A 1,017,170-nucleotide genomic window follows, 5' to 3' on the forward strand; every position below is an offset into this window, starting at 1 on the left:
AGTGCAATTGTTGTGGTATAGCATATCACAACTAATTTCTAATAGCACAATTATCTAATCGGATAGTACTCTAGCTATTGTTATTGCAATAAGAATGATATTAAACACAAAATTTTCTAAGAGATATACAACATTTTCGCCCAAAATGGTTTAAGTGTAGAACATTGTCAAGACATGTGGCCTGCAATACATACACTTGATGGTATCACTCACAGGTTAAATTGTCTCCTGGGTACATTTTAGATTATTTTTGATGAGATTTATGTGAGCGGTGAACAAGTTTATTAGAAGTATGGCATTCATGATGCATATTGAAGTTGAATATGTTTTAGGAATGGCTGAATTTCATTCCTTACTGCAATATAAATTGAAAGATCCCTTTCCAATCGTTCCACTAGGTCATCAAGGGGTACATTCATTGAAATATGTTCATATATTCTGGAGTATCACCATTAGAATAGATATAGGTAAAATAAAATGAAGAAAGTTGGGTAGGTTATTTTTAATGAAGTTTCTAATTTGTATATGAAAGAGTAAGTGTGTTACTGGATAGTTACATTTGTAGTATAAAGGTTCAAATGACACACACTAATTATGATGTTAAACTTAAAATAGATTGAAATAGGTGACTATCCTGTATTGGGACAACAGAATAGACCTTCTTTGCCTTAAAATGTGTCCAGCCAGTCTAATGTCAATTCCTGCCTTGATTGCAGCATTGTTGGTATTCTGTCCCCGAACGCCGTATTAGTGAGGCTTCTCTCCCAAGACCAAATCTGTACAGAGTGTGTGTCCCCCAACTGGTTGTAGTGAACGTGGACAGATAGTTTACTCACCAAGAAGTCAAGGCTGAGAGTCCGTATACTTTAATGTAGATTTCTTGCCATAAGTAACACAAGTATTAGGACGTAAAACCATTGATAACTTGAAGGTAAAAGGACGATAATTTCCTTAACCTAAATACAATATGGTGGGAACTGAAGTAAAAACAAAAGCAGCGCCAATAGCAAAGGGAGCTAGGGACATACCAAATGTACTAATTAAATGGGGGTGGAGGTAGGAACGTACCAAACAGTTTAATAACAATATTAACACGGGCTGCTGTAGCACCACAGTTGGTATTACCTTACGTGTTTGTAAGCTGATATGTAAAATGGATATATGGATGAGTAAATTATTTACAAAAATAAAAAGAAATAATTCAATTAAAGAGTGTTCAAATTACGATGATAACCAATTTAAATCTGAGTGACCTAGTAACATGTAAGATATTCTGGCAACTGATTTATTTCCCCTCTGAGATTTAAACAATAGGCACTTTAATTAAAACTGATACTAAATATTTTCTAAAACATTGATGTAATGCTGTGTCTGTGGGAAAGAGGAAAATGAAAAACGGGAGCTTTAGAACATACTGTAGAATGTAGAACAAGTTTAATTATTTCATATATTTAATGATGTTTATAATAGACAATAAAGCCACAAAATACCCATTAAACTTTAATGTTGCACTAAATGTTAATATTTTAGTATTCAGTACATAAACATTTGAATAACGTTTCTTAAAGAAGACAAAGTTTACTGTTTTAAAATAGTGTGTTAATAAAACATCTCTATCTTAATTTTAAAAAGTTTCCTTCTTCTTAAAAGAACCCTGTAACAAACAAGAGTATGAAAGAATAAATTAACATTACCAGTGCTTGTTATGAAATTAAGTCTATTACAAGAAGTTTGCTAAAGTACGTGATTTATGATCTTCTTTCTAATATCATAAATGTGTAATGCATCCAATAATTAAAATACATCTGAATGTGTTTCAATTTTATCACATGGTAAAGAAGGAATAAGGGAAGATGTTGCTCCTAACAGACAAGGTTATTCTTTTTTTTAATTCTGCAGCTTTCAGCTCTACAGTATAGGCAATAATCATCAGTTTGGATAAAGGGCTTATAAAAGTGATACAGAACTCAATGGAATAACTACAAAAGGTAATATTACAACTGCAAATATGTGATGGAAAACAGTCCAGTTAGCAAAACAGGACAATAGTGCAGTGAATTATAACAACATTTTAGACTTTTGATTTTGTAAAGTCAGAGTCCACATAGAAATTGTATAACAATGCAGGACGGGCTGTGCTATATGACAACTCAAAACTTTAATAACATAGTTTATATATCAGTACTTATGAAGAAAACCATGTAATTAGTTATGTAGGAAAGGTAGGAACATTAAGAGTCCAGTATTATGATTATATTTTGTGATTAAAATGAAACAAATTTAACAAAATTATTATTATTTCTCACATTGCATATGTCATTTTACTATCAAAAAGCTTTCATGTGTGTCTTTTGTTCTGATCAACCCAATCTCTGAGCAGAAAGTTGCACATCATAACCCACTGAACTAAAGGAATGTTAATATAGCCCTGGATGCTACAATAACTTTACTTCACTACAGGCTGGAACTGTTAATATATTGCTTAATTTAACTTTTTTTACAGTACTGGGGCATTGAATTTTTTTCTAGTATTTATACAAAGATTTTAAGTTCTCTGGCAATGGTGTTACAGCATTGCAGGGCAAACTCAGACACACTCAACTTTGGGATGTAATAAGGTTTCAGAGTACACGGAGAAAACCCACATTAATGTAGGTAAAAGGTTTTTGCCCCTCATAGTGACCAGGGGCCTCATGTATACCGCCATGCGTAGAACTCACACTATAACATGGCGTAAGCACAAAAGCGGGAATGTACGTATGCACAGAAAAATCCAGATGCAAGAATCTGTGCATGCACAAAATTCCACGTTCTTTCGCTACATAAATCCTGATCAGCGTGAAAAGTAAAAGCACGTGCACGCACCTGGTGTCCCGCCCCAACTCCTCCCAGAATTACGCCTCATTGAATATGTGAATCAATATAAATAGTCCTTAAGCTCAGCATTTTGTGAAAGGACAATGGCAAAACCACGAGGAAAAAATAGAACAATTTCAGCGAATACCAATTGGAGGCAAGGAAAAACGTACTATTTGTTGGTTTAAACAGTGGTATAAACAAGAAAAGGAAGCTGATCGATTGACATAGCGTTGTCAAAGAATCTCGAAAGCTCAAGTTCACAAAGTCGCACAGTGCCCGAAATAAAAAAGAAGTCAGATATCAAAGTCGCCATGAAAAGGCGAGTCGTAGCCCGCCTGAGTGTCATATGAAAACTTATTAGGGTACAGAGAAAAACAAATGGCACACAGTGGGGGTAAAAGCACGAAATGTCAACTATAATCTTGAAATTTTCACTTTAATCACGTAGTTTATTTTGTCATTAAAGTAGAACATCATAAACTTCATCTTAAAATCATTTAATTTACTAGTTTCTCAAATCCCATCGTAACCAAAGTAGTACGTTAAATGCTTTGTTTTGTATTTGATCTTCTATGTGCTCTGTGTGTGTGAATCACTACGGGCTTCTTAAACTGGCTTTCTCGTTCTCCGACAGGACACAGAATCCATTATATTCGTAATAATAGAGCTCTCTGAATAATTAAAATACTGAGATGTATACGTGATATCTTTTTAATGATGATAGGAATGAAAGCATGTTATTAAACATGGGAACACGGTGGGCACAGTAATTGTGCGCGACCTTCGATGAAATTATTGCAGCAGTACTGTCTGTTTCAAACGTACTAACCTCCAATTCCTGTCCTCACTTTTCTTTCTCCAAATACCCAATCGCCACACAATCAGCTTTGTAATAGATGTTAAGCCATCTGTAAGCTTACAACTACGATTCTTCAATACTTTTAAAAAACAGTGAAATATCTTCGTAGTACGTGTTTAATAGTTCTATCCATCTACTGTATTCCTCCAGTGTCGCGCCAGCCCAGCAAAAATAGATACAGCACGATATAGGATCAGTCTGTGAACTAGCTAGCGTTGCAGCACCGTGTCCTCACATGTTTAATTAATAACTATTCAGATTATTTAAATGAAGTTAAAGTTTTATCTGTATAATATAACCAACATATTTTGCTTCATTTCATCCTAAAAATGATATCATCATATGTAAATACGCGCTTTATAAAGTGGCGCAGGTTGTGCAATATTATACAGTGGGATGCAAAAGTTTGGGCAACCTTGTTAATAGTCATTATTTTCCTGTATAAATCGTTGGTTGTTACGATAAAAAATGTCAGTTAAATATATCATATAGGAGACACACACAGTGATATTTGAGAAGTGAAATGAAGTTTATTGGATTTACAGAAAGTGTGCAATAATTGTTCAAACAAAATCAGGCTGGTGCATAAATTTGGGCACCGTTGTCATTTTATTGATTCTAAAACTTTTAGAACTAATTATTGGAACTCAAATTGGCTTGGTAAGCTCAGTGACCCCTGACCTACATACACAGGTGAATCCTATAATGAGAAAAAATATTTAAGCGGGTCAATTGTAAGTTTCCCTCCTCCTTTAATTTTCTCTGAAGAGTAGCAACATGGGGGTCACAAAACAACTCTCAAATGACCTGAAGACAAAGATTGTTCACCATCATGGTTTAGGGCAAGGATACAGAAAGCTGTCCCAGAGATTTAAGCTTTCTGTTTCCACAGTTAGGAACATATTGAGGAAATGGTGAGAACAATCAGAGTCAACCCACAGACCAGCACCAAAGACCTACAACATCATCTTGCAGCAGATGGAGTCACTGTGCATCGTTCAACCATTCGGTGCACTTTACACAAGGAGATGCTGTATGCGAGAGTGATGCAGAGGAAGCCTTTTCTCCGCCCACAGCACAAAGAGAGCCGCTTGAGGTATGCTCAAGCACATTTGGGCAAGCCAGCTTCATTTTGGAATAAGGTGCTGTGGACTGATGAAACTAAAATTGAGTTATTTGGGCATAACAAGGGTCATTATGCATGGAGGAAAAAGAACACAGCATTCCAAGAAAATCACCTGCTACCTACAGTAAAATATGGTGGTGGTTCCATCATGCTGTGGGGCTGTGTGGCCAGTGCAGGGTCTGGGAATCTTGTCAAAGTTGAGGGACGCATGGATTCCACTCAGTATCAGCAGATTCTGGAGACCAATGTCCAGGAATCAGTGACAAAGCTGAAGCTGCGCCGGGGCTGGATCTTTCAACAAGACAACGACCCGAAACATTGCTCAAAATCCACTAAGGCATTCATGCAGAGGAACAAGTACAACGTTCTGGAATGGCCAACTCAGTCCCCAGACCTGAATATAATTGAAATTCTGTGGTGTGAGTTAAGAGAGCTGTCCATGCTCGGAAGCCATCAAACCTGAATGAACTAGAGATGTTTTGTAAAGAGGAATGGTCCAAAATACCTTCAACCACAATCCAGACTCTCATTGGAACCTACAGGAAGCGTTTAGAGGCTGTAATTTCTGCAAAAGGCGGATCTACTAAATACTGATTTCATTTCTTTTTTGTGGTGCCCAAATTTATGCACCTGCCTGATTTTGTTTAAACAATTATTGGACACTTTCTGTAAATCCAATAAACTTAATTTCACTTCTGAAATTTCACTGTGTGTGTCTCCTATATGATATATTTAACTGACATTTTTTATCGTAACAACCAACGATTTATACAGGAAAATAATGACTATTAACAAGGTTGCCCAAACTTTTGCATCCCACTGTAACTGTAGTGCAAGTTTCAGTGAGGTGATTATAAGTACAAACAGTTCTACAAGTAGCACTTTATGGACTGATTGACTGTGTTTAAAGTTCTTGGGATGAAACTGTTTCTGAACCGCGAGGTCCGTACAGGAAAGTCTCTGAAGCATTTTGCCGTGGCTAAGGCAGCGTGTGCATGATGCTATATCCCGATAATTGTCTTTACGATCAGCTGCTGCTGTGATTCCCCACTCAGATACAGTGATATAAATACTACGAGTGGTGCAGTGAGAGTAATATGGAAAAAGATGATCCGCTGTGGCAAACTTTACCGGGAGCAGCTGAAAGAAGAAAAGAAGGTCCAGTGACAGTAACAATGCTAAAGCAGCTATCATATTTAGAATACTATGGCTATTCCCTGGACCATTGTGTTGTTACAGGTTAATTATAATCAGATGCATTACACTAATAAACAATATATGGTTAGTTTCAGTGTACAGTATTTATAAAGCCGCCTCAGGAAAAGAAAGGATAACCACATAGGAACAGAGCACTGCTTTGACGCTGGGTGCCGCCAGTCTGCAAACCCGAGCGGAGAACTTGCGTACAACAGGGTATGAGGTACCCTGGAAATTTGTGTGGCTTTACACCAAGTTTAGGTTTTATACATCGCGATTTGAAAGTGGAAACGTTTGTACACAACATTTTTGTGCGTACGTATTTGCCTGCTGATTAATTGCTCTATCTTAAGCTGCTTCAGTGATTTTCTTGACACTCAGGAGATGTCACCAGTATTCTTTTTTCTTCTTCCTATTATGGAATTCTTAGTTATTTTCAGTAATCAATAAATACAATTCTTACACTTGATTATGAATTCAACATGTACTGTATGTGCTGTGTCCTGGGGGATTATCAATAGATGGGCTTGTGGAACAATACTTTTATTACAGTTAACTTTTATGCCCACCAATAAAGTGGCCACCACATTGTTGTGACCTAAATATTTTTGAATTTCCAGAACAAATCAGGTCATAAGCTTTCAATCAGACCAAAGTCAAAGTTCTAGCCCCAGTAGTTTACGAGTAATCACTTGACAGACAGACAAACCTTAGCATTTTGTATACAGTCTTGCGCCAACATACAGCTCCATCTAGTACCAGCCATTTGGCTGTTTCTCAGATAGACCATATTTTGCTCTGAATGTGTACAGGTCATTTCAACCGGGGCTCTGTGGGTCTGGTATGGGTCACTGGTACGCACACTTTAACTGCCAGTTAAGAGCTAGCATAAAGCCGATCTTCAAATCCTGTCGGCCGCATGCCGAGTTCATGTAAGAGAAGGTGGTGCAAGCTGAATACATGAGAATTACCCACATGGAGCAGCTTTGATCAAAACAGAGCTTAAAGGGCCCTCCAAGAGTCAGAAATCATATACATAAGACCTTGTGAAATAATAATAAGCATAATAACAAAAGATTTATTACTATTTGCAATGTATTTCTGACTTCTTGTTGGAAAAAAAGTGAGAATGATCTGCACAGATCTGAAAAATAAAAGTTGTTCCAGCTGCATGAAATGTGGCTACAAAAAAAATACTACCTTTGCAGCTCCACCACCGCTTCTCTCACTACTTCTATGCAGAGTTTATTATTCTATGGCTGGAAGCTCTGCTACAAGTATGTGATAAACAAAAATTCTGACATGAGTGTCAGTAAGCTTTCCGCCCTAGGAATCAAGTTACCGGAACTATTCTATAACATTTCAGTAATTATTTACCACTCTGATGCTAATCTTTCTGATCATAAAATAGGTCATTACGGTAGCATAATTAATTGCAGATTTATGCCTCTTTCTCTTGCACGATTTGGCTCAAAAACTAATCAGCACATCGTCATCTCATAACAGGTCTGGTATTTTTCTGTCCCGCCATTTTAGCTCTAGACTATCCTCAAGAAACTGTGACACACACACACACACACAGACAGACACACACCCATTATCGAGATATCAATGTTTTCGGTATCGGGGACCCTAAAACGCTGAGATCCGTTGAAAACTGGAGATCAAAATTTTTGATGAAACTAAAGCTTTCGCTCCTCCCCCATTGGAGCTGGTTTTGGCAGTTTCTAGAACATTATTATCCTATTGTTTTCCTATGTCCTTCAGCCAAAAGTACAAGTGGCCTCAACTTGGTCAGCCATAAACTGGCACGTGAATGTACTGTATATCGATACATATTTCATGAAGTTACTTTAATTTGTATGTATGTACTTTAATTTATATTTTTTGCCCTTTTGTTACCTATTGATTTCTTTACTTACATCAACTTAACTAGCTGCCCAAAATTGCCCAACTGTGAGGACATGTGTTTCATCCAATGGACTGGTTCTCCATTCATTATGTGCTCCTGTCTGTTAAACAATTTCAAAATGTATGGATTGATAAATTATTTCTGCATTATTGTATTAAATCTCATGTTTCTTTCTTTTTCGTACGCACGCTTTGCAAGATTGAGAAACAATTGATTAAAGCTTTGCGTTATGTTTCTTTTCCAATCTGCTGCATGATTTGATGGCTCTGCCTTGTCCCAACCTACTCCATTCTTTATCTGGCTTTTAAGCTTAAGGACTTTTATTTTGATAGCTATGCTTTTTTTCGAAGGCAGGAAATGCTTCTCTTGGTTGCTTGCAGTAGCTGTCTCCTGTCATAGAGCACTTCCCGTCCTTAAAGTGGGTTGCCTTGTTGAAAGGGTGCTTGGGGGCGGGTTTTATTGGTTTAGTCCTTAGGAAGCACCGATGCAAGCGAGAGAGAAGTTTCTGGGCTGTCAGTAATGAGGTGAGGTGAGGGGAGCTGGGGTCTCGAAAATTCCACATTCTTTCCTGGTTATTTGCCGGGTAACATTATGATCGGTGGTGTTGTGCTGTTTCTTTTACGGCTGATCTAATTAAAGCAGAAGTTTGTGGTTTTAATAGGTGGTGAAAATAATTATGTTTCGTTTGAAGGTGCGGCAGCGTTATCGCTTGGGGTTTCCATGTGTTTGCCGAAGTTGATCGTCTCGGAGAAACTGTGTTGTGTACGGTACTGTAGCATGATGACGGCCACTGACGGTTCTTTATCCATGCTGCCTTGCTTGGATAATGAAGAGAAAAGCAGTGAAGGGAAAACGGACACCAACGACGATTACAAACAGGTAATTCATGGGTCCCACGATCACTGGTGATGTTGGGGAGATTGAGGTAAAGAGGAATGTACAGGTAATTATGGTATTTAAGCATACTGCTAATTCTGTATAAAAAATGTTGGATTAGTCACTTTTAATGTTAGTTACAAAATGAATCAGTTCGAAAATGCAATTAAATGCTGTCAGATTTAGTTCAACAAGTTACAGATGGAGTCAGATATGAAAATGTTGTAAGAGTCGGGGACTATACAGTAGCAGATGCTGAATATAATTTATGACAAATCTGCTTTCTTATTTCTTTTAAGTTTTTGTCAGACATTAATAAAAGACATTAAAATGTTAGTGGGTGTTAACCAAGTTTGATTTTGTTGACCGTGTGGTTTTATGCTTTTGAATCGCAAGCGGTTCCAATTTGGACTGCATGGAGTAAAGCAACAGGAACCGAAACTGCATGTGACGCCAGTCCATCGCAGGGCACATTAACAGAAGAAAAAACTGTTTTAATGAACTGGCTAATATTAAAACACTACGATATATCAGAAACAAAAATAGACAAATGTACACCCAGTGTGACTGAATTTACCTTACTTAAAGTGGAATAACTTCAGTAAAACTTAGTAATAAAAGCTTTCGGACTAGAGTACGTGCTGAGTTTGAAGTAATTATTTGTTGTATTTGTATGTAGGGAGTAGCTAAGTGAATTTAATTCAGTTGTATGATTCTGCCGTCATAGAAAGAATCTTCTGTATTTCCTGGAGGATGTGAAGTGAAAAGCAGAGCGGTGGTGAAGTATTCTGCGGCACCCCCACCAGCAGCCTATGCCAGACTTCAGGAGAAGACAGACTTGAAGCTTCCTCCTTCCAACTGGCTTCGAGAAAGCACCCAGCTCGGCCCTGCAGGCATTACTATTCTTGGCTCCAGTGGTAAAAGTAAACCATTTTCAAGGTAGAGAATATATAATTTAGTGAAACAATGAGTTTGTGTACTACAATAAAGATTATTAGAGTAACCAAGATTTAGGATGTGAAATCAGTACTTAAAATGTTTTTTAAATATTGATTTTAGTTGTGTGTAGTATCTTGATTATTTTGTGATGTACATTTGACTACAACCACAATATGTACATGTTTTCTTTTAAATGAAGAAATTGCATTTTTAAACAGTTTGATTTATTATGTATATGTAATTCTGAGTTAATTGAAGACACTATCTGTGCAAAACAAAAAACAAGCACATGCCTATTAATTCTTTTAATGTTGCTTTCACAAGGTTAATTTCACTCAGTTCTTCCAGGTAGTAACTACCAGTGTTAAAATGCAGCCATAAGTTTGCTATCTAATTTTTGGCTAGCTGTAATGTTAACTTTGAACTCGCAGACATGTACAAAAAAATAAAAAACTGTTATAGTGTATTTGTAATAATGCAACACTTACATGATGTGTTTCCTGTGCATTTTATTTTCACAAAAAGTAAATATTGAACTGCATGTTGTATGAATTGAACAGCAAATCAACTGTAGACTAAAACTTCACATCATCAGTTAAGTGTAATGGTGCAAGATAACATTCTTAAACCCTTTTAATCCAATTTGGGGGCAGCATAGAACTGTAACCCATCTCTGCGGTACTGGAAACCATAACTGGAAATTAAGTCTGTCTGTTACACAGCCCTTATAGCTCATTGCCTGTCACATTGGGCACAAAGCAAGATCCTTGGTAAGGTGCTCAATTTGGTGAAGCGAGTGATTAGTTTCCAACTGAAGTAAGCCTCCATTTACTTTGATATTTGTGACAAAGAAAGAAAAAATATTCCCTTATATCGTTACAAGGGTTGTGGAGCAATAGCTAAGACTTATGCCCAAAGGCCCAATGGCCCATAGGGTTCTTTGTAAAATGCCACAACTGACTACGTATTTTTAAAAATGTACACAAAATGCTTAGCTTATCAGGGCACAATTTTGCATGGCAAATGCATATATTATGTTTGTGAAGAAATAACTGACTTGAAAAATACCAAATTTACCCTTTAAGATTATGTCCCAGATGAAGTGTGTTTTTGAGACCTCTGTCAGTTTTCCCAGTAGAAAGCCTTATTCACTTTATTAAAATATACTTAAAAGCTCAGTCAGGTGGTGTCTTTAAAGAGGAGTATGATGATTACTCGTTTTTTTGAGCAATTCCAACATTGCATAACATTACATAGTTACTGTGTTTAAAGAATTGTGAACAAAAAAAAAAATTGTTTTAATCCCAAATAATTATGTATTGCTTATCACTGTTAGTAACTGGTATTTTTTTGCTCCATTAATCCTATATTTTTATCTAAATCAAAGTTATTGCATAAATGGTATTTTGTAAAATTATACTAGGTGTACAGTTTAATAAAGTTTGCTTTTCCTTTATATTTCTGTTTTAGTTTTGGAATGGCATATGACTTTATTGATTCAGTTGGAAATGAGGTGGATGTTGTTTCTGATTCAGAGGTTTGTGCAGTTTCATTTTATAATTTTGTGTTTTCAAAAATTTCCTTAAAGTTGAAATATCTTCTCGAATTGCAATAAATTTGACAGGAACAGGTCGTCATCTGTCTATGAAATGTATCCACAATTTCATTGAGATGAGATCTTGTAACTTGTTCTAAGTGGGGAAAATACAGTGTTTCCATACAAAATCTGATATAGCAGATCTTTCTGGTTCCTTTTAGAAAAATCACAGTATTGTTCACATGACCATTTCTGTTATTTTTTTTTTTGGTGTTTATAATTACATTTTTTATGTTGTTAATTCATGTATATTTTAAAAATTAACTAGTGATGCTCCAATCAGGTATTTTAAGGCCAATATCGATTACCGATTTCATATGATACCAATACCAGTTCAAATTTTTTTTACTCCTTATCCTTTTAAAAATTTTTTTGCTCTGAGCTCCTTCATAACCAGATGCATATAAGCCTTAAGTCCTATATTAAATTTATGTATTTTTATAATTTAACTATATACCACAGGTGTTAAATGTTCATTTTTTTATTAACAAAATGAAATTCTCTAGGCTTATTGCTCATTGACCATAAAAAAAAATACATAAATAAATAACATTAACTTAAAATACATATTAGTAAAATATATACAAAAATATTTATCCATAATATATATGGCATAAAAGAAAAAAATGCTTTTCATACTTACAAGCTGTAATATTGTTTAATTTTTTTGGTAATTGGGGGCCCCACCCCCTGCTTGCTTCACTCGCCAACCTCTGGTATGGCGCCGGGCACCCACTATCTCATGGCTGAGTCGCTTGAAAGGCATCGGGGCACTCATCCGTTAGAGAAAACGATTGTATTTCAAGAGATGATATATAGCAGAGCATGTGGGGCATGGGAGAAAGTCGGTTTGATCCTTTGTTATTATAGACAGAAAATCAGTTACTTGAGTATTTCACTACAACTTTCTTATTTTTAAATACCAATGAATAATAAAATGTAGTAAAAAGTAGAAGTAAAACATAATTATCCATTATTAAAAGGAAATAAAAAATTTTATTACATTATTAATGCCTTATCAAAAATAATATTATGAATTACTTTATCCTCTAACTTACATTCTATAAGCACAGCTTTTTTTGCATTCTGTTTGCATATTGTTCAGGATATTTTTTGTTTTGCGTTTATTGGACAATTCTTTTTGTTCTTGATTTTCTGTTTGCAGCTCTTTTTTTCATTTTTTTTTGACATTCATTATATTATTATTTGCTGCTCTTTTTCTGTTGCAATCTAAAATTCAGTGTTCTTTCTTTTCTGCCTTGACATTATAACCAACTGCGTTTTAAGGCAAGTTAGCACTGAGAGTGTCATGGCGTGCTATGGAGAGAGGATGTGCACAGTAGGAGTAATGATTGGGCGAGCGGTATATATAAATTCCTAAGCCTAAAAGCTCAACAATTTTGTGTGATGTTTTTATGTCACTTTCTTGTCACGCTTTAAATCGGGCTTATTTTAAAACTTACATATATAAGTCTGGTATTATTCTTTTCAGAATTTATCGAACTTTAATGTGGTGTTGTTAGATTTTCAGATTCTTATTCCATTTTTAAATTATAAACTAAAAATACAGTAATCCCTCGCTATATCGCGCTTCGACTTTCGCGGCTTCACTCTTATCACGGATTTTAAATGTAAGCGTATCTAAATATATATCACGGATTTTTCGCTGGTTCGCGGATTTCTGCGGACAATGGGTCTTTTAATTTATGGTACATGCTTCCTCAGTTGGTTTGCCCAGTTGATTTCATACAAGGGATGCTACTGGCGGATGGCTTAGAAGCTACCCAATCAGAGCATGTATTACATATTAACTAAAACTCCTCAATGATATAAGATATGCTTCCCGTGCGGTGCTTGATTGTTTGCTTTTCTCTGTCTCTCTCATTCTCTCTGCCTGACGGAGGGGGTGTGAGCAGAGGGGCTGTTTGCACAGAGGCTGTTTGCCTAGAGGATACGGACGCTCCTCTAAAAAATGCCGCTTTATCGCAGTGCTTCGGCATACTTAAAAGCCCAAAATCACGTATTGATTTTTTGATTGTTTGCTTTTCTGTCTTTCTCTCTGACATTCTCTGCTCCTGACACACATTCTTTGAAGAAGATATGTTTGCATTCTTTTAATTGTGAGAAAGAACTGTCATCTCTGTCTTGTCATGGAGCACAGTTTAAACTTTTGACTAAAGGGTGTTATTTCATGTCTAGAGGGCTCTAATAATGTTAACGGTGTGGGAGAGTTTATAAGGGCTTAAAATATATAAAAATAACCATATGAACATATGATTTCTACTTTGCGGATTTTCATCTATCGCGGGGGGTTCTGGAACACAACCCCCGCGATCGAGGAGGGATTACTGTATCAAGAACTCACTTACTGCAAGACGAGACTTTATGCCATGAGAGTTAACCATGCCAGGGACCGGAAATAAAAGACAGAGAGTAGGACAGCTGCTGTACAGGCTTTTAAATGTTTGAAGCGCTGTGCGAGATGCATTTCACGCGGCATGGCAGCAGCAGCCATCCAGCAGCTGATCAAGCAAAGAGGAGGTTAAAAAACTGCATTTGTTTCCCATTGTATCACTGTTTTAAGAGGGGGTTTTAGAGGAGCAACCCGTCTCTTTGGGGTGCGTTTAGCCCACCTCTTCACAACATGAGCGGCAGAGACGCAAAGTGGCTAGCGCGTAGTGCAGGCCAGGGGTTGGCAAGCGAAGCGAGGGGGGTAAGCTCCCTAGTGTGTGTTTGTATATATGTATACAGTTTTTAATCATTATTTGCTTTACAGCTTTTTTATTGTTAATAAAACCTGTATAAATATTGTAAAGGTATATTTTTTCTTCAGTGTATCAGCTAGACATTCATAATTCTTGAGGTGTAATAATAAATATGGATTACCATTCTAATCATGCAGTACTTGTTTCTTACCAAAACCTGCACTGTATGACACACAACAACAAATATTAAACACAGTGCAGATCTTTAAAATAGCTGCAAACGTATCAAATGTTCATAAGTTGTTTATCAAGAAGTCACAAGATTAATAAGCTTAACAGGTTTATAAGTAAAAGACATTTTTCTTTTAAGCTAACAAGACTATTGTTACCTAAGCAGCAATTTCAGTTTCTTCTTTATCTTTACTTTTTCCAATTGAAAAGCTCATGCACTTAAAACAAGCTCATGGCCAAAACTTGTGTAATGTCCATTTTAATTAAATTGTTAATAAATTTTTAATTTAACAAATTAGAAAAGTCTGGTTTCACTTTCTTGCTGTTTGTTTAACAGCACGGGACAACTTCTCTGATTCCTTTTTCTCAGTTTATTATTCTACTTTCATTAATGTAAAGGAAAATATTCCAGTTGTCTTTGCTCTCTTGTAAAACAATCCTAGACTTGCTTTGTTTACATTACAGGACATTTGCTAAAAAAAAGAAGCACATGGTCTCAGTTACTGTAGTACCTTGTGTAAAGGAGCACTGCAATTAAATTACTGCAAAGCCTAGAAAAGCAGGGGCTGAAAAGATCTTTTTTGCAATTGGCCAATTTACCAATCACATACCTGATGCCATTCTTACATTGAAGCACAGTCTCCAAACATACTTTTCAGTTGGTTCTTTATAATATTTGGTTGACAAGAGTGATAAGTCAATTAGGACTTCCAACTCTTCTTGTTAAGCATACTTTACATCTTTAGACCCTCTATTGCAGGGGTAGTCAATTGTGATTTAAGGAGGTCCAGATAGAGAAAATGTCCTCATGTACAGGTCCATAGCATCATCATATTTAAGTTGCATTATAATTTAGTTATATATTACAATCAAGTTATATATATTGTAGTAGCACTGGCATTGTATCAACATCTGCACTGTGTGAAGTCAATGACTCAATTCAAACGAAGAAAGCTATAATTCAATGCCATTTCAAGAATATTTATTTTCAGTGCAACTCTTGACTCTGGAGGGCTACATACAATAATAAATAATAAATAAATAAGAAAAAATAAATATCCAAAGTAAAAGCAAGGTAAATTTGATATTCAACTGAGATTTATAAATAATAAGTACTTTCATAATAATAATACGTTTTAACATTTCAACAAAAAAAAGGACTTGGCCTCATATAAAGAAAAATATAAGAGTTTATAATATGTGCACAACTGAACAGGCTTAACCAATTTCACAGTAAATCTGAACATCTTTAAATAACTGAATGCATCTTCCCCTCTTTCTTTCGCTCATATCCCACTGCCTACTTTCTCTTGTTCAGTGAGAGAAGTGAGCTCTTGCTTGGTCTTCTAGGATTTTAAATCTGAGCTGGAATGGTGTCAGTGCCATCCTCATGCATGTGTGTAATCCACGCAACTCTGAGGAGACACTCGTTAGCGAGTTGTTGGCCAGTAAATGAATGTGTTAAAATAAAATCCTCGTTGACCGATCGTTAGTTGGCTTTAAGATCACTTATTTTCTGTAGCCTAGCTGGCGAATTTAGTTGGTAACTTTTTTCTCAAATGTAATTTCGTGCTTAGCTTCATAGTAACGTTTCATATTCCCAATTTAACCACTGCCACCGTTTCACAGCACTTTCGAGCTTCCTATGGGAAGTATAACAAAAACGGCTCGATCCATTCCGGATTAAAACCCCGTTTTTCAGTGTCAAGTTTCCACCGTTTAGTAAAAACCATGGCACATTGACTCACAATTTTGCCGCTTTTCTCTAGCTTGTCTTCTCACTCCTTTATGTTTTTCTCTCCTTGTCACTGTTTTCACGCAGAATGCAGGCTTTCCGCTCCTATATTTAATGAAGGCCCACCCTACTCTGCCTGTGATTGGCTGACATTCTTGTCTTCACTTTGACCAATCTCAGTCTTCATGCTTAAACCCAACCAACTCGAACCCATGAAGGCAACAAGTATTGGACAATCACAGACATGTAGGAGGTCCCTGTCAGAAAAGAGTTGCCGGTAAAAATGTAATCTCTGCCAAAACTAAACTCAATGATATGTCACTATTAGTGACCTCTGCTCTATTGTGTAATTGCATATAACTATATAATTCTAGTTTGTAATACTTTACATTACAGTTACTGTGCAACATATCTGTCAATAGTCTGTCACTCTGACTTGATGGTAATCTGATAATCCATACAATTTGTGTGGAAGTTATTATCTCACAACATGTCCTAGGTAAATTATTGATATCATTTTATTATTATACCTTGTCTTCCAAGTAGCAGAACAATTGGTTAGTTACATTTATGCCAAAATCATTAATTTATAGGTTAATAATTATTTTCTGTGATGCCATAATTTCATAATTCAATTGCATTTTTATTAAACTTAATATATTAGTAAAGTAGGATCTTTTCCTTCTACACCCATGTTGGCAGTTTGCTAACTCACCTGTTTTTGACAATTGGTTACTTAAGCATCTTGGCTTATAGTTACCATCTATCCAGGAGTGACAAGTAAAGTACCATATTTTAGTTGTTAAGATGGAGGTGGTTTGAGTTAGAGCATAGGAGTTTATGACTGTGGCCTGCTACAGTAGAATTGTGCTGCTGAAGCACAGGCACATTTTTTGTTGCATGCATATTTCATTTAAATCGAGTTTTAGAGAATTTTGTTTTGTAGAATAATTGCATATTTGTGTTCCCATCCTCACTCCACATGGTTTACGTCAGCTGTTTTAAAAGATTAAATTGCAGTCATATTGCTGAATGCAGTAGATGAACAGGTAAAAGAACTTTCATAAAAGTCCGTCTGCATCTTGCACATGTCACTGTTTAGCTCACTAGTACTTGAAGACTGTAAACCCCATAAACACATATAGTGAGCTGTATCTGGCTGAAAGATGAAATTATGGCTTAGCTTTATGATTAAAAAAGTCTTTGAAGAAGAAGGACTTTGTGGTGACTATGTATATGCTTATTTTTTAGAAGAGACAGCTTAAAATGTAGCCTTCAAAGAAGCAAGCCTATAATACTGTACAGTATTGTACTGCATTATTGCACAGATATTTGTGGAAATGTCAGTGTTCACTTGAACTTTTTCTTTAAATAAATATAGTATATATGCGTTGCTTGGTGAGAAAGGAGCAGTTGGTATTCAAGAAGGACTATATACAAAATAAGGCCACAGGATGACTCTGACAACCTCTAAATCCCATGGCTATGAAATGCCCCTTTAAAATAGGTTTGAAACATGAAAATTACAAGGAGATGATTATGTCCATTTACTTAGGGAGCTGTTATTATTTCATTGCTTAACTCTTTTTTTTTCTTCCACCATTTTGCTAATTGATTTCAGTCCTGATTATAATTTTTTAATTTTGGATGTGTTAAAATAAAATTTGTTCTTGCATAAAATTAATTTATAAAGTTAGGAGTTGACAGGACTTCATAATATTATTCTCTTTGTGATTAGAATGTCATTCTGTAGTGATTAACTGAGACTGCATGTCAGTAAAACTGTTTTTTTCTCTCCTTTATAAAACAGAACATTAAGAAACTTCTAAAGATCCCTTACAGCAAATCACATGTAAGCATGGCTGTTCATCGTGTTGGGCGAACGCTGTTATTGGATGAGCTGGATATTCAGGAGCTTTTCATGAGGTCTTCACAGGTAAATAGGTTATAATGTGAGCTTCATAAAATTAGTTGTATTTAGAATTTAGAGTTGTAATAACGTGCATAATCAATATGTGCAGTGACTGGGATGGCAATTACATTTTTAGAGCTGCAAAACAGTAGTACAGTGAACCCTTGTTTATCACGGTTAATCCGTTCCAGACTCTACCGTGATAAATGAATTTTCGCGAAGTAGGATTCTTTATTTATAAATCGAATATTTTTGCAGTTAGAGTATAGAAAACTTGTTTACAACCTTCTACATACGTTTTTTAACATTATTAGAGCCCTCTAGACATGAAATAACACACTTTTAGTCACCATTACACTCGTATTACCCAATATATTAGACAAAATAAGAGAAAATAAGACATATTAGACGTTACAAATATCATATTACTAGGCTCACCCTCCTTTTAAGGCGACCTACTTTTATCCTCAATTTGTATGCGCTCCATGTGTACATCAGGCATGTAAGTGTAGGGAATGAGAACATTAAAGTGCCCATTCATAACATCTCCCGAAAACCTAAGTTTTTTTATCCCCTCGAGTGCCTGTCCAAAGTCGTACAATGTCAGCCCAAATCTGTACCGCTAAAGACAGAGTTTCATGCACTAAATAAGCTATAGATGAGAATAAGCAAGCACCATCTCCCCTGATATTTACTACGGCGTGAGGCATTTGTACTCCATCAACATTAATTATTTTCAGAGACATAATTTTGTCTATTTTTCCAGCGCATCTCGCACAAAAGCAAGGGAACGATGGGAGCACCAGAACTCTGCTCACATCGCATCGCACCGCAAGTAGTAAGTCTCTGATAATCGGAATACTGCTACGCTTTGCACTCACAGGACGGAAGGACAATCCCTACCGTTTGTTTTATAGTAGATTATTGTACTGTACATTTAATTACACACACACACAGTTCTTACACACAACCACTAAAGGCACAACCTCAGTAGGAGAGTCTTCAGGTGGTGCAGTATCTTCAGCAGGTGCATCGTTGTCTTCTTCCGCTGAAGGAGTACTAAGAGTAGGCAGTGGGTATCTGGGTGCGCGGCTGAAGAACATCTTGATAGGCAGTTGCTGGCGCTGTCTTTTCATATGCGTAAGTAGGCTTTTGTAGGGTATTGCTATCTTTGATCATATCCAAGAGTTTCAACTTCTCCTGAATAGTAAGCATCTTCCTCCAGCACTTAGTTTTATTGTCAGAAGGCTTAGAAAAAGCAGCATGTTTAGGAGCCATCATGGGGCTTAGATAAAAGTTCTCAGAAAGTACATACGTAGTGATGTAAGCGTGTATGAGAAAAAATTGCGATAGAGTGAAGCCGCGAAAGTCGAAGCGTGATATAGTAAGTTATCACTGTACTATCCTCTACACGGCCCTATAAGTGAATAAACAAAATTTTTTGAAGTCGAAATAATGGAGCGAGGTAATAAATCTTTACGAGGTTTTAGGAGAATATTTGTTTCAAGTTATTGTTGCAGGCATATACAGGAGTGAGTAGAAAGTGCCTTCACCAAGTGCTACCACAATATGCTGTGTTACTACTGAAAGTTAAAACACATTTAACATGTTTGCGGTGGATATAAATTTTACTAAACGGTTTGATGGGCCATAATCTGTTATAAACAAAGTACACACTAAATTGAAAAGTCCTGCTTTGAAAATTATTTATCTGTTTCAGTCCTTATGCATTTAATATTTGATAGCTGTCATAGTTACAGCAGTTGCTCCAAGTATATATTTTCAGTGGGACTAAAGTCAGCATTTTTAGTTGGCTACTCAATTAACCTTTTTAGCCGTTCAAAAATAACTTTGGCTTCTGTTCAAGGTCAGTTTTGTTAAAATGGGAATTTCTCTCCTACTGTCTGATCTTTTGCAATGTTTTCTTCCAGCCATTTTATTGTTGTATGGGAGTGTCTTTAATTAATTTTCTGGGTATTTATATGTGTTCTTGATTTTTATTAGTACCTTTGAATTGCTTTTCATATTCTCCACCTGACTTGCGTTTGTCCACCTCTGTTCCCTTTTTCTTCATATTACTTTGTTTGTAGTAACCAACAGGGTGGTCACATCGATGGTTTCCTATAAACTGAGTGTTCATAATCTGGTTTCATCAGATTGAGAATACGGTTTGTAATGTATGCAAATGCTAAGTTTCAAACCTATTGAAATGTACACTGTGTTTTGCTAGCCATACCCAAAAAATTCTATTTAAATGTATTTTAACAAATGGAGGTGAAAGGGGCCCTACCCATTGTTTTGAGATTTCTAATTTGTCTGTTATTTTATTGATCAAAAAAGGAAATATATGTTTATCTAATCCTTTTAATTTTTAATGTATTATCAATTCATCATCAGTTTGTCTACCTGTTTATCCAGTATCAAAGTCATTGAGTGCAAGACAGAAATCCTAGATGCTGGATATTTGTGTCTGCCCAAAGCTACACTATCCCATACTGCAACAAATTAGAGTCACCTAACATGAGCTGAACATAGAGGAAAAATTGCAGTACCTAAAGAAAATATAGGGAGAATGTTCCATAAAATGCCAAGAGTGGGATTTGAACCATATCCTCTGGAGCCCCGAGGAAGCTACTATACACACTATATAATACTATTAGTTGATATTTAAAATGATTACATTAAGAAATTCCAAATGTTTTAAATTGTGTCTTTTAGACAGGTGACTGGATATGGTTAAAAGAATTTTATCAGCAACTGATTGATGAAAAATGGCAAAGAAAAAAGAAAAGCAAGGAGCACTGGTACCAGAAGGCTATCCTTTCAAAGTTTCTTTACTACAGGTTAGTTATTTAATGTAATGCTGTTAATATATAAAAAACCATAAAGTGCCTTTGTATTTTCTTATTAGGATCTTTTATTGGTTATGGTGTCTCCTTTTTACTTTTTTTTACATCCACTTGTTTTGGTTTGTGTTGCATCTTACTGTGTAACTTACTAAATGACTTGTGCCTCTGATACATTTAAAATGCACTCTCAGATGGTGCACCACTCAGTGGTGTTTATATTACTTATTGAAAGTTTATTCCATTACACACTAATGCAAATACATGCTGGAATAAAAACCTAAAAATGTTTTGATGTGAGCAAGCCATTCAGAGTAACAACAGTAATCCTAGTTCTAGTTTTTTTTAATGTTTCGTCAAATGTTCTAATGTTGAGGCACTATAGCTTTGTGTTTATAAGGGTGAAATAAATAGTAAAATACAGTATTTCTATTAATGCTCTCATTGGTTTTTCCTACAAAATAAAGCACCTTGCCATTTATTTTTCAATTAAGGTAAATTCTTGTAAAGTAATTATACACAGCTTTCGTTTAGAATATTTAGATGTCCTCATAGATCAGTTAGGAGGATTTTGAGACCTGTGACACTGGAAACTGGATTAAACTGGTGACAGAGTATTATATTTGGACTAGACAAACTCTACATGAATTGCAAAATTGCACAGATGGAAAAACAAGATCATAGTATTTTGTCTTGCAAAGTTTTAAATGACTATTACTCAGTAATTTGTTATAGAGAGATTAAATTTTGCATGTAATATAGATTTATATATCTTCACATTAATTTCAGTAGCTTGCATTGATGATGTAAAATGCTGATCATGCTCCTTTGCACAAAGCTTTCTTCTTTGAAGTGGGAATCCAATTTGCATAAATAGGCTCATAAATAGGCTCAGCTAGTAATCTGTTGGAAAGGACATACTGGCAATTGTCTAGTCTATTACACTTCTGCAGAGACTGAAGAACTTGAGAGGTTGCATGTATGATGGAAGAAAATTAAACTGAAATAGAGCATTGCTAATGGCATTTGTGCCTAGGTTCACAGGCGGTGGCTGTGGCAGAGTTTGCTTTGGTTTTCTTTACTTTTATCTACCGATTATAGCACCATTGGAAAATTGTATTTTATATTATTTATAATAACACAAAAATAATTAAAAAGACTCTGTTTAGTCCATGAGAAACAACTCAAAATCTTCAGTGTCTGGCTTTTCTTTATCAATACTTTCACCATCTAGTTGGTTTTGATAAAGCAATCTTAAACCCTACTTAAGTAGTATAAACCATTTTTGACTATATATTTATTAATTGAAGAAATTATATAGCATTGATAATGTATTTTAGAAATTTATATTGGTCAGTAACTTTATGTATTTGGTATCTTACAAATATATACTCAGTGACCTCTTTTTAGGTGCACTGCAAAAGCAAAATTTCACCCACTTGAATTTCTTGAGGCATGGATTCAATAAAGCTCTACAGATATACTTGAGGATTTCAGTTCATGCAGGATTTCCAGAAATATGTAATTTCTAAACATTTTTCAGATGCACATTTATGCTTAAGCTTTTAGTTTTTCCTCATCCCAAAAAGGTGTACTCTGGCGATAGAAGGTACACATGTTGAGAAACTGCGCTTAGCTACAATGTGAAATTAAAATGATGACTGATTATTATTAAAAAGTGTGTGGTTTGTCAAGATGACATTCTCAACATCATTAGACCACAACCACCATGACCACAAGCTATGATGCAGCTATGAATTGAAGCAGTTTATGCCAAATTCTGAACCCTTTATTACATTTATGTTGTACCAGTACTCAGTTGTCTCAGTTTTGGAATTGACTATCTGCTGACAACAGTTCTATCACAGTCACTTAAATTGCATGTGTATTGTTCATTATAATGTTTGGTTAAACAACAACTAAATTTCTTGTCCGGAGTTGCAGCCACGTGATTGGCCATTGGTGGAAGAGGCTATTTGCGTAAATGACCAGATGTAGCTAATAAATTGACCACTAACTGTATATATGGTTTTGGCTTTTTTTTTTGATAATCTGAAAAAAAAATGACTTAATATGAAACCATAGAAGAATCATTTAATATGAGCATATCTTTTTACAGAGCCTAAAAGGAAAAACGAATTAGTGTTGAAATCTTGATTGTGTAGGTGGAATGTTTGATCTGTGTTTTTGTTTGTTCCCGTAGCATTAATGGAGATGGAAATGCAGAACCAATGTCTACCACCTCGGATGAATCTTCACAACCTGATGATGAGGAACAAGAATGTGATGAAATTGGACCTTCATGGCCTGCACCTTTTGGAAGTGCAACACCCATTTCTGAAGATAATGATTCCTTCAAACAAGTACAAAATTAAACTTTTTTTTTTTTTATAGTTGGGACCGTTTTTCAATGGTTTTATGTTATGATGTGTTTCTTTCTTTCTCATCCTTTTATTTGAGGTTCAGGGCCAGGCTGCGTAAGACATAGCATAGCTTGTTAGAGCAGAGCATGTGGATACCCAGTTTCTCCATAACAATAAATATATAAACAGTCAGTCATTTTCCAACCCACTATATCCTAACACAGGGTCATGGGGGTCTGCTGGAGCCAATCCCAGCCAGCACAAGGCAGAAACAAATCCTGTGCAGGTCGCCAGTCCACCGCAGGACACACACACCAAACACACATTAGGGACAATTTAGAATCGCCAATGCACCTAACCTGCATGTCTTTGGACTGTGGGAGGAAACCCACGCAGACACGGGGAGAACATGCAAACTCCACGCAGGGAGGACCCGGAAAGTGAACCCAGGTCTCCTTAACTGCGAGGCAGCAGCACTACCACTGCGCCACCGTGCCACCCATATACAAACATATTCTAGCAAATACATTTTAGTTGTTGCAAACTAGACATAAAATATACAAATGAAACAACACCACTGGGAACACAGCACAAAATGTTTGTATCTTAAACTGCCCTCTTCATTATGTTCAGCATTATATTGTAGTAATCTGACATAAGTTAATACTTTGGGTTTGTCAAATTTGCTTTATTAGGATTTGGATTTTCTGTTGAAAATAAGGATATGCTTATATAGGCAAGTTTTAAAATTTTGTTGCTGAAATGTACAGTTGTACTGTAAGTGCTGATTTTGTGTTTTTATTGTCTTTCTTTTGCTCATGGTGCACCTGTGAAATATGAAGTGTTTATGGCACATGCACAATTGTTTAAAAGATACATGAAAAACTTGCAGCTTCCAAACCTAACTGAAAAACTTAATCCTTTACAAAAACAGCCATTAATGAATACAGTGTAACATATTCAAAGAGAAAGTAGAATAAGACACACTGGTATTGCCTGTTATTAACTGTAATGTACAAGCCTAGGCAAAATCAGTTCTAGTTGTTCAAATGTATTCAGCACAGTGTGGTTGGTTTCAGTAATAACAGACTCGTTCCCTTTATTTGTGCAAGGATGAGAGAAAAAGAATATGAAGAAAGGTAAGGCGGTCTGTATTTTAGAGAGTCCCTCCTGTGGCTTGTTTGGGCCCAAAGTGACACCTCCTTCTGGGATGCACATGTGTTATATCGGCAAGACCAGGAGGGGTGGAGCTAATTGCCATCACTAAATTAACAAACAGTACAGAATAAAACTTTAAAGTAATGCATGACAATGCTTCCATGACTAGATGAAAAGTAGCAGTTCAAAAAAGAAAAAAAAAAACAAAGAAACTGCTAGTGAACTAAAGACTGTGTGTCGGACCCACAGCTGAGAACGGGATGTAAAGGAATAACACATGGGAGTAACCTAAACAGAGACTCTATTTTTTTCCCTTTATAATTTTAGAAAAAAAATTAACACAGGTGACCTGAATATTCTGTTTCATTCTTCTCTGTTGTTTCAGACAGCGCGTTTAAATCAACATTCAACTAGGATGCAGACTGCACGTAGACTGTGGTACTTAGTGTTCATAGCTGACATTGAAAAGGCTCCTTTTACAGTGGTTACTTTAAAGAACTCTCAAGTAAAGAAAAGGAAAGACAAAAATATTGTGGTTATTTTCCATTGTCTTTAATGAAAAGGGATTTTTTTATGCCATGATAAATACTAACATTTAAATATTGAGCAACAAGTCAGGGTGGTCAGAGTCAAGAACTTGGGCCTTTTTTAAAAACTATTACACATGAAAAAAATGCCTTTGGCAGGATTGTTAATTTTGTGCAAATTTTCATTAAAATGTGAGAGATTTTTGTTACAACCGTAAAGTAATGCTACTAGCATTTCCGTGGTGCTTCCTCTTTTGTTTCTAGCCTATGACAGCAAAATGTCACAGAGCTCCTTTTCTCCTTTACTTAAAGTTTTAAAACCTGTCATTTTCAATTATTGTCACATTTTATTCAACCTTTTCATTCACAAGTAGAACTAACCAGTTATGTATAAAACTGGGCATTGCATTACAGTTGATAAAGCAGTCTGTCTTATAAAGAAAAGCTCAAAAGGGTGGCCAATATGTAGAAATAAGGATAACTATAGTATAGAAAGTACGTTCATTATAAACTCTACTATTGAAGTGGGAAAATATTATTATAAAAAAAAATGAACAGCACAAATAAAACAATGCCTCACTTCTGTGCTTGGAGATTGTTCAAGGGCCTGCTATAAACATTGCAGCTGAAGTGGAGCAGAGCTATGTCAGGCTTTTTTGGAGGCTGGTGCGCATGAAACGTGCTCACTTGAAATGGGCTAACCAGCATTTGGGCCAGATTTTGTAGGATTTTGATTGCATATCCCATTGCATGAGATTTTGACTGTCATTGGCCTATAAAATGTCTATTAAATATGAATCAGAATATTTCCTTTGATTATTCTGTGCATAATTGTAAATAATCTGCATCTTTTCAGTGTTTATAAATACAAAGGCCTTGCAGTTTAATGTTGTTTTTTTTCAATGCAATAGTTTTTGTCTTATTCTTTTAGATTAAAAGAATGTCTATTGTCTTGAGTGCTCCCAATGGACATGTTCCCTTGGATAAGTATAGACGTTAATTTAATTATGAATTATTGTGGGTTAAGTAGTGCTTTAAAAATTGATTTTTGTACAAAAACATTAATGTAAAAAGTCGTAATATCGAATGGGAATGTTTAGGGATGCTCCAATCAAGTTTTTTAAGGCAGGTACCGATCCACTATTTTCATGTTACTTGATAGGCCGATTCTGATACCAATTTTCTTTATCCCTTAAATTTTTTTTAAACTACACTCTAGCATAACTAGACTCACAAAAGCCTTATGTCCTGTTATTTTATCTTGGTAGAGTAATATATATATTGCTCTACTTTCCCCTATTGTATTATTAATATGTAGCCTTAGAATGCCTAGTCCCACAGACTTACCACTGTTTATAAGGTATTATTCTATATAATGTATCCCCACCATCCCTTCTATATCTATAACCTCATGCAATTAGATTTAGTAAAAAGACAAGCAGGAGTTAAGTTACACATACTGTGCATCCGGAAAGTATTCACAGTGCATCTCTTTTTCCACATTTTGTTATGTCACAGCCTTATTCCAAAATAGATTAAATTCATTTTTTTCCTCAGAACTCTACACACAACACCCCATAATGACAAAGTGAAAAAAGTTTATTTGAGATTTTTGCAAATTAATTAAAAACAAAAAAACTGAGAAATCACATGTACATTAAGTTTTCACAGCCTTTGCTCAATACTTTGTCGATGCAGCAATTACGGCCTCAGGTCTTTTTGAATATGATGCCACAAGCTTGGCACACCTATCCTTGGCCAGTTTCACCCATTCCTCTTTGCAGCACCTCTCAAGCTCCATCAGGTTGGATGGGAAGCGTCGGTGCACAGCCATTTTAAGATCTCTCCAGAGATGTTCAATCGGATTCAAGGCTGGGCTCTGGCTGGGCCACTCAAGAACATTCACAGAGTTGTCCTGAAGCCACTCCTTTGATATCTTGGCTGTGTGCTTAGGGTCGTTGTCGTGCTGAAAGATGAACCCTCGCCCCAGTCTGAGGTCAAGAGTGCTCTGGAGCAGGTTTTCATCCAGGATGTCTCTGTACATTGCTGCAGTCATCTTTCCCTTTATCCTGACAGGTCTCCCAGTTCCTGCCGCTGAAAAACATCCCCACAGCATGATGCTGCCACCACCATGCTTCACTGTAGGGATGGTATTGGCCTGGTGATGAGCAGTGCCTGGTTTCCTCCAAACGTGACACCTGGCATTCACAACAGAGTTCAATCTTTGTTTCATCAGACCAGAGAATTTTGTTTCTCATGGTCTGAGAGTCCTTCAGGCGCCTTTTGGCAAACTCCAGGCGGGCTGCCATGTGGTATCCTTTAATAAGGGCGTGTAAATAAAGGCAAGCTTCAAAAGGGCGACCTCAATTGGGTGGAGCGAATAAAGGCAAACGCAACAAAATTATTACAGAAAATTTATTAGATAAAGGCAATGATTGAACGTATAAAAAGGCGAAAGCAAGAATATTAAAACATCCAATTAATTAATGCATGAACTTCTAACAAACTATTTCTAAAGCTCTCTATATTTCGTTGTTTTCTGCTCTTACTCATTGTTGTGTTACACTTGAAGCTGTAGATTATGTACAATGCCACGTAGATATTCGAGATGCGGTCTATTAGCATAATCAAGGACAATTGATTTAATTCGCTCCGAAGTGTCTCTGTAGGTCTTCCTTGGCCTTGGAATAGGCCGAACTGCAACGAGCTGTTCAAGACGCAGCTCAGTAAGGCTCTGCTCTTTCTTAAGGCCTTCAATAAATCTCCAGATAGTTGGATGACACGCTCCCAGCAAGGATGAAAACGCTCGGTGCCATCCTTCAATCCTTTGACACAGACACGGGGAGAACATGCAAACTCCACGCAGGGAGGACCCGGGAAGCGAACCCAGGTCTCCTAACTGCGAGGCAGCAGCGCTACCACTGCGCCACCGCGCCGCCCCGGCAACCATACAACCTGATAAAATGGTGATGAGTAGTTCAGGTGGCACAAAGACTTGTAGTTACTTAAAATGTCTCTAGTTAAGGCATCATTGGTGCTCAGCTTGTTTCAGAACAGGCCTTAAGCCTGTTCAATATGTCTGCTGAGCTGTGCTCTTCATTGTGCTGTTCTTGTCAATTCATGGTGTGATGGTCTTCATCAGTTATTAACAAGAGAGAGATACTTCTACATCATCACAGGTTAGCAAGAGAGAGCTTCTTTCAGATGTTGGTAAGAGAGATGCTTCTTCATTATATGTTGGTTAGAGAGAGATTGTGAGGTTAAGCACGTACATTTGCAGATGTTCTGTCCAGCCCCTAGAGCAAATAGGACATCATGGTACTTAAAGGCTTCTGAGACAACCCAATTCCAAACATCCATAGCTCAGACCAATGGAGGAAATAGAACATCTTAACACCTGCCCCCAAACCATATGTTAAACATCCTGGCTTTCTTGTAGGGTTTAAAAGACCTTGGCAGAGAAATACTTATCCTCCCCCAAATCTGTCATAAAATTCAAAGAGACTCAGTCGTAAAAGGGGGTCAAACACGAATGCCTCTCACCAAAGTAACACTACATTGCATTGCTTTGCCTAAATTACAAATAAAGACATACAAAACATTTATCAAGTTATATGCAAAATCTTCATCACAACACCTGTATTAAAGTGTATTTTTATAATTAAACTATAGACCACAGGTGTTAAGTGTTCATTTTTTATTAAAATGAAATTTGTATGCATTCTGATCATTTTAAATCATTAATTGCACTACAGATTTTTGCTTTTAAAATTTACTTTATATATACACTAGGGGGCTCCGCCCTCTGCTTGCCCACCCCCAGGTTTGGTTTACCGGATATACAATTTAAAGAGATTGTTATTTTCATGGGAATTGTTATATATGCATTATTTTCACTTTTACTTTAAAACTTTGGTAAAAACAATATTTTTCCTTTATTTCCGGTCCCAGGTGTGGTTAAATCTCTTTCTCGTGGGGTGTATTGTGATGCTCGCGTTGTTGGGGGGGTGGCTGGAGGGGCTGAACGCTCGCTAAATAGATGTGGTCGGATCATCTGCTGGCTTGCTGCTGCTGCTGGTGAGCTGCGTGTTCTGCATGTTGTTGTTTTAAGAGCTGGGAGCACATGAAGTGTGCCAAAAGCATTCCAACAACTGCTACCTTAGATGTCTGTGAACTTGTTTTAAATTGTTTGTAAGTAGGGCATGATGTGCAGAAGTCACCGTCTCACAGGTTTTGCTTCCTAAGGCTGTAATGTCTTGTCTCTTGTGTCGTCAAAGTGTCTCTTCGAGATGATCACATCTTGATCGATTCACTCAACCCCCCCGGAGGTGCGCTATGCTACTGCCACTTTGCGTCTCTCCTGCTCACATTGTGAAGTGGGGGAGCTGAAAGATCGCTTCACTCAACCCCCCCGGAGGCGCGCTACACTCCTCCCACTTCACATCTCTCCCGTTCGCGTTGTGAAGAGGTGAGGTGAACACTTACTGAGGAAATGCGGACAGACTGGCTGCTGGCTTAGTGCTGCTGCTGCTGCTGCTGCTGCCGCTTAGGTATGTGTTATGCTTGTTGCGCTGCTCATTGATCATTTAAAAGCCTGTACAGCAGCTGTACTTTTGTCTCACGTGACGTTAAAGTGTCTCTTGTGGGATTTCAAATTGTCTTCTGAGAAGATCATTTTACATCTCCCTCCCAGGATTTCCCAAGATTTTTTTTTTTTTTATAATAGAGAGATGTGTTTTTTTACCTTCCATGTATCAGCTAGACATTCATAATTCTTGAAGTATAATTAAAAATATGGATTACCATTTTAATTATATAGTACTTGTTGTTGAATGACACATAGCAACAAATAATAAAATCATCAGAAATCGTTAGAAAAAGCCAATTTTTATTAAGCAGCAATTTCAATGTTTATTTTCATGTTTATCTTTTCTTTTTCCAATTAAAAGCATAACCTTCTTCCTTTTAAACAAGCACGTCATACAAATTCAAGCGGTGTCTGTTTTAATTTAAAGGACAAAATAAAGGTCTGAATTCCTTAAAGTATCTTTTCTTGCTGTTTGTGTATTTGTACAGGACATCTTCTCAGATTTACTTTTTTTCAGTTTATTACTTCACTTTCTTTTTGTTAATATACCAGTCATCACTCGTTCACAGATAAATCATGCTTCCACTCGCTGATGTTTGTTTACACAGTAGGAAACTGGTTGCAAAGAGAAAAAAAGCATGTGCCCTGCAACTAAATTACCGTAAAGCTTAGTAGTACTAGGGTATTGTACTGAGTTAGCCATGATCAATCTTTACTGAAGAAGGGGCCTGAGTTGCCTCGAAAGATTGCATATTGTAATCTTTTTTAGTTAGCCAATAAATGGTGTCTTTTTATCTCACATAAAGCTTAGAAAAAGCAGCGGCTGAAAATATCGGTTTTGGTGATCAGCCTTTTTACCAGTCACTGATTGAGTCTTTTTTTTGTTTGTCCAGATCAATCTGAGCATAACCTCAGATCCTTTTGGATTTGACATTTTAGATTGGCTTTAATTTCATGTTTGCATTTTTTAAGGAAAACCTAACTGATAAGGATAAATTTGCACTTGGACCTCTTGCTTCATCTCCCAAAGGACAAAATCTTACTACCCTTTTCAACGAAGGTGAAAACAGTCAGGTGAGTAACTAAATGTAAGGCTATGCAAATACATAATAATTGTGTGTAATTCAAGAGCAAGTGTAATTGGTATTTTGTATGCGTAAGTAAAGCAATTTTTTTTATTTGTTATCCTTTCTTTAATTTTGCAATAATGAATAAAAGAAGTCCATTTTGTGTTCTAAAATTGAACCTGTTTAATTTAAAAATAATGTCTTATTAGTATTCAGTCATTTTTTACTTTTCTTTAGGGTTTGAAAAATGATTTTGTTCGGAACATTTTGTGGACATTTGAGGACATTCATATGTTAGTGGGATCAAATATGCCAATATTCGGTGGAGGCAGGTATCCTGCTGTAAGCTTGCGTCTCAGGTAAGAATTGCTTATTTAACACAGAAAAAAAGCTAATATGCCCTTGAATATTTTTCCTGCATATTGAAAATTTGCAGTTAGGAGACCTGGGTTCGCTTCCCGGGTCCTCCGTGGAGTTTGTATGTTCTCCCTGTGTCTGCGTGGGTTTCCTCCGGTTTCCTCCCCCAGTCCAAAGACATGCAGGTTAGGCGCATTGACAATTCTAAATTGTCCGTAGTGTGTCCTTGGTGTGGGGATGAGTGTGCCCTGCAGTGGGGTGGTGCCCTACCCGGGGTTTGTTTCCTGCCTTGCGCCCTGTGTTGGCTGGGATTGGCTCCAGTAGACCCCCGTGACCTTGTAGTTAGGAAATAGCGGGTTGGATAATGGATGGATGGATGTCTTTAACGTTTTTCTTCCATTTATACTACTAACAAATATTTTAAATAGAGGATGTAGGAAATTAACTTTATTTATTGTTTAGTAAAAAATAAAAACTTTTAAACCATAAAGAATTTTTTGTGTACTATAATTATTAGTCATCATTATGTTGTTCACCTCTATTAAAACTATTCATGGGAAAATAATATGAAATGTGCTTGGATAATGATTTTATATATATATATATTCTTTTCTATCACCAGGGATAGTAATAAGCCAATCAATGTGTTAACAGGAATAGATTACTGGCTTGATAATCTGATGTGCAATGTTCCTGAGCTTGTTATGTGTTTTCACGTCAATGGAATTGTCCAAGTAAGTGCTTAAAGTGTATATTATAATAAGAGCATGGTAAACCCCAAGTTCCTTTCAGATGTAGTTTTTATTCTCTTAGTTGTGTTCTGAATAAACATTGGAAGAAACTTGTCAGTGATGCATTTTGAATGTTGCTGTTAACTCAGTTTGAAATGTCAGTCTGTTATATTATGATATTCTGCTGTTTGTGCTTTGTCATGCATTTTAGAATAATGCTTCTGTTGTGCTATACCATGTGCTTAAATACATACAAGTGGGGCCTTTTTTTTGCTTATTTGTTGCATGTGTAGTAGACATGAACTGAACAGTGGGCATCCTGCACGTTTACTTCCAGACCTCTTTATCATAGCTGCCTGTAGTTCAGTATGAAAAACATTTCAAGCCCCTATACTGGCAACAGTACTGTGCACTAAAGATGATGGTCTTGCTAAACGGCCACACTATCACATGTGGAATGTTTAAAGGAAGAAAGAAAGAGGCTTTATGTCAGGTTACCATGAAGTAATTTGTGTTTGCTGCACTTGTGAAGATACTGCGAAACGACTAGGTTTTATTTTACCCAAGTCTTTTTTTAAAAGTATTCTCTTTTATTGTAACCCTATCACTTAGTCTTCAAACTATGAATTGAAGTGACAGTTATTGTGTTGTTGGGAGCAGAACTGAACTGAACAGGTGCATCTCAATAAATTAGAATATCATCAAAATGTTAATTTATTTCAGTAATTCGATTCAAGCAGTTCCTTTCATTTTGCTGATTATGGCTTATAGCTAATGAAAACCCAAAATTCAATGTCTCAGAAAATTAGAATATTACATACTACCAATAAAAAATGATTTTCAATACAGAAATGTTGGCCTACTCAAAAGTATGTCCATGTATACACTCAATAATACTTGGTTGCGGCTCCTTTTGCATGAGATACACCTGTATATGGGATTGCTCTGGTCGATACAGGACCTGTACTTTGTATACCTTACTATACATAACTGGCACATGTAAATGTTCTGTTCAAACAGATACATTCCACAGACACAGCATAAAGCCTTACTCTTGTAAACAATTTCTCATTGAGTGTCTAAACTCAGAAATTGGAGGTATAGATCAGGTGGACCAGAAAAACAAATGCCGTATATGAAGTGGAATAAACATAAAGGTACACAAATTGGTGTTTTGTTTTTTTTTTTTTTATGAAATAGTTTACTATAGCAATGTACATACATAATAAATCACAACGTGTGTAATCATGTTTCTGAACATGTTTATATGTTAGCATTCATTAGGGAGTGAAACATTCAGTGTTAAAAGCACTTTTTTCTTACTTGTCCCATTTTCTTTTACAAATTTGACAAGATTATCAGGGGCCTCATGTATAAACGGTGTGTACGCACAAAAATGTTGTGCAAGTACGTTTCCACGTTCAAATCGCGATATATGAAACCTAAACTTGGCGTAAAGCCACAAACATTTCCACAGTAGCTCACACCCTGGCGTTCTGCGCTCAGTTTTGCAGACTGGCGGCACCCAGCGTCAAAGCAGTGCTACTGTTCCTGTGTGGTTACTCTTTCTTATTCAGAGAGCTGTAATATTATGAATGTAATGGATTCTGTGTCCTGTCGGAGGAAGAGAAAGCCCCGAAGCACATAGTGATTCACACACATAGAGCACATAGAAGATCAAATACAAAACAAAGCATTTAACATGCTACTTTAGTTACGATGGAATTTGAGAAACTAGTAAATTAAACAATTTTAAGATAAAGTTTATGATGTTCTACATTAATAACAAAATAAACTATGTGATTAAAGTGGAAATTTTGAGATTTTTGTGTTTTTTTCCCCCAACTGTGTGCTTTTTTTTTTTCTATGTACCCTAATAAGCTTTCATATGACACTCAAGACGGTGGGCTACGACTCACCTTTTCATGGCGACTTTGATATGTGGCAACTTCTTTTTTATTTCGGGCACTGTGCGACTTTGTGAACTTCAGTTTTCGAGTTTATCCGACACGCTGTGTCACTCGATCAACTTCCTTTTGTTGTTTATACCACTGTTTAAACCAACAAATAGTTTGTTTTTCCTTTCATCCACTTCAATTCGCTGAAATTCTTCAGTTTCCCCTGTGCTTTTGCCATTGTCTTTTCACAAAACGCTGAGCTTAAGGGCTATTTGGATTGGATGACAAATTGGACTGGACTGCCAATACTGATGCTCTATGTAAGAAAGGTCAAAGCAGACTATACTTTCTGAGAAGGTTGGCATCCTTCAACATCTGCAGTATGATGCTGCAGATGTTCTACCAGACGGTTGTGGCGAGTGCCCTCTTCTACGCGGTGGTGTGCTGGGGTGGCAGCATAAAGATGAAAGACGCCTCACGCCTGGACAAACTTGTTAAGAAGGCAGGCTCCATTGTAGGATTAAAGTTGGACAGTTTAACATCTGTGGCAGAGCGACGGGCACTAAGCAAACTCCTGTCAATCATGAAGAATCCACTGCATCCACTTAATAGTGTCATCTCCAGGCAGAGGAGTAGCTTCAGTGACAGACTTTTGTCACTGTCCTGCTCCACTGACAGACTGAGGAGATCGTTCCTCCCCCACACTATGCGACTCTTCAATTCCACCCGGGGGAGTAAATGCGAACATTAATTTTATTTTAATTCTTTTCATTTTTATTATTATTTAATTTAATATTGTTTCTTTGTATCAGTATACTGCTGCTGGATTATGTGAATTTCCCCTTGGGATTAATAAAGTATCTATCTATCTATCTGTCTGTCTGTCTGTCTGTCTGTCTGTCTGTGTTGATTTGCATATTCAAAGAGGCGTAATTCTGGCAGGAGTTGGGGCGGGCCAGGCATGTGCATGTGGGTTACTTTTCATGCTGACCGGGATTTATGGAGCGGAAGAACGTGGAAGTTGGCATTCGCACAGATTTATGCATCTGGATTTTTTAGTGTGTAAGCACATTTCCGCTTTTGTCCGCATGCCATTTTATGGTGTGAATTCTTTGCACACCGTTGTGTATGAGGCCCCAGATATTTTCCTATTTATGTTTTCATTGTAAACCCACTAATTTAATTAGATTCATTATGTGGAAATATAGTTCTGAATATATTTTTATATTCATTAATTTATGTATAGCTATGTATACCTGAATATTGTATGACTTTTATTGCTACAAAATGCCTCCCACCTGATCTAGATACAAGAATCTTATGATTAAATAGGCAATGAGAGAGGACTTTTTTGTCTACAAATTAGGGTCATGGTTTATTATTTAGTGAGAAATGAATAATGTGATACTGTGGCCAGGCCAAAAATCTGTGATTTGGCTAACATAGATGTGTCTTTGAATTTTTTTTTACAGTGTCTGGTGAAATTAATAGATTCTTACCAAAAGACAAATTGATGTGAGACTATTTATTCATTGATTGATGTCTGTAAACTTTGCATATCATTGGTGTTTTGTTATCAAACATAATAAAAAACCTATAAACATCACTGTTCTTAAATCTGGTGGTAGCTGATTCAATATTGTAGTTCATCTTGTGAACTACCCTTCAAAGTGTGTATTGATTTTCTACTATTTCTGGAGCTTGGACACAATAATGAATAAAACAGTACTACAGATTTCAAAGAAAGTAGAGGCTTTTAAGGTGTCCCTATGGTTTGATTCTTTTTGTAAATGACAATACTTAGCATCATCTGCACAGTAATATCTTTGTGGGCGAAATGCAGCAATATTCTATGTTTTAATGAAAGTGAACGTTGCACAAGTAGTAAACGGTTGTTAACCACAATGTACTATACCTTGGCAGGATTTAATGTTCCAGAATGAATAACAGATTGTTCATTTTCACATCACAATTGACATGCCAAATCTGATTTTTACATATTAAATAGTTGTTATATTAGTATTTGATAGAGGTAAGAAACAGGTGGATATAGTGGCAAATTGTGTTACACACTGTTTGTGTACAGCATTAGTCAAACAGTTCATTCATTTCCAAACATGTTTACTGTATTCAGATCAATCTAGCAGGGACCCATACTCACACCGGGCAATTAAGTTCACCAACCCACTACACATGGTCTAGATAAACAGTAGTCTGTCTTATCAGCAAATATCATTATAATGCTTTTTTCTTCTGTAAATTCCTAATAATGTTTATTGTAACAAACATTATTATAACTTTTTGTTGTGAATAATTTCTTTTTTTGTTTTAGAAATATGAAATGATAAAAACAGAAGACATACCCAATCTTGAAAACTCCACTTTTTCTACCAGAGTAGTCAAAGATATTGCTCAGAATATTTTGTCTTTTCTTAAATCGAATTGTACTAAAGAAGGACACACTTACTGGCTTTTTAAAGGTAATAAACATTCATGTTTTGTTGTTCAGAATCTGTTGAATTTGTAAGTGTATTTATTTATTTTTTCTCTTCCCCTCCCCCAGCCAGTGGGAGTGATATAGTAAAGTTATATGATCTTACAACACTTTGTGAAGAGGCACCAGAGGAGAAATACCAGAACCCCTTCACTATGCCCGTTGCAGTCCTTCTGTACAAGTAGGTACACTCTCAAATAACCAGACTTGAACTTAGTATACTGGTTGTATTTATTCAAATACTTCAGTCTCCTCTACTGCAGATTTTACCAGTTAATATTTTTCTGACTTTTGTGCAAATTTTAGCATTTGACTCCATAATCCAATGCAGGACAAAGAACTGCCTTACATACTTGGCATAGCAGCAGTTGACTAACTATAGGGACAGTTTAATAGTTTATATTATTATCTATGAAATTTAATTTAGATATATAGTTTAACAGATTTTATATTGTTTTAAGAATGTAATAATTTTACTAAATGTAAGCTTTTATGTATTTTAATGTTTTTAATATTTAAATATTGACATTTGAAGTAGTAATACATATAATAATTCAGTCATTTTTATCTAAGGTTTAAAATGTATATTTATGGAGATAAGTTACTATTCAGATATTTGTGTTTTTGGCTTTAGAGTTGCAAGCAATATGTTAATGAAGAAAAATCAAAACAGAAAGCACTATGGCACTATTAGGACACTGCTTCTGAACTGTATTAAATTATTAAATGAAGTTCGACATCCACAGGTAATGAGTAATATCAATAATGTCTCCCCAATCCCCACCCTTCAAATGCATCATTTATGTATGTAAGGAATTTACTGTACAAAGCTAAAATATGTGTCCAATAAGTTTGCTGTGTACTTTGAAGCAAAATAATTAGTTTCTAATATCATCTTTATTTGAACCAGTTAATAGTGTGGTTGTGGATAAAAGTATAAGTTCCTACTTTGAGGGAGGAGTTCCAGTGGGGAATGGTCCTAAACGTGCATGTTTTACTTATTTATTAAGAATAAAGAAAACATGGCGTCATCTGCTTTACTTGATAAAATGCTTATGAGGTTAAGGTTAAATGTCAGGTAATGATTTAAATAATACAGAGGAACATGATTTCATTAGCATGCATGATGCATCTGTAAAATTTCACAAATGTGCCTTTATACCACCTTTGACTTTGATTTATGTTTGTATTCCTTGAAATGTTGTTTTATTTTAATTTGGTAAGTATGCAGTGGATGAACATTGCATACCATTGTTGAAATATCCACTTTTGTAGATGTAATTGATCTCAAGACTTACCCTAAGTTAGTACAATGTTGTTATCCTACAATCAATTGTATATAACTGAAGAATAAATGGGTAATTTTTAGGAAAAATGATTAAAACACTGTACTTCCAGTGCCTTGGTTGTGTAACTGCACACACTGTTCTTAATTAAAGTTGTAACTGCTAAACTTTAACCAGTCATATCACATGCTGTGCTTGAAGGGGATTCATCTTTTGTAAGCTGAAGCAATTCCAATTAACCCTAAATAAAATTTGATGTTTTCTATGATATACCTGAAGGTTTCTTCAGGGCAGAGTGCAGATGTAGCCAAGCTCAATTAGTTCTTATTGCTGAAAACCATTATTAAGAAGTGAAAGACATTTGGTATCCTCAGAAGTTTATAAAGTTCAAGATGTTTGCCAAGATTTTAACAGGGCAATGAGAAAGCTCACTAGGGCGACTATAGCAACCTTAAAGAAGGTTGAATGCCAGGAGTAAGCGACAGTATCTGCCCACTCCCTGCATATTACAACTATTTTTGCAGTTCATCCACAAGGGGTAGAGTATAAAGACTGAAGCCCTACCATACAAAATACAAATTGCAAACTCAAAACATTTTGCAGGAAGAAATATTTAGTCTCCCAGACCAATGTGGAAATATGCCCAATGTTCTCGTGAGACCAAGGAAAAATACTTGGGCCTGTTTTAATACCAAAAGATATATGTTTGGCTGATGAATTTTGTTGGATTTGTATCAAAGAACATAATATCTTCTGTCAAGCATGGTGATGGCAGCATCATGCTGCTGGGTTGCTTCAGTTCTGTGGCAATAAAAGCTCTGGTAATGATGGCGGGAAAATATTTTAACAGATATCAACATATTTTGCTTTAGAGTCCTCTGCCCCCTTTCTGAAAGCTGCACTTAAAGGTCAGTTTCATCTGTAATAAATATTAAGCATACTGCCATCTCAGCCAAAGAATGGCATTGCTCAGGAATAGCCCAGACCTCGCTCTTCCAGAAAATAGTTGGACTTGCCTAATGCAGACTGTGTATTAGGACAGAATTGTTCAATTTTTGTCCCAAGGTTTTTTGCTGCCAAACAGATTTAGTAGTACAGTATACTTAAATTAAAACTGCATCCATAAAGTAGTAATTAAAGCGTGTGTACACTTTCCCAACCTATAAAAAATTCTTTTACTTTTCACTTAAATGAAGATACAAGATCTTATTAAAGGTAAAAAAATATATGACATGGTTTTCTTAATTTCAGACTTTACATCAACAAAATATTCAGTAAGGCTGTATAGTATTTTCACATCAATTAAATATATAACAATTTAACGTTTGCACCTGATTGACTGTATTCAAACTTCTTATTAGAACAAAACAAATTGAACTTCTAGGCAAAAAGTTTTTAAAAAGTTATGCTTATCTCCCACAGATTATTGCCTCTGCAAACTACATGTTATCTGAGCTCTTTGAGCTAAATGAGCCACGCAGGGATGATGGCTCCCTGCCAAACGGTAACTCAGAAGATAGCTATAGTGAAGAGGAGGATGATATACCGGAGGATAGTGATGAAAATGGTTCATGCAGTACAGGATCAGATGCCCCGGAAGATGCTACAGCAGTAGCTATAATTAAGTCAGTGGGGGAACTTTCCCTTCCTGAGAAATACAAGTCCACACATCAGATATGGGTATGACATTTTTGTGCCAGCATTTAATAAAATAAAAATTTATACTTTTTTTTTTATACTTCTTACAAATAAATAATTATGCTGAGTTAAACATTTGTGAATAAATTAAAAAGGTTATGGGCAGTATTTTCAAATGTTAGTTTAATTTGTTCTTGGAACATGTTCTCTTTTTTTCACCTCTTGAAGTGTGCAACAAATTATCATTTAATTTCGTGCTAATCATTTAGCCATTGATTTACATTTACTTAATTCTTTTGCTTACAATAGCCAAGTTGTACATTTCCAGTTTGCCATGATACTGAGGAAAGATGCCGTCATGTTTTAAGTTACGTCTTAAAGGTAAGTTTATTTGAAGATTTAAATTTTCTTCAGTTCTGTCCTTTATGTGAGTATCCTGAACTTATGATACAGAATTTAATAATTACTTAATTTGGTAGGGGCTGAAAGCCGTTGACAGTAGTATTGAAAAGGAAAGTGAGCTACCTGCTGCTGATCCCAGCACTCCAATTCCACTGAAGTATGAAGGTCTGACACCCATTGGAAGCAGCTGTGGCATGAAAAATGAAATAGCTTTGTTTCTTGATAAAGGTAATTGTCTTTATATGGTTTGTCAAGTCTTTATTTTTTGTTATCCACATAAGTGGATAATGAAGGTTTTTAACATCTATGGCATGGTCACACATCTTCTATGCTTGTTGACTCAGCTTGTAAGGAGAGTTGTGTGCTTCTTGTTAGTCAAGAGTGAGGCTGACAGAATATGAGATGTATGCCATTTTTTTTAAAAAAGCACATAGCATTATGTTGGTGCAGTGGTTAGTGCTTCAGCTTCCCCAGATCCGGAGTTATTTTTTTAAGCAGTGCTTACCTTTATTTACGTTACCCCTCAAATTAGTATTGATAAGTGAAAATGTGTTTATAAATTAAAAAATATGCATCTTCCTTAACTCTAAAATCCCTGAAGCCCACGAAACAAGTTGTAATCCCGGGCCACCTTAAATTCCTTCACACCTCTCCATCAGCGTCTTTGTCTTGCAAATGTGTCAGTCAGCACAAGCAGCCTGCTATCCCATCCCCCCATCGATGCAGTTGAAGTTCTCCCAGCTCAAGTCTCTTTATCTGGGTGTTAGGTGCCTGCAGTTGTATAAGATACATAATATATCGTTATTTGGAATACATACATTTCATGTGTTCCGTGTCTACAATGATCTGGGTAAATGTAGGCTGGCAGGAAATGTGAGGCAAGAAATTCTGAACATACACCTAAAACAGTTTGAAAGAAGGTACATTAGAAAGTAGCAAGACAAAGTAAGTTGGGTTACGATTTTGTTGTCTTTGTTTTCTATTGTTAGTTAGTTGTGTTTTGTATTTATATAGGTACTGCTGCATAATTAAGGTCAATTCAGCGGCTTATCTAAGGTTCTTTATTCTTGTTAGTTTAAGCAGCAATTGTTACAACATGGTAATGTTTGAGATTATCTTTGAAAAGACTCAAATGTATACCACAATGAATCTTTGAATTAAGAACGCAGATTTTATGGAGATGAGGGAGTATTCAGAAAACACAGATTGAGAAAGAAAAAAACTCTGCAGCTGATATCCTTTTCAAGTTTGATGTTTGTGCTTCATTTGGCAGTACTGCCAGGGATAGTTTCCAGCCCCATCTACTGAATTGACTTGAGGGGGTTTGACAATGTTATGTTACTTTATAGTGCATTAACAATGTAACAGTTGTTGCAGTGAAAATTTGAAGTGGTGAATTATGAACTGTATCAAGAGTTTCTCAGTTTACATCTTCCAAGAAGTTAAGCTAACAAATGTTCAATTTACATATTCTGTAATGTTTTTGAGTTTGTTAATGTGTTTTGTTGAATTTCTCAGCTGGCCCTAGAGGAGGTGATATCAAGCATGCTACTCGATCAGGGATGATTAAAGGTTCCTGGCAGCATCGAATGAAATTGCAGCTTTTTTTAAAGGCATCTAAAGCTTATTATGTATTGGCAGAATCAGCAACCAATTTGTTGAAATACGGCAGAGCGCTGAGATATGTAAAGTTAGCTTTGCAGTGTCATGGTAAGTTGCTAGACATTTTGCAGTTTTCTTGATCTGTCTTGCACAGTATGAACTAAAATAGTTTCTTATGTTACATCTATTCTTTTGTGTACACTGTAAAATGAATAAAGGGTGCATGAAAAGATTGCATAACTTTTTTTATGCATCTCTTCAGTATTTTAATTTTTTCTTTTCTTGTTATATTTAAGCTGTTTTCATTGTATGTTTTTGTTACAGATGCCTATTGTTCTATAAGTAGCAACCTACATACTGAAGTTCTTCTTTTTCATAGTCAATGCCTTTCTCTATGTGGTGATATCCAATTAATGTTAGCACAGAATGCAAACAACAGAGAAGTATATTTGGAGGAGTACAACTATCAGACAAAAGATGATCAAGAAATACTGCATAGCCTTCACAGAGAATCCAGCTGCCAAGGTAAGTGTAATAATTTCACATGTATGCATTTTTTACATACTTGCTTAATAATTTAAAGTAGTAGTGTAGTGAGGAAATACTTAATAATATCAATGTGGGGTGGTGTTTTATGCAGAAACACAATATTGACCGTTGATCATCAAATCAAATATGTACTACTAACCATTTAAATTCCAAATAGTGGCCTGCCAAGCCATTACTTTTGGTGTTCTTTTGTTTTTTTCAGCCAACTTTCTGGGGTTGTATTTAGTAGTATAATTTATAAGTAATTTGAAGCCTTACATTAATTCATGTCGTATTTCTCCCTCTGTCATTCATTTGTAGCTGCCAAGTAATGATATACTACCCATTTTTTTTAGAACCTTTATCCACATGGAATTTTTGCTTCTCAGCAGTGACCCTTCTAGTACTACCAGTATAAGAATAAAGTGATCCTGTGCTTGATTTATAAAGGCAGCTAAGAGGTCCTATTAACCCAGAGCAAGAGAGTCAATTGAAAATAGATGACACTATTCAAGATGCAATGAACTATTTGTATTTCAGCTGTTAGAACATTTTCCAATAAATTGGTGATTTATATTAGTTGTTTGGTCAATAAGCAAATTAGTTGCAAATGTTAATAACGTTCAGTTTGCATTACGTCCTGACCAGCTACAGACAAATAATTCCATCCATCCATCCATCCTCTTCCGCTTATCCGAGGTCAGGTCGCGGGGGCAGCAGCTTAAGCAGAGAGGCCCAGACTTCCCTCTCCCCGGCCACTTCTTCCAGCTCTTCGGGAGAATCCCAAATGCGTTCCCAGGCCAGCCGGAGACATAGTCCCTCCAGCGTGTCCTGGGTCTTCCCCGGGCCTCCTCCCGTTGGACGTGCCCGAACACCTCACCAGGGAGGCGTCCAGGAGGCATCCTGATCAGATGCCCGAGCCACCTCATCTGACTCCTCTCGATGCGGAGGAGCAGTGGCTCTACTCTGAGCCCCTCCCGGATGACTGAGCTTCTCACCCTATCTTTAAGGGAAAGCCCAGACACCCTGCAGAGGAAACTCATTTCAGCCGCTTGTATTCGCGATCTCGTTCTTTCGGTCACTACCCATAGCTCATGACCATAGGTGAGGGTAGGAGCGTAGATCGACTGGTAAATTGAGAGCTTTGCCTTACAGCTCAGCTCCTTTTTCACCACGACAGACCGATGCAGAGCTCGCATCACTGCGGATGCCGCACCGATCCGCCTGTCGATCTCACGCTCCATTCTTCCCTCACTCGTGAACAAGACCCCGAGATACTTGAACTCCTCCACTTGGGACAGGATCTCTCCCCCAACCCTGAGAGGGCACTCCACCCTTTTCCGCTGAGGACCATGCTCTCGGATTTGGAGGTGCTGATTCTCATCCCAGCCGCTTCACACTCAGCTGCGAACCGATCCAGAGAGAGCTGAAGATCACGGCCTGATGAAGCAAACAGGACAACATCATCTGCAAAAGCAGTGACCCAATCCTGAGTCCACCAAACCGACCCCTTCAACACCCTGGTTGCGCTTAGAAATTCTGTCCATAAAAGTTATGAACAGAATCGGTGACAAAGGGCAGCCCTGGCGGAGTCCAACTCTCACTGGAAACGGGCTCGACTTACTGCCGCAATGCGGACCAAGCTCTGACACCGTTGTACAGAGACCGAACAGCTCTTATCAGGGGTCCGTACCCCATACTCCCGAGCACCCCCACAGGATTCCCGAGGGACACGGTCAATGCCTTTTCCAAGTCCACAAAACACATGTAGACCGGTCGGGCAAACTCCCATGCACCCTCCAGGACTCTGCTAAGGGTGAAGAGCTGGTCCACTGTTCCGCGACCAGGACTAAAACCACACTGTTCCTCCTGAATCCGAGGTTCACTATCCGACGGACCCTCCTCTCCAGAACCCCGAATAGACTTTTCCAGGGAGGCTGAGGAGTGTGATCCCTCTATAGTTGGAACACACCCTCCGTCCCCTTTTAAAGAGGGGACCACCACCCCGGTCTGCCAATCCAGAGGCACTGTCCCCGATGTCCATGCGATGTTGCAGAGACGTGTCAACCAAGACAGTCCTACAACATCCAGAGCCTTAAGGAACTCCGGCGATCTCATCCACCCCGGGCCCTGCCACCAAGGAGTTTTTTGACCACCTCGGTGACTTCAGTCCCAGAGATGGGAGAGCCCACCTCAGAGTCCCCAGGCTCTGCTTCCTCATTGGAAGGCATGTTAGTGGGATTGAGGAGGTCTTGAAGTACTCCTCCCACCGACCCAACGCCCCGAAGTCGAGGTCAGCAGCGCACCATCCCCACCATATACGGTGTTGACACTGCACTGCTTCCCTCCTGAGACGCCGGACGGTGGACCAGAATCTCCTCGAAGCCGTCCAAAGTCGCTCTCCATGGCTCTCCAAACTCCTCCCATGCCCGAAGTTTTGCCTCAGCAACAACGAAGCAGCGCTTCGCTTGGCCTGCCGGTACCTATCAGCTGCCTCCAGAGACCCACAGGACAAAAAGTCCTATAGGACTCCTTCTTCAGCTTGACGGCATCCCTCACCGCCGTGTCCACCAACGGGTTCGGGATTGCCGCCACGACAGGCACCACCACCTTGCGGCCACAGCTCCGTCAGCCGCCTCAACAATAGAGGCACGGAACATGGCCCATTCGACTCAATGTCCCCACCTCCCTCGGGACGGGTTGAAGTTCTGCCGGAGGTGGGAGTTGAAGCTACTTCTGACAGGGGACTCTGCCAGCCGCTCCCAGCAGACCCTCACAACACGCTTGGGCCTACCAGGTCTGACCGCATCTTCCCCACCATCGAAGCCAACTCACCACCAGGTGGTGATCAGTTGACAGCTCCGCCCCTCTCTTCACCCGAAAGTGTCCAAGACATATGGCCGCAAGTCCACGACACGACCACAAAGTCGATCATCGACCTGAGGCCTAGGGTGTCCTGGTGCCAAGTGCACATATGAACACCCTTATGCTTGAACATGGTGTTCGTTATGGACAATCCATGACGAGCACAGAAGTCCAATAACAAAACACCGCTGGGTTCAGATCGGGGCCATTCCTCCCAATCACGCCCTTCCAGGTCTCACTGTCATTGCCCACGTGAGCATTGAAGTCTCCCAGCAAAACGAGGGAATCCCCAGAAGGTATGCCCTCTAGCAACCCTCCAGAGACTCCAAAAGGGTGGATACTCCAAACTGCTGTTGGCGATATGCACAAACAACAGTCAGGACCCTTCCCCACCCGGCGGAGGGAGGCCACCCTCTCGCCCACCGGGTAAACCCCAATGCACAGGCTCCAAGTCGGGGCAATAAGTATGCCCACACCTGCTCGGCGCCTCTCTACGGGGCAACTCCAGAGTGGTAGAGAGTCCAGCCCCTCTCAAGGAGATTGGTTCCAGAGTCCAAGCTGTGCGTCGAGATGAGTCCGACTATATCTAGCCGGAACCTCTCGACCTCGCAAGCACTAGCTCAGGCTCCTTCCCTTCAGAGAGGTGACATTCCACGTCCCAAGAGCCAGTTTCTGTAGCCGAGGATCAGACCGCCAAGGTCCCCGCCCGCCACCACCCAACTCACACTGCACCCAACCTCCTTGGCCCCTCCCATAGGTGGTGAGCCCATGGGGAGGAGGACCCACGTTACCTCTTCGGCTGTGCCCGCCGAGCCCCATGGGTGCAGGCCCGCCACCAGGCGCCGCCATCGAGCCCCACCTCCAGGCCTGGCTCCAGAGGGGGGCCCCGGTGACCAGCGTCCGGGCAAGGGAAAACGTTGTCCAAAGTTTTGGCTCTTCATCGGAGGTTTGTTGAACCGCTCTTTGTCTCATCCCTCACCTAGGACCAGTTTGCCTTGGGTGGCCCTACCAGCTACAACATAGCTCCTAGGATCATTGGGACACGCAAACCCCTCCACCACGATAAGGTGACGGTTCAAGGAGGAGCAGACAAATAATTATAGTTTCTAAATATTTTTTTTTTTTTTTTTCAGACAAATAATTATAGTTTCTAAATAAGAAAAAAAATGCCATTCTGACAGGAAAAATACTTTTTTCAAGCTGCTTTACCTAAAATTGTCAAGAGAGCTGTGGATAGTGCACTCAAATAATGATAGCCATTTAAAACTTCTTTGAAATGTAAAGAAACAAAAAGTGAACCGTTTTGCTGGTGTTATATTTGAAACACTTATTCAGCGTAGAGGCCTTAGTTTCGTTAGAAACAAGCTTTTGTGCAATTTCATCTCCACAAATTGGAATGGTATTTGGAGTGGTTAAAATCAGACAAGAAAAAGCAAAGGCACAAGATAATGTTTTAAGGAGGGAGTGCTTGTTGAGAGTAAACACACAAGTTCATTACATGTTTTAATTAATAACCAAATGTTTTGTCTGTATATGATGAGATACCGATACTCTTAAGAATCGTGATTGGCCCCGTTCAGACTTTTTTTACTTACTTCCTACAAACTACTAAGTCATCATCCATTACCCCGCTGTTTTTAAGCCATTGCGATAGTTTTAAATTGCTATATATATATATATAATCGACCAAGTTGCCCAACCATGGTAAGCACGACCATGGGGTATGCACGACAGTGCCCCGTCCTCCAACTCTAACCCTCCTCCCGCGCCCACCCTTGCTCTCGAGGCATATGTGCACTGCTTGCTCATGTGCCCGCCCCCAACACCTCACCAAACACATGTTTACACGCTGCATACAGCGATTCCCAAACTTGCTTCTTCTTAGATGGTCCTGCAGGAACAGGGAAAACCTTTGTCTACAAAACCCTGATTCATACTATCAGAGCTAGGGGAGACATTCCTACAACCGTAGCATCTACAGGAATAGCCGCAACATTGTTACCAGGTGGATGTACTGCACATTCTGTTTTTAAAATACCGTTGAAGCTGACTACTACTTCCACATGCAACATCAAACCTACCACGCCACACGCTCAACATCATCTGCAATCCGAATTGATAATATGGGACGACGCGCCAATGACACATTCATACACATTCCAGGCAGTTGGCAGGTTATTACGTGACCTCGCGGGTGACACGCAGCCATTTGGAGGGAAAACAATACTATTGAGTGGAGATTTCTGACAAATACTCCCCATGGCTCCCGAGCACTTACTATCGCCAGTTGCATTAACAAGCAACCTTTGTGGCGTCACATTGTATGTACTTACACTAACGACAAATATGAGAGCTCTTCCTCACGAAAAAAAATTGCAAAATGGCTGCTCGATGTTGGAGACGGGAAAAACGGAACAGCTGTAACATTACCTTCACATTGTTTTCCTTTTAATTCTGATCCCGTTCAACAACTATTTTGCGTCATCGACTTCTCAACTGTCACTTCGGAACAACTCAGTACGCGAGCTATATTAAGTGTCACCAATGAAGACTCACTACACTTTAATAAACAAGTTCTGAAACTTATCCCTACTGATGAAGTAACTTTCACCAGTGTTGACTCCATCGTTACAGACGATCCCGCAGATCAACTTTCATTCCCCGGAGAATTTCTTAACAGTCTTACTCCCACTGGCATGCCTCTGCATAAACTCAAAATTAAAATTGGTTCAGTCGTCATGCTTCTCAGAAACCTCATGCCAGCAAGAGGTCTCTGTAATGGCACTAGACTGACTGTTACCAGCATTCACCGCAATGTACTGGAGTGTAAAACTATCGCAGCTCCCACCTCACAAACTGTCCTTATTCCTTAGATTTCCCTGACCCCACCAGATTCAAATTTCCTTTTTACTTTTACACGCAGACAATTTCCTGTTAGATTAGCCTTTGCAATGACAATTAATAAGGCACAGGGCCAAACTTTCAAAGAGATATGCCTGTATCTGCCAAAACCAGTTTTCAGTCACGGACAATCGTATGTTGCTCTCTCCAGAGTTCCATCTTTTCATTCACTCACAGTCGTATCCTCAAATCCACCCCATTTGGACAACTGTGTCTTTCAGGAAGTGTTCACCCATCAGTGAATAATTATGCAGCGTATGCTACGCCGCAGGTTGGCTAGTTAAATATATTTGTCTCCTTGGTTTCATTAGCAGTTAGTAAGTGGAAATGCTGTGCCCTCCAGTACACGGTTTTGAAGCATCTTCTTTCCCATACGTATGGTGAAAAGATCTTATCTCAGGCTCTCTTTTCTGAATCTTCTTCATTACACTTTTGTACCCCAGTGGTCGCTTTCACTGGTGCTAGGAAGTCTTCCTTACGAACATTCATAGAAACAGTATCTGTGAGACAACCTAATGCTCAAAATGACATGGGCACAAAGAAATAAGCTAATTACACGGTTTATTGATAGAACAAGTATGAGGAGAATGTAGCAGGAATGATGAATAAAGTTTCAGTCATACTAACATTTCCATTTAAAAAGCAGTATCTGAAACGGAACTAGGAAAAATTGATCTATTGTGAGAATGCGTGATCCTGAATGTCAGGCAATGCAAAGACAAATTGAGCACACTTTATTGAATTTGTTACCACTTGGCGTTCATCCCAGTCACTCTATGTATTATATCACTGCCACTGTTCTTGGGAGATAAGCAAGTAAGATTTTGATGTACTAATTACACATGGCAATAAACTTGGAATTTGATGTACAGTATATAATACAGGGAATGCAGTACATAAAATCTGAAAATGTCATATTCCCATTTTTTGAAAGTATTCCTGTCTATACACAAATACTAAACCCCCATCCTAAACTATAGTTGAACACTATATTGTAGCAGTCGGCCTCTAAACGGTACAATAGCTACATTTTCACTGCCCATTAGGGAGGTGGGTGATTTTCAGAAGATTCATCAGCATCAGATTCATTGGTCCTCAACCTCTTTCCCAGGTTCTGCCAACCCCAAAATAGTAATAGTGAGAGCAGTCAATCAGATCAAAAACTGTATTTATATCATTCACAATATAGACACAAACAACAACACTTGTGTACATTTACAGTAAAGTGGTAGTGTGCGCTATTAGTGACACCTTTTCATAATGGATGCCCACTCTCCTGAAAAAGCTACCAATTTTTTTTCCTTTAAAGGAACATGCACAAACACAGACATTGATACAAATATTCAAGTAGAATAAAAAAAAATAATATTTAAATGCAGCCTGATATAAGGGTGAATGTTATATTGTTTTGTTATAGGTAAGGTTTACTTGATACCAGAGATTGGGCAACAAATTTAGATAGCAAGCTCACCTCTGTCACAAAAAATGAAAACAATTGTGACTTGCCTGATGGGATCAATGGGAAAGAGCCCCCAAACCTTTCCATATATTCATCTTCTAAGTGGTCACTTCAGAGTAGTGGGAGTCCCCTTGAGTTAAGTTTGTTTTTGTTTTCTTTATTAGCCCCAATAGCTACTTCCTTGTTTCTGTCTCTCCCAATTCTCCATCTCATCTTTTGGCTGCAGTAATTTATTTAAAAGAAATAATCCTGCTTGAATTCATTACTACTTGCATTGAGGTCTGCCTAAGGTTGTCATGGTAGCCTGACACCAACACTAGCAAGCCAGAAAGTCCTGGTGGGTAAACCAGCTTGCTTGAGGTTAACATCAGATTTATTAAGACAGCTACATTAAAAAAATAATTATAAAAGAATCTCATTTTAAATCAGATAAAGATCATCTTAAGTATTATATTTGGAGAATTGGAAGTGGTGTGTATCATCTAATGCAGATTGTGTAAGATGTAGATAAAGTTTAGTTAGAATATATATATATTTTATTGATTAACTACAGTGGCTTGCAAAAATATTCGGCCCCCTTGAACTTTTCCACATCTTGTCACAGCCACAAACATGAATCAATTTCATTGGAATTCCACGTGAAAGACCAATACAAAGTGGTGTACACGTGAGAAGTGGAACGAAAATCATACATGATTCCAAACATTTTTACAAATAAATAACTGCAAAGTGGGGTGTGCGTAATTATTCAGCCCCCTTTGGTCTGAGTGCAGTCAGTTGCCCATAGACATTGCCTGATGAGTGCTAATGACTAAATACAGTAGAGTGCACCTGTGTGTAATCTAATGTCAGTACAAATACAGCTGCTCTGTGACGGCCTCAGAGGTTGTCTAAGAGAATATTGGGAGCAACAACACCATGAAGTCCAAAGAACACACCAGACAGGTCAGGGATAAAGTTATTGAGAAATTTAAAGCAGGCTTATGCTACAAAAAGATTTCCAAAGCCTTGAACATCCCACGGAGCACTGTTCAAGCGATCATTCAGAAATGGAAGGAGTATGGCACAACTGTAAACCTACCAAGACAAGGCCGTCCACCTAAACTCACAGGTCGAACAAGGAGAGCGCTGATCAGAAATGCAGCCAAGAGACCCATGGTGACTCTGGACGAGCTGCAGAGATCTACAGCTCAGGTGAGGGAATCTGTCCATAGGACAACTATTAGTCGTGCACTGCACAAAGTTGGCCTTTATGGAAGAGTGGCAAGAAGAAAGCCATTGTTAACAGAAAACCATAAGAAGTCCCGTTTGCAGTTTGCCACAAGCCATGTGGGGGACACAGCAAACATGTGGAAGAAGGTGGTCTGGTCAGATGAGACCAAAATGGAACTTTTTGGCCAAAATGCAAAACGCTATGTGTTGGCGGAAAACTAACACTGCACATCACTCTGAACACACCATCCCCACTGTCAAATATGGTGGTGGCAGCATCATGCTCTGGGGGTGCTTCTCTTCAGCAGGGATAGGGAAGCTGGTCAGAGTTGATGGGAAGATGGATGGAGCCAAATACAGGGCAATCTTGGAAGAAAACCTCTTGGAGTCTGCAAAAGACTGGGGCGGAGGTTCACCTTCCAGTAGGACAACAGCCCTAAACATGAAGGAAGGGCAACAATAGAATGGTTTAAAACAAAACATATCCATGTGTTAGAATGGCCCAGTCAAAGTCCAGATCTAAATCCAATCGAGAATCTGTGGCAAGATCTGAAAACTGCTGTTCACAAACGCTGTCCATCTAATCTGACTGAGCTGGAGCTGTTTTGCAAAGAAGAATGGGCAAGGATTTCAGTCTCTAGATGTTCAAAGCTGGTAGAGACATACCCTAAAAGACTGGCAGCTGTAATTGCAGCAAAAGGTGGTTCTACAAAGTATTGACTCAGGGGGCTGAATAATTACGCACACCCCACTTTTCAGTTATTTATTTGTAAAAAATGTTTGGAATCATGTATGATTTTCGTTCCACTTCTCACGTGTACACCACTTTGTATTGGTCTTTCACGTGGAATTCCAATGAAATTGATTCATGTTTGTGGCTGTAATGTGACAAAATGTGGAAAAGTTCAAGGGGGCCGAATACTTTTGCAAGCCACTGTATATCCTACACCTGCATTTTTAACATTAATGTTCTCACATAAGTTTGGGAGCAGAACCAGATTTTGTATTTTATTATCTGATTGTATTTTAGATTAGTATTTGTATTCTTGAATTACTGTACCACTATCGATTGTTTGTTTTTTTTTTCTTGCCAATTACGTATACTAGAAGTGATTTAATCAGTCATTATTTACAATATGCTATACTTCTGTGTTTATAAATTTTCTGACAATAGCTGTGCTTTTAAAGCATTTAATTTAGCAACGGACATGGCTACAGACCCAGAGTACCAGTTGACTGTTAGCTGTAAATGCTACGAAGCAGTTTATGATCTTCTAGTGTCACTGAATCTGAAAGACCAACATCCTGATCAGCTTAACCAAGTGCTGAAAAGATTAGGCAACATTCGAAATGAAATTGGAGTCTTCTATATGAATCAGGCTGCTGCTGTGCAGAGCGAAAGGGCAGGTATGTTGAGTTTATTTCTTTGGTGTTTTTCATTGTGTTCAATCTTAGTTTGCTTTTCTTTGGGGGATATCATGTTAAAATTCTGAATTGTCAAAAATATGCAGTAAGAGAAAGTGAGGGAATACCATATGGTGATGAAGTATTCCCTAAGACTGACGCGTTCAGTTGTTATCTGTCAGTTGTAGAATGTCTCCCACTGAAAGCCAGAAAGGATGAAAGGTGTGTTTTTTTAGTTTGAAAAGGAAGACAGTGGTCAGTGAGTTGGTGATCCACAAGCCATCCTTCCTCTGGCCTGGTCAAGAAGCACCATAGTACAGTTTTTAACATGTCTCCTGCCTAACTTTATTTAAATTCATCATTATCTGCCTGTCCCAAGCTTCATCTAATTGGTGTTGTAACTTTGAATAACTTATCTTTTTTGTGTGCTTCAAGGCTTTAAACATTTTTACCCATTCTGGCATATTGAAACTTTGAATATTTGGTCTTCTTTGCATGCTTATGGGTTTTAAAATTCATATCAATCCTTTCAGGGTGTACATAATCAATGTGTAAGGAACTGATTTTCAGCGTGTTTAACTGCTTGAGAATTCGGAAATGAGTTTTAATATATGTGCATTTTTTTTAAATATTTGCTTAAGCTGATTTTGTTTTTTGGTGTCTTTTTGATGATTTTAACGTTGCTTACAGACCAGATGCACAAAAAAAAACTAAAATATTAATTTCTAAAAGTTGTGCACTAAAAAGTTCAATGAAAGCCCTTTGCTTGTATAGGGTGGCTGATCCCACTGTAATAGTTTGTTTTAGAGTGATAAGTTGAAAGAAAATAATTTAATAATGTCCAATCATAACATACTAATTTACTGTTTTTTGCCTTTTTTTACATTATAGCAAACAAAGCTGTTTTAGCAACAGAGCAGGAGTTATGGAAGAAAAGTTTTTCCTGCTTTGAAAAGGGAATGAAGGACTTTGACGCCATTGAAGATAAAACAAATACTGCTTTGCTTCTGTGCAATACTGGAAGGCTAATGAGAATCTGTGCACAAGCTCATTGTCCACTGAGTACTGATGAAAAACGTGGAGAATTTTCCCCAGAAGAGGCTTTGTATTATAACAAGGTAATGATTGTAAATTGCTTTGTTCCCTTCATTATGTAAAAAGAAAATAAATGTCCTATTCATAAAGTAAAGGGGCATCCTGTCTTTCCCCCCAGATACTTTGGTAAGTCTTTGAGTATTATTAGTTAAAATCTAAAGTCGGTTCTACACATTCTCTTCCTAGGCATACTACTGCAGTATACTTTCACTGTAAAATAAAGGTTCTCTAAATTGCAGCATCTAAGTATGTGCTGCATGGCTGTAAGCACTTCTCTAAAACATAAATGCAAATTAGCAACAGCTTCATGCATAATGCAAAGGGAAACTGCTGAAAACATTTTCAAATTTATTGGAACTATAGCCCAAACCATGTACAAATTTATTTTCAAATTTATTGATATTAGGGTAAAGTACATATTATGCTATTCAAATATTTAGCATTTATGGTCTAAATACTAAACTATGCTGCTTAGAAAACACTGTTGTTTGTATATGTGTTTTGTTTATAACCTTCTGTCAGTCTCATTTCACATGCTTTACTTGTGTTTTAAGTTGCTGTAGGCAACATATGAGTATACTTTGTATCCATAATCCTGTGTAACGACACAGAAGTACAAAGCCTACACTTAGAAATGACAAAGGCAGAAGCAGCAAGTAGTTAAGTGTCCAGGCAAAAAGAGTGTAATAATAATTTTACATTCCCAACCTCAGTTTTAGTCATGAGCTTTAAGTAATGGCAGCAAATAAGTGGTGGCCAAGGTCACTCTCAATGACATAGTGATGATTTCAACCACATTGGAAGACCTTAAACTAGAACTGCTTTTTCTCTATGTTCAGTAGAGCCAGTTTAAATAAATGTTTTGTAGCATATAGAAGGAATGCCCTGAATGTTTTTCTTGGTTGGTAAATCAGGTGCAGCTGACTGAGTGAAGAACCAGGATGCACTGGAGTGGTTGTAGGTAGTTCCTAGGCTATATAAGGATATGGAGGATGAGGTTTGAAATGGCCTACCTTATCTTTCATCATTGTCACCCACACCAGGAAAAGCAGATGGAAAAATTACATTACCGTATATACTGGCATATAAATCGGGTCTTGAAACCCGAAAAATCTATCATAAAATCAGACTCAACTTATACGCCCGTTCAAAATGATGTAGTTTTTTTTTTTTACATCTTCTTGCTTCCTCTGATCTTGCACCAGTTTCTCAGACACATTGAATTTTGTTGCAGCAGCGCAGTTACCAATTTCTTTTGCCACTTCAACGACTTTTTATTTCAAAACCAACTTCATGTTTTCTTCTGATCGAACGCTCCATCGTATATAAGGGATGCTCTTACGGTAAAGATGCATGAGGCTGTGAGATACAAAAAACACTATAAACAGTGCAGACTTAGCTTAGGAATTGACATAGACACAATGCATAGAAACAAAGGCAGTGTGCTCCAGTTTTCCACATTCAACTTATATGACTGACATTATAAAATACCAGAAATTATACGGTAAAATTAAGCTCTGACTTATCCGCGGGAGAACGTGAGTATATATGGTAAATTAACAGAAGGTTAAAAAATGTTCATACTTAGTCATTACTAATACTTGCTCGCTATCATTGTAATTGTTTTCTTACAGCACAGCTTGCTCACTGACCAATGCTGTCCTGAACTATGATATAAAAAGTAATGGTATTTTTGAGTGCTCCAGTCCATTTTGGATATGAATTTCTTCCACACGTCAATTGAATTTTGTATTCGAGATTTTTTTAAAATAGAAAAGGAAGCTAAATAAATGAATTATTGACTGTAGTACACACAGCATTTGGTTTGAGTAAACAAGAAAACTAAATCTTCTTAATGCCAACAAACTCTTGCATTTTGTTAAAATAACACTGGAACCCTGAGGCTTTATACCTTAATAATCTGGACATGGCGCAGTCCTGTCATGTTCCACATTTCTTAACAGTTGTCAGCATTGAAGTTCAGTGTTTATCCAAGTTCAGTTCATTTTGGAACTTTGGGAAAAGTAAAGATTTTTTTACTTAGTTTATATTTTATTGATGACCAAGATGCAATTTAGGTAATAGATAGCAATTTAGTTTTCTTCAGGAGGAAATTTGGCTTTTTACAGAAGCTCAGTAATATTATAAAAATTAACACACACCCTTAAATACCAGAATGATGAAAAGGAAAGAGACATGAAAAGAGAACTTCTGACTTTGCTAAAGATAAAAAGAGCTGTCAACAGTCACTGTGAGGCATTATAAAGGCATATTGCCATTGGTAGGAAGGAGCCCTAGTAGGGTTTCTTTAATGTGTTGGATCAAAGTATTCAGTGTTAAGTGTGTGAGTGGATGTGCAGCATTATAACAGACTCCCCTCCTTCTCAGAGCCCCATATATTCCCGCTGAGAAGTTGTATTTCTGAATTGGCTTAAACACAGAAGTAGTCAAAGTGAGTCGTTATAAGGGCCTTAGGTATGAAGGATCCCCAGTAAGGCTTAATGACACTTTTGTTGTACAATCCAGTGGATTAAAGTACTCATTTGGTAGTAGGTCACATAGAGGATGGGAAACATCATTTATGATGGCCATTAGCTTTTTTTTTTCTTCTCGCTGTTACCTTCAGTAGGTCAAAAGTAGGTCCAATAATTGAGCCTACCCTCTTCGTCAGCTTGTTGATTTGGTGTGCCTCCCTTGTAGTGATGTTACCTTCCAAGTACACCATAGCAAAGAAAGTCTCATGGGCTGACAGAGCATTATAGAATGTCTAAAGGTTTTCACTACACCTATGTGGGAAAGCAGCAACCTTCTCCGCCCGATCTTATATAGTGCTTCCATATCAGTGAACAAATCCAGCTTGCCATTGATATGGATGGACAAGTACTTGGAGCTGTGCACCAGTTGGATACACTTAAGAAGTCAAAAGTTTTGATTAATAGTTGGCATAAAGGTTTGTTCATCAAGGTTGGAAGTGGGGAGTTATGGTCACCTTTCTTGCCGTCTGCAATGTGAGTGTCATTTAATAGTGATTGATAATGCCTTAGTAGAAGGGGTGAGATCAAAAGGTTGTGTACTGAAAAGTTAGAGACAGAGTTGCATGCTCAGCTCTGCACAGAAGTCACCCTTTTGTTTACTGTTGTAGTTTGGGTTGGATGTAAAGGTTTAAGTCAGCCCAGGTCTGAGAACTGTAATGAAAAAAGTAGAGCAATGCTGTGCTGTTCTTCAGCTTCCATGCACAAAGTATTCTGACCCCTTCACTACTTTTACAGTATATTGCAGCTTTATGCTAAAATGAGCTAACTTCATTTTTTCCTTCAACACTCCGTACCCCAGAATGTTAAAGTAAAAACAGTGTCTGCAAATTTATTAAAAATAAACCATTGAAATATCTCCTTTACACAAGAACTCAGACCCTTTGCTATGACACTTGAAATCTGGTTCAGGTGCATTCCATTCTATTGATCATTGCTGAGCTGTTTCTCCACCTTGTTTGGAGTTCAGTTCAGTTGATTGAACTGATTAGGAAAGGCGCATACCTTTCCGTAGAAGGTCCCACAGTTCACATTGTGCATCAGTGTAAACGTATGAGGTCTAAGAAAGTGCTACAGAGATTAGAGACAGGACAGGACAACAATGTCTGCAGCACTGAAGATTTCCAAAAGCACAGTGGCCTTCATAATTCCTAAATTGAATACTTTAGAACAACCACAACTCTTCCAAGAACTGGATGACCAGATGGGAGAAGGGCCTTGGCAAGAAAGGTGACAAAGAATCCAATGCTCACTCTGGCTGAACTCCAGAGAACCCATGTGGATATGGGAGAAGCTTCCAGAAGTATAACCACCACTGCAACACTCCACCAATTTGGGCTTTATGTTAGAGTGGCCAGGTGAGACTTTAAAGGCCATTTGGAGTTTGTAAAAAGAGAGTGTGCGACAAAAGATTTTCTAGTCTGATGAAACCATAATTGAACTGATTGGCCTCAATTATAAGTGTCACTTCTGGAGGAAACCATGTTCATGACCTGTGCAATACCATTCCAACAGTGAAGCACGGTGGTGGGAGAATTATGCCGTGAAGTTGTTTTTCAGTGGCAAAGCTTGAAGACAAGTCAGGATTGAGGAATAGCTGAACAGATCAAAGTACAAAGGTATACTTGATGATCATCATCTACAGCCAGACATCAGGTACTTCAATGAGGTACAAGTTAAGTGTCTGAATACTTGTGTCAATGGGATATGTCATTTTTTGTTTTAATAAATTTGCCAAAATTCCTAAAAAAAACATTTTTTGCTTTGTCATTTTGGTGTATTGAGTGTTGCTTGGTGAAGGAAAAAAAAAATTAACCAATTTTAGCATGAGGTTGTAGCATAACAAAATATACAAAAACTGAATGGGTCTGAATACTTAGTGTAAATGTTGCCTGGGTAAAGATTTACAACCAGTCTTCTCAAGCTGTGAGATTTCAGTACTTTCCACTGCATTACCCATAATGTAAATCTTGTAAGTTAAATTTACAGTAGGTCTGTCTTGGAAAATCTCAGTTTTCTGTTATCTATTTTTTACTAAATAATTATTTTTTATATTACTGGTTATTTCATTTCAGATGCTGTTATATATATATATATATATATATATATATATATATATATATATATATATATATATATATATATATATATTCTGAAAATTGTTTGAAGCATTCATTGAACTGACAAAATGTTCATGCCTGTTTACTATATTAGACGAAATTATACAAGAGCTTAAATATATACTTTTTTCTTTCAGCTTGCATTTATTTAGTATGTGATTAGTGATTCATCGTGTGTATGCATTTATATTACAGTATATATCTAAGTCACAGAGATTTTTAGAATTTACTCCTATAATAGCTTTTTTGTCCTTTTGTTCGCAGGCCATTGATTATTATTTAAAAGCAATGAGATCACTTGAAAAAAGAGAAACCCACCCAGCAGTGTGGGACTCTGTGAACTGGGAGCTGTCCACTACTTACTTTACTTTAGCCACTCTGCTGCAGGACTATGCACCTCTGTCGAGAAAAGCACAGGAACAGGCATGTATAGTTCCACAGAAAACATAATGCTTTTGGAATACAGTGTTGGAATTGTGCTCTCTTTATAAAGTGTAAAAAAAATTGAATGCTGTGATTTTTTTTTTTAATCTAGATTTGTAACTATACTAAACTCTAATGATTTTTTTTTATTTAGATGTGATCGTGTTTGTAGTGATAAATATTGTTAATATTTTAAAACATTTCAAAATTGATCATCATTCTGCCTTTGTGACGTAATTTCAGAGTACTGTAATTTGTGAATAAATTAGGCATGATGTCCAAAAGTAGCATCTCTTTCCTAAAAAATGGTAAGCTGGGATATTTGTTAATCACTTTTAGCTTACATCCATTTGAATACATACAGAGTGGTCCAAATCTAATTATGCAGATCCAGATCGTCTGGATGACTTTGATTTATGCAGGGACGATTCCAGTTCGGCTTGAAGATGATTCTTCATGTCGTCAGTTCTCACACTTCTAGATGGTCCAGGATTTTTCGGTTGATTTTCTATGTAATAAACTTAATAAGTTGTAGTGTAATGAAAGTTGCATAATTAGATCTGGACCACCCTATACTATAGATGCATGCTGTCCCTACAAACAATTTTTTATGTTGTGAAAGAATTTTAAAATTTATTGCGGTTTATAAAAGATAACCTAAGATGTCTCATTTAGTTTTGAGAAACCAGTGATGGGAACTTTGCATTTGTCTTTGTTTTAATTTTTTTAATCTTTTTGTTAAAATAATCTAAAAATGTACAGAAATTCATTTCTAAAATGCTTAATTTTTCCATGTTTTTCCAAACTTGAATCTGTTTCAGATTGAAAAAGAAGTGACCGAGGCAATGATGAAATCTCTGAAATACTGTGATTTGCAGACTGTTTCTGCAAGACAGCCCCTCTACCAGTACCGGGCCGCTACTATTCATCACAGACTTGCCTCCATGTATCATAGTTGTTTTCGCAACCAAGTAAGGTTTTATTCATTTTTTCCCAGTCCTCAAAGTTAACTTATTCAGGACTTCTAGGTGTTTGTGTGTCACCAATCCAGCTGTGCTCCACTCTGTAGGCTGCAGCAGGATGTACTTGGAATGACTGCAAAGATAATCGAGAGTTTTGAAAATTGGCCCACATATGTACAAAAATGAATCTTCTTTGTGGTTCATAAGATGAGACCGTGTATTAAAAGACTTCCTTCAAATAGCATATATACTCACGTTTAAGTTCTTCTGCGGATAAGTTGGAGCTTGATTTTAGAGTATAATTTCCGGTATTTTATATTGTTGGTCATATAAGTCAAATGCGGAAAACTTACGCTATTGGTCCAAAAGATTATGATATGCTAACGCCCACCTGAGAGAGTAACCATGGAGCACACTGCCTTTTTTTCTTTCTATGTATTGTGCCTATGTGACCACACAGTAATACCCAAACTATTCCAAAGCATTGATTTGTGTTTTTTGTATCTCATACCCTCATACTCCTTTATCGTAAGAGTATCCCTTATCTGCAATGGAGCATTCGATAAGAAGAAAATATGAAGCTGGTTTTAAATTAAAAGATGTTGAAGCAGCAAAAGAAATTGGTAACTGCACTGCTGCAAACAAAATTCGATGTGTCCGAGAAACTGGTGTGAGATTGGCAGAAGCAAGAAGATGTAAAAAATATATACAAGTCGGGGTCTGATTGATGTAAAAAAAAATTATAATTATGTGTCGCATTTCTGAACAGGCGTACAAGTCGGGGTCTGATTTTATGATCGATTTTTCAGGTTTCAAGACCCAACTTATACACAAGTATATACGTTACATGAATTTTTTTAAAATGGTTATTCTTTTTTAGGTGAAACCTGTATTGTGTAGGCTAGACCTACAAGGTGTTTTTGTTGGGTACCTCTTTTTATTAAAGGGTATTCTACTGCAGTTACCTACGTCCACCCCTACTAATTTGTTTTTCCTTTCTTTACGTAGGTTGGGGATGAGCATCTTAGGAAGCAACATAAGAATCTAGCAGATCTTCATTATACTAAAGCTGTGAGACTTTTCCAAGTTCTTAAAGATGCCCCTTGTGAACTGCTTAGAACACAGTTAGAACGGGTTGCATTTGTTGAGTTTCAAATGGCAGGTAAAACATCTAGAGTTTTCATACTTAACAATAGTGAAAATGTACAGAGTAATAGGGTCAGTATTGCTTTATTAAATGTTGTAGTATGAATCTTTAATTACTACATATAAATAAAAATATTTTCATGTGAAAAGTAAGTATATCTCTTTTTATTTCTATGGTGCTTAATAATAAGAACTAAAATTAAATAATTGTAACTTCAGGTGATGAAAGCATTAGATTTTATTTTCTACTTATTTATTCATCAAAAAATAACCTAACGGAAGTCAAATATACCTTGTGAGGTAGTAGCTTGTAAAATTTGCTTTAGTAGCAATAATTTGGTGTAATTGAAACTAGAGTTTTCCGTATGTGTGTATCAAGTCTCTGCTTCAGTTATTGGTGGTGTAAATAAATCCATTTTAATCAGGCTTAGATCTCATTAAGGTCCTATCCTATCACAGCTCCTCTGTGAGGATGAGGTCTGGACTTGACATTCTAAAATGTTAATTCTTTACTTTGTTTTAGCTGTTTAGTTGTACAGTAATCCCTCGCTATATCGCGCTTCGACTTTTGCGGTTTTACTCTATCGCGGATTTTAAATGTAAGCACATCTAAATATATATCACAGATTTTTCGCTGGTTCGCGGATTTCTGCAGACAGTGGGTCTTTTAATTTATAATACACGCTTCCTCAGTTTGTTTGCCCTGTTGATTTCATACAAGGGACGCTATTGGCGGATGGCTTAGAATCTACCCAATCAGAGCATGTATTACATATTAACTAAAACTCCTCAATGCTATGAGATATGCATCCCACGCGGAGCTTGATTGTTTGCTTGTCTCTGCCTCTCTCTCACCCTCTCTGACATTCTCTGCTCCTGACGGAGGGGCTGTGAGCAGAGGTGCTGTTTGCACAGAGGCTGTTTGCTTAAGAGATACTGACGCTCCTCTAAAAAAATGCCGCTTTATTGCGGTGCTCAGCATATTTAAAAGCACAAAAGCACACGTATTGATTTTTTGATTGTTGCTTTAATCTTGCTCTCTCTCTCTCTCTCTCTCTCTGACGTTCTCTGCGCCTGACGGAGGAGATGTGAGCAGAGGGGCTGTTTGCACAGAGGCTGTTTGCTTAGAAGATACTAACGCTCCTCTAAAAAATGCCGGCAAACTTAAAAGCACACGTATTGATTTTTTGATTGTTTGCTTTTCTTTGCGAGCGCTCTCTCTCTCCCTCTGAAATTCTCTGCTCCTGAAGAGAAGAAGATATATTTGCATTCTTTTAATTGTGAGAAAGAACTGTCATCTCTGTCTTGTCATGGAGGACAGTTTAAACTTTTGACTAAAGGGTGTTATTTCATGTCTAGAGGGCTCTAATAATGTTAACAGTGTGGGAGAGTTTATAAGGGCTTAAAATATATAAAAATAACCATACAAACATATGGTTTCTACTTCATGATTTTAGTCTATCGCGGGGGGGTTCTGGAACGCAACCCCCGCGATCGAGGAGGGATTACTGTACATTTTCTGGTGTGCTTAGGGGTGTTTTCCTTTTGCATTAACCAGTTTCAGCTTCACTTTAGCTGTCAGAAAGAAAGCATCACATTCTTCTCTAGAATAAAGAGGACGTCATAGTGGACTACGCGATTATGAGATTTCCATGCCTTATGTCCAGTTTTCACTCCTTCACTACCATTGTTGATAGACAAAATGAGTTTCTACTAATGATAGATTGTTAGGATTCTGCAAGATTGTTAGGATTCTGCAAAATGCCATCTTGCCGGAATGTGTTGCTCCAGACATCTTTGTAAAAATAAGATGTGTTGTCATGCTTTTTTTTTTTTTTTGAGAGAATGGGCTAGCTCTTGACCACTTTTCTATGAAAGCCATATTTTTTTAGTCTTTTTGTGGTGGTGGAGTCATGAACTAAAGGATGTTCTGTGTCGACACAGGCATATTGATCCCTGGATTTGACATTGGGCTTCTTACTAATTCATCACATAGTCTTGTTTTTATATGCATTTCCTGGGAAGGTTGGCAGTTGTCTAGAATGTTCATTTGTCAATAATCCTTATTTCAGTAAAATAATGGAATTCTGATTGGTTGGAGGCGACCTTTGTGGTTAAGAGTTGTCCCCAATCAAGATGAAAATAATGCAAACAAAAGCAGCCGCTGTGAGCACAAATGAAGTCTATAATCAAAATAAGGAGCCATCAGACATTTTAATTCCATTCTTGCCTACGGTGCAGTCTTTTCACAATTCCTTCTATTAGCCTTGGGGTTTATAGGTGTGGGACTGGAAGGGGCAGAGTCAGTTGCCCACACTGGGCATGTTATCATTACTACAGAGGGAATAGAAGAGGACACAGTTAGCGCCAGTGTCTCCTCTCAACCTGGGGTGGTATTGCATGCCTCAGATGAGCCCGGAGAGTGACCCACTGACATGCATGTGTTGCACCTTGTGATCGTTCACAGACTGGCGAGCAGCAATTGAGGTTAGTGCAGATGTCTTGTTATTGGCATGGTATAAGAACAAGCCCAAGTTCTTCAGACCAAACTTCTAAAGTTTCTGTTTTTATAGATAGATGAGAACCTTTCTGATGCTCTACTACTGAAGTGCATTTGATTAGCAGCTTGTGACTCTTACTAACCTCTTAATTAATATGTCAACGATAGGATGGAGATATCACGTTTGAGTACATGTTGACAATTCAAAGTCTGTTATGTGTTTTTCATCACTTAAGGTCAGATTTGTTCCTTTTAAGATAATTTTAAATGTATTTTAATATTAACTTTCAGTTCAGATGAATAATCAAGACCTCAGATTGATTATGCTGAAACTTTGTGGTTTCTCCCCCATCTTTAGGCATGAGTAGCAATGCTGCAAAACTTAAAACCCTTACGGCCACACTGGACATCATATCGGATACAAGGCTGGCCTTTGAGATGATCCACAAAGAAATGTTGGAGGAACAGAAACAGGTAATTGAGCATTTTTAAAAGTTAGTTTTTTATCTAAGATTAAGTGGCTTGTTGGTATTCTCTGTGTGTTTTGAAAATAACTGAAGGTCTTCAATGAGCTGAAGTCTTATTGAGGTAGATATGTTTGTTGACAAATACACAGTTACTAAAATGGCTTAATACAGTACATCCGGAACATATTCACAGAGCATCACTTTTTCCACATTTTGTTATGTTACAGTCTTATTCCAAAATGGATTCAATTCATTTTTTTCCTCAGAATTCTACACACAACACCCCATAACGACAACGTGAAAAAAGTTTACTTGAGGTTTTTGCAAATTAAAAATAAAAAAAAAAACTGAGAAATCATATGTACATAAGTATTCACAGCATTTGCCATGAAGCTCAAAATTGAGCTCAGGTGGATCCTGTTTCCCCTGATCATCCTTGCGATGTTTCTGCAGGTTAATTGGAATCCACCTGTGGTAAATTCAGTTGATTGGACATGATTTAGAAAGGCACACACCTGTCTATATAAGGTCCCACAGTTGACAGTTCATGTCAGAGCACAAACCAAGCATGAAGTCAAAGGAATTGTCTGTAGACCTCAGAGACAGGATTGTCTCGAGGCACAAATCTGGGGAAGGTTACAGAAAAATGTTCTGCTGCTTTGAAGGTCCCAATGAGCACAGTGGCCTCCATCATCTGTAAGTGGAAGAAGTTCAAAACCACCAAGACTCTTTATAGAACTGGCCGGCCATCTAAACTGAGCGAGTCGGGGAGGTGGCCAAGAACCCGATGGTCACTGTCAGAGCTCCAGAGGTCCTCTGTGGAGAGAGGAGAACCTTCCAGAAGGACAACCATCTCTGCAGCAATCCACCAATCAGGCCTGTATGGTAGAGTGGCCAGACAGAAGCCACTCCTTAGTAAAAGGCACATGGCAGCCCACCTGGAGTTTGCCAAAAGGCACCTGAAGGACTCTCAGACCATGAGAAACAAAATTTTCTGGTCTTATGAGACAAAGATTGAACTCTTTGGTGTGAATGCCAGGCGTCCCGTTTGGAGGAAACCAGGCACCGCTCATCACCAGGCCAATACCATCCCTACAGTGAAGCATGGTGGTGGCAGTATCACGCTGTGGGGATGTTTTTCAGTGGCAGGAACTGGGAGACTAGTCAGGATAAACGGAAAGATGACTGCAGCAATGTACAGAGACATCCTGGATGAAAACCTGCTCCAGTGCTCTTGACCTCAGACTTGGGTGACGGTTCATCTTTCAGCAGGACAACGACCCTAAGCACACAGCCAAGATATCAAAGGAGTGGCTTCAGGACAACTCTGTGAATGTCCTTGAGTGGCCCAGACTTGAATCTGATTGAACATCTCTGGAGAGATCTTAAAATGGCTGTGCACTGACGATTCCCATCCAACTTGATGGAGCTTGAGAGGTGCTGCAAAGAGGAATGGGCGAAACTGGCCAAGGATAGGTGTGCCAAGCTTGTGGCATCATATTCAAGACGACTTGAGGCTGTAATTGCTGCCAAAGGGGCATCAACAAAGTATTGGGCAAAGGCTGTGAATACTTATGTACATGTGATTTCTAGCATCTCATACTCCTTTACAGTGGTTTGTCCTCCATTCCAATTGGAGTGAATTTCTTGGCACTGTCTGTTCACCATTTTTTTAAGATTATCATTTGAAAATAATCAGATTATCTTCATGGGATGTGAAGGTTCATTAAAGTACTGTGGTGCCTACGTACACCCACATTATATTCTAGATACAGCTTTCTCAAAGCCCATTCAAATACTTACCATTTGGGTGACAAGAGTGTGTGAGTCAAATAGGGTGATCCCAGACGTGCTCTACACACTGACAAAATCCTGTCACAGGAGAAAGACATTGACATTGTGACAAAATAAAGTAGACCACTCCAAGAAGACCTGGTCAAGTAGTCAGTGCAATGTCTGCACACACAAAAACTCTATTTTAAACACCTGAAATGGAGCATCAGTCAGTCAGTCATCTTCCAACCCGTTATATCCTAACACAGGGTCACGGGGGTCTGTTGCAGCCAATCCCAGCCAGCAGAGAGCGCAAGGCAGGAACAAATCCCGGGCAGGGCGCCAGCCCACCGCAGGGCACACACACACATCCACACACTAGGGACAATTTAGGATCGCCAGTGCACCTAACCTGCATGTCTTTGGACTGTAGGAGGAAACCGGAGCACCCAGAGGAAACCCACGCAGACACGGGGAGAACATGCAAACTACGCAGGGAGGACCAGGGAAGCAAACCCAGGGCAATAGAGCATCATAATCTGAATATGAAAATTATACAGCCCATCACTTTGTGATTCTTAAAAGGCCACCAGCCTGAAAAATGCTCTGAAACTCACTCCACTCATTGGCCACTTTTCTGGAACAGATACACACTTGAGTCAGGGCAATGATAAGAAAGAAAGACAGTGGATACATACTCACTGATCAAATTATTAGGAACACTATACTAACAGTGCACCTTTTGCTTTCAAGAGGGTCTCAATTGTTCATCTTGTGGATTCCACAAAATGTTGGAAACATCCTTTTGAGATTCTGGTCCACTTTGACATGATTGTAACACACAGTTTCTACAGATTTGTCAAGAAGATGAGTACATTTGTTCCATGAAGGGATGTGGTCAGCAACAATTCTCAACTACACCGTGGCATTCAAGTGGTGATGGCTTGGTATTGACACTCCTAAAGTGTGCCAAGAAAATATTCCCTGCACTGCTACACCACCAGCCTGGACTTTTGATACAAGGCTTGTTGTATGCATTCATTCATGCTGTTGGCACCAACTTCTCACCCTACCACATGTGTTTGTCAGCAAAACTCCAGAATCATCAGGCCAGGCTACATTTTTACATTCTTCAACTGTCCAGTTTTGTTGAGCCTGTGCCCCCTGCACCCTAAGCTTTCTGTACTTGGTTGACAGGAATGTAACCTGGCGTGGTCTTCTGCTGTTGCAGCCCCATCTATCCACTACAAGGTTCAACGTGTTGTGCGTTCTAAGATGCTTTTCTGCTCATCACAGTTGTACATTTACAGTGATTTGGCCATCATGGTTGCATTTCTTTTTTTAGTTGGAAAAAGAAGTGACTTGCTCAAGGTCTGTAGTGGGATCTGAACCCATAACCTCAGGGCTTGAAGTCCAAAGCCATAATCACTGTGCCACAGTCTGGCCATTCTCCTCTTACCACTCTCATCAATAAGGAGTTTCTGTCCACAGAACTGCCTCTCACTGGGTGTGTTTTGTTGTGCATGAAATTCCCAGGAGATTAGCAGTTACAGAAATACTCAAACCAGCACGTCTGGCACCAGCAATCATGCCACAGTCGAAATCACTGAGATCACATTTTGATGTGAATGTTAACTGAAGCTTCTGACCTGTATCTGCTTGATTTTAAGCATTGTGGTGCTGCCACATGATTGGCTGATTAGGTAATTGCATGGATAAGCAGCTGTGCAGGTGTTCCTAATAATTTGCTCAATGCAACTGGTTGATAAACATTTTTATTTTTAACTTTTTCACAATTAATAATATTGTTGCCTTTGGTTTTTATAATAAGATGTTTTGTTAACATTGTTACGCGCTAATTGAAACCTTTTGAGACTAACTGAGCTACCAGAATCTGATTTGTGCTGGGAATGATGTGGGATGATGCACGAGTCCTGTTCGGGGTCTTGACTGGTTCTCTTTAGTCTTTGAGTTGTTTCACCCAATAGTTTATCACCAGGTTTTGAGAGCGTAGTTGCAAGTGATGTTTTCTTTACTGTGCAACAAAGCTTGATAAAGACACATGGAGCAAAGAGACACTAACAACAGTGTGGCTGCAAAGTGGCAGAAGGGTTTCCGGGCCAGAAAAGAGGAAATTGTTAATTTAATGAAGAAGTGAAATAAATTATGGCTGCACCCATGAGTATGGTGTCATAAACTGTACTGTCGTTTCTCTTTGAACTTTCTGGAGCAATTCAAGAAGTATTTAGTGCGAAAGAAAGTGCTTTATAAAGGAAAAGATACCTAACCCTGAGTAATCTTCAGAGGAGTAACCCCAGAAGCCTTTGAGTCAGTCTTCGCTTAATGTTATATACTGTACATTTACATTTTCATTTCACTCAAACCTTTATTTCTTATTTACCATCTGTGCAAATTTTAAACTGCTAAAAAATTTAGGCAAAGCTTTAAATGAGAAGAATCAGTAGATTGACTGCAATGTTTGGTAATTGTGTCTGTGGGTTTTTTTAAATAGTTGGAAACTTTCAAAGTTAAAGATTTGCTTTATTTTCCTAAACAGAATCTTAATGGCGCAGGAGAATGTGACTCTAATGGAGCCGATACGAATTCCTCGAATGGTCTCAACACCGAAGAGGTTGAGAAGTTAATCAATATTTTCGAGCCTAGTTTGTCTTTCTTGCTGTTGCAGCTGGTAAAGCTCATGACTGCCACCAAAAAGAAATCAAGGTAAGTAAATGCAGCTCATCAGATGGTTTGCCTTCTGTCCCATTAAACCAGAGCTGTACGACATGAGTGCGGAGGTCAGTGGTGAGCTGTTATGTTAAACAGATGCAAAGAAAGAAAAAACAAAGTAACAAACGGATTTTTCCCAAGAAGGAAATTTAGATTTTACTGGAGTTCAGGAAATATTATAATAGACCAAAGCAACAACAAGAACACCACCACCACCACCCAAATACACAAAAAACAAACTTCTGACTTGGCTAAAGCTAAGCGGGCTGTCACAGAAAGGCATTCTACAGTCGCATTGTCATCGGTATAAAGCGTCTTGACACATTCTGTTTAATAATTCATTGGCTGAGAGCACTTGATGTTGGCGTGTCATAGAAAAGGTGGGTATCATTGTTCATAAGACCCTCAGTTTTCTCTTCATTCTCTCCTCCAGGGCGTCAAGAGTACATCCCATAACTGAGCCTGCCTTTTTAATTTGCTCCTTGATTTGGTGGGCATCTCTTGAAGTGATGTTACCAGAACAGTATACCACAGCTTTGGAGATCACACTGGTCATCACAGAGTTGCAGAACATGTGAAGGATAGCACTGCTCACACTGAAGGCTCAGCTCTTTTCTTATATAGCTCTTTTGGGTAATGAGACCAGTCCAGCTCGTCATCAAAAACGAAAATCTCTCATTCACTTAACAGTAATTATTCAAATCCTTAACTAGTTTGTAGAAGCACCTTTGGCAGCAGTTATAGCTTTTAGTCTTCCTGAGTAAGTATTTAGAATCTTTGCACTCCTGGGGCCTCATGTATAAACAGTGCGTACACACAAAAATGTTGCGTAAGAACGTTTCCACATTCAAATCGCAATGTATAAAAACTAAACTTGGCGTAAAACCACGCACATTCCCACGGTACCTCATACCATGACCTGGTTTTGCAGACTGGCAGCACCCAGCGCCAAATATGTGGTGACCCTTTCATTTTCAGATCCACATCCCTGATGCAGCTTTATAAATACACTGAAACTAACCGTATATTGTTTATTAGTGTAATGCACCTGATTGTAATTAACCTGTAACAATATAATGGTCCAGAGAATAGCCATAGTATTCCAAATACCATAACTGCTTTAGTGTTGTTACTGTCACTTCACCTTCTTCTTTCAGCTGCTCCTGTTAAGGGTTGCCACAGCGGATCATCTTTTTCCATAATACTCTCACTGCACCACCACTTTATATCACTGTATCTGAGTGGGGAGTCACAGCAGCAGCTGATCAGAAAGAGAATTATCGGTATACAGCATCAAGCACACGCTGCCTCAGCCATGCCGTCTATTGAACTGCTCTCATACAGCAAACGCTTCAAAGCCTTTCCTCGCGGTTCAGAAACAGTTTCATCCCAAGAACTCCAAATGCACTCTATCAGTCCATCAAGTGCTCCTTGTAGAATTGTCTGTACTTATAAGTACAATCACCTCACTGTAAAATTGCGATAGTTATAATATTGCACAACCTGAACCACTTTATAAAGCGCGTATTTATATATGATGATGATATAATTTTTAAGATGAAATGCAGCAAAATATCTTTATTATATTATACAGATAAAACTTTAACTTCATTTAAATAATGTATATTGTTAATAATTAAACATGTGAGGACACGGTGCCGCAGTGCTAGCGAGCCACTGGCGCTCCATTCAGATTGTTCCTGCCTCGCGCTGTATATTTGCTGGGGTTGCACAACACTGAATGGATATATGGATAAAATAATTAAACATTTACTACCAAGATATTTCAATGTTCCTTAAAAGTTTTGAAGAATCATCGTAATCTTACAGATTGCTTAACGTCTGTTACAGAGCTGATTGTGTGGCGATTGGGTATTTGGAGAAAGAAAAGTAAGGACAGGAATTGGGGGTTAGTACATTTGAAAGAGACAGTACTGCCACAATAAAGTATTTAATTTAAGGTCACGCATGGTGCAGCAAGCATTTTGCATGAGGCATGAACAATCACTGCACCACCGCGTTCCCATGTTTAATAACATGCTTTAACTCCTGTCATCATGAAAATAATATCACATATACATCTCAGTATTTTAGTTATTCAGAGAGCTGTAATATTATGAATGTAATGGATTCTGTGTCCTGTCGGAGGAAGAGAAAGCCCGGAAGCACGTAGTGATTCACACACATAGATGATCAAATACAAAACAAAGCATTTAACGTGCTACTTTAGTTAGGATGGGATTTGAGAAACTAGTAAATTAAACAATTTTAAGATAAAGTTTATGATGTTCTACTTTAATGACAAAATAAACTACGTGATTAAAGTGGAAATTTCGAGATTAAAGTTGACATTTCCTACTTTTTTCCCCACTGTTTGCCTATTTTTTTTCTCTGTACCCTAATAAGCTTTTATATGACACTCAGATGGTGGGCTACGACTCACCTTTTCACTCTGAATTTGATATCTAACAACTTCTTTTTTATTTTGGGCACTGTGTGACTTTGTGAACTTGAGCTTTCAAGTTTCTCCGACACTCTATGTCACTTGATCAACTTCCTTTTGTTGTTTATACCGCTGTTTAAACCAACAAATAGTACGTTTTTCCTTGCCTCCACTTGGCATTTGCTGAACTTCTTCTATTTCCCCCCGTGCTTTTGCCATTGTCTTTTCACAGAAGGCTGAGGGCTATTTATATTGATTTGCATATTCAAAGAGGCGTAATTCTGGGAGGAGTTGGGGTGGGGTAGCAGGCGCGTGCACGTGCGTTTTTGGAGCAGAAGAACGTGGAAGTTGGAGAAAGCACAGATTTATGCATCTGGATTTTTCTGTGCGTACGCACACTCCCTTTTTGTGCTTATGCCATGTTGTAGTGTGAGTTCTACGCACGGCATCATACATGAGGCCCCCGGACCTGGCAGATTCTCCCAAGCTCCATTAGAATGGATAGGAGTGTCCATAAAATGTCATCTTTGGATCTCTCCACATCTTTGGGTTTAAGCCTGGGTTTTGGCTGGACCACTCAAAAACAGTCATAAACTAGTCTTGATGCATCTGCAGCTCGTTCTCGGCTGTCTGCCTCGGGTCATTGTTGAACTGAAAGGTGAGCTGTCACCCGGGAGCAGGTTTTCTTCAAGGAACTCTAGGTATTTGGCTACATTCACGTGTCTCTCAATTCTGACCAGTCTCCACCACTGTAATGAGCAGGGCCAGGTCTTCACCACACACAGTGCTTGCGACTCTGCTGAAAGAGATCAACTTTTGTCCCCTCAGACTTCATGCTCCAAGTCCAAGCCCACCACCATATGCCTTTTGCTTGAGAGTGGCTTCTATCTAGTGTCTCTAAGCTGAAGGCCTGATCAATGGAGTGCTGCTGAGATGATCTTCTCTAAACTAAACATAGGGCTTCTGATGCTCTGTTACAGTGGATATTGTGTTCTTGGTAGCCTCTCTGACGAAGGTCCCCTCTTGCCCAGTTATTCAGTTTGGTAATTTTGGACTTGTGTCATTTCAATATTCTTGTGGCTGCTGTGCTCCTGGGAACACTCAAAGCTGTAGAAACGGGTTTTATAACCTTTCCCTGATCTCTGCCTCAGCACAGAGAGTTCCTCGGACTTCATCAGTTGAGTTGATTTTTCCCTTGACATGCAGTGTGAATTGTTAGACACGTGTCTACCCATCTAGGCCATGTCCAGTCAATTCAATTATGGGATTAAAACAAACAGGATGTGCCTGACCACAATTTCAAGTGCTATAGTTTACTTATAGAAGTGAGAGTTTTCAGGTTTTAATTTTTAATACATTTACAAACCTTTCTGAAAACATGAGTTCACTTTGTCATTATAGGTAATTGAGTGTAGATTTGATGGTAAAATGTATCCATTTAAAATTAAATCAGCAACATATTACAGTGTACAGAAATTTAAAGGCACTGAGTACTTTATGAATGCACCGTAGATGTGATGAACTGCGCATGAAGGAAAAAACTCTCCAGCTGAATGAAACATTTTCCAAGAAATAACAAAACCCAGAAAATGAATGTGCATATTAATGGTCATGAGAGGCAATCTGGCAGACATGGGTCATAACTTTTACATTTTTTTTGTTGTGTGTGCTTTTTAAGGCGACTTCATGCACCTCCAAGTTTTCAGCCCTTTCTCCCCAAGCAATAAAAATAAAAGAATATAAAGTTGTAAGAAGTGGAAGTGCATAAGTAAAACGGAACGCCCCCTTCATTCTTTACTGCTAGTCCAGATTAGTGATATCATTCTTCCTCATTTGGTTAAAGACATATTGCCAGTGACTTATTAAATAAATTTTTAAAAAGCATAGCTTTAGAGTAAGCATCCTCTTCCCATGTCAGCTGAACGATCTGCCAGCACCATTGTACATGTACGCTAGAACCTGCAGTACTGCTTGTGTCCACAGGGTGGAGTGGAGGGCTGATCCACTCTACTCATACTTCTGCTGCTAATTAATGCCTTGTGTCATTCTAGGAGACGGGCAAACTAGCATGTGCGTTATCCGGCCTTCTGTATTCAGTGCTTATGGAGAGTTAAAAGTATCTTGGTGCTCATCGACCTCTGGAGTGGGCTTGCACACTTGCAGAAGAAGATGTTGTGACCTCTTCATGAAAAAAAAAAAACCTTTCATGGCACTTAGTTTGTACAGGGACTGTCCTGGAAAGTGGCCACTAATACAGGCACAATTTTATTTAAAATAGTTTACTTTTAGTTCAGAGAACTTTCTATTTTATAAATGCAAAGATGGCAGAATTGGTTTTGAGAAGAAAGGCCTGTTATGAAGTTGGTGTATAGCAAAGGAGAGCAGATTGAAAGTATTGTAGGGATAAATAACAGATACCTTCAAATTAAGTTTAGAGTCAGCATTATTTTCCTGTTATTTGGCTGCTAGTTACGCCAAAGAAAAAAACAATTTAATATTTGTGAATTCTGAAAAGCAAGTCAGTTGAAATTAAAGCAAGAGAACGTTATGCCAGTATTAGCCAGAAATGGTTTCTAATGAAGACAGTGGGCAGAATAAAAACCCGTGGCCACCGGAGGCTCCCTTACTCTAAAGTGGACAGCCCTGCAGTAGCTCAGGGGGTCTTTAATATTTGTAACATCTGTGTCACATGCAGCTGGCGCAGTGAGCCTGGCGGTTTGACATATGTAATGGTGCAGAGCTGTAGAGTTAGAGCGGGACATACTGATGGTAACCCTTGCCCAGTACACTCCATACCAAGCTGATTTCCGGATATGAAAATATTCAAATAAATCTTTCTGCGCAGTGTATTTTGGACAGATGTCCCAGATACTAATTAATAATTTATGAAATTTTATCATTAAGAACAGGCTTACTTATCAAATTGAACCATAACCAGGGCTGTGTAGTCAGAGTTGAAAGCAATTATTGGGTTACTGGAGTCGGCGACAAATGCACTGCCCCCCACTAAATGTAAATTGTAAAATAATGTGTCACTCTCCTATTTCTGATATACTAATTTGATTGCACTATTTTTTTCTTCAGATAAAAGTAGTCTTTTTTTTTTTCATTTTGAAAGTTTTGCCCTTTGTTTAATGTTACTCAGTCTTTGTAACAGCTCTAATAAAAAAAGAGCCACAATGGCATCACTACATCCTTGAAACCCAAACATTAACAGGTTAGGGTGCTAAACAGTAGCCTGATGTCTCACATTGCCAGTAATGGAGTGCCTGGTATCTTGCATGTTGCATGTTTTCAGTCAACATAGTAAATAAATGAGTCTAATTACAAATAGGCAAGTCTGTGTTGGTGGCACCACAAACTTGAGGAGTCGGATCTGAAGGTTTTGTGTGCCAACTCCACAGCCCTGACCATTAACATCTCTTTACTTTAGTTGTGATTTTTCCTTTCCTAGAATTATTAGTCACAAGTAATTTTATTTTAGGAAGCCTGCATTTCTTTGTTGTGTGTCCAGTATAGGGAATGTTTGGCCCAGAGCTTCATTCAGGCCTTTTGCACACTTTAATTGGAAATTGCAGCTTTTTAAACATCCACCTTATTAAAAGGATACATGTCTTGAGCGTCAGTCTGTGTGTCCATCTGGTTTCTATGCCTCTGTCATTCCAAAAGATGGTGCATCACACACAATTGTAGTAATAAAATGCACTGCATTTGACATTCCAACAGAATGCTCATCACAAACATTATACAATACAATTTATTCTTGTATCACCCAAAATCATCCTGACTTTTAACAGCCCCCCATTATCACTGCTTTTATGAATCCCATACCAAATGGCATATAGCAGAGACATATGCATTGCGTGGTGCACTGGAAGCATTAGCACTGAGGCCTACTACATTGATTACTTAGACGTCAACACAGCTAGTGAATATAGAATGTAATGTCGTATATCCTGGAAATGAAATCCCACAGTTTACAGTGATTTCAGAGAAAGTAGCCTTACTTTAGTTCTTAATATTACTACAAACAAATTCCCAATGGTGAAGTCCATTACAAGAGATATTGTTTAGTGTTGTATTGTGTTGTACCATATGACAGTGTGAAATTATTTTGGAGAATGTAACTTTTGTGTGTTCTTGCAGTGGGACGACTGAGGACGGAACAGTTAAGAAGTATAAGCAGGTGTATTCCAGCTTACTGCGGGCAGAAAAGACTGCGCCCCTAATCACAAGAGTGGAACTCATCATTGATTTGCTAAATCAGCTTTTCACCACATGATATTCAGCAGAAAGGAGGAGGAAAAAGATGATCCCCATTATGCCTTACGACATTCTACCAGCTTCAGTAAATGTAATAACCAGGATCAGTGCCTTGCCTGTGGTTAAGCACAACATGTGACTGGTGCCGTGCTGTTGGCGTCTCATTTTAGAAGAGGTGCAGCACAGTGTCGCTTCAGGATATGCATTGTGGATGCTAATGTGCTTTATTGTACATAAACTTGCAAAATGGACAAACCAGACTATTCTCAGTGTTTTGGACACCATTTAATTTTTTAAAAAAAATCTTTTTCATGTGAGTATTATGGAGAGTAAAAGAGTCATTTTTTTCTGTGAAGAGCATCTGAAATGAGGAAAGCTATAATTGTGATTAAATGTTATTTATTTTGTTCATAGTATTGTAAATAAAATATTGCAAGTTTTTTCTGTCATTGATTGTGCACTGTTATTAGTTGTCCCAACACACAGCGAAGTAATTGATCAGTGCTCCTTACTCTTTACACTCCTTATACTAATGTTACTCCATTTCAGTTTTCAGATGAATTAGCTGATATGATGGAGCTTTTACAAACATTATTTATAGATTATCCAGGAATCCTATAAAATCAGATTAGCTTTGTGGTGTACAAAAGATGTAGACTGCTATTTTATCAGGTCACAAGTTTATTATGCCATCAAACATTTCTGATGATGATCTTTTAATTCTCCTCATTCTGCATTGCTAAGAAATACAATAAGCACAATAAGCATTTACAGTCGACTACATTTGTGTACCTGCAGTTCAAAGATACCTCAAATTATAACATTTAAATTACAATTTTTTTTTATATAAACAGCCTCCTTAAAATGGATTTGTGTGGCTTCATTACCTATAAATACATTACACAATATCTACAAAAATATATATCTCTTCACACTTAAAAGATTTAAAAGTAGTATATCTTACCAGTGCAATATTTTGTAATGGATGGCTTTATATAATGCAGAAAGGTGCGTCTGTACGGCCTCTCAAAACCAGAGTACCACGCTTGCGGGATGAGAGCCACGTGTTTTGTTCACTGTGCAGAAATTGAGCCCACTACAGTTTCCTTTAAATACTTCAGACTTTCCAAACCACACAGTCAGTGTTTCTGTAACACAAGTCTCATCCTAAGCTTTTCAGACATATTCTACCAAGTGATCAGGACTGCTTCATCTTTTAGGTGGGGGTCCTTTTTATGGAGATCATTGTGATTGATGTCTTGCTCCTTTCCCCTTTTGCTCTGTCAGTTTTTGACCACTTCATGTCTGTTTGACATAATTCTAACTGATGAAAGCACAGTCTGTGACATCTTGGTAATGTATTTGACATTTTGTTATGACCACCCTTTGAAACAATTAGATATCTAGCCAACTAGCCACTGTCTGAAGAGTCATGGGATGCTGGAAGGAAAAATAAAAATATTTGATGGTTGCTTCATAAGGTGACCCGCTGAACTAAATCATTTTGAATAAATCATTGGGCCAATCATATTTCAGGTTTTCTTAACCGTTACACATTTAAACACCAGGTTGGCATGTGAGGGGTATTCTTCTTTTTTTTTCTTTTTCTCCCAACTCCATTCAAGCTGCTGCCCAGTCTTGGGACTAACCCTGTATGTAAATGACCTGACTTCCCAGATTTCCGCAGTTCTATTTCATTCTTAATACTGAGGAGTGTACGTTGCAAATATCAAACCACTGGTCTGCAATGTTCTGCCGGGGAAGCAGGCTGTTGTATGCCAAGGATGAGTTGAGCTGCTTGTCTCGGTCATTAACTACTTTCCAGAAGTAGGTGCCCTTGAAGAAGAAGATGGAATTGTAAGAATATGAAAAGTATGCAGCATCAAGGTTGCTGATGGGATGTTCGTTAGGAATAACAGCTGGGAAAGCATCTGTAATCAGCTGTGGAAATCCATTCACTTTCTGATTTCTATTAACATCAAAGGCATAGACCTGTAAAAGGGAGAAAAGTGACTGGAACAAGTGGATAAAATTACTCTTAAAATATTTCAGCTATTCACTTCACACTGCTGAAACATTCACTAACAGAAGCAGAAACAAGTGCCTTCTTGGGATCTTTGCTTTAAGGCAGGCTTCAAGTAATGGCGTATAGTAAGGAAGAAAGTTTCAAGGTTGGGTAGTAATACTCCCTGATCATAGGGCTGGACAGCTGCACTATCTTGGATGTTGATTACCACGTGTATGTAAGACTTTCACTGTACATGTGACCATATCTACTATATTAGTGAAACATGTCGACCTTCTGTACTAAAATAAAAGGCTAGATATAAATAGCAAATTCTCCGCCTGTTTTTCATAAACGTAAGAACTTACAATTGATTATAAATTCTGAACACTCACCCTGCGATGGACTGTTGCCCTCTTCAGGGCTTGCTCCTGCCTCACGCCTTATGTTTGCTGGGTTAGGCTCCAGCACCCCTCAAGCCACCATATGCAGGATTAAGTGGGTTAGAAAGTTGCATGAATTTTAAATATGTTTATACCGTGTCCTGGGGGATTATCAATAGATGAGCTTGTAGGGATGGTGCTCTAATTTAAATTTTGAATTCCCAGAACGTATCAGCTCATAAGCTTTTGATTAAGACCATCATCAAAGTGCTTTACCGATTAGTTTGTGAGTAATTTTGTGGCGCATGCATGGACGTTTGTTTGTATCTTATATATGCAGGCTTGAAAACAAGTGAACCTGCGGCCCTCCAAAGATCAAAGCTCAGGAATAAAAACTACTTTATGATACATGATTCATCTTCTCCCTTTGTGGATCTGCAGCTGCAAATATGCAAACCGTATCACAGACCTTTACTTCCATATATATATATATATATATATATATATATATATATATATATATATATATATATATATATATATATATATATATATATATATATATATATATTAATTAATAAAAGGCAAAGCCCTCACTGACTGACTCACTCACTCACTCACTCATCACTAATTCTCCAACTTCCTGTGTAGGTGAAAGGCTGAAATTTGGCAGGCTCATTTCTTACAACTTACTTACAAAAGTTGGGCAGGTTTCATTTCGAAATTCTACGCGTAATGGTCATAACTGGAACCTATTTTTCTCCATATACTGTAATGGACGTTATTTTGATGGCCGTGGGGGGGCGGAGCTGCGTGTGACATCATCATGCCTCCCACGTAATCACGTGAACTGACTGTGACCGCAGTATGTAGAAAAGAAGGAAGAGCTCCCAAAGAGCGCTGAAGAAAAACGCTGAATACTTTATTCACGAGATACAAATTTAATGAGAAGACACAAGGTATAAACAAGACTTCGGATCACTTTGTAACGGAGTTAAAATTGCTGTAGCAAGAAACTTTAAAGTGCCGGGTCTTAGCTAACATTAAATAAAGCCGTGGACATCGCAACATCACACAAGAGAGCAGCTCACGTGAACTGACTGAACGCAGTACGAGTGATCACTTCCATGAATCAAACCTGTTCAAAAATCGCATTACACAATTGACAAGGTAGGAAAAGAATATGCTCCGAGCTGAGCTCCACAGCTAATGTGGTCTTGCGGAAGCAACTTCGTCACACTGCCACCAAATACTCACAGAAAAATCCACAAGTTAATACACACTCTGTCTCTAGAGTTTCTCTACACTCAATGTATTCCTCGCATCCCCGTTACACCCTCTGATCTCCCATTTCAATTCAGATGCCTCCAATTTCCAGTAAGGCTCTGCTTCGCGATGACAAGTAATAAGTCTCAGGGACAGACCCTACAAAAGGTGGCCATTGGTTTGAGGCAACATTGCTTTTCTCCTGGACAACTATACGTTGCATTCTCAAAAGTAACCTCAGTGCACAGATTGGTCATATTACAACTGGACTGCTGAACTAACAACGTGGTATACAAAGAGATCCTTAACAGATAGTTATTGGTATATTTTCCCTCAGTTTTAAAAGGTTTTCTTTTCTTCTTAATAAAAATTTAAAAGCAGTTCTTCGCTGCGAAGCGCGGGGATTTTGCAATATACAGTATATATATGTGTAGATATATATATATATTGTCAGGGATGCCAGGGGCAACGACCCGGCTGGGACACTTTGAGGGACCGGAAGAGGGTCTACGCCCACCCTGGATCACGTGGGGGCCAGTGGGCTTGGAAGCCCAACCCTGTAGGGACCCGTGGTCACCGCCAGGGGGCGCCCCAATGCCTTGGGGACCCTGGACCTCAGCACTTCCGCCACACCAGGAAGTGCTGGGGGGAAGAGGAGAAGGGATGCCCGGAGAGCTTCCGGGAGAACAGCCGGCACTTCCGCCACACGGGGCGTGTCCAGGGAGGAATGTCGGGAAACACCTGGAGCTCATCCGGGATGAGATAAAAGGGGCCGTTTCCCTTCATTCGAGGCTGGAGTCGGGTGGAAGCAGGACAAAGCAGGAGAGAGTGTGGAGGCGGCCCAAAGGGGAAGGCATTGTGTGGCCAGGACTGTGTGGGGGTTTGTGTGTGTGCACTTGACTTTATTGTAAATATAGTTGTAAAATAAACGTGTGGTGGTGATGAACAGCATGTCCGCCTGTCTGTGTCCGGGCCGCGTCCACAATATATATATATGTATGTATGTATGTATGTATGTATGTATGTATGTATATATATATATATATATATATATATATATATATATATATATATATATATATGTATGTGTATGTGTATGTGTGTATATATATATGTGTATGTGTATGTGTGTAATATATATATATATATATGTGTATATTTATCTGTATGTATGTATGTCTATATGTATGTGAGTGTGTGTATGTATGTATATGTATGTGTATATATATGTTGATATGTGTATACAGTAATCCCTCGCTATATCGCGTTTCGACTTTCGCGGTTTCACTCTATCGCAGATTTTAAATGTAAGCACATCTAAATATATATCACAGATTTTTCGCTGGTTCGCGGATTTCTGCAGACAGTGGGTCTTTTAATTTATGCTACACGCTTCCTCAGTTTGTTTGCCCTGTTGATTTCATACAAGGGACGCTATTGGCGGATGGCTTAGAAACTACCCAATCAGAGCATGTATTACATATTAACTAAAACTCCTCAATGCTATAAGATATGCATCCCGCGCGGAGCTTGATTGTTTGCTTGTCTCTGCCTCTCTCTCACCCTCTCTGACATTCTCTGCCTGACGGAGGGGCTGTTTGCACAGAGGCTGTTTGCTTAGAAGATACTAACGCTCCTCTAAAAAATGCCGCGGCAAACTTAAAAGCACAAGTATTGATTTTTTAATTGTTTGCTTTTCTTTGCGAGCGCTCTCTCTCTCTCCCTCTGAAATTCTCTGCTCCTGAAGAGAAGAAGATCTATGTGCATTCTTTTAATTGTGAGAAAGAACTGTCATCTCTGTCTTGTCATGGAGGACAGTTTAAACTTTTGACTAAAGGGTGTTATTTCATGTCTAGAGGGCTCTAATAATGTTAACAGTGTGGGAGAGTTTATAAGGACTTAAAATATATAAAAATAACCATACAAACATATGGTTTCTACTTTGTGATTTCGTCTATCGCAGGGGGTTCTGGAACGCAACCCCCGCGATCGAGGAGGGATTACTGTATATATATGTATATATATGTAGATGTATATATGTATATATACATATAGATATGTGTATGTGTAGATATGTGTATATGTAGATAGATATGTATATATGTATATGTATATATGTGTGTGTGTTTGTGTGTGTTGTGTTCAAGTTACATTCCGTGTTTGTCAACCGTTGTAAAGATAACAGGTTTCATTCATCGAAGTGTTCACTACCCAAATCGCTACTCGTGAATCTAAGATGTTTAACAGGCATTCCCGGTATTAACTTGTGGATTTGCCTGCGAATATTTAGTGACAGCGTCTCTATGAACTTGTGGATTTGCCTGCGATGTATTTAGCGACAGCGTGTCTATTACCTTGTGGATTTTTCTGCGAGTATTTGGTGGCAGCGTCACAAAGTTGTTTCCGTCTAGCTGCATCAGAAAATGTACCACGACGTCTGACACGCCTCCTTTTTACTGTTTTCTCACAGCTTGGATTGGTGCTGTCATAATCGGTTTGAGTTTCATGGTTAATTTCAATTACATTAGTATTTGCAGGACTTGTTCTGTTGAAGTGACATTCGGCATCTGTCAAGCGTTGTAAGCATACAACCAGTTTCATCGATAACTTCACATCCAGCTTTTGAGAGTTGAAACATTCATAAACATCAAAGTGTCCACTACTCAAATCGTCACCTGTGAATCTAAGATGTTTAAGAGGCATTGGCGGTTCTCCAAAGGTGTAAAATATTTGGCCATTTCGGTACACTTGAAAGCGACAACCAAACAATTCAGCGGCAGCCATCAACTCACATGCAAAACCATAGGTGAAGGGCTTAAGCATTTCACTCTTATAGTGCCCCTGTGTAGTATAATTATCTCCTGTACCGTCATCAGTCCACACCTTGAACCTGTCCCAGTCATTCAATACATAAGACACAATGTTCCTCCGGATATCAAGAGTGAGCCTGATGTGGCCGTGCAATATGTAACAAAGAGAATGGAAAAGGCAGGCGGCATCTCCGGGCATGGAAACCACTCGGTAAGTGACAGTTCTTTGATCGATGGTGATCACATCGATAGACATGTTAATGGGGGTACGGTTGGAACGGTAAAGGAAATGGGTACCTGAACAGTAAACTAAGTCTAAAATACCTACGCAATAATTATAATCGTAATAAACAAAGAATAAAACAGTGGAGAAGCCGTGGATTAAATAAAAAGGCTGCAGTTATCAGCAGGGAGACGTGATTACCGTGGTAAAGCAAGGAAGGGAATGAAGAGACCGGAGCGACGGACAGCCTTATATGGGCAGGCAGCCAATTACATGGGAGGCATGGGGATGGGGGACGCAACGCCGCCTCACACGGCGACCTAGATGCAGGCTATGGACGTATATATGTACGTAAGTAGGATTCAGTTATGACCATTACGTGCAGAATTTCAAAATGAAACCTGCTTAACATTTGTAAGTAACCTGTAAGGAATGAGCCTGCCAAATTTCAGCCTTCTACCTACACGGGAAGTTGGAGAATTAGTGATTAGTGAAGCATGGTTTTGTGCACACTGAAAAGCAAGCAAAATTAGATGCATTACAGAAAGCGGACTTTGTGGCTCTTCCTGGGGATCATTGGACTTCCTTGACCGTTAGTAATTCTAATTACATCTAATTACAAAATGTTCAATGATCACACTGTTTTAGCCTAATGTACAAAATAATTTTGGCTAAGGTTACTCAGGGTTTAAAGGTGAAGCTGGTCAAATTACATTTTATGTTTTTTGCCTTATTTTTTTCAGAACAAAAACTGCGCTTTATGTTGAAAATTTTCTTATTATTATTTAAAGACAATACCATTCTGAAAATGTACTTAAAATACCACTTTATTTTTAAATCTGCCCAATTTTAGCCAGGGATGATATTTTTGTTTCTGTTTTGAATTCAAATGCAGTTTAAAAGCATTTTTTTTCAGAAATTAGAAGAGCTTCAGTTTACAATATTCATGTCCATGTCTATTATTTGATTCTCTCGCCCACTTAAACCCTTTTAAATTAAAAAAAACCATTTGCGATTTGGGGCAAATTTTCATGTGTGATTACATATGATTAATCAAGATTAATTATTACACAGCCTCTAATTAATTACATTAATTTTTGTAATCGAGTCCCAGCCCTAATATATATATGTGTCTATATATATATATATATTTATATATAATGTGTATATATATGTGTATATACAGTATATATGTAGATATGTAGATATGTATATATATATGTATATGTGTATATATATGTTTATATGTGTGTATGTGTGTGTGTGTGATATATATATATATATATATATATATATATGCCAGCAACACTCATGAAAATGACAATTACATTGTCAATCATGTTACGTTATTATTAAAATGTTTCCTTCTCTTATTCATTACTTCTTTAACACACTACTTCTCCGCTGCGAAGCGCAGGTATTCTGCTAGTAGATATATATATATATATATATATATATATATATATATATATATATATATATATATATATATATATATATATATATACATACAGTGGAACCTCAGTTCACAAATGTCTCGGTACACGTACAACTCGGTTTACGACCAAAAAGTTCTCCAAACTTTTGCCTGAGTTCACGACCACACACTCGATATACGAACAAGGCAGTTTCCCTTTCGCTTTGTGCGCGCTGATGATTTCCACATGTGTTGTATTGTTCTCGGTCAGACGTGTGTGCATGCACATGCATGCATGCTTTCGCTGTGAACTCTTTGTGCTCTATTACATTTCCCTTCCGGTTCGTACACGCTGATTACTGTATTTAAGCATGCGTTGAGCCGCTCCCTGTTCATTGTTCTCAGTCAGACGTGCGTGCTTTATCTGTGATCTCTTTGTGCTCTAAAGTATTTCGTGTGCTTTTGCAGTTATCCATGGATTCTAAGCAAGTGAAGAGTGGTGAGAAGAAAGCTTTGCAGAAAATTGAAATCGAAGTAAAGAAAGAAATTATTGAAAAGTATTGAGCGTGGCATTCGTGTTACTGATCTTGCCGCCAAGTACAAGAAGTCAAAACCTACGATTTCGACTGTTCTAAAGCAGAATCTATTAAAGCAGCTGATGTTGCAAAAGGAGTTATAGCGTTAACCAGGCAGAGACCTCAAGTGCTGGAAGAGGTGGAAAAACTGTTTACCAGTTTACTCATTTACCAATTTGAGAACCCTCGTGCTTTCAAGCAGCACAATGTAAACAAAGCGAGACTGCCAGTGATGTGGAGGGCAAACACGAAGGGTTGGGTCACAAGGACTTTGTTTTTGGAATGGCTGCATGAGGCTTTCGCTCCCACCAGCTAAACAGCTAAAAACACCAGAAACCCAAGAAATCACATGAGAGAAAACACCTGAAAGAAAACATCCCTCCATCGCATGGCCAGACTCTCCCTCAAAACTGTAACCCTTCTCTTCACCCAGTTCCTCCTCACTTTATACCAGAACTCGACTCATGCAAGGTCAGCTTTCTTGGTGATTTATGATTAGTTTTTGTATTACGGATTTTTCAAATGTTCATTTTTCGGTTTATGGAGTGAATTGTTGCGGTGTTACTTTTCACTTTTTTCAAATGTTCATTTTTTTTTCCCCTGTGGTTAAAACTCATTAAAAAAAGTGTTATACAGCGATCGGTTGCAAGGCTATAGCGCGAACTCCTGTAATGTTATCTTCTTGGTTGCTTGTGGTTGGTTTTTTTAAATAAAGTTCGGATTTGTTCAAATGTTCCTTCCCACTCCCCCCCCCCGCTTAAAACTCATTAAAATAATATATATATGTATGTGTGTGTGTGTGTATGTACAAATAGTAATAATAAAAACGAAGGAAAGCATCTCTGGCCTAATCCCTTAAATCCAAGAGGTACTGTATAAAATAATCCAAAAGGATACTTCAAACCCACCTACATCTGAAAGCTAATCCATAATGTAGTTTACAACATGCTAACCAGAAACGGAATTCAGAAGGCCTATGAGCCATGAATCAATGGAGCTTGTCTAGTAAAGTCTCACAGGCCACGTGTTTTTTCCCAGGTATGCAAAGTTTTAACAGAAGCTAGAGATGATTAGCTAGATAGAAAATGCAAGATTTTAGTGTGTTTTGGGCATTAATACCATATTTTCCCAAAAATAAGCCATAGCATGATTTTCAGGCTGCTCTGTAATATAAGTCCTACCCCAAAAATAAACCCTAGTCAAAATCATCTGCTGAAAAGTAAAGCACCTAAGGCCGGGTTTATACTTCAAGCGACGCAACATGTGCACCTGTGGAAGCTACTGCTACGCAAGCTTTGTACTGTTTATAGTTGCACGCATAGTTTACGTAAATCAGGAAGATTCCACCAGATGGCACTGCAAGATATCATCACGGTGAGAAGATGTTCAGCTTTGCTGTGTTGTGCATTGCTTGAAACATCCATTAAATTCTGAGGACACCTTGCCATAATCAAGTATAAATCTAAGGATTTTAAATGTGCAAATTGTTGAAATATCATAAATTTAATGTGTTCTGTGTGGTGATCTATTGTTGCTTGCTGGCTGCTGCTGTCAGGTCAATTTTTTTCTCTGTGGCTCAAATATGCTGCCATACATTATGATGCTGTTGTGAAGGTGCAAAAAAAAAAAAAAAAAAAAAAAAAGACGGCACAGAAGATGTTATGTGAGACTTTTAAAATGCATTGTATCATTTTTTGGAATATGCAACACTTGAATATAAAAGCACCATGAATGCATTTGTATGTCTGTATTTTACTTCACCACATTGAACCATTCATAAAACACTGAACATTGAAGCACGCTCATCAATCCCAGAGGATCCTAAAAGTGCTGGAGTCCCAAGAAATTCAGGCTGGAATTCAGGGTTTGAATGTGGAGAGTTATGATGATATTCCAGAAGAAGATAACCTGACTGTATTTGAATGAATGTGCAGTAGATTGTTGTACATGAATAAATATAAGACATCCCCTGAAAATAAGTCTTAGTACAACTTTTGGAGTAAAAATTAATATAAGACCCGGGGATATACGGTACCTACTGGACATGGTTTGGAACTACGAATCAAGAAAAATTCAAGATGTGCTCTAGCAGGATTGTGTAACTTTAAGACATATAATAGATGACCTTGTAAAATGGTATTTAAGAATTCTAGGACTGATTCAAATTTGGAGTAATACTTACAAGAGAGTCTTTAAAAAAGTAAATCCTGTAATCTCTTCTATCATAGAAGGCTGTATTGATGGGGCTAGGGATACCTGGGAATCCCTCAGAAATTAGCCGTGGGTATTTGTTGCCTTCAGAGTCTTCTGCATATGCTTGGTCACTGTCACTGTCATATCTCCAGTACTGAGTGCCTGTTCAGAAACACAACAAAGGAAAAAATGTATTAACAGTTAATAGGTGTAATTTTTAATTTTTTTTTTTTTTATTGAATGTGGTTTTCAGGCTACAAAACAGCCTACAATGTCAGTCAGAGGTACCTAGTAAAGTGTCGTCAGCTCTTGAGCAAAATGATTAACTAATTAAAGAAAAGAGAAATAAAGTCAGCCTGTGAATGAAGAAGGGCAAGAAAACATCCTATGTGTTGCCTTCACACTCTTAATATTGTGCTTGGCAAATAACAATGCTAAATATACTCCACCTCATAGAATGAAAATCTATGAATGTTAATCCAAAGTGTTACATACAAATTAAATATACTTTAGCACTGACTATGTTTGTCTATTTTTATCCCAGGAAACCATAATGTGACTTTAATTGAAGGTACAGCAGGACAAAGTCAAGCCTGGTAAGGATTTCTTGGAATTTTTCATGTTTTCTGGATGCTTGCTTAGTGAAAACACTGTAAGACAACTCCCCCACTGTCAGCTGTGTTTTCAACATGAAAACAACTTAAGAAAAGCTGACAATTACTAAACCTTCTGTATAACCGCTTAATAATGTTTTGAAAACCAGACACATCCCAAAGGCTTGTGTGCGAGGTTAACTGACTCAATGTGTGCACATGTGCCATGTTGTTGTAAACTGGTACCTTGTTTAGGGTTGGCTCCCAATCTGTACCTGCTTGCTAGGCTGTCACTTTTCACTGGATAAACAACTGGCAAACTGGATAAATTTAGATTGCAACAATTTTACCTTAAATAAAATATACAAGCTCTTTTAATCTATCCCTTTCAACTTCAGAGTTATGGGAGCTATCCCAGTTGTTATGGTTTAGGGCAAGAAGTAGCCCTGCCCAGAGTGGCAGTCTTTCATATCACGCAAACATACAATGCATTTATTTAGTTTTCCCACTTTGCATAACCCAGACACATAACTTGAAGCGGATGACTTAGAGAAAATCCTCAAACAGTTACAAGAGAGGGATAAAAGCACTCACACTATAACTATCACGCGGCCTAATGTATACTGTATATGTTAGTCTTTTGTACCATAAAATATATAAGACTGTTGTGGATTGTACAATACAGGTTAAGTAAACAATCTCAAAAATTCAAATATTTTATCATAAAATGGCGTGCTGCTTACAAACATCGAACTGAAAGTTTGGGTTACCCTTAAAGAAAAATGTTGCATCAATCCTCCAGGTCCAAACGTGAACAAAAGCATCAATGCCATCTGAAGGTATTCCATGCCATCCCACCTGGATTGCAATGGGGTCTCCATAACGTGTGCGGTTGTTGCGGTTCTCATAAAGCCAATACCAGTTTTTCCGAAAGAAGTACGTGTTGAACCGGACAACTACTTCACCGTAAACTGTTCTTTCCTTGCGCACCCAGTCAAACACAGCGTTGAAAGGGCCAGTGCACTTGCCTGGAAAGAAATGGAAATAATATTATTTTATATATTGTTACATACAAGTGATTGTGAGTTATTTTTCAGGATTCTAAAAAGACGAGCAATATCACTTTGAGCCAAGAGGGGGCGCCATCACTAATACTATCTTCCTCTCTGTGCACAATCCAGAGGCTTCTCAACCAGAGTAGCTGTGAAATTCACTTCCAATTCCTCATAAATATCTCACACCTTACTGTTTCATCAAATTAGCACTAGAATTCCTGAAGCCTATGAGAAAACTCATAATCCCGGCCCACATTAAATCCCTTTGCACCTCTACCACCAGCGTCTTTTGTTTGTAAATGTGTTGATCAGCACAAGCAGCAAGTAGCCTTGATGGGGCTCCTTATCTGTGTTAAAGTTAAAGGACCAACTTCAAGCAGAAGTTGGTGTTCCTTTGGAAACCAGAAGACCTTCCTGACCACTAGAAATGTTTACTCTAATTTTGACACCTTATGCTGTGTTTTGCACCCTTGTGTACCTATTCTATTTCCATTTTCAACCCAATCTCCATTAAACAGGGCTGTCATTTGGCATCCCAACTCTTTGTAGTTGTGAAACCCATGTTCTTATTCTACAGTATATAATGTGGGAAAACAAAATATGTCACTCTTTGAACACAGCAACAAGGTGAACAATATGACATCCATGTTGCCATTACCTTGATATCCCAGTCAGCAAAGGCAGCACATTCAGGTCCAGCACATTTTTGCTTGTGTAGAGCTGCTAATCTATCCAAACTGATCATCCAATCATTTTCCAAATCTACTGATTCTGTTACAAGGTCAATGAAGAGGACTAAAGCCTATCCTAACAGCAATGGGCAAAATACAACAACCAGAATTGGAATTTAATGAGGCAGCAGACCATCATAGTTACCTACAATGGCTTGAAAAAGTATTTAACTTCCAAACCTTGTTCACATAAATAATTGTCACAACGTGGGATTTTTATGAATTTGACTGGAATGTTTGTTTTGTACATCAAATACTTTCTTTCACAGCGCTGATCAAAAAAGTAAGAAAAATATAAATTAAAACAATTAAATTTTACAAAACTGAAATGTCAACAGTTTAGTATTTGGCTGAACCACCCCTCACAGCTAGCACTGTAACAGTGTTTTATTGGGCTTTTTTGAGAAGCATCTATTAACCTTGCACAACATGATGGACCAAGATTTGCCCATTCTTTTTTGTAAAATGGCTCAAGCTGTGCTGAGTTAGTAGGGGAGCTGTGGTGGACAGCAATTTTTATGTCTCTTACAGATAAGTTCATAAACTGTGAAGGAGAAACTGAAGAATATCAATTTTTCTCATTGTAAGCCTCTCCACTGTAGCTCTGGAAGTGTGCTTTCAGTCATTATCATGTTGAAAGACAAGTTTAAGCTTGCTGGCAGAAGGGAGCAGGTATCTGTTCAGGATCTGCAGCTTTCCATCAACCCTAACCAGACTGCTAGTTCCCTTCTGCTAAAGGCTGCAAAATGTGATGCTGCCTCCTTCACATTTTTCAGTGGGGTTGGTGGTACCATTTTGAAAATTCTTTTTGGGAAAAGAAACGTTTATTTTTTTAACCAGGGCTTCCTCCTTTTCTATAAAGGCCCTTTTCTTGCAATGCCTTCAGAGATTGTTGAGCCATGAACATTCTCTCTGATCGCTGTCACTGACTTCTGCGACTCGGTCTGAGTGACAATTGCCAACAATTGCCATTCTTACTCAGTGACTAAGTATAAAGGGGTAAATGGACCTATACAGTGTGGTCATAGTTTCATTGTTTCCACTTCCACATAGTGAACTGCATTGAGTTCAGAATGTTTACCTTTGAGATAGTCTTGTACTCTTCCCCAGATCTCTGCTCCTCTAATTTTATATTGCTGCCTTGTTTTGAAGGCTCTTTTGTCTTCATTTTGGTTTGCTTTATGGAAAACCACAACCAACACTGTTGGATGTCAATGTGAGAGGGGGGATTAATCAAGCAGGGGATCCACACATTTCGTAAATAGGTTGAGATAATCAACAAATTGGGTAAGATGGCAAGGAAATACACTGCACCTGAATACATTTAGCCTTATATTTACAAAAGGAATGAATACTTTCTAAATGTCACCACTTTGATTTTTCCTTTTTAGCAAATTGTTGAAGGCTTTGTTTATTTTCAATTGGCTTGACATACACTGTTTTGTATGTCAATTGGAAAAATTCATATATTAATATATTCAATTTTAGAATCTGAGAAAATGAAATGCTACAATGCTGAATACTTTTATGGCAAATTTCTTATTATTTCTGAAGAACTGATAGCAGAGCTGGAAGCAATGTTGCCTTAAACAGCATGAACCTATGTTTGATGTCTGGAGGTGTTGCTCCTGATGTGGTGTTTCCACTCTCATTTGCTCCCAACATTACTGGTGACACTAATTTGGTTCAAGCTGGGCCTGTGTATGACAGCAAGTCTGACACGGGCCAGCACCCCATTCAAGGAACTTCCTCACATGCACCATGTGTTGTTAGCATAGGCCCCATCTCTGTGCAAATTTAACAGTCAAGAAAATGTATTCAGAAAACAGGTATCTCTTAAAAAAATAATTTTTTTTCTCACTGTTTTGCTTTTGCTCTCTAAAATATTATAATAAAGGAAAAAATAAAAGTATAATTTGTAGTAGCACTAGTTAAAATAAGGCAGAATATTTAGAAGCCTTTATTTGGCATTGCTATGTGCCAGTTTATGGACAGCAGATTTTGATTTAACCACCTCTAGCCCTATTTGAGGGTATGTAGTCAGTATATATTCCATGGTGATACGATCCAATTGCGGAACTAGATCCATAAAGATGCTGGTGTGCCTTGGAAGAGGCACCATTAGGCATCTTATCAATTCAGGCTGGTGACATTTATGTTATATAACCTAGGATATGGGGAGCCACTTCAGTAAAAAGTATAAATCATTGTGCATACTAAAAATAGTTAAAGGATCTGATGGAGAAACTGGAAGAGAACTAGTTCTAGAATTAATTTGTGTAAGGAAACAAAAACTTAGGGGTGTTACAGTATATAAGCTGGAGGCACCTGGAGGTAATATGGTCTTATGATGGTTGGATAACATATTATCTGGAACAGTTCTGAGTCGAGAGGAGACATGACAGCAGTTCACTAGTGGAAAGAAGGGGCAGTCTATTTAATACAAAGATGCAGGAGAGACAAATAGATGATGGAAACCCTGGACAAATGAGAAAGTAGAGTGACTTTCAATATCTTTAACCCTGTATAAGACAATTTTAACATTTCGAACCCTAGAAATTTTGCACCAGTATCAGCAAAGCTCTTGTTTTTTTGTTTTGTATATAGTACATATCCATTCATACTAATTTTGCCTTACTCACATTGGACTTACCGTAAAGTTCTTGTACAGACTTTCTGTCAAGCCAGTCAATTTCAAAGCCAGAATTTTGGGGAATGTAGCTGGGCTGCATGATGGACCCCGTGCGATAAATATGTGGCAATCCTAGCACATGGCCAATCTCATGAACTGCCACCTGAAGGAAAGTAACAGAAAAGCATCATGAACAGTGGAGGTTGACTCTACTGTCAAGTGTCTTAATCCTTCACACTTATGTACTCTGAAATTTTGGTGCATATAATATTATTTGTCTTGATTTTTACACATATTTTATACAATGGTTTTGTTCAGGCACCACATAAGAGGCTATAAATCAAACTCAAAGAATAGGGATTTCAGGGCATATTGTGTAGATGGGTGCAAATTTGTACAAACATAGGACACAAAAGGAATTTCAAAACTTGAAAGGACACATAATAAATGTACACCTTATAAAAATGACTTATGGACACTTAATGGATTCATTATGGACACTTCACGTTCTATATCCAGACAGAGTACGGAAGCCATTGAAAAGGCTAATAGGATATTAGGTTACATATCCAGATCAGTGGAGTATAAGTCATTGTCTGGTATACTGTGTGTGGTTTTGGTCTCCATACTGCAAAAAAAAAAAAGTTGTAGAGAAGGTACACATAAAAGCAATGGCAAAATATGAGCTGTGGGGAAAAACTGAAGGAGCTGAACCTTTTTATTTTAAAAGAGATTATATATAATGTCTTATCCCTTATGCCCTAAGGGGTTTTGGGCATTATTGCTCCTAAATTACATATTCCAAAATGAATGGCTGTTATTCTGCTTATGTAATAAAGGATCTTCAAATTACTGAACAATAGTGAGCATATCACTACCAATTTTTAAAATAAAATCTGTATATAAATAAAAACCTTTGTTTCACACCTATATCGATTAAATAAAACAAACACATTAGGTGTTTTAGGAGTGTTTTTAGGAGGACCCAAAACATAAACCTTGGTTTACTTATTGCAAGGCAGCAGCGTTACCACAGTGCCACCCTGTTAGCATATATTTATAGGCTAAACAACTGTAGACATGTGATTTGAGATAAAGCAGATGAAGCGACACTCATATAGTAGGTTACTGAAGAGTACTGTAAATATGCAACATCATAAGATGAAACTACATGCACCTGATACATTCACTGTCTGAACGAAATTGAAGCAATTCACTGTACACTTTAATGAGAATGTGTTCTCTTCTATACAGTCACCTACATGAAATTTTCTGTAGCATGCAAAGTAACATATCATTTTCATGTACTCTTCTAGTTATCAAATTATAGACATTCTACTCATAGAACTGTATTTGTTAAACAAAAAACATCATTATATTTATAAAATCCAACGTCTGTCCATTTGTGTGCTTTTCACAAGTGACCTACTTAACGTATTTAGATTAGGTTTTTTCTATAATTTGCTTGAACATTCCGGTTGATTTTGCGACTTCATTGCGCTAAATATCATAGTTTGCTTGCGGCACCAATTTATTTGCGTGAATCCAAGACACAGGAGAGGGAGGGAGGCAGGACCTCAGGAGTAGGAAGCCAGGTAGGGCCATCCTAATTGACGTGCCTGCTTTCGTTCGAGTCGCCCTACCTCTCACCATGTGTTGTGGCATACCTTGCCTCCGCTTAGCTAGCAATTCCTGTTTGTTCAGCAGATATTATCATCTAGGGATTGTTAAAGAGTAACGTTTAATGTTTTTGAGAGAGCTATCACAGCTATGTGTGTTTTAGAGGATACCTGCTCAATGGCAGAGATATCACAGCTAAGTGTTCTTTTCCTCACTCAGGAGACACCCTTCCATCAGAGTTGTACATGATCAGTTACAGTGGCAATATCTGACGTCAGAACATACCTACCTTCTGCTTGGCAAGAGACACCTTGCCAACTTTTTACATTTTTGGCAAAGAGATCACAGCTACATTCTCGCTCCTGATAGTGAAACCAAAAATATAGTTATCAAGATATGAATCGAATATAAAAGCTATCAATATAAATTCTTCTCAATACAAATTATTAAATTTTTATAACATTTTTTCATTGATTTTTAAAGTTTGTCCTGTTTTACTACTATGCGGGTGGAGCTGCAGGGGATAGCTAGTAGTTTTTATATATAAACACAGCTTTTGCTGATTCTTCATGATGACATTAACCAAGAAAAACTGCTTCAGCCCAATGAACGAAATTCATGACACATGGGTGTTTATTGTTACTTCTGGTTCTCTTGAAAGTTTGCTGTATGAAATGCAACTGGATTAACCTGGAGAATGAAACAAAATAACCAATCATCTCCTGATTCGGAAACAAAGCAAACCGACTATTAGTGCAAAATCACATTAAGAGATGACGTGACTGAGTTGTATAAAATTGTGAAGAGAATTAGTACAGTTGAACCCTGTTGTAGCTTTCAAGTAAATTCTTCAACAGCACAGGGATACATTTGTAAATTTGTTAAGTGTAAATTTTGTAAAAATGTTATAAAGGTATTCTTCATACAGTGAATCACTAGCAAAATTTAAAAGGTTACTAATTAGTATAGTAGACTATGGGATTTTCAAAGTTTTCCTTGATGTTATTTTAAAGAAATTAGGTAACTAGGGTTGTAGCCATTGCATACACTTAGATTCACATTGTTGATGATTTGTTTATTTACTTTGGGGACCCCAGAAACACACCCAATCTTGACACTGCATGCACACTCTTAAACAAAGACACATAACACAGTGGCTCAAACTGGACTGTTAATAAAAGATATATTGAAACAATAGAGAGGGCAAAAAACAATTATCCAACAACACGAATGCAAATCCCACCCAATTTACCTTGATGGCAATAATTACTTAAAACACACAAATACTAACGAAAACTCAGCGAAACACTAAGCACAAAGTGATCAATGATAAACACCTATGACAAAAGTCCAGACACAGCTTAGTACAACAAATGCAAATGATGATGGGGAATGGAATGAAAACCCAAGTGAACTGCCTTTTGAATGAAATGTAAAGTTTTGTCCTAACAAGTTCCAATTGCTTTGTAAAGATTTGAAGTGATTGGCTCCCCAGAAAAAGATGTATCCAATACAGATGAAACCACATGAACAAGCAGGTACAGGACAAGAACATAAATCCAGAAAAATTGTAATCCAAGGTAGTTATATTTTTTATGCAATTGAAGGTGAAGTGTTGAAACATATATACACAGATGATCATAGTCTTTTCCTGTGTGTTTCAGCTTCTTTTTATAGGTGGCATCTTAGTATATTTCCTTCTTCCAGTAACCCCTACGGCAGCTCGGTGCTGCCCAATCGTGCAGTGCTGCTACAGGGTACTCAAGCCTGTCGGGCTGATCCAACAGTTTTCATCAAATTTGTTCTAATATTCATAACAATGGCTGAAACATAGACATTACAAATGCATCCATTTGTTCAGTCCAGCTCAGGTTTACCAGTTGTTCTTGCTTTAAATTTGTGTTTAAGTGACGTAAAGGTCAACAAAAAACTTTGTGAAATGAACACTGATGTAAAAAATTCACAAAAATTAAATGGCATTATGTTATGCCTAATAATAACAATGGTTTCACAGAGGTTGTGTCTTTTAAAAAATAAGTAACAATAGCTCCTAGAAGGTATCCTATGCCTAGTTTTAGTGTGGCTGTAAATGTTCACACATTACAAACATCACAAGGATGCATACTTAATATAAATGTATGTGAAATTGTTATTAATTATACAATGCCAATAATACCACAAACAGTCTAAGAGATCTGCAAGTTTATAAAAGAATATGGCCATTGTTGGGTGGTCAGAACTGGCGCTATACCCACAGGAGTTAGCTTTATTAGTGACTTCTGTGCTGCTATATGACACACATATTGTATCTTCAAGAAAGAAAAAACTTTCCCTTGAGAACAAAGGTCCCATGGTTTCAGATTTGTGCAAGGGTATGGGTTCTGTAAATCACATACTGAACTTTCTAGCTTGGGGTAAAGGCGGGGTAGGGTTCAATTTTAAAAAGCCTAATAGCTGGTAATAAATTGAAGCAGGTATGAATTACAGTATCATGAGACATAGGTGGGGGGCATTGAAATGACTTCTTTAGAATCGGAAGGCATAAAGATGTGTCATACATTACAAGAAGAGTATGTAGCGTGCAGCATAGAAAGGATCTTAAGGTTAATGGTTTATGGTTTTTAGCAAATACAAAATTTGAGCTAGTCACCTAAAAATTATAATACATGTGAAGTAAGAAAGGATAAGAAGAAAATAAATTAATAAAAAGAAGGTTTAGTCCACATTTCAGCTGTATGTCCAACACAAACATACACACACATACACACATACTGTATGTTGAAGTTGTTTTATATTTCAGTGTGGAAACAACTTATATCTGTTAATTCATTTTCTGGATATACATTAATGCATTCCTTTTCTAACTCTAATGATAAAATATGACACATATATATTTTGCTAACAGTTGGAATTCAATATTAATAATAAATATCTGCATAGAATATTAAAAACAGATAAATACAAGATATACAAAGCATTAAACAGAACAAAGGACAATACACCAGAGTAAAATACTAAATTCAAAACTAGAAGGGCAGAACAAATAACACAATTTGTGATATAACACACACAGATTACCATGAGCATCTGGAGAGAGAGGTAAACAGAAAGAAAAGGCAGAATGTTAGGTTAAGTTTATCACCTTCCTGCACAAATGTGTTTTAAGTTGTATTTTAAAATAGTGAATTGAGTCAGCTGATCTAATTCATTTAAGCAGGTTATTCCAAAGTCTGGATGCTATACAGCAGAAGGCCCTGTCACACACAGAGTGCAGGTTAGTATGAGATGAACCTTAGTGGGCGAACAGGAGCATAATGATGGAAAATGTCACTGATGTAGTCCGGTGCAAGGCTATTTAAAGCTTTGTAGGTTATTAATAGAATTTTATATTCAATGCTGCAAGACACAGGGAGCCAGTGAAGGCAAAGCAGGATGAGCTTGGATAGAAGATTAGAAGGAGATTAGAAGCAGAACCTGTCAATAGGGAGTTACAATAATCGATGTGGGATATGATTAAAGCATGGACATGTTTCTCAGCATTAGAAAAGGAGTGAAAACGGGATGTTACAGAGATGGAAGTAAGAAAGTTTCTTAATGTGGTTTAGATGGGTACAATAAGAAAGGGAGGAATCAAAATAGACAAGAAGGTTCCTTGCATCAGAAGAAGGTCTGATATGATGCATCGTCAAGAATGACTATAAAGGAGCTCATTTTCTTACTGTAACTTGCTCTTTAGTGCCAATTTGCTGTAATTCAGTTTTGTCACAATTTAATTTTAAAGAGTTATGCTCCATCCAGGTCTTAATTTCACTGAGGCAAGTTCTGAACTGAGAAAGCTCTGATGAAGTTTCACTTTTGACACTGAAATAGAATTGAGCATCATCTGCATAAAAATGATAACTCAGTCCAAAGCTACAAATGATATAGCCAAGGGGAAGCATATAAATACAGAAGAGCAGAGGGCTAGAGATAGTGTCCTGAAGAACTCTTTGTCTAACTGGCACTAAGCTGGACCTGCTTTGCCAAGACTAACCAACACTTGACAGTGCCAGATGCTGCACAGAGGTCTAACATAAGTATTTTTGTTGGTTTGCCCAGAGTCTGCTGCCATAAGCAAATCATTAGTTACCCAAAACAGAGCAGTTTCACAGCTGTACTGTGCTCTGAAACTAGACTGAAAGGTTTCCATCAGTTTATTAGAAATAATTGGTAAGTTGGGAGGTTACAACATACTCAAGAACTTTAAACAGAAAAGGTAAGTGAGAAATAGGCAGAAGATTCTCAGCATCAAGACCCGACTTTTTTAACACTGGGCTCACAAAAGCGATTTTAAAAGTGGCTGGCACAAAGCCAGTGTCAAGGGACGTATTTATTATTGTTGTAACAGTCCAGATTATGGCATGAAGACAGGATTTAAGAAGTGTGGTAAGGATGGGGTCCAGTACATAAGTAATTGGTTCAATCTTACAAAGCCTGTCATAAACAAATGCAAAAGGGACTGGTGAAATTTTAGAAAATGAACTGGATTTTATGAGAAGACAAAGAAAGATATAAACGGATGATGGATTTATGTTAGTTAAATTATTTGGATTTTAAACTTCACAGAATTCAGTACAGAAGGAAGTTGTGCCAGATGCAGGTTGAAGTAGTTTATTAACAACAGAGGTTATCATGGCTAGTTTCTATTATTCTGCTATAAAGTGTGGTCTTGGCTACAGTTAGTGCATTTCTGTAAGCCCTCTGATGGTCAGAGAAACCCTGGACGTGCACAGTGAGGCCACTCTTAACAATTAAAGGAAACTTTCTTATGTTTTAAAGGAGCTGTTGTATCTAGTGCAGAATGAAGGGCTAAATTATAGTAGTCAATAAGACTCTCTAGTGCAGATAGAATAAGGGAGGACAGAAAAGATCAGAAATGGATCCAGCAAAGACAGTGGGACAGATATTTTTAAGGTTTCTAAAAGAAATTTGACTATTCAGGTAAGAGGAGGGAGAGGTGATGAGACAGTGAAAGTTACTGTTCCAAAATATAACTATATACATGTAGCCATGGTAATCACAAGTGTCATTTATTTCTCCAGTTGAAGCACATTTTAGAAGGCATTGACATTTAGAAAACAGAACATTCACAGTTTCTAGATCTCACAATGCAAAAAAATATTCACAAATCAGGCAACAGGCAGCGTACCACATAAAGCATCAAATCATTTGTCCCTTAGGCTATGAAAGGCGTAGCCAATAGTAAAGGCATAGCCCATTAAAAATAAATCCAAATTCAATACAGATAGTAATTAATTGCATCCATGAACTATACATACAGTAAAAAAAAGTAAAAGAAGTGCAAAAAGTACAAAGTTCAATGCACATTTTAAGGAAAAGTGTTGTTAACAGGGAAAAGCAGCAACATGTGTGCACCAGCAGTCCTTCCATTTTCATCCTGTTATTGTCATGTGTATAATTATGAATTCCAAACATTCACACAGTAACTCTTGATACATTTTGCAGAGATATTAGATAGATAAGCATATTCCCTTATGCTTTGGAATCCAACACTCTAGTCATTTGAACACAGTATATGCTGGAATAATGAATGTACCAAATAATGAAACTTTTGCCTGTTTGATTGGTAGGATAACAGCATCTGCTAAATAAATAAGAATGATATGATGGTGCCGCCATGAGGTGGCAATCAGACCCAATAAACTGAGTTAGTTTTTGAGCTTTGTTGAAAATTATTTCTGATCTTTCCATCCATACCTAAAAGTTCATACATTTTAATAAGAATACTCTTCATGTGGAACAACTGCTGCCTCACAAATCCAAGATGTCTGCCATTCTCTCTGTTTCCATTTGTGATTCCTCTTTGCACTTCATGTTCATTATACATCTTAAAGATGTATTATTATTATTTTTTGTTATGTATAGGAATTATAATTATTAAAATCACTTATCCCTGTAGAACTGTTTATGTGGACTTCCATCCATCCATTTTCTAACCCGCTGAATCCAAATACAGGGTCACGGGGGTCTGCTGGAGCCAATCCCAGCCAACACAGGGCACAAGGCAGGAACCAATCCTGGGCAGGGTGCCAATCCACCGCAGGTTTATGTGGACTTATTATGGCAAAATGGTTACCGTTGTCTCCTCATAGGTCAAACAGACTGATTTCACATCCTGGCCAGGTCACTGTCTGTGTGTGCAATTTACATTGTTCTTTCCATGCCTAAGTGGGTTTTTCTCTGCATACTCCTACCACTTTATATATGTGTTAAGTTAATTAACTACTTTAAATGAATTCAGTGTTGGACTAGCAGCCCATAAAAGGCTGGTTACTACCTCATATTTGCTTGGCTAATGTATCATGTTGCCCTGTATTGGAAAAGCTTGCTTAGAAGAAAAACAAAAAAACAAAGAAGGAGTCTGAGTGAGGGTGAATTTGTGTGTATCTATGTGATAAGGCAAGTGTCTCACTCAGGGTTGTACCCTGCCTTTGCCATTATGTTGCACTCTGGCTATACTGACACAAAAAGAAAGGAAATATTTTAAAACTGCCTGATTCAATTCAGTGCATCAGGAACACAGAAACAGAAAAATATTAATTTCAGGTAAATACAGGTTAAAAGTTTTAGAATACCCCTATTTTTCCAGTTTTTATTGACATTTAAGGCCAGTGAATAACATGAATAACCTGAAATGGTACCAAGCTATGCAGTAAACTGTCAAAGGTTAAAAAAAAGTTTATGGTACCATATAATTTTGCAGTGGCTTTCTCACTGTCAAACCTGCAGCTCAAAGTCTTCTCTTCATAGTTTGAAGTGACACTTGCTAACTTTGAGCATTGTCCTGTTAAATACCAATAACACAAGCTGTTGACTCTCACAAATCTGTCTTCTGATTCTGTTGTGGCTTTGTGTCTACCAGATCTGTTTCTGTCAAAGATTCCTCCAGTTTCCAAATTCCTTTTTCATTTATTGGCAGCAAATTAGTGTTGTTTAATGTTTTTTTAATTTAATGTGATCGGACAATTGTTGACGTACTATTTCAAGTGAGTTAGTATGACTTTACAGCAATGGTAACTTCAAGTGGAAGTTCAGAAATCAAAGAAATTTCAGTTATTTCTTTAATGAAACCCCCCTTCATAAACTGTGATCAAGGACAAGCTTACATGCAGACTTTTTCCTGCTCTTGTTATGACAAACGGAGTTGGCTAACTGGATGCGGTATCAGTAATGCCTTATTTTTGTTTTCCCTGTTTGCTATTTCAAAGTGTTGTTACTGAAGCACTGTGGACAATGATTGGGGTATGAGACCTAAAACATCTTTCTGAAAAATGCAAGCACCATGAAAGTAGCCTCAGTCATCTAGACTAAATTTAGACTCATTTAATTTTCACAGGCTTATGATTGCTACACAGCTAGAAGAAGGCTACAAGATTGGCATTAGAAGGCTCAGCAAAGAGGTGACCAAAAATTGACACATTCTGTCCAGAATAACAGACTGTGTGAAATTTTGTAGAGCATTTGAATTGGCTTTGTGTGGCCATGATGACAGTGAGAACTCTGATAAGCCCGGGATTTTCCGTGGGTTGGTGGATTTTGTTGCCTCTTTTGATGGAGTTTTGAAAGATTACCTTGAAAATGCCTGCCACTGTATTTAAGGAACTTCAAAAGTTGTACAGAGTGAGTTTTTGGACTCTATTGAATACTCTGTGCAATGCATATATCTTCTAACTTAATTAAAAATAATTGCATCTGTTCAATGCAATTCAGAATGGCATTCAGGTAGCACTGTCATCTGCAAGTATTTTTTATATTGTCATTTCTCTATATTTTGTTTCAATATTTCATTTTATTCTACGTTTTATCGTTCAGTGCTTTGTGACTTTTTTCTGTGATAGGCACTTTATAAATTATTTTTTACTTAAAAAAAATAAGGTGTTTATTTTGCCATAAGTACAATAAGTAAACTAAAAAAGTTTAATTTCAGTATTGCTAATGGAAATTGTGTAAAAGTTTTAAATGAGTTGTTTTAAGTGAGATTTGGGTTATATTAACGTTATATTATGAAGAATTTAGGACATGTGAAATTTGATATGAAGTAAATATGCTCAAGTTCTGTTGTGATCCAAAAATATGCATTTTTTTTTTAAATAGTTCATCTGTCACCCATTAAGAGGTCTAAATTTCAAACTCTTAATTTATTGGTGTCTTGCAGCCTATCAAACATTAGAGATTTATGTATTTTTCTAAATATTAGGAAATTTTCCAAAATACATAAAACGTTTCTTACAATCACCATGACTCAGGTCGGGCTGAATACATTCAATAGACAAGAGACTGGTGACTGAAATGATTCAATTTAATCAAAACATAATTGAGAAATTTTCAGGCCTAAAGAAAAAGAAGGGCAGCATTTATGTTCAAGCAGTGCTACTGAGCAGTTTATGTAGGCAACATTGCAATTTGTGTGTGTGTTCTTTTATCCTGAGCTATGAAGTGCTGCTTCAGTCCCCCCTCCCCCCCCAAAAAAGCCGAGCCCCTGCCCAAATTTTTTTCACCAGCTGCCACTGCTCGTTCAGCAAAGTAGTGCAAATTGCAGTTCTGGGAGATTTGGAACACTTAAAATTAAAAATATTTCTTACAGTTTTTAAAGGCAATATATGAATCAGGCTCTTGATAAGTATGTAATCTTACAGTTTAAACTAAACTCTCATTTTTTGTAGTCTTATTTTACAATGTTAAAAAATACTGTTGTATAAAAATGCCGCTATGACTAAAGTTTTGGGTGACACAATTTCTTTGTCGCCACATCTCACTCTCCTGTATGTTTTAATTTGGATAAACCATTTCCAAATGACAGAAAATCTTTACTTGCTTTTGTGTTTTATTCAAATAAATTTCTATTTATTTATAAATTCTATAAATTTCTACAAAATCTCCACCCTTAAATGCATATTAAGTGAAAAGGAGTGGTAGGAGAGACCAAGTGACTTTACAAATGACAACTTTGAAATCCCCCAAAAGCATGCAGAAAAGCTTCACAGGAAGCATTTTTTAAACTCTTTACAATTCTACAATGTTTCACACAGTGGAAGCAAGGCATTTGAAGTCCAAACAATATGGAAAGGTCTTATGAAAAGACAAATCATACAAAAAGTGCCGTAAAACAAACAACATAAGATCTAGGGCAGTGGGAATAACCATCAAAAATCTTTATGGTTTAATGATCAGCTCATTGAACATGCTTCCATCTTACCTTAAGCAAACTAATGCCATTGTCATTGCTCGGAGCAGTGAAATGCTCATCGTCATCAAAGTGAATATCTCCCAGCTGCCAGGCATGAGCAAACTCTCGTCCAGCCCCATCAAAAGTCTGTGCACAGCCTAAATGGCGACCTGAATTACAAATGCAAATTGTGTTTATTATAGGGATGTTCAATTGATCACATTAGTATTTTCTAATATCTTTGCTCAAAAATCACAAAATGTTGGTAATTCAAACCTGGTTTCTTACGTCAGGTAATCACAGTCTACTGTGTTCATTAGTTTTCATTGCTGAACTCTCAATCCATCCATTTTCTGATCATTCTTAATTTAATTTCATGGTCCATCCTGGCAGCTAGTCAGGAACTAACTCTGAACATGCTTCTAGGTGAACCTATAATGCATGTGTTTAGTATGTCGGAGGAAAACCCAACCAAACACAGAAAGAATGCCCAAATCAAGCTCTTAGTCAATGAAGTATATTTATTCTACATTAAAACTACAGCTGTCTGTAACTGTGTCACTTGCTTGTAATGTTGCAGAGATGCAGAGCCAATAGACCCAGAATATAAGATAACTAGATCATGTTACTTACTCTGTTTGTTATCTAAATGAAAATTATGATTTTCATTGCATGGTGTTAGGACCCAGTACAGGGCTGGTATTGCAAAGTCACCACATTTTTCTTTTTTCAACATGGGTTGTCTCCAGAAACACTGATTGATTTAGAAAGATATGGTATTAGTTTAATTGGTAACTCTAAACTCAAATCAGTTTGGGCTATGATAGACAGCCAGAGTCAGTTCCCATGTTATGGCTAGGACTCTGGCTCTAATACAACCACCCCAAAAAAGTGAATCCTGGAAACAGATTGGATGGATTATTTTTTCAACTGAAAATTATGCTGCCATTACCATAAATGAAAACCAGGCATAAGAAACCTTGAAAGACAAAGGAATTCAGTCACAAACTGAAAATGATCAAATTCAGTAACTCTGGAGTAAGGAGCCCACTTGTGAAACAACCTGGGTGAACAGGAAACAACACAAAGCTTGTTTACCTGTGCCAAAGCCAAGCCGGATGTCAATCATGGACAGGGGCGAGGTATTGTCCTCTTCAAATAACAAAGGAGACACTTCACTCCACATCCTAAAAGCCAGTCTGAAGACATACCTCTGGTCATCTATTGAGAGCTGACTGCTGTAACCCTCACCTATGAGCCTCCACTTCAACACTGTCTTAGAAAAAGCCATCTGCCCTGGCATGCTTGGTGTATCTCCTTCTGATCGTTTCTTCCTTCCTCGAAACAGTAGCATTTCAAGGGAACGTTTTTGCCTTGTGCCAGCAGAATAATTCGCTTGCCTGTCAACTTGGGCCGTGCGATTATCCAATGTCTCATTAGTTGTGCTGGCTGTTGTGTTGACAACAGTGTTGTTTAGGTCAGCCTTCTTGTCTGGCACACCACACCTTGGTTTATTCATGACCGCCTTGGTCGCATCATCCAGCACTCCTGTGATCGGAAGATTGTATGCCTTCTGAAATTCCTTGAGGGCTTTCATGTATTGTGGTTTCTGTAGAGGATTTTCATCATCACTTTCACCACTGCTGCGGGATGCAAAAGTCCCTTCTTGAATTAAAGACAGGATGTCCTTGGGTGCTCGTTTAGCATCGATAAAGCTTTCTTCTTGTTCATAGTGCTTCTCATCCCACATAACTGGAGTTGTGAATCCATACTTTTCTAAGAATTGCTGGAAATTCAGAAACAACCAAATATATTGATTTTAAAAAGTACATAAAGCATTTATTGAGTTAGAATATTTAAAATGAATAAAAAATTGTTTTCTTCATTTGAAGCACCACTTAGGACATTTCTTTAGATAGATGTGTATTACCAAATAAAACAATTAAAAAATAGAAAGAGAAAGGTTTTACCTTTAGAGTGAATGAGGTGTATTTAACTCTGCAATTGTTATTCTTTAGTTACAGCAACTTATTTCAAAATATTTCGAAATATTTCAATTGATCAAATCAATGTCAATATAATTATATTGTCATAAAAACACCAGTTTTATCTTATAAAGAGAAAGTGAAACTATATTATGACAACACCAATTAAAATATTTATTTATAAAGAGTGAAAGAACACATTATCTTTGTAAGAAAGGAATACTTGGCTAATAGGTAAACAGTACATTTAAACAATGTTTTCCTTATATAGCAGTTTAATTGCAGCATTTGTTATAATACTTTTCTGTTAAGCCACAATGGACAATAGTATCCTCGTAAGAAATAAATATTGAATATGTCAATAGGACTCCTACATAACCAAGAGTATATTTCATAAAAAAAGGAAACACAAAAGATGATAACAGAATTACTCCAGAACAGAATGCTCTTTTAAGGATAAAGGTTGTTTGAAAAAATAAATAAATCAGACAGTAGAATGAATTGAGGCAGGCATTCCATTCTAAAGACAGAAGAGTATTCTATATCATAATACACTACTGTATACTGTATTTTATAGATTGATACACTTGGTAGGCAAGAAGTTAGCTTAATATGATAATATTGTGTATTACTTTAATTTCATATTTTGTTATTGTATTTTCCTTTATAATCTCATAAATAATGTAAAGATTTCTGATTAATTAATTTAGATTCATTTTTCTGGTCTTAAAGGTTCATGGGTAGAGAAAACAGGCCACCTTGGCCAGCCAAAAAATGAACTGGAAAGATTCAGATAATAAAAGACTGAAATTGGTAGGTGATGAAGTGGTCATTATGTTGAAAAAATTGAAAATTAAACAATGAATTAAACATAAAGATAGACAATAAGTTAAGGCCACAAAAATCAATTCCTGTCAAATCAAACATAGCTTTTAAATCCTCTATCAACTGCAACACAGGAAGATAAAATTTGAGCTGTACTGCTTTGAAAGAATGAACTGATGATTTACACGTAATATATTTAAATAATATTAAGTATGCCATTTAGGAAAAACAGAATTAGAAATAAGGTAATATTACTTAAGCAAAGAAAGGTACCGCATATTTTAATTATATGTTATGGGTTAGTAAGACATAAACTGTTCGTTTCAAAAGAAGTATTATTTCATCTAAAAAACGTAAATTAAAAAGTAGGAGGATCCTAACAGTCTGGAGAAGGAATTTCTGATATAAACAGAATGAGATTTGAAAAATTACACAGATCATCCTTAACAAAGAAAGGAAGGTCTAAATCAGAATTGTTGTAAGAATATTTTCTTTATTACTTTTATTTTGCATTTATCTTTTATGTTTGTATTTTACTTTTTTCCTTAATAAATAAAATAATCTCTTTTATTATTAATTTGGTCTAGATTCTTACATTTTTCTGGTCTCACAGGTTCAGATGGGGTGTCAGCTTAAGGGTTTAATTGAAGAGTTAAGCAGGATTAGGGAATGTTAAATACTTCTCCATGAGACAATGGTCTAGAATAGGTAACAAAACCTTTTACTAGAATAGGTAACAAAACCTTTTAAAGTGTCATCACCAGCTGTTAGGACCAGAAATCTTGAACTGTAGAGTGCAGCTTAACAGCTCTAAAATCACCAGTGCCTCCACATCTGTCACTCCTTAGCTTGGAAAAGAAAGATGGATAATCTGGGTATGCTTCCAAGTCCAGATTTGGATAGTGTCAAATTATGATTTTCATTGAAAAATAAAGCATGGTTTGGGACATGACAGGGCTTCAAGCCTACAATTACATTTGTTAAAATATCACCATGAGGTGCTAGGCCCAGAGGTCAGAAACTGCTGAGTGAACCTTAAGGGACTGTACAGATGGCCCGAGTGTCTTTCCGGGTTTGGCTCTAGATATTTCGCTACTTGTTTGACTACCATCTAATACTTTAATGAACTTACAGACAACATGAAAACAATACTTCATTTCAAACTATTATGTCTGCCACTGGAGTGATGGTAAACTAAGCAACTAGCTAGGACTCACACACTAATGAAAATCTTGTGATTTAAAATCCATTGACTTAACAGGAAGGCCACATTCAGATTTCTTATAGCACTAAACATTTCTACCTGATTTGTTTCATTGGCCCTGCATTTATTTATACTATTTAACTATATAATAGTTTATTAAACTCCCAGTAAGTTACATTTTTCCCACATTATCAACAGATATTTTATAGGGTTACCATTTGCTAAAGTCCATGTGTCAAAAAATAAAAAGAGACTTTCAGGCTCACTGCCACAATTTGTAAACATTCCAGAATCTTGAATCTTAGTGTTGCTCCCATTTGCCCACATTCTTCAAATGCTGACGTGGGATCTTCAATAGCCATTTATTTACTAATTCTTTTCCAAAACGAATCCTTCCACCCCCATGATACATCTTCTTTTTATTAACTTGGAGCAGAACCTCGACATTTCTCTGACCTCACGCATTGTAAAAACATGAGGGTCACCTCCCTCACATTTAAGGAGGCCCCATGACCATACGTTTACAGCACTGTCCAATCCTTGGTAACTAACACTAAGATTTACTTGCAAGGGTCGGCTTAGGAACATCTGTAGCTTTTTTATTTTTTTAATGTTTATTTGTATTTACTGAACTCAACTAACTGTCTGGATCCCATTTATAGAACTCTTGAACCATTAAGAAAAAGTAAAAAAAAAAATAACCTTAGCAATCCTATAATTGTAACAATGGATCAATCTATCCTTCCATTTTGTAAGCTTACTCTATCCATTACAAGATCCCAGGGAGATGCAGGTTGACTTTGTAGCACTGGGCACAGGACAATACTTACTCCTTGATGGGATGTCATTAGTTTGTAGGACATGCACACCAAGCTAATTTAGTCACCAATTAACTTGCAAGGTTCCCAGAAACAGTGTCTGAACTGGGAATGGAACGAAAGCGTCTGGGCTGCACCCTTAGTTTGCCATCCATGACAGTGAGTATAACATCACTTGCAAAAGTTCATCTCAAACATTCTGCTCAGTTTCAGTGTTGGGAAAATAAAACAAGTACTGATTTGTTATGGGGCTACTTTTGATTATAGTTTCAAAAACCAGAACATTACAATGACATGCCACACAATCAAACAGACAACAATAAAATAACTGATACAACTATTAGCTTCAAAATAAATTCAGGAAAAAAACACAAAGGAAAAACAGAAACAAAACAAAATTCAGCCCCTACACAAGAGAAACAGAAAAACAAGATATTCAAAAGCAAAAATAAAACTTTTATTAATAATAGAACAATTAATTGCATAAGACTGCCCAGCATGGTTATTCTAAAATAAGATTAATGAATTCTTTCCATTTTTTTTAAAGAATGTTTTGAACATATACTTTAAAAGAGAAGTTGCTTTTTTCTAATTTGAAATGATATAGAAAGTCACTTACACACTGAGTTACAGAAGTGGGGTTGGAATTCTTCTACAGTAGTTGAGCAAGATAAGCTTACGTGATAGATGAGTGGTACAGGCTATTAAAAATGACTCATCCTTATGCATTTAAATGCCATCTAGAGGCACACCAAATATCACCGTTAATTAGGTAGGGTTCCTTGTAACACCAAGGTGGTCTGAGAAGAATGTAACAATTTTTGTCCAAAATTATGGTAATTGACCATTTAATGCATAGTGATGCAGAGCTAAATGGCAGCGCTTGCAGTTGGATCATGCCCTGGGTACATTTTGGCCAATTCTAAATGGGGTCAATGTGGTTGATAACAGACCATTACTTGGAAGGCTTGGCACATGTACAACTAGAATGTACATTATTTTATTAATAGTTCCACTCCTTTTCTGAGATGCTGATTGAAAGGTCCCTTTCCTACTGTTCCTTGGATCTGTGAAGGGTAGATTCTTGTTGATTTGCTCTATGGGTCTTCATCAGGACAATCAGTATGGCTTCTGGGATAGATATGTAAGCAAGATGTGGAAAATTGGTTAATTTTCTTTTACCAAAGGTTTCTAATTTATATATATAGTGTGCAGCTGGAAAGTTAACTTTGGAATATAATCATTCATAAGATGCAAATATGCAGTTCATATAAAGATCTCTTAAGTGTCTTAATCCCATCTGTTTAAACAGAGTAGGTCTGTCAAGGTGGAAAAAGGTGATTAACAAGTATAGGAACAACTGGTAAGAACTTCTCTACCTTGAAATGTGCCCTGCATTGGTTACATATTTTAAGTAACTGGTGGATGTCGGATTACTGGTAAACTGTTGATAGTTATCATTGACTGGAGCACAGAGTTGGGTATATAAAGAAGATTTAAAACAGGGTTTGTTTTCAATTGAAAGCTAGTCTGGTGTGAATAGATTAATCGGGTGAGTCTTTAGAATTAAATTATAATGTGCATGCCTGGTGGTTAACTATTTAGCACTGCTCTCTTGCAGTTCCAGGAATGTGGGTTCAATACCCCATATTTTTACAGCTGTTTTTGAGTACTGCGGTTTTTAACTATATCCCCAATTTATGCAGGTGTAATTAATGTGAGGAAGTGTGGGGTTGTGCTCTGTGAAGGACTGGCATCCCAACTAAGTGACTAATGCTTTTATGTTAACATCTGATGGTAGAAAATTGGTACATAAAAATGGACAATTTTTAACTTTGAAAGCAAAGGATTAGGTTTTGCCAATATACGCCAGTTAATTCAAAGATAACCACCTTGGGCGTTATTTGATTCAAATTAGTCTGACGTTCTGGTTTAGTTTAGGTTGCTGGTATTCTTCACTTTTTCCAACGATATGTTCATCTGTTCTCTTCTGCACCCAACTCAAGACACAATACAACTTGGGTCAAGTTCGAAAAACTTTTCTTTTCTGGGAGGTGCAACGCGATATTTTAAACAACTTGGGATCAATCAAAATAACACACAGTAGAATAATACACTGTGGTGCACTAGCGCCACTGCCACGATTATAGGAAAAAAGTGGACCCAGGAAATGGAAGGATAAATGGCCGTCCGTTAAGTGACCGATTGGCCGTGGTCAACACGCACATCCAGACTGCGGTTTCTTCTCGGCTATTTGTTTACTGATTTTTTTTTTTTTTGCTCGAGCCACAAACTAAATGAACTTTTAACACAAATTCCCGTGTCTTCCTTTACCGTTAACGAACGGACAGACAGACAGACAGACAGACAGACAGATAGATAGATACCTTTGCAGTGACTTCGTCCACAATAAGCTCCGCACGATGACTCGTTGGGAGCTCGATATCCGAATGGTCCCGGCTGTGGAAAAGTTTCTCCGAGTCGCAGTAAGGTGAAAGCACCGTGCAAATGAAGAGTGTCAGCTGGATACAGTTCAGCATCGTGACCGGGCGGGAAAGAGCGGCGGCGCGCTCCGTGCAAGATTCGCTCTGTTGACAAATGCGTGCCTGTGTGAAGGCAGCACCCGCTTTTTAAGGACTGCCTGCACCTGACGGTCCAGTCGTCGGCAGGCAGGCTGGCAAACACTCCAGCCCCGCTCTCCTCCTCCGCCACCCCTCCCTTCTCCTACTTTCGAGAAACTCGCACAGTCTTGAGACTCGAGGTTGACAAGTAACGAATGAGCGCGTTGTTCCGCTGCAGCTGCCTGAAGGCGCGATCGGCGCAAATACCGGAGCATTAGACATTACTGGAAAATGATGTGTGAAAGTCTGCCGCTTCGATTCACTGCCCGGTGATTAATTCTATTAGACGATGTAATGTTTAACCAGGTAAATTGTGGAAAAAAAAAAACATTCGAAACACCACATAGATGGAAGGGAAAATAAAATAAAATAAAAAAAACATTCGAAACACCACATAGATGGAAGAACAAAAACAAGTTTTCAGCATATCAAAATATTTCCCAACATTTATTTTTCAGTTAGTGCGGATGGCGATAGATTAAAAAGTTCAAACTCAAGACCTGCAGTTTCTAATTACAAAATAGTGATTCAATTTCGTACGCTATTTGGCAGATTCTTATTTCGCATTTAAACTCTGAACTGTATTAAATTACTGTAGGATTATTCCCACAGTGAACAAAAAAGGGATGCATACACTGTCAGAAACACACAACGAAACCCTGAAATCATTACATTAGTCAATAAAGACTGAAATATTATGTCGGTGAACAGTGTTGGAAAAAATTACTTTTGCCCTGCACAAAGCTGATATGTCTTAAACAAACTGCCATACATGTAGTTTGTTGCTATAAAATCTGTGGAGTTATTCAGTTTTAAAGAATTCACCCGAAGTGTACGTAAACTTCTGACCTCAGCTGTATATATCTTTTATTACATTTTCATTCACTGATTTTATTTCCTGAATCCTCTTGTTTTAGTTTGGGGTCTTGGGGGCATTAATCAAGTGGTCTCATTCCACCACAAAGCACAATCACTTCTACATCCAGAGCATCAGCTTTCCACCTAGTGCCAAGAACCAGGCAAAACTGGATTATTCTTTGAGTTTTTTCTTGAACTTGAAAAACTCATCCTGCCATGCGATCAGCTTTGTTCATGTATTCATGGAAATGAGACATTAAGTTCAACAGACGGCTAGTGCCAGGAGGTCACCAAGAGACCTATGAAAACTCTCAAGGAGTTACAAGCTACAGTGGTTTAGATTGGTCAAAAGGCACATGACAGGCAAGTTAGCTGTAAGTAGGTTCTATGGCCAGACTAAAACTGAGTTTTCAGATTAATTTAGTGTAGACTATAGATTATGAAAAACGCACCATTTCCACTGCGACGTACTGAGGGTGGCAGAATAACACTGTGGGGATGCCTTTCTACAGAAGGCGTGTATGGGTAAAGGCTAAAATAAATACAGCTTAATACATGGAAATCCTGGAGGAAGACCTAATGCAGGCTACAAGAAACCTGAACCTTAGAAGATTTATTTTCCAGAAAGTCAACAACCCCAAGCATAAAGACCAGGCAACACAGGAATAGCTTAAAAACAACATCAGTGTCCTGGAGTGGCTGATTCCAGATCTCAATCCAGTAGAGAATTTGTGACTGTACTAGAAAAAGCCTGTTCACTCGTGATCCCCCTGCAGCCTGACAGAGTTTGAGCAGTTTCACAAATAAGAACAAGGAAAACATACTCTTGCAGAAGCGGAAAGCTGATAGAGACTAGTGCACATAGAGTGAAGGCTGCCAAAGGTGCATCTACTAAAAGAAGGGGGTGAATACTTATGCTATTATTTTGTGCTTTATATTTGTAATAAATTTAGGTCACTTGGCTGATCTGTTTTCACTTTAACATTAAAGAGCGTTTCTGTTGATCAGTGTCAGAAACTCCAAATTAAATTCAATGGGACTCTTTTTACAAAAATTCTTTTTGTAAGCATTGTACCTACACACACACACACACACATTAATCCTTCAAAACATGTGCCACACACAAAGGCACTTCCTAATGTGCTACCACAACATCAATTGTGACTCACATTGAGTGATAAATTAGTGCCTGAAGTTAAAGATCCTGTTCATGGATTAACAAACTTCAGGGAATTCAAAAGAAAGAAGATGTGTAATTATGGGACAGAGGCAAGAAAAATCACCTAGCAGGACAAAAAACTGCCCTTTTTCTGATGAAACTAAAGTGAAATCTTTTGTCCTGTATCCTAAGCAGCATGTAAGATGCAACTCAAATGTTGTTAACCTGGTCATATCATCCCCTCCACAAAGTATGTGAATGATTACATCATAGTTTGAGAATTCCATTCTGAAGCAGGGCATGGCACTCTTATTAGGGTTACGTTAAAGAAATAAATATCTGAGCAAGACTAACAAAAAAGTTAAGCTTGAGAAGAAGTTTGTAATTCAGTAGACCAAGGTTGAACAGAAAGTCTATAGTTGCTTAAAACAAAGAAAAATAGCATGTTTGAGTGTAGCAGAATACCAACCTTAATGCCATCACAGAATATAAGGCAAGCCATCAAAAGCATTGCCAACAAAATTTCCTCAGTTAATTTGGTACAGAAAAGGAGTGATATTCACATATTGCCCCTTCTTAGAATACAAAGTTATTGGAGGTTTACCCAAATAATTACTGGCTGTTATTGGCACCAGGGGCATTTCAACAATATAGAGGATCCTGGCAGTACCTTTTACTTTAATAAATTAATAAAAACTCATAAAAGAGCATTTCTATCACAAACTGATTCAATGATATGATGTGTCACATAGTTGGTGTAGCTCTCCTATGGCCACTGTGCTTCACATGCCATGTCTGTTCGTAAATGCAGCTGTGGGTTGAAGAGAATGAATGAGTACACAGATCAAACTATATACAGGATTTGCACATAAATGCTGACAGTGAAAATAAAAGTTTCCTATGAAATGCAGAATGACGGTTTAAATAGTTTTACTGTTACAAAAAAACTTTTTTCAGCATGAGAAAATACCAAGTATTTGATTGTATCACATTTTTTATATTTCCAAGGATGTCAATCAAAAATCTCTTAACTGTAACTCTATGAAAACAGATATAGACAGTCCTCTCTACACTGATCAGCCACATTAAAACCACTGACTGGTGAAGTGAGTAACATTGATTATCTCATTACACTGGCACCGGTCAAAGAGTGGGATATATCAGACAGCAAGTGAACAGTTAATTCTTAATGGCAATGTGTTGGAAGCAGGAAAAATGGGTAAGCATAAGGATCTGAGTAATTGTGGTAAGGGCCACATTAAGATGGCTAAACAGCTGGGTCAAAGCATCTTCAAAACAGCAGGTCTTGTGAGTGTTCCAGTATGCAGTGTTTAGTACCTACCAAAAGGTGGTACAAGGAAGGACAACCAGTGAACCGGTGACAAGTCATTCGAGCACAAGGCTCATTGACACAAATGGGGAATGAATGCTAGCCCATCTGGTCTGATCACATAGAAGAGCTACTGTACCACAAATTTCTGAAAAACATAATGCTGGCCATGAGAAAAGGGTGTGATAACACACAGTGCATTGCAGTTTGCTGTGCATGGGGCTGCATGGCCACAGACTGGTTAGAGTACCCATGCTGACCCCTATCCACCACTGAAAGCACCTACAATGGGCACATAAGCATCAGAACTAGACTGGAGTGCATTTGAAGAAGGTGACCTGATCTGGAATTGTGTATGTTACTTTGACAAATACCACCTACCTATAGGACCTACCGCAGACCACATACAACCCTTCATGGCAATGGTATTCCCTGATGATTGTGGCATCTTTCAGCAAAATAATGAGCCCTGCCACACTGTAAAAATTGTTTGGAAATGGTTTGAATTTCATGACTTGGCCTCAAAATATCAATCCAATTGAGTATCTGTAGGATGTGCTGGAAAAACTACTTTGATCCATGGAGGCCATACCTTATAAAATTCAAGGCTTAAATGATCAGCTGCTAACGTCTTGGTGCCAGATATGAAAGAACACCTTTAATGGTCTTATGGAATCCAAACCTCAATGGGTCAGAGCTGTTTTTTTATGGCATGAGGACGACCTTCACAATAAAAGACAGGTGATTGTAATATTGTGGCTGACCGGTGTACTTCAAAGAAAGACCTTTGAAAATAAATAGTTTACTTTCTGATGTATACTTTAGGAATAATGCTCCTTTTCTAGATTCTTCTACAAACATTATAAAGACATCTTTCTTGAAGACAACTGATAGCAAATATTACAGTCATATAGAAATGAATATTTAATATAGTAATTCATACATTACATTTTTTTTACAGAAACTTGAAAACATCAACTTAATACATCTATTGTGTGAGTTTATATAACTCCTGATTTTACAAGAGATTCTATCTCTACATTTTCTTTCTGAAATGCTAGATTTCTCTTTACCAAAACTGAATTACTGCACTAGATCCCCAATTTATTGAAGAATTTCCGAAATCCCATCTGCCAGGTCCTGTGATGTGGGCCTTTTAGATGTGCAATTGACTGTTAAACCTTCTGCTTTTAGGGCATCAGCTGTGGTTGGTCCAATTGCTGCAAACTAGTAAAATAAGTGAGGTTTAGTGTTTACAAAGAACATACAATATATATATATATATATATATATATATATATATATATATATATGCATACACAGAGACTATAATCACCATTCATGAAAGAATTAGTAGGAAAAGTGTTTCTGCACTTCAATAACGGTGAAGATGATGCATCATAAACATCTTACAGTTGTGTCACGTTTGCACCTTGTTTGTCACCTTTGTAACAATTTACTGTTCCATTCTCCAAACATGAGTATTTCATTTACTTGCACGTCAGTTTGCATAGGTTCTGTTTAGCAGACAAACATGAACAGTACTTGAAGTTTTTCAAATGAGGGGTTACCATTCATTTCCTAAAGTTTGTTTGGTTAACTAATGGCTAACAGCCATGTTGATATCAGGAAGGAACTTTATCTGAAGCTTTACTGTGCAGGTATAAGGTTCAAGACAAGAACAAAGTTTGGGAACAAATGATGAAGTACTGAAAATAAAAATGACACAGAAAAAGGATTATAGAAAAATTATATATTTTCTTGGTACAAAAACGCATAGTAGATTATTTTCATCAAAAGAGTCTGATGCATATTACTAATGAATATTGAAGGCAAATAATGGCAAAATAAATCAACTTGAATCAGTAAAATAAAAACGAAAAAGATGCATTTTAAGCAGTGGGCCTAATAAATTTCAATTAAAAATATCTAGTACAAATATTACTGAGTGAGGAGAAATAAAAATAAAAGCTTCAATATGAATGCATGCTAGCAAAATACTGAATATCATGTCTGAAAATATAATTAAAAATGCATCAAGTGACAAGCATCACTATTAACAATTTTTGTAAATTTGAAATTAAAATAACCCAAAACACACATGAATACACAGGGAATGGGTGTGATTTGAAAGCTACAATCTTCTTTGTATCTTCTTTCTTTCATATACCCTTCCACTCTTTTTTCTGATCCTGCTTTCACCAGTAAAGGGTTACTGGGAGCCAGAGCCTAACCCAGCTGCACAAGATGTAAGGCTTCAATCCAGTCCCAATGACAAGTCCCTGGTGCTGTATAGTATTGATATTAACCACTTCACAACCTTACTCACTGTTTGCACATGGCAAAATCCAAAAGATCCAAATATTTTCTCAAGGAAATTGGCAATAAAACATAATCAAACAAAACACAATATTTAAAGAATAGTAAATCAACACTAGCTTTGAACTCTTGTTACACATTCCAGTATATTGGTATATGCAACTCTCAACACTTAGAGATTTTCAAGGTGAGAGGCTCTAAGTAGCCTGTGGCACACGGCTACACGACTACATTAAAATTTCAGTTTTCTGCAGGGGTTTATTTTCTTTTGCCTTCCCTGGTTCTTTTGCTAATTGCCTTGGGTAAAGGCACACGCCAAATAAAGATTATGAATGATTTTAATATTACAGCTAAAGGTTCTTCACAGTGGATTTTATGATGATAAAATACAGGGCTGAACACAAGGCAAGCGGTATAAGCACTAGGATCTCTTTTTTATATATAGTATGGCTATTTGCATTTACATTATCAAGGAAATTGCATAAGTTAACTCTCCATTTACAAAATGTATTCTTGAGCAAACAAAAACCCATAAAGGTAACTAAAAAATGATTAGCGATAATTACTATTTCAATTAAAAAATAACATTCTGTAAGATAAAATTATATTTCTTTCTCTTTTCTAACAAACTAGTGTATGTCTCCTACACAAAAATGAAATAATTTATCTTAAGTTAGGCCATAGAGAATAAAATATAACAAGTTTTATTAATTTTGAAAAATGATTTGTAACAGCTAATAATTACTGATATTACATATCAGAATGAGTAATTAGAAGTTTAATCAAATGAATTCTAGCCCACATATAGCAACATAAAAACTCAGTAACTACAGGTAAATTTTGTAACAAAAATAACTGCTCATGAGAAACAAACACATTTTAATGTAAGACAAGTTAAAAGTCCTTCATAACAGAATATCTAATGAAAAATGAAAACTGTGAAGCACAGAAATAAAGTATGAACATGACTGGGAACCTTTTCCTTATTTTAAGTTGTACATTTTTAATCAGATGCCTACAACATTTCATGGTCAGTATGAAATAATCTGAAAATAATTATTCATCGAGTACTGATCACATGATAGTTGTGTTTTGTAAGCTAACTATACATTGTGGTAATTTAAAACATTAAGAGACTGCTTACATATCCAATTTGCAATGCTTTCAACAAAAAGAAAATGGGGAGCAAGACAGGCTGCGACACCTGAAGTGTTTTTGTACATTATTATGACATTTAGCAAAGGATTGTTGGAAGTCACAAACTAATTCTCTATAGGACAATATTATCAGTTAAAAGGATTTAAATCTAAATCCAATGCTTGTAAATAAAGAGAGATAAAAATAGCTAATGGCTAGGGAGCTCTAGACATCACAACTGAAACTCACCTTTATCTGGTCAGCGAAATTTGGATATAATTCCTGAAGATGTTTTAGACAAAACTTAACCCCAGAAGGGCTGAAAAATGCAATCACTGCTGGTATACCCTATGAAACATTTAGAAAGAACAAAGTTTTTAAAGTTGAAAAACAGCAAATAAATAAATATAACTCCAGCTGCAAATAACATGTATTTTTAAATCACAGCATCAAGACTTAAAAATAGAAAGAACAAATGAAATCAATTTATATATTTTATTGTGCTGCAGGAATATATAACTAGGTTTACATATGTAGACATTTGCTGTAGGTAAAGCCTGTTGCCACCAACAGTAATGTCTGAGTTAATAAAATAAGTTGCTAGTAAATGAACATTGCAAGCCCTTTAGGTCTAATGGAATTACATTTCATTTCTGCAGAATTAAAAATTTTTATCTTTGTACAATTTATCTATAAAGTGGGGAAGAGAAATTAAATAATACCGAGATAATACACACAAAACAGTTTCTTATAAAACTGCACAAAAATCTACCTGATTAGAGAAATAATTTTTCAGTTCTTTCTGCAGATCAGGATGTTGGGTGGTCTGATAAACAGTAACACTTTCCAAAGGGACACCTATAGGATTAGAATTATTTACTGATAAATGTTTTACAATATTTTAAATAACCACTATATTTCGGATCAAATTAACAATAAAGAAAAATACAATTAAAAGTGGTATGGCTTGCAAGCATTACACTTCAGAACTGCTTTAAAAAGCAAGCAAGAAAACACATGAACATAAAAAGTTTGGGACACATTTTAAATAATAAAAACCTTTATGAATCCCAAATAACTCAATAAATGGAGTATCTGAATTACAGTATGTCAGTAGGAATTAAAAAATTTCTGAATATTATGAAATAGTACATCTGTTTAGAATATTTTTAACTGCACTGGGATACATCTAGATCATTTACAGCAATTTTGTATTGGTTGTAAAAGGTGTAAACATATAAGCTAATAAATGTATTGTACAGCTAATGATCTCAAAAATAATTTATTGGGCAACTGATAAAATTGTGGCGGCATGGTGGCGCAGTGGGTAATGCTGCTGCCTCGCAGTTAGGAGACCAGGGTTCGCTTTCCAGGTCTTCCCTGCGTGGAGTTTGCATGTTCTCCCCGTGTCTGCATGGGTTTCCTCCGGGTTCTCCAATTTCCTCCCACAGTCCAAAAACATGCAGGTTAGGTGCATTGGCGATTCTAAATTGTCCCTAGTGTGTGGGTGTGTGTGTGTGTGTGTGCGCCCCCTGCGGTGGTCCTTCGCCCTGCCCAGGGTTTGTTTCCTGCCTTGCGCCCTGTGTTGGCTGGAATTGGCTCCAGCAGACCCTGTAGTTAGGATATAAGCGGGTTGGATAATGGATGGATGATAAAATTGTATTAGATGATACAATAAATCAAATAATGTTCCAACATTGCCAGGAGTACAAAATTGGTAAATCACTACAGGTACTCTAGATTTTAATTTCAGGTAATACATTTAAAAGGAATATCTTGTTTTAGGCTCTGGGAAGGGTATCTGTTGTCCAGCTTGTCCATAGTAGACAAAGAACCAAGCAAAAGATGGCCTTTCATGATAGTACTAACAAAAACAGAGAAAACCTCATCAGGAACAGGACTGCCAGGAAGAACGCAAAAAACCAGGCCCTGGGCATGTTGCTTGCTGCTAAGGTCTGATTTATAAAACTTGCCTGCACTCAAAAGAAGCTTGAAATGGGCATACACAGCTTTCCACAAAAAAGTTGGGATTTATAAAAGAAAACCTGATTGGAGAGAATGTCCATTTATTTACTGCAACTTTGAGAATTTGGGGAAATGACGACACACCTGATCAACTACAGAAATTGAGCTAAATCAGCTCAATGACAACTCACGAATATAATAAAATCATACTACCAAGTCATTATTAGAATGTGCATTGAAATAACAACCCCTCCTTGAGCCGTCACCTTATCGTGGTGGAGGTGTTTGCGTGTCCCAATGATCCTAGGAGCTATGTTGTCCGGGGCTTTATGCCCCTGGTAGGGCCACCCAAGGCAAACTGGTCCTAGGTGAGGGATGAGACAAAGAACGGTTCAACACCTCCAATGAAGAATAAAAACTGTGGACAACGTTTTCCCTTGCCCGGACGCGGGTTACCGGGGACCCCCTCTGGAGCCAGGCCTGGGGGTGGGGCTCGATGGCGGCGCCTGGTGGCGGGCCTGCACCCATGGGGCTCGACCGGGCACAGCCCGAAGAGGTAACGTGGGTCCTCCTCCCAATGGGCTCACCACCTATGGGAGGGACCAAGGAGGGTGGGTGCAGTGTGAGTTGGGTGGTGGCGGGCGGGACCTTGGCGGTCTGATCCTCGGCTACAGAAACTGGCTCTTGGGACGTGGAATGTCACCTCTCTGAAGGGAAGGAGCCTGAGCTAGTGCCGAGGTGAGAGGTTCCGGCTAGATATAGTCGAACTCACCTCGACGCACAGCTTGGACTCTGGAACCAATCTCCTTGAGAGGGGCTGGACTCTCTACCACTCTGGAGTTTACCCCGGTGAGAGGCGCCAAGCAGGTGTGGGCATACTTATTGCCCCCCGACTTGGAGCCTGTGCATTGGGGTTTACCCCGGTGGACGAGAGGGTGGCCTCCCTCCGCCTTCAGGTGGGGGGAAGGGTCCTGACTGTTGTTTGTGCGTATGCCAACAGCAGTTTGGAGTATCCACCCTTTTGGAGTCTCTGGAGGGTGCTAGAGGGCATACCTTCTGGGATTCCCTCGTTTTGCTGGGAGACTTCAATGCTCCGTGGGCAATGACAGTGAGACCTGGAAGGGCGGATTGGGAGGAATGGCCCCGATCTGAACCCGAGCGGTGTTTTGTTATTGGACTTCTGTGCTCGCCACGGATTGTCCATAACGAACACCATGTTCAAGCATAAGGGTGTTCATATGTGCACTTGGCACCAGGACACCCTAGGCCTCAGGTCGATGATCGACTTTGTGGTGTGTCGCGGACTTGCGGCCATATGTCTTGGACACTTGGGTGAAGAGAGGGGCGGAGCTGTCAACTGATCACCACCTGGTGGTGAGTTGGCTTCGATGGTGGGGGAAGATGCCGGTCAGACCTGGTAGGCCCAAAGCGTGTTGTGAGGGTCTGCTGGGAACGGCTGGCAGAGTCCCCTGTCAGAAGTAGCTTCAACTCCCACCTCGGCAGAACTTCAACCACGCCCCGAGGGAGGTGGGGACATTGAGTCCGAATGGGCCATGTTCCGTGCCTCTATTGTTGAGGCGGCTGACCGGAGCTGTGGCCGCAAGGTGGTCGGTGCCTGTCGTGGCGGCAATCCCCAACCCGTTGGTGGACACCGGCGTGAGGGATGCCGTCAAGCTGAAGAAGGAGTCCTATAGGACTTTTTTGTCCTGTGGGTCTCTGGAGGCAGCTGATAGGTACTCGCAGGCCAAGCGGAATGCGGCTTCGGTTGTTGCTGAGGCAAAAACTCGGGCATGGGAGGAGTTGGAGAGGCCATGGAGAACGACTTTCGGACGGCTTCGAGGAGATTCTGGTCCACCGTCCGGCGCCTCAGGAGGGGGAAGCAGTGCAGTGTCAACACTGTATATGGTGGGGATGGTGCGCTGCTGACCTCGACTCGGACGTTGTGGGTCGGTGGGGGAGTACTTCGAAGACCTCCTCAATCCCACTAACATGCCTTCCAATGAGGAAGCAGAGCCTGGGGACTCTGAGGTGGGCTCTCCCATCTCTGGGACTGAAGTCACCGAGGTGGTCAAAAAACTCCTTGGTGGCAGGGCCCCGGAGGTGGATGAGATACGCCGGAGTTCCTTAAGGCTCTGGATGTTGTAGGACTGTCTTGGTTGACACGCCTCTGCAACATCGCATGGACATCGGGACAGTGCCTCTGGATTGGCAGACGGGTGGTGGTCCCCTCTTTAAAAAGGGGGACCGGAGGGTGTGTTCCAACTATAGAGGGATCACACTCCTCAGCCTCCCTGGAAAAGTCTATTCGGGGTTCTGGAGAGGAGGGTCCGTGGATAGTGAACCTCGGATTCAGGAGGAACAGTGTGGTTTTAGCCCTGGTCGTGGAACAGTGGACCAGCTCTTCACCCTTAGCAGGTCCTGGAGGGTGCATGGGAGTTTGCCCAACCAGTCTACATGTGTTTTGTGGACTTGGAAAAGGCATTCGACCGTGTCCCTCGGGGAATCCTGTGGGGGGTGCTCCGGGAGTATGGGGTACGGACCCCCTGATAAGAGCTGTTCGGTCCCTGTACAACCGGTGTCAGAGCTTGGTCCGCATTGCCGGCAGTAAGTCGAGCCCGTTTCCAGTGAGAGTTGGACTCTGCCAGGGCTGCCCTTTGTCACCGATTCTGTTCATAACTTTTATGGACAGAATTTCTAGGCGCAGCCAGGGTGTTGAAGGGGTCCGGTTTGGTGGACTCAGGATTGGGTCACTGCTTTTTGCAGATGATGTTGTCCTGTTTGCTTCATCAGGCCGTGATCTTCAGCTCTCTCTGGATCGGTTCGCAGCTGAGTGTGAAGCTGCTGGGATGAGAATCAGCACCTCCAAATCCGAGACCATGGTCCTCAGCTGGAAAAGGGTGGAGTGCCCTCTCAGGGTTGGGGAGAGATCCTGCCCCAAGTGGAGGAGTTCAAGTATCTCGGGTCTTGTTCACGAGTGAGGGAAGAATGGAGCGTGAGATGACAGGCGGATCGGTGCGGCATCCGCAGTGATGCGGGCTCTGCATCGGTCTGTCGTGGTGAAAAAAGAGCTGAGCCGTAAGGCAAAGCTCTCAATTTACCAGTCGATCTACGTTCCTACCCTCACCTATGGTCATGAGCTATGGGTAGTGACCGAAAGAACGAGATTGAGAATACAAGCGGCTGAAATGAGTTTCCTCCGCAGGGTGTCTGGGCTTTCCCTTAAAGATAGGGTGAGGAGCTCAGTCATCCGGGAGGGGCTCAGAGTAGAGCCGCTGCTCCTCCGCATCGAGAGGAGTCAGATGAGGTGGCTCGGGCATCTGATCAGGATGCCTCCTGGACGCCTCCCTGGTGAGGTGTTCCAACATCCAACCGGGAGGAGGCCCCGGGGAAGACCCAGGACACGCTGGAGGGACTATGTCTCCCGGCTGGCCTGGGAACGCCTTGGGATTCTCCCGGAAGAGCTGGAAGAAGTGGCTGGGGAGAGGGAAGTCTGGGCTTCTCTGCTTAAGCTGCTACCCCCGCGACCCGACCTCGGATAAGCGGAAGATGATGGATGGATGGATTGAAATGACAAACCTACTACACCCCAAAAGTGACAACTGATGTACAGACTGTATTTTAGTTCCCTTTTAAGAAGGCCAACAAAGAGGGCCATCTGCACGAAGGAACTATTTTGGATTTTTCTTCAGTTTATTTCGGCTACCTGTTGTCACTTCTCAGGGAACTGGCCGGTAGGTCAGGAATATCTCAGACAAGCCTTCACTCCATCATGCCGCTTTGCTCACTGACCAACTGGCGATGCACTACATAATGTATTGTTATACATTCATTAAACATAACATGTTTTTGCCAACATAAAAAGGCAATTTGCAGAAGTGTCCATTTTTCTTAATGTAACCGGAGCAATTTACTGCACTCATAATGCAACAGTGGCACCTAGCTAGGATGAAGCTGGTTTTGTTAACTATAAGCAGAGACATTACATTAATGCAAAAGTAATCTGTGATGCCAAGATGAGACTAATAAACATTGTGGTTTGGTGGCCTGGGTCAACTTGATATTCATTTATTTTGTGACAAAGTACCTTTGGCAGGCATTCCAGTGCAGTATGTGATACCTTATTTTTGGTAACTGGTTGAATCCTCAGATTTATTATGGTCTGTACTATTCATTTGCAACAGCAATCGTGACATTACATGTGCCAGGTAATAGTTGCAACCCATTCAAACAATGGTGTCTTATGCTTTACATCAAACCCCCAAAATGCAGAGGAGAGGCGCTATAATGACGTGCATTACCTTGCATGCATAGTTGTGGCGTGCAGCCAGATACACTTGTTGTCTCTCCTACTTTAAAGCTGAACCACGGAAGAGGCCTCTAGCAAATACAGAGTTACTAACATGCTCCTGGCTGCATGCAGTATAATTGAAATTTGGATTGGTAGATAAGAGAGCTGTTAAATGAGTACTGCTTACTGTCAACATTGTTTGTGTGGAGAATGATAATACAGTAGTACTTTGTTGTTTGAGACTGGAAGAACCATTCTGCCCAATTTCAATCTAGTTAGTGAGCTGTTATTAAATTCCTGTGATAATCCTACATTGGCCATACCAAGCACCATATTCAAGCGTAAGGTTACTGGCAAGTTTACTTCTTCCGCCATCTGACTTTAGGCAACATTAGGTTCTTGCCTATCAAATGATAACCACTGGGTGATGAGCTGTCTGCATAGCCTGAATAGACCTGTGTAGTCTAAATATGTAATAATTGCGTTTTTGTATGAATGGGAAGATGATTCTGATCAGGGCTGGGTTAACTTGCATTTTCAGAAAAACTTCTCCTGTTTCTTACATATAGTCAGGGACACTGAGTCTGAAGAACCTTGTTCAAGATTTCAATAGTGGATGCTGCTACAAGTAACTGTGGCCTAAAGTCAGTTAATCCCAATTACAGCAGTAATATGCATACCAAAAGGTAGTCATTAATGGTGAGCAAGGCTATACAGTTAAAAAAAGAGGCCATCTGTGCAATGAACGCAGGCAGGTTTGCCAGAGTTAACAACACATGCCAGTTGGCCAAAATAGTGCCAGCAGTGTCACTAGCAAACTGAAAGCATATTGGAGAATGAGTTTAATAAGCATAGTGGCAATGATGTTTGGGAAGCCTTAAAGTAGTTCTGACAATCCATTTGATAACCTAGGAAGAGAAGGTGGGTCATCAGCCATGCTCCCTTTATCTACAGTAAATGGAGTGATTTTGTAAATCTATGCTAACAAAATATTCTTCTACATTGAATGATTGCTTGTTTCCATCACTTTACTAAGATCTAACTTCTCTAATCAATAATGAACAAATTCATTTTTAATGGTTAAAAATGGTTTAAAAATTACCATTTTCTTTCAATGCTTTTGGCAGAACTTCTCTTTTTAAAGATCCACATGGAAAAAGAAGAGGGAGCAAAATACTTCCTTTTTCTGAAAAGAAAAAAAAACCTAAGTAATCTTTCAAATCTTTCACCAGTAAAATGAAGGAGTTTAATAAGCATACTGACACATTTCATCCAAGAACTTCCTAATCATGCAGAAATCAGTCTGAATTGTTACATGTTTAATTCATGGAATTTAAGAACTTACTTTTGCAAATATAATTGGAAAGAGTCTCTGCATTTCCTGTATCTTCACCTTGTGGAGTCAAACCAAGCTCTCCAACTAAAATAACACAAAAGAAATAGCTTTCAGACTTATCTAATTTAAGTCCCTGATCCATTATTAAAAAGAAACATTCTATAGAATTTGGGAAGTTCATTATCTCAGATATTATAAATGTGCCACGTTTATAGTATGTGTTTAACTTCCTTCCTATTTATTAATCAATCAAAAAAACATACTAATAGAGACTGCATAGCACCATTAACATTTACAGGCACAAGTAATGCTTTGTCACACTTCTTCACTACAGTGCCAGTTTCTCGGTTTTCTTACAGAACAAAATAAAGTTAAACAGTGCAATGTTTACAGCATTCTCACTTTCAAAGAACAACTAGGCAAACAAACCTTTTATAACTCAGAATCAAAAGACTTACAGGCTTACGCATGTTGTAAATCTAAAAAGTGTTAGAACTTGATACTGTCAAAACAAGATATTGACATCACCAAACAGCAACAATCAGCAGACAACTAAACAGTTAAATGCCAATGATGACAAGCCAATTTATATGCAAATTAAAGCAGCATTAATCACTAGGCCTGGGTCTAACAGGATGCAATTGTCTTAGAAGAACAAAGTGTTGGCTTATTGCAAATACATGAGCAAATATTTTACTACTAGGAATTCTTCAAAAGTGAAACCAACAATGTATTTGTATAATACTCTCTATAATGAATATAAAGTACTACTGAGAATAATTTAAGTAAAAAAAAAAAAATATTAACAATTCATATTTTTTTATACTGCATGTTTAACAGACTTAACAATAAAACATCTACTAGATACATCTCTTCCTTGCTTTATGCATCAGGCATCCCACTTCCATACTAGTTTCACAATTCAATGTTTTATGGTCTTTAATTTCATATTTTGTGATAAACACATATCACTATAGTTTCCATATCCACCAAACCCAGGGACAAGCACAATATACCAAAATGTTGTTGCCTTTCCTTATAATATGCACTTCCCAATAAGTGAGTTGGTGGGCGTGAATTTGAGTCCAAATTTCTAGTGCTGGTAGTTGTGTATGAGACAACTGTACATTGGCAAAAAGAACATATCAGCTGTAAACTCATAACTTACTGACTCAAGGACCTTAAAGTTTAAAAGATCTTGACCTTACTTTTTTGAGAAGTACTGTAAATCTGATACCTGCAATAATATTACAGAAGCCTTTTGTGGCAGGTGACTGAAGCTAGATAAACATGCCAACAATTTAATGATTATTTGGACTGCATCAAACACTGATGTATAAATGGTGTGTTAAAGAATCTTTTTGAAGATGCTAGCTAATGGTCCAGCACATATTTCAAAATGCACTGAATGTTCTCCTTGGACATATAAAAGGATTCTGATTTTATAATTTGCTAAACTACTTTTGCTATCAGGTGCTATGTGCAGGCTCATTTACACTTTGTTCATTTTTTTTTTTTAACACCACCTCTAATAAAAGTACAAAGCACTTATAAATACTAGTTATACCACATTAAACAAAGAGCTTGCTTTGACATGTGTATCATGTATACTTCCCTTTTAAAGCAAAATAATACTTTTTACAATTTACCACTTTATTTAGAAGTTGAGGACTACACATCCTACAAAGCTCTTCTTAAACTCTTAAATTTGTGTATACTTGTAAATGAATTGAAATATAAATGTAATATAATAAAGTAATATTAGGTAAAGCTCTGTACCTTAATGCCATACTATATATTTTATCCTAAACTTACCCAGAGTTGCAGTTGCTTTTCCTACAACATATATGCTTTTTGTGTTCCACTGTTCCTTTACATTTTCAATCCATTCTGCAAAAAAAAAAAAATTGTAGTTACACAAAACCAAGTTTATTTAATGCTGCAATAGGAGATGGGTACCCCAGTATGGGGTAGACAGTAGCATTGTTTGTATATGACATTTCGTTTTAAATAGAGTTACACAGCAGTTAGCCTACACCAGAAAACTGTCAAGAGTTCTTGTTTCCAATTTAGAATGCATCTCTTTTACATTTAGCATTCAATTTATTCTTGTATATTCTCCCTCCAATCTCTAAGGATTTTCTCTAAAGACTCCTTTATCTTTTCAAAGTCCTAAGGCAGGGTATTAGGCTATTTTGTTAAGTTACAATGGCCTAGTGGAAACAAGTGTGGTTGCATGCATGAGTAAGCTCTATTAATGATGTGACCACATATAGGTTTGGTTGTTGTACACCGCTTTGCAGGAAGATGCTTTGCTATCTAGCAAATTGGAAACTAATAGTGCAAGTTCAGAAAACTGATGGATAGTCTGACCCAGGTTATAAAGAACAACTAGCAAGGAATTGTGTTACATTCTTGCCGATTAAAGGACATAAAATAAACAAACAACATGTGCTGGGAATGATGAAAATCAGGCACTCATGTTAAAAACACTCCATAAGCTACCCTTTACAGCAGTATATTGCTAGTTAAAACAAAAATGCCCAAATCCAACTTTTCTTTTATTCAAGAAACCAAATTCAACTTTAGTTTTTGATTATTATCATTATTTCATGTTAGGGAAAAAAAACTCATCAGAAGGAAAAAAGGAAACATGCTGTTTGCACACGTATTCATTACTTGCACATTAATATTTTAGATTGCTAACTTTTGTAGCAATAAAGACTTTAGGACTTAATATGTATTAAGCGTTGCACAATGTTCAGTAATGAATTTGGACAATTCTTCCATGTAAAGTTGTTCAAGTTAGTTTAAGGACACTTATTCACTGCAATTTTCAAATAATGCCCCATCTACTCAGATGTAGATTAGGACTTTGACTGGGCAGTTGTAACACATTCACCTTTATGTCCTTGAGACATTCCAAGATTAGTCAGGCCTTGTGTTTGGGATTATTGTCATGTTGAAAGACTAACTTTCACCTAACCTTCAGTGTTTTTACATAGACTGAAATATGCTCTCTTGCAGCATTTGCTTGAGAATCCATCCATTCCTAGTTCTGTTTTAACCAGATGCTCAGTACGTGTTGATGAAAAGAAACTGCACAGCATGTCACACTACCACCACAACACTTAACTGTTTACCTGGTGTTTTTTGAAGTATAGACAGATTCACATTTGTGCAATGCTTATCTCTTTGGCTTTTTGCAAAAACACTGCAGCTCATCTTTCCCACATCCCTGCTTATAGTTTAATTGCTTTACTTACTTCACAAATACACAAAAAAGTTTTAGGTTTCACTAATGCCTTGGTTATATAAACAGTTATTATATATTCATAGTTTTAAAAAAAAATCTTAATTTTGATTCACGATTGTATTTAGCTAAATGTTCTTTTGTACAATATGATGCCAAATTACATTGTGTAACACAACTATGGATTTGGTAAAGAGGAAAAGGATGAAATATTCAAAATAAAAAGAAGGCAGGCACACAAACGCAAGCTGTACTACCCATCTAAGACAGGTTGAAATCTACGTAATCAACAGACCTCAGTGTTAACATTCGCAATGCGTGGTCTATTGGACTGTATTTTGTATTACATGTAGATATAAAACACATTGCATTTTTGATTCTAGCAGATGGTACATCTCAAACATTTGTAGCAATAAAGTGGCATTTGTTGGAATAACAAAATCAATGCACATCCCTGTTATATGCCAGTTGGTATGGGATTCGTAAAATTAGTGTTAATATATGCCATCTGTTAGAATGTCAGAGACATAATTGGAAAGACACACAGATACTTATACTTTAATTATGGTGGATATGTATACTTAAACTGTCACTGTATTTTCTGTCATCAAGTTGACCCAATTCTTTCAGATTTCTCTATGACACCTTAAACACCACATCATGAAAATTTGGTTTGGTGTGCAGTTTGTTGACTAGCCTTGTTGATATAAAACTATAATTTAATCTTTTAAAGTGTATTAGCCATTTCCAACCTCTCCTTGACACATTACAGTATCTGTGGTTAATGTCTACATAGATACAATGCATCCAGAAAGTATTCACAGCGCATCACTTTTTTCACATTTTGTTATGTTATAGCCTTATTTCAAAATGGATTAAATTCATTTTTTTCCGCATAATTCTACACACATCACCCCATAATGATGTGAAATTCATTACACAATTGACTGCATTGATCAAATCCTAATTAAATACATTAAATTTCATACAAAAATCTATAAAATGTCTGGGGTGGGTATACTGTTCAGAATATTTGTATCACTATTAACTAAAAAGCTTACATTTTTGTTCCAAACTAGATTAGTCAAGTAAAGATTTGAATATTAGCTTCCATAGTTAAAAAGAAAGGAGGAGGAGGAGAGAGCAAGCACTGAAGCTTGTACAAGCAGTTTAAAAAAAATGTATTTCAGATTAACTATTAGTTTCAGTGTACAAGGCTTAAAAAAAAAAAAAAAGCTTTTTCAATAAACGTTTAAAACTGTGTTAACCAGAATGTAAAATAGTATGGCAAAATAAATATAATTATCAATGACAAAATCAGACATTTCATTAATTGCAATTCAGGTAAATTGAGTTATAAATTCATATAAATTGGGTTGGATTGTTTCTAGAAGTACAACAAACAGCAACTGACCGAGAAAAAATTATAAAAATATGGTATTTGCTAAACTCCTTTTAAATTAAAAAGGCACGAAAATAATTTAAAGGCACAAGACAAAAACATGAATGACAATATGAAATCCTTCTAATAAAAACAATTCAGATATATTTGCAATAAAGTAATATAACTTTAACCAGTCAGTGAAAACAGTTTTAGTGTAAATGTTGTACATTATTCAAATCATTTAGGCTCATAAACATATTCTTACATGGAGCCTGGCATATGAAATGTAAAACTAATGGTTAAAACTGAAAGTCATTTTTTAAACCACTGAACCATTTAACTTCATTTCTAGAAATTGGTACAGGGCACTAACTGGAATATTTTCTTTAGTTATATAATCATTTTAAGATTGTCAATATAACTGCTTGCAAATAGATGAAACAAAAATATCCAGAAAACTTTTAAAGTGCCCTACCATGTAAATAAATATTTTAATTAAAATGTTAATGTTTATTTTTAAATTATATAATCTAAATTAAAAGTCAGTATCAGTTATTTAAATAATTATTCAGTTTATTTTTTTCTCTGCAACCCATCACTGAAAGTGCACACAGTAGCGCTGTAGAGGGACTTCATTTAGGCTGCTAGTATTTATGTCCTCATTCTTTTCATCACTATACAGGGCAGGGCTTGTAACCATAGTGGACGACAGTCATGAAGAATGGCTGGTAATCAACATATTTTTTCACGTTACCACAGTCTGATATAACATTTTTGTAAAACTGCGGCACCAGTTTGTTGTTCACTCTGATGACGACCTCTGTCCTCTGTCATGAACCCCAAGGCACCTGTTCTCCTCAACAATGGGTAGCTTACTCACCCATTATCTGCAGGAAACATGCCACTATATTCTGGAAGAGAACCATGACCCATATTAGGCAGTGTCAATTCTCATATCACACTCAGCCTTTAACTGAGCAAGTCATAGATCACAGTCTGATGAAGCCAATAATCCACATGCAACCCTTAGTTTCCTCAAATTGGGTATTCTACAGATACATGTGTCTTGATATCCTGTCCATGAAATTTATGAACTGAAGAAGAAACAAGCATCATCATTGTTGTAGTTTGCCATATACCAAAACACACACTGAACAGTCTTGACTGAATACTAAGTATGCTATCATAACCCCTAAAGTATCTGTTCAAGGCCAAAGATTTGGTCCACTGTTACACAAATATAATATTAGGACACTAGAACAAAACTAATTGCTGATCTTTGGCTCAAAGTTATCTGGTACCAGGTATACATATGAGCAGTTTTAGGTTTGAACATAGTGTTTTTTTGGATAATCCATGGCAAGCACAGTAGAGATTTACATTACATTATGTTAATTTATCAAAAATTAAACGTTTTTCCTATTAGCTTTTACAAACTATTTAAAATTCAAGCCCACAGCTGACTTAACACTACAGTTTGCTAGAGCACATAAATAAATATACACTCTCATTTGTGACACATTTTGGCCTTACTTCCTATTAAACATCTACTGGTGACTTAAGCTGATGTGAAAAAGTTGAATCCCAAATACTTGACAAGATTTTATGAAATGCTGTTTTTTTTCAGTCTGATGTCCCCTACAATGCTTGTGAGCTTGGTGTGGCCGAGAAAATTTTACCTGGCAGTGTCCCACTTTTTAGGAAACTTTGTAACCAGTAGGGTTGCCCTTGCCAGACTGGTCTAATGGGAGGGGTGAGACAAAAATTAATACCAAGTTCAACACCTATAATGACTCAAATAATAAAACAATCTCCTGGAACAAGACCAGGGGACTATGTTCACCTGCAACTAGATCTGTTAGGTGCCACACAGTGACAAAATGTGAAAAGGCTATTGAAGTTCACCACTCAAAAGGCAAAGGGAGTCAGTTGGGTGCATTGCCTACATGAAGCTATGGCCGAAAGGTGCCTTTCATTCTAGCAAATCCAAAACATGTTGGTGGATACCAGCAACCAGGAAGGATATCCAATTAAAGAGTTTAACTTTTAATTTGTAATCGCTCCTCTCCAGTTGCTCCATTTATAACAAAGCATGCTTGAACTTTATGAACCTAAAAATGCTTGCCAACTGCATGTTGCAGACAACAAAACATCATGTTGGTCAGTTTTCTAGACTTGACGGCACATGGTTATAGAGTCAAAGTCACTCATGCTCACATGGTGATCATATGCCTTTGTGTAGTTATGCATATCTGTGAAACTGCTTTCAGTAAATATTTTCCAACTGCACGGTGGGTGCTACATAAATTAAAAGGTGGATCACTCAACACTGGGCATATTCAATTGGAATTATAAAACAAATCTCCTTATGACATGTGCAATGTGAAGCAGTAGCATATAAATCAGCCGCCATACCACATACACTTCAGAACAGGTCACCCACCTAAAGCTAAGCATGTCCTCGCCCTGCCAGTACTTGGATAGGAGACCACCTAGGAAAAGCTTGGGCTGCTGAAGTGTTGGTGAGGGGAGAAGGGGGCACATACCCCGTGGTCGGAATGTGGATCCCAATGCCCCAGTGCAGTAATTGTAATACTGTGCTGTAAAAATGGCACTGTCTTTCAGATGAGACGTAAAACCAAGGTACTATGCAGAGCATCCTTCATATACAGTGGGGTGTATCCCGATATCCAAGCTAAAATTGCCCACCAAGGCCTAGTCATTCTGGCCTCCTAATTATCCTGTCTGTCTAATTGGCTCTCTCTCACTTCACTGCATAACAACTAATGTTTGACGAGCATACTGGCACAAAAACGCGTCACATCATCCAGGTTGATGCTACACTTTAGTGTTGGCTGAAGTGGATCCCCATTTACTGAAGTGTGTTGAGCAGTGAGAAAAGCACTATATAAATGTAAAGAATTATTATTATTATTAAACCTTCATATAATATTCTAACTGCACCAAACCAAACTAAAGATGCACTGCAGAGTCCATAGTAACAATCCATTTTCATTTTTTAATTAAAAAAACAATAACTGTATTACCATAAAGATGTCACATCTTTTTATTAATTTTAGAAGCATTGAACATCACAGATATCTCATACACATTCACTGTACAAATACATTTTGCTTCATCTCTTAGTAGCATGCTTATTTCAATAGGGAGTTTTCAAATCAGTGATGTATATTTAAAAATAATACATTTTGTAATGTAGTATCAAACAACACTTTCTCCAGGACTGGAAGGAGAAACATTTCAGGAATGTTCAAACATTCATCTAAGGCAGTGTACAATGAACCTAAAAAAGATTCTTATCCAGTCTGAAAAAGCAATATGAGAGTATCTGACATTATAATTTATTTTTACTGGCTAACATACTGTCTTGAATGTGCTTAGAGAGCCTGTAATGGTTCATTTGAAAAACTGTTGGTGATGCATGTCATTTTTCAAAACACAATGTGTGTGTACCAGCATTAAAAACAATTACACCTCACATTTTACAGCTTGTGTACAGTTTGTTTACAGCTCTCAGAATTACTTAATATCACTGACAACACAGCAGATGTAAATGCTATTAGTATACACTGTGTGAATGGAGCAATTCCTCTGATCACAACATTCAATTCCCTTAACCGCATAGAGGGTCACAGGGACCTGAAGCATATCTCAGCAACTGCAACAACAAGGAAGGAATTAACCTGGGGGTGAGGCATCAGACCACTGCAAGGCAATCTCACAGACATTCCCACACTAACACTCAGCCAAAATGTTTTTCAAAAAGATTTTACAATGTTTGTGAATGACTGTAACTTACAGTCTTGTGGAGTTGAGTTTCAAATGTTGCAACACAGTATTAAAAAAAAAAAAAAAGTCAAAGTTTGTTCATTACATGTGTTCTTAAACATTAATTTGACAGCTTGCTGTAGTTCTCTGTCTGCGATTTCAGAAACTAACAAAATGCACTTTTAATTACTTTAAGATTAAACCTATTCAGCAACTTGTTAAACTCACATATGTGAAAATGTTAACATTAATTACTGAAGCTCTTCAGAAAAAAATAAAATAAGGGATCTAATACTACAAACAAATGTGTAGATCTTCCCTAAACTGAAATATAAATGCAGAAGGAAATTTGTGTCACAGACAAAATCAAATAACTAGCATTATCTGTTAATCAAAATAAATGATTGCTGAATAAAAAAACTGTAATGAAAAAATTCTAAGTCACTACTGTCTTGCAGGATCAGTATTAAAATGCCCAAAACATATGATAATGGAATATTAGTACCTTACCATATGCTAAGCCTGCATATTCCTGGGCATGGTCATGGAGGGAGCAGGGTTTTGGAGGCTGAAGCCTATCCCAGCAAGTATAGGGCACAAGGCAGGAACAATCCCCTAGACAGGCCAACAGTCCTTCACACACATGCACACATAATAACCAATTTAGAGTTGCCAATACACCTATCCTGCATATTTTTGGACTGTGGGAAGAGCGTGGAGCACCCAGCAGAAACACACACAGACACAGGGAGAACATGCAAACTCCACACAGGAAGGACCTAGGCTGTGAACTCTAACCACCTTATTGCAAGGCTACCACTGCACCATCGTGCCACCAAGGAGTAGTAGTATGACTTTAGAAAATATGTAGAATGAAGACTGGAGATGCTTGAACAGACTATTTTTTCTTAAAAACACCAGTACAAATTTTACCAATGAAAAAATTACCATATATCTACAGCAAAATTAAATACTACATCTAATGCTATTTCTAAAATAAATTTGGTTTCATCTGCTTAAAACGACAATGATAGCAACAGAAATCCACTCACCTTTTCTGAAATCATTTTCTTTTAAACCGAGTTGCACAGCTTCAACTGCTCTTGGACTTGTAAAAATTAAACCATTATATTTCTCAGGGTGTGAAAGCTAAACAGCAGAAAAGGGACACATTGTCACCAATATATGCAAAATGAACATTTTTTTTCCAAAAAAGGTTTTATAGGTTAGCAGTAAATTATTTATCTTTTCAAGCCAAATCAAGTAAGAAGTCATTTTGTACAGCAGAGGGATAGAGTTCCTGTGGGGTAAGTTTTAAGTAGCCTTGTACAGTGTGCCCCTATAAAGTATGAGGTCAAGGCTATACACAGAGCTGGAAGAGTATGTAGTTTATTAGTAAATCAAGAAAACGGTAAGGAGTTAGGTCTTAGGCATTCAACCTGTTTCAAGCTGAAGCCCTGGAAAGTCTGATTTTTTTTTTTTATAGGAATGACAGCACACATTTAAGAGGCACTAAAGAATGCCTTTTAGAAAGGATGGGAAATGTTCTATCTGGACAGTAATTGATGCATTGTAAAGATGTTTGTGCAGAGTATTCTAGAACAACCAATCATTGGAATAAGTATGTATCTTTAGTAAAGCTAGGATAACAATTTCAAATGAACATATGATTATTCCTTTATATATCATTCTTTTTGATCTACATTGATAATTACCAAGGAATAAATGTAATACTCCAGAGATACAGAAATGCTGCAAAGGTCTACTCTATTTTAATAGTTTAACACACATAACAAAATTAGTATGTGTATGCTATTTCACTCTATAATAAAATAAAACAAATATTAAAGATGAAGAAATCTTGGGATCACTGCCTTATTCTAACCAACTTATGCCATTACAGCGTCACAGTTATTGTAGTAAGAAACCATCCAGGAGGCATCAGGTCCAATTCAGAAAACCAGTGTGTCTGCCGCACCAATACATGAAAAGGAATAATCACTTCACATGCCCCCCTAAGATACAGGGTCAATTTACTGATACCAACATGTACTGTATAACTACACTATGTACAGTAAACCTTTGGGATGGGAAAGAAACTGGAAAACCATTTGGAAATGGTGAGGATATGCTAAAATCACAAGACTAAGACTGGGCTAAATTTCAAATTCAGGAAGCAATACTAACAATTGTGATACTGTCCATATATATATATACTAATGTTAATGTATTGCCAAAAAAAAAAAACAAACAAACAAACACATACACACCGTGCTTCAGGATAGAGTGTTGCTACCAACATTAAAAGAAATGTTGATAGGAATAGAAATTTGACTTTTTACAAGTTATGGGTTTTGAGAAGGACAACTTTTAAAAAAAAACCACACACATTGTCAAAAAACAACTTTTGCTAACTGCATCCTGATAGAAAAAAAAATACTCAAGTTTAGATGCGTTCTTTTTGAAACTGCTGTAATTTTTCTAATTAACAAAATTTTTTCTCTTAAGCTGAAACAGATTCTTTGTGTATTTTCTCTAGTCATGAAGTCGTGTGATTTACGCTCTGTGCTGTAACTTAAATACAGATATAGCTTTGATGGCCTTAATATTATTTACCTGATACTCTGAAATTTAAACCTGGGATGTGTAAGATATTTCATATTTATAAAGTCATCACAAGTGAATCACATTCAGCAAGCTACTCATTCAGAATATTAGTTTTGATTTGCTTAGTTAGATTCATCTTCAATAACATACAAATTATACACATTTAAGATGAAGCATTGCTCCAAGATAAAAAGAGTAATTCAGTGTTCAGCCTGCAGAAGCACAGGGCATGATTCAATGCCAAAACTGAGCCTATGATCTCAGTATTTTTTAAGCAAATCAGACTTGCATTATACCCCCCTATACCAACCAGGAAGAGCTCATTCAACTAGTGACAAGACTCCTGCCTAGATCAACGATTCTGAGATTTTTTTTTTGTGCTGTGGGAGGTTGGGATTGGTCTGTATAATAGCACAATCCCTCTTTCTAGTTTAAAAAAGTCACTGGTAGATTACTTCATCAGTGTAATGGCCAAAAAGTACACCTTTTGCAAATTCTTAACATATAAACATCAAAAGTGATAAGTAACAAACAGTTGGGTGCAGAAAAGGTCAATTCAACAAGAAGTCAGTAGTTTTAGCATGATAATCCACATTATTTCAGTAGCCAAGCTACCATTCCTAGCATGTAATGTACAACCAAGGCAGTGGTATTTTGGAGAATGAAGTAATAAATCAAATTTTCAGTAGCATCACAAACTCCACTTTCTCTATTGCAATCATTAACAGCATGTCTTTGTCAAAAATAAAAATACATAATACTGGCTACATACTTGTATCTCTAAGAATTGTCGGTACTTGTGTACTAAACGGACGGATGGCATGACAAAGGGAAACAGAAATGTTTTGAAGAATTCATAACATATTTATTTGGATAAAAAAAGGTTTGGTTCCACTGTAGTCCATTTAGTTTTAGTACACAAGTACCAAATTTTCTCATAACGGACCCATATTAAAAATATTTCTATGATCTGTTTCTTCAAATGGACATCTATACTTGAGAACTAGTCAAATACTGAATTTTCAAGCCTTCAGTATTTTCAATGGGGTGATTCCTATTTTTATTGATTTTAAAAATCATATTTAAATGAATGAGACACAAATCAACACTAAAAAGCTGATGTGGCTAGCACATAACATTATCCATGCATACAACATGTGAATGGTTTATTATAGATTTACTTAACCAAGACTTAACAACATATCAGATACAACTGGTTACATTTCTTTAGTTTTTTTTCAAATGGAGCAGAGGCAGGCAAAGCAACTTGCTCAGGGTCACACAGGGTCAGTTTCAGGATTTGAAGCAAAAACCTCAAAGTTCTAAGTGTAAAGCCTAAGTCACTACACCACACTAGTTTATGTTGTGAAATTGCCAACCTTTATACAAGATATAATACCACTGAAAGTTATATTTCACATTTTATCCAGTTGTAAAGGCAAATCAATCATGGTAATTAAATTGAAACATAACATAATCAATGTTTCTTTGCAATTTGAACTTGGCTGCTGTGACTACGGTGTTTAAAAATGTAACTTTAAAGCTAAACTCTTGAGATATTGATTAAAGTCAAAATTCACAAAAGTCTTTCAAAGGTCTAAATGAATCTGCCAAATTTTGTGAATTTCTAAGCAGCAGATTGGCAGTTTTTAGTATTAGCTTTAAAAATTATGAACTGTAAAAACTCCTAGATCAATAGCTGGAGTTTACCCAAAACGTATTCAGACTAAACAAGTGCAAGTTGCCCATAAAACTGAATAAGAAACGGGTCCTTCATTATAAAGCTATAGTCGCAATAAAAATTTTATGACAGGCGCAAAAACACAAGAAGACATTCTTTACAAAATTGCTCAAAACAATTTCTAGGGTTACCAAATGATCCATTTACGTTGAAGTCTATTTTTTCATGAAAAGACTTGTGGGTTCGTTTTCCTGGTCCTCCCTGTACGGAGGGCGCTTTGAGTAGTGAGCAAAGCGCTATATAAATGTAAAGAATTACTAGTATTATTACCTACATATGAAATATGGACAAAGCAAAAATGAGGGAAATTGTAACCAATCGTTAAGTGTTGAATATGTAATTTTTTTCAGCACATAGAAAACTCGAGTTTGACTGTGTTTCAACTATAAAATAACTAAATAAAGTAGGAAGACAGAATAACATGAAAATCAGTTTAAAAATGGTCAGTTTTCTTTCCAAATGGACAAAGTACATAGAGTCTATATTTCAAATCAAAGTTTAATAACCAGACTAGTGTTTTTTATTACTTACCTTTTCTAAAAATATGTTGAGAGATACAAATTCAAAAGACAAGGCCGGGATCAAAGTAGCTGTGTGCCCCCGAGACTCTAATTCCTGAAAAAAATGAAGAAACAGTTAAATCAAAACACCTAGAAGATTTACACAATTAAAGGTATGTTTTTACGTGAACTGTAAACCTTAATATACGGGTCTGGACCGCTGTCTCCGTCCTTGGGATCTTTTAACAAAAGCACCTTCATTCTGCCTTCTGTCACGGTCCTGAATAAAGCATAAAATGAAAAACCTGTCACATTCGGCACTTTTCTAATACACGAATGCAGAAGGAAGTTAACAGGAGTGACTAAGCAAGTAATGACTAGTAACAACCCTGGATTTGGGGAGCGCTGATAAGACTGGTTCTGTTCTGCAGTTTAATGGAGATTAGCACCTTGAAAATGTTAATATCAGTGATAAAATGCCACAAAGAACTGAAAATAAAAAAATGATATATGCATGTAAAGGTTAATACGTACTATCAATGTGTATTCGCGCAATTGTTATATTTTCTCTACATAATAACTGGGTTTACGGCGCCGATTGTAAAAAGGAGCCACTGAAGCTAAAGTGAGTAAAACCACAAATCCATTAGTTGCCATCCAGGAGAAAAGTCTCACAGCTTCTATTTACATGTATATGCAGGTTTACATGCACCATGTCGGTGCAAGTAAATAAACTGCAAAGAACAGTTTTCTTTGCCAAATCTAACTGGTCATGCTTTTGTGTGCATCTATTATAACTGATATTAGAAAACAATGAAAACATAAAACGTTTAACAAACCTGTAACTTTAACGTTTCATCAAAAAAATGCACATACAATAAGACAATAACCCTCAGGAATTGCACAAGGACGTTTATTTTGTTACATACTTTCACACATTTGAAATCTACTCATGATGTTTACATATTCTACAGTTTCGATGACAAAGTTAAAGGTCAAAGGGAATTTTAAAGTTGGGATATTCCAAGTGATAGCATAACAAGTTCCTTCCTATTGCGTGATATACTACTCTCGAAGGATAGTCAACACAAAACATTCATAATATATATGCAAAACATTTTCATATATTAAGGATGACCATATGTTTTCATACATACACCTCTCCTTATTTTGCCACCCCTTCAATGAGAAAATAATATAACAATCTATCGCCATTATGGCCCTGTTAATGCTTCATTTTCCTGCAGAAGGCGTGCAACTGCTGGGGTGGAGCCATCATGTCTGCGCATTCACAAGTTAGTGCCGGAAATCGTTTTCTTTCTGCATACGCTTACGTCGTGCTGACAACAGCATGGCGTCTGCAGCGAAGCGGCGTGCGATAGGAATGGAAAAGGAGCCCAGTGAGGGCACATCAGACGAGGAACAAGACGAAGAAAGCGACTCTGACAACAGTGAGGACACTGAAGAAGAGGAGGAGTTAGACGAGCAGGTCAGGCGCTCTGAGAGTGGCACAGAAATGTAAAAACGTGAATTTCACGTGAAGGTTCCCAGTGTGCCTAGTACACGTCTGCAGGACCATCCTTATAGTCCCGGAGGGCTTCAGTGGTGATAGATTTGTAAAACTGTACTTATGGTCAATAGAATATAAAGCTTTATTCTACACGGTTTAATTTCTTCCAAAGCTAGCAAACTTTTTCAGACGGCCATTTCCCATTTTGTTAGTCTCTTTTCTTTAATAGTTCACTAAAATACCTGTTTTTATATAACGCAGGACAGTGCTATCGTTTCCTGCCTTTATTTATGCACAGGCAAGTTAACTGATTTGCTCAGACTCGTACAGCCAATCAGAAACCAGGACTAAACGAGCACGGGATTGTACACTCCTCGTACCTACATGGACAATTAACCCTAATTCAGACACCTTGATCATAGAAAAGGCGCAATATAAAATGCATTATTATTATTGTCCTTAATAAAATAGTAGTTTATTGATGTTATTTTACATACACTGTTAAAATCTCTGTATGTCACAGTTTTATTCTTTTCAGTTGGAGGCACGTTAAGTAACTTGCTTAGGTAAGTAGGCTGAGAGCAATGTGCTGCTGGTTATTTTACAATGAATTGATTACATCTTGCTTGAAGAAGGGGTCTGAGTTGCCTCGAAAGCTTGCGTATTGTAATATTTTTAGTTAGCCAATAAAAGGTGTAATTTTGCTTGACTTCTCACTACAACCATAATGGCTAACACAGTACAACCTTCTAGTACTAAAATGAATTGAAATACATTTACTTATCTGAGTGACACCTTTATCCAAGGTGACTTACCAGAAAGATACAATTGGTTACATTTCCTTTGTTTTCCCCTGTTCTCAACACAGACAGATGAAGAGACTTGGTCAGGTTACACCGTTTTAGTAGTGGGATTTTAGCCCACAACCTCTGGGTTTGAAATCCAAAGTGTTAAATGCAGTTTGTACCAAGCAAGTGAATTAGACACAAACAAAAAAATCAACCAGTTTCCTCTTCCTTCTGGCACCATTCTGCAAGTTTCTATAAGAAATAAAAATGCACCATTGGAAAGTTCCAGGACTGCAGACAGACAACTCAAAAGTAAATGAGATGTTTAATTAACAAGGAAGGTAGACCTTAAGTTAAAAAAAACTGGTTGAGATGAAATTAAATTCAAATTCATAATTCAAATTGAAATTAAATGATGTAATTCATTCCAGATTTGCAGCATCTATCCTCTTGTACAGTGCTTACATTTTAACACAGGATTACAGATGGTGCACCTGTTAATTTAAAATTCTGGTTTAATTTAAAAAATCACACTGCTCTTTCAGTGCAGATTGGATTTTGTTACTGCCACATTTATCCCATTTTGAATTAGGTCAGAAATAAAAATGCGCAATTTCTTGTTACTTTGTGAAGGCACCATGAATTCCTCACATAACAAAACAGATGCATTAAAGTTGTAAATTATTAACCTAATACAGAAAAAAATGTATTAATGTTTTGTGTCATAAACTTTTAGTCCACATTAGGGGATGCTTTCAGTTTAAATAGCCTCTGTACATTAGTTGGTTAAATTGCCTTAACGGTCCTATAAACTCAGTTGTTAATTAGTTCAAGTTTTGTTTGAGCAAAATTAAAACTTAATATAGACAGTCTGCATTTTCAAAAAGTTATGATTTTATTCTCCATGATAATAGAGCATTTGGAATTAAAAATTGTAGTCAAAACCTTTGAAAAACTATTTTAAGTTGATGCAAGTTTTTAGACCGAAACCTCACCAATCTATGACTTTGCTTCTTGACCTGTGTCCAGCCTTTCATGTTGGACATATCAAATATGACTGTCTCCAAATGTCTTTTTTTTCTCTATATTTTCCAGGAAGTGAAAGTAGATTTTGAAGCACATTCTCTCTCAGAAAATGATTTCAATGGGATAAAGAAACTGCTTCAGCAGGTACAAAAGTAAATAAAACCTTGTGAGTGAGAAAGGATACATGAAGTATGAAGCTTGGTAGAGCATCTTAACAACTACAGTAAACGGAGAAAGAATTTGTGTACCACAGTATTTTATTCTGCCATTAATATTTATGATCTGTACCACGAGACTAGCAGTGAAAGTCCAACCCATTAGTTGCATTAGTTATTTTTTATCACTTTTAAAAGTAAAGTACATTTTATGTCTGTTGTAGATTGTAAGAAATCTTGGTGGAAGAGAAAGACAAAAGCCTCTTATTGCTAATGGCATCTTTAGCCACTGTTAATCTTTTTTTTAATTTTTTTAATTTTATTGCAATCCATACAAATCAATCAAGTTTTTACAAAAAGAAAAATTGAGTTAAGGACAGATCGATCCCCACCCCTGAGAGAGAGAGAGCAAGCCAAACGGTGTGAAATTTAAGGCTTGTAAACATACCTGAATTAATAAATTCTCTGTGCTTTATGAGCTTATTTTAAAATCTTACTGATTAGATCAATTAATCTTTTTTTCTGATGTACTGATTATCAGAACACTGAAGCTGTTTAATCGTTGTAGTGTTTAAAATTATTTTTTAGCAAACTGTAAATGTTTTTCCAATCTACTAAAAATATCCTTCCTTACAGAATGCTACAGCTTAGGTACACTATACAGTATATGATTTGATTATCATTATGTAGAATAAGTTTGGTTTGACAAGAAGTCATCTGGCTATGTTTAATGCTGGCCCTCATTTTCAGTGTCACGATGACCCATGTTGGGGGGGAACAAAAAAAAACATTTTTAAAAAAAGTTTTAATTTCATGCTTTTACTTGTCTCCTTACTGACATTATACCAGACCTTCACCCTTTGGTTTGACAATGTGAATGTCTTCAGTTTACTTATCATTAGAATGGTCCTTTCATGGATTTTTATTTGTCTTGTCCCTCCCGTTAGATAAGTTTGATAAGAGTAACATTGTACGAACCTACTTCCAGACAACATAGCTTTTCGGTCAATAAGGTTGACATTTCTGCTGTTTGCAAACAATGTTGTCTAATCTGTCTCATCAGACTGCATCTCCAGTGTGCACTGGAATGGTTTGCAGCAGAGTATGATGTTGTGCCATGGCCCTCTCATTCCTTACAGATAAGGAGTGAGCAGCTGCCCCAGGTGGTGGAAGTCAGATACCTCGGGATCTTGTTCATTAGTTATGATAATCATGACATTGACCAGTGAATCAGTGCAGTGGCATTCGTTTTTCTGATATTGTAGCAGACTGTGATGATGAAGAGAGAGTCTTTGGATAAAGCGTTTAATTTGCCTGTTAGTTTACATCCTCACCTATGGTCATCAGCTAATGAATGAGCTTGTGAGGCCAGCTCATGCACAGTGGTGCTGGGCTCACTGTCCGTGACGTGCTTAGCAATATATAGGAACCTTGGAGTAGAATTGTTCCTACTCCAGATGGAGTGGTGCTTTGGACATGTAGTTTGGATTCAGTCCATGCACCTCCCACATGAAGAGTTATTAGGTATGTCCTAATGGGAGAAGACCCAGAAGCAGATCTACTGCTGATATACTGATGAGATTATGTATCTCAGCCTACTTGTGAGCATCTGGAAATGTACTAGGGTGATTTTTAAAAAGAAAAAAAAAAACCTGTTACAGACAGGGTGGCCATTATATCCCAAGCAGAGTGAAAATGACAAAAAGGCTTCATTTCACAGTTTAACTCATTTTGTATCTTTCTTTCCTTAGGTATTTTTAAAAGCCAATATTAATACTTCAGAGCTGACTGATATTCTCATACAGCAGAATCATATTGGAAGTGTAATCAGGGTAATTATTTTTTCATATGCATGCAATTCTTTAATGGAATAGTTGCAGTTTTATTTCTTAGGATAAAGCACATACAGCATAACAATATATATATTTTCAAAGGCTACAAACATGTATAATTAAAAGTAGAAAGAAACCTAACTATAAATCTTTTGCAATTCCTGATTCTTGAATGTAACTTAAGAATGAAAACGCCTTGTTGTGTTCTGTTTATGTTCTGTGTTTGTGAGTTTTTTTTTCTATTTAGTGTATATATAGAAAGGTTTTTGTTTGCTTGTGCATTTTTTGTGGCAAACAGCATGCTAGCATGGAGGGGCAAGTTTATACAACTAGCTAAGGGTTCAAAGTTTTCTATTGGAGCATCCTATGCTTTAGAAGATGTTTGCCAAAATCAGAAGTGCAAATTGAAAAACATTTTGGCCTGGTGAAGTCAATATCCTACTGTTACTTTCAGAACATATTATGAGACATAAACAATACAAGTTTAAAAGTGAAGAAAAGAACATTCTCAAACATACATAATCCAATTCAGGGTCATAGGGAAGAGTATACATTGAATGTGTTGCAGTTCCATGTTAGAACATAATCTCAGCCATATATACTCCCATAATAAAAAAGGAGTCTCCAATCAAACTAATCCGCCCATCTTAGAAATGTGAAAGGGAAAGGTTATGCAGACGTGTGGGGTATTTGCGATCTCCATACAAACAGTGATTGGGTGTGGGATTCAAACCCAAGTCATTTGATCTGTGCTAACTTATAAAAGGACATGTCGTACTTGAGCTGTTTTTTTTTTTTTGTTTTTTTTTTCTTTTTTAAACTATAAGCAGTAGAGGACAGATTATAGGAAGTTACCCTTTGAATGTAATATGTTATTCTAACACAGTGATTCTTAAATATTTTTAGTTATTCTATTGCTAAATCTATATTGCTTCATATAAATGATCTCTGCATGACAAAATGAGTTTTTCATAGATACTATATGATGCAAATAAATTGCCATCATATGCTACTACATTGCTGCTGTAATTTTATGCAAAGAAATTAAAACAATTGTATAGCTTTATGATTAGGAATTCTTGTTACCCTTGAATGTAGAGAAAAGCCAAGCAAAATGACACCTTTTATTGGCTAACTAAAAAGATTACAATATCCTGAAATGTACTTGTTACCCTTGATGAAGATAAGCAGAAATATAAATAGCACTGACTATAAGCCATAATTTGTAGCTGGTTGTTTACTTATTTTTAGGGCGGGCTGGCACACAGATAATGACTGAATACTGGATTTAGTCCTAGGCTACTCGTTCTATGTGGCAACAGAACTAATCACTGCTCCACATCCTGGCCCTACTTAAAAAAATTTCTTTTGAAATAATTGTATTAGAATAAAAGCCTGTATTTTCACATTTCCAGGGCATTAAATATAATTTATCTTGGCTTTTTGTTTTGTATGGCTTTATTGGTCATCTTTATCAATGGTTCCAGTCATTTTGAGGCCACTGTAGATTTTGGAATATGCTCAAGTTAAAGTTCATTTCTTTTAATGCTTGTTTTATCAACTTTTGTAGCAAGCAGAAGTTCCTGAAGACAGTGATGATGAGGATGCAGATGAAGTTTATGGATTCATCAGCCTTTTAAATCTAACAGAAAGAAAAGTGAGTAAATAAAAGTTAACATTTTAATTTTCATTTTTGTATAATGTTGATTAGTGTCAAATACAAAGACCAGAAAAGCCGCTGGATACTCTCCCACCTATACCCATCTTTAACTTGCATGTAATAACCAACATCCACCTGCATATATCCTGAAATAAAAAAAAAATGCTTAGAAAGAAAAGCAGAAAGGAGTTTCAAAATGAGACAGACTAAAAAGAAAAACAAACACTCATGCACGCCAAAAGAAAATAAATATGTTCTAGCTTTTTCCCACAATTAAACAAGAAAATGAGGCCACATATGGCCAAGGCTGAATTATCACAACGCAGTGATATTAATTTACCAGGTCAGGCAGTTTACACTTTGAATGTCGGAATAGAAGGTAATAATCAGGTAAAAGTACTTCAGGGGCAAAAACAGTGCTGTCAGGGTTGAGTATGGAGGATAAAAGATACCAAAGTACAATCCAGAAAAATAAAATTCAGTGAACTTTGAAAAATACATCTGTGATGGTTCTGATAAGGGAAACATGTAATATTAGGAACATCTTTTTCTTATATGAAAGTAAAATATAGCCTTTTAGTAAATTAGATTGGTTTTGATAAAAACTTTTACTCCCATGGGGATATTCAGAAATTACAAGCAAATGTACTGTAGACACAGGAAAGTGTCTTCAACAGATACAGAAGTGACACATGAAAAAAACCAAAAAACTGAAATAAGGGTCGTCATCATCATCACATTTGCTTACTTATCTGTAACTATTGCTCTAGAAATGTTTTAGGCATATGCCTTAACTAGCTGTATAAAAGAAAACAATCATTCAACATATTATGTAGGGACAGAAAAACTACAATAAAATGATTATCATGATACAGTTGTTTTGATCTGATAATATTAAGTTGCAGTTTATTAGACACTTTTTTCTTTGATGTTAAAAGTTGAAATACTGTCAAAACAGGCATAATGTGTCAGTTATAGTACACCTAATAACAAAACCTTGAGTTATAATATCTAGTGTAATCTATACTAATAAAAGGTAAAGCCCTCACTCACTCACTGACTCATCACTAATTCTCCAACTTCCCGTGTAGGTAGAAGGCTGAAATTTGGCAGGCTCATTCCTTACAGCTTACTTACAAAAGTTGGGCAGGTTTCATTTCGAAATTCTACGCCTAATGGTCATAACTGGAAGGTATTTTTCTCCATTAACTATAATGGAGTTGAGCTGGAATGACGTGGGGGCGGAGTTTCGTGTGACATCATAACGCCTCCCACGTAATCACGTGAACTGACTGTCAACGCAGTACGTAGAAAACCAGGAAGACCGCCAAAAAGCGCTTAAGAAAACATGCATTATATAATTGAGAAGGCAGCGAAACAATAAGAAGCGAGCGAGTGACATATACTACCATATTCATGAGTGCTGCTACCTCGGAAAGAAAGCAAGGTGTAAACCTAAACTTTAAATTAAGTTCATAGACAGGCTACGCTGGCGTTTCACATGCCCACAGTTAATGCGGGATACAAGTTTAATGAGAGGACGCAGGATATAAACGAGAGTTTTGATCACTTTGTAACTAAGTTAAAATTGTATGTGAAGGGGTGTGCTTATGCAAATTCGAGACTGTGTTTGTGGGGATTGACAGTTAAGGCGGTGGGGAGTCACGTCATCATCTCCCCTCCCATTCATCTCATTCCGCTCTGAGCTGAGCTCTGCGGCTAACGCCGTCTTCCGAAGCAACTTCGTCACACTGCCACCAAATACTCACAGAAAAATCCACAAGTTAATACACATGCTGTCTCTAGAGTTTCTGCACACTGAATCCTCCAGGCACTACTTACAAAAGGTTACATTGACAATCGTGTTACGTTATTTTTAAAATCTTTCCTTTTCTTAGCACAAGCACAGCTGAGAAGCTTCGATGCATGTGCTCCATAACGCGTTAAAAATAATGCATTTAATCACACTTTGCATTACAAGCAAAGGGGAGCTTTTGTCAATGCATGATTTCCTGGTACACCGATTACATTGATCAGCGCATCCCGATTCATTTTACCCTCGCACCACCTTAGTTTGAGAAGAAGTATGAAAAATATGAGGTTAACACAGAAAAACAGATCACCAATTCAAGCTTTATGAATAATCGATTCGCCATCAATAATTGTTTTGGTAAAGCCATCCTCCTTCCATTTTATAATTTTTCCGCCATTAGCCATGATTAAATGAACGGTAAATAAAGTAAGAGCAAAGCGAGGGTGACTTATTTAGGCAGGCATATATATGACAGCAACACTCATGACAATGTCAATCATGTTACGTTATTATTAAAATGTTTCCTTTTCTTTTTCATTACTTCTTTAACACACTACTTCTCCGCTGCAAGGCGCGGGTATTTTGATATATATATATATATCTCATATAATATATGAATGACCTCCAAAGAGCGCTGAGACTTTTGATATCATGAACGTGTCTGCAAAAACTGTGGTCTCCTGCCCTGCAAAATCGAGCAGCCAGCGCGTGCATAGCTGTGCCGGCCTTTGAGACGCTGACTGCGCTTCTGCCTTAAGTCAAAGTGAGCACTTTTAATTTTTTTCATCCTCCCCCTGCGCTATAGCCCAGACAAGTGCAAACACGGGACCCCTTTTCTACACCACGGCAAAATAATATTAAGGCGATTCACACTTTCTTTGCACGATATCACGATTATGAGGTCCTCACCTCGGATTATGAAGACACGCACAGGAGTGGAGGACTGACAGTGCCATCACAGCCGATTAATGGCGGGGACGTCTCACCAGTCTACACAAGACCCACGCGACTGTCCCCAAAAGACGATCATAACGTCAGCGAACACATCTCTCTATACTATATAAAAGAAAAAGGCAACTTTCCTTTCTTTACAGCTTTTTTCCTTTTATCCCAAACCAAAGCCTTTCTCTCTTAACACTGCAGAGGACACAAAACTAATTTTCTTTAAATGCCGGTAAGGCACATTACCAGAAGCACAAATTTGAACGTTCACATAGAAAATGTAATTTCTATACCACAGCCGTCGTGTACCGCCTTTCAAAAGGGATCTACTACCGAGAGATGATCCATATACATTTTAGCTGCTGTTAGTTACTTACCTGTTGTGTTACACAGTCTTTAAAATGTAGTTTACCCGAAACCACTCCAGTAGTGCTCAATGTACCTGTACTTCTTAAAACGTTAATGTTTTACTGTTTAATAACTTATAGACTATTTTATTATTTTTCCCTTGCACTCAGTGACCAAAGCTATACACACACATATAGACACATACAAACATACACACAAGTATATGTATGTGTGTATATATATATATATATATATATATATATATATATATATATATATACACACACACAGATACCTATGTGTATATGTAGATATGTATATAGATATGTAGATATGAAGATATGTATGTGTGTGTGTGTGTGTATGTATATATATATATATATATATATATATATATATATATATATATATATATAGTGGAGGAAATAATTATTTGACCCCTCACTGATTTTGTAAGTTTGTCCAATGACAAAGAAATGAAAAGTCTCAGAACAGTATCATTTCAATGGTAGGTTTATTTCAACAGTGGCAGATTGCACATCAAAAGGAAAATCGTAAAAATAACTTTAAATAAAAGATAGAAATTGATTTGCATTTCATTGAGGGAAATAAGTTTTTGAACCCTCTAACAAAAAAAAGACTTAATAATTAAGACTTAATTAAGAGTTCTGGCTCCCACAGAGTGGTTAGACACTTCTACTCAGTCACCCTCATTAAGGACACCTGTCTTAACTAGTCACCTGTATAAAAGACACCTGTCCACAGAATCAATCAATCAAGCAGACTCCACACTCTACAACATGGGAAAGACCAAAGAGATGTCCAAGGATGTCAGAGACAAAATTGTAGACCTGCACAAGGCTGGAATGGGCTACAAAACCATTAGCAAGAAGCTGGGAGAGAAGGTGACAACTGTTGGTGCGATTGTTCGAAAATGGAAGGAGCACAAAATGACCATCAATCGACCTTGCTCTCGGGCTCCACGCAAGATCTCACCTCATGGGGTGTCAATGGTTCTGAGAAAGGTGAAAAAGAATCCTAGAACTACACGGGAGGAGTTAGTTAATGACCTCAAATTAGCAGGGACCACAGTCACCAAGAAAACCATTGGAAACACATTACACCGCAATGGATTAAAATCCTGCAGGGCTGCAAGGTCCCCTGCTCAAGAAGGCACATGTGCAGGCCCGTCTGAAGTTTGCCAATGAACACCTGAATGATTCAGAGAGTGACTGGGAGAAGGTGCTGTGGTCTGATGAGACCAAAATAGAGCTCTTTGGCATTAACTCAACTCGCTGTGTTTGGAGGAAGAAAAATGCTGCCTATGACCCCCAAAACACCGTCCCCACCGTCAAGCAAGGGGGTGGAAACATTTTGCTTTGGGGGTGTTTTTCTGCTAAGGGCACAGGACAACTTAATCGCATTAACGGGAAAATGGACGGAGCCATGTACCGTGAAATCCTGAGCGACAATCTCCTTCCCTCTGCCAGGAAACTGAAAATGGGTCGTGGATGGGTGTTCCAGCACGACAATGACCCAAAACATACAGCAAAGGCAACAAAGGAGTGGCTCAAGAAGAAGCACATTAAGGTCATGGAGTGGCCTAGTCAGTCTCCGGACCTTAATCCAATAGAAAACCTATGGAGGGAGCTCAAGCTCAGAGTAGCACAGAGACAGCCTCGAAACCTTAGGGATTTAGAGATGATCTGCAAAGAGGAGTGGACCAACATTCCTCCTAAAATGTGCGCAAACTTGGTCATCAATTACAAGAAATGTTTGACCTCTGTGCTTGCAAACAAGGGTTTTTCCACTAAGTATTAAGTCTTTTTTTGTTAGAGGGTTCAAAAACTTATTTCCCTCAATGAAATGCAAATCAATTTCTATCTTTTATTTAAAGTTATTTTTTCGATTTTCCTTTTGATGTGCAATCTGCCACTGTTGAAATAAACCTACCATTGAAATGATACTGTTCTGAGACTTTTCATTTCTTTGTCATTGGACAAACTTACAAAATCAGTGAGGGGTCAAATAATTATTTCCTCCACTGTATGTATGTATATATATGAGTGTGAGAAAACAGTAAAAAGGAGGCGTGTCAGACGTCGTGGTACATTTTCTGATGCAGCTAGACGAAAAAAACTTTGTGACGCTGCCGCCAAATACACAAAACAATTACTTTGACAATCATGTTACATTATTTTTAAAATGTTTTCTTTTCTTTTTCATAACTTCTTTAACACATGACATCGCTGCGCGCTGGTATTTTGCTATATATATATATATATCACAGCGACACTCATAACAGTGACAAAACAATTACATTGACAATCATGTTATGTTATTTTCAAAATTTTTCCTTTTCTTTTTCGTACCTTCTTTAACACACTACTTCTCCGCTGAGAAGCGCGGGTATTCTGCTAGTTCTTTATAATAGTTAAAATGTATTCCAAATATTGTCAAGTAGTGCTAGGAATACTCAGATATGTCATATTAGGGGTGGGTGGTATGACCAAAATTCTGTATCACGGTATTCTTCTAAATTATCCTGGTTTCACGGTATTCAACAGTATTTTTTTCCCATGCATGAGTGGATGTTAACCACATTTTCCACTGCATTTACTGCAGTAGACTGCCTAAGAATAACCTATTCCACTGTCATGAGCATTGTACATTGTACAAAAAAAAACATTTTAATGTGCACACAAGTATTAATACAGGTTTGCATGGTACCATAAAGTGATAAGTTTTCAAGGGGGTGGCACTAAGGAAGAGAAAGAATCATATTGCATGACCGATGCAGTCAAAATATAGAACCTTTTTATTGAACAAAATTTGCAAAAACTATAATTTTGACAACATATTTTCAACCATCCAAAGAGGCATTTAGACTTGGTAAAATATCCAGAGGTGCTTGTCAAAAGTTGTATTGCACTGAGCACGTCTTAGAAAAGGAATAAATAGTAAATATTTTTTGTAAACCAACTACACTTTCTGTTAATGTTAACAGTCTCTGCCCACTGACATGTTAAAGTGACTTTTTAAACAATTTTACCATCATTAAACTGCATAATATTTAAATAAATAACAATAAAATAAATAGTATTATTACTGATAGTTGCACTGTTACTTCAAGACCAGGTGCATTACACAGTATTCACCAAATTAAAATAAAATAAAACAAGTGCAACTTGGTGATGACATCTTTACCAACTGAACCATCATGTAGGCAAACTGCATTAATATGGACCTTGCTTTAAGCTAAGCTATATACATCTATACTAATAAAAGGCAAAGCCCTCACTGACTCACTCATCACTAATTCTCCAACTTTCCGTGTAGGTAGAAGGCCGAAATTTGTCAGGCTAATTCCTTACAGCTTACTTACAAAAGTTAAGCAGGTTTCATTTCGAAATTCTACGCGTAACGGTCGACAACGTCCGCCATGTTAAACTTTAGTTATGGCCCTACGAAATTTGGTAGGCGGTTTCCCTGCGCTAACTGAAACCAATGTATGTACGTATTTCGGTGGTATGATGCCACTGTCGGCCGCCATATTGAACTTTCCAATGATCTTTGTTACTTATGGGCCCCTATTCAAGAAATTTGGTACGCGGGTTCCCAACGCTAACTGAATCCTACTTGCGTACATATATACGTCCATAGCCTGCAGCTCGGTCGCCGTGTGAGGCGGCATTGGCACTCCTGATCATAATCTAATTTTGAAGGTTGGGGCACCAATAATGTTACTGAGAAACTTTCAGCCACCAAAACTATGTAACGGCACGAGACTTCAGGTCACATGTCTGCAAAAGAACCTAATTGAGGCAATTATTTTTACTGGCGCTGGCTCAGGGGAGAGAGTTTTTTTCCTCGCATCCCCGTTATACCCTCTGATCTCCCATTTCAATTCAAACGCCTCCAATTTCCAGTAAGGCTCTGCTTCGCAATGACAATTAATAAGTCTCAGGGACAGACCCTACAAAAGGTTGGCATTGATTTGAGGTGAGATTGCTTTTCACATGGCCAACTGTACGTTCCATACTCGTAAGCTCAGCACACTTGGTCATATTACAACCGGAGGGCCAAACTGACAACGTGGTATACAAAGAGATCCTTAACAAATAATTATTGGTATATTTTCCCTCAGTTTAAAAAGGTTTACTTTTCTTCTTAATAAAAATTTTAAGGTAGTACTTCGCCACTGCGAAGCGTGGGTATTTTGCTAGTAAATAATAAAACTGCAACTTGCATTTATAATGCTATTTGTGGTATAGCCCTACGGAATCGTATTAGGGCCACAGGGAAGAAAAAAAACAAACTGTATGTCGAGAGTAAAGTCGACATTTCCACTTTAATTATAAAATGAACTATGAGAATAAAGTAGAATGATGTAAACTAAACTTCATCCTAAAATCAATGTTTAATTTACTAGATTTTCTCAAACCCTGTCATAAGTTAATGCAGCACATTAAATGCTTTGTGTTAAGTGTTCCCCGACCCAATTGTTAATCACTACGCTTCTTAAACTGACTTCCACCGCACAGAATCCATTCACTTCATGTTATTCCTGCTCTCTAAAAAATTTAGAATGCTAAGATAAATACTTGATATCATTTTCATAATGAAATGCATTAAAGCAGGTATTAAACATGCACGGCAGTGAGGCGGTAGTGCTGCTCCCTCGCAGCAAGGGGTCCCCAGGTGTATGTTCAGTGTAGAGAACTTTATGGCAGGTGTGACGAGGCTCCAAAAAACTGGATGTATGAATGGGTATCGCACAGGTTTAACTTAAATATTGTGTAAATGTTGGGTTTGTGATATGGTGGTTGGAGACACGAACACAGAATTCAATGGATGTTTTTCTGATTGGGCTTTCTTTATTGCATGCGTGCTGTCTGTCATACGTACCAAAACCCCAGTTCCTATCCTTCCTTTTTCTTTCTCCACATAACCAATCACCACATGATAAACGTCTTTTTGAAATTAAAACTAGTTATAAACTTAGCCCACGGAGTGTTCAGAACTTTAAAAATGTCTTTGTTATACATGTTTAATTATGTCACCCATTCAGGGTTGCGTCCATCCCAGCAAGCATTGTGTGCGAGGCAGGAGCAAATCCTGAACGAGTCGCCAGCACATCGCAGGGTGAATACGAGCAAAACATACACTAGCTTTCTAAATGTTCAGAGAACAGGAATATCATGAAGTGAATGTATTCTGTGTGGCGATCACTGCCTGCGCCTCCTCAGTACAAGAGAGTCCATTTAAGAAGCACATACTGATTTAACATGGCTCCGGGAACACTTAACACAAAGCATTTAATGTGCTATATAACTTATGACGGGGTTTGAGAAAATCTAGTAAATTAAATATTTATTTTACGATGATTTAGTTTATGATGTTCTACTTTAATGACAAATTACGAGAATAAAGTCAACATGTCGACTTTAATCTTGACAAACGGTGAAAATAAAGTAGAAATGTCGACTTTATTGTCGTCATAAACGTCGAGATTAAAGTCGAAATGTCGAGAATAAAGTCAACATGTCGTCGCACTATTACACAGTACCCATTTCCATTACACCGTATTGAAAACAAATAAAACAAGTACAACTTGGCTTGCAGTATTATCCAGTAGTATAGAAGCAGTATTTACACATTTGAACATAATGATCCACATCCGACCTTTTAAAACCAAAGTATCTCCAGGCAACGTCGTGACTTTTTTTTTTTGGCAAAAATTCTTCTGTGTCATCATGTTCAACTTTATCGTCAGCTTCAGTTTCGGAATGTTCTCTGTCCATTTTCACCACGCAATACCTACACTACCACTACCTATTTAGCGGTGTAGCAGTGAAAAAGGTCCCCACTTGAACAGTTTCCCACTGCACCACATTTCGAACGCCGTTTAGGCAATTTAAACCAGTGTTGCGGTATTTAAAAAATCCATATCATAACAAAAGTAAAAAACGGTTTTCAGTATGAACCGGTATACCTCCCAGCACTACATCATATAACACACATCAGTGCACTGTTTCTACCTGTTTCTTTTGATTATGAGTTCTTAAAATTGTAGTAGAGTTGTTTGCCACTAATTGAAATTAACATGCTTAATATTTAAAATATATTGCTGGAATATATACACAGATTGGTGGGCTACATATCTATCGTGGTAATTGTCATTACAGTATTCATGTATCACAATAGATAATTTATTAAACTTTTGGACATAAGTAAAATGTGTTAAAATATTTGGTTTTAAAAGAAGATAGAGTTTTTTTTTTTTTAATCTTTGGTTTTATTTTTGTTTGTGGCACTCTGTTGGAGCTCAGGACAAACAAACTGTGATATGAGACTGGAGCACAAAAAAAAATGTACATGGCCCTCATTAACAGTTAAGCTGAATTTGCCAACTTGAGTTCTTCTACACAAAGTTCTTGTAATTCTATGTGTGTGACATGAAACAAGAAATTCATAGATCTGTTACTTATCTCGGTTTGTGTACAAGGAGAACTTGGCACAAGTCCATGAAGTGCTCCTGTCAGCTGGAGTTTGTGCCACATTTCTTAATTGTCATGTAAGAATCCTTGCCAATTGCATGTTTAATATTAAGCTCTTTCTTAACACTGCAAAATTCAAAGTAAACCCAAACCCTTTACTTAAATCTGAACATGAAGATTTGTATTGGAATCTCTGCAGCAGTGCTAGTGGTAGTTAATGTGAAATTTATTGGGACATATAAAAACAAGGTGTTTTCTTATGCAAATACTAATATCATGCATTTTTTTTATAAATTTCAATATAGGTTACAAATAATCCTGATAGTACTACTTGGTTATATTGTAGTGCTGTGCTTTTTTTTGGCTATTTCTAATATCAAAATGACAAACAATTCACAAAACAAGGGACTTAAAACACTGCTGCCTCACAGCTCCAGATTGAATACTGGGCTGGTCACGGTCTGCTTGATTGTGCATGTTCTCCCTGCTTTTATCCTTTGTGCTCTGTGTTTTTACCTCACATCTTAAAGAAGTGCTTGGTGGGTTGATTAGTGACTAAAGTTTACTCCATGTAAGTGAGAGTGGGTGTTCTGCAGTGGAATGGTGCCTTATGGTGTTAATTTCTGCCTTGCCTCCAGTGCTTTTGGAAGTTTTTCACAAGCCTGAAGTGGAATAAGTGAGCTCAGAAAAAAATGTTTATTCTTACTTGTGCTGATGGGTTTCTCTTATGGGTTCAAATGTATTTAATAAATATCAACCAGTGTTTGTCTAAGAGCAATTTTTCAAGCTGATAATTTACACCAGAATTTATCATAACCATTTCTAATCAAGATATCAGAGAATTTTAAATAGACAGAACTTTATTTGCCCCCAGGAGAAAATGTGGCTTTTTTATATAAGCGCTTTAAATAAATATGTAAATATATGCATAAATCACATCATTCAGATACATTCTTATGTAAAAATATTTTATAAAAATGTGTTTCCAAGACACATCCTTGTAAATTTTTTATAATGTAATGCTGAAACACAATATTTAGAAACAGTAAAGTGCACCTGTCCATTTTAAAAATCGACTGACCCAGACAAAAATTGCAGGTGATAGAGCCTGTCCCAACAGCCTCAAGGGTAAGGCTAGAAACAACTCCAGATGGGGCACTAGTTTTTAGCACCCACACTCATTTGTATAAAGTCAGTATGAAGTGTTTAATGTGTTTGGGATGAGTGGGGAACCAACAAGGAATTTATTGAGGCTTATACATTATCATCAAGGAAAATCTTAATTGTTAGAAAAAAAAGCAAAAATACCTGTTATTCCATTCATTTATAATTAAACTTCATTTTGCATATGGAAATTCAGAATCCACCTGAAGTAATACATTATGACGAAGTTTGCATTTCAGCAATAAAGGTAGACAGTGGCTCTGCTAACGATATGGATAGGACATCTTGACTATACTAAAGCATTAGGACAGATTTTTGAAGTGAAACACAGATTAAGTATTTATAGTTCAGTAAGTAACTGGGGGACTTTTTTTAAATCTTCATTTTGACTAGCAGCTTCAATGTTGTCTTGTCTATAAGTGTGTGGCTGTCAGGCTTGGTTTTGAACTAAAGAGCAAACTTGAATTTAGATCACCCAGTTTCATAAAGAACAATCAAAGAAGACTACTGTTTTCAAATTATCTCCCATGTGTTTTTTTTTTCCCTTGGTAGAACATGTTAAATGGTTGACAATTTTAATTGACTTAAAGAAGCTTTTACATACAAGTATATACGTGTGCACATTTCTTGTTTGAAACTAAGAAGGTTTTTTCATCTTTCTATGTAATTATGATTTGAATGTGCTGACATACACTGCTGCCCCACATTTTGGATGGGTGTAACAATCCTCTCTACATACTGGAGTGACAAAAAACAGTGCATATTTTGATTCATCTAATAGCTTTCATCTCAAGAGTAAGGGTGTTTATGGGCTGTAGGCAGTGCTAATTATGACATTTACTCCAGCAGTTCAAGCCTTGAACCCAAGTCCGGGTGTGGCAGGGGCCAGTGTTTTAAAGCAATCTTTTACGCTGGAGCTAGTGTAGATTTTTACAGTCCAAAAAACTTTAACATACTAACTTTCATTACCATACTTGTACCAGCATTATATACAAATCTGCATTATGGAGGGGCTTCACCATGCCAGTGAAACTGAAGATGATTATCTATGATAATGTACAACAATTCAATACTCTCTTTATTACCTTTTCAAGAAAATAATGCAACCCTTGAGCAGCTTACTTACCTCAGCCAATTCGTTAAACTAATTTACTGACTCTAGAAATTAGAACAAAATAAGCCTAAGTATTTATTTTATAAAATTTACAAACCTGTAATTGCAGACTTATCTGTGAAGAGCCAGATGGCTGCTGGATTTGCTCATAGTTAAGTTTGGATAACCGTTGATTTAATGGATGGCATCTTCCATATATTTTAATGTTGCTTGCAGTAGTGGTGCAGTCAGGGTATGCGTACTGCTGTTTAGCAGAGATGGAAGCTCCAAGACTCTGTAAATGTAAACTCCCTTTGCAAATACTTTGATTATAATCTTTGTCTAGTAGCTTTATCTGTTCATACTACAAATACCAGGCCCTTTTGTAATAAAAAAAATGGCTATGAGTTGTTACTGTAGAAACATATGACAGAAAAAATATTTTTCACATAAAACCAAGTAACAAAACAGTTACCCTTTTCATATGATTACATCTGCTTTTGAGATTAAAATGATCATGTATGTAATATAATATGAAAAAATGTTTAGCATAGAAATTGTGTTTTTTGATATGTAACATTAGTTTGCCTTCATTTTAGGGCACCCAGTGTGTTGAACAGATAAAGGAAGCCTTGTTAAGTCAATGTGAGAAGAACTGTAAGGAAAACATTTATGAGCAGCTGAATAGGATCTTGAGTGACACCTCCAAGCCCGTGGGCCTTTTATTGAGCGAGAGGTTCATAAATGTCCCACCACAGATTGCTTTACCTATGCATAAGCAACTTCAGTAAGTACTTATTTGTTAATATGATTATGGTTTTAAGAAGTGGTCAATAAAAGCTTTGGGATAAATCCAACAGAATTTAAAACGAATAAAAAATCTGCCATAATTAAATTTAACACACTTGAGTATACTGTAGCCTTGTACAGTAACTACTATAGATGCAGACAACCTAGTGTGGTGCAAATCATCCTTGATAAGTAAGAGTGTCTCTGCTTTCTTTCAACTCAGCCTATTTCATTTTTTATTTATTAAATGAGAAGCAGAACTAAATATTCTTTCACCATCTGTGTTGGTACAAAGTGCTGACTAGTACTGACTCACCAACTTTATCAGTGCATGGTGACAACTTTGATTTGTTCCCTGGTAAACAAGGGGCTCCTCATGTCTAGAATATTGGGCTCTGTTAGGTAGCCAACAACTCCCTGAGTTGACACACTTGCCTTCCGTGATGCGGGACTGTTTTTTTGAACAATGTCATTGAACATGTCAGACAGAGAATTTGCATTTAAAAATGAAAATCTAGCAGTCAAACTATCACATACTACATGCATGTATTTCTTGGATACCCACATAATGAGGAAGGAAAGCAGACAATCTGTTCAGTCCTACAACAGCAGTTCAATAAATTGTTATCTTATTAAATGTCTGATATGCAACATCAGTGGTTACAGTAGATCCTTTTGAACAGTTTGAGAACTATTACTTACAATGGAAGGGCGTATTATTGTCAAATAAAATTTACACTCAATTGGGTTAGTAAAGCTTAGGTTTAGTTTTTTGTTTCATAAAGCCCAAACAAATAGCCTCCTCTTAACAGAAGAATTAAGGTAACTTCTGAAAGCTTTACTTCTGCTTATTTCAGTGTCTTTTTTTTTTTTTTTTTTGACAGCTATCTGAAAAAAAATATTTTTTGACATAATCTGTGCTGCTCTCTAACACATTTTTCAATTTCATTGTTTAACAGTTGAATTTAAATACAGGCTTTCCCTTCTATAACCCCCTTAAACACAAATACCTATCACATATTTAACATTTAATGTTGTGTAGATGCAATATTATGCATTCAGTCTTTTTTTTTTTTTTTAAGTACAGTTGCGTATTTTTAAAATGTTGAAAATTTTTTGTTTGTAATGTAACTACACTTTATTGCATATTTTGGAAATGTAATGTGTCATTGAAGTCTTGCTTCTAACTACCAGAAAATGTCATTTTTGCAGTTTGTTTAGAACCATTGGTAGTCGTAATACAAATGTCAGACATTATATTTGTACCATTATTTTTTTCCTACACAGAGAAGAAATCACAGAGGCCCAGCGAACCAATAAGCCTAGTGGCAAATGTCACTATTATCTTCTAATTAGCAGAACATTTAAAGAAGCTAAACGAGTGAAAGAGTCAAGGTCAGGCGGAACACAAGCAAAAGAACAACTGATGTTTGCTAATGCAGAAGAAGAATTTTTTCATGAGGTAACAATGATTTGCATTTTGTGCATAAATGCCATTTGTAAACAAGGATTGTAGTTTTGATTTGTGTCTGAATTTAGTTAATTTTTTTACAACATTTTTAAAACATTCATAATGATACCTTTTCGATATCAGAATGAAGTTAAATCAGTCCTTTAATTGCACATTCCCCATTGTTTATAGGCAATTCATTATTTCTGCTTTAGTTTTAATTCATCCTTTTAGGTGCTACTTATTAAAATTTATTATTGTTTTGCAGGTTGCTGCCCTTGCATTTAACTATTCAGTCCAAGAAGAAAGCGATTCTTTCCTTGGTGGTCGCTGGTCTTTTGATGATGTTCCAATGAAGCCTTTCCGTACAGTCATATTAATCCCAGCAGACAAAATTCCACAGATTATGGACAAATTAAAAGAGTACTTATCAATATAAGCCAGCTGTCCAAATTCAAAATAAGAGGTAATTCTGTCACTTGTAATCACTCAAAGATGCTTTGGGGATACATCTGGATGAAAATAAACAGTAAAATTACATAATTTAGAAGTCTGAAAGTTTGGCACAAAACCTGTTTTAATTTTAGGAATATATTGCACCCAGAAATTTTACACTTGGGTAAATTGTGCTTTTTTGAATCCATAATTATGTATACCATCCAAATCAAACATGCTGTACATAAGATATGTTATAAAACAATTCTTAAATAAAAACACTTGCAAAATGCATATGTACATCTTCAGTGATTAACAATAAAAAAAAGCCCTGTCTGTTTTTATATATATATATATATATATATATATATATATTTGAATCATGTCTTATTTGCATATAAAATTATGCTACAGTTCCAGATTATATTGCCTTGCATGGTGTGTTATTGAATAGTGCATCGGTCAGATGGCTGATTTTCTTGTTCATCTTCAGCTGTATTAACGCCAAGGGCTGTAGTATTTTGGACATCTCTTTCACAGTGAAGTTCATCAAGGATCTTCTGTAGCAGTTCCTTACTTTCGCTAGTAGGAAGATTACAGAAGAAGTATTGTGGAGCAATCTGAACAAACCTAGGGGGGAAAATATAAATAGGCATGTTTGAACTTTCATGAAATGGTGCTTGATTCAATAGTTACAAATTTAACTCAAATTAAATGCTTTCTTATTTAGTAATTACTACTCAGCCTCCACAGTTAATAGTTTTGAAAGACACTACTTTTATGGATAGCCATTCATGACTATTTTAAATTATTGGGTTTTTCTTAGGAGAGTGTAACTAAAAACAACAAAAAAAAGGGGTAATGCTTAATTTACATAAGAATTATTAGATGATATTTCTAGCCCAACCTCAGTGTATGGTTTGATCAGAGAGAGATGGGCATGTTAGGGATTTTATTCAGAGTTTATGTACCAGACAGACATATCAAAATACTGTATACTTTTGCTATTTTTTCCCCTTGATTCCTTAAACTGCATGGTCTGTAGGTTCTTGGAAAGTGTAAGGGAAATTATTAAAATATACTTGCTAGTATTTCTGAACTGCTGAAGTTATTTTGACCTGTAGTCCGTGGTGAGGGAAACTTTGATCCGATTTGTGATGGGTTTGAAAGCTGGCTATCATCTTTCTCGGTTTTAGCTCACTGAAGTTTTTTGGTAATATGGATACTGTTGGATCAGTAGTATAAATTTTGACTATGGTATGGATACCAGCTTTTTAGACTGTAGTGGTACCAAAATGATTCAGAAGCAAACAACGGGTAAGTGCAAACCCCTCAGTTTTACTTGAGCCCTCCTTGTGCACCACACAACTATATACTACTTCCCACTAGATAGCCGTGATGTCCCGATTGCATCAAACCAATGGGGTCACCTTGGGGGCAATGTGCCTCGTGAAATTCCGCATGTAGTTTTGTTTCATGATGTCTATGAAAGAAATGTTTCTCTATAACTGTAATGTGTATTGAGAGAAGGGTGGGGGTTGGGATTGAAATTTTACTTCTGCTACTGAAAATCTCAAATGCAGGTACCTTACTGTTTATATATAAAAAAAAAAAAAAATTCTGTATTTTTCCAAAACTGGTATACCATGCAATTTTAATTGTGGATGTCAGATAGTCAGATGTCATTCTCATAGCACAAATACCATTTGGGTTGGGTAGGACTTCATTCTGCCATAACCCATTCCCTCATGGAAAGAAAAATATTCTGGTGATGACCTTTGTTTAATACAGTCAGTCAGTCAGTCACGTCTGAATAGAACTTTCCTTTCCTATTATTACAAAAATGCCACTGCCACACAGCTTTATTTTATTCTACTGTGTGTCTCAAGAGTCATTGATAGTTGCCTTCAAGCTATTACTTGACAGAGCTGAAGAGAGCCAATGGGACTTCCAAGAGCAAAAACAGACAAAGCTTACGATCTTTGAAGGTTGATTCTTTAAAAGCCTTAGCTACTTTTTCATTTGTTTCCAACTAGACTGTTGTGAAGAATTGTACCTCCCAAGTCAGGTACTTTTTCAGAAACAGCTATTTAGTTACAAGTATTCCGTGCCTATCCTCAATAACAATGTGTGACAACTGAACTAAGTTTACACCCTAGAAAACTCTGTGTTCTCCATCCATCTTCTTAACAGAGATCAGTCGTTCAATATAGACAATAGAAAACTATTATATTTGAGGTATACAAAGGAAGTGTATTCCCCTCAAAGACAATGTTAAAGCAACCATGAAAAAACTTGGGTGAGATTGGTTTTCAGCTACAGTATGTGCTCTCAAACTGCAATTTTTGTTGCCACAAGTACTCAAAACACAAGCAACATTTGAAAATCTGTTCTGTATATTAATGATACTAAAGGTTTAAGTGTGCAAATATATAATGATGTAAGTGTGTTTAATGCAATGTAATTTTCGATGTGAATATTAAATGTCAATAGGTTAACACATCTGGAATAATTTAAGCTTATAAATACCATGCAGACAACATACACAAGAACTAATAGCACCTTTCAGTTGTCAATATAATAATTACCAGTAAACTTCAATTTTATTGGAGAAAGAGTCCTGAACTTGTAAGATGAGGAGTAAAAGCACAGATACAAACTAGCCAAGATAGATTTCACTCTCTCCTTCTTTTACTAAATGGGTTCACTAAATGAAAATACACATGTAGAAAGGATTGTTAAAAGGGTAAAAAAAATACTGAAATTGGTGAACTCCATATGTAATGTATAAAATACACACCATTCACATTTATGAGCCTTTAAATATAAACATACTGTATGTGCTGGGTAATCACTGGAGAGAAAAGTCAAAGTGGGGGTGCAACAGTACCGTTTTTCATAGCCGATCTGAATGGAGTACTTTGATTAAAAAGAACATAATGATGCTACATTTTGCACAACAAATATAAGAATAAGATATAGCAAGTGAAACTTGGTGTTTTTATTTTTATTTAAGAAAATAACTGTATTGAATGGTATTTATTAAAATTAATCATGTTTCAATATATTTAGCCCTTTAATATATTAAACCCTTAAACAGGAATTTAGTTATCTAGCTTAACTAAGCTTTCAAACGTTAGACGCAGAATCAAAGAAAAGAAAGCAACATTTCAGTTTTATCACAGCTCAGTCCTTTTCTCCTCCCATCTACAACTCCTACAGCTGCACCAGAAAGCCCTCCATTGTCCACATAGTGCCGACAGTAGACGTGGCACTAAAGTAGCTAAGGAAGAAAGAAAATGGCTGGTCTGATCTCTGCATATTTGCTTCAGATCGAAATGCATGTACTTGTCATGTGCATATTACAATCCCCATGTGCATGTCTCCTCAGAATAAAGACATTATAACACCACCAGCAAGACATATTAGACATAATATAAATGTACTCTGCTCTTTTTTTTTTTTTTTTTTTTTTTTAAATATGTTTTTTGCTTGTGTTGCATCTGTAAAGCATGACATGAGATTCCACAACCCTTCTCTGTGCACAAAGTGACTTCGAGAGAAAATGCTCTATTTATTAGTTCGCCCTACTGGCAGAAATTGCTAGCTTTACCCAGACAAAAAGGTGTACTTGAACAGGCTCTTGTATAAAAAATTAAGACATGAACAGCCTTTACCTGCTTTACAGATGAAACTGAATATACAGAGGGTTGAAGTATTTCCTCACCATTCTAATTATTTTACTACTAATGATGATAAAATATATATATATATATATATATATATATATATATATATATATATATATATATATATATATATATATATATATATATATATATATATATATATATATATATATATATATATATATAAAGCCTTAATCTAGAAGTGACAAGTCTTCTGTTTAAATTGCTAGTGCTACAAAATTAGCACTTCTCAATTTCTCCATTACATCAATGAAGTTTTGCAGTATTGACGGTTTTCTTTTTTAATTTAAAAAACTATTCAATCAGAAGGTTTAGCTTTTGTTTGCATTTGAAGTGTATCTGGAGATACAGTGTACCTGACATGCAAACGAAGGAGAATTTAAGGCGATGCCCACAAAATACATACAAGACTGTGTGGCTGACATGTGCAGAATTTAGGGCAGCAGCAAATCAGTGCATTTATATGTAAAATAAAAGAACCATCACACATTAAAAGTGATATCCACAATGGGAATTGTTATAGTGGCATTGTACGATTAGGAAAATTGTCATTTTTATATCGAATGTTTTTAAATTGTGGTATTCGCTTAAGTAGGCAGTGGTTGCTTCAAATTTGCTTGTGGCAACTCTAGTTGAAATAACCATGCACTCAGACAAAGATCAAATGCAAATGGAAATCGGATTCGTATGCAAGCACAAAGTATTGAACAGGTATTAGCTTGCACAGTTGGTGTCCTTTTTTTGAAGCGAAAAACAAGTATTTTCAGTTTTCCACTAATACATACTCTTCACGTCTGTGGTCGAATATGCCAGTCATGCACTAATTTACTTCCAGCCACCTCAAAGTTTCGCATTTTATGCCTGTTTACATTTTTTGACACTTCAAGTCCAGTTCTCATTACAAGCAATAAGATGATGGTGATACAGAGTACGAGTATCTAGGGGCTGGTATTAGACTGAGATGAGTACCAACAACAAAACAGTGGTTGAGGCTAGGTGGGGCAATAATTAAAACTATATATATATATATATATATATATACACACACACACACACACAGGGGGTCCTCGGGTTACAACGTCTCAACATATGACGTTTAGAGTTTACAGCGCTCACTCCCATAAAAGCTTAAAAAAAATTGAGACGTGTTTTGGCTTACGCCATTAGCCTCGTACTTACAGACTACGTGGGCGAACTAGTTTGGTTGCGTGCAGCGGAAGAATAGGCGTACGAGTAAGGGAGATGGCAAACTAGTTTGGTGTGCGCACGGAGGAAGTGTTCCGTTTCTGTTGCTTTGTTTGGTGAATTTTTGGGTCCTTATCATGGCTCCTAAACGAAAGTCAGAATCATCAGATGGCAGTGCTTCAAAGAGGTGGAAAGTCATCACAATGGAGATGAAATTAGACATTGTAAAGAGATCAGAAGGAATAAAGGTAAGGAATTTCTTTACACTCATTTTTTGTGTCAGTACAGTACAGTATATTATGTTTTCCTTTTCCTGTGCCTTAGTTGTGTTTTTATGTTTTAGATTATGATTTTGCAAATGAGTTAGGATAGGTAAATGACTTAGGCTAGGGTGTTTCTACTTCTACACCAAACTTCGGGTAACATCACTGTTGTAGGAACGGAACTGTGTCATAACCCAAGGACCCCCTGCATATGAGATTTAGCAGACCTGCAAGATTAGTGGTACATACTCTCCCGAGACTAAACCATACAGAACTATTCAATAACATTGCATTGGAAGTAGTAACTTTTAACATTTAAATCTTGTTTGACCAATCAACATTGAACTTGTATTGGGATAAATAGACTACAGGCATAAAAGGGCAAGTACAGAAGCTTTAAATGGATGGATGAAATATTGGAGCAACTTTATTAGCTAACAATTTTATGAACTGAATAGTTTCCTCTCTTATACTGCTGTCAGAACTGAGAACCTCAGAACTACTGGTCAGAGATCTCGGAGAGCTGCATGACAAATGCCAGAGCTAAGCTCTTGAAATGTAATCCATTAATTTTTTGTCTGGTCAGGTTACATAAGGTGCTATTAAATTAATCGATTCTTAATAAACATAGTAATCTTTAGGTAAGACAAAGTGTGGGTTTAGAACTGATCCAAATGTAAATAATTTAAAAGATAACATACTGTTGATAGATATACAGTAAGCACAATTACTTGTGGACAAATCAGTGTTATGGAACCAATTTTATTTAGTTCTGGAACAAAGAAAATCTTAATGGGTGTAGAAATAGTAGAAATACCTTATTTTATTAAGAGTGAAATTTTGGAAAACAACTAAACAATACTTTACTAATGTATTTTAGTAAGACTTAGCATTAAATCATTTGATTTACATTTAGTTAATACTATTGTGTGGTGCAAATAGAACAGTAGATCAATTTTAGTGGGGTCCACAAGAGTAATAGCCCCTTTAGTATTTGTATCTTGTAGACTTCTAAGTTCTTAAAGTGCCATTTGGGAAGCAGTGACTACAGATTACCAAGCACAGAGTTTGATGTCCCTTTTTATTGAGAATATGTCCAAGTCAATTGTGTTTACCTGATATTGCACCATAATGGCTGCATTCTTGGCTAAACAAGCCGCATTAGCCATCTGTCACTTATTCTAAACATTCTCATCTATCTGCATAGCTGGTATCCAAAGGAAGAGGTTATTAGACTGTAAAATGTATGCATTTGTTCATTCAAAGTACAAACATTTATGCCATGGCTCCACACCAAAAGGCTACTAGCCGGTTACTGATAACATGGGATATTTTATAAATGGAGAAGACAGTGTAGAGTTGCATGTTTTTCTGATCACACCCAATATTTTATTTATTTTTAATCTTACTGACTTTTTTCTGGCAAATTGTCAAAAACTAAATCTGGAGAATTGAAAACGGTTTTAACATCCATCCATTACCTCAACTCCATTGATGTTATATAAGTTTGAGCTTGATGTGATCATTTTATTTTCTTTTTAATATGCACTTATCAACATCAATCAAACATCAATTGCTTCAAGAAGTAAGCATCCATATGGCAAAGCCTAGCATAACTTTTTCCTGTTCAGGTGCAAGACAGAGCTAGAAAGTCATCTCACGCATGATATTTTGCCACTTCATTTAAGCACCAAACTGCAAATTCATTTGACACTCAAAACACTACTTTGAATCAATATGTAATAAATGGTTTCTATCGAGTTTTTTTTTTTTCTGTCCAAAGCAAAAAGGCAGAATAGTATTTTGTAAGAGGCTGTTCATATTATGAATCTAATCTAGACATTTACTTACATCTCAGGAGAGATTTCTGAAACGGTTCTGATGCAGTTGTTTTCTGAGAGGGTATACTCATGAAACAAAACCCATTCTGGGTGTCCTAGCCTCTCTGCACACGAGCCATAGCCAGAGGAAGGGTGTAGCTGAGCTATGTGTTTGTGGGTCAGCATAAAGTAGTTACCTGATCCGTCTACATCCCGGGCAATCTTTAAAAAGGAAGAAAAAAAAAAATAATAATTAGGAAATCAAACAAAACACACAAAAACCCACTCTTAACATGACCTACAAAGGTTATTATTCTGTCATGAGAAAAACTTTATAATGGAGCAACTGCACCTTTTACAAGAACACAGGAAAGCTGCGCTCTGTGAAAGTCTCCTCTTGTAGGTCATAACACATCATGTTACCATGTTTTAGGCTTGAAACTAAAAATCAAAAAACCCACAGAAAGCTCTGCTTTTGTTCTGCTATTATATTCAATAACACTTTTCAAAACAGAAGCTTGTATATTTTATCCCCTTGAATTCCCTTAGGAAAGTGTTATTCATTCAGTTTATGCAGTTCCAAGAAACACATTGTTATACTTTAAAAACTTGATTTACAGCCCTTCCTTGATATAAAGCTACATATTTATCTTTTTAAATCTCTCTTAAAATTTGTATTTCATTTAAAACGTGCACTTTGATGCTGTTGGTAGCAGATTCAGTGGCTCCCTGGAGTCATATTCTGTCTTCAGTCATCTGTGTGAAATTTGCACCATCTCCCTATGCCCCGTCTAGGTTTTCTTTCTACTGTACATTCCGTTAGACATGCTGGTTGGTTTAGCTGGTCATTTTAAATTGATCACTGAATGAGTGGGCCCTGTAATGAAATGTTCGGACCTACAGTGGTTCATGGGCTTCTTACAAAACACAGCACGCCAGGTTACTTTGTTGAGGCTGCTGCCACCTTTTCTATGCTGTAACAGTAAGTATGATTTGTCTTTTGTGCACTGAGTGCACATGCTCTCAATTAAGAACAACTTCTTAATTGGCCAGACTTGAAATAAAACTTCTTGTTTACATTACATAGCATTACAAAAGATGTCAATACAAATAAGTTGGCAATCAGTAAATATATAAACGTTTGTTACACAGCGAAGTAAAGCAGTAGTCAGAATACATGCCCATTACCACGTAGATCTTTCATTAAACGTTTGCTTAAACCTCATAATTTATGTTTATTTATCAATGTCCAAAATGAAAACATTTACAAGCATATACATAATTGTGCTGCATGCTTTTCATTCCTCCATAACTTTGGATTTTGGAGGATCTACTCAAATACATTCAGCATGACAGATACCTTCATGATGCATCCCAGTTCAAAGTTCATGCCAGTATGAAAAACATGGTGGAATGCTGGTTACTCAGCACCATATTTTGATAGGTAAAAATTAAGTTTAATGTGACTGAAGATATGAACCTTTTAATTGTTCATTTATTAATTAGCAGTGCTACCTGTCTTAAGACGGCTTGAAATTTAAGTAATCAATGTTGAGTTGCAATGCGGATGTCCATGTTATATGCCGTTAGGTATGGGATTTATAAAAGCAGTACTAATGTTCGTTATGCTCCATCTACTGGAATGACGAATGCGATGCACTTTATTACAAAAAATGTTTGTGATTTGCCATGCCATCTTTTGTAATGAGAAGAGATACAGCAACTGGACTGGACACAAACACACTTGTCCTTTTAGTAAGGTGGATATGAATCACAGTTCCAGAATTCTGGGTCATTGGATCAAAAATTAGCTCTCCCCATAGCTTGAGACATCTTCCTCTCTCACCCTAAAGACAAGCATGTCAGATTAATTGACAACTCTAAACTGTTTGAAAGTGAGTGAGTGTGCCACTGTGCACGATCATAGACTAGTGATGCTAGAATAAGCACTGACTTCCCACAACTTTGAACTGGATAAGCTGGTTTGTCTGTGGCTATGTTTTTGAGAGGATATATGGATTTTAAGTCCTTGAAATAAATGCTCATTTTTTTTTTAAAAAAGCAATTCACAGGTATCTATTATACATTTACAATGTATATTTAATAAACAAAACAGTCTGGGTGCGTGTCTAGTAAAAATGGGTCAATAACCTAGCTGTGGTGGTAAAAAGTTTCTTTTGCAGACTACACACTAATTTATCATCTTTTTCTTTCATGTCAAATTCAAATGCTACTCCATTCAAGCCATTCTTACCTGCATGAAGTATCCAGACAGAAGTGCTTTCTTTATGTTTAAAGTGTTACCCTTTGTGCCAAAAGATGGTTCTGAGATGGGAAGTTCAATGCGTCTTAAAATGTCAGTTAACTCAGACCTGATGGCATCAGCGGTTTGAAGTGCAAAGCAGCAAAGAAAGGCATCTGCACACCATTTCTCTGGATTAGTATCTGAAGAGAAAACAAAAAAGTATTTCTTGTGTGTCAGGGAAATGTTTCTATTCTTAAACTCAAGTACCTTGAAATAAGCATTTTTCAAAGTGGTGCATATGAAATGGTATTTTACATAGCATATATTACAAGTGCAAATGCATGTACCCATTTATACACATAAATACATATATAAATAACTAAATTTGATTCATGTAACGATTTATACATCATACAATCATGATAAGCTTTCTTCAGCAAAACTGATGTTAAAGTGATTACTGAGGAACATCTGTCTGGTAAAATTTCTCCATCTACATGAAGTCCATAAGGGATGTGATATAAATCATACATTCTCCCTAAACTGCAGCTCTTTGAATACCACTACAAATATTGCACACCAAGACTGGTTAAGATTTATACACATTTGCTTTAAATAACCAGGTTTTAAGACTTGCTTAAAAATAAATGCAGTATATTCCCAGGAAAGTGGCCACACTGTAAATTCAGTAGTAAGAGATTCTCTTCTTAGAGTGGATTATCATTAGCTTAGGCAAGAGTTTGTGCCTTGGAATCCATTTAGTGTTTGCTGTAGAAAAGGAATTAAACTAATTTTGCATTATACACTGTAACTAGACATCTGTGCATTATGTCCTAATTGCTACACTAATATGGGATTTTGGCATTTTGTCATGTATGTCATTGTACATAAAATGTCTGCCATAACTCTTAAGTATGAGGAAATATTTTAATTAAAATCAAAGCTGTTTAGTACTGGAACACTTTTTACCTTCTTTTGCTGCATGACAAGGATGCTTACTGTGTGTAATGGAAAAAAGAGATTTATGCTTTAGACATTATCATGAAATCCTTTGTGAGATTATTATGACATGGAACAGAATTACAGTATTAGCCTTATGTAATATCATTTCCTTATGTGAATGATCCCTTAATAAGTTTTAAAGTCTATCCCAATAAAGATATTTTCCAATTTTTTCCCACGGATTTTTTCATGCATCATGTTCTATTAATTACATAATAAAAGTGATAAGCAGACACATTGTTATATATGTAAAATTGCATTCTAATTTTAGCAAATGTATACACACATTTCTAGGAATCTCAAGAAAATTTATACCAGCAGATGTATTTGTAAAAAGGTATTTTTAACAGGATGAATGAAAGAAACAAAATTTAATAGCGCACAGTAGACTTGTACAAAGAATTAATAATTTGGTCACAAATATTTTAATGTACAAATGCAAGTCTGTTCAAATATGCTTGAATTATGAGCTAAATATTTTGGGAGCTACATGTACATTTCTGTATAAGCAACATGATACTGCAGGTCAGATCTTTACTGTGCCAGTTTCACTAATGAAGTACAAGTAGTAGTACTTTTGCTAAAAACAGTTTTAAACACTAGTTGGCTGGTCATATTAACAAATCTTGTGCAGTATGCCAATAAGTCATCTGAAAAAAACAATCATGTGGTGCTCATCAGTATACCCCCAAAACAATTTTTTTTTTTTAAACAGAATTTAATAATTTAAATTTTTATTCATACCCTTCCAACCAAAAGACATTGCTGGTAACTTTGCTCCACTAATGCTGTTATCTGATGCCAGGCTAGAATGCTAGAGACCGTACCTGGTGACTCCTCTAACTAAACAGTAGGGCAATGCCTACAGAACAGCTGTGGAACTCAACAGAACAACTTGTATTTGAAACACAAGTTCCTGCTCTTTCTCACTAGAAAGACATTTTTGTGCAGCACCAAACCAAACGTTGTTTAACAAATATCATGAAAGATTCTCCCTGTGTGTGACATGTGAAAATATGGTGAAAGCAGACCAAAATCTAAGTGTGTGCAATTCTTCAATAATACATAGTGGCAGTCAGAGTTATACAAAGCAGGGGGGAGAGAGGTGTACAATTTGGCACAGATTCAAATGCACAAAGTCAAATTCAGATTTGATTTTTCATTTTGAAATACAAATGTGACAGCTCTAGAATAAAATGTGCTTATGTCTGTAATTTCTTTCTTCTGAACTGTTGCCACTATAATAGCTGTTATAATTATTTATAACAAATGCTATTATTATCTTAAAAATACTAAACCTAAATACTGTATTAAATTTGAAAGTGTAATGATTTTAACATAAGTTTCCTAAAAGAGCAAAGAGAGTATTTCTTGATAATTTATTTTAACAACTGGTCAGTATGATTTAAACATGTTATACTCACATTGATTTTGCTTATAGGCATTATATACATTAATCAGAGTAAAGTGGTCTCCTTCAGGGTGATGAAACTTGCTGTGAGATGCATGTGCTTCATGTTCAGCACCAACAGGAGCTTGGAGGAAACAACTCGGTGCTGTTTAATTGACATAAAAAATATTTCAGAATTTTAATCCTAATAGAGGCACATTAAATTTTATGAAGCAATCTTGGTGTGTGTAAAATTTACAAATATTCTGCAAGTCAACAATATCAGCTGTACGTTTTGTACATTATATTACATAGACATTAAAGTTAGTGAAATGCACCAGTTCTTCAGGATAAAACTGCTGTTGATATAATGTAATATACTTCAATACATTCTGCCAAACTATGGGCTGTCATTTCAAAGTACTGAAAAGTAAATCTACATTTTAGAACCAAAGTACAAACATAAATGTCTACCTTCAGGGCTGGAACTAAATAAGAAACCCTAAATTAAAATGAAACAATCCCTGATCTGCTAGAGACATTTACAAATACAGCTGTACAATTAAGGCAGCATTTATAGCTCTATATTAGATATTACCTTTAATAATTATCACCAAAATTTACCTGTCAGCATTGCTGCTATTGTTAACATCTCATTTACACAATCAAATTCACAGGAAGCCAGAAGAGCCTTTGCCAGCTGAGGATCTAATGGCAACTCAGACATGATAATCCCAATTTCCGACAGATTTCCATCATCATCAAGGGCTGCCAAGTAATCCAGTTCTTCAAGAGCTTGCATGAGACTTTCTGGATCTAACATTTCAAAGATAATCCATTAATAAAATGTAAAATTTTTGATAGTCACCAAAATTTTGATGGTAAGATTTTCCAAAACGTACGTGAATAAAATCTTAAATCAATGAACAATGTATAAAATATCACAAAAAAACCTAATAGAAGGGTGCCATGTGTGTTTATTAATGAAATAATTCTTATTAAATCTCAAATATTTTCATACAAGGCTTGGTGACATTAATAAATTACAGCTTTCGTAAAGATCAATGTCTTGAAATGCTTTGCAAATGCATTTGAGAAATTTCTTATTAGAATTAAGCATCATCTTAAGTGTTGGCAGTAGCTTCTTTAGCAATAAGGCAAACAAATACTCTGCTGCTTTCACTTAATATTTCATTACTAACACATAAGGAAAATGGTCACAGCTTATGTATTTTTCTACTTAGAAGTAACATGACTGAATAATGATAGGAGGAAAGCTCCCTATTTGATACTTCTTCTAATCACATTATGGTCCCAGTATCTCACCACTTACCTTATTATTTCTTAAATCAAACCAAGGTATATATTTTTCAATTTCAATATTTTTCAAATCGTATGAATCTATTTAGCTTCCATTACTGTCCAAATGGTGGTTTGGCATAGACAGTAGTAAAGTTAAATCTAGTTGGTTGACATGGTCAAACTTTTAAAGGATTACATGTTTAATGCAGGCAAATTGTTAAATGTAGGAAACTTACTGATTTATCAGGACTCATTAGTACAAATCTGAGTTAGCTAGGTTTAAGGATATTTTATAGTTTCACTACAATTATTTTCATCCTTTTTGTTGTTTCAGGTTGTTATCCTTTTTCATGAACATTAACACATTGTTAATAGTGTGGTCTATGGCCAGCCAGTCATCCTGGCCAATACCCCCAGGCCACCAGGTGGAGCCCTCCCTGCAGCATGGAGGTGCCCCAAATGCCAGCAGGGAATTATGGACAATGGAGTTTTCATCCACAGCCCTGCTGGATACCACAGAGGCCACTAGAAGGCGCTGCAGGGAGGAGCAACAAGTATTTTGCATACAACCCGGAAGTGCGTCCTAGTCACATGGACAAAGGGAATTTACGTGCTTCTGGGTTGAAGAAGAGGAGTTTTCATCTGTCCTGGAAGTGCTAGGAAGTCACATTGACAGTGGGTTCAGAAGTATTTCCAGGTCACAGACTATAAAAGGACTGTGAGTGATCCCAAATGTTGAGCTGAGCTTGGTGGCAACGCGTCTGGGAGTGAAGGATTGCACTGATTAGTGATTTATTATTGTGTGTATGAGTATAGTGGAGTGGAGGGTGCTTTGGGCACTTTATTGTCCTAATAAAAATTATATTTGGTCTTTTACCTGGTGTCTGGAGTCTAGTCTGAGGGTTCAAGGGGACGACAGTGCCCCCTATCTGTCACAATGGCGTAGCCGGCAGGATTCTCTGGCCGTCGGTTTGGCAGAGGACCTGTACCAAAATAAAAAACTGGGGACAGAGAACCCCAAGAAGGCAGTGGCAGGACACACAGCAAAATCGCCAGAGCCCACGAGTTTTCAAGTCTATCATGGGAAACTAGAAGCTGAAGCAAATCGGCAGCGCCAGCGGAGGAGCCCATCTTATTATGGCCGAAACTCAGGAGGAGTTACAGAGCAGCTGCAAGGATCGGGAGAGGCCTCCGGAGGAAGAGAACTACAACGTTCTGTGCTGGCGAACTAATTGATCACATCTTTAAAATAACTCATTTTGTACCTTGCACATACCTCGGAGAAGGTCATCCGGAGGCTCTGCGGGAGGCAGAAAAAGCTCCTGAAGACCGTGGTGCGCTCTCGGTCGAGCCGGTAAGAAGAGCAAAGGACTTCCGTATGTCGGGTGCCGGCAAGGGACACGTGATCCTACCCAGTGCATTGTGGAAAGGAGAAGGTCCGCATCCCGTTGCTTTCAACTTCGCCCGCAAGCTGACGGACTCGAACATTCCGAAGGGGAAGGGGGAGGCGAGTGAAGCACCATTCACTCTTCACACCAATAAATGTGCATAAATTTGGGCACCGTTGTCATTTTATTGATTCCAAAACTTTTAGAACTAATTATTGGAACTCAAATTGGCTTGGTAAGCTCAGTGACCCCTGACCTACATACACAGGTGAATCCTATAATGAGAAAGAGTATTTAAGGGGGTCAATTGTAAGTTTCCCTCCTCCTTTAATTTTCTCTGAAGAGTAGCAACATGGGGGTCAAAAAACAACTCTCAAATGACCTGAAGACAAAGATTGTTCACCATCATGGTTTAGGGGAAGGATACAGAAAGCTGTCCCAGAGATTTAAGCTGTCTGTTTCCACAGTTAGGAACATACAGAGGAAATGGAAGACCACAGGCTCAGTTCAAGTTAAGGCTTGAAGTGGCAGACCAAGAAAGATTTCGGATAGACAGAAGCGACGAATGGTGAGAACAGTCAGAGACAACCAACAGACCAGCACCAAAGACCTACAACATCATCTTGCAGCAGATGGAGTCACTGTGCATCGTTCAACCATTCGGCGCACTTTACACAAGAAGATGCTGTATGCGAGAGTGATGCAGAGGAAGCCTTTTCTCCGCCCACAGCACAAACAGAGCCGCTTGAGGTATGCTCAAGCACATTTGGACAAGCCAGCTTCATTTTGGAATAAGGTGCTGTGGACTGATGAAACTAAAATTGAGTTATTTGGGCATAACAAGGGGCGTTATGTATGGAGGAAAAAGAACACCGCATTCCAAGAAAAACACCTGCTACCTACAGTAAAATATGGTGGTGGTTCCATCATGCTGTGGGGCTGTGTGGCCAGTGCAGGGACTGTGAATCTTGTCAAAGTTGAGGGACGCATGGATTCCACTCAGTATCAGCAGATTCTGGAGACCAATGTCCAGGAATCAGTGACAAAGCTGAAGCTGCGCCGGGGCTGGATCTTCCAACAAGACAATGACCCGAAACACTGCTGAAAATCCACTAAGGCATTCATGCAGAGGAACAAGTACAACGTTCTGGAATGGCCATCTCAGTCCCCAGACCTGAATATAATTGAAAATCTGTGGTGTGAGTTAAAGAGAGCTGTCCATGCTCGGAAGCCATCAAACCTAAATAAACTAGAGATGTTTTGTAAAGAGGAATGGTCCAAAATACCTTCAACCACAATCCAAACTCTCATTGGAACCTACTTTTGTGGTGCCCAAATTTATGCACCTTCCTGATTTTGTTTGAACAATTATTGCACACTTTCTGTAAATCCAATAAACTTCATTTCACTTCTCAAATATCACTGTGTGTGTCTCCTATATGATATATTTAACTGACATTTTTTATCGTAACAACCAACAATTTGTACAGGAAAATAATGACTATTAACAAGGTTGCCCAAACTTTTGAATCCCACTGTATTTATATCAGTGGTTCCTAAACTCAGTCCTGGGAATCCCCTGTGGCTGTAGGTTTTTATTCCAACCAGATTCAAAATAAGTGATAATAAATCTGCATTCAAAAACTGAGTATATTGGGAGAAGGATTTTAAGGATAGAGCTGCCAGGAAAAAGGAAGGTCTACGAGGATGTTTATGGATGTGGTGAGAGAGGACATGCAGGTTGTGGGTGTTAGGCCGGAGTTATACTTCATGCGACGCGACACATGCTGCAGCAGACGCTCCTGCTACGCAAGCGTTGTAGTGTTCATACTTGCGCGCGTACTTTACGTAAATCTGGAGGAATCCACCAGGTGGCAGTGGGAGATATTATCACGGTGAGAACATGTTCGGCTTCTTCAAGTTGTGAATTGCCTAGAACACCTATTAAATTCTGACGACACCTTACCGCAATATCTCTGAAAAGGATGTTTATTGATCAAATCCATCAATTCAGTGATGTGTCCATTCCAGCAAGCATTGGGCACGAGTGAGAAACAATCCCTGGACGAGGCCTCAGCTCATCGCAAGGTGAATACAAGCACACACATACACTAGCGCCATTTTAGCGGCACCAGATCCCCAAATCTGCATATCTTTGGAAGGAAAACGGAGCACAGTGTGGAAGACAAGCAGGAAATCCCAGCAACATAACTCCCTGCGAGACAGCAGTGCTATCGCTTCACCACCGTGACACCCCCATGTGTGTAATTAACAGTATTCATTATTTAAACAAAATTATATGTAAAATGTAACATACACACTTTAATGCATTTCATCATGAAAGTGATATCAAGTATAAATCTAAAGATTCTGAATGTGCAGAGAGTTGGAATATCATACATTTAATTTGTTCTGTGTGCCGATCTATTGCTGCTTTCCGCTGCTGTCAGGTCCAAGAAGCTCATAGCGATTAAAAACTGGGATGACGTTTACGACGGCCTGCTTTAATGATAAAGTAAACTACGAGGTTAAAGTGGACATTTCGAGATTAAAGCCGAAATTTCCACTTTAATCACAAAATACACGTTTTCACCATGTCCTTTATTTTTTTCTCAATGGTTCAAATACTGTATAACGCTATACGTTATGTTGCTGCTGTTAAGTTGCAAAAATAAAAAAATAAAAAACACGACACAAAAGATGGTATGTGAGACTTTTAAAATGTATCGTGTCATTACGTTCGGGTACTATCTACATGTGACAGAAAGCCTCAATGCCGATAACTATGGGATGGATGCTTCGATGTGGTGAAGCAAAATGCCGACATACAGATGCATTCGTGGTGCTTTTATATTCAAGCGTTGCATATTCCCGATCGTAATGACACGATACATTTTAAAAGTCTCACATACCATCTTTTGTGCCATTTTTTTTTTTTTTTCAACTTCACATCGGCAACATAATGTATAGCACTGAGAAAAAAAGAAAAGACACAGTGAAAACGTTGTCACACACGCGCGCATGGGAGGCAGCTAAAGGGCTCGAGTGAAGGCAGTTCTGAGCCATGCCGGGATGTGGCAGAGCGCACTAACTCTCTTTCTCACTTCCCTGTAGACCTAACCCGGGAGGTTCCACCTGTCTCTCTGGACGTCACTTCTGGGACCGAGCCAATGGAGACAGACCTTGCCAGCTCCGGCCCCCCTGATGTCACATCCGGGACTAAACCAATGAACAATGAACACGTGCCCGACCCTTATGACCTCACTTCCTGTCTCCCCCTTTAAAAGCCTTCCCTTTTCCCTTCTGTGTCAGTCTTGTTTTGGACTCTGTTGTAAGCACTTCAGTGCTGGTATTAGAAAGAAAACAAAGTTGCAGCCAGGATACCAAATTACATGGGTGGCTGCCCCAAACCTTTTTCTGTCTTTGACTCGTTTTGTGACAGTGGCGTAGCCGGCAGGATGGAGAAGTCCCAGAAGAGAAGGGGACAGGACCTGCAAAACACCCAGGTGGGAGGCGTGCGGGGCCGAGTATTCAGGCGGGAGGGTGCCCGTGGTTGGCGAGACCGGTGCGGGCTCCGCTCCCAGCACGCAGAACTAGGCCGTCTAGAGAGGCCAGGGAGTGTGCGGGTGGGGCTCACCGAATTGGGCTGCCCTGGAGGGAGACAAGAGGGACTCAGTATGCTCTCTTGGGGGAGAGTGCCTGCCCCCCAGTGAAACCACAGCCCCTTTTACCACCTTGGGGTGCCCCAGACTGGCAGGTGAGTAAAATAACGAAGTGGAGGTTGGACCCTGAGAGGCCGACCAGTAAACAAGCCTGGTCCTTATGGGCAAAAGTATGGCAGTGGCTACGGCCCTTGGAAAACAAGCCCCACCAGGTCATTGAGCAGGTAGCGTGCTATCTGCTCCTGAAAGCACTTCCCCAGGGCTTCACCCAGCCGGTCTGGGGCGTGCAGTTTAAGAACATGTCTGAGCTCATAGAGCTTCTGGAAACACAGAGGCGGCCTCACACTCTGGGAGAGCAGAACCGTCCTTCTGCCAAACTCAGCCGGGGTATGTCCCAAGACCTAGCCCCTCCCTGTATAACCCGGAGCTTGCATCGGCGTCCGCGGCGCCGCGGGCACGCAAACCGCTTGGAGGCGAGGAGGAATGCAGGTGGAGGGGGAGGAGGGCTTGGTGTGCTCTGACAAACCCGTTGGACGGTCCCGCATACAGGCGTGGTGATCGTTAACGGGTTTAAAACTCGCTCTGCTCGATTCCGGCAGCAACATTTCCATTGTTGCCCGCCGCTTTGTGCTACCGCGACAATGGCTAAAATTCAAGACCAGTATAACCTGTGTCCGGGAAACCCGCTGGTACAGCACCGCCGCTGTGTCATTAGCTACGGAGGATCAGTCCAGAAAGTAACCGTGGCAATCCTTCCTGATCCTCCGCACCCGGTGATACTAGGCGGGACTGGTCTGACATTAAAAGCGGCGAGACACATACCACTCCGGGGTTAAGTTGGGCCTCGTTATGGACGGAGATGAACCGTCTCAAGCTGCCTCCACGCCGTGTAATCAGCCGGCAGAGAGGTGAAGCAGCCGTCCTGGCTGACGTGGCAACTCCCGGGCCGTCGCAGGCTGACACGTCATCCACCAACGCCGCGGCGGAGCGGGAGGAAACCACGCCCATTGAGGTCGGCGCTGACCCTCTCTCCGTGTTGCGGTTTCAATTTAAAAGACGCCGGCTTCTTTCAAAGGGAGCAATGGAATGACGACTCCCTGAAGTTTGTAAAAAATGCAGTGGTCCTTGTCAATGGCCAGCGCACTAGTCAGTCGATGCCACAGGGCCCCTACTTTGTGTTAGATAATGACCTCCTTTACCGTGTAGCAATGCATGACGGGCAGGAGGCGAGGCTGCTGCTAGTCCGCGTACCTTCCGGCGGCAGGTCTGCGAGCTAGCACACGCCCACCTCCTAGGTGGCCACCTGGGCACCGAAAAAACTCTGGAGCGGATCAAGCTCCGGTTTTACTGGCCAGGAATTAATGAGGAGGTTCGCCGCTTTGCGCTTCCTGCCCGGAGTGTCAACTGCGACAGATTCCTAGGAGGGACCGTGCTCCTCTTGTTCCTATTCCCTTGATTGGCGTTCCCTTCCACAGAATCGGGTCGACCTGGTGGGACCTCTAGAGCCCTCAGCCCGAGGACACAAGTACATTTTAGTCCTCGTGGATTATGCTACACGATACCCCGAAGCTGTTCCGTTGCGCTCAGCTACCTCTAAAGCCATCGCACGGGAATTACTAGGGGTATTCGCGCGCGTGGGGATCCCCAAAGAAGTCTTGACAGACCAGGGGACCCCCTTCACCTCGGAGACGTTCAAGGAGACTGCCAGATTACTGAAAATAAAGCATTTAAAAACCTCGGTGTATCATCCTCAAACCGACGGATTAGTAGAGAGGTTTAATCAAACTCTCAAGCAAATGCTACGTAAGGTGGTCAGCGAGGATGGAAGGAACTGGGATCAGCTCCTCCCCTCGTCCTTTTTGCCTATCGGAAGTCCCACAAGCCTCCACGGGGTTCTCCCCCTTTGAACTACTGTATGGGCGACAACCTCGGGGCATATTGGATATTTTGAAAGAAGGCTGGGAAGAAGAGGCTCTTCCCACCACTAACATACTGGAGTATATCGCGCAGTTCTGCGATAGATTTGGAAAGATTCGCCTGTCCTTAAAAGTCACATGGAGGAGGCTCAAGCAGCACAGGTTCGCTACTACAACGCGCACGTCTCTTCGGGAGTTCCACCCGGAGATCGGGTCATGGTCCTAGTGCCTACCTCCCACTCTAAGTTGCTTGCCCACTGGCAGGGCCCCTACGAAGTTAAGGAGAGGAAGGGACTGGTCGACTATTTGGTGAGTCAACCCAATCGTCGGCCAAAGGAGCGGGTATATCATGTGAACCTGCTGAAACCGTGGAAGGACAGGGACCCTGATCCCTCCTCCGGCCAGCCCCGCTCACTCTTCGCTCACACACACGACCTTAACTTTGGCGCAGACTTGAGACCCAGGCAACGGCAGGAGCTGGAAACAGTTATCCGGACCGTTCGAGAGGTAGTCAGTGAACACCCGGAAGGACCTCTCTGATTGAGCACAACATTGTGACAGAGCCGGGGTTGTTGTCCGAGAACGCCCATGCCGTCTTCCCGAGGCAAAAAGGCTGAAGTGGAACTGAGATCAAGCGCATGCTGGAACTAGGTGTAATTGAGGAGAGTTATAGTCCCTGGTCCAGCCCCAATGTGCTCGTCGGTAAGCCTGACGTGAGTTGGAGGTTCTGCAATGACTTCCGTCGGCTTAACCAAGTCTCCCAATTTGATGCCTATCCAATGCCACGCGTGGACGACCTCCTCGAGAGGCTTGGACAGGCTCAATACCTGACCACACTTGACATGACAAAGGGTACTGGCAGGTTCCTTTAACGGACTCCGAAGGAAAAACGCGTTTAGTACCCCTAGCGGACACTGGCAGTATCGTGTCCTTCCATTTGGGTTACACTGGGCTCCAGCAACCTTTCAGCGTCTGGTGGACAAAGTGCTTCGGCCTCATAACTCATACAGTGCTGCCTACCTAGATGACGTGGTCATCTATTCCAGCACATGGAAGGAACACCTACAGCATGTCCAAGCGGTATTACGGACACTTGGTGAGGCCGGGCTCCGGATTAATCCCAAGAAATGTTTCTTTGGATTAAGCGAGGCCAAATATTTAGGCTACCTGGTGGGTCGGGTACCGTAAGGCCACAGTGCTCCAAAATTGATGCCATTCTGAAATGGCCCGTCCATGAACCAAGCGGCAGGTCCAAGCCTTTCGGGTTAGCGGGTACTACCGCCGGTTTGTACCCGGTTTTGGAGAAAGCGGCGCCTTGACTGATTTAACAAAGAAGAGGGCCCGAACATTGTGGTATGGACTGCAAAACAGACGCTGCATTTGGTGACTTGAAGAAGGCCCTTACGTCCGCACCTATTTTGATGGCACCTAACTTTTCTTTGCCTTTCATCCTCCAGGCGGACGCCGGACACAGGCCTGGGAGCCGTGCTGAGCCAAAGTGTCGATGGTGTGAACACCCGTCATGTTCCTGAGCGGAAACTGTTGGACCGGGAGACCAGGTATGCGGCGGTGGAGAGGGAGGCTCTGGCGATTAAATGGGCGATCACTCAGCTGAGGTACTACCTGTTGGGCGTGAGTTCACCCTTGTCACGGACCATGCACCTCTACAGTGGATGGCCCTGCACAAGGAGTCGAATCCGCGGGTCACCCGGTGGTTTCTTGACCTGCAGCCGTACAAGTTTTCGCTCGTTCATCGCCGGGTGCTCTCCATGCCAACGCCGATGCTCTCTCTCGGGTTTACGACCTCTCGGTTAAGGTCGCCCGACCCGACGGGTCTGGGCTGAGGGGGGGGCCTTGTCACACACGCGCGCATGGGAGGCAGCTAAAGGGCTCGAGTGAAGGCAGTTCTGAGCCATGCGGGATGTGGCAGAGCGCACTAACTCTCTTTCTCACTTCCCTGTAGACCTAACCCGGGAGGTTCCACCTGTCTCTCTGGACGTCACTTCTGGGACCGAGCCAATGGAGACAGACCTTGCCAGCTCCGGCCCCCCTGATGTCACATCCGGGACTAAACCAATGAACAATGAACACGTGCCCGACCCTTATGACCTCACTTCCTGTCTCCCCCTTTAAAAGCCTTCCCTTTTCCCTTCTGTGTCAGTCTTGTTTTGGACTCTGTTGTAAGCACTTCAGTGCTGGTATTAGAAAGAAAACAAAGTTGCAGCCAGGATACCAAATTACATGGGTGGCTGCCCCAAACCTTTTTCTGTCTTTGACTCGTTTTGTGACAACGTGTATTTTGTGATTAAAGTGGAAATTTCGGCTTTAATCTCGAAATGTCCACTTTAACCTCGTAGTTTACTTTATTATTAAAGCAGACCATCGTAAACGTCATCCCAGTTTTTAATCGCTACGAGCTTCTTGGACCTGACAGCAGGTAAAGTAAAAAATTAAAAAATAGACGGCACAAAAGATGGTATGTGAGACTTTTAAAATGTATCATGTCATTACGATCGGAAATATGCAACGCTTGAATATAAAAGCACCACGAATGCATCTTTATGTCGGCATTTTGTTTCACCACTTTGAACCATTCATCAAACAGCAAAGCGCGCACATCGATCCCCGAAGGATCTCCATAGAGGCTTGCTGTCACATGTAGATAGTAAACAGAGACTCTGACGTCGCGTTCCGACTTTTAGCACACTGCGCCCCCCGACTTTTTGCTGGTACTGCAGCTCAGGCACGCGTCACGTTAATTTCTGAGGACCTGCTCAGAGGACGCGTGAAATGAACACTGGGAACGCGTGAAATGAACACTGGGAACGCGTGGCAGCCATGATGCGGGCGCGTACGCGTTCTGAGCATGAAGTATAAACCGGCCCTTAGAGAGCAAGATGCAAAGGACAGGAAGATATGGAAATAGATGGTCTGCTGTGGCAACCCCTAACGGGAGCAGCCGAAAGAAGAAGAATTCAGAAAAAGTGCATTCAGAAAAGCACAGCAGATTTTTTAAATACAGTGATCCCTCCTCGATCGCGGGGGTTGCGTTCCAGAACCCCCCACGAAAGGTGAAAATCCGCAAAGTAAAAATCATATGTTCATAAGGTTATTTTTTATATATTTTAAGCCCTTATAAACTCTCCCACACTCTTATAAACATTTCCCGCACAGTTATACAGCATAAACCCTTTGTATTCTCTTAGATATTAGGTAAGATTAGTTGAAATTATGTATGTAAACACACTGTTTTTATATACAGTAAAACCTAAATATTATTTTAAAGATATTGAGCATCTCCAATATCACATATGTTACAGCCATTACAACAGACAGGCCACCAGCAATAAATACGTACAATGCAAGAAAACTGTATACAGTAAAATGTGTACAGTGACACTAAAAACATACGTACATGTACTAAGTACTGTACGTAGAAAATTAATTATGGTTACTCGCCAACAATGACACGACGACTTGTCCAATAACAATGAGTTTAATTTTACTGCACAACAAATGACAGCGTTACAGCTCTTCTAAAGGAGCCACTTCAGGCGACTGTGTAGCACCGCCATTGTTCTTCTTCCGGCAGTCTTCAATCCAAATCCCTAAAGCAGATTCCATCCGGACTACTGCTTTATTACGTCCACTTACAACTCGTTTTGCGCCCTGGTTAAAGGACACTGCGGCCGTAGGTCTTATATTCTTTTCCTCCTTTTTAAATAAAAAGAATCATGGACTCATTGATGCCGTAATGGCGTCCTACAGCGGTGTAGCTGTTCCCTTCCTTCAACATATCCGAAACGTTTCCCTTTTTGGCAATCGTTAGGATCTTCTGTTGGCACTTGGGTATGGCCCCTGAAGCAGTAGCGGGAGCAGATTGTTTTGGAGTCAATACAAAGGGCTTGACTATGCACAAAGATAAACACAAAACAGCACAAAAGTTAACTCTTTACACAGTGAAACACGTTGATGCTGAATGAGTGAGATTAGACTTCCTGGTTAACGCAGCAGAATCGAATTTGGCGCTCCGTCACTGAGCCAATCAGCACACAGGAACTTAACTGCGTGCTCCGATTGGGTATCTTCTCAGCCATCCGCTAATAGCGTCCCTTGTATGAAATCAACTGGGCAAACCAACTGAGGAAGCATGTACCAGAAGTAAAAGGACCCATTGTCCGCAGAAACCCGTGAAGCAGCGAAAAAATCTGCGTTATATATTTAGATATGCTTACGTATAAAATCCGCGATAGAGTGAAGCCGCGAAAGTCGAAGCACGATATAGCGAGGGATTACTGTACTTTTATTCTTGCTATAGCTTTAAATGCTTAACTTTTTTGTTGTTTTCCTGTTATTTTTCTCTTATTCTGTGCAGTCTTCTCTCTTCATTGTATCCTAAAAGTGACAATTAAAAACAAGCAAACACACATCCAGGCGAACAACACTGAATGATGAAAGGCAGCAACTGCTTCAGCGTCAAACCCAATACATTAGTTAGTGATTGAAAGGCAGAATGGGGAAAAAAAATTATCCACATATAACTGCTTAATTTTTACTAAAATGTATTAATGCACTTACATTTGTAAATTCTGCATTGACCCCCAAAAAAAGAAACTGGAAAAATAACAGCTCATTTGGCTAGGAGACCAATTAAAAATGGAAGTTGGTTAGAACAAAACCAAGAGTCAGAGTAGTGTAATGGTTACCTCTACTGTCTCACGCCTCCAGACACCTGGGTTTAAATCCACAGACGAGGCAAGTCTAAATGGTGTATGCATGTTGTTAACATGTATGCATGGGTTTTCTGAAGATATACCAGTTACTTCTCTGTACTAGCATGCATGTAAGTGTGCTCACAGATGAAACAATGTCATGACCATAGTTGTTGCTGGTCTTACACCTGTGACTGACAACATGGACTTTGGCTCATCATATCATTGAAATGGCATATAGTGGGCTCATAAAACTGTTTTTTTTTCTCTCCATTTCAACTGAAACACTGCCTGCCCTGCATTGCTTATAGATAGCTGGGTTGGGATGAGACATTGAAGCATCGATAATAGTTCATTAAATTGCTGTGCACACTGCAAATAACTTGCCTGTGGCATTTATGAATGTAGTGTCTCATGGCACTCCAGTTCTTATACCAGTGTTCTTTATAGTGTTTGCCTGCCAAAATTACCCCAATGTTAGCTTTACTTGCATGGCACAATATGTAACTTAATATCAGTGAGAAAACATGTAAATAGTCTTGCAATATTCATGTACTTAAGGTGACCAGAAACCAATGCAATGTACTCATCAAAATTTTCTAGTGGACACATATGTCTATTTTTTGACCTTGCTAAAAATAATTTACAAAGCACATACAAAACTTTTCGTACAAAAAAAAAAAAAAGTATGTATAAATAGCAAGCTCAGTTTATCCAAGTGTCCAAATGTACCCCAGTGTGAAAGTTGTTGGACTAAAAAATTCATTCATGGTGCCATGGTATGTGGACTGGTATATCATTCATTCATAGGTACTTCAGCCATTGTGTCCATTACTGTGAATTCAGGTATCAGCCTTCTGTGATCCTAAATACGTTTAGTAGGTTGGAAAACATATAGACAGATATTTCATAGGAAAAATCATAGGTTTTTACTGACAACCTCTTTAGTGTAATTAATTTCAAAAATTAGTATAATTTGTTTAAAACAATAAAGCAAGGCTTTCTTCAAAAACTGAACAAGAACCTAGAAAGGCTGCTTTTTTCCATTATTGTTGCCATGCTGACAACAGAAAGCATTTATCACCTACAACAGATTCAGATGTTTGTCAGCTTCTGATACAGAATAAACATGTAGCTGTTAGGATGACAAATGTTGAAAGTTACCCTCTCTCATTCACAAGCACGGTGGGAGTAAAACAATGGAATTCAGGAGAATCCTGTCAGATCTGCTATCATACGGCTGAAAGGCCACAGACAAACAGCCTGGAAGCCAGACAGCCATGGCAGATTTACCCATGCTGTAGCTGGATGGCAGTCAGCCAACTTTATCACATGTACCAACCTCTTTCTTTATTAATTTGCAACATCACATCCAACAATTTGGAAATGTCTGCTACTCTCCCACTACAGAATACTGGGAACATTATAATTTAAAACAGTAGCCAGTTATTAAGTAACAGTGAATGGCAAGCAACAATATCTTTTAGCTGATGTTTAAGATACAGCAACCTGTATTTAGCTACAAAAAAATGCTGTCACTAAGCAGCAACTGAAAAGGTCGAAATGAATGAAGGTATATAATTTCATATTTTAACCCACTTCAAAAGATCACTTACTTATACACTCCAGTGAAATCAAGCTTCGTATTTAGCCATCCAGCTACCAAGTTCCAAGTTTATTCCAAGTAGAGTGATTACGAGTTGGAATTCCTAGTAAATTAAATTCCCCAATCTGTACCACTGCCTGTATGGCATTTACACATTTTCCATGTGCTTTTGTAGATTATCCTACCACATCCTAATGATGTGCAAGGCAAGTGAAATTGGTAACCTTAAATTGGCCCATTATATGCAGGTATGCTATATGATGGTATTGTGTCCCCTCCAAGACTTTTTTCTGCCTCATACCTTGATATGCACTAGTTCCCTTAACTCTGAATTGGAATAAATTGGATTAGAAAATGGATGCATGAATGGATGCTGTTGCTTCCAATATTAATTTGAATACTTAATTTTAGTATTTTAGATGGATATTAAACAGTAACAGAGCATCAATGGGTTTCTGCCTTGCTATGAACAAGTTAAACGGTAAGTCTCCAGTTCTTTTAATATATAACTCACTCTGGATTGATAGAACTGTAAATTTACAGTTTGTAAAAGTCAAATTTACAAGCAACTACCAGGACTTCAAACACAGATTACATCAACAACTTTAATAATAAAGCTGTCCCCGCCATTTTAATTATATTAAAATGCCAGTTGCAATGATTTTTTTCACTTTTTCCTAAATAAGAGGCCAGCTCCCTTTATGTTCAGTAAAAGAGGCAGTTTCAATTTGGGTAACGATTTTACGTTAGCAAAATGCTGGATTTGCATACTTTTTTAAACCACTCTGGTTTTTATTAACCACCCTTGCACAAGAACCTAACTTCTGCCACTTATACTAACAATTTCATTGCGTGTTCCTCAAAGTGCTCTCTCGCTTTTTCAATATTAGCCCCAGGTGACATCAATGTTTCCTCAAACTTGCTGAGTAACCTGGAAGGCATTCCGCTTACACTTCCCAGAGTCTTCAAATGGTTTGTAAAACCTCTCTGTGGTTGGCAAAAAGTCATTCTCCAAAGCTTCACTGTTTTCCTCCCACTCAAGGGACTTAAATTTGCTTCATCCAGACTTAGCTGACATCTTTTAAGCCATCCAGGACCTTTAGTGAAATTTGTAGAACCTCCTGCTAACATTTCATAGAAGACCTCTTTCTTCAATTTAGTAGCTTCCCTTACCACTGGTGTCCACCAACAGGTCCTAGGCTTGCTTCCATGATGGCAAAAACTTGTTAGACATGGCTATTTGCAGCTGGTTCCTCTAAAGAAATGTTGAACAGGATAAATTTTCATTCCATGTCTCTGATACCTCCCGAGATACAGAAGTTCTTCCAAAGGTGACAGTGGAGCTCTTTCTGAACAGACACATCCGTTATCATTAGTAACTGTTGTACAGGCCAGTTAAGTAGCTATTTCATCACTTCATTGATGCTGCGTGTCACCACCATTCCAAACAAGAATATCGTGCAACATTCAACCTGTAACACCAACAACCTAGCACTGGATACTGCTCAACCTTTGATAAGGCCTTGCCAGTAGAAAGAAGTCTTTCACGTACAAAATTCAATGTCTCTAAAAAGGGTGAATACTCTAAATAGTATGTTTAGTGTACACAATCAAACAGTTGCATTTGTTCTCCTGTTTCTCAAAGTTGCATGAAGACAACCCTCTAAGCCTCAGCAAAACACTCCAAATAAATAGCTTCCAGGCGGCGGCTCCTAAATATTCCCATACCTAAAATGGGCTTGTCTCATGGTGGCAACTACAGAGAAGGAGGGATGAAGAGCGAGAGTAACACAGAAAGAAAGAGAGACCACCCTTAATGAAGACATTTGGTTTCAGAGCCAAGAGACTCAGGAGTGGGTCCTGGTATCCTGTTCTTAGGAATGCTCCCTTCAAACTAATTAAAATTTTAATGAAGGTTGAATATGGATTATGCTTTATCAGTCTCTTTCTGTTAAACCAACCGGTCATGGGCAACCCTGACAAAACCCTCTTCTCTCCAGTAACATAGCTGTGAGGATCAGTGAAACACACAAGCCCCTACACCATGCCAAGATCACTCACAGTTTCTATTAAGCTTCTTGGTCTAAATTATTTTATTATTATTATTGCACATTAATACAGAAGACCACTAAGAGAAATGCATTCTCAATATGCAGCTAGGAAAAATCTACGAATGTCAAACTATTCTAATAAAAATGGCAATAATTTATTTTGATCCTAGGCCAAAATAACATTTTTCAGAAAAACCAAATATAAATGATGTAAAAACATGGATATTATTTATATTTTAAAATAAAAAAAATGAAAAAGCCGTTTAAAACATATAAATCAATAATGTCAATGAAATGGATTATGAAATTGATTATAGACAGATGTAAGAAAAAAAAAAACAGCAAAGCAATGCCAACAAAATAAAAAGTTATTATTTCAGCTTTCTCACTACTTCCTAATATCAGTGTTAGTCAATGTAAAACTGAATTTGACAGTCCCCTTCATCAATGGTTTTCTTATTTTTTTATGTTTAGAGTTAATATTCACAAATGCTACATGTTAAATGCTAAATATTTTAACTATGAAAATGGTAAATGTATCCAAATACACAATTGTAAAAGTCACTTTTTCCAAACCACTTTTTTCCTTTTTTAAACACCACTTCAAAAGTATACTGTATATGTTTATTAAATTTGCTTATAAGAAAAATTGTACTAAATAAAATATACTTTATTAAAGAGTTGCTTTCTTAAAATTCCAGAAACATCGATTGAAATTCAGGGAACCAGAATTTAAATTTACAGGTTTTTCCTTTTTCTGCATGGATTCCACATACAATACTACTACAGTACTGTAGCAAAAAATTAATAACTAACCAACTCACTCCAACTTCCATAGTGTGCTGCACAATCCACCACCTACATAAGATAAGATGTGCAATCATTTGCACCTCACAGAATTGCTACACCTTGAGGTTCAGCTTTTAATTTTACAATTGGTTGAAATATGGAAAAGCAAAGTGCTGAGCACAATGTCTTTTAAACTGATCATTTACTTAACGTACCGAATTGTTAGTACCATACCATTTTAAAAACTTGATTTTTCTGTACTTTTTCAGTACCAGTACAAGCAACCCTACTTCCAAGTACTTCCATTTTAACCAAATACAAAAAAAATTGAATAGAGTTAATTGAAAATAAGATTAATATGAATTTATGCATAAAGCCAATGTCACTTAACGCATTTACTAGTCAAAGAATATGTCAGACTCGCTAATTGCAGTTGCTGGTGTCACTGGCGGACCATGTCAGTTTACATGACTAGAGGAGAGAAAAAAAATTATATATATATATATACATACACACACACTAATAAAAGGCAAAGCCCTCACTGACTGACTCACTCATCACTAATTCTCCAACTTCCCGTGTAGGTAGAAGGCTGAAATTTGGCAGGCTCGTTCCTTACAGCTTACTTACAAAAGTTGGGCAGGTTTCATTTCGAAATTCTACGCGTAATGGTCATAACTGAAACCTATTTTTCTGCATATACTGTAATGGAGTTCAGCTGGATGGCCGAGGGGTACGGAGTATCGTGTGACATCATCACGCCTCCCACGTAATCACGTGAACTGACTGTGAGCGCAGGATGTAGAAAACACGGAAGAGCTCCAAAAAGCGCTGAAGAAAACATGCATTATACAATTGAGAAGGCAGCAAAACAATAAGAAGTGAGCGAATGAAGCATATTCATGAGTGCAGCTACTGCGGAAACAAAGCATGGTGTAAACCGCAAGTTTAAATTAAGTTTATAGACACGCTCCCACTGCCGTTTCTCATGCGCAGTGAGGCATACAAGCATATTCATGACTGCACCTACTTCGGAAACAAAGCACGGTGTAAACCTAAAGTTTAAAATAAGTTCATAGACAGACTGCCGCTGGCGTTTGTCATGCCCATGACTAATGCGGGATACAAGCTTAATGAGAGGACACAGGGTATAAACAAGAGTTTTGATCACTTTGTAACAAAGTTAAAAAAGGCTACATTGACAATCGTGTTACGTTATTTTTAAAATGTTTCCTTTTCTTAGCACAAGCACAGCTGAGAAGCTTCGATGCATGTGCTCCATAACATGTTAAAAAATAACAGCATTTAATCATACTTTGCATTCCAAGCAAAGGGGAAGTTCTCTCAATGCATGTAACTTTACATTAAGTTTATAGACACACTTCCGCTGCCGTTTGTCATGCCTACCATGAATGACGGTATTCGCGAGATACAAGTTTACTGAGAAGACACGAGGTATAAACAAGACTTTGGATCACTTTGAAACGGAGTTAAAATTGCTGTAGCAAGAAACTGAACGAAACGTTAATGTTCAACTTTTAATAACTTATAGACTACATTTTATTTTTTTCCCTTGCACTCAGTGAGTGAGGCCAATGGGTGATCACATATATATATATATATATATATATATATATATATATATAACAAAATACCCAGCCGCAGGAGAAGTAGTGTGTTAAAGAAGTAATGAAAAAAGAAAAGGAAACATTTTAATAATAACGTAACATGATTGACATTGTCATGAGTGTTGCTGTCATATACAGGTATATGCCTGCCTAAATAAGTCACCCTCGCTTCACTCTTACTTTTTTACAGTTCATTTAATCATGGCTAGTGGCAGAAAAATTATAAAATGGAAGGAGGATTACACGGAGTATGGCTTTACCAAAACAATTATTGATGGCGAATCGATTATTCATAAAGCTTGAATTGGTGATCTGTTTTTCTGTGTTAACCTCATATATTTTCAGACTTCTTCTCAAACCAAGGTCGTGCGAGGGTAAAATGAATCGGGATGCGCTGATCAATGTAATCGGTGTACCACGAAATGATGCATTGACAAAAGTTCCCCTTTGCTTGTAATGCAAAGTGTGAGTAAATGCATTATTTTTTAACGCGTTATGGAGCACATGCATTGAAGCTTCTAAGCTGTGCTTGTGCTAAGAAAAGGAAAGATTTTAAAAATAACGTAACACGATTGTCAATGTGACCTTTTGTAAGTAGTGCCTGGAGGATTCAGTGTGGAGAAACTCTAGACACAGCGTGTGTATTAACTTGTGGATTTTTCTGGGAGTATTTGGTGGCAGTGTGACGAAGTTGCTTCGAAAGACGGTGTTGGCCACGGAGCTCAGCTCAGACGAAATGAGGTAAATGGGAGGGGAGATGATGACGTGACTCCCCCACCCACCTTAAGTGTCAATCCCCCACAAACAGTCTCTCGGAATTTGCATAAGCACACCCCTTCACCTGCAATTTTAACTTAGTTACAAAGTGATCAAAACTCTCGTTTATATCCTGCGTCCTTTCATTAAACTTGTATCCTGCATTACCCGTGGGCATGAGAAACGCCAGCCCATCTATGAACTTAATTTAAAGTTTAGGTTTACAACTTGCTTTCTTTTCTCCGCACTGCGTTGACAGTCAGTTCACATGATTACGTGGAAGGCGTGATGATGTCACACGAAACTCCGCCCCCCACGGCTTTTGAGCTCAACTCCATTACAGTAAATGGAGAAAAATACCTTCCAGTTATGACCATTATGGCGTAGAATTTCGAAATGAAAACTGCCCAACTTTTGTAAGTAAGCTGTAAGGAATGAGCCTGCCAAATGTCAGCCTTCTACCTACACGGGAAGTTGGAGAATTAGTGATGAGTCAGTCAGTGAGTGAGTAAGGGCTTTGCCTTTTATTAGTATAGATATATATATAGTTCAAATTTAGTAACTAAATATCTTTCCAGCACAGTTGAGCTTGCCACTTTGACAGGCAATAGCTTGTTATCTGACAAAGCTAGTGTTGTATAATGCGTTAAAAACAGGTATAGAGAGTTCAGATGCCATCTGCCTTTTTTTCCATTCCATCACGGTATGTAAAACATCAGACAGACAAGCTTCTCTTCTGTTTGTGAGGTCCAAAATACCCACGATCCTTATTTCTCATTGCTACATTACATGCATTGTGCATCCAAATGACCATTAATTCATTCAAGACAAAGTCAAACTGGGCATTTCAAATTACACAGTTGGTTTTCATGGGAGCATGCTGCCAACTGCTTCCGAGTTGCTAAGATTATGTAAATGAAGGCTACGACTGAAAATCTCTGGAAAAGTTTTCTAATGTGACGTGACCTTAAGTGACCTCTATATAAGGACAAATATCCTGCCCTTTACACTCTGAACCAGACTACACAGGATTCATAATGGAAGTATGTATGAATTTACAGAATGCACAAAAAATTATTTTGAATAACCTAGGTAAAATACAACATAATTACTAACCTGGTCTGTCCAGAAAGTCACAATGTCCCAAACCAGCTATATTCATCCTTTTTAAGAGCAAAACTGTGCTGGTAAATTTAGTTTCCAAAATCTCTGGAGGAGTTTGTTCAGATAACTTAGCGTCTTCTGGATACAGGCAGAAACACTTCCCTAAAACAATGAAAAAATATACCATGGAGCAACATTTTTGTTTACTTTTACTTTTTATTTAAAAATAAGACTTATATCAGTTGGAGTAAACATCAAATCTGCAAAAGAAAATAGTGATGAAATTACCCATCTAAACAGTTACTATTATGAATCCATAGTTGGAGTTATAATCCTATCCAACAAAGGCACAGAATATTTCCCTAGGATGACTATAGTAACAAAGCAATATAATAAATGCAATATATTTTAAATGTTACTTTCTTGTCCTTAAAATAAGTACTCGTACACAGAAGCCTGGAAAAAATATTTAGAACATAAAGAACACAATGCCCAAAAATATAAATAATATAGGCAAATCAAAAATGTCTGGTTAAGTCTTACCAGGTGAGTTTGCTAGCTGTTGACGCATCTCAAACTGCTGCTTGCTGATGGGTCGTGTGACAAGGGAGTTGGCTCGAATCCTGGTATTATAAACCTATCAAACAAAAAGAAATAAAAATGCTTCAAGCTCAAAAGATTTTTCACATGACACGTAATGTTCTGTTTGACTATTACAATCACAATGTGAAAGCTATTAAACCCAGAACACAAACAAAAAAGGCAATATTCAAATTATCAGCTTGTTATATACAAACAAACCGGATTCCAAAAAAGTTGGGACACTAAACAAATTGTGAATAAAAACTGAACGCAATGATGTGGAGATGGCAAATGTCAATATTTTATTTGTAATAGAACGTAGATGACAGATCAAACGTTTAATCCGAGTAAATGTATAATTTTAAAGGAAAAATATGTTGATTCAAAATTTCACGGTGTCAACAAATCCCAAAAAAGTTGGGACAAGTAGCAATAAGAGGCTGGAAAAAGTAAATTTGAGCATAACGAAGAGCTGGAAGACCAATAAACACTAATTAGGTCAATTGGCAACATGATTGGGTATAAAAAGAGCTTCTCAGAGTGGCAGTGTCTCTCAGAAGCCAAGATGGGTAGAGGATCACCAATTCCCACAATGTTGCGCAGAAAGATAGTGGAGCAATATCAGAAAGGTGTTACCCAGCGAAAAATTGCAAAGACTTTGCATCTATCATCATCAACTGTGCATAACATCAGTCGAAGATTCAGAGAATCTGGAACAATCTCTGTGCGTAAGGGTCAAGGCCGTAAAACCATACTGGATGCCCGTGATCTCCGGGCCCTTAAACGACACTGCACCATAAACAGGAATGCTACTGTAAAGGAAATCACAGAATGGGCTCAGGAATACTTCCAGAAACCATTGTCAGTGAACACAATCCACAGTGCCATCCGCGTTGCCAGCTGAAACTCTACAGTGCAAAGAAGAAGCCATTTCTAAGCAAGATCCACAAGCTCAGGCGTTGTCACTGGGCCAGGGATCATTTAAAATGGAGTGTGACAAAATGGAAGACTGTTCTGTGGTCAGACGAGTCGCGATTCAAAGTTCTTTTTGGAAATCTGGGACGCCATGTCATCCGGACCAAAGAGGACAAGGACAACCCAAGTTGTTATCAACGCTCAGTTCAGAAGCCTGCATCTCGGATGATATGGGGTTGCATGAGTGCGTGTGGCATGGGCAGCTTGCATGTCTGGAAAGGCACCATCAATGCAAAAAAATATATTCAGGTTCTAGAACAACATATGCTCCCATCCAGACGTCATCTCTTTCAGGGAAGAATTTTTCAACAAGATAATGCCAGACCACATTCTGCATCAATCACAACATCATGGCTGCGTAGGAGAAGGATCCGGGTACTGAAATGGCCAGTCTGCAGTCCAGATCTTTCACCTATAGAGAACATTTGGCGCATCATAAAGAGGAAGGTGCGACAAAGAAGGCCCAAGACGATTGAACAGTTAGAGGCCTGTATTAGACAAGAATGGGAGAGCATTCCTATTTCTAAACTTGAGAAACTGGTCTCCTCTGTCCCCAGACGTCTGTTGAGTGTTGTAAGAAGAAGGGGAGATGCCACACAGTGGTGAAAATGGCCTTATCCCAACTTTTTTGGGATTTGTTGACATCATGAAATTCTGAATCAACATATTTTTCCCTTAAAATGATACATTTTCTCAGTTTAAACTTTTGTTCCGTGATTTATGTTCTATTCTGAATAAAATATTAGAAGTTGGCACCTCCACATCATTGCATTCAGTTTTTATTCACGATTTGTATAGTGTCCCAACTTTTTTGGAATCCGGTTTGTACAATAATTATGACAAGGACAGAACAAGTTCCTTTTTTTTCTTTAAACCCATGTGAAAGAGTCAAACAAACACACTTCCCTGTTTATTTTTCTTTAAGAAAAACAACAACTTCTCAGAGGTGTTACAAGTTTGTCTGAAAGCATGAATGCAGTTTGGACAAAAGGTTAAGCACTGGACTATAATCCATAAGGTTACATGTTTAATTTCCTCTTCTAACTTACTTCACGCTCATAAGCCAGTAACTAAAACCACCTGTACATCCATTATAAAATAATACACATATAAACAGGTATAATGTATCCTGAGCAAACAATGGGTCTACAGAAATATACAGTGAATAACTAACAGCTTTGAAAAATACAAAAATTCTTCAAAAAAAAAAAAAAAGTAATGACCACTGAGCAATAAATACAATTAAAGGAAGGGGTATGTGAAATGGTATAGATTTAAAAAATGTTAGTGACATACATGAACAGATCAAAATACACAGAACTATTCTGGGAATATTCTCAACAGGTGCAAAAAAAATTTAATTTACAGCAATATCTGAATTTCAAATGAAGTTGTTAACAAATGTTGTTAACGAAAATTACAGACAACTGAATTATTGGTGAAATGTGGGAAATTAAGTTATGTAACTTAATGTATAGGTAACTGATATACAGAAAAATATGACAGAAGTAATCCAAACAGATGGCTATTATCAGTAAACCAGTGACTGCTTACTTCCTGAATATGACATGATAATTGAAGCGATCTGTCCAAAAAGAAGAAAAGGACACTCATGATGATATGTGAATATGGGATTGTTAGACATAGCTGATTTTTGCCATTTAAAAAAAAAATCCATTTCAAATATATACGAAACATAGGTGTAATTCTGAAAGCTCTAATAAACATGACCAAGCAAGATTATTCTTTATTGAATATTAATAACCCCTATTTCCAATGCCTTTAACTTACTGATCACAACATTTCCAAGCATCATGTTCTATACTTCACATTATGTTCTCATACTGCATTTTATAAGTATTACAGATGTTTCTTTTGCATTTCTTTACATTAGGTTTTTATTTTGGCTATGATTCTTCACTGTTCAAAATACGTAACATGTATAACTGATGCCCATACAAGCGGGGGTGGATAAAAATTTTCATCCAATAGATCTTACTGCCACATATTTAATTTTGATTAAATCCTTTACCACATCTCCCACTACCAAGTACTTATTTTGCTCATACCTTAGGCCCATTTAATTTAATATCTGGTGGATACTATTTGGTTATGTGGCAGAGTTCCTCACACTGCATACAATGACCCTTGTACTGTGCAACAACTGATCCATATACACGTAAACGTGGTAATCTTCATTTGACTTTGTCAATCTCTAGATGTTTTCTTTTGAAAACTTCAAATGATAAGACCATTTTGAAAATATACTCATCCAGCAGAGTTATAAGGAATTTCTAAATATGCAATCAGAAGGTTGTTTAAACTTTTCCCACTCTGTCACTCTATGTAATGCTTGAATTATAGTACAATCAAGTAAAAAAAAAAAAACATCATGGTGAATGACAAAACATTCAGCGATCTTCAAAGGAATCACAAACTTTTTCCCTGGCCATTGACATTCTAATATGCATCTCCTAGTTTCTCAAAAACGTATTTTTCAGATTCCTTAGATTTTTACCTCCATCTCACTAACATACTGGTGGACTTTCCTTTTTCTTGCAACTGCCTATGTCCTTTCTCCATCCATTTTCCTTGTTTGCTTGATGTATAGTATAATTAATTTGACAACATGTCATAGAGTGAGTAATAGAGTGTCATTTTCTGCTACAGCTTAAGAAGTTTTACTTATTTTACTTTTACTAATGGAACAACTGATTGAGTTAGTTTTATTTATTTTACTTTTACTAATGGAACAACTGATTGAGTTCTTTACAGCTGCTTACATACAATGAATGGAGTTAATACAGAAAAAGGAAGCAAAGCTGCAGCTCATACACTTGAATCAAAGCGGTTTCAGAAGTCACAAATGCTCTGATACAAGGTATCAACATACATACACTGATAGCCACTTTTACAATTATTACCAGCTCAATTTTAGATTAACGGGACAAAACTTAAAAACCTGTATAATTATAAATGGAAACCAAGAAAGTTATATCACTTGCTTTTTGTACACAGTGAGGAAGGTAAAGCTTTGGATCCTATGGCAACAAAGTCTTAAGTCTGTGTTATTAGTTGCTAGGCCAGAAATCAAAACCTGCACATCTGCAAGTACCTATTTATGAATAACCTATCTACCTTAAACAACATAATAAAAAAGTATCATAAAACAAAATGACATTCATTGTCTATCTAATATGTAACATTCTTGACAGTAAATGTTTATGTTGCGTTGAAGGAGAGAAAAAAAGGCATTACAGTTGATTACACCAAATACATTTTGGCTTAAAAACCATCTTTAAACATATCTGAAAAGAGCTTCAGTCACAAATTACATGTACTATTAAGAACATCATTCCTCAATCTGTAATAACCTTAAACTTATTTATCCACAGGAGATCCCAAATTAAACAAACATACAAACAAACATTACAGGCTAGTACTAGTAAATCACATTTTGAAAAAAAATGCTGGAAGACAAACAGCTGAGATAGCCCTATATTTCAACTGGGTGCATCCATTTCATGTATGTTTATATTTCTCAATATTATATATTATATATATTATAATAAAAAAATCCTGGGATGAGACTTTTTCAGAGAGATACTTTCCCGCGTGATGAGACTTTGTGCCAAGAGATATAACCACACTCGGGCCAGAAATAAAAGACAAAGAGTAGATGACAAAGTAGAATGTCATAAAGGATTCAAACACCATTAAAGAATGGAAATAAGAAAAAAAAAAAAAAAAAGGAGGGCCAAGATTACACATAAACCCATTAACCCTTCACATGAGGACCCAGCTCCATAAGGCAGCACATCATTGACCACCAGAGAAAGGGACTAGCTTGCTTTGGAAATGTGAAATGCACTAGAAAGAAATTTTATATGCCGTGCAATCTGTAGTCGTGCAAGGCGACATGCTCCGGAAACTATATCACTAACTATAGACGTCACTACATCTCGAATGAACGGTTGTGTAATGCCAAATCAGCTTTAGTAATAACATTTAGCTACACATGTATACTATTGCAAATTAAAAGGATACTCTTGATCACGTGATTATTTCTGTTTGCAAAAACAGATGTAATGGCAGCAATGTGAAGGCTCAGCAAAGCATAAGAAAAACAAATGTGAACAGATGGTTCAGATTTCTCAAATAATAAAAAAACAATTTCAAACATAAGTGAAAGAAACATTTGTTACAATTTTCATTAAATCAATTAATGTTTGTTCAGCATGCCAAGGTCAAGGAAAAGCTAAAACTGAACGATAACACAAAGCTACTACAGCCTAAAGAACAGGGATGATGCTTTTCTGAAAGTAAAACTTACATTCTTTGTCTCTACTCCAGCATCAATAACAAATTTCACATTGTCAGTGGCCCAAATTAGGTCCTCTCCCATGCAAGAGGTCAGGAAAATTCTTCTCAGATATGTTGCATTTTTTTTCTCCTGCTCTTCAGTTTGTCTGAACAAAAAAATACCTTGCCGAGGGATCAGAGTAATTGGAACAAGCTGTCCAAGATTAGAACTCATATTAACAGCCTCTTGCATAACAATATCATAGGCACTATTCGCCTCCTAAAAAAACCCAGAGGGAAATATCAGAAGACACAGGTAAGATTACATCAGTTCAATGAAACATCGTCAATGTCTAAATCCCCTTGAAACATTCCAGCAAATTGCGTCAGCCCAAGGCTGAAAAAAAAAAGATAACAGTAAACACACTGAAACTGTACAATCAAGCCCTTAGGCAAAACCATCCCTATTGGCAAGACTGGAGTAACAAATAAATTGCAAATATCTAAGCTCTAATTCCTTCAGGCTTTATCTCTATCTAAAAATGGAATATAAACTGATTAATTAGGCTATTCTGTGAGATGCACTTTTCATTTACAATGTGTGAAACAGTTATTATTAACATATGAAATATTACAATTTCTTTTTAAGTATCACACAGTTTCTCAGTGATTTTGACATTATGCAACAGGATCCAAATCATATCTCTCTATAGCAACAGTCATTAAGAAGTGTTAACATATGACAGCTGTTTTTCTCTTTAGGCTGTACAAATTATTTTGCACAAAGAGTTAATATTACCTTCATAAGATTCATATTTGACATACCAAGAAATACACTTGCTCTTCTACCGTATCTAATACTACATACTAATTTGTGATATTTTTAATCCAGTCCTGATTATATAAGTGGAAACTAATTAGAAAACTAAGATTTTAAAACATGTTTGCTATAATATATTTGCAGGATTAAAAATTTTATACTTCACATTATAACCAAGAGTGTTTTTCACATTTAATAAATCATTTGCAGAAAAATTAACTTTGCTATTATAATTTAATAATATTCTCACATATGCAACTCTGGTTCACTTGTCTTTCTTACAGTTATTCATTAGTTGGTAGTAAAAATCAAGAAAGGGTGAACACAGTGACATTTTGTTTAAAGTTTTGTTTTACTTTTACCTCAATCACTTAAATTATTCTTCCATGTATTTTCCCACCCCAGCAAAGTCTAAAAAGAAGTTCCTTTACTACAAATTAAACTTTAAAAAATTTTAAAAATGGTCAGTAACAAATCTAAAACAAGCCATGCAATCATGACAATGAAGTACAGAATCTCACAAAAGTGAGTACAACACTCACATTTTTGTAAATATTATCTTTTCATGGGACAACACTGAAGATATGACATTTTGATACAATGTAATGTAGTCAGTGTACAGCTTGTATAGCAGTGTAAATTTGCTGTTCCCTCAAAATAACTCAACATAACAGCAATTAATGTCTAAACTGCTGGTAACAAAAGTGAGTACAGTAATACCTCGCTATATCACGCTTCGACTTTCGCGGCTTCACTCTATCGCGGATTTTATATGAAAGCATAATGAAATATATAACGCGGATTTTTCGCTGCTTCGCGGGTTCTGCGGATAATATGTGTCTTTTTACTTTCTGTACATGCTTCCTCAGTTGGTTTGCCCAGTTGATTTCATACAAGGGACGCTATTGGCGGATGACTGAGAAGCTAACCAATCAGAGCACGCAGTTAAGTTCCTGCGTGCTGAATGCAGTGTTAACCAGGAAGTCTCGTCTCGCTCATTCAGCATCAACATGTTTCGCTGTGTAAAGAGTTGTGCTCTTTTGTGTTTATCTTTGTGCATAGTCAAGCCCTTCATTATGGCTCCAAAATGATCTGCTACTGCTTCAGGGGCCGTGCCCAAGCGCAAACGGAAGATGTTAACGATTGCGAAAAGGTAAGCGTTTTGGATTTGTTGAAGGCTACGATTCTTTTATTAAAAAAGTAGGAAAGGAATATAAGATCTACAGCCACAGTGTCCTTTTAACCAGGGTGCAAAACGAGTTGTAAGTGGATGTAATAAGGCAGTAGTCTGGATGGAATCTGCTTTAGGGATTTGGATTGAAGACTGCCAGAAGAAGAACAACGGCAGTGCTACACAATTGCCTGAAATGGCTCCTTTAAGGGCTGTAACGCTCTCCTTTGTTGTGCAGTAAAATTAAACTCATTGTTATTGGACAAGTCATCGTGTCATTGTTGGCGAGTAACCATAATTAATTTTCTACTTACAGTACTTAGTACATGTATGTACGGTTAGTGTCACTGTACACACATTTACTGTATACTATTTTTCTTGCATTGTACGTATTTATTGCTGGCGGCCTGTCTATCGTAATGGCTGTAACATATGTGATATCGGAGACACTCAATATCTTTAAAATAATATTTAGGTTTTACTGTATATAAACAGTGTGTTTATATACATAATTTCAATGAATCTTACCTAATATCTAAGAGAATACAAAGGGATTATGCTGTATAACTCTGCGGGGAATATTTATAAACAGTGTGGGAGAGTTTATAAGGGCTTAAAATATATAAAAATAACCATGCAAACATATGGTTTCTACTTCGCGGATTTTAACCTATCGCGGGGGGGTCTGGAACGCAACTCCCGCGATCGAGGAGGGATTACTGTACACCCCTATGTGAAAAATGTCCAAATTGAGCCCAAAGTGTCAATATTTTGTGTGGCCACCATTATTTTCCAGCACTGCCTTAACTCTCTTGGGCATCGAGTTCACTAGAGCTTCACAGGTTGCCACTGGAATCCTCTTCCACTCCTCTATGACGACATCATGGAGCTGGTGGATGTTAGAGACCTTGCGCTCCTCCACTTTCCATTTAAGGATGCACCGCAAATGCTCAATAGGGTTTAGGTCTGAAGACATGCTTGGCCAGTCCAGCACCTTTACCCTCAGTTTCTTCAACAAGGCAGTGGTCATCTTGGGAGGTGTGTTTGGGGTCATTATCATGTTGGAATACTGCCGATCGGCCCAGTTTCCAAACCATGACACTCCTACCACCATGCTTGACTGTAGGCAAGACACTTGTCTTTGTACTCCTCACCTGGCTGCCGCCACACACGCTTGACACCATCTGAACCAAATAAGTTTATCTTGGTCTCATCAGACCACAGGACATGGTTCCAGTAATCCATGTCCTAAGTCTGCTTGTCTTCAGCAAACTGTTTGCAGGCTTTCTTGTGCATCATCTTTAGAAGAGGCTTCCTTCTGGGAAGATAGCCATGCAGACCAATTTGATGCAGTGTGTGGCATATGGTCTGAGCACTGACAAGCTGAGACCCTGTAACACTAACGAGTCACATGACACCGGGGAGGGAAAATGGCTAATTGGGCACAATTTGGACATTTTTCACTTAGGGGTGTACTCACTTTTGTTACCAGCAGTTTAGACATTAATGGCTGTGTGTTGAGTTATTTTGAGGGGACAGCAAATTTACACTGTTATACAAGCTGTACACTGACTACTTTACATTGTATCAAAGTGTCATATCTTCAGTGTTGTCCCTGGAAAGGCAACTGTAATAAAATATTTACAAAAATATGAAGGGTGTACTCACTATTGTGAGATACTGTAAATGCCCTGTAATAAGTATTGAATAATAATAAAAACAAAAAGCTTTAAGAGGAAACTGAATTAGTGTGACAGAAGATAAAAACCAACTAAACTATTAAGCTGACCTGTACACCTCAATTTATAAATTTTATTCTCTTTACTGGCTCCAGAATAACCACCTGTCAGAAGGAAGTAAATCCTACCCCAAATGGAATGCTAAGATACATATAAATACCATACACATAGATGTCGTTATGTTAATCTTACAATGGTTCACCACCAGTTAAGATAGATTTTGGGTCATTTAGAACCAAGTATGTTGCTTCTGACAAAACAAACTCCACATACACTGCCATATACACTGTAGATCTTTAGCTTGAAAAATAAACCCTATAGAATTTTTCAGTGTGTTTTTAAATTAGAATTTCCCATCAAAGCAAGAAAAATGGACTATGGTACTCCAGCAGAGAAATAAAAATAACATTTGAAAATAAGGGCTGCTAGAGTAATCTACTCAAATCGGAAATTTAATAAAAACAAATACATACCTGCATTGAGGCAAAAAATATAACAATATCTCCTTCCTCCTTGGCACTGTGGATTTCAAACACAAGGCTCACAGCTCGGTAAAAGTAATCACCAAGGGGGTTGTTTCCATATACCACTTCTGCCTGGGTCTTTTTGTTCACATTGATACAAGGCACCTCTCCAAAGTATGTTAGCAGCTTGCTTGACATGTGAGAAGCAGCAATTACAACAAGTCTAAGCTCTGGTCTCTGATGACCAATGTCTTTGAGAAGTCCCAAGAGAATGTCAGTAGACACTGTCCGTTCATGAGCTTGGTCAATAATGATAACTCCATATTGTTCCAAGAGAGGATCTGACATAATTTCTCTCAAAAGTAAATCATCTGTGCAGTACCTAACAGAAATAAAGTAAATGACTGAAATTATACACAGAAAAACAAAGAAGGAATACTTCTAAGCTATATTTACAATTAGAATTCAAAATTGTACTTATATCATCTTTTCTTTAAAATCTTTTAAACTGACCATATGTTGTCAAGACTTTGCAGCTGTGATGTTTTGGTGATATGAAGTTAACTACTCATTAAGCTTTGCAACATTAAATCTGCTAACAATTAAAAAAAATACAAAATAAAAAATATTAAAAGCTGTCGCTAAATAATTGGAAAAAAAACTCATAAATGGAAGGCTATAGTTAGTATCTTTCATAAAATTACAGCAAAAAAAAAAAAAAACACTATGCCCATCCAGTTTTTGAAGCTAGTGCCACCCTTTAAGAGATCATTAACAGAAGAAAATCTCAAACTGATGGCTTGATGCCCATGGACCATTGTTTTCACACACATCGTTCACTTAAATATTAAAGTGTAAGGTTTAAAATAAATGGAATACATGGTGACACTCCATTTATTTTTCTTTTCAAAGTTATGTCAGATGTTCAGAAAATGTCTCAATTCTGCAAATTAATCAAATCAAGCCATTTGATTTTAAAACATCATATTTATGTTGACTTGTAACCTTTAAAGGATAAGACTAAATTGTAACATTTCTCTTATAACACTGAAGATGAAAAAGTATTTAATTACCTGCCAGTTCCATATAATAAGACTGTGTCAGGATAAATTAATGGCAGGGGAATAACCAACACCAACGGTGCACAATAAAAAAGGCAAAACTGATTGTGATTTTTGCTTAACCACAGGCAAACAAACCTTAGCTTTGCCTCATTATCTGTATTCCTCTCATCATTCAAGTCATATTTTGCATACCTTTGTGACCAGACATGTGAGGACACGGATTCACATTCCATCTCCTGCTAGGTGATTTGAATAGTAAAGACATTTAGGATATCACGAGGCAAATAAAATGAACTTCTTATTGTGAGATGGTCCACATCGCACCTATTTTGTCTTATTAGTAATGGACATCCCATCAACAGTCTCTTTCCAAACAGCTGACTTGATTAAATTCAACATTTAAACTTTTTCCATGGTCTTTCTGTAAACATTCTCACATTTAGCTGTCAGAGAATGTTGCTTAGCACTGTATTTTGGACAATCATTTGAATATTTCAACCGATTTTATGCTGTACACTAGGGGAAAAAATTCCATTATTTTATGCGAAAAGCAGTGTAACAGTGAAATGAAGAGCAAAAAATTGTCATGGTCTAAATTGTTAAGGACAATAACAATGTACAGTATTTCGAGTGTCATCACTACTCAGCTGGATTGCCAATCCTAATGAAAACGCAGAACCAAACAATTCCAATACTTTTCAGTAAAAATTTAACACTGAAAGAAAAAGACACGCTAAGTCAAATGAAGTGGTCATTTGTCAGAAAGATTTTGAAAAAAAAAAACCATTGAGAACAGAAAGCAACACCGCTTTCACTGGCTTTGCATAGAACTTTGGATGAGGCGTTACCAATATACAAATTCTTTTCCTTGCCTCTTACCCATCATCTATAGAAATACAGATTGCTGGTTGTGCAATAGATCGTGTGTGCCTCACACGACAGCTTCCAGAAGATTATTTTTGATTTGGGAGCAGCTTCATTAAGTCTACAAGTTATTGTTTACACTTGTAAAATCAAAATTTATGCCACTTTTGGCTCTCTGAATTGCTGCACTGCAACTCCCACTACAATATCAAACTTCACCAAGAACCAAACTGGCATGCATCAAAAATAATTAATACGTCATATGTGAAAATGATTACACAGTATAATTGCTGTTAGTGGCTTTCTCTTTTATTCCCTATCTACTGTACATTTCCTCTAAGCTGGAGAAATGACAGGAGCAAAATTGCAACAATGAAAACAAATGCTTCAAATGTCCCCTTTGGTTAATACCGCTAGTTTCTTTATGTAAAGTATAATAACCTCTAGAGAGTGAATGTGAGCAAACAGGCACAGATATTACTAGACATTTTATTATTTGTGTTATGATGTAAATCACTGCATAAAATATGGGCTGACACTGTTGTTTCTTCCAGAGTCACAAACTCCTTCCACACTACTGGTGGCCGAAAATGGACAGTACTACACACCAAGATAGGCATAAAATGCAAACACATCCATCATTCTCATAAATTCATACTGCCTAAAATGATGGTGCAGATTGAAATACTGAAAGTTTTTTTCTTGGACTAAAAATGCAAACCTGAAGTGGACATTTATCATTAATAACTTAGGACACTAAAATCAGTTGTAAAGAAAAAAAAGCATCCTTTTAACCGAGCACAGAAGGACTTGTATAATGACTGATAAAGTGTGCCATACCACAAATGATCTTAATCTGAAGATCAGAATCCTCATTCAATGTTTTGACAATTTTTTATTCAGGCTATTTTTGGTTTCTTTTTTGTTCAATACTACATTCTATTGCGTGTTTTTCTCTTTCAGTTTACTACTAATGTGAAGGAGTGCAAAAAAATGTAGTCAGGCACTTGAATATCTCTGTAATCTAACTGCAAAGTAATAAAGCTTACACACCCAGAGAGACTACTGCTAACCTATTGCTCCTTTATTTGCTCTTACTTTCATTGCAGTACTGTATTACTTAAAGTGTTATAAATCATAATAAAGATTAAACAGAATATAAAGAAAAACCTTGTGATACATGGCCAGCAGTTTATCCTGGCCAATACCCCCACACCGCTAGATGGAGTCCTCCCTGCAACATGGAGGGGCCCCGAATTCCAGCAGGGCATCGTGGACATTGGAGTTTTACTTCACGGCCCTGCTGGATGCCGTGGGGGCTGCCAGGGGATGCTGCAGGGAGGCACAGGGATTTGTACTTCCCATATAGCCCGGAAGTACTCCCTAGTCACGGGAACGGAAGAAATGACGCACTTCTGGGCTGAAGAAAAGAAGACGTTTCCTTTTGACCTGGAAGTGTTATGAAATCACATGGACTGAGGGAAAGAAGCACTTCCGGGTCAAGGAACATAAAAGGACTATGGGAAACCCTAGCACACTGAGCCGGAGTTGGGAGGGAGTGCGACAGAGCTGCTGGGTGGAGAGGAGGATTTATTGTTATTGATTATTGTATTATGGATTTCTTATTGGGTATAGTGGAGGTGGAGGTGCTTTGTGCATATTATTAGAATTATTAAATTCGTTTCTTGGACTTTTACCTGGTGTCTGAACGTGTTGTATGAGGGTTCAGAGGTCAACAGCGGCCCCTGCTGTCACAACCTAAACACTTATTTTTAGAAGCAGGAGAGGAGGAATCAATATATTGTAGTATTGCATTATTTTACAGTGCAATATAGATACACCAAGGACAAATGAACTTTTTTTCTTGTTATTTAATTTTTTATTCATGCTAGTACTTGGACAAAAAAAACTGCACAAGAACTAAAAATACCTTAAATAGTGCACTAAAAACTTTCTTGTCTACTGTGGGATTAAATATCACCTGAAAAGGTTTTCTTTACTTGAATGAGAAGTGAAACTATCCATAAAAGTAAACATGGCTTAGGGGTTTGGGTTTTCATACTGTTACAGTAAAGAATGAGCTGGGGATGCAGAATGTTTTGCAAAACATTAAAAACTAGGGCTGTTACATTTATATTCACACTTTGTGTATATTAGAAAAGTGCACTGCAGTTCTGTCATTCAAAAACGAGTTGAGTATTCCAAATGTCTTCGGTTACTATCACATTACTCTGAATCTCCCACTGTTTACACATCACTTCAAGGAACAGCATACACATATTTTTTGGTTGCATACCCTCAGTTGTCAAAGAATTAAGAAAGCCTTCTGTACTTTTCACATTGCAATGAAAAAACAAAGCCGGAATACATTCTCCTTTTAAGCTATAAGAGCTGTCTGGTTTGACTCTTACCTCTCCAGGTAAAAGAGGCATCTGAGTACAGATTTATAGTTTAGATGGAGGCTAATTCAAATCCCCGGTGTACAGAAAAATGGGGTAAAATTATAAAAAATATAAAATCTTAGAAGTACAAACTTTCTGCTATTAATCTCTTCATGTGTGTTGCATAAATTTAGGCTACATAATTTAGTGTAATAAAACCCCCAGATGAAATCTGCACCATCAGTCTGTGATGTTATAATGCTTTGTTTGCCATTCTGACCAACCAAAGTCTACTTGTGCATGAAATGAAAATGTGGATCAAGCTGTAACAAAGTATTGAAAGCCAACAGAGAAAAATGAAGTTAAAAACATGTCATAATAAAACAGGAAGGAGATTAACATATTTTTGCCCAAAGGGATAAAAAAAGGGAATTACTTGTTTTTTGACAAAACACTAAAATTGGCAAAATGCACAATCTAAATGACACCGACTGTAGTGTGACTCTAGGAATCAGATGTGGTAATCCTTGCGTCCCAGAAACATCTGCTATCCAGAGATTTTCATACACAACAGTGTCTAAAGTTTACAGGAAATTACTTGATAAAAAAAATCTAGCAAATGGCAGTTATTCAGGAGAAAACACCTTAAGAGCAAGACAGGAATCAGTTGAATTTGCCAAATAAATGTTTTTACAACAGTGGCGTGCAGAAGAGTATCTCTAAACGTAAAATGTGCCAAACCTTTAAAGGTGCTGGACTTGTTCATCCATTTTCTGGTCCCACTTATTCCATTAGCCTTTGCCATTCTAAGCAGTAATTTGAGCCAGCCCTTCACAAGATGCACTTCCTTAGACATCTACAATGTAACATACATGGGAGGAAACCAGAAAAGGCCAGAGAAATCCAAACAAACAAAGAACAGTGAGAATGTACAAACTCCACATGGAAAGGGATCGGCCCAAAATAAAATTCAAGATCCATACAGCTCTAAGAAATGGCATGCACTGTGCCAATATGCATAGTAGATGTAGGCCTGCACACTGCAATTAAAGTAACATCTTATGTAACAACCTGTCCAAAATGCCACACACTAGCTGCTGAATAAAAGTATTGGAATAGGTGTTGTAGGTGTTGTTGAGGCCAGCATGGGGCTCTTACCCTGTGGTCTGAATGTGGATCCTAATGCCGTAGTACAGTGATGGGAACACTGTGCTATAAAAATGTCTCTGTCGTTCCAGATGAGACATAAAACCAAAGACTTGACTCTCTGTGATCATATAAAGTTACATGGGCATCCTTTGTAAAAAGCAGGCCAAACTGCCCTCCATGGCCTAGTCATTCTGAACTCCTAATCATCCAGTCTCCAATTACGTCTCTCTCTCTCTCTGTCTGTCTGTCTGTCTGTCTGTCTCTCTTTCTTTCTCCACTTCACCGCCGATCAGCTCATGTGTTTAAGTTTACTGACGCAAAAAGTGCTACTGCAGCATCAGTCTGGTGGATGCTGCACATTAGTGGTGGTTGAAGTGGCTCCCCACGAACTATGAAAATCAGTCTAAATAGTGAAAAAAGAGCTATATAAATGGACAGAATAATTACTATTACTAATACATGTACTGACTCTAATCTCTACTGGAGTAATCCAAGAAAAGGGTGGAAAATACAATCATGGTCATTGTTACTTCCCTACAACTCCTTCCCTGAGAGTTGTAGCAGCTCAAATACCTAGAGCGCATATCCTGTGCTGAATGACCAGATTATTGTATACATTACAAATCAATAAATACTGATTGGTAAGTACTATTTGACATTTCTTTAAAAATACTTTTACATGCTAGTACAACTGTGATTACAGATTATGTAGTTTTGGGGAAACAAAATTGTGCAAAGTGTGAAAACAACACAAAAAACAAATATTAATTTCAGCATCATTCAAACAAAAACAAGTATTATATGCAACATGGCTTCCACCTTACACCCAATACTGCTAGTTTAGGTATTGGTCACCCACAATATTAAATTAGATTAGGCAAGTTTGAAAATGGACAGATGGATGCTATTTTATAATAAAGAGTTCAAGTAGCATGGATTGTGATGGAGGTCATGAATATTTGAATTTTTCGAAGATTACCCATGTGATAAACATTAATGATCTTTTAACCAAACATGAAGGAATTTGTTAATAATGCCGAATCTTTATCATTAACAAAATTTAATTTCAAGAACAGCCCTATACTGACTTAATCTATACTGCTGCATGCAAACTTCTATTACATTATTTAGACAGCAATAATGCTCCAGCAATCCTACTTCCATACACTAGGTTTTAACCTATTCCATCCCTTTTTCACTACTTTCTCTACGCCACAATTTCCTCTCTTTGTTAGAAGGCACAACATTAATGTTGATTCCTAAAAGCAACATATGGACACAAAGGTCAAATGTGAGCACTGTGCAGCTGCAGCTGAATTGACCCCAGTTCAACCCCCCCACCTCTCTTCTCTGCCTTTGTTTTGTAGCTTTCAAAGTGATGTGTGTTGCAAGTGAATACAGATCACCAGAAAGATTATATGGTAATTAGAGAGACCTTAAAACAGTTTCACTAGTGCAACAGCTCTCCAAGGGAACAGTGTACCCGACTTCATGGCCAATGTTGACATCCATTTCATCTGCTACACGCAAAGCAAGACCCACAGCATTCTGGCGGTGCACTTGGGTGCAGACAACTGTCCCATGCTGAAATCCAGCAGACAAGCAGTACTCAGCACACCACTGGGGGATCTGCAGAGAATAAAAACAAAAGTGAAAGGATGCAAAACCAAGCAGAGTAATTCACAGCTGGACAATTGTCATTTAAACTTAACTCTCTCAGTACAGATGCAGCATCTGGTGTACTAAGCACCTCTCTCAGTGCTTTAATTTTTGAAGCATTACAGTAAGCTGGCTGCAAGTCAATACAGGCCAGTCGTAATACTTTCCACCACAGCACCATAATCTATCTGACTGGAACTCTAACAAAGCATCACAACTCTCCCAAAATTTCCTTCTGTGGAACAATATTAAAAATGTAGAATTTTTGTGAATGTCTTTGTTTCAGGCGTGAACAAAAAGAAGTTCTTGAGTACACTGTTATTCATAAAACTACAGAACACTCTCATTTGCACTTATGTCTGCTCACCAGCAACATGCTATTTTGGAAAGTGTTATGTACAACTTGGGTAAAATGAAAAAGCCTTAAAATTAAATTTATGTTAATGACAAAAAATAATTATCCCATAGTCTATGTAGTATTACTACCAATACATTCCAACATTCAACATGTTTGCTAAAGAGCTGCTCTTGAAGAATGAAGAGATATCTGTTAAATTATCCTCTCCAGGCAGCTTTCAAAATAAAATCAAAACTATGCTTTACTTTAAATTTTATTAAAAATGAGTATCTGCTTGCTTTAAGACCTTCTTTGAATTACTGTTACAAATAAGAGGTACAAACAGGAAGCAACTGCACTGCCCCGCCAAACACACATAAACTCAAACCAATGGACTAATTTAAAGTGACTAGACTTTGCAGGTAACTCAGTGTTTTCAAAAAAGAGCCCAAAAACACAAGCAAATACCAGAGAAGTCACGCCACCAGGAACTGAATTTTATTCCAAGGGTTAATTAAGTCAATGCTAACCAATGTGCTACTTTTAATTTATTTATACTCTTTATAATTGTTTTGTCAGAAAAAGAACACTGTTGTCAAGTTGCAAGTGTGGTTGGGTATAGGCTACAACATATTTCTCAATATCTATCTATGGCCTAGCACCACTTCTTATCATTAAGTGTGAAGATTTTTCAAAAATCACAGTTTTACACATTTTTTTTCAAAATGTTTTTGGTTAGAAAAATGTAAACTTTTCATTATGGTCTATTTCTTAATATATTTATAACACAGTTTACAATATCTTCATAAAGGTTCTTGGCTGGGTGCAAAGACAGCTATGCTCAGCTTCTTTCACCTCTTCATCACCTGTAAATCAATACCTTCTCCGAATTACAGACCTAGCTTCTTCTTGCTTCTCATCAGTACTTACTGACAGTCATCTAGAGCTCTCTGCAGCTGTTACACATTTCTAAAAATTCCCAAACATCTCTCTCCACTTGCAAACACGTCTAAAAGGTACACCATTTTTCCCCATACTAAGTGCAAAAAGAGACACTTAATACAGCCTATTTAATGCCTTCTGCCCACAAAAACTGCACCACACTTCTGTTCTTGGATGAAAACAAACACTCACCTGTGTCTATGACTCAGCAGCAATTCAAGGTGACAGCAAAGTACCAAACCATAAGACTAAAGGCTTACAATACTGCAGAGCACAGTATGCCACTGTATGCAAATGGTCTGTAGACAAAAAACTGCAGAAACATTTACCAGAACCCTGCCACATATGAAAAGCAATACAGAACAGTAAAAAAGATAAGTCAGTACAGCAACACACTTATTAATTGACAACGTCTAAAACACCAGTTTACTCACAATAACGTTAAAGCTCTATCTGTAAACTTATCTTTCAGTTTTGACAGGCCACCCTATTGACATTATAACATTACCTCTAATACACAAGTAAACACAGTCTAATTGCTCTGTGTGCAGGGTTTCCTACAAAAGATACTAGGGAAAACAAAGATTAATGGAGGGAGCTGCTTTATAGCTACAATAGGGCATTGATTTGAAGGTGAAGGGCCCATACAAAAATTGGACTGAAAGTTTTCTGTACATCAAAACAGAATATGCTACTTTTCTTTCAATCAGTCCTTAAACCACAGTTAACTATATTGTCAAAAGTAAAATTTGAAAAGTATACATGATTCAGTCAATTCTGATGTAAAAATGGTTTCTTCTTCAGACCGATTGTCTCACCTACTTAATTTTCAGAATGTAGCACATGCAGGTGTATGCAAAATTATGCCTGTCAAATTACATGTTTCACAGATTCAGAAACAGAAGAAATATGACACAACCTCCACGTCTACAAACCTAAAAACAACATTATTTGTATATGCATGTATGATTACATACAAATACAGACAAAAGTGGTAAAAATTTGAAGTCTCCAGGCCTTTGCTTTATTTTTATACAAAGTTCCTATTCAGCTGGCCATCCTTACTGCTTTTGTATTTATTGTAGGCTGGCAGACATTTAATTACAAGCTTCTGAAGTACCTACACATTCATGTCATCTTTCATATCCAAGGTTACACTTACTTTAGATTACAAGGTACTTCCATAGAAAACACTCTTTTATCATTACAGCATGTTAAATTCTGTAACCATAGCAGTTGGGCATTGAAAAAACAATGATCAACAAGTATTTAAAGCACAGACTGAGAAATATTGAAGGCTGCTCAACATGTCGCATTGTTATTCCAAATTTGATTTTGTATTGTCTGTAGTACTATACTACACATTGCATATTATGACATACTTATAGAGATGGTTAAAAAACATCTGTGATGTTTCTATTCTGTATTTTGGATGGTCATTCACCCATTGTTAAACAACCACTCTAGGTCAGTGGTGAGCAGGAACATCCCCTGAAAGTGTGATAGCTTAAAACAGAAACTCTCCTGCACATTACATGTTCTTATTAATGATCATTATGAAGTAAATCTGAGCCATGAGCGAGTCTCAGTGTGCCAGCCAAGTGTGCACTGTCATGCACTAACACCCCATCTAGGGATAGTTCTTTACTTGAACATAAAAACTTGAAACCAGGGCTAGAACTATATTCCATACTATCTTAACTTGATGTCTTGAACTTTAAAGCTACTAAAACTGCTGTCATTTATAAGCAACAAGGACTTCTCTCTGATAAAACCGTTGTCATCAGAGAGCATTAAATGCTTTTATTGGACCTAATGGATGTTTGCAATAATGATAAGATCATTAAGACTATAGCCTGGAAGTGAAATTTGGCTTTTACTTTTTCCTATGTGGGATTTTTTCAAGCTTATTTTTTATCTTCACTCAGACAATTTGTACTTCCTGTCCATCTCAAACATCTTCAGCTACCTAACTCGTATTATAATTGTGGTTGATAATTTTGATTGAACTGCAAATTCAGAGTGGACAGTTTATTATGGTCACCTTCCTAAAAAGCAACTTGGTACCGGTATAACTGGAACCAAGCAGGATGTCTGGGTGATATTGGTACTTCCATTAAAGCAAAATTGCAGGAAATGGGATTCATTAGACTGGGTAGAGTTTTGTTAATCTACTAGACTCTGCATGTATCAGCCCACAGCAAACTCTCTTGTTTTTCTGACAGGGATGTAACACAGTAGGGCCACTGGATGTTTTCGTCCTGTCAATGCCAAAAATCAAAGAGCCAAGCGGTCCAACCTGCTTCTTTCAGCACCATAGCTGTACTTAACCATTAGACAACTGTCAGTTTCTTTCCAAAACAGCTCCAGTTACCCCTTTTATTCCCCCCATTCTCAACCATTTTGCAACATTCAATACCTCTGTGATAATGTCTTAAATGGATAAAATCCTCTGTAGGCTGCCACTTTTGATATTTACCACAGACACTGCATCTGGCACCCATTACCATTCCATATTCAGGTCCACTTAAAGTCACTGCTTCTATATGGGCTCCCTCTGAATTTCACATACAAGACACAATCCATTGGCATCTGCCCAGTATTTTAAGAAGTATTCTGATATATTTTCTATTGTTTTTATAATAGACACTCAAGTTTCTCTCGACCACAGACTAAACTCATGAATGCAGGCGGAGTGGCATAGTGGTAAAGGATTTAAACTTCAAACCCTGAGGTTGTGTTTTCAAATCCCACTACTGACACTAGGTGACCATGAGCAAGTCACTTTACCTGCCTGTACTCTAATTTGAAAAACAAAAGAAATTAAAGCAACTGTATCTCAACTGTGGCTTTTTTATCCATGCTTACAGACATACATTAGCTAAATAATAATAATAGGGTAAAACATTTAATGATTGAGAATTGAAGAGTTTTGCCATGGAAGGCATGCATTGTTCCTGTGGTACAGGTCTTTGTTGACCAGTCACTTTGTATTTTCATAATGTGCTGCTTTTCCAGATGGAGATCCCTGCTGCAAGTACAGGTGCAATGTTATTAAGAAGAGTTTCCACTTTGTACCCATTTTGTTGGATACTTTAGATTATTTCTGAAATGTAAACTAATATAACTCCTGTCTGTCTATTATTCAAAGTTTTACTACTGGCTTATCTAGTTCAGGGTCAAAATACACAGTGCCCATGCTAAAAGCATTAAATAAAACATTCAAACCACCTCTGGACAGGATGCCAGTCAGTCAATTACAGGAGGCACTCATTTACATCTTAGAATTGGCACTTAACCTGCTGTAAAATGCATGCCTTCTTATCCGTCCAAAGGCAAATCATATTTATAGATTAACACACTTGTTCAAGTGTTGATTTAGTTCTAAAATACACATAATTTTAATTTAAAGAATACTATGTAGATTGTTGTATTCCAAATGATTCTGCTGGTTTAATTCTGAATGACAACTGGCTTTACTGAGACAGGTTTACAGATTATACAGATACTGTATAATCCGAGTCCTCAAACATGCATTTTTATTTTGTGCCTTTCATGTTGCACTTGCACAAAACCTTACAGGTGTGAGTGCTATAATAATAAACGACTTGCTTAGGGTCACATGGTGAGTCAGTTTAAAAGAATTTGAATCCTTGAACTTCCTTTTTTTTGGATAAAATAAGCAGTAAAAATGGCACAAACATAGCATACATTGGAGAAACTAAATTTTTGCTACTCACAGACCTGCAAAACGTGTTCACCAGACCTAAGAGTCATGCAAAAAAACACATACATAACAAAATTTGTAAGGCTAGTGTGCAATTTAAAGAGAGTGTGACAAAACGGTAACAGGTCATAAAGCAAAACAATCAATATAAAATGGTCTTATAAAAGTGGCCCTATTTTTCCATGATCAATAGAAATAACTAAAATCCCAATTTATCCAACTTATTTATCCCTTATTTAATGGCAAAGTAAAAATCTTTTGGATGACAGTTCCTGCCACCGTCCCACCATCTGTTAGCTATATCAGTGCCCTTTGATCGCAGAGATGGCACTGGGCACATCATAAGACTTCGAACCCACCTGAGAGCTCTTGCCCGAATTCGCTGTCCCAGCCAAAATTACAATCCGACTCTTCCGGAGACTCTCCATAAATTCATCCTTTACATTCCAGACAGCCAATGTCCTTCTCTGGGCTAACAACTTGTAGTACCGAGAGGAATGGGGCAGCCCGTCGAATTGGTTCAGTTCGAGTTCATCCCCGAAATTAAGCTCCTCGGTGTCTCCTTCCGTGTCGGAATCGAAGCCCTCCATAAAAAGCTGCTGCTCCTCATCGGGAGCGACGGGAGTCTCTGCCTCGGCCATGGCTCACGAAAAAAAGAAGCCACGCAGCACCGAGCCACATCAATCAGCACCTCCCAGCTTTGTTAAAAAAATGAAGAAGAACGCACACGTTGGCGCGAGGCCGCCGCACAAAGAAATTACTGTATTCAACTCCACTGGAAACAACTGCGAGGAAAAGTAAAAGTGAGTGGCAACGCGAGAGCCATTAGCACACGAATCCTCCAGCTGATCACAAAGCACTCCGAACTTTAGCTTTAAACAGATTACAATTAAAAGCACAAAAAGGACACGCCCGCAGTTAAAATAAAGAAATGGGAGGCGAAAACACGGAAGAGTGACACATTCCGGCAATCCACCTGAACAGTATGCACCTCAATCGCTCTCCGCCGCTGCTGTTGCCCTTTGTAACTCTGATCTGACGGCAAGCCGGGAGCCCTGTCACGTGACTGCTTAAGCCGCTTCGGCGCAAGTGCGTTGAGCGCGTGGTGTTTTTTTTTTCTTGTTCGTCAGACATCTGTTCTCAGGCATGGTGGAAAAAAACCAGAAGAAAAACATACATGTTTTCATCAACCACTAGATACTCTGCCATCTGTCTACCAAGAGTCTATTTTAATTTCTTGACTTAAAGATCGACAAACAAACAATGCTCCCATTTATGCCAATTCCGTTTATAGATTCACTTTTAGCATGATTGCTTCAGTCACACATTATACACGTTTCAGAGGACTGGACTATAATAAAATCGCAATAAACCGTGTTTGAAATACAGTTAAAGCGACTCCCCAAAGAACCCCCTGTCTGTGTTGAGTTTACACGTTCTCCGCGTATCTCTGTGCGGTTTTCCCACTGAAGCACCAAGGCAGCTCCAAATTGCGCCCGTATGAGTGGCAGGGAGTGACGATTCCCTTCAGTGGATCGGCGATTGAATTAAATAGCCTGAAAACGGATAGATGGAATTTTGACAATCCTTCTAAAAAGGAAGAGCCGGTGCTACAAAACGGCGAAGTGCCAACAATGGGCATTGCAGCCATTTTTATATTTTAACATCAGAGTAATAAAATTTGTTGGTTACTGAATGTTTACTTTTTTATATAATAATAATACATTATTTTAATAGGCGCCGTTCTTGGCACTCTAGGTCACCTTGCAAAGAAATTAAACAACATTAGTAAAATAAAAACAAAGAGAATGATAAATCAAAAATCAATAATAGCAAACAAACAAAGGTAACAGGCAGTAACAGTGCAAAATTCACAATTGGTATGCCAGTTTGAAAAGATAAGTTTTGAGTACAGTTTTAAACTGTGTTATTAAATCGAGCTGAAGAAAATGAGAGGGAAGAGAATTCTAGAGTTGAGGAGCACTATGAGAGAATGTTCGAGCTCCCATAGAACAGAGTTTGATGTGTGGTACAGAAAGTAGAGCTGCAGATGAGGATCTGAGTGAGCGAGAGGGAGTGCCTGTAGGAGATGAGTGAGATAGGGGGAGCAAGGTTGCGGAGAGCTTTAAATGTTAAGAGCAGTATTTTGTATTGTTGTATTCTGTAGTTAACAGGGAGCCAGTGAAGTTGAAAGAGAATAGAAGTAATATGTTCAGTAGATTTATAACAGGTTATTATCCTGGCAGCAGGATTTTGAATAAGTTGTAAGCGATGGATAAGTTTTTGTGAGATGCCAGATAGAATAGCATTACAGTAATCTATGGGGTGGTCCAGATCTAATTATGCAATTTTCATTACGCTATAGCTTATTAAATTCATTACATAGAGAATTCACAAAAAAGTATTTTTGTTGCCGATAGATGGCAGCACCTTCCCTGCATTCCAAAATGGCGGGGAGATGGTTGTCAGTCGAACAGCACGTGCGATGTGTTTGCCTTTTCATAATTGCATAATTAGATCTGGACCACCCTGTATACCTGACTAGGGCATTAACCAATACTTCAATACTATGTTGTGTAAGAACAGGATGAAGTCTAGAAATGTTTCGGAGATGGAAGAAGGCAGTCCGAGAAACATTATTTATATGGAAAGAAAATGAGAGACTACTGTCAAGAAAGACACCCAGGCTCTTCACCTGGGTAGAGATGTTTGTGTTAATATTGTTAATTGATATAGAAGAATGGTTAACCTTAGCAAATGTGGATTTAGAACCAATGAGGAGCACCTCAGTTTTATTGCTGTTTAGTTGGAGAAAATTGAGAGTCATCCATGTCTTTATGTCTTGGAGACATGTCATAAGAGTACTGTATCTGGATGGAAAACAGAAGTGGATTTAGTGGACAGATATAGCTGTGTGTCATCAGTGTAACAATGGAATTTAATACCATGGTGCCGGAAGATATTACCTATTGGGAAGATATAAATGAGAAAAAGAAGCGGCCCTAAATCAGAACCCTGCAGGACTCCCTGAGTAACGGCAGCATCCTCAGATTTTAAAGCCCTTTATTTGAACAAATTGTCTCCTATCAGTGAGGTAGGAAGAAAACCATTGGAGGACAAGGTCACAGACTCCTAAACTAACTAGTCGTTTCAAAAGTATCTGATGGAATATGGTGTCAAATGCAGAGCTGAGGTCAAGAAGCAGAAGAATTGATAAAATGTTTGTTTTCTTCCCTGTTGCATGCAATATGCAGTAAATTATTATAAATAATAATATAACTTAAAATAAATACCCTCACAACCCTAAATTGAATTAGTTTGCAGAATGCCATGCTGTGTTGTGTTATAAATAAACCATATAGTATATAAATAATACTCCTGCTACTACAGTAATAGCAATAAATACTTTCTTGTAGTTAATCAGTAGAATGCTTTCACCACCCAGAATGAAGGGAAGCATATGCTAATATTTGACAGTTTTACAGGATCATCCAGGTGGATGTTACACATCAGTGGTGGTTGAGGTGATGTTAGAAAAATGCTATATAAATGTAACCAATTATTGTTGAATGTTTTCACACTACTAGAGAACCTCATGAGATGTGACAAAATAAAACTTGTTATAATGTTGAATTGTCGTGCTAATAAATGTATAATCTATCCAAAATAGCTAAAAGTTTTACAATGGGTGGGTCTAAAAGTGACTAGATATATATAAATAGTAAAACTGTGCTGCTGTTTTGAGTTGTAAATAATATCTTATTATTAAAACAAAATCCTAATTAATCAAACCCTAAGAAAATGAATTAATCAAATAACCCAAGAAAACATGTCTACTACATCAATGAATAACATCATTAGATGTGTTATATGTTTAACTTGAAAGAAATGCTTTGTTATTTTGTGCATTTTCAGCACTAGCTGGTTAATTGTCAAGTGGACTCCTCGCTATCCATATCTAGACAACATGCAGAATCAAATAATCAAGCTAATAGCAAGGTAGGTAATGCAGTGGATTCAGAAAGTATTCACACTCCTTCATGCACTTTATTGTGTTGTAGTTTTAATTTAAAATGGATGCATTTGCCATTTTTGCCCATTCATCTACACTAAATAACCCTCAATGTTATGTTATTTCTTAACCTGCTTAATCTAGGCCAGGGTCACAGCAGCCTATAGCACAGGGCACAAGGCAGGAACAAACCTACTGTAGGACAGGGTGTCAGTCCATCACAGGGCAAATACACATACCCACCCACACCCCACGTACAATTTAGTGTCACCAGTTCACTTAATCTGCATGTCTTTGGACAGTGGGAGGAAACAAGAGCACCAGGAATAAATCCATGCATACGCAGGGAGAACATACAAACTCCACACTGGGAGCACCTAGGAAGGGAACCCAGTTCTCCTTACTACAAGGCAGAAGCATGCCACCCATAACCCATAATGACAAAGTGAAAGCATGTTTTCAGAAAGGTTTACCGTTTTTGAATTTTAATAAGTTTGTAATCTGTCATTCATAGAAGTATTCAGACCATTAATTTAGTACTTTGTAGAAGTCCCTTTGGCAGAAATTACAGCATTGAGTCTTCTTGGGTAAGTCTCCGTAAGCTTAGCAAACCTGAATTTGTACAGTTAATTTCATTCTTCCTGGTAGATTCTCTACGGCGTTAGATTGAATGGAAAGTGTTTATATACTGGCGTCTTCATGTCTCTCCACAGATGTTTCATGGTTTTGAATAGCCCTCTCAAGGATAGTCTGAGACTGGTCCCAAAGCCAATCCGGTATTATCTTGGGTGTATGTTTTGGATCACTGTCATGTTAAAAGGTAAATTGTCACCTCAGTCTGAGGTGGTGTGGACTGTGAAGCAGGTTTTTTTTTTTTCCAAGGACCTCTCCTTATTTCTTTACCTCAATTCTGTCTAGTATCTCTATCCCTGCCACTGAAACCCCCTCTCATAGCATGATGTTGCCACCACCTTGCTTCACCATAGTCAAGATATTAGGCAGATGATAAAAAGTGCCTGCGTCTTTGCCAGACATAGTGCTTGAATTCAGTTTTTGTCTCATCAGGCCAGCAAATCGTTTTCCTCATGCTCTCAGAGTCTGTTAATGCTGTTGGGCAAACTCCAATTGGACTGTCATTTATATGTCTTTTACACAGGTGTGGCTTCCATTTAGTGTCTACCTCTCTACCATAAATGTCTGATTGATGAGTGCTACTGAGATGGTTGACCTTCTGACAGTTCTCTTATCTTAGCAGATATATTCTAAACCTCTGTTAGAGTGACTACTGGGTTTTAGTCACCTCCCTGACCTAGGCCCTTCTTGTGTGGATTGAGCACCAATTGATCTCAGGGCACTTTCACATACACAAGCAAATCTTTGCAGGCAAGGGAAGTGCATGCACACTCCACATGTACAGTGGAGAGTGTAAGATATGAACCTAGTCTTTTGCAGTCTTGACCAATGTGCTAACCAGGTTTCATTGTACACAGGAGAAGCAAGGGTGGGTCCTCCTTCTGCTTGTCATGCACAACCCCAACTAGCAAACCTGTGAAGTTCCATATACATGACATAACTTTATATTCTCAAACTTCCATATCTGCTTCATCCAGTTCACGATCACAGGAGAATTGTGTCTAATGCAGCACCAGGCACAAGGCAGGAAACTAATACTCATGCACACACCCACATTCACTCTTAAAAATAAAGATGCCAAAATGATTCTTCAGAGTGATGGCATAGGGGAACACTTTCTGGTTCCCAAAAGAACCCTTTATATAAAGATTCCAGAAGGAATCTTTCATTTAGTTTCATAACAGGATTCATAAATAATCCTAAATAAATGATAATAAATTATTAAAATACCAATGGGTTCCTGGTTTAAAAAAATTCTTGCTACCTACAGTTACACAGGCTAACTTCAAGTTTTCTCAATCCATCAGTATCTTGCTAGGTAGACTACTATACATTAAAGATTTCTGTTTTATTCTCATATTAGAAATCTTTTCAAAGCCCTTTTCTTTTTTTTTTTTTTTTTTATTTATTAATTTTATTACAATCAATACATAGCAATCAAGTTTTACAAAAAAAAAGAATTATGCTAAGAACAGATCGATCCCCACCCTTGAGAGAGAGAGCAAGCCAAGCGTGTAAAATTTAAGGCTTTTAAAAATACCTAAATCAACAAATTCTCTGTGCTTTATAAAATCATTTCAAAATATTACTGATTAGATCCTGCCATGTTTTGAAAAAGTCTGCACAGATCCTCTAACTGAGTATTTGATTTTTCCAATTTTAAATAATATAACACATCAGTTTCCCACTGACTTAAAAGAGGAGAGTTTGGGTTCTTCCAGTTTATCAGAATAAGTCTGCGTGCCAACAGTGTAGTGAATGCAATCACAATTTGTTTGTCTTTCTCCACTTTAAGACCCTCTGGAAGAACCCCAAACACAGCTGTTAATGGGTTAGGAGGGATTGTGAGTCCAAGACTGTCTGAGAGGTAATTAAAATTTTTGTCCAGAATAATGTTAATTTGGTGCAGGCCCAGAACATGTGACCTAGTGAGGCTGGGCTTTTGCAGCGTTCACAGGTTGGATCATGCCCTGGAAACATTTTGGAGAGTTTTAGTCGAGACAGATGTGCTCGATATATAATTTTGAGTTGTATAATTGTATGCTTTGCATATGGAGCTTGAGTGAATTCTCTGCATTGCTACTTTCCACTCCTTTTCTGATATATTAATTGAGAGGTCATTTTCCCAGTGTCCTCTTGGATCTTTGAAAGGAAGGGATTGTAAAAGGATTTTATATATTGTAGAGATGGAGTCTAACTCCTTGAAATTGAGCAATAATTTTTCCAGCGTGGATGAGGGTGCAAGATGAGGAAAATCTGGAAGGTTCTGTTTAACAAAGTTCCTGATTTGAAGATAGTGAAAGAAATTTGTAGCTGGAATGTTAAATTTGGAATGTAATTGTTCATAGGATGCAAAGGCGTTGTCTATATAAAGATCTCTAAGCAAGTTAATTCCAAATTTTTCCAGATATTAAAACTGCATATGTTTGTGAGGGTTGAAAGAGGTGGTTCTTTTGCAGGGTGCCACAGAAAGAAGCTTCTCCGTCTTAAAATGCTTTCTACATTGGTTCCAGATTCTAAGTGAGTGGAGCACAATTGGGTTATTAGTGTATTGCCGATAGCGTGTGTTTATTGGAGCACAAAGCAAGGAATACAAAGAAGTACTGCAGGATTTTACTTCTATTGCGGTCCATGCCTGTGTATGTTCTTCTATTTGTGTCCAGGTTCTTATCGACTGTATATTTGCGCCCAGTAATAAAACTGGAAGTTAGGTAGAGCCATGCCGCCTTCTGCCTTTTGTCTTTGTAGGGTCGCTCTTTTGATGCGTGGATGTTTAGAATTCCAAATAAATGAGGTTATTGTTGAATCTAATTGCTTAAAGAACGATTTATTAATGTATATTGGTATGTTTTGAAATAAAAAGGAGCTTAGGAAGAATATTCATCTTAACAGTGTTAATTCTTCCAGCTAGTGTGAGATGAAGGGTTGACCATCTATGCAAGTCTTGTTTAATTTTTTCCATGCAGACACGAAATTTTGTTGATAAAGAGCTTTATGTTTACTTGTGATGTTTACCCGAGGTATTTAAACTGTTCTGCAATGATAAAAGGAAGGGTGTCTAATCTAATATTATATGCTTGCGAATTCACGGAAAGAGTACACTTTTATTCAGATTAATTCTGAGACCAGAGAGCTTTTGAAATTCTGTGAGTGCTGCTAAGACTGCAGGCACAGAATTTTCTGGGTCCGATATATACAGTACCATGTCATCTGCATATAATGAGATTTTCTGTTCCAGTCCTTCTCTGCTAATCCCCTTTATCTGATCAGTATTTCGACAATGTATTGCCAGTGGTTCAATGGCAATTGCAAACAGCAGTGGTGACAAAGGGCATCCTTGTCTTGTGCCACGTTCTAGTTTAAAGTAGTCTGAGCAAATGTTATTGATGCAAACTGAAGCTTCTGGGTTAGTATACAGTAATTTAATCCATGCACAAATGTTGGGCCAAACCCAAACTTCTCCAAAATAGTAAAAGGTATTTCCATTCAATCATGTCGAATGCTTTTCTGCATCCAATGATAATAATATTTCTGGGGTGTTTGATTTAGTTGGTGAGTATATTACATTAAACAGGCGTCGAAGATTTGAAGATAAGTGTCGGCCCCTAATAAATCCAGTTTGGTCTTGTGATATTACTGGGGAGCACTTTCTCCATCCTTCTAGCTATGATTTTAGAGAGTATTTTAACGTCGTTATTCAGAAGTGAAATTGGTCTGTATGATGCACATTGTAATAAGTCCTTATTTTGTTTTGGAAGACAGTGATTAGTGCTTGGCGAAAGGTTTGTGGAAGAGATTGGTTATCTCTGGCTTCTGTAAATGTTGCTAATAGGAGGGAGCTAGCTGAGCGGAGAATTTCTTGTAAAACTCTGCAGGGTAGCCGTCAGGGCCTGCTGCTTTTCCACCTTGGAGTGACTTTATAGCATCCAGTAATTCTGATAATGACAGAGGTTTATCGAGCTCCTCCACACTAATAGCGTCAATTTGTGGTATCTGTAATTTATCCAGAAATGCATTAGATTGTATATTGTCTTCTTTAAACTCAGTAGTATATAGGGATTTATAGTAGTCTCTAAAAGTGTACATTATATTTTTGTGTTCGATGATTTTATCTCCGTTAGTGTTAGTAATTACGAGATTGCGTTGCGTACATCTTGCTTGTGAATTTGTTGCGCTAAAAGCTTATTAGCTTTCTCTCCATGTTCATAATAATGATGTCTGGATTTGTAAATTAGTTGTTCGGTTTCTTTAGTTGTCAAGAGGTTTAATTCTGAATGTAGAGCCTGCCTCCTCTTATGTAGAGTCTCGCTTGGTAGTCTGGCATGTTCTTCATCTATTTTAGTAATTTCGCTTTTTATCTCTGCTACTTTCTTCGCTTCGGATTTATTTCTGTGGGAAAGATATGAGATAATCTGTCCTCTTAAGAAGGCCTTAAGAGTTTCCCAGAGTATTCCTGCAGAGATCTCAGGGGATGTATTTGTCTCTAGAAAGAATTCAATTTGTTTGGATATAAATTCAGTACAATTCTCGTCAGCTAATAGAAGCGGATTGAGACGCCATCTCTTGGGGTGAGTGTATGGGGCTTAGTAATTTCAGCTCCAAGATCATCGGAGCATGGTCTGAAATAACAATAGCATCGTATTTACAAGATTTAATCTTAGGCAAGAAGTTATTATCTATAAAGAAGTAATCAATCCTTGAGTAGCAATGATGTACTGGTGAGTAGAAAGAATATGTTCTTGAATTTGGGTTTAAAAACCTCCAGGGATCTGATAAGTTGTGATCAGTTATAAACTTTGTAATTATCTTTGCGGTGTTAGTTGCGTTCCCCTGTGGAGGAAGTCTTATCTAAAAGTGGATTTAGAACACAATTAAAGTCCCCAGCCATTATAAGTTTATGAGTGTTCAGATTGGGAATGGATGCAAATAAATTTTGTATAAATTCCTTATCATCAACATTAGGTGCATAAACATTTATCAAAATCATTTTACAGTTAGATAAGTCTCCCATGACCATCACATATCTCCCTTCAGGATCCAATACTACATCTGATGCTACAAATGGTACTGTTCTATGTATGAGAATTCCCACCCCTCTAGTTTTCTTTGTAAAACTAGAATGGAACATTGGCCAGTCCAGTCTTTTGCAGCCGGAACTGATCCTTACTTAGTAAGTGGGTTTCCTGTAAAAATACTATTTTAGCATTTAGACCTGTTAGGTGAGAAAGTACTTTCTTTCTCTTTAATTCGTGATTCAGGCCTTTAACATTCCAGCTTACGAAGTTAACTGTCCCATCATGGAGACACTGATTCTGAGTTTTTGGTGTCATATTATAGTCTTAACTGGAAGTGAAATAGTTTAGGTCTTAATTTCCTATTCCCCCAAGAGTTGTTGCCATGCAGCTTATTATTACGTTGATAGTTATAATTATAAAGATTGAGATGATAGATTAGATATAGATCAATCCTGCCCTTTTCTGAGCCAATTTCATATGCACAGATCTCTTCCCAGAATGAAATGTTTTCTGTCAAGCAATGGAGCTATGAGGTATCACACAACCCAATAAAGAATCAATATTTTTAAGAATGTTGTGCAAATTTAGAATTTCCAAGACTACTAATAAATATAATATATAATAATAAAAATAAATTAATTTGCAAGTCTTTAAGGGCGTGGGAAGAGTACCATGCAGACATGGGGTGAAGGTGTAAAACCTCAGGCAGATAAATAGGTACAAGTTTTGAACCCACAATACTGACTCTCTGAGGCAGCAATAATGACAATTTCACCACATTATGCTTCAATCTCATGATAACGTATGAACATAGTTTTGTACAGTATTTTAAATTCATAATTAGTTATCAATAAATCACATATAACAAAAAACAGGCAAATGGAAAAGTGCTTTAATCCTGGGGTGCTGTGTCAGTGTATTTACTGTTTTTTTTTAATATATGTTCAGTAATATCAGTAATATACTTTATATCTACTGTAAAGGATAAAGTTTGCACTGCATTTAGCTCAGCTACCTCCCAGCTCTTTGGACCAGGGTTCAGTTTCCAACAGGCCACACTCTGCTGGAGTTTCACAAGTTCTCTGAGTGAATGTGTGTATTTTTACGGGGTATGTCAATTTTTTTTTATAAATGTCTAAAATATGCATGTCGGGTGAATTGGTCTGGTGTGGGTTGTGACCGATGGAAATACTGTGAGAGAGAAATAGCTGGGGCACCAGCCAGGCTACCCTATTTAATTCAAAATTTAATTTAAAATCAAAATAGTCTCAGCACTTCAGTGCTTACAAATAGACAAATAACAGGCCAAATAGGCCAACTCAAACAAGCGTAACTATGTGTTGTGTTCTTTACTGCTCGGTTCCAGAATGAGCCGCCATCCCTTTTGGCCGGCCCATTTTTATAGTGATTCGACTAGAAGGAATGGATCCATCTCAGAGCAGAAGGCGGGTGTTAGGTGTCTTCCTGGGGCTGCCTGTCTGAACTGCAGGAGGAAAAGAAGTCAGTGTCAGCACCATAGAGTGGTACTGCTTACTTGACAGAGCCAGAAGGATGACCTTCAGGCACCCATGTGTGACAGCAGGGGCGGTCCTAGCCTGTTTGGTGCCCTGGGCGAATACCCCCTCTGGCACGCCCCCCCGGGAACCCCCACCCCAGCACCACCCGTGCCCCCCCAGCGTTCTAATAAACACTGAACAAAATCAGTGCAATAAAACAAACTATTGGAAATGTAATGTCTAACAAAGACAAAATCAAATTTGACGTTTATACAGCACCAAAATATTTCGTTATAGTGTAAAGAATTTTCACTTTAGTACCATCTCCAGTCATCAGTTCACCAAGTCACTAACAACTACATAAACCATTTCTCTCAGAGCTGCAGTCAGTTTATTATTTCGGGTTTACTTTCCCCGCCTACCACTCTCCACTACTCAAGTAATTTGCATTAGTAAGTTAGCATGCAAACATATACATCTATACAAAAAAACTTGTACTAACTCAAATCATTTTATCAACATGTTCAAAATCTCATTGACGATATTTTACCATTTTAAAGCCTGTAATGTGCACTCCAATTATGGCGAATTTACTAACCTGTGATAAAGAATAGAGAGAGCACACGCATTGAGCTGGCGTAAACTTCACACAGGAGAATCTCCTGCCACCCTGCCCCTCTCCTCCCTGTGCGGTAAGCAGCATGCAGCAGGCGCATCTCGCAAATGGAGAGCGCCCTTACTTCCCGCAGATGGGCAATAGAAAACCGATTGGTGCCCATGCAATCCCAAAAATGCACTGGCATGATGTCGGGGCAGCATGGGCACGTGCAAAAAAAAAATATATATTTTTTGCAGATGCCCAAGTTGCCTCCCCCAACAATATGCTGCCCTGGACAACGGCCCATGTCGCCCATATCAAAAACCACCACTTTGTGACAGGGTGTAAATCTGAATGTACCCTGTGATAGACTGGCACCACATTTAAAGAGACATTGCCTTGTGCTTGGTAGGCTCCAGCTGTCTGCAGCCCTATAATACAATGATAAATGTGTAGATGGCACAAAAATTCAGTTAAATGAAATGAAAATAACAACCACAAACTGGAAGTTGAAGGATTTAAACATTGCATTATGTTGTAAACCATTGCTTCACTCCAAAGGGCTGTTATTGGCTTGGCTTTGTTAAAGGAAACACACACAAAAATGTTCTGTTTTAATGCTGCATATTGCTTGATATCCTTGTCTTGCAGTTTGCATTGTCAGCAAATGCAAATATTGACATACAGTCCTGTCACTTCTAAAGGGAAGGGTTTGCACACAATGCTAACACAGGCTAGTACTTCTGGGTTAAACTTAAATGAGCTACAGTCTTTTCATTAGAAATGTACACCATTACAGAGTATTCACTACTCAAATTTAACGTGGTATTTTACCTTCACTGATAAAGTGTATCACCTTATAGAATTTGGATAAAGCCATATTTCTAGCTGTGATAGCTTACAACTGTGTACTGACAAGTCAAATACCTAATAGCATGATGCCCTAAACCACAAAAACATTTATTTAGCAGACTCATAAGTGCAGTACAGCTGTTGAATGGAACTGTAGGGATCAGTGTGAAATGAAGGGATTTGTTTTATACTTTACAGTTATGAGACCAATACACTTAATATCTGGACTATCTGATGACGAGTGTGAGTGTGTTTATATTAAATTGGTTAGTTACTGTTGTCCTTCTGTTATATGTTTGTATTGATTTTTTATTTGTATGAGATTAACAAAATCAGATTCCCTGCAACTGACATTGTTAAGGCAATAAAGTAAGGTGAACCTTGTGTCTTTGAGATCTCTTATTTAGTCTCAAATGCTGCAGGCAGTGTGGTGTAGTGGTTAAGGCTTTGGACCTTAAATCCTCAGGTTGTGGGTTCAAATTCTCTGACTCTGCATGACTGTGAGCAAGTCACTTGACCTACCTGTGTTCCAACTGGAAAACCAAAAGAAATGTAACCAATTGTATCATAAATGTTGTAAGTCACCTTGGATAAAAGCATCTACTTTATTATTAAATAATATTGCCAAATAAGCAGTTACACCCAGGTAATTGATATTGCCTCCTGTTGTCACACAAACAAAAGCATGCCAATGTGGTGTTTGCCAGATTATCAAAGACAAATGCCCCAAAAGCCACTTTCAGAACTGCACAAATCAATGGCACCTAAAGAAATGACCATTATGGTCAGTCTTTATTTTTTTCTGATGTTAGATAAATGAAAGAAGATTGCTAAAACTTGCAGTGTTTTTACAAAAATGTGGACCCTTAATGCAAATTTGCTAAACGTTTGCTAATACAATAACTTTTGCCAGGAAAAATAACATACAAATTGAGCAAACTTTCTGGACAATAGCACTGTAAAAATGTTAACAAAATACCTCATTTGGCAACATAGCTGTGTGGCATCCTCATGTGACACACACACTTACACACCAAGCACACACTAGGGAGAATTTAGATTACCAATGCACCTAACCTGCATGTCTTTGGACTGTGGGAGGAAACCGGAGCACCCACGGGGAGAACAGGCAAATGGGAAGCAAACCCGAGTCTCCTAACTGCGAGGCAGCAGCACTATCCACTGCAGCCACGTGCCGCTACTTTATGTTGATTCAACTGATAATGAGCATGCCTGTACATTTTACATGTCTGTTTCTAATACAACTGACATTATTTGTTTGGTTGTCAGTTTATTTATGTTTATAAAAACAAATCAAGACCGGATATAACTGTAGTTTAAGTGGCCAAAGATCTGTGCAGTTATGAAGGTGGCTTTGAGCATGATTGTCTTCCATAGTCTGGCAGATCTATCACACACCCTAAACCATATGAGCAGGCTTTTCTGCTTGTGGCGACAGTAGGTGATTTAATTTCTGTCCCTACGTGCAACTGGCTTCTTGGCCATGTCATCAATAATGTTGTGGTTAGTGATTATATGACTTGCCAGTTTAATTAAAATATAAAATAAAATTTCTTGAAACAATTTTTTTATTTGTGTTTAATTAATTGGAAATTATCATGCAATGCAATCAACATGTTTCAATTTCTTTAACATTTAGTAATGGGTCTAAAAAAAACATTTTACATTAAAAGCTTTCAGTTTAAATAAGTCTGACTAATATAAGTAAATTACATTCACCTAATTGTTTCCGCTCTTTCCAGAGCAATTTAAACTGAGTTTAAACTACTCATTACTTTTACATAGAAAAATTATACATAACTGAATTAAGTTCCTCTAACTAACATTTTTTCTGAGTGAGTTAGTGTGACATCCAAAGAAGTTATATTAGTTTCACTAGAAACAAATACATAAATCCTAGCAACACACTAATTTTCTGTTTAATCACAGGCATCTGGTCATTAAAATCATACTGAAACCTAAAAATCATTGACGCCCACATAGAAGTGGGAAAATGTGAAGAGGAAGAAGAAGAAGGAGACAAAGAAGCAGAAATTATCTGCATTGGGGTATTTTTTTCCAAAATTGTTTTTTAAAAATTTAAAATCATTAATTCTGACTAAAGTAAATTTGATGAAATTGTGTGACGACTGCATACTCTTAAAGTAATTTTTGTGAGTGGTGCTGTTAATTAAACAATTAGATCCATTACTATTGTTTCTGTGTTAATTATCCTTCTTAATGTGACACCCAAGAAATATTAGTCAGCTGTACCAGAAATGGGTACATAAAGCCTTAACAGCTGCTCATTTGGAGTAAAGCCAGTTTAACTTAGCTGTGTAATAGCAACATGCCACAGGAATGTTTTTTTTTGAGTGTGGAAAGCCCCCTACTGCCACCCCTCCAACCTTTTTAATGACCATTGGCTGCAAGAGAACAGTAACAGTACCAGCATGTAAGACAGCGGGCCAGATGAACTCACCAGGACTTGTAGGTACCACAAAGGGTTTCCTTTTTTAACAGATGGATCATTGATTGGAAATCCCTCGAAAGGAAGGTTGTTTTTGATGCTAGATGTAATTTTGGGTAGTATGTATGCACTTACGTGGAGTAAGGATATAAAATACTTGTATAAAGACTGGAATGTGAGTGGAAAGTTGTTAGGGGCATGAGACCAAGCATGAGACCAAGACTGAGCAGAGTCAGGTAGGGTTTTTCTATTTGTTTGATTCATTTTGCCTTATGAGTGTTTTTGATTAATACACTATTTTAATAATATTTTAAACTTATGGTATTTCTTCTACTGGATGGGATGTTACACATAATTAACCCTATACCTGCTATTAAAACCTACTTTGAAAAAATTAAAATTGTAATTATTGTGTAGTATAAACTAATACTGTAGCAAAATCTTAATTTGTGCTGTCATACATTTGGTTATGTAAATCCACCTTGGTAAGATGAGTCCACTGTTTCCATACCTGGTCCTTAATTGCCTGGAATTCCATTGCCATGGTTTGCATGAAGGACGCCAAGTTCTGTTGCTTCACCATCTTCGCAACAAATCCTGTCGACTATGCGACCATAAAAGAACAAACAGACCATGATAAAGAGTTGAGGTACCACCATGGTATGCCATATAATTGAAAGAATCAAAACAAAAGAAAGCACACAATAAACTGCAGAAACATGTTTTAAGACCGGACTTCACAACAGAACTGAACTAAGATTTCAGAACTTCTGGCAGGAACAAGTGGGCCCAGGTGGATGGACAGTGGAAGTGATATCAGTGTTGATAAAGCCGTCAATCTTCCATCTGCAGAGGGAGGAAGAGAAGAGACATTATTACACAACACCATCCCCTGGAGTGGTGGTTTATTACCTTTACTAGAGCCCTCAAGCTGTCCCCTATGTGCATGTACATGACTTTACTTTCAGAGCATTTTATAAGTATCGAGTGATTATCACCAATTTATTAGTTTTCTTTTTGGATGTTATTATAAGCAAACAGAGCATTTGCTGACTCACTTAATCTATCTCAGCAGCACTGAATGGAAGGCAGGAGCTAACCCTAGATAGAGTTCATCACAGTGCCCACTCACACCCTTGCACACATTTCAAAATTAGAAATGCAAATTGATCATTTTGGGACGTGGGAAGAAAGCCCTCATAGACTAGAGAGAACATGCCAACACCACACAGCCAGTGAAGGGTGCATGATTCAAATCCAAAACACAGAATTGATGAGTAGCAGCAACTGGGCTACCTTTGATTATTATTAACTTCTTTACATCTTTCCCCTTACTATTAATTTAAACTTTTTTAAAGAAAATGTATAGTAAGAAAAATGGTATAGATATTACTCAACACTACTATAACTGTTCATTTAGAACTGGTCATGTCACATTTGTTGCACAGTTACTGTACATGAAAGCCATTTCTTCACATTCTTGTCTGCATTACAAGCAAAATTACAGCAGCTATTTGTTCCTGCTAAACCACAAATATGGGCCTTAATCAGTCATTCACAAAATGAAAACCTTATTTACTGTAGAGGTGAATTAAAATTAACTATATATACTAGGAAGAATATTTTTTTCTAATTCAAATTATGCACTTAAACTGTTTTTGCCTTTTATAGATTTGGTTTAAAAACACAGTGTTGGTGGCTCCTTTAAATAGAAATGAGTAACTTTATAACCCTAACCAGAAATCAGGAAGGCCAATTCAGCTTTCACCCTGTTTATGCTATATACGGATGTCTTCAGCTGCTCTTATAGCACGTGCAACAGCTGAGCAGAGATCCTCTGAAGGAGACTGGCTTTCTGCTATAGTGACGCACCCCCGTCCTGTCTTTCAGCTGTGGGCAGATATGTACAAAGGGCTCTTCTGCATCTGTCTGCATGGCTTCTTTAGTGTCAACATTTGAAGCTAAACTCGTACAGCTCAGCTATTTATTGTCTTTTGAATTATGATTTTTAAATGTATGTCTTGTTTAATTTTCAAAACTGCTTGTTTCCTGGCATTTGAGCAAGGCTGTCACTGCTTTAATACTGTAGAGATCTTTTGTGGAGTTTGTTTTCCACCCATATATTCATTATCAAACCAGTATAATCCACTTTATTACAGGAATTACAAACATTACAAACAGGACTGTTTCATTTATGTTAGGTAGATTACCCAGAGGGGACTGGGCGGTCTCATGGTCTGGAATCCCTGCAGATTTTATTTTTTTTTTCCAGCCGTCTGGAGTTTTTTTTTTTTTTTTTCTGTCTAACCTGGCCATCGGACCTTACTTATTCTATGTTAATTAATGTTGACTTATTTTATTTTCTTACTGTGTCTTTTATTTTTCTATTCTTCATTTTGTAAAGCACTTTGAGCTACATTTTTTTGTATGAAAATGTGCTATATAAATAAATGTTGTTGTTGTTGTTGTTGTTGGAGCAAGAGCTTTTGGTTTCAAAACTCACTCACTGACACGCACACACACGCACGCACACGCACACACACAGAGTGTACACACACACACACACATTAACATTCTCTCATACAGGGCCAATTTAAAGTCAACAACATTTGTAATTCCTTTTACAACATTGTCAGAGTCCGAGAGTTTTATCCTAAGACAGCTCTCTGTATAACATAACATAAAACCCAAAAATGTGCAGACTAGGGTAATAGGTAATTTCAGATTGGTTATGTGAATGTGCAAGTGCGGATATGTGCATGTGTAGGCCCTGTGACTGACTGGGACCTTTCCATGGCTTAACTCACAGACAAGGAATTAATTCAATTACTGAACTATCCATCCATCCATCTTCTTAACCAGCTTATCCAGGGCAGGGTCGCCGAAGCAAGACAGCAACAATTATCGACCTTGCTCTTAAATATGCTGTATATTTTTATAAATTACAAACATTACTTAGAACATTGCCTTCCAAAATTTTACATTTGAGCTCAAAAGCTTCCACATACTTATAAGTGTTTTTACATACAGGCAGATCAGGTAATTAGTCTTTAATTTGGTCATTTTTGTGATGCCCTGGGTGCCCACAGCCTTGGCATCAGCCATGTACTGGGATATCAATAGCCATGTACCAAGTCTGACTAGGACAATGAGGTCACAAACAACAAGTCATAATGCTTTTATTCTAAACAATCAAAAGTCACACAGTATTCAAATTGCAGTACGAAGTCTTCTTCAATAAATACTCCAATAAAAACAGTGCATTTGTGGAGGTTAAAAGCAATCATTAAATAATTACAATAAATAGCATAAAATCAACAAGAATCAAATCAAAGCTAGGACTGGCTCAATGTTCACTTTCTGCCTCTTCAGCCCCAGCATCTCTCCCTATCTCTCTCTTTCTCTCAATTTCATCTCTCCTGCTCACTTTATTGGTTTTCTGAGCAAAGATTAAAAGCAATTATTAAATAATTCCAATAAATAGCATAAAATCAACAAGGATCAAACCAAAGCTAGGACTGGCTTAAATTTCTCTTTCTGTCTCATGAGCGCTAGCATCTCTCTCTCTCTCTCTCTCTATTTTGCATCTCCTTCTCACTTTACTGGTTTTCTGAGCAGAGCAGAGATGACAGCAAGCACAGAACCCTCTTGGGCTCTTGTCCCAGTCACCTCAGTTAGTCACCACTGGGAGGTTTGGAGCCCAACTCTGTCATTGTTTCAGCATCCATTGGCATATGCAGGACAACACTTGGAGCCCTTGACCACTCTTGCTCCTTGTATTGTTCAACAGGATTAACCTGCTCCTGGGGCACCATTTTTGCTCCCTTGTAGGGGCCACCTGACTGCCTTGCCTCCTTTCCTCTGCACCGGCTCAATCAAATCCTGACATTCTTGCTCTTTTCATCTCTCTGGATTTTTACATCCACCCATTCTCTCTTGATTTCAAATTTATAAACTATATTTTATATGTGCATATGTTTCATGTGAATAAAACATTGAATGTTTCAAAAACAAGTTAAGGCCAAGATTTCAGTGACGTAATGATTATTTATTTCTTCTCACTACTTTATGCAGTTATAAATGATACTATCCTCAATTTATTAATGCAGTTGTGCACACTCATACATTCATTTCAGTTAAATTCATAACATAACATAACATAACATAAAATAATATTCTCAGACTTAATTAAATTAAATTCAGGATCCCGGAGTGGGAGGATGGAAGCTGGAACCTATAACTGAAGCTTTTGGGGTAAGGTAGGGATCAACCTCAATTCAGGTTGGTTAATTTATATTAAAAGCATTTTCACTAAATAGACTACAGCAATATTCAATAATTACAAATTTACTATGGAAACAATGTGATATGTGAGTCACATGAAAACCATATTGAGGAACTCAATCACTTCATCACAGACTATATTAACATCTGTGTCATCTCTATCATAGCCACAAAAACAGTGCACTGCTTTGCAGAGAGCAAACCCTGTATTATTAAGATGCTAAAAAGTCTCCTGAATGAGAAGAAGAGAGCATACAAATCAGCCAAGAAAAGGTCGTGCAATGAGTGCTGAAGAAAAAGCTGAATGAAGGGAAGGAATTTTACAGAGCTAAAATAGAAAAAAAGCTCACTCAGAATAACACAAAGAATGTTTGAAGTTGACTTGGGATAATTACTGGACTCAATCAATCCAGGACTCAGGTGCTCGAAGGAATGTGGACAAAGCTAATGTTCTTAACCAATTTGTAAACAGATTTAGCTAATTTCATCACTCTGGTCCATCACTCTGGTCCAACTCTAACCATCAGTGTCGGCTGTCTATAACTTCTGACCAAGTGAGGTGACTAATGAGGGGACAATACACACAAAATGCCAAGGGACCAGGTGGCATCAGTCCTCGAGTTCTTAAGGCCTGTGCTCACTAACTTTGTGGTAACCCTATATTACTTGTTTAGTCTGTCACTAAGGCACCAGAAAGTGCCACAGCTGTGGAAAACCTCCTGCATTCTTCCAGGTCTAAAGAAGGCAGATGCCATTTCACATCTTGACTACAGACCAGTTGTCCTTATGTCTCACATCATAAAGAGCTTTAAGAAGCTGATCATGAACTATCTGAGTCCTCTTGTGAAAGAAATTAAAAAGTCACTTAAATCACCTTTCTTCTCCCTTATGATGCTTGGGTTGAATTTCAGAAGATCGTCTTGAAAATGTGTACATGCCTAAATGTACTGAGTTGCTACCATGGGCTGTCAACAAGCAGTTGAATAGGTGTACTTAATAAAGTGGCCCGTGAATGTATATATACATACATACATACGTATATATATTTACAGTATACAAACTGATATGCATACTCAGTATATATAAAGCGCATTTAATTTTTCATAGTCAGATGCAGCCTCCTTTTAAAATTGATAATTTCACAGGCATGCAATATTATTTGTATTTGACCAAAAACATCTGAATGTAGGACTATTATATTGGATGGCCACCCGCTACTCAAAGCTAGTCCAAGTAGTATTATGAATGCTAAGGAAGAAATAAAACGCGAAATACACACCAATAACAAATCAAAACAATTACTGAAATAATTAAAACAACAATAAAAGGATAAATGTCTGTTTGTCTGTCTGTCTGTGTGTTCATCCGGTTGCAATGTCTCCCCCAAAGATGGTGCATCACAAACATTTTTAGGAGTAAAATGTGTTGTATTTTTCATTCCAACAGATAGCACATCACAAACATTAACACTTGTTTTATGAATCCCATACCCGATTGCATGTTGCAGAGACGTATGCAATGAATGGTGCACTGCAAATGTTAACACTGAGGTCTGCATTAATTACTTATGATTTCAATCCGTCTTAGACAGGCAGCACAGCTAGTAAAACAATAAAACAATATAAGGAAGCAAAATTAGCAGCTGTGCCAACAAATCTAACAAGCTAGCATCTTTCATGCTAAAATAATCAGTCTTGAGCTTTGATTTAGTTGATGAGGCTAATGTGGCTTCTTCCCATCCCCAATATGTTTTACACATCCAGCCCCACACTTCCTCCCTTGCTGCCAGCTGGTGAAAGAGTCAGTGCTCAATCTTTGCACAGCCATATTATTGGGTACTCTGGTATTCCTTCCACATCTCAAACATGAGGAGACTGGTGGTTCAAAACTTGCCTGAAGTAACTGCGTGTGCATATGTATAAGAGTGTCTTCTTTAAATCTCTTCTTTGGGATTAGGACCTGCGCCCTTTAAATCTGAAATAACTGTGTTCAGAAATCGAATGAGCTGATGGATTGATGGGCATGTTCTGTCTTTGTATTAAAACTTGTAAAGCAAGCTGAGCAGAGCTGAGATTCTAAGGATGACAATGACCAGGGCCTCCCATGCTGCAGGCAACTAATCACAAAAAGCAGCCTACCAATTCTTGGGACATGGGAGAGGCTGGCTCAACAAATGCTGCATGCTGCTCATTTTAATCTAAAGTCAAGTTTAAAACAAAGAAAACAAAGAAGTAATGGTGAATGGAGAAAGTTCTCTTATAAAAAGGAGAAGTAACACACACCAGAAGCTCTACCCAGGTTTGATGTGCTTTAATAGCTGTAAAGTTTTATTGTAGCCAGTCTCTTTCTTAATTAGTAGCCATTTTTAATAACTATTGTTAAACTTACTTTTAGACTTTTTTTGAATATGAGTTTCATCATTCAGACAGAGGAGTTCATTACATTTTAGTGTGTGATTGGGTTCCTAGACATTTTAGTAATGGTGATTTCTACTGAAAATATGTAATTTACAGGATTGTACAGTATGTGACTACTTTATATGCTTGTTAGCTGAGCTTCTTAACAAGGAGTCGCAGATGCAAATTAACAGTGCTTCATAATAGAAGCTTATTTGCCCTTATTCTCTTTCTTGACCCTTTTCTTTGAAAATGGTCTGCTATTAAAAAGACATTTCAAAACAATCCATGTGGCACTGTGGGTGGTGTCCTCAGATTTCTAGAAACCTACATAAGAAGATGACTAACTCAAAGATCCAGAATGTTACATTGAAATACCTATCTATTTGGTATTTGCATGTTGTCTTCAAGTCTGTAAAGGTTTTTACCAGAACATCTGTTTCCTCTCACATTTGTAAGACATTAGTTAGGCCCAGCATAAAATATTCAGAAGGCTCTTCAGAGATTACATCTTTCAAATGCTTTAGAAGTGCTAGGGACTTCAATACAAAGAGTTCAACATACCTTTTGTAGCCTAACTTGGGCAAAAAGGGTACTGAAAATAAGACAATGCAAGCTTAGAGGACTAATGAATAAAAATGAAAGGGTTAGGGAATCCAGATATCTTATTCAAGATTTACATCCTGGAAAAAAGAGACTTGTAATTTTTTTTTAATTTATTGTTATAATAGATTTGTTAGTCTTATATATGGCCTCCAGGCCACTTCAAGACACTGTAGGTTAAACTCGCAAGAGTACTTGGTAGAACAGTTTGGCACTCCCCAGTCAAACTCTATAGTATGGGAAGACTGCAAGAAAACCTTGTGTTACTGCATGGCATTCCTCTGTGACAACAACAGACCTTTGAATGGGTGGTGGAGTCACACAGATGTTCGTATGAAGGGTTAAGTGTTCCCCTGGACCCAAGCTTTAAAGCCCCTTTCAGCCAGTACACTATGAGTTTGGAGTTGGAAGGTGGTTGGTGACAAGGGCTCACCAGGAGAGGATGAAGGAAGGCAGGACGGAGGTTTGGAGAACAACAAGGCTGCATCTATGTGGTGAACACAGCAAAGTGTAAATGGGTAAGAGGACAGTCACACCACAAGCATTCTATATGTGCTTATTGAGACTGGAAAGCTTACATTTTGTTTTTCATCAGTTTTCTGTATTCCTCCTTTCCCTTCTCTAAATAAAATAGATTTTCTTTTAATAGTTTGGTTTTTCTGGTTGTCATTTGGGTTTGGGGAAAACTCATGAGAGACCCTAAAGTCAACAGATTCTTTATCCTGCTTTACTTTTCTCCTTCTTTCAGCAATCCGCACCATTGCAATCTTTCCATTGCTTCATTCTTCTCAATCAGTCCCATCTTGCCACAACTCCTACTCCTCCAGTAAATCTTGCTACATTATTACTTGTTTATCAGGCTTGTGCATTACTGTCATTCCAGACAGTCCAGCTGATCCTTGGATCCTGTTCCCACTCACCTTAGCACTGATGCAACTCCAATCATCACACTCACAATGTGTCACTTCAACAGTATGTAAACAGTCAAGGAAGATGTAAGGAGTATTAAAAACATATCATTATGATGCCTTTTTAATCCAGTTCATTGACATGCAGTAGAAGGCTGAGCCTATTCTGGCAGCACTGAGTGCATGTTAGAAACCAGCCCTGGACAGGCTACCAGTCCATCACAGGACCCATGCACATACTTACACTGACTCATACTGGGCCAGTGTAGAATCAACATCCATCTTAACATACACAACTTCCAGAAAACAGCACAGCCTGCAATAAAGAGGAGAATGAAAGTGTAAACTATAAACACTCAGTGGCCAGGCCTGGCTTTTAAATTCAGGTTGCTGGCTCTGTAAGACAGCAGTATTGTCCATTGCTCCACTACATAATAATATTAGGAAAAGTAAGAAAGAAATAAAATCCATAAATAAATTGCCAATACCCTGAATATAATTTTTGCTGAAGTTTGCAAAAAGAGATTAACCTGCCAGACCCAACATAGGATATTAAATTATTGCTACACAATTTATGAAGATGGTAATAAACAAACCACTATTAGTATAAAATGAGACAAATACATCCAGACTAGGAAATATTTACTTAGGATTATTCAAAGAAGGTAATATTTATATTTACAAACCCCTTGATATACATTTTTCAGAAATAATCAAGTATTTGGAAAATTCTGAACAACTTATAGCTAGCAAATATTTTGCCTTTATCTAAAACAATTAATTTCTCCACCTTGGTAGCTATAGACCAGTTAGTTAATTGTCAGTCTCATGAAAATAATTCAAACAATTCTAAAAGGCAAGATGAAGAAGCATTTATTCAAAACAAGGATGTTCATAGACAATCAGCATGATTGTCCAGACCATTTTCTCGATCAAGGGGTATAGGTTATAAGGAAAGACACCATAAATGGTTCAGTGGCTTCCTTTCCAACATCTTAAACATCTTCATTGATTCACAGTTAAAGCACATACAAAGTTAAGAAACAGTTTAACTCATTAAAAAGATGAGTAGAGTGGATGCCAGTTGCTATTTAAAAATGTGATATTTAGCAGGAATATTGACAAGCAGATGGAAACTGATTAAGAAGACATTTTTCAAAAATTATTTTAAAATATTTTTTCCGTGGAGATAGATACATGGTGTAAATTACCTGCTAGTATTCTTGAAAGTGACATCTTCAACTTAATGAAAGTGTTAGGTCAGGGGAATTAGCTATTGATATTAAGGCAAATGGTTTCTGATTGCTCAATGTATTCCAAAACAATTAACACACTGCTGCTGATATTGCCGTAACTTTAACTGATCACAATGCACATATCACTCCACCTTCCTGTCCAATTTGGAATTATCGTCACAGCTCTGCTACTGATTTTTAAAGCTGCAAATTCTAACACCCCAGATAACTACACCTATCATCACTGTTTGTCCCATACCAAACTATGAGACCCTGGTGATCCACTGATGCCAGTCTTCTTTATCTTAAAGACATCTATCCATGTATTTCTAAAACCACAGTCCAGGTTTTGGGCCACAGGAGCCAATAGATTTCCAAGCAGTATCATGGATGGGGCAGCAGTGCATTTCAAGAGTTGGAAAGGTTTGCTACACCAATCTTAAAATGCTCTCATTTACTTAGGTGGCTCCTGCTCCTTTGAAGTCCCTTTTTCCTAGGCTCGCCTTGATAGGGTTATCAATCAAACTACACCCAAAAAGCCACCTTAATCTCTTGTATATTAGCTTGATTGTTATTTTTTTTTTTACTTTCTTTTATACTTTTTAAACCAATGTTGACTCTGTTTTTTGTCTGTGCTGTAGCAGGTCTATAGACCAGGCTTGAGGTGAAAAATTTATTTATTTGGCCAGATGAGTGAAGGAACATTTCAGTAGCTTGGAAAGCTACTGTTGCTCAGTGCCACGCAGCTGATTGCATCTGCTTCATCTCTTAACTCTGTTACAATATTTTCACTCTAACTCTCTCTCTTTATATATTCACCCATCTCTCCATTTTCTGAACCCACTTATTCCGTTACAGTAGGGGTGTTTTGTCCTGGTCCTGGAAGGTCTCAATGAATTTAAACTTTTGTTCCAAATTAATTTTCATTCAGAAAACAGTCCTTATGGTTAATAGACACTTTAATTAACATAACATAACATACTGTAACTAATATGTTCTACTAAATGGTCAACTTCTCATTCATCTGTGTTGGATATTGTTATTGGTGTATATTTCACATTTTTTGGAAAAATCAGTAAAATGTTTTTTATACTTCAAAGAACTAGAATCTCACTTTTTTTCCCTTGATACTGTATTTTATTAGGAGAGCTGCTGATTCTGATTAAGGCGCTCCACAGTGCTGTGCTTTGAGTCCTCTACTACACTCCCTCTACACAGATGACTACTTGGCTAACATCTACATTTACCCTTGGAAGTTTATCTAATCTAATCATTGTCAAACTTGCTGATGACAGAGTAAACAACAATGAGCAGGCTTACCTGGATGAAGTGGAGGGTCTGTCGCATTGGTGTCAGGACAACAGTCTACTCCTGAATGTCAAAAAGACATAGGATAGGGTTGTGAATTTTGGGACAAAATGGGATAGGCACTGCTAGCAACTCTGTATTAACAACACTCTGGTGGAGAGGCTGGACAGTTTCAGATACCTCTCTGTCTACCTTACAGAGGACCTTATCTGGTCCAAGAACATTGACACATTGGTGAAGAAGGCACAACAGTATCTTTAGCACTTGAGATGCCTTAGGGATTTCAGGCTGCTCTCCCAATTGCTAAGAACTCATGCACATCCACCATCGAGAGTATCCTGAGAAGTAAAATTACTATTTACATTACCACAGGACCACAAAGCTCTGGAGCTGAACACATTGCTGGGTGTGCACTCTCTAACTTCGAAGACATTTATACTAAGTGATGTTGGACCTGGGAAAAGAAAATGATTAATGATACTAGCCATCTCAAAAATGGCCTCTTCTCTGTGATGTGGTCAGGAAAACATAAGTGCTGCCTGAAGACCAGAACAGAGAGATGGAAGAGAAACTTTTTTCCACAGTCAATCTGCATCTTGAATGAGGATAGTGTCTAGCTACATGAAGCCTTATTGTGGATGTATATTATATTGAGTTATTTAAATGATTAATTTATAATTTATTTATTGTTTGTCACATGTTTTGTAATTCTGGTATAATGCATACTGTTGTATTTATTTAACAATGATTTCTATTGATATTTGTAAAGTTGTGTGTTATTGTTTATTGTCCTTTTATTTTCATTCTTTTATTGACAGCCTTGGGAGTTTCGTAATGTATAATTGTATGTGACAAAATAAAAATTGATTTAAAATCTCGCCATCCATTTTTTAAACTTCCTTTTCCAGAGTAGGGTCATGGTGAAGCCTATCCCAGCAGTTATGTGGCACAAGGCAGTAGCAATCCCTGGATTGGGTGCCAGCTCATTGCAAGGTGAACACACACCCAACAACCAATTTAACAATGCCAGTTCACCTAACCTGCAAGTCTTTGGACTGTAGGAGGAACCCCTTATTGACACGGGAAGAACATGCAAACTCCATGCAGGGAACACTTGGAAACTGAACCCTGGTCTCCTTGTGGTGTGACAGAAATACTACCACTATAGCATTGCCAATTTATATTCAAATCAAAATGACAACAGTTTAGGTAGTTAGTTGTTGATACACTTGTTAGTTGTGCCTCACTGGTAACTGACTGCTGTTTAAGTACAACAAACAACAACAAATTTAGAATTATAAAAAATTTAACTTTTTAACATGAAGGGATGAAAAGTATGGCATGAACAGGGTTTAGAGCACTGGAATCTTCTGCAGCACTATGTATCTTTCTGCATTTCAAAACGAAATTAGACGTTACAGTGTTACTCATTTTTACAGACAAAGAACCAAGGTGAGTCATCCAATTAATGAGTAATTCAATAGGTAAGAAGGATAAACGTCAAATGAAGAACTGTGATTGAACAAAATCGTGCAACGACAACAGCCCTACAGGACCAGCCAGTTTATACAGGATTGTATGACCGGAGTTCAAAACTATTTTAGTAGCATTGCGAACAAGGCAGAATCTAAGCAGTGCCAGTCAGTCGTTCACAGGGCATGCTCATCCATCCTCAGAATTGTTCGATTTCGAGTTATGCGTGTCTCAGATGCAGGCTGAAACGAAAATGACTAGAGGAATCCTTCACAGGCACAAGATGGATTTTCAAATATTTAGCCACTTTAGTTTGAAAAGAACCCTGGTCCTTTGAACTGCAGAGAAGCAATACTAAGCAATCGTGCCACCCTATGTAGGTGTTTCCCCTTTCCCATGCGTCATATTTTTTTGTAGTGTAAATTATAATGGTGTGTACTGCGACAGGTACTAGATTAAATAATCATTCCTCGTGATTTATTGCAGACATGCGCGTGTATGCAAGTTTAAATTGGTACTGTGCAAAGGAATGTGTCTGATTGTGTTAGTATGCTGTAGGATGTCGCCAGCCTTGACTTGGACGGTATCTGGATGGCCTCTGACCTCGTACAAGAAAGTGGATGGATCAAGACTGAACAGATTGCCGTCCGTCTGCCGCGTTATTAAAGTGCCCAACCTCTAAACCGTGGCGCTCTTTTTCCAGATACTCCCTGGCGATCCGCGGGTCGCCTTGACAACCACGGGCTTGCGTGCACAGCGGCTTGGCGACCAACTGTTTACAAAAAGCAACTCTCGACGCACGAGCGTGTCACTCCAAAGAGCAAGGGGACGAGCAGCGGGCACATCACAACATGACGACTTTAGGTAAGGCTAATAAAAGTTTATAAACGGCACATGAAAAAAAAGTTGTGTTTTCGCGTTACTGTACCATACTTTTTTTTTTGTTATTTTAAGGCACCATAATTCGTATATTGTTTCCTTTAAAACAAAGATTCCAGCGCGCAACGTGAAAAATACCAACATATTAAAAAGTAATGCGAACATGCAAAAAAGTACACTACGCGGTGTCAATTTACCAAAACATATGCAAGCACTACTGCATTTGAGAATCTTTAAACTGTAAAAGCTCGAAGCTGAAGTTTTTGCATCGATCCATAAATCTGCGAAAATCTTTACTAATTAAAATGTCGTACATGCATGTGCCAAATATTGTTAACATGCATACTGCGTTTGTTGAAAACCAGACGCAAAGGCACTGTTATTCGGATTGTGATTAAATCGAATCGATTCAATCAGCACATTCCAAAGTGGTCAGAAATGGATAGTCATCATGTTTAACATACAGCAAGTGTAAATATACATGCGTAGTATAAATGTACTGCAAAGCCCCCAAATCTTGCTAACAAGCGTGCTGCGCACGTGTGTGGAGTTCTCGCCATCCAGTCGCTAATCCATCCGGTCATGATGCGGACACTGCCTGCGCATTTTAATGTCAGGTGTAAACATATTCCAAATAATCTATATATGAATACAATCTAGTTATGACTATGAAAATCATCAAGAAAACGAGGTTTGAATAAGACTCCACGCTTCTGCCTCTCATCTGAAACATAATTACAAGTAGTGACTTTCATAGTAAAATCGATATGAAAATGTTCATTATTGTTTAACAGTATCTGTATTTATATTTTTCCTTAATTAATAAAACAATATTTTATGAAGAGGAACAATACCCTAGATATGTTACTTATGTGCAGAAAAAGAGAAGCCGTGAGAAAACCTTGAACTCCTTTCAAATAGGATAGAGTTCTGTAAAATATGGAACCTATATTTGATGAAACGTAATGGTTACACAGTTATTTTATACATTATGCAGAGCAGCAAGTACCCAAGGGTTCACATAGAAAGCAAACAGGACTGGTCTCTAACAACACAGTGGCACTGTACAAGAGCCTGAGCAGACTGCACTTGCTAAGGAGACTCAGGTGTTTTGCTGTATGCAGCAAGCTGCTGGAAATGTTCTACCAGTTCATAACAGCCTGTGTGTTGTTCTAAGATGTGTTCCCTAGGGGAAGCAGCTTGTGCTCAAAAGAAGCACAATTCCTAAACAAAGTTATCAGCAAAGCCAGCTTCATTACAGGGCTAAACCTGGACACACTGGAAACTTATAGAAAGGAGGATGATGGCAAAATTGGATGCTCTCATGAAAAATCCTGTTACTCCACTTTCTTTTAGCCACAGGCTCATTCCACCACGGTGTGCTAAAAAGCACCTCTGGAGGTCTTTACTGCCTGCTGCTATCTGGCAATTCAGTGCTTCCTCCTGACTAACCAAACTAAATGCTGATACTCTTTAAATTAATTTTGCAATTTATGCACAATATACAGCACATTTATTTATTTGTGTATCTATTTGATTCATTGATTAATCACATCATTTATCCTGTGAGTCTGTATCTTTACTTTTTATGTTTCTGCTGCTGGATGCATGTAAATTTCCCCTTTGGGATAAATAAAGGTAATCTAATCTAATCTAATCTAATCTAATCTAATCTACTCTAATATGCAATCATTAGTAATGAATTAATACACATTAAACTTTAAGCTTCAAAGTGGACAGTTATTGAAATATACTTAAATATTGCAAAAGATTTGGTGATTCACTTGTCTCCCCATTTGTTTCCATTTTGGGAAAGGAAAGAGTGCCAGTAATTAAGCCATTTTAAGAGTTGTGCTGTATTCACAGAGGATTTCCTTTGAAGTACAGGTGATCTAGTAAAGAGGTTGGCCCACTGAGATGTTTTTCTTAATTCATTTAATTTTCTCTTTTGTTTAAGGATCAAATTTGCCAGACTCTTCATATATCATTTATCAAGGGCCCCTTTAGAAAGTTGCACATGAGGTATGGCTAGTCTTATGAGTGATCTTTGCTATTAGGAAGAAAGCAGCCACAGAATTAGCTTTTCTGTTCCTTTAAAGTGTCCTTTTAAGATATTTCCCCATATTGAAGCTGTAATGAACACCCCAATGGCAGGGTATTCCATCAGATCTGAGAATAATCCTTTTGTGTCACATTTGAATTGATGTCTCTGGCTAAAATTCTAAAATTATCACACATGAAAATGTATGAATGTATATGACAACACTTCAAATGTGTGAATAAGTGACCATAATTTCAGAAATGCCAAGTTTAATCTTTAAATGGTGAAAAGTATCAAGAGTAACTACAAATAAATCACTGAAATTATGCTCTCATAGTGATGATTGCAATGGTGAAAATCAATGGTAGTGTTTAAATGATGACTTAAGAACTCTGATTCTTATGCATCCTTAAAATGATCTATTAGGAAAACATAGGTATTAGCCACATATTTTGCAATGTCTTTAATACTGAAAAACAATAAGAAAAAATCTACAGTGTAATGACACTTTTTGATGTAACTCATGCTCATACCTTTTGAGAAATTATTACCCATACTAAAGCAGTACAAAACAAACAATCCCAAAGGTCATCATTCCAGCATTTATACTTCTTCCAAATTAAAGTAAGTTTTACAAGTTATTATAATAGCAAAACAAAATGGTCAGAAGGCTAGAACCCATAATTACTGCTTGTTTGAAAGAGGTGGTATAAGTGGCACATGTTTGGCTGGAGCAGTAAAAAATAAAGTTCATCCTGCTGATGTTTCGTTTTTAAAAGAGAGAAAAGAAGGGAAGAGCATCCTTAGCTAATTCCAACTCTATCAGGAAGAACCTAACAGAATTTACCATGTTTTTATTCAAGGTGCAAAGCCAAATGAGCCTCCAAATCTAAATAATTGCACCTTTGATCTATATTATGAGCAGGCATTCCATGGGCATTGCAGTGAATGTTTACTATCTATCTATTTATCTATCTACTATTTATCTATAATATAAAAAATCCAAATCCAATCCAGTCTATCTGTATGTCTTATCTCTATTGTAAAAAAAAATCTTGGAAAGTTTGGAAGGAGACGAGACATGATTTTCTCGGAGACACTTTAATGTCCAGTGATACAAGGCAGTGAGACCAAAGGACAGCTACTGTACAGGCTTTTAAATGTTTGAAGTGCTGCGCAACATGCAGATCATGCAGCAAGGCAGCAGCAGCAAGTCAACAGCAGATTGAGCACAGAGGAGGTAAAAAAAAATGTATTTGTTTCCCGTTTTATCACCGTTTAAGAGGAGGTTTTGAAGGAGCGGCTGCATCTCCTTAACGTGCGTTCAGCCCCCTCTTCACAACCCAAGTGGCAGAGACGTGAAGTGGCTGGCGCGTAGCGTGCCCTGGGGTTTTTGTGGGGAGGGGTGGGCGAGCGAAGCGAGCAGGGGTCAAAGCCCCCTAGTATATATACAGTAAATATATATACAGTATATACTGTATATATATATATATATATATATATAAAGTAGGATACTATTGCCATGTTTCAGTTGCACACATCCTACATTAAACAAAAAATACTAATTTGCAAGTGACTCAATGGTTGCAAATATCTACCTAGTTAAGAAATGTTATATATCCAGGTGATCTGTTCTTGAGCATATTATCTACAAATTGAATATTGCCTGTGTTGCGTGCAAAAGAAGCTTACAGGCCTGAGCACTTGGTTCCAATATGAAAGTGATGATTTTGTAATGATATGCATTGAGGCATCCACACATGTTTTGGCTGAATGTCAGAGCTAACCACAACCTAATGATTCCCAATTATCATCATTCTCTTGCATTGCCTTTTTTCTGATGACAAGGTATCTTCCAGGCTGAAAATATCCCTCTCTTCAGACCAAATGTGATCATGCTATAATTTTATTGGATGAAAACAATATTATATTTGTGCCATGGCCATCTGATTTGTCACAAATAAAAGCTGCATATTTGGGAATTCCCGAGACGCATAACACTATTTCCATGTACATAACTTGAGCTTACTGACTGTGAAAGAACCATGCTGCATCCCTCTACCTGAATTCCAAAAGTACATGTAAACTATTCTTTTGGCACATTTTACTCACTCTCTTATTATGCTTCTTTATATTGGGGTTTATAATTTTTTGGCTATAACTTGTAGATTTGTATACAATTCAGCAAATAAATACCCTTTTGCCCCTGCTTTACATAATAATAAACCATGGTAATAAGTGCTAGTACAATGTAGTTTAATAACCACAGTTATGTCCCAGTTGAGTAATTTTCACTGTTTTGACAGAATTTGTAAGTTGAAAATCTCATAACCCTTTTGTGGGACCCTGAAAGTAGTAAGATTGTATCTTAACAACTTTGCATGCACCTCTTTACAAAAACTACACATCTGGTAATAAAAAATATTGAAGTAGGAAATACAAATATAGGTTTTTGCCTTCAATTTGATGCGTTACTATACATTTCATAGTTATATAAGTGTTTATAAATTACTTTCAAATTATACATCCCTTTTTAAACAAATGATGCAGCTTGTCACATACTTTGAAGCTTATCATCTCTGACTATGACTGATGATTAGAAATATGTTCACACTGGTAATTTTCTCTTCCTTGTCAACTACAGAAGATATTTTCCAGGATAGAGGTGAGGTGATCTGAAATATGAAAACAGATGGAGACCTACACAGAGCCAGCTCTTGCTTTTTTGCTGCCATAGCCAAAAGTGAAACTATCGCACCCAAACCACAGGGTCTTGAATGTAATAGCTATACACATAAAATGCAGATCGCAGAGCGTTGGGTTGTGGTATTCTACTTTAGGTTTCCCACGAATTGTACACTGATATTAGATCTGGGTTATGAGGTTCCCCCTTAGTGATTTCGGTGGACAGACACTCAAACAAATCAATGATTTGTGGGGTTGGTCAAATGGCCTCTTGCTTTATGGGCCTCTGGTGGTGGATGGTGGATCTGCATCCCCTAAAAACTGCCAACCTACACAACTACCTAATTTGGTAGATCCAGACATGAACTTGCAAAATATATGGCCAGAAGTATCCAGAAGTATCCACCCTTTAATATGAGGATTTCGCTATTTAAGACACACACCCATTGATGACTTAAGTGTTAAATCACACAACCATGTCATCTCCATAGAAAACTATGCAGGAGAATTGGGAATTCTGAAGAGCACAGTGACTTTTGATTCATATTATATAGGATGCCACCTTTCTAGCTGAGTTGTTACCTGCTATAGCTGACTGGGTCGGAAATGGTGCAGAAACTTAATGTTATTATAAAGTGGAAAAGTCTAATCGCAACAACAACTCAGCTGTGAAACTCCCAGAACAGAAATGCAAAGCACTGAAGCAAACAGTGCATAAAAATAGCTTGGACTCAGTTGAAACAATTACTACCAAGTTCCAACCTGCCTCTGGAAACTATGTCTGCTCAATAACTGTTTATTAGAAGCTAAAGAACCTAACATTCCATGGCCAAATGGCCACACAACCTTATGATAACCATGCCAAGCTTTGGCTAGAATAATGAAAAGCTCACTTCTATTGGACACTGGAGTATTTGGAGCATTTTCTCAGGTGAATCATGTATCCCTGTTTGCAATCTGAAGGACAAGCTTGGGTTTGGCTCATGCCTGGTGAATATTACCTGCCTCGTTATATAATGCCAACTGTGTAGTGGAGAAAGAATAACAGTCTGAGATTGTTTTTTATAGTTTGAGCCCCATAGCTCCAATGTCTGTTTCAGTAGGGTAGGAACCTAGGGGCAAAGTGAGGTCCATACAAAAATGGTTTGATGAGAAGAGAGAAATTATCATTTCTATCACTGCTGACTGAATGTTGCTTTGAAATGATTGAAAAATACATTTTTGAGTCTCCTTCATATTGAAATGCTGGAAAGCATTCAGATAATTTATCAGTATTTTCTCAACAATTTTTTATTTTTCAGTGTTTTCCTAGATTCTGCTGCATTTACGTCTAATTGTGAAAACACTGCTGCACTCTTGTGGTGATTGTATAAATTGCGTTCACTGGTTTGCCACTCAAACGTACCATGACAAACAGAATATGGCTTTACTTTTTAGAATTCTTACATAGTAGTCACAATCCATTTTTTCTACACTTTTTTACAATCTCTAAGTTTATTCAGTAACACATTTTATTCCTATCTCTCACTAATAATTGTTATGTTGACCGACTGAGTCAATAAGTTGTTTAATAAGACCAAGTATCCCTGGTCACACACTGTGACATCTAGTCTATGCGATATATGTTGTTTTTACTGGCCATTTTGGGTAACCCATTATAATGAATATTTTTTTTGCTTTTTGTTTTTAATTTAATGAATGATTGATTTTATGGAACCATTTGCTGGGGTAGCCTGTATTACGTCTGAATTGTCAAGTCTCTGGGTAGTAAGATAATGAAGTTAATGACTGTTGCGTACAATTACATTCATGTAATAATGAAAATATAAACACAGATAGTACCCAGATGAAATGGCTCTATTCTATTGCATTATTATTTTTAAATACAGTCCAATAGAATATCCGTGCACACATATTTAGTACACAGCATATTTGAGCAATAGATTTACACTATAAAATAGATCCTCAAACACAATACTTCCTACCCTACCAGTTGAAAACTTATTAAAGGAAACATAATCGAACATTAAATGTAATGTATACAATCAATATATATACATTTTAAGTCTTGAAATTTCTGTAGAATGTATCTTACTTATTATGAAAGATTCAGCCTTTCTGGTGGGTTTGTAAGTCTCTCTGGATAACGTCTTTGTGCTGCTTCTTGGTTTTCTGGAGCAGTTTTTACAGACATGTACAATGAAACATCAGAAGTAAGGGGGTTTTCAGTCTCTTGTTGTTGGTGGTCAATTGCTTGGGTTTCGGTACAATTTCAGGAAATCCTGGTAAATCAATGCTTGTAGCTTGATGTTCATTTGAATTTTCACTCTGTAGGGTGGTTGACCCTTCCTTCGTTTGGGCATTCCAGATCTGATCTGCATGTCTTCTGCACTTGGTGTCTCCCACGTCAACAATATACTGTACATCAGTGGACCTATTCTAGAAACAACTTTTTCCACTTACCACTTGTTATCTTTGTAATCTCAAACTAGAAAATTTTGTCCAATGTTAAAACTTCTGGTTGATTTGTTACACATGTTTAAACTTTTTGTTTTGTACCTTCCTCCAAACATTTGGTTTCACAAGATCCATTTGAGACCTTAAATATCTTATTTAACGCTGGAATGGTGTTTGTTGTTGCCTGAATTGAATGCCTGTATGTAAGCAGAAATTTATCAAACTTGAGATGAAGTTCGAAATCTTCTTTATCCATGTCTTTGATAGCCCTTTTAAACGTTTGCATAAATCTTTTAGCTAAAACTTTTGCATTTGGATTATGAGGGTCAGATATGATATGTTTAATTCTATTCAGCTTTGTAAAGGTTTTGAATTCTACTGAAGTGACCTGTGATGCATTTATCAATGCAAACTTGTTTTGGTAAGTCATTTCTTGAAAATATTGCTAACAGTACAGAAATTTTCTTTTTAGAAGTTGTTGACATCATGCAAATAACTTCTGGCAACTAATAACATTCCCCAAAATTAAACATTTCCCACACAGAATCATGGTAAAGATCATTTCCATGGGTACAGTGCTGGTTGTTGAGGAGTGTTGTGTACCAGTTAACATCCTATACAGTTCTTTGTAAAGTCTTTTATCTGCTTATCAGTACCAGGCAACCATACGTTAACTATGGGCCAGAGTCTTCATTTTTACAGTACTCAGATGTCCTTCTTGCAGTATCTGCAGTACCCTGGTACACAGCTTTGAAGGAATCAGTACATGTGATCCACACATCAGAGTCCTTTGACAAATAAATTGTTGCTCTTTTCTTATGGCAAATTCTGGGTAATGAGACTTTCTAAGTTTTTGCCAATCTCTCATAACAATATCATAAACACTTGATAATACAAGATCATTATTTGACTCATTTTGGGTGATGAGATTTGTAATTTATTTAAATTTATCTGCTCAACTATTTTGTGATAATATACCGTATATCAAGTGGATATGCAGATATATGTTCTTTATCTGTTTGTGATGGTAAACATAACGCATTAGCAAAGGCATTTTGGTGTATTCTTTAGAATTCAATATCATAGGAATGTGCTTCTAGCTAAAGAGACAATCTTTGTAATCATGCTGCAGTGATCAGTGAAACTCCCCTTTTGGGTTTAAAAATGTACACTAAAGGTCAGTGGCTTGTCACCAGTGTGATAAAGGAACCAATGTACTGTAATTTCTTCACTCCCCATATAAGACTAAGAACTTCCCTATCAATTTGTGCATAATTGTGTTTGGTCTTGGTCAGTGACCGTGAAGCAAAGATAAATGATTTCTCACTGCCTTCGTTTACTCTGTGTGACAGAACAGCACCTGTTCCATATAATGATGCATCACATGCCAATCTTAGTTGTAGGGATGGATCAGTGTTTATAAGTACCTAAACTGATGTTACCATTCTGTTAGTTTTTTGGAAGTCTTGTTCACAACTCTTACACCATTTCCATTTTGACCCATTTGAATTAGAGAATTCAATGTAGAAAAATCTGGCTGGAATTTGGTGTAGTAGTTAACTCTTAAATATTATCAGAACTGAGACATATTTTCTGGTGGTGGAGCTTTTAGTATGGCTTCAGTCTTGTCTTTAGATGCAAAATGTTTTTATTAATTACAATATGTAATATTATCTTTGAGGCGGCACGGTGGCACAGTGGTAGCGCTGCTGCCTTGCAGTAAGGAGACCTGGGTTTGCTTCCTGAGTGCGCCCTGCATGGAGTTTGCATGTTCTCCCAGTGTCTGCGTAGGTTTCCTCTGGGTGCTCCGGTTTTCTCCCCTAGTCCAAAGACATGCAGGTTAGGTGCATTGGCGATCGTAAAATTGTCCCTAGTGTGTGCTTGGTGTGTGTGTGTGTGTGTGTGTGTGTGCGCCCTGCAAAGGGATTTGTTCCTGCCTTGCGCCCTGTGTTGGCTGGGATTGGCTCCAGTGAAATGCTGAAGTTTTAGAATGGAAATAATATATTGTTATTTGGAACACATGCATCTCATTTGTGTTCAGTTTCTACAATAATCTGTGTAAACACATCGTTAAAACAGAGACGTTTTTCATATTTTAGTAATAAATGGCAAAATATTGTAAAAATAATTCTAAAACTCCAGCACTTAATTCCAGATAATCAAGGCTGGAACTGGGAGAACTTTGTGCCCGTTCTGCAACAGTGGATGGAAAAGTAGGGTGCTTGCTGCTTGTCTCGATCGGCACATTTACGAGACAAAAGACGCTATTGAAGAGGTGCGAAGGGATTTAAGGTGAGAAGCAGAAATCACTAATAAGTCAGAACCTGTGTCCAGTTCCATTTTTAATTGTATTCCTGACACTTCAGGAGTGACCCATATAGTTTCATGATCATTTTCAGTAACATTGTACACAAGGCATAAAACATCATAATTTTCATATTCTAGATGATGTTCAGCTTGCTCTGAGTCAGTCTCATTATCTTTTCTAGTCACGTACATTAAACATGTTCCGTTTCTTTGTTTTGAATAATGTTCAGCCGACTGCGTCAGCGTTTCAGTTCGTTCTCATCACCAATATGTTGTGTTTTGTACAATTACATTAATGTAATAATGAAAATATAAACACAGATAGTACCCAAATGAAATGATTATATTCTGCTGCCTCATTTTTTAAGTACAGCCCAAAGAAATATCAGTGCACATGTACTTAGTATACAGCATATTTGAACAATATGTTTACGCTATAAAATGGATCCCCAAACACAACAGACCCAGTTGGCTATTCTACTCTAGTTTCCATTTTTATGTTATAAAATAATTTGGGCCAATATCTTTGATCTAATGTTCTATTTTATGTAACTACACCCTTACTGCTTTGACACAACAAGCAAAAGGAGGAAAGGCAGGTTATTCCAAAGTGATAAAACAGTGTGACTTTCAGAAGCTCTCCACATTTGTACTTGGTTTATAACACTAAACACATCATAAAGAGCAATTCCATCTAACAGCATATAATGTCAAACCCACTTAAAAGTAGCAAGCTATAAATTTACAACATATGCATGTCTTAGAGGCAAAAGAAAAGAGGAAAATATATACTCTTGCATGGCATGATCCTGAAGGAACTGAATGTTCAAGTTCATATATTTGCTTCGTTCATTTTAGCAGATTTTAAACAGCTTGTCGAATACCCCTTCCTAGGCATTCAAGTAAACGTTCAGTTCTGAGTTTAATCTGTAATGACGCTACATATACCATATGCTATGAGGTGGTAGCAAGCATGCCAGAAAGAAAACTATGAAGGGGTCGTCATGGCAGCCCTCTGCACCAATATACAGTGGGTACAGAAAGTATTCAGACCCCCTTCAATTTTTTACTCTTTGTTATATTGCAGCCATTTGCTAAAATCATTTAAATTAATTTTTTTCCTCATTAATGTACACACAGCACCCCATATTGAAAGACAAAAAAAAGATTTTTTGAAATTGTTGCAGATCTATTAAAAAAGAAAAACTGAAATATCACATGGTCCTAAGTATTCAGACCCTTTGCTCAGTATTTAGTAGAAGCACCCTTTTGAGCTAATACAGCCATGAGTCTTCTTGGGAAAGATGCAACAAGTTTTTCACACCTGGATTTGGGGATCCTCTGCCATTCCTCCTTGCAGATCCTCTCCAGTTCTGTCAGGTTGGATGGTAAACGTTGGTGGACAGCCATTTTTAGGTCTTTCCAGAGATGCTGAATTGGGTGTAAGTCAGGGCTATGGCTGGGCCATTTAAGAACAGTCACAGAGTTGTTGTGAAGCCACTTCGTTATTTTAGCTGTGTGCTTAGGTTCATTGTCTTGTTGGTAGGCAAACCTTCAGCCCAGTCTGAGATCCTTAGCACTCTGGAGAAGGTTTTTGTCCAGGATATCCCTGTACTTGGCCGCATTCATCTTTCCCTCGATTGCAGCCAGTTGTCCTGTCCCTGCAGCTGAAGAACACCCCCACAGCATGATGCTGCCACCGCCATGCTTCACTGTGGGACTGTATTGGACAAGTGATGAGCAGTGCCTGGTTGTCTCCACACACTGAGGAGAGGCAAGACACATGACAGCCCGCATGGAGTTTGCTAAAAGACACCTGAAGGACTCTGAGATGGTGAGAAATAAGATTCTCTGGTCTGATGAGACCAAGATAGAACTTTTTGGCCTTAATTCTAAGCGGTATGTGTGGAGACATCCAGGCACTGCTTATCACTTGTCCAATACAGTCCCCACAGTGAAGCATGGAGGTGGCAGCATCATGCTGTGGGGGTGTTTTTCAGCTGCAGAGACAGGACGACTGGCTGCAATCGAGGGAAAGATAAATGCGGCCAAGTACAGGGATATCCTGGACAAAAACCTTCTCCAGAGTGCTAAGGACCTCAGACTGGGCCGAAGGTTTACCTTCCAACAAGACAATGACCCTAAGCACACAGCTAAAATAACGAAGGAGTGGCTTCACAACAACTCTTTGACTGTTCTTGAATGGCCCAGCCAGAGCCCTGACTTAAACCCAATTGAGCATCTCTGGAGAGACCTAAAAATGGCTGTCCACCAACGTTTACCATCCAACCTGACAGAACTGGAGAGGATCTGCAAGGAGGAATGGCAGAGGATCCCCAAATCCAGGTGTGAAAAACTTGTTGCATCTTTCCCAAGAAGACTCATGGCTGTATTAGCTCAAAAGGGTGCTTCTACTAAATACTGAGCAAAGGGTCTGAATACTTAGGACCATGTGATATTTCAGTTTTTCTTCTATAATAATAAAAGGCAAAGCCCTCACTGACTGACTGACTGGCTGACTGACTGACTGACTGACTGACTGACTGACTGACTCACTCACTCACTCACTCACTCACTCACTCACTCACTCACTCACTCACTCATCACTAATTCACCAACTTCCAGTGTAGGTAGAAGGCTGAAATTTTTCAGGCTTATTCCTTACAGCTTACTTACAAAAGTTAAGCAGGCTTCATTTCAAAATTCTACACGTAACAGTCATAACGATTGATAACGGTCGACAACGTCCGCCATGTTGAACTTTCTTATTTATAGCCCCATCTTCACGAAATTTGGAAGGCGGCTTCCCTGCGCTAACTGAAACCAATGTACATACTTATTTCGATGGTATGACGCCACTGTCGGCCGCCATATTGAACTTTCCAATGTCACTAATTCTCCAACTTCCCGTGTAGGTAGAAGGCTGAAATTTGGCAGGCTCATTCCTTACAGCTTACTTACAAAAGTTAAGCAGGTTTCATTTTGAAATTCTACGCGCAACAGTCATAACGGTCAACAACGTCCGCCATGTTGAACTTTCTTATTTATGGCCTCATCTTCACGAAAGATGGTAGGCGGTTTCCCTGCGCTAATCGAAACCAATATACATACTTATTTCAGTGGTATGACGCCACTGTCGGCCGCCATATTGAACTTTCCAATGTCACTAATTCTCCAACTTCCCGTGTAGGTAGAAGGCTGAAATTTGGCAGGCTCATTCCTTATAGCTTACTTACAAAAGTTAAGCAGGTTTCATTTCGAAATTCTATGCGTAATGGTCATAACGGTCTACTCTGAAAAGCTGGATGTGAAGTTATTGATGAAACCGGTTGTATGCTTACAATGCTTGACAGTTGCCGAATGTCACTTCAACACAAGTCCTGCAAATACCGTCATAATTGAAACAAACTATGAAACTCAAACCGATTATGACAGCAGCAATCCAAGCTGTAAGATCTGAAACAAGATTACTGTTCACATGGCCTACTGTACGTTGCATGCTCAAGAGTAAGCTCAGCGTACAGCTTGATCATATTACAACCGGAGGGCCGAACTCACAGTGTGGTATACAAAGAGATCCTTAAATAATTATTGGCATATTTTCCCTCAGTTTAAAAAGGTTTAATTTTCTTCTTAATAAAAATTTTAAGGCAGTACTTTGCCGCTGCAAAGCGCGGGTATTTTGCTAGTTTTTAATAAATCTGCAACAATTTCAAAAATTCCTTTTTTTTTGTCTGTCAATATGGGGTGCTGTGTGTACATTAATGAGGAAAAAAAATAATTTAAATGATTTTAGCAAATGGCTGCAATATAACAAAGAGTGAAAAATTGAAGGGGTTCTGAATACTTTCCGTACCCACTGTATACACCAAGGAGGCACAAATGAAGTAATAAAGGTGGCAGTAATACAAAAATAAACCAAGAAAGAGATAGACAGAAGGGAAAACACAAACTCCAAATAAACAGAATGGAAACTAAAAGCTTGATATTTCTCTGGGCTTGTCATAAAAGGTCATGAACCATTGCCTGTCCAGGGAGGTGGCTCAACCACATGCCTAGTAGACTACTACTCCAAATACCTTCCTTACCAACCTTCTGTTTTTATCTTTCTCTCTCCATGTTCTTTGTTTCTTCAAAAAAGCTTGTTCTGATAAATACATATTTTTGATTAATGTAACATTTTGTTCAAGACTCACTGTATCAAAGGAGCGCAAACTTCTATCAACATTTACCATATATCAACAAATATGACTTATTTATTATTAATACATTAATTACAATACCTAATTAAAAGTCTTTTAAAATGTGCTAGCCACAAAGTACAGTCTATCTGGTCATATTGGCATGTGTGTAAGGCAGGCATGTCAAACACGCGGCCCGCAACAGGAATCTGTGCGGCCCGCATGACAGTTATCACTAAACTTGTACAAAATGATTACTATCGTTTGTGATTCAATCATTCTGCATCTTTGGCATTACTTATTGAGTTTTCTTACTTCTGCCTTCTGACAAAAACGCATTTTCCCATGGCATTACGATACCAGAAACGTCATCTGCTAGTATAGCCACGAACCTTGACCAAAGTTAATGAGCCGCGACGTCGCAACCGAAGTGCTAGGCTGCAGCAGCCTGGCGCAGGGGCAGCCTTAGGCATGTGCAAACTGTGCACCTGCATAGGGCCGCCAAATCCCAGGGGCCGCCACGCCAATATATATTGAATATAAAACAGAAAGAGAAAATAACGACACAGCTGATGGCAATGTGGCCGAAAAACATTTTTCAAGCCTGATTTCAAGCCTGATATTGATGAACTGGTTACTAACAAGAGATGCCAAGTGTCGGGACAAAAGAAATAGATCTCACACTGTAAGACTCCTATATAAACAATGAATATAATATAATAAATATAATATAATAAGGACCTAGCTAAGAGGCTAAGACTCTAATTGTACGTTGTTGTATGGAGATTGTATGGAAATAAATTGTTTTTCTTTAATCTTTAAGTGTTACATATTTTAAAGTATTCAGTATTGGAAAGAAAGCTGCAGTAACTTTGTATAATTGTATAATAGTATTTGTTACAGTGCGGCCCGTTGCCGCACGTATGGCAGTTAAAGCGGCCCACCAATGGTAATGAGTTTGACATGCCTGGTGTAAGGAACCTCGATCAAGTGTACCCTTTCCTTTATTTATATGGATTTACTTACCAGGTTATTACTTAGTTCTCTTCAAGACCCAAAAATTAGATATAAGGTGACAAAAATGCATGAAAGATTTTAATTTATCTTTATTTAAAATATGATTCAACATGTTGAAGTCATGTGTGAAAAGTAACTACACCCTTACGGCTTTCACATTAAGGAAGAAGATTAGGAAGTGCTGCCATATTTATATAAAAGAAGAAACTTTGGTAGTTTGGTCTGGGACAATGTGGGTTCTGATGACACCATGTTAAGGCAAAAAGGAGATGTGTGTTGATTGCAGAGATGTAATTGGTTCAGTTCTTCAGTCTGAGAAAGGTTACTATATAAAGCAATTTTTAAACAAGTTGTAGTCAACCATTCTACATTAAAAAGTATTTATAAATGAAGAATTTTGAAGACATTTGCTAGTCTTCCCAGGATAAATCTCCCAGCAAAACTGTTCAGAGATCAGACTATACAATTCTCCAAAAATGGCAGAGATTTTTAATCACATATCCAGGATCTACAGACTTCTGCACATATTTTAAAAGTTACAGTTTGTTACTCAAAACAGTAGAAATAGAATGAACAAGTAAGGCTTATATGGAATAATAGTCAGATGAAAGCCTCTGGTCTCGTAAAAGAACAAGGCAGCATGGCTAAGATCTGCAAAAGAGACCCTGAACAGACAAGTCCAAAGTGAAACTGATTGGTCATTAATGTACCACTCCATGTGTATTGATAACTAAGTATAGCCTATTGCTACAAGAAAGTCATATCAGCTGTCAAGCACAGTGGTGGAGGGGTGATAATCTAGCATTGTTATGCAACCACAGGACATACAATAGATTCCTTATAATTGTTGACTCCACCATGAATTTCTCTTAATACCAGACCATTTCAGGTGGCATGGTGGCGCAGTGGTAGGACTTCTGCCTTGCAGTAGCCTTTCGCTTTCTGGGTCCTCCCTACATGGAGTGTGCATGTTCTCCCCGTGTCTGCGTGGGTTTCCTCCAGGTGCTCCAGTTTCCTCCCACAGCTTGGTGTGTGTGTGTGTGTCTCTGTGCCCTGTGGTGGGCTGACGCCCTGCCTGGGGTTTGTTCCTGCCTTGTGCTCTGTGTTGGCTGGGATTGGCTCCAGGAGACCCCCGTGACCCTGTGTTAGGATACAGCGTGTTGGAAAATGACTGACTGACCTGACCATTACAGATCGGGCAGCTAAAGATTAGCCGTAATTGTGTTTTTAAAATTAAAGTTTTAAAATTTCTGTGTTAAAGTCTATGTGTCAAACCTAATGAGATGCTGTGGCAGAACCTTAAGATAACTGTGCACAAACAAATGACCTTATGTATCAGTGAACTGAAGGATCATTGTAATCAAATGATCAAATTTAAATGTCTGTAGATTAATTCAGTGATGCTAATCTCAATATTGAAACTTGTAAAGACCTTAATTGTTATGTAAATAAGATTTAATAATTGTTATATTCACAATAATCATTTACCATGGTTCATTTGCTGGCTTCAGTTAAATGAAAAGCTTTTCTCTAAATTCATTCTTTTCTAATAAAGAAGTGTACTATTTTTTGTTTATTTCCAATAAGGGTTAGTTGTAGGCCATTTTAATATAAATTTACTTTAAACCTTTTATAGTTTCGGTTGAATACTTCCTTATGTTCTATCTATCTATCTATCTATCTATCTATCTATCTATCTATCTAATAAAGTATTGCCAACAGAATATCTTTATAATGTGTTATTTTCCAAACAGCATACGTAAAGCTGAATAATGTTACTTGTCATCAACAACAAAGTCTGTATGCACAGTATTTGCACCTAAAGAAAGAATCTGTTTTACCTCTTCCTTCACCTTTAATGTATTCTAGCAGAGGTAAATTTTAGAACAACAATTAATAGATTATGAAGTTTAGATTTTTTTAAATGTAATTAGTTATACTGTTTTAACAGTGTGATGTATGTACCAAACCACATATATTTTCTGGGATAAGACAATATACAGAAGTGTACTAGATTATTTGTTACCATGAATAATATTCCTTTATTAGTAACTTGCAATGTACAGACTTTCTTCCCATTTGTGGTTGGTGCTCTGTGAACTGAAATATATAATGAAAAAATGAATAATATTTAGTGAATGTATTCATGTAGTAATATTTCCTTTTACAGAGGAACTTGAGTTGTTAAAGGAAAGTCCCCCAGTTGTGGGTAAAGTAAACCACCATAGCATTGAGCTGTATTGGGATGAGGCTGGCAGAATCAAACGGATTGGTCCTTGTGATCAGTGGTTGCGTTTTTCAGTGGAAGAAGAAGATTCTAGGACACACACTTTTGGAACAATTCATACGTAAGGATATATTTGATAATTAGCACTATTTTCTCAGCAATTATCTAATTCACTAACAAACATACCAATTATGAGTTCATCTGCATGTGAGCATGCTATAATATAAATACATGCACACTAGTTTTATATTTTAAGAAAAACAAACTTCTAAGTTACTTAAGTCAGGATTGCATATATGTTTGGGCCTATAATTAAATGAAACAGTGCAAGACTAACACATCATTAAAGAATAGTCTGGTTTAAACCTTGAAAATATTATTTTATCATATTTTTCTCTCTGTGAATAAGCTCATTAATATTTTTCTGGCTTATATTCCGTTTTCAGTGGTTATTCTAAACGTCATACAGTTGAAGGTCTTGAGCCCAGCATGTTGTACAAATTCAGACTGAAAATTACAAGCCAATCAGGAGAAACAGTATATAGTCCGGTAGTTTCTGTTTCAACTACAAGTAAGTAAAAAATAATACATTCAGTGATATTTATTTTTACATATTACATTTTCATTTATAGGGCAAGAAAGCTGCACATATTTATAGACATACAAAATTAACTAAAAAGCAATATAAAGTACAAAAATTACATAAAATATGTATTATTTATGGTATTTTTGGAATTGTGTTTAAAATTGTAGATATTACACAGATATGCAAGGTAATAATATATATTCTAAACTATCAGGGAGTGCTTGAAAGATATAGGACCTTACAAGTGTCAGAGCCCAGACTGGAATATAATTAAGACAGATACTGGGAGCCCAGAATTTATTACTTTCATACGTTCTAGGAGAATTGGTCAGAGGTCAGTGGGTAACAGCCTTAGACGTCCAACAACCTGAGTGATTCCTCTCCCTTTAAATCTTATCTGGGGCTGAGGATAAGATAGATAGATAGATAGATAGATAGATAGATAGATAGATAGATAGATAGATAGATAGATAGATAGATAGATAGATAGTGTGAAACATGCCCAGACACCATCAGACTGAGAGCACATCTTTACATAAAAGCACACACGTTTATTTACAGTTTTCCAAGAAACAGTCCCACACAATACACAGTGCTTCCCAGCAGTAACCACCGTCAATACGGGCCTTTCTCTCAATGTCCTTGGGCCGCCTTTCCTCTCTCCACGGGAGCCTTGTCCTGCTCCCACTCCCGACTCTAGCTCCCAGACTATAGGAAGGCGGGTCCTTTTATTCTCACCCGGATGTGCTCCAGGTGCTCCATCTGACGACACTTCCTGATGTGGCGGAATTGTCAGGAGAGCACTTGGAAGCACTCTGGGCGTCCCTGGAAGGATCATCCTCCATGTTCCCGGGTGTGGCGGAAAAAGCAGATGTTTCCCGGCCCTCTGAGACTTTGTTGCCACGGGCCCCAATGGGCTTGAGCCTCCTTGCTCCACTCCCATGGTGCTCTGCCAATCCAGGGCGGTTGTCCCCTTGTGGCCTGCAGGATGTACATGCCACCTCCCGGTCCTTCCAGGCATCTGGACCCCAGCCATTTGTGATGATAGATAGATAGATGGAACCACAATTTCGTTCTGAATAAGAACCTTTTACCTCCAACCTGTAAAAGATGGCAGGGCAGTACTATTTGCAGCCTAGTTTTGGGACAATTTAATAATCAAATCTTTGCTCAAAGTTTGTTTTCATCTTTTACTTTTTGGTGCTGACCATTTTTTGTCTTTAATTTTTGATATACATTTTGGCCATGATATTTGACCTTTTAGTTCTGCCTAGGCTCAAAATGGGTGTATGGAGAAAACTATCTTACTAATTCTAGCAAAGTAAAATAAGCTCCTAATATAACAGCAGTATCTGTTTATCCCAAATGGAAAGAATAAAAAATATATCAAGAATCCAAGTTGGCGATCATTATCTCTGACAAATATTTCTGTTTATTCAGTATTCAGATATTTAAAACAGATAGCTGGCCAGACCTTGAAAATTTAAGAGCAATGGTTTTAGCAGAGAACAATATTAGAACTTATCCTAAGGGTAAACAGTTTTAGTGAATAAAGAAATACTTTTTCTAACCATTTTGTAAAGTCAAGTCATTTGTCATCAAATTACAAAACAATACATTGATAGTTGAAGAAATAAACTGACAGAATTAAACAGTCTTTACCTCTCACACACATCTCCACATACTTGGACATTGTTGTAAACGAATAGACAACAAAATGTCCTTGAAGGAAATCTGCAGAAGTACTAACTCACAATTGAAAAGATAGCCTATTAGTTAACATTATCTAAAAATATTTAATATTGCAGAATAACCAACACATATGTATTAAAATCAAGCCAAATGCATCATAGTAACTCTCATATCCAACCTAATCAAAATGCTCAAAAATTAAAAATTAACTTAAGGAAGTACTCTATCAATCTTCACTTATTTCATTTCAGGATAGGAAATCACACATAGGCAATTTAGTCAAATGTGTGTTCATAAAGTATTTTTTTTTTTGCAGTGGCATTCTATGTTTTGTGTCATTTTTAGAGAACCATGTTATCATGTAAAAGTACTTTTTTAATAGCCAAGTTGTATTTTTGTCATTTAGTGTAATTGCTTTCATGTCAGACATTACATGTTAACACATTAAATTTAAATATAAATGAAACCTTCATGAGATCTTAAATTTCTTAAATTCCTTCCATATGTTTTTTCTCTTACATTTAAAACACTGAGTGGTGAATGATTTGCTCTAGGTGTCCCTATAATGAGAAATACATGCACTAGTGACCTGTGTTGTTTAATCTCAGCCTTCAATGTGATTGAATATGATTAGTACCATGAAATTGTACTTTAATACTTATAGGAGAACCAATGAGTGGGAAACATCTGCACCAGGCCATAAATGTGAATGATGAAGAAGCAGTTGTTCAAGTCTTACAATCAGGGTAAGGAAAACTTTATAAGTTTATGCAATAGGTTCTTTATTATCACATGTACAGAGTACAGTGAAATTCTCACTTGCATGTGCTAATTTGCATGCAATATATCAAAACTCTTTAGCACCGTGATTAGTGAGCATAACTACCTTACCTCAAAACCTGCTTCTTCCTTATCTAAAAAATCTCACAACGTTTATATTACTTTCTATACTGATAATATCTGTAGGAACTATCTATTCAGTCTGATAACTTTTTCTATCAAATCTGTAAAACGTTTGGAATGTAAAGCAGTATTTGGCTATATATACAGTATTATTAGTTTAATTAGGTTTAGTTAGTTTTATGCCAAGAAACCAAGTATGGTAGTGTTTAAAATAAAACATTGAAGGTATTAGACATAATAACAAATTAATTCAATGAATCAGTTTTATTTTGTAAGTATTATATGCAGTACATAATAAAAATGGTGCACTGTAATCTGTAATGTAATTAAAATATACTTGTTTTGCTTAAAGAACTGTTAATGTGGATGTTCCTGATAAACTTGGGTTTACACCTCTTATGGTTGCAGCACAGAAAGGCTACTCAAGGTATTAATTTTTTGTTAATAATTTAAAATTTTTAAATATTTTTTATTCATGAAGATTTCTGAGAGAAAAGGCAAACTCTCCAGATAAAGAAATGCTGTTTTCTTACTGTGTAGATTGGTGAATATCTTGGTTGAATATGGAGCTGATATTAATTTAAAGAATGGCAGTGGGAAAACATGGTATGAACTAATATATAATTTAAACTATCTACTGCAGAAATATTGTAATATGTCAGTTTACTAATACATGCAAGTGTGGAATGAAACATTTTCTTCTTTGTTTCACAATATTGTTCTACAGTTTAATGCTTGCTTGTTTTGCTGGCCACCTGGATATTGTTAAATTTCTCAGAAAATCTGGTGCTGACTGGGAGACTTGTGACAGGACTGGTTCAACTGCTATGCACTGGGCAGCTGATGGAGGTCATATAAATGTCATCCGGTTTTTAATAAATGATGGTTGTAAGGTAGTGTATTTAATATTTTTTGGTTGACAGAAATATATCAAATGAAGAATTGGAAATGTACAATATTATCATTTTTTCCTAATTATAAAATTATCTTTTAATTTGAGTGGTATTTATCATTAATATTCTCAACTGGAAAATGGTAATTAGTATTAAATCATAGTGTAGTCTGTTTCAATTTATTATTTAGGTGTGGGTTCTTTGGTTGCATATACAATAGGCCACAGTAGTACTGTAATTTCATTTCATCATGCTGCCAATTACTAGTCCTCTTCAGCAAAGCTGGCTGTTTCTTTTAACATTTGATTGGTTAGGCATACAAGTCTGTATATTTCAATAAAATACTATTCTTTATTTTATGAGAAAATTTTACTTTAAACCTAGCAGGGCAAAATGAGAAAATAGCTGGTAAAAAATAAAACCTAAACTTGATAAGTACAAGGCTGTTAAAAATGAAGGCAATGATGTTACAGTCCAGTAAAACAGGAAACAGATAGCAGTGATATGGAAAGCTACAATCTGATCATGTTTAGATTCATAAACCATTTCAAGGCATTTTGTGTTTTTTATTAAGTCAACTGGCATAATGCACTAAACTAACAGAATGACTTGCTTGACATTTGCTTGTTTGTTCGCTATAGTTTATTGTAACCTACATAATGCTATACTATTTGAGGACCTTGACAATCCTGTAAGGAAAACCATATAATTTCATTTAGTACCATATTTTGGACATTGAATGCAAAGGAGTATTATTTTGATGGTTTGTACAGGTGCTTGATAATTAAAATTTATCTTCTGGTACAATAATACTGGCCATACAAGTTTCATTTCAATAGCAAAGACTCAGCTTCTCGTATATAATAAAAATCTTACTTTACCAGATCATTTGCCAAGGCTTATGGTTTTGGCTGTATAACATGACTTACTTACAGTATATGTGAACGTGCTTATTTAAAAAGTACTATCTATTTTAAATGAACTATATATTTTCTTATTTAATTCTCATTTTAGGTTGATTCTAAGGATACTGGTTCTTTGTGGACACCGCTTATGAGAGTTTCAGCTTTATCTGGCAATGCCAGAGTTGCATCTCTCCTAATTCAGGCAGGAGCAGATGTGAATGTACAGGATAAAGATAGAAAGACACCTTTAATGGTATGAATAGTGAACAGTTGTGTGTTATTAAAAATAATGGAAATGCTGTTTTAAATGGGTATTGATTTTGAAATTGATTTTTATTGTTTTTTTAAACTTGAAGTAACTTGATAACACCTTACCCATAGACTCCTATTCAGCATAAAATGGCGTGTTATTTAGCCTAACTGTATGTTTATATACCCATCATGTTCCCATGAAATGAAAATCTTGCTTCTTTAAATATTTGAAAAAAGTATCTAGTGAAGGAATAAACAATGTGAAATGAGAAATACTGTGAAGTATACATCAAAACAACAAGACATTAACAGACAACAAAATAGTGAGGTAACTATGTGCACACATCAATCTTTTTATTTACATGTTCAGCAACAACTTATGTGTTTCTTGCTTTTAGTTAGTTTTCTATCATATCTTTCTTGTATTTCTTCCTTTTACATTTGCATGCGGAAGCAGTCTAACTCAACTGAACAAAATGAACCTTTAAAAAAGCTGTAAAACACATTTACACTAAATTCTTTGTCCTTTATTATACATATTTACAAGCATGAAGTCACATCTTTTAGATCTTGCATAAAACAGAAAAAAACAACAAAAAGACACTTGACTGTTGTTTTATACAGAGTCCCTGAAGTAGACCTAACCCACCAGAATCAAGCTACATGAAAATCATGAATCTGTCAAAAGGTGCCCAGGAATTCCTCCCCTTCTGCTATGCCAGCCAGGAGATTTCATTAAAGACCATTATGACTTAATTTTAAGTTAAAATTTTTGTCATGTGTACAAGAGTGCAGTGAAAGTCTTAGTTGCATGTGCTGATCAACAAATCAGAACTCTGTGGCACCATGATTGGTGATTATAACTATCTTACCTTGGAACTTCTGTCTTCATCCTCAGAACACATTTATCATAACCTAGCAGCAACATATATACCAAATGTAGTAATACCTGTATCTTCTTTTATTTTTGCTCCTTCAGTAATTGCACTAACCATGGTAACACTGGTTTCTTAGCCAGTCTAAAATCTGCAGAAGTAGTCGGGGTCAGCTAATCGCTAAACAAGAGTCCCAGTTACTCAGAAGAAGCGTTTACAATGTCAAGATGCTTAATTTACAGCAGCAGACCAGGTCATTAATGGGCATGTTATGTGATATTAGGGATGTGAGAGAAGGGAAATCGGTTCAAATACAAAATATCATTAGATTGTTCATCAGCTTTAAATGGTAATCACATAATGAGTCTTTATGCTTTTATGACTATATTAATGTCCTGTTACTTTTTAATTCTCAAGGGTATTGGTGGCCTGTCACTTACTCCCAGCTATGGCAGAATAGTTGTCTTTTATAAAATATGCCAGAAACTACATATCAACACAGTGTCCAGGTGCTTATAAAAACAAAAAACACAAAATAGCAATGTCCGTTAAAAATAAGTACTGAAATTGTAGTTGCACTTAAAAAATGGGAACTAAATGATGAAATTACATTGATATTAAACTTATGATAAAAATAATAAAAAAAATAAAAACATTACTTTCCCTAACACACTTTCTCTCTCTCTCTTTCTATATCCATCTATGTATCTATATTAACAATGTAGTGATATTTGTCTTGTCCCTCTAATCATAGTTAATATTTCCACTATGTTCAAGTAACAGCCAAAACAAAGACTTGTGCCTAAAAGTTGTCTGAAACCATTTATTATGACACCTCTATGAGCATGCATTTTCTTGATTCTTACCTTAATATTTGCATGCAGGGGTGCTACTAGGGAGTCCCATACTTATTAGTGCTGTCAAATTAACCAAAATATAACATTAGAATATTCAAATTAAAAATAAGTAAATATTAGAATAGAATTTAACTTAAGTTAATGATTCTAGGTGTTACTTAGCTCAAATCCATATAAATTAGCACAAATCCATATACAGCACAGCCAAAATCAAAATTGCTGATGGTTGGTTGTTGGGTTAGACGGAAAGATCTTGTAAACCAGTTTGTTTTTGAAACACATGGAGAATAAACCCAGCTTTCTTTGAGAAATAAAAATCTCTCATTCAATCTTTTCTTGCTCTTCTTTTCTGAGACCCATTATTTTGCTTTGACATTTAAATTTAATCCAAAAGAAAATGCATGTAACATTGGGTAGTAAGTGTGTGAATTAATGCATTACAACTGACTTTTGTGAGGACCTTTCTGATGAAAAGAGAGGGAAAATACAATGTAGACAATGCCTGGATTAATCTCTAAATCGTAAGTAAATTATTCTTTTAAATGTAGTTTCCAAGACTGCCCCTTTTCACATGTCTCCATTTTGCCTTGTTTAGGATATCATGTGGTTGGGTGGGGGATGAACTGAACTTACTTTTGTCAAGTTTGACTTGCTTGTATGGAATGTTACTTGCTTTTAATAAATTCAATAAAATGTAAAAAAAAACATGGACAAAAATTTTAATGCCTATCAGACAACCTTGGTGTCACAATTCCTCTTAAGCCATTAACGGCTGTGTTTGGTGTACTCCCAGATGGGCTCAAAGTGGAGCAGGACAAACAAACTGTAATTGCCTTTACTTCACTGCTAGCACGCAGACTTGTCTTGCTCAACTGGAAAATTTCCTAACCCACCTCTTTTAAGTGGGTAACTGATGCCAAATACTATTTTGAAATAAAAAAAAATCTAATTTTTACTTAGAGGATTTGTTTAAAACATTTTTAAAACCTGGCTGGACCTAATCAATAACATTTTAGAATAAGCATTTATATTGGGGGAAAAGACTCCTTTCTCTCTTTACTACTCTTAACAGTTTTGCTCTGGTTGTTGGCTTTCATCTCTTGCTCATGGGTGGGAGTTGATTTGATTTGATTTTAGTTTTATTATGTTGACCTGATTATATGGAAAAAAAGGATCTCATGTGGGTTTTTTTGGTGGGCACTTTGGTTCTCATTCAAAATACATGTGTAGGTTAAATACTCATTTTATACTACTGTGATGTGAGTGTAAGTAAACCTTGAAGTGGGTTGCCATGGTATTCAACGTTATTCCTATTTTAGAAGTTTTGGGATGGTTAATGGCATTGCACAACCCCAGGGCACAATAAATGGGCTTGAGAATATTGTGCAAAGTATATGCTGAAAATGTATATTTGCACAAACACTTATTGAAGCTTAAGCACCACAGTAAATACTGACAGGTAAAATGAAAGCTAATTAAAAACAGATTTTTTAAAAACTTTTTCTATAGGTGTCTGCACTTAACAACCATGAGGAGTTAGTAACATTACTGTTGAAGAATGGAGCAAATCGTCATATTAAAAACGAGGTAATTATAAAGTTTCAAACAGTGAATGTTTAGAAAAATGTATTTTCTTTAAGTTGTTAGTAATATTCTTGTAATGTACACTCACCTAAAGGATTATTAGGAACACCTGTTCAATTTCTCGTTAATGCAATTATCTAATCAACCAATCACATGGCAGTTGCTGCAATGCATTTAGGGGTGTGGTCCTGGTCAAGACAATCTCCTGAACTTCAAACTGAATGTCAGAATGTGAAAGAAAGGTGATTTAAGCAATTTTGAGCGTGGCATGGTTGTTGGTGCCAGACGGGCCGGTCTGAGTATTTCACAATCTGCTCAGTTACTGGGATTTTCACACACAACCATTTCTAGGGTTTACAAAGAATGGTGTGAAAAGGGAAAAACATCCAGTATGCGGCAGTCCTGTGGGCGAAAATGCCTTGTTGATGCTAGAGGTCAGAGGAGAATGGGCCGACTGATTCAAGCTGATAGAAGAGCAACTTTGACTGAAATAACCACTCGTTACAACCGAGGTATGCAGCAAAGCATTTGTGAAGCCACAACATGCACAACCTTGAGGCGGATGGGCTACAACAGCAGAAGACCCCACCGGGTACCACTCATCTCCACTACAAATAGGAAAAAGAGGCTACAATTTGCACGAGCTCACCAAAATTGGACAGTTGAAGACGGGAAAAATGTTGCCTGGTCTGATGAGTCTCGATTTCTGTTGAGACATTCAAATGGTAGAGTCAGAATTTGGCGTAAACAGAATGAGAACATGGATCCATCATGCCTTGTTACCACTGTGCAGGCTGGTGGTGGTGGTGTATTGGTGTGGGGGATGTTTTATTGGCACACTGTAGACCCCGTAGTGCCAGTTGGGCATCGTTTAAATGCCACGGGCTACCTGAGCATTGTTTCTGACCATGTCCATCCCTTCATGACCACTATGTACCCATCCTCTGATGGCTACTTCCAGCAGGATAATGCACCATGTCACAAAGCTTGAATAAGTAAAAGTATTTCTGTCTATCTATTGATAAATATATACAGTACATACAGATACATTTTTTTATGTAACTCATGCTTCAAATAGCAGATATTTTTAGTGCCATGCAATGCACTGCAGACACATAGCTGGACAATGCACATAAAGTAAATAAATTTTTATATTATTAAAGAGGGTGGAGCAATACAAGTAACACCTGCCTGCCCACACTATGCCTTGCTTACAGATTTTCTTTTTATCTCTGGCCAGTGAGAGTGGCCTTCCCAGATACATGCCTTGACTTTGATACCTGCCCTTGAGTGTTTTTATTCACTATGCTTTCTATACATAATAATCCCATTTTGGTAGATTAGGATCTGGACTTCTAAAAAATTTTTGAGGTCCACATCAACAAACCTTGCTTCTGTAGTATACACCCAACTTTTCTCTAGTCTTCCCTTTCTGCTCCTTTGTTTCCTACTTATCCAACAGTGATCCTCTCATTAGATATTTTTATCTGTGGCTTCTCATCTGTCTGTGTCAGCCAAGGTATCCCAAACACAATTCATTAGATCTTCAGTCTGACAAGACCTCACAGTTACAGCTGAAAGGAGCCATAAAAGTTTGTACTTTGATTCCATTGTGAGTATGCCTTTTTCCTGTTTTCTTTAGCAGGCCGTGTTTTTTCACTGTACATTTAAGAACTTTAGCTGGTGGTTTGCATATTGCTCTAATCCCTCATCCTATTTTTTCTCAGAGCAGAGTGGTCCTTATGTTACTTTTTTGGCAAGTACTGCTTTGAAAGTTTTGTAGCCATTCACCTAACGTTTTTGTCTGGTTCTGGAAGGCACGTACTGAAACCCACCTCCAACTGTGTATCCAGGGATTTATTCCAATGATTTTTAACTCTTGCTGGCACTTGTCACTGTCATGTCAGTACAGCTGTTATTTACTGCCTTTGTTCAATCCCTTTTATAAGTAAAAGTAATATTTTGAGAAGAAAATGTATAATCTTGGAATTACTGTGGTCCTTATACAGTAGTACTACATACTATATTTGCAGAGTCACAGTGTTGAATGCAATAGCATCTGGCCCACTTTACTTGAGTGAATAATGTGACCTGAAAAGAAGAGGCTATCAAAAGTAGGAGTCAAAAGTATGGTCAATTAAGTCATTAAAGGTCAGGAAATGGATTATCTAACTATCTGGTGTCAAGTTCAAAAAAGAAAAAAATGTTGAAGTTCAAAGCAAAGTTCAAAATGTATCTAGTCCAAATAAGCCTTTACAAGAATTTTTATGATTGATTACATCACATGTACAGTAACAGTAAAACCGGTCATGAGGGGGCAATTTCAGTATTTCTCTAAACAGTACAGCTTTTGTTGCAGCAACCAGTATGATGCAAAATAGCACTGTTCACAAGACAGAATACCAGTACAAAATTACATTAGACAATGTCATTGCCATGGTGATAAAAGTAAATACAAATTAAAATGACAAAAGACAGCAATGAAAAAAATACAGATGCATGGTATTATAATTGCAATTAATTTTGAAAGTATTGTTAAGTAGTAATTAAAATTAATCACAATGTGTTTTCCTGAATTTAATTTCTGCTTCTGTAAGACTTTGTTTTTTGGTATGTTTGGTGTTAGCTGTATTTTAACTATTTTACAGTTGTTTATGAAGCAGTGCTAATGAGATCTTTTGTTTAAGAAATCCCAGCAATTATGGCAACTGAACAAGATGGCAGTTATGTAGTATATAATGAGGCAAAGTGTAACATGGCAACCATCAGACATGATGCATGATTATGATTTTTTTTCCTTTGCAGTATGGAACAAGTGTTCTAGAGATGGCTAAAGCTTTTGGAAGGCTGGTATGATGACTAAAATTTTGGAAATATTTACCATTAAGAAATCTATTGATTTGATACATTTTTACAAATTTACATACAGTATAAATGTATTTTTCTTTCTCCAGAATATTGCCCACCTGTTGGAAGATAAAGTGATTTAATGTAGGAAACCTGGAAAATGTTTTTCACTTCAGAAAAATTGACCATTTGACATTCTTTTTCAATGAGAGAATGCAGACAAAACAATTAGACAGGTAAAACAATTGGAAAAGATTCTTTTTCAGTTTAAAAGTACTTGGCAATTTTACTTTAATATAATAATTCTTCATTTTATTTATGCACAGAATAATGTATTTTATTTACCACTTTACTAAACAATGAAGAATTCTGTTTCTCTATAGTAGAAACACCACTGTAACATGGAAAAATGCTTTGTGTTGTAAATCGTACATATTCAGTATATTGCTGTATACTTGCTGTATACTTATAATGTAGAAGCACAAAATATACTGAAGTTAATGAAGCTGCCCTTTAGAAAGTATTAATCTTAAAATGTAGCCTACTAAAATTGAATTGTTTTGTGTTTTATTTATTTTTTTTTTACATATGTTTGACATTTCAAACAGTATTTACAGATATAACCTGATAAGTTAGCAAATGTACTGGCAGAGATCTTGTAGTTTTAATGGTATTAATATGAAATTTGTAAACTTAACTTTTTTTTCGTAGGGGATGTAAGCCACCATTCATCAGTAAAGTCTATTTTACACTATTCCCCCATTACTTGTTATGTAAATGCCTTATTTCTATACAAATGGCAGAAAGGAGTACATGCAATAATATACTTGAGCAAAATATAGTCCACAGAACCTTGCAAAAAGAAACAGCATTGCATCAAATTTCATAGGGAACATCAAACATTTTAGCTGTCCATTAATTCTTGAACACACTCGTCTAATTTTATTCATATAGTCATTGCCTTGTTTCTTAGGCAAGAAACAAGTATGTAAAGGAGCACTGTACCTATTTTTCACAGGGCAAACTCACTTACTAACAATGGGTCAATTTACAATTTCCTAAAAACCTGAATTAAATAAAAGGTAATTTAAACCTGGCATTTTGTAGGGTAATGCAGGAACAATTCTTTCATCATTCAAGCTTTTGCAAATAAATTAAACTAAGTTTTGTTAACGTATACACATGCATAAATATACAGATACAAGATTAATCATACTTTAATGCATTAAATAAATTTTTATATCAGTGGCTTCAATGTATGTGATGTTAGTGTTTCAGCTTCTTTTTGTTGGCCGTACTAAGCATAGAAAACCATTTTAAAGTGAGTATTGCCCTATTGAAGGGAAGTCAAGTTGGGACAAAATAGCAACTTTTACAAGCTGTCACATGATTACAGGGCTGCATCTTGAGGATTTTGAATAATATTGTATAAGAAAATAAATCTAGAATTATAGCACTGCTTAATAGTGTTAGTTGGCTTGAAGTGGATGTGACCAAATTCTGCTTCAGATGTATTGGCATAATTGTGTATTTGATGCTAGTATTTAAAAATTCATTAGTTATATTTCATAGCTGACTTTTGTAGAACTGGGTGACAAGACTTGGAGTACATAGTCCTCCATGCAAAATTGGAGAGAATGCTTGTTTACTAATTATATGAAAATAACAAAATATACATTCCTATTAAAATATATAGAAGTCTTATGCCTAATCAGTAGACCGCACAAAAATATTGTTCATCCATCCATCCATCATCAAACCCACTATATCCTAACTACAGGGTCATGGGGGTCTGCTGGAGCCAGTCTCAGCCAACACAGGGTGCAAGGCAGGAAAGAAACACCAGGCAGGGCGCCAGCCCACCGCAGGGCGCGCATGCACACACACACACACACATCCACACACCAAGCACAGACTAGGGACAATTTAGAATTGCCAGTGCACCTAACCTGCATTTCTTTGGACTGTAGGAGGAAACCGGAGTACCCAGAGGAAATCCACGCAGACATGGGGAGAACATGCAAATTCTATGCAGGGAGGAAGCGAACCTGGGTCTCCTTACTGCGAGGCAGCAGTGCTACCCACTGCTCCACCGTGCTGCCCCCAAAAATATTGTATACATCAAATATAAGATATAATTTTATATAAATTTCGTGGTTAAAATTGTATTTTATTTTAAAAATAAGAAAATCAATATCATAAGCAATGCACTAACTCTTTTTATAATAGAACTATTTGACCCATAATCCGTTCTGCATTTTCACCAGTTCCAAACAGATGTTACTTTCATTTGCATTTCACAGACGAACTTCAGTTTCCTCTGTTTTATACATTTGTCTGATTGTTATACTAAATACAATGGTTAGTGCAAAAAAGAACAAATTAAAAATTAATTATTTAATCAAATACTCTATTTATCAAGTCACTCATAATCTAATTTTAAATCCATATTTCTGTCCACCAGACAAACATACAGTATGTTAATTACAGGAAAATATAATATAATATTAGGCATTCCAGAATGAAGTTTTCTGTGTTAGAGGTCAAACATGATACAAGAGAATGTTCAGTTTTCTTTACAGTGGGTGGATGTTCATTTAATTTATGCTTTTCCATTTTCCAAGGATGCTTTGAATTAAAATAATAATCATTTTTATATTCTGTGCTTTGAGTACAGTGCACAATAATATGTTTTACTGAATTAAGTAAAAACAGAAATATGTAGCAGAAATACAAGAATATTAAACATCAACAAATTGCAATTGACATCATATAGACCCATTAATCTTTATGGTAAAGTCAACCCATTATCAGCCATTGAATATTTCAGTTTAAACATACTTCAAAGATATTTTATGGAAGGAATACTGAAACATTCATAGGATGATGCCTTGCAAAAACATCTATGTTTGTAGTATAAATGAATGACTTTATTTAAAATATGATATGGGAAGTTATTGTACTAAATGCAGGGGACTGTGAAGAGGTATGATTTAAGTTGAATTTATTGAATTATGTTTTAAATATAAATAAATCTTGTTTTATTCCCCCAAAAAAATTTAAAATAAAGATTACAAACTTGAGGTAATACAGTATTTAATATCCTTACTGTTATTTAATGAGTTTTAATTATGTTTTTTATCTTAAAAATGGTTAAAGGTCTCCCTTTTGTAAAGTTGAAATTATTTGTTTGAACTCAACATAAAAATAGTAATGTGCCATGAATGTTTGTTATTGTAGCTGAAATAAAATTAACTGGTTATAGGTATCATTTTAGGTTCTATACCCAGGCAAAAAGAATCTCCCAAAGTTACAGATATTTACATTGAAACATTGTTTTCCAAAACAGGGACCTGATGTGACATAGATGATTCAGTAAAAAAACACAATTGTCATAATAGTAGCAAGATAAAATATCTGATAATAACCGCCAGATAGTTTTCTCTATATTTGATATGCAATCAGATGAAGTAGCAGGTAAAAATATGTTTGAATACATATACAGAATATAAATGATCACTATTGTTATCCTTATTGTTTCTATTTATCTTTAACATATTCATTTACAGTATGTACGTCTCCATTTTCTGTGCCTGATATTAGAATCTGACATATTTTCAGTCAGCTAAAGATGTAAGGCAATTGGTCAGATAGAACACACAAACATATATGCTTTCTAGATTCATTTAGAATCAAAGAATTTCTTTGGACTGTAGAAGGAAAACTGCAGCCCCTATAAGATTCTAAATTAAATACTGATAGAATATGTGGATTCCACAAAGAAGGCACCTTACATGGATATCAAATCAGTGTAAATCAACATTACCATATGTAAAATAATATCGCCTAAATTACATTTTAGAAAATCATATTCAATTTTATGGAAGACCGAGTATAAGGTGAAGACTGCTTGCTGTCACTGCATATGAAACATTTTATCTGTAAACATAATTTCATACTTTAGGGCAGACTTGTCTAACTCCGCTCCTGGTGGGCCACAGTGGCTGCAGGTTTTCATTCTAACCATCTTCTTAAATAGTGAGCCATTTTTCCTGTTGATTAACTTGTTTTGCCTTAGTTTTAATTGACTTGACTCAGACCCCTTAGTTGTTTGTTTATCCTTAATGAGCAGCCAAATAATAATGAGAGACAAAACAAGCCGCCACATGGACCAGCTAACCTGAAAATAAAGAAAGGTGAAGGTCTCGGTCATGTTGGTCTGCTCAGGTCACCAAAACATCTTGACGATGGTCTTAGAAAAACAGAAAATCAACAGTCTGCTGTGGCAGAATGAGAGCAGCAACAAGTCATATTCATTAATGGCTTTAATTAACAAGAATTGGCTTCTTATTAAGAAACTGGTCGGAGTGAAATTGGCTGGAGTTTGACGTCCCAATTTAGCTGTCGGCTCGTTTCACATCTCATTTCTGTTTGGCTGCCATTTAGTGAGGAAATAAATCAATTCAGAGGACTGAATCCTTAAAAACAGGGCTATTGAAATGAAGGTAATAGGAGTTAATTCGCAGTGAAAACTGCTCACTAATTAGGAAAAGAGTTAGATTGAAAACCTGCAGGCACTGTGGCCCACCAGGCCCGGAGTTGGACACCCCTGCTTTAGGGCATTGCTAAGTCGTCTAAAGACAGAATTGAGATGCTTGTCTGGCAACCCAACCAGATAAATATGTTAAAGTGCACATCTTAGTAAATCTCTGTAAATATGCAGAAGAAAATAAACACCTGTAAGAATTCCTTGTGTGTTGTGCACAATTTTTCCTCTTTTTGTTTTTTGTTGATTAGTGAATTCTGAGAAATACATTTAAGACATTTGATATTTTAATGATTCTTACATATTTAGTTCTGACACCCACTTTTATCTTTATAGAATATTTAGAGAAATTAGGCAGTGACCAGTGTGTTGGTTTATAATTTGTGAAAGGACTAATTGGACAGCCTTTTAACTAAATTAATCTTAAAGAATGCAATAGTAATACAATAATGAAAAATTGTTCAAAGTTATTTTACTAGTATGACTATTGGTTTGTACAATTAAGCTTTCAAAGCTGCATAGATTTAACATTTAGTATTACTCTTAGATAAATAAAAGAATCATATAAGAAGATAAACATTTGTAATTTGATGTTACTAGATGGTACACGGTAAAGAAAAGTTTAAGACTAAAAAAAGAAAAGGAAAAGGATTTACTTATCATTGAAATTAAAGGAAATAGAATACACCACAAATAATTCAATAATTTCAATAATTGTTTACCCCCATATATAGTGAGAAATAAATAAAAGTAAAATATTTTTTATGAAAATTCTAAAATACAAGACAAGATTCTAAAAATAATAAAAAATGCTAAAATAAAGAAATGATCATGGTTGAAACCCAGGAGAAATTCTGACCAGAAGAGAGGAAAGAGAACTAAGCATCTCTGAGAGACAGACAGTGGCACAGAGTGGTACATGACTGTGCATTGCTTTTGTCTTTTGCTTTTCACTTCCTGCTCTCCCTATGTATCCCCCCTTCAATGTATTTTACTGAAAAATAAAAGTTATTCATTTAGTATGTCCTGGGTCTTTTGATTATTCTGGAAGTCAAGAAATGCCAGGAGGGCATTACATTTCATTATGTACCACAAGTTACTGGGATTGTATAAAGATTACTTGTTTATCATTAATGTTATTCACATTTAACTGTATAATAAATAACTATTGATCACTTCACTTAAATGAATAATTATGTTTTATATGTCATTATATAATAAGAATATAAGTGTTGTCCTTAAAGAATGTAAATTCCATGCAGTGGAAAAGTATTTGATTTAATACAATATTGCATATTCTTCATAATGAATGTCATATTATTAACCAAAAAAAGTAATTTTTAATAAAAGGGATCTTGAGTGTACATATAATGCAGAGTATTAATTTATATAAGTTATTCAATACCCAGACCCCATGTGTAAATGTAATTGTCCTCTTTGAGTCACTAACTGGTTACACCACCTTTAGCAGCAATAACTGCAAGGAGTCATCTCCTGTTGTTACTGGTTGGTCAATCCCTACTTGTGGGTGGGATTTTACCCAATTCCTCGCTTTATGACTGCTTGAAAAGATTGACATTTGATAGTTTTCAAATATGAACTACTCACTTCTCTTCCTATGACATCTCATTGTGTAAAGAATACCTGTAAAGAGTGGATTTCATGGTAAAGTTCTTAGTATGTTGGAAAATACCTGAAGATTGGGAATTAACTAGAACATAGTTGGGGGACAGGCAGGAATTCAAAAATCTGGAGACAAACTAAACTGAGAGACCTTGAAAGAGAAAATATGAATCAAAGTAAAATTCTAAGTAGATCTTAATCCAAAAATGCAAACACAACCTGAGATTTCTTGCTCTACTAACCCACATTTATATATTTTTTTAGAATTTGATTCAGAAAACAACAGATGAATGACAACATTTTAAGCAGCAAATTCCTCATGTAAATGGTGAAAAGGAGTAAACAGGCCTCAAAACAAATTAAAAATTGATGAGGACTCCAATGATCAACTTTAAAAACAGATCACATTCCGGGCAGCATGGCCTCAAAATTAAAGGGCAAGATCCAATGAAAACATGGGCTCAAAATCAGGCTTAAGGTTTTAAAATGTCAAAATTATTAAAATTCACAAAAACGGCCTTCAAGGGAGAGGGAAATTGTAAATCTCTGGATTGAAATGGAAAATTGAAACCAAGTTGCTCATATTTAGGTTGTATGTTTTTAAATAATCAAAAAAAGAAAGGAAAACAAAGAACAGGGAAAAAATGTATACCCAAATGGGCAACAAAGGGCAAAAAAATGAAATCCTTAATCAAGAGATTAAATCCAAAAACAAATGCAGTAATTTACACAACCAGAAAGTGCAATGTTCTAGAATCCATAAACGAAGACTTGCTGTGATGCTCTCCACACGCTTAATTTAAAAGCTGAGGGTGGACCCCAGTAGTGAGGGTGGTTAGGATGGTCTCACCTCTCAGTGTTCAACCTACAGAACAGAAGGAGCATAGTCAAAGAATACATACTGTAAACACAATACTTAAAAAAATACTTAAACAAAGATAGTCATACAAAGAAAATATCCATTTTAATAAAAGGACAAGTGTCTGTGTATCTATTTAGTTACTATGTCACTAATAGCACTATGTGCTATTTGGTATGCAGTTCATTAAAGCAGTGCTAATGCTTGTGGAGGGCCATCTGCTGGAATAAAATCTGCAGTGCATTTTATTACAACATATCATTACAAAATACATTCCAATAGATGGTGTACTACAAACATTAATGCTAAATATGTCCAACAGAGAGTAGCTGCCCAACGGACAGAAATCATCTTATTCACCTTAATAAGAGGACAAGTGTCTGTGTGTAAGTTTGCATATATGTGCGTCCAAACAATTGCTAGGGTTAAGGAAAAAAATTTAAAATAGGCAAAACACATAGAAGAAGGGGCAAAAAAAAAAAAATTTGGTCTTATTGGTCTGCCTATGTTGTTGTTAAACTATTATATTTATCGTAACAGCAGTGTGGTAGAGATTTTCTTGTACCTGCGTGGGCCATGTGAACAAAGTTTATAGCTATATTGTCTCTGAAATCTAACTTTGCCTGGTGAGCAATGGATGAGGTAAAATAACAATAAATCGATGAGCATGTTGGGCACGACTAGACTAGATGGGGCCAATGTGGCAGTGACCACAGCTGTGTTTTCACAGCAAAACACTTTTACTATTAGAGTGGTCAGGTTCAATGAATGATGCTGAGCAGAAATGGCGAAAATGGGCGGCTCTATCTGAAGAGGAAAGGCCACCCCAAGAGAAAAGGATTGGGTGTGTGTTATTATACCAGATCAAATTAAAAACACGAGGTCTGCATTTATTACTTAGATTTCAACCTGTCTTAGACAGGTAAAAGTGATTATGTTTTTTATCTTAAAAAATGGTTAAACGTCTCCTTTTTTTAAAGTTGAAATTATTTAATTGTTTTGGACTCAACATAGTTATTGTAGCTGATATAACATTAACTAGTCAGGTTTCATTTTAGGTTCTATGCCCAGGCAAACAGAATCTCCCAAAATAGACATGTACATTTTAGCATTGTTTTCCATAGCAGAGAACTAATGTAATGTAGATGATTCAGTAGAAAGACCAAGATTCTCACAATAGTAGCAAAATGCAATATTAATTTAACAACTGTACATCTGGTTGTAACTGCCAGATAGTTTTCTCTATATTTTATATGCAATCAGATGAAACGGCAGGTAAAACTTTATTTTTATTCCAATATTAATAGAATTGTTTTGCACAATTCATACCGATAATCACGGTTATCCTTATTGTTTCTGTTCATTTTTAACACAGTCTTTTGCAATATGTATATCTCAATTTTCTATGCATGCTTTTAGAATCTGACATATTTTCAATCAGCTAAAGATGTAAAGCAGGAATTGGCAGACAGAACACACACATACTGTACTGTTGTGCTCATATGTTTACATAGCCTAGCAGACCATACTTCAAAGAAAAGATGACTGATCAGACCATTTACTTTTAATGGAATCCAAGTTAAACTATAAGGCATCACAGAACAGATAGAGAGAGGTTGGGAGAATATGCTGATAGCATGTTGCCGCACCCACTACATGATGAATCACCTTGATTGGGGCCCGAGTGCAGCGGGTGACACCCCAGCAACACATTGGAACATTATGAGGTTTTTTACAGTGGCTGAAGTGCCAATCCTGCCATCAACCACCAAGTTTTCTCTGTAAGTTGGAGGACCTGCTTGCAGGGCAGGATGCAGATTAATGTCATACCCAGGACAGAACAATTGCAGGTAAAGGGCCTTGCTCAACAGCCCAATGGAGTAGAGTCATTTCTGGTGTTTACGGGATTTGAACTGGCACAGATGTCTAGCCTCAGAGAACACCACTCCACCCAGAACAGCACAAACATTAAATAAAACATTGTAATGTGGAAATAATGTGATGGTCACTGTTCATAGGTTTGCATACCCTTAGTTCCTAATACTGTTCATTGACCCCTTTAGCATCAATGATGGCATGCAGTCTTTTGTGATAGTGGTGGATGAGGCCCTTGATCATCTCAGGTGGTAGAACTGCCCATTCTTCTTGGCGAAAAGCCTGCAGGTCCCTTAAATTTTTAGGTTGCCTTGCATTACCTGCACATTTGAAACCTCCCCAAAGTGGCTCAATGAAACTGAGGTCAGGAGACCATGCTGGCCACTCCAGCACCTTCACCTTTTACTGTTGTAGCCATTGAAGGGACATCTTGACCTTGTGTTGTGGAACATTGTCATGTTGGAAGAACCAAGTGCGTCCCATGAGCAGCTTCTCGACTGATGAATGCAAGTTGTCCTCCAATATTTTCCCGTAGCATGAAGCATTCATATTGCCATCAATTTTCACTAAATTACCTGTGTCGCTGTAGCTCACACACCCCCAGAACATCAGAGATCCACCTCAATGCTACACAGTAGGGATGGTGTAGTTATCGTTATTATTTAAAAAGGGCTCACACAATTATGTGATAATAAATTGCCTCACCTGAACCCACTCCCTAATTAAAATGAAAGCTTTTTTGCATGATTACTTATGTTTTCCAAGCAATGGCCATTGTTTCACAGATTCTGTCAGGGTATGTAAACTTATGAGCACAACTGTATATGCTTTATAGCTTATTTTGGAATCAAAGTATTTCTATGGACTGTGAAAGACATTTTTACATAAATTTGGATGTGCATTGCAATTGGTCCAACTTAAAACCTAGTCTATATAATGTATTGGGGAAAGGTGTTGTAATGGGAGGGAGTGACCCAAAATCCAGTACTGACACTGGGACTACAGTTCCCATCTTGCAGGAAGAGAGCACTAGGATTGATGAGAAGACACTGTTATCAGTACACACAAAGTTTTGTAACGGCCAAAATAGGATCTCATATAAGACTGCAGGTGCAGTGTTTCCTTCTCAACTAATTTGGATAACCATTTGGTTCCTCACTGGATTACAGCTTTTTTCTAAAAGTATGCCATTTTGTTTTATTGTTTATTATTTTTAGCCATGTTGAATTTTCAAAAGACATTTTTCCCTATTTATGTTCATCTAGATCCTTTACAGAGAAGTTTCTGGGTTCAAAAGGAGTATACAGTATTGCCAAGCCTTTACAAGGAATGTTTCTTCCTTTCAACTAAGTAAAAAAGTTTAAAATTCCAGACCACTCTTTTTAGTGAATTTAGAAGTTTTAAAATTGCATTTGAAACAAAGCTTAGCATTAAATTAACAAAACTGTATTCAAAAGGAAACTTGGCTGTTTTGCACATTCTACATGTAATTTTCATCACAACTCAGCATCCCAAACAGCTTTTCTTGGTTAGGGTCACAACGGCTGTTGGCCAAGCAGGTCAGACCAGAGTTCGCTGTCCTCAGCTACAGCTTCCAGTTCTTCTTGAGGAATTCCCAGGTGTTCCCAAGCCAGGTAAGAAATATTATCTCTAAGGCATATCCTGGGGTTTCTGCAGGGTTTCCACCAGGTGGGAGGTGCCAGTAGCTATTCCAGGGAGAGCCATCTCACAATATGCAAAAAACACCTCAAATGAATCCTCTTGATATGGAGGGGCAGTAATTCTACCCTTGAGGTTTTCCCAAGTTGCTGAGCTTTTCACCCAATTAAAGTACATCAGCCCATCTGGCCTCAGAAGAGACGTCATTTCTGCCTGATATACTTCCTTTTGGGCAATAACTACAACTCATAACTATAGGTGAGAACAGGGATGTAGATCGACCAGTAAATGTAGAGTTTTGCCTTAAGACTAAGGTCCTGCTTCATTACCACAGACCAGTATGTGTCTTCCAGAGCAGTTGCTACTACTCCATTCTGCCATTCGATCTCACATTTCCTTCTTCAACCAGTCGTGAATAAGATCCCTAGATACTTGGAGTCCTCCACTAAGGGCAGTTGTCCCGCCTCAACTGGAGAAAGCAATCCACTGTTTTTCAAGAGTGACACATTACCTCTAACTTGGAGGTGCTGTTCCTAATCCCTGCTGCCTCATACTCAGCAGTGAATTTATTGAGTGCGTGCTGAAGGTTACAGTCAGATGAGAAAAAGAGAGCATATGATTTTTCTGAACCTACAAAACACAAGTAAACAGGGTTATTAAACTCCCTGGTAGCCTCCAGCAACTCCGGCAGAGAGAAAAGCTGGTCTACTTTTCCATAGCCAAAATGGAATCCATACTGTTCCTCCTGTGTCTAAGGCTCAGCCATTGAATGGAGTTTCCTTTCTAGCATCCTGGCATATGTCTTACCTAGGAAATGGAGGAGTGTGATTCCTCTGTAGTTGGAACATACCTTCTGATTATCTTTCTTAAATATGGGGACCACCACACCAGTCTGTCAGTCTAAGGATACTTGACCTGCATTCTATACAATGCTATTAATTACACTAAAATGTGAATTACACTATCTCAACAATGTCCAGTACTCTCAACACCTGACCACACGGTACCCACTCCCAGGGGATGGGTCCCAGCAATCCTATCCCAGGCAGATTATGTTGTTTTCCAATTTGTAGCATCATGAGGGTCAATATGAATCATTCTTTGTCTGAGGTTCAGCCCAAACATGTCCTCCAAGGTAGACCTTACCAGGAGCACAAAGCTCCAGATGATCTTGTTAGGATTTGGCTTCTTTTTCCCTAGCACCTTTCTGTGTGGTTTCCTTGCATTTATATGTTTCATGAATGTAATTAGTAATTATTCACAGTGTGTGTTTTTTTTTTTGTTTTGCAAGCAAGCGTTGCCATATTATTATTCCTGTTACTGGCACGCAGTTACCAGTTACAATGGAAATTGCATAGCTTGATGCCACACCTTGCATCATCAGCATGACCCTTTAAATCTGGTATCTATTATTGGGATAAATATCAGACAAAATGCTTTTTCTTTCTGCTTTCCAATTCTACCATTTTTCTCTCTAATTGGTTAAGGATTAGGTTACATCTTTACAACTCATTTTTGGTTTTGACAATGTTTTCATCTCCTGGGGCCTCATGCATAATACCATGTGTAGAATTCACACTAAAAAATGGTGTACGGACAAAAGTGGAAATGTGCATTTCATCTTAAAAATGATATCAAGAGCTCCAAGAAGATAGTGCTTGGAAATCTAAATCGACTTAGAAGCCAGTCGTCATCATCTGTAAATACGCGCTTTATAAAGTGGCTCAGTTTGTGCAATATTATAACTGTAGTACAAGTTTACAGTGAGTTGATTGTACTTATAAGTACAAATAGTACCAGGGGCAATTAATGGACTGATTGAGTGCATTTAGAGCATTTGGGAGGAAACTGTTTCTGAATTGTGAGGTCCCTACAGGAAAGGCTCTGAAACATTTGCTGTGTAGGAACAGTTCAATAGGCTGCGCGCATGCCTGAGAAAACGTGTGCTTGATGCTGTATACTGATATTCCGATCAGCTGCTGTACAGGTGTGATTCCACACTCAGATACAGTAGGTTAAATAGTCAGTGGTGCACTGGGAATAACAACACTAAAGCAGTGATAGAATTTAGAATAGTTTGGCCATTCGGTGCACCATTATATGATTATAGGTTGATTACAATGAGATGCCTCAAACTAATAAATGATATGTGGTTAATTTCAGTGCATTTGAAAAGGAGCGTCAGGGATGTGAATCTAAAAGCTAAAGGGAAACCACACAGGAACAGTAGCACTGCTTTGATGCTGGGTGCCGCCAGTTTGCAAAACCGAGCCAAGAACTTGCATACACAAGGGATTGAGCTAGCATGAAAATGCGAAAGGCTTTACGACAAGTTTAGTTTTTATACATCGCGATGTGAGCGTGGAAATGGCCATATGCAACATTTTTGTGGGTACACTCCATTTATACATGAGGCTCTTGGTCCTCTTTTGGCCTTCAGGCCAGAATAGACATAGCACTGAGCATCCCTAAGGTGCACAAGCCCCACCAACTCAATAAGATGATGATCCAGGGTGGAGATAGGAATAGGATAGGATAGGAATTTATTTGTACGGTGTCCACTTGACAATAACTGAAATTAATTGATAACACCTAATTTTTTATCATAGCAAAACTACATATTGTTTCTACTTTAAGAGCAATAGAGATAATCCACTATTATACTGCTATACTATTATACTGTTTCTTGATGGTAGACATTTCTTTAAGTCCATTTTATGATGAGGCAGTTATAATTTTAGGCTTTGATACCAATACAGTGCTGCAATTTGTAGTAATTTTAAATAAACACTGAATGAATCAAATTTGAATCATCTTTATAACGTTATTGAATAGCACGACTGGTTATGTCTCTACTCTGGAAAACCCTGTGATCATCAGAGGTGACTGTGTGCAGAGGGTGCAGACCTATAAATATCTGGGAGTGCAGCTAGATGACAAATTAGACTGGACTGCCAATACTGATGCTCTGTGTAAGAAAGGTCAGAGCCGACTATACTTTCTTAGAAGGTTGGCGTCCTTCAACATCTGCAATAAGGTGCTGCAGATGTTCCACCAGACGGTTGTGGTGAGTGCCCTCTTCTACGGGGTGGTGTGCTGAGGAGGCAGCATAAAGATGAAGGATGCCTCATGCCTGGACAAACTTGTTAATAAGGCAGGCTCTATTGTAGGAGTAAAGTTGGACAGTTTAACATCTGTGGCAGAGCGACGGGCATTAAGCAAACTCCTTTCACTCATGAAGAATCCACTGCATCCACTGAACAGTGTCATTTCCAGGTAGAGGAGTAGCTTCAGTGACAGACTTTTGTCACTGTCTTGCTCCACTGACAGACTGAGCAGATCGTTCCTCCCCCACACTATGCGACTCTTCAATTCCACCTGGGGGAGTAAATGCTAACATTACTCAAAGTTATTGTCTGCTTTTACATGCTTTTTTATTACTATTTAATTTAATATTGTTTTTTGTATCAGTATACTGCTGCTGGGTTATGTGAATTTCCCCTTGGGATTAATAAAGTATCTATCTATCTATCTATCTATCTATCTACTAAATGATGAAGAGTTTTGAGCCATCAATATATTGTATGTGAAATTCAAATATGGTCATCCTTTATTTGCACCTTTAGGTGCAACCCTCATGTACCTTCTTTAAAGCACCATGGCAAACTGAAGACACTAAACAGAAGAGCTTACTTTAATCAGCTTGGTTGATTTACATAACACATTTGAGTGTATTTAATTTTTGCCAATCAGTTTTAGATAAAAGGAATAATCCAGAAACACACCTCTGAATTAAGTATTATTTAAACTCACAAAATAGTTAAGCATATTAAAAGTCCAAAATATAAGAAATAAGACTTCTTATATGTAAACTGTTATCAGAGAACAAAGCACAAAGTTAAATGTTATATATGATCTAATTTTTTAAATGAAATGTGCAAGACTTTTCACTTTAACCACATTAAATGTAATGAGAATCAAGATCAAATGAGATAATATCATTAACAACGAGCATATGTTGCAAATAATAATATTCCCTAGTTGTTCTTAAACAGCAGCCAACGTGTTGCCATCTTAGCATCAGCATACTAGCAGCCTTCACCATGTTGGCTCTTCAAACAACAAATTTAAGCTTAAATATAAATTATAACACCAACACCATTCCAGGACATGGTATCCTCTGATAACTTCAAGTGAAATCACTTACTTTATATTAATATACACTTCAAAAGATGCAAACTATAAACTCATCACTTTCCTGCTTGTCGTATTGCAAGACAGCATCCTTGTCACCTCATAAGCGGGATAAATGAGGTGGCACCCATTTTTGGGAGAGGCAGTGTGATGCTGCGTGCCCTTTCTTTGAATGAATTGGAAAGCAAGCCTTTTTAACAGAGTCATTCATTAAACTACACCAAACTAGGAAATATAAAGAAGTAGCATTCATGGTTTCAACCTAGCAATTATGGAATCCAATCTTAAACAAAACAAACAAATTCCTGATTCATGAAAGCAGATCGTTGCTGCTGTATGACTCAGCCTGGCTTCACTTTCATCTCATGGATGCCTGCCCTGACATCATAATACAGTAGAATCCACTGATGCAGAGCAGAATTCACGGCTCAGTCACTAATGGCAATTCATTTACATCCTGATTCAGCAAAGCATTCCCCAACCGTGACACTAAAACTGCAATGCTTGAGTTTTAGGGTAAGCTACTTATCGTGGAATGCACAATTAGGTTTTCCCAGACAGAACTGATACTTGTTTTTGAATCATCTGTCTGTAGAATATTGTTAAACAACTCTTAGAGGTACATTTTGGCAGATCTGAGGTGAGCACACCTACTCTTTTAGTGAGTGGTGGTTACTTTTTGCTGTTTTGCCATGAATCCGTTTTTTTGGCCCAGTGCTCTCGTGAACATGAAATAGCAGATGATATTTTAGTGATTAAGTGTGTATCCTAAGCAAATAGCCTTGCTCCGCTTTGTATCATAAGTGTCAGCCTCAGGCTGAACAGAATGGACAAAACCCTGAAATTTAAAATGGGATGAACAACAATTTAAAATGAGTTTCTAAGCCTGTGAACACAGATTGAGCTTATAGTTTAGATAGATAGATAGATAGAAACAGGGGCATCAGCAAACCCAAAACCCGAACACACACAGAGTCCCAGGCTCAAATAAAAGGTGTGTTTATTACACACAGTACCTCCACAAATATCAAAATCACAAGCACAGGTTTTCTCTCTCTCTCTCTCTCTGACTTTCTATCTATCTCTGTCTCTTCACAATACTCTCTCCACAAATTTACCTTTCTTCTCACCACCACTCTATCCTCCTCCAGTTGAGTGTTGCTTTCTTTCCTCCCAGCTCTGACTTGCCTGGACAAGGGAGTGCGGTCCCCTTTATTGAGGACCCAGGAGTACTTCTGGTTCCAGGGCCACTGCCAAATGGAACTACTTTTGGGTCATATGGAAGTCCCATGAATTGGGGAGAGCATCTCCCAGCAGTGCCCCCTTGCAGCACCCACAGACCCCAGTAGGGCTGTGCTGCCGGACTACAATTCCTGGCATTCCCTGCTGGTTCCCAAATGGACACCAATATGGTGGGCTTCCTCCCTCTACAGCAGTCCTTCCCTGTCTTCTTCTTTTGTCCCAGGCAGGGAGGATGTTAGGTACACATCTGGTTGGGTTGCCTGTCCACTGTTTTGGGGCTTCCCATCCGGGTAGGGAATCTTCGTCAGCTGGGATGTTCATCCATCTGTTTTGGCCGGATGCCTTGCCTTTCTGTTTGCTCGGGGCTTTCTGTTCTGGTAAAGGACCTTCCCAACTTCATTCTGGGATGCCTGTCCATCCTGTGTGCCTCCTTCAATAGATAGATAGATAGATAGATAGATAGATAGATAGATAGATAGATAGATAGATAGATAGGTTTACAATTAAACTAATATTTGGACAGAGCAAATCTACCATCTTGTAGTGTCCATGAATGGAGTAAGCCTAATAATCACTTGATTCTAGCTGATTTGGAGAAACTTGGATTCCCATCCATTGCTGCTGGGATGCAAGTTCCCATGCAACAGCTCTATAGTGCCCCAAATGCCCACTTTCTGCCTAGATGGGGGGAATGTCACACCACTCTTCCTGACTCTATATACAGTATATAAGCATGTACACAGTGGAACCTCAGGTCACGACCATAATTCATTCCAAAACTCTAGTCGTAACCCGATTTGGTCGTGACCCAAAGTAATTTCCCCCATAGGATTGTATGTAAATACAATTAATCTGTTCCAGACCGTATGAACTGTATGTAAATATATTTTCTTTAAAGATTTTTAAGCACAAAAATAGTTATTTATACCATAGAATGCACAGTGTAATAGTAAACTAAATGTAAAAACATTGAATAACACTGAGACAAACACCCAGGCTTCCTGCTCAGCAGCTCACTCGCTCGTTCTCAGCTACGCGCCAGCATGCGCTTGCTCTCTCTCTCACTTGCTCGCTTTCTCTCACACACGCTCTGTCTCTATCTCGCTCTCACTCTCTCGATCTCTCTCGCTCTCTTTCTCTCTCTCTCGCTCTCTCTCAGGAGGAAGCTGGTTGAGAGGAGGTTACAGTTTTGAGGGAGAGTCCCTCTGCGTGATGCACCGAGAACAATGTACAGTACAGGGAGAGACTGAAAATGTGCAGAAATCATCAGCACATACGAACCCGAAGGGAAACGAAATAAAGGAGAAAGAGTTCACAGCGAATGCACAGGGAGAGACTGAACACATGCGGAAATCATCATCGCGTACGAACTGGAAGGGAAACTGGCTTGTTCATCAACTGAGTGTGTGGTCATGAACAGATGCAAAAGTTTGGTGAACTTTTTGGTCGTAACCCGATTTGTACGTGTTCAGAGACATTCGTGAAGCCACTGTTTATATATTGTGGAAAGCGTACCCCCAGATACAGACAGACTAACAACAGAATGTCCAAAACACACTTCTTTTATTTTTATTCTTAGCACCACAATGTCGTCTCTCACCAACTCTCTTCCTTTCTTCTTCTTTCTCTTCTTCTTCTTCTTCTTTCTTTTACCAACTCTCTTCCTTTCTTCTTCTTTCTCTCTTGACCTCCTGTCCCCTCCTCACAAGCTTCATCTCCTTCCTCCCAACTCTGGCTCGTCTACTGGAAGGAGGCGGCCCCTTTTATTATGACCCACATGAGCCCCAGGTGCTCCCCCTGACGTCACCTCCTGGTGTGGCGGAAGTGTCAGGAAAGCACCTGGAAGCACTCTGGGTCTTCTTGGAATTACTTCCGGCAGCACTTCCTGGTGTGGCGGAAGTGCTGCCATCCAGGATTCCCTAACTGTCCGGGCGCCCCTGGCGGTGGCCATGTCCTCTCACGAGCGTCCCAGCTCCGTCCTTGTGGCCCCCAAATAGACCGGGCGGCTGCCCAATCGTGACCGAGGAGAAGTATTGCCCACGTCAGGGACTATCCATGCGTCCCGGCTGGGCAGTGTCCCTGGTCATCTGTGACAATATATATATATATATATATATATATATATAATGTATACATTCTGCCCAAATAAATTAGGGAATCCTTAAATCACATATCAGATATTGATGAACAAAATTCTCAAGTGGAAAATCTTTACTGAGTATTACTGTGTAACTTGTTGAGAACAAAACAATGTTTCAGTGGAAATCAAAATCACCAGAATATTGGAGGTTGGATTCAGCACCACATCAAGAATCAAAGTTAAAAATTTAAATCACAGGCTGATCCAACTTGTGTATTTCATCATGGCAACTCATACTGTGACTCAGTAGTGTGTAAGGCCCCCATGTGCCTGTCTGCATTCCTGCCAATGTCTAGGCATGCTCCTGATGACATAACAGTGTCCTGGGGGATCTCCTCTCAGACCTGGATCAAGGTATCAGTGAGCTTCTGCATTTCCGGATGTGGATAAGCAAGCACCTCACCCACCTGGTCCAACGGAAGTTTAGTCAAACTGTTTCCCATAGAGTTCCCCAAATAATGCATTTTCGACATACCCAATTTAAACTTCTTAGGGTTGGCTATCAACCCAGCCAGCCTAAGGCTGTCAAGCACTGCTTGCTGGCAGTTAAGATGCAACTTCAATCCATATTAAAAATGACTTCATCATTGAGATAAGCTCCAGTTTGTGCACAATTAGGCTGCAGAATCTGATGCATCATCCGCTTAAAACTCAAAGGCAGACCATGGAGGTGAAAAGGAAGTCTGGTGAATCTGAACAACCCATTCGGGGTATTGAATGCAGTCTTCTCGAAACAGGACTCCTCTGGGGGCACCTGCCAGTACCCTTTCATGAAATCCAGGGTGGATATACAAGGCTTGTCAGAGTTTTTTCCAGCAAGTCATCAGTAGGCGACATTGGGAGATCTTATTCAAGTGTCTGAAATCTATACAGAACTGAACCCAGCCTTCTGATTTTGGTACCAGAACAATTGGACTTTGCAACTCACTTTTACTTTCGTGAATTACACACAGTTTGCGCATCTACTTCACCTCCTCATGTATTACTTTCCCCTTGGCTTCTTTAAGACAATATGGGCACATCAGTATTTTAAACACTAGGTTTAATTACAATTTCGTTCAGCAGGTGTCCATCAAATCATCATCAATAGTAACCTCTCTCTGCTGTGGCCAACACCCATTGGGGTTCATGCCACTCCTTCAAAAGATTTACATACAATATATGTATGGGCTTTCATTGGCTGGGAATCCTGACCTTATAATTTACGGGAGACAACATTCTTCCAGTACTGCCAGACCCAGCCATTTACATTTTTGTGCCTCCTGTTCATACTGCTGATGTTCACAATAAAGGACAATTTAGAAATGAGAGAAACCCTGTGAGATGCATTGCGAAACATGTCCATTCCTTCCAAAAAATATCTAACAATCCCTTGTGGTCGATGGCCAAATAACATTTCGAATGGACTCATGCTGGTGGATGCTTGGGGTGACTCCTGACCGCAAACAGTAGGAAGGGCAACATGGTGTCCCAGAAGGTGGGGTCATCATGGACCAGCCACCAAATCATCTGTTTTAAACTCTTGTTAAATTGTTCAGTCAGGCCATTAGTCTGCAGGTGATGCTCAGTTGTTTAATCATAAGGTTCTCACACAGCTGCTCCATGATGCAAGAAGTGAATGGCGTATCTTGGTCAGTTAAAATCTTGTGAGGAATGCCAATATGCTTGAATATTTCTGATCAATCCTTAGCAACAGCTTGGGCGTTGACCTTATGCAGAGTGGCCACCTCGGGGGTACCTCATTGCATAATCAACTAACACGAGTATGTACTGCTGACCATTCTTACTCTTGGGAAGTGAGCCAACAATATCTAACCCAACCCACTAAAAAGGATATCTAAAATAAGCATCACTGAGAGGGGAGACCTCGTGGATCTATGAGTGGAAATAACTTGACAGTCGGGGCAGGCTCTACAAAAATGCTCCACATCCCGGCCATATATTCAGCTAATAAAGAGTTTTAAAATGCCTTGTCATCCCTTGTCTTCTCTGTGGCAAGATGACCACCCAAAACATGGGTGTGAGCAAGTTTTAAAACTATCTCTTGATTCCACTCGGGACCAAGAACTGCTCAATCAGCACCTACTTTACGCAATCAGAAATCACCCGATATAAGAATCTATCCTTAATCAAAAAGTGTGGTGTTTTGTAATTCAGGCTTTCCTGCTCCCTATAGTAAGTATAATTTGCAACATGTGCTTATTTAAATGAAAAGTCTAAGCTTCTGTTGGCCCGCTGCAGGTGTGTAAACTCTGTCAGAGTGTCAGTCCCAGCTTCCCCAGGGCCTGATGCAGCACCCCGCTCTTCTCCAGCCACTGATTATCTGGGGCCTGTAGCCGCTGTTTGACTTGTGGAGGTTGAAGATGGCAACACCTCCAATGGGCCCGGAATCTCAGGTGAGGGGTCATCCTCTATTTCACTGGACAAATCAAGTTCAACCTCTCAGCTGGCTTCTTGACTGACCTTAATTGCCCCTCCTTCTCTACTACAGAAAGAGTTGTTCTGCAGTTGGCTAGGAAACAGGGGTATTTCTCTTCCCTATTAAAAGAGGCCAGGGTGAAGTATCTGATATGGCAGTCCAAACTTTAAAGTTCCTCCCTTTGAATTTCAGAGGGAGTAAAATAGTTTCTTATTCTTTAACATATCCATGAACACAGAAAATTTTCACCTGGTCCATTTTTGTGTAGGGAATTGGTTGGAGCAAATCATAGTGGACTATGCTGAGGTCACTACCAGATTCTACCAGTGCCAGGATTTTGCATCCAGCCAACTTAATAGAAACCTTAAAATTGTTTTTCTTCAACACCCTGGGGGAAACCTCTGACCTACATGTGAAGTTAGGATAGCCCCTGTGTTTCCAGGTGGCTTGGGCGTCCTCCAGTCTGTGGCGAGGTCTAGCAGTGAATCAACATCATTCTGGAGTATTCTGGAGTATTCTGGACATCTATAGCAAGCTTGTCCACAATGCGGTTGAGGGTGTCTCCCAAAACCAGCTTTAGATCAGGTTCACTAAGTTTTGGACCTCTCTGCGGATGGGGAGATCTGGATTAATTTACCACACCTGAAACAGACATCTTTTGGCCAAGAGGCTCATAGCCATACGGAGGAGGATTTGTTGCTTCAGGAAGTCATAATCATTAAGCCTTTTAGGGGGAAGCTTTTGCATGATCTGTAGGACCTCCCCAGTCAAAAAGGGGGGTAAAATAATTGCCCAGCCTTTCTTGTCTTAGTGCATCAGTGTTGATGTGCATTCAAAACAGAATAGGAAACACTCTGGGCTGTCCGAGGGAGCCATCTTCACCAGCACATCTCTGGAACAGGCAAGGAGCATCATCCGGCTCCGGTGAGAACAGAGCGTTGTGCACATTTTGAGGATACATCGGTGCAAGATCCCACTTCTGGTACCAGGAACAGTCAGGGTGTTTATTCAAATGAAAACTACCACTTCAATGCACACAAACACAGCAATCAAGCAGTAACAAGGCCAGGTTAGTGGCAGAGTTAAAATGTACCCCGCATTGACCATTGGGAGACAGACATATTGCAGTTGTCTCTGTGGCACCATGAACTTGCGGTTGCCTTGGTGACAGACCAGCAATCCTCAACAGGCACGTCAACCATGTTTTGGTGTGCAGCACTGTTGGAAAACGTCTAAGAAGTGCTCAAAAATCACACTCTCTCTATTTATATATAAACATATATATATATATATTTTTTCTTAGCCGAAGAAATAGCCTTGGCTTGTGCTAACTCATCCGCTACTGGTGATTGCTAACAGAACCCTTCAATAACCTGCTCATAATGTTCTTTTAATATACTGAGCATATATATATATATATATATATATATATATATATATATATATATATATATATATATATATATATATACAGTATATGTATGCTTACACAATTATGAGAAGGTAAGTTCATAAAGGCTGGGGTTATTTCAGCCCAAATAAGCTTAGGTCCCAAGTGGAGGTCCAATCTCCATGGTAGCTATTTCTCTCATGAATGCTAAATTCAGCAAGAAGCAAGGCTACCGACAATCTTCCAGAAGTGACATCAAGATTCAGCCTATGAGAGCTCCTTTATTCTATGATAGGAAATGGAAGAGAGGTTAGTGCTGGTGTCATGTTTTTAATAATCCCCCTTTGTTTGCTCTGGCAATAACTCTTGAGACACTCCTCATGTTCACAAGTGTGACATAATATATGAGTATTTTTATCTATATTGTCACAAAACGAGACAAAGACAGATAAAGATTTGGGGCAGCCACCCATATAATTTGGTATCCTGGCTGCAAAAGTCGTTTTCAAAGCAACTAGCACTCAAGTGCATACAATGGAGTCCAAAACCAGACTGCGGGAGAAGGGAAAAGGGTAGGCTTTTAAAGGGGAAGACAGGAAGTGAGGTCATAAGGATCGGGCACGTGTTCATTATTCATTGGATCAGGCCCGGATGTGACATCAGGGGGGCCGGAGCTGGTAAGGTCTGTTTCCATTGGTTCGGTCCCAGAAGTGATGCCAAGACAGACAGGTGGAGCCTCCCAGGTTTGGTCTACAGGGAAGTGAGAAAGAGAGTTAGTGCACTCTGCCACATCCCGGCATGCCTCAGAACTGCCTTCACTCGAGCCCTTTAGCTGCCTCCCATGCGCGCGTGCGTGACAATATATATATATTTTTTGCTATATTTCAATATTTTAAACAACTGTTTAGCTGGTGTTTATATACACACACACACAAATGAGAACATAACCTTTTGAGATGTGAAAGTAGAGAAGAAAATTACAGTTGCAGTACTAGAAATTTCCAGAATGTCTGATTGAAATGAGAAAAAGCTGCATATATGGAGTTGTATCTCTTACTGCCAAATGCTATAAATAATAAAAGGGGCAGATACAATTCCCTTTTGCTGCTAACATCTGAGTGCTGTCTTGTTGGAAGTCATCAAATCATCCAAACTATTGGCCTTTCTCCAAACCAAGCCACCCAGACACATCTAAAGAGACAACTAAGACTCACGCAAGCTTTGACCCTTGTTTGATGGTTTTGATGTGGTGGATTCATAAGTGTTTGTTTCAAAAAGATAAATCACCAGTAAAAGCTGAGCTGAGTACTTCTTCTCCAATAATATTCATGTGTTTTGTTCTCCACTATCTGTTTTGTGGTTTGTGTGTGGGGTTGCTTTTAGGCTAGGAGTAGACATGAGATAAAAGCACTACTCTTTGTAAGTCATCAAGTAATTTCCCAGAACCTCTTTGAATCCACTCAGAGGTCATGGCCTCACCAAACTCCACACCGAGGCCTTTGCTTTGATAGCTCCCGGTCTGCAGACCCTTTTGCTAGCATTGAATGGAAGTTCACCTACTGTAAGAGCTAGTTTTGAATAACTGTATTCACCTTTCATGAAAATGTGCTTCAGTAGAGGTAGAAAATACAATTAGATTAAAATATGTCCGTTTAATAATTGTAATGAATCTAGGGCTTTATTTATTTAAATTAATTAGGAAAATGTTTCAAGTAAAATCACCCAATGAATGGAATGTTTTCTCTGCCACCCTTCCCTCATTCTGAGCACGTTCCCTCCTGCTATTCTGCGTACAGGTTTGGCTCCATCTTTGATACTGCAGCATTTTTTCTCCATAAATGTGAGGTGTCATCTTCTCACTTGGTGGTTAACCACACACTGTAGAATCGTGAGTGTTAAATCTGTGTTTACTTTTATAAGTGTCTTGAAAGAGTGAATTCATATATTACCATATGTGTGAAAAGCAGGTATTGTATAGAATGCCTTAGTCATTCTATAGAATGCATACTTTTTAAGGCAAAGCATGACATTTCTGTGTTACTTATATACTTTCTCTAGGGAAAGAGAGGTTGGAAGCATGTGCTGGTAGCACATTGCCACACCAACACAAACAACATACTACCGGGATTGAGACCTCACCTCAACACCACACTGGAACAGTGTGTGATTTTTTACGGTGGCTGGAGTGGTAATCCTGCCACCAACCTTCAAGTTTTCCCTGTATGTTGGAAGACCTGCTTGATTAATGTTATACCCAGAACGAAGCAATTGCTGGTTAAGGGCCTTGCTTAAGGGCCCAACAGAGTAAAGTCACTTCTGGCATTTATGGGATTCAAATAGGCAACCTTCTGATTGCCTGTGCAGATCCCTAGCCTCAGAGCCACCACTCGGCCCGTATTCAACTTTCCACCACTTTTCCTAGGCATTGTATATAATACCTAGGCATTATACAGAATGACTTGCCAGTTTACCTTTTGACATTACATAGAATGTTAGGAAATGTTTGAAACTTGAATTGTTTCATAAATTTTGCCTAATTTCATACATTGACGGTAACAATATAAATACCTAAAGCATTAATTTAACACTGGAGACTTTAATGCGCAGATGCTCAAGATGATGTGCAGACCCGCTGTGGGACAGGCTAAGCGTGTGGTGGCATCACCTTCCCACATCAGAGTCCATTTCATTCAAAAAGGGGGCCTTTCAACTGCATCTCAGCCAATATGGACACTACGCCCTTACAGAGACAGAAAGATGTTACAGCAGCTACATCGGGAGTGGCATCCTTACAACCACTGAGCAGCACTGGGGAAGGACTCGGGAACATGGAAGGTCAGCACAGTGGTCAACTGCTGCGTACTGGGTAGCAGCATCCCATCTGGTAAGACCCAGTATAGATGCCTGCAGGGCAGCATGGGAGTTGTGGTCCTATGGACCTCCCCCTTCGGGTTCTGTGGGGCCCAACAGTGGGAGGTCTTGGATACTGATATTACATTTACAAAGATGCTTTACAAGGTCCTGCCTGACCTGGAAGTATTACTCAGGAGCAATAGAGTAAGCACCAGAAGTACTCCCGGGTCTGGAGTTGAAAGAGAGCCCCCCCACTCAAATCAAGGAGAGTTGGAGTAAGGTGTGGAAGAGAGAGTGGAGGTGTAGAAAAAGAAAAAGAAGAAAAAGAATTGTGCTATATTGTGACAAAAAGAGGCGTATATGAAGGTATTGCTTAAATTAAAAGCACTTTAATTGGACTGGGGCTGTTGTGGTGCAATTGTGTTTGGGAGTTTGAGGTGCTAGTATGCCCCCCTTGTGGCCACTGTGATAATAATACGCAAAAGACTTCATTAAGGTTTGGGGTAGCCACCCGTATATTGTTTTTCCCAGCTGCAAAAGTTTTGTTTTTGAAGCACGATGTGCATAGAACAGAGTCCACAACAGCTGGCTATAGTAGCCCAAGATGGAGGCTTTAAAGGTCTGGAGAGGAACTGATGTCAGCAAAGGGGCTGGAACCAGAAGTGACATAATCAAAGGGACCAGCTTCGGAAGTGACATCATCAAAAGGGCCAGCTTCGGAAGTGACATCATCAAAGGGGTTAGCTTCGGAAGTGACATCATCAAAGGGGCCGGCTTCGGAAGTGACATCTTCTGAGGCGCTGGAACCCTGCAGGATTTCCTGGGAAAGGTCTGTAGGGAACTGAGAAAGACAGTCAGTGCACTCCGCCACCGCCTGGTCAGATGTTTCATTACACTTACTCAGACCCTGACTCCTACTCGCATGTGTGTGACAAGGCCCCCCCCTCAGCCCAGACCCATCGGGTCGTGGGCACGAGAGACGGCATCAGCGTTGGCATGGAGAGAACCCTTACCATAAATTAGTGAAAACTTGTAAGGCTGAAGGTCAAGAAACCACCTAGTGACCAGTGGATTCGACTCCTTGTGAAGGGGCATCCAGTGTAAAGGAGCATGATCTGTCACCAGAGTGAACTTCCAGCCCAAGAGGTAGTACCTCAACTGTGTAATCGCCCATTTGATCGCAAAGGCTTCCCTTTCCACTGCTGCATACCTGGTCTCCCGATCCAACAGTTTCCGGCTCAGGTACATGACGGGGTGTTCAACACCATTGACGCTTTGGCTCAGTATGGCACCCAGGCCTGTGTCCGAAGCGTCCAACTGGAGAATAAAAAGAAGAGAAAAATTAGGAGCTTTTAATATTGGTGCTGAAGTAAGAGCCTGTTTTAAGTCACTAAATGGAGCATCCGCCTTGTCAGTCCATACCACATGATTAGGAACCCTCTTCTTTGTAAGATCAGTCAAGGGCGCCGCTCTCTCTAAAAACCGAGGTACAAACCGGCGGTAGTACCCGGCCAACCTGAGAAAGGCTTGAACTTGCCTCTTGTGTCGCAGACGGGACCATTTTACAGTGGCATCTATTTTTGAACACTGTGGTTTCACGGTACCCCGACCCACCAGGTAGCCCAAATATTTAGCCTCTTTCAATACCAAAGTAACATTTCTTGGGAGTAATACGAAGCCCAGCTTCTCCTAGTGTCCGCAATACCACAGTGACCTGCTGTACGTGTTCCTTCCATGTGCTGGAATAGATGACGATGTCATCCAGATAGGCAGCACTATACGAATTATTGGGTTGGAGCACTTTGTCCACCAGAAGCTGGAAAGTCGCAAGAGCCCCGTGTAACCCGAATGGAAGAACACAATACTGCCAGTGTCTGCTAAGAGTGCTAAATGTGGTCTTGACCTTCGCAGAGTCCATTAAAGGAATCAGCCAGTACCCCTTTGTCATGTCAAGCGTGGTCAAAAATTCACCTTGTCCAAGCCTCTCGTGGAGGTCATCCACGCGAAGCATGGGATAAGCATCAAAAAGGGAGACCTGGTTAAGTCGACGGAAGTCATTGCAAAACCTCCAACTGCCGTCAGGCTTACTAACCAAGACAATTGGGCTGGACCAGGGACTATAACTTTCCTCAATCACTTCTGCTTTCTTTGCCTCAGGAAGTCTATAGGGGCGCTCCTGGACTATAACCTCCGGTTCAGTCATTATGTCGTGCGCAATCACAGAGATCCTTCCAGGTTTTTCACTCACCACCCCTGAGACGGACAGGATAGCTGATTCCAGCTCCCGTAATTGTCTATAAGTTAATTCCTCACTGAAATTAAGGGTGTCTATGTGAGCAAAGAATGAGCAAGGGCCTTGCCAATGGGTGAGCAATTTAGAATGGGAGGTGAGAACTAATACCACAACACGATCCCCCGGCTGGAATTCTCGGAGTGTCGTGCAACGATCATAATAACGAGCCTGTGCTGCTTGTGCCTCTTCCATATGACTTTTTAAAATAGGTCGAATTTTCCCAAATCTATTGCGTAACTGTGTGATATATTCCAAAATATTTTTAGAGGGTGTAGAAGGAAAATTTTTTATATTAACAGATAATAGCAAATTAACATATAGAGCCATAAAAAGTAATTAAAAGCTTTTAAAATATTAAGATTAAGCATAAATTAGAATGTTAAGCAAATAAGATAGGTCTAGCAAATAGTTAACAAAAAAATCAGTTATATTGCATTATTTTTTAGGCTTACATTAAAATTTCCAAAGTAAGAAAAGAACAGCAATTTGATACACCGAGACTAGCTTTGGACAGGATAAGAGTTTGAGAACACCTGTGATTCAAGGCTAGGAAGTGATAAAACAGAGTAGATACCTCTGAAAGGCGCGTATCAAAAAAGCAGCTGGGCTGATGAATCAGCAGAAAGGCTTTTGCTGTAAGCAGGGTCACGCTGACCTAATGCGTGGAGAGAAAATCTTAGTAAATGCAGGCCTTAGCAAAAATACTATAAGAATATATTAGCAATTAACTTTAGTGTAGAAATTAAGACAAATCAAGCATGCCAAGCAATGATTAAATGAAAGCACATACTATACTTCTTTTTAATTAAAGCTTAAGCTTCAGGTCACTATTATAAAAAGTTTGGAAGGTTTAAGAAAGAAAACGATGAGAGGAAACCCATATATGGAATTGAAGCCTTTGCCAGTTAGAGAAAATGGGATCAGCATAGAAATTCCACAAGGGGGCCAGTGATAGGAAAAATTAGGAGATAATAAGGGTTCCCATGGAAACTCAAGGTTCGGCCGGACAGTAATAGAAGGGAGTCAGAAGTGGGATGGGCAAGAGAGCTCATTATAGCGAGGTCAGAAAAGATAGGAAATTACATAAGTAAAGCCCAAAGATGGTGGAAGCCATCCACCCAGTCTTAGACCAATCAAAATAAGCCAAACAGACACCAAGAGGAATAATGGACAGTAAAAGCAGGTGCAGAATGAGCTAATCGAATGCGGCCAAAATGATAAGAAATTGTTATAAAAACTTCAATTGTTGTAATGATCAGTGCTCAGCTCAATTTGGCCGTATTGGGTTGAGTCCTTGTTATTTTTTGTGTTGATTTATTGCAATAAAGCCTTAAAACTCTGTCTGTCAATCTCGAGTCCTAATAGCCTTTATTTTTATGTAAAAAGCCTTCTGATGATGAATTGTTCGCCATGACAAGTGAAGAGCCTCTCCTTTCCAACCTTCTTTCAAAATATCCAATATACCTCGGGGTTGTCGTCTGTATAACAATTCAAAAGGAGAGAACCCCGTAGAGGCTTGTGGGACTTCCTGATAGGCAAAGAGAACGAGGGGGAGGAGTTGATCCCAATTCCTCCCATTCCCGCTGACCACCTTGCGAAGCATCTGCTTGAGAGTTTGATTAAACCTCTCCACTAGACCGTCGGTTTGAGGATGGAACACCACGGTCTTTAAGTGCTTTATTTTCAGTAACTTGACCGTTTCCCTGAACATCTCCGAGATAAAAGGTGTTCCTTAGTCTGTTAGGACTTCTTTAGGAATACCAACACAAATACTCCTACTAGTTCCAGTGCGATTGCTTTAGATGTAGCTGAGCACAAGGGAACAGCTTCCGGATATCGGGTTGTATAATCCACGAGGACTAATATATATTTATGTCCTCGGGCTGAGGGCTCTAAGGTTCCTACAATATTGACCCCGATTCGTTCAAAGGGGACATCAAATAAGGGAAAGGTAACATGAGGAGCAAGGTCCCTCCTAGGAATTTGCCTTAATTGACATTCTGGACAAGAAATACAAAAATGGTGAACCTCCTCATTAATTCCCGGCCAATAAAATCTGAGCTTAATCCGGCCTAAAGTTTTTTCGGAGCCTAAATAGCCTCCAAGGAGGTGTGCGTGAGCTAATTCACAAACCTGCTGCCGGTAGGTTTCTGGGATTAACAACAGCTTCTGAACCTCCGCCCCCTGTTCTGCGACCTGATATAATAGATCATTTTCTATTACAAAGTGAGGTCCTTGTGGCATGGGCTGGTGTATTCGTTGGCCGTTGACAAGGACTACTGCATTTTTTGAAAATTTTAGGGAGTCATCATTGCCGGTGTTTGTCCAAACTGAAACTGAATGTTGGAGAGAGGATCCAGTCTGACCTCAAGTGGAGGGGATTCCTCCCGACTCGTCGAGGTGCGGGTGGATGACGTATTTGCCTGCGAAGGTCCAGGAATCTCCCCGTCCTCCTCGTGGGCTTCCGTATCTCTCTCCGCTGGCTGTGTACACGGCGTGGAGACAGCTTGAGACGAGTTATCCCCATCTATAGCTAGGCCTAAGTTTTTATCGGGAGTAGTCAATAGTTTACCGCATTTATTTTCTGACCAGTCCCGCCCTAGAATCGCTGGAAAGGGAGGATTGGGGTCAACTGCCATGGGAATTTTTCGTAGCAATCCTCCCTGATTTAACACAGGGCGGTATTGTACATCCGGGTGTCTCTGTGAATAAATTTAATACTGGTCTTTTCTTTAATTCTTTGTCACGGTAAAACATAACGGCAATCAATAATGGAAATGTTGCTGCCAGAATGAAACAAGGCATTGACTTTGTAACCATTAATAACTATGGGTCCCGTATTCAAAAACGTCAGGGAGTTGGCAAGAGCACACAAACCGTCTCCCCCCGTCCATCTTCATCCCACCTCGTTCCCATGTAGGTTGCACCCCCGGCAGCCTGGGAACTCAGAAAAAGGCTCAGATTTATGTGGAAGAGACTTATTTTGTAGGACGTAATTTCTAGGAAATCCTCTAGAGGATGGTTCTGCTCTCCAAGATTTCGAGACTGGCCTGAATGATTTTACGAGCTTTATAAGCTCTTCCATAGAATGGAAATCTCCCCAGTCCGGCTGGGCAAAGTTTTTTGGGAGGCTCTTTTAAAAAACAAAGCAGACTACCTGCTGCACTGTTTGGCAGGTGGATAGTTCAGATAGCCTTAGCCATAAGGCCACCTGCTCCCAGAGGGTCATAGCCTGTGTCTGGATTGATCTCTCTGGATCAAATTCAGTTTTTTATTACTTTTGCCTGCTGGACTGGGGATAGCCCGTATTTATCTGGGACCTCAGCCCCAATGGGCTGCTCAGCTCTCTCCTCCGAGAGCGCATAATAAGCCCTTTTCGTTTCATCCCCAGAAACCAGCCTATGTCTGTACATCCCCTTCACACTCTCCCTTTGGTAAGTTATAAGCCTGGTGCTGTATTTGAAGAGTGAAGTCTGTACTGAGTCCTTCCTGACCCCCAAACGCACCCCCAGAAACTTGGCCCTGGTACTTTCCTGCCTGGTTGATTTCATGTTCGTGTCCCGGTTTCTTCTGGGACTTCATCCTGCCGACTACACCACAGTGATAATAATACGCCAAAGACAAAGGTTTGGGGAAGCCACCCGTATATTGTTTTTCCCAGCTGCAAAAGTTTGTACATAGAACAGAGTCCACAACAGAACTGGCTATAGTAGCCCAAGATGGAGGCTTTAAAGGTCTAGAGAGGAACTGATGTCAGCAAAGGGGCCGGAACCAGAAGTGATGTCATCAAAGGGGCTGGCTTCGGAAGTGACATCATCAAAGGGGCCGGCTTCGGGAGTGACGTCATCAAAGGGGCCGGCTTCGGAAGTGACGTCTTCTGAGGCGCCAGAACCTTGCAGGATTTCCTGGGAAAGGTCTGTAGGGAACTGAGAAAGACAGTTAGTGTACTCCTCCGCCCCCTGGTCAGATGTTTCATTACACTTACTCAGACCCTTTAGCTGCCTCTTACTCTCACGTGTGTGACACCACATAGCACAGAGCAACAGTAAGGGTGTCAGACAACAAACGTGTAAATAAACGTGCAGGTATCATAAACCCATTCTGTGCAAATGTACCCATAATTCTTGCCCATTTCAATTTTCATTTTAGTTGCTTTAAAGAATGTAGAGAACAATTTCTACAACTTCTAGGTCAGCAATAATGTGTTTCTGCAATCAGATGTTTCTGAACATTTTATTTTAGTTACTTCACTTCAAAGGAAGAAACCCAATGAAAGTATTTAAAAAAACAAAAGATTATTTTGAAATTAATTCAAGATATTTTTCAGCTACAGCACTACTGAAGACAAAAATTGGGACAGCTTAGTAACCATCACCACCGCTTTTCCTAACATCACATCAAATGGTAGGTGCTGAACACACAGCAGAGGGCACTAACAGACTGCATTATCAAATTTTCATTTTGTAGGCTTTCAAAGAATATACCTTGTGGACCATGTATGGCAGCAGAAAACAGACTCCTATAATTTCTTTCAGTATCAAATAAACATTGTGCCAAAAGAACAGAATCTGTTAATGAAGAGGCTTGTCAGAAAGCCGCTCTGCTCTGATGTTACTGTAAAATTCTAAAATTTGATGACAGCTTTTGCTCAGATTACTTAAATTCAGTGACTTTCATGCCAGGATGTTAAATTCAATATACTCAGCATGTTATTTTTATACAGGAAATTGTATAGTTTACATAATTAAATGATGCAAGCCTTTTGTAAGGTGCAAATAATAAATCAGCTCAAGAAAAAATAGAAAATACTTTGTAAAATTAAAATATGTGGGCAAAAATATTAAACTCGCAGAAGAATATGCTTATGAAATTAGGAAAGTGTGGACCAGGAAATGGAATTTGCAAGGGTAAGAGGTTAAAAAAAGAGTCTTTAAAGAGGTAGGGATCAAAAATACCAGAAGGACTAAATCAAAACTGAATGTCAATAAGCAAAAGAAGAGTCAAAATTCCAAAGGTCCTTCAAATCACTTGGTTTTATTTCCTCTATCTAACACAAACCTTTGCTTCTTGTATTTGCCACTTTTGTTGCTATATATCCAATTTTTGGATAACAAGTACCATGCAATAATGACAACGATTATGTGCCCAGCAAGGCAAGATCTAGTCTGATCTTGCCCCCATAAAAGTCATGATTGTGCCACTTGAAACAGCAAGAGGGACCTACCACCACCACCCTCCTATCTTTCTTTTAACTGTACCACTGGTCTAAACATTCTGAAACATTGCAGTTATGAACAAAATGACTGCTGTCACAATACAAATCCAGAAAATGGCAGCAGTCACAGAGAAAAAAGTTAAAAAATGAAGCTATGGTGATGTCAGAAGAACAAAAACAATTAATAATTAACAATATAACATTATGTAAAAATAAGAGATAAAGGAAAATCTATTTCAGGAGTGAAACAGCAAAGAACATTAACAGTATCTGTCCCTCAGTAAATTCATTGCAAGATAGACTCCACTTTCGTAAGACTATAATCTTTAAGATTGCAAGAATTGATGTTTGGGTGCAACACGGCTATTTTTGATTTGCTGTACCTTCCATTTTAATAATTCTATAATTGCCGGTCATACACTGAAAGTGGTGGTTGTAACATTTTTATAGACAGAGCAACAATTGCACTTTAATAGTTATTTTTCTGCTGTCTTTCAATTTTAACTTCCTCAAAAAGAAAAAAAATACTGAATGTTAGGCAGCCTATTTTATTAGCATTTTTTTAATATTTTAAAGTGCTGATTAAATATTACTTTCTGTAGGTCACAAAGAATTTATGAGATAAGCCTGCTTGTGGCATTTGAGAGGTTATGCAGTGTAGTTACCCAGAATGGGTTCCTGGACATTTGGGGTGCTAACTATGCAAACCCTGTTTAATTCAAAGAAAAAATAATGATGAACAGAAGACATGCGATGGTGCTATCAACATAATACAGACAATAGCCTTTTATTGCCCTCTAGTGCTGTTCTCTGCTAGTAGAAGTCTGGAGTTGATCGGACTCAGTTGGACTCTCAGGTCCAAATTAGGTGGCATCTTCCAGGGACGTTGGCTGGACCAGAAAGGGCAGGGCTTCTCTGGCTCTGTTGCTGTAAAGGGGTGGTTTCTTTGCGCTGTGAGGGAAAACAAGCCAGTGCCCCCCTTATCCTTGGATGGTACCACATACCTTAGGTGAACCTGAAAGGCGATCCTCTGGCATGTCTGCATGACAGCAGACATTACCATGCTTCCTCCTTGCCTTTATTAAGAGTGTGGTTATCACAGGAGCTTACTTGGCAGGGGAGATACCATGACTACCAAGGTGATTCTCCCAGGTCAGGTGTAGGGATAACCCCACAGCCATGGATTTAGGGCAGGATAGGTCAGCACATCCACCATCCTGTTTTTCTGTTTCCTTTGGTGTGTGGCGATTTAGTTTTTCTAGGAGCAAAATGGCGGAAGCAGTGATACCTGGATATTCCAGTGGAAGGATAGTTTTTGAAAGCAGATGAGAAGACTGACATGAATCTGTTGGATTAGGAGGACCTGCATTACACATACCGATAGATGGAAGAGACAGGAGAAACGTGGTTCGCTTCGAGTTAAAAGATGAGCAAATGGAGCATGGAGAATTCAGTAAGGAGGTGCTGCAGAAGATTCTCAGATTTGTCCTGGGTGAAATCAATTCTCTTTTTGCATTTCATTTAGTATTTAAGAACAGATATTTAACTTTATATGGGGCGGCATGGTGGCACAGTGGGTTCACTTCACGGGTCCTCCCTGCGTGGAGTTTGCATGTTCTCCCCGTGTCTGCGTGGGTTTCCTCCGGGTACTTCGGTTTCCCCCCACAGGCCAAAGACATGCAGGTTAGGTGCATTGGCAATTCTAACTTGTCCCTAGTGTCTACTTGGTATGTGTGTATGTGCGCTGCAGTGAGCAGGCGCCCTGCCAGGGGTTCGTTTCCTGCCTTGCGCACAGTGTTGGCTGGGATTGGCTCCAGCAGACCCCCGTGATCCTGTAGTTAGGATATAGCGGGTTGGATAATGAATTGCTGGATGGGTCTTTATATGACAAATGTCTGAGAACTGTAGATAAAGAGAAGAACGTTAACCCAATTTTGAAAAAAGTCTTGGTATTGCACTTGAGTGATAGACTAGACAAGAAAGTTAATGTAATTATTTATACTGACAAGGTAAAAATACAGGATATTTCTACTTGGTTATTGCAGTTCTCTGAATTCAAAGCTAGTATGCAAATGACAGATGAAGACAGGATCAATAATGGATTACAGTGATCCTTTGCTATATCGCGCTTCGACTTTCACGGCTTCACTCCATCGCGGATTTTAAATGTAAGCATATCTAAATATATATCACGGATTTTTCACTGGTTCGCGGATTTCTGCGGACAATGGGTCTTTTAATTTATGGTACATGCTTCCTCTGTTGGTTTACCCAGTTGATTTCATACAAGGGATGCTATTGGCGGATGGCTGAGAAGCTACCCAATCAGAGCACGTATTACATATTAACTAAAACTCCTCAATGATATACGATATGCTTCCCACACAGTGTTTTGCATACTTGAAAGCCCGAACAGCACGTATTGATTTTTGATTGTTTGCTTTTCTCTGTCTCTCTCACTCTCTCTGACATTCTCTGCTCCTGACGGAGAGGGTGTGGGCAGAGGGGCTGTTCACACACTGGCCTAGAGGATACGGACGCTCCTCTAAAAAATGCTGAAAGACTACCTTCACATTGCTCCCATCCTTGCAGCTGCTTTGTCCGGCGGTGCTTTGCATACTTAAAAGCCCGAACAGCCCTGTTGATTTTTGATTGTTTCCTTTTCTCTCTCTCTGTCTGTCTCTCTCTCTCTCTGACATTCTCTGCTCCTGATGTGCACTCCTTTGAAGAGGAAGATATGTTTCTGTCATCTCTGTCTTGTCATGGAGCACAGTTTAAACTTTTGACTAAAGGTGTCATTTCATGTCTAGAGAGCTCTAATAATGTTTAAAAAATGTATTTAGAAGGTAGTAAACAGGTTTTGTATGCTCTAACTTCAAAAATATTCAATTTATAAATAAAGAATCCTACTTCGTGGAAAATCATTTTTTTTAGAGTCTGGAACGGATTAACCGTGATAAACGAGGGTTTACTGTATACAAATTTGATGTCATTTTGAAGAGGGAGAGTGATACGCATAGGGTGATACAAATACAAACTGGAGCAGTAAGAGGGCATGTGTTTTATCCTGGCCAACGCCAAGTATGTAGGAGGTGCGGTAAGGATGGCCATAAAGTAATAGAATGTGAAACAATAAAAAGTAGGAATTGCAAAGAGGAAGGGCACAACACAAGCAAATGTAGAAAGCCGATAATTTGCAATTTATGTGGATAGGAGGCACATGTCTTTAAGGACTGCCCTGTCTCCTATGCGAACATAGTAAAAATGAATGACATGAAAGACATAGCACTTCTAGATGAGGAGTCAGAATAAGAAAAGGAAAATGAAGAAATGCAGAACAAAGGAATGCAAGGAGATGAATTGAGGGCATATGGTGACAAAGATTTTGTATGGAAGTTGAATGTCAAAATATTACAATATTAAATGATAAAAGAGGAGAATGAACAATATTATAAGGTGTGGACAACCTTGAAAGAATGGTGTGGGAACTAATGAAAGAAGTAAGATGGAGAAAGATGAAATCAAAAAATTGCAAGAAGGACTTAAACAGCTGTATAGAATTGAGAGTTACAATGAAAAAGCAGAACCAGAAATCAGAGAAATAAAAGAACAATTAGAAAACGTTTTTAAGAAAAAAGAAGAAAAGATAAAGTTCCAAAGTATAGTTAAAGAACAAGAAGGAGAGAAGTGCTCCCAATAGTTTTTTAAAAAAGTAAAGTAGCGGAGGAAATAGGCAAAAATAGAAGAATTGATGGATAAAAATGGAAATATGAAAAAAGCAAACAACAAGAAATAGTCTTAACTCATTATAAAAAAATATATGGAAAGAAAGATGTCAACAATGGGTATATCGACAAAATAGAAAAGACGATAGGCCAATTTTTTACAGAAGACCAAAGGAAAATTTTTGGTTGGGAAATATAAATGAAAGAAGTGGAAGTAGCTGTAAAAATGTGTATCAGAGGAAAAACTCCAGGGAATGATGGTCTACCAATAGGATTTTATTTGGCATTTTGGGATTCCCTAAAAAATTATATACTTTGTTTAAAGAAATTCTGAAAGATCAAGAAATGACAAGTACAATGAAAATGGGAATAATAATGCTCATTCCCAAACAGGATGAGACAAAAACATTAAAAAATGGAGACCAATAATTTTACTATGCCAACATTACAAAATATTGGCAAGAGTCTTGGCAAACCGATTAAAAAAAAACATTAAAAATATAATAATGGAAGAGTGGGCATACGTGGTACAGGGTAGGAGTGCAGCAGATAACTTGTGTGTGCTAGGAGACTGTGTTAAGGACGTTGGGTTAATCAATTTAGATTTAGAGAAAGCATTTGATAAAGTCGTGCATAAATATATGTGGCGGATACTCCAAAAATGGGAGCTCCTGAAGAATTTTTGGACTAAACTAAAATAGCATATGATGGTATAGAAAGTAAAATTAAAGTAAACAAAAAACTGATAGATGAAACAAAAGTAGAATGTGGCATAAGGCAAAGGGTGTCCTTTGTCAGCAGTGTTGTTTATTTTTTGAATTGAGCCTTTACTAAATAAAATTATAAATGATGAAAACATAAGAGAAGATGGAGTTCCAGGAAGTGGTGGGCAAAAAAAAAATAATGTTTGCCTATATGGATGATGTTACTATAATAATAAGAGATGTTTGGAGCATAAACCTGGGGGTCATTTTTCGTACATGGATAACTCGTTTAGCCGGATGTAATTGTTGACAATTTGGCATGATTCTGGATCTGTCGGTTTTTCAAAACTCTTCCTGGATGTGTTGTCATAGCAGCACATGTTCTATGTAAACAAGGATTAGCCCACACACTTTATCAGTGTATGGAGTTCGTTTAGTTATGGCTTCGCCATTTATGAATGAGCGATCAATTTATATGCGCAAATAAGAAGAGAATTTTATATAGAGAGGGTTTTGTGCGATTGGCAAGATCCTTTATTGCTCCCAGAGGAAATTCTTTTCGAAAGATACCACTTTAGCCAGGGGGGAATATTGTACCTCAAAAATTTATTAGCACCTTATATTCAAAGTCAAACTAGGCAAAGTCGGGCTCTCACAACCACACAGACAGAATGCATTGCTTTGAGGCTTTTTGCAAGCGGCACTTTTTTTATATACTGTAGGTGATGCGGAAAATCTATCGAAAAGTGCAGTTTGCCAGGCAATTCATAAAGTCTGTTTGGCTTTGAAATACTTCCTTCTGGTTTTCATACTGTTTCCTGGACACCTGCGTGTGCAGACAATAAAAGAGGCGTTACATGCCATTGCAGGTAGGTAATACACAGGCAAAAACACCCATAGTTCCATAAAGAATCTCACAATCAGCCTAAAATTCTCATTACCCAGGATTTTCAAATGTGATTGGGGCACATGAACTGATCAGAGTGGAGTTTGATCAAACATTTGGAAAATTTACCTCTCCTCCTGATGAATAACTAGACACAGCGTCTTCATCAAATATTTGACCTTCGTCAATATGTTGATGGTCAGACACAGGTTCTAGGGATATGACATTCCCTGCAACTGACCCAACAAAAAAAAGAGAGCTATATGGAACATACAGTGGTGTGAAAAACTATTTGCCCCCTTCCTGATTTCTTATTCTTTTGCATGCTTGTCACACAAAATGTTTCTGATCATCAAACACATTTAACCATTAGTCAAATATAACACAAGTAAACACAAAATGCAGTTTTTAAATGATGGTTTTTATTATTTAGGGAGAAAAAAAAATCCAAACCTACATAGCCCTGTGTACCTATGACACACATTGAGGACAAATACAGTAATAATAATAATAATAATTCATTACATTTATATAGCACTTTTCTCAGTACTCAAAGCGCTGTCCACACAGGGAGGAACCGGGAAGCAAACCCACAATCTTTCACAGTCTCCTTACTGCAAAGCAGCAGCACTACCACTACGCAGTATATGTAATGACCATCCTTTACCTGAAATAAAGTGACCACTGAATCCTGCGACTGGCTCTGAGGAGGAGCTTCCCCCTGGAATGCCCACAGAAACAGGGCGATGGGCATTTTGCTGGAGAGCCAACTCTTCTGCAGGGGTTAGGTCTGGACCGCGTGGACCTCCACCTGTTTTTTGCTTGTCTGCCTTCTTATTAGCTTTAAAATTAATGTTTTTTATATTATATATGATTCTTTATGTCAACAATTCTTTAAATAGTTATATACCAATATTTACCAGTTTGAAGTATATTCTTGTACTTCGCTTTAACCTGTTCCCATGTTTCCTTGTGCTCACGTTTGATCTGGAATTATGACATATTAAATAATAATTAATCTGACACATAGGAAATGAAATGCTGCATTCAGTAAGTACAATGCACACTACTTACATGTTTAATTTGTCGGTCACTTTTTGCCAGCCGTCTTTTCTGGTTTGGGCTGCTTTTGCATTGTTACGCCTTGTGCATATTAAATCTTGAAATTCTTCATATCCTTTGAGTAAAAAGTCCTGCTCCGCTTATGTGAAAAAATGCGCCCATTCTTTCGTCATTTTGTTGCCGCCTATCAAAGACTTGCTGATCATGTTTTCTAGACTCAATATATATGGGCTTTTCAATCAGCGCGGGTGCGCACAATTTTGGATGATTACATCCAGCTAGACTAATCTACTACACAGCTGCATTTGAAAAACCGACTCATCCCGGATGAGTTCCACCTGCATTACGTGATCCAAGATGAGGCATCTGATCTTGGATGACATATGGAAAATACCCACCAGGTCATAAAACATACAGAACTGTTTTTTAGGGCCTCAGGCTCAACTTTAAACCTAAACAAATATGAATCTGTGCTTTGGGGGAAATGGAAGGAAAAACCTACAGGAAGGATAAGGCTTTCTAATACGATGAAAATTCTTGGGATAACATTCGGAGACAATAATACAGAGAGTAAGGAGTGGAGAGAAATGCAAAACAAGATAAATAAAAAACAGGGTTCTGGAGATTAAAAATTATAAGAACTTACTTTGTGTTTTTATGGGGATCAAAAAAAACTGGCCAGGAAAAAAGAAATGAAAAGTAAAGGAAACGGAGGGAAAAGTTTTCTGAATATTGAAAAGGAGCTGGCACTAAAACACACTTCAACTGTAATAAATAATATGTTAAACAAAACAGGGAAGTTAGTGGATATGATAAAATATTTACTTGGTACAGAATTGAGGAAAGCAAAATTGTTAAAAATACCAAATAATAGACCAATTGCCTTTTATACGGCAAAGCATTATAAGGCACTAAAGTTTAAAATGGTATTCATGGGAGGAAGGAGATCCCAAAATTGAGGGAAAGAAAAAAGACAAAAAAAAAATAGAAAAAGAAGAGCAGGCAAAAAAAGTGTGGCACTGGCAACAAACCGCAGATAAAGAACTAATGAATAGACAGAAAGACTATCTGTGGATGAGGTGCTATGTACAAAAGAAGAGTTACAAAAAGTCCAACATGTCCAAGAGACAACTACTCAGAAGTGGAAACAGCAGCTCATGTGTTGCAAAAATGCACAAGATGTGTGGAATTATGTGATAAAGAATTGGAAAGGGACCTTAGAAACAGGAAATTACAAAAGAAAGTGTGTTGTATGGGTTAGTGGGAAAGGAGACAAATGAAAAAATACCAAAAAGGCAATGGAAAATAATCAACCTAATAAAAGAAACTATGTGGTGGTGGAGGAATGAACTTGTAGTACATAACAAGGAAATAACAATCCAAAGACTATTATAGAAATGCGAAAAAGAATTACTGGAGAAATGGAAGATAAAAGAAGAGCAAAGGAACAAATGTTCATAAGAAAAGGTGAAGACTCTTAACATAAAAGTTTAATTGGTGGGGGGGAGGAGAGGGGTTAAAAAATAAATAAATAAAAAAATGTCACGTGGTGAAATGGTGATGGGCTGCAATGAATTAGCATATATGGCAGACTTTGTGTGTGTAGTCAAAGCTGTAAATGTTAGTGAAAGTGGACAAGCAGAATAGTGTTTGTTCAAAGTAATGGATTTTAGACAGAGGAGAAAAAACAAAGTTATCACAGGAGCTTTCTAGCTGTACACCTGTCACCTTCAAAGAGTAGAACATCTATTTTTTAGGGGTGTCCACACTTTTTCGGCTTGCGAGCTACTTTTAAAATGGTCATGTCAAAATGATCTACCTACATTAAAAATTATATATATATACAGTAATCCCTCCTCGATCACGGGGGTTGCGCTCCAGAACCCCCCGCGATAGGTGAAAATCCGCGAAGTAGAAACCATATGTTTGTATGGTTATTTTTATATATTTTAAGCCCTTATAAACTCACTCACACTGTTTATAAGTATACCCCGCACAGTTACAGCATAAACCTTTTGTATTCTCTTAGATATTAGGTAAGATTCATTGAAATTATGTATGTAAAAGCACTGTTTATATACAGTAAAACCTAAATATTATTTTAAAGATATCAAGCGTCTCTGATATCACATATGTTACAGACATTACGATAGACAGGCCACCAGCAATAAATACGTACAATGCAAGAAAAATTGTATACAGTAAATGTGTGTACAGTGACACTAAACTTACGTACATGTACTAAGTACTGTAAGTAGTAAATTAATTATGGTTACTCACCAACAATGACACGATGACTTGTCCGATAACGATGAGTTTAGTTTTACTGCACAACAAAGGAGAGCGTTACAGCTCTTCTAAAGGAGCCTCTTCAGGCGACTGTGTAGCACCGCCATTGTTCTTCTTCTGGCAGTCTTCAATCCAAATCCCTAAAGCAGATTCCATCCAGACTACTGCCTTATTACATCCACTTACAACTCGTTTTGCACCCTGGTTAAAAGGACAGTGTGGCCATAGATCTTATATTCTTTTCCTACTTTTTAAATAAAAAGAATCGTAGCCTCATTGATGCCGTAATGGCGTCCTACACCGGTGTAGCTTTTCCCTTCCTTCAACATATCCAAAACTTTTACCTTTTCTGCAATCGTTAACATCTTCCGTTGGAGCTTGGGCACGGCCCCTGAAGCAGTAGCAGGAGCAGATCGTTTTGCAGCCATAATGAAAGGCTTGACTATGCACAAAGCTAAAAACAAAAGAGCACAAAAGTTAACTCTTTACACAGCGAAACACATTGATGCTGAATGAGCGAGACAAGACTTCCTGGTTAATGCCGCAGAATCGAATTTGGCACTTCGTCGCTGAGCCAATCAGCACACAGGAACTCTGTGCTCTGATTGGTTAGCTTCTCAGCCATCTGCCAATAGCGTCCCTTGTATGAAATCAACTGGGCAAACCATCTGAGGATCATGTACTGGAAGTAAAAAGACCCATTGTCCGCAGAACCCATGAAGCAACGAAAAATTTATGTTATATATTTAGATATGCTTAACGTATAAAATCTGTGACAGAGTGAAGCCGCGAAAGTCGAAGCGCGATATAGCGAGGGATTACTGTATATATATACTGAGTATCAGAGGTGGGTAGTAACAAGTTACATATACTCCGTTACATTTACTTGAGTAACTTTTGTACTTCTAAGAGTAGTTTTACTGCACCATACTTTTTACTTCTACTTGAGTATATTTGGGCAGAAGAAATGCTACTCTTACTCTGCTACATTGGGCAACACTCAAATTGTTACATTTTCCATTGGGCAACACTCAAATCCTTACATTTTCCATTAGATAAAGTCTGACAGACAATTTTCAATCTGCTCTGTGTAGCTTATGATGTCAAGTTGCGCACATGCCTTCCATTGTGTCTCCAGCTCTGACGTGAGGTTTTGGATGTTCCCCAAATCAAGGCGCTGTAGCTTTGAGGACAGATGTTGCATTTTTCGTTTGAAAGCATTAACTGAGCTAATCATATTGAGCATGGTTTTCTCTTTTCCTTGCAGCTGTAAATTAATCTCATTCAACATGTTGGTCAGATTGGAAAAAAATGCCAAGTCTTTCGGCCATTGATCGTTATTAAGTTGCTTGTATTCTGCATGTTTAATGACAAGTAGAAACTCCTTTTTCTCCAGCCAGGGATCTTGAAATCTCAGCAAGAATTTCTCCCGAGCCATCTGTCTCAACGAAGACATCTTTTATCATCTCTCCATCTTGGAAGGACTTCTTGTGCTTAATGATTGTGTGACTCACCCGGAATGATGCTTCAGTGTGTCTGCCTTTGCTTTTGAATTCAGCTGAGTGAAAAATGATGGCTGTCTGATTAACTGCGATTTTAGTTCCCTCTCCTTTCTCTTTCCCAGATCGCTTTTCGGAAGGAAGTCAGTTTCGTAGTTTTTATGAACAGTTCGAAAGTGCCTTTCCACATTTTCCTTCTTTTGAATAGCAATGATAGATTGACAGATCAGACAAACGCACTTCGATTGTGACATTGTCAGAGAAAAAAAATCCTCTTGCAATTCCACATCCAGTCCATAACCAAAATTTTTTTTAAAAATCCCTTCTTTAATCGATATAAATTGGAAGGCTAACTAGATCACTTAGATAAGCCGGAGTTTTGCAGTAGCTCGCGAGTTTGATCGTGTGTGCGGGATGACCAGTGTGTTAGAAGAAAAGAGATCTCAGACTGGCTGCCCTGTACTGTATGTCAATCAAGTGGTAAATGCCATAGGGAGGATATATGATAGACTAATATTTAAAAAAAAATTTTTTTGAACGCAACACCATCTACCTGCACTCCCTTTCTGATCTACTGGTCGATCGCAGTCGACGTATTGGGCACCCCTGATCTATTTTGTGAATTAATTAGTTTCCAGCTTTTTGATATAAGTAGTAAGCTGTTCACAGAGTAGTGTCTTTTTTGTATTAAGTTATAAACATACAGTAATGTTTGATCTCCACTCCCACCACTCTGTTGTACACCCAGTATAACAAACATGAATGAAAACCTGAGGATGATCCAATTATGGTGCTTTCAAGGACGATGAAGCTCAGCCACCAGCTAGCAAGACATAAGCATGCAGGCTGTTGCTTTGAAAGGAAAAAATATGGAGCAAGTTTGGAAGCAAGGTTTTATTTAAATATAAATAATTAAATACATATAAATAAAATATATATTTGGTATAATAAGGTTTATACCATTTGTTTGTGCCTACTTTCATCAAACTTTTTTTTTGTCATTTCATTCCCAAACTGCATGGCATGGTCAGAGTAAAACTTACAGAAGGCAGTCACCTCATAATAGAGCCAAGATGGAGTACAGTACACTCGAATAGTAAATCTGGGATTAATTTCATAACACAACATTCTTCAGCCGGCTTTATCCAACTTGGGTTCATTGGGGGGGCTGGAGCCTGTCCTTCTAGCACTGGTGTTACTTTTCCTGCCTGTTGCCAGACCAAGAGTGGGCAAGGTTTTTATAAAATCTAGGTGTACCTGTGTTATTGTCAAACATTAACTTTAAAACTAGCTGGTCCAAGACATGGTTTCATTATAAAAAGGTTTTATTAAAAGCTATCAAGATTGATGTTCAAGCACCAATAGGAGAGTCATTTTGCCATGACATCATGCTAGTCATGAACATGAAACTGCTTCAATGCAGATGAAGAATGCTGCAATGATTAATTCATTGCAAAGATTTTTTATCTCTCAGAACACTTCTGTCATTTGTGAAAAGACCTGCTGACAACGGCAATGATGCCATGTGCTCTGAGGGTCAGCTGGCACATTTTTCTCATTAAAAGGAAATTAAAAATTACAAAAATCTACCATACAGTGCCTAAAGTCATGCAAATGAGATTACAGTTAATGACCAGCTTGCGCTATCTGTGCTTGTGCAATCCTTACTTCTGTCTGGACACTGTTCCTAAAATTGGGGAAATGGTAAAATTTTGCCTGTTGCAACTGACTCACATTATTCAATAATGGAGAAAAAGATAAATTAAAAAAGCTAAACCAAACTCACCTGAGATTCGTAACTATCCTCCTTTTCTGACTCGGCGATGAAGCTAACTAACCATCTACTTGAACTGGTGAACCAGAGCCGGCCCAAGTCATAAGCAAACTAACCAGCTATACATGGCCCAGTGGCCACCAGGGGGACTCCATCTGCTTAGGCTGTCTTGGAAAATGGGAATGATGGGGAATGCAAAGTTCATAAATGATGACTAGGCTGTGGATTCAATGAGTATGAACCCTGATCATTTTTAAGGCTCCTAAGATGAAACACCCCTCCTCAACCCTCTGTACAATTGTGCTAATTTTCCAACAATGCCAAAAGATGACTAGGCTCTGGAGTCATTAAAAGTGACTCCCCTGTCCCATTTTTACATGTTAAAAATACGAAAGAGAACCAGAAACCCCTCACCACTCTTCAATCACCTCCAACATTCCAAAAGTGGAATCCACCCCTAGTTTGTCCTTCGATCGCACTGATTATTCCAAGGGGAAATCCCCTTGTGTTAGAGAGACCTTCTAGTGTAACTTTTTAATCTTGGGCCTCCAAGCTGTGACAGGTGATTTCTAATAACACTTTTAATACCTCATCATACCCACTTTTTAAAATGATCTGGGCTCCCCAAAACTATACAGTATACTCCCATTGCATTACTGGGCACAACCGCTGCAGTCCATCGCAAGGTCCACTCGTGTGCACCACTGCACAGGGGGTACAGGGAGAACATGCAATCTCCACTTGGGCAATGTCTGGCTGTGAATTTTGAACTGCTTGGTTACTGCTTGTTTCTTCATGTACAGCATAAATTAAAATATTACAAATGTTTATATATTGATAGGGTTTCTTTTGGCTTCATTTGCTTATTCTCAGATGGAAAACTGCCATTCCCAAGAAGAAATACAGACATAATAGGAAGCTGGAAATCCTTATGTTTAGAGAAAGTTGAAGAAAAAAAAAATCTGTACTGTTTTAGCTGTAATCATTGATCTCTTAGTTAGGCTGTAAGACAGCAGACGATGTCCATGCTGCAGATTGTGATATGGAGTGGGGATGGAACTTGGGGAAGGTGTGGCGGAAGGGAGGGAGGTGTGGGTAAAACACAATCAGTCCAATGCCTTTATATTAATCACAATGAAGTACATGGTTTCTTAACTTTTGGCCACAGCCACAACATTAATACACAAAAATGTAGAAATGCATCCTAAAAAATTGCTAATGCATTACAATCCAAACCTTCACATACAGAAAACTACGCGTCAAAGCACCATAACTGATGTGAGATAAAGTAACATTAGTGAGGAGTTACCCTGGTTCAAAGCCCACGAACTATAATGATGTAACAATAAGGTAACAGTGCATTTACATTTCAATAGAAGACAGCAGAATGAAACTCATTTATAAATGGGACTCAAAAATTATGTAATAACTTAACTGACACATGAGCAACTGCTGCTTTCATATGTCTGTTTTGAAGCTTATGCAGCCTTTTATGAACCGATTATTTCAAGAGGAAAACAAAGAAATGCTTTAGCAGATTGAGTAAAGCTCCTCACCGCGGCAAGCAGGATGGAATGGGGGGCACATCTAACCATGCTATCAAAGATACTGTTACATGGGTGGGTATGAAATCCTAACCCCAACCTTGTCTGTCTCTGTCCCCCTGAGTTCTGTCTCCACCTTGTTGCGCAGCGAGGGCTACTTGAGATGACAAGCTCGTTGAACAGTTGCAGCTGAACTGCTTCTTGACACCCGTGTGTACTGAGAAAGTGTAACAGAGCGAGCTGCAGATATGTAGTGACATTGCCACAAAATGGAGTCCCTGGTCGTGTGTGTTTCAGTCCAAGTAAAGCTATTATTATTATTATTATTATTAACAACAGATCCTTATTAGCACACCTAATTATTAGAGAGATTGTTGTGCATTACATAAATTACTGTATTATTTCTTTAAAGGCAAATTGTTTGGTAAGGTTGATTTGATCTTCAGTGTGTACAGTAAATGAACAATTTAATCTCCTAAAACGGTGTATGGTCATCTGGCCTACTCCGGAATCAAATGTCCTCACCACTCTGCACCATTTCTGTAGGCCTGCATTAACTCATTGAAAGCCTGTGCTGTGGCATATAAGATTATACCACTTTAAAGCAGTGAGACAAAAAAAGGCAAAAAAACAAAAACAAAAGCTTTACAATAAAAAGACTAATATTCTCTAAACAAAAAATCATGCCTTTGACTTTAATACAATGCAATCATTTTTTAACAATATTATGTATTATCTGAAAAAATGTGCAAATTCATTAAGGAATTGGGTCATTCTAAGCCCTGAAAATAGCTTTACCATTTATGAACTCATCTGAGTTTTGAGCTGAGCAAGTGTGACCATGTAAGTGGGCAGAGATCTCCTTTGTCTTGTTATTTATAAGAATGTCATTGTTTATCATAGCACTGTATTTGTATCAGTTGTATCGCACAATATGAACATTTATTACATTTACTGCTTAGTTTGCATATAATTTAAAGATGAGTAAAAAATGTTCCCGGCTTGTTTTTCATTTTGATAAATGATAAAACAAACTCTCACTTTCTTTGAATGTTTTGCCAGCAGAAGTGCGGTATGCTTGTTTAAAAAGCATGGCTTCGGTTCTGGCATCAAAGTATGTCTTTCAAGAATCTACTGGCTATGTCTGCTATCTTGTGATTCTTGCATGGAAGTTCTGGAATAAATACAGATTAAAGCTGACTGCTGCTTTAACTGTATGAAAATGAGGTGACCAGTTTTGGAAGAAATTTATGTTTTCTAAATCTGCTTACAGAGTTAAATGTTCGTTCACTGTAGTCGCACAGAACCACCCTGAAACTCCAAGCCATGTTTGCATAGAGCTCTTCTTGGCATTCAAAGCCAGGATTGCTGGGATGGTTCTGCTCCAGGGACACTAAGAAGGATATGGCAAGTAGTGAAATGTGTAATAAATACTGTGTGAAGAAAGTAACACGATAATGAGCAAATAACACTGCCCTGCTGTTGTATCTGCAGCAACAAGAGTGTTTTTAGATATTATTAGACTAATAATGAGTTGTTTCATATGCTGCATGCTTGCTTTTACACAGTTATGCCCAAACTTAACTGGGGGCCATGGGAAGGCCCAACTATAGCAATAAATCTGACCACTGAAGGCTTGAACTGTATGGTTATCATCACTACAGAGTAAATGTTAACGCATTAATAACAGAACATAATCTGCGATGTTAGGTACTTGTGAGTGGGATTGGTTTTAGAAGGTTCACCTATCAAAAGTAGAATAGACAAAATATATACTAAAATAATAACTACCTACAAAGCAACCACAAACAAACACACCTCAGCCAAAATAATTTAAGGCTAGCAGAAGAACATCACAGCATACCACAGCGTTCTCAAACTTGTGTAATCCAATTCTAGGTCATGGGGAAATAAGGAAATAGCAATGCTTATTATCTAAAATAGTATTCTGCAGTCACTTGGGGTACTTGGAGGAAACAAGGAGGCCTTGGAAACGTTATTACCGACTGTGCTAACTGTATCAGCTGTGCCCAGACGAGGGTGGGCTTCCAGCTGGCCTAGGCCATTCTGACTTTCATGATGCAGAAACTGATTACCATCAGACCTCACTATTTGATTTCCTCGTTTCTGTTTTCCGACTGTGGCCCTCCAGAGGTTTATTTTTCTCCTCGGGCCCATTGTAGGAGTTTTTTGTTTTCCTCTCCTCCGTGTCAGCTGGTCAAACAATCACATTCAATAATCGAGAACTCCATCCATATCATAAATTAACTGAAAAATGTTTGACTGTTTTATTTGCTTTTGTATCTTTTTATTAACTTTAATAACATCAAACTGATTCTACTAAATGGGTTTTCATGAACATATGCCTAGGTAAAATGTAGATATATACTATATATATTTATTTTTATATATACAGTACATTAATTTGATCTGGTTGTTCTATTGTCAACCTTAATGTATAAATATATTAATTAGAAAATGTTTTTCTAATAAGAATGAAGGATTGTTTTGCAATTTAGGGGTTACAATACCCAGTTGATTTTCTATGTAGTATACTTACATTTATTAGAAATTATCATAGTATTAATTAATGACTAATTAATTAATGATGCTTCACTTGCCAACCCCTGCTAACATGCAAATACTTTTTAAACTTACACTTTTATTGTAAAACTTCAGTAAAAACAATTTTTATATCAAATTTTTGTCAATATCGACTTGAATTTTGATTCTGTGTTTGGACTTTCATCATGAAAATCAAATGTATGACTGCCCGTGATTGAATTTCGTTTCTTTCTCTCTATTAATTATAATGAATTTTTTGAATGTTTGGCTCTGAGATTTGTTAATTCTAATCGGAAACTGTTAATGTTTTAATACAAATGGCATATCAAGATCTCCTTTGTTGTCTAAGATTTACTACATTACCCTTCTTAGATACATCTTTCTTTCTACAGTAATTTGTGCAGTGGAAGACCGGACAGTGTTAATGGTTGTAGATATACTTCAGGATATTTTAAGTTGAAGATTTTATGTTTAGCACGATCACCACCAACTGTTTCAGCATAGTCTATTGATGTGCATGTAACCAATTTGCCATGTAACCAATCAACATTTTTGACATTAATTAGTTTGACTTCATAGTTTCTCTGTGCTAGGATTGCCCGTGTACTCATTTTTTCTGTTAATAACCCTTCTTGATTAAATTCTTCAATAAGATTTGGACATAATAAGTCTTCTTTAATTTTGAACATACAGTGAGGAAAACAGGGAGCAGGAACTGTGTCTGTCGAATGAGAGGTGAGAGTACCATGTGCGTGGTTCAATATGGTTGAGAGGAGGGCGTGACTCATTGCCAAACTCTTGTCTCATGGGATTTGAAAAAATCTCCTGAAAAAAGTCTTGTCTCGTTCGAAGATTTTTTTTATATAATAGAGAGATAATAATCCAAGTAAGTGTAATATATCTTTGTTTTTGTTGATTAACCTGTGGAACACACCTTGAGTTGCATGTAAATATATCATAAGGTGCTATATATCCATCCATCCATTTTCCAACCCGCTGAATCCGAACACAGGGTCACAGGGGTCTGCTGGAGCCAAGCCCAGCTAACACAGGGCACAAGGCAGGAACCAATCCTGGGCAGGGTGCCAACCCACTGCAGGACACACACAAACACACTCTAGGGCCAATTTAGAATCGGCAATCCACCTAACTGGCATGTCTTTGGACTGTGGGAGGAAACCCACGCAGACACGGGGAGAACATGCAAACTCCACGCAGGGAGGACCCGGGAAGCGAACCCGGGTCTCCTAACTGCGAGGCAGCAGCGCTACCACTGTGCCACCCAGGTGCTATATAGATAAAGTTATTATTGTTATGGTTATTAGTAGAACCTGGTGTAGCCCATTACTGAAAGCATATGAAGAGACAAACAACTTGACCCTCCTTCAATTCCATCAAAAAAACCCCAAAAAAAACAACCCAATATCCCCACTTTTTCTATTAAAGCAACCCCACCTTCAGCTTTAGAGGTTGATTCATTCAACATTGATTTAAAATTGCTACATATTATATGTGCTTACTGTCAAACGGTAAAAGTCACAAGCATCATCCTCAGTTCTCTTTCTACCATATTCTGAACAGTACTAAAAAATGTAGCTTTGTTTTGTTTCATCATGGCTCATTACTGTTGCATTTAGTAACAATATGCAGGTGTACATCACTGCTGGGTTTTTAAAAATGAAAAGCTTTGATTTAATAGTTTCTTGATTAATTGATTTCAAGGGTACTGTCACATATACACAGTGCAATAAAATCCCTACTGCACACTTGACTAATACGGAGCAAGCTACCACTGTTCTTGTCTGGCATACCAAGTTGTGCTCAACTGGTTATGTATAATATCCAGTCAACCATCCAAATATAATATAATAATATATCATCACAAAGTATTGGTCAGCTAAAAAGATGAGTTTCCTTTTGAATACAGTTTTGTGAAATTGAGGCTAAACTGGATTTTGCAGACAATAACAATTTTATTTATATAACTAACAGACTTATTAGAAACATTTACACCTCAGACATGTCATATTAGAGCAGGTACTTTATTTTTCTCTTCATCTTTTCCAATCAAGTTCATTGCCAGGGATTGAAAAAGCCACAGAGATAATTATTCTTACTTTTGAGTGATTCACAAGATTTCCACACTGGTTCAATTATGCAATGAATGCATTAAGAAATAAGGTTGTGTCTGTCCTTAACTGTCATTTTATAGAGTAAAGCAAGCCAGGATGAATAAAGGAGAACAGATCAGAAAAGCAAATTGTGCCAGAGATAAGTATAAGTATACAAGTTTGAGAGATGACAGGAGGCCAGTCAGTCCATCAAGTTTCTAATAGTTAAGGATTCTCAGGTTCTCATCCAGATATTCTGCTCTCTAACTAATTCCAAATTTTTACAAACCTTTGTGCGAGAGTTGTTTTTTTCTTTGAATGAATTTCCTTTCATTTCCATCAATGTCTTCAAGTGCATGATTCAATTCAGCTTTTATTTATAAATAAATTCTGCCAAATCAACTTTATTGACAACTTTGAGATTTGTGTACAGATGCCAGTTGGCATTTCCATTGCCCATCTTTTACCAACTGTCCATATCATTAAGTAGAAGCTAAGCTGACAGTCCACTGTGTAGAACAACGTGTAATGGGATAGTTTTCAATTACTGGCTGTTTTTCTTATCAGTATGTTCAGACTGGTGATGATTGATTTTCTGTTTTCTATTCATGATTGCAAAAGCACACATTTTCTTGCAACCCTTGAAGCATGTCATAAACAGAATGAGAAATGTATTTAATATGGTAACTTGTAGATACACTTTTGTCAACAATGATTGAAGTTATCATTTTCTGTATGAGTTTATCAGTCTCTTAAATCATACTGGAGGAGTTGTAGCCCACTCCTTCTTACAATAGCATTTTGGTTTTTTGATATTTGAGGAAATAGAAAAATAATTGACAACATAGTGTTTACATTCTGCTTGTTGGCTTAGTTTTTACTGAAATAGAGGAAGAGAGGGGTTAGGAGCATGCATTGATACAGCACATTGCCACACCCACCACACAACGGACCACCTCAAGATCTGAAATTGGGACCTGAGTGCAACCATACAATCAGTGACACCTCACTAACACACTAATTCGAATGGAGTACAACGGTGTGAGGTTGTTTACAGTGATTGGAGTGTCAATCTTGTCACCAATCCTGTGTATTCCCTTCATGTTGGAGGACCTGCTTCCAGGACTTGATTTAGGTTAACATCATATTTAGGATGGAACAATTGCAGGGATACAAAAGAAAAAATTAAATCCATTTTATGTTGTCATCTGATATATAAATTATAAAAATAGACAATTGTCTATTTTTAGGATTTGCTGAAGACTAACTCTTTGTTATGCCATGATATGTAAAACCATAGAACTAAAAGACAATGTGCACATGCCAAGTCTAGCAGATCTAGTCCAACTGGCATGCAATTTCATTCTGAAGGTACATAGGTATTATGATGTGTCTGGCTCGCAAACCTCAAAACACACAGACTTTGCCCCCAAAAGTTGGCCTCTAGGTTCCAATGAGACCTACAAATCGAAATTAGCCTTACCCCAAAATGTGGAAGCAGGCTTTCAGCTTGCACTGGTCCAACAGAAAAAAGGTGTCAAAGACTTCAATGCCACAATCTCAGAAATAGGAGAGGGGGACTGTAAAAACCTCTGTCCCTTAACAACAAAATTATCATGACTAAATATTAAAAGGTTTATTTGACACATATTCAAACAAGAACACCAAACAAAGTGAATCTAAAATGCCTGCAAGAAAGACAAGTGAAATAGTTAACAATGTTTAGTGTACAGCCCAAGAAATGGAATTCAAATGCCTATAGCTGAGTTCATAATTCAGAAAAATCACAAAAAGGGTACTTACATACATCCACCAAATCCAAAACTCAGGAGTGCCAAAGAACAGAGTTTTTTAATTAGTGCCTCACTGTTATCCTTGTGGCTTTTGCAGGTGTTGTGATTGGGGGTAACAGACGTGGTAAAAGGGGTCCAAAAATCTTTACAAGCTTTAAAACTTTACAAAGATTTAGAAAAGCTTTACAAAACTTTACAAAGACTTTACAAAACTTTACAAGACTTTACAAAACATTACAAGACTTTTATTGGCCTTACCCCAGGTGCCCAGCCCCTACTACTACAACTACTACATGCAGGCTTTGACCTGCCCAAGCCCAAAATGGCAAGTTAGCTTTAAAAGTTCAAAAAAACTTTAAATTCTCAAAAATATATTGTGAAGGTTTCAAGAACCTGAAGCTCCCCAGCTGTGCTGTGCGCTTAAACTCTTGTCAATGCAGGCAGGGATTGCTTGTCTGTCGCAGAGGCAAATGCAGTATCACAGCCTCGCTGATTAACGTGCCAGTCAGCCTATCATTGGGCAACATTCTAACCCAACCACTAACCTGGCCTCTTTACTGTTTGTTTGCTATGTCTGTGTGTATTAAAGAGGCAGCTCCCGTTTGAATAAAGACCCTGACTGTGTCTGTTTTGATTGGTATAAAGTTGGTTTTTCTGAAGCCTGTGGACTCAGCGTCTTCTCTGGGGTGCAAGACAGTAACTCACACATAACAATGTTAAAAATGCCTTACAAAGTAGAGGATAAACCCCAGAATTGCCAAGACACGCCCTAAAACAAAGTATCTTTATATACTGGAGAATTTATTTTCAAAAAGCAAAAGAAACACAAAAAGTACTGAAATAGGGAAAGGACATAAGGATAATTTTATATCAAATCATCACACTTTTGGACCTCATTGTCACAGATTTTAATGAAAATGCTGCTGATTTGGTCAAATGAGAAACCCGTGAAACTGAAATTGCATGTGTCTTGGATCAATATTAAGGAAGATTTAAGCTAACAAAGTTTGAACTTATAGGGGGGTATTGTGACATGAAACCAAGTGATGCCACCTATAAGTAATGATAACTCAGCAACAACTCAAAAACCAAAGACCAGAGTTTCTGGAGATGTTCAGGACATTATAAGCTATCTTTAGTAAAAAAAATTGACCAATTTCTGTTCAATTTATTTTTAGGGAGATTCCAAATCATTCCAAATCATAAGTGCATTTTCAGTTCCATGGGTTACTCAAATCAGCATGTCGAATTTCATTAAAATCTGTGGCGATGAGGTCCAAAAGTGTGATGATTTGACATGAAATTAACCATAAAGGGGAGACAAGTCTCAATACAAAGCCCACAAGCAAAATCCAATGACAGAATTGAAAAAATCTCAAATCAGAAAATATCAAAAGAAAACAACACTCACAGATGTCTGACAGTCAACTCTCAGTGATGCAGGGTTGGGTACCCCTTTTTGACCTCAATATGAAGGCAGAGGAACAGCCAAGCATCATCCAGCAGCTGTGATGCTGGGGCGGCTCCACCCACAAGAGACAAGGAATTCCAGAACATTTAAAGACATACTACACAAATAAGGAGTAACAAGCAAACCAAACAGATCTGACAGAGAAATGTCTGACATGGTGAATTCTTTAAGACATTTGGTAAGACTTTCAAATGAAGGGACTGTACTTTAGAAACCCCCACTTTGGTCAATTATGCTACCAAGTTTTCTTTTAACAACAGTCTCAACTGAGATATACAACTGTTTGGGTGAGCCCCTGCTTTTAACCCATAAAAAATATGACTTTATGCTTTTTTTTAGCATTTACTTCAATTTAGATTCAAGCAAAACATTGAATTGTTGGTGGACCAATGATTGGAGAGGAACTTCACAAGGCTGTAAATGTGAATAATGAAAATGAAGTTCTTCATATTTTGCAAACAGGGTAAGAATAACTTGTAAAAAAAGAGTAGTGAATGCTAACTGGCAATTGCACTTTTCCAAAACGGTTTATAATGTATGTTGTTAAACTTGTGCTATTTGTATGTGATGTTGTTTTCTATTATAAGCAGATCCAAAGCTACCAAGTTAAATTCCTATACATTAAGTACTGGTGAATAAAAGTGATTCTGATCCTGATTCACCATGAATCAATGTGGTTGACCAACTTAGTTGTCCTGTGATGGACTTGCATCCTGAAAGTTGGGCGGGGTTGTTTAGAGGTGGTTTTTTCGGGGGCGGTGGGGTTTAGGTATTCCTACCATACAGCTGATGTAGAGTAGGCTTTAGCTTCTTAAGGACATGAAAATAAATGGCTTTGCCTTCAAAGGTGGGCTTCAATTGTTTCCTCAAATTTATTACACTTGCAAAGCTTCATTAGCACAGTAAATCAATGCAAATCTTGCAGAACAGCCTCACAAAAGTCCACTCGACCTCTAAAGCTGTAGCACCAGCTCATTCACACATAAGACATAATTTACATAGTAAATATTACTTTTATTTACAATATATATTTTGGACTTTACTGTTCTGCCAAAAAATGGGTAATTAAGAAAGGATAAAACATATAACAAAGTCAATCCAATAAATCATTAGGTCACATGTATAGAAATTCTTCTGATGAAATACCGTGCACAGCATTGCTGCCCCTAGCCATACTGGAACATTCATTAAACAGCTATAATCCCAATAGAATCAAGCTGTGGACCTCAGAAGCTCTGCTCTGTTGAGGAGATACTTGGTTTACATTTTACTTCAGTGATGTTACACAATACGCCCTGTTACATACACTACGGTTAAATTTAATTCAAACCAAGCAACAAAAACACATAATCCAATTGGTATCCAGTGGCACTCCTGAATTGCGGAAGTCTGTGAACCTCCAACTGATCATGGTCCCCATGCATAGTGCATTATCTGCACCTTTCATTTGCACACCCATATAAATTTGGTGGAATGAGAACAATATGCTAAAAAGACAAACTGCAGTAGCCACTGTAGCGTTTGTGTTTTGACATCATTAACACTTTGTAATGGCCCTAACAGAAAATGAAAGATACCTTAAGAATCTGAAATGTAAATGCTCTCTCTTGGTACTTAAAACCTACATCGTTTTAAATTATTTTTGGTTGAGCCAAATACAATATGCATGTGTACTCCTAAGAAAGAAGTGTGTGTGTTTATGAACCAAGTGAGTGTATAGAGGACTGAGTGTGACCAAAAACGATGTTGTTACGTGTAATTCTTCAGTATGTAAATATGTATGTTATAAAGTATTATAACATATAACATATAAAGTATTATAGCATTCATTAAATTAAGTTTAATCTGAGGCCCATTACATCATCAGAATGGTTTAACACATTGTGAGCTTAGGGAGCATTTAATCATAGGGTTCACAAGGGACGGATGAATAGATGTGTTAAAGATATAACTTATTAGCTGTGCAGGCTTCAATATTAGATCAGGCATTGATAGGCACAAATGTTGGCTAGTATTCAATTGAATTAAATTCATATAATCTATGGAAAATGACTAGGGAGATTAAACATATAAGATAATTGCATTTTTTTAGAGCCACCACTGTACTGCTACTTATTTATATCATATCCCTAGTCGAATATTATAAATTATTTATCATACCAAGTTACAATATAAAGTAACAGCATTTACATAAACATTTTAAACTTTGAAATGGCGTACAGGTTCTCAGGTACCACTAATGATATTTAAATTGCAGAAAACTTTGCTTTTCTAGTTTGTTTGCTACTTATTGTTACTCAGTTTACTTGTTATTGTTATTTTTAAAACAATTTGGAAAATATATGTATGATTTAACATTCAGGTGCATTTGGCAATTGGGTCAACTTTTCTGAAAGTTGGAACATTTTAAATATTTTTATTTACTTCATTAAAGAGACATTTCACTGTTATTATTCTTTTCTAGGTGTGTGTGTGTGTGAGACACGTCGTGGAGATTTGTTTAGATCGGGGTGCCCAATGCGTCGATCGCGATCGACCAGTAGATTGCAAAGGTAGTGCAGGTAGAGCGCATTGCATTCAAAAAAAATTTTTTTTAAACGTTAGTCTATCATATATCCTCCCTATAGCATTTGCCACTTGCAAACATACAGGGAGGCCAGTCTGAGATCTCTTTTCTTCTAACACACTGGTCATCCTGCACGCACGATCAAACGTGCAAGCTACTGTAAAACTCCGGCTGTGATCTAGTTAGCCTTCCAGTTTATATCGACTAAAGAAGGGATTTAAAACAAAAATTTATTTGGGGAGGATATGGGCTGGATGTGGAATTGGAAGAGGATTTTTTTTCTCACAATGTCACAATCGAAGTGCGTTTGTCTGATCTGTCAATCTATCATTGCTATTCCAAAGAAGGGAAATGTGGAAAGGCTATGAAGCTGACTTCCTTCCGAAAAGTGATCTGAGAAAGAGAAAGGAGAGGGAACTAAAATCGCAGTTTGATAGAACCTGCCCGATTTTCCTTATCTTGCACCCTCATCCATGCTGGAAAAAATATTGCTCAATTTCATGGATTCAGACACCATCTCTGCAATATATAAAATTATTTCACAGTCCCTCCCTTTCAAAGATCCAAGAGGACACTGGGAAAAAGATCTCTTAATCAATATATCAGATAAGGAGTGGAAAATAGCAATGCAGAGAATTCACTCGAGCTTCATATGCGCAAAGCATATAATTATTCAACTCCAAATTATATATCGAGCACATCTGTCTCACCTAAAACTCTCCAAAATGTTTCCAGGGCAAGACCCAACCTGGGAACGCTGCAATCAGGTCCCAGCCTCACTGGGTCACATGTTTTAATCCTGCACCAAATTAACATCATTCTGGACCAACATTTTTAATTACCTTTCAGACAGCCTTGGACTCACAATCCCTCCTAACCCATTAACAGCTATGTTTGGGGTTTTTCCAGATGGGTTTAAAGTGGAGAAGGACAAACAAACTGTGATTGCATTCACTACACTATTGGTACGCAGACTTATTTTGCGAAACTGGAAGAATCCTAACTCTCCTCTTTTAAGTCAGTGGGAAACCGATGTGTTATACTATCTGAAATTGGAAAAAATCAAATAATCAGTTTGGGGATCTGTACAGATTTTTTCAAAACATGGCAGGATCTAATCAGTAATATTTTAGAATAAGCTCTTAAAGCACAGAGGAAGCAATTATTTCTGCATTTCTTTTTCTTCTCCATTCATCTCTATTGGCTTATCAAACTAATCAATTTAGGTATGTTTACAAGCCTTAAGTTTTACTCCATTGGCCATGCTCTCTCTCTCAGGGATGGGGGTCGACTTGTTCTCAATCCTACTTTTTGTAAAAATTGATTGATTTGTATGGAATGATTACAATAAAATTAATAAATAAATAAATAAATAAAATCGCAGTTAATCAGACAGCCGTCATTTTTCACTTGGCTGAATTCAAAAGCTCCTTGACTGCATTTTTCGGCTCTACTTATTTATGCGAGTCAGCCATTTCCCACATGAAGATTATAAATAATGTAGAGACCATAAATGTATTGAATTGTAATTGTGCCATAAAGGTTATTCAGTTATGCAAGGTACGACAACATACATTTTCTGTATAAAGTATACTCAGTCTATACAGTATATACTGTATATATATATAGCATTTTTAATGTAGGTAGATCATTTCGACCTGGTCATTTTAAAAGTAGCTCGCAAGCCGAAAAAGTGTGGGCACCCCTGCTTTAGATCACTTAACTATTCTTTGTGCATAAGCTGCAGACACACATGTGACTTTGCCGACACTTCAATAGCTCTCACACTGACTTCTCAGGATCTGTTTGCAGATAAGAGTGGCTGATGGACATTGTGGGCAGTAGAGGGTGCCAGAGATCACCCAACCCCAGACACAACCACACAGACATAAGTCCAGATCAAATAAAACCGGTTTCTTTACACAAATACCTTCCACAGAGGCCCCAGACAGGCAATAAACACAAATCCTACCAAGCTGTCTTGTTCCCTTTTCCTCCTCTTCACCTCCCAGGTGAACTTTGTCCACTTCCACCTGACTCTGGCTCACCTGGATGAGGTTGACTGGCTTCTTTTATCTTGGACCTGGGAGTACTTACGGTGGTAGGGGCGTGGTCAAATAGAAGCCCCATAAAGCAGGGATGAGGAATCCCTGCAGCACCTCATGGTGGCCCCCACGGAACCTGACAGTGCTGTTCTAGGGAACTGCAATATTCAGAGTGCCTTGCAGGTATCCATAGAGGTAACATTGCCCAGAGAAGCTGTCTCTTATTGTTTTAGAGGAACCCATACTCCTGCCTGAATTTCTCACCCATCCTTCCATTATATTGTCATCCTGGCCGGGTATTGTTCCTGAGTCCAACCCAGCTGGGATGTCAGTGTACCCAATTGGCAATGGCATCTTCTTCCTGTCTTCTGGGTGAGATAGGATAATTTTCACCCTGTTTCTTGTGGTGGCATAGGGCTGGCCTCTCGTCCGTTTAAGGAACCATACTCCTTCCCAGCTGGGATGCCCGCCCATGCGTGTTGTCCATCACAATGTGTAAAAGAGGAACATACTGTATAAAAAAATACACAACTTGAAAGAACCTGAGGACTATTTTAATAAGGCATTTATGTCAAAAGAATTGAAATTAAACAAATGGCAATGGCACTTGCACCTTAATCATTTACGTATTTCACTGAAGAGATGGCTCATAACAAGAAGTCAGTGCCACTATGGATACTTCAGGCAAATTAACTAACATTAACAGAATATGCCTTTTACTGAGTAGTCACACTAGAGTTCCGCACATAAATTAAGACAATACCCGCATTAATCATTTTGAACACATGGCGGACGTTGAGTATTCAATTGAATTAAATTCATATAATCTATGGAAAATGACTAGGGAATATTGGTTTGGGCAGATTAAACATATAAGATATATAAGACATATAAGATGGGTCTAGCAATCTCATAGGTCCATGGACTCCTAGGGGCCACCCTGAATAATGGTTTTGCCCTCTTTTAAGGATAGGTGACAAACAAGAGAGTGTTGCTTAGGGCAGGATGAATTTAATAATCACCTACAGCCCCACCCTGAGTTCTCCCTGAATTTTGCATATTTGAATATGTAAATCAGTATAAATAGCCCCTTTCATTCAGTGTTTTGTAAAAAGACAATGGCTAAAGCATGTGCAAAAAAGAAACATTTCAGCAAATGTGAAGTGGAAGCAAGACAAAACATACTATTTGTTGGCTTAAGCAGTGGTATAAGCACAGTGCCTGAAATAAAAAAGAAGAGGTCAGATATCAAAGTCAACATTAAAAGGCAAGTTGCAGCCTTTTCTGTTTATTCTGTTTCAGACAATATTACAAAAGCTTATCCTCGTGCCAAGGATGCAACTCCAGGTGGTGATGGTGCTGCTGAGCCCTGCACAAATTTGGGTACTGGCTGCGCACACACCTCTGCCACAGAAACCGCTGGGCAACCATCTGGCTGTGTGCTGATGGACGCTGCTCTGGAGTCACGAAATGCAATAGTGGTTGCTTTTAGAGATGTGGCCAATGAACTAAGGAATATAAGAACTACACTATGTGATACTGACCTGCATCTGATAACCTGTTTTAACATTCCACTAATTACATTCAAACAAAGTTGTAATGCTGTCTGATTTAGCTGATCATTTGTTGGGACAAGGTCCGGTTCATCATACCACATCTCTTCTGGGACGGAAAAGCCACGATTGTGTGCCTCATTATGCAGCACACTACATGGTAGCACAATGATGCACACTTTCTATGGACTATAGAGCAGCACATTAATAGAATGGAAATGCTTTCTATTTACATATGCAAATTCATTCTCTGAAGGTACTTTACAGTGTAGCATTGGCGCCAAGCAACACAACGGATAGATTCTTTGCTCTTTACATGACTCTTTGAGGTGACTCGCTATCCTTAAAAAAGGGCTGCTTGTCTTTTGCGAATCAATTAATTTCGATATATTTGATAAATCATTGTTGCAGATCTGAAAGAAAGGGAAACCACTCATAAACAGTAGCACTGCTTTGATGCTGGGTACTGTGAGTTTGCAATACCGAAGAGAAACTTGCATATGCATGTTGTGAGGCTACCATGAAAATGTGCATTGCTTTATGCTAAGTTTAGTTTTTATATATCTCAAAGTGGTGTGGAAATAGGAGTATGCAACATTTTTGTGCATACGCACCATTTATAAATGGCCCTTGGTTGTTTTTCAGCTCACATTATTAATTGGGCACACTGCATGTCCATAATGGTATCTTAGTCACATTGTGCGTCCATTAGTGTGGGTCTAGTCACCCCAGCCTCTCTCCTTTAAATCTACCTATGCTGTGGATGACTGTCTGTGGCAAAATTAATGTCCCGGGGGAGCCACCATGGACAGCTCAATACCTCCCCTGGGACGCTTGGTGGCAGCCTCCCTGGCCGATGTTGATTTCCCAGTCTCCCACGTGGCTCCATGGGACATGGAGTCCTCCACAGCCTGGTTGGGAGCTGGGGTGGCCGCTAGGGGGTGCTGCCTAGACTCAAAAACCCGGCTGGACAAATCATCAGCCCCACACTTCCGGGTGGGCTATAAAACGGGCCAGCCTCCACCACTAAAGGGCCAGAATCGGGAGGAAGAGGACGAGGTTGCCTAGGAGGAGTGGTGGTGCAAGGTGGAGAGTTGTGGTATTGTGAACTAAAGTGCTTTGGGACTGTGTTGGTCCTGTGGGACATGGGTAAGATGTGCCCCACGGCTGAAGAAAAAATAAAAGCCAGTGTGATTTTTACACGTGCCTCTGCGTCAGTCTGTGCTGGGTCGGGCGCTATATAGTGCCTTTATCACAATACCAAATATGGGTAAACATTTGTCAGCATTCATGTGATTATCAAGCTTGAGTTTTCAATATCTTTGTTATTCTGACTCTATGAAATAGTTAAATATTATATTACTATTTTCTCCTCTTCATCTCCAGTTTGCCAAACATTAGACAGATGTTGATGGTGAAAGGAAAAAATGGCCATAAATGATTTCATTGACTTCATTAGGCAGGCTGCACATCCTCTATAGCAGCAGTAGGCTATATGGGCTCACCAGCAGTAAACAAAGCCTGTAGTGGCTCCACCACTGGCCCGTGTACTAAAGGTGCTGGTAGTCCAACCTTATCAGGAACTTGTCTTTTTGCAAATAACGTAGTGCACAGTAGGATAGGGCAGTGTTGCAGCCAGCTGATGAGAGAACGTATTGATTGTTTTTGATACTTAATTGACAGAAACATCTCTGAAGGCATTCCTTATGGGGAGCATTGGGAACCCTGTGGCTCAGGTAATTTAAATTGTGCTGTGTGTAAAAAAATAAATAAACCTTATGAACTTAAGGGCTCCAGTTGCTCATGCTACATGATGTCTCTGTGAGTATCGGGTCTCAGTGATTGTTATAATATTGACTAACTATAGATTGTGTATCTCCTAGCACGTAGGGATTGCACGGTGTCAAGACTTTATATTCATATTGTTGACCCCCACCCTTGACCATCTTCTTGACAATGATTAGTCATTTGATATCATTTTGTTTTGGCACAATTAATGCTTGGCCATGGAAAGACATGCAGTGCACTTCGTTGTGTTATAATACAAGTTATTTTAAATATGTACATTTCAAATATATTTTCCCTTCCACTTTTGTTAATGGTACTTTGGATTTTTCACTATAAGGGATGTGTAGTGGTGCTGTCAGTTAACTTAGGGGAGTTCATTTTAACATTTTACAGCATCACTATTTGTTTTTTTTTATGGGCGCTGCCATTCTACAACATGATCATCCATTGTTGGAATTTTAATTAATGCACAAAGTTGATTATGGCAAACCAGTGCTTATTTTTGTTGTTGTTTTTAATCAGACTGCTTGAAAATATAAAGTAACATTATGTGTATGCCAAGGTTGTGGATGCTGCATCTCAATGATTTTAATTCATTATGTTTCTGTCTGTGTTGAACAGAAAACCTAATGTTGATAGTCTCGACAAGCTGGGGTTTAGTCCACTCATGCTGGCAGCACAGAAAGGCTACACCAGGTATTGAATACAAACAGCTGTCTTACATGAAGATGAGGTTGTTATTTTTATTTCCATAAGAAGTAACAAATAAAGTAAATCTCAATACTTGTATATCATTTTTTAGGCTGGTGCACATTTTGGTGGACCATGGAGCAGATATTAACTTGAAGAATCTCAGTGGAAAAACCAGGTATGAACTACAAGAAATCCTTTTGAGAAATAGGACTGGAAACTTTACTGCTTTTAAATTTTATGTACACTTTAAAACATCTACTAAAATAATTTCACTAAAACACAAGAAAAGACCTGTTTCTTATAATCTTGTAATCTCTGTGGTTTCTGTAAATATGGGATTATTGTTTCTCTTCCGCTTTCAACTCATTATGTGACTCTTAATTGGTCCTGCAGGAGTTCAGGGCCATGTTAAGGTTTGCTCCATGTCCATGGTTGGCATTAAATTCTAGCAGGGTGGTGCGGAAAGGGGTTAAGCAGATCAAAAAATAACTTAGCTTTAATGTTCCTTCCATTGGAACATTTTGCAAAACAAAACAATGCATTTCATCTTTATTAGGACTATAGTTTCTGTAGAGCTGTTGCCTGCTGGGCTGTGGCCAGTCATTATGTATGTACGGTTTTCATGTCCTCTCATGTCTGCATGGAGTTTTTTTTCCTGTTGCTTTGATTTTCTTTCCACATCTCAAACATATGCTTGTTAGGTTCATTGGGGATTCCAAATTGAACTTGTGGAAGTGTGTGAGAGATCAAGCCCTCTGATGCATTTGCGCCATGTCCTGTGTTCAGTTCCGCCTTGTATCTTATGTTTCTTTGGTAGACTCTGGCACCTTGTGGCCCTGAATTGGATTAAGGAAGTTTAAAAATGAATGAATTATGCCTTTAATTGAATTAATAAAAATGATCTAAGAAACAGCTGGTTTTGTACTTTGCTTGTAGGGTAGTCTATGAAAAGGATATTAAAAACCTGTTCTAGAAAAAAATGGGTTGCTCAGTAATTACATATAGACAGAACACAGGACAACAATTTTTGTCAAAAGATTTGCTTCCTGAAAAGTTTTTGGTGATCTAGATATACGACATCAAGCTGAGCACAAATACAATATAGATGGACTATATCATGTAGGAATGTGGAGAAACATGAAATGATTTTTTATTGAATTTAGTGTGTTTAATCGCTTAATGATGTTGGCACATTGTATTAGTTCTGACTGAGCTCAAAATGTTTTGTTGCTGATTTTCACTTGTACTCAGCTCAGCTTCTGATGCCTCTTGTTTTAGTGCCCAACAGTAAGCAGTAAGCTCTGATGGATTCTACTTTGTTGCAATGTCCTGTTGAAACCAAAAGCTTCCACTATGTTCATCACTGACTTCACCAAGTAGTAGGGAAGAAGTTCAAATGTGGATGAAGGAAGTAAATCCTTAAAGACATGTTGCACTTCATGGTTTTGTATGTTTGAAGCATGCTGACAACCAGTTGTTTGCATTGTAGTTCCCAATAATACCCTTAAATGCCTGACCCCACTAGCAGATCTTTGAATGATGACATGTGTGGACCAAACATCTGTCTCATATATTGAAATTCTTCATCTTTTTGTTCATTGCTTTCACAAACATTTTCATTAGTCTATGTTTTGTATGACAAGGGAGCAAAAATACCTTTGTTGGGTCGGCAAGTCGTTTATATGGAACCAAAAATCATTTTTAATGTAATGAGACTCTTTATCATGAGTGATCCAATCATAACTAAAACTGCAGTACTTGGTATATCCAAGCTGCATTCGTGGAAGCAGTGCTGCTACTTTTGGATCACCAAAGATGTTTCAGTTGTAGTTGTTGTACTTTATATGTATACTTATCATATGAGAGAAAATTGCTAAATTAGTGGCAATTAAACATATCTCTCTATTATATAAAAAAATCCTGGGACGAGATGAGACTTTTTTCAAGAGATTTTTTCAAGGGGACAAGAAATCTCAAAGCCAAACATTTGACAAAGTCATTTTATTTAATAGAGAATGAAACGAAATTCAATCAAGGGCAGTTATATCAGTATGAAAGTCCAAACACAGAATCAAAATTCAATGCGATATTGAAGAAATTGAATTTAAAAAATTGTTTTTAATTAAGTTTTGCAGTAAAAGTGTAAGTTTAAAAAGTATTTGCGTCTTATTTCAAAGCCAAACAGAACGAAATCAACGAATAACTCTAATGCAACATGAAACATAATTTACTTTGAAATTATTACGTTTTACTATTTTTTAATATGGTTAAATACTCGCTGTAATGTAAAATAGTTAGTTCTATTATACATATGTAACAATTCCCATGAAAATAACAATCTGTTTAAATTGTACATCCGCATCCCCATATGCAAGCGGCAGAACCACAAAGAGGCTAGTGCGTAGCACAGGCCCGGGGGTTAGCGAGCAGGGGGCAAAGCCCCCTAGTTATAAGAAAATTTAAAGGTGATTTTTGTGATCATCAGGCTGGCATCCATAAGATGCATCCATGAGTGTTCAGGAAGCAAAATCTTTACTGATCAGTGTAATACATTTTTGATGTCAAAATTTTATTGTGGTACACTTTGTATTCTTACATTTTAATGTGTAACATTACTCCATGGTTAAATTTCCCATCTTTTTTGTCACTTACCAGTTTGATGCTTGCATGTTTTTGTGGCCACCTCAATATTATTATATATCTCCGGAATTCTGGAGCGGACTTGGAAATTTGTGACAATACTGGATCAACAGCCATGCACTATGCCGCTGATGGAGGTCACTTAAATGTTATCCAATTCCTAATAAATGAAGGCTGTGAGGTAAAGTGCTTAGCCAGTCTGACCAGTCACATCTAAGTAAAATAACGTGATACATGTCTAATAATATAACATTCTGAAACCAGCACAATGCAGTTAAAAGTCATGAGGTGTAGTTCCTAATGATTAGCTATAATTTTTCTCTTCCCCTGACTCTATTGCAGCTCAGTGGTAACACAATCTTATAGATGAAAATTTGTAAGATACATTTTTTATTTCTACAATCATAAAACCCTGTTCTTGCATTAATTTTTTAAAGTATTGATTTGATACTCCTGTTGTAATTGGGTTTTCTAAATCCGCTGAAAACTTTCTACCTCTCAGATCGATGTTAAGGATAATATTTCTCAATGGACCCCACTGATGAGAGTTTCTGCCATGTCCGGAAATGCAGATGTTGCATCCCTCCTAATTGAAACAGGAGCTGACGTCAATGTGTTGGATAAGGATGGGAAATCTCCGTTAATGGTAAGAATATGAAAAACAAAACATGTTCTACCATCAATCACTTCCAAATAAAATGAAAATTTGAGTCATCCATTTTTATGCTTAATGATTGACGCGTGACAAATGTTTTTTTTTGGCATCATCAGGAAGACAGAAATCACTACATTAGTTTTATAGCTGTTTGAACTTTCATTTTTATTTCTTTTACATATTAAATTCTCCTAGGACATTTGTAGTTGACACACAATAAGGCTAAATTAAAGATTTGTAAAGATTTTCTATCTCTTTTCTCCCCCGATGTGGCTTGTAGGGGGTGCCTCCCCACCATCCACCCCCCAAACCAAGATGTCAAGAACAAATTACGAAAAATAATATTTTAATTAAGGAGTAGTAGTGAACAAAATACATTGTAATTAACCCAAGGAAACCAATAGCAAAATTACTGCTCACAAACCATGAGACCTGATGTGTAGAAATCCCTCGGGCGTCTCCAGGTGCTCCTGCAGTGTTAGTCTATCCTGCACGCCAACCAGGTGGGCTTCACAAGTAGCATAAAGGATGCTCATGTTATCCCCTAGCATGATGTTTGATAGACAGCCATCCCACTCTGCCATCCTTTGTAATGTTCCTGCCTGCCATCACCCCTGCTGGATGGATGTCTTACTTTCACTGCCTCTCCTACCTTTACATGACTTTAAAAGATATTTGTAGTGCGCTTTTATTATTTAATAAATGGTAGGACTCATTACATGGCAGATTTCACAGTTTTAAACTCCTAGTGTAATGTATACTTGTATCCTGGAGAGACACAAGAATAAATTAAAAAAGGTTGTGGATAACTGATTTTTTAAGAGTGACGATAAAACCATCAGTCTATCATTCTCATTCTCAGTTATTCACATAGTATTAATAATTACGTCAGAACACAATGCTCTGTGCAGCATTCTGTTACAATCTCTAAAAGAAAGTACTTTTTTTTGCTATAATTGTACTGTAACCCATTTCATACAGTATAGCTTTCATATCGAGTCACTGAAGTTCACAATGAGTCTGAAGCACTGGACACAAAGCAGGATGGGATGGCAGTCCATCTCAAACTGTTAGAGAGGGTTTTGGCCACAAAATAGAGCACAAATAGCTTCCTTTTGTTTCTCTGCTATTGAGTGAGCTGCAAAACTGAAATTTAAACAACACCTCCACACCCAGAATCAATGACAGGATCAGCGCCAACTACATTCAAGACACTGACTAGCCATATTGTTGACCTTAAAACTGTCCATAATCTTAAGTGTCTGAGTCAAGGCCATTAATCTGTGTTTCCTAAAAGGACACAAGTATACATTAAGTAATATGGTGGATGAGTGCTTTTGTTTATTTATTTTACTATGTGTTTTTATTGGTAGAGTGTCATCCTGGTAAATGGATGTGCATCACGACTTTTTACTTTTGCTTCACAAGAAGATCCTCCTTATCATTTACAGTGAGAGGGGTTAGTGCTGGAGATGGAATGCCATTTTTTGGGTTGTCAATGGACAGCAAACAGTGCAGTGTAGTGACACAGAATTGAGCTCTCAGTCACAAGCAGTGGGTTCAAGTCTACTGTCAGACCAACAGCAAGTCACTTAATTTACCTGAGCGCCAATTAAAAGAATGCGTATGTATTGTATAGAGAATGGTGTTTGTTATAGAAAGGCACTGTAAAAAGTAAATGTTTTAGAAATGCTATCTCTTTCTGGTGTCATAGCACTCAGGTGGTTTGCATGCAACATAGGTTGACTAATAGCACTAAACTAAGGGTTTCATACTGCGGGAGCCATAAGAAGCTCTTCTGTTTGTAGAATGAAACAGTTAAGTGATGTCTGGATTGCCGGTTTTATGAAGAACAAATAACTGTCTGAAATGAGCTTCATGTGTTAACAGTCATTGCTTGACAGGCAAACAGTGTTAAGTATGATAAAAGTATCCAGAGGTAAAGTATAAGGATGTGACTAGATAACTAAATATATTCCATTTATGGATTTAATCTTGAGTCTAGGTAAGATTTACAGTTTTCTCAGTCCATTATAAGAAAATCAGTATTTATAGTTCATTAAAAATGACTGTCTCTATATCAGAAACAATACGTTACGTTTTCAACATAAGTTTAAAGGAACTTGGGTTTCAATTCCAGACAGTACATGGAATGTCTATATTGTGTTTTACTGTGTCATTTGTGTTTCTATATAGAAATGTGTTCTGGTTATTTCACTTACTGTGTGAACATTGGGGGCACTGACTGTAGCAAGCCCAGAGTCAGTTTTAAGAATGCCAAGTATTATCTCTCCGTTATAAAAAAAATCTTACAACGATACAAGACTTTTTTCCTGCGACAAGAAGTAATCTTTTGAAGAGAGACAGAGAGACACTTTCACTTCCTGCGAGACAGACAAGTCATGTCATACTAACAGCCTTTGGAAGGAAGTCCCGTGATACACATGCATAGCAGGTTAGAGATATTGGAAGTAGGAAAATTCTAAAGTCTCAAAAAATGAGAGTAAAAGTCACATTAGAGCAAAAAAACTGAAAATATTACTAGGTTAAATAACGGAACAGCGAAAGAGATCGAATATTCAGGTGCAGTACAGGCTTTTAAATGTTCGAAGCTCTGCACAAAGTGCAGATCATGTGGCACGGGAGCAAGCCAGCAGCTGATCGAGCAAAGAAGAGTTAAAAAAAAACTTACTTTTTTCCCAATTTATCACCATTTAAGAGGGGTTTCAGAGGACTGACCACGTTTCCTTTTGGTGTGTTCAGCCCCTCTTCACAATGGCACGTAGTGCTGGCGGGGGCGAAGCCCCCTAGTATTAACTAAAACAATGAGCACAAGGGGTAACAAAACATTACAGACATACAGTAATATCCTCACTGCTCCATTGAGCTTAACTGCACAGCCACTCTGTGTTACACAGATTGCCCATGTCAGACACACTATGGTACACTCTTTCTCTTGTCAAACTCTCCTCCCGTTCAATAGTATTTTATATCCAAACCCATGACTCTTCCTGTGGTTGTGTTTGGTCTCTCTGGAGCTCACTTCCAGGTCGGGTGGTGGCCACCATTTGGGCCAAGGATACCATGCCAAGCTTCTGGTGTCCATGAAATCACTAGTATAACAGTGGCTTTACCCCTTTAGGAGTCTGTCACCTTTTTAGCAGAGTACAGCTAGCTGTGTCCTGCTTAAGAGCTAAAGGGGCACCTAAAGGGTTGAATGCATGAATGTAAGGAGCTGGTGAGTTAGAGGGCCAGAACACCGTGGCAATACCTCTATAATTAAAGGGGTGCCATCTGCATCTCTTACTACTTGAATCATGTACCAAATGGAAAGTTTTGCCACTCTGAACTGTACCAAGACCTTCTCCATAACTGTTATTACATTACAGTTGTAATTATCTGTTAGCACTCAGTTAAAACCGCTTATACATTGAATTTCTAGATTCGCATCTCCTACATGTGTCCAGAAACACTACAGGACTCCATTATAGCAACGACAGTAAACCTCTATATTGTTTTGGTCTGATAGTGACTACTCTTTTTATCTTTAGTCAGAAGTTCATTTTTTTAGAATATTGGTGTCTTGTAATACTTATGACTTTATTAATTTAATGAACTTCTGTAAATAAACAAATCCCCACATACCCCCCACGTGGGATAAATAAAGTTCTGTCTATCTAATGTACTGTATGTGTTCATCTTCTGTAAACTGGTCTGCTGTGCGACCATCTTCTGTTATAGGTGTCCTGTCTTGCATTAGTTGTGGCCTTCTCAGGATGGGCTCAGTTTTATGGAAAGGAAGGTACCTATGGTACGGAGAGATGAGTGTTTTTTTCATTTTCTCTTTAACTCTGCAGATGGCTGCACTCAATGGCCATGAGGTGTTAGCAGAATTGTTTTTGAAGAAGGGTGCCAATCCTCATATTCAAAATGAGGTAATCATAATTTTCTCTAACAGCATTCATTGTATAAAGTTGGACTGAATACAAATGTAGGTCTTTTTAAGCTTGCCTTTTCATATACTATTTAAATCGCACTCTTTACCTTTTCCTCACGTATTACACTGCTGGCCATTTAAAGTGCAACACTAAGAATGATGTGAGATCTTTGTAATATGGCAGAGTACTTATGATACTTGGCATACATGATTAGAGGTACAACTTAGTCACACTTGCAGAACACACAACAAACCAGTATATGGTGTACCACTATGCATGAACATAATCACTTGTACACGCTCTGACAGGGAAAGAAGCTGGATGTGGGTTTGTGGAATGGCACACCGTCTCTATGTCAGCCCAAAGTTTAACCATGGCAACCACTGGTGGTCTTTGGCACGTTAAATACAACCATGTCCCAGATGTGCTTAATGGGAACAAATCTGGTGAATGTGCGGGCCAGGAAAGAAGTTGAACGTGGTGCTAGTCCAGAAACTGTAGGATGTTTCTTACCACATGTAGTCGAGCATTGTCCTGTTGAAATATGGCATCAGAGAACCTCTGCAGATATGATACCTCCTCAGTCTCTAATGCTTCTGTGATGTATAACTGGCTGGTCAAGATAACGGCTATGCATATGAGGCAGGAACAGTAGTGGAACCTGATAGCATGCCATAGTATTAACACCTGATGCTGGGTCCCAAATAGCACTGAAAAATGCATGCTGATGCATCCATCATAGTGCAGTAAACTGAACTGAGACTCACCCAAAAGCACAATGCGATGTCAATCACCCTGCCATTGGTGGCATTGTTAGCAACACTACACCTGTGGTTGAGGGTATTTGAAGTAATGGGTGGCACTGCTGCTGGAAACAGAATTGAACATTACATGTAGACAATCCTTGACATGTGACAGATCTCACCTGTTGGATTAGGGTCTGTGATTTGGTTGGTTCATTACTGCCACGTGGATGAGATATCCGTCCTTCCTTTCATTTCTGCATTGAGGTGCTCCAGCCCTCCTCTACCTACTGTCACTGTACTCTTATTACTGTGCTCTCTGCTGGGGCATGTTTGGTCTCTACGAGTACATGAGCAGTCACTCAATGAGATTCCATTTGCAGGTTTCTTTTATAAAGTTGAGGGGTGTAACTCGCAAACATCACATGAAGATGTGCTGCACTTGTAATCATTTTCACTCTCCACCGCAACCTATCCATCTTGTAAATTTTGGACCAATATGATGTATTTTTTCCCAGTGCTGCAATTTTAATGGCAATTTAATTTTAATTGTTAATCAACTTAAAATGTTCAGATAGCTTGGTAAAGTTTTAAGTGAAACTAGATTTTAAGCAAAGAATTATTTTATTCAAAGGAAGACACAAATATGTTGATGTTGGAAAGTGAGTTGTGTATTTTGTGTGCAATTTTACACTTGATAAATAGAATGATATTTATAAAATGTGATCCTTTTTCTTTTCAGTATGGTGCAAGCATCCTGGATATGGCTAAAGCTTTAGAAAGGATGGTATGATGAATGCAAATTAAAAGTAACTTTTATGCTGATTTAGGAATACTGTGCAAGTTACAGTAACATTTATATATATATATATTTTTTTTTTTTCTTGTTTGCAGAATATTGTGAGTCTGTTAGAGGAAAATACAACTGTATGAAAGAAGACAAACCGTTCTCTGCTGTGCAGAAACTTTCTTGTACTAAACAGGCATTTTATTCTTCTGATAGAAAGGTCATTTGCAAAGCTGATTCATTCTGCTGTTTAAAACCAATTTGGATTATTATTCTGATTTAAAGTGGATGTGCTTTAGGATATGGCACTATCATGAATTTTATTTAATCCCTTTTTTGGTAATATGTAATTCAATAATGTTAAAAGAGTGCTGCAGGAATAAAATAGACAGAGTACTAATTACTAGAAATGTCATTCCAAGCGTTAGCATCACTACAATGCTAATTTATTGTCAATTGTAAAGGAAAAGTTGAGATAAATTTCCTTCTAAAAAGGAGTATTGGAATTTTGCCGGTTTTATGCTTGTTCATCGTCTCACCTTTAGTCAGTTTGAGAAATCTCTCTGTAGTTTATTAGGAAAAGGGCAACTTATTTTGTTTAAAATTAGATTAAAAAAATCTACTAAGAACTGTCCTAACCTTTTACAAAATGCGGCAAGAATTTATTAATGCTGTGTTAAAATAGATTCAACTTTCTGATATCTGTGGGGAACTATTTCATACTGAGTTTGCTGTTTATGCAGTTTTTCAAATTAACCCATTTATGCCTAAGGTTGAAATTTTTGAGTTTTTGCATGAAATTCACATATGTTGCATAGAAAAATATCAGGAACAACAATTTGAAAAAAAAAATGTATTACATTCCATTGTTGAGTTATGTGGCGTTCTAAAATTTTAACACTAGGCAAATCCACTTCTTACATTATACATAACATATAAAATTACCTGACTGTTGTTCCAATAATGGAACGCTAGGTATTAATGGGTTAAGGGAAAGTGGCAGAGACAGGCATGTGGTGTCATCAGAGCCTGTCCCAGCAGGATTGTGCACAAGCCTGGACAGGACGCCAGTTCAACAGCACAAGCATAAGTCAGTTACACTTGACCACTAGTGATGATCAATGAAAATCACTGAAGTGTATTTTTGCAGTAAATACACTTCATTCACCAGTGACCTTGTTTGCCAAATATTTTCCTGGAAATAGAGAATTTTTTTTTCCTAGCAGTCCATTATGCTTTATAAGGCCATTGTGATGTCACAGAGCAGCGCTGTAGCTGCCAGTGTTGGATGGTAGTGGGCTAAAACTTATCAGAGAATTTGAGAATATGTTTAAAATACAATGCACATTCAGAAGGAAACTTATAATGTATAGCCAACACGCGGCGTACCATACGCCACATAATCAGGCCAGTTTTTTAATAATTTTTAAGCACTGGGAGAAAATTTAACATTTGCAAAATCGGTAATGTAATAAATCAGCAAGAAAAGCAACTTTGTAACAATGCACGGAACGAACCAACACACAATCGTCCGTGCGGCGTAGCGAGGTGGGAGGGGGGTGTGTACAAAGTGCAGGAGCATCTAAGAAGACGCATGTTTGTCGTGGATGCGAATTGCTGTTTGTAGCGTGTACAACACTTTGCTATGCTGCACGCGGTCGCGTCGTAACCGAAAACTCGTTTTTTAAAGACTGCTCACTTAATTGTGCTTTAACCTCAGTTGTAATGGAATGCTTTAATGATCCCATGGGATACCCCTCGCAAACAGTTTCACACGCTGCATATGGCGATTCACCTCCGCGAGAAACATGCCTCTGTTAACAGTCAACGTGTGGGAGGGGGGTGTGTACAAAGGGTAGGGACGAAAACAGTGGGAGCGTATGAGTCGCACTTAGTGGCAATCCCACGGTTTGCAGCCCAAATGGGGTTCAACGGCTTACCCACGCCTAGACACACGCTCAATCTCATGCATAATTATTTATTGAATGGTAAACACTTCTGGAAAGACACGGTTGTCTAAAACAGGTTAGTGTGAGAAAACAACAGTAAGTGAATGAAAAGATGGAACTCTGGAGAGAGCAAAATACAACACAATAGTGAACCCGCGGCATAACAAACGCCGCATAATTATTTATTGATGGTTGAACACTTCTTGAAAGACACAGGGACACCCTTCCCAAACTGTTCTACACGCCGCATACAGTGATTCACATCTGCAACAAACAAACTGTTTTACACACTGCATACAGCGAATCAGATCCGCGACATGATTTTTCCTAGATGGTCCTGTCGCGTCCACCCTCGCACTCGAAGCATATACACCGCCTGGTCATGTGTCCGCTCGCAAGAGAAACTCACGGAGAGCCGCCCACCGGCTGCCTGTGTGTGTGCCTCTGTCTGTCTCTGGCGCGGCTTTCTCTTGCGCTGCCTCTGTGTGAACCGGTCAGGCACAAAGAAGGTCAGCTGCTGAGAGCGTCTCGACTGTTGCAGGGCCTGCATTGGTGAAGCAGGTGAGACGGTAATGAAACAGAGGCACAGGGCTTATTGGTTTTTAAAGACTGATTCCTTCATTGTGCTTTAACCTCAGTTTTAAAGGATTGTTTTAAGGATCCCATGGGATACCCCTCGCAAACCGTTTCACACGCTGCATATGGCGATTCACCTCCGCGAGAAACATGCCTCTATGAACAGTCAACGTAGCTCGGAGGTACATGACATTAACCTGACCTGCACTGCATGTGGCCTCTCGACAGACGAACATAAATGACGCCATTTTTTCTGTGTCGTCGCGTCCGAGTTGGTGGGCGTGGCCCTGCGAGTTGTCATCGTATCCAATGGTCTTGGAGTTGGTGATAGTGTCTCCTTCCTGTGTGCGCCATAGGTGTCTCACTTGTCGGCGGCTTAGTGAATCCAGGCCCCTTCCGGCGTGCTTTTCATGGTTGTCGTGCCTTAGTGAATTATATCTTTTTACAAGATGGCGCCGACTGTTGAGGCACGCCGTCAGCCGCTCTGGCTTTTTTGTTTCTTATTAGTCCTGCTTTTTCCTCGGCTTACCTGTTCCTGTGATGCTCTTCTTGACTCGATCATTTCTTATGATCGCCTCACCCTTCTGGCTCTTCGAACGAGTGTGGGGATTTCTCAACATCTGACCCCTGAGTTCAGTCAAGCCTTTGGCCGACTGTTTGAGGAAGTCCCGGCTTTCCTCATCACTGCCTACGGCTTGGCCGGTCGCCGATGGAAACGCCGCCACCGGGGTAAGCGCGGTGGCATCAGGGCTCGGCTCCGAGCTTCCCGGATCCTCTCTAGGAACAACTCTCCAGGCTCCCAACATGAGGTAATGTTGCCGGAATGCCATTTGCCCTCGGACGCTCCGATGTACCTCCCTGCCTCGCTCCGTCACCGCCCGGGGTGAACTTTAACAACCTACGCCGTATCATGACAATATCAACCGCCACGGCTGGTACGTCTCTGTTGACGTCCTCCCAGCCGGTTCGTTTCGCGCTGATAAATGCCAGATCGGTCGTGAACAAAACTTTCATCCTGAAAGACTTTTTTCTTTCTAATGGCCTGGATTTTTATGTACCGCTGAAACCTGGTTTTACCGGCAGACGCTCCCACTCACTGAAGTTTTGCCTCCGGGATGTTCCTTTATCAACACGCCGAGAGCGCAGCGCCGCGGCGGTGGCTTATTGACCTTATTTAAATCTGATTTTATTTGCAACCGCCCTTCCTTTCCCCTTTCATTTTCCCCTTCAACTTTTGAGCTCAGTATGTTTGAACTAGTCTGCTCACCACCGCTGCTGTGCACACTCATTTATCACCTCCAAAATACAATAAGAACTTTTTAGATGAATTTGCAGCTTTCCTGGCTGATATTACCTGCAGATATGATCGCTTCCTTTGTTTGGGTGATTTTAATGTCCATGTCTGCTGTCCCCTTAATCCTCTAGCAAAAGACTTTCTGGACATTATTGACTCCTTTGGTCTCTCTCAACTAGTGAACAGACCAACACATGGACAGGTTTACACACTGGACCTGGTTCGTTCTCGCGGTCTCAGAATCAGTGACTTGGACATTCTACCTCCCAGCTTTTCTGATCACTCGCCTGTTCTGTTTAATCTGGATTTGGTCTCTGTTGAGCATGGTAAATCCACCACCACTCGTCCCTCCCGTGTCATTCCCCCCTCTGCTGCTGAAGATTTTACAGCTGCTTTTTCATCAATCTCCACATCATGTGAATCCACGGATGCTGATGTTTTATTGCAAACTTTCCACACTTCCTGCTGTTCTGTGATGGATGTCGTAGCCCCACTCAAACGGAGACAATCCAAAGTCAAGCATGACCCATGGCTAAATGAACAAACTCGCTCCATCAGGCAAAACTGTAGGTGGCTAGAACGTAAATGGAGGAAAGATGGTCTCACTGTTACCTTCGACTGCATGAGTGACGCGTGGTCCCAATACCAGAGAGCGGTCAGAGGTGCAAGGAACCGTTTTTTCGCTGACATCATCTCAAAAAACTCTGGCGATCAACGTGTCTTATACAAAACACTAAATGCTGTCCTCTCCCCAGCCGTAACTGTTTTCTCTGCTGCCTCCACTGCTCTTTGTAATCAGATCCTCACGTTTTTTTGGATAAGGTCACGAACATTAGATCCCAGATCTCCATTTCTTCTTCTGGCTCTGTTGATTTAGCCGCTCCTGCGCACGGTTCCCTCACCAGATTTGAACCTATTTCGCTCCCCCATCTGGAAAAAATCGTTGCCTCAATGAAGCCTTCGGGCTCTCCGGACGATGTGGTGCCGTCCAGACTGCTGAAAGATGTGTTTCCTGTGATTCGATATGATGTCCTAAAGATCATAACTAGTAGTCTATCCTCGGCTATAGTTCCTCATGCTTTCAAACACGCAGTTGTACATCCAATTGTGAAAAAACCTGATCTTGACCCTGCCATTCTTTCCAATCTTCGTCCAATCTCCAAGCTACCTTTCTTGTCAAAATACTAGAAAAGTAGTTTATGAGCAATTAACTCATCACCTACAGGACCATCAGGTAATGGATCTTTTCAGTCAGGCTTTAGGCCCCAACACAGCACAGAAACGCGCATTTACGTGTCCTAAATGACGTCCTTTTGGCATTGGACTCAGGATTCCACGTGGTTATGGTTCTTCTCGACTTATCTGCTGCTTTCGACACAATCGACCCCACATCATGATCTCCGACTCGAATCCTGGGCTGGTGTATCTGGCTTAGCCCTCGACTGGTTCAGGTCATATTTCTGCAACAGGACTCTCAGAGTCATGCTAGACGATTTTTCATCTGAATCAGTCCCACTCCCATGTGGGTTCCCCAGGGTTCCATTTTAGGGCCACTACTTTTTCAATCTACATCCTGCCTTTAGGTGCAATTTTTAGAAAGCATGCAATTTCATATCACCTATATGCTGACGACTGCCAAATTTATTTCTCCCTCAAGCCAACTGACTCCACCAAACCTCTCCTCGACTGCCTATCTGACATTAAGGACTGGCTGGCTGTAAACTTCCTTCACCTGAACGATTCAAAAACCGAGGTCATTGTTTTTAGTCCCGACTGCAAACAGGCTCCACCCCTTGGCCTCGTTTCTCTTCCCATTCCAGTAACTTCGTCTGTCTCCAATCTTGGAATCAAAATGGATACGTTCCTGAAAATGGATGCTCAAGTCAACAGCACAGTAAAATCCTGCTTTTTCCATCTAAGGCGAATCGCCAAACTCAAGCCTATTCTTTCTAACCACCTCCTGGAATCAGTAATTCATGCATTCATTACGTCCCGGCTTGACTACTCTAATTCCTGCCTTTTTGGTATCAGTAAAGCCACACTTTCTAGACTCCAACTGGCTCAAAATGCGGCTGCAAGGCTTCTAACTGGAAGTAGCAGAATCCAACACATTTCACCAATTTTGAAAACCCTTCACTGGCTGCCGGTTAGATTCAGAATCGATTTTAAGATTCTCCTCCTAACCTATAAGGCATTAAACGGTCTAGCCCCCGCCTATTTGAGTGTCTTGCTCCATTGTCACAATCCCCCTCGTGTTCTTAGATCCACAGATCAGCTGCTCCTAACCGTTCCCAAGGCACGTTTTAAAGCTCGTGGTGAAAGGGCTTTCTCCGTCTGTGCACCCAGGCTCTGGAACTCCCTGCCCTTAGTGGTTAGGCAAGCCGCTTCAGTCGCCACATTCAAATCTCGCCTAAAAACGCACTTCTTCACATTGGCTTTTAATTCTTAACCTGTTTCATTTTCCACTTGTCTTTTGCTATTTTCTCTATTTTATTTGGTCCCTTGACCTGTTTTTAGTATCTCTGTTTTAATTCTCTCTTAATGTTTATTTTTAATATTTTGCTTTTAGTCCTGCTTGTTGTAACTGTACAGCGCTTTGGTCAGTTGTAATGCTGTGTTTTTAAGCGCTCAACAAATAAATATGGTATGGTATGGTATGGTATATATATAGATGTGACCTGGGTGTAATATGTGAGCCTGTCCCTTTATTTGTATTACCTAAAGTGTTGGGCAATTAATGTAAACAGGAAGGAGTGAAAATCCATGTAATTTAATTTATGCTTATTTGGTAGCGGTTGTGGTAAGCAAGCAAAAGTGTAAGAAAAAAAAACCCTGTACTTTTTGTGTGGTGAGTAACTGCTATTGAATCTGTGGGGGCAAGCCTTATTGAATTCATGCTTTCTGTCTGCAAGAGATTTTACTGTTCTGATATTTAACTCTATTAATCTTATCTTATGCAGTCATGTTGGCACACTGAGTAGCACTGCTGTCTCACAGCTCAGGTCACATTGTTGTCCTCCATAATGGGTCCAGCATAGTTGGCACATAGCCATCATAAGGGACACTAAAACGACAACTCCATTATTATGATCAAGTCAAAACTATTTCAGTTCCTCCTTCACCACTAACTTCAAGGCATTTTTCCTGAGTCCAGTGAAGTTCACAAACATTTCCAAAATTTTATAAAACTCGAGGCTAAGTGAATTCAGAGGGTTTCATTAATCGCTATTTTTTAAAATAATTTTTTATTGATTTTAATTAGAAGCATATAGCATTCCATGCAATCAAGTCAAACTTGACAAAGCAAAGCAAAGCAAAAATCAACTCCCACCCAAGAGAGAGAGAGAATGCCTGGATAGCCAGTTATTCAGAAGAGAGAATGATCTGTATGATGCACATTGTAGTATTATTGTTAGGAGAGATGGTAATTAATGCTTGGAGATTTGAAGTATACTTTTGTTGTCTTTAGCTTAAACATAGAAAATAATAGTGGAGATAACATTTAAATTTTTTTCATAAAATTCCAATATGTAGCATTCAGGGCCAGCTGCTTTCCCTCACTAAAGTGAGTTTATAGCATTTAGCAATTTGTCAGAGGTTTATCCAGTTCCACAGCAGTAAGAGTGTCTAGCTGTGGTATCTGTAAAGAATCAAGAAGCTCATTAGATTGTGTCCTGTTTTCTTTAAACTGAGTAGAATATTAGGACTTATAGTATTATCTAAATGTATAAACTGAGTAGATATGAACTTATAGTACTCTCTAAGTGTATAAGTTATATTTTTATGGTCAATAATTTTATCTCCATCTGCTGTTATTGTATTACGCACTTAATGCTTGTGGATTTGTTGGGCTAAGATCTTATTATTGGCCTTCTCCCTGTGTTCATAATAATGATGTTGCAATTTAAAGATGAGCTATTGTGTTTCTTTAGTAGTCAAGAGGTCACATTGTGATTGCAAAATCTGGCTATTCTTATAAGGTGCTTTATTTGGAGACCCGGTGCATTCTAGATCTGTTTTGGCAATTTCGCTGACTAACCCAGATGCCTTCTTGGTTTCCGATTTATTTTTTGAGAACGATGTGAAATAATCTGCCTTCTTAAAAATGCTTTCAGAGTTTCCTAGAGTATACCTGCTGAGACCTCTGAGGATGCATTTTTCTCAAGAAAATAATCAATTTACTTTGATATAAATTCTATACAGTTCTCATCAGCTAATGACAGGGGGTTAAGATTCCAGCTATGAGATGAGTGTGTAGGATGCGGTAATTTAAGCTGTATGATCAGAGGGGCATGGTCTTACATAACAATAGTGTCATACTTACAAGATTTGATAGTGGGCAAAAAATTATTGTCTGTGAGGAAATAATCAATTTTTGAGTAACAAGGATGTACGGGTGAGAAAAAAGAGCATGCTCTTAGGTTAGGAATGAAAATGCTCCATGGGTCTGATAAGTTATGATCCATTGCAAACAGTGTAATTATCTTTGCAGTATTAGATGTTACCACTGTTGTAGCCAAGGATCTATCCAGGTCTGGATTTAAATCAAAAAGTCTCTGGCCATTATAATTTTGTGAATATTCACATTAGGGAAAGATGCAAATTAATTTTGGAAGAAAGCTCTATCATCCCCATTAAGTGTATAAGGTCTGTCAGTCAGTCATTATCCAACCCTATACATCCTAACACAGAGTCACGGGGGTCTGCTGGAGCCAATCCCAGATAGCACACGGCGCAAGGCAGGAACAAATCTTGGGCAGGGCACCAGCCCAACGCAGAGGTGCATAGGTATTAATCAAAATAATTTTAGTATTATATAAATTGCCCATCATCATGACATATTGCCCTTCAGAATCAGATATTGCCTTTGACACTACAAATGGAATAGTTCTGTGTATTATGATTCCCAAACCCTTGGTTTTCTTTGTATAGCTGTAGTGAAAAATTTGGACAGACCACTCTCTTTGCAACTAAAACTGATTCTTGCTTAATTAGTCTCCTGCAAAAACACTATCTTGGCATTTAGACCTGTTAAGTGTAAGAGTAATTTCTCTTTAATTCAGGATTGAGACCCTCGATTTGATATCGATTTTTTCTTGACTGAATTAGCGTGCACTGATATATTTGAAGTGGTGGCTTTTTTAAGATTACTTAACCATGCATAGAGAAACTAATATAATGTGACAAATTTCAGTATCACTTTATTTGAAGGGTGTCTACATAGGGACTTTCTGACATATGCATAATTATGGAGTGACATTTAAGAAGAAACACTTGATTAGTAATGAACAGTTAACATCAGTATTTGGGAGATATGGAAGAAAATATCAACTTTTTCACAGCAAAATTCACCATATTTTAACTAATGTATGTGTTGCCACATTAGAGTCCACATATATTATGGGGGTGGGGGGTGCTTTTTGTAATAAACATCTATATCATCTTGCAAATAATATTATAAAATTATCAAATACTGCTTCTTAAATAATAAACACTATTCAATAACCTATTCGTGTGTCATGAATCTCCATGTAGACACCCTTCAACTAAACTGTTAGCCAAATTTATTCCCCTATTGGACATAATCTTGATTTAGTCGCGAATTTGTCAAAATTAAGGATACAGCCGGAAGACTGGTGTCTTTCTAAATTATGAGTTTTTGAAAATGTTTCTTTACACTTCTCAAACAAAAAGGAAACATTTTAAAAATGTGAATCTAGTCTATTGCTTGTTGACGGCGTTGGATGAATGGAACATAAAAGATAAAGAACAGGCCATTGTGACTGACAACGCCACCAATGTGATCTGTGCAGTACAGCTTAAGGAGCTACTTCACTCTGCACATGTTTGCTTTGGTATCGCTAGCAAACCTTACACCGTACAGTTAGCCATGTGCTTAAAGAGAAGCAACATTGATTGGAGTTGCCAACACACAAACCTGTGATCTATGTGGTCACTTAATGAAACAGTGCATTGGAAATGCTAGAAAGGTTTTTGGAACAACAGCTAGCCAGCCCATCTCATGGGCATGCACATGTCTGCAACACATCCTTCACATTGTTTCTAATGTAGTGGCAAGTGATTGTCACGTAGGAATCTGCTACCCTGGATGTTCAGCTGTTCACAACTTAGGGCTACTCTTTCCAGTGACATGAGAAACATGTCGATGCTTTGCTTAAGATCTTCATAAAGCCTAGGTACAATAACTCATTTGCTTTCTGTTTGTTATAGTATACCGCAGTTCCAAAACCTGTATCATTTGTTGAAAGCCCTTGTTTTCAACAATGGTGTATGGTCTCATATCTTTACACATAAAAACTGCTAAAGATTCTGTTATTTTTTGGGCATAAGGTGAATTAAATGGAAGCTTGGAGCTACCCGCTGTCTCCAGTGTAGATTGTTTAGGCTCTGCTCATTTGGATGTAGACTGAGATTACATTTGTGGGTGATGTCAGGATAAATGATTTCCCAAATTTGTTGTCTTAATATACTTAAGAGCTGCACAGCTTAAACATATGGCTTTGCTTTTATTCAGTTGTTCTTTACTGATGCACTATTAGAATCCACATGATGTCCACACATCTGATGTAAGTGTTTGTCACTTCTCGATGTTAAGGACACACCATTTTATGCAGTCAAACCTGTAGCCAGACCCTTCTCATTCTATGCAAGGCACTGAAGTGCTTTTTTCTGTAGAAAGCCTTAATAGGTGCATTGGCAACATCTGCTGGATTGGACAACAAAAACAAAGATAAGCAAAAATCTACATATAATAATTGAGTAGGAAAATGATTCATAAGATCAATTCTGAGACCTTAACAATCGATATCAAATTGTTTAAATGAAAAATAATAATCAGGAAATCAATATTTTTACCATACCTAGTGACATTGGTAAAGCCTTAGGATTACCTAAATCAATTGCTTGAAATATTGTTAAGAAGAAAGAACACACTGGTGAGCTCAGTAATTGCAAAATGACTGGACAACCAAGGAAGACCTCCACTGCTGAAAGAAACTAAGATAAACAAAACGCCCCAAACATCCATCTGAAAGATTAGAAACAGTCTTCTGGAGGCAGATGTGTATGTGGCAGAGTACTATATGCAGAAAACTTCACAAACAAAAATACAGAGGCCACACTGCAAAATGCAGATTACTAATTAGCCAAAAAACGGGATGGCCATATTACAGTTTGCAAAAAAAGTACTTAGAAGAGCCTGCAGAATTCTGGAAAAAGGTCTTGTGGACAGATAAACCTGTATCAGAGTGATGGCAAGAGCAAAGTGAGGAGATGAACAAGAACTGCCCAAGATCGAAAGCATACCACCTCATCTGTTAAACGTGGTGCTGGGGGTGTTTGGCTTGGCATATATATATATGGCAGGTACTGGCACACTTTGCTTCATTGATGTTGCACAATGAATTCTGGGGTGGATAGAAACATCTGCTCAAGTTCCGTTAAATGCCTCCAAAGTCATTTGATGGCGCTTCAATGTACAACAAGATAATGGTCCCAAACATACAGCTAATGCAACACAGAAGCTTTTCAAAGCTAAAAAATAGAAAAATCTTGAATAGCCAATTCATTCACTTGATTTAAGTCACATTGAGCATGGCCTCCAGATTCTGTAGAGAAAAGTTTAGCAGAGAAGCCCCTAAAACAAGCAGGGGCTGAAGATGGCTGCATTAGAGGTTTGTCTGAGCATCACCAGAGAAGATACTCAGCACCTGGTGATGTCTATGAATCACAGACTAGTTAAGCAGTTAAGGCATGCAAAAAATATGCAACAAAATAGTAAAAATGACTGCTTTAATATACCGACCATTGCCGTGTTCCAAACATTATGGTGCCTCAAAATGGGGGATCTTGTATAAAAGGAGAAATTTCTACATTGTGTGACTGAAATGTATGCAAATACCTTTAAATTAAAGTTTGCAATGTACAGTTAAATCACATCTGAATTGTATGATTTGAAATTTTAAACTGTGAAGCAGAGGGGAAAATTAAGGGAAAATATGGCTTTTCCCCAAACATTATGGAGGGCACTGCACACAAAGAAAACATGCAAATTCCACATGGACAATAACTGGGTGCAAGACATGAACCTTGGAAACTGAATCCATGAGGAAGCAGTGCATAACATTTAGAATCTTTACCCTGCATGTGTTTTATTTCCTCCTGCTTTGTTGATTTGTTAAAAGTGTGCACATTAAGAGCTGATCAACATCTAACCAAAAAAAAAGAAGCCATAAAGATCTTTCTGTCTTGCTCTCTGTGTTTTGCTGTCCCCTACACATGATCTTGTAAAGTGCTACCGCTCTGCATAGCTTTATTTGTATATTTGTATTGTGTTCTACTGCTAGGAATTCAATATTGTCAAAAAAAAAAAAAAAAATCAAACAAATATTGTTAACCAATAGCCATCCCCGCTATCATGTTTAATGTCACCTAAATGAGCACATGTTGCCTCTGTATAGGGAACAATTGATTTTGTAAACAATTAAACAACATACTTTCACAGATTAAATTAACAAAAATAATTACAAGCTGGTCCCTGCTAGTTAATTCTTGGTTACTCACCAATCACTCATAAACTTTGCTCCTACACAGAAGAAAAGGCTAAGCAATAAAATTCTGAAAAACAAAAAGTGGATTAGTAGATGAAACAAGGCCAAGAATAACTGATAATAATAATTAAAATGCGGTTTAATAGATTAAATAATTACAATGAAGTTGAATAGATTAAAAGATGCACAAAAGGAAAATTTAACAATTTATTACAAATCTCACAACACTAACTTCATATGTACGAATTCTGTCACTCGTCAGAAACAAATCAGAAACAAACACTGTAAGTGGGTTTGATCAGAGGTCCACTGAGTTAAACAAAACGGGACTAATTTACTCTAACAGTAGTATAGTACAGACTAAATAATAGTAGTTAGCCTCCTTAGCATGTGCCGAAGGAATCAAGAAAAAATGTTACTATATGTAAGAAAATATGCAAATATTAAAACATAGACATAAAAACAGAAGGAAAGGTATGTCGAGTGTCCACTGCTCTACTGATGCAGACTTAGTACGCCTCGTTTGTATGGTATGCTTTGAAACAGTCAGCAACAAACAGCCCAATGCTGCAATCAGAATAGTAAAAGTGTGTTTCTGTCAGTGCTTGTGAATGAGAGTGTCTGAACCACACAATCGACACATCCCTTGTGATATTGTAGGCTAACACAGCGTAAGCCTTAGTGACTTCCACATTTTCTCTGAAATGAACAATTACATTTGCTGCATTGTGCACAGTGCTAAGAAAGATATCATATTTCTTGTCCTTCTACTTTATTACAAGCATTTTACCTTTTTTGCCACAAAGCTATTTGTATCATGGTGAAGCTTTTACTAGACCCAATTCACCAGCAATTATAGAGTGTTATAAGAATCAGTTTCACTGTCCATATCAATGTCTGAAGACCAATTCATATTGTCATCACTATTGCTTCAACGTATGCTTCACTTTCAGTTTATTCCAAAACTGACTTTATAGCATCTCGTTTATACGTCATTATGTTTTGGTTTGAAGGCTCCACCCAACTCATGAATATTGATGAGTTACCTTAAGAGTAGTAAAAAGCATAGAAATGCAGCATAATGTTATTTCATCCACTAGATGGCAGCAGTATACTGTCCCAAGAGTTATTTCATCACGTTGGGTTAACCGCACAAACCTAGAATTCTAGGCCAGAGTAATGCAAAGGATGTTAAATGTAATGTCACTTCTTTATTCTCTGTACTATATGAATTTTGTGTAAGTCTTAGAATGCTTTATGCTGTGTCTTTGCTTCAATAAAAGCCCTCCACATATATTTTTAAGTGTTTTATTCCATTTAAGACTCACAGAAGAACTGCAACACAAAATGCACTTCATGTAATTTACAACTAATGTCTAGGGTGGATAAACAACTGATCTAGAAAAAACAGTAACACAAAAGTGTTAGAACACCAATGTAGAGTCTTAACTACTGGAAAGAAACTCAGGAAAAAATGGCTCACCATTGACCTATCTTAGAGAAGCAGTTACCAGTGGCATGTTTAATCTGCATTACTAAATACAAACCACATTTTTATTGTTGGTTGATCCTAAAATGTGCATTTTATAACTAAAATAAGCTTAAGGTTAACACAGTCACACCTACATGTTTTCATGGATCTAAGCAACTATCAATTAGATTCATGATAGAATACTCTGAATACTCTAAACGTTGGCACAAACTATTGTTTAACCTAAGTGATTTGTGTTTTTTTTTTGTTTCAATTTCACACTGACCCATTCTCCTGCTGAGGTACAAGGATATACATCCAGTGATGATGAAGCACTTAGCACTGCACCAATGGCTGACTGGAACTGCTGAAACCATTTGAGAAACACATCATTTTCATATTGTAAGATAAGTGAGGACAACGTTCTGAGACTTGCAGGCTTTTGTAGTGGTCTCAGTTTCTTGAAATCGTAAACAAGAGGGTTTGTTCAAACAACTGAGGGGGCACAATTCTCAACCTCTCTGACCTAGGCTTCGTACTGGAATGGAAACTCCATTCTACGTATGAACTTCAGATACAGGAGGAGCAATGATGATTCTATTCTGAATGTGAGCCAACTCTTTGTTATTTCACCGACACTTGAAGGATCACAAGAGTTTGCCAATCATGTCTACCTGAGCTTTGTGGACATGAAAAACGCTTGTAGCCTTGTCCTCAGTGGCATATTGTGGAAGATGCTAGATGAATAAGGGGTTCTAAGACTGCTGTTGCATTGCTTTAATCCCTGTACTTGTAGACAGAGTTCTGTTTACATACTGGTGTCAAGTCCTTTTGAAGTGGGCACCAAGGGGCACATTTTGTCTCCTCTAGTTTATGATTTTCACAAACAGCCTATTAAGGAGTAGCTGTGGCTTGGAAATCATCCAGTTTAGAAACCTTAAGTGATGCATCTGTCTTATTTGAGGATGAATCTGACCTCTTGTCTCAGCAGACTGTGTTCTCTGACATGCATCGATTTATAGTATTATGGTTAGGATGACCTCCATGGTCCCCTATGAGAGTATTGACTTATTCCCTACAGGAAATGGATAAGAGGAGCTCCCACTGTAGTTCAAATACCTCAGGGTCTTCTTCACCTGTGAGTGTAGAGGTGATCGTGACACTGTACAACGAATCAGTGCAGCAGTAGCAGTTTTCCTATTGTTACATTAGACAATGAGGGTGAACTGAGAAATAAACCTCAGCTGCAGCATTTGATTGACTGATCAGTTTACATCCCCATCCACTGACTTAAACTCTTAGTAGCAATCAAAAGAATAATGTATAGAGTCCTGGGCTCATTCTCTGTTACAGGGTGAATAAGTCAGAAATATGGGATGATCTTGCAGAAGAACCTCTGCTTCTATGGATTAAGAGGAGCCAGATGAGGTGGTTTGGGACTAGTCTAGGACTCACTGTTGGGATCATAATTCTTGACTGGTCTGGGAAGACCCTAGCAACTGGAAAAAGTTTCTAAGGACAGGATGACATTGTCTATATAGCTCAACATGATTCCACCATTACTCTCACCAGTAAACGTTTGCAGTGGGGGTGAGAATTCTGCTTATAGCTTAACATTGGTGTGATCAATAGTGGTCAAAGCCTTAAGAGTCAAATGAATACAACATGCCTCTAAAATATATATATATAATATATAACAGTTGCCATAAAAAAAAAATCCAGAGCCAAGTCACTGTCTTAGTATGTTTATTGGCTATGTATTAGAAAAGGCATGGCTGCCTTTTTTTTCATTTGCAGTAAATGTGTTCACCTGTAACACCTTCAAGAGTAAAAAAATGCTTTTAAAGAAACATTGTTAAATATACAAAAGCAAAAATGAATGCACAGTGAATAACATGCACAAAATTGTTGTAAATGATGCTATGAAGTGAGCAAAACCAAAGCAATCTAATAATGCTGCTGTTTCTGTGTACAATAAATCTCCGAGGCATTTGTATTCCAACACTTTAAGTACCAGTATCTGATTAATTTATACTGTCATGGTTTGGCTTTTCTAAATATTTGCCATCAAGATAAAACATTACTTATTTTTGAGTAAGTATTGTATATCTTCAAGATTACTTATTTTAAAGATAGATGAACAAAACATTTCTTTGATAAATGCAAATTATAAATAACATTAAAATGAGTTCAGTCATTTATTATGCATTTCTGGAACCTTTAATGCAAGAGACACGTGGCAGTATAAACTCAGCTTTTAAAATTGTTGGAACTTTTTCTGGTTCTCGCATAATAGAGAAGGTCCACTTACTCAAGCATTTTATTGTAAACATCATTATTCCAAAAGAATTGGATTTGTATACTTAGTGCAGACCTTAGATACTTTTCCTAAATATACTGTATGCTGGTTATACACTTTTGCCTTGATAAACGTAGTTACAATATAAAAAGCAATAAGACAAAAAAATTATGATTATTGTTGTATAATTGGTCTGTTAATAGTTTGTCAAAGATAAGCATCTAAACAAACATGCACTTAAACACTGCAACCCCTTTGAGAAGACCATGGCAGCAGTAGATTGGCATTCCAAAGCAACTGAGAAAGCAATTTCTCCTTACCCACAAAGCAATAACATATGAGAAACTCAAAATGATTTGCAAGCAACCATTTCATGGTGTTAGGGGATTATTTTTCACTGAAGATATAATTAATTCTGTCTGAACATTTAACTCCTTGTTTGTTCTGTATAAGGGCGTGTTGGTTTTTCAGAATATACATATAAATGACGTAACATATACAGTACATTACTACTTGAATGTTTGAAAAATTGAAGCCATTATTTAAGTCAACTCTGTATATCTTTTATTTATCTATTAGATCTTGAAGGCAGTTCTAACGGCTGGGGTAAGCATATTAATTCATCCATTGTCCCAGCACATTCAAGACTAATCACCACCACATGTCAGTCCATCACTTGGTGCATTCACTCAAAAGTGAAGGTGAGATGCATGTCTCTCGAATCTGGGAGAAAACTGAAATACCCATTGAGACATGGGGCAGTCATGCAAACTCCACACAGGTAGTGATTTGTACCAAGCTACGAGGTAGCAGCCGTTGGCAATCCCAGCACCTGTAGAATCAAGCTAAATAACTCAGGCTATGTCCACACTACAGTGATCCCTCACTATATCGAGCTTCGACTTTTGCGGCTTCACTCCATCGCGGATTTTATATGTAAGCATATCTAAATATATATCACGGATTTTTCGCTGGTTTGCGGATTTCTGCGGACAATGGGTCTTTTTATTTATGGTACATGCTTCCTCAGTTGGTTTGCCCAGTTGATTTCATACAAGAAGCTACCCAATCAGAGCACGTATTATGTATTAAATAAAACTCCTCAATGATATACGATATGCTTCCTGCATGGTACTTCTCATACATAAAAGCCCGAATAGCACCTATTCATTTTTGATTGTTTGCTTTTCTTTCTCTCTCTCTTTGACATTCTCTGCTGCTGACAGAGGGGGTGTGAGCGGGCTGTTCGCACACTGGCCTAGAGGATACGGACGCTCCTCTAAAAAATGCTGAAAGACTACCTTCACATTGCTCCCTTCCTCACAGCTGCTTTGTCGGGCGGTGCTTCACATACTTAAAAGCCCGAACAGCACCTATTGATTTTTGATTGTTTGCTTTTCTCTCTCTGTCTGTCTCTCTCTCTCTCTCTGACATTCTCTGCTCCTGACGTATACTTCTTTGAAGAGGAAGATATGTTTGCATTCGTTTAATTTTAATCTCTGTCTTGTCATGGAGCACAGTTTAAACTTTTGAAAAAAAGACAAATGTTTGTTTGCAGTGTTTTAAAGTCCCTGTCTGTACAACCTCCTGTGTTTCTGTGCAAATCTGTGACCCAAGCGTGACAATATAAAAATAACAATATAAATGTATGGTTTTTACTTCGCAGATTTTCACCTTTTGCTGGGGGTTCTGGAACGCAACCCCGCGCTCGAGGAAGGATCACTGTACAACCTTTTCATTTAAAAACTTTTTAAATCAAAATGATCGCCATCCATACTAGCGCTTTCACATTGTTTATGAAAATACAAAAACACATTTGACACAGACGTTTGCCTGCACTGGGTATGCGGGCATTGGTGAAAAATTGCTTGAAGGGATGGTAATGTTGCCAGTGACAGGATTTATGTCTCAAAACTGTAGAGTTAAGTAAATTATTTGCCTTTTGTGCATGTTCTATACAGTATTTAACCTGTACAAATTGCAATTTCCATGCATTCATATAAGAAACACAAGTGCCATGGAAAGAAACTGTTCTCTGTCCATTATGTTGGAATAGACTTTCTTCCATGAAGGGTGACCAATCAGGGAATGAGACTGCATTGTAAGTCATTTAGTGAAGGGCCACTTAATAAGCATAAACAAATAAGAATGCAAATTCTTATTTAGTCTGCATTTAAAAAAAATAACTCTGTTTTCACCTGTCCATATTGAAATGCCAAGGTAGTGCTTTCAGAAGTATAAGGCTCTGGAGAGTATTTTCAAACACATACAAGAATTGCTTTCTGTGGTGCAACTCACAGAAAGTGTGCATACGTGTATGGCTCTAAATTGCATTTTGTAGAGTCTGAATGCTAAAAACACGGGGATAGTGTGAACGAAAGGAGAAAACGCAGACTCAACTAAGTTTTTAAATCAAAATGTGGCTAATCTACACAGGAGTTCTTCATAAAACTTTTGTGATGATGAACTCTGTTAAAGAAGCGGTATAAAATAAAGTTGGATTCATGTATTTTGTATATGTTTTTGTTAGCTATAAGATATAAAACTTCATGCAAGGTGCAAGTGCTAAGCAATACAATGGTATTAATATAAAGAAAATGGGGATACATCATATTTATCCTTCATTTTCCAAGCCCACTTTCTCCATTACTGTGTCAGAAAGTGTGTGAACCTACCAACAGTGTAGTGAAGGAAGAAATGTACCCCGGAAGGAACACTATAGGGCGCTCCCACACACACACACCCAACACTCAGCTGGGGCACCTTAGAGTACTAATTACTCTTACCAAGCATGTCTTTGATATATGGAAGAAACTGACAGTACCTGGAGAAATCCAACATAGAATGAAGAGAACATTCATGCTCCACACAGGTGGTCACTAGCTCATGAATTGGACCCTGGGGCTTGGGGCTGTGAGGTTACACTACCCACAATGTATCAATCCATTTATTTTATCCTATTCATTAAATTTAGGGCCACAAGACATGGAACTTACCCTGGCCCAAGACAAGCCCTAGAGGAAGTGTGTTGCTTTTGTATCTGAACTTTTATGAAATCCAGCAGATAGGCTTTGTGTTCACATTGTAATTGCACATAATTGCTGTATTACATACACTGAAAGATAGAGCACATGTGCCTTCTTTAGTGAACATGCATGCAGACAATGAAAAGAGCACAACTTCTGTAATTGATTCTCAGCAGCTCATTTATTGGGCTGACGTGAACCCTCCACAAAAATAAAGGCAGATATTTGTACATGCAATATGTGTAGAAAAACAGTAGGTATATGAGTTTATTTTAAGGGATGTGTGGAGTATCATGGAGTAAATGTTGAGGTAAGAGAGAAGAGTAAGAGTGGAGGCAATGAATGGAGAATGCTAAGGAGAAACAAACTAAAGGGGTTTGGGCCTGAGAATCAAAAGGCTGTGGACAACAGGGTGAAGAGATGAGATCAGAGTTGGAAGTTGTGTTGTATAATATGAAAAGAATGGGTCTCACTCTGGAGTGTGGTGGAAAAAGGTTTGGGGGAACAATTAGCTGCTCTAGCTGTTCAACTGGTTATGATGATGAGGTAATCTAATGTAGTATGATTATATATAAAACAACACATTTCTGAAACAATATAAATTGATGGTGTTGATCCATTTCCCTCGTCATCATCTTATTGTCGTAAAAGTTAATATTTTTCTAGTTCAAACTAATTTTGAAGAGTCTCAAGGGTAGTGAAGCTGTAAACGATGGGTTACATTATTGTGACTTAATTGGACCTCCTTCCAGCAAGTGAGGGAAAGTGGAATTATAGTCCATTTTTCACTAAAATCGCTGACATGTAATGTAAATGCAAGTGAGCCGTGCATATTCTAATGGATTCATTCATTTTATCATTCTACCACTCATTTTATAATCCCCATTCCCCCTTTATCCAGTTCAGGGTCACAGGGCCTATCTCGGTATTACTTAATGCAAAGCAGGATCCAAACCTGAACTAAGCCACCAGTATATCACAGGGCACACACACACCCACGCTCACTCTTAAGGAACCAAATTTGAGTTGCCAATTACTCAGATTAAAGTTTTTGCAAATACATATTGCGGTAACAAGCTGCTACTTTCCTTCTAATTGTATGGCCGACGGCAATTTATTGAAATCACTCTAGGATTCGGGTATTAGTACTTTTCTATTTTCCCATTTCTCACTAATTAACGTCAGATGGGATCATCAGTTTCCTTTCTGAGGAGCAATTTGCGTTTTGAGCATGGGCTCTCCAGTGATTTCTATCAAACTGCATTTGACATGCACTGTGGAGGAGCTGTCCAACCTATATAATACACCTAACTAACAAAAGCAGCAGCTATTTCGATTCTAGCTACTGGTATGTGCCATCCTGTTTAGTTGCAATCAGCTTTTAAAATTAAAGAAAAAACAATTGATTGTATGGCACATATTGGCATCAAGTACCAGCCTGTTTTGCATGCCAGATTATCACGGTGTGCCCTAATATATTAAATGCATACAGTATATGAGTCTCTTCAAACTTTTTCACATTTTTCACAGATGGGAACAAAGCTCTCTGAAGTTAATTCTGTCTTTTTGGTTAAAAAAAACATACAATGATAGTAATAAAATGCTATTTCACTATGGTGCAAAAATAGCACGATGGTTCAAGTTTCCAAAAAAAAAAAAAAATCACAAAAATGATTCCATCAAAAGTGTCTACCACAGTGCACCTCATTGAAATTATAATAAATATTACATATTAAATACATTTAACAAGTACCTGAGCAAAGACACAAAGCACCTGGATTAGACAGAGCACCACAAGTGTCGGCTCAGAGTCCCGACTTAGAATCTGAGAGACACAACGCCTAACTTTAATGCTTACGTTCATTAACTCAAGTCTTAGCATAGTGCAAATTTATCTTGAAACTGCCATTGTGCGTCACTTCAGGTAAGCAACACTGCTGGGTTTTGGAGGAAGTCTGGGTGCAGGTCTAAAAGAAAAAGAAGAAAGACATTTGTGCATTGCATCTATAGTTCTGCAGCAGTACATTTTCTGATTTCAGAATGGTTTTCTGTCAAAACAGCAAATAACAGGCTTAAGGAGAGACAATTATGGTATATTTCGGAGTGTATTATTAGCTTATTGTTTACTAATGGCGAAACTGAAAGAATGCTTCTAATTAGTTAGTAAAAATGTTCTCCTCCATGCATGTATGATTACAGTCAATTTAATTGGTCTCATTTAGCAGGATTCATATTTATGTTTAGATCAGCACCTACAGTTACATAAATAAAATGAGTTGTGGACACAGTTTTGCATTAGTCAAATCCAATCACCCAAAAATTCATGCCAAATTGCTTACTTTGTTATATATTTGTATTGCTCAACAAATAACAAAACGGTTTCATTATATAATACATCTCTTCTGTTAGTTACTAAAATGAATGTATTCGTGATCAGAATATTCATCAATAGGGAGCATGTTGGTGCAGTACTTAGCATAATTTCTTCACACTTTTAATATAGTAAAACTTTCAACGGACTGGTATCTCATCATGCTTCACATGATGTTTCATAGATAAGCTCTAATTCCTCACAATCCTAAAATAAATTGTAATCAGTCTGTTAAAGGATTCATGGATGATGAGTATCGGCACTTGTGATTACTTGGCATCTGACCCAGGATTGATGCCACATGACAAGGCTTCAGCTCTGCACAACCCTAAAAAGGGATTAGGTAGCTTCGAATAAGTGATGGATTGATGAGTGAGTACAGTGTATGTGTGTGTGTAGGCATGACCTGTGACCACTTGACATCTTATCCAGGACATTTTACTTCCTGGCATAAGCATCCTTGGCTAGAGAAACACTCTGATTAAATAACCAAGTTCAGAAAATGGATGGATAGAGGGATATTTGACAAGTCAATCTATCTTCAACATGCCATATTGGGTGAATAGGCAGTTTTTAAATGAACTGTGCATTATGTTTAATGCTGTAAAAATGTATACAGTAAATAAAACACCAATGAACATTTTGAGCAAAAAATATTTGAAAACCACCGGCCCTTGATTTATAATAAATGTATGTATAATACACATGTAATAATGATTTATTTTCAAAAACAAACAGAAACGTGTTATCTTAACTCATATTTATATCATGAACATCATAAAAATTGTCGGATTAGTGTTTTAGATCATTATGATTACAGATAAAAGTTACTAACCTCACTGGCTGCATTGTTTGAGGCACTGGAAGTGAAATTTTGGATGCTGTGTCTGAGTTCTTGTTTACACGGGAGGTTCTGCTCAGAGGATCTGCAGGAAGAGGCTTCCGAGGAGGAGTAGGCTTTGATGATGCCTGTTGAAAAAACATTTTCATTAGCTAAGCCCTGCAAACTCATTTCTCAGCTGTACAATGCACAAGGTAGACAGCAGAGGGCAGTCTTAGCTCACATTAGATCATAACTTTTGATTTTATAATTAAGGTCTTTCAAGTAAAGCAGCACGGCTTGGCCGTCATCTTTACCTGCCTTTCACTGAAGGAGTTTCTGAGGTATATTGCATCAATTCAAAGAGAAGTCTGATAATGACCTGATTTGGCTGCCTCACAAATATACAGTTCATTCTCTATTATGGATTTATGTTGGGAAAAAAAAGCCTGTTGAGATGTCTAGACTGAGAATTGAGGTATTTTGTGTTGCAAGAGGAAACCTTTACCATCTGTATGTGTAATGTGTTGTGCTCATGAGAGGGTTTCATTCCTGTGTTTATTTTCTAAACAACAATTTTTACAGATTGCTAGTCAAGTTACTGAATACAAAATGATCTGCCGAGTAAATAAAAAACACTTTTCAAGAGAGAATGTTATTCATCTGTGCTGCTGAAATCTCAGGCTAAAACGTAACTGTGCCTGATGGTTGCACCTGTTCTCTTTGTCAATGAGTTCAATAGTTTTTCTAGCCGTAATTACAAAAATACATACAGTATGTGTTTATATGGTAGAAATATCATTTTGTAAAAACTGAATATGAAGGCGACAACGGCACTGGCAGTCTGGATGTCCTAAACTCCCCACCCGCTAATCAAGGAGATCAGTGCTGTAGAGGCTGTGACAGAACTGGAGGAGGAATCACATGAAGAGCGACTGAAATAAATAGCTGAGCTTAATTGACTAATCTCTTGAATCTCTCTTAATAATAATCTGCCTGATTACGACGTTTAGAGGGTGACATTGTGATTGGCAGTTAGTGCTGCTACTTCATTCCTTCAGAGCCCATGTCTGTTTCCCAGTACCACTGCTACCTATGTATAGACTGTGTATTCTCAGAATGTCTGGGGCTGCCAGTATCCTCCTGCACTTTAGACATGGGGTCGTGTCCTCAGTTTGGTAACCTATAGCTGTATTTAAATTTTTCATATTCACTGTAATAATGCCCCTGTAAAAATGTACCATCAAAATAACACCATTTACATAAACGCTGCATCAGCTCGAGGAAAACAGAAATCCAAGTTTTATTATTAGTGGACTGTAACTGAAGATTACAACAAAAAAGTAAGTACGCCATATCACTTTAAGCACAAATGTGAAAGGGTTTTATCATAACCAGGTTACAATGTTAATATCAGTATCCTGGACAGAACTTTAAAAAGCTGGGGGTCCTGTACTGGCCGTACTCTTCCTGAGGACTGCATTTTTCATTTCAACTGATCTTTCACATGGTGCCTACGTGGCTATGGCAAGCTGTCTAAATAGTGAGTACTCTGACTAGCCAACAGCACTGCTCCCAGCCAATGAGTATCGTAATCACAGGACATCTGATTGGTCAAATCATATCTCTGTTTAAATGAGAACAAAATGATTTGTTGATTAAACAGGATTTACTTGGGAAGGTGGTGTGTAGCAATTTGCAAACCACAACGTCTGCTTGAGTGATAGTTTTACTACTACTGCTACTACCACTAAATGAATGCACTGAGAAATTACATACCATAACATAGGGGTGGAGCTAATACTCACATCTAATACATGGGACAAATAAAAAAAAAATTAATATGTCAGGTTATCTAAACTTGGGTGGACATAGAGGACTACCCTAAGAAAAACAGGACACTGGTTAATTGGTGACAGGACTGGCTTTACTGCCGGGGCACACTAGATGGCACCCCCACTTTCTTATCTCAAGTGTGGAGCATCAGTTTTCTAGTCGGCAAGTCAAGCTGACTATTATAACTGATGTATTTAGCCCTAAACACATTATTTTTATTTTAGAAAGTAGTTAAGGATTAATTTTACATTTGGCTAAAACATAATCACATATTTTACAACATGATGGGATTAAACACGTTTCTTTTTTATTCTCTGTCGGATATCTCCATCTATCTAATCTAGTCGTTATTACTTTTTAAAACTGTTATCAATCCCCTGTACTGTTCTCTGAATAGTCCATACTTTATTATGTACTGCTTAATTATGTTAATCTTTAATTGATACATGAAAAGGTACTTTTGGAAATGGGATTTGGGCTGGGTTAAGTCAAGACATCTGTAATATGAGGCTTAGTTATATGGCAAATTTTTCTATTTTCCTATTACTACTTTAGTGTTTTGACTGTTAAGTTATACAGGAGATTCAGATCCCTTCACTTTCTGTACACTTCATTGTGTTGTATATTTAATTTTAAATGGAATCATTTCTCAATTTTGCCTATCAATCTGCACTCAATAGCTCAATGACAAAGTGAAAGCATGTTTAAAGAGAACTTTGCAAATTTATTAAAAGTCAAACACTGAAATATCCCATTTATTTAAGTATTCAGACTCTTTGCTATGACACTCCTGTTTGCTTTAATTATCCTCGAGATGTTTCTAGAACTTGAATGGAGTCCATCTGTGTATGAACCGAATTGTTTAGAGCAGGGGTGGGCAAAGTCGTTCCTGGAGGGCCGCAGTGGCTGCAGGTTTTTGTTCCAACCCAGATGCTTAATAAAAAGCACTTATTGCTCAAGTAACACTTCTGTTTGATTTTTATTGTCTCGCCCATTAAGATTTTGAATCCTTTATTGCTTATTTTACTCTTAAACAGCTGTATTTGGCTTTTAATTGCTCCTTATTAGAAATAAGATGCAAATTACCAAAGAAATCCAGCATTCCTCCATTTACTGTAGCTGGTTTCCATTTACACCTGTTTGGTTTAATTAAATACTTGGAAGGAAAGTGAATAGAAAAAAAAAAGTAAAGGGCTGAGAATCACTCATCTGTTTTAGACTTCAAATCATTTGAGTGATATCCTTAGAAAGGAAGAAAAAAATCTAGAATATGAGAATGACCTGACATGGCAAATTTAAAGCAGTAATCAGCCATGAAATGACATTATTGACAAAGATTGTTTTCTAATTAGGCAACTGGGTTGGAACACTGTGGCTGCAGGTTTTCATTCTAACTCTTTTCTTAATTAGTGACCTGTTTTTGCTGCTAATTAACTTCTTTTGAATTATTTTTAACTGACTTGCTCTTGAAGACTCAGACCTAGTAATTGCTTCTTTTTCCTTAATTAGCTGCCTAACAGTAATGAGATACAAAATGAAGCAAAACACGACTAGCAAGCTGTGTCCATCACACAATATCTGAAACTAAAAAGGCTGGAGGTCTCAGGATTGTTGATTTGCTTAGGTCCACAAAACATTTTAACAGTGCTCTTAGAAAAGTAAAGAAAAAAATCAACAATTTTGAAAATGTATTCTGTTGTTTAATGAGAGCAGCAACAAGTCATGGAAATAAGGAGCGGGTTTAATTAGCAACAAGACTTGGCGCCTAATTAAGCAACATGTTGGAGAGAAATTGGTTGGAATTTGAGGCCCTGACTTAGTTGGTCTTCTGTTGGCTCACTCACTTCACATTTCATTTCTGTTTAAGGAAAGAAATGAAGAAATTCAGAGGAACGATGAAGAAATTCTTGGGAACAAATCTTAAAAAACAAGTCAATTAAAATTATTTAGCAACAAAAACAGGTCACTAATAATTAAGAAAATTGTTAGAATAAAAACATGCAGCCAATGGGGCCCTCCAGGACTGGAGTCTGAGATCCCTGGTTTAGAGACACACACCTGTGTATATAAGATCCCACAATTCACCCTGCATATTAGGACAAAATCCTAGCAATGAAGTTCAAAGAACTCTCTGTGGACTTCTGTGATACAATTGTAGCAAAGTATAGATCAGGGCAAGGTCATAAAATAATTTCTAAAACTATAAAATGGAAGAAGTGTGGAACCACTAGGACTTTTTCAAGAGTTGGCCACCCAGCAAAACTGAGTAACCTGGCAAGAACAGTCTTGGTCAGAGGGGTGAACAATAACCCAATACTTACTCCAACAGAGCTTCTTTTTAGGGTTGTGAAGAGGTCCTCTGCTGACTGGTGAGTCTAAGTTTGCTCAGAATGGCTGAGTGTACTGCATGTCAATAGGTGAGTGTGCTCTGTTATGGACTGGTATCTCATTCACATGCAGCTGGCAGGATAACGTTTCAAGGGGCCTTGCATTGGAATAACCTAGTTTTTTTCTTTTTTGGTAAAATGAAAAAAAAAGCATATACTGATAAGTCTTTACCTCTCTCAAACTTTTTGCTGTTAAGAAAAACAGGGTACACAACAGTATAAGTAATGTATGGAGAAAAGAAACATGATTCTTTGCAGAAGACACTGTAGGATTTTTGTTCTATATTTGATAGTATTTTTTACCAAATACAATTTATAAGATCAGGAAACATTACTGTTGTCCTCAACTCAACACCACATAGTATTCTCCAAACCTTTTATTCCAATTCATTGTCATGGTAGGTAGGGCGGTGAAGAATTTGTGGAGCTATCCTGGCAGCTTTGTATGTAAGACAGGAAACAATCCTAAACAAGATGCCAGATTATTTATAAGATGCAGGCAGCTAAAGCACCCACCCACACTCATGCATATCCAATTTACAAACAGCAGTCAACTAGACTGACACATCTTTGGGTATGTGTGTATATTCGTTTAATTAGATCAGCTGAAAAATATATATTTCTATTTAGGTACATCCATTCCAAGATATATATGTACATCTGTTTAGATTTACATGCAGGCACAATGTGTTCATGTAAGTTTAATGTCTCAATTTTGTTTCGTTGATTGTTGAACATCCTTGTCATTACTGTTTTTATTTTATACAGGACTTGCATACCTGTCAGCTATGCTTTAATTCAAATGCCATATTTTTCTGTTGTCCTCATTTACACAACACTTTCCTTTTCTTCGTAATTTAACAAATTGTACAGAATCCTGCCTCCTAGCATTGTTCTGTTTAGCCCTGGCTTATTCCAGCTGTCTCTCTCTCTCTCTCTCTCTCTCTCTCTCCCCTCCATTACACATCTTTCTCAGAAAATGACTTTCCGTGTACACAACACAAAGGAGGACAGAATTAATATTTCAGAAGACATTAAACCAAGCAGCCTCCCATCTTAATAACCTGCAGTGTGGGTGTCACAAAATAAATTGCCACAGTCAAACTAAAGCTGGTAACACCACATAATTGGGAGAAAATGAACACATTCAAAGAACTAAGCAGATATATATATATATACCAGCACTATAACAAAAGGATAAGTGTCTGTCTGTGTGTCCATTCGGTTGCTATGACTCTGTCATTCCGAAAGATGGCACATCACAAGCATTAACCCTGCTGTTACAAATCAGTTACCAAATGGCGTAAAACAGAGATGAATGCACTGCATGGTGTACTGCAAACGTTGACACTTAGGTCTACGTTGGTTACTCAGATTTCATCGAGACTTAGACAGGTAGCTTTTATATATACATACATACATTCATACGTGTGTGTGTGTATATATATATATATATATTATACATACACAGTATAACCAGTAGCGGCGCACTGCATGATAACGTGAAGTGAATTCACTTGACTTCCTAGTTTTCATCCTCTTTCTCTGTAAGTTTAGCATTCATTTGCTCAGAGCTTGATGTGCTTGCTGCTTCCTGAGCAGCTCTTCTTTACTCCACCTTAGTGGCCTGCTTCTTCTCTTCTTTCGGTGGCATCTTTTTGCGTTAAAGCTAATTAAGTCAGTGTTTGTGTTGCAATTACTTAGTAGGTTTTCTTTAATTTCTGACTTATGTTGGCAATTAAGTCTTCAATCTGCCTCAAGAAGAATTTAAGATATGAAGAGGTAGGGGAAGTGCCAGCTAAGGTGATAGGGATGAGAACAACACTGTACACATGTGCCACTGCCGAGAGTTGATTCTACAATAAAATAAAACTAAAAACACGAATAACCTTGGAGGTCAATCATCACCCCGAAAGCGGATAGTAGACGTCACGTAGTATATGTGTACCAAATTTCAGGTCAATATGTCAAAAATTTTGACAGGTACAGGTGATTTAAAATCCAGGACAGACAATAATAATACATTTTATTTATATAGCGCCTTTCCCATGACACACAAACAGCCACAGTAGCGTATTATATATAAAGATAGGAACCCATGCTACAAGTCATACAATAAGGCAAAGAAGTGACTGATATGGCTTAAGAACTAGGGCCCCAGCTACCACACTACACTGCAGTTCTTAGTAGTTCCAGGATGTAGAACACATGCAGCTGAATTACAACATAATTAAATTATAGCATTTAAAGACTAAAATGGTAAACCTGATGTTTAAACAAAATCCATCATTATAATTCAAACTCGACTTAGTTTTCTTTAATTTTAGTGTGTATTTGGTATCATATTGTTTGAGAAATACAGCTGTTAGTTTAATACAGTAAGAAGATTACAAGAATAAAAAACTACTATTAATACTTGCAATGATTAATATGCTTGTTTTTCATGTAGGCCACTAAACATAATTGGTACTGCTCAACATGTCAGGCATAAATTCCAAATTATCAATAAAAAGAACAGCTCCCTGTCCAATTTGTCAAATACATAGACTATATGCACATCACACATATATTCTATAACTGTCTGCCTGGGATTAAAAGGTGTAGGGAGGAGGAAGGATCGGTTGATGTTAATCAATTCATTAATGAATTACATATCAGCTACGCTTTTGGCAATGCCAATACTTAATGAGACATTTTAGTAAGTGTTTCTAACCTTGCTATGGGATTTACACCAAGGTAACTGAGCCATGCACATTTTAACAAGCAGAATGCTACAATTTATTGATAGATTGAGCAATAGTAAAACTAATCATGTATGCATACAATCAGCATTATAAACGAGATGCAAGACAGACAGACACAGTACACAAAAAGCCAGCCTTAGTTCATTTAGATGTTTTCTGAGGTATAGACTCTTAATTTTACAAACTTTTTCATCTGCTGTTATCTCTTTGAAATATTTATTTCATGACACAGTTCTCTGTCTTGCTCTAATGCACAGCTGTAGGCGAGAGAGGCTTTCTTCTTTGCTATTTAGGCCAAAGCTTGTAAAAACATTGCTGTTCCTGAACTTGTCACAGAGCAACATTTAAACATAAGAAAACATGCTCTTGGATGGCTGGTTGCTTTCTAGAGAGCTTCAATTCAAAGGTTTTATATAACTGGATAAATTATTTTTAATGGTACCACGTCTTATGGCTGACTGCTAAGTGGACAGGAGTTGTCTTTGATCTGGATACAAGCGAAGAACGTTCATTCTGCTGGAGTGCATTTGTTTGCCTTTGCCACATAGTCTTTTAATCTGTGACATGATTTTACTTGGCTAACTTTAGATAGTAGAATCTTTGTCATACCCTCCGCAGTGTCACAGGGAAAAGTGTGAGTTTTTTGGCACTCTGCTTATTTGTCAATTACATTAATTTTGCGCAGGCATGTGCTGTTCCAAAAGCCATATTCGCATGGTAAATATTTTGTAATCTTCCATGGTTAATCATGGATCAAGATTTTTTTTTATCATTAATACCACTTTACAGTATATGTGAGCAGTGCAAAATGCTCACTACTTTGTTACTGCTTTAAAACTTAACATACCACTGCTGTTTTTTAGATGTACACTTGAATGGGACCATGTCTTACCAGTCCTATTGCATAAATACTCTTTGTAGAGTTTAGTCAGCTGCTGATATACATAATGTAATGGGACTGAATCTAAAGCTAGCCTTATTAACATAACCTCAACACTACAGTCCTACTACATTAAATCCATGCTAAATTCATACTATAGTTGACTTTGTATTCTTTAGAGATGCCCTATTAGAAATTTCATTCAACCATCCTTCCCTTCATCATTTTGTCTGGAAGAACTATGGCATTCCTAATAGTAATATCCACAGGTTTGGGACCATCCATGTGTGGTATAGCGGGTCCACAGCTCACGTCAAGAGGCCAGTTTTAAAATAAATAATCGCCGCTTTTGCGGCCTAGTGAGAGCGTGGTGGTGTGTGGCTAAAGCGGTTCCTGAGGAGTTTGTGATGTGGGCATTTCTCACCTAAGTGCACAGGTGAGAGACGGTCTGCATCCGTAATTGTTCCCAGGAGCTGCTGATTGCCACAGCTGCCACGTCCTCTTGATAAATAGAAGCACGAGGCGGCTAAGGAAAAAAAGTAAAAGAAACGGAGGTTGCAGGAAGCAGCGAGAACCGGTGTGAGTGAGCGAGCGAAGGCTCACAGACAGGCAGCTGGACAGTTGAGCCCTAGTAGGAGTGTTTGGCCAACACCTAAGGCAGTTGGAAGTGGTCACTCCCACTGAGTTTTTTTATAGAGGAATGGGAGTGACCAGCAGTAGGACGGCTGGCCGCGTAAGGTCGAGAAGGCAGCGGGAGTCGGGAGGCTTGGAAGGAGAAGCCCCAACGTGCGCGTCCTGGCCATTGGGTGAAAGCCAAGTCTTGGTCTAGGTGAGCTGAACTGAAGCCAGGGATCGGAAGGCCACCAAACCAGAGGAGCGGAGAGAAGGCCAGCTGCTGGTGGGGCGACTCTCCTGTTGAGAAGCCTGATGGGAGAAGCAGGGGAGCCACCAGGTAAAAGACACCGGGCTTTGTGTTTTTAAAGGACTGCTTCCAGGGTTATTTTAACTTTTTTTATTTTATTTTGACTTTGAATGCACTGGACTTATTTAATTTGGACTGTTTTGTTGGTTGTTTTTAATAAAAGCACATTTGCACATTTTGCACCATCCCCTTGCTCTATTTGTTGTGCCTCACTGCCGTGCTCATCGGTAACATTACCGATGGTGTAGGGTTCAAGGGCTCCCGGATGGATGATGGGAGCATGCAGCGAACCCGCATCGTCACACCATGGTTGGGGCAGCAGATGCACAAACACTTTCGTTCAAAATGTGCCAATTTAGTGTCTCCAGGTAATGTATATTTTCAGATATAGTGTAAGAGAAGGTTGAAGGAAAATTTGGTGTGGATGCAATGAGTGCGGAAAAACTCAATACAGAAAGCACCCATGCTCAGAACTGAACCGGAGTCCAATGCTACATGCAATCCTACCTACAACATGCAACAATGCCTGCTCATCTTCCAAAATTATCATCCTATTACCCGAGACTCTGCTTCCCTTTTCTGCACAACAAAGAGAAAGCTGACCAGTGCACCCTATCGAGAATTCTCACTGTGTCCTATGGATCTTAAACATGAGGATCTTAAACATTCACTTCAATTTAGTTTTGTATAGTGCTCTTCAGTGAGTATCGGATCAGTGCACTGACTAAGCATGTTGGATATTATAGCAATAAACCTGTCTAAGACTTGGAAGGCTAAGCTGTTTACTATTTAAACAACTCCCTCTTTTTCATAAGCATCTCTAAAGCATGTTCTCTTTCTCTTGTGACTCCAGTTATGCAACCATAACAAAACTCTACTTGTCTTTAATTTCATGACTTAATTAGTAAACCATTATGAACATGGTATAAAAATGTGGGAGCTGAGGACCTCTGAATGAGGCAGGAGCTCTTCTAAAAGGTCCCTAAAATACAGAAAAATTTAAAAATCCACCTACATTTAAAAATAAAAACTGGCTTGTTTGTCACGTTTTCAGTGTAGGCTATATTTTTGTTTCAATTATTTTATGCTTGTGGTGGTTATTGAAGCAATGGTGGCAGCAGTCTTGTTATATCTTTCTATTATAATAAAAAAATCCTTGGATGAGACGAGACTTTTTAGCCTGGGAAGAGTTGTGACTTTTTCAGAAAGATACTTTCATGTCCCGCAAGATGAGACTTTGTGCCAAGAGATTTAACCACGTCTGGGGCCGGAAATAAAAGACAAAGAGTAAATGACAAAGTAGAACGTCGTAAAGAATTCAAAAACATTGGCACGATACATATGCAGAGCAGGTTAGAGATAATGAAAGTACTAAAATACGAAAGTCTCAAAAAACTGATAGTAAAGATCACATTAGTACAAACAAACAAATTATTACTTGGTGAAATAATGGAACAGCGAAAAGAGATTAAAAAAATTGTTCGGATTTAAACTTTAAGTTGGAGACTTGAAAATCGTCTAATTTGTGTTGTCATCAGGGAAAAGTGTTTCTTCCCAATGAAGAGGCCTATCCATGAGAATTAAAAGATTTGTTGTTTGGTGAAAGTGAAATCCACTTATGTGAGTGGCAGAGACACAAAGTTGGTGAGGGCAAGCAGGGGGCAACTAGGGGCCCCCTAGTTTTTTTTTTTTTATAATTTTCAGAAAAGGAAACAAAAAATACAGATGAATCTTTATCAAGGTCAGGCTTTGATCATTGGCTCCTTATCAGTCTTACCTTTCTTTGTGGTGTGTTACCAAAATATGTCACGGGTGAGCCCCTGCTAATGTCACAAAATAATTTACACCCAAGTGTGATTTAGATGAGTAAATAATATAGTAAAAATAGTATAATATGACTGCAGTGGGCTGGCGCCCTGCCCGGGGTTTGTTTCCTGCCTTGCGCCCTGTGTTGGCTGGGATTGGCTCCAGCAGACCCCATGACCCTGTAGTTAGGATATAGCAGGTTGGATAATGAATGGATGGATGGATGGATAGTATAATTTGAATGTAAGAACAGATTTATCAGAAACTCATCCTTAAGAGAAAACTTGCAAAAATGCTAGGGCCTGCAAAGAAACAAGTAGTTGTAAAACATGTATTTGTCTGAAGAAGCTTTCAGACATACAGTAGTGGGCTAATGCCAAGAAGCAGACATGACATAATTACAACTATTTAGATATAAATGTAGATAATTCCCTGTTAATGCTGTCTGGAGAGGATATAATTGAGGTTAAGGGGACTGGAAATAATGTTGTTATGTCTCACAAAGAAAGGATGGGGAGAATGTCTTGCAAATTGTGAGTGTAAAATGTTACATTAGATTGTGCTAAGTAGTTTGCCTATTATTGGTTATTTTGTATTTGTTGAGGTTTCAAAGGTTTTTATCCTTCCTGAACAAGGACATATGTAAGTATTACATTTTAATAATTCCACAAGACCATTTCAAAGGTATTGAACATAACTTGAAATTCAGTGCAGTTTCATCACAAAAAGATGGGAAACATGAAATTACAACCACACTGCCTAGATCAGGCCATCTCTCTAAAAATAAGTCACTAAACAAGAATGGCACTAGTCAGATAGCCTATTGTGATGTGAACTATCACTTTTACCGGGCTGCACAAGTCAGTGACTGAGATTGGAGTGGATATTCATGGGTCAACAATCTCTATTGCATTGCAGAAAATGATTGCCAAGGAAAATATCGTAGCTACAAAAAAAAAAAAAAGTCCTTCCCATAAAGACTTTGCAAAATGTCATTTGGAAGACACTGAAAAGATGTGCCAGAAAGTCCTACAGTCTTTTGAGAATAAAATGGAACTTGCTGGCTTGAACACTCCAAAGTTTATGTGGTGTAAATCTAACACTGTACATCTTCCAGGTAACACCATCCCTGCTATATAATGTGGCAGCAGCTTTATAAGGCTGGAGGGTATCTCACAGTGCCTTGCAGTTCATTTAAATGTGCTTAGGAGTTTGGTAAGATTTAGCATCTTTGCTTGTGCTTTGTGCTTGTTGTGATTCTTTGGATTTTTTTACCTTTTTGCTCTGCATTATCGAATATCTGTATTGGGACTTGATTGCTTTAGTGTTTCAGGAAAATCCTTTTTGCCTTTTGTGCTCCAGGAAACACTCTTTGTGCTTCTTTTGAAAAATAAGCTTTCTTTATTTATAAAGACCCTGTGTTTCCCGTATTACTAGACAGGTTTTGACAAACACCACCCCCATTTTGCATTTATTGAGTCTTTGCCTGTTTGAAAAGGACTATTCCATTTTGGTGTTTTGAAGCACAACAAACACACAAAAACTCAAACTCCCCAAGTGCATTCTAATGAACCGTGAGGTACTGTGGGGAAACATCCCAAGATCATGCACATTTCATGTCACAAACAGGATTCTGCACTTCTTTGGAACAGGAGCCTCATAACACAGACTTTTTTTTCCATGAAATGGAAGGAGTACACATAGGCATCCTTTGTGAACTTTTTCAAATTTAGTTCAGTCCTTCTCAGTGGAGGGTAAAAATCAAAATGCTGTGAAATGTCATGTATATAATGCATTCCTGATATTTCTAAATTAAAATATGCCAAATATCTCCCTGGGGACAAATACAGTTTTATCTATCTATTGATCTCCTTCCTTTCTTGATCACATTACTGTAGCTACCTTTAAAGGAACAAATGGTACTGGAATTGACGTATATCTTTGATGGCAAGTATGGCACGGCTTGTTCTCTTTCAAATCTTAAGTGCAATTTACGCATGATTTTCAAGCCTTTTCACTGATCTGAAGAATTTAGATTGCACATTTTTCTAGATAAATAATTACATTGAGCATATGATAGAAAACTAGAAAGAAATGCTTAAGAAGATGAAGTAGAGGGATGTTTTAAACATTTTACAAATAAGTTTAATTACTAAGGGAAGCCCATTACTTATTTTGCAAAACACCCTTAAGCAAGAAACACCAGTTGTTGAAACATTCCTTATCGTCAGAAGCTATTAAATTATAAAGATAAATCCTGTTGAAAGATTGTGACTGATTATAAAGATTCTTCCTTTTTCTTTCTTTCTTTCTTTCTTTCTTGGTTGATTTTATTAAAATTCTTTACATAAGCAGTATTACTTTGCCTTCTCTGTATTCTGTATATATTTCAAGGTTCCTCTAGACTGAGAGATACATTCTATTAAACTCCAAGTCATTAATCATCAGCTGAGGGTTGGAGGTTACTCTGCAATTTTATAACATTGTGATTCTTAGTTGTTCTAGCAACAATTGAAACAAAACAGTCCTCTAGTTTAATGTAAATTGAATAAGACAAATCCAATAAAAGAAATCGCTTAAATAGAAATTTCAAATGTACAAAGTATTTAAGCATAGCATATTAAAAAAAAAAAAACATCCAAGTTAAACTTGACTAAATTTACACCCAGAATTTCCATTTTTAGCATGGCCATTACAATAGTATGCAAATATTTGTTTTCTTACTTCTTGCTGTTTTTTTTTTTTTTCCAAAGGAGCCACAGTTTGACCAATTGCTGATGTCTTTCATCAAGTCACCAGCTTTAATTTGCACTATGATAAAAAGCCTAGTGTATCTTAAATCTGGAATCAAATTATCTCAGTATTTTTTGTTAATTCAAGTGACAGGAGGTACAATAGTCTTGCGTGCAGGCTAAAGGGACAAGGCAAGATTTTACACGATTCACATCCCCTTCTATTGCTCAGCCTTAAGACATGTCTGCTATCTCTAGTCAAACTGTCAGCATACTGCAGACCTACAGTATGTGAAGGAGGCCAGCTACTCTGTTCGGTCCAAGCTAGAATCGATAGGTGTAGATAATAGATAATTAAAGTATTGCTCTCAAAGCAAAAGGTCTACCAAAGATTTGAGATTCACATTTTGAAATTTAGGCTTAAATTGTGTAAAATACACAGTTTTAATCTGCTTTTAGGGAAAGGTGGCAGCAAAAAGAAACAACAGGAAATAATCAGTGCAACATCTAAAGCTTTAAATGGTCTGGGTCCATTATTTCATGAGTTGAATTTATTAATACATTTGCCTTGGACTGTACATGACATTAAAAGTGCTATGGATACATAAAATGATTATTGTAGAGCCTATAAATCTCTGCAGGTGGATCTGCCTGCTTGTGTAAGGAAAGCCCTGCATTTAAATCCAGGCTGAAGATACATATTTGAACTCTGTTTGGTAGTCATTTGCACATAAATAACAGTTTGGCAGATGTTATGAGATGTCACTGACCCTCCTATATTCTGTAACTCTATCCTACTGTGGCACGCGGCTTTGACAAAATCATAAAAAAAAAAAAAAAGCTGTGGAACATTGGAGTTGCAGAAAATGTGCTTTCTTGATTGATCCTAGGCCTATCCAATCAGTCCAAAGTACAGTGCATTTACTTAAATTTTAAATGCGTGTGTGAGTTTTTTTAATAACACCATACAGGTGCATGTCAATAAATTAGAATATCATCAAAAAGTTTATTTATTTCAGTAATTCAATTCAAAAACTGAAACTCATATATATACTGTATATATTCATTACACGCAGAGTGGTATATTTCAAGCATTTATTTCTTTTCATTTTGCTGATTATGGCCTACAGGTAATGAAAACTCAAAATTCAGTATCTAAGAAAATTAGAATATTACATTAGAACAATAAAAAAATGATTTTTAATACAGAAATGTTGGCCTACTGAAAAGCATGAACATGTACTGTATATACTCAATACTTGGTCAGGGCTCCTTTTGCATGAGTTACTGCATCAATGCGGCGTGGCATGGAGGCAATCAGCCTGTGCCACTGCTGAGGTGTTATGGAAGCTTAGGATGGCCTTCAGCCCATCTCCATTGTTGGGTCCGGTGTGTCTCATCTTCCTCTTGACACTTTAGGACAGGCGAGTTTGCTAGCCAATTAAGTCATAAATACCTGACCATTAAACCAGGTATTGGTACTTTTGGCAGTGTGGGCAGGTGCCAAGTCCTGCTAGAAAATGAAATCGGCATCTCCTTAAAACTTGTCAGCAGAGGGTAGAATGAAGTGCTTCTGAAATTTCCTGGCAGATAGCTGTGCTGACTTTGGACTTGATAAACCACAATGGTCCAACACCAGCAGATGACATGGCTCCCCACATCATCATTGACTGTGGAAACTTCACACTGGACCTCAAGCAACTTGGATTCTGTGCCTCTCCACTCTTCCTCCAGACTCTGGGACATTGATTTCCAAATTAAATGCAAAATGTACTTTCTTCTGAAATGAGGACTTTGGACTACTGAGCAGCAGTCCAGTCTGTTTTCTCCTTATCCCAGGTAAGACGCTTCTGACATTGTCTCTGTTTCAGTGAGTGGCTTGACAGAAGGAATGCAACAGTTGTAGCCCATGTCCCAGATACATTTGTGTGTGGTGGCTCTTGAAGCACTGACTCCAGCCGCAGTCCATTCATTGTGAAGGTGCTTGTGCACCTTTTTCTGCCATATTTTTTCCTTCCACTCAACTTTCTATTAATATGCTTGGATACAGCACTCTGTGAACAGCTTAGCAATGATCTTTTGTGGCTTACCCTCCTTGTTGAGGGTGTCAGTGACTGTCTTCGGGACAACTGTCAAGTCAGCAGTCTTCCCCATGATTGTATGGCCTACCGAACCAGACTGAGAGGCCTTATAAAGACTCAGGACACCTTTGCAGGTGTTTTGGGTTAATTAGCTGAGTGGAGTGGGACACCATGAGTCTACAATATTGAACTTTTTCACAAAATTCCAATTTTCTGAGATACTAAATTTTGGGTTTCCATTAGCTATAAGCCATAATCAGCCAAATGAAAAGAAATAAACACTTGAAATATATCACTCTGTGTGTGTAATGAATCTATTTAATATATGAGTTTCACATTTTGTATTGAATTTTTGATGATATTCTAATTTATTGAGATGCACCTGTATGTATTTTGAGGTATATTTTAATGATGATTTAAAACCGCTTGGCACAGTGGCATTTGGCAACCTAGGTAATTCCTGTTAAACCTGTGTGTGTATGTGTGAGAGAGACTGAGAGACAGTGTGTAACAATTCAGTGCAGAATTGCAAGAATCGTGTCAATTATTCAAAAATTCCACATAGTATATCTTAGTAAAGCATGAAAATCTCACTGACCTTTCAAGGCAAAAAAAGCTTTAATTATTGACACTTTTATTTCATAACAGAATTAGTCCTGAAATAAAAAGACACGCTTCATTCATTCTTTGAGAGTGCAATGATTTGACCAATCAACTGGGAGTTGCAATTGCTATCATTTGTACGATATTGCATTTGAATGAGTGTGTTAGATATAATAGCAAGATTAATTGCTTTTTAATACAGCACCACACATAGCCCAAGTAAGGAAACAAAGGTTTCAGATTCATTCTCTGAATGTAACGGACATGACCTCAATTGTCCATCCAACTGTTTACTCATTTTCTAGCCAGCTTATCCAGTTTAGCAGCACAGGGAAAAGGTGTCTAGCCTTGCTGCAGTGGGCACAGTATCAGGAGCCAATATAGGATGGGACTCATCTAAATTAAAATTTAACTTTGAAATATGGAAAATAAGTGAGGTATTCAAAGGAAAGCTGTAACACATGTCTTGAGTCCTAAAATGTCTTCAAAGCAGTGACAGCTACACATTGTAGCAAGTAAAAATGGAGGCAAGTTTCAAACAGTGTGGCCATCTCCGTAATCTGTACATACTATATAACAAAATGAGCTGCTCTGTATATACTTGCTAAAATTTATATTGGTCAGACATTTGCGTGCCTCAGTGTTATTATACACATTAATTTAGTATATCCATCCATCCATCCATTATCCAACCCGCTATATCCTAACTACAGGGTCACTGGGGTTTGCTGGAGCCACCAATCCCAGCCAACACAGGGAGCACGGCAGGAAACAAACCTTGGGCAGGGCGCCAGCCCACCGCAGAATTTAGTATATCTTATTTTATTTTTTTTTTATTTATTATGCGCCACAATTGGCGATTAAGGTAATCATGGTTTAATGCACCTATTACATAACCGAACTACTAGTAGAAATACGGCTATGGCACAAGTTGTAAACATCCTTCAGTTGGATTAAAAAAAAAAAATCTGTTCTCTTAAGAGTTAGTTTGTTTGCATTCTATGCAGCCCTTGTATTAGGTTCATTGCAGTTTTTCGACTCCTCTTTTTGACCTTTTGACTTTGTTTTTATCTTGTCGCAGTGCCTTGATTGCTTGTTTATTTGGTCTCCTTTTTTGTCTCTTTCATTTACACAGACTACAATTCTTGGTTCGTGTTATTCTCTCCCGGTCTTTTCTGTCACTCATAATAATCCCCAAGACGTTGTCTCATAGCACTCAGCACATAATGCTTTTGAAGCATGAGGCAAATCTCTGTAACAATGCCACATTTAACAGAATCCCATAATCTCAGAGATGCCTGGTGAGCAGGAGTTATAAAAAACAGTATACTTTATCACTGGAAACAAGTCAGGAAGCACTAAGCATGTGTAATTCATTTAATTTTTGAAGTGTAACAAGGGTAGCGTAATTATATTACTATAAAAATGTGATCTTAAAAAATACTTTAGAAACCAATTGTTGTACTTACTACAAGTTGGAAATAGTGTAAATACAATCTCGGGAACTGATTGGTCAGCTTGCTTTGGGGAATATGCTAGGACATTAACAGACTGGAAGATGGACTGAGTGGTTGAAGGCTTTGCATCAATCTGCTTGTAGCTCATTTCACAAGGTTAGCCTGGAGTGGAAGGCACATGTTAAGGTTATCATGGGTATGTTTTTAAAAATGTAGGCATGGGCTGGAATGGGGGACTGAATCATTCCTAAACAGGATTGGAATGAATCAGGGGAGTTGGCCTGCACTTTGATATCCCATTGGTCCAGGAGATACATAAACAAAGCTGGACTAAAGACAGAGTAACAAAGAAACGTTCTGTCTCTCGGTTGCCCTATGCAGAGAGGCCATGCTGCTTATTTTTGGCATTCCATCCAAGGACCATCCTGGACCAGAGACTAATTCAATATAAGGCAGAGAGCCACTTCGGTAATAAACATATTGAATGCAAAATGAACATCTTGTTATCAGATTGCATTATTCTCTTACACTTAATTGTACTTTGTTTACTATTTTGGGCACATTATATATAATACATGAATAAAAATGTATCTTTTTCTCCTGTCTCTCTCCTGCTCTATCTTGTTGCCTAAGGCTGTAGATGTGAAAGGTAAGGCTATGCCTGGGATATGGAACATTTTGTTCAGCATGCGTAATAAAGGGTATAAAGGGGGAGCATAGGGTCACCCTAGGAGTCTATTATAGCAAAAACAAAAACTAAGGTAATGTTAGTTAGTATAACAGTTAAAGGAGACAAACTTAGTGAAAGCAATACAACACTTATTTTAATGGTATGGGAGTGAGTGGGATGCCTTCCCTGATTATGAATAATTACTGAAGACAGTACAACTTAATGTACTGTATCAATACAATAACAACGTCTGATCAGATATGTGAGGCACCTTAAAAACACTTCAACAAAGGCTTCTTTACAGGAATTACTTCAACTGGCAATTTTGATTCCAAAAAGGTAGGCTTAACATTGAGAAAAATATAAAAGAAAGGTGGAAGAGATTAGGAAAACTGAAACATCAGGAGACTTTACCATAAAATATTACTTTTCAGTAAGTACTATTATCAAACTAATGTTTCTTCCGTATACTGATGCAAACAAAATGCCACAAATCTGAAAAAGTGATTTTCCAACCATCCTGATTTGAAAAGTATGTTGTTACAAAAGTAGACTCTTTAAAGTAAAATTTAGCATAAAAAAAATAAAGTAAAAATAATGTAAAGCAAATTTAGACTGTAAATTAAAATTCTCTGCTTAATCATGGTATCCACTAATTCATATGAGACTGGTATTATATTTGAATTTATATTTTAACTTTTATTTTAAGTAGTATTAATTTTTCAGTTACAGAGCAGATTTCTTTTTATGTTTCAGTGGTAAGATAAATAAGGTAGTCCATACGTTAATTATTTATTATAAGCCTTACACTGAAACACACCCAAGCCTTTAAAACATCCCCAAGATACCAATTCTCCCATTTACTTACTTTAAGGGAAAACCTTAATCCCTAAGGTACCAATGTAATCGGGGCAGGATGAATTTGCTTTACTAAGATGCAAAATACAAAACCAACCACAAAGTCAGAATTTTAAAATCACTTCATTGCCTAACTAAACCTTATCTATCTTTTATATATTTTTTCTTTTGTTTTATTTAGATGACCCAAAATTTGGACATGAGATGCTATATTGCCACTGGCCACAGGTTTAGAAGCAGGCACATATACTGGTAACAGCATGGCAGTTCAAATAAAAACAATGCACAAAATAACAATAAAAAATCATAACCATAAACTGATAACAGTAAAGCATTTAAAGGTGAAGTATAGTAATTCAGGATGTGTTAAAACAAGGATTTGTTAAATTAGAGCAGCAATAAAATACATTAACTTTGGAAAAATTTAACAAAACAAATCAGCGAAGCTGAACCTGTTCTCACCATGATAATATCTCACACTGCCACCTGCTGGATTTCTCCAGATGTATGTAAAGTACACGCGCAAGTATTAACAGTAAAACGCTTGCGTAGTAGGAGCGTCCACAGGAGCATGCATCACGTGAAATATAAACCCGGCCTTAGGCAAGAAGCAAACATGGTGGACGGTTTAGCCAGTCCTTTGCAGCACAAAATTGCGCAATCATTCAGAATAGAGTGTGCTGCATGCAATACACTAACAGCAACCTATAATAATATAATGTGTCTATTTAGTTTAAATCTACTTAATTGCTTGTGATATTTTGAAATGGTGTGACCTGGTGGTGCAATAACTAATATTTAGGGGTTCAGATTGGGGATTGAAAAAAGGGGATAGATGTTATTTACTTCATAGCACCTAAAGGACTGAACTTTTTTTGATAATTGAGAATATTAGTGAATGTTTTGGGTTGCAGGGAAGCCAATGTTATCACACCGGGAAGCAGGAATGAAATCAGATGATGTGACATGATAGAACACATTTATACCCTCACCTACATCGGGAAGTTTAACCTACCATAATGTCTGTGGAGTAAAAATTAGAGTACACAGAGGAAAAACCCCACACAGGCCATACTTAGGCAAGAGATTCAAGCTCCGAACTCTGGAGGTGTGAGCAACAGTGCTGATCACTCTGCTTTAATACTGTATTTTATTGGTGAAAAGCAGTGGCCAAGTGTCTGGACAAGAAGGCTGTTGGTTCAAACCTCCTCCTTCTTACTGACTTCACTATATGACTCTGAACCAGTTACTTCATAGCTAGAAAATCCTAGTGGTGTGCTAGCAATTGTACTACAGCTCTGTATGTGCAATTTGGTTAGGGATGGCATTCATTTTAGCAAGATACTATATAAGAAAGGTAGTTTGGGAGAGTTTAGTGCTTGAATTGTGGAGGTAATTATACTTTGCTAGTCATAAAACATTGAGGTAGTGAGAAGGTAGATGGCAGAAATCAACCAAACAAATTAGGTAGCAAATGTGATGACTGACATCACCAGTTGGGTCAGTGCTGACTGTTCGGAGTACGCCATATCTAGGATTCAAACTATGATCTTACATTAGCAGTTGAAGGTCGAAGCAAAAATAAATCGTCCCCAAACAGCACTAAAGTTTTCTACTTCAGAAAGCAAAACTCCATGACTTATTTTAACCAAGATTACCTATTAGCCTCAAAAATTAAAATAACTATTTACTTTAACCAGTGTTATTTTTCCTTACCCACATTTTTTTTGTTAATTGGTGCAAAGTAAACTTTGAAAACAGTTTCCATTATTATATTTTTAGGCATAATTGGCATACAAATAAGCACTGGGGCTAACAAATTACGGTCAGAACCTCTAAGAAAATCTTATGCCTGCATCTTGTCTCAGTGTTACTTTTTCTGAAGAATTTCTCAGTGGGAGTGCTTTATTTAATATGGAGAAGCTACATATGAATATCATTTCTTTTTCAGAGTATGGAGGCCATTATGTCAAATAATCACATTATTATTAGCGAGATAAGAAGAGCTTTATGTAAGATGTCTAAAATACTTCACAGCTCCAAAGTAAGTTATCTTTTGCTTTGTTTTTTCATTCTGTATGCACTACCACACTTTCAAAACTCAGTAACATAACATTTGTCATGAACTCATAATGGCTCAAATTAAGAAGTTACCCTGTTTCCTATATTTTTAAAACAACTTTGTGGTTTACTTGGGTAGTTCTTTGGAATGCTGTAATGTTTGAGGGTTATTCCCACTCATCCTCCCCCTAAAATCCATTTATCTTTTTTTCATTTATGACACATGAAAGTAGTTCTTCATACTGTAAATCAAATTTATAAAACCTAATTAAAGGATAAAATGGGAAGAGGTTGTTTAAAAGAAACCGTTCCAAAGGTTAGTTTCACTCCAACTAGCATGTCAAACAATTTACTATTAGTTTCAGATTTTTACACACTGTCTGTGTGGCTTTACAACCAAGAGCAACTACTGCAGCAAACCAGATGTTCTTCTTGCTCTTACTTAGTCCATTTTTTCCATTTCCTCTTTTCTCGTCTTTCTGAAAAATTCCCTTTTCTGAACTTAACTGGGACATGTGGCTACTTAAACCACGAGTGCCGAGATGTTAATATGGAGACTCCAAAGCTCCTTGTGCTTCATCAGTAGATGTATTGGTTTTGTTTAATTACTGAATTTACATTTTTGGTGCTTGAAACAAAATAGCCCCAATGTGTATTGGGGTGCATTTCTTACTTCACTTTTGCAGCACTTTAAGTGAAAGTTGGAGGACCTGCTTGCAGGGCTGGATGCAGATTAACATACCCAGGATGAAGCAATTGCAAATTAAGAGTCATTTCTAGTGTTTATGGGATTCAAACCAGCAACCTTTTGATTGCCGGTCTAGATACCTAGCCTTAGAGTTACCACTACGCCAAACATAAAAGAAATAGTACAAAATAATTAAACACCTATCTACACTATGTGGGTAGTAAAGGCAGTCTGCCTTATTATGGCGTCAATAATTCCTCTAGAGACCTACTGTCTCCCCTCCAGTACTTTCATTTTATCAGCTCCTAGCAACCCTGTTCTCTACTTGTTCTTTAAGGTGTCTGACACCACAATTATTCCTGCACTTACCACTCCTGAATAAAGAAGCATCTGAATAGATCCTTTAAGGGCACCCAGTTGTCACCTATATAAATAAATGCCCATGAAAGATGCAGGTAAAGACATTATCTGAGTATCCTCTGATGAGAGGCTCAAGCCAGTTCCTCATACTTTTGGGCTGACAAAAGGCTATTGAGAGAGCTGTAACTTAATGTAAATATTTTTTTAAGATTTAAGATGTGTTAATATGCATATTCATTCAATCACCAGCCTATCAAAGGTTAATATATTTAATTTTATCATATATACATATCCAGAAGCCTTGACTTCTTGATATGCTTTGCAGTATATTTTGTAAAGCTGTTTCAGTCAACTTTGGTTGATTGCAACCATATTGATAATGGATGTTATGTATCACAATTTCCAGTTAGGACTCACAATGCCATTATGTAAACGAAGAAGAAAGTTTCTTAATAATGGTCTGATGATTCTTTCTCGTCTTTCTTAACTTTTGCTTACCTGCATTTGCCTGAAAGAGGGATGCGACTGTAGGCTCTTAATTAGCATGTGCTCCTGGGACTGGCTGAGAGAAGGTAGGACTCGTTGCGATGTCACAGTTACAGGACGTGGCAAAGGACTTGGATTACTGATGTGGGTAGGCTGGTATTTCAGTTTCCTTATGTCAGTGCTCTCCTCTGCTTTGGGATAAAGGAGCTTTTCAGAAGCATCATGTTGAGACAGCTGTTAGGGAAAAAACAAATTACACTCTTATGTATAAAACAGTGCAAATGTCAATTTAATGTCAATGTGCCAGAGATGAGTGCCGTGTCAACAGTTAATAAAACCAATAAAGCTTCCAATAAGCAATAAATAGGGACATTCAAATATGATGACAAGATGGCAAATTAATAGGAAAAACTGAATGGAAAAGAAATTAGTAATTTTCTGAACATTTTATGTGTATTTTGACATACCTTGAAATGGCATCTGACTCGTCTTAATAAAAGAACAAGTGTCTGTGTGTTTGTCTGTGTATCTCTGTGTCCGTCCAGTGCTTTGTGAATTTCCTGTTGGGATTAATAAAGTATCTATCTATCTACACTATCTATCTATGTCACTGTTATATGCCATTTGGTATGGGATTTAAAAAAGCAGTGGTAATGTTTGTAATGCACCAACTGTCTGAATTAAAAAGGTATTACAGTGATCCCTCACTATATCGCGCTTCGAATTTCGTGGCTTCACTCCATCACGGATTTTAAATGTAAACATATCTAAATATATATCACAGATTTTTTGCTGGTTTGCGGATTTCTGCGGATAATGGGTCTTTTTATTTATGGTACATGCTTCCTCAGTTTGTTTGCCCAGTTGATTTCATACAAGGGACACTATTGGCAGATGGCTGAGAAGCTACCCAATCAGAGCACGTATTACGTATTAAATAAAACTCCTCAATGATATATGATATGCTTCCCACGCGGTGCTTTGCACACTTAAAAGCTCTAACAGCACAAATTGATTTTTGATTGTTTGCTTTTCTCTCTCACTCTCTCTGACAGTCTCTGCGCCTGACGGAGGGGGTGTGAGCAGAGGGGCTGTTTGCTTAGAAGATATGGACGCTCCTCTAAAAAAATGTTGAAAGACTACCTTCACATTGATCCCTTCCTTGCGGCCGCTTTATCGCGGTGCTTTGCATACTTACTCTCTCTCTCTTACATTCTCTTACATTCCCCTTTCCAGCGACCTCATGACCCCCCCATGCTCTCAGGTGAGAAAACAAATGTTTACAAAAGTATTACACATAGAAAAAAATCAGATTAATATTTAAAACACCTGCTGCTTATAACATATTTTTAAATTCTTTGTAATATAAATTACCATAAGAAAGCATACATGATCTGAGTAGGAAGAAACAACTAAGTAATTATTCCTACATTTCTTTCTCTGTAGAAAATCCATTTCCCCAATCAAATCATCTTATCTTAATTCAGCTGATGAGTTCATTATCGCATCCCTAGGGCAATTGTGTTAAGAATCAACACATAGTTGAACCATATTTTTCATTATGAGATGTACAAAACAGGATGAACAGCATGCTGGTGACTCCACTCAACACTGAACTGCGTGTCTCTCGAGGTGTGAAATCATGATAGATTCATAAGGGCATAAAAACATCGAAAATGCTGTTATGTGTTTTAGTTGTTTATGAATGTTAGACTTTTTTTAATTTTGAAGAGTGCAATGCTAAAATATAACATTTCTCATTTATTTATTATAAATTATTTTATGGTGTGGCTCAGTTCCATTCTACCTTAAGTATCTTTTAGATAACGGTTTTGAACACACCTTGTAAATATTGAAATTCTGGGACTTTTGATGTCTTCTGATTTGATCTGGACTTGCAGGTCTTGTTGGTGCGACAGACCTGGAATAAAAATGTGAGAAAAATATATAAAAATAAATTCAGTGCAAAATCATATGCCAACAACTTAAGAGTAGTATTACAATAATAGGAATAATGAAACAAACAAAAAAACAAATGAATAAAAGTCTAAACCAGGACAGGGTCCTCATGATGCTGCACTGCATAGCACTACTGCACTATAACTACTGACAACTGGTGCATTGTCTCTGTACAGTTGGAGTTTGCTCTTGCTTTCTAGGTTTCCATGGATTTTGCCCCAATATTCCCATTATAACCCAATAACACATTACCATTAGATGTTGACAGATTACTATAAACAGAACAAGAAAAGAGGGACATAAGAAGTGTATGGTCCTTTTCTTTTCATTATCAGCATAATATTTTATAGACATATATACTTTTGACTAAATACTTTGATTAAAAAAAGGTTTAAATTCCATTCTCAACCTTTATTTACAGTACATGTGAAGAAGGAGCCATTACATTTCCCTTGCAACAATGGCACCTAACTGATTCTGTTTTTTTTTTTGTTTGTTTCTTAAATTTACTTATGAATGCTTTGGGGTTTTTTTTTGCCTACTCATTGGTATGAGAAAACTTTCACATATGACATTTCACTCGACTTAACTTAATGCAGGGGGCCAAGTTTTTTGGGGCACCACCTATTTTTGGCCCTCTACATCAAAAAACACTCATTTTTAGGCCATTTGTGGATAATATGTTGGTGTAGGAAATTACACACCCTTATGATAAACAATAAAGCAATAAACGTTTTCAGCAAAAATGATCAGAAGATGCCACAACCACCAACCTCAGGAGTTTACTTTCTAATGGCATACAAGGGATAAAAGTTTAAAGTAAAAGTTAAAAATGACAAATTTCAAACATAAGCATGTAGGGTTATCATTTTAGACTGTTTTAATGGTCAGAGATTATAAACACAATGTTATTTTTGATTGTTTATTAGGGATCTAACATTTTTTGGACCTTTATTAGTAGGTGAAAAATCAAAAATTTCTATTAAACTCTATTAGACTTTAAACATTTTAAACTGATACAAAATATGTCATATCTGTCACAACTATTTTTGTTTATTATGTACTTCTACCTCATGAAGTAAATTGTTGCATTTCTTTTGAACACCCCAAATTAGGGCAGCTCATGCCAATTCATGGTTTTAATTTTTTAATTTACAGTACCTCGAGTTTATTTATTATTGGAAAAAAAAATGTATTACATTGAAAAAAATCTGATTGTAATTTCTAGTTTTTCTAAATTTTGCTTCTGAAAGATTTAAAATATATTAGAAAAACAGCTAATATATACCCTTGACTATAAGATGTTAAAAAAATAAGCAAATATTAAAAACAGAATTTTATATTTTATGTAGAAAAGACCAGTTTTGATTTACTTCCTGTACAGGCAAGCTCAATAAATATAAATTATTTGGAAAGCTCCAGTGCATGTGTTATGAGCTTCTGGTTCAAATTATAGCCCGGCCAATACCCCCACGCCGCTAGAAGGAGCCCTTCCGGCAGCATGGAGGTGCCCCGAATTCCAGCATGGCATCATGGATATTGGAGTTTTCCTTCACAGCCCTGCTAGATACCATGGGGCTGCAAGGGGACGCTGCAGGAAGGCTCAGACTTGTATTGGCCCTATAACCTGGAAGTACATCCTGGTCACAGGGACAGAGGAAATGACGTGCTTCCGGGATGAAGAAGAGGAGTTTTGATCTGACCCGGAAGTGATAAGAATTAAAAAACACTTCCGGGTCAGGGACTATAAAAGGAAATCCCAGACAGACAAGCTGAGTTGGGAGGAAGGGTTGGCAACGCATCTGGGAGAGTGGAGGATTATTGTATTATGGATTATTGTAGTGATTTATGAGTATTGTGGAGTGGAGGATGCTTTGTGCAGTTATTTGCCTGAATAAAACAAGTATTTATTTGGTGTTTGGAGTCTGATCTGAGGGTTCAAGGGGACGACATTGGCCCCTATCTGCCTCTATACCTGTGTGTGTGTGTATATATATATATATATATATATATATATATATATATATATATATATATATATATATATATATATATATATATATAATATGCATAGGTCTGATCATAATCTGAAATTTGCTTGTGGTTGGTCAGCTGGTTGGCACACATCCTCTACACTCTCAGTTCTGAGAAGCAGTTCACAGACATGAGTGTGTACACCTGATGAGCGTCAATTAGGCTGAAACACACATTGTATACTCTACATTATTTGGCAGATACTATATACAGTATACTGTATGTATGTGTGTATACTGTGTATATATACTGTATATAAATTTTATTATTTGTTAAGGTTGATTAAGATGACTTACAACATTTATGATATAATTTGTTACATTTCTTTTGGTTTTCCAATTGGAGTCACAGGCAGGTCAAGTGATTTGCTCATGGTCACGCAGTGTCAGTAGCAGGATTTAAACCACAACCTCAGGGTCTGAGGTCCAAAGCCTTAACCACTATGCCACACTGCCCACAACTGCAGTTGTGTAAGTACACCAGCTAAAAATCATACTTTAATTTCCAAGCCTTACCAGACAGGAAGGAGCAAGAGCTGAGAAGAATATAGTAAAGGGTAGCATGGTAAAAGTTAATATTTGTAGATATAAGAAGCAGCTGACTGCTCTAAAGAGTAGTAGTCGAGGATAACATTAGCAAAGGGCCAAAATTCCTCTTAGAGTAAATGTAGTTTTTCCAATATTATATTTTATTATAATTTTCCCATTGCACTGAGAATACTTTTCTTTTTGAAACATTTAACTGCACGATCCAGTTACCAGTGCTCTTTCAGATTATCAAGAGATGTGTCATTAAGGAAGCATGGGTATTGCTTAAGGGTACTTTCTTTATTAGTGTTATTAATGTATAGTTGATCCTCTTTAACAATTTAGGACAGTGATTCAAGTAATATACTGAAAATGTATATGGCATATAGTGGAAGAAATACTTAGGGTATAAATGACATTTACAAAGAATTTCTCAAAAGGATGCAAACATTAAATTGATAAATGAGTCTCTAAAGTTCTCAGCACTGTACACTTCCTGTATATTAAATATAGTTTATTCTAAAGTATGGGATAGCATGGTGGTGGCATGATTCATATTAGTTCTGCTGCCTGTACTAATACCAACAGTCTACTAGAATATCAAACCACAGGATTATTGCTATGTTTATGGATGTTTAGAAATGCTAGTATAAACAGTACTGCACATAAACAAAAGTAATACAAGATGTTCTTTCCATGGGTAGCCATGTAGGTGGGCCATCAGTGCTATTCAACTCCCTACAAAGACAAAAAGAATATATGTTTGCTATCTGGTACGAAGGCTGCAAATTAGACCATGCCATGTTACTCTCTAGTTTTAAGGTCAATTTTTTTTTTTCTTAACTAAAATCTTTGTCTATTCCATATAAACAAAGTTATGGAAAATGTATTGGATTTGGGCAAAATGTTGATTTCATGGATATTCTTCTGCCTAAAGAGTCATACAAGGCTAAAGCAAGCTACTATAATATGTCATAACATGTTCCATTATATTAATAAAATTACATTTCAGTGGATTAGAAAGGTCTAAGAATGTTATTTTGCTAAAAATTTACACTAATGTGTAATTGTAATGCCTAGACAAGGGAACTAAGGAGATTGTTAAAAGTGAAGTTGAAGTAATACTGGAAATGTACTTCTGCTTGAAATAATATTAAACCTGGAGACTGCGGACTTTCCTCTATAACATACAGTATATGAAACAGATAAATCTGAATAAGTCAGATAAGCTACCATATCATCAGTATAAACTGGAGTTTATGTTGTTTAATGTAAATTAAGACTTCACGGTTAGAATACATACAATAGCTTAATCCATCACTATATTATTGGGTCCAAATCAAACTTCCATATGAATAAGAAATCCAATTTAATTTTATAAAATGCTTTTTCCACGTCTACTGATTATGATAGTTTAGTGGATTTAAATGCCGATTATGTAAATATTAAATATACATCAGAAATTGGAAGTGATTGTCCTTAATTAACCCAATTTCATCAAGTACAGAATGATGACACTGTTTATTCTATTTGCAAGGACCTTAGCCAGGCGTATAATAAAGAGATTTAGAAGGGAAATTGGTCTGAATAATTCATAACTTAAAGGAGTTAGATCAATATAAAATTTTTGGAAGGGATTCATCTTTTTTTGCTTCAAAACATAGCTTATATAAACTATGACTACAAAGGAGAAATTTTGAATTTATGACTGATACCTGTCTTGTCCTGCAGCTTTTTGTCTAGTGATCTAATGGCTTATGAGAATTTTTTTAAAAAGTTTATCTTACTGTATAGTACATACCACCAGTCCAAAAAGTAAGTTATTAAGGAAAATTATTTATTTGAACCTAATTTTTACTAGTCTCAGTAGGGTATTACTTATTTTTCTTATATTATCTTTACTGTCGGCAATGTCTTAAAATATTCTCTAAATCTGTTATTTATCTTTCAGTGTTTATGTTTATGAGACTGTCAGGTCTCCTAGGTCCTTTCTTGTAGATTTCATGTGGTAAAATCTTACTTACTGAATCCTTTCTTCATCTCTCTATTATATAAAAAAAAAAAATCTTGGAAAGGAAAACCAGGGAGACGAGACGTGATCTTTCCCACTTTCAGTTTCCCACTGACTTAAAAGAGGAGAGTTAGGATTCTTCCAGTTTAGCAAAATAAGTCTGAGTGCCAAAAGTGTAGTTTCTCCATTTATCTTTATTTGCTTATTAATTCATCGATTTACTTATTTTTACTAGCTTTAAATTTTACTCTGTTGGCCATGCTCTCTTTCTCAGGGGTGGGTGTTGATTTGATTTCAATCCTATTTTTGTAAAAATTGCTCTATTTGTAAGGACTGTTGTGTTATTACAATAAAATCAATAAAAAAAAAAGAAACAATTCCAAAGAAAAAACAAGCTTTTAAAATTTTATATCCGATCAACCAAATCAAATAATATGAGTATAGAGATGTACCGTATGTAATTACAGTAATCCCTCGCTATATCGCGCTTCGACTTTCGCGTCTTCACTCTATCGCGGATTTTAAATGTAAGCACATCTAAATATATATCACAGATTTTTCGCTGGTTCACGGATTTCTGCAGACAGTGAGTCTTTTAATTTATGCTACACGCTTCCTCAGTTTGTTTGCCCTGTTGATTTCATACAAGGGACGCTATTGGCGGATGGCTTAGAAGCTACCCAATCAGAGCATGTATTACATATTAACTAAAACTCCTCAATGCTATAAGATATGCATCCCTCGCGGAGCTTGATTGTTTGCTTGTCTCTGCCTCTCTCTCACCCTCTCTGACGTTCTCTGCGCCTGACGGAGGGGCTGTTTGCACAGAGGCTGTTTGCTTAGAAGATACTGACGCTCCTCTAAAAAATGCAGGCAAACTTAAAAGCACACGTATTGATTTTTTGATTGTTTGCTTTTCTTTGCGAGCGCTCTCTCTCTCTCTCTCCCTCTGAAATTCTCTGCTCCTGAAGAGAAGAAGATCTATTTACATTCTTTTAATTGTGAGAAAGAACTGTCATCTTTGTCTTGTCATGGAGGACAGTTTAAACGTTTGACTAAAGGGTGTTATTTCATGTCTAGAGGGCTCTAATAATGTTAACAGTGTGGGAGAGTTTATAAGGGCTTAAAATATATAAAAATAACTATACAAACATATGGTTTCTAATTCACGGATTTTTGTCTATTGCGGGGGTTCTGGAACGCAACCCCCGCGATCGAGGAGAGATTACTGTACTCTTCTTTTTGTGCCCAAGAGATTAAAATCTGTTTTTCCTTTTTTTGAGATCTGAGATGGGCAATCTTGCATATTCTTTACTGAATAAAGAAATTGCATTAACTGTTATTCTTTTAGACTGTACCTCTCTTTAATTTAGTATTATATAATTTAATGCCTTAAAGGAATAAAATCATTTATGTTATCTGTTACTTACCCCATATAGTTTGAAGTGGTAGGTGAGGAAATTTTTTGAATTGAAGATCTGCATCCCCTCCCCCCTTATTTATTGGTCAAGGCTTCTGTCTTCATTTCAAATGCTTGGTTTCATTTGCATGCACTTTTTTGATTTTCCCCGAACAGTAGTTCAGCAAAAAATGTGCATGATTTGAACATTATGAGCAGATGACTGGATAACTGACATATGGATTATGTGACACAACTAACTTAAGATGTTTTTTCATAGGCTTTTTATTATTGTTCAGTGTTGCCGCCACTGAAACGCATTGTGTCATAAACTTTGTGATCGAAGTTCCCCATGAAAACATGACATTGAAATTGTTTTACAGCCATCAAATCTAACAACACCAGTAAGTAATACACAGAAAGCATTGTCATTTTTGAGTGGGGTATTCCTTTAAAAGTAATTTTAGAGCTTCCCAAAATCTGCATCAGAATTGTCCGGAGTGTAGCTAATTTCAGTAAAAATCAATTTGTGAAGATAGGTATTCAGTAAATAATGACTGTTAGTTGTTTCAATATTTAAAGAGGCTTTCAATTTTGAGCTACAAAACAGTGAAGCATGTAAAGCAATTCACAGTAAGTCAACTTATTTCATTATTTGTTCAAAGACAGGACGTTATTATGAATAATGAAACAGTTTTTGAAAGCCATGATGTATGGTATGAAAAAAGGATCATTGTCTTGACTGCAGATATAAAATACTTCAATGCTAAAGTCGGGTTCCTGCCGTATCCAAGGATAAAGTGTAGCCTCTGATTTTTCATTGGAGGTTTCAAAATAAAGGAAGGAAAAAATGAAAAAGATGGGAAATTTAAAAAGCATGCACAGTTATAGCATATAGTAAATAATACAAATAAAATTGAACTGAAAATAATACTGATGGTATCGCACAAAAAAAATTAAGAAATTGTGCTTCACTCACTCAGAATATGGAACCAATGTAGAAAGCATTTTAAAATGGAGAATCTTTTATCAGTGGCACCTCTGCAAGAGAACCACCTCTTTCAAGCTTCACAAACATTTGCAGTTTTTAATATCTGGAAAGAATTTGGGATTAACTTGCTTAGAGATCTTTATATAGACAACATCTTTGCATCCTATGAACAATTACATTCCAAATTTAACATCCCAGCTACATATTTCTTTCACTATCTTCAAATTAGGAACTTTGTTAAATATATAAAATTATTTTACAGTCCCTCTCCTTCAAAGATCCAAGAGGACACTGGGAAAAAGATCTCTCAATTAATATATCAGAAAAGGAGTGGAAAATAGCAATGCAGAGAATTCAGTCGAGCTCCATATGTGCAAAGCATGCAATTATTCAACTCAAAATTATATATCGAGCACATCTGTCTCGCCTAAAACTTTCCAAAATGTTTCCAGGGCAGGATCCAACCTGTGAATGGTGCAATCAAGTCCCAGTCTCACTGGGTCACATGTTTTGGTCCTGCACCAAATTAACATCATTCTGAACCAAAATTTTTAATTACCTTTCAGACAGCCTTGGTGTCACAATCCCTCTTAACGCATTAACAGCTGTGTTTGGTTTAAAGTGGAGAAAGACGAACAAACTGTGATTGCATTTACTACACTTTTGGCACGCAGACTTATTTTGCTAAACTGGAAGAATCCTAACTCTCCTCTAAGTCAAAGGGAAACTGATGTTTTATACTATTTGAAATTGGAAAGAATCAAATACTCAGAGGATCTTTACAGATTTTTTTCAAAACATGGCAGAATCTAATCAGTAATATTTTAGAATAAGCTCTTAAACCACAGAGGAAGCAATTACAGTAGTGTGAAAAACTATTTGTCCCCTTCCTGATTTCTTATTCTTTTGCATGTTTGTCACACAAAATGTTTCTGATCATCAAACACATTTAACCATTAGTCAAATATAACACAAGTAAACACAAAATGCAATTTTTTAAATGATGGCTTTTATTATTTAGGGAGAAAAAAATCCAAACCTACATGACCCTGTGTGAAAAAGTAATTGCCCCCTTGTTAAAAAATAACCTAACTGTGGTGTATCACACCTGAGTTCAATTTCCGTAGCCACCCCCAGGCCTGATTACTGCCACACCTGTTTCAATCAAGAAATCACTTAAATAGGAGCTGCCTGACACAGAGAAGTAGACCAAAAGAACCTCAAAAGCTAGACATCATGCCAAGATCCAAAGAAATTCAGGAACAAATCAGAACAGAAGTAATTGAGATCTATCAGTCTGGTAAAGGTTATAAAGCCATTTCTAAAGCTTTGGGACTCCAGCGAACCACAGTGAGAGCCATTATCCACAAATGGCAAAAACATGGAACAGTGGTGAACCTTCTCAGGAGTGGTCGGCCGACCAAAATTACCCCAAGAGCACAGAGATGACTCACCGAGAGGTCACAAAAGACCCCAGGACAACGTCTAAAGAACTGCAGGCCTCACTTGCCTCAATTAAGGTCAGTGTTCACGACTTCACCATAAGAAAGAGACTGGACAAAAACGGCCTGCATGGCAGATTTCCAAGACGCAAACCACTGTTAAGCAAAAGAACATTAGGGCTCGTCTCAATTTTGCTAAGAAACATCTCAATGATTGCCAAGACTTTTGGGAAAATACCTTGTGGACTGATGAGACAAAAGTTGAACTTTTTGGAAGGCAAATGTCCCATTACATCTGGCGTAAAAGGAACACAGCATTTCAGAAAAAGAACATCATACCAACAGTAAAATATGGTGGTGGTAGTGTGATGGTCTGGGGTTGTTTTGCTGCTTCAGGACCTGGAAGGCTTGCTGTGATAGATGGAACCATGAATTCTACTGTCTACCAAAAAATCCTGAAGGAGAATGTCTGGCCATCTGTTCGTCAACTCAAGCTGAAGTGATCTTGGGTGCTGCAACAGGACAATGACCCAAAACACACCAGCAAATCCACCTCTGAATGGCTGAAGAAAAACAAAATGAAGACTTTGGAGTGGCCTAGTCAAAGTTCTGACCTGAATCCAATTGAGATGCTATGGCAAGACCTTAAAAAGGCGGTTCATGCTAGAAAACCTTCAAATAAAGCTGAATTACAACAATTCTGCAAAGATGAGTGGGCCAAAATTCCTCCAGAGCGGTAAAGACTCATTGCAAGTTATCGCAAACGCTTGATTGCAGTTATTGCTGCTAACGGTGGCCCAACCAGTTATTAGGTTCAGGGGGCAATTACTTTTTCACACAGGGCCATGTAGGTTTGGATTTTTTTTCTCCCTAAATAATAAAAACCATCATTTAAAAACTGGATTTTGTGTTTATTTGTGTTATATTTGACTAATGATTAAATGTGTTTGATGATCAGAAACATTTTGTGTGACAAACATGCAAAAGAATAAGAAATCAGGAAGGGGGCAAATAGTTTTTCACACCACTGTATTTCTTTTTCTTCTCCATTCATTTCTATTGGCTTATCAAACTCATCAGTTTAAGTATGTTTACAAGCCTTAAGTTTTACTCTGTTGGCCTTGCTCTCTGTCTCAGGGGTGGGGGCGATTTGCTCTCAGTCCTACTTTTTGTAAAAATTGATTGATTTGTATGAAATGATAGCAATAAAATTAATAAAATGTAAAAAAAAAAAAAAAAGAAATCAAACATCCTCAGCATCTCCAACTAAATACTAGCAGTTGAGCATAGACATATGCCAGACATGCACAGTGGAAGGCCCAAGCAGATACCTTATTGCTTAAACAGAAAGTTGTCAAATGAATAGACAATCTCATAAAACACTTTCTTCATTAAAGGCTATACGAAAACTCATTTATTTTATTACATGCAAATATATTGCAATAGTCAAAAAAGCCAACTGTAGGTTGTGAAAGAATGCCAGACAGGAAACAGCACTGCAGACAACAGCGGGACAGGAAGGTAAATGAAACACTGCCAAGAAAGTGGTGAATTTACATTAATAGGATTGGCATAGAAGTAATAATTCCTTGGGCAAAGAAAAAGAAACCGAGCGAAAGAAGTTCCTACTCCAAGAAGTAGCAGCAAGGAGGCTCATAACAGAATGTTTGGCTCCATGCTATAGACAGTATAGTGGCTAGCCTACCTTGGGGATGACCAATCATTTAAGTGAGTGCTGGGAAACCTAGCAGCAGTAGGGAAAGTTTTAGAAGGATTGACCAAGGAGTTCTCCAGGATATCTCCAGAGACATTCCTAGCTGGAAAGTGATTAGAGATATTAACTCAGAAATGGTCTCTGGTTCTAGCTTAAAAGACACTTCTTGTCAGTACTGAGGTGAACTTGTAGTTAGGAGGAGAGTCAGTGCAAGTGCTCATCTGGCAGGAGGAAAACAACAGGGGTTTCAGAAAATGTTACAGAAGGTAAAAGAGATGAATGTTTTGGTGCTGTTTTTATTTGGACATATGCATAATGCACACACTAGACAGACTGCTAATGCAAGTCCTGTGGTTAGATTCAGTGGAGAGGTGTGTATTTTGTTCCAGTATTTTTTGTGTATTAATGTTTCTCTTTCCTTTGATCCATTAGTTTTGTTAATAAAACACTTTTTTCACAAAGTTTTTGTGACATTTTATTAATGGTTCATATACAGTTTCTAAATGTCCCTTATACTTTAACAGGTATATCCAAAATAATATACAAATGTATTAAAAAATGACATACTTTTAAAGATCTCTGCACTATATCGTTAATGGATGACACTGTAAATGGTGATGCCATTTCAGATTGGCCTTTTGAATGTTTTATTGCACAAACATTGAAGCTTTATACATAAATCCAGTTAATTTAAAATTGATCACCACTTAAAATGTTTTAAATTTAAAGATGTTTGGCTATTCATTGTTAAATGGGACATAAGGCATCTTATATGAATGGAAAAAGCCAGACTTATATTGAGTTTTTCTGAATGTTGCCCAATTAATTAATTTAGCTTCCTGTGAGGAATAGGGCACTGGTCATACATTAAACTACTGACCTTGTGCTTCCTCCATTGAATTTTGTTATTGCATTCAGTTAACTTTAAATAAATAAAACTGCAAATCTACTTGTCTTTTGTTCATCACAGCATAATAATGTGAATATAAGTAAAAATATATGTCTCTCTATTAACGAGACAAGAGTTGTTGTCCTGGGATGAGACAAGACTTTTTCAGAGAGATAATTTCAAGTCCCACGAGATAAGACTGTGTGCCAAGAGATTTAACCACGCCCCAGGCAGGAAATAAAAGACAAAGAGTAGAAGACAAAGTAGAACATCATAAAGAGGTTCAAATATGTTGGCGCAATACACATGCAGAGCAGGTTAGAGATAATGAAAAACAGAAATTTATTATTTGGTGAAATAATGGAACAGCAAAAAGAGATTGAATATATGGACACAGGTGATACGACAGAAGTATGTAGATATTGTTCGACTTTAAAGTTTAAGTTGGAGACTTGTGGATAATCTAATTTGTGTTGCCATCAGGGAAAAGTAGTTGTTCTTCCCAATGAATAGGCCTATCCTCAAGAAATAAAAGATTTGTTATTTGGTGAAAGTGAAATCCACAAACACTACAAACAAACAACAAACAAAACACTAAGTGGTGAGGCAGCCTTCCGCTGCTATGCACCTAAAATCTGGAATAGCCTGCCAATAGGAATTCGTCAGGCTAGTACAGTGGAGCACTTTAAAACACTGCTGAAAACATATTACTTTAACATGGCCTTTTTATAACTTCAATTTAACTTAATTTAACTTAATCCTGATACTCTGTATGTTCAATTCTTCAAAATAACTATTCATGGTGGCTCTAAAATCCGTACTGACCCCTACTCTCTCTTCTGTTTCTTTTTCCGGTTTCTTTGTGGTGGTGGCCTGCGCCACCTCCACCTACTCAAAGCTTCATGATGCTCCAACAATGATGGATGGATGGATTAAAAGGCAGAAGTCTACGTGACCATCATCATCAAGTCCTTCTGTGAGAACCCTAAATCCAAAGAGGACTGTTTCATTTATGTTAGGTAGAATGCCCAGAGGGGACTGGGCAGTCTAATGGTCAGGAATCCCTACAGATTTTATTTTTCTCTCCAGCCGTCTGGAGTTTTTTTTTTTTGCTTTTTCTGTCCACCCTGGCCATTGGACCTTACTCTTATTCTATGTTAATTAATGTTGACTTATTTTATTTTCTGTGTCTTTTATTTTTCAATTCTTCATTATGTAAAGCACTTTGAGCTACTTTTTGTATGAAAAGGTGCTATATAAATAAATGTTGTTGTTGTTGTACAGGCAAAATATACGAGTCTACAATAATCTGTTCGCGTTTGCATCATTGTTCAAAACATAGATTTACACAATTCAGGACCATACACTATGAGAATCTGTGGTCCCGCAACAATTAAAGCTACTACAAGTTTAATTTCAAAGAAACCACGATTCAGTCAGGTTTATATATGCTCATGAAGAAGCGATGCAACATAGAATCGAAAGAGTTAAACGACTGGACGTACAGTATTAGAAATTCTACAGCCAGTAAAGTATTGCACTTTACACAAAATTTATCTGAAAAACACAGACAAAGAAGTTTTCTTAGATTTCTGTATGAATCTGAAAGATCATACTCACATATATAATAAATCAATATGTGAAAAATTGTTAGCGATAACAGTTTTGAAAGACGGAGATATCAAAAACAGATTTGAGACTTGTGTTTATCCAAAAGCACAGCATGATTCATCGCAAAGCGGCAGAATCAGGAAATGACTAGCACGTAGGGCCCCCACGGGGGTTGGCGAGCAGGGGGCAGAGCTCCCTAGTATATAATATAAACTATTTGCACTAATTCAGAATTCACATGTTAAATATTTATCTTATGATAGTATTTTAGTACTGATTTTCAGTTCAGATGTAATCTTATTAAGCACATTAATACATCACTTTCAGCTTGAGAGAAAGTAAAACATTGTATTATTATTTTCTACTGCACTGTCATGGAATAATTCATGGATACATACTGTATGGGCATGGTTTTATATTTGCTTTGATTTTTGTAGTAGTTACATTAGATTTTTAAGTTATGTACATGATACTATATACACTTATTTGTGGTGAAGTACACAGTCCTTATGTAAAAGTCTCATTTTAGGGCATAGTCCCATATTCAGTATGCGTTGAGGCCTAAACAACAATGTTGTGTAACAGAAAATTGACCCACAGCTCATGAAGGTGTTTATTATGAATAAGTCAATGAAGCAAATCCATTTACTATGTTTAAAATCAACATTCAAAACACTGGGTTTGTGTTTGCGTTTGCGTTGACTTTTTTTTCCTATTTGAATATGTAACATACAGAATTTTAGTTGCTCACAAAATGCTTATTCTAAAGTTGGAGGTGTACATTGTTGTTATGCAATTTAATTGACTCACTGTCACTAACAATAAGGGAATTGAAGAACTTGATGAGTTCTTAGAGATCTTCAGACTGAATGGGTTGCCCTTAAATTTGCTTTCAGCTTTCTGAAAGAAGCTATTTGTTCCACTCTTCCATATGCAGAATTGTGCCATATCCACTTCTAACCTTAATCCATCTATCAATATGGACATGATCTCTCCTCTGCCTAAACAAGGTAAAGGTTCTATAGAGTCTGTAAATTATTGGTCAGTTTTATTAATGAACTCAGACGTGAAGCTATTGACTGAAATACGTGCTCGACAGCTATTGACAGGTGTTATTAAGCCCCGATATGTGACTGTCTTCTCTACATTATCCACTCTGAGTCATTTCTTTCATTAAGTTTTGCACTGCTTGCTTTAGATGCAGAAATGACAAAGAATTGGTGCTTCCTTTGGCAGGTCCAGAGTAAAATGGGCTTCAGGGAAAGCTTCATCAATGTAATTATAACCCTCTATTCATCCCTATTTTCTGTTTTGTTTACTAATTCAGAACATCCAACCCCCGTCCAATCATCATATACAGTATTCTAAAGGATTCCAGGAATGGCTGCTCCTCACTCCTCTTCTTTTTCAATCTGTTACTTAAGCCTCTTGTTGCAGCTGTCTGTAACTTTGAAAATATTACAACATATACACAGTACTCTCTGAAAAATTAATTATACATAAATGTTGTCCTGTTACGTTTGGGAAATGTGTCTTCTAATCTCTTCTATCTCAAAGAAACAGAAATCTATTTTTAGAAAGGACCAGGAAAGGAGATGTAAACAATAGCCATGCCAAGTTGGTTAACTGGAAATCAAGCTTATCATTCATTTATATTTTCTATTGTATTGATCAGCATTATTTTTTTTTCTACCTAGCTCCTTTACGTAAACTTAGTGTTGTTGCTTTTATCCTTTCATAGAGTAGTACTGATTTTGATTTTATACTAGCCGTGATCTTTTTGCATTTATAGTTTATGTGTTGTTGTTTGTATCAAATGTATTGTTATGTTGGCATTTAGTAAGTAACTAAGTGATGTGGTATTATTACTATAGTTGAGAAAGAGGGGGCTGTATTTACTGCATTAAATACTTGATGGGGCGGTTGTTGGGGTTTTCATTTTTTTGGGATCATTTGGATATTAAAATAAACTCACATTACATAGTATTTCTTATTTCTCTGACGCTAAAATTTGTCTCTTCATCCTGGTCTGAAACAGCTGATAATGTTACCTTGAGACTTCAACAAAGGTTTTATCTATCTATCTGGTACTTCTTTTAAAAATGTAATGCTTATGAAATTTGAACACAGACCCTGCACAACTAACAAAAGCTTTGATCAATACCACTTTTACATCATTTAAATTGGACAATGTTGTCTATGCCAGCTATGGAGCCACTGCAAGTGTATTTGGGCTATGTTCCTAACTACAAGATAAAGTATAGTGCTATTAAAAATAATGCATTTAATGCAGTCTACTAATTCAAGCAATTGAATATATTATAGGGATATGTCTTATTGTTAAAACATTTTTTATGTGATAACTAACTCTTCGATGAACTAAAAAATGTAAAATTCACCAAATATAAATATTTTTGTGAAATAAAAACTAAAATACAACTAAAAAACACATTATAAAGAAAAATACTAACGCTAAACTGAATTTACAAGAAAGATTAGAAATAAAAACTAGTATTAGAAGGCAAAACAATAACAGCATTGGTTCTGCATACAAAAGTAATAATAGTTTTGATAGCAGTAGTAGAAAACAGTTGAACCAGCCAATGGAGCTCTACCAGACTTACCTGCTCAAAAAGCATAGGTTTTCAGGTAAGAATTTTCTAAAATCTTTGACATGAACTGAACAAATATCACATTTTGGATATGAACAATTTATGTTTCTTGTTATTTTCTTTAAACACTTGTGATTCTTTTAGAAATTAGCTTTGTTGCATGTTGTGTGGGTGCAGCGGTTAGTACTGTTCTCTGGACTAGAATACAAGCCTGGTTGCTACCTACTGTATGTGAAATCTCAACATTGTCTTTGTGTCTGTGTGCTTTTTATCCTGGGTTCTCTGGTTTTTCCTATTATGATGTTGGACCAATGCAAATGAATGTTTGTTTAAGTTTGACCATCAATGTACCTGAAGTTGAAGGGTACCAACCCTGAAATAGAAAAGTAGGTTAGGAAATGTCATTTATGATCACAGAAATCACATTGGTAGTTTACATTTTTGCCAAGTGCATGTACACATGTTGATATCAGTCTGTGATTGTTTCTGTGTATATATATGAATGATTGTACAGCAAATTGTCTTTTATGGACATCTTAATAAGAGCACAGTCATATTTTGAACATACAAGTAAATGGACACCATATGTCAACATACTTTACCTTAACTTTTCTATTGTTGTTTTCCTGTTTGTAAACAGAAACTTAATTAGCGATTTCTTCTTCAAAAAGAAGCCAGTTGCAGCAGTGATTAGCATTAGAATAGTCACTAGTATGCCAATTGTTATTCTGCTGTCATCTAAAAAAAGAAAAACAAGTTTTACATTAATATGCAACAATATTGTGCATTATATATGCATGTTTTTATTAATGAATTTTATTTTATTTGACTGCCTTATCCTATGTGATGTAAAACTTGGATTAAGTGGGTAGGAAGAATGAATCGGAAGCATTACTATTTCCTGTATTCCTTTTCCTATTTTGAATTACAGAATAGATGAAAATTTCCCATTAGAGAAAAGCATTTTACTGTATACTGTGTATCATATATTATGTGTTCGATCACCAGAGTTGTCAAACTGTTAACATTTCATTTATGTTAGGTAGAATGCCCTTTGGGGGCTGGACGATCTTGTGGCCTCAGAAACCCTGCAGATTTTGGTTTGTTTTTTTTTTACTGCAGCCCTCTAGATTTTTTTTTTTTCTGTCCTCCCGGCCAACACTTTAATTTATTCTTTGTATTGCCTAATCTTATTTTTATATTTCTATTTTTCATAAACTTTTCTTTCTTCATCTTGTAAAGCACTTTGAGCGCATCATTTGTATGAAAATGTGCTATATAAATAAATGTTGTTGTTGTAATGTTACAGAGAGATCTATTTCATTATTATTATTTATTACTATTATTATTAACATTTGTATTGCAAGTTAATTAACAAAAGCATGTAAGAATATTACCATACTCTGTATACACAACAGTAATGATCCTATGAACCCCAAGAACCTTTAATAATTAATTAAATATACATTATATACTGTCCGGGATGCCAGGGGCAATGATCCGGCCGGGATGCCGTGAGGGACAGGAAGAGGGTCAAAGCCCACCCCGGATCAAGTGGGGGCCGCCTTCCTGGTTGCTCTGGGGGCCACGGGTACAGGGCATGGAAGCTCCACCCTGTAGGGGCCCGTGGTCACTGCCAGGAGGCGCCCCAATGCCTTGGGGACCTGTTACTCCAGCACTTCCGCCACACCAGGAAGTGCTGGGGGGAAGATTTAGGACGGCACCCGGAGAGCTGCCGGGAGGACAGCCGGCACTTCCGCCACGCTGGGGCGTGGCCAAGGAAGGAATGCCGGGAACACCTGGGGCTCATCCGGGGACTGCATAAAAGTGGCCGTCTCCATTCATTCAGCGCTGGAGTCGGGTGGAGGCAGGACAAGGCAAGAGAAGAGAAGAGAAGAGAGGAGAGGAGAGAGTGGAGGCGGCCCGAAGAGATGCATTGTGTGGCCAGGAACTGTGAGTGTTGGGGTTTTTGCACCAAATGGACTGTGTCTTAGTGACATTAATTGTAAATAATTGTAAATAAATACGTGTGGTGGTGAAAATCAACATGTCTGCCTGTCTGTGTCCGGGTCAGCTCCACAATACATATAGAATGTGTGTCTGTATGTATATTTATGTTCACAATATCTTTGTATAGAGCATAAATAAGCCAGTGATTATTTTTAATACAAAACAGTTTTAACAACCACTTGCCAAGGAATATTAAATTATTCCAGTTAATTTATTGAAAGGTTTTGTGGAACTGAAACAACTGAATACACAGTAAAACATTAATCGGTCAACAGCTCAAAAGTTTGTTTTTTTTATTTTATTTTGATCTACATCTCAATGCAAATTAGTCGCGCACTTTGATTGGTTCTGTCAATAATGTGGTCTTAAAATGATAGGAAGATAAGAACAAGATATTATTGACTTTCTAATTATCAGATTCAGACAATTGCTTAAGCAAACCAGTCTATTTACACTGGTTTATTTACACCTAAACCCCCAGAGGTGCTGCCTCAAGCAAAGGAGTTGAAGTATCTCAGTGTCTTGTTCAGAAGTGACGGACGAATAGAGCAGGATTGACAGGTGGATTTGAGTGGCTTCCGCAGTTATTTGGATATTGCACAGGCCTGTCGTGATGAAGAGAAAGCTGAGCCAAAAGGCCAAACTCTCAATTTACTGGTTGGTCTATGTCCCTATCCTATCCTGCATTGGTGTCTTTGTTGTCAAAGTGCAAATGCCGCATGGTAGACTGATAGTGGTCATGGGACATTGTATCTTTGATTGCCGGTACAACAGATTTGATTGCCGGTACAACAGAGCAGGCATCAGCTACAGCACCAACTGTGGTAATCGCTGCTCTTGTGAAAAGAATTGAGATAAATGCCATCAACTCAGAGAGGGAGAGGCAAGTTCGTTGGATCACGTGAACGTCACTGAGAGAATAAAACTGAATAATAAAAAAATAAGGTCTAACTTTTACAAGTAAGCAAAATTTACACCATGTGTTACAGACTGAAATCAAATGTATGTTTTTATTATATTACAGTAATAATAGAAGCAGCTCAATACTTGGAGCGCTGAGACTCGAACCTGGTACCTTTGGGTAATAAGGCATCAGTTCTTACTTTTGCGCTATTCAAGAATATATATCAACTTCCTATCACTTGACATTTGAGCTTGGGTTTTTAACTCATTGTCCGCAATATGTAAATTGAATGATTTTTTTTTTCTTTGGTTATATTCTTAAATAAATATTCACGTGTTTATTTGATATTTGGACTAAAGTCTTCACACATTATACACTTCACATCATTATTCGTATAACATGGAAAAAGTTTCTGCTTTAGGTATGTGTTCATCATTTCTTGCCTCACATTTATTTCCTTTCATCCTACACTTACCCAGGTCTTTGTAGACATGGAACACACATGAAATGCATGTATTCCAAATAACGATATACTGTATTATTTACCCTATACAACTCCAGGCAGCTCACATGCAGATAAGGAGCCTTGGCTTGAGCTGGGAGAGTTGAACCCCATCAAAGCGGGGGATGGGACAGCAGGCTGCTTGCTGCTTGTGCTGATCGACACATTTACAAAACACGCTGATGGAGAGGGGCGAAGGGATTGATTTAAGGTGGGCCAGGATTTTTGTATGCTTCGGTAATTCTAATGTTAAATCAATAGTCCTAATATATGTGTATATATTTATGCCCTGCATATACTTTCTCAAGCTTCTGTCTTATGTTTGCCTTATGTTTTGCTGCATAAGCAGGATGGATTAATAACTGTTTTTTATTCCTAGACTTTTCACGTTATAAAACTTTAGCTTATTAGTATCACCAGTATTTTGGAAAACAGAAAGTTACAGAGAGCTGGATTTTAGCCTTGTGTGCTATACAGAGAATAAGCCACAATACATATTGCATAATTACAAGATGACAACTTTGAACAATGTTCACAGAGTAAATAGCTTAACTTTCATCTTGTGAAGTCCTGAACAGTTCTGTGTTAAACAGGATAAATGAAACAACACTATGCAAGGCAGACATTAATAACTGTTGCTTACATCAAGTTTACAAACTAGATGGGGAGACAAATGGCGTCACACATGTGCACCTTTGGGATAGCTTAAAGGCTCAGGTGGTGTTAATTTCATGCCAGTCAACAAGGTGGCGGTGTATACTAACACCTCTTGTCTTCCTCCCTCCACAGACTGGACGATCGACACCCTGACCACCTCTGATGTCACTTTCAGTGTCTGTTCCCCTGGACCTGCCTCTTCCAGTCAGGCTTTTTTTTTTGCTGCAAAGAGTTTATTTTTGCATTTATAATATATGGGGTGGCAGTGTCACCCTAAACCTTTTTTATTTATTCTGTTATTATTTTTTTTTTTTACAATGGATAAAACCGACACACATGCAGAATTTATATATGTTGATTTCATTGTATGGCCACCTCTACCTCTGAAAAAAACATACATGTTTTTCCCCAGTCTTTTATGGGTATCTGATAAATCAATGCAAGGTTGGGTTTGTCCAGAAATTTTAAGCAAGGGTAGAAAGGCAAGTAGCTACTAAAAATATTGGACTCACTTGCAAGCCTCATAGGTCCACTGTCAATGCTGCCACCAAATCCAGGTGTGTTACAGTACGGAGGAGACCATTCAGCTTCACAGTGGCAGTTCTTGTTATTGTTACACACCTGTATTCATTTTAAAAGAACAATAATAAGAAATCAGAGGGAACTTTGACAAACTTATTATTACGCACTTGAAGAGCTGATGTTCTAGACTCACTTATTCAAACTGAAAATCTTCATAACAAAATTTTTGTTTTCCTTTATAATAGATAATGATATTCCAAAAGCCTTTAATAAAACATAAGGCGATTAAAATAAGAATGACTGTTTATTTAATGATTTGAGACAAAACGACTGCGATGGAAAAAGTACCAAAATGGCACATTTTGTTCCTGAGTACCTATATAATTACTACATTTTGTTCCATTTTGTCATAAATAATAAGATAATTTTAATGAGGTTTTATTGAATTAGTGTGGTATTCAGTTGTATAAATAAAAGACCCATTAATATGAAATACAGGATTTCTCTTCCTTTTGGTTTCTACATACAGTAATCCCTCGCTACTTCGCGGTTCACTTTTCGCGGATTCACGACTTCGCAGGTTTTTAAATATAGTAGTAGTATTTCCTAGTCTAAGAACAACAAAACAAGTTTGGTGACTAAGTGCGTTGTAACACTGGCTGTGATTGGTACATGGGAGGGAGACGACAAATCACAGCTTCCCGCTTTCTAATCGGGCCCGTGATTGGTGCTTTGACTGATGCCCAGATTCCACAGCACCTCCCCTTGTCTCTCTGTCGCGGCCATTTCGCTTCAAGCTTTCTCGCCGAGCGGTTTACTTTACACTGTACTGTGTGTTGAACTTCGCTTCAATTTTCACCCCCTGCAATGGCTCCCAAACGTGCTCCTTCTTCCAAGGCTGGTGCTGAGCCTAAACGCCAACGAAGAATGATGACGATCCCTGAGAAGGTGAAACTTCTGGATATGTTGAAGGAAGGGAGAACATTCGCGGCTGTGGCTGCAGACTGGCTAAGGATCTGCAAGAGCGGTCACAGGAATGGGACGATGGTATGGTTCGATCAGTCCAGTTTTCCAACAAGGTCGACGACGTCATGACCGCCTACAAGCTGCTCTTCGACCGGAAAAAGAAGCAGCGGCAGCAGCTGCCAATCACAATGCTTTTGCAGCCTCGCAAAAAAGAGCCAGTCCCTATTACTACTACGGTGCCCCAGGAATTGGCACCGCCGTCTGAAGAGACGTAAAATACAGTCATCGGCTGTGCAGTAAAAGTCATCATCATCTTCATCGTCATCGTTTTTACTGCACAGCATATTCATCATCATCATCATCACGTCATATATAGGTACGTGTACTTCGCTATACAGTAACTGTAAACTTATCTACCGATTTCATATTGCTTAACAGTTGTCCCTGTTATTAATAGAGTAAAGGGTGGGTTGTAAACACTACAGGGAGGGTTTAAAAATGTCCAAATACACGTTAAATTATTAAATAAATATTATGTCCCTACTTCGCGGAAATTCAGTTATTGCGGCCGGCCTTGGAACCTATCTCCCGCGATAAACGAGGGATTACTGTATACAGTTGTAAAACAGAGACTGGAAAACTGTCAATTGAAGAACACCACTGTGCATGGCAGAATTAGCAAGTAGTAATTTTATGAAAATGAACAATTACCACAGAACATATAAGGGCTATGAAGAAGAATTTTAAATTCCATACAAATAAGGGTGCAGTAGTGTGAAGTGTTTACTTAAATAACCACACAGAAACTCCTTGTTTTAAGTTATTTCAGGGCCCCATTTCTTTTTGCATAAGCATACTTGTTAAAAGTGAGGCTAACTGAAGGTGGCCCTTAGAAAGGTACATGGACCGTGTAATTACCTGATGCACCATTCTTGGAAACCTTCTGCTTTCAGTTCCATAATTGCTGTCAGAATTAATATTAAACAAAGGACCAGTCCTCAAATATCTGAATCTCCTACTGACCCCAGTATACATCAGTGATGATGATATGTCTAGGTACATCATATGAAGCATACACTGTTAAAATAACTTTAAAAAGTGGCGTTGATTTCTCACTTTAACTTAAACATATTAGGTGCTGTTTTTCACCTAATAGATAGTGTTTTAGTACTCACCCCATGACTGTTACACTTTGAAGCACACTCATGAACTCCAAATACGCTGACATTTTGGCACTGACGATTAAGACACATCTAAAAGCAGAAAAGCAAAATTAAAGATGAAATAAGAAAATGAGTGTTGATAATTCCCTTGAGCAAGGTCCTTAACCTTCAATTGCTCCAGGGGCGCTGTACAATGGCTGAAATGCAAAAATGAACAAATTCCTAATACGAGAAATCGTATAAGGCTAAATAAAGAACCAATAATTCATTCACACTTTTGTTTTTAAACTACATAAGAAAAACATCAATCGGTTTGCAGTTGTTTCGGAATGCAGCAGCAAGAATTTTAATCCGAAAAAGAAACTGAGTACACCTCACCAGTTGTAGGGTTGTTACGCTGGTTATTTTAGAATTGACTTTAAAATGCTACTAATCTATATATATATAAAATTCTTTTTGCTTTGAAACGGAAATTACGTATGAACACAGAACACATTATAATGCACTCGTGCACTCACATTTGAAACGGAAATTATGTATGACCACAACAGTCAGGTTACACAGAGAAAGTGAGACAGAAGGAGATCGAGAGAGACGGCTCGCTGATCAGCATATACGACAATCACAATTGACGGCCTCACAAACACCCGAACAACGTGCTGAACAGAATCAAATTCGACGGATGCAGTATTCACAGGCTACCACGTCACACAGGCATCAGTGTCTGAATTGTAACATTGAAAAAGATTATTGCCTTCATCCAAAAGTTACAATAGGAGAAATGGACATCATGTGTGAGTACTGCCAACCACAGTGGGTTAAATTTGAATCACGTGGGATGTGTTGTTCAGACGGTAAGGTGAAATTAACACCTTGAAGCCATCCACCTGAACCGTTGTTGTCTGTTATTTCTGGCGCAAATCCACATTCAACTCATTTTCTACAGAACATTAGGAAATACAATTCGTGTTTTCAGATGACATTGTTTGGCACCACGGCTGCTCCCATTTAAAATGCAGGGGCAAATCTTTCATAGAATTGGGTCATTAATGCCGTTGCCTCATGAGAGCCACAAATTTCTCCCTTCCTCTCAGTGAGCGAAGCCACTGGGTAATCTGCTAGTCTTATATACAAACGTCTATATGTGGAAGTATGTGTGTCTGTCTGTCTGGCCCAGGAAGTGCGAGGCACCCTGGAAGTGTGAGGCTACAGCATGAAGCTCAAAGTGAAACCACCGAGAAAAGAGAAACTCGCATAGCTGCTATATACACAAGTGAGGTGAGCATATTGCCAAAACAAAACCTCGGAGGAGACACTCACTTAACTGCTGATAGACAGTGGAGGAGAGCACATTGGCAAAACAAAACCACTGAGGAAAGAGTGATTGAAATGCCAGAATCCATGGTTTCTAGGAGCCCAGGCTTTTTACAGAACAGACTTACACAGCTAGTGGTATATAAAGCTTTTAAAAAGTGTGTCTCCTTCCAACCTTTTGAAGTGCCAGGTTGTAACTATAAATCTTCTTTTAGCGGTCTGCTTATCAGTCCAAGAGCCAAGCATAAAAGAAGTGGTGACGCAGCCTTTTTTCTGTTATGCACCAAAAACCTAGAATACTTGACCATTAGAGATCCACCAGGCTAATACTGTGGAACATTTTAAAAAAAGCCCACTTCTTTAATTTTGCTTTTTTGTAGTAACATTTTACTTCTACTCTTAGTAAACTAATATCCATCCATCCATTATCCAACCCACTATATCCTAACTAGAGGGTCACGGTGGGTCTGCTGGAGCCAATAACAGCTAACACAGGGTGCAAGGCAGAAAACAAACCTCAGACAGGGTGCCAGCCCAGTGCAGGACACACCCACACACACTAGGGACAATGTAGAATCGCCAATGCACCTAACCTGCATGTCTTTGGACTGTGGGAGGAAACCGGAGCAAGTAAACTAATATGCATAGAATTTTCAAATTCCTAAATGAGTTTGTAATCATTATTAATCTTTACTTTTCTCTGTTTTTTCCCAGTTCTTCTGTGGTGGTGTTCTGTGCTGCCACCACCTGAACAAGGCACTGTGTACTGTACTGCAATGTTTGAATAAAATTGGATACCCCAACTTCCCACAAGATGAAGCCAAAAAACACAATGAGAAACGAGTTAAGAACATTTATGTTACATAAAATGCTAGTGCGGGCTGTGTGATCTTTTCACCTAGGAACCCCTGAAGATTTTATTTTTTTTCAGTTTTGAGTTTTTGTTTATTTTTTCTGCCCCCCCCAGATATCTGACCTTATCATAGGATTCATTTTTAGAGACCTAACAAAGGATTCTATGTATAAAGAATCTACTTCTCTATTAATTACATATCTATTTTATGCAAGTGTGCATTATTTATTTTGTGTATGTTATTTATTCATTTTTATGTATTTTTAATTTGTTTTTAACCTTTTTTTGAACATCTTGTATAACACTTTCAGCTGCATACTTTGTATGAGAATGTGCTATTGAATAAATGCTGCTGTTTTGAGCAAAACACAGTCCCTGGTTTAAAAAACACACTGCATACTTAATAAAAGTGGCAATACAAGCAAAAGAATTAAAATTTTTCCAAAGCATCATAACTCTTCATATCAATTTCCATTGTCACTTTAAATGTAAGAAAGAAATCATGTAGTTCACTATAATTGTAAGCTTAGGTCATTTGTTAATCTCTCAGTTTCCAATGAAATGTTGTGAAAATGACATTTAAAAGTTCAATTACTTCAAGTTATTTGAGTCTTCAGATATTATATTTCTTGCATTGGGATTCTGGACATTAATTTCTCACCATACTCTCTCCACACTTAGTGCCGGTAAGCACAAGTCCAGGATCAGGCATGTCATCGCCCAAATAGACATGTGTGCCACGGCATAAGATTCGTCCACCTTCTTGTAAGGGAATGTTGGTTTCTATGGAAACAGCATTTGTGCCAATTACTGGACGGTTGGCTCCACCTTGACATTGAATTTTTCCGCACTTGGCATCCCTGAAACAGTAAAAATTTAAAGCTGAAGTACACAAAAATATGAACTATTACATCTCATAGTGAAACAAACAGGAGTTCTAAGCCTTTCCCAACAAATACATATACATTAAAAGTCCTCAGTATTGTCCAATATTCAAAACAGTTTATCAATGACAGCAGTAAAGCTTTATGTTTATTGAATCCACATTATTAAAATGAAAGGGATGTTACAAAAATTACAAAAAAAGCATTGTGGCATAGTAATCAGTTATATACAAACAGAAACAGTGTGGAGCAGCTATGAGTCATTTCTTCCTATTCTTTAGTCTACAATTAACAAAATCCTACCCCAAATGACTAGTTGTTTTCCGCTCATCCAGAGTTTAACTTCTTTTGTGATGTGTCCACAGTATTTTATTTACTGAAACACTTTGTGCCTTTTGAAGGGTGGCAATTCTAAAGTACACTTTTCCTCTTTTTTTTTTAATGATGTTTGGACACATTTCAACTGAAATTGTTTTTCATCATGATTTTTGAAAGTAGTCAGTCACTTTTTTCCCCACATAATGACTAGAAACTATGTCTTTATTTTCAGGCCTTTAGTATAACTGTTTCCATTCAATGTATTTTTGTAATGTAAAATATAATAAATATAAAAACAAGACTATAGTTACAAACAGTTCATCTCTTACTGCGTTTCGCATTTCATAAATGATCCCTTGGAGTTCTTCCCACAGTTTCCATATGGGTCACCTGCAGAGTTTACTCTTTCAAAACAGATCCCAGGAGCCGGCTTAGCACCTGAACAAAGGGAAAAGAAAACATTTACATCATTCGCCTATGATCAACAGAATGTTTTAAAAACCATAGGGGATTGATTCTAATGAGCTTATAAAAACAGTGTTATCTGTAAGCCACAAAGCTGCATATTGTGAAGAGACCTTTTAGCACAAATAATCATTTAAACACTTCTGAAAGCCTTGATCAGTCTGATTTTTGCTCTGTATCAATGTATCTAAAAGACCTTTTTTTTTGTGATTCCAACCCATTGCATGTACAGTATAGTATGTATTAAACTACACAGCTTAACAGAAGACTTCACACTTTTAATTCAAAGCATTCATTACATTTACAATAATCGACAACAGAGCTCACATATAATGGGAAATACATACCCTGTCCCCAGAGTGTTATGCATTGCTGCTCATGGGTCTGACAGATTCCATTATAACAGTACCCATCAATCATGTGGCATGAATGGCCATCATGTAAGTAGACATTTGCAGGACAGTGTGGGCTGGCTCCTGTGCAAAATTCAGGAAGATCACATGCATTACTGGATTCCCTGCATGGAGTACCTGCTGGTTTCAGCTAGAAAACAAAAATCACCATAGCTGAATAATTTAAATGAAATGAATGTCCTTAATATCTAGTAAAATGACACCTTTTATTGGCTAACTAGAAAGATTGCCCGAAGAAGGTGCCTGAGTTGCCTCAAAAGCTTGCATATTTTTAATCTTTAAAGTTAGCCAATAAAAGGTGTCATTTTGCTTAACTTCTCACTACATCCATAATGTCTAACACGATACAACACCCTAGTACTACTTAATATACGGTTGCATTTTTGCCTATGCCATTAACATCAAGAACAGCCTAAGAATAAATACGAGAAAACATTAATGATGTTACAAAGTCTATACACAGTCCTTTAACTGATTAAATATAATTGTTAAAGTAAATAGCCACTCTTAATGAATGACCATAAAAACTCAATCACATGTGTATGCTTTTCAAATATCACATTTCTGCATAATTTTTGGTAACCTATGGCTTATATTAGTGGAGTTTTTTTTAATCACAGGAAAGGAAGACAATAATGTTTAAAATATTTTCCTAAAATATCACAGATTGCCATAACTACCTTACAAGCATCACAGCATTGACCATGTGCACAAACTGCATCCATCTTCAAAGTGCAAGTGGTGGCATTACAGCAAGGGTTTGTACATTCCTGAAAATAAAAACAAGACAAAGTAAAGCCTGGCTAGTGTGCTGCCTCTGCTTTCTTTTACTTGCCTGGATGGAACTGTATCTATGCCCCTCACCGCTAAAATGAAGAGATCACTCAATTCTAACCTGTTTAACAGCAAGTTATTTGAAGAGAGATTCATATTAAATTGTGACTCTTAGCAAATCACTGCTGTGCACTGTTGCTCACATTTCTGTAAAGTACTGTTGGAGACTTAAATGCTTCTTAGGTGTTCGCAGGCATGTGTTAGCACACAATATTCTTCTTACAATTATGAGACGGTAAATAAAGGCACTAGAGGGCAAGTGTTACCCTGTCTAGAAACAGAAAGATAAACGTCTCACTGAAGAGATGTGGAAAAGCCATAAGATTTAGGATGTGAATTAAGCAGTAATGGTAACACTGTAGAAAAGGAACTACCTCTAAATCATTTATTTATCACTTACTTGTAGGTAACAAGAAATTAATGAAGGAAGGACTTATTTGGTCTTAATAAGACTTAAAAAGCATCAATATCGCGGTTATCTATCACTTTCTGTAATGTGGAATATTAAGGAGTATCCATATTATACTAAAAAAATGTCAATGAAGTGCTTTATTTGGTCTCATTAGTCAGGAATTAAGAATTAACAAGCCTAACACTAAACTATGGACTGCACAGAGACATAATATATTCACCTCTGGCCTTTCTAAAGTGAAGAAAATTGTTTATTTATTGTTTGTTCAAGAGGTCATTATGACATGATTAATGTGCTTTTGGGCACAGCCATCAGCAGTGTGTCCAGAGAGAGAGTGTCGACCATGTTGAGAGGTTTACTTAACTCAGCAGTGACATTCCTGTCTCTGGGAGAGCATGGGGGATCATGTGGTCTCTGGAAAGGGGTGTGTGGGGCTCCCAACATCTTTGCAAAAGGACCAAGGTCCAAGTCTTTACAGTCCTGGTGCTTCCTGTTTTGCTATATGTGTGCGAGACATGGATGCTATCCAGTGACCCAAGACAAAGACTGGACTCCTTTGGTACTCTGTCTCTTCAGAGAATCCTTGGGTACTGCTGGTTTGACTTTGTGTTGAACAAGCGATTGCTCACGGAGTCCCAAATAAGGCACAGTAACTATATTGTGAGGGACCATCAGTTACAGCGCTAATACGACCACATTGCGCAATCCCCTGAAGGTGATCCGCTTTGCAGGATCCTCATTGTTGAGGACCTGAGCGGCTGGATGAGACTAAGAGGACACCCATGTAATACTGGGCTCTGGCAGATAGATGGTCATTTCTGGAGGGTGAGACTGGAATGCATGTCTGCCTGGGGTGCTGCCAACCAGGATCCCAAGCTACTTCTTTGTGTGGTGGTTACAACAATGTGCTAAACCAGTGCATGCTCTTCAACCTGACCTGACCTGTTATTTGTGGTTTATTTGGACACTAATGTGTATCTTTTATTTTAAATTCCAGACATACCATATTAACCTATATTGAAAGCTAATTAAAGATGTATAGATTTATAGGTTTTCATTTTTATTTTATTAGGTTTATGTTGGATTCACACTGTTTTACAGCACTTCAAACTAAGGTACAGGGTTCTGTATTCTTTTTATTATTAGTATTATTATTATTAGTGGTGATGGTAGTATTGTCACATTAAAATTATTTCATGGTTGTCTTACTGACAAGCAACACACTGACATTCCCTGGCACCATTATGAAAAATAATGCATTTAAATAAATAACTTCATTTTATTACCTGATGTACCTCTTAAGATTGGATTAGCATTCTGAAAACACTTAATGAAAATGTTGAAAATGTTAACTCTAACAAATATGCTGCTAGCAGTTACTAGTCTAATTGTATACTATTAATGAAACCAACATACTGATGAGTGGTTTTATTTGTATTTATTAAGAATTAATTAGACACAATAACTGCTTTATTGGTTTTCAGTACCAAATAACCCTTTATTAAGGTCTTGATAAAGAGCACTTACTGACTAATTAGTGCATTGTAGGTAGTCTGAATTCTAGGGCTACCACACTAAAGAAATATAGTGGAACCTCGGGTCACGACCGTAATTCATTCCAAAACTCTAGTTGTAACCCGATTTGGTCGTGACCCGAAGTAATTTCCCCCATAGGATTCTATGTCAATATAATTAATCCGTTCCGGACCGTACGAGCTGTATGTAAATATATATTTTTTAAAGATTTTTAAACACAAAAATAGTTAATTATACCATAGAATGCACAGTGTAATAGTAAACTAAATGTAAAAAATATTGAATAACACTGAGAAAACCTCGAACAGAGAAAACTAACCTTGCAGGAGTTCACGTATAGCCTTACGAACTGCTCTCTGTAAACACTTTTTTTAATGAGTTTTAAGCACAGGGAAAAAAATGAACGTTTGAAAAATCCGTAATTTATACAAAAACTAACCATAAACAACCAAAAAAACTAACCTTGCATGAGTCAAGTTCTGGCATGAAGGAAGTAAGGAGGAACTAGGAGGATAGGAGATTACAGTTTTAAAGTAAAGTCTGTGAAGATGCGGGTTCGCTGCATGCTCCCATCTTGCTTCCGGGAGCCTTTAAACCCATCACTGTCAGTAATGTTACCGATGAGCACGACAGTGAGGCACTACAATGGAGCAATCGGATGGTGCAAAAAGTGCCTGGTGCTTTTATTAAAATCAACAAAACAACAATCAAAAACAAAGTCTAAATTAAAGTACAGTGCTTTCAGAATCCTTCAATAAATAAATGATCCCGTAAAAACAGAAGTGAAGTGTAGGTTAAAATCCAATTGGAAAAAGTCTTCATTAAATATAACGAGATTAAAACAATGCCCAGTGCATTCTTTAACTGCCTTCTCGGCCTTACTGCCTTCTTTAACTGCCTTCTCGTGCTCTCTCTCTCTCGCTTGTGCTGTCGCGCTCTTGCTGCACAGGGAGAGACTGAACATGTGCAGAAATCATCGGCACATACGAACCGGAAGGGAAAATGGCTTGTTCATCACCCGAGTGTGTGGTCATGAACAGATGCAAAAGTTTGGCAAACCTTTTGGTCGTAACCCGATTTGTACGTGGTCCGAGACGTTCGTGACCCGAGGTTCCACTGTATTGCCTTTTAGATACACTTTCTACATGACAATGTAATGATTATTGCCCAGGACTAATAGGAAAAAACTGAGAAAACCCAACCAAAACTCAAAAAACTATTGCAAATGTAATTAATTTTATTATTTACTAAATTAAATAAAGTAGTAATTAATGCATATTCAAATAGTACAAGGAAAAAAGAAAAACATGTATTAAGTAACTAACAATTAAAATTTAAATAATAGCGTTAAAATAAATATCAAAAAGAAATGGGAAAAGTAAGTAAACTTTGTAAATTTCAACTTAGCCAGGAGGATGATAGAAAAGGGAAAACCTAAATTCAAGAAAAAGGGAAAACCTAAATTCAAGTAATTTATTTCAAAGACTGACATACTAGATGGGAATTCCCTAAAGAGAAGGGAAAAGGGCAAATTCATAAAGTGTCTAAGAGGCACAAATAAACTCTAAAACAACTAAACATTAGAAAAAGGAATGAGGTCAAACAGGGGTAGTAGTTTTTACTTGTCAATGATGATGGTGGCATCAAGGGGACAAGAAAAACAATAAATGCTAACGAAAACAGGGGTTAGGTACTGCTGCAGTCCTAACAAACTATCCTAACTTGCTGTCCTGTTTTGATTTTGTTCTAAAAGATGTTAGATTTGGAAAACATGCATGGAGGTGATGATAAAAGGAATAACAGTGGATGTCTGAAGACTTCATCAGCCTGGAAGAATAGATCTTGATAGATGTTGCTTATATAAATCTGTAATACACATATCTAAAATCTCATAGCATTCTGTGCCTATAAACATAATTTTACTATATATTCTTCCTCTTCAAAAGTGGTTAAAGTTAGATGATAAAGTTATAATCTTTATAGAGCACATAGGTTTTATTAAGAGGTACATTTACAGTATATTCTTTAAAAGACTGAAATAAAATGTTGCACAATTTGATATCTCTCTGCTTGTTCCCACAATGCCTTTGTTATTCTGTGATGAATAAGTGAAACGTATGGCCATCACTTGCTTCACCAAAATTGATTCACTGCTGACTAGTTGTTCTCTTTGATTCTTCAAATATAATGTTGCTTTCAAGGCTACCAGCAGAATTTTCTAAACACTTGAAGATATAGATTCTCAAAGCCACTATCTGCCAGGAGGCTGTCACAATAGAGGGATCACCAGCAGGACCTAGCCAAAGCCTCTTTAATGAAAAGGAAACAAAATAGGTGAAGAGGAATTCAATTTGCTGGCAGGCTGCATTATATTTTATTTTTGCTCTGAGCATCTGTAAAATAAGAGGATTACATTGAAAATGATAAGAACCATTTCCTAACTCTGCTATTTCACACATAAGTGGGAAGATCAAAATATCCAAGGCACAAGTAACAATTTTCAAAGTTCATAAAAATGTGTACAGAACCAAAATGTTAGTTTAGAAAGTAGAAATTTGACACAAAACAAAAACTGTCTATCTGTTGGCCAATTAATGGGAAAACAATTAGTTTAATGTGTCATAATGGCAAACACAAAGTTACTGTGTGGTGACTGTTTCCATATATAATAAGCATTTCCTGCCCTATGAAGCTCAACAGTTTGGCTCACTGAATTGTTTCTAGTTTTCCTCATTCCTCCTTTCAGATTAACATCTTCCCTGCTGATCCTGAGTTACTGACTAAAATTGGACATACTGAAATACTACTACTTGTTTTAAATAATAAGTCAGTTAGGATTACCAGTTTCATTAATCCTTCAATCTATTATCTGATGGGGAGCCATTGCCTTTCCATCATCTTTAATGTGTTGGGTGCACTTTTCAAAACAAAGTATACCAGCAGGACTCTTCCTAGAGCTGGCCGGCCATCTAAACTGAGCGATCGGGGGAGAAGGGCCTTAGACAGGGAGGTGACCAAGAACCTGATGGTCACTCTGTCAGAGCTCCAGAGGTCCACTGTGGAGAGAGGAGAACCTTCCAGAAGGACAACCATCTCTGCAGCAATCCACCAATCAGGCCTGTATGGTAGAGTGGCCAGACGGAAGCCACTCCTTAGTAAAAGGCACATGGCAGCACGCCTGGAGTTTGCCAAAAGGAACCTGAAGGACTCTCAGACCATGTGAAATAAAATTCTCTGGTCTGTTGAGATAAAGATTGAACTGTTTGGTGTGAATGCCAGGCGTCACGTTTGGAGGAAACCAGGTACCGCTCATCACCAGGCCAATACCATCCCTACAGTGAAGCATGGTGGTGGCAGCATCATGCTGTGGGGATGTTTTTCAGTGGCAGGTACTGGGAGACTAGTCAGGATAAAGGGAAAGATGACTGCAGCAATGTACAGAGACATCCTGGATGAAAACCTGCTCCATAGCGTTCTTGACCTCAGACTGGGGCGACGGTTCATCTTTCAGCAGGACAACGACCCTAAGCACACAGCCAAGATATCAAAGGAGTGGCTTCAGGACAACTCTGTGAATATCCTTGAGTGGCCCAGCAAGAGCCCAGACTTGAATCCGATTGAACATCTCTGGAGTGATCTTAAAATGGCTGTGCACTGACGCTTCCCATCCAACCTGATGGAGCTTGAGAGGTGCTGCAAAGAGGAATGGGCGAAACTGGCCAAGGATAGGTGTGCCAAGCATGTGGCAGCATATTCAAAAAGTCTTGAGGCTGTAATTGCTGCCAAAGGTGCATCGACAAAGTATTGGGCAAAGGCTGTGAATACTTATGTACATGTGATTTCTCAGTTTTTTTATTTTTAATAAATTTGCAAAAACCTCAAGTAAACTTTTTTCACGTTGTCATTATGGGGTGTTGTTTGTAGAATTCTGAGGAAAAAATTAATTTAATACATTTTGGAATAAGGCTGTAACATAACAAAATGTGGAAAAAGTGATGCGCTGTGAATACTTTCCGGATGCAATGCTTGTACTATTCCTCCCACCTTCACCGTTTCCAACGAAAATATAAAAGTGCAAAAACTTTTTGAATGTTCCTCATAGATTGGGAGAAATAATATACCAAGTGTTGAATTAAACAAAAGGAACAGGCACAAATCAGTGTTAAATGACTAGTTACGGACCAAAATGAAGTGTCAAAATTCAGAAGTCAAAAAGGTGTTGTAGAAGTAGAACACCCAGAAGTTGTATATTGCTAAACACAACAAGGTCATGGTTCTGAGAACTGAGCACCAAATGGCAACATCCTTGACAAAAACCCAAACTAAAATGGTGGCACTATAACATCATTGGCATAGTAATAAAATTAAATAACTTGTGAAAATACACAAACTTCATACATTTAGGTCACTAAGTATTTGAACAGGGACACAATTTGTATAATGTTGGCTTCATATGCCACCACAATGGATTTGAAATGAAGAAATGATTACATGATTAAAGTGTAGGTTTTCAGTATTAATTCAAAGGGTTTAAAAGAAATATTATATGAGCTATTTAGGAATGACAGGCCATTTTTATACATGGACCCCCAATTTTCAGGGGCTCAAAAGTATTTGGACAATTGACTTACAAGCTGTTCCATAGCCAGATGTGTGCAGGTCCCTCATTATATCTTTAACTGTTAAGCAGGTAGAAGATGTGGAATTGATTCCAAGTGTGGAATTTGCATTTGGAATCTGTCTCTGTTAACTCTTAATATGAGGTCAAAAGAGCTGTCCATGCAAGTAAAAACAGTCCATCATTAGGCAGAGAAAACAAAACAAACCCTTTAGAGAAATAGCAGAAACACAAGAAGTGGTCAAATCAATCATACATTCTTAAAGAGAAGGAGCACACCGGTGAACTCAGCAACACCAGAAGGTCTGGAAATCGATAGAAGACAGCTGTTCTGCATGATTGTAGAATTCTGTCCTTGGTGAAGAAAAAACAATTCACAACATTTATCCAAATTAAGAACACTTTCTGAGAGGTAGATCTATCATTGCCAAAGTCTACAATAAAGAGAAGACTACACAAAAGTAAATGCAGAGGGTTTAACACAAGGTGCAAACCATTGGAAATCCTCAAGCACAGGAAGGACAGATTAGACTTTGCCAGAAAATATTACAAAAAAAAAAAAAAGCAGTCCAGTTTTATAAAATTTTTCCTTTGACAAAGGAACGTAATATCAATATGTACTAGAACAATAGATAGAGAAAAGTATGGAGAAGAGAAGAAATGGCTCATGATCTGTTGCGTACCACATTATCTGTGAAACATGGTGGAGACAGTGTTATGATATGGGCATGCCTGACTGCCAATGGAAATCAGACACTAGTGTTTATTGATGATATGACTGCTGGCAGAAGTAGCAGGATAAATGCTAAAGTGTACAGGACTATACTATCTACTCAGATTTAGACAAATGCTGCAAAGCTGATAGGACGATGCTTGACAGTGGAGATGGACAAGCAGCCAAAACATATTGTGACAGCAAACCAAGTGCTTTTCAATGCAAAGAGTTGGAGTATTCTTCAATGGCCAAGTCAATCAAAAGAGCTCAACACAATTGGACATGCATTTCACTTGCTGAAGACAAAACTGATGTCAGAAAGTCCAAAGAACAAGTGGCATCTGAAGACAGCTGGAGTAAAGGCCTGGCAAAGTATCATTAGGATGGAAACCAAGCACTTGGAGATGGTCATGTGTTCCTGACTTCAGGCAGTCATTGACTGTAAAGGATTTTCAACCAAGTAGTTAAAATGATTGTTATATTCGTTATTGTTAGTTTCTCCAAATACTTTTGAGTCCTTGAAAATGGTTATGTATAGAAATGTGTCTATTCTAAACAACCCATACACTGTTTTTGTTAATAGCCTTTAATTAAAGTTGAAAGTCCAGACTTTCATCACATGTAATTGCTTCATTTCAAATCCATTGTGGTGATACACAGATAACATTCCCTAAGGAGAAGGGAAAAGGGCAAATTCATAAAGTGTCTAAGAGGCACAAATAAAATCTAAAACACCTAAATGTTAGAAAAGGAATGAGCACAAACAGGGGCAGTAGTTGTTGCTTGTTAATGGTGATGGTGACACCTAAGGCACAAGAAAAACAATAAATGCTAACGAAAACAGGGGATAGGTACTGCTGTAGTCCTAACAAACTATCCTAACTTGCTGTCCTGTTTTGATTTTGTTCTAAAAGATTTTAGCTTTGGAAAACATGCATGGAGGTGATGATAAAAGGAATAACAGTGGATGTCTGAAGACTTCATCAGCCTGGAAGAATAGATCTTGATAGATGTTGCTTATATAAATTGTTAATACACATATCTAAAATCTCAGAGCATTTTGTGCCTATAAACATAATTTTACTATTCTTCCTCTTCAAAAGTGGTTACAGTTAGATGATAAAGTTATAATCTTTATAGAGCACATATGTTTTATTAAGAGGTACATTTATCCAACCATCCATCCATTATCCAACCCGCTATATCCTAACTACAGGATCACGGGGGTCTGCTGGAGCCAATCCCAGCCAACACAGGGCGCAAGGCAGGAAACAAACCCCGGGCAGGGCACCAGCCCACCGTGCCACCCGGGTACATTTATATTCTTTAAAAGATTGAAATACAATGTTGCACAATTTAATATCTCTCTGCTTGTTCTCACAATGTCTTTGTTATTCTGTCATGAATCAGTGAAACATATGGCCATCACTTGCTTTGCCAAAATTGATTTACTAAGATGGTCATGTGTTCCTGACTTCAGGCAGTCATTGGCTGTAAAGGATTTTCAACCAAGTAGTTACAATGATTGTTATATTCATTATTGTTAGTTTCTCCAAATACTTTTCAGCCCCTGTAATGGGTATGTATACAAATGTCTGTTTTTTCTAAACAATTCATACAATGTTTTTGTTAAAAGCCTTGAATTAAAGCTGAAAGTCTATAATTCGATCACATTTAATTGCTTCATTTCAGATCCACTGTGGTGATACACGGATAAAAAAATTATGAAAACTGTATCACTGTCCAAATACTTATGGACTTAAACATATGTCAAAATTATCATTCAATTATTATTGAAGTAGGATAGGTGCTAACAGTTCTGAACTGGACAAATGAGATGATGTTTTCAGTTTTAATGAAGGCTGCCTTTTGTTTTATTTTAACTATATTCTATTATATTTTATATATACATATTTATGTGTTTTAGGATGATAAAAAGAAAAGCACTATGTACAAAAAATAACTCAACTGAGGCGAAGTCATCTAAAATTAATGACACCATTCGAAACATCATTAAGTATCTGGATATAAAGATAAGAGGTGCTGAATACTTGAGCATTATGGAAAACAGGTAAGTGGGAAGGCTTAGAAAAGTGTGAGATCTTGTAAGTACAAAAATGATTCTTCACAGAAGTACCTACTTAAAAAAAGTCACAACAGAGTGATTAAATAGTGTTAGTAAAGGAGAGTCACATGTCATTTATGTGCAGTAGGAATTTAGGTTATGCAACAAATATTTCCACAGATTCTTATTGTATATAGGTGTTATGGTGTATAAAATCTGTACATTTTGGTTTCCATTATATTTTGTTCAAGACAAGACAACAGATGAACTAAGACAAATTAAAGCAGGTTTTCTTCCCTTACACCTTACTTTTGTTCATAGCTTAGTGCTAATTTGGTTTATTGCCTGGGAAAGGATGCTGAGCTGGTACCTCAGGCTATTGATCACTTTATGGATGGACATCTGGAACAACAAAGTTTAGTTTATAGCCTGGGACAGGAAGAACTACTGATACCTCAAAGTACATCAAAGGTTTTGTTGTGTGGGAAAACGGACAGTGAATTAATTCATCAATCATTTTGACAGCCAGCCAATCAGGTGCATGTGTTGTGAAACCAAGGCATGACATTTCATAATAAATATGCCTTGGTTTGAAAAGCAAGAGAGAGAAGCAAAGGGAGAAGAAAGAGAAGCAAAGGGAGAAGAAGAGAGAAGAAGAGGAACGGACGAAGACGGCCCTTGTCGTCAGAAAGGCATCATGAACATCGATTGCTAAATCAAACACCTCCCTGGGACATTTATCCTTGTCATCTGTAACTTTTTCGTAAGCTTTTTCTAAAGACTATATATATTCAGACTTTCCTATCACTACCTATTTTCTAGTATTCTTTGTTCTTGTGGTATTATTATTATTCTTGTAATAAATACCATGCTGCTTTTAACTTTCAATGCTTTGTCTTAATGTCTAGAGTGATTGAAGTAATAAGTTAGATTTCTTTGAGCACCTGGTGACAGCCGGATTTTTGCCATTATTTCTGTGCTGCGAGGTTTATATGGCTGAGAGTGAAGAGCTATACTCAACAGAAGGGACAGATACGATAAAGAAGGTATTCTTGGCTGATGAATGGCCTATAGTCAAGAGTGCTGAGTCTTTGTATGTTTAAATGTATTCTTGTAGACCAAAAGTAATATTTAGGTCTGAGATATCACTAAAACATCGTATTGTTGTTCGTGCCGAAAATAAGTAAGTCTCTTGAAGTGCTGAATGACAGGCTGTTATTCCTATAGCACTTGTGTGGTTTAAAGTGCTAAGGGTTAATCAGCGTGTGTGTGTCATTCATGGAGCACTGTTGTGGTTAGGGTCTGTGTGTGTGTGTTTATCTATGTGTGTGTGTGTTCATCTTAAAGTGCAACAGTAGACCAACCCGATAACGAACTTGACGAGAACCCTTACCCTTGAGGAAACAGGTAAAAGGGCAAGTGGAGGGAAATACCACGATAATACATTTTGGCGCAGCGAGCAGGGTTTAACGGAGTAATCATGTGTTGCATTTTTGTGTGTTTGGTTTCATTTTTCAAAGACAGGGATGGATCGTCCACAGGCGGCAAATATGCTGTAATCGCATGCTGGCATACAGCCGGCACATGTCAGCGTGCATCAATAGCATTTGTAAAGTTTTTTAGGTATACGGTAGAATCAGCTGTTAAAGCTGTGTTTTCTCCGCTAAAAACGGAGGCAGCAGCCACAACTTTAACGGCAACGGGTGTAGAGAGTGAAGAATCGCAGGCCGTTGCGCTAGTCAAAGACGCAGAGAAGCCGTCTCTCCATAAAGTGGAGGCAAAGGCGGCTAATATAGAAAACATACACTTGTCTGCTGGTCAGACAGGTTATGTATTGTTAATTATTATAAAGCAGTTAGTTGTGGAGGCAAGACAGATGAGAAATAGATGGCCAAAAAGTCGCAAGCAGCTAGCAGTACACTTAGAAATGTATAAAGAGAATGCCACACAGATTAAGCAACGATCGCTCAGTGTTAAAGTGTGTGCTTTGATTTCGGGGTCTTTTGACCCTGAGAAACGGGAGATAAATGCAGAATAACTTAGTTTGTGACAGATCGCTGCACTCTCATATTTGCTTGCTGATAAGAAAGCCGCTTTTGTTGAAAGGCAAGGACACGCAGCTGTTACGCTGCACACCGGAGCGCAGTTAATAGCAGAGCAGATTGCTTATGGGACAGGAGGCAGTCATTCAAGTATGCTGGTTGTTGTGCAGGCTGAACAGGCAGAGGTGTTTTATGATAGCGAGGCGAGCGGCTTGCAGCAACAGAGATCAGCGGGGGAGGAGCAGTTGTCAGGTCTCAGCGAGGGGTGGAAAGAAAACCCCTGAGGCCAGCGTTTTAAAGGTGGTCCCCTGCAAATGAGATAAGCGGAGTGAAAGTGTAGATCTGCACAAACTGACCCTTGTTTTAAGGAAAAAGCACGTTTTTAACTTTGATTTACATTTAACACTGAAGTAGCATTGATCCTGATAACTTTAAAGGTGAACAGCTGTTACAGGCTATAGGGCAGTGAAACATCCAGCAACAGCAGTAGAAATGAAGCTGGTTATTGGGAGCACACCTTTCAAAGCCCATGTTGATTAGTGCTGCTTAGAAAACAAAATTTACTGTCTATTGGAGAGGCAGAGTACAAGGAAAGCTGCTATAATGTGAGGGTTATTTGTATGTGGTAATGAAGGAAAGTGTAAGTGACAATATGGTGTGCATTTGTTTAGTGATGGACAAATGCAACAATTGGTATGAAAAATGGCATGTGGCATTATAAAAACAGCCAATGCCAAACTGTAAGTGATAGAAAGTGAAAAGAGTTAAGTGTTTTCTTCCATTATTCTCTACTGAACTGCATTCTCTGTAGCCATTGTAGACTGCAGGGCATGAGTTGAATAATGTGACTGAAAACTGAGTGAATTAAAGAAAGAAATACAGAAGATGAAAGCAAAGCAAACGTATGTATATGAAAGCTTTTGAATGTATTTGAATTAAAAGTGAATGGATTGAAATGGCCATTTTAGCAGTTAGTTTGATTAAAATTCTTATTGGTATTACAAGCAGCACATTCATATTGGGGAATAAGAAAATGGAAGGCAGTGGCTTACCATCCAGTTTCTGGCACTCAGCATGTAGGGAAAATGTAGCTAGTGAGCTGAGTTGAAAGCTGCTGCTTTGATAGTAAGAAGGACATACTGAAAGGCATGTTGTGATTCACACTAACAGCTGGGTAGTTTTTAGGGTCTTTGTTACATAAGCACCAAAGCAGGAAGAAAGACAGGTGTCACATATTTGTTAAGGGTTAATCAGCGTGTGTGTGTCATTCATGGAGCACTGTTGTGGTTAGGGTCTGTGTGTGTGTGTTTATCTTAAAGTGCAACAGTAGACCAACCCGATAACGAACTTGACGAGAACCCTTACCCTTGAGGAAACAGGTAAAAGGGCAAGTAGAGGGAAATACCACGTTAATACAATAGGTAACAATGATATTTACTTATGAAAAATCTCCAGCTTTTAAAGAACACTATAAAGAGTTCTACAATCCCAACATATAATAAATACCCACAATAACATTTTGGAAAGAAACACCTAGTTCCCACCGAAAAGTTCTTTTAAATGAATCATAGGGAGACAACTAGAATAACAGCTCTCCACGACTGAAGAATATGCAGTGCCTAAGATCTATGAAACTATGATTACCCAATGATTACCATTTCTACCATGCATATCAAAAATTAATCTCAATATTTTGCAAAATGCAGACTGAAAACATCTACCCATATATTTTTGGCTTCAAAGTAGTTGTGGCTATTTTCAGGAAAATATGAATTCTGCAGGAGAAAAATTAATTATTAAAAAAAAAAAAGGGCTTTTAGCCTTTTTCTCTCTGAAACATACATCTAGCTCACCGCAGTCACACTCCTCTCCTGCTTCGACATAGCCATTTCCACATTTTTGGCCTCCATAAAGTACTTTGATTTCCGGCATGTTGAACAGGCACATGCCCACTCCCTTCTGAAGACTCACTTCAAGGTCTTTTTTACTGCAGCTGCTGAACACTGTAGGGAAAGGGAACCTGCAGCGAAAGAAACCATATGTCATGCATTGGTATATTATCAGCGTAAAGAAAATTAAAATAGCAATTGTCACTGCAGAAACATAAAAGAGTTTCCAACAAGGAATTCATTCACTGAAACTACACACTTCCCATTTAACCTGTTTACATTTTTTATTGGCAAAAACAGATTATGAACTTTCTGAAAGGTCCCTTTTATTTTGTAAGTGAAATGTTACCATTTATTTCACTTTATACTATTGTTGCCAACTGTGAATTCCCCAAAATGTCAAAATATAAATGCCTTTAAAATTAAAAAGGCAACATGCAAATGCTAGCTGCTTCTGTTTCCTTTTCAATGTGTCTGGTTCATTTTCTTTTCGCATAATGATTGATAGCTAAAGTATGATGTACGATACAAGCACCTTACCAATAAGACATTCATCAAGTAGTTTAAAAGAGTAAACACATTATTGAAATTCCAACAACTCATTGATTTCTTCAACTATTACAGGTAATGGACCTGTTGTCACACACGTGTGCATGGGAAGCAGCTGAAGGGCTTAGAAAATACTGTTTATACATCTGCCCGGGGGGGGCGGGGTGCACTGACACTCTTTCTGAGTTCTCTGCAGGTCTTACCCGGGAAATCCCACCAGGAGCCGCCATTTCTAGGAAGGACACATCACTTCCGGTTCCGCCCCAAGAATGAGGTCACTTCCGGTTCCGGCCCCAAGGATGATGTCACTTCCAGTTCCGGCCCAGAGGACGACATCATTTCCGCCCTCTGTGCTATAAAGCTCACTGCCTTTGCTTAGGCAGGCAGTTCTGTTTTGGACTCTGTTGTGTAACAAACTGTTTAACAATGCCTCAAAGACTTTTGCAGCCGGGAAACCGCATTAAACGGGTGGCTGCCCCAAACCTTTCTACGTCTCTGGTCTCCTCTTCTTACAGTGGCGTGAGTCGGCAGGATGGTGTCCCCGATGAACCCGGGACACGAACTTTCATGGAACCAGGTGGGTGAGTACCGGGGCCGAGTTTCAGGGCAGGATTCTGGGGAACACACTCGAGTGGCTCAGTATGCTCTCCTTGGCAGGAAAGCCGAGCTGCCCATCGGGACCAAGGTCCCTGTTAACGATGGGTTGTCCCCAGGTTGGCAGGTGAAGGAAATAATAAACTGGGAGTTTAACCCAAACAAAGGGCTGTCAGAGCAGGCTATGGCTCTCTGGCAAAAGGTGGGTGAGTGGCTACGGCCATTCGAGTTGACCCCTACAGATAGTGCAGCAAGTGGCCTGTTTTTGCTGCTAAAAAGCTACCCAGGAATTTGCCCAGCCGGCCTGGGGAATTCCATTCTATGGACGAGCTGCTACAAACCTTGCAAACCCAGAGGCGGCTGTGAAACCTGGGAGGCAGAACAGCCGCTCTGTGGACTACCGGGAGCTATGTCCTACTAAAGCAGTCCCTTCCACGCAATCCAGAGCCTGTTCGAAGTCGCGGGCCGTCTGGCTTGCGACCTGTCGAGGAACAAAGGCGGACCGTAGGGGACAATGGCGGGGTTGTTTGTGTGCCCTTAGCAATCCCTGGCGGATAAACATACGGGGAGCTTCTTATTAATGGACATAAATAACAGCGCTGTTGATTCCGGCAGTAGCGTGTCTGTCGTTGCTCGCCGTTTTATTCTACGCAACAGTGGATTAAAAGAAGACCAGTCTAAAATGTATACGGAGATATCCGCACATACAATACCGCCCGGTGTTACGTATGTCTCGGAGGAACCCCTTGACAGCTTACCGTGGCGGTGCCAACCGGATCCTCCCGTTTCCGTAATCCTCGGGCGAGACTGGTCTGATAGTAACGCGGTAGTTTAGAAAGCATTCCCGAAAAACTTATGGCCTCGTTATAGATGACAACGATTCATCTCAAGTTGCTTCCACACCGTGTAATCAGCCGACAGGGAGTGGGGCGGTAGGCCAAGAGAGTGACGAAGACACTCCCGGACCGTCGCGGGCTACTACGTCATCCACTAAGCGCCCCGGCAGCGAGGGAGGAATCTCCGCCCCTTGAGGTCAGACGGACCCCTCTCTGAGTTGCACTTTCAGTTTAGAGCAACACCGGCTTCTTTCAAGAGAACAGTGGAATGGCGACTCTCTGAAACACATAAAGAATGCAGTGGTTCTCGTTAACGGCCAACGCACGCATTTGCCCATGCCACAGGGACCTCACTTTGTCATTGATAATGATTTGTTGTATCGGGTCGCTGAACATGAGGGAAGGTCGGAAGTTGTTGCTAATCCAGCGGACCTACGGCGGCAGGTTTGCGAGTTAGCACACTCCCACCTTCTTGGAGGCCATCTCGGCTCCGATAAAACATTAGAGCGAATTAAGCTCCGTTTTTTCTGGCCGGGGATTAATGAGGAGGTTAGCGCTTTTGCATTTCCTGTCCGGAATGTCAACTGCGGCAAATTCCTAGGAGGACCGTGCTCCTCTGGTTCCCCTTCCCCTTATTGGCGTTCCCTTTGATAGGATTGGGGTTGACATAGTAGGACCCTAGAACCCTCAGCCGAGGATATAAATATATACTCGTCCTCGTGGATTATGCTACCCGATTCCCTGAAGCCGTTCCGTTGCTCGGCTACCACAAAAATATTGCACGGGAACTAGTAGGAGTCTTTTGCGGTAGGCATTCCTAGAAGTCCTGACGGACCAAGGAACGCCTTTTACCTCGGAAGCGTTCAAGGAGACTGCCAAGTTACTGAAAATAAAGCATTTAAAGACCTGGTGTATCATCCTCAAACCGATGGCCTAGTGGAGAGATTTAATCAAACTCTCAAGCAAATGCTACGTAAGGTAGTCAGCAAGGATGGGAGGATTGGGACCAACTCCTCCCCTTGTCCTCTTTGCATATCGGGAAGTTCCTCAAGCCTCTACGGGTTCTCTCCATTTGAATTACTGTACGGAAGACAACCCGGGGTTTATTGGATATTTTAAAGAGGGCTGGGAAGGGAGGCACAGCCCTCCACTAATATTTTGGAATATATCGCCAATTGCGATAGATTTGATGCAATAAGACCATTCTAAAAGTCATATAGAGGAGGCAATCAGCACAGGCCGCCTTTATGACCGTGGCACGACTCTCCGGGAGTTCCAACCGGGGATCGCGTCATGGTATTGGTACCAACTTCTCACTCTAAACTGCTCGCATTGGCTAGGCCCCTCTGAAATTAAGGAAAGGAAGGGATTGGTTGACTATTTGGTGAAACAGCCCAATCGCCGACCAGCTGGCGAATATATCATGTAAACCTGCTGAAACCGTGGAAGGAGAGGGTCGATCCCTCCTCCGGACAGCCCTGCTCTCTTCGCTGAAGTAAGTTCCCTTAATTTCGCGAGCAGCTATCCCCAGGCAGAAACAAGAGCTCGAAGCAGCTATCCGCTCTGTCCCAGAGGTGGTAAGTGAAAACCGGTCGGACCTCTCTGATTGCGCGACATATTGACTGACCGGGGTGATCGTCCGTGGCGACCCTACAGACTCCGGAGGCAAAGAAAGAGAAGTGGAACTGGAAATCAAGCGAATGCTGGCACTAGGAGTAATCGAGGAAAGTAGTAGTCCCTGGTCCAGTCCCATCGTCTTGATTGCTAAGCCTGACGGCAGTTGGAGGCTTTGCAATGAATTCCGCCGGCTAACCAAGTTTCCCGATTTGATGCTTATCCCATGCCTCGCGTGGATGACCTCCTCGAGAGACTGGGACCAGCCAAATTCTTGACTACACTTGACATGACAAAGGGGTACTGGCAGGGTCCTTTAACGGAGTCCGAAGGAAAAACGCGTTTAGCACTCCTAGCGGACACTGGCAGTATCGTGTCCTTCCATTGGGTTACACGGGCCTGCGACTTTTCAGCGTCTGGTGGACAAAGTGCTCCGGCCCCATAACTCGTTCTGTGCTGCCTATCTGGATGGCGTGTCATCTATTCCAGCACCTGGAAGGAACACATACAGCAGGTCACAGCAGTATTACGGACACTGGGAGAGGCGGGCTCCGAATCAACCCCAAGAAATGTTTCTTTGGATTGAGGAAGCCAAATATTTGGGCTACCTAGTGGGCGGGGTACTGTGAGGCCACAGTGTTCCAAGTTGCAAGCCATAATGGCCTGGCCCGTCCAAAACCAAGCGGCAAGTCCAATCCTTTCTCGGTTTGGCGGGTACTACCGCCGGTTTGTGCCTCGCTTCTCCGAGAGCGGCCTTGACCGACTTGACAAAGAAAAGAGCTCCTAATACGGTGGTATGGTCTGATAAAGCGGAGGCTGCATTCAGTGACTTAAAAAGGGCTCTGACTTCAGCACCTATCTTGATCTCCCCTAACTTCTCTCTCCCTTTTATCCTCCAGGCGGACGCCGGACACAGGCTTGGGTGCCGTGTTGAGCCAAAGCGTCGGCGGTGTTGAACACCCGTTATGTACCTGAGCGGAAACTGTTGGACAGGGAGACCAGGTACGCGCGGTGGAGAAAGAGGCTCTGGCGATCAAATGGGCGGTAACTCAGCTGCGGTACTACCTCTTGGGTCGCGTGTTCACTCTGGTGACGGATCATGCACCTCTGAAGTGGATGGCCCTTCACAGGGAGTCGAATCCACGGGTCACGAGGTGGTTTCTTGACCTGCAGCAGTACAAGTATACGCTCGTTCATCGACAGGGGTCTCTTCATGCCAACGCCGATGCCCTCTCCCGGGCCCACGACCTCGGTGCAGGTCGCCCGACCCACGGGTCTGGGCTGAGGGGGGAGTCTTGTCACACTACGTGTGCATGGGAAGCAGCTGAAGGGCTTAGAAAATACTGTTTATACATCTGCCCAGGGGGGGTGCACTGGCGCTCTTTCTGAGTTCTCTGCAGGTCTTACCGGAAATCCCACCAGGAGCCGCCATTTCTAGGAAGGACACATCACTTCCGGTTCCGGCCCCAAGAATGAGGTCACTTCCGGTTCCGGCCCCAAGGATGATGTCACTTCCAGTTCCGGCCCAGAGGACGACATCATTTCCGCCCTCTGTGCTATAAAGCTCACTGCCTTTGCTTAGGCAGGCAGTTCTGTTTTGGACTCTGTTGTGTAACAAACTGTTTAACAATGCCTCAAAGACTTTTGCAGCCGGGAAACCGCATTAAACGGGTGGCTGCCCCAAACCTTTCTACGTCTCTGGTCTCCTCTTCTTACACTGTTTAGTGCCTATCTAGGAAACATCTGGCCAAGAAACAAACCATCACTACTACACCATTGCAGAACACACTTACAAAACCTTTAGTCTCTCAAAACTTCATTATGATGCTGTATTTTCCCTTTGTATTTTATTTTCCTTGACCTGGTTGTGGGTACAGATGTGTGAGCAAGTGTGTCCAGGTTCCTGCTTTGACCCTAATGCTTCTGGAATAGAATTACTGTCACCATAGCAATGAAACAGAAACACAAGGAATATGTGGGCAAAACATTGATTGAAATGGATGTACAGAGGAAGAGATAGCGAGGGGAGGCCAAAACAGAGCTGAATGGATAAAGTAAAAGAAGATTTGAAGGAAAAGGGTTTGACTGAGGATGAGCTGAAAGTATGGAGCTGTATGGAGAAGGCTGATCAAGCACATTGACCCCATATAGTAGTGGGAAAAGATGAAGAAGATAGCAATGATATGGAAATGGCAGGTATAGAAAACTGAATCTATTAATGTAATTTGTGCTTTGAATTAATTTCCTAATCTGCTAAAAATAAATATTTGATATCTCAGATTATTAAGATCACACTTTTTTCATTAAATAGTAACTAACAATATAGTCATTTCAGGCTTCAACATCACGTACATGTTGTTTATTATTCATGTTTAACATGAATGCTGTTTTCTTATAAAAGTAAGCAAGACATATTGTAAGCTGGGGGGCTGATCGCACCCTTATAGGTTAAAAAAGACACTGAAAGACTACCTTCACATTACTCCCTTGCTTGCTGGGCTTACTTGCGGCTGATCTATCGCACAATCTGCGTGGTACTTCGCAGACTTAAAAGTCTGAACAGGTCCTGTCAATTTTTGATTGATTGTTTGCCTTTCTCTCTCTGTGATCTTCCCTGCTCCTGACGCACACTCCTTTGAAGAGGAGGATATGTTAGCATTCTTTTAATTGTGAGACGGAACTATCATCTCCATCTTGTCAAGGAGCACGTTTAAACTTTTGAAAAAGAGACATGTTTGTTTGCAGTGTTTGAATAAAGTTCCTGTCTCTACAACCTCCTGTGTTTCTGTGCAAATCTGTGACCCAAGTGTGACAATATCCATTGACTGGAAAGGGACTGGAAAACACCATTTCTAATTATGGCAAATATGGAATATTAGCAGTACCACATATTCATCCAACCTGTTTGAAGAAAAATTTAATTCCCAAGAAGCCGGAATCAGTTGTAGTGTAAGTATCTATTCAATGCATGCAATTTGACAAAATGAGTTTCAAAAGACAAAAATAAAAAAGCAAAGAAACCAGGAAACAGCCCGGCATGCCAATTCATTACTTAGGTATAGTCACTCATAAACTTAGAAATGTCAGCCAATCCACCAGTCTGTCTTCGAACTAATAGATGGCATCAGACATTTCAAAAGAAACCTAGGAAAAAAAAGGGTACTAAAAAAAATCTGGAACTGAACCCACACCACTAAACTGCCTTATAATAAATTTGCCTCCCATGACCCTATGTCATAAAGTATGTTATAATAATAATTTAAACATGAAAGTGCAGTTTTTAGTGCTGACTCAGAACTCCAGGGCTCTGGGTTTGATTAATAGCCTCGTCACTGCCAGTGTGAAAGTTGGATATTCATTTGTATCCATGACATTTAAAAAACATTTTTAAAGTTAGTATTCATTAATGGGGTAAGGCATTGCTGCCTTATAGATTCAGCTTCTTCATTTCAAATGCCATACCTGGATGTTGTCTGTGCAGAGTCTGACATTCTCCATGCGCCTGCATGGGTTTTCCTCCAGGTACTCTGAGTTTTCTTCTCACATCTCCAAAGATGTGCAGGTTAGATTTGAGGATCCTAAATTGGCCCAGTATGAGTGTGAGTGTATGTTCTTGGACATGAGTGGGAAATGTGCGTGGCGGATTCACACCTTGCTCCTGCTGTAATAAGCCCTGAACCCCACCCTGTTGCTTGGAATTGGATTAAACAGTTTTGAGAATGTTATGTTATGTCATGTAATATTGGACAATGTACTTTTAGAAGGGTAAATGAAGGTGTTTCTGTGCAGGTTTGATTCATAACCTTGTCTCCATGGAGACCTTCTTTATATTATCATGGGATTTCTCCGATAACTACTGTTGTCTGTAACATCTTTTATATATATATATATATATATATATATATATATATATATATATATATATATATATATATATATATATATATATATATATATATATATAGTAAGACAGTTAATCTCACTCGAGACAAAAATAAGAGTTGTCCCCGTATAATGTCCAGCAATCTTCAATGAAAACAGTTGCAAAAATGGTGATCAAAAGCATAACAGTTGATAATACATGACAGTGAAAGGTGGTATTTATACAAAATGGCAACTGGAAGGAAGTATTGGTGGAAATGACATCATAACTGTGAGACTGAAAGTGACGTAATCTGTGAGAGTCAGAGGTGGAAAAGATGAATCGGAAGAGAAGCCATTTTGAGAATCCAGAAGACTCTGTGAATGTGTTGAGGCGTTAATACCTGCTACAACCCCCTTGTCTCGTGAACTTTCATTCACCTCTGGGTTTGTTGGATGCCTCCTAAGTGCATGTGTGTGACTATATATCTCTCTATTATAAAAAAAAAAACCTGTGGGAGGGAATGACTAGGAGACGATATGTGATCCTCACGTTAAGATCACGGAAGACAAATAAAATACCCGCGAGATGAAACATCACAGGGATACAGAACATGAGATTCTTGCAAGACACGCCCTACTTACAAGAAACATTAGAGCACGGCCAGCAAAAAAAAATCAGTAGTGTAAAGGGAAGCAGCACACACAGATACAGGTGTCTCACTGTATATAAAGAGTATAAAGGACAATACGTCATAAATGAAACGTCAAAGATTAAAAGATCACATTAGCGCAAACAAAAGGAAATAAATCATCAGGACCAGGTGTAATTGAAAAAATAGCAGGACAAAGCGAGGTCAGAAATAAAAGACAAAGAGCAGAAAACAAAGTCTTTTCGCATTCGCATCATTCAATGCACAAAACGTAGATTTACACAATAATGGAACATATGCTATGAGAAGCTGTGGTCCCGCAACAGTTAAAGCAACGGCAAGTTTAATTTCAAAGAAAACACAATTCGGTCAGGTGTAGATATATGATCACGGAGAAGCGATCACAACGCGAGCAGCAGAGACATGAAGTGGCAAAAAGGAGAGCGGCTGTACAGGCTTTAAAATGATCGAAGGGCAGCGCGAAAGCAGCTGCTTCCCCCCCCTTCAGAACGCAAGCAGCGTTATACATCCTGCAAGAAAGTGATTTAACCATGCCCGGAAATAGAGGACAATTATTGTTTTTACAATGTCACTCGAGATAAGGCAGTGAGCCATCATTTAAAACAAGTCCACAGACATCTAACCTAGCAGTTGTTGGATTGCATTTGGCAGACAAGCATCATGTGCTCCCAGCTCTTAAAAGAACGACATGTGACAAGAAGAACAGGTAGCTCGCAAGCAGCAAAAAGACAGCAGATGATTCGACAGCATATCCATAGCATCCCCCCCACATTCACAACACGAGCAGCATTATATGTCTGGTGAGAAAGAGATGTAACCATGCAAGGGGACAGAAATAAAGGACAAGTATTGTTTTTACAAAAGTTTTTAAAGTAAAAGTGAAAATAATGCACATGTAACAATTCCCATGAAAATAACAATCTCTTTAAATTGTATATCCGGTAAACCAAACACGGGAATGGGCGAGCGAAGTGAGCAGGGTGCAGAGCCCCCTAGTGTATGTATATATATATATATATATATATATATATATATATATAGAAAGAAAGAGAGAGATGGATAGATAAAAAAAGTTTTTAGCAAAATTATAAAAAAAAAGGTTTATCACGAAATTATATAAGGACATAGGCAAAAATGTTTCTTTTCCTACATTGTAACCATAATTCAAGGACTGATAAATGTCTGTTTGCCCTGTTTTTTTCTCTTGGGGTGATACGCATATTGGCAAGGTTGATCCTGCAGGCTGAAGGTAATTATAGTTCCAAAGTCCTGGGTTAAGGTCCAGGCCTGGGGACTGCCTGTGTGTAATTAGGGCACTGACTTCCCAAGACTCTGAAATGGATAATCAGGCTGAGAACAATTTCATCTTCATTTTGCAAACATTTCTGTAATGACAGCTGATGAGACAGCAATGTATAATGATATTAAGTAGAGGCACCCAGTTTGGGCGTATATATCCCGATAAGATGAAGTACTGCTTGAGAGCTACAACTTCAGGTATAATTCCCCTGAGGATGAAGAAAAGAATTTTCAAAATAGAAATTCTAAACATCTTTTACAGCAAGGCATTTTCATCTTATTCTATGTCTATACTGCCATTATGAGACATTACAGGCTGCAGGGTGCAGCAGATGAAAATTTGCAAAAATTCAAAGAACTCATAGAAAATGCAGGACTTTTGATGAAAGTCAAAAAAATTTTAAATGATTCCATTTTTTTTTAATCTGTCTTAAAATGAGCTCTAAAATACATTGATTGTTCATTAAATTTTGTACAGTATGCTGGAACATTAACTGCTTCAATCATAAACTCAAGTGATAAAAAGGATTTTTACATTTCAGCTCTTTGAAGCCAGAGTGGCATTATTGCTAGAGACCTATTTAAATAATAATAAAGATCAGCTTAAGTTGGAAAGAGACAGGGTGGGCAAAGTTTTTCATTTTAAGCATAAGAACACCATAAAGAGTGGGAATTTTGACTGAGAAAAAAAATCACCAATGTAGCTACTGAGATAATACTGGACCCTGAAAACAATGTATTATGGCAATGAGGAAACTAAACAAAGTTAATTCTGTCTAATTCACCTAATTACTGTATATTAAAAAAATGGCTAAAGTTCTTACTTTAATTTCTAGTATACTAAGACTCTCAAAATAGTGGAAAATCTACCAGTTACAATTTTCCATCGGTGTCTCCATTCTCTTGAATTTCAAGTGATAACTGAAATACAAAAGCCATTACTCTAATATTTTGAAAAACTTCAAATATGCCACTACTTAATCTCTGTTTTCATCCACTAAGAGGTTCAACTCCTTCAGTCTTTCCTCATGGCTCAGCTCACAATTCTAGGATAAGTCCTGTCTTCTCTGGACTTCCTTTAGCAGAGCTGAGTCTTTTTGGTAATATGGAGTTGTTGACCAATTAATTTCATTACATTTGCTTAAAACAAAATCACACTAGAAAAGCATCAAATCAAATTATTGATAGTTCATTGCTATGGTTTGCAAAAACGTTATCAAAAGAATTAAACTTTTTGACCACAAGAGAAACAAAACATTTCTAAGGAAGAGTATTCTAATTATGAGCATAGAGAAAAGGTTAATTAGATTTTAGCTGAACAAATGCATAAGAAGGACATTCAGAATCTAATTGCAGAGGTTAACAATGTCATCAGATCTAAAAATGGAAAACACAAAGAATAACATATTTAAAGACTTTATACATATTGGAGTATAATGGAAATGAGGCTTATACCAATGATTTCCTGAATAAATTAGAAATGCTGTAAAAATGATATAATTATAATAACAATTACATAATAAAAATAATGGAAAATAAAGGAAAACCCACATAAAACACTTAGATATTCGGCAGTCTTCTAGTATAACAAATTGGGTTTAATGTTAACTAAGAAACATGTGAACTCTTCAGAACCTGATGATTGATTTTTTTGTCTTCTTATTTTTTTTTTTGTAAAGGTTTTGTCCTTTTCTTCTCAAAGACATAGCCAGGGGGTGTATTTCAGGGTTTGAAACCCCTTGAGATATATTTTATGACAGTTCTAATTGATGTTATGTACTCCAAAATATCAGAAAAAACTTTATCTTTTGCAGACATGTTTATGAAGACATTTATGTGTTTAGAGGGAAGATCACTCTCTATTTTTGTTGCCAAGCTTTAGAAGTTGCCATCTTGGTGTTTTCTGGCAGTATACTAGAAAATTACTTTCCCACTGGAACTTCAATTTCACAATGCCTTGTCAATATTGTTTCTCTCTGTTCCAGAGTCAAAATGCATTTTATACTGTAAAAATGATCATAAGAGGTATGGCATTTCTTCTCTTTTTTGTCATAGAACATACCTACTTCTGCTCCTACCTTTTTGTGTTTGCCCCAATTAAGGGCATTTCAGTAGTCCACAAAGCCCTAGTTGTGAGCATTAGAAAGGGCCAGGAGACTCCATTTCATGGCTCTGTCAGTAGTCCAAGAGGCCCTCAGGAGGAGGACTTTGAGAAGTCCAGTTTCTGCCCTCTTCCAGTGTCTCCAGCTTCACCTAAGGGATCTGCAATTAACAGCATTCCAAAGTTTGTTTCTAGCATGGGATCCATCAACATTTCAGGCTTCACTTTAACACTGTTCAGAAGTTCTCAGTGTCCTCAGGGGTTCTTTTGATAGTTTCTAGCCACACTTTCAAGATGAGCATTCAAGAATTCCAGATGTTTTTACTGGACTTTAAAGAGATTCTAGTCTCATCTCTGAGATGGTGCTTAGAATGGTTTCTTGTATCTTCAGCAGGCACTCCAGAGTTTCCAATCATGCCTATGGAAGAACCTTTAAAGAGTTCCAAGTACTGGGGTAACATTCCACAGTTTCTGCCCTATAACTCCTTTGTTAATTCATGGCAGTTTCTATTTTTCCATACAAAGGTGTTTATATTCAGTTGTTAGCATCAACAATTTCTCTGGCAGTTACCTTAATGGGTTTTAGTGCAGCACAGGAGATACTAGGATTTACTCAAACTGAAACAATTTAGGCATTACTAATCCATCTAACCTGCATATGTTTGGGATATGGAAGGTAATCAGTATACCTAGAAACATCTCAAGTAGATTTAGGGCAGTCTAAAGCAATGTGGCAGTGGCACTGACCATTGTGCCTTACTGCATGTATAAATCAAATGTGCAAAATGCTAAAACACAGTTGAAGTACTTATAAGTACAGGTTTGAGTACCTGGTGATGGTTATCCATGGACCCAAGGCTATATTCCAGTGTTGTTCATTTTTTTTATTAGAAAAGAAATATAAAAAGTCAAAGGATAATTAAAAAACGGTGGAATAAATACACAAGAAAAAACAGCATTTATGTTTTGTGTTTAGCCAGGGGAAAAACAAGATGGACAGCTGATTTAGCAGCAATGTTTATTAATGAAGCATTTGACCCAGGCTCTATCTCTTGTCTAATATTTCCTGATCAATAAAACAGCAACATTTCCTGAAGGAAGATGATGGCTAGAAGCATGCAGCTTAGTGTTCCGCTTGCGTGCAAAACACCATTTTTTGTTTTTATCTGTGGCCTGCAGGAAACTTGTAGATAAGAGTTTTAACTCAATTGTCTCCCTGTTCAAATTTGTTTTACAAAACACAGCATTCTCTTAGTTGATAACCAGTAAGAGATAAAAGACAGCCAGTTCCTGTTGTCCCCCAAATGCTCTCCCATAAAACATCCTGTAGTATAGCTAGGAATCACAGACCAGAGATGACAGACTCATGCGATTTACACATATTTTATACTGTACATAATATAGATGGTTATACAGATACACACACTCCTGGTCAAATGTTTTAGAACACTCCCATTTTTTCAGGTTTAAATGAAATTTAAGCAGTTCAGGGTCAGGGAAATTGTACAAAGATAAGAGGTAAATACTACCTAAATAGTGATTTGGAGTATGTAGCAACACAGTTTGTTCCAACACTGCTTTTAGACATGTAGGGTTTGTAAAGTAATCAACAAAAGTTGGGACACATGTAGCAATTGTTTGCATCAACTTTTTCAAGGTTTTTTTTTAACTTACGTATTACGTGCTCCCTGAAAAAGGCCTTTTTGTAGAACTCTGAAAATTGCATTATTTTTCTGCTTTCGGTAAGCTATTTTTTTTTAACCTCTGGCAGTGTAGCACTTACTTTTGCACCATTTCAGGTTATTTGATGAACTTGAGCTGCTTTAATTTCAATAAAAACTGAAAAAATGGGTGTGTTCTAAAGTTTTTCCTATTAGTGTATAAGGTGTGAGATTTTTAGCTCTTTGCCACTCTAAAATTAGACCAAGTAGATATAGCAAATGAATGGGTGGATGGATGATTATATGATGTACAGTATCGTACAGTACATTCTGGCTGTGGAAACCAAACATTTCAGTGAGACAACTTACAACTTAAGTATTTTGTTAAGCATCCTTGATTTTAACTGCAGTTTTCACAGCATCAATAACTTTACTAAGAAGTTTCATTCTTACTCTATTAGTGCACACTGAGCTGCTTCATCTATACATCAATTTTTTGATCAGGTTTAATACATTTATAGAATCAAAGGGTGTTTCAGCTTCAAACATAAGGCAGGAAACTAGCTACATTTTTTACAGGTCCCAGTTATGAACAATAATTAATCTTGGGTAACCCTACACCGGGGTCCTAATTTAGTTGGTTTGTTGTATGGTGAATGTGGCAACATGCTGTATCAGCGTATGCTCCCAACCCTACCTCACACGGATGTGCAAGGAAACCTGGAGCACTCTTAGAGAACCCCACATACACATGGGAGAACTTCAGACTCCACAGCAATCAGTCTGATATTGAAGAGCATAGAAGCAGCAACACAAACCACAGTGTGAAATGAAAAATTCTAATTATCAATTAATACTTAGATAGATTTACAGAGGGCGGCAGGGTGGCACAGTGGTAGCGCTAGTGCCTCTCAGTTAAGTGACCCGAGTTCGCTTCCTGGGTCCTCCCTGCGTGGAGTTTGCATGTTCTACCCGTGTCTGCGTGGGTTTCCTCCGGGCACTCCGGTTTCCTCCCACAATCCAAAGACATGCAGGTTAGGTGGATTGGCGATTCTCAATTGGCCCTAGTGTGTGCTTGGTGTGTGGATGTGTTTGTGTGTGTGTCCTGTGGTGGGTTGGCACCCTGCCCAGGATTGGTTCCTGCCTTGTGCCCTGTGTTGGCTGGGATTGGCTCCAGCAGACCCCCGTGACCCTGTATTCGGATTCAGCGGGTTAGAAAATGGATGGATGGATAGATTTACAGATGGGGAGATACTCTCCATTGGAGTTAAGGAGAAAAAAAAAATACAAATCTGTGTTTACACTGGACATAGCCATGCAAGGCTGGACTTCATGGATGCTCCTATGCAGACAAAATAAGCATTCTCTATGAACAATGTGAGATGGGCTCATAAACAGCAATGAAACAAAAGCAAGTCATGTAGGACAAAACATCTGTTCCCCCCAAAAAAGTGTTTATACACTCTTTAAAAAAAGAAAAGGATGCAATACAATTATCCTGCAATTTGAAATATCACTCATTAAAACTGTGAAAATATGAGAGACACCAGAATGAATTCCTACTGAATCAATCCTCAAAATCATATTAGACATTTTTCTTCATCCCATGTTATGCTGCAGATGTCAATGTCAATTTTATTTATATAGCATATTTAGAACAACATAGGAATGCTGTGGCCAAAGTGCTTTACAATATGTGAGTGAGTGTGAATGTACAATATGCCATGGTGCCATCTGTCTTGCCCAGAGTCAACTGTTCTATACTTACAGAGTTTCTGTTTTGAATTACAAAGTAAGATAAAAGCAAAAAAAATAAAACAACTTTATATTCTTTCCCAGCAGTCACCATAGCTACCTGAATATTTTTGTGATTGAAGTCCACTGTATAAAAAAAAAACTTGCAGTAAGAAGGGAAATGGGGGTAGTTGAGCATGGCTGCTAAAATGACCACTTTTTTCTAGACATAACTATTCACCTTCTAACCTGGAACTGGAATGCATGAACACCATTGACTCTATGAATAAGTGGGTTATTTAGGAAAGTTTGAACAAAACTCAAAGTCCTGGTATGGTTCAGTGCCTTTTGAGCCACTGAACTGCATGTTGCCCTTAGTGCACAAAAAACACGTTCTATTAAAATCGTGTGTTTATGGTTGTCACAGATAAGAGCATATTTCTCATTATCCTGAAATCTGTTAGCATTTGTTGCAGATCCAGGTAATCTTTAAAGACGGAGTAAGCAGTCTGTACGTTTTATTGGGGCATACTACCATCTTAGAATCTGCGGAATAGTTACATGTTTGTTTTCTATACTAAGCCCACTAAACTGAAAGATGGTTGATGTGTTTATAGACAATGTTTTTTAGCAAAATGCCTTACCAGTTGATAGAGTATTTGAGTGAATCCCAGAATCAGAACTATGCTTCTGGAAAGCATTTTGATCCTGGGCTGGTATTTCAGTCGGCCTCCCTTATAGTTATGATCAGCAGTAAAATATGGATCAATATCTCTATTTATACATACCAGCAGCGTATTAGGAGGACTAGACAAATAATATTACAATTACGTGCTTTAACGTTTTTTTCTGCAAGGCTTCTTACATTTTAACTTGTTTATAATAATAAAAATTTTTCTTACAACTTATTCCAACATTCTGTGTGTTCACATTTTTTAGTGATCTCAACAGTGGCATAACTGAAGGAACATAAATATTGTGTCATTTACCTCTGCCATGTAAAGCAGCAGGAACAGACAACTTAGAATGGGTTATGCAAAAACATCATTTAGTGGAAGATGGCCGGCGGAAGTTTCCAAGGAAATAAAGGAACGCAAAGGTCAGGGTGCCCAGTAACCAACTTTAAAATTAAACAAAAACAAGTCTCAGTGTGGTAGGACAACTAATTGTATCGACTTTAACTATACGTTTCTTCACTAGGTGTGTTTTCTTCTATATGTAAAGCATGTGTTGGGCATTGGCCAATATTTGTCGGTTGACATACAGCATGACATTAAACTAAGATCATAGGAATGGCTATACTGTTATTGTTTGTAGCTCTACGGAATCAGTCAGGTACACCTCACTGTAGGCTGCAGTACTGCATGTTCAGAGCACAGCATCTGAACTTCAGCAGGTCCAAAGTTGTACATCACGTATCAGCAAAATCCAGAGCCTCCGCACTGTGCTTGGCTTTAGCAGGAACAGTCTTAGTTCAAGTGACCTAGTGACTGTGATGTTTGTGCTTACTTACGGGGAACAAAGGCAGCCAAACAATGATCATATTATTTCCAAGTTTGTCTTACTGCAGGTCATGCTGTCACAGGGTTTTACTGTATCTGTGTTTTATTATTGAATTCAAAGCCTGCAAGGTTTTTGTTGCTGTGGTTCAGATGGGGTTATCGTCTTGGCTTTTCATCTTTAGTTATTAATTATCTTTCTGCCTTTATGTAAAATTAGGTTTTCTTTGATATTGATATTGTTTAATCACTTAGTTTGTAAGGATTGTGCTTTTATGAATATATTCCTTGTGTTCTGTGTGTTTTAAACTCCCACAGGTAGGTCCACCCTGATGTCACTACTGATAGATCACAATCAGCCGTTAAATTCAAGCTGGGCAGATTGATTCTTCTGAGTGGCAATGTAATCTGTGGAGTAAAGAGCACTTGTTTTTCTGGTTATTCTTTTTTGTTTGCTTCTATCTTTGTACTTAATGTCTATGAATTAGACATGAATTGGACATTAATTTATGAATTAGACATGAGTTTCCCTTGGGTTGCCTTTTTAGGCACACTTTCCTGCATTGTTTTTGCCTTTCATTTTTGATCATCTAAATAACTTCTTTAAATGTAAGGAATTTTGTTTTGTTTTTGTCATTTATACCCAAACTTTTAGGGTAACAATCTCTTTTGAAGGGCATTTTTGTGTATGTTGAATATTCAGAGTGTTGTTTTTTTTTTAAACTGGTAAACCTGAGTTCCATTTAGGGCCTATGCAGGCAACAAAACCTGTCTTCTGAGTTTGAATATAGACTACCTGGGGTGAGGCCTATTTTGGAGGCAGGTTTAGTGAAGTCTGGCCTGTGAGATTTTCAGGCCTTATCATCTTTCTTACTATTCTGTGTCACTGTATCACAACAATTGTGTTTTCCACAATTGCCAGCACACTAATCTCAACATAAATTGTTGGTGTTTAAATTATGTTGTGTGTTGTGTCTACTCAGCTAGTGCAATAAGGTTTTGAAAATGTGTTTCCTATAAATCCAAATAAAAACTGGAAATGGGTTGAATGAAACACTTTTATTTGATTGATTCTAGCTGGCAGCAGGGTTTGGGGAGGGGACCCAATATCTTGTTAGGCCAATGGGTCAGTTGTCTTGAGACACACCCCTATAGTGGACAATGTACTGTGCTGTGCCTCTTAATTAAATTTACCAGGTTGTATTCCCTGTGGGGGTGGCACAGTGGGTAGCGCTGCTGCCTCGCAGTTAAGAGACCCGGGTTCGCTTCCTGGGTCCTCTCTGCGTGGAGTTTGCATGTTCTCCCCGTGTCTGTGTGGGTTTCCTCTGGGTACTCCAATTTCCTCCAACAGTCCAGAGACACGCAGGTTAGGTGCATTGGCAATCCTAAATTGTTCCTAATGTGTGCTTGGTGTGTGGATGTGTGTGTGCCATGTGGTGGACTGGTGCCGTGCCCGGGGTTTGTTTCCTTCCTTGCGCCCTGTGTTGGCTGGGATTGGCACCAGCAGACCCCCGTGACTCTGTAGTTAGGATATAGCGGGTTGGATAATGGATGGATGGATGTATTCCCTGTCTAGATTTACAATCATTGATATTGAAGGATGGTGGTGGAATGGTTAGCACTACTGCCTTATAAATTTAGTTAGCTGGGTTTCAGTCCTACGAGAAATATGCATGTTCTTCCTTTGTCTGTGTAGGTTTTCTTTGGTTACTCTGGTTTTCTCCCACATTCCAAAGATTTGGAAGGCTGACCGGGGACCCCGTTCTGGCCGTTTGAATGGGTGTGAGTTGTAAAGAGATATTTTTCCATCTTATTTATGATGAGGCTAAGATACGCTTCAGTTATATGCAAATGTGTAAATACATAAATAAATAGGTTTAGAAAGTGGAGAGATGGATGAGATCAATGGCTTGAAAAGCCACAAATCCTTAAAACATAAAATAAATATAAAGGAAGACACATTTGAAATGCAGAGTGAAACTCATATAGTCATTTAATTTAATTTTAATTGCCCCAGATCATGCATTTGACAATTACTATGGTAACAAACACCCTGTATTCAGCATTTCAAAAAGGAATTACTAAATAGGAGAGCAAAACAATTGGTCTCTCTCTCTTTCAGAATTGACATTTTTGTCGTTCACTTTTACTTTTTCCCTTAGTGTTTCCAATACATAAATTCTTAGTGTAGCACACTGCCTCCATCCGCTTCATGAGTCATCAGAGAGGGAAACCATTAACCTTCTGCATGTCAACAACAATTTGATCTAGTGCTGAATTCTGCACACACAGTATTTAATAAAAAATGAGACATGTTACAGTGGTATACAAATCACTTTTGATAGTCAGGGTTTTGACTTTTAGGGCAGTGTAATAACTTTTTCAACCCATGGACAATCCTCAGTTAGCAGTCAGAGTGGTTTTAGACATCATTCATCAATTGCAGCCGATTTGTTTGGAATGTAAATCCCTTGCATGTAGCAACTCTTACTGCAGTTGAGTTATTGTGCTTATGTTCAGTTACAGGAGATTGAACAGAGGTTTGGATCATCCCTTGGGTAATATCAGTTAAAGCTCTAGCAAGCTTTGAATCCAAACCACTGAAACATTAATTAAATTATATGTCTGCAAACACATATTTAGTGTGCCACACACCCTAAGCACAAGGCACCCGAATACTCTTCAGCATTTTCTTTTTTCTGTTTTAAATGTTCCATCCATTTACGGGTTTTGAAACCATGGGCTTAAAACCTTGCAGTTAATTAAAGTCAGCAGCAGGCTCTTAAAATTATGGAAATTAGTTTATTCCGTCATCTTGTTGGTTGCCTGTGGCTTTCAGAATATCCCATGTACACCCATGGGTGTATTGCATCTTGTGATTTTGGCTCATTTTCCTTATTCATGCCAAAAATGCACATCTAGTTTCTCTATGTTATTATGTCAGCTACTTACTGTATGTGGCAGATAAGCTTCTCAATGATGGATGCCGATAATTCCAGCTAGATGTGGAAATGTATTTTGCTAAGCATGGCCATCCCAGTGGCAGTGAATGATGCGTCACCTATTAGAGGAACTACTGCTATATTTTATCATGAGACTACATAGGACCAATGAGTGGTAACCTTCTAATATATATTAGAGAAATATTTATTACCAGTAATGGTGCACTGTACAATAACGTGCAGTGAATACATTTGACTTGAGCATTCACAGTTTTCATACTCTTTCTCTGTAAGTTTAGTATTCATTTGCTCAAAGGTTGATGCGCTTGCTGCTTCCTGAGCAGCTCTTCTTTCCTCCACTCCAGCGACCCACTTCTTCTCTTCTTTCGTCAGCATCTTTTTGCGTTAAAACTGATTAAGTCAGTTTTTGCGTTGCAATTTGCATGTTTTTCTTAATTTTTCACTTAAGTCCTCAATCTGCCTGAAGAATGGTTTAAGATATGAAGAGGTAGGAGAAGTGACGGCGAAGGTGGTAGTAATGAGAACGGTGCCCGTACACATGTACCGCACAGCCACCGTGCTAGCCACTGCCAAGAGTTGATTCTACAACAAAATAAAATAAAAATAAAAAGAGGAATAACCTTGGAGGTCATTTATCATCCTGAAATCGGATAGTAGACGTCATGTACAATATGTGGCCCAAATTTCACGTCAATAGTTCAAATGGTTTGCGAGCAACAGGTGATTTAAAATCCTGGACAGACAAATGAACAACCATGGTAGCGTATTATATATAAAGATATGTTTATAATGCTCAGTAGAAGCCAATGTAACATTATATCACATTCAGTTTTCATCATTAATATTCTGCATGAACTTAAAACACACACTGCTCTGAGTTTAAAGTATCCAGTTACTCTGCTTCTGTTTAATTAAGCCTTCTTGGTTTAGTTTTGGTAGGAGTCATTTTCTTTCAAATTGTTTAATGGCACTGGGTATTGTTTTCCAGTTGCTTGTTTCGTTCCTAAGACTTTACTTACTCTTATTTTGTAGCCTTTTGTTCTTTCATTTCATAACAGTGTTAAAATGCTTCATGTTTTCATTCAACATTTGCAAGGCCTTTATCTAATGACCCTAATACACAATATCAAATGTCAGTGAACCCTCGTTTATCACAGTTAATCCGTTCCAGACTCTACCGTGATAAATGAATTTTCGCGAAGTAGGATTCTTTATTTATAAATCGAATATTTTCGCAGTTAGAGTACAGAAAACCTGTTTATGACCTTCTAAATACATTTTTTAACATTATTAGAGCCCTCTAGACATGAAATAACACCCTTTAGTCACCATTACACTCGTATTACCCAATATATTAGACAAAATAAGAGAAAATAAGACATATTAGACGTTACAAATATCATATTACTAGGCGCACTCGCCTTTTAAGGCGACGACTTTTATCTTCAATTTTTGTGCGCTCCATGTGTACATCAGGCATGTAAGTGTAGGGAATGAGAACATCAAAGTGCCCATTCATAACATCTCCCGAAAACCTAAGTTTTTTTTTGTATCCCCTCGAGTGCCTGTCCAAAGTTGTACAATGTCAGCCCGAATCTGTACCGCTAAAGACGGAGTTTCATGCACTAAATAAGCTATAAATGAGAATAAGCAAGCACCATCTCCCCTCATATTTACTACACGGTGAGGCATTTGTACTCCATCAACATTAATTATTTCCAGAGACATAATTTTGTCTATTTTTCCAGCGCATCGCACACAAAAGTAAGGGAAAGATGACAGCACCAGAACTCTGCTCACATCGCGTTGCTTCGTACCTCAAGCCGCAAGTAGTAAGTCTGTAATAAGCGGAATACCGCTACGCTTTGCCTCACGGGACGGAAGGACAATCCCGAACGCTTTTATATAGTAGATTATTGTACTGTACATTTATTTGCACACAACCACTCAACCACACAACCAGGAGAGTCTTCAGAGGTGGTGCAGTATCTTTAGCAGGTGCGTTGTTGTCTTCAGTGAAGAAGTATTAGGAATAGGCAGTGGGTGTCTGGGTGCGCAGCTGAAGAACATCTTGATAGGCAGCTGCTGGCGCTGTCTTTTCATATGCGTGAGGAGGCTTTTGTAGGGTATTGTCATCTTTAATCATATCCAAGAGTTTCACCTTCTCCTGGATAGTAAGCATCTTCCTCCGGCGCTTAGTTTTATTGTCAGAAGGCTTAGAAAAAGCAGCACGTTTAGGAGCCATTGTGGGGCTTAGATAAAAGTTCTCAGAAAGCGCATGCGTAGTGAGAAGCGTGTCGAAGCGTGATATAGTGAGGGATCACTGTGCTTCTAATTTGTTCTGTCTTCATTAACGTTAGTGTCAAAAAACTGTATCATTCAGTGTGGTATTGATGTTCTTTATTAGCTTCAGGTTCAGACCCATTTAAATGGCATTCTTGTCTAGTGAAATTCATAGTTAACCATTGCAGTTTTGGTCTTAAATCTTGTCCAAGCCCCTTTGATTGAATGATATGAGTAAATCAAAGGAAAGGGCAATATACTTTCAAAGCTTGTTCTGTCTATTGTGATTTTTAGTGCATTTCAGGCTCTGGTATTTACATTTACTCTAGAGGTGATTTGTGAAATAAACCATTATAATTTGCTATATTTTAGAAAAATAAAATTATTTAATTTGATTCATAATAACTGGATTGGAATACAAAACAACATTTTTTGCATTGAAGTAGAGGGAATAATCTGGATGGAAAGAACCTTAAGCGTGAATGAGATAGGGGCAGGGTCATACTGCCGTGAATTGGTGTTATAGCCTCTGTGGTGGTCTTTTTGTTACGTTTCTGACATTTTTAGATATGCAATTTCTGTTGCTCATTTATTTTAATGTTATGACAGTGAAGTCATTATGGCAACATCATATGATTATTTTTTCTCACAGTGGTAGTCATTTTGTGTATTGTTGTTGTGTTTCTAGCAAGATCTTGTTGCTAGCTACATGGTTCATGACCTCATGGTGTCAGCACACTGTCTCTGTTTAAGATTGAAGCACAAAACATTCTGCATCCTAAAGATGAATCTTTTCTGTAAATGAACTTTGCAGCAAAGTTTGTTAGGTGATGAAACTCAGAACTGTCTTAGGACTTTTGTCTTAAAATCTTGTTTGTTTTTAACTACTGTATAATTTTGTTTTGCACTCTTGTTTTTGGTTTCTTGGTTTTGTAGTCACCTCTAGTATTTCAATTTCTTGTCACTACGAATGTACCTTTCCCACCCAGGTATTCATAACACATGCATGGTGCTGATAATGTAGAAGAAACATAAACAGGCAATATTAATGCTATTTGTTATGCCAACTTGTCCTAAGCTTGACAATAATCAAGGCATATATTACTGCGTGCTTCACTATAATCTAGTACCACTGTTACATCCTCACTGTCAGCTCAGCTGGCATGACATTTAAAACAAACAAACAATACAGTTGTATCTCTGAACCTTACTTATTTGTAGTATTAAGGGATACCATATCCTTAAAAGACTGTAGCACTAATCTAGCATTATTCCTGAAGGAGCTTTCTTTACCTCTTAGACCAGGGGTGCCCAATACGTCAATCACGATCGACCAGTAGATTGGAAAGGTAATGCAGGTAGATCGCGTTGCATTCAAAATTTTTTTTTTTAAATGTTAGTCTATCATATATCCTCCCTATGGCATTTGCCACTTGATTGACATACAGGGCGGCCAGTCTGAGATCTCTTTTCTTCTAACACACTGGTCATCCCGCACTCACAATCAAACGTGCGAGCTACTTGAAAACTCCAGCTATCTAAGTTCTAAGATCTAGTTAGCCTTCCAATTTATATTGACTAAAGAAGGCATTTAAAAAAAAAAATTGTTGGTTACAGGCTGGTTGTGGAATTGGAAGAAGATTTTTTTCTCTCAGAATGTCACAATCGAAGTGCGTTTGTCTGATCTGTCAATCTATCATTGCTATTCCAAAGAAGGAAAATGTGGAAAGGCACTTTTGAACTGTTCATAAAAACCACGAAACTGACTTTCTTCCGAAAAGCGATCTGAGAAAGAGAAATGAGAGGGAACTAAAATCGCAGTTAATCAGACAGCTGTCATTTTTCACTCGGCTGAATTCAAAAGCAAAGGCAGACACATCGAAGCATCGTTCCAGGTGATTCACTCGATCATTAAACATAAGAAGTCCTTCCAAGATGGAGAGATGATAAAATAGGCCTGCGTTGAGGCAGATGGCTAGGGAGAAATTCCTGCTGAGATTTCAAGACCCCTGGCCGGAGAAAAAAGAGTTTGTCCTTGTCATTCAACATGCAGAATACAAGCAACTTAATAACGATCAATGGCCGCTAGACTTGGAATTTTTTTCTGATCTGACCAACATGTTGAATGAGCTTAATTTACAGCTGCAAGGAAAAGAGAAAACCATGGTCAATATGATTAGCTCAGTTAATGCTTTCAAACGGAAAATGCAACATCTGTCCTCAAAGCTGCAGTGCCTTGATTTGGGGAACATCCAAAACCTCGCGTCAGAGCTGGAGATGCAATGGAAGGCGTGTGCGCAACTTGACAGCATACACTACACAGAGCAGATTGAAAATTGTCTGTAAGACTTTATCTAATGGGAAAAAGTAACGATTCGAGTGTTGCCCAATGTAGCAGAGTAAGAGTAGTGTTTCATCTTCACAAATGTACTCAAGTAAAAGTAAAAAGTATGGTGCAGTAAAACTACAGTGATCCATCCTCGATTGCGGGGGTTGTATTCCAGAAACCCTTGTGAAAGGTGAAAATCCGCAAAGTAAAAACCATAGGTTTATATTGTTATTTTTATATTGTCACGCTTGGGTCACAGATTTGCACAGAATCACAGAATGGTTGTAGAGACAGGGACATTAAAACACTGTAAACAAACATTTGTCTCTTTATCAAAAGTTTAAACTGTGCTCCATGACAAGACAGAGATGACAGTTCCGTCTCACAATTAAAAGAATGCAAACATATCTTTCACTTCAAAGAAGTGCGCGTCAGGAGCAGAGAATGTCAGAGAGAGAGAGACAGAGAGAGAAAAGCAAACAATCAAAAATCTATAGGTGCTGTTCGGGCTTTTAAGTATGCGAAGAAGTGCCCGACAAAGCAGCCGCAAGAAAGGGAACAACGTGAAGGTAGTCTTTCAGCATTTTTTAGAAGAGCATCCGTATCCTCTAGTCCAGTGTGCAAAGAGCCCCTCTGCTCACACCCCCTCCGTCAGGAGCAGAGAATGTTAGAGAGAGAGAGAGAGAGAGAGAGAGAAAGAAAAACAAACAATCAGAAATCAATAGGTGCTGTTGGGGTTTTTAAGTATGCGAAGCACCGCGCGGGAAGCATATCGCATATCATTGAGGAGTTTTATTTAATATATAATACGTGCTCTGATTGGGTAGCTTCTCAGCCATCTGCCAATAGCGTCCCTTGTATGAAATCAACTGGGCAAACCAACTGAGGAAGCATGTACCATAAATAAAAAGACCCATTGTCCGCAGAAATCCGCGAACCAGCGAAAAATTTGTGATATATATTTGCATATAAAATCTGCGATGGAGTGAAGCCACGAAAGGTGAAGCGCAATATAGCAAGGGATCACTGTACTTTTAGAAGTACAAATTTTTAAAAAAGTTACTCAAGTAAATATTACGGAGTAAATGCAACTCGTAACTTCTCACCTCTGATAGTCAGTATAAATATATATTGTAATAAGGCGCTATATAAGTGCCCAACCCGGCACAGACTAACGCAGAGGTACGTACAAAGTGATAAAGTTTATTAGTTTTCTTCAGCTGTGGGAAACGTCTTCCCCGTGCCACAGCACAATTACCACCTCTTTCTCCTATTCCACCACTCCTCCTCAAGCTTAGTCCTCCTCCTCCTGACTCTGGCCATTGAGTGGTGGTGGCTGGCCCTTTTTATAGCTCACCCAGAAGTGTTCCAGGTCCTTGACCACCTGGTCCTAATTGCACTTCCTGGTAGGGCTAAAGATTTGTCCAGCCGGGCTGCTGACTCCATGCAGCTCCCCCTAGCGGCCATCCGAGCCCCCAAACAGGCTGTGGAAGACTACATCTCCCATACAGCCATGCGATAGGTTGGGGAATCACCGTTCGCCAGGGAGGCTGCCACCAAGTGTTGCGGGGGAGGTATTGAGCTGCCCATGGTTGCTCCCCCGGAACAGATGCAGCAGGGGCTTTCCTGCCGGTCATGGGATCTGGCTGTCAGCCACAATATATATATATATATATATATATATATATATATATATATATATATATATATATATATATATATATATATATTTAGCATTTGTAATGTAGGTAGATCATTTTGACCAGGTCATTTTAAAAGTAGCTTGCAAGCCAAAAAAGTGTGGGCACCCCTGTCTTAGACCCTACAATCCTAAAGAAAGTCCCTGCTTTTCCAAAAAATGACAAGTGCAAAATTAAAGAAGAAACTATTTAAATAAAACTACACAAACCCTCAGTGGATAACTGACAAAGAACATCAAAAAGACAGTATCTAGCTAACCATAAAAAAATCAAAAAAACTTAACAGCTTTCCTGTATTACTTCTGTCCTTTCATGTGCAAGATGACTACTGCAATGTTACAGTTGAGCTCATTTGTGCAGGCGTTATCTGCCACATTTAGTAATTGTCAAAACCATCAAACCTTCCTTTTCTAATGATGTAACCCAGTACTTGTATCTTTGCAATGCTATGGAAAAGTAGAAGGCTCAGAGAAATGTCATAAAAACATTGAGAGAGCCAGTACATTCCACAGTGCTACTGATTTGGCCAAGTCCCTGGACCCACTGCTCCACAATAAAAACAATAAAACAATTCAGTAAATAAACATAGAAGAAAGCATTGTGATAAGTGATCTGATTAAATTTTGCTCAAACAATGAAAAGCAACTATTTACTTAGTGCACGTTGTTAAAGTTTGCATGGCTTGTATGAGGTTCTTTGCAATATGTGTTTATTTTATAAACATTAATGCATGGTACCTGAGGTTGGGTCATGTCTGTGTTGACACTTCTCTCTGTGTTTTGTTTCCACATACTGCCTACAAAGAAAATTCTACATCACAAAATCAAAATTGTCTTCCCTGTTGCTTTGCATAACAGTGCCTTAACATTTTGTTAACATAGTTCGATTAAATAATTTTTGGTATAGTATTCACCATTGATTTACAAGCTAAGAGTGTGTGCTCAAATCTACAACACATCAACAAGTCAGTCAGTCATTTTCCAACCTGCTATATCCTAATACAGGGGTCTGCTCAAGGCAATCCCATCCAGCACAGGGTGCAGGGTAGGAAAAAATCCTGGGCAGGGCACATACACGGGACAATTTTAGGATCACCAATGCCCACGCAGACACGGGGAGAACATGCAAAATTGATAAACTTTTATATACATGAACAGATTAACTAAATTAAATACTGCACACACTAAAACAAAGCATGCTAATATAAAGTTCATTAGTATTATAACAGAGATATGAGAGGATGATAATAAAAGGGAGGAAAAACAAATTGTACAGACATTCATTTATGATGTACTATGGAAAACGCCACCTAAACATATTGTACAATTTTCATTATTAAGCAGCACCAATTCCAGAGTTTCACTCTGTATTAATACAGTTGAAGAAGAGTTAGAAAAACTCTCTTGCCCAGTGTCATGAATATAACTTCCACTTTCAGATTCTGAACTGTGAGACTGCACTGTGCTTTGCATTTATGCTGACACCAGCTTTTTAAACATGTACAATGATTATCCTTGCTAAACAAGTCAGAAAGACAGGAGGTATTTCTGTGCCTTTTAATTATTGGGCAGGTTTACAGACTCAGCATAAATAAGTAAATAAATAAATCAACCAGCCTCTGTGCATTTGTGAACATAGATTCAGGTGGATAGATATGCCTGACTGAAATACTATACCTCTGTGCTCACATTTATTCAGTTTCCTCTATTACTAGCAAAAAGCTTTATAGTGGACAGTGACATATGGTACATTACAAATGCATACAGATTTACCAGAACAAATTATTGTGAATATGTTTTGGTCATATCAGTTCCTAGTCCTTGTTGTTAATATTAATATCATTATGTATTTATTTGTTTTTATTTAGAAGACACCTTCACTCAAGGTGACTTACAAAGAAAGTTATAATACATATGAGAATGGTTAGGAGGTGCAAGAATCAAAAACAGCAGAGAACAACATAAAAAAATGAGCAAGAGGGAGAAAAACGTCTACTGTATACAGGTGCTGGTCATAAAATTAGAATATCATGACAAAGTTGATTTATTTTAGTAATTCCATTCAAAAAGTGAAACTTGTATATTAGATTCATTCATTACACACAGACTGATGTATTTCAAATGTTTATTTCTTTTAATTTTGATGATTATAACTGACAACTAATGAAAGTCCCAAATTCACTATCTCGGAAAATTAGAATATTGTGAAAAGGTTTAATATTGAAGACACCTGGTGCAACACTCTAATCAGCTAATTAACTCAAAACACCTGCAAAAGCCTTTAAATGGTCTCTCAGTCTAGTTCTGTAGGCTACACAATCATGGGGAAGACTGCTGACTTGACAGTTGTCCAAAAGACTACCATTGACACCTTGCACAAGGAGGGCAAGACACAAAAGGTCATTGCTAAAGAGGCTTGCTGTTCACAGAGCTCTGTGTCCAATCGCATTAATAGAGAGGAGAAGGAAGGACAAGATGTCGTAGAAAAAAGAGTACAAGCAATAGGGATAACTGCACCCTGGAGAGGATTGTGAAACAAAACCCATTCAAAACTGTGGGGGAGATTCACAAAGAGTGGACTGCAGCTGGAGTCAGTGCTTCAAGAACCACCACGCACAGACGTATGCAAGACATGGGTTTCAGCTGTCGCACTCCTTGTGTCAAGCCACTCTTGAACAAGAGACAGCGTTAGAAGCGTCTTGCCTGGGCTAAAGACAAAACTGCTGCTGAGTGGTCCAAAGTTATGTTCTCTGATGAAAGTAAATTTTGCATTTCCTTTGGAAATCAAGGTCCCAGAGTCTGGAAGAAGAGAGGAGAGGCACAGAATCCACGTTGCTTGAGGTCCAGCGTAAAGTTTCCACAGTCAGTGATGGTTTGGGGTGCATGTCATCTGCTGGTGTTGGTCCATTGTGTTTTCTGAGGTCCAAGGTCAACGCAGCCGTCTACCAGGAAGTTTTAGAGGACTTCATTCTTCCTCCTGCTAATGAACTTTATGGAGATGTAGATTTTATTTTCCAACAGGACCTGGCACCTGCACAAAGTGCCAAAGCTACCAGTACCTGGTTTAAGGACCATGGTATCTCTGTTCTTGATTGGCCAGCAAACTCGCCTGACCTTAACCACATAGAAAATCTATGGGGTATTGTGAAGAGGAAGATGCAATATGCCAGACCCAACAATTCAGGAGAGCTAAAGGCCACTATCAGAGCAACATGGGCTCTCATAACACCTGAGCAGTGCCACAGACTGATCGACTCCATGCCACGCCACATTGCTGCAGTAATCCAGGCCAAAGGAGCCCCAACTAAATATTGAGTGCTGTACATGCTCATACTTTTCATGTTCATACCTTTCAGTTGGCCAACATTTCTAAAAATCGAATTGATATTCTAATTTTCCGAGATACCGAGTATGGGACTTTCATTAGTTGTCAGTTATAATCATCAAAATTAAAAGAAATAAACATTTGAAATACATCAGTCTGTGTGTAATGAATGAATCTAATATACAAGTTTCACTTTTTGAATGGAATTACTGAAATAAATCAACTTTGTCATGATATTCTAATTTTATGACCAGCACCTGTAAATATATTTGTAGCTAGACCAAGACAGCAAACAGTATCTGTTCTACCTTGCAGAATCGCTGTTTGTTTTTCAGAGGGCAGAACCTTATGAATATTCATATAAATAATTGCAAGGAAGCGGAAATAGAATTTCAGGAAGTCGGTGGTTAGACAGCATGCTTCATAAATACTCTGTGTTTGATAATCCCAGCAAAGCAAAGCCTGTAAGTATTATTTTAATTTAATAGGATAAATATATAGCAAAGTTATAATGTTTATTGTAAATAGGTAATTATTTGTAATTTGCTTCTTTTCCGCTTCACTCTAACTTCATAAAATCGAAATAAAATTGGAGCAATGTGTCATCTTGTGATTCTATGAATCTTTTGTGAAGTAGCATTTGGCTTTTGTTTAGCTTCTGGTTCAAACACCAGAGATGAGGACAGTACAGCATCCTAAACTCATTTGTGAGTAAAATATCAGTTATTCCATAAAAAAGGCAGTAAGCAGTTCCAAAATATTCAACATAAAGGTACATTTTCAAAAGATACATAAATATGAATAAATTGGGTACTATTCACAAAGCTTGCTTTGGAGCAAGAATAGATAGGCATTCTCCAGTCTTGGCACATCTAGCAAGAGAAGAGACAGCCAGAAGATACGCAGTGGCAAAATGGAGACTTCTTTAAGGGACATATGGAGTGAGCATAGACTTGAGATATTGAGTAGAAGAACCATTCAGAGAATCTTAAGTCAAGACAAGAGTTTTTAACTGGATTCTTGCAGCAACAGGAAATCAATAAAGAGTTTGAAGCAGTGGATTAGTAGAAGTGAAATAAGGAGCAGAGAACACCAGATAAGCAGCTACATTCTTGTGGAGCTGGAGAAGTTGGATAGCAATTGAAGGAAGCCTTGCCAGGAGAAAACTGCAATAGTTCAGCTGAGAGAGAACCAGTGTCTGAACAAGAAATTGCACGGCAAATTTAGTGAGGAAAGGCCAGATCCCTTGAATATTATATAGAGAGAAACAACATTATTGGGTTAATGAAGAATATATTCAAAGAAATGAAAATGAGGAGGAGTTCAGAGTAACCTCCAGATTCTTGACCATGACTGATGGTGAAAGGGTAACATCTTCAAAAGCAATGCTTAGAGAAAAATCAGAGGAAGGAGAATCAGAGAGCAAGTACAAGACATCGGACTTTGAAAAGTTAAGTTTAAGGTGATTCATTCAGGATGAGATAGCTGAGAGACAGCTGGAGATCTGAGCTGAAACCTGTGGGTTGTGAGGAATTGAAAGGAAGATATGTTTATCATCAGCATTGAGGTGGTAGGAGAAGGCATGAGATGAAATAATATTGCCTAATGAGAAAATGGAAGTGGACTAAACACTGATCCTTAAAGAAAAGAAAAGAATGCCTGTGGAGAGTTTCTATGGAGAAGACCAAGAAATGCAAAAGGATCAGTCAGAAATGTAGGACTTAATCCAGTCCAAAGCAGAACCATGAATTTCAGGTTTATTGAGGTAAGAGATAATCAAAAAGTTGTTAAAAGTATTGAAACATTATGAAAGGACAATGAGGATAAGGAGAAAAAGGAGAGAAGTAGCTCAAGGAGATTTAACAGCATATGTGACTAAAAGAGGTCCAGCCTTTGTAGAGTGACCCTTGCAGAATCCAGGTAGAAGAGGATCTAGTGCACTGTTGCCAGAGAGATAAGAGGAGAGTTGTTTGAGGACTATGCATTCTAACATTTGGGACAAGATGGGCAGAAGGGAGACAGGGCAGTAATTCTCAATAGCAAATGGGGTGAGGGAGGGTTTCTTGAGAATATCATATCATATTGAGGTTATACGAACTACTCATGAATGCTTTGAAATCACTACAGTGACTCCCAGTACAAGAAAAAATCTGCAAATGATACACTGTTTCACTTGTCCTGATGTCTAGTTATGCAAGACACCAAGTCTCCACCATATTTTTGTCCTTCTAAACCTGAAAACTGATTTCAACGCCATTTTTGGACCACATTTTGTGTAGGAAAAGTTGTGCCTACCACATCAACTCACCCCAGGGGTTCACCATCTAAAGGGATACAAGGGGTCAAATTTACTCTTTTTCACAAAACTTTGAAAATATGGAGATTGGTGATATAGGCATGTGGAGTTTGTTTTATGCTATTTTGAGGTTGCTAATCACAAATATAATATTTTTGAAAATTGATTCTTTACCAGTAGCCCCAGGCCTCTTAAGAGCTCCCAGAAGGTTAAAAATGACAAATGTCATGCATTTTTGATTTTGAGTCCTTTACTAGGGATATGACATTCTATGGACCTCTTTCAGAGGGTAAAAAATAAAAAATATCTATTACAATTGAGAATATTTGGTCCGTGTACTTTTTGGTATTTGAAATTTCATTTCAGAAAATATCATTTAAAAAAAAAAAAAAGAGACACTAATTTGATTTTCAACTTAAAAGGGAAAAATGAAAAACGCAAAACTTTTTTCCTTTTATTCTTTCGCACATCAGAAAAGAAAAATGTAACTTTTTGGTATTTGAAATTTCATTTTAGAAGCAAAAACGAAAAAATAAAAATGAAAGCAGTTTTCAGATTCAGATTTTTGATTAAAGAATAAAATGAGGTAAAATAAGGTATATTTTAATTCTATAGTAACAAATAGCAGTCATAAATTTACAATAACATACTTTTCTGGCTTTATTTGTGATTCAAATAATAAAAGTGTAATAGCTCAAAAACAACAAAACAGATGTATTTTCGTTGTCTGTACTGGAAGTACTTCTTCTTCTGCGCGATTTTTGACGACATGTGCAAACAGTCCTCCTCACAACATATCGATCGATGGCATTGAAGTTACACTGGCATCAACAGAGGATGGACCATTACATTGTTTTTCGGAACAGTAAAAGAGTGACACTCCGGGACGAGGACATGACTGCAGAAAAACTGAGTTGCATCTTTCCAGGTAAAAATACAAGCTTTGCAAACTTTGCTTCATTGATGTAGCAGTTCTTTTATGAACGTTATTGTTGTTACTTACTGAAAAACAGCTAATATTTCGTGATCTACAGATATAATTTTCGACGACAGGCCTTGTTTTGCCATCTCTAAAATCACATCTGAGTACTGTTCCAACGTCATGATGATGGCGCAGTCTACACACTAGTGACCAGTGTTTGCTGCAAGTGGCACATTATCTGACCAGGTTGCCGACCTACAAAAACGTGCGGTTCAGACAAAATAAATAAAGTGCGTTTACTTGTTTTTGTTTCTTGCATTTTTCTTTTCTGATGTGCGAAAGAACAAAAGGGAAAAAGTAATTGTTTTCATTTTTCCCTTTTAAGTTGAAAATCAAATAAATGTCTCTTTTTCTTTTTTAAATGATATTTTCTGAAACAAAATTTCAAATACCAAAAAATACACGGGCCAAATATTCTCAATTGTAATAGATATTTTTTATTTTTTACCCACTAAAAGAGGGTCCGTGTACTTTTTGGTATTTGAAATTTCATTTTAGTAGCAAAAATTAAAAAATGAAAATGAAAGGAATTTTCAGATTTTGATTTTTGATTAAAGAATAAAACGAGGGAAAATAAGGTATTTTTTAATTCTGTGGTAACAAATAGCAGTCATACATTTAAAAGTACACATACTTTTCTGGATTTATTTGTGATTCAAATAATAAAAGTGTTATAGCTCAAAAACAACAAAACAGACGCATTTTTGTTGTCTGAAACCAGAGGCATTTCTTCTTCTGCGCGATTTTTGATGACGTGCGAACAATCCTCGTCACAACACATCGACCGATGGCCTTGAACTTACACTGCATGGCATCAGCAGAGGATGGACCATTACGTTGTTTTTCGGAACAGTTAAAGAGTGACACTCCGGGATGAGGACATGACTGCAGAAAAATGGAGTTGCATCTTTCCGGTAAAAATACAAGCTTTGCAAACTTTGATTCATTGATGTAGCAGTTCTTTTATGAACGATATTGTTGTTACTTACTGTGAAACACATTTGGTGATTTCATTTACTAACAGAAAGTCTGGCAATTTTTAGAGAGAGTTTATAGTTAGTAAACGTTCCGAGTATTAACAATGCGCATAAGTATAACATGTTAGGAGAGCAACATGATTTACAGAATGTTTTCTTAGCATTTGTTACATTTGTCAATGAGCAACCATTCAAAATGTTAGCACACTAAAAATTGCCAGGCTTAGTATTAGTAAATTAAATCACCAAATATTATCTGTTTTACAGTAAGTAACAGCAGTAACGTTCATAAAAGAACTGCTACATCAACGAAGCAAAGTTGGCAAAGCTTGTATTTTTACCGTAAAGATGCGACTCAGTTTTTCTGCAGTCATGTCCTCGTCCCGGAATGTCACTCTTTTACTGTTCTGAAAAACAACGTAACGGTCCATCCTCTGCTGATGCCATGCAGTGTAACTTCAAGGCCGTCGATCGATGTGTTGTGAGGAGGACTGTTCGCACGTGTCGTCAAAAATCGAGCAGAAGAAGTACTTCCGGTTTCAGACAATGAAAATACATCTGTTTTGTTGTTTTTGAGCTATTACACTTTCATTATTTGAATCACAAATGAATCCAGAAAAGTATGTGTATTTTTTAAGTTTATGACTGCTATTTATTACCATAGAATTAAAATCTTGTGGTGGGTTGGCACACTGCCCAGGATTGGTTCCTGCCTTGTGCCCCATGTTGGCTGGGATTGGCTCCAGCAGACCCCCGTCACCCTGTATTCGGATTCAGCGGGTTAGAAAATGGATGGATGGATGAATTAAAATCTACCTTATTTTCCCTCATTTTATTCTTTAATCAAAAATCAAGATCTGAAAATTCCTTTCATTTTTGTTTTTTCGTTTTTGCTTCTGAAACAAAATTTCAAATACCAAAAAGTACACGGACCATATTACACTTGAAGCACACTTTTTAATATTTCAAATATCTGATGCAAGTATTTTTCTTTATTAAGTAATTCAACCTCATGAAATAAATCATTACATTTCTTATGAAAGCCTTGAATTAGGGTAGCTTATGCTAATTTAGACTTGTTTAGATACTGCAGTAGTGGTTACAAAGCAATGCTGATGGTTAAGAAAACCTGGAAAAGATAAGTGCTTAAGTTGACTTCATATTACAAATCCATTTATTTATTAGGCGTGCTTAATCCGGCACACAGTTACATGAAACAGAAGCTGAGCGGCGGTAAAATAGTTATCAAATAATTGCAGTACTGGTGCCATCGGTTACTCAGGAGTGTAAATTGTTTGTCTTTGTTCTTCATGTTTCCTAGACTTTCCACCATGTTCGAGAAAAAGCGTGCTAACTATTTTTAATTGTTGCATTGTTGCTCGATGGCACTGGAGTTTTCTGGAAATTTCAATTCAGCTTTATCTATATAAGCAACGAAGCACAATAAAGGCATCATTTCCCAGCTGTGTGCTGTGCTGTTGAGTGACAAGTACAATACTGAATATTTAATGATAAGTATGAGCTAAACCCCATCTTGTTAAACATGAACAAAGTTTTAAAAAGATCAGTGGAAACTTCTAGGTCTGGCAGTGACAAGAATAAAAAGAAAACTAAATTATACAGGAATGAATATCTCAAATATACTTTTACTGTTATATTGTGATAAACCTGTGTGTGGTTTTTTGAGAAGTGTTGTCAAAATAAAGTATGAAGCTGTCAAAGCTACTTTGACATTTAAACACCATTCAGACAAAAAAGACAAGCCTGTGGAGTTCATTGTAAGGAAGCTAAGCTACTTTCACAAGGAGCAAGCATTTCGCATTGCAAAAGCCAGTAAGCCACATACTGTACATTTGCCGAAAATCTGATTTTACAGACAGTTGTTGATATGGTCCACCCTGTGTGGAGTTTGCATGTTCTCCCCGTGTCTGCGTGGGTTTCCTCCCACAGTCCAAAGACATGCAGGTTAGGTGCATTGGCAATTCTAAATTGTCCCTAGTGTGTGCTTGGTATGTGTGTGTGCGCACCCTGCGATGGGCTAGTGCCCTTCCCGGGGTTTGTTTCCTGCCTTTCACCCTGTGTTGGCTGGGATTGGCTCCAGTAGACCCCCGTGACCCTGTAGTTAGGATATAGCAGGTTGTATAATGGATGGATGGATTGTTGATATGGTGCAAAATATGGTTGAAAAAAAACAGGCCGACAACTTCAAAACAATACCTCTCTCCAATACTATGATCCAAAGAAGAATAAGCATCATGGCAGAAGAAAATAATAATAATAATAATAAATTTATTTATAAAAGTTGGTTTTTGGTCGACTTCAAGTGAAGACATTTGAATCATTCCAGTGCATTTAAGAACTCATGGGAAATGTAGCTATGTTTAATATGGTAAATTCTGAGCTCACATTGTATTGCTATGTTAAGTGGCTGTGTTAGTGTGAGCCTGGAGCCCTCTTCTAGCAACTTCCACCATATGTATTCTGAAGAGCACTAGCTTAATATTGCGTCTCTGATTTGATTGTCTCTTATCACCTTCGAAACCACAGTCATTACCTGCTTTGCCTGAGATGTGTAACAAACTGTTGAATAGTTTCACCTTGCTTTGGTGTCTGCTGGTAGAAAGCTTGCCTTGCAAGAGCCATGTTCACCTGGGGCATGAAGTAAATGTTTAATGAAGCTCATGCATTACTGACCCACCGGTATTTTCCAAAGTATAAAATACAGTACATCCTGCACGTCTGGACCCACATGGTGCAAAAGTAATGCCATTCTTCAATGTTTTGTCGTTTCTGATACATTATCTGTTAAAATTAGTCCTTTGCCATCTGTAAACAACGCAAGTGCTGCTAGCCAACTTGTCCAGTGCTTTCCCAGTATGGTAGGTTCAGCGTAGCAATCAAATTTTGGTACAGATGTTTTCATCTCAAACAGTAATTCAACTTGCTTTTCAATGTGAAACACAACCATTTAGCAAAATCCTTGTCACCAATGTTCAGTCATTTGCCTTGTCCCAGCTTAAGACTGTTAAATTGAATGGACAGCAGTTCAAACTTGAACACAATGCTTCTTTTATAGTAAATGCCTTAATAAAGAGTTTTTAAATTTATTTTAGAAATCCTGTTGCAAACCCCCCAGCTCTTTTTGCCCACACTTTGGGAACTGCTGCCTTACAGGAAACAGTATAATGATTTACAATAACTCCTCCTTGAACCGTCACCTTATCATGGTGGAGGGGTTTGCGTGTCCCAATGATCCTAGGAGCTATGTTGTCTGGGGCTTTATGCCCCTGGTAGGGCCACCAAGGCAAACTGGTCCTAGGTGAGGGATGAGACAAAGAGCGGTTCAATAAACCTCTAATGAAGAATAAAAACCTTGGACGACGTTTTCCCTTGCCTGGACGCGGGTCACCGGGGCCCCCCTCTGGAGCCAGGCCTGGAGGTGGGGCTCGATGGCGAGCGCCTGGTGGCCGGGCCTGCACCCATGGGGCTCGGCCGGGCACAGCCCGAAGAGGTAACGTGGGTCCTCCTCCCCATGGGCTCACCACCTATGGGAGGGGCCAAGGAGGTTGGGTGCTGTGTGAGTTGGGTGGTGGCCGAAGGCGGGGACCTTGGCGGTCTGATCCTTGGCTACAGAAACTGGCTCTTGGGAAGTGGAATAACTGTAATGTATATTACATTTTTTAATATTTATAGGCAATGGAAAACAATATACTGTAGAGTTAGAATCACAGCACAAGATTGACAAGAAATGACTTTAGTGCTTCTGAGGGGACCTGCAATAAGAATTTGGGAACAGACTTCAGGTTTACATGCTCAGCAATGAACCTGACACTGACCATGGCCATGAACATGATATAGGTGAGAAAACAAGCTTCAAAAGTGAGATATGAAAGCAAGTAGTGAAATAACAGTCTATGAGAAAATAAAAAGCTTTCAGAACAGTGCAGAGTCTATGAAATATATGGTTACCAAAGCTTTATACCAGGCACAAAGACAGTATATTGCCATACACCATTAGCCACAGAGATTTCTTGTCTCTGTTTTTCTAGATTGGTTGTATGATGGAGTCATCATGCTAAACAGAGGAAGAAACAAGCTGATACACACTAAAACACTACAGCACTCAATATTGAACAAACAAGAGATCAATACCAGAAACAGCATAAAATCAAAAGAAATTGTCCTGTTTCTGGACCCAATCTTTTTGAGCTTTCATGTATTTTCTATGGAAAACAAAGTGCAGATGCCAAATAAAGGTAAGCTGATGTTCATGCAACTATGAATGAATGAATAAGTGCATGCACAGCACACACTGCATCGTATGCAACAAAGCATTCCAGTAATGACATTAAAGAACAAACAAACAAAAAAAAAACTGCAAACACTGGCAATTTCTAAACAGCACTTTAATTCTAGTATTCTAATTATACTAGAAAAGATAAAAATAGTTATCCAGATATAACATAATAACATATCCCTATAGACATATTTATATCCATATCATAATCATCCATAGCTACCTCAAACTAAAGAAAATAATCTTAATATTCTAAAAAATACTACTTTCTGCTTTTATTGTTGTTTTTTTTTATTTATTTATTGAATTTTTAATACATTTCTGAAGATGTTTAGCAGGTTTCTTTTGATTTAGCACGGATATCCCAAAAGTTGAACCAGCACTAGTGAACAAACTAAAAAAATGACTTACCAATTAAAAAGTTTTTTTTCTCAACTAATCATCACAGTACTAACAGGTTGCTCATCTAATACTGAACATTTCTATGTTTTTCACAGTTAATTCCATTCTAAGTCTTAACTCCCTGCAGTACCTCCATCCATCCATTATCCAACCCGCTATATCCTAACTACAGGGTTACGGGGGTCTGCTGGAGCCAATCCCAGCCAACACAGGGCGCAAGGCAGGAAACACACCCCGGGTAGGGCGCCAGCCCACTGCAGCCTGCAGTACTTGAATCAGAAAAGGCAAACTCCAAGCCCTATCCTTTTTCTGTGGTAAAACAGTGGGATTAGTGTCTGATTTTTACAGTAAAGAGACATTAGAGTACCACTCAATAAAACTGATTCAGCCATTTTTAATAAGTTGATCTTTGCACAACAGTTCAGAACATTGATTGTATAAATGATCTTTTTTTTCAGAAATGCATATCACTCCAAAGGTGTGTGTCTTTGGCACTGCTGACATAACAAATGAATGCAATTAGCTTCATTGGTGTGTGTACATTTGAGACAGATTAGGTATTACCTAAAGCCTGGAAATGAGGTGCGTGTGTGAATGACCTCCACCTGTGTTGTTCTCATCTTTCTTGACTTTTGCTTCCCAAGTGAATAGAAGTTTTGTTAAACCATCTAAATTTAAATCCAACAGACTATTTCTAAAAACTGCAACCTTTGCAAATGAGAAGCCAACAATTTGAACCAATTACCTACATTTCGGATGAATTAAGCACATTGTCAAATTCAACTAGGAAGCCAGCAAGAGCTCTATATATTAATGAAAATAACATAAGCATCTTCTAGCCTGTTAATAGAAAAAAAACCCCAAGTAAACAGAGTGCAAAGATGATAATACTAGATTAAAAAATCTGTAATCTTCCTAAAAGCACAAATTTTATTTCTAATTCTTAGCTACATGACTGGGAGATCTTTAATGCATTTTATCGTATTATTTATTTCAATTCACTGGTTTTCAAATTAAGTCCGGGGCTGCAGGGTTTCATCCCATCTTCTGCTAACTGGACTCCCACCTTAAATAACTTCCCATATTCCTTGGCTGTGCAGCCTCCCATGAGATATGTGGCCATTCTTGCCTGTCCCCTACTTTCCTTTTCCAGTGTGGATATCAGAGTTCTTTCAGATCCTTCACAACTTAATCCCTGCATTTTTTTCTTGGTCCTGCTTGTCTTCTTTCATCTTGAACTCCTACGTAACTTTTCTTGACACTTCTTTCCTCTTTTGTCATTTCAAGATGCTCTATCCACCTCAGTCTTGCTGATTTCACTTCAGCCACTAAAACAGGGATTTCATATAAAATTCTCAACTCTTGGTTTACTCTGACTTCCCACCATCTATCTTGAAACACTACTCTGAAAATCCTTCTCACAATCTTCCTTTCAAATGCTGCCAGCCTGCTTTTTAGCTCCTTGGTCAACACACACATCTCTGCCCCATATACAATCTCTGTCCTTATTACTGTTTTATAGATCTTAATCTTTGTCATCCTGCTTACTGTTGCTGACATTAAAATATTCTGGAGAGCAAAGTGACATTTTGCAGCTGCTAGTTTTTCCCTTATTTCAGCATTTATACTTCATGTTCTGTCAATTACTAAACATAAATATTTAAAATGTATCTACGCATGCAGAGTTTTGATTAACATATATTCATATCTACTCGTATTCACTAGTAATGGCGATGTACTTGGTTTTCTGTTCATTATTTTTTTAAACGGACCTCTTCTGCTGCCACCTTGAGGCTGACATATCCCTCTCTCTGAGCATTTTCTGACCAAGCAACGATGAGCACATCATCTGTATATGTACCTATCTGTAATAATAGATTAAAGATTGTATCTCCCAAGTTTATGTCTATTTTTCTTATGGCTTTCTCTATCACTAAATTGAAAAGCATTATTGTGAGTACATCTCCCTGCCATGCTTCATTATCACTTTTGATGCAATCTTATATACTGAACTTCATTGAACTTTAGCTTTATTTTAGTATTTTTCATTGTCATTTTTACCAGTCTAATTAGCTTTAATGGGAAAAAAAACTTTTTTAAAACATGCTCGCATGGAGACTCCAGCTACATGCAGAAGAATGCCTACGTACGTAATTATCAATGTGGAGTGAGGAGGGGTAGAGCTACTACAGACCAAAGAAACATAATAGAAAAATCTAATGAATACAATGTGAGAACACATCAGTTATTCACAGATTTTAGCAAGAATATGAAAAAGTAAGAAGGAGTAAATTACTGCAGATTATACTAGAATTTGATTTCCTGTTAAATCTTTAAGTAAGCAAGCTGTTATTTCCTAGTTTCTATGGCTTATCGAGTCAGTCAAGAAATTACAAGCTGGTTGTATTTTTGTTGAAACAAGCAGTTATGCATGATAGATGAGGACAAATTAATTTGTTTGATCCTTATTTTGTTTTCTTTTTTATGTTCAGGCTCTGTACGCCATTATATACTAATAAGCACACAAGTGGGTAACACTGAAGTAGCTGATGCCCTTTAGGTTCAGTGTTGATTGCGCTTTTTTCTGCACATATACAATTAAAAGCTCAAAAGTGAATTAAAAAGAAATGAAAAAACAGAGATTGGCTTTTAGAAGGCTTTGACAAAATAGAAATAATTCTTGATTACATCTTGCCTGAAGAAGGGGCCTGAGTTGCCTCAAAAGCTTGCATCTTTTTTAGTTAGTCAATAAAAGGTGTCATTTTACTTGACTTCTCACTACATTTATTTTGTATAAATTAATTTCTCACATTAATGCACTTCTTAAAATGCAAAATAAGAGAAGGCAAAAAGTCAGCTAATCAAAAAAAAAAACAACTCAATGATTGTGAAACTAGTTTGGAAGAAAAACCTGAGGCCACAGATGGGTCCAAGAACTGAACTTGAAAACCGTCTTTCTAATTCATTTCATACTGTGAACTTGAACCCGGACACAGGCAGACAGACATCTTAAATTCACCACACACTTGTTTATTTACACTATGTATAAATAGTCCCGCGCTCAACTCCCCAGTGCCTCTTGCACCGAGTTCTCCAAGTCCAGGCCTTACAATGCCTCTCTTTTCCTCCGGGCCTTACAATGCCTCTCTCTCTTCTGGCCGCCTCCAGTCCTCCCGCTAGCTCCGTCCTCTTCCACCCGACTTCCGCTCCAGACTGAAGGGAGGCGGCCCCTTATATACTGCTCCCGGATGAGCACCAGGTGTTTCCGGCGTTCCCTCCTTGGCCATGCCCCAGCGTGGCGGAAGTACCGGCTGTCCTCCCGGCAGCTCTCCGGGCGCCACAATAAGTCTTCCCCCCAGCACTTGCTGGTGTGGCGGAAGTGCTGGGCTCCAGGGTTCCTCAGGCTCCAGGGCGCCGCCTGGCGGTGGCCACGGGCCCCTACAGGGTTGGGCTTTCAAGCCCTCTACCCGTGGCCCCCTATACAACCAGGGCGATCGCCCCCTTGCGGTCTGCAGGAGGCACAAGCCCTCCTCTGGTCTTCCTGGGCGTCCCGGCCGTGCTCCATCCCCGGCCAGGGACCACACGGGATAAACCGGCATCGGGGCACCGCCTGGCGGTGACCTCGGGTCCCTACAGGGTTGGGCAGCTAAGCCCTGTACCCGAGGCCCCCAACATAACCAGGACGGACGCCCCCTCGTGGTCTGGAGGAGGCACAAGCCCTCCTCTCGTCCTCCTGGGCGTCCCGCCGGGCTCCAGCCCCGGCCGGGGACCACAATACCTATAATTATAACTACAGCAGAGCTCCTACTTGTGTGACATTTAAAATACTCGTCTTCAATTGCCATGAGGTGTTACGTCTGCTGCTTTACACAATGTTACTGCATCTTCAGATGACAAAATATTACACCTTAGGATGGAGTTCATTATAAAGCTGTTTGTAGAATTACAAAAATTGATGTCAAGCTGATGATTACATTTAATGGAGAATTAAAATGCAAAGTTGATTTCCACATAAAGGGAAATAACCAAAAGTGTAACTTTATTGACTTTCTTTACCTGTTAGTTTAACCCATTTTTCCCAGTGTCATTATAGTGCTTTTCTTCTGATGGCTCTCAAAGTCATTATTATAATAAAGTTGAGATGATAAGAATATACTCAAAAGAACCAGCAAAAAACATGTCACAATGTTATTTAAATGAATGCACTCTGTCTTTAATTACTGCAAAATTCAAACAATCTAATCTTTTAATACAAATACTGACTTTAATGGCTTGCGAAATGTAAATATTCTTATGTAAATTTTAATCTGTTACAATCAAAAAAGTTTCTTGTGTGCCAAATTGGCTTCCAACCAAACTGCAGTGCTTATTACTTTTTTTATTATTGTTGGAGATATTCTCAATAATTAAATACCAAAAATACACATTCTAAGAATGTAACATTGCACTTCACAAAAACATAACAAGATGTTTTTTTGAAGTTGATTCTGAAGATTACAGATGTAATTGTGATCTGATTTTGAGACTTTTGAAAAGACTTATTGTAGAAATTTAGAACAGATGAACAGAAACAAATACTGCAGCATAATACTAAATACTGTATAAGCATGGGTTATAAAAACAACAATTTGCCTTCAAACAAATACAAAAACTTCTTAGAGAGAGACACAAAGTAACTACCTATCCATTTAACCATTTTCTGAAGTCACCTTTTCTTATATACTGTACATTGCACAGAACCTGTTCAGTAACAAAGTAAAATAACAGATGAAAGACAATAGCCAGCTTAGGTTGGGGTCCTAGCATCACATAAAAACTCTATACGTAGAGTTACTGCAGGCGTAATTTTGTATTTGTAGGCATAATTACATCAGACATGTTTTATATTCTTTCTATTATGACTTCCTGGCAGTAAGGAATTAACACAGTTATAAGATTATGACCAGGAAATGATTTGCCTTTAGGGATAGTCAATAGTCAAGCAGGAGTCTGAGCATGCTAAAGACAGAAAAAAGAAGTACTGAAACCAGAATGAAACCAAATTCAAACTCAGAAACAATCCAAAGTTAAATGGGCTTAATACTAACTGATTATCCTTTCCTTTACTACACGGAGTACTATAACTTATAGCGTTAATAGCTTTTATAGGGTTTATAGTGTTTATGTCTTCAATCTAAAGATTTATAGCAAAACATAGGTTCTAACCCACAGTTAATATATGGATTCTTTCTCTTTTTATTGCCCTTTCATGTAGCTTGCTATTCTTAAAAATACTTCATGTTATGGATGTCAGTGTAGCTGCAGCAGGTTTGCTTCTTTATAGGGTTTCCCTGCGGCCATCTCTGAAGCTGCTCATTTGAATCATGTCTGCCAGCCCAGACTGCTTTTATTTCTAGCCTTGACACTGCAATGAGCTGGAAGTGATTACTGGGAGCTGACCACTCGAAGGGAGAGCTAAGTAACTTCGCTGACCACAGTAGGAATGGGGGGTGTGAGGCAAGAAACAAGAAGAGCACAGACAGGCACTTCTTTTATAATACTGGACTGCTCTGCGTGCTGCTAGGAAATCTGCCCCTAAGATGCACAGTTCTTGCACTGGAATGGGAACGTGAAGATGTCTCACCACATCTAGATTTTGGATTAAGATTGTTATAACACAGACTGCACTTCTCAATATTTGGACCAAATGTTTTGTTGATCCAACCTGTCCCAAAGGGAAAGGAGAGAGAATCTGCCAATTTCCAATGAAAGAGCAATGTAGAAATTTCTGCAATGAGAATGAGAGAAAAGCTCTGTTTGATAGCAGTAAGAGAAAAGGAAAATAAAATATTTGTAACAAGAGCTTAATGTTAGTACTTAATGTTAGTAGAAAAAATAAAAAAGTAGACTAAAAACAGATCATGGATAATGTGATGTATATATCATATAGTGTAACAATTGTGAGGGGTCTAAAATGTAAACAATAGCTTGTAATGCACATGCATTGGAGGATCACTTCCAGATTCATCCAAGGTACATGATACCACCCCGGGGCAAGAGGGGGCGCTATTGCTAAGTATCAAGAAGACGCCCACTGAAGGAAACTGATCCTGCTGCTTCAGGTCAGCGTACCATAAAACCCAAATACACTGGAAGGAGTAGTCACTGGATAATCTGTAGCACGGGGCTCCAATAAACTAACAAGGAACATGGAAATGTCAAGAAGAGGCTATACCTTTGTTGTTTAAATCCCTTTGTTTTTCCCCTATCCAGCATTGAGCAGGCTTTTTGTTTATTAAGGCCTTTAGTTGTATTAAAGAGGAACACCCAGGTTGGCACCCCCAACGCTTTTTTTTTTTTTGCTCGCTCTTTCTGCCCGCATGACCATAATCTAAAAAAGCAGAAATTTGGCAAGATGGTACATCTAGGGAAGTACATGTCCACTAATAAAGGACATTTTGATATATCAATATTTAGGGGTAAACCTTTTGCCACAATAGAAAAATGAATATCCCAAAAAACTTACTAATATGATTTGACTGAAATTTGGTGATTTTTCAGAAAAAAGAAAATTGGTTAACCCTTTTTTTTTTTTTTAAATTTGTCAATATAATAATCACATTTGGTGTGTACAATCAGGTATGAAATGGATGGAGAAAGTTTGAAGAAGCCCAAGGAAGATGTAAAGCTCAGTGGTTAGCAAGCACACTATAAAGCTCCAGTGATAAGAAACAGAGTGAGATGAAGAAGGTGTTCTCTGATTCAAGACAAGCCTGGACTGATGCAACATCATCAGGAGGAGGAACAGGGGCTTCAGAGGCTTTGGCCCCTGATCTACTGCTCCCAGGCACTGATCGTTTTATCGATTATATACATAGTCAATAGCAGTGCACCATTGAACTTTTTGTCCATCATAAATCAATGTTACACCACTATATTAGAATGCACAAAAGCCTGAAGAGACCCTCTTCCCCACTCGGCTTTATGATTTTACATACATGTAAGACTATATGTGACAATCATCAAGGGGAGTAAAACCCTGATGGCTACAAATCCTAGAAATGCTCCGGCGCGATGTCGGCAGTTTAAACTCAATAAGTACATCACAAGCTACTTCACTGTAATATACATTCACATCTAAGGACTTTGAAAGGGGACCCACCCTGCTCTCCAAAATTGATTACATTTACACGCTTACATTGAAAAGAGATGCTCCAACCCTCCACTCTTCAAAATTCATCAATTTATCTGCAGAGTTTAAAGGGGATGCCACATACAACTGATAAAAGCACGAAAAGAAATATTTGAATGAATGAGGTAAACAAATAAAAATCATATATATCTAATAATGATAATAATATATACTCAGATTTCACATTATTCCCACTGATTACTCGTTTCAGTTCAAAAGAATATGCTTTCTTGTAAAAATTGTGTTTCGCAATTACCAATCAATAAAAACCAAGTCACTAGTAAAAGCAAAAATTGATCGTACTCATGGACAATTGTGCATAGCATGTTCAAGAGTTAGCAGCTCCAGTGACCTAACAATATTATAATTACTTATTATTTGACTGATGCCTTTTCCCAAGTGACTTACAATTGGTTACATTTCCTTTGTTTTTCCAAATGAAGCACAGGCAAATGAAATGACTTCTTAATGGTCACACAGTGTCAGAAGCACGATTTGAACCCATAGCCTCAGGGGTTGAAGTCCTAGGTCCAAAATCCAAGATGCTCAGCTCTTGGTAAAAAAAAAACAAACAAAAAAAAAACAAACTTCTGACTCTTCCAGCTTCTACAGTGATTAAAAAGCATTATTACCATTAAAAGCACAAAGAGTCTTTTTATTCTTTGCTAAACTCTTCATCACCACAGCCACAAGTATATGAATGGCACAGCACGCAATTTTTCTTCTCTCTCTTTCTCTCCCTCTCAGTCTTTGCATCCTCTGCTCCTCCCACAAAGCTTTGTACACCTTCCACCTAACAATGGCTTGTCTCTGGGAGGCCGGCAACTTCTTTTATATTTGCCAACCTGGAAGTGCTTCAGCTCTTCCACCCACATGGTCTGTAAGCACTTCCGTGTAAGGCAGAATGTCCATGTCATTTGGCCCTTCAGTCCTTGTAGCACCCCTTGGAGGCACCCATGGTACCCAACAGGCCTGTGGTAAAGAACTTCAAGTACCATGATGCCCTGTGGGAATCCGGGGCACCGCGGCAACCCAGGGCAGCTGCCATATAGTGTTCTGGGAGAGGCAGTGTCCTAAAGAAGCTGCCTTATATATATATACTAGCAAAATACCCGCGCTTCGCAGCAGAGAAGTAGTGTGTTAAAGAAGTAATGAAAAAGAAAAGGAAACATTTTGAAAATAACGTAACATGATTGTCAATGTAATTGTTTTGTCACTGTTGTGAGTGATGAGTGTTGCTGTCATATATATATATATATATATATATACACACACATATAAACATATATATATACATATCTATACATATACACATATATATATACACACACACACATATATACATACAAATACATATATATATATACACATATATATATATATATATATATATATATACATATACTCTTTGGGGTGCGAGCAACTGTTGCTGGGGGTGGCAGAATCCATCAAGGAATAAAAATGAAAAACATTATTTGTGCAAAATCTTAATTTATTTATCCATTCCTAAATAATTAAGTGGGCAGGCTATTTTGTATCAGTGCAATACGCTGCTTGTTAAAACGGATGACTCCCGCTCTTACGTACAAGTCTGTGTGGATATTATGAACTATCGTATCTGTTCAAGTTCTATTGAAATTTTAAATAGAAGGAATTTTTATTTAGTCAACAGAAATATCTTTGGTAGGAATGTAAGTTAAATGTAGGCATCATTGCATAAATTTTTCTTCACCATACAAATGTAAAGAGTAAATTTGCCTTACATTCCAACCAAAGATATTTGTGTCAACTAAATCAGGGGTGTCAAACTCAATTGCACAGGGGGCCAAAATCCAAAACACACTTTAGGTCACAGGCCGAACAGGATAAACATTTATTGAACACACTAAAACTAAACTTTTAAAACTTAACTTTTTTGAACATAAATATGAATAAAAACAGACAGGAATATTATTCCTGGATAAATCAACTCAAACCTTAAATAACTTATAATATTTTGCTCTCCATAAAAATATATCCTGTCTAAATTATACAAGTTAGAAATAAAGTAAACGTTAAAAGAACAAACATTCAAATTTCTTTACTCTTATGTAATTTTATATAAAAAATAAACTTAAATTTTAAATATCCCAAAAGATTTTGCTCTCCATAAAAATATATCCTGTCAAAATTATACAAATTCAAATATGAACATGCTGCATAACAAAACCTGGAAATATTAATAAAATGTGTTCTTTTCAGCAATAACAAATCAAATCATTCAGTTGTCTTTGCTCTTATGTCATTTTATCAGATTTGGACGCCTGGCATCTTTTTTTGGCAACAAGTTCATTTATGTTTGGTGTGAGGTTCTGTGTTGTGGAGATTCTCAGGATGGATTGCAGGTGCTCATCAGTGAGGCAACTCCTGTGTGCTGTTTTGTTAGTCTTTATCACTGAGAAGAGATTCTCACACAGATATGCACAAGGTTCAAGCCGTATGTAGACGGAGCTGGAGCATTTCTGCGGGAATGGAGTGAATAAACTGTGCGGGCCCTGCAGTATCGTACTTTGCCTTCAGTGTGCCATTACACTGCAGCTCAAAAACCTCCATCTGAATCTGCACAGGTGCAGTTTCCACATTGACGGCAAATGGGTTGCGAAACAACTCAAAATTCTTTTTTTGTTCTTCAAAGTCACCAAAGCGCCGTGCGAACTCAGTGCGCTCAGTTTATCAGCAAAGTGCATATTTGGGAACACCGTTGTGCCGACTTGGTTCAACATTACTTGGCAACAGGGAAAGTGGGGCAAGTTGCACTGGTGCATTTGTGTCTCCCATAAAAGCAGCTTCACTTGAAATCACTTTGTGATTTTGCACGGGTAAAAACGTCTGCTGAAGTGTCAGATTCTTCTTTAACTCTTCTGCTTTCTGTATCTTCTGCATTGCATTCAGGTCTTTCAGGTTATCTTGATGTTTTGTCTCATAGTGCCGTCTTAGATTAAATTCTGTAATTAGCTCCACAAATGAGACACACGGGTTCAGTAAACATATACTCAGCCTCCCATCGGTTTTTAAAGGCTCTATTTTCAGAATCAACTTTTCTCTTTGGCATCATGTGGGCTAGCTTCGCAATAACTTGCAGCATCATAAGCTAGACTTGATTAACGCGGTAAGTGTTCGGCAAGGCAGCTGAAGCGCTGCATTATGGGATCTGTAGTTTATTGTGTTACCAGCGCTTCATATCCCCGGCCATTAATAACAATAATACAGTATATAAAATGATCTCGGGCGGATATAATTACACGCCGGGCCGGATGTGGCCTGCGGCCCTTGAGTTTGACACATATGGACTAAATAGAACTTGAAAAGATATATTTTTTCGAATGTGAGCACGCAATTCAGATCGAGTTGACGCGCACTACAGTACATCGAGCCCGTGTGCTATTGTGGTTTTGCCTGCATGCCTCAATAAGTCATCCTCCCCTCGCTCTTACTTTTTTTACCATTCATCTAATGAATACACTGAGCATGGCTTTACCAAAACAATCATTGATGGCAAATAAAGTATCCATTATTCGAGTATGTAGATCGGGTATATATATATATATATATATATATATATATATATATATATATATATATATATATATACATATATATATACCCGCGTATCACAGCGGAGAAGTAGTGTGTTAAAGAAGTTATGATAAAGAAAAGGGAACATTTTAAAAATAACGTAACATGATTGTCAATATACAGTAATTGTTTTGTGAGTGTTATTGAGTGTTGCTGTCATCAAGGATTTGATTATCATTATTTCTTTCAATCAGGTTCGTATTTGTAGGATGTGTTGTGTTCAAGTTACATTCCGTGTTTGTCAATCATTGTAATGATGACAGGTTTCATTTATCGATTCGTTTCTTACTGCATCAATAAACAGCTCGTCTCCTTCTTTATCTGAGACGTGACACACTGCATGCACAGGTTTTTTTTTACACTGTCTTCCTTTAGCGGGACATTGACTTTTTCCACCGTGTGCTTTGTTTCCGCAGTAGCTGCACTTATGAATATGCTTGTATGTATCAGACGCTTCATATTTTTTTGCTGCCTTCTCAATTGTGTAATTCGGTTTTGTTCAGCGCTCTTTTGAACTGTTGCTTTTTGTCTGTGCACTGCGTCAGTTCACGTGAGCCACTCGGTGTACATGCATTGAAATTTCCCAGCTGTGCTGGTGCCATCTCGTGTGATGTTCATGGCTGTATTTAATGTTAGCTAAGACCCGGCACTTAAAAGTTTCCCTCACAGTTTCGCTGAGTTTGTGCCAAACACCACCCTGACCATCTCATCTTCCTCTGCATAAGCACAGTCCTTCACCCGTGAATATTAGGCGGCAGTGTTTCTATTGGATTGCCGCTGACGGACGGCCTTATATGGGCAGGCACTAAATTACAAACGCCAGTGGCAGCCTGTCTATGAACTTAATTTAAACTTTAGGTTTACACCGTGCTTTGTTTCCGAAGTAGCAGCACTCATGAATATGGTTGTATATGTCACTCGCTCGCTTCTTATTGTTTCGCTGCCTTCTCAATTATATAATGCATGTTTTCTTCAGCGCTTTTTGGAGCTCTTACTGGTTTTCTACGTACTGCGTGATTACGTGGGAGGCGTGAAGATGTCACATGAAACTCCGCCCCCCCACGGCTTTCGAGCTCAACTCCATTACAGTAAATGGAGAAAAACAGCTTCCAGTTATGACCATTACGCGTAGAATTTCGAAATGTAACCTGCCCAACTTTTGTAAGTAAGCTGTAAGGAATGAGCCTGCCAAATTTCAGCCTTCTACCCACATGGGAACTTGGAGAATTAGTGATGAGTGAGTGAGTGAGTGAGTCAGTGAGTGAGTGAGTGAGTGAGTCAGTGAGGGCTTTGCCTTTTATTAGTATAGATATATATATATATATATATATATATATATATATATATAACATACTGTATATATGAAGACTGTTCATATACAGTATATACTGTTTATCTGTGTATATCCAGGACCTCCAGGACTAACTTTGCCCACCCCTGGTATGTACATATATATTGGTAGTTGCGATTTCCAGAAGATACCATTTTTTTTTTTTAAATATAATGTATTGGTAAGGTATGTTCATAAAGCTGAGTTAGAGAGAAAGTACTTTACTGATCAATATAAGAACTCAAGGATCGTAGTAACACTGAAGTCTTACAGTAAAAGTTTAAAATAATGAAAAGTTGAGCAATCTGTCACTGTTGAATGTGCTATTGGAAAACAAATTAAACATATGTTTGTAGGAAATTTAAATTCATAAGTTGTTGTGAAAGTTTTAAGCAGAGTCTGTGAGATATATTGATGTGAAGATTTGTTTAAAGAGAAAAGAAAACAAGTTTTCTTTACAACAAAATAAGCTGCAACAGGCTTATGTCAGTAATTGTTTCAGTTGACCATAAACTCATCTACAGCATGCGGGGCAATCAACAGTAAAACAATTTACTGGATGCTCATCCTTGCAAACTGTTCTGCCGACACGGTATGACTATTGATTGTAGTCACTGAGATTGTTTTTAGTTCATTCTGGTTGTTAAGTTGCCCAGAAACTCCAATTCGGTATATTATAACAATGTGGTCAAACTTTTGCAGGGAACATTGAGGAGCAGAGCTCCACAAATAGCTGCAGTAAAACACATTTTCTGTTAGTCATCCACCTCTGCTATCTTCTAGCTATTACTGTGTAACAGTAAAAAATGTTTACATTATATTACTTCCTATAATTTATTATTGTTTGAAGAACCAACAATTCAAGACCTAACTTTTACTTGATCTCTAATGCCTTAAACAGAAGACTATTTAATTTCACTAACCAAGAAACTGTTATAATAGTTTCTTAACGCCTGTATTAATAATATTTTTGGGGGTAAAGGACACAGATAGATACAGTGGTAATGCAGAAGCAGCTGCACTTCTCTTTATTTCTTTTTGCTTTTTGCCATTAAAATCAAGAGAAGCTCTGAGTATTGGTGAATAGCAGATCCTTTGTATTATGTACAGAAAACCCTTAAAGATATATGATAGGTACACTTGCCTAATCCCATAGTTAAACATTAGCTGATGCCGAATCTCTACTCCAAATAGCTTGTTCTGTTGTTATCCAAAAATTGGGGACATCTATACTTTAAGCTGCAATTGCTGTTGTGTTCCCTGAACAATTCTCATTTTGTAAAAATATTTTACCAAAGGATCAATGATTTGGATCAAAGTCCTAAAGAGTAGTCAGGAAGCAGGCAAGAGTCAATACACAGAAACCTGAACACTAGAAACCAATCCTAAGATTTTAAACAAAATTTAAAATAAGAGAGCCTGAAACCAGAAAACTACATGAAATATTTCTTTTTTTGCAATCACCCTTTAACTTCCACTACACTAAATCATTCCTTTGTCAAAAGAATTGTGAGAACTACCATGTTTTATATTGAAAGGTTGATGACATCATGTAACTTCCACATGACATACTGCTGAACAGAATTGGAGAATCAAGGACTGAAAAATGAAGGAACAGATCTCAAGATTAATTTCTTAAAAGAAGAAAGCAGAACTGAAGTCAGGGGAGGTGTCAAAAGTTCAGAATACCAGGAAGTCAAAAATAAAGTCAATTGTCAAAAACCCAAAATATTTTTCCCAGTATGGATTTAATAACTGTTTTACTTGTACCCTAAAAATTAGAAGAAAACTTATGAATACATTTAAATACAACACGCACAAGCATTTACAGTATGTTGGTGTATTTGTTTCTTTAAAGGTAATGTCTTTTTTTGTATGGACATGTATATGCCCTTTAATATTATTACCTAGAGCAGGGGTCCTCAATCACAGTCCTGGAGGGCCGCAGTGGCTGCAAGTTTTTGATCTAACCTTGTTGCTTAATTAGAAAGCAATTCTTGCCAATAATTTAATTTCATGGCTTGTTAGTGCTTTAACTCTGCTACGCCAGGTCATTCAGATATCCTGGATTTTCTTCCCTTTTCTAAGGATATCATCCAAATGATTTGATGCCTAAAATGGATGAGTAATTCTCAGTTCTTCACTTTTTTCTCTTCACTTTCCTTCCAAGTATTTCATTAAACCCAATAGTGCATGATAAATACACACAGGTGTAAATGGTAACAAGCTAAATGAAGAAATGCTGGTCTCTTTTGTCATTTGCATGTTATTGCTTATTAGGAGCAATTAAAAACCAAGAATACAGCTGTTTAAGACTAAAATTACCAATAAGGGTTCAAAATCTTAACGAGCGACACAACTAAAATGAAGCAGAAGTGTTACTTGGGCAATAAGAGCTTCTTATTAAGCAACTGAGTTGGAGCAAAAACCTGCAGCCACTGCGGCCCTCCAGGACTGTGATTGAGGACCCCTGACCTAGAGTACTGTGTAGTTGATGTTAACAAAAAGAAAAAGAAAAATATTGAGAAAAACGAATTAAGAATAAATTAATACATTAAAAAATTGATAACACATCACCATAGCAATGGGTGCCTGTACATGAAAAACAATGCACAAATGGTGTTGTCCATTAAACAAAAGGGCAGTGCAAGAGCACCACAAAGCTAATGACAAAAATAAACAATATTTAAAAGAATAGAAATTAGATCACTAAAATATAGGAACAAAACAATGATGGTAATTACAGAGTCCTTAACATATACTCAAGCTTATTATCCCAGGACTCTCCCATGTTTGTGTATTTTACCCAGGAATTAAGCAATTGTATATAACTATAGGGTGGTCCACATTTATTTATATAATTTTCAATACGCTATAACTTATTAAGTTTATTACATAGAAAATCATCCGAAAAATCCCGGACCATCGAGAAGTGTTCGAACTGACGACATGAAGAATCGTCTTTGCTCTGAACTGTAATCGTCCCTGCATAAATCAAAGTCACCCAGACGATCTGGATCTGCACAATTAGATCTGGACCACCCTGTACAATAAGGATGCTGAAATTGTTGAGAACTGCTAGACTTAGTTTTAAAAGTAGATGTTGGACCATTTCACACCTAACGTGGGCATTGATAAAGGTATTATTGATAAACTCATTTGTTGCTTATCTGATTTTCCATCACAGTATAAAGGTGCCCAGAGTGTGTTGTGACCCTACCACTAACCTTGGTGGATCCATGTACTAATAGGCCTTTTACAATGCCACTTTCTTGCTATCAACATGAACCAGCAGGTACAAGAAAGGTACAGTCAATTTTTAGTTTTTCTTTTACCCATTAGTTGAAATTTGTTACGATAATTAATATCATACACATACAATAAGATATGACCGTGCTTTCAAATACACCTCATCCAGCACCACAGTTGTACTCAGCTGTTTATTGATTGACTAAAGTCCATGATTTACTTTGTACAAATTATGATGGACTCCTTTGATCCATTTAATCAAGAGCTTGTTTTCAGTAATAGGGCTGCTTTTGGCTGGATGTTTTTAGGTTAATGACCCATAACTAATACAACCATGATACCCATTATTTTGCCTGCCACTTAAATCTTTAGTGCTGACCACTCTCTCTCTGAATGCTGCATACAACCTCAGTATTTCTGTACCTACCTCCCCACTCTAGATTACCTTGACCACACATATAATGCTGTCAGCAGATGAACAGTCAAATAAATGTCAAGAATAAAAGCACTTTGAAAATGTGCCCACTCTATGTAAATAAACTGGAGGTGCCCTAAATGATTGATCACAAAAGTAATGACAGCTAGACCAGTGGATTTGAGTCTCCCATTTTAGTAGAGCACATGAAAACATAGACTGAGGTCTCTACTATAGACCAGTTTGAGTGTGTACTGGAGGAATGACAGGACTGACATAACACCCAAATGCAACCACCAGTCTGTGCAATTTTTTATAAGGTAGTTTGACAAGGCATTGATATCACTGCAGACAAGGCCAATAAAAAATAAGATGATAAGGAATGCTGAAACTATATTGGGTTTCATTTTAGACTCTCTAGATAATAGCAGTTTCAAAAAGGACTATTACAAAAACAGGCAACATGGATAATAACACTCACCCTCTGAACACCATTGTGGTTAAACAGAAGAGCACCATCAACAACAGGCTAATCTGCTGTAAGAGTGCTGCTGGAGACAACGCTAAATAAGGTCACCTGTGTCTGCTGCTAGTTTATTCTATAATGAGTTCTCTTAGTGTTGGTGTTCTGTAGATCTCTGACTCTCTGCAGCTTATTGAGCTGTTGTTGCATTTTACATTCACCTCAATTTTTGTTTTTTTACAATGGTCTCTGTTATGTGATTACTGCTGCTACCTTTGCGATTAATACAGTATCTATCTATCTATCTATCTATCTAAGAGATAAGACAGCAGAGGAGGTTACTTGCTATGAAAATCTGTCATTAGAGCTGTACATTGTCTTGTGTTGTAAATTCACACCGGTTTGCCTTAACTTTCCATGTTCATATACTCACTTCCTCCATTCATTTATAATATGGACTTTTCACAGCATTATGCTTGAAAACTGACACATTCCATCAAGGAATTTGTAGGTAATATGTAATTCTTTTTTTATTTATTTTTTTATTATTATTTTATTAATTTTATTACAATCCATACATAGCAATCAAGTTTTTACTAAAAAAAGAATTGTGTTAAGAACAGATTGATCCCCACCCCTGAGAGAGAGAGCAAGCCAAACAGCGTTAAATTTAAGGCTTGTAAAAATACCTAAATTAATAAATTCTCTGTGCTTTATGAACTTATTTTAAAATATTACTGATTAGATCCTGCCATGTTTTGAAAAAAGTCTGTACGGATCCTCTGAGTATTTGATTTTTTCCAATTTCAAATAATATAACACATCGGTTTCCCACTGACTTAAAAGAGGAGAGTTTGGGTTCTTCCAGTTTATCAGAATAAGTCTGCGTGCCTCTTGGCATGTAATATGTAATTCTAACAATCTTCCATACATTCATAGATCTTTGAAAAGTCTTGTTTTGAACAGTGGTAAATATCCTTCACATTCAACAACAAACATTGCTTGCAAGCAATTGGCAAGAACTCAGGCATATATTTAGTTTTAATCACATTAAGGTTTAATAAGTTTAGTGCAAATGTTTTAACATAGGCAGACTGGTAGCGCAGAGCTAGCATTCCTGACTCATGGCACCATAGTCTGCATGGGGTTTGTACATTCTCTCTGTACGTGTAACTTGATTTCATACAAATTGTGTGCTTAACCTCCCTGTCAACATGTGTGCCTGATGTTACTGGCAGCAGCTGGCAAGATCTTTTGAATACTGGAAATACATCAGGAATAATTCTCAGCTAGCAAAAAACATTTAGTCCTTCATGTGCTGTGAGGTAAATAGCTTCAATCTCCTTTTTCAATCTCCAACATGAGCCTCTGAGCATTTGAGGTATGAACACTAGCTAATGTGCCACAAGGTCACACTGTATCAACATATCTGTAGTAAATAAATGTATTAAAACATCCACCAGTCTGGACCCTCAGGAATATCTGTTATTAGTGTTATGTGAAGCGATTCAAATAAAATTGAATTTGCGGTGAAACTTTGAGTTTGGAAAACAACATTTGTTTTACTGCAAATTAAATCTGTGCCATTAGCACATGTATTTTTATCTAATCTGCAGCCTTTTTCTCCAAGTATATTACAATTTATTCTGGTACACAGCATGGTGAGTGTGGCACTGCTAAAATCAATCAGCTTAGGTATGTGGCTGCCCGTGAGCTGCCTTAAGGATCCTGGCTTGGGTCAGTTTATGGAGTTTTGGGGAATAAGTACAGATGCCGTTATCTCTGTCCTCAAATAAGAAGTGTGATGCAGAGCTGGCAGCATGAATTTGCAGGCACATGCACAAGGCACATGAAAATGCATGGAGCCACATGAAAAGAGTCATGAGATATCAGGAGGTACTGGAAGGTGGCCAGGAAAGCAGACTGTGGTTTCGGCTGTGGAATGACCTTTAGGGAGCAACTGTAGAATTAGGCATTTTTATAAGAATTTTTGGTGCATATTAGGGTTTTAACATATGAGGATTTCATCTCTGTTGTTTATTTTACATTTGGGATTGAACTGATAAAGTATCTTTTATGACCCTTTTTCACGTGGTGTGAAAAGGAGTCATAAAAATGGTAAGAGGGGTGTGAGGTCTCCAATAAGAGCTGCCAAGAAGGCCATGGCCTTCACCAGCCTGCCCAGATTAACACATTTAGCTAAGTACTTTTTAATAGTCACAGAATATGCAAAAATGCCCTACAAAAGAGAGGGTACTCTTACAAACTCTGACCTTTTGAGACCACCCAAACAAAGTGTCTTTATAAATGAAAATAAATGAAAAATCTCTTCAGAAAAAGAACAGAAATATTCAAAAGGGAATATACAGAATTTGTAAAAGATCTGCCCTAAAAAGCAAACTGCACAATTCAATAAAACGCAAACTACACAACCCAAAAAGCAGAATCCAAAAATCTACAAAAAAACAGAAAATCAAAAGTAAATCAAATACTTATATAACAATACTCAGTGATCCATGGCTGAATCCCTCTCTCTGTCCTAAGTAAAAAGACAGAGGGAGGGCCCAGCAGCAGTAACATCAGGGTGACCTCGACTCTTGGGTTTCCATTCACAAAACACAAGGAATGGGGGTGTATTTAAAATAAATAGCATAACAATATTAACAATAATACAAAAACATATAAAAATACTTGAAACACAACAACAAAAAGAAACTAAACACAATCCAAGGAATAAACTCTGGCTGTAATGCAACAGCCTCTGTCTTTGTTTATCATTGCATGGTATTTTACTGCTCACAATAATACTGGGCACTTCAACGTGTCCATAATAGCAATATTTATTTGTTTAAAGCACAAAAAATGTTAAAAAATAAACAAAGCTTGCATTCATCTCTATTGACTTATCAAACTTATTATTTTAGGTATGTTTACAAGCCTAAAATTTTACACCGTTTGCCTTGCTCTCTCTCTCAGGGGTGGGGGTCGATTTGTTCTTAACTTAATTTTACCTTTTGTAAAAATTAATTGATTTTTATGGAATGATTGCAATAAAATTAATAAAAAAAAAAAAACCAAAGCTACAAAATTGTGTGAAAAAACAGGGAAAAGTAGCCATATATTTGTGTCTGTATGCGCAGTTTTCCTTCTTCTTTCCAAGCAAGTAGATTAGACATATTTGACATACGTAAGTTGGCACACAAGTCAATGTCACCTATGATTGACTGTTGCCCTGCCCAATATTTGTTCCTGCCTTGTGCCTGATGAGTTTGAGACCTTGAACTGGTCAAGAGTGTTCAACTCAATAATAAAAATTTTGAACTGCAAGCAATGAGATGTAAAAGAGGTAAAAGAAAATAATTGCAGTATGCAATGATACAGTACGTATACGATATGCAAAAATCAGAGTGCCTTCAAATTATTCATGTAGAGAACTACAGACACATGAATTTCTAAGTAGTGTAGCAGAGAGTATGACTTTAGGGAACTTCAAAACTTGACTCAAGGTTATTTTAGAGAAATAAATGCCTTGTTTTCTTCAAAATTACTCTAATGGTTTAACCGAAGAATATTAAAAATAGAACAAGTGTTAGTTTGACAGACTATTAAGCCAAAGATAACAGAGGAAGGAGACAACTAATCATTTTTAAGTTGATGCTTAAAGATTTTCAAAGTATTTTTGGTCCTGTAAGACATTTGAACTTACCCAGTAGAGGGAGCCATGATGCATCCTCCTTTATTTGGAGTTGCCCGGCAGCTGCATCCTCTTTCAGGGGTGTCATGGTTCATACCAAAGTTGTGTCCCAATTCATGTGCAAGTGTTACTGCTGCACCTAGAGGATTATCTGAGTGATCCTACAAAAGAAAAAGCCTGCGGAATCAGAAGTTTTCCATGACGTAAGGTATCTGTTTATACAAATACATATCAGTAGAGTGTTGTACCATGTTAGCCATAGATTGATACAGGAGAAAGTAGGGTGAAATTACACCTTTTATTGGCTAACTAAATAGATTACAAATGCAAACTTTCGAGGCAGCTAAGGCCCCTTCATCAGGCAAGGTGTAACAAAGAAACTGAAAAATACTCTAGCTTATATTGGGACAGCAAAGTGATTTTTTTCTTTCATCTTAACAACATTTTTGTTGAAATGTTAGCAAAATGAATACACCCGAGATGAATTAACCCTGAAAGAAGAGAACAATGAACTAATAAAATGTAGAGATAAGATAACCATCACTAGAGAAAGTCCTGTAAGGTTTTTTGAAGTGCATTGTCTGTAAGATGGGCCACTGATTTGGTCAGCTGGTCAATTAGTCTGTTAGTCCACATATCTGGTCATAAAACTCTTGTCTCTATTCAGACCATTTTGTGGAGTGTTGAATTTAAGCATAAGTTTGTATTCCCATTCTCTCCGCTCCTGTTGAAATTATCCATAAGCACAGACCCTTTATGCTGTGGCCATTACTGTTAAAGTGTGCTGCCACTGGAAGATCAATACTGTTCTGATTAATATCATATCTATGTTGGCGCAGTGTCTTATCAGTTTCCCCTACATACAGTCCAATGGTGGGGCACCTTATGCACATGATTAGGTAGACCACATTAGCAGATTTGCATGTGAACGGACCCTTTATTTTATGCTCCTGCTGGCAATGTGGTATAACTACCTGATCTGTCGTGTAGATATGTGCACATGTGCCACACCTATTCTGTAGGCAGGGAGATGTGCCACTTGCTGCCAAGCCACACATAGAGTTTTGGACAATCAGTTGTTTGATGTTTAGCCCCTGTTGTTGGAGAAAGGCTATGGCTGATGCAGGTAGATGCATTCCTGTTATCCTGAATTATAGACTACCTGACTGGCAGACTATGGTCATACTGTATATAGCACACAGAACCTTCAGGGGAAAGTATTCACTTATCTTCATCTTTTCGGTCCAATGCTGAGTGATGTCATTATTTAGAAGTTCTCTGAAGATACAGCATTAGTGGGGTGTATCATGAAGGACAGGACAGAACGTTGTCGAATAATGCAAACAAACTCTACTGCAGCTCAGCATTGAAAAGAAAAAGGAGATGGTGGTGGAATTCTGGAGAACTAGGGCTCCTCTATCTTGTATTACTATTGATGAAGAGACTGTGGAGATGGTGAGAACCTATAATTAGCTGGGAACCTATCTAAACAAAAGGCCGGAGTGGACTATCAACACTGAAACTCTGCTCAAGAAGAGTCAGATTTCTCTCTATATTTTGATCAATCTGTTGTCCTATGACACAGATGTTTTATTAATATGATGTAGAAAGTGCAATTTGTTATATGGTAGTTTGACAAGGCATTGGTGTCACTGCAGACAAGGCCAATAAAAAATAAGATGATAAGGAACGCTGGAACTATAATGGGTTTCATTTTAGACTCTCTAGGTAACAGCTGTTTCAAAAAGGACACTTACAAAATGATCTATCTATCTATCTATCTATCTATTTATCTATCTAAGGTAAGACAGCAGAGGAGGTTACTTGCTATGAGAATCTGTCATTAGAGGTGTACATTTTCTTGGGTTGTAAATTCACACTGGATTGCCTTAAATTTCCATGTTCATATACTCACTTCCTCCATTCAATTATAATATGGACTTTTTACAGAATTATACTTGAAAACTGACACATTCCTTCAAGGAATGTGTATGTAATATGTAATTCCAACAATCTTCCATACATTCATAGATCTTTGAAAAGTCTAGCTTTGAACAGTGTTAAATATCCTTCACATTCAACAACACACATTGCTTGCAACCAAGTGGCAAGAACTCAGGCGTGTATTTAGTTTTAATCACATTAAGGTTTAATAAGTTTAGTGCAAATGTTTTAACATAGGCAGACTAGTAGCGCAGTTAGCATTCCTGACTCATGGCACCCTCGTCTGTATGGGGTTTGTACGTTCTCCCTGTACATGTCACTTGATTTCATACAACTTTTGTGCTTAACCTCTCCGTTAACATGTGTGCCTGATGTTACTGGCAGCAGCTGGCAAGATCTTTTGAATACTGGAAATACATCAGAATTAATTCTCACCTACCAAAAAACATTTACTCCTTCGTGTGCTGTGAGGTAAATAGCTTTAATTTCCTTTTTTAAGCTCCAACATGAGCCTCTGAGCATTTGAGGTATGAACACTAGCTAATGTGGCACCAGGTCACACTGTATCAACATATCTGTAGTAAATAAATGGATTAAAACTAAACGGATAATTTATTTATGTTACTGTTAGTGCATTTCACATAGCACACTCTTTTCTGCTTGGCTATATGATTGTGCCCTGCAAAAGGCCGATGTACTATCCATCACATTTGCTTCTTGCTCTTCACCTAATGCTGCTGTGATAATCACGGACTCCTATGTTACCATAAACAGCAGATTAAATTTATCCCTCAGTATATGCAGGACTAAATGTATACTTATGACCTTTGTTCAGTTCTTGTCACTTAAATGCATGCTATGCAGTCCTTATTCTGCCCCTCAATATCTATCACAAGATATCTGGATAACTCAATAATTACTGTGAAATAACATAATACTTTTATAAAATAACACAATTCTTTTGTGAAATACCAAAATACATACTAGATAGTTTCTAATAGTTTCAAAGCCTCTGATATGAAAAATTATATAAACCCTGCCTCTTGTGCAGCTATATATTAATGTAGCTCTTGTGGGCTTCACTCTACCCATTTTGCCTAATGGAGGGGTATTGTGATGGATGGTACACATGGATGGGTGTCCTGGCTGGGATGGGGCAAGGTTTCTTACCTGAACATAAGGCCAGCCCTTCAAAGGCACAAGAAAAAGGGTAAAGATCATCCTGCCTCAGCCAGAACACAGGCAGAAGATGACAGCGTGTCACTGGGTGCACTGACATCTTGGTAGGGTTGGACTGAAGAACGATACCCATCTGGGAGGCCAGTGTGGTAAAAGGACAGGGAGAGACAACCTGGCACAGCTACATGCTCCCCCAACATGCTTGGTGGCAACCTTCCTGGCGACACCACCTGTGTGAAAACCCGGAAGACATGCTGGGAACTGTAGTCCCATAGGGCAGCCTTGTCGATTTCCATGGGTGCCACCAGCGGGTGCTGCAGGGATTCCTACTTCCTACTTTCTGAGCCTTTAGTTGGACCTGGATGTGCTTCCATCAGGCTATGCCCTTGCACCAGAAGAACTCCCGGGTCCAAAATAATAGAAGCCGGTCAACATCATCCAGGCAAGCTGGAGTAGGGAGACAAAGGTCATCTGGAGGAGGAGAAGGGGAAGGGGAAGGGGAAGAGGATTGTGTCTGTGTTTATAATTGCAAGAAACCTTTTGTAAGGTATATTTAAACCTGGGACGTACAGTGGTGTGAAAAACTATTTGCCCCCTTCCTGATTTCTTATTCTTTTGCATGTTTGTCACACAAAATGTTTCTGATCATCAAACACATTTAACCATTAGTCAAATATAACACAAGTAAACACAAAATGCAGTTTTTAAATGATGGTTTTTATTATTTAGGGAGAAAAAAATCCAAAAGAATAAGAAATCAGGAAGGGGGCAAATAGTTTTTCACACCACTGTATGTTGTGGTGGTTGTGTATGAGGTTTAGGGGGCTGCAACGCCCCTTACTAGTCACAGCAGTTTATCTTGCAGAAGAAGATCTAATTTTCTTGTTGGAAAACTAAAATATTTTAAAATTATTGCTTCAGGTAATCAAATAGTCACTGATCATGAAACGGTTGTGCCCAGTGCATGGTTCTGCCTTATATTCTTGATTAGGAGGATCATTTTAAAAAGCATTAAAATGTAAGGAACTTTATCTATCCACTAATTTTCTTAAATTTTCTTCCCTCGTACAATGATGAGAGTTAATATAACATAAAAATAAATAAAAATTATACCTTAGAAAACCCTTTTATTTTCAGCTTCTTTATGATAGCTTATTACAACTGGTTTGGCTCTCATATGAACTTATGGAGATTTTTTTCTGATTCTGTAGATTTCTCACAAAGTTAGATTTAGTCAGATATAAATTAAAAGTTTATGGGTCTATATGGATTTGACAGCAGATAGAATGTGCCTTGTAACCACATATTGTTGCCTAGTAATACTATGGTGTCAGCTTTGTGCACAAGGAATTACAAAGAAACAAATGCAGTCTTAACGGCAGGTGCAAGTGCCTGTTTTTAATATGTTGTATTGACAATAGTTATTTAAAAATCATTATTCAAATTCTTGGGAACCCACAAGTTAGAGAACCTTTCCTGGTCTGAGAACACCACAGCAATGTTCAAAAAAGTGCAACAGAGAGTGCTCAGGAAAAACAACTTGTAGCAAAAAACATTGGTGGATTTTTATTATTCAACCATCGAGAACATCCAGGCACACTGTAACATAGTATGGTATGCTGGATGCACAGGAACAGATAAGAAGGCTCTCCAGCGAGTCATCAACACAGCTCAAAAAAATCATAGACTGCCTGCTGTCTGCCCTCCATGGAAGTCATTGCCCGCTATCGCTATCTCACCAGATCCACAAATATTATTAATAATTCTTCACACCCTGGTCATCATCTGCTTGAACTGTTGCCGTCTGGTCGGCATTATAGATCTTTGAAAGTACGGACTGATAGATTCAGAAACAGTTTCTTTCCAATGCCCATAAATACATTGAACAAAAATAAGCAAATTAAGGCGGTTTAAATTATTTTTTTTTAATTAGTGCTGGGAAACAGACTCATACATACTACTGCTGCTGCTCTCATATAGCTACTTCCCAGTGGAATGGTATTATTTTACTGTATTACTATTAGTTGTTATTTATCTCATTTATTTTTACCTGTATTTTTTCCTGATTGTATTATGTGTCGTACCACTGGCTGTGTTTCATGAAAAGTGGTGTCATTTTTGCTTTTTGTACCCAACTGGACAGGCGCTCGTAATTTAGTTGTAATTATTTTACAATGACAATACAGGCTTTCAATTAAAAAAAAAATCTTCCTTGTTAAGTAGGACAGAACCTTATCTTGAAATTAGTGTGGATAATGCCAGGCCTGGTAGAGGACAGCAGGGTCACTAGATTGTCCACATACAAAAGCATTCAGAGCACCTGTCCATTGGATATGACATATTCACCAAAGATATAAGGTTTGTAATGTATACATTGATAGGAAATTCTGTTCTATACCATTAGAAAGAGGTTTGATGGAAGAAGAAGTAAATACTGTAATTAACAATGAAAACTTTAGAACACTTGCATATTTGGTTTCACCATGACCATCTCCATTCACAGTCACGGTGGGACACTGCCCCTAACTCTGTTCCATTTTATTTTCATTATTGTTTTCTTTCTCAAAGTTATTTGTTTCTACCAGTTTGCATTTAGTGTTAATTAGTTTCTTTCAGGGTTGTATTATTTTCCATTGTCTTCTTTTTTTAAAAAAAAAATTGCTTTGTAACAGTATAAAATATGTCATTATTATCATGTATCAAGATACTGTAAGCCTTGGGTAAAGGTAACAGTCAAATATACACAAACAGCAAATACTTACACATTGTCCTTAAATTTACTTGCACTGTTTTGTTTGATTAAGAGGTACTTGTGTACTAAACGGACGGATGGCATGACAAAGGAAAACAAAAGTGTTTTGATGAATTCATAACATATTTATTGGGATAACAAAAAATATAGAAATTTACAGAAATTGGAATATTATAGAAATACATACGTACTATTGTTTTGATGAATTCATAACATATTTATTGGGATACAAAAAAAAATTTGAGAAAATTTAAGGTTTCCCCCTACCTATTCTAGTGTTGGGCTCCATGGGAGAGCTTTCACTGCCGTCCGTTTAGTACACAAGTACCCATTAAGACTTCTGAGGACGTTTTGAGAACAACAGGTCACTCAGTCCACAAGGAACTGTTCTAATTCTGTCTACTACATTGCTCGTTAACTTATTCCATATATCTGTTGTTCCCTTTCTGAGGAAAAAAAATAGCGCAAAAATTAACCTTTAAACATGTTTCCTTTTGTTGTCCCACTTTATTTTTTGAAGAACTAATGTGTAACAACCGTTATCCACCCTAAACGGTGGTAAGGAAAATATCAGGTAAGCTGATATGTATTTTCTATTAAATAAAATGAAGTTTTGTATTTAATACTTTCTTATTATGGCACCAATGAGTGGAAATGTGGTTGGAAAGGTCGGTAAGAATTTCACTGTACTCTGTGCATGTGACAGTACTACTACTGCTACTAACAGTCTTAATCTCTCGTTTTTCTAACTGTTTAATATTGTTAATTTCACCCATTGATATCAAGCATATGGGCGCAGTGCCTCCTAACCATGCAGTTATGCTGCCATTAGGGGAGTCACCTGAGGCTGACCTGTTTCAGGACTTTTATAGCCTCAGTCTAATTGCTGGATCACTGAGTACTTTTCTCCTGGTTTGTGGTTTCCCTTCACTTACTAAGTCTATTCTTACTAGTTAAGTCTCCCTTGTGACAAGAGTTTTGCTAATTGTGAGGGTTTTGCCATTTGTTAATACAACTATTGTTTCATCTTTTGACAGTAGTAATTACAGAACTCTGACTTGCTTGGTTTAACTTTTAATCCATTCAGACTTTCAGGGTAATTATTGTTTGACTGAAAAGGTATTTTTATTTTTTCTCAATATTTCAAAGGTACCTTTTCTTTCTGTTTTATTTGAATATATGCCGTATATTTGAATGGTTAAGATTAATTGACTGCAGGTAACATCAGTACAGTACATTTTCTAATTCTGGTGTAGCACATAAGCTAAACAATAACAAAATCTGATCACTCATATACAATATTTTGAACACAACACAACAGACTTCTAGAAATAATCAATTAATGTGAAACTGACCAGATTGACTTCAAATAAGTAAAAAAAAAATGCAAAAAACAGACAAATTTGAACAATGCTTCCTTATTGAATTTCAGCATACACCATTAGTAACACAACGTCCCCTGTCTTAACTCTCTAACACTCCTGTTCTTGCCATGCGCTGCTTGATTATCTCCATAATAATTTCTTCCATTAATTTACCTGTGATGTACATTAAGCTTACTGGCCTGAGTCAAAAGAGACAGTCAAGACGGGACAATACTAAAACCTTTTTTTAGTGTCCTCTAAACTATTCAAGATGTAGTCAGGGTCAAGCGAATAAAAAAAAAAAAAATAGCCAAATAAACATATTTAAAACTTGAAAAAATGTTAATATAAATCCAAGTCAGAAAACCAGAAAAAACAGAAAGTCAAAATCAAAACTTAAACTGAATTTTTATAAAATCATTAAATATAAAGGACAGGTTGTATCCCAAAACTAGCTGAGTTTATCGCTCCATCATCTTAAATCTACTTGATGTGATGACATCACACAATACAATGTTCACCACATACTGGCGTTGCTGCTGTTACTAATACAGAAGATTACTACATTCATAAATATGTGTAACACCATTAACAAGACAAGTTCCAATAAAATGGTGCCATGACATCTCAATGTTACAAACATAAAAAATGTTAACCAGCAACACATACAAAACAGAAATGATGGATGCACACATATACCTAACTGAGATTTGTAACAATCTGGACCTATCTTGATAAGTTTATGCTTACTCTAATTTTGGTAGAATTGTTGGGAATGTTAAACAGAAAGTCTTTTATTACACTATTGAAATGCAATCTTGGCTAAAACCTCAGTAAAGGACAGCTTGTACTCTGTGGGTGATACACATGATACAGTATATCAGTCAGGAGCAGCTTACGGCTTGAGGGTAACAGGTGTTTTTGATTTCTAAGATTGATACATCTTTAAAAATAATATTTAAAAACAAACATTTCAGAGGAGCAATAATTCATTCTTGCCTTCCAGTAGATTCTTTTGCTGAACATTGCTATATATCTGCAAACCTTCTGGGAACAGCTGAAATAAGAAATATGCATTTACCTGTAGATGGGGTTTTTCTATTCTCTTTCTGTTTTTGACCCCATCTACCCTCCTCTACCTTTTCAAAAAGCCCAAATCATAAAACTTCTTTAAATCAGAACCCTAATGACCATCGTACTCGTTCTTTTTGCACCTGCCTTGTATGCCTGTACCTGCACGTGCCTGTCGGTCAGATTAAAGTAGCTAGCAATGGTTCATGGGAGAAATGACAAAAGCCATTCTCACACACATTATAAGTCTTCATTTATTCTCTTTTATGTTTAAGCCACTCTCCTTACAAATCTGAGAAATTTGAACAGATGCACAAAAAATGTTGTGTCTGACTTTGGAAATTTATTATTCTACTTTATAAAGAGAGGCATGCAGTTTTTATTGTAATACATACAATTTCCACTCATTTTCAGCAGCCATATGATTTTTGCCAATTATCTGCACCATAGCATTCCTTATGCTGTTAAAATAAGTGTGAAATTCAAATCCATCGACGTGATGCCACCAACAAAAGGAATACAGTCTACAAATGCAAGGGAGACCTAACTAGAAGCTAAAAAAGGTTTAGTTTAAAAGGTAAACCAGCTGTGATGATTTCCTGGAACGTAGGTGCAAAGGATTAGCGAACATCTGAATTGAATTATACTGATGTTCTTACAGGGGCTTGTCTTTGCAGCTGTGCCAAGGAATAATAATTAACATCTTATATGTGAAGCACACAGTTAGAAGCTAATAAAATTGACTGACTCTTGCATTTCTTTTTGGATACAGCTGTCAGGGAAAATTAACCCGCTTGTAAAAAAGACTTTGAAAACGATTTACAGAATAAACAAGTTAACGCTATAAAGGCTTTTAAAAAGACAGTTTAAAATGCTTGTCCATGCTCTGATAATGTCTTCTCTTTAAAATCGTTCATTGAGAGATTCATCCATTTTTAGAGGTTTAATTATTTTGATTAATTGTACTTGAATCAAGTGTAAATTTTCTTCTATTTATCCACCTTAATAAAAGTGTCCGCGTGTCTGTTAGTACAGATCAATGAATTTAGCCAAAGCGTTATTCACAGCGTTCACCTTTGGTCATCGAATTATTTACTAATAATTTGGCTAGATTAGGAGAATTTTTTTTTTTTTTTACCAGTGCCCCATAATGCTTTGTGAGGCCAGCACGACATCCCCTGGAGCAGAAACAGGCAGCACTGGATGGAACCGCCCCCAGGGTATATAATGATGATCGTTTGCATTACAGATTCTGTGGGACGAGTTATCTGTGCATGTAGCCAAATCTTCAAGATTCATGTCAATATAAGAGCAGGAGGCGCACACCCTATGCATGCATAATTATTAGCTGTGTGGCGTGGTGGGAGTGAAAACAAACCTTTAAGGAACCTCACACTTCCACCCCAAATACAGGAGACTCCATGAAATAATAATAATAATAATTATTATTATTACTATTAATATTTACAAGACATTTGTAAACATTCTATCAAAAAGATAGAATAAAAAGTGAAAAGTATCAGCATAGTTTGGAGAGCCTTCAGAATGACTTCATAAAACAGACAAAGTCCCCAGCTTCAATCATAACACACCACTTTGAATTTTCTGCCTAACCTTTTTGACTACGATTTCAGCATTGCCGCTTTGTTTTGACAAAATATATGATATGTTCTTTTTTTTTTTGATTTCTTAGAGGCACAGTGGTGCAGTGGTTGGCATTGCTGCCGCACAACTCGGGTCCCCTTTTTGGCCACAATAATCGGTCCAGTATAGTTGCCATATGTTTCCCTAGCCCTCAGGGACACTTTAAAGATGATTTCACCACTATAGTCCTATCATATCTAGTTCAGTTAGTCCTTCACCAATTGACTTCAGTGCATTTCACCAAGTTCGGCAATATTTGTACAAACACGCAAACATTTCCGTAATTTCTCTGAACTTGAAGTGAAGTGAACACTGTAGAATTCACTCATCACTAGTGTCTGTATGTCCATCCAGTTGGTTTGCCTCTATTACTTCAACTGATGGTGCATCATAAACATTTGTATTAATAAAACACACTGCATTTATCATTCCAACAGAAGGCACATAACAAACATTAACATTACTTTTACAAATCCTTTAACAAAAGGCATACAACAGAGACATATGCATTGCATTTGTCATTGACACAGATGGTACATCACAAACATTTGTAGTAATGCATTTTACTAATACAGATGTTTGTGATGGGCAGCATGGTGACACAGTGGTTAGTGCTGCTGCCTCGCAGTTAGGAGACCTGGGTTCGTCTCCCTGCGTGGAGTTTGCATGTTCTCCCCGTGTCTGTGTGGGTTTCCTCCCACAGTCCAAAGACAGGTGCATTGGCGATTCTAAATTGTCCCTAGTGTGTGCCCTGTGGTGGGCTGGCGCCCTGCCCGGGGTTTGTTTCCTGCCTTGTGCCCTATGTTGGCTGGGATTGGCTCCAGCAGACCCCCATGACCCTGTAGTTAGGATATAGCGGGTTGGATAATGGATGGATGGATGTTTGTGATGCAACATCTGTTGGAAAGACAAGTGCAATGCATTTTATTACTACATGCATTACAAAATACATTACAACAGATGGTGCACTGCAAATATTAACACTGAGGTCTAGATAGATAGATAGATAGATACTTTATTAATCCCAAGGGGAAATTCACATAATCCAGCAGCAGTATACTGATACAAAGAAACAATATTAAATTAAATAGTAATAAAAATGAAAAAAATTAAAATAAAATTAATGTTAGCATTTACTTCCCCAGGTGGAATTGAAGAGTTGCATAGTGTGGGGGAGGAACGATCTCCTCAGTCTGTCAGTGGAGCAGGAGTCTACGTTGACTATTTAGATTTCAACCCATCTTAATTGTGTAAAACAGCTAGAGCAATATACTGAAACAATGTCATGAAAAAAAGCTGCATTGAGCAGGAATACCACCACCTCCTCACTGAAGAAAAGTGACTGTAGCCCCCAGAACCTAAAGGAACATTCTCCTAGACTAATTTTCGCCAGGAGGGAATCCATCTGAGGAGCCAGTGATGTGGACTTTGTACATTGATATTACAAGTGGCCTGAAAATGGTAAAATAATTCGAAGGAGAATATAACAGAAGGTGGTATGACAGAACAGTGGACAACATTGCTACATCATGGATCCACTATCACAAATTTGAATCCTGGCTTGGTCAGCATCTTTGTGAGTTTCTTTCAGGGTACTCCAGTCTTCCTCCTGTAGCCCAAATTCATTCGTGTTAGGTCTACTGGCAATTCTAAAATGGCCCAGTGGGGTGTGCATATGTGCTTTCTAACTTCCTGTTGAGGACTGGCTCATTCGTTATGGCTGAAGCAAATCCCTGCAACGCTGAATTGGCACTAATGGTTTTGACCATGCGGTGTTATGTTCTGTTACCGAGACAACAATGTGAGGAAGTAATGCTACATCTTCCCCTATTACAGGAGCATTTCTTTAGGTCAGCTGGCTAATTCATGTATATTTCTACTCTGCATCTTAATTAGAATTTTGTATTTGATTTGATTGTTCTATGGTTGGTTATGTATTGTGTCAGAAATGGCAGCATTTTACTATGGATGTCATAATTAATTAGGGGAGGTGTATTAGAGTGAAAGACAACCTGTTACATCAAGTGGTTTGGCCATTCCACAATGCCATATTTAAAATATGTGACTATAGTTTCTTGAACTACAATAGTGTCCCATTTCTTTGTTTAAAGTGCTGTAAAACATTGCAAATCTCATAGCTTCAGTGTTTTCTTTTTATTTTAACTAACTTTAAATAAAAAATTAATTTTCACAGGCCCAAGTACAGCAATAGCATAAAGTTACTGTATACTGTCAGTGGCATGTTAATGTCTCTTCATGAATCCAGTGCTCAAGTAATTATTTTGTTAGGCTTAATTAATGAAGTAGTTAAGCTGTTATGGCAGTTACTGACATAACTGGACGTCGTTTTCTGTAATACTGTTCTCTCATACTTATATTCACTCTGTACAGAAATGCAACAATAATAATCTGTCATTAAAATCTGTAGTTACACATTGTGTCCCTCAGGAGTCAGTACTCAGGCCATTGCTATTTACACTTTATATGCTATTAATGGGAGGAACAGTTAGAAAACATAATGATCACCTGAATGGAGATCAAACTCCGCTATATTACTCTGCAAATACAGAAACCACATGACAGCACTGGCCCTGGAACTCCACTCTTTTCTAGATCTTTTTACACAAAATACCTTTTAGTAAGTCCATAATGTACGAGGGTAAATTAAAAAGTAAAGGCAATTTGAAAATATATAGAAGCGGGCACAATACAACACATTCACAATGGCTTATGGTTAGTTCAAACATGGTTCAAAGTTGAAGCTACGGTCAAACAGACATGGATGCTTCTCTGTAGGATTGCACCAGTGTTGAACAATGTGATTTAGTGAGATTTCTTTGGGCAGAGGGAGTGAAACCAACTGAAATTCACCAAAGCATGATGGCTATGGAGACAGTAAGCAGTTTGGGTACCCATCTTGCACATAGTTTACAGCACTCCAAGTCATCATGCACTGTGTAATGTGCAGACCCATAGCTGGTATCCAAATGTGAAGCAACAGCAAGCAATCTAATATGTAGGTCTTCTCCGAAGAGGGCATTCTACATGTTGATGTGGGCTTATGTGCATAAGGTTGATGGTCAACCTGGTTGTGCGGCATAGGCTACACTTGTCCTTCCCACTTTAAACCTTTCATAAACTTTTCATTAAAGCATATTGTTTTCACTTCTGTACTGAGCCAACATCCTTCACTGAATTACAGCAGGTTTCACTCTTTCTGCCCAAACAAATCTCACTACTCTGCATTGTTCAACAAGTGTGCAATCCTAGAGCAGAATGTCCATGTTTATTTGAACTTGACTTCAACTAGACTGACAGCAGAGAACTACACTGTGCATGTTCAAACTACCCATGAACAATTGCAAATGTGCTGTATTGCATCAGCTTCCATCTGTTGTGGCTACCACATAATTTTCGAATTGCCTTTACTTTTTGGTTTAACCCATTATATATAAGCAGGTCTGGTAAGTATCTGTGCAGGGACAAAGAGATGGTCCTCTGTTCCATGGACAGGATGGAATTCCTATTGCACCCCCTTGAATTTTCTGGGTCAACTATTAGAGGGACTCTGTTCTAGTACCCCAGCAAAGATTTTTAAGCAAGGCTGAGGAGTTTGTTATCTAAGAAATTACTACCCACCATCCTCTACCCTTTTTAAAAGCAGGTACCACCACCCTTGCCTCCCACTTCCCAGGCATTATTCCAGCCTTCTAAAGAACAATGAAGTCATGCATTAAACTTGACGCTCCCACAACATTTAGTATTTCTGGTCAGATCTCACCCAATTCTATGACTATGTAGCTTTTTAATCACTGCAGTAACCTCAGTCACAGAGACAGGTCCAACCCTGACCAGTACTTGTGGTATTGCCTCTGGCTGTGAAAAAGTAAATCCACCAGATTTACAATGTCTTCACGATGTACTTTTCCCATCATTCAATAATATCTCCTACTGAGGTCAACATTTTTACACCCTTGTTAAGAATCAGGCCATATATCTCCGTGATTCCTTGTGTAAGTGGTGATTTCTCCCAATAGCAGTGTAGAATCAGCGGAAGGTATCCTTTTAAGCAGTGAATTGTTATGTCTAAGAAGAATTAATACTCTGAGTAGCCATTCAGTGAATACATGAAAAGAACAGAAGTTTTCCTGTCTGTAACTCAAAGTTGTAATGACTTGTGAGTATCTCCTATTCAGATCAACTCCAGAATATGAGAGTGACCATCTTTGACAAAGAAATTTGGTTCCTGAACCAATGCTGGGAGCCTGACTGTATCTACTTGGTATTCTTCAACCTTCCTCATCAGTCCAGGCTCCTTCCCTGACAGAGAAATTAATTTCCAAGTCCCATGAGCCAGTTTCCATTGCCAAAATTTAGTATGTGTCTATCTGTCCCAATCGAATGTGTAAATTGAATGGCAGTTGAGCTCATGTTGTGGGTGTACAAGTCTTTTTTTTGTTTGTGGTGTGGGTCCCCTGGCCACCAGACACTCACCAGTGAATACTAATCCCATGCCTAGCTCCAGAAATGAGTCTTGATAACCCTTTTGAGCACTGAAGCACACAAGCCCCCCTTTATTGCCAAAGTCCAAGTTCTCAAAGTGGGACTTCTTGAATCAGTTGATAATATTTCAAAGTAACATTTGAGTGCTGAATTTGACTTCATAGTCATATTTTACTTCAGAAAAAGATTGCACGCACATATTTATTAAGCCTTACCAAAAAGACAATAAACGAAAATGAAACAGGATTGGGAGATGGGCAAAATAAGAAACAGACTGATATGCCATTCAAGACTTTTAATGAATTTAGCCAGAAGAAACAGTTTAGTACCCAGAAATCAGGCCTATCATGTATTAAACCCAAAACAGTATTCAAAAGTAATTTCTTAAATTATTGGAGCACATTTTTTTTTTAAACTGAGAGACAAATGTAAAAGTAAATACACACCAACTTGTAGATTTGTAAATATTTGCAAACTCAGATTTATCAATGGTTTATCAATCATCACATAAGTGGTGCCATGCTACATAGACCCCAAAGACACACCCCTAACAGCTGTCTGTTGCTACAAAACTACAGCTGTGTTAAATGGCAGAGACCATAACAAAATAAGATGGTAAATAAAATGATTTTTAAAAATAAAACAATTAAGACATTAACTATTTGAGTGCTGAATATTTTTTCGGCCGGTGTCAGGAATGGGCCACCAGAACTAAAGGTGGATCTGGAGAGAGAGCGAAATGAACACACAAAGCAAAATACTCCGTAGACAACTTTTTGCATATTTTTGCCTTTTTATATACAGTATACTGTATATAGGCTATTCCTAGAATTTACTTGCTTGTTGTTTGATGTTAACAAAAAATATGTTCCCAGATTTTTCAACTTAGTAAGACAGACACTTTTAGGTAAGGCAGTTATTTCAGATAAGGAAGATAAAGTTTCAAGGTAAGGATTGCTATACTCACTAATCATGGTGCCTAAGAAAGTCTATATATTGTAAGCTGCTTAGCACATACAAGTAGGAATTGCACTCTACTTTGTACATCTGACAGTAATGACCCTTTAAACCTAGAAATATAATTGAATGGTGCACTTAAAAATCACATGCTAATTTTAATGGCAGAAAATGTGTTACATGTCTCATTTCAAGTTCAGTTCTGAAGATAATGGCATCAGGGTCCTTTATAAATTGGATTAATTCTACAATAGCAGCCCACAAAATCTTCACAGTAGACTGAACATTATAACATGAAAAACTACGAAATAAAGAAAGACATGTTTGGCAACGTAAATCACGACGTTAACACAAGGCCTACATTTTTGATAATATATGATTGTGTAACATACTCTTCACTGCAAAATCCGATAGCACATAATCCATCAGCATCATAAAAAGATACTGACGTAATTTCACCTTTGATTTCCCAGGGATAATTCTGTGGTTTTGATTTGAATAACACCCTGACATTATCTGATTTTAACAAACACTTAACACTTAACAAACACATTTTTAATATTTTACTGGCAAATTTGTTATGCTAGGAAAAGTATTTTAAGTTTCTTTAATCTGAGAATGGTTCCTTACACAAGCTGCTAAAATCTCTGCCTATGTGAATTTTGAATCTTGTTTAACTAGTGATGGTTTTGGGCACTTTCAAGTTAAAATATAGTTTTAACCAACCATAACTAGTTAAGAACCAGTCCAAGCACACTCATCAAGCAGTACTTCTATAAAGACTAACATAAAATTACATTTAAAAAAATCTAATTCAGTGTCCAAAGGACAGCGGCCTATCTCAGCAACACTGGCATAAGGCAGGAAATAGCTTTAAACAGGAGGGGCTGTTAATCAAAGGGTCCACTCATATATAAATACACCCACTCAACATGGGGGCTTATTAGTCAGTTTAAATTTACTGTATTTACATCTTTGTAGTGAAAACCAGATAGCAATAAAAATCAGTGTACCTGAAGACAATTACCAATTAATTAATTAATTAATTAATTACAATCTCCAGGCGGAGGAGTAGCTTCAGTGACAGACTGAGGAGATCATTCCTCCCCCACACTATGCGACTCTTCAGTTCCACCCGGGGGAGTAAATGCTAACATTCATTTTATTTTTATTTTTTTCATTTTTATTTCTATTTAATTTAATATTGTTTCTTTGTATAAGTATACTGCCGCTGGAATATGTGAATTTCCCCTTAAGGGATTAATAAAGTATCTATCTATCTATCTATCTATCTATGAACCCAGGACACTAGATTCTCTCTTTTTAAAAATAAAATTGAAAAATGTATTTTTTCAGGAAATGGCTATTTCTTGTTATTTTATGGCAAGAAACAGCATATCCTTTATGTTTTTTTCTCAAGATTTTACATATCTGCTTAAGTAATGTCAGCAACGCCATCAACATTGTAAAAAGACAGCAATGCAGCAAAATACAGCACACTGAACAAATCCCACAAGCAGCTTAATCAGCAGCTGGGTGTTTAGCTGAATGGGTTAGAAGTTGCAGCCTATAATTCTCAGCATACTAAGTATGCCTTGCAGCTGTTTTCTCTCACATAGTACAGGTGCTTGGAGGAAAAGGTGCCTTGCTTACTAAGCAAAGAAAGCACATCTCTGCTGAGGGATCAATCGTCACTTAGTGGTAGTTGTTCATGCCATCATTATGCCTCAGAGAGGTACTGTAACATTACCAAAATCTGTACGATATTTAAGAATAAGGTAAACATAATATATATATCCATAATTGTATGGTATTCAGTTTAATTTATTTGTGTTATGTGACTTAAAGTACACTAATATACAAAGGTTTGTAGCTTCACTGTCATTTCAATAAGTCTGAAACATTTTTCTGTAAAATAAATGATAAATCATTATACACTTTTGCTGATTTTGTTCCATTTAACACACTTTTTCAATACCAGTTACAACTTACAAAAAAACTGAACCTCTGTAGAAATGGAACGTGTTTGTAACCTGAGGCCCATCTGTATCATTTATATAGATAATTGGATGGTAAGCTGACATTAGGTACTTGTAGTCAGTGTGTTGAATGCAGAACATATGGACATGCTTTTAATGATCTGAGTGACTTTGACAAGTGCAAAACTGTGGACTTATGAGTCAGTCAGAGCATTTCTGAAATGGCAAGGCTTTTGGGATTTCACTGTCAGCCATTTTGAGTATTTCCCAACAGTGGTCCAAGGAGGTAAAAATTATAATATGTAGTTGGGCAGTGTAGCCTCATTGATGGAAGAGGTAAACAAAGGCAATCCTAAATGGCAATTACCAATATGAGGGTTACTGTGGCACAAATCCCAAATAATTTTAATGATGGTAATAACATTAATGTGATATGACACATAGTGCTTTGAACCTTGCTGTGTAGGGGCACACAGGCAACACCTACCACTGCCACTCACACCACAATCTCTAACTTTACATACTTCGCTGCTTCAAAATTCCAGGAAGGCAAGGGTTTCTGAGAGTGTGGAACCACTGTGACTTCTATTATTAGGACTCAAATATATAGCTACTAAGGTCCAGCTGACCTTACATGTCTCTAAAGGGGTTTATGTCTCATGTCAAGAAAATGCTTGCATATTTTCACCTTGGCTCAAGATCCTCCTTTTATTTTCTGAGATACTTTTTCTACATTTAATTTGCTAAATTAATTTTTTAAACATTTCCTTTATTAGTTTTTTTAAACTGAAAGACTCAAATTGACTTATTTTTCAATTACATTTTTTGGAGCAGAGGGAAAATACAGGAAATATTTATTTTTCCTATAGTGTACATGGGATTAAATTGTGCCAGCATGATAAAAAGTGTCAGTGGTGTTAACTATTATTTATTAATTCCTAAATAACTCAACACAGCATAAATGTGGACTTTTTATTAGGCATTAGTGGAATATATTTATTATTAAAGGAAACTACTGCCCTGGAAACAATACAAACATGATGGCTGTGTTTCTTTAAAGAAGAATACAATAAGAATGGATGTTGTTAACAATTGTCTATTAGTCTAATTACATAGCGTTACATTGTTTCCAGAGCTTAATGTTTCTTTATTAATTGGTGAACCTAAGTACACATAACTGACAAAAAATATTTGTATTATTAGGATGACAGAACAGCATTAGTGCATTTCAACATAAATTCTTCAAGTGTATGGAATTGTACTAAAGGGATACATAATTTTTTTTCATGAGAAATTCTATCATTTGGCGCTTCTTATAGGCTGTGAAAAAAGTATCAGGCACCTCTCCAAATTTCAAATAAATGCTCTGTTGTAGATCTTGTGACCAAAATGGTTGTGATATACAGTATAGAGCTTATATTGTTGGTATTTTCTGCATCAGTGACACTTCTTCATTAAGGGTCAGTAGAGCACAGTCCCAACAAATGTTGTGTAAAATAATTAATAAGGTATTTGCCTTATTGTTGAAATGTTTATAACAACCTTCAGCTTTGAGTTCTTAAGCAATTTATTTTCCAATTTTCTACCAAATGCCAAAATTAATTTAGGGTTGTTATGATTAATCAATGTAATCGACTAAAAATGTTCATCAAATTATATAGTCTTAATTGACTAGTTGTCCCTGCCCCTACCCCACAGTGTGCATGGGCATGCAGAGACTCTCTGTACTGTTTTTGAGCAGACTGATCACAGAGGCAGCTGCACCACATTCAGTGGGAGAAGGTTTCTACAAATATCAGGCATAATGTTCCTCTCCGTGGAAGTATTTTCACCTGAAAACCTGGAGAAATTGGTTGTTCATTGTATAAAAAGATTGTGTTCCACAACAGCATAGCTCAATGCATGAAAACCTGCCAACAGACAACCCAGCAATATTGTAAGTAACCCACTTATACTTAGTTGTTCAACAATAGTTCTTTTAGTGTGAAGCTGGTTAACTAGAGAAATTCATGCAAGTGATTAGCAAAAAAAAGATTAATTTCCTGCTAAATGCACTTGTTATTTGACACCATTATTATTTGCCAGAAACTAAAGTAAAATAATGTTTCAGTAGTTAAACACGATAGACTAGTTTGTTGAATGCACTTGCTACTTTAGGTTTGGTCAGAGATGCATTTTGACTCTTTGCTGACTTATTTATGCTAGGGCCTGCAACTAGTGACTCTTATCTTTTACCTCATAGATCTGAAAGATAACTACCGTGGTGGTCTAAATTGAGAAGCAGTAAGATTCTATATAAAAATAGGTCAGCTTTATAAAGTTTTTTAGGCATTTTCTTCAATCATTAAACTGTAAATAAATCACAATCATCAAGTGGTCAGGCTGACTCAGTAAAATGTATTTTTTTAACCCAGCGCAGTTGACACAGTTGATCTAAACTGAAAGAAAGTTTGTGGCATAGCAACACGTACAGTAGCTAACTGTCTGTCCATAGTGGCGCTGCTTCTGGCAGTTGGCTTTTATGAAAAGAAGCACAATTTCTCCTGCAGTTTCAATTGTCAAATGCACAGACCATGCAACTCAGCAAAATCGTCGTTTTAGCATTTAAAGGGGTACGCACATCTTAAGTATAATGGTTCTGGGATCTTCCTATGTTCTCTCTTAAATCGGTGCAGACAGCCTAATTACCAGTGTTCTGGAAGAATTCTGCTGAATGTCTCTATAAGGCGTTCTTCGGGGTAAGCGTTTTCTCCTACTTCACTTTGCTTCCTATGTCTGAAACAATTATGAAGAGTTATTGAGTTATTTTTTTAAGCAGTAGGACTGTTCTGAATAGACCAATTTGTGTGTTGCACATAACCTTTTATCCAGGATTTCTGATGGATTATCAATGCACACTTATTGTTTGGGGGAACCAACTAATTATATCTATTAGTTGCTTTTAAAAAAATAAACTATTGCTGATGAACATCAAGAATTTTGAAATGAACAAAAACATTTGTCCTTGTGTGTGAGTTGTTTTAGCTGTGTTTTTCTAATTTTCTCATGTTTTCAAATTCTATATTCAAAATCATTCAATATTTAAATCACACATACAAATACCTACTTGAATTATTTGCTCAAATACAGTTGTAAGATTAAAAAGTTGATAAATTGTTTACAAAATAATTGATTGTGGCAGCCCTAATGAAATTAAATATTATGGAGGAAGCCACATGAGGACTGGTGTCCTGGGAAAAGCTGCATTGTGAATCCTACCTGGCCAGTATGCCCATATAGTTGGAGGACACGAGTAGACAAATTTTTACAGGACATTGTCTACCCAAGAACCCTGTTTGGCAGCCTCCCTGGGTTGCGATGTCACCACAGATTCCCACAGGGCATCTTGGGAATAGAAGTTCATCAGCTCAGCCCTGTTGGGTTCTATGGGTGCCGCTGGGAGGACTGGTGAGCTCTGCAGTGTCTGGCTCCAACTCCACCCAGAAGTGCTTCCAAGCTCCAGCTTTAGTACATCAGAAGTGCTTCCGGGTGTAATATAAAAAGAGCAGCCTTGCTTCAGTTGGAGAGCCAGAGTTGGGAGGAGGAGGACGAAGCTTGAGAGAGGAGCAGAGGAGGCTGAAAGAAGTCAAGGTGAGAGAGAATGAAAAGCAGAGTATTGCTGTGTGCTGTAATTGTGGTGTGGGAAACACTTGCTTTGGGAAGAGTTTCCCACAATACAAGAGCCTTTGTAAATAGTAAACTTGTGTCTGAGCCAATGTGTCGGGAGTTTAGGGAGCTGAAGCGCTCCCTATGGACCATAATATAAAAAAAAAATCATTCATGTAGTATCATTAGTACTGGGGTTTAAAGGTCATCATCTGCATTGCAATAAGAAATGGCTGTTGTTTTTGTGTTTAAACTGTGCATTTACATCTTCAGTTCAAGTTTTCCCAGTTGTACTTACTGTATATTAATACATGCTAGTGAGGAGGTATGGGAATCCTTTAATATATGGTTTAAGAGGTAGCCACAGAAAAAAAAACAAAGAAAGGAGATCAATATCAGGAATACATCATTCAAAAGGCATTACACAGTATTCTAATTTTCACTAACTGCTAAATCTGAAAAAGTCACTAAGGAAGCCTACGTATGCAGCTTTCACTTTGTGGTAAAGAAGCTAGCAGTATGATTCTCCAATTTTAAAGAGGCACAGAATCCAGTGCGAATATAAATGTACATATATGGAAAATTGTTTTTTCAATTGTTTGGTTGCCTCACATTAAATAGCAAACACCTGGCTGTACAGTAGTTAGCACTGCTACCAGATCTGCGGTGTGCTTTTCAAACTGAGCAGTAAGTGTTGTCTTCATGTTCAGTTATTTGGCTTTTCCTTTTTCATCTCAAAGCCATTTGTTTTTAAACGTGAGGTGCTGCCACTTCAATTTAGGTAGTTTATATCCATAGATTTTCATAAGCAATGGCTCTCACTTTAGTTGGTGTTTAAATCTATATGGCTGTTGTGGCACCAAGGGGCACTGCAGCCCCCCAAACATCCAACATAAACATGATCTGACACAAGTACTAAGCACAATCAGCTTTTTATTGTGGGAAACGCTACTGAAGCAATTGTTTCCCATGCCACAACCACAAATACAGTTTGCATATACAGCACTCTGCAACTCTCTACAACTGTCTCCTGTCCTCTGTCTCCTTCTTTCAACCTCCTCCACTCCACCAGTAAGCTTTGTCCTCCTCCTCCCGATTCAGTCTCCTGGAGTTATTTGTATCTCATTTAATGTAACACCCAGAAACACTTTCAGAGTCCCAAAACTGCAGCTCAGAAGCACTTCAGGTTAGGTTGGAGCCTGAGAAAGTAGTGCTCATCAAACCCCTCAGCACCTCTGGCTGCACCCGCGGAACCCAACAGGACTAAGAAGTCAGACTCCATTTCCCAAGATGTTATTTGGGAATCTGTGGCAATGCTGTAACCCAAGGGAAGTGCCATTTAGTGTCCCGGGGAGACAAAACCCTGTACTGGTTGTTTCCCCCATCCTTCCCGGCCGAGGGTGTCCTTGCCTGGTAAGGTTCCCGGCTGTCCCTCATACTATATTTTGTAAGTTGTTGACAGTGTCAAAGAGTATAATTATGATCTGATGCCAATTGAGACAGACCAGGCACCAGCATCTAATTGTTTGAATGATTTTTTTGTGACATGACACGTGCATACATTTACATATTCTATTAGCAAACAAAAAATGACAGATATTAGTAGTTAGCTATGTTAATATTTGCATTAGAGGAGTCTTCACACATATATTAGAATTCTGGGTCTGACCCTGTCACAATTTTTATACTACTATGCGGCATTCATTTGCTGCTAATGCTTTAGGGATGAGAACATTGTCATGTTGGAAGATTCCACTACCATTAGGAGAGAGGAAAAATTAGCACTACCAGAACTGTCTCCTTTGGGAAAAAAGTACATGGGCCATCAGATTTCTTGTTGTATGCGCTGTACATACAGTACACGTTGAAAGATGACTATCAGACAATCAGAGTTGGAGTAGTTATTTTAAAAAGTAATCAGATACAAATTACCAATTACTTATCTCATTATGTATCAGGATTACTTAACTCATTACTGCCTGGAAACTGTAATTACTTGACTTTTATATTAGTGCAAATGTATATCAACTGGGAAAAACAAGAATGACAGCCACCATTCAATATTTTAAAGAAGAACAACTAAATAGTTAATGTAAACATATAAAACATCAAGCAGTGTTATTAATGCCACAAAATGCATACTTAATGAGCAAAACCCTTAATAATTAAAAATAAAACAGACTTGACCACTCACCTATATCATATATTGCATTTGTAAAATAAAACACAAGAATGCCAGAACATTTATTGACTGAGAGAAGCCAGACTATGGCAATGTTTATTGTGTATATAGCGGGTTGGATAATGGATGGATGGATGGATAATAAATATGTCTCTGTGTGTCGCTCATGTCTTGGTGCCCTTTACACTATCACAAAAAGCTACTGGCAATTAAAAAGAAAGCATTTACATTTTGTAACTAACTACCTTACATTCAGAATATGTGAGGATAAGCCCATACATTTTCCAACTCATGATGCTAATAGCGCTTCCATTTGATTGAGTATCGAAAACTTTTTTTGCCTCTGTAAAACTAATTCCTTATGAGCTCTTTGAACCAGAAGCTGTACATCACAAGAAACAAAAATATGAATGTGGCTATCATATGTTTAATTATGAAAGTTCTTGGATACACACCAGTTTATTTTATGTAATGTCATGAAATAATACACATTGCCAGTACAGACTGGACCTGCATTAAAATATTGTGCATGTGTAGTGTGAGTCAAGCAGGGGACACGGTAGCCATAATTGCTCCCTCAAACAGTATGTGAAATGAAAAGCCTATGCTTCAAGGCATTTAAGACAGTTGCAAATTATTTGCTCTGAAACATGTGTAAAGTAAGTTAAGTCATCAACTCAAATGTGATTGCTGGTATTTAAAATGTAACGTTACCCTACTTCGTTACTGGGAAATGTACTGTAATTAGATAACAGTATTACCCCAAATTGTGCTAACCAATAACTTCTTCTACTGCTCAGGAGATAACTGTTTGTGTTCTTCACACCACTTCACCTGCAAAAGTGCATTTTTAAGGGCAAAACATGCCTTACAACTCTACTACAGTATTCATCTCTGAGAAGGTTTTGGTAGACTCACCTTGATAACATTTCTTGCTTCTGTCATACATAATGAATTGTAATTAAATGATCCAGAATTGCTTTTCTGATTTTTTGCACACCCAATATCAATTCCCAGACATCAGAGTCAAGAAGTTCTCATCCCTGCTGATTTCCGTTCTATTGATACATTAGTCACTGATCCTTGTCTTCTTTCTTAGAAAGTCAGGGCTGTGTGTGTGTTGGGGGGCTGTCAAAAGGCAGGGCCTGTTAAAGCCCATTGCGGCACTCCTTGTTTTATTTTTTGGATTATACAAAAATAAATTGTATTGTATTTTATCCTTTTGAAACATCAGCAAGCTGAACAAGCAATGTTACTCTGCTACTGCTAAAGGTGCCCTACAAATCAGCACTGCCTTATACACATTAAAGTTTCTATTTGAGGCAAAACAAACAAAATGATGAGTAGTTGGGTCTCGAAAGAATTGTTATACATAATATTAAGCATGATGAGATGGGATGGTGTTATTTTTCACATTTCTCACTGTTTCTACGTGATTTTTCTTCCAGGTACTCATATTTTCCTCTTATATCCCCAAACATGTGCAGGTTAGGTTTACTGGCAACTCCAAAAGAGGCTCTAGCCTGCAGCTCAGAATTAAATTAAGCAGGGTTGAGCATTTAATGTTATTCTCTGTATGTCAAATAGTAAATAATAACTGATATTTCACACCTTATGTTCAATGCATAGCAGTAAATATCTACAGTTTAATGTTATTTTTCTTAATCTTTTCCAAACAGCTTTGCAAAAGAAGCCTATCATCTTATATAATACGGTACCATGGCTGCTCATTTGTCTGTCCACGATTTTAAATCACTTGTAGCTCGCAAACCGTTTGACCTACTGATTTGAAATTCGGTACATATATACTACATGAGCTATACTGTCCGCTTTTGGGGTGATGGTTTTTATTGCTCATTTTATTTTTATTTTATTGTATTATAGAATTAACTCTCAGCCACGCGCAGCAGGGCAGCCGTGCAACACATGCATATGGGCGCCGTTCTCATCCCTACCACCTTTGCCGTCACTTCTTCTAATTCTTCCTATCTTAAATCATTCTTGAAACAGATTTAAGACTTAAGTGCCAACGTAAGTGAAAAATTAAAGAAAATGTATTAAGTAATTGCAACACAAACACTGACTTAATAAGTTTTAACGTGAAAAGATGCCGACGAAAGAAGAGAAGAAGCGGGCCGCTAGAGTGGAGAAAGGAAGAGCTGCTCCGGGAGCAGCAAGCGCATCAACCTCTGAGCAAACAAATGCTAAATATACAGAGAAAGAAGATGAAAACTATAAGTCAAGTGTATTCATTGCATGTTATCGTGCAGTGCACCGTTACAGGTTTTTAATAACTAGGCACATGATGATGACAATGAAAATGATGGTACTACTACTGCTCAAAAAAGCTTTTTGTTTTTCTCTACAAGATTTCAAATAAGCAGGAGTAAGGAGTCTTTTAAGCTGATTTGTGTTTCTATTAATTAAAAAGAAGTGATGTACTTTACTGTGGTGGGCTGGCGCCCTGCCCGGGGTTTGTTTCCTGACTTGCGCCCTGTGTTGGCTGGGATTGGCTCCAGCAGACCCCCGTGACCCTGTAGTTAGGCTATAGCAGCTTGGATAATGGCTGGATAGATGGATAATGTACTTTAATACATTCTTGCTTATCATGGCACTGAACAGTGGTGACACATTGCATGTTTGTTCGAAATGCACATAAGAATTTCACTGTACTCTGTCCATGTCAAAATACTAGTACTACTACTTCCAGGCCTGACTGGGCAAAAGGCAGGCACCAATCTTTAAAGCCCACACCTATATTCACAGTCACAAAGTGACAACTTAGAACTAGCCTAACACTCACATCTTGGATTGTTTGAAGGGAATACTGGAGTACCAGAAAGAACCTCAATATGGTTTCAGGGAGCATATACAAACTACACACAAGCTGGACACAGCATTCAAATGTAGGAGTCTGGATTCACAAGTCAGCAGCACTAGCCACTTTGCCTCACAGTAAAATACAAGAGCAGAATAAATCATAAAAAGACACAATCATTTCAAGTCTGTTATATGAAATGGTTAACAGCACAAAATCTTTTTACTTTTATCTTCCAAACTGTGACTTTGTATATTGTCCTTTCATCAACAAACTAAATTACTGCCATCTGCACCGAGGGGATAAGCATCTGGAAACAAGCTGTAAACTTGGCAGTCATCAAAAAAAAAATGATAAGTACTTTTTGGTTTTTAAGTGCATATTCAGGATATTAACGTAAGTGTAAAACTACTTTTTGTAAAGAACTTGTTTCTATTTTTGTCAATTTCATACCCCATCAGTGGTCGTTGTTATTTTTGATGGTTAGTGAAACTGGGTTGTAAACAGGACCATGTTATAGAAAAAATAATTTAAGTCTAAGACAATGCTTGACGAGTTATGAAAAAAGGAAAATTAAACTAATAATACCTTAAAACGAATACCTTATTTGCCTTTTTATCATGACATTTCATTGTAAACATTAGTCTAATATAGGAGTTATAGTATAGAAGTACAGGATGACTTTTTACAGCCAGGACTTATGCTAACTAACTTAACTACTAGTTTATTGACAATTATTAAGGTCCCATATGAGAGGTAGGGCATCAAGCTATAAATAAGAAGTGGGAATTCAGGGTGAAGTGTGTAGATGGGCACAAAATCAGCTAAAACACAGGAAGAAATGGCTTGTGGCTTTAGGAACTTCATCAGAAATATTTAATGTTAAAAGTGGTGTCCCTCAGGGATCAGCGCTGGGGCCGCTGTTATTTTAAACATATATAAATAAATTTATATCTAGCTGGTTAAGTTTGCAGATGATACCAAACCAGGTGGAGTGGCAGATAACCTAGAATCAGTCAAATCATTACAGAGAATTTTGTACAGCATGCAGGATTGGGTAGAATTGTGCCAGATGAAAACTCAATGTAAATAAAGAATAAGGCATATAGGAAGTAAAACTCTTAGATAAGACTACTGTACACAGTGGGAACACAGAAACTTGAAAGTATCTGTTATGAGTACAACCTAGGAATCATGGTGAACTCCTCACTAAATTTTGCTAAAATTCTAATTTCAGTGAGTTCTGGATTTGAGAAACTCTTTCAGTTTCTAAGATATTAGAGGACACTGCCTGCCGCAAAATCAGTGTGGTAAGTCATTCAAAAGAATGGATGGCATCCTGATTTCATATTGTTTCAACACTATGGATTTAGAATGTTTTGTTACTTTTGACATTATACATTTTTATAAATGCTGCTATTAAGAGCATACAGAAGTTTATGATCGTAATTTGTAGAGAGTTTTTTTTTACTGATTTACAATTACCACATATTAAACAGTACTTTAGGAACTTTCTTATTAGGGAATGTAAATCTGTTGATTATCTGATAAAACAGTAAATAAATAAGACTTCTTTTAAACGAGTGTGCTATTTAAAGCATTCTGAACTTCACTTTACCGTAGCATTTGATTGACAATATTTAGCAATCTATGCCTCATGTTTCCAGATTTTCTCTGTAGGACCAAACGCCTACATGAAATATATGTTCACTCAGCCTTATGTTATTAAGTTCAGAAACTGTAAAGCCAGGAATAGGAATTGTACTTTAAGTATACAAAATGAAAAATATCCTTTAACATCAGCAAAAAATAATCATGAGAACTCTCACATCTTTAAGAATTAACATATTATGGCCAAGAGCAAAACCTGTACCTACATTTTAGAGTCCAAGCTAACTGTTCGTGACAAGAACATGAAAATTTCAGTGTAGGTTCTGTTTATTAATGTATTGCTTTGACACTGGATTTTTCCACAGAGCCTTATGATGTCAAAATAAATTATTAGGTTCCTATCCTTACAGACATCTCTTTCCTCCTTAGATTTACAATTTGAAATGCCTTCTTTTTTATCTAAATGACAGACACTCACAGTTGCCCTTACAACAAAGTCTTTCTCTACCCCTACTCTCATCCAGATGTCTTACTTTGCCCCCATCTTTTACCAATTTCACATCTGCTAAAAGAGTACCCTCCAAATTTTTTACCCCAGTAACTTCACTGAAACACATAAAGGCATATTTTGTCAGCTAATTTCACAAGATATTTTTAGTATTGGATGTTAAGAAATTCTTTTCTAATATTTTAATGTTAAATTTCTGAAACAAATAGGTCAGGAAACATAAAGCACAATCTTTTTATCTAATATAGCCTTAAGTTGTATTACTAAATGTCTAAAAGAAACATGCTTTTTTTAGCCATTTAAATATAATCTTACACATCACATTGTTTTATTATCAAGTTCTTCATTGATGAAGAATCCAGAAAAGTACTTTTGTCATACGGCTATAAAATTCACACCCTTGTTTCTGTATTTTATTTACTCAACAAGAATATTCACAAACCATCTGACTGCTTACTTCAGCTATTGATTTTATCTTTTCCCCTTAGTTACCACTCAGGTTGTTGATTTTAAAAACATACATCATTTATCTTTTTACTATGATACAGTATGTTAAGACTTCAGTAGATTTCATATGGAAACTGCAAGAAGTACTCTTGCGCCTTTTATTTATAAGTTCCTTCAATGCTGAACCTCTTGTGTACTAACATTCCCAAGATGGAGCAGTGCATGCAGAATCTAATATGGTTGTCAGTGAATTTCTTTTCAAACATATCTCACTCATTCAGTTTCTAAACTTAATTTTTTTTGTTTTAATAACTTTTTTTCTATCACAACAAATGCACACTTAAAAATACAGAATTAGTCCTGATATTTCTATTTAATATTTGAGTCAGGTGGAGCAAAGTTTTATGCCTTCTTTATTTTTTATTGCTAATAGCAAATCATAAATATTGAAACCAACAAAGGTTGATTATATTATATGCCTCTGCAGATTAGTACTTCTTATTCCCTGTAATTTTCTTCTTTTCTGTTTTTGAAAAATAAAAAGACCTTATTAATGTAATCTCATTTAGAGAGCCTTTCTAAAATGTGCGATTTGCAGAAAGTGTTTTGATATGAAGCTAGTTATTGCAGTACAGTAATCCCTCGCTATATTGCGCTTCGACTTTCGTGGCTTCACTCTATCGCGGATTTTAAATGTAAGCACATCTAAATATATATCACAGATTTTTCGCTGGTTCCCCGCTTTCTGCAGACAATGGGTCTTTTAATTTAGGTTACATGCTTCCTCAGTTTGATTGCCCAGTTGATTTCATACAAGGGACGCTATTGGCAGATGGCTTAGAAGCTACCCAATCAGAGCATGTGTTACATATTAACTAAAACTCCTCAGTGCTATAAGATATGCTTCCCGCGCCGTGCTTGTTTGCTTCTCTCTATCTTTTTCACTCTCTCTGCCTGACGGAGGGGGTGAGCAGAGGGGCTGTTTGCACAGAGGACACGGACGCTCCTCTACAAAATGCCGCTTTATCGCGGTGCTTCTGTATACTTAAAAGCACGTATTAATTTTTTGATTGTTTGCTTTTCTTTGCGAGCGCTCTCTCTGACATTCTCTGCTCCTGACGGTGCTCCTTTATGACGGCGCTCCTTTGAAGATAAGATATGTTTGCATTCTTTTAATTGTGAGAAAGAACTGTCATCTCTGTCTTGTGATGGAGCACAGTTTAAACGTTTGACTAAAGGGTGTTATTTTTTGTCTAGAGGGCTCTAATAATGTTAACAGGGTGGGAGAGTTTATAAGGGCTTAAAATATATAAAAATAAACATACAAACATATGGTTTCTACTTCGCAGATTTTCACCTATCGCGGGGGGGTCTGGAACGCAACCCCCGCGATCGAGGAGGGATTACTGTACACATTTTTTGTATATTATGTTAATTTGATACAAAAAAAATTGGTCCTCATGAGAACAATTGGCTAAATGCCTTGAGCATGGGAAAGGCGCTATATAAATAAAATGTATTATTATTATTAATGTTGGCTAATACAACTTTTGCAGAAGAGAAGACAGGCTTCAGCATAGTACTTTAAAGCTGTCGAACTGCATGAACAATCAATTGTACCTTGTCATACTGTAAGTATGGTAGCCTATTACCTAGTCTGTCAGCGTAAATAAAAATGTGCAGTTGTAGTGAGCTAAGAATTGCTTAACTTTAGTGAAAGAAGGCTTGAAGAATTCTATTTTTTGGTGACTCAGACTTACAGGAGCACTATAATATACAAAATACCGAAAACGATGGATCTCTCTTGTTTGGTGTACAACAGTGTTGACTCGTGGAAGCATTGTAATAATGTAGAGGATGGTTTCATGGCCCAAACTGGGTCTCTGGACAGAAGGAGAGAGAGGTTAGGAGCACGCTCTGATACAGCACATTGATGCACCCTCCACATGACAAACCAACTCAGGAACCCAAATTAGGACCCAAGTGCAGCCATGTGGCGGGTGGATCCAATGTGAGGTTTTTTTAATGGTTGCTGGAGTGCCAATTCTGCCACCAACCCCCAGGTTTTTCCCTACAGGTTGAAGAACCTACATGTAGGGCTGGATGCAGATTAACGTCATACCCAGGAGAGAGCAATTGCAGTTTGTTAAGGGCCTTGCTTAAGGGCCCAGCGAAGTGGAGTTACTTTTGGCTTTTACAGGACTCAAACCGGCAACCTTCCAATTGCTAGTGGAAATCCCTAGGGTCAGAGCCACCACTCCACCCACTGACAGAAGGACAGCAATGATTTAATTCCTTTGGATATTTGAACAGCAAAGACATGTGTACCCCATGTAACGAGTTGTTCGACATAAATATTAATCCATATCATGCTGCTTCAAAAGTCTCAGAGTGGTTTGAGGAACATTACAAAGAATTCATGTAAATGCAGTGGCCTCCTCTGCCACAAGACTGCAGTTTTAAAACATTATACTGACGTGGACAAATTTGTTGGTGCACCAACACAAAAAAGAAGAACCCACAACTGTCTCTGAAATAACTTGGAATTGACAAAAGTAATTGTTTATTCCTAATGTAACAAAAATCAGACTTTGTCTTAGATTTTTGATTCAACAGAATATTTACAATAATAACACAAATAAAAATGGCATCGACAAAAATGATGGGACCATCAACCTTTAGAGTCAAACACTACAAACAAGCGATTCCTGTAGCTCTCAGAGAGACTTCTGCGCATGTGAACAAACAGCTCCAACTGGGTCAATTTTGAGGGGTGCCTTCTCCAGACTGCATGTTTCAATTCTTTCCATAGATGTTCAATAGAATTCAAATTAGGGCTCATAGAAGGCCACTCCAGAATAGTCCAATGGTTTGTTCTTAGTCAGTCTTGGGTGCTTTTAGCTATGCATTTTGGGTCATTATCCGGCTGGAGTATCCATGATCTGTGACTGAGACAGAGATTTCTGAATCTTTGCAGTATGTTTCACTCCAGAATATCTTGACAGTTTTGATACTGACTCAAGGTACCCCATGACAGATGCAAAGCATAACCAACCCTTCTCACAGTGTGAAGAACCTCATCAGAATGAGCTGACGTTAAGAGTGGTGTTCCACAGGGGATCGGTGCTAGGGCCACTGCTATTTTTAATAAATATAAGTGTTTTGGATAGGGGAATAAGTAACAAGCTGGTTAAGTTTGCAGGTGATACCAAGATAAGTGAGTTGGCAGATAATTTGGACTCAGTTACATCATTACAGATGACCTTGGGCAGTATATAGACTTGGGCAGATTTGTGGCAAATGAAATTTAATGTAAGAGAAGGGCTCGTGAAGTAATGTATTGGCCAAGAATAAACCAAGACATTTCAGATGAGGTGTCAAATTGTCCAACATGCATTCGGTACCAGCCCAACAATCCCAGAGAACCACTAAAACCACATCCAGTACCTCAGAAACCTCATCAAAAGGTAGATGCTGACCTTTTCACTTGTGACCAGAAGGATTATGTTATTGTAACTGATTATTACTCCCTGTATCCAGAAGTATGTGGATTGAGTAAAGCAACAGCAGAGAATGTCATTGTGTTCATGAAATTAATTTTTTCAAGGCATGGTGCGCCAAAGGAAGTTTTTTCAGACAATGGTCCACAATTTTCGAAAGCAAGTTTTAAAGCCTTTGCAGATAGTTTGGAATTTTTTCATAATACTTCTAGTCCTCATTTTCCACAATCCAATGGTCTAGTAGAAAAGTCCGTGGGCATTGTTAAAGAACTCCTGTGCAAAGCAAAGGATTGTGGAGGTGATTTTTATAAGGCTCTTTTAGCATATTGCAGTTCACCACTATAATGTGGCTATTCACCAGCTTATCTCCTACTGGGTCGACGTATTCGTTCCAATCTGTCAGTTAAAGATAATCTTTTGAACGCACGGGATGGTGAGGAGATGAGACAGTTTAAAGATCAACGACAAACTAAACAAAAGATGTATTTTGACAGAGGCACACAACAGTTGCCAGAGCTATGTGAAGGAGACAGTGTAAGATTCAAAAATAACACAAGTACATGGACACAAAAAGGGATTGTAATAAAACAAGCGCAACCCAGATCTTACCATATACAAACAGAAGGAGGTAGAGTAATCCAGAGAAATCAACAGCATCTTATGAAGGAAACAAATTTTAATCAGCAGGAAAATTCTAATAATAAGCAGGAGAATGTTGTGGAAGAAATTTTAAAGGAACAACAAGAAGTACAACTCAGGAAATCTGCTTGTCACAAGACTGATTGAGTCATGTTAAAACAATTTGAAAATAAGAAAATTCGTGGGTTTTGGCTATTGTACATAATTTGAATTAGTAAAATTTAAAATACTGAAAATATGTTGATACCATGTTTTAAGAAATTACAGTCTTTTGAGTTTATTAAGAAAGAAAGATGCAATGATAGTTGATGTTGATCTGTGAACTCGACAGCTAATAGTAATGTCTTAATTTACATACAGGAAGTTGTAAGAGGATTTGGTGTTTTGCAGAAGTTGTTGTACATGTTTAGGACTGTTCAAGTAAAGTTACTCTTTTCCAAACAACGTGTCGCAGAGTTATTGGAACCCACAATAAAAACAATACAGTAGATAGCAGGACTTTAGGGACTTTTAAAATTTGACTTAATGTTTTTTTTTAGAATTAAGTGGATAGGAACGGCAAGCTTGTCTAGATTGCCCTAATGTTCAAGGGAGTATCTCTAGCAATTGTTTTTTCACTAGAGAACTTGTGTTTAAATTAAAACTGACAGGCAGAAGTATGTGGAATTAGCTCATGAACTTGGGTTCATTCGCATGCATCACAGACACACATCAACACACAAAAAACACAGTAAAGCACTCTGTATTAATGTGTTTCTCTGCATATAGACAGGTGTGAATCAGACCTTGCATTAAGGCACAATATGGTCTTTCTTTACACAGTTCCAGAAATCTTGGCAGTTTACTTTGTTATAGGACTCTGTTTACCCAAAATCTGACTACTACCTGACATGTGCTCTGGAAGCAATCGGTGCTGAGGAAACAGTCAACAGTTGCAGACCTACAAATAATGAAATAGCTGCACAAGCAACTTCATTGCACAATAATCCGGAAAGATTAAAAAAAAAAAAAAACATGGGAAATATGAGTATGAGAACCAATTAACTAAAAAAAGGCAATTATATCATTTTACATTGGGTAGCCAAAAAGTACATAATTTGCAATAATAATGGGACTGATTAGACTTCACATGAGTCAGTTTACTGGGTTGTACTTTCAACACCTTATTAAGGTCTTTACAAGTTCAGGGTTTTCTCAGAACATATGGTTATTATCTTGCTGTTCAGTATTTGGACCTAATAAAGTAGGTATAGGTGTAAAAATATAATCATTGTGGTGTCAGATATTTTACTGGCAAACACCCTACCTGCATTGAGTTTTTCTGGTTAATTCCATTAAGGTTACCCTGGACATTATGATGAAAAAACATTTATCACTTTCCTTTATTATTTCAAAGCAATACATTGAGTTGAATAACAAAATCAATGTAACACTAAATGCATTTAAAAATGTGATTCTTTCATCTTTTCTTGTAGGCTTTGAAATATAATTAAAAGATAGTTAATATTCCCTAATGTGTTACTATAAATTCATACATGCTCTCATATTAGGCAACACATTATCAGGGAAAACAGTGTACACTTTAACCAAATGAACTATACAAGTGTTAAATGCTTGTACATTCTCCAAGTACCTACCTTACATAACCCACCTAACATGATAACTATGCGATAATAGCAGCAGAATAGTAATAAGAATGATATGCAAGAGGCAGGTGCAAGTGTAAACCAAAATTAATTTAATTAAGAAACAGCATGAAAGTAAAAGTAGCAGTTTTTCATTACTTAATCTATCAAGTGACATTTTCGGGTTAATGTGGATTATGAAGAAATTTGTTTTCAGAAGGACAAAGTAACTAGACATTTATTAGAATCCTTTTTCAGAAGCTGATGGAGAATCTTAAGAAACGTATTATCTAAGAGAAACTAAAATTATAAACACTGTATTAGTACTAAGCACACAAAGCACATTACAAATCATCTTAAAACACTGCTGTATTTCATTTATTAAAAATTAACAAAAAATGCTAGCAAGTCAAAAACTGAAGCGTCCTCATAAATCTGAATGTAATGACTTACTGTATGTAGTATAAGTGCATGGGCTTTTGCTTTATCTTTTATTGTGCCATATATGAAGGAAAGTGTGCATTACACGGGCTTCCTGCCCAATGCTGTTTCCTGCCTTGCACCTAGTGCTGCTGCAGATAGGGGACCAACTCCCAGCAACCATATATTGCATGAAGAAGTTGTGAAAAATGTTATGCAATATTAAGAAGCAACGCTGATATATGCTGCTTATTACACTGGAGGCATTTTACATCATAATACTAATGACAAGAAGTATTTCCAGCTTTATTTATAGAAATACGATTAATATAAGGACAATTTTGTCATTAATCAGTTTAAAACATTATGGTCCTTTTCTTATTGTAAACCCTCACCTCAACTCAGTAATGAAGTACCCAGCCTGCTTTGACAGAATTACTGCAAGCTCTATAAAATTTGGGATAATTTATTTCATCAATATAACAGAAGCACTGAATAAAAATGAATGAGCCTCTATTGACTATATTAAGGCAAATCATAAGATTCAATTTCATATTTTATTGTTTGAACTTGATATGTGATTACATTGGATCATGTCAAAATAAAACACAACTTAGTCAAAAGAAAATGGTTTGATCAATCATGTTGCAATAAAATGTTCTAACATAACATAAAACTGGAAGGGGGGCTGGGTATTGCCTGTCTCAACACACCTAACATAATATTCAAAAATAGCTGATGAATTGTTACAGGCATATTTTGGCAGTGAACATTTAAAATTGTCATTGTGTTTACATATATTTTAATAACCCACAAACCCATTTTCTAAAATGCCATGCAAACCCTTATTCCGGTTAGAGATTAGAGTTAACATATGTAGATTTCTCCATGTGTAAAACTTAGTTATTTGGCCATGTAAACCCTTAGCTGGGTTGCACTTACAGATTTCATAGTCAGAGTCCATTGCACTTTATTAGCTTGAGGATGTATTTGCTTTGCATACACTTCCAGCAGCTACAGGCAAAAGGTCAGCCACAGCCATTTAGGCAAATGTTCAGGTGATAACATTATTCCTTCTCCTGGTTGAAATAATCTTTCTCAATATTTCAGAAACTGTTAAATTTATGCTGATGAGCTGAACGTATGCTCAAGAGCAGTAGGGATGCACGTTAAAAGCAATGTGCAATAAGTAGTCTGATTACTTTTTAAAGTAGTGAGCAATCTAATGCAATTATTTAATTATTTTAGTGAAGTAAAAATACCTGCATTATTATTATCGCAGTGGCACTGGGTGTAAGTCAAGAAGCAAGCACTACTTTATACCACTCCTTTGCAGATCTTAACCACATAGCCAATCACAGGACTGTGCTACATACAATGCAGTAACAGAAAGATATTAATTAAGTCTAGCTTAATTTTCATCTTGCTATTTGCCACAGAGACGCTAAAACAGTGTAATTCGGTGAAGCAATGGCCATTGTTCATACCTTCAGTCATCAGTGCCTCGGGTGGTCACAGGCTGCATACTTATTTTCAGACTCTCAGAGGCTGATGATAACGTTGAACTCTTTCTTACACTGGACTCTTAATAACACTGGAGCATTTTAAATCAAAGGAGGCCTCCAGAAGATTAGTTGTGCATGTAAACACAGATTAAAAAAAAAAAATCGGTTTTCTGCCTTAATCAGATTAATAACCATAGCCTGGTTTTGTGTGTGCATGTAAACACACTTTTTGAAGGTGAGTGGGGTTAAGAAACTCCGGTCTGTGTGACAGAAGGGCCTATATTTCCTCAAGCAGCTGGAGTATACTTCAGCTGGTTCACTAGTGGAAATCTACAATAAAGCTATTCAATTATAACTATTTCTGGGAAAGTTGTAAGATTAATATAATAAGGATTTACAGCAGAAAGCCATAATATAATGCTTAACACTAGAATTACCAGAGCCTATGAAAAAACTCAAAAATCCGTCCCACCTTAAATCGCTTCTCACCTCTCCGTCAGCATCCTTTGTCCTGTAAATATGTGGATAAGCACCAAACAGCAAGCAGCCTGCTATCACATCCCCTCACCCCGCACAGTTTTCTCAGCTGAAGTCTGTTTACCTGTGTGTCAGTTGCTTAGAGTTGTAGAGAGTGAGAAGTCAAGCAAAATGACACCTTTTATAAATACTATATCGTTATTTGGAACACTTGCATTTCATGTGTGTTCTACAACGATCTATGAACAGTAAACACATCGTTGAAACAGAAACATTTTTTTTTTATGTTTTAGTAATAATTAACAAAATGTAGACATGAAGTGTATAATGTGTGAAGCCTGAATTCCAAATATCAAAGAAACACTTTCACAAAAGATACAAGTATAACAGTATATTCAGCTTCATTCTCTGCTGTTTTCACATAAAGACGCTGTATAGCTCTACAGTCTAAATGTGACTGCATTCTCGTACCAATGCTTGCGAACTGAAGTGTCTGCGTGCACTTTTTGTGGCATTACATGTGTATTTTTTGAGCATGCCCGTGTCGGTAAATAACATTAGATCTGGCTTTCATGTAAGTAAATTATAAATGTTAATGTTTTGGGCACATGCACCGTCCTTTGTTACCTATTTATCTTTATTTATTTACTTACTTTCTACAGTGTAAAGTCACGAGTGCAGAGCTTCCCATGTACATATACAAAAAGTACAGCGATGGCAAAAGTGCATTCTTGATCCGATGTAGAATCGTCGTCATGATTTCAGTTTGTCTCTGTTATTGCGCGTCTATGTGAAAACAGCAGTGTTTAAAATGGGGGCCGGTTGAGGATTTGGGATCGTGAATGCGGCTGAGAGAATAAAAAAAAAAAGCTAACCTTTACAAGTATTATAAATGACACCGTCTGTTACAGACTGGAATCAAATGTATGTTTTTATTCTAAAGTAGTAAGAATCAGAGCAGTTCACTTCTCAAAACGTAATCGCGCGGGATCGAACTCGTGACCTTTTGATTTACAGTCAGCCGCTGATACCATTGCACCACAGAGGCAGTCATAGTAAATGTGTGTCAATGTCGCATGCTAACTTGGCTTTTTTTCTTACCGCTACGCCACAGAAGCTGTTGTCTTTTCCTTGAACCTTTTGTGAAAGTTTTTATTTGATCTTTGGACTTCAGGCTTCATACATTATATAGTTTATGCCTACATTTTGTCATTTACTATTAAAATATGAAAAACGTTTCTGTTTTAAAAATGTGTTTACGCAGATTACTGTAGAAATGGAACACACATGAAATGTGTGTGTTCCAAATAATGATCTATTATTTCCACTCTAAAACTCCACTTCACTCCCAGATAATCAATCAAGGCATGAGCTGGGAGAAGTTCGTGCATGTTCTAAGTCAGTTGGGGGATGGAATAGACGGTTGCTTGCAGCTTGTCTTTATTGGCACATTTAGAGGACAAAAGATGCTGGTGGAAAGGTGCGAACGGATTAAAGGTGGGCCGGATCTATGAGTTTTTTCGTAGGCTCTGGTAATTCTAGTGTTAAATAATATACCAGTAAGGAGGGGTGGACAAATCGGTAGTCCGGACCCCTGCAACTGCCAATATTTAATTCCAGGCAACGAAACTACTCACAGAGCCTGGCAAATTATCAGATATTTTGGATCTTTGATCCATACAATATTTTCCAAATCATCTACAATTAAAGAAAAAAAAAGATCCAGTTTTTCATGTGCGATCTTGACTTGGATTTCACTTTTAAAGACACCTGTTTATAGCTACCACGATCACCTTCTAAAGCCCAGTTTAAACTTGAAGCATCCATCTTGGTTGCAAGGGCAGCACAGCCAAAATGATATCAGACTCAGTGACACGTGCAGGGTTTTCACCATGTTCTGCTCATGAAATTTCTTCTATCTTTGTGGTGATGCTGGTGCAGCACTGTACACCATAAATAGTGAAATTTGGAGAAAAGCTGGTTATGTGGGTGCCAGAATGATGGAGGGGTTCCATGTGATGCAACAAGTCATCTAAATGCAGGAAACACATGCAAAATATTTAAAGTGCATCTCTTCATCATGTAGGTCACCCACTCACGAGAATATTATACTTGTCCTCCCTTCACCGCTCACTTGTGAGAAATGTAGTAAAATTTTGTAGCAAGTATGTAAAGCAAGCAATAGAAACAGTGGCATTAGCTGTAATGCAACTGGGGCAGTGAGGGTAAGCATGCCAAAGTTAATCGTACCATCTTGTTGTTTACTGCAATATAAATAAAATAATAATAACATATGCTTTGTTAAGGATTAAAACAAAAAAAAGGGGAACGGACAAGATGAACTGTTCCACTACTACTTCAGTACCTGCTACAAGTGAATGGAATCAAAATTTCAAGCAGCAAGAAGAATGTTTATAGCAGATTAAATATAGAGGATATTCTGCTAAAATATGTAATATATTTGAACAAATTAAATTGACCTAACTTAATATTTATGTATTGAAACGGAGAAGTATTGGGTACTGTAAAAAACAAACAATCACATGAAAACAATATTGATAATTTGACTGAGGAAATACAAAGGATCTTTATATAAATAGTTCTCAATATTATAAAAGTTATAATAGGAAGGTTATAGTTATATAAGGAAGGTTTAGTAGACTGTGACAAGTACTGTAATACATCTAGAATTTAGAGAATATAAAAGAAACTGATAATTTGAGCAGTTTAAGCAAACAAGAAAAAATGCAAATGAAGGCAATAAATTCAAAAAGAAAAACTATATTAATTTAAATTTCTTTAAACCTTTAATAACTCAGTAACATGATCATAATGCAAATAATTACAACCTTAAATTTTTAAATTGAAACATGTCAAATAAGGTAATATACTTATTATGTTTTAATTGTGAACAAAAAGTGTGGCATGTTTACTGAAATTTAGTAGAGCATGATTGTTAAAAATTGGACATTTATAAATACAAAATTGTTGAAGTAACTGATAAAAATTATGCAGTCTGGCAATTTCTAAGAAATTAACTACTACGTCGGTTTATTTAAGGTTTGATTTGGCAATATGTTAGTTTTTGTTGCCCTAATAAACAGCTTTTAACAGACTGTATGTTATAAAATATATTGAAAATGTAAAATGAAAATTGCATATTTTGAGCGTCTTAATAATTGAATGATAATTTGTTAACATTAATAGCATAGTCAATAAAATGTTTATAGACGATTGAGAGGCAGGCAGGGTGCACAGTGGTTAAGGCTTTAGATTTCAGACCCTGAGGTTTTGGGTGCAAATCCCTCCACTGACACCATGTGACCCTGAACAAGTCACTTCATCTGCTTGTGCTCCAATTGGAAAAATAAAAGAAATGCAGCCAATTGTATCTCCATCTGTTGTAAGTTCCATTGGATAAAGATGTCGGCCAAATAAGTAAATCATTGTTAATAATTGGTCTATAACAGATAACTGAACTAAAGTATGACTCAGGACTTAAGGTTTATGTACTGTCTTTACCAATGCACTTCTAAAAGTTAAATGTTCCAACCTAAAATAAAAACAGAGCTCTAAATCTTCCCATCCACATAAGCATTTTAGGTCTGATTCTGATTACCAGAAATATGTGCTCCAATTTACAAAATTGCTGCTTTTGTATTAAAGGGATTTCTCCCAATTACAACAAATGTGTACATTTTCAGGATGCAATAAAGCAAACATTTCATTAAATAAACTAGTCGGAAAGTTTTCATCAGATCTGCTATTATACCATCACTCACCATAACAATTCCGCCTGATTGCTCTGTAGTGCACATGCTCATTATAGGAGCCATGCCAATGGTGGTCCCTTGGAAGTAGATTCCACTGTGGGGAAAAAGGCAACAGGACAACCATAAACATCTGTGTTGAATTCAAATTTAAATTCACTCATTGACTGTTTTAACAGTTTCCAATAAAACACATAATCTTCTCAAGTCTTCTAGTTCTTGTCTTCCTTCAAAAGTAAATTACTGAAAACTGCTTAATGAAAGTACAGCAATTACATTATTTTTCAGGTCTCAAGGATGTTCTGGAAGTATTCAAAAACATGTATGGGTCCTTTGTTAGTGGTTTTTGATAATCAAGAATCTTGATGCATGGTATATTTTATGTTAGGCTCACCATTAAAAGATCAGGCGAAGGTTAATTCTCATTAAATAAGACAAAAAAGTGAGTGAAAAGTTGGTAAAGCCTATACCTGACAAGCTATTTATATTTCAACAAGAAAAGTGTAACTTCAAAGAGAAAAAGGACTTTTCAGGGTCATATTAATAATATTTATGCACACAAAATATTCTCAGAAATGTACAGACATGATTAACCAAATAGTAGCTAACCAGAGAAACAGGAAGTGTTAGCTGAGATAACAGCCCAAGGGCTAAACTAGCAAAAATTAAACTTATCACTGCAAAAAGTGCAGCATAGCATTGAAAGTTCAGTACCTTAAATGGTGAACTGATCATTTTTCTTGACTTTACACATGCGTAAAAACTGAAGCTTGTAAACCCTTTGTTATCTTCGTGCATGCATACCATGTGCGCATGTACTGATATGGTCTGCCAAAATGACATTGGACAGAGAGGGCCTAGGGGTGTTTGCCTTGGCCCTGACAAACTTTTAGGTCACCTTCAAGCATGAAGAGATGTAAAAGAACCAGGAAGGAGGAGGAGGGGGATGAACATAGCCATCAAGAAGACACAATGTGACCTTAAAAGAGACTCAAAGCCACACATGCAGGGTGTGTCAGCCTGCATAATCTATAAAATATTCCAGGTTGTATTAATTGATTTGCCACACACATTTACTTCTTATTTTCTTTTGTGTTTTGTCACCTTAAGAATATTAAAGATTATAATAACTGAATAAAAGTTTATTGTCTGCTCCCTTTGCTTGCCTTGTTGCTCTTCCTTGCCATCTGGGGTGTAGAGAAAACAGGAGGTGTCTTCTAATAGTAGAAGTGAAGCACAGTAGTAGTAGTAGTAGTAGTCTGTTCTGGGAGTAGGGGTTAAGGTTTTGGACCTCAGACCCTCTGACTATGGGTTCAAATCCTGCTACTGACACTGTGTAACTATAAGCAAGTCATTTCACCTGCCTGTGCTCCAACTGGAAAAAACAAAAGAAATGTAACCAAATATATCTCAAGTATTATAAGTCACTTGGATAAAGGTGTTAGCCCAATACGTTAATGTGTTAATGGGTTCAGCTGGTCTATTGCCTCTGTGAGCTGTCTCTCCTTCCAGGTCTGGTAAATGCCAAAATAAGAGAGCAAGATTTGGTCTTTCTAGTCTTGTGAATATATTTGTTTCTTGCTAGACCATACCTCCCCTGGGCCACGAGAGAGCAGTCGTCCTGGTCTGTGTCGGGGTCACAGGACCAGAGCATAGAAGCTCAACCCTGTTGGGATCTGTGGCCACTGCCAGGAGGCGCCCGGAGGATCAGGGAGCCTTAGAATGTAGCACTTCCACCACAACCGGAAGTGCTACCAGAGGAGGTTCCAGATATACCCGGAGTGCTTCTGGTTGCTCATGTGGAACTTGCGCTATACCAGGAAGTGCCGGCGGAAGATTTTCATGGAGCACATCTGGAGCATTATAAAAGGGGCCACCTCACTCCATTAGATGAGCCAGAGTTAGGAGGAAGAAGGAGTAGGGATGGCAGAAGTACTGGGAGAGTGAAGGAAAGAACGGACTAAGTTTGGCTGGAAGGACATTGTGAGGTGCTGTAAGAAACAAAGAAAATAAATAGAGGTGTTTCGGACATTTGGAGTCTGTCTGTCTGTGTACGGGGGGCTTGTCTTATTACGTTGTCCATATAGTCATTTTTAGTTGTTAGAAGATAAATTCAGTGGATTGTAAATTGTAGGGCATGTTTTAAGGCCCTAACTGTATAATTAATCATTTACTTGTGTGATTATCCAATTATTGCTCAGTACTGGGGTCCTACCTGTCAGGATTGGTTAAAATGTATTTTGAAGCTGTTTTGGGAAATTTCCCACATCTCTCTATTATTAAAAAATTTTGGGAGGGTGACTAGGGAGATGAGACGTGATCTTCTTGGAAGACAATCTGAAGTTCCACAAGAGACACTTTAACTTGCTCCCAGCTCTTAAAACAACGACAAGCAGCAAGCAAAACACGCAACTCGCCAGCAGCAGAAAGCCAGCAGATGATCCGACCACTTCTCCTTGCGTCCGTTCAGCCACCCTAAAAACCCCAAGCCCGCCATTCAAAATGCAAGCGGCAGAGGTGCGAAGTGGCAAAAGTATAGCTGCTGTACAGGCTTTAAAATATCAATGGGCAGTGTGACAGCAGCAGCAGAAAGACAGCAGATGATCTGAAGGCATCTCCTTAGCATTTGTTCAGTGGCCCCCGTTCACAACGCGAGCAGCGTTATACGTCCTGCGAGAAAGAGATTTAATCATGCCTGGGGCCAGAAAGAAAGGACATGTGGCCATGAAGAAATGTATATGGTGAGCAGCAATACTCAAATAGGATGGGGCGTTTAAGTGACAATTTATTGGTATTAATGAGTCAAAAGTGTGCCAAAAATATTCCCCACACTATTACATCACCACCAACCTGGTGTTGACAAAGGACTGGTTGGGTGCATGAATTCATGCTGTTGGCACCCATTTCTCATTGTACCATTTGTGTGTCTCAGCAGAAATAGAGATTCAGCAGAACAGGCTGTGGTTTCCAGTCTTCAACTGTCCAGTTTTGATGAGATTGTGCCCACTGTAGCCTCAGCTTCCTATTCTTGGCTGACAGTAATGGAACTCAATGTGGTCTTCTTCTGTTGTAGCCCATCCACCTGAAGGTTCAGTATAGCGTGCATTCCGAGATGTTTTTTGCTCACCATAGTTGTACAGAGTGGTTATCTCAGTTACCACAGCCTTTTTTTTAGCTTAAACATGTCTGGCCATTCTTCTCTGGCCTTTTCCACTAACAACACATTTCCATCTGCGGAACTGCCACTCACTGGATGTTTTGTGTACCATTCTGAGTAAACTCTAGAAACCAGAGATCAGCACTTACTGAAATTCTCAGACCAGTCAATTGGACATCAACAATCATGTAATTGTCGAAATCACTGAGATCTAATTGTTTTCCCCATTCTGGTATTTGAGGTAAACAAGAAAAGTATCTGAATGATTATGTGCATTGCGCTACTGCTACATGATTTGCTGATCAGATAATTGAATAATTTGTTCAGTGAATATATAAATAAGTGGAACAACTTCTGTAACTAACAGAAAAATATTGAATATCCTGGTTTTGGATTTCTTGTATTAAGTCTTTACTTCTTTGACAATAATTTCTGATTTTGCAGTGTATAAGAAAGTTTACTCTTTCAATTGACTTTTACATGCCATTTATTTCTGGGCCAATTCAGGGTTTATGTTCTTACCTCTGCTACCCATGAACTAATATATAAATAAAACCACTAACAATACACTCTTTCTTTATGAAAGGATGTATGTATTGATCACATTTATGAAAATTACACAGCATGATTAGTTAAAAAAAGCTCCAAATTCCATAATACAGGTCAAATTCCATTAGAATGAATGAACTATTTGCCTAGCTTGGGCCTTGCCAGAAAAAGAGAATAAAAAGTGAAGGAAAGTGTGATAAATTAAGAGACCCAAACAAAAAATTAAATTCTGCAGAAGAATGTTCAACAAAGTTACGTATTCATTTTTGTGCTGTTACAGTACTAAATATAATTATATTTACCTGACTAGCTGAGCATTGTCATGAGGTTTCTGTGGCAGTAGTTTATTCTTTCTCCAGTCTAGGAATTCATGCAGTGTAGTAAAAGGATCCTGTGTAATCGAACATTTATCCATGTCACTCCAAACTTCAAGTCCAACAAGTGCAACTCGGATATCCAAAGGTCTATAAAACTATTAAAAAAAGGCATAAAAAGCTTCCCAGACAACCTCCTTAGCATTATGTTTACCCCTGGAAAAACTAGCCAAAAACATAAATATTGTTTAACAAGAAAAAATATTATTATGTGTTATATAAACATGTAAATACAAAAACATCAACATAACTATAGTAAGAAAGGTAGGTCAAATGTTTACTGCTGTACTAATGCAGGTTTAGTACACTTCTTTCAGGTGACCTGTTTTAAAACAGTCACCAACATATAACCTGATGTGGCACTTGAGATAGCAGAAGACTGATTCTTTATGCATTTCTCTTATGATATTTTTTGTGTTCCTTGTTTATGAGAGATTAAATTGTCAGTGCCTGATCTGCAGAAGTGATGTGCCCTGAAGGCTTATTGACTTCCACATTTCCCTTGAAATAAAACCTGACATTTGCAGTATTGTCAAAAGTGCTTATTGGGCTAATGTCTTTCTTTTCCTTCTACTTGATCACAATTATTTTGCCATTATGCCACTTGCACCATGGTGAGCTTTCAGGTGGCCGAATTCACTCAACATATCATAAGATAAAGTACAGTGCTGTATGCATCAGTTTAACTATCGGTGTCAATGTTTGATGACCAATTCACATTGTTATTATCACTAGCACTTGATTCAAATAATCAGTGCTAAATTATACAACATTGTGTTTTTTTGTTGAAGGCTCCACCCACTTGTGAATATTGATGAGTTAGCATAGCATAGTTAGCAGATTTAATTGCAGTATGAGGGTATTTCATCCACAAGATGGCAGCAGAATGCTGTCCCGAGAGCTATTTTGGCTTAAAGCTCCATATCTCATCAAAAACATTAACCACATTAGGACTCAGGAATAACTGTAATTACATAGAACTACAAATCCAAGATTTTCTCTGGGTTAATAATAAGTTGGTTACAGTATAAGTTTGTCGTTTTTCAAGTTGATGTTATTTCTTCTCAATCATGGTATATATCAGGGATGGGCAAAGTCGTTCCTGGAGGGCCGCAGTGGCAGCAGGTTTTTGTTCCAACCCAGTTGCTTAATAAAAAGCACTTATTGTTTCATTTTAATTGTGAATATTGTGAATCCTTTATTGTTTATATTAGTCTTAAACAGCTGTATTTTGGTTTTTAATTGCTCCTTATTAGCAATAAGATGCAAATGACAAAAGCGTTTCTCCATTTAGCTGGTTTCCATTTACACCTGTTTGGTTTAATTAAATACTTGGAAAGCAGTAACAAGCCCTGAAATTAAATTATTGACAAAGATTGTTTTCTAATTAGGCAACTGGGTTGGAACAAAAACCTGCAGCCACTGTGGCCCTCCAGGAATGGCTTTGCCCACTCCTGGTATATATTAATTTGCTACATGAAATTGTATTCTAAAGTGATGTATATTTTATGTTTTTTTAAAAAAATAGCTAGCCTGCATTGCCTTTTATAATAGAGTTAATGGATACAGGGGTCCCAACATGAAAAAAAAAAAAAATTAAAACTTATCAATTATGTCCACTTTAAAGTAGCAATGCTTTCGACTGAAAAAAATGTGTCTTCTGTGTTTCTGAGGCATGCTTATGACAACAAAAAATATAAACTGGAAGATAAATTTTATAACAGATTTTCAAACTGTTGTCTTAAGGTAAGGTATGTTTCTTGCTTTTCTCACAGTGGATGTTATTGGTGAAGTGTAACATCCCCTCAACTCACCAAGCTTTATTCTGCTATTATCCTACATTATATATCTACACTTATTTCTTCTTTAGTTATGTTCTGCCATGGCTAGTTACAGTAGATAGATGCACACTCAAATCATATGATTATTTTTTCCTAAGCTGTAACTACTTTTCACTTTTAATATTCTGTTTTATTACTTTAGATGACCTATGGAGCAAGATTCATGCTGAGTGGCAGCATCGTAGTGAAGAGTGCACATAAACGTTTTATTGTACTTTGTAAAAATACGAAATCTGACCTGATTACACTGCATTGTATTTTGAATAAAACCATTATATTTTTGAAAGAGCCTAGTCACCTGCACATTGCGATTTCTGTGACATATTGTGTACACACACAATAAAAAAATCAGAAAATGTAAAGTACAGTGTGTGTGTGACAGAGTCCAATGACAATGAAAGAGACTTAAGTGCCACAAACCAATTATCGATTTTTTTAAAGCATAATGAATCACTTATTGAAGATATAGTAATAAAAGAAATGAGGACAATGTTTCTGAGTGAGTAAACTCACTGACACTCACTGGCACCAATCAATCCATAAATACATGAGGAGAATGTGAAAACTTCATGTACAAAGAGGTGCTGTAGCCTGGAATAACAGCTCTGTTCTTTCACACTGCCTGTTCTGAAACATTTACACTAAACTTTAACCTGAACTAAATGTATGCATATAATATCTGTTCAGTTCTTGTCACTTGATTACATGCTACATTCGTGCTAGACCACCAAAGCACACACATGTATTATCATAATGGCAGCAGCAGGCAGTATCTTTGTGAAATAACAAATTAAACTTCTGTTTAGTAAAGGAATGTAAGCACTAGTGTTACCTTTTTCAGTGATTATTGTCTAGTTGTCCATTGAACAGAAACATCACTTTACATCAGGGCACTAGCATTTACTAATGTCAATAACGATACTTGACGATGAATTCTGAGGTGTATTCACACCCTTGGCCCTAAGGTTGCCGTGGAGGATAGCATGTAGCAAACTGAAGTGAAGAGCTGGTCTCCTTTCAAAGTAACTGAATATTAACACCATGATTTGCTTTTTTTTATTTCTTACAAAAACTTGGACACACTACTATACAATATGTACGAAATCTCAAGATGCAGATCGAAAGGTAGTAACATTTTTGGCTTGAAACATTGACATATTTGATACGTTGTAATGCTTTTTTTCTACGATAAGACCCCAATACCCATCAGTTCCATTACAAAATGCAAGAGTGGGCAAGTTAGTTTTTTTAAATTTATAAAATATGTTTGAGTTTAGAATGCAATTTCATGTGGCAAAATAATACAGTATATGTTTCTGAAAAAAATAACTGATTTGAAAAATACTGATATCTTTTAAGTATTATTCATGCATAAGAAGATGTAGGTATACTGTGTGACTCAATATTATAAATATATGAAAAATGGCAACATTAATTACACACAAAACCCTAAATATCATTTAAAGAATCAAAACCTTTTTATTGCACAACATGTCTGTGAGCAGAGTTTAACTCACAAGCCCCCTTTATGCTTTCTAAACCCAGACTTCATATGTAAAAAGCTAGTACACCGCATTTTATTATTATTAGAAGAAAAAATATTGAGACTTACCTTATCCACATAATTGGCAATCTCAATCAAACGTTGTTTAACTGTTTCAACATCTTTTCCATGCCTCTGAAACTAATTATTTCAGATTACTTTATTAGGGTTTAAAAGACAACACTATTGTTACAGCCATCATTATGTTCATCTAAACAGACAGAACTAGACAAAATAAAGCAAGCAAAAAACAATATGTATAGAATCTGAAAAAGAAAATCCTATTTATTCTGTTGAAAGACACCACACAGAATTCTTTTTGAAATCTATAGGTTTTTTTGTCCTATCTGACTTAATAAAACACAATTGGCAAGATTACTATTGTATGCATCTAATGATTTTCATTTTAACTTTTCACTTAAAGTCACTTAATTCCCTGAAGTCAGTGGTGTTTTAGACAATGAGAATAATTAATCAAAAATCAGAAAGTTCCAAAGAAAGAATTATATTTTATGTATGTGGCTATATCAAATTAGAATTCTAAATGCTATGGTGTTGTTATGTAGGAACTGTATGATTAAAATGGCAACCTGTCTGAATTCAGTCCAAGCCTTCCATAGAGCAAACACTCTTCGTGGAACAAAAAATGTTAGTTTGATCAAATTCTTTCTCTAGTGAAGACTAACAAGACAGACATGCCTGTTGTATGCCATCTGTTTAATTTAGTCACATAACAGATTCCATCGTTTCTGAAACTGCTTTATCCAGCACAGGTCATTGAGAAGGAAAAGAATATTACTGTGGCCAATTCTGGATGAGACACAGGGCAAAATTAAACCACTCTCACTCACTCAAATCAAGCCACATTAACACCTTTGGCAGTTAATGCAGCAGAATGTTTTTTTGACTGAGGGAAAAACACTCTAGTGGTATCTCACTTGAACATGGGGGAAACCAGTAAACTCCATACAAGGAGTACAAAGTGCAGGTCACAATAAGATATCAACATGCCAAGGTACATTGATGACTAACAATGAGAAATTTTAACTTCTTGACAGAAGATTTGACTCATGGAGTTTGTACTTTTTACAGATTGAACTCTTTAACATTGAATCTTCTGTGTCGATAGCTAGGTTAATGCTATAGAGAAGGGATTTTTTTTTTTATTAACAGAACAGGATCTTGTAGAAAATTAAGTTTAGATCCAAGAATGAACAATCTTAGATTTTTTTTCCTTCTGATAATGATGATGTGAAAAAAAGGTTTGTCACTTGACTAAATAACAGCCAGATCTTAGCAAGTTTAAATTGCTCCCTGGATCTCTAAATGTGTTGCTTTCTTTTTCTAGACCAGAAGCAAATGTAAACAACCTATAAAAATAATAAATACATTAAATAGTTCTATTACCGGTCAGTAGCTACTGTACATACCTCTCGGTTGTCGGCTATAATAACCAGTTCCACATATTTTGTTGTCTTTTTAATGTCCCTCTTGTACTATAAAGACAAACAAATGCAAAATATCAGTTGTGTTCATGAAGCTAAACTTTCTAAGTGAAAACATTAAATAAACACAAAAAAGCTAAAATCAGACAGTTTTAACTGAATGTTCAGTAGCTTTTTTAAAACCTTAATTTATCTTTTAATTCTAGATAAATTAAGACTTATTTTGATTCTCAAATTAAAAAAAAAATAAAAAAACAGCTCTGAATGGAAAAAGTTAAACTAGAAACTTATAGTAAACAAGGGCTATGTATTTTGAGGTTACATAAGGCATTTGCTGATTTTACAAAAGTTAGGACTTCATTCCTTATCATAAACAATGTGAAGAATGACCTTTACAACAGAGGAAAAAGAACACGACTGAGTACTGTGCTGTAATATGTTGGAAACAGGAGTGGAGTATGCAAGTACTCGAATTTGATAAAGAAAAGTATAGCCGTTGTAAATGAATTTATCTGTGCAGTGTATCCATTTAGACACCTCCTAAATATAATGTGTCCTTCATTGAGAAATTCTCAGACTTAGTATTTATAATAACAACTAACTTTGACAGGTTCTTAATTGTTGGCGATTTTAACTTTCATGTCGATAACCAGTTTGACCAGAAAGCAAGAGATTTCATGAACCTCCTGCACTCATTTGATCTCAGGCAGTACATCATTCAGCCCATACATAAGGGAGGACACACACTAGATTTACTACTGCAAAAGGATTAAAAGTTGAAGTGATGCAGGTTGTGGATATTGGTATATCAGACCACTTTTTCATATTGTTTAATTTAGAAATACTGATAACTACTACTAATGAGAAGCGTATTTTTAAAAAACATTACTTTGATACATCTGCGTTATCAAAATTTGCTAATATTCTAAACAATCAGTCAGTTTGTAGTGATTACCTCAACAACGCTAATGATGTTAATAGGAAGGTGGAACATTTCTATGCTAAGGTTAGAGCTGCAGCTGACATAGTTGCCCCCGAAAAGACAGTTAAGGAATCCTCCAGCACTATTATACCCTGGAAAATCCAAAGTGTCTGATTTAAAGAGAGCATGTCAGAGAGCTGAGCATAAATAGAGAAAAACTAAATTCATAGTCCACTATGAAATATTGAAGGCTAAAATAACTAACAGGCAGTCTTGTTTCTCTAAAATTATAATTGATAATGCTGGCAATCCAAGAGTTTAATTCACAACTATTGATCATCTTTGAAACCCAGCTCACTCAATGGAATGTCTCCTAAAAATAAACTGTTAAACTTGCGAGGTGTTTGCTATATTTTTTTTAAACACAAAGAGACCATATACAGTATCTGTTCTTGTTCTCTTAGATTTTACTGAAGCGTCTGACACCATTGATCATAGTATTCCTATAAACCGCCTTATTCAATGGGTGGGTCTCTCTGTCTTAACTTGGTTTCTGGCTTACTTATCTGGTAGAAAATTCTTTGTTAGTTGTGGTGATTATACCTCAGAAACCCATGATATTTTGTATTGTGTACCACAAGATTCTGTTCTAGGTCTTCTGCTCTTTTCGATCTACACGCTTCCATTACGTCAGATTATCTGAAAGCACAAGGTGATTTACCACAGCTATGAAGATGATACACAGCTGTGTTTATCGATAGCACATGGGGACCCTGACGCTCGTAGCTCTCTGATCCTGTGTCTTACTTGTATTTCTGAATGGATGAGCAGCAACTTTCTCAAAAAATAAGGAGAAGACAGAAATCTTATTGATTGGCAAAAATGGATATAGTGAGGGTATTAGAAATAAACTTGATCCCTTGTCAAATCGGAAGTAAAGAATTTAGGGGTAATCATTGACTCTGAATCAGATTACTAGGACTACATTTTTTCACTTAAGGAATATAACTAAAGTTAGACCTCTTATAACTTTACAAGATGAAAAATTAGTTCACACTTTTGTTTTCAGTTGACTAGGTTACTGTAATCCACTCTTAAGAGAACTACCGAAGTAAATCATTAATTGGTTACAGTTGATGTAGAATGCAGCAGCAAGAATCTTAACTTGAAAAAGAAAATCTGAGCGCATTTCACCGGTTTTAGCATCACTGCGTTGGTTACCCATGTCATTTAGAATTGACTTTAAAATACTTCTAATGGTTTACAAAGCCTTAAATAATCTCATCCCGTCCTATATTTTGGAATGTTTGTCCCCTTACACTCAAAGTCGTAATCTCAGATCTTCAAAAACAAGGTCTGCTTATAATTCCAAAAGCCAAACTGAAAAGAAGTGGTGATGCGGCTTTTTACTGTTATGCACCTAAAATAGGGAATATTTTACCAATAGAAATTTGCTAGGCTAATACTGTAGAACAACTTAAGAAACTACTAAAAAGAAAGACATTTCATAGCTACATTTTACTTGTATCCCTGTATGGTCTGTATGGGCACTGAATTATCATTTTCCTCTGGGTTCTGCAATTCTTTATTAATATCTGCTATACTCTGATGTCTTTTTCCAGTTCCTCTACGTTGGCGATCTGTGCCACCACCACCTGATCAAGGTACCATGGATTAAGTGGCGGATGACCCAGATGTCCATATGACCATCATCATCAAATTCTTCCATGTGAAGCTTGAAAACCATAAGGACTGATTTAGAACTTCTATGTTAGATAGAATGCCTAGTGGAAGCTGGGCAGTCTTTTGGCCTTGGAACCCTTGTAGATTTTGTTTGTTTTTTGTTTTTTCTGGTTTCCTAGCCATTCAACCTTACCTTTTTCTTTGTTACAAACTGTATAATATTTTGCCTAAACGTTTTTGTCTATATTGTATATTAAAATCCTTTTATTTACCTTTGTAAAGCACTTTGAGCTACATTGTTTGTTTGAAAATGTGCTATATAAATAAATGTTATTGTTGTGTACTGACTAAATTTCCATTTCCCAGTACATACCTTATCAAGTGGAGACTCAACCAATATGTAGTAAATGCTTTTATGTAAAATACCATAAAGATAATGATTTTATTCTAGATCTTCTTTAAAGTAAAGGCTGACATCTTTCTAGTGATACACAACATGCTTCCAGAGGCAAGCTGGAACTCTGTAGTAATTGTTTCAGCTGATGACTTACGATATTTTTATGAACTTTGCTTCAGCACTCTGCTCTTCTGTTCTATGTGTTTTCCACTTCGCAGCTGAACTGTTGATGCTTCTAGGCTTTTCTGCTTTACAATAACATTATGTTTCTACTCTTTTTCTGATCTAGTCAGCTGTAGTAGGACTGAAATCTGATGTATAGACATGCTGGGAATGTTGTATCCTATGATAACACTGTACTGAAAATTACTGAGCTCTTCAGAATGTCCAAATTCTAGTACCTATAATTCTCTGTGGAGATTACTGATTGTTCATGCGGCTTAACTCCTGAGTCAGCAATGGGTGTGCCTTAAAAACCCAAATCCTCTAATTTGAGGCCATGTCCAGATACATTTGGTCATATAACATCTCTTTTAAGTTCTGACACTGAAGATCACCTAAGAATGTTTGTAAAAGGATTTGCATCGGGTCACTATGATCAGTATTTATTTTCTTCCTAGGATTGGCACGTAGCCAACAAATTCTTCTTGCATTTTTTGTTTTGATCCTGGGATAGAGTAGTGGGGCCAGTAATAAATCTGTTTCATTTCACTGCACATTACATCTCATAGTTTTCAGCTTATTTCTATTAATGAATGTGATCTCATAATGTTACATACCTGGTTTATACAGTATTTGGTAAATCTCTAATACTTCCAATTATTACTTGACAGATGCACATCCCATTTGAATAGCATCATCTTCTATTAAACATTTAAATTGTTTGGCAGATCTGTTTAAATTTAAGTCTTCTACTTGTCTCCTAGTTCAAAACAGTAAAAATAAGCTACATTCCACTGAATATGTAAATCATGGTAAATGCTGTAAGTTTAAGTAGTCCTGTTTGTTAAGATTCATACAAATGTTAGGCTGAGCCATTGTGCATGATGCAAGTGAATCACAGCAATAAAAGCAAAGTGACTGTGAAAGTTTGTAGCGTATTTCACGTGCAATACCAAAACCAGTACCCAATTTTTCCATGCACCCATTTACCGAATATGTTTTTTCCATAACTCACACACAATACTAACATATTTTGGGCCACTTTAATGTTACTAATTTACTGAATACAACATTGGGGAGTGGGAAAAACCTGAGTACCTTGGAGAAAGTTCACACCCCAAATAGACACTGGCTTGGCTGATAATGTAACCAAGGCCCCTGACAGTCTCTGCGCCTGACGGAGGGGGTGTGAGCAGAGGGGCTGTTTGCACAGTGGCTGTTTGCCTAGAAGATACGGCCGCTCCTCTAAAAAATGCTGCTTTATCGCGGTGCTTCGGCATACTTAAAAGCCCAAAAGCACGTATTGATTTTTTGATTGTTTGCTTTTCTGTCGCGCGCTCTCTCTCTCTGACATTCTCTGCTCCTGACACACATTCTTTGAAGAGAAGATATGTTTGCACTCTTTTAATTGTGAGAAAGAACTGTCATCTCTGTCTTGTCATGGAGCACAGTTTAAACTTTTGACTAAAGGGTGTTATTTCATGTCTAGAGGGCTCTAATAATGTTAACAGTGTGGGAGAGTTTATAAGGGCTTAACATATATAAAAATAACCATACAAACATATGGTTTCTACTTCGCGGATTTTCATCTACCGCGGGGGGTTCTGGAACGCAACCCCCGCGATCGAGGAGGGATTACTGTATATCGAATCATTTCCCTATTTTATGTCCACTGCCTGTGCTAATTTGAGCTTGTGGGGTCTGAGGTAACAACTGCCTCTTTCTCCCCACTTCTTTCAGCCCATTCATGCTAGGATTGAAACTCTTTGGGAACAAAACGGATTCTTGTGAAATAAAGCATAGTGAATGCTGTCTTTCTCACCCCAACACAACTTCTAGTATCTGGCAGGCTAGTATACATGAATATACAATTCACAAATGCAGTAAAAGGGAGATAAGATTAAAGAAATGTCACATTTAGTTGTGTATAGCATTAGCAAGAATTAATTACTTAACAATTTAAGACAAAAACATTTCAGTTCCTGGAGATGGTTTGCTAAGAAAAAAATTAAAAACCTCTGATCTACAGATATTACATGACATTTGACCACATATGCATCAATAGTCTGCTGAAGCTTAAGGATTTCAAATAACAGGCCTTCAATTGTCACAAATTATACAGTGTGACTTTGTTTAGCAGAAACCAAGATCTATTCATGCCCAGGTTCACGGAACTGGGTTAAATAAGTGGAGAGCCCTGACCAGGTGTTACAACATTTTGGGGGGCCTTGGCATAAAAAGGTTATGAAAACCCTGCACACAGCAGTACATATCAGTACTTCAGCACAGCCCCTGCTTTATATAAAACTGTCCATGAGTCACATAGGACAGGCGAATAAGCAGAACTATAAAAGAGCACCTAAGTTGTTTTGTTAATATAAAACTGATTCCACTCATGGGTCTTATTTGGAACTGTCAGTTAAACCACCCTGTAAGTCTTTTGGGACAAGATGAGTACCCAGAGGAACACCCCAGACCCTCCAAAACATAAGTAGAACCTGAAAACTCCACACAGACTTTGATTGGCCATGGGCTTCAAACCTAGGATGTGTCGGCCATGGGCTTCAAACCTAGGATGTGTGATCCATGAGGCAGGATTGCTAACCACTAAGCTACCACTAGTTCCATCAGTTTCATATCAGGTGCTTTTTGATTGTTTCCAAATTATTGATCCATAATTAATAAAGTACAGTAGTACCTTATACTTCGAACATTTCTAACTTCGAACATTCCAGAGTTTAAACACTAAATTAGAGAGAAACTTGATCTGGAGTTCAAACGATGCTTCTATGTTTGAACTACATGTGCAGTGAAAAAATGCAGCAACAGATGGCATTTATGCAGCAAGAGTAAATGCCACCTGTTGTGTGCCCAAGTCGTCTTTCGCTCTCGTTGTGAAAGCACCTCTTGCGTTATGTTTATGTGTTTTCAGTGCTTTTTCCACTTTGTTTTTGGTGTGTCTGGTTATATATATATATATATATATATATATATATATATATATATATATATATATATATATATATATATATATGTATATATATATATATATATGTATATATATATATGTATGCAGTGCATCCGGAAAGTATTCACAGTGCATCACTTTTTCCACATTTTGTTATGCTACAGCCTTATTCCAAAATGGATTAAATTCATTTTTTTCCTCTGAATTCTACACACAACACCCAACGTGAAAAAAGTTTACTTGAGGTTTTTACAAATTTATTAAAAATAAAAAAATTGAGAAAGCACATACATAAGTATTCACAGCCTTTGCCATGAAGCTCATAATTAAGCTAAGGTGCATCCTGTTTCCCCTGATCATCCTTGAGATGTTCCTGCAGCTTAATTGGAGTCCACCTGTGGTAAATTCAGTTGATTTGACATGATTTGGAACGGCACACACCTATCTATATAAGGTCCCACAGTTGACAGTTCATGTCAGAGCACAAACCAAGCATGAAGTGAAAAGAACTGTCTGTAGACCTCCGAGACAGGATTGTCTCGAGGCACAAATTTGGGGAAGGTTACAGAAAAATATCTGCTGCTTTGATGGTCCCAATAAGCACAGTGGCCTCCATCATCCATAAGTGGAAAAAGTTCGAAACCACCAAGACTCTTCCTAGAGCTGGCCGGCCATCTAAACTGAGCGATCGGGGGAGAAGGGCCTTAGTCAGTGAGGTGACCAAGAACCCGATGATCACTCTGTCAGAGCTCCAGAGGTCCTCTGTGGAGAGAGGAAAACCTTCCAGAAGGACAAACATCTCTGCAGCAATCCACCAATCAGGCCTGTATGGTAGAGTGGCCAGACGGAAGCCATTCCTTAGTAAAAGGCACATGGCAGCCCGCCTGGAGTTTGCCAAAAGGCACCTGAAGGACTCTCAGACCATGTGAAATAAAATTCTCTGGTCTGTTGAGATAAAGATTGAACTCTTTGGTGTGAATGCTAGGCGTCAAGTTTGGAGGAAACCAGGTACCGCTCATCAGCAGGCCAATACCATCCCTACAGTGAAGCATGGTGGTGGCAGCATCATGCTGTGGGGATGTTTTTCAGTGGCAGGTACTGGGAGACTAGTCAGGATAAAGGGAAAGATGACTACAGCAATGTACAGAGACATCCTGGATGAAAACCTGCTCCAGAGCGCTCTTGACCTCAGACTGGGGCGACGGTTCATCTTTTAGCAGGACAATGACCCTAAGCACACAGCCAAAAAATCAAAGGTGTGGCTTCAGGACAGCTCTGTGAATGTCCTTGAGTGGCCCAGCCAGAGCCCAGACTTGAATCCAATTGAACATCTCTGGAGAGATCTTAAAATGACTGTGCACCGACGCTTCCCATCCAACCTGATGGAGCTTGAGAGGTGCTGCAAAGAGGAATGGGCGAAACTGGCCAAGGATAGGTGTGCCAAGCTTGTGGCATCATATTCAAAAAGACTTGAGGCTGTAATTTCTGTCAAAGGTACATCGACAAAGTATTGAGCAAAGACTGTGAATACTTATGTACATGTGATTTCTCAGTTTTTTTATTTTTAATAAATTTGCAAAAACCTCAAGTAAACTTTTTTCTCTTTGTCATTATGGGGTGTTGTGTGTAGAATTCTGAGAAAAAAAACAAATTTAATCCATTTTGGAATATGGCTGTAACATAAGAAAATGTGGAAAAAGTGATGCGCTGTGAATACTTTCTGGATGCACTGTATATATATATATACATTTCTTCAGAGGAGGAAGAGGGAGCCAAGAGGAGCATTCCCAGTGTTGAAATTAAGGAACTGTGCTCTGTTTGGGCTACAGCACAGGCCATTGTTGAAACGTGGCACCCTAACATGGCAGTGGTGGATAGGAGCATTAACTTGTTCGATGACAATGTGAAGGCCTACTTTAGGAACATCCAGAAATGTTGCCAACACCAGACCACAATGGAAAGGCTTTTCTCCATAGAAAAGAGGGAATGTCAACCAAAACCCTCAACCAGTAGTGCTGAGAGAATACCAGAAGTACAGATATTTGGTGTGTTTATGGAAGGTGAGTCCCTTTCCAAAAAGTAACCCTTTTCTTCCTCTCCACCAGCCACACAGGACCTCCTCACTAAGGTACAGTAAGCGCAATTTTCATTTTATTGAACAGTATTTATATGTTTTATTTATAGTTTTCATTCTTTAATATATTATTGAGGACATTTAATTATGCTATTTTTACCTTACATTATATGTATTTGCTGTTTAAGTTTATTGAAATGGGTATTGTTTAGGGTTTGGGAACAAACTAATTCACTTTCCATTATTTCTAATGGGGAAAACTAATTCAGACTTCAAACAATTCTTGAGTTGAAATTGTCTCCTGAAAGAAATTAAATTTGAAGTACGAGGCACCAATGTACGGTATAAGCAAACCACAGATATTCCTATGTTTTTAGAATGCAACAAGGTAATTTACCACACAATGAGGAGGATGTTTATGCAGAATGAATAGCTTTAGTCTTTGCATGGCATCCAAAACAACTGTCAAAAAATCAAACATTGCCAGTTCCGGCTAGGGTCACTGACATCCATATTCTCCTAATGTTTATGAATATAGAAGAATGAAAGGTTACACTATTACAAGGAAATCTGTGGAAATATGTAATGATTCATGCACTGCTAAGTGTTAGCAAGCATCAGAGTCATAATTCAGAACAAAGACCATTTGTCTAAATAATAAACTGTCAGCACATTATTTGTTACAAACCTTATTTTCATCAGACATATTTGTTGCATGTTATTTTCTTTAAAATAAAAAAAGACATAAAAATAATCCTACAATTTTGTAATTAAAATGTATGAATGAAACTCTGATATAAAGCAGCAGCACATGTCTTGTGGGATGCATGCGCAAGCATTGTGCTATAATAAGGGAGCTATACTGAGAAAGGTCTAAAGAGAAGGAGGACTTTGTAGCCCACACCATACTCCTTTGTTGTGATGGGTTGCAAGATGGCACTCTCTGAGTGACATGCATGAGAAGGATGCAAATGAATTATTGTTTCATTAACTGAATTATTATTAGATACTAAAGTTTGTAGTATGTTTAGTTACTGTGTTGTACATGTAAGTGCAGGGTCTTTTACACTAACTATTATAATTCAGACCTACTTTGAGTTATATTGTGTTTTTTTTGAATGGGTCAGTGCTCTTAATTTTATGTTTGCAAGTCATTATTACTAGTCTAAAACCTTCAGTACACATATTTGCAGGTATCTGGTATGCAATACCTGCTAAGCAAAAGTTGGCAATTACTAAGCAGTCCACATGTGTATCACACATGACTGCTGAGCAGATTCAAAAGCTTGTTGTTTTTTCTCACTGTACCTAAAACATCGGGTGGCATGTCCGATACTCCCTCCTCATTATTACAGTATTATTATTCAGTATATCTCTCCTCCAAGATGTCCTTCTCTTCAAATCTCTTTATGCCCCTCAATATTTTGAACTCTTTTCTTCATTTCAGTCACTGCATTCCTAACTTCAAGCTCCCCAAGTTCATGGCAGTGCACTAAATTAACTTCCACGGTTATGTTTCCAAATATTTGTATCATCAACACCAAGTTAGGGTTTTCTCTAGTGGATACTGGTGTTTCTGTACCTTCCTTTGACTTTAAAAGTCCAGGCCTCTAAAGCAGCCATTTAGGTACCCTCTCTTTAGGAAGGCCACCACAGGTCCCATTATTCCCTGTTTGGCTTATGCTCTTTCTAGCACACCTCAGAAAGCATTTAATGCTTATCTCTGAGATTTCTCTGATATTTATCTGGAACCTTATACTCTATTTGTTACCTTTCTGGGGGTATTCACCACACTCAAAGAACATACTCTACTTCTTGGCGGTGTCTGACTTCATGCCCTGACACTGAGTTCAGACACAAAGATATGTGTTGGAAGTGGCAGTGTACAAAGTTTTCTTATTATCAAGGCCTTATAGGGTGGTTCCTTTATCCAATGGTACTTGTCTCTGTCCATAACTAATATCTTAATCATACTCTCCTTATACTGCACACTTTTTAGCATCAATGCAGGATGGCTAAGTAAGGTAAGACCAGACAACTTGACTGGGCTAAGACAGACATAAATCATGAAGGTTACATACTGTACTACTAGTTTTCAGTTTATAGACTTGAATTTGAACTGTAATCTGTTTCAGTACTAATCGTCATAAAAATGTAGCAATGAAAAGCAGCTATGCATACTAATATTTATTTATGCCTGGCTCTAGAGGTATACCTTTAATTTTGGAACTTCAAATATTAAATAAATTACTTTCCCAATATCTTCTGTAGAAAGCCTGGCAAAGACAGTTGTTAAAGAATTCAAATTTAAATCAAACAAACTATGGCAAAGCTAAGGTGGCACAAGCCATAAGATTTATGAAGAAAAATATATCAGTCAGAACAATGAGCTGTTTTCAAATTTATTAACTTCTTCCAGTGATCTACCATTAAATATGTTGAGGATAAATTATATGTTTTGCCTCACCTAAAGCCAAATGCTTTTTCTTTCCAGGCATCCCCTTTGATTTCAGTTTATTTTACTAAAAAACTCCTTCAGCATTTGTCCTCATATGTTCTTGCACATACCAATCAAAACTAATAGGTTTTGACAACCAACTGGCCATCTTTTGTATAATAAAGTCATTATATTTCTCATCCTGATATCTAAATTGTGTGCCTGCATTTGGAGCAATATTTCAATTGACAATAAGAACCAGACTGATCATTTATGGCTAGGACTGTCCACTTACTCCTTATCTGAGCCATTACCCTAGCTCTCTCTGCAGTGTTCAGAAATGACAGTACTCATCTGTCTCTCCAATGTTTTCTATTCATCCTAAGCATTTCCAGTAAGAACCATTTCTTCATGTGTAAGACACTGTCAGGAAATGTTTTTAAACTCCAGTAGTACATTCAGTTAAAAGGAGAAAGTATCAATTTACCGTTAGTAAGTCAATATTGTTTAAGCTCCCTCTTCCATTCTCAGTTATGGCCTGACAGCTGCTGTAGGATACATTGTCAATGTAACACAGCTGCTAAATTGCCTTGGTCCTTTGGTGCAGAAATGTCATAGTGCTGATCCTATGAATTCAATAGGTCATTATGTCGTTCCACGCTGACTTAATACTGAACAACTGCACTGCATCTCAATGAACAGCCATCTTTTTCTAACACTAACCTCTGTCTTTAATGTCAAGCTTTAGCTCCCCTTTTTAAACTTATTTAAAACCTACATTGAATATAATGAATCAGTCAGTGCTCAATGTAGGCCTCCGATTTTTAGGGAGGATTAAAGAGAGTGAAGAGCAATCTGCTGCAAACATATAAAAATGATGCGTAGACATGTTTAGGGATTTGCTAAATATGCTATTCATCTTATTCCTGCTTTTCATTCAAATGCATGAAGGCAAGTCAAGATACAAGTATTTAAATGGAAATATCTTCTGAAGGGCATTTTCAGAATGTTCACTTATTATCTGCTGTGGTAATGCCTAGTGTCTGGCAGACCAATATCCTGCTGAAAGAATAAGATAGCTTCCATTGTTATTGTAACTCATTTTGTCGTTCATACAGTAGGACTACAGTGATGTAAACATAGATGAATATGACACATCCTTGGGGGCTTGGAAAAAAAAAGCAACCTATAGGAATTTCCCTTTAAACAAATTATTTTTGAGCCCCATGACCTTGACTTGGATTTAGATGCTTTTATAATGGATGCATAGGTAGATAAATAAGTACAGTATATATGCAAGGAGCAATTTTAATATTATATTTGTTGCTCTGTTAAAATTTTAAAAGCAAAGGTTACAGCAAACTGTGGTGAATATTAAATAAACATAATTTTCTTTAATTAACTTTTGGCTACTGCTTGCTAGTGTAATATGTTATTAGATCCATTACTCTTGCAGAGGCTAAATTTGCTCCATGGTTCAGTGACCATCTTAATAATAGTATTCACTCCAAAAGTTATGTGATTTATTCAGCAATAGCATTGTTCAGTATAACATTCATTCATTGATTTTTCAAATCTGATATAGTTATAGTATTGTGGAAAACTGAGACAGTCTACAAACTTAAATGGGAGTGCCGTAGGGCAGAATGTAAATGGAGAAAGACTAAACTAATAGCCCATTAAGAAATCCTAAAGCCTCATATAGCTAAATATAACTCAGCAGTTCATCTAGAGAGAGTCTTACTTTTCTAAAATTATTAATAACTCGCAGAAAATCCAAAAGTCTTGTTTTCAACCATTGATCGCCTTTTAAACCCAGCTACATTGACACTGCACTGAAAGCATGAGGCTAAAACTGAAGATTTTGCCGTATATTTTAAAGTAAAGATAAATAATATTAAACTTACTATAAAATTTACTTTAAAATAAAAAATTTTTTGAGCTTCAACAAGATCAGCATTTTGAACTAAGCTACTTTGCTAAAATTAGTTTATCTGAACTTCTTCTTCTTCTTTCAGCTGCTCCTGTCAGGAGCTACCATAGCGGATAATTCCTTTCCATATCTTCCTGTCCTCTGCATTTTGCTCTGTCACACCCATCAGCTGCATGTCCTCTCTCACCACATCTACAGTATAAACCTTCTCTTAGGCCTTCCTCTTTTCCTCTTGCCTGGCAGCTCTATCTTTCACATTTTTTCCCCAATATACCCAGCATCTCTCCTTTGCACATGTCCAAACCAATGCAATGTTGCCTCTCTGACTTTGTCTCTAAACTGTCTAACCAGAGCTGACCCTCTAAAGTACTCATTTCTAATCCTGTCCATCCTCGTCACACCCAGTGTAAATCTTAACATCTTTAACTCTGCTACCTCCAGCTCTGTCTCCTGCTTTCTGGTCTGTGCCACCGTCTACAACCCACATATAACATAGCTGGTCTCACTACCATCCTGTAGACCTTCCCTTTCACTCTTGCTGATACCCGTCTGTCACAAATTACTCCTGACACTCTTCCCCATCCATTCCACCCTGCCTGCAATCTCTTCTTCACCTCTCTTCCACAATCCCCATTCCTCTGTACTGTTGATCCCAAGTATTTAAACTCATCCACCTCCGCCATCTCTACTCCTTGCATCCTCACCATTCCACTGACCTCCCTCTCATTTACACACATGTATTCTGTCTTGTTCCTACTGACCTTCATTCCTCTCCTCTCTAAGGCATATCTCCACCTCTCCAGTGTCTCCTCGACCTGCTCCCTACTATCGCTACAGATCACAATGTAATCAGCAAACATCATAGTCCACAGGGACTCTTGTCTAATCTCATCTATCAACCTTGTCCATCACCATTGCAAATAAGAAAGGACTTAGAGCCAATCCCTGATGTAATCCACCTTCACCTTGAATGCATCTGTCACTCCTACAGCAGACCTCACCACGGTCACACTTCCCTCATACATATCCTGTACAACTCTTACATACTTCTCTGCCACTCCTGACTTCCTCATACAATACCACAGCTCCTCTCGAGGCACCCTGTCATATGCTTTCTCCAGGTCCACAAAAATGCAATGAAACTCCTTCTGGCCTTCTCTATACTTCTCCATCAACACCCTCAGAGCAAACATCGCATCTGTGGTGCTCTTTCTTGGCATGAAACCATACTGCTGCTCACTAATCATCACCTCACTTCTTAGCCTAGCTTCCACTACTCTTTCCCATAACTTCATGCTGTGGCTCATCAATTTTATCCCACTGTAGTTACTACGGCTCTGCATATCAAAAATACATGATATTCTGTATGGTGTACCACAGGGATCAATTTTGGGACCATTATTATTTTCACTCTTCTTGTTTCCATTAGGCCAGATACAGTAATTTCAAAATATAATGTAAATTACCATAGTTATGCTGATGACACACAGCTTTATTTATTCATTGTGCCTGATGACCCAGAGGCTCTAAACCCTTTAATCCAGTGCCTTACTAGTAAAACAGAATGGATGAATATGAATTTTCTTAAATTAAACAAGGAAAAAAAAAACAGAATTTTTAGTTATTGACAGCAATAAACAAAGTGAAAATCGTAGAAACAAAATTAATTATCTGGCCCTGTGAATCAAACCAGAGGTGAAGAATTTAGGTGTTATTATTTGCTCTGACCTTTAATTTCAGAACGCATTTTAATAATATTACCAAGACTGCTCTCTTCCATCCAGGAAAATTGTAAGGGTACGATTTCTTATAAAATGTAAAGATACTGAAAATTTAATACCTGTGTTTGTATTTAGCCGATTAGGTTACTGCAATGCTTTCCTACCAGGACTACCTATAAAGGACGCAAATCGACTACAGCTTGTCCAGAATGCAGCAGCAAGAATTTTAAACAAAAGGAAAAAATATGAACATATATCCCCAATACAAATATATTTACATTGGCTGCCAGTGTCTTTCAGAATCAATTTTAAAATACTTCTACATGTATATATGGCTTTAAACAATCTTGCCCCATGCTTACTTCTCAGAATTCCTGTTTCATTATGTAACAAATCGCAGTCTTAGAACTGCAAATTCTGGTTTGCTCATTATTCCTTGATCTAAGCATAAAAGAACTGGCGAGGCAGCTTTCTGTTCTTATGCACCAGTTTATTCACAAATAAGTCAAAAACAGCTCCATGCCTCACTCGTTCATACATTTATCCAGGAATACTGTGATCTAAATTTCGTTTGGATTGCTTCATTATTAAGACAGTAAAACTTCATAACATGGGGCCGCGCCTGTTAGAAACACCCTGTACCTTGTAAATTTTAAAACATCCAGAGGTAGTTACAACCAAGTGGGTAATATCCGCAAAATAATATATGCAGTGAACAAGACAACACAACAATAACAAAGGCACATATTTGTGTCAGCTTCTTGTTAAATAAAACCTCTTAATCTCTATTCATTTAAAATATTTCAAGGGACTCTTGCAGCTGCAGCCTAATTTGGCAGCATTACGCACTACACAAAAATGGAACTCAGCCCACTGCAGGGCATAGTCACTTGAAGTACACAAAAACTCATATTAGGGATATTTAGGGTCACCAGTAAGCTGGACAGTCTAAGGAAAACTCATGTGGACAAAGAGAGAATGAACAAAATTCATTGAGACATTGACTGGGCCTACATTCAACCTAGTCTCCTGAAACTGTGTGATACATCTACAATACTCACTAATGATACATTACAGTAACTATCTCAACTGTAATTACTACATGCATAGTGCTTTAATGTATTTTGAGCTAAACTCTATCACATAGTGGTGGCTCTGAGGCTAAGGATCTGCGCTGGTATCCCGAAGGATGCCGGTTCGAATCCCCATCACTACCAAAAGAGATCCTACTCTGCTGGGCCCTTAAGCAAGGCCCTTAACCTGCAATTCCTCCAGGGGCACTGTACAATGCCTGACCCTGCGCTCTGACCCCAAGGGGTATGCGAAAACTAACAAATTCCTAATACGAGAAATTATATTAGGCGAAATAAAAAACAAAAAAAATAATGATTAATTGCTGTAAATGGAATATATTAGAAAAGGTTGTAACAAATGATGATCACTGAGATGTCATAAGCTGACAGTCCATGCCTGTTATCCACTATAAATATTGCATCTTTATTGAGAACTGTACAATGTCTGTTCTTTCTCAGAAAAAAAGTCTAATGTATTTACAGGTATTTGTCTGCAGGTGCAGCAAACAAATAGATTTTGTACTGTATATATGAATTCTGAGTCCCTGCTGGGATTCATTATACTCTTTCTCAGCAGTGACAGAGAAAGTTAAATTTGCCACACGCAATGTGCCTTATTAATTCTTCAACTGTTTGTGTGTGTGTGTGTGTGCGTGTGTGGGAATGCCTCACATTAGTCTTTGAAGGCTGCATTTTTCTCCTTAAAGGAGATCAACATGAATATTTAATTGTTTGACGAAGCTATAAAAGCTCTGCATGTGAAAATTAATTTGTAGTTATTTTTCAAACTTTATAATCCTGTTGTGAGACTAATACTTTGTGAAAATAACATCTGTTAAATATCATCTTTGCTTAACTTGAGAACTGGTATCAGGTCCTCCCTGGATAAATATATTATCAGCAAGCAGCCACTTAACTGCACAAAACCACAATGCACACAGGAAAACATTTTAGAATCCAATCCAAGCCCATAGTTACTCAATTATAAATCAGACTAATCCCTAACTCCCACTTGAGCAACAGAGGAAAGTAAGGTTGTCACAATATATTGGAAATTCTCCATTGGAAAATTCCAATTGATTTACACTTTTACCCACATACATGGACTGGTGTAGGGCAGAACAAATATCATCTAAAGAGTAGGCTGTTGTTATCAATGCATTTATTTTACAAATACACAGCTTGCTTGAATGCAGAATGTTTTCATTTCTATTATAGCACACTGCTTACAATTCTGAATGTGAAAAGAAATGTTAATCTGAAAAAGTACTTCCAAAATGCACAATTCAACTAGTGTGGCTGGTTATGCATTTACTGCAACTGTGTGAACACTAGAAATTATTGTTCAGGTACGGAATTCATATATAGTAGTTTTTTTATACCGGTACTTACTTTTTTTAGCAAAAACCTAAGGCAGGTCTGGTTTTTGTGGTGAAAGCCCAAAACTACCTTACAAAGAAATGATAATTCTGACGTAATTATTGAGTTTGGTTTTAAATATTAATAAAAAGAAGAAAAAAAAACACACTCACACCATGTTGAGAGGAGTCCAGAACCCTGATTTTGAGTCCTTGGCCCAATAATGGTCTGTGTTTTGTTTACACAATCTTTCAGAATTCTATGCTTGCATGTCCACAAAGGATGAGGGTGTTATGTTAAAAGCTGAGCCTAAACTTGTCCATTATAAGTTAGTGTATCTCAGCATGGACTTGCACCCTGTCCTGAAAGGGTTCCTAACTTGCACCTGGCATTGTTGGGCTAGGCATACTCATGACCCGGAACTGGCTAAGCTGGTTAGAAAATGAATGGATGAAGAGATGCAACTGTAATACGCTTTTAGGTTTTTCCACTTAAAATATAGGCCAGATGAATTAAGAGTTTTATGCTTTATCTTTAGAAGCAGTCAAATTTATTTTTAAAAAGGAATGATGGCTAGAAATGCCAGCAGGGGATGGTGCAGTACACAAAGTAAACAAACGGCAAGTTTTGTTATCAGAGGAACAGCACCAAAACTTAGTCATTAAACAGACAAAGATTAGGAGCGGAAATTCTCTAGGTTGATTGCTGGACCAATTTATTATGTAACTATATGCATTCCACCCCCTCATACATTTTAGACAGCTTCATAAAAGAAAATGAGCAAGAGGTAAAAATATATTTCCACAAGGCTGTTCTAAGTGCCTACTTTTAAAACATTTGAATTTAATAATTACTAGTAGAATTAGTTAAATATGAAGTCATTAAATAATCTATATTGTTTTGTTAAGGACTCGAGTTCAATGCAACAAAATAAAATTTAAATTATGATTTTAGTAAACTGTTAACAGCTAATTTAACTTTCATTTTAGTAAACTGTTAACATTCATCCACTTTTTTGAATTAACTAAGATTAACAGGTAAGCATGATAGTAACTACCGCTGGATACGACACCGTAGCAGGGCACACTCACTCATACAGAGCCTAAGTATTCACCCCCCTAGTAGATTTAATTTGGCTTTATTGAAACTGACCAGCAGAAAAAAATTGAGTCTGTGTGCACAGGTCTCTCTCAATCGGCATAGCACATCAGGAAGCTGCAATTATCCCCATTATCTTTCGCAAAATTTTTCAAGTTCTGTCAGGTTGCATAGAGATCATGAGTGAACAGCCTTTTTCAAGTCCAGTCACAAATTTACAGTTGGATTGAGATGTAGACTCTGACTCAGCCACTCCAGAACATTAACATTGTGTGTTAGCTATTCCTGCATAGTTTTGGCTTTATGCTTGGGGTCATTGTTTTGCTGGAAAAAAAAAATCTTCAAAGGTGCAAATTTCTTGCAAACTGTATCAAGTTTTCCTCCAGGATTTCCTGGTATTTTGCAGTTATAAACATAGCTTTCTGACTTTGATTCTTGACTAATGATGTGCTATTAATGAAAGATAGTCTTTATTCTTGGTTACCGAGAACTGCTTGATATATTGACTATATCAATTTCCCATATTTTCTGTCATCTTATGAATCAGAACTTTATAGCAATAAAATGTGAAAACTTCTAAGGGGTGAATACATTTTAAATGACGTGTATATCCATACTACTACACAACTCGGAGCAAAACAATATCTGAAGAAAACCCACTCAGACATTAGGTGAAATAAGCAAATTCCACGTGGAGTTACAGACCCTAAATCAAATCCAGAATGAGTAGCTGCACTAACCACAGTGCCATTCATGTTAATTCTATTTACTCAGTGTTTATTATAGTGTAACTAATACTTTTATAATAGCTTTTCACTTAGATGTATTTGTTAATATTACCACTTTTCTTTTAGCTACATCCCTTTTCAGTAAGTAGGATATTTGGTTACTAGACAAGAGTTTATGCAGGTCGTATTCACAAACAACCCATAACCACAATTTAATTGGGATGTAAGAGTTCAAGTACTGCCCCCAATTGCTCACATCTTTGCTCTGTTATCCGTACTATTGCATTAGGATTATCTACAATCTTTGCATTTTTCCCTTGCTTCATATAACCAAATGAAAAATGCATTCAATAGGACAAGCTATTTTCCTTAAGTTTTCAAAATTACAGTAAGGCAGCATCCGGGCCTTACTCTAATGACCATATTAACCTTTATTATAAAATATAAAAGAATGCTGTTTTTGTTCCATTCTAAACTAACAAATTGCATTTGAATGTTAGGAAACTCCAGGATTTTTCTAAATTAATTTTAATAGAAAGCAAATAACAATCCATACAATTAAATCAAACTTAACAAAACCAAAGTTTGACCCCCACGCAAAAGAAAGAGAGGAGAGCTAGCCATCAAAACAAAACTTTGAAACAACAAGTATCCTTTTCCCTGATATAGACACTTATTCTAAAATGTTATTGATTAGATCATGCCATATTTTTCCAATTTCAGATAGTAAAGGACATCAGTTACCCACTAACTTAAAATTGGTGGGTTGGGATTCTTCCAGTTGAGCAAGATAAGTCTACATGCTTGTAGTGAAGTAAAGGCAAATATGATTTGTTTGTCCTTCCCCACTTTAAGTCCATCTGGGAGTTCACCAAACACTGCTGTTAATGGTTTAGGAGTGATTGTGACACCAAGGCTATCTGATAGGCATTCAAAGATTTTTGTCCAAAATGATGTTCATTTGGAGTACGCCCAAAACTTGTGACCAAGTGAGGCTTGAGCTCGATTGCAATGTTCACGGGTTGAATCTTACCCTGGAAACATTTTGGATAATTTTAAATAAGATAAATGAGCTAGATAGGAAACTGTGAATTGAAATAATTGTGAAATAATTCACTCCAGAATTTTAGAAATAATTTCTACCTTACCCTGCTAGAAAACATATTGATGACTGTTTTGCTTCTTTCTGGAAATGCATCTGAAATGTTAAAATTGTGTCCACAAGTCCCTTGAGAAAACTTCAGCTGTTCAGCCCTGTAGATCAAGTGTGAACCATTTGCAGCACCTTTAACTGGTTCCAGTATAAAAGAATTATTTTCAAGTGAGATGAATCCCCTAAAATAAAAAACAGACCTTATTAACATTTTTATACCATTAATTTGTTAGGAAAATGCACCTTTGACATTCTGGAGTTACAGTATTGCAATAATATGGTTTATTGTGATTTGAACTTCATATTTTACTGGAACAGTTAGCTGTGAAGTGATAATCAACATATCAGGCTGATAACCAATTTCCACACTTTCAAATTAATTTCTCCATTGTACAGACCAGGAGAAATCTCTTTAAAATAACCATCACAGAGCGCACTTTCCAAATTACATGCAGATATTAACACAGTCTGCTTCTAGTCCAACCAATTTAAATTCTTGCAATCAACTGTCTTTGAAATTCACCTTGACTTCAGCCTGAACAGTGATCCCCTAGCAAAAGATATCCTTAAATTCCATGTAGCCTGTAATGTAAAGTGCTATTGCAGTGCTGTCAGTTTGCCTACTGTTTTAAACTCCTTAATGCCAAAAGAATTTTATGGATCACTGGCTAAAATCCATGACTTTGAAATTCAAATCCAGCAATGTAGCATTTAAAAGTTTATATTTTTCTTATAAATACATGAAGCAAAATAAAAAGATGTAATTCTGTTGTGGAATTTGTTCTAAGAGGTTACTTTTGCCCAGCACCAGTCAACTGCACCTTTAACATTAGTATCCTTGGTTCATAATACTTTCTGTGCCACTATTCTATTGTACTGAGATCTGAGGAGTGTGCAAGCCACTGAACTGAAGTTGCTTGACATGATATATGCTTAGTATCATTGTACATTATCCTGCCAGAAGTATTCATTTGAACAAGGATATTATGTGTTACTTACTATGTGCTTCAGAATGAAGTTACCAATATTATTTAAAATCAAGTCAAGTTGGGGAGCATGCACCAGTACAGAGCGTTGCTGCACCCACCACAAAAAGAAATAGCTTGGGATCCTGGTTGGCAAAACCCCAGGCAGACACGTGGTCCAGTCCCACCCTCCGGAAATGAACATCTATCTGCCTCAGCCATGTGTTACATGGGTGAGCCTTTGGCCTGGTCCAGCAACTTGGGTCCCCAACAATGAGGATCCTACGAGCTGAATCACCCTCGGGGAATCGCGTCACATGGCCATAGTGCTGTAACTGATGCTCCCTCACAATGCAGGAAATGTGCCTCATTCAGGACTTCATGAGCAACTGCTCATTTGGCACAAAGTCAAACCAGTGGTACCCAAGGATTTTCCGGAGAGACACAGTACCAAATCAATCCAGTCTTCGTCTCAGGTCACTGGATAGCGTCCATTTCTCACAATCATATAGCAAGACAGAAAGCACCAGGACTCTAAAGACTTGGACCTTCGTCATTTTGCATATATATCGGGAGAGCCACACACCCCTTACTCTCTCAATCCGTCTACTGACTTCATAGGAAGAGTCACCAGAGACATGAATATCACTGCCAAGGTACAGTAAGTAAACCTCTTGATAAGGTCAACACTCTCTCTGCAGACAGACACACTTCTGATGGCTGATGGCCTAAGTGGTCATTAAAGGCCATTATTCAACGAACAGTAAAAAAATAATCAGTTAATGCATTTCATTTTGTCTCTCTTGTTATTGTTTTACAATTGTGTATACAACTTCCCAGTCACTCCATAGGGTGGTCCAGATCTAATTATGCAATTTTCATTATGCTATAACTTATTAAGTTTATTACATAGAAAATCACCCGAAAAATCCCGGACCATCGAGAAGTGTGCAAACTGACAACATGAAGAATTGTCTTCGCGCCAAACTGAAATCGTCCCCGCATAAATCAAAGTCATCCAGACGATCTGGATCTGCATAATTAGATCTGGAACACCCTGTAGATAACTTCTCATTTTAAAAGTAATAGAGGAAATTTGACTTTGAATGCATCAATCCATTCTTACAAATTTTCTGTCAAAGACGAACAAAACGGAGCCACAAAAACATTTGGGACAGGCACCCGTTTATTGTTCCTGGCTGCAAAATTGGATAATGTTTACAGCTTAGAGTCCTAAACAGAACTGATTCGATGGCACAAAGATGGAAGCTTTAAGGGAGAGTGGAGGAAGTGACATCATCAGTGGGGTCGGAAGCTGGAAGTGGTGTCATTGGACCACAAGACCGGAAGTGATGTCATCAATTGGGCCGGAACCAGAAGTGGCGTCATTGAGGCCGGAACCAGAAGTGACGTCGTTGGGCTAGGCGGGATTTCCTATAATTTTTTTGCAGAGAAGTTAAAGAAAGAGTTAGTGCACTCCACCACCCCCTGGTCTGGCATGGAATTACTCTCATTCAGGCCATTTAGCTGCCTCCCATATGCACATGTGTGACAACTGCTAAAGAGTGATCAACATGCCTGCCATTTCTGTTTACAACCTTCTCAAACTGGGCTTTTTTGGAATTCTGTACAATCCACTATTTCCATTTTTGTAAAAGGTTTTGTAAAATATTTATGTTGGTAACGGTGTATTTCCAGATAATTTTCAGTTATTTTCTTTATTTGACTCTGAGTTTTAAAATCGTGTTTTGCAGCCTTTTTGGAGTAATTGGACAAAATCATTTCTGTTCATCCAGGCATTTATTCCAAAACAATTTCAGTTTCTCTCTTCTTTCTTCTGTTGGTTTTTGATATGTTATCTTAGCAGAGACCACTCCTTTTACGGCTGTAAAATCCCTTTCACATATGAGACTCAGGAAATTCCAGCATTATCCATTCAAGGAATTTATTAGGATTCACTGGGCTACATACCCCAAAGTTACATACCCCAGGGCTGTTTCCCAGTCTAATAATATTCATACATGAAAGTTTCATCTCAGGAAAGGATTTGGATATTTTAAGCAGAGAAGGTCTATAATGACCCATTGCAATTTTCTTGAAGAAAAAAGAAATGGGTAATCTGCAGTTCTCCAGCATGACATCTGATCTATTTTTAATTTGATTAATCCTTTGCAAAATATACTTCAATGACAAAGATGCATTTTTGGCCCAGTTAAAGTTATTTATTAGTAATAGAAAAAGAGGAGCCAAATGCAAAGCCAGAAGTACTGTAAAGAATGATGAGTACTTAATGCATTTTAAATGGTCCGGTAAGCTGCACTAAACTTAGTTTCCACACGATGCATAGCATGCAACCCTGTTTCCCAATGCTTTGTTGCTGCATCACTTCTGGTAAAGATTGACACTAGATTCACTGACAGAAATCTGCGAAGAATGCAGTGCGGAGCTGTGCCTCAGTGTAGCTGGATATAACTATAGACTTCTTGACTTGGAAATTGAGAAGTATGCTTCAAATAGCAATTCACTTTTAAACAATTCAATTAAGAAACAGTTCTGTGAAATGATCAGGTTAGTCTACTATGACAGACTTATTTATATGAACATCAATAAAATGTACAAGTGTGAGAAAACCATTACAAATTGTATGCTATCCTAGGCAATTTTTTAAGCTTGGATTAATACCAGGTCTCAACTTTGAAAATCTACAGGTCCACTGTTGCAGGATTCTTGACCAAGCTATGTTAACACTTGCTCTCAACATGGGAACCTACTGTTAAATTCCTGTGTAATTTGGCATATCATCTAATGTGAATAACCAAGTCAAATAGTATGCCTTCAGATTTATTTTTAACAGTTCAAACACGAATGTCAACTCAAACCTACGCACAAGTCACAGGCCTTAAAGTGAGCTTATTACATGTAGCATGTGAAGGATGAGCACAGCAAAGTGTCCGCTACTGCTCACAAAATGTACTGTCCACTAGTCATATGAGTTTATATATTCTCATTCATGTTACTAAAGTACATTGTTACTACACGTTACCATTTCAAGTTGCAACAAGACCTAAGATGGATGATTGATCTTTCTATATTTTTATCATTAGCTCTGCCCCCCAAATGTTTGGCGAAAAGACAATTTCCCCTCTGGGATTAATGCCAAAAACAAAACAAAAAAATACAGTTATGGTTATCACAGCTGCTAATTTTAAATTTTTATATTTATTTTGTTTTAAACACTTTCCTGGAACAACTTCAATTTTTACTTAAACAGTTTCTTCTAATTGACAGCAGATGAGTGAAGTGTCATCATTAAAGTCTGAGTCGTAGCTGATTGTGCCAAATCAGTTTGCATATTGTTGCCACAGTTTTGTAATCTTGCCTGAACATTTTTTTCTGTATTACTAGAATGGTAGCATAAGACTGATTGATGCAGAACATTTGGTCTCCAAAAATTACTTTTTGTCCAAAATCAATCAGCCTGGAGATTTTTTTTCCATCTTCTCAGATGCTGCCAAGTGTACAATTCATAGGGTGCTCATTACATTGCTATGAAAATTGTTTCATTTATTTTTAATATTGACCGATAAGTTTGCGCTTGGTGGATTGTGGAACATCCCGGACACATATTTTCATATATTCATCTTGTCTGTTACATCTCTGATGTTTCTTTTCTGCAGCATGACCTTTTCCTTACATGGTTTTTTGTAATTTCATTCCTCATTCATTTTAAAATATCTACTTTTGTCACTTTTACTGATAACACTTTAGTTTAGGTGTTGCAAAAATGCATCTATTACTCATTTACTATTATGTAACAAGACCTAAACAAACACTTCTTTGGGTCTTTATAACACTTACAAAGCATCAACACTGTAATGTGAAATGCTAACAAAGCTTCACTTTGGAGTGGTCTCAGGTGGCTTAACTGACTCACATTTCTTTATGTATAATACACTATTGTGGCTGTCCAGGATTTTAAATCACCTGTAGCTTGAAAACCGTTTGACCTATTAACCTGAAATTTGGTACACATATACTACGCAACATCTTCTATCCGTTTTCGGTTGATGATGGACCTCCAAGGCTATTCCTCTTTTTCTTTTTCTTTTATTTTATTGTAAAATCAACTCTCGACAGCGGGTGACACTCTGGCGCATCCATACGGGCGCCATCCTCATCCCTACCACCTTTGCCGTCACTTTCCCTACCTCTTCATATCTTAAATCATTCTTGAAGCAGATTGAAGACTTAAGTGCCAACTTAAGTGAAAAATTAAAGAAAGCATCTATATATATAATTCACTAAGGCAAGACGGCCATGGAAAGCACGCCGGAAGGGGCGTGGATTCACTAAGCCGCCGACAAGTGAGACACCTATGGCGCACGCAGGAAGGAGCCACGCCCACCAACTCCAAGACCATTGGATACGACGACAACTCGCAGAGCCACGCCCACCAACTCAGACGCGACGACACAGAAAAAATGGCGTCATTTATAATTCGTCTGTCGTAGAGGCAACATGCAGCTCCAACCCACGCTGACTGTTCATAGAGGCATGTTTCTCGCGGAGGTGAATCGCCATATGCAGCGTGTAAAACGGTTTGTGAGGGGTATCCCATGGGATCCTTAAAACATTTCTTTACAACTGAGGTTAGAACACAATGAAGTAAGCAGTCTTTAAAAAAGGAGTTTTCGGTTATGACGCACGACCGCGTGACCATAGCAAGCTGTTTTAAATGCTACATACAGCACATGCGTCTTCTTAGATGCTCCTGCACTTTGCACACACCCCCCTCCCACCTCGCTACTACCGTGGTCGGGTGTCTTGGTGGATTATATATAGAAAGGCATCCAAAACCGCACAGAGCAATGAAAAGTCTACGTGAGTCACAGGTGCATCTGAACTGTACAAAGACGACAACGACTCGAGTGACGAGTTGAGGAAGCAGTCTTTAAAAACCAATAAGCCCTGTGCCTCTGTTTCATTACCGTCTCACCTGCTTCACCAATGCAGGCCCTGCAACAGGGGTAACCAAAGTCCTTGGGTTCAGGGGGGAGTATGGTTACAAAGCTGAAACTTAAAGGAATTGACGGAAGGGCACCACCAGGTGTGAAGCCTTCCGCTTCATTTGACTCAACACAGGAAACCTCACCTGGCCCGGACACGGAGAGGATTGACAGATTGATAGCTCTTTCTCGATTCTGTGGGTGGTGGTGCATGGCAGTTCTTAGTTGGTGGAGCGATTTGGCTGGTTATTTCCAAAGCGAGCGAGACTCCGCCTGCCAAATAGTTACACGACCCAACAGCGGTCGGCGTCCAGATTCCTAGAGGGACAAGTGGCTTTCAGCCACGTGAGATTGAGCATTAACAGGTCTGTGATGCACTTGTATGTCCGGTACTGCTTGCGCGCTACACTGAATGGATCAACGTGTGTCTACCCGGTGTGGGTAAGCCGTTGAACTCCATTCGTGATGGAGACCGTGGCTTGCAATTGTTCCCCACGAACGGAAATTCCCAGTACGTGCGGGTCATACGCTCGAAATGATTACGTCCCTACCCTTTGTAACAACCCCCGATTGTGTGACTTGGTGGATTATATATAAAAAAAGCAGCCGGAACCACAAAGAACAATGAAAAATCAACGTGGAAACCGACTGAGGCGGTGTTTGGAAAATTAACAGTCAGCGTGACTCACAGGTGCGTGTGGACTGTACACAGACGAAAGCGACTCAGGTAGGGAGTTGGGGGCGGGCACATAAGCGGGCAGTGCGTACTGAACGAGCGCTGTTCAACTCCGTCCTTTGCTTTGGAAAGAGAAGGTGCGACTGCGCTCCTCCGGTTTTCAGTCACGGACAATTGTATGTTGGTTCGTAGCGTGCATTGTTGCAATGTTACTTTTCTTGGTGGTTTATTAAATTACGGATTTTTCAAATGTTTATTTTTTCCTCTGTGCTTAAAAATCATTTAAAAAGCGGCCTGATTATGCGCCGTATGCTACGCCACGGGTTGGCTAGTATTAAGTAATTACAACACAAACACTAACTTAATCAGTTTTAACATGAAAAGATGCCAATGAAAGAAGAGAAGAAGCAGGCCACTACGGTGGAGAAAAGAAGAGTTTTTCAGGAAGCAGCAAGCGCATCAACCTCTGAGCAAACAAATGCTAAACGTACAGAGAAAGAGTATGAAAACTGTGAATGCTTAAGTCAAGTGTATTCACTGCATGTTATCGTGCAGTGCGTCGTTACTGGTATCTTGATATTATATTTTTAGTATACAACCATTTAGTAGAAGACCTGGAAATCCACACTGCACACATGAATAACCTAACTACTGCTGTTTTATAAGTGTCATGAAGACCAAAAGAATCCTTTGTTAAGGTCTTGTTACATACAGTAAGAATAACTAAAAAAGTACATGCATTTTTGCAGTGTCTAAACTAAAGTGTTACCTTTTTACTTTTCATGAATTGAATTAGTATGAACCTGTCCTAACAGCACTGGGTCCAAGGAAAGAAACAACCCTGGATGTGGATCAAGTCACAAAAAAGACTACTTTTTTAACTGTACATCCAGATTATGAAATACAGTATATTCATATTTTGTCAACTTTTAAAGCATCCCAGAACCCAGGATGATGCCAAGAATGTAAATGTATCAAATAAATGATGTTTTATTAATAAATAATGTCAAAGAAAGAACAAGCAAGGTGCGAAACTAAGTTCAAGGCAGAAATGATGATAAATGCCTAAAGCCTGTCTGGAGGCAACTGTATAGGGTCATCCGTTATTTCTCTAGAGTTGACGTCAACTTCACACACTACATTACAATGCCCCAAGTACCAAGCAGACCCTTTACATCACATTTTTCTTTGTCACTCTCAAACATCTGGCATCTTTTTCACCTGTCAGTCTAGTTCTCATTCCAGTCCTATTCTCAACTCCACATTCAATGAATGACTGAACTGAGTCTTTGTTTTTTTTATTTTTTATTTTATTGATTTTATTAAAATCAAATAACATTCTATACACATAACTTAGTTTTACAAAAAAAAAAAGTTTGAAAACAAATCAACTCCCACCCATGAGAAATAGAGCTAGGCCAGCAGTGTAAACCTTTATGCTAGTAAAAATAAATTAATAGATAAATTCATACATGAATAAAGATAAATGGAGTAAAAGAGGGGAGAGGACCTGTTTCCTCAATTTAAATGCTTATTCTAAAATGTTATTGATTAGATCCTGCCAGGTTTTGAAAAAGTTTTGTACAGATCCTCTAAAGTGCGAATTTGATTTTTTCCAGTTTCAAGTAGTATATAACATCAGTTAATCACTGACTTAAAAGAGGAGAGTTAGGATTCTTCCAATAGTAAAGGCAATTACAGTTTGTTTGTCCTTCTCCACTTTAAGCCCATCTGGAAGTTGGGCACCTGATAGTGGATTAGTAGGGATTGTGACACCAAGGCTGTCTGAAATGTATTTAAAGATTTTGGTCCAGAATGATGTTAATTTGGTGTAGGTCCAGAACATGTGGCCCAGTTAGGCCAGAACTTGATTGCAGCATTCGCAGGTTGGATCTTGCCCTGGAAACATTTTGGACAATTTTAAATGAGAGAGATGGGCTCGATATATAATTTTGAGTTGAATAATTGTATGCTTTGTACATATGGAGCTCAAGTGAACTCTGTGCATTGCTACTTTCCACTCCTTTTCTAAAATGTTGAGTGAGAAATCCTTTTCCTACTGTTTTCTTGGATCCTTGAAAAGGAGTAACTGTAAAATAGTTTTATATATTACGGAAATGCTGTCTGAGATCGTAGGATGCAAAAACGTTGTCTGTATACAGATCGCTAAGTGATTTAATCTCGAATGTTTTCCAAGCATTAAAAACTGCATATGTTTCTAAGAGTGGAAAAAGGTGGTTCTCGTGCAGAGGTGTCACAGAATAAAGCTTCTCTATCTTAAAATACTTCCAACGTTGGTTCCATATTCTGAGTGAGTGAAGCACAATTGGGTTGTTACTATATTGGTAATAACTTGTATTTATTGGGGTTCAAAGCAAGGAATATAAAGAAGTACCACAGGATTTTATGTTTTATATTTTATATTTATGTTTTATTTTTTATATTTTATCTATTTGTGTCCACGTCCAGGTTTTTATAGTTTATATGTTTGCTGCTTTGTAATACAATTGAAAGTTAGGTAGAGCCGTGCCACCTTTCACCTTTGTAGGGTCGCCCTTTGGATACGTGGATGTTTTGAATTCCAAATAAATGACCCTGTACTGAGGATATAGCAGGTTGGATAATGGATGGGTGAAATGAGATTATCGTTGAATCTAATTTCTTAAAAAAGGATCTACTGATGTATAATGAATGTTTTGAAATAAAAAGAGAAGCTTAGGAAAGATATTCATCTTAACAATGTTCATTTTTCCAGCTAAAGTGAGATGAAGGGTTGACCCATCTATGGAAGTCTTGCTTAATTTTTTCCATAGAGGCAGCAAAACTTTGCTGATAAAGAGCTTTATGTTTACTTGTGATGTTTACCCCTAGATATTTAAACTAATCTTCAATGATAAAAGGGAAGGTGTCAATCTAATATTGTATGCTTGAGAATTCACTGGGAAGAGTACACTTTTATTCAAATTTATTCTGAGATCAGAAATCTTTTTAAATTCTGTAAGTGCTGTTAGGACTGCAGGCACAGTATTTTGTGAATCTGATATATCCTGTACCATATCCTCTGCATAAAGAGAGATTTTCTGTTACAGTCCTTCTCTGATAATCCCCTTTATCAATAGCATTTCAACAATAAATTGCCAGTGGCTCAATGGTGATTGCAAAAAGCAGTGGTGACAAGGGGCATCCTTGTCTGGTACCACGCTGTAGTTTAAAGTAGTCTGAATTAATGTTGTTAATACAAACCGAAGCTTCTGGATTGGTATACAGTAGTTTGATCCATAAACAAATGTTTGAGCCAAACCCAAATTACTCCAATGTAGTAAAAAGGTAGTTCCATTCAACCATGTCAAATGCTTTTTCTGCATCCAACGATAATATCATCTCCGGGTTATTTGACTTTGTTGGTGAATATATTACATTAAACAGGCGTTGAAGATTGGAAGCTAAGTGTCTGCCTTTAATAAATCCAGTTTGGTCTTGTGATATTACCGAAGGCAGCACTTTCTCCATCCTTCTAGCTAGGACTTTGGAGAGTATCTTAATATCATTATTCAGAAGTGAAATTGGTCTGTACAATCCACATTTTAAAAAGTCTTTATTTTGTTTAAGAAAGAAATAATTAATGCTTGGCGAAAAGTTTGAGGTAGAATTTTATTTCCCTAGCTTCTTTAAATGTTGCTAATAGAAGGGGAGCTAGCTGAGCTGAGAATTTCTTATAAAATTCGACAGGGTAGACATCAGGGCTTGCTGCTTTCCCACTCTGCAGTGAATTTATAGCATCTAGTAATTCTGATGGTGCCAGAGGTTTATCCAGTTCCTCTGCACTAAAAGTATCTATTTGTGGTATCTGTAATGCATCCAGAAATGTATTAGATTGTGTCTTGTCTTCTTTAATCTCAGTAGAATATAAAGATTTATAGTAGTCTCTAAATGTGTACATATTTTTATGGTCAATGATTTTGTCTTCGTTTGTGTTGGTGATTGCTGGGATTGCATTGCGAACTTCTTGCTTGTGGATTTGTTAATAATAATAATAATAATAATACATTTTATTTATACTGTACAAGGCACCTTTTTAAGCACACAAGGACACTGAACAAACAATAAATAAAAAACACATTATAAGCAAAACTTAAAACATCAGAAAATAGAGAAAATATAAAAATTAAAACCAAACAATGCCACTATTGTTGAGCTAAGATCTTATTAGTATCCTCTCCATTTTCATAATAATGATGTCTTAATTTAAGTAGGAGTTGTTCAATTTATTTAGTTGTTAAGAGGTTATCCTTATAAGGTTAAGGATAAGGTTATACCTTATCATGGTGGAGGAGTTTGCGTGTCCCAATGATCCCAGGAGCTCTGTTGTTCGGGGCTTTATGCCCATGGTAGGGCCACCCCAGGCAAACTGGTCCTAGGTGAGGGATGAGGCGAAGAGCAGTTCAGTAGACCTTCTATGATGAATAAAAAATTTGAACGGCGTTTTCCCTCGCCCGGACACGGGTCACTGGGGTCCCCCTCTGGAGCCAGGCCTGGAGGTGGGGCTCGATGGCAAGCGCCTGGTGGGTCCCCCTTCCCATGGGCTCACCACCTATGGGAGGGGCCAAGGAGGTTGGGTGCAGTGTGAGTTGGGTGGTGGCCGAAGGCGGGGACCTTGGCGGTCCAATCTTCGGCTACAGAAGCTGGCTCTTGGGACGTGAAATGTCACCTCTCTGAAGGGGAAGGAGCCTGAGCTAGTGCGTGAGGTCGAGAGGTTCCAGCTAGATATAGTCAGCTTGAACTCTGGAACCAATCTTCTTGAGAGGGGCTGGACTCTCTACCACTCTGGAGTTGCCCCCGGTGAGAGGCACCGAACGGGTGTGGGTATACTTATTGCCCCCCGACTTGGAGCCTGTACATTGGGGCTTTCCCTGTTGGATGAGAGAGTAGCCTCCCTCCGCCTTCGGGTGGGGGGATGGGTCCTAACTGTTGTTTGTGCGTATGCGCCGAACAGCAGTCTGAAGTACCCACTGTTTTTGGAGTCCCTGGAGGGGGTGCTAGAGGGCATACCTTCTGGGGACTCCCTCGTTCTGCTAGGAGACTTCAATACTCACATGGGCAAAGACAATGAGACCTGGCAGGGCATGATTTGAAGCAATGGCACCCCGATCTAAACCCGACCGGTGTTTTGTTATTGGACTTCTGTGCTCGTCACAGATTGTCCATAACGAACACCATGTTCAAGTATAGGGGTGTTCATATGTGCACTTGGCACCAGGACACTCTAGGCCTCAGTTCAATGATCGACTTTGTGATTGTGTCATTGGACTTGCGGCCACATGGAGCTGTCAGCTGATCACCACCTGGTGGTGAGTTGGCTTCGATGGTGGGGGAGGATGCCGGTCAGGCCCGGTAGGCCCAAATACGTTGTGCGGGTCTGCTGGGAACGTCTGTCAGAGTCACCTGTCAGAAGTAGCTTCAACTCCCACCTCCGGCAGAACTTCAACCACGTCCTGAGGGAGATGGGGGACATTGAGTCCAAATGGGCCATGTTCCGTGCCTCTATTGTTGAGGTGGCTGACCAGAGCTGTGGCTGTAAGGTGGTCGGTGCCTGTTATGGCGGCAATCCCTGAACCCATTGTTCGACACTGGCGGTGAGGGATGCCGTCAAGCTGAAGAAAGAGTCCTAACGGACCCTTTTGTCCTGTGGGACTCCGGAGGCAGCTAATAGGTACCGACAGGACAAGTGGAATGCAGCTTTGGTGGTTGCTGAGGCAAAAACTCGGGCATGGGAGGAGTTTGGGGAGGCCATAGAGAACGATTTTTGGACAGCTTCGAGGAGATTCTGGTCCACCATCCAGCGTCTCAGGAGGGGAAGCAGTGCAGTGTCAACACCGTATATGGTGGGGATGGTGTGCTGCTGACCTCGACTCGGGACATTGTGGGTCAGTGGGGGGAGTACTTCGAAGACCTCCTCAATCCCACCAACATGCCTTCCAATGAGGAAGCAGAGCCTGGGGACTCGGAGGTGGGCTCCCCCATCTTTGGTACTGAGGTCACTGAGGTGGTCAAAAAACTCCTTGGTGGCAGGGCCCTGGTGGTGGATGAGATATGCCCGGAGTTCCTCAAGGCTCTGGATGTTGTAGGACTGTTTTGGTTGACACGTCTCTGCAACATCGCATGGACATCGGGGACAGTGCCTCTGGATTGGCAGACCGGGGTGGTGGTCCCCCTCTTTAAGAAGGGGGACAGGAGGGTGTGTTCCAACTACAGAGGGATCACACTCCTCAGCCTCCCTGGAAAAGTCTATTTAGGGGTTCTGGAGATGAGGGTCCGTCAGATAGTTGAATCTCTGATTCAGGAGGAACAGTGTGGTTCTTTGATGGACGTGGAACAGCTCTACACCCTTAGCAGAGTCCTGGAGGGTGCATGGGAGTTTGCCCAACCAGTCTATATGTGTTTTGTGGACTTGGAAAAGGCGTTCGACCATGTCACTCGGGGAATCCTGTGGGGGGTGCTCAGGGAGTATGGGGTACGGACCCCTGATAAGGGCTGTTCGGTCCCTGTACAACCAGTGTGAGAGCTTGGTCCGCATTGCCGGCAGTAAGTCGAACCTGTTTTCAGTGAGAGTTGGACTCCACCAGAGCTGCCCTTTGTCACTGATTCTGTTTATAACTTTTATGGAAAGAATTTCTAGGTGCAGCCAGGGTGTTGAGGGGGTCCAGTTTGGTGGACTCAGGATTGGGTCACTGCTTTTTGCAGATGATGTTGTCCTGTTTGCTGCATCAAGCCGTGATCTTTAGCTCTCTCTGGATTGGTTCGCAGCTGAGTGTGAAGTGGCCGGGATGGAAATCAGCACCTCCAAATCCGAGACCATGGTCCTCAGCGGGAAAAGGGTGGAGTGCCCTCTCAGGGTTGGAGGCGAGATCCTGCCCCAAGTGGAGGAGTTCAAGTATCTCGGGGTCTTGTTTACAAGTGAGGGACGAACGGAGCGTGAGGTCGACAGGCGGTGAAAAAGGAGCTGAGCCATAAGGCAAAGCTCTCAATTTACCAGTCGATCTACGTTCCTACCCTCACCTATGGTCATGAGCTATGGGTAGTGACCGAAAGAACGAGATTGTGAATACAAGCGGCTGAAATGAGTTTCCTCCTTAGGCTGTCTGGGCTTTCCCTTAAAGATAGGGTGAGAAGCTCAGTCATCCAGGAGGGGCTCAGAGTAGAGCCACTGCTTCTCCACATCGAAAGGAGTCCAATGAGGTGGCTCGGGCATCTGATCAGGATGCCTCCTGGACGCCTCCCTGGTGAGGTGTTCCGGGCATGTCCAACCAGGAGGAGGCCCTGGGGAAGACCCAGGACACGCTGGAGGGACTATGTCTCCCAGCTGGCCTGGGAACGCCTTGGGATTCTCCCAGAAGAGCTAGAAGACGTGACAGGGGAGAGGGAAGTTTGGGCCTCTCTGCTCAAGCTGCTGCCCCCGCGACCCGACCTTGGATAGGCGGAAGAAGATGGATGGATGTTAAGAGGTTGAGCTCTGAATGCATAGGCTGCCTTTTTCTATGAAGTGCCTCACTTGGACACCTGGCATGTTCTTCATCCATTCTAGTAATTTCGTTGATTAGCTCTGATACCCTCTTGGTTTCCTATTTATTTATGTGGGAAAGATATGAAATAATCTGTCCTCTTAAGAAAACCTTCAGGGTTCCGCAGAGTGTTCCTGCAGAAACTTCTGAGGATGTATGTGTCTCTAAAAAAATGATTTGCTTGGATATAAATTCTGTACAGTTCTCGTCTTCTATACAGAGCCACGTCTGAGATAAAGTACTACATGTGTGACGGCTTTACTCTAGAATCCCAGGGGCAGTCTGGGTAGAATGAAACACACTAACTACAGGTGTCCCTGCATGAAGTTTAATATTCTTCCTCTTCATTTTGTTACTCTCCAGCAGAAGTTATAGAAACAGAATATTTGGGGACCCAAAAATACCCGGAATAAGGCAGTAGGGTGAAGTAATTGAATATGCTGCTACGTATTGTACGACCTACAGTTTGATTAATCAGTTTGCAGAATGACATTGCTTTGAGTTGCTTGAATGCATATTTCATGTGTACAGGAGACTTTTGCTAATTTTTTTTTCTCCAAACGACCACAGCAGATTTTTTAGAGATAATAATGATAATGTTTCTCAACATGATTGGACTTGTTCATTTTGAGTTTGTTCCTGGTGAACAGAAAACATTGCATTGATCTCCTAAGGTGTCTATTGGAAAGCATGGGGAGAAAAAAAAAGCCTTGAAAAATGGCGCATTAAAAAATTTCGTACCATGACGACACACTTGTACATATTGCATTATTATTCAAACAGTTTTGGCCAAAAATAATGTGATGGTTGCTTTGCACTCCCGCTGAAACAACCCTACCTGTATTCCTAAGACCTCACTCTCTGTGAAATTAGAATTGAGACTGAAGTGAAGAAGATTTGCTACAGTGGGAGAAATCCAGCAAAAACAGTAAGCTTTAGTCACAGTAACAAAAGATGAGTCCCAGAAATGTTTCCAGGCATAGAAGTGATGGTGCAAGTGTATTGCATCTCAAGAAGAATACTTTTAAGGTGAGGAAAAGGTACTTGCTCTAAGTTTTATAATAAAGTTTTGGTTTTTTTTTTAACAATTCTAGGAATTTTAGGGTTCCCCCTTTGTAAGATTGTTCTCCTTGTTTGCCTGTTTTTTCTTTAAAGTATTTTGAAAGATTGTCTAAAACCTTACTGTGTTTTTATGATTATTAAGTTATAATATGCTCACTTTTCATTTAATTGTGATTTGATGGTTGTGACTATATTTTTTGTTATTTTTGTAAAATTTCTATGATGGAAGTTTGATTTTGTTTTAGGGTTGTCGACATTTTGTACATTGTTTACTGTGACAGGAGGTCATTTCATGTACACCAAGGTTTTTGGTTTTGGATAAGAAAAACAGACTTCGGCCATAGCTAGCATTAAATATTCTTATAGCATTACAGCTTTCACATGGGTTTTAACATTTTTCTTTTTTATCTCCTGGGCAGTTCTGTTGTTGTTTTGTTTGATCCATTTTTAATTGTGTTCTTTTTTCATAGTAGAGAATTTATTTTTATTATGTCTTTATGCCATAATATATACTGTATATATATATGTATATATATATATATATACTCAGCAAAAAAAGAAACATCCCTTTTTCAGGACTGTGTATTTCAACAATAATGTTTTAAAAATCCAAATAACTTTACAGATCTTCATTGTAAAGGGTTTAAACAATGTTTTCCATGCATGTTAAATTAACCATAATCAATTAATTAACATGCACCTGTGGAATAGTCGTTAAGACCTTAACAGCTTACAGAAAGTAGGCATTTAAGGTCACAGTTCTAAAAACGCAGGACACTAAAGAGACTTGTCTACCGACTGTGAAAAACACCCAAAGAAAGATGTCCAGGGTCCCTGCTCATCTGCGTGAACGTTCATTAGGCATGCTGCAGGGAGGCATGAGGACTGCTGATGTGGTAAGGCAATAAATTGCCATGTCCGCACTGTGAGACGCCTAAGACAGCGCTACAGGGAGACAGGAAGGACAGCTGATCATCCTCGCAGTGGAAGAGCCCGGATCTCAATCCCATTGAGCACGTCTGGGACCTGTTGGATCGCAGGGTGAGGGCTAGGGCCATTCCCCCCAGAAATGTCCAGGAACTTGCAGGTGCCTTGGTGGAAGAGTGGGGTAACATCTCACAGCAAGATCTGACAAATCTGGTCCAGTCCATGAGGAGGAGATGCACTGCAGTACTTCAAGCAGCTGGTGGCCACACCAGATACTGACTAGTACTTTTGATTTTGAGCCTCCCTTCATTCAGGGACACATTGTGAAACATTTTTAGTTTATGTCTTATGGTGTTGACTCTTTTAGTGTTCATACAAATATTTACACATTAAGTTTACTGAAAGTAAAAACAGTTGAAAGTCAGAGGACGTTTCTTTTTTTGCTGAGTATATATATATATATAAACTGGGTAGTGGTTTGCTTAGCCAAATTTAGGAGAGTTTAAATCATTTAGGATAATATATTTAGTGCAAATAAATGTTTACTCAAACAAAATGTGTTTGACTGAATTATGAGATCTTAGCAGCCTGACATATAATTGAGCCATTATATTGCAAGATTTCTCGGCAGCTTAATCCACACTGATTCCAGGAACCTCCTTTATTTGGACTCTATTTTGACATTAACACATGCTGCCTCCTCTACTGGCTTACTCATTTGTCTTCCAACTTCCTTGAATTATCAACATTAACCGCTAACTTTGTTACCAATGTTATCTTATTTCTTGCCATAGTATTTGGTAAGCCTAGAGTCAAATGATATACTTCCAAGATAATACTGTTACTGAAAAAATGTCATTAATGGAAAAACCTGTTTTGTTTAACATGGTTTAATTTATTTTTAATATGATAAACAATCAATTCCAGGTTGCTTTTTAATAAATATAAACAGACCTTTCCAAATGATGTAATGTCCCAACTGTTAATTCTAAGGGAGTTAAGATGCTTGGTACAATGCTTAGAATCAGGGATATTACCAAATAAAACTATAAAAACAGATTCTTTTGACTTAAAAAATATGTTTCTGGCACAACATATAATTATACTTTTGTATATCTAATGATTCTGCAATCCAGAAATGCTATGACATGTCCTTTATGAATGCCTTTACATTGTGATTCCATAAGGTTTACATCAAATTTTAGTCTAATATATATAACTCCAAAGAGTTCAAATTTTTGGAATATTTGTGCTTTTTTTATAGATCTTTAAATAAAATCTAGGCTAAAAAATATTTGAGTAAAAAATGACAACCTTCATTGAAGTCTAAAGCTTTACGATTGTAGCATGTCTCCCTGCTCAATGCAGTTAGCCTAACAAATTAGATGCATTAGTTCCTACCACCTGAGTTTTGAAGTATGCATATATTTCAAGTCTTTGTTCCCATCCAAATGATTATTAGTTTTAATGTTTGAAAAGCAGTTAATATAATGATATGTTTTGTATAAATGATTTACACTCAGTTATTAAGCAACATACAGGTCCACTAAACAATAAAGCTCAGTGTGCTATTTGCTTCTCTGAGATTGCTGTATAAGGGTTAATGGAGGATGGAAGATCCCAGTTAGTGTTATTACAGAGACACGTCAGGAAGAGCCTGTTTCAATCTCCATAGGAATGCATGTGAACAGTACAGTTTTCGTTTTAAAGTGGCAAATTTGTTCAGATCATGAACATCTTAAAACAGAAAAGTCTTAGTGATACAGTGTTAGGGAATAATAAATCTGACAACGTAAGTAGCTGGTTACAAAACAGTGGTGCCAAAGTCCAACCAAATCACTTATTAACTGCTTGGCAAGGTATAGATGTTGACATATAAAATTGTTCCACTTAAACATAAAAAAGCAATTACTTGAAATTGAGACAAATGACCGTATTTAGGAGCTGCTGATGACTCCGTTTTTTTTTCCCCTTGGTTTGGGCATTGAAAGGCAGATTGTAAATGTCCTGCACAATCATAGATAAAACATTGTTATATGAAAATACAGTACATACAACATAGAAGTATAAAAACAGATGCTGAAAAGAAGGCCAGTTCTGGACCAACAAATGTGGCTGTAACATCAAAATAAGGGACTCAAATGTGTTTGAATGTTTTTTTATTAAAGGAACTAATAATGTCTGCCACATTAAAGAAAGCATAAACAGACAACAAATTAAATAAAGAACTATATGAAATTATATGTCACTTACCTGAATCCAGAACAGGTACTGAGGCTAACGGCAGAATATGCATGGCCTTGGACGGTCCCATGGTAGTAGCAGTGCACCTGAATGAAAGATGGGTCATGTCACTTTGGGCATAACTTTAAATGAAACTTACTTTTTTAAGCAAATAAGCTGTTCCAATTGATTCCAATGAATGAATAAATGTAACATTTATTAATCTTCAACTACATTTTCATTTCAGAGTTTTTCATATGACATTTTTCCAAGATTTTGTGATTTATTTGGTACTAGCCAACCTGCGGCGTACCATACGCCACATAATCAGGCCGGTTTTTTAATGATTTTTAAGCACAGGGAGGAAAATAATATTTGAAAAATCGGCAATGCAATAAATCAACAAAGAAAAGAAACATTGTAACAATGCATGGAACGAACCAACACACAATCGTCCGTGACTGAAAACTGGCGGACCGCCATCGCTCATGTGCCCACCTCCAACTTGTCACTTGAGTCGTTGTCATCTTTGCACAGTCCAGATGCACCTGTGAATCATGTAGACTTTCCGTGTTCCTGCAGGAGCATCTAAGAAGACGCATGTTTGTCGCGGATGCGAATTGCTGTATGTAGCGTGTAAAACAGTTTGCTATGGTGCACACGGTCGTGCGTCGTAACCGAAAACTCGGTTTTTAAAGATTGCTTACTTCATTGTGTTTTAACCTCAGTTGTAAAGGATTGTTTTAAGGATCCCATGGGATACCCCTCGCAAACCGTTTTACACTGCATATGGCGATTCACCTCCGGGGGGGCTCCTTCATGCGTGCGCCATAGGTGTCTTACTTGTCGGCGGCTTAGTGAACCCACGTCCCTTCCGGCGTGCTTTCCATGGGTGTCTTGCCTTAGTGAATTATATATATAGATAATATCAGGTGTATTTCTATTCAGACAGCATGTCCACCTTAGTCAAAGAACCACAATGCATTCCTGCATTCTAACACATATTGTACTTCTGCATACAGTGAATTCTGCATTTTAGGTGTTACTATGAGGCAATTTAAGATATAGCTCCATGAAAGGTGATGTGAGCACTGGTCCAGTGGTTTCCAAGTTCAGTCTTGGTGACCTTCTGTGGCTCAGGTTTGTGGGCCAACCAGTTTCATGATTATTAAGTCATTTTACCTCACATTGGTCTCAATGTTAAATACGCTCATCTTTTCTTCTCCTTCTCTTACTTTGCATTTAGAGAACAGCAACAGTGTGAGATCTGCTTTGATAAGAAATTTAGAAATATTAATAATTTTGCCATGGATTTAAGTAATTAATTTTGTCATTTTGTTATTAATTCCCATTTTTCTGTGATTGTTTCCTAATAGTGACAATAAAACAATGAATGAAGCAGACACCAAGGCAAATGACACTGAATGTTAAAGACTGCTGCTATTTGAGTATCATACACACTAGTAAGTTAAATTGTAAATCAAGGCTTAAATAATAAGACCACCTAGAAAAGGGGAATTAAAATCGTGATGATGATGGTGATGAAAATGACTCACTGATTGTGAAACTAGTTGGAACAAAAACCTGCAGCCACTGGCGGTCTTCCCAATTCTGCCCTTCACCACTGTTCTAGAATTAAGATTGATTTGGTGAAGCTAAATTACCCTTTAGAAACTGAAAAATTACTTCCATATATTTCATACACCATTCAATATATCATCCATTTGAAAAAAATATTTTAATCCTATTTAAAATTATTTGCCTATATAGGCAGTACTGGATACAAAGATAATGTAAATAACAACGTACTGAATGAGATACCATATAGTGAATTACTGACATCTGACATATTTTTCAAGGCCCTAAATCTCTGAATAACTAATAATAGGAGAGCAGCACTCCTCAACCAGAACAACTTCAAGGATGCTAAAGAGTACAAAACATGGTACCTGTATTAAGGAAAAGTACAGAAGTTGGATGAAGAGAGGAAGAATACAAAGTATGGCTTAAAAGATGACCACATCTGGTCCTTTCTTCAGTGATATTAAATATGTTCATCAGGTGGGATGACTTGTTCACCTTCCCAGTAAAATAGCATCATGTACCTTACTTCTTGTTTCATATCTCTCCTCTATTCATTCTAGATTCCAGATTAAATAAGCTAATTATTGTGAGGCATCTTTAAACCTCATCTTGGGATTACTTTCGAGCTAAACCCAGCAATCATTTTTAAAGTCAGAGATGTCTTTTCACTCTCTCCAGGAACACCATGGGCTGCTACAGCTACCATCCCATGAATTTTTGTGTCTCTGAGACTTCAGTTGGCCTTAAAATGCTGAAGGTTCATAGCAGATGTTAATCTGTCTTTTGAAAAGTTAACTCAAATGGGATAGGTATCTGTCTCAAGGAGAAGGTTTAGGCTGAGGTTGAGCAAATACACCCAAAAAAAAAATTTCTGCTTGCTACTGAAACAAGGGAAAGCCAAGCCAGAACAGCAGAATGGAGCATAGCAGCTAGACAAATGGACTAATGCCCAATCAAATAACATACTAGGACCAAAGTCATGGATCAGGCAGGCCCAAGGAAGCCTGGGGTCATACACTAAAGATAGCTAAGACACCTTGGTCTGAACCTACAGATGACGTCCAATGGCAGCATCATACAAATAAAAGGTAGCATTACTTTGGCTTCGCCTCCCGCTCCTCATGGAGCAAAAAGAACAGAGACAAACAGAGTGGTTGGGGGAGAGAGACAGAGAAAAAGAGAGAGAATGAGAGATGAAATTATGAGATTGATAATGTTTTTCTAGAGTGAAAATGTGTGTGACCTCCTGTTGGTTATTTCGAGAACTTCTGGTCCCAACCTATCTTTCACTGTTTCACACATGAATGGATGGTCTCCCTGGCCTCACTGGTCTCAATCTCTTCTTCAGAGACACATCCTGGTCATTTCCTGCTTTGCCTGCTCTCAGGCACCTTGGGGAAACATTGTGTGCTTCAGTGTTGGTGCTTCTTTCTGTCACTGGGGTACTCAGCATGTATGTGGAACATGCCATCCTCTGGTTGCTCCTGCATTTCCACACTTGCATGAGCAGGACCAGTGTTTGTGTATCTCATATCACCTTGGTGGTTCCCTAGCCCTTTTTGCAAGCTATACACCCACTCACAGACTTAAATATCAACTGCTAATTCATCAAGTACACAGAGAGAGAGTCTATATTGGCAGAATCTGGTACAAGGTAGTAACCATTCCTGTACTGAAAACCTCCACTGGGCAACTCATTAAACCTCAAATGAAAATAAGCTTTGTTTCAGTCCATGTACTGAAAATAACAAAATGTACTTTTAGTTTGATTTCTCCCTTGGCAGAAGTGGAGTAGTGAAAACTCTCTTTTTATGCTCAAAATATTTGTTGTCTTTCAGTTGAAAATATAACTGCTCTGGGAAAATGAAAATTTTTAACGTTCTAACATTGCAAGCTGAATATAATGTTTTTACTTGCCTGTGCTCTATGCTTATGTCTTCTTTCTACAGATCTATGTGACTGATGAGCTCATGTATCTATCACTCTACCCATATACAATACGTTAATCTGTTATTAAATATATGTACCAGACAGTTAGATGAGAATTATCTTTCTGCATAGCGGATATGTACATAGTTGCACCATCATATTACATTAAGCTGTGATTCCTGTAGAACTTGTGTTCACCACTTTTTCTTGGGCTGAAGATGCATATTTGAAAGTCAGCATTAAAGTGTGGTGGCAAATTGCAATATGTTCCAATAACTCATAGATCACTTCATCTACTGGTCATTAACATTTACTGAACTGCATTGTGCAATAATTTTTATTTTGACAAATATTGCTGAGATTCAAGGAATTACACTTACATGAGGCAACTCAGTAAAGGTGACAGCCTTCAATTGATATGAAATTGGTTTAACAAATTAATGCTTTCATATATTAATTTAGACCACAGGAAGACTTAATTGACCTATTGTCAGTATGGCTAATAAAAAAAAAACTAACCAGTCAGCAGCAAAATGAATTTGGCAAATTAAAACAAGACAGTGTGATTCACAGGCACATGAATTTTAGCAGATTTACAAGCATGAGGTTTACAAGCATCATTTATCAGATTTGCAGCAGGAAATTATGCAAACTTGTTTTTCCATCAGTTTTCCAAAAATATGTTAGTCTGTCTCTTTACAAGGTCTGAATGCAATAAAATGAAAGATGAAAACTTCATTTAGTGATATTGATTCAGTCCAATTGGATACCACTTTTAAAAAAGTAGCATATGTAGTATGGAATTTATTGTATATTTATCAAATGCTACATTAGCAGGACTAAACCACCATATTATTATTGTTACTATTCTTTCATCTATTTTTTCCCTGAGTTTAATACATTTTTCTGAGAAGATTAATTTTTCCATACTTTCAGAATGTCAAAGATATCAAATATATAGTAACTAGCAAAATACCTGCGCTTCGCAGCACAGAAGTAGTGTGTTAAAGAAGTTATGAAAAAGAAAAGGAAACATTTTAAAAATAACATAACATGATTGTCAATGTAATTGTTTTGTAGCTGTTATGAGTGTTGCTGCCATCAAGGATTTGATTATCATTATTTCTTTCAATCAGGTTCGTATTTGGAGGACGTGTTGTGTTCAAGTTACATTCCGTGTTTGTCAACCGTTGTAAAGATAACAGGTTTCATTCATCGAAGTGTTCACTACCCAAATCGCTACTCGTTAATCTAAGATGTTTAACAGGCATTCCCTGTATTAAATTGTGGATTTGCCTGCAAATATTTAGCGACAACGTCTCTATGAACTTGTGGATTTGCCTGCGAGTATTTAGTGGCAGAGTCTCTATTAAGTTGTGGATTTGCATGCGAGTATTTAGCAACAGCATGTATATTAACTTGAGGATTTTTCTGTGAGTATTTAGTGACAGCGTCTCTATGAACTTGTGGATTTGCCTGCGAGTATTTGGCGGCAGTGTCACAAAGTTGTTTTTGTCTAGCTGCATCAGAAAATGTACCACGACGTCTGACACGCCTCCTTTTTACTGTGTTCTCACAGCTTGGATTGCTGCTGTCATAATCGGTTTGAGTTTCATGGTTTGTTTCAATTACGATAGTATTTGTAGGACTTGTGTTGAAGTGACATTCGCCATCTGTCAAGCATTGTAAGCATACAACCGGCTTCAACGATAACTTCGCATCCAGCTTTTGAGAGTTGAAACATTCATAAACATCAAAGTGTCCACTACTCAAATCGGCACCTGAGAATCTAAGATGTTTAAGAGGCATTGGCGGTTCTCCAAAGATGTAAAATATTTGGCCATTTCGGTACACTTGAAAGCAACAACCGAACGATTCAGCGGCAGCCATCAACTTACATGCAGAAGCATAGGTGAAGGGCTTAAGCATTTCACTCTTATAGTGCCCCTATGTAGTATAATTATCTCCTGTACCGTCATCAGTCCACACCTTGAACCTGTCCCAGTCATTCAATACATAAGACACAATGTTCCCCCATGATATGGCTGTTCAACATGTAACACAGAGAATGGAAAAGGCAGGCCGTATCGCCGGGCATGGAAACCACTCGGTAAGTGACAGTTCTTTGATCGATGGCGATCACCTCAATAGATATGTTAATGGGGGTACGGTTGGAACGGTAAAAGAAATGGGTACCTGAACAATGTAAATTAAGTCTAAAATACCTACACAATAAATATAAGCATAATAAACGAACAATGAAACAGCAGAGAAGCCGTGGATTAAATAAAAAGGCTGCAGTAATCAGCAAGGAATCATGAATACCGTGGCGAAGCAAGGAAGGGAATGAAGAGACCGGAGCAACGGATGGCCTTAAATGGGCAGGCCACCAATTACGTGGGAGGCGTGGGGATGGGGGAGGCAACTCCGTCTCACATGGTGACCGAGCTGCAGGCTATGGACGTATAAATGTGCGTAAGTAGGATTCAGTTATGACCGTTACGCGTAGAATTTTGAAATGAAACCTGCTTAACTTTTGTAAGTAACCTGTAAGGAATGAGCCTGCCAAATTTCAGCCTTCTACCTACAAAGGGAAGTTGGAGAATTAGTGATGAGTGAGCCATGAGGGCTTTGCCTTTTATTAGTATAGATATATACATATACATACATATCTACATATATACACACACAGCTATTTCGTATCAGTGCAATACGCTGTTTGTTAAAACGGTTGACTCCCGCTCTTACGTGCAATAACAAATCAAATCATTCAGTTGTCTTTGCTCATATGTCATTTTAGAGCTGGACGCCTGGCATCTTTTTTTGGCCACAAGTTCGTTTCTGTTTGGTGTGAGGTTCTGTGTTGTGGAGATTCTCAGGATGGATTGCAGGTGCTCATCAGTGAGGCGACTCCTGTGTGCTGTTTTGTTAGTCTTTATCACTGAGAAGAGCTTCTCACACAGATATGTGCTACCAAACATGCACAAGGTTCGAGCCGCATGTAGACGGACTTTTTTTGTTCTTCAAAGTCACCAAAGCGCCGTGCAAACTCAGTGCGCAATAACTCTAGCTTCGCAATAACTTGCAGCATCATAAGGTAGACTTGATTAACGCGGTAAGTGTTCAGCAAGGCAGCTGAAGCGCTGCATTATGGGATCTGTAGTTTATTGTGTTACCAGCGCTTCATATACCCGGGCCATTAATAACAATAATACAGTATATAAAATGATCTCGGGCGGATATAATTACGCCTGGGCGGATGTGGCCATGCGCCCTTGAGTTTGACACATATGGACTAAATAGAACTTGAAAAGATATATTTTTTCAAATGTGATCGCGCAATTCAGATAGAGTTGACGCACACTACAGCCTGCATGCCTCAATGAGTCATCCTCCCTCGCTCTTACTTTTTACCGCTCATCTAATGAATACACTGAGTATGGCTTTACCAAAACAATCATTGATGGCTAATAAAGTATCCATTATTCGAGTATGTAGAGCGGGATATATATATATATACATATATATATACCCGCGTATCGCAGCGGAGAAGTAGTGTGTTAAAAAAGGTAGAAAAAGAAAAGGGAACATTTTAAAAATAACGTAACATGACTGTCAATATACAGTATTTGTTTTGTGAGTGTTACTGAGTGTTGCTGTCATCAAGGATTTGATTATCATTATTTCTTTCAATCAGGTTCGTATTTGTAGGATGTGTTGTGTTCAAGTTACATTCCGTGTTTGTCAATCGCTGTAAAGATGACAGGTTTCATTCATCGATTCGTTTCTTACTGCATCAATAAACAGCTCGTCTTCTTCTTTATCTGAGACCTGACACACTGCATGCACGGGTTTTTTACACTGTCTTCCTTTAGCGGGACATTGACTTTTTCCACCGTGTGCTTTGTTTCCACAGTAGCTGCATTTATGAATATGCTTATCAGACGCTTCATATTTTTGCTGCCTTTTCAATTGTGTAATTCGGTTTTGTTCAGCTGTTTGGAACTGTTGCTTTTATCTGTGCACTGCGCCAGTTCACGTGAGCCACTCGGTGTACTTGCATCGAAGGTTCCCAGCTGTGCTGGTGCCATCTCGTGCTATGTCCATAGCTTTATTTAATGTTACCTTAGTCCTGGCACTTAAAACTTCTCTCGCAGTTTCGCTGAGTTTGTGTCAAACACCACCCTGACCATCTCATCTTCCTCTCCATAAGCACAGTCCTTCACCCGTGAATATTTACCCGTGGCAGTTTGCTATTGGATTGCCGCTGACGGACGGCCTTATATGGGCAGGCACTAAATTACAAACGCCAGCGGCAGCCTGTCTATGAACTTAATTTAAAGTGTAGGTTTACATGTGCTTTGTTTCAAGTAGCAGAACTCATGAATATGGTTGTATATGTCACTCGCTCGCTTCTTATTGTTTCGCTGCCTTCTCAATTATATAATGCATGTTTTCTTGAGCGCTTTTTGGAGGTCTTCCTGGTTTTCTATGTACTGCGTGATTACGTGGGAGGCGTGATGATGTCACACGAAACTCCGCCCCCACGGCATTGAAGCTCATCTCCATTACAGTAAATGGAGAAAAACTGCTTCCAGTTATGACCATTACGCGTAGAATTTCAATATAAAACCTGCCCAACTTTTGTAAGGAAGCTGTAAGGAATGAACCTGCCAAATTTCAGCCTTCCACCCACACGGGAAGTTGGAGAATTAGTGATGAGTCAGTGAGTGAGTGAGTCAGTGAGTGAGTGAGTGAGTGAGGGCTTTGCCTTTTATTAGTATAGATATATATGTATACAGTGGTACCTTGGTATACGTCTGCTTTGGAATAAGTCCAACTTGGTATACGTCCTGTTTGGACACGAAAAATTTTGCTTAGTATACGACCTTTGTTTGGAATACGACTCGCGTGCTAACCTTGTTTACCTCTCTCGAGACAAAGCCACGACTTGATGAGCGTTAGTGCGCCAGTTGCTAGCATTCAGTGAACAACCTGCGCAATAACTCTCTGTGAACTTTCACGTGTGTGATATAGCGGGTCCACAGCTCCTGTCAAAGTCCAGCTTTAAAATAAATAATCACCGCGCTCGCAGCTTGGTAAGGGGGCATGGTGGTTATGTGGCTGAAGGTTGTCAGGGCGATTAGCGATGTGGGCGTTTCTCACCAAAGTACACTTGTGAGGGACCGTCCGCATTCATGATTACTCCTGGGGCTGCTTATTTTGATAAACAGAAGCGCGAGTCGACTTTAAGGGGAATAAAAAGAAAGGAAGCAGGGGGGCCGCCAGGTAAAAAGGCACCGAGCTTCTTCTTGTTTTTTTTTTTATTTTTTATTTTAAAAAAATGCTTCCTGCTCTATTTTAACTTCGTTGTTTTTAAGAAGACTTTTTTCTATTGTTTTTAACCTCCACGTTTCACTTCTGATTTTATGGATTATTTATTGGAACTTTGGAGACTGCACTTTAATTTGAACATCTTGTTTTGTTAATTGCTTTAATAAAAGCACTTTGCACTTTTTCACCATTCCCTTGCTTTACCGATGAGGTTAGCAGTGAGGCACATTACCGACGGTGTAGGGTTCAAGGGCTCCCCGGCAGCAGATGGGAGCATACAGCAAACCTGCATTGTCACAACGTGATTTTGTGTTTTTTTCATGTAAATTTGAATTGATTGTTGAAAAGTATGAAGGTGGCATGCGTATCCGGGACATGGCTGTTGCATACCGTTTGCCGAGAACAACAATATCTACGATTGTGAAAAACAAAGATGTTATTAAAAAGTGAAGTGAGGTAAAATTTTCATTTATTTCATCTAATTGCTTTTGTATTTATGTATTTTAGTATTAAGCAGTTTAAATTATTTTATACAACCCCATCAATGTATAATATGCCAATAGCAATAGGATTTTTATTTTCATGGGAACGGATTAATCATTTTCCCATTATTTCTTATGGCAAAAATTTGTTTGGTATACGTCCTGTTTGGTATAAGTCCAAGGGTCTGGAACGAATTAAGGACGTATACCAAGGTTCCACTGTACTAGCAAAATACCTGCACTTGGCAGCGGCGAAGTACTGCCTTAAAATTTTTATTAAGAAGAAAATTAAACCTTTTTAAACTGAGGGAAAATATACCAATAATTATTTGTTAAGGATCTCTTTGTATACCACATTGTGAGTTCAACCCTCTGGTTGAAATATGACCAAGCTGTGCGCTAAGCTTACTCTTGAGCATGCAACGTACAGTTGGCCATGTGAACAGTAATCTTGTTTCAAATCTCACAGCTTGGATTGCTGCTATCATAATCGGTTTGAATTTCATGGTTTGTTTCAATTATGACAGTATTTGTAGGACTTGTGTTGAAGAGACATTCGGCATCTGTCAAGCGTTGTAAGTATACAACCGGTTCCATCGATAACTTCACATCCAGCTTTTGAGAGTTTAAACATTTATAAACATCAAAGTGTCCACTATTGAAATCGTCACCTGTCAATCTAAGATGTTTAAGAAGCATTGGCGGTTGTCGAAAGGTGTAAAATATTTGGCCATTTCGGTACAATTGAAAGCAACAACCGAACAACAGCCATCAACACACATGCAGATGCATAGGTGAAGGGCTTAAGCATTTCACTCTTCTAGTGCTCCTGTATAGTATAATTATCTCCTGTACTATCATCAGTCCAGACTGGAGCGACAGACGGCCTTATATAGGCAGGCAGCCAACAACGTGGGAGGCGTTGGGATGGGGGACCCAACGCCTCACACAGTGACCGAGCTGCAGGCTATGAACGTATATATGTACGTAAGTAGGATTCAGTTAGCGTTGGGAACCCGCGTACCAAATTTCTTGAAAATGGACCCATAAGTAACAAAGACCATTGAAAAGTTCAATATGGCAGCCGACAATGGCATCATACCACCGAAATAAGTACCAAATTTCAGCCTTCTACCTACACAGAAGTTGGAGAATTAGTGACGTTGGAAAGTTCAATATGGCGGCTGACAGTGGCGTCATACCACTGAAATAAGTATGTACATTGGTTTCGGTTAGCGCAGGGAAGCTGCCTACCAAATTTCGTGAAGATGGGGCCATGAATAAGAAAGTTCAACATGGCGGTCATTGTTGACCGTTATGACCGTTACACGCAGAATTTCGAAATGAAACCTGCTTAACTTTTGTAAGTAAGCTGTAATGAATGAGCCTGCCAAATTGCAGCCTTCTACCTACACGGGAAGTTGGAGAATTAGTGACATTGGAAACTTCAATATGGCGGCCGACAGTGGCATCATACCACTGAAATAAGTACGTACATCGGTTTTGGTTAGTGCAGGGAAGCCACCTACCAAATTTCGTGAAGATGGGGTCATGAATAAGAAAGTTCAACATGGCGGACATTGTTGACCGTTACGCATAGAATTTCGAAATGAAACCTGCTTAACTTTTGTAAGTAAGCTGTAAGGAATGAGCCTGCCAAATTTCAGCCTTCTACCTACACGGGAAGTTGGAGAATTAGTGATGAGTGAGTGAGTGAGTGAGTCAGTGAGGGCCCTTGCCTTTTATTAGTATAGACGAGCAAAATACCCGCGCTTCGCAGCGGAGAAGTAGTGTGTTAAAGAAGTAATGAAAAATTAAAGGAAACATTTTGAAAATAACGTTACATGATTGTCAATGTAATTGTTTTGTCACTGTTATGAGTGTTGCTGTCATATATATATATATATATATATATACAGTACACATACATACTGTACATACATACACACACACAGAGAATGGAAAAAGCAGGCGCCATCTCCGGGCATGGACACCACTCGGTAAGTGATAGTTCTTTGATTGATGGTGATTACGTCGATAGACATTTTAATAGGGGTACAGTTGGAAGAATAAAGGGAAGGGGTACTTGATCAGTAAACAAAGTATAAAATATCAATCAATCAATCAATCAACATTTATTTATATAGCACATATTCATACAAAAAAAATGTAGCTCAAAGTGCTTTACAAAGTGAATAGAAAAATAGAAGACACAAAAAAAAATAAACATAAGTCAAAATTAATTAACATAGAATAAGAGTAAGGTCCGATGGCCAGGGTGGACAGAAAAACAAAAAACTCCAAAGGCTGGAGAAAAAATAAAATCTGTAGGGGTTCCAGACCAAGAGACCGCCCAGTCCCCTCTGGGCAATCTACCTAACATAAGTCAAACAGTCCTCTTTGTATTTAGGGTTTTCATGGAAGGACCTGATGATGATGGTCACGTAGACTTCTGGCTTTCAGTCCATCAATGTTGGTGCATCATGATGCTTTGAGTAGGTGGTGGTGGCGCAGGCACAATACACAATAACTATAACAATCATAACAGATGAACAATAAAACAGTGCAGAACCCGTGGATTAAATAAAAAGGTTGCCTCGTTGGCGAAGCAAGGAAAAGGGACTTTCTTATATGTCGTTCGTTTATAAAACAGTGCAGAAGCTGTGAGAAAGCTGCTTCCTTGTTGAAGCAACGAAACGAATGAAGACACCGCAGTGAAGAATGGCCTTATATGGGCAGGCAGTCAATTACGTGGGAGGCGTGCTGATTTCCACAGCAGCCGCACCTATGCATATGCTAAAACAGTGGAGAACCTATTAAAGGCTGCTTCTTTGGTGAAGCAAGGAAATGAATGAACACACCACAGCGAAGAACGGCCTTATATGGGCAGGCAGTCAATTACATGCGAGGTGTGCTGAGTTGCGCAGCAGCCTTACATATGAATATGCTAAGTGTCGACTAAATAGAAGTTGAAAAGATATGTGTTTTCGAATGTGATCGTGCAATTCAGATCAAGTTGACATTTTGTCTGTGCACAGTTTCTGCAAAACACCACCCTGACCATCTCTTCTTCGTCTGCATAAGCACAGTCCTTCACTAAATGAGGTGAATGGGAGGGGAGATGATGACGTGACTCCCCCACCCACCTTAACTGTCAATCCCCCACAAACACAGTCTCTCGGAATTTGCATAAATACAGCCTTTCACCTGAAATTTTAACTTAGTTACAAAGTGATCAAAACTCTCATTTATATCCTGCGTCCTCTCATTAAACTTGTATCCCACATTACCCGTGGGCATGACAAACGCCAGCAGCAGCGTGTCTATGAACTTAATTTAAACTTCAGGTTTACACCGTGCTTTGTTTCCGAAGTAGCAGCAGTCATGAATATGGTTGTATATGTCAGTCGCTCGCTTCTTATTGTTTCGCTGCCTTCTCAATTATATAATGCATGTTTCCTTCAGCGCGTTTTGGAGCTCTTCCTGGTTTTCTACGTAGTGCGTTGACAGTCAGTTTCACGTGATTATGTGTGAGGCGTGATGATGTCACACAAAACTCCGCCCCCCATGGATTTCGAGCTCAACTTCATTACAGTATATGCAGAAAAATAGTTTCCAGTTATGACCATTACACATAGAATTTCGAAATGAAACCTGTCCAACTTTTGTAAGTAAGCTGTTAGGAATGAGCCTGCCAAATTTCAGCCTTCTACCTACATGGGAAGTTGGAGAATTAGTGATGAGTGAGTGAGTGCTTTGCCTTTTATTAGTATAGATTCATTATTTTTTACATACTTTCAGAATGTCAAAGATATCAAATATATAGTAATAAAAAAACTTTGCTAAAGTGTACTTCAAATTATTTAATTGTATGGTGGTGAAATGGCTGGAAAACCATTTCTGCTATGCGCCCTTCTCCACCATAACCTATCATCTATGGGGGAGGAATGAAAGCTTTAGATTAATCAAAAAAATTAAGATCTCCAGTTTTTGATGGACCTTGGATCTCTCTGTTACCGAAAACATTGATAGTTCGATGATGGGTGTGTGTCTATCTGTATGGGTGAGTCTGTGTGCCACAGTTTCTTGAGAATGGTCTGAAATGGCTGGACGGAAAAATACCAAACTCGAATTTTAAACCTGTTATGAGATGACAATGTGCCAATTAGCTTTTGAGCTACATCGTGAAAAGAAACAGGCACTCTAGAGGAAACATTTTACATCAAATACTGTAATTCTGCAATTAATTATAAATATATTGGTATCGTAATGACCTATTTTATGATCAGAAAGATCAGCATCAGAGCGGCAGATAATTATTGAAATGTTATAAAATAATTTGGGTAATATGGTTTCTAGGCCTCAAAGCTTACTGACGCTCACGTCCAAATTATTTTAGCAGAGGTTACCGTTTTGAACAATTTTTGCTGGGATGCCACAACAGATTTGTAGGGGACACATTCCTGGACGTTATGTCAAGTGATATCATTAGCAGAGAATTCAAAGTCCAGATAGCTGAGAGGTAGAAGCTGTTGCAGAACCTGGTTTAGATGCTACAATACGCTATGCCAGATGAAATATGACCCTGCTCTGGGTAAGTGGAATCATTTGTCATGTTATTTTCTAACCTGCATAATACAGACCTGGGCAACCCATGGAGGGATGGAGCCTAACCCAGCTGGCATAGGGTACAAAGGAGAAACAAACCCTGCACAGAGCACCAGTCCATTGCAGGGCCACACACACCCACAAAGCAAACACAAACTAGGGCCAATTTAGTGTTGTCAATTTATCTAACCTGCATGTCTTTAGACAGTATCAGGAAACCCACACAGACACAAGGAGAAGCTGGAAACACCACGTAGGGAGAATCCAGGATGTAAAGTCTGTTCTCCTTACTGCGAGACAGCAGCGCAACCAATGCGCCAATGTGCCTTCCACAAAATGGAATCATTTAAAAAGAGTTAAATATTTTTTCTGAGGGAATATTGGGAAGGCCAGCAGAGGGCACTTACCCTGTAGAATATGTGCTGTAAAAATAGTATCATCCCTCAGTAAAATCGAGGCCCTGACTCACTGTGATCATAAAAGAAGGGGGTTTCCCAATGTCCACTTTCAGCCGAGTCATTCTGGCTCCTCAATCGTCAAATGTCCCTAATTACCTCTCTCAAACCTTTACAATGTAATAACTAATGTGTGGTGAGTATACTCATGCAAGAATGGCTGCTGTACATCGATGTTGGTTCAAGTGGCTTCCCATTGTCTATGTAAAGTGCTTTGAGTATGTTAGAAAAGCACTATAAAAATGCAATTTTTTTTTTTTAATTTTTGGTCCATATACGACCCTGGGGAAATTATTTCAATAGCTTCTCAATTTGTAACTTTTCTCCAATCAATTCAAAGCACTGACACATAAAATAACAGAACTTTACTGAAGTCATTAGAACTGTGATTTATTTATTATAAGCAAACTCAGAACCTCCAAGAGTTGTACTTTATCAAGCAATGCTGCTTAAAGGATGAGTACTGTTGACAGTTTCTTTTATTGTGGTTGTGTCCATTTTTATTTATTCTCATCATTCTTGACGTTGTGTTCTCCTATTTTTTGCTTTTAGAATTTTTGCTTTTTATTTAAGAAACAAAACATAAGATGAAAGCACAACTGAATCAGATGAAAATAATATAGAGCGTGTGTTTAAAAGACATTCCAAGAAATTCAGCACTGAACCTACAAGTTGCTGTCATTTTGTTTCTCATTTTCCATGCAGTCACCAACCTTTTTATGTATTTTTCTTACAGGTGGTGCAATTTTGTTGTCAGTAACATCGATCACTGATAGCCATGTGGCCAAAGGTATCACTGGACTGTCATTACAGAGACATCCAAGCTATGGATTTACTCTAAAAAATAAGAACTTTATAGAATATTGAGGGAAAGGTAAACAGAATAGCCTTAGGATCTTTCTAGCTTATTTTTTCAGTTTTAATTTATGGTTCCTATACAGTTATTATGGTTTCATGTTCGTCTCCTCAGCACAAATGACACCTGCCTGAATATCGTCTCCTCTTTTGATTTGCCCATAAGAAAGTCCATCACCAGGTAGTCCTTGAAGTCTTGTTGAATTTTAAAATTCATCACACCTCCTTTGTTGAATGGCCAGATCTTAATTATAATGTTAAGGTACTTTTATTTTGATATGATTTTTTTTTGTTAATCACTATTTAAGTTTACTGAGTGTTTAACTTAATATGTATTTGTTTATAAATACTGTATGTTTAGAAATTTATAATGGTCAATATACATATGAGCACTTTGTGTCTGTACTCGGTGAAGAAAGCTATACCAAAAGAAACTGAATTTAATAACATGGTTTTGGTGATCCACACTACTGTATATGTTTTTCATGTGTATTAGCAGCAAAGTTAAATTAAGCATAATACATGAACTGTAATCAATCATTTTCCCAAGTAATTTTAATAGTACAATTACAATTGTATAGTTGTATCATTTCAAGTATGCTTTTAGTTCCTTTTTATAATGAAAATAAAAGCAAATAACTTATAGTTCTTTTCTTCTAAAGAAAAATGTTACATTGATGTGTACATCATTAAATTGCAATATGCTGTCTTAGCATTTCATACACGGAGCTAGCTGCACATCTGCCAAGCCCAGGCTTATATTTATATACTGTGTGAAGCAGATGGACAACTAGGAACATTAGTGTCATATTTACCGTCTAATCTCTCCAAAGAGCTTAAGGACCACACTTGCACAAACATTTGTTTATTTTAATATCATTTATTGTGTTCATAAGAATTACATATGAACACCGAAATCATTTCAGATTTTTCTACTGTATTTTCTGCACCTCCTGACTCACTTGCACAAGAAACCCTGCACATATAACATACCATTCAATCTGTTTAGATGTCTAATTTTTGGAAGATGGCAAGCTTTTTAAGGTTCTCCACATTTTTTGGCCTCTAAAAACCTCTCAGTTTTAGGCCATTTGGACCATTTTTTCTACAGGATGATAAAAGAGTAAACCAATAGGTGCCGTAACTAAAGAAATATCAGAAGGACTTGAAGATGTGCGTAGCACATAAACACCCCAGCGGTCCACCACCTAATGGGATAAAATGGGTCAAAGTTAATCCTTTTCACAAAACTTTGAAAAATTAATATCAGTAATACAGATAAGTGGAGTGTCGTCGTTAGGCTCTTTATAATGGTTGCTGATGGCAAAAATTATATTTTTTATATTTCATTATTTAGAGGGTCCTAGTCCTCTAAGAGCCACTCCCAGAATTTTAAAAATCACAAAATTCAAGCATAAGTAGGTGGGCTATCATTTAGACTATTGCAAGGTCAGTGATTATTAAAACGGTGTTTGATTTTTGCTCCTTTACTTGGGATCTAGCCCTTTGTGGACCTCTGCCAGTGGGTACATAATGAAAAATTCCTCTTACAATGGAGAATATTTAGACTTTAAATGTTTAAAATGAATTGCAAATTTTAATATTTGAAATATTTCATTTAACTTTTCTTGTTTATTATATACTTCTATTTCTTACATTTCTTATGAACAGCCCAAATTATTGTGGCTCATGCAAATATACTGTATACTTTGATACTGAATTTTGGTACAATTTGTATTTGTTAGCACATATGACTAATTCACTGACATAATAAGTAATTCAATATTTATCTGCTACCATGTATATGATCTCCCTGCACCCAGTATGGAAAGTCTAGAGTCATTATCTATCTATCTATCTATCTATCTATCTATCTATTCTCTAAAGCCTTCTACTGAAACCGACAGTAAGGCAAACAAGTAGAGGGCCAACAGCGCACACAGCATCACAACAATGACTATAACAGGTGATCAGTTTTGAGTTATAAAAAATGTAAATATCATGCAGAATACCTAAACGAATACTGTAGATTTGGGTCAATTATTTAATTTAAAATTTAACATTTGTAACTATATGTTTGATTTAATTTAGAATATTTTCCTATAAGAAAAATAAATAATCAAAATAGTAAAATAAAAAAAAAAGTAAGAAAACTTAACATATGTCGAAGTTGTAAATATATCTGTTACATACTGATTAATAGTGTATTTACATCTTGGGAATTAACTGAGACTCTTTAAAAAAAAGTCAGTAGTTCTTTAAGAAAATGCGTTGGCTTGTTATTTTCTGATTATTATTATTATTTAATTATCTAGCGATTCTGAATTGGACTGAGTGGATTTCAAATTGGTTGACTGGATTGGCTATATACAATACATATATACAAGGGTGGGCAAAAGTAGGTTTACAGTTGTTCGTATGGAAAAAAACATGTAGGTTATGATTATTACAATAGCTTTATTAACTCAATAACTTTATTAACTCAAAAGAATGTCACAATGGCACAAATAAATAATACAATAATTAACAAATAAATAATAATACAAGAATAAACTCTGTGTTTCGCATAGTCACAACTGTAAACCTACTATTGCCCACCCTTCTGTGTGTATGTGTGTGTGTAAATATATATAGTCACACAACAGAGCATGAAAGGCAGTCAATGTGCTTGGCCGAGTGTGATATACTGGAACAGGGGTTAACGAGACACACTAACACCTTTTCTCCCTTCCCTCCAGACCATCTGAACAGACCCTCTATCTAACTCCACCTTAAATTCCACAGCATTCCTTACCAGAGACCTCACATCAAGTTTCGGCTTCTTGGACACACCTCTTTTAAGCAGCTATAAAAACCAGCCACTTTTCCCTCATTTCTCAGTCCTGTTTTGGACATACAGTGATCCATCCTCAAAGGTGAAAATCCGTGAAGTAAAAACCAGACGTTTATATTGTTATTTTTATATTGTCATGCTTGGGTCACAGATTTACACAGAAACACATGAGGTTGTAGAGACAGGGACTTTAAAACACTGCAAACAAACATTTGTCTCTTTTTCAAAAGTTTAAACTATGCTCCATGACAAGACAGAGATGACAGTTCTGTCTCACAATTAACAGAATGCAAACATATCTTCCTCTTCAAAGAAGTACTCGTCAGGAGCAGAGAATGTCAGAGAGAGAGAGACAGAGAGAGAAAAGCAAACAATCAAAAATCTATAGGTGCTGTTCGGGCTTTTAAGTATGCGAAGCACCGCCCGACAATGAAGCCGCGAGGAAGGGAGCAATGTGAAGGTAATCTTTCAGCATTTTTTAGAGGAGTGTCCATATCCTCTAGGCCAGTGTGCAAACAGCCCCTCTGCTCACACCCCCTCCGTCAGGAGCAGAGAATGTCAAAAAGAGAGAGAGAGAGAAAAGCAAACAATCAAAAATCAATAGGTGCTGTTCAGACTTTTAAGTACGAGAAGCACCGTGTGGGAAGCATATCATATATCATTGAGGAGTTTATTTAATACATGCTACGTGCTCTGATTGGGTAGCTTCTCAGCCATCCGCCAATAGCGTCCCTTGTATGAAATCAACTGGGCAAACCAATTGAGGAAGCACGCACCATAAATTAAAAGACACATTTTCTGCAGAAATCCACAAACTAGCAAAAAATCCATGATATATATTTAGATATGCTTACATATAAAATCCGCGATGGAGTGAAGCTGTGAAAGTTGAAGCGTGATATACAGAGGGATCACTGTAGTCCGAGGTGACTACTTGGCTTCACTGAACTTCATTACATATCTTCCTTCCTAGAGATTCGAATATACAGGGTGTAACCCAAACCTTTTCTCTGTCTCTTTTGTCTTTCTTACAATATATGTACTATGAATATATATAATGCAAAGCTGACTGACTCACTCATCTACTCATTAACAAAAACAGTATTTCCCATTTATTTAAAAAGCTGAAATTTGGCAGGTTGGTACATCTAGGTCAGTAGGTATGCACCAACAGAGGACATTTTAATATCAATATTTAGATGTAACCCCCCCTTCCCCCAATAGAAAAACTAAACACTAACCCAACATCTCAAAAATGCTTTGATGGATTTGATGTAAATTTGGTGACGTTATAGAAAAAAGAAAATTAACCAATACATGTTTTTGCCTCAACTGTGATTGTTTGTAGAAATAGGGCATGCAGTTCATGCAAATGAACAGCACAAGCAGAACAGCGGCACTGTACAAAGTTAGGAGAAACTGGGAACACATAGGTAGCAAGTGACCTCCTTGGATACATACAGTACTACTTCTTACTTCTACAGTTTGTGAAAGTTTGGGCTGTTAGATGGTGCTGCTGTTGGATTGCGTATGTTCGTGAATCAGTGTTATATTTAAAGTTGAATGAGTCATGTTAGTTTTTCTAAGTTGATGTGGGTTGTTTAAACGATTAACATTGCCACCGGTTCTTCAAGATGGACCCTCCCGATCTGACAGTCATTATGGAGTTGGTCTTGAATACACAAACAAAGAGAAGATTGGATCCCGAGAAAAAGAAGTTTAAGAAACCCTGCAGTCCAACAATTGGTAGCACAAATTGCTGACAAAATTAATGCTGGCCATGGGAGAAAGGTGTCAGAACACACAGTGCATCGTAGATTGCTGCATATGGGGCTGTCCAGCAATACAGCAGTCAGAGTGCCCATGTTGAGCCCTGTCCACTGCTGAAAGCACCCTGTTCAGGTATTATTCATACCTTGCGCCCTATGCTTGCTGGATTAGGCTCCCACTCACCAGATAACCTGCTCAGGATTAAGTGGCTTAGAAAAGTGTCTGGTAAACTTGGTCTGCCCTGCAATTCACAAAGGAAACCGATGAAAAGCAGAAAATGAGTGTGTAAATTATTTTCTGAAGCAATTAATCTCTAAATCTCTAAACTAACATGACATAAGTTTGTGTGATGCTTTGGACCATTGAAAATTACTGTACTTCAGTGATAACTGACTTGTTGAAACAGTCATCTTGAGTTAGTACCTTCATCAGTATTACCACATTACACTGCTAATGTTGTGTAGAAAAAGCATGGCTCATTGAATTTCACCCCAAAATATACTATCTTTACAATTTTGTATAATGTTAAAGATTTGGGACAATATGAACAGACCCTCTTCATGTTTTATTGCTTACAATAAGTTTGTTGCTGTCAGAGTACATGGAAGATTTTGATAATTACAACCATTTCCTTTTACTTAGATAGATAGATAGATAGATAGATAGATAGATAGATAGATAGATAGATAGATAGATAGATAGATAGATAGATAGATAGATAGATAGATAGATAGATACTTTATTAATCCCAAGGGGAAATTCACATAATCCAGCAGCAGTATACTGATACAAAGAAACAATATTAAATTAAATAGTAATAAAAATGAAAAGAATTAAATTAAAATTAATGTTCGCATTTACTCCCCCGGGTGGAATTGAAGAGTCGCATAGTGTGGGGGAGGAACGATCTCCTCAGTCTGTCAGTGGAACAGGACAGTGACAAAAGTCTGTCACTGAAGCTACTCCTCTGCCTGGAGATGATCCTGTTAAGTGGATGCAATGGATTCTTCATGATTGACAGGAGTTTGCTTAGTGCCCATCGCTCTGCCACAGATGTTAAACTGTCCAACTTTAATCCTACAATGGAGCCTGCCTTCTTAACAAGTTTGTCCAGGCGTGAGGCGTGAGGTTCATGTGGTGTAATTATGAAAACAAGACATCAGTTTGGCTATGCTGAAATCATTATGTCAGACTACATTAAAAGAATGTGTCCCTGTCTTACCAATTTCATTTTTTTCCACCTTTAGCAGAACTGTGCCTTTGGAAGTGTACAAAATGTACAAGAATAATGATTTTGGAAGAACAGTGCCACAACTCAGCTTAAAGCAATGTAATATTCACTAGACTTGAAGAAGATAATGGACATCTTGAGCTATTCCCAAACCCAGAATGTACACCATTTCTATTAGCAAAGTAATATAGAAAAAGGGTAATTTTTTAAGAATCTATGCACAAATAAGTCTAACAGGAGGAACAACAATTGTGCAACAAAAATGGAAAACACCCTGATGTCTTCTTAGGCTTTTTTTGTACATGACACGTTGGTTGGCACATTACCACAGAAAGCCACCCGCTTTCACATGCTCTTCTGTGTACCTCTGGTCTGCCTTCATCTTATCAGTTGGAACCTTTTCCTGAATTACCCTTCACCGAGTCTTCAAACATAAGGAACTTTTAAACCCTATCTTGGTATCCTTTGCAGGGTTATCTCTTAAAGTAGGAGAATATAATCCTGAAGCCACTGGGCCATCCTCATTCAGATCTCAGCAATGGCTTAAGGTGTTTCTGCAGCTTCGAACCCAAGCCCTCCTCTAATGAGACAGAGTGCCACACATAATATAAAAGTCAACCAAGCTAGTACTGTTAGAACCTGTTGGATTGGACGAAGATATTATGCTCTGTCCCTAATTTGCAAACAGTCCTTTAGTTATTCCCTGCAATATTATCACAATTAAAAAACTGAGGAGAATTTATTATAAATAGTTGATTTTCCATCCCCCTCAAGGTAGCAGTTTAATTTCTTTTATTGTTCATGTTCAGTCCAACAATCTTGGTCGTGTTTGGGCACTGCACTGCAATTTCTCTGTTGCACTTCACTGCCCACCATTGTGGATTTGACCTGGGACTCCAGAAAATATTATAAATATAAAAAAAGGATTTATAGAGACTGATGTTTGTATTAAGCAGAAATGTACATAGAGATCACTTTTTACACAGCTGCTTAAAAGAAAATGTCTGTTTACAAAAAATGCTTATGTCATGAAAATATGAAAAGGGAAACATTTCATAAAAATATGAAGAATGAAAGTGTCACATTTATTAACTTTTATTATCACTGTTATTTGTTTAATGTTGCTAGGATGAAGCCTCGATGTGATTTGCTTTGTCACAGTACATTACATTAGCACTTTGGTGCCATCGCTTTAAACAACATCACTAAGGAGTGAGTTTTTACAACACTGATATGTCCCTGTCAGTTTCCTAGTTCTGGAATATCTTTCAAAAGAAAATAAATCAAGACCTTTGCTTACAGTAGCATAGCTTTTATTAAGAAAATCTCTTTTCCCCAATTTTCAATGCTCGATTCTTATCTTGCCCTCTTGCTATTGTTTATGGACTTAAGTTAGCTTCTGCAGTAGTAAGAAAGGAGCTGATATTCAAATTGTTTGATCTAAATTGTTATCTTGCTCAGAACACTAACTTCCATTTTCATTTACTAGTCATGGTACGTAATGGAAAAAACACACAATTAGAAGCAGTCTTTAGGTATTTTAAAATGTTCTTATAAACTAACTTGACAAATGCACAAATTACAAGAGGATTATAAGCTTTTACACATAAATACAATGTTAAACATCTCCTGCTAGGGAATGACTGATGCAAATGATTTGTGATTCTGTGTTTACAATATTGAAGGATTTGTCCAGACCACACTTTAAGTAAAGCAGCATGCATAAGGCCCTTGGGCCACGGCTTGAAAGCTCCTTCTTTGAATCATACTTGCTTATCATGGCACTGGAAAGTGGCGAAGCATTGTATATTGGTTGAACATGCAAATACAAATTTTACTGTAGTTTTTATATGACAACAATACTACTATTATTACTACAATTACTATCACCATCACTACTACCTTCCTTGTGTTTAACTTTATTTTAATAGAAGCCTAACGGAAATATCAAACCAGAAAAATAGTTTCCCAATTTTTAGGAAAAAACAAAATGTCACACTGCAAAACTAAAGGATAAACTTAAATTAAACTTCACACAAATATTTAGTGATCGGGCTGGGAATTTAACCTTTATTCCTGAAATTGTAAGCCAACAGGTAATTATTGTTATACTCAATGGCTCAGGCATTTACTGGCCTTGAAAACTGAACATCTGGTACATTTGTGAAAATTATTCACAAACAAAACCCTTACATTCATCTTAAAATGCAAAATCAGAAAACTCTTCTTTTGATACATAGTACTTAAAGATTTTGTTCTTTTTATTTCCCTAGTTGATTATACATTTGTGAGGTCTTAAAGTATATGTTTCCCTTCCTAAGTGCAGATATGTTTCAAAGGTTGCCCATGTCAATGAAACTCAGCAGTTGTCAAAGTGGTAAGGCAAAGTTATCTGTTAAGTAGTATTTTTTAAAATTTTCTTCACATTATACCATACTTAACAAAATGCTAATAATATTTTAACACAGTTAAAGAATGCCCACATTCTGTTAAGCACTATAATAACATTAATATTCCACATTCAAAAAGAGTGATTATAGCTTCCTAGACTAAGGAATGTTCCTTTACTTCTGCAGGCTAAGCTGTACGCTTTTGCTGTTTGGTCAAAACTTAGAGTCCTGGAAATAGGGATTTCATAATACCAGAATTTTTGCTTTTGATAACAATACCAGTGAAATTTCATGATACTCAATACCTGTTTGATACCACATGGCTTTTTATTTAAAGTACAGTACCTCCATTATTCAAGTGAACAATATTGTGTTTATATGCAAGAAGTGTCTGGCTGCACACCATTAAGGGCAGGCAACTCTGTAGGTGCTTTGGCCCAGGACCCTGTGATGTCATTCAGGGGCTTGTAGCTTAAGTTGATAGTGATGTAGGTTTGGAAGGTCCACCTACTGTTAGAAATGGAAGTGATGTTGATGTTCAGTGCTCTTGAATGCCATACATTTTATATTAGATGTCTTTGCATGATCTTCTTCTTCTTTAGGCTGCTCCCGTTAGGGGTTGCCACAGTGGATCATCTTCTTCCATATCTTTCTGTCCTCTGCATCTTGTTCTGTTACACCCATCACCTGCATGTCCTCTCTCACCACATCCATAAACCTTTGCTTAGGCCTTCCTCTTTTACTCTTGTCTGGCAGAACTTTTCTTAGCATCTTTATCCCAAAATACTCAGCATCTCTCGTTTGCACAAACCAACGCAATCTCGCCTCTCTGGCTTTGTCTCCCAAACGTCCAACTTGAGCTGACCCTCTAATGTACTAATTTCTAATCCTATCCATCCTCGTCACACCCAGTGCAAATCTTAGCATCTTTAACTCTGCTACCTCCAGCTCTGTCTCCTGCTTTCTGGTCAATGCCACCTTCTCCAACCCATATAATATAGCTGGTCTCACTACCGTCCTGTAAACCTTCCCTTTCACTCTTGCTGATACCCGTCTGTCACAAATTACTCCTGACACACTTCTCAACCCATTCCACCCTGCCTGCACTCTCTTTTTCACCTCTCTTCCACAATCCCCAATACTCTGTATTGTTGATCCCAAGTATTTAAACTCATCCACCTTTGCCAACTCTACTCCCTGCCTCCTCACCATTGCACTGACCTCCCTCTCATTTACACACATGTATTCTGTTTTGTTCCTACTGACCTTCATTCCTCTCCTCTCCAGAGCATATCTCCAACTCTCCAGGGTCTCCTCAACCTGCTTCTTACTGTCGCTACAGTTCACAATGTCATCAGCAAACATCATAGTCCACGGGGACTCCTGTCTAATCTCGTCTGTCAACCTGTCCATCACCATTAAAAATTAGAAATGGCTCAGAGCTGATCCCTGATGTAATCCCACCTCCACGCTGAATGCATTCGTCACTCCTACCACAGACCTCACCACTGTCACACTTCCCTCGTACATATCCTGTACAACTCTTACGTACTTCTCTGCCACTCTCGACTTCCTCAAACAATACCACAACTCATCTCGAGGCACCCTGTCATATGCTTTCTCCAGGTCCACAAAGATGCAGTGCAACTCCTTCTAACTTCTCTAAACTTCTCCATCAACATTGTCAGAGCGAACATTGCATCTGTGGTGCTCTTTCTTGGCATGAAACCTTACTGCTGCTCACTAATCATCACCTCACTTAACCTAGCTTTCACTACTCTTTCCCATAACTTCATGCTGTGGCTCATCAATTTTATTCCCCTGTAGTTACTGCAGTCATGCACATCCCCCTTATTCTTAAATATCGGCACCAGTACACTTCTTCTCCACTCCTCAGGCATCCTCTCACTTTCAAAGATTTCATTAAACAATCCAGTTAAACTCCACTGCCATCTCTCCTAAACATCTCCATGCTTCCATAGGTATGTCATCTGGACCAACAGATTTTCCATTCTTCATCCTCTTCATAGCTGTCCTTACTTCCTCCTTGCTAATCCATTGCACTTCATGCTTCACTATCTCCATATCATCCAACCTCTTTTCTCTCTCGTTCTCTTCATTCATCGGCCTCTCAAAGTACTCCTTCCATCTGCTCAACACACTCTCCTCGCTTGTGAGTACGTTTCCATCTTTATCCTTTATCACCCTAACCTGCTGCACATCTTTTCCAGCTCAATCCCTCTGTCTAGCCAATCGGTACAGGTCCTTTTCTCCATCCTTAGTGTCCAACCTCTCATACAACTCATCATACGCCTTTTCTTTAGCCTTCGCCACCTCTCTCTCTTCGCCTTGTACTCTTGTCTACTTTCTGCATCTCTCTGACTATCCCACTTCTTCTTTGCCATCCTCTTCCTCTGTATACTCTCCTGTATTTCCTCATTCCACCACCAGGTTTCCTTTTCCTCCTTCCTCTTTCCAGATGTCATGCCAAGCACCCTTCTTGCTGTTACCCTTACTACATCTGCTATAGTTTCCCACCTGTCTGGTAACTCTTCACTGCCACCCAGTGCCTGTCTCACCTCCTCCCTAAACTCAACCTTGCAGTCTTCCTTTTTCAACGTTCACCACTTGATCCTTGGCTCTGCCATCACTCTCTTCCTCTTCTTGATCTCCAACGTCATCCTACAGACCACCTGCTGCTTAAATACACTTTCCCCTGCCACCACTTTGCAGTCTTCAATCTCCTTCGGATCAACTCTTCTGCATAGGATGTAATCTACCTGTGTGCATGTTCCTCCCTCTTCTTAAAATACGTATTCACCACAGCCATGTCCAACCTTTTGGCAAAATCCACTATCTTCTGACCTTTTTCATTCCTCTCCTTGACCCCATACCTACCCATCACCTCCTCATCTCCTCTGTTCCCTTCACCAACATGTCCATTGAAATCCGCTTCAACCACCACTTTCTGTCCCTTGGGTACACTGTTCATCACTTCATCCAACTCACTTCAAAAATCTTCTTTCTCACCCATTGTATACCCAACTTGCAGTGCATATGCACTAACAACATTCATCATCACACCTCCAGTTTCCAGCTTCATAATCATTACTCTGCCTGACACTCTTTTCATATCTCGAAATGAATTTTAAGACATCTGGACATGCATTTTAGATATCTCAAATTGAATTACAGATATCTAAACATGCATCTTTTTAAAGATACGTATGTAAAAGGTACAGCACCACCATGATTCCCTAGTTTAATACATACTATAATATTTCCATCAGACAATGTTATACTTGGAAACTTTTTTAAGTTTGGCGACTTTAGATGCTTTTGACATGTGATCTACAAAAAAACAGTAAATGCTGCATTAAAATTTAATAATAAAAACTAATGGCACATACGTGGTTAGCAAAAGATCAGGCAAAGAAACCTAAAAAAAGAAGAATGACATTCAAAAACATTGAAAATCAGCATCACTTGCATTCATAACCTATGTCACTATCAACTTTAGCCACAGGCCAAAGAAATAACGTCACAGGGTCCTGTGGCTAAAAGAGCCAAGGGGGCATGCCACTATGACTCTGCAGCCAGACTCATTTTGTTCTTTTTCCTGTAACTGAATATAAAGTATATTAATATTTATTGTAACAAAAGCTGCAAAATAGTGATACATTCATCAAGTTACCCAACTATCATTTAAGAAAACTAGTATTGCCACGAACACAAACCATTTACAGACATGACTTCGGCTGTTTTTCTTTTTCACATGTGTTGATGCAGTGCTGTATCATCCCCACTGTATGGCATTTTTATATGTACTTTTTAGTCATGCTTTTTTCACATATTATTATGATGTCCAGACTAATTCGTCTACTTGCAGTCACATGAATGAAGTTTGGACTTTTACTCTGTACTGCCGATACTCAGAATTCTGGTAACAACTTGGTACCAAAGTATCAGTTGCTGTAACATGCCTACCTAAAAAAGACTGTCTTTAGCAGATAGTTGGTGCAGCACAAAAAACTATAACAGTGTCCAAAGGACAGCAATTCACCTTTAATCTCAATTGTAAACACGGGAACATACAGAAGTGTTAAAGAGTCTGAACATGAGGAAAGACTGGTGCAGTATTTAGGATACCATGCAATTGTGATTAATTGCCTATATATATATATATATATATATATATATATATATATATATATATATATATATATATATATATAGTGGCGAGTGGCTGGGGCTGCTACCCTGCTGGGACGCCCAGGAGGACCAGAGGAGGGCTTAAGCCTCCTCTAGACCACGAGGGGGTGACTGCCCTGGCGGGTACAGAGCTTTGAAGTTCAGCCCTGTGGGGGCCCGTGGTCACCGCCAGGGGGCGACCCAATGCCTATGGAGCCCTGGACCTCAGCACTTCTCCCACACACGGAATTGCTGGGGGGGGAAGAGGATTGGGGACACCCGGAGTGCTTCAGGGTGCTCAGCTGGTGCTTCCACCACACTGGGGAGTGTCGGCGGAGGCTTGTCAGGAAGCACCTGGAGCTCATCAGGGTGTGAATAAAAGGGGCCGCCTCCCTCCATTTGGGGGCTGGAGTTGGGAGGTCGAGAGACAAGGTCTTGGAGAAGGCAAGGTGGCAGCCTGACGATAAAGAGGCATTGTGGTATTGGCCTGGACTTTTGGGGACTTTGGGGGTTGTGTGTGCACTTTATACTGTACATACAGTAATAGTTGTAAATAAACATGTGGTGGTGCTTTAACCATGTCTACCTGTCTGTGTCCGGGGCAAGTTCCACAATATATATATCATATATATATATTCATTGAAATAAATTTTTAGTGCCAAGGGTGTAAAGATGAATTTTAAATGTGTAAGCATGCATAAGTCAAAACTAACACACAAATTCAGAAATGTAAAATTCATCTAAGTTACACATTTGTCAGCCCTAGGGAAACAGCAAGATGCTCCTGATGACTAGTGTGACAGCCCAGAGATATAAAATGAAGTCTACATTAATTTTAGCTGAACTAAACTGGGAAAAGAATATAAAAACTAACACCAAACGAATGTTGAGAATGAAAAGAACAACAATGAAGAAGACATCTACCAAGACCATATAACATTAATCTAAATCAGCAGGCTAAGTACTTTATTTAAATTCTAAGCTTTAAGACTGGTCTGAACAGCATGTGGTCAGAAGTTTAGAGTGTCAGGAAGAGACTGACCTGTTATAGTGGGCCAAGTAGTGGAACATTGGTGGAGGCAAAATGCTGAGCTTGTTTTCAAGAACTCAGTGTTGTAACAGTTGATTGATGGCTGCCATTAAAGATGTGAGTTTCATTTTAGCACTCCTAGTCATTAAAGATAGGGGCAGTTAACTGACATAGACAGCTTGGCTGAATCTAGAAAAACTAAATCATCTAACACGTGAATCAGTCAGCCCAACAAAGAGATGATGTGTTCAAAGCAAAACAAATAAATGGGTAATAAACACCTTTAAAGGAGTAAGTGAGAATGTAGTCACAGCATACAGATTAGAAACCAGATGGCAAAAACATGTAAAGCATCTGCAAAATCAACAGATAAGATGTAAGACAAGTTTTACATAAAGCAAGTAAAAATGCCTCAGTGAAAAAGTGCTGAGAGAGAGCCAAGAATATGCTCAATTAATGAGGTTGGCCAATGTGAAACAGGTGTCAGAATATGGGGTTTTGGACACCTTTCGAGTAAATCGTGCTCATATGGAAAATGTGGGAGGAAATGACCTGAAGAAAGAAGCAAAATAGTGGCAGACACAAATCTTTGTCATAAAACAGGCAGGGATCAAAATACTGAGATAAACTAAGCCAACTGTCAAAACCATGAACGGCAAACACACTCAAAAATAACTATGTATAAAGGTCCTTGTGCTTATTTAATAACCCCAAACTAAAATTATTCATTGACATTTGTTATATTGTAAATCTGAACGTTTAGATGCTCAGCTCTGTGCACCACCATCTTAAATAAATGGATCTGAAGGTGACATAAATCACTTGACTTTCTAGTCACATGACTGGCAAAAGGTACTGGTGCTCTAAACAGTTCGAAAAGTATGCATCAAAATAGCCACGATCTCTTCACAAAAGATGCCACAATGACACCATTGTTAGAACAATAAAAATTACAAACAACAAATTAATTTAAAAAGTGTGAATTTTAGGAGTTCAAAACACAGATTCACAGAAGGTTGAATACATGCCATTAACAGGCACAGATAAACAGGTCCTGGAAGCGAAAGGAATGGGCGTGTAAAAGGGCTTGACAAAACAATGTTCTCTTATACATTTTCTTGGGACGCAAGATAAAGGGGTAAAGGTCCATAAGAAGAGAACTTAGAACACTTTTTAGTTTTACAATTTTCCTCTACACTGCTCACTCCTGAAACTTTTAGCAGTCATGCAAATAAAGGTTCCACTTGCCTTGTAAATTAAACTATTTATCTCACCTTGAAATTCTATGTGCATTAATCCATAATAAATCTAGAACTAAAGAATGAAAATCAATTTATGAAACACTGCAAAAATATTTATATATTCTTGTTTTTTCTTATCTTATACTTTTGGAAGCTGGACAGAGAATTCAGCCAAGCCTCTGTCATTTCAAAGTTTCCTCAGTCATCAAATATTTAAAAAAGGTATGTGACACATTTCCTTTCATAAAGTAATACAGCAATAGGCAAGAGTGAAATTTTCCAGGTAAGAAAGACAGATATTTATTAATCATGGAGCCGGAGAGTTACGATGTGTGGTATGATGAACAGGACATGCAAGTAAACATTTGACTGTACTCTGCAAATGAGACATTAATCACCTTATTAGACATGAATATTTCACTTGATCAAGTTCTCATCTTGATTATCAATAGGCTCAGTATAGATATTGTAGTATAGTATTCCATGGAATATCAACTGCTGATAAAGTGTTTCCATGAGGAAATAAGACAGTTTTGTTGTCTAGTACAGTTGCTCATTAACCCTGTGCCATAGTAAACAGTTGTACAGTAACAACAATGAGCGGGTGACTGGAGTGTATTTGCTCGTCCAGTCAATTTGCTTCATTGCAAATATATTTAATATAACTGAATACTACAAAAGCTGCAAACAATATCTGGCAACAGTGCAAAAAGCTAAAATGTGAATAGTCTTTATGTTTGAAACTATATGAATTCTCACTGTGTAGGCAAATATACATTACAGGCAACATGTAGCACAGTAAATGGCTAAAACTACAGTATGTTTACACCCCTTTAAATTATTACATTCATGTGTTTCAGCAGCATCTATTGTTAACAGGCGCATAAAATCAACATAGTAGAATGGGTGTATTAAAAAGTTCAGTGATTGTAAACATGGCACTGTTATAGGATTCAGCCAAAACATGTGAAATTCCTGTCCCGGACAACTGTAAGTGTTCTACTGAGAAATGAAAAAGTCTAGGAACAACAACAGCTCAGCTATGAAGCGTCAGACCACACAAGCTCACAGAGCGTGCTGCTGAGTGCTAAAGCACGCACCACATAAATATTGGCTATTTTCTCTTGCATTACTTACAACAGAGTTCCATATTGCCTTTGGAGGAAACATTAGGACAAGAACTGTGTGTCAGGCGTTTCATGAAATGGGTTTCCATGGCTAAGATGTTGCATACAAGCCTATCATCGTATTGCACAATGCAAAATATCAGCTGGAGTGATGAATTGTGCTTCACGATCTGGCAGTCTGATAGAAGAAGTTTGGCGGATGTCAGGAGAACACAAACTTCTAGACTGCAAAATGCATACTATAAAGTTAGATGGAGGATAGATAATGGTCTGGAGCTGGGTTTGGTGCTAGATCCCTTGGTTCCAGTGAAGGGTACAGTTAATACATAAACAGAAATTTTAGACAATTGTGTACTTTCAATTTTGTGACAACAGTCTGGGGAAGGACCTTTTCTGTTCCTGCATAACTGTGCCCCCTATACACAGAGCCAAGTCCATAAAGACATGGTTTGATATGTTTGATGTGGAAGAACTTGAGCGGCCTCCACAGAACCCTGACCTCAAACCCGCTGAATACCTCTGATGAATTGGAATGCTGATTGAAAGCCAGTTCTTCTTGTCCAGCATCACTACCTAACCTCACTAATGTTATTTTGGCTGAATGGGCACAAATTCCCTCAGCCACACTCTGAAATCTTGTGGAAAGCCTTCCCAGAAGAAGGGAGGCTCTTATAGCTACAAAAGGGAGTCCAACTGCATACAATTAATCGCATGTGGTTTTGGAATAAGATGTCTAACATGCTCATATATGACTTTAGGTCATATAGTGTTTGAACAGCATTGTAACAAATATTTTAAAATATTTTAGCTAATTCTAAAAAGGTACCAGTTCAAACCATTTCAAAAAAATATAGGCACAGCATAATGTGGATATCATTATTTGAGGTTAATTCATGCAGAAAAACTAGAAATATATCAGTCATGTAGTGCTCTACTTTAACATAATACTTCTCAATGAATCCTAATCAATGCAAGACAATGAGGATGTTCTTATTTTTTGTTATATTAAATTATTGAGGAAAAGTTAAATCTTAATCAAGCAAAGCAGCTTTTTATAAATTAATTATGCCATAGTTAGCAAGTCTAAATTAGGTTGAGTTTTATGTATAGCATTATTTTGGAGGCTCTTGAGTTACTTCAGGCCACTATTTTGAAAGCTATAACTGACAACAGCGAGCAAACCATTGTAAGAAATCTGGGTTTGGCAATCTTGGAATGCAGTTTCTCTTAAAATATGATTCATTTTTCTGCTTTTGATTGTTTGGTTTTGATAGTTTCCTTGGTATTCTAATTCCTGCTCATTTTTTTCCACTCTTTATTCTTCCTTAACATCTTATCCTTGCAATGTTTTCATAACAACAATATGTTAGTATACTCCATATCTTCCAAACTGTGTCTGATGTAAAAAGAATCTGTTTCTGCCTCGTAGCTTTCTGCAGTGAGACACATAAGGCCAAGGAAAGAACTTAGTGTCTGCAGTTTTGGACCAATGCTTGTTTATGGGTATAAAATGAGTGCTTAAAGTAATTAATAAAGTATAAAATTCTTTGGGGTTATTTCTGAAAGACATGAAAACAAATCTGCAGATAGTTCTAGGTGAAACTTACAATCAGGAGCGGTGTTTCTGTCTTTTAAATCTGTGCTGCATAAATCTGCTGTATGATTACACTTATGACGCCTATGCTTAGATTTACTTTGATTTATTTGAAAGGGTACAGCTGGAAAGCCATCTCATAAAGCACTAAGAAGAGGAGGAGTGGAACTGGTCTGCTACTTAATGGATATCAATTACATTTTTCCCTTTTACTAGCTTCTGACTGTTAGTACAGAACTTCTTTTTACACAGTACATAATAGACTTTTAAGGAGTTCATGTAGAAAGGTAAATGTAATTGTAGATCGCAAGTGTTATTTTGAGTAAAAAAAGTCTAAATAACAAAATTACATTCTGTCTTCTTCTATATCAGCGGTGATGTTGAGTTCTCCATGATGCTCACATCCTTCCTCTTTATAAACCAAGTGAATATTAAGGGACTACCTAAGGCTGCAAAGCAAAGCCCTTTGCTCATTCATAAAACAGTTCCTTCTGTTCTTGTTCCCAGGACAGATGTAGTCCCACCTGATGATGCCTGACATCAAACGCGTGCCTTGCTAACTTTCCTTCTTGCACCCAGACCAGCATAAAAGAAGACATCTGCTGAAGTCACCAACTTTCTAACCAAAAGCATCTCAGAAGAGCATCACTTTGACAGCAGCACTTTATTTTCCAGACACTGAGACCACATGTCTCAGATGTAAGAAAATAAAAATCCTTCCACTAAAAAGTATATTTCACAGTTGGGAACCCAACCTTAAGTATGACTATTTTGTTTTCATTTGACAATGGCATAGCATTGAAGATTTTTTTCACAATATCTCATTCTTACATCCTGCTAGCACTAGAAATGTACATACTAAAACAAAAATCAGGTGTTATTTACTACATAAAGGACTAAAATAAAAGAATGGAAAGATCTTTTCTGAAATATTGGCAGGGTTGACGTCTCCATTGTATTTTTTTTCCTTCTAACATTTCTTAGAATGAATAGAAATCAAAATTAAATGATGATAAAAATGAAAAGTGTTACTTGATCACGTAAGTAAAATGAAAAAAAAGCTTTTATAATATTATGTTAGATTTAAGATATTACAAAAATCCATTCCAACACTTATACATAATGTTGTACTTTTTACTTTCTTGGGAAATAACTACTCCTAATTTTTAACAAAACATTTGGTGTTTGCAGCCATAACAGACTTTTGCACAGGTACTGAAAATTAAGCTCAAACCTGCTACAGTTCAACCCACCCGTACCCACAACTGTTTCTACCTAAACCCACCCATAACCTCTGGCAGTTTGTACTAATTCCCAATGCTGTATAACTATTCCTTGTTACACAATAATAAAAAAAAAAAATCTGTCTAAAGTAAGGTGCAGATGGTTGCATCCAAATGGATTTTATCTGAAACAACTTAAGACTTTAGCAAGCTAAATTCTTATGAGTTCACATGGGTTTCCTCCCACATCCTCGATATGTGCACATTAGGGGTAAATAGTGACTATTATTAAGTGACCTGTGAGGAGGAAGAGTGTGTCCTGTAGACTGGTGGAAACCTATCTAGAGTCGCTTCTAGCATAAAGTTTGTTACCCTTGCCTCCTACATACCTGTACTGGAAGGAATGGGTAAATATAAGGATAAAAGTACCAAATATTAATGTAATAATATTGCAGTTGCCCTGGACAAGTTACATCACTCAGGGATGAATCACTAAAAGAATGACCTGACATGACATCATCAATAGCAGGGGTGCCTACAAAAATGGCAACTCTGCATAGTCGCATGCTTCTTTCCATCTTTCTGTGGCTAAAAGTTGTCAGTCCTTTCAAGGATAAAAAGCTACTAAAACTACTGAGAGTGGCATTATTACAATATCAAAATATCCTCAATTTCAAAGTGGAACTTTAATATATGTAGTAAATACACTTAAACTGTACAGAAATGCATCCCTCAAACATACCAGATCATTAATTCACCCAGAAAGTGTGTCAGTACACCATCCTACAATTAACTGCAGTTCAACGCAACCTCAGCAGTCTTTTAAACATCCACACATATTATATATATATATATATATATATATATATATATATATATATATATATATATATATATATATATATATATATATATATATATATATATATATATATATATATATAGTGGTAACTCAGTCCCGGACACAGACAGACACTAATGGTTCCAACACACGCAAGTTTATTTACAATATGTACACTAAAGTGCCGCACAGCACACAGTGCCCCAGCACCAAAAACTCTTAGAGTCTGGTTCTTCCAATGCACCTTCCTCTTCTCATCAGGTCTCTTCCTCTCTCCCGAGCTTCATTCTCTTCCTCCTGACTCCGGCTGATGACTGGAGGGAGGCAGTCTCTTTTATCCCCACCCGGACATGCTCCAGGTGACCTCTGATGAACTTCCAGCAGCACTTCCTGTTGTGGCGGAAGTGCCGCATGAGCACCCGGAAGCACTCCGGGTGTCCCTGGTTTTCCTTCTGCCAGCGCCTCTGGGTGTGGTGGAAGTGCTGACGTCCAGGGCTTCACAATTGTCGAGGCGCCCCCTGGCGGTGGCCACGGGCTCCTATAGGGTTGGGCCTCCTTGCGAGACCCCATACAAACCAAGGGAGGCATAGTCCCTCTCCCAGTCCTTCCAGGAGTCCCGGCTGGGCACAGCTCCCAGCTGCCCGCCACAATATATATATATATATATATATATATATATATATACAGTATATACTGTATATAGTATATCAGAGTACTACTCCAACAGCAACACATGAAAGATAAAGGTCCCATCTTAGACTGGATATCAGTCCATCAGTAGACACAAACACATGACATACACACTTTACAGAATTTCTGTTGTCACCTGAAAATAACACACATGCTTTTGTATTATGGTAAGAAACTGCTATCTCTAGGTGTAAACACTCAAATACTGTGTTCCCTTCTCAACTGCTAATTAACCATTTTAATCTAGTTTTTGATTTCATTTTTTATTTAGTTTGGTTTATAGTAATTTTCTAATTTTAGTTTTTGTTATTTTTTTTGTTTGTATTTAGTTTTTCAGCAATCAACTTTTTGTTTTTGTCACACCAAAAATGTGCACATGGATACAGTTACAGGTCGGCTCCACGATCCCTGATTGCTTCCAGAAGCATCTTGAACCTGGAACCATTGGTGACGTTCCTGAGGATAAGCTGAGCAAATAAGGGCACACACAGTCAGCAGTAGGTTTGTGCAAAGTGTTGGGTGCTTTTATTTAAAACAACAGTCAAATAAAGTGTTCAAAAGTGCAATGCTCCAGATCTTCAAGGATCTCAGCAGCCAGAGGAGATGTCCACCGACAGGCACAGTCAACCTTAATGCAGCTTAGGTCCCCATTGCCAATCCTAAGCTTTTGCCACGGCGCCACACTGAGCCTTGCTCCTCTGACTCCTGCTGCCACTCCTTGGCTTTACGCCGGAGCCCAGCTAGAGCAGTCAGTCACTCCTGCTCTCCAAAATTACTCAGCAGGAGTGACCCCTAACCCCAAGCACTGTGTGCTACTATAGGGGCTGTCTTCCATCTCATTCACATGGACTCCTCCTTAATCCAGCCTCTTTTTCTTTCTCTTTTCTTTTCTCTCTCCATTCCTCGATTTCTCTCGATTCCTTTGTTTCTTCTCTCATTCTCATCCCTCTCTATCATGTAGTCTCCCTTTATAACACCAATTGGGTGCAGATGCTGTCCTCCTCCTGCTTTGAGGTGTGAATGAAGCACTTGATTGACATGCTCACATTTGCACTTGAAAATGCAATCAGCCAAGCACGCCAATCAACTTTGGAGCAACTTGTGTATCAGTTCAGAGCTTGCACACTCTGGGACTAGCAATTATTTGTTCAAATTGTGCTTCACCATAGACCTCTTTTATCTGTTACTTTAAACTGCAACAAGTCTGAGCAATAAACAGGATAGGGAGGATTTAGTTCTTAGTTTTACAGCCAAGTGCTTAATGGCATTGACCATTTAATTGCTGTTTGTTTGCTGTTCAGTACAGATCTAAAAAACACAGGCTGACCTCCGCCACACTGCAATGTAAACACACCAAACGGAGTTCTTAAGGTTCTATCAAGATTGCAGTCTGAAATGAATCAGATAGTTCTATAAATTTACCACTGATGAGCCATATGTTAAGCACAGTAATGTTAGACTAAGATAGTTCACTGTACACAGATCCAACATCAGAGTTTATTTTAACAAGCCTAATGATACTCATATCTGCTCTACTGAAATAAATTCTAAGCGGGGTGGCATGTTTCAGCATTAACACTGCTGATGAACTCCCAAGCACAGCACCTCACGATCCCATGTTAAAAACTCTACAATGCTGTGGCATTCTAAATATATTAAGATTACTGCAGTCCATCCATTTGCTATTGATGAAGCTCTGTGACACTGCACTACTTACGTTGAAAAACCAGTACCAATAACCTGATTAAAACTTAAACGTATATGTATAACATCAGCTCGATTGACTGCATGCTACACATCTGCTTAATATGTCACTGCAAAAGTGCCATATTCAAACAACTAATATTTGTGTGAAGTAAGGTTAAATTGCTAAAAGTCCTACCTTCTTTGGTGTATATTTTTTCAGGTCTAACTACTGACTGAATATGAAGTATGGGGATGGCTTTTGGATCTTGAAAAATCCACCATGACTCTAATTTTCAAAATATTTATCTATATCTTCCAAATTATATGTGTGGTATGTTGGTGGTTAAGTGCCTTTTTATTGAAGTTTAGTGAAAGTAGTTTGCCATTTGCTAACAAAGGGCAATCTGTGATTGACGGTCAGTTGTGGCCAGAGAAATGCACAGAATAAGTCATTCCCAAGTGATGAGGCTTTGGTATTCGCTGTCATTTCTAGCAGGTAAACACTGATGGATGAAATGATCAACAAAATCCACATATTCAGACAACAGCAGCTAGGTGTACTGTACACAAATCAATGCTTGTTTTTGGTTTTAATTAAAATTTATAATTTTGCAAAATTGCAAAAAAAACTTTTGTTTTTGTTTTTATTTTCGGTTAGTTCTAGTTTTTAGAAAAAAATTTCATTTTTATTTTGGTTAACGTCATGATTATTTTTTCGTTAACGACATATTTCAGTTTAGTTTTGGTAACGGGAATAGCACTCACCAGTGCTTCAGATGTCTTAATTTGCTACTAATATATTTGAAATATTCTTTCCCATTGTGATGGACGGCCAGGACGCCCCTTCGACATATGTTCTGGGGGAGCAACCATGGGCTGCTCAATACCTCCCCCGGGACGCTTGGTGGCAGCCTCCCTGGCTGATGGTGGTGCCACAGCTTCCCGCAGGGCTCCATGGGAGATGGAGTTCTCCACAGCCCTGTTGGGATCTAGGGTGGCCGCCAGGGGGGCACTGCGTGGGTCCCTGAGCCCGGCTGGATGAGTCTTCAGCTCCACCCGGAAGTGCAACTGGAAACAGGTGATCAAGCACCTGGAGCACTTCCGGGTGGGCTATAGAAGGGGCCAGCAACCACCACTCAGTGGCTAGATTTGGGAGGAGGAGTATGAAGCTTGACGGCAGGAGTGGTGGTGCCAGAAAGGTGTGTTGTGTTTTTGTACATTTTGGGTTTGTGTTGTGCCTCACAAGTGTAGAAAATAAAGTCTTTGTTGTGTTTTTACATGTGCCTCCAGGTGAGTCTGTGCCAGGTCGGGCGCAATATAGCGTCATATTACAGTATCAACAACTTCAAATAGGGAGTTAGTGGAATTATTCTGCTTGTGTGGAAGCTAAGAACAGGCAGTTACAGACCCCACTAAAACCCATCCTTAGAACTGTCCGTTATAATGCAGTGGCACCCCACCTATAAGTATATAAAGCAAAGAAATGGAAATTACATCCTGTGATGGACTAGCACAATTGTACAGGATTCGATCCTGGCGCAAGACACCAGCTCTAGAGGTTGAGTTCCAGAAACATTAACTTTGCCCTATACGTCAAATAGTACAGTGTTATTTTTATTACTGGATTTTTTTAAAAAAAGTAACATGTAGCAGAACTTGGTCATTGATCCAAGTCTTTTCCAATATTTTTATTCCTAAACAAGCAGTAAAATACAATGCTCTTAATTTTAAAACAAGGCCTAGACATTATTTTAGTTTACTGCCAAGTTTCACATTTTGGGTTGCTTGAAAATTTGCTGTACCTGGCTGTCACAGATAAACCAAATAGTTAATGTAGCCAAGGGTGGAAAATAGTAATATTAAAACACATCATTTCACAAAAACTCTTATAAGATCTTAGTTATTTTCTTTTAAATGAATACTAATCATTTGAAAAAACAAAAGCCAGATATTCACTCCAATCAGACATCCTTTTGTGATTAAGGGGCCGCATTGCAGATATTTTACACCAAGGCAATATTTACATTCCGTCCGAAGATTGCACCACTATAATATTAACGATTCAATTGGTGCAACATTTATTAGACATTTTAAACCAACTTATGAATCAAGCCTTCTGATTTTCTGCCAGCTACACAAATAAAACCAATATTTAGTCACGGAGAGTAAAATGAGTTACAACCATTTCAGAATCTATTGCTTTATTATTTGCTTTTACACTTCCAAAATCAACACCAACTCTAAAATTATTGCTTTGTAAGCTCTCTGGTATTTAACTGTTGCAATCTGATGCTAAAGTAAAATAAAAAAATTCTCTTTTGGCGTTGTTTTAAAAATCTGACATTGTAAAACATCTTTTCTATAAAAGTATATGTAAAAGATAACAATCCCAGACTTTTTAAACCAAGCAAAGTCAAAGATTATGTGATAATGGGAGATGCCGCTGGCCATTTCTGCAGAGTGCATGATTTTCTGCCTTACTAAACACATTAGCATTTAAAAAATACAGTAACTTCAACATAAACCCATACAATTCCTCATCATTTTACATCACTACCAATAAGGGTATGTTTTATTGGATTTCATAATTGATACACTAAACATATTTTGACAATAAAAGGCTCGAACTAATTAATATATAAGTTCAAGGATATTGTCATTACACTTATTCACAGGTATATGGCTCCCCACTCACTATTTAAAGTGCTTTGAATACCTTAAATAACATCAAATGTCTTGACTTTAAAATCCTTTATTTACAATAAGCCTGTCAGTTATGTACTGTATATTAGTGAACAGCAGTTGTAGTCGGCAATCATTTTGTCGGAACTTAATAGCAACTGACAGTTCATTCTCATGCTCAAGAATCTTAGTTCAGTGAACTAAACGTGGTAAACTTGCAACTAACAAACATGTCCTTAGCCAAATTTTCACATTTGTTTTGCTAAATGATTGTTCTATTCCACAAACTGTTACATATAAAGATATTGCAAAAAGAATTTCTTGTCAGATACAAAGACAAAGTCCACTTTTTGGCCAAGAAATTGTCAAAAATGACTGAAGACTGTAGCTGTTCCATGTCATTTTGCCTTGATTAATTTTGGGTAACTTCACTGGGAAGACACTTATTGAACAGGCTAATAAAAAGTCCACACAAAGGTAGAATGAGGAAGGTGTTATTCCTTTAACCCATTTCCTCAACATGTTGAAACATTGCCAAGTTAACTTTTACAGAAATGCTAGTTGGCATCACCCTTATGCACTTTCAGCCCATTGGATCAACACTTTGACTCAATGTTTACTTATATCTTTTCCTGGTAAATTATTTGTGAATAAAATTGCATGTGTGAAAGGGGCTTTGCTGACAGAAATATTAAACTTCTCATGAATTCACCTAAAATGCCAGACTCCAAAAGCATTTAAACCTTAACAGAAGCATGCTAATATTTCATTTTCATTCATGCATACTGATGGTATGAGACAAGTGACAGACAGTTTATACAAACTGATATTTTTGTTTATCTTACCACTACAACTAAAATAAATTGTTAAAAAAAACAGAAAGTTCTTTAATTTAGAATGCTGCTCATCTAATCTGGCCACACCATCTTGGCTACATTAAGGTAAACTTAAGGGATGCACAGAAATCCACGATTCACCACTGCTATGTGAGGCTTCAGCTGCTTTGAACTGCCAACTCAGCTGTTACAAAGATCTATTTGAAACTGTGCTGAAAAGTCAGTAGGGACGCGTGTAATCCACCATACCCTGCCAATCCAGGTTTTACAATCTGACTGACCTACTTGGAGACAACAAGTTTCAGCAACTGACCTGTTCATTGACTTGAAGTTATGTGGTGTCAAGCCACCTTAATAAAGGTATCCCATGCTATATGGATCTAATCACTTGCTGAACATATGTCTGATGGCACATTTTTGGACTATAGAAGCCTAATATTTGCATTTGGTGAAAATGTAATGCACCCTAGCACATCTAAAGTCAAGCAATTTTCCTAAATATCACTAACACATTCTCAGATCCTATATTACACTCCGCCAATGAATTTCTTTATAAAATAAAGCATCTGAAGCATAAATTACTTACTTCTTTAACCCTTAATAGACTCAAAAGTTTGAATGTTTCGTTGCAGTAGTATTTGATTTGGGATGCCTATATGTTTCTTTGTACACTGGAATGGGCATGCACTGTAATACAGTATAAATCAATAAAGAATACACATAATGAATGGGTATACTGAAAATACCCACTCTTTAATTACAGACATGCATAGAGCTGGAGCTTACTCAAGCAGCAATGAGTGTGTGGAATGAACTAATTATAGAGAATATACCAATACATGACAATTACACACGCATTCTTGATCATGTCAAGCAATATTAATTTTAATGGAGTTCAAATAACTTAATAAGTGTCAAAACTAAATACACGGTGTCACACACGTGTGCTTGGGAGGTAGGCTAAGGGCTTAACCAAGGGTGGAACACAAGGTTTTTTTGAAGTGCACTAACCTTTCCTCTCCCTCTCCTACGGATCTCCCGAAGAGAAACCAGCATAAAGTTCCTCTAATTCCTACTTCCCTTTCCTAACCACGCCTCCCACCGAGGTCACTTCCGGCCTCAATTACTGGACCCCACCTCTTCCTTCCTGGCTACTATAAAAGCCCAGCACCTTTTCTCTTAAGTTGTCCCTTTTTTGGACGCGGAACCAGACATTATTCTGTAGCCATTTCTTGAAATTGTGATTGCTGTTGTATTGTATGTTGTACAATATAGGGGGTGGCTCCTCAAACCTTTTTGTGGTCTCTTTGTGTATTTGCGATGGAAAATGGCAATGTTAAAACCATGAATCAAAAGCATTTAGCCACCTATGTAGAAGTTGGTGACAGTAAGAAATACATCATGCAATTTGGGTAAATGAACAATACACCAGCATATCAGCTACTGTTGTAAAGTATTTCCCATTTGACCTTCCTTTCATTTTATCTTGTGCTGCTGTGCTAGATTGCCTTTCATCATCAAACCATAGACTGTCAGCAGCACCCACTTCTTAAAACATATGCAACGCACCACAATTTGTTGTTCATTGTTCAGTAAAAATTATTTTTTGCCATCATGTATTTTATCATCAGTTGAAGGAGGGAGAAAATGGATGGGATATTGTTGGGAAATAAGATATTTAATTGTAGCAACATTATTAAGAATGTAATGGTTATCTTTTTATCGTTCATCTTTGATATTTATTATAAACTTAATGTTTATTAAATATGTTTAAGTAGGTCATATGGATGTAAGCTTCCTCAGCTAATGTATTTTTAGACTTTGTAAAACGTTGATGTGTTTTCCTTAAAGGTTAAGAAACTGCTTTGAACTGGCTAAATGAGCAAAAACTGCTTGCACAGCGAAGACTGCTTAGCATGCATGCATACCTCGTCGCACAAATAACCAAACTATGTTATCAAATGGTGATTTTTAAATGTCAGAAGTACACTGTGGACCCAAACAGCTCCCAATAATTCTAGAAATAGAGACAAGTGCACCGTTTCTGGAACTGAAATACTTTAGATCAGCTTTATTTAGGTCAGATAATGAGCTGGCTGCAGCAGATTCAGGAGGAACATAGTCACCAAGAGATCCTCGTGTCATGAGACATCTGAGCTAGTAGACCTCCATCCCAGAAGATGTCTGAGCTATAGTATGCCATAACTACAAGAGCTGAGAACCACCTGAACACTGCTGCACACTGGGTGCCTCAGTCAACACCGTCTGTGGCAGCTGCTAAACATCCAGGTTGTATTCTATGATTGTCACTCTTATTTTCTTTGCTAACAGTTTTGGCATATTAAGTAATGTTAAAGATTACAGTTACTGGATAACTTACACCTGCTCCCCTGCTTGCTTTATTGCTCTATTCCATAGGTTCTTGAGTTCAGTCCTGGTGTCTCCTATGTGGACATGTTTTTGTCCAAACCCATTTCCTCTCTTAATTGCACTCCTGTTTAATTAAGAGATTATTTCCAGGACTCTGACTGTGTCTGGCTTGTTTGACTCCTTTCCTGCAACCTGGCAGTGGTTCCACAATTTGTTGATTTTTTATGTCTCGTATTTGTATGAATCTGTATTATTATAGTGATAGTTCTGAATTTAATGAATGGTTTAATTTATTCTTGAATATTTCCTTGGAGTTTGTACTATTGTATTGTATTTCTGAGGTGCCAACGATAGATTGGCCATTTAGCTCTGTGATGAGGATTATTTGTGTTCTGTTTTGTATATTGTATTTACCCCATTCTTTTACGCCCATTGCATGCCCAACCAATCTGGAAGGGAGTCTCTCTCTGAATTTTATTTCCCAAGATTTGTTCCATTTTTTTTCCCTACAAGGGTCTTTTTTGGAAGATTTTTCTTGTCTTCTTAGTGAGTCAAGGCTGTGACGCTGTCAAAAAACAGGGCCTGTTAATTAAAGCCCAATGAAGCATTCCTTGTGTGATTTTTGGGCTATACAAGAAAGAACTTGTAGTTGTTGTTGATTTGTGTCTGATTTAAGGTCATCATTCTTTGGAATATTTTTTGTCTTAGGGTAGCAAGGTGGTGCAGTGGTAGTGCTGTTGCTTCACAGTAAGAAGATCTGACATCACATCCGATATCCTCCCTGCGTGGAGTTTGCACATTTTCCCTGTGTCTGCGTGGGTTTCCTCCAGGTGCTCCAATTTCCACCCACAGACCAAAGACATGCAAGTTAGGTGGATTGGCAATACTAAATTGGCCCTAGTATGCCTTGTGCTCTATGCTAGCTGGGATAGGCTCCAGCACCCCCTGTGATCATATTCAGGAATGAGTGGTCCTAAATAAAAAAAGTACTCTGACCCTAATAAGTCTTTTTTGGATGAGAACTGGTGTTTTCCTCAGTTTTATACATATACAGTATATATTGTCACATAAGCATTCCACAGGATTGCCTCCAGTCTCACCTAAGGTATGCTGTACCACTCCGGGATGAGAGGAAGTGTTGTCACTAACAGTCTTGTGTTCGTTTTCCTTCACAGTGCAGAGAAGACTCCCAATGAGGGCAACTGAGCCAGAGAAGCTCCGTCCCTTCTGGTCCAGTAAGAAATATATTAATATACAATATATTACCTCTTGTTGGATTACAACATTTATCTTAGAGCAGTGTTTCCTAACCTTTGTAACCCTGGACCCAGTTTTACCTTTTTAAGTTCAATGACAACCCACAGAAAGCATTTCAATATTGGGGTTTATCCCATTGTGAACAAAGTATGATTAGAAGGGTGGTGGAAGGGGATTCAATCCTTTGGTAAAATGTGCGCAGCTAGAAATAAGGAAAATACTGTGCAGCATTGTCAAATACTTTGGTAGACAAGGGGTGTGGCAGGAAATCTGAGATACACTCTAATAAAAAATACACTCTAATAAGTTTATCAGTGCATGCATGGCCTTGTGTTTTTGAAAAAGCCAACACTTTTACCCACCTGCATATCATCATTAAGTTTGTAAAAGCAATCAGTGATCAGCATTAAGTGCTTTCTGTAATTAAAAAAAATAATGATTAACCGATGATGGAGCCATGCCATGACTGAACAGAATTAAGCATCATATTTTTCAGTATGTGATGAGAAGTGAACAGGATGGTGCTTTTGAGTGAGCAAAAGTAATTAGTAACTTTTACTTTTTTTGTTCGTAGATATTTATTCAAATCCACTGTATACTGAGGCCATATTAATTTTAGACTTTGATGTTAAATTAGAGTCAAGATTTTTAGCACTCTTTAGCTTTGAATGAATCAACTTTACATTACCTTTGTAAAAATACCAAGCACCATTTTAATATGGAGTTCTGCTGAAATCTCTTTCATACCAACACCACCAAAGGCAGTATGTGTAGCATGTTCAACAGTAAGCAGCTCAAGTGAACTAATAATATTAGACCCTGGTTAAAAAAAATAAAAAATACAAATACTGCAAATAGAAAAGTTCATAGTCATATAGTATTTTTTATCTTCTGATACATTAAATTAACCAATAGCACTAAAACTGAGGCTTATTGACAGAAAATTTCCTGAGCAAAGACAAGTAACACAGCATATATAAATACTGTTTATAAATATATGTATACGGTGTGCATATATATATATATATATATATATATATATATAGACTTTACAAACCTACTCTCACCCTGCCCGGGGATTTGTTCCTGCCTTGTGTTGGTTGGGATTGGCTCCAGCAGACCCCCGTGACCCTGTATTAGGATATAGCGGGTTGGATAATGGATGGATGGATGGACAAACCTAATCTGTTTCTAAAAACAGATTTTTTATTTGTAAAACATTATTTGTTAAAATAACAAAATGCATTAAAATTGACCAAATTAGTTTTATGATGACATTTACTATAAAACACACATTAATAAGACATTACCCTTCATTAAATACAGTGATCCCTCGCTATATCGCACTTCGACTTTCGCGGCTTCACTCTATCGCGGATTTTAAATGTAAGCATATCTAAATATATATCACAGATTTTTCGCTGGTTCGCAGATTTCTGCGGACAATGGGTCTTTTAATTTAAAGTACGTGCTTCCTCAGTTTGTTTGCCCAGTTGATTTCATACAAGGTACGCTATTGGCAGATGGCTGAGAAGCAACCCAATCAGAGCACGTATTACATATTAACTAAAACTCCTCAATGATATACGATGTGCTTCCCCGAGCGGATTGTTTGCTTTTCTCGGTCTTTCTCTGACATTCTCTGCGCCTGACGGAGGGTGTGAGCAGAGGGGCTGTTTGCCTAGAGGATATGGACGCCCCTCTAAGAAATGAAAGCACGTATTGATTTTTTGCTTTAATCTCGCACGCTCTCTCTCTCTGACGTTCTCTGCGCCCGACGGAGGGGGTGTGAGCAGAGGGCTGTTTGCACAGAGGCTGTTTGTTTAGAAGATACGGAGGCTACTCTAAAAAATGCTGAAAGACTTACCTTCACATTGCTCCCTTCTTTGCGGCTGCTTTATCGCGGTGCTCATACTTAAAAGCCCAACAGCACGTATTGATTTTTTGATTGTTTGTTTTTCTGTGACGCTGGCTCTTTCTATCTCTCTGACATTCTCTGCTCCTGACGGCGCTCGTTTGAAGAGAAGATATGTTTGCATTCTTTTAATTGTGAGAAAGAACTGTCATCTCTGTCTTGTCATGAAGCACAGTTTAAACTTTTGACTAAATGGTGCTATTTCATGTCTAGAGGGCTCTAATAATGCTAACAGTGTGGGTGAGTTTATAAGGGCTTAAAATATATAAAAATAACCATACAAACATATGGTTTCTACTTCGCGGATTTTCATCTATTGCGGGGGGTTCTGGAACACAACCCCCGCGATCGAGGAGGGATTACTGTACTCTTTAATAAAGCAGTTTACCAATTCTTTATTACTTTATTACGTTTCACATTCAACAGAATGGCCTTTGTATCTTTCATGGGCTTTTCATGATCTATTTTGGATCTATGATGCTCAGAATAATGTGATTAAAACACAGCACATGAACACACAAGTACAGGTTGCTTCTACTTGTGGATCCAGCTTGGCCACATGCGGCAGGCTGCCATGAGGAGAGACTCTGAACTTAACATCAACTGTGAGAATGAATGAGACTATGTTTGCTTATATGTAACATCCATGTATGCGGTGTTCCTCAGGCTGCACTGCGTGGTACTTGGAATTAGCGATTGCATTTAAAAAGTGTTCACATCTGTGAAAATTTTGCTTCAATGTGGTTTGTAAGATCAAAAATGGTATTAAATATCTTTCTTCCTATATATATATATTTATAAAGCAGGGCAGGTATGTTTATGTGTGTATTACATCACAAAAGTATTACATCTAAGCCAAAACTGTGTTCAGTATCCTGAAGTGTGCTGTCTGATTCATAATCATACTGGTGTTTCTCATTGACTGATTGCCATACTGGTGGTGTGGCACTCCTGAAAAAATTAGGCTTAGACATTGATATTAAAAATTGCAACATGTGAAAGAAACAAAAGTAGGTGCATATATTACAAATGCTAACTGAATTTGCCAACCCCTTTAAATGCTAGAATCCCCAGTGAAATTCCATTTTTAAAGTATGCACCTCTTTCACTCACACACCTGCCTTCAAGATTGAAAGGTATTATGCACTGCTTCCAAAGTCAGTTATTACTGGTTTCATATACAAACTTATTTTTCTAGACATCATACTAACTGCTACTGCAGGATGTTAATTTCCTTAGTGCCTCAGTCTTTGCTGCACTACTTAGTGCGTTCTTTAAGTAAATAGGCAGGTTTGACTGTTCCCTGCTACATTTTAGATCTCCTTGCACGCAGCTCTGTAGCAGTGTAAATTTTGTAGCCTGTATCCTTTAGCTTTAAAGTGAACAGAAGAACTCATCAAACTGAGAAAAGCCCAGATCCCCAATCATAACTCACCCTGTTCTTAGTGCTTTAATCAAAGTGAATTATACTATACATTGTGACGGACAGCCGAGTCCCATGCCCGGCCGGGACACCTCTGCTGCATACGTCCCGGGGGAGCCATCATGGACATGGCAGTACCTTCCCCTGGGCGCTTGGGGGCAGTCTCCCTGGCCGTGGATCCCTCCTCAATCTCCCCCGTGGCTCCATGGGACATGGAGTCCACCACAGCAGCCCGGTTGGGAGATGGGGTGGCCGCTAGGGTGTGCTGCAGAGAACCAGCCACCACACTGGACGGTGGGGTTGATAAACCGGGGTATAAAAGGGCCCGCCTCCCAGCAATCGGGGCCAGAATAGGGAGGAAGAGGACGAGGTTGCCTGGGAGGAGTGGTGGAGCAGGAAAGTTTGCATTGTGTTTGGGTTTTTGTGCTTGGACTGTGTTGGGCCTGTGGGACACGGGGAAGACGTGTGCCCACGGCTGAAGAAAATAATAATAAAAATTCTTGAGTGTGAACACGTGCCTCTGCGTGGTCTGTGCCGGGTCGGGCACCATAAAGCGCCTTTTTCACAACATCTAGACAAGATACTTGGCTGGAGACTTTGGGAAAACTCTTAGCCTTCCAATATATTTTTTTTAAATTCACAAACACAGCTAAAAACCATTACAGCAAATATAGCAGGGAAAAAAGGGGGCATTGATGAAGGAAAACTGTTTTACTGGGAAATAACACAAGCTAGTGACATAAAATCTGGATTATAAACCCTACAATGGGTATACAAAGGCCATTGGATGTATACAGATCTTTACAAACCTAAAGTATTTCAAGATCAAAACTATGGAACAAAAGTTTTCTTTCCAAGAGGCATTTGAAGGACTGCAGAACCCTGTTAATGGTCAAGATGCAAGATTATCTTAAGTTAAAAAAACAACAAATATAGCAAAGCTAAATTGCAAACAAGTGAAAAACAAAAAGATTTGTTCTGCCTTATCCCCATGGTTCACACACATACCGTAGAATTCCGATTCACAGTGATAGCTCTTCCATCCTCCATGTAGTGTCTTTCAGTATAATGGCTGGAAAGAAGTCCCCTGTAACAAAAAGGAAAATAAATTATAGTATTGACAAGAAAAGCCATAACATTGGAAGACTTCAGGTTAGTAACATAATAATCACAAGCAGGAGCCTTTAATGAATAACAGGCGAATAAATACTCTTTATTAAGGTATTTGAACCTTACCTCCTGTACAAATGAAGAATCAAAAGGGAGCAAACATGCATTGATAAACTCAGGACTGTATAGCTGTGAGTAGCATTATATACTATGTTGCACATTTTATAACACAAAATACTAACTTTTAAATAAAATATCATTAAGTAGAACAAATTATGTTCATTAAACTCACAAGTAATCCACTGTACGTTTCAGTCTTGCAGAACACAACGAAAAAACTGCACATTTTCTATCGATCCACCTTCAGAACCTGCTGCATTCATTATGAAGTCACACTAAATTCAAGCCTATCCCATTATCATCAGGAAAAGGACAGAAAACAACCTTGGACGGATAATAAAACATCAAGGGATACACTCACTGACTCATAATTTAGATATACCAATAAAGCAAACAGGATGTCTTTGAAGAGATTTGTTGTACCATGGATACATGTTAAATAATTTTTCCGTTTTAATCTGTTACCTATTGGATATGGTCCATGCACTTAATTCTCCAAAGAGGTTAATATAACAATATTTCAGAATGTGACGTACAGAGTATGGAACTGGCTGTCTACAGGAAATCCAACTGGTTTCAGCCTATTACCTTACCAGCTAAGTTGAAACACATTTAGCAGCAGGACTATCTGTTTGCATGTCCACCTAGTGGGAGGATAATATTGCTGTGCTCCCTCTTTTCTGGGAGTTAAGCTGAAAGATGATGAGGATACTGGATGTACCTTAAAGAATGACATAGAGTATCAGTATACATGGTTATGGGCAACTCACCAGAAAAAGAATCCAGAAATCGTTTATATATCAAATGCGATACACATTGGCTAGGGGTGGAAGTCCCAAGACACTTTTTTTCCAGCTGTTCACTACTTAAGCCTTCTCCAGGGCTGAGAAAACCAGGATCAGAATACAGTACATATGCAATCCCACTTTCTCACACAATGTCCCAAGGGATATGGTTAAAAAATAGAATTTGGTGATAAAAACCACAGGTGGATAAGATGAAGTCAAATGTAACACTCACTGCTGAACTGTTCACTCCACGATTACATGCTTGCATGAAATAAAAGCTCTTTCCACTTAACATCAGAAACACATGTTTTAGAATGATGCTGACCTGGCTGCTAGTTTTTCATGCTGGCTGTAAAGACTTCATTCACCATGGCTGTAACTGACAAGTTGTTTTCCTAATTGTGACACGCGAGTCTGGAGACTGTAATAGAGCCATGAAGGCCTCAGCAGACCATAATGATAAAATGAGCATAGCGAAACTGAATCGTACATTAGGGAGTACAAAAATGAGCTACTAACAAACAGGAACAATTTTGGCATTTATATCTATCTCCTGATAATAGCCTCAGATTTTTATTCTTAAACCTTCCATCCATTTTCATTTTGTTTCTGAAGGTGAGGTGATGGTATTATTGAAATGAAATGAGAGATATTTAATGTTTAGATGTGGTTGCTGTTTATTTCTAGTAATATGTGAAATATGCATTGATTTTCTGAAACAATTTTGTCAAGATCAGCCATAGCCTTGACAGCACTGTGTAAAGCAGTCCAGTCCTAGTGAGGCTGCCAGTTCATTGAAGGGTACACTCGTGAATACTCTCACATCAGAACCCTAACATAGTCACGTCTGTGATGTGGATGGAAAGCAGAGAAAAATCACACAAGAACAACATGCAAACTCCAGACAAACTGGTGTCAACAGTGTTGAAAAGCAGAAGTTCTAATGACTGGGTCACTGCTTTACCTAACCATAAAAAAGATAATGCGAAATAATAGCAAATTAAAGAAATTTCACGTTATTAACATATGTAATACTATACGGTCCTATTAAAAAAAAAACTAGCACAACAGCATTATATTATTCATAAATAAAGTTTTATATTGTCCTGGTTCGACAGGAACAGATAACTAATTTTTTGAGACAAACTGGGAGAAGCATGCAAAAAGTAAAACAAAGCAAATAAAATATAAATAAAGCAAACGAAACCCAGACAAGAGGCAAGAATCACAGTCAAAAATCAGGCAAGTCGTCAAAGCCAGGCACAAGACACGAATACCAGTAACAAAGAGAGAGTTTCTTTTAGAGTTTAAAGGATTTATCCACAGATCAGATAAAGCTTGGTGCACATACTGACCATCTATCCTGTAGTGCTGATTAACTCGTGGCCTCAACCCTGGAGACCACACCCCTAGTAATGTGGGACGCGACCCTAATGAAGGTTACCTAAAATAGCAGCAAATATAGAAAAAGGCCATAAGACCCTACAATTCAGCCCTGATCATGACATATAATTATATGTTTGCTTTACAAAAGGTGCAATGACTGACAAAGGTTATATAGGCATGTTATTTTACAGTTGTGCATCAAAGTTTTCTTGCTTGAAGTCCTACATAGCTAAACATTTATTGAATTATAGACTAACAAATATAACTTCCATATTAAAAAAAATAAATTCCAAAATGCAAAAATTAAATTCAAATGAAACAAATGCAAAATTCGAAAAAGAATGCAAAAGAACACTTGCATTTCAAAAGCAAAGACAAAATACTTAATCCAAAATTAAAAATGATAAGAAAAAACAAATAAAAAAAATAAATAGCAACAGAAAACCAGAAATAAATGAATAATGACAAAACTCAAAAAACAAAGCAAGACCATAAAGACGAGGTTAAATATTTCCCCAAGAGAGGCTAATTAAAGCACTAATTATTGATCCCACTTCCTCCACTGTCAAAGGCGATAATGTAATTAACATGACATGGAGAAAAATGAATAACCTAATGAAAAGAACTAAATTAGATAATTAGTACTTATGAAACAGAATAAAAAAACCTTAAATAGAACTGCTTAAACAGAACAGGAAGAAAAACAATACAAAAGGGGAAAAAACAATCCAAACTACGGGCAAAACTGTTGACAAATCTTGACAGATAATACAGGAGACAGAGGACAACATCTTCTATTTGCTTGTCATCTAGCACAAACTGGTAACATCCAGCTTCAACTTTTCAACTTTATTAAACACAAAGAGGGTTGAGAGAGTGTGTTCCAGTACAATGTCTGTATCTGTATTAGAGTGCCTATCCCCAAGCCCCTACTTTACTGATCGCCCTTTAATTGCTAAGGCTTTCTCAGTTACTGTAAGAAAGTAGGAAAGTATTGCTCATTTATCTGAAACAATAAATTACACTTGTGTTGGTTCTGGAAAAACCTTATGACGGTGTGTTCTGTCAAAGGCTCAATGGAAACAAAAAGTTACTTTTACATCTGTTGTCATTCAGGTGTCTGTTATAGGCAAACACTTTAGAAGGATATGGAAATTGTTGGGCCCAAGTACCAGAAAATTACATACTGTGTCTCTTGTTTATGTAGTGAGGTGACACACACAAGACACTACCCATACCTCATATGCAACTTAAAGGGGTCCACAATTTTTTTTTCAGGGTTGCCACAAATGACCAAAAATATATATAAAAGATAATATCCTAAAGACAGAAAGAGAGTTTACTGAGGAATGTAAGAGCTATGAAGAACACCAAAAGGACTAGTTTGTATCACTGAGTGCTCCCCATGAGTTTAATCACTAAAACACCTTAACCATCAACATGCTTTTTTTCAGTGATGACATAAGCAGAGACTATTGTTTATTGAGATCTTTGGTGGTCTCCAAGTGTGTTTATCATCCTTAGCAATACAATCCACAAACCTTTGTCTGTATTATTTAGAAAATGAAACAGGGATTCAAGTTCCTGTTTTTTTTCATATAGTCTTCTGATGTACATCATTGTGGATGTTTATAAAAAAAAGTAATTTGGTCATGCATCAAACCCAATATAATTGTTTATTTTTGGAAGTTAGTGGCTTTATGTCACAATTGCTCATCAAAACACATGACTACTTGCCAACTTTTCAGTCACGAAAAAGGGTCCTTCATCTTCAGATATGTTGTCTGCCTCTCATCTGCACCCATTAGTTCATTACAGAGCTCAGCCTTTTAGTAGTTCTTTCCCCAGAGGTGACAGCTATAAGAATCCAAACTAAAAAAAATCATTTAATTAATCATGCATGGCTACTTCCTTTTCATAATGATTACTGGTAGAATGCTCCTCTCACTCATATGACTTGTGTTAGAGCTTTGCCCCTTTTAGAAGACTTTTCCTGCCTCTGAAGTGTTTAAGTTGCCCTTTTTCTCAGAGCAGCGCTCAACTGACAGATCAGACAATTACAAAAACAACAATTTTACTATTTCATTTGTTACAATAATTTATTTGGCAGTTTCATTTTTAATAGAGAATTGTCTGTGTTTGACTTTGAAAATGTAATGTACAGTATGCTTTCTTAATAGAATTCCCCAAATTATAGATGCCTGATTCCACTTTCATCTTGGAGAGTTTTTTCTGTGTTGTAATACCAGTTCTGAGATTCTCCAAACCCATTTTTTTCTGTCTAAATTAAACTAAGTTATTTATTTTCAAATAATGACCTGAGCCTCCAGATGCTACATTCTTGGGCTCTGAACCACACATGTTCTAATATGGGACCACGCCTTGTGCTAAACCATTTACAATATTAATCACTTGAAAAAGCTTTAAAAATGTAGAGTCTGTGCTCCTGCAATGGTATGCATACGTTTCATTATTTTATTTTGATATCAAAACAGAAATTATGAAAAATGCACCACGATGACAATCATTACAGAAAGTATAAATAAGGTTTAACTGCAATATTGACAGAATTACAAATTTAACTTATCAGGGTGTTTGGAAGGTGGTTTTGATTATCAATTAATGCTCATTAGTAGTTCTGTACACCACATTTAAACGTCATGTCACATTTTATGAATTTTCCAGTGATTTTCAATCCAAATTAACCATAATTTACTTAATCTAAGTGAGTCAGGCAGTCGGAACTGTGCTCCATGAAGCTATTGGGCTAATGTGACATAACCAGTCACTAGTCCTCAACTCACTCTAATGAAATCAAACAGGTTTGCTTTTGTCTTTAGTTATGGGGCGGACTGTGTGTGTATGAGAGTTGACAACCAATAAATGCTCATCTGAAAGTATAATGCATGTAATGGAGTGATGAGGAATAAGGAATACTAGTGTTTTTATCCCTCCCAAATAGAAGAGAAGCTTGTCTATATGATGTCTTGTGTTTTATGTACCATGACAGACTGGAAAAAAAAAAAAGAGCAGAGATCGTCATACCAGTTAACCCTTCAAATGGCACTGACTCCTTCAGGCAGCACACTATCGGCTGTCAGAAAAAGGGGCGAACGTGATTGTGATAGAAGGTCAGCGCTTAGTTGGTAAATTAGTCGTGTCCGGCTATTTTTAATCATTTAAACTGACATGGTCTGAGGATGAGATCAGGAACTGCATTTGGCAGGTGACATACCTTACAACTAGAAGATCAGTAAAGTGACATCAGCTTAAGAGAAATTATGTCTTTTGTCTAATCAGTATATTTTATTAAAAGGGAGGGCATTTTGGGAACATAGTCAGTACCCCATCTAGACACGTCTGCCCAAAAAAGCACATTCTTAAAAAAACATGTCAAATGTGGCAGAATGTAGAGGCTAATTAGAAAAGTGGGTTATGAAGAGATTCAGATCCCAGACTCATCAACTTCAGTTCTTCTAATGGTGAATTCAGAATTGAACATTTGCTTTTGTACATGTGTGTTTTAACCTAGCAGTATCATGTATCAGACTTGGTGTACTTTTTATTTCTTCTACAGTGAAGTGTTTTGATAGCTAATTATTAACCCAAAAGTGGTGTTATTTTAGTAGCCTAATTAGCTGCATGTAAGCTACAATAGAGTCATTGTTTGGTGATGATTATTGTTGTAGTGCTGTAGAAAAAGGCAAAGCTGTCTGGTTTTGTTACATTGCATAAAGCTTAAAGTGGCATAAGAGATACAGGAGGCAACGGCACATAAAATGACTGCAGGCCCAAGAGGTAACTTAAGGACACACTTCTCTGCCTGGTGGATTTGACAACCACACAAGGTTGAGATGGAAAAAGTAATAAGCCATGCCATCATTGGAATAAACGGATAACAAACTTTACCTTTCTTACAACAGAAAATTAGCAAGCTAGAGATGGAAGGGCACAATGGTAAGATCATATAGAGAAATAGATAATGGAATGACTATTTGAACTATTCATACTTTATATGGTTATTAATGTAAACAACATTTTAACCAATACTAATTAATGCAAACAAGTAGGACACAGAAATTCAAACCTATAATAATAATTATAATAATAATTCTTTGCATTTATAGAGCGCTTTTCTCACTTCTCAAAGCGGTCAGCAATTGCAGACATACTGTGGCAGAGATATTCAAAGTTCATCAGTGCTCACCTATAACCTCCAAGATTCTAACACACCCAACCAAGATCAGGACAAATAGAGAAAGAAGAAGAAAACAGGGCCAGGGCTATGTCGCCGGGCCAGCATGGGTACCTGTGCCTCCTTTCGTTCATATATATCCCTTTGGAAATTACACTCAAACACTTAAATGCTTTATAAAATATTCTGTACATCTGATGTACCAATTTCTGTTGTTAATGTTTTCTGATGGATTAGCTGAGCTAGCTATTTGTAGGAAACTGTGTATTATACAGTAGTTAATATGAATATACTGTAGTAATTATGAGTATAAACGCTCTATAAGTAAGCCTATTCGGAAAAAGTGTGTATGCGTCCTAATATGCAGTAGTATATACATGTTAAAAAGATACATGGGTTCATGTCTATCATTGCTCCATCCTGATGCAGTGGGAGGGAGAGCAATAGTGAATGTTGCCAGGAGTGCAAAAAAAGTACACATGCAGAAAAAAATACAGTGCTTCAGGGAGTCTGAGAGTTTTGCATGTGCTAGTGCTTACAGAGGTGAAGAGGAGTGTAGTGCATACATTTCAGGGTTTTTTTTTTTATCAATGTGAAGGGGGTTGGGAGCTCTTGAGAACTTAATCACCATCTAATCAAAATCTAAAAGAATAAGCTCATGATTTAGTGATGATGATGAGAATTTTGTTTAATTTCATGATCTTTAGTTACAGTGTGTTATTTATGTGTGTATTTCTGTATTCATTAGTCCGTGCATTTATGGATACTTGATAGATACTGTACAGTCTGTGCTTGGCATTGGGCTTGTTCAACAAAAGTTTGAACTTGCAGCATTGTGTTATGTAAGATGAACATCTGTTTGCTGTAATCTGTTCCATATATACATTTCTTGGCATTTAGTTGCAAATCCAAAATACTGTACATTTTATTTGAATTGTAGTTATGCATTGCCCACCCACCTCCACTGTGAAAACCCATTGCCCCCCCACCACTAAATTTGTTTGGGTGCAGGCCCTGATTGGGAAGCCCAGGTTAGGTTACCTGAGACAAGCTCTAACTCACAAAACACAGAGCAGGTTTCCATGGTTACCAAGAAATCAATTTAAATAGGCATCTACCAAGCAGATGTCCAAGTAATATTAAACTCTTGCTTGAATGGCAGCATTTTCTACATCAGCGTTTGGTATGGTGGTTTATTCAATTCATGCCTCCTGTTCACATAACTTCATTTTTAGCGTGATTTATTAAATGCTGCCAATTTGCATATCAATATGTGTAAGAGAGAGAGTTGCTACAAAATGTGTTACTCTTATTTCAAATAAATGAGATGTGATAGCAAGGCATACACTGACAATAAAAAAATAACAGTAATAAGAATTTTTAGGTGTTTCTAATTAAGATCTGGATACTGCTAGAGACAGGGTCATGGTGCTAGTCTCCATTTTAGATGCAAACAAAGTTTTAGTATAAAACCATAAACATACATTCAAATCAAAACATTCTTTATTTAATTTATATTCCTGAACCCTTTCAAATATTCTACTCATATTAAAGAGTAATCTAAAAAACAAATCATAAACACAGTACATTTTGCCAAATGCAAGGTAGTTGCAGTAAGTGCAGATATTAAACCAACCTTGAAGAAACTTAGCATTTATTCACACACATCTGGTTGAAGGAATGCTTCACCTAAACATTATATATATATATATTTTTTATGTTATCTCCACCACATACTTTATACAGATGGTGAACAAAAATTTGATGTAATGTTTTCATGCAGAATAAAGAGAAAAGAAAAAAATAACATAAGAGAAGCTAATAGTGACCAATGCTGTACAATAGCAAATGATGTGAAAAACATCCATTGAAGAAAAAAAAAATCATGTTACTCATGACAATCCACATGCCAGTTATGCTTAAAACGTGTTTTGCTAAAATATTGTTAAATAGTTACTACCAGAATAATCAACACACATCATAAACACAAAACTAAACCTTCAAGGGATTGACTTTTTGAATTAAAGACAGGACTCTTGACCAACGAATGAGGGAGGAGATGCAGGACTTCAATTCAAAAAGAAGCCTCCAAAGAAGCTTTAGTTTTTCACAAGGGATGCTTGTCTCTTTTCCACTGTAAGTCAATTAGACAATTTCCAATGTAAAAGTTCTCCAAAAGAAGTAAGCAAATAAAGTTACAGATTGGTATTATACATCCATTGAGTTGTTCCTTGTGTTCTTCATTTTTTTCCATTTTATAGTTATTTTTTTCTTAATGGTAGGCAGTTGGTGCATTTGTTTGATTTAAAGTATTTTATTATACTCTTTATGGTCTCCTTAAACAAACTGTATATGTCACTATCTCTGCTGTTAAGAACTGGACACCGTGCAATGTTGCAAAATTTGTGAGCCATTTTCTTTCTATAAGGTAAGCTCTTTTCTGAAAATTTCCATGTCTGGCAGTCAGTTTGTGTCATATTTGCTTCTTCAAAACACTGAATGTAACTGTTGACATTAGTTTTCCTAGCAGAAGGCCGTTTTTTATTGAGGAAATGCACCTCGCTTCTCATTCAACCCAAGCAGACAAACTCTCCTTTGTGTTACATTTATGTTGTATGTTCACACACATGTTCGCACATTCCATATGTTTGCCTGAGGCAGGTTCCAGACTGCCCCGCTTAATTTGTGCCACTGCTCCACTCAACTACACATCCGTCTCGGACAAGATACGACCTGTCCCAGCCCACTTAGCTGACACCTCTGCAAGTTCACCAATATAGTAAGGGAGTCTTTGTTGTTTTTATCCCCAAAGACCACACACAGCTAGACACAGCTAGTATATCTAATCATTGTTCAGACAGAGTTCCAATCTTGGGGCACACGTTAGCCGTGCAACAAAACTGCAGTGTTAGACTGGCTTGTTGTATGAAGTAGCAGCACTGGGTACAGCTTATTTTTTTCCGATCCCTGTACAGACACCTAGCACTTTTTATCTTCCATGAAAAAGAGAGAAATACCATGTAAAGCATAATAAATCTTTTGTTATTTTCATTATTTCACAGTGTCACATTTACTTTCTTTCTTAGAGAGCAGGACAGGGAGAGCTCGTTTAAGGTTGGTTTTTGATTGTAGCTCTGGCAATTGGCTAATTATACATGCAATTTAGCCATGTGGCATTGCATTGCCAGAGGACGGGGAACAGTCCTATATATCTGGTTGCAGAGATCATAATATTCTCATTATAGTCCGCTAAGGTACCCTTAACATGAAAATACTGCATTTTTTAATGCATTTCACACTTGTGGAATGCATAAGTACTGTACAGGTCATGAAATCATGCATGCTCTGTGATGTCACATTGGCTTTGGGGAAAAAAAAATATTGAAGACAGCCGCACTGTGAATTTCTAGTAAAATATCTGGTGAATAAGGTCACAAGCAAATACAGCATGTTAGCTGCAAAAAAACACATTGGCGAAATTCGCAAATCAACACTCCATCTCAGAAATGTAAGCAATTTTCAAATAACCCAGAGTATAAAAATATAGGTTTGTGTTCATTTCTAGAAAAATGTTATTACTATGATGCGCTAATCTCCATCAGTCCAAACTATTATTCCATCCATTCTCCAACCCACTATATCCTAACACAGGGTCACGGGGGTCTGCTGGTGGCAATTCCAGCCAATGCAGGGTGCAAGGAAGAAACAAATGCCAGGCAGGGTGCCAGCCTACCGTAGGGCGCACACACACACACAAACCAAGCATGCACTAGGGACAATTTAGGATCGCCAATGCACCTAACCAGCATGTCTTTGGACTGTGGGAGGAAACTGGAGCACCCGGAGGAAACCCACACAGACATGGGGAGAACCGAGAAGCGAACCCAGGTCTCCTTACTGTGAGGCTGCAGCGCTACCACTGCGCCACCTAACCATTATTCCATTATTCCAAAATGCACTTAGTAGACTTAGTCCAAACAAATAAAATGTCTCTGGTTCTTACATTATGTATCCACACTAATGCACCACTTAAAAATAATGCAGACTTATAAATCCTTTTCTTAGCCTATAAAACACTAAGAAGGTTTACCCCTCTTAGGTTTAGAAAAGTCATAGCCATAACACAGAATATGCCCTCGGCTCATAGGAAGCTACTTTAGAAAGAAAATATTGAATATAGAGCCTTTGGTCAGTGGGTCCTCAACATGTAAACAGTCTCTGCAGTGTTTTTCCCAAGTACAGGTTGAAGTTTACTTCCTCTGCTATTAAATATAGTAATCAGAACTAATACTATTGCTGGACATCCTGTCTATGAGCAATGTTCATTCCTGCTCAATTCATTGTTTTTTTTTTTTTTTTCCTCAGGAGCAGTCAATTTTAAAACAACATAAAATCTGTTCTAAAAAACAAAAATCGAGCATTCATGCAGTGTGTCTCAATAGATTACTGTTACTATACCTAGAGGGAAGGAAACTAAAACAATCTGAGGTTTTCTCCGATTACATTTTTTTGCTTCTGTGGTCCTAGGCTTGTATCTTTTTTTTCTTGCTTGATTATACATAAAAAATACTTTTGTGTTATTTATAGTGTTAACTGCTTGTTCCTGTATGCCTTGAGAAATCAAACGCTGTAGTGAAACATTTAAATCACTCTAACAAAGGTGAAGTGAAAATTAAAGTAAAGGTTATTTGTTAAAGCTGTTTTCCCTTCTATTCTCTGTATTTTTATAGGTCATCTCTAATATCACAACTGACCTGACAGAACACTTATAAAATGGGAGAGCAACCACTAAGCAGGACTCAAAATGAATATGTAGCCAAGTACTGTAGGTTTTTGTCTTCTTAATCTACAGTATAAACTTTCATAAAAGAGCTAAAATCATTTTAAACAGAAGTAATGAATGGGTTTTTCTTGTTTTTCTTTTAATTTTAAATCAATAGTAATATAACTCAGCATTCCCAAACATATGTAATCCAGCCTTTGCCACCTTGAATCAGAACCAGCTCAGCAGTCCAGTAGATGTTTAATTATGTTTTGCCTTTAAAGCACAAATTTAACAAAAGAAAAATAAATAATACTGAAAAAGCATGTTTCAGATTAATACAATGTACAATTAAAAGACAGTGTATAAAAATTAAATTAAATGGAAAGGGAAATGCTTTTTTCATGAAAGCCTGTTACTGTATATACTGTACAGTACTGGGCCGGTTGTTTTAATTGGATTCATCAGGACATACAAACTCTGGTTTGGCATAATATGAAGCAAACTTTACTAAACCCTTCAGCTTTTGTCTCCAGAATTGCTGATATGACAGTACTGTATATGCATCAAAACTGCAGTCAATTTACTTCTACCAGAAAATGTAAACATTGGATTTCAAATCAGACCTACATGGGAACATTCTTAAAGACATGAAATAAAACAAAGACCAAAGAAGATGTTTACAAAGTCCCTTCAGTATGCATTTTAAATAGCTAACTACTACATATCAATAATAATGCACAGTTTGTCATTAGACAGGAAGCGAATGGTATATTTTCTTAATCCTCCATTAATCCATTTGAAGATCTGCTTAATCACCTTTACGGGTATTGGAGGACGTTTAAGGATTTGGGGGGCACATCCACCTACGCAAACCTGCTTATTCATATGGAAGTAATTAGATATGCCAATTAATGTAAAATGCACACTTTAAGATTTGAGAGGAAAACCATAATACTTGCAGAAAATCCCACCCGGATACAGGGAAACCATGAAAAGTCAATGTAGACAGTGGGTGGCAAACCCTGGACTCCAAAATTGAAACACCACTGCTAACCGTTGAACTGTCATTATGCCATTTCCTAATCATGTATTTCATAAAACATCTTATGGAATATTAGGCCTAAACTGTGACTAGTTACACTGTACTGTGATATAGATTGGTTGGTGTAAAAAGTAATTAACATACACACATTTTGTTTTCTCGTGTTAATCAGGTTTATGGTGAGTTGGAGCCCATCCAAGAAGCACTTAAAACAAACTAAGAAACAGCCCTGGATGAAGAGCCTATTAGCAAGTTTTAATTGTGCCGTTAACAGTAAGTACAACCACATGATGTTTTACAGAGCAGGCATGATTACAGTATAGTATCAAATATACAAACTAACCAGTACAATAAACTTCAAAGGTGCTATACACCAATAAAAGGGAAAAAATGATACCAGATCGAACAGAAAGCATGCATGATAAGTACTGTTAATGGCAGCATTTGAAGTGAAATAAAGGTAACCTAAAATAGTGAAACCTGCTGTCAAGTGCAGGAGAATGATGCAAAACTTACAGAGGAGAACTTAATGGAAACACCAGTGAAAGGGTTTAGAGTTTACACTGCCACCACTCACTTGCTTGTCTCTTTGTTTTATCGTGACCAGGGAAATGATCTGGAAAAATCCCTTTAAGCACACCACTGTCCCAGTGTCAACCTCTCTCCTACTACCCTCCTAAATTACTTAAGATGAAGATCCCTCATAATGTCATTACTTATGATGATCAATTTTAGTTGGCGCACCATTGTGTTTGGAGTAGGAGCAACAAACATAATTATCTCTTTTTTTTTTTGTTGTTCTTTTGGATCAGCAACCCATTTTACATGCATCTTGTGCTCTTATTACACTTATTAGTTCAATTCAGGGTTACAGAATGTGGGGAGGGCAGAACCTCTCTTGGCAGCAGCACCACTCTTCTGGCAGAGTGGTTTTGTCCTCTACATTTGTACACACATCTAAATGCAAAAAAGAAAATAATACATGTATAATCAGATAGCCTTGTAGACATCCATGTGTGGCATTTACTATTTACCAGCAAATGGATAGAACAGGGGTGGCACGGTGGCACATAGGTAGCGCTGCTGCCTTGGGTTCACTTCCTGGGTCCTCCCTGCCTGGAGTTTACATGTTCTCCCCGTGTCTGTGTGAGTTTCCTCCGGGTACTCCGGTTTCCTCCCACAGTCCAAAGACATGTAGGTTAGGTGCATTGGCGATTCTAAATTGTCCCTAATGTGTGCTTGGTGTGTGTGTGTTTGTGTGAGTGCCCTGTGGGGGGTTTGTTTCCTGCCTTGCCCCCCGTGTTGGTTGGGATTGACTCCAGCAGACCCCTGTAACCCTGTGGTTAGGATATAGCGGTTTGGATAATGGATGGATGGATATTCCTTGCAACTGGTGATGTTTTTCAGTCATGTAGAGTGCTAGCTTGGAATGGGAGCAGCAGTCACCTTGAAGGTTTCCAATGCCATCATCCACCATTCCACATAGATTGTTGACCATTTATGCAAGTCTTGCCTAATTTTTTTCATACAGATGGTGAAATTTTATTGATAAAGAGCTTTATGTTTACTTGTGATGCTTACCCCTAGATATTTAAACTGATCTGCAATGATAAAAGGGAAGGTGTCCAATCTAATATTGTGTGCTTGAGAATTCACTAGAAAGAGCACACTTTTATTCAAATTAATTCTGAGACCAGAAATCTTTTGAAATTCTGTAAGTGCAGTTAGGACTGCAGGCACAGTGTTTTGTGGATCTTATGTATACAATACCATATCATCTGCATATAGAGAAATTTTCTGTTCAAGCCCTTCTCTGATAATCCCCTTTATCTGATAAGCATCTCGACAGTGAACTGCCAGTGGCTCAATGGCGATTGCAAAAAGTAGTGGTGACAAGGGGCATCCTTGTCTGGTACCATGTTGTAGTTTAAAGTAGTCTGAATTAATGTTGTTAATACAAAATGAAGCTTCTGGATTGGTATACAGTAGTTTGATCCATGCACAGATGTTTGGACCAAACCCAGATTTCTCCAATATAGTGAAAAGGTAGTTCCATTCAATCCTATCAAATGCTTTTTCTGCATCCAAGGATAATAATATCTCTGGGATGTCTGACTTTGCGGGTGAATATATTACATTAAACAGGCGTCGAAGATTGGACGCCAAGTGTCAGCCTTTAATAAATCCAGTTTGATCTTGTGCTATTACTGAAGGCAGCAATTTCTCCATCCTTCTAGCTAGGACTTTGAAGAGTATCTTAACATCATTATTCAGAAGTGAAATTGGTCTGTATGAAGCACATTGTAATAAATGCCAAATTTTAATCATTTGCATGTAGGTCACGTCTTTCCTGTCTTTTGTGGAGCTTGCAAGAGCCAGAACGCTTGACATCTAAGAATTTCAGGCAGAGTTAAATGTTTAACCCTGCCAATGTTCAGGATCACCCCATTCTTCATTTTGCAGCAAAAACCTTCCCACGAAAAGCAGACAATAACCAGCAGTGACTGAACGATCAAAGAAGGACTTTGTCTCACCAGTCTTGATTCCGTTCATGAATCCAGACTGACCACAAAAGGTTTGCAGCTTTGAATAGGGCTGTCAAAACTGAAAAATTAAAAAGGACTCTCTTGTCTTATTTTAATAATATGCCAAAAACAACTTCTTCTCCGGGTCTTCATTATCAGAGTAAATGTAAAGCATGCGAAAAGAGGACTACCATTTTGAACCCCAAAACAGAGGAGGCTCTCAAATTGCTAAATTGCATTTTGTGTGGGAAAATATGGATTGTACTTATATCTTTCTGTTAAAGAATCATTTAAACCATAGTTTCTTAAACTATGGGTTGATCCAGGGTTACAGGTCACCACCTTTTGGCTTGTACAGGGTCGTGACTCACCATTATAATGAATGGGAAAGGGTCGCATACAATCTCACAATGGGCTGCAATATTTACAATTGACATTTCAAGGGGAGAATCTTCAAGGAATCTTATAGTCATGACTCATCAGTGTCTCAAAGCTACTAAGAAGGGTAAGATTGGGTTGCAGGAAAAAAAAAAGTTTAAGAAACACTGCTTTAAAGATTCTAGTGTAAATGAAATACATGTACGATGTATTTGCAGCCTATCTGTATACAATCAGGATACAAGTGCCTAGAGTAAACAGGATATTTCCGAAGTGTTTAATCATGTGGTTGAAATCAATGGTACAGGAACATCCATGGGTGATGTAAATGATGAATTGCTGATTGCAGATTATATCTCCTATCAGCACAAGTCTAATTATAGCTACCAGTTAACAGAGTACAAGTTACCATTTGAAACTGCCAGTTTTAAGGAAGAACAATGACAGAACTGAGTATTCTCTCGGTATAACAAGAAAATAAGCTTACACGTTCCATTTACATATTAGCTTCTAGGGGTTAAAGAACCTTCCATTATCTAGTCAGCTACAGTAATATAAAGTCAAACATGTCAACATAACTAGGCAATTACTTATCTTGACATAACAAAATTCACCTACAAGAAACGGCTCCTAAACCACTATTTATCAAGCTGTTCGTGTAGATAGTTTCACTGTTTAATATTTAAAGTCATGTATAATGTTAATTCAGCTCCGTTTTACAAGAAGACTACTCATGTTTTGTGGATCCAATTAATTTAATCGACTTTATAGCATCTCCAATACAACCCAATCAAGGACAATTTTGTTAGCATATCATGGAAATGTTTTTTCAACTGAAATATTCAAAGTGTAATGTGTGGCAGCTTTTCAATCAGTAATAAAAACACAAAAACAAGAGGAATGAAGAAATGTACCCTTTGTTTGACCATATTATCAATCAATCCAGCTTTACTTTACAAAAAAATCACTAGTCACTGTCAACACAAGAGTATGAAATAATCCAATTCCAAGATGAATAACAAGGGCTTGGACTGCATAAAAGAAAAGAAAAATGCTAATTACAAGTATATTGCTGCTCTTGGCTTATGCTACATTCATCTCCTTGACAGAAACTAACAGAAATCAAGATTATCATGTCCTAGTAGTTCAAAGATGCATGTGCAAATGCAACAGCTGAAGTGGGATTTGAGTGTACCTAAAAATACAAAATTTATGTGAAAATCACTGTACAGTATAAACACAAATGTAGTCAAATAATAGTTAAACAAATAAAGCCAACAGTCTATTAAGTTTAGCAAATATTACCCAAAACACAGAACAAGCAAATTGTTTTCTTGATGAGTTTATGCTGTATAAAATAAATTGCAGACTACAAAATAAACTATATAAAACCAAGATGAAAAAGATCTCATTTAGTTGGCATAAGAAGAAAACTATAAAATGAAAGGAAGCTTATGAAAAATAACACCAGTGCTAAACACAAGACAAATGAAGTTGAGCAAAGAAAAAAAGAAAGAAGAGAAAAATACAGATAATGAAAAAGATAACCCTAAGAAGTTCTTTCAAAATTTTTTATGGAAGAGAACAGCCATAAAACTGGTGACATGCACTACGAACATAACATTCTGAAACCTGCTACAGTACATCTTATTCAAGGTGTCAGGGATTAAAGCCTATCTCACTAGGACTGGGCACAAGGCAGGAAAGAGTGTACCAGCCTGTTGTGACAATAGATGGCATTGTACCAACGCTTAACCTGGAACAGACAGACACAAGAGGCACACTTACACAAGTTCATGCTTTTTATTTTCTTCTTTTCCAATTCAGCACAGCAAACGGTGCACAAATCACTACAAATATAGCTCAGTCCTTTTCTTTCTCTTCCATTACTCTTCTGCCGCCTCCACTCCTCTTTCGCAAGCTCTGTCCTCTGCCTCCTGACTCCAGCTCCCTGAATGGCATGAGGCAGCCCTTTTTATAATGCACCTGGATGTGCTCCAGGTGCTCCCTGATGACCTTCCTGCAGCACTTCCTGGTGTAGTGCTGCATACCATGGCTTCTGAACCATCCAGGCACCCCCTGGTGGTGGCCACGGGTGTCCTACACCGATCAGGGCAGCTGCTTTCTCTTGCTTCAGGGGAGGTCCTGCTCATCTCCCTGTCCTTCCATCCTACAGTCATTCTGACTGGGCATGAGCCTCAGCCGTCCACCACACTGTCTATCCCAAGACACACTCATTCACACTCCAGCTCACACAGACAATCAATTTGGAATCACCAGTTAACCTAACCAGCAAGTCGTTGGGAATTGGGGAAGAAAATTGTTATAATGAAATTTTGATTTAAAGTTTTCAAAGTTTTTTATTAGTTTTCATTTAAGTTTAAAAATTAAATTCTCAACCAATTTAGAGGTTTTTGAGTATGACGATTTCCAAATAAATATTGTGACAAATACATATTCAAGAATTTGGAAATAATTTTTATACTATTTGCTTCGCCATTTTGTTTTCAATATGGAAAATAGCATTTTGTGAGTTCATTGCTGTGACAGGAGGTGCGGTCACATGGGTTGCGCTGTCTGTGATATGATTGGTGTTTTTTTATAATTTTTTCACTGCTTTGCCCTGATTGATTCTATCTATGTATCTGCTGGGAGTTTTGAAATTTAGGTATTCTGAATTTGAAATCAAATGTAATGTTTTGAAGAACTTGCAATGTATTAGTATTTTTTTGGTCCTATTGTTGTGGCAGATTCCAGTTGCAAGGAGCATGGCCTCAAAGGTGACAACATTGAGGGGTCAGTCAGGTAAGTGGTTAAAAGGTCATCTCTGTGACCACTTTATATCTAAGTTTGCATATAAACTTTATATTTTAAAACATTCTAAGCCTTTGGCTGATTTTGATCTGTTGCTCTCAGTTTTCACTTCTGATTTTTGATTTCTTTTCTTTGAAAGACAGGATTGAGTTTTGCATCCAGTCTTGGCTTGCTTTCTGACAATGCATTTCATCTTTTACATAAAAATGTTACTTGCCTCCCTGTTCGTCATTACAGACTGGCATTAGTAGCGAAATGGCTTAAAAAGTCACTTACATTCAATTTCTATTCAAGTTTTTGGAAACTCACTTAAAAGATTTCAAATATAGTTTTGTTTATTTTTTCCCTGGTTCTTCACATGTTTTCTTCATATTTTTCACTAAAACCTCTGTTTGGTACTAGTGCTATCTGAAGTTTGGCTATGAACTTCACATGTATTTTGACCATGTCTTCGTTTCCTGATCCTTCTCAATAAAATACTGTTACTCATCTCGACAGTAGACACTATAGAGTATAACAACTAGGTTACATGAAGAAAAAACAGGTGGCACACAAACTAGAGCATGGTGCAGGATTCAAACTCCAGCTGAATCCATGAAGTAGCAGAAATAAAAACAGTGCTAGAGTATCATCTGCATTAAAACAGCAACAAGTAAACTAAGAGCTGTCATTCTGTGTCACGTAAATTGGTCATATCTAGATTAATAAAGTTCACCCCATCCACTATCCAAATTCTTTTTTACTGTATTCCTATTTTCACACATTGAATTGAAAAAGCTAAAAAGAAACAAACAGGCAGAATGAACTGTGTGTGACAAGCTAATGTATAGCCCACGTTGTGCTTGAACTAGTAAGGAGTAATCAAGCAAGAGAGGGCACACACTGAGAGGGCAAGAACTGGAAAAGGACAAAAGCATCTCAGTAGCAACCAGAAGAATGTATGCTGCACATCAGAAACCCCAGCTCCAAAAGTTTAAGCATCAACCACTTGCATAAGCATAAAAATTGAATACATTTCAGAGCCTTAGTGTCATGAAGCAGACATGATGAAATCAACATGTCCTTCTAGTACTTAGTAATATGTTCCAAAAAATGTCGAACACTTCATTTGCCAATTTTGTGCTTTTGTAATTTGACATGAAAAAGTTAAGATTTCTGTGTAAACATTTACATGTTTCTCATTATTTATATGATAAATATGATTTTGCCCAGAGGGGACTGGGCGGTATCATGGTCTGGAATCCCTACAGATTTTATTTTTTCTCCAGCCGTCTGGAGTTTTTTTGTTTTTTCTGTCCCCCCTGGCCATTGAACCTTACTCTTATTCGATGTTAATGTTGATTTATTTTTTATAATTATGTCTTTCATTTTTCTATTCTTTAATATGTAAAGCACTTTGAGCTACTGTTTGTATGAAAATGTGCTATATAAATAAATGTTGTTGTTGTTGTTGTTGTTGTTGATAAAAACACATTTGTGATTTGTTGAAGAGCAGATATCATAACCACAAGTGTGTATGCTGGCTTGAGACATCACAGGTGTCATCTTATATGAAACACATGCTAGGCAGAGATTGTTTTCCAGACGTTTTCCATTTTTTTGCAAAATTCTAAAGAAAACAAAGGAAATGTAAGACAATGGCCAGAAAGTTTGATGCTACCAATCAGTAAGGCTTTTAAAAATCTTATCAAAAATATTCTAGTGCCTTTAAAAATATATATATTCCCATAGAGGCTTGGGCATGGCACAGTTTTCATTTTTGTTTGACTGCCTCTTTGTACTTATTTCTTTTTACCTTGTTTTGCCCAAATAACTCTGTTATTAAGTTTAGATATCTTTGACTCTGTTACTATTGTTATGATCTAGTCAACTGAAAAAAGAAATAGTAAAAATGAACTTTTTTCCCTTTATAAAGTATTGTTGTTGATCTTCTGTTTCTGGTAATTCTTTTTCCTCTATTATAAAATATTCTTCCATATGAAACATTAATTAAGAAAATATTACAGTCTAAAGAGTTTTTTATTAGCATAACTAATTCTTCAGTTCTACGATGCGTCTTTTATATGGTTAAAATAAGGAACATAAATTGCCATTAAAATCAAAAGATCTTTCAATAGCAATAGCAGAACTGTGCTCTACAATAGACTATACCACACAATTCCTTCTTAAACGCACATTTAAACTTTATTAACAATACTGTCGAGACTCAATAAATCTAGTGAAAACAAATTTCTTTTGTCAAAGAAAAAAGTATAAATCATTTTCATAAAACCCCACAAAGATAGCTTTGTTAATTTACTTTTTGCTTTATATACAGTATGGGGATAAATCATAGGTTATTTGAATGTCTAATTTAATACTTCATACTACAGTTTAGAAGTGCTTTGAAGGTTTCAATTTGGATAATTTACAAAGCAAACTTTGCAAAGCATTTAACTATTCTAAGCAAATTAGAGGAAATCTGAGATCTTTTTTTTTCTGTTTTAAATTGGATAAATACAGATAATCATAAAAGCTTTGAGTCTTTAAGAGGTCCTAAGTACCTCAAGACATACTTGTTATGGTTCAGTTCACTTTTCTTTTAAAGACAATGGCAGTGTTCTGCCAATATATTTATAAAGAAAATAAAAAGTAAAAGTTGTTCTCACATTAAAAAAAAAGTTAGGAAGATTTGACACTTGACATTTTGGCTTCACGGAAGCATCTGATGAACACATTGTGCTTTTTTCTTACTTTCTTTTCTTTTTTGTTTGTGTTAATAACCTTTACTTTTTTCTTCATTTGCAAATACACACTGATGTAGCTCTTCAGGAACTCTGGGTCTTAGGTTATGGTAGTTTTGACTTATAGCAATTGTACAGAAACAAATGTAAAACTCCAAAATTTTTCTTTTCAACTGAATTTCGATTTCTTTTTGCAATCATTTTGTACTTTCATGTAACAGTGTCACCAAATGTAAATAACAACAATAAACTCTGTCACAGGCAAACAGCTTGATTCTCAGCTGGCCATTTAGCCAAGTGGTAGAAGCTGCTAATATCCAGCAACCTAAGTATGCGTCCCAGCTGTGCCCTTTCAAGGAGAAAGCTGCCAAATGTTGCATTTATTGGGTTCATCTACTTTCTCCCTCAAAGATCAACACACACCCAGATAAACACATACATACATGTAGTGATTCTAGGTGGACAAAGTGTTGCATGGGCCAATTGCCAATAATTACGTATTATTTTGTATAAGATTCTCTATATAGGGATTCATTATCACCAACTCTAACAAATATGTGGGTGGGTGTCGTTGCGACAGATAAAAGCACAGCTCTTTGGTTATATGCTACACACAAAACTACCAAATTATGTATTGCTTTTACCTCAGTTGTTCTAATTATTGAGGAGAGACCTCAATATCTATCTATCTACAGTATCTATCTAATAGCCTTGATAAACTCTGCAAAAAAACAGTACCTAACTAACTCACACTTGGTACCCATTTCTTTTTTTAATCACTCTAGAAAAAAGACAAAGTACAGAAAATTTAAAAGCAATGTAGTATTTAGTAAAATATAACACTACCAAATATAAGAACATATAATAGAAAATAAAATAGACAGCAAACTCTAGATATAAACAATCTTCGAAAAGCTTAATGAAAACCAGAAATGCCAAGGGGTGGATGTTCTGGGTAGCTTTTGGCTTAGTCATCAGTGCTGTTCATAATTACATTTCCTGACTTCTCTGACGTCAGCCTTCTGTTATTGTTTTTCTTCTTCTTTTTGGTCTTCTTGGTCCTTTAGATGAGCCATATTGAACTTAAAAAGCACATGTGGGGTTTCAGGACATATGACATTGCATACATTTGATTGGCTATCTCTTCATGATGAAAAATGACTCTGATTAAAGCTTTTGATCTTTTAAGTATTCCTGCACTCCTCCTTTTCCCAAGTTGTAAACTAATTTGTTAATTCCTAGTCATAGAGCATCAAGCCTTTCACAGGTTATAAATTAATGAAAACAGGTTCTGTGGTATCTACTTATTTCCCATTCCCAAGTAATAAAGTAATTGAAAATGAAGCTGACAATTTCATAAATACAAAAGGATGCTTGCAATACCTGTAAGTCCTGTAAATTCAGTTCATCCTGGTTTGTTTCAGTAAAATAATATAAATTTAATAAAAAACAGTTTTGAATTGAAAATTGATACTCATTGTGATGAATAAACAAAGGCAGCACGCCTCTGCTGAGGGATTCATTGTAAGTATCGACTATTTGTGCCCTCATTATGCCTTTTCAACTCCACTAATGTACTGTGACATTTTGAAAAAGTATAAAATGTTTAAGCATAATGTAAATGCTGGTGGTTAATTTTAGTTTAAATATAAAATAACTGATATTGCTTTACTGTCAATTTCTTAATAAATTAAAAAAGTTTTTCTGTTAAATAAGAAATAAAACATTACTCGTTTGGCAATTTTTCCATTTTCCACAGACATTTTCAGCACAAGTACTGACTTACGTAAAAGATTGGTTTACAAATGTCCACAGCAACAGAACTTTTTTGTGTCTATATGTATAAGAAAATTTAATAATAATCTAATCGCATCATGAATAGTAAAGGGGAATTAAAAATACAGACAGTGAAATAGCTGTTGCTTTAAACATACATCCCTGATATTCTTCTGTATTGAAATCCTGTTCATTTGTATCACTCCATTAGTCCAAAATGATCAGTACCAGTGGTATAACAACCATTGCTTTTAAAGAAGTGACCTGTTTGATCGCATATGAATGCATAAAAAATTAATAAGTTGAATTTAAATAAACTTTAGGAAATAAATAAATTCAGCATTTATATTTTTATTAAGGCATAGTGTGATTGACATTAAGTATTATTACTACTTATTAATTCTCAGTATAGTGTAAGTGGGATATCTCATTTGGCCTGTTATATGCTAAATGCAGCTACCTAAAACACAGGAAAAAAATGTTCATTGCTACTCTCTGCTAATAACCATCCAGCACCCAGCCTGCTATAGCTCTTGCATGTGGTGCTTCAGCTTCCTGGGATCTTTGCACTGCTGGCGTTGTGTGCTTACAAATCACCAAATTAACATTACTAGCTGAGAGACCCTAGCCCCCCATTTGACACTGCATGGTTCATTAAAAGGCATTTCACTTTGGGGCTGACTGACTCTCTGATGAGGCACAAAATGATAGCAATGGAAGGAGGCTGAGCTGACCCCAGAAGCTGCACCCAAATGGAATCATGACTTATGGATTAAGCATTGGCCTCCTCAGCCATATAAGGTCACATAAATACCTTGATGAACATCATTCTTGTTTCTAATGACTGACAGTTATGAGGGTGATCTGCAATTGATCTGTTTTTTCCATCCTTAACAGAATTCTTTCTAAAGGTTCTAAAATTAAAGTATTTGAAACATCATGGTAAATACCTATGTTTTTAGCTTTTAAATGCCAACATCTTATTTACTATTAACAACAAAGGCCAGGAAAATGACATTTCACAAATGACAGAGTGAGAAATTGCTGCAAAAGGGTAAGGTAGGTTAAATTATGGTAGTGAGACAATGAAAGCATGCAGTTTTTGATATACAGTAAATGCATAAATCAGGATGATTTCTTTCAGTGCCTATACTGTAATGTCAGTCATGTGAAAAGTGCTCTAAATGTTCTGGTTCAAATATTATATTCTGGATAAATGCCTCTATATATAATTATTTAGCAAAACTATTCACAGGATTTCCTAATGGATAAGTTCAGTATTTTCAAGTCAAACAATTATTTACAATCATGGTGTCTATTCATTTTCCACAATAATTATATTCGAAATTAAAGCCTTTTTTATACATTTTAAAAATTATATTACATAGCCTATTCTTGTACTTCAAAATGGAGCTCAAGGAGAATGAATCCAAATGTAACAACAAAAGCCTTAAAACATACCGAATATGTCTTCTTCGAAAAGGCAAAGGTTTCAATTTAAGAAAACGTGCCTTCAGCTTTTGTGAAGTATCTTTGTTATAACAATAGTAAACTAGAATGGATAGATTTTATCACAGGTACTTTTTTTTTTTTTTTGAGAGAAGGATCCATTTCCAGTTCAACTGTCTGCTCACAATGGCCATCATGGGTGGAGTTTGGCACACCCTTATTTACCAATTGTCTGCTGTTTCACCGTAGCTTTGGGCTACTAATTTGTCTCCTTTTGTCTCTTCAATTTGGTTTCCTCAAGGTTATGGTTATGTACTGCCATGGCTTGTAACAAATGATGCTCAAAAGTGTTCTGCATATCTTATATAGTGGTAAAGCCATAGAATTATCTGATCTGAATGTGCATCTGTTATCAGACCATTATGACTTTACATGATTCCAAACATACACCAAATGTGTACTTAAATCATTATTTTTTTCATATGTCACTTACAGCCACACACCACGTTGCATAGGTGGCCACAGATGTTGTGCTTTGCATCTGCCACCTTTGTTGTTGTATCATTGTACTTGCAGCTTTCTCAATGCATTCTGTGCTGTCTTCTTCTTGTCTTCTCATTGAAACAGTTACAGGCTGTGTACTAATTACTCCAATATATTATAATGTAATTCCTGCTGATTTTATATATGGTTTTACCTAATTGAAATCATGACCCGCAGAACCTGGAGACTGGCGTGATTGTAGCAGAGGCTACTTTTGCCTGTTACATTCTGTGGGTAAATGAGTGTTTAATTTTATTTTGCACACATAACAGTAAATATGAACTAATTATGGTACATTGTATTTTTATTGCATTGGACTGGCGCCCTGCCCAGGGTTTGTTTCTTGCCTTGCGCCCTTTGTTGGCTGGGATTGGCTCCAGCAGACCCCCTGTGACCCTGTAGTTAGGATATAGCGGGTTGGATAATGAATGGATGGATGTATTTTTTTTCAACGCCTTAAATTTATGAAAGAGACAAGGCCACCTGTATATCTATAGTAAATTCAGATAGCTAATCAACACACAAAATTATGCACTTTCAGTGGAGTTTTGTGTGCAATTAAAACAAAATAATAGGAAAATAAAGAAGGTGGATAATGCAATAGAGCTAAGATATGATGAAACAGATTAAAGCTCCACAAATCACTTACTAAATTTAGATTCTGGATCAAAGCAAATGCTTATCTTTTGGGCTTTTTTTTGTCTTAGCCTGATCCTCTTTCATTTCTTTTTGGGTCTTTGATATGTTAGTTTTTATTTTATTATAATAAACAGGCTAAGTGACTTTTTTAGAATCACATATCAAATTTACAGTGTGGAATGAACCTGCAACTAGGCAGCTTCTACTCCTACTGACAGGCTATTATATGATCTACAAATGGCTTAAATGCTCCTGCCACATTATATAACCCTGACCTTGGTGATTTAATTTACTATGACAACATATACCAGAACAGTAGCAAGAACAGTAACTATACAAGTTTATGGAATTTTTAAATAAACTGAAGGGACTGGATATGATTTTTCCAAATAATAATAGTTTAAGAGATAAGTAAAACTGAGTGTAGGTCCAGTGCCCTAAATAGCTGCAAAACTGTGCTTAATTCAAAGTCCATTGAATTCCTCAGTACACACCTTGCTTGTAACATATGAAAGATACATGCACATATATAGAGAGATGGGTATTTTAGAAGCCAAGCAGCTTGAAAAGAAAATAATAAACATCTAAAGCCAAGGTTGTGGCTTTAACTGTGTCAATGTTTTCTTTATGATTTTTCTTTGAATTGGCAATCATAAAGCTAAGACTGTAATTAGATACACAAATTCATCTCTGAACAAAAAGGCCGCTTTCAATGAAAACCTGCAGTCACTAAAATCCCTGAGGACTTTGGTTGTTTTCTCTACCCTGTTAATGGCATCACTGTCCAATGCAGAGCAACAGAAAATCTTTGTTCATTGTTTAAAAGAAAAGGTGGTTTATTTTTGCCCTGTTCTCATAGTTTCAGACAGAGCTAAAGTAGTCACATTGGACCTTGTATGAATGGAAACAACGTTTAGTCACAGAGCTGTTAACACTGTCTGTAATTCAGACAGCACAAATTGTATAAACCTACATGTCAGTGTAGGGTATGCACCGTGAGACAACCTTCATAATGTGCACAATGCACTAAAAGGGTACAATTAATTTAAGACTCAAGTCGAGGACCCTTGAGGGTTTGAGTGTTTGTTTTTCAATTCCATTTCAGATTTATTTGACTACCCAAAGAAATTTAAGACATGCAGTAATATTGATAGCTTCCTAGTAATCTTCATCTGATCTGAAGCTGCCAGTTAATTTCCCTCTTGCTCTAATCATTCTATGCTTTGTTATTCCCATAACTGCTCCAGCCATGACTGCTCCACCCACAATATAATTAATTTATCTGACACTGACTTTGTTCATCATCTGCTTTGCTCTCTTCACTAGTTTGCATAGTGTGCCCCGGTCATGCAATAAATCCATATACACTCACAGACCACCTTTCAGGTTGGACCCCCTTTTTCTCTTCAGATCTGCCGTAATTCTTTATGGCATAGATTCAACAAGGTGCTGAAAACATTGCTCAGGGAATTTGGTCTATATTAACATGATAACTGATAAATTCATGCAGTTGTTACATATTTGTCGGCTGCACATCCATGATATAAATCTCCCATTCTACCATATCCCAAAGTGCTCTATTTGATTGAGATCTGTTGACTATGGAGGCCATTTGAGTACAGTGAACTCATTGTCATGTTCAGTAAACCATTTTTAGATGATCTGAGCTTTGTGGCATGGCATGTTTCCTGGTGGAAGTGGCCATCATAAGTGAGATACACTGTAGTTATAAAGGGATGGAGAATTTAAATGATGCTCAACTGCTACTAAGGGGCCCAAAGTGTGCCAATAAAATATCCCCCACACCATTACACCACCACCATCACCAGCCTGAACCATTGATACAATGCAGAATGGATCCATGCTTTCATATCGTTGACTTCAAATTTCGACCATCATCCAAATTTCATACCAGGCAACATTTTCCCATTCTTCTATTAACCAGTTTTGGTGAGTCCATGTGAATTGTAGACCTGGTGTGGTCTTGTGATGCTGTAGCCCATTAAGGTTTGACGTGTTGTGCATTCAGAGATGATCTTCTGCATACTTTGGTTGTCATGAGTGGTTACTTGAGTTACTACTGCTTTTCTATTAGCTCGAACCAGTCTGGCCATTCTCCTCTACTTCTGGCATCAACAAGCAGAGAACTGCCGCTCACAGAATATTTTCCCTTTTTTGAATCATTCTCTGTAAACCCTAAAGATGATTTTAAAATCCTAGTACATAAGCAGTCTTGGAAATAGTCAGACCAGCCCGTCTGGCACCAACAACCATGTCATGTTCAAAGTCACTTAAATCACTTTTCTTTTATGGTTTTACCTATTGGCATTCTGCTTTTTCTATCATATATTACAGACTAATTTGCAGCTCTAAATTGGCATGGTGTGAGTAGGTTTGAGTGGTGAGTCAATATAAATGAATAAGTATTGTATGTCAGAATAACTTATAAACTCAATCACTATAATGTAGTTTATAAACTCAAGAAAAGCTAAGTAAAAAATGTATTGTCCTGCTAACTGCTAGTTTTAGACAGTAGAAATTTAAGGCAAAGAGCAAAAAGGTGCCTCTTCAGACTTTTCCTAATGCATGAGCCATATTTATAGATTTATATCAGATATACCAAATCGGTAAAAGGTGCCATAGCTAAACCGAGACAAGCTTCACTTCCCAGGTTCTCCCCATGTGGAGTTTGCATGTTCTCCCCATTTCCTCTGGGCATATCATTTTCAGATTAAATGAATTGCCATTACTAAATTGGTCCATGTGTGGGTTTTCACCCTTCGATGGACTGGAACCCTGCCTTGTGCCCGATGCTTGTTAGAATAGGTTTCAGCTTCCCAACAACTTTGTCATGGATAGGTGATATTCCAGAAGAGTAAGCCGGAAAACAAAATAAAACACTTTGGCAAACAGAACCATAGGTAAAGTAATGAAGCACTATTAAAAAGGAAAAAACTAACAGAGAGACAAGAGGTTAAAAACATCAAACAATACTGTAGGATGAAAGACAAAATTGTGAACTGTGTGTTAAAAATGATCACAGATGAACTGAACTTAGACACTTTAAAACAAATTGCAACAGACTACAGGTCTGATTGATGGAACAGCTGTATACAACACATGAGTACTGTTTCTAGCCTGGCCTGTTCACCTTCTGCACCTCTCTCATGATGTCACAAGTGCAGATCCCACAATGCCAAGTGATAAAAGTTAATCAGCCTGAGTGTATCAAACCTCAGGATAGGCATGAAATATATTGTCCCTAATCAGATTCATGTGCACAGGCACATGTCAGATAGATAGCATCTCCTCTTCTGTTAATATTCATAAACTGGAGCAAATTAGTGAGCCCAAGCCTCAATCTGGAACAAAAAATTATGAATATTCCTTCAAACTGGGACAAAAAATTAATGAATATTTCTTCAGTCCATTCAAATTATGTGGATGTAGTTACAGTAAAAGTTAAAAACTCGGGCAATAAGCTAACGATGACAGCAGAGTGGAGAAGGAAAGAAACTGGGGCAGATTCCTGCTTATATTCATGCAGAGGAATACAAAATGGCACCTTACTATGAGTGACTAGCTGCCAGAAGTACTCTAATGCAATGTTGTTACAAGACAGGTAAATGACCAAAGATTATTGTGAGTGGCAAAAATAGACCAGGAGATCATATACATAGGCAGAGAAATGATCAGAACAAGCATGGGATCAAAACCATGAGATAAGAATAAAAAGGTAACAAAGAATCAAAAGGACAAAACGTGAATCAAATGTTGAAGGCAAAAAGAAGTTAAAGAAAAAAAACACACACACACAGACACAACCAGATGCTAAGACTTAATGAAAGTAAAGCTAACTACACTATAGAGTATTTGAAGGTGTTGTGTATCCAGTGAAGGATAGTGCAAGTGACTGTAACGCATTGTGTTACTGCTGGCATATGTGGTCATGTTTCTCAACCACAAAGTGTTAAGCAAACAAAGAAAATCAAGAGAGAATCAAACATCATGGGTGTTGTCTCACCAAGTAGTAAAAGGATTGTGGCTTTGTGAGTGCAATATGTACTACCTGAGAACACTACTTGTATTGAGACCATCTTCGAGTCTGATAAGCAGAAACATAACACAGGACAGTTGTAAGTTGTTTTGATTGCTGAAGTTGCAACTTTTTAGGTAAGACCCTTTGATACATGTATATCAAATACTGCGTATACAAATGCTTAAAAAAAGACTAGAGGGCTTTCACAGAGGTATTTGGGCACAGTGCTTGAGCACATGTTATAATTAGCATTCAGTTTGTATTCTACATGTTATTTAAGAGAACAAAACACACATAGTAACACACAATTCAGTTAAAGCTATAATTACATGAGCTACACAGAACTACAACTATTGTGTTCCAAAAAAGGAAAAAATATCACACAAGAAAAAACATCCATCAAGCTACAAAGAAAATACAAAGCATCCTTCCACTACCCACATCATAGAGCTATATGGCAAATAGGGACTTAAATCCAAAAAATTTTAAGCCTAAAGGTAAGTCATGAAGTTCATATTCATATCTAATAATTTACCTCACCATTTAGAGAGACATTTAAAACTTGTTTTATTTTAGTAAATAAGTGATGCGTGAGTCGCTATCTTGCACCCCGAAAACGAGGCTGAATCTCAGCACTTTATTCAAACTGAAACAGGAACTGCAGGGTTATTTACTGTAGTGGGATCTACCACTCTGCTATCAGTGGCCAAGTTATGCTGTTCTCTGCATTTATAATGTTCCTTGCATCACCCATTGGGGACAGGCACTTATAGTGCAACCACAATCGGCTTGTAGTTGTTTTGCGCAGTGCTGCAAATCTGCAGTTGCCTCAGCAATGGACAAGCAGTCTTCCACAGACGTGACAATCGTGCTTTGGCGTGTCATCCCATTTGGTAAGGTGGGCGGAAGGTCACAAAAGAAACCTCACAATATATATATGCATACAAAGTGCAGAGTGCAACAACCATAGAAAGGCAGGGAAAGATAAAAGAAAATAATTCATTACAAAAGTTACAATTTTGTAACTTGTAGCAATTTTCTTAGTTGTTTGGACCATTGCTACCAGGAAGTCTTTATGTAGTAATGTCAAAGGCCATTTCTTATTATAGTGGCAGTGCACTATTGCTAATGCAGGTTTCTGGATTAATAATAATATTTTTACTTTTACTTGTACATTTTATTTTACACACATGATATTAAATCACGCCCGGAGTTCCTTAAGGCTCTGGATGTTGTAGGACTGTCTTGGTTGACACGTCTCTGCAACATCGCATGGACATCGGGGACAGTGCCTCTGGATTGGCAGACCGGGGTGGTGGTCCCCCTCTTTAAAAGGGGACGGAGGGTGTGTTCCAACTATAGGGGGATCACACTCCTGAGCCTCCCTGGAAAAGTCTATTCGGGGCTTCTGGAGAGGAGGGTCCGTCGGATAGTCGAACCTCGGATTCAGGAGGAACAGTGTGGTTTTCGTCCTGGTCGCGGAACAGTGGACCAGCTCTTCACCCTTAGCAGAGTCCTGGAGGGTGCATGGGAGTTTGCCCGACCGGTCTACATGTGTCCCTCGGGGAATCCTGTGGGGGGTGCTCCGGGAGTATGGTGTACCGGACCCCCTGATAAGAGCTGTTCGGTCTATGTACAACCGGTGTCAGAGCTTGGTCCGCATTGCCGGCAGTAAGTCGAAGCCGTTTCCAGTGAGAGTTGGACTCCGCCAGGGCTGCCCTTTGTCACCGATTCTGTTCATAACTTTTATGGACAGAATTTCTAGGCGCAACCAGGGTGTTGAAGGGGTCCGGTTTGGTGGACTCAGGATTGGGTCACTGCTTTTTGCAGATGATGTTGTCCTGTTTGCTTCATCAGGCCGTGATCTTCAGCTCTCTCTGGATCGGTTGGCAGCTGAGTGTGAAGCGGCTGGGATGAGAATCAGCACCTCCAAATTCGAGAGCATGGTCCTCAGCCGGAAAAGGGTGGAGTGCCCTCTCAGGGTTGGGGGAGAGATCCTGCCCCAAGTGGAGGAGTTCAAGTATCTCGGGGTCTTGTTCACGAGTGAGGGAAGAATGGAGCGTGAGATCGACAAGCGGATCGGTGCGGCATCCGCAGTGATGTGGGCTCTGCATCGGTCTGTCGTGGTGAAAAAGGAGCTGAGCCGTAAGGCAAAGCTCTCAATTTACCAGTCGATCTACGCTCCTACCCTCACCTATGGTCATGAGCTATGGGTAGTGACCGAAAGAACGAGATCGCGAATACAAGCGGCTGAAATGAGTTTCCTCCTCAGGGTGTCTGGGCTTTCCCTTAAAGACAGGGTGAGAAGCTCAGTCATCCGGGAGGGGCTCAGAGTAGAGCCGCTGCTCCTCCGCATTGAGAGGAGTCCGATGAGGTGGCTCGGGCATCTGATCAGGATGCCTCCTGGACGCCTCCCTGGTGAGGTGTTCCGGGCACGTCCAACCGGGAGGAGGCCCCGGGGAAGACCCAGGACACGCTGGAGGGACTATGTCTCCCGGCTAGCCTGGGGATGCCTTGGGATTCTCCCGAAAGAGCTGGAAGAAGTGGCCGGGGAGAGGGAAGTCTGGGCCTCTCTGCTTAAGCTGCTGCCCCCGCGACCCGACCTCGGATAAGCGGAAGAGGATGGATGGATGGATGGATATTAAATCAGAATCAAGTTGACTGTGGCACATTATATTTTTTGTCAAGGTCTTAGATTTATGAAAGAGTTAAGCCCACATGCATATCCTTACTAAATGTGTTTCGATAATTTTAAATCTTCTAGGGAATCAGATCTTGCAATTTAGAGTACACATTTTTGGGGTTTGATACATTTTTGGTTTCTGGCCTAGACCCGTACTTCTTTTTGATAACAATTGTTTTGTTTCATCAATTTGTCTATTCCTGTTGATTCTGTTCTTGTGGCTGGATATTTTACACTACTGGCAGTACAGATCGGCTTCAGTTCTCAACAACCCTAACTACGTGAAGCAGGACTGGCAAACAAACAGATAGATGGATAGAATATTTTACTCCAATTATTAGAAATGATTTGAGTTATATAAAAATGGTTTCAGCATTACAAGTGTATTTTTACACTCTGAAAGACATTGTGAAAGAATAGCAGATTATTGAATTTGGCTCTGGAATAAAGGAAGAAAAGATAGCAATTATAGCAGAGAGGGGAGAAAACATAATTTCCCAAAGTACAGAGCCAAGATTGCAGTAAAGACATGAAAGAATTGTCCAATAAATTTATTAATATACCTAAAGGGTCAAACAAGTCAAAAAACAGGATATTAAGGTGGAAATACAATAATTAGTTTAGGTTATTATAGTCATTGCTTCAAGCCGTATATATTTACATCTGTTAAGCTTCAAGAGACACTTCTGATCTCTTTATGGCCTGGCAGCCCTTCTGTATACCGTGCATAATTCTAATATAAATTTATGCGACTGTGGACTTCATTACAGCCCAGCTGTTATTAAATGTTAAATAAGCATTAATGTATCAGTGACAAGAAGGCTACAATACATATATAAAGAAGGTTTTAGAGAGTCACGGTTTTTGTTCTAAAACCCAGTGTTGGCATATTGTACACCTTTTAAACAGTGTTTTTTTGTTTTAAAATGTGATTTTGAATTATTACTGTATATTTTGTTTTTGCAATTGTAATTGAAAACCCCGATGATCTTGGATCAATATGCTGAAATTTCTTTTGAAATATGAATTTTTATAACCTGTCTAATGTATGTGGTACAAAAGAGAAGTTATACCACTGAAACCAGATCTGCTGTCCCTGAAGCTGCATTTACAGGCTGTTCATTCATTTTTTACAAATTTGCTGAAAGCCTGTGAATATGTTAAAATCATAGTGCTGGCTTTGTAAAAGAACTTTGCACAGTCACTGCACATTGCTCATCTGGATATCTGACTTAAACAATATTATTATTAATCTTCAGGGGCTATGTATTTGGCATAGAGAAGTGTGACAGACTATGTGAAATATGCAGTAGGGCTTAAGAATGGCAAACATGTATTTTGGTCAAAAGGGGCTGACAGATGTCATCACGATAACACAGCTTACAGGCTGAACTCCACTACATGTCAACGTGGGCGAACAGGGCCACCAGGAAGTGTATTCTATTCATACAAATCATGTCCATGAAGTAGTCATTCTGAAGCCACCATAAGACAAAGGCTAGAAGGTACCAGAAATCCTCCATTCTGGCAAGTGATGGTTTGCTAAGTGATTTTCAGGGCTGTCAAATTGTGACAGCTTTATGGGTATCTTATCCTTTACTAGACCTTGGAAAAGCACTGAAAGCCTATTTCCTTTTGTCAGTTATGGCTATAGCATCATTTGCATCTGCAAGAATGACTTAATCATGTTCTAACCATCCCTGTTTAATTACTGAAAGCAGTGTCTGTTGTTACTCTTTAATCACAAGCTTCTTTTATCCAGTGCAGTTTGTTTCATTCTTTGTCACTGATCACAGTACTGAAGTAACTAGTAATATTAATTGAAGTACATGTGCAACAGCCATCTGGAGAATCTGAAATAATGTGTCCACCGCCTACAGTAAGTTTCTAATGTTTATCAGAAGGACTCTGAAGATCTTGTGGAATGTTGTTATTTTAAAATTGCCCATTCCAAGGATGCATTTTTTATAATGCTTGATTCTCTGCACTCCTGTAAATAATTCCTTCTATGTTTGTGTACAGCTAGGCTCAGCATCTGAAAATCTCATTGAACAGTACTGCATATCACAGGTTTACCAACTTTTCTTATTGTGGTATACCAGTTCTTTTGCCAGACCACAGCAGCTTGTGCTTTTGGTTTCTTGCCTTATGTTACAGAAGAGTATAGATGGATGAACATCTTGGATTCCTCTAAACTCTAAATTGTTCACTCCATTGCTGATTTTGTCCTTATTAAGCCACTTGGTGGTCCAAATACTAATTGCAAAGACTGGACATTACCTAGAAATTCTGGGTTTTGTATTAGCCTTTACTTGACTAATAATAATAATAATAATACTAACAACAATATTGACATTCTACTGTCCAGAATGCTGAATATCTCTGGCACTGCCCTCCAGTGGTTCAAGTCCTATCTGACTCATAGGAAAGAGTTTGTTAGTCTTGGCAACAGCAGATCCAGCTCAGCGCCAGTCACACAAGGAGTTCCTCAGGGCTCTGTCCTCAGCCCTCTTCTTGTCTGTATTTATATGCTTCTCCTTGGCCATATTATTCATAGCTATGGACTGGGTTATCATTTTTATGCAGATGATACTCAACTCTACTTCAATGTTAAAAGTGGAACTTCATCAGAGCTTTCTCAGCTCACAACCTGCCTTAGTGAAATTAAAACCTGGATGGAGCAGAACTCTTTAAAATTAAATCGCAACAAAACTGAACTCCTGCAAATTGGGAACAAATGCAACTGAATAAAATTAGCTCCTTCCCAGTCCATCTTGGCAGTGATCTCATCAGCCCTGCCTCTACTGCAAAGAATCTTGGTGCCATTTTTGATTCCTCCTTCTCTTATTCCGTTCACATAAATCACATTAAGAAACTTTCTTACTTTCACCTCCGTAACATATCCCGTGTTCGCTCCTTCCTCTCCTTTTCTAATGCTGAGAAACTTGTCCATGCTTTTATCACATCCCGCATCGATTATTGTAACTTGCTGCTGGCAGGTGCCTCTTCTAATCTTATATCACAGCTCCAGCTTATTCAAAACTCAGCTATAAGAGTCCTTACTCGAACCAGCAGCAGCAAGCACATCACACTCATCCTGCTCCTCCTTCACTGGCTCCCTGTGTCTTACAGAATCGAATATATAATTCTACTAATAACCTACTGTTGTGATGTGGGATTTTGCATATAACTTGATAAATGTTTTGTATGTCTTTATTTATAATTTAGGCAAACCAACGTAATTTAGTGTTACTTTGGTGAGAGGCATTCGTGTTTGAACTGCCCCCCCAATCCCCCGTTTATGACTGTCTCTTCGTAAATTTATGACAGGATTTGGGGGGATGTGTCTTAAACCAGTTTGATGAGAATTTCTCTGCTAAAGTCTTTGAACCCCCTGCAAGGAAGCCAGGATGTTTAACATATGGTTTTGGGGCAGGAGATAAGATGATCTATTCCACCCATTGGTCTGAGATATGGCTGACTGGATTGGCTGGAGGGGTTGGACAGAAAACCTATAAATTTGCTTGCTCAACCACATTCTCTCTCTCTAACCAACATATGATGAAAGAAGCATCTCTCTTGCTAACAACTGAAGAAGACCATCACACCATGAACTGAAGACAACACAATGAAGAGCACAGCTTCAGCCATTTTGAACAGACATGTGGCTAAAAGCTGAGCACCAATGATGCCTTAACTAGAGACATTAAGTAACTACAAGTCTGTGTGCCACCTGAATTACACATCACCATTTTATCAGGTTGTATGGTTGCCAATATTCAAATGTACTTTGCATTTTGTTATTATTTATGAATATTATCAGTAATACATTATTTTATGTGTAACTTAACTCCTGCTTGTATTTTTACTACATCTAATTGCCTGAGGTTATAGATATAGAAGGGAAGGTGGGGATAAGTTATATACAGTGGTAAGTCTGTGAGATTAGGCATTCTAAGGCTACATATTAATAATACAATAGGGGAAAGTAGAGCAATATATACAGTGGGATGCAAAAGTTTGGGCAACCTTGTTAATAGTCATTATTTTTCTGTATAAATCGTTGGTTGTAACGATAAAAAATGTCAGTTAAATATATCATATAGGAGACACACACAGACATAGACAGAAGCGACGAATGGTGAGAACAGTCAGAGTCAACCCACAGACCAGCACCAAAGACCTACAACATCATCTTGCAGCAGATGGAGTCACTGTGCATCGTTCAACCATTCGGCGCACTTTACACAAGAAGATGCTGTATGCGAGAGTGATGCAGAGGAAGCCTTTTCTCCGCCCACAGCACAAACAGAGCCGCTTAAGGTATGCTCAGGCACATTTGGACAAGCCAGCTTCATTTTGGAAAAGGTGCTGTGGACTGATGAAACTAAAATTGAGTTATTTGGGCATAACAAGGGGCGTTATGCATGGAGGAAAAAGACAGCATTCCAAGAAAAACACCTGCTACCTACAGTAAAATATGGTGGTGGTTCCATCATGCTGTGGGGCTGTGGGGCCAGTGCAGGGACTGGGAATCTTGTCAAAGTTGAGGGACGCATGGATTCCACTCAGTATCAGCAGATTCTGGAGACCAATGTCCAGGAATCAGTGACAAAGCTGAAGCTGCGCCGGGGCTGGATCTTTTAACAAGACAACGACCCAAAACACTGCTCAAAATCCACTAAGGCATTCATGCAGAGGAACAAGTACAACGTTCTGGAATGTCCATCTCAGTCCCCAGACCTGAATATAATTGAAAATCTGTGGTGTGAGTTAAAGAGAGCTGTCCATGCTCGGAAGCCATCAAACCTGAATGAACTAGAGATGTTTTGTAAAGAGGAATGGTCCAAAAAACCTTCAACCACAATCCAGACTCTCATTGGAACCAACAGGAAGCGTTTAGAGGCTGTAATTTCTGCAAAAGGTGGATCTACTAAATATTGATTTCATTTCTTTTTTGTGGTGCCCAAATTTATGCACCTGCCTGATTTTGTTTGAAAAATTATTGCACACTTTCTGTAAATCCAATAAACTTCATTTCACTTCTCAACTATCACTGTGTGTGTCTCCTATATGATATATTTAACTGACATTTTTTATCGTAACAACCAACGATTTATACAGGAAAATAATGACTATTAACAAGGTTGCCCAAACTTTTGCATCCCACTGTATATATATTACTCTACCAAGATAAAACACCTACAAAGTCTTAAATAACCTCATGCCAAACTACATCAGTGACCTTGTCCATCACTATGTGCCTGTCCGCCGACTAAGGTCCTCTGATTCTGGCAATCTGGCTACACGAATCTACACTCCATGGGTGACAGGGCCTTCAGCTGTATAGCACCCAGACTCTGGAATGACCTATCGAAATTAATCAGGTCAGCTGACTACATGAATTCTTTTAAAAAAACAACTCAAAACTCATCTGTTCAGGAAGGCTTTTAGCTCTACTTGACTTTACTACCCTTCTCTCAGTTTACCTCTCTGTCAAGATGCTCATGTAACCTGTATGTGTGTGTGCTAGACCATCAATTATGTTGTCTGTTAGGCTTTTTTTCTCTGAATTCACTGTCATAATCTTCTTTATTTATTTATTTGGTTTGTACAATGCTATATACTGTATACCCTGCTGTTCTATCTTAAACTCTGTGAAGTGCCTTGAGCATGGGAAAGGTGCTATATAAATAAAATGTATTATTTTCTTGACCAGGCACCACAGATTACACAAGGAAGTGTCGCCTACTATATCTCATTATACACTGTTCAGGATGTAGTTTAGTCATTTAGTATGCTTTGTATTGTCTGATATTTATATATAGTATTTTATATATTAAAAAACTATATTATTGTTATTGATAATAAATATATATAAGATGGCTCTGTCATTCAAACAACTGTAAAGTGAAAAGGTAAACAAAAACCTCAGTGTTACCCCCAGGGTCATAAATTTGAGTCAAGATATTGTCTATGGTCTTCCCCTGATCTAATAAAGAGGTGCACAAATTTTGGCAGAGCCTGATCCAACAGTGTGGATTTGTATACTGGATATACATACTGTCCATGTATATACACATATAGAGAATTTGGGCTTTGTATATTAGTGTGATGGACAGCACCGACGGGGCGGTGTGTCACCTGTGCATTACATCCCTTTATTAAAGTTTGCTCAATCTAATGGTTAGATTTTTGGAGCTGAATCTGTTTTAAATTAGAAATATTTAAAAGACTTTTTAGAAAATGGTATAAAACAAAAGGTTACTCTTGGAATGCAGCGTGGGTTTGCCAAATGTTGTAGATGCATCCACTGACAAAATGGCTCATGTCAGCTAGTGTAATAAACACCCAGGACAGGTGCTCAGGAAATGTTTCTCTATTAGCAGATGAATAAGAGCAGGAGATAGAAGAATCAAAGGGAAATACATAAATAAAAGAGCTAACCACACAAATATCAAAAACTAAAGTCATATTCAAAAAGAGAAAGAGTTCTTAAACGTTAAGTTGTTTTTCTTGCCCAGAATTAAAACCAATTAAGACGTTTGTTTAGATTTTTTTTTTTTTTGTGAAGTTGTCACCATTTAAATAGATGGAAAATAAAGACATAAGTTCCATGTGAAATGACCAGCCATGGTCATAGCAATTGTAAACAGAATGGCCACAGCCTTCAAAAAAATCCAGCAAATGACTGCACATTCAGCAAAACCTATGTTGAAAATGATGTAATATATATATATATATATATATATAAATAAAAGTCAATGTATGTGTGTGTATGTATGTATTTTCCAGCATCACTTCTGAATGGCTGGAGCGATTTTCATGAAACTTGGTACACGTTTCTCATTGGTCGACTAAAAATACCATAGGGTGAAATCAACCCTAACCCACACCCTTCTGGGTAGGGTGGGGGTAATCTTGCAGCCTTGCATGTTATCATCCAGTAAACACCCAGAATGACCACCAGTGGGCGAACTGGAGGTGACAGCCAGCATTCTTTATTTTTGAGCAGCACTGCACCCCTGTTGCTTTTGAAATTAAATAGAGTTGGCCGGTTTCGAGCATCAACTGGATAACATACAAGACCGCAAGACAAGCATATTATTGAGTCTTCACCGTTTGTTAATTTATTTTTAAAGTTTTTTTTTTATTATAATTTTCTCAATAAAAAAAAAAAACACTTTATTTTCCTCCCGGGGAACACTGGGTATTTCAGCTACTGGTAAAAATAGACGTAGGACTGTCATAAAATAAAGCTAATTAAATTTGAAGGGTTACAAATAAGAATTTATCAAAATAAATCTTTGGCAAAAATGTTTTACTTGTGTGACTCTTTTTCTTTATGTGCTTTTACTATAACATTCTAATACTATATTTTCCATGAACCGTTCTGCTGTGGTTTTTATCAACACAAACCAGTTTGTGCATTGCAAAAATTTTTCTTTTATGTTTTATTCTATCAATCTTTAGAGCTCCTCCAGGGGATCCTTGAATATTGTGTGAGCTGCATAGTGAAATGTGTTTCTTTTTTATATGAATTTGAACATTAGATCAGTTGTGATGAGGATTGACCATTCACCCCAACAAGCTCACCACTCTGATTCACGTGGATTGTCTAAAATAATATCAAGTCGAGATTTGAAAATCCCTAGTTGCCTACTGTGTACCATAGTATCTGGTAATTTATTTTATGTGCTTATTGTCATTTGCATGAAGAAAACATTTGTGAATAATTTATCTTCAGCAAGTTTTAAATCTCTTTGTCACTTTGTTCTTTGCAGAAGAATTTATTTTAAACTAACAGGAGGGACCTACTGTACTAATTGCCTTTGCAATTCTGATGACTTTAAATAAACGGAGATTAAGAGGTCATGTGATTAAACCGAAGAGGTTCAGCTCCTTTTGTCTTCTTGTAGATCATACCTCCGTCTTGGAATCAGCCCAGTCACTCTTTACCCGTTTTATGCCAAGCTCTCCTAGAGCTGCATCCATTTCCTTTACTTTTAGCATTAACAGTACAATCTCATGCTTCATATATAGAAAAGTAATCATCATTCTCTTTGTATTTTATTTTTCTATAAAGTCTCCCAAGCAGTTAATCGAACATCAAGATGTATGTTTCCTAGCCTTTTCTTAGGCTTCTACACAATGAGCATTTTCTCATTTATTATTATAGGTTTTAGTAGCAACATATCCCAGGTCAACTGAATTCATTTTACTCACAACAAATATGTGAATTGTTGATAAATCTTCACTTTCCTTATGTTTTTACTCCTGGACACCTTTGGCATGGCATACAGTATACAGTACATTGCTATTAATTATGCTCTCTGGCAGCTTCTGCATTACAGTTTCAGTGCAGCCTTTTGGTTTACCCACCTTGTCCACAAATGCTGTTTGGTTTTCTGAGATGTTCCTTCTTCCCATTCATTGCACTGAATGAATTGAAAAACTTCTTATTGTCAAGGTTATTGAACACTTTCTATAATATTTATGACAGCATCACATATCTTGTTTTATTTTGTTTTAAAAACATATCAAGAGGATTGTTAAAACAGCAGATGCTGGTACATAAGGAGGTGACATTGAAAGCCAAGAATCACAGGGCAATACTAAGATGGAAATTTAAAAACAAAACATAGAGAACATTAGACCACAATTTAATTAAATGCTCAAGGCCTTTTGCACAGTATTCTTAATTGAGAGGCAACCTTTTGTAAGACGTCTTCCATAATGCCAAATGTAATACAGCATGTACTGTACAACACAAACCTAGCAACGTGCAGAGTCATAGAAGCCAAATCATCCAAAATGGTGGCACCCATGATAAACAGATAAAATGATTGGGATGTCATATAAAATATACATAAAACAACCAAGACATTATTTGTTTAGTCCTGACACTTTTCCTTCTCATAGTCAATACTTCACTCTGATTCTCTCATATGGCTGAGCTAAGCCAAGCAATTGCTGAAAGTAACTACAACAAAATGACAGTTTCCCTTATTAAAGTTGTCAATTCAATAAATAAAAGGTCGTTTAAAAGTGGTGACCATAGCCACTTTGTGACAAGTATTGTAGATTTTACTACCAGGAGACAGGATCATGAAAAAAGAAAAACTGTTATTGGTAAAAAAAAATAAGAACATTATAGTGCACAGAAAAGAAAAAAACAATTTATATTTGGTTGCTGGAATTATTTTAAGAGTAATTTAATATTTAGTTTGCATATTCTAGATTTTCTCTGCTAATGAGCTTTAGTTCTCTCTCAGTTTGGACATTTTAGTTATTTAGTTTTATTAGCTTTGAACTTAGGTAAGAATGTAAACTTGAGCTTGACTGGTGTATAGGGATTCTAATTTCTGTGAATTCAGTGTAGCATTCCATGTCCTCATTTTGCTTGGACAGAACACTCCTCAATCATGCCAGGTGCTCCAGTTTGAAAGAAAAGGACACATTCACAGACGTAAATTCTGTTATTCATAATAACTGGCTAGCACAAAATCATAATTGCATAAAAGTCCTTGTTGGAAGTGATATACTTAAAATATTTTAGCTTATTTGGCAACAACACATATTTATATACTAACTTAAACATCTTCAGTCTCGTGACTAGAGCATATCCAAAAATGTTGATAACATGCTGGATATCCTGCCAGCAGCTTAAAAATTTCAAGTGGTTTAAATATTTGGTATTTTCTTATCTTTCTTCCTTTTCTCTTACTCAAGAAATGATTTATCTAATTTAGAAGTACTGTATTTAAGTTTATTTTGAAAGATGGCACCTAGTTAAACTAATAACGTGTATTGGTGTTTAATAATGTAACACATCTTTGTGTATTTGTTCATGAACATTTACAGAGTACATGTATGCACAATATGCCTTTCTTTACATATACAACTTACCATCTGGGAAGGTCATTGGCAGTCAACACAAGAAGCAATAAGTGAACTTCCATGAGAACCCTGAATACAATGAGGAGTGATTGAGGTCATTTATGTTAGGTAGAATGCCTAGAAGGGGCTGGGTGGTCTCGTGGCCTTGGAAGCCCTGCAGATTATTTTTTTCTCCAGTTGTCTGGAGTTTTTTTTTTGTTTGTTTGTTTTTTCTGTCCTAACTGGCCATTGGACCTTACTTTTATTGTATGTTAATTAGTGTTCCCTTTTAATACTTATTTATTTTGTGTTTTTTTTCTCTTTCTTCATCATGTAAAGCACTTTGAGCTACATCATTTGTATGAAAATGTGCTATATAAATAAATGTTGTTAAACTACTAATAAAGAAAGTAAATGATTTAAGTCAATGCAGAAAATAAAACGTATGTTATTGTCATAGCTTTTCAACATTTGTGACACACCTTATTAAGTCTTAACAGTGGGAAAGTTCTTCTAATACCTTTGCGTATATTTTAAAAGGTGTCACACATGCACATCTGATGTTTGCTTTCCAAGCTTATTCAAGATAAACACTACCACTCTAGGACATGAGGAGGTGCTGCCGCTGATGATATCATCTCCTTTTTCTCCCACAGCTCTGAGAAATTACCCATGGAAAGACACTGACTCTGCCCCATCCGGTCCCTACACTAGACAGTAAAGCTGAGATGCTCCCAGCATGGCTCGTGTCATTCTGGAGGGAGCAAACCGATGAGCGGAGCTCCCACCTGAAAACTGATGCACACAAGAGAATGGTGACTCCTCTTATTTATTCCTTCATTCTTACTGCTTTTTCTTTGCCCTTATTTGATATGTCATCAAGCACCTATTTCAGTTCTTGGACTTTGTAAATATTAAAAGATGTAACCTGGTAGGTCTCACAAAATTTTCTCTGTGGCCAATGTGTTCCCTTGGTCGACAACAAAGGAACGTACAATTATTTTTCTCTTTTTTCAGTTGTACACTAATTTAGCATTATTCTAAAGGTATTTAGATCAACACAGTTGCTATGAATTTCTAGTATAAAATACAAGGCACCAAATAAAATAAGATTGTTTGATAACTATACTCTGACACTAAAAAGATTTTAAAAGTGCTAAGTAAGCAGCAGCTGTTTCAGTTAAGTCTTGACTCCATCTCATTAAATTCTGGCACTTACAAAATAATTCTGTATTCTGGTTTTACCAGTATTAGAGTCAGTAGCCTGGCTATTGACTGTAGGAAAGATGTGGGATTCAAGTGGCCATTTTGTCCTCTGCAAACATAACTCTCAAGATGCTGGAGTCTTTTTTATGCTTTTATTACTTCAGCTTTTTTTAAAAAAAAAAAAACTGGAAAAATGTATTTTTTTTGTATATTGTCACATCTAGCCTCATAATCCCATACATTGCCAGGCTTCAGTGGTAAATACCTACTAATATGAGTTCAATCTCAATTTTTTGCCAGACATGAACATACGGTACAGTGCAATTAAAATCTTACTTTCACCTTTCCCTCAAAAAAGTGACAGACATATGCCAACAACAGACACTGAGGGCAACATGTGTGGCAAACAACATCAGCCAATAAATACAAGAAACACTCATCAGGTACACTCACGCAGTTGACAGAATTAGTGAGTTTTGCGTTACCCAATAACCTGTGGTTAACAATTGCTCCTGAATCTAGTGATCCGAAAAACGATGTTCTTGTACCATTTACCAAAAATGTAGAGTTCATCAGGATGAGTCATTTACCCATCAAGCTTTGTAAAGAATAATGCTGTTCTGATGAAAGGGCTGCTTTCTTTTGCACATATTCTGTACTACAGGGCAAGTAACCTGCATGCTTATTTCTATTTTCATGTAAGCGCATCTGTGGATCACCCTCTGGGCTCTTCTGAGGTAGGTACTACCCCCCTGGGTTAAGAGGGGCCACTCACATCAACTCTTTTGTTACCATCACAATACAGAGAATATGCCCAGTGAAGGCAACTGACTCTACCACTTCCCGGTCCCCCTCCGATAAAGCCTGCAGTTGCCAGAAGAAAGTGTTGAGTTTTATACAAACTGTGCTGCAAGAGCTTTTTCCACACTGACCAAAACCCTAATGGCTTTTGAAACTTTGTATTGGCATGTATAGTGGCCCTTTTACGTTACTTTTGTTGGACAGAATTAAACATGAATAACCAGGTTGGTGCCCCGACATTTATCCGTGGAGCTTGCAGTGCTTTCTTTGACCACATTCTCCTTAACTGACAATAAAATGTCATTAAAATTATTATAATGTCTCTAATGCATTCTTAATTTGCCATTTAACTAATTTGCACACTTCATAAATTATAACAGGCCTCTAATGAGAAAATTGAATAGAGTGACCACCTGTAGCCACCACAGACTGCCTAGCCATGCACTGTATTTGAGACAGTACATATTGCCGCAATGCAGAAAACATATGTGAACTTACAAATGTAAGAATATCACTGAACTTTGTACACATTGTAATAATGACCCTATAAAATATAATAAAACTGTGGAAAGTTTTGATCAAATACATTTTTACTATTAGCCTGTGATGAAGACCCCTCACCGGGCTTGGTTAGTTCCTTGCCTATGTGCCATGTAAAGCCAGGATAGGCTTTACAGATTATGTTGGTTTGTAAAACAGATGACTGGAAGGATTCACTTTTTCTCTAACCAAAGCATGCAAGGGTTTCTCATTTTCAGAGTAGGCTGGCCATTATTTAATATAATTTATAGAGTGTTAAAGATTAACTATCTTTTAAAGTGTTGCCAAAAGCAAGATGAATTATACTTTAAGTTACATTTCTCCACACATTCATTAAAAACACATGATAGATGATTTATTTAAGGTGAAAAACTACTAGTGCCATGTCAGAGAAAGCAAAATACAGCAATGTGGTTGCTAGAGAGAGTGAACCAAGGAAACCACACAATCACCCAGGGCTGTCAGTCCATAACTATAGGTGTAGAGAGATACAAAGGACATGTTCTGATGAAAACTGAGGTTTAGAAGAGGTCCTGTGACATTTCTTTTTCTTACATGCTGTTGACGTTTCTTGCTTTACAACAGCGGTTCTTATCTCATCACTTGGCAACACGCTGTGTTGTGTTTCCACTGTTCTCCCCTCACTAAAATAATAAATCGCTTGATTCATGCCGTTAAACTGTTAGACTGTTCTCCCCTTTATGGAATAAAAAATCAAAAGGGGTCAAATAACGTCTAGCTGCAGTCCTGTGATGTTCACATAAAATAATTCAGATTGTTTCATACAGCACATGAAAATGACAGCCAATAAAAGCTGTTGGTTTGATGTTCCCAAAAAAATTTTTTTTATGTGTTTTGGTGTGAAACATGTTATCCCTATGACTGTCACTTGGCTTGATCAAAATCAACACATCGTACAAAGCCAAGCAAACCTCCAAGCTGTGCCATCTTCAATTTTGACTAGCTTAGAGACAGCTTGAGTGTCGTCAGCTGCCGTGAATCACAGCCAGAGTTTCCCGAAAAAGTACAAAGCTGGGAATCCTGAGCTTGTGCTTTACAGGGGACAGAAATCTGGCTGCTTATAAGTCAAAGCTGGCAGCAATTAAAATGCAGTTGTGTGCTGCAGCTCAAGATGTATTACATTTATCTGAGTCCCTGGACAGACACTTTTACACAACGCTTGGAGTTGATAACACTTTAATGTTCTGCTCAAACAAGCCCTAGCCCTGGTTCAATTTAAGTTCTTTGTCTAGAAGCAAATGACAAATGAGATGTGTGGGAAAGAAAAGGTCATTGCAACGACCTGGATACTTCAGCTAACCGTCCATGAGAAGCAGGTCAAGGTACAAAGATTAAAAGCCCTATATTGTCATAGAAGACAAATGTACGAGGACATATTTGCTATTCAGGGTGCACTGTTGGCATATACCATGGAAAAGGGCTTTTAAAAATTGCTCGTATGTAACAAAGTCATTTCAGGCATTTGTTCATTCTAGCAAATTACAGTGTAGGGACTTGTTTGTGTGATATGCCTTTCAAAACCTGTTTATCAATTTTGATATTTCTGACATTTTGAAAAGAAGTTCACATTTAAAGAATTTAGCACCATTTCAACAACTAATGTTTGTTCAATATGTCAGCAGCCAGTGGCTAATGCAGCCCTGACAGAGATGCATATGGTGTCAGAGTGGAAATAAATACAATTAGGTCTCATTAATATTTTAGTGCAGTTCAATTGCTTTACCAAATTGGGGTTAAGTTAGAGGGATGTTAGTTGCAATATTTTCTATTATCAGGTAGTATATTTTTCCTTAAATGTTGAGCAGGTTCAAATATAAAGAACTACACAATTAATTCATTTCTGGGCTTTATATCAGGAGGCCTCCAAAACCCACTGAAAAGCTGGCAGAGGTGCATCATTTGCTTGCAGTTTAAGCAGATTGGGGAAAACACTATGGTCAGTGTAGTGACTACAGATATACACCATTTATTATTAAAATACCACGACCTAGTAAAGTCTGCATTTTGTTGTTTTTTTTTTTTCACTGACATCTGTTGTGTCAATCTAATGAATCATTTGAACCTGGCAGCCCATTCATTCTTTACCCATTCACCTATTAGTCAAAAAGCATCATGATGCACCAACATTGATGGACTGAAAGCCAGAAGTCTACGTGACCATCATCATCAGGTCCTTCCATGAAAACCCTAAATACAAAGAGGACTGTTTGATTTATGTTAGGTAGATTGCCCAGAGGGGACTGGGCGGTCTCGTGGTCTGGAACCCCTACAGATTTAATTTTTTTCTCCAGCCTTTGGAGTTTTTTTTTGTTTTTTCTGTCCACCCTGGCCATCGGACCTTACTCTTATTCTATGTTAATTAATGTTGACTTATGTTTATTTTTTATTGTGTCTTCTATTTTTCTATTCATTTTGTAAAGCACTTTCAGCTACATTTTTTTTGTATGAATATGTGCTATATAAATAAATGTTGATTGATTGATTGATTTGTTAATGTTGAAATTACATTTTCATATTTATTCAGATAACACATATAAATTTCTTCTGGTCTTCTGGTACATACATTGTACAGATACTACAAATTAAATTGGTATAAATCTGTACATTATAACATATTACAATATAGTGGTGAGTAGTGATAAGAAAGCAAACTTGAATTTGCAGTGAAAATTAAAAGTATTGTGAGCAGTAAAATTCATGTCACTGACATACAATTTAAGGTGTTTAGCTTCTGCTTGAGAGCATTGTCAAGCACGAATTCTACATGTGTCTGCCTGTCATTTACTTATCTTGTCAGAAATAAGTAATACTAAAAAAATCACGATAGCCATTTCTTTTAGAAGGTGTGTGTTGTGGTTGTTCAGATAGTACAATGCCCGCTTTGCCTTATTTAATTACAACTGAAATCCTGAAGGTTCATCTGAGATAAAAAGCAATAAATCAGAACATTCTTTTATGCTCGGATCATGAATATTCCCAGCCTCATGCACATAAATCAAGAAAAAGAAAAGTGTGGTTGCTAGATAATGCAAAGTAGAGGTCTACGCAATACTGATTTTTCAATCCCGCTCGCACCATACATTCATCCTTCTCCTGGTTAGTCCACAAAAAACTCCACCCTATTCTGTCTGCTTTGGCCTGCTTTTTCCTGCACCCGCCTAAGGCTCTATTCACTCTCAGTCTCATTCTCCCTTTTTGCATTTAAAAGGCACCTGGATTGGTCACACAGCCTAAATAAAGTCTTAAAACTGCAGAATCTATAATGAAAAAAAAAAAAAACTCACACTAATGTGAGTAAATGTGTTTATGACTGTTTTCTGTCTTTTTTACAATCAGAGTTGATCTTTTGATATCATATCAATAATAGAAAGATGTCCTCTTTTAGTGACTCAAAATAGCTGGCTTGCTGATATTTATAAAACTGTCTGGTATTTCTTTTGATTGCTACTTGACCGTGTGAACAAACAGCAGACCTAGATAATTTGTCCAATCCATATGCAACAGTTTTATGTTTTGAGGTCAGTTTAACTCATGTGCGGCACATGGTTTGTTTAAAGAAAAGCACACTTTGCAGTTTGATTTAGGTGACAGCTAGGAGGACTAGCCAGAAGCATGTTACTATTCAACAACACCTTATAAGTACAAAAAGGTGTCCACAAAGCATGCATCAACAGACAAGTAAAAAAACAATAATAAAAATACCCATTATTATTATTTTGGCTATGACATAATTAGTATGAAGCTGAATGTGTGATCAGAAGAGCTGGTATGTGGGAATTAAGTTCACGTTCTCTAAACTGCTTTAAAGAGAGATCACCAACAGAAGTGACAAAGTACTTGGTGACCTTTGCATCATTATATTTCAAAAAGTTATCATAAAAAACAATGCAGACTTCTCCTGGGTTTAGTAGTGTTCTTCATTGATGCTTCAGATGTTGCCAGTATGCTAAAAAACACTCATTTTAAACTAGCATGTTTTTGAGCTTTTCCTTTTTTGTTAATATGGAAGAGAAATAGAAACACTGCAAGAGCTTAAAAAGTTTACTAAGAAGTGAAATTTAAAGTAAGGCATTTAAAATGTTTCATTAAAAAACAAATTAAGATCATTGTATATGAAGGAGGGCAGCACGGTGGTGCAGTGGTAGTGCTGCTACCTCGCAGTTAGGAGACCCGGGTTCGCTTCCTGGGTCCTCCCTGCGTGGCGTTTGCATGTTCTCCCCATGTCTGCATGGGTTTCCTCTGGGTGCTTCGGTCTTCTCCCACAGTCCAAAGACATGCAAGTTAGGTGCATTGGTGATTCTAAATTGTCCCTAGTGTGTGTGTGCCCTGCAGTGAGCTGGTGCCCTGCCCGGGATTCATTCCTGCCTTGCGCCCTGTGTTGGCCAGGACTGGTTCCAGCAGACCCCTGTGACCCTGTAGTTAGGATAATAGCAGGTTGGATAATGACTGACTGTATATGATGGCATGTGTCAAGTTTCAATTTACCCCTACTCTAGTGTATCTTCTTTGAAAAAGAAAATCTAACCATCCTAATAGATAGATATGACTGCTTTGGTGTGTGTGCCACTAAGATAAGCATTTAAAATGCGTGCATATACAAGATGTGACCTGACTGTGGCAAAGAAGAATACGGCACAATCATTGAACACATGAGAGTAAGGCAGATATGAAGTAAAGGAGAAGAAGACAATACTCCGGTCAGTACTCATTCTCGTATACAAGCTACAGTGCGTGCAGTTATTCATTAGGACCCACATCCCCCCATTTCAAACACACATGCACACACACTCACACACAATTTTCTCCGACTGTTTTCACTTTTATAGTGAATCCATATTGATTACAACATTGATGATAAATCGGATCCTGCAGGATTGCAGGTGTCTAATGCAAGGTATTGACTTCCAATTTAGTTTGTTTTTATGTGGAGCAAATGTGCACAATTCTGCACTTTCTTGAACAAAATATACTGCATACTGCATATTTAAAAACGATTGCTCTTCTCTGCTGTATCGTGAACAGAAGCCATAGAGTAAAATTTAATTTAACTGGTGTGATACAGATTACCTGCATTACACAGCAAGCAAGGCATTAGGAAGCAGTGTTAACTGCTGTCCACCCACTTTGAAAAACTCTGCAAGATGCTGGGGTAGAAATTATGTATTCAATCCTTCTTTAATCAAGTAAAACTCTATTAATAAGGAGCTTACAGGAACAGCTATGAGCTGGAATGTGGTGGCCTTTGATAATTGCTACTTTAGACAACATGAAGGTGTGGCTATAGGAGCTGACGTCAGCTGAAGTATTGCCAAACATCGTGTCTCAGTATTTGAAGAATTTCTGTTTTCATGACTTTATCGATTTAATGATCAAGTGATTTTATGAGTCAGATAAATTGATAATTTTTGTATCTGAGGAGGTAACAAAAAGTCTCATTTATTATTGGATCATTTGCTTGGTGTTTGTGATGTTAGTCTGTTAAATTATGATTCTAATTCTATTCCTCTCCTGGAGGTCTTATATCACTACATTAAGGATCACAGCTCATTTTTCTCTATTTTGGGAACCTATCAACTTCAATACTTTACTACACACAATCCCTGGTCTTTAACTGATAATTTACTATTTTTTCAGTTTTTCGCTTGAACTGAATCTTTTCTAGTCAACAGGTGTTTACTTCTCTGGCATGTTGTATGCAGCAGCTAGTTGCTCTATTGCCTCTGTTCGGCGGGCCTCCAAATGTGCTCTTCACTCAGGTAGAGATCTCCTTCTTACTCCATTCCATAAACAAAAAATCCCTATATATATTAGATAGACCTGTACTCTAATTTATTTTAAATATGCCAATGAGATCAAAATATCAATTTCAAAATATTCTCATATACACATAACCATAACATCCATGACATTAAAATCTGTATTCTCCAAACCATTCTTAATTACCCACAAAAAATACTCATTTCTTAAGATGGGATATTTTCCATGTATGAACTGCATCTGCTGCACTTTTGTGCTTTAAGGTAATGTAATCATCATCCCCAAATACAAGTGTTACTGTATATATTTATTACTATACACTTGCCCGTTAACTTATGGAGGCAAGATGTTTCACAAGGTTAGGATGGGAAGTGTCAATATAAAACATTTTAATGTGAAGCATGTTGTTGCTAGGCATTCCTGAGGGCCTAAAAATGCTCTCTCTGAGTTTAAATATATGGTTTTAGAAAACTGTCTACTTTGATCCCTGAGAAAACAATTGTAATATTTACTTCTTTTCGGATATTTATACTTGACTCATGTCATTCCATTCCATGCTTAATCCCTGATATTTTTTTTACATTCAGTCTCAAATGTCTTCTTCCATACTTTTCCCCCCCATTTCTGAACAAGTTGGATAGATATAGTCATGAATATGCCACCAGAGGATCATCTTTCTGGGTCTGGTAAGATAAGCAGTTCCACTCCTGGACCAGAGGAGGTGCTGTCACCAACTGTATCTTCCCTTTTAACTGCAGCTCTGAGAAGTTGTCCTGGGAAAACACCTAATCCCACTCATGGCACCTGCAGCAAGCCCTGCCCCTTCCAGTTGGAAGCCATAAAACTGGAAGGTGGCATCTCAATATGACCCATTATCACAGAGGACTGAGCACCAGTGTGACAACATCCCTTACTCCAGATCAGAAAATCATTTAATTTTTGGAATGCTATAATATTTATGTTGAGCCCTTATGCACCCTTTGTTTTTCAAGCTTGATATTAAACAGAGTTCTCTTTCCTAGTAATTTGTGGTCTCTCTACCCTGCCAAAATATATACAAATATATAGAGAGAGTGAAAGAGAGAGAGAGATTCATTATGCCTCCTCATGCAGTACACATGGGGACAAAGAAAGAAACTGAAAGAACATAAGGTGTAACACATCTATAGAGGTATACCCTTGCCCTGAGAGGTATGAGAATAGGTTAATAGAGACAATACTGTCACATTTACAAAGTAAAGTGCCGTGATCAATGATTACCTTACCTTCAAACATCTGTCTTCCTTATCTGACATAACTACCTATCCTCAACTTTATAAATAAGTGATAGAGCTTAGTGGTGGCTCTATGGCTAAGGATCTGTGCTGGAATGTACAGGGTAGAAGGTTACTGCTTCAAATCCTCACCTTGAGCAAGGTTCTCAACCTGAAAAATTGCACCAGGGCCAGCTACACAATAGCTGAATTTGTACTCTGACCCCAATAGGTTATGCAAAAGGACAATTTCCCCTTGGTAATTAACAGAGCATATGAGTCAAAAACCAAACCTTGCAGAAAGCGAGGATGTATATATGCAAACTTATGAAACCAAAATACCTGCAAAAATTATGAATCAAGTCAGACTTCTGCATAACCATCCTGGAACCAAGATGTAAGGTTACATTCAGGCTTTAACCATCATAGTGAATTAAAAGGAGGTCCACCAATACTTCAGACTAAAATAGGAGACACTAAGTTAGCAGCTACAGTTTAATATTTTTCTTCAAACCTGTAGGAACTCTGCTTGGCAGACAATTCTATGCATATTACAAAAGACCACAGCACCAAAGATCTGGCCTAAGAAACAATAATAAAAGATACCTGTAAGCCGGGATTAGATAATTACTGTGAAATGTTTGGTTTATTTGTAGCCACCAGTGGTATTAAAATATATAAGTGTAATTCACTTATAGGATAAATAATGGGATTTCTTGGGTAAATAAGGTCACTGATCAGATAATGTATAAAATATAAATGTATTTTTTCCATTTATAGAGAAACAAAGCTTTCATAATGACATTTTACTTGAAATGTTTCACATAAATTACAAAGAATATGGATGTTTATGCTAATGCCTATTTTAATAACAGTATTTTTTTTTTTGTTCCCATGAAACACGTGTAAGAACATCAGATTATGTTTAGTTGCCCTCGGAATAGTCAGCTATATATGGATGTTTATCTTGCTCATGAGAGGTGTCATTTACCCCTGAGCTCTGACTTGGGCTGTCTTGCGAATCCTAAACATTTGCTTCAGTGGTTCTGACTTTGCTCTTCACACTACTCTTGGCTTTTTGTCTTATTGTTTCATGTCACACATAACTAACTCATTGCTCTAAGGCCTAGACCTCACCATTTTACAATAAATAATTCCTGCAGAGACTGTAAAAATGTAAAATAATGACATAATTGCCAAAAGTATAATCTTGTTTTTCCACCTTGGAAACTGTTACAGTATGACTCCTACTAAGACCTTAATTAAAACATTTCACAAGGGAAAACCAAAAACTAAATTCCCAACTAGTGAAGTATTCTCATTTTTTAAGCCTTTTGTTATCCTTGATGTCATGCAGATGACAAATAGCAAGATCAATGTAACATTTACTGTGAAATGTGGAAGACACTGATGCAACAATGTACATTTTGTTATCTTCACTTTGAGAGAGGTGAGCAATGCGGAATCCTTCATTTCTTAGCCTGTCGCCTCTTCCCCCTGGACAATGCATCATGACCAGGCTGTCTTTCCATAAGATATTTTCTATTAACCCAAATACGAGTGAACACCAAAGTGGTTTGATGAAAAAATAAGTGAATATGCTAAACCATACATCCATAAATCAGAAAGAGCTTTCTCTCTAATGTGTCTGTTCATAACACTTAACACATTTTTATGATTGGGATATAATTCTGACTCTTACACCATTAAGAGTCCCACACGTCTGACTATTTATGTTCTTTAGCTATGGTCTGCTGCGAAAGTGGAACTTAAACTTATTTTCATTGCTTTTTCATTCTTTCTTGATTTTCTTCAGTCATATGTTAAGAACAATCCTTACTTTCTTTTACATCAGCAACATATGCCAGACTCCAGTTCTGGAATTAAGAGAGATTTCATTGACATAATTGCCAGGTCTAACACTAAGTTGGTATTTAGGTTGAAAAAGGAATACACAGCTATTGGGAATTGGAGGGTTTATTCTGAGTAGAGGAGAACAAACTACCAAGACATGGAGCTGAAGCAGAAACCTTAATGAGATATTGGGACAGCGTAGCTATTAGCCAAACAAATGGGGTTGATGGATAGAATGGTCTCCTCACCTTTGTCATATTTCTTATGTTTCTTATGATTTAATCAGTCCTGGCAAATATAAAGGACCTAAAATCTGTAAATCTTTGCACGTTGGTCATTTTGAAGAATGAATGTCATTCCATTTCTTTATTTCTGCAAAACCTGTTTTGTTTGGAATGTTACTATGTAATAAACATGCAGTCATGGGTTAGTCATACTAAAATGCAAAAGATTATACTGTGCCTTTTTCGTTTAGTTTAAGTAACTTTTTTTTAAATCAACCCTTCCTATACCAAACACTATCCCAAGACACTTTACAAGGACAGATACACAGTTCAGCTGTTTACAAATAGTTTTTACAGTTGAAGCACAATGGGATACAGTGAATTTTCCATGTTCATTATTGCAACACAAACCTTGTAGAATGGAATCCGGTAAATAAAACTATACATCACACTGAACTATAATTAATAGGCTTGCCTAAGATTCATTTGTAATAACCAAACAACACAGCTGTCTAAAACCTGGAAGATATTGGCCACTGGACTAGATGCTAGTTCAGGGCACACACAATCAATCATCTATATTCATGCATATCCCTCTAATTTAGTCATTTGTCTTTGCAATGGCAAATAAAGCAAATAAAGAGAGAACACTCAAAATCAACAAAGATAGTAAGACAGCAGTGTAAACCACTAAATTTATTTGCTACAGATTAGTGGCACTTTAATATAGGATGTGTCTTGAGAAATAGTAACAACTGAGTAATTAATGTACTAAGATGTTGCAAGATAGAGAACCTAACAACAAAACCAATACACAAAGAGTAAAGCAAAGTCAAAAGAACCAGCAGAAAGGCCCACACACTGATTTCCTCTTGGAAGAAGGTTTTAACTTTCACTAATGCTAATGAAAAAAGAGAAAGAATTCAAAAGTTTTTTTTTCCCTTAATGAGGGTGCATGGTGGCTAAGATACATACAACACCCTCTCATATAGTCAGGCTGTGATGGCATAATCTGTGAGTTGGCATGTGACTGCCAATAGGAATAGCAGCAGTGGTTAATATGGTCATGGCCATGATAGACAAACATAAAATGCAGGCATCCAGAAAACAAAGCAGAATTGTGAGGATGTCATGCAAGGTTATAATGAGAGAACATCAAAATTTAAGATAATGAGTGAATCTGGGCACGAATAGGTCACAATAGTCTGATCCAACCCCTACCCTCAAGCAGTAATTTCAGCTTCTTTCTAAAGCCAAAGTCTGGCTGACAAGCACCAGCTCCAAAATCACAAACAGTTACAAATTGACCTATAACATACTTTCAACGGAGATATGTGCCTCCTTGTCTTTTAAATTGTAAGACTGGTATCATTTACCAAAAAAATCTGTAATATATTTATATATATGCACACATAATCTATGTATATACAGTCCAGTAAGCTTTGTATTTCAATTTATTTAAAAAGCTTCTGTAAAAAGTCCTGTCTATCTATCTATCTATCTATCTATCTATATTACTGTTATACAATGATTTTGGCACACAATATATATTATATGTGATATTGCACTGTGCTTTTCATCTGCTGTTGGGCATGGCACTAGTCACCACTCTGAGTGAAACATTCAATAAATTTCATTATGCTATGAACACATGAAAGAATCTGAACCTGCAATTGATTTTTTTTTCTCCTGGCTGAAAAGTGATGGCCAGACCTCTATCCGTTTTCTTAAACCACTTACTCCAAAAATCGTGTTGTAAGAACATATCCTCAGAAAACATTCTACCTACTCCTAGGCACTGTTAGGTCAGATGAGATGTATCATTTTAGAAGAATGTCCAAGGTGCTGAACATTTGGAGGCATCCAGGGTCTTTTGCTGTAGATGCCCACAAGAGCATCTGCATTTAAAAGGTCACATTGAATTGTGGAACTCCTCACCCACTCAGGGCTTCCCTGTCATTTCAGCTGCTTGTAATTGTTTGGATGGTGACATACCGTATTTACTCGTGTACCACACGGCCTCGCGTAAGATGCGCACCCTAATTTTTACAAAGAAAATCATGAAAAAATTTTTGCCCCGTGTATGACGCGCATTGTGATTGTATAGGAAGCGTTTAGAAAGAGAGAGAGCGCTGTCAAGTGAGAAAGAGAGTGCGAGCACGCGAGTGAGAGAGAGCGCAAGCAAGAGAGAGCATGAGTGGGCGAGCAAGCGAGCGAGAGAGATAGCGCGAGTGAAAGAAGTAAACATTACAGAAATACATTTCCTCATGTATGAGGCGCACCTGATTTTCTAATGCTAATTTTCGGGATTACATTGCCTCCAACCTAGGGCAGAGTGGTGGTTCTGAGGCTAAGGGTCTGTGCTGGTATCCCAAAGGTTGCCGGTTCGAATCCCTGTCACTGCCAGAAGACATCCTACTCTGCTGGGCCATTGAGCAAGGCCCTTAACCTTCAATTGCTCCAAGGGGGCTATACAATGGCTGACCCTGCGCTCTGACCCCAAGGGATATGCGAAAACTAACAAATTCCTAATACGAGAAATTGTATAAGGCGAAATAAAAAAAAACAAAAACTTGCTAATAATGAAGACACTAAGGAATTTAAACATCTCTATCTTGAACAGCTAATGTTAATGAGGGATTCAAGCTTTTTCTGGAAGTACAATCACACTCAGATGTCAAGAAAGACAACTTTTTCTGCAAAGTTGTTATTTTGGAGAATCTAGGTGAATAGGATTGGCAAGCTTGTTGGACTAAATGACCTGTGCTCTTCAAAATTTTTCTAATGTTCTACACCTTTCAGAACCACAAACTACCCCCTACTCAGCTTTATGTTATGTCTTATCCATGAAGATCACAAACACAAAGAGCAAGACGCATGTTCTAAGAAGTTGTAAGTGTTACCCTCCCTGGCCTGGTGGGTGTTAGGGAGAAGTGTATTCCTAAACCCTGTAGTTACAAACAAAGAGGCACAAACTTTAGCTTGTGTTCCGCTTGGCTGCAGGATTTAATCTGCCGCGCTTGCCTCAATGGTGTTTTAGGGTTCCTCCCTTGCGATAGTGCCATCTACTGAACTGTTTGGGTATTTTCCTTAACACAGTGTTCAGCAGAGCACCAAGCACTATGAATTTGACATTCAAAACACTAGAAAATATTAGCAAAAAATAAAAAAATATTGGGGTGTTTTATTTTATGTACATACATTTTTTAACCTTTTACACTCTCCCATTTTTTTTTTGTTTTTTTTAATGTCTCCTGACATTTGTCTATACACTAAGGAATGTGAAAGAGTCATGTTAATATGCCTGGGTTAAGCAGTTATAGTCATAGGGGTACATTTGTGTGATTTATGGCAGTGGAACACCTATAAGAAAACTTGGGAGAGGGTGGTTTAACAGAAGAGAGTTCACCCCAGCATTCCACTTCTGATAAGATGGCTGTCCTAGTGTATTATAAGTGAACATCTCTTTCGGCCTTGCTGTCCGTTGAGATCTTCTGGCTATTTCTGTCTCAACTTGGTCTTCATCCTCTTCTGCTTCTGGGCCCTCTTGTGCTCTCTCTTCTTCATCCATTTGATGTTCATCCTCCACAACAGAATCCTCTCCCAACTGGTCCTGTGCTTGTGGTGCATTCCCCACGTAAACCTGTGTTTTAGTTTCATCATTGAACAAGGAGTGAAACTCACGGGCTGTGGCTTTTAGTGTCGACTCAGTCAGAGGAGGTTGCACACATTGGTGATGTTTTGTTTGTTGAGGTCTCACCAACCTATAGCATGGAATCTGGCTACAGAAGTTGTGGTGGTAAGTGTACTCTTCATCAGAACTGTCTGTGTTTGGTTCCTGCATGTTGGTAATAGACTGTTTCTCTCTCTTTAAGTTTTGTTTCCTTTTCTGACACTGTGCTGGGTGTGCTTCTTCCAGTGGAAGGTCATTAACTGGCAGCAGTAGATTCCTGTGAAGCACACACAGTGTTTTGGAACCTTTCTCAGGCTGTACTTTGTAAACTGGTCCGTCATCAACTCTCTCCATAACACAGTACACTATTTGCTCCCAGTAAGCCCGCAGTTTGCCAGGTCCACCTCTCAAAAATATCGGGGTGCTTTTTTTTGTACATACATTTTTTAACCTTTTACATAAGCTTACTAAGAAGACATTCAACTAAATTCAACAGTTCTTGCTTTGGTGAAACAGAGAACCAATGACAGTTACACAGAAGAGCCTAATATACTTGAAACTCCTCCCACAAGGCATAAGCTGTCAAAAGCTTTTATGAGAAGACATGCACAGACATAATTAAATACTTAAAATGATGCAATACGCTGAAGTAGTATTTAACTTGCTACTGAAATAAGGAACTCTGCACATATTTTGTAACTCTTAAGTGACATTATACCTTGCTAAAGAAACAGCATCACACAGATAAATGAAAATGTTGAACCTTGCTTAGATTTTTGGTTGATAGGGTAACAGGCAGCACTTCTTTTATATAGCATTAAAAAAACAACCTGAGGTACATTACAAGTTCAGTTAATTTGTACAACTATTTCCATTCCTTTCTAACAGGCATGTTAAGTGACTTGCTCAGGGTTACGGAGTTGGTCAGAAGTGAGAACTGATCCCACAATTCATTTTTCACTTCTCCACACTACCTGTTTGCATAAACTTGATAATTTTATTAGTCTGTTCATTCTGCATGAACACTTACCTAATTATACAGATCATGACAGCAGTGCGCAACACGTGGAGCTTGACAGAGGTGTTATTTTAGTCAGTTGAGTGAGCAATGACAGAAATGTCAGGATTAGCAACCTTTATCAAATATGGCTAGATACTATGTCATGCACTTGCAAGTAGGAGGACATTGTATGGACCAAGCAAAGCTAATTCCATGCCAGGCCAGGGGGTGGTACACTAAAACTTTTCCTGTTATTTCTGCAGACCAGCCGTGGGAAAACCTATCTGACTCAGCATTGGAGACATCACTTCTGGTTCCAGCGCCTAGAATGATGTCGCTGTCACGGACGTCAGAAGAAGGTGGCTTCTGGTTCACCTAGGTCACTTCCGGTCTAGTCACTTAAATCATGTCTGGGCTCCAACAGAGACACATCTCTCTACAAAACAAATCCATTGCAGCCAAGGATAATATACAGGTGGCTGCCCCAAACCTTTTTAAATGTGTTGAGTCTGATCTATTCACAACTCGTGTTGAGATAAATTTTCAAAACTGTGCTGCATATTATACAAGCTTGACACCAAAAGTGTAAAAAAAGAAAAACACTTATTTACTGTAGGAAAAAAAATATTTAATTTAAGTAACAATTCATGCTAACATACCCTTTTGGAATTCATTTTCTGCATAGATTATGTTAAATTAATCCATTTATGTAATCAGACTGGCTGCAAGAAATGCATCTTTTTTTTTTTTTGGTGGAGGAGGGGTGGACACTGTCTTCTGCATGTACGGTTTAAATCAGGCTAAATCGCTGACTGTGAGCAGACTACATCATCATCTCCTTTTTTTTCCACTTCATTAGCGGCTGAGCAAATTCCAGTAAACCGCTTAAGGCACTCCTCTGGTAGTCACTTCATGTTAACCTCATCAGTTAGACTGAGAAAAAATAAAAAACATCTCTAATAAAGGACACAGTCAACAGACACTGCTTCTTATTCATGATGCCCAAGACAGTGCATGTTAGGATATAAAAAGATTCATTATTAGCTTGCAATACTACTATTATGAGCCTTAAGTGCCTTAAAACTGCACAAACATATTAATGTCTATATATTACTATATATAATTTCTATACTGTATGTCTGTGACTAGTGCCCCATCCAATTTTGGTTCCTGTTTGGATGAATGGACAAATAAATGGATATGCTTGGGTGTACATATATATTTGTCTGCTTAGATGTCTACGGGTTTTGCATTTTATTAATAAATGTATGGACGTCCTAAAGGAGACGGTCTATGTGCTAAGAAACTGAACTGAGCCAAAAACTGAAAAAGTCTTTTGTTAGAAGACTGAATCACTGGTACACTAGCTGACCCTTGTCTATCAAACCACCTCCCATCAAAATCAATCACTGTCAGGGACTCATAAAAATGACTTACTGTTTGATGCGTTAATTTAATGTTCACTTACAAACAGAATCCATGCAAAGCAGCAGGTGACAGCTTTAATAGTCAAATTCAGCAGTAAAATATGACAGAAAATGGCCATTGACAAGATAAAAATATGAAGATGTCACATCTTGGTATCCGATTGAAATGAATTATCTAGTAAATGTGCCAGAAGTACCGGAAGGCCATCGAGAGCAGGGCATTGACTATGACCTCATGTCAGCTACTCGCTCGTGATCCTAATAACCGTGTAATGTGAATTGTTATGGTGAAAGTCAATGAGCATTTGTATACTATTAGCACTTTTCAAGGTCTTTTAATAAGGGAATTGTTGCAGAAATCTTGGTTTTGGCCAACTGGGAAAAGGTTTAAAAAACCATTAAACTAATAGAGCTAACCAAATAAATTAAGTGTAAATTTAACTGTTAAGTGTGGCAAAGGTTTAAATCGGGTTGTGATTGGTGGACACAATCCATGGTTTTTTAATCATGTGATGTTACTTTTGTAGTGAAAGTCTTTTCATTAGGCTGAGGGTGACCACAGACATGTTTTGTTTCCTGGTTAAAAGCTCCCCATTTGCAAATTATATCCAGAAGGGAACAATTAAAATTTTGGTCTGCTTGTTTTGTTTTTGTCACCACTGCTATTCCAGCACTCCCTAATAAAAAAGATGCAATTTATATTGTTAGCCTCTTGAATGTTGAACTTGGAAATTATTGAGAACAGCCCACTGTAGAAGCCATGTCAGTCATAGTGCCATGAATACAGGCTTTTGGAGAGGTGGCAGATGAAGAGACTTCAGCTTCAACTAAAGAGAAGATGTATATCTATTAAAGAAAAGCTGACGCCTTAAGGTTTAGCAAAGGTGCTCATCTCATGTTTATAAAGAGTGTGGCAATGTGGCTTGGGGGTTAGCCTGCAAAAAGACAACATCTTTGTATTGAGAACGTTACAATTACAAATCTAAGCTATTACAGTATATATTTTTTTTTGTGTGTTCACATAAAATGTCATAAATATGAATGTCTGCCTATCGGTCTATCTGTCTACATGAAACAACTCGATTCCCAGTGGAGAGATTTCATTGGAATTTGGTACACTTATTTTTGAAGGAAATTTGTTGAGAAAGTGGTTTTGTTCTTAGAGTAATCTTCATAAATTTCTGAAATTTGAAAAACTCACATTTTAAAACCACTGGTGAATGTTTGAAATCTTACAGAAACTTTCTGTGTGACCTCAATTACTGATTAATTTGCTGGATAACTGTAAAGTCCAATAAGTACTCCTGATAGCAAAACAAATCCCTAATAAAAGATGGAATTTGCCATCACTTAAGCAGCTCACACGAATTTCCACAGCATCAACTCACATCTTCTGCCACTTGAAGCTGTATCAGGGATGTTACTTTGCAACTGGAAGGGTAAATTAAGTTCTGTCTATACTAATATGACTGTTGTTTTTGAATGTCATAGTTTAAAAATATTTAGTAAATAAATCTCGCACTCTGAGTTTGTGCTAAACACCATTCTATCCCTGACCATCTCATCTTCGTTTGCATAAGCACAGTCCTTCACCAGCAATTTTAACTCCGTTACAAAGTGAAGAAAAGTCTTGTTTATACCCTGTGTCCTCTCATTAAACTTGTATCTCGCAAAGATCATATTTGTCTTAGGCTTGACAAACGCCAGCGGCAGCGTGTCTATGAACCTAATTTAAAGTTAAGCTTTACACGTTGCTTTCCTATTCGTTTGCATAAGCACAGTCCTTCACCAGCAATTTTAACTCCGTTACAGCAATTTTAACTCCATTACAAAGTGATCCAAAGTCTCGTTTATACCCTGTGACTTCTCATTAAACTTGTCTCTTGCGAATATCGTATTCGTCCTAGGCATGACAAACTTAATTTAAATTTAAGGTTTACACCGTGCTTTGTCTCTGCAGTAGCTGCACTTATGAATATGCTTGTATGCGTCACTCGCTTCATATTCTTTTGCTGCCTTCTCAATTGTGTAATGCGTTTTTTGTTCAGCGCTCTTTGGAGCTCCAGCTTGTTCTCTGCGTGCTGCGTTCACAGTCAGTTCACGTGAGCCACTCGGAGTACATGCATCAAAGGTTCTCAGCTGTGCTTGTGCTATGTCGTGCGATCTTGCGATGTCCACAGCTTTATTTAATGTTAACTAAGACCCGGCACTTAAAAGTTTCTCTCGCACTTTCGCTGAGTTTGTGCCAAACACTAGTCTATCCCTGACTATCTCATCTTTGGTTGCATAAGCACAGTCCTTCACCACCGAATATTTCGCGGCAGCTTGTCTATTGGATAGCTACTGACGGACGGCCTTATATGGGCAGGCACTCAATTACGTGGGAGGTGTGACGATGAGGGACGCAACTCTGCCTCACACGGTGACCGAGCTGCAGGCTATGGCCATATATATGTACGTAAGTAGATTCCAGTTATGACTGTTACATGTAGAATTTCAAAATGAAACCTGCCTAATTTCAGCCTTCTACCTGCACGGGAAGTTGGAGAATTAGTGATGAGTCCGTCAGTCAGTCAGTGAGGGCTTTGCCTTTTATTAGTATAGATTGAATAGGCAGCTCGATGGGTGTGCATGTTCAATTGGCTGTGGGAGGTTGGTGGGGTAGTTAAGACCGAGCACGATTACCTGTGAGGGTGTGGTTTATTTTGATTTCACCATTGGCTTTCTGTAGTCCACAACTGATGCACTGTTACCATGGAGGCATATAAGGCATGAGCCAGCATGGCAGAAGGAAGACAGATGAAAGAATGAGAAAGTAAGAATGAAGGTTAAAGATGATAGAAGGATGACAAGAAAATGAGAGAGGAGGTGACAGAGAGAGAGAGAGAGAGAGAGAAAGAAGGCATGCAGCTGGGAGGACAACCCCTTGGGAATGCATGCTCAATAATCCAGGTAAGGAAATTCTAGAAAGTTGATTCTGTTCATCTGGACATAGTGTTTTTTCCGATACGTTTCATTACTCATCCAAGTGACTTCCTCAGTCTCAGTTGACTGCAGGTTATTTTACCCAGGGGACACTACACAAAGTCTGTATGGTTTACAGAAGATACATAAACAGGATGCACCGTTAAGACCCATTTATAGGCAACTCAAAACACCATATTCAGAACACTTTGGATTTTGTGGAGAAGGTGAGAAATGTCATTATGGAGGCAGATAAAACTATGGTCTCGTATGATGTAGTATCTCTATTCACTTGTGTCCCAGTTACGGAAGTAGTGGAGGTGGTCCATAAGAGACTATAAGATGACCCCACACTCAGAAAAAAGACCACTCTCAGCACCGACCAAGTGTGTTTGCTCTTGGAACTGTGTCTTCAATCCACATATTTCATATACAAAGGCCAGTACTACAGGCAGAAACATGGGTGCTCCATGGGTTCCTCAGTTTCACCTATTGTGGCCAATCTGTATATGGAAGAAGTGGAAAAGATGGCGCTATTATTCTACCCTGGAACACCACTGAGTCATTGGTTCAGGTATGTGGATGACACCTGGGAGAAAATCAAATCTCAGGAGGTACCTCAATTCACTGACCACATCAACTCAGTAGACAAACACATCAAGTTCACCAGGGAGGACATGAAACGTGACAGGCTAGCCGTCTTAGATTGTGAAATTTCCATCAGCAAAGGGGGACATTTGAAATCTGATGTGTACCGTAAACCAATGCATACAGATCATTATTTAAGGTTTGACTCTCATCATCCGCTAGAGCACAAAATGGGTGTCATCAGAAATGTGGTTATTCCAGCTGGACTTTTGTCAAAGCAGGGAAGACACCAAAAGAATCCTCTAAGTAATCCAGAAGACAGGAAGGACAACTACTGCCCAAGCGAAAACCTTTGGTGATCCCTTATGTGTCAGGAGTATCGGAACTGCTGAGATGCATTTTTTCAAAACACCAGTGGCCTCATGTATAAACGGTGCATATGCACCAAAATGTTGCGTAAGCCTGTTTCCACGTTCAAATCATGATGTATAAAACCTAAACTTGGCGTAAAGCCATGCACATTTCCACAGTAGCTCATACCCTGGCATACGCAAGTTCTGCATTCTGTTTTGCAGACTGGCGGCTCCCAACGTCAAAGAAGTGCTACTTTTCCACATCCCTGACGCAGCTTTATAAATACATTGAAATTAACCGCATTTTGTTTATTAGTTTAATGCATCTGATTGTAATTAAACTGTAACAAAATAATGGTCCACAGAATGGCCAATCTTTTCCAAATATCATAGCCGCTTTAGCGTTTTTATTCTCACTGCACCTTCTTTTTCTTCTTTCAGCTGCTCCCGTTAGGTGTTGCCACAGCGGATCATCTTTTTCCATACTACTCTCACTGCACCACTCGGAGCAGCTGAACAGAAAGAGAATTATCGGTATACAGCATCAAGCACACACTGCCTCAGCCATGCTGCCTATTTGAACTGCTCTCACATGGCAACTGCTTCAAAACCTTTCCTGTACGGACCGCGTGGTTCAGAAACAGTTTCATCCCAAGAACTATAAATGCACTCAATCAGTCCATCAAGTGCTCATTGTAGAACTGTTTGTACTTATTAGTACAATCACCTCACTGTAAACTTGCACTACAGTTATAAAGCGCGTATTTAGATATGATGACAAAAATGATATGATGATATGATGACGATATCATTTTTAAGATGAAATGCAGCAAAATATGTTTATTATATTATACAGATAAAACTTTAACTTCATTTAAATAATCTATATTTAAAGTTCCTTGAAAGTTTTGAAGAATGGGCGTTATAAGCTTACACATGGCTTAACGTCTATTACAGAGCTGATTGTGTGGCGATTGGGTATTTGGAGAAAGAAAAGTAAGGACAGGAATTGGGGGTTAGTACGTTTGAAAGAGACAGTACTGCTGCAATGAATTATTTCATCTAAGGTCGCACACAATCACTGCGCCACTGTGTCCCCATGTTTAATAACATGCTTTAACTGCTATCATCATGAAAATGATATCAAGTAAACATCTCAGAATTTTAATTATTCAGAGAGCTGTAATATTATGAATGTAATGGATTCTGTGTCCTGTCGAAGGAAGAGAAAGCCCGGAAGCATGCAATGATTCACACACATAGAGCACATAGAAGATCAAATACAAAACAAAGCATTTAACGTGCTACTTTAGTTACGATGGGATTTGAGAAACTAGTAAATTAAATGATTTTAAGATGAAGTTTATGATGTTCTACTTTATTGATAAAATAAACTACGTGATTAAAGTGTACATTTTGAGATTAAAGTTGACATTTTGTGCTTTTTTCCCCACTGTGTGTCTATTTTTTTTTCTCTGTACCCTAATAAACTTTCATATGAAACTCAGGTGGTGGGCTACGACTCGCCTTTTCACGGCGACTTTGATATCTGACAACTTCTGAATTTTTTTGTGCGTAAGCACATTTCCGCTTTTGTGCTTACACCATGTTATAGTGTGAATTCTAAGCACGGCGTTATGCATGAGGCCCCAGGTCTCTGTGGCTTTCAAACCACAAAACATGATACGGCAAAAATTGGTTCACCCCAAGGATCGGATGCCCCAGCACAAACAGAGTAATATAATTTATGCAGTTAAGTGCCATGAGGATTGCCGTGAATCATATATCAGGGAACCAAACAATCACTGGCGAAGTGGATATCACAACACAGAAGAGCTACCTCGTCGGGCCAGGACTCCGCAGTCTATTTACATCTACAGGACAGTGGTCACTCTTTCAGTGATGAAGATGTGCACATCCTGGACAGGGAGGAATGCTGGTTTGAGCGAGGAGTCAAGGAGGCCATTTACGTGAAAAAGGAACAACCATCTCTGAACTGAGGAGGGGGCCTAAGGGTACATCTTTCACCATCTTACAATGCAGTGATTGCAGCCATTCCCCAACTTTCTGTGAATGGTACTCATGGCCATTGATCAATGGACAATTTGCATATCATTGATCACACGGCCCATTGTTAGTTAATGGTGCTAGTTCGATCATTAGGCCAAGGTACTGTTCATAAGGTTGGAGAAACCTGCAGTCAACTGAGACTGAGGAAGTCACTTGGATGAGTGATGAAACATATCAGAAAAAAAACTATGTCCAGATGAACAGAATCAACTTTCTAGAAACCCCTTGGGAAGCATGAGGCAGATGCTCAGGGGTGCTGTAGCGGATCTCTCCAGCTTAGCAACTCAAGGACCTGAAGTGATGCAGTGTTTGCTCCTATGTATGTCCGGGGAAGGTAGCAGGAGCCTGGTAGGCTTGGCGTGGTGCCTTGCCAGGGCCACAGACACCTGCAGGAACCGCAGCCTTGCAGAGATGAGGTTTGGTGTGGTACCCTAGTAGGAGTCATGAAACAGTAGAGACCTGAACCTGGAGAAAATGGATAGCTGTGCCTGTCGGAGGGGCATCTCCTATGCTGCAAGGCCTCATGAGAAGTGAGCAGAGGAGACATCAGTTTTAAAGGTTGCACAGGGGACAGTGATTTAAAGGACAGTTTTCTGTTTTAGGATTTTAACCTTGCTTTTATGGCTATTTGAGTTGTTTTTAATTACCAAGAGCACTTAATTTTGATTGGATTATTTATGTATTGGAGATTATTGGAGCACTGCACTGTTAATTTGAGCACTGTTTTTTTGGATTTTTAATAAAAACACTGATCACTTTTATACCTACCTCTTGCTATGTGTGTCCTCATCTGCCAGGCTCATCTTGGTTACAGTATCGATGACGGCAGGTTCAAGAGGCTCCCAAAAAAGAGTGAGAGCATGGAGTTAACCCTAACTGTCACATTCCCCATGTAGCACTTTGAGCTACATTATTTGTATGAAAATGTGTTATATAAATAAATGTTGTTTTTGTTGATGTTGTTGTACCCTTAGTTGCCAGCATAGGCACTGGCTTTCTGGGACTGTGAACTGAACGAAGTTGTGTGTATTAATCAGGGTTTTCTCACAGGAATATGTTTCTGGAGAACAACAAAAGGAACAACCAAAAGGTATACTGCTATGTCTGTTCTCTCCTTAGGGAAGAAGCACCTTTAGAGGATTACAGAAACCCTGACTACAATGTTTACAAGAACCCCCCAGGACTTTCTATCAGCATTGCAAATAACCTGACAGCCTACCAATAAGAAATGTCCTATGGGAGAAAGATAGAGAACAACACAGAGTAAAGACTGGGGATGAAGAAGAGGATCCCCAGACTAATCTTACTTCACTCAATCTGCTTTTTAATCACAATGACCACCTGCAAAAAAACCAGTGTGTTTTTTAAAGTGCCTCTCAGCCGAATACTCTTCATTCCACTGTATCCATAATAAATATGGGGACCAGGATTTCCCAGGCCATTTACTGCTTCCAAGCGTGCTAGTAATCTTCTTGCTACAGGTCACACAGTAGGTCACAAATAGAGATTGAACTGGCAGCACATGTGGTTTAAAGTCCATTTCATTATTGACTAGAATAACAATGACTTACTGTGCGTCCGTGTGCAAATTACTTAATGTATGCTACCAGTGCTTCAGCTGGAGAAATATGGAAATGACAGTGATTGGTAAGCTTCTTCTAATAAAAATGCCAACTAAACAAGCTTTTTGCCCCATACCTAATGCTTTTGGGATAGACTGGAAAAAATGAATAAATAGGTGAATGCAAATCTAAAATCAATGGTGCAGGCTGCACTTCACAAGACTCTGGAACACAAATTTGCTTATAGTAAAGAGACAAAACACAAGTTGGAACGGTCCATTCACTGCTAAATGATCAGGGAACTACTTTCATTTCCTACTATGAACAAAGGATGTCCATATTCACAACATCTTTAACCCATTAATCAATTTTTGAATTATCACAGAAAATTCTGGTGCACAATTTGTCAGAGGCACATTTTGGAGAGATGGATAAACACTAGAGAACCAAGAAAACACACACACACACACACAATAAGATGAAGTTGGGAGAATGCACTGTGACCAGACCAGCCACTGAACTCAGCTTTCTGGCGCTCTAGGGAATCAGTATTAACAAATATGTCACCCTCTGCTAAAACCAATGAAGCAAAATAATGAAGGAATAAACAGCAGTGGCACAGCACAGTTAGCTTTCTGTATGTATACTTGCATTTTACTTCAATTTAATATTATATTTTCAGATTACTATGTACTATCACATATTTTGTCTCTTTTTGGTATTCAGTGCAAGATAATATAAAATAATCATTTGCTAATTTTATTGAATTACTAATCTAGGTATTGATTTAACATAACTTTCAAAATTTAATTTGATGTTATGTTGCAGCTGTTGGTCTCCAACATTTGTTGTAAAGTAAAAGAAAATAGCTAGTTATTGATTGGGCAGAAAAGAATGATTAAAACTCATCATAGCAGTATTTTGGAAAGAAATGCACTTGTCCTTAAACGGACAACATCTTTGTGGAGTCTTCATGTACTCTCTGTGTTTGCACAGGTAGCTCTAAACTGTCCCCATCTGAAGGGGTATGAGTGTGGTTATATAAGTGTGCCCTGCAAAGGGCTGGCACTCAGTTCAGTGTTGGCCCCTGTCCTGCACCTGGTGCTGCCCAGGTGGTCAGCAGCCTCATTGACCCAAAACTGGACTAAACAGCTTAAATAAAGAATGGGTGTATGAAGGCTCCAGCCCCATGCCAAATTGATTTCTACCTTGCAACCAATTGTTGCTTGGGAGGTCAGTTCACACCTTGTGACCTCACATTGGAATATTTTATTTCTGAAAACCAGACATCTCTACAATTTCCTAGAATATATGAATTGAAATAAAAAAACAAGGTGGTTAGCTATGAAAAGAATGATTTTGATTTCTCCTCAGCAAAATCATGTGGAAATGCACAACATACAGTGGGATGAAAAAGTTTGGGCAACCTTGTTAATAGTCATTATTTTCCTGTATAAATCGTTGGTTGTTACGATAAAAAATGTCAGTTAAATATATCATATAGGAGACACACACAGTGATATTTGAGAAGTGAAATGAAGTTTATTGAATTTACAGAAAGTGTGCAATAATTGTTCAAACAAAATCAGGCAGGTGCATAAATTTGGGCACCACAAAAAAGAAATGAAATCAATATTTAGTAGATCCGCCTTTTGCAGAAATTACAGCCTCTAAACGCTTCCTGTAGGTTCCAATGAGAGTCTGGATTGTGGTTGAAGGTATTTTGGACCATTCCTCTTTACAAAACATCTCTAGTTCATTCAGGTTTGATGGCTTCCGAGCATGGACAGCTCTCTTTAACTCACACCACAGATTTTCAATTATATTCAGGTCTGGGGACTGAGATGGCCATTCCAGAACGTTGTGCTTGTTCCTCTGCATGAATGCCTTAGTGGATTTTGAGCAGTGTTTCGGGTCGTTGTCTTGTTGAAATATCCAGCCCCGGCGCAGCTTCAGCTTTGTCACTGATTCCTGGACATTGGTCTCCAGAATCTGCTGATACTGAGTGGAATCCATGCGTCCCTCAACTTTGACAAGATTCCCAGTCCCTGCACTGGCCACACAGCCCCACAGCATGATGGAACCACCACCATATTTTACTGTAGGTAGCAGGTGTTTTTCTTGGAATGCTGTGTTCTTTTTCCTCCATACATAACGCCCCTTGTTATGCTCAAATAACTCAATTTTAGTTTCATCAGTCCACAGCACCTTATTGCAAAATGAAGCTGGCTTGTCCAAATGTGCTTGAACATACCTCAAGCGGCTATATTTGTGCTGTGGGCGGAGAAAAGGCTTCCTCTGCATCACTCTCGCATACAGCATCTCCTTGTGTAAAGTGCACCGAATGGTTGAACGATGCACAGTGACTCCATCTGCTGCAAGATGATGTTGTAGGTCTTTGGTGCTGGTCTGTGGGTTGACTCTGACTGTTCTCACCATTTGTCGCTTCTGTCTATCCGAAATCTTTCTTGGTCTGCCACTTCGAGCCTTAACTTGAACTGAGCCTGTGGTCTTCCATTTCCTCTGTATGTTCCTAACTGTGGAAACAGACAGCTTAAATCTCTGGAACAGCTTTCTGTATCCTTACCCTAAACCATGATGGTGAACAATCTTTGTCTTCAGGTCATTTGAGAGTTGGTTTGTGACCCCCATGTTGCTACTATTCAGAGAAAATTAAAGGAGGAGGGAAACTTACAATTGACCCCCTTAAATACTCTTTCTCATTATAGGATTCACCTGTGTATGTAGGTCAGGGGTCACTGAGCTTACAAAGCCAATTTGAGTTCCAATAATTAGTTCTAAAAGTTTTGGAATCAATAAAATGACAACGGTGCCCAAATTTATGCACCTGCCTGATTTTGTTTGAACAATTATTGCACACTTTCTGTAAATCCAATAAACTTCCTTTCACTTCTCAAATATCACTGTGTGTGTCTCCTATATGATATATTTAACTGACATTTTTTATCATAACAACCAACGATTTATACAGGAAAATAATGACTATTAACAAGGTTGCTGAAACTTTTGCATCCCACTGTATTCAGCATGATTCACATCATTTCATTTAACATCACCTGCCAGAATACAAGATTCTTTTACTGTCTGAGCGGAGACCCCTTCATACACAGAAGTACCAGAAAGTGATTCTGACAGATACAGTTCCTGACGAATAAAGCTATAGTTTGAGGAAAGTTGCCAGGCAAGCCTAATTAAATATTGACTGCTACTTCCATTCCTCACATATTGCCAAAAAGAGTGCTGCCCATCAACATCATGGGATTTCAAGGGTGGCCGCACGCCTGTGACAAAGGCTCATCTGTTTTCCCCTGAAGGGCCTGCCATCTGGGATATTTAGTGTAAGGAAAGCATTCAGTAGTAGTGGAAAGGAAAATCCAGACGTGATTCCTTCTCTGCTAAGTTTATTTAGCTTCTGTTTTAAGTATTTAGCTTGGAAGGACGCCTTGAAGCACAGCGGAAGTGGGCTCTTAATGCTGGATTGGGATACAACTTTGTCTGCAGGTCTGCCCTGTCAAAGCAATCTTTTGCTGAGTGCTATGTTATGTTAAAGGTTTACAGCCTGCTGAGCAATATGGGGTTTGCTTTTCAAAGATTCTAAAATAACACTCATGTATGCTTTTTTTTTTTAAAAAACACCTTTGAACTGCATTGTACCACTCTAATATTAGACATTTTCAGACAGCCCTCTCCCAATGATAAATGGCACAGTTATAAGTTTCATGTGACTCCTTTAGTATGAGCTGAGAATCTTGTCAATTACTGAAAGACAGACACAAAATGAGGTAAATATGAGATGAAATGAAAGGTAAGGAGACATTATTAGCTGTACAGTATTTGGCAAGAAGTAATAAAGGGAGGCATTATCTCTCTGGTGCGTACTGCCAACCTGCAGAATATTAAAAATGAATATTAATGCAAAAGAAAAGTGGAAAAAAAATATTTTACTTGACTTGAAATCAAAGTTGTCACAGGGGACCGGTGATAACAGTCTAAGAATTTTATGACCTGGGAAGGTGATGATGATGATTTGCGGATGGAATTAAACTACCCAGGATTCCTGAAATGAATAAATGGGTTCTGTAAATGGATGGGAGGATGATGTGCTCCACTTACAGAAGAGGAGAGAAAGATCAAGAGAGGTTACAGCGCATTGCCACATCCACCACATGACGACAAACCAAGTCATGATCCCAGATTAGGACCCAAGTGCAGCAATGGGTGACACCTCAGCACCATACTAGTTCAGATGGAATGGAGCCAGTGTGAGGTTGTTTTATGGTGGTTGGAGTGCCAATTTTGCCAACAACCCCCGTTGTTGGAGGTTGGAGGGCCAACATGTAGGGCTGGATGCAGATTAACGTCATACCCAGGACGGAGGAATTGCAGGTTAAGGGGCTTGCTCAAGGGCCCAATGGAGTCCCTTTTGGCATTTTACGGGATTCAAACCGACAACCTACCGATTGCCAGCACAAATCCCTAGCCTCAGAGGCACCATTCCACCCTTACAGAAGAAATGATGAAAAAATAAAACTAGCACATTTCCTTTAACTCTTTTACAGTTTGGTTGGATTAAAAATGCAGGCATTCTGTGAGCCTTTGCCACTGCTACCATTTGGTTAACTTCTTAATTAAAGATGTGCTTTTGGAAGAAAGTGAAACATCAATGTCTCCTATGTTATCAGGTCATGAACGCTATTAGGGTGTTGTCATATTTTTATTTTGATTGTTGTTTCTAGCAGATTATAGACTGTCTGATTGGGTTAAATCTCCTCATTGCTAATCTAAAGGATGGATAAAATTCAAACTTACCTACTCAACCATTTTTCTGAACCCATCTTTTTCATAACAGGGCTATGGAGGGCTTTACTGCAGGGTCATAAATTGCAAAGCAGGAGTTATCACAGGTTACAGTCTTGAAAACATCCGAAGTCTAACACACAATGTCTTTCCACTGTGGTCAGAATCCCAAGGTGCTTTACGATTATGGAGATATACATAGTATCCCTTTGCTCAGGGTTAGACAGTAAGTCAGTGTAAAGGAAATGAAAAAGGTGCTTGAAATTACCTGTCTGTTAAACTGGAAGATCCCGACTTCATTTGTACTGGCACATTTTAGATTACAAAACAAGGTCATACATAACATGTAACTTTGTGCTGTGTTCTGTGATAACAGCTTATGTGTGAGAAGTCTTATTTCTTATACCTAGGATATTAGTTAATAGGCTAGTTTAGGACTTTACAGAATACTTAATTCAGAGGTGTGTTTCTGAAGTATACCATTTGTCTAAAGCTGAATGGTGAAAATTAAAATATATTGAAATGTGTTATGTAAATGAACCAAGCTGATAAAAGGAAGTGTTATGTATGGTGTTTGAAGAAGGCAAATAGGGGCTCAACCAAACAGTCGCAAATAAAGGTCAGCCATGTCTGAATTTTACATATAATGATGGCACGGTAGCGCAGTGGGTAGCGCTGCTGCCTCGCAGTTAGGCGACCCGGGTTCGCTTCCCGTGGCCACCCTGCATGGAGTTTGCATGTTCTCCCCGTGTCTGCTTGGGTTTCCTCCGATTTCCTCCCACAGTCCAATGACATGCAGGTTAACTGCATTGGTGATTCTAAAATGTCCCTAGTGTGTGTGCGCCCTGTGGTGGGCTGATGCCCTGCCCGGGGTTTGTTTCCTGCCTTGCGCCCTGTGTTGGCTGGGATTGGCTCCAGCGGACCCCTGTAGTTAGGATATAGCGGGTTGGATAATGGATGATGGCTCAAGACTCTTCTTAATTTTAAATTTTCCATAACAGTCAAATTTTCTGTTTAAGATCCAGTGCGTTACCCACTAGACTGCACTGCTGGTTTCACTTCTAACTGTCCAGTTTAAATGTAATTCACATACTGTACCTTCAAAGTCAGAAACAGGGTGATTGCGCAAACTCCACATGGTGCAGTGCTGAACCACCATGCCACCCTCTAAATATCTAGCAAATGTTATTTTCAAATATTGATTATCATATAAAGTTTTTACAAAATCAATTCACTTCAATCTGATTATTAAACACAAATTTCAGGCTTAAAGTGAGAATGGCTTAAAATGTTATTGAAATGTAGTAAGTTAATCTTTCTCGTTAATATTTCATTAACAGCCATCCATCCACTATGTAAAAACACTCATTCCAAGATGGGTGATAGGGGCTGTTTCATTCTTCACATATGCCTACCACGTATGCCATTACTTCTTTGATACAGATTTCCTTTACCAAGGTCTAGTATGTCTGGATCTATTTCACTTTTCCAACCAGTAGCACACCTGACCCTGACATTTCATCTAGTGGGGGGTGAGCCACCTTACTGTTTTTCTATTTTTTTTTGTGCAGGTCACTGGGTCAGCAAAACCTTCATGAGCACCATCTCTAGGCTGAATCTAGGAGGTTCTGGTCCGAGTTTCTCCAATCTAAAGTATTTTTAGGGTTTGTGATATTGTCCTTCTGGTCTTATCAATGCTCCCATATCAGTGCTTGGTGAGATCATGGCTGTCTCATATGAGAATGTTAAGCTACACAGAGAATGAGTGAGCAGCTTCCCTAATTGAAAGAATTCCAGTACATGGGGTCTTGTTTACAAGTGAAAATGGAGGGGGTTGTAAAATTAACCAATAAATCAGTGTAGGTCAGCAGCTTTTTAAACTTTGCGCCAGAATGTAGTGTTGAAATGGCAGTTTTCGATCCTTACTGTAAGCACAAGTGGCCAAAATGAGGTTCCTTCAAGCGTTGCTAGCCTTTATTGTCTGTGATATATTAAAAAGCTGAGCACTACTGGAGGACCTCAGACTGGAACCGGTCTGTCTCTGAATCAAGAGGAACCAGTTAAGTTGGTCTGTGTTTTTTTCATACAGGAAAAAAGACACAGGAACATAACAAGAATACACACAAATCTCTCTTTCTTAAATTTGTATGTCTGGAAGCATCTAAAAAATAATGGAAAAGGTTTCGCAGGATAGGATGGCCTGTTCTTTCCATTCAGCCATGTTGCCTTTGTGAACCTCCTCAAAAAAGCATACTGAACATGAAGTGAACTATAGGGTGGTCCAGATCTAATTATGCAACTTTTAATGCAATGCAGGAAAACAATACAAGACAACAGAATTGTTCGAAATATCTTTTAATAAACGAAAATGGACTTACATTGAATTAATTCACTGATTTTCCATGTAATGTCCCACTTGTCCTCCATTCAGTTGGATACAGGCTTGGAGTAATAAACTTAATAAGTTATATCGTAATGAAAATTGCATAATTAGATGTGGACCACCCTGTATTACATAAATTCATTGCACCCTTGCTTATCCAGATACAGTATGCATGTATTAAATTACTATTAAAGCATTACATAAAAAAGAAGCTTGTATGCTTATCATCTAAACAAAGCCACAAGACTCTTCATTGTTCAGTGGTAAGCTACAGTTAATCTAGTTGTTAGCAGCTCAAGTGAAGTCAAGTTGGGGAGCATGCACTGGTACAGTGTGTTGCCACACCTACTACACAACAAAACAACTCGGTATCCCGGTTTGCAACCCCCCCCCAGGCAGACACACGGTCCAGTCCCACCCTCCGGAAGTGACCCTCTATCTGCCACAACCAGCTGTTACGTGGGCGACCCCTTGGCCTGGTCCAGCCACTCGGGTCCACAACAATGAGGATCGTACCAGCTGGATCACCCTCGGGGAAACGCACCACATGGCCCTAGTGCTGTAACTGACGCTCTCTCACAATGCAGGTAATGTGTCTCATTCGGGAGACCATGAGCAACCTCTCATTGTACACAAAGTCAAACCAACGGTACCCAAGGATTTTCTGGAGAGACACAGTACCAAAGGAGTCCAGTCTTCATCTCAGGTCACTGGATAGTATCCATGTCTCGCAACCATATAGTTGTTAGCAAGTGTTTATAATTAAACAATTTCCTGATGTTTTCATCATTTCAAAATATATAGGAGAATGATGAATTAAACCAAGTGACTCTGAATTGGTTGTGTTGGTGTGTGTTTGTGCCAGTATGCTATGACTGGTTCCGCATTGCCGCTAATGTTGCTGGAATAGGCACCACCACTCTTTAACACTGCACTGAGCAAGCAGGCTGGAAAAGCAATGGATACATAGAAACTGGAACAATAGTTTTATGGGGTCATTATTGTTATTATACTTATTAGTGGTTTTTGTTTTGCTTTGCTTTTCAAAATTAGTCTGTTTCGACATATCTGGTAATTATATTTGATTTCCTTCAGGATCAGTTAAGTCCTGCTAGGTAATGCTGACAAAACAGAATGAGGCTTTCTTACTCAAAGAGTGTGCCTTCCTTTTTACATTTCAGTGAAACAGAGGTGCTTGTGTAGTCTACTTTTTCAAATGTCCTTCATATAATTTATAGGGAAATGGTGGAATTCTTTGAAAAGAAAATACACCACCCAGTTTGGGAGAAAGAAGGCAGCGAGACGCTTGATTTGGCTCACTTTAGGGGTTTAGTCTACGTGGAGAAATTTGTGTTATGGCTGGGAAATGCTGACTGACCAATATGTTCTTCTGTACACATTTCATATTACTCATGTGCATTCTGGCAATACCCCTTAGGGTCTAAGATCTGAAAGTCTGGAGAAAGATTTTGCGTCAGGGCTGCCAACTGACATGGTTTCTGTTTATGCCATTTGTAAGGACTGTGGCTGATAATTGTAAACAGAGCTATTGTTTGAGCATGTATGTGATTTACCAGATGGAAGAGGACTGTGTACCATACTTGGCAGTGCATTTTATGAGGCCAGACAAAGTTTTACAAGCATAAAAAAAAGTTTTTTTGTATTTTAATATTCTCTGGTATAGACTCCATAGACATTTATACACAATCTATTTAAACTATCAGTTGCAACAAAGTTCCAGTGAACTTAAGAACATTTAAGTGATCAGATGGCTATATATTAAAATGGTTTAACCTTCCTTATAGGTTGGACACAAATTAGCTTTCAGACAACTCATGATTACCATCTGTCAGATACACACTGGCTCGCTGCACTGATAGAGGTTGGAGCACATACATCGTAGCCCACAGGCAGGAGCGGGCTGGGGGGAACACTGCATGACACACTGCTCTGTGAAGCACAGCTGGACATGATAAAATTATCCAAGTTTAATTACATAAGTTTATAATCCCAAAAGAAACAGCCAAGTGATCATGAACAGAATGGCTGATGACATTTCTGGCAAATCCAAAAAAATAAAGTCAAAAAAACAGGTAATAGGTCATTGACTGATATCAAAACGAGGACTAAAACTCTGGGAAAACTCATTACTCCAAAAACATAGAACTCTAAACCAACAAACAACATGACTTAGTAAAGCTCCATCCTAGCACCCCTAGGTTATGTTCCCTGCCTCTCCTTCTCATGGCTGTGGTGCAATAATCAGTTGACAGCAACAGACATGGACAGGCAGGGTCAGGGCGAACGTTAGGCATGGAGAATCACTAGAGACTGACGCCCAGCACTTTCCCAAAACCAGCCACGTTTTCTGCATAGGCAATTTCATGCAATTAGTATACATATGCCTTATAATTTAAAATAGATATTTTACATAGTTAATTTAAAAATAGATATATTTATCTGTTTTTAATTTATTCTAAATATAATGGTGTGAAAAAAATCCTATGATGATAATTCATATTTAAACTTGCACACACACACACACATAATACAGTATATATTGCATATACTTTGCACTTATAAAAGTACAAAATACTATAAATTATCATTGCTTTTAACCATTATAATATGCGTTTGTGCTATGCCTGCCAAACATCATTCTTTTCCAGGACATGAACCTATGACCTCATGACTCCCAGGTGACTAAATGAATTGAAAACATGAGTGGCTTTACTGTCTGAAACAAAGAAGGATTTAGCTCGCTTGAGAGACTTTTCACTCTTCTGATATCAGTGTACATCTCTTGCAACAGGTCCTGATATTATTCTATCTCACACGTTTACCATATTTGATTAAGGAGAGCTTACTGCTGACACCAATATAAAAACTTCATGTTGCCTCCCATTCTAATACTGAAATCCACAGCCATGGAAATGCAGTCCTTTAAGGAAAAAGAAAGCTTAGCATGCTAAGCTGAAGGAAAGTTTCTTGAGCTAAAAAGGCTGCTGTCACTCTTCTTTGGTAAATATCATTGCATCTCTCAATTTAACAGCCCATTTATACTTAGACGAATAGCCTTATATGTAAATACTAGCTGTGTAAGCCCATTGTGTAAAAATCCCTGGCTCCATTCGCATCGGTTGTGCATTAGCAGCTAAGCGAGGTTCTCTTTCCTCTGTGGTTTCGCTCTGCCGATGTGCTCGTTTCTGTTGTCTATCAGTGGCTAAGCAACTTTCTTTCTCTTTGGAGGTTTCGTTTTGCTGATGTGCTCATCTCTGTTGTCTGTCAGCAGCTAAGCAAGTTTCTCTTTCCTCAGAGGTTTCGTTTTGCCGATGTGCTCGCCTCATTTGTGTATCAATGGCAAAGTGAGTTTCTCTTCTCACAGCGGTTTCATTTTGGCAACAGAGTCACTTTCTTTGAGCTTCATGCTGTAGCCTTGCACTTCTGGGCCGGACAGACAGACACACACACTTCCACACGTGAACATTTATATATAAGATTGACAATGTGTAACAGATATCAAGAAGAAATAGGACTGGCAAAAACATACAAAATTTGAAATGAAAATGCTGAAGTGACAGAAACCACAGAAACCCAGTGATGTCAGATTGTGTTTTATGTTACATAGGAGATAGTTTAAGACTGTTCAGGTAAGAGGCCATTTGGCTTCTTAGTCTGAAGTGTTGTTAATGAACAGAAGTGCAGTGCATGCCAGAGAAGATGGAATACTAAACAGAAATACAGAGGGGCTTTTTATTATCATTCAATGTTTTGCTTACTGGTGGGAATCTTAGAAAACTGACCTTGAGCCTTCTGATGATACAAACAATGTAAGAAGCATTTTAGAGATGATACAAAAAAGTGCAGTCAGATGTAGCTTAGGTCAAAACACTACAGGCGAGCAGATCAGTTCTAAGAAAAAATTGTAAATTCATTGTCACAATCTAAACCAGAGCTGTAACAAAATGATTCCAAACCACAATTGTGCTAAAAACGTTCTTGATTTGCATGTTTCACAACTCCACAGAACAAATGTTGAACCACCAAACCTGCCATCCCCATTTACTATAAAATCTCTTTAAAGAACTTGTCGCAACTAACAGAAAGAAAGAACAATTTCCACTAAACAGCCTCTTTGGGGCTTGTAGCGACAAGGCTTCTCTATCTGGGTTTGGCTCTGTCTTGTGGGTCTCTCAGTCAGCTAAATGACGCATCCTTCTGACTGGCTTGGAAATTATTAGCTGGACACTGGAAGGGGCGAAGTCAGTTGCACTCCCTGGGCATGTTTTTGGTGCTGTGGAGGGATAAATTACAGGACATGATTTGCGCCAGTTTCCCCCTCGTCCTGGAGAGGTAGTATATAGCTCACCCTGAAGGTGATCCCCTGACACTGATGTGTGACAGCATTTACCAGCTATAGGAAGGTAGAATTTTGCATCTTTTAAAAATGTACAAAACCAGAGCCACACTGATCTGTAAAGAATGCTTAGTTAATTGCTTTTTAAACAGGTATACATGATAACTGAATTACTGTGTAGCACCTAAAATCCATCCATACATTATCCAACCCACTATATCCTAACTACAGGGTCATGGGGGTGTGCTGGAGCCAATCCCAGCCAACACAGGGTGCAAGGCAGGAAACAAACCCTGAACAGTGCGCCAGCCCACCGCAGGGCACACACACACACACACACACCAAGCACACACTAGGGACAATTTAGGATCGCCAATGCACCTAACCTGCATGACTGTGGGAGGAAACCGGAGCACCCGGAGGAAACCCACGCAGATGCGGGGAGAACATGAAAACTCCACGCATCAAGGACCCAGGAAGTGAACCAGGGTCTCCTAACTGCGAGGCAACAGCACTACCCACTGCGCCACCATGCTGCCCCAGCACCTAAAATGCATAAAGATTACAATTTCTACCTCTGTTGTTTGTTACTATCTACAACTTTATTGCCTTGTGTGTAGGGCAATTCTTTCCCCCTAGACCGTCTGCCACCCACAATATGTTTCCCCAAATCAGTTACAACTGTGGGTGTAAAGCAAAATTTTTAAAGACACCCGCTGGGGTGAACGTGCAAATCTCTATTTAAAGAAATCAGAGAAATCGGTCCATAATAGGGCACAATCACTAGGCCAGCTCAGATTCATGAATCAATTTAATCCTCATGACTTACGGATATGACAGGAAAACTGAATACCTAAAACAAAACCCACAAGAAAAAATGCAAACTCCATTCCGGCATTGGCCAGCCTGGGATCACAACCCAGGACACTTAATCAGGTAAATAAAATATAATTAAATATAACACAGCCCTTATTCTTTGTTTTCAATACACAGAAAGATTAGTTTAACAATGTAGGTGACCTTCTACATTTATATCATGTGATTTAACAAGAAAGAAAATAATTCATTGTAGGTTATCCTTGAGTTACATTAGTATTACCTATTCAGAAAGATTTATTTTTCTAAAGAACAAGTTTCTCTGGATTTTCTGAGTCAAAGCACTTATTTTGTTTGCGTGGCAAGTGTTAAGAATCACCAGAATTTAATATGTTCAAATAAAAAATATTTGATCTCTTAATGAGTAGTAAGTATTTTAATGTATTTTTTCAATATATAGACTTCATTATTTATATAAAAGTTCAAGTTGAGACATGGGAAAACTGAACTAACAGACCAATTATGGAAAAGTGTGGAAGTTTAGCCAGCTGTGTAAGCTCCAACTGGCTGCCTAGTTTAACATCTCTGAACTGACTTCAGTATGGACGTTGAATCTCCTCATACTCTTTGCATCTGTGGAAACAACGATTTCATTAAACCACTGAGTTAGATGGAAAAAATGATTATTGGCCATCCAGTAATTTTAATATATGACTAACAAAACAACAAAAAAAATAAAAAACTGGGACATTTGCTGCAATGTGTCCTTTTCAGTCTGGAAAGAGCAGAGCTTTAACTGGAGTACAGTACTCACAAAGATTACAGTGGTTATCACCTCCACCCTCACTGGCCTGTCTTGTCTTAAAAGTCTTGAAATACATTTTTTATTACTAATAATTTACTACTTAATTGTTTAAACATATTTCTAACATAAGTAAGTCTGCTCCTCCTTTGTCAAGTTGAACAGCCTTGTTCCAGAGAGAAAAGAAAGCCTCTGTGCCCTTCTTGTAACAATCTCAGTCCTACACTGGTAGCCACTTCTTCACTTTTTCATTAACCTCATCATCTCACTGAAAACCTTTATCATGACATCTTTTAAGGCCTCAAAGAGGCTGATATCTAAAGGAGCAACATCTGGGCATGCGTGACGTTGTACATTACCATGTTGCAAATGGTTTCCAGCAACATCCTTAAACACCTCTGCAACTTTATGTGTGATCACATGGAATATTGTCTGCCAGAATCATCCCTTCTTCACCACAGAAAACAGACATCAGGGCTGTGGCTTATGGTCTCCAGTTCAAAATAATGGATCAGTGTATCATTCCCAGTTATGATAAGCAGGCCCGTCGCGACAAGGCAGGCAAACCAAGCAATTGCTTGGGGCCCCGAGCTGGCCTGGGGCCCCAAGACAACGACTGGTTAAGAATAAAATGCAGCGACAAACTGTGTGAGCGCCCCATTGATAGTGAATGCAGTAAAGTGCAATGACACTGTTATCGGGATCCCCCTCAAGGGGGCCCCCCTCGCTGACAGCAGCCAGCCAACCACGCGATCTCTGCTGCCGGCAAAATACAAAACTTCCTCGGCAGTCATGAAGCGGAATTATGCTTCAGGAAGCCAAAAAAGAAAGAAGAGAAAGGAAGAGGAGGATAAGAAAAAACAAGACAGTGGTAAGTGATAAATTACACACATAAAATAGCTCTACTTGTCTTGTACAAATGGTGCAATTTTGCAGCAGGTAGGCTAGCAGAAATATATACAGTATGGCTATGCTGTGGTTCTTTTGCGTGCGTGCGTGCGTGCGTGCGTTGGGCCTCCATGTCCATTTTGCTTGGGGCCTCCAAATTCCTTCAAACGGCCCTGATGATAAGGGACCAACAAAAAAAATTCCCCACTCTAATAATGCAAGTGTTTCCATACAGCAGCGGTTCTTAAACTTTTGTATTTCGCGCCCCCCTTTTCTACTTGGAATAATTCTGCGCCCCTGCATAATATAAGATAGATGAGAATAACCCATGATACAACTAACAAAGGTATGATACTCATGGCGTTGTCGAATGATATCCTATCATTTTTACTTCCATAAGATTTCTATTTGTTCGGCTAACTTCGATGAAATATTTGCAAGTGCTTTAATAACTGTTAAAATGCCTTGTGTGGTTTTTGGTAGTAATTCTAATCCCAATAACAAAGAATAAATAATTTATTCTTGTTTAATTATTTTTTTATGTAAAGAAACGCTAAAATATGTTTTAATTTTTAAAAATCTCGTAAACAAGGACACCAATGAAGTCAATCTACGCGAGACAAACGTATTTTCGTCCGACAAATATTACATCGCTGTTGTATCATGAAAATAACCCAATACGCAGTAAATTATTTAACGCAATTTGGCAATATTGGCTAAGCTGCCAATGAGGTGCAGTCGCGCTGCATTATCACCTGATCTACTTTTACCTGAATGTTCGCGACAGATACCGATACGTCTCGAACTTTGTGGATTAAAAGCAGCAGCAGCGGTGCCACTCGTCATAGAAACAAACTTCAAATAGAAAAGGAGCTCAGAGTGTCTGTCTCGAATATCAAACCAAACCTGGATAGGCTGGCACATATTAGTTATTAGATCTATGCCTTAGAAATGTTTTATTTAATTTTAGTTATAATGCATTCGTTGTGATTATATGCTTGCAAATTTAAATTTGAAATAAAATTGTAAAAAATTAATGTTGATGTCTTGTTCATTTATTCGACGCCCCCCTTGTACAGCTTCAGCATCCCAGCCCCAGGGGGGCGCGCCCCACAGTTTGAGAACCAATGCTGTACAGATTTGTGATTGAAATTTAGTATTTGTACAACCCAAAAGGCACAAACCTTTGAATATCCTAAAGCATCGATAATGCTGTTCATACTTCTTTTGGATAGTCTATCAGTTTTCTTGAAGTTTATCAGAACATTAAAGCAATGCTGTGGTTGGCATACCATAATAAAGCAAATTAATAAAGTCATTCAATGTCCTATTCTTGCCCATTTTCACAACACATAATATTGTGCATTATACATTCTTCACCTGGCTGTGAATGTTTGTTACTGATTCTCTGCCACAAAAACTTCAATAACAGTCCATTGTTTAAAATGCACATCTCCAAACCACCTCACTGTGAGGGCCAACTACACATATACTAAACTCAAGTAAAAGAATATTTTGCATAACTTTTGGGAAACTTTTATAGATACTGTGTGAATGGATGGATCTGCAGATGGTTGCTACTTGATTTTGAAAAGGAAATTCATAATGGTTGTTGCTTGTACAGTTTATGTGCATTTACTGGGATTATCTATACTGAGTTGTCTCCATGTCTGTGTGGGGTTTTCCTACTTTAAAAATGCATATTGAATTTGCTACTCTAAACTTCACAGTGCTCTGTGATGAGCTGCTACTCAGAATTATAAAATGGGTTGGCGCATAACAAAATTAAAGGCCAATAACTGCTAAGTATTTTTAACTGAGTATTTTGCTTGAAGAATATGGGGAAGCCTGCCCCTCTCAAATCCATTTTAGAGCAGACGGTTTTCTCAATTGCTAAAGATATGAAAAGAGATATAATATTAACTTTATCAAGTTCAGACATCAAGGCTGTGATTCATAACGTAATTGCAAATACCTTCTTGAACCCTGTAGAGAGTTGTGATGTTTCTCTTACTAGAATAAGCAATGATTTCCCGTTTAGAAGCATTCTGTGCTGATTCACTGGAATTTGTTAGATTAAAAGGAAAGCAAGCTACATTGCTAACAATAAGAAAATTGTGAAAGGCCTCAGAATGGAAGATTATATTGTCAAGGTGGCTCCCAAACACATTACCTTCATATTAAGCATTTATTTCATGAAACAAATGTGCAACTTCAGCTGAATGTGTTCACTAATTCTACTAGTATTCTATTATTTAGGTTACAGCTACTACTGATGAGCGAACCCCGCTGAATTCACTTCACCTCAAGTTTGGTGAAATCTTTGAACAGTTTGGGGACTTTGCCAAACTCTGTAAAATGCATTTTTGTCAATGGAAAAGGAGAAACTGATTTAACCTTAAATGAATTACAATACTGCAACAGTCTTTCTAGTGTTCCTGATGACTAGTGAAACATCTGCCAACTATGTTAGACTGAAAATTTTGGCCAAAAAATGAGGCAGCCGCACTAACCACTGCACCAATTTGCCTCCCTGATATAAAATAACAGAATTGATGATCAGAACAGTAAAATTTCTTGCAGACAGGAAGCTTAAATTCACTAAAGCTTGGCTTTAAAAGATTCAATAATAGGTACTCACCTCTCTCGAGGACAGCTTTGCTTTTTTATCCCTGAAACTTTTGTACATTCACTGCTTCTACTACCAAATAAGCGCAGCAATTAAACATGTAGATTCTTCATTTTTTCCTGCTTGCATCAACTGCACAGCACTCTGGGTAATACTATTAAAGGGGTAGGGTCGTTTATTACCCAAGTCTGTACAAAATGGCATTATCTTTATGATATGACAAATTTCCAATTTCCTGTGCACGTTTTGTGTTTTGTGTGTATTTGCAAATTTTCCGCTAATTTTTAGCGTACTACTAGCATCACTGTTATATTCATGGGGGGTTATGCCATTCAGCTTTGGCTGCTACAGCTCTGTGGTGTCACGCTGGCCTTGCAAAACATCATGGGGTGCTGGGAATAAAAAGTCAGGCACACGGTGAATTTCCAGGAAATATTCAGCGAACAAGGCCACCCACCGGAGAGCACAGCGTATTCTTGGCGGACATCATTTTGCATATTTTTATCTGGTCTAAGCCTGTCTGTGCATTAGAATATGTGGACTTGAAACGTTTTACCAGTTTACTTGGGATTTTTTTCATTATATACAGTATAAATCTAGTAATATGAATATTTATGACAAACCCAACTCAAATGTTAGAATAGATTTAGTATTCTATGTATTATAGGCACAGTTGTCTAATGGCAATGAAACTGAGTTTTAGATTTGAAACTTGAAGGTTGCATATGCACCTCTGACTGCCTTTATGACCAAGAGCATGTCATTTAAACTGCCCGAGTTCTAATTGTAAAAATATATAGAAATAACCGTGCTATATATACCACTATAACTACACAACAACATGGTACAGTGTTCACCATAGAAATATTCTATATACAATAAATATCCATCAATCCATTATTCAACCCGCTATATCCTAACTACAGGGTCACAGGGGTCTGGAGCCAATCCCGGCCAACACAGGGTGCAAGGCAGGAAACAAACCCTGGGCAGGGCACCAGGAACAATTAAGAATCGCCAATGCACCTAACCTGCATGTCTTTGGACTGTGGGACGCAGACACGTGGAGAACATGCAAACTCCACGCAGGGAGGAACCGGGAAGTGAACCCGGGTCTCCGAACTGCGAGGCAGAAGCACTACCCACTGTGCCGCCATGCCATCCTATAATAAATATTCTTAATAAAACAACAAAAATGTAGAAATCCTCATTAACATAATATATTTTCTTATTGATAAGTATTCAGGTTCACCACACTGAGACTGTAAGCCTGAGCACAAGCTCTGTGTCAATAGGTCATAATTAGAAGGCTCTGTAAGCCATTCAGGCCAGGAGGCAGTTTACGATTTTCCGTCCAAGTCTCCATTTTCTTAACCCATCTCTGTCTAATCAGAGCTGCAGGGAGGCATGGAGTCATTTGTCAAGTATCCAATTGAAAATGCATTTGTTTTGAAGAAGACAAAAGGCCATCTGTGTGATTTATGGAGGTACAAGAAGAATCTGGCTGAACATATCCATATGTAAAGCTGACTTTTATTTTTGAGATTGGTCACAAGCAGTAGTGACTATGTGCAATATTGGCATCTGCCCGCTGAACGGAAGTGTACTGTTCTCATGTTAAATTTATGCATTAATTTATGATGGCTGAACACTTGAGAAAGCATTTAAGTGCCGTCATAGAGTAATTATGCTTACATTTTTATTAGCTTTTGTCCAACATCTGGAGCTTTTTCATTTGCAAAGAATCCCTTTGGGTAAAAAAAAAAACAATCAAGAGCACATTTTGAAAATTAATTAGAGCTCTCTCCCATTTTCACACCAACACTTTGATGGGCTTTCATTATCTAAGAAATTCCGAACTTCACTAATGATGTATATTATCCCAATGAGACATTTAGCAATAACACAGGAAAGGTGAATCTGGTGAAGGTCTGTGTAGGAGTCAGGCAATTTCCAACATAAAGAATACCTGACCTTGGAAATGAGCTTGCTTATCATAAATTATTAACTATAACAAAATGGCAGAATTATAAGCGTTAAACATTTACATTGCTAAAATTGTGACTGACATATGATTTTAGTGGAATCAACTAATGTTGCATTACACATTGCTTTCAGTTTCTAATAATCCTGGAATGTTTTTAACCTCTCTTATAAATGGATTTCTTATCACAAGATTGTTCTAAAAAAATCTGAAGCACCAGATTGAAGTTTCTAAAAACAGTTTGACTTCTCCACCATTTAAGTGTAAGAAAACAGACATCATTTGCTGATTAAAATTGTGGACCAATATACTGGCCATCTCATCTAAACGATTTTAAGGCATGCAACAATTAAATGAGAGCAAAATCTGAGTACCTAGCTTGTCAGATTTCTTGTGTGTTTCTGTATGACTTACATGCTCGATGAGTGTGCTTGCCTATATGTCTCATGTCTCAATCACTGAATGCTGATTGGTTCACTGTAGGATGCAGGTAAGCTACACCCTCAGAGTACTATCATCCCAGATGCTAACGTGGAGCTACCCGGGTTTAGCACAGTTAGAGCGGACAGAGACGCAAGTACCTGTGAAAAGAAAAAAGGAGGAGGACTCGCTCTCTATGTCAATACAAAGTGGTGCAACTCAGGACATGTAAACGTTAAAATCTCCACTTGCTGCAGGGACATCGAACTGTTGGCCGTAAGTCTGCGCCCCTATTACTTGCCCAGAGAGTTTGGACACGTGATTGCTGTTATTGTTTACATCCCCCCTCAAGCGAATGCGGAGATAGCGAGTGACATCATCCATTCCGCAGTTGCTAAGTTACAAACGCAGCACCCTGAGGCACTTGTGCTAATCGCTGGAGACTTTAACCATGTAACGCTGGATAAAACATTACCTGCCTTCTTCCAGTATGTGGATTGTAAAACTCGGGGAAACAGGACTATTGACCTACTATATGCAAACGTTAAAGACGCATACAGCGCCACCCCACTGCCTGCGCTTGGGAAAGCAGATCATAACCTGGTTCTGCTTCAGCCTCAATACAAACCAAGAGTGAGGGCGCTACCTACAACCACACGCTCATTCAGGAAGTGGTCCCCTGAGGCAGAGCAGGCTCTGAGAGACTGCTTTGGAACTACAGACTGGGATATATTGCTGAGATCACATAGTGAGAACATTGAAGAGGCTGTTGAATGCACAACTGATTACATCAACTTCTGTATGGACATTGTAGTTCCAGTAAGAACAGTATGCTGCTATGCTAACAACAAGCCATGGATTACAAGTGACATCAAGGGCCTTTTGAACCAGAAGAAAAGGGCTTTTAAAGGTGGTGATAAGCATGAGCTGAAGTGCGTGCAGAAGGAACTCCGAGTCCAGCTCAGGGCGAAAGAGCAGTACAGGAGAAAGCTGGAGCAGAAGTTGCAGAACAACAGTATGAAGGAAGTGTGGGATGGGATGAAGATTATCACTGGCTGCAGCTCAAGCGGGTGCCGCATCGAGACAGACGTGGAGAGAGCAAACCAAATGAACAACTTCTTTAATAGGTTTGATCACAGTAACCCACTCTCACCTCGAGTACTGCATCCTCCAACCATCCTTCTGCTGATACCAGCATAGGTGAGACATCCCCACCCACAATTACAGCAGCCCAGGTGAGCAGAGAGCTGAAAAGACTTTGTGCCAGCAAAGCAGCGGGTCCAGATGGTGTATCGCCACGATTGCTGAAGGCCTGTGCGTTGGAACTGGGGAGTCCTCTACAGCGCATCTTCAACCTGAGCCTGGAACAGGGAGAGTCCCAGGCTTTGGAAAACATCTTGTATCACTCCTGTCCCAAAGGTATCACGTCCTAGTGAGCTGAATGACTTCCGCCTGTTGCTCTGACGTCACATCTGATGAAGACCATGGAGCGGCTGCTGCTTCACCACCTGAGGCCACAGGTCCGCCACGCCCTCGACCCTCTGCAGTTCGCATACCAGGAGAAGGTGGGAGCGGAGGATGCCATCATCTATATGCTTCATCGATCCCTCTCCCACCTGGACAGAGGCAGTGGTGCTGTAAGAATTATGTTTTGGACTTCTCTAGCGCCTTCAACACCATCCAACCTCTGCTCCTTAGGGATAAGCTGACTGAGATGGGAGTAGATTCACACCTTGTGGCATGGATTGTGGACTATCTTACAGACAGACCTCAATATGTGCGTCTTGGGAACTGCAGGTCTGACATTGTGTGCAGCAATACAGGGCGCCGAGGGGACTGTACTTTCTCCGGTCCTGTTCAGTCTATATACATCAGACTTCCAATATGACTCGGAGTCCTGCCACGTGCAAAAGTTCGCTGATGACACTGCTATTGTGGGCTGCATCAGGAGTGGGCAGGAGGAGGAGTACAGAAAGTTAATCAAAGACTTTGTTAAATGGTGCGACTCAAACCACTTACACCTTAACACCAGCAAGACCAAGGAGCTGGTGGTGGATTTTAGGAGGCCCAGGCCCCTCATGGACCCTGTGATCATCAGAGGTGACTGTGTGCAGAGGGTGCAGACCTATAAATATCTGGGAGTGCAGCTGGATGACAAATTGGACTGGACTGCCAATACTGATGCTCTATGTAAGAAAGCTCAGAGCAGAATATACTTTCTGAGAAGGTTGGCATCCTTCAACATCTGCAGTAAGATGCTGCAGATGTTCTACCAGACGGTTGTGGCGAGTGCCCTCTTCTACGCGGTGGTGTGCTGGGGTGGCAGCATAAAGATGAAAGACGCCTCACGCCTGGACAAACTTGTTAAGAAGGCAGGCTCCATTGTAGGATTAAAGTTGGACAGTTTAACATCTGTGGCAGAGCGACGGGCACTAAGCAAACTCCTGTCAATCATGAAGAATCCACTGCATCCACTTAACAGTGTCATCTCCAGACAGAGGAGTAGCTTCAGTGACAGACTTTTGTCACTGTCCTGCTCCACTGACAGACTGAGGAGATCGTTCCTCCCCCACACTATGCGACTCTTCAATTCCACCCGGGGGAGTAAATGCGAACATTAATTTTATTTTATTCTTTTCATTTTTATTACTATTTAATTTAATATTGTTTCTTTGTATCAGTATACTGCTGCTGGATTATGTGAATTTCCCCTTGGGATTAATAAAGTATCTATCTATCTATCTATCTATCTATCTATCTATCTATCTATCTATCTATCTATCTATCTATCTATCTATCTATCTATCTATCTATCTATCTATCTATCTATCTATCTATCTATCTATCTATCTATCTATCTATCTATCTATCTATCTATCTATCTATCTATCTAATCTACTGTTTTCTTTCTGCTAGCTATAGATCTAGCAAAACGCAACTTGTGTAACTGCTTCTCCTGCATTCTGAAAAGGCAAGTTCTGAAAATAGGCAGGCTCAGAAAAGTAATGAATAAATGATCTTTAGCTTCTGTAGAACTTAACCATTGCCAAAACTCAAAACTTGTATTTACCATACTAATACTGGGTAGTAAACTGAAAACAATACTAATACTGGGTAGTCCCTCATTTTGTTCAAAACAGCCTCACTTCTTTGTGGTATGAATTCTACAAGAAGTTGAAAACATTCCTTTGAGATTCTTGTCCATGTTGACATGATTGCATCACACAGTATCGACAGAGGATGATGACCACACTACTTTCTTTATGGCACGGAATTGCTTTCTGGAACCTACTGCCTCACACTGAGTAGTCAGATTCTGGAGGAAGCGGGCAATATTCAGCAGTGGTAGTATGGAGGAAGATTTATGGATTTATTGCGTAATTGTGTCTGATTTCTGGAGAAGTGCTTTCTGTATATAAATACCCTTTTATTTCATCACTACAACATGTTGGAGATCACTGTATCATGGGTTTTGGAGCACAGTGGCTACCCTTTGTGGTCACACTAATAATTTGTTAAGTGAGTGTGTTTATGCAGAACCATTTTTGTCATGAACATTCTGTAGGGGCCATGCACACCTGCCAGAGACATGCTGTCAGAAGAGGTCCAGTCATCCAGAGAAGCCATGTTGAGGGTGTGCGCATGTGTGACTACGGAAGCAAAAGAAAGAGACACGTGCAATCAAGTACTTAAACAGCATTTATTGAAGGCTCAGAGTTCTGGGAAGATTATGTATGAGGGGGCGTCAAGATAAAGTTAGAAAATGGAGTTTATTAGAAAATGGAACGAACCTTACCACAAAACTGATAATGTCATTTCACAATGTCATCTCCACCCTTCCCAAAGCACTTGTGTCACCTGCCTGGAAGTGCTTGGATTCCAACAGAATAAAAGGTTTTTTCTTGTCCTCACTGCCACTCAAGGTATTGTCGAACACTGCATGCCGAGGGGTACTGGAGTCACTACTGAGTTACTGTGACTTGCTGGAGACCAATGTAAAGCCTGTTATTCTACCCAAGCAGCGGGGACTGCTGTCTCAAGGAGTCCTTTTGCTGCAAGACAATGTCCACCCACACAATGCTAAGAACATCAAGGCTTGTCTGGAGAAACTGAAGTTTGAGGTATTGCCACATCTTCCTTATTCACCAAATTTGGCACCGTGTGATTTCAACCTTTTTGAACCGATAAAAAAAACATCCGGGTGGTCATTTAATCAAGACAGATGATGATATGAAGAAAGCGGAGCACAAGTGGTTATGAGGACAAGACAAAACCTTTTATTCTGCTGGAAACCAAACACTTCCAGGCAGGTGACACAAGTGCATTGAGAAGGGTGGACACTACATTGAGAAATGACATTATCAGTTTTGTTAAAGTTCGTTCCATTTTCTAATAAATCCCATTTTTTAATTTTAGCTTGACTCCCCCTCATAGATTATGTTGACTTTGACACCTAGTAAGTAATGTGAGGCAAAGTGAATATGCAAACAGGGGATGCAGCAGAAGAAAAAAAAACTACAGGTGTTGTATGGAAGGAGCCATAAAAGATCAAATAGAGGAGAGGAAAATAAAAAGTGAAGTTAGCAACATCCCTGGTGAAAATAAACCACTGGATTGTCCACAGTATCAAAGTCAAAAGACAGAGTCAAACACAATCACAGTCCTGGAGACCAACTGGCTGCCTACCCCCCTCCTAACCATTCTACAGTAAAAGCTGATGACAGAATCTTTCCATCCTTTGATTCCAATACTCCCAGCATTTCAGATGTCTTTCCATGGGCAGGAAAACAGCTTGGCAGTAGAGCAGCAGCACCAAGTACCACTGCAGAACACAAACAGAATGGAGGAGGTTTCGTCATGTTTCATAACTATTTTATTACTTTAATTTATATATAATTAACAATCAACCCTAAGCTTGACTGGAAGTTAGTGTAAAGACTTTAGAACAGAAGGAATATATCCTTCCAGTAGTGAGTGCAAGGGAGGAACTAGACTTGGATTGGATGCTTTCCATTGCTGTAGTACACTCTCATGCCATCTAAGAAATGTGAAATAAAAGATGCAATGAACAGAAAAATGCAAACACAGGAAGAGCATGTAAACTCGCTGATTACTGCAGGATTCTAAACCAGTCTAGCGGAGTTAAGAAGCTGAAATACTAAAAATTTTAAATAGTAAAGTAAATGAGTCCTTCAATGGTGCTCTCTTCTGGAGGAACCACATAACATCACAGATGACACTTTGTGTTGCCTGCCAGGACACTAAAATGATTGCACAGGCTTTGGACAAACTGCAGGTAATGTCTCTTTTGAGGAATTATGCTCAGAAGTGGAATTTTTTATTAACTATATTTTAAAAATATATAAAAGTTTACATATCTGAATAAGACACTGCAGAACCCTCAGCAGTTCATTTCTGATACATGTGGCCCTTTCTGAGAACTAAAACTGCAGTGATTCAATGCCTGTATCCTAACAAAGTGTCCTGGCTTGGCAGGAAACAGATACCTAATTTTTTATATGAAGTGGATGATGTGTGCAAAAGGCAAAACAAAACAAATGAAATATAAATGAAGCGACCAAAACCCAAGAATCAAAGTCAAAAATCAGGCAAGATGTCAAAACCAGACTTTTTTTTTTTTTGCATTTAAAGGATTTATCTCCAGATTGAATAAAGATGGGTTCGATTTCTGAACTTTTAATCCCATCATGGTGATGAACTTGAGGACACGACCCCAGAAATCATGCCCCTAGAAACGTAGAATGCGACGGCTATGCAAAATGGCATCTAATGAAGAAAAGTGAATTAGACCCTAAAGTTCAGCCCTGAATATGACAAAAAGGGGTTATGGTTAGGGCTACTGCTTCAGTAACCTTAAATTCTATTTGAACCCATGAATCTTATAACCCCCCTCTAGCCTTGCAGTGCATGCTAGGAATTTACAAATTTTTATCACTGTTAGTCTTCTTGGGACTTAATAATATCTACAGTACCCTCAGTTAATGCTCCTGTGGATAGCTCTCATTGTATTAATGTTAACAGGACACAAATAAAAATGCGCCACTTAGAAAAGCCAGTGAAATGATAAATCAAAGTGACTGAACAGAAATACAATATATAGTAGGTCACGCACTCACTCATTCATTCATTTACTCTCCAACCAGTGGCCATGGTGTATGTAAGGATGTAAACACTTTGGGTTCAACAGACCAGACTATACTGTCCTTAGTGACCCTATCCTCATTTGTTCCCAAGCCATATGGGAAGTATAATCCCTCCAGTATTCTCTGGCTTTTTTCCTGGATCTTCATCTCATGAGAGGCACCAAGGGAGCATTTGCACAACATGTCCAAACCACAACAACTGCCTCATCTCAGTCCAGAGAGCAGTGTTCTTTCTCCAAAGCCTTTCCTTACTTGACTTACTGAACCCAGTAACTATTCAGGGAAACCTACTTACAACTTCTCATACTTGTAATTTCATTCTTTTGGTCAATGCAGAGAGATTGTGACCATGGTGAGGGACAGAATGCAAACTAATCAGTAAATTTAAAGCTTCATCAGAAAACTTAGTACATGCTTTACCACCACAGACTGGTATAATGAGGATAAAACTGCTGCCAATATACTATAGGAAGTGATATCAAAGAACCAGAAAAAAAAAGCATTACACAATAAAAATGAGAATTTGTTTGTAGAGCGATGCCAAATGTTTGCATGATACTAACATCTACTGAAATAATTTAGTTGTCCTACATATCAAATTCGTACAGGCAGTGCATGCATTTAACAGCTGTTAAAAAATGAAGAGCCAGTAATGTGAAAATTCCTCATGCTTCATGTTTGTCCAAATTAAATGATGATTGATTTAAATGAAAACAATTACAAATGCATAAGTATGGTCCTTCAACCTATCATTAATCTTTTTGTATGTGAATGAAAAAGCTTTAAATAGAGTTCACCACTTGGAACAATGTATGTGCGGCCTCTTTGTTATAACCCATGTCTATCTCGACGTTCAGTATAGCTGCGGATTTTCCAGGAAGAGGAATCTTTCAGCAGTTGTTGCAATCTTTCCAAAATGACTTCCTCCAGAGTAGTCAAACTGTATTTTTACTGGCATGTCACGTAGAGTCAGAATCAGCTGTATCCTGTCATTGAAGACAGGCTTGTTTATTTCGGGGCGAATTGAGGCAAAGAAACATCTTGCAAAGCCCTGAAGTGGGTCGACAAAGGAAGTGTGCTAAGAGGAATAACCTTAGTCACAATGCAGTCAGGTCAGAAGGTCCTTGCCCCCCATTTTGAGATCCTATGGCCTACAATGCAGAGAAATGTGCAGAGTCAGCAGAAGATTAACAATGATTTAATTTCATTTGAAATTTTTAACTCTTTGGAACTTCTAGCAGGGTTAAGAGGTCGAGTCTGTAACTCCCAGATGAACTGTGTTAACTTTGGAGAATACAGCAGAAAAAAAAATGTGAGTGATAAGGTCACTGTATATAAACTAATCATTTAAAATATGATTTTGGCTAGAATTTTTCATTTAATAACATAACATTTGAGTTTCAAATCTGTCTAATCCAATTCAGGGTTACAAGAGATCAGGCTCAATCTTGGCAACATTGTGTGTAAGGCAGAACGAGCGCTTGACAAGGGACCAGTCCATTGCAGGGTTTAGATCATTTATGGGACTTCTTCATTAAGGGCCACTTGATGCATTGACATTTTTTGAAAGAGTTATAAAGTGCTTGATTGTCTTATTAAGCTGTTGTTTGTTTTAAAAACAAGGAAGTAATGGTCTTGAAAAGGGGATTTTATCTCAGCTGCTTCCATCCTTTATTTGTGTGAACTGGAGGAAATGCAACAAAACCCTGGGGACTGACAAATTTCCCTTCTTGATAGCACTTGACGAAATGCAAAGACTTCCTTTTAGCTCATATCATCAGCACTGGCAGAACACTATTTTGCATGAGACAGGAAGATGATGTTCATAGGTAAAAGAAGTTCATTGTTTTGTCAGAATGAAGCTTCGGAATTCACAGCTTCACGGCAGTTCATACAAAAAGGTAATAAGAGGGTCTTCCAGCAGAAAGTACAATATTAGCAATAAAACTGAGACAACCTGGGTCATAAAAGTGAAATTAAATAAGAGAGTTTAATTTAAGAATAAGGAGGTTTCGCCCTTGATATGATCTGATATGATACCCAGAAACAGTGACAAGTAAGTACCAACTTCAATTTGTTGAAGATCTCATTTGAAAGTGGTGGTGATGGACTTGAGGGATCAGAATCAGCTTGATAATAGAACCAGAGCAAGTAGCACAAATGATAAAGTGGTGGACATTAAAAGACGAAGGGCTTAAGAACACATTTAGGAGAAACATTTTAAGTGAAGTATGGTCATTTCAAAGTGTGGAGGAATGACGGGAGAAGAATAGTTGTATTAAGGTGAAGAGCTGCTGGATAGGACGAGACGAAGGAACCCACCAGGGACAAAGAGACATGGTGGTGGGACAAAGAGGTGCAGAATGTGATAAAGACAAAGAAAGAGGTAAACAAGACATGGTACCAATCAGGAAGAGAAGAAGATAGAGAAATACATCGGCAGAAAAACAAGGAGGCAAAGAGAGCAGTGGCAAGAGCCAAGGCACAGGCTCTGGAGGAGGTGTGTAAAAATTTAAGATAAAAGAAGGAGTGATAATGATGTTCAGAGTAGTGAAGGCTAGGAACAAGGCTGGGAAGGATTTTAGTCAGATAAAGGAGATGAAAGATGAGTAGGGTATGTTCTTAAATGAGCATGATAGGATCAAGAATAGATGGAAAAGTTACACTGAAAAGCTTTTGAATGAAGAAAAGCTAAGGGTACTATTTGGGGATGGAGTCGCAGATGAAGAGCTAGTACCAAGAATAGGGAGGGAGGAAGTAAAGGAGGCACTGAAAAGTATAAGAAATAGAAAGGCAACAGGAGCAAATGAAAGCAGAAGGGTGGAAGAGTTTAGGAGAAGAAGAAGTAGATGTGTTATGGAATCTAATGCAGAAGATCTATGAAAAGGAGAGAATACCAGGGGAGTGGGGGAGCAATGTGATTGTACCCATTTAGGAGAAGTATGATATTCAGGATTGTGGAAACTTTGTATTGAGACAGCTCATAGAGAAGAATACAGAAAATCAGAAAGGATTAGATATGGTGTTTATTGGTTTAAAGTATGCTTATGATTGAGTGTCGGATCAAGGTGCATGAGAAAGAAAGGAGTGCCAGAGAAGTACAGTATGTAGAAGTATGTGAGGATTGCCCATGAGAGAGTGAGGACTTGGGTTAAAAGCAGTGTTGGGGTAGCAGATAAGATCCCAGTTAGAGTAGATCTGTATCAGGGATCTTCCTCCTTACCTCTTTGATCTGCTTATGGATATGCTGAGTCATGGGATAAAAGATCAAACCCCCTGGTGCATGGTCTTTGCTGACAACATTTTGTTGTGTACCCCAGAAAAGAGGAAGTGGAGAGGAAGCTGTAAGAATGGAGGGCTTTGGAAGATAGAGTGTTGAAGATATATACAAAGAACTCATAATATATGAGATTTAATGATGATCAGGATTCAGAAAGTAGCCTGCAGGGAAAGCTACTGCAAAGAGTGGATAAATTTAAATATCTAGGGTCAGTGGTAGCCCAAGATGGAAAACTAGATGCAGAGATAACCGACAGAGTGCAGTATGAATCGAACAATAGGAAGAAAGTACCAGGAGGAGTATTGTGTGATGGAAGAATTAAGGTGAATGTTAATGGTGAGGTTCTTGAGACAGTCATAAGACCTGCAATGACATATGGAGTCGAGACATAAAGGACAATAAGGGCAATAAAGGAAGCACCGGAGAAGAAGTTAGATGTGGTAAAAATGAGAACATTGAGATGGATGTGTGGAGTTACAAAAAAGGACAGAATAACAATCAAGACAATTAGATGTCCAACACAAGTCAGAGAGTTATCTTAGAACGTGGAGGAAAGTAGTGAAGTAGTATGGACATGTGATAAGGAGAGACAATGAATATGTGGGCAAAAGAGTGATGGGAGTGGAAGTACAGGACAAGAGAAAGTGAGGGAGGCTGAAGTGGAAGCGGATGGATATAATTAAAGAAGATCTGAAGGAAAAGGGATTCAGAGGAGGAGGAGGTGCAGGACCGAGCTGTATGGAGAAGGTAGATGAAGCACATTGAAGTGGGATAAGATGAACAGGAAGAGCAAGAATGATAATAGATTGCATAAAATAATGGATACTAACACATAAACAGGATGGGAACTTTGAAACAAAATGAAGAAGACATTATTTTTTTTAGTTTTAAATGCATATTGAAAACTACCAAAAATTATACAAAATATCTTTGCCAATGACAATGAAATCCAAGTATTTCAGGACTGAATTAAATCAAAGGAGAAACATAAGATACATCACCAGGCATTTGCTAAATTTAACTCTTTAGAAATGTATAAAAATAGGCTTGCACTACAGAAGTATGGGTGTGAAACAGAATGGATTACTGAAGTCGAAATATTGTCATGCTGAATAATTCTGTTATATCCTTGCAATCAACACTTAACAAGCCTGAAGTAGCATGCAAGTTTCCTGCTTGCTTTCTCAGTTATCAACTAGAAGGGCATTTAAAATTTCTGTCAGCACCACGTGACATAATTAAATCTTATAACTTTAATCAGATCCTCTGTTATATAGTTTTTTAGAAATGAAGGAGAAAACACGCTGACAGATTGATCACACCTTATTTCAGTTTAGGATTTAACATTAGATGATTAGATTAATCATCAAACTCATCTTTTACTTGAAGATAATATTAAGAAGTCAAAATAAAAGTAAGCAACATTGCAACGTTATATCTCTGCCACAAAAAGCTCTACAGCTTCTCAAGCCCAGGATTCTATGCTTCAATTGCGACTAAGACATCATCCATGCTGAGTCTGTTAGGTCTCCTAATCTCTGCGTGGCCTTTCTTTGCAGTACTCCAGTTTTCTGTACACATCCCAAACATGGGTTCAATTAATTGGCCCGGTTTGAGTGAGTAGGGATGTATCCTTCAGTGTGTCCTGCTAAAGAATGAAAATCACTTAAGTGAATGACTTAAACTAAGCAAAGCATCCCTTTAATTCTTACAACTAAAAGATAAAACAATGGCGATAACCAGACTTTATTTTGTGACCAGAAAAGGTAAAGTTGAACACTTTCACAATACTTTAAGTTTTCAGGTTGCAATTGAAACTGTTCATCTGTTCTAGTGATAAAAGGTCTCTGATTTGATCTGTCTTTAACCTTTACATCAACAACAGCAGAAGTTTCAATAACTATGTATAGGTTTTTGATATCAACTTAATGTAATGTCTTAAAACCTAGGTTATGTTATTTTCCTGATATGTACATTTCAACAATAAGATTCTGTAGATTACTATTTAGTTTATTGGGAATCATAGTTATTTGTTCAGTAGAGTACTCTTCAGGGAAAACCTACAAAATATATCAATATTATAGAGCTTATACACTCTGGAATGATCTGGAATGTGATTTGGTTAAACCAGAACACAGTTGCAACTCTAATTATAAAGATTATGCATACATAAGCTACCTATAATAGCCAAGGTGAAAACTGGCCAGTCCAAGGACAGCAAGGACAGGGAGATGAAATGTTGTGTAATAATAATAAGTATTCGTCATCTCTCGGTTCCTGGCTGGGGTTTACATTTATGTTTTATTTTTTATGTTGATTATGTGTATCTTTATTTATTTTTGGTTCTGTCTATGTATATAAGCTGCATTTGTTATGTTCCATGTGTTTTGTGGATGGTCCCCAAAGACTTGTCTGGGTGTGACCATTTGCCAATCTGTGATTATCCTATACTTGTATTTATTGTTGTTTCTGTGAATTATCGGATCTCTGATTTTTCGGCTTTCAGAAACCTTTTTTTGAACAATAAGTCTTTGATTTTCTTAAGATTTGGTGCTTGCTCTTATTACTAGCCTAGGTTTGAGACTGCTATCCCCCTTTAGTAGGCAATATTGGAAGTGTTTGGGACTATGTGCTCTGGAACTCTTTAGTGCTTGGGACTCTTAGTTCACTACAGGATTTATGTGTATTTTATGTTCTGTTGTCAGTTTTTTTTTTAATAACTGGTTAATTATCTATTGTGAACAGTCTAAGTTTGCCTTTGTTCTTTGTGAGTGGAGCCCCAGGAGGCGGGGCCAACATGACATCTTCATTTCCGAGTCCTCCTCCTGGCTATTTAAGGTGTAGGACATCATTCAATTTGTGAAGGAGTTTGTAATACTATTGTCTTTAGATTTTTCTGGTTTTCCTTACATATTTTGCTTCTGTTTCTGGTTTTATTTTTTGGATTGTGGTTTTGGACATGTTTGCTGGAGCATTGCATTTTTGGCCATTTTTCTCTTTTGAGCACTCTTACCTTATTCTTTTTTGTTCCAGTAAATCCTTTTATTTAGAAAGATTCTTTGTTTGGCCCTTTTGTGTACAAGCCAGGGGTTTATTGTTCTCCTACCTCCCGATAAATTTTGGGACACTATTTGCAATTTTGTCAGCTCCCTATTTTTGAAAACTGTTAGGCCAGAAGCCTGAAGATAGAAGTTGTGAAACTGACTGGATTTGGGGCAAGTCTATTCAAGCAGACTGGTCAGGTTGTTGTACTGCCTTAATGGTCCTAATCACAACATGGAGAAAATGTAAAGAGCCAACAAATGGGAGACTTACAAACATCATTAGCAAATGGGAGAGACCCAAACATCATTACCAGAAGAACAAAAACACTATCATTGAATCAAAATGTAACTAGGAAATTACTAGTGAAAAATAAAAGCCAAGGCCCTAACATAATTAAAATATCCTTACTTTAAATAATCTAAATTCATGCACATTTGTTATTTAGTCCTAAAAAGTGGCTGTGAGATATGCACTACAATCTTCAATATGGAGTGTGCATACTTTTATGCTTCATGTATACAACGTATTACATACTTAGCAATGAGCATGGAAACCACAAAAATGAAATAACAAAACAAAATGGTTTCACCCATTCAAATAAGGGGAGAAAACATGGCATGATTAAAACAATGAGATAGATAGATAGATAGATAGATAGATAGATAGATAGATAGATAGATAGATAGATAGATAGATAGATAGATAGATAGATAGATAGATAGATAGAAATGTAACAAATATTAGGGACTGCGTATTTAGTAAACCAAAGTTAAATACCAGACAATGTTCATGCAACATCCATAATGATAAAAGTCTTTATTTTTGTCTTTATTTTTTATATTCCTTTTTTTTTTATTTTTTTTTATTTTATTACAATCCATATAAAACAATCAAGTTTTTATAAAAAGAAGAATTATGCTAAGAACAGATCAATCCCCACCCCTGAGAGAGAGAGCAAGCCAAACGGTGTAAAATTTAAGGCTTGTAAACATACCTAAATTAATAAATTCTCTGTGCTTTATAAACTTATTTTAAAATATTACTGATTAGATCCTGCCTTGTTTTGAAAAAAGTCTGCACAGATCCTCTAACTGAGTATTTGATTTTTTCCAATTTCAAATAGTATAACACATCGGTTTCCCACTGACTTAAAAGAGGAGAGTTTGGGTTCTTCCAGTTTATCAGAATAAGTCTGCGTGCCAACAGTGTAGTGAATGCAATCACAATTTGTTTGTCCTTCTCCACTTTAAGCCCCTCTGGAAGAACCCCAAACACAGCTGTTAATGGGTTAGGAGGGATTGTGAGTCCAAGGCTGTCTGAAAGGTAATTAAAAATGTTTGTCCAGAATAATGTTAATTTGGTGCAGGACCAGAACATGTGATCTAGTGAGGCTGGGGCTTGGTTGCAACTTTCGCAGGTTGGATCATGCCCTGGAAACATTTTGGAGAGTTTTAGTCGAGACAGATGTGCTCGAAATATAATTTTGAGCTGTATAATTGTATGCTTTGCGCATATGGAGCTCGAGTGAATTCTCTGCATTGCTACTTTCCACTCCTCTTCTGATATATTAATTGAGAGATCTTTTTCCCAGTGTCCTCTTGGACCTTTGAAAGGGAGGGATTGTAAAATGATTTTATATATTGTAGAGATGGAGTCTAAGTCCTTAAGATTGAGCAATATTTTTTCCAGCATGGATGAGGGTGCAAGATGAGGAAAATCTGGAAGGTTCTGTTTAACAAAGTTCCTGATTTGAAGATAGTGAAAGAAATGTGTAGCTGGAATGTTACATTTGGAATGTAATTGTTCATAGGATGCAAAGACGTTGTCTATATAAAGATCTCTAAGCAAGTTAATTCCAAATTTTTTCCAGATATTAAAAACTGCATATGTTTGTGAAGGTTGAAAGAGGTGGTTCTCTTGCAGAGGTGCCACAGATAGAAGCTTCTCTGTCTTAAAATGCTTTTTGTTTAATTTGATTTATTGTTGACCTTTGCCTTGTCTGTGTCATTACTTCTGAGCTTTACATGCCCTCTTCACAATTGCATTAAATTTGACCTAGTAAAGGTACATAAAATGTAAGTCCCTGTTTGAATTACTTTATTGTTCTATTGAATGTTATAGAATATATATATTATTTATATTCATGATGTTTCTTTAACCTTTCTGTCGAGACTTGTTTCCTCCTAATCCTATTCTATTGTATGTCCTGTGCATGCAGCAGGAATAAATGAGGAAAGGCTAGCCTTATAGTTATCTTTTTTATCATCTTATTCTGTTAGGCCCCCATTTGTTAATAGATATGTTTTGATGTAACAGTGTTTGTTGGTTGGTTGTTTTGGAAAATTTGCAATTTCTTTATGATATTAGCATATTGGTCAACTGTGCCAAGTGTTGCAGATGAAAGCAGGAGCAAATGACAGAAAGCTGGCTGTTCAATTATTTTTATCATCTTATTCAGGTACCTTGATGAATACAAACCTGAACAGAAATGTGACTGTAGCGTCTAACCCTAACCCTTTCGATTTTCAAAAGGCTGACTAGCTACACCTGATACATGGCACTGCAGATGCGTTGATAAGAAATAAAAACTTGCCAGACATATTTTAAAATGTTTTTTGATACCTAAACATGGACACAAGTTTAATTAATTGGGAGAATGTGCTTCACCAAAGATGTGAGCTGCCACCTTTTATGATATTGTAGTTTTATGTTACTTGTTTAGGGCTTGAGATGAGAAAATAATGTGTCATCATTTTTTCCGTTGAAATGAGCATTTAATTCATGAATTAATTTCCATTTACTCTCAATAATTTACACCAGCAGCTCTATGTTTCCTTTCTGAAGATCTGGACTTTACAACAGGTAATAAGAAGCAGCCTCGCATGCTGTCTCAGTCCCTTAAATGAGATTCTTGGCTGTGAATTAAGACTCACAAGCTTAAAAAATACTGATGAGATCACCTTATTACTAAAACATGGTAGAGACTCAATGTGATTTCAAAATGTCAGGCCTCTCTCGAATCCATTAATATGGATGTTACCTGCTCTGTGATTAAAAGATATTATGCTAGCAAATCATACCATAAATCATCAATTTATTTTCTTTTTGGTTGTCAGATTCTTTTTTTTTTGGGATTTGGCTGGTCCACTAGTAATGCTTTGTAATCTGTATCAATTATGTACCTCTATGTGCCCACCACTAGTGCCTGCAAAGGCGCATGAATGCTTTTGATCAGTGCGGAGGTTGTGACACCCTGTTATTTTTGTCTTTTTCAATAGGTAAAGTGATTTTATTTGTGTTGCCAGGTTGACACCTGCCTTGCACCCGATGCCGCCCAGTCCTGAAGTAATTTAAGTGGGTCTGATCACGAATGTATTGAAAGCGGAGTTGTGGCTCCGAGGCTAGGGATCTTCTGGTTCGAATCCTGTAAATGCCAATACTGACTCTGCTCTTTTGGGCCCTTGAGCAAGGCCCTTAACCTGCAATTGCTGAGCGATTTGCGTAGTGAGAAAAGCGCTATATAAATGCAAAGAGTAATTGTTATTATTATTATTATAAAGCTTTATTTCTATAAACAAATCAGAAACATGTTTCTGGCTAGTAGCCAGTTTTGCAGATCCACTGTATGAAGGAGCAACTCAACTATTGACTGCTGATTCCAAAACTGAATTGACCCCAGCTTCTCTATCTCAACCCTAAATATAACAGGTAGTCTCAGATAAAAGCTAAAGTCGAGTGGGAACAGGTAAGGGCACCATGAGTTTGGGAGAACCAAACCTGTTCTGTTAACTGTCACTTTAGCACATTGCACTTAAAATACTGTATGTATATGAACACTGTCCAGCCTTCAAAACATCCTCGCTCACTTCAAATAAAAGGGAGGCATCTTTTCCATTTGTTGTCAGTATAGCGTATACATATGTACCTGAATGTGCTCCAAACCCCACTTCTTTAAAGTCATATATATTTATGAATGCGTTCCAACATCTAAAGGGGCACATCCACCCACCATTACCATTGTCAGATTGGTGAATTACATAAATTAGATTATCTTAAAATCAATATTTTAAATATTGTAAATTTTGATGCATATTTAAAGTACTTCTTATTTCTGTATTGAATTTCTTTCTGTGCTTCTCCCCATACAGTAGTACTAGGGTGTTGTACCGTGTTAGCCATTATGAATGTAGTGAAAAGTCAAGTAAAATGACACCTTTTATTGGCTAACTAATTAGATTACAATATGCAAGCTTTTGAGGCAACTCAGGCCCCTTCTTCAGGCAAGATGGAATCCCTATATATTATAAACATCATATCCATTTGCTTCCTGCACACTTTATTGTACTATATATTTAATTTTAAATGGATATATTTGCCATTCTTCCCCATCATTCTACACTCAACAACCCATAATAAACAAAGTGAAAACAATTTTTTCAGTAAGATTTGCAAATGTATTAAACATCAAAAACTGAAATATCTCATTTATATTCCTCACTGGAACACCAAATTGTGGTCGAGTGCATCCCATTTGCTTTTATTATACTTGAGAATTGTATAGAGGGTGACAGGAGCCCATCTGTGACACATGTTATTAATTAGACATAGCTTAGAAAGACACACATATGTGTATATATGTAGATAAGGTCCCACAATTTACAATGCATGTTGGGACAAAAACAAAGCCATGTAAACCAAGGATCTCTCTGTAGAAAGATCTGTGGTGAGGCATAGATCAGGGCAAGGGTATGAAAAGATTTCTAAAGCTTTGATTGTTTCCAGGAGCATAGTGGTCTCAATAATTGTGAAATGGAAGAAGCATGGAACCACCAGGACTCGTCCTATAGTTGGCCCTCAGGACAAACTGAGTAACCTACTGGTCAGGGAGGTGACCAAGCACCCAAAGGTCACTCCAACAGAGCTTCAGAAGTCTTCTGCTAAGACAGAAGAACCTGTAGGCAACACTCCATTATTCCAGACCTTAATGGCTAGATGGAAGCAAATACTTGCTAAATATTTAAAGCAATCTGAGGTTTACAGAAAAAGATTCTCTGGTCTGATAAGGCAAAAATTGAACTGTTTAGGGCAGATCAGGCAATGCTCATCACCTGCCTAATACCATTCCTTTGGTGAAACATGGTGGTGCCAGCAACATGCTGTCGGGGTGCTTCTCATAGGCAAGGACAGTGAGACTGGTCAGAATTATGGGAAAACTTAAATTAAAGAGAGGTCCTGCTTCAGCATGCACAGCACCTCAGATTGGGGCAACGGTTCACATTTCGACATGACAATGACCCAAAGTATACATTCAAGACAATGCTGGAGTGACCTAGTCAAAGCCTAAACCCCATAGAACATCTGTGGACAGACCTGAAGATGGCATCTCATCCAATCTAACAGAGCTTGAGAGGATCTGCCAGGATGAACTGGATAAACTGTCCAAATCCAGGTGTGCAAAGCTTGTAGACACTTACCCAAGAAGATTCGAAGCTATGATTGCTGCCAAAAGGAGCTTCTACAAAATACACAATTAAGAGTCTGAAACGTATATGAATGAGGGATGTCAGTGTTTGATTTTAAAAAATGTCCAAACCTTTCTGAAAATGTGCTTTGAATTTGTCATTATGGGTTATTAAGTGTAGAAAAAAATGGAATGGGAAATGAATCCATTTAAAATTAATTCTACATCCAAATAAAGTATGCAGAAAGTAAAGGGGTCTGAATACTTTCTGATTTCACTGCACATTCTCAAACCCTCATAATCCAATTCAAGACATCTAGTGGGGATGTTCTATTTTCATTTGATTGTATTTGTTTGATATTTTTGTGTCCCCCCTATGATTTTCCATCCCTAATGAGGTGCTCCATTACAAAATGCAGTATGCAAATATGGTTTTGCCATATCCTTGGAGTCAGTGTGTGTGCTTACCCCTTGATAGTCCAGAATGTACTCTTCCCTTTATGTCTTTTTTATGCCTTGGAAAAAGAAAGAATCCCTAAGAAACAATATATCATGGTGTGAGTCATTCTCAGCAGAGATTAAAGAGCAGTGAGATGTGGACTGCTCACATCTGTACTGCAGGTCAGCTGTCATAAATAATTAAAGAAGTTTGTGTGGGTCTAGCATCATCTTGGCTCAGAAAACATACTGTAATCCAGGTTATGGAAAAATATATAAAATAACTCAACATAAATAAAATGGTTTAGGTCTTCTATTCTGGCTCTTGAGAATTACTAACTTGAGTTCAACTAATTAAACCTTAAGGCAGGAGATGACTATCTTTTCTTGAACCATGTGCTTTATAGACATGCAATACACATCGGTATTCTCTCAGAAGCCTTCTTTGTTGAAGGAAGCTCTTCTGATCCTGGAAGACTAAATGGTTATTACAGTGATAATAGAGTCAGCAATTAAAATAATGATTTCACATTGTATTTTAGATATAAGCTGAAGAATAATCAGAGGTATGATACAAAATAAGCAGACATCTGTGGTCAGCAAGTAAAAAGCCATGAAAACCCTGGCCTATTTTAAAGGAGATTATTTTCTTTGTGCCTGTTCCCTGCATTGAAAATAATGTTTGATTCTGCACAAAGCACTTAATCTCTTTAGCAGCCAGGAACACCAAATTTATCAGCCATATAATACATAAAGAAAGCAATGACCTCTGAAGATGGAATCTCCAGAATTAATGAAAACTGTGTTTTATTTCAGCACGGTTGTTTTAGTAAGTGTGCTGGGTGCTTTTTGCAAACAAACAACTCTTGGAATATTAATGTCACGAAGAATGTCCAAGGAAAAGATGACTACCTATTATCATGTGAAACATCATGGTAGAATCTGAAACTAAAAAAATGTATTCTTCATGGATGTTTTCCAAAGTGTAATGGGACAAAGGGAAAGAATATGTTAAATAAATCAATGATAGCTAACAAAAGTAGCCAACGGCTATCAAAGGTTGTGGCTTCTATTTTTTGTAAGCCACTGGAGAATACAAGAGTACTTCTGCAGCAGGAGGTTTGGTCCATTAAATGTACTATCTTTAATGGTAGCAAGAGGAAACTATGTTTCATCAAGAAGAGAATTTACATTTGTATTTGGATTTTAGCCATTTTATATAATAGCTGCTTAGCACCAGAAAAAGGGCATCGGTTTCAGCCTTCATTATTACCAAAACAAGCTGACTGTGATTTGCATGGTCTAACAAAGCTTGGTACTAGCAGATGCCTGAGACGGGAAAAGACAACAACTAGATTTACAATTATCACCAAACTCAGATGTGCACCAACTGATTAACAAAGTGAGCAGCAGGAAGTTACTCATTTTAATTGAACATAAAGTAGCATCTCGCATTTGAGAAAATATGTTAAATGTCCCCATTGTCATTTTGAAAAGTGTACAGCTTTTTTAATTCGGACGTTCTTTTGAGATATTTTGCTTTTAATATATTGCTACATCTATAATATACAGAAACATAACATTTTCAAACTTGCCTAATTCAATATAGGGTTGGTGGATGGTGCCTGTCCTGGGATATAATAATATATAAATCCATTTTCAAGCTCTCTTGAAGTGGTTCAGACTTATGAGTGGCTGGATCCTATTCAAGGAGGAACAAACCCGAATAGTGCCTCGGTACTTTACAACAATTATATGTTTTGAACATATAAATATTTAGCTGACCCTCAACTCAAATAAACACCAAGGAGACTAAAGTACAAAAAAGGGATTGGTAACACTTTAGTTTAGGTACTCCAAAAGTGCATCCATTACTCATCTACTCTTATGCCACAAGACCGTAACAAAGGCTTCTTTTAGTCTTCATAACACAAAACATCAGTAGATGGGTTATTCGTCTCGTGCAGTGTGGTAAATTGACATGAGGGTAAAATTACTTGCTAATAGGAAGGATTCCCAGGTTTTATACTAAATGGTCTTATGCTAAATATGAAATATCAAGAAAAATGTGTGTCAGTTAAGCCACCTCAGACCACTCCAAAGTGAAGTTTTGTTAGCACTACACATTGCAGAGGTGAATAAACACTTTACTGATGCCTTGCAAGTGTTATGAAGACCCAGAGAAGTGTTTGTTACGGTCTTGTTACGTAATAGTAAATGTGTAATAGATGCATTTTTGCAGTACCTGAATTAAACTGTTACCCATGGATTTTATTAAAATATAGGAAATGAACAAAAACTAGTAGAAAACAATAAACCTAAATACATCTCTGGGCTTGCCAATATTCAGGGTGGAAACTGTATCTACTGAGATGGCTGGCTTACTTTTCAACTCACGTAAGATTCAATTTCTGACCTCTCATCTAGCATTTACAGAGACACACACACACACACATCTACAGACTGCCCTTACTTCCTCCTACAACTTGACTTCACTCCCAGTCCCAAGGCCACCTATGTAGTGGTAATGGGTGGCTTTTAACAACCCACCTAATGCCCCCGAAGCAACCCCAGGAACCACTTGTACAATCTCAATGGCCATGAAGAAGAATTAGGCCTAGAGTTGCCATCTTTAACGTAGAGAAATAAAGGACAACAACCCCAAGAGTGTGATGCTATAATACATATGGCTTTATTGAAAGACAATACAGCGTAATGTGTACGAAAATACAGAACTATTCACGTTCCATATCAGTTCAACAGGAAACATCTTTTACTTTCTAGTTACGAGACAACTTAGTATTCTATGCGACAGGTGGCAGCCCTTCTTGAGCACTATGCCCAGTGCTCCCTCAGGTGGCTCCGGATGCTACTGCATTATATGAACCCCAGCTAGGTGTTCTGATATAGCAGCACAAAATGGCAAAAATGGCATGAGGCTTTCCAAATATAATCACCAAACATGGCCAAATCCATTTCAGCCTGTCCCAATAAACATACTCTAGATACTTTACTGGCTGGATTCAGTTTACACCTGGCCAAATAGGCGTTAGTTTTAAAGTCATAAAAATATAAGTAATGTTAACAAAATAAATCCAAAGAAAAAACTCAAAAGAGCAAAAAGAGGCACAAAGGAGTTGCCTAAAAGGCAATCCTAAGTAAACAAAGTACCAAAACATAATCCAGCAGAATAAAACAATAAACAGAAACAAAAACTTCAAATAAACAGCTAAAAACAAAGAAATAGACCCACACTCAAAAAATTACCTTCAAAGCCTCTTTAAATTAAACACAAACAACTTGCTTTCCCAACTGACATTTAAGGGCTATTATATTTTTAAATTTTATTTCTCCTGGTGGCTGTCTTGTGCGCCTTGAGTACACTGCAACCGGTTCTAGTTGCCAGGGTAACCTTTCCTATCATTGGGGGTGTGGTCTCTGGCTTCATCACCCAAGGTAATTGCATAGGTAGGTTGAAATAGTTCTTTTAAATGCCACTTTGTCATGTCTTTATCTGGGCTGTGTATAACCTTTGTTAAACCTTTTGCAAATATTTCATGCTTTCTGTATTGATCTCTCAGGTTCCTGACTTTCATGTTGTCCTTCTGACCATAATTCTCATCGTGCTGTTTGGCTTTTGTTGTTTCGGCACTTTTCAATCTTCCAGTTTTTATCTTTTTCTGTTTTATGTCTTACTTCTGGATTGCCCTTTAAAATCTTATTGGCTTCCCATCATTACAAGGTCAAGTGAGGGGAGGGGGGCTCCCGGCAGTGAGGTATTGGTGGCCCTGCCTCTTGGAGGGCCCACCCAAAAAGTACAAGGAACATAGGAGAACCGATTTAACACTAGAATTGCCAGAGCCTATGAAAAAACTTGTAAATTTGGCCCACCTTAAATCCCTGTGCACCTCTCCATCAGCCTCTTTTGTCTTCTAAATTTGTCGATAAGCCCAAGTAGCAAGCAGTCTGCTATAACATCCTCCCACCACCACTACCTCAGAACGGGCAAGAAGTTCTCACAGTTTCTGCCTTGATTGATTATCTGGGAGTGAGCTACCCAGAATTGTAAGGGGAAATAATTTGATGTGTATTTTGTGTCTACAACAATCTATGTAAACACATCGTTAAAACAGAAACATTTTTCATATTTTAGTAATAAATAACAAAATGTAGACATGAACTGTATAATGTGTGAAGGTTGATGGCCAAATATCAAATAAACACTTTCACAAAAGGTGCAAGTACAATACAACAGCTTCTGTGGTGCATGGGTAAGATCCGCTGACTTATAATCTGGAGGTCGTGAGTTTGAAACCAGCTCCCTGGCAAATTTACCGTTTTGAGTAGTGAGCTACTCGTACTGTTAATATTATACAATAAAAACTTACATTTGATTTCTGTCTGTAAAAGATGGTGTATATTTATAGTAACTATAAAAGTTAGCTTTTTTTTCACTTTTATTCTCTCAGTCATGATGGTAAATGGTAAATGGCCTGTATTTGATATAGATCACGATACAATACCCACCCAAGCCCCAGATCTGATGCAGTTACTTTTTATCTGAAACTGGGAATAACTGGAGATATGAGTGGTGTTTTGAGACAATGGAACTGGAAATTCTCTAATCTGGAGGGATAAAAGCTCTCACACAAACGCTGGCAAATCTGCCTTCTTCGTATCTCACCGTCTCTTGAATTTTTGTTAATCAGTTTTAATGAGTGTTCCTGTTCACTCTGAATTAGTATGCACCTTATGGTCCATAATGTCAAAGCCGCACTGACAAAATAAACAGAGACATATATGAGATATATATATATATATGAATGATATTTCAAATAACTCATTTTATGACCTGTATAGTATTATTATTCAAATTCATTCGCATAACATCTTAGTGACCACGTGTTTTTTTTTTCCCCCGATCTTGACAGTGTCCACGTTACTGTATGGTGGAGTTTCTTTTGTACTCCAGGACATGCAGAGGAAAGAATAGTACAGAGAGGTCAGTTCCGCGCTGTATGCAATCATCAGATTTAAATGTTAATAGTTCCCACACACGCAAAGACCTTCCTTTCTACGTTTCCGACATGTGTACCTGTTGCAATGTACACACCTCTCTATGCTGTGGTTACTATTACACTGAAGGGGCTAGGGGCTGGGGGAGAATAGAGAAGAGCAATGGCAGAAGCAAAAGACAAAGGAATTAAAGTGTTCTGCACCACTCAAACACAGGCCTGTGGAACAGAAATACCTATTGAATATTTCATCTTTGTCGTGCCATGATAGTGGTTCCACATTGATTGGTGCCACAATATTTTGAACTTATGATGCTTTTCAACACAATAAGAAATCTGAAACTGTACTCAGAAGTCGCAAGGGAGTTTATTTTTGGTCTATGGCATTGCTCAATTCTAAAATTAAATCATTGCTCAGGCTCTAGGCAGGCATAGGTACACACAGCCCTGAGTGGCCCTGAGATGTTGATGAGGAAATTAGCGGAGCCTGCATTCACATGCAGATGTGTGCAGTTCAGCCAATTTCTCATTAGTGATCTGGGATTCGTAATTAAGACACCTGTCTAAAAGCAGCCTGAGCAGGATGGAGAGAGGAGATCAAGAAAGAGACTAAGAAAAAGGTAAAGAGATTGGAGGTTAAAAGAAGAGGAAGAAAGGAAGTTGGGAGGATTGTAGATGAGCTGGTTGCTACAGAGAGGATGCAGGCAATCAGAAATGTTGCCCTCAGCTGAACGGTGGCTCTCAGGGTAGGGTCACTTTTGCTGAGCATTTGGAGTTGCTGGAGTGACCAGCCATTCAGTGTGGACTCTTGTGGAAGGCTGAAGGATGGTGGTAGGAGAAGGGAGAAAGACTCATGGGATCTCTGTGGACAATGACAAATAGCAGTGAGAAAATGAGCCAGATGAGGGGTGGGCTGCACCTGTTTGAGGACATTTCCTCTTCCTGAAAGATCTTAATGGGTGAGACGAGGAGACATTATTTTTCAATGGTTGCAAAGAGGCTCGTAAATCATTTTAAGGACAGATCCTGACTGTGCTTTAACCTGTTGATTTTAACTTATTTATTTAGAAAGTTTACTTGGATTTTAACCTGTACAAAGGAAATTGTTTTTATCGAGGATAATTTATTCATTTATTAAAAGCTGCACTCCACTTTGATCTGGTGGAATAATTTATTGTGAATAAAAAGCACTTTGCACATTTGCACCTACTCGTGCTGTGGTATGTGCCATGCTTTTGATATATACTTTATTTTAAGGCAGCCTGAGCTACAAAGTGGCATTGAAGATGACATTTTGTAGTTTCTTTGCAAATCATGATGATGCTTTGTAGTTTTCTGATACTTATGCGACAGCTTCACCGCAAAGATAATAATAATAATAATAAAGTTAGGATATTATGCTAAGCCACATGTAACTGTTGCCACTTTGCAACAATATCATACAAAATACTATAAGGAACACTGAGATGAAAAGACTGAGTGACACATATAACAAATGAGAGTAAAGTCCAAAACAGGCACATTTATTTAACAGCAAATTATCTATAGCCATACTTTCAGGGTAGTGTCTCATATAGTAAATGTTACACTGAAGCCAGTCATAGCTATAAGTTGTGTTTTGTGTGTGGTGTGTCTATGATCCCCCCCTTATCTTCTGTGAGATTCTATTCATCCAATGCCCCAGAAGTCTGTTCCTCCCTTTCCTGGGGTTAGTGGAATGCAGAGCTCAGCATATTTGTATGACATTTTGCTGTCAAACATCCATTTATATTCAGGGAGATATGCTGGCTATACAATACAGTTTGTATCCATGGCCACCTGTGTATTGTTACTGTGATATTGCTTGCGATTCACCTATGCACATTTATCCAGACTTGGGGACAATGATCTTGAGGTGCGTGCCATCAGTCACACCAAAAATCTCCAGGACAAACATTGATTTGCATGAACACAGCTTGCTTGAACATTACCTCATGTGGAGCAGTGGGGAAATGTATGAATCTGTGTATTACCTCACAGGTTGTAATGGCATTCAGAGTTTGGTGCAAAATTCAAGAAATAGTTGGTTATGACATTCTCAAATATCAGTACTGTAAGGCTGCATTTTACATGTAACATTACCAACACTTTCATTTCGGCAAGCAGTGCATGGCTTCTCCACATAGATGGAGCGACCATGTAACGTACAAGATTACCTCTTGGTCAAATTGATTTTTGTTTATGAATACATTGTTGTCCAACGTTTCCATGATATTATACCTTATCTGAAATTTTTGTGCTGATCTTACCTGAATGCTATCCTCTGGTAGGACAGCTCATAAGCTCCTCTAGATCCTGGTGAAGTTAGTCCCAAGAGTTTGACCAATTCTGCATCACTTTTTGAGCTAGTTATGACCATTTCCCTACTCTGAGATGCTGGATAAATACGAGCATAAATGTAATCTCTATTCCTGCACTTCGGCATATTTATTTTAAGGGTGCCTGAAAAGTGTGATCACTAGATAATTAGAATGCACTGTCGTCTCTCTTTTTAAACATGGGGACACCACTCTAGTTTTCCAGACATAAGGTACTGTTCCTTTCAGACAACTCTGAAGGGATATGTTAGCCAAAATCACTCCCATAGTACATTGCTCTCTGCATTTTACACTATACCTCATCCACCCTTGCGGTCTTGCCTCTATGAAGCATTTTAAGCACTGCTGTGACCTCAGCCAAAGAGATGAGCTAAATTCCAAACAATACTTCTAGCACTGATTCCAAGGAGGATGGTGTATCCAGCAGGCTTAGGAGGTCCTCAAAGTGTTCCTTCCAACTCTCAACAATATCTTTAATGTCATCCAGTGTCTCCACACCCTTGCTGAGAATACTGTATATCCATCCTGAGTTTTTAAATGGTTTCCCAGAACTCCCTTAAGGGTGCTGTAAAGTAACTGTCCATGATCTCATACAACTGGGATTGTGTACATTAAATTGTCTGGAGATGTGTGCTTGTCATAGCGTTTCCTGTGGCAAATTAATGTAAGGCTGGTTTTATACTTCACGTGACGCGATGCATGCTCCAGCGGAAGCTCCTGCTATGCAAGTGTTTTATTGTTTATACTTGCACGCGTACTTTATGGAAATCTGGAGGAATCCAGCAGGTGGCAGTGTGTGATATCATCATGGTGAGAACAGGTTCGGCTTCGCTGTGTTGTGAATTGCCTGGAATACCCATTAAATTCCGATGACACCTTACCGCAATATCTCTGAAAAGGATGATTAATGATTAAACCCATCAATCCAGGGATTTGTCCATTCCAACTAGCATTGGGCACAAGGCAGAAACAATCCCTGGACAGGGGAACAAAGTGAATACAAGCACTCACATACACACTAACGTCATTTTAGTGTCACCAAATCTGCATATCTTTGGAAGGAAACCGGAGTTACACTATGGAAACCCACCAGGAAAACATATACACTCCAGGTAGGAAATATCAGCGACATGACCGTATGATCCCTAATTGTGTAATTATTAACAGTATTCATTATTTAAATGAAATGAATGATTTATCTGTAAAATGTAACATACATACTTTAATGCATTTTATCATGAAAGTGATATCAAGTATAAATCTAAGGATTCTAAATGTGCAGAGAATTAGAATATCATACATTTAATGGGTTCAGTGTGGCAATCTATTGCTGTTTGCCGCTCGTAGGATCCACATAGAGGCTTTCTGTTACATATAGATAGTAAACAGAGACTCTGACATCACAGTCCAACTATTAGCACACTGCGCCCCCCAACTTTTTGCTGGTACTGCAACTCACGCATGCGTCGCGTTAATTTCTGAGGACCTGCTCAGAGGATTGCATCAAATGAATACTGGGAACGTGTGGCAGCCATGATGCATGTGCGTCCATGTTCTGAATGTGAAGTATAAACGAGCCCTAAGGGTAGAGGCCAAGTAAAATATAATCCATTGAAAATACCTCATAGTCTCAAATAAATCAATGAGCACTTCACTTGCAGAAAGGACACTTACCATTATACCATTTTAAATACCTCTTTAACGCATATTGCTGACACTTGGTTCTTGAATATTAGCTTTATCTTCATTTTAGACATAAAACTGTAATAAAAGTCCATGTTGCCATCTGTAGACATCTGCATTCTAGTGGAAAACAAAAACAGCCCCAAAAGCCCACAGTGCTGTTATTCAAGCTTTTGTGTGCAGTTCTTTTAAAATTTATCTACAGGTTGAATAAAATCTGCATCTGAATTTGCATTCAGTAATGTCTCTGGAGAGTGTGTGGAATTTTACATTTGGCTAGACCAGCAATGGGATATTTAAAAGTAGCTGATGCTTATTAATTTCTCATTAAAATCTAAGATTCCTTTATTGTCAAGGATATTTATGCAGACTTTGTTTACCGCATTTAGCTTTTCCAAAGTGTTAGGAAGGCTTTGTGACTCAGTGATTAGAATTGCCATCTGTGAATTGTGGCTTTGAAAACTGTCCTGGTCACTATGTGTGTGGAGTCTGCACATTCTCTGTGGTCCGCATCATTTTACCAGAGTAATCCAATTTTCTGCCCAAATGTGACAGACATGAGTTAACTGTCTACTCTAAATGGGTCCTTTGTAACGAGTGTGGCTTTGGGAAGAGAGGCGCCCTGTCCAGGACTGGTTCCTGTCTTCCTGTCACAAATCACAGGCTCTATCACTTCATGACCCTAAAATTGAATCAAGCGGATTCAGTGAGCGGATGAAAAAGAGTTCACTATAGAACTGGAGACATTGTTTACAAAGACTCCTTTTGTTAATTTGTCTTTCTCTTCAATGAACAAGAAATGGAAAGTATTTCAAATGTTTCAGTGCCTTGCCATGTGTAGCATTGTTCAGCACTTCCCTGAAGACAAATAATAAAAATAATAGATCAGTGTCTAGAAAATGAAGCCTAAATGCCCCAGTGCTGCTAACTTCACGCCAGTGGCATGTTCAAGTATTTGTGTCTGGTCTGTGAGCTGATATTTATAGATGATTTGTCTTCTGAATTTCTGTTTTTATTCTGCCGTCATGAATTCTCCAGTGAGCTGCTTCCTTGCTTTTCTTTCACTCAGCAATTTACATTTCACATTGTAGGCATTCCATCCCTTTCGTGGCCAGAAACAACACAAATGCACCCTTTTAAAGGGGAATTGAACCCTATACTTACACCTGCTTTAACAAATAAAGGGTATGGCAGCCATTACAATAATTTTGTTTTAGGAAATGAGATTCCAGGGTTACCAATTAGGTGAGGAAGGAGGTTTAAAAAATACTTCTTGTTTTGTTGTTCTATGCCGTACAGCTTTATAGATTCATTTCAGGCAAGATCACCGTCTCTGTAAAAGTGTGCACACCCCATGTTAGGGTTGGTTGCTTCTAGGTACCCCAATTTCCTCCCACGTCCTGTCATATTTAACCAATGACTCTAAGTGGTGCAGTATTAAGGAGTGTAGGTGTGTGTTTGAGAATGCACCATAGTGACCTGGCACTCCATCCAGTGCTGGTTACTACACTGAACCTGATGCTGCAGGAATTGGCTCCAGTTGTCTGTGATGCTGTAATAAAGAAAGGGAGTCTGAAATTACTCTTTTGCTTCTCTTCTCCTTGTGCCTGGGTTTTCCCTTGGTACTCCAGTGTTCTTCACATGTATCAAAGACATGCTCTTTAGGGGAACTGACAGAATGCAGGGATGTGCGTTGGCGTGCAAGTGCCTGTCAATGGATTGGCACCTTGCCTAAGGTTGGTTTCTCTGTTGCCAGGGTAAAATCTGGAAATCTGCAACCTCATAACAGAGAAAGTTGGTTTGAGAATGTTATTTTACAGTATGTTACACTTCACTTTGCATTCTTTATCGGTGGAGAAAGTTTAAAGCAAATTTCACTATAGGAAATATAGTATAGTATATATACTCTATACACATGTTCTGATGTGTGTCTTCAAAAAATGTAAGAGGATACAATAAAAATTCTGTCGCTGTAAATACATATATAAAATTTGAGGCTGGTCTCTTGCTTGGTAAGATATTGACAAGGGTGCAAGTGATTGCCATGGTGGCATGGGAAAGGGTATGTAACCAGTGGGGTCAGAATGAATGAAAAGCCCACACTGACATACGGAGTGTACCTGGATGTGCTGTATTTGGGAAATTTTAAGGCTTTTTTTATGTTTCGTCTGGTGTCTTGTACATTCTTATAAATAAAACGTGCTAAACTTATTCTTCAGAGCAATGCCAGAGGGGAACCACTTTTGGCTCCTAGTAGATGCATCCATATGAATTTTTCACAAAGAACATTTATTCATTTATTTACTTTTGAATGATCAATCTGGCTAGTTCTCCAATTAACTGATGGACATACATTGTTGTTTATCATGTTAATTAGTTTGTCCTTTGTTTTTGATGTATTTGAACAACATCTGTATCTTCATATGTGACAGTACTGTATTTTGCCCTGAGAGTTCTCACAACACTCTGCACCTGCACTTGGTGAGGATTAATGTGTAAGAACAAAGTAGTTTGTACTGTTGTATTGTACTCTGTTTCTGATGTGGCAGTGACAGATTGGCCATCTAGCTCTGTGAAGAAGATTACTTGTGTTCTGTTTTGTTTGTTGTATTTACCCCATTTTTAGACACTCATTGCATGCCCAACCTACCTGGAAGTGGGTCTCTGAATTGCCTTTCCAATCATTTCTACCCTTTTTCTTCTTATAAGGTTTTTTTGGGAGTTTTTTTCTTGTCTACTTTGGGAGTGAAGACTGGTGGTTGGAGGGGTTTGGGGGTTGTCAAAAACAGGACACCTAAAGCCCTTTGATGCGTTCCTTTTGATTTTGGGCTATATAAGAAATACATTGTTGTTGTTATTTAGATCCATAGATGATTCTATAAATAGCCATAAATACAGGGAAATCAATATAAAAATAGATTTGTAAAATTCCAATGTGTTCCTGATTTTAAAAGAACTCTTCTTGTTGCATATAGTAACACAAGCTAATTTCAAGTCTTCTTGATCTGTTAGTATTGTAGGTAGCCTACTACACATTAAAGGTTTTTTTTTCACATTTTAAAACCCTAAATTATTGTTTTTGTTATGCAATGGTTCTGCCAAGGAAACACACAACCCAGTAAAGAGCTGTTACAGGACCAATATTTTTAAGAATGTAGACCCTATTCTAATTTAGGGCATAGTATTTTTTTAAATTTATAAAAACTTGCTTGACTTAAGAACACAATTTCTCACGACAAATTAATAGATATAATATTAAAAAAAAAAAAAAAAACAACTTTTACTTGAAAAATACCAAAATTCCCTCTGTAAAGGAAATTTTTAATTCAAAAAGTTTAACACTCCTGATGAACTTTTAATCTAGTTATACAGAAGTGCCGTCTTATTGTCTGTAAAGTACTGTATACGATGAAGATATATAATGGAGTGGACAGTCAAATGAAAAATAAATGTGGATATACAGGAATTCTGAATGGTTCAGTGTGAGAAAATCTAAGGAAATGAGGACAAAGCTTTCAGGCATCATGTGTCATGTTCTTGCTCCCCTGTGGCCTTTGTTTGCTTGGCACAGACAGGCTGCCACATGACTTCCAGTCTTTACCATCCTTTCATAGCCTTTGATGCTTCCTTTCAATTGAGCTTTTGTTCTAATCTCCAATTTTGTGGTATTTTTAGGTAGAGCCTGCCCTGTGTTTCCTTTGGTTTTAACTCTTGATTTTTAAATGGCCTTAGTATTACTGACCACATAGTCTATCATCCTTGATATCCAAACACAATTCAGCTCTTCCTAGTTTATATTGTTTCTTTATTTGTGCTAAACTAAATTCTCCCCTGCAGAGAAAAGCATTTCATGAATCCAAGCAGAAAAGGCCTTAAAGCCAACAACAGTACTTATATTTTGACTTGGTGTACGGATTATCGTCACAACCTGGAAATCCAAGGCGAGGGGTGTTTGGGTGGAATATCACTCTCTATATTGGAACATCATGGGTGTGAGTAAATACATGTTTATTTTTTTATTTTTTGCTGTTACTAAAAGCCTTACTAGTTAACCATGGATACAATAGGTGTAAACCTGCTCATTATTCCCGATCATAAATATGAAAGATATAATTGAGGAAATATAAGATTACAATAGCTTGTATTTGCAGCCCTAAAAGAATATAACAATATTCAAGTAAGGTTGGGCAACATGCATTGGTACAGCACATTGTGCACTTACCACACGATGAAACAGCTTGGGCTCCCCCAAAGTAGACATGCAATCCAGGCCAATGACCCTCTATCTGCTGCAGCCAGGGGTTACATGGGTTTCACCTTGGACTGAGCTAGCCTCAGTGATGAGTACCCTGCACAATGGGTTACCCTTGGGAAATTGCACCACATGGCCATAGTACCACAACTGACACAAAGTGAAATCAATGTTACCCAAGGATTCTCCGATGAGACACAGCAACAAGTCCAGTCTTCATCTCAGATCACTGGATGGCATCCATGTCTCACAACCATATAGCAAAGAAGAAAGCACAAGGATTCTAAAGATTTGGACCTTCATCCTTTTGCAGAGATATCAGGAGCACCACACACCCCTTTCCAGCAACCTCATGACCCCCCATGCTCTCCCAATCTATATACTGACTTCATAGGAAGAATCATCAAACACATGAATGTTGCTGCTGAAATAAAGAAACCTCTTGACAAGGCCAATGCTCTCTCCACAGACAGGCACACTGCTGACGGCTGTGCCCAAGAGGTCATTAAAGGCCTGGATTTTGTTTTTTATCCAGGACACTTGCAAGCCCAGACACTCGGACTCCTCGCTCAGTCTCTTGACAGCCCTGCTCAGAGCTTCCATTGCCTCCGCAAAGATCACAGCATCGTCAGCAAAGTCAAGATCAGTGAATCGTTCTTCACCAAAAGATGCATCAGGGCACTGGACCCGATGACCTTCCCCAACACCCAGTCCATGCAAGCACTGAACAGAGTAGGAGCAAGAACACCCCACTGGCGAACCCCAAAATCAACTGGGAATAATACTGCATAAAAATTAAAAAACAAAAATTTTGAAAGCAACCAAAAATATGAAGAAAACAAACTTAACAATTAAGACTTCACAATTATTATGATTTCTGTGCGTTTTTTTTTTTTATAAATTCCTGGGCTGTTCCTATTAATCTTTAAATGGATTATATGGCTTTGAGACACATGGAATTGAAATTCGGGGTTTGATGCTGTCGAGACCTGTTTTGAGAAAGTTCATTATTTAATCCTTTTTGTTCCCATGGACATGCTATGTTAGGTATCTGTTTCACTTTCTTTTTTAATTTTTATTTATTTTATTTAAAGAAAATAACATTTCATACAAGCAGGTTGAACTTATACAACAAATGACTTCAGATTCAACTGGAAAAAAGGAAAAAAAAAACAGAAAGTCAAAAAAAGACACCAAAAACAAAAACAAAAAAAAAAACACAAGTATCTGTTCCTACCATCTCCAGGAAGATCTTGCCCAGAATTCCACAGTGTGCACTCATATGTGATGTCAAACTGACGATAATACAAAGGTCACCCCAAGCGTTTCTAGGGTATTGCTTGAAGGATAAAAACCTTGTTTCGCTGTGTTAAAAGATCTTCATGTAGCTTTTCTACTTTTTCGAATCCCCACTATTGTTTTTAATTCCAACTTCTCTGACTATGTTTTGCACTTGACAAAAGATCTCATTGACTGCCAGTGATCTTTAGCCTGCTCTTAGACTCTTTGCAAGTCAGTATAACAATATAAAACAATATCAAGGAAATTAACCCTGTAAATCATCAGGGATAAATACAGCATACTAAATATCAAATAAATGAATTAGGACCAGGAACAATTTGATGATAACAAGCTAAAGGTTTTTGTGTAAATGTAGACTTCAGAATGTCCTGTTCTAGGCATTTGTAAAAAAGTACTATAAAATGTTCTCAACAAGTATTTATACTAAAGATATAATTAACTTCTAATCACAGGAAAACAGATGGGAAATTTCTAAAGTAAAAGAAAAAAGTATTCTGAAAATGTACTCAAGTTATTAAGAAAAAAAAATTCTTAAATGACACCTGAGTCATGTTGGAGAATAAGAGCAAAATTGCACTAGCAGTGTGACAGATTTGATTTTAGTTATCACAAGGTACATTCCAATGACAAAAATCACTTCAAGTGTATTAGAGCATTAGAGCATTAGAACAATCTAGACGAGAACAGGCCATTCAGCCCAACAAAGCTCGCCAGTCCTATCCACTTGTTTCCTCCAAGAAAACATCAAGTCGAGTTTTGAAAGTCCCGAACATCTTACTGTCTACCACACTACTTGGTCTCTTATTCCAAGTGTCTATCATTCTTTGTGTAAAGAAAAACTTCCTAATGTTAGTTGGAAACTTAAGGGTAAATTTCGCACAGTGTCCCCGTGTTCTTGATGAGCTCATTTTAAAATACAAGTCTCGATCCACTGGACTAATGCTTAAACTGTAAAGGCTCAGCTCTTTTAATCTTTCCTCATAATTCAACCCCTGTAGCCCTGGAATCAGCCTAGTCGCTCTTCTCTGGACCTTTTCTTGGATGGTTCTAACTTGTATTGAGTCGAGGTATTGACGCCAACACCATACATACGGATAGTATCAAATTATATATAAGGATATACCTTTTCATAAAGCTATTGTAATAATCATAAGCTGCATGTCTTTTTCTACACAAATAATGGTAAACTTACTGTTGCCCACCCCTGTATATACGGACACATCCATCCATCCATCCATTTTCCAACCCGCTGAATCCGAACACAGGGTCACAGGGGTCTACAGGGCAGGAATCCAATCCCGGGCAGGGTGCCAACCCACTGCAGGACACACACACACACACACACACACACACACCCACACACCAAGCACACACTAGGGCCAATTTAGGATCGCCAATCCACCTAACCTGCATGTCTTTGGACTGTGGGAGGAAACCCACGCAGACACGGGGAGAACATGCAGACTCCACGCAAGGAGGACCCGGGAAGCGAACCCGGGTCTCCTAACTGTGAGGCTATGCGGATACAGTATATTCAAATTACCAGAAAGGAACATAATTATTATTATTATATTATTATACTCTCACTGGCCACTTCATTAATTAAGCACACCTGATCAGCTGCTTGTTAACATCTAATCGGCCAATCACATGGCATGTAGACGTCGTCAACACGACCTGCTGAAGTTCAAACCGAGCATCAAAATGGGGCAGAAAGGGGACTGAAGTGACTTTGAACGTGACACGGTTGGTGGTGCCAGTTGGGCTGGTGTAATATGATTAAGGATCACGGAGTGCACTGTTGGTCTTGAAATTACAGTACAGTTCTGCTACAAAGTGCAAAGTGGGTTTCACAATGGGGAATGACCCTCGCCAATGTCAAGTCAATGTCAAACTAGTCAACTGTACTTGACTGACAAATTCAAATGCTGTTGCTTCATTGATGTACGTATTATTTTCCTTTATACCATGCAGAATGTCAATTACTGCATTTCTGTATTGATTTGCATCTATTCAGCAAATAAACTAGAAAACCATAGCCTGTCCTGGAAGCACACAGCATGAGACAACCCTAAAGGGAATGGTGGTCCTTTGCAGAGTACGATCAACTAAAACTAAACTAATGTAACCAGTTTGCCTAACTTCCATTTTTCTGAGATGTGCAAGGAAGGTCAGTGTCAGAAGAGTAAAAGCTTTGCCAAATCAGTACAAATGTCTAATGGACCCTGGTATATTGGGGCTGTGAGGCGGCAGGGGTATCTCCTGCACCACTTCATTTATCTGACATTTCCTAAGCTCTCAGTTTTCATTTTCTAATTACTCTCCCTATTTATATTTTTTGCACATTGGTAATTAAACCAGTTTTAATTTTAAAAGTCCTGTCAAGGGTAACAAAGTAGCATTCTAACTGAATAATGTGCATAAGAAAAAGTATTACTTATGAAAATGGTTGAAAAACTAAACCATTTACTCAATTATAGTGTCTCTCTCTGAGTTCCTCCCGGTTGTTTCCATAATATTGCTGGCTGTTGTGAGCTGTGGTCTCACACATGGCATGAAGAAGTTGAGGCGTCTAAAAATACTACAAAAAGCAGTCTAGGATCATCACTGGCCAACCCAGAAAAGGCTCTCCCTAGACCAGCTTGCTCCCAACAACTACCTGTGTGTTTCAGCCTGACTCGGCCCAAAATTGGAAAACTAGTTTTTAAAGTTCTGAATGCCCTAAATGAAAAATGCCACACAAGGAGAAAACCATGAAAACTCCAACTTGAAGAGACAATTTCAAATCAAAGATTTATTACAAAAAAAAAAAAAAGAAAAACAAAAACGGCTTGAAAGGAGCAAAAAGGCAATCCCATGTAACCAAGTCATAGTACATAACCTAAGAAACAGAGCAAACTAGCCAGAAAAAAAACAGTTAGTCCAATGAGAACTAACCTTGAAAACAACTCCAAGAAATGTCAGTTCACCATGGCCTGACATCCTCTTTTTCTCAAATGAATTGACGAGAGGGAGGTCTCGGGAATGGCTGTTCCGCTTAAAGGACCACACAAAGAATCCAAGGCATGGATACACATTTAAAGGGACAGTACATGATTACAGAGTAATAAATAAACAGTAAGCACAAACACACATGGAAAATAGTAAGTCAAATTTAAGAAGAAAATGCAAGAAAGCATAAAATACACATAAACTCAAGTTGATACATAACAGGTAGAACTGCAGTGTACTTTTTTACAGCCAGATGCCTGTCACCTTGTATGGCACACAAGAGGGGTGTTAACCTTATTCTAACCTAAGTTCTGTCATGAACATATCTGTAATTTGTTACTTGACATTGCCGGCCCTCTGTCAGGGTGGCACACCCACACTTCCATATCACAGTAACTTTATAAATGTAGTTTGTGAGATAAGGTAAGGGCTCAAGGTATTTTCATGATAAAATGTTAAATGGTGAATAAAGTTATTTTTTCATATGTTTGGAAAGGAGGTGGATAAAATGCAACGCAAAGCACAATAGGTGAGTTATAACATCAACAACGTCACTTCCTTGAAGAAAAAGAAGCAATTATTTGCACCCGAGTGAGGGACAGGAAAGTGACTGATGCCAAGTAGAGCTCAACATGCTAAAAACATTTACTTTGTGTAAAAGGTAGCCCACCTGCATTTTACACCTCTGTTCACTAAAATATGGTTTTTACTTTATGAACTTTTAGCTTTAAAGTAAATACATTTAAGAGAAGCTACCATCTTTACTAAACTATACTGTAGCTTTGATATGTTGTTGCTAGGTATCCTCTCCTTTAATGCTACTATAAAGAAGAACATTAAAACAACAGAAAGTATTCTAAAGAAAGGTTTAAGAAAACACTACATTTTTTTATTAGAGCAATTTCAAAGAGTACTGCATTTTCCTCTGTATAATTGTTACTTTTAATGATTTTCATTTAAATGCTGAATTTAATTCTAGTGACCTCAATTTTCTATTTTCTGAGGACATGTTCTCGATTTTACGGTGGGAACATATTCCACCTAGTTTTGGGACAAGGTACAATAAGCACAACCACACTCATACATGTGCCTGGCCATTTTCTAGTCACTTGTATGGCTTTAGGTGATCAGAGGAAACTGATGTATTGGACGACAACCACACAAAAGCAGGCAACCACATAAAAGCAAGCAACTATTTTCTTTGGGCATTTTAATAGAAGTCTGTGTTTAATTTTTAAAGTTCAGGCACATTCTACTGTGTGCAGCGATGTTTTATATCATGGCTGCCATGATGTCATAGGTCATATGTGCCAGGCATCATCAAAGTGACCAGACCCATGAAGTGGTGCACATGTTATGACGCAGAGTCCCAGATATAGCTAAAAGGATATGACACCTCCAAAATAAACCCCAAAATGACAGGCTAGACCTTCCCTAGTCTAACCAGAATAGAAATCACCTCAGGCAGCTAGGCCCCAAAATCTACTGGTCTGCTTCAGCATACACTGCCCCGTGAAAAGGGGATATAGCTTTGAAGTACTTTGGGACATCTCTCTATTATAATAAAAAAAAATCTTGGGACGAGACGTGGCTTTTTGATAGACTTTTTGGAATGAAGTCCTGTGAGCCGGTGACTTTTGCCATTAGATTCTTTCAAGTCATGCCCTACTTACAACCATTTTCAACAGGACCACAGTCATCTAATCTCTCAGTTGTGTGAATGATTTTGGCAGACACACTTCCTACGCTCTCAGTTCTTATAAATTTTATCAGCTGATAAATTTTATCAGGACAATAATTGTATACGTTCACACACATCAACGACTAAGTGAAGAAGAAAGAGCAGGGACAAACATTCAAAAAAGTTGGGTAATTTATTAGAGACAAACAAACTAAATTCACTCACAGGCAGTTATACGTTGTCACAATGTAAGTCCAAACAGGAAATCAAAGTTCAAAGCAATCCTGAAAAAAAGTTAATTCCTAATATTGTTTTTACTGAAGTTTTAAAGTAAAAGTGAAAATAATGCATATGCAACAATTTCCATGAAAATGACAATCTCTTTAAATTGTATATCCAGTTAACCAAACCCAAGGGTGGGCGGAGCCCCCTAGTTTAAATTATTTTAAAGTTCCTCTCAAGGGAAAGAAAGACCATTAAAAACTTTTGACTTGTAGGAATAGTCTACAAAAGGAACCTTTGTAAATGAGAATAAAAAAAGTAGCCCCCCTGAAAAAAGTTCCAAAGCCAAACAAAATTTGCAAAAAGGTAAAAAAAAAAACAAAAAAAACCCAAGTAAATTCTATACAAAACAATGCTTACAAAATCATTTCTAGAACTTCCATGCACCAATGTCTGAGGCCCTCATCTCTGGAGCTTAAATAGTCTGAAGGGGTGCTGACATCAGAGTGGCCACAGAGCAGAAGGGACATAAAAGAACAAAATGCAAATGCTAAATAAAGCATTAAACATTACCAAAAAGTACAGGGTGGTCCAGGTCTAATTATGCAGATCCAGATTGTCTGGATGACTTTGATTTATGCGGGGACGATTCCATTTCGGCACGAAGACGATTCCAGTTTGGCGCAAAGATGATTCTTCATGATGTCAGTTCACACACTTCTCAATGGTCTGGGATTTTTTGGGTGATTTTCTATGTAATAAACTTGATAAGTTATAGCGTAATGAAAATTGCATAATTAGATCTGGACCACCCTATATACTGTATAAAAACATGGCATATACTTTAAAATAAACAAAAAGGACAAGGAAAAAAAATATAAACCTAAACCAGAGAAAAAAATCCTGGCTAAAATATAACAGCAGCCAGTGTGAGCAACCACTGGTTGTACATACAGAAAAACAAAGGAACACAATTTTGATAAGTGTTATGCACTTAGATTTTAGCATCTTGAGATGCTGTTTATTTCATTTTTTGGACAATTTTGTTTTATGCTTCGGTTGGTTTTTATATTTTTAATAATTCTGATAATTACATCACCACAGTCACAGTACTGTTAGATTGTTTGTCATTGGCACGAATATTTTGTGTTAGTTTTCGGATGACTTTGGCTCTCCTGGGGCCTAGTGACATTTAACATCAGTATAAGGCCTCTATTTACGATGTAGTCATGCATACCTGAACATGCTGTCTTTGGGTCAAAGTAAAACCAAAAAATCTGTTGTTCTTTATTGCCCTCATTTATGATGGTAAAGGCAGCCAAGACTCCATCCAGTAGATTTTACTGTTATGACCCAGGATTTGCTTTCTGGACTTTGATTCTTATTCTATGTTTCGGCTTAGCTAGTCTTTCTTTACTGATCGTAAGTGTTCTGACCTATTTGTGTAGCCATCAACTTTTTGAGTTTGTCTATCCTTCATGGTACTTTCATTCATGACAACTTTCAGTTGTTTTTTACAAGCCCCCTGGACACGCTGTTTTACTAACAATGAGATGATGGCACTTAAATGACACTGAAATAACCAAAGACCCAAAAGTGTCTTCACACTCATCTATTGATATTTCTTTCCCCTCGTGGAACCCCCTGCTCTCCCCCTCACCTCTTTTTCTCTTTAGTAACTCTTCCAGCCAATTTGACTTCAGATATTCTCTGAAGATGCCTTGAGACTCCCTGTCTTGTAATTTCTGGAAGTCCTCATTTTATAACCTGCTTCTTTTCAAACTCTCTGTGTTTTGGATAAAGGAGTCATCTGGTTACGATATTAATGTATAATGTAGCTATTAATCTGATTAAGAGCTGGATGGCCAGTGAGCTATTTGTGCTTGGGGCGTGACTGACCCTTTCTGTATGGTATTCTTAGGCACCTCCCTTGTTTTTTGGACTTTATGTTCACCTTCCTTCATAGAGCCAGAGTAGAGTTGAAGGGATGTCACTTTATCTTTCTGGTATAAAATCAGTTGTAATAATTTCACTTCCTGCATGTGTTGATTCAAATTTTGATAACAAAAACAATGTATACACAGTACCATCTTTATCTAGTGAACATGGCACTTTACAAGCACTTTGTGGTCATTTTTACCTGCACACATAAATATACAGTATATTTAAATATTTACATCAGCTGGCTAATAGATTAACCACCGAGTTTATAAATATTAAAAATTGAGGCCTCAGTCTACTCTGGAAAGCACATATTCAGGTTAAAAGCTGTAGAATGAGTCAGCTTGGCATGATAGCACACACTGCTCTCACTAGAAATGAAATATCATTCCACATGTATTTATTAATACATCTGGCTTAGTATTCACCTCTCCTTTAACAGCTGCTTTGCTCTTACACTAAGACCTATTAAGAGAGATCAAATGCACATCGACAACTCAAAGTTGTTTTTAATTTTATGAAGAAATATTTCAGCTAAATAACTTTTGACAGAAAATCACATTTAATTAGGATTGAAATGAAAAACAAATTCATGTTTATAAAGTAAATTAAGCAAAACGTTCTCAAGGCCTAAGTAGTCATCTTTATGGCAGTGACAGTGACATATTGTGTGTAGGCCTGTGCCCTCTATATGTTATAGTTTAGTTTTGACAGGTACTTTAACATATTTTCAGAATTAATATGAGCAATTTTAAAATGTCAGAAGTGCAACCTTATAGTAACACCTCACATAAACATTTATGCTGCCTTCTACTGATAGTTCCTACTGTAGCTATATTAGTTCATCAGGCTGAGCTTTCAAAGGATTTCTGTAAATTAGTTACACTTTCATTCAATTTGTTTGCATATGTATTTCTTTCTTTAATTTTTTAAAATTTCTTATTCTAATACAGGGATTCAAATGACCCCAACTATCCTATTGTATATTCAGCAGACCTTACAATGAGAGGTGAGATATTATATATATATATACCAGTACACTTGACTTGAGCACTCATAGTTTTCATACTCTTTCTTGGTATGTTTAGCATTCACTTGCTCAGAGGTTGATGCGCTGGCTGCTTACTGAGCAGATCTTCTTTTCTTCACCCTAGCGACCCGCTTCTTCTCTTCTTTCATCGGCACCTTTTCGTGTTAAAACTGATTCATTGCCTGTGTTGCAATTACTTAGTACATTTTCCTTAATTTTTCACTTAAGCTGGCACTTAAGCCTTCAACCTGCCTGAAGAATGATTTGAGATAAGAAGAGGTAGGGGAAGTGATGGCAAAGGTGGTAGGGATGAGAAAGGCGCCTGTATGCATGCGCCGCACGGCCACCCTGATAGCCACTGCCGAGAGTTGATTCTACAATAAAATAAATTAAAAATAAAAAGAGGAATAACCTTGGAAGTTAATCATCACCCCAAAAGCATATAGTAGACGTCACGTAGGATATGTGTACCAAATTTAAGGTCAATAGGTCAAAGCTACAGCTGATGTAAAATTCTGGGCAAACAAATGGACAGCCATGGTAGCGTATTATATAAGAAGATATATATAATATAATATAATATAATATAATATATATATATACATATATATACATTAATATATATATATATATATATATATATATATATATATATATATATATATATTATATATATAAAATGACAGTTCATATTCTTTTAATTTGGGTTTTCTTCTCATCCAGCCAAACACCAGATTTCATTATAGCCAAGCCCTACATTTGAAATAACACATCTACAGTATGAAGTTCCACTTTACAAGTCCTACATTTGAAATCACATGCCTACAGTTTTAAGTCTGACTTTTGCCATACTATCTGAATGTGAAACATCGAAATGACCAGATCTACAAGTTAGTGAGCTCCCACCACATTCACACTGATTGAAGATCAACTTTATTCTTTCCAGAGTTTCTGAAAAGAAAAATTCTTACCCACAAGGAGTCATTTCAAATGTTACAAGGGGGAAGGGAGTAAAAGGAGTAGAGGTCAGCCCTGTCTGATTCTAAACAAGTCTTATTAACAATAACAACGGGCAGGCACACACTGCAAAGCTGCCCGTTGAAACTTTGGAGAAACCTGACATCCAGCTGGTTGAGCACCATCCTGATTTAGCACCATGTGATTTCTGTTTCTTCTTCAAAAATGAAAGAACCTTTGTGTAGAAAAGGTTTGCAAGTGTGGGATGAATTGATTGATGCAATGAGTGATCATCTTGAGAGCTTAACTCAAGGTGATTGTGCTGCTTGCTTTGACAACTGGATTAAGTGCATAAAAACTTGCATTGATGCTTTGTTGAAGTCACCAATAAATGTACTTTCATTAGGGGAAAGGTTTTTGGCTTGCTGATTCTTTCATGAAAGGGTAAGGACTTCTGCATTGCCCCTCATATTTTATTGTATCTGAGTATGTGTATCGCCCAGTCAAGATGGATATTCCCCAGCTAATGTGTGAATGCAGCCACAAAATTTAGTTTATAAGAGTCACTTTTCAAGGACCACAAACCAGCAAGCTACCCTGGACAGGGCAGCACTCCATCACTGGGTAACAAAGACAAGTGACAAACAAACTTTTTTCCAAATAAAATTATTTGTATTGTACAAATGAACAACACATTGTTTCCACATGTTTGAACAGGTGGCATTGTGGCAAAGTAGTACAGTATGTGCTGCTGCCTCACATATTCTTTGATTCAATACCAGGTCTGGCCAACATGTAGAGTTAGCATGTTCTGCTCATATTCTTGTTGATTTTCTCCTGGGTCTCCTGTTTCCTTCAAATACTAAAGACTTGCAGCTCTAAATCGGCCGGCTATGAGTGAGTATGATTGTGTGCTTTGCAATGGACTGGTGCCACATGGAGAGTTGGTCCAGAAGTTTCACAGAGGCATTTCATGGCTTGAATTCACTTTCCCACAATGTTCTAATTGGTACTTTTGAAAAACAGATGGGTTGACATTACCTGTCTGCCAGCATTAGCAAAATAAATAAATAATAACATGTTGAATTTAGGGACTCATACTGTAAAATGTGGAAAAACACTGTATATAAAGAGAAGTCACAACTGCCTGTTCATTTATTGTTGTCATAATGACTATTATGGCTAATTTCTAATGAATTTGTTTCAAAACCCACTGTAAGCTCATCTTTCCCTTTACCCATTATATTTCGTTTTGTCTTTTTTGAGCAACACTGACCTAAAAGGCTCTCTGGTACCTTCGCTCCAGCTGAAACACAACCTGAAATAAGTCTAACGCTTCATTATTATATGTCCCCCCGGCAATTTTTAAAACATTAGCTTGTGTTTCTACAAGTGTTCTTCATTAGCCATACCAGAGCTGAAGCCAAAACCTATCCCTTTGTATGACTCATGAGACAAACCTCTTGATATCTAAGACATCCAATGTAAAAAATTAATCTGTAAATCACATTTAATTTAAAGTTATATTTTACATCAAGGCTCTCTCCACACTATCTGCCTATCATTAAAATATCACTTAAATAAAAAGAAAATAGCATATAACCTGCATTTCTGCTGTTTCATGCTTAGAGTGAATAAAGGAAAATAAAAATGATCCTGAATATGTGATTAATTTACTTCCTACAAGAAGCTTAATAAAACATGGAAGATGTGCTTTGTTTTCAAGGGCAAAATGCTTTGCATAATTAGACATTGTTCTTTTTTTTAATAATGTATCACCATTTTGCATGTCTCTAGAAATATAACAGCAATCATTTTTCACTAAAGAACAACTTCAATGATAAATTACTTTAAACTGCCAAAACATAAACATTTCTCAATACATAACATGACAAACATCTATTCAGGTTCACTGGGGGCCAAAATCTATACTGGCAGCGTTGGGAGATGGCATGAACTAGCCCTTGAGGGAAATGACGCACACATCAGTGTATGTAATAAACCAAATAAATGGAGGGGTGGAGAGGCATTCTGTAGCATTTCACCTTCATGGAAGAGTGGACACAGCGCTTGGACCTGCTCGAGCATGAAGTCATGAGGGGTACTTCATGGTACCAGTACTAGCAGTGGCGGCTGATGAAAAAAATGTGGGGGTGGGGGTGCAGTGTTTCTGTTGGGGGGGGTCAAACTGAGGCAGCATTTCATAACTCAGGAGGAAAGAAAAGAAACAAAAACACACACACAAACTGTAATGTTGCCTACACACTGCCTAGTAGCACTACTTGAACATAAATGTTGCCCTCCTTTTCTTCAGGCTTGAAAATTTCTCAATTATTTTATGATTAAAATGAGTATTTTCAGTCATCAGCAGGGCTGTTAGACATCCCGATTTTAGTTCAACAGACAAATCCAGAGACCTGCATTGCCTCTGAAAATCCCAATTGAGCAAAGATTGTATATAAAAAACAAGCCCTAATTCAATTTTTATATTAAAAATCTAGTTAAAGAGGCTCAGATTTTTGTAGACAGCCTAGCGTACCACCTTTTATGAATAAAATTTGTAACAGTCAACTGAATCCGAGTGTTTGACTCGTGTACATGTACGTAGCTTGCTCGTGTCATTGTATGTTTCTCATGCTCATCTTGGCTGCTCATGGTCATTTGTAATTCTTTTTTTTTAAGTGAAGTGATAATGATAAAGACCTCAACTAACAAAGTAGTTCACATCTGCATCTTTCATTACATATATTTTGTTATATTATATATATATATTATATCAAATATCCACGTACCTAAATTTGGAATAAAAAGAAATGATATATGAGGTAATATGTTCTGTTCTGTATGTGTACTTTTTACATATACTTATATGTTTGATTATACATGTTTATACAGTAATCCCTCCTCGATCATGGGGGTTGCGTTCCAGAACCCCCCGAGATAGATGAAAATCCGCGAAGTAGAAACCATATGTTTGTATGGTTATTTTTATATATTTTAATCCCTTATAAACTCTCCCACACTGTTAACATTATTAGAGCCCTCTAGACATAAAATAACACCCTTTAGTCAAAAGTTTAAACTGCGCTCCATGACAAGACAGAGATGACAGTTCTTTCTCATAATTAAAAGAATGCAAATATATCTTCTCTTCAAAGGAGTGCGCGCATCAGGAGCAGAGAATTTCAGAGAGAGAGAGAGCGCTCGCTAAGGAAAGTAAACAATCAAAAAATCAATACGTGCTTTTGTGCTTTTAAGTATGCCGAAGCACCGCGATAAAGCGGCATTTTTTAGAGGAGCGTCAGTATCTTCTAAGCAAACAGCCTCTGTGCAAACAGCCCCTCTGCTCACACTCTCTCCGTCAGGCAGAGAGAGTGAGAGAGACATAGAAAAGCAAACAATCAAGCACCGCACGGGAAGCATATCGTATATCATTGAGGAGTTTTAGTTAATACGTAATACATGCTCCGATTGGGTAGCTTCTAAGCCATCCGCCAATAGCGTCCCTTGTATGAAATCAACTGAGCAAACAAACTGAGGAAGCATATACCATAAATTAAAAGACCCATTGTACGCAGAAATCCGCGAACCAGCGAAAAATCCGTGATATATATTTAGATATGCTTACATTTAAAATCTGCGATGGAGTGAAGCCGCGAAAGTCGAAGCGCGATATAGAGAGGGATCACTGTATACCTTGTGACAGATAGGGGGTTCTGTCATCCCCTTTAAAATTCAGATCAGACGCCAGACACCAGGTAAAAGTCCAATAATTATTTTTATTCGGACTATACAGTGCACAAAGCACCCTCCACTCCACAATACTCATAAACAATAAACAAATCAGTAATCAAATACACAATCCTCCTCCCCCAGACGCGTTGTCACCCTGCCACCCGACTCAGCTCAACACTCTGGTGTTTCTCTTAGTCTTTTATAGTCCTTGACCCGGAAGTGTTTCTCTTCTCACTGTCCATGTGACTGGCAACACTTCTGGGTCAGATGAAAACTCCTTTTTTCTTTAACCCGGAAGTACATTATTTCTTCTGTCCATGTGACTGGGACATATTTCCGGGCTGTATGGAAAATATTCCTTGTTCCTCCCTGCAGCGTCCTCTAGTGGCCCCCAAGGTATCCAGCAGGGCTGTGGATAAAAACTCCATTGTCCAGAATTCCCTGCTGGCCTTTGGGGTACCTCCATGCTGCAGGGAGGGCTCCATCTGGTGGCCTGGGAGTATTGGCCGGGATGAATGACCGGCCATATGCCACAACCTATAACTAGAATTTCATTGAAATGATCTATTTTTTGTCTTCCTTAGTTCCTTAATATCATTTTTTTGGTCGCTCGAAATGGTGACTTTCCTGATTTGTGATTTTGGAAATCTGGCAACCCTGGTCACCAGTCTTTTTTCCCATTTACAGCATGGACAATACGTTAATCCTCTCCTGAGTCATGGTGTTTCTAAGGAAGGTTTTATATAGAAGGTTTTTAGAAAAATATGTAAATCTTTAATGTTTGATAGGCTGCAGGACACAAACAGATTAAGAGTTTGAAATGTAGCCTTCTTAATTGGTGGTAGATGTATCATTTAAAAATAAATGCATATTTCTGGAGTCACAACAGAACTTGAACATATTTACTTCAAATCACATGTCACATTGTCATAATTTGTTTGTAAAATAAAGTTAGTATAACCCACATCTTACTTAAAAGCAACATGTATAAAACTTTGAAATTCTAAAAAGTTTTCCAACTTCCATTAGCGATATTGAAATTACACTTTTTTGGTTTACTTATTGTATTTATAGCAAAATAAACACCTTTTTTTAAGTAAGTAAAAAAATATAATTTATACAAAAGTCACAAAACGCTGAACAATAAACATAGAATAAAATGAAGTATTGAAACAAAATACAGAGCAATGACACTATAAAGAGTAACCACAGATGGCAGCGCTATCCAAATGCCAGTTCAAACACATGTGATTTTTAAAAATTAAGTTGGAAAAAGCACGCATTTAGCGCAGAGTGTTTTGGGGAGTCCAAAAGCTCATTCTGTACAGCTTTTCCCTTAAATAAAATGGCAGGTAATCAAAAAGGTGCTCTTTTAAAAGTCCATTGAGAGAGACAACAAAATCTACCAACCCATGGAAAATCCCAGGCTTATCGGAGTTCTCACTCTCATCATGACCACACAAAGCCAGTTCATATGCTCTACAAAATTATAGACAGAATGAGTCAATTCTTGGTCACCTCTGCGTTGTGCCGTCAAATGCCAATCTTGTAGCCTTCATCTAGCTATTCAGCAAAAATAAGCCTGACAAAAAAGTTAGTTTAAATTTAGTCTAGATGACTGCGGCTACTTTCAGGCCGCTTGTGTTTTTCAGAAAGAAGTTCTTGCTTTTAAACAGCAAGCAGGGAAAGCAAAAAAAGGCGTTACTTACACCACATCCAGTTAGCCAACTCTATTTGTCATAACAAGAGCAGGAAAAAGTCCACGTGTAAGCTTGTCCTCGATCATGATTTATGAAGGGGTGTTTCATTAAAAAAATACCTGAATTTTCTTGGATTTCTGAAGTTGATATCTCCCTGAAGTTGCCCTTACTCATCTGTAGTTACGTTAATAGTAGGTATGAATGGTGAACAACTGACGTGAACTTGAAATAGTGCATTGACGATTGTCCAATCACATTACATTAAAAAAATCTAAAATAACACTAATTCGCTGTCAATAAATGTGGGAGTGTCCAGGGTGCAGAGAGCTGTGTCCCTGGGAAAATCTGAAAGCAACCAATTAAAGGGCAGCCTCATGTCACATGCTTGCCAAACGTTTAATGACTCACATAGACTCTAATTTTCACTCAGGAAATACAGGTATTCACACAGAATTTAAATAAATACAAGTCAGGACCAATTAATAATGGATGTTGACGCGCTGACGCCAGAAACATTGTGCAACTAAATATGTTTGTTTCATGATTATTTTGCATTACTTAATTAATTTATGTTTTTTAAATATTGGTGTGTGGCAGTGCCCCAGCACCCTAGCACCCTAGCACCCTGCATTACAAGCTGCCACTGAGTACAAGGGTATCAATATAGCAGGGAAAGGTAAAACAGAAACTACCAATCACAACAAACCTTGTGAAAGGAGAGCAAAAAACTTGATACTTCATCTAAAATATGGAAGTATTATAAAAAAATTCAGTTGTAAACATGTAAGCACTTGATAACATAGAATGAACAAAATAGTTGATCACATGTTGATGTTTCCATAGTCAGACATAAGATCTTACTGACAGATTTGTCCTTTATTGCCCATTCCATGCATCTTCTTACCTGTCAAATTGTGTAACATATGGTACATTCATAATTCTAAGCCTTGAGCATGCATTCACTAACTCTATGACTGCTTCAGCTCTACATGTTTTCACAAGGGAATTTCTCCAGAATTCTATTACAGTTTTTGTTCTGTTATTTCCTTATGTGTGGAACTCACATGCTCCTGTGCATGATAATTCAACAAAGACCTGGTTGCCCCATTGGTGGATGAAATAACATAACTTTTTCCTCTCTGGGATTCCTGGGATGATACCTTTTTCTATTTTTCGTTAAACGCATGATGTATCAGTCGATGCTTCTTGATGTTTAATTATGCAAGATGTCAAACTTTTTGGGGTTTCCTTGTATTTTTGGCCCACTAGACCCATAGAATCTTTGTCTGTTTAGGCCATGTTTAGACCATATTTTGTGCAGGAAATTAGACCCATATGATAAAGAGTAAACCAATAGGTGTCTTTATTGTCCATGCCACATCAACAGACCCCAGGGGTTCACCTACTAATGGGATACAAAGGGTCAAAATTATTCCTTTTCACAAAACTTCAAAAATATGGAGATCAGTAATATTGGCATGTGGAGTGTTGTTTTATGCTATTTTGAAGTTGCCAATCACAACTATAACAATATTTTTGATATTTAGTTCTTTACTGGTGGATCTATCCATCTAAAAGTCACTTCCAGGAGGTTAAAAATGACAAATATGAAACATAACGATGTCAGGTATTGTTTCAGGCAGTTCAAGGTTAGTGATTTTGAAAATTATGTTAATTTTGATTTTTGATCAAGATTATTATGGATCTAGACCTCCACGGATCTCTGTCATCTATGAAAATTACAGGTATACAATTTATTACAATTGAAGCTATTTTGACTTTAAACATTTTCATTGAAGAGCACATTATAATATTTGAAATATTTAACACCATTATTTTTGCTGATTATATACTTCTACCTCATGAAGTAAATCATTACATTTCTTATGAACACCATGAGTTAGGCCATCTTAAATTCATTCAGACTTTTGTTTACTGTTTTTAGCATTGTCCCCGGGGTCCATTCCATCAGAGAGTTTGTTCTCTCTGTTCTCAATAAATATTATATTAAATGTTTTTTTTGAACAACACTACAAACAACACAGGGTTAGTAACAAACAAAAATGATATTTTTTTGGTGGAGTATGCCTTTAATTAGTGTTGTAATGCTGGGCTGTCATGATCACATCACAAATTATACTTTCAGCAGGCACATTGTAGCCCCATTGCTAGCAAAAACATGACAACATCCTTTAATCAGTTCAGAAAATAGCAGCACCATGTACAGAATCAAAATACGAAATGGAAGCTGGTAACATCACCAAAATAATGAACAAAAAAAAGAAGCAAAAAAATGTGTAAAATGCAAATCTACATTAAACAAAATCATAACAATAGTGTTGCATCCACATCCATTCTGCCATCTTAAAAGATAGCATATCAGCTACAGTGGTTTCCTAAACCTGAAACCAATGTGACATGATTGCATTATCAATTATATGTCAATGTTGTGTCAAGTAGGCAAAAAAGATGAAAGATGGTTCTGTGATAAATACTGTTTGGTAAACCTCTAAACGATTTGTGTACCCTTTAAGTTTGCTCCTAATAAGCAGACCAATAGTAGGACATAATACTGCCAGAATTGCAGGCAGGGGGGCTACTACCCTTATGTTGCCTAATTATCGGTCATTACTAATGAAAAGGAACACTTCTCACCTACTTAGTATAAGCTTATATTTGGTACTTGGTGGAATGTAAGTCTCAGACTCCAGAAAATACATTTAGCACTGGGGTTTCCATTTATAATCCCTGTCAGTCTTTGGTTTTAAGATTCTTTACAATAAATTAACACCTTTTTCTCATTACCCTATAGATGTCTGATTGCATACATGAGAAACCTCTGCTGAAGCTGCACAATTATTTCATAAGGTGTTAGAATGCCTAAATGGCACTTCTGTAGTCTTATGGGGCTCTTCAGTTTTCAGTTTTTGCATGGTGCTGCTGTTTTTCGATATGCAATCTGCAGATGGCTTCCTAACAATTTTAAAATAATTAAGGGGACTGCCAAAATTATTTACAATTGCTCAAGAGGGACATCCATTTTCATTTTCAGTATGATGGATTATTATAAAATGATTCAGCATTGCAGATGCATGCTTGCATGTGATGAAAACATATAATGTTCAATATGCTAAAATATTTATAATTTACGATGTGATTATTTTCCATTTTGGAATATGATTCATTTTTAACTGGACTTATTCTCAAAGTCGAGTACAGTTACACATCTGTTTTATTTTAAAAATACCTTGCCTTAATGTTAACGATTTACCTATCACTGTGTGAGACATGGTGGCACAGTGTTACAGCCCCAGGAGACTAAGCACCAAGCCTGGCCCAAGAACTGCCATGTAAAATTTGGTTGTTCTTGCGCGTTTTTCTCCTGGTACTCTGGTTTTACCTCCCATATTTACATTTACTTATTTAGCTGACACCTTTATCCAAGGTGACAACATTTCAGTGATAAAATTTGTTTAATTTCTTTTGTTTTTTTTCCATTTGGAGCTCAAGCAGGTGAAGTGGCTTGCTTATAGTCATATGGTGTCAGTAGCAGGATTTCAACCCCCATCCTCAGGGTCTGAAGTCTAACATGTTAACAACTATGCCATACTACCTACTTACATGCAGTATAGTGATACATTAGCCACTACAATATGCAGGTTAGGTTATATGGTCTCTCAAAATTGGGTGTGGATACCTGCAAAAGTAAGTGTGCAATGAACAGGCACCCCATCTATAGTTTCTCCTTTGTATCCAATATAGCGTGCAACCCTTTACAATCCTATATCTGAAATAAGAAAATGAATGGAGAAATGACTGTCATTGTATCTCAGAAGTGATTAGAGACGTTGTCTCACACTTACAGGCATCTAGGCTTACTTCATGGCCAAGCCACAATGTTTGAAATTTACATGTTCCCCCCTGTGTCTGTGAAGATTTTTCTAGTAGTACTCATGTACTCTTCGTGCATAGCAAAGACATTTGGGATAGGTCAGCTAGTGGCTATAAATTGTCCCTGTGTAATGTATGTGTATTTATGACTGAGGTTGCCTTGTGATGTATTCATACCCACTTCACGGCTGATTTCTGCCTTGTGCTCAGTGCTTAGAGGGTAAGTTCTTGGTCCACATCACCTTTAACAACACTTGTAAAACTTGCTTAGTCCAGTTCAGGCCAGAGTGAGGATCCTGGTCACACTGGACACAAAGTAGGAACCAATTCTGGATGAAATGCCAGTCCATCATAGTGCCAACTCACGATTACACTTGTAGTGACACAACATCAACTTAAATTAAATGTTCCATGTTGGTAATGTGGTAGGAAAAGTAGAGCACTAAGCAGAAAATCGACACAAAGGAATGGTGAGCATGGAAATTCACACAGGTACTAACCAGGTGTGGGATTTGATCCCAGGACACTGTATTAATGAAAGAGCACCCACACCTTACCTTTTAATAGAATGTACAGATTAGGAAAATGGATATGATTATGAGACTCAGGAAATGACAAGGAATCCCTGTCTTTTCTATCGTATATTACGCAAAGTTTGGCAAATAGGATGGTGAATCTGAGGCCAACTTACAGTCACACATGTGTGAGTATGTGTCAGAACAGGCCTTGAGATTGAACATACCTTGCATTCACTGATGCTGGGATAAGTGCCAGAACCCCTGAGACCCTGAAATGGATTGCAGGTGTGAGAATGTTGTATTGTGTTATGTGTGATGGGCACGCACCCTGTCAAGTTGTTGTTCTTGCCTGGCCATTATTGTTGGTATAGGCTTAAGCTGCCATTCAATTCTGCCCTGGATAAGCAGGTTAAGAATTGGTTATGTTATGCTACATTACTTTTATGTTTTGCTATGTGAAGTTTATGAGAAGGGCGGCCTAGAAGTCATGGTGGACTGTTGTAGCCTGAAATTTTGTATTGAAGAAAATAACAGGGGTTGTACCGCTCCCCAAACCCAGACACAGACAGGCAGACCACAGAAGTGAAAAAACAGCACAACTTGTATTTCTTTTCTTGTTCTTTTTAGCACACAGTGCACAAATCACCAAAAAATAAGCACAGTCTCTTCTCTCTCTTTTCTTCTTGTCTCTTTCTTTGATTCTCTCTCTTCCTCTTCTCTACCACCTTCACTTCTTTCCCAACAAGTGTTGGCCTCGACTTTCCGACTCTAGCTCCTCGAACAGCATGAGGCAGCCTCTTTGATAGTGGACCCGGAAGTGCTCCAGGTGCTCTCCGATCCTCATCCGGGAGTACTTGTGGGTTGTAGCGGAAGTGCTGCAGTCCATGGCCCCAGAACTGTCCAGGCACACCGATGCAATCCAGGGGGGTTGTCCTCTCATGTTCTGGGGTTGGTATTGCCCTGAATATAGCCTCTCCCCCAGGCCTTCCATCACAGGGGCATCCCAGCCACAATATATAGGATAAATATTTTGTATATCTTTATTTGTAATTTAGAAAAAGCAAATGAAATATTTGTGTTTCATTAGAGATTTTTAATTTCATTGATGAGTACAGCAATTCTTTCATGTTTAACCAACCCCTCTGAGTCTTTAGGACTGACTCTGGATATTAATTTTATGGCAGAGTTAGGGGAGATGCCTCAAATGAGTTTGGCAAGAGGGATTCTCTGTAGGACATACTCTCAACCAACACCTACTGGAAATTCAAACTACCAGGCTGGCAAGCTTCAGCTTAACAAGTGATGGAATATCAGACCAGCTTAGCAAGAGTTACTGTGTTTGGACTGAGAGCCTAAAAACCATCCACACATCCATAAACAAAGCAATTGGAGGATGGGTTGTACTAAACTTCTATTGGTCTAAAGTTGGCTGTTTAGATTTTGAATCAGAGGCCATTCTGTCCTACAACACCCTATTGGTTTAAGGATTTGGACAGAAATTCTATACATTTGGTCGCTATACCCCTCCCTCTTTCTGTCACACACCATGGCCAGGCAAAGAACAGAAGCAGAAAGCACAACTTGGCAGACATATTGAGGCAGGCATGCGACTTGTCCTGAAGAAAGCTGACAAAAAATGATGACAACTAGAGATATTTACGTAACTACAAGTGTGTGTGGTTCCTGAAACTATACGTCAGGACTCAGCACTATCTACTGTACATCCAGACAGTGGATAGAAGCGATCAAGAAAGCTAATATGATACTAGGCAATATATTACAATGTATGGAGTATACTGTTAGTCAAGGGAGGTTACGTTTAAGTGATATAACACACTAGTGAGGCTTCTCTTGGAATAGTAGGTACATAGTTTTGGTCTCCATATTACAAAAAAGACACAACTGTTCTAGAGAAGGTATAGGGAGGAGCAAATTTGCTGAGTCTGGGACTATGAGGTATGACCTATGAGGAATGATTGAAGGAGCTGAACATTTTCACTTTAAGCAAACAGAGATTAAGAGTGGACATGAGTCAAGGGATTAAAATTGTAAAAGGAATACTGCAGATTGCAGTTGTTACTTTAAAATAAAATCTTCAACAAGAAAATGGGGAGACAGTTGTAAACTTCTTAAGGGCAGATTTCTCAAAAATGTATGGATTTTATTTTCTTCCGCAAAGGACCAAAGACATGTGGAATAAATGACCAAGTAGTGTGGTGCAGAGAAGGACTTTAGGGACCTTCACATCTTCACTTGATGTTATTTTGGACGATCTAGACCAGGGGAGGGCAAAGTCATTCCTGGAGGGACGCAGTGGCAGCAGGTTTTTGTTCCAACCGAGTTGCTTAATAAGAAGCACTTATTGCTCAAGTAACACTTCTACTTCATTTTAATTGTCTCGCTCATTAAGATTTTGAATCCTGTATTGCTTATTTTAGTCTTAAACAGCTGTATTTTGTTTTAAGTGCACCTTATTAGAAGTAAGATGCAAATGACAAAAGAAACCCAGCATTTCTCAATTTAGCTTGTTTCCATTTACACCTGTTTGGTTTAATTAAATACTTGGAAGGAAAGTGAAGAGAAAAAAGTAAAGGGCTGAGAATCACTCATCTGTTTTAGACTTCAAATCATTTGAGTGATATCCTTAGAAAGGAAGAAAAAAATTTAGAATATGAGAATGACCTGACATGGCAAATTTAGAGCAGTAACAAGCCATGAAATTAAATTATTGACAAAGACTGTTTTCTAATTAGGCAACTGGGTTGGAACAAAAACCTGCAGCCACTGTGGCCCCACAGTACTGGCTTTGCCCACCCCTGATCTAGACAAAAAGTGGGGACACACTTTTTCTACTGAATGGCCTGTTCTTGTCACCATTGTTCTAATGCTTAACTGTTAATATCCAGGAGGAAAGAATCTGGTTGCAAACAAAAGACCATTGGAATTCCAACTGAATCTAACAAATATTACCATCCATACTCTAAAGCTGCATATGTTATTTAAAAAAATAAGTTTATAAGGTTATTTCCACACTAAAAAGGAAAGAAAGTAAGAGGCATAACCTTTAGCCTTTACCTACTTTTTTCAGCACGGAAATAACGTTGATCTTTTTTTTCCTTTGCAAGTGCACGCTTACACAGCATTTCATTGTATTTTTTGTTATACTGTATATAAAGAATACTAAATAAATGCAAACCTAATGAAACTAAAAGTAAATGGTACTGATTATACTACAGGTGATCCTGGTTATTTGAATCCTCAAGCCCACCCTCAAACATTTTCTCCCATCATTTCCTAATCTATAATCTACAATTTCAACAAGGTGTGCAAGAAGTTTCACATTTTTGAGGGCTGTATCAAGAGAATCCCAGATGAGTTAGCTAGTGCTACAGAAAACAATCAGCTCACCATTTCTGCAGTCAGCAGTCCCAAGGCATAAAGTACAAGAACACAGACTTTCGGCTAAAGAAGCTATATAATTCCAACAGGTTTTTACTCATTTTTATTTTATCTGTGAGAAATGCTTACTTAAAACTTTGATCCATTTTCTACATTTTCTTTTTAATGGTAGGTTGCAGTGGTTGCAAACTGGAAACAAATACAAAAAAAAGATACCTGTCCATTACAGGGAACATTTACACAAACTCCATGCTCAGTCACATTAAGCTAGTCTAGAGTTGGACATCCTCTAGGCCAGTGGTTCTCAACCTGTGGGGCGGGCCCCCCTAGTGGGGCGCGAAGTAACAAAAAGGGGGGGGCGCAAAGATGAGAAAAAAACAAGAATCAAAAATATGAAAAAATCATCCGTTGAAACCAAAACAAATTAACTTAAGCTATATTCTGATACTAGAACAATAAATATACAGTTAGATAAATGTCGAGAAAAGTTAAGTAGGTATAATAAAATATGCATCTACATTTCAAAAAAACGTTAGGGGGGGCACGATTAAAACTGTTATGAAAACTCAGGTCGCAAATACTTAAAGGTTGTGAAACGCTGGTCTAGGCAGATGAATGTGTTTGGAATGAAACTGGGGTCCCCATGTGAAACCAGCACTAGAACAAGGAGGGTATGCAAACCCACAAAGTGAATATCTAACCTGGCACTAGCTGGAACCTAAGGGGAAGTTCATTTAAAATTGAAGCCAGGAAGCATTTCTTTACTCAAAGAGTCGTGGGACTCTTGGGAAAACTACCAAGACATGGAGATGAAGCAAAAAACATGACAACCTTTAAGAAGAATCTGCATGAGATATTGGAACAGTTTATCTGTTAGCTTAACAAACAGGCTTAAACGGCTCAATGGTTTCCTCTCGTTTGTCAAATTTCATATGTTCTTATGTACTATCCACTATGCCAAGGCACCTTCAAATACAAAATACATTATTCTTCTGTGCTTTGTGAAGTCTGCTGCACTTTTAGTTATGATACCGAACAACATTTAACAAAAAAACTTTACATAATAATTTAGTTCCTGTAATAAATGCTGACATTTTCACCAATGGGATAAAATAATGATTAAAAAATGGTAAACATAGCAATGTTTTCTTAGAAAATGTAGTCTTCAGAAATGAAATTAAGCAATTGAACTATTTACCTGTTATAACTGCAATACATCTGAAAATTGTAAGCAATTTTCAGGAGGCGACTGATTACCAAAGTTCAAGGGGCCGGGGTAAGGCCCACCATGAGCCACAGAGAGTGATAAAAATACCCCTGACATCCACTGTGGCTAGACAGACAGTAACCATGGATGGTGCAGTCTGTTTTCCTAAGTGGAGCCCTGAAACAGATTTCCCTGGATGCACCAAAACAGAAGTTAGAAATTAAGGATAGCCTTTGAAGAGAATTATGGCGAGGTGGATGTTCGCATGCGAGGATGGACAAAGCAGAACATGTCTTAAAATCAAAATGTACATGTTCAGCAGCACATTGGGGTGCCAGAGCACACTTAGAGAAGGCCCCAGTACATTTTTTGGAGATGTCTTAATTCTTTGGGACTGTCTTAAAACCTCCTCTGGCTTCTAATGTCAGATACACATAACTGGGTGGAACCTTTGGAGATGAGATGGGGCAAAGACTTACTAGTGGGTGAAAAAAAGATCATAAAATTACAGAGAGAGGAGGGAAGTTAAAGGGACAATTATTTGGTAGTCATAAAAAAGGCATGGAAATGATGATAACAATAGAGTATGTGCTCCAGAAGGTTGCGTTCCAGGCTCATCTAAGGCATGTAATTCCACTCCAGGACAAGGGAGGGAGCTCTCACTAACAGTCTTATCTTATTTTTCCCTCACAACTTGAGGGCAATGGATCCAGAGAAGCCCAACTTCTTCTGGTCTGACCTATATGAAAGGGAGATGTCCCCGGAAGGTGGCATTTCATTTGGACCTGAGAGCTTGACTAACATGAATGACTCCATATCAGTAATTCTCAGAAACGACACTAGAGATTGATAAGAGGCCATTGCTTGTGTTATTCCTTAAATTAGTTATTTTTACTTTAAATTAAATGAGGTTTGTCCAGTTGGAACCCTAACTATTTTGGGACTCTTTCTGCTTTCTCTTTTGCTCCCCTACAATGTGGAAACAGCTGGATTGGAGTTACATGGGTTTTTGCTTCGTTCTTGTTTACTATTTCTTCCACAGTTCATGTTCTTCCTTAGCTCATACATTCATGTGTTTTTGATTTAATAAAACACTTTTTTTCTAGATAACTTCAAACTGGGTTTGCTTTTTGGAGAAATGCCAAGGAAACTCACCTTTGCCCTTTATGTAAAGGTTCAAGTTGTATTTATTTCACTTGCTTCAAAGCTCAGGGTATAAAGATTTAGAAGTACAATATCAGAAGTAGGATGTTTCATATTAAAAGATTATTAAGCAGCCACCCACCCAGACATGACAATACCTTTTAAATGATAGTCCTTCCTGCACGGATGAAAAAATAAACCCACTCAGTGGAGGATAGCGTGGGCTGATTAACTGCATCAAAAAGATAAAGCAGTGCTGTCTGAAGAACACAATCACATGTACTGAGAATAAAAGAGATTTCCACTGCCTCCGTTGTCTACTCTGGCACACAAAAGGAGAGCTAAAGTACAGACGGCATAACATTTGCAGGAAAACTTTTGCAATGGAGTCTTCTTTGCATATTGATGTCTTCTTTCATATGGAAAATACATACACTGTATTTTGATAATAAGTTAAAACTCTGTGTTGCAGTAAATGTCGACCCTGCGCACAGTAAAGATTAATTCCCATTAGGAACTGCAATTGAAAGCTTAAGTTGTACAGTTTATTGAATTATGTTTGTGTCTACCTAGCCTTTTTGGAGAATATCTGAAAAGAGTGAAAAGATATTTAATGAATATAATAATTTCTCAGAACAAAACAAACTATGGAGATTGTAAATTTTCTACAGTTAGCAGGCTACAAACCCAAAACATAATTAAACAAATCCAAATCTTAAATAAAACAGTTTTTTGGGAAAACAAAGAATGATTTCAAGGAAGAGTATTTTGGAAGAATCCATATAGGTGGTGAACACTAATACAACCTCTCTGGACCCTGCTTCTAACCAAGAACTATTTTTGTAGGTTTGACTTCAAATTTTCTGCTACTTTCTAGTAGTCATGAAATCCTCCTCTCGTTTTGAACTTAGGCAGCAGATCATATTGTTTACCCAGGGCTCAATCCTGTCTGTTCTTCCCATTTTTTAAAATCTCTTTGGTTAAAAACAATGGAAAATTTAAAAAGGATCTGATAACCCCATGTAGGGCAATTTATTTCAGTTGTTTAGAAGAGCTGGTGACACACTTCTTTTCTTATATGATACTTTTCTGAATATCCTGAAAGAACTGGTGTCTGCATCCTTAGCCAAATCCTGCATGCACACATCACACATGTAGTGTAAGTGTTAGGATCTTTTGAAGTTTAAAATAATTTTTATGTTATTTTGGAAATTCTTTCATTAAAATTTTATTTTATTTGTGTTTAGTTATTTTTTAATTACAGAAATCTGCGCTTCCTGTCTCATATCATTATTAAGGGTCAACGTGTTAATTGTTGTTGTGTCATAAACCATCTTATTTAAGGGTTTGGGGTTGCAATAAAAATCGTCTCAACTGAAAAAAAAAAAAAGAAAAACTGTTTTGTTAAAATAATTCAACAATGGTTGTTTTTCCAATTTCTCATTCCTGATTAAACACACTTTGCAACAATTTTCGAAAGATCAGTCCTAGATTGTCTTAACTCATTTCATTGAAGGACATTACAGCAAGAAGCAATAACAGTTGAAGAAACTGAAAAGATTTTCAGTACCACAGCAATATCGTCACAAATCAAAAATATTCTTGAAATATGGAAACGGAAAGTGGACAAAGAGGAAGAAGGTCAAAGATGAAGTTGCGGAAAACATTTCATAAAAGCCTATCCTCTATATATTTTATAATTAAACAATGTCCAATTAAAATTCTGCCCGGGGTAAGGAAAACTTCTTAAACACCAGCAAAGTTTTTCTGTTCACTGTATTTTGTGTGGCTGTTGGGATCAGAATTTTTCACATAATATTTTTCACTGATTCTATGCTTAAGTTATTTGGCTTCAGACTATCGTTATGACTAATGTTATTGGTTCAATCCCCACCTCGTACTCTCTATGAGGAGGTTGGTGTGATATAATGGTGCAAATTTAGATGTAAGCAAATGTAACATTATTTATTTTTCTTGTTAGGTGCATTGAACATTAGAAATGCACTCAATAAACAAAATCTATTATTATTATCTGTTATTTTTTTCTCGGTTTGTGCTGGTGGCTTTTTATTTGGGAATCCACTGAGTAACTTAGGACATATTGTCCAGTGGTGAGGACTTTATGAAATATGTGGGCATTTCTGATGGGGGTGAACTTCTGAACCTTGGCAGGACCTTGCTTTACCTATCCTTACCAATCTTGGGGTCATTGTATTCACTGAATTTTTCTGTCTATTTGACTGGGAAGTTCACTTTATCTGGGATAGTTACATCTACGAGCAGATATCGCCTCTTGCTTCTGTCATGAATAATGATGTCCAGTCTGTTGCCTGCAATGGTATTATCAGTGCTCAGTGTTCACGGATATCGTACACAACAGTGCTGTTCTCTGTTTCGATGGCCTTTTCAGGCTGGTGATCAAAATCATGATTTGGCACAATGACCGGTGCAGGTAGCTATATATCTGATTGTTTCAATGAGTGTATTGTTTTGGCATTAGCGTTTAGCATCCAGCAACAATATGACTGATGTGCAGTTCTTGTTGCTGGTATATGCTGCAGTTGCTATCAACGCCCACCTTGAGAAGATGTTTCTGATGTGCGTTAAGTGCCTGATCCTGAGCTGCCATGAGGAAACTCTTTGGCCTTTCAAACCAGAACCCCACAACTATCTAAAAGTCAGTTTCTTGTCGCTATTCGTTGTTCAATGTATGTATCTAGAACTGATTTTGGAGTGATTTCGACAAAAGGTTGCTGTTTTTTTCATCAATTAGTAATCCTGCTCCTGATGGCCTCAGGACTACATGCTGTATTGGGCTTGAAGTATCAACATTTGATTTCTTCGCTGATTTTGACAAGAGAGTACTTCCTCTTCGGTTTTTATGGCTCATTATGAGTCTAGATATAAGCTGGATGGATCATCTAAAGCTGACAATCGTGCTCTTGTATGTGCTCTCCAGCTCAATTAGTCCAAAGCCACCACTTTACAGGGGGTGTACAATCAGTTTGTGCCAGCTTTTGCTTGCTGGAGACCACACTTAGTAGCTTTCTGGTTTTCCTGTCCATTTCCTGTGCTCTCCAGTCTTTGATTTAAGTCTACATTGCAGCACTCACTCTGCTAAGCTGTTGATAGTTTACATTTTTTTCTTTGAGTTGATTATTAACTTTGCAATCGTCATGTCTAGAGTTGGTTTTTGCCTTATGCCTGGTGCAAAAAATACCATTATTATTTTATGTAATACATTTTTTCTAGCAGGACCTGCTTGACAGCGGAAGACATTTTCTAAACTCATTACTTTATTAATCCCATGTAACTAGAAGGAGTTAATCGATTCTGACATACAACATTTGAATCCTGAATGTGTTAACAGAAGCCCCATACTCAAAGTATACAGAGTCACCCTGCAGTATTTTACCATTGATTCCCATGGGGTCCATCATTGCTCAGCTAGTAAAATTAATTTCATTTAGAATTATATCCAGATGATAGAATGCCACTCCTTTAGCTATTGAGAGTTCATTTGTTTTGACTACTTTAGTTGAGGCTTTAGTTCACCTCCAGCTGGGCTACACGCTAGCATGTTGGCTTATTAATAAAGTTTGTTAACTGTTTTCCTTGGCAGAGGCAACTCTTTTGTGTTACTTTAAATTAAGCCAAGAATGGTGTCATCTGCAAGCAGAGTGAGAGAATCGATGCGCTAAGGGAAAATCAGCAATGGAGAGGCAAAGCACGTGTGGAGAAGAACAATCAGATCTCTCATGATCATGTGCCAATATAATCAAGGGTCTCCCTGTGTGGAGGTCACATGACAGAAGGGTAAAAACGCGTTGGTCTTTGCTGGAAGACATCTGTATCTTTCTAAGCAAACCGAATCTGCCGGGGTTCGGAGAAGCTTCTTTGTGCCATTTGCCAAGAACATAATTAGAAAAAGGTATGGGGTGTGTTAAAGGATGGTTTTATTTCTATAACTACATTACATCGTGTCAGCATTTCTTAAATATGTTTTGATCAAATGTTTTTAATAACCACACTCTCAACATTTATCCATTTAATCTATTCCCTGTTTAAATATCGGAGCAAAGCACTGGATGGCTGAGCTTATTCATGGCGTTGCCTTATTCATTCTGTACTTAATTTTAGCCTTTTGCCGTTACTTTCTCCTGTTTTTGTTATTATATTATAAGGCTATTGTTTCTCTTTCGCCATTTTGGACCCCTTTTCTGCTTCTAAATGTTCTGCTCTTTATCTTATTCTCAGCTATCATACATTTTGAGCAACTATCTTTTTTCAAGTTCAATGTACAAGTGACTCTCACAACAAAGAATTTAGTAGCCTAAGGTGAAACAATTAGTGAAATTTCTCTCCACTAAGAAACTTCTTAAAGTGGTAAGTCAGGTCTAACCCATTGTGATTTAAGTCTCTCTGTTTTCCTGTTGGCTGATTCACAATGTTTAATTATTCACAATGTTAACAATTATTATTAATTAGTAATTGAAAATTATTATATGAAAACAAGGGTTCTCCTTAACCCATCTATTCAAAATATTACACACGTGTGCGTGCAAACACACACACACACACACACGTGAACACACACTCCCACACACATGCATACCCCAATCTGTCTTGGCAAAACCCCTTCACAGTTTTAAACAGCACTTCCCAAGTACCATCCAATAATGGGTTCATTTCATTTGCTCTCATTTTAGAGCTGGACTTCAACAACCAAGTGTTTGCTTTACTTTTTGTTATACTTTGTTAATTCACAAAAGAAAATTGTTTTTTTGCGTGACTTTTTATGGAGGTCAGAGTGTATGTTCAGCTCTTCTACAGCACCCCTGGAATGATTTTCACGTTATGGCCCTTGCTGAAGTGCATAATGGGGCAGAATCCCTTCTGGCAGTAACAGGATTTGATTTAGCAACCTTCCAGTTGCTAGCGCAGATCCTTAGCCTCAGAACCACCACTCTGCATGGATTACTTGTTAGGCAACATGGCAGAAACCCAAGGGCCAGTGCCTTCAGAATTAGTGTCTTAGAGACTGATCTATAACAATGATGACTTAAATATATGCATGGCAGAGAAACACTGTTAAAAACTAAACTGTGGGTGCCATAGTAGTGTGCTGTTTAGCATCCTGGGTCAAAATCGCATGTCTCGTCAATATCTGTGTAGAGATTGCATGGACTTGTCTCCAGAACACTCCTAAATCTAAAAAAGACTTGTTGGTAATACTAAATCGGACCTGCATGTGTGTGTACACTGGTTTTTGCCTTCCTTGTGATGCTTCCAGGATGTTCTTCGGCCCCCAGGAGCCTGAAAAGGATTAAGGGGATGTGATTGTGTTATGACTGTAACTGTCTCTCTATTATAAAAAAAAATCCTGGAGAGAAACACTAGGGATACGAGACGTGATCTTCAAGTTAAGATCATGGAAGACACATAAGACCCGCGAGATGAAAGAGAATGGCCACGGAGCATCTCGCGGGGACCTTAAACATGAGACATTATGCCAAGAGATTGACCAAGGACCGTCTCGCGATGACGTAGAACATGAGATTCTTGTAAGACACGCCCTACTTACAATCAATATCAAATAAGAGAACAGGCAGCAACACACTCAGTCATGTAAACTATGGCTTTGTGCACATACAGATCCAGGGTCTCAGTGCATATAAAGCGTATAAGGACAATATGTTATAAATGAAACGTCGACAATTAAGTGAAGAAGAAAGCAGCGCGGAGAAAACAGACTCAAAAGCTTTGGAGAGAAAAAAGAGTAAAAAAGAAAAAGAATAATCTAGGTGCAAATTCAGAAAATAAGGAAAGTAATTATCAGCCCGGAACAAGTGGAACTGAAACAAAGCACATCCAATGGGGCTCAGAATTAAAAGACAGAGTAAAAGACAAAGTAGAACTTCATAAAGACGTTCAGAAACGTTGGTGCTATACACATGCAGAGCAGGTTAGAGATTATGAAAGCAGTGGAATTCAAAAGACTCAAAAAAAAAAACGTTGGCGTGGTACACATGTGGAGAAAGAATACGAAAGTAGGAAAATTAAAAAGTATAAAAAAAGAAAGTAAAGATCACAGTAGTGCAAACAAATGGAAATTATTACATGAAAAAGGGAAAATAATCACCACGGACCAGGGGCCTCATGTATAACGCCGTGCGTAGAACTCGCACTATAACATGGTGTAAGCACAAAAGCCGAAATGTGCTTACGCACAGAAAAATCCAGATGCAGGAATCTGTGCGTACTCCAACTTCCACGTTCTTCCGCTACATAAATCCCGATCAGTGTGAAAAGTAACGCTTGTGCACGCGCTTCATGTAACGCCCCAACTCCTCCCAGAATTACGCCTCTTTGAATATGCAAATGAATATAAATCGCCCTTAAGCTCAGCATTCTGTGAAAAGAGAATGGGAAAAGCACGGGGGAAAGTATAAGAATTTGAGCGAATACCAAGTGGACGCAAAGGAAAAACATACTATTTGTTCAAATAAACCGTGGTATAATCAACAAAAGGAAGTTGATCGAGTGACATAGCGTGTTGGAGAAACTTGAAAGCTCACGTTTACAAAATCGCACAGTGCCGGAAATAAAAAAGAAGTCACATATCAAAGTCGCCGTGAAAAGGCGAGTTGTAAGCCCACTGTCTGAGTGTCATATGAAAGCTTATTAGGGTACAGAGAAAAAAGGCACACGGTGGGGAAAAAGCACGAAATATCAACTTCAATCTCGACATTTCCACTTTAATCACGTAGTTTATTTTGTCATTAAAGTAGAACATCATAAACTTCATCTTAAAATCGTTTAATTAACCAGTTTCTCAAATCACATCGTAATTAAAGTAGCACGTTAAATGCTTTGTTTTGTATTTGATCTTCTATGTGCTCTATGTGTGTGAATCACTACTTGCTTCTTAATCCGGCTCTCTTCCTCCAACTGGACACAGAATCCATTACATTCGTGATATTACAGCTCTCTGAATAACTAAAATACTGAGATGTATACGTGATATCATTTTTATGATGATAGGAGTTAAAGCACGTTATTAAACATGTGTTTCACTTCGATGAAATAATTTATTGCAGCAGTACTTGGGGCGGCTCTAGGCTTGTGATGGCGCTGGGCAGAGGAAGAATCGGTGGCTCCTTCGCCCGCCAATGTCAGTAAGGTAGCTTATGCACGGTGGATGACACTGCATAACCGCCTTGTGCTTATGACATAAGCATTTAACTTTTTCCCGAAAATTTGTCGCTGCGTTTTTAGCTGTGTTGTTATTTTCTCTTTCTGTTTTATATTTGATATATATTGGCGTAGCCGCCACTGCAGTCCTTGCTTTTCTTTCCCCAAGTAACTGATCGCCACACAATCAGCTCTGTAATAGAAGTTAAGCCATCTGTAAGCTTAGCGCCGATTCTTCAAAACGTTTAAGGAACATTGAAATATCTTCGTAGTACATGTTTAATTATTATATCCTTCTTGACACTCCCAGTGAAGAATATAGATTATTTAAATGAAGTTAAAGTTTTATCTGTATAATTTAATAAACATATTTTGCTGCATTTCACCTTAAAAATGATATCGTCATCATATGTAAATACGCGCTTTATAAAGTGGCTCAGGTTGTGCGATATTATAACTATAGTGCATGTTTACAGTGGGGTGATTGTACTTATAAGTACAAACAGTTCTACAAGGTGCAATTGATTAAGTGCATTTAAAGTACTTGGGATTAAACTGTTTCTGAACCTCGAGGTCCGTACAGGAAAGGCTTTAAAATGTTTTGCCATGGCTGAGACAGCGTGTCCATGAAACTGTATACCGATAATTCTCTTTCCGATCAGCTGCTGCTGTGATTCATACTCAGATACAGTGATATAAATACTCAGAGTGGTGCAGTGAGAGTAATATGGAAAAAGATGATCCGCTGTGGCAACTTCTAACGGGAGCAGCTGAAAGAAAAAGAAGAAGGTGCAGTGACAGTAACAACGCTAAAGCAGTTATGGTATTTGGAATACTATGGCTATTCCCTGGGCCATTATATTGTTACAAGTTAATTACAATCAGATGCGTTACAATAATAAACAATATGCGGTTAGTTTCAGTGTATTTATAAAGCCGCGTCAGGAAAATAAGGAGTAACCACACAGGAACAGTAGCGCTGCTTTGACGCTGGGTGCCGCCAGTCTGCAAAACCGAGCGGAGAACTTGCGTACGACAAGTGGAAAAGTGCGTGGCTTTACGCCAAGTGTAGGTTTTACACATCTCGATTTGAACTTGGAAAAGTTCTTACGCAACATTTCTGTGCGTACGCACCGTTTATACATGAGGCCCCAGGTGTCATTGGAAATAAAAGCAGGACAAAGCAAGGTCAGAAATGAAAGCCAGTGTAGAAAACAAAGTAAAACATCATAAAGAGGTTAAAAAACAAGGGGAGCAGACACATGCAGAGCAGGTTAGAGATAATGAAAGCTGGAATTCAAAAGACTCAAAAAAAACGACAGTGTCAAAACAAAGAAAGTAAACATCGCATTAGCGCAAACAAAGAGAAATTATTACTCGGAGAAATAACATAAAGGCAAATAGAGATCGAATATATGGACATAGGTGATATGTCAGAAGTATGTAAATATTGTAAGGTTTTGAAGTTTAAGAATTTTAAAAACGTGGTTTATCTCACATGCATTTATTGGTAACTTTGCAAAAAAATGATTAACTGCTGATGATGTAGATCGCTTTGTCTGTGCTGAAATTCCAAACAGAGAAACCTATCCTGAGTTATGGTACAAAGTCATTAAACACATGTCTCACTGACCTCATTTAAAAGATTCAGCATACTGGGACTCGAAAGATTCCAAATATTGTTTTTACAGAAGTTCTGAAATAAAAATAAAACTAATGAAATAGCAACAATTCAAAGAAAAAAAAATCTTAAAAGTGTGTATCCGGAAAACCAAACACGGGGTTGCGTCACTGAATAAAGCCAGTGTTAAAATCCAAAACCTTTACCCTGTCACCACCTTTCTCTTTCAGCTTCTGTTCTGAACATATTCAAAAGGACCTCCACATCTTTGCAGGCTGTACTTTTTTAATGTGACATTTAATCAAATGTTATGGCTCTTAAAGCTGTTAATTAGTTTCTTGTTAGTGTTCCCCCTTCTGTATATTGCCTTGTTCTAATAGCATTTTAATTTTCCTTTTACTTTTGTGCTTTGTTTTTGTCAGTGTTATTTTGCCTGCATTCTCCCCTTGTCTAACACAGTATAGTATGGTTGAGATGGCTAGTGGCATAGCTTTAGATGTTTTGTGGTTCTTTTCAGCCTTTTACCTCTAAAGGCTCCTCTTTATCTTTTCTCTGCCTCTTTTTAGGGTTCGCTTTCACTTCCAATAGTTTTTGAATGACACTTTTATTTCCCGTTTTTTCTTTCTACTGGATTCACATGAGTTGTACTCAACAGCCAAACTAATTGTCTCAACACCTGCAAAAATTATGGATTTTTCTCTCAAGACTTATTATATACTGGCTTTGATTAGCATGATCTCGGCTCCTCTTACCATCCTGTCATGTGACTCAAGATTTTTATTTTTATTTAATAAAAGAAATATGCCAAATACAGCACTTAAAAATGATTTAAAAATATGTAGGAAAATAATAGTCTTCTATGACCTAGCTGTTCAAAATTTTACAATGCACTAATTTGTCATTAGTGCCCTATCTTTGAAAGTCGTGTTTAATCTTTTACAGCTCTTAAAATCGTCTACCAGCTGTGCTGATTATTACTGAGCACAGTTACAAATGATAATTTGATTTCAGATCACGCACTATCAAAACTAAGAGATTTTTGAAACACTTAAAATGAATGACTTGGGTAGCATGCAGAATTATTATTTTTTTGTAGAAAATGATTATCAAGCCACTTAGTGTCAAAATCCAAATCAGACAAATTCTCAACGAGAACATGGTTTCGGACATATGCAATTTCTTATATCTACATGTGTTAAAAGAATGCTGCCTGTATGAGAATATCAAAAACAATCAGGAATTATTTATATTAAACCAAAATAACTAACTGAAGTGAACTTGTGTTCCCTTCTTTAAGAAAGCAGACAAAATGGATCCTGGTTATTACAGACCAATTAAGTCTTACTTAGGTACCATGTAAAAGCATTGAAACTATAATAAGAAATAAATTATAACATTATATACCTATATGAAAATAATTTCATACTAAATAACTGTCATCACGGGTTTACGAGAGGAAAATCTTGGCAAACCAATCTTTTAGATTTTTTGAACAGGCAACTGCAATAATTCACAAAAGCAAAGCTATAACATAATTTGCTTAGTCTTACAAAAAGCCTTTCAGACAATCCCACACCAAAGCTTAATTCTGAAACTTGGAGCTGCAGGCATCAGAGGTAACCTACAAAACTGGATCTCTACTTGGTTAACTGCCAGGAGACAAAGAATACAGACAAGAGGATAATGGAGTGAAGTCAGAAGTGGAGTCCTTCAGGGGACTGTTACTTTTTCTGATTCAAATTCAAATTATATTGATTTTAGTAAAATTAGTAAACTTGTGAAATTGCAGGTGATACTACAAATGGAGGAATGGCAACATCAACAAATGATAAACACTTGGACAAGCTGTGGAACACTTGGAAAATGTAGTTTAACATAGAAAAGTGCTACATGTAGGCTAAAGGAACATCAAACATAAATACAGAATAGAAGACACTGCCCTGCAGGAAGCCAGCTTGAAAAAGGATTTAGGGGATTATGTTGACATAACATTTTCATCATCTAAGCAATGCACAGGAGCAATTAAAAAGGGCAATGAAATGTTAGGATAGATCATGAAAAGTGTTCAATATAAATCAAGGGATGTTATGCTCATACTAGTGAGATTGCATTTGGAGTATCATGTGTAGTTCTGGTCACCATGCCACAAAAAAGACAGTAGCAATACTTGAAGCCGTGTAGGTGAGAGCAACCAAGTGCATGCCAGGACTTAAGGATATGTCCTACTCAGACAGACTCAAAGAGTTAAACCTGTTTAGTATAGGAGACTGTGTAGGGACCTAATCCAGGTTATCAAAATTCTGAAATGCATTGATAAAGTAGAGCCAGCAGAATTCTTTCAACTTAACGATGCCTCATGCACTCGAAGACAACAGTGGAAATTATGCATACATAAATTTAGGACTGAAACCAGGAAGGCATTCTTTACTTAAAGTGATGTGGGAATATAGCTAAAGCTACAGAGACATGTAGATGAAACACAAATTAAAGTGCCTGAATGAATTTAGCTATTAACTAAAAAAACAGGCTTCACGGACTGAATGGTCTCCTCACGTTTCTCAAATTGTTTATGTTTCTTACATTCACTTTTCTTGAACTGTTTTCTATTGTTCTACTACAATGACCAAACCCGTGAACCAGGCACCCTGAAACAGAGGTATAGTATAGGATGCTTATGTGTGACAAACCACACTTCACAAAGTTTGTCCAGTATGTTCTTGGCAAAGCAGACAGCATTTAGTCTCCACAGCATATGTAATCCACACCATATTCACTAGGAAATTCACTCACTTTCCAAATAAACATTTTGTATATTTTACTATAATAACTTCCACAATGCTTTGGTTAGATGTTTTGTGGGCACGCATGATCTCACCAGACACTGTGCCCTTACTGAACTTAGAAAGATCACTTTAATAGGCTCTGTATTGTACATAAACAAAATGAAAAAGCCTCACTTTGTATTTATTGTAATCAGCCTGAAGCAAATGGAATATCAATCTTAGTCTGTAGCTGGCTGATTTTAAAAGAAAACTGGGGCTGATGATCACTCTTCTTTTTCCCCCCATGTAAAAATCTATTTAAAAGAAGAAAGGCAGACATTTCCCCTTTGAGAGTGGAACAGCCTACTTTATCTCCAAAATCTTAATGGAGGTATTTTAGGTAAGCAAGATCCAATTAGACGTCAGACTCAAGGTGGGGGGGAAATCTTCAGTGACCAACCTCGAAGAAGAACGCCTTCCAGAACAGAAAAACATCTGGAAGATGTTTATAAGTTGAATGCCATCTGTGCATATGAAATCACAGAAGAACAGATTTCAGCTTAGAATGTTTTTTCTAGATTTTATTCGGTTTGCATGCCACAATAACCAGCCAACCATGAGTTTATGACTTTTCCAGTTAGAGGGTTTCAAAGAGATCTGTAAGGACCTTGCCCTAAATGGGTGAACAACAGCATGGAACTGAAACTTAATAGTCCTTTTGAAAAGACAGGAAATTTACTCTCTGGGGGTTTGTTTTCTTTAGGACATTCATTCATGGTGAGAAAAGGAGCAGATATGAGAGTGTCATCAAAGCCTCAGAACATTTGATATTAGCAACACTTATAACTAGCTGTGTAAAAATGTGCAAAGAATTCCCTTTGACAGTTTTAGTTAAACACTATAAAGCGGGAAGGTTTGGTTTTCATTACCAACAAAAGTCAAGACTCAATACTACTTTAAGTTTTCACACAGCCGATCCTGGCAGCATCAGGTAATAGTTACTGGCCCTAGATGGAGGCCAGTCCAGCAATGGCACTCCAACACCCACTCATACACAGCCAATTTAGGATCATAAATTAAACCAACATGTATGTCTTTAAAATGAGGGGCAAAATACTCTACCTGAACAGAACCTATAAGGCACAAGTAGAAGACAAGCTCTACCAATCCGGAGATTTAAAACATTCGGAAAGTGTGAATCAGAGTGCGCAAAGCATTGTGGAACTGTACCTCCCTGACTAGAGCTTTGGGAACCATAAACATAAAAAATGGGTGCTGAATTGGGAACAGCTCTTTTTGTTTTAGCTTTTAATTCATATTACCTAGGAACAGTATTTCAAACAGAAAATGTGCAACCTGTCCAAACATTTACATGTCATTTGACAAGAATTTCTGGATTTTTGTTGGAATACAAAGGTGAAGGATGTTTTATATAGGTTGTAAAACAAAAGTTTTTCTGCATTACAGTTTATATTGTATTTGGCCACAGCCCCAGCCTGGCCGTGGGCATCGCATATGTCACTAATTTGTAATTCAGAAATGTCTCCATCAAACATTTAGAGTATGACCGGAAAATGAATTAGTAACACTTACTCATTTTTCTCCAGAGTCAGGAGCAGCTGTTCGCCTTCAGCCTCAATCAATAACTTCAGAAATGGGGGATAGCTCTGAAAAGATAATTAAAAAAAAAGTTAAACCTGCCCAATATGGTTTAAATGTTTCTTCCTGGCAGAACCACCCAGAATATTAAACAAAAATGGGGTGTCTGCATTTTAGCTGTCAGAAATGTCTGACAATTTAATGCCATGTGTAAGCAAATCTACCTTGAGAAAATTAATCTAGAAATGACTAGCCCGACAATCTGTTGACTCTTTAGAGTTTTCCTCCAAAATGGTTTAACACGGAGTATTAGGAGACCACGAAACATTTACTGATGATGAGGCAGTTAGTATTTTATGGTAGGTTCTACATTAATAGGAGGTTTATGACAACATGAAAATGTAACCAGCAGTTCAATGAAGCAAACTATGTAATAGCATAAATGCAGCATCCTAAATTTGAATTCAACTCATAGTTGCTGTCTGTGTGGACTGGCTCTACTAAATGTGTGTGTGTGGGTGTACCCAATCCAAGGCTGGGTGCTATGCAGCCTGGGTAGGCTCGGCTGGCCCAACAAAAAATTTCACAGTTGTCAGAATGTTATGCAGAGTACAAAGTGAATAACATCTTTAATTTTCCATTTTCACTAATCTATTGTCTGTGATCTCAAATTTGTCATATAAGGAAGACAGAAATTTTGATGTAAAGCTGTTATACTCACTAATGGAGCCAGAGAATGGCAACATGTCACATTTATATTAGTCTCACAGGGCCAGAAATAATAATAATAATAATAATAATAATAATAGCACAAGATTTTTGAGATGAGAATAGACATGTGAGGACAACTTCCTGAAACCCTTATAAAAACAGTGTCGTCATCGGCCACTAAAAAAGCTAAACCCACAGTCTAATTTCTTTCTTTCTTTCTTTCATGAACTTTAAATGTTTGAGGTTGTAGTATCCTATTTCTTCTCTCATGTGGGGCGAATTTGTAAAACGAAAGAAAGATAGAAAGAGTGAAAGAAAATAAAGAAAAGACTTGACACTGAAAATAGATAAAATTGCTCTTATTAATTCAAAAGCTCATTAGCACATGTTAACTGAAGATTTTTGATTAATTTATACTTCTTGCAGTGAGTCTGACCATTCCATCACTATATGGCAAAACAATACCAGATAGTGTCTAGGGAAGCATGTTGGGCTATATATATTTTATATGTTAAACCATTATTACAATATGCAGGTTTGGCACATTTGACATTTCCAGTCAGACAGCAATGTACATTTTCTTTAGTTATTTATGTAGATGTGGAGTCAGAACTTAGATACTCGTTCATGGTTATACTGGCATTGTGTTGGTGTTATTAGGGATACTTATAGTTCCGGGTGTATTGAATATAGAAATTTGCATCTTACATGATTGTTCTTTATCTCCCTTATCAGGAGTTCTTTTCATTTCCTTTTTACTGGGTGTGACAGTACACTATTTAGTTTAAATGATTATACATCTTGCTATGAATCTGACCAGAGAATCCCTATATGGTAAAACTACAGCAAATAGTGTCTAGGATAGCATTGTCTATATATATATATATATATATATATATATATATATATATATATATATATATATATATATATGTATATATATACTGTATATATATTATACCATAAAACACTAGAGTGGTATGAATGTTATGCTGGAGTGGTGTCAGCGTTGTTAGGCACATTTACAGTTCCGAATTCAAATGCCAGAGTAATCCACCTGAAGCTTTCAATGTCTGGACCAGGCCAGTACTTGGATGGATGACTATCCAGGATAAAGCTCGGCTTGTGGCTGGAAGAGGTGTTGGTGAAGCTATCAGGGAGTGTTTACTCTGTGGTTTGTATGTGGATCCCAATACCCCAGCACAGTGACAGGGCCTGGCATGTAATTGAGCCATAAAACCAAAGTCCAGACTCACTGTGGTCATAAAAGATTCCCTGGCATCTTTTAAAACATGTAGGATATTTCCTGATGTCTTGGTTAAATTGTCCATCACGGCCTTCTTCATTCTGGTCACTAATTATCTGCTGTCGCTAACTGCCTTACTAACTCTCTCATTCCTTGACCACCTAATAGCTCATATGTGGTGAGCATGCTGGTACAAGAATGGCTGCTGTTGGATCCTCTGGGTGGATGCTCCACATTGATGATGACAGTTCCCCACTGTCTATGCAAACTGTTTTGTGTAGGTTAGAAATACACTATATAAATGTAATGAATTAATTCTAATTATTACTATGTTTAATTGTTTCCACATACATTTAAGCCAAATTCACTCCAGATGTATGCACAGGGTGAGGCAGAAAGGACAGACGTCTTTGAAATGGCTAGAACTCACCACTAGGTGGAGTGACAGATGTGAGGTAGGTGGTGTTAGGTTCGCAAAGTCTTAGCATTTTTTTATTTTCTTTTTAGTTGAAGCCACGGAGCCGTGGACAATAGAACACCACATTTTTTTGAGAGTGTTTCTCTCTCTCTCTGTCCATGTGACTGGTAACACTTCTGGGTCAGATAAAAACTCCTTTTCTTCAACCCAGAAGTACGTCATTTCCTCTATACACGTGACTGGGATGTACTTCCGGGCTGTAGGGCAAATAGTCCTTGGTCCTCCCTGCAGCGTCCTCTAGCAGCCCCCATAGTATCTAGCAGGGCTGTGAATAAACACTCCAATGTCCATGATGCCCTGCTGGGTTTTGGGGCATCTCCATGATACAGGGAGGGCTCCATCTGGCGGCCTGGGGGTATTGGCCGGGATAAATGGCCGGCCATATACCACAACGTCTAGCTCTATAAGACTACAGATAAGAATTTTGCTAGACTTTGAACATGTGACAATCAAAAAAAATGTTATTAATTGTAATCCTGTTTCTCCAATACTTTCAATGACTGTGTTATATTTATTTGTCAGTATAACAATATAACTTTTCTCAGTATCTGCTTAATCCAATGCAAAGTTGTTTGGTGCCAAAGCCTATTTCAGAAGCATTGGAAACAAGGCAGGAAACCAGCTGTCAATGGGATGCCAGTCCATCACACACTCATTGGTGTTGCACTGTTTATTTGTAGGAGAAATCATCATGATTATTATTTGTTTTCCTTTTCCTTCCAAATCACATACCTGGACTTGATCTGGACTTTGACCAGGACTTTGATACTGACAATCAAAGATCAAGGCACCTAGTAATATTTTTACGGTGACATTGTATAAAGCCAGATTGAGGAGCAGGTTGCAGTCCATTGCAGACCATCACTCTGCTGATTCAGTCACACAATGATCTCCATTGATTTACTTAATGGGCTGCTTTAGCTTTCCAAGAGTCTGGCAACATTCAGCATCGATCACTGGACATGCTTGGCTGCTGTGAGTTTCTTATTTTACAAATCCACAGAATCCTGCATGCATCACTTTCTGACCACTCTAGGAGATGTCCAGGTGTACCTTGACATCCAGATTGTTGAATGAACTTTCTTTTTGTGTTTCATTCTTGCTTTAGGCTGCAGTATAAGTTATAATAGTCACTGCGTTTATTTTCAGTTCATGACACCTTCGCACCTTGCTTTTTTATTCCCTTAAGATTTTTGTTTAATTAAATGTGTAGACAAGCTTAAATAAAAATTCTTGAGCTTGTAACATATGGCAAATAAAATGGAAAAAGAGCTAAAATTGAATTAAAAGAATGAATCCCATAGTTAGATATTCTGTGAGTAAAGTGGCAGCTGATTTGTTTTGTTAGGTTTGTAACAATTTTGAAACACCGTCCTTGTGCCTCTGTTTACATTTGGTACTGCTTTCCACAAATTTATAACTTTTATACATCTTTTTGTATTGCTTTTTTTTACCTTAAATTCACCTTCTAGATTATAGGTGATGTTTTACTAAAGTCAGATTAATTTTTAATAAAAGGCAAAATAAGCTTTGTTTGTTTTTTTTTTTTCATTCTGGCAGCACTTTGAACCACATCTCTTCAAAGCATTTGCAGTCATGGTTAATGTAAGACTACTCAAAGCTCATTGTAGTCTAACTAGAGAGCAACAGAAGAAGTTACGGGCTGTCTCCATGATGAGCATCATTTTTATGAGTGATTTTCTAATATGCTGAGAACAGAAAGACTGATCTAGAGAAGGCAAAGAGTGATGGCACATTGCAGTTAGGTAGTGTTGCATTGTATATTCATCTAAGTGGCCTGCACAAAGAGGTTTTACAATATTTAATTAAAAAGGCAAATGTTTTACATAACACTTTAGTTTAGGTATCCAGAATAAGCAGCTATTAACCATTTATACATATTTTTAAAATGTTTAATCAATAATAAATCAATAAAATAATGAGACTAATCAAATATGTTGTCATATAGCAAGGTTATATAAAATTAAACAGGCTTATAATATTATAAAGGCTTATACATATGTATAACTCAGGATATTAAATACCACTTTGACACAAACGTGTGTCAGAGAATCACCGTTCAAGTTCTTCCCGAGAAGAGGCACTGTCGCTAAATGTCTTGTCTTCTCCTTCCTCCATAGTACAGAAAAACCGCTCAGTGAGAGCAACTGACCCCTCCCCTTCCAGTCCCCGGGCTATAAGAACTCCACCGCCTGGAAGGAGATGTCACTTCTACCCAGAATGACCAGAACTGAGGAGCTTGGTTATTTTCCAAAGGCAGACAAGAGAGCCTGATTGATTCCAGCCACTTTATTCTTCTGGTGTTAGGTTTGTTTCATTTTACTTTATTTGGAAGTAGAAGTAAAAGGGGCTGGCATCCCAAAAATTATCATTCTTTCAAACCTGTTATTCCCTTGGATGACCACATGCTTATTTGTAACATTAAGTCTTGATATGTGTGTGAATTTAAGTATTATAAAGTATATAACAGAATATATAAATTAAATGCTTTATGAGTAGTTATATAGAGTGGTCCAGATCTAATTATTCAATTTTCATTAAGCTATAACTTATTAAGTTTATTGCATAGAGAATTGACAAAAATTTCTTTTTGTTGCCGATAAATGGCAGCACTTGCCCTTCATTCCAAAATGGTGGGGAGACGGTTGTCAGTCTAACAGCGGGTGCAATGTGTTCGCCTTTTCATAATTGCATAATTAGATCTGGACCACCCTGTATGTGTTCAATTCATTTGGCATCATCTTTAAGGAACAACTTCAAATGTCACTGAAGCAGTGATTCTCAACCTGTGGGGCAGGCCCCACTAGGGGGGCGTGAAGTAACAAAAAGGGGGGCACGAAGATGTGAAAAAAAGAAAACAACAATCAAAAATATGAAAAAAACATCTGTTGAAACCAAAACAAATTAACTTAAACTACATTCTGATACTAGAACAATAAATATAGTTAGATAAATGTCAATAAAAATTAAGTAGGTATAATAAAATAGGCATCTACATTTCAAAAAAATGTTTGGGGGGGGGACTAAAACTGTTATGAAAACTCGGGTCGCAAATACTTAAAGGGTGAGAAACGCTGCACTGAAGTAAAGCTTGTCCAATAATAATAATAATAAAAATAATAATAATAACAATAATAATAATAATACAAATGTTTCCAACCCACCCAGGCACATACTGTGTATGCCACTACCGTGTTTTGAAACAGCTGCTGCTCTCAAGTAATTTATGGCTTGAATAATGCATATGATCTAAACAGCCACTAATTTATAATGAAGTCAATCAATATGATCTCAGCTCTTGAGAAGATGACACAAAGATCTGAATGGTCTTTCTGTCCTGGGTAGATCTTTCACCATACCATACAGTGGTGCCAACTGCCTTAATACCTTACATCAGAGGTGAGCAATATCAGTCCCACAGGGCCACAGTGGCTGCAGGTTTTTATTCCCACCCAATTGCTTCATAAGAAGTTATTTATTGCTGATGAAGCACTTATTGCTCAAGTGAAATTTTTCTGCTTCATTTTAGTTTTTTCGATGTCAAGATTCTAAACACTTATTGCTTATTTTAGTCTTAAACAGCTGCATTCATATTTTAAAGACACCTTATTAGCAAGAAGATGCAAATAACAAAAGAACCAGCAGTTCTCCATCTACCTTGTATCTATGCACAACTGTGTGTATTCATCTCACACTATTTGGTTTAATAAAGTACTCAGAAGGAAACTGAAGAGAAATTGTTTTAGGCTTCAGATCATTTGGAAGATACCACTGGAAAAACAAAGATCTACAATTTAAGAATGACTTGCCATTGCAAAGTTGAAACACTTAACACTTTATGATATTCAATAAGAAGTACTATTGGCAAATATTAATTTCTAATTAAGAAACTGTGTAGGAACAAAAACATTGTCCAGGACTGACAATGGCCACCCTTGCCTTACATGGCACACCATATAAACTAGAATTAAGAAATATCTAACGTGGTACCCCCACCTAGTCTGTGGCATGGGTTTTTGATCAAGCACTCAGCTTTGCTGCACTTGTGTTCACATTCTTCTAATGCTACGATGCATTGTTGAATTGTTATTGTTTGTTCTATAAGGATTACAGTGTCTGGCATGAATACAAAAGAAAAGACACATCTATAAAGTACATAAGTAACATATTCTATTACATGATAAGATACCTCTTCAAATTTAAACTGATATTCATTTTCAGGACAAATTATTGTACACGTGTCAATTGTGACCCTATAAACCTATAAGTAAACTGGGGATAATTCACAATGCATACTTTTTATTAGGATACAAAACAATACACAAAGACCAAATTAACATCATTCTGGACCAACATTTTTAAATGCCTTTCAGACAGCCTTGATGTCACACTCCCTCCTAACCCATTAAAAACTGTGTTTGATGTACTCCCAGATGGGCTTAAAGTAGAGACGGACAAACAAACTGTAATTGCCTTTACTACAGTATTGGCACGCAGACTTATCTTGCTCAACTGGAAGAATCCTAACTCTCCCCTTTTAAGTCAGTGGGTAACTGATGTTATATACTATTTGAAATTGGAAAAAATCAAATTCTCACTTAAAGGATCTGTGCAGACATTTTTCAAAACCTGGCAGGATCTAATCAATAACATTTTAGAAAAAGCTTTTAAAGCACTGAGGAAGCAGATTCTCTCCCTATTCTTTCCTTTTCTTCTCCATTCATCTATATTCACTTATTTTTACTAGGTTTAAGTTTTATTCTGCTGCCCATGCTCTCTTTCTGGGGGATTGATTTGTTTTCAATTCTATTCTTGTAAAATTGATCTATTTGTATGGAATGTTGTGTGATTTCAATAAAATCAATAAAATAAAAAATAAACAATACACAAAGACAACAGAATTTAATATTCTTATATTTTTAAAAATAGTTTATCATTGTTAATATCATCATTAATAAAATGTTTATAGACTGTTATAATATAATCAAAATTGTTACCATGTTTCAACCTTTGCCTCAAATAAGTGGCTTGTAGTACTGGATTTGCCTCCGCTGTGACAAAAGCATTCAATTCACAACTGTGGCTTATTTGTGCTTACTTGTGTGTTTCATCTCTATAGCTTGCTGAAGTAAACAGGAAAAATCCATGCTTGTTGTGGTCTTTTTGATTTGGTGTTATTTAATGATCTCAGCAGCATTGAGAAATATCTATTTTTTTCAATCTTGGATTAAAGAAGTCTAACATGCTGTTGTACATTCTAAAACATCACTGCTGGACAGTTTTTTTCCTGGTGATTTTCTATTTGGATATCTCACCCAAGTATATACTGTATTTTATTTTACATGTTTTTTTGTCGTGGTAAGACTTTCCTTTAGGAAGCCATTATAAGCAGCTACTGACAGTCTGTAGGTTATAAAACATATTTTAAGCCTTTTTAACATGATACAAAGATAAAAAAGACAGTATCATTTTTGACAGTCTTAATTATTTTAATGAAAATGCATCATTGTTAATAGTATCACTAATAAAATTTTTATAGACAGTTAATGTTCATACTTAGTTTATAAAGCCTTTAAAAAGCTTTCACTCCTTGGTAGCTTTTACATTTTATTGCCATACAACATTCAATCACAGAAAAAAAACTCTTTCATTTTAAAGTCAAAGTAAAAACATGTCTCAGCAAAGTGGTCTAAATTAACTACAAATCAAATGTAAAACACAAATTGATTGTGTAAGTTTTCACTCCCATTAATATGGTGCAGCCATTTGGTTATAGAAGTCACATAATTAGTTCAATGGAGAACACACATCTGTAATTGAAGGATTTCAACTGATCATAGTAAAAATACACTTTATCTGGAAAGTCCAACTTTTACTTTTATAACAGCCCATATAGTTTCTGTTTTTCACAAGTAAGATATTAAAAATATAAAATATTTTGTAATTAAGGGTCTGCCTATAAAATTAAAAACTCCTTATAAAAAATTGGCAACTATGGTCTGATACTGGTAAAGGTGATTTTCATACAGATGTCTGTGGTTACTTTAAATGCATAGCAAAACACGTTGATTTCAAAAACCCTGTAGGATCATCCATGCTGAGCCCATTTCTTGAAAATCGGATGAATGAGGGAGCTTGGGCTGTCTTTAACAAATATTACTAAAGAATGGCTTAGACCCCTTGGCATATCCTGATGAATTACCTTCATAATGAAATTTATTGAACGCATATGTTGCCAAGTCAACTTGTGGTAGCAAATGTCTGACCATTGTGAAAAATCTTTGGCATTACATTTTTTTTTTTTTGTTTTTGTTAAGTGTTGTTTTGCAGATTACACTAAAATTGGAGGGATGGCAGACACTTACGAGGCAGAAAAAAGAATGTAAAATGAAGTTTAACTAGCCAACCCGCAGCGTACCATACGCCGCATAATCAGGCCGGTTTTTAATAGTTTTTAAACACTGGGAGAAAATTAAGATTTGAAAAATCGGTAATGTAATAAATCAGCAAGAAAAGCAACATTGTAACAATGCACGGAACGAACCAACACACAATCGTCCGTGACTGAAAACTGGCAGACCGACATTGCGCCTTCTTTTCCCAGATGGAGGAATGGGGGTGCAAGGCGCGGAGTGTAGAACGGGAGGAGAGGAGGAGGACGTCCATTCAGCTCCCTCCGTCATGCTAGTCTGCTGAATTATCTTTTAGTATGTACTGCCGTCTCATGTGCCCACCTCCAACTCGTCACTTGAGTCGTTGGCTGCTTTTCTAAATATAATCCACCAAGACACCTGACCACGGTAGTAGCGAGGTGGGAGGGGGGTGTGCACAAAGGGTAGGGACGCAAGCAGTGGGAGCGTATGAGTCGCACTTAGTGGGAATTCCACGGTTTGCAGCCCAAATGGGGTTCAACGGCTTACCTACGCCTCTCTGCACCGGGTAGACACCCGCTCTATGTCATGCATAATTATTTATTGAATGCTAAACACTTCTGGAAAGACACGGTTGTCTAAAATGGGTTGGTGTGAGAATACAACAGTAAGTGAATGAAAAGATGGAACTCTGGAGAGAGCAAAATACAACACAATAGTGAACCTGCGGCATAACAAACGCCGCATAATTATTTATTGATGGTTGACTTCTGGAAAGACACAGTTGTCTAAAAAGGGAGGGTTTGAGGATACAACAGAAATTGAATGAAAAGATGGAACTCTAGACTTTTCATTTTTCTGTGCAGTTTTGGCTGCCTTTCTATATATAATCCACCAAGACACCCGATCATGGTAGTAGCGAGGTGGGAGGGTGGTGTGAACAAAGTGCAGGAGCATCTAAGAAGACGCATGTTTGTCACGGATTCAAATTGCTGTATGTAGCGTGTAAAACAGTTTGCTATGGTGCATGAGGTCGTGCGTCGTTACCGAAAACTTGTTTTTTAAAGACTGCCTACTTCATTGTGCTTTAACCTCAGTTGTAAAGGATTGTTTTAAGGATCCCATGGGATACCCCTCGCAAACCGTTCCACAGGCTGCATATGGCGATTCACCTCCGCGAGAAACATGCCTCTATGAACAGTCAACGTAGCTCGGAGGTGCATGACATGCACATGACATTAACCTGACCTGCACTGCATGTGGCCTCTATGACAGACGAATATAAATGACGCCATTTTTTCTGTGTCCTTGCGTCCAAGTTGGTGGGCGTGGCCCTGCGAGTTGTCGTCGTATCCAATGGTCTTGGAGTTGGTGGGCATTGCTTCTTTCTGCGTGCGCCATAGGTGTCTCACTTGTTGGCGGCTTAGTGAATCCACACCCCTTCCGGCGTGTTTTTCATGGTTGTCTTGCCTTTCCATGGGTGTCTTGCCTTAGTGAATTATATATATAGATATAGAAAAGTGCAAAGTGCAACACATGGGGACATCAATTATAAATACAAGATGGGGGACACTGTCATACAGGAAGCAAAATGCAGAAAAGCAATTAAAAAGGCAAATAAAATGTTAGGTTATATAATAAAAATTGTTGAATTTAAGTTAAGGGACATTATTCTCAAAGTATATAATGTACTAGTAAGACCACATCTGGGGTACTGTGTGCAGTTCTGCTCACCAAGAAAGACATAGTAGCACTTGAAGCTGTGCAGAGGAGAGCAACCAAGTGCATTCCAGGACTTAAGGACATGTCCTACTCTGACAGACTCACAAAACTAAAACTGTTTAGCAGCGAGCAAAGGAAACTGCATGTGGACCTAATCCAGGTATTTAAAATCCTCAAATTGATAAAGCTCATCCAGCAACATTCTTTTGGCTTAAGGTTGAATTCCATACTCCTGACATCAATGGAAATTAAGGGGAAGTACATTTAAAATTGAAGTCAAGAAGCACTTCTTTATGCAAAGAGTTGTGGGACTCAGGAACAAACTACTGAGACTGGAGTTGAAGCAGAAACCTTGACAACCTTTAAGAAATGTCTGGATGAGATACTGGAACAGCTTAGCTATTGGCTAAACAAATGGGCTTGATGAACTGAATGGTCTCCTCTTGTTTGTCAAATTTCTAATGTTCCTGTGTGTCGTATTATATGTGAGTTTATGTAATGCATAATGCATAGATCCAAAGTTGTATCAGTGCTATGATAAAATGTTTAATTAGGCTTCCTAAACATCACAGGTGCTCTTGACTGCCTTCATGTGCAAATAATGGCACCACCAAGCCCATTAAACCCATTTTAAAAACAAATCAAATTCTGTAGCATCAAAGCACAGTTAAGTCCTTATAAATGACCCTGACATGCATGGCCAGTCTTGTTGTGCTATCAGCCATTCTGATGAGGGCAGACTCCTTTAGCAAAAGTGACACTGGAGCATTGCCTCACTCTGTGAGGGGCAAGAATTAGTAAGGTATGACATCTCCCAAAAAATGAATACCCAAATGTGATTTAGTGGTTAGCATACCACCCTTAAACTAAAGCTCATGGGTTATACTCCCAGCCATGATGTAAAAGTTTGTTTCTGTTTCAATTTCTATTATCAGAGGCTGGGGCAACATTTTCTCAGGAATTGCCTGTTGTTATTTGGGGAGATGTCAGGATGAAAATATCACTGTAATCTCCTGGACATTAAGTAAACAAAGAATACCTTTATATTACTTGGATTTTAAACTGATCAAGGTGTCATCCTGGATCATGTCATTGTAAACTGTGAAGTGGTATGCATCCATTGCTGTATATTGCATTTCTGTACAAATGTCAAAAACATTTGATGGAGAAATTACGGGTAGCCAGATCTGGAAAGTTTGGATAGAGTTATGTGTTAGTGGTTTCTCAATTATTCGTATGATATCATCCTACTGTTCTAGGTTCTAATCCATTGTGAGGTGGTTCAAATCCAGTAGGAGGTGGCCCATGAGAAGTGGAGGAGAGGTAAGAAGAGGGGGAGTTGCAGGAGGGACAGGACGAGGACTACACTTGCCTGAAATCACCCTAGCTGCTGCATTCTGAATTAACTAACATCTGTTAAAGGACACTGAGGTACAGCCACAGACAAAGTTGCAGTAATCCAATCTGGAAGTCATAAATGTATGGGTACATTTTTCAGTATCATGGAATGATAACCTACTTCTGAGTTTTACAATATGCTCTAGAAATATCTGTAATGTGGATATGAAATGAAATAGCAGAACCTACAGTGCCACCTAATTCTCTGATTACTGTACTGGGAATGACAGAGAGGCCTTCAACACAAAAGGTATATTACGACAGCATGTTTCAGCAGCTTTAAGAATAAACAAAAGCACCTCACTTTTGTTAGGAGTTCATCAAATGAAAAATGCAAGCCATCCAATGTTTAATGCCAGTCAGGCAAGTTTGGAAAACTGAGACACTGCATGTGGCTTAGCTGATATACAGGTATGCAATACAATGTAGTGCAATACAACACAATACAACTTGCTTTTTGCATAGCGCTCTTAACTGAGTGCAGTCACATGCGGAGTACTGTGAATAATTCTCAGTTAAAATACAAGTGTAGACTATACTAGGGGTTCTCAATATCAACCCTGGGGGCCCACTGTGGCTTCAGGTTTTTCCTTCAACCAGATTCATAATCAGTGACAACTGATTACAATGATCTCAGTTAATTTGCTGGTATTTTTTCTCTTCTGTTATTCTAGTCCTGCTCCACTGACAGACTGAGGAGATCGTTCCTCCCCCACACTATGCGACTCTTCAATTCCACCCCGGGGTAAACGCGAACATTATTCAGTTATTGTCTGTTTTTACATGCATTTTTATCACTCTTTAATTTAATATTATTTTTTTATCAGTATGCTGATGCTGGATTATGTGAATTTCCCCTTGGGATTAATAAAGTATCTATCTATCTATCTACCTGTCTATCTATCTATCTACCTGTCTATCTATCTATCTGTCTGTCTATCTATCTATCTATCTATCTATCTATCTATCTATCTATCTACATTAAGAAAACACAGAGACATTATTTCTACATTTATAAGACATTTAGAAATATTTCTGCTTTTGCTATTGATTTAAATGCTTAACTAATTTTTGTTGCTTTCATTATATTTTATCCTTTCTTTGTGCAGTTGGCACCCTTCATTGTATCTTAATAATGACAATTAAAAATGAGCAGAGCAGACACCTGGGCAAACAACACTGAATCATGAAAGGCTACTTTAGCATCAGACCCGCTAATTGGTAAGTAAACAATTAGAACACCTGGAAAAATAGAATGAAAATCAAGATGAAAATATTGTTAAAGAGAAAAAAATACATTATTCCCATATAACTGCTTAGTACATTTTAATATATATATATATATATATATATATATATATATATATATATATATATATATATATATATATATATATATATATATATATATATATATATATATATATAGTGGAAGTTGACCCGGAAACAGACAGGCGGACATGTTGTTCTCAACCACCACACGTTTATTTACACAATTATTTACAAATATAACGTCACTAAGACACAGTCCAATGGTCACTCAGACCCCAGTCACGTGCACAAAACCCCAAACAAAGTCCTGGCCACAAATGCCTTTCTTTGGGCCGCCTCCACAGCTCTCCTGAGCTTCGTCCTTCCTCCTCCCGACTCCAGCCTCGAATGAAGGGAGACGGCCCCTTTTATACCTGGCCCGGATGAGCTCCAGGTGCTTCCGACGCTCCCCCGTTGGCCACACCCCAGCGTGGTGGAAGTGTCAGCTGTTCTCCCGGCAGCTCTCCGGGTATCCTCCAAAGTCTTCCCCCCAGCACTTCCTGGTGTGGCGGAAGTGCTGGGGTAACAGGTCCCCAAGGCATTGGGGCACCTCCTGGCGGTGATGGAGCTTCCATGCCCTGTACCCCTGGCCACCAGAGCAACCAGGAAGGCGACCCCCACGTGATCCAGGGTGGGCGCAGACCCACATCCGGTCCCTCATAACATCCCGGCCGGGTCATGGCCCCTGGCATCCCTGACTATATATATATATATATATATATATATATATATATATATATATATATATATATATATATATATATATAAACTGCTCAAAAAATTAAAGGAACACTTTGAAAACACATCAGATCTCAGGGGGAAAAAGAAATCCTCCTGGATATCTATACTGATATAGACTGGGTAATGTATTAGGAACGAAAGGATGCCACATCGTTTGATGGAAATGAAAATGATCAACCTACAGAGCCCTGAATTCAAAGACGCCCCAAAAATTAGAGTGAAAAAATTATGTGGCAGGCTAGTCCATTTTGCCAAAATTTTATTGCAGCAACTCAAAATTGTACACAGCACTTTGTATGGCCCCTGTGTTCTTGTATACATGCCTGACAACATCAGTGCATGCTTCTAATGAGATGACAGATGGTGTTGTGGGGGATCTCCTCCCAGATCTGGACCAGGGCATCACTGAGCTCCTGGACAGTCTGAGGTGCAACCTGGTGGCATTGGATGGACCAAAACATAATGTCCCAGAGGTGTTCTATTGGATTTAGGTCAGGAAAGTGTGGTGGCCAGTCAATGGTATCAATTCCTTCATCCTCCAGGAACTGCCTGCATACTCTCACCACATGAAGCCAGGAATTGTCGTGCACCAGGAGCCACTGTACCAGCATAGGGTCTGACAATGGGTCCATGGATTTCATCCTGATACCTAATGACAGCCAAGGTGCCTTTGTCAAGCCTGTAGCGGTCTGTGTGACCCTCCATGGATATGCCTCCCCAGACAATCATTAACCCACCACCAAACTGCTCATGCTGAATGATATTACATGCAGCATAATGTTCTCCATGGCTTCTCCAGACCCTTTCACTTCTGTCACGTGCTCAGGGTGAACCTGCTCTCATCTGTAAAAAGCACAGGGCACCAGTGGTGCATCTGCCAATTCTGGTATTCTATGGCGAATGCCAATCGAGCTGCATGCTGCTGGGCAGTGAGCTCAGGGCCCATTAGAGGACATGGGGCCCTTGGGTCACCCTCATGAAGTCTTTCTGGTTGTTTGGTCAGAGACATTCACACCAGTAGCCTGCTGGAGGTCATTTTGTAGGCCTCTGGCAGTGCTCATCCTGTTCCTCCTTGCCCAAAGGAGCAGATACTGGTCCTGCTGATGGGTTATGGACCTTCTATGGCCCTCTCCAGCTCTCCTAGAGTAACTGCTTGTCTCCTAAAATCTCCTCCATGCCCTTGAGACTGTGCAGGGAGACACAGCAAACCTTCTGGCAATGACACGTATTGATGTGCCATCCTGGAGAAGTTGGACTACCTGTGCAACCTCTGTACGGTCCAGGTATCGCCTCATGCTACCAGTAGTGAAACTGACCATAGCCAAATGCAAAAATGGTTAAGAAACAGACAGAAAAGATGAGGAGGGAAGAATGTCAGTGGCCTCCACATGTTAAACCATTCCTGTTTTGGGGGTCATCTCATTGTTGCCCCTCTAGTGCACCTGTTTTTAATTTCATTAACACCACAGCAGCTGAAACTGATTAACAACCCCCTCTGCTACTTAACTGACCAGATTAATATCCCATAAGTTTCATTGACTTTATGCTATACACTGATTAAAAAGTGTTCCTTTAATTCTTTTGAGCAGTATATATATACATATATATTTTACCAAACTAAGTTTTCTAATTTCTCTATTGTTCCTAAAACACAGAATCTGGGCAGTAACAGTTCCCTTAATTAGCCCAAATGTCCAATTAAAACAGAAGCTGGGTGGAACAAAAATCTGCAGTCACAGGGAGTCCCCAGGACCAAGGTTGAGAACCCCTGGACTATACTAATTATAAAATGCAGAACTGGTATGCATAAACAGATTTGTTAAAACACACAAAGAACAAGGTAAAAACTGATTAAACATAAATGGAAACTAACAATATCCGTACATAAATTACCTGAATTATTGCCAGCTAACAATGGAGGAGATTAAAATTATGATAATGGAAGCTGATGCTATGTTTGTAAATTATATGACCAAGAGGTATAACATGTACAATGAAAACATCAACAGTCCAAGCACTGATCCCTGAGGGACCCCATATTTTACCCTAATTACCTCAGGATATTCATTGTTTATATGTACAATCTGATCATGGCATGGAATACCAGTCCATAATAGGGTACAGTCAATACACCCACACTGTATCTACTTAGAATTATCTAATAACCTGATATCCACTTTATCGTGATGTGAGAGAAAAGTGCGCATACCTAAAAAAAATTAATGCTTAAATGGGTTCAAGATTTTAACTCCACACTGAATGTGGCCTGGCTGGAATGCAGGGGTGTCAGTCATTGAATCATCGTGTCACCCACAGTTCTCTTATACTTTAAAATCTAGAAATTGCTGAATAAACATTACTTAATGCAATTTTAAATTGAGGAATTACTACACAAAAATAAATTTAATAGATAGATAGATAGCTAGATAAGCATGGTTTCCTATGAGACATTTCTCAAATGGAAGGCAGGAATGCAACTTTTAATTTACATTATAGATGCTTTGGACTCCTAAATCTAAGGTTATGCTTAGAGCAGCTAATACATTTTATATTTGTATTATACCTATTTCTTTCTAGGCAAAATTAGAAAAAACTGGAGTTTGACTGTAGTTTTATATTAAATGCTTACTAATCCTTTTATTATGAAATTTGTTGTATTCTGCCGATATTCTCTAAAAGTAGTTCAGTTGTGAAATGCATTGCCAGCACATACAGTCAAAAATCTTTCACATCTGCAACAGAACTGTGGTCTTCTAAAAATAATCAGTCTTTTCCCTCACAAAGAATTGCACTCATGACTGAAGAAGAGCAGACAACAAATAAATCACAGTGGATGAAGTGCTTTAACTCTTTCAGCTCTTTGTGCTTACATACTCATTTTAGATTGATCTGCTGTGATTCACTTCAGAGCCATTCCACTGTAACTGACTATCTCACTCAGTACTTTTTACCTGATGGTGTGTGAGAATGGAAGGCAGAGAGAAGCCATATTTATGGTCAGCAGGATGAGCTACCATTAGAACATCAGCCTGTTCAAAGTCACAAATATGTGGGTCGTTAGGGGACTTGTATGTTTTATGATTTGACACTCTAGTGTACAATTTTTTGGAAGGGAGTGTGGAAAAGCACCAAATCAAGTCACATCCCACAAATCTCTATTGACTACTACCTAAAAAAACAGGATCTTAATTCACAGATCTTGTAAGAGCTTGCTTTATCTAACATCACTCTGACAACTCAGGAAACTACCTTCGATAACTGGCTCCTACAAGCAAACAGAAAAAAAAATGACGCCACCAAGGACCTAGACACATGAATACAACACAAGCAGAAACCCAAGTCAAAATAACACTCTAGACTAAAAAAACACAGTCCAAACACCAAAAGAAACAAGGAATTCCATCCTTTTACAATTCCAGTAACCTTGCCTTTGGACCCTTTTTGGCTAACTGCCCCCTGCGCACTCTGAAAAGCTATGCAGGAAAGCAAAAAGGTGGCCTAATGAAGTAGAACAACAATAGATGACAGTTGAGCCTGTTAAGATCAAAATGTGCCCCAAATTGTATGAGGGAAGTAAGGAATCCTACCACATTATAGTTAGACACCTATCAGTGTTTCAATTCATGTTTTGCACCAGTATTTGGGACCACTTATGGGAGCTCCTCACCTGCAGTCACAAGACTTTATATATGGCCTCACACCTTGGAGTTAGACATGAGGACTACCGAGAAATGGTCCAGATTCCTGCCTATAAAATTCTCAATGAGCCAGTATCCCTTGAGGGTTCCGCTTGGGAAAGAAAATAAGGGGCAGAGTGGGGAGAAAGGTTTGTTGAAGATGGAGAAAAAAGATGGTTCTGGTGTGGAGACAGTAGGTAAGTGGGCCAGACATTCAACATGACAGATAGGGCATAAAACTGTACCTGTGGGTAAGTCCTATCATAAGTTTGAATTTTTTTGTCTACTTGGATGTCATTTAGATTTAGGGACCTCTAAAGCATACAAGTGTTTTTGCTTCCTTTGAAGGCATGCTTGGTCAAGACTTTGTCTAATAAAAATCAATTCAGATACTGTATGTGATTCCCCACTTATCATGCTTTAACTAATTTCACATTCCCAAAATAAAATCTAATCTAATAGTTACATCTGTACTTTCCTAAAGCTACATGCTTTCATCTTGCTTAGAAATATCTTTTTCCAACTATTGTGGGTGCCATAATGACACAGTGGTTAACACTGCTGCCTCAAAATGATTTTTTCTCAGCCTAGTCATTTTCAGTGAGGGGATTTAAAATTTTCTCCAGATTATTATTGGTTTTCAAACTCATTCAGAATAATATGCATGCTAGGTTTGTTTGGTTGCAGCATGTCGTCCTGGCATGAGTGAGTGCTTGACTGTGGTTTGAAGGGGACTGGTATGGCTGATTGTTGCCTTGTACACAAGATAGGCTATGGCTTCCCTCCACCATAATGGATTAAGCAAGCTTAGAAAATGAATACATTAGTATGATGGATTGCCCCTATATAGTGGTTGTGTATATATATATATATATATATATATATATACTGTATATATGTATATATATAGACAGACAGACAGACAGGTCGCTTTTAAGTAAATTATTCTCTCACGACTATGCCAACTTTCTCAGTTATGTAAATTTAAGTAGCCTGGTAGCAAGTCACTCCCATGTGGTTTCCACCAGCAAATACCTAGGAGTGTTTGATTATAAAAACGCACGCAGACTGAAACCTTGCTGTGCTTTTCCTACCTTTATGCTGATTAGGCTCTTATTTTGTTCCAGTGCATTTATACCCCTGCTCAATTAAGACTATTTATGGCATCCTCTCAACTGTTGAACTTACTTTTATTGGTAGGTTGGCTTCCGCAGCTCTGGCAGAGAAGAAAGCCAGAGGCTTTATACTTTTCTTAATTTCCCAGGGGGAGCTTCTAAATTATGAGAAAGGTAGGAAGTAATATCAAGGTTACGGATCACACGTGTGCTATTATAGAGTTTCACAAGAAGTTTTAAGCAATGGTATCAATTCATGTATAGCAATCCTTTGTGTCATTATGGTCTTTATTTGAGCACTAAAACATACATAAAGTAAAGGGCATAATAGCCTTGCATTTGTTTATTGCATTGCTCCAAAATTCCTAAATGACTAAATGAGACGTACCCAATACTGTACTTTGAAGAGTAGTACAGCTGAGATGGCAGGAGTCATTTATACATCTTTGATACAGTATCTTACTGGGGCAATGCTGTCTCTAGCTGTCCAGGGTACCAGTGGGCCCAAGACACAGGGGATTTAAAGCTACTGCAGTTATATTTGATGGTTGATAAAATTATTCAACAGGTATACATGGGGTCGGCACGGTGGCGCAGTGGTAGCGCTGCTGCCTCGCAGTTAGGAGTTAGGAGCTTCCCGGGTCCTCCCTGCGTGGAGTTTGCATGTTCTCCCCGTGTCTGCGTGGGTTTCCTCCCACAGTCCAAAGACATGCAGGTTAGGTGGATTGGCGATTGTGCTTGGTGTGTGGGTGTGCGTGTGTGTGTCCTGCGGTGGGTTGGTGCCCTGCCCGGGTTTGATTCCTGCCTTGCTCCCTGTGTGGGCTGGGATTGGCTCCAGCCCACACCCCCGTGACCCTGTGGTTAGGATTTAGCGGGCTGGAAAATGGATGGATGGTATACATGGGTTCTGATACTAACTGAAGGATAAATTGTCTATGTGGGCACACAAACAGCGGGACTGGTATTTGACAGTAAGTAGCAGGTATTCAGTTTGTTTTTGTAATGTATACTTGAAGATGTGATGAGATGTGGGGGATCTAGGGCAGACCCTGCATGCTGAGTTAGATACCAGTGCAGAACAGATTACTGAATACTAACAAAGAAAAGAGAATTGCAAAAAAACAAGTAAAACATGCCTCTATGAACCTTCCTGTAATACTCTGTCCTCACTTTAAGAGAATATACTCAGCATTCTCTTTCTTAACCTCCCTACGTGACTTTTACTTTTCCCAAAACACTGGCCACCTCTTCCTCCTCGCCAGGCGAACCTTTGACCACCCACTTTGCTCCTATTTCTATGTTTGTCTGATGAAAGGCTTAGAGTCCAGCTGAGTTTATTCTTGGGAGTAGTTGAGGGGCCATACCAACTCACAAGGAAGTAATTCCAGGTCACCCTGATTCCCAAAATGATTCTGGTAAAACACTACAGTTGTACTGCCTGATGAAAAACACAGCAAATATATTGGCAACAGGGTACTTGTTATGATTTATCTCGCAAATGACCAAAGTGGTTGGAGGCCTTCAAAACACAAACTGAGAAGCAGGCCAGAATCCCACCAGCCTGCCCAGAGCAAGAAGCAGCCTAGTTTACACTTGAGTGGTAGGCTTCAGGCCTGCATCAAGAAAAAAATCTGCTCTACTCTCGGAATTAGAACATATATTTTGTAATGTCCCAAACCACACTCAAAATGCTCCTTAAAGGACAGATACTCTGTCAACCCTTGCCTTGTATAGTGTATTCTGCTTTAATACTTAATGTGGATAGAGCAAGGCCAAAAGAAATCGTTTTAAAGGAGGACATATTGGAAGAAAAGGAAAAATAAAACAAAAGGTTCAAAAGAGTCAAAAAGGGAATTGCCTAAAGGCAATCCAAGGCTAACAGTTTTCAAATCAAAATCCACAAGGATAATTCAATATACAGTACAGTAGCAAATCTTCATGAACCAGAACAAAGGAAATCATAATACTTAACAAGAACCACCAAAATCTACCAATCCGCACATCTGAATGATCTGCCTTGGACATTAATTCCCCGCTTTCCTTTATAGAACTGGGGGTAGTCACTTAAGTGTGATGGATGGGTGCCCCTGCCTCTGGGGGATCTACCCACAAAATACAAGAAACATGAAATAACTGCAAGACAAACACAGACACTAAATAATATAAAATTAACAGATAATACATAATTAAACAAACAGTATATGAGCAGAACCAGCTTATGACAAAACAAAGGAAAACAATGAATGATAATGAAAGAATCACAAAGAATATAAGCAATTTAAACATTTAGCCAGAGCTGGTTTGAACATAACAGTGCTGGAGCAGAAAAGGAAAAGCAATCAAAACTCAAAAAAACAACAAGCTGATGAAAAAAAAAACTTGGAAGCTAAAGATAAAATGAACTCAAAAAACCCAAATTCCTTAAATGAAAATGAAACACTAACGGTTTGGTTTTTAAAGAACAATCCAAAAACTTGGATGCTGCCATCTTAAATACCCACAGTGTGGTGATGTCACAACCGTGACTTCTGGAAACCACACAGTAGTATCAGTGCACTGTTGCTAAATGTAGTGAAGGCATGGCTGCTTGAGAATACACCAAACTGTCATGTTTCAGTCAGAGCTGGGGTTCATATCTTCTTTTATGTCTTTTTTGTTCGCTTTTGATTCTTTTGTTTGTGTTAATATTGTTAATCATTTAGTTTATATGTGTCTTTGAATCTTCTTCTATGGTCCATATCTCTGGATATTTGTATTGGACAACGGCTTCTGTGCTTTTTGTGCTCTTCTGAGCTTTTGTGCTGCAGAGCATTTTTCTGTAAAATAAATCTTTTTATTTTATAAAGATTCACTGTCTAGCACTTTATACAAGTTGAAGGTTGACCGTTTTCCTTGTGTGGCTTTTATTTACTATTTTGGGACTTTATGCAAAGGTTTCTCCAAGTTCACGACAAAAATGGTAAACAAAATGACGTTGTGATAATATCAAAAAATGATGCAAAAAAATAATCCTAAAAATTTGTTCGAGTTAAAAGTTTTTATAGATTTAATGTTTAGGGTTTTTTGCCTATTTTGAACTATATTTGATAAAGTTTATTTTAATTGTACTCTATTTTTATTTATTTATTTACTCAATTAAATTTGTTGGCCAGATGATCACATTTGTTGAACTAATTACATCAAGGGATGCAACAATATAAATATGGCAGCATTTCCTTTATTCTTTATCCTTTGGACAATATGCTATTTTCATGCAAATCTCTAATGGCTGTAGGCGTTTGCACGAGATTGTGACATAGTGTGAACACTAAGAGAAAGAAGTTTAGATGTCAACAGGTTTAAAGATCAACGGAGGGAAAAGTAAGGGCCCTAAGGGTAACAACAAAGGGTTACCTGTGTTATGTTCAGGTAGGTACCCAGATGGAGGTGGTGTGACAGGTAAGCATGTGCACACAATTAAACCCGCCCTAATTATAGCAGCAACGACTAGATTATTTAGAAGATGCCACAAGTGTGGTGAAAAAAGCTCCAACAAGTGGTGCTGGGTTAGATGTTTGTTGAGATTGACTCGAGGAAACCCGCTCACGTTTAAAACAGTGCTTCAGTCACAGATGAGGGGCAGATGGGAGAACAGTGTGGAGTCTAGTGTTTAAGAGTTGTCAGTGCAAACTAGTGGCCTTCTGCATGCTTTATAGAAGAGAAGGATTGGCAGGGACAGTAATGGATAAGCCTTCTGATTAATGACAGAGAAAACGTTGTTTTAGCCAGAAGAAGAATCCTCCATACAGATTGACAGAGTGGAGGTTTTTCCTGGGAAAACATGCTGAGCTATGATTAAAATGGTGGTTCATTTTTCTATTGAAAGAATTGTTTTTTTTTTTTGGATGCAGGGATGCTTTATTGCCTGAACATTTTACAGGAAGGCAGATGGGAATAAGTATGGAGTCTTTGCTTTTTACGCACATGTATGTTTTTGTATATATGGTAGTCTGCCATCTCAAAACACAAGAACTGTATGGTAGTTGCTTACCCCTGATTTGTGAAGTACAATGAACACTTAAAAGGCTAGTCCTTTTCATCAGTAATTTACTCTGTCACCCTGGCTTATGCTCAGTTTCACAAACTAAAAGAGGCTTGTGTTCCATGTCTGCTGCATTCTTGTAGCACAGAGCATCACACGTTGTTCTTCAGGTTCTGAAATTTTGCCAGTCTCTCACTATGAATTCTTCAGTATGCTTTCACTTCTGGTCCTTGTTGCACTCACAAAAATCCTCAGAGTTTATCTGTCTCATAACAGAATCCATATATTCCAAAGCCATAATTCATGACAACACTGCTTGGAAGTCTCAGGGATCATATAGCACAACTAGTGCCAAGTTGTTTGCCTGCCTATGGTAAAGTCGTCCCTGATGGAGGATCACAGGAATCATGGGAAAGAGGGGTCCTTTCATCGGAGCAACGTTTCTGCCGTGGCATGGCCAAATGGGGAGGCAGCTAGATGGATGAGGTCTCCAGAACTCTAAAAATATCCAAACCTAATTATGTCATATCATCTACTGTTAAACCGTACTTCTAAAATTTTTATTATTATGCTGTATTAAGGAATTGTTCTGTTCTGTGTATTGTATTGTATTGACCCCCTACTTTTGACACCCACTGCACGCCCAACCTACCTGGAAAGGGGTCTGTCTTTGAACTGCCTTTCCCGAGGTTTCTTCCATTTTCCCTACAAGGTTTTATTGGGAGTTTTTCCTTGTCTTCTCAGAGAGTCAAGGCTGGGGGGCTGTCAAAAGGCAGGGCCTGTTAAAGCCCATTGCGGCACTTCCTGTGTGATTTTGGGCTATACAAAAATAAACTGTATTGTATTGTATTGTACTAGAGTTTGGTCCCCAGCCACTTAGCTCTATCTGCCCGTTTGCCCTTACAAAGGTCATCGTGCATCAGAACCACCAGTGATCAAGAAAATGAAGACTACAAAATATAATTTTTTTATCTCTTTTTACATTCATTTGCTATGATGTGTCTAAGAAGAAAGTTCAAAAATACATCAAAGGTAGACAGTCATGAGCTAATGCTAGATAGATAGATAGAAAGTGGGGGATAAAAAAGTAAATAAATAAATAAAAATATACACATACAAAAGAGATGAAAGAACTCTGAAGACATTTTTTTTACTTTCCATGAATGAACTTTTTTTTGCCTTAATATTCTTTATGCAAGCGTTTTACCTCAAAGGCAGGGGAAATGATCATCCACCGTCACTTCACACATGCCCACCAGGCCCTCTCCCCAAAATCACCCTCAAAACGTGAAAGAACCCTTAATGCCTTCTGTAGAAATCAGACTGTCTTTACCTTTTAAACAAACAATGAATGGTACAAACAGCCACTGACATCAAATACACGTGACAACTGTTACAGGATGCATGCAGTTGTACTGACTTAGTTAATCGTTCAGCAACCTATTTACTGTGTTCTCATTTTTCATCTAGCATACACAATAACTTTTTTGTTGTCTGTTACTTGTTAACCTTGCACTTTGTAATCACTTGTAAGTACTTGGACAGGCAGGATGGAGGATGATTTTTTTGTCCAGGTGGGTGGCTACAGTGGAAGGACTGCAGGAGTTGAGACTTGACCTCGTCAGAATGCCTAACTTTCTTCATCTCAGCATTTACAGAAGTGATAATGAATGGACTGCATGAACCTGATAACTGGAAGCAGTTCATTACCCCACATGGCAGATGGAAGTGTTCCTCCTGGCTGAAACTATGGTAGTTGAAACACATGCATGAGAGTTGGATTCCATAAGTACAACCCTGTCAAGGTCTTTGGGTGCTTTCTTGGGGAGAAATACCCTGGTTTCCAACTGACTTGGAAGTGTTCTGGATGACCAATGCCAAGACACTAGAAGCAGTTTAAAAGATGACTGCAGCCTCACCTTGATAAGTCAGATTCAGGAAGCAGTGGACGGCACTCCGCAAGAGGATGGAAGGAGGAAGAGAATCTTAAGTTATACTTGTGTGTTTTGGCTGCTGCTTATTTGAAAAAGTGTTGGTTGCAAATAAAAAAGCATATCAAACCATTGTGTTGGGTGACACTGTGTCTATGGTTTGGGGCTCAGTTTGTCACCTGGGATAGAGCTATGTTCTAAGTAAAGAACAGTAATGATAATAATAATTCTTAATTAAATTCAGTCCCTTCCATTTTTAAGCTCATTTATTCTAGTAAAGAACAACAAGGTCCTAAATAATGACCCTACAATTGATAAAGCAGATTTAAAAGAACCGTGTACAGATCTATTTCAATTTTTTTCATAGCTGTTGTTTTTGACAAATGGTAGAGCTTATGATAGCAAATAAATACTGGTAGTGAAAAAAGTGAACGAGTCAAAACTCTGCATTTTTCAAAAGCATCTCCCTATTCTCTGTCAGAGTAAATCTAGGGCCATATTATTTTTATAACATCTGAATCTGAAACTGGGTATTGCTGTAACTGCAGCCCTGAGAGAAGCAGCAGGCATGTAAAGGAAATCTACTGAGTGATTATTCCCTCAACAGAGATTCAGACAGAGTCTTACTCAGGAAGAAGCTCTAATGATAAGCTGGCATGTTCTCAGAAAAAAAGAGCTTGGGCCTCATAAAACTGTATTATACTCCATACTAATGTCAGACGATAGCGGAACATTTTAATAGAGCCTTACAACTGTTTAATAAAACTATGCAGAGGCATTAAGTTGTGGGTTGCCCGTACAGAAAGAGACAAATTATCATTATGTCAAGCAGGATGATAAAAGCAATTAATATTTTATTTTTTAATACAAACTTCAAAATTTTAAAAATATAAAGAAGTGAGAGCTTGTCAGGTAATGGCTCAAATCATGTATTCACACAAAGAGAGCATGATAAGTCTTTAATCTGATTACATTGCAATATTGCTTCCAATATAATGAAATTGTAATTCAGACAAGAGAAGCCGATATGTAATGATAAAATTCAAATGTTTGCGATGCTGGCTTGGAATTATCTACATAAAAATGACAACAAGGTTACATTGAACAGAGGAAAGTCTAAACAAAGCCCTCAAAGTTAGGCTCACATTCTACCTGGCTGTCACAGTGCACCTCCTTGTGCCAACATGGAGAGGCCTAACCTAGACCCCATAAAGAAGACTGGTGCCCCGAGTGTAAAACATTAGTGCACACCAGGCAGAGTGAAGCCATGGAAGCTTGCTTGATGTCAGCACAACTTATTGCTGGGACAAGTGAGAAAGTACACTCTTAAAAATACTGGCTATTCTATGGCCTTTTATGGTTCTTTACTGTGTTTTTGGGTTCTTCATAGAACTATTGCTTGACAAGGCATCATTCAATTCTGAGAAGGGTTCTCTGCATATGAAGCTGGTTCTTTGTGCTTTAAAAAACTTCCTAATATGTATAAAAAAAAAAAATTTTAATGTATTGTAGGCTACCTTGCTGGTTAAGAAAAACTTAACCTGTGTGATTTTAAGCAATGAGATTCCTTTTAATATCACGACCCATTGGGTATTTCACAAATCTGTTAGCATCTGTTTATGGTTATTTACTGTATGGAGCCTGTTTACAATCTAAATAAATAAAGGTTCCTTCTGGAACTTTCACGTGGCTCGGTCTTTTGGGAATCAAAATGGTCTCCCTATGGGATCACTCCAAATAACCACTCCAGGACCTTTATTTATAAGAGTTTACTAGATACCTCAAAAAGCAGACAGGACAAAATTTGCCTACTAATCTTACCTTACAAAAGATGCTCAATGCTTAAGGGCACAAGGACATCAGAGTCCATCAGACAGCTCTCTAAAATTGTGGCCATGTAACTTCTGAAATCTGCCTTTGAACTTGGAGCATGTACTGTATGGGGTTTAAAAGTCAGTCCATTCAAGTGTATAGATGAGCTCCAAGTAAGTGAGTTGGGCATAGGCTTACTTATTAGGGAAAATGAGGTTTGGGAGAAAAGTGCAAAGAGGATTGGGGAGGTTGATTGAGGAAGCTGTTGTTTTGGATGCTGGGAAAGTTTTTAAGCCACCCCATCAGTCAGAGTATCTGAAAGAAACTTAGTTAGGAAAGCCAAGTAGAGAAGCAGGTGTTGTTTTCCTGTATGTTCAATGTCTCTCCTTTCATCATCCCTCCATATTTGGTAGAATAAAACTTTTGTGCATTATGCCAACTTTCCTAAGACTAAAAATGTGAAAAAATAAGGGCACTGTTTCATACTTGTGAGGAACTGACTGATAAGCAGCCTGAACCAGTGAAATTATTCTTTGAAATAGGAAAGATGAGAAGGTGGAAATAGCTTTAGCTAACCACACCAGCCAACTAAAAAAAATTAATTTTGAACAAAAAATGTAACCAGAAGAGTAGGGGAAAATTCAGTAACCAAATGAACCAAGGAGAGTTCCCTAACCAAAAAAAATAAAACCAGAACACACAGCAAAAACTTTAATTTAGATGCTCTATATGCCATGCCACCATCTTAAATAGAGGACATGTAATAATATTATGCTTTGCTTCAACATTGTATACATGATAGCAACCACCCATGAGAAAGGTTAAAAATTTGGCTGAGGTCATGTAATCTTAAATGAATTGCACAAATCTTGTGATTAAATTGCATTCCAAAATGGCAATGCAAGTGAAAAACAATAGCAGGAATACTAAAAATCAGGAAATAATAAATAAAGATCTTTTGATCTTTTGCAGCAAAATAAGGTTTATCTGTAAGATACCCTAGAAACACCTCGAGTAATCTTTGCGCCATCACAAATAAGTACAGTCTGTGCAATTCTGGGATGGATTTCAAATGGAGACAGCAGAAACAGAAACACAACACAGCAGTGCCCAAAGATAAAATGAAAACCTAAATTAAAATTCAATGCACCTCAAAACATTATACTCCATATATTGATTAATAAGAACTGCACAGGAATTTATCCAAAAAAGTACAAAAGTTGGAAATCATACCATTTATCTAGAAAAATATTACTTCCTGTACTACGTGAAATTGTCTTCATGCTCAAGTGCTGAAAGCCTGTTTCTGGCTTAGGGGCTGGACTAATCGGCCCTGCAGTGTCCTCTACACCCTTGGGTGAATGTGAATGCATATGCAATAGAAACTTTCCAGCTTAGCAATGGGGCTCGAAGAACATCAGTCATTAAAATGATAGGAGCTTGTGTTGTTGTTGTGCATTTGCACTTCCAGTTTGAGCTTTTCTCTGTCAAGGCCATGCAGCATATGACAGCCAAGAGTTATGAAAAGTTGAGTACCATTTTCTCCTTTACAGGTAGCCACAGTAATTTCTTTTTAAACAGAAAGAATGTCAATATCAGTAATATATTATTCACAAGATATTTTTTGGTAAATACATCTTAATTTTCACCTACCGAAGAGAAGAACCACATTAAACTTGAAAAGGCCACCAGGAAACCCTACATGTGCTGCTTCCACTTTTTGGAAAAGAAGCCAAAAGTATGGCGATCCTGTTTCAAAGAAGTGCAGAATTCTGGTGCAGAAAGAACAGGCATGAACGTACAATATTTTGTCAATTGTTTGGTGGCCTTGTTGTGGTTAGTGCTGCTGCCAGACATACAATGTGCAGCTCATGTGCGTAGTCTGCGTGTGCTAACAGTATGTTTTAAGACTGTTAGAGTTCCACCATTAAAATGATTTGTATAAAATACTCTGAAATAGAATAGCATCAATCACTTAGTAGAATATCCAATTTTTTTCGTTCTTTGTATATTTTTTTCATCATGTGTAATTTTATTTAACTATAACAAAAGAAATGTAAGTTCTTATACCGAATTAGGCTTATATTCATATTTCTTGTAGAAGAGGGTAAACATAGTCATTGTAAGAAGCTTAGATAAATTAAACATAAAACACAAATCAAGACAATAATTTTATATTCTGTAGCATTCACGATGTTTACCACTGCCAGATATTCTTGTATACTTAGAAACCTCTTCCCATTTCCACCCTTCTGAATCAATTTCTTTAAAACTGCATCTGGATTAAGATCTTAGTAACTTCTAAAATTACAAACAGGATTAAAGGCTGACATAAAAAGTATTCTGGCTACTAGTCCCTGAAACCCTGACCATGGAATTTTCTGCTCTCTCTCCCACCCTCTCATTTTTGTGTATGTGTATATTTACGTTCAAAAAGTTTCTGCACTTTTATAGTTTCGTTAGAAATGGCAGAGGAAAAAACATTTTTTGCTGATAGCATGAAAAAGCTGGTATGATGCTGGGAAAATTGCATCGTAAAGGAAGGTGAGTATGTAGAGAAGCAATGTAGTTTGTTTTTGAAATTCTTAATAAAGAGTTAAAAAAAGCACAATAAAGAGTTAACAAAAAGTGCAGAATTTTTTTGAATGTCTCTCGAATATATATAAATATATAGATACTCCCAAGTTGGACACCTGCAGGGTTGCCTGGAAGAAGGGTGATCCTGTAGGGGTCCTTGGGTGCTGCTAGAGGGCGCCACTGAAAAGTTGCTTGTCGTTTCCTGGGGACCTAGAAGTGCTTCCATATGTTAATGTCTCAACCCAAGACGCATTCCCTAGCTTAAGATAAAAGGGAGCCATTTCACTGCATTGGCAAGTCAGAGCTGTGAGGGAGTCAGACGATGTTTGAGGAAGAGAATGGGTAGGAGACGAAAGATATATGGTGTATTGTTTAATTCATTGTTTGCTGAATTACAGTCTAAAAAGGAACCTTTTTTTAATCAATCACCGTCTAATTGAGCTTGAATGTGTCTGGGCTCAAAATGTGTCTGGCGTTGGGTCTCACAGACATATTATGAAGACAGAGAGAAGGATAGCATAAAGAGTTGCATTACTACCCAGGAAATGATAAAATAATAATTGGTTAATAATAACCCATTTAATGGTTAAAGTAAAAACAAAGTAATGCCAAGTAAAACGACCTCAGCCATGGTTTAAGGTAGGTTTCTTAATGCTGCAGAGTGGGAGCTCTATCTCTCTCGGTCACAAGTCACAAAGTGGGTGACCGGTATATAAATCGGGTACTGTGCAAGGGACTGGACTTCCAGATCTGGAGTGGAAATGAAGTCCTGCTCCTTTCTGGGACTTACCCCTCGGATCTGTTGACAGAACGACAGAAGGTGTTAGAGTCCTCTCTCAACTCAGAGTGGTACTGCTTAACTTGCAAGGGCCTTGAAGGTGTCCCGGTTAACTTAACACACTGGAGTAGCCATAGGAAAACCAGTGTGAACAAACACAGAGGACATCTAAGGACAGGATTCAACCCAAAGACACTCAATCCATGTGGCAGCCATGCTAACCAATGCACCAGCACCATGCCACTCTATATATGCAAGACATTCTATGTTCTGCACAATCTGATTATTCGCGATACATAAACATACAGAAATACTCAGAAATAAATACTGATTTTCTGATTTTCTTCATTTGTTCATCACAACAGTTGTATGCTTGTGCCATTTTGACTTTACTATCCAAGTACCCACACTGCATACAATACATACAATGCTTCCAATTGATATTTCTCTTATCTGGCCACCATTTAAAAGAATGTTTAAACAAAAAAAAAAGAAAAATGGAAACTGAATAAAATTTCAGCATAGCAAGGTTAAACATTAATCTTAAAGTTCACAGTGCTTAAAACTTCACATTTTAAAATATTACACTTTTAATGGACTCAATACAGAGCCCCCTAACATATAAGGAACAGCTTAATAATCACTTAGCATCCGATGACCAATCTAGCTTTAACCACACAAGCAGCACTCTCACTTCTGTGTACTTGTACTTGTTGTGGACAAACCCAATACGCTGACTGATAAGAGTCTAGATGTTTCTAGAAAGTGAAGCAAAGCAGCCAAAGCAAAATGATGTTACGTCCATCCATCCAATACAGCAACAGATCTGAAGTGCAGTAAATGCCATTATCTGTTCTTCATATGCAGCAGAGAGTGAAGGTTGGGAGCATAAGGCCATGCTTTAGCAGGAATGTTAAAACTCATACAATGGCGAATATAAAGCAGGGGGGCAATACAAGTGCAGTAGCTGTTTGGTTTTATATCCAAGTCTGTTTTTCAAGGGACAAATCTGAAGAATCTATTGTTTTCTGGTCTATTTAATTACAGGTGGAAGTCTGCTCAGGCACTTAAGGAGGACACAAATATTTTATTTCCGTGTGCATAAAAATGCAATTGAAAATGCAGGAAACAGGAAATGATTACTTTGAATTTCAGTGTGTTACACTGGCATTGTCTCAGGTATTCTATGTCAGTCTCCTAAACATATTTTTTCTCTTCACTGTTTAATGCTATTTTTTATATAAACTAATTGCACTCTCCTTCAATTTGGATAGTTCCCAAAGTACCATCTGAAAGTATCTCATTTTTTCATATAGTAAAAGAAATGTAAATTCTAACTGTAAGTCAAGAGAAAGGCAGTAGCAACTTGGGTGGTAGGCTGCATTATTACATGAAATTTACAAGAAAAATTAAAATCTGGACTAACAGCCTATAGTGAACTGCAGGAACATTTTACAAGCACAGCAACAAATGGCATTTTCAAATCTTTTATTAGACATTCTCCTTATCTGCAATAAAATGGCTGCATACTGTTATTACTAGCATTTTTTAGTATAATTTGAAGTCAAGCCATTATATCTGAAACATATAATCTGGATAATATAATCTTTTTCAGTGTTCACTAGATCCTATTTGGATGACAAAATTGTTTGTACCATGCAACTGAAAATTATGATTCTGTTATCTTTTTATTAAAAAATGTTCTAATATCTGTCTCTTCTAGTTTTTTTTAATTTCCCTTTATCATTGTTTAACATAGCGTTTGTATGCTATAATATGTGCAAGTGTGACCCTAACCAAGACCAATTTTTATGTAACACCAAAAATTAAAAAGAAAAAAGAATTCTAAGCATCAAACAAAAGAGACAGGGGCCATACTGGTGCTGCTTAAAACAGATTAATACCTAACGTACTTGGAAGGCAGTTTCCCTGCTTACAGTATCTGCCTTTCAACACCTTGAATTAAATCACATCCTTGTCTATATTCTCTTTTTCCTACTTGTTTTCTCTCATTATTTCATTTCCCCCTCCTTACATACCAATGAGACTTTGCCCAAATTCATGTTCCTGAATCCACATTCTATTTGTAATTGTAATAAAACAGCTATTCACACAATGGGGTTAACTGCTGTAGCTACATTGGAAATCAGGTTATTCTATCAACGATCCTCCACAAAATTGCTAAATTCTATTGTCACCCCTAAACACATTCTAGTATTTAAAAGACCAGATGCCCTAAAAACGTTAAGGCTCACTGTAATTTATAATAAGCAGCCAGATAACGTCAGTCTCATGTGGAGCACCCATACTGGCAGCTGTCTGTTAGTGGGGCCCTCCTGTTCTGTCATGTTCTCACTTTGGTGTCACAGTTTATTCTCAGGGTACTCAAGCGGGTTAGCTATGCGTATAAAGGCATGTGTCATAAAGTCATCTGAGGATGGAGAATATATTTGCAAAGCAAGACTGGTTGTGTGATGTGTGTAATGTAGGTGGTGGCTGTGAGTGAGCAAACAGGATAAATTCCAACACAGGAGCTAGGGATCAAAACAGAAGACGATATCAATAAAAGTGAGTAATTTGACTTTTGTGTCGCTTATCTTGCTCCATGTCAGGTTCATTAGAAGATGTTATGAACACCTTTTCAAGTTCCTAGAATCATTTAATACGTTTTTTTTTCAATATTGGTGTCATTTCTACTGTAATTCTCAATTGCAGTTAATCCAATTCAGGGTCCTAGTAGGGGTGGGTTGGGTGTTTAGGTGGAGCTGCACTAAGCTGAAGACGGGAAACAGTGCATAGCAAGGACCACACAAGGGCACATCCGCACTCACAAGAGCCAGTCTGAATTCACTAATCATACCAAGCTGCAAGCCTTTGGAGGATGTCAGAGGAAACCACACATACACGGGGAGAACATACAAACCCCACATGAACAACCTTCAGGCACAAGATTCAAAGCCAGCAGGCTGTAGTCATGAAGCACCAATGATGACCACTGTACTACCATGCCTCCTAGAGTTATTTGTTTAGTTTTATAGTCTTTTTGTGATGCCACCATGTTCACATCTTATAAACTGTTTTCTTCATATGCACTGCCATTTTTTATGGTTGCTAGTAGTGATGAGTGAACCCTGCTGAATTCGCTTCAGCAAACTCCGCAAAATCATGGAAATGTTCACGAACCTCACCAAACTTTAATGTTGAAGGAGTATCTAAATTAGTTTTGAGTGGATTACAATGGTGCAATGATGTTTTAAGTGTCCCTGAGAGCTACAAAAATGCTGGACTAATTATTGTGACCAAAAATGTCACCATAGCTATGAGGTAACAGTGGTAACCACTGTGCCATTGTGACTCTTTGAGATAAAATTAATAGAAATAAATATCAGAACAGTATATATCTTGCAGACAGTGGCAGAAAAGAAGCACTAAGGTGCCCCCCTACAGATTTAATAGCACCTCTCTTGAACCACAAAGTATTACACACAGGTCACAAGCAAGTCCATACAAAAAGACATTACTTTTAAGACATGAATATCCCAACACATAGCCAGCTTCCATGCATGTTTTGTGTTTAAATGTATTTACAAGTTTTCTCCTCATTTTTAGTATTATATACTCAGGGGGCTGCCCCAACCACCAATGATTGCTACAGCTCTGTGATGTCATACAGGCTTCCCAAAGCATCATGGGAAAATAAATTTGTCTAAACTGGTCACCTGGCAAATATTCAGCGAACACTGCTGAAATAAATGCTTTAGTGAATTTCACTGATCGACACTAGCCACAAGTCCCATTCGCTACCTATGATTTTACTGTACCATCCCTAAAGAAGATGGTGTAGCACTACAGATTCTATCATTGATTTGGATCTGCTTGGATATAATTTGCTTTCATGAAACATTAATTAGGGAAAAGGTAACAGAAAGATGAGAAAATTTTGGTACCTCACTACTTCTTCAAATGTGGGCTTCTGTCATTAATACTGATTTCCTGTCTTTGTCTTTCTATGGTATTAGTGACCACTGACTATTTACAGATTTTGCTTTCTGGTTGTCCCCTTGAAATACTTTCATTTGCTGGTCTTTGAATCAATTTTTAATTGTCCGGACTTACCATATTCCACCTTGGGCATAATAACAGGAAGAAAGTTAACAAGCAATCATAAATAGATAAAAGAATGCAGGAGTGGGCAAAGTAAAAACAACAATCTAAAACCACTAGCAATAAATTAAAAAAACAAACCAGACTATCCCGATATTTATTAACAGACTAATATAAGCTTGTTTATATGGAAGGGTAAAAGGTTGGGTATTAAAAGGATGAAACAGTGAAGTTCAAAAGCAGACAGTGGCATGGTACTCCTTGACTTCCAGCTCTATTACTGGGGTTGTAGATATTCATAATTTGAGTCAACTGAAGGACACAGAAGATAATGGGAACACACCGGACAGAAACTCTTTTTATATATCTTGCTCTGTGCTTTAGTTATTAATAACTATCATCAATTTACTTGTAATCAGATTGTGTTTTACTCCCTCAAAATATGGAAACTATGTAAGAAACATTTTAAGTAAAAAATTTTGTTCTCTTACAGGATAATTTTGCATTGCAGTTTTCTTTTAATTGTGCGCTTTTTAATTTATGGAAGTCATTAAAGCATCTAGACGTTTACAGTATAGCATATATACAATTTTTTGCATCCTTTGATCATTGCTGTTGGAAATATGGAATTCCCTCAACACACTTATTTTTCTGTTTACAAGCTATACACTTTGTTAAAAAGAATCTGCGTAACTTTATTTGCTTAGGTAGTAACAAGGAGAATATCAGTAGCAATTTTAGACTTTGTCAACTACTGTTGCAGCACTTCCGCAATTCAGGGAAAGAGAGTAAAATTCAATGATAATTCGATTTGTGCAAAATATGTTGTAATTCTTAAACTTGTGCATTGCACTCACCAATTTAAAATTATGTAAAATATACCAGGGATGGGACCCAACTGTAAAAAATGCCATGTACACCCAGCCTTGCTAGCTCATCTGTTTTAGGGACTCAAGAACAGACTATGTAGAGGAGACAATCCTCAGGTCTAAGTGCCGTTGATGTGGACAGCGGAACAAGAGCAAAACCAAAATTGACTAATACACTGTTAGTCTTCTTGTTTCGTGTTTCTCCTCGGTTTTCTCAACTGGCCCTTTGATTGCCCGTTAATGGTGGTGCGCTGGCAATTAACATCTCACAATGATGTTCATTCCTCTAGATTTAAAGGGACAGAGTACAGGGGAAACGTATGTTGTCATGTAAACTTAATAAAAACAACTGCAATTCTTAAGCTACATTATATATTAAAATTGTTGTCTCTGACATTATTATAAATATTTTTCATGTTGAACTTCTGAAAAGACCATGAAATCTGTAGAAAGAATAAAGAAAGTAATGACCACAAAAGGTAAATCTTGTATGTGAAGCACAATCGTCTCTCTGCAACTCATGGGTGGATGATGATCTACCATCAACGTGACTTGGGTGAGGTCCAGGAATATGAGAGAAGGAAGTAATGCAGGTATTATTCCAAATCTACCCTCCTTCAAATCTTCAATTCATGTACACGTGCATCATTCAACGCAAGAGGTGTTATTTTATCTTTCTTAAGGTCAATATGTAATTCTGTCATACTATTAGAAGACCCTATATCAGTCATATGGTCACATTTATTTATATGTTACTGCATTGACAACTAGAGAATATTATTCAACTGTAGCTGCAACAGAATTTGAAGATGTAGCTATCACTCCTGCTGAAATAATCCCTCACCCCTAAAATCTGGACAGGAAGGTCAGAATCATTACGGATTTCATCTGCAATCATCCACTGGCCTGTAGATTATGCCCAAGAAATTTAACTCCTGCCTAAAAGTAGCAGTATTACAGCTACAGTCATGAAATTGCTAGTGTCTAGCTCTCTGTTGAACACCAGCATTCTTCTGTTTCAGAGTTACTTCATGCTCTTCCACCCAACACCTCATACTCATACCATATTGCTGCATCTCAATCGAATGTATGAGTGACCTATGGCTTAAATCTCCATAACAGACCAACCCTGACTCATTTTATTTTTATATGTGATGCTCAAAGAGTATAAATATATGCATGTGATGACCTAGAGCCTGTGGGATTCTTAATCTAGTAATGCTATAGCTCATTTTCTCAAATACAGGAGTGTGAATACTTGTCATTCATTATGTACCCAGTTTTTCCTAATAACCAAATTAATCAAACAGTCACTAAAGTGTATAAAATACTTAGTTAGAGGTGGGACAATACTCACAAAGATAACCTCCATGGTACTCCTAAGGAATATAGTATGGAGGAAACTAGCAGCCTCTTTTAACATGCACTGTCCGAACTGGCGGATGAGCAGTTTCTTAATTAGACACACTGAGTCTTTTTACTAAAAATTAATAATTCTTAAATATATGTTGATCCATATTTTTATTTTTATACATTATGCAATATACTTATTTCCGTGCATCACTTGTCTTTTCTATGGCACTTAATTATATTTGATCCAGCATCACACTATACTAAATATAAATATAAAATATGGCTTTGGTATTTTTTAATGGCATATTTGTGCTTTTTTGTGTCCATAACAGCCTGAAGCATGCAGAATTTATTTTGTAATATTACCCTGCCATATTAAGTCCATTAACCTACTTGCAAGGTGGTCTAAGTTACTATGCAACTTTGTTCCCTATCTTCGAATCCAAAAGGACACTGCAACTCACTTAGTCTTGGCCTTGATCTAGGTCCACTGCTAGTCTACAGCTCGGAAGGCACACTGAAAAGTTACCATCTTGTTACTGTAAATATGTACTAAGTCCAGACCAGCACAGGATCATCCCCAGCTCAGAGCACACTGCAATTGACCCAGAGTGATTTCCTATACTACACTGTTAGCAAGATGACCTAGCTTATTCAAGTGAAAGACTTCTAATGCCCTTTTGAGAAAACAAAATATTACCTAAGACTAGAAAAATTAAAATTCTCTTTGCATGGAACTGTATAGAGCTTCCTCAGAATCTGGGAAGAGATTCATTAATTATTTTCTAAAATAAGATAGCAGGGTCCCTGCTAACATGTCTGTTTAGTTTCTCTTGTTTTAACCAATATGTTTGGCTTCTTACTAACTACGTCTCTGTCTTGGGTTGATTTAGAGTCTTTAGTATTGTTTAAGTTTAACTAGTCTTAAGTTCTGTGATTTAGTGTACTGATTATATTTTTGACTGTACTGATTTTTTAAAATATTTTGTTTATAGCGATGCTTGTTTAATTGTTGTATTTAAACTCTTTGATTGCAATATATGCTTCTGCAAACAACTAAAATTTTATGTGAATAATTCTCACACAAGGAAGCCAGCTTCTAAAATACTAAAGGCACTAAGATACAATGCTTGAGCACACACTAAGGGTCAGGTTCTACCGCAGCCCATCTGTTAGTGACAACAGCACTGTTGTGATAATCCTGGCTCTCAAGATGCAGGCTTCACTCCTAGTTAGACCTCAAGATTCCTTTTAATTCAAAATGAGGCCTAGCCTCCTTAACTGAAGCCACAGTGTGGTGTCAAAATCAAGAGGCAGGCTAAGACCCCACCGACAAACTTTTTAAAAGAAGTTCAAAAAGGATGAGAGGGCAGAGTGAAAAAACCTTGGCCCAAAAGAAACAAAAACAATGATTATTTTATAGTTTAATTGATTTATTCCAAAAACACTTGAAAACCAGCAAAAACAGAGTCTAAAGGGTTTGCCAGAAGTGAGAACAGCCAACGTCAAAGTACAGAACACAATGTCGAAAGTCAAAGTGAAATTATCCTAAAACCAGCAAAATTCACAAACACTTAATATCATGATCCACTTTTATATTTTTCAGTCTTTTCCTTGTCCTCTGCAAATAATGAAGGTATCATTTTGGGGGTGTTTATAGAGATTTTATGTGAAACAAGACAAAAGTTTGGTAAAAGATTTTTCAGAAAAGCTATAAATTTAAGTATACTTTTGACAGAGTAAAATGAACAAAGTTAATAAAAATGATAAAAGTGTAATGAGGTAATACGATATTCAGAAACTGGTGAGGAACATTGGGTAATGGGAAAGTCAGATGTAAGAGGGAAAAAAAAACCTTGGTTTAATCATGGATATATGTCTGGATATACTAAGAAAGAATGATAATTAATCAAATACTAAGGAACAGCAGACAGTAGAAGGTGTACTTCCAAAGGGCTTAAACATTATGGATGACACACTCAGCAAAAAGTATGATTTTGCCAATCAGTGGGCAGAAGTGGGCGAAATTTTACAGACAAGAGAAAAAAAAAAGTATAAGACATTAATAAGTAGGCATGATTATGCAAGGCTTGAATTCAGAAATGTGGTGTGTTCAAGAAAGAAAGAGAAATATTAACTATCCGCTGTGAACGCTGGCCCCGGCACAGACAGACGGACAACATATTTTGCACCCACACACTGTTTATTTACAATACTATTTACAGTTTTGCTCACGTGCACCCCCAGTGCCTTCTTGCACCGATTTCCCCAATGTCCAGGCCCACAGTCTCTTGTGCCTTCCTGGCCGCCTCCCGTCCTCTCTCTCCAGCTCTGTCTGCTTCCTCCCGACATCCACCGCTGACTGGAGGGAGGCGGCCCCTTTTATGGGAACCCGGACGGGTCCCAGCTGCTTCCCGGCACTTAGCGGTGGCCACACCCCTGTGTGGCGGAAGTGCCGGCTGCGCACTCGGAAGCCATCCATGTCTCCCCGGTCGTCTTCCCCCTGGCACTTCCTGGTGTGGCGGAAGTGCCGGGCTCCCGGGATAAACAGGCACTGGGGGTGGCCACGGGTCCCTACAGGGCTGGGCTTCAAAGCCCCCTACCCAAGGCCCCCTGCATAACCAGGACGGACGCCCCCACTCGGTCTGGAGGAGGCACACGCACTCCTCCGGTCCTCCAAGGCGTCCCGGCCGGGCTTCATCCCCGGCCAAAGACCACACGGGGTAAACCGGCATCGGGGCGGCGCCTGGCGGTGACCACGGGCCCCTACAGGGTAGGGCTTCCATGCCCTCGACCCGTGGCTCCCAACAGAACCAGGACGGACGCCCCCTCGCGGTCTGGAAGAGGCACAAGCCCTCCTCACGTCCTCCTGGGCGTCCCGGCCGGGCTCCAGCCCCGGCCGGGGACCACACCGCATAAACAGCAAGCTCAAGAAGATGGTCATTCCAACCAACCATAACATGTAGCCATTACTGGTTATAAATCAGAGACATGGTTGCTCAGGAAATAGGATACTTTCCATGGGGAAATCAAAGCATACATTAATATCTATTCATTACTCAAAGGTTCTTTCAGAACTCATTAAAACATTTAAAGAAATAAATAACCATCAGCCATTTATAAAGTTTTGGGGCCCTAAATAATATATCTACTTTGGGCCCCCCATCCTCCTTACCCCTCTTCTCTGGGTTGACTGTGGACCTCAAACAGCCGTAGAGCCACAAGTAGTCATTTAGCTCAGTTACTACTATGAACTGACTCTGGTATCATTATGCCTTTGTAAATATTGCATAGTGCTTTTTTGAGTTTTATTTCCCTTATCTGAACACTGTCCTGTGCTATATGAAGTAAGTTAAATTGATAACAGATAAATTCATGATGAAAGACCAAATAGTTCAGGAGCCTTCAAGGACAAAAACTGCACTGAAGGATAGAATAAGTGGAAACGTGATTTATATAGCAAAACAGATAAAAACCATATGTTTTAAGTGGAACATATGACAGCATATTGTAAAAAAAAAAAAAAAGATTTAAAAATAAAAAGGTTTGAGATTCTTTCCATTTTTAATGATTCTTCATGGCTAAAATTGTCAATAAGTCTCAGAGTGACAGGTAAAGAGTTGCTCAGGGCTGTAAAAGTTAAGTGCTGATTCCCCACATTTTTTCTTAGTCCTAAGAGTAAAGAGCAGGTGCTATTTGATGATCTCAGCAATCTGGTAGAAACACCCTGATAATCCCAGTCATGAGACAGGGAGGAGACAAACCACAGCAACATCTAAAAACTAATAAACAAATTTAAAAATCAGTCCTAAAAGAAAGAGGCAGCCAGTGAGAGAAATGCAGTCCATAGTCCCTAGTACTACTGCTAGTAAGGACTCTGGCTGGTACATTCAGAACTTTCTGCAATGGTGCAGTCATGAAGTGAAGTTCATGTAATGGAGAATGCGGTGCTCATGGAGTTGTGTTCAGAATGATGAAACTACTGCAGCTGCATTTTCAAACCCATCATTAGAGGTCTAAAAGACAACTTTGACGTCCATTTGAAATTAAATGATCACAAGCAGTTTTAAAACCATACGTTTGGCTATGGAACCTGGGTTAATTTGTAAAGTTTGTGCCAAACAGCAAAAATCGAGAAAATTAGCCACAGGAGGCTCCAGACATATCCACCATGACCACATTTATCAAAGGTTTTAAAAATATCCAAAATCAACATCTGAAATATAGCAAATAACTACTTACATATATGTTAGTATTATTATTACATATATTTAATATACGGTGTTTACAACTATATAATACTAATTAGCAGGAATATTTCATTGATACTACCTAAAGCATTACTAAACAAAAAAAAAAAAATCTTTCAATATTTATGTAAATAAAACTTATTAACTTCAACAATATTACAAATACAATTTATAGTAATTAGCCTTCTTGCATGCACTCATGCATTTTTAACTAGCAGTGGACAGTAGCTCATTAATATTGTCTTTTGTATCAGTATACTGCTGCTGGATTATGTGAATTTCCCCTTGGGATTAATAAAGTATCTATCTATCTATCTATCTATCTATCTATCTATCTATCTATCTATCTATCTATCTATCTATCTATCTATCTATCTATCTATCTATCTCATTGAAACCGCATCCGAGTCTAAATTCGATTATTTCATACAGCACTACATCCAAATCCATATGTGTATTTAAAAACGTTCTGATTTTGGCCCATGAGAGTCCTAGCAAAAAGATATTGCTAAATCTTCATCAGAAAAACAAGAAGCATTCAATCTTTTATTCCCACACCACAATTCTACCCCTAATGTCACACATGGGTCTGTGCATGCATATTTTTTTTTTATAATGCAGACAAGAATAGCTCAGCAAATTAAAGAATATATGTATATATATTATGTATGCAACAGAAAATCACAGTGAGCTATGGGGTAAGTACTACAGGAGCAATTGGCAAACTCCAATGGGGACAGTAAGTGAATCCAAAAGCTGACTGTACCTTATGAGTATGATGGCAAGATTTCAAAATGCCTTAATGAAAATGGAAGGAATTCAAAAATGATAATAATAATAATAATAATAATAATAATAATAATAATAATAATAATAATAATAATATATTAATTAGGATTCAACACTTTGAGATCAGTCACCTAACAAATACTAAAGCTGAATAATGTATTATAAATGTTGGAAATGTTTCTTGTCACCAGTAGGGGGTGTAACAGCACCCCAGGCCCCATATACAACCTCACACACATAGTCGTGGATTCAAACACAAACATTATCTTATCTTATTCATTTCACAAGTCTCTCTCTATATAAAATTTAGCACCGAACCTTAATGTATTTTTTCTCTTCTCTCTCTTCTTTTCTCCATTTCTCCTTAGCGAGTGTCATCCAGCTCATCTCCTAACTCTAATTCTAGTGGCTGATGCAGAGTTCCTTCCTTTATTCAGTACTCAGGGGTACTTCCTGTGCCATGGACCTGTCCCTTGAGAGCACTTCTGGGTTAAGCGGAAGTCCCATGAAGCAGGGACCATTAATCTCTGCATTGCTCCGAGGCAGCATCCATGGAACACAACAGGGCTGCCAGACAGGACTAAAATTCCCAACATGCCATGTGGGTATCAGTAGAGGTGCCATAACCCAGGGATACTGCCATTTAGCATTTTAGAGGAGTAAATAACCCAGGAAAGTTGTGTCCCCCTGTTCCTCCAGTCTACTGGCATCATGGCAGGTTAAGAATCCTTTATCTGGGACACCAGTATATCCATTTCTGCCCATCTCCTGGCTGCGGCAGGGACTTCCCTGCATATCTGGTGGTCTGGCCTCCCTGCCAGATAAGAATTTTTGAACCAGCCTGGCTGGGATGCCAACCCATGCCTGCCATACATTACAATGTAAAGTAACAGATGTAGAGTAAGATTCTCTGAAGTGCTCAGAATTCTAAGTTACAGTAGTTTAGCCCATGAGAGAATCTATTTATTTTCTCTTTTTAACTCATATATGAATGATAGTTGTAAAGTTATTATTTTCAGAAGCGGATGCATACAGTACCTATCAAATAAACATGCTGCACAGTGCCACTTAATCAGAAAGACACAAAAGTACATCTCTGTGACACTTACCAATTCTGCTGACTGGTATTCTTTTCCTTGAAGTAGAAGTGGTGTAATTATTTCATAATGATTAGACTTTTTTATGAAGACCTTAGGCCTCGGTACCTCCATATTTTTCTCTGTGAATAAAACGCAATAAACAATAATAGGTTTTTAAATAAATATTGATTCTAAGCCATAAAGTACAGTACCAGATGATATGAAAGAGCAATTCAAGTTCTTCTCAAGTAACATTATCATTGCTATTTCACCAAGAACAATCATAAGAACATTACTTTAAAGTTCTTATAAATTGCCAGTCTTTGTAGTTTCCTTAATGAAATGTACCCCAATGCATAAATAAATTGGCTTTATTACAATTGACAGTTTATTAATTAAAAGCAGAATGCAACACTTTCACATTTCGTTATTTCTTTTGTACAATATTCTGCAGTTCTATTTCATTTGCCATTTACAGGTATTTTGTAGCAATTATAACTAATGTACTTAACTTTTTTAAAATTTATTTTGAACAGATTATAAGGGATAGCCAAAAGTACAAAAATGGGCACCACCTCAATGCAGGCTACAGTTTTTGATTAGTCATTTACAACTCTAAGAAATTCAGCAAAGGGATTAAACATTTTCCTTGGAAAATGAAGTGGGTAACAGGTGGATGATAACTGGCACAAGCCCAATATTAAAGAATATATTAAAATTTGTCATGAGAGGTAACATAAATCTCATAAAAACAGAAATAATTAAGTTAATCAAATGAACCTTTATTCAGGTGTATAATGAAATAAATTTGCAACCAAACCTGAATCAATTTGTATTTCATTTCTGAATAAAGATGCTGAAGAGATGTTCAATGAAAGTTAACGTCAAGAACATTGTTGGATGTAATGCAGACACCGCAAGCAGTGACTTTTACAGGGTTTCTGGGATCCCTGTCTAAAAGACAGGGCATGACGGGTACAATATGCAAGGCATGAAATCCGAGAAAGCAGCCATTTTAAAATCTCGTCTTACTACAGAGATACCAATGGGTTAAATGTTACAAGCACAAAAATATAAAATAATGTATATCAGAGTTCAAACACTTTTGGAGAGCATTTTTGCTTTTTATGATCTAATCATAAGATGCAACAGGTAGGCTGATAATCTATTCAGAGCACAAAGAAGGTAACATCAAAGCAGATCAGTGAGTGTTAATATTTGGGACTCAATAAACTGCATAAAAGCCTGGCTGCCGTACACTGTGCCACTGTGCGCTTCTGAGATCAAGGCTACCTCTAGTGTGGGCTTTAACATTTAAAAGCAGGCTATTCCTTGTTTGCTGTAGAAAGAATAATCTTTCTTAACAGATAGCAGTAGTTCTGAATGATGCATTAACACATGTTTGATAAAGAAACCCAAGCATTGCTAGGTTTTATATACTAGCTTCATGGACCTTAGTGTTTTAACATTCCATTCTAATCTAGCTACCATCTGCTCCTACTGTAGGTTTACTTAAACAATGATAAGTTACCTTTTGAACATTTTAAAATTTGAAAATCTATCCAAAATTAAAAATGTATTATTTTAACATACAATGATTGCTCAGTGTTTTAGAGAACATCGGGCAATGTGTAAGTAGTGTCTTTGTAGACAACGGGATCAACAGCATCATCATCATCTATGTTGTGTCGAATTTCACATTCACATCTATCCATTAATTCATTGATGAACTATAGCCAACTGACAATGGAGGAGAATAAATTGTAAAAGAGAAAATCAAATACAAAATCAGAGTCCTGGAGACCTTGGCCTACTGGCAGTCTTAACCTTCCTGAATTTTCTATTCTGGCCAACCAATTTGATGAGAGAAAGTTTCCATCCAATAATTCCATTGCTCCTTTATCCGAGATGACTTTCCCATATAAAGGAGAGCAGCCAATAGTGGCACCAAGCTCCCGTTATTCTATTTAAGGTGAAGATTTCCTACTGTACTGTATAGGTCAAATCTGTCATGCAGGACCATCATTGCTGGTTTGCCTACGGCTTGTGTATCTGTGAAGATTTGCATCATTCAAAGCTACACTACACTCATTCCAGCTAAATCTGGAATAGCCTGCCAATAGGAATTTGCCAGGCTAATACAGTAGAGCACTTTAAAACACTGCTGAAAACACATTACTTTAACATGGCCTTTTCATAACTTCACTGTAACTTAATCCTGATACTCTGTATGTTCAATTCATCATAACTATTCATTGTGGCTCTAAAATCCGTACTGACCCCTACTCTCTCTTCTGTTTCTTTTTCTGGTTTCTTTGTGGTGGTGGCCTGCGCCTGCGCCACCACCACCTACTCAAAGCATCATGATGCTCCAACAGTGATGGATGGATTAAAAGGCAGAAGTCTACGTGACCATCATCATCAAGTCCTTCCATGAGAACCCTAAATCCAAAGAGGACGGTTTCATTTATGTTAGGTAGAATGCCGAGAGGGGACTGGGCAGTCTAATGGTCTGGAATCCCTACAGATTTTATTTTTATCTCCAGCCGTCTGGAGTTTTTTTTGTTTTTTTCTGTCCACCCTGGCCATCGGACCTTACTCTTATTTTATGTTAATTAATGTTGATTTGTTTTATTTTTTTTACTGTGTCTTTTATTTTTCTATTCTTTATTATGTAAAGCACTTTGAGCTACTTTTTGCATGAAAATGTGCTATATAAATAAATGTTGTTGTTGTTGTACACTAGATACTGACGGTTTAAGTAGGCCTGCTGCTTGTCCCAGTCCAACTTACAGTAACATTTTCACTTATTAGGACAGCATACAATGCAAGTGTGGTCCTCTTTTGCTTTTGTAGAGGTTTATAAAATGTTTTTGTTTCTTGATAATTTGCCCCTTCTACCATCTTTAAAACAAAATTCAGCAATTGACTGAAACTTGAAAGAAAAATTGTAATTGATAAGTAAAAGATAATTGTATATTTTAGTTTTTCCTTGTTTTACATGATTTGCTTTATATTCCTGCTTGGATTCTCATTATCATTTGAACATCTTCAGTGTGCAGTTCCACTACGAGTTTTCAATGGCTGCTGATAAACTGATCCAGTCTTAGCGCAGATTCCTTAGTAATCTTGTAGAAATGCATTAGACACCTGTGTAGTTTATTTTGTATTGTTTCTTAACATTATTACATTTTTTTTCATTTATTAAATTTGTTATTGCTCTCCATATTTTTGAATGGGCACTGTCATTTGCTGACACAGATGAAGCTTCTTGCCTTATGACATGGCAGGACCCTGTGCAGCATATAACTTCAGCAAGACTGCACTTCAAAAGAAGATCTTACTAGCGAATCCATGGCTTTGAATTTTGAATTTCTGACTTTGTTTCTTAACTTGCTCTTTGGCTTAAACTAAAGACTGTGTAGGCTATATATGTAACAGACCCTTTTGTCCATCCCTTTCCCAGTTTCTTAAAATAAACCTTTGCTGTTCTATAATATTTAAAAAAAACATCTAATTCAATAGGGTGGCATGGTGGCGCAGTTGTAGCGCTGCTGCCTCGCAGTTAGGAGACCTGGGTTCGCTTCCTGGGTCCTCCCTGTGTGGAGTTTGCATGTTCTGCGTGGGTTTCCTCCAGGCACTCCGGTTTTCTACCACAGTCCAAAGACATGCAGGTTAGGTGGATTGGCGATTCTATATTGGCCCTCATGTGTGCTTGGTGTTTGTGTGTGTTCCTGCCTTGTGCCCTGGGATTGGCTCCAGCGGCCCCCGTGACCCTGTGTTCGGATTCAGTGGGTTGGTAAATGGATGGATCTAATTCGATAGCTCAGTGGTAATCACAAAAAGTATAACATTTAAGCTTTTGCCTAATGCAGATCAGAATGGTCTGGGCAATGCAGTACTAAATGTATACCTTAATGTTGGTGAACTCCAGATTTTTCCAGATGGATTTTATTCATGATATTCTGTAAATAAATTACTTAACTAATAAACCATACACCCTTGTTTTTGGACCCTACCTTGACGCTTTACTTCATCATCAGACTGCTCATTCAGTTGCTCGATTACCAATATTAAGTCACCAGGTGAAAACAGATGAACGGATTTGACTATGATACATTCATATTATCTTTCTAAAATTTCAGTGCAGTCTGAGCAACGGGTGGCTTTTTATTGTAACTGAACTTTATACACAGTAAGGTTAATTCTGGCCATTGATGACTTACAAATCTATAATCAGCTATGACTTAAGAGATATCGTATATAATCGAATAAAAGCCGAGTTTTTCAGCACACAAAATGTGCTGAAAAACGTCACCCTCGGCTTATATTTGAGTCAGGTCCCGCTGCCCCTGCCAACCTGCACGTGTTCAGTCTCTCCCTGTGCATTCCCTGTGCAGTGAGCGAGAGAGAGAGAGAGAGACAGCGACACACACAGACACACATGAGAGAGAGAGAGAGAGACACACACACATGCACGTGCGAGACACACAGAGACACACACATGCGTGCAAGAGACACACAGCGACAGAGACAAACACACATGCTGCACGCGCACGAGAGAGAGAGACACACACACACAAGCGAGCAAGAGAGAGGGTTGGCAGGCCGAGAAGGCAGTTAAAGAATGCACCGGGCTTGTTTTTAAAGAGACAGATTCGAGCATTGCTTTAACCTCATTGTATTTAATGAAGACTTTTTTCTATTGGATTTTAACCTCCACTTCACTTCTGTTTACAGCAATCGGTTCGTAGCATGCATTGTTGCAATGTTACTTTTCTTGGTGGTTTATTAAATTACAGATTTTTCAAATGTTCATTTTTTTCCTTGTGCTTAAAACTCATTAAAAAAAAAGTGTTTTAGCGAGCGGTTCGTAGCGCTATAGCATTAACTCTTGCAGTGTTCTTCTTTGCGGTTCAAGGTTTTCTCAGTGTTATTCAATGTTTTTACATTTAGTTTACTATTATGCTGTGCATTCTATGGTATAATTAACTATATTTGTGCTTAAAAATCTTTAAAAAAATATATTTACATATACTTCGTACAGTCTGGAACGGATTAATTGTATTTACATACAATCCTATGGGGAAAATTACTTCAGTTCACGACCAAATCGGGTTACGACCAGAGTTTTGGAACGAATTACGGTCGTGACCTGAGGTTCCACTGTACCTGGTTTGGTCTGCGGGCGGTAGAAGAACTGCTGCGGGCTCTGTGTGGTGCTGTGCAGCCTCTGTGAGACTCATTCCGGGCTGTGTGCTCAATTAATGAGCTGATGCCTCAATTAATGTACGGTAATTTTATTGGTAGTTATTTTGATTATTGAAACTTACCAGTAGCTGCTGCATTTCCCACCCTAGGCTTATACTCGAGTCAATAAGTTTTTCCAGGTAAAATTAGGTACCTCGGCTTATATTCGGGTCCACTTATACTCGAGTATATATGGTAGCTGTCATATTGTCTCAAGACTAAGAGACATTTTTTAAAATTATTGCCAAATTTTTTTCATCTGAATTTGTTGATTTTTAAATATGGCATGCAGCAGATGAGTTGAGTTTGTGTCAGTTCAACTCCTTAACACACTATCCAGAAATTCAGCATGTTGATATGCTCTTCAGAATGTTTTCATCTGAAGTGCTTTTTGTTTGCCATTGTTACCCATTCTAAATTCAAACATCCTCTGTTGTGTTCTTCTTTTTCAAGTTTTTCATTATCTATATATATAATTCACTAAGGCAAGACAACCATGGAAAGCACGCCGGAAGGGGCGTGGATTCACTAAGCCGGTGACAAGTGAGACACCTATGGCGCACGCAGGAAGGAGCCACGCCCACCAACTCCAAGCCCATTGGATATACGACGACGACAACGACGAGGTGAATCGCCATATGCAGCGTGTGAAACGGTTTGCGAGGGGTATCCCATGTGATCCTTAAAAAAATCCTTTACAACTAAGGTTAAAGCACAATGAAGTAAGCCGTCTTTAAAAAACGAGTTTTCGGTAACGACGCATGACCTCATGCACCATAGCAAACTGTTTTACACGCTACATACAGCAATTTGAATCCGTGACAAACATGCGTCTTCTTAGATGCTCCTGCACTTTGTACACACCCCCCTCCCACCTCGCTACTACCATAATCGGGTGTCTTGGTGGATTATATATACAAAGGCAGCCAAAACCGCACAGAGCAATGAAAAGTCTAGAGTTCCATCTTTTCATTCACTTTCTGTTGTATCCTCAAACCCTCCCTTTTTAGACAACTGTGTCTTTCCAGAAGTGTTCAACCATCAATAAATAATTATGCGGCGTTTGTTATGCCGCGGGTTCAATATTGTGTTGTATTTTACTCTCTTCAGAGTTCCATCTTTTTATTCGCTTACTGTTGTATTCTCACACCAACCCGTTTTAGACAACCGCGACTTTCCAGAAGTGTTTAGCATTCAATAAATAATTATGCATGACATTGAGCGTGTGTCTACCCGCTGTGGGTAAGCCGTTGAACCCCATTCGGGCTGCAAACCAAGGAATTCCCACTAAGTGCGACTCATATGCTCCAACTGCTTACGTCCCAACCCTTTGTACACACCCCCCTCCCACCTCGCTACTACCGTGGCCGGGTGTCTTAGTGGATTATATATAGAAAAGCAGCCAGATCCTCACAGAGCAATGAAAAGTCTACGTCAGTCACACGTATATCTGGACTGTGTAAAGACGACGACTCAAGTGACGAGTTGGAGGTGGGCACATGAGAGGGCAGTGCATACTGAACGAGAAATCAGCAGACTAGCATGACGGACGGAGCTGAATGAACGTCCTTCTCCTCTCCTCCCATTCCAACCTCCGCGCCGTGCACCCCCATCTCTCCGTCTGGCAGGAGGAGGCGCGAGGACGGTCTGCCAATTTTCAGTCACGGACGATTGTGTGTTGGTTTGTTCCGTGCATTATTACAATGTTGCTTTTCTTGCTGATTTATTACATTACCGATTTTTCAAATGTTACTTTTCTCCCTGTGCTTAAAAATCATTAAAAAACTGGCCTGATTATGCGGCGTATGGTACGCCGCGGGTTGGCTAGTTTTTTTTATTTAGTTATGCCCATTCTGTAAACCAATACCACATGATATCACCAGTGATGAACATATTGTCACTAAAATATATTTAGTTTTCAGCATGTAGCAGGTATTCAGCTGCAAAGCAGGAACCAATTGTTTTTCTTTTTTAAATCAACTACATACAAAGTGAAAAGTCTGCACTTATGTGCATACCATGTTGTCCTCTATTACTTGACCATGCATTACTAAAATACCATGTTATGAAAATAAACAAGGATAAATTACATAGCATGCACAAGAAGGCATAGTTTATTTTTATGTAAGTATTATGTGCTGAATACAAGAATGGTAATTTTCTGACGTGATGTGGACAAGTATGCATTGCTCATCACTTTTTTTTTCATTTTATTGATTTTATTGTAATCATTCCATACAAATAGATCAATTTTTACAAAACAAAAATTGGATTGAAAACAAATCAACCCCCACCCCTGAGAAAGAGAGCATGGCCAAAGGAGTAAAACTTAAAAATAGTAAAAATGAATAAATTGATGAGTTTATTAGACAGATACAGATACATGGAGAAGAAAAACAAATGGGGAGAGAATCTACTTCCTCAGTGCTTTAAGAGCTTATTCTAACGTATTATTGATTAGATCCTACCAGGTTTTGAAAAAGTTTTGCACAGATCCTCTAAGTGAGAATTAGATTTTTTCCAATTTCAAATAATATAAAACACCAGTTACCCACTGACTTAAAAGAGGAGAGTTAGGATTCTTCCAGTTTAGCAAAATAAGCCTGCATGCCAATAGTGCAGTGAAGGCGATCACAGTTTGTTTGTCTTTCTGCACTTTAAGCCCATCCAGAAGAACACCAAACACAGCTGTTAATGGGTTAGGAGGGATTGTGACACCAAGGCTATCTGAAAGGCACTTTTTTTGTCCAGAATGATGTTAACTTGGTGCAGGCCTAAAACATGTGACCCAGTGAGGCTGGAGCTTGATTGCAGCGTTCACAGGTAGGATCTTGCCCTGGAAACATTTTGGATAATTTTAAGTGAGACGGATGTGCTCGATATATAATTTTGAGTTGAATAATTGTATGCTTTGCGCATATGGAGCTGGAATGAATTCTCTCCATTGCTACCATCCACTCCTTTTCTGATATGTTAAGTGAGAGATCCTTTTCCCACTGTCCTCTTGGATCTTTGAAAGGAAGGGACTGTAAAATATTTTTATATATTGCAGAAATACCGTCTGAGTCCTCAAGACTGAGCAATATTTCTCCAGCATAGAAAAAGGTGGGAGATGGGGAAAATCGGGCAGGTTCTGTTTGACAAAGTTTCTGATTTGAAGATAGTGAAAGTAATGTGTTGCTGGAAAATTACATTTGGAATGTAATTGTTCATGGGATGCAAAGATGTTGTCTATATAAAGATCTCTAAGCAATTTAATCCCAAATGTTTTCCAGATATTAAAAACTGCATATGTTTGCGAGGGTTGATAAACATTACTCATCACTTTTGCATAGTAGTTCAGTATGTGGGTGGGGAGTTTTAAGCTTGTTGGACAAGGAATGATTTTTGCAGGCACTACACTGTGCTTCATTAAATCACCTGCAACAGCATACCCATTATAAAATCATATATTTTTCATATGATTCAGAATTAAAAGTTGGATGCAGCACAATGTTTTCAGGAGCTATAGATGTTTGAGTGTGTTTTCTCTTTTTTGCCATTGTTTTTACAAATGTTTGGGTTTCTTTCTTTCATGTTATTTATGATATTTTGCTCCTAGGATCCTAACATGGTAAAATTTTGACCACAAAGTGGACTGTCGTTACTTTACTGCTGTCATAATAATCACACATGTACACAAACATGAACACACAAACCTTTTTGGCTTTAGATTTTACAGCTGTGAGTTTGAATTTGATGTTGGAATCCAGCTGTCAGATTATTTTATTTTCAAACTCCCATATTTGTGTTGTTAACATGCAATAATCTATATATATAATTGACCAAGTCGCCCAACCATGGGGTACGCACGACGGAGCCCCGCCTGCCAACTCTAACCCTCCTCCTGCACCCACCCTCACTCTTGGGGTCATGCTCACTGCCTGCTAATGTGCCCACCCCCAACACCTCCCCAAACACATCCTCAGTTGCTTTGGTCTCTGCTTTGACTTTTCATTGTTCTTTTCGGTTCCGGCTGCTTTGCTTTGCTAACAGATCTCTCTCATTGCTGCCCTCTGACCCACGTTGACTTTTCATTGTTCTTCTCGGTTCGAGCTGCTTTGCTTTGCTAAAAGGTCTCTCTCTTTGCTGCTGTCTTTGTTTGTCCCTGCAAGCTTCTGTTCTCCCTGTTGTTTCTGTGCCCCTTCTTTTCTTCCTTTGTTAGACCGAAACTGAACACAGAGTGATAGCTGCCGTCCTATCGTGATGCTGAATAGGGGATTGCTGAACTGTGTCTTTCAGGAAGTGTTCACCCATCAATGAATGATTATGCGGCGCATGCTACGCCGCGGGTCGCTATATATATATATTTTACAATAATCCAAAACGCATGCACATACACGTGGGTCTACTCACTCACTGCATGTGGACGGTTTGGGCATCACTTCAAATGAAAGCAAATCCAGAACCGATTTAAAAAACTGTAAAGGGAATAAACCACCAAGAATAAAGTGGCCTTTCTCTGAAAGGCTGTAAGTTTTCGTGTTCCCTAAAATCCTGCATTTTAAGGAACTGTCGGCAATGCACATCAGATTGTTACAAAGAATAATCATTAATATAAAACTTAAATAGCCCATTGTTCGGCACTATAAACTGCTTGCATTGTACACAAAAGCTTATATACTCTAGGTAGGGGAAACGTAGTTCAGTAAAATAATCTGATGAAAATAAACACTGTCATTATTATAATGCAATGGGATTTGGCACCCAAAAGGCATATCAAACAGTACCGTCTGGGAATATTAAAGTAATACTATGAAGTACAAATAATCCTCACATTTACAGGTCTTAAAAGCATTAATCTTTTAATGTAAAATCAGGCACACACAATTTTTAATTAAAGAATTTTAGCTGGGTGAAGAGCACCTAACAGATAATGGATTGTGCACCAGATTAAGGGTAAATAGTTAAAACAATATACAGGGTGGTCCAGATCTAATTATGCAGATCCAGATTGTCTGGATGACTTTGATTTATGTGAGGACGATTTCAGTTCGGCGCAAAGATGATTCTTCATGCCGTCAGTTTGCACACTTCTCAATGGCCCGGGATTTTTTGGGTTATTTTCTGTGTAATAAACTTAAGTTATAGCGTAATGAAAATTGCATAATTAGATTTTTTTGTTTCCCTCTTGACCATCAATTAGGATATTATGCTATAATGAACATAAGATCAAGATTTATAAAGTAGTATATTTTTATTCTTATTGATGTTTATGTTTATTTACATGTTTGTAAATAATAATTATATATGCACAAACACACACTAATGTGCATTCGTAGTCTGAGTCCTGACCTGAATTGTGTGGGTGGTTACCTACCAGTTGCAAGAAGTAGATCATGGAATGTTGCAAATAATGCAAAGTGTACGCAACACGTGTTTCGCCCTCATTTGGGCTCATCAAGCGTACAGACTCTACTGCTCCCCTCTCGGCTGTCAAATAAATGAAGCACATGCTGTGACGCAACTTAAAGGGGCTTTGTCTCTGATGCTGACGTCCGAGGTTCGATCCCTGAGAGAGGAGCAGTAGATGTATGCCAGATGAGCCCAAATGAGGGCGGAACACGTGTTGCGTACTTTGCATCATTTGCAACATTCCATGATCTACTTCTTGCAACTGGTAGGTAACCACCCACACAATTCAGGTCAGGACTCAGACTACGAATGCACATTAGTGTGTGTGTGCATATATAATTATTATTTACAACACATATTCACAACTCTCTTTCAAGAAGTATTTCTTTCTTCTTGATTTCTAAATTCTTTTCTCACTGCTTTCCGTCCTTATTCTTACACAGCTGTATGCTACGGTGGGCGTCAGCTAGTAATAATAATAATAATCATAATAATAATGTTTTTTCATCAGATTGAACAGACCAGCACAAATTATGTTATGGAATGCCCAAGATGGAGTGGGCAGCAAGTTGGGTGAGATCTGACTTTGTCTTTGATTGTCTCCCTCACAATTGATTGTGGACCCAAGATGTTTATTTTTCCAGGGATGATGCTAGCTGGAGTTGCTGGTTTCCATTTACGTTAATCAGTTTCTACTTTGATTTCTGTGTTGTTAACAAATCTTCGTCTTTATGCGCACTCATTTTGTGTTTAAAAATTGGTAAATTGTGTTTAGCAATTTTTTATAAGTCCAAGAAAGTTATGGTTAAGCTTTACAACGGACTGGTTAAACCTCATCTGGAGTGCTGTGCATCAGTTTGGTCTCCATGCCACAAAAAGGACATAGCAGCGCTAGAAAAAGTCCAGAAAAGAGCAACTAGGATGATTCCAGGGCTACAGGAAGTGAGTTATGAAGAGTAAAAGAGCTGAGCCTTTTCAGTTTAAGCAAAAGAAGATTAAGGGGAGAGATGATTGACATATTTAAAATTAAGAGGGAATAAGTACAGTGGATTGAGACTGTTCCTTTAAAATGTGTTCATCAAGAACACAGGGACATAGTTGGAAATTTGTTAAAGGTAAAATTTGTACAAAGATTAGGAAGCTTTTCTTCACACAGAAAATGAAAAATACCTGGAATAAGCTACCAAATAGTGTAGCAGACAGTAGGACTTTACGGACTTTCAAAATGAGACAAGATGTTTTTTAGAAGAATTAAGTGGATAGGAATGGCAAGCTCTGTTGGGCTGAATGGCCTGTCCACATTGTGATTATTCTAATCTTCTAATGTAAAAGCCATACTTGCATTCTACATGAGATCCTGTCACAGCACTTTGCACCTACACGTTATATGAAAACAGCCAACATACACAACCAAGATTTGTCCAGAATGTTCCTAAAGATGGACAGGCAGCAAAGGAAAAAATATATTTCAGCATCACTGGCTATAGGAAGCAATTTGTAATTGACAAAGCTGGCAATGCAGTATCATATAGGGCAGAAATAGAAAGATGTACTTTGGAACATGGACACTAACAATTAAGGGTTTTAAATAAAAGGTGACTTTTACAACACAACAAAGAAAAAAAAAGCAACAGGATCTGAAAAGCAGCTCAAAGAAGTTCAAAGTGAAGTGTCCATAAATGTTAATGGATGTTTTTCTAATGGTTGCAAAGAAAGGATATAGAATAATTAGAGTTGAGTCAAAATTTTAAAGGGTTTAAATGGGACAAACTCATGAATGGACAGAGAGCCTGTGAAGCCTAGCCAGCAGAGGAAATGTGCGTTTATAGCACCAGATGATTATTATGATTCAAGCAGCAGCTTATTGTACCAATTTTAATTACTAAATCATAACTGAGGACCTCTGAAGGTAGAAATGCAGTAGCCCAAAGAAAAATAAGAAGAAAACAGAAATTAATTTTGAAATATTTATATATATTTTATTGTAACAACCATAATCACGTTTGGATAAATTATGTCTTAGTAGCTACATGCCATGTGCTTGGTGCACAATATACATGTTAATAACTCCATTAATATATGAAGTGAAAGTGGAAGTGACCGTCAATAAGCCAAAAGGCTAAACATTGAGCAACAGAGCATACAGGAATTCAGGGAACAACCACCCATTATGTACTGTATATGTTTGGATTAAACTTTTCCAAGCAGAGATGCAGACAAAGAGTTTTGTCAGAAAAGGAAACAATAAATGTAAAAACTCAAACTGGAGACATATGAGCAGCAGAGCTTGTTTTCATTTCATTTAATTATGATTAACTGCCATTGTAATGTGATTGTGCAAAACGCCTGAGGTGTACTAAATTAATTTATCATTTTTAATCAAGAAATAATTAAATTATGGTATTTCAGGCAACAGTTTTAGTGCCCACATAGATTAAATGAATAACAAGCATAATTCTGACGTAATGAAACTACAGTGTTTCACACATCGGCCCACTGATTAGGTTAAATCTAGTTTACCGTTACAATAAAAAGTGAATCTGCTATGTTTAAAAGGCATGTTTATATTTAAAGGAATATTACTGACTATCAGTTAATGGGTAATTGAAATATAAATTACATTGACATGAATATTAATTACTCCTAAAATAAAATCTCATTACATCCTAATTTTGTCCAATTCTGTACATTTGACATAATTAAATTAAACAAATTACATTTTAGGCATTTTTTGATTCAAAGACATGATGAATATGAATATAAAAAAGCTATTTCACTTGCAATCACCAAAAAAAAAATCATCAATAAGGACAAATTATAGTAATATAAACCATCTTTAGTGACACTGTTTCCAAAATTGTCTAGAAAGTTCATAAAGCAGAAACATTAGGAATATCTCCCAGAAAAAATAAATAAATAATTTCAATCAGTCTGCCATCTCTTTTCAGCTGCTTCATCAATATGCAGCCCTGAAAGGAACCCACATCAAGGGTGATTTATTGACAGCATTACAGGTCTGACCCTGAACTACAGAGACAAATAGATGTCGGCCATTTTGGATTAGCAGAGAGGAAACTCTTTACTTATAGGTTTTAAGGAAAAATGTTAAATTTGAGTATATTCAAAAAGTCAAAAGACATTGACATTCATTTCACATTGATGGGACATTTGGAATATTGATAATCAATGGAGCACTGCGTTTCAACAAAAAACAAAAAAAATGGTAAGTAGATAATTTGCAGAGTAGAATAATAATAATAATAATAATACTGTAATGAAAAATACAAGTCAAAATATGGACTGACTTGTTCATAAACATTTGCAAAGATAACACAGCCACATGTATCCAAATTTAGAATGCAGAATACAAATTGGTCTGTGTTTGCCAAAATATTGTAAAAGAATTAATAACTAAATCTTTAATAAATGGGATGCAAAACAACCCTCTCTTAAGCAGAATTATTTCTGTAAGCTAAAGGAGCAGTTCTTTAGCTTAACAGGCTGAGACTCTTCTTTTTCTCTTACCTGTAAAAATTACGGAATTTAAGGTTTTAGGTGCATGTCCAGTATTTCACTTGCTTGACATGGTTGTGCCAGCAACTATTAGTGAATTTCGATAGAACAAAGAAGAGAACCTGTTACCATAGCAATGCATTGATGTCATTGTCCTAAACAAAAATAGGGGTTTTTGGGTGAGAAAAAGAAAAAAACACACCTTCCAATACCAGACGAATGCTATGTGCATGTTAGTTTGGGAGTTTTTGAAAAAGACTTTGGCAACATTCAAGAGATCATGGGTTCATACAAAAGGCAAAACTGAGGTTGTTGAAATAATGTGGCTATAACTTGCAGTTAATCATTTGTTCAAAATATTATTTTCACACAAGTTAAATTTAGTCATACTAATGTATAGTAATGAGCATTTTGTTTTGTATACAGTTTCAAGTAATTGCCCCTAAAATCTTTTGTGCTTGGGACTTTATACTTGGAATAAGGACAGACTTTCAAAACAAGATGAGATGTTTTTTAGAAGCATTAAGTGGATAGGAATTGCAAGCTCTGTTCGGCTGAATGACCTGTCCTCATTGCGATTATTCTAATCTTCTGATGTAAAATCCATACTTGCATTCTACCTGAGATCCTGTCACAGCACTTTGCACCTACACATTATATGAAAACAGCCAACATACATAACCAAGACTTGTCCAGAATGTTCCTAAACAGGCTAATAAAATAGAGTATTCCATGGTCGGATGGTCAGTTTATGGCCAACAGTTAGTGTGTGCTATTTCCATTTACCTTTTGATAGCAAAAAGATTGTAGACTATGTTTGGCAAAGGCATGTTCATGTTTTGGAAACAAAGACCAGGAGAAAAGCATAAAGCTCTGGCAAGTGCACGTAACATTACAGCTCACCTACAGATGGATGGAAGAGATTACTCCTGCCTGTACCTAGGAAGCATCCCTCCTGCACTCTCTAGAAAAAGGCCAGAGTTGACTGCAGGAACCCCATGACTGTACGTCTTTACCAGTAGCTCTCCTTTGAAAATTGTATTATTGTGAGTGTCTTGGCAAAAATAAAAGCAGCTAAGTGTATCCTTGCTTTAGTGATATTTTTTATTTCTTCATTTTGGAATCGCCAAAATACCAATTGTGAAGGACATAATATTTTATTTTATTATATATATGTTTGTATAGACTTTTGGTTTAGTAAAAGCTGCAAACCCACGAACATATTCCCAGGGAGCATGCACCCGTGGCTGGATACACACTGAAGCACCACCAAAGTGTTATCAAACTGCATACCCCTTTCCACAACATCCACCGGAATAAAATTTCTCATACTTTTACACATCGAGAAAATAAATGTTTTGCGATTTTTCTTGCAATCTGAATTTTGCACAAAAAATGTTTCTTATCACTACTGACAAGCTTCTGGTTTACAAATATGGTTTATGAAAACTAACTAAATTCACATGAAAACTAGCAGGCCAACTGAATCACATGAAATGGGGTGACCTTATCTCTGATTAACCTTAATGGCATCTAGAAAGCTGTTTTTCACCATAAAGTGTGATATTGCCATATCCTGCAAAGCGACTACACTCAGATGAGAAGATGTAATTGTGAATCTGTTTGTTGCTGCCATATGCAACTTACACTTATGTTACTGATTTTGTTTTTTACTTACACAATTATTATTACTCTTAAATGATATGAGGAAAGTGTAAGCTGCTAAGTACAGTGGAACCTCGGTTCACGACCATAATTCGTTCCAAAACTCTGTCGTAAACCGATTTGGTCGTGAACCGAAAGTAAATTCCCTCATAGGATTGTATGCAAATACAATTAATCCGTTCCAGACCGTACGAACTGTATGTAAATATATTTTTTTTAAAGATTTTTAAGCACAAATATAGTTAATTACACCATAGAATGCACAGCGTAATATTAAAATAAATGTAAAAACATTGTTTGTAATGGTGTATAGTAGTGGATGCAAGTTCCCTAACAACTGTAATTTAAATGTATCATAGTAGTCTCAGCTATTTCTTATTAAACAAGCAAATAATATACAGTATGTAAATTCAATTTCAATTGTTTATGTTTATTCCATTAGTAAAAGAACCGAACAGATGTCGTGAACATTTGCTTTTGTCTTAACAAGTGATTGCCATTCTACAAACAAATATAAATGAACAATTTACATTATTTTGTTTGGAAATGAGTACAATGAAAATCAATAATATCTGACATATTCTGGCAACATAACAGGTAAGATATGCTATGATGTAACACTGGAAACCTACTTCACTTACACAAATCAGCAGGTTATTCAAAAAATGTAAAAAAAGGTGCCTTTTATATGCATGTATGTGGTTATATATGCATTGGAATGGCGGCTACATAATCAAAGCCAGGGCTCAGCCCCAGGAACTGGAGGGTGCTGTATGGCACTGCCACCCCAACAGTTTATATACATGTGAAGAGCCAATCCCTCTGGTATCCCATATGCCCCATCTTATCAAGGATAAATGAGCATGTCTTTATTTAGAAAGGGAGGCTAGTCCTCTCTGATACAATGGCCATCTTTTGGATGAGGTGAGATAAATATTTGGTTAAGTAAAATAATATTTCCAATACATGAATCACTAAATATATTATAACCCAGTTGGTGCAGGAGATGGAACAATGAAGTCGGCCTCTTTACGACAATTGCTGGAGAGTGACCCCAAAAAGATCCTTTTGAATTCTTCGATGGTGATCCCTTTGTCCAGTCACATATGCTGCCCGGCTCCACATCACTACACTCAACCGGCATCAGAGGCAACTCGTATGCCACCCTATCTGTTGGCTCCTTGAAGACAGAATCCATATCATTAGCCATGCATCAGGGCCGATGAACTTTAACAGCTAGAAGACACAATCAAAATGCACTCTAAGTGTTGTGTTTGGACCCCACTTCCCTGCCCAGGGGTCTGCTTGTTATAACTGACTTCTGTAGATATTCTTGTCCCTTCAAGCAGGTTATATCTATCTGAGGAGCATGTCCCTCTCACGTTTGGAACCAGCAGCACTACAGTATCTTTAAAATAAGAAAATGATCAAATCTACATGTGTTTCTGGCTATTTTAATGAAGGTTCGTGGACTTAGGATTTAATAACTAATGCTGTCCAGTAAAATGTGAAGTGTTATTATGCAAAAGAAGTGACAGTAACACAAAGGTAAGACACTGTTTCTAACACATTACATTTCATAATAAGTAACAGCATATGTTTACAGTAGTTACTTTTATTTGAGTAATGTAACTGAGTTACTTTTAAAATTAACATCTCCTAATGTTTCTTGCAATGATGTAGCCTTCTATATAAAACGTGATGAAACACACTGAAAGTTATTTATGCAAAATTTAGTTTTCATAAGATAAACAAATCTTTTCTAATTTGAAATTAATAAGCAATCTATAGACATTCATATATCAGGTGAGGCAACATGGACTTGCAATAATATCATTAGAAAAGGATGTTGTTGCAACACTCAACTATAGTGATTCAGAGTTTGCTGCAAGGAAGACCAGATAGATTACATTGCGAATAATACGGTTGATAAGTTGAAAGTTTTTAATTTACTCTGATAAATTGATGAGTAGCATCCATCCATCCATTGTCCACCACTTTTCCGAGGTCGGGTTGCGGGTGCAGCAGCCTAAGCAGGGAAGCCCAGACCTCCCTCTCCCCGGCCACCTCCTCCAGCTCCTCTGGGGGGACACTGAGGCAATCCCAGGCCAGCCAGGAGATATTTTCCCTCCAGCGTGTCCTGGGTCTGCTCCGTGGCTTTCTCCCAGTGGGACATGTTCGGAACACCCTTCCAGGGAAGGATCCAGGGGGCATCCTGACCAGATGCCCGAACCACCTCAACTAACTCCTCTCAATGTGGAGGAGAAGCGACTCTTCTCCGAGTCTCTCCCGGATAACTAAACTCCTCACACTATCTCTAAGGGAAAGTCCAACCACCCTGCAGAGAAAACTCATTTTGGCCGCTTGTATCTGCGATCTTGCTCTTTCGGTCACTACCCAAAGCTCGTGGCCATAGGTGAGGGTAGGAACGTAGATCGACTGGTAAATAGACAGCCTCGCCTTTTGGCTCAGCTCTCTCTTCACCATGACAGTTACTGCAAGAACTTCTTTACTGAAGATGCCACACCTATCCGTCTGTGAACCTCCCCAAGACCCCGAGATACTTGAACTCCTCCACTTGAGGCAGTAATGTGAGTAATGATGAGTAGCATTAATACATATTCAGTTTGAATGTGCAGTTGATGAGTAGACCAATGGGTTGTCTTGTCTTCATGTGTATGTTACTTTCCCTGGGCTCAACCAACCCCTTGAGATGGCCCTGTATGTAATGTGACACCATCTTAAATTGTACTAGCATGTTAACATCAAATGTCATGACACGGACTGATCCCGTTACTGGCAACATACATCGTTACCAACAGTATGGCTGCAACTATTGAAAACGAGTCACTAAATTTCAGTGGTCAAGAGAAAATCAAGCACAGGATGGCAATAATAAAACAAACCAAGTAAACCAGAGAATGATATACATAAAATTTGCAGGTTCACAAACACATTTATGATATACTGTGTATGAACTCAATCTCTAAACTTATTTAAAAATAGTATCATTACTTACTCCTTTGTGCAAAGCAATTAGGTAAGATAATTTCACATTGTCAAAAGTACTAGCCTAGATCTGGTGAATTGCATTGAAGAATTTTGATATAATTCCGGCTAAAAAAGTGTTACTGTTAACTTGTAAATACTCATTGTATAACTTTAACTGTATTAGATTGGTTCTACTTCATGAAATGCTGCCATTTGCCTTGAAATGAAATACAGTGAGAAACAAGATGTTCAGATATGGAATTTCCTTACCACAGACTACTTATCAGTAGTAATACACTTACAACCTGTTCTTTGAAAGGGAAGAGAAAGCTAAATGGGCGAGGAGCAGGTATTTTCATGTTATGTTTCCCCAGATCATAATATTTTAAGAGTTCATTAGAGTGCAGTGTGACCAGTATGATACAGCTAGGCTGGTTGTTTGAAGAAAATAATGTGATGATGGATCATTCTCATTTATTCTCGGCTAATGCTGCAGGCTCCTTCCTTTTTGCAGCTCAGTTGTATGCACACACAGCTTATATGATTTACACAAAATGCTAGACTTCCTTTGCTGCTTCTAGCAAAAACAATAGAACACTTTCTACCATATGTGTACTGCATATCATCAGAAAACAGAATCTAAATGGCAGTGCCCTTGCATTTACACAGAAAAATGCGTATTAATACAAAAAAGCTCATTGTGGTCAAAACTAATATTTCATGACCTAAGAAAGAACAACTTAATATAAAATATACATAAAGAGGAAACCCCATTGCACAGAGAGAAGCCAGTAATGGTTTCCTCTTTTACCCAGGGACACACTTATCATTGAATTCTGAAACAGAAGCAACAGCATATTTTCAGCCATATGGATGTTAACATTATGATTAATTTTAAGCACTAAAATGTTACACAGAGAGAAGAACCTCCACATATTTTTCTGTGGTGTGAGGGTAGGGTCAATGGAAATATTATTTCCAGTTTTAATATTCTGTCCTTCAGGGAAACCAGCTCACAGAATCTCTGGGGTAAGGCAAATAAGATTACCCATCTGTGCACAACAATTACGAGTTAATAGCTTAATTATCTGAGCAAGACTCTAAATCCACAGGGGCCCTGGGATCTCATTTCCAAATGCATGATAATGTATCTGCTTCAAAGTCTGCAAAGATGCTCACTGATGCTGCTCCTCATTTATTTCAGTTACATGTGCAACTTTAAAAGTTTTTATTCGTGTCTCCCATGTTATCTATAACAATCCACTTAGCTTTTCCACTTTTGAATATCCATGCAGAGAAGTATTCTTGCTAATCAAACCTGAAATGATGCACATTTAATAACACTTGAATTAATTACAGCTCTGTAGCTCTGATTTTTTTAATGTGAGTGGGATTAATATTCTATCATGGTAATCATCTGCAGTTCTTTTGAGAGTAAATGTAAATATTGTATATTCTGTTAACTTACCACAGTGCCGAGGTGTCTGAAAACAGGAAATGCTTCATTTTATGTAGAGTGCAAACAAGCAGTGGCACTGATATCCTTCCTTCAGATGAAAGACGCCATTCCAAATGTGTGTCTGAATTCAAGTTTATTGTCACATGGATGCATAAAAGGTTGTGTAAAAAATAAGCAGTCTCAGTTTGGATATAGGTCAAATTTGACAAGATGTCAGCTTGAGTTCAAAAACAGACAACCAGTGACTGCTTCAGAGGTAAACATTTTAGAAATTTCAACCTGCATTCAGATTATTTATACTTGAGTTAGGCAGTTGTTATTTTAGATTCCCATTCGGCATAATTTAACTTTGAGTTTTCTTTTATTTCTTAGAACTTATGCCAAACGCTGTCAAGAGTGGCTCTGGCTCTGATGACTCTAAAAAAGGATTAATGTTAAAAGGATATGTGGGTGAATGAATGGATTATTTTCAATAAAAGCAGAATGTACAGTATGTAAAAATAAAGTTTCAGTTAAAAAATGAACTTGTCTATGCAGTGCCATTTTTGACTTGAAAATTCTGGTGTAGCCACATGGACCTGGGAGAGAGAGAAGAGACAGAGGCATCAGAAGAAGCTATGAAGAGAATGTGTGTGTAAAACTGCGAGAGAGGGATGATCAAGCATGTAAAGACCAAAACTGGCAAGACCTTCTCCTCTGCTTAAACAAATTGGCATGGCAACATGGCTACTTTGGGTCTTGTGGGCCATGAGAAGGATGTTGGCCAGAATCAGCTCATGAAGTTGGGAAAGTGAGAGCAGAAGGTGATGTTTTTGACCCCAAGTGAGTGGCAGGAAAAAAGATTGTTGAAGCAACAAGAGCCATGGAATATCGGTGTGGCAGCAGCAGCAATGGATGGAGATGTCCTCCAGTGAACCTCATATGAGGGGATGAGGGAAAAACACAGCATTTCACAATTAATTAGGCTACCAGTACCAGTGAAGATAAAATGTCAGTCCAGTAATGCCACAGAAAACACAAAAAATGAAGATCTGTCAAGATATTATCACAAAATACAACTACCAAAGGGCAATTTTAAAAGATATCTCATCGTCAGCATTAAATACTCAACATTGAATGCACAAATCCAAGAGAATATACATAAATATTGAATGTTTCCTCAATGAGCAGAGTGCTAAATCATATTGTACCTAAGCAATAGACATGAATCATAATAATGATGATGACTACTCCAAAAATGTACAAGTTCACTCATCCTTTAAATGGCCTCTTGAAAAATGTAACCAATCTGTTGGTTAAAAGGGTTAGTAGTTTCAAGACCCCAGGAAGAACAGAGATGTGCAGACTGCAAATCCACACATGAGCAAAGGGATACTGAGAACACTGCAGGGTTCAAGGGTATGCCCAAGCAACACAGAAACAGACCACCAATGCCAGACAAAAATAAAATTCCACATACTCCAGAAAGAAGTATTTTCTAGTTAGGAAACTGCACTGAGTATGTCATGCAAATTAACAATTAACATGTGTTTTCTCTAAACCTTTTAAAAATATGTTTAATTATTGGACATATGCAAATTATATGCATATGCAAACTTATTGCATATTTACTATTTGTACAACAGTACCACATGCTGGGAGCTGGGCAGTGCCCTTCTTACCTAGAATGCAGAAATGCCACTGTGCCTATGTTTCTTCCAATGAGTGTTGGAAAAGACACCTCTTTACCCAAGATGTCCCTATTGGTGTCCTACCTGAAAGCAAGTTCACAGCTTCCATTAGTTTTATCTCTTTCTCCATAATGTTCCACTTTAAAGGGCCTCTCATTTCATGCTAATGCCTCACTCTTGGTTGTCCTCTTGTCCTCCTTCCTTTCAGTACAGTTTTTATTACTCATTGCCTCAGTTATTTATTCAAGTCTAGTCTTCTAGTATTTATTGTGTCTTTTTTCACCAAATATTTCCAAGATGTATCTGTGTTATTTTGAAACCTGTGTTTCTCCAATGTGGTGGCCTGGCGCCCTGCCCGGGGTTTGTTTCATGGCTTGTGCCCTGTGCGGGCTGGGATTGACTCCGGCAGACCCCCGTGACCCTGTAGTTAGTATATAGTGGGTTGAATAATGGATGGATGGATGGATGTGTTTCTCCATTTGGCTAGAGTGCTCTCTACAAAAAACACTCATAATCCTTAATAATTACCACTCTGGCTCTGTTTCTTTTAATTTTTTAATTATTGCTAATTTGGTTTTGGAATAAAGGGAGGATGTTATAGTTAGCTTGAAGACAGTACAAATTTAAAGAAAAAAGAAACTTATTCTTGTATATACAATACTGGGACTAAGAAGTATGACAGAGAAATACCTAAAAGTGGCTTTACAAAGATCTTGTACTACCTTGGCACAGTTCCATTTTGCAGCTCCAGGCTGCACTGCACTAGTAACTCTTGATCTGAACTTAAAGGCTAGCCATTCACAAGTAATAGCTGATCTCCTACGGAATATCATAGAAGATATGTCTCTTGTTGCATCCTCTAAGGACCTGAATTAAAAATGGCTCCAGGTGCTTCTCATCTCAGGTCACCATATTTTTAAGAAACACATTGTGGTGGACAGCCGGGGTCCATGCCCGGCTGGAATGCCCCTTCACTGTATATTCAGGGGGAGCAGCCCTGGATGATACAATACATCCCCCAGACGCTGGATGGCCACCCCCCTGGGTTGGAGCGGTGCCTCGGTTTCCCACAAAGCTCCGCGGGAATTGGAGTTGGGTGAAGCCCTGTTGAGTCCTGCAGGTGCCGCCAGGGGGTGCTGCAGCTGGGATTCCTGAGCCCGTCTGGGCGGCATATTCACTACCCCTGTAAGTGCAGCCGGATGTCGGCAATCAAGCACCTGGAGCACTTCCGGGTGCCCAATAAAAGAAGCCAGCAACCACCACTCAGGGGCCAGAGTCGAGTGGAGGAGGTCGAGGTTGCCTGGGAGGAGTGGTGGTGCAGTAGAAGAAAGTGTGTGGTGTGTTGGTGTTTTGGGACTGTATTGTGGCTGGGGGACACGGGAAAGACGTGCCCTCCAGCTGAAGAAAAATAAAAGTTCTTTTTATTTTATATGCGCTTTCGTGTCCATCTTTGTCGGGTCAGGTGCCTATATAGCAACTTTTGTTACAACCTATAGTGCCCTTCCTGGTGACATTTCATTCGTTACCATTCTTCTCACCTAAAATATAGCTACAAAGGCCTTTTCTTTAGTAATTTCTGGAATTGTCCTTTGTACCTCAGTATTTTAGACACTGGGTAAGGGAACCTGGGACATGACGGCTCTTGAAATGCAACTAACCTTCTGATTTCCTTATAAATTCAAAGTCCTTGTCTTAGAATCACAAGGTTCCACACACTGGAACAGTAAGTTAATGATCTTCTTCAGCTTCTTCATGCACTTAATTAAATTGTATTATACTTCTGTCTTTGAACAAATCTTTGGTTATTTTTTCAGCCTGGTACTGCTGAAAAGGAGGCCAGGTGTTAAAAATATTGGATGAGATAAAAGGGCTGGATAACTTGGCACCATTGTGTTCATGACATAATTTGGCTAAGTTTAAAGTTACACAGAATCATGAAGCAGTGTTTGCTAACTGTTGACTAATAAAGCACTAAATATCAAAAGTTCATGATGGTGTATTGCTTTTTAACAAATTACCACATTGGGCTGCAAAGTGTTGCCTCGCAGCTCCCTAGCCCTTAATTCAAATCCCTTTCACTGTGTGTGTGGAGTTTGTGTGCTTTGTCCTGTTTTCTCCCACGTGCCAAAGACATGCCAGATAGATTGAGTGGTATCACTAAATTATCAAACTGTTAGTGAACTTGTGTATTTGTATGTGTCTTTAGAAAGATGTCCTACAACGTTGTGCAGTCCAAAGCTGGTACCTGCCTTATACTTAGTTCTGTCAAGAAAGAAATCCATTCTGTGACCTTTTAGTAGTTATAGTTATAAATCTGTGCATGGAAATGACTTCTCAACCTGTTCATGACAAGAAGTTACCAAGTAGTGTGGTAGACAGTAGAACTTTAGGGGCCTTCAAAACTTGCTTTGATGTTATTTTGGAAGAATTAAGTGGATAAGACTAGCAAGCTTTTTTGGGCTGAATGGCCTGTGTATGCCTAGATTGCTCTAATGTTCTAAAAAGAGTGGATTGTGCACCTTTTGTAAACACATACCTTCAACTGACTTTATGTGGATTAGTCATCTTATTGTCTACATAAACAGCAGTCATTATTTAAAAAAAACTCTGCGTCTGGTTGTTAAAAATGTGTGCCTTCATTTCAAAAAGATGAAGATTTATTTGCAGTAATTGTTTTCATATGACTACGTTACTGTTTTAATGTTACTTTATTTTCATTTCTCTGGCAACTGTGCATTTTGCCATTGCTTGTTTTTCCCACAGACTTTCAGGGTTTAGGATTACTTCAGCCAAGTGAAACTCAGGGGTCTTGTGTCTTTCTCCAGGAAAAGACCACCACTAATCAAAGTCTGATAGCCAAATTAAATTCAAAAATAGACAAAGACGCAACTAAATTTGGACGTGAACCTGGGAAGATGAACTTTGTACAATCGGTCTTGTGATGTGAAAGCAAGAGATTGTAGGTGTTTCAATTAAATTCAATTTGTTTGTATAAAAAACACTCAGCTTGTTGTATGCTGTCACAAATGCCAGACAACATGTAAAGACACCTACACTTAAATGAATTGGCAATACATGAGTGTTTGTTTGTTTGGTCTTTAAATCACATTACAATCACTGAAACAGAGCTAAATCAAGGGTTCTACTCACCATACATTTGTATTTCATACCAAATGAATCTCAGCTCTGCTTATATACCTGATTCTGAGCCTAATTCAATCAGAAAGCCCAATATGATGTAGTCCCTCATATACACCGAGACATTAAAATTGTTAACAGAGACCAAGCCTATTTATTTTCTAGTCTGTGTTGTTCCTTTATTATGTCTGAACCTAAAACTCTGTAGTTAGTACTCCTGATCTCGTCAAAGTGTTAGAGTCACACTGATCAGACTGTGCTAACTATCAAAGGATTATTTACTGAGTGTCACTTTGACACAAAAGCTATTGCTGCTGCCATCCAGCTCATAGGCCATAGTTAGATTTCCAACTGTGTGGAGTTTGTAGTCTCCCTCTGTTCTTGTGTTGCCTTATTTCAGGTCGCTCCTACATTACAAAGACATGTTGTCAAGCTGATTGAGCAATTTAATTGGCTCAGGCTACTGTAGATGTGTGCATTATTGTTACCCATTTATAGAAGGATCCTAACATTTTACCAGGACACCTGTACTAGAAAAAGTGGCTTCGAAAATGAACTGATGAATTATGTATACTGCGACAACCAACAGGGAAACAGGGGCCAAAACATCCAAGTTTACATGCTCTTCCACAGTCAAGGCATCCTTTACATAGCGTCTCTTTAAGTTTATTTGGTGTATTAATATTCGATCAAGCTTTGTTTTTTTCATTACCATTAACAGAATGCTGTCAATCCTCATCTTTTGCAGGGATAATTTTGCTAGAAAACAGGGTGAAAGTCAAAGTTTCAAATGGTGAATTCATTGAACCTATGGGAAATAGGAGATTAGGATCCCACAATCACCAAAAACTGTAATCTTTCACTAGAGATTAATCCAAATACACATTTGTACATAGAATTCATTATAATAAAACATTTTTTATAATAATATGCACGTTTCAAGACAAAGTAACTATGAAATAACCCATATGATGCTGTACACAAAGTGCAACATTTTTTTCTCGCTAGTCACTCATTACAATTCTGCGATGTGTGCTGACATCCCAAAAAACATAACTTTAGATAGATAGATAGATAGATAGATAGATAGATAGATAGATAGATAGATAGATAGATAGATAGATAGATAGATAGATAGATAGATAGATAGATAGATACTTTATTAATCCCGAGGGGAAATTCACATAATCCAGCAGCATTATACTGATAAGTCTGATATACTGATAAGTCGCTGCTTTTGGAAGATGTTAAGGCGGGTGAGGTCTTGACATCACTTCCGACAACCTGTCCATTACAGCTGGCAAAAGGCTTTGGAGATTGAGAAGTACACACTGAACTGAAATAATTCGTCAGCAATGTCTACTTGCACCACTTGAGATCATTGAGGGTCTTGGAGTATGGGAGCATAGCACAGGCAAGTTGACATTTAACTGAGGCTGTGATCAATGATGGAATTGGCAGCCTTGATGTTGCTAGCCAGCTGGTTGATTCATACCACCAAACTAGTGGTTGCCAGTCGCTGTTGATATTCTGGTTTATCTAACATTTTTATTTTCTCACTAAGCCACATCACTGACTTTGTACGCTTGGGCTTAGAGTTCTTGCACTACACTTTGGGGACATAATTGCAAAACAGAACCTTATTTGTTAAGCAAAACAATATAAATATACAACACATATTCTGGGAGTTCTTTACCCTACAATGGTAGGGTGAATAAGAATGGTGAAATCCCTAGATTTGCATGTATCGCATCTCATATTTTTATTTGATGGACATAGCTGTGAAGCTTCTGAATGTACATGTCTGCCAACACGAAATTAAAAATGAGGGTACTAATAAAATCGTGTTAATGCTTGACGTCACTTAAGTTAATCGTGCAAAAGTGGAGAATCGACTATATGTGATTTACAGAGCAAGAAGATTACAGTATGGTATCAAAGTTATAAACTAAACACTGGCTACAGTGTTTGGTGGGACTCAGACTAAGTCTTTCCTAGTAGTGTCTGTCAGACATGTGATAAAAAACTGTAGTGAGGGGGACAGTCCATCACAGGACACACTCAGACATCCACAGTCTGTATTAAAAGGAACAAATTAGATGTGCCAAATTATCAATGTTTTGGATATTGGAGGAAACTAGGAACTTTGGAGTAAATCCTTGCAGACAATGGGTTAAATATATTGACTCCAATTAGACAATGAGCCAGTTGGGATTCAATCCTGGCCACTTGGGAAAACTCATTTATTGAAACCAATTAATCCAATTGCAATATTGTAAGGATGTGAAGCTTTCCCTAGCAGAACAGTTACAAAGCAAGAACCAGCTCAGATAGGGCTTCAGCTCATGACAGGCCACATTCACACATCCATCTGCCCACGCTTTTCATACCATGCCAATTAAGAGTCAGCAGCTAATCGAAGAAGTCTGTCTTTAGTATATGTAAGGAAAAACAGAGTGGAAGAAGAAGAAAAACTATCATAAAATGAGCATATGAGCAAACCCCACACAGGTTCTGATTGGCCTAGTTTTGCTTTGCAGTGCTTTGTAAAAAATTCTTGTGTTGGATCCAGATTAGCATCTATAACTAATAATCTGCATGTTTTATGCAGAAGAAAAACTGTAGCAGTTGCAGAAACACTCCATGCAAACTGCACTGTGCATTTCCCCTCTTAGTTACGGGATGCATGACAATAACACTAACATCTGGAAAAGTCCAGAGAAGTGCGATTAGACTGATTCTAGGACTGCAGGGTATGAGCTATGTGGAAAGTTTGGAGTAACTGAACCTTTTAGTTTAAGCAATATAAGATTAAGAAGTGACATCATTGTATTTTTAACATTATGAAGGGAATTAGTGCACTGATTGAGGCTGTTACTTTAAAATAAGTTCAATACCAACATGGTTGGAAGAGTTTTATGGATAAATTTCACATAAACCTGTGAAAGTTTTTCTTCACACAGGGAACCATAGACACATGGAATAAGTTACCAAAGAGTGTGGTAGACAGTAGGACTTTAGGGACCTTCAAAACAAGAATTGATGTTGTTTTGGAAGAATCAAGATGAAGGGATCGGTGAGCTTTGTTGGACTGAATGGCCTGTTCTCATCAAAATTTTTTTAATTTTCTAATGTTTCAAAATACTGGTGAAGCATCTAGTGAATTAAATTAAGACACTACAAAAAAAAAAAAGAATAACGCAAAATAATTGTCCGCAATAAGGCAAAAGAGAATCCTGCAAGCGCAATCAAAATAAAAACAAAAATAAAACTGAATTATAGATATCAGACAATGTATAACAATGACATTCTCTCTGATGCATGTTGGATGTTTATACCTGACATTTATTTACGTAGTTATTTTAAGTTGGAAGATTTTATAAGTAGTTTTTTGTCTGTTATAATTGTCTTTGCTCTGTTCTGAAATTGTGCCCACTGTGCCATCTTACCATGTGCTGTCTTGTCACTCCAACTGTGGGGCTAGCAACAAATGGTTTTTATTGCATGGTAAAGAATTGGTTTGAATTATAACAAGTCTGCAATTGATGATCACTATACAAAGGTATGCTATGCCGAGAAATGTGTTTATACCTTTGAAACTTTGAGGTTTTTCAGGACCAGGGTGAATGTGGTCTGCTGTGTAAACCTCATCTGAGTTTTACTGCTGTAGTCATCCTTGATTGTAGTGCCAAATGGCTTAACAGTATATTTATTTATTTATTTTAATTGAGCTCTTTCTACAAGTAAACATCCTTGTAAAGTTGCTGTTTAAATGTACCTTGGGCAATATTACTAAAAAAAATAACAACATGCTATGAATAGATGTGTACAGTGCCAAGATTGCCAGCAGTGTCATTCGATACATCTGAGAAATGCAAAATAACCTTAGTTAGGAGCAAAGATAGTTCATAAATCTATTACTGCCCTCTCCCAAGTGCGAAAGAATACATTCTCATTTATTAAGAAGAAAAAAATTCTGTACAGAAGAAAATATAACTTACTGTTAAAAACTTCATTAACAACCCAACTACTGTATTGTACCTGTGAGGTTCCCGCAGTGATACAGCAGTATATCACAGCAAAATAAATTTGAAACTCTACTGTGAACTGGCCTTCACAGCTATTTTTCTTGTTTTTATCTCAGAGCACAGAAAATATGTTTTTGGAATAAAGAAATAAGCAGGCAGCTCAGGAGTTCTCTTTTCAGGCATCTCTTCCAGCGTTTATTCAATTAAACTGTCAAACCTTTAGAATGCCTGATACCAAAGATAACATGTGAGATGACGCTTTGAACATACAAAACCATGACTGATGTGATTTTAAACATCCCCCTGACTTGTTGACTGTCATGTTTATACTCATAGTTTGCCACCAACGTATAAAAGTGGTCCTGTGACATTATGTTGCCAAAGAAATTGCTGTGGAAGGGATTTTTTTTAAACTGATGCTATTTCCTAGCATCGGTAGAAAATCTGCAACACATTTTCAAGAAGGCTCATGAGGAAGAGATGGACTTGTCTTTATATCAACATCCATCAAGATTTGCTTCACTCCATGCCTAAAGCTGCAAATAAAGGCAAAGTCCTGACTTGAAGACACACCCATCACCCTGATGACCTCTGATTGGGTAATTTTCAGGTGACTGCATGCTGCTGCTAATTACTTCTGGCAAGGTAAATAGTAAAGTAAACTCGTAATTGAAAATGGTAAATAATTGTTTAATATACCATTTTAGAAAAATAAATGTCTGTGGTTAGTAATTTTATCAAATCAATAAATGACAGGACATTGACTGACCTTATTATTTTCTGCCAAGACTGGAAGTGTTTCCTAAATAGAGGTATAACAGCTACCAATCAATGGATCAGTCATTTGTTATTTTTTTATATATATATATATCTAAACTGATAAAAGGCAAAGCCCTCACTGGCTCACTCACTGACTCACTCATCACTAATTCTCCAACTTCCTGTGTAGGTAGAAGGCTGAAATTTGGCAGGCTCATTCCTTACAGCTTACTTACAAAAGTTGGGCAGGTTTCATTTCGAAATTCTATGCGTAATGGTCATAACTGGAACCTATTTTTTCGTCCATATACTATAATAGACTTCTGCTCGATGGCCGTGGGAGGCGGAGCCACATAATTTAGTACCTGCCCATATAAGGCAGTCCGTCAGCGGCAATCCAATAGAAACACTGCCGCTAAATATTCACGGGTGAAGGACGGTGCTTATGCAGACGAAGATGAGATGGTCAGGGTGGTGTTTGGCACAAACTCAGTGAAAGTGCGAGAGAAACTTTTAAGTGCTGGGTCTTAGCTGACATTACATACAGCCGTGGACATCACACGAGATGGCACCAGCACAGCTGGGAACCTTCGATGCATGTACACCGAGCGTCTCACGTGAACTGACACAGTGCACAGACAAAAAGCAACAGTTCCAAAGAGTGCTGAACAAAAACCGAATTACACAATTGAGAAGGCAGCAAAAAAATATGAAGTGTGTGACACATACAAGCTAATTCATAAGTGCAACTACTGCGGAAACGAATCACACGGTGGAAAAAGTCAATTTCCCGCTAAAAGAAGACAGTGTAAAAAAAAACCCGTGCTAGCAGTGTGTCACGTCTCAGGTAAAGAGGAAGACGAGCTGTTTATTGATACAGTAAGAAACAAATCGATGAATGAAACCTGTTATCTTTACAACGATTGAGAAACACTGAATGTAACTTGAACACAACACATCCTACAAATACGAACCTGATTGAAAGAAATAATGATAATGAAATCCTTGATGACAGCAACACTCATAACACTCACAAAACAATTACTGTATATTGACAATCATGTTACGTTATTTTTAAAATGTTACGCCGTGGTGCAGTGGAAGAGGCTTCGGCTTTAGCGCGAACGTCCGAGGGTCGATTCCCGAGAGTGGGTGCACTGAGTATGTACGCCTGATGACCCCAAAATTAGGGCGAAACACGTGTTGTGTACTCTTTGCATTATTTCACAGTAAAACTATTTCAATATACACTCACCTAAAGGATTATTAGGAACACCAGTTCAATTTCTCATTAATGTAATTATCTAATCAACCAATCACATGGCAGTTGCTTCAATGCATTTAGGGGTGTGGTCCTAGTCAAGACAATCTCCTGAACTCCAAAGTGAATGTCAGAATGGGAAAGAAAGGTGATTTAAGCAATTTTGAGTGTGGCATGGTTGTTGGTGCCAGACGGGCCTGTCTGAGTATTTCACAATCTGCTCAGTTACTGGGATTTTCACGCACAGGGTTTACAAAGAATGGTGTGAAAAGGGAAAAACATCCAGTATGCGGCAGTCCTGTGGGCAAAAATGCCTTGTTGATGCTAGAGGTCAGAGGAGAATGGGCCGACAGATTCAAGCTGATAGAAGAGCAACTTTGACTGAAATAACCACTCGTTACAACCAAGGTATGCAGCAAAGCATTTGTGAAGCCACAATTTCCATTTCCATTGTTGCCCGCCGCTTTGTGCTACCGCAACAGTGGCTAAAATTTAAGACCGGTATAACTTGTGTCCACGGAGAAATCCACTGGTACAGGTCCACCGCTTGTGTCATCAGTTACGGAGGATCAGTTCACAAACTCACCGTAGCGGTCCTTCCTGATCCTCCACACCCGGTGGGACTGGTCTAAAATTAAAAGCGGTGAGACACATACCACTCCCGGGATTAATTTGGGCCTCGTTATGGATGGAGATGAACCGTCTCAAGCTGCCTCCACGCCGTGTAATCAGCCGGCAGAGAGAGACAAAGCGGCCGTCCTGGGTGACGTGGCAACTCCCGGGCCGTCGCGTGCTGACACGTCATCCACCAATGGCGCGGCGGAGCAGGAGGAAACAACGCCCGTTGAGGTTGACGCTGACCCTCTCTCCTTGTTGCGGTTCCAATTTAAAGAGACGCCGGCTTCTTTTAGAAGGGAGCAATGGAATGACGACTCCCTGAAGTTTGCAAAAAATGCAGTGGTCCTTGTCAATGGCCAGCGCACTGATCAGTCGATGCCACAGGGTCCTCACTTTGTATTAGACAACGACCTTCTTTACCGTGTAGCAATGCATGGCGGGCAAGAGAGAAAGCTGCTGCTAATTCCACGTACTTTCCGGCGGCAGGTCTGCGAGCTAGCACATGCCCAGTTCCTAGGTGGCCACTTGGGCACCGAGAAAACTCTGGAGCGGATCAAACTCCGTTTCTACTGGCCGGGAATCAATGAGGAGGTTCGCCGCTTTGCGCTTCCTGCCCGGAGTGTCAACTGCGACAAATTCCTAGGAGGGACCGTGCTCCTCTCGTTCCTATTCCCCTGATTGATGTTCCCTTCCACAGAATCGGGGTCGACTTGGTTGGACCCCTAGAGCCCTCAGCCCGAGGACACAAGTACATTTTAGTCCTCGTGGATTATGCTACAAAATACCCCAAAGCTGTTCCGTTGCACTCAGCTACCTCTAAAGCCATCGCACGGGAATTACTAGGGGTCTTTGCGCGTGTGGGGATCCCCAAGGAAGTCTTAATGGACCAGGGGACCCCTTTCACCTCGGAGACTTTCAAGGAGACTGCCAAGTTACTGAAAATAAAGCATTTAAAGACCTCGGTGTATCATCCTCAAACCGACGGATTAATAGAGAGGTTTAATCAAACTCTCAAACAAATGCTGCGTAAGGTGGTCAGCGAGGATGGAAGGAACTGGGATCAGCTCCTCCCCCTCGTCCTTTTTGCCTACCAGGAAGTCCCACAAGCCTCCACGGTGTTCTCCCCTTTCGAATTACTGTATGCGCGACAACCTCGGGGCATATTAGATATTTTAAAACAAGGATGGAAAGAAGAGGCTCTTCCCTCTACAAACATACTAGAGTATATCGCGCAATTACGCGATAGATTTGGAAAGATTCGGCCTCTCCTTAAAAGTCACATGGAAGAGGCTCAAGCAGCACAGGCCCGTTACTACAACCGCGGCACGAGTTCCACCCGGGAGATCGGGTCATGGTCCTAGTGCCTACCTCCCACTCTAAGTTGCTTGCCCATTGGCAAGGCCCCTATGAAGTTAAGGAGAGGAAGGGACTGGTCGACTATTTGGTGAATGAACCCAATCGTCGGCCGAAGGAGCGGGTTTATCATGTGAACTTGCTGAAACCGTGGAAGGACAGGGACCCCGATCCCTCCTCCGGCCAGCCCCGCTCACTCTTCGCTCACACACACACGACCTTAACTTCGGTACGGACTTAAGTCCCAGACAACGGCAGGAGCTGGAAACAGTTATCCGGACCGTTCGGGAGGTAGTCAATGAAAACCCCGGAAGGACCTCTCTGATTGAGCACAACATTGTGACAGAGCCCGGGGTTGTTGTCCGAGAACGCCCGTATCATCTTCCCGAGGCAAAAAAGGCTGAAGTGGAGCTTGAGATCAAGCGCATGCTGGAACTAGGTGTAATTGAGGAAAGTTATAGTCCCTTGTCCAGCCCCATTGTGCTCATCGGTAAGCCTGACGGGAGTTGGAGGTTCTGCAATGACTTCCGTCGGCTTAATCAAGTCTCCCAATTTGATGCCTATCCAATGCCACGCGTGGATGACCTCCTCGAGAGGCTTGGACAGGCTCAATATCTGACCACACTTGACATGACAAAAGAGTACTGGCAGGTTCCTTTAACGGACTCCGCAAAGGAAAAAACCGTGTTTAGTACACCTAGCGGACACTGGCAGTATCGTGTCCTTCCATTTGGGTTACACGGGGCTCCAGCAACCTTCCAGCATCTGGTGGACAAAGTGCTACGGCCTCATAACTCATACAGTGCTGCCTACCTGGATGTCATGGTCATCTATTCCAGCACATGGAGGGAACACCTACAGCATGTCCGAGCGGTATTACGGACACTTGGTGAGGCCGGGCTCCGGATTAATCCCAAGAAATGCTTCTTTGGATTAAGCGAGGCCAAATATTTAGGCCACCTGGTGGGTTGGGGTACCGTAAGGCCACAGTGCTCCAAAGTTGATGCCATTTTGAAATGGCCCTGTCCGCGAACCAAGAGGCAGGTCCAAGCTTTTCTCGGGTTAGCTGGGTACTACCGCCGGTTTATACCCCGGTTCTCGGAGAGAGCGGCGCCCTTGACTGATTTTACAAAGAAGAGGGCCCCGAACATTATGGTATGAACTGAGAAGACAGGCGCTGCATTTGGTTACTTAAAGCAGGCCCTTACGTCCGCACCTATTTTGATGGCACCTAAATTTTCTTTGCCTTTCATCCTCCAGATGGACGCTTCGGACACAGGCCTGGGCGCCATGCTGAGCAAAAGTGTCGATGGTGTGGAACACCCCATCATGTTCCTGAGCCGGAAACTGTTGGACCGGAGACCAGGTATGCAGCGGTGGAAAGGGAGGCTTTGGCGATTAAATGGGCGATTACTCAGCTTAGGTACTACCTGTTGGGCCGGGAATTCACCCTTGTCACGGACCATGCACCTCTACAGTGGATGGCCCTGCACAAGGAGTCGAATCCGCGGGTCACCCGGTGGTTTCTTGACCTACAGCCATATAAGTTTTCGCTCGTTCATCGTCGGAGCACTCTCCATGCCAACGCTGATGCTCTTTCTCGGGTTCACGACCTCTCGGTTAGGGTCACCTGAACCGACGGGTCTGGGCTGAGGGGGGGTCTTGTCACACACGTGCGCATGGGAGGCAGCTAAAGGGCTTGAGTGAAGGCAGTTCGGAGGCATGCCGGGATGTGGCAGAGTACACTGACTCTTTTTCTCCTTTGCCTGTAGACCATTCCCGGGGGATTCCACCTGGCTCTCCTGACATCACTTCCGGGACCGAGCCAATGGAAGTCGACCACACCAGCTCTGGCCCCTCTGATGTCACGTCCGGCTGTGATCCAATGGTTGAAGACCATGTGCTCGATCCTTATGACCTCACTTCCTGTCTTCCCTTTTTCCTCAGTCTTGTTTTGGACTCCATTGTATGCACTTCAGTGCTGGTTATTTTGACAAAAACAACTTTTGCAGCCAGGAAACCAGATTACACGGGTGGCTGCCCCAAACCTTTATCTGTCTATGTCTCGTTTTTGTGACAATATATATATATATATATAAAATTTATTAACAGTTTTACTTACAATACAAAAAAGAAACAAACACAATGAAATGAATTTTGGACTGAATAAAATAACAATAAAAGTACCAAAAAGTTTAATGGAAACGCACCAACAGTAATTTTATTGTTATTACAGTGAATCATCTGAGACATTGTTATGAAATGATTGTTGGCCCCGGGCACAATTACTTTATATCTTTTTATATCTGTCTTTACATGTTGGCAGTCATATTGTTTATGGTTGCTATGCCTGTTGTGATCTTGTTACGTGGGGATTATGTATTACTAGCCAACCCGCGGCGTACCATACGCGACATAATCAGGCCATTTTTTTAATGATTTTTAAGCACAGGGAGAAAATTAACATTTGAAAAATCGGTAATGTAATAAATCAGCAAGAAAAGCAACATTGTAACCATGCACGGAACGAACCAACACACAATCGTCCGTGACTGAAAACTGCCGGACCGCCACCTCCAACTCGTCACTTGAGTCGTTATCTTTGCACAGTCCAGATGCACCTGTGACTCATGTGGACTTTCCGTGTTCCTGCAGGAGCATCTAAGAAGACGCATGTTTGTCGCGGATGCAAATTGCTGTATGTAGCGTGTAAAACAGTTTGCTATGGTGCCTGCGGTCGTGCGTCGTAACTGAAAACTCGTTTTTTAAAGACCGCTTACTTCATTGTGTTTTAACCTCAGTTGTAAAGGATTGTTTTAAGGATCCCATGTGATACCTCTCGCAAACCGTTTTACACACTGCATATGGCGATTCACCTCCACGAGAAACATGCCTCTATTAACAGTCAACGTGGCTCGGAGGTGCATGTGGCCTCTCCGACAGACGAATATAAATGATGCCGTTTTTTCTGTGTCGTCGCGTCCTAGTTGGTGGGCGTGGCTCCTTCCTGCGTGCGCCATAGGTGTCGTACTTGTTGGCGGCTTAGTGAATCCACGCCCCTTCCGGCGTGCTTTCCGTGGGTGTCTTGCCTTAGTGAATTATATATATATAGATTCTGTGGCCTATTTAACATGGCAGTGTCAAGCAACATGCATTCAAATGTGGATTTAATTCCAGGTCAAAATGAAAAGAAATAGTGTCAATGATGGCTGAGGATCTACAGCTAGTATGAAGTTTGGCTTTGTCTATTTTGACTATGATTTTTGGTTGCAATTTTAGTTTATTTTTTGGAAGAAGTAACTCTGGAAATCGTGTGAGCCTTTGCAATTACATGAACTTCTCCTCCTTCCAGTGGTTCATTCAAACCTCATTTCAGATCTACTACAACTCCCAAAACCTTGATATGCTTGCCAGTGGTAGTTTGTTATGGATGACACTTATTGTTCAAGGGATGTGATCCATCTGTCTAGGCTTTATCCCTGCCTGCTGGATATAATGTAAGACAGCTAGCATGTAGGTGGCATTCACCTCTGTCTTATTGCTTCTTACTGTGCATACAGTACTCTTTGTGACCCTTACTTGCTATCCAAGGCCCTGTACAAACTCACTTTCTGGCATATACAACCCAGGTGGTACTTTAACCTTTGTTTCTCCCATAACAGCTAGGAATATGTAAAAGCATATCAGAATTTTTAATTAACATTCCTTTTCATCGCATTGTAGCACTGCATTTTATGATTATGTGCAGTTATATTGCAATATTGCATTATTATTAGCTTTTCCGTTTGTTTTTTCCATAATGTTTCAGGAACTGAAATGGGTACCTTGAATTTGGAGAAACAGATAAATGGTTATATGACATAACTCGTCTTCCTGGTTGTCATTGTCCTGGGTGTTCTGGTTGGTTGTCATAAATTCATCACTTTCTCTAGTGTTGGGCCAGTGAGAAGAAAAAAAATGGGCAAAATGGTAAGATCTGTCACAAAATGGTAAACTGGACATACCAGATCTGATCTACTAAATCCTCGTCAATTAAATGATCCTAATCATCTTTTAAGCATCTTTGTAATGTAGGACGGAATGTGGGAAACTCTATCACGAGTAAGAGAAAGAAAGACAGAGTTAAGGGATGCTAGAAGGGCCAAGTTCTATTGACTGCTATTTTCACTAATAAATAAAATGTTCAAAGTCAGGGACATATTTAATTCTACACTTAAAAAAAGATTACTTGCAGTAAGTTTCAGTCTTTTCTTTTCATTTCAATATACTTGCTGTGTGTGTTATGGTTAGTATGCTCTGCAATGAACTCTTGCCCCGGCAGGATTTCTGGGACCTAATACTTCTTTGATACTATTCAAACTCTCGGACCAGTCTCAAGAATGGATAAACATATTATGTGAAGTTAATTAAAACTTGTTTAATATTGTAGTTTTTGTTCTTAGCAATACTGAAATTGACAACATGTATAAGTGCTCTAAGTGTATATTCAATGACGAGTACTGAACTTGATTAATCTGACAGGAACTAACATAGATTTATTTGTGTTGTAAACTGCTGCTGTAGACTCTCCATTCGAAAAAGTCCCAGTCTGCATTTGGTTAATCTTGCATGACAACCCACACATTTAAGCAGGAAAGATGGCAAGGGTCTGCTCTTTATTATTTCCCACCCATACCATATTTTGAAAGCGGTCAGTGAACGGTTTATTAAAATACAGAGAATTGCCCATATTTTGTTTGGAAACAAGCAAATATATACTGTGGAATACAAATTCCTTCATAACTAGAAAAAATGAAACTTTTTCCTATGGAATTTCATCCCAACCTAGTCATTATCCTATAATAAAAAAAAAAAAAACAGAGACAACATTCATCTTAATGAAATCCTATCAAAAGAATATTTGTTACTGCTATTGAGAAAGGAATTATTTGGTTTTGTCTTCTGCTTTTTTAAAATATGGTATTAAAGTGCTTGCATTTTTTTTAGCTCCTTTAAACCCGATATGCTAATCTAGTGTACTAGGAAACTGACATTTATTCTGCAGTAATGTTTTTTTGTCCACTTTGTTTTACTCAGATGTATTTATTCTGTTTATTAATTTAATCTGTGTAATCAGAGTTGTAAACAAGTTAGGAAATATATGCAGGGCTTAACATTGATGTGTACTTGGTGACTAAATTAACTGAAGATTAATTGACTAATTAACAAAAGACGAAGCATTTTACAATTGTCGGTTACTTCATCCAAGAGTCAGTTATCACATTTTGTTTGTTAAATATTTGTGGAACAATGAATGATATTCAAAAATAACATAAAGGCAGAATGCAATTACATATGTTAGTAGACAAAATTAAATACCTGCTTTGTAACAATTCTTTACAATATCATGTAATTAAAAATGTAGACTTAATAGACTTGTGGTGGCTCAATAGCTTTAATGCATAGCTGATTTATTTCAAGTGATGTAAAAATGGTGTTGATTGTATTTTAGGGGTGGAGGGTAAGACACTATTGACTATTATTCAGTTTCCTCAAACATAGCATTATTGAAACTATAACAAATAGAGTAATACCAATAATTACCAAAAGAAAAATAATCGTAATCATTAATTGAAGATGAACAATGTTAGCATAAAATCAATAACATTATTGACTAAATAATAAAAAGCTAATGTCTGTGTGTGTGTGTCTGATCCCTCTAAGCAATCTGATTGGTCAGTTTGAATTTGGTCTGATTAGTCAGTTTTGCTTTGGTGGCTCAGTTGTACAGATGATAATACAATGCTTTATATATCACAGTGAAGTCCTCGTTGTAGGCTGAGTGATTCAGATCTTCTCCAGGGGCCCTGCCCTCTCCCTCGTCTTGCATTGTAACCAGATTTGTTATTTCTTTTTTTTTTTACAAAACTAGAGGGCTCCGCTCCCTGCTTGCTTCGCTCGCCCACCCCCGGGTTTGATTTACCGGATATGCAATTTAAAGACATTGTTATTTTCATGGGAATTGTTACATATGTATTATGTTCACTTTTAATTTAAAACCGTTGTAAAAACAATACTTGTCCTTCATTTCTGGCCACAGGCATGGCTACATCTCTTTCTCACAGGACGTATAACGCTGCTCACGTTGTGAAGGGGGTGCACGCGCGCTAAGGAGAGGCCGTCGGATCTTTCTGCTGCTGGTGAGCTGCCTATTCTGATTGTCTCGCTGCTTGATCATTTAAAAGCCTGTACAGGAGCTGTCCTTTTGCCACTTTATGTCTCTGCTGCTTGCGTTGTGAAGGTGGGGCTGGGGGGGGTGGATTGTTAGAGTGGCTGAATGCATGCTAAGGAGAAGCGGTTGGATCATCTGCTGGCTCTCTGCTGCTGGCGAGCTGCATGTTTTGCTTGTCGCTTGTCGTTGTTTTAAGAGCTCGGAGTACATGAAGGGTGTCTGCCAAAAGCAATCCAACAACTGCTAGATTAGATGCCTGTGGACTTGTTTTAAATGATGTCTCACTGCATGTCTCACATGACGTTGTAAAAACAATACTTGTCCTTTATTTCCGGCCCCGGGCGTAGTTAAATCTCTTTCTCACAGGATGCATAACGCTGCTCGCATTGTGAAGGGGAGGGGAGGGCGGCTGAATGCATGCCAAGGAGATGCTGTCGGATCATCTGCTGTCTTTCTGCTGCTGTTGCGTTGCCTGTCGATCATTTTAAAGCCTGTTCAGCAGCTGTCCTTTTGCCACTTTGTGCCTTCTGAAGTAGGTTGGGGGTTGGATTGAGCTGAACATATGCTAAGGAAAAGTGATCATCTGCTGGCTTGTTGCTGCTTGATAGCTGCGTGTTTTGCTTGTCGCTTGTCGTTGTTTTAAGAGCTGGGAGCAAGTTAAAGTGTCTCTTGTGGGACTTCAAATTGTCTTCCGAGAAGATCACATCTCGTCTCCCAAGTCTCTCTCCCAAAGATTTTTTTTATAATAGAGAGAAAGGAGTTAAAATGGAGCATTTTAGTTACAACAACGTAAATAAGTTACCAAGCAACTGTAAGTACCACATTATGTGTTATTCACATCTGCTCATCAATGCAAACAATTAATTGGAACATTACTGGAGGGGACTCTAGCCTGTTACCCCTACAGCAAAAGAGGGGCCATCCTGATGTCTGAAGTGCTTTTAATGCTTTGCTGTTAGTGAGTATGGGACTGTCAGGATGTCAGTAGGACAGACCCTGGTTTGATGAGTTTGATGAATTTTGACTATTTTGTTGTGCACGTCACAGCAGCTTTTTAGGCTAAATGTCTACTGAGTGATGACTGCTGATATCCACATGGACTAGTAGCAGGTACAATGAGTTATCTTGTTGTTTCACTGTCACAAGAGTGTGGCTTACTTTTCTTTGCAATTGATCTTTGTGTATGCTTGTTTGTTACAAAAAAACTCACTAAAGACAATGAAAGTAATAGGTTTTATTTAAGTTACAACTAAGAAATGGATTCTGAACTTTAAATTTTGGTTATTTTAACCTTTAAACTGCCACATACTTGGGGGTTGTTAATGCACCTCTGGATACCAAATTCTTTTTTGCTACACTTGTTAAGGAAACATAACAATTCACCAAGAAAAAGTTAAATTATAATGGAAGACTCATGTTTTGCACACTGCCAATGAACTGTAAAAACTATAAAAAAATACTACAATCTATTATTATATGTACAATGTGTAACTGACACCATTGATGAAATTTAGTAAATCACTGAGAAGACTGCGCTTGAACTGGCTGCACACGAGCACACAGAGGCCAAATATACTTGGCTCCAGTGTACTGGCAAATTGCATTGGGAACCGACTATAGCCGGTTCCAGTGGTTTAAGGGTTAAAATGATGCAGGCAGGAACAACTATGGCTTTGTTTGTTTCAACAGGAATGATTATTAAAGTCGCCTTAACCCAAAGATTCACTGAGTCTGGAGACAGGTGGTGGGTTGGGGAAAGAGCTCCCCTGGAATAAATATGAGAAAGAGAATATTTAGTCAGAGTGACAGGTTTGATTTATGGTTCTTTGTGGTAAGCAAGAGGGCAAGCCAACCACCTAATAAAGGTGGAGTAAAACCTGAATAGCAAGGCTAAGAGAAGCTGCAGATTTAATTCCCTTCCCGTTAATTTGCTACTTTTGAGTTATAAATTTGTTCATCCTTACCTAGTTTTATTTATTTAATAAGTAAAACTGTTATGGTATGTTTTGGTTCTGGGTAGGATGGTTGCTACAAGGGAAACCACTCTTTGTGATTATATATTAATACCAAAAAAACTCACAATATGGTAGAAACCTCATGATGACGTGTATGTTATGACATGTCTTTGATGATTTTTGCTCATGATTGTTATTAACATTTCATTTAGTGATTGTGGCCTAGTTAAGGCTTGATTATCTCGCCATTTCTGATTACTTTGCTAGGAAGTATAGTCTGTTTTGTGCTTAAAAAAGTCATCAAGTGTATTACTGTGGCCCTGAAATGCAAGCTACAGAAAATTTAAAAAGCTGACACATGCAAAATATGAGCGGCGTCAGCAAACTGTTTTGGGGGAAAAGGCAGGTACATACGCAAAATAAAAGAAGAATGATATTTGGAGAAAGCAAATGCCAGTCACACCAGAGTGGAAGTTTACTAATAATAGTGACATGAAGAGATCAGATACAGACTTAATAGTTGTTTTACATATGTTTACTGTAATTTGAAATTTCTGTTGCAAATACAATAATAATCTAAATGGATTATGTGCTCTTTGTAGGCTTTGATATTTATCACAGCATTGTGCCAACACATAAAAGCATCACTTCCAGATTTGTTTCCTGCTTCAGTGTTGCTATAGTAGTGAAAAGAAAAAAAGAAAAAACGGCCCTTTGAAAACAACAATAAATTTCATCTCAGTCATACCACTTAGCCAAAAAGCTGCCACAAACACCTACATCTAACACTGGTATGTAACCAAAAAAGAATCTGAATTCAAAGCAGGCTATACTTAAGAAAGAAAAAAAAAACTGTTTGTGATGAACGTTTTAAATGTTTGACAACAAAATCTATTATGATGACATCCTGCCTTTTCTGTAACTTGCATGAACTGTTGAGACGAGCTGTTCAGCCAATTGGGTCGCACCTCATACATTGTAAACTGTAGCCACTAAGAAGCAGTTCCCTTATTGACTTCTTTAGCGTTACACTGACCATTGTTAGCACTTGGTTATGGTAAGCCCTTAACTCAGATGCCCTCCCTTGCATTTTGCATACCCCATTTGTTAATCCTGTCTCCCCTTGTACTGTGCAAGCTGCCATACACCTCCTCCTTTGGCCTGCACCATTTGTACTGAGTGCACACTACTGCTTTAAGTTTCCTGTGGCTTGAATTTCAAGCCCACTGCAATGTGTTCATAGTGGCTTTAAGCAAAATTGAAATTAAAGGGAATGATTTCACCACAAGCCTGCTCCAGAAGTAATTACATCTTTAAACCATGAGGGGATCCCCAGTTGATTATTAATTGAGCATTATCAGGATGGCACAGACAAGGATACAGTCTCAAAGAAATCTCATGAAGTAGGAAGAGGAAGCTCCTGTGATGTGTATTATCATGGACATGAAACCTACAAGGGCAAAATTGGAAGTGTTAAAAAAATCAGGGTAAAACAATGGGAGGAAATGGAGAAGAGACTCTGAAAATACTGGGACACAGACAATTCAGAAGATGTAATTGGGCCAAGGCTACGGGAGAAAAGGAGAAGGTTAACATGAAGGTGTCAGAAGATGAAAGCAGAGACAGAAGGAGACAGCAGACTGCTTTGGAAACACCTGGTTCTTTAAGGGGTGTGAGAGGTCAGGGATGTGTTGGCATTATTGCAACAGTGACCAGAATCCCTGTACAGGACAGACTGAAAATTTAGGGCTGGAAGTGTGTGAGAGAGGGAGTGGGCTACAAGGGAATTCCTCTGTTACTGAGCATAACTGCTGTTGTGACTGGACATCATCAGTGGAGTAAAGCTAATAATAATGAGACATACAGTACATGTAATTATGATGCACATTCATATCTTGCAATGCTTACAACAACTCAACAGAACTTGAAGGGCCTTCAAAGACATTCAGATCATGCAGGCTGTGCTATTATTGTAACACAATACACTCATAAAATGAACGCAGATCTTTAACTATAAAATCTACATTTTTCTAACAAAGCCATTGAGCAATATTTCTAACAGGAACGCTAATCACTGCACTTGAATTTATAAAATTAGAAAACAAAAATGTTATTTCCCAGCTGGAGGTATCAGGCTATTCATTCTCTGCCTGAGGGCTGTCATGTAATTGCTTTGCAAATTAACCTGAAAATATTTTATATAAAATAAAGAATGACATGATCGTTGTGAACTGTAAATTGTGATTTACCAATGTACAAAAAAAAAAAAAGAAAAAATATTCCCACATCAGTTTATTTTAGGATTTTATTGCAAGTATTTTTAGTGACCTAAGGATCATTCAGGGTAAAGTTAACAGAATGACAATAGTAGACATATATTTCTGTGTTTGAGACTCAGGCAGAGCTCAATATGTAGATCTTTATAATCCTTGAGGTGAATTGACATCCTGTCTGATTGATACTCATTACGCTGTCCTGGTGAAAATCAACCTCTACATCAATTTTCAGAGCTCTGTGTCTTCATTTCTGAGTAACAGAAAGTCTTTGCCTATCCCAGCAGCATAAGGAGCAGGGCAGGAATGGGACATCATCACACCACAGAACATTTCTGTGCACACAGCCACCCCATAAAAGATTAGCCAAGTAACCTTGTATGGATGTTTTAGGGTGCGGAAAATGTACAAAGTAAAATACCCCCAGCTTAACTTGTTTCATGCTTTTATTAGAATTGTTTTCAATAACAAGGATGTTTTAAGGTAAAATTGACAGGATGACAAAAGACGGCACATATCTATCTAGTCAGGACTAGAGTGGAGCTCTATATGTGGATTATTTGGATCACATTTACCCTGAAACATTTGTGGACACGGGGAGAAGGTGCAAACTTCACACATATGGTGTGTGACAAACAGCGGAGTGTTGCAGCACTCCAAACCCCAAACATAACCACAACTACACAAGACATGTGTTCAATAAAAAGGCTTATTTTTAACAAAATACCATCACGTTAACCACAAGCTCAAATTCCAGCACAATTCTCTTCTCTCTCGCTTCCTCTCTTGTTTATTCCCCCAATCCTCCCAGCTTAGTGTTTTCCAGCTCCTTCTCCAACTCTAACTTGAATGGATGAGGTTGAGCAGTTTCTCCTATCAATGACCCGGGAGCACTTCCGGTGCTAGGGCTTAGTCTTGGTCAAAGGGAAGTGCATCAAAGTAGAGATTGCGAATTGCTACGGCTCCCCTTTGCTGGCCCCCACAGATTCCAAACTGGGCTGCCCCATGGGTCCCAGCATGCCCAGTGAGTGTTCATGTGGGAGTCCTAACACAGGGACGCTGCCATCTCGAGTACTGGGAGAACAAGTAGACTGAGCAGGTTACTATTCTACTATTATACTGGCCTCCCTGCCAAGTGAACAACCAGGTATGTAGTTGTCCAGTAGGGACATTATTCCTTTCTTTCTGCTTTTTTTTTCCCCTGGCTGTCTGGCCAATCAATAGACTGGAACCTATTCAAGCAGGGATGCCAGCCCATTCATGCTGTCTTTTGCAGGTGACTTAGCCATCAATCACACCCTGACTCCAAGAGCTGTGGGTCACTGGTGTAAATGAGTCAGAAAATGGATAAATAGATGGCTGACAACTGATCAGACGATGGGTGAAAAGGGAGTACTGATGCGTGATGGCATTGCTAATGACAAGTGAGTATTGATGCATGATGAGCACCTCCTGAGTAGTGATGTACGACCAGTGATGACTGACTACTAATGCATGATACGGAGTAATATTGATGTTTGATAAATGACAAGGTTTTAAATGACGATTGATACATGATACTTGATGACTAAAGAAGTGGAAAATGATGATGTCCTAAAATGGACACCTTATTTTTACTTCATTCATCTGGCATTTTTAATGTCATTAATCAAATATGGCAGAATGTACAATAAAAGGCAAACATAATAAATATTGATTGACTGTTCCAAGTAAAAGTAACTACAGCAACTTTACTTACATACAAAAGGTTATAATACTGATTGTTGCTCCCAGAATTCTACCAGGTCATTCCACGATTGGACAGCCTATAGCTTGCCCAGCTTTTGTATATTAGGAGAATGTACACAATATACAGTGGAGGCTAAAAGTCATTCATTTTTTACTTTTTCCAGGTTACAGGGGCTTAAGGGGAGATCCAGACTTCTGTAGCATTAAGTACAAACCAGAAGCCAGCTCTGGAGGGCTGATTCATTAACAGGGCACACTTGGTCAGTTCATTGTATTGTGTTTACCTCACTGTAGAGAATGTGGCTCAATGATAGAGTACACACTGTGCATGTGTGACTTTTTGAGTTTGACCTCCACCTTCTTTAATGGTTCTCTAGATGAGAAATTGAATTGAAGAGTATGATTACATATAGGTAGTTTCTGTGGTGTTAACTAAGAAAAGGGGACTTTATGTCTGCTGGTTCAAGTCCTGCCTGTGCTTGCTGACTCTTATGTCACTTAATCTGCCAATGTTCTCGCTATAAAAAACAGCTATAATGCATCCTGGTCTTATAAGTTGCAGGCATTGGATTTTAGCGGTGCTACTAGAGTTTGAAACTGCAACTCCCAGCAGTCCCTGCAGTGGCTCTGATTGGTCTTCTGCTGAGGGTGCAGGGGCTGTTGGGGTCAAAGGAGGTCAGCGTGGCTTTTAAAAAGGGGCCAGTGACTAAAAAGAAAAAGAGGTATTTTGTATTTTGTGTTTCAAGTGCCTGTCTGTCTGCATTCTGTTTGGTTAGCTGTGACTATTCATTTGTCCTGGATTCTTGGTTGGGATCTGGATTGTCTGCCATCTGCCTGTGTACATGAGGACTGTATGTGGATTTGTGGCCATCCTGCGAAGAAAGGAGCGCTCCTGAATCCGTCCACCCGTCTTCACCATTTCAGGAACTACCGGTAACATTATCTTTACATTCCCATTCAACGTGCGGATCTCTGGACTATCTATCAGCCAAATGTATTATAATAATAACATTGTTGCCAATCAATTTTCTCTGCTTGTCTTTCAGATTTGAGAGGAAATCAGAGCAGCAAGAGAAAACCTGCATGGACAAGTGGAGATCATACAAAGCTGGCAGCTAACTGAATAAAGGTACCATACAACGACTGTGGCGCACAACCAAACTACCTCGACTTCCAGTTAATTTTATCTGGATCTCATGGGTTAAAACACCACTCAATGTTACTGTAAATGTGGCAGCTGGGGACATTTTAGCATTATGTTATAAGTTGCAGTTTTTAACCCGCATAAAACTCTTTGTCATTTATCTTCTTATTGTATCTTGTTTCTCTGACTACAAAACAGCGGAAATATAGCCTGCAAGATGTTGGCACAGGGAGTGTGAAATAATATGACAGCGTTTCTCCTAATGCAGCTTAACAGCCCTGTGGTTTCTTGATGTCATTTTAATGGATAATTCAGAAATAAAATAAAAGTTCAGCTCATTTCCCATAGTAGTGAAAGTTATCTTGGGACCTATCCAAATTTACAAGGACAGGAAGTCGGAAATGCACCAAAAGCTCTGATATGATGCATGAGATCCGAGGGCACAGTTCCCTAGGATGTTTGCCTCATCGCTGTCTGTGGCTTTGGTAACACGTCTGAGACACGTAATCTGGACTTAATCAAGGGCTTCATTTGGAAAAGCCAATGACTCCTTCAGACATGGAGAGCACATGTCTGGCACAGTCTGAAAGTGGAAATTCATCCATCTCACATCTTTCTGAAAAAGAGCTATCTTGTTATCGTCAACAAATTTTTCTTTTGCTTCCATGTAGTCTTCACAAAACAAGGGCTTTACCCTTTTATACGCGTATATGGGTGTAAATGCCAAATTTGTACTCAAGCAGTGTTAAAGGTGCATCATGAAGTGGTTTAGGTAATTAAAAAATAATACAATGTCTTAAATGGCTAAATTGGGCTTTAACACCCCAAATGTATGTTTTTAGGTGACCTTTTCTGAATAGAAACAGTCCAGTGCCTGATGATATAATGCTGGCAACCTGAAATACAGTCATATCAATAACTTTTTTACTTAAGTATCTTCTTCATCTACATGTCCACCTCATTCATAAGATATGAATCCTACGGCTCCTTGTTCATCCTACAGTCACTCTCCAAGTCTTCTCTCTCATTAACTCAATTGTGCCCAATGCTACCAGGACTTACTTTGAAGGCAGTGCTGCCTTAATGACTATCAGGTGCCAATTTGGGGTTGGAATCCTGAAAAAGTCAATTTGACTTTTAGTGTTGTCATTTTATAGGATGATTTTCCAGCAGCCTTCTTTCCTGTCTTATCTTTAAAGCTCAATGGGGTCTCTCTCATTTCACATGCTATCCTATTTGAATTGTGTTGGGGGTTTCTATGTACTTTGAGAAACATTTTAAGGCAGCACCAGAACTCTCCTGCTTTATTCTTGGAGTGCTCACTTACAGGGTTCCACTCCCAATGGCTGAGCACAGCACCCTCTTGGGGGCTATGGACATTTGCATGTAGATGGGCATTCCTCTTGTTGGCTTGTCTCAATCTTACAAGTTCTTTGTAAGGGTCTGTGTCACTCAGGTAGTATATTCCCTTAAAACGAGTAAATAGTTTTACTATAGTTTTGCATTCTGTTCACCTTAAATATGGATACATGTATATCTATACATACATACAGTACATACATCTTGTTACGCTTGGGTCACAGGTTTGCACAGAAACACAGGAGGTTGTAAAGGCAGGAACTTTATTCAAACACTGCAAACGAACATGTGTTGCTTTTTCAAAAGTTTAAACGTGGTCCATGACAAGACAGAGATGACAGTTCCGCCAGGAGCAGAAAGAGAGAGAGAGAGAAAGAAAAGCAAACAATCAGTTCCAAAACTGACAGGTGCTGTTCAGGCTTTTAAGTATGCAGAGTACCGCACGGGAAGCATGTCACGCGACAGAGCTACCCGCAAGGAGCAGCCCGCAAGCAAGCCCAGCAAGTAAGGGAGCAATGTGAAGGTAGTCTGTCAGCGTTTTTAGGAGGGGTTTTCGTAGGAGCGTTTGTATCCTGTAGGGGTGCGTTCAGCCCCCCAGCTCACACTATATTCAGATAGATAGATAGATAGTGCTGAAATTCCATTCCTATGCCAGTTCCAGGGGAAAGTGTGCTTTGCAGCAATGGATGCAATGGAGGACACAAGTCTGCAATGAGTGCCAATCCATTACAGGCCATGCTCAAACACGCACATGCATACACACACACCTATTCATTTCCACACAGAACGTGACCTGACTAGGAGTCTAGAGATTTATTATACTGTAGTGGTGCAGCAATGACATTTTGTAATATGCATAACACAGTTTTCTTTTCAGTTAAGGCTCGAGCGACCCCACAAAGTTGCCCTGAATAAACTGGTTAAGAAGATGGATGAATGGAAGATAATATAAAGTGAAAAACCAGGATTTTTAAGATAATAATCTCATTTATATTAGTGCAGCGCAAACTTTACAACCACCTCCATCAATCCCCTTACCACCAAATAGCAAAGGTTGGGCCTCCACCCCGAGAAAAACATTTATTTCAAACTCGCCTGACTTTCCACTGAAGCCTGAAACTATCTAAACAAACAGTGGAAATCATATTAAATTAAACCTGTACAGTGCACGGCCAATTTGTTGTAAACTGCTCTGGCACTAACACAGTAGAGTGCCCTGAAGATGGGCGGGGCTAGATGCCTGATTGACAGCAAGCTATCACAGGTACACAGGTTGCTGCATTTTACAAGACTTGGAAGGGTTTGCATTACATTCTACTAGCCTGGGAAGATTTAATAATGCAGACGGAAACTAACTAAACAGTGTAGAGAATTAAGTAGGAGCACCATGTAAAAAATAGTGGCTGGTTTTTATTGGATTGCAGATAGAGATAGACAGAATGACAGTGAGGGATGATTGGACATCCTGATCATACTATGCAACCAGGAAACAATGCAACGGTGGCTATGTCAAGTGCATGTTTGTTATTTTATGAAGCATTTTTTCTTGGCCCATAACAGTGGTAAAGTGTGAATAGAGACGTTAAGGCTCAAGAGGTATGAAGAGATGTTACTCTTAAATAAATGTGATTTGCTCAGTTGATGACACTAGTAGTATTTTCTTCCAGGAATAATTTAAACTATTTTTGACAGTTTAGCAATTCCAGGTTGTGCCTATTGCATGCTAGTGTGTTTCTGAGCACTGCTTAGATATTTGATGGAACTTTTCGTTATCTTCTAGCTAACGTGTACATATTTCAAGTCTGTTGTCTGTAATGTCATGCAACACCTTTAGGACCACTAAAAAGACCAATCACAGTCTGATAACAATCAATGCAGATACTGTGGAGAGAGTTTCCAGCTTTAAGTTTCTAGGAGTCACCGTCTTGGGCTGACAACAACTTGGCTACAATAGGCAAAGCACAAAAACACCTCTATTTTCTCAGGAAGCTAAGGAGAGCTGACCTCTCCCAGAAGCTGCTGATTAATTTCTATAGATGCACTATAGAGAGCATCTTAACTAACTGCATGATGACCTGGTATAACAGCTACACCAAGGCTGCTAAAGAAGCCCTGCAGCGGGTCGTAAAAACAGCAGAGGCCATTATGGGGACTGAACTGCCATTACTCGAACTCTTGTATAAGACTCGCTGTGTGCCAAAAACATTCTCGAGGACAAAACCCATCCTGGAAACTCTTTGTTTGAGACTCTAGCTTTAGGTCAATCCGTGTACGCACAAACAGACTCAAAAACAGCTTTTTCCCATCTGCCATAAACTTTCTGAACTCTGAATCTCCTCAGTCTGAGATCATTTTTAATTGAACATGTGCAATAAGCTATATTGGTAATGTGCAATATACTGTACTAATGTATTACAATATAGAATATATGATGTACTATTCATTAACAGGTGCAATAACAATTTATGCTGCTGTACTTTGAACAATAATAATTTCCTCTGGTTACTTGATCACTTAACACTGTATACGACATATTTAGAATTATTTGACTTTTCTTTAAATGCACCTTGGGGCTGTCACAAAAAGTAATTTTGTTGTGTTACACAATGACAATAAAGTGCTTGAACTTGAACACAATACACACGCTTCTCTCAGTTTTAGCCCAGAAATGCCCAAATATTCTTGTTTAGGTCTGATGAGGGGCCTTTTGGGTGTGCAGCCATCCTCTACCCAAGTAAGTTTCTATATATTTCAACAGGCATTTCCAATAGCACTAGAAGAGATTAGTCCATTTGGCTTTTGCTCATTACTGAAGCTGGACCAAGTCCCTCTAATTCAGGTGCCATAGGAAGACTGATGAATTAATCAACCCTTGTATGATATTTGTTAATTTAAACATATGTCAATTAATGTATATTTGTAATGGACTGACACCCTATTCAGGATTGTTTTTCACTTTGTGCCCATTGCTACTATGATAGGCTTCTGGCTCCTAAGACCCTGAATTGTAGGTTTTAAATGTCTATTTGTAACTCTGCTTTTGTAAGTATCAAGAAGTACACAAAAGTCAATTATGTGAATGGCTTCTGTAATAAGAAGCAGTTTTGTGGCCTACTGAGATGAATACCATTTGCCACTTGTCTATATCTGGATTTCCTGAACACCACTAATGTATTATGGGCTCAAGGCAGAAACTGGCCAGTTTAGGGCCATTTTTTTAATCCGACAGATTTAAAACAAGGGCCGCCCTCTGGTGAACAAGTACCGAATGCTACCCACGGATCTACAGCCTGTTTGCCATGATTTCCAAAAGGCATAAAAAATCACCACAAGCTGATGATGGCCCATCAGGCCTGTACCAAGAACCAACATCACCATGAATACCAACACTTGTTCTACCATCTCGAAGTGTCTTCCATGTAAATTATTGACTTGCAGTAGAGCTGGTAGCTGTGCAAATTGTTAGAAAGAACAAGACAAAGTGAACATTAGGAATGAACATGGAAATCCGTGCCTCACCACTTATTTCTACACTTCACTGCCACCTGTCAAGAATGGCCAAAATTCTGTCAGCGGCTTCAATAAAAAGTCCCACAACAGTAAAGGCAGCACCGTAATGAGAAAGAAAAGAAGGAAGTGTTTTATTCAATTTAAATGGGACCCGGCTTGCCTATTCATTAAAAAAAAAAAAAATAAAGATGTCAAGCACTTCATGTTAAATTTGGGAAAAGTACATTTACTTTTTAATTTTATTACTAAAAATTATAAATCTCCATGCCTTGAGTTATATTTTAGCCCTGATCTTCTCACTTGCTGAGAGAAGGTTGGCTCATACTGATATTGCCTTAACCCTGCCTATATTATTGTTTCAAATAACTGGTCAATTAAAGCTTATTTTAGTCCTCATTTTGGCATAACCAGTAAAAATTATGCAGCTCTTCTCCGGCAGCTGTTACACACCTTTTAAAAACATTTCTGTTCTTTCTCTTCCTTCACTACATTATGAGAAGTTTCATTCTATGCAGGCACCACATGAGCTCCTGAAGTTGAGGGGCCACTGAGTGAGCAGCGCTGTGCATCCCATAACAGACTTCAGAGTCACACAGGGCAAGAGCTTAGCCCGACATTTTGGGGTGCAAAGAAGAAACCAACCCAGGACACAGCCTTCTACCACTTTCAAAAGGTATGGAAAGCAATTTACAGGCAAGGTAATATGGTGAATTTTATAGAGAATTTAATTTGAAAGCACCTGACATTAGAAGCCAGACAGGTTTATTGTACTTTATGCCTTTTTAACCTCTTTATTGAGTAATGAGATAGAAAAACATATTTCCTTTGACTTTTTTATAATTTCTGGTCTTTTCTGAATAAAGTATATATTACTTGTGACTTCCAGGGGCATCACCGAGCCCCCATATCCCAGACCCAAACACACCAAGGCAACCCGAAGTGCAAATAAATGTTTTATTTTTTTTGTTCACAATACCTTTTCAAAAGTTCACACCACAATCTCAAATTCACAGTACCTCCTTCTGCTCCTCCAGTTGAGTTTTGCACTCTGCCTACTGGAGCAAGATGGCTTCCTTTTATGATAGACCCAGGAGCTACCACCTTGCATAATGGAAACATACGGAAGCATCCCAAATTAGAGAAGTGTATTTGCCACAGAACCCCCTGGTGGTACCCAAGGGCTCCAACAGGGCCACCCTTCAAACCTACAAGCCCCAGGCAACCATTTGGGCGTGCAGGCTGGGACCAAACCAGAGGAGCACTGCCTCCTCTTATATACTGGGTGGGAGATTATTCAGAACCTCCCAGTCCATCCATTATTTTCTTAACCCGACAGGAATAGGAAGCAGTAACCATCCTGGAAGGTCCTTCTCTCGTGTTGTCCTTCTGTTACGGCTTCCCGGGCAGGCAAGGATTTGTTGTTTCATCCCAGTCAGGACACCGATCGATCCACCGTGGCATTTACAAACTATACAATATCACTAATACAATATCTTCTTCTTCTTACTAATATAATATGTAATATTGTTTCCCATTTTTTGATAATCTCAATCATTTACTAGCATGTTAGGAAATTTTTAACAGAAGGAAAGAAACAAGATGACTGTGATATGCATTTATTCCAAATTATATTTTTTAAACTAAATGTTCTAAATGACATAAAGGTTGCTTGATGATGAACACTATTCCAACATACAATACACTACCCCTTACGCTGGAAGAGGAGCCATATTCATATTAGAAACTTGGTATGACACCAAGAGAGTTTTTGAAATTGTGGCATCTCACTTTTGTGGAAGAAATGTTGAAATTCTACCTGATCCACAAGTAAAGCATTTAGGGATTACATCCAGTTTGTTTGGGTGTGAAGATGCAGGTTCTGCTCCATGCTCCCATCTTCTGGGAGCTCTCGAACCTGACACCGTCGGTAGTGTCACCAATGAGCTGGACAGTGAGGTACAACAATGAAGCAAGGGGATGGTGCAAAAAATGCGAATGTGCTTTTAGTTAAAAACAGCAACAAAATCAAAACAGTGTTCAAATAAATAGTGCAGTGTCTCTCAAAGGTCAATAAATAAATAATCCATAAAAAACGGTGAATTGTGGAGGTTAAAAACACACTAGAAAATGTCCTTTAAAAACAACGAGGTTAAAACAATGGCTGGAAACAGTCTTTTAAAACAAAACCCAGTGTATTCTTTTACTGGTGACTCCCCTGCTTCTCCCATCCAGGCTATGCACCAGGGGACTCACCCTACATGCAGCTGGCCTTCTTTACTTCTCTGGTCTGGTGGCCTTTCCAATCCCTGGCTCTGGTTCTGCTCACCCAGACCGAGACTTGGAGTCCCCAACGACCAGGACACTCACTCTGGGGCTTCCACTTCCCAAGTCCCCGAATCCTGCTGCCTTCGCTGTAGCGAGCCAACCTTCTCCCGGTCACTCCTGCTACAAACAAGTGCTCAGCAGGATTAACCACTACCGTTGGCCCTCGGGTGCCGGCCAAACACCCTACTCGGGCTTACCTCTCCCAGCTGCTTGCAAACAGCGTGAGTCTGAGCTCGCTCAATCGCTTTTTCTCTCTCACCGGCCTTCTCAGTCCAGCTTCCATCTTCTCCATTAACCTCCCATTTTTTTTTCTTTCTCTTCTTTCCTCTCTCATCCGCCTCTCGTTTATATTATATGATTTAGGGACGTGGATCAGGTGTGGCAATCAGCAGCTCCCAGCAACAATTACGGATGCGGACAACTCCTCACCTGTGAACTTAAGCGAGGACCATCCACATCACGAATCATCCGGGAACCGCTCCAGCCACACTACCACACCCCCTCTCTAAGCCGCAAGTGCGGCGATTATTTATTTAAAAAGTGGCCCTGTTGATTTGAGCTGTGGACCCGCTACACCACATTGGGAAAACAGTAAACTAAAGGCATTAAGCATACATTGCTTTTCTCCAAATTCAATAAGACAACAAAATGCCATTTCTAACTAGCCTGGCAATAAAAAATATTCAGCAACAAATAAAAAAATACATGTCGAATAATTTTCTTTTTTCTATAACGGTACCAAATTTCAATCAAATCAGTCAAAGCATTTTTGATATTTTGAGGTTTTTAGCTTTTCTATTGTAGGGTTTTTTTACCCCTACATTTAGAAATGTCCTTTCTTAGCAGATGCCTACTGACCTACAGATGTACAATTCAGCCATATTTTTAAACTTTTAACTAAATGTGAAATAGTGTCTTTGTGGATGAGTAAATGAGTGAATGAGGCAGCTAATTTTGCATTATATACAGTATATATATATGAGGTGAGCTCAAAAATAACTGAACTGGGCTTGGGGCTTTCCTAGACAACTGTCTGGTGGTTGGCCGGACATGAATCATAGAACTATATCCCCTCCTACATGCCCTGTCAAAATGCCGGCCGGCTAGGTATATCTTGTGAATAGCCCAGTCAGTATTTGCACAACAATCGCTACACGAGTTGCCGCGATAATGTCGGGTGAATAAATTGAACAGCAAATCAACATCAAATGTCTCGCAAATTGTCTCTTTTTCCATAAAGCAGTTTTTGTCTGACAAAAACATTCCTGTCCTCGATCATCCTCCATATTTGTCTGATTTAGCGGTGTAGAGATCGGGAGGGGGAGTATACAGAAGGTGACAATATCTAGAATGCTGTAATTCATCAATAAATATATATTTTTTTACCAATCTGATTTTTTTTTGTCTCACCTTGTGTATGCATCTATAGATTTAAGTTGTTCTATTAAGTGTTACTTGCTGGTTTTTTTTCTCTGTTTTTTTTTTTCTTTTTATTCTCTTTTGTATCATCTGAGTAGCAAACCAGGATGGCATTGTACGTTTATAACTGTGGATGTTAAATATGAATAAATCTGAAATGTTGAACTTTTGAATCTTGGTAAAAATTCCACGTCCCAGCATTGCTGCATTGGAATAAATAATGGAATAAACAATACACTGAAAATATGGCTGGGTGTATGAATGGACATGGTTGGGCATGGTTCAAATATTTAGGTTATTCAGAAAAAAGTACAGATTAAAAAAATACTGCCTTACAGCTCCAGGAAATTGGCTTCAGATGCTGGTCACTGCCTTTTGTTCACTTTTTACGGTATACTTCTGCACATATGAATTTTTCTCTGGCTACCCCTGTTATCTTCCCAAATCCCAGTGGCATGCAGGAAAGGTTGAACTTTAACTTTAAAATATCCCATTGTGAATAACGTGATGGACTGCTGCCCCTTTCAAGGCTGGTCAGTGCTTCTCAGTATATGCTACAGTGTGACGACAAGGAGAAGACAGTGAATCGGTGGATGGTTGCCAGTAACTAATTTGATAGAATTGCTTTTTTTTCTGCTTCCTTTCTTGTCTCCAACACATCAGAGAATAACATATTGTGAACAGATTAATGACAGTTTACTCACAAGTTCAGCCACCAAAAGGAAATGATGTGTTTTCTTGTTCATTCGGCAACATTTGCACACAGTGCATCCTAAAGGTAAAGCTCATTAGTTTAATGATCTGTCGCCCTTTGCTTGTTTTAGAATCGCTCAGCTGTATCTTCAACACAGAGGAACGGCAGGCCTTTGGTACGGTTTATGAGTTCAAGTGGTGTCAATTATAATGAGAAGCTACATTCTGCCATCACTCGCCAGCTGCTCAGAGCTTTTCCATGAAGAAATGTTCTTTCTGGTCCTCTTACTGTTTTTAATAAGCCTGAACACCCATGCTGATTTTTAACATAAGCCAAATAAGCCTTAGGGCTTAGCTATCTGATGGGTTAAAGACATTCATTTCACATTGAAGCCAACCCTGACTCCAGGAACGTCTGTGGCCTCTTTATGATTGTTTCTCAGTTCTAAAGGACAACATTGCTGCCAAACGATGACAGGTTATATTGTATTTTGGCCTTCAGCCAGTGTGACTTATGGAATAAAGGTATTATTATAGATGTATTATTAATATATATATTTTTTATAGTAAGAGCATAGTTGATTAAAGGAACTGCACAAATGGTCTTATGATCTAAAATCTATACACATTACACCATAATGTGTCCCATGGTAGAGAACGTGCACTGCTATAATTTATGGAAATCTAGCTGGTTTGTGGTCTTTGGTTTTAAACATCATCGGTATGTTTCTCTGCAATTCACACAGACAGGCAACAAATGGCTTTGCTAAGAACTGAAGCAATTTATAGGTTTTCTTCAATATGTATCTTTTATTGCCATAAAAGTAATAATAGAATAATATTTTAATTAAGGAAGCTGAAGCTTTTGTAGGCTGCAGAGTAGAAACAAACCCTGAAAGGTAGAGCAATCCAACACAAAACAAATTCAGTCCAACCGGGCCAAGTAGCAGTCAGCAAAGAGGCTGATGTAGCAGGAAAAACTGGAATCCCAGAAAAGAATTCCCTTGTGAACAAATGGAGAACATGAAAATTCAAAACAGGCTTGGGATTCTAAAACAGTCTTTTGGAGCTGTGAGGCAGTTTTACAGTGTGCCCAGTACAGAGAAAATTAAATAATCATATACAAATAATTATTTCATTATTACTACAGAATTACATGTGTCTACACATAAAAGCACAGTTTCCAAGGAGTTAACATTAAGTCAAGGTAAGGATCTGAAGTTTGTGATGTGATGTCTAAACAAGTAGGCCACACATGACCTACTTAGAAAAGTCTCAGAAAATGGACTACCATGGGAAATGCAAGTTACAGTAAAAATTAAATACTGCAGCTACCAGTTTCAGACAGGAATTATCAAAATAAGCACACATGCAAAGAGAGCTCAAGGTCAGATCCTGTGCACTCTGTTGTAAACTCAGATGACAGTGACATACCAACAATAAAAGTTCAAAATTAAAGAAGATGGACAAATTAAATAGAATGAAGCTGCCTTTTAAGAAAAAGCATCACAGAAGAGGCATATTCTGGGAGGTTTAGTATTTAATAAGCTACTTTCACAAAGGTAGGAAAATAATTTCCCAATTATACTGAATTTTCAGATTTAGAGAGGCTTCCAGATAGTGAGAAGTTGGTGACTATTCTATGGCAATCAAGTTTATAGACTAAATAATACATTGTAACAACCCAGGTTATGGCGAAGGAAGGAATGACACACAGACACCAGCAGCTGTTCAATGCTCCTTGAAAGAACCATTTATTAAAAGGGCCCGTAGCTGACGCCTAAAAAAAGTTAAAGCCTTCTTGGGGTATTGCTGTTTTCACAAGCTCGTCTTCTTTTCTTTGCCTAGTCCATGTTCTAACACCGAAAAGAGGACAAAGAATTTTTGATTTAAAGGACCCTGAAGAAGATTGAGAGTCAGAAAAACATGCAAAGAAATATAATTTGAAAGTCAATGAAGGAAAATTGTCCAACCAAAATGCAAAACCCAAAATTGCAGCTGAAAAATATGTAGTGTAGAAGTCCTTACCAAGATCATTAACTAAATACACACATGCTATTCTTTTATTATTTTTCCACAAACTCAGATCCAAAATGGCTATTGACATGACCTTTTAACCTCTCACTACAAGATCCCTCAAAGTTGTGACCCCTAAGGCTACAACCCTGGCAACCAGCGGCGCTTCAGTAAAACAGGATTCAGGAATTGGCAGCACTCTAAGAAATAAATGGTGTCCCAGAAAAATATTAATAAATAGTTTCTCAAAATTGAGTTTAACCTCAGTTCTAGTACGAATATCCCAGAAAAGACATATAAATTAGTATTACTTAACATTCCACATAAATAAATTAATTTTAACAAACATAAGTTGCTTCATCAAACATGTCTCACCTGCCTGTTCTCTCACAATATTGCCACAATATTTAAGTTTACTATGAGAGACAGTCAGCAACTGATATGGCCTACACATCCATACTTTACAAGTGTATGTAATCTGAAAAAGAATGGATTTCTTGCTGGAAGGAAACTGCGCTGGATGTGTTCTGTTAGAGGATTAGTTCTTTAAGATATGATCCAGTTACGAATATATCACAGGAATCATTGCGTAGAGGCGTCCCGTCATCAAATTGGCTGGCCCAACACTGACTTAGCTGTGGAATGGCAGCTTGATGGCCATGGTCTCCTGAACTGTGAACAAATCCAAATCGTATTATGTAATATCATCTACTGCTGAATTCTGCTTTGTAATAATATTTCTACTGCACTACTATACTGTATTGATGATTACTTGTGTTCTGTTCTGTGTATTGTATTGTATTTACCTCCTTTTTTGACACCCACTACACGCCCAACCTACTTGGAAAGGGGTCTCTCTTTGAACTGCCTGGGGGGCTGTCAAAAGGCACATTATGGCACTTCTTGTGCGATTTTGGGCTCTATAAAAATAAATTGTATTGTATTGTATTGTAATATACTCCATAAACAGGGTGTTATCAACATCAGAATTTAATCAGTCACAATTTTAAAAATAAAACCTCCCTTAATTGGGGGCCAAAGTCTTGAGTGCTCCTGTCCACATTTTCAGAGCCCTAAGTTTGGACATTTCTGAGTGGCTGTGTGAGTTTTCACGAGGGATACTCCAGTTTCTTCCCACATTCCAGCAATCAAAATTGGCTTGGTTAGTGGCTCTGAATTGGCCTTGTGACTGATCACCACTGCATTTGTGTTTGGTTGCAAACTTGTGTCCATGCTACAAAGACGGGCTTCGGCTCCCTGCAACTGAAGTTTGGAAGAAGCAGGTTTTGAAGAATGAATAAGTGAATGAAAAGCTCATTAATGTACACTCTGACAACACAGTTACAACCTGTCCATTACTATCGTATATTATAATGGTGCATTATTTATTTATTTAGCAGACACCTTTATTAAAGATGACTTACTGTATAATACATACAAAAATGATTAGAAGGTGCCACTATCAAAAGGAACACAGAACAAGATAAAAATGAGCAAGGGGGAGTAGTACTACTACTACTATAATTATACCTGCAACTAGAATAACATGTGAATCAGCGTTCTGAACTCTTCATCAGTACAGCAGCAGCTATCCTGTACAAGAGGCACTAAGCAGTTCAAAACACTTAGTGAAAAGGTTTGTTTTCAAAAGACAGCTTTGCGTGTGAAACATTGTCCAGTCTTGGTAAATCTGGCAAGAGGAGCGACAGTTAGCAGACTGGCAAAGGCAGAGCAGAGATTTCAGTATTCACGCATTATACACTTCATGTCAAACTATTGTCGTTAGTACTATAACATGAAAAATGTTTGTGTTTTAGGTATGTGTTCAACCTTTCTTGCATTTCTCTCATTTTCTGTCATCCTACATAGATCATTGTAGACAAGGAACACACATGAAATGCATGTGTTCCAAATAACAAGATTTTATTTACCCTATACAAATCCAGGCACCTCACACCCAGATAAACAAGACTTGAGTTGAGAGAATTTTTTTGTCCGAGTTAAACTGCGGCAGTTGGGGGATGGAATAGAAGTCTGCTTGCTGCTTGTGCTGATCGACACATTTACAAAACAAAAGACGCTGATGGAGAGGTGCAAAGGAATTTAAGGTGGCCCGGGATTAAAAGTTTTTTTGTAGGCTTCAGCGATTCTAGTGTTAAGGGGCATATGGAGAAACCAAAAAACTATTGTGGAGCAGAACCATTCAGAGAACTGTAAGTCAAGATAACAGTTTTGAAATGGATATTTGATGCCCACTTTCAAGCAGCTACCAAGTGATATGGCTAATTTGGGTATAGCTGTGTACAACTCAACAAAGCCAGGGTAAAGCCACAGTTGCAGCCTTAGTTACAATCTAAGGTAACCAAGCTGACATGAAAGGTTTAACATTTTTATTGAGTCATGTTACCTTGGGAATTTAACAAAAAATTCTTTAATATTTAAATCATTTTTTCCCTAGACATATTCAACATACATATAAGGAAGTTCATCATCAATAAAACCTTTCTGTCTCCAAGATTTTCAGTTAAAAAGTCATATAGCACTGGGGAGAAAAGAATGTCTGGAGTGGTTTGTGTGAGTCTTTAAGGTGCCTGTCATACCTGATTTAATACAGGAAAGCTGTCCACGTAATGTCTGGGGGTGTCAGTCAGTAACTGAGATGATTTCCAGTTTCTTTTTTGTCACCCCCTGACACACGCGTGCCAACTCATTCAAATCGGCTCCATTAATTTGGACTGCCAGTCTGGTAACCTGCTTTAGGCTTTCGGTTTTGAAATGTCGGGCCACTAAACCAGACAATTCAGCTAAAAGTGATAACAGACTAGATCTCACTGAAAAAAAGTACAGCAGGAGGTCCCTGTTCTCTTTGAAGAGTCTGTGGTTATCGAGGAGAGAGCAGATTATATTTTGATATTTCTTGTATTAATATTACAGTTTAGATTATTATCAATATTATGTATCAATAACTATATGCAGTCTCTATTTCTATTCCCTCTTCCAGAGAAATGAGGAGTGAGCTTACAGATGTCTGCTTCATAAACCCAATTGCCATTTCTTTAGTATTTTTCACCTGTATAGTTCTTACTGTGCCAACTTTCATCCTCCCCAGATATGCAACCTATCACCATGGTGTCACACATAATAATGGGAAAGTGATCATAGGTTACAGAGGATAAATAGGAAAGCCTAGTAAAAGAAGCTTGATTCCTATGCACACCATTTTTAAACACATATTACAGTTGCTTTGCTTTTCTTTGTTTTATGACATACTCACTTTTTATGACTGAAGTAAGACATTTATCAGACTGCTGATGAAGTGGAAGCACATCTTAATAGTGTTCAAGCTTAACTGGTAACTCCAAACTGTAATAAATGTCTGTATGTGGTCAAACATTAAAGAGCTTGTTAGTGTATTTTTCAAGATTAAATTAGCTGCTAAATTTTAACTTTGCTTCTGTGTTTTCACTGTTTGTTGTTTAGTGGCTTTTGCCTCTTTAATACAAGCAATTAAAAACAGAAACAACACCATTTTTAGTTCTTCATGTATTCACAAGTACCATATTCCTAATACTCATGTAACTGATGGGCAATTTTGTAATTACTGACACAGAACATATTGAGGACACTACTGTGACACTAATTGCTCTTTTGTTGTGTTTGTGTTTTGTCAGGTATTGAAGTTTCCAAGTGATGTCATCAGGCCAAACTAAGATAAATGTTTACATTTGGACTGGTCCAATGCACTTGTGGCCAAATTGTTCCCCAAAACAAATCTAAACAGTGAAAGTTATTTATTCATCTGTCAGTTTTGATATAATGCGAGCTCCCAGAGCAACAGTGCTTCACTCCTCTTCATACAGAGCAGAGATCAAGTCAGCCATGAAATTTCATGGGTGGTTCCAGGAATCCTCAAGAAAACAATCCTAAAAGTAAAACACTAACCGAGCTTAGCCTGGTTTTGCTAGGTTCCATTACATTTTGGGTTTTGGTAGGGATCTTGCATTTGAAGTAAATCAGCCTTTCCCTTAAACTTTAAGGGAAGCTCGTGCTATTGATGTTTAGCTCTTTTATGTGTCTTGTTGTTGTGAATGGCACATTTCTTAAAATTTTAATGCAATATCCTGCATGAAATCAAACATTCTGTATGTTTTTTTCTCTGGGAAGACCTCAGGAATGTTTCATTTAGGGTCACTTTTTGTCTTTAAGGTGTTTCTGGATTAGTTATAATTTATTTGCATCTTACTGTGACCCGTCTGGGTGCCACCATTTTGCAAAGTTTGCATCTGTTATCTCTTTGCAGGAGGAAGGCCGCCCTGGGTGGCACATTTTTGGGACCAACATTATTGGCCAAAAGGCTCGGGACATTTTGTGTATAAGCAGCAGGGTTTGGCAAAATATCACTCATGAATGAAAAAAGTTAAATTATCTGACTTTAATCCACAAATGTTTCAAAAATAATTTTCAGACTGTCCTTCTGTGACGGTATCAGACACAGCAGTTGAAATTTATGAGGCAATAACAAAAATAAACATAAACATCCATTCCACTATATCCTAACTACAGGGTCACTGGGGTCTGCTGTAGCCAATCCCAGGGCACAAGGCAGGAAACAAACCTTGGGCAGGACGCCATACACCAAGCACAATTTAGAATCACCAATCCACCTAACCTGCATGTTTTTGGACTGTGGGAGGAAACCAGAGTACCCCGCGGAAACCCACGCAGACACGGGGAGAACTCCACACAGGGAGGACCCAGGTAGTGAACCTGGGTCTCCTAACTGCGAGGCAGCAGCACTACCACTGCGCCACCGTGCCACCAACATAAACATTACACCAATAATAATTTCTAGGAAGATAAACAACTAATTTACAATTTAGAATTTTGTTTCATTATCAATCCGAATGCGTTCTTTCTCTGCTCAGAAAACATCCCCACCTATCACTTGTACACTACACTGGTTCTGGTTTTCACAGCGTAATTATATTAAACTAATAATTAGAACATGGCTTATCAGTGCGTCTATACTATATTCTTGTCTAGTTGATGCTTATAAATAATTATATGTGAAAAATGACTGCTGTTTCTCTATATATAAATAAATCTCTGCAAAATTTATCTTAATTTTTCTCTATATGTCATTTTAATTTTCTATTTAAATAGATTAACATATTCAGATATGTTGGAGGGCGGCAAATTGAAGCACCACCCCGCCCCGAGCAGCACAAACTCTAGCTACACCACTGTCTCTATACTAACATTACTTAGAATTCCCCGGAGTTCTCAACATATTTGACATCATCACAGTAATGGAATAGAGGACAACCCGAGCACTTCTGGGTTTTGTGGATAGAAAACCCTCAATAGTGACTAGACCTTTATTTTGATTTCTCAGTTCACAAGTTCTTGATTCCGTCACAGGCTTATTTGTGTAGTAGAAAAATCAACTCTCGGTTTTGACCTCAGCAAGTTTTTTGACTTTGCATATCTTCTGATTATTTTCATCCTTCATGTTGTCTCTTGTGAGTCAGTGGATTTGCTCTCTCAAGCACCATTAGGATCTTGGTGCCCACAAATAATCCCATTATCAATTTGGATTACCAGTAGTCTTGAGTACAGTAGAAGAGAAGAAGAGCAATTGGAGGCAAGGCAGAGACAACCATGATGTTAGGTAAAAAGGTAATTTAAGTGGAATTCTGCAGCATGATGTCAATACTCCTAAAGTTCTGGGGATACATGCTGTTTTGCTAAAAGTAGCAGGGACTTACTCCAGATTATTTTTTTTATTTTTCAAGGAAAGGTATAATAGAAGAAATTTCTAAATCAAGATAAGTACACAAAGCCTGTAGCCCTGTATGGTCACGTTGGCCAGGAGATCATTTGTGTCAATTAAGCGTTAATCAGGTGACATCATCCTTCACACCGTTTTGTAATATTTTTTTTTTCTTGAGTACTACAGTTTAGTGTTTTTATTTGTATTGGCACTGCTTTTTGTGTTTCTGGTTTAATTGTAATATGAAATGACCAAGTGGTTAAGGTAGTGTTTGATCTTTGCAACAAAATAAAGGAAAGGCTTTGAAAGAAAACATCAATTCTCAAAATTACTTTGTTTAGAATCCTCTGTTTTTAAATCTATCTTGGTAAAAATCTCTAAAAAGTTATCATCTGAAAACCTGACAAACTGTCCACTGATCAACATTCCTGTCTGCAATTTCCTATGTGTTGTTACGAACTGGGAAACTTGTTTTGGCATTTTAGAAAATGTTTTGTGCTTTGGATTTATTTTTTCTTGTCTCATGAGAGTTTTATATTTTGAAAGCATAATTTTCTAGCCTTGTTTTTTAAATATGTTTGAGTTGCAGTTCTTAATGAAAGATTTATATTTTATTAGTAAACATTCTGTGTCTCATTGTCATTTTAGAAGCTGCTAGGGCACTTAATGGTTTGCCAGGAGATCTCGCTTGGTTGAAAGGGACCCAAGCACCTCTAAATTGCAGTCCAGTGCCCCTTTGATCAGTGAACAAGTGTGGTTCGACAATTTTGATTTCAATAATTTGTTTTCATTTTATCATTTCAGTGTTTTGGCTCTGGTTAAAATAATAAGATTTTGGAGAACAACTCTTTGCAACTCTATTCCAACTACCCTCTGGCTTGAAAAATAATTTATTACCTTGCAAAAGTGTCAGTGTTCGATTTTATGTTCAGTCTTTGGAAAAGACTTCTTTTACGTTTTGATTTTATTTCCAAATGAAACCTGCATCTCCTGGCTAGCTGTTGTAAACATCAAAGATGTTGCGCTTAAACACACATTGACCTGGGACACTGTGTTTTTTTGGTGGATAAGCTGAGTGGTGGGCAGTCATGCTGAGGGCCTAACAGACCACTTCACATTCTCTTAACTGACATAACATGTTGTTTGTGCTCATTTAGGGTTTTTTAATAGAGTTGAATCCATTTCATTTTAAACAAGTTAATATATTCGCAGCATCGTGGTGCAGTGGTAGCGCTGTGGCCTCGCAGTAAGGCCCTCCCTGCGTGGAGTTTGCATCCTCTCCTCATGTAGATTTCTTCACACTGTTCAAAGACGTGAAGGTTAGGTGAATTGGTGTTGCTAAATTGGCCCTGGAGTGTCTGTGTTTGTTTGCCTTGTGATATCCAGGGTTTGTGCCCTGTGCTGGCTGTAATAGGCTGTGCAAACCTGGCCTGTATTAAGTAAGGTTAGTATCTGACCTGACAAGTTAGTACATTTCCATTTCTTGGTTTTGTTGTCCAGCTATGATATTGAACGCCACTATTTTTGTCTTCTTGTTGCCAGGATGCTGGTGTTGTCTGCCAGATGTCATGGCTCATTGCATCAATAGCAAAACGCTATTTAAACTTCTAGTGAGCTACACATTGTTTCCAAGATTAAGGATGATCAAACACACATTTGCATGCACGTCTAATGATTTAGTGTTCTGGTTCGCAATTTTTTTTTTAATTTTTTTCTTTTGACAACTAGATTTATTAATCTTGCAGTAGAGACCTTTGGCTCATTTCACAACCAAGTTTTTATCTCCTTGTCCCTTATTCTTTAACTCATGTCATGTTCCTTTTTGGCAGAATATCATCTTGGCCTAAGGATGGGACTTCCCTTTTGTTAGATCCCTATAAATCTCTGTCCCTCAATTAATAAAATTCTTTCTGCCTGAACTACCAACAGGTTTCCAATTTTTTCCCCTCTTGCCATCCCCATAGCATCACTCCTTCTATGTAACAGGATAAACTTCTCTACTGCCTGTCCTCTAGTCTCCAGACAGAACAATGTATGTTTCCATCAAGGCTGGAGCTCTCCATCATTTATCAGTCTGTTGCCCTTCTTGAGCACCCAGAACAAAAAATAAAGCCTTTCCTCCCACAGTAGTACACTGGCAGATCTTGTTACTTTTTTCCGGTCAGTGAGTCTTTAGAACTTTTGCTTACATAGTCAGCATGAAAGCTGCTATACGTCCAAGAAAGAGGTTGGAAATTATAGTAGTTGGTTACAGAAATCCCTTCAAAAGCGATCAGGACAACCTCTGATCTAAATTTCTTTTTTAACTCTTCAGCTTACAGAGGATGATACATTAAAAGCAGACTGCCTCAGTGCATGGTGAGAATGTATAATGCAGCCAGTTGCTGGCTTTTTATTCACAATTAAAAACCAACCATGCCTTTGCTTTCAAACTTCAAACAGTGTTAACTTAATGGTATAGTCTCCTCTTTTTTATGTGATCTCTCAAGTGAATTACATCATTTTGAAAATACTGAGTAACAATAACCTAAAATAACACTCTGGTCTTAAGGCAATCAAAAGATTATTATTCCAACCCCTGTGTGGAGCTGTTAGATACCCTGAATCCTGTGTTTAGTGTCCTGCTATCAGCACATATTCTGTAGGGTCCAGCAAAACGTAGTCGGCTTGAGGCATGTGCCTCTAATAAGTCTATTCCAATAAAACCGCGTCATTACACAATATTTATAGAAAGTAGAGTTGTTCATTAAACTGTTTTAAATATGTTCTTGTTCTACATTTTATTCTCTATTGTTTTCCAATTTTGTAATAATTAATTAATTAACTTGTGGAAAGTTTTGCTAATGTCCTCAATTCAGATGAAGAAGGATTTATCATACAGTATGTTGATAAATGTTTGATAACAACAATGGCTGTTAACATTATGCAATGGGAGGCATTCTACTGTTTGCTGTGCTACTCTTCTTATACAAATAAATCTACATTTGTAATTCAGTTGTCCAAACTATTTAACTGACTATTCTAAAACAGTTACTTGGCCTTCTTTCCTTATGATAATGACATTTATCAGCATGTTTACCCTGGGATGATGCTGTACTTTCGGCCTCTTTCATTATTTTCTTTAATGTAGAGACAGGTGGAAAATCCATTTATTTTTCAATTTAAGAAAAAAAAAAAAAAATTTAAGTTTTGGTTTCAGCAAAACAGATATATTTCCACAAAAAATTGCACTTTTTTTTGGTCTGTAGCTGAAAACATTTTTACAGAGGGAAGATTATTTTACATTAATTTAATACTCTTCCTGTTACGATTTGGGGTACTTTAAAAATTCTTGTGTGCCTATTTCAACTTCTTCATGTGCACAGATTTTTATCATCATATTTTGCACTTATTTCTTATTGTTATCATTGATTTTAGTTATTAATAAAAATGATTGTTCCATTTTTGTCATTATCTTGTTTCTTAGGATAATGACATTTTGAGTCATCATTGCTACTGAGCGCCTCTCTGGAAGAGACATCATTAATGCTATGAAAACAACAACACAATGATATAAAAAGCAGCACACCAGACATGTCATTATCCAAGTTTGTGGGTATCTCTAAAAACAAATTTTTTGTACATGTTGTATTTTCCAAGTACGTAAGTTTTTCCTGTACCCAACTCTTTGCTGTTGTTTCCTTACTGCGATTCTTAGTGTTTTGTTAGTAATGATCAACTGGACAGAGCTCTGGATTTCGACTTTGGCTTTGGTTAACATTTCCTTTCCTAGTTACCTCTATTTGTCATTCCACATTTTCTTGTGTAAGGCATAACACTGATGATGTATTGGAAAGCTTAATATAACGCTTTGAGTTGCTTATACTCCAGGCTTAATTTTGTCCATGTTACAGTACACTGACAGTCTCAGAAAATGCTTCAAAAATAACTGATCCTAATGCACTGAATGATGTCCTTGTGCAAGTGGGGAAGGAACCCAACCCATTGTGAATATGTTTTTATTTCAATTCACAGTGAAAGGCATCACCACTTTCAACACAGAAAATCACATTGTTGTGAAGAGCTGTGTTTTTAAGTGTCACATTTGTTTGAGTTTTCATGTACATCTTTTAAGTAACAGTGTATGAGTTATATACAACTCACATTTTACGGATGCACCATGAAAGAAAAAAGAAAAAAAGTATAAATATAAGAAAAGCACAAAACCTACATACATGAAACATTTCCTTCTTCAGAACTCTTCACTTCCTTCATGTTAGAACTCGACTCATGCAAGGTTAGTTTTCTTGGTGGTTTATGGTTAGTTTTTGTATTACGGATTTTTCAAATGTTCATTTTTCGGTTCGTAGCATGAATTGTTGCAATGTTACTTTTCTTGGTTGTTTATTAAGTTATGAATTTTTCAAATGTTCATTTTTTTTCCCTGTGTTTAAAACTCATTAAAAAAAAGTGTTTACATCGAGTGATTCATAGCATGAATTGTTGCAATGTTACTTTTCTTGGTGGTTTATTAAATTACAGATTTTTTAAATGTTCATTTTTTTCCCTGTGCTTAAAACTCATTAAAAAAAGTGCTTTTAGATAGCGGTTCTTAGTGCTATAGTGCGAACTCTTGCGATGTCAGTTTTCTCTGTTGTTTAAGGTTTTCTCAGTGTTATTCAAGGTTTTTACATTTAGTTTACTATTACACTCTACATTCTATGGTATAATTAACTATATTTGTGCTTAAAAATCTTTAAAAAAAATATTTACATACAGTTCGTACAGTCTGGAACGGATTAATTGTATTTACATACAATCCTATGGGGGAAATTACTTCACGTTTGTAAACCGAGGTTCCACTGCATATGGAATGTGGACCACAGGCAGATGGCACCATAACTATGAATGGCCAGGACCTGATCAAATCCATCCAGTTCAAATATCTGGGCTCCACACTAAGAGCTGATGGTGACAGTTTCCCTGATGCCTGTGTTAATGTCACCTGGCTTAAGTGGCAGGGATCCTCTGCGATTGCAAGATGCTCTTACACCTCAAGGCCTTGTATGGAGCTGAATGCTGGCCAGCGACTGTGAAACACGAACAAACAGTGCACGTTATGAAAATGTGGATGTTCTGTTGGATACGTAGACTGACGTATTTAGACCATGTCATGAACAAAGACATGTAGAAAATGATGGGAATGACATCGATCATTGAGAGGATGTGAGAGGCAGCCTAAGATGGTATGACCATATGCTCAGAAGCAACATATATTCGGTGGCTAAGAGGGCTTTATGTCTCCGTTTGGATGGAAGATGACCACACAACCAGCCAGAGAAGCATAGGATAGACAGGCTAAGAGAAGACATACAGCATGTCAAAATCGTCTCCGAAGACACCTTTGATCAGGTCAAGTGGAGTAACCACGCGGACCCTGCACCTACATGGGACAAACACTAGGACAAAGAAGAAGGCCCATTGTTTCAATATAAGTTGCCCTTTTTTTATTTGCGTTATTAGCATTGATGGACTGTATGTATGTACTGTGTAGTAGTTTAGTCTTATGAATTGTTCGTCATGTTTCTTCCTACCTAATCTACAGGTGATTTTTCACTAAAAATGACTCTTTCCTCCACAAAAGTGTCAAAAACATAAAAGGCATGTATAATAAATTTGTATTTTTAAAACTACAAAATAGGAGAAAAACAATTTAAAAACTTGCTCTCACTATAAATTCTGAAGTTTCATTCAATTCTTTATTTTAAAACTGAATGAACTTATTAAAATAATTGCATGACATTTATTCTAAACACTGATCAGGTCTATTTCATGAAATATTGTTACAATCTTAACATTTATTTAATTTAAAGGATTTAAAAAACTTTTGAGATTTGGCTTGATTCTGTCATTTTCTATTTTTCATCAACTTCTACTTTATTATTTGCATTTTGCAGCCCCAGAAATGCTCAATAAAAGGCTAAAGTTTAGGCATGCCGCCAAGAAACTACAGAGGTGGAAAAAAAAAGGTTTTAGTGGCATCACTGAACTCACTTAATGGCTTTCTGTTAGCTTGGAGCTGGGAAAGAGTCAACAGGACAACATAAGCTGGACGAAGGAAGAAACAGCGTGCACAGATGGCTGAACTCAAATCTGGGACAAACATGACATATACAGGATATTTGATTAGTAGTTCATCTGATTAAATTGATTGGTCTCCACTGGATTAAGGTAACCTCTTAAATCTTTAAATACCTTTATTTATATCCTGAGTCACATATGACCCTCATGACTGAAAAACATGACTTCTGACAATGGACGGTTAGCAGGATATTTGTTTGAATCTGCGATATTAAATGTCTCTTTCCTGCAACAGAATTGTGTAAGTGAAGAAAGAGAATGGATGTGCAGTCGAAGGATCTTCAATTTCTAATTCTGTACTGCACATTTGAAAGTTCATAGTGTCTACAGTTGCTGCTGTATTTCCATGTGCCTGAGAATTTAAATTTGAAAAATATTAAAAACTGATCTATGGGGATTCAACCATTTGCCAAGTACTGCTGCATTATGTCATGGAGTACTTTGTGAAAGTGCCTGCCAAATTTCAGGTTACAGCTTTCTTCATTCCAGCTTACTGTTATTTACTCACAAGCTATAAAACACATTGCCTTGGGACAAACAGACTCAAGTGTGAGTCCAGGCGACATCAGTGGCACACTTGATGTCACTTTGGCCAGGCCAGCAAGCAAAAACCTTCACATGTAAGCCTTTTTCTTATTAGTGGAAATTAGTGGAACACTTAGAAGAAAAAACATCTTTTAAGTCTTAGATGACATACTTTTACTTGCCTGCATTTATAATATAGAACTATACATAACAATTGGCCAACACTTCAGTTTATATATATGAAAGTTAGGTAGCATTTACACTGAACATTATAACAATCTAGATTATAACAGGCCATTCAATCCAACAAAGCTCGCCAGTCCTTTTCATTTAACTAAAACAAACACCATGTCTAGTTTTGAAAATCCCTGCAGTCCTACTGCCTACCACAATATTTGCTATTTTATGCCATACATCTATGGTTCTCTGTGTAAAGAAAACCTTCCAAATGTTTGTACAAAATTTACCCTCAACAAGTTTCCAACTGTATCCCAGTGTCCTTGGTGAAATCGTTTCAAAATAACAGTCTCAATCTAATGCACTAATTCCTTTCATGATTTTAAACACATCAACCATGTCTGCTCTTAATCTTGTTTTGCTTAAATTGAAATGGTTAAGCTCTTTCAATCTTCCCTAATAATTCATCCCGTAGAGCAACCAGAATTAGTCGCTCTGCTCTGGACTTTTTCTAGTGCTGCTATATCCATTTTGTGGCCTGGAGACAAAAACTGCACACAGTACTCCAGATGAGGCCTCACCAGTTTGTTACAAACCTTGAGCATAACTTCCTTGGACTTGTACTCCACACATTGTGCTAGATAACCTCACATTCTGTTAACTTTCTTAATGGCTTCTGAACACTGTCTGGAAGTTGATAGTTACAAGTCCACCACGACTCCTAAATCCTTCAAATAAGGTTTATTGTCAATTTTCAGACCTCCAATTTTATATTGAAACCTAATATTTTACTTCCTAAGTGTAATACTTTACATTTACTTACATTAAATTTCAGCTGCCACATATTTGCACAAGCCCATAAACTTTTCAAGTCCCTCTGCAATGATTCAACGGATTCTAGATTATCTGCCAATCCACCTACCTTGGTAATATTTGAAAAATTAACCAGCTTGTTACTTATATTCCCATACAAATCATTTATATATATATATATATATATATATATATATATATATATATATATAATTAAAAATAGCAGTAGCCCTAGCACTGACTCCTGTGGAACATCACTCTTAACACTGGCCAGTTCTGATGAGGTTCCTGGCACCATCACTCTCTGCTTCCTGAGTCTGAGTCAATTCTGCTCCCATCTCCAAACAAAACCTTGCACTGTCACTTTTTTTAGTTTCTTCCCTAATCTTACATGTGGCACATGACTTGTAATGCTTGTGAAGCATTCTGGATCTCTTTATGTCACTGTTCAGTTGCTTGCCTTTCAACCTTGTGGTGCACCTACAGTGTTCTTCATTTCTGAGTCCATTTTAGAGTGGATTGTACATGGCTTTCTGGCAAAGGGATCTATGATGCTAACAGAAAGGTTGCTGGTTCAAATTCTGCCAGTGACAGAAGAAATACTTCTCCATTGGACCTTTGAACAAGACCCTTAATCTGTAATCTGCTCCGGGGTGCTGGCAAATAGTCGAACCTGCACTCTGACCCCAAGTTTCTCTGTGTGTCTGCTGAGTAAGTTTGGCTATGGCAAATTCTTAATGTAAGAAGTTGTATTCAGCATGGCAAATAAAGCAAATTATCATTAGTTGTTTAGCCTTGCGTGCATTCATTACATCTAAATAAACTAATTTTTTTTTCAGGCTGCCATATCAATGAAATATAAAGTAAGATACTATATATTTAATGACAGCAACACTGGACAATTGCTAAATTACAACTTTTGTTGTTCAAAAGCTTTAAATACCTTTCTGCTCACAGTATATGCAATGTTAGCAAACTTCAGTGCAGGTAATTTGATTGTACTGTACTTCATTTAAAAATAAAAAAAACTAAGCAAGTGGCATGACTGAAGGTCCAGCCACTACTGATACTGGATCAAGTTGAAGCCCACTGGGTGTTTACCTACAGACCTTACAGATCTATAAATTAAGTCCCTCCAAAAAGACAAACTTTAGAAGTCCATAAAGGTAAGATGCTCGACATGACTCTAGTTCTGTGACGCTAATGCATTTGTAAATTTCACAGAAGAGAAAGAAATCATAACAGGATCTCTATGGTGTTCATGATTAAACTCAAAGTTTTAAAGAAAGAGTGTAACATCTAACATTTTATCTTTTAATCAAGGTTTGAGTAGACATTGAAGTATACAAAGTAGTAAGTGGCCATGACTGATTGCCATGTAATAGGATTTTCATATAATGCATTTTGTAACTGAATGCCAGTTTTCATTGTTTTGTTATAAAAAAGTTTTTTCCTATCTGTTGCAATCTGTGGTGGTAAAATACACATAGCTATAAAACTCTAAAAAAAGAAAGCCAACTTCTTGGCAATGACAGAACATATTAATCTGTCTGCTGGGGTAATTTTTTGCTCTCCCTGCATCTGTAAACGTTTCCTCCCAAGATTCAAAATCATACTGTTGTGTTGCAAAGTGGCTTTAAATTAGCCTGGTATGAGAATGACAGTGCATCGCAATCTGTCCAGGGTAGCTTCAAGTTCTGCACTTGAGAGTCCTGGCAGACACTAGCTTCACAGAGCTCAGTACTGGAAAGAAAACAAATGTAGAGACCTTATGAATGAAAAACGAAATATGTAATTTAATTTTCAACTGTATATCTTTAGAGGATCAAGAATCCTTGACTTGGATGAGGGTAATGCATATGAAGAAATGAGCAGAGTAGGAAGAATGACAACACAAGAGAATGAAGTATGCATGTGGGATGAGTACCAGATGATGGTGTTGATAACTTATTGAATACTCCAATATTCTCTGTAGCTTCTCTATTCATAACCATGTGCCTCACTTCTTGCCACTTGCGATAGAAAACTGCCAGTCGATAAGCTTCTTCTTATCAGCTTCCTTACTGCGTCTGTTATTTCCCAGTTTTCTTATCAAAAGAATTTTTCTTTTCTTGCCTCTTACATTTTTCCTCACCCATTTTAAATTGTGTTTCTGCCTCACAGCTACTGTATTTCTTTTCTTTTTTTTACTATGTAATTCACTTTGCTTTTGTTTCTTTTAATTTCACTTCCCTTAAGCTTCACATCTAAACTTTGTTTTTATTTTTTTTTTAATGAGCACTTTGGGGAAGAATTAACATATATGTTAACATGTATATGTTTCATGCATATATATATATATATATATATAGAGAGAGAGAGAGAGAGAGAGAAAGAGAGTATATATATACACGAAAATCATTAAGTGAAAATATTCCACCCATACATGTGCAAACTAAAAGAAAGCTAAAATCAAAAGGCTGAAAGAGAGTATATATTTTTTGCAACTAGACTAAATAACAAAAAAACTAGCTGCACACTTTTTCTATCATTACCTCAAAAATAGTTCCTCCCTTGAGACAGTAGGACTATGCAGCAGACAAGCATTTCCGCTCTTACCCTTTTCTGCCTGCTTATTCCCTTAATCCCCAACTGTCTGCTGTCTCTTTCTCTACATTATAGAATTGTTTTTTACAGAAGAAAAATCCTATTGGATAGAAAGAGAAGTGCTCATGGGAGCTATTGGTTTCGAGTAAATCTTGCTCCACATCGACAGCATAACAAATGATTGCCGGAGATTAGATTAATGCATCTAGTCATGCGACACAATACAGTCTCTGAGAGAAGAAAAACAAGAAAATGGCAAGTTAAGAATTCTGTTTCTGCAACAGAAAAGAAATTGCATGCCATTCCCATCTTCACAAAAATTAGGGTTACGGCTCAAAGACCAGTTGCAACGTGCCCGGCCATGGCACCAAGCAGGTCTTCCCTTTCACCAATGTCTGCAGTCATTAGTTTGGAATTACGCCGTCTCACAGCAACAGCTACTCAGCATTCAGCTGCTACCACAGCTAAAGAAAAGCAGACTGCTTGAAAGATAAGTGTGAAGCTAAAAAGAGCTGATGTTCGCTCTTAAGTATGCAATGACAGGGAAGACAGCTGACACATTATAAGGTGCAAGTAAAGCTGTTAAATCCACCAATATTTTCAGTCCAAATCTTTATACTTAATACAGTCAATGCCTTTCTTTTAAAATCTCAATTTATCTTCATCATGCCCTTCAGTCATTTTTAATGATACACATTGCTTTTCTTTGCAATCATTTTGACAAAATGTTTTACACATTTATCAGGACCTGATCTCTTAATACGATAATTAAAATGTACTTATAGAGCATGTTTAAGTTTCATCACAAAGCATTCATTAAATATAAATGCACAAGATTGTACATGGAGATTGTGTGAGAGCTGCCTATAATGAGACAAGAAACAGCAAATCTCCTGATTAGAACAGAAACCTTGCTAATGCTCTCAAAACGGGTACTGTAAGCTGTTCTTGGCAGATTCAGATACATTCTGTTCTGAGAGGAGTTAAAAGGTATACAGGTTTGCTGCCATTAGAACAAAAGATGGATTGCAGACCGGAATTTGACCCTGAGAACAACAGGCAATCCATCCCAAATACAGAAATGAATTGTGAAAAGACATGTAAAACATTCTACCGAATGCTTCCTCTAGGGGACACCCAGACTCTCTCTTATCTGCCTCACAGAGAAAGAGGACCACATTTTCATTTATTACAGGCATACAAAAATCTTTCTTGAAAGACACATGAACACTTAACTTGTAGCACGATTTTCTAAGGTTTAATAAGCTTGCACTGGTGCTTTATCTGTTCTGATAGGTGTCCCCTTTTGGTTTCCACAGTCATCAAAATGAAATACTGATGTTTGCTTCATTTACAGTACATCAAAGGGAGAAAGTTTTATTTTACACAGAAGACATGTTTAATTTTTCCTAGTCACATACTACTTTACAAATGTAAGTACTCTCATACAGCTGCAATTTATTTGCCAGTATTAACAGAAGATTCAATTCTAGATTTCTGCTTACAGAAAAGATCCTCACCTTCAGTGGAGCTGGCTAAGTTACTACCCCCTGGTCATTTTTCAGTAATTGTCAAATTGGTACTCCCCATGTTATAGAATATCCTAATTTTAGAAGCCATTTTCTTAGCAATAATCCGAATTATTGTCATATAGGCGGGTTTATTGACCTCCATGACACACAGAGCTTTACACTGGGGATACATGAGAATCAAGGTTAAATACACAACAAAAGTCTAAATCTGAAGTTCTTTGATTGATTTGGGAATGCTAAGAGTGAGATGTCAGAACACAAGTGTTCAAGCTTAAGCAACATCCAGTGTCACTCCAGTTTACACAAAACACATTCAGAAGCCTATTATCACATTGCATACAATCTGTGTGGCCTATGGGGGGAGCAGAACCCCAACCCCCATCCAGAAAAGTGTGCCCCCAGCACCAATTCTTAAAAATGCATTTTTTAAATATGTATATATGTTTTTAGTGTCTCTTTATTTTGCAAAATGGACTGCATAGTGACTTTGATATCCTGAGTGCTACAAGTGGTTCTATTCCCACTTGTCAACTCGTTTAATGGTGAGTTCAATATTAACTTCTGCCTTTGTACATGTGTGTACAACAATTTATTTTTTGTACAGCCCCAAATCACAAAAGGAATGCCGCAATGGGCTTTAACAGGCTCTGTATTTGACAGCCCCCAAGCCTTGATTGTCTAAGATGACTAAAACAAACTTCCCTTCAGAAAGCCAGAGTGCCAATGTATCATTGCCACCTCAGAAATACAATACAACAGTACAACCTACTTTGTTCTTATACAGCACTCCTCACCAAGTGCAGGCATAGAGCACTGCAAGAACTCTGAAGGCAAAATGCAAGAATAGATTATACCATTCACTAAATACAGAACTGTCACGTATGAGGATACACATTTATTCAAATACATCAAACCAAAGTAGAAACCAATTAACATAAATGAAAAACAACAATATCTATTGTGGCAAGCTGGGATGCCCGGAAGGACCAGAGGAGGGCTAACGCTTCCTCCGGACCACGAGAGGGCAGCCACCTTGGATGGTATGGGGACCACGGTAACAGAGCTTGGAGGCTCAACCCTATAGGGGCCCGTGCTCATCGCCAGGGGGCGCCCAGATGCCTGAAGAGCCCTGGCCCTCAGCAATTCCATCACACCCGGAAGTGCTGGGGGGGAAGAAGACCAGGGACGCCCGGAGTGCTTCCGGGTGCAAGCCAGCACTTCCACCAAACCTGGGAGGGCCGGCTGAAGGTTATTGGGAGGCAGTTGGAGCTCGTCCGGGTGAGCATAAAAGGGGCTACCCCTCTCCATTGGAGGGCTTGAGTCGGGTGGAAGAGGATGGAGCTCGGAGGAGAGGAGTGGAGGCGGACCTGTGGAGAAAGACAGGCATTGTGTGAGGCCTGGACTTTGGGGGAGCATTGGGTTGTGTGTGCACTTTGTACATATCGACTTTGTAAATAAACGTGTGTTGGGTGCTTCAACGATATCTACCTGTCTGTGTCCGGGCTGTTCCCCACACTATCCACCAGCCATATTGTAGAAAAGAGGTCAGACAAGCCAGACACAGGCAGAGTCCTGAAGACCTCAGGCAACTAGCCATCCTCTTCCTATTGGCCATTTTAGAGCTGAGAAAGTGCCTGGCTAGCCAATCTGATGAAAGGACCCTTCTACCCCATGATTTCAGTGCTCCTTTACCTGAGATGACTTTCCCATAGGCAGGCAAACACCTTCACAGTAGAGCAGCACCACCAAATGCCACATGAGGACACTGAAATGAGTATGACATTATCAGCCTTCGTGCAGTTTTACTTTATCAATGGTGTTTTAATTGTTAGTTAAATATTGCAATAGGTCAAGAGAGCATTAATGACGTTCTAGTAGCCTTGTTAGTTGCAGTGGTAAGCTAAGCTACTGAACTGACATTCTTGATTGTTTATGCTTATGTCTACTTTTATATTTACATTTTCTTTGGCATGCAGTGTGGTGTAGTGATTAAGGCTTTGGACTTCAAGCCCTGAGGTTGTGGGTTCAGATCCCACTACTGACAATGTGTGACCATCAGCATGTCACTTGATCTGCCTGTGCTTCAATCGGAAAACCAAAAGAAGTATAACCAATTTTATCATAAATATTATAAAGGGGATTATCAGAAAAGGACTGGAACAGAAAATTTTCTATATGCAGATGATATGGTACTGTATATATTAGATCCACAAAATACTGAGCACTTACAGAATTTCAAAAGATTTCTGGTCTCAGAATTAATTTGAATAAAAGTGTGCTTTTTCCAGTGAATACTCGAGCACACAATATTAGATTGGACACCTTCCCTTTTATATTGCAGATCAGTTTAAATACCTAGGGGTAAATATCACAAGTAAACATAAAGCTCTTTATCAACAAAATTTTGCCATCTGTATGGAAAAATTAACCAAGACTTGCATAGATGGTCAACCCTTCATCTCACTTTAGCTGGAAGAATTAACACTGTTAAGATGAATATCCTTCCGAAGCTTTTTTTTTATTTCAAAACATTCCAATATGCATCAATAATTTTTTAAGAAATCAGATTCAACCATAACCTCATTTATTTGTAATTCAAAACATCCACGTATGCATAGGGCGACCCTACAAAGACCTATGACAGAAGGTGGCATGGCTCTACCTAACTTTCAATTCTATTACTATAAAAAAAGCTATAAAAACCTGGACATGGACACATATACAGTAGATAAACATAAACAGGCTTGGTCCACAATAGAAACAGAATCCTGCAGTACTTCTTTATATTCCTTGCTTTGTACCTCAATAAGTACAAGTTATTGCCAATATACTAATAACCCAATTGTGCTTCACTCACTCAGAATATGGAACCAAGTATTTTAAGATACAGAAGCTTTTATCTGTGGCACCTCTGCATGATCACCACCTTTTCTACCCTCTCAAATGTACACAGTTTTTAATGTCTGGAAAACATTTGGGATTAAATTGCTTAGAGATCTGTACATAGACAACGTCTTTGCATCCTATGAACAATTACACTCTAAATTTTACTTCCCAGCAACACATTTCTTTCATCCATCCAACCATCCATTATCCAACCCACTATATCCTAACTACAGGGTCATGGGGGTCTGCTGGAGCCAATCCCAGCCAACAAAGGGTGCAAGGCAGAAAACAAACCCTGGGCAGGGCGCCAGCCCACCGCAGGGCGCGCAAACACACACACCAAGCACACACTAGGGACAATTTAGAATCAACATTTCTTTCACTACCTTCAAATTAGAAACTTTGTTAAACAAAACCTGTCCAATTTTCCTCACCTCCAACCTATCTCTATGCCAGAAAAAATATTGATCAGTCTTGAGAACTCAGACAGCATTTCCATAATATATAAAACCATTTTACAGTCCCTTTTTTTGAAAGACCCAAGAGTACAGTGGGAAAAGGATCTCTTACTCAACATCTCAGAAAAGGAGTGGAAGGTAGCAATGTGCAGAATTCACTCGAGCTCCATAGGCGCAAAGCATATAATACAATACAATACAATACAGTTTATTTTTGTATAGCCCAAAATCACACAGGAAGTGCCGCAATGGGCTTTAACAGGCCCTGCCTCTTGACAGCCCCCCAGCCTTGACTCTCTGAGAAGACAAGGAAAAACTCCCAAAAAAACCTTGCAGGGAAAAATGGGAGAAACCTTGGGAAAGGCAGTTCAAAGAGAGACCCCTTTCCAGGTAGGTTGGGTGTGCAGTGGGTGTCAAAAGAAGGGGGTCAATACAACACAATACACAGAACAGAACAAATCCTTAATACAGCATAATAATAAAAATTTTAGAAGTACGGAGCAGAATTTAACAGTAGATGATATCACATAATAAGATTTGGATATTTTTAGAGTTCTGGAGACCTCATCCATCAAGCTGCCTCCCCATTTGGCCATTCCACGGCTGAAACGCGTTGCTCGATGAAAGGACCCCTCTTTCCCATGATTCCTGTGATCCTCCATCAGGGATGACTTTACCATAGGCAGGCAAACAACTTGGCAGGTGGGCCGTGGCACCAATTGCCACATTTGGGTAACGAGAACAGAAACAGAATAGGTGAGGGTTAGTATTCAATTCTAACTATCATGTTACTTATGTTTTAGTGCTAACAACTAACAACAGAGATGCAGTATGTACAGTGTAAGATATGGCCGGCCATGTACCCCGGCCAATACCCCGAGCCGCCAGGTGGAGCCCTCCTTGCAGCATGGAGGTCCCCAGAAGACCAGCAGGGCATTATGGACCATGTAGTTTTTGTGCACCGCCCTGCTGGATGCCATGGGGGCCACGAGAGGGAGCTGCAGGGAGGACCGAAGAATTCTTCATGCCCTATGACCCGGAAGTTCGTCATAGGAAGAGCGACGGGCTTCCGGGTGAGAAACATTATTTACCCTGACCCGGAAGGAATAAGGACTTGTGGACTGTTGGGAAGGAACACCTCCGGGTCAGGGAATATAAAAGGACTGTGGGAGCTCCCAGACGATGAGCTGAGTTGGGAGGCAGGGTGGCTAAGCGTCTGGGAGTGGAGGATTTGTTATTGGTTATTGTTTATTGGAGTATTTGGGAGTAGAGGGTGCTTTGTGCACTTTATTATAAAATAAATATAATTATTGGACTTTTACCTAGTGTCTGACGTGGTGTCTGAGGGTTCAAGGGTGCGAGAAGCATCATATTTTGTCACAACAGTTAATCAGCAGCTCTAGTCAGGATATGCTAAACTGAAGTAGTGAGTCTTCAGCCGGGATTTAAAGGCTGAGACTGAAGGGGCATCTCTTATAGAAGCAGGAAGACCATTCCACAATGTAGGGGTCCTGTAACTAAAAGCTCGACCACCCACTGTTATTTTATTAATCCTTGGAATCCTAAGTAGACCGGCATCTTGAGATCTTAATGTGCGCTCAGGTTTGTAAGTCATGATAAGTTCAGACAAGTAAGCCGGACCATGGCCATTTAATGCTTTATATGTTAAAAGCAGGATTTTGAAATCAGCCCTAAACTTAACTGGGAGCCAGTGTAAGGATTTAAGAACTGGAGTTATGTGTTCATATTTTCTTGTTCTTGTAATAATTCTTGCAGCCGCATTTTGGATTAACTGGAGGCTGTATAGAGAACAGTTTGAACAGCCAGTGAACACAGCATTGCAGTAGTCAATCCTACTAGAGATAAATGCATGAATTAATTTCTCCGAATCCTGTTTATTTAGAAAGCGCCTTAATTTCCTAACATTTTTAAGATGGAAGAAACATGTTTTGGACAACTTTGTAATATGTGCTTTAAATGACATGCTAGAATCAAAGATAACTCCTAAACTGCGGGCTGATTCAGTAAAATTAATTGGGATTCCAACTGAGTTAAATGACAACAAAATATTGCTGTGATCAGTGTCATTCCCTCCAACAATTAACATCTCTGTTTTATTTGTATTTAAAGACAAGTAGTTCTCATTCATCCATTCCTTTAATTCACTAACACAACTAATTAAAGACAACGTCGGAGAAACTTCACTTGATTTAAAAGAAAGGTATAACTGGGTGTCATCTGCATACGAGTGAAAATTAACATTATGTTTACTAATGAGAGATCCTATTGGAAGCATGTAAAGTGAAAACAGTAAAGGTCCCAGTACTGAGCCCTGCGGGACACCATATTGAACTTCTGTGTATAATAATGGAGTACTGTCAGCACATTTCCGTACATATTGGAATCGATTTGATAAATAAGAACTGAACCAAGCGAGCACGGGGCATGTAAGCCCAACAATTATTCAACTTAAAATTATATATCGAGCGCAGTCTGTCTCATTTAAAATTGTCCAAAATGTTTTCACAGCAAGATCCAACCTGCGAACGTTGCAAACAAGCTCTAGCCTCACTAGGGCACATGTTTTGGGCCTGCACCAAATTAACATGATTTTGGACCAAAATCTTTAAATGCCTTTCAGACAGCTTGAATGTCACAATCTCTCCTAATCCATTAACAGCTGTGTTTGGTGTATTCCAGATGGGCTTAAAGTGGAGAAGGACAAACAAACTGTGATTGCCTTTACTACACTATTGGCACGTAGTCTTATCTTGCTCAACTGGAAGAATCCTAACTCTCCCCTTTTAAGTCAGAGGGTAACTGATGTTTTATATTATTTGAAATTGGAAAAAATCAAATTCTCACATAGAGGATCTGTACAAAACATTTTCAAAATCTGGCAGGATCTAATCAATAATATTTTAGAATAAGCATTTTAATTGAGGAAACAGATTTTCTTCCCATTTTTCACTCTATTTTTATTCAGTTATAAAATTATCTATTTATTTATTTTTACTAGTTTAAAGTTTTACTCTGCTCACCCAGCTCTCTTTCTCATTAATTGGGGGTTGATTTGTTTCAAACCTAGTTTTGTAAAACTTGACTTCATTTGTAAGGAATGTTATTTGATTTTAATAAAATCAATAAAACCCCAAAATAAATAAATAAATCAATGTTGTAAGTCAGCTTGGATAAAGGCATCAGCCATATCAATAAATAAATGTAAGTGTTTTATTTTATGAACATACTATTCAGTGCAATGAATTGGGTTTTCTGTATGCCTGATGGGTGCCACCTTGCACAAGTTTCGTAGATACAACTTCTTCTTGGCCTGCGGCTTGCTGAGTAACAGTGCAAACCTATGGCAAAGTGATGTGTAGGATGAGGTTCTGCTAGCTCTATTGCATATTTATGAATACATATATTAAATATAATTAATACACATGTGATGCCTCCTTCATTAGTCTGGGTTCTGGCTCCATTTGGTCCTTAGTGTTTGTGAACAAGCATTACTGGACTGATCTTGGTTTCTGCTTCAGGCAATTCATTCTCTCCAATTCCTGTGGACTGGTTGCCACCAAGAAGTGTACCTCCTGCTGTTTCACTAACCTCACGGAATCATGCAGACATAACAGTATGCATTATAATGCTGAATCCTATTTAGTCAGCAGCAGAAACAGAGGGCAGGTTAAAGAAACAAAAGCAGGTTAATTTAAAAAGGCTGGCATGTGGTATAAAACAGGCAAACCAATAGCATGTGTTGTGGAAAAATCTCAGTGAAATGTTAAGGAACACTGAGGGGTGGGGGCTCCCCTGGCTAAATGAACAGTATATGCCCCCACCACTACCATGAATCTTAGATAAGTACGATGCTAAGCAGTAGGTGGCACATAAAAGGAGGATAAAAAAAGCTGATCCCAACACTCTACAACCATATTTCTTAATTTTAAGATGCAATGCATTCCAGTCACCTCTAAAACTTTAATTCAGACACACTAACCTCCTTTCTCTTAGCTATCATCTGCTTCTGTTTAACTCTGTCTACAAGGGAAATGGCTTTTATACACTTCATTGATAGTTACATATCCAACATTGTGGCGATAAATCAAAACTTCTTAAGCTGTCGACTGGTGATATCAATTACTTACACGTTTCCAGCCAACCCTTTTAAAAATCATTGGAATAGGATGGACTGGTGGTCTTTACAAGGTTGCTTCCTGCTTTACACTCAATTCTGCTGATAGGCTACACTCCTAATTTGAGCCTAAATTCAAATGGCCTGATAGTTCAAAGCACTCTACAAGAAAGTACAACAAAAACTCTACAAACCACCACATACACATCCATCACTCACTTTGACACTTCTTCTAATTCTTCTTTCAGCTGCTCCTGTTAGGGGTTGCCACAGCGGATCATCTTCTTCCATATCTTTCTGTCCTCTGCATCTTGCTCTGTTACACCCATCACCTGCATGTCCTCTCTCACCACATCCATAAACCTTTGCTTAGCCCTTACTCTTTTTCTCTTGCCTGGCAGCTCCATCCTTAACATCCTTCTCCTAATGTACCCAGCATCTCTCCTCTGCACATGTCCAAACCAAGGCAATCTCGCCTCTCTGACTTTGTCTCCCAACCGTCCAACCTGAGCTGACCCTCTAATGTACTCATTTCTAATCCTATCCATCCTCGTCACACCCAGTGCAAATCTTAGCATCTTTAACTCTGCCACCTTCAGCTCCGTCTCCTGCTTTCTGGTCAGTGCCACCGTCTCCAACCCATATAACATAGCTGGTCTCACTACGGTACTGTAGACCTTCCCTTTCACTCTTGCAGATAAATGTAAAAATATGTATCACTACTTTAGTAAAAACAAGTTAGGAAAATGAAACAGTTATAATTCCACAAGTACGTGATTCAAATGAAGATAAGGAAGGAACAAATAAATTCATAACAAGTGCTCTTTTTCTTACCCCTAAACACATAACTGGGGAATAATGTACATAATTACTCTGAGAGGCTCCTTATATTTGCTCTCAGGTAACATTGGTCATTAACTGTTAATGAGAACTCAGAATATTTCACTCTTTATCATAAAGCCATATATTCATTCTGATTGGTTCTCCTTTTTTCACTCTATACTGTTTGAACTCTTCACATTTGCCAGTCTATGTAATCTTAACTGCATACACCCTTTTATTTAATGAAGCTACAAAGTCCATATCATGTTCTGGGTTAGCTGGAACCTACCCCAGGAACACAGGAAATATGACAGATACCAAATCCAGAGTGAGGGTAAACACACACACATACACTCCCTCATTCTGGACCTCTTCAGATTAACAAATTACTGTAATCTGATGCCTATCTTTGCAATATGGTGTGAACAAAACCAAAGGACCTGAAGGAAAACATTTAAATGGGTATAAGGACACCACGTGAACTTTTCATAGACAGAAGCTTAACCAGGATGTGAGCCCAGCCATTAGACAGTATCATTTATTACTATCCTACAGTGGCATACTAACTATATCACCTTCACTTCTTGCTTTCATCTGTGCAATCTAGGATTTTAACTTATTTAATCAATAGACTACATGAATTTGTAAAGACATTGCCATACTGTACATACTGAGTACCATTTAATTGTTTGATACTGTGTGTTTACCTAGGCTGTTTATTGTGAACTGCAGATCCATTGGTAGCGTTATGAGAGTATGCCCAGTCTGAGACAACAATGCAGACACGTGCGCTTCAAGAATAGCAGCTAAAATGTCGGTACTCTTCTCATTACTTTACACAATTCACAAGGGCTTCACAGTACACTTACGGGTAGTGCAAGCTGTGGAATGGATCACAGCAGACCCCACCTGAAGAAGTAAAGGCGGAACTTTCTGAACTGATCAGAGTCCCGTTGTGATACTGATTTGGATAAATACCACCACAAATGCATAGTAAATGTACATATACATTTATATACTTCCATCTTATTTATTTTATACGGTTTGTTCAGATATGTATACAGTACAATATAACTTCTTCTTTTGGTATTTATCTTTCACCCTGCCATGTGAGAACCACAAGACTTCTCTGTTGTAGTTCTTAGTTACACTGTATGGCAGTTTGTGCACAGCTACTAACAGGTATACTGGCATAGCATCCAGTGAAAGTTCCCATGTGAGGCCTCAATCACAAACCTAAATTGGATTATTAAGTTAACAAATGAAGTGACTGAGGGTATATGGTTTAAGAAAGATGTGAATATTTCCCAGCATCCAATGGCCCTCAAAGTCCCCAGGCTTTCTGTATATCTCTGCTGTTAGACAGCTATTGCAATAGCTTTATATGACATGCCATTAAACATTACAGATCGATGCTGTTCAACTTATTGGTTAGTTCTAATGTCCTGTTGGCTAGATAGAGGTTAGAGCTTCAACTCCCTTGAGGATCATTCCCATTTATTACTTTTGACGACAATATAAAGCAGCCTGAAAATGACAAACTTTCCCAAATTTTCCAAAGTTCTAACATTCAATAGATTGTATCAAGCTCATCATTTTCTTAGAACTCTTTCCTGCTTTATGTCACATACGCCCTCTTTGTCCCACATAATTCTTGATGTCAACTGCTGGCCCTTGCATTCAATGAAGAAGCTCATTTTGACTTTTGAATTGCTTGGCAGGGCTGATGTTGTGCACCCGCCAGAAGGGTTTATTGACTAATGATAGCCTTGCAGTTTGAGAATCCTTTGGGAGACAAAGCATACCAGACAAACAGGTGAAGCCCTTTACTTAATCTAGGAAAACTGCTGGCATTTCAAGAGAAAAACTCTTGTGTAACTGTGTCAGCCAAATGTTTCCAGTTTCTCATGCAAAATTATAATGTATTACTTAACACTGCAAGCATGGCTGCTTTGCCAAGGCAATGATATTGCCAGCTGTGTGTTTTCCAGTCAGTCCAAGTCGAGATCAGCTCTGCAGGTTGTAACCACTCCATCATGAACTGTTTCAGCACGCGCAAGTGCCAAATTTCAAAACTCGCCACTGATGTGAAAGATCAAGCTTCATCTGCATCACAATGAGCCAGTTCCCTGTCATCCAGCTGAATAATACAAAGTCTGTGTGTCAACATTTCTGTGAGATTTTCCACTTTGCCCATCCTTTCTAAATAATCCTGTTGGAAACAGTAAAAGTTGGATTTTTGTTATGGGTCAGGAACTATACTGGGATTTGCAATGTTTAGCACTCTGTCCATTTAGATTGTGGAATTTGTATAATATTTCAGCATTCACAAGGATCTAAAAACTTGTAACAGAACTTCAGGCAAGATTTTAGCAGCTACCTTTTTGGAAATCTACCACTTTGAGAAGTTTATCCTTCTTAAAAGTCTTGAAACAGCAGACAGAATTAGAGTGCGTTCAATGCAACTGTTAACTCAGTAGATCATGGGTTCTCGTCCCAGGTCCTCCCTGCATTGAGAGCGCTTTGAGTTGTGAGAAAGGTGCTATATAAATGTAAAGAATTAATTACTAAATTAACTTATGTAACTTTTATAGAAGTGTTTACTCGCTCTCAGGCAGTTTTCAAGTTTTACAATACACCAGGTTTACTGACAGGACTATTTAATACTGCACAGCAGTAAGCTAAATTGCACGCGTACAATCAGTATGTTATCTTTACCTAAATTCAGGGTTGTAGGACTTGGATTCCACTCTGGCAGCACTGGGATCAAGGCAGCAAGCAAACCTGGAAGCAGCAGCAGCAATCCATTGCAAGGCACATTCTTGAAGACACCCTTATGAAAAACCTGCACAAGCACAAGGAAAGCATCCAAATGCCTCATACAGAATACAATGGTGGAATTTGATTCTAGTATCATGTAAGAGTGAGGGTTGTGATGTTAAACATTGCACCACCGTGTCAACCCACCATTTCAAATATTGCATATGATATCTGTTACATAATAATGGATCCATCTACATGTTATCCGTACTACTGTTATTAAATTCATGTCCATGGCAGCCAAAGTTCATCCAAGTGCAACTAGGTTCAAGGCTGAGACCAACAATGAATGATATGCCATGACAAAGCAGTGCAAACTCACATAACTGTGCTCACTTACTGCAGACCAGTCAACTATTTCTAGTTAACTCAATTTGCATATCTTTAAGATGTGTAAATTTATTTTTGTGTCCTTGTCAGGCTTTATCAATCTCTGTCAAAGTTAAATGAGATAGCTTGCTCCATCTCCTTGTGATGTCTGGGCTAGTGGCACAAGGAGAAACTCAGAGTAAGTAAAGGAACTTTGGATTCCTCAAAGTTAGATGCTAATTTTCTCAGGGATAGTTCAGAACACAGCACAAGATGGCCATGCTCTAAAATGTCCTGATGACATCCGCTGAGTGATTCATAGAAGTTGATCTAGAACCACTTCTTCCAAACAACCAAAGAGAGACCTTTCAAAGAAATTATTTTCTAACCAAACGAGAAACTGCCTGACCTATTTAAAAAAGGATTGATTCCATAGTGAAAAGGAATCTGCTACAGGAGAGTGCTAAGAAACTCCAAGAAAGCCTAATTTGCTATTAATATTTGATGGCCTAAATAAACATATGTTTCTTTATCTTTTAAATGATGAAGTGGTGGCTTAATTTTCTTTTCCCAGTGGAGGGAGCACGCAACAGTCACTACTGCTACTGAGGTCACTTTTTTGTGCACTCCTAGAAACACAATAAAAACACGATCTATCCAAGAGAATTCAATGTATTACATTTTATTCATTGTCACACACGCGTGCATGGGAAGCAGCTGAAGGGCTTAGAAAAAGCTGATTATACATCTGCCTGCAGGTTACGCTGACGCTCTTTCTGAGTTCTCTACAGGTCTTACCCGGGAAATCCCACCAGGAGCCGCCATTTCCTAGAAGGACACATCACTTCCGGTTCCGGCCCCAAGGACGACATCACTTCCGCCCTCTGTCCTATAAAGCCCACTGCCTTTGCTCTGGCGGGCAGTTCTGTTTTGGATTCTGTTGTGTAAACTATATACAATGCATCAAGTACTTTTGCAGCCAGGAAACCGCAATAAACGGGTGGCTGCCCCAAACCTTTCCACGCCTCTCGTCTCTACTTATTATATCATTTACATTGGAGAGGCATAATGTAACAAAATTTAAATCATGTCTAAAAATTTAGGCGACTTTACATCCTTTGCGGCATTCATTTTAAATATTAAAACAGATTCTAACACAATTATAATGCTAGTCTACAGACCACCAGGGCCATATTAATTGTTCATGACTGAATTTAGCATCCTTTTATCTGATTTGGCTATAAAATATGATCACGTAGTATTGATGGGGGATTTTAATGTACACATTAAATGTTGTTGATGTGGAAACTGACACTTTTAGCAAATGTTTTACTTATTTGTTAAATTCAGTAGGATTTTGTCAGATTGTCAAAGGTCCAACTCATAATCATAACCACACATTAGATTTGATTATAACTTACAAAGTTCAAATTCAAAATTTAAATATTACTCCATTAAATGAAGTTATTTCCGATCACTATTTAATTACATTTGAATCAGTCCTGCCCTTGCCAAGGCACTTAAAGATTAAACAAAGACTGTGCGACATCTAGATTGTAATTCCGCTTCAAAATTTATAGATACTTTAGTAAGTCGAGTGCAATTATGGAAAACCATTTAGATCAGTTAGCATCCAATGTAAAAGTGGAAAACAATTTAGATCAGCTAACATTATATTACAATGTGACCTTGAGAGATGCTCTGGACACAGTGGCTCCCCTTAAAACAAAAGTGATCAAAGCACATAGAAACTCTCCCTGGTTTAATGAAAACACTCAAGCTCTTAAAGTAAGAGTGTTGAAAACTGGAGCGCAGATGGAGAACAACAAAGCTACATATCTTTCAAGTTGCATGGGCAGAGAGTGTTAAAAAATATAAAAAAGCTTTCTTTAAAGCTCGCTCAGAATACTATTCTACAATAATAGATAACAATAAATAAAATCCTCGGGTGCTGTTTAGAACAGTGGCTAAATTAACAAATGGAAATTCAGATCTACAGTGCAAAAAACCAACAGATATTAGCAGTACAGACTTTATGAACTTCTTCAATGAGAAAATTAAAAATATAAGATTCCAGATCTCAGCATCACAGTACAAACCGCATACTAGCTTAGCAGACCCTGTCTCACATTGCATTCAGCACTTTAGTAACTTTAATCCTGTAACTGAGCAGGAAGTCTTAACTTTAATTTATAAAATGAAACCCACTACTTGTTCCCTAGATCCAGTGCCAACAAAACTAGTAAAAAGTGCAATGGATGTTCTTGCAGCACCTATTCTAAACATTATCCATCCATCCATCCATTATCGAACCCACTATATCCTAACTACAGGGTCACGGGGATCTGCTGGAGCTAATCCCAGCCAACATAGGGTGCAAGGCAGGAAGCAAACCCCGGACAGGCGCCAGCCCACCGCAGCTAAACATTATCAAGAGTTGATTATCGCATGGCACAGTACCTGATACACTAAAAGTGTCAGTCATTAAACCATTACTTAAGAAGTCAGACCTAGACCCACACATACTAAATTATAGGCCTACTGTATTTCAAATTTACCTTTTCTCTCTTAAATACTAGAAAAAGTAGTCGCCAATCAGCTTCAGTCACACCTATGCATTACAATTTATTAGAGAAATTCTAGTGTGGTTTCCGCACTGGTCATAGTACAGAAACAGCACTAACGTGGGTTGTAAACGACATTCTGATATCCTCTGATGAAGGAAACTCCACTGTAATTATGTTGTTAGACTTAAGCTCAGCATTTGACACCATTGACAATTCGATTTTACTGCACAGACTAGAAAATGATGTTGGGCTTACAGGCACTGTGCTCGCTTGGTTTAGTTCTTATTTATCAAATCGATTCCAATATGTACAGAAATGTGCTGACAGAACTCCATCATTATACACAGAAGTGAGATATGGTGTCCTGCAGTGCTCAGTAATGGGACCTTTACTGTTTTCACTTTACATGCTTCCACTGGGATCTATCATTAGGAAACATAATGTTAATTTTCACTTGTATGCAGATGGCACCCAGTTATACCTTTCATTTAGATCAAATGAAATTTCTCCAGTGTTGTCTTTAATTAGTTGTGTTAGTGAATTAAAGGAGTGGATGGATGAGAACTACTTGTGTTTAAACACAGATAAAAGAGATGTTAATTGTTGAAGGGAATTAACTCAGTTGGAATCACCATTAATTTTACTGAATCAGCCCGCAATCTTGGAGTTATCTTTGACTCTAGCATGTCATTAAAAGTGCATATTACAAAGTTATCCAAATCATGTTTCTTCCATCTTAGAAATGTTGGGAAATGAAGGTGCTTTCTAAATAAACAGAATACTGAGAAATTAATTCATGCATTTATTTCTAATAGGATTGACTACTGCAATGCGGTGTTCACTGGATGTTCAAACTGTTGTTCTTTATTCAGCCACCAGTTAATCCAAAATGCTGCTGCAAGAATTACTACAAGAACAAAAAAAAAAAAATGAAATCCTTACACTGGCTCCCGATTAAGTTTAGGGCATGTAAATGTTATTGAACAATATTTAATGGAAAGTTCACGTTATAGATAATGGATTTTATAGTGTGTTACATAACCTTATAAATATATAGTTTTAAGTATCTAAATTTAAAAATGTGATGTATATAGTAAATTTACATGTTCCAATTTGTTTGTTATTAAGTGACTTTAATATGTACTGTATGTAAAGTAATGTCTTGCGAGAACACACTTAAGGGTTATCAGGAGAACATGAGAAGGACCTGCCCCAAGAACCACAGGTGGGCGGATGTCTCTCGCGAGGCTTTGCCATGTTGCAAAAAGGATTTCAAACTGAACCGTCTGAAGCTAAAACAAAGTGATTTAAGGACCTCTTTTCATGACAATGAGGTATTTTAGTTGTAAAATGTCTTTTGTTTCATGTTTGCACTAAATGTTTTGTATTTCATTGTATGTGTATGAAAGTTACTGTGTATTCGCTAATGTATTTTGTACTGATTACTCACTACAGTATATAGTTCTCACGGCGTGCTGGCGTGGAGGCGTGACGGAGTGAGTAACAAGAGCCCAAGCAATAAACGCTCGTTTAAAAGAACCGACCTGTGTCTGTTTTTTTGTGAAGAGAGCTACAGGGCAGATTTCAAAATCCTCCTTGTAACATATAAAGCATTAAATGGCCAAGGTCCGGCTTACTTGTCTGAACTTATCATGACTTACAAACCAGAGCACACATTAAGATCTCAAGATGCCTGTCTGCTTATGATTCCAAGGATTAATAAAATGACAGTGGGAGGTCGAGCTTTTAGTTACAGGGCCCCTAAACTGTCGAATGGTCTGCATGCTACTATAAGAGATACCCCTTCGGTCTCAGCTTTTAAATCCCGGCTGAAGACTCACTACTTCAGTTTAGCATATCCTGACTAGAGCTGCTGATTAACTGTACAGACTGCACTTCTGTTGTTAGTCATTAGCACTAAAACATAAGTAATATGATACTTATAATTTGTTACTAACCCTCACCTATTCTGTTTCTTTTCTCAGTACTCAAATGTGGCACTTGGTGCCATGGCCCACCTGCTAAGTTGTATTGCCTGCCTAAGATAAAGTCATCCCTGATGGAGGATCGCTGGAATCGTGGGGTAGAGGGGTCCTGTCATTGGATTAGCTGGCCCAGCACAGACTCAGCTGTGGAATGGCCAAATGAGGGAGGCAGCTTGATGGCTGAGGTCTCCAGAACCTCATGTATAAATGGTGTGTACGCACAAAAATGTTGCGTAAGCCCGTTTCCACACTCAAATCGCAATGTATAAAACCTAAACTTGGCGTAAAGCCACACACATTTTCACGCTAACAAAAACCCTGCTGTATGCAAGTTCTCTGCTCAGTTTTTCAAACTGGAAGCACTCAGTGTCAAAGCAGTGCTACTCTTCCAGTGTGGTTTCCCTTTATTTTTTAGATCCACATCCCTGACGCAGCTTTATAAATACACTGAAATTAACCGCATATTGTTATTTAGTTTAATGCATCTGATTATAATTAACATGTAACAATGTTCCACAGAATGGTCAAACTACTCTAAATACCATAGCTGCTTTAGCATTGTTACTCTCACTGCACCTTCTTCTTCTTCTTTAGGCTTCTCCCATTAGGGGTTGCCACAGCGCATCATCTTTTTCCATATTACTCTCACTGTACCACTCGGAGTATTTATATCACTGTATCTGAGTGTGGAATCACAGATCTACAGCAGCTGATCGGAAAAAGAATTATCGGTATACAACATGAAGCACACACTGCATCAGCCATGCTGTCTATTGAACTGCTCTCATACGGCAAATGCTTCAGAGCCTTTCCTGTATGGACCTCATGGTTCAGAAACAGTTTCATCCCAAGAACTATAAATGCACTCAATCAGTCCATCAAGTGCTCCTTGTAGAACTGTTTGTACTTGTAAATAAGGATCTGGAACTCCATTCAGAGATTGTTTCTGCTTCGCGCTGTATTCTTGTTGGGGCTACCACGACACTGGAAGGATTGAATAATTAAACATGTACTATGAAGATATTTCAATGTTCCTTAAAAGTTTTGAAGAATTGGCGTTCTACGCTCACAGATGGCTTAACATCTATCACAGAGCTGATTGTGTGGCGATTGGGTATTTGGAGAAAGAAAAAGACATGAATTGGGGGTTAGTACGTTTGAAAGAGACAGTACTGCTGCAATAAAATATTTCATTGAAGGTCGCACACAGCACAGCAAGTATCTTGCGTGAGACATGAACAATCATTACGCCACCATGTTCCCATGTTTAATAACATGCTTTAACTCCTATCATCATGAAAATGAAATAACGTGTACATCTCAGTATTTTAATTATTCAGAGTGGAAATATTACGAATGTAATGGATTCTGTGTCCTGTCGGAGGAAGAGAAAGCCCATTTAAGAAGTACGTAGCGCACATAGAGCACATAGAAGTTCAAATACAAAACAAAGCATTTAACGTGTTACTTTAGTTACGATGAGATTTGAGAAACTAGTAATTTAAACGATTTTAGGATGAAGTTTATGATGTTCTACTTTAATGACAAAATAATCTACGTGAATAAAGTGGAGATTTCAACATTAAAGTTGACATTTCATGTTTTTTTCCCCCACTGTGCCTATTTTTTTTTTCTCTGTACCCTAATAAGCTTTAATATGATATTCAGACGATGGGCTACAACTCACCGCCTTTTCACAGTGACTTTGATATCTGACAACTTCTTTTTTATTTCAGGCACTATGCAACTTTGTGAACTTGAGCTTTCGAGTTTCTCCGACACTATGTCACCCGATCAACTTCCTTTTGTTGTTTTTACCACTGTTTAATCCAACAAATAGTATGTTTTTCCTTGTCTCCAATTGGTATCCGCTGAAATTCTTCTATTTCCGCCCAAGCTTTTGCCATTGCCTTTTCACAGAACGCTCAGCTTAAGGGCTATTTATATTTATTTGCATATTCAAAGAAGCGTAATTTTTGGAGGAGTTTGGGGAGTGGCAGTAGGAGCCTGCATGTGCATTACTTTTCACGCTGACCGGGATTTATTGAGTGGAAGAACGTGGAAGTTGGCAAACACACAGATTTATGCATCTGGATTTTTTGTGCATACAAACGTTTCCGCTTTTGTCCTTACACCACGTTTTAGTGTGAATTCTATGCATACCGTTATGCATGCCCCAGGACTCTAAACAAATCTAAATCATATTATGTGATATGATCTACTGTTAAATTCTGCTCCATACTTGTAAAATTTTTATTTTTATACTGTATTGAGGATTTGTTCTGTTCTGTGTATTGTATTGTATTGACCCCCTTCTTTTTGACACCCACTGCACGCCCAACCTACCTGGAAAGGGGTCTCTTTTTGAACTGCCTTTCCCAAGGTTTCTTCCATTTTTTACCTACAAGGGTTTTATTGGGAGTTTTTTCTTGTCTTCTTAGAGAGTCAAGGCCTGTTAAAGCCCATTGTGGCACTTCTTGTGTGATTTTGGGCTATAGAAAAACAAATTGTATAGTATTATATTTTATAATGGGCTACCATACAGCCCTTGAGGTCTGAATTACTTTTCATTGTGGAATTTTTATCTCCTAGTGTTCTTGTGATACAGACTGAATCCTGAGAAGGTTGGTGCCTGATGCTCCAGGGACAAGCTGTGCCCCTTCTGACCCATTGTTATGTCAGCAAACTGGCAAATAAAAATTTTGAGCAAAAACTAGGAGATCCAACAAAACACATACATGAAAACAAAACAAAAAAAAAGTTCTAAAGCTATACAATATTGAAGCCTAATACGAGAGACTGTAATCATGGTTGAGAGAACAAGTAGGTAAAAACTGAAAGTAAACACGAGAGAAGAGCACAATGATAAACTTTGAATACTTCAGAGATTTGGCACCCACACATCAGATAAGGATTTGCACTCATAGCCGTCCTTTTATCACGTCACGTTGATTATTCATGGGTCCCGTTCTCAGAGGCCTCACCCCCAGCAATGCTGGTAGCAGACCTAATGACAGAAATAAACGCAATTTGAAGACTCAAAACCATACTAAATCACAACACCCATAATTAGAAGAAACCAGTATGAGCAAAGAAATAGTGAAAAACATTGAATTTTGTAAAAAAAAAAAAAACAAGCTGAAGCTAAGTGCCTGCTCTGGTGTTTGTAAATGAAGAAGTCAGGCAAGGACATCATATATTTAAGGACAAAATGTCAGGGGCACCGATTTTGAATGTCATTTCCTTCTGCTGGGTGAATTTATATCCTAAGGGTTAGATTGGGGTTGATTTGTTTTAGAACTATAGCTTTAATTTTGATTTGTGATTTGGGTTGTTATATCGCCACCATTCTAATGACGCTATTGCCGATTCCCGTTGCTAGAACCGCACTGGTATGGGCTTGTTCTAAGAGGTCATGGCCTGTCAGTCATGAGTCAACAGGATAAAAGGTCATCTAGGGGTATGCTTCCTGATCCGACTACACAAATTCCAAAACCCTTCACACCTTTTTAAAAATTGTTCTTTGTTTTGTTTTACTGTTTTTTGAGGTCTCTGTACTCCTTTTGACTTTGAAATTGCCTCACGATTCTTGGATCAGGCTACTAATAGATACCTTCGCTATGGTCTTCTGACTACATCCTTGTCTTTCTGTCGCCCGTTGACAGGCACAGACCTGGAAATTTTGATAGCGTAAGTCTGAAGTAACTTTTGAAAAAAACACAGGGAGGCAGTAAGATAAGGAAAGCAGCCAGTGAAAGAGGATTTGTTTAAAAAGTTTGCCATGCAGCCAAACCTCTTTTTTGAAATGTTACTTTTACAACAATTACTATATGTTTGTAGTACTAGGATGTTGTACTGTGTTAGCCATTATGGATGTGGCAAGAAGTTAAGCAAAATGACACTTTTATTGGCTAACTAAAAACATTACAATATGCAAGCTTTCGAGGCAGCTGAAGCCCCTTCTTCGGGCAAGATGTAAACATTTATTTCTTTCATTATACAAAAGAAATCACAAATAAAAGCATGGAAAATCTATATTTTCATTTCATCCATTTCCTGATTCTGCTTAATCTACTACAGACTCTCATGGATTTCTTTCGTAAGTCGCTACGGATAAAAGTATCTACTAAGCAAATACATGTCAATTTAGGATTTTTAAAATATATTTTGTAACATTTGGATAATATATTTTTTGTTTCACATAACGGTTTGGATTTTTTGTATTAAGGTAGGTTCCTTTTCTTTATCTTAATTTTGTCTTATACAGGGACATGTATTGAAGATAACAAATAGAGAGTGCAGCCATGGATTTACTTCCATATGGTTTTCAAATTTATCTGTCAGCATTAGATAACATGAAACTGCATTTTAAAAATTTATGTTGAAGCTACACTCAAGAGACTCTTTTAAACAAACTGAGCAATTTGAACCCAGAACAGAAAGGATGTTAAAAAAAAGTTAAACTCTTGGAAAAGGATAATGTTGTCCTGGTACTTCTAAATGATTAGTTACCTCATGCCTTTAACTTAGACCTTCATCCACCCACCCTGAGTCAGTTTATGGTGGGTGCAGTTTAATCAACTGTCCAGTATGGACCAGTTAAATAAAGGAGTCAGTGACTGCCTTCGACAGTGAGGGCAGGGCTTGAAAGCACTTTCTGCCACCCACAAAGCTTCCCAGTCCATGGGATATTCAGGGTTGTCATCTTTAAGGGATGTCCTCCTTCAGACTAATCAGTTAATGCTCTGAAGCTCAATGATGCAAGAAAGCTGTCTGGCTTTCATTTAGCTGTTTTCTCTGTGGATATATTTTTGTTAATGTACATGCAGATGATTAGATTTGAGGAACATTTTCAAAATTGTAGACTAAAGTTCTGCCAAAAAGAAGCAAGAGTGAGAAGTATCTATTGTGGCGCATGTGTTAGATATAACCACAAGAAGAGTTTACCTAATCAGGTAATTTGGCAACTTCACCATTTATAAAGTTACATGGCTCAATGCAAGTGGGTGTGGAAGTAAGTGAGCCCTGCGATGGAAGGCTGTCCTTGAATTATTGATTATTATGTTAATTCAAATCCTGTCTGTAATCCTAAATAAAATTAAACAGATTCATAAAGACTGATCGATGGGTAAGTGGCTGGCTAGATGGTGTGGTAATTCAGCCCCTGAACACAGACAGACAGACACCAAATGTCCAAAAACACACACGTTTAATTATATTCCTCAATGTACAATACCACACAATGCCTTAAATAGCCACAATTCTCTCACAGTCCCTTCTCTCACTCCTCCTCTCGCAAGCTCTGTCTTCTTCGTCCCAACTCTGGCTTGTCTACTGGAGTTTTTCTCATTTTAGTAACCTGCACTGATGTTCTAAGAGATGGACTGACTGACCAGACAGTGGTGAAAATTGATACATGATGGTTATTAAGTAGAGCAGAGTACATGCATCATAGTAGAATGAGGCAGGAAAGTGTGCATTGTCTTGTTTGACTTTGACTTCTCTACAAGAAAAGCCTCTGGGCCTTAGACCATAAATAATTTCAGTAATGAAATATTCCATAATCCAAAGTCACAGGAGAAAAATGTTTCATGGTTCTAGAGCACCACTTGAGAAGAATAAACCTCTAACTATTCTATGTAGCGTAGTTGTTTATTAAATATTTATAATGCACTCATAATTGTAAACTACAAATCTACTGCTTTTCCAAGAAGAGGTATATCCAAGAGTCATCCACCTACAGTATGTAGGGTCATGAGGAGACACTGCCCTTCCTGGCAGCTTTGAAGTGTACCCAAACAGAAGTAGGGAAAACACACAAACTCCAACCAAACAATTCTGTCTGGAGCTTTGAGACAACAAAAATACACAATGCTCCACAATGTTGTCCTCCTCACAAGTCTATTCTTCAGAATATAATCAAAAATACTAATGTAGGCTTTAAGGCTGTCCACTAAAGTTAACATATCGGATTGCTGTTGAGGTAGGCGACTTGTTATTTACTATATACTGTAAAATCTCAGTTTTACAGTATATACGTTTGTCTTGTTTAAAGTGGTGGCACAAAGCAAATACGTTTGTAAACCACTAAAATAAATATCATTAAATATAGTCTAATGTTGTCTACTTAGAAAGAAGAATAAGTCGCTGGGAGTGGCTCATCCACTTTTCCCATCAAAAATTATCTCAGTAATATAAAATATAAATATAAAATGAGTAGCCATTTTATCAGGTGCTGTACATCTATACTTCCTGCATAAAATACTGTTATGTCATACTTTAAACCAGGTAAGCAGGTACCAATAAAACATGCATATCAGAAAAAGGGAGGCAAAACTAAAGATTTAAGTGAAATATGATTTGGTGTATCAGGAACCAGAACCCTGTCACAGTTTTCAAGCATGACAGGTGTCACAACCGTACAGAGAATAAGCCCAGTCCATTTCCCATATTCAGATCTCCAGTCAGAGACAGATTGTTGATGAATGGCGTTAATAAAGACTATTATGACTTGTTCAGAGTAACCCAAGGGCTCCAGCCAGGCCACTAACTGCTCATTACAACACTAAGACTGAAAGAGGTTTAACAGAACACTCAGCTCAATACTAGGATAAGGCAGCAGATGTTCCACTGCCATTGCTATAAACGAGGAGTTATGATTACAGTGGGACTTCCATGATGGTGAAAAAAAAAGAGACCATGGATCCACTGCATTGTTTGTCAACAAGTCTTTCAAGGTATGGCAAGTTCAGCCACAATCTCTGCCCTTTTATTTTACTTTTTTCACTTCTCTCATGGTGTGACAAGCACAAGACATTAGACAGACTAGCCTCTGTTCAGTTTGAACAGTCCAAAGCACACTCTTGCACACAAATAAGCCCACCAAATAAAGATAACCATGTTAATCAAATCTGAATCTTCAAAAACAGACACCAGTATATTACATGGCACATGGACACATACACACTCTCTTCCTCTGTTACAGGGTCACTAATCTTCTTGTGTGTAAATCATGGAATTTGTGTAATATTTCAACATTTGCAAGGATCTGAAAGTTATCATCTCAAAACTTGAAACAGGACTTGAAATGAGGTTCTAACAACTACGTTTTTGAAAATCTACTGCTTACCGAGTGTCTTTTACTCTTACCATTTCATGTTGCCCAAAGTCCTGAAACAGCAGACAATTAGAGTGTGTTCAATGCGACCGTCAACCCAAGTAACATTTGCAGAAGCATGTACTCTGTCTCAGACAGTTTTTGAATTTTACAATACACCAGGTTTACTGACAGGACTATTTAATACTGTTCTGTAGTAAGCTACCCAAATTCAGGGTTATACGACATGGATTCCAGTCTGGTGGCACTGAAACCAAAGCAGCAAGCAAACCTTGACACCCATGAATCTATGAACCACTAGTATTTCTCACAAATATACCTACAGACATTCCCAAACCTGCTTAATTCGATTCACGGAGATGGGGTGCTGGAGCCAATGCTTTGCAGCAACCTTCCCAGAATAGGGCCTTAATTTATCATAGGGTATACGTACACCCACACAAAAGCAATTTAGAGTTACAATTTAACCTAACACTTTATACTTTAAATCAAAATCAATCCTGCTTGATTTAGTCACTGCAAATCACAGACTGATCTGATGGAGTTGCTGGGGATATCAAACAATGCAGCTGTCTGTAATGGAAGCCCATGACTAACTAAGATAAGTAAATAAATTCTGTCACTGAAAATCATTGGAATAGTCATGTAGTGTGATGCAGACTTAAATGGCACACTGTAGTAAAGGAATTAAATTTGTATTTGTGGCAAAATTCGGTCCATTAATTAAGGAAAGCAACTTTTTATTGCAACATGATATTTGAACATCATTGTCAATCAAGTACTTCTGTTTATTGATGTGATGGGCCTATACTTAATCTGAATAGGCTTTATCAGCAGGAAAATCCTCTACACCAGAAGGCTAGGACAATCCAGGAAAGGGGTGCCCTAACCCTATCCCTAAACCATAACTCTAACCCTTCTGACCAATATAATTTAAGACAATCAAGCATATTTGGGATGAGATGGGAGTTGTCTGAAGTAGTTCTACCCCACCAAGCAGATCTCTGGCACAGCATGAATGTGTCACACTAATGGCACCATAATGAGCCAATGATTCAATAACTAACTATTAAATAGGTAAAGTTCATAAAGCATCTGCTTAGTCTAAATGGTACCACATGAGAATGTGAATCAGATGAGGGAGAATTCTAAAACTCTTCACTGTTTGCAGTAAAGTACTAACAGTGAATAACAACTGAAGTAGAACAGGTTTCAACTGTTCTCAGTGATTCAGTCAAATGCAAACTATTCATTGTCAGAGGTGAAGTAGGTGAGATGTTAGCTAAGAAGAGCGTAAGTGCAAGATAAACCCAGGCTCCATACAGGTAACTTCCTGAACATTAGTCCTTTAGTAGAAGTGCAGTCTAAAAGTGGATACTGTCTCTGTTGCTTGAGTCCGCATGTTTAATGGAATATCTCTGCAAAGTTTCACATTGTTATGCCAGAGTAGAATCTGAATTTTTGTCCCGATTTCCTTAGTATGCTCCCTCTTCCCAAAGATACACACTCGGTGAAGCTGATAACTTTAAACTTCCACTGTATGACTGAATGTGAATATTTGTTTATTACTGTGCCCTATGATGGACTTGTGCTCAACTGGGGTCTGTTCTTGTCCCATAGGTGGGATAGGCTCCAGCTAATCATAACATAGTAAAAGAAAAAACGTAGTTCATAAAAGGAATTGGATGGACAGATGGATGGATGGATTGTAATTTATTAACAAGTAAAAAACTAAGTGATAGATTTGGGTGTTATTTTTACGAGTATTTTAGGAAATAAAGTTAACAATCCATTAATACAATTTCAATAAATGAAAATATTTGCGTGAGATTGACAGACAGACGCCAGGCAAGAATTTTTCCATGTTCTAAAAAATTCTTCCAAGTGTAATTTTTTTCCCTCATTCAGTTCCTAACATAGCGTGTCATAATTATGGAAGATGAGACAACATGTCAAAGTTATAGTGTACTATTTCTTTAGTATCTGAAATACTATCTGACATTTTAATCAGAAAAATGATGTCGTTAATATAGCAATCAATCAATCTTTATTTTATAGGGTGAGCAGCTGTTCCAAGCACGCTCCATTCTTTAGAAGAATTATGTCTGAAGTATTTTAATATATTTTAAAGTCCCACTTAAAAACTAATCTGTTAGACAAAAAAGGCAAATGTGGGTGACCATCCAAATAAAAAATGAAAAGGCTTGTATTAAACAGACTGAGGCAGAAGTATTATTCTTGGCTTTTTTTTATATCCTGCTCTGTATGTTGGTTAAATTTAATTAGCCATAAAAAACTATAATGATGAATCATTGTCAGTAGACATTTATTACATTTCTTTTCTTATTTTTCTTACATCTTCTTTTCGTGCTCTTTCTTTTCACAGATTTGCCTTATAAATAATCCATATAAGTGGCAGCTTGACTCAACCATACAGCTCATCTCCATTACAATAATAATATTAGAGATGTGACAAGTATTGTACATTCAGCTCAAAACTCTACAGCTGTCAAGGTTATATTAATAACTTATGATCATATATTTAGTAGTGTTCAACTAAATACGATTGCTATCTTTCCCAAATTTGACACATATCAAGTGATGCTCAAATCACAGTGTAAAATAATCAGATGAGGACCACAAAACATTTCATGTTATTCCCTTCAATCCATTCATGTTCTAACCAGCATATACACTACAAGACCACAGGTAGATGGTGTCTATGGCTTTAACACTTGCAGGCAAGAACCAACTCTGGACAGTGTCACACGTGTGCATGTAGAGACTATCGATGTGACACTAATGACACTAAGCACATTGGCATCAATACCTCAGAAACACAGTCACTAACAGCCGGTATCCTTTCACCTGTGGACCAGAGGATGGGTTGCAAAACGACTGTTAGAGCAGAAAGTTCCACCTCTTCTGCCCCGCCGGTGATTTAAACAACGTTGCCAGAAGTTAATGCTGACTACTGGAACCATTAGAGAAGAGGACTGAGCCCCGCTACTGAAAACTTTTTCAATCCCATCTGCTTGAGTGAGGCTCTAAAGGAATGATAATGTACCCAATCATTTTGCATTTGCCCTTTTCTTTCTTTTACTTTGTTTGCCAGACATTAAATAGGGTTCCAACTGGTGCCCAACCTTTCATTATCTTTTTTTTGCCTTTTATTTACAATAGGAAGGCAGTCCGTCATATACTTTGTGGCAGGAGGCTGGGGGTCAGACCCAGCCGGGACGCCTGGAAGGACCGGGAGGCAACATATACGACACCTGGGCCACAAGGGGGCAACTGCCCTGGATAGTGAAGAGACCACGGGGACAGAGCGTGGAGGCTCAAACCCATTGGGGCCCGTGGCTACCGCCAGGGGGCACCCCAAGTCTCATAGAGCCCGGGAGATCTGCACTTCCACCACACCTGGGAAGGTGGAGGAAGGACCTTCCAGGGACGCCCGGAGTACTTCCGGGTGCTCATGCGGCACTTCGCCACACCAGGAAGTGCTGCCAAAAGAACATTAGCGAGGTCCTGGAGCACATCCAGGTGATTATAAAAGGGGCCGCCTTCCTACAGTCGGAAAGCCAGAGTTGGGTGGAAGAAGGCAACGCTCAGGAGTGAGGAGGAAAAGTGGCCCAAGGAGGACCATTGAAAGGCCCAGAATTACAAGGGTGCTTGCTGCTGGAGCACTGTGTGTGTGCGGGACTTTGTGTTTTGTCATTAATAAACGTGTGTGCTTTAGAACTGCCGGTGTCAGTCTGGTTGTGTCCAGGCTGTCTTCTCACAACTTTTAAAAATAAAGGTGCCAAAGTGGTCCTTCAGAGTGATGCTATAGGGGACCATTTTTGATTTCCAAAGGAACCATGCAAACGAAGGTGTCCGAAAGATCCTTTATTTATTTAAATCCGTAACAGACTCTATCAATAACCAAGAACAGATGATAAAAGATTTGTGAAACCCTGCTGGATTCTTGATTTTAAAACAACTCTTGCTGCATGCAATAACACACACTTTCTTGGTCTGTTAGGTAACCTATTATATATAACATTAATGGTTTTGGTTTTGTCCTCATATTAGGAACCTTTTTAAAGCTCAAATAATCAATTTCATATCTTAAAGAACCCCATCCAGAATGAAAGGAGTCTTTGTCACACAATGCCTCTTCAAGAAACCACACAAGCCAATAAAGTGCCAGCAAGGAACCATTATTTTTAAGAGTGTTCGGCACACACCTACACTCACTCTGTCTGGGCCAATTTAAAGTCTCCTGACAAATTAAAATGAACATAAATAGATAGATAGATAGATAGATAGAATTTGATTTGTTCCCATTTGGGCAAAGAATGAAAAACAAAAGCACCTGGTCAAAGATCTACACAGGAAAATAATGCAAATAACACACAGGGAGATATTGAGGCAAGAATTTGTACCCAAGATTCTATTTTTTTTTCCATTAACCAAAGATAATTAAATAAAGATAACCATGTTAATCAAATATGAGTAGCCAATGTTTGCACAGTCATAATGGCAACAACAGAAACAAGTCCATTACATGGTGCACCAACACATCCACACTCAGTCCGTCTGATGCAGGGTCTATAATCCTCATGTTGCTGGACTGTGTGAAGAACAATAAGTCCTGTAGGACCCCATACTTGTGTAAACTCAACATAAAAGCCACCACAATTAAACCGGTGTTTAAGTGCTGTGAGGTGCATACATTTTAAATCACACAGGAACTTGAAAAATATCAATCATACACTCTGAAAAATAATAGGTCTTTAATGGCATTTTCTGGTTCCTTACTGGATTATGTTGTTCCTTGTAGAACTATTGCTTGGAAAAGCAGCTGATTTCATTCTGGGAAGGGTTCTTTGTATATCAAGTTTGGTTTGTGCTTTGAAAAATGTCCTAATATATAGGAACAAATCTGAAATCTTTAATATATGGCAGGATACCTAGCAGGACACTACCAATTAAGAAAACCTGGATTTAGTTGTAACCACTAGAGGGTGCCAGAGAGTCCCAAACCACAGACACAGTAAAACACCACCCGTTATTTGCATAAAATAAGAGATTTTTATTCTCTTCAGGCACTTCTTCACAGACATCACTCCAATAATAAGCCACAATAATACAAAAAAGAACAATAAACCAACAACTGTTCCTCCTCCTCCCCCTCCACTGAGTTTTGTCTGCTGCCTCCCGACTCTGACTCCCCTTGTTTGGCAGTGGGCTTCCTTTTATGCAGGACCTGGGAGTGTTTCCGGTGCCACTTCATATCCTCTGTGAAACCCTACCGGGCCATAAGATAAGCAGGGAAGGTCATCCCCAGACAGCAGCCTCTATTGATAATTAGGGACCATGACGGGGCTGCATTTCTGCACTCCAATTGCCAAGCATCCCTGCGGGTGTCCCGACTGGGCTCCCATATAAGGACCACTGTGGATGGAACAACTCCTGATTCCCGACTATTGCTGGTCCGTCCATTATTTCCTGCCGGCAGAATGCAAAATTATTTCTCCTGTCCACCGGCAATTACGCTTTCATCGTCACCCTGGCTTCCTGTCAGGTAACGTATATATACCTGTCTCACCTGGGATGCCCGTTCTCCTCCTACAGCGTATACAGCAAAACATTGATATTTCACAGATCTGTTACCATACATTCATGGTTATTTACTTTATGGAGCCTGTTATGGATCTAAATAAATAAAGGTTCTTTCTGGAACCTTCATGTGGATGGGTCTTTTGGGAACTAATAATGGTTACTTTATGGCATTTCCCTGAAGAACCACTTTGGCTCCTTTATTATTAAGAGTGAAGTCTGTTCAGCGGGAACACTTTGGTGACTTATTATATTATCTCCATAAAGTTTCACCTAACCACACATTTCTCAAGATTTTCTAGAAATGATTGCAATATGTAGGCACAGTACTGTGACTCCTGTGACTGTACACATGTAATTACAGAGTAGTTGCATTGTATGTACATAATGAGTGCAGAGAATAAACTTTGGAAAATAAGTTCCAGATGTAATACTAATACTAATAATAACAGAAAAGGCTGATTAGAACTGTACTCTTTCAAGCAGAAATGATGTCTGTATATTTCAGCATAAAAAATGCGAGTGACACTTCAGCACTGGTAAGACTGTTGCGGTTAATCCAAGAATCAGACACACCTCTAGTAGTGGATTAACATATTCACGTCTTAGAAATAACCGTTCAAAAGGAAATAAAGTTATTAAAAACAACTATCACTCAACACCGGAGAAAAAGATGAAAAATATACCAATTACAATTGGAAAAAGTTTGCAGTCTTACTAGTATTTCATGACTCGGATCTCGCCTTTAACGTATGGTGCTGCAGGCACTGCATTACTAACAGCCTGCGAACAGTAGAGAAATAGAAATGAGAATTTTGACAATAGCTTCAACTTATACCGTTTCACCCAGTATACTGATTGCATAAAACGAGGTCCATGTGTGTTGCTGCCCGAGTAATCCCAACAGTTAGAAAAATGATAATCGCAGGAAAAGACCCGATGTAACAGTGCCGTGGAAGTGGAGAGTGTTAATATCAGTTTTGGTTGTTTTTGATGTTATGCCCATACAACACCAATCAATGGATATCCATCTTTCGTCTCGTTTTCAATTTAGATTTGCATCTACAATAATATCCAGCATTTTTCATTGTTGTTGTGTGGGAGAATTAGGAATCAGCAACAAAAAAATAACGGACTGTTATTGGAGCATTGCACAGAGACGTAGAGCGTGACCGTTAAGTACGCCGGTAGTGTATCTGGGTATTCGTTCACTTCTCGTTCACTTCTTGATCGAATGCGCCCGTCTGTCTTCTGCTGAAGTATTCGCCGTGTTCGTCAAGTACATGCTGTGCTCTAAGGAGTTTGCCGGCATAACGACAGTTAATACTGGAAAGTAACAGACTGCCTAATGTTTCCACAAGTCTGTAGAGATTGACAGACTTATAAAAAATGGTTAAAACATAAATGAACGCATGCGTCGATTTTTTGAAAAGTGGAATAAAAAATAACTTTTCAGTCGTCCAAACGCTCCATTTATGAAATGCCACTGGCCCGGAGCGTATCAGCTTTCTACCTCACACAAGCAGGCACATTTGCAGTGACTGGCGGAAAAAATGATAATCGCTTATCTTGTAACTTAAAAGAAATCGGGGTAGCAATGAAGGGGGTGGGCAAGCAGCTGGCTGACTTGCTAATGCACATCACAGCTGAAGAGCGCCGGTCGCCCGAGCCGCCAGCCGCACACTCAAGAACCGGGAGCAGACCGCGCATCCTCCCGCTGATCGTAAACGAACTTTTCTTTTTCTGTTTCCTCTGTAGCGAACACTTTACAGTATTAATTGATCGTATTTTGTTGTCATTTGTATTCGGTGTTACAGTTGAGAAAAAAAAACAGACATTCTCAAATCGCCGATGCCAAGCGGGGTTAGTAAATGACAATCGCTAAATGCAAAAATGCGCTCAATGAATGAACAAATGCATCTCCTTACCTTCACATCGTGTCGGAAGTGGCATGAAACAAAAGCTGATGAATATCATGAAAAAAGAAAGTAATGCAAAGTTTTCTTCCTGCTGCCGACTTGTCATCTTGCTCGAATGTGGCAGATAACTTTGATTAGCCGAAATCAGGAGACCGGGGCCATCACACTACTACTTAGTGAGCTGATTTTCAGGATATGAGTGATTTCCTGCAATATGAGCACCCCACCCTCCCCCTATGTCTATACACACATACACACACACACACACTTATATATATATATAGATATATTTCCACTTCTATCCAGGGGGGTTAGAATCTTACTCTGTACAGTAAGATATCGCAGTGTCATAAACTTTCTGTCCAGTGATGCCGTAATTTGAACTTTAACGGTTCCTGTTGGCAAAGGGAAACACGAGGGATCTTGTAAAAAAAAAAAATAAGCAAAAGACACGGTAAATAGGCAGAAGAGTGGAATGAAGTCTTTCTTTCAAATTGGCACTTTAAAGTCTTCATTACAATTTAACAAAGTCTTGTCTTTTTGTGAAGCTCGGGATTCCGCGCGGTCCTAAATATTGCCCAGGTTCGTGCAGCTTCCATGTACAACAACGCTTCTAAACGGACACGTCTGCTGTGAGGTAATAAACGGAGAGAGTGGAATATTAGTTACAATATGCTCATTCAGTTCTCCAATAAAAATAATAAGAATATTTTTAAATAATCACAGGTTCATAAGCACTTGAACTTAATTATGTATAAACTAACTGAGTTAACTGGCCTCTGAGGTGGCATGGTTGCACAGAGATTAGCCCTGCTGCGTGCTGCTGCCTGGAATCTTTAGAGAGTACAAACCATAAATTCTCATCCAGCTGAGGTGCTGGAATATTCTCTCTGCTGTTTTTGAGTCCAACCACATTTGTTATGTTTGTATGCCCGGATACTGCAGTTTTTATCTGTTCTTTTCTTTTAGTGTTGCTCAGGGACTTTTGTTGAACTGTAATCTTTATTCTAGACTGAATATAGACTCTTGTCTCAGCAATGATTTTTGTTCTGTATTAAACCACTCCATTGGGAGAAAGTGGACAATGTCTAAAGTCTCTGCCTGTCCTGTTTTCTTTGAGCTTTCCCCCATGTAGTTTACCTTCTGGAGGCTCAGTGGTACAGTGAGGTTAGTGCTGTTGCCTGTGGAAGTCCAGAGTTCACCTTCACAATGCCTGGTCATGTCTGCATGGGCTTTCCTCTGAGTGCTCTGCTTTTCCACCCTCATCCCATGTGTTTTAGATTCATTTTTGACACTGCAGGTGTGTGCGTGTGTGTGGCATTCAGCAGTTCTTGGTAAATATACCATTGTGCTGCCAGCTTTGGACTGCAATATCACAAATAATGCAATTCTACAGAGGTTCCACTTTCAGAACAGATAAGTAAGCTATAAAACACACATGGTGGCCAGCTTGAGCTCTGCTATATTTGCAAAGCTTTCATGTTGGCTCGATACTACCATTGTTCAGCAATGCAAATCTCTTGATAATGCACCATCTCTCTTTCACACTTTCATGTGTCTCAACAAAAGTCTACGGAGGTATGAGAAGACTAAACAAATCAGAAATTAATAACTTTTAGAGTTTTTATTTTGTATTAATTAATCAACTTATCTTCCAGAATTGTACATGGCTGCAAAAGTCTTAACTGGATATTCTGTGTCAGCTCTCTAAGAAAATTACAGCCATCCATTAAGTGTGCCCTAAGTCATTGTACTGTTCACTCAGTTGTAATGTTAGCTGCTGGTCAATCTGTTTTGGACACGATACAGATGTTATTGCTAGCCTTGAGAGCAGAAACCCCTATGCTCACTGCTGCTTGCAGCCAAGACAAATTTCGAGTGAAATCAGTAACTTAGTACTTGATGATGGTGGACAATTATCCTCAGCAAATAGTCTGAGACAATATGTTTGGAGGAACAAGCCTTGGTGTTTTTGGAATGCCTGCTCTTTTAACAAACACTCTTAGCTTTTTGCATTCATAGCCACAGTTTTATTTATTTGAATATGCTGCACTTTGCTGTGGATCACCACTGTCACTCCACTGATCAGAACGGACACCAGTGCCGAAGAGCTGAGGTGGGCAGTTAGGAGGAGCTTGGGAAAATGATGTATCCTGCCATGAAAAGTTCAAAAGAGGTCGCCTAACACTTTAAAGTTGGTACATCTTATTGGTTGTGCTCCCGTTTTACTCTAGGCAATCGCCTAGTTTGCCCTATGGATGGGCAGGCCCTGTGTGTGTGTGTGTGTGTTTCTGAGTGTCAAGCAAAGACCTGGCACTCCTTCCAGGTTTAATTTCACTTTGATCTAATGCCACTATGACCATGATATGGAATAAATGGGAAAATGGCTAAATGGGCATTTTACCTTTGTGGAATAAAAGAACACAAGAAAAATAAAAAGGTTTGGAGTAGCCACCCCATATACTTGGCAACAAGTAGTTTGAGTGAAAAAAACGGTCTTCACAGACTGGAGTCCAAAACAAAATTGAGTAATAATATTGAAAATGGAAGTTATACAGGAGAAGTGGCAGAAGTGATGTCAGAAAGTCCGGAACCGGAAGTGATGTCAGTGAAGGCAGAACTAGAAGTGATGTCCTTAGACTGCTCTACAGAGGAAAGAGTCAAAAAAACAGTGCACACTGCCACCCACTGGTCAGGCATGTAATTATAATCATTTGAACCCTTTAGTTGTAACCCATGTGCAATTGTGTGATACATTGTTTCTTCTCATGTCTTTTAGGCTCTGAGGTAAAGAAGCAACTACATTATTATGTTGTCATTCATATTACATTTAGTGCTGAAATAAAATAAGGTGCATTTTGGTCTTATCTGACATTAGAACCCATTCCATCTATGTGACTTCAGGCAACCTATAGTTGAAGTGTGATATTAGCTAAAAATGCTAATGGTTTTGTCAGTCTCTCAATGCAACAAATTAGTGAAGCTCCTGAGAAATCTTTGTTATGTTAGCAAATTTCTTCTCCCCTTTCTGTTGAATACTGCAAGCTTCTTAGTTGCTTCTTTTAGTAGTGCCCCTTTTAAATCAGCCTCTGTAATGGAAGTTATCATGTTCTTCATACTTTCATTTGTACCATATTTTCCCTACTTCTTTATAATGGACTTTTCTCTGTGAGATTTTTAAAGCTCTTCGTTTTTTTCGCTTTTCAGCCATAATGTATTAATTTATTAACTGTGCAAGTCAAATGTGTGATTTTCCATAAATTGTAATAAATTACCTGAAGTAAAATAACATTCATTCAACTTATTGAACTAATCAGAAGACTTTTAAAGACCACTGGTTGCACAAGACTAATCAGTAAGATATGAATGCCTAACTGCAAAAACAAGAATACATGTCTATGGATCCTTTTCATCCAATTGTATACCGTAATGATGGCACAATGAAAATAAAAAAAGTCAACAGGGATGCATACTTTTTTAATAGATATCCATTTTATTCAAATGTATATTCATATATATGTATAAATACGGTATATATTGTCACACATGTGCCATCAGTGGATTGCCCTATGGGCTCATCTGAGGTACGTAATATCACCCTGGGAAGAGAAGGAGCATAGGTGCTAATCATGACAAGTGAAATCCATTCCCATCACAGTGCACTGAAGATGCCCAGTGAGAGCAAGCTGACTCCGCTCCTGCTGCTGTCCCATCAATAAATTATAAGGCCCCTGGAAAGATGACTGAGCTCCTATCTCATGGCCTTCACCAAAGGAACAAATACGCTGAACCTTATCTGGCTTCCTGCTTTGTTTTATTTTGTTTCCTGTTCGTGCCTTAGAGCATCTTGTTTGTTTTCTGTTTCATTGAATTAAATGGATTGGCACACCAACATTTATCCTTTTGGACTTGTTGTTCCTCACTTGACCACTATATATATATATATATATATATATATATATATATATATATATATATATATATATATATATATATATATATATAGTCACACACAAGTGCATGGAGAGCAGCTTAAGGACCCAACGTGCAACGCGTCAAGTCGTGCCAGGGGACAATGGTGGGGTGCTGACCTCTCTCTCTCTCTGTTTCCTCAGAAAAGATGAAGCACTACTGTCATAATCTCGCCGTGGCAACTCAAAAAAATGCAACACTTCCAGGTCCCTTCCTACTCTCTGGTCCCCATTTGATGACATCAACTACCCATCCATCACCATGATTTTCCCAGCATCTCACTGTTTAATTTTCAGACCGGCTCCATAAATCGTCTTTCTACCCGCCCTTCTATGTCCAATGATTTTGTGGAATTATTTTGACCTTTCTTTACAGTATATGGGGCTAACAACCCCAAACCTTTATGACATTGTTGTCTGTATTTATTACAATATATAAAATCATATTATAAGAATAAAGTTTCTCCATCACCGTCTCCTAAAGATGTCACAGGCTTGAACATGTAATAACTTTTCTCATCTGTTTTATTGTCTGCAGTTTAATTCACTGTTTTTCTTGTCTAGGGACTATAAAACTTAAAAAATGCCTTTGTTAGCTGCAGTATTCACTTCAGCTCTCTCTAATGAATCCACTATATATAGTGGATTATATATAAGTGAATATATATACAGTGGGAGCCACGTCAAACAGCCGCCTGGAGCATGACAGGTCCATGACAGGACCATGACAGGACCATGCACGATCCGTGCACGGAATGTGATCCCAGCGATGACGCAGTTAACGATGCCCGCCCATAAACGCCCCATGCGCTTTCTAAAAAGATGGTTGCAATGCTGTATAATCCCGCCAGATGGAGCATTGAATGCTTCAGTTAACTGCAGTGTCCAGGAAGCCCTATACCGTATCTTTAATATACTGTATAGGCAGTTCTTGTATTGTCAACATAGTTTCATGAATAGATGACGTGGTAAAAAAAACAACAACAAACCGATTAATAAAACAGATTAGTTAAATCACTCAATACACAACCCATGATGATTATGCTATTTATTATTAAATAATGAATTAATAAAACTAGTTAGTAAAATATTTTTATTCTAGACTATAAGTGAAGAAAAAATAAAGCAAGTTACAGTAGGCGGTTGATACGACAGCTTGCGTGGTGCAATGCTAAGAACTGCTGATTTCCGATCCGTGCTATATAAAATCATCACATTCAAATATTAACAATTCCACACACCCTTCCTACATTCACGACATGTGTACTTGTTGCAGTGTACACATCTCTCTGTGCTATGGTTCCTATTACATTAGCACCTGACATTGTACTTTCTTCCCTATATAAATAACATTCGAGTATAGCGTCTCCAAATAAATCACATTCGAGCTATAGCGTCTCCAAATAAATCACATTTGAGTTATAGCGCGTTTTTATGTGAAAACAGCATTGTCAGATTTGGGGGGGTGGGTCGTGAACGCGACTGAGAGAATGGAACTGAATTTAAAAAAAAAAGCTAACCTTTACAATTATCATGCATTTACATATTCGTTTTCAAACAATATTGCATTATTATATAGGAGCTTCCCTGTCTGCCTATCATATAGTGCCTTTCCTTCCTACCTATCTATATATCTATCCCCTTAGCTGTTTTTTATATATCTATTATACAGTGCCTTCCCTGTTTATTTATATATCTAGTGCCTTCTCTGCCTGTCTGTCTTTCTGCCTGATTGCATATAGCGCTAAACTCACTGCTCTGTACTATTCTGTCCCCTGCATGTCCTGGAGTATAAAAGAAACAGCACCATACAGCAACATGTGCGAACTGGCAAGTTCGGGGAAAAAACACGCGGTCACTGATTACAAACCGCAAGATGAATGAAAGAGACAATATATGTAAAAACATCATCGCACTAATGCAATATTATTTGAAAGCGAATAGCGTCAGATCGGGTTTGAATATGCCCGATCTGGCGCTGTTCGCTTTCAAATAATATTGCATGTACTGTGCGTTGAAAGTGCTGCACTGAATAAGCTGACTCCTTCTGTAACAGCGTGTATTCAAACCCGATCTGACGCTAATATTGCATGTACTTAACTATTTTAGAATAAAAACATAAATTTGATTTCAGTCAGTCTGTAAGAGCCAGTGTACATTACGGAAGCGTATTAGGGCCACGGTGAAAAAAATACGGACACAGTGAAGAAAAAAAAAATCTAAATGTCGAGATTAAAGTCGACATGTTGACTTTATTCTCGACATTTCCACTTTATTGTCGCCAATTATGTCGAGATTAAAGTCGACATTTTCCACTTTATTCTAATAGTTTATTTTGTCAGTAGAATGTCGCAAACTAAACTAAATCTTAAAATGAATGTTTAATTTACTAGATTTTCTCAAACCCGTCATTAATTAATGTAGCACATTAAATGCTTTATATTAAGTGTTCCCGACCCAGTTAAGTTGTGTTTACACGGATTACTGTAGAAACGGAACACACGTGAAATCGTGTATTCCAAATAATGATCTATTCTTTCCACTCTAAAACTCCACTTCACTCCCAGATAATCAATCAAGGCATGAGCTGGGAGAAGTTTGTGCACGTTTTAAGTCGTTGGGGGGATGGAATAGCCGACTCGGAACCAGTGGTGCGCTGTCAGATCCGGAAATCTCTGCATGACAGTCTCGTGCACATTCTCTTTTAAATTCTTGGACAATTTGGCTTTGCCGTTTGTCCCACTCCAGTTCAATGTAACCCATGGGTCTCAATCACAAAATCAGCCAACACTGTAAACAGATGACACAACAAATTATATACTCTGAAACGTTCATTTGAACATTTAAAAATACAGTATATACAAAAACATAAATATAAAACAATCAACTATTATTGTTAAAGTCAGTCTGCTGTTCAGGATCAAGTTTACGGGCTTCGTTTAACGTTGAAGCACTAACTGCCAAAGTGCCACCGTGTGTGTGTGTGTGTGTGTGCGCTCCGGCATTCGTCAGGTTTGTCTGAGCTGGCTTTAACACAAACACATTTGCGCCAGCAGGACGAAAAAACATTTTAGCACCATCTAACAGTCAGTAATAAGGAGAAGTCAGTACATTCTCCGTTGAGATTTCTCACATTCCACTCCTCCTAAGTTTGTCTTTTAATGAAGTTCTAAGAAAACTAAGAAAAATATTTTGGGTCACTTAAGCACGAAATAGCACGGACGCAAATGATCAAGATTTTAATTGTTGTTGTCATTTTCTCAAACATGATTTTCCAACTTGGCGTTTATAAAGATTTAGACAGACTGAATTTAAGAATGCACCCCTAGTAACCTAAAAAAACACACACACACCGAAGAGCAAAGCGGAGCTGCATTCACACCTCAGACCGTCTTTTGTCTTGTAAATGAGGTATCCTAATTCACCTTCCAATCCCCACCAGCACACACACTCTTTGTCTGTACTGTACACTGTTGCTGTTTGTTAGGGCACTTGGTTATACAGAGTACTTTAATGTATAAAACACTAACTTCCTGGTTTGTTTTATTTTAAATATAGCTTATTACCTTATTCAGCAAAATAAACAATGTTATCTTTGTGTTAATTATTAACGTATTGATGTCTTTTAATTAAGGACAAAAATAGACCATGCGCTTGTGTTTAGGACTGCTGAACAGCTGTGTTCATAGGTTTAATCAACGATTTACAAGACAACAGTTAAAGCATTTGTGGATGAGAGGTGTGTGTGTGTGTGCGCTCCTGCATTTCTCCGTTGGCTTTAACACAAACACATTTGCGCAGACAGGTCTAAAGAACCCCTCCCCCCGCCAAAAAAACACACACAGAGCAATTAGCGCCACGTCATAGTCAGGATTCTCCACTGAGGTTTCTCACCTAAGTTTGTGTTTGCTCTTTTGATGGAGTTCTTAAAACCCAAAAATTATTTATACTGAGAAAAAATTATTATGGGTCACATAATCACAAACACAAACTAGCACAGATACATATGATCAAGTGTTTAACTATTGTTTTCATTTGTTTCTATGACCAGTAATAATATTAATAATAATTATTATTGTTAGCCCAACTCTTTGACTATTTAAAACAAAAGCGTCTCCCATTTTTGCCCATTTACTGTAAGTAGTTGGTTCAAGTAAATGTTTTTTTTAAATACCCAAACAATCCCCCAACAATTAAAACACGCACACACGACTTTAGAAATAAAATGTATTCTTCCAAAACTAGTCAATCGCTTCTTAAAACCGTTCTCACCTCTCCACCAGTGTCTTTTGTTAATCTAAATGTGCTGATAAAAGAAAAGCTGCAAGTAGCCGGCTATTCCATCCCCCGAACGACTTAGAACGTGCACAAACTTCTCCCAGCTCATGCCTTGTTGGATTATCTGGGAGTGAAGTGGAGTTTTAGAGAGGAAATAATAGATCATTATTTGGAATACACGCTTTTCACGTGTGTTCCGTTTCTACAGTAATCCGTGTAAACACATTTTAAAACAGAAACGTTTTCATATTGTAGTAGTAAATGACAAAATGCAAGCATAAACTATATAATGTATGAAGCCTGAAGTCCAAATATCAAACACTTTCACAAAAGGAACAAATATAACAGAACAAGTATGCTTTTATTCAAAAAAATATAACTGCAGAAAAAACCGCCTTAACATGCGACATTGACACTTGTTTATCGCGACTGCCTCCGTAGCGCAATTGAATCAGCTCCCGACTGCGAGTCAGAAGACCGTGAGTTCGATCCTGCACCACTTTGTTTTGAGAAGTAAACTGCTCTTATTCTTACTATTTTAGAATAAAAACATGCATTTGATTTCAGTGTGTAACAGTGTAATTTATGATACTTGTAAAGGTTAGTTTTTTTTTTATTCACTTTTCATTCTCTCAGTCGTGTTCAGGATCCTTCCCTACCCCCCATCTGAGAATGCTGTTTTCACATAAAGATGCGCTGTAGCTCTGCAGTGTACTTGTGACTGCATTCTCGTACCAATGCTTGCGAACTGAAGTGCCTGCATGCAGTTTTCGTGGCATTACACGTCTATTTTTTTGAGCATGCCCATGTCGCTCAAACACAGGAACATATGTTGGTGTACAAGAATAAAAAACAAGTGCACTTTTATTCTAGACTATAAGTGAAGAAAAAATAAAGCAAGTTACAGTAGGCGGTTGATCGACAGCTTGCGTGGTGCAATGCTAAGAATTGCTGATTTCCGATCCGTGCTGTATAAAATCATCACATTCAAATATTAACAATTCCCACACACCCTTCCTACATTCACGACATGTGTACTTGTTGCAGTGTACACATCTCTCTGTGCTATGGTTCCTATTACACTGAATGAGCACCTGACATTGTACTTTCTTCCCTGTTTAAATAACATTCGAGTATAGCGTCTCCAAATAAATCACATTCGAGTATAGCGTCTCCAAATAAATCACATTCGAGCTATAGCGTCTCCAAATAAATCACATTTGAGTTATAGCGCGTCTCCAAATAAATCACATTCGAGCTATAGCGTCTCCAAATAAATCACATTTGAGTTATAGCGCGTCTTTATGTGAAAACAGCATTGTCATGGGGGGGGGTTTCGTGAACGCGACTGAGAGAATGGAACTGAATTTAAAAAAAGCTAACCGTTACAATTATCATGCATTTACACTGGCTCTTACAGACTGACTGAAATAAAATGTATGTTTTTATTCTAAAATAGTTAAGTACATGCAATATTAGCGTCAGATCGGGTTTGAATACACGCTGTTACAGAAGGAGTCAGCTTATTCAGTGCAGCACTTTCAACGCACAGTACATGCAATATGTAGGCATATTCAAACCCGATCTGGCGCTATTCGTTTTCAAATAATATTGCATTAGTGCGATGATGTTTTTACATATATTATCGCTTTCATTCATCTTGCGGTTTGTAATCAGTGGCCGCGTGTTTTTTCCCCGATCTTGCCAGTTCGCACATGTTGCTGTATGGTGCTGTTTCTTTTGTACTCCAGGACATGCAGAGGACAGAATAGCACAGAGCAGTAAGTTCAGCGCTATATGCAATCAGACAGACAGAGAAGGCACTAGATATATAAATAAACAGGGAAGGCACTGTATAATAGATATATAAAAAACAGCTAAGGGGATAGATATATAGATAGGTAGGAAGGAAGGAAAGGCACTATATGATAGGCAGACAGGGAAGCTCCTATATAATAATATAATATTATAATTATAATAATAAAATATAATGTTAAAATCACGTGATTGCAACTCAGCGCAGCTAAATTGCTGGCGTGTGTTAACGTGTTCTTGAGAACAAAGCGCCATCTAGTGGTGGAACCAGGTAAATGAATAAATAGGGCATGAATGGGCGTGTTTACTGTGAAATCTTGACACGCCTTCTATCAGTAGAGGGAGGGGGGGAATCACGGCGTGCATAGGGCAGCCGTACGCCATTCGCACGCCATTCACACGGCCGCGGCTATTTGACGTGGCTCCATCTGTATAGTGACGGAAGGCCAGATCCCATGTCTGGCCGGGATGTCCCTTCAACGTATGTTCCGAGGAGCAACCATGGGCTACTCAGTACCTTTCCCGGGATGCTTGGTGGCAGCCTCCCTGGCTGACGAGGGTGCCTGAGTTTCCCTCAGGGCTCCATGGGAGATGGAGTTCTCCACAGCCCTATTGGAATCTGAAGTGGCTGCCAGGGGGTGCTGTATGGGTCCCTATGCCTGCATGGATGACTCTGCAGCCCCGCCCGGAAGTGCAGTCGGAAACATGTGATCAAGCACCTGGAGCACTTCTGGGTGGGTTATAAAAGGGGCTAGCAACCATCACTGAGGGGCCAGAGTCAGGAGAAGAGGACGAAGCTTCAAGGGAGGAATGGTGGTGCCAGAAGGGCGTGATTGTGACGTTTGTGCTTTATTTGGAACTGTGTTGTGCCTGTGGGGTTCACGGGGAAGATGTACCCCACAGGTGAAGAATAATAAACATTTTGTGTTATTTTTATACGTGCCTCTGTGTGAGTCTGTGTTGGTTCGGGCGCAAGAAGGCGCTATTGTTACAATATATACTGTATACTGTATATATATACTGGGGGTTTTCCCCCTGCTCACTTCATTTGCCAACCCCCCCGGCCTGCGCTACGAACTAGCCACTTCACGTCTCTACCGCTAGCTTTGTGAAGAGGGGGGCCGAACGATCCCCAAGGAGACATGGTCGCTCCTCGGAAACCCCATCTTAAACGGTTATACAATGGGAAACAAATACAGTTTTTTTTTTACCTCGTCTTTGCTCAAATAGCTGCTGGACTGCTGCTGCTGTCATGCCACGTGATCTGCATCTTGGTGCTTTGAACATTTAAAAGCCTGTACAGCATCTGACCTACTCTTTGTCTTTTATTTCAAGCCCCAGGCGTGGTTAAATCTCTAGGCACAAAGTCTTGTCTTGTGGGACGTGAGTTCTTGATATTTTTTAGTTTATAATTTAAAAACAGAATAAGAATCTGAAAATCTAACAACAGCACATTAAAGTTCGATAAATTCTGAAAAGAATGATACCAAACATATATATGTAGGTTTTAAAAAAAGTCTGATTTAAAGCTTGACAAAAAATGTGGCATAAAAACATCACATAAAAACATTGCACAAAATCGCTGCAGTTTTAGGCTTAGGATTTTATATAAACAGTATAGAGTACATATATTGTGTGTGTCTGTATTGTCACACATGTGAGCATGGGAGACAGTTGATGGGCTCAAATAGTGTTATTTATCAGTTAAACCAGAGGTTCACGCTATCATCTGTTCCTTTTTCCTTTTGTCCTTCTCCAGACCAGCTGAAGGACATTCCTCCAAATGACATCACCACCGGCCCACCCACTGATGATGTCACTTCCAGCTTTCTATATCGATGTCATATCCATTCCAGAACCCACCCACAGAAGACATCATTTCCTATTCCGACTCTGATTCATCCTCATCCTTTTTCTGTTTCAACCATATATAAACTCAGCTTAACCGTGTTAGCTCATTTCTGTTTTGAACTCTTTTCTGTAAAGACGTGTTTGATTTTTTTTACATTTTTTCAGTATATGGGGTGGCCATCCCCACATATTTTTATGCAGTCTGCCTTTTCCTTTTCATAATATGTACATACAGTATAGAGGCGGATGGCCGGGTCCCATGCCCGGCCGGGACACCCCTTCAATGTGTATTCAGGGGAAGCAGCCCTGGATGGTGCGGTACCTCCCAATGGACGCCAGATGGCCGCCCCCTGGGTTGGAGTGGTGCCTCAGTCTCTCGTAGGGCTTCATGGGAGATGGAGTTCTCCATAGCCCTGTTGGGATCTGGGGTGGCCATCAGGGGGAGCGGCATAGGTCCCTGAGCCCATCTGGACGAATCTTCAGCCCCCACCCGGGAGTACAACCATAAACAGGTGATCAAGCACCTGGAGTACTTCCGGGTGGGCCCTAAAAGGAGCCAGCAACCACCACTCAGCAGCCAGAGTCGGGTGGAAAGAGGACAAAGCTCGTGGAGGAGTGGTGGTGGAAGAGAAAGAGTGAGGAGTGTTTTGGTGTTGTACTTTGTGCTTTGGGACTGTGTTGTGGCTGGGGGACATGGAGAAGACGTGCCCTCCAGGTGAAGAAAATAAAAGTTTATTTATTTTTATATGTAACCCCCATGTCCAATCTGTGTCTGGTTGGGCGCAATATAAAGCTTTGTTACAATATATATATATATATATATATATATGTACATATTGAACCTTTTGCAGAGTGACATCAGAACAATTATTTAAAATAAATCCATGACAGTCATCATCTGTAGCCAGTTGTTTGTTACCTGTTTGTTGTCCCATCATACTGGCTGTCTCTGGTGAATTGAAGTGGTACGTTTATCAGAAGCTGTAATTTTTTTGTTCTGCAGTAAAATATCAGTGAAAACATTTTAGATTTCGAAAAGACTGTCAACCCTTTGCCAATGCCATTCCATTCTTGATCAAATGTCTTCTCATCTTCTAAACCCTACCCTGAAAATTGATTTAGTGAAATTTGATACACAGGAAATAGTATGGGGCAGGTACAACATCAGGCTGAATATCTGAATTCACATAGGAAGTAGTACAATCAAAATCCTGAGGCAGGTAGCAAAAGAAACTACAGAAACAGTAAAACAAAGCTGAGGTAAACTCAAATTATAAGGAAAAAGGAATGACATGGACTCAGTGAATAAGCAATTGGCTAAGACAGGTAGTTGGTTAAAAAGCTCACTGAGGCACACCTTACACCTTTTGACTGCCCAGTACTTAATAAGAGTATCTTGCACCTGGGGGGCGGAGCCAAAGACAGATAGGACAAGAGAGCTGTGAGGAGAGGCAAGCAAATCAAGAAGGGCGTGGCTGAGCGTGGAAATACCTGTATGGATGAGGCATGAAAAAAAGCAGTCTTAAGGCTGTGTCACATTACATGACTTTCCCAGAGATTTTAAGTTTTAGCCTTCATTTATACAGTAATCCCTCCTCGATCCGTTCCAGAACCCCCCGCGATAGGTGAAAATCCACAAAGTAGAAACCATATGTTTGTATGGTTATTTTTATATATTTTAAGCCCTTATAAACTCTCCCACACTGTTAACATTATTAGAGCCCTCTAGACATGAAATAACACCCATTAGTCAAAAGTTTAAACTATGCTCCAAGACAAGACAGAGATGACAGTTCTTTCTCACAATTAAAAGAATGCAAACATATCTTCTCTTCAAAGGAGCGCCGTCAGGAGCAGAGAATGTCAGTGAGAGAGAGAGAGAGAGAGAGCGCGTGAGAGAAAAGCAAACAATCAAAAAATCAATATGTGCTGTTGGGCTTTTAAGTATGTGCACCGCGATAAAGCAGCCGCAAAGAAGGGAGCAATGTGAAGGTAGTCTTTCAGCATTTTTTAGAGTATCGTTCGTATCCTCTAGGCAAACAGCCTCTGTGCAAACAGCCCCTCTGCTCACACCCCCTCCGTCAGGTGCAGAGAAAGTCAGAGAGATTGAGAGAGAACGAGAAAAGCAAACAATCAAGCACCGCTCGGGAAGCACATCGTATATTATTGAGGAGTTTTATTTAATACGTAATACATGCTCTGATTGGGTAGCTTCTAAGCCATCCGCGAATAGCGTCCGTTGTATGAAATCAACTGGGCAAACAAACTGAGGAAGCATGAACTTTAAATTAAAAGACCCATTGTCCGCAGAAATCCGCGAACCAGCGAAAAATCCGTGATATATATTTAGATATGCTTACATTTAAAATCCGCGATGGAGTGAAGCCGCGAAAGTTGAAGCGTTATATAGCGAGGGATCACTGTATAATCTTAGTGAGATGGAGGCAGTCAGCAACATGCTCCCGTAGGGCTGGTCACACTATCTATCTATCTTGTGACGCTCAGCGACTCAATCTGACTAGTCCATAACCTGCCCCGACAAAATCAGACAAGTTTGATTTTTTTCTTCAGTTGTAGTGTTGGGCTATGTGTACATGGAAGTTGACAACCAATGAATGCTTATCCTGAAGTTAAATACACATAACAGTGCAACTAGGAGTCAGGCAGTAAACTACTGGCTGTCACGAGTAGGAGCAAGTATGAAGGTCATCACTCAGACACTAACTGTAACATGGGCAGCAATTTTCAGTTGTGTAAATTCACATGATCTAGCAATGAGACCTGCAGTCAGCAATTCTCACGAACTAGTGTAATATGGCATCAACTTTAGAAGTAATCCAAACAAGCTGGGAGGATGGCATGGAACATCTTGTGAAGTGCGAGGTGAAGGAGCTTCAGGTCATCAGATTTTTACATCAATCATACATCCATCCAGTCTCTGAATTTTCCTGATTTGATACCAGGTCATGGGGAACTAGTAACAACAGGGGCTAAGGCAGAAATTAATCCCGGATGGACTGCTAATTTATCACAAAGCACTCACATCCACCTACGCACATTTAGTCCTCATTTTGAACTGATGTATTTAAAAAGGTAAGCTATAACGCAGAGGAAGTCATTTTAGTTCCTTGTGCAAATGCATAAAATCATTCAGTCATGAGGATGATTCCCTAGGGAAATGAAGAAAGAACAGAAATTGGGGCGTGATAAAATAAATACAAGCAAATTCTGGCTTTCCTTTTTAACAGTAAATGTACCTTGTCTGGTACAACATGTTTTCATTAACTGGGTGATTTCCATTGTTTCCGTAATTGACTTTCACTTTCTTTCATTTATTAACAAGCTATTTAAGAAGAGTTTACATAACAATGAAAGTGCTCTCTACATTACAGCATCAACACATTGAATCAAGTAGAATATTTGTGCTTCTTTACGTTTTGCACAGAACAGAAATTCTGTAGGGTCCAGCACAGTATAGTTTGCTTTTATGACCCGAGTACACATAAATCATAATATTTTAATTAAAATCTCATCCTTCAATTTGTTTTTGGAACACACTTATTACATTACCATAGCACAGTCTGGAGGAGTCTACCAGGTAGATAGAGTGCAAGACAGTGTGAGGGACAACACGTGAAGACCAGTGTCCCAGCCGGACTTAACTTGGAAATGTTCCCCAGCAGGTATGCCAAAATTACAGAAGGACAGAGGAAGGCAGTGTATTCAGCTTATTGTCTTTCCCCATATGCAGCGTCCCTGGGCTGACATACCCATTTGAATGCCCACAGGGAATCCCAGGAATTGTAGTACAGGGGTGCAGCCCTGATGGGGTCTGTGGGTGCCACTAGGGGGTACTGCAGGGAATTTCACTTCCTGTTCTTGGGGACTTCCAACGGGTGAAGCCCTGGCACCTTCCGGGTCCAAGACAAAAGGATCCAATCGACCTCATTCAGTGAGACATAGCTGGGAGAGTAGACAAGCAAATCTTGCCTTGGAGAAGTAGAAATGCGAAGAAAGAGGAAAAAAGAAGAGACAACCTCTGTGAATGTTACAATAGATATTCTGTAATAAATCCTCCCTTTTATTTGCACCCAGGACTTGTTTTGTATATTGTGTTTAGGATTTGGGGTTCAGTGGTGCCCCCTAGGTTTCATAACAGACACCAACCTAGGGCAGTTGCCAGTCCATTACTGGATCACCTTACACACACCTACACTCTTTCCTACAAGAACATAAATCAAAATCACCAATCAGACTAATTTGATCATTCTTAGGAAGTGGGAGAAAATTATTACTTTTTACTGAAAAGAAGAGCTGAGTGTAGAATTCAAAATAATTCAAAATAAGTATTGAGTTCCTGTAGTGTTTGCCATAATAAGTTTGTGGTGTCCCCCCTAATGTTGGGATTTAACAGTTCAAAAGCGCAATGCTCATTGATTTATTATTATTTAATGATGTCAATATTTGGTGGCACGGTGGTGCTGCTGCCTCGCAGTTAGGAGACCCCGGTTCGCTTCCCAGGCCCTCCCTGTGCGGAATTTTGCATGTTTTCCCCATGTCTGCGTGTGTTTCCTCCGGGTACTCCGGTTTCCTCCCACAGTCCAAAGACATGCCGATTAGGTGTATTGGTGATTCTAAATGGTCCATAGTGTGTGCCCTGCGGTGGGCTGGCGCTCTGCCTGGGGTTTGTTTCCTGCCTTGCGCCCTGTGTTGGCTGGGATTGACTCCAGCAGACCCCCGTCACCCTGTAGTTAGGATATAGTGGGTTGGATAATGGATGGGTGGATGTTGATATTTGTGTGTTTTGATCAGTGTAAATTATTTGTGTCATTATTGCATGCCACGTAGCAGCACTGGCATCAACAGACACATAGACATGGCCAGGAAATGACATCATAGTAGTCATTTTGGGAACTGTGGATATGTAAGCACTGTAATTGCAAAGATAAAAAGTTTGAATTTAGCCTATAATTGAACAAAAGCAATTTACACATTTTTTTCATTCTTTTCTAACATCATTTTTTTGTTTTACTCTTTTGGTAAAAGGTCACTGGAAATGTCTATTTGAACTAGATCTGTCAGACCATTATTATTCTTAATAGTTAACTTATTTATATCAAATGCTAGCTATATATGCTTCAGAAAAGAGCTTGGCAGATAAATTTGAAAAATAGACTTGGTTGACATACTAAATTATCTTAACTGAAGTCACATAAACTAATCATTAATTACAAAGAAACCATGCATTTTAAACATTAAAACAATCTGGATTAGAACAGAGCTCCCTACAGAGCATACCAGTCCTCCCAACAAAGCTCGCCAAGCATTTTAACCTCCTTAGCGCTGCAATCTTTCTCAAAAAAACATTTAAAAAGCGTATTTCTTGACTTGAAAAATGTTTTTATTAAATCTCAGGTTTCTACTGTAAAAGATGCAAAACACTAAAAGTCAAGTGTAAAAAGTATAATCATGATACAAATAATAATAATAAAGATAATGTATAATAATATGAAATTAATAATAATGATGGTGATGCTAAAAACCATACATATTATCAAAATATGTGTTTTGTGTGGTATATTTTTGAACAGTAAAACTGCTTAGGAGTACGGTTATTTACCCGACACTGTTCAACATAACGGTTTATCTCAACAACGATCTTATCATCAAGAAATAACTTCAAGTAAGTAAGTGTAAGTGGTGGTGCTGGTTTATATGAAGCAAGGACAACAGAGACCCAAACGCGAGCTTCACTTTCAAATTCATCAGAATTACTTTCAGTTTCACTGTCCATTTCAATTTCACTGCTTGAAGACAGATTCACTTAGTCATCCCTGCTGATGAGAGGATCCTCGACATCACTGCTTGTATTACTGCCTATCACCGTCAAGAGTGTGCAACAACTGAGCTGCTGAAAAACGTTTCTTATGAGACACCATTATAAGGCTAGGAGAAGACACGCCTTTACTGTTGCCCAAGTAATGCTATTAGTACTTTTACAGCCTGAGTAATCCTCGGGGCTAACTCTTACGCGAGAAGCGCCTAACGCTTTTAACACTGTTTTTACACCCCAAGTGAGGCTCAGGGTTAACACTATTAATTGACCAAGTAGGTTAAAAACAGAAAAAGTGCTAAGCTGGTCTGGGAAGGAAACAAAGTTACTTGATTTTTGACACCTCATTCTGTTTTAGCTTCTGCTCATCCATTCTCGAGTCTGTCTATTGCATTTCAGGATTACAGAACCTATCCTGGCACATTAGATATTCCATTTTGAGTAGCGCCAGTTCAACACAGGCCACACTTACACACAAGGCCAGATTAAATTCGCCAGTTAAGTGAACCTGCACATTTTTGGGATGTGGGAGAAAAATCAGTGTATGCTCTTAAAAATGAAAATGATTGAGTAGTTCTTCAGAGCAATGTCATAGGAGAACATTTTTTGGCTCCCTAAGAAACCATCCAGATGAGCGCTCTAGAAAGTTTCTTCATTTATTTATATCAGTAACAAGGTCCATTAATAACCATGAATAGATAACAGTAGATTTATAAAACGTCAATGGTTTCCTGATTTAAAAAACACTCTTCCTGCATACAATAACTCAGGTTAAGTTCAGGTAGTTGGGTTAGGGTTAGGGTAGGGGATATGGCCATTATTGGCATGCACTGGTACACCTAATCCCAATTTAAAAATTAACTTTATTTAGTTGTCATCCACCCCCCACTATTCTATAAAAAGGTTTATATAATGAATAAAATTCCTTAAATTAAATAAATAATTAGAAAATTAATAATATTAATATTAAAAATATTAATAAAATTAATAATCACATAAAATCCATAAATCTTTAAAACACTAATCACCCTAATAATTTCATAAAACCAAAATTCCTTCTAAAATATATTCCTAAATAATTAAATAAATACCTAAATCTATTTATCAAAATAAAAAAATATGTAAGTGAATCCATAAATAATTAAAAAAATAAATTAGTAAAACAGTTATTTTTCATTTAATCCCAGTGGGACCCAGGTATTCAATGATGTTATCTATTTCTTTTCGGCAATTAATCTCCTTGTCTTGTTCCATTGCGCCTGCTGCTCCAGACCAAATATGATTGGTCTGTGTCCATCCATTCCGAAATGTTGATATAGTACTGTGGTCTTTTTCTGATTAGCGATGAGCCTGAGGTGCTACACGAATCGGTCCCTCAATGGGTTCTTAGTTTCACCTATATAGGTTAGTCCACAGGTGGAACACAGTATCCCATAAATGCATTTTTTAGAATTTAACTGAAAATTTTGGTCAATGGGTTTATCCACCTTTGCCAGTTTATTATAAATGTTCGTTTTTCTGGCAAAGGAGATTTTCCAGGCTGTTTTGTTTTTTTGCTTTTTTTGTTTTTTTGATGGGCACTTGGCCTGGACCAGAATATCTTTCAAATTTTTATTTCTTCTGTAAGCGGTGATCAATTAATATTGTTGTAGTGGGACATGAGTGCCCTGTGCCCCCATAAAATGGGAACGTAGGACATCCATGACTGACCTGGAATGGAATAAGTAAGTAATGACCACCAGAATTATGTGTTTGTGGTCAGTGTTAGTTATGTGCTCCACCCCATGGAGGCCCATTCTACATATAATCGACCTCCCCCAGCTCCATCCCCTGTCTCGGAGTTCCGCCCCTATTAACCCCCTCCCCCTACCTCTTTAGGGTAGGTATCCAGTAGGTTTAGTTGATTCCTCAGTTCCCCAAGGGTAGGGATCTTAACCTCAGGGATCCCACCTCTAAATTTTTAAGATTAGGGTTGGGTGGGAGTAGCCAATCGCCAAACTCCCTCAGGGTTATGGTTTTAACCTCAGGGCCCCCCACACCTAGGTTGTTAAGATTAGGGTTGGGTGGGGTTAGCCCATCGTTCCAATCCCCCAGGATTATGGTATTAACCACAGGGCCCCCCATTCCTAAATTGTTAAGATTAGGATAGGGTGGGGCTAGCTGTGTAATCCAATTATTTTTTATTTTTATACAGGAAGACCAGCGTACTTCCCACATCAGGACCGGAATGGAAAGAAAAGAAGAACAGCATGGAGAAGATGTCATTGAAGAAGGATCCAGGAATATTGGAAAGAAAAAAGATAAGTGAGAAGGAAGGTAAAATGGTGGAAAAGAAAAGGTCAGTAAATCTGTTTGAAATGTTTGTTCAGCAAATTGTAAACATTGTACCAGATCTATTTCAGATATGCTATTAAAACAGTCTGATATATCAGAATAAGTTTCTCGGTACACAGAAAATGAATATTCTGCCCGCGACATCTCCAAGTTATCAAAGGGTGGGAGCTATGGAACCCCCATCTTGCTACTTATTATCAATGAGGTAGAATTTAGGTACCAGGAGACATTTGATTTGACTTCGGCTCGTAAAAAACGGTGGGTGTAACCTCTCTTCCTTAGTGCATTAAAAAGCAAGTGTATGGCCATATCTGCATCAACCTGATTAGTATTTATTCTGTAAAATCTAATAAATTGGGATTTAATTATACTGTGAAATGTGTGTTTAGGATGAAAACTACAGTAGATTTAAATAGCAATGCATGTGTGTCTGTGGGTTTAAAGTAAATCCGAGAGTTTAAAGTTTTTTTTGTTGTTGAAACAGGATTAAAGTAAATTTCTGTATCTCAAAAGTTTAATGCTGTGTGACTAACTGTTGGAACTAATCTAATTGATTTATGATGTCTATTGAGGATTCTTATGAATTTTTCGAATTCCTGTGTTGAGAAGGTCCAAATGCCAAAAATGTCATCCAGGTGCCTAAAGTATTTATAGAGGAGTCTAGGGCATTTCCGAAAAACCGTTTGCTCCCACCAAGACATATAAATATTGGCTTAGGCGGGAACAAACTTCTTCCCAATGGTGTTCCATGTACCCAGAGGTAAAATTTTTCATTAAAAATGAAATCATTATTCAGTAAACTGATGCTAAGAAGGGCTAAAACAGCCTGATCCGGTCTATCTGGAGATGAGTTCTCCGCAAACAGACTGGCCACCGCCTCCAATCCCATAGTTGTATCGATGTTGGTATACAGTGACTTAACGTCCATGGTGAACATGAAGGAATGAGAAGGAACTTTTAAGGTTCTAAGTATCTGTTAAAAATGACGTGTCCTTAATGTAACTGTTGTGTAGTTGAGATAATGGATTCAAGAAATGGTCTATATATTCAGCTATTCTATACGATTCGGAATTACAATCTGAGACAATTGGTCTACCTGCTGGAATCTAGAATGGGATCGGCCCTGTTTCTGGTCGTTTAATGTATTTTAGGAAGTAGATAAAATTTGCAGATACTTGGTGTAGCAGGACCTAAAAAATAAATTTTTTGTTTATAATCAATGAAACCTAAACAAAATATATTGTTAATGATGGTTTTAATTTGAGTTTTAGTTTTATCCTGTAATGAAGATTTAAGTGTTGAAAATGTTCCCTATTTGGCAGTTGACATTCTGCTTCTATATTGATTTGTACTGTATCTAAAATAACTAATACTGATCCCTTATCTGCTGGTTTAATGACAATATTCTTATTCTTTCCAAGAGTTGTTAGAACTTCCCTTTCCCTACTTGTTAAGTTGTCGTGTCCATTATCCTGTATGTCTAAATGATTGAGTGATTGTACGTTCCTTTTGATTAAATTGCAAATTGGTTTTCTGATGTTGGAAGTAGCCGGACACCAGGTAGAAGGTTCTCTAAACTGAAATGGTTATTGTGACAAATAATCAAAATAATCCAAAATCTGTAATTTTCTATGAAAGTTATGTACTTTATATCCCTTCTCAAAACATCCATGTCCACCTCTGTTGGAGTCAGGATAAAGATCAGGCCCCTCTGCAGCAGCAAAATCTCAGCCTCTGATAATTTAAAGATGTTGGATAAGTTGTAAATATTTACTTCCCGGGCCAGACATGTTCTGTTCTGCCCATCAAATAGTTTAACTGCTCCCTCCAGTAATCCTCAATTTGATAAGCAGTTGGTTATGTCCAATGAATTCTATCTTGATTTAGTTCGGGATGTCCTGTGGAAAATCTAATGCATTTGGAAAAAGATCAATTATAAAACGGTTAAATCTAACAATCTATTCTCTGTGTAATGAATTATTGGTGTAAAAAATTTGGCTTTACAGATCTAGCTCTGGGGAAAGCTTTCCTGGCACTCCTATTCAAGTCCCCATAATATTGTTTTATTGTTTTTTCTGTATGTCCCTTTCCATAATTATTAATTGCTATGTCATTCTTAATATAGGGAGCCTGATCCTGCAGATTTTTTTCTTTATATATCTATGCTAATAAAAGGCAAAGCCCTCACTGACTGACTGACTGACTGACACACTCATCACTAATTCTCCAACTTCTCGTGTAGGTAGAAGGCTGAAATTTGGCATGCTCATTCCTTACAGCTTACTTACAAAAGTTGGGCAGATTTTCATCCATATACTGTAATAGACTGCAGCTCGATGGTGGTGGGAGGCGGAGTTGCGTGTCGCGTCATCATGCCTCCCACGTAATTGAGTGCCTGCCCATATAAGGTAAATATTCGCGGGTGAAGGACTGTGCTTAGCTTATTCATAAGTAAAAATATCTGAATCACAAACTGATGTTAATTATATTTTGTCCATGAATACTTATTAAATAATTCCAAATAGTCTGTCCGCTTCCTTTCATAGCTTTTCTGAAGGTTGTGCTGCTTCCAGGCATTTATTTTCATATTAAAGCATTTAACCAATCACATTTCAGCCATCATTTGTTGCCAGGCAGAGAGGACTTTACAATCCATTGTGCAGGCACTCTAACACAGAATAAATGTCGATTAACCTGTTGCTTCAACCAATCAGATTTTGAGTTGGTGTCAGTACTGCCCTCTAGCAGGCGTATGGCAACATCACTGTATTCAGACCCATTGATTGGATAGAAGCCGCAGGTTCGATTTTCAGAATTAGCTTCGTTGGCGACAGAAAGGGACTTTTTGATGGAACTGAGGCGCACGGATAATCCGTACGACAGAGTGATTGAACTGTTTTTGAGGAAAGAGAGGAGGATGGATTTTGTTTACAAATCTGAATTTTTGGTGAGTAAAATGTTACAATTTTCCTAAACAATATTGCAAGTTTATGAGTTATTATTGATTTTTTTTTATGTGTGTCGCGGTCTGTGGCTGTGTGAGATGCAAAGTCCGCCAATGGACCAGATGATACGTAAATATAATGAACATTACAACCCGAAAATAAACAAAATTGTAGAGAGGCCCATGATTAAATGAACGGTAAAAAAGTAAGAGCGAAGCGACAGTGACTTATTGAGGCAGGCAGGCCAGAGCACAATAGCACGGGGCTTGATGTGGTGCGCGTTGAGTCGATCTAAAATGCGCGCTAGGATTCGAAAAAATATATCTTTTCAAGTTCTATTTGGATATTTGTATTTAGTTGGCAGAAATATCTTTTGGTAGGAATGTAAGTTGAATTTAGTCTTTACATTTCTATGGTGAAGAAAAAATTATGCAATGATGACTAAATTTAACTTACATTCCTACCAAAGATATTTGTCTTGACTAAATAAAAAATACTTATATTTAAAATTTATATAGAACTTGAACAGATACGATAGTTCATAATGCCCACGCAACACTACGTGCACGTAAGAGCGGAAGTCATCCGTTTTAACAAGCAGCGAATTGCACTGATACGAAATAGACTGGCGATTTAATTATTTTTGAATGGACAGATAAATTAAGAATTTGTACAAATAATGTTTTCTGTTTTCTTCCTTGATGGATTCTGGCACGCCCAACAACAGCTGCTTGCACCCCAAAGGGTGTAATATATATATATATATATATATATATATATATATATATATATATACAGTAATCCCTCCTTGATCGCGGGGGTTGCGTTCCAGAACCCCCCGCGATAGATGAAAATCCGTGAAGTAGAAACCATATGTTTATATGGTTATTTTTATATAGTTTAAGCCCTTATAAACTCTACCACACTGTTAATATTATTAGAGCCCTCTACACATGAAATAACACCCTTTAGTCAAAAGTTTAAACTGTGCTCCATGACAAGACAAAGATGACAGTTCTTTCTTACAATTAAAAGAATGCAAACATATCTTCCTCTTCAAAGGAGTGGGTGCGTCAGGAGCAGAGAATTTCAGGGAGAGAGAGAGAGAGCTCACTAAGAAAAGCAAACAATCAAAAAATCAATACCTGCTTTTGTACTTTTAAGTATGCCGAAGCACCGCGATAAAGCGGCATTTTTTAGAGGAGCAACCGTATCCTCTAGGCAAACAGCCCCTCTGCTCACACCCCCTCCGTCAGGCAGAGAGAGTGAGAGAGACATAGAAAAGCAAACAATCAAGCACCACGCGAAAGCATATCGTATATCATTGAGGAGTTTTAGTTAATAATACATGCTCCGATTGGGTAGCTTCTAAGCCATTCGCCAAAAGCGTCCCTTGTATGAAATCAACTGGGCAAACAAACTGAGGAAGCATGTACCATAAATTAAAACACCCATTGTCCGCAGAAATCCGCGAACCAGAGAAAAATCTGTGATATATATTTAGATATGCTTACATTTAAAATCCGCGATGGAGTGAAGCCACGAAAGTCGAAGCGTGATTTAGATAGGGATCACTGTGTATATATATATATATGTATATGTATATATGTACATATGTATGTATATGTATATGTGTATATGTATATATATGCTTATATGTGTGTGTGTGTGTGTGTGTATATATATAAATGAAACCTGAAGACCCATTACAAGCCTAATGTGCTAGAGACGCTGCTTATGTTGCTTTTAATAATTGTAGCAATCACTGCTTATCTAATTCTTTTTCTCTACGCTTATTGCCCAAGCAATCCCTTTTACCCTGCAATAGGTCCTCAGACTGGCTGGGGCGCATTAATATCTTCGGTGACAGAAGAGTATCAAGAATGCTCACCAGTGCCCTTATTTGCTCAGATGTCCATAGAAAATGTAGATTTATGCTCGCCAGCTTCAAAGGGATTCTAAATAATCTGCTGTCACTTGCTGCTGGAACTGACCCTGACTACTTTTGGCTTATAGTATGCTGGGTTGTTATATCTTACACACCCAAAGGAGTGAGATTTGTTGCTTTTGTTTCACTTCATGTTGGCAAATAAGAATTTAATTGTACTTTATACACATGACAATGAATCTGAATTGATTATAATACATTACATTTTCTGTCAACTCAAAAGATTTTTAAAAAGTGACAACGGCGTTGGCCACCTGTATGTGGTTAGTAATTTTACAGTACCAATCAACAGTCATAATATGAAGCATAATAAAGAAATTTAAAAAAATGCAAATTACTGTATGTGATATAGGTATGCCCCAAGGAAAAAGAACTGAAGCAAACATGTTACCAGTTTTTTTATATATATATAGTGCATGTTGAGTCACTCTTGTTGAAAATGGTAGAGAGCAAGAGAAGAAATTAAGAATGGTGTGTTTGAGTCAGTAACATCAATTAGTAATTTATACTATTTCTTGTCGGTAAACATTTATTCTGTCATAATATGATGAGGTAGTTCTGCTTTTAGGTACTGATTCTAATACAGGGTTGTGACCAGTGGCAATTTTAAATCAACTCAGAATTATTTTTAACCCTAGTCATAACATTAACTGAATAACAATTAGAAGCTTCCTGTACTATACTGTTAATAGGCGGTTTATAGTCCGTCCTGCTATGGATGCTTTTTGCTGTACATGGGCTTCATAACATCTTGGTATGATTAAAGACCACAAAGTACTAAACAGGATAATAAAGTATGCACAGAATATTACAGACATATAGCTCTCTTCAATTTGGGAAACTGTATAGATACACAGAGGATTTAGAAGTATTCTGACCCCTTCACTTTCTGTACTCATTATTGTGTTGTAGATTTAATTTTAAACAAATACATTTTCCATTTTTGCCCATCAATCCACAGTCAGTAATCCATGACAGAAAACTGAAAACATTTTCAGAAAGCACTGTCCCAAGCCAGTTCAAATACTTCATGTTAATCTTGTAAAAGAATGTCATGACCCAGAGGAGATGCTTAAAACAGGAGCTGCTGTTTCTGATGACCAGGGAATTGCTATAGGGGATGATTTGACTGGCACAAAAATAGGTGAATTGATGTCTCTGATACAAAGAAACAGGAATGTCTTTTCGACCCTGCCTAGAGAGACTAATTTGGCATAGATACAAAGATACAAGATACAAAAGTGCCTATAAAGAATTCCTGAAGCGAGAAGTGAAGTAGTATGTAAGGAAGTCAAACAAATGCTTTAATTAGGTGTAATTCATGAAAAAAAGAATGAATGGTGTAGTCCAATTGTACTGATCCCAAAACAGGATGGGTCCACACAGTTTTGTATAGGTTTTAAGCATAACTTTACCAGTTATTTTGCTAACTGGTTATTAAAATAAAGCTCTGCCTTTTAACTCTGATTTTTGGTTTACAATTTTTCTCTGTCTTTTAGTTTTGACCCTTACTTTGCTTGACCCTGTTCTTTCTCCTGTGCCTCACTACTATTTTCTGAACTGACTGCTCTTTTTTCACACAGTACAGGTTTGGAAATGTTTTATCTTAGGTTTATCGGTAAGCAGGAACACCTAAACAATTAGACAAAGTTAAGGGGGGGAGTGTGAGTGATCAGGCTATGCTTTCGCTTTTTAGAGCTGATTCAATTACAGAGAAAACACACTTTTGCACATACAGGAGTTTTACAAATGTGGAAGCATGCTGCAGATTTGCATAGTCTCATGGTAACAAAAACCTTTAAAGCTGGTTAATTCCCATTGTAATCTGTTCGCTACCCAACTGACTATTCTCTTTTACAGACTGTGCATGATGCTGCTGCACCCTCCTCTCTGCAGCTCGATAGTTCTGAGGAAGACACCTTTGAATTCTTTTAATTCTGAGGGACTCTCAACTAGAGTCAAAGAACTGGAGAAGTTTGTAATGCCATTTAAAGGAATCTAATGATGTTTGAATCCTATACATGGCAAGATAGAGTATGTATGTGAATACATATATATTTATATGTATTTTTGTATATTTTTAATACAAAGGGTGTTACGTTTTTATTGTTTTTTTTCTTTAATGTTATTTTGAGTTTAACGTTATGTTTAACGTTAAGTACTGATATTTATTAATGAGAGTCCAGAGTCCTCAACTTGCCATAGTGATGTGTGTTATACCAAAAATAAATTGGAATAGCTTTATCCCAGTATGTTTGAAATTAAATATCCTACCTAAACATACTTTCCTTCACCCATCTGGCTTATCTATAAGTAATAAAAAAACAAGAAGCAATATACATTGTGGACTATGGCCGGCAGCTTATCCCAGCCAATACCCCCAAGCCGCCAGAGGGAGCCCTCCCTGCGACATGGAGATGCCCTGAATTCCAGCAGGGCATCATGGACTATGGAGTTTTAATGCACAGCCCTGCTGGATAACGTCGAGGAGGGAGGCACAGAGACGTTTATTTTCCATATAGCCTGGAAGTATGTCCCAGTCACATGGACAGAAGAAATGACGTACTTCCGGGTTGAAGAAAACAAGTTTTTACCTGATCCGGAATTGCTGGATAATCACATGGACTGAGGGATCAGAAGCACTTCCAGGTCATGGACTATAAAGGACTGTGGGAAATCCCAGACGGGAAAGCTGAGTTGGGAGGAGGGGAACAACGTGGATTTTGTTATTATTTATGAGTATAGTGGAGTGGAGGGTGTTTTGTGCACATTATTACTTTAATAAAGTCAATTATATGACTTTTACCTGGTGTCTGGCGTCTGATCTGAGGGTTCAAGGGGGCAACAGCACCCCCTATCTGTCACAACATGTAAATACTAATTAGGACCAGTTTCAGTGGGGACTGTATAATCCCTTTCTTTTTTCTTCAAAGAGGTGACAACTGTTTGTGTAGTCATCCTAATTTTTTTAGCCCATAGAAGAATGATCTCCTGGTGGCATTTTGTATCCTAAAGTATCTCAAGTAATTTTTAGTGCATCATGCTTGGCCCTGCCTTGTGCTAAGTTTTGTCTGGTTTGCCCCTGAACCCCATGACCCTGGACTGAACTGAACAAGTTACAAAATAGATTTATGTAGATGTTTGGATGACTGACTGTGCAGCAATAATATGAGCAGGAATTTCACTGTAAATGCAACATTTATTATTATTTTTTTTAATTTATCTGTACTTTTTAAATCCTTTTTTTATTGAATACAACCAAACACTTTGAAAACTACAGCTGTACTCGAACTGTCCATTTATCAATATAAGAGCCAGATGCCCCATTGATCCTTGCTGCTGACAACTCCAAAGGGATCAGATTAAGAAAGGAGGACTTTCAGACAGATAAAGATACAGAATCAGGAGATTTCCAGTGAGAGGCAAGGACAATTTTGCTAGCAATTGTTCCTGGCACAATTAGCCTCTACTGGACAATAGATACAGTGCAACCGGAAAGTATTCACAGCATATCACTTTTTCCACATTTTGTTATGCTACAACCTTATTCCAAAATGGATTAAATTCAGTTTTTTTCCTCAGAATTCTACACACAACACCCCATAATGACAACGTGAAAAAAGTTTACTTGAGATTTTTGCAAATTTATTAAAAATAAAAAAAATTGAGAAAGCACATGTACATAAGTATTCACAGCCTTTGCCATGAAGCTCAAAATTGAGCTCAGGTGCATCCTGTTTCCCCTGATGATCCTTGAGATGTTTCTGCAGCTTAACTGGAGTCCACCTGTGGTAAATTCAGTTGATTGGACATGATTTGGAAAGGCACACACCTGTCTATATAAGGTCCCACAGTTGACAGTTCATATCAGAGCACAAAGCAAGCATGAAGTCAGAGGAATTGTCTGTAGACCTCCGAGACAGGATTGTCTTGAGGCAAAAATCTGGGGAAGGTTCCAGAAAAATTTCTGCTGCTTTGAAGATCCTAATGAGCACAGTGGCCTCCATCATCCGTAAGTGGAAGAAGTTCGAAACCACCAGGACTCTTCCTAGAGCTGGCTGGCCATCTAAACTGAGCGATCGGGCGAGAAGAGCCTTAGTCAGGGAGTTGACCAAGAACCCGATGGTCACTCTGTCAGAGCTCCAGAGGTCCTCTGTGGAGAGAGAAGAACCTTCCAGAAGGACACCCCTCTCTGCAGCAATCCACCAATCAGGCCTGTATGGTAGAGTGGCCAGACGGAAGCCATTCCTTAGTAAAAGGCACATGGCAGCCCACCTGGAGTTTGCCAAAAGGCACCTGAAGGACTCTTAGACCATGAGAAACAAAATTGGTGCGAATTTGGTGTGAATGCCAGGCGTCACGTTTGGAGGAAACCAGGCACCGCTCATCACTAGGCCAATACCATCCCTACAGTGAAGCATGGTGGTGGCAGCATCATGCTGTGGGAATGTTTTTCAGCGGCAGAAACTGGGAGACTAGTCAGGATAAAGGGAAAGATGATTGCAGCAATGTACATCCTGGATGAAAACCTGCACCAGAGCGCTCTTGACCTCAGACTGGGGCGACGGTTCATCTTTCAGCAGGACAACGACCCTAAGCACACAGCCAGGATATCAAAGGAGTGGCTTCAGGACAACTCTGTGAATGTCCTTGAGTGGCCCAGCCAGAGCCCAGATTTGAATCCGATTGAAAATAACTGGAGAGATCTTAAAATGGCTGTGCACCGACGCTTCCATTCCAACCTGATGGAGCTTGAGAGGTGCTGCAAAGAGGAATGGGCGAAACTGGCCAAGGACAGGTGTGCCAAGATTGTGGCATCATATTCAAAAAGACTTTAGGCTGTAATTGCTGCCAAAGGTGCATTGACAAAGTATTGAGCAAAGGCTGTGAATACTTATGTACATGTGATTTCTCAGTTTTTTTATTTTTAATAAAATTGCAAAAACCTCAAGTAAACTTTTTTCATGTTGTCATTATGGGGTGTTGTGTGTAGAATTCTGAGGGAAAAAAATGAATTTAATCCATTTTGGAATAAGGCTATAACATAACAAAATGTGGAAAAAGTGATGCGCTGTGAATACTTTCAGGATGCACTGTAAATGAGGTGAAAAAAGTCTGGAACTAGGAAAATGTATGGAAGCAAAGGGATGTTAATGGAGAGTATGAAAGTAAGACAGAAACCTCAGAACAAAAATTAAAAACACCAAAGGACAGTTCCAAAACATGTGCATAAATGTACACTACATGGAGTGTTCAAGGAGGAGAAGTGACAGATCAGATGACAACCTCCAAGCATAACATTTACTGTCACATACAGTATCATCGATGGACAACTTTAAATTGAGTTTGTTGATGATTAGGATTCCTTGAAACTTATGAGATATTTTTGAAAATTAAATTCCATGAAATTGAAGGAGTGGGAATAAAATCTCTAGGCCACACTGACTTTTTTGATACTGGGCTATATTATATTGCATATAATGTAGACACTAGTTTCTGAAAAGTGAATAAGTGAAAAATTATAGACAGGATGGGAATTAAGGGCAGAAGAGATTGGTACCCTATAAGGTGTAGAGACAGGTCTAAGTTATATGCAAAAGAAAAGAAGATGTGTGGATAGAAAAGGATGATTTTAGAGAAGGCCTGACTCATCAAACATATTACCTACTATGTGAAGGCTTTCTTAGGCCAGAGCTGGAACATAATGGGATCACCTCCAATGCAAAGGGCTGGGTTGTGAAAAATAGGAGAGTTTTTGTGTACCAGACTGGGCAAAAGACAAGATGCCTCTCCACCTTACACCATATTTCTAAAGCATAAGCGATAAGGGGATACTCTATTAGTAATCATGAGGGCTGGTCAGTGGGTATGGGTGGGCATGTACCTGTATTTTAATAAAGCACACTAAGGGAATAAAAAGTACAATGTATAAAAAGAAATGTCAGTCTTTGCACATTTAGCACTTGTACAGGATTGTGTTTAGTGTTACAGTACACTATGAATTATGTAAACATGTACAGTTATTACATCATCAGATCAGTTATAAATATAATAATGTTAGTATCGTGACATATTGGAAATAATTCTCAGAGGACTTCAGTAATTCCATTGTTTTTAAATATTATGACAAATAAAACATACAATTTTGGACAAATCTGCAACATTGCTCAAGGCCACTGTCATCATTATTGTTCCTTCTAAACATTCAACCAGTTGCTAAGGCACACAAGTTTGTTCACATTTTCAAATGCCAGGGTAGATCTCTTTTGTGCACAGTATGAAAAAAAGACAGCATGGAATAAGTACATCAAAGGCTGATTTTGAAATGCTTGGAAGAATAACAAATCACCTGAATCACAACATCCCAATTCTGTTGTCAGGTTGTATGCAAATAATTTTGCTTCTTTGAATTTAGTAGTATAAGTTTCTGTTTTATGAAATTAATAACATTACTTAGCACAGCATTGAACTGCTTCTGTGATTGCTTGTCATGGATATTTTGAATGTTTATAGTTACAGGAGTTGTAGAATGCCTAGTAAAAGAAGGCCCTTTGTTATCAAAGCAACTGTTATTTACAGGTTAAGGCACCCCAGCGTTCTCAACCTTTTAAATGCATGGTTTAGAGAAGTAATCACTTACATAAAATAACCGTAAAAAGCAGCATTAAAAACACAATTTAAAAAACCTTGAGGAACTGATCTCCTTGCAAATAATTCACACACAAAGACCTGCCCTTTCTGTATTTACAGTTAGCCTACTGTTTGTCATAACAAGAGCTGGAAAAAGTCTGTGTGTAATCTTGCCCTCAATCACTTGCCTTCTGTTGAATTCATAAGTCAGGTTGATCCAGTCCAAGGTCCTTTATCTTCTTTTTTCTTCAAGTTAATGATTTATAAAGTTATGTTTATTATTAATTGAAATTACCAAATTTTCTTTGATTTCTGAAGTCAGGCTCACTGTATTTATTTAATGTTAAAGGCGAGTGTGAACAGAGAACCATTGACACCAACATGCCATAGTGAGTTGACAATTGTCTAATCACATTAGATTTAAAAAACCTAAAAGAATACTGATTCGCTGCCAATAGATGTAAGAGTGTCTGAGGCGCATCACCGGAAAAAGGTATCCTCAGATTCCTTGCTTGCCGAAGATTAAGAACTTACATAGACTTTCATTTGGCTCGCATCCTCCACTCTGGAAATATAGGTATTCACACCAATTTTGTTTTTATTCACAAAGAAATTAAACAAATAGAAGTCACAACCAATTTTTAATGGATGTTGACATGCGCTGACACCATGCACACATTTATTTCATGATTATTTCACATTACCTGATTAATCTAAGTAGCTTTTAAAATATTGGGGGTGCGCCCCAGTGCCCCCCAGTGCCCCGCATTACAGACCGACACTGCCTACAAAATATACTTCATATGGTAACAAGTAATTTAACTGAGTTTATTCAAATCAAACTAATTATATGAATGAAATTATATAATGATTTTGCATCAACCTGACTCCCCAAGGTTTTACTAAAGGAGTATTTGAATTTGGTCTCACCTAATTTTCTTTTATAAATGCAAACCAAATTTTTATTATGATGCAACATTTTAGTTGAGGTTACCTGTAGAAGAAACATTCTAGATATATTCAAAATTAAATTCTTAGCTGAATTTACCCAAATGTTTCATTTCAGGTGGTAACATCCAATTAAGTACAGTATGTAAAAAAAATTAGTGTGATTCTAAACAAAGCAATGGTAACAATACATTACTTTCAAATCAATTTTATTTCATTAAAGCAGGTTTCAGTTGTATCTGTAACAAAATTAGAAAAGAAAGTACAATAACACAGGGTCACTTGTGATACAAAGTACAACATAAATGTCACTCACTTGTGGTAATAATACAATTATTAAAACTTAACAATATTCTCGCCTAAAAAATAATATATAAAATGTTATATTAAATGTAAGGATTTCTATAATACCAGGCCCTTCTTCTCATCTCTTGATGAAACTTTGATGACGTCTCTAGTCATGTGATGAAGGAGAACAATTTGGATATTTGTTGTTTGTCCAAAGTAAAAAATTTGGTTAAATTAATATGATCTTATTTTATCTTAAACCTCACTAAAGGTATCAGATCAAGTAGAAATAATTCTTTAAAATAATTCCAACTCTGTGATACCCAGGTTGCTCATAGTAGACGTTACATCTTTAAACCGCAGACATAGATAGTTCTGACTGACAATGAACTGGGCCATGAGGACACATACTGTAACACAGCAAAGGTAGGTGCAAATGTGCAAAGTGCTTATTATTAACAATCAATTGAGATAAAAAAAACTCAAAGTGCAATGCGAGCCTTCTTTAAATAAATAATCCTTGATAAATGTAGCGTCTTTTTGTGGAGGTTAAAATCCACCTTATTAAAGGGATAAGCACCTCTGTGTCTGCCTGTCTGTCCCTTTGCTATATCTCTGTCATTCCAAAACATGGCGCATCACATACATTTTTAGCAATAAAGTACATTCCATTTGTCATTCCAACAAATGGTGCATCAGAAACATAAACACTTCTTTTACAAATCCCATACCCAATGGCATACGCATTGCATGGTGCACTGCAAATGTTAACGCTGTGGTCTACATTCTTCACTTAGCTTACAACAAGCACAGTTAGTTCCATATATAAATAAACAATCCAAACTGTTAGAATCAAAGATTAGGATATGAGTGATACTACGTGACTGCCTTCCTAATTTCTGTAGAAACACTGGCTCAACCATGATCATCCTGACTTCTTTTCTTCCACTTCCTTTAACCTCTGGTCTTGATCTCTTTCTCTATCTCACTTCTGTGTCTTGTTCAGGTTCCTTTTATTCTGCAGTGCTGCAGGTACCTTAATTCACAACCCAAGAGCTCTACATAGGAAATTGGATGAACTGCACATGTTGGCACTTGAATGCATGTCTAGCCAGTCTCCGTATCAACACCCTATGCTACTGTGCACCTATGCCTACTTGAGTGCACTGCTTTTAGAAAAACATATGCACTGCCATAAACCCCAAATACATTTTACCACAATCCCAAGTTCACTTTTTTCAGTGTAGGCTTTGGCACACCATCACAGTTAACTGCAAACTGAAGCTTCAAAAAAAGATGAAAGGATGAATAATTGTCATATTTAGCTGTAAGACATAATTTTCCATACATATATATATTCCCTTTGCGTAGGGCACACTTAAATGATAGTGTAGGTAAATGTGGTCAGGTAGCCAAGTCCTTCTATTTGGACCAACAAGGTTGTAAGCCTCAATAAGTGCCCACTTTTACTTCCTTTGCGTCAAAGGTAAGTAAGATCTGTGCTCTGAATATATTTAGAAATAATGTAATGCACCTCTCTAATTCTTTGAAATAGCATCTCACATGAAAGGCACCATATAAAATGGATCAATCATTACTATGTCTGAGGCTAACTCCACTAGAGATCTACAGAATCCAGTCTTTACAAGACAGTTGGATTGTATGAAAATTTGGCTATTTACATGTTTTATCAGGCTTATGCACATTCAGCTGCTGGCATTTTCAGCGAAAATGGTTTCCAGATGGCATTCCATAATTAAAACTGCCAAATATAATTTTCTATTATTGCTTATATTAGAAGGAATCATATGAAAGCAACATATCTTTTTAGTTCTCACTGGCATGAAACACATTGAAAAGTGCCCCTCTCCAAATGCAGTGTGTTAACATTCAAAAGTAACTACATTGTTAATTAAACCTACTATGGTAATCATATTTCTCAAATAATATAGTTAATAGATTTTTTAAATTCTCATTCTACGTCTAAAGCATATATTTGAATAAAAGCTTTAGCTAGACAGTTTTAGTAATTGCTGGGTTTCACGTACATATTTTTTTTCATCATGTGAGCAAACAAAGGCACTTGAAGGTACATGCCAAGAAACTGTGACTTGGTGTTTTATTTCCAGCAATGATGAAAGTTTATAATTGGGAACCAGCACACGCTCTTCTGTAAAGATAATTATTGTGTGCCACTGAGTGCCAAATCTGATATTATATTAAGCACTCAACATGTAAGTTTCTGTAAGTATTTATACCTCACTTACAGTTTTATTGATGATTTCTGAAATGAATTTGAAGCCGCTATGCATATCCATTTGTTGGATTTGTGTTTCCAAGTTTTAATGTGTTTGACTTTTGCCTTTCAACGTTTCACATCAGAGTTACAAAGCCCTACTGACTGTAATACCTCCATTTATCTGCTATTTTGATGAATGTGTTTTATTTGGTCAAAATTTTTAGTAGAGTCACCCACAAAACCAGTTCCTTTTACTTAATTAATGCAGATACATTGAAACATTAGTATTTTTTTAGCATTTTGTGCTGTAATCTTAATTTTATCTGGCAGCCTGAAATTAGGAAATAAAAATATACCAATATTTGCTCCATAAACCTAAAATCTCTCAGGTGCTTAGTCAAGCTGCCTTCTGCACCTGTAAAAAAATTACTGGACGCAAGGGAAATAATACAGCTTGACTTGAATACTGCTGGAGCATGCGGTGACGATAAAGATTTTCATCTGTCTAGTGCAGATGTAACCATTCGCAAATTGATCTTATCCTTCTGTTTTAGACTGATAAGGAAAAAAGTGCATACAGATTGGTGAATTATAAATTCTCAAGACCGTGCTGGCATGAGTCAGTTTGACTCACAACATGGAGCCGATTATACAAGTGTGGCTGCCGTTTGAAGCCATGCACTTCAACCACAGTCAGACAGAAATAAAGTATCTCAATTTTACCACAGTCTTCAGTGTCATGTTTACAATCTTGGCACCAGCAGGTATAAAAGAGTGGTATGAAGTAATGGGAAGATAAACTGATGAGCATACCAGCAGGAGGATGAGCCTATGGTGTCCTGAATAATGGATTATCTGTCAGTTGAGACTCATGGATTGTGTCTTTGACATAGATGTGAGCAACACTTTAGCTCCACAAGGAACAGTCCTGTCTCCTTCCCTCTTCACTCTGTACACCTTAGACTATAAACATAACACCAGCTCATTTGCAGAAATTCTCAGATACTTATGCACTTATGGAGTGTTTTGACAAAGGGGATGAGGCAGACTGTATTCCTTTAATGTGGAAAGATACCCTTCACATAGTCTACAATTCTGTAATCGGCAATGTGATTTTCTACGCTGTGGTGTGTTGGATTGGTAACATCACTTCAAGAGTGGCCAACCGAATCAATATGCTAATTAAGAGGACAGGATCAAGGGCACTCTGGACCCCATGGAGGTCATAACGAAGGAGACAATTAAAAGAAAACCGAGTGTCATTATGAATAATGCTGCACATTCTCTCTCTGACACACTAACATGGAGGAGTTTCAGCAAATGAATTATTCAGCACTGCAGAAACGCTACTGGGACTCTTTTATACCAACAGAAATCCACCTGCATAATGCCTCACAGGGACTGTGACAGTCAAGTCAGAAGTTTAAAATTTTCTTTCTTTATTAGTTGTTCTGGTGTGTGTTCAGACCATAGTATGTGTGTGTGTGTGTACTTATCTACCAGTAACAGCGCACTGCACGTTACCCTTGACTTGAGCATTCATAGTTTTCAGACTCTTTCTCTGTACGTTTTAGCATTCGTTTGCTCAGAGGTTGATGCGCTTGCTGCTTCTTAAGCAGCTCTTCTTTTCTCCACCCTAGCAGCCTGCTTCTTCTCTTCTTCCATCGACATCTTTCCGCGTTAAAACTGATTAAGTCAGTGTTTGTGTTGCAATTACTTAGTATGTTTTTCTTAGTTTTTTACTTAACTACTCAATCTGCCTCAAGAATAATTTAAGATATGAAGAGGTAGGGGAAGTGACGGCAAAGGTGGTAGGGATGAGAATGGCTCCTGTACACATGCGCCACACAGCCACCCAGCTGGCCGCAGCCAAGAGTTGATTCAAAAATAAAATAAAAATAAAAAGAGGAATAATCTTGGAGGTCAATCATCACCCCGAAAGCGGATAGTAGACGTCACGTGGTATATGTGTACCATATGTGCTCTGTTATAAAGCTAAATTTCCCCCTGGGGACAAATAAAATTCTATCTACTGTATCTATCTATCTAGTGTAGTGGGTTATATAAAAGACACACTCATATTAACATATTTTAACTTGTTCGCAATGGCAAATGTTCTTCGCTTTTTGTTCTGAACAAGTGTTATGGTAATACAATAAAGTGATATATTTTAATATATTCTGGTTTATCATGAGTGCTAGTGAGTGACAACTTGTTGCATGGTCAAACATGTAAGTAGAAACAGCAAGAATTCCACCGGAAAATGTTACTACTTATTCTACTAATGTCCCGATATTATACAGCCTTTCAGAAAATAGAGGACTCAGTATTTTGTGGAGCTGTTGCTTGAAGCTGTTCATTCCACCAGCATGCACTAAGAAGACTTGCACATTTAGCATTGCTAATGGCTGCACTAGGCAACAACCAAACAGAAATAAACTGAAGATCTGTTTTGTGTTTCTGGAATTGTTGTTAACTGATCGTGGCTACATCAGACTAGTAAATCTGTTACAGCTTTACTTGTGAAGTCTTCTCTTTAGGTTTGTACGCCATCTGTTGTGTTTAAAGTGAAAAAAAAAATCTGCAAACAGATACTCCTGGATGCTCATATTAAGTGTTTCAATTCTGCTTATGCTGCTGACCTAGAATTTCTTGGCTAATTATGAAGTCAAGTTCAGTTTTTTAGCTGTTTTGGGACAGCAAAATACTTTCATGCCTTTTGACTGAGCAGTTAAAAAGAAGACAAGGCTACCACTGGTGTGCTCCGAGATGCTGTTTGTCACCCTTTTGTGTGCAATTAAATACCCCAAATAGTGCACAACTGTTAAGAATACTTGCATGCCAGCACACAGCGAATATAATAATGCAGCACTGCCATGTTTCTCCCCTTTTACATGTTGCTGATGACAGTCTGTTGTTCCACCTTGCCACTTGCAGTAAGTGTTGTTGAATGATGCATTTCTTCATATTGTTGGCTGAGGAACTACAGCACACCATTGTTCAAGTTTCACAGCTGCAAAACTTCTTTATTTGTTTAGTTATGTGTGCAGTACAAATAATATACTTAGAAATACATTTTTCTATTGAACATTTTCAGCTGTGACTAACACCATGAAGTTAGCACTACTGCCTCAAACCCTCAGAGCCAATATTTCAGTTCCCAGGTCTCAAGTATGTTTGTCTCAGGGTTACCAGAATTGACAGGCACTATACAGCCCAATAACAGTCAAAATCCTACAAAAGTCTATCCCGATTGTAATTAGTCCATTCCAAACAAGCAAATTGTCACTTCAAATGCACCTTCCTACTCACAGACCACAAACATTCATGCAGTGGCGATCCTTCATTTTTTGGGCCCTGAAGCTTGAACTGTTATATGCACCATCAGCAAAGAGGTCTGGATAGCCACTGTTCATAAAAACAATAGGCTTATGCTAATCTAACACTATTTTACTTTATTGCTTATCTTAATTTTCTAAATAAAACATGTATTTTTGAGGAGAGATAATTAAAATATTGTATCCTAATGAACACTTCATTGAAATAATTCTTGTTTTTATCACTATCATGAGTGCAATCACATTGAAAGAACAATTGTCATGCTTCTGTCATCTACTGTTTGTATCTACCAAAGAAGATATTTTTATTACCTTTTAATGTTTACTGTGTGTTGATTGTACATAGGTAAAATTATTATTATTCCTTTAAATAGTATTATATGCTTAGTGTATTTAAGGTTTTATAAGATTATTCATGTAAGTAATGTTACCGAAATGTTGTCCTTTACGATGAACGCAAGCAACGAAATATGCTTTCACCAGCCAAAGATACTTTTAATACAAATTTTAAATAAATGTTAATAGTGGTTTAAATTATTTATAATAATTTTATTTTAAATATATTTAGAGTGAAACGCCTTTAAATCAAAAAAATTTTTGTTTACAACTAGCCTATATGATACTTTAATAACATTAAAATTTTTATTTTAACTATTGTTATATTGAATTGCACTATATTATTAACATTATTTTTTAAAAATCATCTTTCATACAATAGAAACCCAAATTTTTAAGCAATGCAGACTAAAGTCACTTCTGACCCCCCACTCACCCCCAAAGTCACTTCTGAAACCCCCCCACCCAAGATTAGAGGTCCTGAAGCTTAAGTTAATTTCATGAATGTCACTCCTCTGACTGGTCCTTAATTTGCATGAGTGGGTGGGGCTAGAGAGTACAACTTTGAGTGTAATTTCCCCAAATGCCTAAGATCCGAGGGTACTCATAAAGCAAATCCTTGAAATGGATTTCTTCAAATAAATAAGATGAATAGTAAAACAAAAAAAATGACAAGAGCCCATTTGGCTATATGTGTTACCTTTTTTTTCTTTTGCAGAGGAGAGATGCTAAGTATATTGGGAGAAGGATGCTAAGGATAGAGCAGCCAGGGAACAGGAAAAGAGGAAGGCCTAAGAGATGATTTATGGATGTAGTAAGAGAAGACATGCAGGTGATGGATGTGACAGAGCAAGATGCACAAGACAGGAAGATATGGAAAAAGATGATCCGCTTTGGCAACCTCTAACTGGAAGAAGGAGATGAAACAACATAACAGACAGTGAAAAGCACTGTCCACATGCATCTGCAAGGGAAAAAAAGTTGAAAGGTTACTTCCACACTGAAAAGGAAAGAAAGTAAGAGACCGACCATTTTGGCTGCATGGCTATGATCAGCTGTGTCATTGAGATGTGTCTTTCTTTTCTTTCTTTTCCAGCATGGAAATAACCTTTTTACTTGTTTTGCTTATCAGAAAGTAATGACACTGCTAAATCCAAACAATACAATTAAAAACCATATGTTAAAATACATCACATTTGTTTCACACTGGTCCCAGCATTTTAAAAAAGATATGTGACCAAATGCATACATGATTTAACAGTTTCATGTATTATCATAAATGTTGCAGTAAAATTGGAAGAAAGACCAACTATGCCGCAGACTTTATTCTTTGTATTAAATCAAATGCCAGAAGTGATTAATTGCTTTAATTGTGAGTATCTTCACATGTTTTCTAACATTTGCTTTTTCTATTTTTAAAAATATTTTTATATTTTTTCCACATTTTGACAAAACATGGTCCGATAGTAGGTACTGCAAAAATACTTTCTGTACTGCAGTTCTCCCTCTGCATTCCTATTCTGGATGCTCATTTGTACCTTTCTTTTTTAGACAGACTGTTTTATCTAATGATTCTCACTGCACTGCCCAATTTTATTGATAAACTGGTAGCCATAGCTGGGATTGCAAGTTCATTTGTTGAATCTTTGAAATTGATAGTTTTTATACTTTTATACTTTTAATGATGTGTGATACTTCACTGTTATAGGTTGTAAAGGAAAAGTGTGGAAGTGTGGAAATGCAAGTGAATATTTTTAGCCTTTAAAAAAATTGCACAAAATTTCAAGAAAAATAGCCTAAAATGAGTCATGCCAAAACAATTTTTTTTTCATACACAACAGACTTCAAAATAGCCCAGCTGGGTATGAAACCATCCAACTATGGTATGTATTCAAATTGGAGCCTGGAGTTAGACAACACATCCTGTTACACTATGGTTCTAGAATAGAGTTGTAAGAGGTGTCACACACTTGCGCATGGGAGGCAGCTAAAGGGTCTAAATGAGAGTAATTCCATGCTAGACCGGGGGTAGTGGAGTGTGCTGACCTTTTTTCTCACTTTCCTGCAGACCATTCACGGGATATTCCTCCTTGCCCTGATGATGTCACTTCTGGTTTTGGGCCTTTGGATGACATCAATTCCGGTGTAGAACCCATGGATGAAGAGCCTTCTGTTTCTGGCCCTTTTGATGATGTCACGTCTGGGTGCGAGCCTATGGAAGAGGACCCTTCCGCTTCCGCCCTTGATAACTTCACTTCCCTTTCTGGCCTTTAAAGCCACCATACTATACTAAACTAGTCAGTTCTATCTTGGACTCTGATCTGTGCACATCAGTGCTATGAATTTACCAATTTTGCAGCCAGGAGACATTATACGGGTGGCTGCCCCAAACTTTTTTATGACACTTGTCTCTGTTTTTTGTGACAGAGGGCAATATTACTCAAATAATGAGGATTGTTGAGTAAACCAGGCAACATAATTACAACAGTCTCAAGGACAGGACTTCAAGGGGTAAGTCAATTCTACCTACATGAACCTTAGGGCTGAGGATCTGGATGGCTGAGATAACCTTCCTGCCAATCCAGGGAAATGATGACAAGCACATCACCTGTCTTGGCTGTTCATTAATGCATTTCATGATCTCACTGCTTGATATAGTTGAGCCTTTGATTTTTCACTATTATTTTACTTCATTAATAAGTGCAAAAGTCTACAAGAAAATTAAGAAGAAAAGCGTGACTACCAACCAACCCATCCTATTGACACCCAAACGGTATCAGCTTATATGTAACCTTTCTTTACAAATTACTGTGTTTATTTTATGTTGCCAAGAGTTATACAGTATGTATTCTATTTATATTGCAGTACATGTTCATTCCTGTGTAGAAGGAAATCTTATAGGTATCCCATAATGAGTATCATTGTGTTTACATTTGTGCTGCAAATAAACACACACACTGTTGAGTCTACCGAGTGTTAAAAAAAAAGTACATAATTGGTGTTTTCTTGTAGTTCTGGTGCCAAGTGCCAGTGGATTGTCACTCTTTATGGAGCTCTTTAAGGTGTTTCGCTACTCTTTTTTTATTGATTTTAATTTAAAACAAATAACATTTTATACAATCAAGTCAACCTTAACAAATCAAAATGCAACCCCCACCCAAGAGAAAGAGAGGAGAGCCAACAACCAGAGCAAGTCTTTAAAAGCAGCAAGGAAGGAAAAGTATCCTTTTTCCCCTATATAGAAGCTTATTCTAAAATATTATTGATTAGATCTGGCTACATTTTAAAAACATTTCAAACAGATCCTCTGAGTGAGAATTTGTTTTTTTCCAATTTCTAATAGTATAGGACATCTGTTGACTGACTTGAAGCCCATCTGGGAGTATACCAAACACAACTGTTAATGGGTTAGGGAGTGACAGTGACAGTAATAAAATTGAAAGGTAGGTATTGCCATGCCCCCTTCATTGTAGAGTCACCCTTTGGATATGTGGGTGTTTTGAAAACCAAATAAATTAGGTTATGATCAAATCTAATTTCTTAAAAAAACTTGTTAATGTATATGGAGATATATGGAGATACTTTGAATTAGAAAAAAAAAGCTTGGAAAGGATGTTCATCTTGACAGTGCTGATTCTCCCTACTAATGTGAGATGGGGGTAGACACTTGTTTACTTTTGTCCGTGCAGGCAGCAAAATTTTCTTTAAAAGAACTTTATATTTACTTGTGACATTTACCCCTAGGTATTTAAACTGATCTGCGAAGATAAATGGGAAGGGTATCCAGTCTAATATTATGTGCTAGAGAGTTCACTGGAAAAAGCAAAATTTTATTCAATTGATTCTGAGTCCAGATATCTTCATTTGCAAAAAGTGATATTTTCTATTCAAGTCCTTCTCTGATAATCCCCTTCATTTCTCATGCATTTCAAAAGTAAATAGCCAAAGGCTCAATGGTAATTGCAAAGAGCAATGGTGATGAGGACATTCTTGTCAAGTACCACATTCTAGATTGAAGTAGTCTGAAATAATCTACACTAATAAAAGGCAAAGCCCTCACTCACTCACTCACTCACTCACTGACTGACTCATCACTAATTCTCCAACTTCCCGTGTAGGTAGAAGGCTGAAATTTGGCAGGCTCATTCCTTACAGCTTACTTACAAAAGTTAAGCAGGTTTCATTTCGAAATTCTATGCATAACGGTCATAACGGTAGACAGCGTCCGCCATGTTGAACTTTCTTATTTATGGCCCCATCTTCACGAAATTTGGTTGGCGGCTTCCCTGCGCTAACCGAAACTAATGTACGTACTTATTTCGGTGGTATGATGCAACTGTCAGCCGCCATATTGAACTTTTCAACTGTCTTTGTTATTTATGGGCCCATCTTCAAGAAATTTGGTACGCGGGTACCCAACGTTAACTGAATCCTACTTACGTACATATATATCGTCCATAGCCTGCAGCTCGGTCACCGTGTGAGGCGGCATTGGGTCCCCCATCCCAACGCCTCCCACGTTGTTGGCTGCCTGCCTATATAATGCCGTCCGTCGCTCCTGTCTCTACATTCCCTTCCTTGCTTCGCCATGGGATTCACGTCTCCCTGCTGATAACTACAGCCTTTTTATTTAATCCACGGCTTCTCCGCTGTTTAATTGTTCATTTATTACGATTGTAGTTATTGTGTAGGTATTTTAGACTTACTTTACATTGTTAAGGTACCCATTTCCTTTATCGTTCCAACCGTATCCCCATTAACATGTCTATCGAGGTGATCACCATCGATCAAAGAACTGTCACTTACCGAGTGGTTTCCATGCTCCGGAGATGGCACCTACCTTTTCCATTCTCTTTGTTATATATTGCATGGCCATATCAGGCTCACTCTTGATATCCGGAGGAACATTGTGTCTTATGTATTGAATGACTGGGACAGGTTCAAGGTGTGGACTGATGACGGTACAGGAGATAATTATATTACACAGGAGCACTATAAGAGTGAAATGCTTAAGCCCTTCACCTATGGTTCTGCATGCGAGTTGATGGCTGCCGCTGAATTGTTCGGTTGTCGCTTTCAAGTGTACCGAAATGGCAAATATTTTACACCTTTGGACAACCGCCAATGCCTCTTAAACATCTTAGATTCACAGGTGATGATTTCAGTAGTGGACACTTTGATCTTTATGAATGTTTAAACTCTCAAAAGCTGGATGTGAAGTTATCGATGAAACCGGTTGTATACTTACAACGCTTGACAGATGCCGAATGTCTCTTCAACACAAGTCCTACAAATACTGTTGTAATTGAAACAAACCATGAAACTCAAACCGATTATGACAGCAGCAATCCAAGCTGTGAGATTTGAAACAAGATTATTGTTCACATGGCCAACTGTACGTTGCATGGTCAAGAGTAAGCTCAGCGCACAGCTTGGTCATATTACAACATGAGGGCCGAACTCACAATGTGGTATACAAAGAGATAATTATTGGTATATTTTCCCTCAGTTTAAAAAGGTTTAATTTTCTTCTTAATAAAAATTTTAAGGCAGTACTTCGCCGCTGCAAAGCGCGGGTATTTTGCTAGTGTTGTTAATATAACTCAGCTCAGGCTTCTGGACTAGGATAGAGTAGATTGATCTATGCACATATGTTTAGGCCGAACCCATATTTGTGCAATGTGGTGAACAGGTAATCCCATTCAACTAAATCAAATGCTTTTTTTACATCCAAAGATAATAAGATCTCTGGGGTATTAGAATTAATGGGTTGAATATATTACATTAAACAAATGTCAAAGATTAGAACCTAAGTATCTGCCTTTAATAAATCCATTTTGGTTTTAAAATATTACAGATGGAAGCACTTTCCCAGTCCTTCTGGCTAGAACTTTGGAGAGCATCTTAATGTTATTATTCAGGAGTAATTTTGGTCTGTATGATGCACATTGTAGTAAGTCCTTACTTTTCTTTGGAAAGACAGTAATTAATGCTTTGTGAAATGTCTGATACAGAGTTTTGTTCTCTTTAGCTTCTATAATCGTTGCTAATAGTATAACTTGCTTGAATTTTTTTTTAATTCCACTGTGTAGCCATCAGGGCCTGCTGCTTTCCCACTTTGATACGAGTTTATAGTGTCTAGAAATTCTGGGAGTATCAGAGGTTTATTCAGTTCCATGGCACTAAAAGTATCTAGCTGTGGTATCTGTAATGAATTAAACTGAGTAAGATGTAAGAACTTAAAATACTGTTTAAATGTGTGGGTTATATTTTTATGGTTAATGAATTTATCTCTGTCTGAGTTGGTAATTGCTGTTATTGCATTGTGGACTTCCTGCTTGTGGATTTGTTTGTTTGAAGTTCTTATTGGCCATCTCTCCATGTGCATAGTAATGATGTCTCAATTTAAAGATGAGCTGTTCCATTTCTTTAGTTGTCAGGAGGTTAAATTCTGATTAAAAAAATCTGTTTTTTCGATTAAGGTCCCTTATTTGGAGACTTGGGACCTCATACATAACACCGTACGTAGAATTCACACTAAAACATGGCGTATGGACAAAAGTGGAAATGTTTGTACACAAAAATATCCATATGCATAAATCTGTGTGTTCGCCAATTTCCATGTTCTTCTGCTCCATAAATTCCAGTCAGCGTGAAAAGTAACGCATGTGCCTGCTGCCACTCTCCAAACTCCTCCCAGAATTACTCCTCTTTGAATATGCAAATCAATATAAATAGCCCTTAAGCTCAGCATTTTGTGAAAAGGCAATGGCAAAAAGCACGTGGGGAAAAAGAAGAATTTCAGCGAAAACCAAATAGAGGCAAAGAAAAACGTACTATTTGTTGGTTTAAACAGCGGTGTAAACAACAAAAGGAAGTTGATCGAGTGAAATAGAGTGTCAGAGAAACTTGAAAGCTCAAGTTCACAAAGTCGCACAGTGCCCAAAATAAAAAAGTTGTCAGATATCAAAGTCACCGTGAAAAGGTGAGTCGTAGCCCACCGTCTGACTGTCATATGAAAGCTTAATAGGGTACAGAGAAAAGAAAAAATAATAGGGACACAGTGGGAAAAAAAGCTCAAAATGCTAACTTTAATCTCAAAATTTCCACTTTAATCATGTAGTTTATTTTGTCATTAAAGTAGAACATCATAAACTTCATCTTAAATCATTTAATTTACTAGTTTCTCAAATACCATTGTAACTACAATAGCACATTAAATGTTTTGTTTTGCATGTGCTCTTCTATGTGCTCTGTGTGTGTCAATCACTATATGCTTCTTAAGTGGGCTTTCTCTTCCTCCGAATGGACATAGAATCCATTACATTCATGATATTACAGCTCTCTGAATAATTTAAATACTGAGATGTGTACTTGATATCATTTTCATGATGATAGGAATTAAAGCATGTTCTTAAACATGGGAATACCATGGCGCAGTGATAGTGATGAGCTGGCGCCACGTCCAGAGATTGTTCATGCCTCACACAAGATGCTTGCTGTGCCGTGCGTGACCTTCGATGAATTAATTTATTGCAGCAGAACTGTTTCTTTCAAACGTACTAACCCCCAATTCCTGTCCTTCCTTTTCTTTCTCCAAATACCCAGTCATGACACAATCAGCTCTGTAATAGATGTAAAGCCATCTGTAAGTAGAGAACGGCGATTCTTCAAAACTTTTAAGGAATATTGAAATAACTTCATAGTACGTGTTTAATTATTCTATCCATCTATCCTTCCAGTGTCGCACCAGCCCCAGCAAGAATACAGCGCGAGGCAGGAATAATCCGTGAACAGTGCGCCAGCTCCTTGCTAGCACTGCGACACTGTGTCCTCAAATGTTTAAATATTAACAATATAGATTATTTAAATGATGTTAACATTTTATCTCTATAATATAATAAACATATTTTGCTGCGTTTCATCTTAAAAATGATATCGTCATCATATATAAATACGTGCTAAAGTGGCTCAGGTTGTGCAATATTATACTGTATCGCAAGTTTACAGTTAGGTAATTATACTTATAAGTACAAACAGTTCTACAAGGAGCACTGATTGAGGACTGATTGAGAGCGTTTATAGTTCTTGGGATGAAACTGTTTCTGAACCGTGAGGTCCGTACAGGAAAGGCTCTGAAGGATTTGTCGTATGAGAGCAGTTCAAATAGGCAGCATGGCTGAGGCAGCATGTGCTAGATGCTGTATACCAATAATTCTCTTTCTGATCAGCTGCTGTAGAGCTGTCATTCCACACTCAGATACACTGATATAAATACTCCGAGTGGTACAGTGAGAGTAATATGGAAAAGTTGATCCACTTTGGCAACCCCTAACGGGAGCAGCTGAAAAAAGAAGAAGAAGGTGCAGTGAGAATAACAACGCTAAAGGAGTTATGGTATTTGGAATAGTTTGGCTATTCCGTGTACCATTATATTGTTACTGGTTAATTACAATCAGATGCCTTAAACTAATAAACAATATGCGGTTAATTTCAGTGTATATGATAAAGCTGCGTCAGGGATGTGGATCTAAAAAAGAAAGTGAAACTACACTGGAACAGAAGTACTGCTTTTTGATGCTGGGTGCCGCCAGTTTGCAAAACCAAGCTGAGAACTTGCGTACGCCAGGGTTTCAGCTACCGTGAAAATGTGCATGGCTTTACGCCAAGTTTAGGTTTTATACATCGCGATTTGAGGGTAGAAACGGAAGTACGCAACATTTTTGTGCGTATGCGCCATTTATACAAGAGGCCCCTGGTGTTTTCTAAATCTATTTTGGTAATTTCGGTGGACCAAGATGCCTTCTTGGTTTTCAATTTATTTTTATGCGAAAGATATAAAATAATCTCTCCTCTTTAAAAATGCCTTCAGATTTTCCCAAAGTATTTCTGCAAAGACCTCTGAGGATGCATTTGTCTCTACAAAATAATCAATTTGGTTGTAATATGAATTCTGTACAGTTCCAATCAGCTAATGACAGGGGGTTAAGACACCATCTACGAGATGAGTAGGTAGGGCATAGTAATTTAAGATCCATGATTAAAGGGGTGTGATTGGAGATAACAATAGTGGCATACTTACAAGATTTGATTATTGGCAAAAAATGATTGTCTATGAAGAAATAATCACTTCTTGATTAACAATGATGTACTGATGAAAAGAAGGAATATGCTCTTAGGTTTGGTAGGTTCATGGGTATGATAATTTATGATCCATTACAAACTGTAATTATTTTTGTAGTATTAGAGGTTATCAGCCCTGAAGCTGAAAACCTATCCAGGTCTAGATTTAAAACAATTAAAGTCTCCGGCCATTATAATTTAGGTTCACATTAAGTGCATAGATAGATTTATATCAAAATCGCTTTAGTATTAAGTAAATTGCCCATCATCATGACATATCACCCCTCAGGATCAGATATTACATCTGATACTACAAACGGAATAGTTCTGTATTTTAAGATTCCAACACCCCTAGCTTTCTTTGTATAGCTGGAGTAAAAAACTTGGCCAATCCACTCTCTTTGCAACCAAAAACTGGTCCTTACTTAATAGGTGAGTCTCCTTTAAAAATACTCTCTTACCAATTAGAGCTGTTAGGTGAGAGAATATCTTTTTCTCTTTAATTCATAATTTAGACCATTGACATTCCAACTCACAAAGTTCAATGTTTGGTCATATAGACATTGCTTAATTATTGCTTTTGTTGACATTTTGAAATCTTAAGTTAAACTAGTACATTATTACATATGGTAGCTTTGATCTAGATTTCATATTATTGCGTGATGTTATATTTATCGAGCCTGTTGTTATGTTGGCACTTACAATTATTAGGGTCTATACGATAAATAAGAAATAGGAGTACCCTCTTTCTCTGCCACTCCCCCTCCACCTCCATTTTACTTCCCCAAGTGAGGGTAGATCATACTTCACGAAGTTCCCAAGGAAACTGAGATATAACGTATGATAGTACATTCCTGATACAATAAACCAAAGCTATGATGTGAAAAAACACATACTGTAAATAGCTAGTTACTGTGTGATTGCCAAAATGCACATACATTTAATGGAAGAAATTTCAGTATAATTAAAAAAAGGAAAGGTGGCCAAAAAGGAAATAGAATGTATAGTTATGGCAAATGTCGCATTACAAATGGACCAAGTTACAAGCAGAATATTCTTTGCCTTGCCTCAACATGGTATGACTCCTCTTTCAGAAGGATGTTGGGATCAGTCTTGTTAGCTTTCTTTCTGCTTCATCCGGAGAGCTAAAAATTTAAAAATGACCTTCAATATCCACTTTCAATTTTGTAGAGAACAAGAGGCTGTGTCTGATTTCAGCTAAGAAGATGCTGTTTAATGCTGTAGAATGCAGCGTGTTTAGCAGCTGCAGGGGAGAAATATGGGAAAATACAAATGCATATATTTTCAAATACAATATCCTCTTTGAGTCTGAGAAAAGACATCAAATTTTCTTTAACCTGTAGTTTATCAAAATAGACAATCAAGCTTCTCGGTTTTGAGGCATTTGATCCATGTATACGGTAGGCTGCTGATTTGAAGTCCTCTCCAGTTATTTTAGACAATAGTTCAGCTATGTATTTCATTTGGTTTGGACTTTAATGTTTTTTCAGAAAGACCTTTGAATCTGATGTTGTTCTTTCTGTACTGTATCTGTCTTCCAGTGCAGCCAATTTGTCACCAAGCACTTTGCATTCTGAATTTGCAGCTGTTGCTTTTTCTCCAGCGACAGATGTCAATTGTTCAACTATTTCAATATGATTTTAAATGTTTGCTTAACATCTTCAAGCTGAGCAGCAAGTTCACTAATTTTACTCTCTAACTTACTCTTATTTTCCTGTATGTTTTCATCAATTTTTTCTAGAATTTCTGTAAAGGTTGTAGTAAACTTAGTACTTAAATGTTTTTTCAGGCATATACTGTCCTGAAGCTGGATCTCATTTTTCTTGTTTATGTTCTTTATTTCATTATTTATCTCTTATATTTCTCTTTGTATAACGCTTTATATCATTTATGTCCCCCGACTGTGCAACAATCATTGCTTTCAGCTTGGACAGTGCATTTCAGTTTTCTTCACACTCCATAGGCGGGATTGTGAGTGAAGTTGGGGTTGATGCTGCTGACTCACTGGGTGTATTTACTACAGTTTACGGTGGGGATAAAACTCTTATGAGGACTTCTCTGTGTTTTAAACTCTGCTGGCTCTTGTTTGAGAGAGTATCGACCTTGTCGAGAGGTTTACTTACCTTGGCAATGACATTCATGTCTCTGGTGACTCTTCCTATGAAGTCTGTAGACGGACTGGGAGAGCATGGGGGCTCATGAGGTCGCTGGAAAGGGGTGTGTGGCGCTCCCGATATCTATGTAAAAGGACGAAGGTCCAAGTCTTTAGAGTCCTGGGGCCTCATGTATATACGGTGAGTACATTCAGAAATGTTGCGTAAGAACTTTTTCACATTCAAATCGCGATGTATAAAACCTACACTTGGCGTAAAGCCACACACTTTTCCGCGGTACCTCATACCTTGTTGTACGCAAGTTCTCCAATCGGTTTTGCAGACTGGCGGCACCTAGCGTCAAAGCAGTGCTACTGTTCCTGTGTGGTTACTCTTTATTTTCCTGACACAGCTTTATAAATACACTGAAACTAATTGCATATTGTTTATTAGTGTAATGCATCTGATTGTAATTAACTTGTAACAATGTGATGGTCCAGGGAATAGCCATAGTATTCCAAATACCATAACTGCTTTAGTGTTACTCTCACTGCACCTTCTTCTTCTTCTTTCAGCTGCTCCCGTTATGGTTGCCACAGCGGATCATCTTTTTTCATATTACTCTCACTGCGCAACTCAGAGTATGTATATGACTATATCTGAGTGTGAATCACAGCCGCAGCTAATCGGAAAGAGAATTATCGGGATACAGAATCAAGCACACGCTACCTCAGCCATGGGAAAGCGTTTCAAAGCCTTTCCTGTACGGACCTCACGATTCAGAAACAGTTTCATCCCAAGAACTTTAAACGCATTCAATCAATTGCTCCTTGTAGAACTGTTTGTACTTATAAGTACAATTACCTCACTGTAAACTTGCACTACAGTTATAATATTATACACCCTAAGCAACTTTATAAAGCGCGTATTTACATATGATGACGATATCATTTTTATGATGAAATGCAGCAAAATATGTTTATTATATAATACAGGTAAAACTTTAACTTCATTTAAATAATCTATATTCTTCACTGGGACTGGCGTGAAGGATAGAATAATTAAACATGTACTGCGAAAATATTTCAATGTTCCTTAAACGTTTTGAAGAATCGGCGCTCTAAGCTTACAGATGGCTTAATGTCTCTTACAGAGCTGATTGTGTGGCGATCGGTTACTTGGAGAAAGAAAAGCAAGGACTGCAGGGGCGGCCACGCCAATATATATTGAATATAAAACTGAAAGAGAAAATAACGACACAGCTAAAAATGCTGCGGGAAATTTCGACAAATGTTAAACGCTTGTGTCATGAGCACGAGGCGGCTATGCAGTGTCCGCAACGGACAAGGCCATCCACCGTGCATAAGATACCATATTGACATTGGCGGGCAAAGGGGCCACCGATTCTTTCTCTGCCCAAAGCCGCCCATGAGTACTGCTGCAATAAATAATTTCATCGAAGGTCGCACACAATCACTGCGCCGTGAAACCCGTGTTTAATAACATGCTTTAACTCCTACCATCATGAAAATGATATCATGTATACATCTCAGTATTTTAGTTATTCAGAGAGCTGTAATATCATGAATGTAATGGATTCTGTGTCCAGTCGGAGGAAGAGAGCAGGTTTAAGAAGCATGTACTGATTCACACACATAGAGCACATAGAAGATCACATGCAAAACAAAGCATTTAACGTGCTACTTTAATTACGATGTGATTTGAGGAACTGGTTAATTAAACAATTTTAAGATGACGTTTATGATGTTCTACTTTAATGACAAAATAAACTACATGATTAAAGTGGAAATTTTGAGATTAAAGTTGACATTTCAAGCTTTTTAAACATGGTGTGCCTTTTTTTTTCTCTGTACCCTAATAAGCTTTCATATGACAGTCAGACGGTGGGCTACGACTCACCTTTTCATGGCGACTGATATCTGAGCTTTCAGGTTTCTCCAACACGCTATGCCACTTGATCAGCTTCCTTTTGTTGATTATACCACGGTTTAAATCAACAAATAGTATGTTTCTTCCTTTGCCTCCACTTGGTTTTCGCTGAAATTATTGTATTTTCCCCCTTGTTTTTCCCATTGTCTTTTCACAGAAGGCTGAGCTTAAGAGAGATTTATATTGCTTTGCATATTCAAAGAGGCATAATTCTGGGAGGAGTTGGGGAGGGACATAAAGCGTGTGCACAAGCGTTATTTTTCACGCTGACCGGGATTTATGTAGCAGAAGAACGTGGAAGTTGGAGTACGCACATATTCCTGCATCTGGATTTTACTGTGCGTAAGCACATTTCGGCTTTTGTGCTTATGCCATGTTACAGTGCGAATTCTATGCACGGCGTTATACATGAGGCCCCTGGTGCTTCCTGTCTTGCTATATGGTTGTGAGACATGGACGCTATCCAGTGATCTGAGATGAAGACTGGACTCCTTTGGTACTGTGTCTCTCCGGAAAATCCTTGGGTACCATTGGTTTTACTTTGTGGTTTTACTTCATGGAGTCCTGAATGAGGCACATTACCTGCATTGTGAAGGAGCGTCAGTTACAGCACTACGCCCATGTAGCGTATTTCCCTGAGGGTGATCCAGCTCGTAAGATCCTCATCAGTGGCTGGACCAGGCCAAGGGGTTACCCACGAAACACCTGGCTGCAGCAGATAGAAGGTCATTTCCAGAGGGTGGGGCTGGGCCTCGTGTCTGCCTGGGGTGTTGCCAACTGGAATCCTGAGTGGTTTTGTCGTGTAGTGGGTGTGGCAACGCACTATACCAATACATGCTGAGGGTGTCAGTTTGATTATAAAACTTGGAGTGACAGGGGATTACCGATTACAGGAGTTCTAGCAAATTTTCAGCACAGTTTCAAATCTTGTAAGAAATCAGTCTTACAAGAGACACAAGTAAAGAGTTGGGGAATTGTCCCTGTATAATGTCTGGCGATCTTGAGAAAATCAGAGTTGCAAAAAGTGATCAGAACCATAACAGTTGATAATACAGAGAAACTGAAGGTGAGTATATATAGAAAATGGTGACCAGAAGGAAGTAATGATGGAAAAGATGTCATTGTGAGGCGACCAGAAATAATGTCATCAATGAGTGACTGGAAAATGATGTGGCGGAAGTGACATCATCAGGTAGGGTTGGAAGTGATATCATCATGGAATGCCGGGAAGTGATAGTCTGAGGCGGAAGTGATGTAATGGAAGAGGAGCCATTCTGGGAATCCAGGACTGTCGGTAAGTGAATTAATTTTTTGTTTTTCTTTGTTAATTTTGGTTCAAAAAGGAGAGAGGTGTTAATACCCGATATTATCCCTTTGTCTCGTGATCGTTCACTCACCTCAGGGCTTGTTGGCTGCCTCCTAAGCACATGTGTGGGACAATCTTTATCATAATGGAGTTGGCAGCCAGAAGCTATGTATCATAACATTGTGTCTTTGCCTGCAGCTTTACCTTCACACTGCAGTGGCAAATCATGTACCTTAACTTTGTCTAAATTTAGCCAATATAGTCAGATTAGTAGAACGGCATTCTAAATTAAAGGTCTCTAAGTTCTTCTTGGAATGAGAAACATTTGTAGCACATTTTTTTTTTTCTATTTTTAAAAATATATTTACATTTTTCCCACAAGAAATGTAAATATCAGTTTGCAAGTGTATGATCATTTGCCTTTTTACAACAATCTGCATAAATGTAACATGTAACGTGTTTAAGGCTGCAAGAGCCTGGTGATTTAATTAAATTAGTGAGGAGGTTAACATTTCTGTCTGCAAAGGCCCTTTCTTGTGGGCAGTTTTATTCACAAATAATTTACCAGGAAGGGCTGAGTAAATGTGAGTCAAAATTTTGCAAAAGTCAATCTGATGCTGTAGTAGGCTGCAAGTGTGAAAGGATTCCTTTCACTGCAATGTGTCCCCCTCTTTGTGGAAGGATCTTAAATATCAACTGCGCAGCAACTTTTTCTCTCTACATGTGTTTGGACATTTTATTAGTCCGATCAATAATCAACGTCTAAAAGCACTGAATTCTGCTTAAATTAATTCAGGCAAAATGAAATGCAGTGGCTGCTGTCTTTAATTACTTTTAACCACTTTTTGACATGTAAATGTCAGACTGTGGACTTACTGAAGTGCACTAAGCTTTGCCTTGGTATTTGACAAGCCATTCGTTTTGCTCTAGCATTACCTGTGATAGCTTGTGGAGTGAAAAAGTCATTTAGCACCATGAGAAATGTAAAAACTTAACTGAGGACATGTACTGTATGCTCAGTGCAAGTTTATTTGGATGGCGATGACTGTTCACCATACTAAAATTCCTAAGCAAATTAACTGAGAAAGTTATAAACAAGCTGCAACAAAATAAATGTCAACTACAAATGCCATTCCTGCAACAGTGATTTAGCTCTCATATTTAACACTTTTCAATTCAACCTTACGGCCTTGGACTTTATCAGTTTATTGCAATACTAGCCATGCTATCCAACTAGGACGGGTTGAAAGCTAAGTAATAAACATAGACTTCGGTGCACCATGCAATGCACATGCCTCTGTTATATGCCATTTGGTGTGGAATCTGTAAAAGCTGTGTTAATGTTCTGATGCTTCATCTATTACAATGGCAATGCAATGCATTTTATTATTAAAAATGTTTTTGATGCATTATATTTTGGATGGACACACAGACACAAACATGGATACATAGACTCATTATTATTAAGGTGGATAATATAATTAGCTGACACACTTTGTGTAACAAAATGTACATTTTAGGAACAAGAAATTAGATGTTTTCAGAGTTTTCAAATTTTGTACAGATGTCTATGCTCCTGGTAGTGGAGTACTCCTCACTTTCCCGGTGATAAAGGTTGTACCAGGCTTTGAAAATAATCAATCATTGATAAGCAATATCCACTTTCATAAAAGGACAAGTGCCTGTGTATCTGTCCGTCTGCTGTGTCTCTGCTATCCAACAGATGGTGCATCACAAATGTTAGCACTTCTTTTACAAATCCTGTACCAAATGGCATGCAACAGAAACAACTAGATGGACAGACTGCTCTTCAAACGTTAATGCTACATTGATTAGTTACATTTCAACCTGTCTTAGACAGGTAACACAGTCTTAATCTGTTCTTCAAATTATTTTAAAAATACTTTGTGTTGAATTTCAAGAACTTAACGTATATACAGTACTATGTTTAAATGTATATACTCACCTAAAATGTGTTTAGTTTATATAATAGGAATAATAATTTTAATTAATTAAGCTGGGTGAATCAAGTATTATTTTTTGCTGGAAAATGGAGAGGCACAAGATGAATATTAAAAACAAAAAACGAAAATGAAGAACTTAGAAACAGGCCAATTGATAAATACAGTAGGGAGGTACCATATACAAGAAATACATTCCTAGACACTGTGTATAGTTGGATATTGCATATACTGGAGTAATGTTGCCAAATGATACCTTGCAATATCCTTAAAGTACCGAAAAAATGTTTTTTCCTATATTTATTATATTGTACAGTGTGCAAATAAATCAATGCACATTGTCTTACCCGCTTTGTTCTGAACGGGGCTGCAGATGTCTGCTCAAACCTATCCCAGCTGGCATAGGGCACAAGGCAGTAACAAACACTGGACAGGGTGCCAGTCCACCACAGGGTGAACACAAAAACATGCAAACACACCCCAGCCAGGCACTAGGGTCAATTTAGTGACACCAACACACCCAACTTACATGTCTTTGGAATGTGGGAGGAAGCCAACACGGCCATGGGGAGAACATGTACACGCTACACAGGAAAGACCTAGAACATGAACCCTGGCCTCCTTACTGCTGCCCCCACATATAAATCAGGAATTTCGAATGCAAAATATAATCATCTTTCCAAAACAACATACAGATTTTCAGTAATATTATTTTATACAAGACTGAGCCTCTAGATACAAGGCTACTGCAGAAGTAATACTTTGTATAAGTCAGATATCACATGAGTGCTGTTTAACAAATCTCGCACTTAGCCACTTAGTATGGCTTCATGAATCTAGTGTCCTGGGTTTGAATCTTATGTTGTGTTAAAAAAAAATACTTTCTTCTGTTTTCAAGGAAATCAATCTCGAGTCAGATGAGAATGCATAACAATTCTTTATTTGCACAAAGATATGCACAAATGTCTCTGTCCATGGAGTAAGCCCTTAATTAAACCATTCATTCCCTTTTATACTTTTCTATTACCATTACCTTATCTAATACATCACATTGTCTAAGTCCTAACATGTAGAATTCTCTTATTTTAACCAATTGTCTGTAGCCACCAGTAACTTCGTGTACGAGTCAGCTCTTCCATTATTCTAAACACCGCTTCATTAATAAGGGTGTCCTACGGGTTTTCCCATTAATCTTATCACCACTTCAGAAAAGGGGTGTTTGGAGTTTCTCACTAGTTTGTCCTCGCTTTTTAAGGGGGGTGTTCTTTTCACATCTACTTCATATTAACTTTAGCAACTATCTTGGTGGCTCCTCTAATGTGAGCAAAAGTCTCATGTGCCTAGGCATAAAGCAACATTTAATTAATCTTTTAGTTACGTTCATTACTTAACCTTACATTTCATAATTCATTGACATAATAAAACTTCAAATAAGTATATACTTGCATTAGGTTATAAAATTATATTGGGTATTGATTAAAATTCTGCAGTGTCTGGCCATTGACTTTTTCAGGCATTGCAGTGGCCCCCAATGTATTGATCTGTGTGGAGAGTATAAACTGGGCTCGTTGGAGTGGGCTCTGCAGTGGTCCTGGTAACTCAGTGATGCTACTGATATACTGGCCTGCATGGCATTAAGAGGATTTGAGAATATTATTTTATGTCATTCCCTGCAAAAATCACTTGGCACCATCAATGATCTTTTCCCCAATAGATGGAAGCCTGGTAGGCTTTGATGCCTTTTGCCTGTTCTCAATAGATGACTGCTCCTTTGATCCCAGAACATCACAGGATAGTTGGGCAGTCAGCGGTAGGGATCTCTCACTACTATGCCCTACAGCCAGCCATAGAATCCTTGCTCTCCACATGTTGCATTGTTTCTTTTAAGCCAACACCGGAAGCTCTTTGGCTTTACCTCCTCTGCTAGTTCTTTGTAAAATGTTGCCAAAGAGACTAAGTTTGGCAGTTATGCTGCCGTTAACGGGTTCTGGATGACTAGATACAAGTTCTGGTTAAAACTTCGCCATGCCTGTTTGCTACTAGCTTTGGGTTACTTTACCTTGGCTTTTTGGATTGGCTTCTCCACTGGTGTTATTTCTCTTGTAGGTTCTCTGCGTTTTGTCTGATTGTGATGATCAGGCTCTGAGCTATGCTTCTGCTACCAGCAGTCAACATCCTTCTGAGAAAGCTGTTCCTTCTCTCTTGCCATCTGCAATAGTGGGTTCAGGAGCATTGTTGTGCTAAACCTCAACCTAGCTCTGAGTCTTCCTTGTCTGACCTGCTGGTGCAGTGCAAGCTTTCATTTGATTCTTCCCTTGATGAATTCACCTGCACTCATAAGTGGTCACTTTGGACCATTTGCAATACATTTCCTCATTATCCTTTGCTCCTTAGTCATTTCCATGACAGTTCCATCCTAATTCGTCCATCCCACTGGGCTGTTCTCTTCTCTTTATGCTTGTAATCCACTTAGCGGGTGCATGTAGTGAGGATTTCACTTAATGGGCATGTGGAAAGAGTAACTAGCCTGACCACCCCCAATTCAGCCCTTTCTGTCGCCCTTCAGTCTTCCTTGACTGCTCTTCAATCTTTCCTGGAAGCCAACTTCCTAACTGCCACTGGTAAAGCAGATAAGCTAGAAGGAAGCACAGGTATTCATTGCCTGCTAGGTATTGCTGGTTGATGCACCTCCACCAGTGCTGATGTGCCAGCTGCAGGGTCATGAGATTGAGCCACCCTTTCCTGTAACATTTTGATTTTATGTGACAACCTTCTTGAATATACACATATCTAAATTAACAGCCAGTACACTTGCATTTCTCTGAGTCTAAGTTATTAAGGGATCTTCTTAACAGTAAGATAAAATATAGACAAAATATAGCCAATAACCAAAGAAATTACTTTCTGAAAGATTACATGCAAATTCAAAATAATGAGGATTTAATCTTACCCTGAATGGCCCAGGTCAAGCTTACTTGCAAGTTTATTCTTGTTTTTATGGTGCTGTAGCATCTTAGTTAACCTTTTATTCAGCCAGGGTGCCCTCAATTAAGATACGGTACTGAATACTTAGTCTGGAGTGTATTAAAAGTCAGCCTGCAGAAAAGAAGACTTTGACCACTTATTTTAGAAATGCATAGATATTAGTATAATTATGTAAATGCATAAATGAAAGTTGTTTCTAATACAGTTTCCTTAAAGACAACATGTTTACAAGGGTGCCATGGTAGTGTTAGTGCTTCTACCCCCAGAGGCCTGGGTTCAAATCCCAATCTTCTCAGTAACCATGTTAATGTGTGCTCCTCCACCTTTAAACTGGTGACTCTAAATCAGTCTTATGTGAGTGTGCCCTACAATGGATGGGTATGGCACACAATGGCATTCATGGGTCATTCCGGTTTTGCTCCCAGTGCATCTGAAAAAGACTCTCTGCACCCTGAATTGAAGAAGCAGACTTAAAAGAATGATTGGATGTGGACGTTTACATTCCTGAGGGACCCAGTTTAAGGTTTTGCAGCTTGGGACTAAATTTAGAAATTGTGAGTGGTCATGCAAAGTTAGATTTTATTTTTGTTGTTAGGTGAATCATGAAAAAAATACTTGAAACATAAACAATATATATTACTATTTGATTATTATAATTTATGATCAATTTTCTAATCAGCAATGTTTCACTGTAAAACCTCCGCAGTCAGTACAGTAGAAAAGATAGTGTAATGACTTAGGGGTGTGAGGGACAAAGGACTGAACTGAGTATTCTGTAAAAGAATAAATCTCAACACACAAAAAAAGGTTTGGAGCAGTCACCCGTATATTGTCCTTGGCTGCAATTGGGTAATACAAAGCAATGTTGCTCGGTTGAGTTCCCAGATAGAAATGTCTAGACAGTGAAATGATGGCGACTTTAAAAGCCAAAACCGGAAACGACGTAATTTGTGCCAGGAACTGGAAGTGTTGTTTGTGGCACCAGGACTAAAAGTGATGTCGTTTGTGTCACCGGAAAAACAGAAGTGACATCGATGATGGTGCGTCTGGTAGGTTTTCCTGTTTCTGGCCTGCAGAGATAACAGAAGTAGGATTAGTGCACCCTGCCACCCCATGGCCTGGTGGGTAGTTACCTCCACTTGGTCCACTTAGCTTCCTCCTAGTCGCACATGTGTGATATTAGTAATTGACTCTTCAAAGGATTGTCAACAACAACAACATTTATTTATATAGCACATTTTCATACAAAAAGTAGCTCAAAGTGCTTTACATAATGAAGAATAGAAAAATAAAAGACACAGTAAGAAAATAAAATAAGTCAACATTAATTAACATAGAATAAGAGTAAGGTCCAATGGCCAGGGTGGACAGAAAAAACAAAAAAAACTCCAGACAGCTGGAGAAAAAAATTAAATCTGCAGGGATTCCAAACCATGAGACCGCCCAGTCCCCTCTGGGCAGTTGCTCTTGTCGTTGCCTTAATGGTCGAATCCACTACTTCCTTCTTTAGCTTCTTTAAAAGGCTGCTCAAGTGTTCTGCAGCTCAACACATTAACCGTGTGATCCAAGCAATCCAAGCATACTCACCAATAGGCAGATGGTCCTCACACTGCTCACCTGGGGTCATTGGTATAAACATTTGCCATAATTTCATGGAGCAATCCAGTTTATCTGAGTCTCACTCCCAAACCAATAGGCTGCAGCAGCCAAAAAGTCTTCCGTGCTTTTCTTAAGTGCTTTGACTGCGCTCCTCCATCTTCCTCACTTAGAGGAGCTGATTTCATAGCCAGCTGCTTTTATAGCCCACCCCAGTTCTGACAATCCATGTCCATTTGAGCAACATGTCCCTCTCAGATACGGAGAGTGGATGTTACAGTAGCATGTGCATCTGCAATGACGTGACATCTGGGTTTTTTTTAAATTGAATTTGCAAATTAATTATTCCAGGCATTGATTTGGACATGCAAATCTGCTTGTATCATATAAGTAACAACATGGCATCATGTTCTTCTACACTGAAGCCTGCTTGCTTCTTAACAGGTGAGTGTATTCTATTTATTTGACGCTATTTTAAATTCTTGTCTTAGTGGTATACACACCAGTGTAGGCATATCAGCATAAAACATTTAGGTTTTCAAAAAAGGGTTGGTGTAATCAACACATGCCATGATATGAATTGAATCTTTTTTATTCATTTTTCTAATTAAACATGTCTGTCTCTTTAAACATCTCATTTTTTTCAATTTATTAGTAAAGTTTTTAAACAATTGCAGATTAGCTAATTCTCTGTCAATAAACAAACAAAAACATAGCCTTATATTAGTATTACAGCACAATGGAAACCTTAATATCAGAGGTCAAAATGAAGCCTGCTACTTGCATTATAATGCAGGGAAAGTCCTCTATGGTTGTAAAAATAATCTGTTTTAATAGAGAACATTTGGAAACATAATGCTCCATGTCTTTTGCTGACATGCTCTCTCTCCTTTAACGTCAGTTTTGTGGTTTGTAAAGTGAACATGAGCTTAAAGTTGCTAAGGCCTTTACTTGCTTTTGACACGCATGTGCCAGCTCTACAGACTGTACATTCAACTTCTAACTCATTGTGTAGAGATAAAAACATGGGTGTTTATCTTTTTTATGTTGTCAGTAAATCTCCCATTTTTTGGGTACTTTTTGTTCTTATACGTTTATGACGAATAGTTACTCCCAGCTGTCAACTTAGCCAAGTTCTTGAAACAAACCGCTTCACACTCACTAGCGCCATCTGCTATGCTTTATGCACAGTACCAAGAGAAGCTACATGAAGATGCAGAACAAACTTGTTGTACATGGCAGGGGCAAAATATATAGGTCTATTGTTTCTTTACACATTCAGAGTAATGGGTTTCACAAAATCCTGGACAGTTTTAGGCATTTTATAAATCCCAGCCGGACTGAACTTTAGCTCTCAGTAAGATGATGTCTGCTCATCTTTTGTCTATATGTCTGTCTTTTGAAAATGATAGGAATAGGACTACTCATATTACTCAATAAAAAATAATAAACAGATATAAGCAGATTTACTCACACGTGGATGATGCAGATTCAGTTGTTTTAAGATTCTGCTTCAGCAATGTGCTCAATTCAATTGCTTTTTAAGGGGAAAATGCAGTGCAGGAAATTTTTGTCAGGAGCTGTCGGGAGCAGGATTGAAAAATACTGTGCAAACCCCTAATTGGATTAACATTGCTGAAGCTGCATAACAATTGAGGTAAAACCGAAGAATTTCGTAAAGAGGTTTGTTAGCAGACTTCTGTACCGAAAATGCTATGCAACTGCATGGGAGGTTATATTTCATGTTTGCCAGTTTTTCAGACATTCTCTGCAAAATAAAAAAATAGAAAGTAAATTTGAACTCTTTCCATGTTTTGCATCAAAAACTACAGGAGTGAGACCTGAGTTCAGCTGCCCTGCCCACTGTCAGTGTGGAGTTTAGAAATCCTACTTATGTTTGTGGAATTAGCTGAAAATCAAAATATGAGCTGCTTGAACTATTATCTTAAAATTTTTGATTGGCAGATTCATTTTTATGCTTACTTTGTCAGCAGAACATACCTTCCATTAAGTGGGACATATTTTAGCATTTGTTTGTCTTAATTTTATCTAACGACTTCAACTTTTGCATTAATGTTTACCTACTTTAGTACATTTTCTAAGTGCTGTGTGGCTTTATATTTTAGTTATGCTATATTTGTAATTGTGCATATGAGTACTACATGATTGAACAATAAAGCCAATTGAATAGTCCTCCATTTTTACAATGAAGCCACCAGCGAGGAGCAAGTGCCCTAATCCACTTTCCATTCTAGGTTCTACAATCTCTGCTTATGCTGGATTTGTTATGCATCCCCAAAATGGTCTGTATGCTTCTTAGCAGGCCAGTTGTGAAGCAATGGGGTCTCATCTAGGGTTTGTTCCTGATGCTCCTGATGTAGACTGAGACTCATCTTCACCTAATATTGGACTTTTTATCCATCAGTTGATGGATTTTTTTAAAGTACTGCATTTGTGCGTGTATATTTACTGTACCTGTACCCACGTGCTGGAGGAGTGAGGACAGAGGTGGCTTGATGTGTGTATCATCATCAGTACAACCACTATCCTTAAGCAAATTAGGCATCAACACACTGATCAACACCTACACAGCACACTGGCAACTTGTAGAATGTATAAGGCACAGACTGACATCAGTAAAATATTTCATTGAAATAAATGATTTAGTACACATTCAGTGTTTTTCCATTGCTATACACCTGGGCGCCAACTTATCAAATATTGGGGGGCAATGAATTATTGCTTAACTTCAGAGATTGTTCATTCATATTGAAGATACAGCAGCAGAAGACCATAGCAATGCTTTGACATGTTTGAAGAGCATGGTCTTCAACGCACAGTGAAGTGGAGGTTTTGGATACATGTTTTTTTTTTTAGGTTAGCTTAGATTTTTTTTTCTTTTTCCGGGATATATTTGGGGTATCTGAAATAACAAAAAGATGTTAATTCTTATAGATCTTATTTTTTCATAAAACAACAAATAAAACTTCAACTAGAGTAGCATTTGAGACACATGAACACCAAAATAAAACTTAAGTGTCACTTGACAAAGTGACTGTAGTAGCAAACTTTGAATGCACTGCTAAAGAATGACGTATAGAGAACTCCTAAATGAGCTTACGTTAAAGTGTGTAATAAAACCTGATAAATACCATCCTGTGTTGTTCAGTACCAACTCTGCACTGATTCCTGACGTTTCACATGGTCATGAGGTCAATATTGTGACATGAAGAGATAACAGTGATATTCTTACTTGTTTGTGCTACTCAACATTTTCTCCTGGCTTCTCAGTTGGTAAGCTCTTTGAGCTCATGCTTTGGGCAGATGGTGATATTGCATTCTCTGCTTTTGATGGTGTGGACTAAATAAACAGGAATCATGGGTTATTGTTTAAACATGATTATTATATTTTGACTTTTGGGGATCGTCATTTTATTTCAGCAACTTAAATTCATGGATAGGATTATGGCTTTGCTCCCTCCATCAGTGTGGGCTACCAGTTAAGCTAACATTTCATGTACAGGTCCATCTTTATATAGTAAAGACCTGTAACAATGCATGAACTCAGACACATCTGGTATGGACTTTTCAACTCAATCTACCAGCATGGCTTTTCTCTAGGATTGGTGGAGAAGGTGCAATTGACCCAGTGCCCCCCATAGATGGCACCTATGTTTGTACATATAATTTGAGACCACCTGTTTTGTCAACTACTGATTGCCTAGAAAGAGCTATGGTGTTCATTTTGTTTTTCAAGGAACACAAATTGCAGCATGATCATGGAAACTACAAAACTACAATTATTCATACATTAATTTACAAAGAAAAAAAGTGCAGTTTTATGCTTTGTCATTACCAGGGGCTCTGCATCTTTCAAACTCCCAACACAACCATAAAGACATTAGTTTGTAAAGAACAAAGGATTTTATTGTGCAAAACACTTACACAATAAAAAATTGCTCACCACCACTATAATTCTCGCTCTCTTCAACACCATCATCTTTCCTCCACTCCCCTTAGGTGAGTGTTGCCTGACTCCACTCCTGACTCCGACTCACCTGGATGTGGCAGAGCAGCTACTTTTATCATGGACCCGGGTGTACTTCCCATGCCAGGGCATAGTCTGATGGAAGTACCTCAAAGTCAATTGGGAGTCTGGCAAAGTAGGAATTACCAATCCCACCATCTCCACTTGGTGGCCCCCACAGAACCCAACCAGGCTGTTCCTTTGAACTACAATTCCCATGATGCCCTGTGAATAATCCGTGTGGGAATCTTGGTCTGAGTGTACTGCCAGCTAGCATATCATGGAAGCCACTGCTCTGAATACAATGTCTTCCCCGTTCCTTAATTACATTGGCCTCCTGATCCGGTAATAAATCATGCCCTGTCCCAGTCAGGATGGCAGCCCTTGCATGTTATCCATTACAGCTTGAATTGAACCAGACTTGATATCATAAATCCTTTTCTTTTAATTTGAATCCCTCAGAGACCTGCCCTAACTGTTGTCTGTACCTTTTTAATTGTAATGTTTTCGTGCACATGTTTTTTCTTTAATTTTCACATGCCTGCAATATGGCTTCCTTTTTTGCAGTATATGTACTCTGAATGTTTTTTTTTAATAACGATGTTGAAAAACTCCACACCCATTTTTATATGACATTCATCGTCAAGAGTTCCCATCAGCCAATTACAGCATTCATTTTCCATATGTTTCTGTCTGAGGTTGAAGTCCACCTTGGAGACTCTCCTAGCAAGAAGTCCTCCATTCAACCACAATTCCAGTCCAGTGGAAGGAGCACACAGAAACAGACAAAATTAGTGTCAACCAATCATCCAAACAGTATATGTTTATGGACTTGATGGATCCATTGTACTGCAAAAGGCTGCCAGTTCTACTCCCATTACTCACTCACTATGTCACCCTGAGTACTACCAAGTTTCCAACTGTAAAAGAAAGACAATAAATGGTTTCTCAATAGAAACCCCCATGGACACCAGGAGGATATTTGCATAAAATGCAGCAGAAGACCACTGTGAGAAGAGGATTCAGTACATGCTGCTTTCTGCTGCCATACGTTAATTTTCCGAAGACACATTTTCCTTCACACGCTCATCCTATTAGAATCAGACATAAACAGGAGCCTTCCCTTCTTATCACTCCTGCCCATTCAGCACACCACCACACAAACATCCATAACTGGTCAACAGCTAACCTCATGTTCAACATGTTAAAATGTGGTGGGAAACTGGAGTAATAGGAAAAAATCTGAACAAATGGCAACACAAAGAGAATATAAAAACTGAACCCATCTCCTGGAGCAGTCAAACAGTAGAATAGTGCCCAGCCACATTGAGTCAAATTACAGTTGCCAATTAGTCAACACAATTACCAGAGAAAACTAATAAGAAAACAGGAAGAATGTAGAAACTTCACAAAAAGAGAGAATGCACTTCACACCCATGCACCTTCATTGGAGAGTTGTTGATTAATCTAAAATGTATGTACCTGGGGAAACAACAACGTGAACATACAGAGAATGTACCAATTTTGCGGAAAAAGTGATTAGGGATTGAACCTGGCAGCATTAGCTGCTCTGCCACCATGCCAACCCTGAGGGCTTTTTGCGTTTTAATCCTGTCATTCTATTTACAATTCGTCTCCTTTTTTTTTTATAAATGTGAAGAGGTGTCAGAATGAGAATGTAATGCCATTCTGTTCCTCAGGCCAGTTTCAGTATCCTGTGTTTGAAGGTGACTTCAAAATGTGCCCTACTACAAGTAATGCAATATTTTCTGTATTCCAATTCACTAAACTAACATGTCACAAAACTTTAAAACCAATGAGGCTTGGGAGGAGTGACTGAACCTCAAGAAAATAAAATTTCACAGTGGATAGGAAAATATTGAGAAGTTGAAGAGTGCAGAAAGTGTTTGTGGGCCAGCAGAGGGCAGCAGATATTTAAAATTAAGTGATGTTATTTGTAAAGTGGCATGTGAGCAGTAATTGCCTGGAAATACAGTGTGGAATACATTTAAATGTTACCCTTTAGAAAATGCTTTCACATTTTCAGAAATTTTAAGATAAAAGCATCTCATCGATAGTAAATCCTGTCACTATAGGCTAACATATACACTACAAGTAAAACTAATAAGGCTGTTATAGGGAGATAATCACAGACAATGCTTGCCCCAGTTAAAGAGACCTTCCGGCAGAATCCATCTTGGCTGATTTAACAACTTCACCAAAGATAAGACACTGAAGGTCATTTTGCCCATCCTTATTATCTTGAAATCAATAGCCCTGGTCTGCACAAAACCTCACGTTAATGGGAATGAGAGAGAACACCTTCCCAGCGATTTTCCACACATGTTTTAACATGGGCTCTCCAGGAACCCCAAGGACCAGACAGCAGATTAAATCATTAACCACAGTCTCCAGCTGGGCAGTGTATGGTGAGCAGGAATCCTTATTCTTCATACACCAAAGCCTTTTGTCTCGAATCTCAATGGACAAGGTTTTAAATTGTCAGACCATGTAGGGGCACATAAAAAAATAGCCACAATAAATTTAATTCATTTTACAAAAATGTAAAAGTGGATATTCCATTTGCTTAAATTCCTTTCAAGTGTTTGGAAGTCTATTGATAAACATGATTTCCATGTAAATAGTACATTCACTGAATCTGTTCATTCATCATCTCTTCTGATTTATGGATTCACTTTTTTCATTTTGAGGAACCAATCCTGCATGGGCAGCTAATGTTTGACACCTAAGAACATTTCTTGTAACATGGGAGGAAACATCATCACTGCCAGCTTTATTGGTCTTTGGGTCAACATCAGCTCTTTAGTGTCAATTCATATTAAAACACTTGAATGAGTTCATTTCTTACCCAACGATTTTTGTAACAATGTGTTTGCTAAGTGATCTTATCGCAATGTTTTGCCTCTTAACCTAAAAGGAATGAAAAACTCTTCACTTTTGGTAAAAATTGTTTGTCTCACTGTCATGAACGAGGAGTCCCAAAGCACGAAGCTCAAAAAATACTTCCAACAATGCCCACTAGAGGGGGATACCATAATCAGACCCTGACTAAATAAAAGATTTATTTTCCATAAAACTGCTTGTAACAAAAATGAAGCTGCTTTGGACTGCAAAAGACAAAAAGAAGCTGCCTGTGACATCAAAGGCAATCCAAAGCAAACAAGTCCCAATACATTGTGAACATGCTGAACACAACCCCAAGGGGACGAGGCCGCTCCTCCAAACCCCCTCTTAAACAGTGATTCAATGAGAAACAAACACAGTTTTTCATCTCATCTTTGTTGGATCAGCTGCAAGCCTGTTGCTGCTGTGATTTGCATCTGGCGCAGGGCTTTGAACATTTAAAAGTCCGCTGTCTTTTTTGTCTCGCTGCCTTGTCTGTCTTCCCCCGGCATTCTCTGCTCCATCTGGGCCTCCCGCTTCAGAACCGCGATCCTCTGAAGAGGAAGATTTTGTGTTCTTTTGATAGAGAGACGGAGCTGTGGCGACCGATTTTGATACTGAGCCCCGTTCGCACCTGAGTGAGACTTGTGTTTGTTCTGGCTGTATTCGAATAAAGTTTCTCTCTTTGGTAACCTCTGAGTGTATCTGTGCAACTATGTGACTCCAACATGACAACATACAGTAATCCCTCCTCGATCGCGGGGGTTGCGTTCCAGAACCCCCCGCGATAGACGAAAATCCGCGAAGTAGAAACCATATGTTTGTGTAGTTATTTTTATATATTTTAAGCCCTTATAAACTCTCCCACACTGTTAACATTATTAGAGCCCTCTAGACATGAAATAACACCCTTTAGTCAAAAGTTTAAACTGTCCTCCATGACAAGACAGAGATGACAGTTCTTTCTCACAATTAAAAGAATGCAAATAGATCTTCTCTTCAGGAGCAGAGAATTTCAGAGGGTGAGAGAGAGCTCGCGCTCGCAAACAAAAGCAAACAATCAAAAAATCAATACGTGTGCTTTTAAGTTTGCCGGCATTTTTTAGAGGAGCGTTAATATCTTCTAAGCAAACAGCCCCTCTGCTCACATCTCCTCCGTCAGGCGCAGAGAACGTCAGAGAGAGAGAGAGAGAAAGCGAGATTAAAGCAACAATCAAAAAATCAATACGTGTGCTTTTGAATATGCCGAGCACCGCAATAAAGCGGCATTTTTTAGAGGAGCGTCAGTATCTTTTAAGCAAACAGCCTCTGTGCAAACAGCCCTCCGTCAGGCGCAGAGAATGTCAGAGAGGGTGAGAGAGAGGCAGAGACAAGCAAACAATCAAGCTCCGCGCGGGATGCATATCTTATAGCATTGAGGAGTTTTAGTTAATATGTAATACATGCTCTGATTGGGTAGCTTCTAAGCCATCCGCCAATAGCGTCCCTTGTATGAAATCAACAGGGCAAACAAACTGAGGAAGCGTGTAGCATAAATTAAAAGACCCATTGTCTGCAGAAATCCGCGAACCAGCGAAAAATCTGTGATATATATTTAGATGTGCTTACATTTAAAATCCGCGATAGAGTGAAACCGCGAAAGTCGAAGCACGATATAGCGAGGGATTACTGTATATTCAAATAACCGTCAAAATACAAAGCAGAGGGTGGAAAATCTAAAAATCCAATTAATCAAATACACACAAGTAAACTGACCACTCCCAGGAACATGGTGATTGGCAGGTGGCCCTGCCTCTTGGAGGTGCAATTCACAAAACATATGACGTATACAATATAACACAGTCAGCTTCCATACATACACGCAATCAAAAACAAAAAATAATGTGCACAATCAACAAAAGTAACATTAACATAATCAACATAAATCAAAGATTAAAAATGAACAAAAGAGATGTAAAACATGAATTTAAACAACCCAACGGGATGTTTCCTGGCTCATTCACCACTGAAAAACAGAAATGAATGCAAAGGAACTTCCGTAGTCCAATTGAATGTGAATAATCCTCCCAAGAAAAGGCAAAGCGAGTGCATTATAAAACACAAGTTCTAAAAGTCTGGGGATGAATGAATTGATTTCATCATATCGAAAGTCATCTTGAAAGGGTATGTCAGTGCTTATTGTTATATATATATACAGTGTAACCTCGGTTTGCGAGCATAATTCGTTCCGGAAACGTGCTCGCAATCCAAAGCACTCGTATATCAAAGCGAATTTCCCCATAAGAAATAATGGAAACTCAGATGATTTGTTCCACAACCCAAAACTATTCATATAAAAATGATTAATACAAAATATAAAGTAAAATACATAATACAAATTAACCTGCACTTTACCTTTATAAAGAATCATGGCTGGTGTGAGTTTCTAAACTCATGTGGGATTCCACCCAACGGACAACACGCGGAAGAGCGCCCCAAAGCAATCGCAGTCTCCCAACGCTGTAGCAGTTCACCGTATAAGCGCATCCAAAAAGATCGCAGACATGCTATAAGCGCCTGTCGTCAATGGGTCATACAAGGAACATTATAAAGATCCCGGTACAATAAATAACAGCGCTGTTGCTGTTTCAAGCTGAATAAAACTAGTGTTAAAGTACTGAGACTCAGCTTCATGTTTTGGGGAGCAAGATGGGGACTCGCACTTCACAACGCACACACACACAGTCACAATGCTATAGTAAACAGATGTTGACTATATGAGTAAGGCACACAGACTCAGACTGAGAATAGGAGACGATTGCCAGAGAGAGAGAGAGAGAGAGAAAGACGCGCTGGGCGGGCGAGCGAGATAGATAAGGAGAGAAAGAGATGCGCTGGGTGAGCAAGCGTGCAAGATAAGGAGAGAGAGAGAGAGAGACGCGCTGGGCGAGCGAGCAAGATAAGGAGAGAAAAAGAGAGACGCGCTGGGCGAGAGTTTATCAAGTCAAAATTTATTACAAATTTTTGCTCGTTTTGCAAAACACTCGTAAACCAAGCTACTCGTAAACCGAGGTTCCACTGTGTATATATATATATATATATATATATATATATATATATATATATATATATATATATATTGTGAGCTGGAGGGCTGATCGCACCCCAAATAGATACAGACACCCCTGGGAAAACCACAAACCCTGAAACACTGACTACCCTCACTTTGCTCCTTATCCTTGCACTATAACGCGTAATACAAGCCTCGCGCGGTACTCCGATGACTTATAAGCCTTGTGCAGCGCCTGTCAGCTTTGGAATTGATTGTTTGCTTTTATCTCATCTCTGACTTGTCATGGAGCACGTTTAAGCTCATGTGTTTGCAGTGTTTGAATAAAAATCCTTCTTGTTTCTACGCCCTCCTGTGTCTCTGTGCAAATCTGTGTCCCAAGCATGACAATATATATATATATATATATATATATTGTGTGCCTAGTTATGGCTGCATCTATCCATTTTCTTAGCAAATCTTAACAAGGGTCATGAGAAATGAGAGTGTAAGACAGCTGGGCATCAATGGACACACAGGATTAGTCAGTCTTGCTCAGGTGATCAGTCCTTTATAGGGCAGATACAAATGCAGTCACACTTGCTCCCAAGTCTTTTACAGATAATAATTGACCTGTGACCTTAACAGCAAGTTTGTCCAGATCACCAACATTTGCACGATCTTCGCTGAAAGTTGAAGAGAATCAGGGTTTGAAAAATGAGGTGCAACGTTAACAGAACAAAAAAATACTCTGCCAACAAATTATGTTTAAAATTGTCACATTGGAATACTTTCTGCTAAACGGTAACTCAGGTATTTGATAGCACCAGTAAAAATTAAGGGGAAGTTGCTTTTAAGATGGATGCCAGAAGGAACTTCTGCACTCAAAAGGTCAAAGGAACCTGGAACAAACAACCAAGTGGCATTTTTGAAGATTAAACATTGACAAATGGACAAGATATTGGGGCAACTTTGCTATTACAAAAACAAATAAATGAAAGGACCTAACTCCAATTTTTAGATCTATGAATCTTTTCAGCAAACAGTTGCACACTTATTTGTGTACGTATTGTGGAATTTTGCATGTGGCCTATAAAACTATACAATACACACAAGTGTGAGGGAGGCCAGTTGGCCTTGGTCAGCAGAATTGTGACTTCATTTGAAAGGGCAGTTGATGCCCACAATGTTTATTTTCACTTTGGACTATGGTAACTCTTTTTTTCTCTTCTTCTGTTATCTAGCTATATGGTTTATTAACTGAAGCTTATTTTATATCCATCCATCTTATAAACTTGCTTAATCAGGGTAAGGTAGCGGGAAAGTTGAATCTTATCCCATCAAGTACAAGGTAGAAACAAAACCTAGACAGGGTGCCAATCCATCGCAGAATGAACACACAGACCTCAGGGGCCAATTTAGCATCGCCAATCCACCTAACCTGTGTGTCTTTAGAGTGTGGGAGGAAACAGGAGCACCGGAGGAAACCCACAAGGACACATGCAATGTCCATGCAGGGAGCACCTATGACTAGAATACCAGTCTCCTTGTTGCAAAGAAACAGCACTATCACAGCACAACAACAGTCAAAATAACATGGTAACATCTAAAATCTTGTTTGTATGACTGTCAAATCTGTTGTTTGACTGTGCTCATTAGAAGATATGAAGGGTGTTGTGTGTCTAGTGAAATTAAAGGGACTGCTATAGGAAGTAACTTTATGTTTTTGCAATCTACCAAATTGACAACCAGCCATGATACCTTAACATTAAGCATTTATTTAAGGGGACTCAAAGTGGCCAGTTGAACATGGTCATCAAATTGTGACTTTGTTATAAATGAACATGGAGCCCCAGAAGCTTTATTTTTACCAGGAACTTGGGTCATTGTTTTCTTTTCTTCTCCTCCTTTGTCAACTGGCCATATCGTTTTTCAGTGAAGTTCAAAAACAACATTACTGTATTATTATTTACTTTGATACATGTACTTGTGGCTGAAATATGTATTTACTGATTTTGCAACTTATTAGAAATGTGTATGTGTTCTGAGCCTCTACTCAGTGGAGAACACAACTTATCTGTGTGTAGTACAGAACATTTACGTCATGTTACAGCTACCAAGAACATAAGAAAGGTTTTGACAAGAATAGGCCATTCAGCCCATTACAGTCAGTCAATTCCTATTCACCTAATATTTATAAAATAGAAAACAGACATCTGAACAACCTCAGAATCCGCTACTTGGTACTTCATTTCATGAAAATGAAAAAAATGTATCTATCTTAAGATCACCAGCTTTTTTAAAGCTGCAGTTAAAACTGAGGTTAACTTTCTTGAGTATCCCTTCAACTCTTTTTATGCAGACAGAAAAGTTTAAAACAAAAAAAAAAGCTCTGCTGTGTATCCGTTTTAATAACCTGTTTATTCCAAGTCAGGTCTGCTTCACAGGCTACAAGGAATGGACCGAAATATCTTGGAACAGATATCAGCTCATCATAGTATTCATCTATCTATCTATCTATCTATCTATCTATCTATTGATTGGCAGTATTAACTGTCCTTATGAGCCTCTATCCTTGTTTTTTATGCTGCTGTATGCATCTGAATTTTCCCATTAAATTATTAAACTTTATCTAATCTAATCTAATAAAGCACACTGACCTACTCCTCTCAAAGGATGATTTAACATTACTAATCTACTTAAATTGCACTTCTGTGGGAGGAAAAAGTGCTTACAAGGATAATCACTGAGAATATGTAGAAAACATGCACTGTACAATAGCAGTGAACAGGATATCATGTGAAATATATGAAAATACTAGGAGGCCTTGCCCCCTGCTCGCTTTGCTTGCCCACAGGCGCTCTATGCTCCAGCCACTTCGCGTCTCTGCTGCTTGTATTGTAAGGGGTGGGGGGGCTGAACACATGCTAAGGAGATGCGGACTGATCAGCTGCTGGCATTCGGCCCCTTTCAGCTCCTGCTGCCGAGCTGCGTGTTCTGCTAGTAACACTATATATCGATGATTTAAAAGCCTGTACAGCAGCTGTCCTTTCGTCTCACTGCCTTGTCTCGCGGGATGTCAAAGTGTCTTCCGAGAAAATCACGTATCAACCCAAGATTTGTTTATTATAATAGAGAGAAATATGTCAATTATGAAAGCTATCACAGAATCTGCACATGATAAACTATCATTTTGCTACATCATTTGAAAAAAACATCTAGTGATTTATTGATAAGCCCACAAGGACTTGCTTATTGCAACTTACTAAACCCTATACATTCAGTGAGTTCCTGGCTACTCCACTTGCTCTTAGTGAGCATAGAAAAAGTACCTGACAAACGAAATGGTGAATTTAAGTAACAAACAGGAACGTACAGTACAACAAAAAAGTGCTTAAAACAAAAATGCAAAATGAAAAAACAAGTAGAAGAAATGTTTGTGCGTGACATGGTTTGGTTTGGTTTTACACTTTATCGTTGTGTTTTTTCTCTGAATCATTATGTATTTGTTTGAATTGTGTTCATTTGCTTTCCCTTTTGCTTTAATTGTGTTGTGAATTTACGTTTGTGTGCCTATTCTGTTAGCTTAATTATTTCCCCCTGTATTTCCTTAATTGGGCGGCGCGGTGGTAGCGCTGCTGCCTTACAGTTAGGAGACCTTGGTTCGCTTCCCGGGTCCTCTCTGCATGCAGTTTGCTTGTTCTCCCCGTGTCTGAGTGGGTTTCCTTCAGGCACTCCAGTTTCCTCTCACAGTCCAAAGATATGCAGGTTAGGTCCATTGGCAATCTGAAATTGTCCTTGGTGTGTGTGTATGTGTTCCCTGCGGTGGGTTGGCGCCCTGTCCAGGGATTTGTTCCTGCCTTGCACCATGTGTTGGCTGGGATTGGCTCCAGCAGACCCCTGTAACCCTGTGTTAGGATAAAGCCGGTTGGATAATGGATGGATGGATTTCCTTAATTATGCAATGTATTGTTTAATTTTTTTTTTTTTGATGGTGGCAGGGTGAGGCTACTAATTAGAAAACAGGCTCCTGGCGCTGGGGTTAGGCTTCTTAACATATTCCTGGGGTCTATAATATGCATGTGGTTAGGCCTCAGGTTTTTATAGAGGCACTGAAAATGTCTCTGTGTGCTCTGTTCCCCCTGTTGCTTTTAGAAAGTTTTCTTTTTGCTCTGTCTTCTGAATTGGTAGTTAATAATTGCTTTCAAAATTGATATTTAGTAATGTTTTGAATTCTGTATTCCTTATTTTAATTTTGTATAGGTTTTGGCCTAAAATTTAATTCTTTAAACAAATAAATCAAATGAAATAATTCATAGTTTTTTAAATTTTTGACTCAGGGTGTTAATAGTTTTGCTTTTGCCATTGTCTTTTCAGGAATTTTGGGCTTAATCAAAGCAATGAGACTGTCGGAAAAAAAAATATAGATGATGAGAAATGTTCATATTTTCCTATTTTTTCTAAGTAAAAACAAAACAAAATTCCATACAGGTATAGAAACAGTGCATACATTTATATAATATAAGTAAATTTCTGTCTGCCTGGTAATTACACTATGCTTATTGGGCATATTCAGAGTTAACAATTGTGATGCGCCATCTGTTAGAATGTCTTTTGTATGTACATTCAGTAATAAAATGCATTACATTATTATTCTAATAGATGACATGCCTAAGACATTAGCACTGCTGTTGAGAATACTGTTCCAAAAGCTTTATAACTGAGGCAACAAACTGACACTATAAGTTAATAAAGGAAAATTTAAATAGAAAAAATATATAGGAAATTAAAAGGAATGATGTTGTACTAATCTTAACTGAACCCATTAAACATTCTGGTAATCATCCCCCATTAAAGGATATGTTTGGTATTTTTTAAGTCAAAATTATTTCTTCACAATCATGGCATCTATTTATTTGCCACATGAAATTACATTCTGAAATGTAGCCTTATCTTATAAATTTGCTGTTAAATTTTGTAATGGAGCTAATAGGTACCATGGACCCATTCTAAACAAAAACTTTCAGATTTACTAAATACGTCTTCTTTGAAATAGCAAAGATTTTAATGTAAGAAAATGTTTCTGATGCATGCTTGTGACAACAAACGTTAACTGGAAATAATAGATTTTATCACATATTCTATGTACTGTTTTTTCAAGGTATAGATATGTTTCTTGCTCGCTAGTCTGCTCCCGGTGGGTACTACCACAGCTTTAATCCCAAACACACCCTTCCTCCTTTGCCAGGCTGTGTATAATCCTACTTTTGCTTCTGCAGTTCTGTTTTTTTAATGGTTATGTTCTGCTATGGCTTTTAATAACAGACAGATGTGCACTCATATTATAGGATTATTTTTTTTCAAAGGGCACCTACCTTTTGCTCATTATGTACTGTGTTGTTATTCTACAAAGCTTATGGAGTGAGATTCACACTGAATAACAGGGTAGTGAAGAGTACATAAAAGTTCAATTGTACTTTGTACAAATAACAACTATGAACTGAATGATTACACTGCATTGTATTTTTATAAAAAGCCTTAGATTTTTATAAGAACCAAGCCACCTGCAGGTCACATATGACACTGCATTATACACATGTACAATAAAAAAAAGACTTAGAATACGTAAAGGGCAAAGCGACAGAGTAGATACCTGCGATAAAGCAGATTGAGGTTCCACAACACAATTATGGAATTTTGAAACGCATGAAGGGTCACTCTTGCTGAGGATGCGGTAGTTGGAGAACCAAGGACAATGTTTTGGAGTGAGTAACCTCACTTACCTTCACTGATACCGAACAATCCGTAAATACATGGGAGAACATAAAAAGTCTATGTAGAACCTGCCACTGTGAGGCAGGAATGATAACTGTGTGTAACCACTCTGCCTTTGCTAAAACATCTATACTTAACTTAGTAAACTTCAGCCTGATTAAATGTGAATTGGCATGGCTAAACTGGCCCAAATGTGTGAGTGTATTCACCCTGCCTTGGACTGGTACCCTATCCAAGGACTGTTCCTGCCTATGTCTGGTGGGAAAGGTTGTAACTGCTTCATGAGCCCACCCTGTATAAGAGAATAAGGAAGATGGGTGGATGGATGCCTATAATGTCCGTGAAATTCTTACATTTATAAGTCCAATGGCAGCAGACAATAATGTGACAACCAGAGGTATGGCGAAGGAAGAACTGTCACACAGACCCAAGCAGCTGTTTAATGGTCCTTGTTGTCTCTTTACGGAAAGATCCTGATCAGCTCATGCTATTTGCCTCAGGAGATGCCACTCTAAAACGTGATGCTTGTTCAGGAGATCACTGTCCTTTCGAGCCTTCACACCACACCGCCCATCTTCTTTTCTCTGATGAGTCCGACCTCTAATAAAGTTCAGACCACCTTCTGTCAAGCCGCTTAAGCACAAACAGCTTTGTCCTCCACCTACAGAGCCTCACCTACCTTTCTTTCACAGGTTGAGTCACTATAATATCTTTATGAAATTATGAAAAAAGCTTCTGTAATGTGAAAGAATATAAGTGATAATAATTTTATTAGTTATTACTGTCAAGTTGTTAACAGAACAGAGGCAGCAATCTACATCTGGACATCAACCTTCAAAAATGACTTTCTGAGGTGAATTCCTGCTACTGACCCTGAAGGGTGAGGTGGAGGAAGACGAGTGGTGAAGTGAAGTGTACAGTCTGATCTGCTTTGAAAATTGCTGAATATCTCAACAATATATATTTCTTTTTTTTTTTTTTTTCTTTTTTTCTTGTTAAAGTAACATGGATATGTTGTTTTGCAATATGAGTGTAATCTCATGATGTGGATCAATGCTTGATAACATTTTTGACTTGAAAAATGGACCAGATCTAAGAGGACACTGGGAAAAAGATCTCTCAATTTAAATATCAGAAAAGGAGTGGAAAATAGCAATGCAGAGAATTCACTCGAGCTCCATATGCACAAAGCATACAATTATTCAACTCAAAATTATATATCGAGCACATCTGTTTCGCCAAAAACTCTCCAAAATGTTTCCAGGGCAAGATCCAACCTGCGAACGTTGCAATCAAGTCCCAGCCTCACCGGGTCACATGTTTTGGTCCTGCACCAAATTAACGTCATTCTGAACCAAAGTTTTTAATTACCTTTCAGACAGCCTTGGTGTCACAATCTCTCCTAGCCCATAAACAGCTGTGTTTGGTGTACTCCCAGATGGGCTTAAAGTAGAGAAGGACAAAGAAATTGTGATTGCATGCAGACTTATTTTGCTAAACTGGAAGAATCCTAACTCTCCTTTTTTAAGTCAGTGGGAAACCGATGTTTTATACTATTTGAAATTGGAAAAAATCAAATACTCAGTTAAAGGATCTGTATAGATTTTTTTCAAAACATGGCAGGATCTAATCAGTAATATTTTAGAATAAGCTCTTAAAGCACAGAGGAAGCAATTATTTCTGTATTTCTTTTTCTTCTCCATTCATCTCTATTGGCTTATCAAACTCATCAATTTAGGTATGTTTACAAGCCTTAAGTTTTACTCCGTTGGCCTTGCTCTCTCTCTCAGGGGTGGGGGTCGACTTGTTCTCAATTCTACTTTTTGTAAAAATTGATTGATTTGTATGGAATGATTGCAATAAAATTAATAAAATTTCAAACAAACAAAAAAAAAGAAAAATGGACCAGTTCTGTAACTTTAAAGGGTTTTGTTCTAAATGGGACAACAGCATCCATAAGTGCCATTATAAAAAGTAAGAGCGGGGTATTTATTTTTTACATTTTATAAAATATACTTTGCTTAATAATGCAATTTCATGGGCCTTCATGTAAATTCAACTTGAAAATTCTTGGGCTTATCCTTTAATGTAGCATTAATATTATGAAAAATGAAAGCAATAACAAATTGTAAAAATACATAACAGATTTCATTAACAGCTAAAATTATGACACGCTGGCCTCCCATGACCCAAGGTTGAGACCTCAGTGGTCATACTATCAGCTGCTTCTGTCTGTGTGACAAGTAATGGGCTCCAGTAGGATTAGCAGCTCGTCTATAAGCCATCTTTAACTCCTTTCATTTTTTCTTTTTAAAATTGTGCTTGTTAGGTTACAGTGTTGGTTGTGTATGCCATCTGTTGGAATAACAATATGCAATTACTTTTACTAAAAACCTTGGAATGGCTGTTTCGAGAATGATGCACTGTGGCATCATAGGTGTTGTGCACTACGGTTATACTCTGTTGAATTATTTCATTTAGATGACACTTATGCACTTAGATTGAAGCCCTAGGTCAATAGTCCATGTTTTATGGTGGACTGGGCCAGCTAGTATATTTATATTTATATAGTGTCACACACATGCGCATGGGAGATGGCATGAGGGCTTTAGTGATGGTAATTTCCCACCAGACTAGGGTTCTGTGTTCTAATGCCTTCTCTTCTCCTCTTTCTGCAGAACAGAAGATTGACAGCCACTCCATCGCTAACGTCACTTCCGTGGCCATCCACCTAGAACACTGCTTCCTTCCACATGCCCTCTTAACCTGGAAATTGGCCATCTTGTCTCATTTCACTTAAGAACATGAGTCTGAGAAGATGTCTGTCACAATTTGTTTGGCTGGGGACAAATATCAAAATATATCAAACATCTCAATACAGCAGTATAGTAGGCTCCTGCTTGCACCTGATGTTCTCAGGATAAGATTTGACCTCTAGTGGCCCTAAATGGGTTTAGGAAGTGAATGAATGAAATAATATGTCCATAATGCATTCATACACAGAAAAGTATCCATTCATGTTAAACACAGGCAGTTTTAATTTCTCAAAATGACCAATAGTTTGTGACAGGAAGAAGACTTAATAATTATTTACAAATCAAAATGAATCAGTGTGAAAAAGCTTACCTTACAAAGCACACATTTTGAAAAGGTGCTATGGTAAAATAGAACAGGTGAACAGTGTTAAACTTGTCAAACAAATACAGTTTTTAAAAATCTGTCTTTTTTTTTTAAGTCATTCTACATCACAATGACCTCTGTATGTCAAACTGCTTGATGAACGGCTCTACTCGTTGTTATGTAGCTTGCACAACTCCCAACTAACAGATCAGCCCGATGTCAAATAAATGACCAGTCAGAGTAAATGTCTCTGCTACAGTGGAGCTCAAGTTGGAATAGATTGCATTAGGACAGTCTTGGAAGGAAATACAAGCGACTCTGTCTGAGAATTAATTGAATGCAGGCAGTCATTCTGGGAATCAGTCATTAGAGGCTCATTAGCAGTAAAAGCATGATTGCTTCTCAACTGTTTCTCAGTTCAATATCAGTGCACCCTAAGGCCATCAGGGTCAGAGAAAAATGGTTTGGGGTCCGCGGTGTATTAGGTTAGTATGCTGCAGTAAGGAATGTATGTGTGTACCCAGTATATCATTGAAGTTTTTCATGTCTTACCTCCTGATTGTCTTTAAAATCTCTCCTCTTAACTAAACTGCACAAGCATTATTTATCTGTTTAATATGTGGTCATTACTTGGAGATGATGGATTAAGCTGCATCTTCCTGAACTCTGTGTGGCATACAGATGGGCAGAAAGGGCAGCTGAACCTTAGTTTACCTCTGCTAGTAAATCAAGCAGTCAGGCTTTATTTTACATAGCATCACTAACAGAAATGCACCATCTGAAGGTGCTATACAGGACTAACAAGATTAGAATACAATGAGTGATTTATCAGTTGAACAGCTCTGGTACATAACAAGGTCCCTGGCATTTTCCCTGTTTGTGTATCATGCTAATAGTTGTGTTTATGTATATTTTTATACTAAATGGCTCATACTTTTAGCTTATGACATTGACACTATAGAAATCAAATTTAACAGGCGTCTTTGCCAACACACCATACAGTATTTGGAGGAGAGGGAATACAGTGAGTAAACACAAAGCACCAAATAAAACTCTATTGCTGCCTTGGGCTCTTACATATTTATGATGTATGGAGGCTGGCTGATCTGAAAGAAGTAATTACTTTTACAGTATGATGCCAGTTTAATGAAAACCCACTCAAAATTGCTGTTACTAATTGCCTGGCCATCTAAAAAACAATTAAAAACAGCATTAGGTCAGATGATTAAGACAAGGTTTGGTAGCAAGCACAAGTTAGTATAATAGGCAATATATATATTTCGCAAGATGATACCACCAAAATCTTTGAAAAAAGTGGAATGTAGATTAGTTATATTGAGGACGTTTCTTTATTTTATTGTAAAAGAAACTCAAGTCTCCCATTTAGCTCCTTTATGATTTCCAACCAGGATACCTCTGATGCACATTTTCTCCTGACTGAGCTCCACATGAATGCAGCATTTTCTTCATAGCACATACTCCACATATTTAGGAGACTTTAATAAAAAAGACTGCATACCTGATTTATTTTTATGATATACTAGCTTTCCCTGTGGCTCCACCCTCGCAGTAGTGAAAAAGGACAAACTTTAAAAATATAAAAATATATTGATATACAATATTTTTGGTTTTGCTATCAGGGTGAGAATGTAGCTGTGATCGCTTTGCCAAAAATGTAAAAAGTTGGCAAGGTATCTCTGGCCAAGCGGAAGGTAGGTAGGCTCCGATGATGAACGTTGCCACTGTATCTGATCATGTACAGCTCTGATGGAAGAGCGTCTCCCATTTGGGGAGAAGAGCACGTGGCTGTGATATCTCCGCAAATGAGCAGGTACCATCTAAAAGACACATAGCTGTGATCTCTCTCTCTCTAAAATGTTAAACATTATTCTTTAGCAATCTCTAGACGATAATGTCTGCTGAACAAACAGGTATCGCTAGCTAAGCATTGGCAAGGTACACTCCAACACATGGTGAGGGGTAGACCGAATCGAACAGAGACTGGCACGTGAGTGAGGAAGGCCCCGCCCAGGTCCCTACTCTTGAAGTCCCACCTACCACTCCCCTCGGCCCACAGCCTCTCTCTTGGATTCACGTGAATAAATCCGTGCTGCAACTGAACTATAAAACTTAGCATGATGAGAGAAGTCGCAAAATCAACCAGATCTAGCAAATTATAGAAAAAAAAACCTGATTTAAATCTGTTAAGTAGTTCTCTCGTGAAAAGCAGACAGACGGACAAACGTTGGATTTTATATGTATAGAGATTGAATTTTTTTAATAATTTATTTAGATTATAGTGTCATTCATCAGACTTCTTAGTTACATATTAAAGCCATTAATAAAACATATTGCTAAAAGCAAAGGTTACAATGAAATACTGTCACAGTAAAACAATAGAAATCAGTGAAACCTAAAACTAGCTTTTTTTCTTAATCCAATCACTGAACTTTGACTTACTTCATGCAGTGATTTAATACTTGTTCCATTTGATTGCAGTACTGTGCTTCTGCAGCCCCAAATAACCAAATAATTCCAAAGAAAGTGGAAACTCATTGTCTGCTTTTTGATGAACAACTAAACAGTAAATGACCCCTGTAAACCATCTGCTATTTCCAGTAACAAAACGGTTTTCATTAATAAAAGTATTTTTAAAATTTTCACATAATTGTTTATAATTCAAAATCTTTTCAAACGTAAGATTCATTACTTGCAAGCTTTCAGAAAACAAAAAAAAAAAGATGCAGGTGCAAATTGTGTCCTTACCATCTAATGGGTTCTGCCTTTTACTTGGAAGTAGAGAAGAACTGCAGTTGTGATCACCCACCTGAGTTCAACACATGAGTGTGACCTTCTTAGAATATCATTGCAGGTGCTAAATAGCTAATAAAACCTATATTATTTACATCTGCTCCCTAATACTATTACAGATTTCTAAATTGGTGGAACAAAGTATCGAGAAACTGCATGTCTTTAATCGATAATCATTATTTTGACAATAAAGAACACATCAGGAAGATACTATCTCTTTACTATATATATATATATATATATATATATATATATATATAGGATTGTCCAGATCTAATTATGCAATTTTCATTACACTATAATTTATTAAGTTTATTACATAGAAAATCACCCGAAAAATCCCGGACCATCGAGAAGTGTGCGAACTGATGACATGAAGAATCATCTTCACGCCGAACTGGAATCGTCCCTGCATAAATCAAAGTCATCCAGACGATCTGGATCTGCATAATTAGATCTGGACCACACTATATATACAGTATATATATATATATATATATATATATATATATATATATATATATATATATATATATATATATATATATAGTGACAGATAGGGGGCGCTGTCAGTCCTCTTGAACCCTCAGACCAGACACCAGATAAAAGTCCAAACTCTTGACTTTTTATTATAATAATCAAGTGCACAAAGCTCCCTCCACTCCACAATACTCATAAATCAATAATAAATCACAATACAATAATCAATCCTCCACTCCCAGACGCGTTGTTACCCTTCCTGCCAACTCAGCTCAACGTTCTGGGGTTTCCCAGAATCCTTTATAGTCCTCGACCCGGAAGTGCTTCTGATCCTCCCAGTCCATGTGATTCTTAGCACTTTAGGGTCAGATCAAAACTCCTCTTCTCCTTAGCCCAGAAGTATATCATCTCTTCCGTTTCCATTATTGCGAATTGCTTCCGGGCTATATAGATAGTACAAGTCCCTGAGCCTCCCTGCAGCATCCCCTGGTGGCGCCCACGGTATCCAGCAGGGCTGTGAAGAAAGACTGCAAGGTATATATGTTTGTGTGTGTGTAAATACAGACAGATATAGAAATATATAAAGATATATAGTAAACAAATAGACAAAAAGAGTTCATAAATATTTGGGACACAGAAATGATCCCTGTATATGATGATAATGTAATGAAAAAAAGGATAAGCCTTCAGACAGTTGTCATCTGACTGTCCCAAGACAGCAGTTATAAAGGAAGTTCAGACCAAGAGGTGGGTATGGTAGACTGGAAACTAGAAGTGATGTTATCAGAGGCCAGTCCTTCAAACATTGTTTCTGAAGAAGGAAGTAGAAGAGAGGCATTAGATGACAGTAGCAACCCCTGGTTTGGAGGGTAACTACTATCAAATGAGCCCTGTGATTGTCTCAAAATTACACGTGACTATATATACAGTGGTGTGAAAAACTATTTGCCCCCTTCCTGATTTCTTATTCTTTTGCATGTTTGTCACACAAAATGTTTCTGATCATCAAACACATTTAACCATTAGTCAAATATAACACAAGTAAACACAAAATGCAGTTTTTAAATGATGGTTTTTATTATTTAGGGAGAAAAAAAAATCCAAACCTACATGGCCCTGTGTGAAAAAGTAATTGCCCCTGAACCTAATAACTGGTTGGGCCACCCTTAGCAGCAATAACTGCAATCAAGCGTTTGCGATAACTTGCAATGAGTCTTTTACAGCGCTCTGGAGGAATTTTGGCCCACTCATCTTTGCAGAATTGTTGTAATTCAGCTTTATTTGAGGGTTTTCTAGCATGAACCGCCTTTTTAAGGTCATGCCATAGCATCTCAATTGGATTCAGGTCAGGACTTTGACTAGGCCACTCCAAAGTCTTCATTTTGTTTTTCTTCAGCCATTCAGAGGTGGATTTGCTAGTGTGTTTTGGGTCATTGTCCTGTTGCAGCATCCAAGATCGCTTCAGCTTAAGTTGATGAACAGATGGCCGGACATTCTCCTTCAGGATTTTTTGGTAGACAGTAGAATTCATGATTCCATCTATCACAGCAAGCCTTCCAGGTCCTGAAGCAGCAAAACAACCCCAGACCATCACACTACCACCACCATATTTTACTGTTGGTATGATGTTCTTTTTCTGAAATGCTGTGTTCCTTTTACGCCAGATCTAACGGGACATTTGCCTTCCAAAAAGTTCAACTTTTGTCTCATCAGTCCACAAGGTATTTTCCCAAAAGTCTTGGCAATCATTGAAATGTTTCTCAACAAAATTGAGACAAGCCCTAATGTTCTTTTTGCTTAACAGTGGTTTGCGTCTTGGAAATCTGCCATGCAGGCCGTTTTTGCCCAGTCTCTTTATTATGGTGGAGTCGCGAACACTGACCTTAATTGAGGCAAGTGAGGTCTGCAGTTCTTTAGACGTTGTCCTGGGGTCTTTTGTGACCTCTCGGATGAGTCGTCTCTGCGCTCTTGGGGTAATTTTGGTCGGCCGCCACTCCTGGGAAGGTTCACCACTGTTCCATGTTTTTGCCATTTGTGGATAATGGCTCTCACTGTGGTTTGCTGGAGTCCCAAAGCTTTAGAAATGGCTTTATAACCTTTACCAGACTGATAGATCTCAATTACTTCTGTTCTCATTTGTTCCTGAATTTCTTTGGATCTTGGCATGATGTCTAGCTTTTGAGGTGCTTTTGGTCTACTTCTCTGTGTCAGGCAGCTCCTATTTAAGTGATTTCTTGATTGAAACAGGTGTGGCAGTAATCAGGCCTGGGGGTGGCTACGGAAATTGAACTCAGGTGTGATACACCACAATTAGGTTATTTTTTAGCAAGGGGGCAATAACGTTTTCACACAGGGCCATGTAGGTTTGGATTTTTTTCTCCCTAAATAATAAAAACCATCATTTAAAAACTGCATTTTGTGTTTACTTGTGTTATATTTGACTAATGGTTAAATGTGTTTGATGATCAGAAACATTTTGTGTGACAAACATGCAAAAGAATAAGAAATCAGGAAGGGGGCAAATAGTTTTTCACACCACTGTATTATATTATTTATATATAATGTATATAATGACCTGTTGGAGGGGTAAAAGGGCCCCAAACTAGAGACTAGAGGTCTGCATTCCCATGGGACCTGACTCAATTTTTTGCAAAGTGGGGCTAAAATTTAATAGCAGTGAGTGGATACGGGTGAGTAGGCTGTATTACTACTGTGCTGAGGGGACAGTCTTAGCACTGATGAACATTTGAGAAAATGATGTTTTACTATTATAATTTATCATCATTGTTATAATCATTACAGCTACAATGTAAAATTGTATACAGTCAGAAAAGAAGAAAAGATATCATGTGTTTCTGTCATGCTGTGGTGTCTGTTTTTTTTTTCTTTTTTGTTTTCCAATGAATCATTGCAGACATTGTTAAGCATATGCATAGAAGCTTGGTGGCCATATAAACAATGTGATTACTGGTTGGAGTGCTGTGATGTTTTTCCCCTTTCTTTTGTATTGATTCAGTTTTGTGTGTTCAGGTTAGCAGCTTGTTCTGCTGTGCTGCAGTTAGCTAGTATCTTGCAGGTGTGTGTGTGTGTGAATTGTGTGTACAGGTATTTAAATGCTTGTCTTAGCGGCACGCGCTCCAAAGCAGGCTTATCTGTCTATCTATTAGGATGACCAGATTTTGTTTTTCGAACCGGTATATAATTGAAACTTGACACATGCCTTCATTTACAATGGTTCTTTGTTCATTTTTATAATCAAACAATTTAAACATATTGGTTTATATTCTGCTGCTTTTTAAGGACTTACAGAGTTAATATTTTTCTTCCTTAATAAAAAAAGGAAAAACACACTATTTAAAAATTATTGTTTTTTTTTTATTTTAGCATAGTGATAACATCTGAAGTACAAACGAGGACTGCTATATGAATCATGTAACTAGTTTTAAAACCTCACTGGTTTTAAAAAATATGTTGTTTTTTTTTCTTCATATTTGAAATATAATGAAGCAAGTGTCATCAAGTAGTCTGTCACTTCTCCTGAGAATTTGTCTTCCTTAACAGCAGTTTTGTTCTCTTCAGAGTGAACTTGAACTTTGTTGTACATACTATTCCTTCCTGTTTGCACATTCAGCTTTGTACTAGTTACATGTTCTCATGATGTTCTCATGAAAAGGCCATCTAAACACTTATTATTATTGATATTATTATACTTGTCTGTAAGTGTTCACTTTCATTTTTTTCGGACACCTTTTGTAATTAAAAGTTGGTATTGAATGGTAATGTGGCTGTCGCCAGCGTCTTTAAACAAACCATGCTCTCCTTACACAAGTTACACTGACCGAAAGACATATGTGTCGCATATGAATCGACAAAATTTGTAGGTCTGATGTTTTATCAAGACAAAATCCCAAACAATTTTCAGGGTTTTATAAATACCAGTCACACAGCTGTTTTAAGTATCACAAAGAGGACATCATTGAGAATAAGAGGACACCTGGGCACCCTTTATCTATTCATTTATGTATTTTTTATTAAATTATATAATACATCAACAATAACTAGAGTGAAATAGAAAAAAAACAAACAGTCATAAAGAGATGTATTTATATCTGTTTGATTTCCACCATATAGATTCTGCTGTTTTAATATTCCACTTAGGCCCGATTCAAGTGCCTTTTGAAAGGAAAGGGGTAATGTGGTTGGGTGTGGAATGGAACCTAAAGCGGGAATGGAAGAAAGCTGGGGGAGCAGGCGAAAACAGGATTGGAATTTGCTTTGACCATCCAGGAATAGAAAGAAACCATGGTGTGAGCAAGAGTGAAAAATCAGTACCATGCAGACCTCTACGGCAAACTTCCAGACAAAACTGACAGACAGAGGTTCTGCGTCCAATTTAAATAATTTTATTAACAGGGTACCTTAATTCAGGATATTCCAGGTGTGGAGAATCAGCCCCGACACCAACAGGCACTGAGACACACAATGTCCAAAAAGAACACACTTTTAATTTGTTCTTCTGTTAAGGCGTTACAGCACCACACAAATCACTACAACTGCTCACAGTACTTTCCTTTTCTCTCTCTCTTCTTTCTTCTCTGCCACCTCCACTCCTTTCCCGCGAGCTCTTTCCTCTGCCTCCTGACTCCAGCTCCCCAAATGGAGTGACGTGGCCCCTTTTATAGTTCTTCCGGATGGGCTCCAGGTGCTCCCTGACAATCTTCCTGCCGCACTTACTAGTGTGACAGAAGTGCTGCATGGGCACCCAGAAGCACTCCGGATGTGCCTGGATTCTCTCCCAGCAGCACTTCCAATTGTGGCAGAAGTGCTGCAGTCCAGGGCTCCAGAACTGTCCATGTGCCCCCTGGCAGTGGCGACGGGCCACAACTGGGTTGAGCTTCCAAGCTCCAAGCTCGAGGCCCCGATGCAATCCAGAGGGTCTACCCTCTTGCGTCCCGAGAGAGATATTGCCCCTCTCCTGGTCCTTCCCTTCTCCAGGCGTCCCGGTGGGGCATGGTCCCCTGTCATCTGCCACACAATATAACCAATTCTTTGTTTCTTTTTTATTCCTTCTCATCTACTCTTTCCAATGTGTGTGTTGTCCTTGTACTCACCTGAGCGACTTACTTTATGCTTGACCCACAAATATTTCTGGTGCCACCATATTGTACCCGATGAAACACTTCCTTGTAGGTGGAACCTCCTGTAAACAATGAATCCTCACCCTGGTGGCTCCCAAAAATCCCAGCAGGGCCTCCCATTGGGACTACAACACCCAAGTAGCCCTGCAAGTGTGCAAATGGGAGATCACCAGAAGGATACTGCCACCTATAGTACTGAGGGAGCACGTGGCTCCTGGAGGCTACTTATCTCATTCTATTCATAATAAATGAATAAATGAATCTCAGCTAAGAATCCATCCATCATGGCCAGAATGACAGCCAATATGTGCCCTCTAAAGGGATGTCATTATACCAGAATTGTATTATTGGATACCAATAAAGTGAAACTTTGTAATACTTGAGACCTATTTGGTCCCACAGCAAAAACAGAAATCCCTTTTAACTCTTTTTATTACAAGTACCTCCATTATTCAAGTGAAAAATATTGAGGGTTTTTTTCTGTAATGGAATATAAAATTAAAAAATACTAGCAGTAACAGCAGCTTTAACTTAATGGTATGTCCATCAAGTTACCAAACTGTCATTTAAGTAATTTAGCATTTCCATTCATAAATATAAAATAAAATGCAAGGCTTGAATTTTAATGTGCGATAAACATGAGGATTTCCCTAGTGTAGCAAAAAGTCAAGGGGGTGTTATAGGGGATTTCAGCACAGGGTTTATAAAGGGATATATCATCATGGACTACCTGATTTATCTTACCACGTGCACGTCTAAATTTATTCTTTGACATTTTGTAAAGTAACTGAAGAATACTGCTTAAAATCTTTACTAAAAATAAATATTCAAACATTATTACAGTATCTGTTTTTTTTTTGAATTAGTGAATTCTAAGATAATTCAAGATATTTTCATTTAAATAAACTGTAAAGCTGTTTTTGTAACAACAAGCTTTTAAAAACCTGCTTTGTCAGAGAATCACTCTGTTAAGTTTATAACATTTGCTATTATAAGACTTATATTTGCATCATTAGCTGGTTAAAAAACTTACTAAAGAGTAACAGATGAATAATATTGATTTCAAAATTTCAAATGTCATGAACTCCTGGTGCTTTAATTTTCCAATAAAACATCCTTGGTTGTGCTGTTTGCAGAGCATCATACATGAGTAATTAGACTTTGTTATTGTTTAACCTGTGTACTACTCCAAAATTAGACGATTAACTGTAATGGTGTTATCTGTAGTCCATTAACCTTAACAATTCAAATAGAGGGTGAGCCATATTTCAAACGTTTATTCTACAAAAACACTACAGGATGAAATATGTTTCACTATGACACAAGAAAAGGTATAAAAAATAGATTTTTTTCTCTGTGTTTTAAAAATGATGTCTTCAAGGTGGTGGCTATCATTAGCGATACTCTCTTCAAGACGATTTCTGTATACTCGCATGACTCATTCGGCCATTTCAAGGGGAATAGCAACGATTTTGTGGTGAATAGCATCCTTGAGGGCTTCAAGGGTTTGAGGTTGGTGTGTGTATACCTTTGACTGGAGATAGCCCCACAAGAAGAAATCACATGGAGCAAGATCAGGTGAACATGAAAGCCACCTAACATCACCACGCAAGGAAACATCTCCCGCAAAACCTGTATGTATCTCTGCGCTATATGAGCTGTTGCTCCATCCTGTTGAAACCAGGCCTCCACCACATCCATTTCTTCCAGTTGGGGCCACAAAAACTTCTCTAGCATTTCAATGTAAAGTTCGGAAGTGACGGTGACTGTTGCACCCCCATCCTCATAAAAGTAAGAGCCTACAATGCCAAATTCTGCAACAGCGCAACAAACTGTAACACGCTGACTGTGCAGGGGTCTCTGATGAAGTTCATGAGGGTTGGTTTCAGCCTAATAGCAAAAGTGTTACTTATTTACACAACCATTCAAATGGAAATGTGCCTCGTCACTGCACATAACAATGGCATCTCGATGAACGGTTTGTCTATTCATCACATTTTAGTTAAAACTTTAGTTTACCTTCAAAGGAAAAAAGCAATGATGCCAATTTAGGGTTTGCATATATGTATTTAGCAATTAATTATGCTGTTTTGCCTGTCTCAGAAATGATGTGTTTCTGTTAACACAGTACGTCATATACTGTAAATAGGGAAGGGTGCTTTGTGCTTCAAAGCATTGAAACACTAAATTAATTATATTTGGCTATTAAGAAATGGTGTTGTTCATTTCATTGTCACTGTAGATAAGCCAAATAGCCACTCAATTTTTACTTGCTTTCAACTGTTGTTAATATTTCTAGTATACAATTTCCTCCCATATCACACAGTCCTATATGCATAACTATGGATGCATACAACATTTCCCCACAACCCTGAACTGTACACACCAGTTAGAAAATGAATGACTATTGAAGGTTTGATGTGTTGTGCATTCTGAGGTGAATTTCTGCTCACCACAGGTGTACAGAATCGTATTCGGAGTTATGATCACCATTCTGTCAACTTGAATAAGTTTGGACATTCTCCACCGGCCTCTCTCATCAACAAAGATTTTCCATCTACAAAATTGTTGTTTTTCACACTATTCTGAGTAGGCTCAGTAAGGACTGAGGCTGGAGACTGTTGTGCATGAAACTTCCTGGTGATCAGCAGTTACAGAAATACTCAATCCAGCCCATCTGGCACCAACAGTCAACCCATCGTCGAAATCACTGAGGGCACATTGTCTTTTTTGATGTGAATATTAACTGAAGCTCCTGACCTGTATCTGCATGATTTTATTCATTGGGCTGCTGCCACATGATTGGCTGATTAGATAATTACATGGATAAGCAGCTGTATAGCTGTTCATGTTAATTTGCTCAGCGAGTGTACATATACAGTATATACTGTATATAGTATATAGATAGATAGATACTGCATTGACATAGCCATATACAGTATACATACCGTATACTGCATTGATATATATATATATAAATATTCTGACCAGATGGAATGCTCTGCAGTGACTCCTGAAAGATACCTGGCCAGTCTTTTCTTTTTTTAAGAAACAGTTTCATTGTCCAAAAGCAAGTAAACAAGGGTCACTGCTACTGGATCCTCCCTTTGGCTATAAAGGGCTGTGAGCAGGAGAGATCCAGTAGATGTTCATTTGTTTTGTATGGAGCTTGTATTTTTAAGTATTGGCATTCATTGGGGTTTACTGGTTATCTGATTTATTTTCCCCAGTGTCTTTGTTTTTGCTTACCGATTGTGGAATTTCGGACCCAACATCGTCGATAGTCATGACCGGAATGAGTTAGCAGATGAGGACTAACAAACACAAAGCAAGGGAATGTGGAAAAGTTGCTCTAGTGCTCTTATTAAAAACAGTTGAAGAAAGTTTCCCAATAATTGTGCAGTGCAAAAATTCAAGAAATAAAACAAAGTGCTGTGGAAGTTAAACACAATCCCATAAATAATCAAATAAAACGAGGTTAAAACATGTCTGGGAACTGTCTTTAAAAACCATGAGCCCGAGTGCACTCCTTTTAAAATGTCCATCTCCTCAGTTTATCCTGCCTGGACCATGAAGCCGAGGAGACAGCTATCCGACAGGTGAACACCATCCTTCAATGGGTCTGGGCCCCTGACACTCCATGGCTGTAACAAGGTGCCCACTCCGCACCCAAGGATCAGGTCCCCAAAAGTCATGGTGCTCCCTGTATGGGAGATCACGAACTACAGGTGCAATGGCCTGATTGCTGCCTCAGACTGATAATGAGACAGACTGTAAGTGCCAGCCGGTAAGGCAACACACAGACGACTCACCGCCTCACACCAACCTGGAGACGAGCTGCCTTCTCTGCGGATCGCACTCACCTGCTTAACTCCCCAGTGTGAGTGCGTCCAATTTATTTATTTCAAATGTCCATTTTATCCCCATGTCGCTACGTTTGTGACTTCATGTCACTACACCTCTCGGTCTTCTCTTTCTTCTGTATGTTGGCCCATATCATCATCACCACTACCACCACCTCCTTTTCCTCCTCCCCAGGTGAGATATTTCTTCTGCTCATCTTCTGATTCCATTTTGAGAAGAAGTAACTCTGGGTCATAGCTGAAACTATTTCCAAAGAGTCTTTGCAATAGCCTGGATTCCTGCAGCAGAGTACTACTGCTGCCACCAAGTAACTAGGTGGTTTAAAGCACTATTACAGTGCATCCCCAACCAAGAAGCTATTGTCATATACTGACATCCCATCTAGGATGTGTACTTATCCTGAAGCTATTCTCCTCACTGTTATAGCATATACTTTATGAATGCATTATATTTTAAAAGTTTTATTTTTAAATTAATGATCATGATTTGTA

At 38.0% G+C, this 1,017,170-nt stretch overlaps 8 protein-coding genes across 13 annotated transcripts; 4 read left to right on the forward strand and 4 right to left on the reverse strand.

The window, feature by feature from the left end:
• Positions 1 to 8,384: 8,384 nt before the first annotated feature.
• Positions 8,385 to 74,173, forward strand: edrf1 (erythroid differentiation regulatory factor 1). Its single transcript, XM_039769932.1, has 26 exons — positions 8,385 to 8,477; positions 8,645 to 8,832; positions 9,557 to 9,768; positions 11,239 to 11,305; positions 17,847 to 17,972; positions 20,667 to 20,791; positions 22,998 to 23,157; positions 30,403 to 30,504; positions 30,735 to 30,856; positions 31,477 to 31,588; positions 35,816 to 35,963; positions 36,047 to 36,158; positions 36,612 to 36,723; positions 38,686 to 38,943; positions 39,211 to 39,282; positions 39,381 to 39,531; positions 40,822 to 41,013; positions 41,230 to 41,430; positions 51,059 to 51,277; positions 52,166 to 52,392; positions 57,285 to 57,443; positions 58,265 to 58,414; positions 59,414 to 59,567; positions 62,410 to 62,525; positions 66,849 to 67,015; positions 73,611 to 74,173. Exons 2-26 carry the CDS (start codon positions 8,674 to 8,676, stop codon positions 73,744 to 73,746), a joined length of 3,759 nt encoding a protein of 1,252 aa, XP_039625866.1. The 5' UTR covers positions 8,385 to 8,477; positions 8,645 to 8,673; the 3' UTR covers positions 73,747 to 74,173.
• A 43-nt stretch (positions 74,174 to 74,216) lies between these two features.
• On the reverse strand, positions 74,217 to 109,711 carry LOC120539638 (matrix metalloproteinase-21-like). The gene is made up of 7 exons (XM_039769957.1): positions 107,676 to 109,711; positions 101,555 to 102,242; positions 100,487 to 100,626; positions 89,632 to 89,773; positions 85,963 to 86,220; positions 84,589 to 84,761; positions 74,217 to 75,719 (listed from the first exon to the last, which is right to left on the reverse strand). The coding sequence occupies exons 1-7, from the start codon at positions 107,826 to 107,828 to the stop codon at positions 75,417 to 75,419; spliced, it is 1,857 nt and encodes a 618-aa protein (XP_039625891.1). The 5' UTR covers positions 107,829 to 109,711; the 3' UTR covers positions 74,217 to 75,416.
• Positions 109,712 to 111,923: 2,212 nt separating this feature from the next.
• uros (uroporphyrinogen III synthase) lies at positions 111,924 to 136,555 on the reverse strand. Its single transcript, XM_039769976.1, has 10 exons — positions 136,415 to 136,555; positions 135,774 to 135,855; positions 135,607 to 135,690; positions 131,780 to 131,876; positions 124,117 to 124,191; positions 122,311 to 122,385; positions 122,068 to 122,151; positions 115,485 to 115,570; positions 114,962 to 115,060; positions 111,924 to 112,483 (listed from the first exon to the last, which is right to left on the reverse strand). Exons 2-10 carry the CDS (start codon positions 135,834 to 135,836, stop codon positions 112,361 to 112,363), a joined length of 786 nt encoding a protein of 261 aa, XP_039625910.1. The 5' UTR covers positions 135,837 to 135,855; positions 136,415 to 136,555; the 3' UTR covers positions 111,924 to 112,360.
• A 333-nt stretch (positions 136,556 to 136,888) lies between these two features.
• LOC120539647 (BRCA2 and CDKN1A interacting protein) lies at positions 136,889 to 157,372 on the forward strand. The gene is made up of 7 exons (XM_039769969.1): positions 136,889 to 137,064; positions 138,969 to 139,043; positions 140,806 to 140,886; positions 142,457 to 142,543; positions 155,006 to 155,193; positions 156,483 to 156,657; positions 156,914 to 157,372. Exons 1-7 carry the CDS (start codon positions 136,927 to 136,929, stop codon positions 157,082 to 157,084), a joined length of 915 nt encoding a protein of 304 aa, XP_039625903.1. The 5' UTR covers positions 136,889 to 136,926; the 3' UTR covers positions 157,085 to 157,372.
• On the reverse strand, positions 157,211 to 212,835 carry dhx32a (DEAH (Asp-Glu-Ala-His) box polypeptide 32a). The gene is made up of 11 exons (XM_039769945.1): positions 212,145 to 212,835; positions 206,556 to 206,749; positions 199,672 to 200,044; positions 195,500 to 195,748; positions 190,153 to 190,246; positions 189,622 to 189,771; positions 169,320 to 169,511; positions 168,730 to 168,861; positions 166,313 to 166,503; positions 164,090 to 164,280; positions 157,211 to 157,710 (listed from the first exon to the last, which is right to left on the reverse strand). The coding sequence occupies exons 1-11, from the start codon at positions 212,424 to 212,426 to the stop codon at positions 157,524 to 157,526; spliced, it is 2,235 nt and encodes a 744-aa protein (XP_039625879.1). The 5' UTR covers positions 212,427 to 212,835; the 3' UTR covers positions 157,211 to 157,523.
• Positions 212,836 to 239,812: 26,977 nt separating this feature from the next.
• Positions 239,813 to 270,265, forward strand: fank1 (fibronectin type III and ankyrin repeat domains 1). Of its 3 annotated transcripts, none has more exons than XR_005635649.1 (12): positions 239,813 to 239,932; positions 256,806 to 256,983; positions 257,309 to 257,433; positions 259,805 to 259,886; positions 260,396 to 260,470; positions 260,584 to 260,649; positions 260,771 to 260,936; positions 261,951 to 262,094; positions 265,335 to 265,412; positions 268,215 to 268,259; positions 268,364 to 268,492; positions 270,227 to 270,265. XR_005635649.1 is itself a non-coding variant. In XM_039769987.1 (11 exons), exons 1-11 carry the CDS (start codon positions 239,920 to 239,922, stop codon positions 268,397 to 268,399), a joined length of 1,008 nt encoding a protein of 335 aa, XP_039625921.1. In that variant the 5' UTR covers positions 239,813 to 239,919; the 3' UTR covers positions 268,400 to 270,061. The 3 variants fall into 3 exon arrangements, 1 of the variants encoding a protein (XP_039625921.1); XR_005635648.1 differs by lacking the exon at positions 270,227 to 270,265 and adding an exon at positions 268,968 to 270,061; XM_039769987.1 differs by lacking the exon at positions 270,227 to 270,265 and having other exon boundaries at positions 268,364 to 270,061.
• Positions 270,266 to 322,376: 52,111 nt separating this feature from the next.
• Positions 322,377 to 339,401, forward strand: LOC120542163 (fibronectin type 3 and ankyrin repeat domains protein 1-like). The gene is made up of 7 exons (XM_039774444.1): positions 322,377 to 322,450; positions 330,561 to 330,635; positions 330,742 to 330,807; positions 333,288 to 333,453; positions 333,775 to 333,918; positions 337,785 to 337,862; positions 339,351 to 339,401. Exons 1-7 carry the CDS (start codon positions 322,377 to 322,379, stop codon positions 339,399 to 339,401), a joined length of 654 nt encoding a protein of 217 aa, XP_039630378.1.
• Positions 339,402 to 357,187: 17,786 nt separating this feature from the next.
• On the reverse strand, positions 357,188 to 925,947 carry LOC120539674 (disintegrin and metalloproteinase domain-containing protein 12). Of its 4 annotated transcripts, XM_039770006.1 has the most exons (23): positions 925,753 to 925,944; positions 819,894 to 820,003; positions 777,504 to 777,577; positions 620,686 to 620,764; positions 572,131 to 572,207; positions 553,678 to 553,864; positions 533,960 to 534,025; positions 532,599 to 532,670; positions 529,074 to 529,243; positions 525,078 to 525,162; positions 484,538 to 484,686; positions 426,567 to 426,744; positions 413,183 to 413,272; positions 412,437 to 412,632; positions 411,954 to 412,062; positions 411,084 to 411,282; positions 408,268 to 408,345; positions 406,117 to 406,225; positions 402,134 to 402,269; positions 386,185 to 386,263; positions 384,355 to 384,576; positions 361,787 to 361,920; positions 357,188 to 360,547 (listed from the first exon to the last, which is right to left on the reverse strand). In XM_039770006.1, the coding sequence occupies exons 1-23, from the start codon at positions 925,847 to 925,849 to the stop codon at positions 360,496 to 360,498; spliced, it is 2,748 nt and encodes a 915-aa protein (XP_039625940.1). In that variant the 5' UTR covers positions 925,850 to 925,944; the 3' UTR covers positions 357,188 to 360,495. The 4 variants fall into 4 exon arrangements, with proteins under 4 accessions (XP_039625940.1, XP_039625950.1, XP_039625968.1 ...); XM_039770016.1 differs by lacking the exon at positions 819,894 to 820,003 and having other exon boundaries at positions 925,753 to 925,811; XM_039770034.1 differs by lacking the exons at positions 357,188 to 360,547; positions 361,787 to 361,920; positions 384,355 to 384,576; positions 386,185 to 386,263 and having other exon boundaries at positions 402,130 to 402,269; positions 925,753 to 925,947.
• Between the last annotated feature and the right edge of the window lie 91,223 nt (positions 925,948 to 1,017,170).

Source organism: Polypterus senegalus, chromosome 1 (assembly GCF_016835505.1).
Source record: "Polypterus senegalus isolate Bchr_013 chromosome 1, ASM1683550v1, whole genome shotgun sequence".
In the NCBI taxonomy this organism is placed as follows: Eukaryota; Metazoa; Chordata; class Cladistia; order Polypteriformes; family Polypteridae; genus Polypterus; species Polypterus senegalus.

Coding starts and splice junctions, on each gene's coding strand:
- edrf1 (XM_039769932.1), top strand. CDS start 8,674: ATGTGTTTGCCGAAGTTGATCGTCTCGGAGAAACTGTGTTGTGTACGG. Junction 17,973..20,666: donor TTTTCATGAGGTCTTCACAG/GTAAATAGGTTA, acceptor TGTGTCTTTTAG/ACAGGTGACTGGATATGGTT. Junction 35,964..36,046: donor CACTTACTGGCTTTTTAAAG/GTAATAAACATT, acceptor CCCCTCCCCCAG/CCAGTGGGAGTGATATAGTA.
- LOC120539638 (XM_039769957.1), bottom strand. CDS start 107,828: ATGCTGAACTGTATCCAGCTGACACTCTTCATTTGCACGGTGCTTTCA. Junction 89,774..100,486: donor ATGGCATTAGTTTGCTTAAG/GTAAGATGGAAG, acceptor ACTTTCCTTCAG/GTGGCAGTTCATGAGATTGG. Junction 86,221..89,631: donor GTCTGTACAAGAACTTTACG/GTAAGTCCAATG, acceptor ATTTCTTTCCAG/GCAAGTGCACTGGCCCTTTC.
- uros (XM_039769976.1), bottom strand. CDS start 135,836: ATGAAGGTGCTTTTGTTAAAAGATCCCAAGGACGGAGACAGCGGTCCA. Junction 122,152..122,310: donor TTCCAATTATATTTGCAAAA/GTAAGTTCTTAA, acceptor TTTTCTTTTCAG/AAAAAGGAAGTATTTTGCTC. Junction 115,061..115,484: donor AAAATTATTTCTCTAATCAG/GTAGATTTTTGT, acceptor AATGTTTCATAG/GGTATACCAGCAGTGATTGC.
- LOC120539647 (XM_039769969.1), top strand. CDS start 136,927: ATGGCGTCTGCAGCGAAGCGGCGTGCGATAGGAATGGAAAAGGAGCCC. Junction 137,065..138,968: donor AGGAGGAGTTAGACGAGCAG/GTCAGGCGCTCT, acceptor TATATTTTCCAG/GAAGTGAAAGTAGATTTTGA. Junction 155,194..156,482: donor CCTATGCATAAGCAACTTCA/GTAAGTACTTAT, acceptor TTTCCTACACAG/AGAAGAAATCACAGAGGCCC.
- dhx32a (XM_039769945.1), bottom strand. CDS start 212,426: ATGGCCGAGGCAGAGACTCCCGTCGCTCCCGATGAGGAGCAGCAGCTT. Junction 190,247..195,499: donor CTGGAGTAGAGACAAAGAAT/GTAAGTTTTACT, acceptor TTTGTTTGATAG/GTTTATAATACCAGGATTCG. Junction 169,512..189,621: donor TGACTTTCTGGACAGACCAG/GTTAGTAATTAT, acceptor TTGAAATGTTAG/ATCCAGAAAGTCTCATGCAA.
- fank1 (XM_039769987.1), top strand. Junction 260,650..260,770: donor AATGGCAGTGGGAAAACATG/GTATGAACTAAT, acceptor ATTGTTCTACAG/TTTAATGCTTGCTTGTTTTG. Junction 262,095..265,334: donor ATAGAAAGACACCTTTAATG/GTATGAATAGTG, acceptor CTTTTTCTATAG/GTGTCTGCACTTAACAACCA.
- LOC120542163 (XM_039774444.1), top strand. CDS start 322,377: ATGATTGGAGAGGAACTTCACAAGGCTGTAAATGTGAATAATGAAAAT. Junction 330,808..333,287: donor AATCTCAGTGGAAAAACCAG/GTATGAACTACA, acceptor GTCACTTACCAG/TTTGATGCTTGCATGTTTTT. Junction 333,454..333,774: donor TAATAAATGAAGGCTGTGAG/GTAAAGTGCTTA, acceptor TCTACCTCTCAG/ATCGATGTTAAGGATAATAT.
- LOC120539674 (XM_039770006.1), bottom strand. CDS start 925,849: ATGACAAGTCGGCAGCAGGAAGAAAACTTTGCATTACTTTCTTTTTTC. Junction 408,346..411,083: donor CTAAGTGTGGAGAGAGTATG/GTGAGAAATTAA, acceptor TTCTGCTTTTAG/ATGTGTCTTAATCGTCAGTG. Junction 361,921..384,354: donor CCTCTTTCAGGCAAATGCAG/GTAAGCAAAAGT, acceptor TTTTTTCAACAG/GCATCATCAAAGCCTACTCC.